Here is a 1,153,433-nt window from a genome sequence, read left to right as displayed (position 1 = left end):
TGATTGCACCACTATTCACAGTAGCAGAGACATGGAATCACCCCAGGTGCCTATCAATGGTGGACTGGATGAGGAAAATTCGGTACATATACATCATAGAATACAAAGTCGCCATAAAGAAGAATGAAATCATGTCTTTTTGCAGCAATATGGATGCAGCTGGAGGACATTATCCTAAGCAAGTTAACACAGGAACAGAAAACCAAATACCATGTGTTCTCACTTATAAGTGGGAGCTAAACATTGAGTACATATGCTGATTACCTGGATGATGAAATAATCTATATACCAAACCTCCATGACACACAATTTACCCGTGTAACAAACCTGCACATATACCACCTGAACCTAAAATAAAATTTGGAAAGAAAAAGTAATAATAGTGCAAACAGCTAACTTATTTTATAGGACCAATTAGCAAACTGAATATGTTTTGTTAGATACTTTGATGAAGAAAAATAGTTTTCTTATTCAGTTAAGGCTTATAACTGAAGGGCTGAAAACCTAAGAAGAAAATCCTTTCGTTTATTTTATTGAAAACTCAGAGACCTTGCTTTTGAAAATTAGTCATTTTCATCTTTCCAATGCATAGGTTGGGAATCAGTGTGCTCAACAGGATACGTGCCTACTTCAGGAGATCTGTTTTTCAGTTGCCTCTACAAGAAAGATATTTGGGCCCATCACCACTTCATCACCAGAGAAAGAATATTTTCCAGGAGTCAAGGAGTAACTTGGAAAAGTTGGATGGGACCATTTGAGATAAAAAAATTGGCATTTTCTACATATGTCTTGGGAATTCAGTGTGGACACAAATTATTTCTCTGGGGAAGTAAAAGCACAGGAAGCCAGACAAAATAACAAAATGCTATTAGGACCCTACTAGGTGCCAAATCATACTCTAAAGTTGGTCATCAAAATGTTACATTATTAGTATCCAAATCAATGGAACAGAATAGAAAATACAGAAGTAGACCTTAGTAGTCAGAAGAATTAGTGTATTATCCATAAAGGTGGTCCTACAAATTAGTAGTAGAGAGGATTATTGGGTCATAATTTAACAAAATTGTGCTGTGATGATTGGATGATATTTGGAACATATAAAGTTAAAACATTACCTCATTTTATATGCCAAAGTAAACTCCAGATGGGTTAAAGAGTTACATATAAAACCATGTTTTGAAAGAAAAATATGAATAAAATTCATCTAATTTAGTCTAAAAATCCCTCTAAGAATAAAAGCCCTGAGGAAGTGCCAAATATTTAAACTACATTAACATTCTGGCATACAAAGTTTAACAGTATCACATTTATCTATGTAAGAAAGCAAAAAAGCATCAAAATGAAAAGATAAATGTGGCAGAGGGTTAATATTTTTCTCACAAGGAGAGCTGTAAAAATCATTAAGCAAAACAAGGCTCCAATAAAGTATGCTCAAACAACATAAAAAGAAGAAATATAAATGGACTATAATGGATACTAAAAAAGTTCAAATTCATCAGTAAGTGAAAATTCAAATGCATATGGGATCATATTTCACAGATCATATGGAGAATGATACTAGGAATGCTGGCAAGGATGGGTGTAGGGAGCTTAGTCCCATCCCACATTGGTGGTAGGAATATCAATTGTTATTAATGTCTGGAAAATAATACAGCAATGTGTGCTTTCTAATGAGTAGTACTTTATTATTGTAATTATTATCAAAATCAATTATTTTGTAAAAAATTATTAATTTTTATTTTAGATTCAGGGGGTACATGTGCAGGTTTGTTAAAACGATATATTGTGTGATACTGTGGTTTGGGCTTCTAATGATCCTGTCACCCAAGAAACAAACATGATACCTGATAGGTAGTTTTTAAGCCCTTCCCCTTCTACCTGCCCCCTCTTCTTGAAATCCCCAGTGTCTACTGTTCCCATCTTCATGTCCATGTGTACCCATGTTTAGCTCTCACTTATAAGTGAGAACACATGGTATTTGGTTTTCTGTTCCGTGTTAAGTTGCTTAGGATAATGGCCTCCAGCTGCATCCATGTTGCTGCAAAGCACATGATTTCATTCTTTTTTTATAGCTTCATTGTATTCCATAATGTATATGTACCACATTTTATTCAATCCACCATTGATGGGCTCCTGGGTTGATTCCATGTCTCTGCTATTGTGAATAGTGCTGCAATCAACAAATGTGTGTGTGTGTCTTTTTGGTGGAATGATTGATTTAAATTTCTTTGGATATATACCCAGTAATGGGATTGTTGGGTCAAATAGCAGTCCAGTTTTAAGTTATTTGAGAAGTCTCCAAACTGCTTTCCACAGGGGCTGAACTCATTTGCATTTCCACCAACAGTGTATAAGTGTTCCCTTTTCTCTGCAACCTCACCAACGTCTGTTATTTTTTGACTTTTTATTTGTAGTCATTCTGATTGGTGTAAGATGGTATCTCATTGTGGTTTTGACTTGCATCTCTCTGATGATTTGTGATGTTGAGCATTTTTTTCATAATGTTTGTTGGCCACCTCTATATTTCTTTTGAGAAGTGTCTGTTCATGTCCTTTGGCCACTTTTTAATAGGGTTATTTGTTTTTTTCTTGTTTATTTGTTTATGTTTCTTATAGATTTTGGGGCCTCACTGTGTTTCCCAAGCTGGAGTGCAGTGGCTATTTACAGGTTCAATTATTGTATACTGCAGCCTCAAACTCCTGGCCTCAGCGATTCTCCTGCCTCAGCCTCCTGAGTAGCTGGGATTAAAGGCATGTACCACCATGCCTGGCTAGGAATGATTCTTAAGAAATTATCACACTTAGAGTCAAATGCTACTGCACAAGTTTTTTTTTGCCATATTATTTATAGTGAAAAATAAGATGAAAATGAAAAGCTTGCTATGTGTTCAACAAAAATAAAATTATCAAATAAAATAAATGAAACATTATATAATTATTGTAAGTTATGTTTTTAATAAATACTTAAGAACAGGGAAAAGTACCTATAGTTTGATATCAAGTGATACAAGGCAGGGTAGAAAGTTTATAATAAGTACTCTATTAATTTTGTAAAATTTTGTGCATGTATGTGCATATGTAAATGTATAGAAAAAACTGGTTGAAAATATATTAAACTGTTAACAGTACTTTCTTGTGGGTGGTAGGATTACATGTTTTAATTTTTGTTATTTATACTTTATTATTTTTACTATTTGTACATGAAGTTTGATTTGTTTTTCATGAGAAAAAAGTACATTTTTAAATTTAACATTCACTACTTAGTAAAAGAAATCAATTTACTTGAAATTTTTAAACTTACAATGTATCATGATGAGCTATGTAAAAGTGACTAATATCTTGATGGATATCTGTGAATCAAACATTTAATACATTCCTTACATGTTTTAGCAAGGGAGGGACATCCTTGTTCTTCTCCCTCCAGGTGTGTCTCTTCACCTTAAAATGTGGCAAGAATAGTGAAACAATGAATTTCTTCTAGTAAATGGTGCAATGCGAAAAAAAAAATTCCGACATTTCCCCATAGGATGTTGTCATCCATTTTACTCTTGGCAAGACACTGATGGTTAGTAAATAGAGAAGTTGTCCCTAAGGTGACAGGCATTTATTTCCTCTGGTAAAGGCAACATTTATCCCCTCAAATGGAAAAACTGGCAAAGCAGTGCGATTAGGAAATTAAACCCATAAGCATTCTATTGCTCCCTTTCACCTCTGCTGTACTTTAACCCTCCCCTTTGCTGTCGAATCTCTTGAAAAACTGGTCTGCATCCGTGTCCTGGTTTCCTCAGCTCTTCCTCCACCTTTCCGCCTCCAGCAGTGTGACTCCTGTCCTTTCCATTCCTCTAGAAGTGTACTCTTCTTTGAGAGACTGCCCAGTACCCAGATCCAAATGATCTTGCCTCAATTTTCTATCCTCTCGACCTCTGTAAAACATGTAAAACTAATCACCAGTCCCTTTTATTTTGAAACAGTCTCTTCCCTTGGCCCTGGACACTGTATCAACCATGTTAATGGAGGGTACTCTTCAAAATTTCGTTGGCTCTATGTATTTCTGTCTTTGTAGTCTTGGGGAAGAGGGAGGGCAAAATTATATTCTCTTATTTTAATTATTACTGCCTTGAGATTGCTATTAATAGTTTATTCATTTCTTCCATTATCATGATGATGATGATGATGATGATGAAGAATATCAACCTTCAAAGTATCTTAGATGAATTAACTAATTTCAATTTCCCAATAATGCAATGAGGTAGATACTATTATTTTCCATATTTTTCTAATGAGGAAATTGACACACAGAGTTTAAAAAACGTGCCCAGATCATGGAGATAGTAAGAGGCACAGGCAAGATTCAAATCTTGGAAACTGTACTATTAACATTCTGTTATAATACTGTTTACACCCTTAAATAAATTCGCATTCAAGTATGGGGAGGCACACAACTAAGCAAAATCACAACACGTGGTGATTGTTATTATAAGATATGGGAAAACTATTAGAAGCATAAAGTAAAGGCATCTAAGACATTCTGGAGATTCAGAGGAGGCCTCCTGAAGCTTAATTTGCAACATGAAGATGGTAAAAGTCAAACATGAACACACAAAGCAGAGAGAACTGCATGTACAAAGATAAGAACACAATGTAAGAAGCAAGCATTTGATTTTTGAGGAATTGCACTTCATCTGATTTTTCTTTATGAGGTAGATTCTCCAGAGTGGCAGAATATAAGATGAGAGATATAGGCGGTGGCCAGATCACACAAAACATAGAAACCAGGCTTAAGGGGCTGGGCACGGTGGCTCATGCCTATAATCCCAGCACTTTGGGAGGCCGAGGTGGGCAGATCACGAGGTCAGGGGCTCTAGACCATCCTGGCTAACACGGTGAAACCCCGCCTCTACTAAAAATACAAAAAATTAGCCGGGCGTGGTGGCAGGCGCCTATAGTCCCAGCTACTCGGGAGGCTGAGGCAGGAGAATGACGTGAACCTGGGAGGCGGAGCTTGCAGTGAGCCGAGATCACGCTGCTGCACCCCAGCCAGGGCAGCAGAGCGAGACTCCGTCTGAAAAAAAAAAAAAAATAATGTTTAAAATGCGGACTGTTTTTCTGAAAGTGATTGGGTGGCCCTGATGGATTCTAAACTGGGTAGAGACATGACGAGACTTTCATTTTATGAAAGTGACCCCTGGAGCCAATACCAAGGATGGAGAAAACAAGCTGCCGGCAGGGAGAATGGGTGATCCAGGGAAGAGATGAGGGCCACAACTGAGACATGCGCATTTGCAAGGGAGATGAGGGTCAGACACAACCTTTAGAGGGTGGAATCCACAGAAGTAGTGTTTGATTATATGTGGGGAAAGATTAAAGGGAGGAGTAGAAGTTAAGGATGACTTTCATGCTGCAGACTGGGGTGGAAAATGATCTCGATTCCTAAAATGAGGAATCAAGTAGGGGAAGCAAGTCTGTGGATGAAGATGAGGAATTCAGTTCTTGAATGCTGAGTTACAGTAGGTGACTGAGTAGCAGAATAAAAAGGAAGCTGCAAATGTAAGTATTGGAGTAGGATGAGTGGATTTGGGAGTCCTGGATATGTGAACGAATGGTAAGTCAGACCATTTAGTGGGAATAAGAAGAGGAGTCAGGCAATAGATTCCCCAGAAAATATGGATATTTAAGGGACAAAAGTAAGCAGAGAAAGCATCAAGGGAGTCAGAGAGAACTGCCAGAGAAGTTTTTGTACAGTTTTGTTAAATTTTTCGAGATTCATAAAGGGCTGACCAGTGTCCTGTTTACTTACAATATAAGTCTAAATTCCAGGAAGCCCTGGTGAAAAAGCAGGTCAGGAAAAGAAGAGGCAGAGCTGAGGAGTTTGGCCTTCTTGCTTTCTTTTGTTTTCTAAGTGGCAAAGAATAGGGTGTTCTCAAAGGATAAACAGAAGGATCTACAATGAGGTGTGTAATAGTTCTGCTGGGCTGACCATCTGTGCGAGAAGAATTGAAAACATAAAAATAAATAATGGTCTCTCCTGAAATGATATGACAGCTTAGGACAGGAATTTGGCTACTTTTTATTTTTTGATTTAATATTTCCAAAATAGCTTTTCTTTGATCACTTTTCAATTTAGATTTTGCTTTTAGAATCATAGAATCATATGACACAGAAATTCCACCCAATTCTACCCAAGAGAAATGAAAATAAATATACGTCTATACAAAAGCTCAGAAAATGAATGTTCACAGCAATGTTATTCCAAGTAGCCAAAACTGGAAACAATCTAGCTGTCTATCAACTAGTGAATGGATAAACAAAATGTGATATAGCCATACAATGGAACACTTTTCAGCAATAAATAAGAACAAACTGCTTGATATATGCTGTACATGAATGACTCTTAAAAAATTATGTTAAGAGAAAGACTGAAATGAAAGCAATAGTTGCTTGGAATTAGGGATGGTAGCAGGAATTTACTGCATGTGGGCTGAGGGAACTTTTTGAGATGATGAAAATGCTCTAAAACCATAAATTTACTAAAAAAGTAATGTATACAGTTACAATGGGCACATTTTATGATATGTAAATTATACCACAATAAAGCTTTATGTACCATAAAAATCATAGATTCATATCTTATGGCTGAAAGAGATCATCTATCCAACTCTTTGTCTCAGATTCTTCCAGTTTTTTCCTGCCTATTTCAAGTTATTCCTCTTACTTTGTTGACAAGCTTCTACACATGATGAACTTTATTTAACCTGGCTAGGAGACAGATCATAGACCCTTATAGACATGTTGAAACCTTGTAGTTACCTTCCCAAATGACTAAACCTGTATACTTTAGTAACTGAAACCTCTGTAGTTACTTTTCCAAATGACTAAATGGATTTGGCTGAATTTCATATCCAATACTACCTACAAGATATTTAAAAATTACAAAAATCAGTTTTTGAAGGTTGGGACAAAACTTGTTAGTTGTGACAAAGTTTATGTTGCTCGTTGATTTTCTGAATTCCTTCCCTTGTGTTAATTACAATATTGTTGGCTAACTGGGAAATTTTAAGAATTCTTGAAGTTTGGATATGTTTCTCTCTGATTTTTCCTTCTAGAAGACTAATTCTCTTTCATTTTTGACATGTGAACTATTTCTGGTGAATCTTACAAATTGTCAAAAGGAAGATCCTTGAAAATCATATGTATTGTTCATTATTCTCATTTACCTATGAGTGTCACAGTTTACTAATGATAAAAACAGGATCACAGGCTAGTGTAGGTTTAAAATTCCTAAGTGGTTTTTATGATATTCTTCAAAGATTTTATTCTAGTTACCTATTACCTCTCTTGAACTCTTCTCTCACAGTCAGACTTGTTTATCTGATTCCAAGTACAAGTGTTCATTTGGATGATTTACAGACACCTCTCCCTCAAAGAGTGAAAAATTGTGTTCTCCCTGAAATTGTGTTTTGTTGGATTTCAAGTCATAGCTCCACTATGTGTTAGTTTTACGATCTTGTATAGTAATTTAGCCTCTTTAAGCCTTAGTTTAATTATCTATAAAATGAGGATCATAATAGTATCCATTTCATTGGTTTGTGGTAAATATTGAGATAATTTAAAAAGTACCATAGACTTGATAGCTTATAAACAGCTGAAATTTATTTCTCATAGTTTTGTAGGCAAGAAGTCCAAGATTAGGGTACCAGCATGGTCAGGTTCTGGTAAGGACCCTCTTCTGAGTTGCAGACTATTATCTTCTCATTGTCTTCTTACATGGTACCAAGAGAATAAGAGAGCTTGGGGTCTCTTTTATAAGGGTGCTAATTTCATTCATCAGAGCCCCACCCACCTAATTACTTCTCTAAGGCCCCATTTTCTAATACCATCACGTTAGGGGTTAGGATCACAACATAAATTTGGGGAGGCACAAAAACATTCATTCTATTGCAGGTATCTTCATCAAGTATCTCTGAGCTGTGATATTAGCTGTTGCTCCTGGCTGTGCACCTTCCATTCCTGATTTTCCTACAAGGTTCCATGAACTAGATTCTTTTAATAAATTCCTTAAAAGTTTTTTCAGTAAGTTTCTTCTAGGGTCTAATGTGTCCCCTCTGAAACTTATGTTGAAATTTGATTTCCAATATGGCCAAATTTGATTTCCAATGTTGGGGGGTGGGGCCTAGTGGGAGGTGTTTGAATCAAGGGAGCTTTGCTCTCATGGGAGGCTTCATGCCATTCTTGTAGTAGTGAGTTCTCACTCTTGAGCATCTGGGTTAGTTCTAACAGGAATGAATTAGTTCCCATGAGAGTGGGTGGTTATAAAGTGAGCATGCCCTTGAGTTTTGCCCCCTTGCATGTAGCTGCTTCCCCTTTGACCTTCCACCATGTGATGACGTAGAACAAAAGCCCTCACTAGAAGCCAGTGCCATGCCCTTGAACTCTCCAGCCTGCAGAACTGTGAGCTAAATAAACCACTTTTCTTGCTACATTACCCAGTCTTAGGTATTCTGTTTAGCAACACAAAATGGATGACAGTTTGTATTGTTTGCAATTAATAGCCCTAACTGATAAAGCTGTAGAAAACTTTCATCAAATGAAAGCTTACGTAGAATACGGAATGTGTAAAACAAATAAGCATTTTTAAAAATGAGGAAACCCAAGAACAGGCAAGCTGATTAACTTACTTATGGAATTGCAGCCAGTGGGAGTGACTTTTATGGTGATTTGCGGGAAAGGAGGTTTGATGGTCTGGAGTAATGGAAGCTGCCCAGGTTCATTGGGCCATATCACTTTGGCCATGAGTGACTGAGGCAGCTGTTTTCTCATGGAAGTTGAAGAAAGAGTAAATTTTTTTCTTATTACTTACTTCTTGAGTTTTCCCAGGGAGGGCCTGGTAGTCTGCTATGTGGACTTTTCACTAGGGTACTCTGTAGGCTTCCCATATGGGACCATCCCTTTGTGAAAAGCACAGGGGGTGGAAGTGGTGAGGTGTGGTTGGGAGCTGATGTTGCACAGTTTGTTGTAGTCAGCCTTCCCAACTAGGTCATACAAATAGAAAACATGCTCTCATGCTCTTAAAGATAGAGAATGGCTTCAGGCTGCAGAATTTAATGAGACAATTTAGGTGCCAGGCCAGTCACAGCTTTTGGAAGGAGAGTGTACATGGACTAGGTCTTCTACACTATAGATTACTTGATAATTACAGTGTGTAGCTGGTTGCATTCTATACCACAGAGCAAGGAAATCTCTTTTTGCCAAATGTCCAGAAGGGTTCACCCAAAGTCATGACAGGTGTTTTTATTTCACTTGCAGACTTCTTTGAAAAGCTCTTGGCATGAATAAGTATTTGGCATGGAAGTTAACCTGAAGGGAGTTCCAAGTTGCAGAAAGCCTTTTCTTTGGCTAATAAAATTCCTCCACCTCTTTCATTACCAATATCTTCCCTCTGCTTCCAGGAATTTTTTATTTTGAGAGGTCTCAATCTGGCTCACACCAACATCTGCATACTGAAAGTTTGATTCTGTACTTTTGAAGATTTTAGAGGTAGATAATATATCCTCTCTTGCTACTTCCATATTAAATCTGTGCCTTATCTCAGATTCTGGGGCCTCACTGTCCTTGGTTGGCCCACAGCCACATTTCTGTAGAATCGAGACACTGATAAAATGTGCTTATTATATGAGCTTTTGTGGGTTAATTTTTAAGTGTTTCATATAAATCTCTTCTTTATCTGTTTGGTCACTATTCCTTTCCTGACCATTTACTTCCTTTGTTTCCAGCCTTTTTCCATTGTTTTTTTTGCCCTCTGCATCATTGCCATTCTTCAGGGTAGTGGGAAGGAAATGTATTCCTGTTGTTCTCTTTTTTGATTATGATTTTCACAGTTCTGCTAAATACAAGCACAAATACAAAATAAGATCCTTCATAGAAGTGTTCAAGGCCTTGGGCAGCACAATTCTCTCATGTCTACTTGCATCTGATGGGAGTTCACTGCTTGGTCATGACATTTCTCAGGGTGGAGGGGACTTTTTGAGGGGTATTCCCTGCCTCAAGGAAGACTTTAACCTACTTCATCCCACATAGATTATTTGCCAATGGGAATTTTATAACCTCCTCTAGTGTCTAATGATGTCTCATGAATTTCTGCCTTCTGTTCAGACATGTATATAGATGGTATAAACTGAAAAGGTGTCAACTCATGTTGTCTCTTCATTTCAAAGGATAGTTTGATGCTGAGATAGACTGGGAATTTCAGATTAAGCTCCAGGTCAGATTGCTGCGATTGGGTTGTTAAGAAATCCTCAGGCTTACTTTGAGCAAATTGTTCTGAACTTTAATATCGTCAAGATGGCCTTAGAACTGCCAGCTTACAGAGGCTTTTTATGCTGGATGTGCAAAGACCGGAATTTTACTTGTGGAACTTGGCTTCAGTGAATATCCCCAAGGCCAGGATAGAATTTGCATAATTTCTGGGGGTGGAAACAATACCTTCCTTTCCCCAAAATCACTTTGGTATTAGATTGTCATGAACATACATTTTTCCCCGATAATCAGGGAAAGGAGAGCAACTAACTAAATTAAATGGAGAGCTGTTCTCCATTTAATAGTTATTGATAAGCATAATTAATGGAATCAAACTGTGAATATAACTGATATGTAACTCTTACTGGGCATGAGCTGAAAAGCCATTGCATGTAGGGCCAAATCCAGGCAAATTCTGAGATAACAAAATATAAATTTTTATTATTTTAATTTTTTTAATCTCTTTATCTGGGACTCCTCCTATCTTCATTAATATTCTCTAATACTAATTCATATACCCCACATGCACCCAGCACTCTTATATGTCCTTCCTACCCTCCCTTTTAAAAACTTTCACTCAAGAAAAGATAAAAATGAATTCACACTATTCAGCACTACCAGCAATATTCAGCACTACCAGCACTATTCACACCAAGCATAGCTGAATACAATCAATTATAAAACTCTCTGTGGAATATTAATGAATTTATAGTATGAGAGATACAGTTCTGTATGGTGGATTTTGCTCCATGGAAACTATACCACAGAGAAAATTAGACCATGATATTTGACCTGAAGTTAACCTAATTATTTTGAATAGTTCTTATGGAATGACAAGACAAAACATTTGGTGTAGAGGCTGTCCTGGAAAAATTAAGACACAAGGTCATTGCACACTGATGAGATCACCCATCATATCTTCATAAATTATGTTTTGCTGCAGTAATTTGAGGACTAAATCTGGCCTAACATGACCTTTTCATTTTTTTATTAGCCTTTAGTTAACAGTAGACTAATGTAGACTATTAATGTAAACTCTGGAAATTGGTCAACCATAAATTATGTTGATGGGAAAACTAGCACATATTAAAAATTCTTAGAAGTCACTTTCACTTCAGTAGTACACATAATATAGACCTTGTGTAACTGGATTTCAGGATATGATTATTGAATTTATTTGAAAATAATTTCCAACAAATATAAAAACCACCCGTTCTCTGTAATTTTTTAATGGGGCTGCCTTCCAACATGGAGGAGTCAGGTTAGTATTCACTTCTAGCCTGGAGAAAATGGCATGTTTTCTCAAGTATTTATATAAATGACCATTTATCAGACTATTCTAGAAAAATACATGATAAAATAAGCCTGTTTGAAATGCAGCCTTTTCAAAATTCTAAATTTGAGGCAAGAACTCTTGATCCTAGTTTAAATAATTTGTATATATTTTTCATACCTTTTGTTCCTCACTAACATTTAATCCCACTTTAAATTATGGAATACTTTTTTTTTTCTTCTCAGGGAGAAAAATCTATGTTCACATGAGGAATAGATATATAAAAGCTATCATTGAATAGACTACTTTAGTATGTTATCCTGGAAGGTAAGGAATAAAAATCTTCCATGCCTTTCACAATCGTTGGCCCAGGGTAGATACTCAGTAAATATTGGTTTAATAAACAGAAGGGGAAAAAACCGAATGACCAATTTGAATGATAGACACAAATATTTTCCTTTGAAAAGGGTCACACATTTGTGGTTTAAAATGACATCTGCCTAAAAGTCCTCCATGGACTATCTTCTAACATCTTCTAAAATATTTAAAAAAATAAAAATGTGGTGAAAATGAAAACAGTCTAAATGTAATTACTGTAGACAACCTACTGTAGAGTCTTGGAGAAACTCCAAAGACCAATATTACCAATGTCTGGATTGATAACAATACAACTATTATCCTAGCCTAGCTGTGTTTTGCCACATCAAATCTTACCTATATGAAATAATGGATGATATCTACCTCAGTTACTAATCTCTGATTGAGACCTAGGGGCAAATCAGCTAGAGGACTAGAAAAGTGAGTCTTCTACTCATACTCATGGACGAGGTCAAAATACTCCCATTTTTTTCTCTACATTAAAATAAAGTGAGCTCATTAGGATGATATATATCCCTAGGAGATGTCAACACTTCAGAAGACTATCAGAAAACCTGTTGACCAATCAGAACTACATTTATTAGACCTAATGCAAGAAAGCAGAAGGCTACCTAGATCATCTTAGAAGTGTCATAGAAGAGGCAGATCACAGGAGGATTTTTATAAAGATTATCCAGACTTAAGTGGCTTAAGGTTGGTATTTCAAGGTGGAAACATGTTAGAATTTTGCAAAGTTCCTAACATAATAGTTTAGGATTGACAATTACAATGGTGTGAGGATCTTGAATGATTCCTAATAAGTAAAATATTTCCTGGGCAAGCTGCTTAGATTTTTTTTTTGATAAACTGGTTTTCAGGAATTTACTAAAGCAATAAATGAAGTTATGTATTTATTGACATCCTTATCTTCCTTTAATAATGTCCTAGCATAAATACTTAAGTCATGTTGACACAGCTGTCCTGACTCCTCCGTTTGGATAGTGAAGCTCTGTGGATGCAAGTGTTTTCAACTCTCACCAGTTAGGAAGTAGGGAGAGACTGAGGTGATCATTGCATCCTGGAACATTTAAAGCAGAGGTAAGTAGTCTGAAAATAGGAAGAGTCTTGGTTTCAGGAAATGCCGTGGATTGCAAATTGTGCACAATCTCTTAGGATTATCAGACACCTAGGAGGTGGAATTTGAAGCCAAGCTCACCTAAATTTAGCTGAAGCACATGAAGACCTGGAAGACACTGGGAATTAAATTAGAAACTGCACATGTTAACCTGCAGTAAGCCTCGAATGGAATTTTGACTGGCATCCAGCCAAAGAATGAGCAGAGCCAATGACCTGCTATTTCCCTAGTCTTTTGGAAATACCACGTCTTTATATTTGAAGATAAATACACAGAACAAAACTTACATAGGGCCAATAGAAATACAATTGGAGAGTGGAAAAAAAATCATGTGTAGGCTCATGGAAGGGCATAGAGCTCAAAATGATTTACCTTGGAAATCACAGAAAAGTTTATATGCTATTTGGTGTTCTTGGTAGGGTGCACAATGACCTGACCACCATGAAAAAGGAGCAGAAAATTATAGGCATTGAAGAACTCAAATAAAATGAAAAGGGCATAAAATAAGGAGATGAGAAGATAAGATACAGGGAGCAAGAAGAAAACAATTAAGATAAACAGTCTAATAGCACATTCTTTCTACAGGTTCCTTGTTAAAGAATAAACAGTTTTGAATTGTGTTGCAGGATTTGTGACTTTAGAAGCAATTTTTCTTTTAAACATGTCACAGCAGAGACAAAGAGCTGCTGTTCAAACACTGGAACTAACAGTTTTTTGGTAACAGTTTTTGGACACTGGTGGAAACAAGAATACGGGTTTGGGGAGGAAAATTAAAAATTCAAAAATTACATTTGTTTGATTTATGAATTACCACAATCACATTAAAAACATACTTTATAATTCTTAACTTTTGGAAAAGCATGTAGAAGTCTACAGTGCAGATGGCTAAAAACAGGACTTCATATTAAATGAATTTAATAGTAGTATAGTCCTTATTTCTATACATTGAATAGTGGAAAAACAACAAAAATAATTTCATTATATCAGAAAATAGTTGTAAAATAGACCTGAGTTTAGCTCATCAGGTCACAACTACTGTGTATCCTCTAACCTCTCTTACCAGCAAAGAGAAGATATGTAGAACAGAGTACTGGAATAAAAAAATAAAAGTTCCCTTATAAATAGATGAGAGGGTTCATAATTTTCTTTTAATCAAAACTGACTTTCTTTTTGAAAGGAGAATCACATTTGTGATTACAGATTTTTTTCTCTCTCAAGATGAGAATGCTATATCCTTTAATTTAGATACGTGTAAGACATTCTATAACTAGATTTCAGCAGAGTAATTTAATTGGAAAGAACTAGTTAACATAAAGTTAGATATACATAACTTCATAAAGCTGGTTACAAAATTTAATAGAAATTTCCTGGATAAGAGTGAAATGAAGCTTCCCTGAAGAATATCCCTACTACAATTCGTAATGAACTGAAAGACAATAAGAGAGTACAAATCAGCACCCCCACGTCTTTCCCCTCCAACAAATAAAAAAGTCCACAGCAGCAATTAAAACCAGAATGGGACAAAACCCAGTGCTTCAAAGAATTATAGCTAAGGAAAGAAACATGACTGTGGAATGGTGAGCCTCTTAAACCCAACCCACTCCTCAGGAGCCCTAGTGACAGGTAGGAAAATTCCTGAGAATTTTGTCTTACACTCCCCAATCTGGAGAGAAGCAACCTGAGTCTGTGACCTTATATTTGCCCTGACTGGAGTTAGGGGAAGTCACCATGTTTGAAATTAATGATTCAGGTACAATGAACAAGGGCTGCCCCTCCCTGAGAGAAGTAAAAATTTCAGAACTAACAATGAATTTGGGGCATGATCCAAAATAGGAAAGCATATCTCAGAGAATAATACTTTGCCATGTTGAGTGAAACTTGACGCAAGAACTTCAAAGCCCAGGTCCTTTTAACAAAGATTGCTCAACATTGTAACTGAAGTCTCTTCCTCCCTCTACTGCCCTGCTCTCAAGCTACTGGGGAAGAGAATGAAAGATCCTGTGTGAAGCCAGAGGAAAACTCCTCAGCTGATACTGCCACATTTGGCAACATTGAAAAAATATCAATGCTTTTCTTGTGTTCAAGATTTATCAATGCTAATAAAAGATCATCTTCTAGGAACTTAGAATTGTAAGAGAATAGAGCACATTGAACAATTTTTGTTATTGCTCAGAAAACATCACAGACTATGTGTATTTCTGAAAATACAAAAAAGTAGAAGAAAAGAAACGAATCTTGGTAATGCCATTCTCCATTTAAATGATGATCATAGACCTATTGTCAAACACATTAACAACATTGTAAAACAAACAAATACGTTAAACAAAAAAAGTTTTGTGACACCATGTACTTTTCCAATGAATAAGGCTTAAAAATGTAAGTGTTAACAAGGCCCAGAGCAGTGTTTTGTAAACCAAGGGTCTTATACAATTAAATAATTATTTGATCCTAGCGGCTCAAAATTAGTATTTTTAAAAATTATAAAATAAAATGGAACAGAATAAAAATATAGTTTACCCTTAAACAACTTGTGGGTTAGGGGTGCTGATCTCCCTGAGAAATTGAAAATCCCTGTGTAACTTCTGACTCACCAAAAGCTTACCTACAAATAACCCACTATTGACCAGAAGCTTTACTGGTAACACAGAAAGGTGATTAATGTATATTTTGTATGTTATATATATTATATACTGTATTCTTACAATAAAGCTAGAGAAAAAATGTTATTTAGAAAATCATAAGGAAGAGAACAACAACTCTTGTTGTTCAAGGCTGCACTGAATATCAGTGCATTTTGTAAAGGTAAGTTTTTTTTTTTTGTAAAACTGTTACTTAATTTGTGTGTGGGCATGTGTTCACAGAGTTGTAATGTAAAATGCATTTCTTTCTGGGGATTATAAAAAAGAATTTTTAAGGCCATCAACCTACAAATTAAAAATTATATCTCAGATGCATAAAGGCCACCTATATCTTACATTAGAGAAAATAAAACACAAGAGAGAAAATCTTTTACAATAAATAGCATACCAAAATCGAATCTTCACTAGTCAGCAAATTAAGTCTGTTTAGGTAATTAGACTATAGAAATTCAAGGTTTCTTTTTATCATCTTAAAGTGAGGCTCCCTCCAACCTTTCTTTTAATTAAAAAATGTATCATTAAGCCCTAGAGACCACTTATGTTCTTGTCCTAATTCCCACCTATTCCAAAATATTACTTTTCTTAAAACTCGAGATTTATGAATGTTATTCTACAATTTTCTTACTAAATAAAGACTTGCCTTTTCTAATTCTAAATTGATCATATAGACAATATTAAATGTGAAAAGGCTAGTCATTAAAATTTCACAGATACAGCCACCTCTGTACACAAAAGCAAATTCATAGCTTTAAATCATATACTAAATATAGGATAGGAGAAACAAAAGGCAGCTAGGAGACACGACTAACATGCAGATCCCACTTAGATGGAAAGAACAGCATCTAAATACTCACACTGTGAACATTTACTTCAAGAACAACTGTAAGAACATACCAGGAAAATAGAAAGAATTCATAGATCCTTCGAAAGAAGCAGCTTACTGCTGCAAATGCTGTGAGACAGCCAAAAAACTGTGAGTTCCCAAAGTGTGAGAGGGGAAAAAGTCAGCCTCCAAACACACATTCCCACTGGAAAACTTGAAAATCCAGGTTACTGGAGAAGGATTTAACCTTACCTAGAGCTGAAATGGATTTAGGGGGCTGAACAACATATGAAAATAGAGGAAGCAATGGGAAGGGCCCTGTAAGCACTCCCAGTTCTCAGCTCAAGCCCAGGGAAGCCATTATTGGCCTTATCTCACAGAGGTCCTTGGGGACGGGAAGGCAGCCAGAGGAATTTGGGAGGGTCCACAGGGTGAAGGAAGCTCCTAGCTGAACTTTGTAATCATTTCAACTGAGCATGAACTTTTCCTGAGCAGAATCCAGTGTTGGGAGGGTGAAAGGGAAGTACAGATGAGTGCAGAAGCCACAGCCAAAGGTGTGGGCAGGTGGGGAGGGGCAAGGTCTGAGAGCCCTGCTTGCTTTCTCAGTGGGGAGGCTTGTAGCCTGGGGTAAGATCTCAGCCCTGCTTGAAGGCTGCCTGGATATAAACTCAGCATGATTAGGGAGGCATGGCAGGAGTGAGACTGGCCTTGCTGGCTGTGTGTGAGCTGGGTGAGGCCTTTCACTGCTGGCTTTCCTTCACTTCCCTATGACACAGTAGAGGCAGCCATAACCCCCCTGGGAACATAACTCCATTGGCCTGAGAACCACCCCCAATCCCCTATAGTGGTCACAGTAAGTCTCACCCAAGGAGAGTCTGAGCTCAGACCCACCTAACCCTGCCCCCACCTGATGGTTTTTTTCTACCCACTCTGGTAGCTGAAGACAAAAGGCATAACATCTTGGGAGCTCTATGGCCCTGCCCATCACCTGAGAAACTAGAGTACTCATCCTGGCCAATGTAGGACAAGATTATATCCCCCTTCTACTACTGCAGCTGGAACTCTCTTGATAAACTGCCACCTCCTGGCTGGAGGCCAACCAATTCAAGCCATTACAGCAACTTAGACAAGAACAACACTGCTCCAGTGAAGGAGAAAACAATAGCTAATTCCACTAACTGCAATACCCTGGCTAGCCAGAGGTCTTCAGTCTGTTTACATGACAACTTAACTGTTAGCATAACCAGGATTCCAGAAAACCAGTGTACTAAACAAAAGTACAACCAAAGACTTCCACAGAGTCTACTCTTCTGCCACCTCCAATGGAGCAGGTGCTGATATTCATGGCTGGGAGACCTGAAGATGAATCACATCACAGGACTTTTTGCAGACGTTCTCCAGCACCAGCCTGGAGCTCAGTAGCCCCGCTGGGTGGCTAGACTGAGAAGAACAATAACAATCACTGCAGTCTGGCTCTCAGGAAGCCCTATACTTACAGGAAGAGGGAGAGCACCACATCAAGGGCTCACTCTGTGGGACAAAAGAATCTGAATGGCAGCCCTTGAGTTTCAGATCTTTCCATTGAAGCAGTCTACTCAAAGGAGAAGGCAACAGAAAAGTAATTCTGGTAATATGACAAAACAAGGTTGTATAAAACCCCTGAAAGATCACACTAGCTCTCCAGCAATGAATCCAAATGAAAAAGAAATCTCTGAATTGCCAGAAAAAGAATTCAGAAGGTTGATTATTAATCTACTTAAGAATGCACCAGAGAAAGGTGATAACCAACTTAAATAATTTAAAAAACAATACAGGATATGGGTGAAAAAGTCTCCAGAGAAATAGATATCATAAAGAAAAGACATCACAAGTTCTGGAAATGAAAGACACACTTAGAGAAATGCAAAATACACTGGAAAGTTTCAATAGAATTGAACAAGTAGAAGAAAGAAAATCAGAGCTTGAGGATAAGTCTTTTGACTTAACCGGATCTGACAAAGACAAAGAAAAAATATTTAAAAAATGAACAAAGCCTCCAGTAAATTTGGGATCATGTTAAATGACCAAACATAAGAATAATTGGTATTCCTGAGGAAAAGGAGAAATCTAAAAGTTCAGAAAAATTACTTGAGGGAATAATCAAAGAAAATTTCCCTGGTCTTGCTAGAGATGTAGACATCCAAATACAAGAAGCTCAAAGAACACCAGGAAATTCATTGCATAAAGATCGCCACCTAGGCACATAGCCATCCCGTTATCTAAAGTCAAGATGAAGGAAAGAATCTTAAGAGCTGTGAGGCAAAAACATCAGGTAACCTATGAAGGAAAACTTATCAGATGAACAGTGGATTTCTCAGCAGACACCCTGCCAGCCAGAAGGGACTGGGGCCCTATCTTTAGCCTCCTTAAACAAAATAATTATCAGCCAAAAATTTTGTATATAGCAAAACTAAGCTTCATAATGAAGGAGAGATAAAATCTTTTTCAGACAAGCAAATGCTGAGAGAATTTGCCACTACCAAGTCAGCACTACAAGAAATGTTAAAAGGAGTCCTGAGTCTTGAAATAAACCTGAAATATACTAAAATAGAAGCTCCTTAAAGCATAAATCTCACAGGATCTATAAAACAATAACACAATGAAAAAAACCCAAGGTATTCAGGCAACAGCTAGCATGATGGATACAACAGTACCTCACATCTCAATACTTAACTTTGAATGTAAATGGCCTAAATGCTTACTTAAAAGATACAGAATGGCAGAGTGGATAAAAATCCATGAACCAAGTATCTGCTGTCTTCAAGAGACTCACCTAACACATAAGGACTCACATAAACTTAAGATAAAGGAGTTGAAAAGGTATTCCTTGAAAATGGAAACCAAAAGTGAGCCAGAGTAGTTATTCTTATATCAAACAAAACAGACTTTAAAGAAACCGTTGAAAAAGACAAAGAGGGGCATTATTTAACAAAAGGATTAGACCAACAGGAAAATATCACAATCCTAAATATACATGTGCCTAACACTGGAGCTCCCAAATTTATAAAACTATTACTACTAGATCTAAGAAATGAGATAAGATGGCAACGCAATAGTAGTGGGGGACTCCATACTCCACTGACAGCACTAGAGAAGTCATCAAGGAAGTCAACCAAGAAACAATGGACTTAAACTATATTCTAGAACAAATGGACTTAACAAATATTTACAGAACATTCTACCCAACAACTGCAGAACATACATTCTTTTCATCAGCATATGGAACATTCTTCAAGATAGACCCTATGATAGGCCACAAAACAAGTCTAAATAAATTTAAGAAAATCAAAATTATATTAAGCACTCTCTCAGATCACAGTGGAATAAAATTAGAAATCAACTCCAAAAGGAACCCTAAAAACTATACAAACACATGGAAATTAATCTGCTACTGAATGATCTCTAGGTTAACAATGAAATCAAGAGGAAAATTAAACAATTAGTTGAACTGAAAGATAATAGTGACACAACCTATCAAAACCTCTGGGATACATCAAAAGTGGTGCTAAGAGGAAAGTTTATAGCATTAAATGCCTACATTGAAACTCTGAAGGAGTACAAATGGACAATCTAAGATCACACTTCAAGGAACTAGAAAAACAAGGACAATCAAAACCCAAACCCAGCAGAGGAAAAGAAATAACAAAGATCAGAGCAGGACTAAGTGAAATTGAAACAAGAAAAACAATACAAAAGATAAATGAAACAAAAAGCTGGTTCTTAGAAAAGATAAACAATATTGATAGACCATTAGCGAGATTAACAAAGAAAAGAAGAGAGAAGACTCAAATAAACTTAACTAGAAATGAAATGGGAGGTATAACAACTAATACCACAGAAATACAAAAGATTATTCAAGGCTACTATGAACAGCTTTACGCACACAAACTAGAAGACCTAGAAGAGATGGATAAATTCCTGGAAATATACAACCCTCCTATATTAAACCAGAAAGAAATAGAAACTCTGAACAGACCAATAACAAGTAAAGTAGCAAGATTGAAACAGTATTAAAAACATTGCCAACAAATAAAGTCCAGGACCAGATGGATTCACAGCCAAATTTTATCAGATATTCAAAGAAGAATTGGTACCAGTCCTACTGAAGCTATTCCAAAAGATAGAGAAGGAAGGAATCCTCCCTCAATCATTCTGTGAAGGCAGTATCACCCTAATACAAAAACCAGGAAGGGACATAACAAAATACAGAAAACTACAGACCAGTATCCTGATGAACATAGATGCAAAAATCCTCAGCTAGCTAACCAAATCCAATAGCATAGCAAAAAGGTAATCCATCACGATCAAGTGGGTTTCATAGCAGGGCTGCAGGGTTGGTTTAACATATGCAAGTTAATATCACAAGTCAATAAATGTGATACACCACATAAAGAGAAGTAAAAACAAAAATAATATGATTATCTCAATAGACACAGAAAAAGCATTTAACCAAATCCAGCATCCTTTTATGATTAAAACTCTCAGCAAAATCAGCACAGAAGGGACATATCTTAAAATAGTAAAAGCTATCTATGACAAACCCAGAACCAACTTTATACTGAATGGGGAAAAGTTGAAAGCATTTCCCTTGAGAACTGGAACAAGACAAGGATGCCCACTGTTGCCACTTCTATTCAAAATAGTACCAGAAGTCCTCTCTAGAGCAATCAGACAGGAGAAAGAAATAAAGGGCATCCAAATTGGTAAAGAAGTCAAACTGTTGCTCTTTGCTGATGATATGATCATCTACCTAGAAAACCCTAAAGACTCATCCAAAAAGCTCCAAGAACTGCTAAATGAATTCAGCAAACTTTCAGGATACACAATTATTGTACACAAATCAGTAGCTCTGCTATACACCAACAATCACCAAGCTGAGAATCAAATCAAGAACTCAACCCCTTTTACAATAGCTGTAAAGATAAATAAAATACTTAGGAATATACCTAACCAAGGATGTAAAAAACCTCTACAAGAAAAACTACAAAACACTGCTGAAAGAATTCATAAGCAACACATACAAATGAAAACACATCCCATGCTCATGGATGGATAGTATCAGTATTGTGAAAATGACCATACTGCCAAAAGCAGTCTACAAATTCAATGCAGTTCCCACCAAAATACCACCATCATTCTTCACAGAGCAAGAAAAAACAATCCTAAAATTCATATGGAACCAAAAAAGAGTCTGCATAGCCAAAGCAAGACTAAGCAAAAAGAACAAATCTGGAGGCATCACATTACCCAACTACAAACTATACTATAAGGCCATAGTCACCAAAACGGCATAGTACTGGAATAAAAATAGGCTTATAGAGCAATAGAACATAATCAGAAATAAAGCCAAATACTTAACAGCCAGCTGATTTTTGACAAAGCAAACAAAAACATAAAGTGGGGAAAGGACACCCTATTCAACAAATGATGCTGGGATAATTGGCTAGCCACATGTGGAAGCATAAAACTGGATCTTCATCTCTCATCTTATGCATAAATCACCTCAAGATAGATCAAAGACTTAAATCTATGACCTGAAACCATAAAGATTCTAGATGATAACATTGGAAAAACCTTTGTAGACATTGGCTTAGGCAAAGACTTCATGACCAAGAACCCAAAAGCAGTTGGAAAAAAGACAGAGATAAATAGATGGGACCCAATTAAACTGAAAAGCTTCAGCACAGCAAAAGAAATAATCAGCAGAGTAAACAGACAACCCACAGAGTGGGAGAAAATATTCACAAAGTATGCATTGGCAAAAGACTAATATCCAGAACTTACAAGGAACTCAAACAAATCAGGAAAAAAAAAACAATCCCATCAAAAAGTGTGCTAAAGACATGAATAGACAATTCTCAAAAGAAGATATACAAATGGCCAACAAGCATATGAAAAAATGCTCAACATCACTAATTATCGGGGAAATGCAAAGCAAAACCACAATGAGATACCACATTACTCCTGCAAGAATAGCCATAATTAGAAAATCAAAAAATAATAGATGATGGCATTGATGTGAAAGGGGAACGCTTTTACACTGCTGGTGGGAATGCCAGCTAGTACAACCACTATATATTTTACCTAACAACTAGAAATGTTACAACAAAACAAACATAAGAAAAAAAGAGGAGGAACTGATAAATAGGAAAGCACACACAAATGATTTTGAATACAGAATGGATAAATAAAATTGATGTATTTCTTTGGGAAAAATTATACCTATGGCAAGATTAAGTAAGTAAAAGAGAAACCCCATCCCCTGCAGAACTAACAAACAAATTTGAAAGAAAAATGGTATTTATCATCAGAAAAAATAAATTATTGAAAATTACAAAAGAATAATATGTGCACCTCTATTTGGAAATATATGAGACTAGAGATATTTTTGAAACAAAATTAAATAATAGAAAGCAGAAAGTATTAACTGTTCAATAATACTGGAAGAAATAACAAAAATCAGTTAACTTTCCCAAAGATTGCAGAGTCAAATGGTCTTAAAGAGTAGTTATTTTAAGCCATTAAGTTACTACTATTTCCCTCAGTATATTCAATTTTTGAAAGTATAGAAAAAGTGAAAACATCTTCATTAGGTTTTATGAAGGTAGCATAATCTTAATACTAAATGATAACACAAAAATTAAAAAATGAAAATAAAATAATTAAATATAATGAAGCTACTTAGCTCATATTTGAGTTTAAATGATAAAATGTTTAGTAAAATATTAGCAAATCAAGTTACTAGTCTATTAGAAAGTAAATATTGAGATAAAGAAGGGTTTATTTCAGAAATAGAAGAGGATTTTAAAAATGAGAATTCATTAATATATTAGTGTCAAAATTGTATATTTTAATATTTCATATAGTAATGGTATTAAAGAAGGACATTTTTCTTATTTAAAAACATTAAAAACTCTTTGTAAAAGAGTTCAATATTTTTGAAAGTTATAGAGGTTATCTATTTTCAAATAATAGACAAACAGGTGCAGGAGCCAATGAAATGTGCTCCCAATGGCTAAAGCTAGAACAAGTTGAGCAGAAAAACTTTTTTTTAAGTATTGGATTATAAGTCAAAGTATAAAAAGCTATGCATGAGTTCATACAGATATAAATAAATGATTATTATTCAATGAGGGAGAAGAGATAAATTTACTTTGCAGAATTCCAAGTAAGTTATGTAGATACTCTAACCTAAGAAGAGAATAAAACTTGCCATCCTTTAAGACTACATATAATGACTTCCTTCTAAAGAGTGCGATATGGAAACAGGGAAAAAAGTGTAATATTACAATGGATAAATCTGACAAACACACTTCATGCAGGTGATGAAGGTAAACATAAACAGTGATAAGTTATGATGATATTATGTTTCCTGGATATGACATGAAAAGGAATTTTATATTTGCGGTCTTATTTCTTAAATCCCATAAATCTAGTCTAATCATGAGAAGAACATCAGAAAAATCCTAATAGAGGAGAAGCCTGGAGAATAACTTCCTCAAAATTGTCAAGGTCATTAAAAACAAAGAAAGTCTGAGAAAATGTCACAACCAAGAGCCTAAGGAGCCAGGACAACTAAATGTCGTGTGGTAACCTAGATGGGATCCTGGATCATTAAAAGGAATCTGGTGAAAACTAAAGACATACACGATGTATATGTATATATTCAGTATAATTGTATATAACATGTATATATTCAGTATAATTGTATATAATATGTATATATTCAGTATAAACTGAATACACGATGTATGAATTTTAGTTACTAATAAATGTATCATTATTTTTTCATTAATTGCAACAAATGTACCATACTATAGTTATATTATAACTAATATTATTTTAAATCATGTTTTTTGCCATTAAAAGTAGATGGCAATTACTTTTGCACCAACCTATAATATAAAATGTTAATAAGCGGAAACTGTGCAGAACACATGGGAGCTCTTTGGAGTATCTGTTCAATTTTTCTGTAAATCTAAACTGCTCTAAAAATTGTTAGTTAAAACACGTACAAAATGCAATTGCCACATTCAGTCTGAACAGTGAAAAACTATTCTAGTGGATTTTTGATTACTATAGTTCTTTTTAGAAGTTCTAAATTAAACAGTAGTAAATGAAACAGAAATATGGTTTAAAAATAAGTGAAAAATAATCTTTCTTTACAGGAGATAGTACAGTTTTCTAGAAAACTCAATAGAATAAAAAAAACTCTTAGAAATAAAAAAGAAAATTCAGAAAACTGGGTGCCTACAATATGTATATATTTTTCATACACCAGTAATAACCAGTTATAAAATAAAATAGAAGATCTCATTTGTAGCCCTCCAAAATAGAAAATACCTAAGAATTAACAATATAATAGGAAGTTTGTACATGAAAAAGAAAACCTCGTAAAACTATTCTGAAAGATGTAAAATATTTGCATAATGGAAACAAGGCTCTTTGTGGCAGAATCTGGTAGTTGTTGTCTGATATCCATTGTTGCATTCTTCCTTTTAGGGATAGAACCCCATGTTTTTAGTGGGGGTCATGTAACCTAGGAAGAGTTCACATTTCCCACCCCATCTTGCATTTGAGTGCAGTGGTCACATAATTAAGTCCTGGTCTATTGGATATGAGTGGAAGTGATGTGAATGCCTAGGCCACATCCTTAAGAGGAAACTACTCTCACTTTTTACTCCTCCATGCTTGGGTCCGCAACACAGATGTGGTGGATGTGATGAGCTCCTGATTTACTGGACTTCCCTTAAGTGGAAAGTTATTTATTTATTTATTTATTTGAGATGGAGTCTGGCTCTGTTGCCCAGGTTGGAGTGCAGTAGCACAATCTCGGCTCACTGCAACCTCCACCTCCCAGGTTTAAGGGATTCTGCTGCCTCAGCCTCCTGAGTAGCTGTGACTACAGGCGCCCGCCACCACGCCCAGCTAATTTTTTTGTATCTTTAGTAGAGACGGGATTTCACCGTGTTAGCCAGGATGGTCTCGATCTCCTGACCTTGTGATCCGCCTGCCTCGGCCTCCCAAATTGCTGGGATTACCAGCATGAGCCACCACGCCCACCAAAAGCGTATTTTTGTCTTCATTTTTAGCTCTAATATTTTCTTTTTCCAGAACCAATTGTTCCCCGCGAGATATTTAGAAACTTTAAAGTAACCTTGAAAGACTCCGACATAACACCTTGAGTAAGCTTGAGTCACGGGACTATGGTGCCACCTTGCTGTGTTTTTCATGCCCCTGAGGTCTTTGGCAGCATCCTCTGTGATATGAATACCATTTGTAGTTTGCCTACACTTTTAATAAAACCTTTTTGCTGGAATAAGCATTGCTCCTTCCAAGTTGTTTCTTGCCCAAGAAGGCAATGCTCATAAGTGCCACCATATAAGCAAATATCTTGCAAAACTTGTGTCTTTGGTTTTGTGCACAGTTGCTGATGAAGAGATGTTCTTCCTAAGGAATCAGGTTATTCAGGCTTAGCGGCATATTTTTCTGAGTTGAAGCTTGTTTTAGAAATTGTTTTAAAGTTTCTTTTAGCATGTATAGAGAAATAAATAAATAAAATAGTGAGATATCCTCATTGTAAGAAGAAAGTCAAAGAGTATCTTACTTGACTATTTTCCTTACTTTCCTCCTGTCTTGAAACAATGCCACTAGTGTGGAAAGGTTATACAAACACAGTCCTTAAGGAAATTGACACATGCTGAACATCGATTGTGTGGGTAGGGGTGGGGGAGGTGGAGCTTAAGCTGGTCTATTTTCTATTACAATTCCAACTTGCCTAGTTGTCTGTCAATCCATTCTCTTCTCATCTCCTTATCTCCTTTCTCCCCTTGCCTAGTGGAGCAGCTTCTGGAGATCTTCTTGTTGAGTGTATCAGCACACACATGCATACTCTCCAGTCTCTGAGAAGGGCAGAATCAGCCCAATTTCACCCATGTGACTGGACAAACAATTCCAGATTATGTTGATAACACCTTTGTTTATAAAATAAATGTTACTAATGTTCTCATGACAAATGGGTTAAACCGATGTTTAAGATCCCTACATTTGGCTTGCATAGTTGATTTTCCTCTTGTTTTCAAAATGAAAATTGTTACATTATTTATTCTAACTGCAAAATAATACAGGCTTTTGTAAAATGTTCAGATATTAGAGAAACATATTAAAGTAAAAGTTACCTACATTTCAGTATCTAGAGATAACCACTCCTACCATTTTGGTGTGTCCTTCCAGGTGGCTTTCCATGCCATCTTTCTCAAACTGCTGTCTGTAAAATGCTGGTTCAGATTATTTTTTAAAGTAGAAGACTTTAATGAAAAGTTTGAGAAATGCTGGGTTAAACAATGTTAAGCATGCTTGCTGTAGGCCACAGAATTTTTATTCCTGATTGTGCTATGAGAAACTCTAAAAAAGACTTAATGTGCAGTACTTCCCAAATCTATGAGACTGGAATACCTTTTTTTGGAGAACAAAACAAAGAAAATCTGGAAAATGCTATCCTTTGAACATTTACTCATACATTAATACATGTCATACAAATGAGATAAAAAACTCAACCTAGTTTTTATCCTGTTTCCATATAAACTCAACAATGTATGATGAACATTTGCCCATATCCATAAATAGAGATTTACATCATTCTTAATGACTGTGTAATATTGCATTATATATATGTATTATCCTCTAGTGAACCAAATTCTCTGTTAATGGACATTGGACACAAAGGAACATTGAGCAAAGAGGCAAAAAAAAAGAAACATGCGCTGAATTCAGAAAAATATTTGCGAAAACTAAAATGAAATCAGTAAGCAAACAGGTGAGTATATCTTTAAGAACATGTACAGAGAACACAGAGAATTCACAGAAAGAAAAACAGTAGACCATTATAAACATAAAATAATGTTCAGCATTACATCTATGCCATGCAAATAAGGATATCCAGTTTTAATATTTAATTGATTAAAGTAGCAAAAAATAAAGACTAACAAAATACAGCATTGTTGAGGATTTGGGAAAGTGTACACTTTCACCCTGTTATTGAAAAATGTAAATTGGTACCATCTTTCTTGAGGGTAGGGTATCTACACCCATTATAATTTTCAATAAGCATATCCTTGGAAACAGTAGGCCCAGTTTAGATTACTTTTTTGGCTACAAGACTATGATCTCTTTTTTTATAAACAATCCCTTATTGAGATCTTGCCCTGGGCTGCACACTGTGCTAGATTCGTGGACAAGACAATTTTCTCAAGAAGCCTATGATATGTACAGTTTGAGCAAATAAGGCTCACACAGAAACCACTGGACTGTCTCCAAAAACTTCTGAATCTCTAGTAATAATAATGCATTTGAATAAAATCATGATTAGAACACTGAAATTAATCAAGCTTTTTCTAAACAGAATGTTTCTAGTTTCAATAGTGATTAGAAGAAAGTTTATATTCCTTTAATTTCCTGGCAGGGCTAGCATTTGTTACAACTGGAAATCCTGCTAGTGAGTATAAGCTAATAAACAGCAGGTTTCAGAAATCAGGATTTTATATTCTGAGACATGCTTTTCTGTCTTTTTCTTCTTGCACATAATTACACTTCTATTTCCATCATGTTTTCCTACTTCAGTCACTGAATGTAGCTTTCTTCATCAGAAAAATAAATTCTGATACAGAGGAAGAAGTCAGCTGGATGCATATATTTAATCCATTCAATTGGAAGCTCTGTGAGGGAATGGATTGTTTTACCCTCCACAGATCCCCAGTACCCAGTGCCTATTGCTAAGCCCATTGGGTTATTAGCCTATTGCTAAGTCCACCATTGGGTGGACTCAATATTTGTTGACTATAGTTTGAGTGGACCTCACATAAGGTGATGTTAATAAACTTAGAGCTTTGAAGGTGAGTTCTAGATGGAAAGCTTAGCCATGATATCTACTCCACATCCAAGTACTTTTTAAACATAATTGCCTAGATAGAAATGTAAAATCACTGGATGGAAATAGTAGAAACTTCATGGCCAAATGCAAATTTAGCTAAATGAAAATTATAAGAAGCAAGTATTTGGAAATTCGTCGTTGTCTAAATCAGACTGGATCATTAACATAGAGTATCAAGAAACAGGTGATTTGATAAATACGAAAATAAAATGGAAGGAGAAGGAAAGGGAATCAGAAAAAGTATGTGTTAAGGACATTAAGTACAGCTTATACCTTTATGGGTATACTACCTTTAATCCTCCCTATCCCTACAATGCTGCAATATTTTTGTTACTGTGCTATTTTACAAACGAGGACAGAATGTGTCTAACAGTTTAAATAATTTACTAAAGACCACCTACCCTGCTAGTACCTGGAATATATTGGAAATAAGCTCTGCCATTCCTTCTTATAGGGAAAGACTTGCCAAACATGGTGAAGATAGCAAATCGAAGGAACAGCATGAGAATTATCCAGTTGATAAACTATGGAAGTAGTTCTCACACTTTAGTGTATCAGAATCACCAAAGAGCTTGTCAAAACCGGCTTTCTGGGCCCCACCTTCAGAGTTTCTGAATCAGTAGGTCTGGCATGGAGTCAGATAATCTGCATTTCCAACCAGTTCCCAGGTGCTGCTGTTGCAGCTGCCAGTCCAGGAAACACACCTTGAGAATCATTGGAATAGAGGAATTTCATTATTATCATCTGTCTTGATTTTAGAAGGGGATTTGCGAAGTCTTTTTATGATATCCATTTGGTCAAGATTTTTTTAAGTATTAATCCATAATTAATTCAACAAATGAGTCATTCAACAAATAGAATAGTGACTGAGACAAAGCATGGAATTACAGTGGAAACCTGTTCCTAATATATGAAAAGTGACTTAATGACTTAATAGATATTTTAAAAGTTTAGATCATAAAGTCAATATATGGTTGAAGAAAAGAGGCTCTAAAATTACTAAGGCTTTTTCTGATTATATTAATACAGGCAGTCTATCTATTTTACTAAATTTTTTTGAGAAACTCACTCCTGAATTCATTGATCTTTTGAATGGTTTTTGTGGCCCGATTTCCTTCAGTTTAGCTCTGCTTTTGGTTATTTCTTGTATTCTTCTAGCTTTGGGATTTGTTTGCTCTTGGTTCTCTAGCTCTTTTCTTTGAGATCTTAGGTTGTTAACTTGAGCTCTTTCTAAGTTTTTGATGTGGCCAATTAGTGCCATAAATTTCCCTCTTAACATTATCTTAGTTGTGTCCCAGATATTCTGGTTCATTGTATTGGTTTCAAAGATCTTGATTTCTGCCTTAATTTCATTATTTACTCAAAAGTCATTCAGGAGCAGGTCGTTCAATTTCCTTGTAATTATATGGTTTTGAGTGAATTACTTAGTCTTGAGTTCTAATTTGATTGCACTGTGGTCCAAGAGATTTATGATTTCAGTTCTTTTGCATTTGCTGAGGAGTGTTTTACTTATGATTATGTGATTGATTTTAGAGTAAGTGCCATGTGGTGATGAGACGAATGTGTATTCTGTTGTTTTTTCTGTAGGTATCTACAAGGTCCAGTTGATCCAGTGCTGAGTTCAGGTCCTGAATATCTTTGTTGATTTTCTGTCTCAATGATCTGTCTAATATTGTCAGGGGAAAGTTAAAGGTCTCCTGCTACTATTGTGTAGGGGTTTAAGTCACTTTGAATGTCTCTAAGAACTTGCTTTATAAATCTGGGTGCTCCTGTGTTGGGCTCATATATATTTAGGATAGTTAGCTCTTCTTGTTGAATTGAACCCTTTATCATTATGTAATACCCTTCTTTGTCTTTTTTGATCAACACCCTTCTTTGTCTTTTTTGATCTTTGTTGGTTTAAATACTGTTTTATCTGAAAATAGAATTGCAACACCTCCTTTTTTTCTGTTTTCCATTTGCTTGGTAAATTTTCCTTCATCCCTTTACTTTGAGTGTCTTTGGAGGTGACGCATCTCTTGAAGGCAGCATACCAATGGGTCTTGGCTCTTTACCCAGCTTGCCACTCTGTGTCTTATAATTAGGGCATTACATTTAAAGTTAGTATTGTTATACATGGATTTCATCTTGTCATTGTGATGCTAGCTGGTTATTTTGCCAACTTATTTATGTGACTGCTTTATAGTGTCACTGGTCTGTATACTTGACTGTATGTTTGTAGTGGCTGGTAGTGATTTTTTCCTTTCCATATTTAGTGCTTCCTTCAGGAGCTCTTGTAAGGCAGGTCTGGTGGTAGGCATAATATGACAACTATGGGAAGGAATCCCACTGTTCCCCATGGTTGAAGAGAATATATAGATTAATAAACTTAATTCCAGGTGCCTCTTCAAAAAGTAGAAGAGACTCCAGAGTAGTGAAAGGTCTAGAACTGGTACATGAAATGCCAGGACACAGAGAAGATTAAGTGGCTCAGCTTATTTGGGTTGTGAAGTAGCAGCTCCTACACTGGTGAGGAATTGTACAAAATAAACTCTATCTACTTCTGACCTAAGATTTAGTTCAAATTTTAGGGGAAAGACACATAAACAACTATTATACTGCAACACAAAAGGAACCAATTGCTATAATAGGGCTTATTAAAAATGGGCCAGGAGAGAATAGGAAAGAGGGAGTAGACAGGACCATCATGATCCAGCAAGGGTCACAGGAATGCTGTGTCTAAGGTAAGTCCTGAGAAAGTAGTAGAATTTCAAAATGTGGAATTTAAATTTATTCAATTCAACCAACACTTGTGGGACATTTATTGCATATGGGGCTAGGCACCAGATACAAAGATAAATATGACATTGTCTCTGCCCTCCAGAGTGCTGACCACAGCAGATGTTGTGCTAGCTGCTGGGTATAGGGTGGTGGGAAGAAAACAGAAGTGGGTTCTAAGTCTCATGAAGTATATATGACAGAAATTTGTATAATGGGGTAGAAATTTTGAAAGAAGTTGGAAAGGAACTCTATGGAAAGAGCATGACAAGAAACACAAATATGGCTGTCAAATGCAAGAGGTACTCTCCTTGACTGAGCAGTTCACTTGTGGGAGTGAAGATGTGAATAAATACAGTGAGAGATAGTTTGGGTGAGTATTAGTGTAGATAAATGAAGGGGACATGCCTGGAGAAGTTTTGACCTAATTAATTGGGTAACAGGATTTATGTAAAAGATGTTAAAAAATGGGGTTGATATCATCCAGTCTGTTTGGGAGGATAACTGGTGACCACATAAAGGACAGATTTGAGAAGCAAGAGGTTAGATGTGAGTATATTAGGTGAGAGGTCACTGCTCAGGACCATGTGAAAGAGGAGCGCTTTTGCTCATTATGTTAGAAAGTTCAAATATGATATTAAAGAAAAAATGTACATAGTATATGCTTAAAAATACTCAAAATAGCCATTTGCTTTCTTCTCTCTTTCCTCCCTACCCTCCATGTCTATTTGCCTCTCCTCTTCTCTTACCTTTTCTTACTGTTTGGAAAGATGTTTCTAGGTCCAATAAAATATTTTTGTGTTAAAATTACTAGAGGGATTTTCCTGCGTTTGACTGAGAGATTCTAAGCGGGCAGATTGCTAAATTATATCACTTATTTATCAGTTGGTAAAAACCAAATCCATATTTTCATAGCATTCATTATGATTTGGACTATAAGTATGAGTGCATGCATTGCATATTTTATTATGTTTTCCTTTTTGGCATGGTGCATGGAAAAACGATTTTGTTATTAAGTTCTACTTTTAATATAATATTATTCCAGTTCTATGCTGAAGGTACTGTGCTGCCAGAGCAGGGAGTTTTCTGCACTACTTACCAGTCATTGGCTTATCTTATACCAATGTCCTCTCCTTTGGAGCAGGATAACCCAGGGAAACAAATAAAGCATAGGCTAAATAGTCATCAAGTCAATAGCATTTTCGATTTCAAACAAGACAATAGAGCACCACTAACAAAGAAATGTAAAACGCTAAACCTAGTGAGGCTAAGAAGTTTAATATCAAGGGAAAATAATAAAATTAAAACTTCAACAGTTTGTTCTCACTTACCTTCACACTAAACTGTTCTCAAGTTTATTTGGTAATTCTCTAATTCTGACTATATTGCATCAGTACAAATAGCGAGAGGAAAATCTATCTAACTTGTGATAATGAACCTATGGCTTTCATTAAACTCTGTGACATAATTTATTTGCAGAGAGGGTACTTAATGTGGTCTTTGAGTTATTGTTTCAAAGAATTCCATTTATCAGAAGGGTATTTTCAATGGCTGTGGATTCGGACAACATTTATTTGTATATAAGATTGATTAGATTACTTCCACTAATTTTAAAATAATTATGTCAGAGAATAGAATTTTTTGTTTGGTGTGATAAAGTTAATTATATTGACTTGAATAACAAAAATAAATATGATTGAGGAAAGGGAATGAGGTAATATTTCTGTTAGCCTGTTAGCATAGGAGCAAGTGATAATTATTGAGAGTCCACAGGTTTGGCATTAACCAACTGAAAAATAAGAATACATGTCACTGTTAGGAAGCAATATTGGTGATAATGTGCTCGTGGCTATTTCTGTAACTCTAGCTCTTGATACCAGTGGTGCAGATGCTGTATCGAAAGATACAAATTTGCAACTTCAAACAAGCAAGCAAGAAATGGAACTCATCTAAATGGTCTAAATTAAGACCTATCTAGGAATCTATACTCCATGAACATGTAACATATCCAATTTCAGTTACTTTTTGGAACTTCTTCCTTCCCAAGGCCATACCAGAAAGCATAAGGCATAAAGGGCTATGACAGAGCCTTTCATCTCAGGCCGTGAGTGGTTGCTGACACCTCATTAATGAAGCTGGCCTGGGCTGTTGTCGTTTATGGTGCTGCTGCTCCTGCACCAATATGAAGGTGGGAATCTTGGCCTAGGCTGAGAGTTCTGGTGTTTAGGGCTCATTTTATTTGCACTCTGAAATATTTTCCTGGCATTCTAGCACTTTGTGGGGACTGGCTCCCCAGTATTCTTGGGATCCTGTAGACCCTATCTTCTTCATAGCCTCTGGGAATCTCTGCTTTTCTTACTCTCAAGAATATGTGCATTCTCCCACTCTCCACTTGGGATCCAGAGGACAATCTTTAATTAGCACAGACTCAGAATCTTGTGAAAGATTACAAGGGGAGTTTTATCCAAGCTGAAGGATATGTTAAAAAGGTCTTGCTTTTGGTTTGGAACAGGGGAAAAATACTATAAGGCAAACAACTATAAAATAGTATGCTGGTATATTACAATATTTCTTATGTTGCTCCCTTTCCCTGGTGATGCAGATGTGGGCTTACTGGTATAGACTGGTTGGGTCTCTTTATGACTGCCGAGGGCCTATGTGTTATACAGCTGGGGGCTCCATTCCCCCCAGAGTCAAGCTGTGCAGAGTCAGCATGGTTGCACACAGGCCTGGGTTCAGTGGCAAGCGGTATATCCTGACAAACACGGTAGGTTGCAGAGTTAGTCCTGCATCTTGCCTCCTCTATCCACCACTCCCTCATCCCCCCACCCCTCTCAACATGTGAGTCTTGCTTATTTCCCTATATTTGCTTTTCTTGACTTCTATGATCTGTTACTTATGTGACTCCGTTGTTCTGATTTTCTTATTTTGAGTTTCTCTTTGAAGGATAAGAGATGCTGGCAATTTCCTTTGTCTATATGGCAATGTCTTTGTCCCTTTGTGTCTGAGCATCACAAGATATATAAGATATCCATACATTAAGATGGAAAATATTTCTGGATTCACTCCTATTTGTAAACATTTGGGTCTGGGAAGAATGAGGAAAGGAAATGCTAATACTACATTTCAAGCTTATAAACATTTACAAAAATACATGCATCAGATTGGTTTTTTAGATACCATTTTGCAACATGTAGATGCAACTCATACCAAAATAACTTCTTTGACAGGTGTTTCTCTGAGTAGGCATGGTGTCACTTCCATTAAGGCAGAGGGCTTGATCATACATTTTTTGATGCGTCAATGTCTAAAGTACCCTTCCTTCCTCCTTCCTTCCTTCCTTCCATCCTTCCTTGCTTCCTTCCTTCCCTCCCTCCCTCCCTCCTTCCTCCCTTCTTCCTTCCTCCCTTATTTTCTCTGTCTCTCCCTCCCTCCCCCTCCCTCCCTTTCTTCCTCCCTCCCTCTCTTTCTCCCTTCCTCCCTTCCTTCCTTTTCCTCTCCTTCCTTCATCTCCTTCCTTCCTTTCTTTCTTTCCTTCTTTCTTTTTGAAACAGTTTTGCTCTGTCACCAGGCTGGAGTGCAGTGGTGTGATCTTGGCTCACTGCAACCTCTGCACACAGATTCAAGCGATTCTTCTGCCTCAGCCTCCAGAGTAGCCGGGATTACAGGTTCATGCCACCACGCCCGGCTAGTTTTTGTTTTATTAGTAGAGATGGGGTTTCACCATGTTGGCCAGGCTGATGTCGAACTCCTGACCTCAAATGATCCACCTGCCTCAACCTTCCAAAGTGCTGGGATTACAGGTGTTAGCCACGGCGCCCAGCCTAAAGCACCGTTTCTACAGTGAACAGCATACCAAACTTTTATTCCAGATTAAAATCCCAAACAAAAGACAAAGAAGATCTGTAAAATTCCTGCAGCAATTTTACAATGTTTTGTTTATTGGCTATATTTTAAATAAATAAATGAAATATTACCTCAAATGAAAGCATTCACATTGAATTCTAAACAAATAAAATGGAATGAGCAAAATTGAGTCAGGGAGCAAGAAGTATTTATTTGAAGCCATTTGATGTGCCTGATACTGTTTTAAGTGCCCAGGAATCCATGAAAAACATATAAAAATAATCCTTGCCAATAAGGAGTGTTAAATCTAGATCGAAAAACTGTGTAGAAAATAGCTAAAGAACAATGTAGGAAATAACAGATTCCTTTTGGTAGGTAGAAACTTAAGTACAATATGATCAGACTATAAGTTTATTTTAGGTTCAGTTAGGAAAGTGAAGCTGCAGTGGAACCAAGAGACATAAAATCAAAGAATCACATTCCTGCTTTCAAGACATATTTGAAGTCTTGCTCGTGATTGGAAAAATATACACTGATTCTAAATATGTTTAATATATTTTATTAAACCTATCTGGGTACCATTGGTCATGTTGGGAGGGAGTAACTCCCAACTTAAGCCAAATGCTCAGTGGGGAAAACATCCTACCTTGGCAGGAGAACAAGAATAAAGGTGAAACAATAAGGCATTTTCCAGGTTCAACCAAGTTCTGTGTAAACCGAAGAAGCTAGGCTGAGAACAAGACAGAATTGTAAAAAGATCAAATGAAAAAGAATGTGTGCACTGGCTTGCCTCTGTGACTCATTTGAGAGTGAAATTGTTATCACATGAGCCATTTCCTGAAGTTTTAAAAAATATCGGGCCCTGTTCTGTTTCATTGATCTCTGATCTTTGACAAACCTGAGAAAAATAAGAAATGGGGAAAGGATTCCCTATTTAATAAATGGTGCTGGGAAAACTGGCTAGCCATATGTAGAAAGCTGAAACTGGATCCCTTCCTTACACCTTATACAAAAATTAATTCAAGATGGATTAAAGACTTAAACGTTAGACCTAAAACCATAAAAACCCTAGAAGAAAACGTAGGCATTACCATTCAGGACATAGGCATGGGCAAGGACTTCAGGTCTAAAACACCAAAAGCAATGGCAACAAAAGCCAAAATTGACAAATGGGATCTAATTCAACTAAAGAGCTTCTGCACAGCAAAAGAAACTACCATCAGAGTGAACAGGCAACCTACAAAATGGGAGAAAATTTTCGCAACCTACTCATCTGACAAAGGGCTAATATCCAGAATCTACAGTGAACTCAAACAAATTTACAAGAAACAAACAAACAACCCCATCAAAAAGTGGGCGAAGGACATGAACAGACACTTCTCAAAAGAAGACATTTATGCAGCCAAAAAACACATGAAAAAATGTTCATCACCACTGGCCATCAGAGAAATGGAAATCAAAACCACAGTGAGATACCATCTCACACCAGTTAGAATGGCAATCATTTAAAAGTCAGGAAACAACAGGTGCTGGAAAGGATGTGGAGAAATAGGAACACTTTGACACTGTTGGTGGGACTGTAAACGAGTTCAACCCTTGTGGAAGTCAGTGTGGCGATTCCTCAGGGATTTAGAACTAGAAATACCATTTGACCGAACCATCCCATTACTGGGTATATACCCAAAGGACTATAAATCATGCTGCTATAAAGATACATGCACACGTATGTTTATTGTGGCACTATTCACAATAGCAAAGACTTGGAACCAACCCAAATGTCCAACAATGATAGACTGGATTAAGAAAATGTGGCCCATATACACCATGGAATACTATGCAGCCATAAAAAAGGATGAGGTCATGTCCTTTGTAGGGACATGGATGAAATTGGAAATCTTCATTCTCAGTAAACTATCGCAAGAACAAAAAACCAAACACCGCATATTCTCACTCATAGGTGGGAATTGAACAGTGAGAACACATGGACACAGGAAGCGTAACATCACACTCTGGGGCCTGTTGTGGGGTGGGGGGAGGGGGGTGGGATAGCTTTAGGAGATATACCTAATGTAAATGACGAGTTAATGGGTGCAGCACACCAGCATGGCACATGCATACATATGTAACTAACCTGCACATTGTGCACATGTACCCTAAAACTTAAAGTATAATAATAATAATAATAATAATAATAAAAACAAACATCGGGCCCATCTTTGAACTCTGGTCTATCTACCTCCAAAGCCTGTGTTCCTGTGTCCTTCGTCTTCCAATGAAGAGCCCAGGAGGTGTTATTGGGAGAAAAATATCATGAAATTGCTTGAGGCGCTTCTAGGAGACAGAAGACATTGTGGAACTAGAAGTAGAGCAGAGAGATTCAAACTCCAGTGAATCGAAAATGGTCTAGGAGACAACTGGGGCTGGTGGTGACTGTGGAAAGTATACTCATGTCTCAGAGGACCCCTGGCTAATCAGCCTCTGCCAACTGTTGTCATAAGGAGATGTGGGTATGCTTAGTCCTCCAGTGTTTCAAGAGGAACCAGAAATCTAATTGTTCATGTAAAAATGTCTCTCATATTTTAAATGCTGGTACTTATTCATTTGTTTTTAAAAATAAAAATATTCTATAGGTCAAATAAAACATTTCTGACTGGTAATTGGTCTGTGAGTCAGGAGCTGGCAAAATCTGAGATGGTGTGCCGTGCTGCGCAAGCCTTATTACTTGAAGGTTTCTTGTTTTAGCTCTTCTTTTACTTGAGAAAGCCTGTAGGGAGACAAGGGTTATCTTCCTTTGTGCTTTTGACTTTCAGGAGAATGGAGCTATTCTGGAGAGAGAATGGCAGTGGATTAAAAGTTCTGAACCTGCCTGGGTCTCAATCACAGAAACCTGAAACAGCCATTGGACCCCCATTGCTAATCCCTGTGCAGTCTGTAGTCACACCTGGAGTGTCAGCTTTTATAGGTGGAGGTAAGCTTTATATACCTTCATTGTAACTAGTCCAGGTTGAGACAGAAAGTGAATACTCAAGAAACACCCTAATGTTCACAAAACCATTTAATGTAGATCTAGGCATATGAAATGGATACTATTTGATTGTTTTTGACCTTAAAAGAGTCAATTTCATATTATTGTTACTGCCTCAAAGCCATCTCCTTTCCCAGATACTAACCCGTATAAGCAGATTTGTGAAGTCATCAGAGTTTGTTTTTGAAGAAATTTAGCATGGTGGTTAAAAGTGTGGGGCTATGGAGCCAGATTACCTGGGTTTGAATACTGGCTTTCCTACCTTCCAGCTGGTTTGCCTCAGATTCCTTATCTTTACAGTAAAGCTAAAAGTAGAAACTACCCTCTTGTAATATGTTTGAGAGGGACAGAGGCATTATTGCATGTGAGTCTTAGTGTCACAAGGTATGCTCTTGGCAAATGAAAGTTATTATTTTCATTTTCTCTTTCTTCACTTGTCCTGATTTGATTGATTAGGAGTCCTTTCCTGTTATGCCTTACCCAGTCTAATTTTTCCCTTCAAAATTACCTCATTTATGTCCTTATCCAAATTTCTTTCCCATCAATCCCAATCTTAGTTGGCACAAGAAACACATTTGGATAAATATGACCGATGCTAGTTTACTAGATAACTTTTCCCAGTAGCATTTTCATTTTAAATAAAACACTGGAAGAAGTTTGTTTGTTTGTTTCCCAAACTTGCCTGGTGGTAAGAAGTATCCAAGACTGTTAAATCTCCAGACTCCATCCTTGGAGATTTTGGTTTTGTTGGTTTGGAATGGGCTCTGGGAATCTATATTTTTCATAACTACCTCAGGTGAATTATTATTTCCAGGCAAGTTTGGGAACACTGTTTTAAACCAAATAACACAATTTCTGATGATGATACACCATCCTCTATGATTGGCACATTTGCTTCTCCTTTCTTGGGAGGGTTTGCATATGCACTTCTAATGCTCCCTAAATCACAAACATGGGCAACTTTCTTCTCCACCCATGCAGATAATCTGAGATCTTAATTTTAAAATTAACTGTGAAGCGCACCATTTCCTCTCCCCACCCAAATTAGTTACTCTGCCTTAAAGTCTTCAAGGAAAAGATCTTGCTTGCATTGTTGCTCATACAAATACTCTTCAGATTAGTGCCGTTCAAAGTGAGGAGGAACAGGAGTATTTGCATCATCTGAAAACATGATAGACATGCAGGATTTCAGGCCACGTCTCAGATCTAATTGACTCAGAATCTGCATTTTAACATGCACACTAACATTTGAGAAGCACAACTTTAAAGTGTAAGATACACATTTAATTTATTCAATATAATTTAGTTGGCAGTGAACTTTATAAAACCTTCTCTTCTGTGTTCTTGATATTATTATTATTATTTGAGATGGAGTTTTGCTCTTGTTGCCCAGGCTGGAGTGCAATGGCACGATCTCGGCTCACCACAACCTCCGCCTCCCGGGTTCAAGTGATTCTCCTGCTTCAGCCTCCTAAGTAGCTGGGATTACAGGCATGCACTACCATGCCTGGCTAATTTGTTGTTGTTGTTGTTGTATTTTTAGTAGAGGCAGGGTTTCTCCATGTTGGTCAGGCTGGTCTTGAACTCTCGACCTCAGATGATCTGCCTGCCTTAGTCTTCCAAAGTGCTGGGATTATGGGCATGAGCCACCACACCCAGCCTCTTAATATTATTTTTAAGGTAATTTAGTGTTTCATATTTTGACAGTATTTTAGATGAAAGCAAAAGCATTATATTGCATATTTCTATCTGTAGAGAGCCTTTTCTGTATGTTAAATCTTCCTATATGTAGGTAACACTTTAAGCAGTGCATTTTAACCAGACAGTAACCACGTAGCTAGCTAACCACTATGAACATTGGCTCAGTGAAAGGGCTGAGAATGCCTTCCATACATGGCAACTTACAGAAAAACCACATAAATACGATGTGGATTTTCTATTTACTTGACATATTGGTGCTTTCTTTGCAGACTACATCTCAGCCACCTCTCTTTAACATTTTGATAAAAAGTTACACGGAACATCTAAAACGAGTTTAGATCAATGACATTTGTTTACTAGATAGTAGTACTCATTTTTCCATGTTCAGCAGGGAGAGCAATTCACATTTAAAAATTTATACTGACTTAGATACACGTAATAAAAATTAATATTTTCTTTTTATCTCCTTAATCTTTACCTCTCACTTTCCCCCTTCCAGCCCCCGAACCTCACATGTAGCATATGCCCCACTACAGTACTTGCTTATTTAATATTTGTTGAGTTATAAAAGAATTGAGTTTCACTCATGACTCTATGCTGCTTGTCCTGTATCAGTCTTTTCAGTTATGTCTAAATATACATGTAACGCTGGTGGTCCACATCATCTTTATGCAAGAGTGATCCAGCTCTCTGTGGACACTCATTAAACACTTATTGAGAATGAGGTTGTTTTTGCAGAGCATGTGTCTTTGAGAAGAAACACGAGCATGGCAACATGCTTGTATGGATTTTTAGTCTATTTTTAGTCTATTTTGAGGATCATCCACCTCTAAGCGACTCAGATTAAAAATATGTTACTTCATGAAATAAAAAGAAGCTACTGACTCAGTGTTTAGAGAGTGTATGCATTCTACCAGAAAGGTAATCAGCTTCTCCGAGTCATCCATACTCTTGGATGGAACATATACTAGGAAAGGGGGATGTCTGGATTAGTTTTATTTATAGAAAATCACATGGTTAAAATAAAGGCAACCACAAATCATTGGTATTCCTGTCTTTACTTTTGACAACCATAACCTCTCTACCCATATTTATAAGTCAAATCTATATGGAGAATTGGCTTATTTAAAATAGAATTTTAACAAATACAAACAACAACCCAGAAGTGGAATTGCTTTTATTAGTCTTGAAATTGACTTGAGGATGTCTTTGCCATCCGAATATTGTTAGTATGACACTATTATAAGGTTCAAAATATGGTGCAGCATAAAGCAAAGCATGTAGTCAGCTCAAATTGTGATGGTGCAGAGCATGACACTAAGTATGTAAATATAAGTATTGTTTTACTTTATAATAGCCATAAAATTTTTCATAGCTTTTTTACTGCCACATGTGTGTTTGGATTAAAAAAAAAATCCCTTGTATTTTAAATTCAAACAGGTTCCAAATCACAAACATCTGGAGAAGAGTTTTCTTGAAAGTATTAATTTCACAGTACTTTATTTTCAGAATATCTTACGTTTAAAAACAAAATCAACTATATATTTCAACAGAAAGAAAGCAAAATGAAGTTCATTATGTGGTGAAATGCCAAGACCAGATGTTTTTAAAATGATCTTGGACACTCAGTTTCTAAGAGCATAGAAAAGTATTAGCAAAACCATGTTTAAACTGAACATTCTGATAAACAAAATTGTTTTTATATTTTTCAGTTAGAAATGTAATACATGCACTATTATACCATTGTGAATTATAAACTTAATTGTTTTTTTGAAGGGAAGGAATGCTATCCATGATGATGCAAAGCTGCAAACCCCTCATGAATCCATTGTTGGATCTATTGCGTCTTCTAAAGGAAGCCTACAGCTGTGCTGTTCAATATGGTATCCACTGGATATAAGGGGCAATGGCCACATAAAATTTGGCTACTAAGACTAAAGAAATAAATTTTTAAATTTTATTTAATATTAATTAAATTAAAATTTTAATAGCCACATGTGACTAGCGGCTATAATATTGGTAAGTGCAATCCTACACAATAGAAAAGAAAGAATTCTAGTTCCTAGGAAATCATTTTTGGCTTTTTAGTGCCTGAAATTTTTGGCAGTAGATTGCTGTATCCCAGTCGGGCTCTTAGATTTTTCCAGACTAAACAGGTTAATGTAGATGAAAGTTTAAGCACAGTCTGTGACAGTGAAGTGGTATGTATGCTCACTCAATTACTTTACTACCAGGGTTGTTAATGTTACTACACAGACATCTTTCCTTCCAAATTCCCTGGCTTTCTAAGAAGTTCACCCACAATTCTGCATGTTGGAGAGCAGCTTTGGTGTGAGTTTCTCATTGCTCTTGGCTCCACTTCACATTCGACTTCTTTCAGGTAATGCCTCCCCTGAGTTACCCATTTGAGTAGAGAGGGGGGCCAGGATTGCAACCATATCCCATATCTTTCATTCAGTCTCTAGAGATTCAAGGGCTATGTAAACAGGATTTCCATTCATACTGAAAATGACTAGGAGATAAAGCCACAGGCACACATCACAAAGAAATAAAGCTGAATAAAGACGGACAAGTAATAGAAGCCTAAAGAGTCAACCAAGCTATTGAATAAAATATATTCACTAATCCTGGAGAAAATACATGTTTAACATTCTAAGTTAGAAGACATGAAGGTAAAAAATTTGACCAAGGAATGTGTGAATCAATCAGATTTTACTGGCGCAAGGAATGTTTTGAAGAGTCATTTCAACATCTTATGTAATAATGAAATGTATCCAGAGAGAATAAAGGAGTTGACTCAGATCACATGTGTATGGAAAGAGCTCTGGTCTATACTGTGGGTCAAAAACGACTAGGCCAGTGGTTTTAATTGATACAACATTTCATACTTCTTTAATACTCTGTAGAGAATGCCACTTACTGTTGTTTCTGAAGTGACCTGAAGGACAGTTGAGAGCCAACCTAATGTAGGAATGTCTCTTGTCTCTTTTCCCAGCACGCTCTCCAGAAGGGAAAATCCCCAAACAAGTCTTCAAATATGAGCTTTTCAGCTATCCATGATAGCCTATAATTTCAAGCTTTTTAAGGTCATTCTGGGAGAGATGTTTAAGATGAGAGAGTTCTTTTTCCTTTTGAAAAAAGAAACCTCTGGTTTTCCAAACATTTCATAAACCTCTGGAATTCTTTGGAGTGAGCCAGAAGTGGAAAAAGTAACTGAAACTGCTTGGGAAAAATTAGTAGTAGCTGTTGAAAAGAGCATTTATCAGTAATCCAGACATCGAAGACATTTAGACTTTGTTGAACAGGCAGTTTGTGGTGAGAAATGACTGGTTTAGGGGCATTGCTAGTCAGGCAACCTGGGCTAGAACTGGCTGGGTTGTGTTGGTTTCCTAGGGCTGTTGTAATCAAGTACTGCAAAGGAGGTGCCTTAAAACAGTGTAAATTTATTATTTCACAGTTCTGGAGGCTATAAGTCCAAACCAAGTTTTCTGCAGGGCCATGCTTTCTCTGAAGGCTGTAGAGGAGAATCTGTTCCATGTCTTTCTCTTAGCTTCTGGTATTGCTGGTAATCCTTGGTGTTCCCTGGCTTGTAAATATGTACATCAATCTCAACCTCTGTTACCTGACATTCTGTCCCACAGTGGTTTCCTCTCCTCTTCAACATGTGTCAGTCTTATGCAAATGTACTCACGCACACAGTGACATCTAGTGGGTCTGGACATAGACAGTTGAATCCTCTTGAATGCTGGAATCCCTTTATGGTTTGACTATCTCTTTATTTGAGGATCATAAGTCTATGTGTTTCCAAGGAATTTTGCTGACACTATGCAGCTATCAGCATGAAATGAGGCTCAAGTTTATTAGTAGCTCTGTGAACGTAATAGATGGAAACTATATTTGACCTGTTTTTTTTTTCTTGGAAAGCCAATAAAATTTCACACAAGCCAGGATGGAACATGAGACACAAGGCATTTCCTCCACATTAGTATCTTTAAGCCATAAGAGAGGCAAAGTATCATCTGAAAGAGACTTCACATATTTGTGTATAAAGTTTTCTTCATTAAATGTGACTCTTAAATGGAAAAACAAAGATATGTTTTACACAGAGTCCCCTTCAACTTTTCTTTGGTCACCCTCTTCCTCCCCGACTGACAGCTTTGTTTTCATTCGTTGAGAGGTCTTTCTCTTATCCACAGTGGACGGATCATGTTTTCAAGAGCTTCTGCATATACAGTCACAATAATAGGGAAGTTTATTGAGATGTTCAAGTATGGTTTGGTTTAAATATTTATAATGATATATATATATTATATATAAATATATATAATATATATATAGACAGCTGATATGAATGAAGAACTACATGTCAAATTGTAAACATCAGATGAATAACATCAAGAAAGTAGAAATGTTTGTTTCTTGTGAATGTAGTCAGTGGTTCAAATGTGAATGTTAATATATTGTCAGATTACTGTGTAATGCTTTCAAAGGGGCCAGGAAATAAGGTAACTGCTTGTTCTAAGATAAATGTCTCACAAAAGATATGCTACCCTTTGTATTTTCTTTCTGAGAACCTAGCAAAACAAAAATAGTATTTGCCAACCATTTTTAATATTTGTAACTATGTAAATTTCAGCATGAGAGCTTTCTCAGAACATGAATCATAAAATATAGATTATTTAAAAAAGTATCCAGCCGATTTTCTTGCCTTTTCTTCCTCAGTTTCCCAAGGACAAGTATTGTTGGGCTTATATTCAGGTCTAAACACAGTCTGGGTCCTAAGTCAAGAGTTTCCTTGCATGGCAGCTTGTCTTTTTGGGGGGAATTGAGTTACATTGTGTTGGGCATAACCTTGCTGAACCAAAGCCTCCCCTGGTTGTTGGCCCAGTCAGACATTCATGTAGCTTCCTTGTTTCATAGGCTAGTTTTTCTATAGAACAGATTGCAGTTTGCCTTCTTGACTGAAGCCCTGGTGCCTTGATTAATTCTTACAATCATCTTTCCAGGGAGTTTAATCCTGTTCTCTGAACTTCCAAGTTCTGGCTGAGTGCACCTACCTCCCAGGGTCATGGTGCTACTGAGTTTCCTGTTGCTGCTGGCCAATGCAAACAACTGATTCTGTGCACCAATAGCTACTTCTGATTTCTTGTTACTTGTTCTTGGTTTTGTGTTTTTGTGAACCACACTTAAACTTTTTTTTTCTTTTTAGACAGGATCTTTCTCTGCTGCCCAGGCTGGAGTGCAGTGGTGCAATTATGGCTCACTGCAGTCTCGATTTCCCAGGCTCAAGTGGTCTTCCTACCTCAGCCTCTTGAGTAGTTGGGACTACAAGCATGTGCCACCATGCCCTGCTATTTTTTTTTTTTTATTTTTAGTGCAAACAGGGTCTCACCATGTTGCCCAGGCTGGTCTCGAATTCCTGGGCTCAAGTGATCTTCTCACCTAGGCCTCCTAATGTGCTGGGATTATGAACAGGAGCCACTGCATCCAGCCTTTAACATATTTTGACACCACCATGAACTGACCAGGTTCCCTTCCCCACTTCATAGGTGTTTCCCCAGTTTCATTAAGTCAGTTCCTCAGATTTCAGATGCTACCCACCTGCGCTCCAGAGTTTCCATAGGTGGGGCTCTCTCTGGCTATGCTCATGATGGGGAGAGGCCTGTGTTCTGCTATCCTAGACTTTGTATAAGGAAACTAGGATGGCAATCTGATTGGAAGGGAAGGTCTGCGAGATTTGCAGGGAAGCTGCATTAAGAACAGACACACCATTTTCTTTAGATTAAACATGTATTAGAGTTGACTTTGGGAGAGGTTGGGCAGTGGAGTTTAAGCTGTCTGAGGGTACCCCTTAGTGCTACTGCAGAGCCTAAACATTTCTTTCTCATTTTCTAGGAAACTTTCTCTTTTTTTTGTCTCAAGAACTTGATAGATAGTAGAAAAAAAATAGCTAAGTTATTACATAAAAAAACCCAATATAATCATATTAACAGCTGACCAAAGGGCCCAAGTATCTTGATCCAAAGAAGTGACTAATTACAGCCACCTTAGGCATATGGTATGCCAAGAATGGGGGCAGTAGTCTTGGTAATTTGTAATTCTTGGTTCAAGATGTGATCTTCCCTAACTTTATGTATGAGGCAACCCAAACAATGAAAAGAGAGTGCTTACTTATGTGTCACTTTTCCCCCTAAAGTCACAGTGTGATCCTTTGGCATCTGGAACAAGTAAACTTCCTCATAATAATGAAAATTTGCTTTGGGTTTCAATTTCTCCGTTAAAACAAGCTCCTTATCATTTAGGTATTTTTATAAAATGCCTATTCAAGCTATTTATTCTTCTTACTTCTTTCTTGGCTGCTTTTCTATTTGGTCTTTGTTTATTTATTTTATGTCAGTCTCTTTTTTCTGTGACTCTACAATAACTCACACTCCGGTGTTGCTACCTCAGGTTGCTTGCTGAGAAAATAGAGTTTAAGACAGAGGTTCCTCCAATGCTGTGTCCTAAAAAGGGCTTGAAGGTAGGAGCCTAAATCAGCCAACCATTTAAGGTAAGGACAAGTAAAATACATAGCCCAGAACCAGGAGACAGGTTGTTTATTTGTTTTTTAAATCCCCAATCCAAAATTAAGACAGGCAAAATTTTCAGCAGAAGTGAGAACATCAAGGAAATACTAGGAGCTATTATTGAACTGGAATTCTCAAAGTTTTTATTTTGTTTTGCTTTGTTTTTAGAGCCGTCATTGACTACAGCTAAGACCCTTAGGCTGAGGCACTTTTCTCAGTGGGTGTGAGGCCATAGAAAATTTAAAACTGATTTGGCAGCCAAACTTGGAGAAAATAGGAACACAGATGGCAAATAATAAGTTTTGTAAGTTATCACATGATGTTGCCTTGAATAATCACTTTTACCTTGATCTCAAGTTGATAGGTCAAAGGATTGCAGTTTTGCTTTTACTTTACTTCAAAGTGGACAGCACATTTTCCTAGACTATATCCTTAAAGCAAAAATAAAGTCTTCAACCTAGAAAACAGAAATCTATTTTCCATATAATGGAAATTATGTCTGAGAAAGTCTTTACTGCTCTGTTTTCCAGTTTTTAAGTCAAAAAATGGTCTATTTGCTTCCTATGCCAAGTACACATTATAAAAATTAAAACCTTCTTCGATTTCACACTATATCAATATGCTAAACGTCTAGAAGGAGATAGATCAGGCTGTTCCTTGAGTCTGGGTACCAGGATGAAATAGTGTGGCATAGATATTTGATGGATGGGTAGTATGCATGAAAATTAGCTTTGCTGTTGCAAGGGTTGTTTATTGTCACAGCATAATTTGTTCTGCACTGACTGCTACAAAATTATAGTTTGGTAAACAACAACAACAAAACAGAGAGGCTGTGATAAGGGATCAGTAGGAGTGTGTATACATGTGTGCATGGATGATCAAGTGCATGTATCCGTGCTTATGTATAAACCCTGGATATTAAACTTTTCCCTTTTTTATGCCATACATTGCAGTTTCTCATTGTAATTAATTTGTTCTATTTGGAGTAGAAAATGGTCAAGGAAGCATGGTCAAATTTGGAGCTGGTTTCATCCATTTCTTGTGGAGTAAGAAGGACAAGGAGGATAATATTTTATTGTTTTTCTTTAATAATTAGGACAAAATCCAATCTGATGACCTCTGCAGATCTGTCTAGCTTTATGACTTTATGGTGTTAAATGTTAATGTTAAATGATAGGCAAAACTGAATCTTCATGAATAAAAGATGTATTGTACCTTTGTACAGAGAGCTAAAATATAAGACAGGGCTAAGGTAGGAATTCTGTGAAACACTTACCCTTATGTATAAAATGGCTGCTGAGTGTGTAGATATAACTCACAGCTAGTGATGACCAGGGAGATTGAATTATTATTCAGCATGGTCCCATAGCCTTCCAGTAGCTGGGTCCCTACCCCTTGAACTAAATATCATGCACTGCAGTGATTTTAACTGCATTTTCATTAAAATATCTATGATGGTAGAATGAAAGATTTTGCATTGTTAAAGGGATTTTAAGAATCAATGATGAGAAAAAGATAATTGGGGATGAGAAAAAGATAATTGGGGATGAGAAAAGTTAAAGCAAATGTGATTTTCCTCTGAGATGACATAAAAATGTCCAATTGTCTGTTCTGTATGATTGAGTGCTCTGAATCTGCTATGGACAAACTTCACAAGATGCTTAGCATGATTAGCTTAGAAGAGCATGGGATTTGGAATTCAAGGATGCTTCAACTTGGGTTCCTCCAGAAACAGAATCTGAGATGGAGATGAGTGTCTAGGAGGCTTATTAGGTGCGTCCTTGAGAGTAACACCCATCGAAGGGAAGAGAAGCAAGTAGTGAGGAGGAAGAAATTGAACTCTGAGGCAGCTTTAGTGGAGGCCGCGGCTGACACCAAGGGGGAATTTAAGGCTTCCTAGCTTGCAGAACAAATAAAAGAAAAAATAGAACTTAGTTCTTTATGCCAAATCATACCTCTTTCAAGGTAACCCACATCCAAGGACTAATGTGGGATTATAAAGGCTTGGCCCTCTCCCCTATCTCAAAACAGTTCCGAGAAAACATATCATAAGAACTACCCTTGGAGTTTCCTGCAAAATCTCACACTATTACTACTATCACCATGGAAGATAGTGAAAGTGTCATTGAATGAAAAGCTTCTACTTATCTTGGACTGTATAAAGTGTAAGAACTGAGTGACTTGATTTATATGGCAAATTTGCTCTCATACAACTTCCTTCTCTTTTGTCCAAACTCTCTCTTTACTGGCACAACTTCCCTCACTCTTTCTACTAGTTCACCCATTGCATCTTTTTTGCTAATCAATTGTCTTACTATTCAGAATACATAATTTGTACAGAATTTTTTTTCCTTTTTTGATTATAATGCATATAATAGCTTTGGGGAAAATTACTGAAATGATAATTGTGATAGTCTTTACTTAAGAGAAATCTGCCTGTGATATTATAAATATATACTGAATACTTCTGTTAACAGTCATAGAATTTATGCTGCTATTTGTGTATGCAGGGTAATAATTTCCTAAGCAGCCTGTTTTATAATTACAACATGTTTCTTGAATCTCTCTTAAGATTGACAGGACACATTTCTTGCCTACTTGACTTTTTTTGGGAGTTCTAAGTTAGGAATGATAATATTGCTAGTATTAACAGAGTCAGAATAATATACATGATGCCTTTAACATTTGGAGTTTGAAGATTTTAGAATTTCTTTTTGTGTGTACACATCACAAATACAGTTGAGCATATAGCCATCTTTAGATGTATATATTTATACATGTTACATGTTCATATTTGGAAAAAAGTAAAAGCCTAAGGACAAAGTATACTTTTTAGGTCAAGGGTAGCAAAATACTTCATATTGTGACATTGCATTTCAATTATGGTTTTCTCAAATGGAAAGAAATCTCCAAGAATGAATCAAATCTAGTCTTACTTGACTACTCAAGCTTAGTTCTTTATTTAAGTTCTGAAGTCCAAGAGAATAATCTTCTCTAATTTGGCAACATTCAACTGACTATTGAGTCAGGCTATAGAATTGGCTTCTTTCTTCTTTTTCTTCATCTGGCATCACTCATTTTATCTCATTGTTTCTTCTGTCTTCCTATAAATTCCGATTCTTTTATGGCTAACCAAAGTCCTAGGGTTACATTTTAAATAATGAAGACAAAAAAAATCTACTTTTCTTAAAGGGTTAAAGTTCTGCAACTCTTTCTCTTTGTAATTCTATCTAAAATATGTGACATTTATTGAAAGAGCTGATTACATAAATGTGTTTTCCAGCAGTAAAGGTGGACCCAACTTCTACATGTGCACACAGCTCCAGAGGGCAACAAATAGCCCTGAGAGTGAACTTAGTACAGTATCCAGTTGTGCAGCATTGTTACTTAGAAACCATGGAGAAAACTGAGGAAATGCAGTTATTCTGAGAAGTGCCCTGACATAGTGGGGGCATAACTCCCATAATCTTTAATGAAGACCCTTGACTTTGCTACTTGTGGGAAGGGAATTATAAATTTGTATTTTAGTTTATTTTTTTTAGGGGGGTTGTGATTCTGGGGAGGGTTTAGCTAAAAATGCCCCCTGCGCAACCTAGAATTCTTTTTATGCACAAGAAAAACTGGGCTTATCCAAGTCTTAGTGACATTTAGAAGAATTCAGTAGACTAATGCTGAAAATGCATGTTGTCAGAATAAGAAAACAAAGTAGGGACTTCATCAACCAAACCAATATTTGAAGCTTTGCTGGAAGTCAGATGGACAAAACCTAAGAGTAACCAATGAGTTATAGCTCAAAACTTGAGTGAAAAATCCTGTCATACAGGGCATGCAACATTATAAAACCTGTTGTAATGCTTCAGAGATTGTGACCTGTGCCGATTCTGCCAGGCAGGGTTCTCAGCACAGGCTGCTTTCCATCTTGCTGAAATCAGCCCACTCTCAGCCCCAGGCTCCAATAGGGGAACTGCATTGCATCAGACTTGGACTTTTGATCCAACAGTGCCCAGTTGCAGCTTGGACAGCGTTGTTTGAGGTGGTGTGGCATAAAGTGCTGTCTAATTGGGGGAAGTAATTAATTAATGTCAGAATGTAAGGAAACAACATTGATAATGAGATAAGGGCTGAGTAGACATGCATTAGTGGGTCTCTGGGGTGTCATATTTCCAATTCAACCACAAGTATCCTCAGCTAAAGTGAACTGAGGAAGCCTCTGCTTGTCACAGCCAGCTTGACATTAACACTTGACTCTAAGTGTCAGCCACTCTTGTGGCTTGGTGCTGATAGTCAAGAGATCTGATCACTAATGGTTTCATTACCTTTGATAGGAAAGGCCGCATTACCTGCCTTATACAAAAGGATTAACCAACCAAAGCCAATAGGTAGTATAGAATGACTTCGGAAAAATGAGGTTGTGGGATTGTGAAAACCTTAGGGATAAAAGTTATCTCTCCAAATGCTTCTCCCTAGTTTTCGTAGACATTAACCTCCATTCAAATGGAAACTCCCTCATTTAAGCAAATGCCCACTGGTTAATGTAAAAATGAACTAGTAAGATTCCTTTCAAACCATCTTTTGGAATTTAGGCATATTATTACTTCTAAGTCTTGAATAATTACATGAAGAAGCTTAGTTTAAGGTTGAACAGAGGACTGACAGCAGAAAATTTTGAGACATTGAACAAGGGAGCTTCTGAAATTTGTTAAGTACATTCATTTTAAGAATATGAGGGTGTGCCTGCATGCATTTTTGGCAGCTGTGGTTCTGTGGCTAGGTGAAAGTATTCAGACTAATCATGAATGGGAAAGAGTTGATAATTCAGTGCAGAGCACAGGGTGTTCAATTTAGCACACAGGGAATAAGATTATGTGGTATAATGTGAACTGTGTCCATGTGCTCTTGTGGACCTAGTATATTAGCAAACTGGAAAAGTTATCCGTCTGTTTATGTAAGCATGCCATTGATATTCCTCATTGCAAGATACATTCCAACCATTTATATTTCAGGCTTCTTGGAAAACAAAATCTCAGACTGCCTGGAAGGTTTTGCTACTTCATGACATTGTTGCCAGTATTTCATTAGAAACATATTTAGTTAAGTACCTTCAGAGGAATTTTATATACAAAAAGAACCCCAAATTAAATTTTTTTTTCCTCATTTTTTTCACAAATTAAATTTTAATGTTTTGTTATATTTTGACAAATAGTAGTTAACTTGAAAGATAAAATTCTTTGAGAGAAGCATTATTTGTTGACTCAGTATTTACCTATATAACAAACCCAAAATATTTGTGTTTCAAAAAAAAAAAAAAAGGATGAACTGAATATTTCTTTTATATTGTGCCACACAGACCCAATTTAAAGGCTCAAGAGAAAAACTCCCCAAGAGGGTGTGAAATCTGATTCCTCATAAGCCCTCACAGGTCCAATCAAGTACTGTTGGAGGAGATTTGGCTTCAGTGAGATCATTGTATATACATACATTGTTTAACAATATCAATAATTTGTATTTCTAAGTTATTTTTGTGGCTGTTTGTTAGTTTCTGGGAGCCCTGACATTAAGTGTTACAGAATCAAAAAAGGGGAAAGATTTATTTAGAATCAATCAATTCGTGGAAAGAAATCCATTAAACCACTTGGCTGATAATAGTGAACAGGTTCATTAATAGGTTGAGGAGGGTAGGTGAATGAGTAGATCCTGAATGTGACTCCACTAATGTGGCAACATTAACATCCTGAATGCAGCTATTCATGAAATAAAAAGTCAAATTCGAATGTATTTAAAATACATTTAACTATAAGCACATTCAAGGCTTCCTAATTCTGACAAATTGCAGGGAGGATTAGTATAGCACTAAGCCTACTTTTTCAGGTTGGCCCAGTAAGGAAAAGAGTCAGAAAAAAATTGTTGAAGGTCTTCAGGGGCAGCTGATGACATCTATTAAAACTTAATTGAGTTCAGCATCTTCGACTTCTATAGAGTATTATAAGTTCTTCCATAAAACAGCATGTGATTTATGAAAATTAAATATGCTACATGCAATTTTATTAACAAGATAAACTTGTCCAGAAGCCTTTCTTTCCTGGACAGTATGAATGTAAATATTGCTTTGTACCATTAAAAACAATTAGGTAGTTCAAAGTTGTGGAGTCTAAATCAATATTTAAAACTATAAAGAATAAGAATATCATAAGACAAAGTTCAGATTCATCTTAATGATTTTAGATACTTTCACATAAAACTCGTGTCACTAGCATGTGCATAAACTGGCACTATAATTTGTAGAAAACCATAATTAATCTATGTTTTGGGATTCTTTTTCAAAATTGGATCTAGTTCTATTTTTCTTCTGAAATCTATCATGCCATGTTTTATTGTGTAGAAAGCTAAGCATAAATAGTAGGGGCTGCATTTTTCTACTGTGGTGGTTTGTGGTAATTTGAAACAGGCAAGGCTCTTCCACATTCTGCATCTGTACCGGTGCTCTGTACCAGGAACTCACATTGATCACATAGCATGGCTGTCCTTTGTCCTTGAATCTTTACCCTCCTTCTACCTGGTGGTCCTTGGATTTCCTTTCAGCACCTCCCTTCCTACTTCTCCTCTTCCTCCACATCGTTTTCTCCTCCCATTCTTCCCCCTCCCTGTCTCCTATTGCTTTTCATTTTCTTTCTATCCTTTTCTTCCTCCTCCTCATCCTTCAATACTTTTGAAAAAATTTTATGAAAATACTAATTTGCATTGTTGAAAATTAGAAAAGTACAATGAATAAATGCCATATTGCCACCAACCACAGAATACCATGTAGAAACTCTAATGCATGTCTTCTCAAATTTTTCATATATATATAAATACATTTTATAAACGTATAGTTTTTATATATATACACAGTTTGTATGCATATCTATATTTTGCATGTTATGCGTTTACATACATATAAATATATGAATATATGTGTGTATTTGTGTAATTGTTTATACTATAACCTGCTTTTTCCAGTTAGCCATCTTTTAGTCTACTGTTTCAGTGCATTTTCATCTAATATGATACCCAAACCTTATTTAAATTTCTTCAGTTGATTCCAGAATGACTTTTGCTGCTGGTTTATCTAAACAGTATCTAATTCCCACCCACAGAGTGCATCTGGTGGGTATGTCCCTTTGGGTCTATTTTCATGGAGCAAATCTCTTTTATCATGACACTGACTTATTAAGGAAATAGGGTCAATTGTCCTGAAGAATGAGTTTCCTTCTCTTGAATATATTGTCTAACAATCATGGAAAAAATAAATTTATTTATTATTCTGGGGTGGGAGCCAGTTTGTTCTCTACATTGACAACACTGTAATTTTCTGTCAGTACGTAATTTGTTCTTCCTATATAGAGGTTTTTAAGTTATTTTTCTTATCCATCAGGATATGCCTAGATGTACACCTTTTTCATCAAAACATATTGGATCTTACTGTCCTCTTTCAGTGTGCAGATTCAGATCTTTCCCCAGCCCAGACATATTATATTTTCATGTATCTATTTCATTGCTTTCTTCCCAAATACCCAATATTTGCTTGTCAGGCTTTCCATAACTTTTTCATCTTTTACCACATGCCTTCTACTACTTCCTGTGTTTTAAGCTATAATTTAATTTCTGTGCTTTAAGATTTATTAAAATTAGGCTACTGATTCTGGTCATTCACTGGTTAAACTCATTCTTATTTATTATCAACTGATTTGTTTTCATTGGAAAATAATGATTGTAATCTCCAGAGGATATTTTGTTTTGTTTTATATTACATTTGGATCTCCTTCAGCATTCATTATTAATTTTTTTCAGATGATCATCTGTCTGATACAGCAGTGCATGTATCCACATTGTTTGCCTGGTCCTTTTATTATAGGTTGTGGGCTGTGGGCAGGATGTCAACCCTCCTTAGGTTGCAGGAAGAAGCTTCCCTGTTCTCTGTCATCCCACAGTCCCTTAGCCAAATGAAGGTAAAGAAGACCTCTCATTTTCAGTTGGAAACTAGAAGACAGACCATTGAGAGAAAAGACCCACAGCCCAAGAATCCTTTACACAACCAGAATTCATTCACATGTCAGGAAAAACGTGAAGTCGTGGATAGGTAAGCACTAACTGAATGCCACCCAAGTTCCCCATATAAGGAAAATGCATGAGAAAAGACTATAACGAAACAACAAACGACCTCAGGCAGACACCTCAACCTGGACCAAGATAAAAGAGACAGTCATGGTGGGGCAAGGCAGGGTGGCCCAGGAATTATGTACACAGGCCCTGAGCAGCACACCTGGATTCAGTTTCTGATTATATCACTCACTGGCTGTGTGAAATTAGGCAAGTATTTAACATCTCTTTGTTTGACTTCTTCATCTGTAAAAGAATAAGAAAAATGGTGGAGCTTATCCCATAGTATGGTCTCAAATAATTAGCTAAAAAATGTAAAGATTTAGAAGAGAACCTAGCACACAATATATGCTCAACTGTCATTATTGCTCTATATATTAGTTTAAGAAAACACTATTTAAGAATATATAATGTGAGTGCTGGATTCTTGAAATACAAGAGACTTTCCATAAGGGAAGTTTTGATACGGTAAGCACTAAACTATCTCAGCAAACCATAGGTATGTGGAGACAAGAAAGTGGATATAGAAGTATCCCAAAAGGTGGGAAGTTTATATAAGAACTAAGGAATGGAGGGAATATAAAGTGCTTTTTAAAATTCTCTTTATATTGGAGGGGTGAGGAAGCAGGTAGGGTTAGAACACTGTGGTAGAAGAAACAGGAATGTAGTTAGTGTCTTGTTTTTAAAACAATCACAGCGACATATGTGTCCGATTAAGAGGCCAGGGAAGGCAACTGTAACCATTAAGGGAATGGAAAAATACACCAGAACCTTGAAATTAACATGAGGGAAAGATAAATGACCAGTAATGTAATCATACTAGCAAAGCCAAGGTGAAGAAAAATAGGGAAACAACAATTAAATTAGCAGTAAACAATTTGGAGTAAGGCGAAACAAATAAAGCCAACGTTTGACCTTGCACTAAATATGAATGAACTGAATTCACCCATTAAAAGTCAGAAAATACTACTTTGGGTTAAAAAAACAAGTTCAGACATGTGAGTTTACTAAGAAGTTCATATTGAGTCGAATCTCTCTGTGTCTCTCCTTCTCTCTCTTTTCCCCTTCCCTCCCCCCCCTTCTCCCTTCCTTCTTTCCTTCCATTTTTGCTCAATAAAGGGATTGAGCAATGTAAAGAAATGCAAACCAAAAGAAAACTGGAATGATGACATTAAAATCAAACAAAATAAAATTTAAGGTTAAAAGACCTTAGCAGAATGAACAGGCATATTGTATAATAATATAAATCTATGTTTATGAAGATGTATCAGCCATTAAATTACACGCATCAAACAACACAGTTATAACATACAGAAAATGCTATCAAAAATGCAAGGAGGCCAGGTGCAGTGGCTCACACCTGTAATCCCAGCACTTTGGGAGGCCGAGGCGGGTGGATTGCCTGAGGTTAGGAGTTCGAGACCAGCCTGGCCAACACGGTGAAACAGTGAAAGTCTGTCTCTACTAAAAATACAAAAATTAGCTGGGCATGGTGGCACGTGCCTGTAATCTCAGCTATTCTGGAGGCTGAGGTGGGAGAATCCCTTGAACCCTGGAGGCAGAGGTTGCAGTGAGCTGAGATGGTACCACTGTACTCTAGACTGGGCAACAAGAGTGAAATTCTGTCTTAAAAAAATAAAATCAAGGAAAAACCTCATACAAGTACAATGAAAGTGAAAGACTTTTAAAATGTATTTTTCCCTCAGAAGTAGATCAATTTACTAAGCAGAAAAATAGTATTTCTTTAGCAAACTCAATGCTTTTGATGTATACATCTTACATTCTTTAAGTAGAGAATATAATTTTCTTCAAGTACCCAAGTATAAAACAATTTATCATGTACTTGTCCACAGAGAAATCCTTACTCAATTCAAAAAGGGGACCCTTTATAGGACCCATACACTATTAAAATTAGAAGTAAATAATAAAATGGAGACCCCTTATTAAAATTTTAAAATACTTAAAAATTAAGAAATAATACTAGATAATATTTGGACCAAAAAGTAAACAGAAAAGTAAATAATTTTCTGGAAATCAATGGGAAGGGGAATAATTTCTTCAAGTCTAATGAAATCTAGCAGCCAACAGGTCTCAGAAAAAAAGTGTAATATTATATATTACTGTTATTGAAGGGTAAAGATGAAATAAAATAACTAGCTACTTAAGGAATTTGAAAATATACAATAAAATAAACCAAAAGAAATTGACAAGAAGGAATTAACTGATAAAAACCTGAATTTAAAGAAATATAAAATAAAACTTATTAAAAGGGTAAATAAGTCCAAAATCAGCTTATCTGAGAGGAAGTTACATATTTCTATTAAACTTCATCTATAAGATCAGGCTCCAGAAAAAAAAACAAACACAAAAACAAAAACCAAAACAAAACAAACAAAACTCAGATAGTTCACTCAAATTAGAGCAATTTCAGAATGGTTTGAAAAAGATATTGTTTATCAAAACAAGGGCATAGGGTAAGAAAACCAAAAAGAGTAACACAGTATGCCAGCTGGTAGCAGTGGAGTTGTTGCCACCCTTGTTGTTGAAAGGAGAAGGAGAGGAAGCGGTAACCAGAATTTGGAAAGAGGAAGTGGTGCAGAGGATATCCTCAGTGACTTTCTGTGGAGAGTTACAGCCAGCCTGAAATGACCCACTGGGGAGGGAGGCAGAGATGTGTGTGTGCGTGCATGCGTGTGTGCGTGTGTGTATAAAATGTCCTCCAGCCCCACTCTATTCCTTATCTCCTGGTATTCTCTATCTGCGAGCCCAGCTGGAAGCCAGAGGGCCCTGGAGTTCACTTATATGGTCCATACTGGTCAGCCTCCTGGGTCACACTGGAGGGGCAAGCCGAGCTATCCAGAACATCAACAAATTAAGAGTGAGTTCTCAGTCTAAATTAATACCTCTAACATATTTCATGCTGGGAAATTATAGGTTGTCACCTAAAAATACGAGACCTATTTTGTTATAGATAGTGGACAAACTACTGGTTTAAATCATATTCATAGGCTTTCTTTGCAGGAAAAAGAAAAAATTAAAAAATTATTGAGTTACGTTATTAAGTCAAGCAAGTTGTTAAAGTACATTTACAATGTGTTCTTATAAAGAGTGTAATCTACTTGCCTAAAGTTTTGAGACAACAAGGAGAAGATTTCAATTAAATAATCTCAAGAGCGTACTTAAAAAATTTTAAAGAATCTTGATAACCCACGTTGGATCAATATTTAAGTGACACGTACGCTACACAGGGGAACTGAGGTTGGAATTTTATTTTGAAGAAAGAAAAATTATCCCCATCTGGTGAAGGAAAGATAGCAGCTTATACAGTGACTTCTCCTATTTCACTAGTGAACTAGGCACTAGTATTGGCTTTGGCTACCATTTACAGTTACATTGATGTGGCATTAAAGACATCCAAGTGTGAAACACCAATCAGTGCTCCAACCAATATTAATCAACACTGTGGCTTGACATTTAGGCTTCCATAGATATTTCAGAATGGCTTCTTCACCCTTGTCAAAGAAATCCAGCGCTTCTTGACCACTGCAAGGTAGTGGGTGTCTGGGCAGAATGGAACAAAAGAAAATGAAGAAATATGACATGGGTTTATTTTCCTTCCTCTTATTTATGTGTGCATTCCATCCTCCTTTTTGATTCCACCATACCAAACTGGATGAGTAATTAACCCTCAAAAATCTGTGACTTCTCTTATTCACTGATTGGGGTACTACAGTACTACTGAAACCTCTCAATGTCAATAATAACATGAAACACCAGGATATGCCAGGGTCTATCCCTTTCCTTTGATTTCCTGGTCTTTTTATAACTCTTGGAAGTCTTCAAGACTTACGCTAGCAGCTTTGATAGTAAATTTACCTATGATGTCAAGTAACAGGATCATAAAAATTAAGAGGTGAGAAAAATCTTAAGGATCATCTAGTCCAAACTCTAATTTTAAGGATGAGAAAAATGAGATCAACAGACTACTTAGCTGGACAGAGGGCATACTCATTAGTGGCCAGGACTAGGAGCTTATATCGCTTTGTATCTAATTAATTGCTTTTTCTATTATTTCTTAATAACTCTTAAATAAAAAATATAATTTAAAGAAAAATTTTATAACTACCTGAAAAAATATATCTAAGAAAGTATTTAAATAAAAATAAAAATAAATAAGTAGAGCAGAATTGTGCTGCTAAAGATTATATAGATTCTTACCCTAATGCCTAAAGTAAATTATATTTGCATGTTAGAAAAAGTGACATCAAGTTTTATTGTAACATCAAATTAGGGTACTTATTTGATCACATGATCTTCTAGTGTCTGAAATATGGTAAACAATACACTGCATTTCTTTATTTTCTTAGGGGTATTGAAAGTAAAGAGAAAGTCTTATGGCACATTATTTTGGAAGGAGAAAATAGTTAAAAATTGTTTTTAATAGAAGAATGGTTAGACTTATAGAACCCTATAATTTGAAGGGCGTATACTGATTTCCAGTCTACCTTTCTACCTAAAATATGAATTCCTTTTGTAGTATCCCTGAGAAGCAGACCATGGTGTCTGCTTACATTTTTCTAGTAATAAGAAACATGCGATCTGTGCAGCCATAGTTTTTGCCAAGATGACATAAAATTCTTCCATATGGAGCCTAACTCAGTCCCTGCAACGCTATACCTTCAACTTGGTAGTATTAGTTCTTCTTTCCTCGAAAGTAAATAAAATAATTTTTGTAACTTTTTTAGTACCCATTGCACATCCATTTAAAGGTTGCTATTCTATTTATCCTAAGTGTTCTATTGCACCAGAATTTCAAGTTTTTTTTAGTTGTTCCACACAAAACATGGCTTTGAATTTCCCAGCCGTTTTAGTGATTCCTCTGAATATAGTAATTTGTCAATGTACTCCTAGAAATGGATTCTTACATAACTATTGTGGATTTCTTATATATTCCAGGTATTGTTTACCAGCTCAAGTGGTTGGTCCATTACGTTCTTGGATTGGGGCATAAAGCTTTCAGTACAGTTCTGGTTCATGTTCACTAGGGAGGCAGGGATTGATAAAATATCCCAGATCTTTTCAACATGAGCCTTGTTTAAATCTCCCTGATCCTATCCTGGTGAAATTCAGTTGATGAAACTTAAATATAGAACTCTACATGTTTTCTTGCTAAATTTTTTCATGAGTTGTTTACAGTGTTCTAGCATGGTGAATGACATGAGCAAGTGACAAAACTTGGTGAGAAATCTGGAGCTTAACCTGGGCAAGGATAAACCCTAGTGTCGTATTTAGAAAAAGCTCTAAACCCTGGGGAATGGAGTTGGGTGTGGGGACATTCTGGCTTTTAAGGGAACACACTGATGGGGATAAAGAAATATTGGCCGGGCCGAACGCGGTGGCTCACGCCTGTAATCTCAGCACTTTGGGAGGCCGAGGCAGGCGGATCACGAGGTCAGGAGATCAAGACCATCTTGGCTAACACGATGAAACCCCGTCTCTGCTAAGAATATAAAAAATTTGCCGGGTGTGGTGGTGGGCGCCTGTCGTCCCAGCTGCTTGGGAGGCTGAGGCAGGATAATGGCGTGAACCCGGGAGGCGGAACTCACAGTGAGCTGAGATCGCGCCACTGCACTCCAGCCTGAGCAACAGAGCGAGTCTCAAAAAATATATATATATTTTATATATTTATATAAAATATGTAAATATAAAATATTATATATTTATATATACAAAATATATATTTTAATATATATATTGTCCGGGCACATTGGCTCATCCCTGTAATCCCAGCACTTTGGGAAGCCAAGACAGGTGGATCACCTGAGGTCAGGAGTTCGAGACCAGCCTGGCTCACATGGCGAAACCCTGTCTCTAATAAAAATACAAAAATTAGCTAGGTGTGGTGGCGGGCACCTGTAATCCCAACTACCTGGGAGACTGAGGCAGGAGAATCGTTTGAACCCGGGAGGCAGAGGTTGCAATGAGCCAAGATCGCCCTACTGCACTCCAGCCGGGGCAACAAGAGTGAAACTCCATCTCAAAAAAAAAAAAAAAAAAAAAAAATCAAAAGAGGAATGAGGCAGAAGGGGAAAAGTAAAAAGCTTCCTAAAGGAAAGTTGAATAATCTGTAGTTTTGTCTGGGGCTGGCTAAAAATCGGGCTTAACAAAAAAACATATTGATATTTTATTATATAGAATTCATCTTTTATGCCAAAAATGTCATGGGGTTGAATTAGCGGTACATTAGTCAAAGATTCTCTATTATTTTGATGCAAACTTTTTTAGAGCAGGACTTTTCAACCCAGTGCTATTGACATTCGGGGCCAAATAATTGTTGTGAGAGGCTATGCTTTGAATTGTATGATGTTTAATAGCATCCCTGGCTGCTACCTGCTAGATGCCAGTAGCACTCTTAGTCTAGCTGTGACAACCAAATATATCTCTGGCACTCTCAAATGTCCCCCGGGGAACAAAATTACCCCTGATTGAGAACAGCTGGTCTAACTCAGTGAATAATTAATAAATCACATCAATCATGGTAAAACACATAATGTTAAATTAGTTGTTAAATAGCCAACAGCAAACAGTAATTTTAGTGAGCATGTCCATTAATAATATGTTTCCTTGCTCGTTTTTGTGCATGGTCCTTGTAAGGAATCATTTATTTATTTTATTTATTTATTTTTTGAGACAGAGTCTCGCTCTGTCACTCCCAGGCTGGAGTGCAGTGGCATGATCTTGGCTCCCTGCAACCTCCACCTCCTGGGCTCAAGCAATTCTCCTGCCTCAGCCTCCGAGTAGCTGGGATTACAGACGCTCACCACCACGCCTGGCTAATTTTTTGTATTTTTAGTAGAAATGGAGTTTCACTGTGTTGGTCAGGCTGGTCTTGAACTCCTGACCTCAGGTAATCCGCCTCAGCCTCCCAAAGTGCTAGGATTACAGGCATGAGCCACCATGCCTGGCCTAATTATTTTTTTTTCCCAGTGCCTCCATGCTATTTATTTGCAAAATCTGTAAAATATTAATTCATTAGGTTAATACTTTTTGAATGTCTACAATGCTCTTGGTGTAATTCTACACATTGGGGTTACAGCAATAAATAAGAAAGTGGAAAACCCCTGCTTTCATAAAGCATGAGTGTCTCTGTGTGTGTGTGTGTGCACGCTCATGAGTAGGTGTGCTGGAAGTGTGATAAACAATAAAATTAAAAAAAAATCACATAGTGCTACAAAGTGATTGAAGTGCCATAAAGAAAACAAAAGCAGAGTAAGACAGAACGAAGAGGGTATGTATCCTTTCATTAATTGGTGGAAAAGACAGCTTGCTTGAGGAGAGGACATTTGAGCAGAAGATGGGATGATATGAAAAAAATGAACCATGAAAGTTCTTAGAAAAGAACATTTTAGCTAGAGGAAATAACATTCTTATGGGATGAATTGCATTCCTCAAAATTCATACATTTAAATCCTAATCCTGGTACCTCAGAAAGTGATTGTACTTGGAGATAGGGCCTTTGGAGATAGGCTAATTAAGGTAAAATGAGGCCGTATGACTGATCCCTCATTCAATATCATTAATGTCCTTGTAAGAGGAGAAAATGTGGACACAGATAATATGTGAGCACAGAACAAAGACCATGTGAGGACCCAGAGAGAAGGTTGTGAGCTGGAGAGAGAGAAGAAATCAAACCTGCTGACTGATACCCTCACCTTGGACTTCCAGCCTCTAGAATTGTGAATAAACATATTTCTGTTGTTTAAGCCATCTAGTCTGTGGTTTTTGATACGCAAAACCTAGCAAATGAAACAAGCATGTCAATTAGAAGGGCTTTGATGTGTTTGATGAACAGCAGTCAGGCCAGAATGAAAGAATGAAAGGAGGAGAGAGTGGTAGAAGGTAGGACTGAAAAAAAAAAAAAAAGACAGGGATCAGATCATGTGGCGATAAGGGGGTTAGTCTTTGTTCTGAGTATAATGTGGACAGGTTTTTGAGCAGGTAACTGACACGAGTGACTTACATTTAAAGATGAGCAATTTACTGCAGCATGAACCATTGACTTTAGAGAGCTAGAACAGAAGCTGTCGATGGATTAATAGGCACGTGTAGCAGCCCACATGAGAAGAGAATGTGGCTTAGACAAGGCTGCCGTTGGAGTAGGTGAGAAATTGTTTGATTCAGGATATGTTCTGAGGGCAGAGCCAACAGATTTTGCTGATAGTCTGGAAGTACTGTGTAAAGGAAAAAGAAGGCAAATACAAATCTTAGGTTTTGCACCTAAGCAAAAGAGCTAATGATGGTTTTATTTTCTGAGAGGGGGAAACTTGAAGGAAGAAGCCTCAAATGTATGCTTTGTTATATTATGTGCATAATGAAATATTTTTCCTTAATTAAAAATTATAACTGTAGTAGATGTGGTGGAAATGCAAAGAATATAGGAGTATATCGAATAAAAAATTTTCTGTTTGTAATCTCACTCCTGAGAGTTGAACATGGCACTGTTAACAGTTAACACTGCATCTTTCTAGGCCTTTTGTTCTAGGTATTTTTAATCTCTCTCTCTCTCTCTCTCTCTCTCTCTCTCTCTCACACACACACACACACACAAACACACACACTTCTTAGGAAACTGATTTATATTATCATGAAAAAAGTGCCAGAATTCTAAAAATATCATTGAAATCAATGGAACATGTATTTATCTCCTCCTTAAAAAAATTTAAGTGAGCTTGCTAGAATTGTATGTAGAAGGTCAGAGAGCGGGTGGTAAAACCACCACTTTGAGGAAAAATGAGTGACATTCTCAAATGGCAATCACTGCTGTTATTCTGGGCTCCAGATTCCGGATCTTTGTTGTCAACTGGATTTAGTTTTTATTAAGGTGAATTTTGTGCAATTGATTCAAATGTTATTTGTCTATAATTCTACAAGTGTATCATTTTTGGGGTCTGGCGAAAAGTTATATATATATTAGCCAATTGAGTAATTTTTTGTTTGATAATTAATATTATTTTAAGGACTATAGATATTTTTATGCAGTGATTTTTTCTTCTAAAATTTTTACATGATTAAACCAAATGTGAACACTGACATTCAAGAAACCAAATTTACTTGCTGAATTCACCAAGTCTCTAGATGGGAAAAACAGAAATGAACAGATTCCATATAAAACATGCAGAGGAAAGGGCAAAATAAATTCAAAATCTTCATCTAAAATAGTTTAACAGATCAAAGTTTTTAACCCACAAAGCACTGTAAAATAAGATAAAGTGAAAATTATGTGTGTGGCTGCTAAGTTAGTATATCACATAGAAATAAACATTGTAATATGTTGTATATGATTCTTGAACAAAGATTCTCAATCATAAACCAACAAATTCTCCATAGCCCACACTATCCTGTTCTTTCTGGTCCTTCTTTCTCTCAATCCCCATACAACAAGAAATATATTCTAGAACAAATGAGCAATACAGTGCTCTGAAAAAGAGTGAGTAAATTCAGAGGACCACATATGGCTCTGGAAAAAGGAAGCATGGCTCACATGCTGTATGGGGTCTTTGGAGAGAGAAACAGTGTATCTATGCCAGTCACTGTGACTAGCCTTTGACATTAACATCTCATTTAATCCTTATATCTCATTTAATCCTTACAATCTGATGACTATTGTTATTCCATTTTGTAGACAAGCAAGCAGACCCAGAGACATTAAGTGACTTGCCCAAGTTCTTCCATTTAGTAAGTTTCAGGAGCAGAGAGGCATACAGACTTGTCAGACCTCAAAGATTAGGTTCTCTCCCCCTTGACACAGTGCCCTCTGCTCTGCATCTGAGCACTGAACAGGTGTTTACCAGAGTAATAATCAATGAGGGATGTCATACATTTGTCTCTTACTATTAGCTCCTTTATATTAGAAATCTTTTACAATTATATTTTCTATGTTCAAACTAAATATAAAGCTCATTGTGTCTCAATCAACTTTACATCTTGAGCCTTTAGCATTGCACGTCACACAGAGTGAATGTGAAACAGACATTATTGATGGGATGGTGAAGGTGAATCTTTTGGCATTCCAAAAAGAGAGAGTGTGTTTATGACAGAAGCCTATTTTTTATTTAAAACTATCTTAAACATACATTATACCATCTTAATATACACAAGGAAAATAAAATAGAGAAATACGAAAAACTTTTATTTAGAAATGTAGATAGGGAATCTATATAGCTTCCAAGACCTACAGACGAAATACATAATCAGTTATGATTTTTTTCCTGTTGGGTTAATCTTTTTTAGTGTTGAATGCACATAGGAATTTTGTTATTTCAAATTATTTATTAATATTAATATAACTCATGGCTGGTGCAGTGGCTCACACCTGTAATCCCAGAACTTGGGGAGGTCTAGACAGGCGGATCACTTGGGGTCAGGAGTTTGAGACCAGTCTGGCCAACATGGTGAAACCCTGTCTCTACTAAAAATATGAAAATTAGCCAGGTGTGGTGGCAGGCACCTGTAATGCCAACTACTCTGGAGGCTGAGGCACGAGAATTGCTTGAACCCTGGAGGCAGAGGTTGCAGTGAGCCGAGATCGTGCCACTGCACTCCAGCCTGGGTGACAGAGTGAGACTCAGTCTCAAAAATAATAATAATAATATTAGTATAACTCATTACTCTTCTCTGAGCTGCTAATGTATTGTAAATGTTTACCAAATGGGATAGGTTATTATTGTGCGTGTATTTCCCCATCTAAATGTTAATAGTGACATATAACTCAGGATTTGAATGTTCCTTATTTCTTTACATTTAGCTAATAGAGCTCATTTAAAGATGGCCAAATTTATAGTTTTGTGGTGTTATGTTAAGCAATAGAATATTATTTATAGTACATATTACTCATGAATCATGAGCTTTTATGATACATGTAAATAATTCATATGCCCACTACATTTCTCACAAATAATTTTGCCCTAGCTACAGGAAAATTTCTTCTACAAACAGGCTAGATACCAAATAGGAGTGAAAATTGCTCCTTGAACTTTAAAACTGGAAAAGGTGGGAATAACATTTTTAAGAAATTTAGCTAACAAATTATTGTCTTTATATTTCCAAGATGCAATTTCTTTATGAAGAACTTCAGTTGGCTGAAGCAGATCACAAGTATCTCTCATTGTAAAGAAAGGATAGCACTTTGCAATTAAGACTGAGACAAGTGTCTTTTCTCCAGAAGAAGCAGGGCAAGGTAGAAACAAAGTTCTACTAAGAGGGGAAGGGGAAGTAGGAAGCCACTTGCATTTTCCACGGTATTGTGGGAAGAAGAAGATGGAGGTCAAGTATATGACAGGGCTTCTTACTTTGGATCCAAACATCAGAGAACAAGTTGTGTTCTTTACCTTAAAGTCTAAAGCTGAGGAATATTAGCTCACTCTCTCTTTTGGAAACCTAGAAAGACACTGCCTTAGCTTATGGTCTCAAAATAACACAGTGGGATTATAGTAATGATGTACATTAGTTTAGCAGTAGCCAAAGAAGATGTCTGGATAAATAAGCTTGACTGAGAATTCTCAAGGCTGACCTCAGACTCTGATGTCATAGAAATTCTGACATACTCTGAGGGAGAGGGTGAATATAGTTAAGAGTTTGACTGGTTAACTTGGCAGAGACCTATTCTAATTACGACAAACTGATGTTTCACAAAGACTGGAGAAAAGGAAACTTGCTGAGGCAGGGACCGAATAGAAGTTATAGACAGACCTCATAGGAGGCCCACAGTGCAGGTATAAGCTAATGTAGGGTTGGCTCAGCAAGATATGCAAACAAGAGAACACAAGCTGCCTTGAGACCAACAGGGTGCCAATGATGAGGCTGACAAGGGACAGCACCATGAAGAACAGAGATCCCAAAAGACACAGGACAAGACCAGAACATTTATGTTGTTCCTCCCCCACAATGAAGCCTTATAAACCTTCTATCTTTCTTCACTTGTATCTTCAACCGAGATCCACCTTGAAGGTGAGCATGGAGATGGGAGAAAATTTGAATGACTGAACATTTACTCAAAGGAGACAGAGTAATGGAAAAGGGTCTCTTGTACTTGAAAAAGTTGAGACACCACTGATCTGCAAGGCTAAGATTTCTCTTTCACCTTGGCATGAAGACATGAAGATGAGTAGACAATTTTTTTTTCTGCCCATTTGTAAACCAATGCAGTACTATAATTATTGTTGACAACTTTTTAGGCATATTTTAAAGAATCAATTATTTTCATAGATTGAGACACCAGTGAGGCATGTAGCCTCTTTCCTCTAATGTGGCGGAGAGATCCTTAGCAGCAGTAATTTTGGCATGTACTACCTTGCCACACACTTTTTTTCAGGAGACTTTAAGGGGTCTTTAACTCAGTGAATTATTCCTGGGTAGTAATAGATCATGAACAGTAGCACTTTCATCTAGCTCCACCTTTAAGTTTTCCCTTTCAGGCTTTAAGAACCATTATTGCTGATCCTCTAAATATGCACTAAGATGTCATTCTATTTGGCCAATTTCCTCAACTTTGGTTGATTAATTGATTCATTAACTTAATAAATAAGTACAGAGTACTATGTGCCAGGTATGGTAAACCAAGCTGAAAACTTACCCATTGTCTCTGTCCTTATGGAACTCATATTTTGATTATTTGGATTATTGTCACCACAAAGGCACACTACAACTCTTGCATACATAGTTTGTTCCTTATTCTCTACAGTTGTTCCTATCATCAAACAACTCATCCTTTATGTATGTGCAACATTTGACTTTTTTTATCTCCACTATCAGTTTTACCTTTTTCTGCTTTTATTTCCCTTGTATTTTTATGCCTTTTAATATCACTTTAAACGTTCACTATGTCTGCACTTACAGTGTCTTAAAAAGTTTCTAATGTTTGAAAAACAGTTAACTCATACCTGTAGAAAGCACATCAACGAATGAAGTGCACGATAACCAAATGTGTAACAATCTGCTACAGTCACTAACATCATCTATTGGTGATCAGCTTTCACTCTGAAACACGGTTTTGTTCATATCTATGGAAATTCCTGAGTTAAAGTTTGTAAACTAAAAACAGAACATGTGTTTCATTATTTAGTTGAAGTAAAAAGAAATGATCAAGCAGTAACCAAAGACACAAAAATTAATAATTAAAAATTTTTGCCTTTAGAAACGTATTGCCTGGATGCGGAGACCATTATCTAAAAATAACTTTTAAAATATGTTATATATAAGGTATTAGTGGTGTAATAAATGAAGGTGTGTTGAATTATCTACAAAGAAGAGGTTACATTTGATGTGTGCCTTGAATACTTGGTAAGAGCTGGCTGAGCAGATGGGAAAGAATGATGTGGGCACAGGAAACAGCACATGCAAAGGCAGAGAGGTGGGAAGGTTGCCATGAGGCACAACATGGGAAAGAGAGAGGGAGCTGGAAAATAAATCAGGGTCTGAAGGTGCGGGGTGTTGTGTGTCATGCTAAGGAGGCTGTAGTTAATTCTATAACAATGAGAGCCCCTAGATGCTTTAAAGTTGACCTGTTCACGTTTAGGTTTTGGAACTGTCTGGCCAGTAGGCAAAGGAATATTTGTGCTGAGAGAAGGGTGAGGAAGTAGTGCTATTGTTGGAATATATTCCTTATTTTATTTTATTTTATTTTTTTGAGACCATTGCTTGTAACAGGATTATATTACAGTTTGTGATTTAAAATATCAATATGGAATATCCTACAGAGTGAAAATATGTCTCCCGAGTTACGTACAAGGTATCTATGCAATTATTGACTTGATTGCTTTCTAATAGTGCATTTTATTGCTGAAAACAACCCAATTCTCTGAAATTGGGCACTTTTTCTTTATCTGATCAATAGCACAAGCTTACGACTTGTAATTTCCAATACCTCCAGCTTATTTTGTGTAGACATACTTATTTCAAGTTCTTATTGTAGAAAGTGTGTTTGGTTCATTCATTCTTGTAATCCTGATATGCTTTTACACTTTAGTTATTTTATAAGCTAACATTGCTGAAGAGAGTAATTGGATTGAGCTTCAAATGAAAATAAATCTAAAATTATTTTTCCTTACAAAAAGTCTAAAAAATTATTAACAAATTTGTAAACTCTAAAGATGTGCAAAAACCTATGCTAAGGTCAATATAATGCCTTTTTTCATCTTGGCTTTATTTTTAAGAAAATAAAATTTAGAGTTGCTATAAAATCCTATTGTAAATTCAATTTAAAAATTCAACACTGAGTATAAAATCTCTAACACTATGAATGCAGATATTGGTGGAGCATCTTGTCATAGTATACATAGTGCTCTTATGAAATTAAAAAATGTGTAGAGATATCTATTTGGAATTGGTTGTCAAAATGTATAATTATTTAAACACAAATTTAGAATAACTAAACTATAATTCTTTTGTGAAAACGGTGACATTGAATAAAAAAATGGCAATGCATATTTTTTCCCTGTACCTACCGGTAATTAGATGCTAAAATACACTTGAGCTTAAACCAATCTAGTTTACAATGGAATTGCAGTGTTTGTAAATATGTCCTTTAGATGTTGGCTCATTTTTTTTTCAAATTTGTTGGAAATCTTTAATCAAAATATTTAATAAATGTGGTCCTAAAACTGAAGTTTTCAAAGCTTTTTAACAAATCTCAATTATTGAGAACAGTGCTTGAGACAGGAAAACAATGATGTTTATATCCCTAAAGTAAAGAAGAAAATGATCCAATTAAATGACATGAGCTCTGGTGGATTCAAGATTTAATTTGTAAATTCTATAATGGTATTTTAGAATATCCTGACTTGTGAGAAAAAAACTTTTAATAAAACTCCTATTTTAATTGAACAGTTTAAAAATTCTGTATTGGAATTGAAATGAAATTGAGAGGGCCTACAATTTTGCAGTGTTTAAATTTGGAAAAATATTCAAAGGATCATAGAGACAACTTATTTTAATAAGTTTTGCACAAAATGAAGTTCTCTGGAGAACTCTGGATGAAATTATTTGTGCTGTAAAATTAATCTATTTCAACACAAAAAATAAAAATAGAAATGAGAATAACCTTCATTTAGCAGGTATTTTTCTGAGTATGTCAAACCTTTGGAAAATATATTTCTCAGTAAAGTATATTTTCTATAGAAAATTAAATTAAAAGTGTTATAATTTCAAATTTACTTCTCATAAAATACAATTTTACAAAATATTGCAGGATATTTTCTAAAAAACTTAAAAAAATGAAAAACTTTCTCAAAAATATTATTTTAGGGATAGAAATATGTATCAAGAATAGTTAACATATGTTATTTTTAATATTCAACTAATCAATATATTTTAATTTATGTGTTTAATTTTTGTTTTTTGAAAATTATAATTTATATTAATTTTATTAAAATAATTTTTGAATAAAACTATTTTACAGATTTACCAATCTAATAAAACAAATTGTCTGTTAATAAATAAATAATTCATAAAGTATATATCTTCATTATTTTAGTAATTTTGCTCATACTCAGAAGTATCCTGGCTAACAATAAATTATACAGTCACTTTATTTAACAGCTGCATGACCTTGAGAAAATCATCACTTCCATTAACCTTTAGTTTTCTCATCTAAGAAATAGAGATGATATTACCTATCTCAAACTTAATTATGAGGTATAAAGTAAATAATGTATATAAAGTGCTGATCACAGTACTTGCATATAATTATCATTTGATAACTAGCAATATTATTAACATAATGGTTCTTTTAAAAGAGGCTAGTGTTTTTTTTTTCTTCCCCCTAAGATGGTAGAGTACAGGCTTTTAGCGTGCCTCACTCACTTGGAAATAGCAAGATAGTGTATAAAGATAAACTCTATGAACTTTAATTCAAGAAGGAAAATGGGAATCCACTGGAATCATGAAGGACATCCCAGATCCCAGGGAGGAGAACGAGAGCAAACAGCCCCTCTGACGGCATCTGGCTGATAAAAGTGAGTGAAGCCCCAGTACATGAGAGAGGCAGAGAGTCTCCCTCTGTGACTCACCTTTCCCTTAGGGATCTGAGCAGCCCAGGCTGAGGGACAGCACTTTATTTCTCCCAAGTCCTGGAGCTAACTTGGGGAGAGGCTTGGAGATGCTGTGAGAGAAAGATACTGGGAGAAGCTGCAGGCATTTTCCCAGACCCAGGACTGAGAACAGGATGCCGTTTTTAATCTAGGTGCTTACAAGGTCAGGCATTCTTTGGAGACCCGGCAGCATGGCCATGCAGGCATTTAGTCTGCCTAAATGCAGAAGTTCTAGTCTATAGTGATTATCTATTATAACTTCGATGGTAATAAAATAAAGTAAAAAAAAATTTAAAAAGAAAAATAATAGATGCTACAATCAGACAATCGACAAGTATTTAAGGAACATTTTCCACTTGCATAACATTATGCTAGCTATTATGACAAATGCAGGGATAAAACAGACTCTTACAGCCTGCTAGAGGAGATACCATTTACATTCATGAAAAATGACTATGTTTAACCTATTATAGTTTTAATTACATATCTGTGTGGTTACAGAAGTAGAAAGGAGTTCGGGATAGGAGTGACTACTGTGACCTGGGGTTATCATTTAATCTTTACAATATGCTTAGCACTATGTAAGAAACTGAAAATACAAGAAGACAGAGTTCTTATTCTCAAGAAACTCAGAATCTCCTGAACCAAGGTAAGCTTCAGGTATCAGGTGAGATACACTATTCTGGGCGGTAGAATAGAACTTCACATACAGGGATAAGCATTGTAGGTGGAGTGAGCTTTGTTTATGAGGGTGGTTGGCTTGGCTGGAGTGGAGGGAGCATTGGAGAGTGATGGGAGGTAAGCCTGAGTAAGCAAAGTAAGAAATTCCACAATAAAAACACTTGGGATTGCTTTCTGAGCATAGCATTTGTGTGTAGTCTGGCATAAAAGTATATTTCTGAAGACCTGCTAGGTTGCTAAGTTTTCTGTTAGTAGCTTTATAATTCTTACATTCCTCCTGTATTACACGGAGAACAAATAATATGGGCTTTACTCTTGTTAACACTTGTTCCTGTATCAACCAGTTCTCAATCATGTGGAAAGATGGCATTAGCAGCCACACTATGGTGTGGAGTTATTATGTGGGTAGATTTTTTCACACATATGACACAAAAAACATTCTGCACAATAGCATATTAGACCTCATTTCTTTATTTAATAGAAGGAAACCAAGGTCCATAGCAGTTGCCTAAGATCCCACTCAATGTGTGGAGGGCCGGGACCCAAACTATATTCTCCTGATGCCTGGCAGGGGCTTTTTCCACTACATCAGCATCTCCACGATGGGATCCCAGGAATACTCATTCCAGAGGTGTTAATTGGGGCTTACAGAACAAAAGTTTCTAGGGAGAAAAATAACCTTGGAAATATTGCATGTTAAATTCTTCTCTTGAAGATCCAAAGTTCACAGTAGTGCATTAAAGACAAGAGTTCCAACAGTAAAGAAGAAACTTATTTAACAATGTTAAATAGTTAAAATGACTTATTTGTAGAAAAGACTTTTCTTTGTATACCTTTCTAATGGGAAATTATTTTCCCTTAAGTTTGAAATGACTTCACTGTCTTCATCCTCATTTCTCAAATTTAGGGTAGCCCAATAGGCTTTGCTGTGGGTAGCTGAGATGAGGAGGGCCAGGATTCCTACTGAAAAGACAGCAGACGGGTTTCACAGCAGGGCTTCAGCCTCAGAGGTGATTGAAGGAATAACTGGAACCCTGTTTTATTGAGTGTCACCAGACTGATGAGGCTTGTACTGGGCTGAAATATGAGCTAAGTGTATCTTGTTTCTCACTTACTGAAAGCAGTGTGGCCAGCAGTTGAGAACTAGATCTATGTATCAGCTAGCCTTGTTCTTGCCCCGTAGTAACTCTGTGATATTGGGGAAGTTATTTCAGCTTTTGAGCCTCCCTTTTCTCATCTGTAGGATAGAGCTAATGATTCCTAAGTCTTAGAATTTTTGTAAGGCTGAGATGCTGTAATATAGAACATCTAATGTGTTACATATAATGTATGATATATATTTTTTGTAAGGTTCCTAGCAGAATTCTTGGCACATAGTTTGTGCTTGTGTTCAGCTCTATGGGTATTATGTGATAGCTCCTGCTTACAGAGTGAATGTGACAGGCCTATATGAGTGCCTTTACACATGTAAATATATATGTAACACACATGTACATAGTATGCTTTATATTTGTATATTAGAAATAATAGCTGCCATTTAGTGAAATTTCCTGTATGCCAACCACTCTACTAATGCTTTTTATGAGTTACCTCATTTAATCTTGTCAATGATCAGGTTCATTCTTTTAATATTTACATTTTATGGAGCAGAGAATTGAGGCACAGAAGGGTTACATAACTTTCCCAAGGTTATATTATTAATACATTGGCAGAGCCAGGCTTCAAATCCAGTAAAATGCTGTGCTTTTCTGCCTCTTTAATCAAGATAAACTATAGATTCATTTTTATTTTTATTTATTTATTTTTATTTCATCTTATTATTATTACACTTTAAGTTTTAGGGTACATGTGCACAATGTGCAGGTTTGTTACATATGTATACATGTGCCATGTTGGTGTGCTGCACCCACTAACTCGTCATTTAGCATTAGATGTATCTCCTAATGCTATCCCTCCCCCCTCCCCCTGCCCCACAACAGTCCTCGGAGTGTGATGTTCCCCTTCCTGTGTCCATGTGTTCTCATTGTTCAATTCCCACCTATGAGTGAGAACATGCGGTGTTTGGTTTTTTGTCCTTGCCATAGTTTGCTGAGAATGATGGTTTCCAGTTTCATCCATGTCCCTCCGAAGGACATGAACTCTTCATTTTTTATGGCTGCATAGTATTCCATGGTGTATATGTGCCACATTTTCTTAATCTAGTCTATCACTCTTGGACATTTGGGTTGGTTCCAAGTCTTTGCTATTGTGAATAGTGCCACAATAAACATACGTGTGCATGTGTCTTTATAGCAGCATGATTTATAATCCTTTGGGTATATACCCAGTAATGGGATGGCTGGGTCAAATGGTATTTCTACTTCTAGATCCCTGAGGAATCGCCACACTGACTTCCACAATGGTTGAACGAGTTTACAGTCCCACCAACAGTGACAAAGTGTTCCTATTTCTCCACATCCTCTCCAGCACCTGTTGTTTCCTGACTTTTTAATGATCACCATTCTAACTGGTGTGAGATGGTATCTCATTGTGGTTTTGATTTGCATTTCTCTGATGGCCAGTGATGATGAGCATTTTTCCACGTGTTTTTTGGCTGCATAAATGTCTTCTTTTGAGAAGTGTCTATTCATATCCTTCGCCCACTTTTTGATGGGGTTGTTTGTTTTTTTCTTGTCAATTTGTTTGAGTTCATTGTAGATTGTGGATATTAGCCCTTTGTCAGATGAGTAGGTTGCGAAAATTTTCTCCCATTTTGTAGGTTGCCTGTTCACTCTGATGGTAGTTTCTTTTGCTGTGCAGAAGCTCTTTAGTTGAATTAGATCCCATTTGTCAATTTTGGCTTTTGTTGCCATTGCTTTTGGTGTTTTAGACATGAAATCCTTGCGCATGCCTATGTCCTGAATGGTATTGCCTAGGTTTTCTTCTAGGGTTTTTATGGTTTTAGGTCTAACGTTTAAGTCTTTAATCCATCTTGAATTAATTTTTGTATAAGGTGTAAGGAAGGGATCCAGTTTCAGCTTTCTACATATGGCTAGCCAGTTTTCCCAGCACTATTTATTAAATAGGGAATCCTTTCCCCATTGCTTGTTTTTCTTAGGTTTGTCAAAGATCAGATAGTTGTAGATATGCGGCATTATTTCTGAGGGCTCTGTTCTGTTCCATTGATCTATATCTCTGTTTTGGTACCAGTACCATGCTGTTTTGGTTACTGTAGCCTTGTAGTATAGTTTGAAGTCAGGTAGCATGATGCCTCTGGCTTTGTTCTTTTGGTTTAGGATTGACTTGGCGATGCGGGCTCTTTTTTGGTTCCATATGAACTTTAAAGTAGCTTTTTCCAATTCTGTGAAGAAAGTCATTGGTAGCTTGATGGGGATGGCATGGAATCTATAAATTACCTTGGGCAGTATGGCCATTTTCATGATATTGATTCTTTCTACCCATGAGCATGGATTGTTCTTCCATTTGTTTGTATCCTCTTTTATTTCATTGAACAGTGGTTTGTAGTTCTCCTTGAAGAGGTCCTTCACATCCCTTGTAAGGTGGATTCCTAGGTATTCTATTCTCTTTGAAGCAATTGTGAATGGGAGTTCACTCATGATTTGGCTCTCTGTTTGTCTGTTATTGGTGTATAAGAATGCTTGTGATTTTTGCACATTGATTTTGTATCCTGAGACTTTGCTGAAGTTGCTTATCAGCTTAAGGAGATTTTGGGATGAGACAATGGGGTTTTCTAGAGATACAATCATGTCATCTGCAAACAGGGACAATTTGACTTCCCCTTTTCCTAATTGAATGCCCTTTATTTCCTTCTCCTGCCTAATTGCCCTGGCCAGAACTTCCAACACTATGTTGAATAGGAGTGGTGAGAGAGGGCATCCCTGTCTTGTGCCAGTTTTCAAAGGGAATGCTTCCAGTTTTTGCCCATTCAGTATGATATTGGCTGTGGCTTTGTCATAGATAGCTCTTATTATTTTGAGATATGTCCCATCAATACCTAATTTATTGAGAGTTTTTAGCATGAAGAGCTGTTGAATTTTGTCAAAGGCCTTTTCTGCATCTATTGAGATAATCAGGTGGTTTTTGTCTTTGGTTCCGTTTATATGCTGGATTACATTTATTGATTTGCGTATGTTGAACCAGTCTCACATCCCAGGGATGAAGCCCACTTGATGATGGTGGATAAGCTTTTTGATGTGCTGCTGGATTCGGTTTGCCAGTATTTTATTGAGGATTTTTGCATCAATGTTCATCAAGGATATTGGTCTAAAATTCTCTTTTTTTTGTTGTGTCACTGCCAGGCTTTGGTATCAGGATGATGCTGGCCTCATGAAATGAGTTAGGGAGGATTCCCTCTTTTTCTATTGATTGGAATAGTTTCAGAAGGAATGGTACCAGCTCCTCCTTGTACCTCTGGTAGAATTCGGCTGTGAATCCATCTGGTCCTGGACTTTTTTCGGTTGGTAATCTATTGATTATTGCCACAATTTCAGAGCCTGTTATTGGTCTATTCAGAGATTCAACTTCTTCCTGGTTTAGTCTTGGGAGGGTGTATGTGTCAAGGAATTTATCCATTTCTTCTAGACTTTCTAGTTTATTTGCGTAGAGGTGTTTGTAGTATTCTCTGATGGTAGTTTGTATACTGTGGGATCGGTGGTGATATCCCCTTTATCAATTTTTTTTGCATCTATTTGATTCTTCTCTCTTTTCTTCTTTATTAGTCTTGCTAGCGGTCTATCGATTTTGTTGATCTTTTCAAAAAACCAGCTCTGGATTCATTAATTTTTTGAAGGGTTTTTTGTGTCTCTATTTCCTTCAGTTGTACTCTGATTTTAGTTATTTCTTGCCTTCTGCTAGCTTTTGAATGTGTTTGCTTTTCCTTTTCTAGTTCTTTTAATGGTGACGTTAGGGTGTCAATTTTGGATCTTTCCTGCTTTCCCTTATGGGCATTTAGTGCTATAAATTTCCCTCTACACACTGCTTTGAATGTGTCCCAGAGATTCTGGTATGTTGTGTCTTTGTTCTCATTGGTTTCAAAGAACATCTTTATTTCTGCCTCCATTTCGTTATGTACCCAGTAGTCATTCAGGAGCAGGTTGTTCAGTTTCCATGTAGTTGAGTGGTTTTGAGTGAGTTTCTTAATCCTGAGTTCTAGTTTGATTGCACTGTGGTCTGAGACACAGTTTGTTATAATTTCTGTTCTTTATATTTGCTGAGGAGTGCTTTAATTCAAGGAGTGACAACTATGTGGTCAATTTTGGAATAGGTGTGGTGTGGTGCTGAAGAAATATATATATATTCTGTTGATTTGGGGTGGAGAGTTCTGTAGATGTCTATTAGGTCTGCTTGGTGCAGAGCTGAGTTCAATTCCTGGGTATCCTTGTTAACTTTCTGTCTCGTTGATCTGTCTAATGTTGACAGTGGGGTGTTAAAGTCTCCCATTATTATTGTGTGGGAGTCTAAGTCTCTTTCTAGGTCTCTAAGGACTTGCTTTATGAGTCGGGGTGCTCCTGTATTGGGTGCATATATATTTAGGATAGTTAGCTCTTCTTGTTGAATTGATCCCTTTACCATTATGTAATGGCCTTCTTTGTCTCTTTTGATCTTTGTTGTTTTAAAGTCTGTTTTATTAGAGACTAGGATTGCAAGCCCTGCCTTTTTTTGTTTTCCATTTGCTTGGTAGATCTTTCACCATCCCTTTATTTTGAGCCATGTGTGTCCCTGCACGTGAGATGGGTTTCCTGAATACAGCACACTGATGGGTCTTGACTCTTTATCCAATTTGCCAGTCTGTGTCTTTTAATTGGAGCATTTAGTCCATTTACGTTTAAAGTTAATATTGTTATGTGTGTATTTGGTCCTGTCATTATGATGTTAGCTGGTTATTTTGCTTGTTAGTTGATGCAGTTACTTCCTAGCCTTGATGGTCTTTACATTTTGGCATGTTTTTGCAGTGGCTGGTACCAGTTGTTCCTTTCCATGTTTAGTGCTTCCTTCAGGAGCTCTTTTAGGGCAGGCCTGAGGGTGACAAAATCTCTGAGCATTTTCTTGTCTGTAAAGTATTTTATTTCTCCTTCACTTATGAAGCTTAGTTTGGCTGGATATGAAATTCTGGGTTGAAATTTCTTTCCTTTAAGAATGTTGAATATTGGCCTCCACTCTCTTCTGGCTTGTAGAGCTTCTGCTGAGAGATCAGCTGTTAGTCTGATGGGCTTCCCTTTGTGGGTAACCCGACCTTTCTCTCTGGCTGCCCTTAACATTTTTTCCTTCATTTCAACTTTGGTGAATCTGACAATTATGTGTCTTGGAGTTGCTCTTCTCAAGGAGTATCTTTGGGCGTTCTCTGTATTTCCTGACTCTGAATGTTGGCCTGCCTTGCTAGATTGGGGAAGTCCTCCTGGATAATATCCTGCAGAGTGTTTTCCAACTTGGTTCCATTCTCCCCGTCATTTTCAGGTACACCAATCAGACGTAGATTTGGTCTTTTCACATAGTCCCATATTTCTTGGAGGCTTTGTTCATTTCTTTCTATTCTTTTCTCTCTAAACTTCCGTTCTCACTTCATTTCTTTCATTTCGTCTTCCATCACTGATACCCTTTCTTCCAGTTGATTGCATTGGCTCCTGAGGCTTCTGCATTCCTCATGTTGTTTTTGAGCCTTGGCTTTCAGCTCCATCAGGTCCTTTAAGGACTTCTCTGCATTGGTTGTTCTAGTTATCTATTCATCTAATTTTTTTTTCAAAGTTTTTAACTTCTTTGCCGTTGGTTTGAATTTCCTCCTTTAGCTCAGATTAGTTTGATCGTCTGAAGCCTTCTTCTCTCAGCTCGTCAAAGTCATTTTCTGTCCAGCTTTGTTCCATTGCTGTTGAGAAGCTGCGTTCCTTTGGAGGAGGAGAGTGCTCTGATTTTTAGAGTTTCCAGTTTTTCTGCTCTGTTATTTCCCCATCTTTGTGAATTTTATCTACCTTTGGTCTTTGATGATGGTGACATACAGAAGGGTTTTTGGTGTGGATGTCCTTTCTGTTTGTTACTTTTCCTTCTAACAGACAGGACCCTCAGCTGCAGGTCTGTCGGAGTTTGCTAGAGGTCCACTCCAGACCCTGTTTGCCTGGGTATCAGCAGTGGTGGCTGTAGAACAGTGGATCTTGGTGAACTGCAAATGCTGCTGTCTGATTGTTTCTCTGGAAGTTTTGTCTCAGAGAATTACCCGGCGGTGTGAGGTGTCAGTCTGCTCCTACTGGGGGGTGCCTCCCAGTTAGGCTGCTCGGGGGTCAGGGACCCACTTGAGGAGGCAGTCTGCCCATTCTCAGATCTCAAGCTGCGTGCTGGGAGAACCACTACTCTCTTCAAAGCTGTCAGACAGGGACATTTAAGTCTGCAGAAGTTACTGCTGTCTTTTTGTTTGTCTGTGCCCTGCCCCCAGAGGTGGAGCCTACAGAGGCAGGCAGGCCTCCTTGAGCTGTGGTGGGCTCCACCCAGTTCGAGCTTCCGGGCTGCTTTGTTTACCTAATCAAGCCTGGGCAATGGCAGGTGCCCCTCCCCCAGCCTGCTGCCGCCTTGCAGTTTGATCTCAGACTGCTGTGCTAGCAATCAGCGAGACTCTGTGGGTATAGGACCCTCTGAGCCATGTGCGGGATATAATCTCCTGGTGTGCTGTTTTTTAAGCCCGTTGGAAAAGCGCAGTATTAAGGTGGGGGTGACCCGATTTTCCAGGTGCTGTCACCCTTTTCTTTGACTAGGAAAGGGAACTCCCTGACTCCTTGCACTTCCTGAGTGAGGCAATGCCTCACCCTGCTTCGACTCGCACACGGTGCACTGCACCCACTGTCCTGCACCCACTGTCTGGCACTTCCTAGTGAGATGAACCTGGTACCTCAGATGGAAATGCAGAAATCACCCATCTTCTGCGTCGCTCAGGTTGGGAGCTGTAGACTGGAGCTGTTCCTATTCGGCCATCTTGGCTCCACCCCCAGATTCATTTTTAAATTTCTATTTTTGTGTTAGACATTTAAACATAGTATAATACAATAGATATTCAGAAATTATTTTGAAATCTATAAAACAATACTAAAATTAGTATAAATTTTTAAAAATCTATTATACAATCATCCAAATGTAATGTTTTCACATGATATATTTCCTTTTAGCCTTTGTGCAAATTAATATTTTTCCATATTTGTAACCAATATTGTGTTCTTGTTTATCAGTAATAATAAATCATAACAGTTTGAATTTTCATTTTAGTTTTCATAATTATTTTTAATCACTAAATAATATTTCCTCAAGATGACATAACATAATTTGCCTGATCATTCCTCTATTGCCAGACATTTTGATCTATTCCAGCCTTCTAATTGTTCTGCATACATGATTTAGGGTCACTTTTCATGAAAATTCATAAAACCCTAAAAACAAACAAACAAACCTGAATTCTGGGATTTTAGTTACAGAATATCACTATCCTTTGGAAAAGCAAGTTAGTATATTCTAGGATTTTAAAAGGCTGGCCAGAGTTGCACAGTTGCAATTCTTTGGAAGAGGACTTGGTACAGCCTGCTCACACAAGCATCCCCTTGGACTTTTATCATCACACATATTTTACACTCAGAAATGGAAGAGGGAGTGAACAAACAATGCCAAGTTCCTACAGAAGAGAAACCCATTTCATATTATCAATCACCTCTTGGAATAAGTTACACGGTGTCAATCACGCTGCTAAAATGAACTTCCATTGCTGGTTCCATGTTTTCTGTTGTTTTTGTCTTCTCTTTATCCTGTAAGCTATACTCAGAGTGTTGCTGTTAATAAAAGAATATGCTTCTTCTATTTCTCTAGAAAGATACCTAGCATACCTCTGTAATTTCTGGATCCAGAAAACATTATTTTTCCTCATTGAGTCCACCTACCTAAAACTACATTTTCATTCTCCATATTACCTTCATTATTACAAGTTTTGACAGAATATGAGATATTCATACACATTTTATTCATCAGACTTTTTTTTCTGAAGTTATGGAATACATTTAGAAATGGCTTGGTTCATTTTTCCATCTAACTTTTAGCTACTGAATAATGCCATGCTATCCATTTTGGATCATACTTATATTAGAAATAAACATTTATTGAGGTTTCAAAATTTCTTATTGTTTTCCAGAGTAAGGCATACATTAAATTTGGTATTACAATTTATCCTAACAGTACAGAGCCTGCTTAGGAAACAGTTCATTTTTTTCAGAGTATAATGAAACGTTAAACTTTGTGTATCTTTCTTGGAGGGCCAAGTACAGCTTGCCTACATCTGCAACCCTAGGGGAAATGATCACTGCATAAACTTCATATTTTTTAATGGAAAAGAACAAGCAATAGCTCTCCAAAGACTCCTTTAAGAAAGGCAAAATTATGGAACTTGAATATTTTCTGAAATGTTTGGCTTCATGATATATTTACATTAGGAACTCAGTGTTTTCCTTGAGCCCTCAAACTTTTATTTTAAGACTTGTATCATTCTAAAGCTATAAGTTAACTGCTGAAGGATGGAATTTTACAGGATGTACTGTGGACAGGGTGCAGGCAGAGGAAAGCATATGTTCTCACACTTTAAGTTGCTAGGGGAAAAAGGTATTTTAGCCCAAATTGGCATCAGATGGCAGGAAAGTCTTGGTTGGTTAAAAAAAAGTCTGCTATGTTGAACCACAATGAATGAGCTCCTCAGAATCATGTACATTTAAAAAAATGATTCATATTTTTATGCAAACTTGGAGAAAATTTGGGAAGGAAGGGATCTTGAGTTCGTAGGTCGAGGTTAGATTTCCATCAGCATTTTCATCTTCCATTGCGGTGCCAGTGTTGCAATATCCATTCTAGCTGAGGAAAATACAACCAGAGCTCATTCTCAAAATCTCCAACCACCAGACATTTCCACTCAAACAACCTGCCACCATCTGAAACTTATTTAATGTTGGACTGATCTTTTCACTGCTCCCTGAACCTATTCCTTTTCTTTCCTTCCTTGTATTAATATAATTGTTTTCTCATCCCTTAGACATGAAGGCTTGAAATTAATTTTAACTTTCTCTCCCTTACATTCAATGAGTCACCAAGTTCTTTATTACATCTTTCCTGTGTATCTGTCCCCTCCTGGCCATCTCCACAGCCTCTTCTTATACCATACCTTGGAAGCAGCACACACTTGATCCAGAACAGATTTTTTTTTTTTTTTTTTTTTTTTTTTTTTTTTTTTTTTTTTTTTTTGGAGTTAGATACCCTGGACTCAAACCCCAAAACTGTCATTTACTAGCCTGGTAAAATAAAATAGGGTTGTTAGGGTCATCTTATAAAATTGTTATAACTAAAAATAATGTACATAAAGCATAATACTTGACACAAAGCAAGCTCTGTAAATGAAAGTTGATTTCCGTCTTGCTGCTCTTCTTTCCAAGCTCAACACTGCCAATTCAGTCTAACTAAACCATTTTCAGCATACTATCCTCACCCTCTGGACTTGCCATTACTCACTGCACCCCAAAGACTGGTTTTAAGCTATGTGGTTATCATCTCTTCCTCTACATACTTGAACGCTTTACTCCATCTAACCAGATTTTTTTTTTTTTTTAACAAGCCCCAGAAACTGCTTTGTAATTTCCCACCTTTCATTGCTGTCCTGCTTTGGCTGATACTACCCTATTCACTAGGAGTATCTTCTCTCTGTAAATCCTTTCTACATATCAAAATCTTGTAAACTCTTTAGGATAATGTCAAACCTATCATTACTGCAAAGTGATGCCTAACTGTGGCAGATGAGAGTAATTCTGTCATCTTCTGAACTTTTGTAGTTGTTAGTGTCAGTGACTAACTTTTTGGGCATAACCTTGTGCCTTATGATATGGCTTTAGTATTATTCTGAACTTTTCTTGATGTGTATTACTGTTACTTAACCTTCCATGTGTTTATTTCTTAGCTCTTCAATTGTTTTCTCAGTTCCTTGAAGGCGGAAAGCATGTGATTTACTCTGTAGTCTCTGTCATAATATCTAGGACTTAGTAAATCTTACTAAATCATAAGTGATTGAAGAGGATACAATTACTCTTGCCTGACATTTAGATATCTTGGATTAATATATGGGGCAAACTTTTATAGAGGCATAAAGTTGTGGAGCACTTGCTTTGTGCTAAGTACTAAGCTGGGTAATGGGGATAGAGAGGTTGATAACATGGTTCCTCAAGGAGCTCACTCTGGGAGAAATGGACATGTAAATACATTCATGCAAGAGGGGGTATGTGTAAACTAGTACTAGACATACTTGCAGCACAAGGGAGGTTGTCTTGCATTCTGCATAAGGAGGCAGAGATGGTGAGAGAAGCAGAGGAGAAACCTGAGAGCTGGTTCTTGTAGAATGAGAAGTACTTTGCTCAAGAAATGGATGTGTGTGTTAGTATGTGGGTGGGAAAAAGAAGGAGTATCCTTTGAGGTACATGGTAATTCATAGAAAAGAGACCATCTGTAGGAAATATAACAATCCTTTCAGGAGAATATGGAAATAGAGACTTCTGGTTCCAAAATGGTATCATAGAAGCAAGTTGGCTACACTCCCCCCACCACAGAAAACCAAAAATAAATATATAGCACCAAGATTTATCAACAGTAATATCCCAGAACTGATATACAAGGAGACAGTTCCCAAGGCACAGAGAAGTGGAAAAACTCCAAGCAGGTGGTAAGAGAATAGGACTTCCATTCTGTGATGCTCCTCCTCCGAATCTGATTGGCACCAAAAATGCAGAAAATTTCTTCCCAACTCATTGTCTCTACACTAGAAAAAGTGAAGTCGAGGTGAACAAGCAGTTTTCCTAACATCCTGGATTTCCTGGCAGGCAGCCTGTTCCTGTCTCAACCCACAGGAACCATCAAGGGAGCCTGAAGGAAGAGACATTCCTTCAGGCAGAGACAAATGAAGGTGGGACAACAATCCCCAGCCTAGGAAACTCTGCTCTATAACTCAGCCAAGGGAGATGCCAAATCAGAGTGACTGTTCAGCAGCACCGTTCAGGAAGTTTGTTCCCACAGATGTCTTGGGCAAGATCCCCTAGCCAGCTTTCCCACACTGCCAGAATAACTCCTTTGGTATCTCCCTCGTGTGGGATGGGCAATGCTCTTATCGTTTACTAGAGCTGAGGCAAACCTGGACTTAAGGTGCCGTCTAGTGGTAAAAAAAAGGCAGCAACTTACCAGAAAAAATGATATTTGATAGGTAAATTACAAAAAAACTCTAAGCAAACATATTCAGTAATAAGCAAAATGAGCCAGACATAGAAGACTTGCATAAATAATTCTTTAATGCAAAGACATAGAAATACATCCACAAGAAATAGCAAACAGGGAACCATGACTCCTCAAATGGATAAAAAGAAATGGCTCACCCTAATGAGATGGTGATATGTGAGTTTTCTGATCAGGAATTGAAAATGACACTTATAATTTTTTTTTTGAGATGGAGTCTCACTCTCTCGCCCAGAATGGGAGTGCAGTGGCGCAATCTCCGCTCACTGCAAGCTCCACCTCCTGGGTTCACGCCATTCTCCTGCCTTGGCCTCCCAAGTAGCTGGGACTACAGGCACCCGCCACCACGCCTGGCTAATTTTTTGTATTATTTTTAGTAGAGACGGGTTTCACCGTGTTAGCCAGGATGATCTCGATCTCCTGACCTTGTGATCTGCCAGCCTCTGCCTCCCAAAGTGCTGGGGTTACAGGCTTGAGCCACCGTGCCCGGCCGAAAGTGACACTTTTAAGGAAACTCAGTGATCTCCAAGATGCCATAGAAAAAAATCAATTCAGAAACTTACAGAATTTTAATAAAGACATTAAAATAATTTAGAAAAACAAATCTTGGAACTTAGAAATGCATTTACTGAGCTGAAAAATTTATTATAGGATTTCTACAACAAAATTGATCAAGAAGAATTAGTGAGCTTGAAGACAGGCTATTCTAAAATACAGACGAATAAAATAAAAAAGAATGAATATTATATATGATATACAGAAAATTACCTAAAAGGATCAAATTTAAGAAATGTTGATGTTCAAAAAGGAGTTCAGTAGCAGCAAAGCTTATTCATATAAATAATAATAGAAAACATTCCAAAATTGAGAAAGATCTAAATATCCAGGTACAGATAGAAGGGCAGAGAGCACCAAAGAAATTTGACCCAAATAAGATTACCTTAAGGCATATAATAATCAAACTGTCAAAGGTCAAGGTCAAAGAAAGGATCCTAAAAGCAGAAAGAAAAAGGAAGCAAATACCATGTAAAGGAGCTCCAATTCATCTGGCAACAGACGTCTCAAAAAAAAAAATACCAACTATACGGGCCAGGAGGGCATGGAACAACATTTTCAGTGCTGAAAGTAAGAAACTGCCATCCAAGAATACTGTGTTCAGCAAAGCTATTTTTCAAATGTACGAAAGAGACATAAAGTTCTTCCCAGACAAACAAAAACTGAGAGAATTCACTACCACCAGACCCATCTGACAAGAAATGCTAAAGAGAATTATTCAATCCAAAGGGGAAAAAACATTAAATGTGCAAAACAAGCAAACCTTTAAAGGTATAAAACCCATTGATAAAACTAAATACGGGGACAAGCCCAGAATAATGTAATACTGTAATTGTGGTATGCAGTTAACTCACAACTTTAGTATGAAGCCCAGAAGACAAATCTATCAACAACAGTAACAGCTACAGCAACCTGTTAAGAGATAGGCAATATAAAAATACGTAAATTGAGACAACAGAAAGTTAGAATATGGGGAGGATGGAGTTAAAGTACAGAGTTTTTTCTTTTTTACTTTTTGTTTCTCATCTTTTCTTTGTGATCTAAGATAAGTTGTCATCTCTTTAAAATAACTTGTTATATTGATAAAATGTTCTTTGTAAGCCTCATGGTAACCACAATGCAAAATCCTATAAAGGATCCACTAAAAATAACTAGCAACAAATCAAGCCACAAGAGCAGAGAACCACAAAAGAAAATAGAAACCAAGGAATATAAAAATACAGGAGCTGCAAAACAACCAGAAACAAGTAACACAATGGCAGTAGTAAGTCCTTAGTATCAGTAATAACACCGAATGTGAATGGACTCAATTCTCCAATTAAAAGGCATAGGAGGATAGAGGCTGAATGAATAAAGAAATATGACCCAACAATGTGATATCTACCAGAAACCCACTTCTCCTATAGAAACACAAATAGACTGAAAGTGAAGGGAGAAAAATGATATACATGCAACTGGAAACCAAAAAGGAGCAGGAGTAATTATACTGGGATAACATAGACTGTAACTCAAAAAGTACAAAAAGAGAAAAGGTTACTATATGATGATAAAGGGGTCAATTTGGGAAGCAGATGTAACAATTATAAAATATCTATGCACCCACCACTGGAGCTCCCAAGTATTTAAAGCAAACATTAATAGATGTAAAGGGAGAGATAGATGGCAATACAATAATATTAGGGACCTCAACACCTCACTCTCAATAATGGACAGATAATCTAGACAGAAAATTGAAGAAGAAACTTTGGAGTTAAACTACACACTAGAGCAAACAGGCCTCACTTATATTTGCAGAACGTTTCACCCAACACGTTGTTTTCATCAGCACATGAAACATTCTCTAGAATAGACTATATCTTAGTCCACTAAAGAAGTCCCAACAAATTCTATCAAGTCCCAACAGACAAATACTATCAAATATCTTTTTTGACCACACTGGAATAAAACTAAAAATGAATAACAAGAGGAACCTCAGAAACTACATAAAAACATGGAAATTAAACACGTTTCTGAATAACCAATGGGTCAATGAAGAAAGTAAGGAGAAAATTAAAAAATTTCTTGAAACAAAAGAAAACTGAATTACAACATACTAAATCTATAGGATATAGCAAAAGCAGTACTGAGGTAAGTTTATAGCAATAAGTAACTACATCAAAACAGTAGAAAGGTTCATATAAAAACTCAAGGGTACATCTCAAAGAAGTAGAAAAGCAAGAAAAAACCAAACGTAAAATTAGTAGAAGGAAAGGTATAATAAAAATCAAACATAAATTAATAAAATTGAGACTAGAAAAAAATATATAAGACTAACAGAAGCAAAAATTGGTTTTTGAAAAGATAAACAAAAGTGACAAAACTTTAGCTAGACTAGGAAAAAAAGAGATCCAAATAAATACAATCAGAAATGAAAAGGGAAACATAGCAACTGAGACCACAGAAATAAACAGAATCATTAGAGACTATGATGAGCAACTCTATGCCAACAAATTAGAAACCATAGAAGAAATGGATAAATTCCCAGATCCATACAACCTACCAAGATTGAACCATGAAGAAAAGGAAAACCTCAACAAATTAATGCGTAATAAGATTGAAGCTGTAATAAAGTTTTGCATCAAAGGAAAGTCCAGAAACTGATGGCCTCATTGCTGAATTTTACCAAAAGTTTAAAGAACTAACACCAATTCTACTCAAGCTTTTCAAAAAATTGAAGTGGAGGGAATTCTTCCAAACTCCTTCTGTGACGTCAGGATTGCCCTGGTACCAAAACCAGACAAATACGCAACTAAAAGAGAAAACTACAGACCAATATCCCTGATGAACACAGATGCAACAATCCTCAACAAAATACTGGCAAACCAAATTCGACAGCACATTTAAAAGATCATTTACCATGATTACATGGGATTCATCTCAGGGATACAAGGATGTTACAACACAAACAAATAAAAAACCCCCCATGAAACATTACATTAACAGCAGCAAGAACAAAAAACATATGATCAATTCAATAGGTGCAGATATGAAAAAGCATTTAATAAAATTTACCTTCCTTTTATGATGAAAACCCTCATAAACTAGGTATAGAAAGAATATACCTAAAAGTAATAAAGGCCATATATGACCAACCCACAGCTAAAATTGTATTTAATGGGGAAAAATCAAAAGTCTTTCCTTTAAGATCTGAAACACAACAAGGATGCTCACTTTCATCGCTGTTATTCAGTGTAATACTGGAAGCCCTGGCCAGAGCAATTAGACAAGAGAAAGAAATAAAGAGTATCCAAATTGGAAAGGAAGAAGTCAAATTAGGCTTGTTCACAGACAACATGATCTTATACATAGAAAAACCTAAACTATCCATCAAAAAGCTGTTAGAACTAATAAGCAAATTCAGTAAAGTTACCAGATACAAAATTGACCAAAAAAATCAGTAATATTTATATATGTCAATAGTGAAGAATCTGAAAAGAAAATCAAGAAATCAATCCTACTTATAGTAGCTGCAAAGGATATAAAACATTTAGGAATCAACCAAAAAAGTGAAAGATTTATACAAGGAAATCTATAAACCACTGATGAAAGAAATTGAGTAGGACACAAGAAAGGAAAATATAGTTTGTGCTCGTGGATTGGAAAAATTAATATTATTGAAATGAGAATACTTCCCAAGGCTATTTACAGATTCAATGCAATCTCTATCAAAATACCAATGACATTCTTCACAGAATTGGCATTGTCCTGGCATAACAACAGACACATAGACCAATTGAATAGAAGCGAGAACCCAGATATAAATCCACATACCTCCAGTGAACTCATTTTTGACAAAGGCTCCAAGAACATACAATGGGCAAGGATTGTTTCTTCAATAAACAGTGCTAGGAAAAAGTAGATAACCATATGCAGAAGAATGAAACTAGACTCCTATCTCACCATAAGTAAAAAACAAATCACAATGGATTAAAGACTTAAATCTTAGACCTGAAACTATGAAACTACTAGAGAAAAACATTGGGGTAATGCTACAGGACATTGGTTTGAGCAAAGATTTTTGTGTGTGTAAAACCTCAAAGGTTCTGGCAACAAAACTGAAAATAGATAATAACTGAAAATAGATAATTAGGATTACATCAAGCTAGAAAGCTTCTGCATAGCAAAGGAAACTGTCAGCAAAGTGAAAAGATAATTTCCAGAATTGGAGAAAATATTTGCTAACTATCCAGCTGACAAGGAATTTATAAATAGAATCTATAAGGAGCTCAAACAACTCAACAGCAAAAACAGGAAAACCAAAACATCACACCACAAAAATCAAACCAATTAAAAACAAGGCAAAAGACCTAAATAGACATTTCTCAGACAAAGACATATAAATGGCTATCAGGTATATGAAAAAATGCTCAACTTCACTAATCATCAGAAAAATGCAAATCAAATCTGCAGCGAGATATCATTTGCAGTTAAATGGCTTTTATCAAATAGGGAATAATGGATGCTGGTAAGGATGTGAAGAAAGGGGAACCCATGTCTACTGTGGGTGGGAATGTAAATTAGTTCAGCCACTATTGAAAACAGTGCAGAGGTTTCTCAAGAAACTAAAGATATACCATATGACCCAGCATTTTCACTGCTGAGTGTATATCCAAAAGAAAGGAATCAATATGTTGAAGAGATATCTGCACTCCAATGTTTGTTGCAGTGCTATTCACGGTAACCAAGATAAGGAATGAACCTAGATTTCTATAAATGGATAAATAGAGAATATATATATATATATATATACACACACACACACACACACACACACACACACATATATACATACATAATAAAATATATTTAGCCGTAAGAAAGAATGAAATTCTGTCATTCACAGCAACATGGATGGAATTGGAGGTATTATGTTAAGTGAAATAAGCCAAGAACAGAAAGACAAATACCACATTTTCACACATTTGTGGGAGTTGAAAAAGTGGATCTCATGAAGATAAAGAGTAGATTGCTCATTATCGGAGCTTGGGAAGGGTAAAGGGAAGGGGGGGACAAAGACGGGCTGATTAATTGGTACAAATATGTGGTTAGAAGAAATGAATAGAGTTTGATAGATCAGTAGGATGACTATAGTTTACAAAACTCTATTGTATACTTCAAAACATAGAGGGGAATAATTTGTGTCTAGCATACAGAAAAGACAGATATTTAAGATGATGGATATCTCAATTATCCTGATTTGATCTTTACATATTATATTAATGTATTATATTATCACATGTACATCTATTATGCATCAATAACAATTTTTAAAAAAAGAACATGGAAAAATAGAGATGACTTTTTAATAATGAATAATCTGAAATTTAATTTCTAAAAACATGTTCACACCAAATTCCTCAGTTTTCCTCCCACACACTCTCGCTCTCCTTCCCTCCTTCCTTCCTTTTTTTATTCCTTTTTTTCCCATTTAGACCAGAATTCTAGAGCATTCTTAAACCTGCTAGGATGTATTGACCTCTGCTGTGTGCCAGGCTCTGTGCTAATCTCCATCATATATGATCTAATTTAACCCTCATACAATCCTATGATGCTAACATTATTTCTGATGAAGAACTTGAGGCTTAGGGAAAATATCTTGCTCAAGGTCAGGTAGCTGACAAGTCGCATAGCCAAGGCTCTAATCCCTGCCCTTAGTCACAAAAACAAAACTGCTTCAATCTCCCTATTCCACTCCATAATATTCAGCACATCATAAGTCCTGCCATTTTTAACTCCTAAATATTTTTCGTTGTTTTCATCCCTATTACCACAGCCCCAATTCGGACCCACATCAGCTCTTGCCTAGACAATGATCACTTCCTCTTGATGGGTCTGACTACATCTAGCCTTTCTCTAGTTAAGCCTGTCTTAGATGGTGGTCAAAGTGATATGCTTGAAAGGCTGCAAGTCTTCTTGTTGACTATCAGACACTTTAGTCAGGTGATGCTGACTGATAGTTTGGAACACACATTGAGAATCACTGCCCTGTAGTGTTTTGTCTGAGTTTCAGAAGAGGAAATGAAAGGTAAGAATATGGCAGAGAGAAGACTGAAGAGAGCAGAGAGTAACCCCTGGAAATCCAAATGAATTATTTGGTCTTTACTTGAATGTTTGGCGTCACAGATATAGAACTTGAGAATGAACAAGCTCATTGCTAGGTAAAGTCAAAGAAAATTGATTCACAGATCATTATGTGTATGCATTAAAAGAAAGTCTGAGCAGTGAGAATTTGCATCATCCTTGAAAATCAATGTGGAAGTATATGTTCTAATTTTCACTTTGGTATTTAATTTTCTGAAGCTATTTTCTGTGTCTAGTTTTCCAGATATACATTTTATTAACATAGTTCAGTAATGAAGTATTGGCATAGTTAAATAATACAGATTGATTTGAGTCTTCTCTTAATATAAAAGTGGGAGAACATGATGAATAAGTTATATTTTATATCTTTCCACGTTCTTTTATTTATATTTAGATTGAAGTTGGGAAAAGCAATCACTTTCAGAAAGCAAACCCTCTTGTTCCTGGTGCTCAGCTGGAAGATTGCCCCGGCCTCTGGGTGGGTATCGTATGTGTATATACAGGGCTGTGTACTCGTACTCAGAGACTGGGACTCTTAAGCAACTCTAATTAGAAAGTTAAATAAATACAGAAAGCTTTAAGAATTATCTCAATGCTATTCTCAATCTATGTAGCTATCTCTGGATCAGGCCGTTGTGTGATATGAAAATCTTTCCTATGTTAGGAAGCAGAATGAGATTATGATGTATTATTTTTATTGTGTTAAGTTTTCTTTCAGCATAAAATTCGAGAGATTAAAACCAAAATAGAACTATGTAAACTACACTGTGTATTCAGTTGTGTGCCTCTGTATGAACAATTATATAAACTTGTTCAAATTTTTCCTAGACTGTTTTTATATTCATGTAAATTGCAATGTAAACTCTTAATCTCATTTTTGATAGATGATTATCACAAATTGTCTACAAGTGGATTCCTTTTCTATGATTTTATTTTTTTATAACCCTGAATCTGACCATGCTTTTTAAATTACGTGTTTGTCATGCTTGGCGGTCCCTTCCATGTTTCGCCATTCCTAAGCTTCTGTAATTCTTTTGAGGGCTCCAAAAGGTCACTGTGTGCCCTGACCTCCTGCTAGAAGAGCTGCTTTTTTCTCTCTCCAGATGTTTTGCAGTTTTAACTTTTATTGCTGTAATCTGTATACAAGTCATATATGAAAAGTGTCAAATATCATTGTCCAGCAGTGAAATTAGGACTTTTTCAAATTGGAGGGAAATGTTAACAGAGTGCAACTGTGTCCTGCCAGTGTTTCTCCTGGCAAGCTGACTCTGAGAACACTGTTTTCGCTTTAGCCATCTGTGCTTCCATAAACAATCTGCAGTGGTTTCTTCTTCTAATTCAAATTCTAGCAGCTGGTTTTCCTCCTTAGCTCCTTTTGATGCTGTGACACCAGTAGCAGCACACCCATGAATCTTTGTGCTTCTTTCTACTTTTAGGGATTATATCACCAAAAATGTTAAATAAGCAATTCACATGAGTTTCCCACATGGGGATTCTGCAGTGCATGTGCTAAAGAAGGCCAACTGAGTCCTGGGTGAGAAAATGGAATAGAGCGTTTTATGTCCCCTGCCCAACTTTAAATGTCCATGTTTCTTCTTTTCTATTTAAAAACAGGTAAATCTTCCTATCTAGTTAACATTTTTGTTGTTGTTGTTGAAAAATCTACCTCATTACTCTATCCCCGCTACCCACCGATGCTGCTTATTTCTAGTATCATGCACTTCAGCTTTTTGGATTTAGTTCAAAAAAGTTTTTTTTTTTAATAAATAAATATCTTATTTTGTTAGGTGTTTGTAGATGTAAACCTGCCAGTAAAAGTCTTTAGATATATAATTAGTGTTATTATATATGTAATATATAATATTCATAGAATAGAACATACACTCTTCATTCCTGTTTAAATTCGTCTAATGCACAAATATTTTGCTGTTCAATGGAATTAGCAGTCATTAAAATTGGAATTTTTCAGAATACAGTATATTGCCTTCTTTTTAAAATTTAAAAAAGTTAAAAAAATCTACAGTAGCTATCTTTTTAGTAAAATTTCCTTGCAAAAGAGTCATGTTGCAGGCCTATAAAATATTTTTCTTTAAAGGAAAGACAAATGTCAGAAAATAAGATGTTATATAAACAAAAGTAAATTTCAAAATATTTTTCAGAGAGATTTGTGAGTAATTGAATTGGCAACCTGATAGTTGAAAGCAGAAGACCAAGAGAGAACACAATGACTTTACCAAAAAAAAAAAAAAAAAAAAAAAAGACAGAAAACACCCAAAACCAAAAAACTAAACTAAAACACATTAGTGGCCCAAATAACAGAAAAAGCCCATACAGATGAAGATAAATTAAACCATCCAAACATTAAATACTTTTTCACTGTTATACAAAAGATTTGGATTTAATGAAACATTCAAGTGATTGATCAATATTCCTCTTTTCACTGACAAGTTTTGTTGATTTGTAGGATAAAGACATTAAAAATGAACTTGGCTATTGGTCTTAATCAGATACTGTTAGTTTCATGTGGTTTTATATCACTAAACTCAGTAAGAAATATTTTCTTGAATTCAATCAGAATAATGAGCTTTTCCTTGAGAAAACATTCTTAAATTCCTATGAAATATCAATTAATGAGTCCCGATAAATAATGCTGAGCATCCAATATTACATGGATACTCAGGAATTGATTTCCATTAGCTAAAAGTTCCACAGGATCAGTGGTTATCTTCTTCATTGTGGTCCCAGTGTCTATATGGTAGGCACTCAATTAATGGCTGGAAAAAAAGTGGAAGAGTGTTAAATTAATGTTTGAAATTCATTACTCTTAAGTGACATTGTAGGAGATGCAAAGGCTAAAAATCAGAAATTCTGGTTTTGCTACTTGGCCATTTACATAGCCTTGAGAGAGGCACTTGATAGCTGCTGGTTTCCACACCCCTAAAATGAATAGACAGTTTCTAAATTCCCTTGCAGCATTATTCCAGTGTGATCTCTAGGAGGAGCAGCATCATCTCATTTATGCAATAAATATTTATTGAGCACTTTGCTAAAACCATGCTGAAGTAAATAACACAGAAGTTAGGACATAATGGGAAAAATAACTTGAGTAAATGGATAAACTTTGATAAATGCTGTGAAGGGAATGCACTGGGCTTTTTCAGGGGATGTAACATGAAGGAAATCTAGTCTAGATTAAGAGTCTGTTGGGATCTCTCTGGGCATATGATATTTCTGTAATTCAAAGTATAAGTTAGGCAGAGGATGAGATAAAGTATTATTAGAAGTATATTAGAAGTATTATTAGAAGATAGTAAAGAAAGTGAAAGCCCAGAGGAACCAAAAGAAAACATTATGTGGGGAGTGGAGCCAAGACGGCTGAATAGGAATAGCTCCAGTATACAGCTCCCAGCGTGGGTGATGCAGAAGACGGGTGATTTCTGCATTTCCAACTGAGGTACCGGGTTCATCTCACTGGGGAGTGTCGGACAGTGGGTGCAGGACAGTGGGTGCAGCGTGCACTGAGCATGAGCCAAAGCAGAGTGAGGCATCACCTCACCCAGGAAGCACAAGGGGTCAGAGAATTCCCTTTCCTGGTCAAAGAAAGGGGTGACAGACGGTACCTGGAAAACCGGGTCACTCCCACCCTAATACTGCATTTTTCCAACTGTCTTAGCAAATGGCACACCAGGAGATTATATCCCACTCAAGGCTCAGAGGGTCCTACGCCCACGGAGCCACACTCATTGCTAGCACAGCAGTCTGAGATCAAACTGCAAGGCGGCAGCAGGCTGGAGGAGGGGCGCCCACCATTGCCCAGACTTGAGTAGGTAAACAAAGTGGTCCGGAAGCTCGAACTGGGTGGAGTCCACCACAGCCCAAGGAGGCCTGCCTGCCACTGTAGACTCCACCTCTGGGGGCAGGGCATACCCAACCAAAAGGCAGCAGAAACCTCTGCAGACTTAAATGTCCCTGTCTGAAAGCTTTGAAGAGAGTAGTGGTTCTCCCAGCATGCAGCATGGAGATCTGAGAACAGACAGACTGCCTCCTGAAGTGGGTCCCTGACCCCCGAGTAGCCTAACTGGGAGGCACCCCCCAGTAGGAGCAGACTGACACCTCACATGGCCGGGTACTTCTCTGAGACAAAACTTCCAGAGGAACAATCAGGCAGCAACATTTGCTGTTCACCAATGTCTGCTTTTCGGCAGCCTCTGCTGCTGATACCCAGGCAAACAGGGTCTGGAGTGGACCTCTGGCAAACTCCAACAGACCTGCAGCTGAGGGTTCTGACTGTTAGAAGGAAAACTAACAAACAGAAAGGACATCCACACCAAAACCCCATCTGTACGTCACTATCATCAAAGACCAAAGGTAGATAAAACCACAAAGATGGGGAAATAACAGAGCAGAAAAACTGGAAACTCTAAAAATCAGAGCACTCTCCTCCTCCAAAGGAACGCAGCTCCTCACCAGCAATGGAACAAAGCTGGACGGAGAATGACTTTGATGAGTTGAGAGAAGAAGGCTTCAGACAATCAAATTTCTCCGAGCTAAAGGAGGAAGTTTGAACCCATGGCAAAGAAGTTAAAAACCTTGAAAAAAAATTAGATGAATGGCTAACTAGAATAACCAATGCAGAGAAGTCCTTAAAGGACCTGATGGAGCTGAAAACCAAGGCATGAGAACTATGTGACGAATGCACAAGCCTCAGTAGCTGATTCGATCAACTGGAAGAAATGGAATCAGTGATGTAAGATTAAATGAAGGAAATGAAGTGAGAAGAGAAGTTTAGAGAAAAAAGAATAAAAAGAAATGAACAAAGCCTCCAAGAAATATGGGACTATGTGAAAAGACCAAATCTACGTCTGATTGGTGTACCTGAAAATGACGGGGAGAATGGAACCAAGTTGGAAAACACTCTGCAGGATATTATCCAGGAGAACTTCCCCAATCTAGCAAGGCAGGCTGACCTTCAAATTCAGGAAATACAGAGAACGCCACAAAGATACTCCTTGAGAAGAGCAACTCCAAGACACATAATTGTCAGATTCACCAAAGTTGAAATGAAGGAAAAAATGTTAAGGGCAGCCAGAGAGAAAGGTAGGGTTACCCACAAAAGGAAGCTCATCAGACTAACAGCTGATCTCTCAGCAGAAACTCTACAAGCCAGAAGAGAGTGGGGGCCAATATTCAACATTCTTAAAGAAAAGAATTTTCAACCCACAATTTCATATCCAGCCAAACTAAGCTTCATAAGTGAAGGAGAAATAAAATGCTTTACAGACAAGCAAATGCTGAGAGATTTTGCCACCCTCAGGCCTGCCCTAAAAGAGCTCCTGAAGGAAACATGGAAAGGAACAACTGGTACCAGCCACTTCAAAAACATGCCAAAATATAAAGACCATCGAGGCTAGGAAGAAACTGCATCAACTAACAAGCAAAATAACCAGCTAACATCATAATGACAGGATCAGATTCACACATAACAATATTAACCTTAAATGTAAATGGGCTAAATGCTCCAATTAAAAGATAAAGACTGGCAAATTGGATAAAGAGTCAAGACTCATCAGTGTGCTGTATTCAGGAAACCCATCTCACGTGCAGAGACACACATAGGCTCAAAATAAAGGGATGGCGGAAGATCTATCAAGCAAATGGAAAACAAAAACAGGCAGGGCTTGCAATCCTACTCTCTGATAAAACAGACTTTAAAACAACAAAGATCAAAAGAGACAAGGCCATTACATAATGGTGAAGGGATCAATTCAACAAGAAGAACTAACTATCCTAAATATATATGCATCCAATACAGGAGCACCCAGATTCATAAAGCAAGTCCTGAGTGACCTACAAAGAGACATAGACTCCCACACAATAATAATGGGAGACTTTAACACCCCACTGTCAACATTAGACAGATCAACGAGACAGAAAGTTAACAAGGATATCCAGGAATTGAACTCAGCTCTGCACCAAGTGGACCTAATAGACATCTACAGAACTCTCCACCCCAAATCAACAGAGTATACATTCTTTTCAGCACCACACCACACCTATTCCAAGACTGACTACATATTTGGAAGTAAAACACTCCTCAGCAAATGTAAAAGAACAGAAATTATAGCAAACTGTCTCTCAGACCACAGTGCAATCAAACTAGAACTCAGGATTAAGAAACTCACACAAAACCGCTCAACCACATGGAAACTGAACAACCTGCTCCTGAATGACTACTCGGTACATAACAAAATGGAGGCAGAAATAAAGATGTTCTTTGAAACCAATGAGAACAAAGACACGACATACCAGAATATCTGGGACACATTCAAAGCAGTGTGTAGAGGGAAATTTATAGCACTAAATGCCAACAAGAGAAAGCAGGAAAGATGTAAAATGGATACCCTAGCATCACAATTAAAAGAACTAGAGAAGCAAGAGCAAACACATTCCAAAGCTAGCAGAAGGCAAGAAATAACTAAGATCAGAGCAGAACTGAGGGAAATAGAGACACAAAAAAACCCTTCAAAGAATCAGTGAATCCAGGAACTGGTTTTTTGAAAAGATCAACAAAATTGATAGACTGCTAGCAAGACTAATAAAGAAGAAAAGAGAGAAGAATCAAATAGATGCAATAAAAAATGATAAAGGGGATATCACCACCAATCCCACAGAAATACAAACTACCATCAGAGAATACTATAAGCACCTCAATGCAAATAAACTAGAAAATCTGGAAGAAATGGATAAATTCCTCGACACATACACCCTCCCAAGACTAAACCAGGAAGAAGTTGAATCTCTGAATAGACCAATAACGGGCTCTGAAATTGAGGCAATAATTAATAGCTTACCAACCAAAAGAAGTCCAGGACCAGATGGATTCACAGCCGAATTCTACCAGAGGTACAAGGAGGAGCTGGTACCATTCCTTCTGAAACTATTCCAATCAATAGAAACAGAGGGAATCCTCCCTAACTCATTTTATGAGGCCAGCATCATTCCTGATACCAAAGCCTGGCAGGGACACAACCAAAAAAGAGAACTTTAGACCAATATCTGTGATGAACATCGATGCAAAAATCCTCAATAAAATACTGGCAAACTGAATCCAGCAGCACATCAAAAAGCTTATCCACCATGATCAAGTAGGCCTCATCCCTGGGATACGAGGCTGGTTCAACATACGCAAATCAATAAACATAATCCAACATATAAACAGAACCAAAGACAAAAACCACATGATTATCTCAATAGATGCAGAAAAGGCCTTGGACAAAATTCAACAACCTTCATGCTAAAAACTCTCAATAAATTAGGTATTGATGGGATGTATCTTAAAATGATAAGCGCTATCTATGACAAACCCACTGCCAATATCATACTGAATGGGCAAAAACTGGAAGCATTCCCTTTGAAAACTGGCACAAGACAGGGATGCCCTCTCTCACCACTCCTATTCAACACAGTGTTGGAAGTTCTGGCCAGGGCAATCAGGCAGGAGAAGGAAATAAAGGGTATTCAATTAGGAAAAGAGGAAGTCAAATTGTCCCTGTTTGCAGATGACATGACTGTATATCTAGAAAACCCCATCGTCTCAGCCCAAAATCTCCTTAAGCTGATAGGCAATGTCAGCAAAGTCTCAGGATACAAAATCAATGTGCAAAAATCACAAGCATTCTTATACACCAATAACAGACAAACAGAGAGCCAAATCATGAGTGAACTCCCATTCACAATTGCTTCAAAGAGAATAAAATACCTAGGAATCCACCTTACAAGGGACATGAAGGACCTCTTCAAGGAGAACTACAAAACCACTGTTCAATGAAATAAAAGAGGATACAAACAAATGGAAGAACATTCCATGCTCATGGGTAAGAAGAATCAATATTGTGAAAATGGCCATATTGCTCAAGGTAATTTATAGATTCAGTGCCATCTCCATCAAGCTACCAATGACTTTCTTCACAGAATTGGAAAAAAATACTTTAAAGTTCATATGGAACCAAAAAAGAGCCTGCACTGCCAAGTCAATCCTAAGCCAAAAAAACAAAGCTGGAGGCATCATGCTACCTGACTTCAAACTATACTACAAGGCTACAGTAACCAAAACAGCATGGAACTGGTACCAAAACAGAGATATAGACCAATGGAACAGAACACAGACCTCAGAAATAATGCCGCATATCTACAACTATCTGATCTTTGACAAACCTGACAAAAACAAGAAATGGGGAAAGGAGTCCCTGTTTAATAAATGGTGCTGGGAAAACTGGCTAGCCATATGTAGAAAGCTGAAACTGGATCCCTTCCTTACACCTTATACAATAATTAATTCAAGATGGATTAAAGACTTACATATTAGACCTAAAACCATAAAAACCCTAGAAGAAAACCTAGCCAATACCATTCAGGACATAGGCATGGGCAAGGACTTCATGTCTAAAACACCAAAAGCAATGGCAACAAAAGCCAAAATTGACAAATGGGATCTAATTAAACTAAAGAGCTTCTCCACAGCTAAAGAAACTACCATCAGAGTGAACAGGCAACCTACAGAATGGGAGAAAATTTTTGCAATCTACTCATCTGACAAAGGGCTAATTTCCAGAATCTACAATGAACTCAAACAAATTGACAAGAAAAAAACAAACAACCCCATCAAAAAGTGGGCGAAGGATATGAACAGACACTTCTCAAAAGAAGACATTTATGCAGCCAAAAGACACATGAAAAAATGCTCATCATCACTGGCCATCAGAGAAATGCAAATCAAAACCACAATGAGATACCATCTCACACCAGTTAGAATGGCGATCATAAAAGTCAGGAAACAACAGATGCTGGAGAAGATGTGGAGAAATAGGAACACTTTGACACTGTTGGTGGGACTGTAAACTAGTTCAACCATTGTGGAAGTCAGTGTGGCGATTCTTCAGGGATCTAGAACTAGAAATACCATTTGACCCAGCCATCCCATTACTGGGTATATACACAAAGGATTATAAAACGTGCTGCTATAAAGACACATGCACACGTATGTCTATTGTGGCACTCTTCACAATAGCAAAGACTTGGAACCAACCCAAATGTCCAACAATGATAGACTGGATTAAGAAAATGTGGCACATATACACCATGGAATACTATGCAGCCATAAAAAAGGATGAGTTCATGTCCTTTGTAGGGACATGGATGAAGCTGGAAACCATCATTCTCAGCAAACTATCGCAAGGACAAAAAACCAAACACGGTATGTTCTCACTCGTAGGTGGGAATTGAACAATGAGAACACATGGACAGAGGAAGGGGAACATCACACTGGGGCCTGTTGTGGGGCAGGGGGAGGGGGGAGGGATAGCAGTAGGAGATATACCTAATGTTAAATGATGAGTTAATGGGTGCAGCACATCGACATGTCAAATGTATACATATGTAACAAACCTGCACATTGTGCACATGTACCCTAAAACTTAAAGTATAATAAAAAAAGAAAAAAGAAATCATTCTGTGGTAGGAGCATACTGGATGATGTTAGAGAGCAGCAAATTAGGAGGCCCATGCTGTGTTCCAGAGGAGGGACAAGGTAGGTGGGGACTAAGGTGAGGCAGTGAACTGGGGAAAAGTGGATGAAATTGAAATTTATCTTGTGCCCACAGCCAACAGTACTTGGGTAGGCTTTTTACGAAGCATGAGTGATCAGGCACCATTAAAAGTGATTCCTAAAATTCCTGCTTCCTTGACCCACTGAGTAATGGAAGTCTCATTAGTTAAGGTGAAGAATTCAAGTGGGCAGGAGGTTTGTGCATATCAAGTTTGACTTGTGAACATTAAATGGAGATATCAAGTAGGCAACTGGATGTACTGAGCTCAGGGGTGAGGCTAGGAGTCATCAGAATATATAGATGGCATTTAAATTATAAAATTTGGCGTAATAAGTGCAACTATATCAAACCTCAAGCAACTCTAATACTTTTTGTTTCAAGAGTTATTTAATGTTATCTGATCCGTTAGAATGTCTTTTTCAGTTGAGGTGATATATGAAGTAGTCATTAATAGCCAGAAGTTTTAGTGGCAAGATTGTGCAGAGATTTTTGTCTCTTTAAATCCACACTTTCCAAATATTATAGAAATATTTTTGTATCAAAGAGTAGTCTTTGATTAGAAATATATTTATGCAATATATACATTTAAATGTGAATTTGCTCCATGAAACTCAGATGGGAGAAATGTCACATTTTAATATTTTTTGTTACTCCAACTTCACGGGCTTTTATCCTCCATGCTCTATTGGTGGGAAATTCAACCTTAGTTTTGTTTTTCTGAGAAAGTTCTATGTTTCAATGGCCTTGACAGAAGTTCCAGGAATTTACCTGGTCAGAAAACTTGGCCAAGGACCCTCTGAGCTCTTCACTTTCCCATGGTTGACTGCTCAAGGCATCTATGGCTTCATCAGGCACTGAGAAGCTATCTTTGCCTTAAAGAAAGCCACACAGGATTGAATTCTGAACAACAGTTTGGGCTGATCTTCCAACCAGAATTCATAACATATTGCTCACTTCTTCAACAGCCTCGAATAAAAAACTTGGCTAAGAAAGTCTCTCTCTTATTTTATAACACCCTTTGCATTTCTACATGAGTTTCTTGGATAGACGGATCCAGATTGTGAGCACTGCAGGCCCTTCCTGTACTCAGGAGAGGCTGGTGCTGTCAGGTCACAGACAAGCCCTCCTCTACCAAGGGTCCGTCACCAGGGAGAGTTTCAAGATTTTCCTCTTTCCTAACAGGATGAGAGACTATTTTCTTACGGGACCAGGCAGTTTATCTCCCTAACTGGTTTGTGGTTCTCAAAGTCCACAGGCTGCCTTTGCTTTTACACTATTCTTATGCTTTGATGATGTCACTTTGATGAGTGTAGCCTGACACAAAATGCCTACATTCCCCACAGGCAAAGCTGGGCACTTGCCCTTCTCTAACTCCCTATAGGTTTTTCTGAATCCTTCTGTTTTGTGGTTGTGCAGTGTTATTTGTAGCCCGCTATAGACTTAGACCTCCTCCTATAAATCTTTGTAGCTTTGCATGCCCAGTCACACAGTAGGCAGCTTGATGGACTTGCTCATTTGTATGTATGAGTGAGTATGCTTGTTTTTCCAGTGTATTTTGGAAGGGATCTCAGGAAAGGAGTTTATACCAGGCTTTCCAAAATCTGACAAAGTGGCTGCCTGGACTTTTTACCTGTTCTGATAATGCCTTGTTCACTCTGGTAGATTACCAGGCTAGTTCCCCTGAAATCCATTTGACACCTGTTTCTTAAATCTTGATGTGAGCCATCACTTTCTTTCTCGGTTCTTTCCGTTATCAGCATTAGTAGTTGAAAGAAGATGAAAGAAGTGTCAAATTTTAGGCAGATTGATCTCAGAGCAAATTAAGTTGCCAAGTATTGCCCTTCTACACTTATTTTAAAGAGACTGATCCATATTTCCTGAGTCTAAGGGTACTATCCTAGTCTTTTCAGGCCGCTATGACAAACTACCATAATTTGGCTGGCATATAAACAACACAGATTTATTTCTCACAGTTCTGGAGACCGGAAAGTCCAAGATCAAGACACGTGCATATTCTGTGTCCAGTGAGGGAATGGGTTTTGGGTTCACAGACAGCCGTCTTTTTGCTCTGTCCTCATATGACATAAAGAACTCTGTTCTCTTCAGCCCCTTATAAGGGCACTAATCTCATTCATGCAAGCTCTTCCCTCATGATGCAAGCATTCTATCTATAGCAGGTACCCTAGCCAGAGCCCTCCAGATCAGTCTATTGTTACAGTCTATATATTCAGACATCTTTTCAACCAGCCTCCTGGTGTTTATCCAAAAGGCTGACATACCGTGCTCTCTGGTATTCAACCACATCCAGAAGCCTGTTTGATTACTTGAGACATGCATTCACAGTCACTAAAGTAGTAGTGGCTTTGACAGCATGAAGATCACCAACATTTGGTCCTAAGACAGCCTATCAGCTGTCCACCATTGCTAAAGTATTTGGTAATATGTCTCAGCCACAGTTCATATGTCTCTTAGGCTGGGAGTATCATTCTTGGAAAATGAATTCAATTATTGATAATTTGCTTTTTTCATCAAAAGGAGTACAGCATTCCTGCTGTCTACTCTAGCATATTAGCTGATGTCTTAAATGGCATGTTTAGGTGTGGGGCTATAGGGATGTTTTCACACCCAAGTACTCTGACATCCTGGTCACTGTATGTTCTTTTTATTTAGCGAGAGATTTCCTTCTGAGAAATTCAGGGTCTGAGATAAGAACATCAAAAATCAACTTCCATGCTCCTCCATTTTTGGTATTTTTCTAGTAATGAGAGAGAAATCTATCTCTTGGGCAACAAAACTGCACTCATCTTTTTTTTTCCTTTCTCAAATTTTTTAACTTCATTCTATATTTTCTTAGGAGATTCAAAGCATTCTGTACATGCTTTCAAACCTAGTTCTGTTACATCCGTTTTCTCACATACATCTTTTTCAGCACCCACATTCATCTTTGCACAACAGTTTTCCAACAGGGTCACAGCTGTGACTGGTTTCTCCAACAGTCTAAACTCAGTGGGAAGTGAATATGAAACCATTCTGTTTTTCTCCAGTCACTTACCGAAACCATACTCAGATGAATCTCTTTTTCTTATAACTTAACAACATCTTGGACAGATTAACATCTTAGACATCTTGGACAGATCTTGGGTCACTTTAGATTATTTAAAGTGAGTCCATTTTAAGACTGTAATTTCCTATCTGATTGAAACCTTAGCCCCTCCTCTTTCCCCAGTAGATCTGAAATGGAGAGTGATCATGATCTCCTCTTTCATTCCTCTTTTACTTGTGCGGAGGGAGGCTAGGACTGGAATCCCCCAGGGGTAACTCTTCTCTCTTTTCTCTCTTCTTATGCTATATAGCTCTTTCTGTGAATGGAACAGGGAGCAGAAGATGAAGGATATATCACCATTGTAGCTGGTGACTACTGTCAATCATCACTCTTTCTGTGACGAACACTGACTTGCTGTGTTAGCCTTGCTGAGCTGGCTTTGAGGAGAGGCAGGTGTGTATTTTCAGAGGGCCCTATGGGGGCCTCCTATTCCACAGTTTTTGGCATGAGAGATGTGGTTGCAGCTTCAGCTCTTCCAACTGTTTACAGAATTACCTAGTGTTGCCTTAGTCAGCAGCCAGCCTTCCTGGGTGGCAAGTCTGCTCAAGTCTTAAGACTGTGTTGTTGTAGTTATTTGTGATTCGCTTCAGGATATGCGCCTGGTAGTTGTTGTCACTTTATGTCCAGTATTTGGCCCTAGCAGTCAATTCTGGGCTTCTGAAAGAAACTCCACTTAAAAATAACATTGTATGAGTCACGATAAGATAGGTTATGTTGCAGTTGCAATTACAACATCTCAGTGACTTAACACAGTGTTTATTTCTTGCTCACTTTATAAGTCCAACACGGATGAGTTGGAAGGCTCTGCTCATTATAGTCAGTCAAGAACCCAAAACAATGGAGGATCCATTTTGTCATATACCTTCATAATTACAGAAAGAGGAAAAGAGAACATGAGGAATCTCACTTTCTTAAAGCTACTACCTGGAAGTGACATAAGTCACTTTTTATTGGTCAATGTGTGCAATATTTCTAAGCCTACCGGCAAAAAGAGTGAAGTGTAACACTTTCATGTGTCAGGAAGGAGAATGGGAACAATTATGAATAGCCCTAATGACTGCCAAAGGCTGCCCTTTCTGATCCCCAAATATTTGGTTCCCCCTTACCCAAAAGTTCCATCCAGTGACTGCATCCATTGTTGAGTCCAGGATCTGTGAGTGGTGCTCCATAATCTTTTTATCATGTCTGGGCATGGCTCCTCTTAGTCTGCAGACCTGTAAGTGTAAATAAAAATTATCTATCTCTTATACACCCATTATACAATGGTGGGAGAGGGATAGGATAACAACAACAGCATCCTCATTAAGTAAGGGGAAAGACTGTGAGATACAAAGCGCTGCATAGCAATTCTGAAACCCAGCCAGGCCTACGCTGATAGTGAAAAATATTATTTAATGATACCCCAATTCTGCCAATTGGGAGGACTTCCCATTCACTACTCGCCATGGTTCTTGGCTCTGCTGCTTAAAATATTCTTCTTTTCCATTACGCTTTGATGTAATCTAAAGTAGATACTGGAAAAGTTGTCTGTCATTGAGTGCTGAGCAATTTTATCAGTCTGCTTCATAACTGTGGAAGGTTGGAGACCTAAAATCATTTTAAGTCACTGAGCTTTTTCAGTTTAGGTATGTGGTTTCTTTGGTAGTATAACTGTATTAAAACAGCATCATATGTATTAGATTACATTCAATTTTGTATGCCAACAACCACACATAGTTTACTTTTAGGCATACTAATTAGATTTATCCTATTTCCCCTCTGTCTCCACCCTCTGTTAATTAGGAGCCTACAAGGTTGTTTTTTTTTCTTTCCTCTAAACCATTTTTTCAGTGGAAAGAAATAAGTAAGCATTAAGCCTTTAGTTGCACTTTACTTGCTCTTCTTGCCTTCTTAATCTAGCTAGAGCTTATAAGAATGGGTTTGAAAGTTATACTCTTGATTTTATCCTTATTGAGTTGTAATTGGCCTTGTCATTGTAAGGCATTCTCAAGCTTTTCTTTGACAAGTTGAAAAAGGAAAAATAGTAGCCTCTTGCAGCTTTGTATGTATATTGTATTTTTGCTACTCAATTTTTATTTCTATAAAAGAAAGTGGCTGAAGTTAACCAATTCTTTTCTGAACTCATCTCTTCTTCATAATACCTTATCAAATGAAGCCAACAGCAATCAGCACACAATGCTGATACTATTTTCTGATCTCTTTTATGAAGGCTGCAGGCTTTTTAGATACATCGTCTTCCTTCCAAGCCACTACAGGAAACAGTTTTACCAAAAGGACTACTGATTATAATCCTTCTAGCTTCCAATAACAGCTTCCTTACTACTTACCTCCTGATTACCAAGCAATTCTATGTATTAGTAGTTTTATGTTATGCATTATGACTACATCTCACATTGGGTTCCGATTTCTATACCAATCAGAATGTGTTCATTATTCTGGATATTGCAGGTAGTGTTTGCAAGAATATGTTGCACTAACAAACATCTCTAAAATTTAAGTGGTTTAACCCAACAAAATTTGTTAAAATTCAAATGGATTAACTCAAAAAATTATTTCTTGTTATGGCTACATATCTAACATAGGACGAAGAGCTTTGCTCATATGGTTGTTCAGAGATTCAGGTTGATGGAGGCTTCAGTTGATAGATATTCCATGTAACTAACTTTCTTTTTTTTTATTATACTTTAAGTTTTAGGGTACATGAAAATGTGGCACATATACACCATGGAATACTACGCAGCCATAAGACATGATGAGTTCATGTCCTTTGTAGGGACATGGATGAAGCTGGAAACCATCATCCATGTAACTAACTTTTATTGGCTATAGCTAGTCACTTGGCCATGTGTAACTTCAAATTGATTAGGGAAGACTAATACTATCAGATGCCTGGAAAGAAGACTGGAATGTTTGTGAATGGTCCTAATTAGTTGTAGCTTGTAACATTTTAATTTGCCCATGTGTGGTGCAGATGTGAGATATACAAGGATGTTTTAACAATTCTGATATTTCTCTAAGCCTGCTTCTTCCATAGTATTCCCAATCTACTTAATAGCAATTCCATTTGTTAAATTATTTGATCAAAAATTGTGTGTCTTTCACAATTATCTTTTTATCGCACCCAGCATTCACTAGAATACCAATCCTATTGGTTTTACCTTCAAAATATATCCATCATTTTATTGCCACTTCTTACTACCTTCATCCCTACTACCCAGATCTAAACTACTATTATTGTTAATCTTCTATCTGGTTGCCCAATTTCTGCACTTTAATCCTGTGTAATTATTAACATATTCATCATATTAATGCTTTCAATGCATAAAACGTATAACTTCTTTGCTCAAAACTCTCCAAAAATATCACATTTTACTGCATGACCCAGCACCTTCCAAATTCTTCTGTCCCTCTCAAGTCCTTCTCTTCTACGTTCCCTTGCTCACTCTACTCCAGCTGCATTATTTTCCTTACAGCCCCTTAAACATACAATCACTTGCTGTTCATTTTCTTCTCCAAGAGATCTAGTAACTTACTCTCTCACCTCTTTCAGGTGTCCGCTCCTTTGTCAATGAAACCTTTGCCAACCAACGCATTAAAATATCCACACCTCCAACACCCTCTCCCCGCTTTCTGCTTTGCTCTGCATTCGTAGCAATTATCACCATCTAATGTATTTTTACTTATTTATTTGATCATCTCTATCCACTAGAATGTTAAACCCAGTGGAGAAAGAGGGCTTGTTTCTTTTACCTTTTCTCTCTCCCTTCCTCCTCCTTGTTCTTCTTACTTATTTTTTTTTCAAAAAAGTATTTTTATATTGCTGTATCTCTAGTACCTGAAACAGAAGAACAGTGCCTGGAGCATAGTAAGTACTCAGGAAAGTTTGTCAAATACATGAATAGAATATTAGAGCATGAAACATGAAACCTGACTGAATAATCACACAGCAATTGTCATAAATGGTGAAAGTGACATTTCATATTGGTGAAGAAAAGAAGGATTTGCCATAATGAGTAGTTATCTAGAAAAACATAAATTTGGATTTCTTCAAAAGTTGCGGCTCACTCCAAAATAGATTGCAGATATATACAAGATTTAAATTTTTGAAAAATTATAAAATACTAAAATAAATAATTGGAATATGGGAAAGTATTTATGAGTGTGGTATAATATCTGGAAACTATAAAATAAAGGATTGATATATCCAGTTTATCAATTAGAATGTATGCAATTCAATTGCAAATCACTTAAAAAAATTGTGTATGGCAAATATACCATAAAAAATCGAAACAAGTAAATACGAGAACAAAAATGTTTCAGACTTATAAGACAGACAAATAGTTAACTTTCTTGCTATATGATATAACCGCTTCTTCCAAATCAAGACAAAAGGAAAAAGAAAAACCCAAACAATGAAATGCACAAGGAATATGACCAGAGAGAAAAAGAAATGGGTCTTAAACATATTTTAAAAATCACAATCTCACTGCTAATACTGCAAAAAAGCAAATTAGAACTGCAATGAGATACAATTTTTAAAAACATATTATTGGCAGAAGTAACTTGTTTTTAAACATCTGGTGTTTGACAAATAGGATAAAATTATAGTTCTAGGAGAAAGGATAAACACCAGATTTAAAAGAAAATCTATCGTAGTCTATAAATACAAATAAAATTGCATCACAAATTTGTTAAGCACTTTCTGTTAACACTTTATTTTCCCAGGAAATGCTGATATTCTTTAAAATGTTCTGAGATTCTCTGCATAAGAAGAAGAAATGATGACGCCCATTCCATTAGTCTGATTGGAATGGGTGCTGAGTCAATGAAGAGTTTTCTTTGGATTCTTGATATTTTATGGAAAGATCATTGAGAAGATTTTGTTTTGTTTCTTACAAGGAAACATATTTAGTGAGAGAAAAACCTTGTTTAGCTTGTTCTTAACAGATAGCGGGATTATCAGGATCATACCATTATGCAAACCATACATATAAGAGTAATAGGCCGGGCACGGTGGCTCACGCCTGTAATCCCAGCACTTTGGAAGGCCGAGGGGGCCGGATCACGAGGTCAGGAGATTGAGACCATCCTGGCTAACATGGTGAAACCCCGTCTCTACTAAAAATACAAAAAATTAGCCGAGCGCGGTGGCGGGCACCTGTAGTCTCAGCTACTCGTGAGGCTGAGGCAGGAGAATGGCGTGAACCTGGGAGGCGCAGCTTGCAGTGAGCCCAGATAGCGCCACTGCAGTCCGGCCTGGGCAAAACAGCGAGACTCCGTCTCAAAAAAAAAAAAAAAAAAAAAAAAAGAGTAAAAAATGAGTAATAGAGCTGCCTATTCAATGCTGGGGACCCATCAAAGGTGGGTGGATTCTCCATAGGCAGCATGGCTGTTATGCTTTATTCTTGTTCCTAACACCTCTATACTAGTGCCTTTTTGCTGGCAGAATTCTTGACATTGATTTATCTTACTGTCTGTGGCAGTTGAGCAGAGCTTTTGCTCAAATGAAAAGGCAACAAATTAATGCGCTATTTCTTCTTGGATGTCGTCTTCCCACAGAGGTCTCTCGCACCCTCTCAGTCTGGCCATGTTTTCCCTAGGCACTAGAATTGGAAGTACTTTCTGTTAGGCAGGACTGGATTTTCAGTAAGGCCAGTAGGAGGATATATAGAAAGAACAGGCTGTGGGGGCAGTGAAGCTGTTTCTAAAATCTTGCCTTGAGGCTCAGAACATAAACCTAAACTACTAGTAGGAAGCCATAAATCCTTCATTTCAGTGAAAGGATTGTAATATACTTTTTACAGCTCACAAGGAGGTTAACAGAAAAACATTTATCTTGTCTAACCTTGTAAAATTGTTCCAGAAACAGACTAGAAGGGGACAAAAATGATGGGAAAGCACCAACTACGAAGTCACTGTTCATAGAGGCAGCCCTCTGTAGGAGGGAGCTATGCATCCACACAAAAATGCTTTCATGGTCTGGCTCCATTTCTTTGGCTTGGATGGGAGGCCAGATTCAAGGACTTCCTTCAGGGAGATCTGCTTGCGATTTCAGTTACCCTGGGCCCCACTTCACTACAGTTATATTTTTCTGTCTCTGATAATGATGATCCGTAAACAGTTACGGCCTCTTTGTGGCAACCCAGATGTGAATTATACACTATGATGCAGAGAGAATTAAAAAAAAAAATCTGGCCCAGTATTTTCTTTGTGACATTTAGAATTCCTTTGAGAGGAATTTTCCAACTTAAAGGTCTTTTTTTTCCTCTCATAAGTATTTTATAAATCTTGCAGAATGATTAATCATTCTAAATAAAACATTAACTACTCAGTGTCTAAATAAGGTATTTGAAAGGCAAAAAGGTCTTTGTCTCTTCATGAAATAAAACATTTCTAACAATTTGTTAGATGAAAGGATACTGATGTTCTTAGGTTGAAATGTGTCAAAAAATTTGAGAAGATAGGGATGCAACTTATTTACCTGGTGACCTGGCTGTATTACTGCTCTGCATTTATGTTTTGTTAAATGATTTGTAGCATATTGAGCCTGGGAGGCCTTAGCCCTGTTCCAATGCATTCCATTATATTTTCACTGCTAACATAATTACAGACATCTACAGCATATCAAGTATATATAAAAATGAATCATTCTATTTCTGCTGGCTTAAAAAGCTTCTCAAAAGAAAGAGAGAGAAAAAAGGAATGTGTCTGTTAATAAGGCTCCCCTCCTTCCTCCCTTCAGTTTCCTGGTATAGGGTATTTCCTTAGCTACTATGACATTACCTTCTTTATTTCTTTCTCATTTCCAGGTTTAGTGAATAATAAACTTCCAAACTTCCTTCCTTCACAACCACTGACCATGACTAACTCTTTGTGAAAGAACTCTGAACACTATAAGGTACTGTAGTAATGTTAAGTAAACTTTGCCATAGGAAGAAAAAGGAAAAGTAATAGAAATAAAATGATAGAAGTAAAAAAGAGAAAAAAGGCATAAATAGAGAAAAGTTTAATTATGTAGTGATAATTAAGGGAGAGACAAAATATAAGGTAAGTATTGTTCAGAGATAAGACAATTATGATTCCAGTGATCCCTGATTCAAATATTAACATAATTTTGATGAGTGGGCAAAAATATGAGATGACTAGAAAATGGAACAGATACTCTGTCCTTTTAATTACCATTTTCTTTATATGACTTGGGAATCCAATAATTTGGCTAACTTAACCTAGTAGTTCTCAACTGAGTTGTCTTGCCTTCCCCAGGGGGGATATTTTTCAATGTCTGGAGACATTTTTGGTTGTCACAGATAGGGGGAGGTGTGTTACTTGTGTCTAATGAGTAAAGGCCAGGGATGGTGAGGAACATCCTCTAGCACACAGGACAGCCCCATGTCTTCACAACAAGAATTATCTGACCCCAAAGGTCAAAAATGTTGATGTTGAGAAATCTTCGCTTAATCCAATCATTTTTAAAACCAAAATGATGGGTTTTAAAACCCCAAATAAGCAAACAAACATAAAAACTGAGCCTCATATAATCTTCAGTCATTCCTTCTTTTTGGTCTGTTCTGTGGTCTAGTACTATTGAACTATCCAGAGCCCCACTACATGGAACTTTATGATCCTGTACTTTAGTACTTTTTTTTTTCTTTTTCCTTTCCACATTTAAGGATCTTCAAGACTCTTCTTACATATTACCTCTCCTGTGAGAGATTTTCTGTGCCATTGCCTCTATAAGACTGTCTCTTAGGAAAGGTGAACTATATTCTAAACAACCAGTGTCTATGCCTTTACTATGTACTCACTGTATTAGTCTGTTTTTATGCTACTGATAAAGACATACCCAAGACTGGGAAGAAAAAGAGATTTAATTGGACTTACTGTTCCACATGGCTGAGGAGGCCTCAGAATCATGGTGGGAGGCAAAAGGTGCCTCTTACATGGCAGGGGCAAGAGAAAATGAGGAAGAAGCAAAAGTGGAAACCCATCAGATGTTATGAGACTTATTCACTATCACAAGAATAGCAGGAGAAAGACCGGCCCCATGATTCAATTACCTTCCCCTGGGTCCCTCCCACAACATGTGGAAATACTGGGAGATACAATTCAAGTTGAGATTTGGGTGGGAATACAGCCAAACCACATCACTCACATTCTATTATTTGTTCACATGTAACCACCTTCCCCAGACTATGAGTGCTTGAGGGCTCTTTCCTGGATATTTCTTGTGTTTCTCAAACTCAACCTCATCAAAACCATTTATTTCTCTTTCTAACTCATTTCTTTTTGCAAATGCCCAGTATTAAGATAAATATACAAATGAGGATCATTGTACACCTTTATTGTTTCTCAAATGATGAAACTCTAAATCCCTTTTAAATTCCTCCTTCTCATTTCCATGACCACTGCTTTAGTTCAGAAATCTATCTCATCATTCTGTTGCTTCCAGAATTTTTTTAAATGTAACTCTCTCCTGTCCCCTGGTTAAACTGCTCAATGGTTCAATGGCTCTTCATTGTTGGTAAATAAAATCCATACTCTCTATACTGATAATATAGAAACCTTCATAGTATTATTCCATGATATTATCTCCCCAGCCTTATCTCATCTCACACCTACATATGAGCTCCCAGCACACCAATTTGTGGTTTCTGAAAGTACTATGCTTTGTCCAGTGCTTTTATCTGTTTTGTTTCCTTGCCTAAGATCACCTTATGTCCCAATCCCTTTTGTCATTCACCCACTGCCATCCACCACACATATCTCTCCCGAAAGTATCACTTTTCTCTTCAGGATGAATTGATGTCCCTTTTCTGAGTTCCCAGCTCTTTCTGCTTGTATTTCTAGCACAGCTCATTTTTCCTAGTATTGTCTGTCATCCCTATTACACTGTGACTTATTTAAGGAAGGAGAATGCATGATATCTCTGTCTTCCTATTGCCTATCACAGTACTTATTACAGAAGAGTCAGTAAACATAAAGCCTTTTGTGTGGAAGGTAATCAGTAAATACATATTCAGTTAAGCTGAATCTCAAAGGAAGAGTCCATTGGAAATACATCTGGAGGTGTTGTGGTTGTAACATCTTCAGGTGTCTTTCGTGTATGAATGTCATTTAGTGGAACAAAAACTCAAATTGTCTCTCCAAAGTGTGAAGCTCCAGTCTCTTGGTTTGTCTGCCATACTGACTTCTGCTAATCTTCATTCCTATGCTATCATTTAGACCTTATTTAACAATTCAAACTCACAAAGATACCATTCAATTACTTTGTTGAGTGGAATTTAGTTTGGGCTTTAGAAAAGTATCCTAACTCTTTCCAGCCACAGGTTATCATTTAGTCAGAGTATTGTGGTAGCAGTGGTTGGAGAATGAATGTGGAGGTGATGGTGGTCTATGACGGTATTGCAGGAAGCACATAAATGGCAGGAGCAAAGTCCAAGTACACAATGTGAGGGAAAGGAAACTGGGTGTTAGGTGAGGTCCAACAATGAGATAATCCAAGTAGCATTTCCAGCTCTCAGCTACTACAGGAATTTTGAAGATTTAAAAATAGATATAATATGTTCCTTGTTGCATTCCCAGACGTGGAAGGGCTCTTCTGTCACATTCTCAGACTCTGTGGGTCCTACAAGACATATAAAATAGGGAATGGGTGTTTAAGTCTGGACAAAACGGAGGCACAAATTAACATTCCACATTCCAATAGGAAAAAGAAAAACCTCGAAACAAAATCACACCACTCTATATCCTTGCAGACATAGCTGAGGTTAATGTTAAAAGTGTTAAATCAGCTCTGTTTTTTTTTTTTTTTTTCCTCTTTCTGAGAAATGTACTGGGGGAAAGGAGGAAATAAGGTTTAGGGGGGTGAATACATGACTATGTATAACTACAGTTTATATTTTATAGAAAAATATAGAATGTAGAAGTCTTTCTGGAAAAAAAATGCTGAAAATTGAATTATTATAAATTTTGAATGCAGGTACATTGTATCAAAATGAAAGTCAAGTAGTTCACCACCCAAAAAGCATTCATCATGCTTTTTGTTGATGCTAAATGTTGTTATTTAGTTATTTAGTTGTAATTTAGTTTGTGATTCAGACTTTACTGATCTATAGGTCAGATCGTAGTTGGGCAAACCTTTATGGACTCATGTTTGACCAAAAAAAAAATAAAAATATGTATTATTTTGTTATTATAGTTTAAACTTTTTTTTTTTTTTGAGACGGAGTCTCACTCTGTCACCCAGGCTGGAGTGCAGTGGCGTGATCTTGGCTCACTGCAAGCTCCGCCTCCCAGGTTCATGCCATTCTCCTGCCTCAGCCTCCCAAGTAGCTGGGACTACAGGCGCCCGCCACCACGCCTGGCTAATTTTTTGTATTTTTAGTAGAGACGGGGTTTCACCATGTTAGCCAGGATGGTCTCAATCTCCTGACCTCGTGATCTGCCTGCCTCGGCCTCCCAAAGTACTGGGATTACAGGCGTGAGCCACCGTGGCTGGCCATAGTTTAAACTTTTAACAGTGAATATTTTATTCAGCTGTTTATTTCTTAATGTAACAGCTAAATTAAACATAGTGAATTGTATTACCTGAGAAATCACCTATATATCAGGAAAACTATACATATTACTGATATTTGATCAAAAAGGGGTTAAGAAATATTTTGCTGAGGAAAAACTGTAAAAATAATTCATTTTTCTTAGTTTGTGAAAATGAGTGGAAGTCAAGGACAGAGCCTCTAGTATCATTTATAGTGGAAGGATTAATTTGTTTTTTTAAACACGAGTTTATGGAGAAAATTGAAGTGAAGAAAATTTTCACAACACTGATTAAAAACTTGCTTGGGCAAATCAACTTGCTACCCTGTGTTTTGGTTGCCCCATGTATAAAGTGAGGTGAGATTAAGTATGCAAAATTTCTCTAATCTTTAAAATGTAATCATTCTTTTATCTTCTTAATTACCTAAAGAAAAGTTGATTGAAAAATATGTAACACTATAAAATGGGTACTGTAACACAAGTCTTTGGAAAAATGAACATTATTGAATATCAAAGATGAAGTAATGTTTAATTTGTTCTTATCTTGCTTTTGTAGTCAAATATTTTTTAAATGAAAGAGTAACAGTTCTATATATTGAACTGTTTAAAGAGGTAACAAAATACACATTTTGGTCAGATGCTGAAAGTTTGGGTGTTAAAGTCAATGTCTAGTTAAAGCCGAGGTTAAACAGCATCATAGAAAGAGTGCCAATAGAGAAAAATCTGAAATTTTATCAAAAAATTTAATTGTTATTAAATTTTCCATGTTAAAATGTTAAACATTTTAAAGGGGTTAAGTTATGCAGGAGCAATGATCTCTGAGCACTGCCAACAACAAATTTCTCTTGAGATTCCTCTAAACCATATTTATGTTGAATTAATAGTTAGTGGAAGAGGCTTACCTTTCTCTAACACCACCATTGTTTTTTCTTCATATTCTTTTTTATTTCTAGATAGAAGACAGTTTTCATTGTCATTGCCAACATGATTTTGGATTTCCACCCTAAAATCTTGGCGATCTTGAGATGTTAAATCTTGAAATGTTAAATTAATATTCTCCTTTATTTCATCTTGACATGTAAAAATTGCAAACCCGGCCGGGCGTGGTGGCTCACGCCTGTAATCCCAGCATTTCGGGAGGCCGAGGCGGGAGGATCACGAGGTCAGGAGATCGAGACCACGGTGAAACCCCGTCTCTACTAAAAATACAAAAAATTAGCTGGGCACGCAGTGGCGGGCGCCTGTAGTCCCAGCTACTCGAGAGGCTGAGGAAGGAGAATGGCGTGAAGCCTGGAGGCGGAGCTTGCAGTGAGCCGAGATCCTCCCACTGCACTCCAGCCTGGGCGACAGAGCGAGACTCCGTCTCAAAAAAAAAAAAAAATAATAATAAATAAATAAAATAAATAAATAAAATAAAAATTGCAAACTAGTACTACACTCCTTGAAAAATTTATGACCTAAAAATAAAAAGATTATAGATACATGAGAAAACACCAAGACATTAATCTTTACTAAACATTGTAACTTTTGTTATACAATCACTTATTTATGAAACCAAAACCCAAAAAATTCTGAAAATGTTTTGTTTTTGTATATATGTGTCCAATTCATTTGGTGGCAAATTGTGATCTGAACTGACACCCATCGTAATGTTTATTTACTTAGAATGACTACCATACTGGGAAAATATTAATGTGTTTGATTACAATTACTTCCCAGATCTACTGGGGAGTTTACATAATAAATATTACATATACCATGTAACCTATCTAATAGCTGAATAATTCTGAATTCTACAATACATCCTACCCCAAAGATTTCAGGTTTTCCAGTTCTTAGGAATTCTTAGGAATATGCTGTGGAAAATTGTGTTTTCCAAAGCTGTCCTCAACAAGATTTCCCATTACACACGTTCTTTTAGAACCTTGCCACTCTTCCATCCAGAGGTGGAGTCTAATTCCTTTCCCTTGAATTTTGGCATATTTAGCAACATTTTTTTATAACCAATGGAATGTGGCATTGGTGATGCTATGTGATTTCTGAAACTAGATTTGAAAATGCCACAAAATTCCCTTGCTCTTATGGGATACTCACCCTTGGAATCCAAACATCATACTTTAAAGAAGCCCCAAAAATGTATTAAAAGGTTTACTCTGAGATCCCGGTTCCACAGTCTTAGTTGTGTTTTCAGCCAATAAACTGTACTAATGTGTCAGCCACATGAGCAAGACATCTTAAAAGTGAACTCTCCAATTTCTAATTAAATGACTAGGTGACACTATGCTTAGTCCTGCTCAAATTTCAGACCATGAAATTTGAAAGCATTCATAAGCAAATAAATATTTTTTGTTGTTTTAAGCCACTTGGGGTAGTTAGTTATGTAGCAATAACACTAGAACCCTAACCTGCCTTACAAGCAATTCAGTTGTCCTGGGAAGACCATGCAATAAAGAAGCCCAAACTATCCCATGTGGAGATCTCATGGACAAGCTCTGGGACAATGTTTAGAAAAAAGATCCTTGGTCAGTCACCTGGTCCTGCTCCAGCCAACATTTGACTGCAGCCACGTGAGACACCCGAGTTAGAACCTCGTATTCAATATCTTCTTGAGTTCCTGATCCACAGAAATTGTGATTGGGAATACAACAATTGTTGTTTTGAGCTACTAAGTCTTGGAGTTATTTGTTACATAGTGATAGACAACCAGAACATCTGCACATAATTTTTAGAAACCAAAAAAGGAAAACCATGAACTTTAAGAAATAGAAGAGGCAGCAGTTTGAAAACCATTTGTAGGGAAGACCATGCTGACTCTGATAGTCCCTGTAGTCATGGGTTCTGGGGATCTCACTCTTATCGCTCTCAAAGAGGATAGACCTTAACAGAGCATGTACCAGTATGTACGTATGTATGGGACCACAAAGAGGAAGGGATTAATTCTACTCTGCAGAATTTGTAAACACTTTGCAGGACAAATTATATTTAAACTGGATCTTGATGGGTGGTTATGAGTTTTCTGCAGATTTCAAAGTGTGTGTTGACATGTGCTGTGGCTACATGGCCAGAGAGAAAAAGAAAAAGAGAAACAATTGTGAGAATAGTTACTTAGAGTTCCAGCGGCTTATTATTGGTTTCTGTGCTTCTTGATGCCCAATTAAACTTTCCTTAAAAAATTTCCTTGAGAAAGATATTTAAAATAGTTGAACTTTTTTTTAAAAACTTGCCATCAAAAGAGTCTTGACTAAGACAACTCATCTTTTTAGTGGTTTCTGTATTCTAGATTTTATGATATTCATATTGCATATACACCTGTTTAATTTTTGCAACTGCTTTTTGAAATGAATATCATGATTCACATTTTGAAAATAGGGAAGTTGAGACTAAATAACCTGTTATAAAGTGAATATCCTGGATTTCAAATCTGGACTTTTGCTCTTCACTGTGTAATGGCTCTATTATATGATCTTATTACCTTTATAGCTCACCTCGTGTGTGTGTGTGTGTGTGTGTGTGTGTGTGTGTGTGAGAGAGAGAGAGTATGTATCAGGTGAGCCATAAAGATTATATACACACACATTTGTATATCAGGTGAGCTATATATATATATATATATATGTCTGTGTATATATTATATCAATGTGTGTATATTTATTTGTGGTGTCCATACTTTTTATGTGTAGACATGTTTTACCCGTAAATTTAGAGTAAGGCAGAATTTGTATTTATTTTTCTTTTCTTTTAGAACTGGCATTGTGTTTTGTCTAGTGTAGATGCTCTGAATGTTTAATTGACTCAATCTATAAAAATAATAAAAAATTGGAAAATAAAAGTTTTAGATGATGTTAAGACTTGGATGAAAATGAGAAATGGACATGTTTCTTCTGTTTCTTTCCTTGGGAGGGAGGAAAGAAGTCTGTGACCTCTGGTTTGTTGAATTTTCAGGGTATCTATACGAGGCCAGAGGTCTGGAAGGCCCTGCTGGAACAGCTACTTATCTTTGTTTTTTAGCTGTTCTCTAAGATAAAATAGACATTTGAAAACAATTCTTGAATTCTTTGTAGATGACTGAATTTAATATTATTGTCTTTAAAAAGCTCTTGCCTTTGTACGGCAAGATTTTCCTCAAATACTACAAAAGCTTTTGTTTCTACATTGGTATTATTTATACTCTTCTCTTGCCTCAGATACTTCTATTCCTTTCTTGTCATTGTGATAAATAGTGACAATAACAAATCTAATATTTAATTGACTAGCATCTTTTGGAATATGGATAAATGAGATATATGCATATAGATTCTATGATATAATTTCAATTCATTCAATTTTTCTTAAATCTTTATCTCCATAACATCTCTCAGGTTAGACTAATATATTAAATAACTTTTCAAGTTGAATCATAGGATCATAGAATTTGGTACTTGGAAATGAAAAGGTATGAAAAGTGAGATCTGGGCTTTAAAAAAAAACAAACGAAGGCAAAAACCTCTCCAGGTGACCCCAAAGCCAAGCCAGGACTGAAAACAAGCATTCAATTCCTTCATTTTACCGATGAAATAATTAGGTTATAGGGAGTGTTGGTAGAATGGCACATTTTATACCAAGTTCTCATGTGCTACCATTCCTCTTCATTGTTGAACTTTATCCTCTTTCATTGCAAGACGAATTTATCCACATACCGGTAGCAAATGCGGTTGCCAATGATTTCCATATTTGACACCTCATTATTTTGAAGGCACTGAGAAGAGAATGACCTCAAGCTTTCCTTAGGGGTGAGTTAAGATATCCTAGAAAGGGATTCAACATGAATTGGGCACAAACCCTAAATCAAGTTGGACCAGGGGACAGGGTTACACCGTATTGAAAGAAGCACTTCCATATAAATCAGGTTGATAGTGGAAGAGGCAGTTTTTAGAAAAGGAATACTTAGCAAATCATCTCAGGTACCTACTAAAAGAACTTAATAAGTTACTTAATTTTAAAAATACATTACAGATATTTTAATATTTTACTGAAAAATCTTTACATGAAGTACGATATAGTGTTTTCTTGGGAAATATTTAGTTTCTTCAGAGTAGAATCTTCCAATCCCCTGGGCAGTGGGGTAGCCTGAGAACCTTTCGGCTCAACAGACGGACTTTTACTTACTCTCCTTGCATTTAGTCCTTCATTTCATTTCTGTATTTGGGTCTGCAGCTTAAAACATCCTAATTCAGTTTTGTCTAGTCTAATTTCACCTCTCTTTATCTGGCAAATGAGTAGGGGAGGGATTCTTTTAGTAAAGGTTCAGAATGGGACTGTGCAGAAGAGTTAACACAGCCGACTTGAGGTTAGAAGGTCTGTAGAAGGGTCTGCTTGCATGGTTGGCCCTTGGCCAGCATCTGGTAACTTGGCTTTCAAAATGTTCACTTTGTCACTAGCTGATAAGGTAGTTTTTCTGTTCCTAGATTGTGCAAACACTGTGATTTATAATGAAGACTTGCTTTCCTTCTGAAAGTCAGGAATTTTTGTAGTTGCTAGCCAAAAGGTACTTACTGAGCTGCCCCCAATACAAATTCTAAATTATTAGTCTCAAGCAGGCTCCCCTAAGCAGAAATATAACACAGAATGTTGCTGCATTTTCCCTGATGGAGGGAATATGTGCTCTATATGACAAAGAAGGAAGATAGAATACGAAGCCTGAACATTCATTTTTTCAGAATCCACTGTGTCTTTTCTCTTACTGATTTTTATTCTATCGCTGTAATAAATCTTTGCCATTAGTAAAATTATCTGCTGAGTCCTGTGATTCCTTCTAGTGAATCACTGAAAGTGTGAGTGGTCATGGGACACTTTGTTTCCCACCCCCCTTCCAAAGTTATCTTTGGTCTGAAACTGCAGAGTTGGCTTTGGGAATATTCTTTTCCACTTCTCAAACAACCCATCCTCACCTTCACATCTAACAGCTGTCAGTTAAGAAGTAAAGTTAGAGGAGAAGTAATAGTAACAGATAATGTTAATATGTAAGCTCCTGGCGTCTCTTCTAGTTTCACCTCCACAGATGACCTGTGGATATGGGGCGATGTATAGAAATTTCCTATCTTTTCCCTCTCTAATCTCCAGTGCTTGTGCCCACATGCTGGGGAATGTTAGTGGAACACTTCCAAGGTCATCCTTCATTTTGGACTAAATTATATCTTTCTTAAATTCTTTGATGCATCTTGTATGAATTGTGAGATGTTCCCCCATTTGAGAATAGATACATTTCCTTCTGTATTATTTCTCATTTTATTTCAGCAATTCTGAAAGTGTTTTCAATGTACAACAAAAATACCAGAAGGCTTTAAAATAACAAACTGCTCAGATTGATATTATATGAAATTACTAGCCTTAATGGAAACTTTTGGGTGGGTTTAGCTAAAATAAAATGATCCAAAAGATAGGGCTTCTTTGCCATCACATACAGTGACTTAGAAAAGGTACCCTCTCTACACTGATAAGTTGGAAAAAAGATTCTGCCTCTGGCTTCACAGAGTGCGAGTGAAACAGCAACGCTTGGTAGGTGAAACAAGAAAGATTTTGATCATCACTCAAGCTTCTTGGCTGGCTATAAATTGCATGATCATAGCAAGAAGTCCTACATAAAAGCACATAGATGTCTAATAAAATCAGCAGTGTTTACTTTCTTTTTTTCTTTTTCTTTCTCTCTTTCTTTTTTTTTTTTTTTTTGAGACGAGTCTCGCTCTGTTGCCCTGGCTGGAGTGCAGTGGTGCGATCTTGGCTCATTGCAAGCTCCGACTCCTGGGTTCAGGCAATTCTCCTGCCTCAGCCTCCTGAGTAGCTGAGACTACAGGTGCGTGCCACCACGCCCCGCTGTTTTTTTGTATTTTTAGTAGAGACAGGGTTTCATCGTGTTAGCCAGGATGGTCTCGATCTCCTGACCGCGTGATCTGCCCACCTTGGCCTCCCAAAGTACTGAGAATACAGGCATGAGCCACCATGCCCGGCCTAGCAGTGCTTACTTTCTGTGCAAAAGAAATCAATTTTTTTTTCTTTGGTCATACTAGTTTTGTAGTTTTAGTTATCTGTGTATTTAACTATATTTCATTATTGTCATCATGCCTTTTAAATAATCTACAGATAAGATGGGGAAAATGCATTTCAGTGACTATCTTACCTCATGTTCAGTTTACAAAAAGCTGTGAGCAATGGTAGAACTTGCTGATTTTATTTTATTTTTTATTTTTTTAAATTATACTTTAAGTTCTCGGGTACATGTGCACAACATGCAGCTTTGTTACATATGTATACATGTGCCATGCTGGTGTGCTGCATCCATTAACTCATCATTTACATTAAATATATCTGCTAATGCTATCCCTCCCCCTCCCCCCACCCCACGACAGGCCCTGGTGTGTGGTGTTCCCCACCCTGTGTCCAAGTGTTCTCATTGTTCAATTCTGACCTATGAGTGAGAACATGTGGTGTTTGGTTTTCTGTCCTGGTGATAGTTTGCTCAGAATGATGGTTTCCAGCTTCATCCATGTCCCTACAAAGGACATGACCTCATCCTTTTTCATGGCTGCATAGTATTCCATGGTGTACATGTGCCACATTTTCTTAATCCAGTCTATCATTGATGGACATTTGAGTTGGTTCCCAGTCTTTGCTATTGTGAATGGTGCCGCAATAAACATACATGTGCATGTGTCTTTATAGCAGCATGATTTATAATTCTTTGGGTATATACCCAGTAATGGGATTGCTGGGTCAAATGATATTTCTAGTTATAGATCCTTGAGGAATCGCCACACTGTCGTCCACAATGGTTGAACCAGTTTACGGTCCCACCAACAGTGTAAAAGTGTTCCTATTTCTCCACATCCTCTCCAGCACCTGTTGTTTCCTGACTTTTCAATCATCACCATTCTAACTGGTGTGAGATGGTATCTCATTGTGGTTTTGATTTGCATTTCTCTGATGGCCAGTGATGATGAGCATTTTTTCATGTGTCTTTTGGCTGCATAAATGTCTTCTTTTGAGAAGTGTCTGTTCATATCCTTTGCCCACTTTTTGATGGGGTTGTTTGATTTTTTCTTGTAAATTTGTTTAAAGAACATGCTGATTTTAGGACCTATGCTGCTATTTTGTATAATTTCATACAGATGATAATTTTAAAACTTTATAAATTTAGGCTATAAGAAAAATGAAAACTGCAAATTACTTAACATATTATTAATGTAATAACATTCTGCTACTTGAAAAATTTAAAAAAGTGAATCCCATGAAGACAGAGAGTAGACTGATGAAATAGAATGATAAAGATGGTAAATCATAGGCATATATTTTATCTCAATAAAAACAAAGAAATCTGTACTTTACTATCAAGAATTTTTATTGGCTGGGCATGGTGGCTCATGCCTGTAATCCCAGCATTTTGGGAGGCCGAGGCAGGTGGATCACAAGGTCAGGAGATCAAGACCATCCTGACTAACACAGTGAAATCCCATCTCTACTAAAAACACAAAAAATTAGCCAGGTGTAGTGGCATGCACCTGTAGTCTCAGCTACTTGGGAGGCTGAGGCAGGAGAATAGCTTGAACCTGGGAGGCAGAGGTTGCAGTGAGCCAAGATCATGCCACTGCACTCCAGCCTTGGCAACAGAGCATGACTTTGTCTCAAAAACAAACAAACAACAAAAAACAAAATTTTTATTAGGCAAATTAACTACAGCATATTTTCTGTACATTCTCATGCTCTGAGTTTAGTCTGGAACCTATTCACCATCCACTTATTGTTTTTAGCAGCTTCTAATGCAATCACAACATAGAGTAATTGCTAAATTTCTTTGGCAGCAGAACTGACATTCAAGTGGATAAAATAAGATTAAAGTACTTAAAAAAACCCCAAAAACTTAGTTTGTCATGTACAGTTTTCTGTTAGCACCAGGAGTTGCAGATGGTCTTGTCACCAAATGGATCTACAGTATGTGTTATGGGATTATGAAGTTGAATTTTTAAAGCTCTGACAGCATTCTCTGGTTGTTCCCACTCACAATATTTTTAAGTTGTTTACTTCATTTTCTAAACATATTAGTTCTAGGTTTCTGCTGCCATAAAAGAAGATAAATGAGAGGCAATTGTAGCAACTGTAGACACACAGAAGATGAAATTTTGCAAATTATTTCAAAAACCTTAGTTGAGGCTGGGCACAATGAATGGCTCATGCCTGTAATCCCAGCACTTTGGATGGCTGAAGCTGGTGGATCTCTTGAGGTCAGGAGTTTGAGACCAACCTGGCCAATGTGGTGAAATCCCATCTCTATTAAAAAATACAAGAAAATTAGCCAGATGTGGTGGTGCAGGTCTGTAATGCCAGCTACTCCAGAGGCTGAGGCAGGAGAATGGCTTGAACCCAGAGGCAGAGGCTGCAGTGAGCTGATATCGTGCCAGTGCACTCCAGCCAGGGCAATAAAGTGAGATTTCATCTCAAAAAGCAAACAAACAAAAAACAACAAAAAGACCTTAGTTGACAAGTAATATTGAATTATCATCCAGCTGTTTCTTTTGACAACACCTTTAATATTGAGTCCCACAGACACTGAAATATATTTTAAAAAACACAAATAATTTTATTCCTTTGGTTAGAAGTTTAAAGATACTCATTTTGGCCAGGTGTGGTGGCTCATACCTGTAAACCCAGCACTTGGGGAGGCCAAGGCTGGCGGATCATGAGGTCAGGAGATCGAGACCATCCTGGCTAACACGGTGAAACCCCATCTCTACTAAAAACACAGAAAATTAGCCGAGTGTGGTGGTGCATGCCTGTAGTTCCAGCTACTCAGGAGGCGGAGGCAGGAGAATCGCTTGAACCTGAGAGGCGGAGGTTGCAGGGAGCCGAGATCGTGCCACTGCACTCTAGCCTGGGTGACAGAGCTAGACTCCATCTCAAAAAACAAACAAAAAAAAGATACTCGTTTCATGAAAAGTTTTACATATTAAGTGGAATGGGTTATATTTAGAATGTTATTTATAGTAGATATATGGAAATATGATATATGCATATGAATAGAATAAAACAATTGCATGTGTGGATTAAGGTATCTTATTGCCATTCAGCAAGATATCAAGCTTCTCCAATTTTGGTTAAGTAAACACTGTGGGGAACATGATATATTAACTTAAAAAAATTCAAGTATTTAGTTCATAGATCTTGGTTACCCTTTCCTTTTTATTTTGGCATAGATCTATTTGGTCTACAAAGATCTGAAGTTACATCAACACATTTAGTATACAAACTATCATTATAATGTCTTTTTTTCATGAATGGTTTGTGAAAATATGATACCCTATAACTTGAGGTGTGAGAAGTTTCACACCCTAATTTACACTTTCAGATTTTCTATTGAGACTTAGAGTATGACTTCATCTATTTTTAGAAAGGAACATTGTGGAATCCACATATAATTTATTAAAATGTTTTGACCAAAACCAGGTAACCTATCCCTGCATAAACTCATCTGCCTCATTTCCAGGCATCATAGCTCCATTTGGATTAAGAAATCAGGAGCTGTCCCAAGGAGGGTGAATGAGACAGGCAATTGGCTAACACCACATCATAATGAAAGATGGGGCATAAACATCTATCACAAAAGAAAAATGCTATTGAATTATCAAATGCAAGCAAATAGGCCCAGCAGATAGAATAGTGTCAATATCAATTAGTGGGGGGAGTTATTGGGTTATAAGGTTTTCTTGTAACATGAAGAAACTTGTTAGGTAAGCAAGGACTCTGGATTAATATCCTTTGTGAAAAAGAATTCTTATAGACAAGACAGAAAGCTGCAATTGGTCTAAACTCTGAGTTAAAGTTTATACTCTGATTGATTCAGCTTATATAACAAAAATTAAGTTAAAATACCCCAGATATCAAATATTTTCCTGGACAGAAGTGGGAAGATAAGAACTTGGTTATTACCCAATTGGTAATTTAATATGTCTAAGAGTTATACATCAATCAATGAAAGAGGTGTTTTACTCATTTAATAACAAAAACAACCTTGATGTGAATGTATAATTATCTGATCTGGGGGATTCTGAGAGTCAGATAAATTAAGGAATTTAAGTGTTACCCAACTTATAAATGCACATGAATAGAATGTTGTTCAATCTCAAATGTTCATCAAATTCTGGTGATACTACAGATAAAAGCAAACAAAATTAATTTATAAAATATATGAAAGGAGTATTATTTAAAATTTCTGTCTCTGAACTTGATTTTAGACTTGATATAAAATTCTCTTATAGCCCTGCTCACAGCAAATTAATACAAGTGTCTGACAGTAGGGAAGCATAACCTCAGCTTTAAAGTTACTGAGAATACCTTTAGCAGACTCAATTTTAATTAAGCCCTTAGTAAGTCACATGTTGCTAAGAAAACAGGTAGTTCTTAACTATGCCTATTAAGGAGGCTATTAAGATTCCCATAGTATTTCGGGGTGACATTTGCTTAAATCATCCAGTACTTGTCATTCAGCCATGTGATGCAGTTGAAATAACAGATATTTATAAACCCTAAGAACCATTCGACCTGTGGACAGATAGAATTGTCTTAATTATCCTTAGTTATTAAGAATAATTTTGTCATCATAGATGTGGGTACAGGTTAATAGAAATATAAAGAACAAAAATATATATATTTTTCATGTATATTAAATTTCAAGTTGTTAACTCACTTCTCCCATGCATTTCCAAAAAGTTTTAGAGAGAAATTTGCCAGACAGTACACACACACACATTATTTTAAAAAGACAATAATACATTTAAGAGGAGAAAAACAAATATGCCCAATATAAAACTCAACGTAATTGTTCTGAAAACATACATTCTGAAAACAGAGAACCAATGCAAAAAAGATGATGTTTTAAATTAATGTAATTTTCATTTTCAGAGAAGAGAAAACAAGCTGGCTGTTTACAAAGAAAATTCTTTTCTTAATGACCAAACTTAGCAAAAATAGACAACAGTAGTTTCTCAGTAAATCTAGAATCAAAACTCAAAGGCCTGCTTCCAATATTACCTTGATAAACTGAGGATTAAAATAAAAATGTAAGTCTGTGACCAACATCCTGCAAGGAGTTAATATAACAAGATCCAAGGTATCAGTTTGGTAGAGTGGACTTTGAGATAGACCTTCAATGACTCACTTGATTAAAGAGCATACTTTTTTTTTTTTTCCTGATGAAGTCTCGCTCTGTCACCCAGGCTGGAGTGTTGTGGTGCAATCTTGGCTCACTGCAACCTCTGCCTCCTGGGTTCAAATGATTCTCCTGCCTCAGCCTCCCAAGTAACTAAGATTACAGGCATGCGTGCACCACCATGCTCGGCTAATTTTTGTATTTTTAGTAGAGATGGCATTTCATCATGTTGGCCAGGCTGGTGTCAAACTCCTGACATAAAGGGATCTGCCTGCCTTGAACTCCCAAAGTGCTGGGATTAGATTCAAAAGTATACTTATAATTTTAAAAGGAATGCATACAAAGCATATATTTTAAATCATCTTCTATTCTGTAAATATCTCACATCACTTAATGACAACAGTGCATTAAGTTTGAGAAATTAGAGGAGCAGGTGGAACGATTATTTGGTGTTAGTGAAAACCTAAAAGACTGCCAGCGTTCTCCCCTGGATGAAAAGACCCTCTGCTTCCATAATGAGCTGGAAAGACGATCTCTAGTACCTGCCTCGTAAGCATGTATGTTCCAATATTTGCAGTCATGAATGTTGAGATTTATGATTGTTATGGGTTGGATTGTGTCCTCTTTCCTATGCTGAAGTCCTAACCTCCAGTACCTCAATAGTCTTTACCAAGTTAAAGATGAGGTAATTAGGGTGGGCTTAATTCAATATGACTAGCATCATTTTAAAAAGGAGGAATTTGGAGATAGACTCACATATAGGGTGAAGACCACATGAGCATGAAGATGGCTACGCATAATCCAAGGAGTGTGCCCTGGAACAGATCCTTTCTCAGATCCCTTGGAAAAAATCTGACCCTTCTAATACCTTAACCTCAGATCACTAGCCTCAGAACTATGAGACAATAAATTTGTTACTTAAGCCACACAGGTTATGGTATTTTGTTATCATAGCCCTAGGAAACTAATACCATGGTGATGACACAAATTCTAGATTTAGAAATCTTGAATATGCATCAGAATAAATCCACAAATTAAAATAAGTGAAAGGTAAAATATAGCTGCCTTCCTTTCTATTAGTCTTCATACTTAGTTGCCATTTTCCACTGAATATAACTGTGGTAGTCTCAACCAATACGTACCTCTAAGCTGTTAACCAGACACAAATTGTTGCAGTTAAGAGAATTATCAAATGTGAGAAAATTTTGTGCTCATAACTTAGTATTTATTGAATAAAAATAGCCTGATTTTTATTGCAATATTTTATAAAGACTAATAATATTTTTTCAAGCTTGTTTGCTCATTCTTTTGAATTTCTACTTTTTTCTCGTTAAAAAAATCCTTTGCTAAAACATCTTGTTCTATGGGGTATTTTATACCATCATAAGGTAAGGATGCTGAAATGTGATTACATTTACTCTGATTTACTTGGAATTTTCCAAACACCAAAGGAGAATAAAATGGTTTAATGAATTTATGGTAGACTTTTAAACTCAGTGAATTTGCTGACCTTTCTCATAATAAAAATACTTATAAATTTGCCTTTGAAACCTTTTAATAGACCCCAAACAACATTCTGAAACTGAATAAAAAATGTAATAATAACTTAAGGGTTACATTTAAATATACCTATTAAAATAGTTATGGAAAGTTGAAGCACAAAATTCTTATTGAAATTATTGTTTTTAACCAAAGTATGAGCTGAAATTCTGAACCAAGACTAAACAGCTTAAAGTAAGTTTTTCTCTTTTTCTTTGACTTAGTGAATCTGTTGCTATTTGATAGCTTATACCTCTGTAATCAGAGTAGGCTTATAAACTGAATTCATACTGTAACCAGAATGTGTCTTCTTCAACTTTTGTATCCAGTAATATGGACTCTTCATGAACTTATTCTACAAATGTATTTTCATGTGGAGAGGAAAAATGTGCTTTTTGTTTGCCAGCCCCAACTTCTACTCCAGATGCCTGCTCTCTGGCCTTGGTAATGTTGTTAACATCTCATCTCCTTTGTTAAAGTCAAATCTTGACCTAATGTGATAATAAGTTACAAATTTTACATTTTTAGTTAGTATTTAAGTTATTTTTGCATTTAGAATTCTATTTGCCAAAAGGGGGACACATACAAAAAACAGTATGTCTCCTTTGATTTAATTCTTCGACAGCACTCGTGGGTTTTTAGAATACATATAAATTCTTTCATTTGCCATTTAAGTGAAAACTCAGTGATTTTACCAAATGACTTTTTTAGATTTAAGTGGTTTGATGACACACCTATTAGCAGTAATAGTAACTAAAGCAAACATGTGCAAGCCAGCATACTATCTTAAACTGTCTAGATTTTTCCCCTCTAATTTCTCTACATTTTATGGTATGTCATCTACTGGGAGACCTGTTTTCTTAGGCAGTAGTAATTCCACTTACTAGGTAGCAGAAGGAAATTCTTTTAATAAAGAAAAATTATTGGACCAGTGAGATGACTGGCTTGTCACGAGAACGTATTGGCCACTAAAGTACCAGCTGGCACATTGTACCCTATTCCTATCACACACCTGCATCCTTCAGATCCCTCAGTCACTCTCTGGACTCCTGCTGTCTACTGATGAGTGATTCCATATGAGGCACTTAAATGGTATGACTTAAATGACACCTTAATGATTCTGTATTTTACACTTAAATGACACAAGTCTTTTCTGAGCCTTTTTTATAATTTCAAAAGAAGCATTTTTTATGTTTCTAGACTAAATTCTGCTTACAAATATCTTGAAATTTAATGACAAATCTGGTCCCTTTCATGTGGCAAAACTTCCACCATTAAAATTAGTGCAGAGAATAGTATAATAGCAAATTTTATTTTAATTAGTATGACAACTTCACAAATTGGAATGTAAAGTTGTGTAATGGTGCAAACTTTAAAAGAAATAAACAGCCATGTAAATAGTTGAGATAATCCCACAAAGTTTGTTAGTAAATATTTTCTCTGAAAAATGTGGAAGACACATGTAAATAAAGTTTTTAAAATTCTGAAAAAAACAGGGGAAGCTATTTACATAATTTCCAGTAATAGAACAAATTCCTAAGGAAAGTATGCTTACTGTTAACATATTTTATTAAACTGTTTCACATTCAGAGACACAATTTTATAATCTGTGGGGAGGGACTGTTAAGATTACATATTCTCCAGGTGCAAATGATTTTCTGACCTATTTTTAGTGTGTTTTAAAAATATAGATTGCAACACATAGGGATGCCTTCTCTTTGAAGAACATTTGTTAACTACAGTGTGATATTTAGATTTACAGAGCTGGTTCTTTTGCCTTGCAATGTTATGTCTTGGTTATAAAGTCATGCTTTTATTTTCAAGTGAAATTGAAAGAAAACTAAATCTTTGTGTCTTTGTCTAACTCCAGCTTTCGACTTTCCCAGACTTTCGCCCTGAGCATAAATATAATTGATAAGGCACATACACATGTGTAATCACAGGATAGTTAGTTAAATGGTTATTGTCCACTATGGACTGAATTGTTTTTCCACAAGTTCATATGTTGAAGTTCTCATCCCTAACATGTCTATATTTAAAATAAGGCCTTTGAGGTTAAGTGAGGTCATAAAGGTGTTGCCCTAATTAAATAGGACTGGTGTCCTTAAAAGAAGAGCAGGAGACACCAGAGATAGCTCTTTTCTCTGTGCATGCACAGGGGAAAGGCCACATGAGGACACAGCAAGAAGGGGACTCAGCAAGCAAGGCAGGAAGGCATCACAAGAAACCCAACTCTGCTGGCATCTTGATCTTGGACTTCTAGCCTCCAGGGCTGTGAGAGAATACATTTATTTCTGTTGTTTAAGCCACTCAGTTTTTTATATTTTTTCCTGGCAGCCTGAGCAGGGTAATACATTGTCTAAGCTGCTCTAGTGTCCATGGCATACTGGCTTTTGTTCCTTGGCTTGTCTTATTATGGTTGCAAAATGGTCACTCAAGCTCAGACATCACCTTTCTCACTGCCTCCTACAGAGGCAGAATGTGGAGTTTCTCCTTATAACATTCTTTTTCTCAGGAAGGAAAAATTTTCCCACAAGCCCCCAGGTATACCTCCTCTCAAATTCTGTTGACCCAAATTGAGTCACATGCCCATGGCCATAATTCAGAGGAATCTGGGAAAGTTAGTTATTGGCATTTCTAGCCTTAAAGTGTCAGGTGAGCTCTTCTAGCCAGTAAGAAGGTTTAGGGAATGATTGTTAGATAGACAACCAATATTGTCCATGTGTATATGTGTATAAATACTTTTGTAAATGAAAATATTCTATACAATAATACTTGCTTTCCAACAAACTATATATTATGAATATTTTCCCTGCCATCAGATGCGACCTGCATGTTTTAAATACATATATAGATATACATCCCTGTTTCTCCCCCCGCCCACCCCCAAGCATGCCATACAACTAGTAAGAAAGTCAGGGATGGAATCGGAACCCATGCTTTTAAAACCAATATAATGCTATTCTTTAAGTAATCTTCCTCTTTTGGATAGTTAGGTTGTTTCCAAGTGTTTGCTATTATAATATATGCTTCGAGGAGTATCCTTATAATATCTTTGTATATATATATCTAATTACTTTTTTGAGTTAAATTCCTAAGAATTAAATTGCTAGATTGACAGGTATACATATAACAAGGTTTTAACATGTACTGTCATATTACCTTCTAGAAATGTGATATGTATTTACACTTCTACTAGCAGTTTTTGAAAAGCACCTGTTTTTCTATATTCTCCTTAAAACTAGGCATGATTACTAATTTACTAATTTTATTCTTTAACATTTCATTAAATAATTATCACATGACCTAATTTTAAAAATTCTTAAGTTTCTCCTTAATGATATCAATAGATTTATATATTAGCCATTTGTATTTTTCTTTTGTATATTATATGTTTATTTGCTTAATTCATTTTTTTTATTCAGATATTTTTGCCTTGTTCATTTGTAGGACAGACTCTAGGTATGAAGGTGTGTCAATGAAAGTTCTCTTTCCCTTAGCAAGGTGGGGAACATAGTCTGGGTGGTTGAGTGAGGCTGGTACAGGTTACTGCTCCCCTCCCATCTGTAATATATTAACCTAATTTATTTAACTGATTTTCCCTACTAGACCATAAATCTCTCAAGAGCAACCTTTATGTTTTTCAAGTATCTGGTATTTATCAAGTACTTAATGCATTTTGAAGAAGTAAGAAATAATTTACTTGCTTTCAAAAATTAGTACAATGTCATGTTTTACTTAAATGACATTATAGACAAAACAACATTGTGTTGAGCAGCTCTGAAATTATCCGTTTGATAATGGAAACCAGTTATAAATTTGCAATAAACACTTATTTTGTTACTTAAAAACCTCTTCGATATGTGAGGATTGTCCCAAAGTGTATATTTAAATAATGTTTTATATTGTTATGTTTCCAAATCTGCTAATAATAAGAAGTGCTACAATTCCCGAGAAGTGTGTCAGGAAGAATCCTGTACACATGTTTTGAAGAGCTATGAGGACACTGATGTGTGGCAGATCCAGACCACAGGCATTCTGTCAACACTAAAACAGATTTGCCAAGGGGAATTTCCCAATTTCTGTTTTTCAGAGCATATGTGCTCAGTAACATTCAGTTTTGTTTACTAATTTGTCCTTTTAAATAGATCACTGTGCTAGTCACTGTAAAGAATTATAAAGAAAATCAGACTTCCAGACTTCATATTGAAGATATACTATCACTGAATCTGCTACTATTGACACAAAGGATGTTGTGTCTTGCAAGAGGCCATCAGAACACAAGTCTCATCATCTCTCCCACACTTAATCTAAAACCTGTCTTATGTTGTCTTTTGTCTAAAACACCATCTATGGAAGCACCTCTGGTGCAGAGATTCCTCTGCCTCTCTTGTAAACTCCCATGGAGGATATAGTGTTCGATGTCTCTAGCTCTTCTAGGAAAGTGGTGGTGGTGAGGTATCCAGAGACCCACACTGGTGACTGTCATCAGTAGCAAAGGCATCATCCTGTGGGGTGTGCGTGTGTGTGTGTGTGTGTGTGTTTGGGGCAGGGAAGGGAGCTTCCTGCCCCTGCTCTCCTACTACATGTAATCCTGGCACCACATCTTGGTACTGTAAACACATATCCAAAAGGCAGTCATCACACATTAAAATTTACTGTCACAACTGATTTGTTAAAATGTAACTTCAACTTTCCCATGAGTGTCAAACTTCTGCTCACTGGAAAACACTCAATATCACTACTTCTAAGTAACATCGGTTCAAAACAGTTGCTTTCAGGAAATTAGGTAGTTTAGTATCCAAAAACAAAAACAAAAACAACACAAAACCCTTCCCAAGTGGTTTCCCCTATCTAGGGGCTTACAAGGGGAAGTATACGTGACTCCATTGTGTAGGGATCTCAATGACCTCTCTCGGCAATTAACACCCTCCCCCTTGTTTCTACTAGTGATGTCGGTCCTTTCAGTCTTGACGATGCTTCTCATCTTTTCCTTGGAATATCCAGATCCCCACTATAGGGTTGGCGGATTTAGCAAATAAAAATGTAGGATGCTCTTGGAGTTACAAAATGGAGTGTGTTCAGTGCTGTTAACTCCAGTGGTCTTCGGGGAGGCAGACAGCTCTCCTCCTCACTCTCCAACATAGAGAGATGAGGCCCATGGGGGACATGGTGTTAGAAACTCCTGGTTTGCTAACTACGAAGCACTTCATGTGGGAAGTACATCGAAAGCATACCAGAAGTGACCCACCCACTTATCCAGAAACTAGTAGCTCCCTGTGCACCCGGGCTTCACAATCCATCAAGTACTGTGGTAGCCACCATGGAAGTTCAAAAAAAATGGCCAAAAGATTGCTGAGAAGGAATTGACAGATAGGAATTGGAATCAAGAAGATGAAGCAGAAGAGCTGAGAACGTTCTCAGTGGCCAACGAGGAAGTTTTGAAGAATAGAGTAAAAAAAAAAAAAGCAACACGTAGAAATGTTGGGTTTGAATCTGATCAGATAGGGGATGGGCTTTCAAAGATTTCAAAGGATTGGTTGTATATTCTGAAAGGAGAAGCATTTTCTGAATTTGGTAATGGTAGTGGAGTAAGCCTTCACAAGGACTGCCAAATGGAAACAACAATAACTACTGCCCTTTTCTTCACCAGTCCAAAGGCAGCCAGGAAACCAAGGCAACATTTCATTCTATTACTGTAATTGAGGAAAAAATATTTCAAATCTTCAATCTAATAGCGACAGTCAGTAGCCTCACACTTCTGTTTTTACTATGAGTAAATCATGCCGTGGTAATCCCTGTACAAGGCAGTTAGCTGCTTTAAACTGTCTGTTCATGACTGGATAGTTAAACACTTGAATGCAAGCCCACTCTATGATCTGAAATCTATTTTTAAGAACTCTAATAAATATTTAGCAAATATTGAACAGCAACATGGGAACAATGACCTTAGTAATTCTGAAAATGAAGCTAATAAAACATTAGCTGAAACGTAGTCTCCTTACCTATTTATTTCAACAAAATTATAGCAAGAATCAACATTTTGGTTTTATAGCAGCAGAACTGAGAATACATCTGTGAGGAAGACGGAGGCTGAGTCTGAAAAAAAAAATGGACCCATCAGTAGGAGCAATAAGTGCCTTCACAAGAAAATTGATTGCTGTGTTTTAGTTAGGCTTGTTTATCTCTGGATCCCTGATTGGATTTTCATTTTCCCCTGGAAACTCCAGTTTATTTGGCAAATATATTACCCAGAGTAGTCCAGGGTTTTGTTGTTGTCGTTGTAGTTGGTTTTAACCATTTTCCAATAAAACATTGCAGAGTCAAGCAAAAGGTGGCAGTAATGAATGTAAAGATGGAGACAAAGGAAGAGAATGATGAGCCAACTAGAGTAATAGTTACTGAAGTAAAAGCAGAACTTTTTATTCTGAAGAGTATAATTTTTTTTACAAGAAAGATGACAAGTTTAAAGAGAAGGATGTAGGTACCCTTTTCTTAAAATCTGTAGCAAATCAGAAGCACAGCTTTTACTAGGAGCAGACACCAATTTAGGCAATGTACTGCTGAATATTCTGATTCCACCCAATTGTTGTGTACTTGAATAGCAAAAACAATGTACTTATTTTCTGTGTTTCAGATCTACCAATTTATGAGAAAAATGCCATGATCTCAGTTAAGATATTAATTTGGTTAAATCTAAGTGATTATGTAGATGAGTTGCACAAAATTTTACTAAGGAAAAAGAATGCCTGAAAACAATCAACTGAGAAATCATGGCCAAGTTGCTGTTTCCCTTGCTACTGCTTTAAACTTAGTCAGCTTTTCTTCTCTTCTACTTTAACATTGTGAGAGCTTACAGATAACTTAAAAACTTTTGTGAAGAAAATTACCATGACCAAGGAAAATTTAAAATTTAATGGGCAAGAAAAATATATAGGCTGTATATATTTTGAATATATATATGAATATATATGAATATAAATTTGAATTTCGAATAAATAATTAAATATTTGAAACATACTTATGCTAAAAAGTTGTTCATTCTTTATCTGAAATTCAAATTTAACCGTGTCCTGTATTTTGTCTGGCAATTCCATCTGCTGTCTTCTATATCATGTCACCAAATCACGTGCATATTCTCCTGCTTTTGTTAGAAAGGAAAAGAGAAAAGAAAAAAAAGAGAAGGAAAGAAAAAAGATAGATGAATAGAAGAAGGGAATTTAAACCCTAAATTAAATAATTATCTTGAAAGTAACTGTTTTCTTTCTTTTTTATTATGATTATTTTAGAGTCAAGGGGGTGCCTGTATAGGTTTATTGTACGGGTATATTGCATAATGCTGGAGTTTAGGCTTCTACTGAATCCACCGCCCTAATATTGAACATAGTACCCAATGTGTAGCTTTTCAACACTTGATCTCCTTCCTCCTTCCCCTGTTTTGGGGTCCCCAGTCTCTATTATTTCCATCTTTATGTCCGTGTGTACGGCATTAGCTCCCACTTATGAGTGAGAACCACAATATTTCTGTTTCTGCATTAATTCACTCAGGATAATGGCCTCCAGCAGCATCCATGTTGCTGCAAAGGACACAATTTTATTCTTCTTTATGGATGAGTAGTATTTCTTGGTGTATATGTAGCACATTTTCTTTCTCCAATCCACTGTTGATGGGCACTTAGGTTGATTCTATAAGAAAGTAACTATTTCAATCAGTGTTATCTAGAATATAACCTGATTAGTCTCAAACTTTAAAATTCTGTGAGTGGGCATAAGACCTAACAAACACCTCACCAGAAAAGCTATATAGATGGCAAATAAGCATGCAAGAAGATGCTGCACATCATATGTCATTAGGGAAATGCAAATTAAAATAACAAAATACTACTATACACCTATTAGGATGCCCCAAATCCAGAAAACTGACACCACCAAATACTGGTGAGCATATGGAACAACAGGAACTCTCATTTATTACTGGTGAGAATCCAAAATGGTACAGACATCGTGGAAGACAGTTTGGCAGCTTCACACAAAACTAAACATATTCTTAACATATGATCCAGAAATCATACTCCCTGGTGTTTACCCAAAATGAGTTGAAAACACACCCTCACAAAAACCTGCACATGGATGTTCATAGCAGATTTATTAATAGTTGCTCAAACTTGGAATCAACCAAAATGCTCTTCCATAGGCAAATGGATAAATAAACTCCAGTACATCCAGACAATGGGTTATTATCCAGTGCTAAAAAGAAATATGCTATCAAGACATTTTAAAAGTGAGACACTTTAAAACTTAAATGCATATTGCTAAGTGAAAGAAGCCAATCTTAAGAGGTTACACACTGTATAATTCCAACTATATGACATTCTAGAAAAGGCAAAACTGTGGAGACAGTAAAATGATCAATGGTTGCTAGGGGTTAGAGGGGGGATAAAATGGTGAATAGAGAGAGCATAGATTTTTTGGCAGTAAAACTATCATGTATGATACTATAATGGTGGATACATGTAGTCATAACTTTGTTAAAATACATAGAATATCTAATGCAACCCTAATGTAAATTATAGACTTTGAGTACTTTCTGTTCAATTTTCCTGTCAACCTAAATTGCTCCAATAAATAAAGACTATTTAAAATAAGGGAAAAATCTGTGACAATATATTAGGTCACATTAGCATTTAATATTCAAAATTTTCTGTACCTCAGTATTGCTTCAAATTCTTTCCAGGTATATCTGGAAGTCCCCAAGTTTGTCTCACAGGTGGTCAGGAAATGTTTATTTATATTCTTTGGCTAAGGCTGCTTATGTGAGGTCCACCATGCCAACAACTCGAGAAACATCCCCACTGCCATCAGCACTGCTGCTGGAGCTTATGGAGAGAATGCTGCTTTTCAGGGGAAGGTGTTCTGTGGTCCATCTTTTTTCTGTCCAGCAAAACAGAGCATGGTGGTATTCTATGGTGACTACCTTGAGTGGTCAGGTGGTGAGCTGATCACCCATACCCAAGTAATGAGGAATTGACCCTCTGTAACTCTGTGTTGCACTTTGTTATATAGAGGCTCAAAGCTGCAGAGTTCTATGTTTGGGCCCCAGTATCTTAGATGAAAAAATTCTTTCTTTTATGTCATGGCTTTAGTCTTTTTCTCCTTAGAGCTTCCTAAAGAGATGAGACTGTTGTGGGTATGGGAAGGCTTAGGAGCCATCCCCTTTATTTTCTTCTTTCCTTCACTCATTGGAATTAGAAAGTAAAATAACTGAAATAAAAAATTAAATTTATTGGAGGTGTACAACAGCACTATTGGGGAGACAGCTTAAAGGAGATTGGGGAACAGAGTTATATTTAAATGAAGTTTTTGTATTTCTATGAAATTAAATTGGTATTAACCTGAACTAGATTGTCATAAATTAAGGTGATAATGACAACCCCCAATGCAACTACTAAGAAAATGACAATAATATACAGTAAAAATGAGCAAATTAAACCTATAAGGGAAAAAATAGCTACTTAATGAAAAAGAAGTCAGTAATAGAGGAAATGGGGAACTAAATGACATACGCACATGGAAAACAAATAGCAAAATGACAGACAAGTCTTTTCTTATCAGTTAATGAATCAAATTTATTAAATTCTTTGATGAAAAGGCAGAGATTGACAGACTTGGAAAAAAGTACACATGATCCAATTATATGCTTTATATAAGAGCCAACATTTTAGATCCAAAGACCAAATAGGCCAAAAAAAAGAAAAAAGAATCTATATGCCATGAAATTGGTAAGCCAAAGAGAATTGAATTGGCTATTTTAATATCAGACAAAGTAGTAATACAAAAATGGTTACTAGAAACAACAACAAAAAAAACACTGTGTAATCATAAAAGGCCATTCCACCAAGAAGATATAACAATTATAAACCTACATGCACCTCACATTAGGGCCCCAAAATACATGATAAAAAGCTGAAAGAATTGAAATAAACACATCAATAGTAATAGTTGATTACTATTATGCCCCATTGTAAATGAATAGAACAACTACGCATTATCAGCAAGAGAATAAAATACTTGAACAATGCATAAACCAACTAGACCTAATAGATATCTAGAAAGCACTTCACTGAAGAGCAGCAATCTATACATTCTTACGTGCATATGGAACATTCTGCAGTACAGATAATACGCAAAGCCCTAAAACAAGCCTCAAAAAACTTAAAATGATTAAAATCTTACAAAGTATTTTCTACAAGTATAATGAACTGAAATTAAAAATAGCAGAAGAATATTTTGGAAATTCACAAATATATGGAAATTGAACGATGCATTCCTATATAACCATTGGGTCAAAAAATCAAAATGGGAATTAGAAAATAAGATAAATGAAAATAAAAATTCAACATACCCAAATTTAGGGGATTTAGGACAAACAGTGCTCAAATGGGGAATTTATGTCTTTAAATGCCTGCAACAAAACAAAACAAATCTTAAATCTATTACATGATCTTCCTTTTTAAGAAAGTAGAAAAAGACAAATGAAACTGAGAGCAAGAAGAAAGAAAGAATAAAGGTTAGAGTAGAAATAAATGAAATAAAAAAGGTAAAAAGGGGAGAAAATTGGCGAAAGTAAAAGTTGGTTGTGGGAAAGGACAACAAATTTGGCAAATCATTAGTTAGACTGACCAAGAGAAAAAGAAAAAATTATTTATTTGAATTCAATTTATTAAAACTAGGAATGAAAGAGGAGAGATTACTACTGATCTTACAGAAATCAAGGATTATGTGAGAACACAGTGAACAATTGTATGCCAACAAATTAGATGACTTACATAAAATGAACAAATTTCTAGAAAGACGTAACTACAAAAATGAAAAAAAGTATCGGATTAGATTAGATTTACCCCATGTAAAGATATTGTTTTAGTAATCAGAAAACTTAGCACAGAGAAAATCCCAGGACCCGAGGGCTTCACTGATGAATTCTAACAAATATTTAAAGAATTAACACCAAACCCTTCCAAAAAATAGGAGAGAAGGGAACATTTCTTGCCTTTTTTTTGAAGCCAGTCTTACCCAGATAGCGAAATCAGACCATAATATCATAAAAAAAGAATAATATAGGCCAATACTCCTTATGAATACGAACCCTAAATTCTCAACAAAATACTGGCATACCGAAACAAGCATCATATAAAAAGGATCAAATACCATGTCTAAGTGGGATTTATCACAGGAATACAAGTTTGGTTTGACATATAAAAATCAATCAATGTAATACACCATATTATTAGAATAAAGTTTTTTGAAAAAACACACAGTCATCTCAGTAAACGCAGAAAAAACATCTGACAAAATCTAACATCACTTTATGACAAAAACACTCAACAAACAATGACTAGAAAGGAACCTTCTAAACATGATAAATTACATCTTTGCAAAACCCACAGCTAACATTACACTTAAAAGTGAAACTGAAGGATTCCTCCTAAAATCAGGAACAAGACAAACATATTAACAATTTTCACTACTATTCAAATTTTGCTACAGGATATAGTCAAGACAATTAAGTAGGAAAAATGAATAAATGTGTCCAGATTGGAAAGGAAGAACGAATACTATACTTGAAGGAGTAATACTATATATAAAAATTTATATATAGAAAACCTTTAAGAATTCATTCAAAAAACTATTACTTGCTAATAGATAAGTATAGCAAGGTTGAAGTATACAAGATCAACACGCAAAATTATTTGTATTTTTACATACTAACAATGAATAATCCTAAAATAGAATTGACAAAACAATTATTTACAATAACATTAAAATATTTAGCAATAAATTTAACAAATAAAAATACAGGGCATGTACACCAAAAATGAAATGTTGAGAGAAATAAAAGAAAATCTAAATAAATGGAAAAACATCCCTCATTCATGAATTGAAAGGCTTAATATTATTAAGATAGTAATACTCTCCAAATTTATCTACACATGCATGAAAATTCCTATGAAAAGAACAACTGCTGTTTGTTTTTACAGAAAAGACAAACTGATCCAAAAATTTATATAAATAGTAAAAAAAGTTAGAAAGAAGAACAAAGTGGGGAAACCCACTTCTTGATTCAAAACATACTACAAAGCTACAGAAATCAAGATTCTGTGGTGCTCAGATAAAGATATGCGTATAGATTAACAAAGTAGAAGAACTGATAATCCAGATATCTACCATATACTTACATTCAGTTAATTTTGGGCAGTGATGCCAAGTACAGAAGATTACTCTTTTCCACAAATAGTGCGGAGACAGCCTGATATGCGTATGCAAAATAATAAGTGTGCACCTATATTTTGTATCATATACCGTAATGAACCCAAATATGGACCAAAGACCTAACTAAGACCTGAAACTATAAAAACCATAGGAGAAATCATAGATGTAAATTTTCATGATCTTGCATTAGGCAATGATTTAGCTATGACACTGAAAGCAAAAGCAACCAGTGAAAAAGCAGATAAATAGTACTTAACCAATTTTTTAAAAATGTGCTTCAAAAGATACCACAGAGAAAGTGAAAAAAACCTACAGAGTGGGAGAAAATATATGTAAATCATATATTAGATAAGGGTCTAGTATCCATAATATGTAAAGAATTCTTACAACTGAAAAGTAAAAAATCTAAATAACCAAATTTTAAAAATGGGCTAAGGATATGAATATATATTTCTCTAAAGAAGATGTACAAATAACTGATTAGCCCCTAAAAAGCTAATCAACATAATCAGCCATTAGATAACTTAAAATGGAAACCGCACTGAGACATTACTCAGTTGGATCTTCACATCCACTGGGATTGTTATAATAAAAATGGTGGACAATAACAAGTGCTTTCAAGGATGTGAAAAATTTGGAACTCTAATACATTGTTAATGGAAATGTAAAGGGTGCAACTGCTGTGAAAAAGTTTTCCAGTTCCTCAGAAAGTTAATATAGAGTTACAGTATTGTCCAGTAATTTTACCTTTAAGTATATATGCAAGAGAAATAAAACATCTTCACACACAAACTTGTATAGGAATGTTAATAGCAGCATTTATCATAATGATAAAAAGTAGAAACAATCCATATGTCCATCAACTGTTGGAATAAATAATAGTGGTGTATATATATATATAAATATATATATATATAAAACAGAGTATTATTCCACTGTAAGATGAAGTTCTGATGTATGTTACAACATGGAATGAAACTGGGAAACATTCCTGTGAAAGAAGCCTGACAAAATAGACTGTGAAAGAAGCCTGAAAAAACATCATATAACATAAATCATATTATATGATTCCATTTAGATTAAATGTCTAGAAAAGAAAATACCGGAGGCAGACAGTAGAATATTGATTGCCAGGAAATGAGGGGTGGGACAGAAATAAAAGTGACTGCTAACAGCCCAAGGTTTCTCTTTAGAGTGATGTAAACAGTTTTGAATTAGATAGTGGTGATGGTTGCATAATCTTGTGAATATACTAAAAACTACTGAGTTGTACATCTTAAAAGGTGAGCTTCATGGTATGTGAATTATGTCTGAAATTAAAAAATGAAAGATTGAAGGAGGACTTGAGTTACCAACAAATGCCCTTATCACATTAATTCGGGCAAGTAAATGCATAGGAGTTCAAAGGGCTTACATACAATGTTATACTCAGTTTGAAATCATATACATTTATAAATTTATTTTGACAGAGGGTTCAAGACATATTACATTTCTTTCTCTCTCCCTCCTTTCTCTTTAGAAACATAAGAAAGCTCTGTGGGTCTTATGGTGCATGTAACATTCTGGAGAAGCTTTTGGGTCCTCATTCCATGTTGGCTACCACTGCTAAGGTAATGTTTCATAAGCTTGTAGGTGGATGGCTTGGGTGCGTTCATTCTGATCTTGGTCAGAGCATGTCTTCCCACAGCTTCTCAGGCATGGTTCTTAATTTTAAGTGCCTTGAGTACCCCTTAGTTTTCCCCAACAGAATTCCATCATCTCTTGTGATATATCTGCAACATAAATCCCCTAAAATATGATTTCACTAATTTCTTGGGATAAATAAAAAAATATATCCACAGCAGAGATAAAAAAACACTTAAAAATTATCTTGCCTTATAAGTGGAGGAAAAAAATGCCTGGAATGATTTATACCAAAATGTGTTGAGTGCTTGTCTTTGGATAATGGGAAAAATGATTTTAAATTTCTTCCATGTGCTTCTTGCAGCCATAAAAAAAATTGTTTAGTAATTTTTAAAATCCTGATTATAAAATTCAGTTTAACTAGTAGACTAATGATTAATTACAGCCATACATTGCTAATATATATCAAGTAGTTTGGAAAGTAATAGAGAAGTGTGATCCACATACAAATACGTTTGTGTGACTATCACATACAAAGCACTTAGTATAATGCCAGGCATTTAATAATATTCAATAATATGACATGGCCAGAAATAACACTAAAATTATTTATTACTTTCAAATGGAAATTTGCAAAGAAGAATCGCTTCTAATTTCTATAGATTCTATTTTTGTCTCACAGCTATTTTTGACTTACCCTTTTTAGTCATGGCTGGTGCTCGAGTGGCTGGGATGCAGGGAACCATGTCCAGGGAGCCATGTCCTGAGTATGGGCAGGACAGCAGGGCCCTGGGCCTGGCACACAAAACCATTCTGTCTTCCTTGGCCTCAGGGCCTGTGATGGGAGGGGCTGTGTCTTAGATCTCTGAAATGCCTTCAAGGCCTTTTTCTCGTCTTGGATTTTAGCACTTGCATTTTTAATTATTAAAATTTCTCTAGTAAGTAGTTGCTCAGCAGCCACTTGAATTCTTCTTCTGAAAATGGGCTTTTCTTTTCTACCAATGACCAGCCTCCAAATTTTCCGAACTTCTATGCTCTGCTTCCCTTTTAAATACAAGTTCCAGCTTTAAGTAATTTCTTTGCTCCTGCCTATGAGCATAGGTTGTTAGAAGCAGTCAGGTCAAATCTACAACACTTTGCTGCTTAGAAATTTCTTCAGCTAGATACCCTAAATCATCACTCTCAAGTTCTAAGTTCCACTGATGCATAGGGCAGAAGCACAATGCAGCTGAGTTCTCTGCTAAGGTACAACAAAAGTGACCTTTGCTCCAGTTCCCAATAAGTTTCTCATTTCCATGTGAGACCTCCTCAGCCTGGATTTTATCATTCATATCACTATTAGCATTTTGGTCACAACTATTTAATCAGTCTCTAAAATGTTTCAAACTTTCCCTCATCTTCCTGTGTTCTTCTGAGTTCTCCAACCTCTTCCAGCCTCTGCCTGTTACCCAATTTCAAAGGTGTTTCAACATTTTCAGATTTCTGCATTTTCTTTATAACAATGGCCCACTCCTTGGTAACAATTTTCTGTATTGGGCCATTCTTGCAATGGTATAAAGAAATACTTGAGACTGGGTAATAAAGAAAAGAGATTTAATTAGCTCATGGTTCTGCTGGCTGTATAGGGAGCATGAGGCTGGTATCTGTTCAGCTTCTGGGAAGGCCTCAGAAAACTTACAATTATGGTGGAAGGTGAATGGGGATTAGGCATGTCACATGGTGAAAGCAAGAGCAGGAGAGTGAGGGGTGAGGTGCTACACATTTTTCAACAACCAGCTCTCACAAGAACTCACTCACTACCACAATGGGGGGTGATGATAAGACATTAACGAAAAATCTTCCCCCATGATTCAATCACCTCCCACCAGTGCCCACCTCCAACACTAGGAATTACATTTCAATATAATTCAGATTTGAGTGGGGAGACACATCAAGACTATACACACAGCATATCACTGTGTAATATTAGCACTTCCATGATAGGTATATTCGTGTGATTATCACATATAAAGCACTCAGTAAAATGCCAGGCATTTAATAAACATAAAATAAAAAGGAAATTTGGGAGTGATCATGTAGACAAGTTTAGTATAACCATTTGGTGTAGGCAACCCCCATAGACAATGTTTATTGATAGAAATAGGTTTGTCCTTTCCATATGTATATATATATATATACACACACACACAGACACACATATACACACACACATACATGCATACTAAAGTGTTTAGAAATTCAGAAGCAAAGGCTGTATAAGCTGATTTTTAAAAACACTTCTAACACTAAAGTTCTCAATTTAAATAATTTGGGGAAGTAAGTGGTTCTTGGGAAATAAGTGGTTCTTGAAGAAGAGAGCTGCTTTTGTAACCTCTAATCAGAATTGAGACTTTTACATTCTAATAATTAAATTAGTTCTAATGATTCTAATTATCAAAATAAACTTGTTATAGAGAAACAGAGCCCAGTGCAGACTTGGAACGAAGTATTAGCAGTGGTGTAAGTGGTCATGGATGTGCCTGTTGTCTGTGGTTAGTATTTTGATCAAATCCATATTTCTAAAAATATATAATTTTACTCAAGTTAATGCCAGTTGGGTTGAGGCTTAAGAGTATGGATTTCTTTTCTATTCTGACAATATGATGCCATTTAGTTGGGATGCACATACTATTGTTTACTCCTGGAATTGCTAGACTGTGGCAACGTTTGCCAAGTTTTCCATCTATGCATGTGTGGCTCTGGGTCAAATCTGTTTTTCCTTAACGTTCTATTTCCTTAGAAAGACAGTTCTGGCCTCCAGAAATCTCCCATGCAATTTTCTTTGTGAAAAATAGAATTTAAAATAATTATCTATCCAACTCTACGGTACACCTGGGGTTTATTTCCATTGCTAATTTTTTTTTCGTTATTCACATTGCAAGAGAAACTTGTTTATATTCTATTAAATAATCATAGAATAATTTTAATAGATTGATAAATGACTGTGAAATTGATATCAATTTTCAAGGATATTAAAATTAATGCAAATTTTCATTTTTAAAAGGTAAGATTTATTTAAAAAATTTATATTAAAAATAGCAATAGCATCTTTTCATACTTAAGGCTTAATGAAAACAATATGGATATAAGGAGAAATAAGTTATTAATTTGTAGTTAATGCAAAAGGCTATTTCACTTTGAAAATTGATGTGAGTGCCATAGAAACTTAATGCATCAGATATTCCAGAATGTTCTCTTACTTTGTCAGGAATAAAATGGATTGTTATTTTCTTCAACAGAGATATAGAGTTTTCCAGGGACATTTTCACTGAATATCAGGGACATGATGAGAGGCTAAATTTTGACTGGAACAAAATAACAGGAATCATTACAGTGGTCATGGATATGCCTGACATGTGTGGTTAAGTATTCTTATTAAGTACATACTCTGAAACTTTATTGTTTTACTCAATATGATATTTTATGTAAAAGCCTAGACATTCTCAATGTGCAAATTTTTCTCTTCTTCTATGATAAGCTAGACCTTTTAATTCATACCTATATATTCAACACCTTTGTAACCAATATTCCACTCTCAGTTTATCTTTATTTTAATATCAATATCATATTAATCCTTCAATGTGATGCTACTCCATTCCATAAAAATTATGAATGACTCTCTATTGTTTTTAGGAAAAACATACTATCCTTAACTTGAAATTTGAATCTATTCACAATCTAGCTCAATATATCTTTCCAGCTTAATCTCCTAAAATTTGCCTTTTTATACTCTTACTTTGTCCCAAACTTGTCTATGTGATCACTCCCAAAGTTTCTTTTTCTTTTTTCTTTTTTTTTTTTTGAGACAATTTTGCTCTTGTAGCCCAGGCTGGAGTGCAGTGGCATGATCTTGGCTCACTGCAACCTCCGCCTCCCGGGTTCAAGCAATTCTCCTGCCTCAACCTCCCGAGTAGCTGGGATTACAGGCACTCGCCACCACGCCTGGCTAATTTTTGTATTTTTAGTAGAGACAAGGTTTCACCACGTTGGTCAGGCTAGCCTTGAATTCCTGGCCTCAGGTTATCCGCCTGCCCCAGCCTCCCAAAGTGCTGGGATTACAAGCGTGGGCCACCGTGCCTGGCCCTAAATTTCTTTATGGTTTCTTTTCTTAAAGTTTGCAAGTTGCTTGGACCCCATATATCCGAATTGCAGTGAGTGAATGTGTTTGTGTGATATAATTGTTTGTTAAAAATTCAAGTTTCTCAGTCACGCTTCAGACCAATTGAATCAAATATCGTGATGCAGGCCCCCCAAATATTTTGATAAACATCTACATTATTCTTATTCATGCTAAGCATTTGTATTCACCTTTTCAGCCACCTGTAATATTATTCTTTCTTTCAGACTTCTGTTTAAATCTCACTTCCTTCAAAAAGTTCTTTCTGTTTCCCCAAGATATTTTAAAAATTTTATTTACTTTCATGTTGCTTATTGTTAAGATTCATCACATAAAACTTATATGCTCTGTGTCTATAGCAGCATGACTTATAATCCTTTGGGTATATACCCAGTAATGGGATGGCTGGGTCAAATGGTATTTCTAGTTCTAGATCCCTGAGGAATCGCCAAATCTAAATCGACAGTTTATAGTCCCACCAACAGTGTAAAAGTGTTCCTATTTCTCCACATCCTCTCCAGCACCTGTTGTTTCCTGACTTTTTAATGATCGCCATTCTAACTGGTGTGAGATGGTATCTCATTGTGGTTTTGATTTGCATTTCTCTGATGGCCAGTGATGATGAGCATTTTTTCATGTGTCTGTTGGCTGCATAAATGTCTTCTTTTGAGAAGTGTCTGTTCATATCCTTCGCCCACTTGTTGATGGGGTTGTTTGTTTTTTTTCTTGTAAATTTGTTTGAGTTCATTGTAGATTCTGGATATTAGCCCTTTGTCAGAAGAGTAGATTGCAAAAATTTTCTCCCATTCTGTAGGTTGCCTGTTCACTCTGATGGTAGTTTCTTTTGCTGTGCAGAAGCTCTTTAGTTGAATTAGATCCCATTTGTCAATTTTGGCTTTTGTTGCCATTGCTTTTGGTGACTTAGAAGTCCTTGCCCATGCCTATGTCCTGAATTGTATTGCCTAGGTTTTCTTCTAGGGTTTTTATGGTTTTAGGTCTAACATTTAAGTCTTTAATCTATCTTGAATTAATTTTTGTATAAGGTGTAAGGAAGGGATCCAGTTTTAGCTTTCTACATATGGCTAGCCAGTTTTCCCAGCACCATTTGTTAAATAGGGAATCCTTTCCTCATTTCTTGTTTTTGTCAGGTTTGCCAAAGATCAGATGGTTGTAGAAGTGTGGTATTATTTCTGAGGTCTGTGTTCTGTTCCATTGGTCTATATCTCTGTTTTGGTACCAGTACCATGCTGTTTTGGCTACTGTAGCCTTGTAGTATGGTTTGAAGTCAGGTAGCATGATACCTCCAGCTTTGTTCTTTTGGCTTAGGATTGACTTGGCAATGTGGGCTCTTTTCTGGTTCCATATGGACTTATAAAGTAGTTTTTTCAATTCTGTGAAGAAAGTCATTGGTAGCTTGATGGGGATGGCATTGAATCTATAAATTACCTTGGGCAGTATGGCCATTTTCATGATATTGATTCTTCCTATCCATGAGCATGGAATGTTCTTCCATTTGTTTGTATCCTCTTTTATTTCGTTGAGCAGTGGTTTGTAGTTCTCCTTGAAGAGGTCCTTCATATCCCATGTAAGTTGGATTCCTAGGTATTTTATTCTCTTTGAAGCAATTGTGAATGGGAGTTCACTCATGATTTGGCTCTCTGTTTGTCTGTTACTGGTGTATAAGAATGCTTGTGATATTTGCACATCGATTTTGTATCCTGAGACTTTGCTGAAGTTGCTTATCAGCTTAAGGAGATTTTGGGCTGAGACAAGCACGTGTATGTTTATTGCGGCACTATTCACAATAGCAAAGACTTGGCACGAACCCAAATGTCCATCAATGTTAGACTGGATTAAGAAAATGTGTCACATATACACCATGGAATAATATACAGCCATAAAAAATGATGAGTTTATGTCCTTTGTAGGGGCATGGATGAAGCTGGAAACCATCATTCTCAGCAAACTATTGCAAGGACAAGAAACCAAACAGCGCATGTTCTCACTCATAGGTCGGAATTGAACTATGAGAACACTTGGACACAGGAAGGGGAACATCACACACTGGGGCCTGTTGTGGGGTGGGGGGAGCGGGGAGGGATAGCATTAGGAGATATACCTAATGTAAATGATGAGTTAATGGGTGCCGCACACCAACATGGCACATGTATACATATGTAACAAACCTGCACGTTGTGCGCATTTGCCCTAGAACTTAAAGTGTAAAAAAAAAAAGTAAAACATAAAAAATAAAAAATAAAACTTATATGCTCTGGTCCTGTGACATCACTGGACAATCCCTTAGAGCAGATCATTTTAATATTTTTTCTTGACTCATGTGTAACGTATTTTACACCAGGGTTTAATGTGTGTGCATGTGCGTGCACACACCACACGTGCGCACATGCACATACACACACATCCTGAAACTTAAAAGAATTCAAAAAAACAATATTAATTCTTATTTCATCAAATACATTTTGGTTATTCCTATTCTGTTCTGTTTTATTCTATTTCATTAACAGATGCTTGTAGAGACCTATTTCAAAATATTATGGCTCACTCATAGGTCACTCTAAATGGTTTGAAAAACATAGACTTAAAGGGCTAGTTTGAGGCCAGCAAAACATGTTGTAATATTTTCCTAAGTGTTTAACTCCTGGAGAAATCGTTAGTTTTGGTAATAGAAAACAGATTATTTTAAAATGATAAGATTGTGGTTTGGCTGAAATTGAATATTCAAATGCAATATGTTTAACTAATTACATGATAATTTTGCTTTGAGCTGGTTTTTGCCAGAAATACTTGCCTGGGCAAATAATTTAAAAGGCTTGAAGAAATTGCTTCATCAAAAGATTATATGATCATATTCTAAATACAAAAGAGTGGATGAATTTTTCTGCAGGCTGAGATACGGCATCTGTCTCTTAGAGTTAGTTTAGCCCTTACATTTTTATAAAACAGTCTCTTGTACCTAATTAAACCAAGGAAGTTTCCTTTAAAGAGTTTGAGCATATCTACTAAGGATGTTGAGGTCCCTCAAGGACTATAACAGGTAGACGTTGTAATTTTCCATCCGAGAACCTAGCACAGTGCTCTTTACCTACTAAATGCTCAATAAATCTGCTTGTCAGGTACTATGCTTATTACCTGGGTGACAAAATAATCTACACGAAACCCCCATGACCCGTAGTTTGTAACAAACCTCAAATGTACCCATAAACCTAAAATAAAAGATAAAAAAGAAACCCAGAAATAGATTTCTGCATATTAGTAAAATAACCTTTAAGATCAGTTTTAAATTTTATTTTTTTGGTCTACAACAAAAAATGCGTATATGATTATGACTGATGATGTATATCATTTTGTGATCTGGCAATGACAAAAAGTAGTCTACATCAATATTCCTGGATTTTACTTTCATTCATGGTCATTCATTTATTTGAATAGAAATGCAATATCTTATTACATTTCTATTTAAATAAAGATATTAATGTGAGTTTTAGAAATATAGGCACAGGAAAAATGTGAAGTTACTTTCTATATGATCATGATTGTATATCAATGAGATTTTAACACTAAACCATAAAAATTTTATTATTATAAAAAAAAGAAACTATAGTTCAACACCCTCGAGTCTTCCTTAGCTGACTCAATAAAGCTATAATTGAACACTTCATTAATTTCATCTTAAGCCCTTGAAACCCACACTAGATTTTTAAAAATTTTATTTTAAAATAATCTTAGATAGATAGAAAAGTTGTTGGAATAATAGAGTTCTCACATATTTTTTACTTAGTTTTCCCTAATGTCAGCCTTTTATATAACCATGGTGCTTTTGTCCATACTAAGAATTAGCATTGGTACATTGCTATTAATAACTCATTCATAAGTTTTATTTTTATTTTTTATTTTATTTATTTATTTTTGAGATGGAGTCTCGCTTTGTCGCCCAGGCTGGAGTGCGGTGGCGCGATCTCTGCTCACTGCAAGCTCGCCTCCCAGGTTCACGCCATTATCCTGCCTCAGCCTCCCGAGTAGCTGGCACTACAGGTGCCTGCCACCACGCCCAGCTAATTTTTTTTTTTTTTTTTTTTGTATTTTTAGTAGAGACGGTGTTTCACAGTGGTAGCCAGGATGGTCTCGATCTCCTGACCTCGTGATCCGCCGTCCTCGGCCTCCCAAAGTCCTGGGATTACAGGCATGAGCCACTGCGCTTGGCCTATTTTTTATTTTTTTACTAATGTCCAGAACTGAATCCAAGATATCATGTTTCACTGGGTAGTAGTGATGTCTCCTTAGTTTCCTCCAGTTTGTCAGGACTGCTTTGTTTTTCATGACTTTGACACTTTTGAAGAATACTAGTTAGGTACTTTGTAGAATGTCTTCATTTTGGCTTTGTCTAATGTTTCTGTCATGATTAGACTGGGTTCATGGGTTCTGAAAGAATATAACAGAAGAAAAGTACTCTTCTCATCACACATATATCAAGAGTAGTACACAATATCAACATTGTATTGATAATACTAACCTTGATAACTTGGTTAAGGTACTGTTTACCAGGTTTCTCCACTGCAAAGTTACTATTTTTCCCTTTCTATATTCTTTGACAGTGAGTCACTAAGACCATTTTACACTCAAGGGGATGGGTATTAAGCTAACCGCCTGAAGAAAGTAGTATATATACATGTAGTATTAGGAGTTCTCTTGTAAGAAAAATGCGTTCCTTCTCTTCCAGCATTTATTTATTAAAATAATTTATTCATATTAGTATGGACTTATGTACATTTATATTTTTAGTTGTTACATAAAACTTTTCTTTCTCAAGTCATTTCAGCTTTTACTGCTCAAAGTTCGTTCAGATTGGCTCCTGTGTCAATTTGACATGACCCACAGTTTATTTATTTGAGTACTTCCTTACTTTCTGGCACTACAAGATGCTTCAGGCTCATCTTGTATTTTGACTATTCCAGGCTTAGAAACAGCTATATATTCATGTAACCATTATATACAATAATAATGTAAACAACTTAAATTCTAAATGATAGAGAACAATAAAGCAGCAGAAATTAGTAAAGACAAAAGAAAAAGTTAATGAATTAGAAAGCAGAAAAATTATAGAACTTATAAATAAATCTAAAAGCCAGTACTTTGAAAAATATCTTTTGTTGGTTGAAATTCCTTGTTGAAAGAAAATTCTCTTTGAAAAACTACCAACAAAATAAACCACTGACTAATCTAGCAATATAAAAAGAAGAAAGCACAAATAGACGAAATTAGAAATGACAAGAGGAAAATAACCATCAAAATAGAAAATTCTTAAATGATGACACTAATTTACACAATCTTTGCAAATAAATTTGAAGGCTCAGATGAAATGGCTAATTTCCTAAAAAAATACAACTTAACAAAATTGATATCAGCAGAGACAGAAAATCTAAACAGACCCATTATTATATAAAAAATAGAGAAAGAAAGTCTCCCACCTAGTAAACACAAAATACACCAGGTCTAGATGGTTTCATAGGGGAATTCTACGAATCCATTAATGATCAGGTATTTCCAACACTATTTAGTGATTACAAATCATAGTTAAAAAATCCAAATTATGTCAAACACCTGAAGTAGATGATATATATTATGCACATTATGTTGCAACTCATGTTAGTGATTTAACAGTATTTATTGGACATCCCATGGTTAGGGTGTGTGAGCCCTAAATTATAATTTTAATGACTAGTTTCTATACTTAGTAGAGAGATATAATAATTTATTCAGTCATTCCCATATTGATGGTCATTCAAGTTGTTTTCAGTTTATTTCTCTTGCAAACAGATACAGAGTTACAGCTAGAAGTGTAGAATAAGTTTCAGTGTTCTGTAGCACTGTAGGATGAATTATTTTTAAAAAGTTAAAAGGGCCTATTTTGAATGTTTAAAACACAAATAATAAATGTTCAAGGTAATGCATATGCTAATTATTCTAATTTGATAATTACAGTTATCAAAATATCACTCTGTATGTACAATGATTATGTGTCTATTAAAAATAAAAGGGGAAAAATCCTGTGCACATATTCCTGGGGGCCAGAGCTTTTGTTTTGGTAAAACTAAGAGGCCAGTCAAGGTGATAAGAACCAAATTATTTCAGGAAATAAATATAACACAAGCTGAGTTTAAGAACAAGTGTGGTTAGTTCCTAGAAAATCAGTTATTTATTCATACTATTAAAAATACATAGTTCGTCATCTATATTAGGTATTTCTTCAATGCTACCCCTCCTGTAGTCCCCCATCCCCTGACAGGCCCTGATGTGTGGTGTTCCCCTCCCTGTGTCCATATGTTCTCATTGTTCAAGTCTCACTTATGAGTGAGACATGCAGTGTTTGGTACTCTGTTCTTGTGTAAGTTTGCTGAGAATGATGGTTTCCAGCTTCACCCATGTCCCTGCAATGGACATGAGCTCATCCTTTTTTATGGCTGCATAGTATTCCGTGGTGTATATGTGCCACATTTTCTTTCTCCAGTCTGTCATTGATGGGCATTTGGGTTGGTTCCAAGTCTTTGCTATTGTGAACAGTGCTGCAATAAACATGTATGACCTGCACATTCTGCACATGTACCCCAGAACTTAAAGTATAATAAGAAAAATAAAAATACATAGTTGATATAGGTAAGTGAATATTATCAACATTTGTCTAAATTTTTAAAATCAGAATTTCAAGTAAGTTCAACAATGCAATCAGTGTGCTTCCTCAATGCCGTGTGATATGGTTTGGCTGTGTCCCCACCCAAATCTCATCTTGAATTGTAGCTCTCATAATTCCTACATGTCATGGGAGGGATGTGGTGGGAGGTAATTTAATCGTGGAGGTGGGTCTTTCTCATGTGCTGTTCTCGTGATGGTGAATAGGTCTCACAAGATCTGATGGTTTTATAAAGTGGAGTTCCCCTGTACACACTCTCTTGTCTGCTGCCATGTAAGATGTAGCTTTGCTCCTCCTTGCCTCCTACCATGATTGTGAGGCCTCCCCAGCCACGTGGAACTGTGGGCCCATTAAACCTCTTTTTCTTTATAAATTACCCAGTCTTAGGTATGTCTTTATCTGGAGCATGAGAATGGGCTAATACACCATGTCTTTCAATAAGGTATTCTTTTACAGAGAAACATTAATGATCACATTTCTGAAGAACACCAGCCGTGCACATCTTTCACTTAAATTATTTCAGTCAATTAAATTTAAACCAAGAGAAGAAACACTTCAAGATATATCTAAAATGGGAGTGATTTAGAGATAGTATAAGACTCTTAGTTAATAATCATTTTGCTACCTGAGTAATATTCCAAAATGACCCTTTTCCATTATTATTTGGACTAAGCGTTTAAACCATTGCAGTTTCATGGTATTAAGTTGCTTTATTTTGGTATATTCATATTAATAATAAAAAAGTTACCTGTTAAATGAAAAATACTTTGAATCTGACAAATTATATATCCTGTTTTACTTAGTAATTCATAATACTTAATGCAATTTATTTATTTTTTCTTTATTATTATTATTTTTAGAGACAGAGTCTCACTGCGTTGCCCAAGCTGGAGTGCAGTGGTGTGATCTCAGCTCACTGCAACCTTCATCTCCCAGGTTCAAGCAATTCTCCTGCCTCAGCCTCCAGAGTAGTTGGGATTACAGGCACACACCACCACACTCAGCTAATTTTTGTATTTTTAGTAGAGACGGGGTTTCACCATGTTGGCCAGGCTGGTCTAGAACTCCTGACCTCAAGTGGTCTGCCTACCTCAGCCTCCCAAAGTGCTGGGATTGCAGGCGTGGGCCACTGCATCCAGCCACTCAATGTAATTTATATCTGTGTGTATATATGTATATTATGTATATAAGTGTACATGTGTTTACTACAATTCATACATGCAAAGGAAAATGTACATTATTTGATTTAGAGCTAATTTCTGCTTCATCAGTTCTCACATATTGTTTAGCTGAAAAAATATAAACTTATTGTACATTATGGTTTTAGACTTGGTCTGAACTGATATTTTCAGTGGTCGCCTTGGTAATATTCTGTCTCTTAATATCATCTTCCTTCCTCTGCCTCTTTTCTTAAATAGTTTTGGAATATAAGTAAACAAGGGGTGAGGGCTTGCATGCCTTAGTGGTATGGGTGGGAAATGGCAGTGGTCTCTTATCTCTTATCTTCAGCCCTGAATACAGGCTGCCTAGGGTCCACTGGTTTCTGGAGTGATAACATTTGCCACTAGCAGATGGTTTCTAGGCCTTCCAGAGTCTATAGCTGGTGAAACTGAGGTCTCTTATTCCTGAGAAACAGTAGGCCACCTGCTGTTCACTGATTCCTATTCTTCTCACTTCCTCCTGGATCTGCCACATACTCCATACTGTCTGTCAGTCTGGTAAGCAATTCCAGACCCTTTGGGACCTTGGCAGCCCTGTTGACTCTTCTGTTAGGCTCCAAACTACCAAGGAAGTGAGAAAGGCTCAGGAATACCAATCAGATTCTTTCTCTGTCTCACCATGCTTCTGCACTCTCCTAATTAGACTAGGCTGAGATGTATTGGCACCTGGTTCTCTACGTAGTAATTTCCTGATACCCAGATTGGGCAGTTGAACATTAGCTTCTGTTCTCTCCGTGCCTATCCTCTGCTTCAGTTTATCTAACACACACTCAGAAATAGAAAATAAGAATGCATATTGTATCACTTCATCCATTTATTTCCTCTTGTTTGTCAATATCTTGGACCAATCAGATTGTAAACATCAAAAACACTGGAAGGCAAAGGGAAGAACACAAACAATATTTTTATTGTAACTTGTGGCATATACATGAATATAAAGTGATATTTCCTCCTAATTCTTTTTAACTTCCTTCTAACCAGAGAAATAAATCTAGTTGAAACCAGTTCAGCAATTAAAAATAATATAAATCACTACATTGGGGAAGTATTAATTCTGATTTTTTTTCTGTGCTCTTACATACTTCTGAGATTTGGTAAAAATAAAAGATGATTTCCACATTTTTCTTTAGTTATTGAAGCTGAACAACTCTTATTTTTATAAGACATAAGTGTTTATTATAATGTTCAATGAAAACGTCATTGTTTATATTAATTATATTCAGTATAAAGACAAAGCTAACCAAACTTGAATTCACATGATGTCAAACATTTGGATGAAAACTTCACATAATCAGCTAAATGTTTCAAAAGATGTAATCCTCGACACTGTGTAGAAAGATTCAGATGACTAGCTGAAGTTCGTAATATTTATTTAAATATTTTTATATACTATGCACTCAAGCTTTTACTAGCACCCTAGTACTTAAAAGTATGTAGTTTTAAGAATATTCTTAAAATATTGGAGTACAAATCAAAATCTTCTATTTTATGGCTTGGACTCTCAAATCAACAAGTTTATTCACATCTTGTAGCATTTAAACACCAAGAGTTTTGCTAAACCAAGCATGTAAGATGCATGACAGAAATAAGAAGTGCCAACAAAATTTTCAAGAATTTGAGTTCTGTCATTAAATTGTGTTATCACAATTTAATCCCATAAAAGCCTAGTATATAATGCTTATTTTGTTTTCTGATTAGTTTGGTAGTGTCAAGTCATGGCATTATGAAATCTAGGAATAAAACAAAGGAAACTCATATTAACTATTCATAATGTAATGATAAAAGTGTCTGAAAAAATGATTATATAGTGAACTTTATGTATTCTTTCTTTTAGACTTAGCTCTTTAAAATTGTATAATGTATGTTTGTGCAATTAAAAACAGTAGAAATGTTAGGAGGTAAACTTATTTTTATTTATTGTATTTAAAAAATTTAATGTGCACACTATACATGAAAAACACAGTGGCAAATATATTGAGAGAAAAAATAAAGACATGCAGAATGCAGCCAAAATTATAGAAATGCTATAATAACCATAAACTTATGAAATAATTATTGTAACCACCTTGAGGGCATATTGATAAATTCCAAAAGTATTTTAAGATAAAAAAATTAGGTATGGATTTCACAGCACATGGTGTTTTTAAAAAACTGTATAGCTGGCCGGGCGCGGTGGCTCACGCCTGTAATCCCAGCACTTTGGGAGGCCGAGGCAGGCGGATCACGAGGTCAGGAGATCGAGACCATCCTGGTTAACACGGTGAAACCCCGTCTCTACTAAAAATACAAAAAATTAGCTGGGCGTGGTGGCGGGCGCCTGTAGTCCCAGCTACTTGGGAGGCTGAGGCAGGAGAATGGCGTGAACCCGGGGGGGTGGAGCCTGCAGTGAGCCGAGATTGTGCCACTGCACTCCAGCCTGGGCGACAGAGCAAGACTCCATCTCAAGAACAAAAAAACAAAATTGTATAGCTGTGACTAGAAAGAAAGCTTAACTATAAGAGACTTTTTTTAAAATAGAGGAAGAGTTATGCTAAAATGGAGTAAAATTTATAAAATAAAAGATTTCTAGTAACACTTTAATTATGTGGTCAATAAGCTAGCATAGGTCTTAAGATTTGTTATGCCTCACACCTCTTCTCTCTATCTATGCTCATTCATTGACATTATGTTGAAAGAAAGAAAAAAACACGGTTGAAAGAAAGCAGTTGGATTATTGGATCATTGGTAATCGATGACAGTCTTTCTTTCTGTAAAACTAGGGTTATTTATATTTCTTAAGCCTCCTTTCCCACCCCAAAATGAAGAGTTGGACTACATTATCTCCGAGCTTTCTCGCAGGTTCAAATATTTTTTTTTTTTTTTTTTGAGAAGGAGTCTCGCTCTGTCCCCCAGGCTGGAGTCGAGGGGCGCGATCTCCGCTCACTGCAAGCTCCGCCTCCCGGGTTCAAGCCATTCTCCTGCCTCAGCCTCCCGAGTAGCTGGGACTACAGGCACCCCCCACTACGCTGGGCTAATTTTTTGTATTTTTTTTTTTAGTAGAGATGGGGTTTCACAATGTTAGCCAGGATGGTCTCGATCTCCTGACCTTGTGATCTGCCCGCCTCGGCCTCCCAAAGTGCTGGGATTACAGGCGTGAGCCACCGTGCCCCAGCCCTCGCAGGTTCAAATATTATGACTGTATTTAATAATCTGTGAACAACAACAAAAAATGTTTCCAAAATTTCAATGTGCAAATGACAGAAAAAGGAAGTGGTGGATAGGAAAGTATAAAAAGATCACGTACTTCCCTTCTTGTAATTCACGCCCAGGTCAATAAGGGGCGGATAATACAGACAACCACATTTCCAGATGGGAGGAAGGAAACGGTGCCAGAAAACATTAAGAAAAGATTTTTCTGCTTTTAAAGTAGTCAGAACATAGGTTAAGGATCAGAGAAGCCAAATAAGCCAGGAGGCTTCGAAGTGAGCCTCTCAGCATCCTGTTGTGATCCCAAGGAAAAAAATATTTTTACTGACTTCTTCCAGTGTCTCCTGTATGTAAGTAGAAACATGTAATATCAGAAATGGTATGCCTACGGCTACTCACACTAAACTCAGAAGTAAATAAATCTACTAGAAGACTTCCAGTTTCATCCCAGAGATGTATACAGCTGGAAAGCATCATTTCCATCCCACAACAAAATATAAGCCCGAGCAAATGAAATATTAACAATTTTTCTTGCACTCTTCAGAAAACTACAGTTGCAAGGCAGACAGCTTACTGAAATCTGTAGAGAGACAGGAACTTGAAGGGAGAAACAGGACCTATGCATCTGCTTATTTGGATTGATGCCACCAAATGCCATACAAATCAGTAGGAAGATTAAAATAATAATTTTTAATGAACTAATAAAGGCTGAATTTAGGTGAGTGTGGAAAGCTAGAGTGGCTATATTAATTTCAGATAAAGGAGACTTCAGAATAAGAAGTATTATTGCGAACCAACAGGACACATTATAAATTCTCCAAGAAGACATGGAAATCCTAAATGTATGTATGTACCTAAAAACAGAGCTTCAAAATTAAGTGAAAATAGATTTGAAAGAAGAAATAGACAAGTCCACTATTATAGTTGGAGACGTTATTATTCCTCTCTTAGTAATTGATAGAATAAATAGGCGGAAAATCATTAAGGACATAGGAGACCCAAACTATAAGTATGTAACTATGATCAACCCTATATAGTATCAGTCAACGTACTTTTTTTTTTTTTTTTTTTGAGACGGAGTCTCGCTCTGTTGCCCAGGCTGGAGTCCTGGGGCGCGATCTCGGCTCACTGCAAGCTCCGCCTCCCGGGTTCACGCCATTCTCCTGCCTCAGCCTCCCGAGTAGCTGGGACTACAGGCGCCCGCCACCACGCCCGGCTAATTGTTTGTATTTTTAGTAGAGACGGGGTTTCACTGTGTTAGCCAGGATGGTCCCGATCTCCTGATCTGGTGATCCGCCCGCCTCGGCCTCCCAAAGTACTGGGATTACAGGCGTGAGACACTGCGCCCGGTCCAGTCAATGTACTTAATAGAGTTAATGCTATGAAATCTCCTCTGATAATTTTTATTAGTGTCTGATATATTCTAATACATCAGATTTCACTTTTTCTTTTTTTTTTTTTTTAGAAAGTCTATAATTTTGGTCCATGTATCTCCTCTCAGACTGAAGATTTTTACTTGTGAGCTTTTTAAATTAATAGGAATGATACTTTTTGCTTTCTTTCTTTTCTTTTTTTTTTTTACAGTTTTATTAGGCATGCTGGAACCAGACCTCCCATCCTCACACTGTGGTGTCAGGGACTTCTGCCTCATGTGTCTTTTCAAATAATAACAATATGCTGTACCCAAAGTATATGGTACCAGTTTAGAGTCTTGAATTTTAAAAACCTGAATATGGAAAGAACCTGCCCATCCACTTTGGAATGCCCCTGTTAAGCTCACCTTACAGCATCAGAAGTGGACTCAGCAGCCACCTATTAGATCCAATATGAAATGCCCTAAATACTCCCCTTACGTGGTGCCTGGAGGACCTCAGTCTTAAGCTTCTCCTTTGAACTGAGGGCCTGACAAGGCCTGTATAGGGCAGGCTGAGCCAAGCCCTGGCTTGGATTAGGGGTATCATCCAGGAATGGAATGAGCGAATGGCTTCTCCTTAAGGAAACGTTGTAAATGAAATGAACAATGACCTTCTTTTTCTTTTTCTTTTCTTTTCTTTTCTTTTTTTTTTTTACTAGTTCAATCATTGTGGAAGAAAGTGTGGCGATTCCTCAGGGATCTAGAACTAGAAATACCATTTGACCCAGCCATCCCATTACTGGGTATATACCCAAAAGATTAGCTGTTATAAAGACACATGCATACATATGCTTATTGCGGCACTATTCACAATAGCAATGACTTGGAACCAACCCAAATGTCCATCAATGATAGACTGGATTAAGAAAATGTGGCACATATACACCATGGAATACTATGCAGCCATAAAAAAGGATGAGTTCCTGTCCTTTGTAGGGACATGGATGAAGATGGAAACCATCATTCTCAGCAAACTATCGCAAGGACAAAAAACCAAACACTGCATGTTCTCCCTCGTAGGTGGGAATTGAACAATGAGAACACCTGGACACAGGGAGGGGAACATCACACACCGGGGCCTGTGGTGGGGTGGTGGAGGGTGGAGGGGTAGCATTGGTAGATATACCTAATGTAAATGACAAGTTAATGGGTGCAGCACACCAACATGGTGCAGGTGTACATATGTAACAAACCTGCACGTTGTGCACATGTGTCCTAGAATTTAAAGTATTAAAAAAAAGGATACTTTTTGCATTCTAATGCTGTTTTTATAATTTATGTTTTGAAAGTCTATCGAGGTTAACTTGTGGTCTAAAATATACTCCTTTTTTTTGGCAAATGTTCCATGTATACCTACAAAGAGGATATACTCTGTACTATCAAGATTTAGATTTACTTTACTGATTATGTCGCATAGGTCTTATTAATGTTTTATTGACTTCATCACAGCTGGATCAGCAAGGTTTATTAAAATATTCTACTATTATTGTGTTTCTGTCTATCTTGGAAACTCACGTAATTTCTGCCCTATGAAAGCTGTGTCTTTCTCACTGGGTGAATAAATACATATCAATAATTATACTTTTTGTGAAATTTAGCACTAGAAAGTATCAATTTTTGCCTTTTAAATATTCTGATTGCTATGTCTTCAGATATTAAAATTTCCAAATTTACTTTCTTTATATTTCTATGCTTGTATATTTATCCTATTATTTTATCATTCTGATTTTTTTGTTGTAGGTGTGTCCTTAGTATATACCATAGCATTTATTTTTGCTTTGTTGACCCATTTGAACATTTTTTCTTTTAGTATATATGTTTTGCACTTTTTAATTTATTGTTAAGATTAACATGTTTGCCTTCAGTTCTGCAATATTGTATTTCATTATATATGGATATATTATCTATGTATTAACATAAATATAGATGTAGATGTAGTCTACTATGTAATTTGATTTGTTTTTTATTTTTTGTTTTATTATATTTCAAAATGTTTGTTTTCTCGTTCTAATGGTTACCTGCATATTAAATTCATTTATACAATACTTTTAATGCCCATCCACTTTTTGGAGGCTACCAGTTTATTCAGTACTCTTAGAAGAAAAATTAACTTGTACTGTCTTCCAGTCCCTAATCTTCTTCATCCTCAGCAATCTAAATTTAAACAATATACTTGGTATTAGTGAGCTTGTTCTACTTTTCATTTATACCTCCAATTCATGAATGATTGTTGTAGTTATACTGTTTCTATTTTGTAGGAGAATGTAACTATCATATACTATATTATCTTTTAAGAAATGATTATTTAGTTTTATTTCAATAGGTAAATATAAATTTTATGCCCATAACTAGTCTTTATGCCAGTGAATCTCTGGTCATTTTAATATTTTGAAGCTTATTTTCTAGTAGATTATTTAGGAAATTCTCATGGCAACAATATTTCATATTCCTCACAGTTTATTTATAAAAGAAAGTCAATTTGACTAGATAAGTATTTGTGAATAACAATGTTTTTTTCCTTGAAATATTACATATGTTGCTCCATTGTATTCTGGCATAAAACACTCACCTGAAAAGGTCTTGAGTCAATCTATATTTTTTCCATTGTAAGTGACCTGGTTTTTGTGTCTGGACTCTTAAGATATTTTTTCTTCAGGTTTCAATTCAATATTTTTACTACAATATATTGTAATTTTGTCCATTCTGGGTTGATTTCCCCCCGGTATGTGATATAGTTTTTTGTTTTCATTTTTTTTGCTTTTGTTATTTTTAATTGACAATAATAGTTGTACATATTTATGAAGCAGAGTGTGATATTTTGATATATATATATTCAATGTATAATGATCAAATCAGGGCAATTAACATATCTATTGCCTGAAACATTTATCATTTCTTTTTATTGGTAACATTAAAAATCTGCTCTTCTAGCTATTTGAAAATATAGGGTAAGTTGTTAATTATAGTCACCCTATAGTGCTGTAAAACACTAGAATTTATTCCTCCTATCTAGCTGTAATTTTGTATCTGTTAACCAGCCTCTCAGGATCATCCCCCCATCTTCTCAGCCTCTGGTAACCACAATGCTACTCTCTACTTCTATGTCATCAACTTTTTTCACTTCCACATATGAGTGAAAGCATTAGGAATTTATCTTTCTGTGCCAGGCTTATTTCGCTTAACATAATGTCCTACAAGCTCCTCCATGTTGCCTCAAATGACAGCATGTCATTCTTTTATCTGGCTGAATAATATTCTACTGTGTATATATACCACATTTTCTTTTTCTGTTCATCCACTGATGGACATTTAGGTTGATTCCATATCTTTGCTATTGTGAATAGTGCTGCAATAAACACAAAACTCTCTTGTCATACTCATTTCCTTTCCTTTGGATAAATGTCAAAGAGTGGGATTAGTGGGTCATATGATAGTTTTTTAGTTTTTTGAGAAATCTCCATACTGTTTTTCATAATAGCTGTTCTAATTTACATTCCCACTACCAGTGTAGAAGAGTTCCCCTTTTTCCTCATCCTCTCCAGCATTTGTCATTTTTGTCTTTTTGATGATATCCTTTCACTGGGGTGAACTGATATCTCATTGTGGTTTCAATTTGCATTTCCCTGATGATTAGTTACTAAGTATATTTTTCATATACCTGTTGGCCATATTTATGTTTTTTTATGAAAGATGTCTGTTTAGCTCATTCCTCATTTCTTAATTGGATTTTTTTGTTTGTTTTTGGCTTTTATTGTATATTCTGGACATTAATCTCTTGTCAGATGAATAGTTTGCAAATATAATTTCTTCCATTTTGCAGGTTATCTATTCATTCTGTTGATTTTTTCCTTTGCTTTGGAGAGTTTTTAGTTTAATAATATCTCACTTGCTTATTTTTTCTTCTGTTGCCTGTGCTTTTGAGTTCTTAATAAAATCTTTGCTCAGACCAATGTCCTGAAGCATTTCCCCTATGTTGTTTTCTAGTAGTTTTATACTTTCAAGCCTTACAACTAAGTATTTAATCCATTTTGTGTTTATTTTTGTATATGGTGAGAGAGAAGGGTCTAGTTTCATTCTTCTGCATATGAAATCCAGTTTTTCCAACACCATTTATTGCAGATTGCAGAGACCGTTCTTTCCTCAGTGAATATTCTTGGTACCTTTGGTGAAACTCAGTTGGCTGTAAATACATGGATTTATTTCTGGGCTTTCTATTCTCTTCCGTTGGTGTATATATCTGTTTTTATGCCAATACCATGCTGTATTGGTTACTATAGCTTTGTAATATATTTTGAAGTCAGGTAGTCTGATTTCTCCAGCTTTGTTCTTTTCACTCAGGAACGCTATGGCTATTTGAGGTCTTTTGTGGTTTGATATACATTTTAGTATTGTTTTTTCTATTTCTGTGAAGAATCTCATTGATATTTTGATAGGGATTGCACTGAATCTGTAGACTTCTTTAGATAGTATGGTCATTTTCACTATATTCTTCCTTTCAATGAACATGGAATATCTTTCCATTGTTATGTGTCCTTGATTTTTTTCATCTGTGTTTTATGGTTTTCTCTGTAGAGATCTTTCACCTTTTTGGTTAAATTTGGAATAAATTTGGTTAAATTTATTCCTAGGCACTTTTCTTGGTAGCTATTTTTAAGGTGATTGCTTTCTTGATTTCTCTTTCATTGGCTCATTACTGGTGGAGCTTTCAGGTTTTCTATATATAATATAATGTTGTTAGCAAAGAAAGACAATTTGACTTTCTCCCAATTTGGATGCCCTTTATTTATTTCTCTTTTTAAGTTTCTCTGTCTAGGACTTACAGTACCATGTTGAATAAGAGTGGTCACAGTGGGCATTCTTGTCTTGCTCCAGTTCTTACAGAGAAAACTTCCAGCTTTCATGTTGAGGTATGTTCCTTCTATACTTGAGAGTTTTTAATCATGAAGGAATGTTAATTTTTGTGAAATGCTTTTCCTGCCTCTAATGAGATGATCATATGGGTTTTATGCTTAATTCTGTTGATGTGATATACACATTTATTAATTTGCATATGCCAAATCACCTTTGCATCCCTGGGATAAATCCCCAGTTTGTCATGGTATATGATCTTTTTAATGTGCTAGTAAATTCAGTTTTCTAGTATTTTTTGAGGATTTTGAATCTATGTTTATTAGTGATGTTGATCTAAAGTCTTTGTTGTTGTTTCCTTCTCTGGTTTTTGTATCAGGATAATGTTGGCTTTGTAGAATGAGTTTGGAAGAATTCTCTTCAATTTTTTGAAGAGTTTGAGTAGAATTTGTACTAGTTCTTTAAATATTTGGTAGAATTTAATGGTGAATCCATGAAGTTCTGTGATTTTATTTGATGGGAGATTTTTTATTACTAATACAATCCTGTTACTCACAATTGGTCTGTTTAGGGGTTCCATTTCTTCATGATTCTGTCTTGGTAGGTCGTATCTGTACAAAAATTTATTCATTTTTTTTCTAAGTTTTCCAAGTTGTTTATGTATGCTTGTTCCTAATAGTTTCTAATGATCCTTTTTATTTCAAGGTTATCTGTTGTAATGTCTGTTTTTGTTTCTGATTTTGTTTATTTGCATCTTTTCTATTTTTTGGTTATTCTGGCTAGAGGTTTGTTGATTATCTTTCAAAAAACTAATTTTTCATTTTTTGATTTTTCTTTGTTTTTAAAGTCTCAATTATGTTTATTTCTGCTCTGATCCTAATTATTTCTTTCCTACTAATTTTAGTTTATTCCTTGAGATGCATCATTAAGTTGTTTATTTAAAATCTTTTTGCTTTTTTGATGTAGGCCTTTATTGCTTTTAAACTTTTCTAAATAGCACTTTTCCTGTATCCCATGGGTTTTGCCATGTTATGTTTCTATTTTCATTCGTTTCAAGATAGTTTTTAATCTGGTCTCATTAACCCAGGAAAAGACATCTTTGCCAAACCCCCAAAACAAAAAGCCTTAATCCAATTCAACCAGAGCCCAAATTTTTATCTTTCGGCTGTATGCATTTTTAACAGTCACCCCTCAACTAATACACCTTTTTCCATTTTAGTCTCACTTCACTAATTCTCCAAATTTAGGTATCCTTTTAAAGCCACCCCATTCATTTCCACCCCATTTTTAATTTCCTCATTTTCCCATTGGTCATTTAGGAGCATGTTGTTTAATTTCCATGTATTTGTACAGTTTTGAAAGTTTTTCATGTTGTTGATTTCCCGTTCTATTCCACTGTGGTCAGAAAAGATACTTAAATAGCTGGGAGCAGTGGTTCACACCTGTAATCTCAGCACTTTGAGTGGCCATGGTGGTAGGATTGCTTGAGTTCAGGAGTTCAAGACTAGCCTGGGTAACACAGTGAGACCTCATCTCTACTAAGGATTTTTAAAAAATCACCTGAGCATGATGGCATGTACCTGTAGTCCCATCTACTCAGGAAACTGAGGTGAAACGATCTCTTGAGCCTGGGAGACAGAGATTACAGTGATCCAAGATTGTGCTACTGCACTCCAGCCTGGGCAACAAGAAAAAAAAGAATACTTGATATAATTTCAAATTTAAAAATTTTGAGATGTTTTGTGTTCTAACATATGGTCTATCCTGAAGAATGTTCCATGTGATGATGAAATGAATGTGTATTCTGCAGCTGTTGATAAAATGTTTAGTAAATGTTTGGCCAGTTGCAGTGGCTCACATCTGTAATCCCAATACTTTAGGAGACCAAGGCGGGTGGATCACCTAAGGTCAGGAGTTTGAGACCAGCCTGGCCAACATGGTGAAACGCCGTCTCTACTAAAAATACAAAAATTAGCTGGGTGTGGTGGCAGGCACCTGTAATCCCAGCTACTTGGGAGGCCGAGGCAGGAGAATTGCTTGAGCCTGGGAGGCGGAGGTTGCAGTGAGCCAAGATCGCAAGATCCTGCCATTGCACTCCAGCCTGGTTGACAAGAAAGAAACTCTGCCTCAAAAAAAAAAAAAAAAATAGAAAATGTCTGTTAGTTCCATTTGATCTAAAGTCCCATTTAAATTTATCGTTTCTTTGTTGATTTATTTTTCTGTCTGGATGATCTGTTCAATTCTCAGAGTGGGGTGTTGAAGTCCTCATCTATTATTGTGTTGGAGTCTATGTCTCCCTTTATATCTAATAATATTTGCTTTATATATCTGCATGCTCCAATGTTGGCTACATATATATATATTGACATTTGTTATATTCTCTTGCTGAATTGATCCTATTACCACTAAATAGTGGATTTTCAGCCCCTTTTTTACAATTTTTGATTTCTGTCTGTCTTACATGACATAAATATTGCTACTCCTGCTCAATTTTGGCTTCTGTTTGTATGGACTGCCTTTTTCCAACTCTTCATTTTCAGTGTATCGGTGTCTCTTGAGGTGAAATGAGTTTCTTATGGGTGGGCTATGTTTGAATTTTTTTAAAAAATTATTCATTCAGCCAGTCTATATCTTTTGATTGAGATATTTAATCTTCTTACATTCAAGATTGTTATTGATAAGTGAGGACTTACTCTTATGTTGTCAATTGTCTTTTGGTTATTTTGTATATCTTTTGTTCTTTTATTTCTGTTTTTCTTGGAGGTTTGGTGGTTTTCTGTGGTGATAAGGTTTTATTCCTTTTCCTTTCTCCTCTGTATCTGTTCTAGCAATGAGTTTTATATTTTTGTGTGTTTTCATGATGATAGTTATGACCTTTTGCTTCCAGATGTAAGACTTCCTTGAACATTTCTTGTAATGCTAACTAGTGGTGTTGATTTTTTTAGTTTTTCTTGTCTGGGAAAGACTACTTCTCCTTTGTCTCTGAATTATAACTTTGCTAGGCATAGTATTCTTGGTTAGCACTTTTTTTTTCCTCAGCACTTTGGATGGATAATCCCAATCTCTCATGGTCTATGAGGTTTCACCTGAGAAACTTGCTGTTGGTCTGATGGAGATTCCCTTATATGTGACTTGTTACTTTTTCTTGCAGTTTTTAGAATTATCTTTCTATCTTTGTGTTTTGACAATTTGTCTATGATGTTCCTCGGAGGGTACATTTTGAATTAAATATATTTGGGACTCTTTGAGCTTCCTGGATCTGGATGTTCATACCTTTCCCAAGACTTGGGAATTTTTCAGCTATTATTTTAGTCAATAGATTTTCGGTGCTTTTTCTAGTCATTTGCCTTCTGGTAATCCCATAAGGGAAAATTTTGTGCACTTAATGTCATCTCATAAGTCCTGTAGGCTTTCTTTACTCTTTTTCATTCTTATTTATTTATTTTTCTCTGATTTTACAATTTCAAATGACTTATCTTCAAGTTCAGAGGCTTTTTCTCTTCTGCTTGATCAAGCCTGCTGTTGAAGCTATTATATTCTTTATTTCATTAATTGAATGTTTAGCTATACAATTTCTTTTTGGTTCTTTTGTATGATATCCATCTATTTATTAAATTTCTCATGCCCATCATGAATTGGTTTTTTGTTTTTGTTGAAATGCCTTTCTGTATTCTCTTGCATCTCCCTGAGTTTCCTTAAGATTATTATTTTTAATTCATTTTATGAAAATTCATAGGCTTTCTTTTCTCTGTGGTGTGTTACTGGAGAGTTATTGTGTTCTTTTGGTGCTGTCATATATCCTTGCTTTTCCATGTGTTTTGTGTCCCTGCATTAATGTTTGTGCATTGGTAGAGCAACTACCTCTTTCACATTTTTGCAAAGTGGCTTTCATAGAAGAAGACTTTCACTTGAAGATGGGTCTTTGTGTCAATTGAGAAGAGTGTGGTGACTTTGGTTCCAAGTAGGTGCAGTGATATAGTATCCATGAAACTTCCTCTGCTGCTGTCAACATCAGTGATTAGTGTGGGTGTCTCAGTGACCTAGGATATGGGAGTTTGTGGCAGCAGTGGTGGTGCCATTATTAGTTGTTAAGTTTCTTGGTGTTGAGGGCTTTTGAGGTCCTCCATTATTCTCATTTTCTCCACAGTGAGGAACTAAGCCAAAGGAATCTCTCATCCTGTTGGTTTTGATATGGTCTACAATCAGCTGCAGCCTCCTGTCCCTTTGGATAGCAGGAGTGGCCTTTACTGTACTGTTTTCCCAAGTATCAGAGTACCACTTTAGCTCATGCACAGGAGGATGTGGCTGTTCTGGGAGGCCAGAACACCTCTTCCTTGGGATGCCAGGTGTTGCTTTAGCCCCAGCAAAGGAAGATAGGGTACCACAGGAACTGGAAGGAGTATATTGCATGGCTTTACCAAAGTACCCCTTCCCTAAAAGGCTGTATGTAGCTTTACTTTGAGTCCCATTGATAGGGACAGGAGGTAGGGAAATTCTGAGCGGAAGAGGGTGGGTCCCTAGCAAAGACCCCAGCCTCAAGCCTGGAACCACCGCCCGAAGTGAGAACATACATCTCTGTTTTCTTGCTCAAATATTGCCTTTTCCAAAACCACCCATGGCCCACCTCCCGCCAATCCTGTGCCCATAAAATCCCCAGGCTCCACCAGTAAAGAGAGAAGAGGAGAAGCAGCTGGACATTCGAGACTATGGTTGGATGTTAGAGAGAAGCAGCTTGACTTCAGAAGGATGGGTTGATGGCGTAGCTTTGGAGAGGAGTCTGGTCAGGTACGGCCGGGCTTTGAGGGAAGATTACATTTCTGCTTCATCTCCTTTTCAGCTCCCCTTCATTCAGCTGACAGTCACTTTCATCAGCAATAAAATCCCCCACATTTACTATCTCCAGTTTGTTTGTGTGACCTCATTCCTCCTGGATACTAGACAAGAACTCAGGTGCAGGTGCAAAAGGTTGTCACACTGACCCTCCACTGAGCTCTGAACACTTAAGCCATCTGCGGATGGCAAAGCTAAAAGATCACTGATTATAATACTCCTTCTGGGGCTTCAGGAGTCAGGGGAACCCTGCTAGATGCTGCTGTGGAGTCAATACAGAGTTTGTTCCTACCAGAACCCAAAAGTGCTCACCCCCAGCTCCTGCAATTGCTCACCAGTGTGCTCCCTCCTGTGAAGGTTTGAGCACCGTGGGTTCAAGTGATTGAAGTTCACCCCTGCTGGTGCCTATGCACTCCAGTTCCCACCCATGAAGGAGTCAGGGAAAACCGTGGAGCCAGGTAAAGCTACAACTTGGAGGGGTTTTTGGAGCATTTCTGCCAAAGCACCATTTCCGTAGGAGGCAGTGTTCATCTTCAGCTCTGGCTCCTATATGCAGGGCACAGCAGCAACTGGAAGGGGTAGATGGAGCATCTCCACCGAAGGACTATTTTCCTAGGAAGGAGTGCACAGCTTTAGCTCTATCCAAGGGTGCAGGGCACAGCTGTGACTGGGAGAGACAGATAAAGTGGCTTTGTTAAGGTACTGTTTTCTTGAAAGGCTATGGGCAGCTTCACCTCAGATTCCTAGGGGCAGGGTGCAGCACCCATTGGGATGGATAGATGTAGCAGCTCTGCCAAGGCATCGTTTCCTTAGGCGGCAGTATCTGGCTTTTAGCTCCAGCCTGAGTGGGCTGTGGTGCAGCTGTGACTAAGCTGAGTAGGCGAAGTGGCTCCGTTGCCACCTAGACCCACAAGGAAGAGTGTAACAGCTGCTCACAGCTCTGTTGTGCCCCTCTGGTGCCACTTGCACCAGAAGCAAGACACACTCTTGCAGCAGTTTCACTTCCAAGATGACATAGTGCAGTAGCCATGTGGGCTGCAGGGGCAGGACACAGTGTTAATTCTTTCTCTAGGGAGAGCATACAGGTGTGGACTCCAGGCACCTCTCTCAGCTGGGTTTAGTCCCTGTGAAGCTGCAGGGTGAAGATTCTAGGTGTCCAAGGTGTTGGGAACTGCTGAGATCTTCTGATTGACCATTTCCCCTCCAGCAGAAGTTTCTCCTGCATCCTAGCTGATTCTGGCTCAGGGATAGGGTGATGGAGGCTAGGTGTTTCCTTCTGTTCTCTATCAGAACTATCCTGAGCTTCTGTGCTCACCAGTTTCTGCTAATTCTTTGATGTGATCTATGCTCTCCTTTACTTATTTCTCTCAAAATGTAGTTGTTTCTTGGTTGTTTTGGTTGTCTCTGTTTGGGGGGTGGCAAGGATGAGTGCTAGGGGTCTCTAGTTGGCCATCTCGCTGACATCAGACTCACAAGATCTTCTAATATATAGTTTCAAGCCTTTTTGAAATTTTAGAAATAGTTTTCTTTGGTTGTAATGTTTAATATGTATTCTGTCCTATTGCTTTGGATTTCATCTTCAGTGACTTTTGTTATGTATATATTGAGTCTTTTTTGCAAGTCATCTGACTAGCACTTTCTCTCAAATACTTTTAATCACTTTCATTATTTATTTTTCAATCATGTTCTTTCCATATCTCTTTCTCTTTGTCACTTTGTTATTTTTATTTGCTTTAGTGTTATTTTCAATTTGGTCTTCAATTGTGAAGTAACTTTTTAATTCTTTTATTATCTTCCTCTTCAAATCTTTCTTGTCTCCTTTGTTCTCATTGATGAGTTTTTCTAATTCTGCTTTATGCCAATCCTATTTTCTTTATTGCTCTGCTATGTCTTCAATTTCTTTTAGCTTGTTTTGAAATTTTCTTTATTTTTTATTTCCTTATTTATTTTACTTTTATTTTAAGTTCAGGGTACATGTACAGGTTTTTATGTAGGTAAACTTGTGTCATGGGGGTTTGTTGTACAGGTTATTTCAGCACCTGGGTATTGAGAATAGTACTCATTAGTTATCTTTCCTGATTCTCTCCCTCCTCCCACCCTTCACCTTCTGATATGCCCCAGTATGTGTGGTTCCCCTCTGTGTCCATGTGTTCTCATTTAGCTCCCACTTGTAAGTGAGAATATGTAGTATTGGTTTTCACTTCCTGCGTTAGTTTGCTAAGGTTAATGGCCTGTAGTTCCATCTGTGTTCCTGCAGACAACATGATCTTATTCTTTTTATGGCTGCATGGTATTTCATGGTGTATATGTACCACATTTTCTTTATCCAGTCTATTATCAATGGGAACTTAGGTTGGTTCCATGTCTTTGCTATTGTGAATAGTGCTGCAATGAAAATATGCATGCATGTGTCTTCATAATGGAAAGATTTATATTACTTTGGGTATATACCCGGTAATGGGATTGCTGGATTGAATGGTATTTCTATTTTTAGGTCTTTGAGGAATTGCTACACTGTCTTCCACAATGGTTGAATTAATTTACACTTGCAGCAACAGTGTATAAGCATTTCTTTTTCTCCACAACCTTGCCAGCGTCTTTTGTTTTTTCACCTTTTAATAATAGCCATTCTGACTGTTGTGTGATGGTATCACATTGTGGTTTTGATTTGCATTTCACTAATAATCAGTGATGTTGAGCTTATTTTAATATTATTGTTGGCTGCATGTATGTCTTCTTTTGAAAAGTTTTTGTACATGTCCTTGTCCTTCTTTTTAATGGGGTTGTTTTTTTTTTCTTGTAAATTTGTTTAAGTTCCTTATAGATGCTGGATATTAGACCTTTGTCGGATGCAGTTTGCAATAATTTTCTCCCATACTGCAGGTTGTCTGTTTACTCTGTTGATAGTTTCCTTTGCTGTGCAGAAGCTCTAGTTTAATTAGATACCATTTGTCAATTCTGGCTTTTGTTGCAATTGCCTTTGGGATCTTCATCATGAAATCTTTGTCCATTCCTATGTCCTGAATGGTATTGCCTTTTTGCTATTCGCTTTCTATATGTCTTAATGTCTTTTGGTTCTTCTCTTTCTCCATTACTGCTGTATTTTGTCTTAAATATATATTTGTTATTGTACCATTTTAATTCTCTTGTCATTTTTTGTACTATATATATTTTTAGTTATTGTCTTAGTGGTTGTCTTAGGGATTACAATTAACATCTTAATTTATACAAATCCAGTTTGGTTTAATATTAACTAATTTCAATAGTATACAAAACTACTCTTAGATAGCTCAGTCCCCCACATCCTTTATGCTGTTATTGTCACAGATTGCATCTTTATACATTGTGTGCCTGCTAACTTAGATCTAGAATTGTTTCATCATGCTGTTGTTTTTTAAATAATATAGAAAAATAATGAATTGCAAACAAAAATACACGTATACTGTCTTCTATATTTATTCGTTAGTTATTTAGATGTCTTTAAATACCTTGAACCAAAAAGTCTCTCAGTTTTTGAAATGGGGCTCTGTATGCATTTTGAGTATACTTCAACACTCAGCCAGACAGCTGACAACTCAACCTTATCCTTCACTTCCTGATTGCATAGAGCCCCAATGTCAGTCTGAAGTTAGAGCTTAGAGCATTCTTAGGTATTTCCTAAAAATGCACATAGCACTCGTCATGAGCATATCACTACACTCATGTGGCCTAGTCTAGATTTTCAGGAATACATCAAAGCTTTTCAGATCTCTCCTATGGCCATCTCATTCCTCTGCTTTTCTTTTTAAAACAGTTTGGTTGTTCTAAGATTTCCCCCAGTGCCTGTCCACAAAGGTAACCACAAGGTAAATAGTTGCCTGTAATTGATTTTGATAACACCACTACAGGGAAAGGCTTTTGGGCAGGAAGGGAGAAAGGGAAGGATTTTCATACTGGCTGAACTCTGAGTCAGGTCAAATGCAGATAGCCTTGCAAGTAAGATATTTTAGGGAATGACCAGATAAGTAAAATAATGACAATTCTTTGGGAATTGGAGGCTATTTAAGATTTTGAAAGAGCTCTGGTCTCCTTCTTTATGTGACTTTCAGGCTGCTGGTTTTCACTGAGTGTGAGTTGTTGTCTGAAGAATAAGGATGGGACTTGGGCAGGTTAAAATGACACAAAGCTTGCTGTTCTTACTGAGATAGAGCTTCTTCTTTCCTTCTTTCCCCCCCTTCCTTCCTTCCCCCCTCCTTTATTCTTTCACACCCTCCTTTTATTTTTTCCTCCCTTCCTTCCTTCCTTCCCTCCCTCCCTCCCTCTCTGTCTTCTTTCTCTCTCTCTCCCACTTTCCTTCTTTCCTCCCTCGCTCTCTCCTTCCTTCCTCCCCCGCTCCTTTCTTTCTTTCCCTCCTTCCGTCTTTTCCTTCCTTCCTTCTTCCCTCCCTCCCTCCCTCCCTTCCTTCCTGTCTTCCTTGCTTCCTTCCTTCTCTGTCTTCCTTCTCTCTCTCTCTTTCTTTTCCAAAAGCCCCCTGGGTTGCTGCAAACTTTTGGTTAATTTCCAGAGTTCTGAAATAGTCAATTTTGGCCATTTTTGCCAGTTTTCTCATTGTTTTTATGGAGGAGAGAATTTTCAGAAGTCCTTATCCAGCCATTGTACTGACATCCAGAGCCACTGGACTTTAAGCTATGGAGTGAACTTGTCTAATGAGCTTATTGGCAGTGATTTGGATGGACCAAAACCAAAGAGGTTTTCCTGTAATGATTACTTTGCTTTAGATTCTAGGACCTTCCTACATATATGGGATAGATTTGGAAAAGATGCCCAACAACAATGATTGAGACTAAATTTAGTATTAAGTTAGATACTCTGGGAGACTTAAAGTGAGATTTAGTTGAGTCAAAGAAATTAAAGTTACTTGGCATTTCCTGCACATTTGATTTTGAGGTGGCAAATTAATATCTGTTACACTAGCCTCTAGCTGCTTTTCTTTCTTTCTTTCTCTTTCTTTCTTTCTTCCTCCTTTCTTTCTCTCTCTTTTCTTTTCTTTTTCTTTCTTTCTTCCTTCCTTCTTTCTTTTCTTTTCTCTTTTCTTTTCTTCTTTTACCTTAAGTCTCTTTGTCTTCAAATCTGTTTCACACACTCATGATTGGTGAGGCTTCTAAACACTCACTGTCATCCAAAGACTCCTTTGTGATTTCCCAATTAATTACAGCAATTTAAAAAAATAACTGAGAGCTTCTGGGGCACCAAGAGCTCCCTACACAACACACGCGCATGCACACACACACACATCATGCAAATAGGGCTTTTGTTTTATATGCTAAGTTTCAACATATGATGGTTGATTGCTAAGAAAAATGTTTAAAACTGATTACTCGATAGTATTTTTTCTCAAACACAAATGAACTGGTGAACTTGATAAAGCCAGATCCCCTGCCTTCACCTTCAGAGATACTTAAATATAGTAGGTTTATATGGTGAGTATAATAACAGGTCGTTTTCAGACAACCACTCAGAAAAAGCAAAAAGCAAAGTACAAGAGTATGAAAAAGGCAGCATTCAAAATGTCTCATAAATTGGTAAAGCCTACTTTTGCAAACTTGAAAGAGGCTGCTATCCCAAGATCATCTGTTATATGTATTTTGCTCATGCTGTGCCTTGGCCGAATTATTTACTTCTATCTGACATGCATTATTTGTCTTTTGTGCTTGACTTCATTCTACCCTTCCTTAAGGTTTAGCTGAAATTTCACCTTCTCCAGTTTATTGACCCTACCTAATTTAGCCTACAATGATCAGAAGGACAAATTGGGCTAAATGCTACTGTTTCTCCAAGAACAGCAACGATTGCTTAGTTTAAAATTTTCTGATTCCATCACCTTAGGGTTTAAATATGACTTGCTTTTCTCTCCCTGGTTAGCTGGAAACTCTTGCTGGGCCTGTCAGCCAAACCTGGCCTGAGACCACAGGGCAGGGAGACAATCCTGATCCAAAGATGTGTCTAGGAACAATATGGAAACGAAAAGCCAGGTGAATAGCTCCTCTCAAATGGCAATCTGACAGGACAGAGAGGCAAAACCCAGATGGAAGCCACTGAATAGAAATAAGGAGGCCCAGATGAGAGCAAGTTCTGAGTAAGGGCAAGGATCCAGTACCAGTATTTGTACTGTGAGCTTCATTTTTGCACAGGCTGGCAGAATGGGCATGGGTGGAGACATCATTGGATGCACTGACAGAGAGATGGAATCATAAATTACAAATTACATTTTTATTGCTCTTAAAAGGATAAAAAAAACACAATAAACTAATCCTAAAGGGCCACAACTTGCTTAACTCACTCCTAGAGAGACTATCTTTGGCCTTAGGTTTGGTTTTTTACTATTTTCCTTCAGTCTCAATATTAAGAGTTCCTCCAGGTGCTAAAGGATAGAGGGAAAAAATATGAAATAATCTTATGGTATGTTGATGGTAACAGAAGCAAGATAAATGTTTATCGCTTCCATTTCAAATTTGAAATACTGATAATTAAAGAGGGCTACCAATTGTACTGTATTAAATCAGCATTAAAATATATTTAATAATGTTGTAATTAATATAAAGAACACTTTTATATAAGAAAAGTAGCTGATTTATTTTTTCTCCCACAAAACTACTTTCAGTGTCATTTAAAATTATTTAGGCTGCTGTGGTGGGTCGTGCCTATAATCCTAGCACTTTGGGAGGCCGAGGTGGGTGGATCACTTGAGGCCAGGAGTTCCAGACCAGCCTGGCCAACATGGTGAAACCCTATCTCTACTAAAAATACAAAAATTAGCCAAATGTGGTGACACGTGCTGCTATAGTCCCAGCTACTCAGGAGGCTGAGGCATGAGAATCGCTTGAGACTAGGAGGCACAGGTTTCAGTGAGCCGAGATCACAGCACTGCTGGGTAACAGAGCGAGACCTCTTGTCTCAAAAATACCTCTGACTTGTTACCAAAAATGTTAATATAGTATATTCTTAAATCACTCTATGCCATTTGATGATGCTTTCATACAATTTTCATGGTCAGTATACATACATGCATATACATATACATATATATGTATTATGTGTGTGTGTTTATATATCCACATATATATGTTTATTTATCTGCAAGTATAAGCACAGTAAGACAGAATAGAAATGTTACTGTGTATGTCCCTTTTCTCTTGTACTCTTCATTTCAACCTTTGCTTTTAATCTTATTCTTTCTTAATCTCTAAGTCTCCTTGATTGGCACAGTGTAATATTTCTTTACTGTCATTGACATATTAAATAATTGTAGAAATGATACATATAATATACAATGGTATTCTCTTTTCTGGGGGAGGATGACCCCTACTGAATGCCTGAAACCATGGATAGTGCTGAATCCTACATATATTATGTTTTTTTTTTCCATTAATACATACCTAAAATAAAGTTTAATGTATAAATTAGGCACAGTAAATAATAAAAAACTAATAAAATAATAGTAACTAATAATAAAATAGGAAAATGTGAACAATATACTGTGCTAAACATTATGTGAATGTGGCGTCTCTCTCTCTCTCAAAATATCTTCCTGTGCTGCCCTTAGCCTTCTTCCTGTGATGATGTGAGATGATACAATGCCTACGTGAGGAAGTGAGATAAATGGCAGCATTGTGATGAAGCATTAGGCTACTGTTGACCTTCTGTAGTCCTGAATCTGTATAACCATCCTTTGTCCTTTACTTGCAGTAAATGGCTTGGTGTCACTCAGTGTAGTGGATCCTTTGCTGAAGTCTTCATTCAGCTTAGCCTCAATGCTTTCTGATGCAATATGTTGCCATTAATCAGAACACATTTTCTGTTCATGTCTCCCACCCACAAATTCAATGCCTTTTCCATCTTAACTAATCACTTATCACACCCTGTGCCTATAACTTGCAGTTTGAGGTACAGCAACAAAACTAGCACAACTTTCTTTTTTCTTTTTTTCATAATTTTGTGGATAGAAGATTGGTTCTTAACATAGATCTTTGCAATCTCAGCATATAATTTTTTTCTTTCTTTACTGAGAAATTTCATCTTTTCACTTAAAGGAAGTACTTTTTAGCTTCTCTTTGTCATATCTGAATTGTCAGCATCACTACTCTTGTGCTTTGGGTCCATGATTAAGTTTCTTGAACACAAGTACTGTGATACCTTAACAGTTGATCTGGTAACCATGATGGCTACTAAGTCACTTAACAGGCGGGATGCGTCCATAGCACAGATAGGCTGATTCACGTCCTGAGTGGGATGTACAAAATTTCATCATGCTATGCAGAACATCAATCAATTAAAGCTTATGAATATTTATTTCTATAATTTTCCATTTAATATTTTCAGAGTATGGTTGACTTCAGTAACTGAAACTGTGAAAAGCAAAATTGCAGATAAAATGGAGTACTGTATAGTTAAATCCTTGAATAAAAAAGAGACATTTATAGAAAGTGAATAATTTTTATAGTAAATTAAAGGGTATTAAATATAAGTAACTATAGGTAGAAAAATCTTATCTTAGGTTAGATATGTTTTATAAATTTATTTAAAAGCCGTATTTATATAAACACATGCACAGAACACCTCAAGGTGATTGGTTACTCCTTAGACTTTCAGACAATATATTGAGTTTCAGGTTGAGAGAGAGGTTGTTTGATTTTTTCATTTTTCATTCATTTATTTATTTGTCGAGCCCACACTACATGCCAAATAAGCAACATAGGCAGTCTTTATTCTCATGGAGCTGCTATTCCAGTGAGGGAAGGCAGAAAGAAAGCAGGTAGACAGGTATTAAAAATGATGACATTTCAAATAGCTTTCAGAGTTATCACAAAAATAAAGATGAGGAGTGGAATATGGGGAAAGAATGACTGGAGGAGGCAGTGCTTTAAATGTAATGATAGGAAAGTTACCCTTGAGGAGATCTATCTAATCCAAAGCCTAAAATATGAAAAGCAGTTAGGCTGCTGAAAATATGAGAGAAACTGCTCTTAAGCAGAGTGTGAACACCCGGAGGCAGGAACACCCAGCGTAAACACCCAGAGGTGGAGTCAAGATTGGAAATGTGTGGGAGAGGAAGAAAACTAGGGCATTTGAGGTCTAATGAAACAGGCTGTAAGAAAGAGATGATGTAGAAGTAGTCAGGAGCTGGATGGTGTAGAGTCCTGTGGACTATGGTAAGGGATTTGCTTTATTCTAAAATTTATGAGAAACAAAAAGATTTCAGACATGAGAGTAAGATAATCTGATGATGAACAACATGGGCTACAAAGCAGGCGGGGGACCATCTGGTTTGGCTTTAATAGGTGTGTCAGATCAGTCATCCTAATTCTGTTCCTCTTTATCTTGTTTTAACTGCATCCAGAGCAAAGCAGGGGACTGTGAAGGGGCTAACCTCTTTTGAAGAACACAGCGGTTTAAAGGAATCTTTTGGAGAGTACTGAAGACCATAAAATGTTTGAATATTGGTAGATTGCCCGTGAAAGAACAATTGCCAGAGGGATTTTAAAATGCATATCAGGAACAAAATGTTCCCTTATTCATGGAATACAGAGTAGAAACAGTGTAATTTCTCTCTCTTTCTCTCCCTCATTATAACTTCCTACATTTCTCTTTTTTAGCTAGTATATTGTTTAATCAGTAGTGTTTGATATCATTGTAAAAAATACATTTAATAACACAGATTTTTTTCTCAAGTATTTTATAATAAAGGCCAATACAAAAGAGAGAGACCTAATATAAGGTTATTTCCTTCTACTTCAATTTTCTTCTCTTTCAATAGATGATAAATTTTCTTCTTTTGCTAGAGGCTCATAAGGAGGCACAATTGATAGGGCAATCAATTATATTTTATTTGGAAGGAATACAATTTCAATTAAAATATTATTTATTACAATCATGTTACTATTCCATATTGCAAATAATACTCTATTCTTTTTTATCATTATACTTTAAGTTCTAGGATACATTTTCAAAACATACAGGTTTGTTACATAGGTATACACATGCCATGATGGATTGCTGCACCCCTCAACCTGTCATCTACATTAGGTATTTCTCCTAATGCTATCCTCTCCAGCCCTCCCGCCCTTACAACAGGCCCCAGTGTGTGATGTTCCCCTCCCTGTGTCCCCGTGTTCTCATTGTTCAACTCACACTTATGAGTGAGTACATGTGGTGTTTGGTTTTCTGTTCTTGTGTTACTTTGCTGAGAATGATGGTTTCCAGCTTCATCCATGTCCCTGCAAAGGACATGAACTAATCCTTTTTTATGGCTGCATAGTATTTCATGGTGTATATGAGAACTACAAACCACTGCTCAAGGAAATAAAATAGGACACAAAGAAATGGAAAAACATTCCATACTCATGGATAGAAAGAATCAATATCATGAAATGGCCATAATGCCCAAAGTAATTTATATATTCAATGCTATCCCCATCAAGCTACCACTGACTTTCTTCACAGAATTGGAAAAAACAATTTTAAATTTCATATGGAACCCAAAAAGAGCCTGCATAGCCAAGACAATCCTAAGCAAAAAGAACAAAGCTGGAGGCATCACGCTACCTGACTTCAAACTACACTACAAGGCTATAGTAACCAAAACAGCCTGGTACTGGTACCAAAACAGATATATAGACCCAGGGAACAGAACAGAGGCCTCAGAAATAACACCACACATCTACAATCATCTGATATTTGACAAACCTGATTAAAAACAAGCAACGGGGAAAGGAATCCCTATTTAATAAATGGTGCTAGGAAAAATGGCTAGCCATATGCAGAAAGCTGAAAGTGGATCCCTTCCTTACACCTTATACAAAAATTAATTCAAGGTGGATTAAAGACTTAAATGTAAAACCTAAAACCCTAGAAGAAAACCTAGGCAATACCATTCAGGACATAGGCATGGGCAAACACTTTATGACTAAAACACCAAAAGCAATGGTAACAAAAGCCAAAATAGACAAATGGGATCTACTTAAACTAAAGAGCTTCTGCACAGCAAAAGAAACTATCATCAGAGTGAACAGGCAACCTACAGAATGGGAGAAAATTTTTGCAATCTATCAATCTTACAAAGGGCTAATATTCAGAATCTACAAAGAACTTAAACAAATTTACAAGAAAAAACAACCCCATCAAAAAGTGGGTAAAGGATATGAAAAAACAATTTTTAATTTAATTTTATTTCTTGAAACAGGGCCTCTCTCTGTTGCTATAGCTGGAGCATAGCAGCATGATCGTAGCTCACTGCAGCCTTAAATTCCTGGGCTCAAGAGATCCTCACACCTCAGACTCCTGAGTAGCGGGGACTACAGGCATGCATCATCACACCTAGATAATTTATTTATTTATTATTATTTTTGGTAGAGATAGGGTCTTGCTATGTTACCAGGGCTGGTTTGAACTCCTGGATTCCAGCAATCCTCCCAACTAAGGCTCCCAAACTGCTGGGATTACTTTGGGTGTGAGCCACCATGCCAAGCCAATAAATACTTTTTTATATTTCCAAATAATTAGGTAATATTTAAAAAAATATTGTCAAACCAGTTAGAAAGAATAAAAATACTTATAAAATTCTTTAAGTAAAAAGCATTTGGCTTTTAAAAAGAGGTATTTGGGCCCTGTGTGGTGGCTCACACCTGTAATGCCAGCACTTTGGGAGGCCGAGGGTGGTGGATCACCTGAGGTCAGGAGTTGGAGACCAGCCTGGCCAACATGGTGAAACCCCATCTCTACTAAAAAACACAAAAATTAGCTGGGTGTGGTGGTACACACCTATAATCCCAGCTGTTCTAGAAGCTGAGGCAGGAGAATTGCTTGAACTTGGGGGACAGGGGTTGCATTCAGCCAAGAAGGCATCACTGCAATCCAGCCTGGGCAACAGAGCAAGACTCCTTCTCAAAAAAAAAAAAAAAAAAAAAAAGAGATGTTTCATCTGATTGTCTACAAAATCCAAACCACCAATATCTCCAACGATCTCCTAATTATTTTCAAAAAAATTATGTTCCTTTTTTTTAATTGGCCCAGTAAGGGATTCTATCTTAAGTGTTCAAAGAGCAGAGGTCTTTCTGGAAGTAGGCTTGGAGTTAACGAGCAGCCTGGCTCATACACCTTTGTAGCAGCCGCTCTATGCCCTCATCATTTCCTTGCATGCCAAGACCCCCGGGAAGTCCCAGGGCAGACAACAAACAGCTCTAGGTGGCCTGGAGCTGGCCAAAGACCTTTGTGTATCCTGTAGGCCTTCTGAGACCACCTCCAGATATATTTTGGCTTTACTATTTTATGAAAATGATATGTTTGTGATAAATATCCAAGAAATATTTCTGTCTATATATATATAGATAGATATTAGATATGATGTATAACAAATAACACATCATATAAAATATAATATATACTTTAAGGAAAACAGAATCACAAGATACATTCCTTTTCAATAAAAAAAAATGCTGATTTAAAAAAATTTAACCAAAGAAAGCTAGTAAAGGAATTGCTAAACTTCAAATAATTTTTTCCTTTCAACAAAAGGTAATTAATCTCAGAGGATTCTTCCAAAACTAATTGAAAACATTATGAAAAACTTAAAGGTTGGTGACTATTTTAAAGCTATAAATTTCAGCAAGACAAAATTGGTTGATTACCATCTTGTAAAGATGAGGAAGTACCTCATTTAAGCTTCCTCTGGTTTTCCCTAATAATCAGAATACACTCTGATTTTGATATATTTTAAATTTTACAATTCTAAGACATGTAGAATTTATAGTCTCTGTGTAGCTACCATTTCTACAATTGTTTTGTACTAACCTAAAATACACCATGAATCCATTTTACTATGGCTTCTCCATTTTAGAGTTCCTCGTTGGATTTATCTTTTGTTTGATTCCCTTTGATTGTCATTTTTATTTATTTGTTTGCTTGCTTGCTTTCATGTTCCAAAGGAGTACTACTCAGGAAAAGTGCTGCTTTTCCTGAGTTCTTGAATGCTCTGAATATTTTTCTGATATCTTCATATTTGAAGAAAACAGTTGCATTTAATGGTTGATTCGCATTTGCTTCCATGACTAATTTATTCAACATTATTAATTGACTTTTTATTATGTGCCAGGGACTGAGGATCCAGGGTAAACAGCATAGACAACACTGTTGCTGTTGTAAAATGTACCATCCATTATTGGTAGAAAGACAGATAAATGCATCGGTTTTACATAGTGATATGTGTTGCAAAGAAGAAAAATAGGTTAATGGATAAGTTGGCTGTGAGCCATTTTAAGTGTGAAGGCTAGATAGTGCCTTCTTGGAGATGACTTTTGAGCTGAGTTAGTAATGACTGTAAAAGAAAGCCAGTTAAGTGGAGTTGGTTAAAAAAGCATTCCAAGCAAAAGAAACAGCAGAAAAACAAGTGCACAGGCCTTATAATAGAAAGGAAAAAAAGTTTTTTGAAGATTTGGAGAGGCAGAGATAACATAGTTTTTGCTGAAAAGTAGTAAATGAAAGTGGGAGTGGGTGTTGTATTAGTCTCTTCTCATACTGCCATAAAGATACTACCTGAGACTGGGTAATTCATAAAGAAAACAGGTTTAATTGACTTACTGTTCTGCATGGTTGGTAAGGCCGCAGGAAACTTGCAATCATGTTGTAAGGTGAAGGGGAAGCAAGGCACATATTCACAAGGCAGCAGAAGACAGCAAGAAAGTACAGGTGAAACTGCCACTTTTAAAACCATCAGATCTCATGCAACCACATCCACTATCATGAGAACAGCATGGAGGAAACCACCCCCATAATCCAATCACCTCTCACAAGGTCTCTCCCTTTACACATGGGGATTACAATTCGAGATGAGATTTGGGTAGGGACACAGCCAAACCATGTCATTCTGCCTGACCCCTCCAAAATCTTATGTACTTTTCACATTTCAAAGCCAATCATGCCTTCCCAACAGTCTTCCAAATTCTTAACTCATTCCAGCATTAAGCCAAAAGTACAAGTCCAAAGTCTCATCTGAGACAAGGCAAGTCCTTCTGCCTATGAACCTGTAAAAGCAAAAGCAAGTTAGTCACTTCCAAGATATAATAGGGGTATGGGAATTGGTAAATGTTCTAATTCCAAATGGGAGAAATTGGCCAAAACAAAGGGGCCACAGCCCACATGCAAGTCTGAAATCCAGCTGGGCAGCCATTAAATATTAAAGCTCCGAAATTTCCTTTGACTCCATGTCTCACATCCAGGGCATGCTAATACAAGGAGTAGGCTCCCAAGGCCTTAGGCAGCTCCACCCCTGTGGCTCTGCAGGGTTCAGCCCCCTGGCTGCTTTCACAGGCTGTTGTTGAGTGCCTGCAACTTTTTGAGGTGCATGGTGGAAGATGTTGGTGTATCTATTTTTCTGGGGTCTGGAGGATAGTGGCCCTACTAGGCAGTGCCCCAGTGGCAACTGTGTGGGGGTTCCAACCCCATATTTCCATATTTCCCTTTCACACTGCCCTAACAGAGGTTCTCCATGAGGGCTCTGGCCCTGCACCCTGCAGCAGACTTCTGCCTGGACATCAAGGTATTTTCTTTTCTTTTTTTTTTTTGACAGAGTCTTGCTCTGTTGCCCAGGCTGGAATAAGTGGTATGATCTCAGCTCACTGCAACCTCCGCCTCCCAGGTTCAAGTGATTCTCCTGCCTCAGCCTTCTGATTAGCTGGGATTATAGGTGCCCACCACCACACCAGACTAATTTTTGTATTTTTACTAGAGATGGGGTTTCTCCATGTTGGCTAGGCTGATCTCAAACTCCTGACCTCAGGTTATCCACCCACCTCGCCCTCCCAAAGTGCTGAGATTGCAGGCGTGAGTCACCACACCCAGCCCATCCAGCTATTTTCATACATCCTCTGAAATCTAGGGGGGAGGTTCCAAAACCTCAATTATTAACTTCTGTGCACCTGCTGACCCAACACCACATGGAAGTCACCAAGGCCTGGGGCTTGCACCCTTTGAAGTAACAGCCTGCAGTACATTGGCCCATTTTAACCATGGCCAGAGCTGGAGTGACAGGGACACAGGACACCAAGTCCTGAGGCTGCACAGAGCAGCTGGGCCCTGGACCTGACTCACAAAATTATTTTTCCCTTCTCAGCCTCTAGGCCTGTGATGGGAGAGGCTGCTGTGAAGGTCTCTGACATGCCCTGGAAACCCCATGATCTTGGCTATTAACATTCAGCTCCTTGTTACTTAGGCAAATTTCTGCAGCAGGCTTGAATTCTTCCCCAGAAAATGGGTTTTTCTTTTCTACCACATGGTCAGGCTGCAAGTTTTCCAAACCTTTATGCTCTGTTTCCCTTTTATACATACGTTCCAATTTCAAGCCATCTATTTGTGAACAAATATAACTGAATGCTTTCAGAATAAGCCAGGTCACCTCTTGAATGTTTTTCTGCTTAGAAATTTCTTCTGCCAGATACCCTAAATCATCTCTCTCAAGTTCAAAGTTCCACAGATCTCTGGGGCAGGGGCAAAATGCCACCAGTCTCTTTGCTAAAGCATAGCATGAGTAACCTTTGCTCCAGTTCCCAACAAGTTCCTCATCTCCATCTGAGACCACCTAAGCCTAGATTTTATCATCCATATCACTATTATCATTTTGGTCAAAACCATTCAACAAGTCCCTTGGAAGTTTCAGACTTTTGCACATCTTCTTGTCTTTTTCTGAGCCCTCCACAGTGTTCCAACCTCTGCCTGCTACCTAGTTCCAAAGTCACTTCCACATTTTCAGTTTATAGCAGTTCCCCACTCCCTACCAATTCTCTGTGTTAGTCCATTGTCATACTGCTATAAATATACTACCTGAGACTGGGTAATTTCTACACAGAAGAGGTTTAATTGACTCATAGTTTGGCATGGCTTGGGAGGCCTCAGGAAACTTACAATCATGGTTTAAGGTGAGGGGGAAGCAAGGTGTGTCTTATATGGCAGCAGGAGACAGGGAGAGAGGAAGTGCCACACTTTTTTTTTTTTTTTTGAGATGGAGTCTCGCTGTCGCCCAGGCTGGAGTGCAGTGGCACGATCTCGGCTCACTGCAAGCTCTGCCTCCCGGGTTCACACCATTCTCCTGCCTCAGCCTCCCAAGTAGCTGGGACTACAGGCAGCTGGCACCACGCCCAGCTGATTTTTTTTTTTTTTTTTTTTTTTTGAGACAGAGTCTCGCTCTGTCGCCCAGGCTGGAGTGCAGTGGCGGGATCTCGGCTCACTGCAAGCTCCGCCTCCCGGGTTCACGCCATTCTCCTGCCTCAGCCTCCCAAGTAGCTGGGACTACAGGCACCCGCCACTACGCCCGGCTAATTTTTTGTACTTTTAGTAGAGACGGGGTTTCACCGTTTTAGCCAGGATGGTCTCGATCTCCTGACCTTGTGATCTGCCCGCCTCGGCCTCCCAAAGTGCTGGGATTACAGGCGTGAGCCACCGCACCCGGCCCCAGCTGATTTTTTGTATTTTTCAGTAGAGACGGGGTTTCACCATGTTAGCCAGGATGGTCTCGATCTCCTGACCTTGTGATTCGCCCGCCTCAGCCTCCGAAAGTGCTGGGATTACAGGCGTGAGCCACCACGCCCGGCCTGGAAGTGCCACACTTTTAAAACCATCAGATTTTGTGAGAACTCACTATCATGAAAACAGCATGGAGGAAGCCTCTTCCATGATCTAATTACCTCCCAGCAGGTCTCTCCATCAACACATGGGGATTACAGTTTGCGATAAGATTTGGGTTGGGACACAGAGACAAATGATACCAGGACTGTAGACCATGTAAGGCCTGATAGGCCATTGGAAGAGATTTGGGATTTTTGTAATTGCAACGGGAATTCCACCTGCTACTCTAGGCACTGTCCTTTTTGCCCCCAATTTCTCATCTGATATTATTTTATCTGTCCCTTTCAGACTTCTGTCATCACCACTCTAAGACCTCATTGACAAGAGTAGAAATAGCAATAAGTTTGCCTCATTAGGAGACATTTCTCTGCTCTTAACTTTCCTGATCTTTTAGTAGCATTTTATCAGCTGACCACTTCCTCTTTTTTCCATTGGCATGTATGACACAACCTTTTATGGTTTTCTCCCACCTGAGACGACTTCTCAGTCTCTTTCTTTTATGTATCTACTGCATATTTCTGAATAATTGTATACAGTCCTATGACTATGGTATCATCTGTGTAGCAGCATCTGCCAAATATCATTGTCCTAGTCCTCCCCAGAACTCCAGTTTGATATATGAACTGCCACTTGACCTTTTCACTTAGATCTTTAATATACATCTGAAAAATAACATGGCTAAAATCAAACTCTTCTTTGGCCATCTTAAACTAGTGCTCTGACAGACTACACCATCTCAGTCACTGGCTCCCCTTTCCACTCAACTGCTCAGCATTATTCTTGATTATTCTCCTTTGATTTTACCCTAATATAATTAATTCATTAGAAAGTACTGTCACTTTATGTCTAAAATACCCCTTTGGTCAGAACAATTTGCTCCATCTCTAAGATAAGCAGCCTCACCCTAGCTGCCATTATTGCTTTCTTACGCTGATTCAATAAGATTCTAGACAATCTGATTGGTTCTAATCTTACCCCTACAAATTCACTGTTTTCCAAATAACCAAAGTGATTTTCTTAGAAGGTGAATTAGGACATGTCACTCCACTACTTAAGTTTTTCTAGTGCCTTCACATCACACTTATAAAAAATGTTTCTAAAATGCTTATCTTAGATTCCAATTGCTACCTGCCCTTTTATGCTTACCTTGGCTCACTCTCCTCATTTAATAATTTGTAGGTTAAGTGGAAATCTTCAAAATTGTCAAATATATTGAGTTCATTTCCTCACACTTTTCCAAAATTTTAGTCAATGTGTGTTAGAAATCCATCAAAGGGTTAGTTTCCACCACAACTATTTATTTTGAAAAAGTAAAAAATCAGGACAATAAACACCCTTATGTCCTTAATTGCACCAATTATTAACATGCCACATTTACACATGCTGTCTTTCTTATATCCCTTAACACTTCAACATATATATATATATATATATATATATATATATATATGTTGGCATATATATATATATGTTGGCATATATATATGTTGGCATATATATATGTAGGCATATATATATATGGCATATATATATGTAGGCATATATATATATGGCATATATATGTATATATAGGGGCATTCTCCAATCACAATATTATTATCCTATACAAAAATTAAAAGTAATTCAATATTATCTACTATCCAGTCCATATTCAAATTTCTCCAGTTGTCTAAAAAATGTCCTTTAAAGCTCTCTCAACTAGGATAAAAATAAAATTGTTTAAGTATTTTAAACAAATATATATCTTAAAAAGAACTTTAACAGGAAAACAATCTTATACCCAGATATTAGCCATTTCTGATGTTCTTTTATTTGTGAAGAGCTTGGTTTCCCTCTGGTATTACTTGTCTTCATCCTGAAGATGTCCTTTGGTTTTTCTTATAGAGTAGATCTGTTGGTGATTAATTCTCTTAATTTTTCTTTATCTTAACTATCTTTATTTTGCCTTTATTCATAAAGGATATTGTCACTGGAAATGAAATTTTATTTTCCTTCAGCAACTTATTGAGATGTTGTTCTATTGTTTTATAGCCTCTGTGGTTTCTGATGAGAGATCTGAGAAATACAAATTGTTGTTCCCTTGTGTGTTATGTGTTGCTTTTCTGTAGCTACTTTCAGGACTTTTTCTTCAGCTTTGAATTTCAGTAGTTTGATTATGGTGTTTCCAGACAATAAAAATAATTAATTTTATTTAAAGTTTGCTAATCTTCTTAGTCTGTAAATGTCTTTCATAGGATTTGGGAATTTGTTGCCTATTTAAAATATTTGTCTTCTGGACGGGCGCGGTGGCTCACGCCTGTAATCCCAGCACTTTGGGAGGCCGAGACGGGCAGATCACGAGGTCAGGAGATCGAGACCATCCTGGCTAACACGGTGAAACCCCGTCTCTACTGAAAATACAAAAATTAGCCGGGCATGGTGGCGCGCGCCTGTAGTCCCAGCTACACGGGAGGCTGAGGCAGGAGAATGGTGTGAACCCGGGAGGCGGAGCTTGCAGTGAGTCGAGATCGTGCCACTGCACTCCAGCCTGGGTGACAGAGCGAAACTCCGTCTCAAAAAAAAAAAAAAAAAAATTGTCTTCTTCAATCTCTTCTTGACTTCTGGCATTCTAACTACATGCATGTTAGATTTTTTAATATTGTCCTACAGGTCTCTTAGGCTCTATTCATTTAAAAACTTTTCTTCTGTCTGTTCTTCTGGGTAATTTCTATTTAATCTGCAAGTTCATGAGTTTATTGCTACCTTATCTGCACTCTGTTATTCAGGTTATCTAATTCATTTCATTCATTCAGATATTAATTTTTTAGCTCTAAAATTTCCTTTTGTTGTTTTACATAATTTTTATTTCTCCACTAAGATTTCCTGTTTTCCTTTATTTCTAGTGTGTTTTTTTCTTTTTTTAATTTCTTGGAGCATAGTTCCCATAATACCATTTATAAAAAAATTTTGATTTCCATAGGTTTTTGGAAAACAGGTGGTATTTGGTTACATGAGTAAGTTCTTTAGTGGTGATTTGTGAGATTTTGGTGCACCCATCTCCCAAGCAGTATACACTGAACCCAATTTGTAGTCTTTTATCCCTTACCCCCTTCTCACCCTTTCCCCCTGAGTCCCCAAAATCCATTGTATCATTTTTATGCCCGTGTTTCCTCATAGCTTAGCTCCCACTTATGAGCGAGAACATACAATGTTTGGTTTTCCATTCCTGAGTTACTTCACTTAGAATAATTGTCTCCAATTCCATCCAGGTTGCTGTGAATGCCATTAATTCATTCCTTTTTATGGCTGAGTAGTATTCCATCATATATATATATATATATATATATATATATATATATACACACACACACACATATATATCCACTTGATTGATGGGCATTTGGGTTGGTTCCATATTTTTGCAATTGCAAATTGTGCTGCTATAAACATGTGTGAACAAGTATCTCCTTTGTATAATGACTTAATTTTCCTCTGGTTAGATACCCAGTAGTGGAATTGCTGGGTCAAATGGTAGTTCTACTTTTAGTTCTTTAAGGAATTTCTACACTGTTTTCCATAGTGGTTTTACTGGTTTACATTCCCACCAGCCACGTAGAAGTGTTCCCTTTTCTCTGTGTCCCCGCCAACATCTATTATTTTCCAATTTTTTGATGATGGACATTCTTGGAGGAGTAAGGTCGTATCGCATTGTGGTTTTGCTTTGCATGTCCCTGATCCTTAGTGATGTTAAGCATTTTTTCATATGTTTGTTTGCCATTTGTACACTGCTTTTGAAAACGTCTATTCCTATCCTTAGTCCACTTTTGATGGGATTGTTTGTTTTTTTCTTGCTAAATTTTTTGTGTTTGTTGTAGACTCTGGATATTAGTCCTTTGTCAGATAAATAAATTGTGAAGATTTTCTCCCACTCTGTGGGTTGTCTGTTTACTCTGTGGACTGTTCCTTTTGCCATGCAAAAGCTCTTTAGTTTTATTAAGTCCTAGCTATTTATCTTTGTTTTTCTTGCATTTGCTTTTGGGTTCTTGGTCAGGAAATCCTTGCTTAAGCCAATGTCTTGAAGGGTTTTTTTTTTTTTTCGATGTTATCTTCTATAATTTTTATAGTTTTAGGTCTCAGGTGTCATATTGAAGTCCTTGAGTTGATTTTTGTATAAGGTGAGAGATGAAGATCCAGTTTCATTCTCCTACATGTGCCTTGCCAATTATCCCAGAACCATTTGTTGAATAGGGTGTCCTTTCCCCACTTTAGGTTTTTGTTTGCTTTTTCAATGATCAGTTGGCTGTAAGTATTTGGGTTTATTTCTGGGTTCTCTCTTGTGTTCCATTGGTCTATGTGCCTATTTTTATACCAGCTGGAGTTTTTCTTCTTCCTGCCGTCTTTTCCCAGTACTTCTTGTAGCCTTCCCCAAGGGCTACCAGACCTTGGTAGGACCCCAAGGACCCCTATGAGACAAGGCAGAAATGGCTTCCCAGGGAACCCAGAGAGTCCACGGGGCTTTTCCCACTGTTTCCTCTGCACCTGTATTTCTCTTGGCTCTCTAAATTGACTCAGGTCCAGGTAAGCTCAGAATCTTCTCCCATGATCTACTCCTTCATGTTCCTCATTGGGGATGTGTGTTTAGGGACGGACGATCCCCCTTTCCCACTTGCACAGCTTGGGCGCTCGCAGTATTTAGAGTTTCTCCTGGATCCTGCAGGGGCAATCTGCTTCTTTCAGAGGGTCTGTGGGTTCTCTCATCTTTCCTGCTTTATTCCTGAAGTAGTTCTGGGGCACAAGTTTATGATGTGAGTGAGTCTCCACACACTGCTGTGTCCATCCACATGGGAGCTGCAATCTAGTCCTGCCTGCCATTCAGCATGATCCCTCGGTCTTCAGTTATCATAACACCTTTAAAGACTTTGTCTAATAACCCCAATAAATGTGTTACCCTGATGTCCTTCCCTTGAGAGTGTGTCACATTTTCCTGATTCCTTGTATGTCAAGTAACTTGGACTATATCTGGCCAATATGACAGTGAATGTCATATTGTAGATTATGGGCTTTGCTACAATATTTTAGAGTATATCAGTGTTCTTGTTTTAACAAATAATCAACACAGTTAGGATCCAGTTGCAATTGCTATTTCACCTTCTATATGTGGTGATTCAAATTCTAATTCCCTGTGTTTCGCTTTGCATTTAAAGCGGTCAGTCTTAAGCATGCATACTTCAGGGGTAGGACTGAGACTTGTAAGTGTTTATATTCAAAATTAAAGAAAATTCAGGGAAAGAGCTCTTCCTCTGACAAGATTTTTCCCTCATATTTGTCCCTTTCTAATAATTACTCTGGCCATTAATATGGCAGGGGTTTCCACTGGAGTTTTAGGCACTGTTCCACCACACACACACAAAAAATAAAGGCAGGAAACTCACCCCGTGCTGGTTACTTCACACTGAGTCCCCTTCATAATCTACCTACTTTTGTTTACCTTTCACATTTATCTAGTAGTTTTTTTTCTTTTTTTTTTTTTGTCCAGAGTTTATAGTTGTAATCAGTGGGAGACATGGGCTGCCATAAAAGGACCAAATCTTCTAATCCAGCTACATTTCCATCAAAGCTCAGAATTTTCTATCAAAATTTTCTGAATTTTAGAGTTCATGCAGAGACATCAGGTGCTTCACTCTTATCCATCTTCTTCTATGTATAGATTTTTATTCAATGTTTTATAATTAATAGCAATTATTATTATTTTTGATGCTCAAATTTCCCCAAATTTGGCTAGTAAGAGCCTATTCAGATGTTCCGGTCTCACTTTATACTTTTTTAGTGCCAAGACTTCAATTAGCCAGCTTTTTTTGTTTGTTTGTTTTCATTTTTTCAAAGGAGTCTTGATCCCTTTTGGTGGAAAATGCTTTCTGGTTTTATGCTTGCATTTCCCAGTCAAAATGCAATTCCTGATCAAGCCTAGCTAATGAATTTCTTTAAAATTTTGATAATTAAATAATTCAATGAATAAAAAATCAGATAAATCTAGAAGATTAAGCATTATGCAAAGTAACTGGGCTATATTCATTTAAAAAATGTAATATCTTCAGGAAAAGAGGGAGAGAAGGATAGTTTATTTTCTACAGATTGAAAGGGGTTAAGAAATATAACTACCAAATGTAATCTGTGGATCTCAGCTGAATCCTGAAATAAAAATTTGAATAGCAATGGCAGAAGAGTATTTAACACTATTCCCAAAATTGATAGACATTTGTTCTCATCATTAAACATAATTCATAAAATTCATTCTTCATGACATATACTTCAAGGATATGATCATTCTTAAAATTTAATAGGATTTGTTTTTCTCTCATTATCAAAGGTATTGCTAAATTTTCTGGAGCTAATACTAATTAAAATAAAAATTTCATGCTGAATTTCAAAATAGATTTTCCTCAGACATAATTCTATGCTGTCCTAACAGTCTTAATCTTTTTTTTAGAATTTAAATTATGAAGTGTAATAAAAAAAATACCACCAGTGAACTGCTTATAACCTTGCTTTTTCAAAGTTAATTTTTTCCTTTGAATTTATGAACTTTGACAGAGTTTATTGCTGTAATTCATGACATCCTTGCAATTTTAGTTTTTTCCCAGGTACTCAAAACTGACTGTAATTAAACTTCTTTTTTTCCCCTTTATTTGAGGTAACCATCTTTAAGCAAATATATACAGATAATAATAATGTTTTATAAGTAATGAAAATGGACATTTTCTAATTTGTACAAAGTTAAAGTTTTTAACATGAGGGGATGTACAATTTACAATGTTATTGAAAGACTTTTCTCTATCAAAATAATCATGTGATTTCTGTCTTTAGTTCTGTTTATATGATGAGTCACATTTTTTTGGTTTGCATTTGTTGAACCAACCATGCATCCCAGGTGTAAAGCCTACTTGATTGTTGTGGATTAGCTTTTTGATGTGCTGCTGAATTTTGTTTTCTAGTATTTTGTTGAGGATTTTTGCATCCATGTTCATCAAGGATATTGGCCTGAAGTCTTAGTTTTTTTTGTTGTGTCTCTGCCAGGTTTTTTGTATCAGGATGATGCTGGCCTCATAGAATGAATTGGAGAGACTTCCCTCCTCAATCATGGGGAATAGTTTCAGTAGAAATGGTACCAGTTCTTCTTTGTACATCTGGCAGAATTTGGCTGTGAATCTGTCTGGTCCTGGGCTTTTATTGGTTGGTAGGTGATTTATTACTGATTCAATTTTGGAGATTGTTATTGGTGCATTCAGGAATTCAGTTTCTTCCTGGTTTAGTCTTAGAAGGGTACACATGTCCAGGAATTCATCCATTTCTTCTAGTTTTCTAGCCTGTGTGCATAGAGGTGTTCATAGTAGTCTCTGATGGTTATTTGTATTTCTGTGGGGTTGGTGGTAACATCCCCCTTTTCATTTCTAATTGTGTGTTTTTTTTTTGGATCTTCTCCCTTTTCTTCTTTGTCTAGATAATGGTTTATCTTATTAATTAAAAAAATGTCCTACATATCCTTGTTAACCTTGTGTCTCGTTGATCTAATATTGACAGTGGGGTGTTAAAGTCTCCCATTATTATTGTGTGTGAGTCTAAGTCCCTTTGTAGGTCTCTAAGGACTTGCTTTATGAATCTGGGTGCTCCTGTATTGGATTGGATGCATATGTATTCAGGATAGTTAGCTCTTCTTGTTGAATTGATCCCTTTACCATTATGTAGTGGCCTTCTTTGTCTCTTTTGATCTTTGTTGGTTTAAAGTCTATTTTATCAGAAACTAGGATTACAACCCCTGCTTTTTTTTTTTTTTTTTTTTTTTTTTGCTTTCCATTTGCTTGGTAGATCTTTCTCCATCCCTTTATTTTGAGCCTATGTACGTCTTTGCACATGGAATGGGTCTCCTGAATAAAGCACACTGATGGATCTTGACTCTTTATCCAATATGCCAGTCTGTGTCTTTTAATTGGGGTATTTAGCCCATTTACACTTAAGGTTAATACTGTTATGTTTGAATTTGATCCTGTCATTATGATGTTAGCTGGTTATTTTGACCATTAATTGACGCAGTTTCTTCATAGCGTTGATGGTCTTTACAATTTGGCATGTATTTGCAGTGGTTGGTACTGGTTGTTCTTTCCATGTTTAGTGCTTTCTTCAGGAGCTCTTGTAAAGCAGGCCTGGCAGAGACAAAATCTCTCATCATTTGCTTGTTTGTAAAGGATTTTATTTCTCCTTCACTTATGAAGCTTAGTTTGGCTGGATATGAGATTCTGGGTTGAAAATTCTTTTCTTTTTATATATATATATATATTTATTATACTTTAATTTCTAGGGTACATGTGCACAACGTGCAGGTTTGTTACATATGTATACATGTGCCGTGTTGGTGTGCTGCATCCATTAACTCGTCATTTACATTAGGTATATCTCCTAATGCCATCCTTCCCCCCTCCCCTGACCACACAACAGGCCCTGGTGTGTGATGTTCCTCTTCCTGTGTCCAAGTGTTCTCATTGTTCAATTCCCACCTATGAGTGAGAACATGCAGTGTTTGGTTTTTTGTCCTTGTGATGGTTTGCTGAGAATGATGGTTTCTAGCTTCATCCATGTCTTTTCTTTAAGAATATTGAATATTGGACCCCACTGTCTTCTGGCTTATAGGGTTTCTGCTGAGAGATCTGCTGTTAGTCTGATGGGCATGGGCTTCCCTTTGTGGGTAACCTGACCTTTCTCTCTGGCTGCCCTTAATATTTTTTCCTTCATTTCAACCTTGGTGAATCTGACAATGATGTGTCTTGGGGTTGCTCTTCTCGAGGAGTATCTTTGTGGTGTTCTCTGTATTTCCTGAATTTGAATGTTGGTCTGCCTTGCTAGGTTAGGGAAGTTCTCCTGGATAATATCCTGAAGAGTGTTTTCTAACTTGCTTCTATTCTCCCCATCACTTTCTAGTACACCAATCAAATATATATTTGGTCTTTTCACATAGTCCCATATTTCTTGGAGGCTTTGTTTGTTTCTTTTTACTCTTTTTTCTCTAATCTTGTCTTCTTGCTGAATTTCATTAATTTGATCTTCAATCACTGATATCCTTTGTTCCACTTGATCAAATCAGCTATTGAAGCTTGTGCATGTGTCACAAAGTTCTCATGCTGTGGTTTTCAGCTCCATCAGGTCATTTAAGGTATTTTCTACACTGTTTATTCTGGTTAGCCATTCCTCTAACCTTTTTTTCCAGGTTTTTAGCTTCCTTGCCATGGGTTAGAACATGCTCCTTTAGCTTGGAGAAGTTTGTTATCACCGACATTCTGAAGCCTACTTCTGTCAACTCGTCAGACTCATTCTCCATCCTGTTTTGTTCCCCTGCTGGCTAGGAGCTGCGATCCTTTGGAGGAGAAGAGGCACTCTGGTTTTTGGAATTTTCAGCTTTTCTGCCCTGGTTTCTCCCCATCTTTGTGGTTTTATCTACCTTTAGTCTTAGATGTTGGTGACCTACAAATGGGGTTTTGGTGCGGATGTCCTTTTTGTTGATGTTTATGCTATTCATTTCTGTTTGTTAGTTTTCCTTCTAACAGTCAGGACCCTGAGCTGCAGGTCTATTGGGGTTTGCTGGAGGTCCACTCCAGACCCTGTTTGCCTGGGTATCACCAGCAGAGGCTTCAGAACAGCAGATATTGCTGCCTGATCCTTCCTCTGGAAGCTTCATCCCAGAGGCACATCCACCTGTTTGAGGTGTCTGTCCACCCCTACTGGGAGGCATCTCCCAGTCAGGCTGCAAAGGGGTCAGGGGCCCGCTTGAGGAGGCTGTCAGTACGTTCTCAGAACTCGAACCGACAAGAGAAAGCAGGAAAGATCTAAAATCGACGCTCTAACATCACAATGAAAAGAACTAGAGAAGCAAGAGCAAATGAATTCAAAAGCTAGCAGAAGGTGAAAAATAACAGATCAGAACAGAATTGAAGGAGATAGAGACACAAAAAACCCTTCAAAAAATCAATGAATCTAGGAGCTAGTTTTTTGAAAAGATCAACAAAATTGATAGACCACTAGCAAGACTAATAAAGAAGAAAAAAGAGAAGAATCAAATAGACACAATAAAAAATGATAAAGGGGATATCACCACTGATGCCACAGAAATACAAACTACCATCAGATGATACTATAAGCACCTCTATGCAAATAAACTAAAAAATTTAGAAGAAATGGATAAATTCCTGGACACATACACCCTCCCGAGACTAAACCAGGAAGAAGTTGAATCTCTGAATAGACCAATAACAGGTTCTAAAATTGAGGCGATAATTAATAGTCTACCAACCAAAAAAAGTCCAGGACCAGATGGATTCATAGCTGAATTCTACCAGAGGTACAAAGAGGAGCTGGTACCATTCCTTCTGAAACTATTCCAATCAATAGAAAAAGAGGGACTCCTCCCTAACTCATTTTATGAGACCAGCATCATCCTGATACCAAAGGCTGGCAGAGATACAAAAAAAAAAAAAAAAAAGAGAATTATACGCCAATATCCCTGATGAACATTGATGTAAAAATCCTCAATAAAATACTGGCAAACCTAATCCAGTAGCACATCAAAAAGCTTATCCACTACGATCAAGTCAGCTTCATCCTGGGATGCAAGGCTGGTTCAACGTAAACAAATCAATAAAGGTAATCCATCACTTAAACAGAACCAACGACAAAAACCACATTGTTATCTCAATAGATAAAGAAAAAGCCTGTGACAAAATTCAACAGCACTTCATGTTAAAACTCTCAACAAACTAGGTATTGATGGAACATATCTCAAAATAATAAGAGCTAGGAACATATCTCAAAATAATAAGAGCTATTTATGACAAACCCACAGCCAATAACATACTGAATGGGCAAGAACTGGAAGCATTCCTTTTGAAAACCGGCACAAGACAAGGATGCCCTCTCTCACCACTCCTATTCAACACAGTATTGGAAGTTCTGGCTAGGGCAATCAGGCAAGAGAAAGAAATAAAGGGTATTCAGTTAGGAAAAGAGGAAGAAGAGGAAGTCAAATGGTCTCTGTTTGCAGATGACATGATTGTATATTTAGAAAATCCCATCATCTAAGCCCAAAATCTCCTTAAGCTGATAAGCAACTTCAGCAAAGTCTCAGGATACAAAATCAATGTGCAAAAATCACAAGCATTCCTATGCACCAATAATAGTCAAACAGAGTCAAATCATGAGTGAACTCCCATTCACAATTATTACAAAGAGAATAAAATACCTAGGAATGCAACTTACAAGGGATGTGAAGGACCTCTTCAAGCAGAACTACAAACCACTGCTCAACAAAATAAAAGAGGTCACAAACAAATAGAAGAACATTCCATGCTCATGGATAGGAAGAATCAATATCATGAAAATGGTCATACTGCCCAAGGTAATTTATAGATTCAATGCTATTCCCATCAAGCTACCACTGACTTTCTTCACAGAATTGGAAAAAGCTACTTTAAAGTTCATATGGAACCAAAAAAGAGCCAATGTAGCCAAGACAATCCTAAACCAAAAGAACAAAGCTGGAGGCATCATGCTACCTGACTTCAAACTGTATTACAAGGCTACAGTAACCAAAACAGTACTGGTACCAAAACAGAGATATAGACCAATGGAACAGAACAGAGGCCTCAGAAATAACACCACACATCTACAACCATCTGATCTTTGACAAACCTGACAAAAACAAGAAATGGGGAAAGGATTCCCTATTTAATAAATGGTGCTGGGAAAACTGGCTAGCCGTATGCAGAAAGCTGAAAGTGGATCCCTTCCTTACACCATAAACAAAAATTAAATCAAGATGGATTAAAGATTTAAATGTAAGACCTAACACCATAAAAACCCTAGAAGAAAACCGAGGCAATACCATTCAGGACATAGGCATGGGCGAAGACTTCATGACTAAAACACCAAAAGCAATGGCAACAAAAGCCAAAATAGACAATGGGAACTAATTAAAGAGATTCTGCGCAGCAAAAGAAACTACCATCAGAGTGAACAGGCAACCTACAGAATGGGAGAAAATTTTTGCAATCTACCCATCTGGCAAAGGGCTAATATCCAGAATCTACAAAGAACTTAAACAAATTTACAAGAAAAAAACAACCCCAACAAAAAGTGGGCAAAAGATATGAACAGACACGTCTGAAAAGATGACATCGATGCCACCAAAAGATGTATTAAAAAATGCTCATCATCACTGGCCATCAGAGAAATGCAAATCAAAACTGCAATGCGATACAATCTCAGGCCAGTTAGAATGGTGATCATTAAAAAGTCAGGAAACAACTGGTGCTGGAGAGGATGTGGAGAAGTAGGAACAGTTTTACACTGTGGGTAGGAGTGTAAATTAGTTCAAGCATTGTGGAAGACAGTGTGGTGATTCCTCAAGGATCTAGAAGTAGAAATACCATTTGACCCAGTGATCCCATTACTGGGTATATACCCAAAGGATGATAAATCATTCTACTATAAAGACACATGCACACATTTGTTTATTGCGGCACTATTCACAATAGCAAAGACTTGGAACCAACCCAAATGTCCATCATTGATAGACTGAATAAAGAAAATGTTGCACATATACACCATGGAATACCATGCAGCTATAAAAAAGGATGAATTCATCTCCTTTGCAGGGACATGGATGAAGCTGGAAACCATCATTCTAAGCAAACTATCACCAGAACAGAAAACCAAACACTGCATGTTCTCACTCATAGGTGGGAATTGAACAACGAGAACACATGGACACAGGGTGGGGAACATCACACACCGGGACCTGTTGGGGAGTGGGGGTCTGGGGGAGGGATAGCATTAGGAGAAGTACCTAATGTAAATGACAAGTTGATGGGTGCAGCAAACTAACATGGGACATGTATACCTGTGTAACAAACCTGCATCTTGTGTACATGTATGCTAAAACTTAAAGCATAACCAAAAACAAAAACAAAAAAACTCCTCCTGGATTGGTTGGTCTTTTTAATTTTTTTGATGTCTCAATCTTCTTCAGTTAAGTTCTGATTTTGGTTATTTTTTGTCTTCGGCTAGCTTTAGGGTTGATTTTCTCCTGCTTATCTAGTTCCGTTTGTTGTGCTGTTAGGTTGCTAATTTGAGATCTTTATAACCTTTTGATGTGGGTGTTTAGTGTTATAAATTTTGCTCTTAACACAGCCTTAGCCATGTCCCAGGGATTCTGGTATGTTGTGTTTTTGTTCTCTTTACTTTCAAAGAACTTCTTGATTTCTTTCTCCATTACATTATTTACCCAAAAGTCATTCAGGAAGAGCTTTGTAAATTTCTATGTAATTGTATGTTTTTGAGTGAGTTTCTTAGTCTTGATTTCTATTTTTACTGCACTGTGATTTGAGAATCTCTCTTTTTTTCTTAGTTAGTCTGGCTAAAGTTTTGTCAATTTTGTTGAGCTTTTCAAAAAAAGCTTCTGGCTGGGCATGGTGACTCATGCCTGTAATTCCAGCATTTCAGAGGCCAAGGTGGGTGGATCACTTGAGGCCAGGAGCTCGAGACCAGCCTGGCCAACATGATGAAATCCTGTCTCTACTAAAAATACAAAAATTTACCGGGCATGGTAGTGGGCAACTTAATCCCAGCTACTCAGGAGGCCGAGGCAGGGGAATTGCTTGGACCCAGGAGGCTGAGGCTGCCATGAAGCAAGATTGCATCACTGAACTCCAGCCTGGGAGACAGAGTGAGACCCAGTCTCAAAAAAGAAAAAACAACAAAAAACAAAAAACTAACTTCTGTTTTATTGATCTTTTGTATTGTTTTCTTCATTTCAAATTCATTTATTGCTGCTCTGTTTTTTATTATTTCTTTATTCTACTAATTTGGGGTTTGGTTATTCTTATAGTTCTTTAAGATTCATCATTAAGTTGTTAATTTGAAGTTTTTCTTTCTTTGATGAACTCATTTCTAGCTATAAACTTACCTCTTAATGCTTCTTTCTCTGTATCCCATAGGTTTTGGTATGTTGTGTTTCCATTATCATATGTTTCAATACATTTTTAACTTTTTTCCTCAATTTCTTAATTGAACCACTGGTCGTTCAGGAGGATATTGTTTAATTTCCATGTGTTGGAATGTATAGTGTCCAAACTTCCTTTTGCTTTTGATTTCTAGTTTCAGTCCATTGTGGTCATAGGTGCTTGATAATATTTCAGTTTTTTTTAATGTTTTAAGACTTGTTTTGTGACCTAATACATGGTCTATCCTCGAGGATGATCCATGTGCTGATGATAAGAATGTGTATTCTGCAGCCATTCAATGAAATGTTCTATAAATATCTATCAGGTTCTATAGTGCAGATTAAGGCTCTTGTTTCTTTGTTGTGTTTCTGTCTAGAAGATCCCACAAATGCTGAAAGTGAGGTGTTCAAGTCTCCAGCTGTTATTGTATATGGGACCATCTCTCTTTTTAGCCATAATAATATTAGCTTCCTATACTTGGATATTAATATTTTTCTCTAGGTTTGAGAAGTTCTGTGTTATAAGCATGGGTCCTCCAGTGTTGGGTACAAATATATTTAAAATTGTGATATCCTCTTGCTGAAATGACACCTTTATCATTATATAATGACCTTCTTTGTCTCTTCAAATAATTTTTGTGTTGAAGTCTATCTTGTTTGATATAAGTGCGGCTACTCCTGCTCTTTTTTTGGTTTCCATTGACATGGAATATCTTTTTCAGTTTATCTGTGTTTTTCTAGGTGAAGTGTGTTTCTTATAGGAAACAGATCACTGGGTCTTTTTTTAAATTCATTAAGCCATTTTTGGTGTCTTTTTTTGGGAGAATTTAGTCCATTTACATTCAAAGTTATTATTAATAATTAAGGAGTTACTCCTGTTATTTTGTTATTTGTTTTCTGGTTATTTTGCGGTCCTCTCTTCTTTTCTTCCTTCCTGTCTTTCTTTCAGTGAAGGTAATTTTTCTGATGGTAAGATTTAATCTCTCCTTTTTATTTTTTTGTGCACCAGTTACATGTTTTTTAATTTGAAGTCACTACAAGGCTTGCAGATCCTATCTTATAGCCCTTTATTTAAGCTGATAACAACTTAACAGTGTTTGCACAAACAAACAAAAAGAAAACTAATAAAAACTCTATACCTTAAATTTGCCCCTTACTTTTTAACTTTTGTTGTTTTTATTTTTATCTTACCCTAATGTTTATGTATTGAAGAGTTATTTTTTTATTGGTTTATCATTTAGTCTTTCTACTTAAGAGTAGTTTACACACAACAGTCACAGTGTTATAATATTCTGTGTTTTCCTGTGAACTTACTATTACCAGTGAGTTTTGTACCTTAAAATGATTTCTCTTTGCTTGTTAACATATTTTTCTTTGTGATAGAAGTACTCCCTTCACCATTTATTGTAGGAGAGATCTGCTGTTGATAAAATCCCTCAGCTTTTGTTTGCTTGGGAAACATCTTCATATGTTTCTACTTCATATTTGAAGGATATTTTTTTCAGATTTTCTATTCTAGGGTGTACATGTTTTTTCTTTCAGCACTTTAAATATGTCATGCCACTTTCTCCCGGTCTGTAAGGTCTCCACTGAAAAGGCTGCTGCCAGGCATATTAGAGCTCCATTGTATGTTATTGTTTTCTTTTTCTCTTGCTGTTTTTAGGATCCTTTGTTTATCCTTGACCTTTGGAGTTTGATTATTAAATGCCTTGAAGTAGCTCTCTTTGGATTTAATCTGCTTGGTGTTCTATAATCTTCATATACTTGGATATTAATATTTTTCTCTAGGTTTGAGAAGTTCTATGTTATAACCATGGTATACTTGGATGTTGATTTTTTTCTCTAGGTTTTGGAAGTTCTCTGTTATTATCCCTTTGAATAATATTTCTACCTCTGTCTCTTTCTCTAACTACTGTTTAAGGCCAATAACTTCTAGGTTTGCCATTTTGAGGCTACTTTCTAGTTCCTGTAGGCATGTTTCATTGTTTTTTATTCTTTTTTGTTTTGTCTCCTGTGACTGTATTTTCAAATAGCTTGTCTTCAAGCTCACTAGATCTTTTGTCTACTTAATCAATTTTGGTATTAAAATGCTCTGGTGCATTTTTTCAGTATGCCAATTGCGTTTTTCAACTCTATAGTCTCAGCTTGATTAATTTTAATTATTTCAGTCTCTTTGTTAAATTAATCTGATAGAATTCTGAATTCCTTCTCTGCATTATCTTAAATTTCTTTGAATTCCCTCAAAACAGCTATTTTGAATTCTCTGTCTGAAAGGTCACATATCTGTGTTTCTCCAGGATTAGTCCCTGTTGCCTTATTTAGTTTGTTTGGTGAGGTCATATTTTCCTGGATCGTCTTAATGCTTTTGGATGTTTGTCTGTGTCTGGGCATCAAAAAATTAAGTATTTACTGTAGTCTTTGCAGTGTAGATTTGTTAGTGCTTGTCCTTCTTGGGAAGGCTTTCTAGGTGTTTGAAAGGATTTTGGTTTCATGGTATAAGCTGCATCTGCTTTAGGGGACAGCCTAAGCCAGTAACACTGTGGTTTTTGCAGACTTGTAGAGTTTACTCTCTTGGTGGCCTTGGATAAAATCCAAAATAATTCTGTGGATTACCAGGTGGAGACTCTTGTTCTCCTCCCTTACTTTCTCCCAAATGGAATTTCTCTCACTGTTCAGAGCTGCCTGGTACTGGGGGTGAAGTGACACAAGCACCCCTGTGGCCACCATTACTGGAACTGCGCTAGGTCAGACCTGAATACAGTATAGCACTGGGTCTTGCCTGTGGCCCACTATAGCTACTACCTGGCTAATGCCTATTTGTACTCAAGGCCATGGGGTTTTACAATCAGCAGTTGGTGAAACTAGCCAGGCTTGTATACTTCCCTTCAGGGTGGTGAGTCCCCCCAGGCCCCAGATGGGTCCAGCAGTGCCACCTGAAGTCAGAGACTAGAATCAAAAACCCTAGAAGTCAACCTTGTGTTCTATTGTACTGTGGCAGGACTGTCACTGAAGCCACAAGACACTGTCCTTCCCATTCTTTCTTCTCCTTTCCTTAGGCAGGGAGCCTTGCTCTGTAGCCACTGCCATATTAGGCCTACAGGGAGTACAACCAGGCTATCGTCGATGTTCCCTTAAGCCCCAAGGGCTCTTAAGTCAGCTTGTGGTAAATGCTGCCTAACCTGGGACTCACCCTTCAGGGAAGTGGGCTCCCCTCTCACCCAAGGAAGGTCCAGAAGATGCTATCCAAGATTGAAGGCCTGGAATCAGGGATCTCAAGAACCCACTTGGAGCTCTACACTTCTGTGTCTGAGCTGGCAACCAACATGCAAGACAAAGTCCCCTTTACTTTTCCTGCCACTTTTCTCAAGAAAAGGATTTTCTCCCCATAGCCATTATAGCTGGGAACATGCTGAGTCTCACCTGAAGCCAGATATTCTCAGTCTCACCCAAGGCCAATGGCATAGTATTTGTGTATTGCTGCTGGTTAGTCAGAGCCCAAGGGCTCTTTATTCAGAAGGTGATGGGTCTGGATGGATCTAGCTTCTTTCCTTCAAGGCAGTGAGTTCCCCTCTGGCCCACGGTGTGTCTAGAAATGTTATTTGGGATCTAGGGCTTGGAATGGGGAACTTATGACTCTGACTGGTGACCTGTCCTGATGTGGTTGAGCTAATATCCAAGATGCATGACAAAGTCCTCTTACTCTTCCCACTTCTCTCCTCAAGCAGAAGGAAGGGGTCTCTTTTGGAGCTGTGAGTTGTGCAGCCTGATGCTGGATAAAGGGTGACAGAAGAACTCCCTTAGTTGCCTGGGCTAATGTATCACTAGGTTGTGTGCTTCTCATGTTCACTGGCTCTGAGCCCAGTTCAGCATTAGGACCTTCAAGTTTATTTAGAGCTCCAGATCACTTTAGTCCATGATAACAGGGCTTGCCTGAACTCAGGCTTTGACTGCTGGAATGGGTGATTCTCCTCTGTCTAGGGCTGGCTTAAATACTCTCCATAGGTGAGTGTGAGCTCATTTCAGCCTGGTTTTTCTTTCTGCTATGACAGAGTAGCACTGATTTCAATGTAACATATCACAATCCCTGTGCTCACCTTCTCCCAAGCACACAGATTCTCTTTCTGCACATGCAGTTATGCTGGGGGATGGGGAAGGCATGGGCTTGGTAATTCAAGACTGTCTTTCCTACCTTTTTTTAGTGACTCTTTCAGCAATATGAATTTAAAACCAGGTACTGTGAGTGCTCACTTGATGCTTAGATCTTATGAAAGTGCTTTTCTTGTGTGTAGATAGTTGTTAAATTGGTATTCTTGTAAGGGGGTTGATGATTGGTGGAGCCTCCTGTTTGTTCGTCTTGCTCTACCCCTCCTCACCTATAAACAGTTTTATAATCTGTAAATCTACATTTTATAATCTACCATACACGAATTGGTGAAGGTTTAGATTATATAGATCTGAAAAGTTTTAGGAACATAAAAGTTGGAAAATTAATTTTAGTTAGTTTAGCCATTTGAAATTGCATTTAGTTACTTGTAACAGCCAGTTATAGTAGCTTAAATAATCAAGTTGTTTACTCTCTTGTGATAAAATATCTAAAAGTAGGCTCACCAGTGAGCCATAAAGTCATCAATGTCCTAGGTTTCTTCTGATTATCTGCCTTGCCCTTTTTTAATGTGCTCCATCCTTGAGGTTGCTCCATGACTACAACAAGGCTTCTAGAACTCCAGCCATCTTATCCACTTTCCAGGAAGAAAGTAGGGGAAGAGAAGGGGGCAAAAAGAAACTTTCCCTAGTTGCATAATCTTCTTGGAAATCTCTTTTAAAAGAATTTCAGAAGTCTTGCCCATTGACTTCCATTTTCATAGTATCCATCATACCTAAATGCAAAGGAGCTCATTGCCACTTTGAATAAAAACAGATCTGTGTTACTAAAGATGAGAAGAGTGGGTATTGGATAAACTGATAGCAATCTCTGCCAGAGGTTCTTTCCCTTCTCATTCTGCAAAGCATACCTTTTTCCTCCATTTGATATGTAAAAATAATTTTCCAACAGCTAACTAGGAAGGTGGAAGATATCTATAAATCACTGCTCAAAGAAATCAGAGATGATACAAACAAATGAAAAAACATTCTATGCTCATGGATAGGAAGAATCAATATCATTAAAATGGCCATAATTTCCAAAACAATTTATAGACTCAATGCTATTCCTGTTAAACTACCATTGGGATTCTTCACAGAACCAGAAAAAACTATTTAAATTTCATGTGGAACCAAGAAGGAGCCCAAATAGCCAAGGCAATCCTAAGCAAAAATAACAAAGCTGGACATACGCTACCCAACTTCAAACTGTACTACGGGTCTACAGTAACCAACACAGCATGGTACTAGTACAAAAGCAGACACATAGACCAATGAAATAGAATAAGGAACCCAGAAATAAGATTGTACACCTACAACAATCTGATCTTAGACAACCTTGACAACAAAAAGCAATGGAGAGGGGATTCCCTATTCAATAAATGGTGCTGGGAGAACTGGCTTGCCATGTGCAGAAGATTGAAATGGGACCCTTTCCTAAAATCATATACAAAAATAAACTCAAGGTGAATTAAAGACTTCAATGTAAATCGCAAAACTATAAAAACCTTATAAAAAAGGAAGACAGTATCATTCAGGACATAGGCATGAACAAAGATTTCATGATGGAGATGCCAAAAGCAATTGCAACAAAAGCAAAAATTGACAAATGGGATCTAATGAAACATAAGAGCTTCTGCACAGAAAAGGAAATATCAACAGAGTAAACAGACAACCTACAGAATGGGAGACAATTTTTGAAAACTATGCATCCGACAAAGGTCTAATATCTAGCATCTATAAAGAACTTACACAAATTTACAAGAAAAAACATTAAAAAGTGGAGAAAGGACACAAACAGACACTTTTCAAAAGAAGACCTACATATGGCCATAGGCATATAAAAAATTACTAACCATTGAAGGAGAGCAAATCAAAACCACAATGTGATACCATCTCACACTAATCTGAATGGCTATTATTAAAAAGTCAAAACAAAACAAAACAGATGCTGGTGAGGTTGTGGAGAAAAAGGAATGCTTGAACGCTTTTTGTAGGAGTGTAAATTAGTTCAACCACTATGGAAGACAGTGTGGCAATTCCTCAAAGACCAAAGACACAAATACCATTTGATCCAGCAATCGCATTACTGCATATATACACAAAGGAATATAAATTATTCTATTATAAAGACACATACTCTCACATGTTCATTGCAGCACACTATTCACAATAACAAGACCATGGAATCAACCTAAATGCCCACTGATGATAGATTGGGTAAATGGTATGTATACCATAAAGAAAATATGGTACATATACATTGTGAATACTATGCAGTTATAAAAAATGAGATCATGTCCTTTGCAGGGACATGAATAGAGCTGGAGGTCATATTCTTAGCAAACTGACACAGGAACAGAAAACCAAATACTGCATGTTCTCACTTATAAGTAGGAGCTAAATAATGAGAACATATGGACACAGAGAGGGGAACAACACACACTGGGGCCCATTGTAAGGTGAAGGATGGGAGGAGGGAGAGGATCAGGAAAAATAACTAATGCGGGCGATGAAATAATCTTAAAACAAACCCCCATGACACAAGTTTACCTGTGTAACAAACCTATGCATGTGTCCCTGAACTTAAAATAAAACTTTAAAAAATGGTATTAATCTCTAAAAAAAATTCCAGGAAAATATTTTAATATAAAAATATGTCTTTAAAAAATTAAAACACTGTTGTTTAGGCACTTATTTCCATTTGTTTGCTAATTAATATTATAACATCATAAAGTTTTAACCCTGAAGAAACATTAACAATTACTGTTTCCATGTGAGCTATTCAAAGCATGGTTCAGATTAGTGCCAACTAATGGACTATTTCTTTTCTTCACTTAAGTATAAAAATTAAGAGTAAGAGTAAATGTTTCAATACCTTTATAGAAATTTGACTGATTAATCATATACATATATAATTTAATAATTAAGATGATATATTTTGTCTTTATTTCTCTAGTAGTCACTTTGATTGTATTTTACCAAATTATTAATTCATGACACATTGGAAATTTAAAAATAGATAGAAATGGTTATTTTCACTTGTAACCTTTTCAGTTTTTAGACAATAGTGGTAAAGTATATAAGGCTGAGATATGATCCTGTAAATCCAATGCAATAATTATAGAATCCATTTCGCTAGATTAACTGTGTAATAATAATATTGTTATAAATTCAAAATTTCAAACTAGCAATCTCTTAATACCTAAGCATTGCAACATAATATCTTGGCAAAAGTTTCACCACATTATAATTATTTATTCATTAAATTGTAGTGGAAAAGTGTAACCAAATGACTGCTGAAAGTTGGAGTCTCAGAATTGACATTTTGGAGGGATGAGGTAGGATAACTTGGGCTAGATAATTTTGCTATAAAATTCTTGCACAAAAACTATTTCTCTGTAAATTGAAGAATATGTGGTTTATTTGTTCCACAATAACGTTAACATATAATGAAGAATTGTTTTTACTGTCATTCATTATCTTCTTACATTTCTATTGAAGCCCATTGATTAGCATGGGCATAGCAAATTTTCAAAAAGTGCAGAATAGTAACTTTGCACTAAACTTTAAGGGATGTATAATATAATTTAAAGTCAAGAACAAATTTTCCGTTCTAAATTTAAAATCTGATGATACAGGAATGAAAAATACAACTATTAATTATTCTTAATATGTTCAATTTAAATTAAATCATTTATAAACAATATCTTCTAATTCTTCTATCTCCTTTGTTTTAGGACTTTTGAATTGGTAGTATGTTGGGGCCAGAGATATTATTTATAACAAAAACTTCTGCTTGAGTTTGGAGTTATCTGTGCTCTGAGGTTAACATGCAAAATAGCAGCCCCTTCCACATGATTTGTAATTTGTGGCACAACATTTGCTTACTTGCCAATAGTATCTTTAGTATCCTTTGCAGTCTCGAGAAATCTGTTTCTGAGGAATCATAAAAGAAGTACCAGGTATCCCAATCATGATCTGAGCAATATTCTTGGGAAAACACAGAAGGCAGGAAGCAGCAAGCAAGAAGCCAGACCAGACTCAGAGAAGAAGTATGAGGAGTAAGAATATTTACTATACAAAGGCACAGATACAATCCATCCATTACTTACCATGCTTAGAATTATTGTAGACCCTCAACATATGTCTGCAAATAAACTAGAATAAAAAAGTCAAAGACAGAGTTCTGGCATGGATGGTGGAAGAGCTTCAATAATAAAGTCTAAGAGGAAGCAATTTTCCTTACTGTACTACAAATTCACTGAGATCATACACAACATCAATTCATTTTTATATCTATGAGATCTACCACATAGAAGTTATAATCAATGTGTGCAATGAATGAACACATGATTTATGATGGCTTCAATGAAAAGAAACAGAGAAACAGTATGAAACAGTACGGTCTAAGTGAAATTGAAGTGGATTTACAGATAAAACAGAAGTGAGAACATGGATAAAATTTCAACATATGAGGACCCAAGAAGAAATGAAGAGTGAGGACAGTAGGGACAGATGGAGGCAGGGATAGAGACAGATATATGTAAAGTGGTATGTGTGTATGGGTATTTATAGGTGTTGATGGAAACAGTCAGGGTATAGGGAAAGGTTGAAAACATAAGGGTGAGGCCACCAAATGAGTAAGGACTACAAATTTTATAAAATTATATATTCTTAGTTTCTTTTTCAAATTAGAACAGGAATGTTAACAAAACAATGAAACAGCTTGAAATTGTATTATCTAATAATATATGAAGAGATGATTAAAATGCATAGCATACAACTTGGCTACTTGATGCTCTTCAAACCTGTAATTTTGTAAGAACAGAAGGAAGTGAGAGATTGCATCCAGAGAAAAATATTTATGTGCAATAAGTTAAACTAACCAATAATCAAGGCTTCTGAGTTTCCCAACCAAACTCCTTGGAATTATGGACAATAAATTGCAATCAGGTTATCAGAATTCATTTTATAAAGACATGCCATTAAACTTGATAAAATTCAATTGAGTTTTGTAACTTTCCATCCTTAGTAATGAGCCAAGGATAAAGTGGCTAGATCTGTCATTTTGCCTGACGAATTTTTTTTAGGATTAAGGTGGGTATATGTCTAAATGTTATACCTACAAACATAAACATTGATTCTCAGTGTCAATCAATGCTAGTTCAGCATTTAGAGTGCTTCATTTACTCTCATCTGAAGTGTTCTTTGACTACTCATTATTTGTTGATGAAGGTCTCCTTTATTCCTTTACTCATGAACCTAAGGGATATCAAAATGCTATCAAGACAGGCACAAGTCTCAACAAAGCAAAGTTACACAGTTAGGACTTGTTAATTTCTCCAATTTAAGATACCTCCAGCTACACTTCCCACTTAGAGTGTGCTGTACAACCTGCCTAGCTGACACTTTTCTAATCAATTATTCTTTTTTATAACCAATATTCTTTTATATTTTTTTCTCAAATCTCCTCTGTGACAACTTCAACATATATACAATCCTGTTTTCAAAAACACAGGTCATAATAACTCACAGATCTTTCTGAATGCCCCCTTTTTAGGTAGGCTTATCTAAGAGACCTCTTATTGTGCCTCAACTCAAGATAATACCCAATCATGTTTTATCTCCACTCCAACTCATACTATTACTAATACTGATATTAACTACTACTACTTCTATTACCACTACCACCATCACCAATACCACCACCTACTAGTGCTGCTAACTCCTGCTACTGCTGCCACTGCCATTGTTATGGATTTATCAAAACTCTGTTGTAAGCCAGGCGTGGTGCCAAACTCTTTACTCAGTATAGTCCTGTAAGACAGACATGTTATTCATTCGTATTTTACAGATGATACTCTCAAAGCTGAAATGAGATTATGTAAACTGCTAGTAAATGTCAGAGTCTGGATTCAAACAAGGTCTCCTTGGTGCCAAAGCTTGGATTGTTTCTATTCCATCAAATGATAAAAGGACAAAAAGAACAAAAGGACTGGATTTACCCAGGAATTGGCCAAGACATCAAAGATTTCTGGATTTAGAATCTGGAAAAACATAAGTGTACATGCTGGAATTGACTTGGCCAGCTGGAAAGCAAGAAGGAATGACTTTCTTGGTACAAGATGTTCTGTTTTTTTGTAACACTCCAGTTTACCTGTGGATTATTTAAAATGTAAATATCTCTTTGGGGATGAGATGTTTGGTACATACTGCTCTCTAAGTACTGTAGAAATTACGAGATGGAAAAGTTCACTGAGCCTTACGAAACTCATCACAATCCATGTAGAATTATGCGGTTTAACAAAGACAAGACTTTACCGAAGTTTCAAAGGACATTAATTAATGAAAAGAGATTGTACACTTTATGTCTACTTTATTTAATTATATCAAAAATGTAAGAATTTGAAGTTCATTGTGCCAGTTACCCATGAATCTGTGAAGTACTGCATTATAAAAAAACAACTTCACTTATAGTTTGAGATTATAGAGATGGGAAGAAAGAGATAGGGTAGAACCTCATATTTCTTACCTTATCCAACACAGTCCCTAGTAAAGAAAAGAAAGAAAACATTAAAATTAGAAGGTGCACAGTGAAAGGCCTTAAAATATATTTCTTTTTAAAAAATTAATAAAATCAAATAAAAATAAGCACTTATTTGGTGTAGGCAAATACTATATATAGTACGTGTTTGAAAAATATTTGTTAAATAAATACTTTTCACTTGCAAATATATTTTAGCTTTCTGGAAAGATAGAAAGTCCTGTTTAGCCATTTTAGACCTCTCATATACAATTTTATAATTTTTGAGTATGGTTTATAACTTTGAAAGTCACCATGTCAGTAAGTGTTAGAAAGCCTGAACAGACCAATAACAAATAAAGAGATTGACGTAGAAATTAAAAATCTCTCAACAAAGAAAAGTCCAGGATCAGATGCTTTCATGGCTGAATTCTACCAAACATTCAAAGAAGAATTATTACCAATTCTTTGTAAGCTTTTCCAAAAAAAAGAACTAGAGGGAATTCTTCCAAACTCATTTTATGAGGTTAGCATCACTCCGATACCAAAGCCAGACAAAGACACCACAAGAAAAAAAAAATGCAAGGCAATATCTCTGATGAATATAAATGGAAGGGTCCTTAATAAAATGCTAGAAAACTAATTCAACAACACATCAAAAAGATTATACATTATGACGAATTGGGATTTATCACTGGAATGTTGATTTTGTTTAATATATGCTAATCAATCAATGTGATGCATTATATCAACAGAATGAAAGATTAAAACCACATGATCATCTCAACTGATATATAAAAAGCTTTTGGCAAAGTTCAACTTTTTTTGATTAAAAAGTCTCAACTATTTGAGCATAAATGGAAATTTTCTCAACATAATAAAGGTCATTTATTAGAGGCTCACAGCTAATACCATAATCCATGGGAAAAAAACTGAAAGTTTTCTTCTAAGATTTGGTCTACGGGAAAGATGCCCACTCTCACCACTTCTATTTAACATAGCACTGAAGTACTATAGCAACGGAAATCACACACAAAAAGAAACAAAAGACATTCAAATTGGAAAGATATAAAGTTATCTCTATCTGCAGGTGACATGGTCTCATATGTAGAAAACCCTAAAGACCCTACACATACAAATTATCTTTGAACTAATAAATGAATTCAATAAAGTTGCAAAATACAAAAGAACTTTCAAAATCAGTTGCATTTGTGTACATCAATAATGACCTATCCAAAAAAAATTAAAGAGAATCTCGTTTATGATATATCAAAAGAATAAAATAATAGAAATAAATTTAACTAAGGAGATGAATGTTCTGCACACTTAAGACTATAAAACTATATAAGACTATAAAACTCTGATGAAATAATTTGAAGAAGATACTAATAAATGGAAAAATATTCCATGTTCATAGATCAGAAGTAATATTGTTAAAATGTCTATACTACCAAAAACTATGTAAAGACTCAATGAAATCTGTATCAAAATTCCAAAGCGTTCTTCACAGAAATAGAGAATAGAATTCTAAAATTTGTATGGAACCACCAAAAACCCCAAATAGCCAACGCAACCTTGAGAAAATAATTGGAGATATCACACGTGCTGATTTCAAATTATATTACAAAGTAATCAAAACTGTATGGTACTGGAATAAAAACAGACACAGAGACTAATGATACAGAATAGAGTGCCCAGAAATAAACCTGAGCATATATGGTAAACTAATTTTTGACAAAACTCCGAGAATACACCATGGAGAACGAATAGTCTCTTCAATAACTGGTTTCGGGAAAACTAAATATCCATATGCAAAAGAATAAAATTGGACCCTTATCTCACAGCAGGCACAAAAACAAACTCAAAATGGATGAAAGACCTAAACATAAAACCTGAAATCATAAAACTTCTGGAAAAAAACTTAGGGAAAAAGCTCTTTGACACAGGCTTTGGTAAAGATTTTTTTGGCCACCACACCAAAAGCTCAAGCAACAAAAGCAAAAATAACTATATAAGAAACAAGTCTATAGGAAAACCAGACAACTCAATGGCATAAATAAATAAATAATAAATAAATAAAATGAACGACCTAATTAAAAATGGTCAAAGGGCTTGAATAGACATTTCTCCAAACAAGACATTAAAAAAATGGCCAACAGGTATATGAAAAGGTGCTCAATATTACTAATCATCAGGAAAATGCAAATTAAACCACAATGAGATATCATCTTACGCTTGTTAGGATGGCTATTATCGAAAAGAGAAGATATAACATATATTTTGGTGAGGGTGTGGAGAAAGGTAGCCCTTGTACACTGTTAGTGGAAATGTAAATGGGTACAGCTAATGATGGTAAACAGTATGAAGGTTTCTCAAAATATTAAAAATAGAACTACATGTGCCCCAGCAATCCCACTGCTGAATATATACCCAAAAGAAATGAAATGAGCAACTTGCAGAGATAGCTGTACATGAGAATGTTCATTTCAGAATTATTCATCAGTCAAGACAAGTAAAAAACGTAAATGTCTATTGATGGATGAATGAATAAAGAAATATATAATGGAATATTATTTAGCCTTAAAAAAGATGAAGACCCTACCATTTGTAAGATGGATATACCTGGAAGATATTATGCTAAGTGAAATAAGCCAGATACAGAAAGAAAAATACTGCATAGTCTTGCTTATGTGTGGAATCTTAAAAAAATCCGAATACATAGAAAACAGTGGTTGACAGGGGTGGGGGAAAAGGGGAAATAGGGAGATGTATGTTGAAGGGTACAAAGTTGCAGATATGTAGGATGACTAGATCTAGGGTTCTAAGGCACAACATAAAAACTATAGGTATAATAGTGTATTGTATGCTGAAGTTTGCTAGAAGAGTAGATTTTAGGTGCTCTTCCAACACACACACACACACACACACACACACACACACACACACACACACACGCACACACACGCAGGCACGCATGGTAACCATGTGAGGTGTTGAGTATGTTAATTTGATTGACTATAGTAAACATTTCACTATGTATATCAAGACATTATATTGTATAACTTAAATATATACAATTACAAAAGAAAAAGTCAGTGAATATAGATGACCCTAATGTAAAATTAGGCTAAGTCTTAAAAGATGAGTATAAATTAATAAAGGAAAAAGATTGATTAAGTATTTAATTTCATATATTAAATCTGTTTCTGCTCAAAATATATTGAGTTAAACCTGACAGGTATTGCAATGTGTCTATGAAATGCTGTGACTAAAAGGTGGAAATATTAATTTAAAAAAATAAAGATGAAAACTTGTAAAAGAAATTCACCATGTGGTAAAATTCCTTTAAAAAATCCTTTGGAATGGTTTACTAAATCCAAATGTGTTTATTCTTCTTTTTAAAGGGATATTTATTATTCAATAACAGATACACATTTGTTAGTAGACATCACTTTTTTAAAAAAGAGATCTTATTGAAATGTGATCTTTTAAAGCTTCAGAAAAATCTTCTTTTATCTCAGAAATTATAGTGCTATGCACTTCAATAAAAAAGAAAATAGTCATTTAAAAATAAGCAGGAAAAATGTTAAATATGTAAACAAATGCATGAATTAATATGTAATTTTGTATATTCTCAACAGATCACAATAATCTCCTCTATTATGTTCCAGAAATGTTAAATGAATATGATTACAAATATTACTATTTCTTTTGGGGAAATATTGTATAATTCTTGAAAATAAGGTCACCATAATCTCTCGCCTTCTTTCCCTGCCTGACCCCACTGCCTTTTAAACTGTCTTTCAGCCCCTGCCATTGCTGCCATAGGTGATTCTATAGGAAATACTTTGAACTTTTAGATAATTTGAAGGTTCTAAAGGTGAATATAAACTTTGAAAAGCTGCAACATTTTTATAAATGTCATAATGGGAAGTCTCCACTGGCATTTAGCCAGTGGACCTAAATGATGCCAGTTCAGCATTTAATAAGTATGTTTCTTTCTAAAACCTGATACTTGCTCTATTTACATAACTGCTTAAAGTTTAACCAATTCATTTGAGTTATAAATACTAATACTCCTGGGAGATATATGGGACATTTGATAAATTTGTTCAAGCAGATTGGTTTCCTGCTAGGAACTGAAATCAAATTGTATTCAGGGAATGAATGTTGGTACAGAAAGTAATTCTGGACATAAGTGGAGTGGCACCATATAGGGTTTCCCTCAGAAAGAAGCCATGGAACACCAGAAGGAAATGTTTTAAGGCTCTGCAGTAAGGAAGGGGAGTGGAAACCTATGGGAAGTTTAAAAGGGATCTCTCCTGAGCCTAGGAAAGGAATGGTAGAAACAGAAGCCTAGTTGTCAAGGTTTCAAGAGGAATAGGAATAGAGGCAGTTAAGGCACCAGTGATGCCCAATGAATTCGTAAAGAAAAAAAAACTTGAAAGGTAGCTGGAAAATCAAACAATAAAGGTAGTGAAACTAAACCTTATTTTTTTACTCCTAAATTACTCATTTCCTGTTCTCAAAAATTAAACATTTTTTGCCTTATTCCACATGTTCTAATAAAGTGAAATATTTTATAGTAATGGTCTGATTATAATTCTAATGTTTTAATGGTAAATAAGCCTTTCATTGAGCAGATCAAGAACCTAACCTAAGTATTAATATGTGCTTTACAAATTCCAAATGATGCTCTCTTTAGAGTTCACAAGAGAAAATATCTTAGAGTGGCAAATAAGGAAATAAGGTACTTTTTGATCTAACCTTATTTTTGGATAAATCTTCATTCTCTCACTAGAGTTAATCAGATCAGATGTTTGCAGCTCTGGGAACAAATAAGAGAGTTTCATGTCTTTGGGCACCTGCTCAAATCTTCCACCCTCTGCCCTCACTCCTACCCATAGCTTTACCCCAGTGTGGAATAAATTTTCTAGACAAGGTGATTCAGAAACATAGGTTCATTTTTTAATACAACAGTTTGTTAGGTTACCTAATTTTTCAGTTTTTTATGACTCCCCAGGAATAACTTACTATTCTCTTCATCACACCTCCAGATATTCTGTTTCTTCTAACTATCTAAAATATTTCATTGTTCTTTCTTGTTTTCATCTTTTTTCTTCTATTAGAGGGTACATCTTTTAGAACCAAGGACTGTGGTGTGCTTGTCTTTGTGTTCTCAGTGCTGAGCATAGTAGATTCTCCCCAGGAAACATGAATGAGTGAATAAGTATGTAAATTCATAAATGAATGAAGCATTAAGCAGCTGGCTTGAAATCCCCTTTTGGAATGTCACCTAATCATCAATTAGAGCTGCCTACCTGTCAGGAATTACTCAGAACTATGGTTTTGTCTCCCTTTACTGCTTTCCTTTTCTCATAGACTAAGATAATTTTAAATAGCCAGATATGAAGATTATCTGCAATCTGAAGGGACAATGGATTTTTTTATATTTGAATTTTTGTGATGATTAGAAATTTCAGCTATGAGCTACCATATCATGTAAATATAACTAACCTGATTTGTAGACTAGAAAATAATACAATAAAACCCTGTCTTTTCTGGCTATATGGCTACACTTACAGTAGGGAAATAAAGTAGGAGGAGGTTTCACAAGCCAAGAATGATGTACTTTTTAACAAAATAATTTTGGAAACTGTTAGAGGTTTTGGAACAACATAAAGTAAGAGCTTGCGTCTGGATTGTTATTAGCCACATCACCTTCTCTAGATCATTTGAAAATTACCAATGAAAAGTAGTTGAAACTCAGAGTTTGTGCAGTGTGCTCTTTCTCTCCAGAGCTGTTGTTTCTGCAGAAATAAAGGAAAAATTTGACCTTGACTGAGTTCCTGGAGGCCATGCCTAAACTAATTTATTCCCAGTGGAGCTGCGCAAGGAGGAGTTGGTGAGTCTGCTAGCCAGACCTATCACTGCGATACTTTCTTCAGAATGTTTTGCCATCTGGAAAATGCATGATTCAACTGCGCTGGCACAAGTACCTCATTTGTAGGAAATAGAAGAACAATAATATTAATTGAACAAACTTCAAAATAAATACAGAATATTTGCATAGGAATGCTAACCAGTTGGTGAAATGTGAATAGGTCTAAATGGCTTTCATCTCGAATGATCTGGACACTCTGTTTCAGTCTGTTTTATTTTTGGAGTAGAAATGCTTATTTTTCAATGTAGTGAATATAAAGAAAAAGAACGAAAATGTAGAATGTATCAAAAAGAAGGGAACCCTAAAATATGGGAATTTTGGACTGGAAGATAGATTTTTTTTCCATGAAGAATTTTGCCCATAAAAATTCTGCCACAAGCAACTGAAAAACAGTGGTAATAGGCTCCTATTTTTAGTGTTAGCACTGACAATGAAATGTTTAACTTGTGTGGCATCAGAACAGTAAACTTTAGTGAGATTATTAATATTCTGAAAAATAGGTTGCTATCAGAAGATATGAAATGAAAATTTTTATCAGGTCACACCTCAGACCACTGACTTTCTTGCTCATTTTGTATACATCTTTTTTTTTTTTTAGCACTTCCATGAATACAGCTATCAGATGTTCATTCCCAAATACATAAACACACACTTCATCAAGTACAAGGATACATTTCCCAACTAGTATTCATCATCTTCATCATCATCATAATCACCATCATCATTGATAACAATGATAAGACTATTTACTAAGCACTACCAAAAGTTAATAGATTCAAAGATGCACATTTTTTCATATTTTAACATTTCTGATGTCAAAATGTGTCTTTCAGTTAATATTGTTTTACAGTTATTATCAGCCAGGAGGTGGACATGACATAGTTGTTTAACTGACATTTATGGAAAGATCAAGAAAGGACCAACATGAAAATATATACAATGAATGCCATCACCTTGAACTATTATCCTGGAGACAACCGTGAAGTTTTTTTTTTTTTTTTTTTTTGTCAGAGTCTCGCTCTGTCGCCCAGGCTGGAGAGCTGTGGCATGATCTTGGCTCACTGCGAACTCTGCCTCCTGGGTTCATGGCATTCTCCTGCCTCAGCCTCCCAAGTAGCTGGTACTACAAGCGCCCACCACCACCCCTGGCTAATTATTTGTATTATTAGTAGAGACGGGGTTTCACAGTGTTAACCAGGATGGTCTTGATCTCCTGACCTCGTGATCCACCAGCCTCGGCCTCCCACAGTGCAAGGATTACAGGCGTGAGCCACCGCGCCAGGCCGGTGAAGTCTTTTAAGAAATGCTGTGTGACCAATGATCATGATGAAATTGAAAAGAATTACTTCGTGGAAAAATATCAAAATCAATGAATTTTATTCTAGAAGTGTTCAGAATGTTCTAAGTACTTTAATCAAATAATTTTATTTGTGTTTTCTTTTTATTTATGTAGAGTGATGCAGAATAAAAAATATACTGTATAGGTCTAAAAGCATAAAACAATTATTTTAATAGTATACTAGTCAGAATTCTCCAAAGAAACAGAACCAACAGGATATATATCTATATCTGTATCTATATCTATATCTATATCTATTTCTATAGATATCTGTGTGTGTGTGTGTGTGTGCACACAAACACTCTAGCTTTGGTTATGAGATCCATGTTAGATTCTCATAGCTTACAGTAGAGAAAAATAAAAACTGGAGCAATTTCACTCTCAGACATGTAGCAGTGGAATCATATAAAGAAAACAGACACCGAGTTCTCAGCCAGACTAAGAATGCATTAAGATGGGAATACAAAGAAATTTCATTTCAATCACTTCTACCTTCTACATTAGGTAGCAGGAAAGCCTTCTAATAAGTAGAATGGGAGGTAAGAAAGAAAAGTAGTTGGAAATTTAAGAGGAAATAAAAATTTCAGAAAAGGGAAGATGTTGTGGAGACACAAATATAAAATAACAAGTAGCAGTAAATGCCTATAGTGAAACAGAGATGAGAAATCCTGTTTCTGGGACATCTGGGAATCCTTTTATGAAGGACCTTGGCCTCCCTAACCATTTTCCAGCAGGATTTTTCATGACCACTGATATGGTTTGGCTGTGTCCCCGCCCAAATCTCATACTGATTTGTAGTTCCCATAATCCCCACATGTTGTGGGAGGGACCCGTTGGGAGGTAATTGAATCATGGGGCAGTTACCCCCATGCTCTTCTCATGATAATGAGTGAGTTATCGCAAGGTCTGATGGTTTTATAAAGGGCTTTCCCCTCTTTTGCTCGGCACTTCTCCCTCCTACCACCATGTGAAGAAGGATGTGTTTGCTTCCCCTTCTGCCAAGATTGTAAATTTCCTGAGGCCTCCCCAGCCCTGCAGAACTGTGAATCAATTAAACCTCTTTCCTTTATAAATCACCCAATCTCAGGCAGGTCTTTATGGCAGCATAAGAACGGACTAATACAACCATCTAGAGAGCTTCTGAAAAGGCAGATCGCAGGACTTCCTTTACAGAGACTCAGATCTGGTACACCTGCATTAGGGACAAGAAATCTCTATGTTGAACAAATACTGCAGGTGGTGCTGATGCTAAACTTTTACAAACATTGGTTATACAATTAATCAACAGTTATTTGATGATTCAGCACACAAATAACTCTTTGCAACCAGGTTTACGTTACTGGGAACAAACTAACTAGGTTTCCCCAGGTGTGGAGAGCTTTCACACAATATACCCTAACTTACATAAACAAAATTACCCAGGTAAATATTTACTAAACAGTTTTAACATAAATGATAGTGATACACAAATTTGAGTAATAATTCAAGAAAATAAGTGCACAATTAGGCTGTTAACTGCTGTTTATCTGTTTAATGTGAAATACCCACTAGCTTCCCTCCACCCTTTACCCTAACTCCCATAAAATCCTCCAACCAAGCCACCAACATATACCCACCATACTTGCCACTCTGTCCTCAAACTCCTGTTTGGGCATTTGCTCCTGGTTCTTGAAACTTCATTCTGACAAAGCTGAATAAAATTACCTCCTTAGAAAACAGTCTGTTCATGATTAAATAACTAATAAATAGTTGAGCCAGAATCTGAACGCAAGCCTATCAAAAGCCTGAGTGAATTGAGGCAGTTCAACTGGATCTTGTTCTGTCACAGTTATAAATCCATACACTTTTTCTATGGTAGGCAGAAAGCTTAATTTTTGCTTGTCTCCAGAATTCTATTGAAGAGATATGAATGGACTCTGTAAAAATTCTGGACATAGAGAAGTTCAGCAAAAGGCATTGTCAGCCTTCAGCATCACTTTGATTATTTTCCCAATTCCTTGGTCTTTAAGGACTTTATCTAAGGACATCACTGCCAGTGGCTTCCACCACCAAGGCCTAAAGGCAAAGGAAGCCAAAGTGTCTTATATAGCTAGAGGTAATAAAAAGCACAAGTTCGTCTGAGTGTTTCAATTACCTAATGCTGTAAAATAAATTACTCAAAAAACTTTGTGACTTACATCAAAATCAGTTTACTATTTCTCACAGTGTCTGTGAGTCAAGAAATTGGACTGAGCTTAGCTATGTGGTTTTGGATTGAGGTTCATCAAACTATTGCAGTCAGATGAGATGGTGAGTGGAGCTGGAATAGTGTGTGGTATCGGCTGGGAGCTCACCAACCATCTCTCTCTCTCATCATAAGATCTCTTGCATACACTAATTTGGGATTCTTCATAGCATGGCAGACTCAGGGCTGTTTGACTGCTTACATAGTAGCTGGCTTTCCTGTAAGTGAGTGTCCCAAGAGAGTCAGGCAGAAGACACATTATCTTTTATTATCTGACCTCACAGAGTATCACTCCTACCATTTCTACTGATTGATGGGAAGAGTGTCAAAACCTTTATGAACATGATTTTAAAACACAACATTCAGCCACTTACAAAATATCTTCTGTTTATGAGCTATTCTGAGTGTCCATAGCAGGAAAGGGAAAGGACAAAAATACACGGCATGTGATGTACAAGGTGGCTTATATGTACACAGTGTCTATAATGACATATCTCAGGGATTATATGGATATAAATATTTAAATCCAGAAAGTCATATAGAGTTGTTACTTCCAAAGTGTTTGAGGGTCTCTTAGGGTAAGCGTACATGTATTATGACTCATACTACAAGACATGCATAAGTGTCCTGCTTGAGTGATGAAACCACTCTATATTTCTATTTATTTAAATGGCTTGAAAATACTCAAAGATAAAAGACATGGTGCCTTTAAAAATTGAAAGCAGATCCTTGGTAGATGTTAAATTTTTAAGTGGCAAAATAAATAAATCCACTTGATGATTAGGCATTGCTTATGAAGGAGAGTGGGGTTGAGTGAGTGAGTTGAATTCATTGCCAGAAAAATTATTTCCTTTATAGAAGTAAAATTTCACAGGTTTTTAAAACACAGATTTCATCCCGCTTATGTGTAGCATCTGAGGAGACAGATTCATGTCTTTCAGATTAAATTAAGCCTTATGTAGTTTAAAGGTTACTGAGGTAGATTCTACAGATCCAAGAAAAGTTATGGAAGAAATGAAAGTAAGAAGAAAACACTTAAGGTCTTTCTATAACTAGTTTTGAGTATTTAAAGGGTGGAGCCATCTCCCACAAATAATTCTATCCCCAAACAACTCAGAGGAATTGCTGCAAGGTCAAGACAAAACAAGGTCCCAAGATAGGGCTCAGTATATGTAGGGTTTTCTCTACCTCTCATGGTTCCTGGGATTGCTGGAAAGTTTACTGTCATCAAACATCTTCCCATAAATATTCTTTATTACTAACTACCCAAGCAGCAGCCATGACTTGACGTTATGATCCCTTCCCACCCAATTTCCAGCCAACTAGGCTCAATTTCTTACTTCTTCCCAATTAGAAAATAAGTATATCTTACAATCTGGGATGTCATTTTCTATGCTCCATTTAGAAATAAAAATGTGGATTTGAATCCTCTCATCACTGCCCTTCACACAGAGTATCTTCATGATTCTCAGTACTTGAGATGATTTTTATTGGAGTAAGTTTAGTAAAAAAAAAAAAAAAAAATTCGTATCATCAATTTGGCTTGGGATATATGCCACAGCCTGGTAAGATTTCAGCATTTAGAATGATATTCTACTGTCTTTTTTCCCTTATTCTTCTGCCTTGTTAATAACACTTAGATCCTTGAGAAAGCTTTCTCATCAAATTTGAAGTGCTAAAACTCTGTCACAATTTGGCTCAGTTCCTTCTTTTCTCTTAATGCAGGTTTTAAATTTTCTCAACGTTTTGCATTGCATATATTTGAGTCTTCTTTTCATCTTTTTAGCTGTTCTGGTAATGAGGTATTTCATACTCAGTGTTAAATATGCTCCTCAGAAATTTCTACCAGGAAACCAGAATTTGCAATTTAGTGAATTTCTGTTCTTCCTGGCTCTACTTAGGGTTGCCTTAATACCAATTCAGATTAAGTGATATGTCTCCTGTCCCTGAAAAATTTCTCCTCTGTGAAGGTGCTATACAAAACCTTGAATTTCATCTCTAGATAGTCACTCTCAAACTTACTTCTTGCTTACTTACTTCTTCATAAGCATTACCTGGGAAACTTGTTGAACATGGAGTCCCTGCCTCACCCCAAATCTCTTTAATGAGGATCTATAGACAGGGAACGAGACTTTGTATATAATACATGCTTCTCTATATATATCACAAGTACTAAGATAAGTACAAATATTTTTTTCTATATGTAACACAAGCCCACAGAGCATTTTATTCCAAGGTTTACATAAGCTTGAGTTGTAATTGGAATTACAGCTATTATTTCTACTTTTACCTAGTAAGATCTTCAGTGGTAGTGACCTTTCTTAATAAGGTATAAAGTTCACAACCAAGCAGTGATTGCATAGGTAACAAGAATTGTGATCACCGACATTGCTGATAATAGAATTTGTGTGTGTATGTGGTCTAAAATTTTCTCCGTATCTTCTTTTTTTTACTTTTTTTTTCTTTCTTTCTTTCTTTTTTTTTTTTTTTTTGAGACAAAGTCTTGCTCTGTCGCCCAGGCTGGAGTGCAGTGGTGCGATCTCGGCTCACTGCAACCTCTGCCTCCCAGGTTCACGGCATTCTCCTGCCTCAGGCTCCCGAGTAGCTGGGACAACAGGCGCCCACCACCATGCCCGGCTAATGTTTTTGTGTTCTTAATAGAGACGGGGTTTCACCGTGTTAGCCAGGATGGTCTCGATCTCCTGACGTCGTGATCTACCCGCCTCGGCCTCCCAAAGTGCGGGGATTACAGGTGTGAGCCACCGCGCCCAGCCTCCCTATCTTCTTAAACTCACTGGGTCCTTTGGTAGATGTGTTTGTTGAGGCATGGTGAGACTTAGGTTATTTGTCAAGAGACTTTTAAAATTTAATTTAAAGATAGAGGAGACAATTCACAACATAAAATGAAAATAAATAATACTCAAAGATATTTTTATCAGGAAAAGGGAGAAAATTAGAAATTATCCGCTTCAAGAAGCAGCTCTCAGTTTTAATCCATGTTTATATTTGACTGGACAGAATAAATGAAGGTCTTTTGCCTTAAATGTTGACTTAAAACCATGACATAGAATTTAAATACTGTCCTCATTAATCCAATAGGAAAGCCAACATCTTGTGGCTTGGACTATCCTTGTGTTTGGCAAAGACATTGGAGACACCCCGGATTGACTCAGTTGGTGTGGCACATGAGCATCACTGGGTAATTTATTTCCAGATGGAAGCATATACTAATAAACTATAGTTCTAAGAGGAAGCAATAATAAAGATTTTTTTTCCAAAATTAGGGAAGGTCATGGTGTCTGACTTAAAATGAAGCCATCAGAAAACAAGTTTATATAGCAAAAATAAAATTAAAGCCACCTTAGTAGTTATCCTCTACAAACGTTTTACTTTCCCCTTTTAATTATTAAAGACAAAGGAGTCAGTTTTTGTAAAACTGAGTAGTAATGACAACGTCTTGTAAAAAATTTTACTTTTTTTTTCAGTAGAGAAAATTCAATGCTTCAAATGTCAGACTATTGGAAAGTGTAGACAAACATTTTCCTTTAAAGCAATAAAAAACTAGATTGCTTCAAGAATGCATAAACATTAAATGCCACAGTGTACATTATAAATATATTTTTAAAAAGCACTTGGGGAAAGTTAAAGTAAGTTGTCACATGAGGAAGGGAAAATAACATATTCTCCTGATTGAAACCAATACACATTTGGCTTTATACTGTAATTATTTGTGTAAATATACTATTCTTAAACCTGAAGAGGACCAGTTGGATAGGTTGAACATTGCACTGTTGCCTAGATTGCCTCTTCCAGTATCAACATAGTTCATTCTTAAAAAATGGTTAAAATGAATTTAAATCTATAAATCCACAGCTATTTGAAGAAATCATAAATGAAGCAATATTATCCTAGGTTAATTTCTCCTACATGCATAGAAGAAAGGTATTCTGATACGTTCTCATATTATTTGGGAAGACTGAGCTTATAAAAGTATGACTCAATTAACAATAATATAAAAAACATGGGGTGAAGATAAGACAATAATTCTGACTCTCATTATCAAGCCTGGCACAGTATCATGTGGTATATGGACTGACATATACTATGTGATGTGAAGCATCAGAAGAGAGCATCCACTCAGAAATATGGGTATTGTCAAGTAAGAAATAAAAGGTCAGTATATTTCAAATCTTTTGCATGCCACCTGCAGCCCAAAGTATGTCTGCTCTAACCCTTAGTGGGAGAAAAGTCACAGACCCCTTCTCCCTAGTATAACTGATTCATTTTGACAAAGTACCCTCACAGCGTCCATTGTTCCTATACTTTTCAAAGTGATCTGCACCAATGGCTTCCTGAAGTTGTACCCCTTGCATTCCTGAAACCCTCAGATTGGTCCTTGATGTCACTTCTATTGTTATATTGAAGAGCCAAGTCAAGGCAGCTTGCAGAGGTACCACTGTCCTAACAAGTCATTCTAAATTTGCTCCCATAGCTCTACTGTCATATGTGGCTTCAAATGAGGTCTTTGCTGTCACCCTTTTCAACACCTCTGAGTAATCTGCTCTTCCTTCTCCATAACCACTGTAACTGCTATAATCCAAAATGGGATTGGAGCTTCACCACTGCTAATGGTTCTTCAGCACTTTGAGGGCTCTTAATCCTCACCCTGGGCTAAAGATTTGGCCGACCATTAAGTAGCCATCCGAAGATGCTGTCTTTGTGGACACTTAGAGGGATGTCTGCTTCAGACAAAAAGGGTTTGCTCTGGTAAACACCCAGACTTGGGAATTAATTAGGATAGACAGACCATTTAGTTAATAACATTTTTTGACCCTAAGCCTTAGGACCCAGTTCCCACTTTGGGAAACACTGGCCAGACTTCCTATATGTCTGACTGAGCAAAAGTTCACAATATATTGATATCAATAAGCTTTTTATTTGTTCTGTTAATTTCAGAGATATTTTAATAAATAAAAAATTGTAACTAGATTTTTTTTTTGGCTTTGCCTGACTCCAGTCATCTGTCATATCTCCCTGCTACTGTTTCTGAGTATTGATACAATGGAGTTGGGGATAAATGTGTTTTCAGGTTTCTCAATAAAGAGTGGAAAGCTTGAGTTTATCACTTTTCAATTAATAGCTTAGGATCACATTTACCATCCTAGCTAGAGAAGGACACATGCACCCCAAGAATACATTTTCTATAAGGGCCCTAGTTCTTTAACTTTATTTGGTCTGTGTGTCTGTATTAGTCTGTTCTCACACTGTTATAAAAAATACCTGAGACTGGGTAATTTATAAAGAAAATAGGTTTAATTGGCTCATGGTTCTGCAGGCTGTATAGGAAGCTTAGTGACTTCTGCTTCTGGGGAGGCCTCAGTAAACTTAGAATCATTGCAGAAGACTAAGGGAAACCAGGTACATTTTACATGGCTGGAGCAGGAGAAAGAGAGGGAGAGCGAGAAAGTGCTACACACTTTTAAAAGACCAGATCTCATAAGAACCCTATAACTAGTCAGTACCAAGGGGAGAGTGCTAAACCATTCATGAAAACTCTGCCCCCATGATCCAATTACCTCCCACCAGGCCCCACCTCCAACACTGGGTATTACAATTTGACATGAGATTTGGTGGAGATATAGATCCAAACCATATCAGTGTCTATATTCTAGCTCTCCTCAGGATGATATATTTCTACATCTCTATACAGAAATCATGATGGAACAATTGCATTTATTATAAGCTGTGTAAATTTAATTAAACACAAAGTCTCACCCTCCTGAATTCCCATATTCAATTAGAAATATTTTTCACTTCCAAAAAAAAAAAAACCAAAGAAAGCATTGGAGAAACAAATCCATAAAGTATTTTAAACTCTATCCTGTAAGTAGGGTGTCCATCACTGTGCCATCATTTACTCCTTGTAAGCACCTTCATTATTACTCCCCTGGCAGCTTTTTTAAATTGATTTTTGATTGATTTGATTTACTAAACTGTCTGGTAGAAATCTGGTTTGACTCTTCCTAGGCTATGGCATTTTTCTCCTATTTGACATTGACTTCATGACTCTTTAATTTCCTTCCTTCCTTTCTTCCTTCCTTCCTTCCTTCCTCTTTCTTTCTTTCTTTCTTTCTTTCTTTCTTTCTTTCTTTCTTTCTTTCTTTCTTCCTTTCTTTCTTCCTTTCTTTCTTCCTTAACAGTGACAGAGCCACTTCTAGTTGCAACCCAAGGGGAATGTCACTAGTGTCATCAGTTGTAGAGTTTTTCTTTATAGTGACTTTCTCTGTTATGGCATCATTGTCTTCCTAGGGAAACATCCATGGCCAAGAATATGTGTTTCATATTTTATGCCTTTTACATGAATATCCTACAGGATGATAAAGAAACTAACTGACATATTTAAGTTCATTTAAATAATTGACCACTTTTTGTTGATTATCTGTATGGTTCATAATCTGTGTAAGAGACTCAAATTCAATAAGAATTTCATAGCACTGTTTTTAAAAAATTAAGTAAACTTCTCTTTTCTTACACTGGATTTAAGAAATTTTGGAAAAGCAAAGAGAAAAACTCCTGAAATAAACAGCTATATTTTGCCAAGGAGACTTCAAATTGGAATTCTCAACTAAGCACAGGCATGTGGTATTAAATCTCCACTGGCATGAGCTAGTGAATTTTGCAGAAAATAGTACATGTGAAAATCAGCAAACTCAAGCTTTAGGGTAGTTCAGCAAGGGAATTGAATGACAGCACATCTTGAGTCTAATGGTTTTGGCATGTTTAGTGTTTGTCTTAGGACAAGTTTAAATATTGACTTCTGTTTGTCAGAATGAATGTAATCGTAACAATTATGAAAAATTTCTTTCCTATATTAAAGATTCTGAGTGTAGCTGAATTAAAAAGTTCATAGGAATATTTAAGAGAAAAGACTCATGGATCCTCCTTTGTTAACTTAGTTTTTCTCTATCACTCAATGGAATAAAACAGAGAACATCTGACATTCTTTTAAATTAAAGGAAGAAAAAATTTCCAGGGAATCCCATTCCATTTAAACTCTTCTGGAGTTTAACAGAAGTGTCATTTCTGACTCTGAACAGAAGTGTCATTGCTATTCGATGTGACAAGTTATAGTTTAAATTATTCTGCCCAAAACAAAATGAATATATAAATAAATAGGTTTTCAGCCAACATCTTGATGATTTTAGCAATATATCCACAACGAGGATGATCTCTTTTGTTCTGTGACTTAGCACTGACCTTATTAGACAACACAAGCTTCACTATAACCTTGTTAGGTATTGGTATGCTGTAGACAAGCAAAAAAACAAGGCAAAATAATCTTATTTTGCAGATATTCTTTTCCAAACATTAATTTTAATATAAATAAAATCAAGTCAATATTTTTGTGTGGTTAATCAAATACACACTATCATTAAAGGACTTTTGACATTTTAATGATCTTTGGATCATATTGCTATTTCACATCCTACCAAGGGTTTCTTCCAGTTTAATTATGTAACAGTAGACAAAATGTTCCAGTAGTATATGAACTGGCATCCAGCTACAAACATGAAACACATGTGTTCGCAATTTAAGTCAGAGAGGGCACTTTGGTTAAGACTCAGGAGGAATCTGTGTTGCAACTGGAAAGGCAACTCCACTGGAGTTGGGTCCACTGAACTGTGAGGCGGGGTGAGAGGCTGGGCACCAAATACACTTCACTCCTCATAGTGTTCCATCATGTGGTAGTCACTCAGCTTCTCTATTTTTTTGTTTGCTCACCTACAAAATGGGGAAATATTTATCAGCTAAATATATTTAGGGATCCCCAAAACATTACAAAAAACTCAAAAATCAAATGAATGTATCTAGCCCAACATGAGAAATATAATTGCCTGTCCATTTACCTTAAAATTCAAACTTAACTCCTGGGGAATTCTAAATATGAATTGTTGAAAACTGGTTTAAAAGATGGTATTTATTAAATTACATTTTTGAGTGTAAAATCTGTGATGTTAAGGGCTCTGCTTCTGCTGCTTCTGCTTGTTGGCATTTACAATCTTGATATTGGGAGCATAGTCATATATATAATTCGGCACTTACAGTATCATAAATGTACTCATTAAGTCGGTGCAAAATGAAAAACTCACACTCATGCTAATAATAACATTTATATAGCACTCTATTATGTACTAATTGTCACTACATAAATCATTTGTTTTATTTTTGCAATAATGCCTTCACAATAGGAAGGCCAAATGTTGTATTACACTCCCCTTACTGAAGAGGGAAGTGAGGCTCAGAGAAGTTGTGACCTGTCTAAAGCAAACAGCTAATATGTGAGAGAGAGAAAATTTCAGCATATCTTTCTTTGTGGCTATAATATCAAGTTAGCCCAGGTTAAAGGCCATAGAAAAATTACATTAAACATAAAGCAATTATATTGCAGAAAATCAGACATTAAATTTTTATTAAGGCTGTTTGACCCTTGTATTTTTCACATTTTAATTGTTATGTATAATTTGCTCATATTATTGATAAAAATGAGACAGACTTGAAATGGTGGATTAAATTCTACAAAGCAAGTATGTCACTGAGTTTATAGCATACATGAATTTACCCAGAGAATTTTTCCAGAAACCCTCACTATCTTGGTTGAAGATTAGCCCTGTCATCACGGGTGGTACAAATTCTGAGAAGTTCTTAAGAAGTGATTCAGAAAAAGATGACAAGTGACAGAATAAATGGTTTTATTTCCAGGTTTTCCTCTCACTGATGGCAGCATTGTGGGAAGCAAGTACATGCTTCACAGATGGGGTTGAACAAATAATAGCATGTGACAAAGTGAAGAAACACTAAGGCTAAGAAGGAATCAAAGAAAGAAAAATTCTTGGCACCTCACTTTTATCTTTGGCATACACAGGAGCACACATTTAGAAACGAAGGAAATATTGCCTTATGTTGTCATATACCTTAATGGGTTCAGGAATCGTGTGGCAAGAAAGTATATTCTAACTGATATATTCTTCGCTAGAGGTAGTTTTTCTCACAAACTTAAGTGCTTTATCAAAACAGAACTTTAGGTTTTTTGGTCAAATTGTTATGGGATCCTTGGGGCTGTTGCTTTTCTAGCCAGAAACCTCTGTGGCCGGTGGCGCCTTTTCCTGAGTTTTGCTCGGGCCTGCTGGGCCCACTTGGCCTAGCAGGCTGCATTTGGCTTGCACTACCGGCCTGGATCCCACGTCTCTGAGGAGACTGGAGCATAGTGGCAAGGGGTGTGTGAGTGAGCAATCCTGTAGTCTGGCCACGGCACACAGTCAGGCACGCTGGCTGCTGCAGCGGGGTGGGCAGCTCCACATGCCAACACAGGTGCCAGTTCCCTGTGAGGCTGCAGCTGGCCCAGTCGCACTGCAAGCAGCTTTCATGGCTGCCACCAGGGAATGCGGTGGTACCTGAAAGCTTGGAGACTCCAGGAACTGCAGGGCCCCAAATGAGGAGTCACAGCCCTGGCTTGGGGAGCTCCCAGGTCTGGGCCCCCTGAAGCGCCCCAGCTCTTATCTCCTTTTCTCTTATCTCCTTCTCTCTTCTCTCCCTCTTGTCGCCTGAAAGGTGGCAAGCAAGGGGCATGTTTCAGCCCTGTTTGTATTACAGCTTTTTTAGCCCCACCATTGGGTGGGTGCTGAGTTCTTGTCCTGCATACAGGAAGAATGACATATGCAGACAAGTGGAGGGTGAGTGAGATGAAGAGGAGCTTTATTGAACCATCAAACAGCTCAGAGGAGACCAGCAGAGGGTAGCTCCTCTCTGTAGCCTGGGTGTCCTAATGAGTGTTCAGCTCTCAGCAGAGAGGATAGATCCTCTCTGCAGGCAGGTTGTCCCAATTACAAAGGCAAGACTCCAATGATCTGTTCATCAAGGAAGAAAAAATTATGGGTGAGCCATGAAAAATGTGGTGATGAACTAATTTGTAATTTTTATCGTTTGGTATCAATTTGTAATTTTTATCATTTAATGCCATTCTCAAAAGAAAAAGAAAGATTGTGAGAGAGAAAATATTAATAAGGTTCAGCTGCAACCATGATTGCACTAAAAAGTACACAAAAAGCAACAAGAAATTCCCAACAGAACACATGCCAGGGCACAGCTTCTTTTGTTCTCGTTACTTTGACAATAAATTTTAATATTTTCCAGAGATTTGGATGGATATGATAAGCAACTATGTTTATAGTAATTTGATTACATCTGTTAAATTAAAAACAGCTAAGAAGTTCATGTATTCTTTGCTATTTGGAGAATAATGAGCAACTAAAGAGACTGGCATCTATGGAAATTCCAAACAAATTTGGTCCCATTTAGTTCTTACAATAATTGAAATGAGGGCAAGATTACATATTCTATGAGATCATCTTGCCTGAACTATCTTACTCAATTATTCTCTTCCTGATATTGAGTTAGTTCTATTGCATCATTAAAACTTTTTATGATGCTACATTAGTTATGTACTTTATCCACATCTTGAAATTTATTTGTTTTTTTGTGGACTATACAATTTGAGTTCCTGCAATTCTACGTGCATCATCAGTATTCATAGCTGTAAAGCATGCATTTCTTTCTAAGTGACTTTTCAATAAAATAAATAAGAAAGTACAATGCCACTGGGAACATGTTGACTCTAGTTCAGCTTGTTTCCTGGAAGTAAAAATATTACAGGCAACCTCTAGCAATCCTGTTTTATACAATATTATCATACTAGTCTAACTCACAAAATTATAACCATTTTGGTGGTGGAACAAATCTTGCCAAGCAAGATCCAGGTTAATGGGTTTAGACATATTAAAATAAAGATAGCATGTGGTACAAATACTTCTATTAATTGCTAGTTGACCAGGCACACATTCTCTTGGAAAACCAGCAAGGCTAATCCCTTGATTAAATTTATTTGATGAAACACAAAGAGTAAAACTTTAGTTATCTGAAAACCATTTGGAGATTAGTTTAAGACAATACCATTAAAATATTATAGGGCTTACTATCTGCTAGACATAATGCTAGTACTGGAGAAAATAAGATGGATCTCTCCCTGAAGGAGACCATAGTTATGCTGACAAATGATGCCAGAACATTGTGGTAGATTCAACAATGGATACAGGGCACAGTGATGGAGGGCATAGGAATAGAATGGGTACATTCTGGGGAACAACTGCATGAGGTTACAGAGAGATGGGGGACTGAACAATGAGAAAGGAGATGTGAGAAACAAAAAGGTAAGGGAAACGAAGACGAGAAGAACTATTCCAGTCAGAGGAAAGAGAGGCTCACAAAGCACTGAGAAGAGCAGTGTTATAATAAGATATTTGAAGAATTGCAAATATGTCACATTTACAGGGAAGAGAAGTTTGAGACTATACTGAGCAAGAATCAAAGTCACATACGTATGGAGGAATGACTTACACAGCATGTAAGAACCTTGGAGTTTTGCATGTATACCAGTGATATCCAAACACATAATTAGCAAAATAAAATAAATTTTAAAAAGAGCATTCCTTTGATATATGTGTGTTCACTTATTTATGTAATTGTATGTAAACTTCATTAGATAAGTTTTTTTTAAAAAAACAAAAACCTATTGTATTTAATGATATCTTTCTATTGTCTATAACAGTACCTGGAAAGGGGAGTCTTAATAATTAGCTATTGAGTGAATGATATACCTTACTAAACACAAATAAAAACAAATTCCAAGGGGATGTGCTAAAGATGAAAAAAATGTAGTTTTAAGAGTTCTTCTAATTGGGATGGGTTTATATTGTTATTAGCTGATATCCAAAGTTCAATATATACTTTGAGGTTCATCCATCATGAAAGCAGATATAAATTAGTATTTCTAGTAGTCTTCTTAATAATGTTAAACATTTTTGCCTAGCGTCTTATCAAATCTTATTAGATCATCCTTTTCTTTACCTTGAGTTGGCACTGGGTGTTAAGGGAAGAAGGTGTTTCCGTTCTACAAGTTTTAACTTGCTCTTTTGTGCTTATATTCTTAGTATTATCTTCAGTCAGTGATTTTTTGGATGAATATTTTTAACCACTCATTCATTTTCTGAAATTTTGTCTAGTAAAGACTAAGTGATGTAATTAATGATATAGTTTGGCTCTGTGTCCTCACTCAAATCTCATGTCAAATTGTAATCCCTATAATCCCCATGTGTTGAGGGAGACACCTGGTGGGAGGTGATTGGATCGTGGGGGCAGTTTCCCCCAGGCTGTTCTTGTGATAGTGAGTGAGTTCTCCTGGGGTCAGATGGTTTTATAAGGGCCTCTTCCCACTTCACCCTTTACTGTTCTCTCCCCTGCTACCATGTGAAGAAGGTCCTTGCTTCTGCTTCGCCTTTTGCCATGACTGTAAGTTTTCGGAGGCCTCCTTAGCCATGTGGAACTGTGAGTCAGTTAAACCTCTTTCCTCTATAAATTATCCACCTTGGGTAGTATCTTTATAGCAGTGTGAAAATGGACTAATATAATTAATAAATGTACTTGCTGATACATAGAGTGAGAGTATCACCATCAAACTTTTCACTGAGGCACCCCATCTCTTACCTCTGAATTCTTATTATTTCCTGTGTGACCACATATCAGTGGAACTGAGGCAAAGTACCAGAGCCTACCTACAATACAACTCAGTGCACTTCTTTTTAAAGATAAAAAATGTGGTGCAATAAATGTAAATGTTTTAACATTTGTTTCTTATACTGTAAAGGATTGTCTTTTCCCTCTGAAGGGCATACATCACCATTTGGAGACTGTGATTATGAAAACTGAAAACAATGGAAAAGTATTAAAAACAGAGTGACATATTTAGACTTCAATTAAAAGAATTGGTCTGTAACTAAGTTTCTTAGACAGCTTTAAGTATGTGTTTTAATTTTGTCATTTTGGCTGAATAGGAAACTCTCTAATATGTAGTTTAGATTTATTTAATTTATTAATTGCTATTATAACAGTATTTATCTTTTTCAACACTATTAGAATGTGCAGCAATACAGAGAGCTCTTTAGAGTCTATTACAGTTTTAAAAAACATGTGTCGGCTGGGCGCTGTGGCTCATGTCTGTAATCCCAGCACTTTGGGAGGCCAAGGTGGGCGGATCACTTGAGGTTGGGAGTTCGAGACCAGCCTGACCAACATGGAGAAACTTCATCTATACTAAAAATATAAAATTTGCTGGGTGTGTTGATGCATGCCTGTAATCCTAGCTACTTGGGGGGCTGAGGCAGGAGAATCGCTTGAACCCGGGAGGCAGAGGTTGTGGTGAGCCAAGATTGCGCCACTGCACTCCAGCCTGGGCAACAAGAGTGAAACTCCATCTCCAAACAAACAAACAAACAAAAACATGTGTCTCTATATTGTGGCCCCATATTATTATTCTTTTAAAATCCCTATTGTTGATTTTCAGAAAGCTTTAGCCTCTTCTCCTATATCTAGCTATTATTATTATTATCATTTCCTTCTTGACTCATCCAATTTAATATATATTTAGAGAACATGAAAACAAGATTACAGGGCTTAGAAAAATTATATCTAAAATAAGGCAAAATGTTTCTGAGTTAGGGCCTGAGGGATATTCCTCTATGCAAACTGAGTATGTGGCTGATTATGTGGACTCAATAATTCTAGTCTTTTTGGAAGCCTTTTTGGCTCAATTTTTGAGTGTAGGATAAATTCCAGATAAATATAAATACTACTAGACCTCTGAGTTCTGGACAAAGAAAGCATGACTCTATGTTTTACACATAGTGTTGATGGTTGCTCTTTATAAAGACTGGTTAACATTTCTTTTCATTTGTTAGGACATTTGGACTTCTAAACTTGCTGAATGGAGGGGACTTGAGTAGATACAAACAGGGAAAACTTAATCCTGGCATGCAAATTGACTACTGAAAGCAGGATCAAGAAAGAGGAAGAAAAGAGTAAGGAGGATAAATGCATACAAAATCTAGAACTTACTGTGAGCAGGAGCCCTTTCAAACTGCAAGTGAACCCTGCATAAAGTCACAGTTTAGAGATATAAGAAGGGGTACCTGTGCTGATGGTCAGAGAGAGGCCACGACCACTTGGGTGTGACACAGTAATGATACCTTGGCAATGAGCACTGCCAGGCAAACAATACTCAATGGGTGCCTAAGAGGAATTTAGGCTGAGCTGACCTCCAAATAAATCAACTTATGATAAACAAAACTGCCTCCTTCATATGTTATTGGATGCCCAATGAATCAAGATTGTATTTATTCCACTGACTATGGGCTATTCACCCATCTTTTATAAAAATATTCATAAATATAGAAAAGCTCTAAAGGCAATATAAGAACACATATACATCTTTTCAGAATTATCCTATTTGCCTCAGGCTTGTTTAAAGGAATGAAGTGTTAAAGATGCAGTTTAACTTCTTTTTAAATCCCTTCCCAGCCTGAGAATTGAGAGAGTGTGCCTACTACTACTAAGGGCAATTTTGGAGTTTGATAAATTAACTGGGAAAAAATGAATATGTGATTTTATTTTTGTCTCAAATTCTGGGTTATGCTGCACATAAAGTAAAGGGAAGTATTACACATTCTTTTTCTACAGATTTGTTTTTCTTTTTCATCATGTAATAGTGCGTCAAATGTCTTATCAGATATTCATTAGGTCTGCTTGACGGACAGCAGTACATTTGTTTTGGCACATACATTGTGGGTAAGGAGTTTCTAAAGTCATGTTTAATGAAGTTACATAGCTTTAATACCTGACGAGGGAGTGCCCCGACTAAGCAACCACAAGGGAAATAAAATGATTAAAACATCCTAGCTGCTGTTCTTTTTCACTTAGGAAACACAGACTACCAGATGCAGATATTTTGGGTGCAAGGTTTGCCTGTGGACAAATTATTCATCTTTCCCATATTATATTTTCTTCTGGATCATAAGATAGGAAAGATTGTTACAGGTTGCATTCCCAGGAAGCAGACACAGATTTGGGGGTTTGCATGCAAGGGTTTTTATTGTGTAATGCCTTGGGAACACTCCTTAAGAGAGTGAGGGAGGCAGGCTTTTGCAGAGGGAAAAGTTGAACTGTGATGCAAATACAACACAGGACTTAGCTGATCCCATGGAGCTCTTGAAAGCAGGGTGGCCCTTCTCAGTTGTCCCCATTTGAGGCAAGAATGAAAAGGCTTGCTTCTGTGGAGGGAGCGATAGCCGTCAGTGAGGCAGTTCCTCATGGTCTAAGGCAATTTCAGGAGAGAGCCTTAAGTGCGCAACATCAGCAGGAAACGCTACCAGCATCAAGAGAAATGAGTGCTGCAGTCCTGAAGGGGGAATCCCCAGGGTTCGCCATAGCACTCAGCCTGTACATGCAGTGTATTTAAAATAGCACAAAGCAGATACAGGGGCGTGTATATTGTTAATAGTCAAATCATATGTTGTTAATAGTCAAAACATATGTTACTAATAGCCAAATAATCATTCAGTTTCATCAGGGCAGCTATCCAAATTAATGTAATTTGATTTTTCTGCAAATATATATTTTATTCTTAGTAGTAAAATTATAAAACTATATGAATTTTTTTGTATCTTTAAACAATTAAACCATTAAAATACCTATTTAAGAACTATTTCATGAAGATGATCTCAAGCAATCAGACAGTAAGGGGATGTGCAAAAGTAAGAAAAGCCATGTTCATTCTAAGGAAACAGCAATATAATTTGACAGATTAAATATACAGATGAGAAGAGTCATGTAACCACACATAAGAAAGTGCATAATAATGTCATAGAATGAAGGTGCTAACACAATATAGATTGTGGAAGCTGCCAGAGTATGTTGGTGTCTGTGCTGGTGAAGAAATATCATTAATAAAAGGAAGAGTTGAAGTTTTTCCTTTTACATTTCTCCAAAGGTACTGCTTTTAGCAGGTTAAAGGTAATTATTGCCTCATTATTCTTTTTGTAAATACCTAGGTTATCAAAAGTTATCAAAGGAAAAATGGAACAGATACATGTTAGTTTCCAAAATTGTTTAGTCCAGTGAAACTTAATTTAAATGATGTTGCAATTGTATGACTTTGGTTACAATCTGGATTAAGTAATTTCCCCGAGTAGTTCTCTGTATACCTATAATGGAAAAGACATAGAACGTAAGTATTATTCTTGTGTTCATAAGAGCAGAGTTGTGGTCCTGATCTATCAGAAGTCAGAATTCTGGTGAAAATGCATTTACCATGTTGTTAACCATATCTCTGAGATATACAGCTATTGTCCTCTATATGATAGCCTATGATGTTAACCATTCCTTACATTTAGAAAGAAAACAACTACATTTAGAAGTACTAATCCTGTAGTTCCATAGGATTCTGGAAGAAATCTGACTACTGAGGCTGATTGATTGATTGGAATGATATGATGTTTGAGTATAATGTCTGAATATAAGAATTATATAGAATAATCAGGGCCCAGGCTAGACTAGGTTTTGTTCTGAAAGCTTCCTTGAAAGTTGAAAGTTTGGAGTTCATGGGAAAATTTACCCAGTAAGTATCATTTTCCTTGAAATAAAGTTACAAATGAGAGGTAGTCCTAGGCTAGTTCTCAGATGTTTAACAAAACTTGATTTTATTAGATCTAACTTTGTGTCAAGGTTTCACTAAGTATGGATCCCTTGGTGAGTTGTGAGCTCCAGAGGTGACATGGAACTCTGGTGGCAGAAGGGGTCCCCAGGGAGGGGAGAATGAAGGAAGCAGAGCCTCCAACAACTTGTATCTCATCATGGAGAGAAAAAGTGAGCTGAGCAGTAAGGGAAGAATGTCTGTTGAATAAATTAATGCCATTTTGACCTACAAGTTGTTTTCATGTTAGGGATTGTTTTAGATGATATTTTAGGATAATGCTTTAAATAAATAACTCAGTTTGATAGTTTTAATTCAAATTCATTTTGATATTTGATTCAAATTTATTTCACTTTGATAATTTTCCACTTGCTTGTGGTAGTTTTAAAATATGTCTTTACTTTTTGGTCTTAATTTTTACTTTCTCTTGAATTGTATTTATTGCCTAAGTAACATCATAGTAACAATACAATAAATCAAATAGAAGAAAAATTTACTCACCGTCTCCTCATGCTGACGTATCAGCTGCTTTCATTTTTCTATTTTCTTGTCTAGTGTTTCCACACATAAACATTATAACCAAAACAGAGACACTTCTGTGCTCTGCTCTTTTTCAGTTGGCATTGTATCATGTTTTATGAGTCTTCATCCTTTCCCCTCTACCACTCCTAAAAACAAGAAACCCTTGGCCTTCCACATTCCATGTTGGAGGCCCAGGCTTATAAACCTCTGCCCTGGGCATTGATTTTTATGCATCTTCCTTTCATGATGGGGCTGTATGTTCCACCTATGAGAACATGCATCTCTGTGGATGTCTTCTCCAATTAGAAGGGAATGAGAAGGGAGTGACTTTCCATTCTCCTCTTAAAAGTGCAAAGAAACTGTACCTTCTCAGACAGCACTTTGGGGATGCATATTGTTTTCAGTGTCATTTGAATTTAAAGGTAATTTCAAGTTTTATAGTTGAAACACTTCTCAACTGGTTCCCTTGGTGTGGTGCCTGGCATGTAGTAGGCATGCAATAAGTGTTTATTGAATGAAGGATATTTTCATACAGGATTGCAATCAATTACATTAGCAGAAGAAAATTTCTCATAATGTATTTCCAAAAGAAAATTTGTTTGCCTACCAGAATAATTATGAAAAATAAACAAACAAAACCTAAAACAAAAATCATAATGCATTAAAACATACATTTTGAAGAATAATGCTAGCCATTGTCCTATTTGCTTATAGAAGTTTTAGACTCTTTTAAGCTTCACAACAACAACAACGTGTGATACTTTTATTTATACTCCTGTCTTGTAGATGAATAAGATGCAGAGAAGTTAAAGTTGCCCAATTAACAAGCAAGTGTTGGAGCTAAGATTTGGACACTGCCCTTTTGATTGCCAAGTCTGTGTTCTTATATCTTTGTAGCACCCACAGTATGCTTGTAGGTTTTAGATAGCATAAAGATCAGAAGGCTGTAGAAAGAGGCTTCTAGGTGTCCCTTTAAGTATGATGAGTTGGTGCTTTGGAGTGGGAATGTCAGCAGCTGTGATTTGCTGTGGGGATGTCCCTGATTCCATCCTAGTGGCTAAGAGCAGTTAACCTCTGGATTTTCTGAATTGTCTATAGGTGTAGATTTGAACTTTTCAGGACCTTCAGTCATTTAAAAGTGCTCATGCCTGGTACAGGTTACCTAACTGCTTAGGAAACTATAGAGAAGATGATACTTCCATATTATACTTGCATATGAAGTGTTTGGGGTTGGCAGGGGAATGCTACAGGTTCTGCCATAGAAATTTCTAAAAATTACAAGTTTGAAATTTAATATAATCAACCAAAAGGAAATAAAATGAAGTGAAATAAATTACTACATCTTTTAACAAGAAAAAGGATTCAATGTAATACTTGATTATATGTAGAGATGTGTTTTGTGAAATTATCTCGCATTTTAAAAGCTTATAAATGCTAGAATGAATATCTAATGTTTTGTAAAATTCTATAAACATATTTTACTTTTATTTATTTTGAATAAATTGTAATATGAAACTCTGTGTATCAATAAATACAACCTTAAGATAAAAATAAATATGTCATAGAATTTCAATGAAAATATTGGCTATGAGTACTTGTAATTTAACCTTTTAAATATTAGAACTAGTAGTAATAATGGAAGTTTTTTTTTAAAAAAATGTCGTATTTGGACCAAGCATCCACTAAGTAACTGTTGCCCTCTTCAGTTCACTGGGGAATTTTAAAAGACATAGCTAAACATTCCTAAAAATACTTCTGAGAAATACAACTCCACTTCATAGATATAGTAAGTCAGTCAAAAACATTAAATGTCTGAGCACAATAGCAACATTCTATTTTAGTGTCAGGAATTAATTTTAGGAAATATGAGCTTTATTCACAATGTGATACTATAATTGTAGGTTATGGAAATATGCTGGGAAGATAACACCATAAGTGTCAAAGTGAGGCAATTTAAAATGAAACTTAGTTTTTTTTAATGATTGAATTAGTGTCCTTTATGTTATTCAAAATACTTAGTTTTCAGAATGAGGCAAGGATGTTACAACTAGTAACTTAGAATCAGAATGTGGATCCATGTTTGTATAATATATATCTCATGAACTGTGCTTCTGACCTGCCAATATTTCTCAAGATTTTTACTAGAAAGGTAGTACAAATTTGAAACACAAATCAACAAAATTAAAACTACAAATGCACTAAAAACTATAATTTTGAGTTTTGAAAAAATTATCCATCTGCTTAAGTGATGAAGTCATGACTAGCAACTAAACCGAAGACAAAAGATACACTGATTAAAAATGTATGATCTATAATGCTTTTACATATCTGTCCGAGAGTCTCAACTTTTGTATTTGAATGGCCTTCCTTAGTTATTAGTGCTTCTTAATATTTATGCCAAAATGAAAATGTGTTTGAGGCATATATAATAAATCTACCAGAATTCACTTTTCTCACTTATATCTGGAACAATATTAGCTCAGTTAATTTTATCACTAGCTTATTTGTGTGAATTGCATTTAACAAAACAAAGAGTTATTATTGACAGTATTAAAGAAAAACATTCGGCGAGTGTTGGCCATAGCCAGGTATTCACTTTGAGCTTTACGCTCTTTATCTCATGTAATCTTCAAACAACCCTGTGAGATGGAAATATTATTATCTCTATTCTATAGATAGAATTTCTATAAAATTATAGACAATTTTGTTTTCAAATATACTAATGTTTCTTCCTTGCTATGTCTAAGGTATAAAGAATCCATCCTTTGTATAGAACTAACATAATAGTCTAACTTGATACAATTGAAGAAAGCTATCTTTGTAGGCTTTCAGATAGTCTATTTCAGCTGCATTTTACTACCATCCTTAAATAAAGGATTTGTTTTGTACCAACAACTTTGGAAAATATACTTTTGGGCTACTAGAAAATTTACTAACTTCATTGTCGGGGTTAAAGTTAGATGCTTACTGAAAGAAATTCATCAAGATCTGCCATTAACACTACAGTTATGTCCCTCAGTACATACAGGAAGTTGGTTCTAGTACACCTGCATATACTAAAATCTGCACATACTCAAGGCCAGTTGTCAGCCCTGAGGAAACTGAGTACACAAAAAGTTGGTCCTTCCAATATGCCTGCTTTGTATCCTAAGAACACTGTATTTTTCAATCCATGTTTGGTTAACAAAAATCTGCCTATAAGTGGACCCTTGCAGTTCAAACCCATGTTGTTTGATGGTAAACTATATTTGTAAATAATTAGTGAGTAGGAATTAACCACGTGGCAAGGTTTTTTTATTGCAATGTAAAAAATGTTCAGCACACTTTTATAAAATAGCTTAATATTGTAGCTGTACATCTAAAGGGAAACTGATAAGCACAGATATCACTATAGTTGTGAATCGAACTGAATAATGATTAGAAGAACAAACATTAGAGTGAATAAACTCAGCAGAAAGGACATGTTCTTTCATTTCTCTTGTGTAACTATCTAGATTTGGACAAGCTGAGCCATATGGCAGGTATATGTTTACTTTTTGAAAAATCCCCAAACTGTTTTCCAAAGGAATTGTTCCATTGTACATTAAGATCAACAATTTGTGAGTGTTCCAGTTCCTTTACATCCTTGCTAGCACTTGGAGCGTTAGTCATTCTAATCAGTATGTACTGGTACCTAATTATGATTTGAATTTGCATTGCCTCATAACTAATGATGCTGAGCTACTTTTTCTGAGTTTATTTGCTATCTTCACATTTTCTTTGGTGAAATATTTCTTAAAATCTTTTGCCCATTGTTTTTATTGGGATATCTGTTTTCTTATTTTTGAGTTTTGAGAGTTATTTATATATTCAGGATGCAATTTATATATTCAAGATGCAAGTTTTCTGATGGACATATGATTTGTAAATATTTTCTCCCAGTGTATAGCTTGTCTTTTCATTCTCTTAAGAGGATATCTTAAAGATTTGGACATAAATGTTCATATAAGCTTTATCTGTAATAGCCAAAATATGGAAACAACCTGAATATACACCCACAGGTGAGAAGATAAACAAATGGTGGTATCTAATCCATGGAAAACTATGCAGCAAAATAAAGCAAAGAATTGTTGATGCATAACATGTCAGCTGAAGAATCATGAGGTTCATAAACTTAGAGTAGGGAATTCTATGTTTTATAAAGGGTTGCTACTGGGGAAATGTAGCCTCTGATAGAAACCAGAAGCAGATATTCATAGAGAAGAGTGACATAGAAATTTATGCTGAATGAGTCATCTAAGTACGCGTATTTAACAGGTTATATGAGAAGTTATAACTATTCACAAAGGGGGCATGTATACATGCATAGTAAGCAAACTTACATGTTACATATGTCCCATGTTCACTTTCAATGCATGAAAATTAGGCTGTGTGCATCAAGAGGTGAAATGGAAGAAGCAAAGGCATTTTGTGTGCAGCCTCTGTAAACTGACCAAAAGCAGTCTATTATTGGTGGTCCTTTGTCAGAAAGAAATACAGGTCAGTTGTGTAGATCAGCAGCAAAGCACAGCTTTCAAAAGGGCTGGTTTCTGTTTAACATATGGGGCTGGTTTCTATTTAACTCATAGCCTAATGGCGATTACTGAAGGAGGAGGTATAAGGAGGTGTGTTCAACCTCCTATCTTGTCATGGCCCAAATTCAGTTTTTAAGTTTCTCTGGGGTGCCCTAGCCAAGAGAGGGTTTGTTCAGTCAGTTGGGGGGCTTAGGATTTTATTTTTATTTCTCAGACAACATGGGTTGTTCTCAAAATAATTATGCTGAGTGAAAGAAGCCAGACCCAAAAAGAGTACACACTTTATAATTACATTTATATAAAATTCTAGAAAATGCAAACTAATTTATAGTGACAAAACATGATAAGTGGCTGCATGGAAATAGAGTGGGAAGTGGGAAGGATTACATTAAGGCATGAGGAAATTTTTGGAGGTGATGAGTACATTCATTATACTGCTTTCAGTGATGATTTCATGGGTTTATTCATGTGTTCAAACTTGATTTGTATACTTTAAATATGTACAGTTTGTTGTATGTCAATTGTACCTCAAAAAAGCTGTTTTTAAAATCAGCAGAAATTTTGCATTATACTCCTTTTATTTGTGCTCTTAATTGAATTACCAAAAAAGGAAAAAAAGTATAGTACTCTACCTAAAGTTATACTGCATTTCATTCCTATTGTTGTAACACCATTTGGCTCATTCTAAGGTAAAACATTAACATTGCAAAGGGATAAAATACTTGCCCTTCTCTTTTAAAGTTTAAGATGAAGAAGTTTCATTCTAAAAGTTCAGTTTAGAAAATAATGCATCATAAAATTCTCAGTATTTATATTGACTGTGAGAAGAACATATTAAAAAACTGGTTTTCATAGAAAACATAATAAATTCTGTCCTTGGCAAGACATGTAATTAAAAGCTTAAAAAAATACCACCAGCAGGCATTAATTTCATATGTCAGATCATGCAATAGGAAGTAATTGATTTTTTTTAAGTTGGATGATTGAAATAGGATATTTAGAAAGAGCAGCATGAAATAAAGCAGGTCAACAGAATCATTTGGGGAAGGGTTATAAATTTCACTGAGCATTATTGACATATTTTCTGGCTTTCCTGTTTTATGGCTCTTGAAATATATAGCACAGTTCTTAATACTGAGTTAAACAAGACTGAGTTCCAGCAGAAGGCCGGAGGCAGGTTCCATGGGATCTGCTGGGAGTAGCAACAGTTTACAGCTCACCACCCACAGGCAGCAGCTGGCCCAGGACTGTTCTCCTCATTTCCACTCCCAATTGCTGCCCTTCCTTATGTGCCTCAGAGGAAGAAAAGGGCTTACTCTTCTGCTACATTAGCCCTTGTTTCTTCTATTTTTCCCCCTAGATAATAGATTATCTTTTCATTTTATTCATGCTTCTTAGCCATGTCCTATTAATGAAAATAAATATTTTCATCCTGAATTAGCATTTAGTCTACCTTAATTCTTCCTGTTTTTTGCCTCCGTGTATACATTTCCTTAATTTACTGTTTCAAATCTGCTTATAGTACTGGACATCCTATTAAAGTTGTTACAACTACAGAGGATAGAGAGAAAGAAATTTCAGAGGACTGCTCCCTTCATTTAAAAGTTGCGAGTATCATTTACTTCTTGCTTTAATTATTTTGCAACATACCTCCTTGACTTTATAGATAATTATAGGTATTAATTAATGATAACAATTTTAATAATTTTTAATAACAGTGGAACTCTTCAAATGAGAATTTTGAAGAATTTGTGCATGTCATGTAATGAAAGTATAAATGTAAATTACTTCTTAAGAAATTCTTGCAACATGATTAAAGGAGACATTTTCATTTGGGATAAGAGCAAAAATATAAAAACGTCTTTTTGCTTTCATAAATGTCTTACTTAGAATGGCTTTAGATTTATAGGAAACTATTTTTTTTTTTTTTGAGATGGAGTTTTGCTCTTGTTGCCCAGGCTGGTGTGCAGTGGCGTGATTCTTGGCTCACTGTAACCTCCGTCTCCCGGGTTCAAGTGATTCTCCTGCCTCAGCCTCCTGAGTAGTGGGATTACAGGTGCCTGCCACCACGCCCAGGAAATTTTTTGTATTTTTAGTAGAGACAGGGGTTTCACCATGTTGGTCAGGCTGGTCTCGAAGTCCTGACTTCAAGTGATCCGCCTGCCTTGGCTTCCCAAAGTGCTGGGATTACAGGCATAAGCCAATGCACCTGGCCATATTTATAGGAGATTTTTGAGGATACTACAGTCACCACATACTCTGTACCCAGTTTCCCCTATAGTTAACTTCTGTAGATATTATGATACTTTGTTACAACTAATGAACCAATATTGAACCATTATTATTAACTAACTTTTATAATCTATTTGGATTTTGTTAGTTTTTACTTAATATTCTTATTCCATTCCAGAATCCCATCCAGAATACCACATTACATTGAGTCATCTTGTCTTCCTAGGCTCCTCTTGGCCATGACAGTTTCTGAGGCTTTCCTTGCTTTTGATTACCTAGAAAGCTCTGAAGAATACTCAGAGGTATTTTGTAGTGCCCCTCAATTTGGTGATGTTTCACTCATAGATTGGTTAGATTGGGGTATATAGGCTTTGAGGAGGACAGTCACAGAGGTCAAGGTCATTTTCATCACATAATATCAAAGGTGCATGCTATCAACATGATTTTTCCCTGATCATGTAAACATAGATCACCTCATTGAGTAGTGTTTGTCAAATTTCTTCATTATAATCTCCTCCCCCTTCTACTTCCCCCTCCTGAATGTCTATACTGTGCTCTTTGAAAGGAAGACACTAAGTGTAGCCCCACTCAAGTGGAGAGGGAGTTAAACTACACCTTTTTGAGGGGGAAGATATACACAAATTATTTGGAGCTTTTCTGTACACATTTCTCTTCTCCCTCATTTACGTATGTCTGTATATATTTAATTATTTAAGCATTCATTTATATCAGTATGAACTCATAAATATTTACCTTGTGCTTTGGGATACAAATACTACTTCATTTATTTTGTTGCTCATATTCCTTCAGCTTTGGCCATTGGGAGCATTCAAGCTGGCACCTTTGTCACTACCCCATGATTTTGTGTTTTGAGCACTTCCTTCCTCTCTGACACTACAATATGCTCCAGGCTTGTCTTGTATTTTTCCTATATTAATCCTAGAAGTCACTTCTTTAAGGGTATCTGTTTCTTTTTATTGGAGAATGTTATTAGAAACTATAATCTGAATACCAGGTATGCTCTTGCTACTTGGCATGTTATTGCTTCTGGGCACTCTTAGTTGACAAAACTAGGAAATATGTATACATGTAATAACCCTTGGATGTACACGCATCTATAATCATTCATCTGTTAGCATTTTGCATGTTTTAAAAGCTAAAAAACACTACCATACTCCTTGTAACATTATACAACTTCCTGGTCTCAAAGTATTTTAAAGATGCTAAAATTTATCCATTTTAAAGATCTATCCATTTTGTCTATTACTTTATCTTATTAATAATCCACAATTTATGTATTTATTCCTTTTTTGATGACAATTTAAGTTTTTTAAAATTTGTTATTACAAATGATATTATTTACAATTTAGGCCATAAAAGTATTTTTATTTATTTTTGAACATGTGTCTCGTAAAGTTTCTCCAGAGTATACCAATAAGTGAACTTGCTGGATCATAGGGTATTTATATATTGATTGCATTATATATTGCTAAGTTGCTACCCAAAATGATTGTTTCAATTTATATTCCCAACAAATGTAAGAAAATCTTTGTTCCTACATATTCTCACCAGAAATTTATACTGTCTAATTTATTGATTTGTATGAATCTTATATTTTCAAAATAGTAGCTCACTATGGCTTTAATTGGCTTTTTCTTGGTACTTGTGAGGTTGCATATCTTTTTTTAGAATTATCAACCACTGGGTTTGCCTCATCTTTGTCCATGGTATCTTTTATTGTTCAGAAGTTTATCTTACTGTAATTTAGTGTAAAATTAACTGAACGTTTCCTTTATGCTACGTACTTTTTGTGTGTGTATAGGTTTATTTTCATAATTGTTCTCTATCCCCAAGTCATAAAGGTATTTACATTTTTAAAAAATGTTTTTTGAGTTTTGGTTTCATGGTTATATTTTTAATCAATCTCGGCATTTATTTTTTGCAAACTGTGAGGTAAGTTTCCAATTTTATTCTTTTCCTCATGGCTGGTCAATTCTCCCACAAAGTTTATGGGATTCTCTATCCTTGCTGTGTTAGTTGAGTGACACATCTGTCACAATTCAAAATTCTTTTTATACATGATTTATTTCTGTGCTCTCTGTTCAGATTTGTATTTTTTGTTATCTTTGGTTTATGCATTTTATTTATAAAGTTGTAAAATGCTGGAGTAATTTCCATTTAACAATATAGTAACTTAGATTATTACAATTTGAATAGAGATTATTTTAAGTGTAGCTATCTCATTTAAGTGTGTCAAATTGGCAATAGGTTTTCATGATAAGAGTTTAATTATATTCATATTTAAAGTTATGTATGACTAGTATTTTAGAGATCTTACTAGGGATACACAGAAGAAAAAAGAAAACTTAGACTTGAAGATAGTAGAAGTGAATCTATTATAGGATATAGTTAAAATTTCCAGTCTTTCACCTCCTAATTATCTTACTTGTACTGGGGTTGATGCAAGTTTTAGACTCACAAACTCACATTTCCCAGTAATATGAGTCCATTCTGCTTGTCCCTTCTATAATACATGGTCATGAAAATTTAATGAAGCATTGAGCAACTCTTACTCATTGAATGAAAACCTACCTAAAAACTTTTTTGAGAGGCAACCCAGGCAGTCCTTCTCCAAATGAATTTATTTATTAGAATATGTAACTAACAATTGTAAAGCAAATATGGGGAGGAAAAAATAAATAAAGTCAAAGAATAGACAGAAGTAGAATGATGGTGAAGAAAAATGTATTGGAACTAATTAAGAAGAGAAAGGTCAGAATGAGCCAGGTGCTGTTTTTTCATTTATTATAAGGTTGAATTCCATTTTTAAAAGTTAAAATTTAGGATAAATTTGACTATTACATATCAGTCATTAAAGAGGATGAACTATGAGATAAAAATAATTACATATAAAAAGTGTAACCACATAAAATATAGCAATTAAAATTTCTGGAAAGAAGTGAAGGTTAAAGAAGAATGCTTATGATTGAAATATATTGCAACACAAATAGTTCTAATTATGCTGTATTGAGAAATTCAACAAACAGGTTAACATGTAAAAATCCAACACGAGAATTGTTTTAGTGAAGGATTTGTAAAAATATATAATAATGAAGACATCAGTATTCCATATTGATATTACTCTCCATTCATTATTTTACTTCATAACTTTTTTTAAATCTGAAAGTAAAATGAGAAAACCTGAAGAACCTGTACTTGTAGCTTTGAATGAAGTAACAGGGACCAGGTTTAACCCTGTTGTCATAAACGACTGAAAAAACCATATTCCCACCCCCTGCCACCCAAAAAAGTAGCACCACTCTTTAGCATTGAACTACAGACATCAGGACCATGATTACTGAGAAAAGGAAACCTAATAAGGTGAGGTGAGTGCCACAATTCCCTCAGTTTACTGACTAGAGGCAGTTCCCAAGATGTAGTGAGCTGAGAAGAAACTCAAACAGAACCCCAAAGTCTCACTGAGTTGTAGAGACAGAGATTGGGAATTTGGGAATCCAAGACAGCCACAATCTGTGGGACAGAGAGGAGGGAGTTGCATAGAATAAGAACTTCAGAGATCTGTGGGCAGGGATGTGGTGTGCTGGGGGAGCTCATCACTGGCTGAGTACTTACCTACGGCATGTACTAGAGGAAATTACCCAGGTGTGGGAAAACAAAAATAAAACAAAACAAAATAAAAATAATGCAAAGCAGTAATCCAAGCATATAAGAAAATAGTTCGTATTCCTACAAATGACAGTGGAAAAATCTCATAATACCTGCAGCACTGGGTTGAATCCTCACAAGAAAGTTGTGTTGGTAATGGAGTTAAGTTAGCCTTAACCTAAAAATCCACTCTAACGGAGCTCTGGATCCACTCTAACTGAGCTTAAAAGAAAGTCACAAAAGGCCAAACAAGCTCTAATACTCTTTAACAGAATACAACAAAATCCAGCAATGAACAAAATGAAATTACATAGTACACATTGCCCACCATTTGGTCATGTTTTCCTGCTTCTATGAATGCAGGGAAATTCAAAGAATGTAAGAATTCAAAAAAGCATGAAAATGTGACCCATAATCAGGAAAAACAAAACCAATATAAAAAGTTAGGAAATGGCAGGTTTTTCTTTTTTAAAAAATTAATTGATTGACTTTTCTCCTTGCCTCAAGTATTATAAAGTCTTTCTCTTCTTGTTGGTGGAATTCTCACACATTGCTAGTGGGAATGAAAAATGCCATAGCCACCTTGGAAAATATTTTGGAGTTTCTTTATAAAGTTATGTGTATGCTTACCGTGAGATTCAACATTCTTACTTTTAGGTACCCAAGAGAAATTAAAACGTATATTCTCACATATGTTTGTATATAAATGTTCATAATATTCCAAACCTTGATAGTATCCAAATATCCATCAACATTTCAATGAGTAAACAGATTGTGATATATCTATAGAATGGAATTCTACTCACTAACAAAAGGAACAAACTAGTGATACATACAACACGAATGAATCTCAAAATCATTGCTAAGTGAAAGAAGCGAAATACAAATGTTTAGAAGATACGGCTAGAAAAATCAAAATGTTGGTGATGAAAAGCAAATCTGGGGTTGCCAGAGGCTGGAGCTGGGGAGAGAAGATTGACTATAAGTGGCATGAGGAAATATGTAAATATGAATGCATACATTTTTCAAAACTCATTGAGTTGTACACTTAAAATTGGTGAATTTTATTGTATGTAAACTTTACCTGGATGAACTGAGTAAAAGTAAGTGGAATCAATTTTGGGGTAGAGCAAGTTTCTAAGACCTAAGACAGCTTGACTAATTTTTAAGTTTACTAGTCTTAAAAGAGAAAGAGTTTAGTAGTAAAAATCAATAGGAAATAATTGCCTGTGGTAAAATAAAGCTTCTTGAATTAATGTCAAACAAAGAAAAGTATGTCCACATTCAAAGAAAGCCTTGAAATAGTCCAAAGTAAACTGACATGCACTAAAATAGTCAGAAATAAACACTACATCCGAGTATTAGTAAAGCTAAGATTTTTGCAAGATTTAAGGTATTTTTAAAAATCAAATATATGGCCTTGAGTTCATTGCTGAAATGGTTAAGGTTTTTTCCCTCCTTTGATTTTTATAGTATCAGACACTTGTAATGAAAATAAAATTTAAAGAACAAGAACTGCATACAATCAATGACATGACTCATAGCTCTTCTCAGAGTTGGCATACTCCTTGTGGAAAAAGACAGTCATCATTCTGATTTTGAAACACTCGGGTGGGCAGCTCCTCCTCATTTTGGACAACCAAAGTATTTGCTCAGAAGGGTTTTCTTAAGAATTGTTTATTGCTTTTTCACGGTAACTGATGCAGTTAGGAAAATATGTTACTTTCAACATCATCATTCTTTATGCTGATTGCATCCTTGTTAATATGAAAAACTTGTAGCAGCAATTTCACCCACAATTAAATGGCTGGTCCTTCACTCAAGATATGTTCATTCATTTGTTCTTTTTTCTTCAATTAATTTACTCAAGATTGATTGTACATCTCATTTAATGATGCTGGGGGAGAGCCATTATCATCCAAAATTTTAACAAAACCTTAAAGGTAAAAATATAGTGAGACTGTCAGGGGCCAGTTACTCTGTATGGTTTTGTGGAATCTGAGTAGATTTCACATACTAATCTGACCGAACACAGAAATCATGTTTCTTTTTAACCGGAGGCTCTGTGAGAGGAAAGTTTCTTAGTTTATCTTTCATTGTTCCCAGTGTATTAGTCCTGAGAAGCCAAAACTTTCGAATCTTTGAAAATAATTTAAAACCCTAGAGAAAATTTGGGCCTTTTAAAATAAAAACTTTACAAGATCTCAGATGTTTGTGAAGGATACTTTTTATTTATCATTGAAGGCTAGAATTGTTTAAATCAAATATGCTTGATTTTTCTTTAATGGAAGGCTACCAAAGGTCATGGAAGTTCTGTTAAATCAAATCCTGAAATTTTCTTGGGCTTCTAGACTGTTGAAGCTGGACACAGTTATGTTTATTAAATCCATCTTTGTATTTTTGGCAATTAGTTTCTCACACCTTGACTTTAGAAATCTGGGAATCATTGACATGTCCAGCCTTCAAAGTATCTGAGGCTAATTTTTCATAGACCAACATTCCTAATTAGTGGTAATACTTTTGGAAATGCTTCCATTACTGATCCTCCAGGGATTCACACATGGCAAATGCATTTAAAACACCATCTATCATCTAGACCCCTACTTTCAAGCCCTCAAGAAAATGTTTTTGTAAACAATTGGCCCTTGAATATATCCTTTGAGCCAAGAAGTTTGTGTTTCATCAGACCAAAAGAAGAAGCACATTCCAGAGAGGAGGATTCTCTGAGGACAAAACATTGTGTCAAGATCTGGCGCATTCTGTCATTTCTGAGCTTGCTGCAAGTGATGTCATAAATTCAAGGTCAAGAAGAACCATTACATGCCACCTCCAAAGACCCACTTTTACAGCTTCCAGCATGTGTTGTGAAACATTTCTTCTAATTTCTAAAATTGAAACAATTACTATGATCTACAAAATTTGAAGAACAACTATGAATCAATAATTTACTGCTATAATCAACAAAGGATAAATTAACTTCATCTGACACATGCTGAATAATCTACATAAATATGATTGCAAGTCATGGCAAGTATTCGTAAGTGGTAAGTAACAATGATAGTGATATTTACACAGCCAATTTGAGCATTTATAAGGGTCACTTGGAAATGTGAGGGTAGGCTTGGCTAAAAATGAAACTGCCTAGAATTTCTACTTAAGACACTGTAACAAGAAACACCTGAAGTGCATGTTAAAAACATTATTCTTAATCATTACCAGTAAAGATGCCAGATAAAATACAGGATATCAGCAGATTTGAATTCCATATAAACAATAAATAATTGTAGTTCTGTGTATTTTATTTCAGATAAATAATTAATAATTATACTTCCATATTTTATTGCTCAATGGGGCAATATGCAGGAATGAACCTTCAGGTGATTAGAATCTCAGGTGATTCTTATTATCAAGAGAGTTAGAAAAACATGGCTAGAGGTGACTGCTGCCATTTTCTTTCTCCGGCAAAGAACTTCTAATTCTTAGTTAGACTTGGTAGGACTTACTCACTTTTCTTGAGGAATTAAGATTGGCAAGGTAGCCTGAGTCCTTCTCCAGGCAGGAAGGGAGAAGCAGAAGGACAGAACCTTTGGTCCAGCTACAGTAGGGAGCAGGTGGTGCCAGATTACCTGTCAGGTAAACTCGTTTTCTTTTTCCCTTTTCTACAGTGGTTCTGTAGGAAGAAATACCTAAATTAGATAATATTGTGTGTGTGTGTGTGTGTGTATGTGTGTGTGTGTGTGTTTGAAATGGTATAATATAGGAGTTCTGTTTAGAATAATTTATGTTGGAATTGATGGCTAGAGATGTAAATAAAAGAAGATTGGTCAATAATGGATAATTATTGAAATCGTATGTTATATATTTGCGTGTCTGATATTATTCTATGTTGGTATATTTTTGAAATCTTCTGTAACAAAAAAATTGAAAAATTTCAAAAAAGATCTTTGTTAACTGCATCTTGTGTGGTTAGAGTTAATGCAAGACAACTGCAGCAAAACCAAATAATTTAAGATAATTAAGTTAATTATCTCACTAGCATATTTCCATTGCAATCTTTCTTTATAATTCTTTGTCTAATATGTCATGCTTAGAACCTTACAATGACATCCCTACAAGCCTCTATTTGTTAATGTCAACTTTGTAGTGAAAATGTGGCATTTTAGCTTTTTATTCTGTTTAACAATAAGAGTTCGAATCTGAAAACCTGGTTTCAAATTCACTTTCTGGCTGTGTGAATCTAGAAAGGCATTTATAGTATAGTAGATTCTTTGACTCTGAACTTTAAAAACTTGGCCCTATCACTTTGAAATAGTCTGACACTGGTGAGCTACCTAACCTGTCTAAGCCTTGCTGTCATCTCTGTAATTGAAGGTTGTCTTAGTCCATTTGGGCTGATATAACAAAAGCACTATAGACTAGGTGGCTTTTAAACAACAGCACTTGTGTTTCTCACAATTCTGAAGGCTGGGAAATCTAAGATCAAGGGCTGGCAGATTTGGTGGCTGGTGGTGGCCCACTTCCTGGGTCATAGACAATTGTCTTTCTCACTGGGTCCTCACATGGCAGAAGGGTCAAGAGAGCTGTCTGGGGTCCATTTTGTAAGCGCACTAGTCCTGTTCATGAAAGCTTTGCCCTCCTGACCTAAGTACCTTCCAAAGGCCCCACCTCCAAATACCATCACACTGGGGATTAACTTTCAACATACACATTTTGGGGAGACACAAACTTTCAATCTGTAGCAGAGGTGATGGTTGGCATGAGAATTAAATTAAGTAGCATATAATAGATGGTGAGGAGAATGTCTGTGACCTCGTAGGCATTCAGTGAATGGGGGATTTTATTAGTTTTCCCAGAGCTGTCGTAACGAATTACCACAAGCTGAGTGGCTTAAAATAACAGAAATTTATTCTCTCACAGTTGAGGCTAGAAGTTTGAAGTTGTCAGTAAGGCCAGGCTTCTGCTGAAGGCTCTAGGGAAGACTACTTCCTCGCCTTTTCTTAGCCTCTGGTGGTTGCTGGCAATTCTTGGCATTCCTCAGCTCTAACTTCATTACTCCAATCTCTGTCTACAACTTCATGTGGCTGTTTTCCCTTTGTGTGCATCTGATTGTCTCCAAATCTTTTTTCCTTAGGAAGATAGAAATCACTGGATATGGGGGCCTGCCATAATTCAGTATAACCTCATCTAATCTTGATTATACCTTTACAGACCTTATTTTCAAATGAGATCACATTCACAGTACCACGGGTTTAATACTTCAATACATCTTTTGAAGGGATGCAATTTAACCCGTAACAGTGGACTCATTATAACTTAAGTAACTCAATCTTGTTTCCTCTTCCCCAAAATAAAGCAGCTAATATCTGTTAGCTGCTTTATGGTTATGAGACTTAAATGAGGTATTTCATGTGAAAAACCTGACACAACCAACACACAAACTCAATCTGAATTATCCCTTTTCTGTTTAATCACATCCAGCCATTCAATTTTTAAAGTTTTATATGTTATTTTTAAATACAAGAGCCAGCTCTGTCACAGCTTAAAGTGCTATAGAGTTTTGCCCACTTTAGAAGTTCAAGTATAGGTGTAGCAGCTGGGTAAACACAGTTTCTGTCATCTATATTCACAGAGTGGACTTGTCTGATTTGATGACTAATGGGTCAGGCAACTATACATGTAACTCTGCACCAAAACGTTTCCTTTAGCTCACAGGGTCTGTTTGTGCTTTGCTTTAGGGAAGGAGTGGGAGAAAAGGGAACCAGGGGAAACAGTCTTGCTATTGTGTGCCTGAGTGACCTACATAAATGGCTTCATTGGAAAGATGTGCATAGTTCTTCCCACACACGAAAAAGGAAGTAAGTGCCTTTTCTGGGCTAGACCAAGAGATGTTTTTCTCCCAAATTTGGAGAGGAGGACAGGAGTGTTAATCACTGTCATGAACCAAAACCTCCAAGTCCTAAAGAACCTTGAGTCTTGCCCCTGGGGAGGAAATGACAACAGAAAAAATAAATTTGAGGGGATCCTAAAGCAAGAATACCTTGGCCTATGCTTCCAGGTGTAGCCCAGGATCCCATCGGCCTTGCAAAGAAGCCCTGCACCCTAAATGATGCACAGCTGTAAGACAGCAAGCATAGAGTAGGCAGTCAGGCCTAAAGGAAGACTCACAGGATACCAGGGAAGTGTGGAAGAAGGCAGCCAGAGACTGCAAAAGGCTTTGGAGTTCAAGTAGGGAAGGAGACTTCTGTTACTGTAATTTGGACAACAGGCACCATAGTAAACCTAGGGACCTTAGCATTAATAGCACATGGTGAAAATGACCAAATATAAAGTGTTGTATCTCGGTGGAGGCTAGTTTTAAGAGATGGTCAAGGACCAGATTCCCTTTGCCACCAATTCCATGAATGACTGCCTGCTTCCAGAGCCTCCGTAGTGAGAAGGAAGAAGTTCTAAATTAACATTCTGTCTCCTCAACTAACTGAGTTTAAATCCTAAACTTATGAAATTTAAAATCAGCATAGAGCAAAGTAATGTCTGCTAAGTTTAGGTAGTGACTAGGTAATATTTTCTAATATCAGTACAGAGAGGAGCCCACAATGGAAATTACATTTGCTTGTGGAAATATGAAGAAAGCCATATTCTTGCACATTGAGTTTTGTTTGATCAGACACACAAATAAACATGACTCCTTCCATCCATCTGGGGGCATTTGATTTCATTTTCTGTTGCTCTCTGTACCTCTGGTTTCTTTTTTTGCCAAATAATTTGTTTACTCTGCTATTTGTGCCCATATGTCAAACCTGGCTACATCAAAATGATGCTCTTGGTCCATGGATCAACTTCATCTCAATGTGACAGCAGAGACTAGTATTTTAAATTCCAAATATTAGAATCCTCAGAAAAACATGATTGTCCCACTGGAAATGTATCCACAGTTAATGAAATCATTGATTGTTTGGGTGTTGGGATTGAGATCATGTAATACTAACCTGGTTTTATACCCATAAAAGAGATAAAGGGAGAAAAGAGAAGAGAGGAAAAAAATTCACTGAGATGATGTCTCACTATGAGTAAAAATTAAAACTACAAAGTCTTACAACATACTTTGCTGAAGAAGTTATGGTAAAACAGCACTCTTACATTGTTAGTGAAATTGCAAATGACACAAACGCTATAATGAGACATTTCAAAATATCTAGATAGATCGCATATCCATTTATCTCTTGACTTAGAAATGGTATTTCTAGAAACTTATCTCAAGCATATATCACCAAAAATATGTACTTTGTTTGCATAAAGCTATTCAAAGAACTATTTGTAATATCAAAAACTGGAAGAAACCTAGGTACCTATCTACAGGGGACTAGTAGGATAAATGTTAATATCCCCATCCAAAGGAGAAAAAATTCCAGGCAAAAAGAAAGGTTGTGCAGTTTGCTATTGTTTAGTTAAAAAAAAGATATATATCTGTTAATATTAAAAATAAAAATAATATTAAAAATAAAACATATATATCTGTTAATATTAAAAATAAAATATTAAAAATATTGAAAAGCTAGCTTTCTCAAAATATAGCTTTGCTTAATTTGGGGACTATGGAAATATTTTACATAATTAAATAAAAGGATAATCCTTAAGAATAAAAATTTAAAAATGAACCTAAACATGTTTTGTCGGTGGTATAATCACATGAGAAGATAAAATTCCAAGCGATTTCAAAATAGGGTAATTTTAATATACACGTTTTGTGGGATATATCCTAATGATAAAATAACTTAAAAATATTAAATTCATCTAATCATGGACTTTAGATCTCATTTCTCACTAAAATCAATAGGGCTTCTGGAAAAAATGACTAAACTCTCTGGCTTTAAATTCATTTTTCTATGCTTAGAAAAATGGGGTTAAAATAGTTCCTATCTTATAGGGTACTTCTCAGGAATAAATGAATTATCATATATTATGCTTGGAGAAATAGTGTCTGGTTATATGGCAGGTATTTAATTAATGTATGGCATTCCTTTTATTCTCTTTTAATCTCCTTAAAGTATCATTTGCCAGGAATATATAGACTACTTTGAATTATATATATATTTGACTCTTCAGCCAGAGCTTTGGTGGAGAACTCCATACTTTAAAGATGGCAAAACCAACTTTTTGAGCAGGATCACATAGAGATTAGCATTGGTTACCTACTTCCTGCTTTACCTTGTTTGAAATGATAATCAAAATAACCACGTAAAGTGTTTTTTTTTTTAAATTAAGAAATAAGGAAACTGAGGCTTAGAAAAATGTTGAAGCCCTGTTCTTGTTTCAGGATTAGTAAGTGGCTCAGCCACCAGTCAAGTCAAGCCTGTCTGACATTGAGTTCTTTCTGCCAAATCACTGCTTTTCTAAGGAAGACCTCCCATGTCTTGTTGACTGATGCCTGAAGTCCTGCTGTTAGATGTATTCCTATGGCTTACCTCATTTCCTCTGTTAAAATGCAGATGCCCTTGCAATAACTGGTTATTGCTATCTTGGATACAGAGAAAAATATATTTATATTTGGAAATATTAAACTTTAATTTTGCACCATAATTGGTGTTTTCTGGATCATTCTTAGAATCAAGAAGCCGTCTTTTCTTTTTCCCAATAAGTCTTTAGCTTGTTGCAGAATTTGAATGGGAAAAAACATTTTTATAATGCCTGGTTGCAGAAATAGTACAGAACTGCTCTAGTGAAAATTATACCTTGCTCAACAGCCTGGAGAAAGGGTCCTCCAGAAAAATAAAAATCCACCAGATTATGTTCTTTAATTTCATAGCACCTTATTCTTGTATCTTTCTGAAATTCAATTTTAGATCTGAGATTGTATAAGACACTTGTTTCAGACTCATATGTTTTCAAATGAGATAGTTAAGAATTTGGGTCTTATGTTTTGGTTGTAAAATTAAACCTAATTTCAGAATAATTAGTAAAAAATTGGCAAGGTAACTGAGTATTTTAAGACACAGCCAAATTTTATCATTTTCTGTTCTCAATTTTGAACTCAGGAAAATTAGATTTGATAAGTTGATTCATGTTTTTAAAATTATGTAAACATACTTTTCTCATACAAAAATTATGCATCTGGTAAAATGTCAAATGGATGAAGTCGAGGGTGCAAAAATGAACTAAATGCAAGAAAAAAGTAAACGCCATGTAGATGTTACCAAATGGTACATATTCTAGGAATTGCTTTTGTATGCTTGGAAATGGCTCCTGTAGGAATAACTGATTATTCTAAAAACATTTGGAATAGTTGAAAAAATGTTGCTTGTATGAGTTATCCATGTTTGCAAAAGTTTTAGGATAAATTAACAGGGTTGTTTATAAAAACAGATCAGTTAAATTTAAAACATCCTGAAAGCTCTGGTATAAAATTACAGTCACACTTTTTTCCACTGTTAGTATTTTATAGGCATTTTAATTCACATCATTCTAATTTCTTGAGAGAAAAATAAATAAATGAATAAAATATAGCAGATATAGATATACATACATATCTATGTATATATGCAAATTTAATTTAATTTTCCTGTTATGCTTTTATTTTCAAAGTCTCATTGTTGATAATGAGTATACATTCACACATACAAAAATCTTAAAAGGATTAGGTTAAGAACAACTTTCTTTAGGAGACAGAAATGGATAAACTTTTAAAATAATAAGTGATTTTGTGATTGATTTCATTGAAAGCACTAGTTGATTAATAGAAACAAAGGGGAAGAAGAAGGAAAATATAAATTATTAAAATCCCTTTATTTAACTTTAGAAAAGTTCCCCACACCACTGCCACCCTTCCACCACCCCACCCACACATAAAAGAATTTCTTGATATTATGTTGAAAAATGCATTTCAAGTGAAACTCTTTGAAACAGACAAAACCATGACTGTTTCCTTCATAGTCTTTATGTCCTGAAGACTCCAGAACTTTAAAATTTGCTTCCAGATCATTTTTATAATCTCTGAGTCAATTTTCAGTATGATAATTTAGAAAGTGATTAATTTTACTTACAAGTTAAATTATTCTCTGCAGAAATCATTTGGGAAAAAATATTTATTTCAGTAGGACCATATTTTTGTAGTCCTTCCTTTAACCATAACTTCAATAATTAGCTGACATATAACACAGAAATAGAACACACAGTTTTCATTTTATGATTTTCACTATGGATATAAATACCCATTCCTGAGAAAGAAAGATTTGGAATTACAGTTTTATTGAGGTTAGAATACAATTGGATGGATGGCATAAACCTTTCAGGATCTGAAATTCCTAATGTAGGTGAACTGTTTCTTAATTCACAAGGTTCACAAGGTTCACCCAGATAAGCTGTGGCATTGTCTGTGTTTAAAATTCATGGCCCTGGATTCATTGATTTTTTGAAGGGTTTTTTGTGTCTCTATCTCCTTCAGTTCTGGTCTGATCTTAGTTATTTCTTGCCTTCTGCTAGCTTTTGAATGTGTTTGCTCTTGCTTCTCTAGTTCATTTAATTGTGATGTTAGGGTGTCAATTTTAGATGTTTCCTGCTTTCTCTTATGGGCATTTAGTGCTATAAATTTCCCTCTATCCAACATGATCAAGTGGGCTTCATCCTCGGGATGCAAGGCTGGTTCAACATACGCATATCAATAAACATAATCCAGCATATAAACAGAACCAAAGACAAAAACCACATGATTATCTCAATAGATGCAGAAAAGGCCTTTGACAAAATTCAACAGCACTTCATGCTAAAAACTCTCAATAAATTAGGTATTGATGGGAAGTATCTCAAAATAATAAGAGCTAGTTATGACAAACCCACAGCCAATATCATACTGTATGGACAAAAACTGGAAGCATTCCCTTTGAAAACTGGCACAAGACAGGGATGCCCTCTCTCACCACTCCTATTCAACATAGTCTTGGAAGTTCTGGCTAGGGGATTCAGGCAGGAGAAAGAAATGAAGGGTATTCAATTAGGAAAAGAGGGAGTCAAATTGTCCCTGTTTGCAGATGACATGATTGTATATTTAGAATACCCCATCATCTCAGCCCAAAATCTTCTTAAGCTGATAAGCAACTTCAGCAAAGTCTCAGGATACAAAGTCAATGTGCAAAAATCACCAGCATTCTTATACACCAATAACAGACAAACAGAGAGCCAAATCATGAGTGAAGTCCCATTCACAATTGCTTCAAAGAGAATAAAATACCTAGGAATCCAACTTACAAGGGATGTGAAGGACCTCTTCAAGGAGAACTACAAACTACTGCTCAACGAAATAAAAGAGGACACAAACAAATGGAAGAACATTCCATGCTCATGGGTAGGAAGAATCAATTTCATGAAAATGGCCATACTGCCTAAGGTAATTTATAGATTCAATGTCAGCCCCATCAAGCTACCAATGACTTTCTTCACAGAATTGGAAAAAATTAAAGTTCATATGGAACCAAAAAAGAGCCGACATTGCCAAGTCAATCTTAAGCCAAAAGAACAAAGCTGGAGGCATCACGCTACCTGACTTCAAACTATCCTACAAGGCTACAATAACCAAAACAGCATGGTACTGGTACCAAAACAGAGATATAGAGCAATGGAACAGAACAGAGCCCTCAGAAATAATACAACACATCTGCAACCATCTGATCTTTGACAAACCTGACAAAAACAAGAAATGGAGAAAGGCTTCCCTATTTAATAAATGGTGCTGTGAAAACTGGCTAGCCATATCTAGAAAGCTGAAACTGGATCCCTTCCTTACACCTTATACAAAAATTAATTCAAGATGGATTAAAGACTTAAATGTTAGACCTAAAACCATAAAAACCCTAGAAGAAAACCTAGACAATACCATTCAGGACATAAGAATGGGCAAGGACTTCATGTCTAAAACACCAAAAGCAATGGCAACAAAAGCCAAAATTGACAAAAGGGATCTAATTAAACTAAAGAGCTTCTGCACAGCAAAAGAAACTACCATCAGAGTGAACAGGCAACCTACAAAATGGGAGAAAATTTTTGCAATCTACTCATCTGACAAAGGGCTAATATCCAGAATGTACAATGAACTCAAACAAATTTACAAGAAAAAAACAAACAACCCCATCAACAAGTGGGCGAAGGATATGAACAGACACCTCTCAAAAGAAGACATTTATGCAGCCAAAAGACACATGAAAAAATGCTCATCATCACTGGCCATCAGAAATGCAAGTCACAACCACAATGAGATACCATCTCACACCAGTTAGAATAGCAATCATTAAAAAGTCAGGAAACAACAGGTGCTGGAGAGGATGTGGAGAAATAGGAACACTTTGACACTGTTGGTGGGACTGTAAACTAGTTCAACCATTGTGGAAGACAGTGTGGCAATTCCTCAAGGGTCTAGAACTAGAAACACCATTTGACCCAGCCATCCCATTACTGGGTATATGCCCAAAGGATTATAAATCATGCTGCTATAAAGACATATGCACATGTGTGTTTATTGTGGCACTATTCACAATAGCAAAGACTTGGAACCAACCCAAATGTCCATCAATGATAGACTGGATTAAGAAAATGTGGCACATATACACCGTGAAATACTATGCAGCCATAAAAAAGGATGAGTTCCTGTCCTTTGCAGGGACATGGATGAAACTGGGAACCATCATTCTGAGCAAACTATCGCAAGGACAAAAAATCAAACACTGCATGTTGTCACTCATAGGTGGGAATTGAACAATGAGAACACTTGGATACAGGGTGGGGAACATCACACACCAGGGCCTGTCATAGGGCAAGGGGAGGAGGGAGGGATAGCATTAGGAGATATACCTAATGTAAATGATGAGTTAATGGGTGCAGCACACCAACATGGCACATGTATACATATGTAACAAACCTGCACGTTGTGCACATGTACCCTAGAACTTTAATAAAAAATAAAAATAAAAAAATAAAATTCATGGCCCATCATTACACTCTTAGTGCTCTTGGAACCTCCATCGTAATTTGTAGGAATTTAGTGACTCTCATCATCTTTTGGGGTCCAAGAGCTGCCCATATGAATTCTCAGCCAGCCTGTTCCTTTATAGGAACATGGGTCTAAATAAAATCTTTTCTACATTTTATAGTACATTCATTTCTATCTTGTAGCCATGAACTCAATTTATGCAATATAATAATTAATTTTTATGTACTTTCCAGTAACTTCTTAATTTTCTTCTCCCATACAATAAATAATTTCACTATTGTCTCAACCAGTTTAGATACCGCAAGACATTATTACACAGGATAAAACTTGGCTGCAATGTATATATTTCTGCTAAACTGAAGACCATGTGACAGTTTGGGCTGGGCCCAAGTAACCTTTTAAACAATGGCAGGGATGGGCCATTTCAGTGATATAAGAATAGTACCCAAAGCTGAGTGGGAGAGAGGTACACCTGAGGCTCACTCGAAGTCTATTAGGGAATCTTGTAAACTGTGAGAGCAGAGCCTTTCTAAGAACTCCATTAGGATCAGCTCCTGCCTGTGGTCTTCCAAGAGATTTTCTATATCTATTTTGTCACATGCTTCCCTGTCCTATCACACTTTGCCCTGTACCTTACCCTCTAGACTAATAAAAGTAACTCGCCATTATTCACTTTTCCAAGCTTTTGACTCGTCTCACCATTGTACGTGCTCCACAATCTTAGATCTACTTCCTCAACTTACACCTGCCTCCTTTCTATCTACCACCTCTCTTTCACACTATAAGGTGTCTTAGATCAGGTTGCAGATAAGCTGACTTTGAGATGGGAATTTGAACGCAGAAGGTTTACTGGAGACTTCTCCCTGGAACAAGTATAAAGGAAATAAAGAAGCCAGATTAAGCAGAATGAGAAGTGGGACCTCAGTGCATTTCCAAGAGAGGTTCCAACAAATCTCACAAGGTGCTCTGGAGTTGGCATAGTCTTCAGTTTGTTGTCTTCTTTAAGGTAAAAGGCTGAGTTTTTGTATTCTAGCCCATCCCTTGCATCAATCAGGCATTGGATGGTGTTGGTAGGAGGAAGGAAAGTCGTAATCCATAACCCGGGGCAAAAGCTTTTTTCTGCCTAGGCCAATTCTCAGGAGGGACTCACCTTCCAATTATTTTATTCTTCAGACGTAATCACTAAGGCCAGCCCATACTTGAGGATAAAGTTTCATCTCCTGGAAGAGTTAGTAACTACTTATTCAGAATTCTTCTATAAGAAAGATTTAAGTGTCCCATTTTCAGCAAAGGATCACAAAGCATACACAGAAAAAGAAAGGAACAGTAAGCCCTTACTAAACATTGTTGATAGGTTCTTTTAAACTGCAATTTTAAATAAAACATGATCTAACAAAAACTATTTTTCTCATACATGTTATTACAAAATGATGTTGCAGGCTGGAGTGCAGTGGCACAATCTAGGCTCACTGCAACCTCTGCCTCGTGGGTTCAAGCGATTCTCCTACCTAAGCTTCCCGAGTAGCTGGGACTACAGTCGTGCACCACGATGCCCAGCTAATTTTTGTATTTTTAACAGAGACAAGGTTTCACCATGTTGGCTAGGATGGTGTCTATCTCTTGACCTCATGATCCACCAGCCTTGGCCTCCCAAAGTGCTTGGATTACAGGCATGTGCCACCGTGCCTGGCCCCATTATTTCTTTTAGACCTAAAACCATAAAAACCCTAGAAGAAAACCTAGGCAATACTATTCAGGACATAGGAATGGGCAAGGGCTTCATGTCTAAAACACCAAAAGCAATGGCAACAAAAGCCAAAATTGACAAATGGGATCTAATTCAACTAAAGAGCTTCTGCACAGCAAAGGAAACTACCATCAGAGTGAACAGGCAACCAACAGAATGGGAGAAAATTTTTGCAATCTACCCATCTGACAAAGGGCTAATATCCAGAATCTACAATGAACTCCAACAAATTTACAAGAAAAAACAAACAACCCCATCAACAAGTGGGCGAAGGATATGAACAGACACTTCTCAAAAGAAGACATTTATGCAGCCAACAGACACATGAAAAAATGCTCATCATCACTGGCCATCAGAGAAATGCAAATCAAAACCACAGTGAGATATCATCTCACACCAGTTAGAATGGCGATGATTAAAAATTCAGGAAACAACAGGTGCTGGAGAGGATGTGGAGAAATAGGAGCACTTAAACTCTTATTTTCTAAGAACTTATCAGTGATGTTAAGCGAGGACTTACTGTATAACTCATTTAAAGGAAAAAATGAATAAACTGGATATGTTTTTAATGTTTTGTGATAAGCATTTTTTTTTAAATAAAAATCCTCAGAAGATTCTAGGAAGATTTGATGAAAGATCAGACAAAAACTTTAAAACAACTCTCTTAAGGGTGCTCTAAGAACTAAAGACGTGGAGAAAGTAAAAAAAAAAAATCCAAAAAAATAGAAATATCAGTGAAGAGCTAGAAAATCTAAAAAGAAATAAAAAACAAATTTTGGAGCTGAAAAATACAATAACTGAAATAAAATCACTAGAGGAATTTAAAGCTGCATTTGAACAGGCAGAAGAAAGAATAAGTGAACTTGAAAATAAGACAATGGAAATTATTAAGTCTGAGGAACAGAAGGAAAACAGATTAAAGAAAAGTAAATAGAGCCTAAAGAACCAGTGGAACACTGTTTAGAAGATCAACATATACATTGTAAGACTCTCAGAAGTTGAAGAGAGGGGGAGAGAGAAAAGGGGTGTGCACAGAGAGAAAGGAAATAGCATTATTTTATGAAATAATGGCTGAAAACTCCCCATATTTGATAAAAGATATGGATATAAAACTCAAGAAGCTCAAACTCCAAGTAAAATGAACTCAAAGAGACCCACACTGAGAAATATTATAATCAAACTTTTAAAACACAATGAAAGAATTTTGAAAGCAATGAGAAGGAAGTGACTAATTACATACAAATATCCTTAATAAAATTACCCGCATATTTCTCAACAGAAACTCTAGAGGCCACAAGGCTATGGTCTGTGTATTAGTTCATTCTTATACTGCTATAAAGAAATGCCTGAGACTGGGTGATTTATAAAGAAAAGAGGTATAATTGGCTCACAGTTCCACAAGCTGTACAGGAAGCATGGCAACCTCTGCATGGCTTGTGGGAAGCCCTCAGGAAATTTTTAATCATGGCAGAAGGCTAAGGGAAAGCAAGGCATCTCACATGGCTAGCACAGGAGGGTGGCACCATATACTTTTAAACAATCAGATCTTCTGAGAACTCTATCATGAGAACAGCAATAGGGGAATGGTGCAAAACCATTAGAAACCTGCCCCCATGATTCAATCACCTCCCACCATGCCCCACCTCCAACTTTGGGAATTACAATTGAACATAAGATTTGGGTGAGGACGCAAATCCAAATCATAGCAGTCTGATATATTCAAAGTACTATCTGTCAACCAAGAATCCTACATCTGGCAAATCTTTCCTTCAAAATAAAATAAAGACAGTTCCAGATAAACAAAAGCTGAAATAGTTTGTTACCCCTTAACTTTCCCTGCAACAAATGTTCAAGGAAGTTATACAAGGTGAAATAAAAGGATGACTGGACCATAACTCAAAACTATTTTAAAAAGATCTTAATAAAAGTAAATACATGGGTAATTATAAAAGCTAGCATTAATATAACAATGGTTTATAACTCTACTTTGTAATTTCTAAATAAGAAATTAATACATTTAAATTATTAATCTAAAAGTTAGTATTATTGTAACTTTGGTTTGTAATTTCAAATTTTGTTTTCTATATAATTTAAAAGACAATGCATTTAAAAGAATTATTAGTTTATGTTTTGGGAAACACAAATATAAAGATGTAATTTTTTTGACATCAACAACCAAAATGATGAGGGGACAATGCTGTAAAGGAGCAAAGTTTTTTATGCTATTGAAGTTAAACTGATATAGATTAAAATTAGAGTAGTATAACTTTAGGATGTTAAGTGTAATCCAATGGTAACCACAAAGAAAATACCTATAGAAGACACCCAAAGGAAATGAAAATAAAATATAAACATGTAACTACAAAAAAAATCAACGAACCAGGCATGGTGGCTGACACCTGTAATCCCAGCACTTTGGGAGGCTAAAGTGGGAGTTTTGCTTGAGCTCAGGAGTTTGAGACCAGCCTGGGTAACAGAGCAAGACCCCATGCCTACAAAAAATTAAACAATTAGCTGGGCATGGTGGAACATACCTGTGGTTCCAGTTACTCCAGAGGCTAAGGTGGGAGGATTGCTTGAGCTCAGGAGGTTGAGGCTGCAGGGACCTGTGATCACACCACTGCACTACAGCCTGAGTGACAGAGCAAGACCTTGTCTCCAAAAAAAGAAAATAATCAACAAAACACAAAAGAAGACAGTAATGCAGGAAATGAGGGACTAAAAAGACAAATAGCATACAGAAGACAAATAGCAAAGTGACAGTAGTACTTCCTTATTGGTAATTACTTTACTTGTAAATAAACTCTTGAATCAAAAAACAGATTAGCAAAATGGATTAAAATAAAACACATTTTCCAACTATATGCTGTCTACAGAAGACTCACTTTAGATCCCAAAACAAATAAATTGAGAGAATGAAAAAGTTACTCCATGCAAATAGTAACCAAAAGAGAGCAGGGATGGGTATACTATTATCAGACATAGTAGACTTTGAATCAGAAAAGTTTACAGAAGATGAAGAAGAACAGCATACATTGATAAATATTTCAACGGAGCATAAAGGTAAACAAAGTATGAAGATTCACACATGTAATAAACAGACCATCAAAATCTGGGAAGAAAAACTGACAGAATTAAAGAACAAAAGAGACAGTTCTACAATAATATTTGAAGATTTCAATATAGCACTCTCAATAATGGATAGACTAGCCAGATGGAAGATAAGTAATAAGAAGTAGAAGAAAACACAATGAACCAACCAGATTTAATAGACATATACAAAACACTCTACTCCAAACAACAACGTCTTCATTCTTCTTAAGTTTACATGGGACGTTTTCCAGGATAGACCATGTGTTGAGTCACAAATTGAGTATCAATAAATTTAAAAAGGTAGATCTCATACAAAGTATGTTCACCGACCATAATGGGATGAAGTTAGTAATCAATAAGATAAATAAAACAGAAAAATTTATAAAATTGTGGAAATTAAATAATACACTCTTAAACAACAAATGAGTCAAAGTAGAAATCACAAAGAAAATTAGAATATACTTAGTGATAAATAAAAATGAAAATACAATATACCAAAATTATGGAATGCAGCAAAAGCAGCTATGAAGTGGAAATTTATAGCTATAAATGCTTACAATAAAAACAAGAAAGATCTCTAGTCAGCAACCTAACTTTTAAAGAACTAGAAAAGAAATTAACTAAATGCAAAGCTAGCAAAGGGAAGAAAATAATAAAAATTACAGCAGAGATCAATGAAATAGAGACTAGATAAACAATAGAGAAAATGAATGAAACCAAAAGTTGATTCTTTGAAAAGGTCAATATAATTGATAAACCTTTACCTAGATAGACTAAGAAAAAAAATACAGAATACATAAATTACTGATATCAGAAGTGAAAGTGGGGGCATTATTACTGATTCTACAGAAATAAAAAGGATTATAATAGAGTGCTGTGAACAAGTGTATACCGAAAAAATTGGATAACCTAAATGAAATTAACAAATTCACAGAAACACAAAACCTACCAAGACTAAGTAGCAAATAAATAGAAAATCTGATTAGACTTTTAATTAGTAAGGGAATTAAATCAATAATGAAAAAATCTCCTGACAAGGAAATGCCCTGGACCTGATTACTTCACTGGTAAATTCTACCATTTTAAAAAAGAATTAACACAAATCTTTCTCAAACTTTTCCAGAAATTCAAGAGTAGCAAATATTTTCTAACCCATTCTATAGGGCTAGTATTGATCTAATACCAAAGCCAGACAGAGACACTACCAGAAAGACAAACTACAGAACAACATCCCTTGTAAATATTGATACAAATTCCTCAACAGAATGCTAACAATTTTAACAGCATATTTAAAAAATACCCACCATGACCAAGTAGGCTTTATTTACTAGAATGAAAGGATTCCTTAACATATGAAATTGAGTTAAGGTAATATACCACATTAACAAAATAAAAAACCCACATGATCATTGAAACTGATGTACCATATGACAAAATTCAACACCCTTCCATAATAAAAACACTCAGTGAAATGAGACTAGAAGGAAACAACTACAACATAATAAGAGCCATATGTGAAAAACCCACAGTGAACATCATACTCAATGGTGAAAGACTAAAAGCTTTTCTTCTCAGACTAGGAACAAGGCAAGGATATTCACTTTTGCAACTTATATTCAAGATAGTAATAGAAGTATTAACTAGATGAATTAGTCAAGAAAAAGAAGTAAAAGTTATCTCTGTTTAGAGATGATATAACTTTATATGTAAAAACTCAAAGATTCCACAATTTTTGGAATAAATGAATTCAGTAGAATATCAGGATGCAAAATCAACACAAAAATTAGTTGCATTTCTATATACTAGTGCTGAATAATGTGACAAGGAAATTAGGAAAATTTCCATTTATAATATCAAGAATGAAATAGGAATTATTTATAAGTTAGCTAAGTGACATGAAAGACTTGTCCCAAGAAAATTGTAAAACATTGCTGAAATTAATTAAAGAGAACATAAATAAATGGAAACACATTGCATATTTATGGATTTGAGGATTTAATATTGTTAAGATAACAATACTACCCAAAGTGATCTATAAATTCAATGCAATCCTAATCAAAATCCCAATGGTGTTTTGTTGTAGAAATAGAAAAACTCATCTTAAAATTTATATGGAATCCCAAAGGACCTCAAATAGGCAAAATATTCTTCAAAAAGAGTAACAAAGTTGGAAGACTCACACTTTCTGATTTCAAAACTTTCTACAAAGCTACCATAATCCAAACAGTATGGTACTGGCATAATGACAGACATGTAGACCAGTAGAATATAATAACAAGCCCAGAAATAAATCCTGGCATATACAGTCAAATGATTTTTGACAAGGATGCCAAGACTATTCAAATGGGAAAAGTCAGTCTTTTCAATAAATAGTATGAAAAAACTGGATATCCACATGAGGAAAAATGAAACTGTACCCTTACCAAATACCATATACAAAAATTAACTCAAAATAAAACAAGTGCCTAAATTTAAGACCTAAAACAATAACAATTATAGAAGAAAACCTAGGATAAAATCTTCACCACTTTAGATTTGACAATAATTTCTTAGATATGACATCAAAGGTACAGGCAACAAAAGAAAAATGGACAAATTGGACTTCATGAAAATTAAAAATGTTTGTGCATCAACAGAGTAAAAAGAATAGAAAAGAGGATTTGCATACCACATATCTAAGAGGTTAATATATAGAATATACAGAAAAATCCTAAAACTAAAAAGAAGTTAAACAATCCAATTCAAACATGGACAAAATTCTTAAATAACCATTTCTCCAGTGATGATGTTTAATGGCCAATAAGGACATGAAAAGATGCTCAGTATAATGAATTATTAGGGAAATGCAAATCAAACCTACAATGAAATGTCACTTCACACCCATTAGAATGGCTACCATCAACAATCCAGAAAATGACAGGTGTTGGTGAGGATGTGGAAAAACTGGAACCCTTGAGCATTGTTGGTGGAAAATATAAAATGGTCCAACTGCTATGGAATCCAGTATGGTGGTTTCTCAAAAAATTGAAGATAGAATTCACATTTCATACAGCAATTCCACTTCTGGTTATATACTCAAAGAATTAAAAGTGGGATCTCAAAGAAATATTTGTATGTCCATGTTTGTACGTTTGTAGCAGCATTATTCCCAATACTAAAATGTGGAAACAACCCAAGTATTCATCGATGGATCAATAGATAAGCAAAATGTGGTATATTCATACAATGGAATATTAGTCTCAAAAAGGAAAAGAATCCTAATATATGCTACAACACGAATGAACCTTGAGAACATAATGCTAAGTGAAATAAACCAGTCACAAAAAGGCAAATACTGTATGAATCCACTTATACCATGTACTTAGAGTAGTTAAAATCACAGAGAGGAAGAATGGTAGTTATCAGGGGAGAAGAGGCAGGAATGAGGAGTTACTGTTTAAAGGGTATAGAGTTTCAATTTTGCAAGATGAGTCATGGAGATGGTGATGGTTTCACAACATTATATTTAACACTACAGAAGTGTACACTTAAGTATAGCTAAGATGGTAAACTTTATGTTCTGTGTATTTTACCACAATGAAAAATTAAAAAATCTTTAGTATTAATGTCAAAATTCATGGTACAATATTTAATTTTTTGAAGTGAAAATAAGCCATTGATTTTCAGGATGTGGGGATACCTCATATAATGCAAGAATAAAAATGCATTCAATTCTGAGACTGGACATGAATTGTTAAGCAGGCAGCTCTTCTTGTTTATCTTGGGGACTGTACAGGATGTAATTCTCTTTTTCTCTGCATTTTGCCACACTCTTTCTTGGAGCTTAGCTTTCTCTATTTGGGGAGGACACATGTAATCAACTAGGAAGAAGGTAAAAAACAAAAGGTGCCAGAAAAACATATTAGTATATTGAAATATGCTAATATCAAGACTATTCAAAGAAATATGTTATATATGTACATATGACGTTAGTATATTGAAATTAGCATATTTCAGTATTAAATTTATAATATGCTAATTTCAATATACTAACGTCATATGTACATGTATGCATATGAATTTTAATTTTACATACTCATTTAAAGTTTAGTGTTAAAAATAATGTAGGTAAATTTAAAACAAATGGAAGAGGGAAACTTTTATTAATAATAATATAAATGTATGTTCAATTTGATAGGAATATTTTAAATTTCTTTTAAGTCTTTCATAAACTTTTTATTGAAATAATGTGCCAGAATTCAGTGTATTGCTGACTATTGGTTTCAAAAATACTGTATCTCTATATCTATGCTTATGTCTATGCCTATGTCTTTGTCTACCTATAAGCTAACCTTTGTAACTCTATTAGTATTTCCTAAAGAAAAAATCCCAGTACCTAGCTAAAGAGGAATTTTGTTTTACCATCGTTTGGATACAAATAGAAGATAAAAATAAAGAATTTTTTTTTCTAGAAAAACTCTGTGTAGCAGTGAACACAGTACCATATCCGTGAGTCCCTTGATTCTGAATGTATGGAAACCGTAATTAATATCTTAGGAAACTCATGAAGCACCTGAGATAGATGAAGAAAATAGTCCCTGATTATTTTTCAGGAAACTGGAAAATAACTTACATCCATTTGTCCCAGTGAAAAGGAAGCTAAAAGCAGAAGTTTGGAAACCTCTGAGACAAAATAAAATACATAACTATTAGAGCCATTTAGGGTTTTATTTTCCCCCCTCAGAGGAAGAGGCAGAGTTAATGGAATGGAGAATGTTACAATAGAAATTGTCCACATAAACATACAGGGCGAAGATTGCTGGGAGAACAAGGGGTGGGTAAAAGAGGAGAGAAAGCAGGCAGCAGCATTTTCTGAACATTATTTTTAATGTAAATTGGCTTCACCGGGGAAATGACAATTTTGTAAAGATTAATAAGGAACACCTTTCTGTGAGATTTAATATCTGCAGAGAAAATAAAGATTAAGAATATAATGATATAAATATGTAATTCTTCCTTAAGTTTTATGATTTTGTTAATGAAAAGTTGAGGGTTTTATGCATTTTACACACAGCATTTTACAAAAAATCATCCAATTAGTAGCTTCTTTTTTTTATTGTTTCACTTCCACCTGGACACAATAGCATTTTTGGCCTTGCATTCACATTCCTTCACTCCCACATTTCTGGAATGAATGAGCCACATCAGTTCAAGCCCCACTGACTGTAAATCTTTCACCTTTAAAAATAAAATAGGGTATAACTCTCAGTTCCTCATCATAAATCCAAAACTTCATTATTTCTGGCAGTCACAAATATTAGTTTTAATTGCAGTGGCCAAAAGCAATAGTTTCCAGTAATATGGATGAACCCAGTTAAATTTTGCTGTTTCTCTTAGTTATTTTATTTTTTTAAATGTCTCAAAAAAAAAAAACTGGAAAGGATCAAATAGCTATATATTAATGAGTCTTTCATATTTACATCATTCGATTTGTAACAAAAAAAGATGATAGAATAGATAATAAATGACGTGTCATACAGAAATACATTATAAATATAAGTGAACTATACTATATTTATTTTTTGGTTTGGGTGTAATTAATTTATTGTTGCAATGAATTGCTTGTAATTTGATCGAATGTAGATCAAAATTTTTCAAAACTTCTGGTGCTTTCTAGTGATGTAAACATTAGGAGACTAGGTTGGTGAACAAAAAATATTTTTATTTTGCAAAATGCTTAGTCACTAAAATTGGTTTCTAATTCCATTTGCCATAATTTGAACAGTGATGATATAATATGTTAATTAGTCTGATTTGTTCATTCCACAATGTGAGCTATACTATATTTTAAAGAGAGTCTAAGTAAAGTTAAATTTTATGAATATAATTTCTAACCTTTTGGAGTTTATGTATTTTGAGAGAAAGAGCATACAAGTTTTAAATATAACAATGACAGATATAAAGTAAGCATATTGAGAACTTATACTAATTAATTTTTTAGATTTCTTTAAATTTCAAGTTATTTCATATTTGCTGTCAGCCAGCATTCTCTTCTAACTTAAATATTTTATTTAATTTATTTTTTATATTTAATTTTATTTTAATTTCCGGGATACACGAGCAAGACATGCAGGTTTGCTACACAGGTAAACTTGTGCGATGGTGGCTTGCTGCACCTATCAACCCATCACCTAGGTATTAGGCCACACATGAATTACCTATTTATCCTGATGCTTTCCCTCTCCCTGCTCCCCCACAGGCCCCAGTGTGTGTTGTTCCCCTCCCTGTGTCCATGTGTTCTTGGTTGTTCAGCTCCCACTTATGACTGAGAACATGCATTGTTTGGTTTTCTGTTCCTGTATTAGTTTGCTGAGGATAATGGCTTCCAACTCCACCCATGTCCCTGCAAAGGACATCATCTTGTTCCTTTTTATGGCTGCAAAGTATTCCATAGTGTATATGTACCACATTTTCTTTATCTAGTCTATCTTTGATGGGCATTTGGGTTGATTCCCTGTCTTTCTATTGTGAATAGTGCTGCAATAAACATATTTGTGCATGTGTCTTTATAGTAGAATGATTTATATTCCTTTGGGTATATACCCAGTAATGGGATTGCTGGGTCAAAGAGTATTTCTGTTTCTAGATCCTTGAGGAATCGCTACACTGTCTTCCACAATTGATGAACTAATTTACATTCCCACCAACAATGTAAAAGCATTCCTATTTCTCCCTAGCCTCACCAGCATCTGTTTTTTCTTGACTTTTAATAATCACCATTCTGACTAGTGTGAGATGGTATCTCATTGTGGTTTTTATTTTCATGTCTCTAATGATCAGTGCTGACCTTTTTTCATATGTTTGTTGGCTGCGTAAATGTCTTCTTTTGAGAAGTGTCTGTTCGCGTCTTTGCCCATTTTTTTTATGGGATTGTTGGTTTTTTTCTTGTAAATTTGTTTAAGTTCCTTGTAGATTCTGGATATTAAACCCTTGTCAGATGGATAGATTGCAAAAATTTTCTCCCATTCTGTAAGTTATCTGTTCACTCTAATTATAGTTTCTTTTGCTGTGCAGAAGCTCTTTAGTTTAATTAGGTCCCATTTGTCAATTTTTGCTTTTGTTGCAATTGCTTTTGATATTTTTGTCATGAAATCTTTTCCCCTGCCTATGTTCTGAGTGGTATTGCCTAAATTTTCTTCTGGGTTTTTTATAGTTTTGGGTTTTACACTTGTAACTTAAATATTTTAATAGATAGAAATGTCAGTATTAATTCAATATAGTTAAAGTAACTCAATAAACATTTAACAAATATTCTCTAGCTGATCCAATGAGGGCTTTATATTCAGGAACAAGATATCAAGTGATGTGGAAGATTTGCATCTTCCACTAATACTGTCTCCTCAATTAGAAGTTTAAGTTTTCTGATCATAGAATTGTTTCATTGTCATCTGGCAAATTTTTTAATGTTAATACAAGTTTTTCTAAGATTTATATTGTTTCAGTCAAGAGCTGACCAAAAGGAAGGGTAGAAATAGAATCTAAATAAATTCATAAAAAATGAGGAGAAAGAGACTATGGTATCCATCATCACATGGATGTGGAAGGTTGGTTTGGCTGACAAAACTTGTCAGACGGCTTATCCTTCCTTCCTCAGCCCTACTATGTCCTTCTAAAATCTGAGCAAGTGTATGATGCTTTCAGTAATTAAAAAAAAAGGCAGACTTTGATCAGGGGAATAAAAGTAACTGGTGCAATTTACTACAATTTTAAAGTAAGAATTAGACCTCTGACTGTAATTTGTTACAAGCATAATTTTATTATATTAACACATCATATATTTTAGGAGTTATGGGGTTGATTAATTCTAAATTGAAGTTTTGTGCTGAATTTAAAAGTCAAAAAGGTATTTGGGTCAGATGTATTTGTTTTCAATAATTATCCTATTTAACATAAATTTTCTCCAATGCGTACTTCTCATCACTTATTCTACTTCATGACAGGAAGGCCTACTGATATAAACCAAACCAAATAATGCAATTGTAATTGCATTATTATTTTATCTAAATTAATTGTTTGGAACTTGTTATAGAGGAATCTAGTTGTCATCCACATTATACTTTCTCCCCCTCCTTAGTAACAGAATACTGATTTTTAGCAGGTCACACTACTTCCCTAGCTGAAAAAATACAGTATTTCTTGAAAGTAGGTATGCCCTATAACTAGATTCCGGACAATGAGAACTAAAAGTAACTATTAGAAGACAAAATCTCACTGAAATTATAATGAGAATAGATGATACACGAAGTTTAATAATGGAATTGGAAGATGACCGTGGAACAAGTTTCCTAGAAAGAAAAAAGAAAGATGAGAAGAGAGAAAATGGGGATTAAAAATATGGACTTAGCAGATCAGTCCAAGAGGCTCAAAATACATTTAAGAGTAACTTCAGTTAGGAGACAAAATGGTGAAGAAGAAATTATTAAGAAATAATACAAGTCCCACTGCATCACTTGGATAGCCTAAAAAACAAACAAACAAAGACATTTCCCCAAAAGAAAGAACATGAGTCTCAAGTTTAAAAGACCCACTGCATCTCCAGCCCAATGAATGAAAGAAGACACACAGCAAGCATATTAGCACTATTAGCATGGTATTTATTTTTCTTTCTTTTCTTTTTTTTTTGACAGAGACTCACTGTCGCCCAGGCTGGAGTGCAGTGGCATGGTCTCGGCTCATTGCAACCTCCATCTCCTGGGTTCAAGTGATTCTCTGGCCTCAGCCTCCTGAGTAGCTGGGGTCACAGGCCTGGGCCACCATGCCAAACTAATTTTTGTATTTTTAGTAGAGATGGGGTTTCATCATGTTGATCAGGCTGGTTGAATTCTTGGCCTCAGGGATCTGCCCACCTTGGCCTCCCAATGTACTGGGATTATAGGTATGAGCCATCGTGTGGCGTTTAATACAATATTTCTAATGAAGACAAAAATCACAAAAGTCTCCAGAGAGGAAAAAGCCTCCTCATACAGGAATAGCAACACTAGGTTACACTAGGTTAGACCAGCACTTCTCCAATGTTAATGTGCTTACAGCCTACAGATCTGGTTAAAAATGCAGATTCCAATCCAGTAGGTTTGAGGTGGAACCAGAGATCTTTTTTGACAAGATTAGAGATGACGTTGGTGCTGGCGGTTCGTTGACTCCATGTCAAGTTAAAAATTACTGGCAGATACAAGTAATGCCTTCAAATTTTAAGAGAAAATATCTTGAAATCTCGAATTCTGCATCTGGTAAATTGACTTGTCAAATAAAATAGTAGAATAAAGCCATTTTCAGGTATGAGAACCTCAAATGCTATCTCCTATATCCAAAGCTAGCAAAATGAAAGGAGAACCAAGAAGGGAGAAGACATGGAATCTGGGAAAAAGGAATCTAGTAGCATAAAGTGGTGACTTTGGTCACACATATAGTGAGCAATCTGATGGGAAAATGAAATAATGTGTAAGAGAGTAATAGAGCAATGAATAATTCCAGGAAAATTAATATAAGTTGTACAAGAGATGATTTATAATCATGGTATAACACTTGGCTCAGGAGTGATCTGTGTTATATTTATATTACAAAGAAATATGCTGACAAAAATTAAAATAAGCAAAAATCATATGTATATGTCTATATTTTTACATATTTATATGTATATATTAATGCATATATTTTAATATATAATTTGTATTGTATTCTGTAATCAGAAACAACTACAGAGGAAAAACCTGTAAGAGTTAAAAGTTTTTGTTACTGGAAAGCAGGAGGATAGAAAGTGAGATCATTTAAGGGTGAGAGACTGCTTAAATTGTTTGCAAAATTTTTAGTATTATTTAATTTTTATACGATAAGCAAATATTACATTGACAAAATGAGAATAAAATACAAAAATAAAACAGTGTGTATAGATCTAATTTTTAATACACTCACATTTTAAATGCCACTGTGAAGCCAAAAAAAAACCTCTACATTTGATTTTATTAGTGTAGTGACATAAAAGTGGTTCATTTTCTTTGATAAACATCTGACCTGGAATATACAAAATTACATTAATTAATTTACAGTAAGACGATGTTGCTAATAGTAGCAACTTTAAATCTTAGGCTATGAAACTCATTTTATATATATTGCATTTTACAGTTGATGCTACAACTGAAGGGATGATTTTAGTTTACTATTTAAAAGTTACCAAATTTTATTTTTGCTATGTGAAAGGATCTAGAGCAAAAAACTAAAACACATAGGGGAAGCTTATCAGTTTGTTGTTACAGCATAGAAAGTACCAATTTTAATTATTACAAATAGAGAAAGATAATTTTTGATAGAGCTTTGTTCCTGATTTTGAAAAGTCCTGTTTTAAATGCTATTTAATGATTTTATAATTCATGAAATGCATTTTCTTCATTCCATAATAATAAGATATTCTCATAGTATAATAAATTTTTAAATAGAAGTGTGCTATTTATAGATTATAAAACTTTTTGTTATATAATAAGACATTAATAATATTAATATTATATTATTATCTGACTTCCCCGTTACCTGACTTCTGCCATTGGAGACAGACAGACTGTAGTTAATAATATGTAATGTACCTTTCAAATGTTTTACAAAACATGTAAAATATTACATTAATAACTGTATAATGTACCTTTCAAAAAGAGAGGATTTCTCACCACAAAGAAATAATAAATATTTGAAATGATAGATATGCTAATTAACCTCATTTGATCATTCCACTGTATATGTATCAAAACATTACATTAAACTCCAAAAATACACAATTAAAAATAAAACCAAATTTTTAAAAATTTCCAGATTTCAGGAAGATAATTATTGGCAGATATCATATTTGACCTAATATCTCTACTAATTTATGGAGTAGAATTTTATAATTAACCTTATTCTTATTTATATCTAAATTGTATAAATATTTATTTTGCAAGGGCAAATGGATACTATTTAGAGCCTCAAGTTCTTGTTAATTTTGCTTCTAACTGAATTTAGATAATTTCAAGTATTGTCAGCATATTGGTTAGGAAAATTTTTCTGTTTTTAGAACTATTTGGATTTTGGAATGTGGATGAGGAACTGTGGACTTGAGTGTTAAGAACTGAAAATAAAATACTTGTCATCAGAAAGTTGCAGAAAATAATTCTTAAAGGGCTTTGTTTGTTTTTCATGATCCGTACAATTTGTCTACTTGCCCAGATATTATCTTTGCTTTAAAATCTAGTCTTTGAACCAAAATATCCTTGTCAAGATTATTTCTGAGAAAGTTATTAATGTAGTGCATGCATATGCTCTATTTTTAAAAAGCGGTGTGCCAATACTCCCATAGTATGTGTGAAGCAGAAAGGAGAGTGAATAAGACTTTTTACTTAAGATACTTCTGATATATTTTCCTGCTTTTAAAAATTTAAGTAACTGCTACAAAGATTCATATGGATTTAAATTTCTGAGATAATCTAGAAATATTTGTTTAAATATTGATGGAAAATTTATATATATATATGTCTTCCTTATTGACCTTTAATAAAGATCAAAAGGTTATTGTTATAATAATAGTAAAAATAATAGCCTGCATTTAAAGTGCAATTACTCTGATACAAAGAGTTTAATAGAAACGTTGTATATTTTATCCCATTAGTTCTTACAAATTTATAAGGTAGGTATAGTTCTCATTTAATAGATTACAGATTAAGGGATATTAGTTTGTCCAAACCTTCACAGCTAACAGTATTAACCAGAGTTTGGAATCAAAATCTCTTTATTGAACATGATATACTCAGAATCAAAATACAATGAGAATTGAGTTATTTTAAATGCTTATCTATATAAATAATCAAAATTATACAGTTTTCAATTCAACAGCCAAACAGAATGTATCATATTGCAGTGAACACTAAAAATAGTGGGCCACAGTTTGGTTGGAAACATCACAGCAGGCTTTCTATTTGTTTTTCACTGTAGACAGTGATTGTCACATAGCAAATACTCAGAACTATCGGTTAAAGATTGGCCTGTAAAAAATGTATAGGATACAGTCCTTGCCCTCAAGTAAAGCCCTTGCCACACCACAAAAGTTTTATTGTCAGTTGGAATCATGTTAGGAGGGAGACTAGATTTCAGGTTTTTATCAGAGATATGTACATTGAGGGGGATGGGCAGACTTGGTTTCAACAACAGTACTATGTAAATAGCATTTTCTCTTAAAAATTGCTGCATGACACACCTATATTTTTTACATTTCAGTTAGGAAGTAATGATATAATAGTATTTTCATATTTATAAAGCATGATTCAAAACCTATCAGAACACTACACAAGAAAATTATAAAACATTTTTAAAAAGAAAGTATTCAAAATGAAATTATAACACAAAATTTTAAAACATTATTTTATTGGTGAGTGAGCAGAGAAGTATTTTCTCAGTCTTCTTCACTTCTCTGTATTTTATTTTCTGCAATGATAAGGTAAGGATGCTAGAATAAAAAAACCTATAACAAACTGTGTTTAAAACATGACAATAATGAAAATAATACATTAGAATAGAGACTCAAAAGTTAAAATCCTACTTAAATTAAATCAAGGTTTTTAGGAAGTAAAAGGGTATGATCAAAACATTTATGTTCCTAAAACATTTCACTTACGTAAAAATATTTATTTCAGAAGCCAAAAGGTAGGATTCATACATATAATGAAATTCTTAACTATAAGGTGGTGAAGGCTCAAACATTAAAACAGTACAAATGGAAAAAATTATATTGAATTTAAATTTCAGCATTATTAAATATTTTATTAAAACATATAGTTAAAAAAACTCTTATAGTTTGTTACATGATTTTGCTTGAAAAGTAACATTCTTTAATAACATCAGCATTTCTTTATCCTTTAGACATATGGGTTAGACAGAGTAACATGAAATGCCATTGGGAAAATCAAATATCTTCAGAGGTTTGAATATTCACTATTCTGATTTTCCTGTGTTGTTCATAGGAAAAAGTATGATCTCATGTCGTCCCCATTATATATTTTCCAATTTATATCCCAATAAAAAAAGTACAAATTATAGTTTTTATTGCTTTGTTTTAATCACAGCTTTTGAACTATAGCGCTTAGCTTCACTGTGAATGTCACAGGTCAGGAAGTCTATAGAGTATCATTTGTTAGAGAAACAGAGTGTTTAAACACAACACATAATATATTCAAGACTATCACAGACATGGCAATAATTACCAAATGGTTTTAAATCAACACATCTTCATGTAAAAAGTCCGTTTCTCCATCCTAGATGCTGTAGTGGTGCTAACACAAATTATTTATACTCAAGACATGTTTGATAAAAGTTAACTAACTTCTTGAAATGAGTGGTTAAATTTCTGTATGGGAGAGAAATTAATTTTAACTAGAGGAACAAAGCAAAGGGCTTTGATCTTCTTTCCTGAGTGACTAACTTAAGATTTGGTGAAACAAACAGTGACAGTTAACATATATTGAATGTTCACTAAGAGCCATGCACTAACCTAGGAAATTTATGTTACTTCATTTAATTATCACAGTTTCTATCAATGTTTTAATATGAGGAAACAGTGGCTCAGAGAAATTAACCACCCCAGAGTTATGTAGCTACTAAAGAATGAAGAGTGATTCACTATCTTTGAATACTGCATCATGGGAAAGGGAATCTGACTTTGGCTTCTAGAGAAGTTTCAATTCTATTATAGAGGTCATAGGTGGGCATATCCACCCGAAGTCAGGTCATCTCTCTCCCATCAGGAGTTAAGGGTGAATTGTACACTGGGACTGAGACATTTAGCATGGGGTAAGGGGGTTGCTACAGAAATCCATTCCTCCTCACCTCACAACACTAACAGCCTGGCCACTGCTCTCTATTTTGAGCCCACTAGACCAAGACTCATTCTGCCCCCCTTTTTAAATTGTCAGGCTTCATGATAAGCCCTAGCTCTTAGAGATCCCCCTCTGTCCATGTTCTATTCGGTGTCTTTTTCTCTCCTCTCTCCAACTCCTGAAACTCTCTGTGTTCTCTGGATTTCTCAGTTCATCTTGAGCAAGAATCTGCTATTTTCTTATCCTCTTCTCTGAACTTACCCTTCACCTTCTTGCCATTGTGGAAACCTGGCTCTCTCTAGAATACCCTGCGACTCCTACAGCTCTGTAAGTAGTGGGTCATTTTTTTTTGTCTGTTTGTTTTGTTTTTCCCATATAGCGCTTATACTACCTAAATAAATATGCCTAAATATTGGCTGGGCATCTTTTTTGTCTATTCAAGATCATTCCCTGGGCCGGGCGCGGTGGCTCACACCTGTAATCCCAGCACTTTGGGAGGCCAAGGCGGGTGGATCATGAGGTCAGGAGATTGAGACCATCCTGGCTAGCACAGTGAAACCCCATCTCTACTAAAAATATAAAAAATTAGCTGGGCGTGGTGGTACGTGACTTTTAGTCCCAGCTACTCGGGAGACTGAGGCAGGAGAGTCACTTGAACCTGGTAGGCGGAGGTAGCAGTGAGCCAAGATGACGTCACTGCACTCCAGCCTGGGTGACAGAGTGAGACTCCTTCTCAAAAAAAAAAAAAATTCCCTAAGTTTCACATGATTGGATTAATACCCTTTCACTGCCATTTCACCCTCCCGTAATTGCCTTTCATTTCCTGATGATTTTAGTTCTGATACTATTCTTGTCTTTATTATATAAGTAGATGATTTTTTTCTAGCACTTTTCCTCTCCTCTTTTCCCAGACTCTGCACTTCCTCAGCTTCTTTCTTCATGACAATTACCTAGACTTTGTCATTATCAATGACTGCAACACTTGCACAATTTTTACTATGCATACTAATACCTTTGCTCTTTTAAGCTCACTCCTTCCAGAACCCCCATGCCAACAATTCAGCAGCTCTCCTGGAATGTCCAATACACTGATGCTCTCAACATTCACTGTCCCTTAACCCCTTGATGTCCTTTTACCTTTATTACTTAGATTAAAATTTAAGTTTGGTCCTTACACAGCTTCTGCCTTAGCTGTAGTATGGAACCAACTTTTTCTGCTTTCTTATATCTACTGAGTATTAAATAAATTCATAAAAATAGGGAATCCTCATTGTAAGTATAAGGTGTGTACTACACAAATATTTAAGTACTACATTGGGTGTGAAGGGGTATACAAGGAAGTATTGGTTAAGGTTTGAAGGTAAAGCTTGAGTATTCCAAAGGTACTATCATTAATTTTCCTTCACTTTTGTGGTTTTTAACTAAGGGAAGATGGTGCACAAATAATAAAAGTTGTGCATGAAACAAAACAACAATTTGATCAGTATCTGGGAAAGTGTTTTATATGACAAAGCAAAGCTGTAGAAAAGATTGGATATTTTAGTGTGGCTTCAGTATCATGCCAAACTGGGGCTTTCTACTGAATATTTTGAATCTGTATATTGGAACCCACAGGCTCACACATGCCTATGGAAAGAGAGAGTGATATGACTATGATTATGGGGAAGATCTCAAGTCTACCCAACCAGCCACACATTCTTAGAGTTGGTTCATAAAGAGAAAGGGATAGACTTCTCACAGCAAAAAGAAGTCCTGTCCAGGTAAAAAAAGAAGAGATCCTGATGCATTGATAGTGGAAGAAGAAGTGGGAAAGTTTGTTACCTGTAAGGTATAGTTAACTGATACATCACTGAATGTGGTTTAACTAATGTTTCACATTCTTTTTTTTTTATTATTATACTTTAAGTTTTAGGGTACATGTGCACAATGTGCAGGTTTGTTACATATGTATACATGTGCCATGTTGGTGTGCTGCACCCATTAACTCATCATTTAGCATTAAGTATATCTCCTAATGCTATCCCTCACCCCTCCCCACACCCCACAACAGTCCCCAGAGTGTGATGTTCCCCTTCCTGTGTCCATGTGTTCTCATTGTTCAATTCCCACCTATGAGTGAGAATATGCGGTGTTTGGTTTTTTATTCTAGCGATAGTTTACTGAGAATGATGATTTCCAATTTCATCCATGTCCCTATGAAGGACATGAACTCATCATTTTTTATGGCTGCATAGTATTCCATGGTGTATATGTGCCACATTTTCTTAATCCAGTCTATCATTGTTGGACATTTGGGTTGGTTCCAAGTCTTTGCTATTGTGTATAGTGCCGCAATAAACATACGCGTGCATGTGTCTTTATAGCAGCATGATTTGGGTATATACCCAGTATATAGCAGCAGTCCTTTGGGTATATACCCAGTAATGGGATGGCTGGGTCAAATGGTATTTCTACTTCTAGATCCCTGAGGAATCGCCACACTGACTTCCACAATGGTTGAACGAGTTTACAGTCCCACCAACAGTGTAAAAGTGTTCCTATTTCTCCACAGCCTCTCCAGCACCTGTTGTTTCCTGACTTTTTAATGATTGCCATTCTAACTGGTGTGAGATGGTATCTGATTGTGGTTTTGATTTGCATTTCTCTGATGGCCAGTGATGGTGAGCATTTTTTCATGTGTTTTTTGGCTGCATAAATGTCTTCTTTTGAGAAGTGTCTGTTCATGTCCTTTGCCCACTTTTTGATGGGGTTGTTTGTTTTTTTCTTGTAGATTTGTTTGAGTTCATTGTAGATTCTGGATATTAGCCCTTTGTCAGATGAGTAGGTTGCGAAAATTTTCTCCCATTTTGTAGGTTGCCTGTTCACTCTGATGGTAGTTTCTTTTGCTGTGCAGAAGCTCTTTAGTTTAATTAGATCCCATTTGTCAATTTTGTCTTTTGTTGCCATTGCTTTTGGTGTTTTAGACCTGAAGTCGTTGCCCATGCCTATGTCCTGAATGGTAATGCCTAGGATTTCTTCTAGGGTTTTTATGGTTTTAGGTCTAACGTTTAAGTCTTTAATCCATCTTGAATTAATTTTTGTATAAGGTTTAAGGAAGGGATCCAGTTTCAGCTTCCTACATATGGCTAGCCAGTTTTCCCAGCACCATTTGAAAACTGGCACAAGACAGGGATGCCCTCTCTCACCACTCCTATTCAACATAGTGTTGGAAGTTCTGGCCAGGGCAATTAGGCAGGAGAAGGAAATAAAGGGTATTCAGTTAGGAAAAGAGGAAGTCAAATTGTCCCTGTTTGCAGACGACATGATTGTATATCTAGAAAACCCCATTGTCTCAGCCCAAAATCTCCTTAAACTGATAAGCAACTTCAGCAAAGTCTCAGGATACAAAATCAATGTACAAAATTCACAAGCATTCTTATACACCAATAACAGACAAACAGAGAGCCAAATCATGAGTGAACTCCCATTCACAATTGCTTCAAAGAGAATAAAATACCTAGGAATCCAACTTACAAGGAACGTGAAGGACCTCTTCAAGGAGAACTACAAACCACTGCTCAATGAAATAAAAGAGGATACAAACAAATGGAAGAACATTCCATGCTCATGGGTAGGAAGAATCAATATCGTAAAAATGGCCATACTGCCCAAGATAATTTATAGATTCAATGTCATCCCCATCAAGCTACCAATGACTTTCTTCACAGAATTGGAAAAAACTACTTTAAATTTCATATGGAATCAAAAAAGAGCCCGCATCACCAAGTGAATCCTAAGCCAAAAGAACAAAGCTGGAGGCATCATGCTACCTGACTTCAAACTATACTACAAGGCTACAGTAACCAAAGCAACATGGTACTGGTACCAAAACATAGATATAGAATAGATCAATGGAACAGAACAGAGCCCTCAGAAATAACGCCGCATATCTACAACTATCTGATCTTTGACAAACCTGAGAAAAACAAGCAACGGGGAAAGGATTCCCTATTTAATAAATGTTTCACATTCTTAGCAATTGGAGTAGCAACTCCTTTTCTAGAAAGAAGTTGGAAAATAGGAAAATTCTTGACAGGGGAAGAGTTTGATTGAGAAGGATCAGAAGTACTCATTTGTTTATTCAGTACATTAATTTAATAATATATATGCTGCACGGTACAGAAGATGCATTGATGAATCAATAGGGTCCCTATCCTTGAGGAAAGCTCATTTTAGAAAGAACCGAAAGGCTGAGATGCTAAAGTACTTTATCTTGAGAGTTGTAGGTCATGATATATTAGGCATCTATCATGCCTAAATAAGCATGATAGATGCTTATTTAGTATCTCTTTATCAGGTAAAAATTCTAATTGGAAAGAAATAAAACAGATCTCAGAGGTGTAGACTTCAATTGCTTAAGAGCAGTTAGAGTTAGACCTTATAATAAATATAGTTTTAAACAATTGGCATTGAATATAAAAAATAGCTTTTTAAAACAACTGACATAACCATAGAAATCAGTTTCTATATGTTTACATGGCAACAGCACAATAAACACTTCAAACACTTTCTGGAGAGAAAGCTGCGTGTGTTTGTGTGTGCATCTGCATGATCTTGCAGACATGTGTATGTACATGCCTATTCATATTTTAATCTACTTTCTACATGATGTTCTGGGCTCTTAGTACCCTATGACTCCATGTTTTGGAATCTATTAGAAATTTCTTGTTTTCTGAGAAAACTTTCCTTTGAAGAGGGAATGTTGAGTCAATGAGAATCAAATATACAATCAAATAGAAACTTTTGGTTCAGATTGGTTATGTTTTATCTGACCTTTAATTGGTAATTTACTGGGGTAAAAATTACCTTGAAGTGATAGAAGTTTAGTAAATGTGATTTGGTTAAGTAGGGTTTCCTTTTTGTGTCTGGAAAGGTCTTTTATTTTCAAAATACTCCAAATTTAGAAAAAATAATAAAATATATACACCTCATTTCATGCAGCATCATAATACTTTCCACAGAGAAGTTAAAACACTAAACAGAAGAAGATAAGAGCCTTGAGAGAAATACTTTTCTTCATTTTTTGTCATTATCTTGAGAAGCCTTATCAAATGGAAAAACCCACGATCACTTTTTGTTCCCAACTTCTCCCTTACCACCTTATTTAACTTCTTTCTTCCTTTGTTTTTCTTCATATTCTTTGCTTCATTCTTTTTTTTCCCCTTCTCTATTGGCATTTTTCAGACTTGCCTGAAATAATGACCCCCTAAGCTCTACTTCTTACCAGGGGTGTGGCCTGGGTTGACTTCCTAATCTTTTTTCAGCTTTGACTTCTTCCTCCACAAAATGAGGATGGCAATTAATAAAAAGAGAGTTAAAGCAGACCATGTATAGGAGTGCTTAGTGCAGCCCTGGAACATAGTTAAAGTTTAAAATAAGCATTATAGTAAGTAATAAGGGTATAAATACTACTAATAAATGTATAAAAATAAATAATAGAACGATAAATTATTAATCACAAAGCTTTGAACTGGACATATTTGAAACCAGATTAAATGAGAAAAACATGGTCTAGGCTTAATATAAGTGGTAAAACATGTATTCAAAACATTAAAAATAGATCACAGTTGTTCCTTTTAATTATTTTTCTTTCTATATTTTGCCCTAGTATCCAGCAAATAATAAATCACATTTGCCACTAAAATCTATAGAAGGAAAAATGTTTTCAAGTCCTGTGCTGAATGAAAGATTACTATGCAGAAAGTAAGAAAAGCCACAGCTGCACTTTCCATTTCACTAAAATACTGCTGCACCAATCAACAGAAATAGAATGTAAGAACCTTTTGAAGAAAGTCTTGTTAAAAGCCTTTTTCCTTTTAGTGACCCAATTCCATGGCAGTCTTTACTGAAAAAAGGGTTTGGCTTTGTAGTGAGCACTGGTGCCTGTTGCAATGTCTGAAAATGGATGAAGAACAAAGTGTTGAATTTTTCATTGAAATTGAAGTTTACATTTTTAGAACTCACTTCTGTAATGGACTACAATAAACAAACTCCAGTTCCCGGTGTCTTAAAAAAGTGGATAAAGTGCTGCTGCCGCTCATTAGATGGGGAGACTTTAGATTAATTGACAATTCTTATAAAAGTTATAAGAATATAAATAATTCTTATAAAAATTAAACCATTATTTAACATTTTGTTGAAAAATATATTATTTACTGTATTATTGATATTATTGATATTATTTGCTTTCCTAGGTGAGCTTCCTAAACTTGTTTTCTACATTTTAATCCCCTAGTTCTGAAATTTATCAATGGCTAAAAATGGATTGAGATCCATGAGAATATGAAGATTTCTGGGTCCCATTTCTAGAGAGACTTCAATTCATGGTTCTGGAGTAGCAATGTACAGTTGAGTAGGCAACCTATATTAGGGGTCAGGAAAGTAGGCCTGTGACCCATGGGCAAAATCCAGCCAATGGCCTACCTTTGTAAGCCCTGCCTAAGTAGTTTTTACATTTTTAATCAGAAAAGAAAGAAAGAAAGAAAGAAAGAAAGAAAGAAAGAAAGAAAGAAAGAAAGAAAGGAAGAAAAGAAAGAAAGAAAAAAAGAAAGAAAGAAAGAAAGGAAAGAAGGAAGGAAGAAATTAAAAAGACACAAAGCTGAACTATTTATTATCTGGCCCTTTACAGAAAAAGTTTGCAGACCTCTGCCCTAGATGATCCTGATTCATTCCCTCTACAAATATTTGATGATAGCTTATTTCATCTTGGATGTACTCCTTGGCCTGATAATAGGGAACAGAGAGACCAAGAGATGAAAAGTGTCTAGTCTCTTGGGGGTTACATCCCAGCGGTGACACAGGATGCAACATGTGATTATCATTTGTGAGCTCAGAAATACATCAACAAGCTAACTTCAAACAGCAATGGGTTATGAAGAAAATATAACAAGAAAATGTTTTCCCCAAAACATTTGAACTAAGACCTTAATGTTCAGCTTGGACATGGTGTGATTTGAGGAGAACCTGGTAGGCAGAGGGAAGAGCCAGGAGAGAGTCAGGAATGAGCTTACAGTGTTCAGAGAGGCCAGTGTGGCTAGAGAGTAGCAAGCAGAGGGAAAGCTTGAGGAGCTGTATCAGAGAGCAAATCTCACAAACCTGGGCAGGTCATCAGGAGGAGTTTTATATTTTATTCTAAGTGCAGTGGTACCCATAGCCTGTAAACTCCATTTCAGACACATGCCTTAGAAATGAACTAAACGTATGTCACTACTCTAAGTTATAGTAATTCAAATTAAATAATTAAGTTAAAAAAAGAGAGATGTACCTAAACAACACTAGTAATGTTTATATTGCAGGTCAAATTTGATACTTTTTCTCTTTGTGTTCATGCATAATCTTAACGGATATAGAATTCAGTATTAATTCTAGACTAATGTGTTAAAATATATATTTAATTTAAGCAGTATTTAAAGAAGTTGAAAGCTTTAAAAATATTGTAAAATTTCTTAGAAAAGTATACGTACACAACTCTGTGTTCATTAAAGATAATATTTTATTTAAAGTTATAATATAATTTTATTAAGTAACAATCTTTTGTCCCTTATACCAGGAAGGTTATAACACATATATGACATATAAAGAAACTTTAAAAAGAGTTATAAATATTGGTTTTAGGTTAACATTTTCTATGGTAACTATGATATATTATGATGACTTAACCACAAATGCAAGTGTGAGAATCCAATGAATAATTCGTGCTGTCTGACCCTAACTTCATACATTAATTCCATTAGACATCAGTTTAAGCTTTCAATGGAAAAATCCATTTAAAAATAAACTGAATGGCGCCAAACACAAATAGTAACAAGGACTCTAAGATACCATATGGTAAACCACAGAATTTATTATTTTAAAAAGTTAATTTTGTTTTACCAAGGAAGAATATAAATAATGCATAATGTACAACTTATACTCCCAACACATTTCTAAATAGAAACATGCTAAATAGATTTTATTTTATTTTTTATAAATCACGTCATATCCATCTGGCACTGAACTTAATTTGTTTGAAGGAACAGTCTGTGGGACTAAGGATATAGTAGTACAAGTTGAGAAAATAGTGATTTCTCAAACTAGCAGTTTCTCAGTTGTCCAGCAAATCATTAATTATCCTCATGGCCTGTCACTGTATTTGTCTCCCAGAGAAAATTGTAAGCTTATGATGGTCACATTCACCTGTTAGGACCCCATATTTGTAAGTGATACATACATGTTTGCTGAAATAATGAATTAATTTTCTCTGGGTGCAAAATATCAAAGAAAATATAAATAATGCTAAACTATGCACAAAGGAAAGACATATAATCAATACATGTGATCAATAGCACAGAGCTGATATTGGTGCCTTTACACAACACATTTCTCTGGGTGCCAGAGAAAAATCTGAAATGTATTTCCTCAGGAATGGGAGTGACTTTTACTGGGTGGCTCTGTATGTTGATGAATATAGTCCTATGCAAATGAAACAGGATTAACCTGAAATGACACCTTCAGACCTGCGGCTGTTTGGTCTAATGCTGTCACTGACCTCCCTTATTTGTTCTCTTCCCTTGTTCCTTTAGAAATAAATTTTTAGAAAGATGATGTTATTACTTTATAAAAATGATGCATGCTTATTACAACAACTTTACTCAATACAGAAAAGAAAAAAAAAACTAATACCACCTGGAAAGACATTAATACTAGATGTACATAATTCAAGGCATCTATGCCTATATACATATATATAAACTGAAAGATAAATATATTTGTAAAAATAGTATTATACTGTACATACTATTTTAAAAACATAAATTGTTACCTTTAAGTTTATATTTAATAGGGAATGAAAGTAATAGTGGAACTTCAAATAAATGTTTCTGCATAAGAGATATTAATCTCTGAGAGCCCATCCAAGTTTTTTAAAATTATAAACATGTAAAAAATTAGAGACATATTTTTTAAAGACACACTTTACTTTTGAATAGTAACAATTGGCTCCCAGTTTTCAATATGAGGAAATTATTGCATTTCCACTTTGACACTGTGTAATAAACGTAAATTTTGTTATTCAGAAATTTTTAAGTTGATAAAAACATAGTAGCGCTTACATTCTGTTATGTATTAATGATTTCCATTGTATTTAGTCTTCCTGTGGCTTTTCCACTTCTGATCTCAGTTTAAATAATCTTCTGATTGAATCTAACCATCTTTTGTTGAAGAGAACTTCAACATTCCCTGAGTCTTTATAGACTCGAGAACATTTGCTAGTTGCCTTAATAATACATTAATATGGCCAAATACAGAATTTGATCGCACTTTTTTTTCTCTTGGAGTTTTATACACATTGCTTCATGGTCTTATGATACTGAGTGAACATGACTGTCACCAAGACTTTCCCATTCATGACTTTGTTGGCTTGATTTCTTTGCATGGTGCTTTTCTTTTTTCCAACTAGGGCTCAAGAGTGCTTTAGTCCCTGAATTCTTTAAAATTTGAAAGTGTCTACTTGCCTTTATACTGAATGCCAGCATGACAATAATATGCATTACTTTGGGGTCTTTCCACACCCTTAGCTCCACTGTGAAGCAAATCACTCATATCTACCTCTTCAAACCTCAACAGTATGAGATAGGAAATGTATTACTCTGGGTAGAAACAAGTCTCAGACCAAGTGTTGAAAAGTGCCCCCCTCACAATGTTTTCCCCAGCCTCTAGGCAGCCCCAATGATGAATATCTGGCCTGTGTCTGGTTGTTTGTTCAGGTAGATGTCCTCTCATCTCTCTAAGATGTTAACTGAAGGCTTAAATCGAAGTGTAAGTTAACATAGTTTAGACATGATTCTCCCAAATGGTGTTACTAAGAAATACTAACTAGTATTTCTTCTGTGAGTCAGTCAACAGACACATCTGAGCAAATATTTATTGAGCATCTTCACATGCCAGGTACCATTATCTGTGACAGGGAAATGATATTGAATAAGATAGAAAAAACTGCTCTTGTGGAGCTTAAATTCTAGTGAGATCCTTGAGAAAACTGCAATGAGTAGTATAGTTCTAGTGAGCTCTTTGTTGGTATTTGTTGAATGAATACATGTAGGCATGCATTATTGAATGGTGGTTAGTCCACTGGACTGCTAAACACACTCTGAAGGGGTCTGTTAAAAATATAGCATTGGGGAGGCCGAGGTGGGTGGATCACCTGAGGTCAAGAGTTCGAAACCAGCCTGGCCAACATGGTGAAACCTTGTCTTTACTAAAAATACAAAAATTAGCTGGGTGTGGTGGCAGGCACCTGTTATCCCATATACCCGGGAGACTGAGGCAGGAGATTGCTTGAACCCAAGAGGCGGAGGTTGCAGTGAGTGGAGATCGCACCACTGTACTCCAGCCTGGCGACAGAGTGAGACTCCATCTAAAAAAGTAGCTCAAGACCGGGCTTATACTTGCCTAGTGGAAAATAAAATTGTGTTCTAAAGCTTCACATTGCTCCACTGTGTTGTCGTTAAATGTGCCTGGGACAAAGTCTGAAGCTAGCCTAATTTTTCTTCCTCTTGTCTGATAAATGAGTTGCTTTTTTACTTGGATGCCTGAAGAATTATTATAAATATCTCGGGAGTAGCATAACTCACCCAGGATATGCCTGACAGTTTATTCATTGCTTCATATTAATTTTTCTTGTAGTAGAGTATGCTTTTTCCTCTGCAGATGCAATTCTTCCTTCATTTCAGGAATCTTTTCTTCATAGGCATTATTTTTTCCTCTGAATACACTGTGGTAATCTTGATGCTTCTCTCTAGAAGCAGTTTCAGTTCAACTGTATTATGTTCATTGCTATTTCTAATTTATTTAGAAGTTGATCATCAGTTTTGAGTGATGTTCTGGTCTTTAGAGTTTTTCCACTGCAATTGTGGCTCATCGTTTTGTGGTTTTATTTCTTCTTGTGTTATTGTAGTCATATGATTATTATATTTTCTTTTAAAAAACTATGTGGAAAATTTTATTTTTTAGATTATGTTCCTTTATTAAGTTTTAGATGGTTTCTATATTGCTATAGTCCTTTTAATTTATCTTTTCAGACATAAAAGTTCTGGCTAAATCATAAAATATCATCAGTTGTTATTGTTATTGCTTTTAGTATGTTGTCTAGGTCAACTAATGGTATCCGGTATCCTTCATATATATAGATATGAAGGATATATATGTATCAATAAGGAAACACTTATAATCAATAGTGATAATTTTCTCATAAATCTCTTTAGAATATATTTTAGTCTCTTTAGTGGTTGCATGTGAGTTTAAGTTAGAAAAGAATAGTGGTCACATGGAATATTGTGAAGAATTTCTCTAGTTATAACTAGTTTTTCTCAGTGGTATTGATGTTTGCATCTTCCAACCAAATATCTCTACTACAGTTAGGGAAAGCATGAGAACTGTCAAATTTTTTGACATATGGGTAAATGACATGTTTCACCCAATGTTTCTATTTATTTTTCTTAGCACTTACTGCATGTGAATTACTCAAACACCATCTTGAAAGGGTCATGTCTAAACTATGTCACTGACACTCCAACTTAAGCTTTCAGTTAACATCTTATATGAGATGCAGTGAGTAGAGATTGCACCACTGTACTCCAGTCTGGGCAACAGAGTGAGACTCCATCTAAAAAAGTAGCTTTAGTGCTTTAGATGAGATGGACATCATCTACCCGAACAAGTAACCAGACTCAGGCCAGATACTGCCTATAGGCTGGGGAAGACATTTTGAGGGGGGCACTTTTCAACACTTGGTCTGAGACTGGTTTTTACCACTAGTAACACATTTTCTAGCTTATACTGTTGAAGTTTAAAGAGATAGATATGAGTGATTTGGGATCATCAGAAGTCTAGTATTTATAAAATTTAGCATTAAAAATATCATAAGTACTAATTTAGTCACCTGTTCTATAGACAAAGAAAAAACAGAAATCAGGAGAACCTTCCTTCCAGAAATGTGGTTTTCTGATAATTACCCAATGAGAAAACTCTAGGAAATTGCATTTCTTAATTTATTGGCACAAACCTTTGCTGTAGTAAACTTCACTTTTGTTATGGTTATAAATAAATTATATTTTTATGAGGCTTACTACCTTAATAGTTACAGATATAATTTACTGAGAATTTACTTTTATTCTAGCCAATGTTATACATTTTATAACATTTTTCTAAAATGTATACTATGTTATGCATTTTATACTTTTTCCATATTCAATTTTTATAAGAACTATGTGCATCTTATTTCCGATTCATAGATAAGGTAGTGTATGTATAGAGGATTTAAGATATTTGACAAGATCACAGATATGGCAAGCCTCAGAGCTACGGTTTTAATCTAGTTATCATCCAACCCTAAAACACTAGTAGTATTTCTTCGGTGCATCAGTCAAGAGACAAACATTTATTGAGCATCGTCCACATGCCAGGCACCATTTTCTATGACAGAGAGATGACATTGAATACAGTAGACAAAAACTCTGCTATTATGAAGCTTAAATTCTAGTGAGGCCTTTGAAAAAACTGCAATGACTGGTGCAGCTCTAGTGAGTTCTTGGTGGGTGTGTATTGAATGAATACATGTAGGCATGCATGTTTGAATGGTGGCTAGTCCATTGATCTATCAAACACTCTGAAGAGGTCTGTTGAAAATGTAGCATTATTCAGATAAATGCAAACCAAAACTACACTGACATCATCTCACCCCCGTTAAAATGACTTATATCCAAAAGACAGGTAATAAAAATTTCTGGTGAGGATGTGGAGAAAGGGAACACTTGTAAACTGTTGGTGGAACTAATTTACACTCCCACCAATAGTGTATAAGCCTTCCTTTTTCTCCACAACCTTGCCAGTAACTGTTATTTTTTTACTTTTTTATTATACTTTAAGTTCTAGGGTACAAATGCACAACGTGCAGGTTTGTTACATATGTATACCATGTTAGTGGGCTGCACCCATTAACTCGTCATTTACATTAGGTATATCTCGTAATGCTATAGTTGGAAGTAAAGCACTTCTCAGCAAATGTAAAAGAACAGAAATTATAACAAACTGTCTCTCAGACCACAGTGCAATCAAACTAGAACTCAGGATTAAGAAACTCACTCAAAACTGATCAACTACATGGAAACTGAATAACCTGCTCCTGAATGACTACTGGTACATAACGAAACGAAGGCAGAAATAAAGATGGTGGAAGACAGTGTGGCAATTCCTCAAAGACCTAAAGACAGAAAAACCATTTGACCCAGCAATCCCATTGCTGGGTATATACCCAAAGGAACATAAATCATTATATTATAAAGACACATACACACATATGTTCACTGCAGCACTATTTACAATCTCAAAGACATGAAATCAATATAAATGCCCATCAATGATAGACTGGATAAAGAAAATGTGGTATATATACACCATGGACTACCATGCAGCCATAAAAAAAATGAGATCATGTCCTTTGCAGGAACATGGTTGGAGCTGGAGGCCATTATCCCTAGCAAACTGACAGAAACAGAAAACCAAACACTGCATGCTCTCACTTATAAGTGGGAGCTAAATGATGAGAACATATGGACCCATAGAGGAGAATAACACACACTGGGGCCTATTGAAGAGTGAAGGATAGGAGGAGAGAGAAGATCAGAAAAAAATAACTAATGGGTACTAAGCTTAATACCTGAGTGATTAAATGATATGCACAAGAAACCCCCATGACACATGTTTATCTATGTAACAAACTTGCACTTGTACCCCTGAACTTAAAAGTTAAAAAAATTAAATATCTGAAGTTTTTTTTAGACAGTAGGCTATATCAGCAACAAGGACAAAGATCTCTGAATTTTTGAAGCTTACATTCCAGTAGGAAACACAGTTAGTAAAAGAAAGAAATAAATACATATATTACATAAAATATTAAAAAGTTGTATTATGGGAAAATTAAAAGGAATAGTTGGGCAAGAGAGTGCAGAGTGCTGAATGTGGAAGGTAGGTAAAATACAGAAAATATCCAGCAGAATAAATCTTTTACTCTATTAGGATAGGTGGAAATATTTGTTTCATATTATCACCTTTTCCACCTCCTGCAGGTGGGATAACATTTTTTCACTCTGCTGTCCCTTCCAATAATTTGCAATACACTTTGGTTTGTTAATTGGTGTGTTTAAAAATATGTTTCTATTCTTTGTTTAAATTCATTTATTAAAAAATGTAAGGCTGAGTGCACTGGCTCGCACCTGTAATCCCGACACTTTGGGAGGCCAAACCAAAGTGTTGTGGGGATAGCTTGAGCCCAGGAGTTCGAGACCAGCCTGGGCAACAAAGTGAGACCCCCATATCTACAAAAAATTAAAAGGTAGCTGGGCATGGTGGTGCCCACCTGTGGTCTTAGCTACACAGGAGGCTGAGGTGGGAGGATTGCTTGGGCCCAGGATGTTGAGGCTGTAGTGAACCATGTTCACACCACCATGATCTAGTGTGGGTGACATAAACAAACACACAAATGAATGAACAAAAAATGTAACTAAGGAATATGATGTCACACAAATTTTGATATGTCTTTATTCAGTATATGGAGACTTATTTTCTTCTTTAAATATTGCAGAGTGCTGAATGTGGAAAGTGAAATATGGCAAATATTCAACAGAATAAATCTTTCACTCTGTTAAGATAGGTGAAAATACTGATTTCCATACTTTATTTTGGTTGTATTTATAATTGTATAATTGACATAAGTTGTTTTGGCACTCTCCATTCATTTACCCTTCTCCTGTTGCAAATATCCCAAATACTTCTGCCTCACTCTGAGTCATGCGGTTTTGAAGAGGCTTTGGAGCGTCATGTGACCTAAATTCTGCCTCAATTGGTAAATTCATCACTGTAGCATTGATGATTTTTCAGGGATAAGTACAAGCTTAATTCTGGCCAGGAAAAGTCAGACTCAAGATTTTAGTTTGAAATTGTTTGAAGAAAAAGAGATTCTCTTTTCCTTTTCACTTGAACTTAAGATGATGCTGAAGCTGGAGCCGCTAGAGTCATCTGCTACATTGGGAAACCTGAGAATAGAGTCAATAGAGAGAAAATACTGGTGAAAGATGAAGAGAAAAACTAGTTATTGTTGATATTGTTGTGGCTGTTTCAGTAACATGAACCAAAAATACTCCCCTTTAAACTCCAGCCACTGAAGTTAGGAGGTTTCATACTTAAAATGTAAAGACCACTTCTCAGCTGTTGTTAGGAGCGGCTGAATCACTGTTTGAGCCAGGAGATCTCAGTTCCCCTTAACTCTGCCTTTGATTATCTGCACGGCTTTGGGTCAATCACTTTATTCTCCAGTCCTGGCTGCCAAACGTGGGAGTTAGGTGAGACATTCTCTCTGATACCTTCTAGTTCGATCATTCTGTAAAGCAGGTTAATGTGAGCATGTGACTAAAAACACCATGACATGCCTTGAAGTTCTCCCAGACGAGAACACTTGAATTCTGTCTTCTATCAGCTGTTCACAGAGGAGGATCCAGAACTCATTTGCACAAGTGCCTGGCTTAACTCTGTTAAAGTGTTGGTACCTTCTGCTAAAACAATCATCAAGTGGCTCTGGGACATATGCTGGAGCCTGCCCAGTCTCTGATGCATGGTCCAGCACTGAGCCAAAATATGTTTCCAGGAGAAACATGGTCATATGGACTGCTTAATTTCTATTCCTTGAAAATGTCACAGTTTTTTTCCTATGTTAGAAAATTGCTGTGGAATGACTTTTGAAAAATTCCCAGTAGTGAATTAAATGAAACCTTTGAGAAATGTTGACTGTGGTTGTAAAAAATTAAGTTAAACAAGCCTAAGAGACACATATTCCCATGCATTTTGCCATGTTTAGAGGCCATTCGCTTCAATAGAAATGTGTGGGGAGCCTACTGTCTCCGTATATGGCCTCTAAAGTCAGACTTGCCATTTTATCTTAGCTTTGTGGCTTGACCTCTTACCAGCTGGGTGAATTTGGTCAAGTCACTTAACCTTTCTAGGCTTCAGTGGTCTCTCCTATTAAATGAAGATAGTAATATTATATATCTCTTAGGATTCTTGAGGATAAAAATTCTTGAGGAAAAATACAATACTGAGTAGAGTGCCCAGCATTTAGGAAATATTCATTAGCACATTCAAGAAAGACACCTGGTTATAATATTATATTATAAATATTTACATATGCATACACATATATATCACATTTGTCATGTACACATACACATATATGTATTTTACATGTATTATATGCTATCTTTATTGAGTAGTGAATGTGTTACCATTGTATTTTTTTCTTGTTATTTCACATATATATCTCTATAAAAGTAAAAATTCAGAAGTAGCCTGTTTTATGGCTTGTAATATAAATTATCTTATTGTCCATCTAAATGGATTATAACAACTGAATAACTTCCAATTTAAACACCTCATTGTCTACCATGAGGAAAAATCATATAAATTTAGCTCTAAACATTGGCTTGCCTATATAACACCTGACTTGAAGTTTCAGGGATCATGGCAAATACAACAGCAAATGATGTGTTATAGGATGCACAACTCTGCCAACACCAATTGCATATATTTTTCCATTGTGTCTTTAAATGCCAATAAGATTTTTTTGTTTGCTAAAATATCATTCTGTTACTGTGAGAAGTGAAAACAAAACACTGTCTTCTGAGGCATCATTACTTATTGAGAAACAAGAGTTTTATATAACCATTTAACTCATCTATCCTGTGGAGATCTAAAGATCACGTTTAACTAGTTTTCCACTTCTGACTTTCTGCCTCAATTTTAATAAACTATTGAGTATGGGCTAGCCTCCAAGTCTTAAATTCACACATAGTAGTGAACAGTTATATAATTGTCATTTTACTAACAACTCAATAACAAGAACTTTTATATGTTTCCATAGATATTACCTAAAGAATTTGAGATCTATTTTTATATTTTCTGTTGATTACAAAGTTTCAAATAGGCAGATCGAAATCTTTGTTCAGTTCTATTTTATAATGGTTAACATTTTTAGAAACAAACACAAAAAGTGGTATAAAACTTTAGAACTTACTAATTCCAATAATTTACTAAAATTATTCACTAAGCTCTGGTTTAAAAATTTAAAGAAAAACATTGAAAATTTGTATTATTTTAAAAAATTCTATTGTTTAGTGTTTGTCTCTAGTTAGACACACATTATACAAGAGAAATAAATTTTGGCACCCCTGGTAAAGCACTACTCAGGGAAAAAAATAGGAATTTATTCTTTTTCCTACCTTTCATGATTAGAATTCATCGCCCTTTCTTCCATACAGTCCTGACTTCCCAGGGTTTCACATATTTATGGAGGACCTTTTGAATAGCAGCCATCAGTTTTAGGTGCTAAATTTACAAAGAGAAATTATATATGACCTCTTTGCCCTGTTTTTCATCCTTTTCTATCGGAAGAACTATTCATCCTTCAACTCTTAGGTGGAAGATTCTCTCCTTCAAGAAGCATTCTCTCTTTAGGCAGCCTTGATAGTGCTACGTCTCCCTTGAACTCTCAATATATTCTGTACAAAGAGCTACGTAATCTATAGCACTTTAGAGCCTTGATTTGCTTACATGCCTGTATTCCCCTGATAAGCTTCAGGTCTCTAGGAAGTGATGACTTTGTTTTACTTGACTTTGACTTTCCCACCTAGCATTATGTTTTTCAAAAAGCAGTTACATTATTTATTTGAATGCATGATAGAATAACTGAGCTTACAGCCTAATCTAGTTCTACACGGTGATACTGTCTCCTGGGATGATTCCATCTTTCCGAAATGTAAGACCTCCTAAATCCCAGAAAAAGGAAAAAATATATTAAATCTCTTCACTCTGAGCGTATTTTCAAAAGTTAGTTAATTTATTACTATGTTGACAGATGATGCAGATTTTGCTTAAATTTTATTATATGAAACTGATTGTAAATTCACAGAGGGTTGTAAAGATACTATAGAGAAGTTCTGTGCCTCAGTTCATCCAGTTTCCTGTAATGATTACATCTAATACTGCAATAACGCAGTATAAAAACCAAGAAATTAGCATTGGTACAACATATGTATATAGTTCTATGCCATTTTATTGCTTGCAGATTTGTGTAAACACTATCACTATTAAGGTAAAAAATTATTCTAACAGTAACATACCTCTCTATATCCCTCTATAGTCACACCCATCCTTTCCTGCAACTATCCCTAACAATTGGTAAACAACATTTTGCTCTCTGTCTCCATAATTTTGTAATTTCAAGATCATAATCTAAGTGGAATCATATGTATCATACCATCATCACATTGTTCACATACAATTTATCACAGTCAATTGTTGCAACACTTTTTAAGTTGAAGTGTAGCAACCTTACCTGCCTTTATACTCCTTTAACATCCCTTATTTATAATATGAATGTTTTGAATATTTTCCCTACATACATTTAGAAGATCAGATGGTGATTTAATTATTACTTCAACTGTCAAATATAATTTAGAAAACTCAAGAATAAAAGAAATGTCTATTATATTTACCTATAGTCTTACTTTTTCTATTTTTCTTTCTTGCTTTCTGATGTTCTAAAATTCTTTTATAATTTGTTTAGCAAATTTTCTTTAGCCATTTCATTACAGTAGGTCTGCTAGTGAAAAATTACAGTAGTCTTTCTTCATCTGAGAATGTCTTGATTTCCTCTTCATTAATGAAGGATATGTCAGTGGATATAGGATCTTAAGCTGACAGTTATTTTCTTCCAGTACTTGAAAAGTATTGTGTCACTTCCTTTTCACCTCCACAATTTTTGATGAGAAATCTGCTGTCATTCAAAATGTTTTTCCCCCATAGGTAAGATTTTTTTCCTACTGCCTTCAAGATTTATATTTGTTTTTAGTTTTTAGAAATTTCATTATGATGTGTTTTGGCATGGATTTCTTGGGTGTATCCTGTTTGGGGCTTACTCAGCTTCTTGAATCAGGTAGATTTACATATTTTCTACCATTTCAACCATTATTTTTAAAAATACTTTTTCAGCTCCTCTGTGTTTCTCCTGTTCCTCCAGAATTCTGTTAACATGAATTTAGAGCTATTGTTATAGCCTTCCAGGTCCCTAAGGCTTTGTTTATTTTTTTAACAGTCCACTTTCTTCTGTTGTTCAGGTTGAGTAATTTCTATTATTTTATCTTCAAGATCACCAATCCATTCCTCTGCCTCCACCATTCTGCAGTTAGGTTCATCTATTGAGATTTTATTTTGGTTATTATATTTTTTATTTCTATTTAGTTATTTTCTAAAAACTTTAATTTTAGGTTCAGGGGTACATAAGCAGGTTTGTTATATAGATAAACTCATATCACTGGGGTTTGATATACATATTTTCACTGAGGCACTAAACCTGGAACCCAATGGTTATTTTTTCTGCTCTTCTCCCTTCTCTCATCTTCCACCCTCTGGTAAGTCCCAGTGTCTGTTGCTCCCTTCTTTGTGTCCATGTATTCTCATAATTCAGATCCCACTTATAAGAACATAAAATATGTGGTTTTCTGTTCTTGCATTAGTTTGTTAAGAATAAAGGCCTTTGGTTTCATCCACGTTCCTGCAAAGGACAGGATATTTTTCTTTTTATGGCTTCATAGTATTCCATGGTGTATATGTACCATGTTTTCCTTATCCAGTCTACCACTGATGGACATTTAGGTTGATTCCATATTTTTGCTATTGTGAACAATGCTGCAATGAACATATGTGTGCGTGTGTCTTTAAAGTAGAATGAGTTATATTCTTTTGGGTATATACCCAGTAATGGGACTGCTAGAACAAATGGTAGTTCTGTTTTTAGCTTTTTGAGGAATCGCCACACTGCTTTCTACAATGATTGAACTAATTTACACTCCCACCAACAGTGTATAAATGTTCCCTTTTCTCTGCAACCTCACCAGCATCTGTTGTTTTTTGACTTCTTTATAATAGCCATTCTGACTGCTGTGAGATAGTCAAATGTGGTTTGCCAGCACAGGAGCTATGATGCAGCCCCCCAGGAAGTATTTGGGATGTAGCCCCAGGAAGTATCTGGGGCTACACTGCAAGCAGATGTGTCTAAGCAGGATGAGAATGAAAATCTAGACTCCTTACTCAACCTTCTGACACTACCCCAGAAGAGGCCAGCAGACTAAGGTGTGCTCGTTGGACTGGCCTGGTCTCATGGGCAAAGCCACCCTGAAGTTTTGGTCAGACAGCTCCCTTATGGCTAAAGTATCCTATGAGAGCAAGTTGAGCCCAGCGGGATGGGTGTCCCTGGGCATGCACCACTACAGATGCTCCCACATCAAGCTCTCTGTGATTGCCCTGGCTGGAGAACTGACTTGAGTTCTGCCTCTACCACTTCTCTAAGCAGCTTTCCCTGAAAACTCGGGTGTTTGTGGTGGTAGAGAGGTCTCCACCTGCTGGGATTCCAGAGGCCCATGGCTAGAGTGGGTTGTTCCTTGCCTGTTCAACTCATCCCCTCTGCAAGAGTCATTGGGAGCCAGGAATGAATCCCAGTTAGCAGTAGACCTGTGCGGGGTTCCCAACTTCCTAGTTATTCTTTACGTCTTCTGTTTCTTTGCTGATTTTTTTTGGATTTGTGTCAAACATGTTCATAATTTCTTTGAAGCATTTTTGTCATGACTATTTTAAGATTCTTGTCAGATCATTTAATATCTGTTTCATCTTGGCATTTGTATCTGCTGATTGTCTTTTTTTATTTTTTATTGTTTGAGACAGGGTCTCACTCTGTCACCAAGGATGGAGTATAGTGGCATGATCATGGCTCACTGCAGCCTCATACTCCTAGGCTCAAGCAGTCCTCCCACCTCAGCCTCCAACAATGCTGGGTTTATGGGCTGATTGTCTTTTTTTTAATTGTAGGAACACTTAACATGATATCCATCCTCTTAACAAATTTTAAAATGTGAAATAAAGTACTGTTAACTATAGGCACAATGTTGTACAGCAGATCACTAGAATTTATTCATCTTGTTTAACTGAAATTTTGTGCCCATTGATTAGTAGCTTACCACTTCTCCCTCCCTACTAGACTCTGGAAATCACCATTCCACTATTTAATTCTATGAATTTGCCTATTTTAGGTACTTTATATAAGTGGAAACATATAGGAGTTGTTCTTTTGTATCTGGTTTATTTTGCTTAGTTTAATGACTTCAAGAATTAACCCACTTTCTCACATACTGCAGAATTTTCTTCTTTTTTTAAGACTGAATAATATTCTATTGTATGCCTGCCTTTCCTCTTTCAAGTTGAAATTATCTTTTAATCAAATTGTAAGCAAGACAAGTAATATTTGAATTTGAACATTTGGGGTTTTATGTTATGAGACTTCAAATCTTACTTAAATATTTCTTACCTCCTCTGGAACCATGCACTCTATGGAAGGGGCACTGCCTTTTTACTGCCAGAAGAGGGTGGAAGTTTATGTTCTTCACTCAGCATCTTTTGACACCATGGGAGGGGACAGGCTTTTCATAACCGCTTGACAGGGATGGGAGTTTTAACTTCCCACTAGTTCACCACGGATGCCTACCTGGCTGGGAAGGGTGGGGTGCCTCATTACTTTTTCCCACATGGCCTCCACTGATTCTTTGGGAGAGATGGCCTGGTTACCTCTGGGCAGTGGTAAAAATCCCGACTCTCCACAGGTCTCCACTGACATTACCGTTGTAGTGAAAGGAAGGGAAAGTTGACCTTGTTACCACCTGAGGAGGATGAAAATCTAGACTCCTTACTCAACCTTCTGACACTACCCCAGGTGGGAAGTTGGGGCACCTGGCATGGATAGAAGTCTGGGCTCTGCACCTGCCTTGTGCTGGCTGTTAGTGGAGGCACCACATAGTATTTTCAATAGGTTTGGCTGAAATAAAGAGGTTATTATCTAAAAGTTTTCTGTCTTTCTGGGCTTCCTGTCTTCTGATTCTTGAGCTAGGGAGAAGAAGCTTTTCTTTGTGCTTCTTTTTTGTTTGTGCCTGTTGGTGTTTCACAGTTGTTGGTTTCTCTAACACTCAGTTCAGAATATATGGGCTAAAAAGGCAATCCAGGTAACTCACTGCTGTGTCCTTTCTTAAATTCTGAGGTTTGCAGCCTGTCTACCTTCTTCTTTCTACCTTTCAGCGTCTTCTTATGTTTGTTTTATATATAATGTACAGAGTTTTCAGCTGTACTTAGCAGGAGTAATAGAGAAAGTACCTGAAGGTTTATTAAGATTTTAATATATTTAAAGAATATTATTGTAAAACAACTAACTATAGGAGGCTTTAAAGTTATTTCTTTTCAATTATTTCAAAGAACAACAACTTTAAAAAAGATCTGAATAGCTAAAGAAAACATACTATGCTTTAAGTTTTAGGGTACATGTGCACAATGTGCAGGTTAGTTACATATGTATACATGTGCCATGCTGGTGCGCTGCACCCATTAACTCGTCATCTAGCATTAGGTATATCTCCCAATGCTATCCCTCCCCAACTCCCCCCACCCCACCACAGTCCCCAGAGTGTGATGTTCCCCTTCCTGTGTCCATGTGTTCTCATTGTTCAATTCCCACCAATGAGTGAGAATATGCGGTGTTTGGTTTTTTGTCCTTGTGATAGTTTTCTGAGAATGATGATTTCCAATTTCATCCATGTCCCTACAAAGGACATGAACTCATCATTTTTTATGGCTGCATAGTATTCCATGGTGTATATGTGCCACATTTTCTTAATCCAGTCTATCATTGTTGGACATTTGGGTTGGTTCCAAGTCTTTGCTATTGTGAATAGTGCCACAATAAACATGCATGTGCATGTGTCTTTATAGCAGCATGATTTATAGTCCTTTGGGTATATACCCAGTAATGGGATGGCTGGGTCAAATGGTATTTCTAGTTCTAGATCCCTGAGGAATCGCCACACTGATTTCCACAATGGTGGAACTAGTTTACAGTCCCACCAACAGTGTAAAAGTGTTCCTATTTCTCCACATCCTCTCCAGCACCTGTTGTTTCCTGACTTTTTAATGATCGCCATTCTAACTGGTGTGAGATGGTATCTCACTGTGGTTTTGATTTGCATTTCTCTGATGGCCAGTGATGGTGAGCATTTTTTCATGTGTCTGTTGGCTGCATAAATGTCTTCTTTTGAGAAGTGTCTGTTCATGTCCTTCGCCCACTTTTTGATGGGGTTGTTTGTTTTTTTCTTGTAAATTTGTTTGAGTTCATTGTAGATTCTGGATATTAGCCCTTTGTCAGATGAGAAGGTTGCGAAAATTTTCTCCCATTTTGTAGGTTGCCTGTTCACTCCGATGGTAGTTTCTTTTGCTGTGCAGAAGCTCTTTAGTTGAATTAGATCCCATTTGTCAATTTTGTCTTTTGTTGCCATTGCTTTTGGTGTTTTAGACATGAAGTCCTTGTATACATATGTAACTAACCTGCACATTGTGCACATGTACCCTAAAACTTAAAGTATAATAATAATAATAAAATAAAAATAAAAAAAGAAAACATACTATGATTATGGTTGGATGACTTAATATTATCAAGATGTTAATTCTTGCCAATTTAACTAGTGAATCATTGCAATTCCAATTCTTACTTCAGCACAAATTTTTAAGAAATTTCCTCAAATCCAAGAGCTTAAATAATTTTGGAAAAAAAGTGCAAATGTAGATGAACCCCCATGATAATAATGGTGAAATTTTTAAGTTAGATCATGATTTTTATTTTTTTATTTTTAAAATTTCCATTTATGTTTTACATTCAAAGGGTACATGTAGAGATTTGTTACAAAGCTATATTGTATGATGTTAAGGTTTGGGCTTCTATTGATCCTATAACCTAGATAGTGAACAATAGTACCCAATAGGAAGCTTTTCAGTCATTGTACTCTTCCTTCCCTTCCTCCTTATGAAATCCCCTGTGTCTATTTTTCTCATCTTTATGTCTACATGAGCAAAGATTCAGTTCCCACTTAAAAGTGAGAACATGTAACATTTGGTTTTCAGTTTCTGCATTAATTCGTTTAGTCTAACAGGCTCCAGCTACATCTATGTTACTGCAAAGAACATGATTTTGTTCTTTTCTATGGCTGTGTAGTATTCCATAGGGATATACTTCATTTTCTTCATCCAATCCACCATTGACAAGCAGTTGGGATTCCATGTCTTTTCTATTGTGAATAGTGCTGCATGTGTCTTTTTGTTAGAACAATTTATGTTCCTTTGAGTATATTCTAAGTAATGGGATTGCTGGGTCAAATGGTAGTTCTATTTTTAGTTCTTTGAGAAATCTCCAAACTGCTTTCCACAGGGGCTGAACTAATTTGTATTCCCACCAACAGTGTATAAGTGTTTCCCCTTTTCTCCACAGCCTCAGCAGCATCTGTTGTTTTTGACTTTTAATAATAGCCATTGTGACTGATGTGAGATAGTATCTCAGTGTTTTGCATCTCATTGATTTGCATCTCTTTGATGATTAGTAATGTTGAACATTTTATTCAAATGTTTATTGGCTGTTTGTATATCTTCTTTTGAGAAATGTCTGTCTTTTGCTCACTTTTTAATGAGGTTATTTTTCTTGTTGATTTGTTTGAATTCTTTATAAAATCTAAATATTAGAATCTTTACAGAATCTAAATATTAATGCTTTGTCAGATACATAGTTTGCAAGTATTTTCTCCCATTCTGTAGGCTGGTGGTTTACTCTGTTGATAGTTTATTTTGCTGTGCAGAAGCTGTTTAGTTTAAGTTCCATTTGTCTATTTTTTATTTTGTTGCATTTGCTTTTGGGGTCTTCATCATAAATTCTTTGCCAAGGCCAATGACTAGAAGAGTATTTCCTTGGTTTTCTTCTAGATTTTTTATAGTTTGAGGTCTTACATTTAAGTCTTTAATCCATTTTGAGTTAATTTTTCTATATGGTGAAATGTGGGGGCCCAGTTTAATTCTTCTGCATACAGTTTTTCCAACACCATGATGGTTAATTTTATTTACTTACTTGTCTAGGCTATGATGCCCAGTTGTCTGATAAAACACTAGTCTAGACTGGGCATGGTGGCTCATGCCTGTAATCTCAGCACTTTGGGAGACCAAGGTGGGCAGATCACGAGGTCAGGAGATCAAGACCATCCTGGCTAACATGGTGAAACCCCATCTCTACTAACAATACAAAAAAATTAGTGGGGTGTGGTGGCATGCACCTGTAGTCCCAGCTACTTGGGAGGCTGAGGCTGGAGAATGGCATGAACCCGGGAGTCAGAGGTAGCAATGAGCTGAGATCTTGCCACTGCACTCCAGCCTGGGCAACAGAACAAGACTCCATCTCAAAAAACAAACAAACAAACAAAAAACAAAAACAAAACAAAACAAAAAAACAGTAGTCTAGATATTGCTGTGAGAGTATCTTGTAGATATAACTAATAGCTGCCATTGGTTGACCTGAAGTAAGTGAGATTACTCCTGATAATATAGGGGAGTCTCACTGAGTAACTTGAAGGTTTTGAGAGCAAACACTAAGGTTTTCCAAAGAATAGAGAATTCCGCCTCAAGATTGTAACATAGAAATCCTGTCTGAGTTTATAGTCAGCTGGCCTGTCCTAATGATTTCAGAGTTTTGATTCTTCACACTCACATGAGCCAATTCCTTAATCCTTTGCCCATTTGCCCTGAGAACACAGCACTTTTGCTGCAGTGGTTACCCCGAGATAATTTTGCCATGAAATATCTTGCTTTTATTATTATTTTTGCATTGCTCTAGTATGTCAACTTTGGAAACAAAAGACATCATTCTATTTATAGCATTCTGGTTTTAGTAGTGGTATTTCCATTTACAAAATATAGTAATTCTCGATTGCTGAAAATGTCAAATCCTAGAAAATGTGGAATTCCTATTCATGATGTTAACATCGTTCTTGAACAGCGAGGATTCATTTGATGAATCTGATGTTTCTGAAATAGATGATCCTGATGATTCAGATGATTCTGATGTTAGTGCTGTTTAGAAATAACTCCAAGAACTGTTTTTATTTTATTTTTACATTGAAAATCAGTCAAATTTGCTTCATCCTCAAAAAGTGTGTTTGTTTATGTAGAATAAATGCTGGCAGCAAGCTGCACTTTGTTTTTCTAAATGGGAAAAGGGTTAAAAAACTCTCTTTTTTTCTCTCTAAGATCAATCTATGTATGTAGGTATGTATGTATCTATCACCTATCTATTTATCTATCTATCTACCTGCCTTTCTTATTGGTTCTGTTTCTCTAGAGAACACTGACTGACAAGTTATAATAGATATGCTACAAAACTATGGTGATTGAATTTTTTAAAAGAACAGTGATGAAAATTTTAACAGGAAGGAAGAAGAGGGGAATAGAGGAGAAAAGAAAGAAAGTGAGAAAGAAAAACAGAAGAGAAAGAAGAGGAAGGAAGGACAGACAAGAAAGACAAGTAAGAAAGAGCAAGAAAATAAGTCATTGTGGTAACGGTAGAGGATCATATCAATAGATCAATGGAACCGAATATGACCCAGAAATAGGATTATGGATATATATAGGAACTTTATCATACAGAGGGCACCACAAATCAGCAAACTTGAAAGAGAAAAAAATATAGTTGAATCTCTACATTACAATATCCACAAAGCTAAATACCAAATAGATTAGAGGTATGAATTAATCAATAGAGGTGATATTATTAAAATTGAGTTTTTTCACAAAAATATTAACAGCCTGCTAACAATCTGTCAGAAATCATTCACAATGTCTAAAACTGACAGAGATATTTGATTTAATAGATATAAGAAATAAACATGAAAATAAACAAAACAACATAAAACTGAGAAAACAACAGGCGGTTACCAGAATAGAGAATACAAATGTCCAAGAAAAATAAGGAAAGATGCCCAATATTAGAATTATCACAGGATGATACAGTTTATACTAAAAATACAGGCAAAAGATGCATTTAATACTAGTGGTATTGGCAAAGATTGAGGTAAGATAGTGCAAAATATTGGTGAGAATATGTGGGGTCGGGGATGAGAGCTGAAGTGTATCACCGTAGCGGCGTTCATGAATATATCCTTCCCTGCCAGCATTCTGAATGTAATGTGTAAAATTTTGTTATATATTTTCTTATAACCCAGTGAAACAAGTCTTCAGAAGAGAAACTTTCTCACAAGCCAATCAAGGAATTTGATGGCATTCAACATTACCTTGAGTATGGCAACTGGGACATGGAAATAATTCAGGTGTCCATTTCAAGGAAATGAACAAGGCAATGTGTTGAGTGTATGCTATGTAAAAACTATACCTTCAAAAGAACTGAATGTACATAGCAATGTGAATAAATATTAATAATGTAGTGCTGATAAAAAAAATAAAGCCGTAAAGTGATCTGTGGTATTTTTAAATACCATTTTTGAAAATTAAAAACACAGGTACAGTCAAAACAACCTATAGATTTTACAAAGATGCACAGATATCTAAGAATATGCATTAAACATATTAAGGTAGATGTGCATGGTAGGAAAAGGGAGGGAAGAGTGGAAATTGGAGAAAAGGGAAAAAACTAAATAATCAGAACAGTCCTGTAAAAGGTGGACCATGACCAGACTAGTATAATGATGGCAACCTTGGGCACTCAAGATACTAAAAATAAATAAATAAATAAATAAATAAATAAATAAATAAATAAATATTGTAAAGAAAGGAAATTATTGGACAGACACCCACAGAAGCAGATGATCTGCATATGCTGCATAAAATGTGCATTTTTTAACAAGCTCGCAAGGCCATTCTTACATATATGTAAGTTCAAGTTCAGAATTTGGAATTGGGACTGAAGATACTAGATTTACTTCTAGTTCTGTCAGTAATATGCTCACAGTTTCCTAATTCTCTAGGTTTCCATTTCCTTATTCTTCACTTATTACATAGAATTTATCTTATCTGACTCTTTAGTGAGGAAATTTTTTTTGATGTGAGTATTTTGGAAACATGTCAGTAAAATGATTATTAGATTTAATTAAATTTTATGTACAAACTAAGGAGTTCAGGACTCAGATTTTGTCCAGCCTGTAGAAGGAAACAAAATAGAGACAAATCCTGCAGAATTTGGATGATGGGTATATTTAATTAGGAAAATTGCCAGATCAGTTCTAAAATAGAAGCCAAACATAAAACATGCAAGAAGGCACTGTAGGGTTCTTCCAACAGAGGTGGGAATTTATACGTTGTAGGAGGAATCCACATGGAGAGCCCATGTATTTTAACCACTAGGATTTTAGCATCCAGAGATTTATTTTTACTTTACAGCCTGAAAATATGCAGCTTACAAGAATAAATAACATTTCTTGAAACCATTTTTCTGGAAGACAAAGATTGCTTTCCATTTTGCCCAATCTGGGCAGAAAATGTCATTACTTTTCCCTTTATTTCCCTGCCCAATTATGTACTTACATTTTGGAAAAGGAAAAATGTAATACAAATGTGTAATACTATCCTGAAATCAGACACTATATACAGAGGTTCTTCATTGAAGGGGATTTTTTCCCTCCCTGCCTCACAGATAGCTGGCAATGTCTGGAATCATTTCTGGTTTTCAGAGCTGGAGCGAGTAGGATAGCTATTGGCATCTACTGGGTAGTGGCCGGATCCGCTGATATATATCCTACAATTCACAGGATAGCACACGCAATGAAGAATTATCTCATCCAAATTGTTCACATTGCCACTGATGAGAAACTCTGTTATATAGTATTACTTCATCATTCTATTTACATCATGCTTAATTCTAATGAGCTCTATAGGAAAAATCTAGTAAAATCTCTTACATTTGTTTTACAGACAATATTATAGTATTGAATATATGCTTATGACTGCCCACCATCCATTTAACCATCTATCTGTTTTTCACTCACCGAACTAGTGTGTGTTGGCTGTCTACTATGTGCCAATAATCACGCAAAGCACTCCAAAGCCAAGGAAGAGTAAGACCCAGTCATTGCATTAGAGATAATCTCAGTTCACGTAAAGAAGTGTTATAATACAATCTAATATGGTAAAAAAATCATCACGGTACAACAAGCTAACATAGAGGAGAGAATAATTATATATTGCTATGCTGTATAAATAATAAAATGTAATAAAATCATCACAGCGTTTTAATATGCTAAATACTGTAACATACATATACATATACACACATATATGAAAGTCTAAATACCCAATAAATGTCATTATTTTAATTAATTTTGCATTTTCCTAAGAACTCATCACTCACTTCTGGAGATTTGCCAAATAGAGTTTGAAAGTGCTGTCCTGTCTGTTCACATCAGAGACGATCAATACAATGACACATGCCATATACAGGTAAGATTAGAGAAGTTCTCTGAAAAATCATCATGATGAGGCTTATTTTTTATGCACTAGGCAGCCAAAGTATGAACAATCAGTACATTAAAAATTAAGAGAATCCAGGAAAAAAAAGCATCTTACGTATTAAAGGAGGAGAAAATGGCCCATAATATATTCAATATGTGCCTCTGTGGACTTGGAAAGTCTCTGTAAATAGAGCAGACTCTTTCCCACTTATTTCAAGAGCTACTCATCAAAGTTTTCCTATTGCAAATCTCCTCCATTCTGTTTAATTTCTTTTCAAAATTTTTAGAAATTGAGTATGATATTTGTTACTCATATTTATGAGTAAGGCTATTCATTTTTTTCTAAAAAAATGATTTTGAGATAAATTTGCCACATGAGAAGAGGGAGTCCACCAAGTTTTGTGGTAATAACTTCGACCTAGTCTGGCAGAGCAGGTTTCTTGTAAGGAATTTCTGGGGAAGAAGTGATCCAGGAAGCTGAAGCTCCTGGCCCATAATATATTATGCTGCTTTCTATCAGTCTATGTGATTAGGTGGTCCACATGCTTACTGATACACCAGGCTTGTTGAAACTGATGTCCTTGACTCACAAAGGAAAAAAAAAAAACAATTAAAAGCAGTATAAGTAAATAGACTCCAGGATTGTTCCTGTGTCGTGAACTGATGTGTTTCCTGACATAGCTGACTGGATCAAAAAAATAAAATGTTAGAGATTTTGACATAACAGGGGCATATGGAACAAGTGGTATATGAAGTTACCTTTTTTCTCACTAAGGAAGTTGTAAATGTTCTGTTATAATTTCTTAAAATAGATATACAGAAATTTTGAAAAATTCCAAGCAAGAAAAATATGTCCATGTACCAGAGATATTGCTCTTCTAAGTAAATTTTAAAATATATTATCAATTTCATTTTCAACTTGTTTTCAGAAAATGCTTTTAGTGCCACTATGTTTACTTTTTTTAACTGTATACATCAATGGGTCATTCCACTGAAATATACCCCATATGAACAAGAGAAATTTATCTGATATACCAAAGGCTTCTATAGAAGATAAGATACAAGCTTAAGCACTCAACATTCTCAAACGTCATATGAATAGAAGGAAAAAGTAAATGTGTGAGAAAACCTCTCAGGCCAAAAAGCAGAAAAATAAAGGAAATAATTTACACATTTTCAATTTAATTTACATGTAGAAACTCCAGGAAGGAAATATAAATATAAATATATATATTTGAACAATCATATACATACATATGTATGTATGTGTATATGTATGTATATATATGTCATGTGCCAATATACTTCATAGAGTTTTTTATGCCTAAGGGAAGTTGTCAGAAATGTCATGAGGAATGACAAGAGTGTATGTATATATATGTCATGTGCCAATGTACTTCATAGAGTTTTTTTTATGCCTAAGGGAAGTTGTCAGAAATGTCATGAGGAATGACAAGAATAATAAAATGCATAATCCAGATGTCCAAGTCATCTACATCTCCATGTAGTCAAGATTCTTAAAAATTGTGGTGGAAACAGCAGAAAGGGAACAGAAAGTGTTCCTGCCCTGGATGAACACTCTCTTAATCATACTGTCAATTTCTTTCTTTTCTTTAAATGTTTACTATTTCTGGTTATAAAAGTGACATATTTGTTGCCAAAATATTAAAAATACACAAATAATCTTTTTAAAAGATATTGTTACCACCCAGAATTTAAAGTATATTCCTCCAAAAACATTTTCATCTTAACATTATGATGAAGAATGATCGGCAGCTGTTAGCACTGATTTTGCAGTCCTACTCAGTGTACCTGGACTATGGGCAACTCATGTCAGCATTCTGCCATCGATAGGGATCTTGAGAAGCCCGCCAACACATCTCAGTCAGTCTTCTTTCTAGAGAGGAGAAGAGAGAGGAAGGAAATAGAAGAGAAATAATTAATAAAATAGAGTAAGATGAAGCTGATAGTATTTGTATTTAGAATATTAGCCCTCAGCAGTGAGGAGAATGGGGTCTTCTGGGAACTAGGAAACTAGGAACCATAGGTGGTTCTACATTTTACCTGCCAAGTATTTTCTAGACTGTGTCTAAGAACAAAGATACTGGAGGTCTTTGCATCATATTTTAAAGAAATACTTCAATCTCGGACATTGGTAAATGGAATAAAGGACACTGTGTGTATGTATGTACCCATTTTTCTTATTTTAATAATCAGTGACTTATATTAACTGTTTCCTATGTGTCATGCACTATGCTGAACTTTACATGCATTATTGCATTATTTTTTTTCATTTCATAGATAAACTGAGTAGAAAAGGAAAGATATAACCAACAGTTACAAAGTGGCAGAGCCTAGGCCCAAATCTATTTAGATCTGATGCCAGGGCCACTATCCTCTACCACAGTTCCCTATCCTTACCAGCCCCAACAACTATGTGGACCATTTTTTAAAAGAACGTCTTTCAAGTTATAAGATTTCCAAAAGAAAATTTTTTAACTATTAATTATTAGAAAATTGTGAGATACTATTTTTAAAATGTACTGTGTGGAAAGCAAGTGAAGACTTTGAAAGAGCCAGCCACTGTTGATTAACATTATCTTTATAAAATAGCATGTTTTTTAATCGTTTAATGGTGATGTATAATGCCATAATCAGTTAAAGAGTTTATCTCATGTCATTACATCATCTTTATATTGTATTTTTTAAAAAACAAACTGTCCTGGAACTGAAATAATAATTCCTGATCCATCAATCTTTCAAACATAGCCATATCATCCTAAAGACACTGATAAAATAGAAACAAAAAATGAACTAGTTGGACTTACATTTTGGAAGTGTTTTAACTCCCTCAAATAAATTGAGCAGGTAGTAAGCAAAAAGCCTTCCACAGTACCTGTTGGTATCTTAGTGGGTTAAAAAATAGAAATTATCTGTTCTGTACTCATAAGCATAATGATTTCTAAAATATTTGAAAACAAAACAGCAGGGAGTTGTTTAATGGATAAAAAGTTTAGTTTTCCAAAATAAAGAGTTCTGGAGAGTGCCTGCATAACAATGTGAATGTACTTAACACTACTCAACTGCACACTTTAAAAAAGGTTAAGATGATAAATTTCATGTTATTTGTATTTTACCAAATAAAATACAAGTAAAAATGAAAACAAAATAGCACTGGTCTCAGGTCAGAATTTTCTCTCCTGGCCTTCTCTTCTGCCCCACTCTGAGTCCTCCTTTAACTGAATAAATTCAGTTTGTGAGCAAAAGAAGAACAATTTTCTATCATAATCATTAGAACTTTTAAAATATGTCAGTGGTTTACCTGCCTATTAATTTGTATGATTTCTCATAGTTACTATAAATATTGAAGAATTACTTGCTTTCAGAGTTGATAGATTAAACAAAGAGATCTCTCACTACAGCTTTCCTTTTCTTACTAGAATTTTTTCTGCATTTCTCTGGGACTTATCACAGGGAATGGCAGCCTTGATCACCACCCTTACTGATTATCTTTTACATAGGTTCCAAAGAAGGGATGACAAAATCTAACGCCTACTGCTTGGCAAGTCCCAAAGAGATTTGTACAGATTCCCTTAGCTCATTAGAAACAGAGTTGGAAGAGTTGTTTCTCATGGACACTTGGGCTGTTTCTTGATACATGTCAGCTCTGTGATGAGGCATACCCCAACCTTCTTGTCAGAAGCCAGTTTTGGCATGTCAAAGATGGAGTCACTTGGCAAACTAATCTTCAGGCAGTTAACCATAGAAGACATGAAGTAGTCTATTCCCAAGAGTCCAGTCCCAAGAGTCCAAGCTAATCCTCTGTACCAGAGATTAAGACCACAGTGGAATTCTAGTATATCAGTGCTGCTTGGAAAATGTACACTTTGCATCTTAATCAAAACCCAGTTTCATTATGGTTCCTCCTACTGGGTACTATTTCTTTTGGCTTTAATCTAAGTAGCAGTTGCCCAAAATAGAATCCCCATTCAGCTATGAGTCAAACTCAATTGCACTGTTTATCCTAGAGTTTGACCAGCTTCGGACATCCAGAGCTGGAAATAAAGGATCAAGGAAAACCAACAACTTTCTCAAAATACAGACTGGAACACACGTGCCTCAGCAACAGCTTTGCTGACCCAGCTTCTCCTTCGAGAATTTGGCTTGACTTTGAGGCATTCGTTTTCAGTGAGGTGAATGAAGAGTTGGCAGTCTGGCTCTCACTTACTGTAATTGAGTCAGACAATTAAATTGCTTCCCAGTTACTGACAATGTAAACCACATACACGTTATGTAGGCCACAGCATTCCAGTGGTGCATGTCCAGTATAGTGACTTAATGCCTGGATATGGAGGACATTTGAGTCAAAGCAGTACAGCACGCTGGCACAGCAGATGCACATGTGTGCACCAAGGGAAACACCAAAGGTCTATAGCTTTGGAAGATATCCTAGAATCAGCGCTCCAGCACATGGATTTATTTAGACAAAACAATGTGTTAGCTTATCATTATGCTATAATTTTTGGATAGCTTTCCTTAAAAATCTTAAAATGAAGTGTGTTTTAAAAATATTTTTCTTTACACAGAACCCGCCCCAAAATTCTCCATTTGTCTTCCCAAAATCAAAGTTGTACTTAAAGATGTAAAATAAACATTTTTGCACTAAGTACTTGAAGGAAGGCTGACCAATGTCTCATTCGAAGGAAGGCTGACCAATGTCTCAATCTCAGTTTGTGACGTTATGTAGACTTTGGAGAAAGCCAACTTAGTGACATTGGCAGAACTGAGGAAAGGGGGTAGACTCTGCATATGTTTAACTTGATATAATATGAATGCCAGTGTGTCAATTGATTATTTTAATATCAGTGGTTATGAGGAAGCAATGTGTTTTATAATCAACCTTACTTTCAGGTTAATAGCTATTTTTTAATATCTTACAATTTTATAATACAAAAAATATTATAATCCTATAATACAAAAAATAGACTATTAAAAGTGTTACTTAAGAAAAAAATATTTGATCTGTATTTGGATTTTCCTTGGCAAATCTTACATCTCAGAGCTGTAACCTCCCACTCTGTAAGTTTTTTGGTATCTGGCTCCATCAGCACATGTCGAATGCTAAAGGAATACTTCTCTAGCCTAGCACAAACAGAATTACCAAGATACATTTGTATACATGTATGTGTTTGTGTATGTGTGTGTGTGCCCCAGCCAGGGATCTTTCCTGGGCAAGCATCTTTACTGATTCTTTTTTCAACCTGTTCCTGTACTTAGCATACCATGTTCATAGAATTATATTAAGAGTTTAATGAGGAAATCCAGTGTATTCCTAGTGGGCTTGCTCTCTAAGTCTCCCCATCTCTATTCTGAGTGTTCTGCTTATGAGATTATCTTCATTAGCATTAACCTTTCTCCAATAGTCTTGGGTTAAAAGATAAAGTCTAAACCTGTGAGTCTGGCTATTATTTTGCTACCAAGCTTTATTGCTTTCATTTTGAGTGCAATAAGATTATACATTTCTCAGTTTCAGAGGAACATATTCATGCTAGTTCCACCTCTTTCAGGCTTTCTCAAACGAACCTTCTTCTTGAAGCTTCTCTCATTCTAAGGACGGAGCCAGGTGATCTATAATAAAGGTATACTTGTCCAATTTCCAAGTGTATGCCTTGACACAGTGATAGAACAAAATAAAACACTAATGGTGAAAAATAGTCATTATACCAAGTCCTGTTCCCATTAATTACTTTTTACATTTTCTAATTCAAGGAATGTATTAATTTATATTTCAAGGAATACATTAATTTCTAGTTCACGGAATGCATTGTGATGTTTAGGGGAAGTAAGGAAATAACATGGTTAGTGTATGTATGTCCTATGCTTTAGATAGGCAGATATTCTCATGCTGCTATGAAGAAATACCCAAGATTGGGTAATTTATAAGGAAAAAAGTTTAATTGACTCACAGTTCTGCAGGGCTGAGGAAGCCTCAGGAAACTTACAATCATGGCAGAAGGGGAAGCAAACATGTCCTTCTTCATATCAAGGCAGGAAGGAGAAGTGCCAAACAAAAGGGGGAAAAGCCCCTTACGAAACCATCAGATCTTGTGAGAACTCACTCACTATCACAAGAACAGCATGAAGGTAACAACTCCCATGGTTCAATTACCTCCCATCAGGTCCTTCCCATGACATGTGGGGATTATGGGAATTATAATTCAATATATTTGGATGGGGACACAACCAAATCATATCATTAACATACACACACAACATATACAATTTTAGAACACGGTATTAAAAATACATTTTAAATTTTAATAAGCATTTATATCAGTTTATAAAATTCTTTGTTCTACAAGTCTTTGTTATACAAAGGTTCTTAAATAGCCAAAATAAACAAAGCATATAAATACAGCAAAAGACAAAATTATGACATATATTACATTATGAAAACTAGTTTAAAAATTCTTTCATAATGAAGAATTATAAAAGATGTCAAAATACCAAATAAATTTTCCCAGAAAAGTTTCCAAGGCACAAAGCATATCATCGCAAATATCACTTATAAATGCGATGAAAAATAACTCTAATTCGCAATAGCAATTAATTTACAAACATCCACGTTTGCCTCTAATAAGAAACATGTAACCAATTTAGAGAAAATACCAACAGAGTATAAGAAAATTTGACAAGAAATAAAATGTTCTTATTTTAAAAGATGTCAATAATTTTCCCCAAATTATAAGATAACACTGACAAACTTGCAATGAAACATTTTAGGCAAAAAATGAAGGAAAAAACTGTAAAATAAATTTCAAAAGCCCAAATTTACTCCCATTAAAAAAATATGTTCAGAGGCTGGTATCATTGTTAAGTTGTGGAGTATGGAGTAAGGAGTGTGCAGATGTTGTTAAAATAGGGGGAAGCCTCACCTCAGGAGGGACAGACACCAAAGGCAGAAAATCAAATAGAATTAGAAAGTGTGATGAAACAAGGTTCAACAAGAGGAAAGCAGACAGAATTGGTGGCCAATTAGAGGGAAGGAGATACAGATTGAATCTACAAAATCTGAAATGCTCCAAAATCCTAAAATTTTGATCACCAACATAGTACTCAAAATGAATACTCTTTGGAGCATTTTGGATTCTGGATTTTTAGGTTTGGGACGTTAAACCTAATACAGATACTCAAAAATCTGAAAAAATAAAAAAAAAAATCTGACATTTCAGTCCTCAGCATTAAAGAAAGGAAGATTTTACCTGTATATATCACGTCTCAAACATCATGCCAGAAATCCCAAAATTCTAGTAGCAAATCTAAGTAGAAATAGTACCTAGAAAAGAGTCTAGACATAAAAGTATGAAAGAGACTCTACTTCTTATCATTGGTGTGACCAGGATGTAGTATGTGAGTGAGTTGGCATGCATATACAAAAATCAACTGGGAAGAATGAGAAAGTTGTGAATAAAAAGAAAATGGGATGACTAGCTCTATCCTTTGTTAAAACATAATGATTTTCTTTTTAAAAAATAACTTTAAAAGCATGACGCAGTAAGACGGAAAGACAGAATCTAATACTAAGCGGTATTATGACAGAACAAAAGAAACATCACAGTTTAGCTTCACCCAAGGCTATTGTTGAGAGAAATAATTAGTAATTTATAAGAAAAATATGTTTAAATCTCACATCTCATCATAATATAAAATACATTTCAATGGGCATATAGAATTAACTATATTTTAAAACAAAAAAGAAAATGAGAATTTACTATTTCATACCTATTTATGGAGTGCCTATGTGTATGTTATTACTCCTATTCTGAGTGAAACAGGTCATCGCTGAAGAGTTTTAAACAGAGGAGTGAGATCATCTTACTTAACATTTAAAAAAAAAGTCCCTGGGCCAGACGCAGTGGTTCATGCCTGTAATCCCAGCACTTTGGGAGGCCGAGGCGGGCAGATCACGAGGTCAGGAGATCGAGACCATCCTGGCTAACACGGTGAAACCCCATCTCTGCTAAAAAGAAAAAAAAAAATACAAAAAATTAGCCGGGCGTGGTGGCAGGCACCTGTAGTCCCAGCTACTCGGGAGGCTGAGGCAGGAGAATGGCGTGAACCCGGGAGGCGGAGCTTGCAGTGAGCAGAGATCGCGCCACTGCACTCCAGCCTGGGCGACAGAGCAAGACTCCGTCTCAAAAAAAAAAAAAAAAAAAAAAAAAAATCCTCTCTCTACTATAGTGAGAATAGACCATGAGGAAGTAAGAGTAGATTCTACTTAGAGTAATGCAGGTAAGAAAGATGGTAGTAAGTTGTATTCAAATTATGAATGCATTTCAAATAAAGAGTAAATGGGATGTGAGAAGAAATTCAATGAGGATTTTGAGAGAAAGAGAGAGCCTAAGATTATTCTAAATTTTTGGCTAGAGCAACTGGAAAGATGTCATTTACTGAGATGGGAAGTCTGTGGGACGATCATTTGGGGACAAGATTAGCAGTTCACTTTTGGACATGTTTGCTTGAGATTCTGATTAGATATCCAAGTAGAGATGTCAGGCTGGGTGGAGTAGGGGGAGTGGGTGGCATGTGATTTAGTCTAGAGTTTGGGAAAGAGGTCTGGGTTGAAGATATAAGTGTATAAGTGTTCAAGTTTTCAGAATATAGATGGTATTTAAAGTTGCAAGATGTGAGTAAAGACTGAGGAAATGGGGAGAAATCAACAAAGGAGACTAAAAAGGAGCAGCCAGTGAAAAGAGGAAAATCAGGAGTGCATTGTCCTGGAAGCCAAGAGGGGGACAAAAGTGTTTCAAGCTGGAGGGAGAGATCAGTTGAGCCAAATGCTCCTGATAGATCAAGAAAGATGACAACAGAGAATTGTATTTTGGATTGAGGATTGGAGGACATGGTGACAGAGTGAAGGGCTGTTTTAGTGAAAGGATTTTAGCAAGAACTTGATTGGAGTGGGATCAAAAAAGGATGGATTAAAGGAATTGAAGATAGTACACATAAATAATTTTGAGAAGTTTTGCAATCAACGGTAACAAAGAAATGAAAGTGTCTGGAGGGAGATATGGATTCAGGAGACAAATTTTTGTTTGGTTGGTTGTTTTTTAAGTGGAGAGAAATTAAAATATGTTTGCCAAATGGGGTTACATAGTGGAGAGGAAAAATTCATAATGCAAGGAAAAGAAGAAAAAATAGGAACCAATGACCTTGAGTAGGTGAAAGTTGAATGAACTCTAATATAAAAGTGGAAGGTGTTGAACTTTGTTAGGTATGGGACCATCCATCAGTAGTAACATGAGGGAGGGTGGACATACGGGCACAGATACAGGTAAGATGGTATATGTGGCAGTAGAGGCATGATACTAATATTTAACTATCTGTTATAGATGGTTTTCAATTACATCTACCAACAGTTACTCTTATCCCGATATTCGTATATGGTTTCTCATATCAACAGGCTGAATCTATTTCCTTCTCTTGAATCCTGGCTTTGTGTGTTGCTTTGACCAATAGAATACAGTAGTGACATTTTGGGATTTCAACCCTCGGCCTTAAGGAATTGGTAACTTCTGCTTCCTCGTTCTTAAAGCCCAGCTTCCATGCTTAGAAAAAGTAGACTACTGAATGCATAGGGGCCACATGTAGAACCATAAAGGATGAAAGGCCCTCTTGGAGATTCTAGCTCAGCAGTGCTCCTGGCTGAGTGACCCTACACACAGTGCAGAAAAACAAAATGCCTCACTGAACCTGAATTCCTGACCCATCAAGAAATAATAAATATTTTTGTAGTTCATTTATTATTATTATTATTATATTTTAAGTTTCAGGGTACATGTGCACAATGTGCAGGTTTGTTACATATGTATACATGTGCCATGTTAGTGTGCTGCACCCATTAACTCGTCATTTAGCATTAGGTATATCTCCTAGTGCTATCCCTCCCCCCTCCCCCCACCCCACAACAGTCCCCAGTGTGTGATGTTCCCCTTCCTGTGTCCATGTGTTCTCATTGTTCAATTCCCACCTATGAGTGAGAACATGTGATGTTTGGTTTTTTGTCCTTGCCATAGTTTCAGAGAATGATGGTTTCCAGCTTCATCCATGTCCCTACAAAGGACATGAACTCATCATTTTTTATGGCTGCATAGTATTCCATGGTGTATATGTGCCACATTTTCTTAATCCAGTCTATCATTGTTGGACATTTGGGTTGGTTCCAAGTCTTTGCTATTGTGAAGAGTGCCACAATAAACATGCGTGTGCATGTGTCTTTATAGCAGCATGATTTATAGTCCTTTGGGTATATACCCAGTAATGGGATGGCTGGGTCAAATGGTATTTCTAGTTCTAGATCCCTGAGGAATCGCCACACTGACATCCACAATGGTTGAACTAGTTTACAGTCCCACCAACAGTGTAAAAGTGTTCCTATTTCTCCACATCCTCTCCAGCACCTGTTGTTTCCTGACTTTTTAATGACTGCCATACTAACTGGTGTGAGATGGTATCTCATTGTGGTTTTGATTTGCATTTCTCTGATGGCCAGTGATGATGAGCATTTTTTCATGTGTTTTTTGGCTGCATAAATGTCTTCTTTTGAGAAGTGTCTGTTCATATCCTTTGCCCACTTGTTGATGGGGTTGTTTGTTTTTTCTTGTAAATTTGTTTGAGTTCATTGTAGATTCTGGATATTAGCGCTTTGTCAGATGAGTAGGTTGCAAAAATTTTCTCCCATTTTGTAGGTTGCCTGTTCACTCTGATGGTAGTTTCCTTTGCTGTGCAGAAGCTCTTTAGTTTAATTAGATCCCATTTGTCAATTTTGGCTTTTGTTGCCATCGCTTTTGGTGTTTTAGACATGAAGTCCTTGCCCATGCCTATGTCCTGAATGGTATTGCCTAGGTTTTCTTCTAGGGTTTTTATGGTTTTAGGTGTAACATGTAAGTCTTTAATCCATCTTGAATTAATTTTTGTGTAAGGTGTAAGGAAGGGATCCAGTTTCAGCTTTCTACATATGGCTAGCCAGTTTTCCCAGCACAATTTCTTAAATAGGGAATCCTTTCCCCATTTCTTGTTTTTATCAGGTTTGTCAAAGATCAGATGGTTGTAGATGTGTGGTATTATATCTGAGGGCTCTGTTCTGTTCCATTGATCTATATCTCTGTTTTGGTACCAGTACCATGCTGTTTTGGTTACTGTAGCCTTGTAGTATAGTTTGAAGTCAGGTAGCATGATGCTTCCAGCTTTGTTCTTTTGGCTTAGGATTGACTTGCCGATGCAGGCTCTTTTTTGGTTCCATATGAACTTTAAAGTAGTTTTTTCCAATTCTATAAAGAAAGTCATTGGTAGCTTGATGGTGATGGCAGTGAAGCTATAAATTACCTTGGGCAGTATGGCCATTTTCACCATATTGATTCTTCCTACCCATGAGCATGGAATGTTCTTCCATTTGTTTGTATCCTCTTTTATTTCATTGAGCAGTGGTTTGTAGTTCTCCTTGAAGAGGTCCTTCACATCCCTTGTAAGTTGGATTCCTAGGTATTTTATTCTCTTTGAAGCAATTGTGAATGGGAGTTCACTCATGATTTGGCTCTCTGTTTGTCTGTTATTGGTGTATAAGAATGCTGGTGCTTTTTGCACATTGATTTTGTATCCTGAGACTTTGCTGAAGTTGCTTATCAGCTTAAGGAGATTTTGGGCTGAGACAATGGGGTTTTCTATATATACAATCATATCATCTGCAAACAGGGACAATTTGACTTCCTCTTTTCCTAATTGAATGCCCTTTATTTCCTTCTCCTGGCTAATTGCCCTGGCCAGAACTTCCAACACTATGTTGAATAGGAGTGGTGAGAGAGGGCATCCCTGTCTTGTGCCAGTTTTCAAAAGGAATGCTTCTAGTTTTTGTCCATTCAGTATGATATTGGCTGTGGGTTTGTCATAGATAGCTCTTATTATTTTGAGATACGTCCCATCAATACCTAATTTATTGAGAGTTTTTAGCATCAAAGGTTGTTGAATTTTGTCAAAGGCCTTTTCTGCATCTATTGAGATAGTCATGTGGTTTTTGTCTTTGCTTCTGTTTATATGCTGGATTACGTTTTTTGATTTGTGTATGTTGAACCAGCTTTGCATCCCAGGGATGAAGCCTACTTGATCATGGTGGATAAGCTTTTTGATGTGTTGCTGGATTCAGTATGCCAGTACTTTATTGAGGATTTTCGCATCTATGTTCATCAAGGATATTGGTCTATAATTCTCTTTTTTTGGTTGTGTCTCTGCCAGGCTTTGATATCAGGATGATGATGGCCTCATAAAATGAGGTAGGGAGGATTCCCTCTTTTTCTGTTGATTGGAATAGTTCCAGAAGGAATGGTACCAGCTCCTCCTTGTACCTCTGGTAGAATTTGGCTATGAATCCATCTGGTCGTGGACTTTTTTTGGTTGGTAAGCTGTTAATTATTGCCTCAATTTCGGAGCCTGTTATCGGTCTATTCAGAGAGTCAACTTCTTCCCGGTTTAGTCTTGGGAGGCTGTATGTGTCAAGGAATTTCTCCATTTCCTCTAGATTTTCTAGTTTATTTGCATAGAGATGTTTACAGCATTCTCTGATGGTAGATTGTATTTCTGTGGGATTGGTGGTGATATCCCCTTTGTCATTTTTTATTGCATCTATTTGATTCTTCTCTCTTTTCTTCTTTATTAGTCTTGCTAGCAGTCTATCAATTTTGTTGATCTTTACAAAAAACCAGCTCCTGGATTCGTTGATTTTTTGAAGGGTTTTTTTGTGTCTCTATCTCCTTCAGTTCTGCTCTGATCTTAGTTATTTCTTGCCTTCTGCTAGCTTTTGAATGTGTTTGCTCTTACTTCTCTAGTTCTTTTAATTGTGATGTTAGGGTGTCAGTTTTAGATGTTTCCTGCTTTCTCTTGTGGGCATTTAGTGCTATAAATTTTCCTCTACACACTGCTTTGAATGTGTCCCAGAGATTCTGGTATGTTGTGTCTTTGTTCTTGTTGGTTTCAAAGAACATCTTTACTTCTGCCTTCATTTCGTTATGTACCCAGTAGTCATTCAGGAGCAGGTTGTTCAGTTTCCATGTAGTTGAGTGGTTTTGATTGAGTTTCTTAATCCTGAGTTCTAGTCTGATTGCACTGTGGTCTGAGAGACAGTTTGTTATAATTTCTGTTCTTTTACATTTGCTGAGGAGTGCTTTACTTCCAACTATGTGGTCAATTTTGGAATAGGTATGGTGTGGTGCTGAAAAGAATGTATATTCTGTTGATTTGGGGTGGAGAGTTCTGTAGATGTCTATTAGGTCTGCTTGGTGCAGAGTTGAGTTCAATTCCTGGATATCCTTGTTAACTTTCTGTCTCGTTGATCTGTCTAATGTTGACAGTGGGGTGTTAAAGTCTCCCATTATTATTGTGTGGTTGTCTAAGTCTCTTTGTAGGTCACTCAGGACTTGCTTTATGAATCTGGGTGCTCCAGTATTGGGTGCATATATATTTAGGATAGTTAGTTCTTCTTGTTGAATTGATCCCTTTACGACTATGTAATGGCCTTCTTTGTCTCTTTTGATCTTTGTTGGTTTAAAGTCTGTTTTATCTGAGACTAGGATTGCAACCCCTGCCTTTTTTTGTTTTCCATTTGCTTGGTAGATCTTCCTCCATCCCTTTATTTTGAGCCTATGTGTGTCTCTGCACGTGAGATGGGTTTCCTGAATACAGCACACTGATGGGTGTTGACTCTTTATCCAATTTGACAGTCTGTGCCTTTTAATTGGAGCATTTAGCCCATTTACATTTAAGGTTAGTATTGTTATGTGTGAATTTGATCCTGTCATTATGATGTTAGCTGGTTATTTTGCTCGTTAGTTGACGCAGTTTCTTCCTAGCCTTGATGGTCTTTACAATTTGGCATGTTTTTGCAGTGGCTGGTACCAGTTGTTCCTTTCCATGTTTAGTGCTTCCTTCAGGAGCTCTTTTAGGGCAGGCCTGGGTGGTGACAAAATCTCTCAGCATTTGCTTCTCTGTAAAGTATTTTATTTCTCCTTCACTTATGAAGCTTAGTTTGGCTGGATATGAAATTCTGGGTTGAAAATTCTTTTCTTTAAGAATGTTGAATATTGGCCCCCACTCTCTTCTGGCTTGTAGAGTTTCTGCCGAGAGATCCTCTGTTAGTCTGATGGGCTTGCCTTTGTGGGTAACCCAACCTTTCTCTCTGGCTGCCCTTAACATTTTTTCCTTCATTTCAACTTTGGTGAATCTGACAATTATGTGTCTTGGAGTTGCTCTTCTCGAGGAGTATCTTTGTGGTGTTCTCTGTATTTCCTGAATTTGAATGTTGGCCTGCCTTGCTAGATTGGGGAAGTTCTCCTGGATAATATCCTGCAGAGTGTTTTCCAACTTGGTTCCATTCTCCCCATCACTTTCAGGTACACTGATAAGACATAGATTTGGTCTTTTCACATAGTCCCATATTTCTTGGAGGCTTTGTTCATTTCTTTTTATTCTTTTTTCTCTAAACTTCTCTTCACAGTTCATTTCATTCATTTCGTCTTCCATCACTGATACCCTTTCTTCCAGTTAATCGCATCAGTTACTGAGGCTTGTGCATTCATCATGTAGTTCTCGTGCCATGGTTTTCAGCTCCATCAGGTCCTTTAAGGACTTCTCTGCATTGGTTATTCTAGTTATCCATTCGTCTAATTTTGTTTCAAAGTTTTTAACTTGTTTGCCATTGGTTTGAACTTCCTCCTTTAGCTTGGAGTAGTTTGATCTTCTCAAGCCTTTCTCTCTCAACTCGTCAAAGTCATTCTTTGTCCAGCTTTGTTCCATTGCTGGTGAGGAGCTGCGTTCCTTTGGAGGAGGAGAGGCACTCTGATTTTTAGAGTTTCTGGTTTTTCTGCTCTGTTTTTTCCCCATCTTTGTGGTTTTATCTACCTTTGGTCTTTGATGATGGTGATGTACAGATGGGTTTTTTGTGTGGATGCCCTTTCTGTTTGTTAGTTTTCCTTCTAACAGTCAGGACCCTCAGCTGCAGGTCTGTTGGAGTTTACTGGAGGTCCACTCCAGATCCTGTTTGCCTGGGTATCAGCAGCGGTGGCTGCAGAACAGCGGATATTGGTGAACCACAAATGCTGCTGCCTGATCCTCTGGAAGTTTTGTCTCAGAGGAGTACCCAGCTGTGTGAGGTGTCAGTCTGCCCCTACTTGGGGGTGCCTCCCAGTTAGGCTACTTGGGAGTCAGGGACTCACTTTAGGAGGCAGTCTGCCTGTTCTCAGATCTCAAGCTGTGTGCTGGGAGAACCACTACTCTCTTCAAAGCTGTCAGAGAGGGACATTTAAGTCTGAGAGGTTATTGTTGTCTTTTGTTTGTCTGTGCCCTGCCCCCAGAGGTGGAGCCTACAGAGGCAGGCAGGCCTTTTTGAGCTGTGGTGGTCTCCACCCAGTTAGAGCTTCCTGGCTGTTTTGTTTACCTACTCAAGCCTGAGCAATGGTGGGCACCCCTCCCTGAGCCTCGCTGCCGCCTTGCAGTTTGATCTCAGACTGCTATGGTACCAGTGAATGAGGCTCTGTGTGCATAGGACCCTCTGAGCCATGTGTGGGATATAATCTCCTGGTGTACCGTTTGTGAAGCCCTTTGGAAAAGCGCAGTATTAGGGTGGGAGTGACCCGATTTTCCAGGTGCCATCTGTCACCCCTTTCTTTGATTAGGAAAGGGAATTCCCTGACCCCTTGCACTTCCTGGGTGAGGCGATGCCTTGCCCTGCTTCGGCTCATGCATGGTGTGCTGCACCCACTGTCCTGCACCCACTGTCCGACACTCCCCAGTGAGATGAACCCGGTACCTCATTTGGAAATGCAGAAATCACCTGCCTTTTGGGTCGCTCACGCTGGGAGCTGTAGACTGGAGCTGTTCCTATTCGGCCATCTTGGCTCCATAGTTCATTTGTTTTACATTATTAAGCTTGGGGATCTTTGTTAGGCAGAAATAGTTAATATCAAATTTTTCAAAAAATAAACATCACCAATATTTGACTTGAAAGGGAAATAAAGAAAGTGTTAGGAGCCTAAGAGAAGAGGAAAATATGACATATCTTTCATACTGTTTTCAAACATTAGGAGATATGGGGGAAAATAGTATGATTGTTGGGAAGCACACAGGTAAATTTAAAGGGAAAATTATCAGTTCATCTGTTGGTTTTTCTCTATCCACATTCAGCTGCACTTCACTGTTCAGGCTTGGAGCTGGAAATGGTTGGATTTCTGCTGGTTTGGATTTTTGACAAGTAAATATGGCAAAATAAATATTAAAGGCATAGAAGGGGGTTTTATAATGAATGGCCATGGTATTTTATCTAACAGGCAAATGAACGTTACATTTTTCAAACTTCTCCACTGCTGGCTTAAAGGCAACAACACATTTTATCAAACCACCTAGAATCTCATCGGGAAAGAATTTTTACCTATATTTCTTTGGCTCCCTTCACAACGATCCTTGTCTTTTTTTTGTAGGAAATCAAGGATGCTAAAAGTAAAACACCTATTATCTACTCTTTGAGAAACACATTCAATTTTACAAATTATCATGATTAGAAGCTATTAGAACAGAAGCCCTGTACATAATTTTTGAAGTCCTTGATAGAGCATAGCATAGGGCTTTGCAAGATAATAAAGAAAAATACTTGAATGAATGAATGAATAAATATGTCTTTTAATTGAATTGGAGGTTTATAAATAATTGCTTAATGGGAAGGAAAAATTGATTAATTGTGAACTACCCTTGTTGTGTGCTCTGGCTAATCAGAATGGTTGGCAGATGCTCAATATAGATTTGTTCAGTTTGTTGATAAATAAATGAATGATCTGTCTGGTAAAGCTCACATTCTCGTTAAATGAAGAAAAAGTAATCCTTACTAAAATTTGTTTTTCTCAATCATTTTCATGTACATTTATAAAACTTCAAATTTAGCAGAGTTTTCCTGATATAGATTAACACTCTGAAATAGCAGCTCCTTTCCAAATCCCATTAAGAGTAAGAAATTGAGTAAAAGTTGCACCTCTAAATTCACACTTTTAATATTCACTGCCATTTATTTGTACTTTATTACTAAAAACATGGGTGTTTGGTTAAACATTTAACAATATATAAGCTACTGTAAGTCATATAATTTCTTTAAAATGTTTTATGTTGTGCAGTAGAAAAGTTTGTCCTATTTTCAAGTATTAAGACATATTGACTTAGAGCATTTTTTTTCTGATGTGAATAGATATAGACTTCACAGTTTCATTCCAGAAAATGAGTAAAAGTCTACTAATGCACCTCTACTTCAGGAAGATTCCAGTTTCATAATCCAGCCAAGAGAGAAGTTAAGATTCCAGTGATAAAAAGTAGCCTCTTAAAGTGTTGGTGGTCTTAATCTGCAGGGTGTAGACAATCATGGAATGTCCAAATTCTGATACTGCACTTTGTTGCCTGTCAATGCTTACTTTCTTCAGAAAATTGCCATTATCAGACTTTTTAGTTATTTTTTTCAGAAGAGAGTGTTACTTACAAACACTCTCTTGTAAGTAAGAGGAGAGAGCTTATTGTATAACTACTGAGATGAAATATAAGTCAGTACAGTGGTTCCTAAAGCTGGTCACATGAGTTACCAACAAAGCTGTTTAAGATAATAATTCTTGGACTCCAACTGCAAAGATTGTAATTCAGGAATATTGGGGAGACACTCAGGTGAATTTGTATATAACAAGTAACTTGGGTGATTCTTCTCTAGCCAGTCTGGCACCAGTTCACTGGCAGGTCTTTAAAAGTCACTGACTTACTCAACTGAAATCTATGGCAGGTGCCTGCTTGTATGACTCTATAAGGGGTGGCAAGGTAATAAAGTACATTCCTTTCTCACACTAAAGTAGATACATTTATGACTGTTGCTGTCACATACAAAAGAATTGATGCCTTTAGTCCAGCACTCACTTTAAAACTGCATATGGCTCCTGGTGCAGCCAGTGGATTTGTATTCGTTTCACATGAGATGAACTTCTTAATGATTCAAGGGTATTATTAATAGTTCTAAATCAAATGTAGCTCAGTTGTATTTCCTTTTTCAATGTCATTCTCTATGGTACATTTTGCTTCTTAAACACCCAGCAAATCTATGATTCTCAATCTGGGGCCATATCATCCATGGGGGTGTATTTTAATCTCTTGAGTGTGGAAAGTACACATGTATACTTTAAAAACCCACATTCAATGTTATACTCTAATTTTATTTTGGGAAAAAAACTTCCTGTATTATTATTGTCATATAATCTACAGAAAGAAAACCTCAACAAAATATTTTATTTTGAGAATACACAGAAAATAATGGATTCCTCTGGGAATCACACTCAGTATGATGTATCAAAATTAATGGGGGTCGTAGAAGCGTTCATGTCCTATATGCATCCAAGGGAACATGCTAAAAAACACTGATCAACATTAGATACATGATATTATTGGTCAGTCTGTTAAAATGGAGGGCACATGGGCTTTAGCATCTTGTACAACTGCTCTCTGTGACTCGCTTCTTTCCTTCCTACCACCATCTCCACATTCCAATAGCCCTTTCTTTTATTGCCACTTCCACCCACATCTTAATGATACACTGCTCTGCCCACAGCACGAAATCCTCAGGATGATTAAGATTAAGCCCAGGAGGAGCTGGCACTTGACTTCTGCATATTGACTTTGAAATCCATGAGATAATTGTACAGCTTTCATTCCACATTCCCTGAATAGTTTGATTGTGTGTTGAAGTAATTTACCCTGAAGCTTAATCCATAAATTTGTTGCAAAAATGAAATAAAGATCCAGTGAATTATGTACAATGTCAAACACCTATTAGATTTGGTATTTGGAAAATGTTAAACCACTGTAAAATAACTGATTTTCACTTGCCAAGCCTTTTCATTGCCATTACCACGATCATTTGTTGAAAACCTTCTCAATTAGGGATATTAACTCTTAAGGAAATAAACATACATGCACACACACTTACTTCGTGTGTATTTGAGTTTCAGCCACCAAAACATTTCTTTTCCTTTTCGATTTCAGCAGCAAAAATAAAAGGTTTTGAATTTTCTGAGAAAAAAAATGTCTAACATATTTCTAAGTCTACATGTTCTCCTACATGTATGTTCTGGTGTATAATGACTTATAAGACACTTTCTTACAGAGAACAAAACCTAAGTAAGGAAATCATAAACCTTCAATAAGCCTATACAGTCAGCTCTCTTCTCAGTTCTCTTCTCTCTTCTGTTATATCCAACAGACAAGGTCAGATATGACTTAATGAAAGAGCTCATGATAGGGGAAGTGGGTAGACCTGGTTGGCAATTGAAGCTAGCATTCAAATTGTTACCACGGTCTCAGTAAAAGGTTAAGAATAGCCCCATATATTTGATTTGTATTTGACTTCATTTCAATTATAATCAAGTCAAATGCCTACAGTAGTTAAGAGAGAATCACAATTTTGGGGGGAATGAAAATATTGCTGATTGTAAATATACACTTTTGAACTGTTTTTATTTAATTAATTAATTAATTTTGAACTCTCATTACTTCTGTAATGATTTGAGATATTAGAATTTCTCTAATATCTTTGATTTTAATTCTGGTAGATCTCACTGTGCTTTTGTGACCTTATTTCCTACAATGGACAACTCTATCTGCAACATGTCCAGGGAAAGGTAAATCTGAATTGCATGTTAGGTTATAATAGTAGATGCACATAAATACAACCTGCCGTTAAATAGGCCCTCATAGCCACAGGGCAGATTCAACTAAGGCAAATGGAAAATATCTGGGGGAAAAACAATAAAAAATAACAATATAACAAAAAACATAATACAAATTTTAAAACCAATATAGTGTAACAAATATTTACACAGCATTTGCATTGTATGAAATACCTGTGCATTACTTATAATACCTAATATAACACAAATGCTATGTGAATATTTGTTATGATATTTGAGATGATTTAAAGTATACAGGAGGATGTGACTAGGTTATAGGCAAACACTGCCATTTTAATTCAGGGACTTGAGCATCGAAAGATTTTGATATTTATGGGGTAGTGGGGGAAGGGATGAGGGTGTGTATTTTGGAACCAATTTCCCTCGGATACTGTGGGCAATTGTACAATAATAAGCTATTGCTATGGTATTTGGGCTGTTGCTTTTTAAACTCAGCAATAAGAGATGAAGATGTGAGTGCCCTTCCATTGGGTTTTGCCCTCCAATTTAATAAACATACTGAATACAGTAACAGCTGAGATTAGACAGGATTCAAAAGTTGGTTCAAATATTTTAATTAAAAATATTCTTAGAATATAAAACTTTTTTACATGTCCTCATTTAGATTGAAAAGAACAAAATATTTCTTTGCAGAGATTAAACCAGGTCCATGTTTTAGTTGTTGCTATTTATAGTTTTCACATTTATAGGACTATTAGGAACCTATGGTATGTTCAAATATATCAAGTTATTATCTGGATAATAACAGCATTTACTAAATTGTTTCTTTTAGTTTAAGCTGTATTTCAGATTTATAGAAATGTAGAACCACCAAAATCCTTTATGGATTGACTAATTCACACTTCCATTTTACTAGCAGGAAAATTAGAGATTAAAAGGTTTGCTCAAAATCACAAAGCAAATAAGCAGAAGATCGACCACTAAAAGCTAGGCTCTGTTTCATTCAGCAAATGTATGCGGGGTCTAGTTTGTGCCAGGCACAAAGGCAAGTTGTACACACTCTCTGTCCTTCAGTTGCTCATTGTCTACTTGAGGGAGTCAAATGGCTTAATGGGTCACTATAAGAGAATAAAGGGACAAAGATTCTTACAGGGTTGAGTTTAAAGGTTAGATTAGGGGTGGCTTCTTGGAGGAGGTGAAATCTCAGGTGGCATTTAAGCCACCTAGAGCGATGGAGAAGTAGAAGGATGTGTCAGGCAGAAGGTAATTCCTCAGACTCAGAGGTGAGAAAATGCATGCTGTTTAAGGGACTGTGGGTCTCTCCCCACACTGGAGTAAAGCTGGAGCTGGCTAAGAGCAGAGAGAGAGGAGATGAGGGTAATGACAAGGGGCCAAGAGCTTTGTCAAATTTTGAAATTTACACTTTATTCTGGAGGCAATTGAGGAGTCTTGGTTGGGATTTTGGCAGAAAAATAACATTATCAAGCTTGCATTTTAGGAATAATTATCAGACTGCAGCATGAATATTGAACTGCAGAAAGGAAGAGTCAAGAAGCCAGGACAGTGCTTCCTCTATCACAACACAAAGGGTCTTTGTAAGAATTAGAAAAAGAACTCCTTCCTACTGGAAAATTGTCATAACATGCAGAAGTTATTAGAACAAGATTCTCTAACACCTTTTGCTGGATAATTACTGGCATTCATATAGAAATCTATGTGATGTGATATGATACTTTTGTGCAATGCACAGCCTCCCCAACTGGTTCTGACCTGCAACTCCTCCTAGAAAACCCATAGAGTAGTTATGACTAATTCTGTCTAGCACTTGAAAATTTACAAGCCCCATTCAGAAACATTATTTCATGTACTGTTCCTGATAATCCTGTGAAGTAGTTACAAAAGGAAGTATTTTTACCCTCATTTTACGGTTGAGAAAATTAAGCCTCAACTAGGCCAAGTGACTTTTCTACCACCACAGTTGGAGACAATGGAGCCCAAATCTCTAAACATTATCCTTCATCAGTTTCATTTCTTTATTGCCTCTATGACTTATAGCAGGTAAAAATATCAAAAATATAAAATATGCTAATTTATTAAAGAAGTTTAGCAAACATCTGGCAATATAGCTAGGGTTTGGTAGAGTGGGTAAAAGACCATAACCCTTCTTTTTTTTGAGGTCAGAAATCAAATTCAGAAATTGTGCCACGGAATACTGATCTACTAGTTAGTCTCTGAGTGTGGGGACAGGAAATTGACTTAGTTCTTTTTTCCTGATTCAGAAATGCACTTCGTTTTTCTAATATTTAAAATCATCCAGGATTTCAAATGTATTGCAATTCATATTTTAATAATTCAATCTGTGTTTCTTATCCTGCACATGTCTTTAATATAGATACACATGAATAAGAAATTAAGTTCTAATTACAAATAAGTATTCCATATTCTGAAATAATTGAGATATACAATGTGTTAATATAGCTGTTAAATACCAAAATGTGTAATGTATTTCACACTTGTCACTTTTCATCTAATTAAGGAAACCTTAATGACTGTTACGAAAAACGTTTGGGGATTACTTTATAACCTTGCCTGCATATTTTTAACTGCTACTTAGAACAAAATATCAAGCATATTTGGTTAGCAGACATTTTAAATGTCACCTAGAGGGAGGGAAATTAGAATCAGGATTAAACATTTCGTAGCCATGCAAGGATGAGTGATGGTTCTTCTGCCGTCATGTCACTGGGGCTGAACAATGGAATTAGTTCTAGAAAACCAAACTCTATCCATAGGATTAGAGTTGCATGGAGGTTTTTGTTTGTTTGTTTGTTTTTTGTTTTTTATTTTGTTATTGTTGTTGTTGTTCCTGAAAAATAGAAGTGAGAAGGTCTAGCAGAATTCTAATGACTTGATGGTCCTCTTTTCAACACAGCCCTCCAGTGCAGAGAGGCAGTGCATGCTGTGGTTAAGAGCAAGAGTCTTAATAGACTGGGTGGCTATACCACTCTGCCACTGAGCAGCCATGAGACACTGGGCAAGGTTCTTAACCTCATTATACTTCATAGAGTGGTAATGAAAATTACATAAATTAATGTATGCAAAAATACCAGAACAATACCTGGCACATAATATGTGCAGTGTAAGCAGTAGTTTTTGTCATTAATAGGATTCGAAGGGGTATCAAATTCCATCGTATCTGCTCAATTGTGAAAATTAGGTTGCTACTGAAAGTTTTACATAAACACTACGGAGTATGTAAAAAAAAAAAAAATAGAGTTAAGGAAAGCTTCCCAAATCTTCATTAGGAAAAGAAAAGGAAATTCTGCAACTTCATGTTTCCTTTCTATGGCCAAGTTCTATTACTATCTTCTCTATCTTCAAAAGGAAAAAAGGTAGATTAGTGAAATTGGAATCCTCATAGATGCTGAAAAGACATACACAAATAAGACTGTGTAAGTTATAATTGACTGGGAGGAAAACTTTAGGTTAAGAAAGCATCAAATAAGCAATTCCTGTCTGAAAGTCTATTTGATTTATACTTAATACAGTGTTTCCAGGCTGATTCCTAATGACGTCCATTACATAGTCGGAAAAAATTCCTCTAAATACCTGATCAGTGCTGTCATTGCTTTCAGATAAAAAGGATGTAAATCCATTTCAATTAACAATCCTTAAAACAAAGATCAAAGCAAACCACTGATTTCAGTGGTTTATGTGTTCATCTTCTCCACTAAAATGTGAGACTCAGAAACAAGAACTATTTAATTTTGAAAATATTTTTACTTAGAAATAAAAAGTAAACTCTAGTTATTGTTTTTAATAAAATGATTACTTCTTAACATTCTCGCTATCTCAAAAGTGAAATAAACATAGGTTTGTTTAAGAGCCTAAATAGCAGACTTCTCAGATTTCTGGTAATTGAAGAATATACAGCTGTGAACTTTATACCATAATTTAAAACAGGCAGGGCAGTACTATAATTTTCCACAGATAGTCATTTAATATTTCCACAGAAATGCCATTCTTCTTAGATTTCAAATGCTTTAAATTTTGTAACGTATCATAGTTTTGCAATAAAATGTTTAAAGAAAGTTTATTTCGAAATTTTCTGCTGTCTGGGGAAAAAAGGACAGGACATTTTTTATAGCTAAGTTGTAATGGTTAGATTTCTTTTGATTATAAGTGAATGAAGATCCAAACCAAACTGGCTTGAACAAAAATAAAATTTATTGCCTCAGCTAACCAATATGTTCAGGAATAAGTCTAGCTTTGGTCAAAGCTTAACCATGGTAAATTATATCATCGGGACCTGCTTTTTCTCTGTAACTCTTGGCTCTGCCTTTTACTTGTTGTAGAGAGGTATTGGTCAAATCTCAGATGAAGTTGACTTTATGGTTATAAGTTGACTGCCAGTACTTTACACTTACAGGTGTGAATAATCCAGCTGAGATAAAAGACCCAGAATGCAGTCTCAGCAGCTCTGATAGGCTGAAATTGAAAAGGACACAAAAAAGTAAGGATATTCCATGAGCCTGAATTAGAAGAATTTAATATTATTAAAATGACAAAACTTCCCAAAGCACTTTACAGATTCAATTCAACCCCTATCAGAATACCAATGATATTATCTACAAAACAGAAAAATAATTCTAAAATTTTATGGAACCACAAAAGACCTCAAACAAACAAACAAACAACAACAACAACAAACAAATCCTGAGCAAAATGAACAAACCTAGAGGAATCACAATACCTGACTTTACGCTAGAAAATTTTAGTAACCAAATCAGCATGGTACTGGCATATAGACCAATGGAACAGGATAGAGAATCCAGATATAACTACACATATATTTACAGCCAACTCATTTCATACACTGGGGAAAGGATGGTTTATTCAATAAATGGTGCTGGGAAAACTGGATAACCATATGCAGAAGAATGAAACTAGACCCCTGCCTCTCACCATATACAAAAAATGAAATCAAAAATGGATTAAAGACTCACACTATGAAAATACTATGACTTCAAAGACCTCAGACTATGAAACTGCTATGAGAAAACTTGGAGAAATGCTTTAGGACATTGGTCTGAACAAATATGTTTGTAAGTCTTCAAAAGCACAGGCAACAAAAATAAAAATAGACGAACGGGATTACATAAGCTTGAAAGTTTGCACAGCAAAGAAAACAATCATAAAATGAAAAGACAACTCAGAGAATGGGACAAAATATTTGTAAACTATTCTGACAAGAGAGTGATACAAGAATGTAAAAGTAGCTCAAACAAATCAATATCCAAAAAGGAGAAAGGAAAAGATGAAGAAAAGTAGACAAAACTGCTGAATAAACATTTCTCGAAAAAGAGAAATGGCCAACAGTTTTATGAAAAAGAGCTCAAAATCACTTATCAGAGAAATGTAAAATGAAAATTACAATGAGATTTCACCTCACTCCAATTAAAATGCCTTTATCAAAAAATAAGGAATGATAGATACTGGTGAGAATGTGGAGAACGGAGAACTTTCTCCAGTGTTGGTACACTGTTGGTGGGAATGTAAATTAGTATAGCTGTTATGGAAAACAGTATGGAGGCTTCTTGAAAAACTAAAAATAGAACTGCCATGTGATACAGCAATCACATTACTGGGTGTTTATCCAAAGGAAAAGAAATGAGTATATCAAAGAAATACCTGCACTCAGATGTTTATTGTAGCATTATTCACAATAGCAAACACATGGAATCAATATCAATGTCTATTAATGGATTAAAGGATAAAGCAAATGTGTTATTGATATACAATGGGATATTATTCAGGCATAAAAAGAATAAAAGTCTGTCATTTGAAGCAACATAAATGGAACCAGAGGTCAATACGTTAAGTGAAATAAGCTAAGCACAGAAAGACAAATATCACATGTTCTCATTCATATGTGAAAGATCAAAAGGAAAATAGAAAGTTGATGGTTGGTTCCTAGAAGAAGGAAGAGTATGGGGAAGGGAGGGATGAAAAGAGGTTGAGTAATGGGTATAAATAAACATTTAGAAGAATTAAGACCTGGTGTTCACTAGACCAGTAGGGTGACTATAGTTAACATTAATTGATTGTACATTTTGAAATAACCAGCAGAGAATAATTTGAATGTTCCTAGCTTAAAGAGAAGACAAATATTTAAGATGATGGATATTCCCATCACCCTGATTTGATTACATGATTGTATCAAATCACACGTAGTACAAAAATATGTACATCTAGTATGTATCAATAAAATTAAAAAAATACTTTTCATTTTGTTGTTTCTTTGTATTGTTATGTAGTCTCCATTTCATTGATTTCTACTCTGATATTTATTTATTTTTCTAATTTTGGGTTTGGTGTGTTCTTGCTTTTTATTTTCCTGAGATGGATCATTAGGCTGTTTATTTGAAATCTTTCAGTTTTTTTAGAAGTAGAAATCTATTGCTCTAAATTTCCCTCTTAGCACTACTTTTTCGGTATCCCGTAGGTTTTGGTATGTTGCGTTTCCATTTTCATTTGTTTCAAGGAATGTTTTGTTTTTCTTCTTTATTTATTGACATAATGGTCATTCAGGAGCAAGGCGTTTGATTTCATATATTTTTACAGTTTCCAAAGTTCCTCTTTTTATATTGATTTATGGTTTTACTTTCTTTTGGTCTGAGAAGATACTTAATACAAAATCAGTTTTTTAACATTTGTTGATACCGTTCTGTTGCCTAATCACATTCTATTCTGGAGACTGTTTTGTGTGTTAATGAGAAAAACGTATATTCTACAGCTGTTGGATGACATATTCTGTAAATGTCTGCTAGGTCCATTTGGTCTATCGGGCAGATTAAGCCGATGCTTCTTTGTTGATTTTCTGCCAGAGTGACTTGTCTATTGCTGAAAGTGGGGTGTTGCTGTCCCCCACTATTATGGTATTCGGTCTATGTCTCTCTTTAGCTTTAATAATATTTGCTTTATATATCTGGGTGCCCTGGTATTGGTACAATTTACAGTTGTTATATCCTTTATCTAGGTTAATTGCATGTCTTTGCGATTGTGAATAATGCTTCAGTGAGCATTCATGTGCATGTGTCTTTATAGTAGAATGATTTATTTTCCTCAGAGTATATACCCAGTAATGGGATTGCTGGTGTGAATGGTAGTTCCGTTTTTATATTCCTCCATGAAGGATAGCCATACTGCTTTCCACAATGGTTGAACTAATTTACATTACCACCGACAGTTGTATAAGTGTTCTCTTCTCAATGCAACCTCGCCAGCATCTGTTATTTTTTGACTTCTAAATACGGCCATTCTAACTGGTGTGAGATGGTATCTAACTGTGGTTTTGATTTGCATTTCTCTAATGATCAGTGACATTGAGCTTTTTTTCATAGCCTTGTTGGCCACATGTATGTCTTCTTTTGAAAAGTGTTTGTTCATGTCTTCTGTCCACTTTTTAATGGGGTTGTTTTTCTCTTGTAAATTTGTTTAAGTTCCTTATAGATGCTGGATGTTAGATTTCTGTCAGATTTCTGTATAGTTTGCAGAAAGTTTCTCCTTTTATTTAGGTTGTCTGTTTACTATTTTGATAATTTTCTTTGCTGTGCAGAAGCCCTTAAGTTTAATTAGATTCCACCTGTCAATTTTTGCTTTTGTTGCAATTGCTTTTGATGTCTTTGTCATAAAATCTTTGCCCATTCCTATGTCCAGGATGGTATTGCCTAGGTTGTCTTCCAGGGTTTTTGTAGTTTTGGGTTTTACATTTAAGTCTTTAATCCATTTTGAGTTGATCTTTGTATATGGTGTAAGGAAGGGTTCCAGCTTCAATCTTCTGCATATTGCTAGCAAAGTATCCTAGCACCATTTATTGAAAAAGGAGTTCTTCTCTCATTGCTTGTATTTGTCAGTTTTATAGAAGATCAGATGGTTGTAGGTGTGCAGCATTATTTCTGGGCTCTCTATTCTGTTCCATTGGTCTATGTGCCTGTTTTTGTACCATACCAAGTTGTTTTGGTAACTGTAGCCTGTAATATAGTTTGAAGTTGGGCAACCTGATGCCTCCAAACTTTGTTCTTTGTGCTTAGGATTGTTTTGGCTCTTTGGGCTCATCTTTAGTTCCATATGAATTTTAAAATAGCTTTTTCTAGTTCTGTGAAGAATGTCATTGGTGGTTCGATAGAAATAGCATTGAATCTGTAGATTCAACGGGCAGTATGGCCATTTTAATGATACTGATTTTTCCCCTCCTTGAGCATGGGTTGTTTTTCCACTTGTTTGTGTCTTCTCTGATTTCTCTGAACTGTGTTTTGTAATTCTCATTGTAGACGTCTTTCAACTTTCTTTTTTCTTTATTTTCTGACTGGGTTATTTCAGAAGCCCTATTTTCAAGTTCAGACTTTTTTTTCTGAAAAATGATCTAGTCAATTGTTGAGGTTCTCAATTGTGTTTTTATTTTATTCATTGAATTATTTATTTCCAAGATTTCTATTTTTAATGATACCTACTTTTTGTTGAATTTCTCATTCAGATCATGAATTGTTTTTCTCATTTCTTTGTGTTGTTCATCTGTGTTCTCTTATATCTCACTAATTTTCTTTAATATTACTTTAAAAATTCTTTTCAGTCATTTTACAGATTTTCTTTCCTTTGGGATCTGTTACTGGAGAATTATGATGTCATGTTTTCTTGCTTTCTCATGTGTCTTGTTTCCTTATTTTAATATCTGCATAACTGGTGTAACAGTCACTGCTTCCCATATTATAGATTGGTTTTTGCAGGTAAAGATTTTTCCTATTGATGTATCTATAGTGTTTATTGGGTAGACTCCTTTGTCTTTAATTCTGGGTGAATGTAGTAGTATAATCTTCATATGATTTCTTTCTTGGCTGTAATCAGCATTAGTGGTATCTATGAGTCCCTCAGTGGTTTAGACTGCAGTTGTTAGTGAAGGTTGTGGTGAGGCTTTGGTAGGACAGGGTGGGCCAGACCTTGGATACCTGTGGTAGTGATGGCAGGCATAGTGTGCCTGGGGTTTTAACAGGTTTATAGTCCTTGGGGTTTTAACAGCATATGCTAGTGCTGGTGGTGGTGGGTTTGGGTGAGCCAGTCTTCAGGCCTATACGCAGCATGCTTAGGTGCCAACAGTGGCACCAGCAGACTGGGTGGGCAGATCCTTGGTTCTAAGTGATGTGTGAAGTTACCTGTGGTAGTAATGGCGGCTTGGGTTGGGTGGTCCCCAGGCCCCTGGGTGAAGTGTGTGGGTGAACACTGGCAGTGGCAGTGGTAGCAGGTTGGACAAAATGTTCCCTAAGTCCCTTAAAGGTGCATGCAGGCTCTCAGTAGGCCAGTGTTTATGATCCTGGATGGTGAACACATGCACCAATGGAGGTGGGCAGGGAAGAACTATCCATAGGCCCACAGACAGTATATGTGAGTCATGGTGGCAGGTGAGATGGGCCTGTCATCAGACCACAGTAGAACTATGTGTGCACTGGCAGTGGCACCAGTGGGCAGGTCAGGCCTCTCCCCAGGACCTTGAATGACATGCACAGGTGCTGGTTGTGGCAATAAAGACACAGTCAGGGTGGCTCAATCCGCAGTCCCCTGAACAGCTTTCTTGAGCACTGGAAGTGGTGGCAGTATGTAGAGTAGGCCTGTCCTCAGGTTCTTGAACTTCAGGCACTGGTGCTGGTGGTAGCAGAAACTTGGATGATGTGCACAGGTGCTGGTAGTGGTGATAATTCTCAGGCCACTGGATGGTACTCTTGGGCACCAGTGGTGGTGGGCATGTCAGGCTGATTTGCAGTTCCTCAGATGATATGCTTAGGTTCTGGCAGCAGCAGCAGGCAAGGCAGGGCTGTCTTTAGGCCTTGTTGGTGTGCATGAGTGCTGGCAGCAGCAACAGGCAGGGTAGACTGTTATGAAATCGCTTGATGAGATGTGGCAGGGGTTCTGGGCAGGCTGCTGTCAGGCTCTGGAGAGCGCATACTTCAGTTCCCTTTGTCTGGGGGCAGCCCCCTTGGTCCACTGTACTGCCTGTTCCATGGGGTACAGGAAACTGTGGGTTAGAATGCTAGGGATCAGGTCACACCAATGATCTAGCTAGCGTCATGACACTGCAGCCTCCTGAGTGGATGTGGGGGGATATCAACAGGGTTCCAGGGATATGAAGGTGCAAAGATGATTGGGTCCTAGGGTAAGATGTAGTTTGCTGGGGGCTCAGCTTTCAAAATAGCTCTACACTGAAGCTGCTTGGGTCACAGGTCGGGAGAGGGTACAGTGGGACCCAGTCCAAACTCCCTCCCTGAAACAATGGTATCATGAGGATGTCAGGCTCAGGGTTATATTAGTCTCAGGGCCTGCAAGGGCTGAAGGGCTCTCCCATGGCTAGGATTGCAAGAGCCTGTTGTGGGAATATGATCTGAGGGAGATCTGTCACTTAACTTTCCCTGCAATACGGAGTTCCTCCTGGCTCTGAGCTGATCCTGGACCTGCCAGCTGCTTTGTTTCCCTCTTGTTCCATGCTTCAGAGTTTCCCGGTCACTTTCTTTCCAGTGTTCTCTCTAAGAAGCTCGAGTCAGTGTTCGGTTACCTACTCACTCTTCTGGTCTTTCTTTGCGAAGGAGGTGAGTGCAGGGTGCCTCTAGTTAGTCATCCTCACCCCTGGAGTTCTCACATTTGTATTTTTGTTATGTCATGTATACTAATCTGGTACTCAGGAAAGATTGTTCAAAAATATGAATTACTGTTCACCTTAGCATCTTTTGCTTTGTAGAAAAAAATTGTTGATTATAAAATCTGTCAAAATTGACTGAAACCTGCAGAAATACCATTTACTCTGTGGCACAGCTCTATTCCTAAGCCTGTAAGCAGTTAGGAATTTCTTTTATTCTATTTAACTTTGCATAATAAGTAACTTAAGTATCTGCTGGTAACCACTGATTACCACCCGCCCCCTACCCCACCACACACACACAAATCTCTAAAGTCTAAGCTACTAAATCTGAACTTATACTGAACCAATGTTTTGTGTACAAAGACTGTTCTTTGTTTGAACTGGGTCTTCATAAGTCAGTGAAAGATTACACAGTACCAAATCTATCATCATTTTCCCCTTGAATTACTAGGATTTCCACTTAAGGAAAATAGGACATATGCGTGAAATATATTTAAATGCAACTTCCACAGTGACATGAAGAAAAATAATTGGAAATGAAGTTATATTCATTTCGTTAGCGGTAGTTTGCTTCCTTGCTTATGAAGCATGTTATTTTAAGTAAAAACATCAAAAAATATGAAGGAATAATATTACTGAAGCCAAATATTACAGGATATATAAATACTTGAGTAAATCCTTATGAGAAGAAGAAATGTTTTCAAATCCTCAGCTTTTCAGAACAGAAACAGTGTTGATTCTGGCACTGAGTGTAAACCACCTACATATCACTTTTCATGAGCTTCCAAAAGATGAAGCCAAAGGACAAAAATCTATACTGAAATTCCCTGTTGAGAATATGGCAAAAAAAGAGAAGCCCAACAATAATGGAAAAACATTAAGTCTGCATATTTAATAATTCTGTACTATGCCAACCAAGGAGTGAGGATTATAAATAGTCATATTTATTTCTTGTGTTTCATCTATTGCCTGTTTTTAAAAACAACAGGCAGCCTAGCCTACATTTTATCTATATGATTGACTATATGAATTTGCTTAAGACCAGCTCTGGGAAAAGAAATTCTTTTATCTGCAGACTTTGTTCCTCTGAACCATGTAACTGGAAAGAAGAGGAAAAAGATTGACACAAATCTCATTGTTTTCTTTCTTGGATATGTATCTTTTAACTCTAAGGTCATAGTCTAACCAGAACATAATGTTATTATAGCATCAATACAAATGGTAAACTTTGATATTTTGAATAAAGGAGACTTTTTATATTTTTTTCTTAATATGTTGTACTTGATTGACCCCTGTGAACTACCTGCTGCTAAAAAATATTGATCTGATTTTTTTTTGGTAGAATACTTTATGAGCTACTTCAATCTAACCAAATATTTAGGTAGCATCCAATTCAGTTGTAATATATAGAGTTATAGCAGGCACATTTGCAAGGAGTTCTCATTGATTTCTTAAAAAATGTTTTGTTGCCTAGGTGTAATATTTTAAGAAAATCATGGTAAATCCACCAACAGAAATATGCAGTCATTGAAAAGTATGTTTAAAAATAATTTTTAATGTAAAATACATCTTTAAAAATAATGCTATTGTCAAATGAAAGGCAGAATATATCATTTTAAATGCAGCATCAGCTTAATTATGTACAAAATATATAAATAGTAAAGGCAAGAAAAATTCAAAATATGAATATTGGTTGCAAGACACATGTGACTATGACAAACTTCTTTCATTATTTTATCCATGCATCCTTAAACCCCTCTTCTCTTCCTCTATTATTATTATTGTCTATGGCTCAACTATCCAATTTTGCCTCTGGTCAGAAGCATGCCATAGGCTTTCCTCTCTTTGAATAATGTCAAATCTAATCAATTGTTTTAACCTAGAAATTCTAATTTTCAAATATTTTCATATCCTGCTTTTTCCATTTCCTGTCCTGCTATTATTGTCCTGTATCAGGCTTGCATCATCTCTTTCCTGGACTGTGCAACAGCCTCTTACCTGTTGTTCTACCTCTACTTTTGCCCCCTAGAGAACCATCCTCCGTGATATACTCTAGGAAATTCATTTCAAGTGATGATATTACCATGTACTTGTCTTTAAATGATGTCCTTTTGCCTATAGAATCAAGTTCCTCAGAGTGACATAAAATAATCCCTCTATGACCTAGCCCTGATCTTTTCTTCAGTCTCATCTTGCCCTCCTCATACTTACTGCATATGCAGAATGTATACATTATGAAATTTTACACTGTATAGATTTGTTCAGACTATTTCTACTGCTCAATATCCCCTAAAGAAAGCTTATTCCTACTATAACTTACAACTAGGGTAGCTTCTCCTTCCTGGAACATTTCCTCTGTTAAGACTAAGTAGCCTGACTATCCCTGACATATCCCTATTGCTTTCCAGTTAGCCCACACTATATAATATTAAATTAACTTACTTAGCAATTTTTTTTTTCACTATAGCAAAAACTTTTGGAGAGCAGAGGCTGCTAATAATTCACAATTCATTCATCCCAGTACTTAGCATGGGTCTGGAATACAGCAGACACTCAATAGAATGAAACTGAACTTACAGTTACATAAAATTAAATTTGGATTCAATGTCTTGCTCTAGGAAGTTAATGCTTAGCTATACTAAGAACCAGTTAAATAGATGTTGGATACTGGAATTGGGCAGTGTTGTTGCTACTTTGGTATACTACAAAAATCTAAAAAAAAACACACACACACACAAAAACTAGTTTATCTTGTGATGTTTCTGTCTCTTGTTACATCCTAAAGAAATTGTATATTGAAATTCCTTAGAGATATGAGGGCAAAGGAAGTGTGTTCTTCTTTAAAGCTTCAGAATAAAAAAGCAGACAAGTATAATATTTCATAAATTAAGTAGGCACAAGGTCAAACATTGTCTCAATTCTATGTAGTTTCTGTGGCTTGGAAGCTTCTTTTAAAGGCGTCGTATTTTTCCTGACACTTACCTAAGAAGACATACCTAAGGTTTGGAAATCAGTAGAGAACATCCATTTCTGAGAAATTTCCTGGGTTTTGTGGTTCTGGTCAAGATGGTCAAAAGCACTGTGCCATGTATCCTCTTGGTCTGGTCTCAGGCTTAGCATAAGAAGATCCTTGAGATTCAGGTTCAAATACTGATTAACCGCAGGCTCTGGGCAAAGCAAATAGATGCTTGGGTTTCAATTTCCTTCTCTGTTATACACCAGCAGTAATACTGCTCAGGAAAATAGGTCAGCCATATCATCCAAGCATGGCCGGACAGTTGCTTTCACCACCCACTACAGTCTCAGAAACTACCTGGCAGAAGCACAGATTGCAGAGCCTTACCTTTTAGCATGTTGTTACTGGTTTTCTAAGATATTGTGAGAAATTAGATCTATTATTTCAAGTTTTGAAGCATGAATAATATTCACAACCCAAAACCATTCCCCACAGGTGCATTGATAGCCTGTGGTTCCCTGTCCTGTGTCCACCGTTTCCTTTGTCTTCTTCATCTTTAGTACAGTTGTGCAATCTATAATGTATATGCTTTATAATGCACTGCCCATTATTCTTTTGATCTGGCCGTTGTTTTAATAATGTCTTTTCCTGGGTTAGAATAAGTTCCCAGGTAAAATGTTTTGGGAAGCTGGTTATATGTTAAGCTTTCACTCCTTCAAATATTTAGGCAATTATTTTTACATACACACACTCTCATTCTAATCTAAGCCATAGAAAACCCTCTTTATTTATGCAGAAAAGCACACATTGCCCACCAGGAAGGGAATTCACTTCTGAAAACAGAACAAACTTTCGCTCTAGTAGTTTTGCTTTTCCTTCACCTTAAGGAAGAAAGCAACAAAATAATCACTTATAAAAGGGGATTAGAAATGGACTGAAACAGAAGTTTGGCATGTTTAGTTCTTCTATTCTAGTTTTATCCACTGATTTCTTCCAGTGATGTTAGTAGTACCTAGTATAGGAACAATGGGCAAGGAAGAATGAAATACAAAAGAGAATAGTAATCTGTAATTAGAAGAAATAGAAGACAGAACAGGGAAAATAGAAAGAGACTTAGTAAAGAAAGCTGATTGCTTACTGTATGTCAGGCAAATAGTCCAGAGCTTTAAATTTTATGAACCATTGAATCTACATTTTACATATTCACTAAGCAAATAATCTTATTATTCCCAATTTACAATTAAAGACATGAGTCTTGCAAGATTAAGTAACTTGGCCAAGATTACATAGTTCAAAGCAGAGCTTCCACTTCAATTTCAACAAATATTTGCCCAGCCTTTGTTAAGCGTCTATGCTGTGAATAATAAAAGACCTGTGACTAACCGGGCGCGGTGGCTCACGCCTGTAATCCCAGCACTTTGGGAGGCCAAGGTGGGCAGATCACGAGGTCAGGAGATCGAGACCATCCTGGCTAACACGGTGAAACCCCGTCTCTACTAAGAATACAAAAAATTAGCCAGGCGTGGTGGCAAGCGCCTGTAGTCCCAGCTACTCGAGAGGCTGAGGCAGGAGAATGGCGGGAACCCAGGAGGCGAAGCTTGCAGTGAGCCGAGATCGTGCCATTATTCCAGCTGGGCAACAGAGCCAGACTCCGTCTCAAAAAAAAAAAAAAAGACCTGTGACTCATCTTCTTTAATTTTCTGAGGAATAATTTTATAGATCATTTTTTTCTTTCTATATGAGCCAAATATTAGATGTTTGTTTCCCACACATATTTTTTAAATATATGATTTTATTCAATATTAACAATTGGAGAAGTGTCTTTGAAACATAATGAAAGCATTTGGATATTCTTCAAAGAATTAGGTTAAATATAATAATTTTATCTTGACACAAAAGTATATTACTTCATGATAAAACATTATTTTTCAAAATTAAGAATCTAATAAAAATGGTTTAATTGTATTTAGCTTGCTGTAATATTATTTTTGATTAAGAGAATCAAATGAGGTTACATTATATTTTAAAGTCAGCATTTTAATGGCATGTGAAATTATGCTATGATAGGTAAAATTGTTGCCAGTGGTTATTTGTGTACAGAAAACATTAAAATGGAAAATATTAGATAGTTATAATCAGTCATGCATATTGTATGCAGATAAATATGGAAGATGAAATGTATTTTAAACAATATAATTCACTCCTATAAATCAGTTATCACTGTTATATATTCGAGAGTTTCAATAAGTATGTAGTATAATTAAATATTTAAATAAGTGCTTACTAAGCTAGCTATAGTAGTCAAATTTTGCCATTTTGCAAATCTATTAGCTATTTATGAATATTTATATTACAGAAATTCTTAGAAGTTTTAGGGGAGGAGAGATATTATAAATTAGGGCTAATAGTCAAAATCATTTAAAACTTATGTAACCTTACCCCTGATGATTTTAGGGAATTAAGAAGCCAAAATGTATTATGTATCAAACTATGTTATAGAATTGTCCTATTCAAAATATGGCATCTAATAGCTAATTGGAGGAAAGTGGTTTTTGTTCTTAGAATGGAAATACCCTAAACATAGGTAAGTGAATTGTGTCACATTATGAGGCTGAAAAAAATCAGGTCATATTCCCAGGGGTCATGTGCTTCTGGCTAGCTGTCATCTCCCCTCCCTATTTTGGGAATAATAAGCTGTGGGGTTTTGTAATGTGAGGTTGTCATGTGCTTGTGGAAGAAAAATTCAGGAACTAGAAGAAGAAATGAAGGAATAATATCTTAGGCAGTTTCCATTATACAGTGAATAGATTCATGAGAAAAATCAGAAAAGAGATAATATGGCACTTTACACCAGGGGTAGGCAAACTTTTCTATAGAGGGACAATTAGTAAATATTTTCAGTTTTGTAGGCCATACTGCCTCCATTATAACCACTCAATCTGTTATTGTACTGTGAAAGGAGACATAGACAATATGTAAATGAGTGAACATAGCTGTATTCTAATATAACTTTATTAACACTGAAATTTGATTTTCGTACAATTTTTATGTGTCACAAAATACTCTTCTTCTTTTGATTTGCTTTCAATCATTTACAAGTGTAATATCAATGATTCTTAGCTCCTAGACCATATAAAAACAGGCAGCAGGCCAGATTTGACCTGTCTTAGATGGATGGATGAATTTTTGTCCGGATGGAAAAACAAGGCTAGGAATCAGAGAATTTGCCTGAGCAGCATCCATATACCACATTGCTCTGCCTGTGGTGAATATGGCCGGAGCTGATCACACCCAGTTCTGCTTGGACTAGCACCCAAAGACACTGTGGGTACAGAATAGTAGTGAGGAGTAAACAAAGCATGTCCTTTGAACTGTTAAGACAGTTTTGGCTTTGGGGTCTTCATGGTTAATGTCTGTCTTCTCCAAAAGCCTGATATTTCAGGGAAGGTAAAGGCTGTGTACAATACCTGGCACATAATAGCAATCTTTACATATTAGATAAACTGAATAGGCCAGTGACTGTTAGACCCCTAGCAAACATATACCCAATCTGTTCAAAATGAATACATTCAATTGCTTTATGATAACAATTCTGAGGTGGGAAGACAAAATAAAATATTATAACATAAGAGGCAGAGCAGAAGCTTTTATTTGTTCAGCTAAAAAATCACATACAATCTTCAAATGAACTTGATAGTTAAATGACCAAAAAGGTGTTACTTAAATGCAACACTATGCATTATGAATAGAACTTCATAAAGTTGTTAAGTCTATATAAAGTTACTATAAACTTTAGCTGATATATAAAGAATAACACGAGAACCGGACCTAATGAAGCATGTCTGCTTCAGCTCAAGTACAGAAGCCCAGCTCATTCTCTGCCACTGAATCAAATTAGGAGCAGATGGTAATTTGGACCAGATGAAGTTTCAAAGGGCAGAGATGCAGGACATTCCGAAGCACACATTGAACTTTTTTCCACAAAGACTAATGTTCATTACTGTGACATTGTAGCCACTGAACTTATACATGGCAACTGAATTACCTTGACAGTAATGCAATTCATTTTTACAGGCTGACATCATTCAGTATTTTGGGAAAATTAATAGGAATCAGTGACTTTATTAGTTACTTTGTCATGTTTTTACATGCTCTGTTCTACAAGTACTGCTTCTTTACACAAAATAAAAGTCCTTTTATATTTTGCTTTGCTTTATTCATATTAAATCATTCAGTTTCAGCCAAAATTAATATTTTATTAAGCCAGCAAAATAAACTTTCTGTGAGTGTATGCAGTGAAGTTCATTTATAGCTATTCTATTACATATTCCATTTTTCTGTCTGTATAATTCCAACATATTCTTTAAACAAAAAGCAAATATTTAAGTTAAAGTGTTTCTGACTTTAGTATAATGCAGAAACACACTTTTTTCAATTTTAGAACACTATTTGGCAACCACTTATCAGAAGGGTTTGTGGGAGGAGCCACATGAAAATGTATTATTATTTTATTTATCCCCAATAGGAGCCCATGAATATTACTCTAGTAGTGGCTCTGACCACGAGTCACCAACCATGACAGGGAGATCATGTCTACTGTGGATAGATCATGCTGTTTAACTTTAAAGGTTAAACAGATCAGCACAAAAAGCAAGTCCTGACTGGAAGTAGTCAGATTGTAATAAGTAGGGGACAGTTTGGAGTAGATAAAAGAGAATACCAATGTGATTACCCTTTTCAAGAAGCTTTCAGCGATACACTGAACACTGTGATCTAGCCCACTGGATTACCTATTTCTTGTTAAACCCACCTCTGCTTTATTTCTTTGTGCTTTTGTGGGAGCACAAAGCTATTTCCTTTCCCTTGAAACTCATATCATACGTCCCTATCTTCTTTAGGACCCTAGAACCCAAGCCTGTGGTATCTCACTCTTCCAAATGTCCATAGCAGTTATTAGTTTAACACAGAGGTTGCAAGCTTAGCTGCATATGGAGGTCAGGATCTTAATGAATGAACTGGGCTGGCTGTAGCAAGATAGTTCCTTACAGAGCCTCAATATTGGATGCAACTTACCCCTTTTGGATAAAGCTGCCTTCCTTCCAAGCCATGCACGTGAATTACATGGGAATATGGGCCTGATGTTGCCATGAGTGATAAGTTTTAAAAAAAAAGTGCAATCTTAATGTGAAAATTTCAAGTGTTGGCAACACTAAATTCTCAAATATCTGCATTCTATATTTTTGCTTGAAAGGAATCAGACCGGTACCCGTTCTTTAACTACTTATTTGGAATCAATTTATATATGATGCTTTGAGTGTTTGACATTTACCATATGAGCATCATAAACATTTATTTAAATAGGTTGTAGTTTTAGAATACATATTAGGGATTTTTTTTCTCTACCCAAATAAAATACAGACTCCATTAGGGGAGATTATATCTTATACAGTTTTATTTCAGAACTACAGGGTGACATATGCATAAAAGTGTTGAATAAATAACAATTTGGTTGATAAACTAATTTTTTAAAAGAATGTAAAAATTATGACAAGGAGGTATAAAAAGTAAAATGGGAAAGAATAATGAAAAATTTTTAATAAAATTTGTATTAAAAGTGATACCTACTTTTGACCCCAAAGAAACCTTTGTTACAAGGCTCAAATGAGACATAGGATGAGAAAAAATCCCTTTGTAAATTGAAAAGGACTATAGATATGTTCAGGGTGTTATTTTAGAAAAAATCAGGGCAGCTTTTGAACTTCTGTAACAAAATAAACAGTGTCCTACAACTTTATTGGCTCATTCATTGATGGTTAATTATTGTATCTATTTGGGGTCTATAGTTGGTAGTTTAATATAAAAAACACCTCTGGGTAAAATTTTCATTCCTTTAGGTTTTCTTCACTATGTATTAATTTCCTTTAAAAATAATCCTGTTTTTTAGATTTGAGAAAGTCCATGCATGGGAGCAGGACAAAGAGAAATAATCTGATCATCCCTAAGAGGTTTCAAGGTAGAGTATATGTACTGTTATTTTACTTTTCTTTGCTTACTCTAGTACGATAGCTCTCTCAAGACAAACATTTTTAACAGAAAGTTGTTGTGAATGAATAACCTCTTTAAGGGAAAGAAGTAAGGTAATTTGGATGAAAATTTAAGTTTTATACTATACTGAAGATGGAAATTATGAAAAAAACTATACCTTCTCTTTGTGTCCTTATTGAAAAGTTTTGTATGCACACATTTGAAAAATAGAAAAATGAAATAAAATGTTATTATTTTTATCTCAAGAAACAAGTTTTCTGACCTACTTGAGATATTAAGGAGGGAAGTCTGTTTGCAGTTAAAAGAGAGAGACCATTTATCAGGTCAACTTCCAGTACACGTTAAGTTTTTAGAGGACATCATTGTGCTCTAATTTTTTTCCCCATTCTCCTGAACTGGGGACCTTCTAATGTTTGAAAGGACTGCCCTTCAAGTGGCCAGAGGTTAACCCAAACCTCCCTTTTCACATTTCTATTCGGGTTCTAAATTTCGGATGCCCTTGGAATCCAGACAAGCCATATCCTGACTGCCAAATCTTAGTGAGAAATGGCAAGCAGATAAAAAGGAAAGTGTCATGAAACCTTCCCATGGGTAACCAGGAGGAGAGTCAACAGTGAAAGTGTGGCTGGGAGCAGGCCTGGTTGGTCAAGAAGGTACTGAGAGACTCAGGGCCTCTTTGATATGTGGTCAGTCATAAGGCTTCATCTGTAAGTCTCACTGTTTTTTTTGGTGGGGGGGCATTTTTCAGTGGATTTAAGACCTGAAAAAATATTTATGAAATGCAAAATGACATTTTGTGTATTTTGTTTTTGATGAACAAGCTTATTTAATCAGTCTGGATTACTTGCATTTTATGTGTGAAACAGATTAAGAAAAGAAAAATGTTCATCCAAAGACCAATGTAGAAGGGAAGTGATCTTTCTGTTTAAGATTCTTCCAGTGAAGACTAGCATGCTTAAGAAAACATTTTTGTTGTTTATTTGCTGATGACATTGAGAACTGCCAATATCTGAGGAATAAGTTTGTCATAACTTTCAGGATGTGAAGAATTTGGGTCCCCTATGTTTTCTGTAACTAATCATGTTACTCTCAAGTTTCCATTCTGGCCCTCTGGCTCACATGATAACTAACTTTTAAGTGCCCCACTGGAATTTTTGAAAGGTGAGAAAGAGTGAGGAAGGGAAAGGGGCATATGGAATGTTCTAGGCAGAGGCAGGCAGGAGAAAATAGTAGGTACAAAGGTCTGCAAGAAGCTGCTTGTACCTAGAGCCTAGAAATAAGAAGGGCCAAGTGAAGAAGGACTTTCTAACCTTATTTTAAAGTGTTTGAACTTTATCTCCAGGGCCATCGAAGGGTTTAGTTCAGAGAAGTACATAATTTTATTTTCATATGCCAGATATTTGATCATCTAGAAAGGCAATTAATATCAAATAGAATACATGACTGTAGCAGAAGGGGGGCCATTCTTTTCCTTTGACTTGACCTCACTCCTATACATACACCTCATATGTCCCTGTGTGATGATCTGCTTCAGATGCAGTAAATACAAATTCCAATCTCCCCTCCCCCAAATCATCCCCTAAAAACCCCCAGGGCTCAGGAGGCAAAACTAAATAATAGGAGGTGAAAGTCCTCCTTATGATAGAGACAACAGAGTGATGACACAAAAGCACAAGCAACACATTTAATTTAATCCAATGTGACAAAAATTTATTGAGCACCTATTTTGTCTCTGACACAGTGAAGGTACTGAGATTAACACAAAATAAAATAGCTAATCTCATTCTGATATGAATATGTTGTTACACAATTACTATTCAATATGATGAGTCAATATCATGCCAAAGGAAGTTATAAAGTCAAAAACTATGTCTAAAGTTATTTTCCAAATACTATGGAAATACAGATGAATGTACTGTTAACTGTTCAGACAAAGAAAAACCACAGCACTTTGGGAGGCCGAGGCGGGAAGATCATGAGGTTAGGAGATCAAGACCATCCTGGCTAACACGGTGAAACCCCGCCTCTACTAAAAATACACACACACAAAAAAAATTAGCCGGGTGTGGTGGTGGGTGCCTGTAGTCCCATCTACTCGGGAGGCTAAGGCAAGAGAATGGTGTGAACCCAGGAGGCAGAGCTCGCAGTGAGCCGAGATTGCGCCACTGCACTCCAGCCTGGGTGACAGAGCGAGACTCTGTCTCAAAAAAAAAAAAAAAAGAAAAAGAAAAACGACATTTATAAAAATGGACAAGAATGGAGGATAGAAAAGAACATACTTTTCTGTATTTATTAAATACCTTTTCATTTCTTAATTCAATCATTTACTCATTTATCAATCAACTCATCAATCAGTTAGGTAGTAAAGACTTATTGAATACCAAACATGCCAGGCATTGCGTTTGGTGCTAACTATACCAGGAAAAATATAACAAGTTCCTAGCCCTTATGGATGCACAGATAAATAAGACCATGCTTGCACTTATGAGGATTAAAATATATACATGACTACAGCAACTTATATGTGTAGAACTTCTCAAAGACAAATTGTTTTAATACACATCACCCAATTCAGTTTTTGTAACAATATTTTTATGAAACTTACCACAGTCTTTTGAATTAACAAAAGTTATATTCAGAATTGTGTCTTAAATCTTGATCATCATCCCAAGGCCCAAGTTCTGCACACCAAACAAGGTTGAATGGACTCAACCTTGACTCAACTCCTCAGAAAGAAGAGAGAGAAAGAGAGAGAGAGACTCAGGGATGTGCCACATTCCAGGCAAAAGAAGCTAGCTATAAGTTTGTGAAGATAAAAGATGGTAGGACTTAAATGACTATAGATCCTGAAATAGGACACTCCAGGATGAAAGTAAGCAAGAGGTGGGATATTAGAAACCACATCTGGGTACGTCTTCCATTTGGTAGGAATATAGGGTTTTTATAGGGTATGGGAAATATGGGAGGAAAGATAGGTAAGGATCAAATTCTCCAGTGTCATAGAAATTATAATCTGTATGGAGCAGGGAACAACTCTCCTCAAATAGCTTAAATAAAAAGAAGGAACATGGACTAGAAAAATTATTAAAGTTCTTTCAGTTCTAACGTTTCATCACTTTTCCATACTATGTCTTCTAAATAGAAAATCTTATCAATAAATAATCCTGGAAATGTTAATAATCTAAGTAAATCTTATTTTCAAATAGTCTGAAATGCCAATTAATTTTTCTATAAAATAGCTTTGGTCATTTTCTCCTAATAGAATATTATCAATTGACCACAGATCAAAATCTGGGACCGCTAGAGCTTTAGTACATTGTTTAATGTTCAATAGATAGTTATTGTATTGATCAACTATTTACGAATTATATAAGCTTTTTGGAGCCTAGATATACTCATTAGTAAAAATAATAAGAAGAGCATATTTGCTGTCTATGGTGCCTTCTGAGTTCTTTGAGTCAAAACATCTCAGGTGAGTAGTGCACAATATAAGTAATCCACATCTAATGTTATTCAAACAGAGTGTTACGTTCTGAGACCAAAAATCACATTATTACAATGGAAAAAGAAAGCTCAAACAGAATATTCCATGTATATTCCTTTGAGGAAGTATTAAACACACAAGGCCATCAGTTGATACTTCTTTTGTTTAAATAAACTTAATAGAGTATTTATTGGGACAGACAGATCTCTCAGCCCTTCCATATTTTCAAAGGCATATATGATAATTTTAACCTTGTGAGCTACAAGCTTGCATAGCCATGCAAGAGATAAAGCAAAGCTTAGCCATAAAAGGTCACAGACTGCCTCAGAGAATTGGAGACTTGCAGAGCTAAAACTGGATGGTCTTTCCTGAAGGTTCAGCCTCTAGAGAGGAGCAGAGCGTAATTTAATCCTGAAATTATGGGTCTGAGCAAAGGACTAAAAATTCAAAGTTTTGCTTTATAAATATAGACTGAAATGTGAATCAGTGAATGAATCTTTGCTAAAATACAGCCCCACCCAGAAGATTATGGATTGCATCTGGGACATTCTGTTTTTAGGCAGCAACAAAGACCACCTTTCACCACAAATATGCACTCTAGATTAAGAGTACTTTTCTACTAAGGAAAAAAATGGAAATCATTTTCAAAATTTCAAAATTTATCCTCAGTACTGGTAAAAGTATTATTGGGATGAATAAGTTAAAGTTTGCTTAAAAGGACAGAACAGAGATTGGTCAACTTTTTTTATAAAGTGTCAGATAGTAAACATTTTAGGCTTTGCAAGCCACACAGTCTGTGACCCAACCATTCAACTCTGTCCTTGGTTGTGAAAGAAATCATAGACTATGGGTAAATGAATGGGAATGGCTGTGTTACAAAATAATTTTATTTACAAAAACAGGTGTTGGATCAGATTTGGCTTCTAGGCCTTAGTTTTCCATATCTCATGATACAAAAATTTTCCAAAACTAGATGATGCTCAAGAACCATCTAGGAAGCTTTTTCAAAAATACAGCTTTCTGGGCTGTCCCTCAAGGGATTCTGATACAGTGGAGGTAGATAGTAGGGAAGTAAACTTTGAGAAACCCCATGATGAACTGTTTTCAAATGCTCATGATGTAAAACAACACTATAATGAAATTAATTTGCACAGACTGTAGTGTAGCCTTGGAGACCAGAAGATAGCAACTGTTTATGTATAACCCCAGACACGCAGGACCTGTGATGTAATATATTCCAGAGACATCTGATCAGCCATCGGCTTGCAGAGAGGTGTCCTATTAACATTTAAGAGCCATCCAACCCTCTCTTAACAAACCTGAGTCATTGTCACAGTGACTATGCAGTTTAATTCCTTGATCTCTGTCCCAGTTAACTCTACTTTGTTGTTATTTCCCCTTTTGAATAATTTCAAACACACAGAATTCCTTATAAATCCATTTTTAATGCTGGAAGTTTTTAATAATGGTCATAAATTTAAAGGTCTTAATCACATATGTAGCATTTTTATAGGATTTATTGAGGTCTATTACTTTCTATTTTCTTTGGTATCTGGTAAGATTTAGTTGGCCTTCCTATCTTGTGGATTTCATAGATATAAAATAAGGAATGTGTGCTGTGTTGCCCAGAGCTATAACTTTTTCATGCAGTCAACAGGAGTAACTCAAAAGAAAAGCTAAAAAATCATTTTTGAATTTTCTGATGTCATAAAATAATTGTGACATAAACTCTCTCGATGTGTAATTCAATCTTGAACTTACTTGAGGATGTAATTAGTGGAAAACCCCAGATAAGCTGGAGTTCACGTATCTCTCGTGGTACACAGACTTTCTAAGAGACAAGTGGAAATGGGGAGTCATAAGGGAATCTATTTCTAAGTTCTCACCTTCTTTAGGTACTCTTTCCTAAAACTGACTTGCCCCTGGAATGTGTATGTTGAAGTCATTCAGTCAGGGCCAGCTTCATGGGCATGTGATCTGTGCAGCAGCACAGGGTCACACCCTGGTTTAATGTTCTCTGTCACCATCTGAAAATTCTTAATAATTTTTTTAATAAAAAGGGCTCTACATTTCTGGTTCACAAATTAAGTAGCTGGTCCTGGATTTAAGTGTCACTCTGGTTCTGCTTTATGACACCTCCTTTTCCCATTTTAGAAAAGATAGTTATAACTCTCATTTATCAATCTTACTAAAATACATTCCCCTGGAAGAAGGGGAAGGCGGGGTGGGGGAGTGGATGATGTAAAAGAGCCTTCTGGATGCAAATAAAGGGACAATTCAAAATATTGATTAAGGCCTGGGCCGGCTATTTTGTCTGTCTCTGTTATATACATATGTCCTTAACGTTAAACTTGATTTTAGAACTTTGAGATTGTGTCATGTGTGTAACTGTTCTGAATTCCCAGAGTAATAAGAATTTTTATTCTTGTACTCATTGATTTCATCCTTGGGCTGCCTTCAAAGAATACAGTGCTCTGGAGGGAGGTTCCCCTGTGGGCAAAGTAAAGGAAACAGTACTGAAGGTAGCAGCACCTCATTCCATCCAGGTCCCCAGTTCTGGGCAAGGTCCTGAGGACATATTGAGCTCCTGAGGATTTATTCATCCTTCTGCTCCATCTCCCTGCCAACCTTACTTAGCTCTTTTAGAATTCCAATTCAAAATTATGATGCTTGCCTTGAGGTTGAGTACTAACACAGTTATTTAAAAAGGAAAGATGAAATCAGACACTTTTGGAAAGAACCTATGTCAGATAGGTTGATAATTGAGGACTGGCCTGGTAATTGTATTTTTATGGGGCTATTTTCCATACATTAAATTAAGTATATGTGAAGTTTCAATGCTTTTTATTTATAAAACCATTTCTGGACACATATTATTTGCCAGCCATTATTCTAGGTGTTTGGGGAGGGAGGGAGGGAGAGAGAGAGAGAGAGAGAGAGAGAGAGAGACAGTGGGGAGAGGCAGAGTGGGGGGATGGAGAGAGAGAGAGAAAGGAAGGAAGGAAGGAAAAAGAAAGAAAGAAAAGAGAAAGAAAGAAGAGGAAGAGGAAGAAGAGAAGGAAGGGAGGGAAGGAGGGAGGAAGGAAGGAAAGGAAGGAAGGAAGGAAAAAGCAAGCAAGCTTACTGACTTCCACATGGAGCTTACATGCTAGTAAGTGAAAACAGACAAGGAAACATAAATACACAAGATAAGTAAATTATGTATGTGTATGTCCTGGGCTTTTTTTTTTGGTTGATAAGCTATTAATTATTGCCTCAATTTCAGAGCTTGTTATTGGTCTATTCAGGGATTCAGCTTCTTCCTGGTTTAGTCTTGGTAGGGTGTATGCGTCCAGGAATTTATCAATTTCTTCTAGATTTTCTAGTTTATTTGCATAGAGGTGTTTATAGTATTCTCTGATGGTAGCTTGTATTTCTGTGGGGTCAGTGGTGATATCCCCTTTATTATTTTTTATTGTGCCTATTTGATTCTCTCTTTTCTTCTTTATTAGTCTAGCTGGTGGTCTATCTATTTTGTTAATTTTTTCAAAAAACAATCTCCTGGATTCACTGATTATTTTGGAGGGTTTTTCTTATCTCTATCTCCTTCAATTCTTCTCTGATCTTAGTTATTTCTTATCTTCTGCTAGTTTTGGATTAGTTTGCTCTTGCCTCTCTAGCTGTTTTAATTGTGATGTTAGATCTTTTTAGCTTTCTGACGTGGGCATTTAGTGCTATAAATTTCCCTCTTAACACTGCTTTAGCTGTGTCCCAGAGATTCTGGTATGCTGTCTCTTTGTTCTCATTGGTTTCAAATAACTTCTTGATTTCTGCCTAAATTTCATTATTTATCCAGGAGTCATTCAGGAGCAGGTTATTCAATTTCTATGTAATTGTGTGGTTTTGAGTGAGCTTCTTAATCCTGGGTTCTAATTTGATTGCATGGTGGTCTGAGAGACTGTTTGTTATGATTTCAGTTCTTTTACATTTGCTGAGGAGTGTTTTACTTCCAATTGTGTGGTCAATTTTAGAATAAGTACCATGTGGCACTGAGAAGATTGTATACTCTATTGATTTGGGGTAGAGGATCTGTAGACATCTACCAGGTCCACTTGATCCAGAACTGAGTTCAAGTCCTGAATATCCTTGTTAATTTTATGTCTCATTGATCTGTCTAATACTGACAGTGGGGTGTTAAAGTATCCCACTATTATTGTGTGGGAGTGTCTGTTTGTAGGTCTCTAAGAACTTGCTTTATGAATCTGGGTGCCCCGGTATTGGGTGCATATATATTTAGGATAGTTAGCTCTTCTTGTTGCATTGATCCCTTTACCATTATGTAATGCCCTTCTTTGTCCTTTTTTATCTTTATTGATTTAAAGTCTATTTTGTCAGAACTAGTATTGCAACCCCTGCTATTTTGTGCTTTCCATTTGCTTGGTAAATTTTCCTCCATCCCTTTTTTTTGAGCCTATGTGTGTCTTTGCACATGAGATGGGTCTCCTGAATACAGCACACCAATGGTTGTTGACTCTTTATCCAATTTGCCAGTCTGTGTCTTTTAATTGTGGGCACTTAGCCCATTTACATTTAAGGTTAGTATTGCTATGTGTGAATTTGATCCTGTCGTCATGATGCTAGCTGGTTATTTTGCACATTATTTGATGCAGTTTCTTCATAGTGTTATCTGTCTTTATATTTTGGTGTGTTTTTGCAGTAGCTGGTACCAGTGTTTCCTTTCCATATTTAGTGCTTCTTTCAGGACCTCTTGCAGGGCAGGCCTGGTGGTAATGAAATCACTCAGAATTTGCTTGTCTGAAAAGGATTTTATTGATCCTCTGCTTATGAAGCTTAGTTTGGCTGTATATGAAATTATGGGTTGAAAATTCTTTAAGAATGTTGAATATTGGCCCTCAATCTCTTCTGGATAGTAGAGTTTCTGCTGAGAGTTTCACGTTAGTCTGATGGGCTTCACTTTGTAGGTGACCTGGCTGTTCTCTCTGGCTGCCTTAACAGTTTTTCCTTCATTTGAACATTGGAGAATCTGATGATTATGTCTTGGGGTTGATCTTCTCATGGAGTATCTTAATGGTGTTGTCTGAATTTCCTGAATTTGCATGTTGGGCTGTCTTGCTAGGTTGGGGAAGTTCTCCTGGATAATATCCTGAAGTGTGTTTTCCAGCTTGTTTCCATTCTCTCTGTCTCCTTCTGGTACCCCAGTCAGTCATAGGTTCAGTCTTTTTATGAAGTCCCACATTTCCTGGAGGTTTTGTTCATTCCTTTTCATTCTTTTTTCTCTAGTCTTGTCTGCATGCCTTATGCCAGAAAAGTGGTCTTCAAACTCTGATATCCTTTCTTCTGCTTTGTCAGTTCAGCTATTGATACTTGTGCATGCTTCACGAAGTTCTCAAGCTGTGTTTTTCAGCTCCATCAGGTAGTTTATGTTCCTCTCTAAACTGGTTATTCTAGTTAGCAATTCCTTTAACCTTTTATAAAAGTTCTTAGCTTGTTTGCATTGGGTTAGAACATGCTCCTTTAGCTCAGCATAGTTTTTTATTACCCATCTTCTAAAGCCTACTTCTGTCAATTTGTCCATCTGATCCTCCATCCAGTTCTGTGCCCTTGATGGAGAGACACTGTGATCATTTGGAGGAGGAGAGGCACTCTGGCCTTTTGGGTTTTCAGCATTTTTTTCCAATTCTTTCTCATCTTCATGAGTTTGTCTAGTTTTGGTCTTCAAGGCTGTTGACCCTTAGATGGGGTTTTTTGGGGGCTTTTGTTGTTGTTGTTATTGTTGATGCTGTAGTTGTTGCTTTCTGCTTGTTTTTCTTTCAATGGTTAGGTTCCTCTTCTGTAGGGCTGCTGTGGTTTGCTGGGGGTTCACTTCAGGCCCTATTCATCTGATTTGCTCCTGCACCTGGAGATGTCACTCAGAGAGGCTGGAGAACAGCAAAAATGGGTGTCTGCCCCTTCTTCTGGGACCACTGACCTCAAGGGGCACCAACCTGATGCCAGGAGGATCACTCCTGTATAAGGTGTCCGACAACCCCTGTTGGAGGGTCTCACCCAGTTGGTGGCACGGGGAATAGGACCCATTTAATGAAGCACTTTGTCCCTTGGTGGAGGGGGTGTGCCTTGCTGTGGGGAAACCCACTTTTCTGGGCTGCCTGGATTCCTCAGAACTACCAGGAGGAAAGGCTAGGTCTGCTGGTTTGCAGAGACTACAGCCACCCCTCCTTCTAGGGGCTCAGGCCCAGGGAGATCCGGGTTCTGTCCCTGAGCCTAAGGCTGGAGTTATTGGAGTTCCTCCTGCAGGAAAGCCCTGCCCAATGATGATGCACGGGTCAGGGTCAGGCCTGAAGGGGCACTCTGGCCACAGACTGCTACGGCCAGTGTATTAGGCTGTGGGGGACAAGTCTTAGGACCAAGCCATCCAGCCTCCCTGGCTCTAGCAGGGTAAAAGTGCAGCCTGTAGCTACAGAGCTGGATGCCACCCTTCCCCTATCCAGGGAGCTTACTGTGTTAGGCAGTTGCCAGTCCCAGTGCTGGCTGCTGCCCCTCCCCCAAGGAGCTCAAACAGCTTAGAAAGCAGGCAGCCACAGCTGCAGATATGGGTCACCCCTTCCCGCAGGTGTTTGGTAGGCTTAAGCAGATTCCAGCTGAGAGGCTTTTGAGAATCTGCACATTCCAGGGTTGGGACAGTTAGGCCTCAGTGACGAGGGTTCAAGAGTGGGATTTTCCAATCTGTGGGTTGCACTCTTCCGTGGAAAAAGCATGGTTTCCCAGGCCAGGTAGCATGCTCACTCATTGCCTCCCTTGGCTGGGAGGAGGGGGCTCCCCTGTGCTGTATGGCTCTCAGGTAGGCCACCACATCACACTGTTCTTCCTTCTCTCTGTGGGTCATGCCAGCCTCCTAGTCAGTTCTGATGAGAGAACCTGGATATCTTGGTTGCTGGTGAAGGATTCACATGCTTATTCTGTTTTGTTTTGTTTTTCTAATGGGAGGCTCTGAACGCCACTGTTTCTGGTTGGCCATCTTGACCCTGCCTCCTCTAATCTGTTTTTATAGTAGATGATGGTGGGTATCAAGTTGCTGTTTTTTATATTCCATTGAGTACATTGAGAAGAGTCATATAACACTATATCAACATCTATAGTATGTTGTAAATTACATTCTCTAAAATTATTTATACCTGTGTTGAATATTTTTAGATGTTAAACATGTGTGAGGGGCCAGAGTTTTTCAAAATTATTTTAGGAGGAATGTCAGTACAAATTTTGTAGACCACCAAACCACTGGTTTGGGCTTTATCTCTGTTCTAAAAATCCTATCCTTCCTTGGGTTCCTTACCATTCCATCATCTGTTTATCTTCCAATATCTCTGACCTTTTCCCTGCCTGTTTGCTTGCTTCTCTTTCCCATATAATTTTCAAACTATAGATAATAGTGTTTTTCCATAGTCTTCTCACTTCTGTGTCACACATTCAGTCTCAGAGTTATCTCATTCACTTTACTATTCAGTTCTGACCTCCTCGCAGAGGATTCTAAACATAATTTGTGGCTGTGTTAACATGGTTGTAAACTGTAATGCCTCGTTGCCAACAGTAGGCTGGTAGTGGTATCTCAAACTCAAAGAGTTCCAACTCCCCCCAAATAAAATAATTTTTTTCTTCTGCATTTACTGCAATTGTTTTATCATTTAATCAGTAACACTAGCTTGAAACTTTAATTTCCTTTCTCTCCTATACTCCATCATTGACTTTTTTATCTTCAAAAATTTCTGAGTATTTATGGTTTAGTGAAAATATACACAGAACAGTGAGAGAATTGACTCAGTAACTGAATATTCCTTCTCTCCTTGATGCCAAAATAATTAATAAGAAACCTCATAACCAGTGAGTGGTTGATACTTTCAGTAATGATTTGTAATGTGGATTTGTTCATTTATTAAAATAGAATTCCTTCTAATTATTGATTCTAAAGTAATATTGATGAATTGGAATTCACATTTTATATCTCAATGTAATTATTTGTTTAAGTTCAAATTTAGGAGATAGTGACAAATAAGAGAGAAAAGACTTATTTAGCAAACAACAAAGTGTTCTTTTAATCCAATCTTTTATACAACCTTCACTATGAAGATGCACAACATGTTTATAAAACTACTGTAGAAAATTTCTAATCATCAATGCATACATTTTCATAAAATATTAATAAAACAGCAAAGTGTGCTGTTTAAGTGACTCCATTTTAAATTAAAAGGTTTACTTTATTAATCATGTATTTACTAGAAAATGAAATTACTTACAATATATCATATCTTTAGTATAATGAACAAGACTTTGTTGGTTTGTTTTCAAATGTAGAGAGAATGATCTGTTTCATACCAAAATTGGTGGCACTTACAACTACTCATAGAAATTATTTTTCCCAAAAATTACATATTTTAAAATTAAGAAGAGTAAATTGTGAGTCAAGGAAAAATACTAAGAATAATAAAATGTTCCTCTAAATTAAAACAGAAGGGATATTGTATTAGTCTGTTCTTACACTGCTGTAAAGAAATACCTGAGACTGGGTAATTTATAAAGGAAAGAGGTTTAATTGACTCACAGTTCAGCATGGCTGGGGAGACCTCAAGAAACTTACAATCATGGTGGAAGGTGAAGGGGAAGCAAGGCAACTTCTTCACAAGGCTGCAGGAAGGAGAAGTGCTGAGTGAAAAAGGAAGAGCCCCTTATAAAACCATCAGATCTCATGAGAACTCACTATCACAAGAGCAGCATGGGGGAATCCACCCCCATGATTCAATTAACTCCACCTGGTCTCTCCCTTGACATGTGGGGATTATGGGGATTACAATTCAAGATAAGATTTGGGTGGGGACACTAAGCCTAACCATATCATTCTTCCCCTGGCACCTCTGAAATCTCATGTCCCCCTCACATTTCAAAACTAGTCATGCCTTTCCAATAGTCCCCCAAAGTCTTAATTCATTCTGGAATTAACCTAAAAGTCTAAGTTCAAAGTCTCATCTGAGACAAGGCAAGTCCCTTCCACCTATGAGCTTTTATAATCAAAAGCAAGTTAGTTACTTCCTAGATACAATGGGGGTACAGGCATTGGATAAACATACCCATTAGAAATGAGAAAAATTGGCCAAAACGAAGGGTGTACAGGCCCCATGCAAGTCCGAAACCCATCAGGGCAGTCAAATTGTAAAGCTCCAAAATGATCTCCTTTGACTCCATGTCTCACATCCAGGTCACACTGATGCAAGAGGTGGGCTCCCACAGCCTTGGGCAGCTCCACCCCTGTGGATTTACAGGGTACAGCCTCCCTCTCAGTTGCTTTTGTGGGTTGACATTTAGTGTCTGTGGCTTTTCCAAACTTATGGTGATGGTACAAGCTGTTGGTGGATCTACTATTTGGGGTCTGAAGGATGGTGGCCCTCTTCTCACAGCTGCAATAGGCAGTGCCACAGTGGGGACTCTGTGTGTGGCTCCAACCCCACATTTCCCTTCTGCACTGCCCTAGCAGAAGTTATCCATGAGGGCTTCATACCTGTAGTAAACTTCTGACTGGACATCCAGGCATTTCCTTAGGTCCTCTGAAATTTAGGTGGAGGTTCCCAAACCTCAATTCTTGACTTCTGTGCAACTGCAAGCCCAATACAATGTGGAAGCCACCAAGGCTTGGGGCTTGCACCCTCTGAAGCAACAGCCTGAGCTCTGTGTTGACCCCTTTTAGCCATGGCTGGGATGCAGGGCATGAAGTCCTCAGACTGCACAAAGCAGCAAGGCCCTGGGCCTGACCCATGAAACCATTTCATCCTCCTAGGCCTCTGGGCCTGTGATGGGAGGGGCCGCCATAAAGACCTCTGATATGTCCTGAAGAACTTTTTCCCATTGCCTTGGCAATTAACATTTGGCTCCTCATTACTTACGCAAATTTCTACAGATAGCTTAAATTTTTCCCCAGATAATGGGTTTTTCTTTTCTATTGCATCATCAGGTTGCAAATTTTCTAAACTTTTATGCTCCGCTTCCCTTTTAAACATAAGTTCCAATTTCAGATTGTCTCTCTCAAGTTCAAAGTTCCACAGATCTCTAGAGCAGGGGCAAAATCCTGCCAGCCTCTTTGCTAAAGCATAGCAAGAGTGACCTTTACTCCAGTTCTCAGTAAGTTCCCTATATCTATCTGAGATCACCTCAGCCTGGACTTCATTGTCCATATCACTATCAGCATTTTGGTCAAAATCATTCAACAAGTCTCTAGGAAGTTCCAAACTTTCCCACATCTTCCTGCCTTCTCTGAGCTCTCCAAACTGTTCCAACCTCTGTCCATTACCCAGTTCCAAAATTGCTTTCACATTTTTGGGTATCTTTAGAGCAGCACCTTACTATATCGGTACCAAGTTACTGTATTAGTCCATTCTCATGCTGCTATAAAGAAGTAATTGAGACTGGTTAATTTATAAAGGAAAGAGGCTTATTTGAGTCACAGTTCAGCATGGCTGGGGAGGCCTCAAGAAATTTACAATCATGGCAGAAAGTGAAGGGAAAGCAAGGCACCTTCTTCACAAGACATCAGGGGAAAAAAGTGCTGAGCAAAGTGGGAAGAGCCCCTTATAAAACCATCATATCTCATGAGAACTCACTCACTATCATGAGAACAGCATGGAAGACACTGCCCCCATGAGTCATTTACCTCCACCTGGTCTCTCCCTTGACATGTGGGGATTAGGGGGATTACAATCCAAGATTAGTTTTGGGTGGGGACACAAAGCTTAACCATATCAAATACCAAATAAAAATAGTAACTTATGTTGTCAAAGATATTGGGTAAACTTAGCAAGAAGACTAGAGAAAACTGTTACTTATTATTAGATACATTCAATTCCTTTACTTTATGGCATCATTTATGCCATAATTTTGACAAAGAATAGATGGAATATAGACTGTTTTTTTCTGAGAAAAATATGTTCTAATAGAGAAAAGAGTAGTAATTAGATAATTTCAATATAACTGAGATTCTATAAAGATGATATAGAACTTTATTAACATGGTTTTTAACTTATGCAAGTAGTTTTTCATTCTAAATACTGTAAAATGTATTAATTTATTAAGTCAGAAAGCCAAGTGATTTTGTGTTTTTTTAAGTTATTAGTTGACTAAATTTGTGTTAGTACCCATAGGGACCAATGTAGTTTGGGCATATAAAAATATACAATAATTTTATTTTAATGACATCGCTAAACTGTTACATATATTTTAAGTAAAAATGTTCTCAGACTTTTATGCTAATAGTTAAATTTTACACTATGTCACTTAATACAATGAAAGAGTAAATGTTTACATATATCAAGATAAAAACTGGTTTACTTCTTTTATAAAGAAAGTAACAAGTAGATACCTAGTAGATTCAACTTCTTTAAAAACACAATTAACTTGATTAAAAAATTCAAAAGATCAGTGTTCTCACCCATTAAAAATTTAGCTGTGATTAAAGACAATATCATTATGCTTTGATTTCTTCAATCTATAAGGATAAGAACTAATACCTTACCTTCACAAAATTATTTAAAAACTTAATTGAAAACTAAATATGCCTTATTAATATACTGCTTACCTGAAAAGGTACATAAATTTTTCAAATGCTGGATAGTTTAATTTTTCAAAATTTAGATCAATTTAAATATAGTTATAAAATTAAGAACTATGAACCAACTATGAGGTGAGTGCTGCCAGTTTTATAGTTTTATTTTGTGCTGGTTCTTTTAATTTATGCTCCACTCCACAATTTTGCAAAAATTTTGCTTTTATTTCTTATAGAATACTTTAGGTCAGATAATAGTAATGCTTGAAAAAAATCAAATTTAATTTAACTATGTTAATTTAAATTGCAGTTATTTTCTATAATAGAATATTTTATAGAATTTAAAATGATGGTTAATCAAAATAAAATCGATTTTATTTGCAGCAAATGGGTCTCATCAAAGATTCTACTAGAGTTCAACATTAGTGTGCTAAAATAGACATCTGTATGAAAAGAACAATATTAAAACTATAGTATTGTAAAGCATAGAATTTTATAAGCTAAATTGAGAATTTTTGAGCTAGATAAAACATTTGGTCAGTACTCAGATAAATTACAACAATGAGATATTCTATAGTGGTTCCTTCTTTTTTGTTTTTTTGTTTTGTTTTGTTTTTGTTTTGTTTTTGTTTTTGTTTTGAGACAGAGCTCACTCTGTCACCCAGGCTAGAGTGCAGTGGTGCAACCTCAGCTCACTGCAAACTCCGCTTCCTGGGTTCAAGTCATTCTCCTGCCTCAGTCTCCCAAGTAGCTGGGATTACAGGTGTGTGCCACCACACATAGCTAATTTTGTATTTTTAGCACAGACAGGGTTTTGCCATATTGGCCAGTCTGGTCTCGAGCTCCTGACCTCAGGTGATCTACCGGCCTCTGCCTCCCAAAGTGCTGGGATTACAGGGGTGAGCCACCACACCTGGCCCTATAACTGTTCCTTTAAACCAAAGTTTCACATTATAAAATGCAGTCAAGGGGAGAAACTGATATACATATCATTTTTTAAATGGCTGCCATAAAACTGTGTAGAGCTCTCTGGTCGTGAAAACTTTGTTAGCAGTGATGTGTTTAGTAGGCCAAAGAAAGCCAAATAGCTAAATAAATCAGACATTATTTGTTTGTCTTTTCTGGCCTATATTTTATATTACCTGCATCTATCCTTAAGCCAATATTTAGTCAAAATTCCAAGTGAAGTTCATTAAAGATAGTATACAATCTTTCTATTTCAATAAGATCTTACATGATGAAAATAACTTCTACATTAAATAAATATATATGCTCCATGTGTCTGGCAACAAAACAAACAAAAAACATATAATTTTAAACATTAGTTTTAGGGTTTAATAAAGTGGTATAAATTATCCCAAAGCAGGAACTAGTTAGTGATTAAATAATTTCCAAGCTAATTTAAAATCAGAAGAGACCTTATGTGTTGGGTTGTCACAGATGTCTTGCATTTCAACAGATGAAGTATACTAATTTTTAGTTTTAATACATGGCCTACTTGGACAGGAAGTGGATTTGTGAAAGAATTCTGTAAAGGAAGCTGTTTTCATGGCAGCTCACTCTGGGCTGTAGAAACTTTGCTCAATGGTTGTGTAGGTCTTACTGGATTCAGACACCACTTTTCACCAGTACCTGAAAACAGGTGTGTGTGTTTGGAAGAGAGGTGATTTTTAATTTAGGATTGAATCGAAGCATTGATAGAGAATAAATGTACTACGTATGACACATTAAGTACTCTACAGATAGACACATGTATACATATACACACATATTTCCAGATAACCATAAAGCTACAAAAATAAGCAGTACAATTTGGATACTAAATCCAAATTTCTGTAAATAGAAAATGTGATGAAATTCTTAGCTTTGGATAAGAAAAAAAAAATGTTTTTATTCTATATTTGTCCAAAGCTTGAATCCAAGTGGTTAGTTGATGCTTATCCGTCTCCACATCAGTTCACGTCTACATTAGAAGCAGCACTTTTTTTTTGTATCAGAGTTAAGAAACAAATTATACAAATTTCTGAGTCAGTCCATAATTATCCAATGTTTATAATTTTAGTCCAAGGGTCTTTGTCACTTTGTTTTGATGGTTCTAGCTGCTACTGTTCATAATTAGATACTACACATATCCTTAAAATGCTGGCACTTAAGCATATTAACATTCCTACAGTGAGTAGTGCAAAATTCCCTTTGACTTCAGACAGCTTGTCTCTCTACATCATTGTTGGGTAGTACATGACTACCTTAGCTGTCCAACCCAAATCAGCATGCATTCTTTGTCTCTGTCTCTTTCTTTCTTGGCTGAAGACCCTTTTTTGGCCCTTTCTGCAGGGCCCTAGGTGTTCTTCTAAATGTAAAGTGTCTGCTTCTAAAACTTTAAAATGACAAATGGGTATTATACCTGGTGATATGGTTTGGCTCTGTGTCTCCACTCAAATATTGTCTTGTAGCTCCCATAATTCCCATGAGTTGTGGGAGGGACCCAGGGGGAGATTATTGAATCATGGGGGTGGGTCTTTGCTGTGCTATTCTTGCTATTCTTGTGACACTGAATAAATCTTATGAGACCTGATGGCTTTATAAGGTGGGATTTCCCTGCACAAGCTCTGTCTTTGCCTGCCACCATCCATGTAAGATGTGACTTGCTCCTTCTTGCCTTTTGTCATGATTATAAAGCTTCCCCAGCCACGTAGAACTGTGAGTTCTCCATTAAACCTCTTTCCTTTGTAAATTGCCCCGTCTCAGGTATGTCTTTATCAGCAGCATGAAAACGAACTAGTACACCTGGGCTGCAGTGTTTAGAGCTTGGGTTGATCTCAGAAGTGGAACTACTCTGGTCAAGAGTTGCAGAGCACAGAGCAAAGGAAGACCAAGAGCTAAAGCCGAATCTGGCCAAGTGGCCTCTTCTGCTGAGGAATCAGTCTGAAGGTCCTGGAAAGTAAAAAAAGAATAGGATGGAAATTGAGGACACTAAGACCACGTGGTTTGGAGTAGAAAGTGGGAGGTGGGCCTAGAGATTCCCTTAGAGGCAGTCTCTAGGCTGTAGCCCTAGGACATTCCACAGGGAGTGTGTAGGTTGGCTCAAAGATAGGAGGGACCTCAAAAGGGTATTAAGCATGCTTAGCCACCAGCTTTAGGCAAGTGATACTTGAAAAAATTCGCTGACTCTATGTCACTTGCCTTGTTAAACTATTAAATATCATGTATACCTGTACCAATTTGGAAACTTCCCACTGAACCATCAACAACAGTGTTCCCCAGCGTTGTATATGTGTTTCAGTGTTATGTGCGTGTATGTATGTGTATGTGATTTTGTGTTCGTGCTTGTCCTATTTCGGACAGCTCATGGTATGCAATCGACCAGTGATGTTCAGGTGCAGTTCAGTGGATAAGAACAATTTTTTAAAGATTATTATCAATGAACCGAAACCAGGGTGGAGGAAATATTCAAAGAATGTTTAAATTCCATGGTTTTAGAAATACAAATTTCATTACAACCCTTATGGGATTTGTAAATTTTTATTTGGGAACTCTAAAGTACAAACTGGAACCTTATTATTTTGCTATTGTCTGATATAGGCAAGGCTACAATATATTTTGTAATTGTTTTACTCATTTTTAATCACCATTTGTTTTCTTTTCTGAGAGGTATGTGATTTTCATGAAACTCCCACCCCCAACTTTACATTCTATTTTACAAAAAGAACTAAAGCTATGAAACATTGATTTGTTCAACAAGTATTTATCAAGGCACTTACTATGTGTCACCATCTGGGTTAGGTGTTAGGGTACAATGATTGGGAGATACAGGTAAACATGCACTTATAATAAATATGAATTAGATATATAGTTTGCAAATATTTTCTCACATTCTGTAGGTTGCCTGTTTACCCTGTTGATAGTTTCTTTTGCTGTGCAGAAGCTCTTTAGTTTAATTTAGTTAGGTCTCATTTGTCAATTTTTGCTTTTGTTGCAATTGCCTGTGGCATTTTTGTTTTGGAATCTTTGCCAGTTCGTATGTCCAAAACGGTATTTTCTAGGTTATCTTCTACGGTTTTTATAGTTTTAGGTTTTACGTTTAGGTCTTCAATCATTTAGTTGATTCTTGTGTATGGTATAAAGAAGGGGTCCAGTTTCAATCTTCTGCATATGGCTAGCCAGTTATCCTAGCACTTATTGAATAGAGTCCTTTCCCTCTTGCTTTTGTCAGCTTTGTCAAAGGTCAGATGGTTGTAGGTGTGTGGCTTTATTTCTTGTCTAATATCCATGATCTACAAGGAACTTAAGCCTACAAGTAAAAAACAAACCCAGTAAAAAGTGGGCAAAGGACATGAATAGACACTTTTCAAAAGAAGACATAAATATGGCCAAGAAGTAAATGAAAAAATGCTCAATAGCCCTAGTCATTAGAGAAATACCATCCAAAATCACAATGAGATACCATTTCCCACCAGTTACAATAGCTATTATTAAAAAGTGAAAAAACAAACAAAAAAACCCCACAGACGCTGGAGAGGTTGCAGAGAAAAGGAAACACTTATACACTGCTGGTGGGAGTATAAATTAGTTCAACCATTCTGGAAAGTGATTCCTCAAAATCTAAAACAGAACTCCTAAAAACAGAACTACTATTCTGGTATATACCCAAAGGAATATAAATTATTCTACCAAAAAGACACATGCACATATACATTCACTGCACTCCTCCTATTCACAATAGCAAAGACATGGAATCAACCTAAATGCCCATCAGTGATATACTAGATAAAGACAATGTGGTATGCATACACCATGGAATACTATGCAGCCATAAAAAAGAACAAGATCATGTCCTTTGCAGGAACATGGATGAAACTGAAGGCCATTATCCTTAACAAACTAATTCAGGAACAAAATCCAAATACCACATGTTCTCATTTATAAGTGGGAGCTAAATGATGAGAACACATGGACAGCAAGAGGGAACAACAGATACTGGGGCCTATCAAAGGATGGAGAGTGGGAGGATGGAGAGTGAGAGGAGGGAGAGGTTTAGAAAAAACAAACAAACAGAAACCTATCAGGTACTAGGCTTGGTACCTTTGTGCCAAAAATAAATAAGTAAATAAATCTGTACACCAAACCCCTGAGTCACAAGTTTACCTATATAACAAACCTGCACATGCACTCCAAACCTAAAATAAAATTAAAAGATTAAAAATAAATTGCTAAATAAAAACTTAATGTAAAACACATGCATTAGTCCTGGCTTCTAATGTAGATGTGAACTGATGTGGAGACAGATAAGCATCAACTAACCACTTAGACATAAAGAGGCTTTTAGTGAGCTTCTGGGAAAGCTGTTCTCCCCTGACAAGAGGCAAGGACACTGCAAAAGGAAAGCTCTAGGAATCCCTTCTCTCTGACCTTGTTTTGGATTCCATTGTTTGAAGTCACATGACTGTGAGGTCAAGATGGTGATCACCTTGCAACCATTAGGGGCAAGCTGGAACATGAAAGACAACATGCTAATATTAGTGAAGCAGAAGAATAGCAAAAGCAGGGATCCTTGTGAATATTTCTGAGATGCTTAACTAATATCAATACTATTTACCTCTGGATATCTCATAGGCAAACATTTAATTTCTTGTGGTTTCAGCCACTGTTAGGCTTTTGATTTTTTACACCTGAAAGCATCCTGACAGAAAATGTCATGGGGGCACTTAGGAAGGGCACCAACTCTATCCTTCTTGGAGAAGAATTGATACTTCCACCATATATATGATGAAACCTGAAGATTTACTACATGACTGACAGTCAAATGAGGGTTAGATGTGAGTAGGAAGGATGTTCCAGGCAAAGGTAGCAGCATATGGAGACACTCAGGAGAGTAAGAATAAGGAAATCCAAGTAGTGTGCCCCTCTCCAAAACATGGATATGAAGAGAGAAGTCCAGAGAGATCATGTCACTGTTCAAATTTCTGCAACTGCTCCCCAATTCCCTCTTAGTACAAGCCAAAATCCTTAGAATGACCTTCAAGATTTCATGGATTCCTGCTCTGACTTCACCTCCTACTTCTCTCCCTTCACTGTGCTCCAGCCACCATGGCCTAATTTATATTCCACGAATATTCTTAACCTGACTTTGTTTCAGGACCTTTGCACTTGATATTTCTCTCTCTGGAATACTTTCTCCATACATATCATCATGGCTTGCTCTCTCTTGCTTTCTTTAGGTCTCTGCTGAAATATCACCTCGCTGATGCTGTGCTGTCTCTGACCACCTTGTATAAAATAGCATGTTCTAACCACCTCTTCCCTAGCACTCTATGTTTCTTTAATCCTGTTTCCTTTCTTTTTTTCACATTACATGCCAGTATGCTATGTTATAGCTTTATGTTTTTATTTGTTGTCATTCTTTCCCCCTTGAGAACAACGATTTGTTTTATTTCACTGATCCATCCCTAGAACCTAAATATACTTTGTTTCACTCCTAGATTCCTAGCCTCCAGCCATTATCAGGAGGCTCACAGAAAGTATTTGTTAATAAAATGAGTAAATCAATAAAGACAAGTAAGTCATTTGGATTCCTGAGTGCCATGGTGTAGACCCATTAATTATATTAACTTGCTTCTTTCTCCTACATTTCAAAACTTAACCAACTCCTCATCCATCCTTTCCTTCTGTCAGCATTGTAGGGGGTGGTGGGCATGCAGCTAGAGACATGGGTTGCTTACAAAGTGTTTTGGGGCCATATGAAAGAGTTCAGGATGTTTACTGAAGTATTTGTAGCAAGACAGTGATGTTTTCCAACTCATCCCCATTAAAAAGTGGGCAAAGGGCATGAACAGACACTTTTCAAAAGAGGACATGCAAGCAGCCAACAAACTATTGAAAAAAGGTCAACATCACTGATCATTAGAGAAATGCAAATCAAAACCACAATGAGATACCATCTAACACCAGTCAGAATGGTGGTTATTAAAAAGTAAAAAATAGCAGATGCTGGTGAGGTTGCAGAGAAAAAGGAATGTTTATACAGTGTTGGAGGGAGTGTAAATTACTTCATCCATTGTGGAAGACAGTGTGACAGTTCCTCCAAGACCTAAAAGCAGAAATATCCTTTGGTTCAGCAATCCCATTGCTGGGTATATATCCAAAGGAATATAAATCATTTTATTATAAATACACACATGCTTGTATGTTCATTGCAACACTATTCAAAATAGCAAAGATATGGAATCAACCCGAATGCTCATCAATGACAGATTATATGAAGAAAATGAGGTACATATACACCATTGAATACTATGCAGCTGCAAAAAAAGAACAAGATTACGTCCTGTGCAAGTGTATCAGTGGAACTGGAGGCCATTATCCTTATCAAACTAATGCAATAACAGAAAACCAAATTCCACATGTTCTCCTTCATAAGTGGGATCTAAATGATGAGAACACATGGACACGTAGAGTGAAACTATATGCACTAGGGCCTATTGGAAGGTGGAGAGAAGAAGGAGGGAGAGGATCTGGAAAATAACTAATGGATACTAGGCTTAATGCCTGAGTGATGAAATAATCTGCACAACTACAACAAAACCCCATGACACAAATTTACCTACATAAAAAAACCTGCACACATATTCCTGAAATTAAGATAAAAGTTAAAAAACGAAAGATAATTTTCCTTAAATGTAGAAAATGGATGTGGAGAGGATGAGAGTGTATGAGATGAGACCTATGAGGAGGCTATTGCAAGAATCCAAGAGAAAAATGATTAGAACATTAACTAAAGAAATGACAGTTGGAATTGAGGGAAGAATGTTGACTGACACCTAATTATGAGGGAAACTCTAAATGAGTTTCAATGCTCCAAGTTTATGTTCCAGGGATCTAGATAGACAGTTTATCAAGAAAAGGTAGGTGCCACCCTGGTCAACATGGCAAAACACTATCTCTACAAAACATACAGAAAATTATCCAGATATGATGGAGCATGCCTGTAGTCTCAGCTACCCAGAAGGCTGAGGTGGGAACATCACCTGAGCCCAGGAGGTCAAAGCTGCAGTGAGCCATGGTTGTGCCACTGCACTCCAGCCTGCGAGACAGAGAAAAACCTTATCTCAAAAAAAAAAAAAAAAAAGAAAAAAAAAAAAACCCAAAAAAAAACAAAAACAAAAAAAAACAAACAAAAAGAAACCCAGGTAGGTGGAAAGGGAAGGTGGAGTCCTGGGAAGTAAATACAGTAAACTTAATTTTGGACATATAGAATTTGTGATACCTATAGAGATATAAGCATTTGGATGTGTGGATGTGTGTTTCACAGAGAAGCAAATATTAATATCTAATGAGGGTGCAGAAGAAAAAATTGCTGAGATGCTAAGAGGAAAGCTTCATAAGATGAGGAGTGGAAACTGAGCAAAGTGCTACAGAGGAACCAAGCAGGATGCACACAAGAATGCTATTACTCTATTTGAAAATCCTGAGAACACTGGTGACATTTGATGGAACCATTTGAATAGACTGAAAAGAAAAGTCAGATTCCACTTAGCCAAAGAATTGTAATAGTTATTTTTTGTGTGTATTTATTAGTGTCAGATACTTTGCTGTATCTTCTTTGAATATAAATGCATTTGATTTTCACAACTGCTCTATGAGGTGGGTGCTACTATCATAATCATCTTCATTTTTCTGATGAGGAAAATAACACAGAGAAGATAACAATTTACCCAACATCAGAGCTTAGGAAAAGTAACAGAATCAGAATGTGTATCACTCCATCTGTGGCCAGAGCCCATATTAACTACCATGCTCTGAGGCTCTCTGATGAATAAGAAATAAGCAAGTGGAGGCAGTAAATGCAGGTGCCTCTTGCAAATATTTAAAGAAAACTGAGACAGAAAATGATAACTAACAAGGGAGGCAGGATAAAAAAAAAATTTAGGTAGAGTAATACTTGAAGATATGTTTAAGATAAAGGCAGAAAACTGATGATGAGAAAAGTTCAAAGATGTAAAGTGAAAAAGGGAAAAGAACTGAGGGTATGCGATTTCAGATGTTACTAAAGAGTAGAGAAGAAAGAGGATAAGTCATGAAAAAATATGAGAATTAACTTACGTATTTTAGATACTGTGCTACACACCTAGACATATTATTTCAACCCTCATAATGACCTTTCTTGCAAAGTAAGTTTTATGTTCCCCATTTTACTAATGAAGAGGGTAGGCAAAGTTACTCTAGCTAGAAAATGTCAAGACCCAGATGTCTGGCTCCATATCTCATGTTTCTGTGGTACTGAAGTATTTTGTTTCACCAGAAAAAAAACAAGTGAAAAGTTAATATTGCATAAAATAACCATTCTTTGATTTCTGACCACCAAATCTCATCCACACTTCAGAAGCCAAAGGAACATATCAGCTTCTCCTTCAACTCTAAAATGATCACAGCAGGAACTCACTTTTTTTTATCTTTATTTATTTGTTTATTTTTATTATTATTATACTTTAAGTTTTAGGGTACATGTGCACAACGTGCAGGTTTGTTACATATGTATACATGTGCCATGTTGGTGTGCTGCACCCATTAACTCGTCATTTAGCATTAGGTATATCTCCTAATGCTATCCCTCCCCACTCCCCCCACCCCCCACCCCACAACAGTCCTCGGTGCGTGATGTTCCCCTTCCTGTGTCCATGTGTTCTCATTGTTCAATTCCCTCCTATTTGTGAGAACATGCGGTGTTTGGTTTTTTGTCCTTGCGATAGTTTGCTGAGAATGATGGTTTCCAGCTTCATCCATGTACCTACAAACTCACTTTTAAAGGAAAAATGATCACTTTCTCTAAATGGCCTTGTGTCTTTCTTAAAAATTTGGCAAAATATACACACATGATATTTATAGTTGCATATAGGTCTGTATCTGCCATTAACAATAAACTCCTTACAGAAAATGTTCCTTGTGTTTTCCATCTTTAAGTGAAATATTTGCAGCATCAATATATAATTCCCTGACATACAGTAAAATTATCAGTAAATGAGTCACAGATAAATGTCAACAGAGGAGCTATACAAGAGGAACTCAATGAAGCAATCCAATTTGTGTGGTGTTCAAAAGCATTTTCTCTAATTAAAGAGCTCTAAATAGAGTGAATGTTAAATAGAGTGAATGTGAGATATTAGATTACATTTGATTATTTACTAGTTAACATATACAACTAGAAGAGGGTTTCTGGTTTATTATTGTTTAAATAACAGATAAAACTAGACACCTAATCACGGCCTGATGTACATATTATGTAAATATCAGCAACTTTTAAAAACTAATCATTTTAAATGACAAATTTTTACTTTTCCTGTTTTCTAGTTGTTAATAGAAAATATTTAATTTTCTATTATCTTTAACTTTTATACCCTGGTTTATTATAAAAATATGTATTCTATAAAATATGTGTCTAGAGATATATTTTAGAGATAGGCTTCAACAGTAGTCTGGATCCAAGCTGCCCTCCCTTCCTTCTGCTTTTTTGTATTTTGGGGCTTGTGGAAGTCAAGCCGTTGAACCAGAGGCTGTATACAAATACCCAGGCATCAAATCAATCACTCAGTGTAGAAATAGACATGACAAATGGTTATTTGGAATCATGTGTGCCCTGAATGGGTACAAAGGGTACCAAGAGATGGGGCTACAGCCACTCATGATCTAATAAGCCTCATGAGCCAGCATGAGTGAGTCGAGTTGCTCTGCCCTGTATAGGCTTAATATAAATTCTACTCAAGGAAACTTTTCTGATACAGATGTCCAAGCTGCCGAGAACAAGCTGAAAGTTGGATACCTAATGTCAGTAGAGTCTTCTGAGGGTTTCCTGGATGAAGGTGGGGCCCAGGCTTTGGTGCTGGTTCTTACATGCCATCCTCCACAGCCTTTCAGCAGATTGACTTGGTGGCTAATGCTGATGTCATAAATGCTGTGAAGAAGTTTGCTTCTGGCCAGAAGTCAATGGCAGTAAGTGGACATTTGGGGCATGTATCTTTTGTTGATGACTGGTAATATTGAAGCATATGTTACAGGAGAGAGCTGAACATTTTGTCAGCCCAGAGCAGCAAACACATGAAAGTCAGAAGTCCCTAATATAACATTTGTCTTCTATTTTTTCAATGAGGTAAAATACCTTAAAGCATAAATGCAGATAATTATTCCCAGCTGACCTAAAGTCAATAAAACATTTTGCTTAAAAAATTCTGCTTCATGTAGATGTTCTGCCTTTTGTGCTCTGGGCTGGACCTGTGCATGTGTTCTTCATCTCTTACAAAGAAAAACCATTCAAAACAGTCCGGGGAGAAAAGGCCAGAAAAGTGAATTATGCCAGGTTTTTTGTTTTTTTTTTTTTCAGACTGGTGCCTCTTTTCACAACTCATTGTTCCTGAGGGAATTCTTTAGGAAAAAAGTTGACAGGAGATGATTCATACTAGATGTAAATATGGGTACAACATGCAGTGGTAGAGAGAGTATAAGATCTGAAATCAGAAAAGGGAACTTCACCATTTGCTTGCACTGTTATTTTTTAAAAAGCTAACCCATATTCAGTGTTTTCACCTATAAAGTGGAGATAATGGAGATAATTACACCAAAACATTAGAAATATTGCAAGGGTTCATTGAAATAAGGAATACTAATAGCCTAATAAGACTCTAGGTATATAGCAGATGCTATGAAAAAAAAATGTGTTCTCTTTCCTAAACAGCCAGCCAAAGTGCTGGTGTCCTGCCAATCACATCAGCAGGTCATTTCACACAGATCTTCATGGCTTGTTCTTCTGCTTGGCCAAGGGCTCATCTAACTCTACTAAAAACATTTCTTTCCTTTAAAAGTCTTTCCCCTCTTGCGGCTGTCTCTCTCATGCCAGCATCTTATCATTCCAGGAAAGCTGAAGGCCCACAGGCTACCCAAATAACTACACGTGTTTGCCTTGAGTGAAAGGCTGGACTGATGACTCCAATTCTTCACTTACTGTGCATCTATACTCTTTGCCATGGTTGGGGTGATGCCCCCTTTACTCTGGTTTGGCAGTGGGGCTGCCTTTGGCCAATGGGATGTTAGCAGAGTTGACACTAGAAGAGGCTTGAAAAGTGCTTATTTGTTACCACCTTTGCCCTCTCATGCCATGATGACCACCATGAGAACAAACACAGGTGAGCCTTCTGAGGATAAAAGGGACATAAAGGAGAGCTGAGTCAGCCCAGGTACCCTAGCTAAGCCCAATCTAAATTGCTAACCTAAAGACCTATAAGCTAGCTAATATTTATTATTCTAAGCTGCTGAGTTTTCTGGGATTTGTCATCCAACACTATTTTGGCTATAAATAACTGGTAAACTCTGTCAAAGATGAGCATGTTGCCAACTGCCACCAGGGTCCTGCAGAAATTATTTCTGCTGAGAGAATTAATTACAACGTTTTAAAATTGAAAACACCTATACACTGTGGGTAGGAGTGCAAATTAGTTCAAATCATTGTGAAAGATAGTGTGGTAATTCCTCAAGGACCTAAAAACAGAAATACCATTTGACCCAGCAATGCCATTACTGGGTATATACCCAAAGTAATATAAATCATTCTGTTATAAAGACACATGCATGTATATGTTCATTGCAGCACTACTCACAATAGCAAAGACATGGAATCAACCTAAATGCCCATCAACAACAGATTATATAAAGAAAATGTGGTACATATACACCATTGAATACTATGCAACCACAAAAAATAACAAGATTATGTCTTTTGCAGGCACATGGATGGAGCTGGAGGCCATTGTCCTTATCAAACTAATGCAGGAATAGAAAAACAAATACCAGTTGTTCTCACTTACAAGTGGGAGCTAAATAATGAGAACACATGGACACATCGAGGGGAACAATACACACTGGGGTCCATCAGAGGCTGGAGGGTGAGAGGAGGGAGAGGAATAGGAAAAATAACTAATAGGTACTAGGCTTAATGCCTGTGTGATGAAATAATCTGTACAACAAACTCCCATGATACATATTTACCTATATAAAAACCCAGCACATGTACCCCTGAACTTAAAATAAAAGTTATAGTTAAAAACAATAACAACAACTCCTAGCTGTGCTCTCTTATGGAAAAAAAGCAGGAACATAGAAAGACTGAAGCACCCTCCTGGGACTCCAACCTTGTATAATAGCTCCCTGATGCTGCAACACTCTTTTCCTTTGTTCCTTTTCCCTTTGAGGAAGAACTAACCGAGCTTAATGGTCATTGGCAAGCATACATTTCAGTCTCTCCCCAGTTGTATGTAGGATGGGAGACCTAAACTCAATTCAAATGCTTTGACAACTTTTTGTGGTAGAATGACAGAACGTAACACAAATCCTCCTGTAGAAACTTTGTTAATCAGCCTCTCCTTAACCCCATACTCTGTAATATAAACAAATGACTAAGCTCTAGAAAGTTCAGGATTTTTATCTCAATTTCTACCTCCATCCTATTTATTTGAGTGCATTTAGTGCCACGAGGTCCTGTTGTCCCCAGGCTTGTCTTTAGGAAAGTATTAGTTGACAACTAAATTCTTTTACTATGGCAATAAAGCCAGTTGATGAAGTTACCTCTCCTTTCCTGACCTTAATCTAAAGTGTTCCAGACATGCAACCATTTAAGGCAGTTGACCTGGAGCTAGTTTCAGCCTTCTGTCTGCTTTGTTACAAGGTAATATTATTTTTATACAAAGAATATCTATTCTAAAGTATGTTGTCTATGCCTAACTATACTGCCTTTGTGAAACTCAAATTGTAGAAATACAAGGTCAGCAATATGTCAGAAAAATAGTCTCAAAAACATTTTGGCCAGTGTGTACAATTCTCAGGCATCTTTTGGGGAGCATGAAACAGCTTGAGAATATGTTTCTGCTTGATCCTATTCATACGATCCTTTACTATTCCTATCTGTGCTATCATACATCCATTTACCATTATTCAATAATTAGCCAAAGTGTAGGTACAAACTGCATACCTTTGTTTCTGGGATGATAGGTCTTTTTGGTGGACTCTGCCATTTAATTAATAGTAGCTTCACTTGATAGGTGAGAAAAAAAATCCTTGATTTTCCCTTAAAAACTCGATTAATATCCCCCAGGTCAGCAGAAAATTTGAGGCCACTATCCTCAATCACCCACACTTGGAGATTGTTTTGGAAAGGAAAGTGGTATTTATTTGTGCGTAATGCCATTGAACACAGTAGGAAAATCCTTAGACTAAATAATAGCACCATATCAAAGACTAAAACTTAAACTTGGAAGCTCACACCTTATCTTCTGGTGTTTCACCCACTGAGTTGTTAGAACCATCCTACAAGAAGGTGAATAATGAATAACCTGTATTCCTTATTTTCTTTATTTTCTTAATCTCTCACAATGCTGATTCCCCCTCTCTTTGCCTCCCTTTATTTTTTCTCTTTTTCTTTCCTCCCCTAAAACAAAGGCATTTCCTCTCAAAGAATTGCTTCTGCTACTGTTGCGGTTACTCTCCTTCTGTTGCTCCTTGGAATGTATTGTGAAATGCCAGACAAGATGACTCAGGGAGAACAGGGGGAAAAATTTTGCAAGTCTTGGTCCCACATAGTGTATGTAATAGACTACTATTAAGGAGAGTTTATTTTGCCAAAGTCATTGGAATAATATGCTGATAATATTTTCCACTATCAAATGCAACACCACGAGGACACGCAAATGATGAATATGAGCAGGAAAATGTCCTTAGTAGCTTAATTTGTGGAAGGAACATGGAAGTGGGGTGTCACAGCCTGGCTAGAAACTCTGTACACATTTAGACAGTGAAAAAAATATGAACTTGGTCTAAGAAATGAAACCAAATGAGGACATATGTACTTAAGAGACCTGTGCTTTTCATTTAGTGAAAATATGCCCCTGAGTTCTGTCAATGTAATTTTAAATGTATTATTTAATATTTGAACTTTGGCCACTGTTGCAAAGAACACTCCAGCATGGAAACTCAACAATTCCAGAAATTCCTTGATCTCAATATCCCCATTTTCATGGTTCAGAAATAGCATTTCCCTCTTGGGTGGAGATACAAAGGGGACTGGGAACAGGGAGAGACAGCAAGGGTTGGGGTTGGAAGAAGGGCCAAAGAAAGATGAAAAGATGAAGAAAATAATTTTTTTACACAGCGCTTGCTTTTACTAGGCTATTAAAAAATGGTTTCACAACTAGAAGCAAACAATTTAACAATTAATGTCAAAATTCCATAATTTTTCTTTTGTCATAAGTACTAAAATTATATTTTTAGAAGGGAGTGGACAGCAGGCTATGACTCATAATATCATCTCAGATTGCATAATGATTTAACTTTTCAGTCATTTTATTGATGATCGTATTTATTCTTTGTAAACCAAATATATTTTCTTAATTTGCATAATTTCCAAACTCAAAAGAAGGACTCCCTAGATGACTAGTAGGTTTACAGAATAGTCCAATGCCTTTCACGGGATGCCTGGAGGGTTCTGCATTGTGTCCATGTGATTGATGCTCCTTGACTGTACAGTTGTGAGTGGAGTCAGGGACAGCCTACCTCTTACATCCTACCTTGGGATGAAGTCCTCAGTTTACTCTTTCACAAATTGAGAGTTAGACTAGATGTCTTTTAAGAATACTTTTCCTTTGAAATTTTAAGGTTTTCATACTAGATTTTCAAACTATAATGAAATATCTTGGAGAGCAGGCGAGGCATACCTGTTTCAGGAGAAAAATAATAAATAGTCTATGGATGGGCAGGTCGGGGTGCGGAAAAAAGTCCTCTGCCAAAAGTCACAGCTGACTGTTTTGCCTGTCTGCTTTGAGTAAAAACTATTTTTTCATAACACTTTGACAGAAGGTCAAACTGGCCAGACAAGACTGAGCATGCAGATATTCTTGTGATAACCCCAAATTCCCATGTATTTTGTTTCTTCTTAAAAGATGAAGAGGTGAAGCTTGACGTATGTTGTTTGCCAAAAGACACTTACTTATTAATAACCAAATTGTGCCTCCCAGTAGTCACTGGCTTATTTGAAAACTTTGAAACAGGTTGTGGCGATCTGAGTACTTAGATTGAATTCTTTATACTTCCAGGAAACTTTAAAAGCTATTTCTCCCTTTCTTCTATATTAAGTATAACTTCACATCCAAGTGTCTAAGACACTTACTAAATCTATTGGCACTATTTCTCTTAGATTCAAATCATGTAAGTTGTCTGGAGAAAGGAAGACCATGGAATTATTGGAGATGAGATGGATTAAGAGGAATAATATGGGTTTTGATTCAGAGTTGAGGCTGGATCCTGGTTCCACTCTTTACATGGGCAAAGCACTTACACTTCCTAAGCTTCTCATTTCTCATATATTTAATGGGAATAGCAATACTTCACAGAACTGAAGTGAGACAAAAGAAGTATGGGAAAGTTTAATACAATGCCTGGTGGATAATAAATGATACGTAGCTCTCATCATGATAAATGTTAAGTCTTGTTTGTATAACAAATAATAAAGACTAAAATAGGGATTGACAAGCTTTTTCTACAAAGAGCAAGACTATAAATATTTTAGGGTTTTCAGATCATACAGTTTCTGTAATAACAACTCAACTTTTTTGTTGTAGCACAAAAGTAGCCGTAGACAATAAGGAATGCATGTGTGTGGCTGTGTTCCAAAAAACTTTATTTACAAAAATGGGAGGTACAGCAGATTTGGCCCAGGAAGTATAGTTTGCCTAACTCTGGGCTAAAGTGGCAGACAAATTATCTTTAAGACAATCAATGTTACAGTATTATATTTCTAATAGTCTCCAAATGAATTATCTCCAAAGAAAAATTGCATAGTAAATTTATCTCCACAGGCAATTCCAAATGTCCTGTTTGGTAGGCAAACTTCATGAATTCTAAATCACGTTCACTCACAAGTTATTCTTTGTGTGAGATGACATTTGCCACTTTATTGTTTAATCCGCTAGTCACTTTTGATGACTAAATTACAAGTGGAATTTACAGCTGTTGAAATCACATGCTAAAGTATATCAGGAAAATCCGGGGTTCAGAAGATCAATTTTCAGGGCATTTCACAGCAAATTGAAATCCACAATGAAGTGCCACACACATTTTCCAGATAAGAGAAATCTTTGATGTTAAGCCTTTCTGACAGTATATAAAATTTGTTAGAGTCTGCCTTTGTTGAAAATATGAAAGCCTCAAATATTTGAATGATGGACTACAATTAACAAAGTTATGTTAATCTGTTTAAGATTTGTACAACTGTTTTAACCATACCATTCTTTTTCTTGGTATTCATTTTATTTTCAGGTCTTATGAGAAGTTTTTGTGTTATCAATTATAGTTTTATGTGATCACATTGAATTCTGTTCAAGCTATGGAGAAACAGGTTTCAATAGAAACTAAATTCAATCATTTTTAAATACACAGCCAAGAAGAACTATGTAAAATTTAAAAAATGAAATGACTATGATTTATCATTCGCTGATTTAAGATCTTTATTAAACTGGTGTCTCATACTCAAATCTAAACCTCATGGAGTGAGAACTGTGGTGCTGAGTCATCTTTATTTTAGGGATTTTACTTTGTTTCTCTACTGCAGAGTGGAATCTGATGGAGTGCAACATTGCTGAGTTTTTTTGCCAGAAGCTATTCTCAAATCAAGGAAAAGAACATATTTTCTGTGATTAATCAAAAGCTTAATTGCTGACTTCAAAACTTCAAAACTTTAATTTGTCTATAAAATCTCCTTTTGCTTTATGCCATGATACAAAAGTTTCATTAGTTTTCTTTGTTATTACCTTTATATTACCACAGGAGTCCAGAGACTTGTGGTAGCTACCTTACTTTCCTCTGTGTAGACATGTTGGGTAGCAGTGACAGTGCAGTACTGTGCTGCTTCCCCTCCCAGTCCTGCTCTCGCCTTACCTCACAAGGGAAATTTATGGACAGCAATTTTTTTTGAAGGGTGGAATAGCATATTTGTCTCAAAGCTATATTTGCATAGCAAGCAGACTTTTTCTTTAGTATGTCTCTTTGAGGTGGCTTGATGGAGACTGGTAGAGATCATGGAGTTTTTATGGTCCCCCAGGCTACTCCTTGTTTTAACCATTATCCTTTCCAGCAGCCTCAATTTTCCCCAAAGTCCTTATATTCTCTACAGTCTTCTTGCACACAGCCATATTATTTATGCCATGCCACACAGGAATTGCTGACATTTTTTTACTTGCTTCTTATTTCCTATCCATGTCAGAACTTCTTGCTTTTTTTTAAAGTAAAGAGGGTGTATGAGGCAAAATTATATCTCACATAAGAGTTTCTCAGGAACCTTGTCTCTACTAAAGATGTACATAACAGCTGTCCAGTTAAGAGCTGTTCCCACAACAGTATTCAGGAATATTTCCTGAGGATGAAGAAGGAGGAATTCATCCTGTAGACTAGTTCACCAGTGCTGTGATTTTAATGAGCTTTGATTGTAAACCTAGATTTTTCCCCAACTATTAAACAATACTGTTGAACTGAATTGATTTAAAAATAATCTTCTTTATAGACATCCCAACTCTTCTTTTTCTACATGTAATGCATAAAGTTTATTTCTATATTATAATAAGAATATTATTCACAAGGTTTAAATTAGCTATCAAGACTTAAAAATCAGTAGATTGCACATAAACATTCTTTTTTATGGCTTTCATAGGAATCTGTTATTTAACATCATTGGGATGGTCTTTCTCCTTGTAAATTTTAAGGGCGAAACTGTTTCAATGTCAAGTTGAAGGGCTGAGGAGGCAGTTGGTTCTGAGGATGGCCCAATTTTTGAGTTCAACTTGTACTATCAAAAAAAAAAGGGGGGGCAGATAAAAATTGATGGTCTTTGAGTAAATTCTGTATAGAACTTTCATAGTTCATGCTGTGAACTGCCTTGATGTCAGCAGTTTTCTTTGGCTGTTTCAGATTGAGGTTTCCTTTTTCCCCATAGACAGGATATTTGTTGGCACATTTGCTGCTTTGGCATCAACAGAGACAGGAGATTCCACCACAGCAAGCAGGAATTGGGGCAGGAAAATGGTGGGTGCTAACCAGTGGCCAAGGACACTACTTGCAGCACATTCATGGAATATATTTGTAGATTCCGCAAACAATGAGCGGCGAATGTAAGAGGTTTTTGTTTCCAAAGGATAATTTTGTAAAAAGACAGATAACTATAAATTATGATTTTTTTTTAAATTTACAGGCTGGTATTACTTTAAAATATGAATTATCTATGTTATGTTTTATATTACCTCATAGATCTCTGATTGAGGGATTTCTTAAAGTCTTCAGAGAAATTATATTGCAAAAGAGTGCCAAATATATGTAGTATAAATGTTATTATCATCATTAATATTTTAGTATTGTTCTTGCATATTCTAAATGAAGAGGGTGTCTTAAACCATCAATCTTCAATTCAATTATTGTATTCAGAATGGTAATAAAAACTAACATCATTATACATTGTAGAGGCTAGATACCAAATTTTATAATAAAAGCTTTTCCTGCTTTTTAGATGACACTTTCAAATCCATATTGCTTTTGGAATACATTCTTACCAAGAGCAACGCTGACTGCTTGGGACTGCTTAGTCAACCTTATACACTTTTTAATATATACAAGGAAGACATCCCAACATCATTCTTATTAAGATATAGTTAGCATCATCATTGCATGAAAGAATTTAGTTGCCAGTGCTATTACTTATGCAGTTTCTGTTCTTAGCACTAGCAGCTTACTGACAGGAAATGTCAAATAAAATTTTCTTTTCCACTTTCCACCCTAGTCAGCTAAATAATATGAAAACTATTTGCCTTGCCACCTAGATCAAACATGAAGTATTTGCAAAATAAATTACCTGTGAGGTTATTTGTAGGCCAAATAAAATCCTGGAAAATGTGTGTATATGGAAAGATAATGCAAGTCAATGAAAAGAATAACTGATATCCAGAGTAAATAATAAGTATTGAAAAATTTTCCAAGTTGGAAAAAATGAATAATTGAAAAGGGATTTGCGTTTTCTTTTCCACTGACTTTATTTTGAAGACAAGAACTCTGTGGAGAAATCTCCAAGTGAAGCTGCTATTTCCTAGTCTCACATTTGATTTTAATGCTCAACTTTTGACAAATAAGAAGGAATAATATTTCTGCTAAGGTCAGATGTTTCTGTGGTTATATCTGGCCCTGAAATATAAATACCCTCAAAAAGAAAGAGTTCATATCATGTTCTTATACACTTAAGGTTGTTAAAAAGTGCGTATGTATGATTGTGCATATGTGTGTGTGCATATGTGCATGTATGTGCAGAAATTCATTCTGCAAACAGAATTTTTAACGTTGAAATATGAGGCTTTTCCTGTACAAGTTGTACATAATTTCCCCAGAAATTAGTGCAATAAATTTTTGCATGTATGCTTGTGTAAGACAGAGAGACCTTTGGATGCAAGAGAAGTGTTTTATTTGTCTTTGGATCCCAAGCACCAATAGAGTGGACACCTCATAGTAGATATTCAATAGATCTTCCTGATGATTAAATCTTGTGGCCAGAGGCCGGGCGCAGTGGCTCACGCCTGTAATCCCAGCACTTTGGGAGGCCGAGGTGGGCGGATCACGAGGTCAGGAGATCGAGACCATCCTGGCTAACACGGTGAAACCCCTTCTCTACTAAAAATGCAAAAAATTAGCCAGGCGAGGTGGCGGGCGCCTGTAGTTCCAGCTACTTGGGAGGCTGAGGCAGGAGAATGGCGTGAACCCCGGGGGGTGGAGCCTGCAGTGAGCCCAGATTACGCCACTGTACTCCAGCCTGGCCGACAGCGAGACTCCGTCTCAAAAAAAAAAAAAAAAAAAAAATCTTGTGGCCAGAAATTGCCAATGGCATTTGATATTACAAACTAACTGGTTCTAAAAAATATATAATTAGAGGTGGCAATACAATGGAAACATGTATTTGAAGTAAAAAGTAATGAAAATATCTGGATTCAAGAACTGGTTCTCATAAGTTACTACTGTATGGCCTAGATTATTGTGCCTTCAGTGGATAAAAGGAGGAGGGTAAAGAAGTGTAAAAATAGTTAAATAAAAAGGCTACATGGGGATTATTAATTTTTAGGTAATTTTTCAGTCATTCAAAAAATGTATTTTAAGTTCTTACTATGTGTCAGACACTGTTTTTGGGTGATGGAACTATAGAAAGATAGCTTTCTGTTCTCAGGAAGTTTACATTCCAGGGAGAGTATATTATGTTATATTACATGACATTATACTATACATTAAGTACTATATCTTTGCAATTTATGCTATATATTATATAATATATTAAGTAATATTGTGTCGATAGACATTTTAGAAAGTGTATTACTACTATGTTAGTGAGATTATATACATATGTATATGTGTGTGCATATATATATTATATAGACACAAAAATAATTAGTATGAAGAAAAATAAAGCATTGTGAGATTATGGTGTTGACATTCTAGATGAGATGGTCAGAGAGACGACATTAGAGCAGGGCCCTGAAAAAAGTATGTCAGTAAGTTATAGAAGAAATAGGGGTAGAGTATTATAAGCAGAGGGAAACTGAAATGAAGTCTTAAAGAAAGACTCAGCTTTATTTCTTCAAGAAAAAATAAGAACTTCTGTGTGATCAAGCATCGTGAGTCAAGTGAAGCATGGAAGGCCATGATGTTGGAGAGCTGGGCTGAGGCTGGACTGTGAAGGGGCTTTCTATGCTGTGCTAAGTGCTTGGAACTCAGAATAAGTCAGTCATCGATACATAATACATAATCAGTACCTAAATACCAATGAAAGTCAATAGACAGGAAAAATTCCCAATGACTGAACCTAGGGAACTCCTGTATTTAGAATTGTGAAGAATGATGAGGGACCATCTGTGTCAAATATCACTGCAAGATTGAGGAAGACAAGGACTGATAATTGTCCTTTGTATTTGCTGCCCTTCATAGGAACAGTTTAGTGAAGTGCTGGAGACAAAAGCCTGAAATAGGAACTTTGGGACTTGGAATGAAAAATGAAGAAATTGAGCTATTGAAGGAAGGGATGTGGGGGAAATGAAATCTTTCTTCTAAGATGGGAGCTATCATTTCATACTTGTAAGACAACAGGATTGGACAGATGGAGATCGTGATGGGGAGAGTATTCCTGGAAGAGCAAACTTCACTAGCAATGATCACAGGTCTGGCTAATACTGAGGGTAGAGGGGGGAATAAGAGTCATATTGTCTGATCTTATCAAGTTTAGTCTCAAATTTCCAACCCTAAAAGCTACTGAAAGCACTTTGCATTATCAATATTGAGATGGCAATATAAAATAATATTTTTGTACTTTTTCAAAGTTGTACCCTATGTAAACAGTTGATAGTAGAATATAATAGAGCCTAAAGTCAACAAGTAGCTTCAGTTCCTCTTGAATCAGCCTTACAAGTGATGAGTTATGGGTTGTTGGTAAATATGTAACCACAAACTCTCTGGAGAAAAGAAAACACCCTGATTTACAATGACTGCCAATTATTGTAGTGTAAATACTCTTACCATGGATGATTTAGGCTACCAACTATTTAACAAGCAGGTTACAACATTCCTGAGTATTTAACAAGCAGCTCTCATATGTGTAGGAGTCAGCTCCTGCACACCATGGCCAGTTATAATTTCAAAATTACAATCCCTCCTTGAAGACAGAAACTGTGCCTGGTCCATTTCTCTATCTCTTTAAGCACTGAGTATGTCGATTTACCTAATGTAGCCACACACTAAATATTTGGTGAAAGAAGGAAGGATGGCAGGTGCTCTGACTAATATCTGGAATAACATCTGCAACTGCAACTCTGCCTAGAACACGCTTGCCTGATTCTGCCTTACATGACTCACCTTAATTGTCACATTGTTAGAAGGGTCTCTCTACTTATTCTAAACAAGTAGATTCTTCACAATTATTTTATCTCTCTGCACTCTGTTTACTTTATTCATAGTATTCATCATGATTGTTATCATTTTACACCATTTGTTTATTTACTTATCTAACTAACCTACCAGACTATAATTACAAAATAGAGCAGGGACTATTTTATTCCCAGTGCATAAATGGCACTCAGAATAGCACCTAACCCATAATACACAATTAATATACTTTCACTAAGTGTTTTTACATGATTTATCAGTAAAAATCAGGCTATTTAACAAAATATTTAATCTTATTGGTAAATTATTTTGATATCTACAATATCATTATTCTTTATTTTCCATTTTCTTATTAAAATAGAAAGTTCATGTTGTTAATGTTCACCAACTTTGTTTTCTATATATAGATGTCATTGTCATTTTGAAACTGTGTAATACTTTGTTAGTTTTATATTCTAGAATGTTATCCATGTTCTCTGTGCTTATTTTCGAAATTCACATATGCTGTCATACACACATTAAAAACAGAGGCAAACACCAGTAGACAAAGAAAAAGACATTTATCCTACTAACATGCATTAGAAAATGTGAATTTTTATATACAAATAAAATACCAAAGACCTCTTTCCTGATACAGCTACAGAGACCTCCAGCGTAGGATTATACAGCCTTGCTCACCTGTTTTTTTATGATGCCCTTTGCTAACACTGTTTCCTCTGATTGGAATGTCCTTCTCATCAGAGTCTCCACCATCAAAATTCTACTTCTTAACAAATGCCATCTTTACTGTCCAGTTGTGAAATGTTTCTCATTTTCATACATCACTCACTAAAAAAATGAGTATTTACTAAGAAACATCTATGTATGTTTCCGGGACTAAGTAATTACAAGTAATTCAAGATAAATAAGATAATGGCCTGGCTGCAAGGAGCTTACTGTACAGATGGGATTCAGACAAATAAGCCCATGGGCTTCACACAGGGTCAGGTGGGAAGCGCTAATCAAATTTGAGCAGTCAGGAAATGCTAGAAAAGGCAGTGGTTATCCTGAGTCATATCCTCTCCAGATGTGTTTTCCTCTTCATTCAAGTCCTACAAGACATTTATTTTCCTTATGATGTTGGTAAAGTTTTATGCTTATTTAGATATTATAAGTGTATTTTATACATCATGAATATGCTTATTTCTATATGTGTTTTTATTTGTTAACACATCATCTTTATTTCTCATTCATGTCAATTAATTATCTGGCTGGTGGCCTACCAGCTTACTCAGGATCTGGGCTCCTTCCACGTAGTGGTTGCTCCAAATACTCCATTGGCTTCTCTGAGTCTGGCTAGGAGATGAGAGAAGAGAAATATCCTGCAGAGAACCTCAGGAACAATTGCAGGAGTCACCTACCACACTAGATACATTCAAATGGCCATAGGTAGGCACATGTGGCCTCAATTAATTTTACCTATGATTAAACAGTGAACTGAATTATGCAACTAATTTCTAATATAATGGTAATAACCATTAAAGTATATTTATTTATAATACCTTCCCATTCTTTTTATCTGAAAAAAAAAGTTAAAAGTTTAATTGCATACTTTTCAATATTGTTCCTGTCTAGCACTAAGTCCACACATCTGGTAGAGAATTCTCATTAACATTCCATGCTGGGGAGTGAGGTACTCAAAGAGGCACTTCTTCCTTGAGTTAAATATGCAGTCTTGGTCCAGACACAGCTGTGGGTCACCAGGAGGTTTGGCTGTTGAACACAACACTTTCTGTCTTCTGGTTTATAAACACTAATTCAGCAATTTGAAGTGAGAATTTTTTCCAGAATTTTATGAAAATGTGGCATTTTTCAAAGCACTCATCCAAGAAAAGATCTAGCTACAAACTCTATCCATGGACAATACCACCATGTTTCCCAATTTTTCCCTTTAAAAAGTGAATGAATTTGTGTTACAATGCCTTCTAGGTAGAAGTTGTTCCTAGGTACACTCCAGTACCATAGTAAAGGCCAATGACAGCTGTAATAATTTCCTAAATGTTGTATGAACTGAGAATAGGCATAACTGCTAAAGATTGGGTGATCATATAATTTATCTTGTAAGATGATATAAGTTAGCATCAAGTCTGATTATCAACACAGCAAGAATTACATATCATGAAATTGATGTATATGACATAGACATATGAAGCTAAGAAGATCAACATGTGCAATTAAAATATTCCATCATTAGGGTTATAAATTCACTTCTAACAATGCCTGATACAACAGCTGAGCGCCCCCCGATAGAGCTATAATCCATCCTAATTATTTTTAAAATTATGTAACTTTAGCGGTTTATACATACATAGATGCAGAAAGTTTGGAAAATAATGAAAATTATGAAGAATATCTTCCATATACTATAATACCAAAAGATGAGCATTATAAGATTTTGAACAAAAAACCAAACACCGCATATTCTCACTCATAGGTGGGAATTGAACAATGAGATCACATGGACACAGGAAGGGGAATATCACACTCTGGGGACTGTTGTGGGGTGGGGGGAGGGGGGAGGGATAGCATTGGGAGATATACCTAATGCTAGATGACGAGTTAGTGGGTGCAGCGCACCAGCACGGCACATGTATACATATGTAACTAACCTGCACAATGTGCACATGTACCCTAAAACTTAAAGTATAATTTAAAAAAAAATAAATAAAAATTAAAAAAAAAGATTTTGCTATATTTTACGTGTATCTATGTATATATGCATGTCAATATTTGATATAAATGACAATATTTCAAAATATATTTTAAATAAAATTAGGCTTCACATAGTTTTGTGTCCTTATTTTTTTAACTGACTAAGAATTTTCCAACATTGAAAACAAGACTCAGAGTACATCAAATAGAATTCTTCTTTTGCCAGCCACAAATACTGAATTGAACTAATGTAGCAAATATGAAATTAAAGGAAAAATATGAGTGAACACACAAAATCAAAGGGACTTGTTAAGGACAGGAAGCAAGAGTGGAATTGAAAATACCTTGAATGGCATGAAGCACTCTACCTTTCTGAACCAAAGCCAACCACACAGCTGTTGAGCTAGGGATTACCCCTTTATTTATTGGAATAGTGGGTCATGCAGAGGGTACTTGGACAGAGGCTGGGTTAGCTGTGGCAATGAAGGACTCTCAGAGGGCAACAGCTACTTATGAATAAGTTTAGAAATAATTTCATATTTTGAAATTATTTCAAACCAGAAAGGCAGAACAGTGTATCCAGTGGGATGTCAGCCATAGCAGAAATCAGAGAGCCCTGGTGAAACTTATTAGCAAACATTGCTTGAGAGGCTTGTCTAGGCACGAGCAATGAAAGGAAGAAATAAATATTTCATCTTTCCTTTCTGTCCATGGGCAAAATATTCAAACTTCAGGTAAGGACTCCGTTGGCTTACCTTGGGTCAAATGTCTATCCCTTGGCTAAGGGGATACGGGACACCTAATCTCATATCCAGTAGGGGAGAGATTTTTGGAAGTATGATTACCAAAGCAAGGTGGAATGAATACTGCCATTTGTGTGAAGATATCATAGTTTAATTTACCATCTCCTCTTTGTCAGACCTTTGAGGTGTTTCTAATTTTATTAATTATATATATGCTACTATATATATATGTGTGTGTGTGTATATATATGCATATGTATATATAAAATAATACATTTTCCCACTACCTTAATTTTTTAAATTTTTTATTTCATTTTTATTTTAAATAATTTGGTGCATACATAGTAGGTGTATATATTTTTTATATTATGTGTATTATATAACTCCATAAATCTTTGCTCTTAACTCTGATTTTTAAAATTGTTTGTTTTTTGTTCAGAATGAGCAATTGCGTAAAGCTGAGTCCTGGAAGGCTGCCTGTAGGGGGCAGTATGTGGTCTGGCCTTAAGGACAAACGGAATTTTCACCGGAGAAGACTGTGGCGGGGGCTTTTCAGGAGGAATGAATAGGAAGAGTACAGGAGGCTGTATAGCAGCAGGTGGCTTTGTTTGGTTGGAAAACACTCCAAGTGAAAAGGCATTGTGAAGAATGGAAGAGCTACTGAGAAACCAGCCTATGGAGTTTGGCTGTCTCTCCTAGTCACAAATAAGGAGCTGTTACTGGTTTTTGTCAAAAGAACAGGATGATCACATCTGTGCCTTAGGACACTTTAGATGGGGCAGAACAGGTACAGGGGATGTGGTGGGGGAAGAAATGACTCGATTTCAAACAAATCAAATAAATTACTTTGATGTTTAAAAAAAAAAAATAAAATTGTTTGTTTTTATAGAAATAGTGTTACTGGGTAAACAGGTATGAAAATCATTGAACTGAGATATAATGGGAAATTACTTTCTACAAAGATGGTACCAACCTATATTCTGACTAGCAGTGGTTTAAAGTGCTCTCAAGAGTACTTGATAATACATTTAATTTTTTTTTTGTACTTACAATGGGCCAGTAACCATTTCAGTCTCCAGAAATATGGTGGCAAACATACATCTTTGCTACTGTAGAGCTTAAATTCTAAATAGACAAGAGCATTTCACAACTGGTAAGTGCTATAAAGAAAATTAGGGGAAGAAAGTGGAAAGTTATTGCCATCTGAGGCTATAAGCACATTAGATAAAGTGACCAGGAAGATTCCTTTGAGGAAGTGATATTTAAGCTGAGACCTGAATAATGAGAAGGATCTACCCCATGAAGACCAACGGGAAGAATTTTTTTTTTTTTCCCACTACCCTAATTTTTACTTAAAAAAATTTTGTGAGTACGTAATAGGTATACATATTTTGGGGGTACATGAGAAGTTTTGATACCAGCATGGAAAGTGAAATAAGCATATCATGGAGAATGGGGTATCCATACTCTCAAGCATTTATCTTTTGAATTATAAACAATTCAATTACACTCTTACAGTTATTATAAAATGTACAATTAAGTTATTATTGACTATAGTATCCCTTCTGTTGTGTTGAGTAGTAGGTCTTATTCGTTCTTCTAACTATTCTTTTTTGTACACACTAACTGTCCCTATCTCCCATCCAGACTCCCACTACCCTTCCCAGCCTCTGGTAACCAACTATCTACTCTCTATATCCATGAGTTCTACTGTTTGATTTTTAGATCCCACAAATAAGTGAGAACATGTGATGTTTGTCATTCTGTGCCTGGCTTATTTCACTTCACATAATGATCTCCATTTCTATACATTTTGTTGCAAATGACTGGATCTCATTCTTTTTTATGGCTGAATAGTACTCCATTGTGTATCTGTATCACATTTTCTTTATCCATTTATCTGTTAATGGACACTTAGGTTGCTTCCAAATCTTACTTATTGTAAACAGTGCTGCAACAAACATGGGAGTGCAGATAGCTCTCAATATATTGACTTCCTTTCTTTGGGGTATATACCCAGCAGTGGGATTACTGGACCACATGATAGCTCAATTTTTAGTTTTTTTGAGTGTATTAGTCAGGATTCTCTAGAGAGACAGAACTAATAGGATACATGTGTATATAAATGGGAGTTTATTAAGGAGTATTAACTCACATAATCACAAGGCCCCACAAAAGGCTGTCTGCAAGCTGTGGAGCAAGGAAGCCAGTCTGAACCCCAAAACAGAAGAACCTGGAGTCCAATGTTCAAGGGCAGGAAGCATCCAGCATGGGAGAAAGATGTAGCCTAGGAGGTTAGGCCAGTCTAGTGTTTTCACGTTTTTCTGCCTGCTTTTATTCTGGCCATCTGACAGCTGATTAGATGGTGCTCACCCATATTAAGAATGGGTCTGCTTTTCCCAGCCCACTGACTCAAATGTTAATCTCCTTTGGCAACAGCTTCACAGACACACCCAGGAACAATACTTTGTATCCTTTAACCAAATTGACACTCAATATTAACCATTACATTGAAGGACCTTCAAACTGTTCTTTACAGTGGTTGTACTAATTTACATTCCCACCAACAGTGTGTGAGGGTTCCCTTTTCTCCACATCCTCATCAGCATTTTTTATTGCCTGTCTTTTGGATATAAGTCATTTTTACAGGGGTGAGATGATATCTCATTGTAGTTTTGATTTTCATTTCTTTAATGATCAATGATGTTGAGCACCTTTTCATATGCCTGTTTGCCAATTGTATGTCTGCTTTTGAGAAATGTCTATCAAACTTTTGCCCATTTTTTTAATCAAATTATTAGATTTTTTTCCTACAGAGTTGTTTGAGCTCCTTATATACTCTGGTTATTAATCCCTGGTCAGATGGGTAGTTTGCAAATATTTTCTCCCATTGTGTGGGTTGTCTCTTCACTTCGTTGATTGTATCTGTTGCTGTGCAGAAGCTTTTTAACTTAATGTGATCCCATTTGTCCATTTTGGCTTAGGTTGCCTGTGCTTGTAGGGTATTGCTCAAGAAATACTTTGCCCAGACCAATGTCCTGAAGATTTTCCCCAATGTTTTTGTAGTAGTTTTATGGTTTGAGGTCTTAGATTTAAGTCCTTAATCAATTTTGATTTGATTTTTTTTGTTTATGGTGAGAGAGAGGGATATAGTTGCATTATTCTGCATATAGATATCCAGTTTTCCCAGCACCATTTATTGAAGAGACTGTCTTTTTGCCAGTATATGTTCTGGCACCTTTGTTGAAAATGAGTTCCCTGTAGGTGAATTTGTTTGTTGGTTCTCTATTGTGCTCTATTGGTCTATATGTCTGTTTTTATGCCACTACCATGCTGTTTTGGTTATTAAAGCTCTGTAGTATAATTTGAAGTTAGGTAATGAGATAACTCCAGTTTTCTTCATTTTACTTGGGATATCTTTGGCTATTCTGGGTCTTTTATGGTTTCATATAAATTTTAGGAATGTTTTTTCTATTTCTGTTAAGAATGCCATTAATATTTTGATAGGAATTGCATTGAACCTGTAGATTGTTTAGGGTACCATGGACATTGTATCAATTTTGATTTAAGAACATGGAATATTTATTCCTTTTTTGGTGTCTTCAATTTCTTTCATCAGTTCTCACAGTTTTCATTGTAGAGATCTTTCACTTATTTGATTAGGTTAATTCTTTGGTATTACATTTTATTTGTGGCTATTGTAAATAAGATTACATTTTAAATTTCTTTTTCACATTGTTCACTGTTGGCATATGGAAATGTCACTGAATTTTGTATGTTAATTTTGTATCCTGAGTCTTTACTGAATTTGTGTATGAGTTCTAATAGTTTTTGGTATCATCTTTAGGTTTTTCCAAATATAAGATCATATCATCTGCAAACAAAGATAATCTGCCTTCTTCCTTTTGAATTTGGATGCCCTTTATTTGTTTCTCTTGTCTGATTGTTCTAGCTAAGACTTCCAGTAGCGTATTGAATAACAGTGATGACAGTGGGCATTCTTCTTGTGTTCCTGACCTTGGAGGAAAGGCTTTCAGTTTTACCCCATTCAGTATGGTACTAGCTGTGGGTATGTAATATATGGCTTTTATTATGTTGAGGTATGTTCCTCCTGTCCTGAGTTTTTTGAGGATATTTACCATGAAGGGATGTTAAATTTTATCAAAAGCTTTTTAAGCATTAATTGAAATGATCATATGGTTTTTATTCTTTAGTATGTTTATATGATGTATCACATTGATTGATGATTGCATATGTTGAACCATTGTTGCACCCCAGGAATAAATCTCACTTAGCCATGATGAATGATCTTTCTAATGTATTGTCGAATTTGGTTTGTTAGTATTTTGCTGAGAATTTTTGTATCACTATTCATCAGAGATATTAACCTGTAGTTTTATTTTTTTGATGTGTCTTTGGTTTTGGTATTAAGGCAATATTGGCCTCATGAGATGAGTTTTGAAGTATTCCCTTCTCCTCTATTTTTTGGAATTGTTTGAGTAGAACTGGTATTATTTCTTGTTTAAATGTTTGGTAGAACTCAGCAGTGAAGCCATCAGGTCCCAGGCTTTTATTTTTTTATTTTTATTTTTATTTTTTTACTTGGAGCCTTTTTTTTTTACGGCTTTGATCTTGTTACTTGTTATTGGTCTATTCAGTATTTGAATTTCTTCTCGGTTCAATTTTGGTAGGTTGTAAGTATCTCAGAATGTTTCCATTTATTCTAGATTTTCCAGTTTGTTAGCATATATTAATAGTTCCTCATAGTAGCCACTAATGTCCTTTAAATTTCTGCAGTATCAGTTCTATTAACTTGTCATTTCCAATTTTATTTAGATCTTCACTCATGTTTTTTTAGTCTGACTAAAGATTAATTAATTTTGTTTAATTTTTCAATACCTATATAAGGTGATGGATATGTTAATTAGCTGGATTGTGGCAATCATTTCACAATATATATGTATGTCAAAACATATTGTACACCTTCAATATATATGATTTTCATTTGTCAATTATATCCCAATAAAGCCAGAAAAAAAGAATCTCCAAAACAAAAAACAAAACAAAAAACAAAAAAACAGCATTTTGTTCCATTGATCTTTTCTTTTTTTTTTTACATTTCAATTTCATTTATTTCTGCTCTGATCTTTATTATTTCTTTTCTGCTACTAGTTTTTGGTTTGGTTTGCCCTTGCCTTTCTAATTCTTTAAGATGCATCATTAGACTGTTCATTTGATGTTTTTCCTGTATTTTGATGTGGCACTTATAGCTATAAACCTCTGTCTTAGTGCTGTTTTTTGCTGCATTCCATAGGTTTTGGTATGTTGTGTTTCCATTATCATTTGTTTTGAGAAATATTTCAATTTCCTTCCTAATTTCTTCATTCACCCACTGGTCATTCAGAGCATATATGTTTAATTTCTATTTATTTGTATAGTTTCCAAAATTACTCTTGTTAATTTCTAATTTTATTCCACTGTGGTCAGAAAAGATATTTGATATTATTTTAATTTTTTAAAATGTTTTAAGACTTGTTTTATGACCTAACATACAGTCCATCCTTGACAGTAGTTCACGTGATGAGAAAAAGAATGTGTTTTCTGCAGCTCTTGGATGAAATATTCTGTAAATATCTATTAGATTCATTTTGTTTATAGTGCAGATTAAGTCTGATGTTTCTTTGTTGATTTTCTGTCTGGAAGATCTGTCTAATGCTGAAAGTAGTATGTTCAAGTCTCCAGCTGATATTATATTAGGTCTATCTCTCTCTTTAGCTCTAATAATATTTGCTTTATATATCTGGATGCTCCAGAGTTGGGTGCATATATATTGAAAATTATATCCTCTCATTGAATTGACCCCTTTATCATTATGTAGTGACCTTCTTTGTCTCTTCTTACAGTGTTTGTCTGAAAGGTCACATATTTCTGTTTCTTCAGGATTGGTCCCTAGTACCCTATTTAGTTCATTTGGTGAAGTCATGTTTTCCTGGATGTTGTTAATGCTAGTAGATGTTCTTCGGTGTCTGGGCATTAAAGAGTTAAGTATTTATTGTAGTATTCACTATCTGTGCTTATTTGTACTTGTCCTTCTTGGGAAGGCTTTCCAGATATTTGAAAGGACTTGGGTGTTGTGACCTGAGCTGTATCTGCTTTAGAGGGCACCCCAAGCTCAGTAATGCTGTAGTTCTTGAAGACTCATATATGTACTGCTTTTATCATCTTAGACAAGAACCAGGAGAACTATCTGAATTACCAGAGAATTGTTGTAGACTCTTGTTCTCTTCCCTTACTTTCTACCAAACAAACAAAGTCTCACTGTCTGTTTTAAGCCATCTAAAGCTTGTGGGTGAAGTGACACAAGCAACCCTGTGGCCACCACCCCTATGACTGCACTGGGTCAGACTTGAAGACAGCAAAGTGCTAGGTCTTGCCCAAGACCTTTTATAACCACTCCCTAACTACTGCCTATGTTAGCTCAAGTCCCTGGGGCTCTACAATCAGCAGGTAGCAAAGCCAGCTAGGCCTGTGTCCTTCCCTTCAGGGCGGTGAGTTCCCCCAGGTCCCAGTGGGTCCAGAAGTGCTATCTGGGAGTCAGGGACTAGAGTCAAAAACCTTAGAAGTCTACCTGGTATTCTATTGTATTGCAGCTGAGCTGGCACTCAAACCGCAAGTTGTAGTCCTTCCCACTTTTCCCTCAACTTTCCAAAAGCAGAGATACCTCACCCCATAGCCACTGCCACCACAGTCCACAAGGGGTACTGCCAGTCTGTCGCTGACATTCCCTAAAGTTCCAATGTCTCTTAAGTTAGCTTATCGTGAATGTTGCCTGGCCAGGAACTCATTCTTCAGGGCAGTGGGTTCCCTCCTGGCCCAGGGCAGGTCCAGAAATGCTGTCCAAGAGCCCACTTGGTGTTCTGCCCATCTGTGGCCTTTCTGGTACCTACGGTGCAAGTCAAAATCCCCTTTACTTTTCCCTCTGATTTTTATAAGCAGAAAGAGTTTTGCCACATAGCCACCACAGCTGGTAATGTGCTGAGTCTCACCTGAAACCAACAAGTCTGAGAGACCCATCCAAGGCCCTCAATGTAGTACTTGGATATCACTGCTGGTTATTCAAGGCCCAAGGTAGCATCTTCAGGTAGTAGGTGATGAATACTGCCAGGAATGGGACCTTTACTTCAAGGCAGTGGGTTCCCTTCTAGCCCAGGATGTGTCTAGAAATGCCTTGGAGCTGCGGCCTGGAATGGGGGCCTCACAACTGTGACTGGTGCCCTATCTTGCTGTGGCTGAGCAGGTATGCAGGAAGCAAGACAAACACCTCCCCCTTTTTTGCTTTCCTCTCCTAAAGCAGAAGGATAAGATCTCTTTTGGAGCTGTGAGATGTGCAGGCTGTGGCTAGGGGAGGGGTGACGCCAGCACTCCCTCGGCTGCCCCAGCTGGTGTCTCAGTATGTCATGTGCCCTCCCAGTCCACTATCTCTGGGCCTAGTTCAGCACTGGGCCTTGCCTAAGAGATGCAGTCCTTATGGCCTAGACTGTCTTTCAAGTTTCCTTGGAGACACAGAGTGCTATAGCCTGTTGTGGTGAGGCTTGTAGGCACTTAAGTTCCAAATGCTGGGATTGGAGATTCCCTTCTGGCTGGGGCTGGTTTAAGTGCTTCCTCTATGGGTGGGCGTCAGCTGAGTTTGGTCTGGTTTTCCTTTCTACTCTCCTAAGATAGCCCTGAGTTCAATGCCTTACAAATACTATGCTGTCCTTCCCCTAATACCCAGAGATTGTTTCCCAGCACCATGCCACCTCTGCTGAAGGGCAGGAGAGGGGTGACATCAGTGGCTCAGGACTGTTTTTTCCTATCTCTTCAGTGCGTCTTTCAGTGATATGAAGTTAAAACCAAGTACTATGAGTGCCCACCTGATTTTTGGTTCTTATCAAGGTTTTTTTCTGTGTAGATAGTTGTTAGCTTGGTGTCCTTGCTGAGGGGATGATTGGTGGCACCCTTTACTCAGCCATCTTACCCAGGAACAACTTTCTTAACTGGAGGAACAGCAAGTGCTAATGACCTAAGGCAGGAAGGGGCTTAATACGTTTAAGAAAGGAAAACATGCCAGTGCTGCTGAAGATGAATGAACAAAGTGCCGAGTAGGAGAAGATGAGAAGAGCAAGATACGGGAGGGCCAGATAATGCAGTAGCTTCCCCAACAAGGGCAGATATTGAGATTTTATTTAGTTATTGAAGAGTTTTAAACAGGACAAGGATATTATATTCATTTTCTAGGGTTGCCATAGCAAAGCACCAAAGACTTGGTGGCTCATAAAATACAACAGAAATGTATTTCCTCACAGTTCCAGGGGCTTTAAGTCCAAGATCGAGGTGTTCTTAAGATGAAGGTGTTGGCAGGGTTTGCTTCTTCTGAGGCCTTTCTCCTTGGCTTACACATGGCCGTCTTCTTCTGGTGTCTTAGCACAGTCTTCTTTCCATGCCTGCCTGTGTCCTACTCTCCTCTTCTAACAAGGACACCAGCCATATTAGATAGGGTCCACCCACATGGCCTAATTTTTACCTTCTTTAAAAGCTCTGTCTCCAAGATATAGTCACATTCTGAGGTATTGATGGTTAGGCCTTCAACATATGAATCGGGGGAACAAAATTCAGCCATAACAGTTATGATGTGATTTCTTGTTAAAAAGACAATATCAACCCCTCTTTAGTTTTTCTGTGGAGAATGGATTGTAGGGAGGCAGGAGTGGAAGTAAGGAGATACATTAGGAGGTATTTGTAACAATTCAGAAGGAGGTATTTATAACAGTTCGGTTAGAAGATGATAGAGACTTCAACAAGGCTGGTAGCAGAAAATGGAAAGTATTGAACAAATTTGGGATATGTTTAGAGGTTAATGGAACCAGCAGCTCTTCCTGATAATCAGTGTATTAGTTAGAGGGGGCTGAACTCTGGTACCAAATAGCCAGTGTGTGTTTGTGCCTCTGTGTGTATGTATGGACTTAAATAGAACTTTATTCCTCACTGTTGTACCAACCCAGGGAAGATTTTTTAATGTGAATTGGCAGCAGTCCTACAAATGATGATTCAGAGACTCAAATCTTTTCATCTTTTGGCTGACAGATATCCCCAGGAGCCTTATGATCATTTTCTCTAACTTTAAAAAGCAAGAAGAGAATATTGGCTTGAACTTCCAAAACAACTTTGGACAACAATGGTAAAATCTAGAATCCTTGCCATTTTCTTAATTTTAATGAGTATGCATACTGCCTTTTCTGTGGAATATAATTTATATTAATATGTGGTTGAAAAATGAATTCTGTATTCCGTTAGTTTGAAAAATGATGGTTAAACAAAATAGTCTGGTCTCCTCACTGGTAGACTTCTTGGAGCCTTTAAAATGCTATAAATTGTATAACACCAAGAATAGGCTGCCTTATCCAAAATTTTGACCATGTAGCCTCCTTTATTTAAGGAAACAATGTGCAAGATTGGTGTACAAAAAGCCAACAATTTGGGAAACAGTTGTTGAGCTCCATTTTAAGTACAAATCTGGCTATTAGTTTAAGGTAGTTTTTATTATATTAAGTATGGAACTTTCTGTTCCTACTTATTTAAGAGTTTGTTTTATTCAAAAATCAGTATGTATTAAATTTAATCATAAAATGGCATAAAAATCTATTGATATTACCATATGTCTATTTACTTCCAACCTATTGATAATGAGGTATTTAACTAATATTTTTGTAACATCGTACCGTCCTTTAATTCCTAAGATAAATTCTACTTGTTAAAGTGAATAGGTCTTTCTATGAGCTATTGAAATGTGTTAATTAAATATTTACCTAGAATTGTTGCATCACACAAATATAATTGTCTTTAACTTTATTCTTTTTGTGCAATTTTTAGCTTTTAGTATCATTATGAAGCTAATTCAAGCAAATGGTAGTGGCTGTACGTTGTTCTGAATCTTTGGAACGAGTCCATATTATATGAAATTTTAAAGAATGCCCCATAATGGACCTGGAGCTATCTTTATATGTAATTCTTTGAAAAAAAATTTTAGTTGCTTACATGGTTGTCAATCTGCTATTTCCTTTGTGTTTTAATTTTGCTATATATTGACTCATTTTTAATTATTTTTAATATCTATTTCACACATCTTTTTCAAAATTAACGAGCAAAAACTATTACATAGTTTTCTTACACTTTAGCAAATCTCTTTATTGTTGATACTTCCACATTCTCCTTTCTATTTTTGTTTTACTTCTGTTTTCTGTTTTTTGCCTAATTTTATTATACTGCCCCCCCTTTTTAAATTTTACTGCTAGCTTTTTCTAAAATAACCATATTTTAGATTTATTAATCTTTTAATGTTTCTATTTAATTTATTTATTTGTCTTTTGTAAAACATATGAAATCTTTCTTTTTCTCCATTTATTTAAACTTCATTAAGAACCTACATTTATAATAGCCAAATGCCTTTTTTAGGGCATCTTTACAGAAGACTAAATTTTAAAATTCACTTGCTATATTCCTTTCTGATTTTTGCCTTATTAACTATGAGTTAGCCACTTTAATCTTTTCCAAATATAATATATATTTAAATTAAATAAATATTAATAATAAATATTTAAAATGTTTCAGTGTTTGAGAAACAAGCTTTAATCTATATTTTTCTAATTATCAAAATCAAGTATAGTACAACTTTGACTACAATTTATAAATCAATGCTATTTACAACTCTTTTACTTTCCTCATTTCTCTACTTTCTAATAATTTCTAACTATGTGCCCTAAATATTATCCTTGGATTATTTCACTAAATATATTTTAATATGTTTTTAATATATTTAACTGTATTGTCATATTACTGTTGCCAGTGCTATTCCCCTAGCATTTCAATAGTGTCTTTCCTCTCTTGAGTCTTTTCTTATGTTCATCTTTTGGTTAGTTGGCATATTTGTTCAAAAAATGTTTTCCAGAGACATGTAGATGACAATAGGGTTTCTCTTGAGGTGGAGGGGAACTACCTTCCTCCTTCTGATCATTTTTTTCTTGCCCTAGAAGCTTAGGCATAAACAAGGGTCATTTCTTAATCCAGCATATTAATTCTATAGTTAAGATAATTTATCATGTAATTGACAAGTCATCAGTCAATATCCTGCATTTCTAATATTTTGAGATTTATGAATTTTTTGAATGAGTCTTAAACATGGAAAGTTGGAGAATCTAATCTCATCCACAATCAGAATTAAATATTAAAGTTTAGGAAGAAGACAGCATCTCTGAGATTTCTGTGTTTATATTGCAAGGGTCATAAAACTTTTTCTCTAAAAGGCCAAATTGTAAATATTTTAAGCTTTGTGGGATATACAGTCTTTGTCACAATGACTCAACTGTGCAGTTTCTGTGTGAAAGCCGCTATAGACAACATAGAACAAATGGATGTGGTTGTATTCCATCCGACTTTTTCAATGTCAGGTGTCACGCCAGATTTTTGCTCCACTATCAGTGTTTTATTGACTCTTCCTATAGTCCATTGCAATGTCATGATTAAATTGACACCATTCTGTCAAATAGTCTGTTACTGAGTTTCTGTGGCTGGCACAAGGCATTGGGATATTTGTAATGATCCCTGATTTCATGAAGTTTTCAGATTTCAGTCATGCAAATAGCCTAAGACCATAAATTGATTACAACCTTTGTCTTCAGTACAGCTACAATGTATTGATTCACAGCTATTTAGCAGAATGATGACAGACAAGATGTACATGATATTTTCCATGGAATAATATCATCAATGAGTATAGTCAATTTGCCCTAGTTATTACACCTAATTAATTCTTATTCTCAAGGGAATGAATCATGGCTTGAAGGTATGCATTAATAAGGTGAACACTCTGCTGATGCTGACCAATAAGAAGAAAATATTAAGATTAAGTTAAAATTGAGATGAAGTCATAGCCAGTCCAAACATGCTGGTTTGGAGTAACATGTTGGGCTAACATAGCCAGTCAAAACTTTCTATTTGATTAAAAGGTGTACAGACATTCAGGACAGAGCTGTGAGGGCAAGACAAAGATAAAACACCCTAACATTGGAGTTTGAATTGGGCCTCTGAAAGAATTTCCTTACCTACTGAGTAAATGTTTAAAAACATCCATTATTTTCACTATCGCTTTCATTATCCACTATCCATAATCACTATTCATTATCCACACATCCATTATGTTCATTGTGGAAGAATGAAGTTCTCCACCTTTGGTAGTTCAAATCATTTTCCTGAACTTTGAGAAAGACAAGCAGATCAGTGGGCATGTTCCTTGGAGAGGAGCAATGATATAACTCTCATTGATGAAAATACCTCAGGGTATTTTATTTAATTAGTTAATTTATTTATTTTTAAATTTTTATTTTTGGAGGATCATATTAATTTTCAATTGCTGTCATAGTGAAATCATAAACTTACTGTCTTAAAACAACAGAAATTTACTACCTTACAGTTATGCAGGTCAGACATCTAAAATCAAGGTGGTGGCAGGGCTGCATTCTTTCTGTTGGCTCCAGAGGAAATCTGTTTCTTTATCTTTTCTAGCTTCTAGAGGCTGCCTGCATTCCTTGGCTGTGATATGTTCAGGAGGCCAGGAAATACTGGGTAGAAGAGCATGGGGTCCCATGCAAGGGCTCCACCCTCAAGCCTGGGCCCCTGGCCCTAAATGAGAACTTCACATCCCTGTTTTCCCACCCGAATGCTGCTTTTTGGCTTGTCCTCCCCGCTATCCTATGCCCATATAAACCCCAGATCTCAGCTGGCAGAGAGACAAGCTGCTGGATATCAAGAGGAGAAGAAACTACTGAGAGTTGTCAGAGACTATGGATAGACACAGCTTAAATTCAGATGGCACAATTTCAGAGAGGAGGTGTCCAGGCTTTAGGGGAAGATCACCTTCTTCCCACACCATCCCCTTACCAGCGCCCTTCCACCAGAGCCACTTCCATCACTCAACTAAAAACTCTGCATTCATCACCTTGCAAACCGTTCATGTGACCTGATTCTTCCTGGACACCAGACAAGAATTCGGAATGCACTGAGTGCAGGAACACAAAAAGACTGTCACACTGGTCCTTTGCCCTTGCTGGCAGAGGGCAGCCACCCCATGTGATGAGGCAAAAGCCCTGCTGAGTTGGTAACACACCCTTTGGGGCACTGGGGATTGCCGGCACCCCCGCTTCCTGAAAGTCAGCAATAGAAGGCCGAGTACCTCTCATCTCACATTAATCTGACCTTCTCTTCTGTCCCACTTCTTCCACTTTTAAGGTCATTACATTGGATCCACCTGCATAATCCAAGGTAATCTCCATATTTTAATGTCATCTGATTAGCAACGTTACTTCTCTCTGCAAACTTCATTCTCCTTTGTCATATAGCCTAGTATATTTACAGGTTCAAGGAATTAGGATTCAGCCATCTTTGAAGCCATTTTTTCTGTGAAACACAAGGATAAAGTTATGCATAGAGTTAAATAAATTAAATTGAACTTTCCAATAGAGGTATTGATGGGTCCCTAGTCATCCTTACATCTGGTGTACCTGAAGAACGAGGCCAAGCATTTGTTGGAGAATTAGAGTATGCACTCAATTTTATTCTCAAAGCCCTAATTAGGATATCTTATTTACTTAGTGGTTAAAAACATGGGCTCTAAAACTAGAGAGCCAGCACCTCCAGATATAAGGCCTTAAATAGCTGACTTAGCCCTATAATTCAGTTTATTCATCTGTAAAATGGGGATAATAAAAGATCTATTTACCTTGTATAAAGTTGTTGGAATAATCAGAAGAGATAGCATCTAACCTCTTAGAAGGATTTCTGGAACATGGAAAGAGCACATGTACCAAGAGCAAAGGCACAGGTGACTGACTTACTTAAAGGATAATTTATTCCTCCCTTAATATTGTTTGCCTGGAGCACACAGACAAGGAGATAGGGAGTGGGACAGGGTGGGTTTTCTTAACTTTGATCTGGTGTTCATATTATTTTTATTGTGGAAGAATGAAGTTCTCCACCTTTGGTAGTTCAAATTCAAATCATTTTCCTGGACTTTGAGAAAGACAAACAGATCAGTGGGCACGTTCCTTGGAGAGGAGCAACAAGAAAATGCTCCATGAGACTGCTCTTCCTTGAGATGACCTGCATCCCCCATTTGGTGCAGTTTGATATATGAACTGGTAGAATTTGGAATATTGAATTCCACTCATTTTTGTGGTACTCTAGGCCACTCTGATATCCTCTTAACCCCAAATTATGTTTAATTAATAGTAGCTAAAATTCTGCTCTGCCATTATCTTAGTTAACAGAGGTAAACATATAATTAATATCTATATTGATAGGCATAAGTATTTCCATATATTCTGACTAATATGCCTTTATGTTTTACTGCTTTGACACATACAAAAATCTATATCCTAAGCAATATTTCTGAAGAATTCCTGAACCAAAGGTGGTTACAAAATGTTAGAATAAAAAAATAAGGAAACCTCAAATAATTAAAGGATTCTTTCCTAGGCGTCTTTAGGCCGCACTGGCCAGGTTTGAGATTTTGAGATTGAAGATTCAGGACTTATTTTTTTTCCAGCTTTATTGAGGTATAATGGACAAATAAAAATTGTATATATTCAAGATGTATAACATGATTTGCTATACATATACTGTACATTGTGAAATGATTGCCACAATCAAATTAATTAACACCTCCATCACCACACATAGTTATTATTGTGTGTGTCTGAGGGGGTGAGAATACTTAGTATCTACTGTCTTAGCAAATTTCAAGTATGCAATACAGTATCACTAGCTATAGCCATCATGCTCTGCGTTAGATCCCTAGAACCCGTTAGTCTTATAACTGAATGTTTGCACCCTTTGGGTAACATCTCCCCATCTCTGCCTGCCTGGCAACTACCATTCCACTCTCTGGCTCTATGACTTTGACTTTTTTATATTCCACATGTAAGCGAGATCATGCACTATTTGTCTTTCTAGACTGAGAGCCTATTAAGTTACAAAGGTCATTTGCAATACAGCAATCAGCCTTGGCTTCTTTAATACCATGTTTTACACAACTGGGTTCAAGTCACAGTTATTGTGAGAAGATGGCATGCCTGTAGTAATTTTTTTGTACTTTCTAATGAGTATTTATTATTTTGCATGATTTTCTTTTGTAATTTGAATTATATGTACTTATCTGAAAGATGATGACAAACTAATATTAACATTGTTTTGGTGGTATTCTATGCTATTTCCAGCATCCTTGTCAAATGGTTTGTGAACTTTCTGCTCTATTTCCTTAGGCTTGATTAAAACAAACAAAAAGTTTATGTCAGTCATTTTTTGTAGCTAAATAATATATAAAATGCATAAGGAAATAATATTTATTGAGCAGACTATACGCCCCAGACAGCTTAATTTATTTCAAACTCACAACAGTCATTCAAGAGACACATTATTAAGCCTATTACAGTTTAAGAAAATGAGTTGGAGAGGTTAAGCAACTAGCCAAATTCAGACAGCTGGTAAGCAACTGAAGGTAGATTCCTGTGTAAACTCTGAAGTCTCTGACTCCAAGCCCAGGTTCTAGTAACCATATTACTCTGTCTTGTTCAGACCCCGTTTATCAAACTGAATGTGCTAGCCAGAGTGATGCTACCTGATAGTTATGAAGTACTGCAGTCAGTCTTAAATCAGAATTTCCCTGTGGATTTTTAGACCTGTAAATAGCACTCCATTTAACCTGGCGGTACATGAATGGAAAGCCCTGCACTCTGGCACAAGGACATTTCCATTACTCTGCTTTCTGCTGATTCAAAACATTACATGGATTTATATAGTGGGAGTAACTGGATTATATGTGTGTCAAAGAGAGTCAAAAGAATAAAATAAAATATATACTTAGGAAAAAACTATATCCCTACAGAGTTCAGTATTAGAAGTTATATAAAATAATTGATGTTTACTTCAGATCTATTCTTCTAAACAAAACGAAACAAATCTACCAATTTTATTTGTCCAAAATTCATCATCAACAGGCTTACTCACTCAGATACTCCATTGTGTGGACAGACAGACCACTTGCACTCACCAAAAAGGTCTAACACGATATGGAAACATTATAGTTAGCCTATTTCTATTTGAAATTTTATATGCTAACAAAATAAACAATGTCTCTTGCATGATATGATTTCCATTCTACTAAGGTTTTCAAGTCTTTCTGCTATTATCTTATTTTACTAAGCAAGTGTTTATTCATTTCCCTGAGAAAAGAATTTTACTTTTTCCACTTCAATAGTCATACACAATCCTCCCCAGTTACTTACAGTGTAACATCTGGTATTTCTAAATAAAACACCAGAAAACCTCTGAATCATAGTAGGAAGAACTAACTAAAATATCAAGTAGTGTAGAAATGATATACTTCACAGAAGGGGAAAAAAAAAAACCTTCCTGCTTGATATAATTGCTCTTTAGAGATCACAAACAATGCTTACATTCTTGCATCTGTGTGGAACAGATCCTTTATGGCATTAAAGGCCTAACTGTTCATTTGATGCCCATGTGTAATTCCTTTTAGAGAAACTAAAAATAAGCTTCCAACAGGCTTACTCACTCACATACTCCATTGTGTGGACAGACAGCAAACAGGGGCAGAGAGCTAAGCCTTGACCCACTTACCACCCTCAGATGGTTCTGATCAATGTCTAAGAACCTATTAAAACCTTACTATTAGGGGATTAAAGGAAATAACAGATTCATCCTGGTTCCCCAGAGCTTTTGCCTTTTTTGGGACAAAATGGGCAAGGTTTTTTGTTTTTTTTTTTTGTTTTTGTTTTTTTTTCCAGATCTTTCCCTGAAGGTATGCCAATGAAATTATATACTCTCATCCTATAAAATGTAGTCAAACTTGATACAGAAACTAGTTCATGAAGATCCACAGAATTCCTATATTGTTACCTAAGAATTACATTTTAAATTCAAATAATACAAGAACTATTCTTTGTTCATGCAGTATATTTGCTTGCCTACAAAAATAATCAGAGTTCCCTGAGCCCTTGTGTTTCAGCAGTTTACAATATTAAATGGTCAACCCCCCTGAGTCCAGCTATCCACATTGCTTGCCCCCATCCTTCCTCCAGGCCATTCACCTGGTTCTCAGGCCTTCTCAGCTGTTCTTTCTGTTCTGCTTTTTGGCTATCACACACTGTCTCCCTTCCTGTTTCTAATGGGTAGATAATTTATTGCTCTCCCCTTCTTGTTACACAGCCTCACTATGTGAGCCCATAGATTCCTTTGTAGGTGGTATTCCTGTTGTTGGACCTGTGGTCTCTCTGGCTGCAGGAAAGGGGTATTGATGATACCTCTAGAAACCTAAGCCACAGTCCAGGCTCCAGCCCTGAGATGCAGGGTCCAGCCTCAGTTTGGCCTCTCACCCACTTAATATAAAAACAATTATCCAGTGAATGAGCAAAGCTATTCTTGGACTTAGAATATTTCTACTGGGCTTTAAAACTTTCCACCTTTATATTGACACAGTCAATAAGTTGCTCTTATATTAAGGCAACATAAATTTATTTTTAGCAAAATTATGCTGATGCTTGATCATTAGACCAAACTCACAAAAATGAAAAAATAAATTATAAGTATTTAGAACTTAATTATTGGTTTCCAGTTTGATACTGAGCTTAAGGACCTGATAAAAGTGTCTTTACATTTCCATCATTGACTGATCTTTCTACAGACAAGTTTACTCTGTTTCTATTCAAGCTCTGATAATCACTAAACCAAGAGGTTTACTTCACACCTTCTTTTATTTTCCTTGCTTCCCTATTGTACAATAGCAAAAGCCTGGACCGGTGGGTACACCAGAGATATCTTGTCCCTAGCCCTTCCTTAAATATTTCATATCCTCAGGTACTGTTTGCCCTCACTTGCTTTTCTTTCTCTTTCTTTTTGCCCTCACTCAGTTGCTTTTCTTTTTTTTTCTTTCTTTTCTTAGTCTTTTTTTTTTTTTGGTAGTGGCATGATCACGGCACAGTGTAGCCTTGACCTCCTAGGCTCAGGAGATCCTCCTGAGTAGCTGGGATTACAGGCGCCTGCCACCACACCCGAATAATTTTTTGTATTTTTAGTAGAAATGGGGTTTCACCATGTTGGTCAGGCTGGTCTCAAACTCTTGACCTAAGGTGATCCACCAGTCTCGGGCTCCCAAAGTGCTGGGATTACAGACATGAGCTACCGCAGCTGGCCTGAAGTGTATTTTCTAAAATAATCTATAAGTTCTCCATATAAGATCTTATTAAATACTTGAATCAATGACAAAACAATAAAATAATTTGTTTCTGATGCCTAAGAAAAATAAAGCTTTGCTAATAGTTACCATATTTGTAGATACATAGAATTTCAATTTAAAGGTTATGGTAATGGTTGAATTTTTCAACGTATTTCTTGATGGAATTTTTCCATATATAATCTGATTTTTCTGATGAATTATTTAATCTGTTTCAATGTGCTTTAAAATTGGGGGAAAAGGTTATGATAATGTATGGAAGCAGTATGGTGCTGTTGGTGACTCAAATTTAGGTATATTTATTACTTGGGTAGAAATTGAAAGAACTTGTAACATTTGCATTCTTTTGTATATAATTAAATACCACATGTATATATAATTTTAAATTTTTGCTAGCTTTTCACACAATTAACTTATTTGATCCTCTTAACAAATTCATAAGGTAGATGGGGTATATTTATTTTTAATACTATTTTGGAGACAAGTAAACTGGCATTAGAGGGGCTATATGGCTTTGGATTATGGTCTCATAAGTCATGCTCACTGGCACCATTCATTCCTTCATTCAAAAAATAGTCATCCCACTATGTTCCCATCACCCTTCTAAACAATGGGAATATGGTGATGAGCAAGATAAAAAATGTTTCTAAACTGATGTGCTTTAACCTCTGTTTCATCTGATAATAGAGATACCAAAGCTAAATAATTGTTTGAGCCTTGGATATGTTATTAGTACAGCGACCATAGAACTTATTGTCCAAACCAGGATACTTAATTATGAAATGAGGAGCTCTTTAAAAATATGCTGGTTCAAGAGGCATAAACTAGGGACTCTCTTGCAAACCAATCAGACTAATGGTCACCCTATTTATGGAGGCAGTCCCTTGATAAGCAAACCACTAGAGAACACCATCCTACTTATTTTTTAAAAGTTTCAGTCTATGGAATCAACCTAAATACCAAAGACTGGATAAAGGAAATGTGGTACATATATACCATGGAATACTGCACAGCCATAAGAAAGAATGAGATCATGTTCTTTGCAGTAACATCATTGGATCTGGAGGCATTATCCTAAGCAAGCTAATGCAGGAACAGAAAACCAAATATTGCATGTTCTCACTTATAAGTGGGAGCTAAACAATAAGTACACATGTACACAAAGGAGGGAACGATAGACACTGGGCCTACTTGAGGGTGGAAGTTGAGAGGAGGGTGAGGATTGAAAAGCTACCTATCAGGTAGTATACTCATTACATGGTTGATGAAACAATCTGTATGCCAAACCCCCACAACATGCCATTTACCTATATAAAAAACCTGCACATGTACCCCTGAACCTAGAACAAAAGCTAACAATAAAAATTAATAAAAGTTACAGTCTAATAAGAATTTCAAAATCTGACCTTCATTATTTTAGGGACTTCTGAATACACTGCTTTCCTCTATCAATTAAACAGGAAACTGCAGACTGAAGCAATAGGATGTTTTTGGGTGTAAGAAATAGAAAACTCAACTCAAAACTTGCTTATTCAGTTAATAGAATGTAATATCCTAAAATGTCTACAGGTAAAGCTGGCTCAGGTAGAGGCTTTATCTAATGGCCCAGCATCGACACGAAGGACCTGGTTTTGGTCTATCTCCTCGTTTGTTTTGATATAGGCTTCATCACAGGCAGTTACGCCTCAAGACCACCAGATGGCTTCCATAATCTCTCAGTTCTACAAATTCCTATAGTCCCATCAAGTAGGACAGTGTCATTGTCTTAGCAGAAAAAGTTGTTATAAATGTTCATCATTTATAGCGGCTAAGTTTATTTGACTATTTTGAACCATTCTCTGCATCTGGAGGATGAAGTGTGCTGATTGGCTTATCCTAATGTGATGTTTAATACTGAGTGTCAACTTGATTGGATTGAAGGTTGCAAAGTATTGATCCTGGGTATGTCTGTGAAGGTATTGCCAAAGGAGATTAACAGTTGACTCACTTAGATTTACTACCATATTTGGTAATGCAACTTCTTCTGCATGTGTGTGTGTGTGTGTGTGTGTATATATGTGTGTGTGTGTGTGTGTGTATATATATATATAGTTTGTGTGTATATGTATAATATATGACTGCACAAAGAACAAGCCAGTTTCTAAAACATCTTCTACAGCTTCTACTATTGTAACATTTATAAGGAAAAAGCTGTTTTTTGTTGTTATGAATATGTATTTGAAGCCCTCTAAAGGACAGTCACTGGCAAACAAGGAATCAGACAAATATTGAAAAACTTGTGGGTACAACTCAGTCAAAGAGTCGATTCTCCTAATAATTATCCAATTTTTTATAACCAAAATGTGGTTCTAAACTTTCTCAGAGACCCTCTTCTATGAGAGCCAATAATATAGCTAACTGTTAACAACCCCACAATACCAGGTTTACCCTTTAAATACAAGATGGAGTGCATAAACGGATGAAATGCCATGTACCCTAGACAACATGATCCATTTCCCTGGATCAGCAGCCCTCAAAATGCCTTGTCATTAATCCACTTGCAAGGCTCCCCAAACATGACAACAATTCTGGAAACCCCAAACCCCAGTCGACTTGGATAGGATAGCTAGGTCAACCTCTGCATCCATTTTTTATTTTCTCCCTACCATCATAAGTCCACAAAAAATGTCTGGACCTCTTTATGGTACAAGCCTAGAACCATTTCCAAGCTACCCAGAATGGCATTCCGCATGGTAACCGGAGTAGGGTGAAAGAGATGGCAGAGAAATTATTCACGCCTCAAACAAACTAAAGACTTTCCACCCTGCAATTTGGGCTTTCCTCAAGGTCCTACAGAAAGAACTGCATTCAGGAGCTTGGGTGGTCCTGTGTTGGCAGGGGCCAGAGGAGAAGTGAAGCAATGCATGAGGCACTAGAGACAAGCTTACAGAGTTAAATGCAGCTAAGATACTAACTCATCAGTCAACATCCACGCCTTTCTGTTTTGACGCATGCCGTTTTAAATTTAGTGATTTGTTCTTGGACAAAATGCCACATAATACTTTCTTTCATTCTTGAGTTTTCCATTCAGAACACTGTGTTCTAAAAGATACTAGTTTCCACCATGAAAAGCAATCATTGGTATGATTATGTGAATGGAAGATAAATCATTTAAATTTCTTTCCTTCTACTCTTATACTAACAGGATTAAAAGCTATAGAATGAAAGAGTAACAGGACAAGGACAGTCAGTACACAAAGGAAGAAATAAAACAACTCCATTAGTAGCCAAAGGAAAATCAAACTCATCACCACACAGTATTTTTACGTATTATATTGGCAAAAAATGAAAAATAATTGAAAATAAATTAGAAAACATCCAATGTTGTTTAGCATGTAAGGAAACAGACTGTCATTAACTGCTGATAAACATGTAAAGTGTCATACCCTTTCTGGAAAAAGATTTGGAATTGTCAGAGATATTTGATACATGCATAAAGGAATTTATGTGTCAAAGAGTATAATGTATTTGTAAGTGTTTATGCTGAAGTCAGAATATACACAGAGTTGTTTGGTTGGATGTCTATTTCGATTGGACAGCCCCATGCTGTACTAGTTGTAAAATATTTTTATTTTCACCCCCACATATATGCCAGCACTCATTTGAATATATTTCTCACACTAAGCATATTAGTATAATTTTAAATGAATAATTGGTAAGTGGTAAATGACATTTCTCTGATTTAGTTTTTATTTATATAATTGTTGGTAAGATTAAACATATTCCCATGTTTACTCAACATTGTAATTTTTTTGAACATTGCCTATTTATATTGTTTGAGTTCACTTTTCTATTGGAAAGTTTATCTCTCAGTAATTCATTAGAGCTATTCGTACATTATGAATAGTAATATTTTTAATAGCTATCTTTCCCACTTAGTCTTGAGACCAACCATAATTATTTCTTCATTTTATAATTAAAGTATTTTGCAATTTTCTCTGCAGCATAACCATTTCTTCATTATGTTTGTTTTTGTAAAAATACAGAATTTGAATTTTTTCTGTATAGTCAAAAATCACTATTTCTTCTCTCTTAAAGTCCTCCTATTTACTTAGAAAATTCTTCATGCCAAACAAAATAAATACTAACCTACCATTAATTTCAAATATTTATCTCTTTAATACAAGTATACTTTATTTTGTGTGAAGACTTTTTTCTACAGAAAACAACTTTACTCCACTCATGATTTGTGATTTTATATTTGTTATAAAAGAAGTCCTGATATATGTACGAGGGTTTGTTTCCTGGCTTTCTAGTTTGTTCCATTCTTCACTTTACCTATACTTTCACGAGTACTCCTAATTAGAATGATTCTAGCTTTTTCTTATCCTGTAGTATCTTACATGTCATATCCCTGGTTTATTTTTTTCCAGCATTTTTGTTTATACTGACACATTTTTATGTCTACTATACTTATAAAGTACTAAAAATAATAATATAATGTTTTGATTTAACATTAGAAGGAGCAAATTTATCATGATTAGTCTTTTTATCCAGGTCTATGATATGCAACTCCCTTTACTCAAGTCCTTTAAAATGTTTTATTTAAAAAACTTTGGAGTTTTCTTCATATTAGTCTTGGTTAGATGGTCATATTATTCTTAGGTGGGTTTCTTTTATTGTTTTTCATTTTTGTTTTATCTTAGAGTGGTAATTTAGATTTTCTATAATTTTTTATTGATTCTTGCTTAATACATATTTGTTACAACTTACATTGCATTTAGTCATTTTTCTGAACTTTAAAAAAAGGCATTTGTTTCCCATAGACTACTTTAAAATGCTGAGCAGTCAACTATATCTAAAAATTATCACAATTTATCTCTTTCTGATATTTAGGTCTCATGTCTCTGATGAATGCATTATCGCATTGTCTAGAACTTGGAAAACAGTATTAAGCAATAACATTTGATAGTTGGCCTATTTGTCTTATTCATGACTTTAATGAGAAGTTCCTTAATGTTTTACCATTAAGCATAAAACTGGCTGATAATTGAAAAATAATATTCTTTTGCAGGTTTGAAAAGTATTTTCTTATTTAAATTTTTCTAAGAATTTTGAATCATGACTAAATGCAGAATTTCGTTAAGTATATTTATTTTTGCTTTTGATTTGTATAGTAATGTAGTCTCTCTTTAAACTTTCTGATATATTATTATATTTTCTAATAAAAAACTGAAGCCATGTCTCATTGCTGTGTAACAAACCACTCAAAATATATTAACTTAAAACAGCCACCATTTTATTTTCTCACGATTCAATGAATCTGCAGTGTGGGCTGTGTTCTGCTGTTATGTCTGTCCCACCTCAGCCATTTAGGTGGCCTAAGTAAATTGAAATAATCTGGCAACTTACTAGAGCCTTATGGTGATTAATATTAGGTGTCAACTTGATTGAAGGATGTCTAGGTAGCTGGTAAAGTATTGCTTCTGGGTGTGTCTGTGAGGGTGTTGTCAGAGGAGGTTAACATTTGAGTTAGTGGACTGGGATAGGAAGACCCATTCTCAATGTGCGTGGAGACCATCCCATCGGCTGCCAGTATGGCTAGAACAAAGCAGTCGGAAGAAGGTGGGATAAGCTGGATTGCTGAGTCTTCTGGCTTTCATCTTCCTCCCATGCTGAATGTTTCCATCTGTTCCTCTTGCCCTTGAATATCACACTCCAGGTTCTTTTATTTGGCCTTTGGACTCTTGGACTTAAACCAGTGGTTTGCTGGGGGTTCTCAGGCCTTCAGCCACAAACCAAAGGCAGTATGGTAGGCTTCCCTGCTTTTGAGGCTTTTGGACTCGGACTGAGCCACTACTGGCTTCTCTCTTCCCCAGCTTCCCGAAGGCCTATAGTGGGACTTCACCTTGGGAATGTGTAAGCCAATTGTCCCTAATAAACTCCCTTTCATATATACATATATCCTATTAATTCTGTCCCTCTGGAGAACCCTGACTAACACAAGGCTGGATGGATTAAAATGTTTTCACTCACATGGCTGGTCATTGGTGCTGGCTGTCAACTGGCCTGCTTCATTCCTGTCCTCCTCCAAATCATTTTGTAAAACAAATAAACATGTATTTTTCCTGCTTAAAACCTTTCACTAGACCTTTTTCTTAGGATTTAAAGTTTATTCTCTTTAGCAAGATTTATAAAATCCTTCATGATCTGGCCTCTGCCTCTCTCCTGCTCATTGTAGACTAGAAGACTAATTATAGTATTTGAAAAAAGATGAGGTAGTGTCAGTAGGACCAGGAAATGGAAGAAACAGCACTGTATGGTTTGCAAAAGTCCCCTGCCCCAAAATGGTGATGTAATTTACCATCCCAACCAGGACACTTTTGAAAATAAAAAGGGCTTCCTTAATAATTATGCCAGGATAACAGACATGAACCAGTACTGCTCTGACACAGCAGGGTCTGACCCCACCCCTCCCCACACTTACCCATATCTTTACCTTCACACCTATACTCTACCTAACAATGTACAATCATAGCTCTAGAACTTACCCTACTGCATCATGTCACTAATGCTTTCGTATAAATGTTCCCTCTACTTGGAATGTCTTTTATCAACTACAGTCTCCATCAAGTTTCCTCTCAGAAACCTACCTTGAATCCTTATACTGAGCTAACCATCTTTTCTTTTAAACACTATCTCTCTTCCAATATTATACATAATTAACACATAGAATTGGAATCCGGATATTTGTTTTCTATATCCTTTTATGAGGAACTGAGAATTTCTTTCTATAACCCTTTTTTTTTTGGTTAGAGGGAATGTAGCAGATACAACTTTTAGGTTTAAAGAAAAATGAGACTTCCTTTTTTTATTCTTCGGATGTGACAAGCTGCTGAGTGTGCTAAGTAAGGGAACCAAAGCTAATGAACCATTTGCTGCCCAGATAAAGAGTAGTTATGTTCTGGGATATTAAAAAAATGCAAAAATCCAAAAATCATTAGTATGTGGTTTTATAGTATATGTTATTTTTAAAGCAGAAGATTTATCTTTTAATTATTTTGTCATTAGGCTCAAATGAAGAACAGTCTGCAATGACTGAACACATGTCAGCTAATATGGGAAACAGAGTTTGGCCTGGGACTGTGCAGGGAGAAAACACAACAGGAAACTAAAAATTATCTCAGTTAATTCACAAAATAAAATTTGTCCATTTTGAAGATAAAGTGCCATTATTTCATTCTGCAACTTCAGTCTTTTATTCCAATACCAGAATGCAGATTATCATATTTGAAGATTTATATATTCAATAGCTCAATATAGACAATTGACCAGATGACAGTTTCATGGCATAATACGCATTACCAGCTACTAATTGAAAATTAACTCATGGCAAATTCTTATCAGATGTCTGGAAGGAAACTGATTAAGTTTCCTTTAAAGCATCCTTGAGATCAAGCTTCTGGCATGAAAATGAAAAATAAGTTGAAGAATATTAATAAATGTTAATAAAACCTGAAAAAGTATTGGAGTATAGAAAAATTACATAGGAAAACTTTTGCTCTGGAAAACAGCTTGAAATGCTTGTCCTTTAAAACTCCATAGACAGTTTCCATATTCACGTCTATATTTGTCATGCCAGAAAAGGATGAAAGGGAGGAAGGAAAGGAATGTCAGCGTCTGGAGAGGAACGGGAAAGCTTATGTGCTTCAGGGATTCAGGCTTTACATCATACATATTTGAGATGTTAACTCACACTAAAGATAGATCAAGTCTTCGCCTTAATTACATATATACGCTATTGCGGGAAAACTTGCAGAATTAAACTTAACTTAGGTTTTTTTTTTTCCCAGTATTATTTCTTCAGGATATTTGACAAATCCACAACTGATGTAAAATTTCAGTTGGAAATATTTCTAAAAGAAATGCCACATTTTCCATCTATTCACTGATTTCTAGCTACTTCGATTTGTGCCCTAATTTCTTAATAATAGCTCAAACAACCAAGAGAGTAATACTTTACAGTGAAAATAATGATTTGGGAATCAAAAATTACTGAACAGCAGAACAGACTTTCGTGTTTACTTGAGGACTTTTTATGAAACAATGATTTTCAAATTAAGTTCTTATCTCCTCTATTATCTGATTCTAATGGGAGAATTGCAGTTGGGAAAGTGGTCTCCTTCTTATGACTAACCTCAGTCCTTCACTGCAGCATACTGCAATCATCAAGGCTCATAAAATCTTTTTTGCAGGGCTGTAAGGAGGTAAATTACAATATCTTCATTGGGGTCTATTTGTCTAAAAGCAGAAGCTGGACTGACTGAACTCATACAATCACAGACTCCAATTAAATTAGTTTATTGAATTGTTATGGTGAACAATCAAATAGCATAAGACTTCCACCCTTTTTCAATATCACCATAAAATCAAGGCTACAAAGAACATTTCAGATTGTGTAAATAAAAATATTATATTTTAAAAGTTAATAGCATGATAAAGCATAAAACCTAGCAAGTACTATTGAGGCAGGATGGGTATTCAAGAAAGTGATTACTACAGTATACCACATTGGCATACTGATAATGTCCTCGGGATGCAGCAACCACGGTGAATGCATGATGACTGCATATTGTCAACCCAGCAAGCCCCAGCATTTGCATCGTATTTCAACTCATTCAAGCAAAGGGAAATACCCTTGTAGAGAGCATGCACATTTTGATTTTACCTGTCCTTAAAGTGACCTTTTACTCATTATTACTATTATAAATAGTAAAAATCACACCGTGGTTGAGATTTAAGATGCTAATGATACGTGACATATAAACAAGCATGTACAACCACTGTGTATGTGCACCAAGAGGACCACCCAGAACATACTTACCAGTAACACCTCTTCCCACCTCCTTATGAATAATTATGTAAGATTCCCATAAATGGAGTGTTCCTAGTTCTAGTCTTTGCGTCTCATTCCTGTAAGCTGCCTGCCCTGAATCCCTTCTCGCTCAGGGTGTACTGGGTATTCTGCATCTAACTTTTAAAATAGTCTTTCTCCTTTGCAATAAATTATGCTGCATCTTCACAAAAGAAAACCTAGCTCGTAATGTCAAGGAATCAAATATGGCATAAACCAACACCGAATTCCTTTTCCTCCTGGACACATAGTTAGGCTGTATTCCCCACTCTCCTTACAGTTATGGTAGCCACATAACTGATTCTTGATCAAGGAAATGTGAGCCACAGAGATGTGCACCACTCCCAAACCCAGGCTACACAAGCCTCTCATGCATAATTTTCTCACTCTTTCCCTACTCTAATATTTAAAGAAGGATGAACTCACAAAGTGGAAGGAGTCTGGGTTTTTGAATGACCACATAGAAGGCGATTCACACGCTGGCTCCAGAAATACCCACACTGGCTCTTGTGTGAGTGATAAATAACACTTATTGTGTTAAGCCACTGAAATTTTTGAGTTTGTTTATTACAACAGTTAGCATTACTTACCATACTAATACAGTAGGGCAGTTCCTTGATTAGAGACAAAAAACATATTCAATTTTCAAGGAAAACCAAATTTGATTATTCTTAATTATTCTTAATTTTGTAGGTAAAAATGAGTACTCCTATCAAAAAATGTGTGAACAACATAAAAAAATGCCAAAATGAAAACTATACATCCAATACTTACAGCAAGCAAGTTTTTGTCAAAGCTTGAAGACAGTAACAGTTCAAACATTATTTGGTCACGATGACTTACTGAAAATCTAATGTAATATGGTCCAAAAGTATAAACTTTTATTTGGTCATCTTTATGAAAAAAACAGGATTTAAACAAGTAAAGGAGAGGATGAGGGCCATCAATTTTCAAACATTTTTCATTTTAATTCACACCAGATAATAGTGACATGTACTAGGTGCAACTTCATCTTTTCCTCTATCAAGAAAGATAATGAGATGCAAGGTTATAAGAACTATATAATCATTAGGTGAATCTTAACTTCATTCTGACTTAATTTTTAACATAAATAATGTCTCAACTTTAAGATTTTCCCAATGTTGAAAAATAAATAGTAACATATTGTAGAAGAACTGACTTTTGCTGTGGTTAGAAAGACTCCGATAGAATTAGTTTTTTGGTCTGTCAGAGAAAGCCAAGACCAGTATCCTAAGGCTTTTTGACAAATAAGCCCATTCTGGTCACTGCTGCCTCAATAGCTTGCTATCTCTGCCATGTCTTCACTGGAACAGATCCCTCCAGATGTCTGCCTCAGCATCTGGAGATGGGATGGCTCTAACTGCTACAGCAAGAGCTCCTGCCTCTTAAGGAACCACAGGGAGGCTGGGAAGGCATGCTGGCCTTGTGCCTCAGTAAGGCAAGAACTCATGGGCTGAAAAAAATTTATGAAAGGAAAAGGGTTCAAAGAATGAGGCAGCCAAAAAGAGTGCAAATAGCTGCTACAGAGCATGTATAGAGTTAAAATAAAAAATAAGACTTTTAACTTTACAGTAGAGAATCCTGGCCCACACATCAGGCAATGAAGGCTAACATAGTCAGTGATAAGCTAGTCATGTTGATATCGTGTACTCCCCAAAAACGTGTGATGAGAATGGAAACTTCATTTCTGTGATCACTCTTCACAAAAACTCATAGTCCTAGTTTGACCACGAAAAAAACATCAGACAAACCCAAATTGAGGGCCAAAACATCTAAACAGCACTGCAACAGTCAAGGTCATCAAAAACAAGCAAAGACAGAACTGTCATGGAGGAGAGAAGGCCAACGGGACATGATGACTAAATATGATGTGGTGTCCAGAATAGCATCCTGGAACAAAAAAAGACATTAGGGAAAAACTAGTGAAATCTGAATAAAATGTGGAGTTTCGTTCATAGTAATGTACTGACATTGGCTCTTTAGTTGTGTCAAATGTACCTCAGAAATGTAATGTCTTAACGATAAGAGAAACTGCCTGAGTAAAGAGTATATGAAACTCTCTGTATGAGTTTTCCAAATTTGCTGTAAATATAAAACTCAATTCTAAAACAAAAATATATTTTTCAAATAACGCTTTTGCCCCAGTTGGCTAGTGTTCATGTGCACACTGGTATGAAAAATACTCTCCAGTTTTTCCCCTTACTTTTGCATAAAACAATAATGACTGGTATAGTTCTTTGAAATAGCAGTCTTACTGATTTTTAAAATTTTATATTAAATGTCATTGTCATTTGTGGCTTTCTTTCATTTTAACCAATATTTGTTGAAAGTATTTAAGGTTTATAATATTCTATTTCTACTGCCTTTCACAAAAATTACAACCAACTATAATTAATGATTTTCTTAGACATTAGATGTGGAAAACATTCCTTGCTGAGGTTATAATATGATCTAGATAGCAAGAGTTGAAAGTTACATATTTTGATAGAGGCTGGGGCTGGGAATGTTCTTGTCCCTATTAAAAGGCAGGATTAAATGGGCCTTTAGTATGCGATTATAAAGATTAAAGAGTTTAATCAGTTATTCTCATTGAATGAAAGGCATCTCTTTGCCATATGGAGGTGAGCTGTGGAGGATTTGCCTCAAGAATTTAATAAACCACTAAAAAATTTGTTCTGAACATTTCTGATAAATATTATGAGTTATAAAACTTGTGTTTCATCAAAATGTTAGGTCCAAGCCTTTTCATTAAAGTTAAATTCATATTCAAGAACATACCTGTGTGTCTGAATTCTTAGCCACCTAGGGGTAACCTTATTTTAAAATGTTATTTAAATCCTGTTGGATGCTGACTCCATCATAATTTCAAAAGAGAAAGAATTGTAAGACTTTTGGGCAGGATATGAGCTTCCTGAGAAGGTTTTTAGCAACCCTGTGTTCATAGGCATGCAGTAAACACTGTGTCTGCCCAGAATGTTATAGTACCTCTCTGCCAAAATTCAAAGGCTAATTTTGATGTTTATAATACATGAAAAGGTTTTTAGTTATAACAACCTTCGTGATACAAGTCTGTTCTTTTAAAGATTCTCATCAAAGGCACTTTTACATAAAAATTATTAAAAGAAGCAAAATGATGTTTCATGGTAACATACACTTATATGACATTGTAGGAGATAAATTTTTATATATTAATGATGAAAATAATCTTTAAGAAATGTACTTTTAAAAACTATATTGATGATTAATTTGATTTATCCAAAGTAGGTCTCTGACAATTTTCTTCCTAGTGAAAGCTACTGAGTAGCTTGTCTGAAAGCAGCATAAAGATTCTTGGAGACTACGTTGCTACCTTATAAATGGACCCAGCCATAGAGGATAGATAACTCTAGACCAGAACTTGATGAACACCATTTAGCACAAAAATTTCCAATGTTAAAATTGCTGATTAATACATGCTAGCTTACTCTACATAGCTAAATATGCCAACTGTTTCTGCATTTTCATAGAATTTGTCAAATTATTGACCACAGATTGATGATTACTTTATTATTTCTGTTATCTTTCTCTCCATTGGTAACATTTTACCCCATCATTTAAGTAAGTAGGATTTCTTCTCTGTACTACTTATATTTCTTGCCATACTCATAGGTGAACTACACATATAGAGGGTCATACATAATTAGCCCAGAGGACTATTTAAAAAGTAATGTGATTTTAAACATTTTGTACATACAATCACTCAAGTTCTGACAGGTGGCTGCAAAGTAAGCATAGCCAAAATGGATATTGCCTATCTGCCTACAATAGGATAAAATCTTCCTATTAAAGGGGCTTGGTTCTAATTATCTTCATGTCTCCAAAATCATTCAAAGCAATGCCTTACACAATTAAAAAACAAATGGGTATGTGTTAATAAATAATCGAGAAATTGTTATAGTTTCAAAATGTGGATTATCTATTTTATATGTATTTCATCAGAGCTGTTCTCACTCTTTTAGCCAGGATAGATTCTGCACACAGGCATATGATGATCAACTACACAGCACAATGTAGGGTGGAAATGTTCAATAGAAAACAGAAGTTCAAGAATCTAGTCCTTTCCTATTGATTCAGCAGCAAATATTAAATTTCCATGTCTATACTTTTACTTTTTAGACTTTTAGCTCCATAGAAATAAAACAGTGACTTACTTCCTGAGTGAATGTGACAGACATTCAATTAGTTTTTGATCAAGACATGATGATAACGGGCAAGAAATAGTCTGAGAGTGATTGGCTTGAAGGGCCATATCATTTAGGATTTTTAGCAAGGACTAAAAAGTAGAAGAGTAATACATACTCTTTGGGGACTATAAAGAGGTAATGAGTTCTCTCAGAAGAAAAATTCCTGAATTCACAATTCTAAAGCTGATTATAGGAGTGATTTTATGGCAAATATAAACATGATTCTTAGCAGGTCCCTTATGCTTTGCTTTCATAAAAATTTTATAGCTCTAATTTGTCTTAGAGAAGTTGTCAGTCTTCTATTTTAGCTTCTACCCTACATTTAGATTCCCTCCCCCCATCAACCAAAAGCTGTAAAACATACTGATAGGTTTACCTATCAAAATTGTTGTAGTCATTATTTTATTGTTTTAGGTGTCAATGGCTGTGGGTTAACTGCTGTCAATCTATTGAATGTCTTTCCATTCCAGAGCTCAAGCTAAAGGGACAGTTCCTATGTGGAAAGAGAAAAGAGTAAGAGAATTACTATAAGTTTAGATGTTTCTTAAAACTTGTGCTTAGACATTGTGTACATCATACCTGTTTATGTTTCATGGTCAGAAAAAGAGGAAGATTAAGTGACCTGGACTCTTAACTGTTTTCTCACTCCCTTGCAATCTCTAACTCCAGTTTTAATGATATAATCTCTTGTCATATTTGATGGCGAATTTTAGTTGTCAACTTTACTGAATTAAGGGATACACAGAGAGCTGGTAAAGCATTATTTCTGAGTGTGTCTGTGAAAGGGTTTCTGGAGGAGATTGGCATTTGAATCAGTAGATTGAGTAAGAAAGAGCTACTCTCAATATGAGTGGGCACCATTCAATTGCTTAGGGCCCAGGTAAAACAAAAAGACAAAAGAAAGGCAAATCATATCTCTTCTGGAGCTAGGACACTCTTCTTCTCCTGTCCTGGGATATCGGAACTTAAGGCATTCCAGCCTTTGGACCCTAGAATGTGCACCAGCTGCCCCCTGGTTTCTCAGGGCTTCAGCCACAGACTGATAGTTACACTGCTTGTTCCCCTCGTTCTAAGGCTTTTGGACTTGGATTAAGACATACCACTGGTTTCCTTGGTTCTCTACCTTGCAGATGATCTATCTTGGGACTTCTTAACCTCCATGACCCCATGAGACAATTATCCTAATAAATCCCCTCTCTATCTGTCTGTCTGTCTGTCTATCAATCTATCTATCTATCTATCAATCATTTACTTACCTACCTACCTACCTGTATTAGTCAGGATTTTCTAGAGGGACAGAACATAGGATAGATGTACAATGAAAGGGAGTTTATTAAAGAGTATTGACTCACATGATCACAAGGTGAAGTCCCACAGTAGGCCGTATGCAAGCTAAGGAGCAAGGAAGCCAGTCCAAGTCCCAAAATATCAAAAGTAGGGAAGCCAACAGTGTAGCCCTCATTCTATGGCCAGAGGCCCAAGAACCCCTGACAAACAACTGGGGTAGGTCCAAGAATCCAAAACTGAAGAACTTGGAGTCTGATGTTCAAGGGCAGGCAGCATCTGGCGCAGGACAAAGATGGAGACAAGAAGATTCAGCAGGTCTGGTCTTTCCATGTTCCTCTGCCTGCTTTTCTCCAAGCTGTGCTGGAAGTTGATTAGATGGTGCCCACTGCCCACCCACATTGAGGGTGGGTCTGCCTCTCCTAGTCCACTGACTCAAATGTTACAGATACCCTCGCAGAGACACCCAGACACTAAAATGTTAATCTCTTTTGGCAACACCCTTGCATCCTTCAATCCAGTTGACACTCAATATTAACCTTCACGAATCTACCCCTTGTCAACTTGAATCCATACACATGTCCTGAAATCAGACATAATCTTCAAATAAAGACAATAATAAGGTCATAATTATGCCTAACAAAATACCACTATCTTTCATACAACCAGAAATGCACCAATGCCCAACCAATATGCTACTACATAAAGTTAACAACATTTAAATGTTGATATAAAGTCAATAAATCTTATGTCACATGATAAAGGAAAAAGAAAAATGAAGATGTTTTCTTAGTATGAGTGTATACATGCACAAACATGTTCTTAACAAAAGGAGGTGGAAATACTCATGACCATCAAAATACTCATTTCTGCAACTGCTCACGTGGTTGTAGCTGGTATTGATGACTACCTTCTGCTACTACCCATTCTGTATTCCCTTTGCTTTCAACAAGCACCTCAGCACGTCATGGGTTTTTACCTGGTGAAGTGACCCAAACCTTCATTTCTGAAGGGTCTGGGCCATTTGTACTCCTGCCTGAATTGGGCTGTTGTAGTTTCACATTGACCTTAATCACATGGACATGGTTATACTAAGAGATGCCCTAAGGGATCTCCTGTATTCCATGCATAGTCTTCCTTACCTCCATTGTGGAGTAGTAGACTGATTTCATCTTGATATTCCAGGTAATCACCCCAGCCAACACTGTAACTCCCTTTTTAGCCTCTTGACTTACAGGTAGCAGGAGCCCAAAGTGGCCAGGTGACATGCTTAACTTCCAGTTTAATGGAGTCATCTTTATGTCACCTGGTGGCAGCATTCCTCCCTCTGGAACTGAGACCTCGAGGCCAGCAGAACAGGAAGCAAAAATTTTACTAGTGGGTCACTAGGGGTGATGGTGAGTGGTGCCACTTCAACTTTCACCCCTTGATTCCTGGACCTGTGACTCCTGGCTATGGGAGAAACACTGCCATATATTGGATGCTGATTCAGAGCATACATAGCCATCTGAAGAATCTTGTCCCAGCACTGCAAAGCATTTGTCACGTAGTTGGCATTGTAATTGTGACTTCAAAAGGCCATTCCAGTGTTCTATTAGTCCAGCTGCTTCAGGATGATGGGGAACATGGTAAAACCAGTGAATTCCATGAGCATGAGCCCACTGCCACATTTGTTTGGCTGTAAAGTGAGTGCCTTGGTCAGAGTCGATGATATGTGGACTATCATGTGTGATGGTTAATAATGAGTGTCAACTTGATTGGATTAAAGGATACAAAGTATTGATCCTGGATGTGTCTATGAGGGTATTGCCAAAGGAGATTAACATTTGAGTCAGTAGACTGAGAAAGGCAGACCCACCCTTAGTATGAGTGGGCACGGTGTAACCATTTGCCAGATTGGCTAGAATATAAGTAGGCAGAAAAATGGGAAGAGACTGCCCTAGCCTCTCAGCCTACATGATTCTCCCATACTGGTTACTTCTTTTCCTCAAACATCTGACTCCAAATTCTTCAGTTTTGGAACTCAGACTGCCTCTCCTTTCTCTCAGCCTACAGACAGCCTATTGTGGGACATTGTGATCGTATGAGTTAATACTTAATAAATTCATATATATAGTAGTGTTTACATCAATTAGTGCATAATTATATATAGTATATATTCCATTTGTTCTCTCTCTCTCTCTCTATATATATATATATATATACAGTTCTGTGCCTCTCTCTCTCTCTCTCCATATATATATATATATATATATACACACATATATATATATATATACACATATATATATATACATATATATATGTGTATATATATATATATATGTATATATATATATGTGTATATATATATATATTCCATTAGCTCTGTCCCTCAAGAGAACCCTGACTAATACAGATTTTGGTACCAGGAGTGGTTTAGAGGAACAGAATATTAAGGATGGAGTTCTTTTGTTGGTTTTGGGGTTTCTGGAGTTGGCTGCTTAATATGATTACACCCAAAAATGCTAAGGACTCTACTTCTAATAGTATGGAGAACACTGATAGTCCTTGGTCCAAACTACTTACAGAGTTATGCAAAATAAATGCATTTGGCACTCCTGATTCATTGCTTGTGAATGGCAAGGAGTTTAGTGACTCTATACACAATACATGTGACCATACGTGGAGGACCAAGGAACATAATGAAGCTGGTTGGTGCTCCTAAGTTCACTGGACAAAGTGATGAAAGAAAATAATGAACTCAGAGATTCTATATCCCAGCTTCAGTAGCAGATACTGAGCCTCAAATCTGCTAACATTGCCCGGAGTGGGAGTCTTATCTCCCATAGAGAAAGGGCTGAAATTGTGGAAAAACAGATACAAGTTCTTATCATGTGAGTGGTAGACCTGTAACTAAAGGTGCATGCATAGCCTTGCCAGGTGTCTACTGTTAAAGTGAGGGCATTGATTGGAAAAGAATGGGACCCTGTAACTTGGAATGGGGACCTGCAGGAGGACCCTGATGAAGCTGGGGACACTGAATTTGTAAACTCTGATGAAAGTTTTTCACCAGAAGAAACAGCTACCCTATCCCCAGTAGTGGAAATATCTCCTCCCCGACCCATGCTGCCATCAGCCTTTCCACATCTGTCTAAGGAGATAAACCCTGTGCTGCCTGAGGCAACAGTGATGGCCTCCCATGAGGCAGTTGCCAGGCAAGATAATGTTGATTCTCCTCAGGAGCCGCCCCAAACATCCCTATTTGCTTCTAGACCTAGAAGTAGACTAAAGTCCCAGCAGGCCCCTAGAAGTGAGGTTGAGAGTGTGACCCATGAGGAGGTGTGCTACACTTGAAAGAGCTGCTTGAGTTTTCTAATGTATATGAACAGAAATCTGGAGAACAGGCATGGGAATGGATATTAAGGGTGTGGGATAATTGTGGAAGGAATACAGAGTTGAAACAGGCAGAATTTATTGATTTGGTCCACTAAGTAGGGATTCTGCTTTTAATGTCACAGCTCGAGGAGTTAAAATAGTTCTAATAGTTTATTTGCTTGGTTAGCTGAAATATAGATTAAAAGATGGCCCACTATGAGCCAGCTGGAAATGCCTGATCTTCCTTGGTTTAATGTAGAGGAAAAGATCCAAAGGCTTAGGGACATTTGGATAGTGGAGTGCATTACTTATTTAGACCTACTCATCCCAGCTGGGAGGGTTCAGAAAATATCCTCTTGACCAGTGCCTTGAGAAATAGATTTGTGAAGGCAGCACCTGCATCTGTGAGTGAAGAGCCCTGTAATTGCTCTTCTCTGTATGTCAGATCTAAGAGTGGAAACGACAGTCACTCGACTACAAAATTTAAATACAATGGGAATTGGATCTTGAGGTGTCAGGAGCCACGTGGCGGCACTCAGCCATCAAAGGCAAGGTGGGCATAGCTACCATAAAGGATAGCAGAGGCAAAATACCAATCATAATAGTCTGACTTCTGTAGAGCTCTGGCCTTTTCTAATTAATCACAGTGTTCCTGGAAGTGAAATTGATAGGAAGCCTACTGCATTCCTACTTAATTTATATAAATAGAAAACTTCTAGGTCAATTGAACAAAAGACTAATTTGAATTATAAAAACAGATAATCAAGGCCCCTCAGTCAGTTTCCAGACTTGAGCCAGTTTACAGACCCAGAACCCCTTGAATGAAGGGAAGACCAGGTCTCTGTGAAGAAGGACCCCACTACATTACCAACAATTGATGCAATGAATCTTTCTCCCATCCTTCCCCAAGGAGACCACTGGCCTTTTAACAGGGTAACTGTGCATTGGGAAAAGGCAAATGATCAGATATTTCAGGGAGTACTGGACACTGGCTCTGAGCTGCCAATGATTCCAGGGGACCCAAAACGTCATTGTGGTCCTCCAGTTAAAGTAGGAGCTTATGGAAGTCAGGGAAATAATATAGTTTTAGCTCAAGTTCAACTTACAGTCGGTCTAGTGGGTCCCCAGACTCATCCTGCGGTCATTTCCCCAGTGCCAGAATGCATAATTGGCCTAGACATACTTAGCAGCTGGCAGAACCCCAACGCTGGCTCCCTGACTGGTAAGATGAGTGCTATTATGGTGGGAAAGGCCAAATGAAAGCCATTAGAGCTGCCTCCTCCTGGAAAAATAGTAAATCAAAACTAATATTGCATCTCTGGAGGGGTTGTGGAGATTGGTGTCACTATCAAGGCCTTAAAAGACACAGGGATGGTGATTTCCACCAAATCCCTATTCAACTTTCCCATTGGCCTGTGTAGAAGACAGATGGATCTTGAAAGATGACAGTGGATTACTGTAAGCTTAACCAAGTGGTGACTCCAATTGCAGCTGCTTTATCAGATGTGGTTTCATTGCTTGAGCAAATGAATGCATCTCCTGGCACCTGGTATGCATCCACTGACTTGGCAAATGCCTTTTTCCCCATTCCTGTCCATAATGCCCATCAGAAGCAATTTGCCTTCAACTGGTAAGGCCAGCAATAACCTATATTGTCCTACCTCAGGGGCAGATCAACATTTGGGTTTGTGTCATAATCTTATACAGAGAAATCTTGATCACTTTTTGCTTCCACAAGATATCACATTGGTCCATTACATTGATGACATTATGCTGATTGGATCCAGCGAGCAAGAAGTAGCAAACACACTGGACTTATTGATGAGACATTTGCATGCCAGAGGATGGGAAATAAATCCAACTAAAATTCAGGGAACTTCTACCTCAGTAAAATTTCTAGGGGTCCAGTGGTGTGGGGCCTGTCGAGATATTCCTTCTAAGGTGAAGGATAAGTTGCTGCATTTGGCCCCTCCTACAATCAAGAAAGAGGTTCAATGCCAAATGGGCCTATTTGGATTTTGGACCCAACATATTCCTCATATGGATATGTTACACCAGCCCATTTATCGAGTGACCTGAAAGGCTGTCAGTTTTGAGTGGGGTCCAGAACAGGAGAAGGCTCTGCAACAGGTCCAGGCTGCTGTGCATGCTGCAGTCCCACTTGGGCCATATGAGTCTGCAGATCCAAGGAGGTGTCAGTGGCAGATAGAGATGCTGTTTGGAGTTTTTGACAGACCCTGAGAGGTGAATCACAGCAGAGGCCTCTAGGATTGTGGAGCAAGGTGCTGCCATCCTCTGAAGATAACTACTCTCCTTTTGAAAGACATCTCTTGGCCTGTTACTGGGCTTTGGTGGAAACTGAACGTTTGACTATGGGTCAACAAGTCACCATGTGACCTGAACTGCCTATCATGGACTGGGTGCTTTCTGACCCATCAAGCCATCAGGTGGGTCGTGCACAGCAGCATTCCATCATCAAATGGAAGTGATATATATGTGATCAGGCTCAAGCAGATCCTGAAGGCACAAGTAAGTGACATGAAGAAGTGACTCAAACGTCCATGGTCTCCACTCCTGCCACCTTGTCTTCTCTCCCCCACCCTACACTGATGGCCTCATGGGGAGTTCCCTATGATCAGTTGGCAGAGGAAGAGAAGACTAGGGCCTGCTTCACAGATGGTTCTGCACAATATGCAGGCATCACCAGAAAGTGGACAGCTGCAGCACTACAACCCCTTTCTAAGACATCCCCAAAGGACAGCGGTGAAGGGAAATCTTTCCAGTGGGCAGAACTTCTAGCAGTGCACCTGTTTGTGCACTTTGCATGGAAGGAGAAATGATCAGATGTGAGATAATATACTGATTTATGAACTCTGGCCAATGGTTTGCCTGGATGGTCAGGGACTTGGAAGAAGCATGATTGGAAAATTGGTGACAGAGATTTGGGGAACAGGTATGCGGATGGGTTTCTCTGAGTGGTCAAAAACTGTGAAGATCTTTGTATCCTATGTTAGTGCTCACCAGTGGGTGACCTCAGCAGAGGAGGATTTTAATAATTGAGTGGATAGGATGACCCTTTCTGTGGACACCACTCAGCCTCTTTCCCCAGGCACCTCTGTCATTGCCCAATGGGCCCATGAACAGTGGTCATGGTGGTAGGGATGGAGGTTACACATGGGCTCAGCAACATGGACTACCACTCACAAAGGGTGACCTGACTACATCCACTGCCGAGGGCCCAATTTGCCAGTAGCAGAGATGAACACTCAGCCCTCGATATGGCACCATTCCTTGGGGTGATCAGCCAGCCACATGGTGGCAGGTTGATTATATTGGACCTCTTCCATCAGAAAGGGCAGAGGTTTGTCTTCACTGGAATAGACACTTCCTCCGGATATAGGTCTCTGTTTTGAGCCACCTAAACCTGACGGTGGTATGACATAAGCCCCCTTCTGGTCACCACCACTATGACTGCACTGGGTCAGACCTGTGGTCAGCATAGTCCTGGGCCTCACCAAGGCCTTCTGTAACTAATCCCTTGCTATTACACATTTTCACTCAACACCCTGACACTCTGCAATCAGCATGTGGCAAAGCCAGTCAGACCTGCATCCTTTCCTCCAGAGCAGCAAGTTCCCCTTAGGCCCGGGGTAAGTCCAGAAGTGCCATCCGGAAGTCAGAAATAAGGCTCAAAAACCTTAGCAGTCTACCTTATGTTCTATTGAACTGCGGTTGAGCTGGAACTCTTACCACAAGATGCAGTCTTTCCCACCATTCCCTCCCCTTTCCAAAGGTAGAGGAGCCTCACCTGCTACCGGCCATGAGAAATATTGCCAGACTACCATAGATATTCCCTTAAGGCCCACCCAAGGGCTCTTAAGTAAGCTTGTGCTGAATGCTGCTTGTCCTGAGACTCACCCTTCAGGGCAGTGGGCTCCCCTCTGGCCCAGGGCAGGTTCAGAGATGCTGTCCAAGAGTCCAGTCCTGCAAATGGGGACCTCGGGAGCCCATTTGGTGTTCTACCCCACTGTGGCCATGCTGGTATCTACAGTGCAAGACAAAGTTCCCTTTACCTTCACTGTAATTGTCTCAAGCAGACTCTTTTTCCTGTAACCATCAGAGCTGGTAATGTGCTGAGTCTCACCTGAAGCGAGCAAGCCTCAGAGATTCACCCAAGGCCCTCTGTGTAGTACATGGGTATCACTGCTGGTTATTCAGGGCTCAAGGTCTCTTCAGTTAGGAGGTGATGAATGCTGGCAGAACTTGGACATTTCCTTCAAGGCAGTGAGTTTCCTTGTGGCCCAAGGCATGTCTAGCAATGTCATCCTGGAGCTAAGGCCTGGAACAGAAACCTTATGACTCTGACTAGTGTCTTATCCTGCTGTGGCTGAGCGGGTATCTTAGATGCAATACAAAGTCCTCCCCACACTTCTCTCTGCTCTATGCAAGTGGGAGAAAGTTGTCTCTTTTGGAGCTGTGAGCTGTGCAGCCTGGGTTTAGGATAGGTGTGATCCCAGTACTTCCTTAGCCACCCCAGCTGGTGTCTTACTAGGTCACATGCTTCCCCGGTCCACTATCTCTGGGCCCAGTTCAGCACTAGCACTTGCCTATGACTTTCAGTCCTTATGGTCTAGACAATCTTTCAAGTTTATGTAGAGATCAGAGCTCTTTAGCCCACGGTGGCAAAGTTGGCATGAAATCAAGTCAGACAGCTGAGATCCATGATTCCCCTCTAGCTAAGAATGATTTAAATGCTTCCTCCATGGGCAGGAGTCAGCTGAGTTTTGTCCAGTTTTCCTTTCTGCTTTAACAGGATAGCCCTAAGTTTACTGCCTCACAATTGCTGTACTCTCTTTCCACTAGTGCCCAGAGATGCTCTCCATACCACACCACTACCACCAGGGAAAAGGTGTGGGGTGGTAGTGGTGATTCAGGAGTGTTTTTTTGAACTGTTCAGTGCTTCTTTCAGCAAAATGAAGATAAAACCAGTTTCTATGAGAGCTTGCCTTATTTTTGGTTCTTATGAAGGCGTTTTTTCTGTGTAGACAGTTGTTAAATTAGTGTTCCTGTTGGGGGATAAATTGTGGAGGTTTTGATTCCGCCATCTTCCCCTGCCTTCCCACCTGCAGCACACTATTACTAACCCATGTTTCTGGTCAATTAGACAAGAGAATTAAAGATAGAAGGAAAGTGACTTCAAAGAAAGAGATTGAAATTTTATTTGAATATTTGAACAATTGTCTGAAGATAACTGGCTTAAGACTCATTGGGTATAAAAAGAACATTCTACCAATATCAAAGTGGATCTAGAGAATGTAATTTATCATATGGATCTTTACTTCTATAAATACAAAGTTGCTTCACAAGTTTAATAAGACAATCTCGCTTTCAGAATCTTTGGCACAAAACTTGACTGAAGAATGTGAGAATCTTATCTAGATCAAAAATTATAAAGAAAATGTAAATTTTTTATTTAGTTGAAGCAAAAATGGTATTTTTGTGATAGTCTATTGATTAAAAGACTCCAGTCCCAAATTCAACAGGTTCCAACCTTAATAGATACTATAATCTTAATACAGCTATTGATTGAGAAAGCATGAGCAGGTGGGGAGGTGTAAACTTCTATCACAACCTTGACAATAGACCTTAAAAGGGAGCAGATGTCTACCATCTCTACTTCTATTCAAAGGGAAGTTGCCTTCTATTTCATCAAGACCAAATGTATCCATATTTTACTTTAACTATAAATCTCCAGTGTTGGAGTGTATGTGTGTGTGTATATATGCTGATACATCTTCCCGTGAATGAAACCTCATAATTAACATATCTATTGAAGACAATTATTTCTAGGATTTTATATCCAGATATTATTTACTAAGCTTTCCTACTTTAAGTTCTATTTTTAGATATAACATTCCCCTATGCATTTTACAAAAGGCCTTGGATGTTTTCTAATATTAAATTATAAATATTATTTTAAAATCTTGATAGTTACTATGTATGAAGGAGACCTTTCAAGCAATTGAATATACCTTATGGGAACTTGCAACAGAACTTCATCATTAATAGAAAGTTATATAGTCAGAGGATATAATTCTCTGAACTATGTACCCTACTTGGTATGGTTTGGCTGTATCCCCATCTAAATCTCACCTTGAATTGTAATAACCCCCTCGTGTCAAGGGCAGGGCCAGGTGGAGATAATTGAATCATGGGGGTGGTTTCTCCCATACTGTTCTTGTGGTAGTGAATAAGTCTCATGAGATCTGATGGTTTTATAAATGAGAGTTCCCCTTCACAAGCCCTCTTGCCTGCTGCCATGTAAGATGTGCCTTTGCTTCTCCTTTGCCTTCCATCATGATTGCCATGTGGAACTGTAAGTCCTTAAACCTCTTTTTCTTTATAAATTACCCAGTATTGGGTATGTCCTTATTTGCAGTGTGAAAACAAATTAATATACTACTATTGCCTGTTTGAAATAAATCTTGGAATAAAATAATGGTGAAAACATAGTATGTCCTAGAAAGTGTCAAAGGACAGAAATCACTGAAAATGGGCTTTTCTACTAAGGAAGAGCTAAATTTAGAACTTGTCCTTAAAGTTGGGTTCAAATTTTACCTTCATTTCCAAAAGGCAATTGAATATTTAAAGATGTACACCCAGAGTTAATAGACCATAAGAGCAATTAGATTATGATGCTCTTACAGAAACAGCTTTTGTAATCTTTGGCAACTGACAGTTATGATGAAACACTGCAATTTCAGAAGTTAGTATTACATATTTTTCTTATGGAGTGATAAACATATCCTGATGACCTGTCATCTTGGATTTGTAATGTATTATTGATTGCAAGCCTTTGATTGTGGTTTGAAAGTCTTCTGGCACTAGGAAACCAAATCTGATATTCTTCTCCAAGCTTAGTTGAAATGACCCAATCTGAATGGTTTACCTTATTAGGTAAAGTGGCTAAAAATGTATTCATCCTCAGCATTCCAAATGAATGAAGTTAGACCATTAACTTGCATATAGAGATGTCTTTTTTTGAAAGTAGAGCAAAAGAACACAGGTTTCTCTAAATATAAAATTTGAATATTTAAAAGGTTAATATCACTTAATGTCAATATCTAATTAATTCCCTAAATATAAAATTTGAATATTTAAAAGGTTAATATCACTTAATGTCAATATCTAATTAATTCTGTGGGTACATTTTAAAGGAGAAAAGCACATAAGTTTAGAAATATTTGTTTAAGACTCTTCCGTAAAGAGGCAGGAGTTAATGAACTACAATCTGCAGTTTATACAGGGTAAGATACCAGGTAGCTAGAAATCTGGATAACAATAGTATAATTCTTTAATTTTTGAGAGAAATTTAAAAATAAATTTGTAGAACAGAAATCTATCCCTCTGCAGCTAATTAAGTATTGTCAAATTATCTAGAAGCACACTCATATTAAACCCAAACTATGTCAAGGTAAAGTAAGATCCATTTCATAACACCATACCAGAATCTTCATGATTAAATTAAGAGATCTATGAGAACAATGGTCATGTCTGCCTTAGTTAATAGTGAAGTATATATTTTGAATGAGTAAATAATATAAGCCTGAGCTGTGAAAGATGAATTATAATCGTATATCCTAATAAATGTGATAAAAAATCTGGAATGGGAGGAGGAGCAAGATGGAATAGAAATTTCCACCGATAATTTCCCCAACAAGGACACCAAGTTAACAAATATCTACACACGACAAAACACCTTCATAAAAATAAAAAATCAGGTGGGTACTGATAATACTTGGTTTTAACTTCAGATCACTGAAAATGACACTGAAGAGATAGAAAAAACAGTCCTGAATCCTTGAGGCTACACCCCACCCCACCCCCAACCTGGCAGTGTCAGCATAGTACAGGCAGCATCTGCTGGGGAAGAAGAGCACAGCTATTGTGAGGCAGTGAACTCAGGGCTGTCCTGTTAGAGCAGAAAGGGAAACGGAACTAAACTCAGCGGATACCCACACACAGAGGGACAATTTAAACCAGCCCCAGCCAAAGGGGAATCCTGGATCCCCGTGGTCCAAACTCGGGTGTCTACAAACCTCGCCACTGAGGGCTACAGTACTCTGTGTCTCCAAGGAAACTTGAAAGGCAGTCTAGGCCATAAGGACTGCAACTCTTAGGTGAGTCCTATTGCTGAACTAGGCCCAAAGACAGTGGACTGGAGGGGGCGGGGGTGCGGGGAGGGCAAGCAAACTATTGAAACACCAGCTGGGGCAGCCAAGGGAGTGCTGGTATCACCCCTCTGCTAGCCCCAGGCTCTACATCTCGCAGCTCCAAAAGAGACCCCTTCCTTCTGCTTAGGGAGAGGAGAAGGAAGAGTCAGTCAAGAGGACTTTGTCTTACACCTAGGATATCAGCTCAGCCACAGCAGGATAGGGCGCCAGTCAGAGTTGTGATGCTCCTGTTCCAGGCTGTAGATCCCGGATGACATTTCCAGACATGGCCTGGGCCAGAAGGAAACTCACTGGCTTGAAGAAAAGGACCTAGTCCTGGCAGCATTTATCACCTGCTAACTGAAGCACCCTCGGGCCCTGAATAACTAGTAGCGATATCCAAGTACTATATCGCTGGCCTTAGTGAGCCGCTGAGACTTGCTGGCTTCAGGTGAGACTCAGCACATTACCAGCTGTGGTGGCTACAGGAAAAAATCCTTCTGCATGAGAAAAACAGAGAGAAAAGTAAAGGGGACTTTGTCTTGTACTTTAGGTACCAGCACAGCCACAGAGGGGTAGAGCACCAAGCGGGTTCTTGGGGTCCCCAATTCCAGGACCTGACTTGTATGGCAATTTTTCTAGACATACCCTCGGCCAGAGGGGAACCCATTGCCCTGAAGTCACAGGCCAGACAGCACTCACCACTAGCTGACTTAAAGCCTTTGGGCCTTAAGGGAATATCTGTGGTAGTCTGGCAATACTCCTTATGGACTGTGGGGGCAGTGGGGCTAAGGGGTGAGGCTTCTCTGCCATTGGAAAGGGGTAGGAATAGTGGAAAGGTCAGTGTCTTGTGGTTTGAGTGCCACCTCAGCAGCAATACAGTAGAACAGCAGGTAGATTTCTAAGTTTTTTGACCCTAGTCTCTGATTTCTAAATGGCGTTTCTGGGCCCACCCAGGGCCAAGGGGATCTCACTGCCCTAAAGGAACCTGATGATTGTAGAGCACCAGGGTGATGAGCAAACAGGCAGTAGTGAGGGAGTGGTTACAGCATGCTTTGGGTAAGACCCAGTGCTCTGCTGGCTTCAGCTTTGACCCAGCACAGTCATAGTGGTAGTGGCCACAGGTGGAACTCCCAAAAGTCAAGGATAAAGAGAGGATCCTTAAAGGTAGCAAGAAAAAAGAAAACAAATAACATACAATGGATTTGCAATACCTCTGGAAGCAGAATTTTCAGTGGAAACATTACAGGCCAGGAGTGAGTTGTATGACATATTTATAGTGCTGAAGATAATAGAAAAACTTTGTCCTAGCATAGTATTAATATATCCAGTAAAAAATATCCTTCAAACATGAGGGAGAACCAAAGACTTTCCCAGACAAATGAAAGGTGAGGGATTTGATCAACACCAGCCTTGTTCTACAAGAAATGCTAAAGGGAGATCTTCAATCAGAAAGAAAAGGACATTAATGAGCAATAAACAATCACCTAAAGGTACAAGACTCACTGGTAATAGTAAGTACACAGAAAAACAGAGAATATATTAACCCTGTAACTGTGGTGTGTAAACTACTCTTATCCTAACTAGAAATACTAAACGATGAACCCATTGAAAATAATAACTACATGGCATCATTAATCATTGGAGAATTGCAAATCAAAACTACAATGAGATATCATTTCACTCCAATTAAAATGGCTTATATCCAAAAGAGAATAACAAATACTGGCAAGAACATGGAGAAAAGAGAACCCTGAAACAGTCTTGATGGGAATGTAAATTAATACAACCATTATGGAGAACCATTTGGAGGTTCCTCAAAAAACTAAAAATGGAGCTACCATGTGATCCAGCAATCCCACTAATGGGTATATAACCCCCAAAAAAGGAAATCAGTATATCAAAGAGATATCTGCTCTGTCATGTTTGTTGTAGCACTGTTTACAACAGCTAAGATTTGGAAGCAACCTAAGTGTCCATCAACAAGTAACTGAATAAAAATGTAGTACACATACACAATGGAGTACCATTCAACCATAACAAAGGATGAGATCCTGTTATTTGTAACAACATGGATGGAAATGGAGATCATTATGGTATATGAAATAATCCAGGCACAGAACTACAAACATTGAAACATTGCATGTTCTCACTTATTTATGGGATCTCAAAATCAAGACAATTGAACTTATGGCATAGAGAGTAGAAAGATGGTTACCAGAGGCTAAGAAGGGTAGTGGGAGGCTGGGAGTCGGGAAGGTGGGGATGGTTAATGTGCACAAAAAATTAGTTAAATAATGAATAAGACCTGCTATTAGATAGCACAATTGGGTAACTATAGTCAATAATAACTGTACATTTTAAAATAACTTAAGGCATGTAATTGGAGTGTATTCTTTGTAACTCAAAGGATAAATGTTTGAGGGGAATAGATACCTCACTCTCCATGATGTGTTTATGTCACATTGCATGCCTATATCAAAACATCTCATGTACTCTATAAATATGTACACCTACAAGATACCCACACATTTAAAAAAAATCAGAAATGTGTAGAAATATAGCCTACATGTATGCAAGACAAAATTTTGATGTTATTACACATGAAGTTTTATGACATCTATGTTCCTGCTAACTGGTATTTGACTGAAATAAGGAGAAAACTAAACCCCCTCAGCAATGAACACATACCAAAAAACACAACTTTAATACAACAGTATGTTTATATCACTTTCACTGATGCCTTCGTAATGCCCCAAGCAGGAGAGAAAGGTAATTTCTGGTATAACAACAAATTTATGATCAGGAGGACCCACGTATAAAGACTCTACTGACAGTGAACTTGGAGCAAGTTTATAATTAACTACATAGATATGGCCTTCCACTGCAGGCTATGGAAGAGCATGAAAGCAGGAAGGGGAACATCACACTCTGGGGACTGTTGTGGGGTGGGGGGTAGGGATAGCATTGAGAGATATACCTAATGCTAGATGACGAGTTAGTGGGTGCAGCACACCAGCATGGCACATGTATACGTATGTAACTAACCTGCACAATGTGCACATGTACCCTAAAACTTAAAGTATAATAACAAAAAAATAAATAAATAAATAAAAAAAAAATAAAATAAAATAAAAAATTAAAAATTAAAAAAGAAGAAAAAAAAGAAACTGCATCAACTAATGGACAAAATAAAAAAAATAAAAATAGTTCATTACTAAAAGTTAATAAAAACATTGTTTTCTGAATAAACAAAAGAATGGCGTTCTCTATCTTCACTGTAAAAAAAAAAAAAAAAGAAAGTATAGTTTATGTAAGGAAAAGTGTGAAAATCAAGTTGAGATGCCACAAACAAAATCCACCATGAACACATAGTATTAGAGTACGTGGTGAATAATTTCACATAAAGAAGTTTGGTAGAATATAAAGAACGTAAGAAGAGAAATCTATATAGCACTCAAAAAAGAGACAATAGTCTAAGAGGCTTTCATGAGTTTCTTGTGGGAAGATTTGGAAATATTAATGAATACCAGACGCTCAATTATGATGTTCCATAATAAACTATAGAAACTCTCCTCTCAAAAACTCTAATACTTTCAGTTTATTATAATTCTTACTGAGTTCTATGTAAATAACTACATTAAGTGCTGTTCTTAGGTATATACCAGCAGGCAAATATCACCTCTCAAAATTATAGATGAGATTATGTTTCTAAGTGGAAAAGGCAGGAGAGCAGTACCTTTAATAGAATGGTGACTTATTTAGGCTTACTTCTGATTAAAGACATAAAGATTATTGGAATGATAATAATAATAATTTTTATTCAAAACTTACTAGGTGCCAGTGTTATAAATGTCAAGTATTAATTCATTGAAGTAACAGCAGCCCTAATGAAGTAGTTACTATTATTATTCTCAACCCACTCATGAGTATAGAGACACAGAATGGTTACAAAGCAATGAAAGAGAGGATGTCCTAACCTAGTCTATGAACAAAGATAAATTTCCTTACTATAAAGTTCAGTTGCTAGTTTTCTATAATCTTAGGAAAAATACTTAAAGAATATTATTTTCAGCCAGGTGCAGTGGCTCACATCTGTAATCCCAGCACTTTGGGGGGCCGAGGCGGGCGGATCATGAGGTCAGGAGATCGAGACCATCCTGGCTAACACGGTGAAACCCTATCTCTACTAAAAGTACAAAAAATTAGCTGGGTGTGGTGGTGGGCACCTGTAGTCCCAGCTACTCGGGAGGCTGAGGCAGGAGAATGGCGTGAACCTGGGAGGTGGAGCTTTCAGTGAGCCAAGATCACGCCACTGCACTCCAGCCTGGGTGACAGAGCGAGACTCCATCTCAAAAAAAAAAGAAAAAAAAAAAAAGAATATTATTTTCACTGTCATATGTCAATACCTGGTTAAGAGTAATCAATTGCAATGATTGCTTGGTGTTCTCAATCAGATATAATTTGTTTTTCAAGCCTCACATGATTACACTAAGTTACTAAATAAGAAAGATTCTGATTAAAAGATACACATATGCCAGCAATTTAAGATGTCATAACCTCTCACAGAATAACACAAATGAGTTTATAACAATTTAAAATTCAGTATCTACCCTTCACTCTGTGATATGGTTTGGCTTTCTGTCCTCACCCAAATCTCATCTCATAGCTCCCATAATTCCCACGTGTTGTGTGAGGGAACCCAGTAGGAGATGATTGAATCAAGGGGGCATTTCTTTCCCATGCTGTTCTTGTGACAGTGAGTGAGTCTCATGAGATCTGATGGTTTTAAAAATAGGAGTCTCTCTGCACAAGCCCTTTCTTTGCCTGCTGCCATCTGCTCCTCTTTGCCTTCTGCCATGATCGTGAGGCCTCCCCAGCCATGTAGAACTGTAAGTCCAATAAACCTCTTTCTTTTGTAAATTGCCCAGTCTCAGGCATGTCTTTATCAGCAGTGTGAAAACAGACTACTACTGTAAATTTGTACCAGTAGAGTAGGGTGTTACTGAAAAGATACCCAAAAATCTGGAAGCAACTATGGAACTGGGTAACAGGCAGAGGTTGGAACAGTTTGGAGGGCTCAGAAGAAGATAGAAAAATGTGAGAAAGTTTGGAACCTCCTAGAGACTTACTGAATGGCTTTGACAAAAATGCTGATAGTGATATGAACAATAAGGTCCAAGCTGAGGTGGTCTCAGATGGAGATGAGGAACTTGCTGGGAACTGGAGAAAAGGTGACTCTTGTTATGTTTTAGCAAAGAGATTGGTGGCATTTTCCCCTCCCCTAGAGATTTGTGGAACTTTGAACTTGGGAGAAATGATTTTTTGTATCCAGCAGAAGAAATTTTTAAGCAAAGCATTCAAGAAGTAACTTGGGTGCTGTTAAAGGCATTCAGTTTTATACGGGAAGCAGAGCATAAAAGTTTGGAAAATTTGCAGCCTGACAATGTGATAGAAAAGAAAATCTCATTTTCTAAGGAGAAATTCAAGCTGGCTGCAGAAATTTGCATAAGAAACAAGAAGCCTAATGTTAATCACCAAGACAATGGGGAAAATATCTCCAGGGCATGTCAGAGAACTTTGTGGAAGCCTCTCCCATCACAGACCTAGAGACCTAGGAGGATAAAATGGTTTTGTGGGCTGGGCCCAAGTCCCTCTGTTGTGTGTAATCTAGGGACTTGCCATGGCTAAAAGGGGCCAAGGTACAGCTTGGCTGTTGCTTAAGAGGTTGGAAACCCCGAGCCTTGGCAGCTTCCATGTGGTGTTGAGCCTGCAGGTACATAGAAGTCAAGAACTGAGATCTGAGAACCTCCACCTAGATTTCAGAAGATGTATGAAAATACCTGAATGCCCAGGCAAAATTTTGCAGCAGGGGTGGGGCTCTCATGGAGAACCTCTGCTAGGGCAGTGTGGAAGGGAAACGTGGAGTGGGAGACCCCACACTGAGGCCCCTACTGGGACACCACCTAGAGGAGCTGTGAGAAGAGGGCCACTGTCCTCCAGACCCCAGAATGGTAGATGCACTGACAGCTTGCACCATGTGCCTAGAAAATTTGCAGACACTCAACACTAGCCTATGAAAGCAGCCAGGAGGGGGGCTATACCCTTCAAAGCCACAGAAGCAGAGCTGTCCAAAACCATAGAAATCCACCTCTTGCATCAGCATGACCTGGATGTGAGACATGGAGTCAAAGGAGATCATTTTGGGCTTTAAGATTTGACTGCCTCACTGGATTTTGGACTTGCATGGGGCCTGTAGCCCCTTTGCTTTGGCCAGTTTATCCCAATTGGAATGGCTGTATTTATCCAATGCCTGTGCCTCCATTATATCCAGGAAGTAACTAACTTGCTTTTGATCTTGCAGGCTTATAGGTGGATGGGACTTGCCTTGTCTCGAATGAGACTTTGGACTGTGGATTTTTGAGTTAATGCTAAAATGAGCTGAGACTTTGAGGGACTGCTGGGAAGGCATGGTTGGTTTTGAAAGGTGAAGATATGAGATTTGGAAGGGGACAGGGGCAGAATGATAAGGTTTCGCTCTGTGTCCCCACCCAAATCTCATAGCTCCCATAATTTCCACATGTTGTGGGAGAGACCCAATGGGAGATAACTGAATCATGGGTGTGGGTCTCTCCCATACCGTTCTCGTGATTGATAGCGAATGGGTCTCACTAGATCTGATGGTCTTAAAAATGGAAGTTTCTCTGCACAAGCTCTCTCTTTGCCTGCTGCCATCCATGTAAGTTGTGGCTTGTCTTCCAACAGGCTTGTGAGGCCTCCTCGGCCATTTGAAACTGCAAGTCCAATAAATCTTTCTTTTGTAAATTGCCCAGTCTCGGGTATGTCTTTTTATCAGCATCTTGAAAATGGACTAATACATTCTGTCTCATATACGCCACTGTGTCACTGGCTTAGCATCATTTAAAATTTTTTATTATTTAAGGTACAGTGCAGTGTTTTTCAAGGCTGGCAGTGCATCAGAATCAGGCTGAGAGCATATAACAACCAGGATGTATTAAATCAAAATTTCTATGGATGTCACCAGGAATTAAAAATTTTAGCAAACTCCTTTAGCGGATTCTTATGATTCTTACATTTGTGAACCACTAGTTCACATCATTTAACAGTCCTAGAATGACCTGGGTGTCTGACATATGTACATCAAACCTTGGAAAGGTCCTTAACAAGGTGGTAATAAATACATTTGAAAAATCAAAACAATTCCTGGAAGGCTTATTAATGATGGAAAGATGGAAATAGTACAACTGTTAAATTTTTCAACTCTGCTTAGGCTTGGACCAAAACTGTGAATCCTATATGTGCTAGTTGGGGTTCTCTAGAAGAAGAGAACTAATGTAATATATATATATATATATATATATATATATATATATATATGTATATATATATATATATATATATATATATATATATATATATAATCTCCATCCAACTCCCTTCTTATTCCTGGATTCCATATATATATGTATATATATGGGAGTTTATAAAGTATTAACTCTCACAATCACAAGGTCCCACAATAGACTGTCTGCAGGCTGAGGAGCAAGGAGAGCCAGTTCAAGTTCTAAAACTGAAGAACTTGAAGTCCAATGTTAGAGGGCACGAAGCATCAAGCACAAGAGAAAGATGTAGGCTGGGATGCTAGGCCAGTCTCCCTTTCACATTTTTCTGTCTTCTTATATTCTAGCCACACTGGCAGCTGATTAGATCATGCCCACCCAGATGAAAGGTTGTCTGCCTTTCTCAGCCCACTCACTCAAATGTTAATCTTCTTTGGCAACACTCTCACAGACACACCCAGGAACAATACTTTGCATCCTTCAATTCAATCCAGTTGACACTCAGTATTAACCATCACAAGTTCACCCCTTGTCAACTGGAACCCATATACAACTCCTGCGATCATACATAATCTTCAAATAAAGACAATAATAAGGTCATAATTACACCTAACATAATACAACTATCCTAATACAACTGAAAACACACCAATCCCTAATCCAAATACTATCACATAAAGTTAACAACACTTAAATGCTGATGTAAGTCAATAAATCTTATGTCACATCATAAAGGAGAAAGGATATATAAGATTTTTTTTTAGTACAAGTGTGTACATTCACAAACATGTTCTTAACAAAAGAAGGAGGAAATACTCATGACAATCACAATCCTCATATCTGCAGCTGGTCACATGATTGTAGCTGGTATTGATGACTACCCTTTTCTACTACCCATTCTGTATTTCCTTTGTCTTCAGCAAGTACCTTAGCAGCTCATGGATTTTTTCCTAGTGGAGTGACAAAAACCATCATTCCTGAAGGTTCTGGGTCATTTGCAGTCCTGCCTGGATTGGGTTGTTGTAGTTTCCCATTGACCTTAATCACAGGGCATGGTGATACTAAGAGATGCCCTAATGGATCTCCTGTGTTTTAAGCATGCTCTTCCTTACCTCTGCTATAGAGTAGTAGACTGATTTCTTCTTGATAGTCTGGGTCAGTCACCCCAGCCAACACTTGTAACTCCCTTCTTAGCCTGGTTGACTTAAAGGTAGGGGGAGCCCAAAGTGTCCAGGTGGCAATCTTTACTTCCAGTTCATTGGAATCATTGTTGTGTCTCCTAGTGGCAGCATTTCTCCCTCTGGAACTAAGACCTCTAGGCCAGCAGAATGTAATGTCACAGCAACAGGAAGCAAAAATTTTGCTAGTGGATCACCAGGGATGATAGTGAATGGTGCTTCCACCCCTTGATTCCTGGACCCATGAATCCTGGTTATGGGAGAAATAGTACCATATATTGGATGCTGATTCATAGCATACATGGCCTTCTGGAAAACTTTGCCCCAGCCCTGCAAAGTATTGTCACCTAGTTGGCATTGTAATTGTCACCTCAAATGGCCATTCTACTATTTTATCAATCCAGCTGCTTCAGGATTTTATGGAACATGGTAAGACCAGTGAATTCTATGAGCATAAGCCCACTGCTGCACTTCTCTAGCCACGAAGTGAGTGCCTTGGACAGAGACAATGCTGTGTGGAATACCATGACAGTGGATAAGGCATTCCATGAGTCCACGGATGGTAGTCTTGGAAGAAGCATTGCATGCACAATAGGCAAAGCCATATCCAGTGGAAGTGTCAATTCCAGTGAGGACAAACCACTGCCCATTCCATGATGGAAGAGGTCCAATATAATCAAATTGCCACCAGGTAGCTGGCTGATCACCCGAGGAATTGTACCATATCAAGGGCTCAGTGTTGGTTTCTGCTGCTGGAAACTTGGGCACTCAGCAGTGGCTGTAGCCAGGTCAGCCTTGGTGAGTGGAAGTCCATGTTGCTGAGCCCCTGCATAACCTCTGTCCCTGCCACCATGGCCACATTGCTCGTGGGCTCATTGTGCAATGACAGGGGTGGCTGGGGAAAGAGGCTGAGTGTTGTCCACAGAACAGGTCATCTTATCCACTTGATTATTAAAATCCTTCTCTGCTGAGGTTACCCATTGGTGAGCACTCATATAGGATATAAAGATCTTCAGTTTTCGACCACTCAGAGAAGTCTATCTACATACCTCTTCCCCAAATCTCTTTGTCACCAATTTTCCAATCATGCTTCTTCCAAGTCCCTGACCAGCCAAACCATTGGCTACAGCCCAGAAATCAATATATAATCACACATCTGCAATTATATATCAAATATATACCATTCAAAGTGCACAACCAGGTGCACTGCTTAAAGTTCTGCCCACTGGGAAGATTTCCCTTCAGCACTGTCCTTCAGGGATTTCCTAGAAAGGGACGGTAGTGCAGCAGCTGTCCACTTTTGGGTACTCCCTGAAAATCATGCAGAGCCATCTGTGAACCAGGCTCTAGTCTTCTCTTCTTCTGTCAACGGATCATAGGAAATTCCCCAAGAAGCCATCAGTGCAGGCTGGAGAAGAGAAGGCAGGGTGGCAGGAGTGGAGACCATGGGCATTTGAGCCACTTCCTCATGTCACTTACCTTCAGGATATACCTGCTCAAGCCAGATCACATATATACCACTTCCATTTGATGATGGAATTTGCAGTGCACCACCCACCTGATGGCTAGATGGGTCAGAAAGCACCCAGTTCATGATAGGCAGTTCAGGTCACATGGTGAGTTGATGATCCATAGTCAAACATTCAGTTTCCATCAAAGCCCAGTAACAGGCCAAGAGGTGTCTCTCAAAAGGAGAGTAGTTATCTGCAGAAGATGGCAGCACCTTGCTCCAAAATCCTAGAAGCCTCCGCTGTAATTCACCTATCAGGGCCTGCCAAAGGCTCCAAGCAGCATCCCTATCTGCCACTGACACCACAAACACCATTGGATCTGCTGGCTTATATGGCCCAAGTGGCAGAGCAGCTTGCACAGCAGCTTGGACCTATTGCAGAGCCTTCTCCTGCAGTGAACCCGACTCAAAACTGGCAGGCTTTTGGGTCACTTGACAAATGGGCCAGAGTAACACAAATGAAGAATGTGTTGCCCCCAAATCCAAATAGGTCTACTAGGCATTGTGCCTCTTTCTTGGTTGTAGGAGGCGCCAAATGCAGCAACTTATCCTTCACCTTAGAAGGAATATCTCAACAGGCCCCACACCACTGGGCCCTTAGAAATTTTACTAAGGTAGAAGTTCCCTGAATTTTAGTTGGATTTATTTCCCATCCTCTGGCATGTAAACGTCTCACCAATAAGTGCAGTGTGTTTGGTACTTCTTGAACTGGATCCAAGCAGCATAATGTCATCAATTTAATGGATCAGTGTGATATATTTGGGAAGCCAAAAACAATCAAGGTCTCCCCGAATAAGATTATGACACAAAGCCAGAGAGTTGATATACTCATGAGGTAGGAAATTGAAGGTTATTGCTGGCCTTACCAGCTGAAGGCAAATTGCTTCTGATGGGCCTTATGGACAGGAATGGGGAAAAAGGCATTTGCCATGTCAGTGGATGCATACCAGGTACCAGGAGATGTGTTAATTTGCTCAAGCAATGAAACCACATCTTGTATAGCAGCTGCAATTGGAGTCACCACTTGGTTAAGCTTATGATAATCCACTGTCATTCTCCAAGATCCATCTGTCTTCTGCACAGGCCAAATGGAAGAGTTGAACGAGCACGTGGTGGGAATCACCATCCCTGAATCTTTCAAGTCCTTGATAGTGGCACTAATCTCTGTTATCCCTCCAGGGATGGAATATTGTTTTTGATTTACTATTTTTCCAGGTAGGGGCAGCCCTAATGGCTTTCATTTGGCCTTTCTCACCATAATAGCACTCATCCTACCAGTCGGGTAGCCAATGTTGGGGTTCTGCCAGCTACTAAGTATGTCTATGCCAGTTATGCATTCTGGCACTGGGGAAATGACCACAGGATGAGTCTGGGGACCCACTGGGCCCCATGTAAGTCAGACCTGAGCTAAAACTCCATTAATTACCTGACCTCCTTAAGCCCTGGCTTTAACTGGAGGATCACAATGATGTTTTGGGTCCCCTGGAATCAACATTAGCTCAGAGCCACTGTCCTGTAGACCCCAAAATGTTGGGTCATTTCTTTTTCCCCAGTGCACAGTTACCCTAGTAAAAGACCAGAGGTCTCCTTGAGGAAAGATGGGAGAAATATTCATTACACCAATTGTTGGTAATGTAGTGGGGTCCTTCCTCATGGAGACCTGCCTCACCTTCATTCAAGGGGTTCCGGGTCTGTAAACTGCCTCAAGTCTGGAAATTGACTGAGGGGCTATGATTATCTGTTTTTATAATTCGAATTAGCCTTTTGTCCATTGGACGTAGAAGTTTGTTCTTTATGTTAGTTAAGTAGGAGTGCAGTAGGTTTCCTATCAGTTTCACTTCTAAGAACACTGTAATTAATTAGACAATGCCAGAGCTCTACACGAGTCAGACTATTCTGATTGCCGCTTTGCCTCTGGTGTCTATTCCAGTAGCTGTGACCACCTTGCTTTTGATGGTTGAGTGCTGCCACTTGGTCCCTGCCACCTCAAGATCCAATTATCCCCATTGTATTTAAATTTTGTAGTTGAGTGACTGCAGTTCCCACTGTTAGATCTGACATACACAGAGGAGCAAGTATAAGGCTCTTCAAAGATGCAGGTGCTACCCTCACAAATCTATTTCACAAAGCATTGGTCAAGGGTATATCTTCTGGACCCTCCCAGCTCGGATGAGTAGGTCTAAAGTGAGTAATCCACTCAGCCATACCGATCTTCCTAAACCTTTAGATCCCTTCCTCTACGTTAAACCAAGTGAGATCAGGCATTTCCAGCTCACTTACGGTGGGCCATCTTTTAATCCATATTTCAGCTAACCAAGCAAATAAACTATTAGGACCTTTTTTTTTTAATTCCCCGAACTGCAACATTAAATGCAGAGTCTCTGCTTAGTGGACCCAAATCAATAAATTCAGCCTGATCCAACTCTATGTGCCATCCACCCTTATCGCACACCCTGAATATATTGATTCCCACGCCTGTTGTCCAGATTTCTATTTATAAATATTAGAAAACTCAAGCAGTTTTTTTTTTTTTTTTTTTTAGTGTAGCATACCTCCTCATGGGTCACATTCTCAACCTCACCTCTAGGGGCCCACTGGGACTTTAGTCTTCTTCTAGGTCTAGAAGCAGACAGGGATGTTGGGGGTGGCTCAAGGAGAAAAGGAGAATCAACATTATCCTGCCTGGCAACTGCCTCAGGGGAGGCCACCACTGTTGCCTTAGGCAGCACAGGGTTCATCTTCCCAGACAGAGGTGGAAAGGCTGATGAGTCGGGAGGGGATGTTGCCACTACTGTTGCCTTAGGCAGCGCAGGGTTCATCTTCCTAGACAGAGGTGGAAAGTCTGATGAGTGGGGAGGGGACGTTGCCACTACTGGGGAAGGGGATGCTGTTTCTTCTGACAAAAAAGTTTCATCAGAGTTTATAAACTCAATGTCCCCAGCTTCATCAGGGTCCACCCACAATCCCCATTCCAAGCTGCAGAGTCCCATTATTTTCCAATCAATGCCCTCACTTTAACAGTAGGCATCTGATGAGGCTGTGCATGCACCTTTCATTGTAGGTCAGCCACTAGCATGATAAGGGCTTGTGTCTGTTTTTCCACAATTTCAGGTCTTTCTCTGTAGGAGATAACACTCTCACTCTGGGCAATCTTGGGAGATTTGAGGCTCAGAATCTGTGTCTGAAGCCAGGAGACAGAATCCCTGAGTTCATCATTTTCTTTCATCACTTTGTACACTGAACTTAGGAGCAACCAACCAGCTTTATTATGTTCTTTGGTTCTCCACATATGGTAAAAGGTATTATATAGAGAGAGAGTCACTAAACTCCTTGCCTCTCACAAGCAATGAATCAGGAGTGTCAGATGCATTTATTTTGGATAACTGTCTAAACAGCTCACGCCAAGGGCTATCAGTATTCTCCATACTATTAGAAATAGAGTCTTTAGCATTTTTGGATCTAATCATATTAAGCAGCCAACTCCAGAAACCCCCAAACCAATGAAATATATATATATATATATATATATATATATATATATATATATATATATATGTATGTATATGTTAAATATTAACTGACATGATCACTAGGTCCAACAATTGGCCATCTGCAGGCTGAGGACCAAGGATAGCCAGCCCGAGTTCCAAAACTGAATAACTTGGAGTCCAATGTTCGAGGGCAGGAAGCATCCAGCATGGCAGAAAGATGTAGGCTGGGAGGCTAGGCCAGTCTATCTTTTCATGTTTTTCTGCCTGCTTATATTCTAGCCACGCTGGCAGCTGATTAGATTGTGTCCACCCAGATTAAGGTGGGTCTGCCTTTCCCAGCCCACTGACTCAAATGTTAATCTTCTTTGGCAACATCTTCACAGACACACCAAGGATCAATACTTTATATCCTTCAATCCAATCAAGTTGACACTCAGTATTAAGTATTACATGGTAAAATGAAATTTGTTGTTGTTCATATGCACAAAGTCATACATACAGAAACATGTCATGACTATAGTCAAAGCAACCTTTAAAAACAGACTCAGAACTGGGTTTAGATAAAAATTTATTAGACATAAATTATTTAAGTCCCAGAATTGTAGATCTAAAAGCCGGAACAAAATTTATGAAATGATATAATTTTAGGAGATCATAATTTTAGTAGATCATAAAGAAACAGAAGTTTTATACAGGCATATAACTAGTTATTTTCAAAATAGTAAACAAATACTGAAGATTTTCAGTTTACCCAAAAACATTCATTTTTTTCAAAAGGAAGAAATATATTTTAATTTTCACTGATGCTAAGAAGCCTAATTGACTGAACATAATGTATATCGTACAAATAAATGCGTACTATGGATGAAAAACAATATATTTTTAACTAGTGAGATTTCCTAACCACTTAAAATTATGCACATCAAAAAAAATTAGGTCTATGTAGCATTATTCACAGGGTATATTTCTCTACCAAAAGGCATTCATGGCCAAGTAAGTCTGAAAATTACCGCTTTCTAGTTACCCCGTGTTTGATATATATAGTGTATACTAGTATATTAAAGTCTCTGAGCATTCCTGCCATAATCTGTCCATTTTGTTTAATTCAGTGTTTCCAAAATTAATTTTACTAAAGACTCAGTTTAAAAATTTTTAAATGTCTATTATCCCACATTGAATATGTTCTGGAAAACATTGAGGTAAACAAATCTAAAAATAGAATTCTATGGGGACATTCTTTACCAAGAAAATAACTTCACCAGAATAAAAGGAGTGGCCTTAAAGACTTACACAATATTCTAGTTATGTAGGCAAATTAAAACAAATATACTTAGTGAGTTATGTGGCTTCATAAGGGGGCAAATATTTTAGCTTTATCTTTTCATTTTAGTAAGTTTCCAATTATACATTGAGTTTTCTATGATCATATTTTATTTTATTCTTTTTTAAAAAAATCTTTAAATATGGCTTCATATATGTAACCTCAGCATAACTAGTGAATTCCATAATATAGTAAAATGTATAACAAAATATTTGGGTATGTAGAATAAACAAATGGTTGTAATATGATCCTAATTTTAACTACTAACTTTTGCATCATATAGAGGAAAAGGAGCAAACATAAAATTACAAGCTACATTTATACAGCATCTAAATCAAAACAATTGGTCAGAATTTAAGATGCATTTCAATATATTTGTATTTCATCTAAATAAAATCTATATATTTTAACTTAAATTTTATAATTTACCAATACTTAATAAAAATGCAATTTTGAAAATGAAAAGAATGCTAGAAGACTGTTTCAGATGCCCCATATTACTTGTAAGATTAAAAATGGTCTAAAATGATAATCTTAACCAAAGTCATATAGGACTAAACACTTTCCTGGTAATATTTGTTTCTATTTCCTAACGCAATTTAATTCACCCAACCTTTATTGAACAGTTAATATGAATCAAGCCTGTCTAATTCCAATTACAAATAACAGGCTACTGAGACTGTAGAATGTTGCAATTACTTGGCAATCTTATCGCAAAGGAAGTAAAGGAGACAAGGTGGAGTTCTGTCCAGAAACAAACCACTGAGAAAATATGATTGTAAAGGGTATCTTGAGCAATGGGCCCAGTGTTGCAAAGTATTTACAAATTAAAAGCAAGTTTCTTCTCAGGAGCAATGAATTTCCACAGCAGAATTTCCCTAGTTGTTTTCTGGGACAGTAGCCTGTGGCCTCTATGGAATCTTCCAAGATTTTTGGATGACACTAAAAACATGCTTTGAAACCTAGGAATGAAGGAGAAAACTCTCTTCTTTCTTTTATTTCCTCCTTTATTTGAGAAATTTTGGTAAAATTATGAAGTATTACAAAATTGGGGGCTTGGGTCTTTACAAGCTAAAATTATAGTTTTGCTAACACTGACCCTCTGAGGACATGAGTCCACAAATGCCATTGTGACTGAGCCTCCTGTTTACATAGCTGGTGTTTACATGGACTTTGAACTCAAGGGAACTTGAGAATGTGTGGTGGTATTCATTCCATGCTATACGAAAATTAACCCAGACCTAGCTGCATGTATTGTATGACTAAAAGGAAAGCCCAGATGTCTGGCTATTATTCCTAGGCTTCTCTTGGGGTAAAAAAGGAACTTTATGTTTGGGATTAAAAATATAAAACATACACACTTAAAACACTCTCACTTTCTCCCACACTCAACAAATCTTATAACACGTCTAGATACTTGGTGTCCAAGATTTGTATTATTTAGATTTCACTGAAGGCCATCCATACACATAAGTTTATATATAAACACATTTTTTTCTAATGGTGAGTGGAAATTTTATAGCTTGTTATCTGTTATATATAAAGATATCCCCCCTTCTCCAAACAGTGTTACATCTTAGGGTTTGAATCTGACTGCAAAGATGTATAGTACATTAATTTTGTATGAACAAGTACATTCATTTTGCTGTTTGGGGGCCTACCACTTTTTGTAGTTCATTTCTGTTTGCCTTGTAAGCTGACAGTTATATGAAAAATATCATAATTCTAGTCACATATGAGGTTCACTGGGGCTTAATCATGAAAGACCTAGATGGTATACCTATGACTAGATGGTATACTGGTGTCATGATGGACCTTGAGGCCTCCATGTCTAATCAAAATAGAAAGTAAATCAAATTTTTCCAAAAGTGAAAAAGGTCAATAGTGGGCTGGCACAATCAATGGAAGCCACTAAAAACAGGGCCTCCATTTCAGTGTTGCGCTTCAGTGTTTCTCTTAATGTTTGTGGCCAGAATTGGTTCTTCACACAGGCAAACGAGTGGCTATCTATGCAGCGCAAAAATGAATATGTTTAGAAAAGTCATAATTAAGAAGAACCAGCCATCCCATTACTGGGTATATACCCAAATGTCTATAAATCATGCTGCTGTAAAGACACATGCACACGTATGTTTATTGCGGCATTATTCACAATAGCAAAGACTTGGAACCAACCCAAATGTCCAACAATGATAGACTGGATTAAGAAAATGTGGCACATATACACCATGGAATACTATGCAGCCATAAAAAAGGATGAGTTCATGTCCTTTGTAGGGACATGGATGAAATTGGAAATCATTATTCTCAGTAAACTATCGCAAGAACAAAAAACCAAACGCGGCATATTCTCACTCATAGGTGGGAATTGAACAATGAGATCACATGGACACAGGAAGGGGAATATCACACTCTGGGGACTGTGGTGGGGTGGGGGGAGGGGGGAGGGATAGCATTGGGAGATATACCTAATGCTGGATGACGAGTTAGTGGGTGCAGCGCACCAGCATGGCACATGTATACATATGTAACTAACCTGCACAATGTGCACATGTACCCTAAAACTTAAAGTATAATAAAAAAAAAGAAGTCAGTGTAAAAAATCAATACTATCTCTATACAGTAGCAATAAACATTGGAAATTAATATTTTAAAATAAAAATATTTTAAAATAATTTGTTTTCTCTGGACAAATAAAAATGTTATACAGTCCCTGACTTACAAAGGTTTGACTTTTGATTTTTTGACATTACAATAGAGCAAAAGCAACACTCATTTTGTAGAAATTGTACTTAGAGTACCCATACAACCATTCTGGCTTTATTTTCAGTACAGTATTCAATAAATTACACTAGATATTCAATACTTTATTATAAAGTAGGCTTTGTGATAGATGATTTTGTCCAACTGTAGGCTAATGTAAGTGTCCTGGGCACTTTCCATCTGGGCTAGGGTAAGCTATGATGTTTGGAAGGTTAGGAGTATTAAAGGCACTTTTGTCTTACAATATTTTCAACTTATAATGGATTTATCAGGATGTAACTCCATTGTAATTCAAAGAACATCTATATGTTTATCATATGCAAAATTTGTTTTTATATATGCCTACATTGTGATTGACTAAATCATGCTATTTAACATTTACTTTATATCACATATACTTTTTGTGGTGAGATCACTTAAAATTTTCTCTTGGCAATTTTCAGTGATACAATAGGTTGTCACCAACTATTCACCAACTATTGACACCATGTTATACAATAGATCCCTCACTTGTTCCTCTCAGCTACTTGAAATTTTGTATCCTTTGACCAACAACTCTCCCACCCCCACCCCCAGCTCATGGTAAACACCATTCACTCCCTACCTTTATGAGTTCAACTTTTTAATATTTCACACATAAGTGAGATCATGCAATATTTGTCCTTCTGTGCCTGGCTTATTTCACTTAATACAATGTCCTTCAGGTGCATCCATGTTGCTGCAAATGACAGGATTTCCTTCTTTTTAGAAGCTGAATAGTATTTTGTTGTGTATATATGACATTCTTTATCCATTAATCAGTTCATGGACAATTAGGTTGATTGCATATATTATCTGTAATGAATAATACTCAATGAACATGAGAATATAGATATCTCTTCAACATACTGATCTTATTTCCTTTGGATATATAGCCAGTAGTTGTATTACTGGATCATAAGTTCTACTTTTAATTTTTTGAGGAACTTTCATATTGTTTTCTATAATGGCTGTATCAATTTACATTCCCACCAAAAGTGTGCAAGGAGCAGAAGCTCTTTAGTATAATTAGGTCCCAGTTGTCAATTTTTGGTTTTGTTGCAATTGCTGTTGGTGACTTTATAAAAAATATTTGCCAGGGCCTATGTCCAGAACAGTGTTTCCAAGGTTATCTTCCAGAGTTTTTATAGTTTTACATTTTACATTTAAGTCTTTAATCTGTCTTTTAGTTGATTTTTGTATAAGGGTTCCAGCTTCAATCTTCTGCATATGGCTAGCAACGTTTCATAGCACCATTTATTGAAAAATGGGTCCTTTTCCCATTGCTTGTTTTTATCAACTTTATTGAATATCAGATGGTTGCAGGTGTATTATTACTGGGCTCTCTATTCCATTGGTCTATGCATCTTTTGTTTGTTTTTATTTTTTCACAAGTACCATGCTATTTTGTTACTGTAGCATTGTAGTATGGTTTGAAGTTGGGTAATGTGATGCCTACAGCTTTCTTCTTTTTGGTTAGGATTGCCTTGAATATCCATGCTCTTTTTTGGTACCATATCAATTTTAAAATAGTTATTACTAATTATCTGAAGAATGTCATTTGTAGACTGATAGGAATAGCATTGAATAGCATTGAACTGTAAATTTCTTTGGGTAGTATGGCCATTTTAACAATATTGATCCTTCTTACCTATGAGCATTGAATGTGTTTCCATTTGTTCGTTTCAACTCTAATTTCTTTCAGCAGTGCAAAATTTTGTAATTATCCTTGTGAAGATATTTTACCTCCCTGGTTAGCTGTATTCCCAGGTACTTAATTCTTTTTGTGGCTATTATAAATGGAATTGTATTCTTGATTTGGCTCTCAGCTTGAGTGGTGTTGGTATATAGAAATGTTACTCATTTTTATGCATTAACTGGGTATCCTGAAAGTTTGCTGAAGTTGTTTTTCAGATCTAGGAGCTTTGGGGTGGTGACTATGGGGTTTTCTAGGTATATAATCACAATGTGTAAACATGGATACTTTGACTTCTTCTATTCCTATTTGAATGTCTTTCATTTCTTTCTCTTGCCTGATTGCTCTGGCTAGGACTTCCAGTACTATGCTAAACAGGAGTGGTGAGGATGAGCATCCTTGGCTTGCTCCAGGTCTCAAGAGGAATGCTTCCAGCTTTTGGCCATTCAGTATGATGTTGGCTGTGGGTTTGTTGTAGATGGCTTTTATTATTTTCATTGTCTAGTTTGTTGAGGGCTTTTAACATAAAGGAATGTTGAATTTTATCTGAAGTCTTTTCTGCATCTGTTGAGGTGATCCTGTGGTTTTGTCTTTATACCTGTTTATATGATGAATCACATTTATTGATTGGCATGTTGAACCAAGTTTGCATCCCAGGAATAAAGTCTACTTGATCATGATGGATTAGATTTTTGATGGTTCGCTACTATTTTCTTGAGATTTTTGCACACTGTGTTCATCAAGCATATGGCCTGATGTTTTCTTTTTTGTTGTGTCTCTGACAGGTTTTGGTATCAGGATGATGCTGGCCTCATGGAGTAAGTTAAGGAGTCTCTCCTTTTCAATCTTTTGAAATAGTTTCAGTAAGAATGGTACCCTCTCTTCTTTATATTTCTGGTAGAATTTGACTGTAAATGTATATTTGGCTGGTCCTAAGTTTTTTGTGGTTGGTAGGCTTTTTATTACTGATTTGATTTCAGAACTCATTATTTGTTAGTTCAGGGATTCAATTTCTCCCTTGTTCAGCCTTGGGAAATTGTTTGTTTCTAGGAATTTATTAATTTCTTCTAGATTTTGTCCTTTGTGTGCATAGAGGTGTTCATAGTAGACTCTGAGAGGTGTATATATATATATATATATATATATATATATATATTTTTTTTTTTTTTTTTTGGTGGGGTCAGTGATAATGTCCCCTTCATCATTTCTGATTGTGTTTATTTGGATCTTCTTTCCTTTTTACTTTTAGCCTAACTAGTAGTCTGTCAATATTATTTATTTTTACAAAGTGCAAACTCATGAATGTGTTGATGTTTAGTATGGTTTTAAGTACCTCAATTGCATTCAGTTCAGCTCTGATTTTGGTAATTTTTTGTCTTCTTCCTGCTTTGTGGTTGGTTTGCTCTTGTTTTTCAAGAGCAGGAGGGCAGCAGGTATGCTCCCACCGACAGTGGTGGGGTGGCAGGGTGTGCATGCACTTGCACACTGGCAGGGTCACAGAGGCAAGTTCCACCCACACAAGTGCACCTGCATAGACAAATCTATTTCATACAAATAGGAAGAGGAATAGAGCAGAGGGAGCTATATTAATATCAGATGAAATATACTTTAAGTAAAAAGCTGTAAAAAAAAGACAAAGGTTATTATATATTGGTGAAGGAGCAAATTCATAAGATGATATAAAAATTGTAAATATATATGCACCCAACATCATAGTGCCTGAAGCAAATATGAAGCTAGTATTAATCCATGTGAACGGAGATATAGACTGCAATGAAATAATAGTGGGGAATTTAATACCTCACTTCTAGCAATGCAAATATCATGTAGACAGCAAATCAATAATAATAATTAATAAGGAACTGTATGTCCATGTTGTGTGGAGCGTGTGGGAAAATATCTGCCAGCAAAGCAGAGGGCCAAGCCTGTGGTGGTGGGAAGCTATGGGTAGGCTGGTGCACCTCAGTGGTGGCCGGTCTGCTGAAGCTCTCCAACAGTCAGGCGCAAGCCTTCCAGCAAAGGAATTATGATGAGGGTCCCCAGGAAGCACCCTTGTTTGGCATTGAGGCTACCCTTCAAGAGGGTGCAGTGATGCTGGATCCCAAGGAAAGGCCAGCAGACATGGGGTGCTCAGATCAGACTAGACTCATCACCTGGACAAGACTGCTCTGCTGTGTCCAGGTTTGAAAGTCACTCTAAGGCTACATTATTTTAGAGGAGCATGGCAAGCTGTGGGATACAGGCAGTTCTGCTCATCTCCCATACTCTACTACAGCTGTTCCCTTGCCAAACTCTACAGGCTGGAGTTCTGTGCAGAGTTCCCCGCCACTTCTTTAAGCAACTCTCCATGCCAAGTAAAGTGTCCATTGATGTCATGGGGTCCCCTGCTTTTAGGATTCTGGAGGTCCATGGTGAGAATTGGCTGCTCCTCGCCTGTTTGATTCATCCCTTCCCCAAGAATCGCTAGGGGCCAAGAGTGAGTTCTGGTGCTCAGCAGCCCTGTGCTAGGTTCCCAGCTTCCTCCCCCTTAATCCTAGCGTCTGCATCCTTCCCTATTCACCTTTCAGTTCCTTCCTTCTGAAGATCTGTTCAGAACATACCAGTCTTCCCCATGTCCTGGTCTCTTGGTGGGAGATGTTTCTCCTGGCTGTATCTAGTGGTCCATCTTGGCTCCTCTTTCTTTTTTGATGTAGAATTTTATTGCTGTAAACTCCCCGCTTTGAATCACATTTACTGAATTTCATAAGTTTTGGTATATTGTGTTTCCGTTTTCATATGCTACCAAATATTTTTTTAAATTCCCTTTTTAATTTCTTTTTTGACACTTTGGTTGTTCAGAAGCATGTTATTTACATTTCATGTGGTTGAGAATTTTCTAAAATTCCTCCTAATCATTTTAGTTTAGAACTAGGATGGTCAGAAAAGATACATGATATGATTTCAATCTTCTTAAATTTGTTAATACTTGTTTTGCAGTCTAACATGTGATCTATGTGGAAGAATGTTTCATGAGTTCCTGGGAAGAAGGTGTAGTCTTCTGCTTCTGGATAGAACGTTATGTATATGACTTTCAAGTCCCTTTAGTCTAAAGTGCCTAGACTTTATTCCAATGCTTCCTTATTGATTTGCTGTCTGGATGATATTTCTGTCACTAGAAGTGAGGTATTAAATTTTCCACTATTATTTCATCAGTCTATCTCTCCCTTCAAATAGATTATTATTTGCTTCATATTTGCTTCAGGTGCTCTGCTGTTGGGTGCCTATATATTTATGATTTTTGTATCTTTGTATGAATGCACTCCCTTTTCACAATATGATTATGTTCTTTGACTCTTTTAATAATTTTTTACTTAATGTCTATTTCATCTGATATAGCTTCCTCTGCTCTATTTTTGTTTCTATTTGGATGAATTATCTTTGCCCATGCCTTCTTCTTCAGTCTATGTGTCTTTAAGTGTGAAGAGAATCTTTTGTAGGCAATATATTGTTGTTCTTCTAAAAAATCTATTTAGCCATTCTATGTGTTTTGATTGGAAAATTTAATCCATTTACATTCAAGATTGATAGGTAAGGACTTACTACTGCTATTTTTCAGTTGTTTTATGCTTGTTTGTGATCTTTTATTCTTTCCTTTTTCTCTATTTTATTTTGTGACTGGATGATTGTTTTGATGGTCTTCTTTGATGAGAGGCTATTACGGCTTTGATATCATTACTTGCTATTAGTCTGTTCAGATTTTGGTTTCTTCATGGTTCATTACTTTTTTCTTTGATTAATTACTTTCTTTTTATTGAGATATAGAATCACTTTCTTTTCATTGAGAAAGGGTCTTTCGCTGTCACCCAGACTGGAGTGCAATAGCGTGATTGTATCACTTCAGCCTTGACCTATTGGGCTCAAGTGATCCTCTTATTTCAGCTTTCTGAGTTCCTGGGAGCACAAATGCACACCAATATACCTGGCTAATTTTTTAATAATTTTTTGTAGGGATGGGGGTCTCCCCACATTGCCTTGGCTAGCCTCAAATTCCTGGGCTCAAGCAATCTTTCTGCCTTGGCCTACCAAAGTGCTTGTTACCGGTGTAAGCCACCAAAACTGGCCTGATTCATTACTTTTTATCTTTTGTGTATTCAGTGTCCACCAAGGAATCTTTCAAAAGACAATCACAACATGAGATACACATGCACATTATATCCTATACACTGCTCCTAAAACAAGTATTGTTAAGAGCAGGATAAAAAGCTGAGAGAATTCGTGCTTCTATTAAATAGCTTTCTCACTTGCTCCTGCCTTTGTTTAAGGTTTCTCTTGTAGACCTTAAATGTATCTACAGAAAGAATTCTCTTTCTGGAATCCTTGAGCCTCAGAGAGTCTATGTTCTTATGACAATATAATGCAGGGCTTTACTGTCCTTGCCATTGAATCAAACTACTTAGGTTCATATCCTTGTTTTATAAACTATAACAAATTAGCCAGTGACTTGACTCTGTGACTTAGTTTCCTCATCTGTGAAATGTGGCTAATAACAGCAACTACTTCACAGAGTTGTTATAAAGATTGCATGAATTAATCTATTATAAGGGCTCCAAATTCTGAGTTCTTTTTCAACAAACTCGACTTCAAATGGTAAGCTTTATATATGCAAATAAGTCCTGGACCTAGCTGGAGACTCATAGCAGTAGTGATTCATCCATCTTCTTCTTCTTTTTTTAAATTATTATTATACTTTCAGTGCTAGGGTACATGTGCAAAATGTACAGGTTTGTTACATATGTATACAAGTGCCATGTTGGTGTGCTCCACCCGTTAACTCGTCATTTACATTAGGTATTCTCCTAATGCTATCCCTCCCCTCTCCCCCCACCCCACAACAGGCCCTGGTGTGTGATGTTCCCCACCCTGTGTCCAAGTGTTCTCATTGTTCAATTCCCACCTGTGAATGAGAACATGCAGTGTTTGGCATGATTCTGAGAAAACTATCGCAAGGACAGAAAACCAATCATCCATCTTCTTAATAGAGCATTTAATATTTATTAAGCGATGATTTGGTATGTGACAGACACAGTTTTAAGCCCTTATAAACTCAGTATTATTGATCCATTCTACAGATGCTGCATATGTAAGGTAGTTGTGAGGATTTGATGAGTGACTTTGGGTAAGTCACCTTATATATCACCATCAGTCTAATGGGGTCAGGAGAAGGTATACATTTCTACTTCATCTACTGGAAGAAGGAAAAAAATGTATAATGTGCTATGAGAGATACATATATAATATAAAGTTTTTATCTATTATAGATATTATAGATATAAACATTACAATACTATATATATGTTTAGATGAGCTGAAACTTTGAATTGAGTGTACAGTGAGACTTGTAATAATCTAACCTCACTAAATCTAATAATCTATAGATTTAGCTATATATGATGTTTAATTCACCAGTTGTTTGACAAAAAATAATTGGTTGAGTTAATAAAAAATGATGCTTGTGTGTGCATGTGACTGAGTGTGCATGGGTGTGTGTGTGCATATTACTTTTCAATTAGTAACTGGCTATTTAATGGCATGAGGAATACATAAGAATTGCTTAGTTTATATGACTTTGTTTTATGGGTTTGATATTACCTTCCTAAAATTTAGACTTATTAATTCCCTCATATACAACTGGGAATTGGTTGTTTTCTGGAGACATGCAATAAGTATTGAATTTTCTAGGATTTGGAAATCTATTGAAAATTGTAAAGTGATAAAAATATAATGCAGGAACCCAAGTCCTGGAAATAGCTGAATGAAAAATTAATATTTTCTAATGTACTTAAAATGACATTGTTTATGAAATGGGAAATTATTGTGGATTTTTACACAAGTCTATTATGATTCTGCAATGTTTTCCTTAATGGATTCTTTCTTTTAAAAAGAGAAGTTAATGTCTACATTGTGCCATAGGCAATCAGAGTTTAATATATTTCTTTAATGCATAAAATATTCATCAAGAAATGTTTTCATGTCAATCAATATATAAACCCTTTCTAAAGACACTTGAGAGTGTTAAGAAGAGATCAAGGAAATATATGAGCTTTTCTTTTCCTGGAGAGTTAGTTAGACAAGAAAAGCAGATGAGATATAAAATTTGAAAATACCGAATTTCAGAGTCCAAAATTGAATGTGTCTTTTACACTCTCTTTTTTGCTATTATAAAATATACAAACTGGCCAGGCATGGTGGCTCACGTCTGTTATCCCGGCACTTTGGGAGGCCGAGGCAGGCGGATCACAAGGTCAAGAGATCAAGACCATCCTGGCCAACATGGTGAAACACGGTCTCTACTAAATATACAAAAATTACCTGGGCATGGTGGCACATGCCTGTAGTCCCAGCTACTAGGGAGGCTGAGGCAAGAGAATTGCTTGAACCCAGGAGGCAGAGGTTGCAGTGAGCCAAGATTGTGCCACTGCACTCCAGCCTGGCGACAGAGTGAGGCTCTTCTCATAAATAAATAAATAAACAAACGAACAAGCAGACAAACTAAGCATATCCTTCTTCTAGAGTGGAAGTTCAAAAGACTGTATGAGTCAGTTTGTGATATGTTCTGTATATCTTGCAAGTCCTAATTAAATGCAAGCAAACTATGAAAAATATCTAGCCACAGAATCCTTTCCCCTGTATTCTATGTAAATTAGGTTATTTTAGACTAAATCAAACTAGCATTGCCTACAAAATGTATTTTGATTTGATTTTTAAAAGACTCCAACAAAAATCCTGAAGCAAAAACCAAAATATTATACCACAAGGATCTCTCTGCCTGCCTTCTCCTCAGTTCTCTCAAAGTTTGATTCTGGAATTAAACTATTTTGGTTATAATTATATAGTCATTTTAAATTTATGAGGTAGTCCCATTTTGTTATTGAGGTATACAGATATTGTTAAGTGCAGCATATTATTATTTAGTTATTTGGTCCCTGAAGGAAATTTTTTTAAAACAATGATATCATAAAATAAAAAGAAAGACATGGAGTGGTGAAATAAAGAAATTTTGTAAAAGACCCATTGATTTGTTGCCTAAAAAAAAACAGTTCACCAATAAAGGCACACATAGAATAAAAAGAAACGGTTGGCAAAAGATATTACAGGCAAATGAAAATCAAAAAAGAGCAAGAATAGCTATACTTACAGCAGAAAAAAATGTGTTTCAAGACAAAAACTATAAAAAGAGACAAAGAAGGTTGGTACATAATGCAAGGTTGCCAATTAAACAAGATAATATAATAATTGTAGTTATGACCACAATTTAATACAACTAGGAAATAATAACAGGAATTTTGGAGACCGTCTGAACACATGGAAATTAAGCAATATACTCTTGAATGATCGGAGGGTCAATAAAAAAATTTAAAATAAAATTTAAAAATTTCTTGAAACAAATGATAATGGAAATGCAACATACCAAAACCTATGGGATATAGTGAAGGCTGTAATATAAGGAACATTTTTAACTATAAGTATCTACATCAAAAAAGTAGAAGAAAACTTCAAATAAAAAACCTAACAATATATCTTAAATAGAAAGAAAAGCAAGAGCAGTCTAAATCCAGAAATAATAGAATTAAAGAAATAATAAAGATCAGTGCATAAATAAAATTGAAATGAAGAAAACAACACAAAAGATCAACAAAATGAACAGTTGTGTTTTTTTTTTGAAAAAATAAAATGACAAACCTTTAGCTAGACTAAAGTAAAAAAAAAAAAAAAAAAAAAAAAAAAAAAAAAAAGAAGACCCAAATAAAATTAGAGATGATGGAAAGGAAATATTACAACCAAGACTACAGAAATTCAAAGGGTCATTAGAGGCTATTATGAGCAACTATATGCCAATAAACTGAAAAACCTGGAAGAAATGGATAAATCCCTAGACCCATATAATTTACCAAGATTGAACCATGAAGAAACCAAAATCTGAACAGACCAATAGCAAGTAATGATATCAAAGCCGTAATAGTCTCTCATCAAAGAAAAGCCCAGACCCAATGGCTTCACTGCTGAATTTTACCAAACATTTAAAAAGGAACTAATACCAATCCTATTCAAATTATTCTATAAAGTAGAGGAGAAGGGAATACTCACTCCCAAACTTGTTCTACATGGCCAACATTACCCAAATACCAAATTCAGACAGAAGATACATCAAAAAACAAACTACATGCCAATATCCTTGAACACTGATGCAAAAATTATTAACAAAATACTAGCAAATCAAATTCAACAACGCATTAAAAAGTCATTCATCACAACCAAGTGGGATTTACCCTTGAGATGCAAACATGGTTCAACATATTCAAATCAATCAATGTGATACATCATATCAAGGGAAAGAAGAACAAAAACAATATGATCATTTCAATTGATGCTAAAAAAGCTTTGCTGAAGTTCAACATCCTTTTATGATAAAAACCCCTAAAAAAACTGGGTATAGAAGGAACATACCTCAACATAATAAAAGCCATATATAACAGACCCTCAAATAGTATATACTGAATGGGGGAAAACTGAAGCCTTTCCTCTAACATCTAGAACACAACAAAGATACCCACTTTCACCACTGTTATTCAATATAGTATGGAAGTCCAACTAGAGCAATCAGAAAAGAGAAAGAAATACAGGACATACAAATCGAAATGGCAGAAGTCAAATTATTTTTATTTGCAGATGATATGATCTTACATTTGGAAAAACCTAAAAACTCCAAAAAAACCCAAAAATCTATTAGAACTAATAAACAAATTCAGTAAAGTTGCAGGATACAAAATAAACATACAAAAATTAGTACCATTTATATATGCCAACAGCAAACAATCTAAAAAAGAAATCAAGAAAGTAATTCCATTTAAAATAACTACAAATAAAATCAAATACCTAGGAATTAAATTAACCCCAAAAGTGAAAGATTTCTACAATGAAAACTGTAGAGCACTGCTGACAGAAATTGAAAAGGACACAAAAAAGTTGAAATATATTTTATGTTCATGTTTTGGAAGAATCAACACTGCTAAAATGTCCATACTACACAAAGTCATCTATAGATTCAATGCAATTCCTATTAATATACCAATGACATTCTTCACAGAAACAGCAAAAACAATCCTTAAATTTGACCGGGCAGGGTGGCTCATGCCTGTAACCCCAGCACTTTGGGAGGCCGAGGCAGGTGGATCACCTGAAGTCAGGAGGTCGAGACCAGCCTGAACAACACGGAGAAACCCTGTCGTCTCTACTAAAAATACAAAATTAGCCAGGCATGGTGGTGCATGCCTGTGATCACAGCTACTCAGGAGGCTGAGGCAGGAGGCGGAGGTTGCAGTTAGCCGAGATCGCGCCATTGCACTCCAACCTGGGCAACAAGAGCGAAACTGTCTCAAAAAAAAAAAAAAAAAAAAAAGAAAGAAAATTATATCGAACCACAAAAGACCCAGAATAGCCAAAGCTATCCAAAGCAAAAAGAACTAAACTGGAGGAATCACATTATCTGACTTCAAATTATATTAAAGGGCTACAGTAACCAAAACAGCACGGTACTAGCATAAAAACAGACACATACACCAATGAAACAGAATAGAAAATCCAGAAATAAATTTACACATCTACAGGTAACTCATTTTCAACAAAGATTCCAAGAATGCATGTGGGGGACTTGTCGGGCCAATAAATGGTGCTGGAAAAACTGGATACCCATTCTTCATGCAGAAGAATGAAACTAGGCCCTTATCTTTTGTCTTACACAAAAATCAAACAAAATGCACTAAAGACTTAAGCCTAAGACCTCAAACTATGAAATTACTAAAAGAAAACATTGGGGAAAATCTCCAGGACATTGGACTGGGCAAAGATTTCTTGAGTAATATCCTACAAGAACAGGCAACCAAAGCAAAAATGGACAAATGGGATCACATAAGGTTAAAAAGCTTCTGCACATTGAAGGGAACAATCAACAAATAGACAACCCACAGAATGAAAAAAATATTTCCAAACTACCCCTCTGTAAAGGGATTTTAGCCAGAATATAACGGAGCTCAACCAATTCTATAGGAAAAAAATCTAATAAGTTGATTAAAAAATAAGCAAAACATCTGAATAGACATTTCTCAGAAGAAGACATAAAAATAGCAAACAAGGATACGAAATGGTACTCAACATCATTAATCATCAGATAAATGCAAATCAAAACTACAATTAGATATTATCTAACCCCAGTTAAAATCATTTTTACCCTAAAGGCACATAATAGCAAATGCTGGCAAGGATGTGGAGAAAAAGCTACATGTTTGCACTGTTTGGGGGAATGGAAATTAGTACGACCACTATGGAGAACTGTTTGGAGTTTCCTCAAGAAACTAAAAATATTATCCAGCAATTTCACTGCTAAGCATATATTCCAAAGAAAAGAAATCAGTATATTGAAGAGATATCTGCCCTCCCATGTTTGCTGCAGCACTGTTCACAATAGCCAAGATTTGGAAGCAACCTAAGTGGCCACCAAAAAATGAATAAAGAAAATTTACTACTTGTACACAATAAAAAAGAATAAGATCCTGTTATTTGCAGCAACATGGATGGAATCAGAAGTCATTATGTTAAGTAAAATTAGCCAGGCACAGAAAGTCAAAATTCACATGTTCTCACTTATTCGTGGGAGCTAAAAATGGAAACAACTGAACTCATGGAGATTAGAGAGTAGAATAATGGTTACCAGGGGCTAGAAAGGGTTTTGTTAATGGGTACAAAAATATAGTTATATGGAATGAATGAGATCTAGTATTTGATAGCACAGTAGAGTGACTACAGTTAAAAATAATCTATTGTACATTTTTAAAAGTATAATTAGATTGTTTATAACACAAATACATGATAAATGCTTGAAATAATGGATACTCCATTTATCCTTATGTGATTATTATGCATTGCATGCCTGTATCAAAATATCTCACGTACCCCATAAATCTATATACCTGCTATGTACCAAAAAACATTAAAAATTAAAAAAATTACAAAAAATGATTTCATCAATTACTATGGAGTATATTTTGGCAATCAAATTGTCTACTTACTATCTATCTATCACAAATACACCTATTCTTCTATCCAGAATTTTTACCTTTGGGAATTTATCCTTCATCTGTATTTCAAAAATTTTTCAGAGGTTTATGTATTAAAATAATTACTGAATCATTATTTGTAATAATACAAAATTGAGAAAAATCCAAATGTCCATATATGAGACAATTTAGTAAATGAGGGTAGGAATTGTTAATAGAATGCTAGGCAGAAGTTAAAAACACAAAGGCAGGTCTATTTGTATCAATATGAAATATTCAATGAGCTATATTATTTCGAGAAAAAAGCTAGAATTTATAACACTTTGTAAATTATACACTTGGCTTAAAATTATAAATGCATTCATACACTTATAAACACCTAGAATATCCACAGAAAGATAGATAAAAATTATTAATAAAAACTATGAAGGGGGATTAAATAGATCGACTGGCATACAGAGTGGGTGGGAGACCTAGCTTTCATTTAATTTCTTCCTATTAAACATGTATTTTGTGCAGGGATTATCTATTAATATAAATTAATTATCATAAAAGGTAATATATATCTAAAAATCATTGCTTACACTGAAAATAACAAAGAACGGAAACACACTACTAATGGGAAAAATAAGTAATAGACATGTTGGGAAAATAAAACAGTCAATGAACATAAATGATTTTAAGCTGCTAGTATTTAGTGCTAATACTTAAAAATATTACTGAGAAGATTGCAATGTGGTAAAGATTTATTTACATAAATTGTTGGGTCAAAATAATTGCAAAGAGAACACTTTTCAGCAGCAATTAGAAGAAAAATTAAAAGTAAAATACTGTTAGCTGACAATGTTTGCAAACCACACATGATGAAATAGGCTGTATTCAGAGTGGTAGACTAAAGGAAAACAAAGTTCCTAGAAAGAGGCTGGACTTCTCTTGTATGAGTCAGAAGCATCACCCTGCAACTTTACAATATGTCTAAGACTAAGAGCTAATAAATATAACTCAGGACCTAAAGGAAGGAAGAATACAGTAAAACTTATCCAAGAATATCTCTGCAAGGTGGGGACTAGGTCGGTTGCCAACATCTTTATGAAAGAATAAACTATAATCAGAAGTTTGCCTTTAAAAATTTATTTTGCTGGTTGGAAGGGAAAAATTACTGTTCCTACTTCTAGAACTATAAACTTACAACATATTCAGCCAATTTAACAATTTAGTTAGGATTATATGTGGTTTGTGACTGACTGTTTTTTCTTCTTGTGTCTTAATGCTTTTCAATGTTGTTGCATTATTCTGATTTGATCATATATTTATAAAGTTTGAGTGCAACAAAATCTTAAAGAAAGTAATTATCCTCACCTGCACATAGTGCAGTAAAGTTACAGTTACTTCAGTTATTGGTTATTGTTGACATATAATAACAAAGATAATCCAGAAATTGTTAAAAAAATTATACTTTAAATTGTTAAAAAGATTAGACTATGCCACCAGGCAGGCCCCATTTCCCATATTTGGGATTACAATTCAACATGAGATTTGGGTAGGAACACAGATCTAAACCATATCATTAATTTTACAGTAATATGTTTAAATATATTCAAATATATTTTTTGCAAACCACTGTTTCTTTAAATCAACATTAAATGAATACTAAGCCAAAATAATTCTACTTATATTTAGCTATATGTATGCTACTTATTTTTATTTAATTTTAAAGTATACATTATATAAATATATATAATAGAACAGATACTCATTCCTACCCCACAAGTTTTATAATTTTTGCCTTAATGAAAGAAAGCAAGTTTTTTAGAGCTATCACATTAAACTCCAAGAAACTTACCAGCTTATAACTAATATATTATTAATAATATATAAATAAATAATATTTATTATTTTGGAAGTCAGAAATCTGACATGGGCCTTACTGGACTAAAATCAAGGTGCCAGTAGGGCTGCATTCCTTCTGGAGGCTCTTAAGAGAGAAATTTTCCTTTCCTTTCCCATCCTTTCCTTTTTCCTCGCCTTTTCCCTCTGCCCTTTCATTTCCTTTCCCTTCCCCTTTTCCTTTCTCACTCCCTTTCCCTTTCTGAGACTGCCAACATCCTTGGTTCATGAACTCCTTCCTTCATGTTCAAAGACAGCAATGATAGGTTGAATCTTTCTCACATCACAGCCCTGGGCCTCCTTTTCTGCCCCCTCTTCCACCTTTAAGGACCCCTGTGATTACATTGGGCCCACTTGGGATAATCCAGGATAATATTCCTATCATAAAGTCAGCCAATTAGCAACCTTAATTTCAATTAGCAATCTTAATTTTCCATTGCCATGTAAACTTACATCTTCATAGTTCCAACAATTAGGATTTGGACATCGTTGGGAGACTATTATTCAGCCTACCATATGCTAAACAAAAATTATGGGAGGTCATTGTTTTGGACAGCTCCTGCGCTAAACTCCAGCAGACCAGGCCAAACCAGAAGAGTCACCTGGGCTAAGTGCCACGTAATCAAAGTGAACTTTGAAACAAGCCAGTTTTCAAAACAAAAACAAAGAAAATAAATAAGAAAACAAAAAACAAACCAACAAAATCACAGAAGCATCACAGCAACCAATCAGAAGGCATGCAGTTAACCAAAAGGTTCCTCTATTTTAACTCCATATGGGAAGTAACTTTGAAACAACCAATCTGCCTTTGTTTTATTGTTGTTTTCCAGGATTAATTCTTCATTTATGCTTCCTTTAGCCCTTTTCTGACTATAAAGCCAATCTTCTCTGCTCAGCTCATGGGAGCACTTACTTTATTTTAAAGCATGGGATGCTTCCCCAAGTCATAAAAACATGTATATAAGATTCAGTTCTCTCTTTCCTCACTCCCAAAATATGTTTATGATTTTTAAATATATTCATGAAACATGTTTCTATAGTATTATTTTATGTGTTTTAAATTTTCTATTAACAATATAATATTTATGAGGACTTACATCTTGGTTTGTCCAGGATAGTCTGCTTTATGCTCATTGTTCAACATATGTATTAATAGCACTTCTCAAGTAATATTACTCATATCTTTTTGCAGCTAGCATTTTTCACTCAACATTTTTTAAAAGTTCATGTTACTACTCATAAATCAACATTTAAATGAAATAGGTACATTTTCTGTTTTGTAGTAGTTCAGTAATTCAAAAATTTTAAATATTATGACTCTACATTTGTATTCACATATGACACACACTTCTTATATTATACCTTTGTAGTTAGTCATGAGAATGCTTGGACTTAGACTTGATATGCTTATTTAAAACCGCTTTCTTGGAGACCCCTCTTGATATTATAGTCTTTAAACATCCAGATGTCGCAGATTTTTTATTATGTCTTGGTTTTTCTTCTGTCAAGTGTAAGTTTTTTGGTCATTTACCAATTTAATGAGCTCTTCAGTTTTCATGATCATTGCTTAGACACTCAGTAAGCAATTCGTTGTAATTCCCAGATTCTTCTGTAATTAAACCCTTCTGATTGAATAAGCTAGATTAATAAGCTATATTCCCTCATGGCATAGGCCTATTAGAGCTCTTTTAAAAACTGATCTTATAACTAATACTTTTCAAAACAACACTTGTTTTGGTACCAGCAACATGCTGTTTTGGTTACTGTAGCTTTGTAGTATAGTTTGAAGTCAGGTAGTGGGATGCCTCTAGCTTTGTTCTTTTTTTTAGGATTATCTTGGCTTATACGGGCTCTTTTTTGGTTCCATATGAAATTTAAGGTAGTTTTTCTAATTCTGTGAAGAAAGTCAGTGAGCACTTGATGGGGATAGCATTGAATCTACAAATTACTTTGGGCAGTATGGCCATTTACACTATATTGATTCTTTCTATCCACAAGCATGGAATGTTTTCCATTTGTTTGTGTCCCCTCTTATTTCGTTGAGCAGTGGTTTGTAGTTCTCCTTGAAAAGGTCCTTCACATCCCTTGTAAGTTGGGTTCCTAGGTATTTCATTCTCTTTGAAACAAGTGTAAATGGGAGTTCACTCATGATTTGGCTCTCTGTCTCTTATTGGTGTATAGGAACGCTTGTGATTTTTGCACATGGATTTTGTATCCTCAGATTTTGCTGAAGTTGCTTATCAGCTTAAGGAGATTTTGGGCTGAGACAATGGGGTTTTAAATATAGAATCATGTTATCTGCAAACAGAGACAATTTGACAGATATATAGACCAATGGAACAAAACAAAAGCCTCAGAAATAATGCCATACATCTACAACCATCTGATCTTTGACAAATTTGACAAAACAAGCAATGGGGAAAGGATTCCCTATTTAATAAATGGTGTTGGGAAAGCTGGCTAGCCATATGCAGAAAACTGAAACTGGACCCCTCCCTTACACCTTATACAAAAATTAACTCAAAATGGATTAAAGATGAAATGTAAGACCTAAACCCATAAAAACCCTAGAAGGAAACCTAGGCAATACCACTCAGGACATAGACATGGGCAAAGACTTCATGACTCAAATACCAAAAGCAATGGCAACAAAACCCAAAATTGACAAACAGGATATAATTAAACAAAGAACTTCTGCACAGCAAAAGAAACTATCCATCCAACAAAGGGCTAATATCCAGAATCTACAAGGAACTTAAATTTACAAGAACAAAATCCTATCAAAAAGTAGGCAGAGGATATGAACAGACACTTCTCAAAAGAAGACATTTATGCAGCCAACGAACATTTGAAAAAAAGCTCACCATCATTGGTCATTAGAGAAATGCAAATCAAACCCACAATGAGATAGATACCATCTCACGCCAGTTAGATTGGCAATCATTAAAAAGTCAGGAAACAACAGATGGTGAAGAGGAGAGGATGTGGAGAAATAGAAACGCTTTTACACTGTTGGTGGGAGTGTAAATTAGTTCAACCATTGTGGAAAACAAAGTGGCGATTCCTCAAGGATCTAGAACCAGAAATACCATTTGACCCAGCAATCCCATTACTGGGTATATACCCAAAGGATTGTAAATCATTCTACTGTAAAGACACATGCACATGTATGTTTACTGAGGCAATGTTCACAATAGCAAAGACTTGGAACCAACCCAAATGCCCATCAATGATAGACTGGATAAAAAAATGTGGCACATATACACATGGAATACTATGCAGCCATAAAAAGGATGGGTTCATGTCCTTTGCAGGGACATGGATGAAGCTGGAAACTATCATTCTCAGCAAACTAACACAGGAACAGGAAACCAAACACCGCATGTTCTCACTTATAAGTGGGAGTTGAACACACTGCATGTTCTCACTCATAAATGGGAGTTGAACAATGAGAACACATGGACACAGGGAGGGGAACATCGCACACCACCCTGTTGGGTGGTAGGGGGCTGGGGCTGGGGCTATTCTTCCTATCTAACTGTAACTTTGTACCCACTGAATAACCTCTCCTGGCTTTCCCTTTCCCCAACGCTCCCTATCCCCTGATAACCACCATTCTACTTTCTACTTTTACAATAGTTTCTTTTGCTGTGCAGAAGCTCTTTAGTTTAATTAGATCCCATTTGTCAATTTTGGGTTTTGTTGCCACTGCTTTTGGTGTTTTAGTCATGAAGTCTTTGCCCATGTCTATGTCCTGAGTGGTATTGCCTAGGTTTTCTTCTAGGGTTTTTATGGTTTTAGGTCTTACATTTAATAGCATTAGGAGAAACACCTAATGTAGATGATGGGTTGATGGGTGCAGCAAAACACCATCACATGTATACCTATGTAACACATCTGCACATTCTGCAAATGTATGCCACATGAAGTATGTGTATGTATATATATACATATATATGAAGTATATACATATATATAAAGTATATTTATGTATATATATAACACTTGTATTCTGAAACTGATTCAGTTTTAAACACAGTATTTTTTCATTTAAGCTTTTATGTATAATTAACACATACAAATTGCACATATTTAATTGGGTACCATGTAATGTTTCAGTGCATTATACATAGCATAATGATCAAATTGGTGTAACTGTTATTTGCTATAGTCACCCTACTGTGTAATAGGGAACTAAGACTTATTCTTCCTATCTAACTGTAACTTTGTACCCGCTGAATAACCTCTCCCGGCTTTCCCTTTCCCCAACCCTCCCTATCCCCGGATAACCACCATTCTACTTTCTACTTTTACAAAATCATGTTTTCTAGATTCCACATAAGTGGGGTCATATGACGTTTGTCTTTCTTTGCCTGGCTTATCTCACTTAATGTAATGTCATCCATGTTCATTTATGTTGATGCAAATGACAGAATTGAATTCCTTTTCATGTCTAAATAATGTTCCTTTTTATTTATTTTATTTATTTAATTTTTTAATTTAATTTTTTTTATTATACTTTAAGTTTTAGGGTACATGTGCACATTGTGCAGGTTAGTTACATATGTATACATGTGCCATGCTGGTGCGCTGCACCCACTAACTCGTCATCCAGCATTAGGTATATCTCCCAATACGATCCCTCCCCCCTCCCCCCACCCCACAATAGTCCCCAGAGGGTGATGTTCCCCTTCCTGTGTCCATGTGATCTCATTGTTCACTTCCCACCTATGAGTGAGAATATGCGGCATTTGGTTTTTTGTTCTTGCGATAGTTTACTGAGAATGATGATTTCCAATTTCATCCATGTCCCTACAAAGGACATGAACTCATCCTTTTTTATGGCTGCATAGTATTCCAAGGTGTATATGTGCCACATTTTCTTAATCCAGTCTATCATTGTTGGACATTCGGGTTGGTTCCAAGTCTTTGCTATTGTGAATAATGCCACAATAAACATACATGTGCATGTGTCTTTATAGCAGCATGATTTATAGTCCTTTGGGTATACACCCAGTAATGGGATGGCTGGGTCAAATGGTATTTCTAGTTCTAGATCCCTGAGGAATTGCCACACTGACTTCCACAATGGTTGAACTAGTTTACAGTCCCACCAACAGTGTCAAAGTGTTCCTATTTCTCCACATCCTCTCCAGCACCTGTTGTTTCCTGACTTTTTAATGATTGCCATTCTAACTGGTGTGAGATGGTATCTCCTTGTGGTTTTGATTTGCATTTCTCTGATGGCCAGTGATAATGAGCATTTTTTCATGTGTTTTTTGGCTTCATAAATGTCTTCTTTTGAGAAGTGTCTGTTCATGTCCTTTGCCCACTTTTTGATGGGGTTGTTTGTTGTTTTCTTGTAAATTTGTTTGAGTTCATTGTAGATTCTGGATATTAGCCCTTTGTCAGATGAGTAGGTTGCAAAAATTTTCTCCCATTTTGTACGTTTCCTGTTCACTCTGTTGGTAGTTTCTTTTGCTGTGCAGAAGCTCTTTATTTTAATTAGATCCCATTTGTCAATTTTGTCTTTTGTTGCCATTGCTTTTGGAGTTTTAGACATGAAGTCCTTGCCCATGCCCATGTCCTGAATGGTAATGCCTAGGTTTTCTTCTAGGGTTTTTATGGTTTTAGGTCTAACGTTTAAGTCTTTAATCCATCTTGAATTGATTTTTGTATAAGGTTTAAGGAAGGGATCGAGTTTCAGCTTTCTACATATGGCTAGCCAGTTTTCCCAGCACCATTTATTAAATAGGGAATCCTTTCCCCATTGCTTGTTTTTCTCAGGTTTGTCAAAGATCAGATAGTTGTAGGTATGCGGCGTTATTTCTGAGGGCTCTGTTATGTTCCATTGATCTATATCTCTGTTTTGGTACCAGACCCATGCTGTTTTGGTTACTGTAGCATTGTAGTATAGTTTGAAGTCAGGTAGTGTGATGCCTCCAGCTTTGTTCTTTTGGCTTAGGATTGACTTGGTGATGCGGGCTCTTTATTGGTTCCATATGAACTTTAAAGTAGTTTTTTCCAATTCTGTGAAGAAAGGCATTGGTAGCTTGATGGGGATGGCATTGAATCTGTAAATTACCTTGGGCAGTATGGCCATTTTCACGATATTGATTCTTCCTACCCAGGAGCATGGAATGTTCTTCCATTTGTTTGTATCCTCTTTTATTTCCTTGAGCAGTGGTTTGTAGTTCTCCTTGAAGAGGTCCTTCACGTCCCTTGTAAGTTGGATTCCTAAGTATTTTATTCTCTTTGAAGCAATTGTGAATGGGACTTCACTCATGATTTGGCTCTCTGTTTTTCTGTTGTTGGTGTATAAGAATGCTTGTGATTTTTGTACATTGATTTTGTATCCTGAGACTTTGCTGAAGTTGCTTATCAGCTTAAGGAGATTTTGTGCTGAGACGATGGGGTTTCCTAGATATACAATCACGTCATCTGCAAACAGGGACAATTTGACTTCCTCTTTTCCTGTTTGAATACCCTTTATTTCCTTCTCCTGCCTAATTGCCCTGGCCAGAACTTCCAAGACTATGTTGAATAGGAGTGGTGAGAGAGGGCATCCCTGTCTTGTGCCAGTTTTCAAAGGGAATGCTTCCAGTTTTTGCCCATTCAGTATGATATTGGCTGTAGGTTTGTCATAGATAGCTCTTATTATTTTGAAATACGTCCCATCAATACCTAATTTATTGGGAGTTTTTAGTATGAAGGGTTATTGAATTTTGTCAAAGGCCTTTTCTGCATCTATTGAGATAATCATGTGATTTTTGTCTTTGGCTCTGTTTATATGCTGGATTACATTTATTGATTTGCGTATATTGAACCAGCCTTGCATCCCAGGGATGAAGCCCACTTGATCATGGTGGATAAGCTTTTTGATGTGCTGCTGGATTCGTTTTGCCAGTATTTTATTAAGGATTTTTGCAATAATGTTCCTTTTTATATTTACACATCACATTTAAAAAAATCCATTCCCTTGTAGATGAGCACTTAGGTTGATTCCATATCTCAGCTATTGTGAATAGAGCTGCAATAAATATGGGTGTCCAGATGTACCTTTAGCACACTGGCTTCACTTCCCTTGTATTTCCATAGTGAGATTGCTGGTTCATATGGTATTTATATTTTTAATTTTTAAAGTAACCTTTATATTGTGTTCCATAATGGCTTTACTAATTTACATTTCTGCCAGCAATGTATAAGTATTTCCTTCTCTCCACATCCTCATAAGAATTTATTTTTCCTCCTTATTAACCATAACGCGTATGGTTAATAGGCATTCTGTGACTGGGGTGAGATGATATCTCACTGTGGTTTTGATTTTCATTTTCCTGATGATGACTCATGCTGAGCTTTTCTCATATATCTGTTGGCAATTTGTGTCTTCTTTGAGAAATATCTACTCAGATCTTTTGTCAACCTATTAATTGGGTTACTTGTTTTTTGCTGTTGTGTTGTCTGAGTTCCATGTGTATTCGGAATATTAACCCCTTATCATAATGTAGTTTACAAAACTTTCTCCCATTCTGTAGGTTTTCATTCTATTGATTGTTTCCTTTGATGAGCAAAAGCTTTTTAAATAGATACAATCCCATTTGCCTGTTTTCACTTTTGTTGCCTTTGCTTTTGAGGTTTTATTCAAAAATTCCTTGCCCAATCCAATTTCATGTAGCATTTCTTCTATTTTCTTCTAGTAGTTTTATAATTTCAGGTATTTTTTCCATTTATAGTTTATTTTTGTATATGGTGAGAGATAGGGGTCTAGTTTTACTCTTCTGTATGTAGATATTCAGTTTTCCCAGAAACGTTTACTGAAAAACCTGTCCTTTCCCCAATATGTGTTCTTGAGGCCTCTGTCAAAGATCAGGTGGATCTAAATGCATGTATTTATTTCTGGGTTCTCTATGCTATTCCTTTGGTCTGTGTGTCTGTTTTTATGACATTGTCATGTAGTTTTGGTTACTGTAGTTTTGCAGTATATTCTGAAGTTACATAATTTGGTGCCCCCATTTTGTTATTTTTGTTCTAGATTGCTTCATCAATTTGGGGTCTTTTGCATTTCCATATGAATTTTAAAATTCTTTATTTCTATTTCTGTCAAGAATGTCATTGGCATTTTGATAGGGATTGCATTGAATCTGTGGATTGCTCTGGGTAATATGGGCATTTTAACAAAGTTAATTCTTCTACTCTGTGACCACAGGATATCTTTCTATTGATTTATTTACTCTTCAACTTATTTCATCAGTATTTTACAGTTTTTTTGGTAGAGATCTTTCACCTCCTTGGTTAAGTTTCTTCATAGGTGTTTTGTTCTATTTTATTTTTAGGTATTGTAAGTGGAGTTTCTTTCTTTCTTAGCTTGCTATTGGTGTGTAAAAATTCTACTAATATTTGTATATTAATTTTGTATCCTGCAACTTTACGAAATTCGTTTATTATCACAATTTTTGGGTGAAATCTTTAGGGTTTTCTATATATATCATTTTGTCTGTAAACAGGAACAATTTTACTTTATCTTTTCCAATTTGCATGCCCTTTTTTTTTTCTCTTGCCTAATTGCAGTGGCTGGAGCTTTCCACACTATGTGGAATAAAAGTAGTAAAATTGGACATCACTTTTTGGTTTTAGATCTTAGAGTAAAATATTTCAACTCTAACCAATTTGGTGTGATGTTAGCTGTGGGTTTGTCATATATGATCCCTATTGTGTTGGGCTATGTTTCTTTTATACATGATTTGTTGAGGGTTTTTATTATAAAGGGATGTCGAATTTTCTCAAATGCTTTTTCAGCATCTATTGAAATAATCATATGGTTTTCATCCTTGATTATGTTAATATGATGCATCACTTTTATTGATTTGCATATGTTGAATCATCCTTGCAGCCATGGGATACCACTTGATCATGGTGAATGATCTTTTAATATGTTGTTGAATTCAGTTTGCTAGTATTTTGTTGGAAAATTTTTACATATATGTTCCTTGAGAATATTGATCTGTAATTTTATTTTTGTTGTTATTGTTGCTATGTCCTTGTCTGTTTTTTTTTAACTTTAAACAGGGAGGCTTAATATAAAGAATTATGTAAACTATGATAGGAGAGAACTATAGACAGAAAGAGAACTCTAACGGGTAATCTGAGATTGAAGGAGAGTATCTTAAATAGGACAAACTTAGTAAAAGTCCCTTCCCAAGTTTGGATGTCATGCTTCACTGGAGAAGGTATATTTGGAACCCACTGGATGGGGAAGTCCAGATCTGGTCACTGTAAAAGTAAGAAACATCTCTTCAGGGTACAGGTGGGTTAGGACTAGTGGGCAGAGAACTGTGGAAGAGAACTGCAGCCAGGAACAACTCTCAGGGACTAAGAGATGTGAAGCTAGTGGATAAGTGGACTCATGGATGATACTTCAGGGACAGGATCTAAGATGTTGTTTCCAAATCAGAAGAGCCATGGGAAGGAGGTCATCAGGCCTCAGCTGGAGCTGCGATTCTTCCTAAATGTTTCACAAGGGACTTTTGTGGAAAAGCAACATCCAGCGTTCCCACAGATATACCACTGCTTGTCTGATTTTGGTATCACAAAAAGGCTGGCCTCGCAAAATGAGTGTGGAAGTTTTCCCTCCTCTTCATTTTTAAAAAATAGTTCACTTAAAATTGATAATTAGTTATTTGCGGTTTTTTGTTTATTTGTTTTTTACTGTTTGGTAGAATTTAGCAGTGAAGTGATCAGGTCCTGGGCTTCTCTTTGATCAAAACATTTTTATTATTGCTTTGATCTTATTACTCATTATTGGTCTGTTCAAATTTTCTATTTCTTCATGATTCAATCTTGGCAAGTTGTACTTGCCCAGAAATTTCTCTATTTATTTCTTCTAGGTTTTACAACATGTTGGTGTGTCATTGCTCACAGTAGTCTCATATAATCTTTGTATTTCTGTGGTATCAATTGTAAAACTTCCCTTTTGTTTCTTTTTTTAAATCTAGCTAAAGATTTGGTGATTTTTTTTCAAAAAAACAGCTCTTTTTTGTTGATGATTTATATTTGTTTAGTATCTATTTCAGCTCTTTCTGCTCTGATCTTTATTATTTCTATTTTATACTTATATGGGTTTAGATATTCTTGTTTTTCTAGTTCCCTGAGGTTATTTTAAGATGTTTATTTCAGATTTGGATGTAGGAATTTGTCACTAGAAACTCCACCTTAAATGTGCTTTTGCTGTGTTCCATAGGTATCAGTATGTTGTGATTTCATTTTCATTTGTCTTAAAGAATTTTTTAATTTCCTTTTTAGTTTCTTCATTGACCCATTGTTTGTTCATAAGCATGCTAATTTTTAATGTGTTTAAACAGTTTCCAAAAGATCCACTTATTATTGATTTCTAGTTTTATTGCATTGTGTTCAGGAAAGATACTTGAAGTGATTTAACTTTTTAAAAAATTTTAATACTTGTTTTGTGGCCTAACATATGGTCTATCTTGGAGAATGTTCCATGTGTTATTGAGAAGAATGTGTGCTCTGCAGCTGTTGGGTGGAATGTTCTGCAAATGTCTATTACGTCTATTGGGTCTCAAGTGTGGTTTAACTTTGATGTTTCTTTTTTGACTGCCTGCCTGAATGATCAGTCCAATGTTGAAAATGGGATGTTGAAGTTTTCTATTGTATTACAGTGTGTCTTTCCCTTTAATTCTGTTAATATTTGCTTTATATATTCAAGTAGATCAGTGTTGGGTATGTATGTATTTACAATTTTTATATACTACTGCTATATTGACTCTGTTATCATTATATATGACCTTGTCTTTATAATTTAGACTTAAACTTTATTTTATCTGATATATAAGTATAGCTACTCTTGCTCACTTTAAAAAATTATTTTAAGTTTCAGGATACATGTGCAGGATGTGCAGGTTTATTACATAGGTAAACGTGTGCCATGATGGTTTGCTGCACCCATCAACCCATCACGTAGGTATTAAGCTCCACTTGCATTAGCTATTTATCCTGATGCTCTTCCTCTCCCTACTCCCACCTGTCAGGCCCTAGTATATTGATTATTTAATTTGGATATCTTTTTCCATCCCTCTGCTTTTAGTCTATGTGTGTCTTTATAAATGAAATACAGTTGTTATAGACAGCATATAGTTGGGTCTTGTTTTTTATCCATTCAGCCACTCTATGTCTTCTTAATTGGAGAACTTATATATAATTATGTTGATATTAATATGTAAGGTTTACTAATACCATTTTGTTACTTGTTTTCCAATTGTTTGATCACTACCCTCTTTCTTTCTTCATTTCTCACTGTCTTCCTTTGTGGTTAAGTGATTTTTCTCTGGTTATATGTTTTAATTCTTTGCTTTTTTATTTCTAGTATGTCTATTATAGGTTCTTGCTTTGTGATTACCATGAGACTTAAAAAAAATCTTATAGCTATAACAAGTTACTTTAAACTGATGACAAACTAAGTTTGATTGCAAAGAAAGCAAACAAAAACTAACAAACTTTACATTTTAACTCCATCCCCAAATTTTGACTTTTGGACCTCTCTATTTACATTTTTTATATTGCCTATATCTTAACAAATTGTTGTAGTTATTTTTAAAATATATTTGTGTTTTAGTCTTTATACTAAAGACATGAGTAATTTATACACCTCAATTATGCTATTAGAGTATTCTGAATTTCTCTTTATATAGAGGCTTCTTGAACAAGAGTGCTTGAACTGTGCAGGTCTACTTATACACAATTTTTTTTCCATCTCTGCTACCCTGAGACAGCAAGACCAACCTTTTCTCTTAGTCCTTCTCCTCAGCCTACTCAATGTGAAGATAATGAAGATGAAAGGCTTGATGATGACCCACTTCCACTTAATGCACAGTAAATGTATATTTGCCTTTTGAATGATTTTATTAAATTTTATTTTCTCTAGATTATTTTATGAATACAATATATTGTACATACAAAATACATGTTAAACTGTTCCTGTTATTGGTAAGGCTTCTGGTAAATGGTAGGCTATCAGTAGTTGTGCTTTAAGAGAGTAAAAAGTTATACGTGAATTTTTGACCGCATAAGGTGTTGGTGCCTCTAACTCTCACATTATTCAAAGGTAAACTGTATTTGCTTTTACCAGTGAGTTTTATACCCTCAAATATTTTCTTGTTACATATTAATGCTCTTTTTTTCAGACAGATTGAGGAACTCTCTTTAGATTTTTATGTAAGACAATTTTGGTGGTAGTGAATTTCCTCAAATTTTGTTTGTGAAGGAGCATTTTTATCTCTTGTTCATGTTTGAAAGATACTTTTTCTGGGTACAGTATTCTCAGTTGACAGTTTATTTCTTGTTCCTTCAACACTTTGAATATGTCATCTCACTCACCCCTAGCCTGTAAGGTTTCCATTTAGAAGCTTGGTCCTGGATATACTGGAGCTCCTTTACACATTATTTGTTTGTTTCTTTTCTCTTACTATTTTTAGAATCCTATCTTCTCCTTGATCTTTGAAAGTTAGGTTATTATATGCCTTGGAGTAGTCTTCTTTCAGTTGAATCTGCTTGATGACTTTGACTTTCCTGTACCTAGATATTTATATCTTTCCCTAGTTTGGAAATTTACTGTTATTATCTTTTTGAATAAGCTTTCTACCCCTTTCTCTTTCTCTACACTCTCTTTAAGGCCAACGACTCTTAAATTTGGTCTTTTGATGTAATCCCCTAGATCTCATTAGCATTCTTCATCCCTTTTTATTTTTCTCTCCTGTGACTTTGTATTTTCAAATAGTCTGTTTTTGAGCTCACTGATTCTTCTTTGTAATCAATTCTGCTCTTGAGACTATCTAATGCAATTTTTGGTTCATCTATTATATTTTTCAGCTCCAATTTTTAAAATAATTTCAATCTCTTTGTTAAGTTTTTCTGATAAATTTTTGAATCTGCATATTTGTGTTTTTTAAAAAGTTAACTGAGTTTCCTCTAAACATCTATTTTGAATTCACTGTCTGAGAAGTCACACATATCTATTTCTTCAGTATTGGCCACTGGCACCTTACTTAGTCCATTTGGTGAGGCCATAGTTACCCAAATATTCTTGATGCTTGTGGAAGTTTTTTGATGTCGGGGTACTGAAGAGTTGGGTATTTATTTCATTCTTCGCAGTCTTGGCTTGTTTGTACTTGTCCAGAGGGCCTTCCAGGAATTTAAAGAGGGGGCTGACTGTTGTTGAGTTCCCTAAGCCTGTGGTTACTGCAGCTGTTTCAGCACAAGAGGACATCCTAATCCCAAGTAAACTGTGGCTCTCTTGAATAATCCTAGGTCTCAGCCCTGATTTGCTTGGTGATAATCAGGGAAAGTTCCCTGGGTTCCCTAGTAAAGTCCCTAGCTCACTTCCATCTCTTTCCCCCAAGCAGAAGGAGTCATTCGCTGAGCTATGTTGCCTGGAGTTGGAGGAAGGATGATGCAAACACTGCTGTTTTCACTTCATCTGGAACCACACTTGGTTGGACCACAGCCTCCTAGTTGAGTGCAGCATCAGGGCTCACCAAAGGCCCCTGATTACTACTGTCTGGCTGCTGTTGATATTTATGCAGGGCTCAAGGCAACTTTATTTAGCTAGAGGTAAAGCTGGCTTGGAGTCAGCTTTGTTCCACCTGGCAGCAGATTCCCTACTGGCTTGAGGTGGGTCTAGAAGCATTCTTGGGAGTACCAGCCTGGAATTGGGGTCATGAGGTTCTGTTCATTGCTGTGTTTTACTATACCAGGGCTGGTACTAGATTCCCAGGCAACGTCCCCTAACCTCCTCCCTCTCCTTCCCCAAGGAGAAGTAGTTTTTCTTCTGACTGCACTACCTGGTGTTGGGAGAGGGGTGATGCATGCACTGCTGCAGCCAGCACAACTGATACTGGTTTACACCCATGACCATGGCCTCCCAGTCTAGTACAGCCATAGGGCTCACCCAAGGACTGTGGCTATTATGGCCTGCTTGTCAGTGAAATTTATTCTGAGCCTTAGACCACTTTAGGCAGCTGGTGGTGAAATGGGTCAGGACTCAATTCTTCCCACTGGTGCAGCCAATACCATTCAGTCCCAGAGTGGGTCTAAATGCTCCCTCCATGAGCACCAGCCTATAATCAAGGGCCATGGGTTTCTGCCTGGTGCTATATTTTACTGTGGTGAGTTCTAACATAAAGTCTCATAAACACTTCCTTCTCCCTCCCCCATGCAGATTATCTCTTATGCTGTGCTGCTTGGGGTTTAGGCAGGAGTGCTACATGCCATGAGCGACTAGAGACTGTCCTTCCTACCCTCTTCAATGTGTCTTTTCTTGTTATTATGCTAAAACCAGGTACTGTGATCTCCCACCTGATTTCCTTAGCTCTTGTGACAGTGAGTATTTTCTTGCATAAATAGTTGTTTAATTTGATGTTCCTCTGAGGAAATGATTGCTGGAGTATTCTTATCCAGTATTTTGTTCTACCTCTCTCTCTTTGTTCTTGCTCATCATTGAATACCTTGATCTATCAACCCCTCCCCCAACACCCCCCTCAAAATAAGTGTGCCAAAATTCCCTCTATAACTGAATTTTTTTCTTTTATTTCTGTCAATTATTTCTTTTTTTAAAAAAATGTATTTTAGGGCTATAACATTAAATATGTAAAGATTCATAATTTTTTTTAACCCTCATGGTGAATTACTTCATTATCATTCTTACCAGGTTTTTTTTCTCATTAAAAAACACTAAACATTCACTTTTGGCTAATATTTATGTGGTTATGTTTTCCATCTCATTTTTATAAATCTTTCTTTATCCTTTATATTCAGATGCCACTTATAAATTTTATTTTGTAATTTATTTTTACCATATTTTAACTGGTAAAATTAAATTTCTCTAGATTTAATAAATATAAGCACTGTTATCATGCACTTTGTCCCATATAATGTTATACTTTCTATATATGGCTTTCCTGTTGCTTCTTGAACATGTTTGATTTAGACACAATGACTAACTCCTCTGTCCTCATAAATAATAATGAGAACATTTTAACTCTCATCACCACCTTTCCTTTAATTTACTGCCATCCAGTATTTTAGTTCCACATTGTTTTTATTCTCATTAGTTACTATTATAGACCTTTACATTCTGTGCTGTTTAAGTTAACTCATATAGTTACCAATTTATTTCATTTCTTCTTGATACTTTTAGTTCATTTTTGATTCAATTTCCTGGTGTGTATCTTATAGAAGATCTTTTAATATGGTTTTTTTCATAATCAATTGTCTCAGATTTTGTGTGAATAAAATATTTTATATTGGCTTTTGATAATTCTTTTTAAAATTTTGGGTTACATCTATTATGCTTCTGCCCTTGTGACATATTATATCTTCACAAGCTTGCCACAGAAATATCTCCCATCTCACAAAGTCTTCTACAATGTGACATCACCTCTCCCACATTGAGATATGAAATTTATGCTACATTTCTCCCCACAATAAAACTTTGTAGTTTGTTACTGGCTTTTAACCAATTGATTGTGGCAAATATGCAGCTGCCTATATTTCAATGCAGCCAAAAAGAGTAATGTAATTTTTAACCTTACAGACACACTGACTTATGAGCTCTGAATGACCATTTACTAAGTCTGACTATCATGAGGTCACTTGAGGAAATATAGTCTTCTAAAAAAGACCACATGAGGTTCTGGTCACAGCCTCAATTGAGATCCCAGTTAGCATCCAGAATCAGCCAACACACACATGAGTAAAGACACTTCTAATGACTCCAGTCCCCAGCTGTCAAGTAATCCAGGCTGTCTTATTGTCCCAGTTGAGGATACAGACATCTTGCAGCAGAAGTGAACAATTTCCACTGTGCTGTATCCAAATTCTTGGCCCACAGACTTTGTAAGCATAATCAAAATGATTTTTCATGACATTAATTTTATGGTAATTGATTATGCAATGATATTAACTGGAACAAAAATGAGCCATCTTCTGATCCATTTTTGTTGTTCCAAAAACTTTTTTGTCTCATTCCTTTCTGTACAATTTGTATCATCATTCTAGTTGTGTTTAGATTTTCCTTTTTGTCTTTGAGAAAGAAAAAAACTTGAAAGATAAAGGTAGGGTATAGCATAGAAGTAGATAAATAAATAGATGTCGATATTGTGTTTTAAAATAAAAACACTACCTGTTTCAGGTGTGGGAGAATTGTTTCTCTCACATAATATGTCATTTGAAAACAACTAGAGGACTATTTAAAAAGTTTTTAAAAGTATGTTTGAAAACATTGGAGAACTATCAAGACAGCAAGAATTTGAGGTAGGAAGATCCTGTACAGAAGGGGAATCAGGGGTGAGCCCAACATCTAGTTTTCCCCTCAAAGCCTTTGCTGATTCACGAGCAGAAGAACAGATTTTGAGATGTTGAGGTGAATATTAGGTAGTTTCATAGGAATTTAGCAATCAAAACTAAAGTTTATGGCTTTCTAAGGAGGAGAGCCCTTCAGAATTTCACTTGGAAACTAAAGAACTACAAGTTGGGTGCAATGACAAAGTTAAAACAGCCAAACCTGTTAACAATCAAAGCTTATCTTAAAATCAGTTCAATACCCGGCCAGATCTTATCTTTCTCTATTAACTGTTTGCCAAAATCTAAAAAAATGGCTCTGTAGTCATTAACATCATTCAAAACCTTAAATAATTTCTATAGTTTTTCATCACATCATTTGGCATTCAATAAAAAATTATTTAGAACATCAGGAAGCATAACCAAATTACAAAACAGGAAAGAAACAAAAGAAAAATCATAAAAAATACAATAGACTCACAAATGATGTAGCTATTAAAATATACCAAATATGTAAAATAACTATAACACGTTCAAGAATATAGGAAAAAATAAAGAACCTAAGCAAAAAATGAAATATATACATATGTCTGTATATATATATATTCTGCATATCTATATATATATACACACACATACATATTTGGATTTTACACACACACACATAAACTATAAATCCTACAAACAACAAGAAATAAAATAACTGAAAGTAAGACTGAATACATGATTTTAATGGGAAATGAGACATTGCTAAAGAGAATAATAGTAATCTAGATAAAATAAAGATCAGTAGGAAATAGAGAGACTAAAGAATAGATAGACTAAAGGATGGAAATAGGAAATAGAGAGACTAAAAAGAATAGATAAAGGATGGAAAATGGGAAGTATCATACAAATTACTGGAAGAGAAAATAGTTAAAAGTTAAACATATGTTTAAAATGGCACTCCAGAAGAAGTAAAAGGATATGGGGCAGAAACAATATCTAAGGCTGTAATGGCTGAGAATTTTCCAAAAGCCACGTATTTAAGGTATGTTGTAAAGAACACCACACATATACAAAAATAGTAAACCTGCTGAAATTCAAAGAGAATAGGACCTATTTTAGGCAGCCATAGAATACGACACATGATTTTAAAAGGAGCAACATTATAAATTTCAACACACATTCAAAAGAAAGAAGATATCATAACCAGAAGACAATGGATGATATCTTGAAAGTATAGAAAGAAAAAAAATTGCAGACAACCTAAAATTCTACATCCAACAAAAATATCCTTTCAAAATAACATTGCAGATGACAAAGATCAAGTAAAATAATCACCAAGAAGGCCTGCACAAAAAATAATTAAGAAAGAGAATTCTTTGTACAGAGGGGAAACAATTCCAGAAACAAATATAGGTATAGAGAGAAGAATAAAGAACATCAGAAAAAATAAATGTTTCAGCAAATCTAAAATAATACTAATTGTATTAGTAATAATATCATGTGTGGCTTAAAAAGATATACAGATTTGTACAACAAAAAATTATAAAAGATAGGGTTTATAAATAGAATTAAAGTATTCCAAAGTGTACACATTGTTCAGAAAGCCTTAAAGTACTTATTTGTATTTATTAGATGTTAATGAAAGTAGAATGCAAATTGCAAATTTCAGTTTAATCATCAACAATATTAAAATTCTGTAAGAAGCTAATAGAAAAGGAAAATGGAATAATAAAGACATTTAATATATCCCCAAACATGTAAGAAAGAGGAGGAAAACATGTAAACAAATACAATAGAGAACAAAGCATAAGATGGTATATTTACATCCAAATATGACATTAATTGCATTATATTAAATTGAAATTAAATTATAAGACCAAGAATGTCAAATTCAATTTTTTAGGACAAAAATAAAATATTTTTAGATTTTAAAACAGCCACATGCTACTTATGGCAAAAGGCACAAACTAAAGAAAACTCATATAGATGAATGTAGATATCCATCAAATAGACTTAAGCAATAAACAAAGTGGGATACTTAATAACAAAAGTGTCAATCACAGGAGGACAAATTCTTGATATATGCACAACTAATAATACAGGCTCTAACTTTATAAGGTTAAAATAAAATAGCTACAAATAAAACTTTTTAAAAACACACAATCATATATTTTAATACACCCCTCCTAGTAACTGATAAAACAAGCCAAGAAAAATATCAAAATCAGTAGTACAGTGTATTTAAGCATCATGATTAACAAACTTGATAAAGTTAACATATAGAACACTGAACCTAAGAACAACAGAACTCATTGTATTCAAGTGGATATGAATATTTCTCAAAATTGACCACATGTGGGGTAACAACTATATCTCAATAATTTTTAAAAAATTGAAATCATAGTCTTATTTTTTATTACAGTGAAATCAAGCTAGACATCAATATTTAATTATTTCTAAATCCTAAAATGTTTGGCTATAATGCAATAACATCACTAGCCTCAAGATTAAATAAGATATAGAAATTACAACTATGAAATATTTTTAAATAAAGGACAATGAAAATGTAGTCATTTTAGAAATATATATAAGGAAAAAATTAAAGAATCAATGGAAATTGTTGATCTAAACATTTATGTCAAAAAGTTAGAAATGAAGCAGCAAATTAAACACAAAGTAAAGTAGCAAGTGATAAAAAAGAACAAAAATTAATGTAATGGAAACAAAATATACAGCAAAAGGAATAAAAAAAGCTAAAAGTTGGTTTATTAAAAAAAAAAAACTAAAAATCCCTACTAAAGCTGATCATGTGAAAAATATAGGTGGTACAAATACCCATTTTCAAAAATGAAAAGGTAAACCACTTTAAAATCCTACTGACATTTTAAAAGATATTTTGATGAAATGGACAGGTTCCAAGAAAAACATAGTGATAGAAATTGACAGAAGAAGAATAAATTAAAATCATAATAGTTACATATTAAATAAATTGATTAGATATCTTCCAATAAAGAAAACTCCATCCCCAGAAAACTTATTTGCTAGTAAATTCCTTCAAACTTTTATGGGAAAAAAAGCACCAATCTCACACAACTCTTCTGTAATTACATAATGTGAAAAGAAAAAACACCTCCTGACTGACTCATGAGACAAGGATGACTTTGATTTCAAACCATAACAGCACACTATAAGAAAAATAGAGACCAATAATTTTCATAATTTTAGGTGCAAATTTATAAACAAAATATGAACAAAATAAATCTAGCAATATATAAATAGGATAATACATCACAACTGAGTTGCTTTTCTTCTAGGAATGCCATTTATTTACCGTTAGAAAATCAATGTAATTTCCACATTTTGGAATAAGGGTATCTAATAAACTTGCTAGTCTGGTCAAATAAAGTTTAACCCAACAGGGAAGTCTATGAGCTATTGTAAAACACATACTTTGGAGGTATCTGACACTCCTCTGATAGGGGAAAGGAAATGGAGTTTACAGCAACTTCTATTAGTCATTCATTGACTTCTCCTAGCAATTGTTCCTTCTCTTTAATTCTTGGTTTGCTATTATAGGCAGAAAAGCTCCATGGAGCAGAGAACACTCTCAGCAGTTAAAAAAAAAAAAAAAAAACCTGTGGGTGTTGGCAATTAGAAGTCAGGCTGGTGGTGTGCATTAAGAGGTAAAGGCAAGAGAATCTGGTTGGGTTATCAATAACTGCTACTGAACACCTAAATAAATAGAGAGGTATACTTTTTATAGATTGAAGAACTTAGTATTATAAAAATGTCAATTATTCCCAGAGTGATAATGATTCAATGAAATCACTTTCAAAAATTTTCCATGAAATGAATAGGCTAATTCTAAAATGTACATGGAAATTAAATTTTCCATATAAAATGGAGGGTTGCTGTCCAATGGGCACACAATTTCATTATATAAGATGAATAAGTTCTAGAGATCTACTATGTAACATTCTTCCTACACTTAACACTGTATTGTGCACTTAAAATTTTAAAAGAATAGATCTCAAGTTAAGTCTTATTACCATAATTTTTTTAAAATAATAGCTAAGACAGCCTTGGTGATGAACAAATTGGAGACCATATAACTTATAAAAACAGATATCAAGGCTAATTTTAAACCTATAGTAATGAAGACAATGTAGTATTAGTATAAGAATAGACAAACTGGCAAACATTTAGAAGAATCAGGAAACAGCCCCACATATATATAAACACATGCTTTAACCAAATTTACCATGCACAGAGGAAAATAATGGCTCTCCTAACGAACAGTCCCAGCTCAATTGGTACAAGGAGGAGCTGATACCATTCCTTCTGAAACTATTCCAATCAATAGAAAAAGAGAGAATCCTCCCTAACTCATTTTATGAGGCCAGAATCATCCTGATACCAAAGCCTGGCACAGACACAACAAAAAAAGAGAATTTAGACCAATATCCCTGATGAACATCGATGCAAAAATCCTCAATAAAATATTGGCAAACCGAATACAGCAGCATATCAAAAAGCTTATCCACCATGATCAAATGGGCTTCATCCCTGGGATGCAAGGCTGGTTCAACATACACAAATCACTAAACGTAATCCAGCATATAAACAGAACCAAAGACAAAAATCACATGATTATCTCAATAGATGCAGAAAAGGCCTTTGACAAAATTCAACAACCGTTCATGCTAAAAACTCTCAATAAATTTGGTATTGATGGGACGTATCTCAAAATAATAAGAGCTATCTGTGACAAACCCACAGCCAATATCATACTGAATGGGCAAAAACTGGAAGCATTCCCTTTGAAAACTGGCACAAGACAGGGATGCTCTCTCTCATCACTCTTATTCAACATAGTGTTGGAAGTTCTGGCCAGGGCAATCAGGCAGGAGAAAGAAATAAAGGGTATTCAATTAGGAAAAGAGGAAGTCAAATTGTCCCGGTTTGCAGATAACATGATTGTATATCTAGAAAACCCCATCATCTCAGCCCAAAATCTTCTTAAGCTCATAGGCAACTTCAGCAAAGTCTCAGGATAAAAAATCAATGTGCAAAAATCACATGCATTCTTATACACCAATAACAGACAAACAGAGAGCCAAATCATGAGTGAAGTCCCATTCACAATTGCTTCAAAGAGAATAAAATACCTAGGAATCCAACTTACAAGGGATGTGAAGGACCTCTTCAAGGAGAACTACAAACCACTGCTCAATGAAATGAAAGAGGATACAAACAAGTGGAAGAACATTCCATGCTCATGGGCAGGAAGAATCAGTATCATGAAAATGGCCATACTGCCCAAGGTAATTTATAGATTCAATGCCATCCCCATCAAGCTACCAACGACTTTCTTCACAGAATTGGAAAAAACTACTTTAAAGTTCACATGGAACCAAAAAAGAGCCCACATTGCCAAGTCAATCCTAAGCCAAAAGAACAAAGCTGGAGGCATCATGCTACATGACTTCAAACTATACTACAAGGCTACAGTAACTAAAACAGCATGGTACTGGTAGCAAAACAGCATGGTACTGGTACCAATGGAACAGAACAGAGCCCTCAGAAATAATACCACACATCTACAACCATCTGATCTTTGACAAACCTGAGAAAAACAAGAAATGGGGAAAGGATTCCCTATTTAATAAATGGTGCTGGGAAAACTGGCTAGCCCTATGTAGAAAGCTGAAACTGGATCTCTTCCTTACACCTTATACAAAAAGTAATTCAAGATGGAGTAAGGACTTACATGTTAGACCTAAAACCATAAAAACCCTAGAAGAAAACCTAGGCAATACAATTCAGGACATAGGCATGGGCAAAGACTTCGTGTCTAAAACACCAAAAGCAATGGCAACAAAAGCCAAAATTGACAAATGGGATCTAACTAAACTAAAGAGCTTCTGCATAGCAAAAGAAACTACCATCAGAGTGAACAGGCAACCTACAGAATGGGAGAAAATTTTTGCAATCTACTCATCTGACAAAGGGCTAATATCCAGAATCTACAATGAACTCAAACAAATTTACAAAAAAAAAACAAACAAACAAACAAACAAAAAAAACACCCCATCAAAAAGTGGGCAAAGGGGATGAACAGACACTTCTCAAAAGAAAACATTTATGCAGCCAAAAAACACATGAAAAAATGCTCATGATCACTGGCCATCAGAGAAATGCAATCAAAACTACAATGAGATACCATCTCACACCAGTTAGAATGGCAATCGTTAAAAAGTCCAGAAACAACAGGTGCTGGAGAGGATGTGGAGAAATAGGAACACTTTTACACTGTTGGTGGGACTGTAAACTAGTTCAACCATTGTGGAAGACAGTGTAGTGATTCCTGAAGGATCTATAACTAGAAATACCATTTGACCCAGCCATCCCATTACTGGGTATATACCCAAAGGATTATAAATCATGTTGCTATAAAGACACATGCACACATATGTTTATTGCGGCACTATTCACAATAGCAAAGGCTTGGAACCAACCCAAATGTCCATCAGTGATAGACTGGATTAAGAAAATGTGGCACATATACACCATGGAATACTATGTAGCCATAAAAAGATGAGTTCATGTTCTTTGTAGGGACCTGGATGAAGCTGGAAAGCATCATTCTCAGCAAACTATCACAAGGACAGAAAACCAAACACCGCATGTTCTCACTCATAGGTGGGAATTGAACAGTGAGAACACTCGGACCCAGGAAGGGGAACATCACACACCGGGGCCTGTCATGAGGTGGGGGAGGGGGGAGGGATAGCATTAGGAGATATATATACCTAATGCTAAATGACGAGTTAATGGGTGCAGCACAACATGGCACATATATACATATGTAACAAACCTGCACATTTTGCACATGTACCCTAGAACTTAAAGTATAAAAAACAAAAAAGAAAAATAAATTCTGAGTCCTCATTGCAAACGCAATACCCACTTCCTGGTTAATTGTAGATATTTGTGTGAAAGTTACAACAATATAGCTTGTAGAATATATCTAGAATAATATCTTTATGTCACCGGGATGTGTAAGTATTTAAGCAGACACTAACATCACAAACCATAAAGGAAATGTCTGCAAAATTAGTCTTCATTAAAATTAAGAATTTCTCTTCATCAAAATCTGTCATTAGTGGGGTAAAATACAAACCAAGATGAAAAATGTAAGCAATCTATGATGAGTTCTTTAGTTATTTTGGATATAACTCATATCCAGAATATCTAAAGAACTTTTACAAATAAATAAGGAAAACATAGTCAATCCAATTTGAAAGGTAGGGAAAATAAATTAAATGGCACTTCACAAATAAGGATACCCAAATAGTTAATAACACAGGTATATTGTATATATCTGTATACATACATATACATCAGTATATATACACTGTTTATATCTGTATGTCTGTATATATGTACAGATAATATATGCATATAGATACAGTATATATACATCTGTATGTATATATTATCTATATGTAGAGAATGTATAGAGTATATACATGTATATGTATATATTCTCTCTATATATACACATATATACATATACACAGACATATATATGTATACACACAAATACACCCAACAGAAACACAGACATAGGTTTATCTAAAGACACATACAGAAATAAAATAGTTTTTAAAAATGTAGTATATTTATATAATAGGATGATATAGATCAATAAAATTAGTACTACACCAGAAGCATGGATTAGTTTCTCAAACACGATATTAGAGAGTATATTATGTGATCCCATTTTACAAATTCTAAAACACGCTACACTAATATTTGGTTTCAATGGCGTTAGAAATGAAATCATGTTACTTTGGGGAGAGAAGAAGATGGCTTCTATGAGACAGCAAGGGAGAAATATTCTGGGACATTACACATTTGTTATTACTTGATCAAGAAAGAGGTAATATGGGCATACTTACCTGTGAAAATGCACTGAGATGTCCACTTACAATTTGTTTTCTATGTATGTGTTCTATATTAACTAAAATATTTATTTAAGGAAAACATTTTAATGTATTAGTTATTTTTCTTCTTAATCTTAGGGAAATTTTACAAAGACAAATATTACATGGTTAAGGAAACTTAAAATATTTTGCCTAGTTCCTTCAGTGGGTTTCTTGTTTTCTATTCATTATATGTTAGATATAATTTAAGTGTCTTAGATAAAAATTGTGGTACTGTACATCTATTTATCTATCATATATTTACTTATGTATCTTTCTATTAAGGTATACAACACATAAGTTTGCATTGAAAGATGAACACAAAATAATACTGTTTAATTTCAGTTGTTTGTTGTATTCCTTTTTTTTACATTAAGTGCTATAATAAGTTTATATGCAAGAGAAATAATTCAATCTCTTAAACAGTTTTTTAAACTATATCTTTTAAATACACTAAACATATCATTTGTCAAAAATCACATTTGGTCATATTTGTAAACTTTGGCTTTGTCAATTTTAAAATTCTTTCTTGACTTTCACTATTCAATAACACTCTAAACTAAAATGCCTTCAAAAGGTTCAAACATTTAAAATATCTTATTCAATTTTTATGTTCAATCATATTTTTTACTATTCTTTTTTTTAACATTTCTGTTGAGTTTCCTTCAAATTTGCATGGATGGTTTTTCAGTGACATTTAAAAAAAAAGAGTGATGGTTTTATCTATCACTATGCTTCCTCAAGAAAGCACCAAAATTAGACACACTTATATCTCTACAGGAAGAGAAAACAAACAGTTAAATAAACATTTTTATTTGCCTTATACCTTTGCACTGGCTTTTACTGCTTACTACTAATTTATCAGTTAAGATGTGAATAACACAATCTTCAACTCATTGTGGGAAGTGTACCATTACAGCATTCTATGCCTGCCACAGCTTTCCATGATTCAGTTGATACTTTACTTAATTGCGTATTTTACTGATTTCAAAGTTATGTACAAACTTCCCGTTTTTAGTTACCAAGCCACATTCCCAACTGAAACCAGAAATTTATCAGGACTACATCTTAAAACTATCAGTGAGCAACAACCCGAAATCACATGCAGAAAGGACTCAGAATTTTTATTTTTAACTCACTAGGGAACTCCAAGCATTAAGCATGATTACAAACATGTTGAGGAAAATAAATTGTGGCTGGAAATTGAACTAATTTGTAGAAGAAAATATATGTGCATGTAACCAGAAGTAAAAATTTGCTGACTTGTTGAGTGACAGGCTTGCTTTTCAGTAATGTGGATGTATAATCCTCCCTGAGGTCAAACCCACAACTGTTTTCTGCTGTCATGGACAAGCCTCTTTTATGTATTTCTGAAGCTTTAAGCATAATTTTTTTTGTTTATCTAATGGTAGATGGATTGACAATGGTAGACAATGTAAACAAAGTAAACAAAATGACTACTTGGCTAGAGTTATGTGGTTCTTCATTTAAAAAAAGTAAATTTTCTAATTACTCCTAGAACATAAAATTTATTTATCTGGACGGTCACAAATAAATATGAAATCAGTGAATATGAACCAGTTTAATTCTACTTATGTTTTCTTCTGAATGAAGCCAATGTAACATTTTAACTATACAAGAACTTAGAGAATTTCTTTTTCTAAACTTTTGTATTACCCCAATATAATTCCACTTACCTGAGGAATATAAGTCTTACAATTTTAGATGTATAAATCCAGGGGGAAATCTATTTTTTTGAGACTCAAGCATCATCCAATTTATTTCAGTTGGGGTTTGAGCCCCAAACTCTTGGTATTACAGAGTGTGAAGAGTGTCTTATGTACTCGTTTTAGAAATGAAGAAGTAACAAAATTCATGCTCCCAGAGTCACTGAGCTTGTCAAACACTTCTAACATGAAAAACCAATAGTGGAGAGTTCCTGTTTCTGGTTCCACATGTAAGGAGCTTGAAAGTCACCATTCTGTCCTAACAGTAAAAAGCTGAACAGACTGAAAATTAATAATTCTTAAATCTGTAGGAGAGGTGAGGACACAGGACAACCACTGTCCCCAAGTTCAGAGAGACAGACAGGTGAACACAGGGAGTCACAGCTTACAGGACCAGATACTCAGGGGTGGAAACAGTCCCAGGGTTCAAAGCGAGGGTAGGAAAACCTGTTTTATAAGTTGACAAATTGCTGGAAGGTCAGTATGGACAAGTTGGACAGTTTAAAAACTCAAGGGGGACCCAGCCATAGGGAGATTCCCACACTTTGGTGAGATTATCCTCCAGGAGCTCCACCGGATGCTCACAGAAAATATCAGAGAAAATCCCTTTGTGCTCTGTCAGAGGGAGAGAAAGAAGAATCATTTAAAAATACACCAGAGTACCCTTTTTTTAAATTTTATTATTATTATTATTTTAACAGGACTTGTTTTCAGGAGAAACTAGTTATTCAGAGCCTGACCTGCTGGGGTGTTATCAGAGCCTAACTAACCTGGGATAAGGGAAAAAAGGGAAATAATACCCAACTCCAGCCCACTGTAGACATCTTGCCCCACCAAAGCAGGGAGGAAAAACTGAGAAACACTTGTGAAGTTTACCGTCCAGAGGCACGGGCTTTCTAAAAGACTGAGACCTAATCGTGAGACTATAGAACTCTTCTCCCACAACATCTTACTACCACATTACCAAAGGCTTATGTACAGCAATTCATTTCACCTGCTACATCATGCCTGGCTATCAAGAAAATATTACATGACATACCAGAAAGCAAAACACAAATTGAAGAGACACAGCAACCATCAGAACCAGACATGGCAGGGATGTTGGAATTATCAGACTGGGAATTTAAAACTATGACTAATATGCTAAATGCTCCAATGGATAAGGTAGTATATAAGAACAGATGAGCAATGTGAGCAGAAAGAGGTAAATCCTAAGAAAGAATTTTTTTAAAGGCTAGAGATTAAAAGCAAAGTAACAGAAATGTAAAAATACCTTTGATAAGCATGTTAGTAGAATGGACATGGCTGACGAAAGAATCTCTGAATTTGAGAATATGCCAATAGAAACCTCCAAAGCTAAAAAGCAAATAGAAAAAAAGACTGAAAATAACAGAATATTCAAGGACAGTATACAAAAGGTATAACATATGCATAACAGAATAGAAGAAGGGAAGAAAGAGGAAAAGAAAAAAAAATTTGAAACAATAATGCTTGAGGATTTTGCCCCCAAATTTTTTTAATTATTATTATTATACTTAAAGTTTTAGGGTACATGTGCACAATGTGCAGGTTAGTTAAATATGTATACATGTGCCATGCTGGTGCACTGCACCCACTAACTCGTCATCTAGCATTAGGTATATCTCCCAGTGCTATCCCTCCCCCCTCCCTCCACCCCACAACAGTCCCCAGAGTGTGATGTCCCCCTTCCTGTGTCCATGTGTTCTCATTGTTCAATTCCCACCTATTAGTGAGAATATGCGGTGTTTGGTTTTTTGTTCTTGCGATAGTTTACTGAGAATGATGATTTCCAATTTCATCCATGTCCCTATAAAGGACATGAACTCATCATTTTTTATGGCTGCATAGTATTCCATGGTGTATATGTGCCACATTTTCTTAATCCAGTCTGTCATTGTTGGACTTTTGGGTTGGTTCCAAGTCTTTGCTATTGTGAATAATGCTGCAATAAACATACGTATGCATGTGTCTTTATAGCAGCATGATTTATAGTCCTTTGGGCATATACCCAGTAATGGGATGGCTGGGTCAAATGGTATTTCTAGTTCTAGATCCTTGAGGAATCGCCACACTGACTTCCACAATGGTTGAACTAGTTTACAGTCCCACCAACAGTGTCAAAGTGTTCCTATTTCTCCACATCCTCTCCAGCACCTGTTGTTTCCTGACTTTTTTAATGATTGCCATTCTAACTGGTGTGAGATGGTATCTCATTGTGGTTTTGATTTGCATTTTTCTGATGGCCAGTGATGGTGAGCATTTTTTTCATGTGTTTTTTGGCTGCATAAATGTCTTCTTTTGAGAAGTGTCTGTTCATGTCCTTTGCCCACTTTTTGATGGGGTTTTTTGTTGTTTTCTTGTAAATTTGTTTGAGTTCATTGTAGATTCTGGATATTAGCCCTTTGTCAGACAAGTAGGTTGCAAAAATTTTCTCCCATTTTGTGGGTTGCCTGTTCACTCTGATGGTAGTTTCTTTTGCTGTGCAGAAGCTCTTTAGTTTAATTAGATCCCATTTGTCAATTTTGGTTTTCGTTGCCATTGCTTTTGGTGTTTTAGACCTGAAGTCCTTGCCCATGCCTATGTCCTGAATGGTAGTGCCTAGGTTTTCTTCTAGGGTTTTTATGGTTTTAGGTCTAATGTTTAAGTCTTTAATCCGTCTTGAATTGATTCTTGTTTAAGGTGTAAGGAAGGGATCCAGTTTCAGCTTTCTACATATGGCTAGCCAGTTTTCCCAGCACCATTTGTTTGTTTTGTTTTGTTTGTTTGTTTTGTTTTGTTTTGTTTTTGTTTGTTTGTTTTCTTATTGATCATTCTTGGGTGTTTCTCGCAGAGGGGGATTTGGCAGCCTCATAGGACAATAGTGGAGGGAAGGTCAGCAGATAAACAAGTGAACAAAGGTCTCTGGTTTTCCTAGGCAGAGGACCCTGCGGCCTTCCGCAGTGTTTGTGTCCCTGGGTACTTGAGATTAGGGAGTGGTGATGACTCTTAAGGAGCATGCTGCCTTCAAGCATCTGTTTAACAAAGCACATCTTGCATCACCCTTAATCCATTTAACCCTGAGTGGACACAGCACATGTTTCAGAGAGCACAGGGTTGGGGGTAAGGTCACAGATCAACAGGATCCCAAGGCAGAAGAATTTTTCTTAGTACAGAACAAAATGAAAAGTCTCCCATGTCTACTTCTTTCTACACAAACATGGCAACCATCCGATTTCTCAATCTTTTCCCCACCTTTCCCCCCTTTCTATTCCACAAAACCACCATTGTCATCATGGCCCGTTCTCAATGAGCTGTTGTGTACACCTCCCAGACAGGGTGGTGGCCGGGCACAGGGGCTCCTCACTTCCCAGTAGGGGTGGCCAGGCAGAGGCACCCCTCACCTCCCGGATGAGGCAGCTGGCCGGGCGGGGGGCTGACCCCCCCACCTCCCTCCCGGACGGGGCAGCTGGCTGGGCAGAGGGGCTCCTCACTTCCCAGTAGGGGCGGCCGGGCAGAGGCGCCCCTCACCTCCTGGATGGGGCGGCTAGCCAGGCGGGGGGCTGACCATTTGTTAAATAGGGAATCCTTTCCCCATTGCTTGTTTTTCTCAGGTTTGTCAAAGATCAGATAGTTGTAGACATGCAGCATTATTTCTGAGGGCTCTGTTCTGTTCCATTGATCTATATCTCTGTTTTGGTACCAGTACCGTGCTGTTTTGGTTACTGTAGACTTGTACTATAATTTGTAGTCAGGTAGCATAATGCCTACAGCTTTGTTCTTTTGGCTTAGGATTGACTTGGAGATGTGGGCTCTTTTTTGGTTCCATATGAACTTTAAAGTAGTTTTATCCAATTCTGTGAAGAAAGTCATTGGTAGCTTGATGGGGATGGCATTGAATCTGTAAATTACCTTGGGCAGTATGGCCATTTTCACGATATTGATTCTTCCTGCCCATGAGCATGGAATGTTCTTCCATTTGTTTGTATCGTCTTTTATTTCATTGAACAGTGGTTTGTAGTTCTCCTTGAAGAGGTCCTTCACATCCCTTGTAAGTTGGATTCCTAGGTATTTTATTCTCTTTGAAGCAATTGTGAATGGAAAATCACTCATGATTTGGCTCTCTGTTTGTCTGTTGTTGGTGTATAAGAATGCTTGTCATTTTTGTACATTGATTTTGTATCCTGAGACTTTGCTGAAGTTGCTTATCAGCTTAAGGAGATTTTGGGCTGAGACAATGGGGTTTTGTAGATATACAATCATGTCGTCTGCAAAGAGGGACAATTTGACTTCCTCTTTTCCTAATTGAATACCTTTTATTTCCTTCTCCTGCCTAATTGCCCTGGCCAGAACTTCCAACACTATGTTGAATAGGAGTGGTGAGAGAGGACATCCCTGTCTTGTGCCAGTTTTCAAAGGGAATGCTTCCAGTTTTTGCCCATTCAGTATGATACTGGCTGTGGGTTTGTCATAGATAGCTCTTATTATTTTGAGATACATCCCATCAATACCGAATTTATTGAGAGTTTTTAGCATGAAGGGTTGTTGAATTTTGTCAAAGGCCTTTTCTGCATCTATTGAGATAATCATGTGGTTTTTGTCTTTGGCTCTGTCTATATGCTGGATTACATTTATTGATTTGCATATATTGAACCAGCCTTGCATCCCAGGGATGAAGCCCACTTGATCATGGTGGATAAGCTTTTTGATGTGCTGCTGGATTCAGTTTGCCAGTATTTTATTGAGGATTTTTGCATCAATGTTCATCAAGGATATTGGTCTAAAATTCTCTTTTTTTGTTGTGTCTGTGCCAGGCTTTGGTATCAGGATGATGCTGGCCTCATAAAATGAGTTAGGGAGGATTCCCTCTTTTTCTATTGGTTGGAATAGTTTCAGAAGGAATGGTACCAGTTCCTCCTTGTACCTCTGGTAGAATTGGGCTGTGAATCAATCTGGTCCTGGACTCTTTTTGGTTGGTAAGATACTGATTATTGCCACAATTTCATCTCCTGTTATTGGTCTATTCAGAGATTCAACTTCTTCCTGGTTTAGTCTTGGGAGAGTGTGTGTGTTGAGGAATTTATCCATTTCTTCTAGATTTTCTAGTTTATTTGAGTAGAGGTGTTTGTAGTATTCTCTGATGGTAGTTTGTATTTCTGTGGGATTGGTGGTGATATCCCCTTTATCATTTTTTATTGCGTCTATTTGATTCTTCTCTCTTTTTTTCTTTATTAGTGTTGCTAGTGGTCTATCAAGTTTGTTGATCCTTTCTAAAAACCAGCTCCTGGATTCATTAATTTTTTGAAGGGTTTTTTGTGTCTCTATTTCCTTCAGTTCTGCTCTGATTTTAGTTACTTCTTGCCTTCTGCTAGCTTTTGAATGTGTTTGCTCTTGCTTTTCTAGTTCTTTTAATTGTGATGTTAGGGTGTCAATTTTGGATCTTCCCTGCTTTCTCTTGTGGGCATTTAGTGCTATAAATTTCCCTCTACACACTGCTTTGAATGCGTCCCAGAGATTCTGGTTTGTTTTGTCTTTGTTCTCGATGGTTTCAAAGAACATCCTTATTTCTGCCTTCATTTCGTTATGTACCCAGTAATCATTCAGGAGCAGGTTATTCAGTTTCCATGTAGTTGAGCGGTTTTGAGTGAGATTCTTAATCCTGAGTTCAAGTTTGATTGCACTGTGGTCTCAGAGAAAGTTTGTTATAATTTCTGTTCTTTTACATTTGCTGAGGAGAGCTTTACTCCCAAGTATGTGGTCAATTTTGGAATAGGTGTGGTGCTGAAAAAAATGTATATTCTGTTGATTTGGGTGGAGAGTTCTGTAGATATCTATTAGGTCCACTTGGTGTAGAGCTGAGTTCAATTCCTGGGTATCCTTGTTGACTTTCTGTCTCGTTGATCTGTCTAATGTTGACAGTGGGGTGTTAAAGTCTCCCATTATTAATGTGTGGGAGTCTAAGTCTCTTTGTAGGTCACTCAGGACTTGCTTTATGAATCTGGGTGCTCCTGTATTGGGTGCATATATATTTAGGATAGTTAGCTCTTCTTCTTGAATTGATCCCTTTACCATTATGTAATGGCCTTCTTTGTCTCTTTTGATCTTTGTTGGTTTAAAGTCTGTTTTATCAGAGACTAGGATTGCAACCCCTGCCTTTTTTTGTTTTCCATTTGCTTGGTAGATCTTCCTCCATCCTTTTATTTTGAGTCTATGTGTGTCTCTGCACGTGAGATGGGTTTCCTGAATACAGCACACTGATGGGTCTTGAATCTTTATCCAATTTGCCAGTCTGTGTATTTTAATTGGAGCATTTAGTCCATTAACATTTCAAGTTAATATTGTTGTGTGTGAATTTGATCCTGTCATTATGATGTTAGCTGGTGATTTTGCTCATTAGTTGATGCAGTTTCTTCCTAGTCTCGATGGTCTTTACATTTTGGCATGATTTTGCAGCGGCTGGTACCGGTTGTTCCTTTCCATGTTTAGCGCTTCCTTCAGGAGCTCTTTTAGGGCAGGCCTGGTGGTGACAAAATCTCTCAGCATTTGCTTGTCTGTAAAGTATTTTATTTCTCCTTCACTTATGTAGCTTAGTTTGGCTGGATATGAAATTCTGGGTTGAAATTTTTTTCTTTAAGAATGTTGAATATTGGCCCCCACTCTCTTCTGGCTTGTAGAGTTTCTGCCAAGAGATCCGCAGTTAGTCTGATGGGCTTCCCTTTGAGGGTAACCCGACCTTTCTCTCTGGCTGCCCTTAACATTTTTTCCTTGATTTCAACTTTGGTGAATTTGACAATTATGTGTCTTGGAGTTGCTCTTCTCGGGGAGTATCTTTGTGGCGTTCTCTGTATTTCCTGACTCTGAATGTTGGCCTGCCTTGCTAGATTGGGGAAGTTCTCCTGGATAATATCCTGCAGGGTGTTTTCCAACTTGGTTCCATTCTCCCCATCACTTTCAGGTACACCAATCAGACGTAGATTTGGTCTTTTTACATAGTCCCATATTTCTTGGAGGCTTTGTTCGTTTCTTTTTATTCTTTTTTCTCTAAACTTCCCTTCTTGCTTCATTTCATTCATTTCATCTTCCATCACTGATACCCTTTCTTCCAGTTGATTGCATGGGCTCCTGAGGCTTCTGCATTCTTCACGTAGTTCTCGAGCCTTGGTTTTCAGTTCCATCAGCTCCTTTAAGCACTTCTCCGTATTGGTTATTCTAGTTATACATTCTTCTAAATTTTTTCCAAAGTTTTCAACTTCTTTGCCTTTGGTTTGAATTCCCTCCTGTAGCTCGGAGTAATTTGATTGTCTGAAGCCTTCTTCTCTCAGCTCATCAAAGTCATTCTCCATCCAGCTTTGCTCCATTGCTGGTGAGGAACTGCATTCTTTTGGAGGAGGAGAGGCACTCTGCTTTTTAGAGTTTCCAGTTTTTCTGCTCTGTTTTTTCCCCACCTTTACGGTTTTATCTACTTTTGGTCTTTGATGATGGTGATGTAGATGGGTTTTTGGTGTGGATGTCCTTTCTGTTTGTTAGTTTTCCTTCTAACAGACAGGACCCTCAGCTGCAGGTCTGTTGGAGTACCCAGCCATGTGAGGTGTCAGTCTGCCCCTGCTGGGGGGTGCCTCCCATTTAGACTGCTCGGGGATCAGGGGTCAGGGACCCACTTGAGTAGTCAGTCTGCCCATTCTCAGATCTCCAGCTGCGTGCCGGGAGAACCACTTCTCTCTTCAAAGCTCAGATGGAAATGCAGAAATCACCCGTCTTCTGCGTTGCTCACGCTGGGAGATGTAGACCGGAGCTGTTCCTATTCGGCCATCTTGGCTCCTCCCCGATTTTGCCCAAATTAATGTCAGATACCAAACCAGTTATTCAGGAAGGTTGGACTACACCAAGAAAAATTGATGCCAAAAAAATCCCCCATACCTAGGTATATTATTTGTAAACCTCAGAAAAGCAAAAGTAAAAAATGTCCTGAAAGAAGACCAAAGAAAAAACACCTTACCAATAGAGAAACAAAGGTAAGAATTAAATCTGTCTTTTCAGAAACCATGCAAGCAAGGAGAGAGTGAAGTGCCAAAATTCATTGAAGAAAAAATAGACTATTGAAATAGGCCTATAGCTATTGAATAGATAATTTCCAAAACAGAAAGCCGTAAGTCCAGATGTGTTTGCTAGTGAATTCTGCCAAACTTTTAAGGAAGAAAGTATACCATTCCTCTATAATTTCTTTCAAAAGATAGAGGAAGAGGGACTAATTTCTAACCCATTCTGTGAAGCCAGTATTACCCAATGCCAAAACCAAAGACACTGCAGAAAAGAAAGCTAAAGACCAATATCTCTCATGAATATAAATGCAAAAGACACATTTATAAAGGACTGTCATTCAAAATGTACAACAAACTCTTCAAACTCAACAATAAAAAATGAACAATGCAATATTAAAATGGGCTCAATACCTGAATAGACACCTCACCAAAGAAGATATACTGATGGCAAATAAACATATGAAAATATGCTCCACCTCATATATCACCAGGGAAATGCAAATTAAAACAATCATATAGGACTACACATCTATCAGAATTTGGAAAATCTGGAACACTGACAATATCTAATGTTGGCAAGGATGTAGAGCAACAGAAACTTTCATTTATTGCTAAATAAACTTTCATTTCTTTCATTTACACCTACCTTGGAAGACAATAAAGTATTATAGCCACTTTGAAATATAGTTTGGAAGTTTCATACAAAACTAAACATTCTCACACCATACAACCCAGTTATTATGCTCCTTGGTATTTACCCAAAAGAGCTGAAAACATGTCAACACAAAAACCTGCACACAGATGCTTATAGCTACTTTATTCATAATTGCCCAAATTTGAAAGCAACCCATATGTCGTTCAGCAGATGAGTGGATAAACTATGTTGCATTCAGACAATGGAATATTAATTAGTGGTAAATGGAAATCAGCCACCAACCATGAAAATACATAGAGGAACATTAAATGTATATCAGTAACTGAAAAAATCCAATCTAAAAAGGCAACATACAGTATGATTCCAGCTATATAACATTCTGGAAATGAAAAACTATGAAGACAGTAATGGATCAGTGGTTGCCAGGATTTGGCCAGGAATATGTAGAGAGGGAGGAAGGAGGTGAAAGGTGGGAGGGAGATGAATAGGCAGAACACAGATTTTTAGGGTGGTGGAACTACTCTATGTGGTACTATAATAATGAATACATGTCATGATACATTTGTCTGAACCCATAGAAGGTACACCACCAAGAGTGAACCATAATGTAATCTATGGACTTTGAGTGATTATGATGTGTCAACATAGGTTCATCAATTACAACAAATGTAACACTCTGGTGGAGAATTTTAATATTGGGGAGTGCATGCGTGTGTTGCGGCTGGGGGTATATGGGAAATCTCTGTACCTTCCAATTTAGCTGTGAACAACTAATCCAAGAGGACTAGTGTCCTTAGAAGACAGAGAGACACCAGAGCTCAATCTTGCTGTCTTTGCACACACAGAAGAAAGGTCACGTGGGGACACAGCAAGAACACAGCCGTCTGCAAGTCAAGGTGAGAGCCCTCACCAGGAACCAACCGTGTTGGTACCTTGAACCTGGACTTCTAGCCTCCAGACTGTGAGAAAATAAATGACTGTTGTTTAAACCAAAAAAAAAAAGAAAAAAAAACTACTCTAAAAGAATCTTTTTAGGATTGTGTTTAATGACAGATTCCTACACTGTGTATGTTTTATTAGATCAAATATATCAATGTGTGAGTAAATAAACATATTTATAATTTAGATTCACTTTGTCTCTTTCAATCTACCACTGCCCCTAACAACAGTGACTTGCATGCAAAATTTAGTTATACTGGCTTCCTTTCAGTTCCTTCCCACCACAGGGAATTTTCGCAAGTGGTTTACTTGTGAATACTCCTTTGTCAGGTATAACACAGACACACACATGTACACACACACACACACACACCCCTCACCTTGCTAGTCAATGTTTACCTTTCAGATCTCAGTTGGAATGTGATATCTATACTAGATTAGGTCCCCTTGATTATATGTCCTTATGGGACTCTGAACCTGACCACAGTCACCTCAAATTGAATAGGGTCCACAATTGTCAACATCATGTTTTCTAATTTTTATGTGGTGCTTCATTATTGTAAAAATGCTTTTCCATTCATTTTTCTTCTACTCATGGAAATAGCATTTCACATCGTATGGAGGTGGCATCAAGTGCATGGGCTCTGGAATGGTACTACCTGGCTAGTAGTTGTAAGACATGACAAGACACTTCTCTGCATCTCTAATGTTTCATCTGTAAATGAGAATAATAATGGCACCTATATTATAGGCGCTGGAACAGTTCCTGACACTTTATAATTATTCAGCAAACATTAGCGTTTATTATTTCCTCCGTCACTTTAGATTAAGGTAAATGGCTTGGTCAAGATAAACGAACAGTGTTTATTCCTTTTTACAAAAGTCATTTTTGGGGCTTTCTTTTTCAAAGCAGATTTATTGGTTTTGCTGTTATCATAAATAAGTTTTAAATTAGCATTTCATTCCAAGATGTTGTGTACATTCTAATAAAGTTAAGCCATCTTGAAGTCCTTGATTTTAGTTTTCTACATAACTAGCTCTTTTTAGATTCATATTTAAGAGAAAACATTTTCAGAATTCTATTTTTAGTTAAATGCACTGATTATTTCCTACAAAAGACATGCTGTACCAATTGAAACCAGCACAAAAAAAGAAAAAGGGAACAAAGGTTATGACATTTAACACTGAATGCCAAGCTTTCTCGACATTAGAAACAGTCTCTTTTTGTTAATTTCTGTATCCAGAAGTTGTGATCTTTGTCTCTTTATTTAGTGATGACTATAGGCTTTTATTATTGGTTTCTACAGTTTCTTCCTGAGCACTTGTTCTTTTTTATTTGTATTTTACTTTCCATTTATACATTATTTTACTTCTATTTAGAAAGGAAAAAATCTGTCTTAACTAACTTTTTTAAAAAATTAACATTGATAATTATTATCTAAAATTAATAAATTGTAGAAATCTAAAGTAACTCAGGACTTCCCACCTTGACAGTACTCTACTATTCCTAAGAATATTTCTCCTCACGCATTAGAGGTGACATGGTATCCCTACCTTGTTTGTGGTTTTCTTGGACTCTTCCACTTAAAGTTACTGAAGAAGCTAAAGTGAATGGAGTCTTTACAGGAATCTTCCAAGTTCCTCATAATTAAAATTATTTTAATATTTGTTTTGTTTCCTAAGTATAATCATACATGTCAACAGTGACTATCAAATTATATACTTTTCCTCAGTGATTTTCGGGTTTGCCTTCATTTCTCAATGGTATTCATGATCCTATACTTAGAGCTCAAATAGTCCATTTTTATGATGTATAGATTTCATATTTGCCAATTTACCTGCTTGCTAAAATTTATTTTTAACCTCAAAATCAATATTCTCAGTGCTTTCACAGTCATTTGCAGACATGTGCAGAGTGGGAAAAGTTGTGAGTCACCCGCCCATACTTTCTCAGCTGAGCTTGAACAAGACGATGCTCTGCTTCTTGTTTTCAGCTTTCATACTATAAACAAGTATGTCCTTTCTTTAGTCTGTTTAGTGCCACATTTTCCTCATTTTTGTGCTTTTTGTCAGTGATTTCTCATTCAAAATGTTTCCCAAGCAGGGTGCTAAGGTGCTTGTCTAGTGTTCCCAAGCACAAGACTGTGAATGTAGCTCATGGAAGTCCGTGTGTGTTAAACAAGTTTTGCTCAGGCATGAGTTACAGTGCTGTAGGTCATGTGTTCAATGTTAATGAAGCAACAATGTATATTAAATAAGGTGTCTTTAAACAGAAACACATATAAAACAAGACTCTGTATCGATTAGTTGACAAAAATATTTTGATGAGAGACTCGCAGAAACCTAACCATATATGTCCCATAAGAGCAATGGTTCAATATTTGCTAACTTAATGTTCATAGCAACTTTACTGAACATAACTACTTTGAATAATGAGAATCAGCAGTACTTTTTCATCGATTCTAAATCTTTGAAATTAGAATCTAAAGAGGGCCAGGGCCTCCCCTAAGCCAGGACGTCTCTGAGGCTCCACCTCCAAGCTCAGGCACGGCACAGCCTTGGGGGGCGGAGAGAGCAGTTGTGCGCCCAACCAAAGTGATTGTGCCCTTGGTTGGGGGCCCGGGGCATGTCACCTATTGGAGTCAAACAGAAGCAGCAACTTCTAACTTTGCTCAAAGCCACTCTCTTTTTAAACAGCAACAATTTAAAACTATGAAGAGAAAAGGAACATTGCGCTTCGATGGCAAGCAAACCATTTCCCTTCGTGTGTTCTGTTTTTCTCCTCCTGGTCCCTCTCCTGCCACCTCTCCAAGACTGTTCCATGGGACACCCACTTCCCTCTGTTACGCAGTACATGACTAAGCATTTACGGGTGTTCTCACTATTATTATTAGACTGAAATGTGCCATGAGGTGCTATGAGGCATAAGAAAATTGGTACAAAAAGTATTTAAAAATTTGACTAAGCATCCCTGACTCCATTGCAGAGTGTTTTGAAACTTAACATCTGGACCTCCCCTTCCCCCGGGAGTCTTTCCCATTAGAATGTTTGGGGTCGCCCAGGTGTCTATCATTAGACTGCCTGGGGTCAGTGGGAGTCTCTCCAATTAGAATGCCTGGGGTCGCCCAGGTGTCTCTATTATTAGAATGCCTGGGGTCAGCCAGGAGTCTCTCTCATTAGAATACCTGGGGTCAATATCGAAGGAAGCTCTTTAGAGAGGGTTATGATACCAGATGCAAATTTTACACAAGAAATAATCAACATAGAAGGCTAAAGTCAAGGTAAACATAAAAGACATATTGTTCTTATTTTTTAATCACTATAACATTTCAACCAGATTTAAAAATAAATTGTTGTATTTATCAATTGGCAACCACATTTAATATATAAGTTAAAGCTACTGTAGATATTTAACAGTTTTCTACCTTTGCCTCTTAAAAGAGAGCAGAAACATTAGCTTTTAATCTTAATTGTGATACCTTCAAGAGCTGCTTTAACATAACTAAAATGCCTGCCAGCATATTAACTTGGACAATTAATGAATTTTTAAAAGAGGAATTAAATAGTTTCATTAAACTGTAAAATCAAGTTACTCATTTAATCTAGTTGTTGTTTTATACCAACATAGTATCAAAATATTTAGTCTGCTATACTAATTCTACACATATTAGTTTTTTAAAAAAAGTCTGCAGTGGTACAATTGAGCTATTTGTATTTTAATTTGTTTTCTGGGTATTATCCAGATTGAGTTTTAGTGTGCTTATTGACAGCATCACATTAAAATATCTTTTCAAAATCCAAATCCTAAAACTGAGCATATAGCCTGAAAGGGATTAATATATTGTAAAATTTAATAACAATATTTTAACAATTAAATTTAAATAAATGTAAAATGATTCACATATGCCTAGATTGTACATGTAGTCTATAAATTAAACAGCAATTGATTCTGAAAAAAAAACATGATTGTGGCTTAGTCCAAATATTAATATATGTATTGAGAACCTGCTATTGTGGACAGTGGAATTATGGCAATAAATAAGATAGACAATGTCCCTACCCTCAAGAAATATAGTCTATGGCATAGAGAGAGACTATCAATAATAACCTTCACAAATAAAGATAGTGATATGTGTAATAAAGACAGTATATTAAAGAGATGTGCTAGAAAGTGATGATAGAAGAGGAAGCTACTTTAGATATTCTGAATAACAAGAAGTCAAGTGAACATTTGGGGATCAGAGCAATCTACACAGAGAGCCTAAAGTAACTTTAATGCTATACACTGCAGATTTTTAAATCCTGACCTCACCCTAAAAACATAACAAGTAAATTAGTCTCAATTCAGTGAGATGATGATGATGGTGACAGTTAGATAAATACAAGATTTGTTGAGGAATTGCTATGGACCCAGCACTGTTCTAAACACAAATATTGCCTTATCAGATCTTCACAACATTTGTAAGAAGAATTCTATTTCCTCTTTGCAGATGAAGAAAACTAAGCCCCAAAGTAACATAGCTGGGAAGTGGTGAAATCAGAATCCATATACCATGGTTCTGCCTCCAGGGCACACATCTTAATCATAACAGTGTATATCCATAAAATGGTTTTATTTTTAGTCCATTATTATACCTAAATGAATTTTCTTTCTTGATTTTCCCAGTCACTTTTGATAAAACTACATCTACTTTAACATTCCAATATCACATCTGACTCTAAATGGAATCTTTACACCACCACCACCACCACTCGCTGGCCAGGATTTGCTTACGTACGAGAACGTAAAAAAGAGGGTGGTCTGACTTTTCATTTGCATGGAAGAGGAATTTATCCAGTATACTTCTTGCTCTACCTATTCCTGGTGTTGAAAGAGGGAGGAGGAATACAGTATGAAGGGAGGACTATATTATGTATTTGGTTGGAAGTAAGAAGCCACCTTTGTGTGGTCTGTCTGCTGCTGACCACCTCTACCAGGGTGGTGGTCTCAGGTTTCAGTCCTGAGCAAGCCAGTGGAATAGGTGCTTAACATATATGTTTTCATTCAATAACCCTGTAAGTGAATGGTGATAATCTTCATGTTAATCAGACTCTAAGATCTTAACTAGAGTTAGGTTCAACCACAGGTATTATCATACTAAAAATGTTTCAAGAATGCCATCTACAAAATGGAATGTCGCTGTATATTGTACTGTCTTTGTGATTATAAACAATGGAAAAGCCTTTCGTAAGATGAAAGAGGCTTGAGTTTATTTTAGCTGCTGCTCAGCGACAAGGATTTTCAAAATAAATTTTAACAGTACCAAAGAATATTCTTTCTTTCTTTCTTTGTTATAAATACAAAGCTGGGGGTAATAATATTTCAATTATTTGAAGCACTTTTATAAAAATAAGTTTAAAAATATAAACATATTTAATATGAATAAAGAACAAGGTATAATACAGGGATAACTTCGATTTTATTTTTACAAAAACTATTATAGGCTCTGAAGAAAGCCTGTATATCTTATGTGAATTGAAAGTATTTTGTTCAAGCAGAGTTCATAATTGACATATAGCAAAAAGCATAATCATGTCTTTCAGGATTTATAAACATGCAACATAGAAAGGACTATTTTTTTCTATAATTTTAAGAACCTAAAGACCAGTAAAATAATTCTGTATTGTCTATCATGCATATATTCAATGAGCACCTTTTATTTGGTTAACATTTTCCTAGACACTAGATAGGCAAACATGAATAGAATACCAGTCTCTGACCATACTACATTCTGAGGCACCTAAGGATAACTAAGTGTACATCAATTCTTATGGCACAATAAAATAAATCCATAATAGCTGTGGGATTCAGAAACAAAGTTATTTACAGAAATGTTTTTGATATAAAAAATAAACAGCTAATATGATGAGTTTCTACATCAGTAAAAATAATTTCATTTGAAATTGATTACAGTCTGAGCACATACTACTATGTAAGAGACTCCACTGGGGGCCCTGAGAGATAGAAAGATGGCTTAAATACAATGTTGACACCTTTAGTTATTGATAATTTACTATAACATGGCAGTGTGCCTAGTAGCTGGAACAATGTGGCAAAAACTAATAAATCTGCTGCGTGAGATCCTTAGCAATTACTGTTCCATCTGCCTAGAACTATGCAGCCATATAAAAGTGTATCCCAACATCTTTTTAGTTGCTCCCTTTTAGAATTCCTGTCTTAACTGAAATGTCCCCTCCTCAATAAAATTTTCTCTAATATTTGATCTATGTTAACCCTCTCTCTCAGTTTTCTTCACTGCAAACAACATTTATTATTAATTATAAAGGTCTAGCATTTACTTACTGTTATTGTCTGTCTCTCCTACAAGAATTTAAGCTCTATAAAATCAGGGAATTTTCCTGCCCATCACCTCTGTATTCCCAGTGCCAAGAAGGATTCCTGGAACACAATAGGTACAAAATAAGAAATTTCTAATCACTGAATAAAAGGAAATATGAATAAATACATAACTTGTTTCTTCCTCCCATTCATTTATTCAAGAACCATTTATTAAGTTCCTACCATATGTCAGGAAATTAGACACTGAGTTTACAATGTTGAGTTCCCTAAAAGAATTCACACACAATGTGATCAGAACAATAGACACAGAAATAAACAATGAAGTAAATACAATTAGAGAGAAGGAGTAATGCTGATAAAAATGGGCATATATAGCAACCTATGAGTACCAAGAAGGCTTCATTTGGGAGATAAACTCTGGCCTAATATTTTTTATATTATTTAAAATCTCTTTTTTTAACTTTTAAATTCAGGGGTACAGGTGCAGGTTTGTTAGATAGGTAAACTGGTGTCACAGGGGATTATTGCATAAATTATTTCATCGCTCAGGTAATTAAGCCTAGTACCCATCAGTTATTTATTTTTCCTGATCCTCTCCTTCCCCCACCCCTCTACCGTCTGATAGGCCTCAGCATGTGTTGTTCCCCTCTATGTGTCCATGTGATCTCATCACTTAGCTCCCACTTGTAAGTGAGAACATACAGTATTTGGTTTTCTGTTCCTTAGTTTGCTAAGGATAATGGCCTCCAGCTCCATCCATGTCCCTGCAGAGGACATGGTCTTATTCTTTTATATGGCTGCATAGTAGTTCATGATGTATATGTACCACATACATTTCCTTAATCCAGTCTATCACTGACAGGTATTTAGGTTGATTATATGTTTTTACTATTGTGAATAGTGTAAAGAGCTTCTGCACAGAAGAAACTATCAATAAACAGACAACCTACATAATGAGAGAAAATTTTTGCAAACTATGCATTCAACAAAGGTCTAATATCTAGCATCTAGAAGGAACTTAAACAAATTTACAAGAAAAAAATAAATAACCCCATAAAAATTGGGCAAAGGACATGAACAGACACCTTTCAAAAGAAGACATACATGCAGCCAACAATGATATGAAAAAAGCTCAACATTACTGATCATTAGAGAAATGTAAATGAAAACCATAATGAGATATCATCTCACACCAGTCAGAATGGCTATTATTAAAAAGTAAAAAAAAAAAAAAAAAAAAAAAAAAAGATGCTGACAAGGTTGTGGAGTGAAAGGAATGCTTATATACTGTTGGTGGGAACATAAATTAGTTTATTCATTGTGGATGACAATATGGTGATTCCTCTGGGCTAAATTTTAAAGAGAAAAAGGTGGTCAAGAGAAAAAGAAATAGGCAATAAAAGGAAAACTAAGATAGGCAGAAGCATAAAAAACACAGAGCTCCTGGTTCCGGACAAGATGGAACAAGCACATTCCACTCTATTGCGCCTACTAATTACAACAACAACAAAAAAAACAACAAAATGCATAAAATAACTATGAAAAAATCATTGAAACGTAAAGCAAAAAGTTAAAGACTTCTGACTAGAGATTGAGGGATCTACTAGAGCATCCTGCAATTAGAAACACAAATGGACACATACCAAAAAAGCTCAAGAAAAGCATAAGCCTTTTTTATTTCCTCTACAGCCAAAGGACGAGGAAGTCAGCTCTGCAGATATTAGCTCTGCAATTATGCCCACCTCTCCCACTTCCCACTAGGCTCTGTTGTATCAGGACGAGCTGCAGACAAAACCTCTCAGACACTGAGTTGTAGAACGAAGGGCCTTATTCAGCTGGGAGCATCGGCAAGCTACTGCCTTAAAATCCGACCTCCTTGAATGCACAATTTCTGTCCCTTTTAAGGGCTCACAACGCTAAAGATTTTACATGAAAAGGTCGTGATTGATTCGGGCAAGCGAGGGGTATATGACAGGGGCTGCATGCACCGGTGGTCAGAGAGAAAGAGAACAGGGCAGGGAGTTTCACAATGTTCTTCTATACAATGTCTGGAATCTATGAATAATGTCGGTTTCTAAGTTATGAGTTGATTTTTAACTACTGGGTTTAGGCCAGGCAGGCCCAGGCCTGGTTTCGGGCGTGGCGCCGAGCTGCCTGTCTTTGGTTTTATTTCCTTGTTGTTTTTTCTTAAAACAGGTACTGAGTATAAAACAATATAAAATAATATGAGAGGGTCTTTCTCTTCCTTCATTCCCCCTTTTGAGACTCTCACTTTTTATTAGCGGGAGTTCTCACTCTTATTTTTGTTACTTATATCTTTTTGTGCAATAGATTGATAGTGATTTATATAGTATGCTTGTGCTGAAGCATTTTGGTGAACTAAGGTAGCGACAAAGCTTTTTATCATTTGAAGAAGTACAGGTAGCAAACAAGGGAGCAGTAAGCAGGTTCCTATTACTATTATTACTTTTATTATAGGAGTTTTAAATTTTCCCATTGCTGGAAACCAATTTCTAAACATGGCTCCTGGATTGAGTCCATGCCACACTTGCACGGGTACATGTGCCAGTTGTGTTATATCTTTAACTATATCTTTAGCTACTTGCCCCAATCATCCGTGTGTAGACAACAATTAGTAAGGTTAAATTTTTCACAAACTCCTCTTTCAGCTGCTAGCAAGTAGTCAAGAGCTAGTCTATTTTGATAGATAGCATTTTTCATCAGAGTCTCTTGCCAGGCAAGAACAGTCAAGGCTTGACCGGTTTTATTAGTGGTGATTTTTAAAACAGCTTGCAACTGTATGATTCAGTTGAGTATGTAAATGGGGGTCCGGTATCCCCATGAGCCGTCTTGTGTCTAAGTGGCAGGATTATAGTATTGTATGATTCTTTCAGGGGGCCATTCATTATTTTTTTAATCACCTATGGCTATGCTTCATTTTTTGCAGGAAGCATAGACTGAGAAGCCTAGAAGTTCACCTGTTTTTATGGGCAGTAAGAAGAAAGATGGCTTGATGGTGCCAATTACCCAGCTACCTGTCCACTGATCAGGGAGCTTAACATAAGCTCTGTGTCCACATATCCAGTATAACCTGGTGGGTACTGTCCAGTCCCAGTGGAATTCTGGGTGGGCCCAAACAGTCTGCAACTTTGGAAATTTACTTCTGTGTAATTGGAACTTCACCATGTAACTTTTTGTAGTACCATTATACAGCTTTTGCTCAAGACAACTAAGCCGCGCTACAGGATGAGTGAATCTTTTTCCTTTTCTAGCTATGCAATACTGTCCAATAATTGAGACTTTTAGAATCTAAAAATTGTCAGGCTGGTTCTTTTGGGCTGGGAATTCATCAGGAACTGGATCTGTAGGAACTAATTCTCGGGCTTCCTATGGCCATTGATTTCCTGTTATGGTTTCTCCACAAACATAACATGAGGTGACATTTAGAGACTGGGCTACATGCTTGGCTAATTGCAAAAACAAATTTTTAATTTTTCCTGGAATCTCAGGTACTGGCACATTTAGTTTATCATAGAAAGTCTGAAATACTGGTTCTGGATAGCGTCTTTGAACCTCTCCTTTTATTAGGATGCTTACACTAGGATCTAGTCCTTTTCCATTAATGTCTAATGTTACATCTTTTCCTTTATTTTACTTTGGGTCTGAGGGGTTTGTGATTATCATTTCTAAAAGGTTGCAGCTCACACTCATGCAGGAGGGGCTGACTTTTCTTTTTTGGAGTCAAACAGGATCTTTTTTATCTTCTTTTTAAGTAACCCAAATGACACAAGACCAGTATTGACACATCTCACATAAACATGATTTTTGACAGATGTACTTATTTTCTGCTGTGTAACTTTTTTCCCAATCTAGAGAACCACATCTTATCTCATGCTGTTTACTATTAATAGCGGCACAGGCATCAAATTTTAAGGTTACAGTTTTGGGGACCCCTCATTCTTGTCTTCTATTACTTTACTTGTGTCACTTAGAAAAGGACCAGTCCTTAATTTTATTTTAAAAACTGTGATCATGGGAGGCTTAAAGGGGTCATAGCACACATCGGGCTGGTCACTTCCTGTATTACATACTTTGGATAGAATAGCATTATACAAACAAGTTTCTTTTAGAGTCCTGGTATACTTATAATAACCATAAAATAATAGGACTGTAGCAATCTTTTGTCCTACCTCAGTGACTTGATGTATGTACTGGGAACAGCCCTCAGTCTGAGGAAGGTCAGTTGAAGTCCTTACTGTACAAGTCCAAATTTTAAGGAAAATGAGTCCCGCGATGAGTTTCCTCATGCTTCGGCTGTGCATGGACCAGTCAGCTTCTGGGTGTGACTGGAGCAGGGCTTGTCATCTTCTTTAGAGTCACTTTGCAGGGGTTGGCGAAGCTGCTCCCATCCACGTACAGCTCCCAGTCTACTGATGTTTAAGGATGGTCTCAGAGGTTGGGCCCACTAGAATAAACTGAGTCCAATACTTCTACACAGTTATGTTTAACTGGGCTCTCTGACACTGGGAGCAAGGTGGTGGGGTTTAGGGTGTTGCAAACTTCAGTTCTTATGTGGGGATTTTCACAGAGCAAGCTTTGGTATCTAGTTAGTCTAGCATTCATTAGCTAATGGTGTCCTTTGGTTTTTATTAAAATCACCACAGCATAGGGGGACTTTACGTGTAGGTTTTGGCTAAGAGTTAGCTTATCTGCTTCTTGTGCTAACAGGGCTGTTGCTACCAGGGCCCTTGGACAAGGGGGTCAGCCTTTGGAAACCCCGTCTAGTTGTTTCGAGAGATAGGCCACTGGCCTTGGCCAGGGCCCTATAGTCTGGGTTAAAACTACAACTGCCTTTTTTTTTTTTTTTTTTGACACATAGGGTGTAAAGAGTTTTGTCAGGTCAGGTAGCCTCAGGGCTGGGGCCAACATGAGTTTTTCTTTTTAACTCATGAAAAGCCCATTGCTATTGGTTGTAATAGATATAGTTTATCTAATCTACATTTTATTGACTGTCATCTACCAAAATATTGACTTAAACCTTGTAACTGTTTGATTTGAAGCTTTAAATTGATCTGGTATTCCCTGGGGGCTTCAATTGCATCTAAATAAATGCGAGAGTTGAAAGACCTATAAGGGGCTTCTCTCACTTTACGATGTCTTATTATTATTATTTTTCCTTCCTCTGGTAGATGAAATGACAGGGTGAAAGGGATAGTCAAATGGACTAAAGCACAAGTGCCACTCTAGTTATTTGGCAGAGTGCCCAGTAAAGGTCCCCCACAATACCATCACACATCTGCACAGGGATGAACAAGGGCTGACTGATTGATAAGCTCTTGAAAATTCTTAAGCTCACCGCATCCCTTTAGGTCTCCAAGGAATGCTAAGTTTCCTCCCTGCCGTGAGAGACAGGAAGTGAACTTAGTGTTGGGAGATGGAAGCTGGATGGCCCTCAGGGGCTGACCTTCAGGGACTTCGGGATATAGCAGAGAGAGCTTCACATGACTTACTACTCCAGGATGTAGAATCCTGGAAAAGAGCTACCATGCAGCCCACACCTGGTCGACTGGAGGACCACCTTAGTGGAAGGGAGACAATCTGGGCCTCTGGCCTGCCATGTGCACAAGCATAACAATTGCTTTTGTTTAACATGCAGATGGAATATTTGATCCATTTCAACCAGGCATTTGCATCTTGGTATGTTGTCTTAATTGCCAAAGTTTGTTTTAAGTCTTTAACTTTTATGTTCCTCTAGTAAAATGAATGTTTCCCTTAGCACCAATTTTTATTAGTTTTTAGACCAAAGAAAGCTAAACACCATTTTATATTTAATAATGTTTCTTGTATGATTTTCATACCAGATATGCTAAATTTTACCTTTATATTAGTGTGTTTTTAATATTAAACTTAACTTTAATAAAACCTTGTCGACATATTTCTCCAGTTTTTCATGTTTGACCATAAGGTAAGATTTTATAGGCTTTTTTTAACCTTTTATAATTTTTGTTAAAGAGCAGTTTGATGTTTTATGAAAAAAACCTGTTGCATTTTTACTTTCATGTCCAGTTCACAGAAAAACTGGATGATACCTTTTAACTTTAGCTAATATGTTTACACACAGAATTTTCTTTACAATTAATGTTTTAAAACTTGCTTAAACTTTTAAAACAGTTTTTTTAACCTTTTAATGTAGGTAAAAAATCCACATTCTTATGCCTCCTTATAATCTTTTTACCAAAGGTATATTTTACTTTTTTATACACTTTGCACATAAACTGTTTCTTCAATAGTACTCAGGAGGCCTTATTACTTTTAAATTATACAACATTCTTTGCATAAAAATTTTTATAACATTTTTTCTTTCACGACTTTCCCTGACAATTCTTCAACATGTCTTAACTTTCTGACTTATTACAAACTTTTTTTTCTCTTTAAACCACCAGTTAATTTATTTCAGGACAAGAATTTACCATATAACAGTCTTTTTACATAAATTTTTCCTCCCCCTCTTTTTTTTTGTTTGAAGATAACCATTCCTTTTTTTAAAGAGAACTTTCTTTATATCTTTGGACTAGACTGTTTAAGGCCACAAGATTAGAAGTTACCATAATACATGTTACACTGTTAACTTTTAGCAATCTTCACTTTTGTTGAAAACCTTGTAAGTTTGAGATGTCAATTATCCTTTGCTATTAATAAGACCTTGTTTAGTCTAAACTAACTTAGAATTGGTATAGATGGCCTCTTTTTCTCTCTGCTGGTCTTTCCTTGCCTCTGCCAGCCACTTATGCTGCTGTTCTCTTAACTACTGTAGTGGGAGGAAAGGGGGTCTAAAACCAGCTGTAACTGTCTATGTACGAAAACTGGTCTGGGTACTTTGGCTTACCCAGGTTACCTTGTGCCGTACCTTTGAAACAAGGGACCTGTCCAGGCATCCTTCTGATGGCCAACCCACCTCTAATGCTAGCCAGTCTATTTCACACAAAGTTCTAAGTTTTCCTGGTGTCATAGTAACACCGTAATCTCCCTTAAATTCTTTCTTGAAATTTTTTTTTAACATAGTTCTCAGTGGGGTGGGCTTACTTTGCACCTGACCCATGTTTTTTTGAGATAAAACACCATGCTCACACAACACACACACCACAAACAAAGAAGAGGAAAGAGGGCACACACACACTTTTGCAATTTACACAAAACCAAAATCAAAACCAAAATCAGAGAAATCCAACAAATCCAAGCCAGATCAAAAACCTAAACCAAAGTATCCAGCAATTCAAGTCAAGTCAAAACCAGAACAAAGATGCCAATACAGGCAAACCGTGGGTGATGAGGCCACGCTTCCACTCAGATGGAGTGGGGCAAGTTCAAAAGACTAGTCTTACCAAGTCAAGCCAAGTCAAAACCAGAACAAAGATGCCAGTACAGGCACACTGCGGGTGATCAGGCCATGCTTCCACTCAGGTGGAGTGGGGCAAGTTCAAAAGACTAGTCTTACCAAGTTTCAGATGTCTGGACTCCAAGTGCCAGTTCCTTCCTGGTGTTCAGCCACTGTGTTTATCCTCCGCGGGGGCCTGCCAAGCGCTGCTCTGGTGAGGCATCCCACTGGGGCATTTTCCTACCCAGGAGCGCTGTTTGGATCGCGTCACTCAGGCTGGCTGGAGTCCCCCGCAGAGATGCTCCACAGGGCACGTCTAAGCCGCCTAAGGTGCTGCCTCGGCAGTCCGTCAATTACCTCACTTCCCGGTCAGGGAACCAAGAAATGTAGCAGGACGAGCTGCAGACAAAACTTCTCAGACATCGAGTTGTAGAAGGAAGGGCTTTATTCAGCTGGTAGCATCGGCAAGCTACTGCCTTAAAATCCAAGCTCCCTGAGTGCACAGTTTCTGTCCCATTTAAGGGCTCACAACACTAAAGATTTTACATGAAAGGGTCGTGATTGATTCAGTCAAGCAAGGGGTACGTGACAGGGGCTGCATGCACCGGTGGTCAGAGAGAAACAGAACAGGGCAGGGAGTTTCACAATGTTCTATACAATGTCTGGAATCTATGAATAACATCGGTTTCTAAGTTATGAGTTGATTTTTAACTACTGGGTTTAGGCCAGGCAGGCCCAGGCCTGGTTTTGGGCCTGGCGCCGGGCTGCTTGTCTTTGGTTTTATTTCCTTGCTGTTTTTTCTTAAAACAGGTAGTGAGTATAAAACAATATAAAATAATATGAGAGGGTCTTTCTCTTCCTTCACTGTGAAGATTGTGGGTGATGCTTTGTCAACCATCCCACCCTTCAAATGAGAGTTGAAATAACTCTCCCCACCAGGTGCTTTGAAGCCAGTGGGGTGCAGCACTGTTGACCATACTCACTCTGCAGCACTGCAAGCAGAGGCCGTGCCCTTCCTTCTCCCCACTGGGCTCTGTAGAGATGTGAGTGGAATATTCTCAATCATCCCTGCCTGCATTAAGTGAACAACAACAAATAGATAGCACTCTAGCCCCTTTGAACTAGAGAGTCGGGGCAGAACTATAGAGCACACAATGCTGGAGAAAATGGTTCTCTAAATCTGTGTGTTTAAAGTCCTGGGAAGGTCTCAACCAGCCCCTGCATGGCATTGACCAGAATCAGCACAGCAAATGGTTTGAGAAGAGAATTGTGGTATGTAATGGCACTCAGGTTTCAAATTGGCCTCTGGGTAACACACAAACAAAGCTAACCACAATAGCACAGAAGAGTCTCTGAAAACTAAACTGACATTTGAATCACAATCCACAAAATGGTCCAAGAGTTGCATTCTAAACCTAAATTGGTTGACTTTGACTGTTTGCTAAAATAGAAATTTCAAATGGCACTTAGAGGCTGATAATATAATGTTCAAACTGTCTTTGACACAATCTAAAACTATTCATTCGACCAAAAAGTAGAAAAATATCAAAGAAATGAGAAAAGACAATCAAAAGATACATAGAGGTGGCACAGATGTCAGAATATCTGACAGTGATTTTAAAGCAGCCCCAGAAGGAGGAGTCAACATGGCCAAATAGACACAACTAGGAGGAACATCTCCCACTGAGAGACCGGGATTTTGGGTAGACTGCCACATTTTCGGCAAATCTTCAGAGGGAAGGCATTGAGAGTGAATGGGGGAGGATGCAGACACTGAGGTGAAGTGGAAGGAAGCATGGAACCCTGGTTTTGCTGAGAACCAGGACTTGATTCTTGACTCCCAGACACTAGTGGAGAAGGGGTGAGTTGAACAGGTAAGGACTGGCCCGCTCTTGCCACAGACCTGCAGAATTGTAGTAGCAGGAGATTCCACAACTGCCATGGACACTTGAGTGGGCAAGGAGAGCTGCTTAGAAAAGTGGAAGTGGAAGGACTCCAGCCTGCGCAGATCATAGAGGGTTTGGTGCAGGAATGTCTATAGTGGAGTACAGCTAGCAACATTCATAGCCCAAGGCTTGTCATATTCTTCCAGGGGACTTTAGCTTTAGGGCAACTTTTGGACCTGGACAGAGTAGGGCGGTCTTGCCTGATGGATGGGGCCAGACTGCTGTGAGTGCCCCTCTATCTGCTGGTCTCTTATGGAACCCCAGCATGACCACACCCTCCTGTAGTGCAGCCTCAGATACACGAGAGTGGTTTCTGTGGGCTGTCATTACAGCTACTTTGACAGCAGACCATCACATATTCCCATCAGAAAGCTCCAGCAGACCAGTCCCAGCAATAAGCAGCAGCCTACCTGCAGTGTCCCTTCACCATGGCATAACCCTACTGCTTTGCTGGAATGTACTCTCCCATGCCCATTCCCCAACCACTTTGCTGGCACATGCCAATGGGGAGACCTCACCACTCCTGCCCTGCCAGCACACAGGTGCATGTGCACTGCTCTGCACCACCGTTAGCACTAGTGCACCGCACTGCCCCTATACCTCACTGACTCACAGACATCCTGCTGCACCACCACCACTAGGGCAAATGCATGCACCGATACTGGTATTCCTGTGCCCACCAGTACTCCACCTTCACCAATATCAGTACAAGCATGGGTAGAAATACCATTGCCCCACTCCTGCCAATGCCCTGCCCCAGCTGGTATGCATCACCCTGCTATGCTGCTGCAGATGCTATTACATGCATGCAAGCATGGATCCTGCTGCGACTGATCTGAAGAAGGACTTTGGTTGACACCACCTTTGAGAGTGTTGTGGGAAGTAGGCTGGGAACACCTTGACCCCTCCAGCACAGCAGGTTCCAAACCTTGAGGTGCTAGAGAACAAAGCCAGAGTACCAGCCCCCCAGAGTTAGAGCACACATCCCAGGAGTGCTGAGCCAAGTCTTTTCCTTTCTAAAATCTTCCAGAAATGAAGCCAGTTTACTGAGCCCAACTTACACCAGCAGTAAGCCCCCAAGGGCATCAAAGAAGATAAAAGCAAGAAACCCCATCCGAAGGACAGCAACTTCAAAGACTGAAGGAACATCAGCCCACACAGATGAGAAAGAAACAGTGAAAGATCTCTGGCAACTCAAAGAGCCAGAGTGTCTTCTCCCTTCCATATGACCACACTACTTCATCAGCAAAGTTCTTAACCAGGGTGAACTGGCTGAAATAATAGACATAGAATTCAGAATACTGATAGGAATAAAGATAATCAGGATTAGGGAGAAAGTTAAAACTCAACACGTGGTGTGTAAGGAATATGATAAAACAATACAAGAGGTGAAAGATGAAATAGCCATTTAAGAAAGAATCAAACTGATCTGACAGAGTTAAAAACCTCATGTCAAGAATTTTATGATACAATCACAGGTATTAACAGCAGAATAGATCAAGCTGAGGAAAGAATGTCAGAGCTCAAGAACATGTTCTCCAAAATAACTCAATCGAACCAAAATGAAGAAAAAATAAATAAATAATGAACAAACCCCCTGAAGAATATGGGATTATGTAAAAAGACCAAATCGACCACTAATTGGTGTCCCTGAAAGAGATGAAAAGAAAGCAAGCAACTTTTAAAATATATCTGATGATATTATCCATAAAAATTTTCCCAACCTCTCTAGAGAGGCCAACATTGAAATTCAGGAAATGCAAAGAACCCCTGTGAGATACTATATAAGATGACCATCCTGAAAACACATAGTCATCAGATTCTCCAAGGTCAAAATAAAAGAAAAAAAATATTAAAGACAGCTAGACAGAAGGGGCAGATGATTTATAGAGGAACCCCCAACAGGCTAACAGATATTTCAGCAGAAACCCTAAAATTCAGAAGAGATTGGGGGCCTGTATTTAGCATTCTTAAAAAAAAAAGAAACTTGGCGATTCCTCAGGGATCTAGAACCAGAAATACCATTTGACCCAGCAATCCCATTACTGGTTGTATACCCAAAGGATTATAAATAATTCTACTATAAAGACACATGCACATGTATGTTTATTGCAGCACTGTTCACAATAGCAAAGACTTGGAACCAACCCAAATGCCCATCAATGATAGATTGGTTAAAGAAAATGTGGCCCATATACACCATGGAATACTATGCAGCCATAAAAAGGATGAGTTCATGTCCTTTTCAGGGACATGGATGAAGTTGGAAACCATCATTCTCAGCAAACCGATACAGGAACAGAAAACCAAACACCGCATGTTCTTACTCATAAGTGGGAGTTGAACAATGAGAACACATGGACACAGGCAGGGAAACATGACACACTGGGGCCTGTTGAGGGGTGAGGGGCTAGGGGAGGAATAGCATTAAGATGTAGATGAAGGGGTTGATGGGTGTAGCAAACCACTATGGCACATGTATACCTATGTAACAAACCTGCACATTCTGCACATGTATCCCAGAACTTAAAGTATAATTAAAAATAAATAAATAATTAAGTAATGAAAGAAACCTGTGAGGTAGAGCGAGATGATGGAATAGAAGTTTCCATGAATCATCTCCCAAGAAAGAGCACCAATTTAACAAATAGCTATACCAAATTACCTTCATAAGGACCAACACTCAGGTGAGCAAAAACAGTAACTTGTTTTAACTTCATGTCACTGAAAAGGGCACTGAAGAGATAGGAAAAAAAATCTGAAATTTCTGAAACCACCCTCCCTCATCCTCCTGCAGTGGTGGCATGATGCAGAGAGGATTTCTGTGCACTGGGCAGAGAAGGAACTCAGCAATTGTGAGGCATTAAACTCAATGCTGTCCTGTTACATCAGAAAGCAAAACCAGACAAAAATAATTTGATGCCTGCCCATAGTGGGAGCATTTATACCAACCTTTAAGATCTGAAACATGGCAAGAATGCACACTTACACCACTGTTATTCAACGTGGTACTCAAAGTCTTAGCCAGAGCAATCAGACAAGAGGAAAAATATAAGCGCATCCAATTTGGAACAGAAAAAAATCAAATTATCCTTGTTTGCAGATAATATAATATTATATTTGGAAAAACCTAAAAAGCCTGCCAAAAAACCATTAGAACTGATAAACAAATTCAGTTAAGTTGCAAGATATAAAATCAACATATGAATTCGGTAGCATTTCTATATGCTGTGAAAGGAAAATAAATCTCAGGACCCCGAAATTACTAAGCCAAGGAAAGAGTTAGGCTGAGAACTATATCAGGCAAACCTGCCTCCCATTTGTTCCTAAATAAGATAGCTACAAAGATAAAAAGCTGCATCCCTCCCTCACAAGTTGCCCACAAGGAAATTCTTTGTGGACAAAGGATAGACAGAACTCAAAGTCATCCCTCTGAGGCTCACCTGAGATAAACACATATCTGACTGCTTCTTCTGCCCATTGTTTATGTAAAAATGTAGATTAACTGAGCCAGGTTAAATTTCATATTCATTGGAAGGCTGATCAAAGACTCAAAAGAATGCAAACTTTTGTCTCTTATCTACTTCTAACCTGGAAGCCCCCCCACCCCCTTGCTTTGAACTTTCCCACCTTACTGAACGAAACCATTGCACATATTGATTGATGTCTCATGTCTCCCTAAAATGTGTAAAAGCAAGTTGTACCCTGATCACCTTGGGTACATGTCTTCAGGACTTCCTGATGTTGTGTCATAGGTGCATCCTTAACCTTGGCAAAATAAACTTTCTAAATTCATTGAGACTTTTCTCAGATACTTTTTGGTTTACAACGCCAATACTAAATAATCTAAAAAAGAAATTAAAAATTAATGCCATTTATGATAACTACAAATAAATACCTAGGAATTAACCAAAGAAGTAAAAGATCTTGCTAATGAAAACTATAAAACACTGATGCAAGAAATTGAAGAGGACACCAAAAAAAATGGAAAGATATTTCATGTTCATATATTGGAAGAATCAATATTATTAAACTGTCCATACTACTTGAAGCAATCTACAGATTCAATGCAATCCCCATCAAAATACTAATGACATTCTTCACAGAAATTAAAAAAATACTATCTTAAAACTTATACGGAACCACAAAAAACCCAGAATAGCCAATGTTATCTTGAACAAAAAGAACAAACCTGGAGGAATCACATTACATGACTTCAAATTATACTACAGAGCTGTAGTAACCAAAATGGCATGGTATTGGAAACAAACAAACAGACACAAAACCAGTGGAAGAGAATAGTGAACCCAGAAATAAATCCACACACTGGCAGTGAACTGATTTTCAAAAAAGCTGCCTATAACATCCCTGGGGAAGACAATGTCTTCAATAAATGGTGCTGGGAAAACTGAATATCTATATGGAGAGGAATGAAACTAGACCCTTATCTCTCACCATATAGAAAAATCAAATCAAAATGAATTAAAGACTTAAATCTAAGACTTCAAACTATGACACTACTACAAGAAAACTTTGGGGAACATCTTCAGGACATTGGTGTGGGCAAAAACTTCTTGAGTAGATATACACAAATGGGATCACATTAAGTTAAAAAGCTTCTGCACAGGAAAGGATACAATCAACAAAATGAAGAGACAACGCACAGAATGGGAGAAAATATTTGCAAACTGCCTATCTGACAAGGGATTAATAATCAGAGTATGTAAGGAGCTCAAACAACTCTATAGGGAAAAATCTTATAATTCCTGTTTTTTAAAATGGGCAAAATATTTGAATAGACATTCCTCAAAAGAAAACATAAACATGGAAAATGAGAAGGTGCTCAACATCCCATTGATTGTCAGAGAAATGCAAGTCAAAACTACCATGAGATATCATTGTACCCAAGTTACAATGGCTTTTATCCAAAAGACAGGCAATAACAAATGCTGATGAAAAGGTAAAGAAAAATAGAACCATCACAACCACTGTGAAGAAAAGTTTGGAGGTTCCTTGGAAAACTAATGAATAGACATACCTTGTGATCCAGCAATCCCACTGTTGGATATCTACCCAAAGGAAAGGAAATGAGTATATGGAAAAGATGTATGCATTTGCATGTTTTTTGCAGCACTGTTCACAATGGCTGATATTTGAAAGCAACCTAGGTGTCCATCAGCAGATGAATGGATAAAATGTAGTACTTCTACACAATCAAGTACTATTCAGCCATAAAAAAAGAATGAGATCCTGTTATTCACAATAATATGAAATAAAACTAGAGGCCATTATGTTAAGTGAAATAAGCCAGGCAGAGAAAAACAAATATCACATGTTTTCACTTATTTGTGGGATCTAAAAATCAAAACAATTGAACTCATAGAGATAGAGAGTAGAAAGATAATTACAAGAAGCTGAGCAGCTTCTTGTAGGTGGTGGGAGGGAGGTAGGAATGCTTAATAGGGTACAAAAATGTTAATTATACTCATAGTTATCTTTAAGTGTACAATTAAATTATTATTGACTATAGTCACCCTGTTGTGCTATCAAATATGAGCCCCTGTTCATTTATTCTAAGGCTATAATTGGATTGTTTGTGACACAGAGATAAATACTTCAGGGGATGCATACCCCCTTTGGCATGATGTGATTGTTACTTATTGAATGCTTGTGTGACAGTATCTCATGTACCCCAAAAATATATACACCTACTGTGTCCCCACAAAAATTTCTTTAAAAACTTAAGAAAAGAAATTTCAACCAGGAATTTCATATCCAGCCAAACTAAGCTCCATAAGCAAAGAAAAAATAAGATTCTTTTCAGATAAGCAAATGCTACAGAAATTCAGCAGACCTGCCTTATAAGAGGTCCTTAAAGGAGTTCTACATATGGAAAGAAAAGAGCATTATAAGCCACCACAATAACATACTATGTACATAGACCATTGACACCATGAAGCAACTACAGTCAAGTCTGCTTAACAAGCTAAAAACATGACAGAATCAATTCCACAAACATTAATATTAACCTTGAACATAAATATGTTAAATGCCCCAACTAAAAGGCACAGAGTGGCAAGTTGGATAAAGATGCAGAACCCTTTGGGTATATACCCAGTAATGGGATTGCTGGGTCAAATGGTATTTCTGGTTCTAGATCCTTAAGGAATCGCCACACTGTCTTCCACAATGGTTGAACTAATTTACACTCCCACCAACAATGTAAAAGTGTTCCTATTTCTCCACATCCTCTCCTCTCCAGCATCAGTTGTTTCCTGACTTTTTAAGGATTGCCATTCTAACTGGCATGAGATGGTATCTCATTGTGGTTTTGATTTGCATTTCTCTAGTGACCAGTGGTGATGAGCTTTTCTTCATATGTTTGTTGGCTGCATAAATGTCTTCTTTTGAGAAGTGTCTGTTCATATCCTTCACCCACTTTTTGATGGGGTTGTTATTTTCTTATAAATTTGTTTAAGTTCCTTGTAGATTCTGGATATTAGCCCTTTGTCAGATGGATAAATTGCAAAAATTTTTCCCATTATAAATCATTCTACTTTAAAGACACATGCACACTTATGTTTATTGCAGCACTATTCTCAAGAACAAAGACTTGGAATAACCCAAATGTCCATCAATGATAGACTGGATTAAGAAAATGTGGCACATATACACCATGGAATACTATACAGCCATAAAAAAGATAAGTTCATATCCTTTTCAGGTACATGGATGAAGCTGGAAACCATCATTCTCAGCAAACTAACACAGGAACAGAAAACCAAACACCTCATGTTCTCACTCATAAGTGAGAGTTGAACAATGAGAACACATGGACACAGGGAGGGGAACATCACACACTGAGGTCTGTCGGGGGTTGGGGAGTTAGGGAAGGGATAGCATTAGGAGAAATACCTAATGTAAATGACGGGTTGATGGGTGCAGCAAACCACCATGGCACATGTATAACTATGTAACAATCCTACACGTTCTGCACATGTATCCCAGAACTTAAAATATAATAAATGTAAATATAGGCTGGAAAAAAATAGCCATTTTCTGTGACACCACAGTCACTTCACTTATGTGAACAATGTGGTCTGTCATTTCTATTAATTTCCACATTCCTTTTGTAAGCAATATTGACAAAGATAATTACTTTAAAGAATGGAAACTGCGTTTTGTCAAAAGGAGTGGGATGAAATAGTAGAAAATTTGCATTTTCTCCAAAATGATAATCTTATGAATTCTGGGTGGACTCCAGTTTTGGTTGCTAAAGGTTGTCAGTCTTTCTGGGTAAGAAGTATGACTGGAATTTATTCGAGTCTTTTTTTTAAATATTGAAGACATGGAGTCTAAACATTTTTCAATGTAGAATTCCAAGTTTTTTAATAATAAGGTAACTAGTATTAATTTTACAGTGTCAGTGGTCCTACGCAGTAAGGAAATTCAAATGGGGCCTGGCTTGACCAGCAAATGTAAAATGTCTCAAGTCCAAACAATTTAGCATGCCAAATATCACTGAGATTGCACGCTCTCTTTGGACCTTAACCTTGCTTCGATTCCTTTCGAACCTCAGTATCTCACAGTGTTTACATGTATGAATTCCAGAATCAGTCTGCAGGCATTCAGCTCCCAGCTCTATCATTTGTTAGCTATGGAACGCTGAGCAAGATACTAATCTTGTTTGTACCTCAATTTCCTCCCCTATAAAGTGGGGATAATTATAGGATGGGGACGAGGTTCGTGGGGATGGGGGTCAGTGGGCTCATGCCTGCCAAGGCTCTGACACAATGGTGGTGCAGGTGCACATGCATATTGGCGGGGAAGGGAAGGCAAGGTCAGCCTCTGCACACATGTGCCAGCAAAGAGATGTGGGTTGTGGTCGTGGGCAACTAACTTCGTGCAGGCAAAGACGCATGGGGGAGGTATCATAGAACTAGGGTAAGGCTTAAATGTAAAACATTTAAAACAGTATTTGGAACAGAGTAAATATATATGTAAGTGGTAGTTAACTTTTTCACAGAGTTCATTTCTGTCCATACAACATTAATTAATGTTTGTTTTAGATTAACAAACACTTCAATCTTCTTGTGCTTAATAAAGCATTATCCTCCTTGCTACCAGGTTACTGGCCTTTTTCTAAAAGCATTCTTTTGTTCTCTTGCTCCAATCTGTTTATTTTGGAGATAAATATTTCTCCACAGTTACCATATGCTTTCCATGAGTGGTGGTGCTATCTTTCTAACTAAATCATGGCTCCTCTTTTTTGTACTCAGGCAAACATCTTTGTTTACTGTAGTACTATTAACAGATGGTGGTGCCAGGCATCATTTTACCACAAACGATAAGAATATTTTGTTTGGTTCTAGCTTATCTAAAAAGTTGTTGTAAGAAGCTTAGCAATTATCACCATATCCAGAATCTTGCATGTCTTTTGTTATCCTTAATATACCAGAAACCATAGTTCATAATGTCTAGTACCTTCCTTTAAGAAAAACATCTCAAGGAAAACCTCTAAGATAATGATCTCTTTCAGTTATTTGATTTTCCGCATTGTGTAACTTCTGAAAGTAAAACAGTGTCTGGTCCTTGGATTGCTATTTACTAACAACAGTAGAAAATTGTATAGCACAGATTAATATCAATAACTAGTATGTTCATTGGATTTCTAAAAACCATGGCAAATAATAACAGCATTTTTTGTTATTTCTAAATATTAGAAAATGCTCTGAAATATTACTATGTTTCAGGTATCCTTTCTGAAAAATCTCTTGAAAATATTTACAAGTAAAATATAATTTGAATTCAACATGAATATGCCAATAATTTTAAATACTTCTGATTCCGAATGTAAGATATCTTCAGTGTTTTTTATTTCACGTAATTACGTCTATGTTAAATCTTTTTGTTGCCGGGCGCGGTGGCTCACGCCTGTAATCCCAGCACTTTGGAAGTACAAGGCTGGCAGATCACAAGGTCAGGAGTTCAAGACAAGCTTGGCCAAGATGTTGAAACCCTGTCTGTACTAAAAATACAACAAAAATTAGCTGGGCGTGGTGGCGGGTGCCTGTAATCCCAGCTACTCAGGAGGCTGAGGCAGAGAATTGCTTGAACCTGGGAGGTGGAGGTTGTAGTGAGCCTACATCGCGCCACCGCACTCCAGCCTAGGCGACAAAGACTGCATCTCAAAAGAACATCTTTTTGTTTATCTTTTTATGTTAAATCTTTCCTATGTTAAACTCTGACTCAAATGATTAAGAGTATCAACTTTATTTGAAAATAGGGTGACTAATTTATAAAGAATATAAATAATTTCACCAAGTGGCAAAGACAAGTTATATCAGAAGAGATGCCAATAAGAAAATAAAATTCCTGGACCTTTATTATTGCCTCAGGTGAAATGGATATTATACCCATGCACTCATTAATTAATTTCCCAAACACATACTGAAGGCTTCCTACAGCTTCATGACATCTGGCGTCAATATTTAAAAATGTATTCCTTAATAGACAGTGTTGACTTAGAAGTGTTATCCCAATAAATCTCAGTTAAGAGATAGAGTTTTGAAGCAGGATGTGCTTATTTAGTAATCGTTAAGATAATTTCTAAGTCTGTCAGAATGGCTTCTTTTTTTCTCTGAAATTCTATAAAGTAACTTTTGCAAATATTTTTCTCCCCAGTATATCCGGTTTAAGTTATCTCAAAATTATTAGAATTCTTATTTGAGAAATGAACAGCTTTTATTAGAAGCACAAATGTGTTAGAAGATATAAACTTTTCCAGATTTATAAAAGAAATTTTTTAATAAGATGTACTGTTAATAGTTTCAAACATAAAATCAGTTTTTCCCAAAGCTTTACTTCTCAGCCATTGAGTTGTCTAATCCAAGTGCTTCTGTAATTCCTACCATGTTTAATTACAAGTCATTTTCAGAAAATTTTCCCATTATTTCACTAGCATAATTGTCTACGAGACCTGCCTCGCCATGCTTTGGATCAGAGAAAAACAATGAAAAGCAACTTGCTAAACCTCAAGAAAGGGCTTTTAGTAATACAAATATCAGTAATTTTGGCTTGTCTAAGGAGACTAAACAAAATAAAGTACACGTTAGGAAATAGTCATAAGACTTTCAAGCTTCAGAAATATTTACTTAGGTTGTTTCGAAAGATTGAAACATAGCAAACACGTTCTTAGTTGAGTTCAGATTTCTTTTATTCTGGCTAAATCAAGCCGGAGTTAATAGTGCACAGGAAGTCAAACACTAGTTCTCACCCTTTTTTCCTATCCCCCAAACACATGACCATAACAAAATTTCATTAGTAAAAGAGGTTCATGAAAGCTCTATTCAGTGGGAAAATGGGGGAAGAGATAATCCAGTTAGGCTGTTATACCAATTCTTGCTTTTATTGGAAACATGTCTTTAGTTTGAGCCTTTCAGGTAAATCTGAACAACTTTCCTGTCCACATACATATCCTTACCAGCACTTTTTTAAAATTTATTTAATTTTTTGACACAGAGTCTCGCTCTGTCGTGAGGCTGGAGTGCAGTAGCGCGATCTTGGCTCACTGCAACCTCTGCCTCCCGGGTTCAAACAATTCTCCTGCCTAAGCCTCCCTAGTAGCTTGGACTACAGGCATGTGCCACCACACCCAGCTAATTTTTGTATTTTTAGTAGAGACAGGGTATCACCAGGTTGTCCAGGATGGTCTCGATCTCTTGACCTCGTGATCCGCCCACCTCGGCCTCCCAAAGCACCAGGATTACAGGCGTGAACCACTGCACCTGGCCCCTTACTAGCTCTTAAAAAGACGTTGAACAGGAAACGATTCTCCGCATTTGAACAAGTATCATTCGTTCTTTTTGAAATGAGATGCCCACATAGTACCTAAGTCCAAAAATCAAGTAGGTGGTGTGGTAGGCAGAGAAATGACTTCCAAAGATGTCCATATTTCAATCTTCAGAAATGTGAACACATTACTTTACATGGCAAAAGGGACATTGCAGATTTGATTAAGGCTAATGACATTGCAATGGGGAGATTATCCAGGATTATCCAAGGAGTCCAATCTAATTATAGTTTTTAAAAGCAGAGAATCATTCCCAGCTGTGGTGAGAAAGAGATGTGACAATAAAAGGAGAGGCAGAGACATGCAATGTTGCTCTCTTTGAAGATGGAGGAATGGATGCATGTGCGAAGGAATGAGGGATCCTCTCAAAGATTGAAAAGGCAAGGAATAGATTCTCCCCTGGAGTCTACAGAAAGGAACACAGTCCTACCAAAACCTAAAGATACCTAGATTTTAGCCCAGTGAGACCTGTGTCATACTTCTAATAACGGAACCGTAAGATGATAAGTTTGTGTTGTTTTCAGCCACTAAGTTTATGGTAATTTGTTATAGCATCAATGGAAAACTTATGTAGATGGTAATGAGATTTTGACTTTACTCTTGCTTAAGAAGTGTCAGACAGCTGCTAATCCCCTTTTATTTACTCAACTTGAATTTCAGGATATTACAAACTTACACTCAAACTTATTTGTAAGCAAATAACACCATTCTTTAACAATTATGTGGTTTGAACATTTTCATGGTGCTCAGTTACCAACTTTAAGTTTACTCAAAATTTCCCTAATAAAACAGAAATAATAATTTAGCCACCTGCAAAAAATTAGCATAGTCTCAATTTTTGTTTCCAAAGCAAGATAAGCACGATTTCGTAAGTATTTTTTTCCAAAATTCCCAAAATTACATGTAATATAGTATACCAGAACAATGGATAAAATAAAATTTTTAGTAACATCTGTTTACTAGTTTTTCACAGTCTGGGTCTCCAGAATCTTAAATGTAGTGGTCAAGTTGTGTATGCCCAGTTTATATTTTAAAACATACTTGGAGATATTATTTAATTTATGATTTCCAAATATAAGAAATTTATTTATGAACCATGACTAAAATGAGAATATACCTACATATTGAAAATATAATTAAGAATACATTAAGAATATATATGTATATTACTTGAGAAATATACTCCATAGAAAGCTCACCCCAAAGCAAATGTGCAGTTTCTGTCCTGTACAGTTTCTGTGTCCCCATCCAGGGACAGTTGATGTGATTGGAGACCATGAAGTAGGAGTGATTCACTGCTTCCTCCCTTTGCCTGGTTGCCAATTGAACGAACATTTACATACACAAACACCAAGGTTGAAGTAGCCCTTTTATTAATACAAAATGTATGTTGGTAAAATTGGAGGAGGAAAGAGAAATCATGTATGAAAAATTTTAAAACTCTTTCAAATGATAATCTAGAGTGGATTGTGCTGTTATTTAACATAGTTTTTTGGAAATCTAATAACTTTTCAACCCCAGAAGAGAGATAACAAAAAGTAATCATATGTACCATACACATTTTAATAAGTAGTGAGCCATTATAAGAACCTCTGTTATAATTTCCTTGATATAGGGTTTTAAAGCCTTTTTTCCATAAATATAGAAATAAATAATTAAGAACTTCCTAGTGATAATAATTCCAATAGCACTTTGTGATGTGGAAATTGACACCAATATTGCAGCTTCTATACAATTCATTCATTGTTAGGATTTAGGCAGGAGACAGAAATCATATCAATTATTGAGCAGAGAGAATTTAAATAAAGATTTGTTAACTGAGTATGAAGTTATTAACTAAGTAACTAAGAGGTTAAAAGAAAAGAGCACTAAAAGATCATGAAGGCAGCAACTCTAGGAAGTAGGTAGTACCCTGGGGCTGGAGGAATAAAAGGAAGAAGCTGGACATGTGGCTCCAGGACCCGAGAGCTGGAGTGAAGAGGGAGATCTGCACAGTTGATGATTGTGTGAGCTCAGAGGAGAGCCCCATGTGCCTTTGACCCAGATCCCTGAGGACTGGACACTGGCTAGTTGGTGTCCCTAAGGAGGAAGGATAAGACCAATTCTACAGGTGTTGAGCAAACAGCAAACAGCGTTCTGATATTGCCTCAGAAGGAATTGACACATGCAGACAAGTACAGAGATGCTGCTCACAGAAATGGCAAGTATCCAGAAAGCAAATAGGGAGGAGCAAGTCCCTTTCTCCTCCTCCAGGCTTGGAGTCTCAATCTCACATCCCTTTTGGCAGAATTTAACAGCGAGCTAGCTCCAGCATCGCAAAGCAGGGTAGAGACGGTGAGTTTGAAATTGAGACAATAATTTAATACGTGGCACTGAATTCAATCAAAAGCACCTATTATTGACAATATTTAAAATATTTACACTTTTTAGACTCCAACCAAATGGAAGACCTGTTTTGTTCATGCTGTACCATCAGCCTACAATTCTCTTCCTCTTTGTTTTTACCTGTGCATCTTTCCCATAAATCTAATCCAGCATCATGACACCAGCCTCCATAATCACCCAACAAAAAGCTTTTTCTTCCTTCGGGGGACTCCTATAACATTTTGTTTCCATGTCTTTTGTGATATCACTTTCCATTACGTATTACGGTTGTTTAGAAACATTTTTAGATCTCCTTATAGGAAGGGTCTGTGGCTTATTCTTCTGCTTAGTATAGTGTCTGAAAGCAGTAGGTGTTGACAGAAGAACGGATTCTCCCATGTCCAAGGACCCAGATTACTGTAGATTTACAGGGATTTGGAGTGACTCAGGACCCTCTTTTAATCCCTCAGCATCAAAACCCTGCTTGGAGAGGAAGGAGATTCACTCTCCTTTCTTTCCCACAGAGAAGCACTGTTATAACTTGTATACTGTTATCCTTTTAGAGGAAAATAAATTTGCTCCTAATTCACCCTGTGGAACCACTTTATATTTTGTTTGGAGAGAGAGAAACTTGTAGAAACCCCATTCTAATTTGCATTTTTCCTGGAATCAGGCATAAACAAACACCATGAACACTCAGAACATTATATTTGCTGATGAGATACCTTTATAATACAAAAACCGAAGGGAAAAGATTAGTAGAAAATATTGACAATGCATGTGGAAAACGTAAATGCTATCAAACATTAAACAACATCAGCATTTGGAAGAGAAAAAATATAACAATGATAGTATCAGAATGTCATAAAATGAATCACTGGGTTTTGTAAGTTATAAATTACTACATGTGTTTGCATTTGTTTGTGCTCTAATACTCCTTTTATGCTTATATTTTAAAAATTAATATTTATGTGAGTCATCATAAAAGAGAACTGCTTCTTTTTCATTCACTGATTCCATAAATACTTATTAAGCACTTACTAGTTTTCAGAACATGATTAGGCATTGCAAAGAGAGTTGTCAACACAGAGCTTGTACCTTCACAAAACTTTGATTCTGAGGTAATATTCAAGTTAGCACAATATTCAGAATAATATAACATTCATTATAAAATGTGCAAAAATTAAAGTTATAGGAAACATTAAAGATATACTTCCCTGAGGGTGTACCAAATCTTTGGAGTTGGGAGTAGAAGAGTGAGCGCATCAGATATTACGTGTATTATTTATCAATAAGGAGACAGGGTTTTAAAAGGGTTGTGGAAAAGGTTTCACTTGGTAGACTGAGATGGAAACAGAGGACACTTTTTAACACATAGTAGAGATTTTGAGAATTAGTAAAAATCTTGAGGCATTTTTACATCAATAACTTTCATTACCAGACTTGGAAAAGTTGAAACAGGAGAGTTCCTTGACCCCCCTCACAGAACACACAACAGGGGTGTGGCTTATCTGTTAGGTCTCCCCTACCACTCAAACCCCTTACAGGAGGGGAGCATGCAGACAGGCAAGTGCAGGAGCTGGAGCAAGAGCCCCTGGGCTCCAGCCCCACAGCATCCGGGGGTGGGAGCCTGTGACTCTTAAAGGCCAAATGGCATGTATTACAATGCGTTCTTTCAGTTTTACCATCTGCTGACGGCTTAAGTGTTAACCAGCTCTGTGCCCTCTTGGTACCCAGTTCCTTGTCCGACATTCAGGAGGTGTCAGGTCACACATGGACTTGAAGAATGAATGTGGGGTTTTATTGAGTGGTGGAAGTGGCTCTCAGCAGGATGGATGGGGAGCTGGAAGGAAAATGGAGTGGGAAGATGATCTTCCCCTGGAGTTTGGCCGCCTAGCAGCTGATTTCCTCTTTGACAGTCCTCAGTCAAATTCCCCTTAGCATTCAGATGCTCTTTCTCTTCTCTCTGCTATGCCATTCTACTGTCCTTCTGCTCTTCTGTTCATCTCCTTATCTCTCTCTGGAGCCAGGGGCTTGGGGTTTATATGAGTATGGGATTGCAGGGGGTGCTGTGGTAGGCCAAAAGGCAACTTTAGGGTGCAAAACCAAGAATGCCTGTTCCCATTGAAGGCCATGGGTATCCTGGCTTGAGGGTGGGGGCCTTTGCCAGGGAACCGCCCTCTGCTCAGCAGAGCACTCAACTTGGCATACCTTTTCTTTTCTCCCCAAACTCTTAAGGAAACTTCTTTTTCTTGGCAGCCCAAACATTTTCTACAATGTTAACTAGACATTTACATAAAAAGTTTGTTCTGTTAGAAAAGTAAAAGCAATAGTTTGGATTACGTAATGATCTTTTTTATTCACAAAAAAGTACCTAAGTTAAACTATTTGGCTAAGTTTAAAGATACTTGGTGATTGCCTCTAGAATTGCAGACTCAACATACCTAAAAATAAGAATCAGTCTCCAAAGGTTTTGCCAACTCAGTGCAACCCAGTGATTAAAAGTCTTCAAACAAAAACATACCCTATTTCCTACATTTTAAAAATATGTATTTTTCACATTTTGGCATACCTGATGTTGGAATTTACCTTAAAAATATCTGCCTATGTAATCTATTCTCATTTCATTGGGACATCTTATACCTAATTGTTGCCCAGCATATAAAAAATTATGACACATGACTGAATAAAAACCAAATAATTCTTTTAAAACAGTGATTATTAATAAAAACACATAGCTGCTTATATTTAAGTGATGACATAAGAATAAAAAATATATGGCCAGAAAAATAATAAAGCAAGTGTTCTAAAATTTTAAATCTTTAATGAGTGAGTATGAAAATAAGATTATAACACATACATATCTGCATAATGGACAGTGAGTTTTTCCAGAAAATTAAATTCATTATCCATTTGTATTAAGTAACATTGCTATGAAAAATAAAAGTAATTTGTATAAAACTAAGCAATTTCTTACATCAGCCAAGGATTCCATTACTAGGGACTTAACTAACATTTAAATATTAGACTAAAGAATTGGTGTCACTGTTCTTTAGTGATATGATAGTATAACTAGAAAGCTTAAACACTCATCCAAAAAGCTTCTAGATTTGATAAATGCATTCAGTAAAGTTTCAGGATACAAAATCAATACATACAAATCACTAGCATTGCTGTACACCAACAGCAACCAAGCTGAGAATCAAATCAAGAACTCAACCCCTTTTATAACAGCTGCAAAAAAAAAAAAACAACAACAAAAAAAAAACAGGAATATACCCAACCAAGGAGATAAAAGATATTTACAAGGAAAACTACAAAATACATCTGAAAGAACTCATTGATGACACAAACACATTGAAACACATTCTATGCTTATGGATGTGTAGAATCAATATTGTGAAAATGACCATACTGCCAAAAGCAATTGGTAAATTCAATGCAATCCCCATCAACGTAACCATCATAATTCTTCACAGAACTAGAAAAAACAATCCTAAAATTCATATGGAACCAAAAAAGAGCCTGTACAGTCAAACAAGACTAATCAAAAAGAACAAATCTGGAGGCATCACATGACCTGACTTCAACCTATACTATAAGGCTATAGTTACAAAAACAGCATGGTACCAATATAAAAATAGGCATGTAGAACAACGAAACAGAATAGAGAACCCAGAAATAAAGCCAAATATTTACAGCCAACTGATATTCGACAGAGCAGACAAAAACATAAAGTGGAGAAAGGACACCCTATTCAACAAATAGTACTAGCATAATTGACAAGCCACATGTAGAAGAATTAAGCTGGATTCTCATTTCTCACCTTATATAAAATCAACTCAAAATGGATCAAAGACTTAAATCTAAGACCTGAAACCATAAAAATTCTGTAAGATAAAGCCAGAAGAACCCTTCTAGACATTGGTTTAGGCAAAGAGTTTATGCAACAAAAACAATGATAAATAGATGGTACCTAATTAAACTAAAAAGCTTCTGCACAGTGAATAAATAATCAGCAGATTAAACAGACAATCCACAGAGTGGGAGAAAGTATTTACAAACTATGCATCCAACAAAGGACTAATACTCAGAATCTACAAGGAACTCAAACAAATAGGCAAGGAAAAATCATAATCCCATCAAAAGTGGGCAAAGGACATAGACAATTCTCAAAAAAAGATATACAAATGGCCAAAAAACATCAAAAAATGCCCAACATCACTAATTATCAGGGAAATGCAAATTAAAATCACAATGAGATATTGCCTTACTCCTGCAAGAATAGCAATAATTAAAAAATCAAAAAATAACAGATGTTGGCAGGGATGTGATGAAAAGGGAATACTTTTACACTGCTGGTGAGAATGTAAACTAGCACAACCACTATGGAATATGGTATGGAGATTCCTTAAAGAACTAAAAGTAGAATTACTGTTTGATCTACCAACCCCGTTACTGGGTATCTACCCAGAGGAAAAAAAAATGTCATTATATGAAAAAGACACTGGCACACATTTATAGCAGCACAATTCGCAATTGCAAACATATGGAACCAGCCTAAATGCCCATTAACCAATGAGTGGATACAGAAAATGTCGTATATATATGCTATGGAATACTACTCAACCATAATAAGAAACAAAATAATGGCATTCACAGCAACCTGGATGGAGTTGGAGACAATTGTTCTAACTTAAGTAACTCACAAACGGACAACCAAACATCGTATGTACCCACTTATAAGCGGGAGCTAAGCTATGAGGATGCAAAGGCATAAGAATGATGTAATGGATTTTGAGATCTTGAGAGGAAGGTTGGGAGGAGGTGAAGGATGAAAGAAAAAAATAAAGAATTGATGTCATTGTGCAAATGATATAGTCCACAAGTAAAATCCAAGATTTGTTCTTAATGTCTTTAATAAATCATAAATGGAATACAGAAAACCAGAAATGCCCTTAATTTGTAAAAAATGGGAATCAATGTAACTGATTTGATTTTGCATAAAGTTTTACAATCAAAATATAAAATATTACTTTGATGAAAAACTCTGAATCTTTATATCTGGGGTCAACTCTAGGAAAAACAGCAGATAGTCAATTCAGTCTTTCACTTCACCTCCTACCTCCACCATGAACACCATCCCTGCTTGCTTTTTATAGAGGGAATGTGTTTTTTATTATTAAACCTTAATGAAGAAGAAAATCCTGCCATTTAGTTAACATGGGGGTGAACTTTGCAGACATTATGCTAAGTGAAATAAGTCAGACAGAAAGACAAATACCTGTACTAAATGATCTCAGTTATATATGAAATCTAAAATAATCAAACTCATAGAATCAGAGTTCTGCTGGATTTTGCCAGGGGCTGGAGGGAGGGGGAGACGGAGAGATGCTGGCCAAATGCTACAGACTTTCAGATATCCAGTATGAATAAGTTCTGGGGAGCTGATGTACAACATTGTGACTATAGTTAACAATGTTGTATACTTGAAATTTGTTAAGAGGGTGGATCTTAAGTGTTCTCACCACAAAAAAAATAAATAAATAAATAAAAAAGAAGCCCAAAAGTAGAAAAGAAAATGGATACTATGTGGTATAATGGATATGTTAATTAGCTTGATTGTGGTGATTGTTATTACTGTTATTTATTTTTTATTTAATTTTTTGAGACGGAGTCACACTGTCACCCAGGCTGGAGCACAGTGGGCATCATCTTGGCTCACTGCAACTTCTGCCTCCTGGGTTCAAGCGATTCTCCTGCCTCAGCCTCCCAAGTATTTGGATTACAGGCACCCGTGTCCATGCCCAGCCAATTTTTTGTATTTTTAGTAGAGATGGGGTTTCACTATGTTGGCCAGGCTGGTCTCAAACTCCTCATCTCGTGATCCGTCCACCTCGGCCTCCCATAGTGTTGGGATTACAGGCGTGAGCCACCGCGGCTTGCCTGTGGTGATTATTTCACAATGTTTACATGTATCAAAACATCAAGTTTTGATTGATATGTATATGTATATATATATATATATATATATATATATATATATATATACACACACACAACTTCTATTGGCCAATCATACCTCAATAAAGCTGGGGAAAAAAATGAAAAAAAAAAAAAACAAGATACTTCAGCACAGCCCAGGGAAGAGGAAATATAGTGTGAGACACATAACAGAGAATAATCCAAACTGAAAAAAGAAGTTGCTGTTATTTGAAAAGCAAAACAAAAGTCACCATTATATTAAAACAGGTTTTATCAATTTCAACAGAGGAAAAGTTATACATTTATATCAGAACTCCACTATGTAGTTTTTTAAATGCATTTTGCTATTTGTAATTATGCTTAAAATTCTCTAGTAATTGTTAGTTATAATCCTATAAAATGGATCAATAATTTTTAATAAATGTTTTCTATTATATTTATGAAATCATGTGTTAAATCATTTTTTAGGCATTGCTTTAAATACATCTTCGAACTTGATCATAACTTACAATTTTAGCCAAAACATTATGCCCAGAGCAGGCAGACCTTCAAAATATGGTGCATTCGTAGTATTTCCATAATGCAAACCAGAAATAGTTGCCAGTTGATTATTAATACCAATTTGTTGAGTCACAGAGAAAGTTGTCGCTGTGTCTCTTCCTTTCATAAGCCACAAGTTGTCATAGAAACCGATGACAGAACCTTTTTTAGAGGCTCAGAAGATAAAACAAAAGAGAAATATAGCTTTCTATGGCTGATCTTTCTTAAACGTTTACTATGTGCTGGACATAGATTTAAATCCTCAAAATAACCATATATAATTCTTATTTAAGGGTGAAGAAACAGGCATGGAAGTTTTACATGTTCATCCAGGTTCACATAGTTAGAGAGTGATGAATCAGCTTTAAACCCAAATACCATCAAAATATAGCTTCAAAATTCATTCTTCACAATGTAACCATCGATCCAGAGAATGTAGATTTCATCTTAAATATTCTACAACTAGTTATGTAATAGTGATAATTTTGTAATTCTCCTTATGATTTAAAGTAAATGAATACGTTTATTTCTTCAAAGAATAATAAAACACTGAACACATTTCTAAAAGTCAAAAAAATAAATTCAAAATATTAGTTATAAATAAATGTGTTGTAGAATCTGGCACTAAAATCAGTTGTTGGCCAATCTCTCCTAAAGTTTGTACAGGTGATCAAATAATATTTCAAACATTTATTTATAAATAGAAGACATGTTTATGCAGAAAAGATAATTTAAAAAGCTGTTTGTCTATATGAAGATTTTAAGTATAGGTACAGTGTAAGGGTGAGTTTAAGCAACATAAACTGCAGCTTCCCAATTGCAAGTTACTTTCCTACATAAGCTTCTATTTTCTAGAAATAGCAATAGAATTATTAATTCAGTTTTTGAATTGGACATCTTAACAAGATCAATATATCCCAGTGAAATGCCATCTATTTTTACTGTATTTTCTAAAAATATATTTTTTAGAAGGCTAGAAAAGTTGGTAAGATGGGAAAAGAGTTTTGCTACCTGGAAGGTTTCCAGTCTTTCGGTGGCATAATTTATTAAAAAGGCCACTAACTCAAACATGTTTTAAAAATAGGGGAGTTATTATCTTAACTCTGATGCCAAATAACAGTGTTTGGTAAGCCATCAAATTAGTCTTAGCTTCCATTTCCTCCACAGTGAAACATGTAAAACACTTGTGTTGCTCTTTCCCATCGGGAATACTGGTCCTCACCCTCTTCCCAACTTCTCCTTCGTAAGCTTAGAAAATTACATATAAAGTTTAACTCAAATACCCCCTTTTATTTCTTTAGCATTCATTAGACCTCACTTTTACCATTTTAAACTGGTTTAACGGCTGTATTACAATCCCACTTTATGCATACCACTTTTTTAATACCTATATAATACATACAATATAAAAGGATTTTATTACATTTATCTCCTGATAAATAAAAGCTCCTTGAGGAAAAAAACAAACTTACCATTCTCTCATAGTCTCTAACTTTAAGTATAAAATAAGTTTTAATATCATAGTATTGGTAGTATAATAGTAATAGCAATATCCAGATGCTAAAAAGAATAATTATAAAATTACATAATATAATCATTCCTTTTCCTTTTTCTAGGAGAAATTTGATTTCCTGATTTCCTAAATGTTAGTGACTCTCAGTAGGTCAGTGCCTATACATTACAGCTTCATAGGAAGGTTTTTTTTTTTTAAATGCCATTGTGGGCTCCCAGAACAGCTCTGCTAAATTGCTATGTGCATATATATATATATATATATATATTTTTTTTTTTTAATGAAAGTAGGTGGGGAAGCCAGCTTCAAATGTTTTCAAAGCTTCCCATGTACTGGGAATACACAGCCAGGACTGAAGATGTGATACATGGAAGCACTGAATCACTGCCCTGCATTTATAGAAGGGTTGGAGTGGGGAAGATGAAGTGAAGGGATAGAGACTCACATATGGTTTAATTTTGAGTTAGTTAATTGGGCATGTTTATGAAAACAAAAAGAATAATTCAAATTTTAAATTATTATACCATAATTTATACAATTTTGTTTATGCTTTTAAGAGGACAGGCTATGTAAATCAGTATCCCACTTTTGGAGTTATGTGAGCTTATCCAGTTCACATTCAGTTGAGCTCTTTTCACCGATGAATATTTAACTAAAACATTTTCTCTTCCCACCAATAGTTCCAATAAATGTTGTTTTATAAATGGCAAATTTTACAATAAAAAATAAATATAGAAAAGATATTGCAAAACAAACTTTTAAAATTTCAAATATTTTATTTGTAGTTTCATATGGCAAACACTAGTCTTCCCTCTGCCCTCTGTGCCTTTTGAAATTTGGGTACAATTTGTTTGCAATAAAAAACGAGAACGTGTTCTCCGTACTTGTGTCACCCAGTCTCTTGACCAGGGTATTTCATTAATTAAGTCAGTTTTTAAAATTCCTAGCTTCATTTTTTAAGGGTTAGGCTTCATCTGGACCAACGTTTCTCTTAAGGAATGAAACTACTACATAAAAATCATACACGTTTCCTAGTTTCCCTGAGGCCTGTGACCTGCTGGATCAGAACTGACCATGTTCTTTCCTCTTTGATCTAATAACAACCTTGATAGGCTTTTGTTATCCTACTGACAAGACTTTATTTTTTCACACTTATTTAAGGTGTTGGAGGTGTTTCTCCCTGTATTAACTTCCCAAGGAAAAGCACATATAACTCAGCACATGGCACACACCCTAGCACATAGGATTCAATATCTATTGTACTTGAGACTGCACAAATAAATAAAATTCTGATTATCTGCTTCTTTCTTCTCCCCATGCATCACTCTTCTTGATCTAAATTAATAGATTTTTATTTTTTTCAGTAAAAGTCATCTAACTGTACTATATGTTACATATATATACACACACACACACACAACACACACACACTGTATAATTCTACTTTATATATGTTTTTCCTTTTTGACCTGTCTTTATTTTTTCATATAAAATTCCACAACATTGCATGAGAATAATTTGATTCCTTACCATGGTATTAGGGTTTATAGACTGCAGTGTTTCATTTTTAATCCAATGATTTGCAAAATTTTTATTTCAAGGAAAATAAGAAATATTGACCAGAAAAATAGAAAATGATATTAAAAAACTCTGGTTCACATTTATTCTTTATTACATTAAAAATGAAATTGATATATTAATGGCTATAGAGTTTTGAGTGGAAATGTTATGACCCAAGAATTTTTTTATTTTACCTTGAAATCTTGTTTGTTCGACTTATGAAGAAAAAGAGAATCATTATCAGATATGTAAGGACTCAGGAAATATTCTACCTTTGGGCCCAAGCTGAAAATATTTCTCAAACATGTATTGACAATTTAAAACCCTCTCTATATGTGTCAAAACATCCCTTTGTACCTCCATAAATATGTACAACTATATGTCAATTAAAAATAAAACTTTTTAAAAATTGTATTGACCATTAAAATCACTTAAATATGGAATTAAAACTAAATAGTTGCTGTGTCTATAATGTCAAAATTATATAAATGTTAAAAAATTTGTAAAGAAATGCATAAGTTGCAACACTTAATAATTTTATTAAAAACTATTTTAAACGTAAGACTATACTAACAAGAACAGGAAACACAGGTGATCAATACAAGGAAGATAATATCCTCAGATAATAAGTGAAATAAGAATTAGATAATAAGTAAAAGATTAGTTCAACACATTTTTCAAAACTGTGTGGTTAACAAAGAATGTAAAGAAAACATTAATTTATCCTGCATTACTATTGTAAAATTTTAAAAGAGAAAGAAAAAACTTGAGACAAAAAATACAAAGTACAGAGAAAAAAATGAAAGTACAAAAATAGTGAATGAGTTGACATAAGTAAAAATTGCTAAATCTGTCACTGCAATATATACAAATGATTTTAATCTCCTACCATGGCCAGGTGCAATGGCCTTCACCTGTAATCCCAGCACTTGGGGTAGCCGAGGCAGGCAGATCACTTGGGGTCAGGAGTGCTAGACCAGCCTGTCAACATGGTGGAATATTGTCTCTTCTAAAAATACAAAAACAAGCTGGGTGTGGTGGCGGGCGCCTGTAATCCCATCTACCTTGGGAGGCTGAGGCAGGAGAATGGCTTGAACCCAGGAAGCAGAGGTTGCAGTGAGCTGAGATGGTGCCAATGCACTCCAGCCTGCCAATAGCCCATCTCAAAAAAAAAAAAAAAAAAAAAAAACCTTACCAAAAGACAAGGACTCTTAGCTTGGGTCCACATACAGACATGCACACACACACCCCTACAACCATCTGACCTTTGCCAAACCTGACAGAAATAGCAATGGGGAAAGGATTGCCTATTCAGTAAATGGTGCTGGGAAAACTGGCTAGCTATATGCAGAAAACCGAAACTGGACCACTTCCTTACACCTTATACGAAAATTAACTCAAGATGGATTAAAAACTTAAATGTCAAACCCCAAACCATAAAAACCCTAGAAGAAAACCTAGGCAATACCATTCAGGACATAAGCATGGACAAAGACTTCATGACTAAAACACCAAAAGCAATTGCAGCAAAAGACAAAATTGACAAATGGGATCTAATTAATCTAAAGAGCTTCTGCACAGCAAAACTATCATCAGAGTGAACAGACAACCCATAGAACAGGAGGAATTTTTGCAATCTACCCATCTTACAAAAGTCTAATATCCAGAATTTACAAGGAACTTAAACAAATTCACAAGATAAGAACAACCCCATCAAAAAGTGGGCAAAGGATATGAACAGACACTTCTCAAAAGAAGACATTTATGCAATCAACAAACACATGAAAAAAAGCTCAACATCACTGATCATCAGAGAAATGGAAATTAAAACCACAATGAGATACTATTTCACATCAGTCAGAATGATGATTATTAAAAAGTCAGGAAACAATAGATGCTGGTGAGGCTGTGGAGAAATAGGAACGCTTTTACAATGTTGGTGGGAATGTAAATTAGCTCAACCATTGTGGAAGACAGTATGGAGATTCCTCAAGGATCTAGAAACAGAAATACCACTTGACCCAGCAATCCCATTACTGGGTATATACCCAAAGGAATATAAATCAATCTACTGTAAAGACATATGCACACATATGTTTATTGCAGTACTATTTACAATAGCAAAGACATAGAACTGACCCAAATGCTCATCAATAATGGACTGAATAAGGAAAATGTGGTACATGTACACCATGGAATACTAAGCTGCCATAAAAAGGAATGAGATCACGTCCTTTTCAGGGACACGGATGAAGCTGGAAGCATCATTCTCAGCAAACTAACACAGGAAGAGAAAACCAAACACCACATCTTCTCACTCATAAGTGGGAGTTGAACAATAAGAACACAGGAGAACAACACACACCAGGACCTGTTGAGGGGTAGGTGGGTGAGGGGAGGGAACTTAGAGGACAGGTCAATAGGTGCGGCAAACTACCATGGCACACGTATACCTATGTAACAAGCCTGCACGTTCTGCACATGTATCCTGGTTTTTTTTTTAAGAAGGAAAAAAAAAGACAAGGACTCTTAGCTTGGGTACACACACACACACAGAGACACACACACAAACAGGTTGTGAAAATATGTACGAAGAAAATACACAATAAAATAAAATAGGAATCTTAAAAGGAATAGGTAGTAATGTAGGATTCTGGGGAAATAAGCAAGGAAGAGATTTTTTAAATAAAACATAAATTTGCCTACAACAGTGATTAAGCTTTATAAATAACATAGCAATAAAATTGAACAAAAAGATTTAGATACAAGAAATATCCATAGAAATAATGCTGTAGTACACAGAACAAGTATGTAAAAAGTAAATTCCAATATAAAGGACTATATGGAAATTAAAATTTTTAAAATAAGAATATTTTACCTAAAAGCTTTTGGAGGAAACAGGAAACTATGCTGCAATCATAAGATACTTAGAATTTTTTTTTTTTTTTTTTGAGATGGAGTTTCACTCTTGTCACCCAGGCTGGAGTGCAATGGTGTGTTCTCGGTTCACTGCAACCTCCGCCTCTCCAGTTCAAGTGATTCTCCTGCCTCAGCCTCCAGAGTAGCTGAGATTACAGGCATCCACCACCCTGCCTGGCTAATTTTTTTGTATTTTTAGTAGAGACGGGGTTTCACCATGTTGGCCAGGCTGGTCTCGAACTCCTGACCTCAGATGATCCACCTGCCTTGGCCTTCCAAAGTGTTAGGATTACAGGCATGAGCCAAGTTTTTAAAAAACTTTATATAAAATAAGAATAATGCTCAAAGTATTTCTCAGAATCAAATCTATAGCCATAAAAGTTACTTATTAAATGAAAGAACCTAGATAATAAAATATAGAACAAAAATATAAGGAACGTAAGGAGTAAATAAAAATAACTGAATAAATAAATAACAAAATAGTTGAATATACAAAAATAAACTTGAGAACACAGACTTTGAATAAAAATGGTTTACAGTTATACACACAAGCTTAAAGTAGTATAATCGACAACAGAAAAATAAGATAATAAAACTAAGGGCATGAAATACAGATAATAAGAGTTCAAATTATTGCAAAATAGTATGCATACATATAATATAAATAAAAGTATGTTATTTATTTAATGTATAAATATAGTAAATAAATAAAAATTTTACTGGAGAGGAAGAAAGCAGGAAAACATGAATTTATATATCTGTGCATTGTTTTCTCTAAAATAAGACTCATAGGAATTTTGAATTCATTTATCAAGTAAAGAATTCTGAATATATATATATACGTATATATATCACATTATAAACATATATATACATATATATCGCATTGTAAACTTTTTTTTTTTTTTTAAGAAAGAGAGTCTTGCTATATTGCCCATTGTGGCCTCGAACTTGTGGGCTCCAGATGTCTTCTTGACTGAGTCTTTTTGAGTAGTTGGGACCACAGACACACACCACTATGCACAGTTATATGCATTATTTAAAATCTTTTTCATAAAAATTAAAATTAAAACTAGATTTTTTTTCCTCCTGTTATTTTAATAGCCACCCTAACTCTTATTGTAACAATGTAAGTAATAATGAAAAATAAATCAGAAAGATAGATATTTGAATATTTCAAGTACCCTTGAATAAAAATTTTTCTGGAGAGGAAGGAAACAGAAAAACATAAAATTATGTATCTGTGCATTTTTTTCTTTTCCCTAAAATAAGATTTATAGGAATTTTGAATTCTTTTCTCAAGTAAAGAATTCTGAATATAAATAAAATTTAAAATAGCAAAACTTAATAAACAAAATCAAAATAGTATTATTCTTTAAAAATTGAATATAACCTTAGAAATACTTTTTAATACTATTTTCAATCATAGATGTGATTGACTTTGTCAGAACTTACTCTCAGGTCACCAAACCATGCTATACAATATACTGAATATACTACACATTGAAGTGGGTATTCAACCACAAGTAGATCTGAACTTGGAGAGTTTTATATCTAGTATTTTGCCACTAGAGAGCTGAGATAGCAATAATAAATTGGGTTTTGACCTAATGTGGCAAAAATACAGGACTGTCATATCTAGAAGAGACTTTGGAGGATCAGAAAAAAAAACCTGATCGTTCAGAAACATGTTTTAAAATACACCATAGAACAGGTTTCTATATTAGCTGAAATTTCAAAATGAATTCACTAGCCACTTAAGTACATTGTGTTCTTTCTAAAATATCTGACTTCAAGTTTTCACTTCTAAATTTTAACTTTATGAATACAGAAATATTAAACATCCAGATGCAGACATTCAGAGGTTCCCATCTGTCTCATGTTTTCCATCAAGGAGCCATTTCAGGTTTCCAGGAACTCCATAGTAATATATTATATGTGAGGGGGTAGACAGATGCCAAACCTCTGTCTGCAGAGACAACTGTTTCAGGAGAAAGAAACAGAAACAGAGTTTGCTAGGTTTCCATGCCTGAAAGTCCAAGGAGTTGGGCTGAAATTTGATCTTTGTATAACTAAAACCACTGGGTAATATTTAAAAAGCAAAATGTGGGCTTTAAATGACATTTCATATGCTGACTCTAGAAAACAGAAATAACTTCTGGGTGTCCAGGCAGGACATCTAAAGTCTTTAACAAATGGTAAATCACAAATCAAGTCAAACATGGGATCAAGAATAAAAATACAAGGACACTGTATTATTATGGGGATTAAGTCTTTAATCTCCTAGAAATCTGTTTTTCTGTTGTTGTTAAGAAGCATACACACCATAGACAAAGCATATTATTCAAGATTTTGTCCTCCAAAGTGAAGTCTTTTATGTTCCCAAGACATAAATCGGAGATTTCTCTTTTTTAAAAAAAAATAAAAGGCTTTTAAAAGTCAGGCCACCACAGTGGTTCACACCTGTAATCCCAGCACTTTGGGAGGCTGAGGTAGGCGGATCACTTGAGGTCAGGAGTTTGAGACTAGCCTGGCCAACATGGTGAAACCCCATCTCTACTAAAAACACAAAAATTAGCCGGGCATGGTGGCACAAGCCTGTAATCCTAGCTACTGGGGAGGCTGAGGCAGGAGAATCACTTGAACTTGGGAGATAGATGCTACATGCCACTGCACTCTAGCCTGGGCAACAGAGTAAGACTGTGTCTCAAAAATAAATAAATAAATAAATAAATAAATAAAATAAATAAATAAAAATAAAAAGTCATATTCCACATAAGTATATTTTTCTAAATATAAAAGTAAATATTATCAGCTATCAGAGTGTAGTGTATACAAAGTTCCTGTCTTGCATATAGTCTTACTTTAATTCACCTTCATTAGACTGCCAAAATTTTAAAGACAAAATTTCACAGCCTTAGTATATTTATTATGCTAACAGAAGTTCACCTATGCACTTTTCACTCCTCTTAAATTAAATTTGTACTTAAAGATACAGGGAATTAGAGCTAGAGGCATCCTTGAAATAATCTCTACGACCATTTTATTATTAATTGTCTCTAAATGCTACCAGAAAAGATGTGTCAGGGAAAAATCAAGTAAGGTGATTAAAATATTGATTAAAAACAATTTGATTTTCCTCTTGCTGTAGGAGGCAAGCTGATGCTGCAACCATTTTGGAGAGTTGAGCCTCTTTCTTGTCTCTTTCTGGCTCAAAATGGGAAAAGGTAAATGAGAAGTCTCAGAACTGCAGTTTGGCTTGTTGATTAGCTGGTCACTGTCCTCAGGCAACCAATCCCAATATGATCAAGGGCTGGCCCTGTTAGAGAATCTACCTGCTACAGCCATCACTACTGCAGTCTGTGTGAAAGACACAGCCCTCTACCCTGGGCTCTTGGCCTCACATAAAACTTCTTTACTGGCCTGATTTTCATTTATCTTAATTACAGTCCCCTAGCCCTGGGACTATCACACTCATCCAAAGTAAGTAATTATAAAATGTCGTGAACTGAATGTATATGTCTCCTCAAAATTCACATGTTGAAGCTCTAACACTCATTGTGGTGATATTTGAAGATGGGACTTTGAGAAGTTATTAGGTTTAGATGAGGTCTTGAGGGTGGGCCCCCCAAGATGGGATTAATGGCCTTTTAAGAAGAGAAAGACCATTTAATAAACGGTGCTGGAAAAACTGGCTAGCCATATGTAGAAAGCTGAAACTGCATCCCTTCCTTGCACCATATACAAAAATTAATTCAATATGGATTAAAGACTTAAATGTAAGACCTAACACCATAAAAACCCTAGAGGAAAACCTAGGCAATGCCATTCAGGACATAGGCATGGGCAAGGACTTCATGTCTAAAACACCAAAAGCAATGGCAACAAAACCCGAAATTGACAAATGGGATCTAGTTGAACTAAAGAGCTTCTGCACAGCAAAAGAAACTATCATCAGAGTGAACAGGCAACCAACAGAATGGGAGAAAATTTTTGCAATCTACCCACCTGACAAAGGGCTAATATCCAGAATCTACAAAGAACTTAAACAAATGTACAAGAAAAAAACAAACAACCCCATCCAAAAGTGGGCAAAGGATATGAACAGACACTTCTCAAAAGAAGACATTTATGCAGCCAACAGACATATGCAAAAATGCTCAACATCACTGGTCATCAGAGAAATGCAAATCAAAACCACAATGAGATATCATCTCACACCAGTTAGAATGGCGATCATTAAAAAGTCAGGAAACAACACATGCTAGAGAGGATTGGAGAAATGGGAACACTTTTACACTGTTAGTAGGAGTGTAAATTAGTTCAACTATTGTGGAAGACAGTGTGGTGATTCCTCAAGGATCTAGAACCAGAAATACCATTTGACCCAGCAATCCCATTACTGGGTATCTATCCAAAGGATTATAAATCATTCTACTGTAAAGACACATGCACATGTATGTTTATTGCAGCACTGTTCACAAGAGCAAAGACTTGAAACCAACCCAAATGTCCATCAATGATAGACTGGATTAAGAAAATGTGGCACATATACACCATGGAATACTATGCAGCCATAAAAAAGGATGAGTTCACGTCCTTTGCAGGGACATGGATGAAGGTGGAAGCCATCATTCTCAGCAAACTATCACAAGGACAGAAAACCAAACACTGCATGTTCTCACTTATGAGTACGAGTTGAACAATGAGAACACATGGACACAGTGTGGGGAACATCACACACTGGGGCTGGTCAGGGAGTGGGTGACTGGGGGAGAGATGACATTAGGAGAAATATCTAATGTAAATGACGAGTTGATGGGTGCAGCAAACCAACATGGCACATGTTTACCTATGTAACAAACCTGCACGTCGTGCACATGTACCCTAGAACTTAAATATAATAAAAAAAAAAAAGAAGAGAAAGACCAGAGCATACTCTCCCTCTTTTTTCTTTTTTCTCCCTCTCCTTCTCTCTCTCTCTCCACCTTGTGAGGACACAGCAAGAAGGAACCCAAGTCAAGAGGAAAGCCTTCCCTAGGAGTCAAATCTGCCAGCACCTTGTTATAGCAGCCTGAGCTGAATAAGACATGGAAACCATCATTCTCAGTAAGCTATCGCAAGGACAAAAAGCCAAACACCGTATGTTCTCACTCATAGGTGGGAATTGAACAATGAGAACACTTGGACACAGGAAGGGGAACATCACACACCTGGGCCTGTTGTCGGGTGGGGAAATGGGGGAGGGATAGCATTAGGAGATATACCTAATGTTAAATGACAAGTTAGTGGGTGCAGCACACCAACATGGCACATGTATACATATGTAACAAAACTGCACGTTGTGCACATGTACCCTAGAACTTAAATTATAATAATATGTATATAAAAGACATGGAGCAATTCGACTTCCCTCAATTCCAGCCAAGAGTATTTTTCCTCACCCATTTCAGCACTCTCAAGGTTTCTTTTGATCAGTGTCTTCAGGGCTGCTGAATCACTCCTGTTCTGTCAATGACCATGGAGGGTTGGAGAGAACTGGTTGTCAGCCTCCAAGTATCCAGGTCATTACTCTCCCTCACCAAAATCTTCTAATCAGAAATGCCTGTTAGACATGAATGCACATCTGATATACAAACCACAGTGATGAAAATAAATCTTAAGTTGTTACTTACATTAGTATAGAACATAATCCAATCATGAAGTTACAAAGCTGAGCTGTAACTTGGAAATCAACTTGGCAACACCACTTTTATTAGATAGTTGAGGAAACTGAATCACAAAAATATTAATAGCTTATCCAAATTCACAAAGTCAGGGTGGATGTGGGCACAGAAATAATACTCTGTCAATCTGTATTGTTCAGCTCATTTCATGCTTTAAACAAGCATTTTTATAGCCAAAAAAAAAAAAAAAAGAAAACGGCTAAGATAAAATTTTAAAATTACACACATACATATGCCTCATTCTGTCTTCTAAGGCTTTGGAAACATTGATATCACTATGAATGCTCAATATTTTGCCACATGCTGAGATTACAGCATGGCAAATCAAAGCCATAATAGTAACCATTGCTTCTTGATCATCCAATTTAAACTGTCATCTCCTAAACCAAAAGTCTTCCACATCAATTAAAGTAAAACTTAGACATGCACGTTACGCATTTGAGGATGGAGATAAACAAGACAACTCATGCCTTAAGTAAAGAACAGCCCATTGGGAGAAACTGACAGCTGAACAAGTCAGCTAGTAGGAAATATGCTTGGATCATTTCTATAATGAGAAATGCTGTAATCAGAAGGCAAACTCTTGTAATCTATCAAAGGGGGTAAAACAATTTCTTTTGAAAGAATCAAGGAAAAGTTCATGTAAGAGATTTCACACTGTGAGTAGGATTTAGACAGAAAGAAACAGGAAGATATGGAAAATGAAGGAAATTCTTTGAGCAAGGAAGGGCAGAGAGGTGGGCAAAAGCCAGGACTTTTCCAGTGAACAGCGACTAGGTAAGTGTTGCAGAAGACGATGGAGAATGGATGAGGTGGTAGTTAGGCAGAGCATCAGAAAGGGAGGTCAGAGTCAGCCAGATCATGGATATTGATGCTGATATTTGCATGCTAAGAAGTTCATTTTAACTTAGTAGACAAAGGAGAGCCAAGAAAAATGATCCTTAGAATATAACTCATCAGGTCTCTGAATTACAAAATTACAACACTAAAAACAAATTAATAATAACAATAAAAAGTATCCAGATACTGTATTCTCTTCATTCTTCATTGAGACATTTGGAAACTGAGTATCCAGTTTATCATTATTTACCAGTGAAATCTTACCAACAGAGTTATCCTTTCATTGTAATTTGTTTAATCTTTCCAAAATCTGCTAATGTTTTCACTTGTGGCCTTCTAAGACTCTGGCCCTGGCTCCAGTCATCACTTAACAGCTCCTTGGCTGCCCTTCTCCATTCATCCATCACATGCTTGAAGTCCATCCAAAATTATGCAGTACATTTCACTTTTTCCATTTCTTGTAATCCTCATGTTATAATACATTGGCCTCTTGGACACCTGAAAATTAGGTTCAAGTAATTTCTGGTTCTGATGCCTCAAACACTTCATGCCATTGTTCTTTTAGAGTACCCTTCAAGGCCCAGGTTGCACTCATCTCATTGAAACTGACTTTAGGTAGCTCTCTCTGTCAAGGTTCAGCCTGATTCTGACCAAGAATAAGAAGAATGAGGGTCCTCCTACACTTGTCTGTGAAATTTAGTTGAAGAGTGACAGAGTATTAATTAATCATACATATTATATCTAAAATTGATCTCTGCATTACCTACCTCTTGCTCTGCTACATGTTTTTCATACATTTTAAGCCATCTTATCCAATTGTTTTCTATTCTGATGGTAGCTGCTAAAAATAGCAAAATATTCTAAATTCATAGAAAGATGACATTTCAGTGCAATGTGTAAATCCTTGTTTTGATAGAGAAATCTCTATTTCCATAGATATAACTCTCTCCTGAAACTCATGCATTAGCTCTCTCCCTCCCTCTTCCTATCCCTCTTCTTATTCCTCTTCTCCCTTTCTCTCCTAATTCCCTTATTTTTTTATCATCAAGCACTTATCTCAAATTATCCCCTCAGAAATTCTAGTTCAGCAGTTTTAAAGATTAAAAAGATATTCCTTAGAGAAATATGCTCACTTTAGAGATGAAGACACTGAGATACAGGGAAGATGTGTTTAGGTTTATATGTAAAGGTAGTTACAAGGCTAGCATAGAAACTAAGGACCAATCCTTAGACCACTGAGAAAGTTACAGTCCTGTTTTAAAATTAGTTTGCAAGAGACCAAGATTCTTTGTTCTATCTTGGAAATAATCTTGGCTTCTGACTAAGACATCAATTATATTATATAAATTAACTCAAGAACAGAAAAACCTGTCCAATACCCAGCTGACCCATCACTTGGAATTGGCTCTGGCTTGAGAATTCTTTTGTGTAAATGAGCTAGCATCAGTAGCAACTGCAGAATCGTACCCTTTGCTTAATTATCTTGCTTAAATTCTTCATTTAGCAAATGCTACTTAGGCATGAGATATATCAGTTTTCTGTACTAAGGGAAATAATTTCATTCAGTTTAGAAAAGAATATGTTTGTTGATAAATGCTATTACATATAAACTGATTTTTCCACTGCAATTTACTAGCATTTCCGACAGTTTTTTTCAATACCATTATAAATTTTACCTTAATTTCTGAACATTATAGAATTAACTTTCAAGAATATTGCCATATCTGCATTATAATAATCTGTCATTCATTTTTTAATAGAATTCATCTAAATTTTTGCCATTACTTGTTCTAACAAATCATTGTGTAAGTCATCAAGCACATACTAATAAAAGACTTTATTGTTTACCAAATATAGAAGATAACTTTTTTCATGGGAAAATGTCTGGTTTTGGAACTAGGGAGACTGAAACTTAAATCTTCCCTTGGCCGTTTGTTACTTCTAGGGTTTAGGCAAGTTACTTGATATCTATATGAAATATGGACTACCAATTACAATGGTATTGTAAAAAAAATATTATTACAGTATTAGAAAGTGTCTAGCTCAGGGATGGCTTATAGTACGTGCTCAAAAATATTAGCTCTCTTTCCCCTTTCCCAGAAATGTAAGAATATTGCCTCATCGCAATGATCCTTTAGACCTTATGATTTCACTTGAAGTGGCCATTCTTAGTTTCAATAATTATATAAAATTTAGACAAATTAATGAGGGAAGAATAGAGTGCATTTACTTCTTTCTAATTGCAAAAACATTTTGTCAATTGAAATTTAAAAAGAGAAATGTTTTAACACATGCTATATTTTCCTCAGCCAACTAGTACAGCATTTATGGGGATGTCATCTTGCAAATTTTATTTTACTTAAAATCAAGCGCCAAGTTGTTTTTCTCATTAAATCAAAAATAAGCTGTTGCCTGATTATATGTCTAGCATGTTCTTGAATGAACATTAATGAGCTCATCTCTTTTTTTGGAATGTTTTATGTCATATTTCAAATCTATCTTACAGACTCACCAAAAAGGATAATTTAACATTAAATCTAAAGTTAAACATCAAGATAAATTAATGAAGAAAGACAAGTTATAAGGGAATTGAAAAGAAAAAATACACGCAGTGGGGGGAAGAGTAGAATGAAGACAAGAGAAAAGTGAGTCAGAGGAAATTCACAAAATTTGAAGTATATTAATGTGAATGTGCTCATGACTCCAAGCTGATTCAGTATCTCATTTGAATAACCCAACATAAACCTATGAAAGAAAACAATGTGATTAAGAAAGGTCTGGTACTTTTATAGTTATTCAACTGAATTGATATGAAGCAAATCTCAACCATGTGCAAGTTAGAGTCCCATTCGAAAGGCAGAGTATTATGAGCACTTAAAATGGAGTAAAAGGGCAAAAAGAGTCACCAGAGGGCCATAAAAAGAAGAAAAAAAATCCTGAATACATTTATTTAACAAACTTTTAAAGGTTAGTGTTTTGCCATAACTTTGGCTATGTCATAAAGTAAAAAACGATTTATCTCTGTGTTTACAAGTGCTTGGTCCTGAACTTAAAAACATATTCCTCTTTATAAATTTACTCTCAAAATTGTTACTTGGTAGTTTAGAAAATCTTGATTATGTTGGATGTAGTATGGGAAAGGTGAAATCAGATGCATGTTGGACTAAATGTTCCACACATTTGGGGTTCTATAAACTCTAAGCTTATTTTTTCAGAAAACGTCAAATACTTGTTTATATTGAAAAACACATGAAGCCAGGTTTCCAATCTCTTTCATTTAATTCATAGCATTTTTAAAGAACTACTTATCGTACTAAAAGTCGTGGTTTCTTTACTGAATCTAAGTTTTCTTTAACACAAGAAGAAGAAATTTGAAAAACAATAGGTATAGGTTATTCTTAACATTAATGTTAAGTTAGTTTGAAATCTATAATGTTATTTCTAGAAAGAGAGTAAAAATCTGTATAATTTTTCCAAAGGTGTCCCTCTTCCCTCAAACAGAAGTAATTCTAGGTAAAAGTGCCATTCTAATGGATTCATCTCAAAATTGTAATAAAGAAAAATGTACCATTATGTAACTGTAAAGACACCATCTTTTCATCTGTTAGGTCACTTTTATCTCTAATCAAAAGGGTATAGATTTTGATAATAATATCAAAACTCATGTTATAGTAGTTATAATTTTTCTTTATACATTTATGAATGAACTATATATAATTGACTCAGTATTTCAGAAAATATTTAATGAACAATTTTATGTGTCAAGCATCATTCTGGGTTCTACAACCAGAGTTGACAAGAAAGACAGTTTCTGTGCTTGTGAAGTTGACATTGCAATGGAGGCAGTAGTAAGGTAATGACAGAAGAAAATAAAAGAGCTGATGGAGTACATAGTGATGGTAGGAGGAAATATATTTAGATAAGGCAGTGAGAAAAGCTTTTATGTAATGAGGAGGTGATAATTGAGCTGAGATTTGAAGGAGTCAGCCATAGAAAGATTTGGGAGAAGAATTCCTAAAGGCAGAAACAAGGGTGTCAGGTATATAGCAAAAATGATATTGGAGTACTCTTATGGTGCATTGAAGAAGGTGGCAAATTATTGACAGTTATCATGAGATAGTGTCTATTTGCCCTCACCTTGAATTTGGGCTGGCTTGCAACTTCTTTGACCAATAGAGTGTGTTAGGAGTGAGGCTGTGACAGTTCTGGGCTAATCCCTTAAAGGACTGGCAGCTTTTGCCAGATTTTTTAGATCCCTTAAACAACATAGAAACATTCCTTAACTTTCCTAGAGAGACCACATGGAGAAAGCCTGAGACTCTAAGGAGGGACAAATAGAGAGAGGCTACACTGAGTACAGCTTTTCTGTTAGCCCATCTAGGGCTCCAGACACATGAGTAAAGCTATTTTGGAACCTCCAGTCTGGCAGCCAGTTGAATATGCCACGAACAGCAGGATAGTCATCCAGCCAAGCTCTACCAGAATTCTTCCTTAACTCACAAACTTGAGATAAATTGTTAAGCCATGAAATTTTGGAGAAGCTTATTATGCAGCAAAAGGTAACTGCAACATTGCCCAGCAGAAAAATACCATTATGGTAGAACCAGGATGAACAAAGGACACCACAATCTGGAATAGGGCCAGATATTTTATTCGGCCCCAGAATGTGTGCACATTAATGACAAAATGTGATTCTGACCTGATATGTAGGTATCTTTTATAGACATATATAACGTATTTAGACATATGTTAGGTATGTCTACAAAAGATATCTATATATCAGGTCAGAATCACATTTTGTCGTTTAATTCTGAATCGCCTTTTGTCATTCATCTCTTATCTGCTACTTTTTAGAAAATAGATTTTAGAGAGGTAAGAATATAAGAAGGGAGAACAGTTTTCAAAAGAATATTGTAGTGATATTATCGCATTTAATTTTCATAACACTTGAGTAAGAAAGCAGTCTTTCTTTTATTTTGTAAGTGAATATGCTGAAGAACATGAAAGTTAAATAATTTACCTAGGGTTGTGTAGGTAGTGAAATGTGAAAGTGGAGAGGTTGCTTAATTGTGTCAACTGTTGTTGAACAATCAAGTAGGAAGAGGACAGAGCACAACCACTGAACTTAGAAAGAAGCTATTAGTTACCTTGAAAATGGGTAAATTTGTAGATTTTTTGGTGAAGAAACTCTGATTATAGTAAAATAAAGAAAGAGAAGCAATGGAAGCAAATGGATAAGCAATCTTTTTGATAAGTCTTTTCTTTCTATGAAGTGTAGAGAGATGGTAGAAGGATTTAAAATTAGGTGTGTTTTTTGTCTCAGACAAAAGATACTGGGGAATTTTTATATACCATTAGGAACTGCAGTATAGGGACAAATCAAAGTTGGAAGTGAGGGAGAAAGGGAGAGAAACAGAGAGGGAGGCAGAGACAGAGAGACAGGGAGAGGGAGAGAGAGAAGACATTACATAAGTGAAGTTTTTGAGTATACAAAAGTAGGGAGTTTATTTGACTATGGATAGGATCATTGACTCTTCTTATCTGAAAACGAGGTGAAGCAAAGTATCTTAGCATAGATGAGGGTCAGTCTAATAAGATGATGACATGGGTCTCGTCAGTGTGTTTACAACTTATACTGTCTGAGGTCGTATGTCAGAGTTGGGGGTGATATGAATTGAAGGTACAGAATACATTTCTTAGGACATAGAGGAAAATTCATAGAAAAATGAAGGAGAATTTTTAGCCAGTGTTTGGATACCATCTGGAATTTATGGTCATTATTTGTTGTGCGACTATTAAGCATTATTTTTTCCAATGAGGTGAGTCTAAGGATGGGACTTTTTGGAATTAATTTTATTAAAGTAAGAAAGGAAAAGGAGTGTATAAAGGAAAGTGATTATAGTGACACACCACGGAATCATAGACTTTAAGGTCTGTAAGGAGGAAATTGAACTATATAGGGAATTCTGAGTAGTGAAAATCAGAGTCAAAAGGGGTGGGGTTACTGAAGAGGTTGAAGAATTATGGCTGTATAAGAACTAGAATAAGTAAGCCAAATGAATAGGAGGTGGTGACTGGACACTTGGATTCCTGAAATTGAGATTTTGGAGTTTAGATAGTCATTATTAATTTAGAGTTATATAAAGGACCATGAGAGTGGGAGGCTGAGGGAGTTGGAGAAAAAATTATTGCAGAAGTCATCAAGTATGGAGAAACTAAGATATTACGTATATAACAAACAAGGTAGTTATCACAAAGAATGATGTCAGGAGCAGTGATAAAAAGAAAATCAATAAGCCAGCCCAGAATTGTGTGCGTGCTTGTGTGTAAATATAAAACACATTTAATCTTTCCTTCCAGGTTGTAAGATTCTTGAAGATAAGATCCAGGTCTGCTTAACTTTGGACTTGTCCATTGTGCTAACTATATGGTATTTTTTGGTAATTTTATGTTTTGTAGAAATGTAATTCAATTTATTAATTTTAAGTTTCCTTTTCTTTTTAAAATTTGTGGTTTTTGTAGGTGCATAGTAAATATATATATATTGATGGAATACATGAGATATTCTGATGCAGGCATGCAATACGTAATAATTGCATCATGGAAAATGGGCTATCCAACCCCTCAAGCATTTATTCTTTATGTTACAAGTAACTCAACTATACTCTTATATTTAAAAATGTACATGTAAATTATTTTGACTATAGTCACTCTGCTATACTATAAAATACTAGATCTTATTCATCTTTCTAACTACATTTTTTTGTACCCATTAACTATCCCCACTTCCCCACCACCTCCTACTACTCTTCGTAACCTATGGAAATCATTCTTCTAATCTCTATCTCTGTGAGTTCAAGTGTTTTGATTTTTGCATCCCACAAATAAGTGAGAATATGTGATGTCTCTTTTTCTGTGCCTGGCTTGTTTCACTGAACATAATTACCTCCAGTTCCATCCACGTTGCTGCAAATAACAGGATCTCATTCTTTTTTTATGGCTAAATAGTACATTATTGTGTATAAGTACCACATTTTCTTTATTCATTCATCTGTTGATGGACACTTAGGTTGCTTCCATATCTTGGCTGTTGTGAACAGTGGTGCAACAAACATGGGAGTGCAGATATCTCTTCAACATACTGATTTCTCTTCTTTGGGGTATATACCCAGCAGTGGAATTGCTGGATCATATGGTAGTTCTATTTTCACTTTTTTGAGGAGCCTTAAAACTGTTCTCCATAATAGCTATACTAATTTACATTCCCACCAACAGTGTATGAGGTTCTCCTTTTCTCCACATCCTCACCAACATTTGTTATTGTCTGTCTTTGGATAAAAGCCATTGTAGCTGAGGTGAAATGATATATCATTGCGTTCCTCTGATGATAAATGATGATGAGATCCTTTTCAAATGCCTGTTTCCCACTTGTATGTCTTCTTTGGAGACATGTCTTCAAATTTTCTGCCCATTATTTTACTGAATTATCCATGTTTTTCTTATAGGGTTGTTTGAGCTCCTTATATATTCTGGTTATTAATCCCTTGACAGATGGGTAGTTTGCAAATATTTTCTCCCATCCTGTGGGTTTTCTCTTCACTTTGTTAACTGTTTCCATCACTGTGCAAAATATTTTTCAGTTGATATGATTCCATTTGTCCATTTTTGTTTCTGTTGCCTGCACTTGTAGGATATTACTCAGGGAATTTTTGCCCCAGTGACTGTCCTGGAGAATTTCTCCAATGTTTTCTTGTAGTAATTTCAATAGTTAATCAATTTGGATTTTATTTTTGTATATGGGGAGGTCAAGGGTATTATTTCATTCTTCTGCATATGGATATCCAGTTTTCCCAGCATGGTTTAATGAAGAGAATGTTTTTTCCCAATGTATGTTCTTGGTAACTTTGTCAAAAATGAGTTCACTGTAGGTGTGTGGATTTGTTTCTGGGTTCTCTATTGTGTTCCTTTAGTCCATGTGTCTGTTTTTATGCCAGTACCATGCTGTTTTGGTTATTAATGCTCTGTGGTATAATTTGAAGTCAGGTAATGTGATTCCTCCAGTTTCATTCTTTTTGCTCAAGATAGCTTTGGTTATTCTGGATCTTTCATGGCTCCATATAAATTTTAAGATTTTTTTTTCCATTTCTGTTAAGAATATCATTGATATTTTGATAGGGATTGCACTGAATATTTAGATTGCTTTGGTAGTGTAGACATTTTAACAATATTGATTATTTCAATCTATGAACATGGAATAAATCTTTCCATTTTTTATTTCTTCTTCAATTTCTTGTGTCAGAGTTTTATAGTTTTTAATGTAGAAATCATTCACTTCTTTGGTTAAGTGAATTCCTACGTATTTAATTTCATTTGTGGCTATTGTAAATGGGATTACTTTCTCAATTTCTTTTTCAGATTGTTCACTGTTGGCATATAAAAATGCTGCTGATTTTTGTATGTTGATTTTGTATCTTGTAATGTTACTGAATTTATTTATTATCACTTATGTTTTTTGGTGCAGTCTTTAGGTTTTTCCAAATGTAAGATCATATCTGCAAACAGGGATAATTTAATATCTTCCTTTCTAAATTTCTTGCTCTTTATTTATTTCTTTTCTCTGATTGCTCTAGCTAGGACTCAAAAAATGTTGGATATCAGTTGTGAAAGTGGACATTCTTGTCATGTTCCAAATCTTACAGGAAAGGCGTTCACTTTTTCCCTATTCAGTATGACACTAGCTGTATGTATGTTGTATATGGTGTTTATTATGTTGAAGTATGTTCTTTCTAAATCCAGTTTTTTGAGGATTTTTATCATGAAGGGATGTTTAATTCTATCAAATGGTTTTACACCATCAATTGAAATGATCATATGGTTTTTGTTCTTCATTTGGTTGACATGATGTATTACACTGATCTGCATAAGTTGAACCATCCTTGTGTCCCTGGGATAAATCCTACTTGGTCTTGATGAATGATCTTACTAACATAATGTTGAATTCAATTTGCTAGTATTTTGTTAAGGATTTTTTGCAACAATTTCATCAGAGATATAGGCCTATAGTTTTCTTTTTTTTGATGTGTCTTTGTCTGATTTTGTTATCAGGGTAATACTAGCCTATTGAAACATTTGGAATTATTCCCTCCTCCTCTGTTTTTTTGGAATACTTTGAGTAAAATTGGTATTATTTAAATCATTGATAAAATTCAGCATAGAAGCTAACACATCACAGGCTTTTCTTTGTTAGGAGACTTTTTTATTATGAATTTAGTCTCTTGTTACTGGTATGCTCATTTCTGGATTTCTTCATGATTCAATCTTGGTAGGTTGCATGTATCTAGAAATTTATCCATTTTCTCTAGATTTTCCTATTTATTGGGATGTAGTTTGTCATGTCATTTTTTTTCTGGTCACTAATGATCCTTTGAATTTCGGATGTATCAGTTGTAATGTCCTGCTTTTCATCTCTGATTTTATTTATTTGGGTCTTTCTCTTTTTTTCTTCATTAGTCTGGCAAAAGTTGTTCATTTTTTATTGCTTCAAAAAATCAACTTTGTGTTTTGTTGATCTTTTATACGTTTTCTTCATTTCAAATTCATTTATTTCTGCTGTAATATTTATTACTTTTCCTTTTGCTAATTTTGGATTCAGTTTGTTCTTGCTTTTCTAGTTCTTTAAGATGCATCATTAGGTTATTTATTTGATGTTTTTCTTCTTTTTTGATGTAGGCACTCAGAGCTATACATATAATGTACTACTTCTCCTGTATCCCATACATTTTGGTAAGCATGTTTTCATTATCATTAGTTTCAAGACATTTTTCTACTTCCTAATTTCTTCATCGACTCACTGGTCATTCAGGAGCATGTTGTTTAATTTTCATGTGTTTGCATAGTTTCCAAAATTCCTTCTGTTATTGATTTCTAGTTTTATTTCATTGTTGTCAAAGAAGACGCTTGACATAAATTTCATTTTTTTAATGTTTTAAGACTTGTTTCATAACCTAACATGTAGTCTATCCTTAAAATGATCTATGTGCTTGAGAAGAAGTTTGTGTATTCTGCAGCCTTTTCATGAAATGTTATGTAAGTATCTCCAGTTGGTCTATAGTGCAGATTAAGTCTGATGTTTCTGTGTTAATTTTCAGTCTTGGAGATCTTTCCAATGCTAAAAGTGAGGTGTGAAAGCCTCCAGGTACTATCATATTGAGATCTATCTGTCTCATTAGCTCTAATAATATTTGCTTTATGTATTGTGTGCTCATGTATTGGGTGCATATGTATTTACAATTGTTATATCCTCTTGCTGAATTGACCCCTTTATCATCATATAATGTCCTTCTTTGTCTCTTTTACAGTTTTTGTCTTGAAACCCATTTTGTATAAATACAGCTACTCCTGCTGTTTTTTTGGTTTTCATTTTCAGGTAATATCTTCTTCCATGGCTTTACTTTCAGTTATAGGTGAAATGTGTTTCTTGTAGGCAACAGATCAATGGGCCTTGTTTTTTCATCCATTAAGCCACTCCGTGTCTTTTGATCAGAGAGTTCAGTCCATTTATATTCAATGTTATTATTGATAAGCAGAGATTTACTCCTGCCATTTTGCAATTTTTTTTTCTGGTTGTTTTCTGGTCTTCTCTCCCTTCTTTCCTTCTTCCTTCCTTCCTGCCTTCCTCTTAGTGAAGGTGATTTTCTCTGGTGATATGATTTACTTTCTTAATTTTTATTGTTTGTGCTTTCCTTCTATGTATTTTAAACTGATAACAGGTTAACAGTGATTCCGTAAACAAACAGGCAAAAAGAAAACTACTAAAAACTCTACCCTTTAACTTATTTTTTGAGTTTATTATACTCTATTCAACATGTGTAGTTGAGAAGATCAAGTGACAAGTGTTCAAATAGAGGGCAGGCATTATTCTCAACCTGCACCACTTAGAAATGTTCTATTTTTTTTTTTAATTATTATAGTTTAAGTTCTAGGGTACATGTGCACAACGTGCAGGTTTGTTACATATGTATACATGTGCCATGTTGGTTTGCTGCACCCATCAACTCATCATTTACATTAGGTATATCTCCTAATGCTATCCCTCCACCCTTCCCCCACCCCACAACAGGACCGGGTGTGTGATGTTCCCCTTCCTATGTCCAAGTGTTCTCATTGTTCATTTCCCACCTATGAGTGAGAACATGTGCTGTTTGGTTTTCTGTCCTTGCGATAGTTTGCTGAGAATGATGGTTTCCAGCTTCATCCATGTCCCTGCAAAGGACATGAACTCATCCTTTTTTATGGCTGCATAGTATTCCATGGTGCATATGTGCCACATTTTCTTAATCCAGTCTATCACTGATGAACATATGGGTTGGTTCCAAGTCTTTGCTATTGTGAATAGTGCCGCAATAAACATACGTGTGCATGTGTCTTTATAGCAGCATGATTTATAATCCTTTGCGTATATACCCAGCAATGGGATGGCTGGGTCAAATGGTATTTCTAGTTCTAGATCCTTGAGGAATCGCCACACTGTCTTCCACAATGGTTGAACTAGTTTACAGTCCCACCAACAGTGTAAAAGTGTTCCTATTTCTCCACATCCTCTCCAACATCTGTTGTTTCCTGACTTTTTAATGATTGTCATTCTAACTGGTGTGAGATGGTATCTCATTGTGGTTTTGATTTGCATTTCTCTGATAGCCAGTGATGATGAGCATTTTTTCATGTGTCTGTTGGCTGCATAAATGTCTTATTTTGAAAAGTGTCTGTTCATATCCTTTGCCCACTTTTTGATGGGGTTATTTTTTTTTTCTTGTAAATTTGTTTAAATTCTTTGTAGATTCTGGATATTAGCCCTTTGTCAGATGGGTAGATTACAAAAATTTTCTCCCATTCTGTAGGTTGCATGTTCACTCTAATGGTAGTTTCTTTTGCTATGCAGAAGCTCTTTAGTTTAATTAGATCCCATTTGTCAATTTTGACTTTTGTTGCCATTGCTTTTGGTGTTTTAGACATGAAGTCCTTTCCCATGCCTATGTCCCGAATGGTATTGCCTAGGTTTTTTTTCTAGGGTTTTTATGGTTTTAAGTCTAACACTTAAGTCTTTAATCCATCTTGAATTAATTTTTATAATTCATTCCCCCACTTTGAACATTTTTGTTTTTATCTTTATATCTTATTGTGCTGTTTATGTCTTGAAAAGCTGTTGTAGTTATTATTTTTTATTGGTTTATCATTTAGTCTTTCTACTTATGAATATGTAGCTTACAAACCACAATTACAATGTTATAACATCCTGTGTTTCTTCTGTGTTCTTACTGTTACCAGTGAGTTTCGCACCTTTATATGATTTCTTATTGCCTGTTAACATCCTTTTCTTTCAGACTGAAGAAATCTCTTTAGCATTTTTTGTAGGATACATCTGGTCTTGATGAAATTCTTCAGATTTTGTTTGTCTGTTTATTTCTCCTTCATGCTTGAAGGATATTTTCAAAGGATATACTATTCTAAGGTAAAAGGTCTTTCCCCCTAACTTTCAGTGCTTTAAATATGTCATACCATCCTCTCCTGGCCTGTAAGGTTTCCACTAAAAAGTTGGCTGCCAAATGTATTTAGACTCCACTGTATGCTATTTGTTATTTGTTTTTTGTTTTCTCTTTCTGCTTTTAGGATTTTTAATTTATCCTTGTCCTTTGGGAGTCTGATTATTAGATACCTTAAGGTAGTCTTCTTTGGATTATATCTGTTTCATGTTCCACAACCTTTTTGTATTTGAATGTTGATATCTTTCTCTAGGTTTGGGAAGTTCTCTATTATTATCCCTTTGAATAAACTTGCTATCTCCTAATAATAGAGAACTTTCTCTACTTACTCTGCAAGGTGAATAACTCTTCAATTTGCCCTTTTGAGGCTATTTTCTTGATCTTGTAGGCATGTTTCATTTTTTTTATTCTTTTCTCTTTTGTCTTCTCTGACTGTATATTTTCAAATGGCTTGTTTTCAAGCTCACCAATTCTTTCCTCTGCTTGATCAGCTCTGCTATTATATTACTTTGATGCATCCTTTAGAATGTTAATTGCATTTTTCAACATTAGAATTTCTGCTTGATTCTTTTTTATTATTTCAATCTCTATTATCTGATAGAATTCTGAATTTGTTCTCCATTTCATTTTGAATTTCTCTGAGTTTCCTCAAAACAGCTATTTTGAATTCGCTTTCTGAAAAATCTCATGTCTTTGTTTCTCCTGGAGTGGTCCTTGGTCCTTATTTAGTTTGTTTGGTGCAGTCACGTTTTCCTGACTGATCTTGATGCTTGTAAATATTTGTTAGTGTCTGGGCATTGAAAAGTTAGGTATTTATTGTATTCTTCACAGTCTGGGCTTGTTTGTACCCATCCTTCTTGGGAAGACTTTCCACGTATTTTAAGGAACTTTGACTGGAAGTCAAATATTGCTGTGTTTTTGTTTTTTCCAGACTCTAGAGGTACCACCTTGGTGATCATGGATAAGATCCAGAAGAATTCTCTGGATTACCAGGCAGAAACTCTTGTTCTCTTCCCTTACTTTCCACCAAACAAATAAAGTCTCTCTGTCTGTGCTGAGCCACCTGGAACTGGGGTTGTACTGATGCAGGCACCCCTGTGGCCATTACCACTGCTACAGTGCTGGGTCAGACCTGAAGGCAGCAGAGCACTGGGACTCATCCATAGCCCACTGTAAACACTAGCTGGCTACCTCCTATCTTCACTGAAGGCCCTAGTGCTCTACAATTAGCAGGTGCTGAAACTAGATAGGTTTGTGTCCTTTCCTTTAGGACAGGAAATTCCCCCAGGCCATAGATGGGTCCAGAGATGTCAAGAAGCCAGGAATCAGAGTCAAAAATCCTAGAAATGCACCTGATGTTGTCTTCTACTGCAGCTAATAGGCACTCAAACCACAAGACAAAGTCCTTCCTACTCTTCCCTTACCTTTCCATAGGCAGAAGAGCCTTTCCCTGTGCCCAGCACCACCACCCATGGTGGGGTTTCTGCCAGTCCACAACCAAGATTTACTTAAAGCCAAAAGGCTCTTCAGTCAGCTTATCCTGAATGCTGCCAGGACTGGGACTCACCCTTCAGGGAAGTAGGCTCTGCTCTGGCCCAGGGAAGGTTACAAAATGGTTTCCAAGAGGCTAGGCCTGGACTTAGGAATCCGAAGAGCCTGCTTGTTGCCCTACCCCACTGTGGCTGAACAGTTACCTAAAGTACAAGACAAAATGTCCTTTACATTTCCTACTGCTTTTCTCAAACAGAAGGAGTCTTTCACCATAGGCATGACAGCTGGGAATGTGCTGGGTCACACCTATAGTCAGCATGTCTCAGAGCCCAAAGTCCATGGTATCCTATCTGGGCATCACTTCTGGTTAATCAGTGCTGAAGGGCTTTTTAGTCAACAGGTGATAAATCCTGCAAGGACTGGGTCCTTTAAGGCACCAGGTTCCTTTTTGGCCCATGGTATGTCTAGAAATGTCATCCAGAAACTAGGGCCTAGCATGGGGGCCTCACAAATCGGCCTGGTGCCTTATCCTGCTGAGGCTGAGCTGGTATCCAAGATGCCAAAAAATGGACTACCAAAAAATACCATTTAAACATTTAGTGAATTGCATTTATTGAAAATCAAGCTTGCAATGGTGAAAACATCAAAATTTAATCCAATAAAAACACAAGAGAAATTGTATCAATTAAATGACAACAACTCAAAAGTGCATGAAATTTAAATTTAAATTTAAATTTATGCACTTTTCAAATTTTACAATTTCTCCTTGTAGCATATTGGCATAAGAGAGGAATCTTTTTAATACAGTTTCTATATTCAACTGGATAAATGTATACTCATGATTTTTTAGCATCTAAATTTGACAAAAGTTAAAAGGGGCGTAAATAGAACCAACTAACTTAACTTTGTTTTGTTGAAAATATTTGTTGAATAAAGGGGTAAAATTAAAAACAATATCTGTTAAAATGTTTAGACTAAAGTATTTAAATATTTCAATTTAAAAACCTTTGAAATGAGTATACTCTCTATTTAGTAAGAATTTTCTCAGAACTTTCCAGGTAACTAAGAACCTGCAGAGAAAAAATTTTCTCAATAAAAATAATTTCCAGAGAAGATTCAAATATAAGAAAATGTTCACATGTTTTAACCACAGAATTTAACTTTGAACACAATTTCACACAATTTTATTAAAAATAGCAATAAAGCCATACTGTCATAAAAACTGCATTCTTTGGAAAAATACCCATGACATGATATGATGAAAAAAGACTAATGCCAATTCCATGCTGTTCTGGTTACTGCAGCTTTGTAGTAATATATTGAAGTCTGATTCTATGATGCCTCCATCTTCATTGTTTTTTGCACGGGATTGTTTTGGCTATTCAGGGTCTTTTATGGTTTCACACAAATTTTAAGGGTTTTTTGTTTATTTATGTGAAAAATATCATTGTTATTTTGATAAGGATTGCATTGAATCTGTAGATTGTTTTGGCTAGTATGGTCATCTTTAACAGTATTAATTATTTTGATCCATGCATATAGGAGATAGAAAACCTGAAAATTAACATATCTATAGCCAACTTACTTTCGACAGTGCCAAGAACACTCACTGGGGAAAGAACTACTTCTTCAATAAATGGTGCTGGGAAAACTAGACAACCATATGCAGAAGAATGAAATTAGAGCTCTACCTCTTACCTATACAAAAATCAACTCAAAATAGATTAAAGATCTAAATGTAAGACCCCAAACTATAAAACTACTAGAAGAAAACATAGATGAAAATCTTCAGAACATTGATTTAATAAAATATTTTATGAATAAGACTTCAAAAGCACAGGCAGCAAAAACAAAAGTAAACACCTGGGATTATATGAAACTAAAACTTATGTACAGCAAAGGAAACCATCAACAGAATGAAAAGAAAACCTACAGTACTTTTATTGAGCTTGTTGTTAAAAAGTTTATTTTTTAAAAAAACTTTTACTAAACAATAAAGTAAATTGTTTTAGATTATATCATATAATAAGTGATGATATCATATAATACGTGATGAAGCAACCAAAGCATTTATATTATTCTATGTCCCATGGGAGAGCTTAGTCTCTATTATTTGCATATGTTTTATAAATATTCACCCTAAAATTACCCTATAGATTCCCACTGACCCCAAAAACTGGTGACCTTAGAAATTTATGCATCTGGAAGGCTATAGTACAAATCTTGGCACACCCGACTGGCATACCAAGTTGAATTCTTTTTCCAACATTACCTGAGATGCAAAGGTATGAGCAGTTCTCAGCCACTTCTGCCCAGTGCACTAGCATTTTATCAGTCAGTACCTTGCAAACTGTCCTGGAAAGTGAGGTGTTAGTTACTCACATCAGAAAATGCTGAGAAGTGAAAGATGGTAGACACAGGTAGTCTTTAAGAACTCTGCATATTTCATGGGTTTCTCACACACAATTAGACAAGAGAGACCTCAGCACAAATTAGAACTATCAAGTGGAGGACAATCAAACTTATTTGAGCTTATTTTAATGGAACTGTAAAAACTTTTTTTTTTTGCAATTTTATAGTTGTTAAAGACATTTTTAAATAAATAGAGAAAACAATCCTACAATTCTTATGGAAATACAAAGGACCACAAATAGCCAAATCATGAAAAAGGAGAACAAAGTTTCAGGCATCACACTTTCGGATTTTAAAATATATTACAAATCTTAGCTATCAAAACACTTGTGGTGCTGGCATAAAGACAGACATATTGACCAATGGGACAGAATAGGGAGCCCAGAAATAAATTCACACATATACAATCAATTGATATTCAATAAGGATGCCAAGAATGGATAAAGGGCAAGGATAATCTTTTCAACAAATAGTGCTGCGAAAATTTGATATTTACATGTAAAAGAACAAAATTGGACACTTTTGTTTTTCTTTGAGACAGAGTTTTGCTCTTGTTGCCCAGGTTGGAGTGCAATGGCATGATCTCGTCTCACTGCAACCTCCGCCTCCTGGTCTCAAGCGATTCTCCTGCCTCATCCTGAATAGCTGGGATTACAGGCATGCGCCACCACGCCCAGCTAATTTTGTATTTTTAGTAGAGACAATGTTTCTCCATGTTGGTCAGGCTGGTCTCGAACTCCCGACCTCAGGTGATCTGCCTGCCTCGGCCTCCCACAGTGCTGGGATTACAGGTGTAAATCACCACACCCGGCCTGGACTCTTATTTTATACCAAACATGAAGATCAAATCAAAATCGATTAAAACGTAAATATAAAACCTGAAATTGTGTGTGATTCTTGAGGATAATCATAGGCAGAACAAATTAAACACATTACAGAATTATATCCTTATAAGGCTAATGTAGAAATTGTATATGCAGGAAATTAGGACAGTTTCTTATACCAACAGAATTGGAGAAAATATTTGCAAACTTCATCTGACGGAGGATTAATATTCGTACTATACAAGGAATTGAAACTTTTCAACAGCAAAAAAAAAATTCAATTATAAAATGGACAAATAATATAAACAGATGTTTATCAAAATAAGACATTAAAATAGTCAAAAATACATTTTAAAAAATGCTCAACATCACGAATCATCAAGGAAATGCAAATTAAAACTATAGTGAGCTATCGTTTCTTTTCAGTTAGGATAAAGATTATCAGAAAGATAAAATATAACACATGATGATGAGGATGTGGAGAAAACAGAGGTCTTATATGCTGTCGGTTGGAACGTAAAATAGTATAATCATTATAGAGAACACTATCATGGTTTCTCAGCAAACTACACATAGAACTAACATATGATCCGGCAATTCCACTACTAGGCTTTTTTCCAAAGGAAAGAGGACCAGTAAATCAAAGACATCTGTACCCACAAGTTTATGGCAGCACTATTCACAATAGCCAAGATATAGAATCAACCTAGTTGTCCAACAACAGATGAATGGAAAAGGAAAATGTGGTATATGTACACAATGGAATACTATTCAGCCATAAAAAGGAATGAAATTCTGTCATTTGCAGCAACGTAGGTGGAACTGGAGGACATTATGTTAAGTGAAATAGGCTAAGAACAGAAAGTTAAACACCACATGTTCTCACTCAGATGTGGAAGCTGAAAAAGTTTTCTCTTGCAGAAGTAAAAAGTGAAACAGAGGATACTAGAGGCTGGGAAGGGTAGAGGGAAGGGGGATAGGGAAAGATTTTTTAAAGGCTACAAAATTACAGCTAGGTAAGAGGAATAAGTTCTACTGTTTTATACCACTGTAGGATGACTACAGTTAACAATAACTAACATTCACTATCTTCCTTCTAGCTGTTTGAAACTATGTATTATTGTTAAAGAAAAGTGTTGGAGGTGATGGATATGCTAATTATACTGATCCGATCACTATATAGTATATATGTATCAAAACATTACTATGTACTCCATATATATGTGCAATTATCGTATGTCAATCTAAAAATAAAAAAACTTTTAAAAAGAGAAATCAAAAAATCATCAAGTGAAACACTGATTAAAATTCTGAATATGGACCAATAATAAGTATTTTATGTTATCTCTAAAGTTAAGCAATACAAATAATGCTTATATTGCCTTCATAAAAATTATTTTCAAATATTTTGTTTTTGAATATAGTTTTTGATGAGAACTATTTTATATGTTCACAAGTATAATAAAACTAATTTGTTAGTAAAGTAACATAGATCTCAAAAGCTTATATATTTTTAAGTGTTATAGCATCACATTTCACTGTCAAAGATACACAGGTTTTATGATAAATTATGGGACTGTCAGATTCACAGTTGTTTCTTTACGGATTACTCTATGAGTCCTTTTTGTTCACAATAAACTCTTGAACAATGTTCTGAAATTCAACTAAATGAATGCCTAACATAGATGTTTTGTGCTGGAGCCTCAGCAAATTTTAGAAATGAGAGAAATATTAAAGATTATGTAATTCAAACTTCATATTTTGTGGTTGAGGATGTTCAACCCAAGTGCGCAAAACTAGAGAGCTAGATGTAGCAGGTGTGGACCTGGAATCCCAACCTCCTAACAATCACTCCAACATTCTTTCTAGCACACAGTGCTTCAGGTACAAGCCTTCTACTAAGGTAGTCCTACAAAGTTATGGTCCAACTAATGTGGATTACATTTCGCTATTAGGCTATTTGATGGTTTTAATTTGCAAATTTACAAGTCAAAATTATATGTTTCTACCAACTTGTTTCTTCCTCAGAATTTTTCCATGTGTTGTCCTGATAAAAAACAATCAAATATAATTTTCAGGGTTTATTTCTATTTATTTTGGTTTAGATCACTATGAATTTTTTTTCTAACTTTAAAATTCTATGAAAATAACAATTTGAGGTCTTAGTATTCAATTTGTGGTTTAAATGCTGACATTAGGGAATGAACAGTTCTTATTTATCTCAAGACTACTATTATGATGCAATTTCCTTTTTACAAAAAATAAAAACCTCAAGCTTTTATTGATTTATAGAGGATGAACTCATGCTTGTATTTCAAGAGGAAAAATAACCACTAATTTAAAAAGCAAATTATCTTCAGTTGTATTATCTTCCAATGAGTCTGGGTAGGGATTCAAAAATAAGCTCCTATTTTCTGCTGGAAAATCTACTTGAGATATTTTTGAATTTCTCTCCCAAGTTATGAGGAGAAAAAAATCTAAACTCTAGAATCCTTTGTGCATTTGTTGATGGGAACTGATACTTTCTGGCTATCCTTTCACTGATCATTTGAAACTTTTTACTTTGATTAAAAAGAGTAAAATATCAGTTTCCAAGAAAAGATGAAAGCTTTCCTTCAGAATATGTGTTTACAACAATCAGTATTACTCTTGGAAAATTATGCAAAGAAGGTGTCAAAACAAAGAGATTTTCCCACCTCTACAAATAAAAAAATTGGATACAATAGCAAAAAATTATATATGCAAATATGTGTATATGTATATACAGTCAATCCGCATTATTCCCAGATTCTATATTTGCTAATTCACTCACTAAAATGTATTTTAACTACAAAATCAATACTACGGGCACTTTTGCAGTCATTCACAGATATGCATAGAGTGGCAAAAAAAAAAAAGTATGTCTCTGAAACATGCACGTTCCCACAAATGTGATATTTTCCCACACATATGTATACGCACACACACACACACACACATACATATATATTAAATAAAGTGACTAAACAGAAAAACTCATAAAACAAAGTTTCATATTATGGATTGGTTGATAAAAATATCACAAGAGGCTTATGGGAACTTAACCCTGTATTTCCCCTAGGAGCAATAGTTCAGTGTTTATTAATTTAGTGTATGTGGCAATTTTGTAAAGCATAACTATCAAAAGTAACAAGAATTGACTGTATACATACATGTATATATATATATATATATATATATATATATATATATATATATGAACACATGTATAAAACAAAACCTACAATTTGGAAGATGAGATTTAGAAAACATTATTTATGATGTATTTCTTGTCTCACTATATTCTCAAACTTTAGTGTTCCATTTAGAACTCATAGCTAGAAATAGGGTGAGAAATTGAAATAGTCATTTTCTTCCTTTCATCCTTTCACCTCTAGTTTCTTGAGAATCCTAGCAAAGAACTCTCCAGAAATACAGTTCCCAAGATCTGAGCCCCATCTGATTTCCCTGTTAAAGCTGAAAGAGGTCAGAGGTTGGCCCACATGGACACCCTTCCCACTTATCAGGCTACAGGACAGATCCTCCAAAAACCAAGAGCCTCGTACAGCCTCATCATAGACATGAACATGCAAAATCCTCTTTATGTTTCCAGAAAGAGAATATAGCCTTGGCACAGTTTGCTTTTGAATAGAAAAGTATTATTCCCAAACTTCAAATTAGAAGATGGCAGCTCCAACTCCATGCCAAAGGAAAAAAAAGTTTTGCTAAGGGCAGAGTGTTTTCTTAATTGTTAAGGGAAAGAAATTGCCAAATCATTTATAGATATTATATCAGAGTCCATCTGGCTAAAGTAAAATCAAATGAAAATACTAAATTTATATTTTCCAAACAGTTAAAATAATCCTACACATTTTGAGCAACAGGTTTGAAAAAAACATGTTTTATTTCACATTCAGGTCCCGGGTGTTTTTAAAACACCCATGTTATGGCTCTGGATGTGTGACAGAGGCTGGTCACCGACACACTATTCAATGAAAACTTGTCTGTCTTGACCTGTCTGTCTTTATGGTACCACTCTGCCTGGCAAAGGTGAACCATCTACAATACAGTCTCACTGGGTCAACAAAACAATTGTTGAAGCACAAGCTCATGTTGACTGTTACATTTCCTGCATATCTTTAATGCACTATAGTATGTATATTTCTATCCTGATGTTGGTATATTCTAACATAAAAATTCTAGAACATAGAAGCTGTTTAACTTTTTAAAAAATACAAATGTAAATGCATGCAAGCTGACAAGTAACAGTTTGCTACAAAAAGGATAATTAATTAGAATTACCACAATATCCTACTCTTCTGCATGAATTCCCACTATACTGGGAATGAAGTCCACAGAATGTTTCATGCCCCCCGGGCTCTATCTAACCTGTCTCCAATTACCTCTCCAGCCACATCTCCTGCCTCTCTCCTCCTACCACTATACTTTAGCCATGTTGTCGTTTATGTTCCTTGAATAGCCAACTTTGTCTCTGCCTTACTCTTTGCACTTTCTCTTCACTCTCCTTGTAATGTTAGTTCCATGGCCTCACATTGCTTATACACTCTTGTCTTTCAGCTCTCAATTCAAAATTCAATTCCTTATTGACTATTCCTTCCAAATTAAATCCAGCATCCTGAAATCCTCTATTACAACACTTCATTTTATGTTCTTCATAGCCTTAACTCTATCTAAAAATCACCCACCATGTATTGGTTCATGTTACATTTTGCCTGTTTATCACCCCGGAATATGAATTGAAGTCTTATTTATTTATTCTCCACTATTTCCCAAACACTATTTCTCTATAAAACTGCCTGGAACACAGCAGAGCTCATTATATTTGCTGGAAAAAAAAACAGTAATTCATAGCATTTATATGCAAAGCATAGACTCTCAGAGGAGATGAAATATAATCACATCTAGATGGTGGGATAAATTGCTGTTGAAAATCTTCAAAATTATTTCCTTTATACGGATGCTTTGTCCATAAAATGTACAAAAGAGATTTATTTTTTGTTTTTGTTTTTGGGGTTTTATTTCCATTAAATTGCCAGTACAAGTCAAACTTCCACAAAGCTTTGCAAGAACTTCCCAGGCCTGAAAAGGCAGCAAAGCTTTCCTCAAAAGAATAGAAACATGCCTCCTTGCATCATCTGTAGGCATAGGCTTGTGCAGGTATAGAAGGCCTAAGTTATGGAATACACTGTTAACTATTGAACTACTAAAACAGGTTAAACTAAAAATAATGGCAAAATTCCCAACTCCCATGGTCAAAGGATCAAAGAGAATTGGAAGTACGGTAGTAAGAGATTACATAAGGACAAGCAGTGTCATATTTTATCTCTTCTTAAATATGCGTCCCATGTTGTAATCTCTGACCTGAAGTCCATCCTATGTTTGAAGATATCTAAGAAACATCCTGTCTAAGATAACATAAGGTCATTTAGGTTTTGGCATGTCTACACTCAGATTTACCCCTCTCCACAAAATGATCCACGCCCTCAGAGACCAGAAAATGTAAAATCATCTTTCATATTTTCTTCTCTTCGTGCCACATGCTCTCATATACCAAATTTCACCCACCCTGCCTCCTTGAAATGTCTTTTGGCTCTAGGCCTTATCTGAGACTAGATTCTTGGAGCCACCAGCTGGCTTAGATCCACATCATCTCACATCAAGACCATGATCTCATCCTCTCCTGAGATGAGCTGATCTCCCCAAAGCCTGACTCTAAACCCTGACTGAGATTTGGAAAGTGGCCTTACCTACTGAACTGTACCATCACCTTTATTCTCAGAATTGTTTATCTGTATAAACAACTTAGAGAAGCAAGCCAAAAGAAAGAATGGTCTAGGGGACTTGTTTTGGTGCTGCACGTGCATAACATTTTAATTAAAATTAAGGGGAGTGTGGAAATCCATTATCCAAATTAAAGAGTAAGATGAAGGGCTGATGAACATTATTGGGGAGATGAGGGCTAAAGCTCACCCAACTCACTCCTTGCTGTCACTGATACTTAGGGCCCATTTTGCTTTGTTTCTATACATACTGGTCGTAGTTTCTTATTTGTGCAATGTATAGCATAGTGTGTGTAGAGCATGAGGGGCTTTAGATTACAAGATTAAGATAAAAACCACAGCTCCTAACTAAATTCCAAACATTTGTTACTACAATACATTTTCTTATTCAAATTTAAACACAAGGACCCATGATGGCATGTATCTCCTTATTTTTCCCAAAATAAAACTAATGTGGCTACCAAATAACCTAGAGTATGACTAAATTATAATTTAAAAATTGTTTTAATTAATAAGCTATTGCCCAATAAAATTTTGTAATAGAAACAATATTTTCAAATGTCCTCAATAAAATAGTTATTTTATTGGTTGAGGAATCTTGATATTTTAAGGAAACATCACAACCAAATTCAAACTTATTATTAATCTCAATGACAAAAATTTGAACCTCAATAAAAGCATTCATTTTAAAGGAAAGTACAAGAGGTTGTTAACAGTTGTGATCAAACCATTCTTAACAGTGGTCCCTCTGATACACTAGCTCAGCTGGCAAGAGTAGAGCCGACCAGCCTGACATTTAAGCTCACCACATGTGGGATAGTTAGTTCCAGTTTGCTTCATGACCACAAATTACATACCTAACTCTTGTCTACCAATTAAAGTGTATGACTTTGGTTGTGAGAATGGCCAAATAAAAGAATGTGGCTGTCTTGTGACAACATCTCTACTGGGAAAAACCACCTCAAACTCTCTGCCTTGTTGATGATGAATCAATAGTGCCATTGATACATAAATAAAGACAGCATTTTAATGCATTATACTAAAGGAGTCTCCAATTGTTTGATGTTAATTTTATAAAGAAAAGAGATGAACACATTTTTGAGAATGCATGAAAATATACATACTAAAATTTAATTTTACTGCTTTCCTAATACATCTCCTTCTTATTTCCAGTGACGATTTCAGATTGATTTCTGTCTATGAGACTAAACAGAGAAATAGAACGGTCCTGTGCATTTGCAAGATGCTGTCTCTTGAGAGTAGTCCCTCAGGATCATTTTTGAGAATATGTTGTATCAGCAAAGCAGAAGTGATCTGCACTCAAAGATTTTATATAATAACTATCAAAACCTTAGATAATGCAGAAACAATGGCAAGATATACTTTCTATCTATATAACTAGATAACATCCCTCCATATTTTAATCTCCTCTGGCACACTAAAAGAAAAAGAGAAAGGTAACAAGGATGGAATTGGAAAGAGAAAGGTAGCAAGGTAACAAAGATGGAATATATCATCTAATCATCTCTTGGTGATTTTTAATTTAATTATTCTTTAATTTATCTACCTCTGAAAAATCCCTGTATTTCAATCACTACTATTGCCACGAGGATGTCATATGTTAGCTTCTGGTAATTATGAGTCTTGCCTATCTGGTGGCACTTAGGATATTCTTTCCTGGAATATTAAGCTTACCCCACTTCATGCTTTCTGCTTGTCTCTATTACATAAACTTTTTAAAATACCATAGTTTGTAGACTTACTATAGATTTTTAAAAGCATGACCAATAACCACAAGCTGGCTACATGTTTTTTGTTTGTGTCCAAATAAACTTCTGTGTAAATATGCATATAAATACTGCATTTAATATCAAGGACAGGTATGAGAAAGAATATTGTACGCAAAGAAAGACTACTAGTCCAGTATTCTAAAAGATCCTTACTCAGAAAGGACCTGGATGAGATGATTCAGTGTTAACAGTCATGCCTGTAATACTAAGGCCTGAATTTCATGACAGCATCATGGACTTTGACTGCTCTCTACTGGATAGAAAATATATGAGGTCTTCTCAAATGGATAAGCATTTCTGAAGAGATTGTTTTTATCTTCTTTCTCTTCTCATATTAAGGTAGGTAAAGATTCCATTTCCTTGCTGTACTTCTTTATATGTAAGCTAACTGTATTATTATGTTATTTTCCACATTCCAAATTTCTGAATATTTTAAGATGATACATATACAATGATATATTTATCATAGCTTTACTTTTAAATGTGCTTTCTCCCAAATTTATTCCCAAGTCACTTCCAGCAAATGACATTTATATTATAATTTCTTTCAACATATATAGCAATCAGTGTTCAACCAACAATGCTCCTATGTTGTTATTATTGAAAAGAAGCCCTCCATCACACACACAGACACACACACACACACACATTCATGAGATACTAACAATGCTTTGATGATCATTTTTGGTTTTAAAACTAACAAAACAATCACAATTTATTTTTGATACTAAAAAGCTAGAGATTAGAGTTTCATAAATGAAATATGAGGCCTATGGGACACTGCCATAATAAGAAGAGGAAAGGTCACGTTGCCTTCCTGATGGAGGCAACTGTTCATTCCAAGCACTGATGTCATAGCTGCACTCCTGTAGGGAGATACTGAGTAGGAAACAGTTTTATTCCTTCATCAGTGTTCTCTGTGCTATTATATGAATAAAAAGTAAAGGCAACTCTGATAGAAAGAAATTTGGTTATGTAAAAAACATAATGAAAACATAATGCAAAATGAAAATTAATACTTAGAGCTTTTCTGAAAATAACACCTAAAATAAGCCTTTTCCAGACATTTCCAAGATATACTTTCTAACTCCTTCTAATATTCAGGATTAAAAAAATCTGTAAAATATTATCTGAATTAAAAGAAGAGTCTTCAAACTGAGATATATGTATTTCTGGGGTACCTGAGGCTTTCTAAGGAATTCCCATGAAAGGATGATATTAAGGAAGTTTATTTCTGGTACCTCAACCTTTGTAAATTCATTTTTCCTACATATTTATCTGTCTGAGACTCTGGGAGCCTCCTTTTATAATGGACTTTTCGCCTATTGTTTTCAACAACCAGATTGGAAAAACCTCATAATTCACGTGGCGACAATACAAAGGTTTTGGCCCTGATAGTTGGGAATTAGCATGATAATAAATGCTGACATACGGTGTTGCTGAACATTGCCTTTCCTCAAAAAAACTGCTGTAAAGGGCTCCAGTTGGTACCAACTCAAGCTGAGAACTCAGGATACACCCTCCTGCCTCACACCTACCCCTGAACAACACTGTGGAGAACCAGCGGTGTTTTGTGTGTGTGTGTGTGTGTGTATATATATATATATATATATATATGTATATATATATATATATATATATATATACTTAGCTTTATTTTAAAAAGTACTTTCTCCCAAATTTATTACCAAGTCACTTCTAGCAAATGGAATATGTGTGAGATACCATATGTGCATATACACACATATATACAAGTATACACAGACACATATGTGTGTGTACATGTATTGAAAGTATATATTTAGAATAAATAATTTGAAATAGAGTGTTTAATTTTACTTTTAGTAGATATTGTCAAATTTGCCTTTTGTAGATGCTGTACCACTTTATATTCTCAACAAAACCAAAGAAATATGTGGAAGATGTTTCTCCCACCTTGTTATTGAAGGTGGAAGAAACATCTTTTTTATAAACCATTAGGTGAAAAATGCAATCCTATCATTAATTTTCATTTCTTCAAATTATAAAATGAAGCATCTTTTCATGCATTTAGGAGCCAGACCAGGTGTGGTGGCTCGTGCCTATAATCCCAGCACTTTGGGAGGCCAAGGCAGGAGGATTGCTTGAGTCCAGTTCAAGACCAGCCTGGGCAACATGGCAAAACTCTGTCTCTACAAAAAAATACAAAAAAAATTAGCCAGGCATGGTGGTGCATGCCTGTAGTTCCAGCTACTTAGGCTGCTGGAGAGCATTACTTAAGCCAGGAGCCCAAGGCTAAGATTCTGCCACTGTATTCCAGCCTGGGCAACAGAGAAAACCCTCTCTCTAAATAAATAAATAAATAAAATTTAAAAATCTATTAAAGAGAGCCAATTCTTTCACGAATTTTTACATTATTTTTCTTATTTTTTTCTACTAAGTTCTATGTTATTCCAAAAATCTGTCTGTCTCCTCATATGCTGTGTCAATTTGTATAGCTTTTTTATTTTATTTTTAATTTTATTTATTTTTTATTTTATTTCCCTGTAGGGCTAGTCTCTCTTCTTTTTCAGAATTTCCTTCAATATTTTTGCATGTTATTTTATTTATTTTTTATTATTATACTTTAAGTTCTAGGGTACATGTACACAACGTGCAGGTGTTTTGCATAGGTATACATGAGGCATGTTGGTATGCTGCACCCATGAACTCTTCTTTTACATTAGGTATATCTCCTAATGCTATCCCTCCCTCCTCCCCCCACCCCATGACAGGCCCCAGTGTGTGAGGTTTCCCACCCTGTGTCCAAGTGTTCTCATTGTTCAATTCCCACCCATGAGTGAGAACATGCGGTGTTTGGTTTTCTGTCCTTGCAATTGTTGGCTCAGAATGATGGTTTCCAGCTTCATCCACGTCCCTACAAAGGACATGAACTCATCCTTTTTTATGGCTGCATAGCATTCTATGGTGTATATGTGCCTCATTTTCTTAATCCAGTCTATCAACGATGCATATTTGGGTTGGTTCCAAGTCTTTACTATTGTGAATAGTGCTGCAATAAACATGCATGTGCATGTGTCTTTGTAGCAGCATGATTTATAATCCTTTGGGTATATACCTAGTAATGGGATGGCTGGGTCAAATGGTATTTCTAGTTCTAGATCCTTGAGGAATTGCCACACTGTCTTCCACAATGGTTGAAGTAGTTTACAGTCCCACCAACAGTGTAAAAGTGTTCCTATTTCTCCACATCCTCTCCAGCACCTGTTGTTTCCTGACTTTTTAGTGATCACCATTCTAACTGGTGTGAGATGGTATCTCATTGTGGTTTTGATTTGCATATCTCTGATGGCCAGTGATGATGAGCATTTTTTTATTTGTCTGTTGGCTACATAAATGTCTTCTTTTGAGAAGTGTCTGTTCATGTCCTTCACCCACTTTGTGATGGGTTTTTTTTTTTCTTGTAAATTTGTTTGAGTTCATTGTAGATTCTGGATATTAGCCCTTAGTCAGATGAGTACATTGCAAAAATTTTCTCCCATTCTGTAGGTTGCCTGTTCATTCTGATGGTAGTTTCTTTTGCTGTGCAGAAGCTCTTTAGTTTAATTAGATCTGATTTGTCTATTTTGGCTTTTGTTGCCATTGCTTTTGGTGTTTTAGACATGAAGTCCTTGCCCACACCGATGTCCTGAATGGTATTGCCTAGGTTTTCTTCTAGGGTTTTTATGGTTTCAGGTCTAACATTTAAGCCTTTAATCCATCTTGAATTAATTTTCGTATAAGGTGTAAAGAAGTGATCCAGTTTCAGCTTTCTACATATGGCTAGCCTGTTTTTCCAGCACCATTTATTAAATAGGGAATCCTTTCCCCATTGCTTGTTTTTGTCAGGTTTGTCAAAGATCAGTTGGTTGTACATGTGTGGTATTATTTCTGAGGGCTCTGTTCTGTTCCGTTGGTCTATGTCTCTGTTTTGGTACCAGTACCATGCTGTTTTGGTTACTGTAGCCTTGTAGTATAGTTTGAAGTCAGGTAGCATGATGTCTCCAGCTTTGTTCTTTTGGCTTAGGATTGTCTTGGCAATGTGGGCCCTTTTTTGGTTCCATATGAACTTTAGTTTTTTCCTATTCTGTGAAGAAAGTCATTGGTAGCTTGATGGGGATGGCATTGAATCTATAAATTACCTTGGGCAGTATGGCCATTTTCATGATATTGATTCTTCCTCTCCATGAGCATGGAATGTTCTTCCATTTGTTTATGTCCTCTTTTATTTCATTGAGCAGTGGTTTGTAGTTCTCCTTGAAGAGGTCCTTCACCTCCCTTGTAAGTTGGATTCCTAGGTATTTTATTCTCTTTATTCACAGCCAAATTCTACCAGAGGTACAAGGAGGAGCTGGTACCATTCTTTCTGAAACTATTCCAATCAATACCTCCCTAACTCATTTTATGAGGCCAGCATCATCCTGATAACAAAGCCTGGCAGAGACACAATAAAAAAAGAGAATTTTAGACCAATATCCCTGATGAACATTGATGCAAAAATTCTCAGTAAAATACTGGCAAACCAAATCCAGCAGTACATCAAAAAGCTTATCCACCATGATCAAGTGGGCTTCATCCCTGGGACGCAAGGCTGGTTAAACATACGCAAATCAATAAATGTAATCCAGCATATAAAAAGAACCAAAGACAAAAACCACATGATTATCTCAATAGATGCAGAAAAGGCCTTCGACAAAATTCAGCAGCCCTTCATGCTAAAAACTCTCAATAAATTAGGTATTGATGGAATGTATCTCAAAATAATAAGAGCCATTTATGACAAACCCACAGCCCATATCATACTGAATGGGCAAAAACTGGAAGCATTCCCTTTGAAAACTGGCACAAGACAGGGATGCCCTCTCTCACCACTCCTATTCAACATAGTGTTGGAAGTTCTGGCCAGGGCAATCAGTCAGGAGAAGGAAATAAAGGGTATTCAATTAGGAAAAAAGGAAGTCAAATTGTCCCTGTTTGCAGATGACATGACTGTATATTTAGAAAACCCCATCATCTCAGCCCGAAATCTCCTTAAGCTGATAAGCAACTTCAGCAAAGTCTCAGGATACAAAATCAATGTGCATGTTATTTTCATATATTAATTTCATAGTTTCCCTCATGGTTTAAAAAAGATTCCATTGGTGTTTAATTCAGTTAGGAAAACTTTGGACTTAAAGTCAAGAAAGCATTTGGGGTGCTTAAATAAAAAGTTGCCTACTTTTCTCTATGTCTGGAAGTACCTAGCAGCTGGCTTTGGTTCAACAGTTCTGAGATGTTAGGCCAAGGTTGCTGTTAGTCTTTTGGCTTGTTCCTCACGCATACAAAATGACGCCACCTCACAGGCATCTTATCCAACTTCCACTTAAATATCATTAGCAGAGAAGTGTCAGATGGCCATATCCAACTTTCAGAAAGGGTAGAAAAGAGATATTTAGCTTTCCCAGCCTCTATAATGAAACAGAAGGCATTTGAGAATGGAGTTGTGTTGATAACCAATGTCCATTTCAGTGTGCAAAATATAATCTTATTTAATGTGTAAGTTTTTAAAGAGAAGTAACATATATATGACATTGAGATATTTATGTCCAACTACCAGATATGACTTCTATTTATTCAGCTCCAATTTTATATCCCTGAGAAAACTTTTCAAATATGTTTTGTATATTTTTGTTAAGTTTGTTCCAGAAGTATTTATATTATTATTGTAAATAGAAGCTTTTGTTATATTTTGTAACTGATTGATGCTTGTAAAGAGAAAATCTGTTAATTTTTCATATATTATTTTTTGCCCGAGCAATTTAGTAAATTGTCTTATTTGTCCAATCTTTCAATGGATTATCCTGGGTTTTCTATGGATATAATCACAAAATTTGCAAATAAGCTAGTTTTACCTCCTTTGTAACTCTTAAACTTTTTTCCTTGTCAGATTATATTGGATAATAACCCCCTAACATTATTAAATAATAGATGCTGTATTAATGAAGTTACAGGCTAAGCTCTGTAAAAGACAGTTACAAAAATACAGTGATTTAAGTAAGAAAGAAATTATTTCTCATCATGTAGAAGTCCAAAGTGAGTGACCTAGGACTGCGTGATTCTCAATGTAAGGCTTCTATCTCTTTTCCCAAAGGGGCTCCTGCCTTTGTCAACATTTCCCAACTAACAGCAAGAGGAAAAAAGAATGCCCAGAACAAGGACCTTTATCTTCTTCAAGGAGATTTTCTGGAGATTGCACACATGACTCCAAATACAACTCATTGTACAAAACTTAAGTCACATGGCCACAGCCACACTTAGCAGTGAAGCTAGAAAATACAGACTAGCTCAGCAACCACTTATTACTAAATGGGAGAAGAAGTCAACAGATACAATATAGTTAGCATAAAGAACACCAATGCCTTCTTCCTCACTTTAATGAGAATGCTTCTAGACTTTCCCATTAGGTTTTGTGGTGGCTATTGTGTTAATAAAGTATTAATTTATTCCTACTTTATTAAAGGTTTTATTTGTAGTAGAAATTAATGTTGAAGTTTATCAAATTTTTCCACATATATGGAGACTGTCATATATTTTTCTTTTTCATCCAGCAATATACTGAATTATATTACATAACATGTATTTTCTAATAGTTTCTAATATTGAAACTATGCTTGTGTTCCTGATATGACTCTTTGCAGATATCCTTCCTTAAAGGGTCAAAAATTTAAAATAATTAAAATCAGATTCTTTAGAAAGATAAATTAAGGTCAAGTAGTCCTGATTGTTTAGGAGACAGGTTTACATGATCCTTTGAGGCTTACATTAAGCAGGAGACAAAATCTCAGATGTTTCCAGAGACTAGATGGGTAATGAATATAGATAAAACATGAGTGATGTCATCTGGGTGGGGTTAGTGTGACTGGGCAAGCCAGGAGAAAAGGGCAGATGCTACTCAGTTGCAAATTTGAGGGAATATTCAATGCTTTTGATGCAATCTATTGTTAATTTTTTCTTTTTTTTCTTTTTTTCTTTTTTTATTATACTTTAAGTTTTAATGTACATGTGCACAACCTGCAGGTTAGTTACATATGTATACATGTGCCATGTTGGTGTGCTGCACCGATTAACTCGTCATTTAACATTACATATATCTCCTAATGCTATCCCTCCCCCCTCCCCCCACCCCAAAACAGGCCCCAGTGTATGATGCTCCCCTTCTTGTGTCCATGTGTTTTCATTGTTCAATTCCCACCTGTGAGTGAGAACATGCAGTGTTTGGTTTTTTGTCCTTGAGATAGTTTGCTGAGAATGATGGTTTCCAGCTTCATCCATGTCCCTAAAAATGACATGAACTCATCATTTTTTATGGCTGCATAGTATTCCATGGTGTATATGTGCCACATTTTCTTAATCCAGTCTATCATTGTTGGACATTTGAGTTGGTTCCAAGTCTTTGCTATAGACTCTGGATATTAACCCTTTGTCAGATGGATAGAATGCAAAAATTTTCTCCCATTCTGTAGGTTGCCTGTTCACTCTGATGGTAGTTTCCTTTGCTGTGCAGAAGCTCTTTAGTTTAATTAGATCCCATTTGTCTATTTTGGCTTTTGTTGCCATTGCTTTTAGACATGAACCCCTTGCCCATGCCTATGTCCTGAATTATATTGCCTAGGTTTTCTTCTAGGGTTTTTATGGTTTTCAGTCTAATATGTAAGTCTTTAATCCATCTTGAATTAATTTTTGTATAAGGTGTAAGGAAGGGATCCAGTTTCAGCTTTCTACATATGGCTAGCCAGTTTTCCCAGCACCATTTATTAAATAGGGAATCCTTTCCCCATTGCTTGTTTTTCTCAGGTTTGTCAAAGATCAGATGGTTGTACATGTGTGGTATTATTTCTGAGGGCTCTGTTCTGTTCCGTTGGTCTATGTCTCTGTTTTGGTACCAGTACCATGCTGTTTTGGTTACCGTAGCCTTGTAGTATAGTTTGAAGTCAGGTAGCGTGATGCCTCCAGCTTTGTTCTTTTGGCTTAGGATTGACTTGGTAATGCGGGCTCTTTTTTGGTTCCATATGAACTTTAAAGTAGTTTTTTCCTATTCTGTGAAGAAAGTCATTGGTAGCTTGATGGGGATGGCATTGAATCTATAAATTACCTTGGGCAGTATGACCATTTTCACAATATTGATTCTTCCTACCCATGAGCATGGAATGTTCTTCCATTTGTTTGTATCCTTTTTTATTTCATTGAGCAGTGGTTTGTAGTTCTCCTTGAAGAGGTCCTTCACGTCCCTTGTAAGTTGGATTCCTAGGTATTTTATTCTCTTTGAAGCAATTGTGAATGGGAGTTCACTCATGATTTGGCTCTCTGTTTGTTATTGGTGTATAAGAATGCATGTGATTTTTGCACATTGATTTTGTATCCTGAGACTTTGCTGAAGTTGCTTATCACCTTAAGGAGATTTTGTGCTGAGACGATGGGGTTTTCTAGATATACAGTCATGTTATCTGCAAACAGGGACAATTTGACTTCCTCTTTTCCTAAATGAATACCCTTTATTTCCTTCTCCTGCCTGACTGCCCTGGCCAGAACTTCCAACACTGTGTTGAATAGGAGTGGTGAGAGAGGACATCCCTGTCTTGTGCCAGTTTTCAAAGGGAATGCTTCCAGTTTTTGCCCATTCAGTATGATATGGGCTGTGGGTTTGTCATGGATAGCTCTTATTATTATTTTGAGATACGTCCCATCAATACCTAGTTTATTGAGGGTTTTTAGCATGAAGCGCTGTTGAATTTTGTCAAAGGCCTTTTCTGCATCTATTGAGATAATCATATGGTTTTTGTCATTGGTTCTTTTTATATGCTGGATTACATTTATTGATTTGTGTATGTTGAACCAGCCTTGCATCCCAGGGATGAAGCCCACTTGATCATGGTGGATAAGCTTTCTGATGTGCTGCTGGATTCAGTTTGCCAGTATTTTATTGAGGAGTTTTGCATTGATGTTCATCAGGGATATTGGTCTAAAATTCTCTTTTTTTGTTATGTCTCTGCCAGGCTTTGGTATCAGGATGATGCTGGCCTCATAAAATGAGTTAGCGAGGATCCCCTCTTTTTCTACTGATTGGAATAGTTTCAGAAAGAATGGTACCAGTTCCTCCTTGTTCCTCTGATAGAATTCGGCTGTGCATCCGTCTGCTCCTGGACTTTTGTTGGTTGGTAGGCTATTAATTATTGCCTGAATTTCAGAGCCTGTTATTGGTCTATTCAGCAATTCAACTTCTTCCTGGTTTGGTCTTGGGAGGGTGAATGTGTACAGGAATGTATCAATTTCTTCTAGATTTTCTAGTTTATTTGCATAGAGATGTTTATAGTATTCTCTGATGGTAGTTTGTATTTCTGTGGGATTGGTGGTGATATCCCCTTTATCAAGTTTTATTGCATCTATTTGATTCTTCTCTCTTTTCTTCTTTATAAGTCTTGTTAGTGTTCTATCAATTTTCTTGATCTTTTCAAAAAACCAGCTCCTGGATTCATTGATTTTTTGAAGGGTTTTTTATGTCTCTATTTCCTTCAGTTCTGCTCTGATCTTAGTTATTTCTTGCCTTCTGCTGGCTTTTGAATGTCTTTGCTCTTGCTTCTCTAGTTCTTTTAATTGTGATGTTAGGGTGTCAATGTTAGATCTTTCCTGCTTTCTCTTGTGGGCATTTAGTGCTATAAATTTCCCTCTATGCACTGCTTTGAATGTTATTGTTAATTTTTTCAAGCAATGTAAATCTCATATTTTTATATGAAATCTCTCAATTTAGGCCAGGCATGGTGGCGTATACCTGTAATCCCAGCGCTTTGGGAGGCCAAGGCCAGTGGATCACGAGGTCAGGAGTTCAAGACCAGCCTGGCCAAGATGGTGAAACCCTGTCTCTACTAAAAATACAAAAATTAGTCGGGCGTGGTGGCACACAACTATAATCACAACTACTCGGAAGGCTGAGGCAGGAGAATCACTTGAGCCTGAGAGGCAGAGGTTGCAGTGAGCTGAGATGGTGCCACTGCATTCCAGCCTGGGTGACAGAGCAGGACTCCATCTCAAACAAAACAAAACAAAACAACCTCTCAATTTATAAACACTGACAGCTAATTTACACACACACACACGCACACACACACACACCAGTACACAGGCCAAAGAAAACACAGCTACAGAATGGATTGGCCTACCATTGGTTACCTCTAGTTTAAAAGATATCTACCAGATCTATAAGGAACTCACACTGAATCAGCAAGAAAAAGACACATAATCCCATCCAAAGGTGGGCAAATGACACAAATAGACATTTCTCAAAAGAAGACATAAAAATGGCGAAGAAACACATGAAAAAAATACTAAGCATCACTAATTATCAAGAAAATGTGAATTAAAACCACTCCTACAAGAATGGCCATTATTAAAAAGTCAAAAAAGCAAGAGATATTGGTGTGGGTGTGGTGAAAGGGGAGAGCTTATTCACTGCTGGTGGGAATATAAATTAGGACAACCTCTCTGGAAAACAGTAAGGAGATTTCTTAAAGAGCTAAAAGTAGATCTGCCATTAGATCCACCAATCTCACTACTGGATATTTACCCAAAAGAAAAGAAGTCATTTATATTTTAAAAAAGGCATATGCACACAAATGTGGATTGCAGCACCCTTCACAATTGCAAACATATGGAACCAACCTAAGTGCTCATAGACCAATGAGTAGATGAAGAAAATGTGGTTTATATACACCATGGAATATTATTCTACCATAAAAAGGAGTGAAAAAATGTATTTTGCAGTAACTTGGATTGAGCCAGAGTACCTTATTCTAAGTGAAGTAACTCAGAAATAGAAAACCCAATGCCTTATGTCCTCACTTATAAGTGGGAGCTAAGCTATGGGTATGCAAAGACATACACAGTGATATAATGGACTTTGAAGACTCAGAAGTGGGGGAATGGGATGAGGGTGTGGGATAAAAATCTATGTATTGGGTAAAACGTACACCACTTGCATGACAGGTGCACTAAAATCTTAAAATTCACCACTATGTAATTCATCCATTTAACCAAAAACCACTTGTACCCCAAAAGCCATTGGAAAAAAAGGTTTTTTAAAAATACATTTATCCCAGCCTAGGGGAAAGTTTAATGGGAAGGGTAGGAGGCAATATAGCTCTGAATTTATGAAGTCGCAGGTAGCAGGACCAGCCCTGGTGGAGATCTCCTGGGCTGACCAACACCACAGAGCTATCTACATGTATGCACTGACAGGAGTGGTGCCTGCTCAAAGAGATCTGCTCAGGGTTTAGGCCATGAGAGTCCCACAGCTTTGGATGATGTTGAGGATTGCCTTCCCCAAAGCATTGCTTTGATAAGCTCCACAGTGGAGTAACAGTCCAAGCAGAGGACCCAGTGTATGGCCTCCTACCCCACCCCCTACTCCAAAGAAGAAAATCTGAGGTATTTTGTATGGCTACTAGTAGCTGAATTAAAAATCAGAAGAAACATGAGATGGTATGATTTTCCCCACGTTATATTCTTCTTGATAGTTATCTCTCAGGTCAATACAGTTTAGCTCACAGTCATAAATTTCTAGAAGAATCATTTCTCTGCAGTTATCCCATCTTCACCTCCTCTTCTATTCCATTTTCCTCATATGTCACAAAGTAAACTATTATACAAGATTATTCCTCTTTACTTCAGACCCATTGGTGCTAACACGTTCTTCAAAATATGGGCAGGCAATGGAATTCAACAAGCTTTTATCAAGTATTTATTATGTAGAGACTAACAGATGATCTTTGAGATGAGATGCCAAAGAGCTTAAATCTAGTCTATAATGTGTGTGCAAATTATCCTAAAATAAGGTAATATGTGACAAGTATCACAGGAGAGTCAAACAAAAATGCTATAGAAGGAAGAAGAGCCCATTTCCATAAAGATGACTGAAGAATGCTTAGTAAATGACTTAGTAATTGTGCTGTCCCTATAGGGTCAATAGGTCTTTGATAGGTGGAGAAAGGAGGCACAGGTAAAGAATACATAAGAAAGAAAGACTAGGAGATGAGAAGGACATTAAATTACAAAGCAGTTTGGTTTATTTGGAGCATGGGGAAACAGCTGAGCTTTAAGTAAGTAAATTTGGTTGTAAAGAGATCAAAGAGATTTGATGGCTCATACAAGGAATTTTGAATCTATTCTTCAAGAAATGGAAAGCAGAAGATTGATGAGCTCTGTAGATTGCAAAAGGGGACTAGAGCCCGAAGCAAAGAATCTCTGAACTCTGAGTGCACGACTGGTAGGAGACCAGATAGACTGCCATATGTCCTCCAGCTACATGGACTATGTTATTCTTCACTTTGGATGTAAAATACACTGGTGCAAATTACATCTTCCCAAAATAAAATAGGAAGTAATTATTAGTACCTCCTCATCTGGGATGGTAAGAGTTAAAAAAGATTAGACATATAAAGCATTTAACACAATAACTGCACATAATAAAATAGTAAGTCCCCAGTAAATGTTAACTATTATTAATATTATTAATTTTAAAATATTTTAAAGATAACAATTAGTTGGGTTTTTGTTGTTATACACAGTGAATTGTAAGCACTCCTCAGATTTTTGCAGCTATCCAGAATAATTATGTCATCTCTTCTGATGGCCCAGCATATAAATATCAAGTAATGTATTGTATGTGTTGATATATGCAAGGGGAAAATTCAGGAGGCCTGTACATGAACCTGCTAATGTGCTAGGAAATATTTTCTCTAGGAGTTGTGATTACAGGAGGCTCTCACATTCTATGACAAACATATGTAAGATGTTTACATTTTTTGACAATTGTTGATGAATTTCATAAAAAGAAAATAATAGTAAAAAATAAAATATATAGCAAAGACAAGTTTGTGCTTTACTTATTCCCCATTTTAGTAACAACAAGTTGTGAGTTCCATATAATGTACGTTCGGGACTATGTTCCTTCTCAGATTTGTGGTTTCTGGGGCATGCAATAATATATGTAGCCTTCTGTTATATGATTCTTCATGCCATCATATTTAGAAATTACAACAGAAAATGGAAGTATTAAAGACAGAGTTTGGAAAATGTTAATAATTTGGCAATATTCTCTGGACTTTTCATACCACAAGAATTCTCAAACAACTATTCAATTGTTTATCTGAAAATAAATATTATCAAGTACATAGGCCTTTTCTCAGTTCCAGTAAATGAGTTAACATTTTTCAATTTTCCAAGGATAATTTCCAAGCTTTCATCCAATGGGTTAGCATTAAAAACTAATTTTGACATTGTGTCTTCATTACTTCTACTATGTGCACATATATTTATTTTAAACAGATATTTTGGTATTTGAACTCAAAAATGCATGGTTGAAGTTCTCTGTTAATGGTTTTATAATTTTTTTATGAACTTCATCAAAATATTTGCAAAATTGCTTCAAAGGCAGTCACGTCAACCGTTTTACAGTAATTTCACCTCCCCACCTTCATCCTAACCTCAAAGAAATCTTTTGGTGCAGGGAAAAAGCTAAACTTCTATAAATTTGATTTGTTTGTACATTGCAAATAACCAGCTAAATATAAAATTTGTTTTCTAAAAAAATTAGAATCTCAAAAATGATATACTCAGAAAGAATTTCTTAAACAATTTAGGCCCAAAGATTTATGTGAATGTCTCTAGGACACACAGCTGTTTCGTGGCGGGGTTTGGGCCAGCACCTGTGTATCTTGATGCTCACTTCCATCCTTTTCTGGTTTTTATGCACAGGAAACTTCCCTGACACTAACTTTAAATCTATTTATTCATACCATATTTATTACCTAGCTTCTATAATGATCAAAGAATGCCGATTTGAACAGGCAATGCATTTGAACAGGAATCTCTTTGAAAGGGGTGCTACAGAAATGGGTAAAAAAAGGTGCAAAATCTTGTTATTGTTTTTATTATTGTTATTTTAACATATATCTCCTCCTAAATTTTCATTATTAACCCTTAGCTGCTATTCTTCTGATATGAAATTCTAAGAGTTTATTGTTACGGTTTTGGTAGATTCTGAAATGTGGCATAGCCAATGAAACAAAAAGTCGTATTGCTTTGTAAGGTCAGATGAGGAAGGAAGTAAAGTGTCCCCTGTGTCTGCCTGATTATTCTTCAAGATCAAGTTCTGCTCAGAATCTGAACCCAGAAAACAAAATGATTGCTTCTATCTGTATGAGTTTGATCAAATTGGAGCTAACACTTTGTTGGTTAAGATTATCATTAACTGTGAAGCAGAATTGCTTCAAGTTAATCTAGCCACTTGTGAAGACAAGCAGGAAAAGAGCATAGTTTTCTTGAGTCACCTGGCTTTTGTTTCATATTTAATCATTATATCATTTAAATTTTAATTTTTTTGCATCTGACTTATACTCAAAATCTGCCATAATACTCATTTTTAATATCTTAACATATCTTATAGTATACAATAAAATTTTTCTTTCCCCCAAATACCAAAACTCTTATAATGTTTGGAGAAAAACCTTTGAGGAACTAAGTTTCCAGAGTCTACAGCAAAATCAAGACAATCTTTAATTATTTTGAGTGTTTCTTATGTATGGAGTTCTAGAAAGTATCTCTGAAAAAAAACTCAGGTATAATTTAATTCACTGGACACAAACCTTTACTAAGAAAAAATTGCTTATAACATACTTCTAATTTAGTTTATAATTTTTCAGAAATTATCTAATTCACAGCTGATATTAAATGAAATACTGTAGAATAAAAAGGTAATGTTCTTTGATAATGTAATTAAGCTAAATACTTTAAATAGCACCAAGTAAAGTATTGCTGAATACACACCTAGTACTCTACATATTACTATGAAATATACATTATTTATTTAACATTATACTAATAAGCTATCTTTCAAACTCCATGAAATTAACTTAGAAGCTAAATGTTTGAAGCATTCCCTTACAAAACTGTATTACTTTATACACGTAAGTTAATTATTTGAAAAGTCTTTCAAAAGAGAAGCCAAGAAAATGTGTTTCTTCCTACATGTATTTAGATATGACAATTTCTGCATTGGGACATTATTGATATAGAATAATTAGATTTATTCTTTAGATCTTCTTGATGATGTGTCTTAACATACATTAAAATTGGCATTCTTGGGAGCCATTTGCAAGGAAAAAGAACAGACAATTTCTCAGAGGAAGGTCTCTTGGCAAAGGATTTTTACCAGTTTTATTAACCACATTCAGAAGTTGTTCTTTCTCGCCATTCAGAACAACATTTTACATGCTGTCCTCGTGAATTATGGCTGTGGCAAATCAAAATAAAGCTGGAGGATGTGTAGCAGCCAAAAATCCAGTAGTTGTTATATTATTTTAAAAATAAAAAAATGAAGTAAAATGAAAGAAAGTGAGAAAAACTTCATAATATATTTAATATCTGTGTTTTTAATGCTAAGGAAATAAAATTATTAATAAAACTACCCAATAGTTTGATCTATGCACACTATATTGCAATGTGTTATTTAGAAATTGTACAATATAAGTTGTATATGCATGTTAACTAAAAATACTACATGTTTGTATCAGTCCGTTCACACACTGCTATAAAGAAATACCTGAGACTGGGTAAATTATAAAGAAAAGATGTTTAATTGGCTCACAGTTCTGCAGTCTGTATGGAAAGCATGGCTCAGGAGGCTTCAGGAAACTCACAATCATGACAGAAGGTGAAGGTGCTACACACTTTTAAACAACCAGATCTCATGAGAATTCACTCACTATCACAAGAACAACAACAGAGAAATCCACCCCCATGATCCAATCACTTCCTACCAGGCCCCTCTCGCAACATTGGGGATTACAATTTGACACGAGATTTGGGTGGGGACACAAATCCAAACCATATCAATGTTTATACAGCATTTTTCTTGGAAGTAAAATAGGGAGAAGATAGCTTTGGATTTTATTCACTGGATATGAAAATGTAAAATGATTAGTTCATGGGCTTGATCTAGATGCTGAGGTAGGACCCTCCAAATTCTTTAGACCAAGGGGAGCACACCCAAGCAATGTGCTTTGTCCCAGTCTAAAGCTAAAAAGGAAAGTCTACTATGGACCTACAGGTAAGCTGATGGCCTGTATCACAGTTATGTCTCAGTGGATTGTCAGTGTTTTGTGTTTTTCTCCATTATTAGCAGTTATCGATTAATGCTAGGTAGGTTGCTCTTTCTTTTTTTCCTTTTCTTTTTCTTTTCTGTTTTTATTTTTTATTTTTTAAGAGATGTGATCTCACTATGTTTCCCAGGCTGGAAGCAATCCTTCCTTCTGTGCCTCCCAAGCAGCTGGGACTAAAAGCATACCCTACCATGGCTGGCTCTGATTATTCTTTTATTATTTTGCCTTGTGTTATTTTCTAGTGTCTTTAATTCTTTGTTATTATCAAGTTATTTTTCACTGCAAAATAGGACCGTGGAAGATCAGCAACTAACAAATTGTGTTCCCTATTGAAATGGGCCATAGTAAAAAAGATTTGAGAACTATTACTGAGACACAATTTCTGGTACACCATAGGCTACCTATCTGTTACCATTTCAGAGAAAATTTCGAACCCAAAGTGTCACCTGCAAGCTCAGATAATAGAATTTCAAGTTTAGAGATATATTGCTCCACATAGAACATGATAATCTAGTAAACACCTGTTTAAATAGAAAAAACCTAAAAGACAAGTACTTTGTGTGTTATTACTTAATTAAGTAAAAATTGCTTTACTATTTTGGCTTCCAAAATAACACCTATCTCTAATCAAAATGGCAGAAGAGACAAGTTTTGAGTTTAAGGGGTGAGTTAAGTGATGACTGGTAATATTCACTCTAAAGATGTTCTTTTGAACCTTAAGTGCAAAAATAAGGTTATGAAGATTGCCAGGTAACAGGATAGCAAGGATGAATACTCCAGGTATAACACATAACATGTGGAAAGAATCTTCAGGGCATTAAGAAGATGGCAGAGCACAAAATAAGCTAAAGAGATAGACAAGGATCAGGAAGGTAAGAACATGCATGCCATGGTGAAAGAGTATAAATTTTACTTTGGACTTAACAGGGAGTCATTGAAGGGATGTAAGCAAAGGAAAGAAATGACTAGAATCTAGTCATAGCCTTGCTTCTCAGTGACTTAAATTCAGGTCAATTTATTTGATGAAATTCCTGTCCAACTGTTTTAGCCAAGGCAAACAGATGAACAAACAAACAAAAAACCTACAAACTTTTTTCAAAAACAAAAGGTATTCAGAACCAACACATACACATACATCAAATAAAACAGAACACTCTGGCTGAAGAGTTGCCTGCTTGGCCCTCTTACTCTTTGCAGCAATCTGAGACTCTTCCACAAAATCCCCAGAGCTCCATGGATTACAGTGTAAAAAACCACTGGCTTTACCTATCTGCTTCCTCACCTGTGCCAAATTCCATAATCTCTAAAAGGCTTAACATACATTTTTTTCTATAGAGCCTTACACAGTTGATTTCCCCCTATAGACATTTTAAAGCACCCTCTTGATCATTTAATTGTGTAAAGTTGTCAAAATTGTACTTCATCTTGCTGCAGGGGAGCTTGCTTTGGTTTAAAAACATCCTTCCAGAGAGTAACTTTAAAAGGGGGGATGTCCAGATATAGTTGTTAGACTAAGTGCAAGAACCTCACTGCATCTTAAACAGTTGTGCATGCTAAGGCCCAAGTAAAAGGATGGGACTATTAACTTGCAGTACTTAAAAGTTTTAAAAATCTCAACTATCAAAATTATGCTTCAAACATAAAAGCAAGTGTGTTATCAGGAAAGACAACTAGTGTGATTTTGTTGCCCTTCAGCTTTATTCATCTCAAACACTGTATTCCAGATATCACCTTTTAAGGAAAGCATTATTTCTATTCATTTGTTCAATATCTAATAAAAGTCTCATGTTGTATAGTTCTTTTAGTTTAGCTAACACTATCCTGGAGAAATACTTTGACTTTTCATTATAAAAGGTAAAAATATACATTTTGAAGAAAAAATTAGGAGACAACAACATCTTTGGGATATGCTGAGGTGTCAAAAGATGTATCTGATCTCCAGTCCCAGTGTACTATATGGCCCTTCCAGCATATAGAGCATCCTGCCTTTCTGTGAAAAAAAAAGGGATGCCAGCAAAATACTAAGAAACAAAAGCAATTCAGGATTTAGCACTTTAGAACAAAAATAATTTAAGTGGGAAAAAAATTAATTTAAAAATTCAAATCCTGTAAGATTCAGCTTGAAATTTATGACCCAAAAATAGGTGCACATGTTATACAGAATAGTGGCCACTCAAATAAGTCCATATCCTAATCAGAAACTGTGAGTATGCTACCTTATATGGTAAAAGGCAGATGTGACTCAGTTAAGGATCTTGAGATGAAGAGATCATCCCGGATTATCCTGATAGGTACCATGTAATCATAAGAACCTTTGTGATTAAGAGAGAGACAGGAAGATTAGAGTTAGAAAAGAAACAGAGATGCCATGATAGAAAGACAGAGTCAAAGCCAGAGATTCCCAGATGCTATGTTTCTAGCTTTGAAGGTGGAGGAAGGCATCACTAGATCGGGAATACAGGTGGCCTCTGGAAGCTAAAAAAAGACAAGGAAACATTCTCTCCTAAAGCCTTCAGAAGAAATGTAGCCTTGCTGACCCATTTTGGATTTCTAACAAACAGCCAGATCATAACCTGTTTTTTTTTTAATAATCCAATGTTTGTCGTAATTTGTTGCCAGAGCAAAAGGGAATTGGTACAGGTTCTGGCACTGTGAGTGGGGTACTGCTGTAACAAATATTTAAATACGTAGACAAGGCTTTGAAACTGGGTAATGGGCTAGGAGAATTCTAAGGAACATGATAGAAAAACTAGGTTGCTTGGAGCATAATGTGGATTAAAGGCACTGCTGGTGAGGGCTCAGAGTGAAGTGAGGAGTATGGTAGAGAAAACCTGTATTAGCCCAGAAAATAATAAAATCATCATAAGCCATCTGTTGGTAAAAATATGAATATTAAAAGCACTGCTGGTGAAGTCTGAGAAGAAAATAAAGAACATGTTATTTGAACCTTGCTATATTGTGGCAGAAAAAAATTAGTCGATTTGTTTCCTACAGTGATGTGGAAAGCAGAACTTGTAGTGGATGAGCATGTATATTTAGTTCAGGAGATTTCCAGGCAAAACGTTGACAGTCCAACCCAGTTTCTCTTTGCTGCAAATATAGTAAAATGTGAGAGGAAAGAGACAGACTGTGAGAAGAACTGTTAAGCACAAGAAAGTTGGACTTAATGATTTGAGAACCTATCAGCCAATCCGGATTGCAAAACATGCTAAAATTGGGAGATTTCTTGTTAGGAAAGTGTTCTCTGAAGAGAAAGTCAAGAGCGTGAAACTTTTTCTAGGTGCCTCAGAAGGACTAAAAGATCAGAATGTTCATTCTCACAGAAGACACTGTGAAAAGATTAGACTCATAAATTGCCACATATCTCAGATATCTTAGCAGAAACAAAGAATATAGATGCGGTTATTCAGGAACAATCAGTGGATGAGCCTTTTGTCTAATAAGTAAGTGCCTGTGATATACACAGGAGACTCACAAGATTCCTGATAATTATATATCAGCAGAAAGAGTGCAACTTGGATTGAAAAGGATGGAGAAAGGACAAAATTTTAAAAGGCTGTAAAACTCCCAATTCTACAGGCAGGAAACAGGTGGATAAAACTACCTATCTGCAAAAAGAAGACGGTGAAGAAGGAGGAGGAGGAGGAAGGGGAAAAAAGAGAGAAAGAGAGAAGGACGGAAGGAAGGAAGGAAGGAAGGAAGGAAGGAAGGAAGGAAGGAAGGAAGGAAGAAAAAGTAAGAAGGAGAAAGAAGACAGAAAAAAGAGGAAGAAGAAACAAGAAGAAGGAAGAAGAGGAAGGAGGAAGAAGGAAGAAGAAAGAAGAAAGGAGGAAGTCAGTGTGGCGATTCCTCAGGGATCTAGAACTAGAAATACCATTTGACCCAGCCATCCCATTACTGGGTATATACCCAAAGGACTATAAATCATGCTGCTATAAAGACACATGCACACGTATGTTTATTGTGGCACTATTCACAATAGCAAAGACTTGGAACCAATCCAAATGTCCAACAATGATAGACTGGATTAAGAAAATGTGGCACATATACACCATGGAATACTATGAAGCCATGAAAAAATGATGAGTTCATGTCCTTTGTAGGGACATGGATGAAATTGGAAATCATCACTCTCAGTAAACTACCGCAAGGACAAAAAACCAAACACCACATGTTCTCACTCATAGATGGGAATTGAACAATGAGAACACATGGACACAGGAAGGGGAACATCACACTCTGGGGACTGTTGTGGGGTGGGGGTAGGGGGTAGGGATAGCATTAGGAGATATACCTAATGCTAAATGACGAGTTAATGGGTGCAGCACACCAGCATGGCGCATGTATACATATGTAACTAACCTGCACATTGTGCATATGTACCCTAAAACTTAAAGTATAATAATAATAAAATAAAAAAAAAGGAGAAGAAGGACCTCAAATGTGGAGCCATGAACCAAATGGGTAGAGCAATGGGCTTAGAGGATGGAGCAATGGGCCACCGGAGATAATTTCCAGGCTTTAATCCTAAGGAAATTTGGCCAGTTGTATTTTGAAATTGCTCAGGACAGTGATTCCATTTATTTCTTTCTATTTTCTTTAATGAAACTTTTCTACTTTTTAAGTAGGAATGTCTATAGTTGTTAACCTATCCCTGTCCCATTATTTTACTTTGGGAGCAGATAATTTGTTTTCTTTTTTCACAGGTCCACAGACAGAGAGGAATTTTTCCCTAGGAAGGATTATGGCTAGAGCCTCAACAATGCCTAATTTAGATGATGAAGATAATGATATTTGGTACTTTAGAAATGATAAGTCTTAAATGAGATCTTGAACTTTATACTATAAAAGAATTGAGATTTTGGGGGACCTTGGGATGGCATAAATGTATTTTCGATGTGAGACAGATGTAAATTTTTGAGAGGCAGAGGGCTGACTATGGTATACACAGTAACTGGCTTCCCAAAGATGTTCATGCCCAGTAATAAGAAACATTAGTTTGGAAGAACCTTCAAAACTGATGCCACGTTTTCCTATCACAGAATAAATAAAAATTCAATAGAGGAAAACTCTACTGCTGAGTTAGATGGAGTAGTTTGCTAAAGATGAACACTCCCAACAAAGAATAACTAAAAGCTAAATAACATACAAAATGTATGTGTTTAAAGCCAACAGGAAGCATGGGAATTACTGAACACCAGAGGAATTAATAATTCAGAGAGGAATGAGACTAGAGGTGATATGTAACCAGACATATCTGATAGCTCTTGCCAGATATCTAATATTTTTACCTCCAGATTCATTCTTCTCACGTCTTCATTCTGCTCTCTTCCTACTGGATTCCAGTGGGGTTTGGCCAATGGGAACCACAGAAAAACAAAATGGAGGAAAAGAGTGGTGACAAGATATTGACTCCCCTAAAATTTTTCCTAAAGAGTCATCTTAGGTTGGCTGCATCCCTTGAATAATTAAGGCTCCTTCCAAGTCAGCCTTTACTGCTAAATTGTCTTTGCTTATAGGTTCTGGTAGCCAATTCTTCCCTCACTTTTAGAGTTTGCTGCTAGCTCTGTGTGTTTGCACTATCACTTTTGGTGTCTGTACATTCACCCACATCTTCGTAATTAGTTTCTGTGTAAATAAACTATCCCTGAAGTACACTAACTTGAGTGTGCCATTTGCTTCTTGTAGGGATTTTATGAATATAGAGCCCTTATGCATCCTTGTGCATCCTACTGTGTTTCATGGAGGCAGAAAAGTGCAGCTTCTTAAGCCACTAAGAGCAGTAGGACATGGCCCATTAGCTCCATTAGTCCTAGTGGCCTTTCACATAGACAGAAATGGGAGTAACAGTAACTGGGCAAAAATCAGATGGGAAGGTAGATTTCTTTGCAGATGCTAGCACCAACAGATGGATACCAACAACCAGATCCCTCATTACCTAATACCCAGCCCCCAAACCCTTAGCATTGCAAAGCCCTCCAGAAGCATAATAGGTCAGAAAGTGTAAATTAAGTTATTATAGAAACAAAATTATTTTATTTTACCTTAACTTATAGACTAAAACAAGCATTTACATTATACAGTTCACATGAAACCTGGAAATTTTGAAGGTATTTTGGACTATCCGCTATCCTTAATTCTTTATCAACTAGTAAACGAGTACTACCATTTTTCTTGCAAAACATCTTTTAGATCTATTTTGTCCTCTGTTTTTATTATTAGCTACACATTTGCTTGGGTGCGTATTCCTCATTCCTGAATTGTTGCAGCAACTTCTTAACATGGATTCCACATTAATCTAGAAAAACTTAGATTGCCCTCAGTCTACTCACTTCTAGCATGAAATCATCATGAGTATATTTGGTAGTGACAAATATACACAAGAATAAGTATTTTTTTAATATTCATGCATCAGGTAATTTATTCCATATCCTCAGTTAGAGAAAGTAAAGACATTGAAAGAAACCAAGAAAATCTCTCTTTGTAGAAATCAGGAGTGAGGGAAAGACATACATCTCTAACCAACATAAAGTTAACTTGTTCTGTTTTCTTATTCTTAAATGGATGTGAAGCATCAGAATTATTCCAGATCAACTTCTGTGGACAGTGAACAAAAATGTATTTTTACAAAACACTATGATCTACAAAGTCGTTTCATATACTTTTTATTTTGTATTTATTTTTATTTATTTATTTATTTTTTATTATTATTATACCTTAAGTTTTAGGGTACATTTGCACAATGTGCAGGTTTGTTACATATGTATACATGTGCCATGCTGGCGTGCTGCACCCATTAACTCGTCATTTAGCATTAGGTATATCTCCTAATGCTATCCCTCCCCTCTCCCCCCAACCCACAACAGTCCCCAGAGTGTGATGTTCCCCTTCCTGTGTCCAAGTGTTCTCATTGTTCAATTCCCATCTATGAGTGAGAACATGCGGTGTTTGGTTTTTTGTTCTTGCGATAGTTTACTGAGAATGATGATTTCCAATTTCATCCATGTCCCTACAAAGGACATGAACTCATCATTTTTTATGGCTGCATAGTATTCCATGGTGTATATGGGCCACATTTTCTTAATCCAGTCTATTGTTGTTGGACATTTGGATTGGTTCCAAGTCTTTGCTATTGTGAATAGTGCCACAATAAACATACGTGTGCATGTGTCTTTATAGCAGCATGATTTATAGTCCTTTGGGTATATACCCAGTAATGGGATGGCTGGGTCAAATGGTATTTCTAGTTCTAGATCCCTGAGGAATCGCCACACTGACTTCCACAATGGTTGAACTAGTTTACAGTCCCACCAACAGTGTAAAAGTGTTCCTGTTTCTCCACATCCTCTCCAGCACCTGTTGTTTCCTGACTTTTTAATGATTGCCATTCTAACTGGTGTGAGATGGTATCTCATTGTGGTTTTGATTTACATTTCTCTGATGGCCAGTGATGATGAGCATTTTTTCATGTGTCTGTTGGCTACATAAATGTCTTCTTTTGAGAAGTGTCTGCTCATGTCTTTCACCCACTTTGTGATGGGGTTGTTTTTTTTTCTTGTAAATTTGTTTGAGTTCATTGTAGATTCTGGATATTAGCTCTTTGTCAGATGAGTAGGTTGCAAAAATTTTCTCCCATTTTGTAGGTTGCCTGTTCACTCTGATGGTAGTTTCTTTTGCTGTGCAGAAGCTCTTTAGTTTAATTAGATCCCATTTGTCAATTTTGGCTTTTCTTGCCATTCCTTTGGTGTTTTAGACATGAAGTCCTTGCCCATGCCTATGTCCTGAGTGGTAATGCCTAGGTTTTCTTCTAGGGTTTTTATGGTTTTAGGTCTAACGTTTAAGTCTTTAATCCATCTTGAATTAATTTTTTATAAGGTGTAAGGAAGGGATCCAGTTTCAGCTTTCTACATATGGCTAGCCAGTTTTCCCAGCACCTTTTATTAAATAGGGAATCCTTTCCCCATTGCTTGTTTTTCTCAGGTTTGTCAAAGATCAGATGGTTGTAGATACGTGGCATTACTTCTGAGGGCTCTGTTCTTTTTCCATTGATCTATATCTCTGTTTTGGTACCAGACCCATGCTGTTTTGGTTACTGTAGCCTTGTAGTATAGTTTGAAGTCAGGTAGTGTGATGCCTCCAGCTTTGTTCTTTTGGCTTAAGATTGACTTGGTGATGTGGGCTCTTTTTTGGTTCCATATGAACTTTAAAGTAGTTTTTTCCAATTCTGTGAAGAAAGTCATTGGTAGCTTGATGGGGATGGCATTGAATCTATAAATTATCTTGGGCATTATGGCCATTTTCACGATATTGATTCTTCCTACCCATGAGCATGGAATGTTCTTCCATTTGTTTGTATCCTCTTTTATTTCATTGAGCAGTGGTTTGTAGCTCTCCTTGAAGAGGTCCTTCACGTCCCTTGTAAGTTGGATTCCTAGGTATTTTATTCTCTTTGAAGCAATTGTGAATGGGAGTTCACTCATGATTTGGCTCTCTGTTTGTCTGTTATTGGTGTATAAGAATGCTTGTGAATTTTGTACATTGATTTTGTATCCTGAGACTTTGCTGAAGTTGCTTATCAGCTTAAGGAGATTTTGGGCTGAGACAATGGGGTTTTCTAGATATACAATCATGTCATCTGCAAGCAGGGATAATTTGAATAAGTATTAATGCCTGGTACAAAAGAAAGAAGAATGTCAGCTTTCGAAATTAGGGCTCCTTCTGTGTACCTGGCATGAACCTTGCTCTCAGCCTTAAGTCTGCCTCACTTATAATATTTCCAAGCTTATAAGAAACAGTATTTTCTTTATTCTCTGACTAAAAAGTAATTATAAAGTAAATAAAGATTTAATTAATTTAATGGTAACCTAATAGTTATTGAATGAGTAGCATATGGTAAGATGTAAAAAAAGAAAGCAATTTTATTGTTTCCTACTACTATCCTTGCAAATGTGCCCCAAGATTTTCACTCACCTTTAGATAAATTTAGGGCAATACTTACTGCTTCTCTGGTCACTACAGTCTCTTTCTGCGGTAATAGCAAGTCTATTCTACATAAAATTCTAAAGTTCATTTAAATAGTCTTCCCATCCTCTGCTCTGGTTGTCTCCCCCTCGGAAGGTTATGGTAGGGCAGAGGGCTTTGGTGTAGACTTTTCCTTCATCAATTTCCCAAATTTCCAGCTGCTTTAGATCTCTAGAAGACTAATCTGAGAAAGAAAAGTTAAGAGGCAGAAATGCTGTGCGTGACTGATTTAGTTATCATCTAGGGCTGTGCCCTCTAGGGGTGATATATTCTACATGCTAATTCTTTCTCATGTAGGGTGCTTATATGCTGAGACCTTTCCCCAAACACAACTGTTGACTATGTTTCCTTTGAAAGACCATTTTTGGCTTTCCTGTTGACCCACCAATATTTCTGCTTAAGGTTTTCAGATTAGGTTGTTCTCTTCCTTGCCCTAATCAAACCTGACTGACAACCCATTATGCAAATCAGCAGATTCTTCCAGGCCTTTTAAAAATGAAAGATTTTAGGTATTAAAAACACATTTGACTCAGCAGCCCCACTCCTATCTACCCAAAAGAAAAGAAATCATATCAAAAAGACACCTGCACTCACATGTTTATTGCAGCACTATTCACAGTAGCAAAGGCATGGAATCAATCTGTGTCCATCAACAGATGACTAGATAAAGAAAATGTGGTACATACACACCATGTAATATTACACAGCCATCAAAAAGAATGAAATCATGTCTTTTTCAGCAACATGGATGGAGCTGAAGGCCATTATCCTAAGTGAAATAACTCAGAAGAAGAAAAGTCAATATTGCACATTATCACTTATAAGTGGGAGCTAAACAATGACTATACATGGGCAATCATAGAGAAAAATAGACACTGGGGACTCCAAAAGGGGAGAGGGTAGGAGAGAGGTGAAGGTTTAAAAACTACCTACTGGATACATTGTTCATTTTAAGGAGGTTGGATACAATAGAAACCCAAGCCCTACCAGTAGGCAATATATCCATGTAACAAACCTGCACAGGTACCCCTTGAATCTATAGAAAAAAAATACGTTCAATGATCACTTACAATGATTTCTAGGAAAATCTATAATGTAGATTAAAAATGATTACTATGTACCAGGAACTTTACAAATGGTATATTTGGTATATTATTTAATCTTCAGAAAATACTTTGGGAAAACTATCTTTATCACCATATTACAAATGAGAATACTGACACTCTGAAGAGTAACTTGCCCTAGATTACATAAGTAGTGAATTGGAAATTGGAATTCCAACCATAGAGATGATTAATTATGAAAATCAAATGAGCTAATATCTGTAAAGAACTTAACTCATATAGTAGACACTAGACAACACTTGTTTAAGTAAGCAAAACTATGTTGTCTCCCGAAGGTCATTTTTAATCTTTCATCTGTCATTCAAAAAGTGCTTGAATGTACTTTATTCATCCACAAAATGTACTGGCAAAGACTACTTGTATAGCATGACTCTCTGCCTTCCTAAAGCCTAACAACTCATTTGAAGATGAGGCATATATACCTGAAACAATTAAGTAATACTGCAAGACAGTATTTCAAGGAATGGTCATTATCAGATTTTGAAAAAAGAAGAGATCAATGAGAATGCAGCATTCAGAAATGAAGAGTTAACATGGAACTCTGGAGGTATGGTCACAAAAGGCAAAGAGTTTAAAAGAAATCCATGCACAAAAGTTAAAACTGGACAAAACACCCACAAATCACTTTTATACCCACCAATAAAGATACAACCCCCAAGTAAATTATGCAAACAGTAACTGTTACCAAGTGTTCTAAAAAATAGGACACATGCTACTTATGGGTGGTGGGGTGTCAGGGGAAAAAGCAACTATGTGTTTAGAGGAGAAAACTTTTATAAAAAATAAAGGAATGTTAATTGTCATGGAAAAAAAATACAGAATACTCAGAATAATATATGTAAATAGACTGATTGTTCTAGCCAATGTGAAAACAATAAGTTTTTAGTCAAGGTCCAAAAATAAAAATAGAAATTTAAAGGGACTATATTTAATGTGTTCTTTGGTTTTATAGCCATGTAGCTCAAATTTAATTATTAGTTGAGTAAATAAGTTTGTCATTGAATATAAATGTAGTGCACATATTTGTAAATTTTTATATTCAAGTATATAAGCTAATAAAATATCAAGATTAAATTAAAAGCATATATAAATTCTGTTTTATGCTTATTTCATTATTTGAGCTTTATCTGTTTTAAATTTTTAAAATTTCTTAAAATTTTTATTTATTGATTGATTTTGAGACAGAGTCTCACTCTGTCACCCAGACTGGAGTGTAGTGGCAAAACCATGGCTCACTGCAGCCTCAATATCCTGGGCTCAAGCAATTCTCTCACCTCAGCATCCCTAGTAGCTGGGACTATGAGCACATATCACCACACCTAGCTAATTAAAAAAAAAATTGTAGAGATGTAGTCTCACTATGAGAAGCTTTGAGCTTCATCTTAAGACTATTTTAGTTCTACTCTTAAAAGAGATTTCAATAAATTATTAACTAATAACTAAATATTGGATGCACAAACACTTTTTAAATGAAGTTTACATTAGTTAATTAACTTTATGTCTCCAAATGCCTTTTAAAGTTTACCTTCTCTGGAGGCATCACACTATCCAACTTCAAACTATATTACAAGGCTACAGTAACCAAAACAGCATGGTACTGGTACAAAAACAGACACATAGACCAATGGAACAGAATAGAGAACTCAGTAATAAGACCACATAACTACAACCATATGATATTTGACAAATATGACAAGCAATGGGAAACAAGCAATGGAAAAAGGATTCTCTATTTAATAAATGCTGCTGGGAGAACTGGCTAGCCATATTGCAGAAAATTGAAATTAGACCCATCCTTACACATTTTATAAAGGTCAACTCAAGAAGGATTAAAGACTTAAATGCAAAACCCAGAACTATAGAAACCCTAGAAGAAAACCTAGGCAATACCATTCAGGACATAGGCATGGACAAAGATTTCATGACAAAAATGCCAAAAGCAATTGCAACGAAAGCCAAAACTGACAAATGGGATCTGATTAAACCAAAGAGATTCTGCACAGCCAAAGAAACTGTCATCAGAGTGAACAGAAAACCTACAGAATGAGAGAAAAATTTTGCAATCTATCCATCTGACAAAGGTCTAATATCCAGAGTCTACAAGGAACTTAAACAAATTTACAAGAAAAAACAGCCCCACTAAAAAGTGAGCAAAGGACAAGAACAAACACTTCTCAAAAGAAGGCATTCATGCGGCCAACAGACATATGAAAAAGCTCAACATCACTGATCATTACAGAAATTCAAATCAAAACCGCAATAAGATACCATCTTATGCCAGTCAGAATGGCAATTATTAAAAAGACAAGAAACTATAGATGTTGGCAATGTTGCAGGAAAAAAAGAATACTTTTACATTGTTGGTGGGAGTGTAAATTAGTTCAACCAGCGTGGAAGACAGTGTGGCAATTCCTCAAAGATCTAGAAGGAGAAATATCATTTGACTCAACAATTCCATTACTGGGTATATACCCAAAGGAATATAAATCATTCTATTATATACATGCATGTGTATGTTCATCGTAGCACTATTCACTATAGCAAAAACATGGAATCAACCCAAATGCCCATCAATCATAGACTGGATAAAGAATATGTGGTACATGTACACCATGGAATACTATGCAGTTAAAAAAAGGAACAAGATCATGTCCTTTGCAGGAACATGGATGAGGCTGGAAGCTGTTATCCTCAGTAAACTAATGCAGGAAGAGAAAACCAATTACCGCATGTTTTCACTTATAAGTGGGAGCTGAACGATGAGAACACAGGGACACGTGAGAGAAACAACACACACTGGAGCCTGTCGAGGGTGGGTGGAGGGGCAGGGAGAGCATCAAGAAAATAGCTAATGGATGCTGGGCTTAATACCTAGGTGATGGGTTGATCTGTGCAGCAAACCACCATGGCACGTGTTTACCTATGTTACAAGCCTATACATCCTGCACATGTACTCCAGAACCTAAAACAAAAGTTGAAGGAAAAAAAAAAGTTTAGCTTCTGACCAAGAATATGTCTTTTCTCAAATCATTATTTTTAAAATATACTTATTCTTAATTAAATTATAACTCCTAATTTTTCTGCCTCATATATTTTCAATTCTATCTGTTAAAAATCAATAGCCTTCTCTGATCAGTGAATGTAGAAACACATAATTAAATAATCTACCTATGAAGAGAAAAATAGTAAATCAAATTATATAATAAACATACATAAAATAAATTCATTGTATTAAGTTCAGAATCAATTAAGTAAATATTTTTAAAATCATCCCAATCTTAATCATTTTGAGATCAAGAAATTTTATTTTTAAATAGGAAACATTTAATATGAATTTATAGAATGAATGAATGAGGCACCCATATTATAACATACAATTGTATTGCTTCCTCAATCATTTTTAGTATAATACACATTGAAATATAATAAAGATTTTAATATTTTACTGTCAAAGAGAACCCTTGTGATCACAGATTTAAGGCTACAATCAATTATTATTCACATTCAGCTTTTATTAATTTAACATTTATACTAAATATACCCAATGTTTTTAAGTGCTTAAAAATATTGATGCTTTAATTTTAACTTTATATAAGAGCCTGTGAGGTAGGTATGATTATTATCTGCATTTCACAGACAGGAAACTGAAGTACAAAGAGTATATAACATGCCCAAGACAGAGCTGGGGTTCAAACCCAAGCAGTCTGGACCTGTAGAGTTCATGACATTAAGTCCTCTACACGTTGTCCCTAATTATGCAGACTTTACATGCCAATCTATTAAACCTTCCTTATATTCATTAAGTAAATTGAGGCCTTAAAATAAAAGCTGTGAAACAGGATCTTCTTATTCATTCCACATTAAACAGAAGTCAGGTACTTACAGAATCAAAGAGCTATTTTGCTTCATCTCAGATATTTTAAGCAATATATCCCATTGATTTAATTCTGAATACTAAGAACTTATATATAGCTCTTTTGAAGGTCAAGATAAAGTAATGACTTTCAGCCAATTTCCTTAAAGAAGAAAAAACTGTAGTAAAAGTATTAAGAAATCAACAACATTGGTCTCTAAGTTCAAGATGTGAGGAGCTACTAGATTAATAGTGCTCTAGTTTTACTATGCCTCAGAAGAACCTGAAAGGCTTGCTAAAACACAGATTTCTGGCCCCCCAACCTGATAGCTTCTGATTGAGGAGATCTAGGGTAGAGTGCAATAATTTACATTTCTTACAATTCCCCAAGTGATGCTGATAGTAAGACGAGACTCTGAGAAACATTTATCTAGACCAAGGTCTCCCAGGTAGAGTTCCATAGGAACTTTTTCTTAGGAAAATACAGGTTTTCTTTGAAAATAAATTTGTGATCAAAAGATTAGGAAATTATATGAACTTGAGGAATCACCAAATATATTAGTATATTATGAGAAGTCTTAGAAATATCTCTCATTTTTGGGGGCGGTTCCAAGATGGCCAAATAGGAACAGCTCCAGTCTACAGCTCCCAGCGTGAGTGACGCAGAAGACGGATGACTTCTGCATTTCCAACTGAGGTACTGGGTTCATCTCACTGGGGATTGTCGGACAGTGGGTGCAGGACAATGGATGCAGTGCACCGAGCGTGAGCAGAAGCAGGGAGAGGCATCACCTCACCCTGGAAGCACAAGGGGTCAGGGAATTCCCTTTCCTAGCCAAGGAAAGGGGTGACAGACGGCACCTGGAAAATCGGGTCACTCCCACCATAATACTGTGCTTTTCTGACGGTCTTAACAAATGGCACACCAGGAGATTATCTCCCGCTCCTGGCTCAGAGGCTCCTATGCCCATGGAGCCTCGCTCATAGCTAGCACAACAGTCTGAGATCAAACTGCAAGGTGGCAGCGAAGCTGGGGGAGGGGTGCCCAACATTGCTGAGGCTTGAGTAGGTAAATAAAGAGGCCGGGAAGCTCGAACTGGGTGGCAGCTTGGAAGACAGTAGTGGTTCTCCCAGCACACAGCTGGAGATCTGAGAACGGACAGACTGCCTCCTCATGTGGGTCCCTGACCCTCGAGTAGCCTAAATGGGAAGCACCCCCAAGTAGGGGCAGACTGACACCTCACATGGTCGCATACTCCTCTGACACAAAACTTCCAGAGGAATGAACAGGCAGCAACATTTGCTGTTTACCAATATTCACTGTTCACCAATATTCATTGTTCTGTAGCCTCCGCTGCTGATACCCAGGCAAACAGGGTCTGGAGTGGACCTCTAGGAAACTCCAACAGACCTGCAGCTGAGGGTCCTGACTGTTAGAAGGAAAACTAACAAACAGAAAGGACAACCACATCAAAACCCCATATGTACGTCACCATCATCAAAGACCAAAGGTAGATAAAACCACAAGGATGGGGAAAAAGCAGAGCAGAAAAACCAAAAATCCTAAAAATCAGAGAGCCTCTCCTCCTCCAAAGGAACGCAGCTCCTCACCAGCAATGGAACAAAGCTGGATGGAGAATGACTTTGACAAGTTGAGAGAAGAAGGCTTCAGATGATCAAACTTCTCTGAGCTAAAGGACAAAGTTCGAACCCATGGCAAAGAAGTTAAAAACCTTGAAAAAAAGATAAGACGAATGGCTAACTAGAATAACCAATGCAGAGAAGTCCTTAAAGGACCTGATGGAGCTGAAAACTAAGGCATGAGAACTACGTGACAAATGCAAAAGCTTCAGTAGCCGATTCAATCAACTGGAAGAGAGGGTATCAGTGATGGAAGATCAAATGAATGAAATGAAGCGAGAAGAGAAGTTTAGAGAAAAAAGAATAAAAAGAAATGAACAAAGCCTCCAAGAAATATGGGACTATGTGAAAAGACCAAATCTACGTCTGATTGGTGTACCTGAAAGTGATGGGGAGAATGGAACCAAGTTGGAAAACACTCTGCAGGATATTATCCAGGAGAACTTCCCCAATCTAGCAAGGCAGGCCAACATGCAAATTCAGGAAATAGAACACCACAAAGATACTCCTCAAGAAGAGCAACCCCAAGACACATAATTGTCAGATTCACCAAAGTTGAAATGAAGGAAAAAATGTTAAGGGCAGCCAGAGAGAAAGGTCAGGTTACCCACAAAGGGAAGCCCATCAGACTAACAGCTGATCTCTCAGCAGAAACTCTACAAGCCAGAAGAGAGTGGGGGCCAATATTCAACATTCTTCAAGAAAAGAATTTTCAACCCAGAATTTCATATCCAGCCAAACTATACTTCATAAGTGAAGGAGAAATAAAATACTTTACAGACAAGCAAATGCTGAGAGATTTTGTCACCACCAGGCCTGCCCTACAAGAGTTCCTGAAGGAAGCACTAAATATGGAAAGGAACAACCGGTACCAGCCACTGCAAAAACATGCCAAATTGTAAAGACCATCAAGGCTAGGAAGAAACTGCATCAACTAACGAGCAAAATAACCAGCTAACATCATAAAGACAAGATCAAATTCACACATAACAATATTAACCTTAAATGTAAATGGGCTAATGTTCCAATTAAAAGACACAGCCTGGCAAACTGGATAAAGAGTCAAGACCCATCAATGTGCTGTATTCAAGAAACCCATCTCACGTGCAGAGACACACATAGGCTCAAAATAAAGGGATGGATGAAGATATACCAAGCAAATGGAAAAAAAAAAGGCAGGGGTTGCAATCCTAGTCTCTGATAAAACAGACTTTAAACCAACAAAGATCAAAAGAGGCAAAGAAGGCCATTACATAATGGTAAAGGGATCAATTCAACAAGAAGAGCTAACTATCCTAAATATATATGCACCCAATACAGGAGCACCCAGATTCATAAAACAAGCCCTTAGAGACCTAGAAAGAGACTTAGACTCCCACGCAATGATAATGGGAGACTTTAACACCCCACTGTCAACATTAGACAGATCAACGAGACAGAAAGTTAACAAGGATATCCAGGAATGGAACTCAGCTCTGCACCAAGCGGACCTAATAGACATCTACAGAACTCTCCACCCCAAATCAACAGAATATACATTCTTCTCAGCACCACACTGCACTTATTCCAATATTGACCACATTGTTGGAAGTAAAGCACTCCTCAGTAAATGTAAAAGAACAGAAATGATAACAAACTGTCTTTCAGACCACAGTGCAATCAAACTAGAACTCAGGATTAAGAAACTCACTCAAAACCACTCAACTACATGGAAACTGAACAACATGCTCCTGAATGACTACTGGGTACATAATGAAATGAAGGCAGAAATGAAGATGTTCTTTGAAACCAATGAGAACAAAGACACAACATACCAGAATCTCTGGGACACATTTAAAGCAGTGTGTAGAAGGAAATTTAGCACTAAATGCCCACAAGAGAAAGCAGGAAAGATCAAAAATTGACACCCTAACATCACAATTAAAAGAACTAGAGAAGCAAAAGCAATCACATTCAAAAGCTAGCAGAAAGCAAGAAATAACTAAGATGAGAGCAGAATGGTAGGAGATAGAGACACAAAAAACCCTTCAAAGAATCAATGAATCCAGGAGCTGGCTTTTTGAAAAGATCAACAATATTGATAGACTGCTAGCAATACTAATAAAGAAGAGAGAATAATCAAATAGATGCAATATAAAACGACAAAGGGGATATCACCACCGATCCCACAAAAATACAAACTACTATCAGAGAATACTATAAACACCTCTACACAAATAAATTTGAAAATCTAGAAGAAATGGATAAACTCCTCGACACATACACCCTCCCAAGACTAAACTAGGAAGAAGTTGAATCTCTGAATAGACCAATAACAGGCTCCAAAATTAAGGCAATAATTAATAGCTTACCAACCAAAAAAAGTCCAGGACCAGATGGATTCACAGCCGAATTCTACCAGAGGTACAAGGAGGAGCTGGTACCATTCCTTCTGAAACTATTCCAATCAATAGAAAAAGAGGGAATCCTCCCTAACTCATTTTATGAGGCCAGCTTCATCCTGATACCAAAGCCTGGCAGGGACACAACCAAAAAAGAGAACTTTAGACCAATATCCCTGATGAACATCGATGCAAAAATCCTCAATAAAATACTGGCAAACCGAATCTAGCAGCACATCAAAAAGCTTATCCACCGTGATCAAGTGGGCTTCATCCCTTGGATGCAAGGCTGGTTCAACATAGACAAATCAATAAACGTAATCCAGCCTATAAACAGAACCAACGACAAAAACCGCATGATTATTTCAATAGACACAGAAAAGGCCTTTAACAAAATTCAACAACCCTTCATGCTAAAAACTCTCAATAAATTAGGTATTGATGGGACATATCTCAAAATAATAAGAGCTATCTAAGACAAACCCACAGCCAATATCATATTGAATGGGCAAAAACTGGAAGCATTCCCTTTGAAAACTGGCACAAGACAGGGATGCCCTCCCTCACCACTCCTATTCAACATAGTGTTGGAAGTTCTGGCCAGGGCAATTAGGCAGGAGAGGGAAATAAAGGGTATTCAATTAGGAAAACAGGATGTCAAATTGTCCCTCTTTGCAGATAACGTGACTGTATATCCAGAAAAGCCCATCATCTCAGCCCAAAATCTCCTTAAGCTGATAAGCAACTTCAGCAAAGTCTCAGGATACAAAATCAATGTGCAAATATCACATGCATTCTTATACACCAATAACAGACAAACAGAGAGCCAAATCATGAATGAACTCCCATTCACAATTGCTTCAAAGAGAATAAAATACCTAGGAATCCAACTTACAAGGGATGTGAAGGACCTCTTCAAGGAGAACTACAAACCACTGCTCAACGAAGTAAAAGAGGTTACAAACAAATGGAAGAACATTCCATGCTCACGGGTAGGAAGAATCAGTATGGTGAAAATGGCCATACTGCCCAAGGTAAATTATAGATTCAATGCCATCCCCAGCAAGCTACCAATGACTTTCTTCACAGAATAGGAAAAAACTACTTTAAAGTTCATAGGGAACAAAAAAAGAGTCCACATTGCCAAGTCAATCCTAAGCCAAAAGAACAAAGCTGGAGGCATCATGCTACCTGACTTCAAACTGTACTACAAGGCTACAGTAACCAAAACAGCATGGTACTGGTACCAAAACAGAGACATAGACCAATGGAACAGAACAGAGCCCTCAGAAATAATACCACACATGTACACCCATCTGATCTTTGACAAACCTGACAAAAACAAGAAAAGGGGAAATGATTCCCTATTTAATAAATGGTTCTGGGAAAACTGGCTAGCCATATGTAGAAAGCTGAAACTGGATCCCTTCCTTACACCTTATACAAAAATTAATTCAAGATGGATTAAATATTTAAATGTTAGATCTAACACCATAAAAACCCTAGAAGAAAACCTAGGCATTACCATTCAGGACATAGGCATGGGCAAGGACTTCATGTCTAAAACACCAAAAGCCATGGCAACAAAAGCCAAAATTGACAAATGGGATCTAATTAAACTAAAGAGCTTCTGCATAGCAAGAGAAACTACCATCAGAGTGAACAGGCAACCTACAGAATGGGAGAAAATTTTTGCAATCTACTTATCTGATAAAGGGCTGATATCCAGAATCTACAAAAACTCAAACAAATTTACAAGAAAAACACAATCCCATCAACAAGTGGGCAAAGGACATGAACAGACATTTCTCAAAAGAAGACATTTATGCAGCAAAAGACACATGAAAAAATGTCCATCATCACTGGCCATCAGAGAAATGCAAATCAAAACCACAATGAGATACCATCTCACGCCAGTTAGAATGGCGATCACTAAAAAGTCAGGGAACAACAGGTGCTGGAGAGGATTTGGAGAAATAGGAACACTTTTACACTGTTGGTGGGACTGTAAACTAGTTCAACCATTGTGGAAGTCAGTGTGGCGATTCCTCAGGGATCTAGAACTAGAAATACCATTTGACCCAGCCATCCCATTACTGGGTATATACCCAAAGGACTATAAATCATGCTGCTATAAAGACACATGCACATGTATGTTTACTGCAGCACTATTCACAATAGCAAAGACTTGGAACCAACCCAAATGTCCAACAATGATAGACTGGATTAAGAAAATGTGGCACATATACACCATGGAATACTATGCAGCCACAAAAAGATGATGAGTTCATGTCCTTTGTAGGGACATGGATGAAGCTGGAAACCATCTTTCTCAGCAAACTATTGCAAGGACAAAAAACCAAACACCGCATGTTCTCCCTCATAGGTGGCAATTGAACAATGAGAACACACGGACACAGGAAGGGGAGCAACACACACCAGGGCCTGTTACGGGGTGGGGGATGGGGGGAGGGATAGCATTAAGACATATACCTAATGTAAATGATGAGTTTATGGGTGCAGCACACCAACATGGCACATGTATACATATGTAACAAACCTGCACGTTGTACACATGTACCCTAAAATTTAAAGTATAATTTAAAAAAAGAAATATCTCTCATTTTATTTAGCTAAACTTAGATTTTCGCAAAACTCACATGACCACCATTTTTGGCAGAACATCTATTAAGTCACATGGAATTGCTGTTCTGAAAAGCATTGAGGAATGCTTGGCTGATATTCAAAATTAGTAGATACTGCTCCTAAATTAATATACCCAGGTGTTTTTGTTTTCCTCTTTGATTTATACAGCTATCTTATGAATAGCCCCAGAGAAATTCGTTTGTCCCTTGTAATGATTTATTTTTTATCAGTAAGCTATAGTAGAAACATTGCCAATCCTAATATCAGTTCCCTAAAATTATGATGTCAGCTGATGGTGCATAGAATATACTAAAGTTCAAAAGACTGTCAAATTAAGACCAGACATCTAAAAAATGTGCATGCACCTTGGCAATATGCACCATATTCATCTTAAAGTTTGCTAAATCAGCATTAGAAGAAAAAAGATTCTTACCTACGGAGGCAATTAAAAATCATTCTAATATTAAACACGATTAAATTATTTCACTCATCCTTACATCAGTTTGCTGTATGGTAAGAGAAAAAAGGTTATAAAGTTTGAATACATGGAATTTTGTTTTCTAACGTAAGTGTCTCCTGTAGCAATATTCAAGATGATTGTTATTCACTTCAGATAGGCAGATGTTTTCCTGAGCTAAGATAAACAAAAGTGCCTTTCAAAGGAGGTAATCAGTAAATGAAATTTTTTCTCCCAATCACTTTTTATTACAAAAGTACTTTTTAAAGAACATTTTTCAAAGAAAAAGGAAACTTGAGTAGACAGTACAGAAAGTACAGCTTCTCCTATTTTAAATGTCTTATATTAGTATACTACTTTTGTTACAATAAACTGGTATTGACACATAATTAACTGAATTCTGCAGTTTATTTAACTCTTTAACATTTACCTAATGTCCTTTTTCTATTTGAGGATCCCATCCAGGATACCACATCACATTTAGTTGTCATGTCTTCTTAAGCTCCTCTTGGCTGTGACAGTTTCTCAGACTTCCCTTATTTTTGATGACCTTGATAGATTTGAGGAGTAATGGTCAGATACATTGCAGGATGCCCCTTTCATAGAAATCATGCTTTTCTCGTGATTAGATTAGGGTTATGGATTTACTGGAGGAAGACCACAGAGGTAGAGTACCATTTTCATCAAATTATGTCAAGTTTACGCACTATCAACATAATTTGTAACTGTTGATGTTGACCTTGATAACATCATTGCCTGAAGTCTTGCTTTTCTTATTTCTCCACCACAAAGTCACTACTTTTTCCCCTTTCCCATGTTTTACTCTTTATAATAAAGTCATTATGCATACTGCACACTTAAGGAGTGGGAATTTATGCTCCCCCTCCTTTAGGGTAGAGTATATAAACAACTTATTTTTGAAATTCTTCTGGATAGGAGGTGTTTCTCTTCTTCTCTATGTATTAATGTATTCAATGATTTATTTCCATCATTATTAACTCAGGTTATTCATTTCATTCCTTGAGTATAACCTAATATGACTTTACTTATTTTGTTTCTCAAAGTGCTCCAGTGTTGATAGCTCTTTTACTTGGCTCCTGTGTTCCTTTGACATACTTCCATCATTGTGGATTTTTTTCTGTTTTTGTGGGGGGCTGGGGAGACTGCCTGACTTTCTGGCACTATAAGTTGCTACAGGATCATCTTGTATATTTTCTGCCCAGTCCTAGCTCTTTCTCCAGGGAACCTCGGTTCCTTGGTTCCTCGGTTCCTTTTACTGGAAAATGATGTTAGAAACCAAGTTCTGGGTATGAGGTATATTTGTAGCTATTGAAGTGTTATTTCTTTTACGCCTTCTTAGTTGTCAGAGCAAAGAAATATATTTGTGTTTTTATATGACATATATATGTTATACATATATTACATAATTTGTGTGAAGATGGCCATTAAATTAATAATTAAAATATCTATTTATTAAATTAATCATGACTTCTTCTTACAGTAATTGCAATTTTAATCTCCTGTATATGAACATTTTTGTAATGAGAAATTCAACAGGCTCCTAGAGCAGGTCACCTATATAACAGTGACAATGAATAGCGAATTATGAACAATTTACATTCTAGAAGAAAAGTGGAATAAAATGTGGGTACAAATCAAGGACAGCACCATGTCTTAGAGAAGCAATATGAAGAGGTGGAGAAATCAATGTAATTCATTAAGAGAAACAGCCAACAGCTGGGCATGTGGTATACATTACTAGTGCTGCCCAACACCCCTTCTTGCTCTCCTTCAGGCTCCCTATGCTTCCCTTTCCTCTTGGTGAGGTGCAATCATGAGTCTTGTTATACCCATTGGGTTAGGAGAGGAAGCTATGTGTGTCACAGCAAGCCTGATGGACAGCAGTGATAGTTTAGAAACCCAGTATTTTAGTCTACTAGGGCTCCCATAACAAAATACCACAGACTGGGTGGCTAAAACAGCAGGTATTTATTTTCTCACAGTTCTAGCAGCTGGAAGTCTGAGATTAATATGTCTGCAAGTGTGTTTTCTCCTGAGGCCTCCTTCCTTGGCTTGCTGGTGGCCACCTTCTCACCGATTCCTGACATGGTCTTTGTTCCGTGCATGTGTATCTTTGGTGTCACTGGTCATATTGGATTAGGGCCCACTCTTATGACCTCATTTAACTTTACTTATCTCCTTAAAGGCCCTGTCTTATAATACAGTGACATTGGGCACTAGGGCTTCAACATTTGAATTTGGGGAGAAACACAATTAATCATAACACTAATATTATTTACAATACAAAATATGAAACACAGAAATAAAACGTTGTCATGATAACTTACATGTATTGTTACCTAGACTAGGAGGCTAGGACAATGATACAAAATCAACTGGTAATAATGGGAATGGGAAGGGCCAAATATCTACCACTGTTTTTCAGGGTATGGCAGTTCCTAAGATAGTCCCCTCAGATGCTTGCCACATACCTACATACTGTTTGCTTCTTCTAGAACGATAAAAGATAAAATACAAGTTTTAAGTGCAAGCAGAGAATTCATTTAAAAAACATGCTAAAAATTCAAATGCAGTCTTGTGTTGCTTAATGACATGGATACATGCCAAGAAATGTGTCATTATGTGATTTCATGATTGTGTGAACAACATAAAGTGTGCTTATACAAACCTAGATGGTACAGCCTGCTACACATCCAGGCTACATGGCATAGCCTATTGCTCCTAAGCTACAAACTTGCACAGCATGTTACTGTACTGAATACTGAGGGCATTTGTAATATAATGGTATTTGTGTATCTAAACATAGAAAAGGTACAGTAAAAATAAATTGTAAGAGATTAAAACTGGTAAACTTGTATAGAATACTTACTATAAATGGTGCTTGCAAAACTCAGCATTACTCTGGGTGAGTCAGTGAGTGAGTGGGAGTGAATGTGAAGGCCTGGGACATTACTGTACCCTACTGTAGACTTTATAAACACTCTTCACTTAAGCCACACTACATATATAAAAAACGTTTTTCTTTCTTTAATAATTAACCCTAACTTAATGTAATTTTCTTACTTTATAAACTTAAATTTTCCAATATTTTGACTCTTGTTGTAATACTTAGCTTAGAAAACAAATATTGTATGGTTGTACAAAAATGTTTTCTTTATTTATATTTTTACGAGCTTTTTCTATTTAATTTTTTAATGTTTTATACTTCTTTGTTAAAAACTAGGACACAAACACACATATTGGCCTACACTTACACAGGGTCAAGATGATCAATATCACTGTCTTCACCTTCACATCTTGTCCCACCGGAAGGTGTTCAGTGTCAATAACACACACAGAGCTGTCATCTCCTATGATAACAATGGCTTCTTCTGGAATACCCCCTGAAGGATCTGCCTGAGGCTGCTTTACAGTTATTTTCTTTTAATAAGTAGAAGGAGTACACTCTAAAACAATAAAAATTATAGCATAATAAATACAAACACCAATAACATAGTTGTTTATTATTATCAAGTAGTATATACTGTACATAACTGTAGGTGCTACATGACTGGCAGTGCAGGTTTGTTTATACCAGCATCACCACAAACTCTTGAACAGTGCATTGCAATACAATATTACAGTGGCTACTACATCACGCGATAGGAATTTTTCAGCTCTATTATACTCTTATGGGACCACTGTTGTATATGCTGTCCATTGTTGACAGAGATGTTTTGAAGCACATGACTAGATACACAATTAGGTAGAATGTCATACAAAAATATATAAAATTCTTGAGGTAAGATAATAATTACAATAAATCATTGCCATAATGATAGAAAAAAATCTATGAGGATATTCTGGAAAAACAGTTAATACAGATTAAAATGAAAACCTGAAAAAGTACCAAGGCCAAGAAAGGGAGGAAAGCAGGATCATGTGAGGTCATGTCATCTCGATGATTTTTCTTTGGCAAAACACCTATTAAATCATATGTACCTGCTGTTCTGCGGGAATAAGATTTGTTCTAGGAGTAGCTCCTCCCCAAATTGCTACAGAGCATTTCCCCCTTGGACATGTCAGTGCTATCTTAATCCTAGTTTTTTTTTTTTAACTCATTTTTTTCTTTCTCTTCAAACAATTTATGAATTTAATATTTTCTTGAGCTGTGATATACTGCACCATTTTCTATACACTTTCAAAACAAAAATCCTGTTATTTCAAACTCTTCCTTTTTGTCTCTTCTCCTCAAGCCTATCAACCAATAAGTCCTATCCACTCACACCTTCAGAAAACAACTTTCTAAGACCCAATTTGCATGTCAGCAGAGTTCTAGGTATTAGGATACAGTGATAAGCAGTGTGAAAATTCCATATATTCTGTATATATTCCATATTGGATGATAGGCCATAAAATAAATAAATAAGAAATTGAGTGATAAGTCCCCTGATGGAGAACAAGGAGAGAGGGAGTCAATAACAGGAAACCTTGGATTTACACTCATTATTCTGTTCCTGTGACTCTTCTAATATATTCTCATTGTACTTAGAAAAAAATCCAAATTTAATAACATTTTAGCCCACAAGATGCCATCATCTTGCCCATACAAACTCTTCAAAGTCATCTCCTTCATCTAATACAAACTTTAGATTTAAAAACTATTTTCAAATTTTAGCAAATCTTTTTCAAGTCTCATTTCATTTTCTGGCTGCGACTTATAACTGCATTGAAATAAATATATGTTAAGACCCAATTAGTGTATGGTTTATAATTATTCTATGACATGGAAACCTGAATTCTGCATGTCAAATAAGGAGAGTTAATTTACTAAATTTAGAGCCTTCATAAAATATTTATATAGCCTCCTAAAATCCTTTATTGCATGCAGCAAGGTGCATACGTTAATGGGGTAAGCAGAAGAATGTCCTCCAAAGATGTTACCTTACAGGGTTAAAGGAACTCTGAAAATCTAGGTGGAACCAACACAATCACGATTACTTCCTCTATAATCACACCAATACTTGTAGAGGAAGAAAGGAGGCAGAAGGGTCAGAGTAGATGTGACTACTGAAGTCAAGGTTGGAATAAGGCGACTGTTCACTTTTAAGAGGGAAGAGGGTCACAAGTCAAGAAATGAGGATTGCCTCTAGAAGCTAGAAAAGGCAAAGAAACATTCTAACCTAGAACCACAGAAGAAACACAGCCCTGCTGACACCTTGTTTGTAGCCCAGTGATAATTCTGACCTTCAGAACTATAAGATAATGAATTTATCTAATGTAAGCCAGTAAGTGTATGGTAATGTGTTACAGCAACAAGAAATTAATATACTTAATCCAATAAATGTATAGCTATAGTATTTGGACAAATGTATACAAACACCTGAATAGACTGCTCACAAAAATATGTAGAACTGTTACCACCATCTCAGGTTGTTTGTAAAAAATAACAATTGCTGATTTTTCTCCAGGTCAATACCTTTACTGTGATTCAACCAAGGATGTATAATTCATCTAAATTTTGTTTGAAAATATTAAGATGATCTCTAAGTTTTATATATTTACAAGTCTTTATTTTAATTTTAAAGCATCAAGTATCCTCATTGCTACTTAAAGGAAGTCTTTATTACTGTTAAAAAAAGGAAATAAACTGGTATATTTGTCTAAATAGTCTACAACTTTATTCAGATGAATCAACTATGAATCATATCTATTGCCATATGACTAAGAAAGAAATTGAATCATTGTTTCCATGCATGCATGTTACTACAAAATTGGGCTGATGTTTGGGAATTTTAGGTTTTGTTGTTTTTGTTTGGTTTAATTCAATAAACACACATTAAGCATATACTACATAAGAGCTCGCAATACATTCACAGGGACATTCTGCCATTATACAGCTGTTCAAAATGGAAGTTTTATTTCTGTATTTCTAAATTCACTAAGCCAACGATACAAATATCTCAAAAATATTTTGTAATTTTCATTCCTTCAGGTATTGCCAATAAAATCAAATGTGCTGATCATCTGGGTGTAGCATAATACCTAGTTTGGTCCCATATTTTTAGTTAAAAACATACTAACAAAGCAAACACAAATGTTTTGTATCTCAAATAAAAAATCAAACAGCAATTATTTGATATATGCCTAATTAGAGTCCATTAGTTGTTCATGTAACAAGTATTTTTATACACACATATTCAAAGGTTTCTTAAATGGGCGTGTTCCTGTGTAAGTTGGCAATAAAGAAGAATGCAGTTGTAGTGTGGTTATTAGCCAGCATTTTTATTGAAAACAATGGGCTACTTGTTTTTATTTGAAATTTTCATGCAACAATATTTTCTTAGGTAGTTCAGACACTCTAGATTTTCAAACGTTTACAAAGTGCTGATTTTCATTTACTCTGGGAATTTTCTTTCTTTTTCTATTTTTTTTTTTTTTTTGAGACGGAGTCTTGCTCAGTCGCCCAGGCTGGAGTGCAGTGGTGCGATCTCGGCTCACTGCAAGCTCTGCCTCCCACGTTCACGCCATTCTCCTGCCTCAGCCTCCCGAGTAGCTGGGACTACAGGTGCCCGCCACCATGCCCAACTAATATTTTTTGTATTTTTGGTAGAGACGGGGTTTCACCGTGTTAACCAGGATGGTCTCGATCTCCTGACCTCATGATCCATCCACCTCAGCCTCCCAAAGTTCTGGGATTACAGGTGTGAGCCACCGCGCCTGGCCTATCCTGGGAATTTTCTTTTTTTTTTTCTTTTATTATTACACTTTAAGTTTTAGGGTACATGTGCGCATTGTGCAGGTTAGTTACATATGTATACCTGTGCCACGCTGGTGCGCTGCACCCACTAACTCGTCATTAGCATTAGGTATATCTCCCAATGCTATCCCTCCCCGCTCCCCCCACCCCACAACAGTCCCCAGAGTGTGATGTTCCCCTTCCTGTGTCCATGTGATCTCATTGTTCAATTCCCACCTATGAGTGAGAACATGCGGTGTTTGGTTTTTTGTTCTTGCGATAGTTTACTGAGAATGATGATTTCCAATTTCATCCATGTCCCTACAAAGGACATGAACTCATCATTTTTTATGGCTGCATAGTATTCCATGGTGTATATGTGCCACATTTTCTTAATCCAGTCTATCATTGTTGGACATTTGGGTTGGTTCCAAGTCTTTGCTATTGTGAATAGTGCCGCAATAAACATACGTGTGCATGTGTCTTTATAGCAGCATGATTTATAGTCCTTTGGGTATATACCCAGTAATGGGATGGCTAAGTCAAATGGTATTTCTAGTTCTAGATCCCTGAGGAATCGCCACACTGACTTCCACAATGGTTGAACTAGAAAACCTAGGCAATACCATTCAGGACATAGGCATGGGCAAGGACTTCATGTCTAAAACACCAAAAGCAATGGCAACAAAAGACAAAATTGACAAATGGGATCTAATTAAACTAAAGAGCTTCTGCACAGCAAAAGAAACTACCATCAGAGTGAACAGGCAACCTACAAAATGGGAGAAAATTTTTGCAACCTACTCATCTGACAAAGAGCTAATATCCAGAATCTACAATGAACTCAAACGAATTTACAAGAAAAAAACAAACAACCCCATCAAAAAGTGGGCAAAGGACATGAACAGACACTTCTCAAAAGAAGACATTTATGCAGCCAAAAAACACATGAAAAAATGCTCATCATCACTGGCCATCAGAGAAATGCAAATCAAAACCACAATAAGATACCATCTCACACCAGTTAGAATGGCAATCATTAAAAAGTCAGGAAACAACAGGTACTGGAGAGGATGTGGAGAAATAGGAACACTTTTACACTGTTCGTGGGACTGTAAACTAGTCCTACCCTGGGAATTTTCTAATTCAATGCATTAGCAAGTAGAGAAAACACCTGCATGCCAAAAACAAAAGGAAGCAAAACAAACATAAAATCCATGCGCTCCACAAAGAGAAAGATGAGATATATTTTTAAATGATTAACTCATTGATATCTAACAGTTAATTTGTTTTAAAGATTTGGTTTAAAATATATTTGAAGATCATTAAGTAGAACAGCTACATTCTGTGTTTTTCCCAATTTAAGGTAGTGTTTACATACTATAAGTTATATGAAATTGTCAAAGTCACCTAAATTACCCTCTGCCTCATCATAAAATCATTGACTATTAAAGTTAGACTAGAATTTGAGATCATCACCTTTGGCTCTTTCATTTCTCAGATAAGAAAATGAAGCCAAGGAAAAAAAAATGCTTCAATATAGCAAAAAACTTCTACTCCAGAGGTTCCTAAACTTTCTCAGTTCACAGTGCCCTTAGGTTCTCAGTAGCTTTTTTGTGGTGCTCATAGTACAAAAGAAATGCTAATAAGTTCCCCTTATTAAGTAGTTACATCCAAACAATATTTTTGAATTAAATTTATTAAAAATTATTTATATCCTATAATTTAATAGCTACTTAAATAAAATGATACATGTAAACTGAGAGGAAAAAATAGTATCTTTACGTCATTCTTAACCACAATTACTTATTAACAGTCTCCATGCTCCTGCTAGGCATTGCATGATTTGCCAAGCCTTGGAAACGTTGTATACTGCCATCCTCATTTCCTGTTCCATGTTGATTTTCACATACTATTTGCTTTTTATCACAGCAACTGTTGAAAACTCAGCCTCACAAAAATACGACAAAAAGAAAATGTAATGTGATCTAATGTTAAAACTGTGGACTACCATGAGCTAGTAGAGTATGCAGTATCCAATGGATGTCAAGCATCACCTTCAAAAAATATTAGAATACTTCATTGGCTGTCCCCTGTGAGTTTACTGCCATGTCCCAGAGGGCTTTGGTGCAAAATTAGAGAACCACAGGTCTAGCCAAAGATAGAGATGGTGCTGGAGTTCAGAATTCCTGATTCTATGTTCAATGTTCTTTCCACTATATTCAAAATTCAGAGGTAATATATTTTATTTCTAATACCTTCATTTTTCTACTTCAGCAAATTAACTTTCTAATAAAAGAGAGTACCTACCAACACAAAGCATTAAAATAATTTGTTCAAGATTGAATAGCTGCAGATTTTACCATTTCATCTTATCAAGAGTCTTTCTTAATCCTACTGTGAATCATAGTGTTGAAAGTTATATATGAAAATCTTCTCTTAGTGTTGTATGTTGATTAAGATCAAATATCCTGAAGTCTATGGCTTAGGTTCTTATGTCAGTTCTTCCATTTACTTGACTATGGGTATATTACTTAAACTCTCTACTACAAGTTCTTCACTTGTAAGATAGAGATAACAATAATATTTACTTTAGATTAGTGGCGAGAATCAAATTAACTATTTCTAATAAATTACCCGAGTTAGAATAAGATTCTTCCATTATCTTTCAATCTTCATCATCACACACATATCAAGTAGCATTCCAAGTTTACATGTAACAATGTTGCCTACTGTTATTACCCTATAAAACATCTTAGGTCCCATAAATTTTTACCTACGTTAATTTTAAAATATAAATGGCACATTAAATCACATTTAAATACATGGCATTGAAACACAATATCTGATATACATGTTATAAGCTTTTCACATAATAAAATGAAGAGGTATATACTATGAACAGAGAGAAAATGATTCTCACACACGATACAGCTTATAAACACTACAGTTTGGAATGGCATTTTATACTCTATTATTTTTAGAGGAATCCCAAAATATTAGTCCTTTGTGTATTATCCATGCTCAAATTTCCTCTCATTAAAGGATTGGAAGTGTGGAGATTATTGTATCTCCAGCACTCACAAAAAGTTAATTATAAAATATTTTCAAATGTCATAAAATTGAGAATATCTTTTGCTTTTCCCTCCAAGGTCACATCTTTTGTCCATGAGGAAACACAATCTTCTTAGTCATATCTGCAGTGTGCTTGAGTATTGAGCTAATGGAATGACTAATAATAAAGTCCTAATCCAGTACGCTCTAATTAAATAGATAGCTAAGGGATTTGACTCTTCAGAACATTATGTCTCAGAAATAAAAATGTTTTATTTATATTTTGAAAAGATGAATTCATTATGGTGTGTGAGTGCATACAAATAATTCTAACCTTCTTCATTAACTATCAAAAGCACAAAATTTAGAACAGCAGCAACACTCAATGATGACTAATTCCTCAATATTGGATAAGAATCAAGTAGACATCATGAATTCCTCATGTTTTCTGAAACATGTAGGAAATTAGAACAATTTAGTTCAATTTGGTTGATGAGCTAAAATTTATCTTAGAGCTATATATGAATAATTGACTTAAAAATCATGTGTGCACTTAGAATGTATTGTTGTTGTTGTTGTTAACAGTCCAAACAAGTACAGTGTCTTGGTGTGTTTTTTCACCTCCAGTGCCCAGGATGGCATTTCTTGATGGAAGCATGAATGTGGATGTGAGTGGGTAAGTGGAGAGATTGGGTTTTCCTTATCTCCAAGGTGTTTATGTAGGAAATTTTTTTCTGATTCAAACTACTAGGATTTAAGAGTAAATGTAGTCATTAAAACTGTGTTCCTGGTATTAAGAAAATGAAATTTGTGAAGAGAATTTAGGCATTTAGTTTGCAGATAAACATTCAACAATTATATATTTAACTTATCCTCGGTTTTGTTATTTGCTAGATCAGAATGAGCTATGATAAACCACCAATTAGAAACCTCTGGTTTCTACTATCAGGCATCTTGAATAGAAATCTCTAAAATCAAAATCTGCCAAATTGGGGCAGGGCTTCTATACTTTTTTAAACACCAGAGATCACTGTAATGTTCAGGCAAGGTAAGAAATGCTAACATGGAACTTTTAAGGGCTTTAATTTGAACCTGGAGAATGGGTAAGATTTTGTTGTTAAAAAATAAAGGGGAAAGAATTTTAAAAAGAATATAATTAATAATGTGTTCAAAAGTTAACATTATTTACCAACTTCTATGCCTCCTCCAAAGCCGAGGTCAAAATCACCTTCATGAATACTATTTTGATTCCACATGCTTTGTGTTCTAGCCTATGTTAGCCTATTACTTATTTCTGTAGACGTCCATGCTGTAGGTTTGCCTTTGTAGGCTATAGGTGTTTTTGCTCTGCCCTTCCTTTATCTGACAAAATAAGAGGAGAGACTAGATTAAGACTACTCAAAACTAAACAAAACTTACCTACAAATGTGTAAATGCCTTTCGATCACCATTTCAGCAAACATTTTCACATATTCAGCTGAATTAGTCACTCCCATTTCTATCCTCTGATAGAATTTTCTTCATGTCCTTTTTATAGATTTAATTATGTTACATTATGGAGTCAGTTGTGTTTTGTGTTGTATGATGCTCTCCTTAGGTAGAAAAGAAAATAAAGACTTGATGCTCTTTCTAATCCCTAAGAAGTTCGCACAGTGTCTGGCAAACAGATCATAGAAATATTCATAATGCTGAAGCTCCTCTGCTATTCTGTACTTTTTCAATAACACTTATTATAAATCTGTCTTTTATTACATTGTGTGTGGGTGTATTCTTGTGCATGTGTGAGAATGTAATATCTGCTACTTGTCTGGAAGTTCCTTGAAAGAGTGGACTAGGTTTTCTTCTAACCTGAATCCACCTATCCCACATAGAATATAGTAGATACTTTTTTCTTGTTAATTGAATTGGGGATAGCCTAATTGTATTCAAAACTACTGGGACAACAGGTTGCAAAAAATAGATTCGGAAAAACTTTGAATGTTAGGATGAAAGTATTGACTCGATTCAGTAGAGCGTGAACCATCACTATGGTTTCTTGAAGGGATAAAACTAGGTATAATGGGAAAAAGAGATTGCTCTGCTCTTTGTTAGTTGTATATTTTTGATGAATTCTCAGACCTTTTCTACATCTCAGTTTTATCATGTGTGAAATGAGAGGACTGGACAATGCCTGTGGATTCAAAACCTCACTGATAATCAGAATCAACTGGGGAGATATATAAACATACAGATTTGTTTCCATCCAAATAAATCTGAATCTCTATGAGTGGACTCCAAAAGTCTAGATTTTAACACATTCCAAGCTTATTCTGATAATCAAGTATGGTCCATGTTATGGACTGAATGTTTGTGTCTCCTCAAAATTCATATATTGAAACCGTAACCCCAATGTAATGGTATTTGGTGGGGCGAGGACTATGGAAGGTAATTTGGTCAGGAGAAGGAGCCCTCATGGATGGGATTAGTGTCCTTATAAGAAGATGCCAGAGTTCTTTTCCCACCATGTGAGGACACAGCACACAGCAAGACAATGGCTGTCTATAAACCAGGAACAGGGCCCTCAGCAAGAACTCGACCCTGCTGGCACCCTATTTCAGACTCCAACCTCCAGAACTGTGAGACATAAATTTCTGTTATGTACAAGGCACCCAATGCCATTTTTGTTATAGCTGCCCAAACTGACTTAGACAGACCAATAGCATCAGCATCACCTGGAAACTTGTTTAAAATTAAAATTGTCTATTTCCACCCCACACCTACTGAATCAGAAACTTTGGGTGGTGTCCAGCAACCTAAGTTTTAACAATTCATCCAGATAATCCTCACACACACCAAAATTTGAGAGCTACTTGGCTAAAGGATAGATAAAATACCTGTCAACTTTGCTATTCGGTAATTATATGATCAAAGGTAAGCAGGAAGACTATTCAAGAGGAGACTCTAGAGGAAGGAGACCCATATCTAAACAAAATGTATGTATAAATACCTCTTCTTTTTTTTTTTTTTTTTTTTTGAGACAGAGTCTCGCTCTGGGTCTCTGTCACCCAGGCTGGAGTGCGGTGGCGCTATCTCAGCTCACTGCAAGCTCCGCCTCCTGGGTTCATGCCATTCTCCTGCCTCAGCCTCCCGAGTAGCTGGGACTACAGGTGTCGGCCACCGCGCCCAGCTAATTTTTTGTATTTTTAGTAGAGACGGGGTTTCACTGGGGTCTCGATCTCCTGACCTCGTGATCCCCCTGCCTAGGCCTCCCAAAATGCTGGGGTCACAGGCGTGAGCCACCGCGCCCGGCCATAAATAACTCTTCTATAAGGGAAAGATTAACCTGAATTCAGCCTTTAACCATAACACAAATAGTTGTACTTAGCTTTCAAATATCAGATCATGTCACATTTTCTTAGAAGTGTGTTCTTAAATTTATACCCGAACCTCACTAAATCCTTCTCTCTTCTCTCACAACACCCTCTATAAATACTTATTATACGCTTATAATACAATATAACTGTAGTTTATTCTCAACTATTTAAGGAAAAAACTATTTCTTGTTATCTCTATAAACCTACCTTCTAACATAATATCTAGCTCCTCATGGATATTCTGGAATGTTTAATAAATGAGTAAAGTGAGTACCCTAAATAACGAGTGATACAAAAATGTGATTCTAATTAATTCTTTCTTTTTACTTTAGTTAAATTGAGATTATTGAGTGATTTAAATAATTTGTATTTCAAATAAAAATGCTAATTTTTCAGTTGATAGCACTTTCTAATTATTTGTAAATAAATTAAGCTATAAAAAAGGACATGCCCAAAAGATAAACAGGCAAATATCTAGTTGTCAGCTTTTAGTAAATGATCCATAACACTAAGTTACCTAAGAATTTGGCTGGAGACAGTCAATGTTTTTATAAGCTGGCAGCTTAAATTGTCTTTTAAGAAACACCTGAAATGTTACAATAATATAAAAATAAAGCAGATATGTAAATTTGTTAGTGTTGTGAAAACATTTTTCTTCTGTTGCAAATATATAAATACTTGCATATGTTTTAAAGATTGAAGTTCTAAGTCCGTTATTTTAATAGCTAACAGCTGTCTGGTAGGAAAAAAACTGCTTTCTCATTATTTATTTAAGTAGAATTTTACTAAGTATATTAAAAATAGTTTTCAATTAAAAATATGCATAATGGTATGATAGGCCTTATTTGATATTATAAAAATATCAACTATATTTTTCTCCCTATTTCTTTAAAGAATCTAGTGGTATCAAAATAAAAAATATATAACTTGTAATACTATGGATTTTAGCCTATTTCAAGGTCTAACCTTTCCTTTCTTGTGATACGGTATCACTGCTTATTCTAGGGCAATAGAAAATGGAAACTGATACATGTATTCTCAGCTAATTGAGGAAACATCTATTCCATCTACACTTGAACAAAGTACTTTTCATCTATATTTTCTTTCTTTAGGTTATATTTCCTTCTTTTGTACAGAAATTGTCTAATGGCTATCACTATTTCATTTTTCTAAACCCCTTTTTAATCAATTCATAACACTGATAATTTTATTACTTTTGATAGTTATTATATTTAATTATAAATTATACATAGAATGACATCAGCTAAGGCAGATAATTAACTTATAATATGAAGCTATGCATTGGCTGTCTTGCATACCATATGCTAATCCTGCATAGAAATATACTTTCTTAAACTTCCCAAGATCACCTCTCCTTTAGGGCTATTTCTTCAGAGAAATAAATGGGGCAGTGTTGGTTTGGTTCACCAGGCTTTCCAGTGAAATTTCCAATAAATTCTATTACTCTCTGACCCAACATTTGCACATCTTTTTCAAGGGGAAAGTTTCTGGCCCTAGTCTCAAAGCACTATCTTCTTTCAACTAATTCCACCACAGAAACAACTGCTTCAAGGTGATAGCTAGCAGCTGTGTTCTGGGTGCAGAAGGCTGTTCTTTGACAGTTGGATTTCTTAGGAGGTATCTAGTAAACTCTAGAATTTCTGCTATTTTGCTGTGGTTAGTCCTAGCAAAGGATATAGCTAGAACCCATAATTAAAATTAAATGTCTGCATCATCTCTTATGGTAGTTTGCTCATATTATTCAATTATTGAAGATACGGTCTTTCAAGATAAAGATGACACTACCGCTCCCCTCTTAAGAAGATTGTTTTGCAAGTAACTTTAAAGAATGTAGAGTGACTCATACACCCTCATTTTGTTTCCCTTTGTGACCAAAAACAAGTATTTTGGGAGAGTTGGCTGCATTAGAAGTTCAATCTGTGGTCACTGAAAAAGCTGATAGACCGAAGTGCTGAACTCAACAGCACTCTGCCCTTCCTCTTATTTCCCCCTTTATCCCGTCCCAAGAGAAAAGTGAGTAGAAGTTTTGGGTCAATTCTACCAAATTTTTCATATTGATGGTTTTTTACAAACAACAAAAATAACAAAACTGATGTCCTAAATAATCCTAAGTTGAAGATTCATAATTTGAAACAAAATATTGTAGCCTGTATAATAATTCTGAAAAGAATATTTATACAGAACGTCATACATACAAGTGTTTCTATTTTATTCAATCAATGTTAATTTGCTCCATTATTGTCTTCCACTTAGGAAGACAAATATCAGAGAATTTTGTCTTCATAGCTTTGGATTTCTTAAAATCAACTACACTGAGATTCAAAAGTCCATATCCAAAGGAATAGCATGCTTTAGAACAATCTAGGTTTCATTTGTTCTTAAAGAGTTTGAGAGAAACAAATAAAACATCACTCTCAAAGTGATAATAAACCTGGGATAATAGTAACAACAAGAGCATTTGTTTTACTTTGAAAAACAAAAATATTAAATTAAATTACCCTAAGATTTTTCTTCTAGTATTTTAAAGATATGAGTATTGAAACTATTAAATAATTTCATTTTTAAAAAATTTAAAGAAAAGATCCAAAATGTTACAATTATCTGTCAGCTTTTGATTGATTTCTTTTTCCTTTCCTATATTTTCGAAATGTATATAATAAATTTAGATTACCTTGAAAACCAGAACATATAAATTCCATTATATGTTCTCAGAAATTTTAATGTCATTTGCTGTTTTTCAAAATTTTCCGTACATGTCAGTCCTTTGGATGACAAAGTGACTCATCCTTTGTTCCCTCTCTTATTCACATTCCCCAAGGGCAGGAGTCAAGACACTTGCATCTGAGTTCCTCAGACATGACTTTACAAGGTCCTTGGCATAATGTGTTTTTATTTTCAGAAAATAATTTCTGCAAAAAAAATCACAATGAATTTACAGACAGTAAAGAATAATACCTGGAAACAAGTAAAAAAAGATGTCTAGCTCACATGAAACTAAGAGCTTATATTTTAAAATTTACTGCTTAAAAATTATTTGCTCTCCCTCAGTCAAAAAGGTAAGAAAAAAAAATAATACTAAGTTTTCATTAAGCCCTTTCTCCAAACAGACTCAGAGGTGAAGTCAGGAGCAAGAATTCTGACCAAAGATTACACTTGGGACTAACAGAAAAAAAACAGTGAAAAAGAGAGAACATTTTGTTGCCTCTATTCCAGACCCCATTAACACAAACTCTCACTACTGTAGACCATTTTCCACAGAATCCTACCAGAGAATTTATTACACCTAAGAATCAGATAACTCTGGAAAACGTCCTGGTTAAAACATTTATTGCTAGCAAAGTCTTGGGAATTTCTATTCAATCTCTTCTCCCTTATTCTTACCCCCAAAGGTTTATTGCAGTAGTTCCATGAAGTTAGGGACAGTGGGCACCTCCCCCAGAGTGCCATGTGGAAGACTCCATCTTGTAAATAGTTGCCTCACTAAAACATTGTCCCATAAAGCTTAGCAGGTCATACCTTCAGGGAGTGGGGATAAGAAATAATAATATCTCAGTAGCCTCCAATTTCAAGAGCATGAGTGTTAAGGATGAGATTTGAGAGCCCATAATCCAAAAGGAGGAAATGAAAAGAGCAATAATAAAAACTAACATATCCTTGGAAAGCAAGTTAATATTTTTAAGAGAAAACATTTCTCACCAATTATTTTACTTAAAAAAGGAGGAGAAATCTTACTATCTTTGGTTTTATAATCTTTTGAGGAAATATGTATGTAAAATCAGAATCTAAAAGCTGCTATTCTTAACATTTTTGTTGGTAACTTATTTAGGTCCATTGATTAATGATTAAGAATACCTATCCTTTCATAGTTTAGTGATTGATTTTACCACTTGAGAAGCATTTTAGATGTGAGGAAGGATTTTAATGCGTTAATTTCTGTATATTTGAAATTTTGGGTTATCTAGTTTTAAAAAATTGGTTTAGTTCACAGCTGTTACATTACCTAAGAATTTAGTTGTTAAAATGTATGAACTATAATCAATGTAAAATTATTGAATATAAAAAGAAAACTCAAACAATTGCCAGGATGTTTCCAAATATTAGCATTATTAAATTTTATCATTATTTAGAGCCTAGCAATAAGAGGAAATTGTTTATGTCTGCATTGTAGACATTGGCAAATCATTCAAGTCAAGAAAAAATTCCCCAAACTGCTGTATGGCAGAATAGGCGTCTGTGTCTATACAACTCTGCAACAGATTGGAACAAGAGCCATCATTAAGCAACGTGTTTATCAAAACAATGCCCAACAACAAGATGAATATGGCTTTTGTTTTTTGGGTTTTTTTCAATGAATTTACTAGTTGGTTTGGTATCTCATGCACACAGTCTGAAGGACAGGGGAATTGACTGCAAAAATCTGGGAGGACAAACAAAAATATTAAGTCATTCTGGAAAGTATTTAGACATGAAAAATGGATCAGTAGCTTCCTCAAATCAGGCCAGATTAGTGTAGAGATATAAAGCCTTGAATAGGTGATGTTATTGATATACTAGTAAGTTCAACATTAGGGAATTTGATACATTCTTTCTTATTCTTCCCTCCAAGGCACACCAAATTGAGCTTGATGAACAACAAACCTTTCCAGGAAATGCTGGCCTTCCACAATTCTCTTCTTACTTCACAAAATAGCCAGTTCTACTTTCACAAATTTTCTTATTCATCCTAGACATATTACTACAGATAAGTGTATATGCCAAGTTATTTTTTCTTGAAAAACAGATAATATTTGCCATTATCATGGCTTCACAAATTGAACATCAACAGAGACAGAAACTGTGTGAGGTCTGGAAGCTCGAGAAGAATGTAAGAACTTCGATGTGATGTTTCTTCACTGTTACTAAAAGACAAATCCCTGTTCTATGGAATGCTACCCCAAGGAGGCTCTTGACTCTTTAATCATTGTAGAAATAAAAGCAGGTATGTGCTCTGGCTATCCGTTGCCTCATGTCCCTGAACAGAAGAGTCTTTAATGCTGAAAAAAAATTGATGTTTAAAACATTTTCACTTCAGAGATGAATGAAAGTACACATAAATAGTGAAGATGTTCTTGAGTATGACAACATGAACATAAAAATCATGTGGGTTTATGAACACATACAAAAAATGGCCAAAATATAATAGAAACATTAAACCAAAAAGTCACTATTACTCAATATTATGGAATTGTCAACAATATTCTAAACTCTACTGATTGGCATTCATGCATATATGCGTATACAGACAGATTCATAGATTCATGCACACAAGGACTTTCTTTGAAACAAATAATTTGTTTGTAATAAACTTTTTATTTTGGAATAATTTTAGATTTGCAGCAGAGTTCCAAAGATAGTACAGAGTTCTCATATACCCTGGTTTCAGTTTCCCCTACTCTATTGTCTGACTTTACCATTATATATTTTCAAAACTAAGAAAACAACATTGTTACATTACTTTTAACTAAACTCCAGACTCTATTCTTATTTTACCAGTCTTTCCATTTCTGGAAATGTCTGTTCCAGTTCCCAATCCAGGATTCCATATTGTGCTTACTTCTTACATCTGAAGAGCTCCTCTAGCTCCTGACAGTTTCTCAATCTCCCTTTGTTTTCATGACCTTGAAGTTTTGAGAAGTACTGATTAGGTATTTTATAGAATGCCATTCAATTTGGGTTTGTCTAGTGTATTATGATTAAACTGATTTTATAGGTTTTTGGAAAAATTACATTGAATATAAAGTACCCTTCTAAATAAGTAATATCACGGGTAGATGACATGAACATTAGTTGTTACTGGTGATGTTAACTTTGATCATTTTGTTAAGGTGGTGATTACCAGGGTTCTTCACTGTAAAGTTACTATTTTTCCCTTTCCATACACTATTCTTTGGAAGAAAGTCACTAAAATATAAAATATTCAGCAATTGAGTGTGAGTGTTTGGCTCACACTCAAAGGTGGCAAGGTTGTAGGGGGTCATAAAACTTCATCTCCTGGAGAAGGGATTTTATACATGTATTGTTAGGAATTTTATGTAAGGAATATTTATCTCCTTGCCCCAATATATTTATTCAACAAATCATGTTTATCACTATAGACCCATAGATACTTATTTTATATTTTATACTATAATTCAATACTACATTATTCATTTTGTTGCTCAAATTGTTCAGCTTTGGCCATTGGGAGCTCTTTCAAATTGGCTTCCATGTTCCTTGAACACAGCTGCATCCTTTTGTTTCTGGTTTGTTTTGTTTTCACAATTTATTTCCTGGTAATGCAAGATGGTGAGACTCATCTTATACTTTTTCGACCTCAGCTTTAGATTCAGCCATTTCTCCAAGGACTCCTTGTTCATTTTATTGGAGTTGGACAACGAGTAGAAAAAATGAATTTTTAACAGAATCAAGATCAGTGTCTTGAAAGGCCATCAAATATATGCCATTTTTTAATTTTCATAAGCACAAACACAGTATCAAAATTTAAAAAGTACAATGTATAGTAACCTTTTAATCAAAACACTTCCTCACAGGTGGAGGCTAAAAGCCTGCCATTGTTTGTGGTTGCTGTTGTTTAGCAGCTGATACAGGTGTTCTGGTGATGCTACTGTGCTGCTTAGTTACCCTGAACACATTATTTTTTTTTTTACTGAATTAATGGTATGTCATATTTTTCACTATTAAGTGCTTGTATGTGAATAAGTATAAGACAATGATTACTTATCAGTAGCATATAAATCCAGAGTCAGGAACGATGATGATACTAAACACAGATTGTCCACATGGGTGGCTGATACAGTGACACCTTTGTTTTCTGATAGTTCAACGTACACAAATTTGTTTTACACACAAAATTATTTTTAAAAATTTACCTTATTTCACTATCATTGCCCAAGAAAAACATCTGTTACTATTTATTTCACTGTAATTTTGAACCTCCCTATGTTGTTCTGAAGCCATTCAACTTTTGTAAGAAAACCATTAATTTATTTTTATAATTTCACATCTTTCTAAAAGGACTGTCATCTCATCATAACTATTCTGTTTATTAGCCATATGGCCTTGGGAAAATTACTTAACCTCTCTAATCCTGTTCACCTCTCAAGACTCCAGTAAGTTTCCAATGAAATGGCAGACATAGACATACTTCATAAATTATAAAGTACCAGATAATATACATAATGTCTTAGGAAATACAACTATCAATTTTGTAAACAAATATCTTCCTTAGGGTTGACCTATTTGCTAAAACATGTCATTGTACTCCTTTTTCAGTCAGTTATATCCTGTAATTGAGACAAATAAGTGCATAATTTTACATAGTATAAGCAGCCCTAGCCTTCTTACAACTCACACTTACACCGCTTGACAAACTGCTCCCAAGACTGATATTTAACCAGAAACCATTTGTAGGCCCTAACAGTTATTTGTGGTTGGTATTTATTATGACTAGTGATTTATTTCTGTCTTAATGGGCAGCTGCATATTTTCTGATTATAGACAGACATGCCATACTGGTTGCTGAATATTTTATATGTCACCTTGATCACACACATTTATCTCAGACAGATAATACACAAATAACTAGCTCTTCCTTGGCATCCCTACATAAATCTTACTCCAGTCTCTGTTTTCTTCTGGCCTGACAGTCCCATGGGTCTCTGTTCACAATCATGTGGCTTCAAGATTGTACTTAAGTGTCTCCGCTGAAGACAATCAGGTGGCAGTGAGCACAGCCATGAATGAGGAAGAGGTAAACAAAGGGATAGTGGGCTTCATTAAACCATAAGGGCAGCAAGTCTCTTTGGGACCCTTACAACGGATGAGGTAATTCGGTCATATTGATTCTAAAAGACTCCAACTTTCTTAAGTGGCCACTTTAAGGGACAGCAGCATAATTTGGCCAGATGAGCTTCAGTAAATTTAAAGAAAGTTTACCTTTATTATTCATACTTAATATTCATTATTCTAAAATATTCCTTTAAAAAGTACAATCTAATGACTGTAATAGCCCAGAAATACAATGTAACAGGAGGAAACTGTGGCCAAGGCAAAAACACCTACAATTTGTAAAAGAATAGTTGGAGTCAATGAAATAACCTTGTTATAACCTGTTTACATAGTGTTGGCACAGGGCAGTCCTGTAGTAAATGCTTGTTCTTTCATTGCTGCATTAGCAAAATAAATGCTGTTCTATGTTGAAACTCTGAATCACATTAAATTAGCACTAACATGACAATGAAGCTGCAGAATGGTATATGGGTACATCTCAGGAAGGAGCATTTTCCACTAATAAAATGAAGTAGCAGTGAAGTACAAAACTATAACACAAGAATTTATCTTGTGTGTATGGAGAATATATCCATGCCAAAAATGAGTGTTCGTTCTGATTCAAATTTGTGAACTTCAGCAAAAGAAACACTTCAGAGAAATTCATCTTCATGAAAAAGAATTGTTATACGAAAGTTTCATGCTATTTAAAATGGGCTTTGTAAATAATATGACTCATTTATTTTACATATTGTCACTGTGTCTCTACAACAGACAAAGCAAAACACTTGATATTACACAGCTTCTACTCTCAAGCAGCTTACAATCAGAATTCAGAATCTCACCTCCCAACCTGTCCTCTTCAATATCCCCATCTCAGTATATTACCCATTTCTCATATAAGGAAGTTATCTTTAAAATCTCCTGCTCTTATGTCCCATAGCCTATCAAAAATCAAGTCCTGATATTTCTACTTTGCAAATATCTTTCAACTTCTTCTGAGCCTCTCCATCTCCCTTTCTTCAGCCCCAGTTCAAACCACCATCCTCTGTCTTCTGCATCCCTCTGGCTGAGAACTCAGGCAGTGAAGCCAGATTGTCTGAAATGAATTACTGGCTCTGCCACTTAATATATGTGGAACCTTGGTAAAATTGTTTCTCTTCTGCTATAGTTTGAATGTTTTTGTGTTCTAAAATTTATATGTTGAAACTTGTAAACCAAAAATGTATCTGAGATAAGTCTCAATCAATTTAGTGTATTTTGCCAAGGTTAAGGATATGCCTGAGACACAGCCTTAGGAGGTCCTGACAACTTGTGCCCAAGGTGGTCAGGGTACAGCTGCTTGGTTTTAGACATTTTGGGGAGACATGAAACATCAATCAATGCGTGTAAGATGTACCGCAGTTTGGTCTGCAAACACAAAAAAACTCGAAGCAGGAGCTTCCAGGTCACAGATAGATTTAAAGATTTTCTGATTGGCAATTGGTTGAAAGAGTTATTATCTAAAGACCTGGAATCAATAGAAAGGAATGTCTGGGTTACAATAAGGGGTTGTGGGGCCAGGCACGGTGGCTCACGCCTATAATCCCAGCACTTTGGGAGGCCGAGGTGGGCAGATCATGAGGTCAGGAGTTCGAGACCAGCCTGGCCAACATGGCAAAACTCCGTCTCTACTAAAAATACAAAAATTAGCTGGGCATGGTGGTGCACACCTGTAATCCCAGCTACTCAGGAGGCTGAGGCAGTAGAATCCCTTGAACCCGGGAGGTGGAGGTTGCAGTGAGCCGAGATCATGCCACTGCATTCCAGCCTGGGTGACAAGAGCAAGGCTCCATCTCAAAATAAATAAATAAATAAATAAATAAAACAAAATAAGGGGTTGTGGAAACCAAGGTTTTATCATGCAGATGAAGGCTCCAGGTAGCAGGATTTCAGAAAAAATAGACTGTAAATGTTTCTTATCAGATTTAAAGAGTCTGTTCTATCAGGCTTAAGATCTCTGTGTTGATGTTTGTCTGACCCCCATTTCCCAACATGGCCTGAAATAGTTTTTCAGAATAATTTGGAATGCCCTTGGCCAAAGGGAGAGGTGGGCTTAGAATTGGCTTAGAATTTTATTTCTGGTTTACAAACTTAATCACCAATGTGATATTACCATGTGAGGCCTTTGGGAGGAGATGAGATCATGAGAGTGGAGCCCTTCTGAATGGGATTAGTTGCCCTTATAAGAAAAGCCCAAGAGGTCTGCCTTGGCCCTTCCACCAATAAGAACACTGCCAGAAGTCACTACCTGTGTACCAGAAAGTAGACCCTTACCAGACATTAAATCTGCTGGCACCTTGACCTTGGACTTCCCAACCTCCACATCTGTGACAAATACATTTCTATTGTTTACAAGCCACCCACCTTATTGTATTTTGTTATGGAAGCACGAATGGACTAAGACATCTTCCTTGTGCCTCAATTTGCTCATAGTTAATAGGAAAAATAAAATGGCCTACCTCATTATAATGATTTAATTAGCCATTACATTGTGTAAAGTCCTTAGAAGAAAGCCTAGCAACAAGTACTCAATACATTTTAGATAGCCTTCCTTGCTGCAATAACTTACGAACATTCATCTGCATTTTTGCCCATTTGGGGTTATTATATTGTTTTGGTTTTTGGTATGGCCAGAGTGATTTCTCCTCTTCTTAAACAAAATCCTGATTGTGTCAAGACCTGGTTTCAATGACTTCCCATTATTCGTATGTTTAAACAAAATCCTTAATATTGCCTACAGGTTCCTGAATGATCTGGCCTTTTTTTTTATCTTCTTGCTTTTCTTTGTTTCTTTTTTCCATCCTCAATGTCTGTCAGCTTTTGTTAAATTAATACTAATGCTCAACAAACAACTCCCCCAAATCTCATGGCTTAAAATTTCAAGGGGTCATTTTTGCTCACATTACATGCCAAGTCTGGCCAGCTATTCTCTGAGACTCTTCTCTAGCCTGTGAGGGAAATGCAATTTTCACCACTTTCTTCACATTTGGGGATGAAGGTGGAAAGATCCATCCGGATTCAGTGCATTCTGTTCTATCAAGGCAGAGGACAGGAAAGAGGATCCTAGTTAAGCCATGCCATTGCATCGAAAGTACTAGCTCATGTATGAAAAATATTATGTCTATTCATATCTCGATGTCCAAAAAGCAATATAGCCAAGCCCAAAGTCTAGGCAGGGAAGCATCCAAGGGCAGAAAAGGAATAAGTAATTGTGAAAGAATATATAATTCAGCACACTTGGTGAGCTCCACAACATTGGTCTCTGTTTCTTTCCTCATGTGTTAGTGTCTTGCTTTAAGTTCTTGCCACATGCAGTCTGCCTAGAATGTTTTCTTTCCTGCTCTTCATCTTCTACAAATATACACAAATTTCCATCTGTTAGATTTTCCCTCATAGCACTTTTCAGAATGGCAAGTGCAAAAATAATTGATTCACTGATTCTTTAATGTCTTCCTCCCCACCACCAAATCTAAGTTTGAATAAAAGTGAAAGCTGTTTGGGGACAGAAAATGTGTTAAATCTCTTCTGAAAGATCACCATTTAACACATTTAAATGTGTTAAATCTCTTCTGAAAGATTACCAACTCAACTAATATTTGAGTTGCCTAAGGACATGGAGGTTGACATTTTGATTAGCAAATGCCCATCAGATACTTGAGGCAAGCCTATGAATTTAATACAGTTTTCCAGTCTCTACTTTTGACTTCGTGGTGAAGATACAGCCCAAAGGACTTTGGAATTAAGACAACAATAAAAATTGAGATTACATTACAAGCAGTAATAAAAACAAGAAGTTATAGGTACCACAATAACAGGAAATCTGTTTTTGGAACATCAAGGATTTTTAAGAATATCATTATTCCCATTCTGTTTTCTGTCAGGATTCTGGAACTTTTATTTTTCTTGCAGCACAGGGAAAATTAGTTAGAATGAAGCTAAAATCTATTTGTTATTTATAATGTACTTTGTTTTCATATTGAAAACATCAGTGATCTCATCATGCTAGTTTTGCTTTTCCCTTATAATGTATATACTTTTTTTAAAAACAGCTTATTTTCCACTTGCATACAACAATGGGTTGCACATTCCTGAGGTCCTTAGGAATTATTCTAAAATTGACTGCAGTGGGGATTTCCTTTGACACTTAACCATGTCACTTCAAAGACTATTTTTAAGTACGTGCCCAAGAGAAAACACAGTTTCTGGTTTTAATTTATTTATAATCATGAAGCCTAGCAACATCTTAAAAAATAAAAATAAAAACTCTTCCTGGACAAGAAGGGCTATAGTTTCCCACCCCTCTCCCTTTGCAATATAACAATGATGGAATACCAAGAAACAGAATGAACACAACGTACAGCTTGACCTCAATGCAGTCACGTCAAAGAACAGAGGTAATGTAAGAAACTCACTCAGCTTTCAACGTGCTTCTCCTGGGGATTGCATAGCATCATGAAGGGAAGTTCTCTGGGAAGGAAAAAGAGAGCAGAGCTTGCTTTATACTCATATTATATACATCTCTATGTATATTAGTGTATGTGTTTTACACTACATTAAATCTTTTGTTGGCTTTCAGACTCACTCTGAGTGAAAGTGCACAACCAACACCTGCGCTGTCGAAGTTCACTATTTTCCTTCTCATCTAGTTTACGTATTGCTGCTAGAACCCTTTCATCATGTCACTTGAGGACTCTAAAATCTCCGGCAACTTTCCACGGCCTATAACACCAAGTTCAAACACCATAGGTTGTCATCATATTGCATCATTCTCCCTCTGCCAAGGTATCCCCACATTTGCTCCACAGGAGTCTTCTCCTTCATCTAGGCCCAGTACTCATTGACCCTTGAGTGCCCCTGCTCTTTTTCAGCCTTCCTTTCTGTTGTTTCCTATACCCCTTCATTAATTACATGGACCCATCAAGATCCATTTAAGACTACACGTATTTACCATTTCACTGAACTATTGTACCTTCCTTCTTTCTATGACCAATGATGGCATTTCTTCATATACTACATTGCATTGTTACTCAATTGGTTCATAGCCATATATCAGCAGCCTCTGTTAAACTATATTCTCAGATGATGTAAAAGTTCTGATTTTTATCTTTGCTGTACCCATTATACCTATTGATGCTGAACATAATAATATATGCATAACTAAATCTCAAGTATTTTTTAAAGTATATATGTAAGCAAAGTTAAATATGTATAAGTATAGTATAAGAGAGGCTTATAGGTCTGAAATTTCCCTTCTTCCTCTTTCTTAGAAAGGTTTATTTTGGTATATTTCTCAAAGAAGGGTTATAAGTTACCCTATGTGTGATCAATATAAGTGAGAACCAGGATGTGCCTTTGAGTGCATGCCCAAGGCACATGCTAGTTCTCCACCAATAAAGAAAAGAAATAGTACAGGGTTGGTTTCTTAACTCTTCTTGGACAAACTGTGACAAGTATGAAAAATTCATACTCTCTGTAGTCATTCCCTTTGCAGAGGATAGGGACATGGAGGGTAGGAGCAAAGGTAAAATATTATAATCATCATGCTAGATAACTTTCTCCTGGATCTGTTTCCTGCTAGATAAGACCAAAATGAAATTTAGTTTGACCACTCACAAACGAGAGCTCCTCAGGTAGTTTATTTAATGTAGCCCTGTGAACTGAAGTTTGGGGAGCTATTGCAGGAGTAGCTCTTCTCAGGAGACTCTTCAGAGATTCCAGGTACCACTCTGATATAATTCTATTATATTGGCTCTGCAATTCCAGCTGAAGTTAGCATGGAATTTTGCCAATGACAGCAAGCTGCAGTGGTCCTTTTCTTAACACTGGGAACCCTTACTTGGAAAATAGGATGCTGGCAAGAGTTGAGGGTCTTGAGGTGCATGTTGTTGCAGAAGGTTTTCTGCCATCCTTGCTGTGGCAACTGTGAAGGAGGGTGGCACATAAATGAGTCACCTACCAGGTAAATTGCCAGACAAAATACAGGGCACCCAGTAGAATTTGAATTTCAGATAAACCTCAAATCATTTTAACATAATTTGTAGAGCATTTCTCTTGCAATACTTGTGACATTTAATATATTTATAATCATCTGAAATTCAAACTGAGCAACAGTTTATTAAATCTGGCAATCATGTAGACAGACAGTTAAGATGCTTTTATCATGGCAGAAATAAATAACATTTCCCATAGAATTGTTAGATCCCGTATCCAAAACACATCTTTTATGAGCCTATCAACTATTACAGTAGACACTTTCCTTTTAGAAATCAAATAATGTGACATTTGTCTAAAGTATGAACTATACTGGAAGAAGAAAATGCCATTGCTAAAACTTAAAATTCTCTATTTTTGCCATCCCATCTCTCAAGTAGAAATACTTAGTATCTTGATTTAGAGGAAACTCAGTAATGATAAAATAACTGCTATCAAACTCAGCATCAATATGTAGGGGATTGTGACAAGGAGGGTACATCTCATTTTTAAGCAGGTATATGACAATTGTTATTGAAAACCATTTCTAAAAAACCTTCCAGGTTCCAACTAAGTCAGTCAGTCTTATAATGGGCTCCTTCCGTCCTCTCTGACAGTCTTTAGTAACTTGACTGAATTTACCAATCTCAGGATACAGGCTGTGTATCACATACTAGCATCAACAGGTCCAGGAAGCCCTGCCCTGAAGACTCAAATGTATATTTTTGAGTGGATCTTTCTCATTTGCTGTTGTTCTTTCTAAATAACAAAAATCTGTTCCTGACTTCTCAGCATGGTTGTTTATCATCAGTGAATAAAACCCCAAAGAAAACAAAAGACATCACCCAATTTGGATTCTGCTCCGTAAAAATTAATATCTTTGGTGAATACAAGACTGTGAAACTGGCTGTTTTTCCATGACTGTGTCAGGGTAACATCTGGTAAGGCATATTATGTCCTGATCCACATAAAAAGATCTGAGAAGAGCAGCAAGGATGGGGTGACAGTTTAGCCAACGATTTGGAAAGAGCCATGTGCATAGACAAGAAGTATGTGGCCAGCGGAGCTGGACCTATTTTGTTTTACTTGGAAGATTCACACTACCAATCCCATGGTTTTGGATAAAATGTTAAAATGTTTGCCTAAGAATTTTTGACTGGCAAGTTGATGACTGATTTATAAATGAAATCAGGTCAAGAAGACACTTGATTGCTAAGTATGTGCTAGTTGCTGTGCTTATTAAAAGTTAGAGAGACACTCAAAATGAGAGCCGGTTGGAAAGATTAACTACAAATTACAACTTTGTAGAACTTACATCCTGGGGAGCTCAGATTAAACTAGGATTGGCCTTATTTATATAGCCTAAATTTTTCCCAAATTAAACATATTATTTAATCACATATTTTACTTTGAAAGCATCTTAGAATAGTTTAAGGGTATTTTTTTCTATAAATGCTATTCCACTGACTAGAATTCTTTTCCAGAACCGACCCTATTTCTGAAATAAAAGTGGCTTTCCTCAGCATTTAGAATTTCTTTCCAAAGTTCAAAAGGCAGGTGCCACCTGGTGGAAATTTACTAGAATTCATTTTGATTCCTGCTGGGCCATGTAAAAGCTGTACACTTTTCTCTTTTAAAAATGCTTGTGAGAGGGGTGGTTTCAAGACGGCCAAATAGGAAAAGCTCCAATCTACAGCTCCCAGCGTGAGCAACACAGAAGACAGCTGATTTCTGCATTTCCAACTGAGGTACTGGATTCATCTCACTGGGGATTGTCGGAGAGTAGGTGCAGGGCACCGAGCATGAGCTGAAGCAGGGCGAGGCATTGCCTCACCAGGGAAGTGCAAGGGGTCAGGGAATTCCCATTCCTAGCCAAGAAAAGTGGTGACAGACTGCACCTGGAAAATCGGGTCACTCCCACCCTAATACTGTGCTTTTCTGATGGTCTTAGCAAATGGCACACCAGGAGATTATATCCCACGCGTGGCTCAGAGGGTCCTAGGCCCACGGAGCCTCACTCATTGCAAGCACAGCAGTCTGAGATCAAACTGCAAGGCAGCAGCAAGGCTGGGGGAGGGGCACCTGCCATTTCTGAGGGTTGAGCAGGTAAACAAAGCAGCCAGGAAGCTCAAACTTGGTGGAGCCCACCACAGTTCAAGGAGGCCTGCCTGCCTCTGTAGACTCCACCTCTGGGGGCAGGGCATAGCCGAACAAAAGGCAGCAGAAACGTCAGAAGACTTAAATGTCCCTGTCTGACATCTTGGAAGACAGTAGTGGTACTCCCAGCACACAGCTGGAGATCTGAGAACGGACAGACTGCCTCCTCAAGTGGGTCCCTGACCCCCGAGTAGCCTAACTGGGAGGCACCCCCAAGTAGGGGCAGACAGACACCTCACACAGCTGGGTACCCCTCTAAGACAAAACTTCCAGAGGAACGATCAGGCAGTAACATTTGCTATTCACCAATATTCACTGTTTTGCAGCTCCACTGCTGATACCCAGGCAAAGAGGGTCTGGAGTGGACCTCTGGCAAACTCCAACAGACCTGCAGCTGAGGGTCCTGACTGTTAGAAGGAAAACTAACAAACAGAAAGGACAACCATGCCAAAACCCCATCTGTACGTCACCATCATCAAAGACCAAAGGTAGATAAAACCACAAAGATGGGGAAAAAGCAGAGCAGAAAAACCGAAAATTCTAAAAATCAGAGAGCCTCTCTTCCTCCAAAGGAATGCAGCTGCATTCACCAGCAATGGAACAAAGCTGGATGGAGAATGACTTTAACAAGTTGAGAGAAGAAGGCTTCAGATGATCAAATTTCTCTGAGCTAAAGGATGAAGTTCGAACCTATGGCAAAGAAGTTAAAAACCTTGAAAAAAAGATTAGATGAATGGCTAACTAGAAGAACCAATGCAGAGAAGTCCTTAAAGGACCTGATGGAGCTGAAAACCAAGGCATGAGAACTACATAACGAATGCACAAGCTTCAGTAGCCAATTCAATCAACTGGAAGAGAGGGTATCAGTGATGGAAGATCAAATGAATGAAATGAAGCGAGAAGAGAAGTTTAGAGAAAAAAGAATAAAAAGAAATGAACAAAGCCTCCAAGAAATATGGGACTATGTGAAAAGACCAAATCTACGTCTGATTGGTGTACCTGAAAGTGACGGGGAGAATGGAACCAAGTTGGAAAACACTCTGCAGGATATTACCCAGGAGAAACTTCCCCAATCTAGCAAGGCAGGCCAATATCCAAATTCAGGAAATAAAGAGAACGCCACAAAGATACTCCTCGAGAAGAGCAACCCCAAGACACATAATTGTCAGATTCACCAAAGTTGAAATGAAGGAAAAAATGTTAAGGGCAGCCAGAGAGAAAGGTCAGGTTACCCACAAAGGGAAGCCCATCAGACTAACAGTGGATCTCTTGGCAGAAACTCTACAAGCCAGAAGAGAGTGGGGGCCAATATTCAACATTCTTCAAGAAAAGAATTTTCAACCCAGAATTTCATATCCAGTCAAACTAAACTTCATAACTGAAGGAGAAATAAAATACTTTACAGACAAGCAAATGCTGAGAGATTTTGTCACCACCAGGCCTGCCCTACAAGAGTTCCTGAAGGAAGCACTAAACATGGAAAGAAACAACCAGTACCAGCCACTGCAAAAACATGCCAAATTGTAAAGACCATCGAGGCTAGAAGGAACCTGCATCACCTAACGAGCAAACTAACCAGCTGACATCATAATGACAGGATCAAATTCACACATAACAATATAAACTTTAAATGTAAATGGGCTAAATGCTCCAATTAAAAGACACAAACTGGCAAGATGGATAAAGAGTCAAGACCCATCAGTATGCTGTATTCAGGAAACCCATTTCACATACAGACACACACATAGGATCAAAATAAAGAGATGGAGGAAGATCTACCAAGCAAATAGAAAACAAAAAAAGGGAGGGGTTGCAATCCTAGTCTCAGATAAAACAGGCTTTAAACCAACAAAGATCAAAAGAGACAAAGAAGGCCATTACATAATGGTAAAGGGATCAATTCAACAAGAAGAGCTAACTATCCTAAATGTATATGCACCCAATACAGGAGCACCCAGATTCATAAAACAAGCCCTTAGAGACCTAGAAAGAGACTTAGACTCCCACACAATAATAATGGGAGACTTTAACACCCCACTGTCAACATTAGACAGATCAACGAGACAGAAAGTTAACAAGGATATCCAGGAATTGAACTCAGCTCTGCACCAAGCTGACCTAATAGACATCTACAGAACTCCCCACACCAAATCAACAGAATATACATTCTCCTCAGCACCACACCACACTTATTCCAAAATTGACCACATAGTTGTAAGTAAAGCACTCCTCAGTAAATGTAAAAGAACAGAAATTATAACAAACTGTCTCTCAGACCACAGTGCAATCAAACTAGAACTCAGGATTAAGAAACTCACTCAAAACCACTCAACGACATGGAAACTGAACAAACTGCTCCTGAATGACTACTGGGTACATAACGAAATGAAGGCAGAAATAAAGATGTTCTTTGAAACCAATGAGAACAAAGACACAACATACCAGAATCTCTGGGGCACATTTAAAGCAGTGTGTAGAGGGAAATTTATAGCACTAAATGCCCACAAGAGAAAGCAGGAAAGAGATAAAATTGACACCTTAACATCACAATTAAAAGAACTAGAGAAGCAAGAGCAAACACTTTCAAAAGCTAGCAGAAGGCAAGAATTAACTAAGGTCAGAGCAGAACTGAAGGAGATAGAGACACAAAAATCCCTTCAAAAAATCAATGAATCCAGGAGCTGGTTTTTTGAAAAGATCAACAAAATTGATAGACTCCTAGCAAGACTCATAAAGAAGAAAAGAAAGAAGAATCAAATAGACGCAATAAAAAATGATAAAGGGGATATCACCACCAATCCCACGGAAATACAAACTACCATCAGAGTATACTATAAACACCTCTACGCAAATAAACTAGAAAATCTAGAAGAAATGGATAAATTCCTCAACATATACATGCTTTCAAGACTCAACCAGGAAGAAGTTGAATCTCTGAATAGACCAATAACAGGATCTGAAATTGAGGCAATAATTAATAGCTTACCAACCAAAAAAAGTCCAGGACCAGATGGATTCACAGCTGAATTCTACCAGAGGTACAAGGAGGAGCTGTTACCATTCCTTCTGAAACTATTCCAATCAATAGAAAAAGAGGGAATCCTCCCTAACTCATTTTATGAGGCCAGCATCATCCTGATAACAAAACCTGGCAGAGACACAACAAAAAAAGAACTTTAGACCAATATCCCTGATGAACGTCAATGCAAAAATCCTCAATAAAATACTGGCAAACAGAATCCAGCATCACATCAAAAAGCTTATCCACCATGATCAAGTGGGCTTCATCCCTGGGATGCAAGGCTGGTTCAGTATACACAAATCAATAAATGTAATCCAGCATATAAACAGAACCAAAGACAAAAACCACATGATTATCTCAATAGATGCAGAAAAGGCCTTGGACAAATTCAACAGCCCTTCATGCTAAAAACTCTCAATAAATTAGGTATTGATGGGATGTATCTCAAAATAATAAGAGTTGTTTATGACAAACCCACAGCCAATATCATACTGAATGGGCAAAAACTGGAAGCATTCCCTTTGAAAACTGGCACAAGACAGGGATGCCCTCTCTCACCACTCCTATTCAACACAGTGTTGGAACTTCTGGCCAGGGCAATCAGGCAGGAGAAGGAAAAAAAAGGCATTCAATTATGAAAAGAGGAAGTCAAATTGTCCCTGTTTGCAGATGACATGATTGTATATCTAGAAAACCCCATCATCTCAGCCCAAAATCTCCTTAAGCTGATAAGCAACTTCAGCAAAGTCTCAGGATACAAAATCAATGTGCAAAAATCACAAACATTCTTATACACCAATAACAGACAAACAGAGAGCCAAATCATGAGTGAACTCCTATTCACAACTGCTTCAGAGAATAAAATACCCAGGAATCCAACTTACAAGGGATGTGAAAGACCTCTTCAAGAAGAGCTACAAATAAAACTACACTGAGTTTTATTTTCATTGAGAACTACACTGCTCAATGAAATAAAAGAGGATACAAACAAATGGAAGAACATTCCATGCTCATGGGTAGGAAGAATCAATATCATGAAAATGGCCATACTGCCCAAGGTAATTTATAGATTCAATGCCATCCCCATCAAGCTACCAGTGACTTTCTTCACAGAACTGGAAAAAACTACTTTCAAGTTCATATGGAACCAAAAAAGAGCCCACATTGCCAAGTCAATCCTAAGCCAAAAGAACAAAGCTGGAGGCAACATGCTACCTGACTTCAAACTATACTACAAGGCTACAGTAACCAAAACAGCATGGTACTGGTACCAAAACAGACATATAGACCAATGGAACAGAACAGAGCCCTCAGAAATAATGTCACACATCTACAACTATCTGATCTTTGACAAACCTGACAAAAATAAGAAACGGGGAAAGGATTCCTTATTTAATAAATGGTGCTGGGAAAACTGGATAGCCATATGTAGAAAGCTGAAACTGGATCTGTTCCTTACACCTTACACAAAAATTAATTCAAGATGGATTAAAGACTTACATATTAGACCTAAAACCATAAAAACCCTAGAAGAAAACCTAGGCAATACCATTCAGGACATAGGCATGGGCAAGGACTTCATGTCTAAAACACCAAAAGCAATGGCAACAAAAGCCAAAATGGACAAATGTGATCTAATTAAACTAAAGAGCTTCTGCACAGCAAAAGAAACTACCATCAGAGTGAACAGGCAACCTACACTACACAATGGAAGAAAACTTTTGCAATCTACTTATCTGACAAAGGGCTAATATCCAGAATCTACAAAGAACTGAAACAGATTTACAAGAAAAAAACAAACAACCCCATCAACAAGTGGGCGAAGGATATGAACAGAAGCTTCTCAAAAGGAGACATTTATGCAGCCAACAGACACATGAAAAAATGCTCATCATCACTGGTCTTCAGAGAAATGCAAATCAAAACCACAATGAGATACCATCTCACACCAGTTAGAATGGCGATCATTAAAAAGTCAGGAAACAACAGGTGCTGGAGAGGATGTGGAGAAATAGGAACACTTTTACACTGTTGGTGGGACTGTAAACTAGTTCAACCATTGTGGAAGTCAGTGTGGCGATTCCTCAGGGATCTAGAACTAGAAATACCATTTGACCCAGCCATCCCATTACTGGGTATATACCCAAAGGATTATAAATCATACTGCTATAAAGACACATGCACACGTATATTTATTGTGGCACTATTCACAATAGCAAAGACTTGGAACCAACCCAAAAGTCCAACAATGATAGACTGGATTAAGAAAATGTGGCACATATACACCATGGAATACTATGCAGCCATAAAAAATGATGAGTTCTTATCCTTTGTAGGGACATGGATGAAGCTGGAAACCATCATTCTCAGCAAACTATTGCAAGGACGAAAAACCAAACACCGCATGTTCTCCATCATAGTTGGGAATTGAACAATGAGAACACTTGGACACAGGAAGGAGAACATCACACACCGGGACCTGTTGTGGGGTGGGGGGCTGGGGGAGGGATAGCATTAAGAGATATACCTAATATAAATGATGAGTTAATGGGTGCAGCACACCAACATGGCACATGTATACATATGTAACAAACGTGCACGTTGTGCACATGTACCCTAAAACTTAAAGTATAATAAAAAATATAAAAATATAAAAAATAAAAAAATGCATGTATGGAGGCTGAAGCAGGAGAATCTCTTGAACCCAGGCGGCAGAGCTTGCAGCAAGCTGAGATCACCCCACTGCACTCCAGCCTGAGTGACAAAGAGAGATTCCGTCTAAAAAAAAAAAAAAAGAAACAAAAACAAAAAAACACATTTATTTCTTGTCAGTGAACAGAAATTATTCCTGTCACTTCAGAAAAAAAAGTTTATTTTAGTAAATTTTGTAGTTAATTTTCAATGAGATCTGTCATTGAAAAACATAAAGATTTGGAAGGCAGGAAGACAAAGCTGAGAGAACAGTCATGTCATGTCATGTCATAGGGCTCCCTAAGTCAGCAATCATATAGGGAAACTGGTGAGAGGAGTTTACAAGGCTCCATTTGATTACCCTAGGTAATTGCCCATAGCAAGTCTCGCTTCTGCCAGGATTTATGCAGCAGTACAAAATTATATCCTATTTCCTTCCTAAGAAATAGAAAACTAAGAGAAAGTAAAACAAACTTTTAATTAATTATTGCTTAACTTTTAATATTTTTCAAATTACAAATCATACTTAATCATTTAATTAAAGAAGGAACAATTAGTCTGAGTAGCTTCCATTTATGTGTGTCATGTTTAAGTTATTCTCCAAGAGAACATTAGTTAAATAATTAGTGCTGTGGTGCTAAGCAAAGCATTTCAGAAAGAACTATTTACTTCTTGTTAATTCAAAGAATGAAAGAAAAGAGAAAGAAAGAGAGAAAACTATAGCCTGAGAGAAAAAGAGAGAGAGAAGGCATGTGAGAAAATGAACACAAGAGAGAAAATGTGAGGGAACAATGGAAGAAAAAAGGAAAGGAGGGGGGAGGGAGGAATAAACGAGAAGAGGTTGATAATAATTAGGTCATTGCAGTGGTTATTTAAGGACTGTATAACCAATATTCACATCTCTGAGAAATAAAACTGAGGAACTTCTTTCTGAGGACTGTCACTTCCCTACTTGTTAGGTTTTAACAACTTGAGAGACAAATCTTTAGCAAGTTTGAGGTTTTGACTTTAGTGTAAAGAGAATGTCTGAATTCTTGGGGAAAGTGTGTAGTGTCATAACTAATGTCCAAATGTAAGTAGTACTTCTAAAGTAAACAGGTCTAGAGGAAGTTTTCAGAGACTTCGAAGGTTCTATAAATATTCATTTTACCTACCCCTGAACACTGGCTTGAAAGATTGTTTTCTTTTTAACTAGCAAAAGTTAATGAGCCATTTCTGAACTTGCTGTATGGAAGCTAAGGCCAGGAATTTAACTTTATGTCACTGAGCTAATACCTTTTAAAAAGAATTATTATTTTAATAAAATCAGTAACATCCTTTTCATTGCCTCCCTATTACCTTTATAGAGTAGGTCTCAGTTCATAGTTGTTAGCACACAAGAAGCATCTCAAAGAGTTTTCTTCATAGTTCCCAAGTATGAACTGAGAACTCAAGCCCACAAGCTGCTCAGTTGTTAGCAGCTTCTTCTGTGTGAACTATGAGTTGAGAAATCTGAAAAAAATCTTTCAAGCCAGTATTCAGGGGTAGGTAAAAAGAGTGTTTACAGAACCTTCAAGGTCTCTGAAAACTGCTTCTAAATCTGTTTACTTAAGAAGTATTTATATTTGGACATTAGTTATCGCCTTACACACTTTCCCCAAGAATTCAGATACTCTCTTTACACAAGTCAAAACCTTGAACTTGCTGAAGATTGTCACCCAAGTTGTCAAAACTTAACAAGTGGGCAAGTGGCAATCGTCTCAAGAAGGAAGCCCATACCACGGGAAATTACGAGGTTCAGTGCAAAGGATCCATTCCAGTCTTGTGTTACTTTCAACTAAAGTACCCTCACAGACATACAAAAAGTCTACATCTGGAGCAAAGTTTATCAACTCTGCCCACCATCAACATTTGACAAATGTAGTCATTTTAGCCTTAACCATAACCTTGCATATTATAGTAATCTGCTAAGGCATGTGTTATGTGCTTGTGCTTAGATTTGAGGAGGTTTAAGAACAGTAAAAATTAAGAAAATGTGGCACATATACCCCATGGAATACTATGCAGCCATAAAAAATGATGAGTTCATGTCCTTTGCAGGGACATGGATGAAGCTGGAAGCCATCATTCTCAGCAAACTATCGGAAGGACAAAAAAACCAAACACCGCATGTTCTCACTCATAGGTGGGAATTGAACAATGAGAACACATGGACACAGGAAGGAGAACATCACACACCGGGGCCTGTTGTGGGGTGAGGGGAGTGGGGAGGGATAGCATTAGGAGATATACCTAATGTTAAATGACGAGTTAATGGGTGCAGCACACCAACATGGCACATGTATACATATGTAACTAACCTGCACTTTGTGCAAATGTACCCTAAAATTTAAAGTATAATAAAAAAAAGAACAGTAAAAATTATCGTATAGTAGATTATTACCAATGCTTACTAATAGCCTGTTCTCTACTTCTAAGTATACAAAAATTGTGCTTCTCTATCTCTTTGAAGGTAACGGTGGTGATGGGCCTTGATTTCGCACCCCCCCAAAAAAAATGTAAGGGAAAATAATACACATCATTTGCAGAGGAAGCATTTGATTTCAAGTGCTTAACTCCTGCCCCCATTGCCCCAGGAGCTGAAAAACTATGAAGCAACACATCGAAATGGAGCCAGCATAGGATAGTGAGGAGTGGCTTTGTGGAACAGACACCCAACCTCCACAAGTGACCCACAGTGGACATGTAACAGGAGCACCTAAGTAAACTTTGGGTGTGTTAAGCTATTGAGATTTTGGCATTTTTTGTTACTTCAGCATAAATTATCCCAATACATTGTCTTTTCCAATAAAGTGAAAGAGAAATGAGAGGCTTAAAAATGCAAATAAAAAGAGACACATGACTATGCCGAAAATAAAAATTATGCACTTTTAAATAAATGATGAGAAAATGAGAAAAGATTGTACAGACATAGAGAATAAGCATTTCAACTGTAAGAATATTTCTAAATATAGAGAGTAATTTATACCACATGTGAAGAATTCTATTTACAGGTAAGTGATAATATTCAGCAAGAGATGGCTATTCACAAAAGGAGAAACATCCTGTTAACTTAGGAGATATGTAGAACTTTGAGAAATTAAAGTCTAATCAGGTGAAATAACATTGACAAAGTTTATATCACAAGCGTAACTTCTGTCTGGTAACATGGGTTCAGGAGGTATATGTAAGTACTGTTAGTCACAAATTGTATAATACTGACCACTTTTGTATAAACATTCCTAATAAAAAAGACATATTTAGGAAGAGAATATGCAAAGTTGTAAAACTTTGAAGAAATTAGTTACTAGCCTATTGCATACAAATGTATTCTGGACTTGAACCTAACTGAGTCACTTTGACCTTAAGAACAAATAGACCTAACAGTTTTTGAAAGCTAAAATATTTATATTTAAAAAGCATCTGTATGCAGATACACTATTTTAATTATTTATTTAGAAAGAAGAAATACTTATTCATTCTCTTTCATTCTTCTGCATTTTGTCTTCTTTCTTCATCTTCTTTTCATGCTTTGAAGTTCACTTCACCACCTCTTCTCTTCCATACTCAGACTTCATTTGCTAGTCTAACATAGGTCTTTGTTTTAAAAAATTTCAAGGCTAGATCCAGCAAAGGTAAGCAGATTAAGGTACTTTGTGGCAGGATACTTAAGAAAGAGCTACTCTTTCTGACAAGGTTACAATTAGACATAGCCACACAAGACATTACTTTTTAAAATAGAATTATAGACTTCAGGATGGGAGCTATGGCAGGGAAGTGGGGGAGTTTTACTAATAGTTCAACTTTGCCCTTAAGTAAAAATAATCACTGCAAAAATTTCCAATGAGTCTTCATTCCATTTGTAATTAAACTACATTGACCAAGGAGATGTCAATAATTTCTAATGTACACCATTGTGCTTTACACAGATCATTAGAAAATTTTTCTTTAAAAAATTGACACCCAAGGATATTTTATTCAGTGAAATTATCCTTCACAAATGAAGGAAGAAATAAAGTCTTTTATAGATAAGCAAATACCAAGGAAATTCATCACCACTTTACTGGTCCTACAAGAAATGCTCTAGGAAGCCCTAAAATTGAAAGTGAAAGAATCACAGTTACTATCATGAAAACAAAAAATGTATAAAATTCACTGGTAAAGCAAACATAGAAATAAGGAAGAAAAAAGACTCAAATGGTACCTCTATAGAAAACTACCAAACCATAAGAACAAACAGTAAGAAAAGAAAAGGAAAAGAAAGGATTAAGGAATATACAAAATAACCATAAAACTAACAGTATGATAGAAAGGAAACCTCACATACCAATAATTTTAATGTAAACAGATATATTATCCACTGAAAAGACAGAGACTGGCTCAATTAATTAACAAAACATAATCAATTACAGGCTGTCTACAAAAAAAAAAAAAAAAAAAAACACTTTACCTGTAAAAAGACATATTGACTGAAAGTAAAGGGATAAAAAAAAAGATATTCCCCAGCCAGGCATGGTGTCTCATGCCTGTAATCCTAGCACTTTGAGAGGCTTAGGAGGCCTGATTGCTTTAACCCAGAAGTTCAAGACCAGCCTGGGCAACATGGTGAAACCCCATCTCTACAAAAAAATACAAAAATTAATTGGGTGTGTTGGCATGCTCCTGTAGTCTCAGCTACTCAGGAGGCTGAGGTGGGAAGATCACCTGAGCCCTAGGAGGTGTAGGAAGCACTGAGCCATAATCTTGCCTCTGCCTCCAGCCTGGATGACAAAGGGAGACCCCCAACTCAAAAAAAGAAGAGAAAGACAAAAAGAAAAGACAAAGATTTTCCATGCAAACAGAAACCAAAAGTGAGCAGAAGTAGTTATATGTATATCAGATACAACAGACCTTAAGTCAAAAAGAGTTTTAAGAGACAAAGAAAATCATTACATAGTGTTAAAGTGATCAATTCAGCAAGAGGATGCAATAATAATTCTACGTATGTATGCACCTAACACTGGAGCACCTAGATGTATAAAGCAAAATTACTAGATCTAAAGAGAGAGACAGACCCCAATATAATAACAGTGGGCAATTTCAACACCCTCAACTCAGCATTTAAAAAATCATCTACATAAAAAAAATCAACAAAGAAACACTGGATTTAAGCTGGACTTTAGACCGATGGACTTAACAGACATTTTTAGCCAATATCTGCAGAATACACATTCTTCTCATTAGTGCATGGAATATTCTCCAGGATATTTTTTAGACCACAGAATAAGTCTCAATAAATTTTAGAAGACTGAAATCATGTCAAGTATCTTCTCAGACCACATTGGAATAAAACTAGGAGTCAATACCAAGAGGAACTTTGGAAATTATATAAATACATGGAAATTAAACAACATGCTTCTGAATGATCATTGGGTCTATGCAAAAAAATTAAGAGGAAAATTTAAAAATTTATTGAAATAATTAAAAATGAAATTAAACATATCCAAACCTGTGGGATACAACAAAGCTAACAGGAAAGTTTATAGCAATAAACACCTACATCAAAAAAGTAGAAAGATTTCAAATAAACAATCTAAGAATGTACCTCAAAAAAACTAGAAAAGCAAGAATAAACCACACTCAAAATTACTAAAGTGAAAAATATAATAAAGATCACAGCAGAACTAAATGAAATAGAGACAAAAAAAAAATACTAAGAATCAACCAAATGAAAAGTTGGTTTTCCAGTCTGGGAGCAGTAGCTCATGCCTGTAATCCCAGGACTTTGGGAGGCCAAGGCTGGTGGATCACCTGAGGGCCAGAGTTGGAGACCAGCCTGGCCAACATGATGAAACCCCATCTCCATTAAATATATATATATATATTAACCAGGTGTGGTGGTGGGTGCCTGTAATGCCAGCTACTCGGGAGGCTGTGGCAGGAGAATAGTTTGAACCTGGGAGGCAGAGGTTGCAGTGAGCTGAAATTGCACCACTGCACTCCAGCCTGAGTAACAAGAGTGAAACTCCATCTTAAAAAAAAAAAAAAAGAAAAAAAAAGAAAGAAAAAAGAAAAGTCAGTTCTCCAAAAGATAAACAAAATTGATAAACTGCTAGCAAGACTAACCAAGAAAAGAAGAAAGACAAAATATGCAAAAGCATACATGAAAAGGGAAATATTATAACTGATATTACAGAAATACAAAAGATAATGGGGACTATTATGAACAAGCATACACTAACAAACTAGAAAACCTAGAGGAAATGGATAATTCCTGGATATATACAACCTATGAAGACCATATATATGGACAAATACAACCTATGAAGACTGAAAGAATAGAAAACGTGAACAGATCAATAAAAAGTATCCCAATAACAACAATAAAAAAAGCCCAGGATTTAATCAATTCACTGTTGAATTCTACCAAATATGTAAAGAAGAACTAATAACAATCCTCCTCAAACTAGTCCAAAAAATTGAAGAGGAGGGAATTCTCCTGAATGCATTCTATGAAGCCAGCATCACTATGAGACCAAAACTCAACAAGAGCACAACCAAAAAAGAAAACTACAGGCCAATATCCCTGAGACGTAGATGGAAAAGTCCTCAACAAAGTACAGCAGACAAAATCTAACAGCATATCAGAAAGATAATATACCATAATTAAGTCGGATTTATCCCAGGGGTGCAAGAATAGTTCGACATATGCAAATCAATAAACTTCATACTTCACATTGACAAAAGGGAACACAAAAACCATATGATCATCTCAATAGGTACAGAAAAGCATTTGATAAAACTCAACATCCTTTCATGATAAAAAAGGAAGTGAATAATAAAGGCCATATATCAAAAACCCACAGATAACATCATACTGAATGGGAAAAAGTTGAAAGCCTTTTCGCTAAGAATTGGAACAAGACAAGGATGCCCACTTTAATCAGTCCTGTTCAACATAGTACTAGAAGTCCCAGCTACAGCAATTAAGCAAGATAATAAATACAGGACATACAAACTGGAAAAGTGGAAGTCCAATTGTCCCTCTGCTAATGGCATGTTCTTATATTTAGGAAAAAAATAGAAGACTCTGTCAGAAAACTCTTAGAACTGAAAAACACATTCAGTAAAGTTGGTGGATAAAAAAATCAACATACAATAATCAGTAGTACGCAGAAATAACAAAACGATGATAAAGAAATCACGAAGGTGATCCCATTGACAATAGCTACAAAAGATATATATATATATATATATATACATTTATATATATATATATATACATTTATATATATATATATATACACATATATATATATATATATATGAATTCCTAGGAATAAGTTTAACTAAGAAAGTGTAAGATGCCTACTAGGCATCTTCAAAACATTGATTAAAGAAATTGAAGAAGACAAAAACAAAAGCAAAGGCATCCCATGGCCATAGATCAGAAAAATTAATATCTTTAAAATGACCATACTGCTCCCAAGATCTATAGATTCAATGCAATCCCTGTCAAAATACCAATGCTATTTTTCACAGAAATGGAAAAAGCAATCCTAAAATTTGTATGGAACCAAAAAAGAGCCAGAATAGCCAAAGTAATCTTGAGCAAAAGAATAAAGCTAGAGGCATCACATCACCTGACTTCAAAACATATTATAAGGATATAGTAATATCAAAATAGATTGGTATAGGTATAAAAATAGATACATAGACCAATGGAACAGAACAGAGAACCCAGAAATAAAGCTACATATTTATAGTCAAACAATATTTGACAAAGCTGCTAAAAACATACATTGGAGAAAGGAAAACCTCTGCAATAAATGATGCTGGAAAAACTGGATAACCACATGCAGCAGAATGATACTACATCTTTATCTCTCACCTTATACAAAAGTAAACTCAAGGTAGATTAAAGACTTAAATGTAAAAGCCAAAACTTCACTAGAAGTAAAAATAGGGAAAACTCTTCAGGACATTTGTCTAGGCAAATATTTTATGGCTAAGACCTCAAAAGCACAGGCAACAAAAAGAAAAACAGACAAATGTGACTATGTTAAACTAAAAATCTGCACAGCAAGAGAAACAATAAACAGACAACCTCTTAAGTTGGAGAAAATATTTGCAATCTACTTACCTAACAAGAGACTAATATACAGAATATACAAGGAACTCAAACAACTCAACAGTAAAAAAATCAAATACTCCCATAAAAAGTGAGCAAGGAACATGAATTTTTCACTTTCAAAAGAAGACAAAGAAATGGCCAATAGGTATATGAAAAGAATGTTCAATGTCACTAATCATCAAGGTAATGCAAATCAAAACCACAATGAGACTATCATCTTACCCCAGTTAGAATGACTATTATTAAAATAAAGACAAAAGATAACAGGCACTGACAAGTATGTGGATAAATGGGAACTCATTCACTGTTGGTGGGAATGTAAATTTGTACAGTCACTATGGAAAACAGTATGGAGATTTTTTTAAAAAAACTAAACATAAAGCTACCATAAAGTCCAACAATCCCATTACAAGTATTAATCCAAAGGAAAAGAAATCAGTATATAAAGAGGATACATGCACTTGCATGTTTACCGTAGCACTATTCATGACAGCAAAGATATGCAATGAACCTAAGTGTTCATCAATGAATGAATGAATCAATGAAGGAAGAAAATGTGGTATACATAAACAATGGAATACTATTTGGCCATAAAAATAATGAAATCATGTCATGTTCAGCAAGATGGATAGAACTGAGGTTTGTAATGTTGAGGGAAATATGCCAGGCACAGAAAGACAAATACTGCATGTTCTCATCCGTATGTGGGAGCAAAAAGCTTGACCCCATGGACATAGAGAATAGAGTGATAGATACCAGAGACTGGGAAGGGTGGATGAGTGACAATGGGAATGAAGAGAAGTTGGTTAATGGGTACAAACATGCAGTTAGGTAGAATAAGCTCTCATGTTGTACAGCAGAATGGGACGCCTATATTTAGCAGCAGTACTTGGTATATTTTAAAGTAACTAGAAGAGAGAACTTGAAATGATACCAACATGTAGACATTATAAACACTCAAGGTGGTGGATACCCCAAATATACTGACTTGACCATTACACATTTGTGCATGTAACAAACATTGCCATGTACTGCATTAATAAGTAAAACAGTATGCATTAATAAAAGAGAGAAAAAAAGAAAATTCTATTTATATTCAGCCTGCATCTGCCTTGCTTTGGTTTTTATTGGTCAGTATTTCTTGTGTTGGCCAGAAGTACACAAAGCAAAGGAGGTAGCAAGCTACAGTGGTTAAATATTTGTCCTTTGGGGTCAAAATATCCAGGTGCAAATCCTGGCCCCACCATTTAGTATCTGTGTGTCTGCAGGAAAATTACCAAACTTCTTTATGCCTCAATTTCTCCATCTGGAAAATAGAAATGATCTGAGAATATAATCAATTATGTCTGCATCAAAATATTGATTTGCACTTAAATTGGGCAATAATCACATAATTAATGTTACCTGGATTATAACTTCCTCTTCCAAATTACAACCATTCAAATATGTGTTTCTTCTACAAGCTGAGTATCTCCATTTTCTTTATCATTTACTATCTATTCTTTAAAGCTTTAATTTTGTGTAAGGGACAACAGTTTTGATTATGGAGCAGAAAGATGTCCGGAAAGATTTCAGAGGATTTGAGTAAATCATCCAGAAATGGAACAGCAATGTGGCCCTTCTTTGGGCATAAATAAAGGCCTAGAAAATAATCATATTTCAGACATTAGAGAGTACTCCAATTTAATCACTTACAGGCAAAATCATGCAGAAATATTGCTCTTGAGCTCATATTTATCTACTTCAAACAGATAAATGCTGTATCTGGTATTCAGATTATGATCCTTTGATATAATTGCGTTTTACTGTTGTAGTATTCCGTCAGCATATAAAAACGTAGTGTTTTCTGCCTAAATGTTTTATCTTCAAAATGTTTTCTTCCAAAAGGAGTAAGAAGTATATCAAGAAACATTTTAGAGATTTCAAATAAAACTAATTTTTATTCATCGAAATATTGAAAGTTAATTTTTCACCAGCCTAATCCAAAACAGCATCAGCTTGAACTACTTCTGCACCACCCCATCCCACCAGTTACTTCAGCCATTATCTTCTATATCCTTGAGTTAATTCAATATAAGCAAAATTTCTTAAATATAAAATAGGGAGAAATGTATCTTAACATAAAGTTCATCAACTATCAGATAAAGAGAAATGTATCTTAGTGAAAGACCACTGATTCATACAAACTAAAAATTCATGTAAGCTAAATTATGAATTTATGGGTTAAATTCAAGGAATAGTAAGATAAAAAATGAAGGAAGGCCCAGTGCAGAGGCTCACACCTGTAATCCCAGCACTTTGGGAGGCCAAGGCAAGTGGATCACAAGGTCAAGAGATCGAGACCATCCTGGCCAACTAATATGGTGAAACCCTATCTCTACTAAAAATACAAAAATTAGCTGGGTGTGGTGGCATGCACTTGTAGTCCCAGCTACTCAGGAGGCTGAGGAAGGAGAATTGCTTGAACCCGGGAGGTGGAGGTTGCAGTGAGCCAAGTCATGCCACTGCACTCCACACTCCAGTCTGGTGACAGAGAGAGACTCCTCTCAAAAAAAAAAAAAAAAAAAAGGAAAGAAAAAAAGAAAAAGAAATGAAAGAAAATAATTTTACGGAAGCCAAGGGAAGAGTGTTTTAAAAAGGCGGACTGTTAATTAAATTTCTGCTAAGAGAGCAAATGATATTTCCCATACAACCTCAATGGGTAACAGGTATGGGGAAAAAAGAGTTATGGGATGTAGCTCCATACGATTTTCTATAATTGGAGTCATGGGTACTAGATTTCATCTCTCAAAAGAGAAATTCCATTTGGGACACATTTGAAATGTTTTATGGATAATAATACATAGGGTCAACTATCTCTAACATTAACTCCATGACAATGCATTATCCCTCTGATGTTCTCTCCTAGAATTTGGCTCTCGTCTTCCTGTTCATCAAATGGGATGCAGGCAGTCATTGATCTCCTGGGGACACAGTGGGTTGCATAAGTGTGACACTGCTGTGAAAAGAGGGACCTGGTTAAACATAAGTCTTAAATGCACCCTAGGACACACTTGTATTTCTTCTCTCATCTTGGCAGAACCATTTTTTCGTGTCTCCTACTTCTATCTAGCCCTTTCTCTGTGTTTCCATGCACCTGCTTACTGAAAAGGACTATAGAAAGTAACATGCTAACCTCTCTTTCCAACCAATGATAGATTTACTCACTTAGAATTGATTTATTAGAAAAGTAGTGAGCTGGTGCCAAGGAAAGTACTTGCTATTTTTCTTTTTATAAAGCAGCTTGGAAACTTTATACTTGAGGCTTATTGTGATCCAAAATTAATACCTTTCCAAAGTTTAGAATGCTCTTCATGATCTCTTTCTAAATAGTAATCATAAATGTATAAATTCAAATAATATTTCCCCATAAAACATATACTGATTAGTTATGTCTATTCTAACAAGATATTTGTATCTGTGGAAAACTTTTAAATGATTCAAAGAGGAAATTAAATTAAAAATGGAAAAAAACAGATTTTTTAAGATTTAGGAAGTATCATAAATGCATTTACTTGCAAAAAGTAAAACAAGTTTATGGTAGAAGAAATTAATTTTCTTTTTTTCTTTTTTGAGATGGAGCCTCGGCATGTTGCCCAGGCTGGAGTGCAGTGGCACGATCTCGGCTCACCACAACCTCTGCCTCCCGGGTTCAAGCAATTCTCCTGCCTCAACCTCCCAAGTAGCTGGGACTACAGGCGGGTGCCACCACACCTGGCTAATTTTTGTATTTTTAGTAAAGACAGGGTTTTACCATATTGGCCAGGCTGGTATCAAACTCCTGAGCTCAAGCAATCCACCTGTCTCAGCCTCCCAAAGTGCTGGGATTACAGGCGTGAGCCACCACGCCCAGCCAGAAATTAATTTTCTATATGAAAAATGTCTGCTTCATTTGATGCCTACTAAAAATAATGGGGACAATATTAAGAAAAGAGAAAGGAAATAATAGAAAGGAAGAGGAGGAAGATAGGAAGGGAAAGCAAGGGGAAAAGGAACATGAAGAAGAGACAATGGAATCATAAAATGTAGGAAACAGGGGAAAGGAGTTATAACAAAGATAATCAGTATTGCTTTAAAATAAGGTTAATTTGGGACATACTTATTATTTTTAACTAAAATTATTACCAAGAAACACAATTGTTCATGTGGGTACTAGTTGTAAGAATAAATTCATACTCAGACTTTAGTTCTTTTTGAATTGTTCTCTACTCAAACACTGTGACACTTCTTTCTGAAAAGAAGAAGTTTATTCAGAATAAACTTCTGAATATTTTATTCAGTAAACTATTTTTTTCCTTTTTCAATCTTTATTCTAGAATCAGGGGTACATGTGCAGGTTTGTTACAAAGGCATATTGATTACCTGATGCTGAGGTTTGAAGTATGGTTGAACCTGTCACCCAGTGAGCATAATACCCTATAGGTAGTTTTCCAGCCCTTGCTCCCCTTTCTCTCTTCCCCAACTAGTAGTCCCCAATGTATACTGCTGCTATCTTTATGTCCATGTACATCTAATGGTTAGCTCTTTCTTATAAGTGAGAACATGCAGTATTTTGTTTTCTATTTCTGTGTTAGTTCGCTAAGGATAATGGCCTCCAGCTGTATCCATGTTGCTGCAAAGACATGATTTTGTCCTTTTATGGCTGCATAGTATTCCCTGGTGTATATATGCCACATTTTTTGGACATTATTTGGCACCAATCCACCATTTATGTGCACCTGGATTGATTCCATGTCTTTCCTAATATAAATAAAGCTGTGGTGAGAATATGGGTGCATGTGTCTTTTTGGTAGAATAATTTATTTTCCTTTGAGTATACCCTCAGTAATGGGATTATTGGGTTAAATGGTAGTTCAACTGAGCTATTTGAGAAATCTCCAAACTGGTCTCTACAGTGGCTGAACTAATTTACATTCTCACCAACAATGTATAAGTGTCCCGTTTTCTCTGCAGCCTCACCAACATCTGTTGTTTTTTTGACTTTTTAACAAAAGCCATTCCAACTTGTGTGAAATGTTATCTTATTGTGGTTTTGATTTGCAGTTGTATTTCTCTAATGATTAGAGAGGATGAGCATTTTTTCATATGTTTGTGGGCCACTAGCATGTCTTCCTTTCAGAAGTGTCTGTTCACATCTTTTGTCCACTTTTTAATGCTTTTTGCTTGTTGATCTAAGTTCCTTTTAGATGCTGGACGTTAGACGTTCGTCAAATGCATAGTTTGTGAATATTTTCTCCCATTCTGTAGATTCTCTGTTTAGTCAACTTTGATAGTTTTTGTTGCTGTGCAGAAGCTCTTTAGTTTAATTAGGTCCCACTTGTGGATTTTTGTTTTTGTTGCAATTGCTTTTGAGGACTTAGCCACAAACATTTTGCCAGGAAGTGGTTTGCTTCTGTAATCCCAGCAACTTGAGAGGCTGAGGAGGGAGGATCACTTGAGGCCAGGAGTTCAAGATCAAACTCTTTTAAAAGTACTTACTATGTGCCAGAGGTATAGGCCTGATTAGAGCAACTTATAACTTGTGGGGAAAAAAAAATTTTGTGCTAAAATGGCTGAGATTATAACATTTTTATTATATTATAGAATCATTCTAAGAAAACCCCCATATTGTCCTTGATAAGTATAACCAAAGTTCAAGCATAAATCCAACATTCAAGAAAGGCTAATGCAAGAATAAAAAGACCCATAGTTTGGCCCATCTTAACTACAGCAAATCTTTAAGGTAATAAAAACGTAAGCAAATATGGGAAAAGTATAACCCTTTCTTGAGAGCCCTTGTTTTGCTTTGGTTGTTGTGTTACTTCCAACACTATGATTCTTTGCAGCAAACTGCTATACTCTCAGCTCTTCCCAGTGAAATTCCAGACATTCAGAATTATTGACTTACAAAATCAAAAGTTACTGCCTCTGTCCATAGATCTTTGCAGGCAGGCTTAGTTACTATTCACAGCTCTTTTGATGCTCTTAAATCTGAAAATAAATCTTTGAAGATTATAGGTCATCTCATTTCATAGGCTCACTTCATAAATGAAAAGATGCAGTCATCCAGAGTCTCAGAATTTGTCTAGTAAGAGTCAGACACTTGATTAAAGTAACCAAACCTATAAAGTTCTGAACGGTTATGTGTAGTATCCATGATGATAACAGCAGCCTAGGATAAACTATGGAATCTCTTGTTCTTTCAAAAGTAAACACTATTATAAAAAGAAGTGTCAGGCCGGGCGCGGTGGCTCACGCCTGTAATCCCAGCACTTTGGGAGGCCGAGGCGGGTGGATCATGAGGTCAGGAGATCGAGACCATCCTGGCTAACAAGGTGAAACCCCGTCTCTACTAAAAATAAAAAAAATTAGCCGGGCGCGGTGGCGGGCGCCTGTAGTCCCAGCTACTCGGGAGGCTGAGGCAGGAGAATGGCGTGAACCCGGGAAGCGGAGCTTGCAGTGAGCCGAGATTGCGCCACTGCAGTCCGCAGTCCGGCCTGGGAGACAGAGCGAGACTCCGTCTCAAAAAAAAAAAAAAAAAAAGAAGTGTCAGAATAATTATCCAGTGAAAGATTCTTCCAAGGCTGCCTAGGTATTTCTAAATGATCACCACTCTCTAAAAATGGCAGGTAAAAGATTCTTCATGAAGTAAGCCCTGGTGCTGATTTTATCATCATCACTATCATCATCAATTATTTGTGCTACTTGGCATCGACCATCAGTTAAATCAATATGCAAAATAAACCATTGTAGAGGTTCTGTCTGCGAATTTATTTAATGTCATACTTGCCAGACAACTACATATTCTAATAAATGCTGTTAATTTTAACCAGAGACATTGTATATTGTTATTTCTTTGCAACCTATAAGTATTACTAAAAACGCTGAAAGTAAAATTCCATATGCCATATGTTCAGTACACACATGCAAATACCATTACAAAGTATACACATATACATATTTTGGCTTGTGAACTAAGAGTGCTAAGATGTTAATCAAGATAATGAAAATGTAAATTCTGAGCTTAAAAGATCTTTTCCTTAGTTTTCCTCTTCTCACTCATCCTCCCAGATACTGAGTTTCCTACCCAATTCCCAAATCTATGTTGTTTGCATCCAACCGAAACTTAAAATCCTAAAGTGTAGGAAAGAGTGGAGCGATGGGGAGAGAACATGGTCAATGAACCTAATTGAGGACAGAAGCAGGAGCTCTGGCCCTAAATCAAAAGGCAAATTCACTATAGCGCCCTGCTGCCTTTTCTGCCAACTCCTGTCAAGCCAGAAGAGATTAAGAAGCTTCCAAAAACAATTTGGGGGCAGACTAAAAATGTAGCCAACCAGTAATTCACATGAGTGAGTTATTATAGCTACTCTGTGATCACAAATTCTACTTGTAAGACCAAATGATCAACTTGAAATACAGAGGGCTTATAAATCTATAGGAATTTTGCCACTATTTTCTTGCCCAGTGTTGAAATTCAAGTAAGTTTTATACATGATTTGGCCATAAAAATGAATATTAAACAGTACTGAATGTTCCATTCAAAATAGACATCAAAAACACATTGAATCTCATTAATTTGCAGGGAGTAAACAAGCCCATACCATTTTGAAACAATATATGTAGCAGATTTTAACACAGTATTATCATCATTCTTCTGGGTATTTGTTGTTGTTTATCAAAAATGTGTAGTAATGAATATGGTAATTAGCTCCTTTGAACAATTACATAATGTCTACGTATTTCAAAACATCATGTTGTACATGATAAACATGTATAATTTTTGTCAATTAAAAGATAAAATTAAAATTTGCTTTTCTTTTAAAGGTAGGAGACATTGCAAGATTTTCTGTTTGGGCCCTATAGTTTAAATTTATTTTACAAAAATCTACTGTGGTAGAGATCTTCTGGGTATTGCTCAGAACATAGTCGATTTCTATCAGTAAGATCTGCCCCACACATTAGCAGTGGTCCCTCGGCAAGCCATATCACCCTTCATAACCCCATGTCCTACCCAAGCAGGGTGGACTATATTTAACCCAAGGCAGTAGAAAAGTAGAAACAAGAGACTGAGACTACTACCTGCTCCTGGAATAGTACTTTTGTGGCCTTGCTGATCTTAGATTCTGTGAAATGCCCAGTACTCATTCACAAAAGTCCCTTTGAAAAGTTGCACTGTTTATATGTGTATTTCTATTCATTTCAACTAAGAGGACAGTGACCAAGACATCATAAGTTTTTCCTGTCAGAATGATCTTCAATTTTACTATGTTCACCAATAGTTTGAAAGAACAGATTTAGTCATTTTGGAAAATCAATCTTTGATTTAAAAATATTCATTTAGTTAAGTGAAGAATTGTCAACTGCCATCTTACTTTTTTACCTCATGTGCCTTTTGTTAGTTCAAAATATGGTAAAATATTTCTTCCATAAAGAAGTGTAAAAATAAGTTTACCAAGAATTTAAAGCTGTCAAGTCATATTCTTAAGTTGATTGAAAAAACAAAAAAAGAGAATAGGATTATTCTATTTAAAGTAATATCTGGCATATACTGAGCACTTAGTACCCATCAAACTCTGCTACAAGCATGTTCTACACAGTATCTCATTTCATCATCACAACAACCTAACCCCATGAGTTCACCTCTTTTACAATCACCATTTCACTAATAGTGAAACTAAGACATTGAAAAGTTGCCCAAGATTATATAACAGAAAAGTGCTAAAGCAAGAATTCAAACTCCAGCACAGTGGCCTCAGAAGCCCACTCTTAGCTACCAAGTTGTACATTTTAGACAGACTAACAAGGCACAACCAATCATAAACACATTTAAAAAGTATAATAGTGTTTTGTCCTAGAAAAGAAAAAAAAATTCTCAACAGTAACCTTATTTTTAAAATCCTTGGTCCAAAACAGTTTTTAACCCGTTTGATAAAGATTTTCAATACCTTAATAATAACTTACATCATTGTTTAATATTGTAAAACAGGTTATAAACATGTAAACTTATTTAATCCTCAGAACAACTGAATCAGGAACTGTATCAGGAATAAATATTACAAAAAAGTTTCTCTTTGGAGGGGAAGGGATTAAAACTTTGTCTAAAAAATTTCTCTACTCCTTTCTTTCCTCTGATCTTCCTCTTCATTGCTCTTAAACATCCAAGTATGAAGGTATGAGAGAGTGAAGGACTTAAAGCCAGGCTAAAGAAACTGGCTGGAACAAGTTGCTTATTTACATGTTGATGAATGGTTATGTTAACAACATTCTTCACTGAAAACTTCACTGTTTGTTTTTGCTGAAGTAGATAGTAAATAAGTAGCCAAGACATGGTGGTCTGAAACAAATACCACAAAGACTTTTATTCTTTCTTTGTGGATGTGTCATGGTATACTAGGTCTACAAAAAACAACTTTCTTTATATCTATTTAAATATAGCACCCTGATAGCACTACCAAGAAAAACCAGTCCCAGCCTAAGACTGAAAAGACACAGGGAGAAATCTGCTGCTGTATCACTTAAAATATTTTTGTTTGTCTATTTAGTCATCTATCCCTTTAGAGTTTATCTCTGGAAAATATTACATTCCAAAAAGTCCAAAAATTAATGTCATCCTGACCAAACTGTGAAAGCCTTCTAAATAGTCAAATAATGATTTATAGCTAGTTTGTTTTCTATCTGGAAATATAACAAGTGAACTATTTACACAGTAGCTGCTTTCCATATTCATCTGGTTTGGATCAAATTAATCCACTTTTGGATAAAAGTTATCATCAATTGTATGTTTATGATGCACAGTGGTATTTACCAGACATCTCACGGTTGCATTCATCGGTGTTTTTGCTTAAACCTGCTCCTTTGACATCTAAATAATATAGAACATTTCTGCTCATTGGGAAGAGAATTGCAATTATTTTATTCCAAATAATAAATCAGCAAAGAGATAACGAGTTTCTAAATGGTGGCAGTTGCTTCCTGAGAAGGGCCAATTTGAAAGAATGACTACCAAACAAATGCTCCTCTAGGTGATCTACCCTTCCAAGGAAGGCTCAGTGCCTCAGGCAGCATCATGTGTGCTTAGAGCGGCTCTCAGCTTCCACCTACTTCCACCTGCTTCCTCCCCCCCTACCAAGGATGTTTTCTGGGATTAGATATGAGAAGCCAGAAGATTTAAATTCCTACAGAATTATCTGCAATTATCATTCTTCAAGGTACCTTTTTCAAATCTAATAATAAAATCAAAATAAATGTTTTGAAGAATAAAATTTTAAGCTGGCATTAGAAAGTGATTATCATTCATTAGTGTTACAACAATATATTTATGTACAAAGACATACGTTATGCATGTGGGCTGTGTCCTGCTATCTTCAATCTGAAATTTATAGATATAGATATAGGTTGTAGTGTGTGTTTCAAATATAAATCAATAATGGCTAGGAGCCAAAGTCAATGTTTTGGGAAGATATAATAATGAAATAATTCTTTCCCAAAATATTGAGCTCATTATTTATTAATCCTGTGTAAGGCAAGAAGCCAGGAAAAAAGCATTTGTCACCATCACACTTGGGATCTCTGATAAATATGATCAGTGCTGAGATGCAGCCCAGGCTGGATATGAGCTCAACTTTGTTTTTCTTTTTGTTACTTCCTCCACATCCTGCCTTTCAGCCTGTCCTTACTCCTCCATCAATGAGATTGTGTCAAAGGGAGATGAAATGAGGACAGGGCCAGAATAATATGCAAGTTTCTACTTTGGTTGATCCAATCAGTCTATTTTCAAATATGCCATTTAGTCCCATTAATGCCATTGCTTTAAAATTAGTTAAATTACCTGGTCATGGTTAAAAGAATTACTTCCCTGCAATTGCTCAGTAGTTCCAAAAGTGACTTTTATTAAAGCAAGTGAGCAAACAAAAAAGAACTAGATAGTGTGCTATTTCTCTGAGGGCAAAGAGGTAATCTAAAATTGATTAATTAAGAATAGTATCAGGGACTATGAATGATACAAACAGTTTTCTATTTTCTGTTCTTATTTGTGTTGAAATCAGCATATGAATTTGTTATATTGCTAAAATTCCTTACTTTCAAACCAGTTTTATCCCTTGCCCAAATATTTCTAAAAGTTATTTTGGATAAATTTAGTCTTATTTTCTTTGTAGAAAAACAAATAGAACTTTACCAATTAATAAAGAGAAACAGACATTAATAAAGAGAAATGGGTGTGATCACAAAGTGCATTCTGACCTCCAGCTGCCAGACTGGGTAAAAATATTATTTTCTCTGACCCATGGCACACATACATGCCCAACTTCCAGAATGCCAACACTGTTCTGTTTAGTATTCCTTGGACATTCTCCCTAACAGCCATCTATTCCAAACCGCTAGATTTTTCTTTAGTTCTCTTGATCTTGGTCCCATACGTTTTTCAACTTTGATTACTACCCACTCTCTCAATTCCAAAAAGACCTAGATAACCTATAGTAATAACTGTCTATCTCATGGGATACAAATCACCAATTTTGGAACCAAAGCCCATGTACTAAGCCCTTGCCAAAACTTGGTGGTATTCTGATCGTATACCTGGACTTGGGACCTACAGGTATGCTTATGATAACTTGGGTTACATCATCGAACCACGGATTAACTTGTAGCTTATTTTCCAAGGGCTCATTTAGTCTTCAAGGGTCCAGGATGTTATTGTGGGGCTATGCTGCTAAAGCAGGACCTTCTCTTTGTCTCAGGCTGTGAGGTATATAAGTCTGGCCTAACAATTAGATTTTAAAGTCAATAGTATGTAGGTCATTGCTGAATTCTACTAAGCAGCTCTCCCATGGAGAAGAGATGTGAAGAAAGAATTCTGAATAACATTATTATTTAATAGAGGAGCACAAGAAAAGAAACCAAAAGCTGCCATCAAACATATGAAAAAATATTTAACATCACTAATCAACAGAAAAATGTAAATCAAAACTACAACAAGATACCTTCTCACACCAGTCAGAATGGCTATTATCAAAAAGACAGAAAATAACAGATGCTAGAGATGCTGTGGAGGAAAGGGAATCCTTATACGCTATTGCATACATACAACAGTGAATGTAAATTACTTAAGCCGCTGTGGAAAGCAGTTTGGAGATTTCTCAAAGAACTTAAAATAGAACTACCATTTCACTTTGCAATCTCATTACTGGGTATATACCCAAAGGGAAATAAATTGTTCTACACACACACACAAAAAGATACATGCACTTGTATGTTCATCACAGCACTATTCACAAGAGAAAAGACATATAATCAACCTAGGTGCCCATCAATGGTGGAATGGATAAAAAACATAGTACATATACACAATGGAATACTATGCAGCCATAAAAAGAATGAAATCATGTCCTTTGTAGCAACATGTTGCAGCTAGAAGCCATCATCCCGAGCAAATTACACAGAAACAGAAAACAAAATACTACATGTTCTCACTTATAAGTTGAGAACTAAACATTGGGTACATATGGACAAAAAGATGGCAAAAATAGACACTGGGGATGACTAGAAGAGAGAGAAGGTAAGGCAAAGGGCTGAAAAACTACCTGTATTAGTCCACTTTCATGCTGCTGATAAAGACATACCTGAGATTGGGAAATTTGTAGAGAAAAAGAGGTTTAATTAACTCACAGTTCTGCATGGCTGGGGAGGCCTCACAATCTTGGTGAAGGGCAAAAGGCACATCTTACATGGCAGCAGGCAAGAGATAAAATGAGACCCAAGTGAAAGGGGAAACTCCTTATAAAACCATCAGATCTCGCAAGACTTATTCACAACCACAAGAACAGTATGGAGGAAACCACCTCCATGATTCAATTATCTCCCATCGGGTTCCTCCCACAACATGTGAGAATTATGGGAGCTACAATTCAACATGAGATACAGGTGGGGACACAGGCAAACCATATCACTACCTGTTGGGTACTATGCTCACTCCCTGTGTGGATGGGATCATTCATCTCAGCAATCATGCAATTTACTCATGTAACAAACCTGCACATGTACCCCTTGAATCTAAAATAAAATTTAAAACTATGTTTTAAAACCAAATGAAAGGAAATCAATGAAGAGGATTAGAAAAAAAAACAATAATAAATAAAAATAATCACAACAGGATGTGGCCTTAGCAACCAAGAGAGAAAAATGTTTTAAGAGAAAAGAAGAAAACATGCCTAAACTGTACAATATTAGTAAGAGAGGACATGCAACTCATCCCAAAGGGTGCCATGGAATGTCAAATGGTAGGATCTTTTTCATTAACTTGAATCTTTAACATACAAAGTTTACTCTTTCTCTTCCTGTTCCCTTTCTTTTCCGGGCAATTCAGACCCAAAACCGTTAGGTGATGCCAAGCAAGGCAGGGAAGCATCAGTGCTCTCAAAGTGGTCTCAAAACCTGAGCAGAATGAGATAGCTGTCTGTATTGGAGGGCTGCCCAGTGTGAGCTATTGGGGCACAAGTGTAATGAGGAAAGCGCTCATATAGAGAAAGATAGCAAGGTCTGTGGGGTTAGAGCCCAGAGCAAGATGGAGAGGGTATCTATGCAGGGAAGGGGGCAGCAGTGGCAATGGAAGACTGGTTACATGGAGGGGATTGATCAAATAAGTATATATATTAAGAATAATTGTAGTCAGGATTATTACTGTAGTTGAAAGGAGTTAAAAATTTGGAAAGAGAGAAAACTAGGACGAACCCTGGGATGTCATCTTGGAATTGGGTATATCAGTATGAACTCATGCATTTCAACAAACACATAGATAGACATAAAAATAAATTTAGCTTTGTCCACCAAAATGGTGGACAGCAACACCAACTAGCAAATCTACTCCTCAGATCTTTACTTCTAACTACCTTCCTTCAACAAAAGGAGCCTTCGAGAAGTGGTTAACTTCATGTCTGGGGCAGGGAAAATACAGAATGTTATGCCAGAAGATTTAAGAACAAACATATTGTTGGAGTAGATTAAAAAAAAAATAGGCCTTTCTTTTGTATAAACAGCATTAAATATACACAGTGCAAAATGTTTTCAGGGAATAATGAGCAAATATATTTCCTAATCAGGTAATCAAGACATTTTATCCCCTGGGATATGAAGAGTGAACTAATGAACATATTAGGAAAATAGAGAGATTGACATATTACAACAATCCTATATTTTTAGGAAAGACAATATATATGTTCTTTTGTCAGAGATGATAAGTGGATTATTTGATAAAGCTTCTATTGTTTCTTAGGAACTGTTGATCTGAGGCTAATATAAAGTCTCTTAATTGAAACCTTCAGCTGGCTAAATATTGTTTAAGCAAGGAACTCAGAAATATGAGTTCTCTGATGACTAGGTTGTCCGAAAATGTAAAAGTTAAACAATTGAAAGGTTTATGAATATTTTAAAGGCAAAATATACAAGGCAACATGAAGTGAGAAGTGGCTCTAGCAGAATATTGAAGATATCATCACTTTTAGTAGGACAGTGTACAACTGAAGTAGAGAACGTTAAAAATACAATGTCCTTTATTTGTGTACAGTTTATAATTCCTGGGCTTTCTTTTTAAAACACACATCACTTAGAGATTTTTTCCTTAAGTCTTAGTCTCCTAGAGTCTTATCTGTAGAGAAAGGACAAGATTAAATACAGGTAACTTCCCTAGAACTCTAAGAGCTTAGACACATCTATGATTTGTTGGAAAGGTTAGGAAGGAGAAGGTTGGAGAAGGGAGAAGGGCAATTCTACTTTTGGTTTACTTGGAGCCAGTTTAGCTAGTCTCCAGCTAGCATAGCTAATTTTACTCAGTTCTGAGGCAAAACCAGAACCACTAATTTCGGTCTGGATTCCAGGAAGGCAGGATGATGGCCACGAAAGAAACTAGGCCAAGAGTATAGATGAATCAATGTAAATCCATCATTACTACTCAAAAAACCGCTCTAAGGACATGCCCTGGCACTGCCCAGGGATAGATACTGTCATCTATACATAAGGAAACCAGGAAGAAAACACAAACCCACTGCTTCACAGATTTGGTCAGAGTCAGCTCTAAATAAGCAAGGGGAAAAGTGAAAAATAGAAACTGGAAATTACAGGTGTTTTTTTTAATTACCATTTTGTTTGAGAAATAGGCAAAATACTTGATTAAGAAACTACAAGAAGAACATGGAATTTAAAATATTTTAAATTTTTCTTTGAAATATAGATTAAGGCATGTGCATTATCTATTATCTCAATAGTAATTCAAGAGTCATAAAAACAATAAGCAAAAACTATATTAGTAAAGACAAGAGAATAAGTGATTTGCTTATATGAGATAATTTATTCCTGAGGCATTTGAGCTAAAATATCTAGATGAGAGAAGACTTTCTTAAATTAGCTTCATTTTTTTTCAATGTACATGTAATTACCTCAATGCATAGATTCACTTTTACTGGTCTATATCTACCCATATAGAAAAGAATATATATTACTCCTAAATCCATCTTTATGTTTTAAGAAGCGAAAAATTACCTCACTTCTCAAAGAGATGATACCAAACATTTTTCAGCACTCTATTGCCTAGCATATGTTTTGACTGTTCTTGAAATGATTGTATATAGTTTTGTTATGAAGAATCATACGCTTTTTAACTTCACTTAATTTAGCACAATTGTTTCTTAATACATTTGTGTTATATATGGCATAGGAAGTTTATTTTTCTACATAATATGTCTTAATCGAATTAATAAAATAAAATCCAATATTACATATATATACATACTGTTAAAAATTTAAATAATAACTACAATAAATCAAACATTATGCATTGCACTTTCTAAGTCTCTTATAATTTTCACAGTAGCCTTATGGTATTGCTTTTTATCATTGCCATTTTATAGGTGAGAAATTTGAAACTCAAAGAAATTAAAAACTTTATTACAGAGTTAGTAAATGGTAGACCTGGATTTCATATATTTTGTTAATTCTGGTTGAGCACATTTTTCAGTTAAAATATATCTTTCCAAATTTAGATACCATTATCTTTCCATGATACAAAGATAATCTTTTAACTTACACAATTTTGTCTTATCAAAACATGAGACTCATAAGCAATGACGTAGAAAGCATAGAATATCCTAGTGAAGGTAAATATAGAGTTAGAAGTTTTAGTTTTAAATAATTATCAAATAGTATTTATAACAGATTTTCAGTAAATTAGCTATTTTTCCATTTTGGAACTAAAAGTTTAAGTTTAGTAGAAAAATGAATTGTATGAATTTATGCATTTCCTCTTTTTGTGACTGAAACACAGCATATAAAAATTTCTTACCATTATCTTAAGATGAACAGTTCAGTACACATACTAAAGTGTTACTAGGGAAAGGTTTTGAGCTAGGTGTATTTTTATTAAAATTATTAATAAGGTTTTATTAAAATTATTTTCTTCAGTTTAAAAATGTTCCCATTGTTGAAATACATAATTTTTCATGGTTTCTGATCCTATGGGAGATTGTAATTGATTTTGGTATAATATATCAATTATAGTATTATTTTACAACTTAAATAATTTCCTGTCTTTTGGTTCTAACTCTAGATATTTAAACACTTTCACTAGTTACCTGGAGAAAGCAAAAATATTAGTCATTAGTTACCTAAAGAAGTAAATACTACTCTTCTAAGAGAAACATTTTAATCACTCTTAAAAGAAAGGTCTAAATTTATTCATGTGTTTCTTATATTCTTTTACTTAACAGTATTTGTTTTATGTAGGACAAATAAAATGGAGCAAATAAAAACATCCCCTGAGAACACACATTAGACAGATGACTGTGTATGTCACTGGTAACTTGCTTTAAATATATAAAAATAGCTGTGCTGATTAATTTTTTCTCTTCTTCCACAGAACTCTAGGATATTATTTTGATCTTATTGAAAGTTAAATATTAAAATTTAAAATTAACATTACAACAAAAATATTATTAGTAAAGTGGTGGTGCACTTTAGACTGTACAAAGAGCTATATGTGCAGGGAAAGCTCCTGTGTGGAGGGAGCTCCACATGTATACACAGTATAAGCATACTATTTTCACTTTCTTACAAGACTAGGTATGTGCCAGCAAATGTAAAGGAAATTAGGTCTGCATTTTTATGTGTAACAATAATTGGTACCAATTTTTATGAGATTCTTTTTGGGGAAAGTAAGTATATTAAGTAGGCCAAAAATGTTCTTGTTTTAATTTTGGCTGTGAATCTGTGGGACAGCCATTCAATCTTTAGATTATTTTTTCTTCCTCCTTTTGTTTCTGCAAGACATCATGGGAATGAAGGAGAAGTGAAAATTGATAGCACTTTGGTGAAAGCCTTCAGTGAAGGCAGCCAAAATTTATGAGTGGGAATTCATATATGAATAAATAATTTCCTACGTTCTCAATTGTTATATAGTTACCATTTCTGACACTTGCAATAGAAATATTTTGGAAATAAAGAGATCTTTCAAGGGACTAATATTTCTACAGTTCAGAGTATAAATATTTTTAAATCCTTAACTGTTATTTATTTTATAGCTGAAATATATTTGAGTGATAAAATATTTTACATTTAAATGTCAAATAAAAATTAATAAAACTTACACATAAATTTAAACATGTATTTTAAAATTTTCTTAGAGATATTTATCAGCTCAAGTGAGTACTACTTTCCCTACTCCTCTTTTATCTACCCTTGAACACAAACATGAGTAATGATGTGAACTAAATATGTTTATTTGAATTTTTAAAGAAAGAATAGCATATATTTTAATATATAATATAGCTTCTTCTTCCAGGCAATACTTATAAAATCTACTCTGAGCAATAAAGGAAAAAGGAAGCATTCAGATTGAGTCTGGAAACAGATTTTAATTTGGGTCAGACTCTGGACTTACCTCACTTCTCGTCATTTGGCTAGCCTCAGGAAAGCAGCTTTTGATTTCTCATATTTTAACTAGCTTTATGCTAGCTATGCAACGTTGTGTTTTATTGAAAGTCTAATCATTTCCTAAAACTATTCACCTGTCTACATTAAGTCATTCATTTTTTCATTGTACAGATCTACAAAATACAGATTGTGACTTTTACCAATTAATGTTCTATTAATATCATACTTTAACATATTTCTTTGTACTCCTAAGAAACAAGAGGAATTTGATGATAAAGCATGATTTCTTTGTACTCCTATGAAACAAGAGGAATTTGATAACTTTGTTATGGCTGATATTTACTGTTATCATTCTATTTCTCACAGGGTGTTAGATAGCTATAGCTATCCCCTCTTTGGTAGGAATTCTGTAACTTGAAAATTAATATATTGGTCTCCATTTAAACTTAAGGCTAACTGGTTTCTACATCATTTTAGTAAAATAGAAGTCTTTTTTGAAGGTGAAGAAAAATTTTATTTTGAAAAAAATACATTCAATGTCAATTATAAGATTGAATATTATGTAATAAAAATAGTCATAAATTTTTAAAATTAAAAAAGAAACTGAACAAACAGAAAGCTTCTTTGTTTTCAGAAGTCGATGGAAACTACTTCACTATTTTAATCATTCATACTCAATTTTATACACAGAATCTCAAATTGTACCATTTGGAAGCACTTAATATTTTAATCACTGTTGCGGGAGTCAGGGACCCCAAATGGAGGGACCCACTGAAGCCATGGCAGAAGAATGTGGATTGTGAAGATTTCATGGATATTTATTAGTACCCCAAATTAATACTTTTATAATTTCTTATGCCTGTCTTTACCGCAATCTCTAAACATAAATTATGGAGATTTCATGGACACTTATCACTTCCCCAATCAATACCCTTGTGATTTCCTATGCCTGTCTTTACTTTAATCTCTTAATCCTGTCAGCTGAGGAGGATGTATATCACCTCAGGACCCTGTAATAATTGCATTAACTGCACAAATTGTACGGCATGTGTGTTTGAGCAATATGAAATCTGGGCACCTTGAAAAAAGAACAGGATAACAGCAATTGTTCAGGGAATAAGAGAGATAACCTTAAACTCTGACCGCCGGTGAGCCGGGTGGAACAGAGCCATATTTCTCTTCTTTCAAAAGCAAATGGGAGAAATATCGCTGAATTTTTTTTCTCAGCATGGAACATCCCTGAGAAAGAGAATGCCACCTGGGGGTAGGTCTCTGAACTGGCTCCCCTGGGCGTGGTCATCTCTTATGGTCGAGAGTGCAGAGGTGAAATAGACTCCAGTCTCCCATAGCGCTCCCAGGCTTATTAGGAAGAGGAAATTCCCGCCTAATAAATTTTGGTCAGACCAGTTGATCTCAAAACCTGTCTCCTGATAAGATGCTATCAATAACAATGGTGCCCAAAACTTCATTAGCAATTTTCATTTCCCCTGGGTCCTGTGGTCCTGTGATCTCGCCCTGCCTCCATTTGCCTTGTGATATTCTATTACCTTGTAAAGGACTTGATGTCTGTGACCCACACCTGTTCGCACACTCCCTCCCCTCTTGAAACTCCCTAATAAAAACTTGCTGGTTTTTGCGGCTTGTGTGGCATCACAGAACCTACCGACATGTGATGTCTCCCCCAGATGCCCAGCTTTAAAATTTCTTTCTTTTGTACTCTGTCCCTTTATTTCTCAAGCTGGCTGACACTTAAGGAAAATAGAAAAGAACCTACGTGAATATCAGGGCAGGTGCCCCGATAAATCACCAACTTCTATACATATATACCTTACTATATTTGTATTTAGCCTTTCAGACAATTTTTTTTCTTCAGTGCAAGCACATAGTTCCTACTGGGACTAAAGGCAGTTAGTAATGTTCATCGTATGAAGAATAGGTCCAAATATCTGACAACTTTGTGGAGACAGACAGGAAATACCAAAGAAAGATTTAACTCTAAGGCAGATCCTGATTAACAACAATGTTTTTAGTCTTTTGTCTTCTTTTCCAATTGTCTAAATAATGGAATCTTCCTTTCAAAGGTTGAAGTAAAATTTTATAATTCTTTTTTTTCACTTCTTGCAAACTTCAAGCTAGAAAATAGGAAGTAATGAGAGTCCTAAAAAGTTAAGCTAACTTTTAAATTTTTCTGCGTGTGCATGATAGAACCACCACCAATTGAAAAGTCAATAAAAAATGTGGTTAATCAGCTGAGTATTTTATAAGCAGAAAGAGTACTCTTTTCAAAACACAAATCAACTATGAAACTTTCAATTGCTTCTAATTACTCTTGGAATAAAGACCAAATTTCTAACCAAAAGCTGACAAGGCTTCTCTCACTTCTAACCTTAAATTCCCTAAGCTCCCTCCGCATAGGAGCTTTCCCTGCACAAGTAGATTATCTGCCTGGACCAGACTTCACTGCCCTTTTCATTGTCAGAGTTAACTGGGTCATTATTTCCTCAAGAAAGTCTTTGCTATCCCCATGGATGTGTTCAAACTCTTGTAACATCCTTTAATTCCCCTTCAGAGTTCTTATTACTAGAGCAATGTACATATATATATATAGGTAATTTTTTGCTTAATGCTAATCTCCCTTACTAAACTAAATTCTCCGAAGTCAGGGAGAGTGTTTGGCCTTTGTTAGACATTGGGTCCATAACATCATTTATGGGCCGAACTTTGTACCCAGAATTAATAGGTTGACATACCTCAGAAAGTGACTACATTTGGAGATAGTCTTTAAAAAGGTAATTAAGTTAAAGTCACATCATTAGGGTGGGCTCTAATCCAATATAAATGATGTCCTTAAAAGAAAAGGAGACTAGCACACAGATGTGCACACACAGAGGGAACACCATGGGAAGACATGGCAAGGAGGTGACCTGCATGGAGTACAATCAGTCACCACACCATAGAATGATGGCTCGAGAATGCCATAAGAGTATTTGTAAAAAAAAGAAATAAATAAAGACTGTGGACAATGATTACTATTTCCCTTCTTAACTATCAAAAGAACTCCGGAACAAATTATACCATTGGGAAGATTTTCATGATTCAATTGATTTTCCAAAAATGAAGCTATCTCACCCAACCAGTATGGAGGCAATCTGCTTTTTATTCTGTTGTTACCACTTACCCAAGTGAACTGTGATATGAATACAAGCAACCATTGGCTTGTGAAGGTCCAGGTCTGTTTTGCCATCTTCCAGATAAGATATTTCAGTAAAAAAACTGCCATGCTGAGCTGCCTTATAGAGCTCTTTGAAAATGTTCAAGTTGATGAAGTTCTTTGAGGACAAGTTAGTTCATGATGTTTAAAAATTAACAGTTTGGCTTAACCATCTTCTGAAAGCCTCAGAAGAAACTAACCCAGCTGGCATCTTGATCTCAGACTTCTATTCTCCAGAATTGTGGGAAAATATATTTCTGTTTTTTAAGCTATACAGTCTGTGGCATTTTTCTATGGATACACTAGCAAACTAATACAATATTTAGCTTAAGATTTGGCACATAGTAAATAAACATTTTGGATGAATCAATCAGTAATATAAACCTGGATTTGAATCCTAATTCTATCACATTTATTTTCATGATCTTAATCAAGTTTCTAAAGAAATTATCTTCGCCTCATGACCCTCTTTTGTAAAGCTGGGACAAAACCCACAATTTATAGCATTGTTGAGAAGCTTAACAAGATATGTGTAAACTCTTAGGATAAGTTTGTGGGCATCAACAGGCTGTATTTCTACTCCTTTCACTTCTTCTCGTAAAAAAGAAGAATGAGTTTTGAAAAGTTAGTCTCTTGACAAAGTTTATTAAATAAAATACCAGCCTTTAGTGATAGCATATGGAAATTTACATAGTTTTGCCTTTCAAATCCCAAATATTTAAAACTGATCAAATATTCAAACGGTATAGGTTGTTTTATTCTTGAAATCTTTGAGAACTCAATTTCATGAATCTTCATTGTAGACTGCAATAATCAAACTGTCATCAAAAGTCAGAAAAAAGCCTTCTGAATTTTATCTAGAAATAGGTATATACTTCTTCCTTGCTACTATTCCAAAGTGGTCAGCTCCTCCAAAATCCATGTCCCCACGGCTCTGCTCCATGTCAACACAAGGAATCCAAAAGTGGTTCATAACTAGCACAGGGCTGTGCTTCTTGTTTCTGTGCAGTCGCATATCTTTTTGGGGATTCTTGGGCTGTTGTATTTTGCATTTAATTTGTATGTATGTGATATCAAATTGCTATCTTTTACAATATGGTTTGCTTACATTTATTAGAATCAACTGCCACTAGTTAGAAAAAGAAGTATGGAATTTACTTAAAACCTTTTTGGAAACAGTAAATAGGAAAAAAAAACTTTGAAAAACTAACACTTTTCCCCAATAAGGCCACCAAGGAATATGCTGGATTAGCTAAATATGCCAGCCAGCCAACATGCCAAAAATGTAGACATTAATTAAGATTTTATACAAAAGAAGATTAAGAAAACAAAAACAGGAAAAAAAGATAGCAGCTACTAATCAATAATGGCATCAAACTATCCTGATATAGAAAACTGTACTATTTAGATCTTTATACAGATCCACTTGGATCTGAGAAAATTATAACAAATACTTTCTTTGTCAATCATTGAGTATACTTTGCAGCTATCATCAAACATCTGTATCTTTCTACAGCCATTCCTCTTTTAGGTCTTTACCAAAAGACCAAGCCATTTCTATTGCTATGCTCATCCACTTGAACTTGCCAGCTGTCTTGATATTACATTTGGTCAGTGGTAATAAATATCTGCAATGTTTCAAATTCTAAATTCTCTTTCATTAGGTGAGTGTAATCAATCTAATGGGCTTCACTTTGCTTGTCTCTGAAATGTTCTGACAAATGGCAAGTCAACACCAACTCCTTGGAATTCAGCGCTCTCCAAAATCTGTAAATCCCCTCCCTATTGCAGGCAGACTAGGCTCCTTAATTCCAAAAAAACACGCCTTTGTTCACAATGACCCATGATATCAGTTAGAATTATGCTAGTAACAAATAAATGAACCAACTACAACAGGTAATAGCCCACCACAATAACATGCTTTTTTTTCCCCCGGTATTAGCTTCCTTCTCTTCCCTATATTACTTTCTGCTTGCCCTATTAGTGCTTCCTGGAATTATCTTTTTATCAAATTTTAATCTCCAGGTGTGCTTCTAGGGAAACACAACAAAGACAATGGTGACAGAAAAAGAATCTGTGTGTATTCAATCTTCTTATCACACAGTCTGCTAAAAACTTTTTAACCATATTCTCATTGCATTTGTTGAAATAATTCCTGGATTTAATAGTTTTGGGGTTGCCATTCAGAATTTTATTAAGAAAAAATAAAACTTATAGGTATCAAGTTGAAAGGGGTTTAATATAGGGAATTAGTGGGTCATACCATGAGAAGGGCTGAGGGAGCAAAAGTCAGGGAAACTGCTGATAGAATTCAGGAAATTAAGACGTGCCCACTGTAGCCTCCTTTATAGGAGCTGCCAGAGAACAGCTTCTTCTCTTTCAATTTCCAAATTGAGTCCTACTGCTTCCCACTAGGAGAATTTAACCTGAAACGCTCTTGGTAAGGGAAACTGGGAAATGGTTTCCCAGGCTTTCCCCTTATTTAGTCATGTATATAAGGGAGTGAGGATGAAGCCAAATTGACCTTACAGTGGGACACTATTTATTCTTGAAGGGCAGCAAGCCATTTTTCTGGTTACCCATTTTCTGAAAGTCCCAAGCATCTCCAGAAAGCCAAGCCTATTCCAGCGTCTATTCATAGACAAATCCATTAAATAAGGTTCCTTTGGCAAACACATAAAATGCCAAAGTTTGAATTAATGTCCAACCACCAAGGAAAGCAAAAAAAATTACACAATTTAGATAATTCCTTAGCAATTCTCCAAAAGAAACTTCAATTTCTCTTTAAAAGACCATATCAAGACCTGGTAATTATTTTCAAAATTTCATTGTGAAGGAATACCCATTGTTCTGATAGCTAACAACAAAAGGTTAATTACTGTGTAGATAAGTTTAAAGTAAGTTTACTGTAAGAGGAATTTTGGAATGTCTCTGTTGGTTAGGGAGAAATAAAGAGCAAGAAAAAAGGATGGCATCATTTCAAGGTCTTTGCTCATCTTTATTAAAGATTTGTGTTGTCCAAATATCTATATCCACACCCAACCACACCCCATTCCTTTTACTTTAAAAAAAAAATCAAATCACATTTTTGGCAGAAAAAAATAGTTTAATGGTTATTTTGCCAAAAATTAGATTCAGGAAAAATGGCTGAAAGAGAATTTTTCTCCATGTACACTCAGAATTCTTAATATCCCTCTACACATGTATATACATTAATGACCATTCAATAGAAATTGTGCATAGTTGTGATTTTTAAATATATAAAAGTGTAAAATCATTTTCATATGTCACTATCTTTAGATTATAAACTTTTTTGTGAGTTATTTCATGACAAGTTTATGAGCACAAATAGCAAGCCTGATATAGTAATTCTATAGAAAAATAAATTATGTTAAAGAAGCAGTTTATTTTAGTAAATACTAGAAACATTGAAATAATAGAATATTAAAATGACTTCTAATAATGATTAACTATTTTTGAACATTTATATTAAAACTCCCATTAAAAAAGGGAATTCACATTTAAAATGGTAATTTATTCATACACGATCAATTTTAAAATAAAGCTGCTATAAAATTTTTAAGATTTTCTTCTGTTTTTCTTGCAAGATTCGTTTTTAACAAAAAACAAAGACAAAGTCTGTCCAGGCTAGACTGTCCAAACAACAAAAATTAATGTTAGCCATAATGTGATGTTATGAGGTATCTTATGAACAGTTCACCTAAATAATGCCCTACTCATACATTTTCATCCTCTTATGGAAGTGAGATTACTTTTTTTTCATCAAATTTTATTTCAAGTTTCGAAGGACGGGTGCAGGATGCACAGGTTTGTTACATAGGTAGACGTGTGCCATGGTGGTTTGCTGCACAGATCAACCTATCACCTAGGTATTAAGCTCAGCATCCATTAGATATTCTTCCTAAGGCTCTCCCTCCCCACACTGCCCCCAACAAGCCCCGGTGTGTGTTGTTCCCCTACCTGTGTCCATGTGTTCTCATCATTCAGCTCCCACTTATAAGTGAGAACATGCGGTGTTTAGTTTTCTGTTCCTGTGTTAGTTCACTAAGGATAATGGCCTCCAGCTTCATCTGTGTTCCTGCAAAGGACTTGATCTTCTTACTTTTTATAGTTGCATATATTCCATGGGGTATATGTACCACATTTTCTTTATCCAGTCTATCATTAATGAGCATGTGGGTTGATTCCATGTCTTTGCTATTGTGAATGGTGCTGTGATGAACATATGTGGCATGTATCTTTATAACAGAATGATTTATATTCCTTTGGGTATATACCTAGTAATGGGGTTGCTGGATCAAATGATACTTCTGCTTCTTGATCTTTGAAGAAACACCACACTGTCTTCCAAAATGGTTGAACTAATTTCATTCCCAACAACAGTGTAAAAGCATTCCTTTTTCTCCGCAGCATTGCCGGGATCTGTTATTTCTTGACTTTTTAATAATTGCCATTCTAACTGGTGTGAGGAGCTGGTACCATTTCTAGTGGAACTATTCCAAAAAAATTGAAAAGGAGGGACTACTCCCTAACTCATTTTATGAGACCAGCATCATCCTGATACCAAAACCTGGATGAGATACAACAACAACAAAACTTCAGGCCAATATCCCTAATGAACACTGATGCAAAAATCCTCAATAAAATAGTGGCAATCCGAATCCAGCAGCACATCAAAAAGCTTATTCACCACAATCAAGTTGGCTTCATCCCTGGATGCAAGGTTGGTTCAACATAAGCAGATCAATAATTATAATTAATCACACAAACAGAACTAAGACAGAAACCACATGATTATCTCAAAAAATGGAGAAAAGGCCTCTGATAAAATTCAGTATCCCTTCATGTTAAAAATTCTCAATAAACTAGGTATTGAAGGAATATACTTCAAAATTAATAAGATCCATAGACGACAGCCAATATCATACTGAATGGGCAAAAGCTGGAAGCATTCTCCTTGAAAACCAGTACAAGACAAGGATGCCCTCTCTCACCAGTTTTATTCAATATATTATTGGAAGTTCTGGCCAGGGCAATCAAGCAAGAGAAAGAAATAAAGGGTATTCAAATAGGAAGAGAGGAAGTGAAATTATCTTTGCAGATGACAGGTTCCTATATCTAGAAAACCCCACTGTCTCAGCCCAAAAGCTTAAGGTGATAAGCAACTTCAGCAAAGTCTCAGCATACAAAATCAATGTGCAAAAATTGCTAGCTTTCCTGTTCACCAACAACAGGCATGCAAAGAGCCAAATCATGACTGAACTCCCATTCACAATTGGCTACAAAGAGATTGAAATACCTAGGTACACAGCTAACAAGGGATGTGAAGGATCTATCTCTTCAAGGAGAACTACAAATCACTGCTCAAGGAAATCAGAGAGGACACACACACACACAAAAATGGAAAAACATTCCATGCTAATGGATAGGAAGAATTAATATCGTGAAAATGACCATAATGTCCAAAGTAATTTATAGGTTCAACACTAGTCCCATTAAACTACAATTGGCATTCTTCACAGAATTAGAAAAAACTATGTTAAAATTCACATGGAACCAAAAAAGAGCCCATATAGCTAAGACAATCTTAAGCAAAAAGAACAAAGCTGGAGACATCATGCTACCCAACTTCGAACTACGCTAAAAGATTTTCCTCTTTAAAATACTTCAAGTCAAATTCTGGAAAAAATCAGAATTAAAATTTAAAGTTGCAGTTTCTATTTTAAAGCATTTATATCAAAACTAAAGAAAGTTAAAATTCTATTTTTGTGTTCAAATTACATATATAAATATTTTAATCGAAAAATTCTCATGCATATTCAGTAAAAATAGCAACATTTTACACACCAAAAGTTGCTATTTAAATATATTATAAAAGGAGTTTATTAAATTCATCATACTGTAACCTCTTTTGTTCCTCACATTTATTGAGGCATAATTGGCAAATTTTAAAAATTATATATATTTAAGGTATACAACTTGATGTTTTCACATACATATATTCTGTGAAATAATAATCACAATCAAGCATTGACCAAAAAACCCAAAGTCTGTAAAATATTTGCAGAGGTTTATTCTGAGCCAAATATGAGAACTATGGTTTGTGACCACCTCAGGAGGTCCTGAGAACATGCGCCCAAGGTGGTTGGGTTAAAGCTTGGTTTTATACCTTTTAGGGAGACAGAAGTTACAGGCAAAGGCATAAATCAATACATGTAAGGTATGTAACATTAATTAGCCCCGGAAGGGCAGACATCTCAAACTAAATACTTTCAGGTCATAGGTGGAGTCAGAAATTTCCTGATTGACAATTGGTTGAAAGAATTAAGCTTTGCCTAAAGGGTTAAACTCAGCATAAAGAAATAATTCAGTTAAATAAGGAAAGGAAGTCAATGTTTTTTTTTTTTTGTAGATGAAGCCACCAACAGGCTTCAGAAAGAATAGACGGTAAATGTCTCTTATTGGACCTTAACAGATGTCAGTCTCTCCAGAAAAGACTTTTTAAGAGAAGGAGATTGTCTACAGAATGCAAATTTCCCTGACAAGAGATAGCTTTGCAGGGCCATTTCAAAATATGTCAAAGAAATACATTTAGGGGTAAAATACTTTGATCCTCTGCAGGGCCTATCTGTCATGTGATGCTTCACCAGCATAAGGTTGGAATTTGGTATTTTATTGCTACAAAAAGTGTTTTGTCAGTTTTAAGATCTCTATTTAATGTTAAAGCTGGTCAGTTGTGCCTAAATTCCAAAGGGAAGAGGATATACCAAGGCATGTCAGATGCCCCCTTCCCATCATGGCCTGAACAGATTTCTTTGGGGTCCCTTTGGCCAAGAGGGAGGGTCCATCAGTTGGTTAAGAGGCTTAGAATTTTATTTTTGGTTTACACAAGCTAGTTAACATGTCCATCTTCTCACAGAGTTACCATTTTCTCTTCTATGTCTGTGGTGAAAACATGATACCATCCTAGGAAATTTCAATATTCACATTAGCTCTCCTGAACTTATTCATACTGCATATCTGAAAGTCTATACCCTTTGGCCCACATTTCTAATTTTTTCCCCCTCCTAATCTCTAGCAACCACCATTCTACTCTCTGTTTCTATGAGTTTGACTATTTTAGATTCCAAATCTAAGTGATATGATACAGTATTTGTCTTTCTATGTCTGGCTTATTTCACTTAACATAAAGTCCTTCAGATTCATCCACCTTGTCACAAATGACGAAGTTTCCTTTTTTACGGTGGAATCTTAACCTATTGCATGGATTGTGTGCGTATGCAGTTAGAATACACACACACACACACACACACACACACACACACATTGTTAGAGCAATCTTAGCTCTAGGTATAGATCCAAAACATACAAAATTATTATCTGGAATAGCTAGTTCCACTCTCATGTTCATTAAAGCATTAGTCACAGTAGGCAAGATATAGAAACAACCTAAATGTCCATCAATAGATGAATGGACAACATTTTATAGATACTACTATATATACACATATACACTACATATATACATATACACTGCATTTATATATATATACGTACATATATGTGTAATACACATATATACCTATATACTACATTTATATATGTAGTTTAAATGTGTGTGCATATATATTCTAACTACATGTATATGAAGTGTGTATATATATAGTTACATACATATAGCATGTATATATATTCTAACTACATATATAGTGTGTATATATACACACATATGTATGTGTATATATAGTACATAAACATATATACACATACATATGTGTGTATATATAGTAGTACATATTATATGTAGTCCATTCATTGATTGAAGGACATTTAGGTTCTTTCCATATCTTGGCCAATGTGAATAATGCTTTAATGAACATGAGGATGGAACAAGCTATTCCAGATAATAATTTTATATTTTTTGAAACTATACTTAGAGCTAAGGTAGCTGGATCATAAGGTAGTTCTATTTTTAAATTTTTGAGCAACTTCCATAGTGTTTTTCATAATAGTTGAACTAATTTACATTCATACCAACAGTGCACAAGGGTCCCCTCTTCACATCCTTGCCAACACTTGCTATTTTTCATCATTTTGATAATAATCATTCTAACAAGTTTGAAGTGATATTTCAGTGTGGCTTTGACTTGCATTTTCCTGATGATTGGTGATGTTGGGCACCTTTTCCAACACTTGTTGAACATTTGTATGTCTTCTTTTAAGAAATGTTCACACCCTCTGCTCATTTTTAAAAAGTGTTGCTTTTTTGTCACTGAGTTTCTTATGTATTTTGAATATTAACCCCTTATAAAGTATATGGTTTGCAAATGCTTTCTTCATTCCATAGGTTGTCTTTTACTCTGTAGATTATTTGCTTTGTGCAGAAGTTCAGTTTGACACAATCCAATTTGTCTATTTCATTCCTTCTGTCTGTGATTCTGGTGTCATCCAAAATATAACTGTCCAACATCAATGTCAAGAACCTTTTTCCCTGTGTATTTTTCTAGCAGTTTTTAAGTTTTTTGTCGTATGTTTAAGTCTTTTATTCATTTTGAGTTGGTTTTTGTAGATACTATGAGATAGTAGTACAATTTTATTTCCCTGCATGTGGATATCTAGTTTTCCTAATACCATTTATTGAAGACTATCCTTTCCCTTCATTGTGTGTTCTCAGCAGCATTATCAAAGATCAGGTGGCTACAGATGTGTGCATTTACTTCTATTTCTATTTCATTCATCTATATGTCTGTTTTTATGCCAGTACCATCCTATTTCTATTAGTGTAGTTTTTTTATTTTATTATTATTATACTTTAAATTTTAGGGTACATGTGCACAACGTACAGGTTTGTTACATATGTATATATGTGCCATGTTGGTGTGCTGCACCCATTAACTCATCATTTAGCATTAGGTATATCTCCTAATGCTATCCCTCCCCACTCCCCCCACCCCACAACAGTCCCTGGTGTGTGATGTTCCCCTTCCTGTGTCCATGTGTTCTCATTGTTCAATTCCCACCTATGAGCAAGAACATGTGGTGTTTGGTTTTTTGTCCTTGCGATAGTTTGCTGAGAATGATGGTTTCCAGTTTCATCCATGTCCCTACAAAGGACATGAACTCACCATTTTTTATGGCTGCATAGTATTCCATGGTGTATATGTGTCACATTTAAAAAGTCAGGAAACAACAGGTGCTGGAGAGGATGTGGAGAAATAGGAACACTTTTACACTGTTGGTGGGACCGTAAACTAGTTCAACCATTGTGGAAGTCAGTGTGGCGATTCCTTCAGGGATCTAGAACTAGAAATACCATTTGACCCAGCCATCCCATTACTGGGTATATACCCAAAGGATTATAAATCATGCTGCTATAAGGACACATGCACACATATGTTTATAGGAGCACTATTCACAATAGCAAAGACTTGGAACCAACCTAAATGTCCAACAACGATAGACTGGATTAAGAAAATGTGGCACATATACACTATTAGTGTAGTTTTGGTTACACATTTTGAAATCAGGAAGTATGATGCCTTCAGCTTTTTCTTTCTCAGGACTGAGTTGGCTATTAGAGGTCTATCATGGTTCTATAAAAATTTAGAATTTGTTTTCCTGTTTCTGTAAAGAATGCCACTGGGATTTTGATAAGGGATTGCATTAAATCTGAAGATCACTTTGTATAGGATGGACATTTTGACAGTATTAGTTTTGCCAATCCATGAACACTGGATGTCTTTTCATTTATCTGTGCATTCATTAATTTCCCTCATCAGTGTTTTACAATTATCATTGTACACTTTTCTAACTTCTTTAGTTTAATTTGTATCTTATTTTATTCTTTTTGTTACTATTATAAATGGAATTATTTTATTTATTTCCTTTTTGGGTAGCTCATGGTTTATGTATAAAATCACTACTGATTTTTCTATGTTGGTTTTGTATCCCACAACTTTAGTGACTTCATTTATTTAGTTCTCATAGTTTCTTCTTGAGTCTTTATGGTTTTCTACATATACACTCACGTCATCCGCAAGCATATAATGTTTTACTTTCTTTTTTATTCAGTGACTTTTATTTCTTTCTCTTGTCCAATTATTCTGGCTATAACTTCCAGTACTATGTTGAATGAAGTGGTAAGAGTGGACATCTTTGCTTTGTTTCTAATCTTAAAAAAAAAGCTTTCAGTTTCACTCCATTGATTATGATGCTATATAGCTCTCTGCTTTTCTTATATGGCCTTTATTAGTTTCATGTAGGTTTCTTTTATACATATTTTGTTAAGAGTCTGTGTCATTAACAAATGATGAATTTTGTCAAATGCTTTCTCTGCATTAATTGAAATTATGTGCTTTTTTTGCTATATTAACATGATGTATTACATCAATTAATTTGCATATGTTGAACCATTCTTGAATCCCAGGGCTAAATCTCACTTGATTCATGTGAAATTTATCCCTGGATACAAGAATCATTCAACATATGTGAAGTGCATTATCTTTCTAATGTGTTATTGGATTCAGTTTGCTAGTATTTTGTGGAGAATTTTTGCTTTTATGTCCAGGAATACTGGCCTATGTTTTCTTTGCTTGTGTTCTCTTTTTCTGGCTTTTGTATCAGAATAACGCCAGCCTCATAAAAATATGTTTGGAAGTATTCCCCCCTTCCACTTTTTTGGAAGAGTTTGAAATGAATGAGCATTAATTATTCTTTGAATATTTGGTGGAATTCACCAGTGAAGCTATCTGATCCTGGGCTTTTATTTCTTGGAAGGTTTCTGACTACTGATTCAATCGCCTTATTTATTATTGATCTGTTTAGGTTTCCCATTTATTCTCGATTCAGTTTTGGTAGGTTGTATGTTTTTAAAGATTTATCCATTTCTTCAAGGTTATTTAATTTATTTGAGTATAATTTTTCATAACAGCATCTTATAATTCTTTTATTTATAAGTCATCTCATAATTTCTTCTTTTTTAATTCTATTTGAATCTTCTTTTATATTAGCATAGCTAGGGGTTTATCAATGTTTATCTTTTCAAAAAAAACTCTTAGTTTTTCAAATTTTTTCTATTCTGAATTTTACATATTTCTACTGTCATCTTATTATTTTTTCTGATAAATTTTTTAATTTAAAATATTTTTAAATTTAAATTTTAAATTTTCTACTTTTTAAAATTAGGTGTTTGCCATTATAAACTTTTTTCTTAGTACTGCCTTTGTGCATCCATAAGTTTTCGTAGGTTGTATTCTCATTTATCTTGAGATACTTTTTACATTCCCACTATATTTTCTCTTTTGCCCAATGTTTGTTCAAGAGTGTGTTGTTTAGTTTCCATGTATTTGTGAATTTTCTCATTTTTTTTACTGTTATTGTTTTTAGTTTTATTCTATTGTGGCTGAAAAGTATAACTGGTGTGATTTTAATCTTTTTAAATTGATCAGACCTGTTTTGTGATGTAATGTGATCTATCCTAGAGAACATTCCACGTGCACTTGAAAAACATATATATTCTTCTACTGGTGGATGGAAAGATCTGTATATGTCTGTTAGGTCCACTTGGTACATAGTATTGTTCAAGTTAGCTGTTTCTATATTGATTTTGTATCTGGATGTTCTATCTATTATTAAAAGTACAGCACTGAAGTATCCTACTATTATTGTATTTTTGTCAGTCTCCCTTTGTAACTTTTAGTATTTGCTTTATATATTTAGGTGCTCTGATGTTGGGTATGTGTATATTTGTAATTGTTATAACTTGCTGTTGAACTGACCATTTTATCATCATGTGATAGATTTTTTTTCTTTTACTGCTTTTAATATATCATCCCACTCACTCCTGTTCTGCAAGATTTCTGGTAATAAATTTTCTGATAGTCTCATGGAGGGAGATGAAAAAGAAGCAGTTAAGGACACTTAGAGGGAACAGACAGTGAAGTGGGAGAAGAATCAGGCAATGGGGAGCCCACACAGTGATGATGAAGAGTTTCAAGGAAAAGGGCATGGTCCACTGTGTCAAATGCTACTGCGAGAGGAAATAAGATAAGGCCTGAGACTTGGGGAAAACATATAATAGCAGGATTAAAATAAATCAGTCAAGCACTTTAAAAATGCTCAGAACAGTAACAAACAAAGAAATTAAACTACCACCTAATGATATTGGGAAAGGTAACAAATAGCAATGAGCAGGTACTCAAGATCAAGAAAAATAGAAATTTTTGCTTAAATATTTCTTATTTTAAAAATAGTCTTCAAATTAAAGGTGAGTTCAATAATAAGGAGTAGGAAGGCAAGCCCATGATATTTATAAAAATGGAATTCTGCCATAAATGACTTGCTGCTAGGGCCCCTTCAAGTACCTGCTTGAGTGATGTCAAACTTGTTGACATTTATCACAAGTAGTCACAAAGAATATGAGGGATTCCAAAAGACTATAAATGAACAAATGTGACTTTTACTAAAGTGGAGCAGGAATTTTTGTATTAATATTGATATAATATTTAACAATTTCTATAATTGTTTATTAACAAAATTGCTTTGAGATATTGTTCATCCAGCCATCATTTAACAAAAGCTACTTTTGTTAGAGCACCTACTATGTGCAAACACTATGCTATAAACTGGCGACATCAACATACAAGCTTTTAATATCTTACATATGTATTTTTTTACAGTTACAAAACACTTTACACACAATATCTAGTGTGATAATCACAATATCTAGTGTGATAATCACAACAACCCTATGAGGTAGACAAAATAGATACTACTATCTCCATTTAACAGATGTGAAATATAGAATTCAGATAAATATAGTGACTTTTCCTGGTAATCCAGCTAGAAAATGAAATATTTACGATTACAAGTCTAGTGATCTCTTTGTTATATCATGGTTTTGCAATAATTAGGAGCTATTATCTGAAATAATCTCCACCTTTACAGCATTTTTAGGATATTAGAACAGCATATTCTCATAGTTTAGCAGATTTTGACACTGCTAAGTCATTGGTCAAATCCCTCATGAGCATTTAATCAATGAGATATAGTAATATGGGTTGATGAAAAAATTCAGAAGTTTTAAAAGCAGGTTGAACAATCATCTCAAGAGTCAATATTAATTAAAAATGCTTCTTCTAATGAGGAAGTGCAGGATTCTACTCATAGCTTTGTCCCTCAATATGAAGTAGTGGTACAGACATAAAGCCAGGTATTTCAGGTATTTTTGGTTAAATTAGCCACAGATCTATAATACATATTTGTAACTAATACAATGACAAAATTAAAATTATCTTAATAGGTGAAAATCATACATAATATCTAATGTTATTAAAGTAAATTTAATGTCATACATTTTATTTCAAACAATAGCACACGTAAGGGGAGATTTAAATTAGTACTAGCTTAGATAAAAATGGGTTGGGAAGTTTACATTTATTTTAAAGGGTTAATAACTCCATCAATCTGCTAAAATGTATAGTCATCAGGAAAACACAAATTGAAACCAGAATGAAATACAGATTCAAAACTACTAGAATGGCTATACTTAAATGACTAGCAAGACATGTTGCAACTGGAACTCATTCATTGCTAGTGAGAATGCAAAAGGGTACTATCAATCTGGAAAACTGTTTGGCTGTTTCTAAAGAAGTTAAACATAACTTCTGCCCTAGCAATTTTATTCCTATATACTTACCCAAAAGCAATGAAAACATATGTTCATTAAAGTTTTTACAGAAATGTTCATAACAACCTTACTGTCATAATACATCTATTTATACATATGACATAATACGTACTGTATAAGTCCATTTTTATCACTAAAACTAATCAATGGTGACAGAAGTAAGAAACTGATTGCCTTTATGGGACGAAGAGCAGGAAATTAACTTGAAACAGGAATAGCGATCTTTCTGGAATGAAACTAATGTCCTATATCTTATGTTGGGTAGTAGTCACATAGGTGTACACAATTTTCAACAGTCATCAAACTGAAATCTTAGGACCTCTATATTTTATTCTATTTTAAATAAATGACATCTTAATTTTAAAAACATAAAACATAAAAAACATTGTTTTCCATTGAAAGAATACAAGAAAAATTGGTATAAGTTATAGAAAAAGAAATTTCAGTTCGACATAAAATTTTCTAAACTTAAGAAACTTCAAACATAGAATAAGCTATTTCATTAAACAGTATATTTATTATTTCTAGGCCAGACACAGTGGCTCATGCCTGTAAACCCAGCACTTTCAGAGATAGAGGCAGGTGGATCACCTGAGGTCAGGAGTTCGAGACCAACATGGTGAAATCCCATCTGTACTAAAAATACAAAAATTACCCGGGTGTGGTGGTGGGTGCCTGTAATCCCAGCTAATCAGGAGGCTGAGGCAGGAGAATCGCTTGAACCTGGGAGGTGGAGGTTGCAGTGAGTCAAGATCATGCCATTGCACTCCACCCTGGGTGTCTCAAAACAACAACAACAGCAAAAAGTGTATTTATCATTTCTGAAAATATTCAAACAAAAGGAGAATGATCTACTTTTGGAGACTGTTTAATTCAAACATCCCAGGCAGAAATACTTCCTAGAGCATTTTAAAGCCTTTTCATCAGACTCACTGATATCCTATGTTAATAAAGATTTTCTTTTATCACATTTAGTCCAAATTTAACTTCTCATTTCCTTCTTTTACATCTAATTAAACAGCGTTTAAGAATGCTAAAAGAGTAGAAAAAGCTAGCAGACTTAAACTTATAAGCCACTTCTATAGGTTGATAATGCATACACTACTGTGTATGCCAAACCCACAGGTTAGTAGCAAAGAATATTGTCACTGTTTAGTGATATCTGCCATAAGCCTAAGAGGCAAGAGAATGACAAAAGTACCAGGAGTTTGCCATCACAGAGTTAAATAAAATGTGTAGAGCTGTACATCAGATAAAAATGGTTATTATAGACTGAGGCCTCAATATGTCATAAGCCAATAATCAACAAATTAGTAAAGAAATGAAACAAGGAAGCGAAAAGAAAGTGTGAGGGAAATATTGGTATCTAAATATACATTGCTTTATGGCTGTTTTCTTTCCTGGTTGCCAGATTTAGAGTATCTGGAATCTTTAAACGATGTACTAAATTGATTTGGGCATGATAGCTAAGCATAAACACATTGAAATAGTCTAGGTTTTCTCCTCAACAAAATATTAGCAAACCACATTCAACAATACATTAAAAAGATCATTCATCATGACCAGGTGGGATTTATCCCAGGGCTGCAAGAGTGGTTCAACATATGCAAATTAATCAAGGTGATACTACATATTAATAGAATAAAGGACAAAAAACATATGATCATTTCGATTGATGTCGAAAAAGCATTTGATAAACTTTAACATCTCTTCATAATAGAAAACCTCAAAAAACTTGGTTTAGAAGAAACATAACTCAACATTAAAAAAGCCGTATATGACAGGCCCACAGCTAGTATTACATTGAACAGGGACAAAATCAAAGCCTTTCCTTTTAGATCTGGAACATTACAAGAATGCCCATTTTCACTACTGTTGTTCAGCATAGTAAGGAAAGTCTTAGCTAGAGCAATCAGACAAGAAAAAAAAATAAGGGGCATCCACATTGGAAATGAAGAATGCAAATTATGTTTCTTTGCAGATAATATGATCTTACATTTGGAGAAAACTAAAGACAACACCAAAAAAACTATTCAAACTGATAAATTCAGTCAAGTTGCAAGATACAAAATCAACATATGAAAATCAGTAGCATTTCTATATAAAAACTGTGAACAATCTGAAAAAGAAATAATGAAAGTACTCCCTTTACAATAGCCACAAATAAAATGAAATAACTAAGAATTAACCATTAAAGTGAAAGATCTCCATAAAGACAACTATAAAATGATAATGAGAGAAATTGAACAAGACACAAAAAATTGGAAAGATATTCTATGTTCATGGACTGGAAGAATCAATATTGTTAAAATGTCCATACTACCCAAAGCAATCCACAGATTTGATGCAATTTTTATAAAAATACAAATGACATTCTTCACAGAAATGGAAAAAGCAATTCTAAAATTTATATGAAACCACAAAAGACCCTGAGTAGCCAAAGCTACCCTGAGCAAAAAGAACAAAACTGGAGGAATGACATTACCTGACTTCAAATTATACTAAAGGACTACAGTAACCAAAACAGCATGGTACTCACATAAAAACAGACACATAGACCAATGGAACAGAATAAAGAACCCAGAAACAAGTCCACACACCTACTGTGAACTCGTTTTTGACACAGGTGCCAAGAATATACACTGGAGAAAAGACAGTCTCTTCAATAAACGGTATGGGGGAAACTGAATATCCACATGGATATCTACTTGCAGAAGAATGAAACTGGATCCCTTTCTCTCACCATATACAAAAATCAAAGCAAAATGGATTAAACACTGAAGTCTAACACCTCAAACTACTATGAAACTACTACAAGAAAACATTGGGGAAACTCTCCAAGATATTGGTCTGGGCAAAAAAAAATCCTTGAGTAATACCCCACAAGCATAGGCAAACAAAGCGAAAACAGACAAATGGGATCACATCAAATTAAAAAGCTTCTGCACGGCAAACAATCAACAAAGTAAACAGATAACACAGAGGCTGTGAGAAAATATTTGCTAACTACTCATCTGACAAGGGATTAATAATTAGAATACATAAGAAGCTCAAACAACTCTAAAATTTCTAGACTTCATAAAACTTAAAAATCTAATAATCTGATTTAAAAATTGGCAAAAGATTTAAATAGACATTTCTCAAAAATAGACATATGAATGGCAAACAGGCATAAGAAAAAGTGCTCAACATTACTGATCATCAGAGATATGCAAATCAAAACTACAATGAGATATCATCTCACTCCAGTTAAAATGACTTTTATCTAAAAGTCAGGCAAGCCAGGCATGGTGGCACATGCCTGTAGTCCCACCTACTCGGGTGGCTGAGGTGGGAGGTCACTTCAGCCCACAGGGTCAAGGCTGAAGTGAGCTGAGATCACACCACTGCACTCCAGCCTGGGTGACAGAGTGATACCCTATCTCAAAAAAAGAAAAGTCAGGCTATATCAAATGCTGGCGAGGATATGGAGAAAAGGGAACCCTTATACACTGTTGGTGGGAAGGTAAATTAGTACAGCCATTATGAAAAACAGTTTGGAGTTTTCTCAAAACAATTAAAAACAGAGGTACCTTACGATCCAGGAATCCTTCTGCTGAGTTTTTACCCAAAAGAAAGGAAACTAGCATATTGAAGAGATATATCTGTACTCCCATGTTTGTCCCAGCGCTGTTCACAATAGTCAAGATTTGGAAGCAACCTAAGTGTCCATCAACAGATGAATGAATAAAGAAAATGTGACACTTATATACAATGGAGTACTATTCAGCCATAAAAGAAAATTAAATCCAATCCTGTCATTCGCAATAACATGGATGGAACTGGAATTCATTACATTAAGTCAAATAAGTCAGGCAGAGAAAAGCAAACATCTCACGTTCTCACTTACTGGTAGCATCTAAAAATCAAATCAGTTAAACTCATAGAGAGAAAGAATGAAAGAATGGTTACCAGAGACTGGGAAGGGTAGTGAGAAGGAGATTGAGACGTTAATAGGTACAAAAAAGATAGAAATAATAAATATGACCTAGTATTTCATAGTACAACAGGGTGATTGTCGTCAAAATAATTTAATTGTACATTTTAAAATAACTCAAGATACAATTTAATTGTTTGTAACAGAAAGGACAAGTGCTTCAGGGGATGGATACCCAATTCTACATGTTATGACTATTATGCTTTGCATGCCTATACCAGAATATTTCATGTACCCCATAAATGTATACACCTATTACGTACCCACAAAAATTAAAAATTAAAAAAATTAAAAAGCCTGGATTTTCAATAAAAGTTAAAATACTGTAATAGTACTCTTCTAAAATCAGACTGAAAGCCCAGACATAATATAAAGATTTGCATAAAGCTAAATCCAGTAGAAACCCACTTTGATTTACAAGATTGTAAATATTTTTAGGAACTTTGTAATGCATAAAATTCTCCTTCCCTGCCTCACAGAGATCTAAAGTGACCAAACATACTAAATATGTAATGTGTAATTTCCAGCTGAAACAAACTTAGCCCAGCCCCTCCTGGCTCAGTTAGAAGGTCATTTCCTCGGAAAGAGCTATACCCCCAATGGTAAATAAAGCTCCAATTGCAGTCGTAAATGTGGTAATACACAAGATGTCTTCATAGCAAGACTAATCACCAGATGGGGAGCTTGCCTAATTGGTTGAGGATGTTTTCTGCTCTGGTCATACCTTGGCAAATAGAACAAAGAGAGGCCAAGAGGCCTAATGGCTAGAACATGAGTATGAGTGTGGAGTTCTGTGATCTGCCCTCTGTTCGTTGTGGGTCTCTGGACAATTCCATTAACCTTGCTATATTTTATTTTACTATAAATATAACTAAGACTCTGCATACTTATCTATTTTCCAGAAAATGTTATAGGCAAAATTATCAAGGTTAAAATAAGAAATAATTCCTCTATATTGAAACATTCTTTTCTGAAGCAAATTAGGTTTATTCTTCTTAATTTCTCTTGGTTCAGCATGTAGAGTCAGTTACATGGCAGCATTTTATTAGGGATGAAAATTTTTATGGGGTAAAGAAACACTGACAGTCAAACACTAGGGGCCAGGACTCCTCCATGGCAAAGAGCAGCTTAAGGTCAAATTTATTCACTCAATGTCTTACTTCTTCCTATTGACCCAAAAGTTAGGGACAAAGTGAGCACCCCCCAGCAGAGGTGCAGCCAGGTGAGAAACCAGCCTTCAGGTAAACAAGTAAGTACCATAATATTTAGGAATAGCCAACACCCAAACTAGACAGAAAAAAAAATTGTTCTCAAATTTTTAAAAAATTTAGGATTACAAGCATGAAGAATTAATGCTAATAATTAATTAATGAGGGTCTGCTATTCCCAGTAGTCTGTAGATTCCTTGTGGGTAGATACTACATCTCTTGTTCCCACAGGTTTGTGTGATAAGATACAGCTAACACAGTGTCATAAGATACAGCTCCAACCATGGCAAAGGTCAAGGTGGGTAGAAATCGTGGCCTGAATTGGGCCAGAGACAAACCAAGGTCTTAAGAGAGAACCAGAGAAAAGAGTTATGTGCCAGAAACTGGGAGGTGTCACTAGACACAGGGGTAGCAGAAAATGCTCACCTTGAGACCAGAACAGAGGAAGACTGAGTGGCTATAGCAGAAATTGAAAGCATAGAATGGGCAACAAATGAATAGGAGAAGATGCTGAGATTGGAGGCAAAAGCACATCTGAGTACCTCACCTCTGAAATCAGAAGGAAAATGCCTTGAGTGGGGAAATGAGTTTTTATAGCAGAAGCTGGATTTTCAGTCCAGTGCTTCTTAAAGGGACCTGGCTTACTTTTGCTATCATGCAACTGGAATAATTTGAGGTAAACAAAAAAAATCTAAAAATTAAAGAAAAAGCAGAAACTGAATGGTCTTTCACAGCTGGGCAGGGTATGGCTGGCCAGGACAAAGCAGGACCAGGCAGCAAGAGGTACCAACACTGAGAGAGCCCTTGATCAAAGGATAGCCTGGCAGGCTCCAAGTTGTTACTGGAAGATCCTGGTACCACGGTCTCACAGGCATTGGCCTCTCCTGAACCTTTGTTTGTTCTGCCTAACAGTGGTAAATCCGTTTTCGAAGTAGCAATAATTGTGTAGTAAACTTATAAGCTATTGTTAGAAATTAGAAAAAATCATTTTTAAAAAACTAGAGAAAATAGTGTTTTATCTCAAAAATGTATAAACATACAGACATATTTAATTTTAGTTAAACTTTCATTTCCTAAGTTTGGAAAAATCACCTAGATTCCTCTAATTGTTCCTGCAGTCAAAAAGTAAATCTACATGTCCCATGCTATATTGAATGAGAAGGGTCTGTTTACTGTGTTCTTGTCTAAATCTCTTGGCCTTTTCCTGTCCAAATAAGTTGGTACTATTAATAATTCAGTCCCCAAAATCAGATAAAATATAAAATTAATTCCCTTTTCCATGAATTTAGATGATATAATTAGGCCATGCTTTTGGCTTATCACTATTTCCATGACTAAAATCACTTGAGAACTGCTTGTTTCCCATCAACATTTGGTCGTAAGAGTGATGGTGGGTGTCTTCTACAGGAGACAGTAGGTCAATGGCCAAAGGCCAATGGAGACAAACAGATGTTGCGGTTAACCAAATTGAGAAGGAATACATAAATTTTATTCCAAAAGCCTCTTGCCAGAAGTGCTATAAAGAGCAAATCCATGCTTGATCCTCTACCTCCCGTTTGATGGAAAATATTCAGATGTATTTGTCTGAATTCTTCAAAGAACCCTGGCAACTTGGTCTTTCCAATAAATATAGGCCAAAAGGGGTATTAATCCCTTTTATAACCCACCAACTTCAGTATGCACATTCTTAGAAAACGTGTGTGAAAAATTGAAGCAAGTTATACATGTAAACAAAATTTTACCTTCTGCTCAAATATGGGGACATTAACAAAAAGGAAAAAAGTACATGTTGCTGAGCAAGTTCATTTCAGAAAATGTCACATATGCGCTTTTCTCAGAAATCTTCCTGGAAACCTTTTCTGGGACTAGATCAAGGGACATACATTATTGTGCATTATAGGAAAAATGGGAAAGGAGCAATTTAGTGAGTATTTGAAACTGTGCCTGAAAATTATTTAAAAAGTGTATTTCTGTATACATTTCTGAGCCAAAAATTGTCTTATAAGTAGGAAATATGGTCACTTTATTTTAAATACTATGAAACCAGAGTGTGTACATTTGCCATAAACATTGAAGTAGTCTCCAGTGTGAGAACAAAGGAGAGAGGAGAAGTTTAAGCCTGGAATATTGGCACCACTAAGCCAAAGATACCCACGAGAGAGTATTGCCTACTTCCCAAAAAGCACATTAGGGCCAGGGGTATGTGAGTAAAATGAAGTAGGAATAGATGGCAATAACCAGACAAGCCAGACCTTCTGACCACTGTTCAGAAGGCAGATTTCCTAGATACAAATAATCCCGCAGACCATAAAGTTACAGTCATTGCTATATATATATATATATATATATATATATATATATATATATATACACACATACATATATATGTGTGTGTGTGTGTGTGTATGTGTGTGTGTCAGGCAAAAGGTAACTCGTTCCCCATGACCCACGCCCTTGTAAAATCTCCTCTCCTTGAATGTGAGCAGAACTTGTAAATATGATGAGATATCACTCCAAAACTATATTACAGGGCAAAAACTGTATTATCGAGGTGGGCCTAACCTGATCACATGATCCCTTTAAAAACCAAGAGTTTTCTCTGGCTGGTTTCAGGAGAGGAAGTCAGAGATTTGACAGCTAGCAGACAATGGGGAGCTCAGTCAATAAGCTTTCAAGGAAATGAATTCTGCCTACAAACAATGAACTTGGAAGAGAATCCCAAATCCCAAATAAGAAGCCCAGCCCTGGACAACACTTTGATTTCAGTCTAAAGAAACCCTGAGAAGAGAATACAGTGACATTGTACCTAGACTTCTGGCCTACACAACTGTAAGATAATAAATACATGTTGTTTTAAGCTGTACAGTCTGTGGTAATTTGTGGCACAGTAAGAGAAAACTAATACAAGCTGGGCGTGGTGGCTCATACCTGTAATCCCAGCACTCTAGGAGACCCAGAAAGGCGGACCACTTGAGCCCAAGTTTTGAGACCAGCCTGGGCAACATGTGAAACGCTGTCTCTACAAAAAATATTAAAAAAAAATCACCCAAGCATGATGGTGTGCACCTATAGTACCAGCTAATTAGGAGACTGAGCTGGGAGGATTGCTTGAGCCCAGGAGGTCAAAGCTACAGAGAGCTGTGATCATGCCACTGCACTGCAGCCTGAGCAACTGAGCAAGACCCTGTCTCCAAAAAAAAGAAAGAAAAGAAAACTAATACAAATTCAAGAATACAAATACAAAGAAGAAACTAACACAAAAAGAACCTAATACAAATACAACACTGTACTTGCTGAGTCAAATATGACTAATCTAAGAATCTGCTAACATAGTGACTATAGACCTTCTAAGAATCTTCTAGCTCTACAATTCTATAATTTTAATAAACTTATATAAAATTTATTAAACAGGGGAAAGGATCTCCTGTTTAGTAAATGGTGCTGAGAAAACTGGCTAGCCATATGCAGAAAACTGAAACTGGACCCCTTCCTTACACCTTACACAAAAATCAACTCAAGATGGATTAAAGGCTTAAATGTCAAACCCCAAACCATAAAAACTCTAGAAGAAAACCTAGGCCATACCATTCAGGACATAGGCATGGGCAAAGACTTCATGACAAAAACACCAAAAGCAATTGCAACAAAAGCCAAAATTGACAAATGGAATCTAATTAAACTAAAGAGCTTCTGCACAGCAAAAGAAACTATCATCAGAACAAACAGGCAACCTACAGAATGGGAGAAATTTTTGCAATCTACCCATCTCACAAAAGTCTAATATCCAGAATTTACAAGGAACTTAAACAAATTTACAAGAAAAAAAACAACCCCAGCAAAAAGTGGGTAAAGGATATCAACAGACACTTCTCAAAAGAAGACATTTATGTCTCCAACAAACATATGAAAAAAAGCTCAACATCACTGATCATCAGAGAAATGCAAATCAAAACCACAATGAGACACCATCTCACGCCTGTCAGAATGGTGATTATTAAGTGAGGAAACAATAGATGCTGGCGAGACTGTGGAGAAATAGGAATGCTTTTACTCTGTTGGTGGGAATGTAAATGAGTTCAACCATTGGGGAAGACAGTATGGAGACTCCTCAAGGTCTAGAACCAGAAATACCATTTGACCCAGCAATCCCATTACTGGGTATATACTCAAAGGAAGATATATATCATTCTACTATAAAGACACATGCAAACGTATGTTTATTGCAGCACTATTTACAATAGCAAAGACATGGAACCAACCCAAATGCCCATCAATGATAGACAGGATAAAGAAAATGTGGTACATATACACCATGGAATACTATGCAGTCATAAAAAGGAATGAGATCATGTCCTTTGCAGGGAGATGGATGAAGCTGGAAGCCATCATCCTCAGCAAACTAACAGAGGAACAGAAAACCAAATACCCCATGTTCTTACTCATAAGTGGGAGTTGAACAATGAGAAAACATGGACATAGGGAGGGGAACAACACACACCAAGGCCCTTTAGGGGGTGGGAGGTGACAGGAGGAGAGGAGGGAACTTAGAGGATGGGTCAATAGGTGCAGCAAACCACCATGGCACACGTATACCTATGTAACAAGCCTGCACGCTCTGCATTTGTATCTAGTTTTTTTAGAATTATTTTAAAAAAGAGAGAGAAAACAAGCTTAAATAAATAAGATAAAAATACAAACTTAAAAAATTGTTTAAAATAAAATATAAAAAAAGATATTTTAGATTTTTTCAGTAAACAAAGTTTCTTTGTATTATTACACTGTAGGAGCTTTGTATAAATTTTAGCAAATTTACAGTATTTTATGGGAAATATTTTGACTTTGGTCATCAAAACCTGTGTGAAAATTGTAGGTTATTCAAATCACATGCTCATTTAATGTTACCTTAGAGTGTTTTCCAACATGAGGATTTGATCCAATGTCCATAATTTCAAAGGATGTAAATCTGGTAACCATAAAATGGTAAGCCAGCACAGCCAAGTATAGAAACCATGTGCAGTGAAGCAAGTATGTTTCCATTTGGTCTCTGTATTCTTTACTCTGGAGAAACCCTATTCCTCCCAAACAAATCTTGTTTTACTTACATCTGTTTTAAATAGCTAGTATGTAGAGCAAACTACCACATATGGTAACAGAGATCATATCATCTAAGAGGCATTTGATAATGATATTAAAGTATTTTTAATTGAAACAAATTAGTCACAAACCCCAATTTAAACAACACCTCTTCTGGGTGAAAAGTATCTCAAATATTTAAAAGAAGTTCTTTATACAAAACTCTTCTAAGAAGAAAGAAAAAGAAAAGACGTATTCTATCTTTTCCCTGATGAATGGCACTTGTTTTATAAACCTAAACAGCAACGTATTTTAGTTTTAGTTTGCATTGCAAGAATGATCATAAATGGCAATTCTAAAAGCCTAGTTTGTAAAAATTGTAGTTAGAAAACATCACATACTTCTAAAAAGTGATATATCATTCTTTAGTAATGAATAAGGCAATCTTTTTTGTGGCGGGGAGGGGGGAATTAAACCTTATTTATTTTTAAAACCAAATTACTAAGAAAATATATCACAGCCTGAAAACAGCAAATGGACAGGCTGTATTATCATTTCAAGTAATAAGTTGGTGAAAATACAATGAGGTTGGTATCAAAATAATAAGGTGCCTTGCCAGTTTTGAAACACTGCAAGTTTCAAAAGCCCCGGGCAAAAATGGTATTTGATAATGGGGACTGGCTGCCTCTCCTTTGCTCTAAGGGAGTCAGCTCATCCTAGCCCGAGTTGTTTACTTTTTTTCCCTTGAATTTCCTGTTGCCAGGGGTTTATCTCAATTGGGCTCTGTTAATTCAGGGAGCTAAGGAAACAACGCTAGGTTTAGGCTTTCATTCCATTCTGTTTTATAAAAACCAGGTTTTTCCAAATCCAGTACTTCATAACTCCCTTATAAGCAAGTAGCCAATTGCTCCTCTTTTACTATTCATTCCTAGATACTAATATATATCACAGTCAAAACCCCCTTCTCTTCAAGGGGAAAGTGTTACTGCAAGATTCGTCCTGTCATTTTGCTACACACAACCTCAGGGCCCATCAGCCAGTAAGAGGGAAGCTCTGCTTCCCACAATTAGTGTGTCGTCACCTCTTATGTTTTTGCACGGTCTCCAGGTTGAAAGACACAGCATGTAATAATATTAAGAAATGTATATTTACATATCGATGACCAGAAATGGGGATCCAAAAGGATCTTCAAAGTTCTTATCCAAACTACTCTCCCTCCCAATTCCACATCTTAAAATCAATTTGTATACCATTGTATAAATTACACAAAATCAAGAAAACTAAGACCCAGAAATTTGTTTTTCCCTTCTAAGTGATTGACCTCTTGGATTTTGTTTCACAGCTTACAGAAAATGGTGTGATGACCCTTCTGGTAAACAGGATGTTGGCAACAAAGAGAAAATATCTCTCCTCAAACTCCATCAGGTCTAACCTTCCAGCCTATTGGTACCTGTGTAGTAAGAAGAGTCTGGTACCTTGGAGGGCTCTGACTTATTACAGGCAACATCCTTACGGCCAGGACAAGCACTAGCCACAGGAACATAAGCTCTAAAACTTCCTGTAATATCTCCGATGCAATTTAGCACCACTTTTTCCTATTTCACTTTTTAGGACTGAAACATGAAAGAACCAGTGTCCGGAGGCAAGTGACATATGCCTTACACTTGTTGCCATCCTTAATTTCTTCATTCATAAACTTTGCTTAAAATACTGAAATTCCCAATTCCTTATTAAAAAATATATTCTTGCCCTCAGTCCCGATGGCCACTGGCAAGGACTTCTATTTCCCAATGGGTAAGAGAGCCTCCTTCTTCTTGGTCATGGTTGGGATGAGGTGCATGTGGTCATCCACACACTTGGTCACACGACAGTCCAGCTACCGCTTCCCCTGAAGCTCCTTACTCCCAGCATCTATTGAATCTTTGGCTTTGTCGTTGCAATGTTTGGTGCACCAGGCCTGGCGGTCATGGAACTTCTCCAACTTACTGGTGACCAAGGCCTGGACTTGAGCCAGAGGTGCATGGCAGCGCTCGATGCACTGGTGCACTTACTGCATGGATGCCTAGCTGTCCTCACAACAGCTGGTGCTGCACGGGAACATAAGACTCTGCATCTTCTGGATGTTCTCTCTCTAGACTCTTCACCATGGAGTCCACCGTCTCCTGCACCCGCAGCTGCTGCAACTCCGCCATGACGACCCTGCCCTGCCCCACGCCGCACCTGGTGCTCACCAATAAGGCAATCTTAACTAGCTAAATTTAAATAGGATGTCTATGGCAGATTACAAATATAAAAATGCTTAATGTCAGGTATATTAAAAATTTGTGAAAATCATTGCCAATGATAGGGCAAGGCAAGTGTATCCAAACAAATGAGTTAATGTATGTAAAACATTTAGAACAATACTGAACTGTTGTATATATTATTATTATTATTTTCACTCAATATTTTCCCTGTGGACATCCTTTGACTTCAGTCCTTTAGTTATGTACAAAAGTGGTTCGCACCAGGCGCAGTGGCTCATGCCTGCAATCCCAGCACTTTGGGAGGCCGAGGCGGGTAGATCACCTGAGACCAGGAGTTTGAGACCAGCCTGGCCAACATGGGGAAACCCTGTCTCTACTAAAAATACAAAAATTAGCCGGGCATGGTGGCACATACCTATAATCCCACCTACCTGGAAGGCTGAGATAGGAGAATTCCTTGAACCCAGGAGGTGGAGGTTACAGTGAGTCAAGATCGCGCCACTGCACTCCAGCCTGGGCAACAAAGCAAGACTCCATCTCAAAAAAAAAAAAGTGGTTGCAGGTGCACTTTCAAATATCATCAGTTTGCAGTAGTCCAACTGAAGAGATTAAAAGATTCCAAATAATTCCCAAATAAATAAAAAATAGCCACAGTGCAATTATTTCTTATGGTGTCTAGAAAAGCATTCAGTGTTGCCTGTTCACTTGTCACCGCCTGTTAAAATGTCTACTCAGGCCAGGCATGTTGGCTCAGGCCTGTAATCCCAGCACTTTGGGAGGCCGAGATGGGCGAATCACGAGGTCAGGAGCTGGAGACCAGCCCAGCCAAAATAGTGAAACCCTGTCTCTACTAAAAATACAAAAATTAGCCAGGTGTGGTGGCAGGCGCCTGTAATCCCAGCTACTAGGGAGGCTGAGGCAGGAGAATTGCTTGAACCCAGGAGGCGGAGGTTGCGGTAAGCCCAGATCATGCCACTGGATTCCAGCCTGGGTGACAGAGCAAGACTCCATCTCAAAAAAAAAAAAAAGAAAAGAAAAAAAAGAAAAAAAAGAAAAAAAATTGTCTACTCAGATCTGCTCATTTCTCTGACCAGGAAGGCAATGTTTGGTACACTCCAGTGTACATGCAGTCTCTCATTGCCAGTACTTGACAATATAGTTACTAGTCCTCTTCCCTCTTGCTCAGTGCCAGCTTATCCTCAGTACTATTTTACATGAGTCTCTCAGTTCATCACTTCACTCCACAGCATTTATAGGATGGGTGAGAATAGAGATAAACTTCTCCCACTTACCATCACTTGATGAACATCTGTGAAGAGATCCAATATGCCACAGGACGTTAACTCGAAAACATTGTACCCAACAAGCTCTTTTGCAACAAATTTATTGAATGGGCCAAAGAGTTTAAGTAGGATTTTTTTTTAATTTTGTTCATATCTGTCCTCAAACCTGTTTTGTCGTATTTTCCTTCCCTTACCTCTTGGCCATATCTTAGATTCCACAGCTTTCTGATTACTTTCAGGCATTAGAATAGTCTCCTTTTCCATCTTCTTTCCAGTTTAATATACAACGAAGCATTCAGTTTTCACTCAATTTTAAGCTTCCACTTCCCAGCCTCACTCAGAACTGATTCTCAGTTTCACAGTAATTGGAAGCAAGGGCGTATCATGATATTTTACTATGTTTCCACCTTTCTCTTCCAACTTCATTCCTGACTCACTACACTGCCTCTAGCTCCCCCTAGACGTGGGTTGGGAACAGGGATGAATGTTAAATTGGAAAAATCTGTTTAAAATTAATGGCATCATTTGTATTTTCTCCTGGTTGTTGGAAATCCTCTGTCACGGAAGATGTCCAAACATTGGCTCTCTCACACAAGGGATGTTTTGGTGGGTTCTCTGGAGACGCTTTCCCACAGAAGCGTTCAACATTACATCATTTACCAGTGAGCAACATTTTTTCTGGATGCCTTCAAGTGGCTTATTCACAGTCCCCATTTCTAATGACACCCCACAGAACCTTCATTTGCTGGGTCACCTTGCCTCACTAGACATCCTCTCTAAAGGGTTCTATTTCACTTCCTTCCACAGTGCCTTCTCTTGCTCCAGTAAGTGTACCCTTGCCCTCCTACTAATGGAGTTATTTGCTCTCACTGCAGCTTTCTCTCCTTACTTGTTCTTTAGCAGTTACTCGAGGTAGCTTTCCTTGTGCACATAGGGATTCAAGCCAGGGTAAACAGATCAGCATCACCCAAGCTCATTTCCACAGCTCAGCCAACAACCACCAGGGGCAATATGGCAGTTTCCCTTCATCATAAGAAGACATCCTCCACCACTTAGCTGAGTTAGAATAAAACAGTCTCCTCTTGAGTAAGCCAACAATCCTTTTCAAAGCATCTTCCTCCTATTTCTCCAAATTTATTATCTCATGTCACATTGGCTAAAGTTTATAAGATCATTTTTATTTCCACTCTTTAGCAAGTCCTTTGGAAATGTCTCTGGTCTTCAGAACAAGAGAGCACTTAAAATATAGTGTTCCCAGCTTTGAAGCCTCTGCTGACATCCTGGGACAGGAGGGTCATATTTAACATTAATACTCCAGAATTAAGGAAAAATAAACATAATTTTGTGGGTTCCGTTTCCCTAGTAATTAGTTTAGACTTTATTAGGAATATACCTATAGCAATTAGATATATATCAATAGCTTCAGAAGCCAAGGTAAGATATTTTCCAGGTAATAGGAGAAACAGAGGAGAAAACTTTCAAAACAAATCTGGATCCTTAGTGGCTCAATTATGTTGGATAGTTTCCTGAGCATTATTTCTCTATCCTTTCAATGCATGTGGTGGTTTTAAAATATATCTGCAAACTCCTTTATATCATACTCCTCACTTCAAGAAGTTGAGTTGAATTCCCCTCTTCTGAAATGTGGGCTGGATTTATAACAATAAACTTCAAACCAATAGATTATGGCAGAATTGATGGAATATGATGAGGCATAAAAGTCATTGAGGGTTCTTGCTCTTTCTCTTAGACCCCTTGCTTTGAAAAAAGTCAGCTGCCATGCTTTCAGGACACTCAACCACCCTATAAAGAGGCCCATGTGACAATGAACTGAGGACTGCTGTAAAGAACCATGTGAGTGAAACATCTTAGAACTGGGTCTGATAGCCCCTGTCAAGCCTTCAGATAACTATAGCCTCAGCCAACAACTGGACTGCAGACGCCTGAGAAACTCTACACCAGAACCTCAGCTAACTTCTCTCCAATCCCTGACTCACAGAAATTGTGATTTAATAAATGTTTGTTATTTTAATTCACTAAGTTTAGGGGTAATTTGTATATAGCAGTAGATAACTAATACAATACGGTATTTTACATATTAAAATAAATTTAAAATCCCATATATTCTTTCCTGAATTCTATATGCCATGTACACCCAAAATATACCAATAATCAAATGCATGCCTTGACCCAAAGTCAGGTACTGTGATAACTTCTTTTTATAACAGTCTAATCATTCAGCTGAGCATGATTACTAATTCACAGACCGATCAGCTGATAACCTCCCCGACTCTTGATGAAATGACTTGTTCTGTCAGGGGTTACTGAGAAGGACATACACACATTAACATAATGTGAATCTGTGTATTAAGGATCATATTTAGATTCATGGTCACATGGGCCAATAGTAAGTAATGAAGAGAAGACTCTATTGTGCAAAATTATTCCTCTGTCACTAACATTTTAAACTCAAATATTATAACATTCCTATTTTTTAGATTAATTCAGTGTTAAAATTCACATGACTTCAGTAGAGGTAGTTCTTTATGTTGTTTGAGGTAAATTATTCTTTTGGATATGAATAAAAAGTGAGATTAGAGTGTGGGCCACCAAGAAGAAAAAAGAGAAATTAATTCAAAAGCTGAGAGTGCTAAGGAAAAGTTCTCTGGCTTTCTAGACATGCTGTGGATGGCCTTGTGCCCTCTTAAGCTCTGTGAATTAGGGATCATCAGCTCCCAGAAGGCAGAGACTAAGTTGTGTGTCTGTTACGAATAGCACCTAAGCAATCCAGTCGGTGGAATACTAAACCACAACAAAATCATTAGGCACCAGATAAAGTCAGATGTCTATCCTAATAAGCAGCTGTTAGACTTGGAACTGTCAGGAATATCGCATGTAATTTCCTGGACATTTTCATTAGGGTCACCTAGAAACCACACCAACAACAAATAGCAAGACAAAAATTTACCCGAGGCACACAACCAGACTCCTGGAATGTTGCCAGTTCCGAAACAAAGCTTGCTGCCACTCAGCTGAGCTGTATTATATATATGTGACAGAGACTGGAGAGTTGAATCTCACAGCAATTTGAGATGATGTAACCACAAACAGGACAGTTGGAAGAAATAGGGCCACTGCGATTAGCTGAGTCAAAGGACATCCATTCCCTATTGGAAAGTAAAAAGCAAAGGACAAGCTATTCTTGGGATCAGAAATCAGAGATGTCTCAGAGTGCAGCTTTGACTATATGCAGAGAAGAGAAACTGTGACCTTGTGAATACAATCCCCTTCAATGTAGGGAAGTCTAACCAAAAAGTCTAGTAAGAATCTTGTTATATACATGTACATGTATGTGATAAACCGCACACGTTGTATCCCACTACTATCAGGAAGCTTCCCTGAATATATACAACAGCCACCTACATCTTTGAACCCACTTTTGGAGAATTTGTTTTCATTTTCTACTGAATTAGATCCTATGGAATAAAAAGGGCTCTCTCTCTCTACATGTCAAAAACTAAAATGTTATATTAGATGATTACTAGTACCCTCATCATTCTGATTATTTGACAAAAAGAATATTTGAGACCATATGAGAACAAAATGTCATCATAAACCAATTCTTTTTAAAAAGAACTTAGATTCTAGTGAAACTATATTTGATGTGAAAACACAAAGTGGTTACAAACATGAGACATTACTTTGACACTTGAGACTTAAAAAAAAACTGCAGATTGAAACTAGACATTATTTTACAGTGGGAAAAGCCATTAGGTTTGATTTTTGTCAACTTTATGTTCAGGCCACAGATGTTAGCATGACACTTAATATTTCTGGTTTATGGGGAAAATTAGAAAAGAATGCTCACAATTTAACTGATGTATAGCCTGTCACCTTGCTTTTTTTCATCTAAAAAATTCGAATGCAATTTTAATAACTGAAAGAATTCCATAATATTTTGATTTAGTAACTTGACAGAAGCACCTATAAAATCGTGGCCTGTTTTATCAAAATTATTCAAATATTTACTTATTGTCTGCAAACCTAAATTATATTTCCAACTTGCTGTTACTTTTCTACATTTATTCTATGTACTTTAATAGATTTCAGAGATGAATAAGGAAGGATATGCTTTGTCATATGTATTATATTTCATAAACATACAGCTAACTTTTAAATTTTGTATTCAGGGTGGCAGTGTGGTATGCAAAATAATTTCTTGGTTTCCTGAAATCACAGGATAAAATGCTTTTGTTACTATAAATTACAGTATCCTCCAATAATTTTGTAGCTAAACTCCAAATTTGCTTCACAAAGACCAAACAGCATGTTAAACCGCTTCATGATATAGAGTTTGTTTTTCAGATATTACACATAAACAAAGCTTTATGACTTGGAGACAGTTATAGAAAGTAGTTTGCTGGTAAAGCAGAAATTCTTCAATGTGATAACTATCTCTTGGGCTTTGTATATTTTATTTCTTTTATAATCATAGGTAGCCCCTCCCATAATACCTCTAGTGTCAGAAATAAACCTCCCACTATACTCTTTAGCCACATTCTTAAATTCACCCCTCTCAAACTACCTCCATTTAGCATCACTATAAATCCAAGGTAAGAATAAATATATATATTTAAATTTCCTCTTAAGCTGCAGGAAAAATCAGAATCAGAAAGTAGCAAGTTACAGTGAATGACTTATGGTCCAATGTGAAAATATTGAGTAAGATATAAGTAAACAAGACAGGTCCATATATGCTAATATGATAAATTGCCTGGAGGTCTTCAAATTCATTATATTCATAGAGAATAATCAGAATATAATGTGTCCTTCTAAAGAAGAATCTTAGTCTGCCTTTCAAAAATCAAAACAGACAAGTTTGCAACGAGTGAATATCTTATAACAACCAAGAACTTCAGCTGGAGGACTGCAAGATTGTCTATTTCAAATCCTATTTTTCAGAGAAGGAAATACAGACTCAGACATTTTTGTAAGTAAACAGACTGTTTGTTAGATGTGTACTTGAGACTTGAGAGTAGGTTGCTAAGGCTTTTTTCCAATGTTCTGTCTTTAAAAATTGCTTTACTTCTCTATGTTACTGGTATCTTTCGATGAACAAAATTCTTAATTTAAGTATTCTTACTAATAAGTATTTACTTATTAAAGCTTATATTTTTTGGTTATCATAAAAATGGTCTTTTAAAATTGAATTATCTAACTGCACATAAAGTGCAATTTGCTTTTATGTATTGATTTTATTTCTCACAACCTTGCTAAACTTTCTAATTAATTGCAGTAGTTCGTCTGATAATTCTCTTGGGTTTTCCATAGGTTTCGTTGTTGTTGTTGTTGTTGTTGTTGTTTTAGTTCTGGAAGCTGGAAAGTCCAAGGTGAAGAGGCTGAATCTGGTAAGAGCCTTCTTTCTGGTGAGAACCCTCTACAGAGTCCCATGGTAGCCCTAGGGCATCACATTGGTGAAGGGGCTGAGTGTGCTAGCTCAGATCTCTATTCCTCTTTTTATAAAGCCACCAGTCCCACTCCTATGATAAATTTCAACATGAGTTTGGAGTTTTTAATCCTTATAGAAAAATTTCTCCTAGAATCTCCAGTACAATACTAAATAGAAGTTTCTATAGTGGGACTCTTGTGTTATTCTTTCTTTAAATGAACACGTGTTAAAAAGTAGTTACAACAAGTGAGCATAACATTTCAAATTGAAATGTGTCAAAACAAAGTATCAATGAACCATGTGATATATCAGAAGGAGTTAATGAGCTGAATTATAAAATGAAAAGCACTCCAGAAAAACGATACTTGATATATAAATCTCTGTGAACAGAGACAGTGTAGTTAATAGAGCTTGAAAATCAAGAGGGAAGGGACACAAGATGAGGCTGGAGAGGCAGGATGATTTCAGACCTTTCATGACCTCATAGGCAAGTGCTATGACTTTAATATGTGTCCTCCAAAACTCATTTTGAAATTTATCCTAGAAGTGGGACTGGTGGCTTTATAAAAAGTGTAAGAGAGACCTGAGATAGCACACTAAGCCCCCTCACCATGTGATACTCTATGCTACTTTGGGACTCTACAGCAGGTCTCCACCAGCAAGAAGGCTCTTATCAGATGCACCCCCTCAACCTTGGACTTCCCAGCCTTCAGAACTACAATAAATAAATTTCACTTCTTATAAACTATTCAGTTTCAAGTATTCTGTTATAAGCAACGATGAACAAACTAAGACAGAAGATTAGTATCAGAAGTGGATGTTGCCAAGAATGAATATCTGAAAATGTGGAAGCAGCTTTGGAACTGGGCAATGGAGAGAGGCTAGAAGAATTTAAAGGATCAGGCTAGAAAAAAAAAAAAAAACAGATTCTGGTGAGAACATAGAAGACAAGAAGATTAGTGAAAGTCTGGAACACCTTAAGCTTGGTTAAGTGGTCATGACCAGAATTCTGATAGAAATATGTACAGTAGAGGCCATTCTGATGAGGTCTTTGATGGAACTGAGGAACAACGTATTGTAATCTGGGGTAAAGGCCATCCTTGTTATAAACTGTCAAAGAACTTGGCTGAGTTGTTTCCATGCCTGAAGGTTTTGTGGAAAGCCAAACTTGAGAATGATAAACTAGGGTATCTGGCGGAAGAAATTTCTAAGGAAAATACAGAAGCTTCCTGGTTACTTTTCACCACTTGTGCTGAGATTTGGGAGCAAAAGAATAATTTAAGGACCGAATTTATAATCCAAAAGGAAAAAGAGTAGAATTCTTTGGAAAACTCTCAGTCTGACACTTAAAGTATAGAGAAGTATGTTCAGGAGAAGAAACCAAGCCCAGCAACCATTTGCCAAAGAGATTAGCATGAATAGAAGGGAGCTAGGTGCTCTACCTCAAGACAATGGGAGAAAGACCTCAAAGACATTTCAGAAAACTTTGAGGTTGCCCCTTTCATCACAGGTCAAGAGGCCTAGGAGAGCAAAATAATTTCCAGAGACTGGACATCACATTCTCCATGAGATCACTGCCCAGGGCCACCTTGGGATTCTAATCCTGTACCACAGTGCAGTGCTTCACAGCTACCCCAGCTGTGGCTAAATAAGTCCCATGTATGCCTTATGCTTCAGCTTCAGAAGGTATAAATTGTAAACCTTGGTAACATCCATGTGGTGCTAATTCTGCAAGCTTGCAGAAAGAAAGAGCTGTGAAGATTTGGCAGCTCCATCCAGATTTCAAAGGATGTTGTTGAACTCCTAGTGGCCCAGGCAGAGACTTGTTTCAGGAGGAAGCCACTGCAGAGAGCCCTCACTGGAATAATTCTGAGTGGCATGTGAGCAGGGCATAGGCTTGGGGGTGGGGCAGGGACAGAATGCTATGATTTGAATACTTGTCCCCTTCAAACTCGTTTAAAATTTATCATGGAAATAGGATTGGTGGCTTTATAAGAAGAGAAAGAAGGATCTGAGCTAGCACATCTAGCCCCACCTCACCATGTAATGTCCTGTGCTGCCTCAGGATTCTGCAGAGGATCCCCACCAACAAGAAAGCTCTTGCCAGATAAACGCTCTCAACCTTGGACTTCCCAGATTCCAGAACTGTAAGAAATAAATTTCATTTTTTATAAATTACCCAGTTTCAAAACAAATCAACAACAATTAATATCCTCCAGTTAAGGACCATTCTTTCCCAAATTTAGGAGCTTAAATACCCTCTGGGTTTAATGGAATACAATAATCTACTCCATTTCCTATACTTTTTCTCAATCGCTCAGTTTCTCATCCAAACCCATATGTACAGTTGTTTCTCAGTTGAAAAACAAAAGATGTCATGCATAGCAATATAAATGGATGGTATGGTAGGTAGAATAATGGCTTCCCAAAGAAATCCAATCCCCAGAACCTGTGAATATGTTACTTTATATGGCAAAGGAGACGTTTTGCTGATGTGATTCAGTTAAAGATAACAAGATAGGAGGATTACTGCATTATCTAGGTGAGCCAAACATAATCACAAGGGTCCCTAATAGAGAAAAGAGGGAGTTGGGAAAGTCAGAATCAGAATAGATGTGAGGATGCATCTCCCTGTCCACAAGCCAAAGAGTAAGGCAGCAGCCAGAAGCTAGAAAAGTCAAGAAGCAATTCTCCCTTACAGCCTCCAGAAGAAATGTAGCCCTGTGGACCCATTTCAGACTTCTGACCTCCAGAACTATATGATAATAAATCTGTGGAGTTTTAAGCTACTAAATGTTTAGCTGTTACAACAGCAATAGGAAACTAATGCAGATGGTAGAGGCTGTGGGGGCTTTGAAGTTCTTATCTTCACTTTCAAAAATTGTTCTAGCCCAATTGGTGAAAACTATCTTGCTAAAAATAAAATGCATTTTTGTTTATTTTTAAGAAATAAAGAATTAATCTATGCCTGTTCAGTTAGATGAAGCAAGCCTTTATTGGATGCTTAGATTCTAATAACCAGGCTCAGGAAATGAGTTTGGTTAAGGACTTTATGATTATTCAATCCAGAGTGTATGCTTTATTAATCTGGTTTACTTCAGGTCAACAAATAGTTATGGACTGTGTAGTATTTGTACTGATTGTATAAAGATTTACAATTTGCCATGGTTCTCACAGAAATAAGAAAGGGAGACAAAAGTTTCCTATAAAAAAGGTGAAGAAAATTCCATGAAATTGGGCTCAACTTTGGTTTGAGTCATGATGGATTCTAACAGGTTGTTTATAAAGCATATCAGCATGGATTTAGTTACATCATTGATAACTATGTAAATGAGAAATCTTATGTAAATCACAATACAAACAAAGCCATGGCATCATTTAAAAATATTTGTCATGGCTCCAAAAATTAAGGACATTCCTAATCAGGAAGACAACATCTAAACAAAATATAAAGAATACAAAATATCATTATAATAAAGTAAGCACTATGAAAGAAATGGTCAGTGAAAATTTTGGCAGAGAATAGAAGTGAAGCATTCCTGAAACAGGTGTTGCCTGAGCTGGAATGAAAACAAAGAAATGCACAAAGACAGAAAACTCAAGGTGCTTGAGGGAGTCACAGGAAATTCAGCATCCATGTAGGATACTAAGTTAAGAAAAGGAAAAAGAAGAGCCAAAAGGATACTTAAAAGATGGACACAGAGAGACAAACAGGGCTACAGAAATTCCAGCATGTCACGTAAATAGATTTTACTTTATCTTGTAGGCAATGGAATGCTTTGAATGATTTTTAAGCAGTGGGTTGACAGCATCTGATTTGCATTTTATATACATTCCTCTGATGTCAGAGTAGAGACATATCTAAGAGAGCAGGACCAGTAACATAGCCAATCAAATGCTACAAGTATCTAGATCAGGCTAGGGCAGTGGCAAGCAGAGATGGGAAGAAGCAGATTTGATAAACGATTACAGAGATAGGTCAGCAGGATTTGGAAAGAAATTAGATTGATAGTGGAGAAAAAGGAAGGGCCTAAGATTATCCCTAGTTTGGCCATTTGATTAGTAGGTTGAGTTATAATTGAAGCAGGAAATGCAGAAAGGGGAAGAGTTTAAATTTTGGTGAAGGCGAATAATGAGTTTCTTGTGGCGCATAGTAAGTCCCAGGAAGAATGTTGCCCCTGGTGTGTGAAGGGATAGAAAGAAAGAACAAGTCCCTAACTGAGCTGTTGTGACCAAAGCCTGTGACCCAGAGTGGTTTTTACCTTCAGAAGTTTTCCTGAGAGATTTTTTTTCTTTTTCCCCTTGTCTCGCCTACTTTTTCTGTTTGCCTTTGCTTTAAAAAAGTTAAGAAGAGGTTTTGAACAGCTTGCCAGTGCAATTCTCTGTATAACTAAATCAAGCATCCAGTGGCTGATAGACAGAAAGGAAACCTGAGTATTGCACATTTACCAAGAAAATATATGGGGCTGGGCACAGTGACTCATGCAGGTAATCCCAGCACTTTGAGAGGCTGAGGCAGGAGGATTGCTTGAGCCCAGGAGTTCGAGATCAACCTGGGCAACATAGCAAGACCCTGTCTCTACAAAAATAACAATAAAAAATTAGGCAGGCATGGTGGTGCACACTTGTAGTCACAGCTACTCAAGAGGCTGAAGCAGGAGGATCAGGAGCCTGGGAGGTTGAGCCTGAAGCGAGCCGTGATCACACCACTGCCCTCCAGCTTGAGCTACAGAGTGAGACAGTCTCAAAAAAGAAAGAAAGAAAATATACATATGTGGTTTATAAATGAAGGAGATGGGAAGTGTTAAATAAATTGTAGAGTGGCTATAAACTTTGCTCTTAGTGTAAGAGTTTATTCTAGAGGATTGAGCTTCTAATCGGCAGTACTTAATTGTTTCCAGCTGAATATCCTGCTATTGTTTAATTGCTTGTTTAGATTCTTCATTTGTATTAGAGTCTCAAAGGTAGTAAAAGACTCTAATTATTTGACATATGCAGCAACAAATATTCGAAAATGTAAAGCTTAATATGAAAACAATCCAAAAAATTATGGCTAGATAAGAATCCAAATGTGAAAATCTGCTTCAGTCTCAGGGATACTAAAGTGTCCTACATAGCATGACATGCTAATTAAGAAATTCTTCAGAAAGCAAACTAAACACCTCACAAATAAAATTTAAAATTTTATAAATTTTAAAGTCTTAAATTAGCAATTTAAATAACTCTTCTAAAAAATTAAAAAACACAGTGTAGTACAGTGATAGAAGCCATATTTTATGGCTCTTTTTTCTATGCAGGATATTAAACCTGGTTTATTTTCAAATAATTTTAGAGAACCCTGTCTCCATCAGTATCCTGTTTCAGTGTTCCATCACAGGAACATCTCCTCAGGTCTTGTTTCTCCTATGTATTTTTCTTAGATTATTTGAACTCTGACATGCTAAATGCATAGAAAATGATCGCTGAGATAATTTTTTATAATTTAATAGTTAGCAAGCCAAAGCTATATCTAAACATTCCCCTTTAGAATAGCTCATTGTAATCTGAATAAAGGCTTTCTATTTTATATAGGATGTAATGTTATTAGAAAGAGATAATTTATTTTTACTATTTTTACACTTAAGTGTCTTTCAGAAACAGAATGGACTCTGTTCCATTATTATGGTTGTATTAAGAGAAAAAAAAAATACCCCCAGAGCAAGTGGCACGAAATAACCTAGCCTCAGCTAGAAAACTTGAAGGCTGAGGTCTGGAATAAAATGAGATCATTTACTCACATGTCCGACACATGATGTTGGCTGTCAGCTGAGAATTTAGCTGCAGCTGTAGCCTGGAAGAGCTATACATGGCCGCTCCATGTTGCCTAGCCTTCCCCACAAATTAGTAGCCAGATCCCAAAGGTAAACATCCCAAGAAAGACCAAGGAAGAAGCCACATCATCTTTTATGATGTAGTCTCAGAAGGCACACAGCATTATTTCTGTCACATTCTATTGGTCCAAGCATTTACAAAACTCCAACCAGATTCAAAGACAGAGACTATCATTCCCAACATAGGTTAGACAATGTCATTTATTGTTGTCACATTGCAAGAAGAGCATGTGGGTGGGATGGGCTATGTATTAGTGCAGCCCTTTCTAGAAAATACAATCAGCCACAGGCTGGATTCCAGCAAGAATGTGTCACACATCAAAGACATCGTTGCCAGAAAATAACAATGTTTAACTAATATCAGTAGGCTTAGATAGAGTAATAATGTAAAGAAGAGAAACATCTTTCTTATTTTAAATTTTATTTATGCAGTATCCACAGCAAAAAAAATACACAATTGTGCAGGATTTTTCATAGATAGTATGTGTATATAAATTTTGAAACATAAATAATTTCAATTTGAAGAGAACATTCCAATAAACCATGTGTATGCAAGCATATAAACAGCTGCCACTATACAGCTTGAAGAGTAAACAGTGAGATCACTAAAGGGATGTGAAAAGATAGAAGCTTCTGTTAACCAATTACAAAAGTGAGGGGGTGCATCTTCAAATGCTGATGAGGATTTTTACAGATTCTTACAGGAAGACACTGCAGAATTTGTTAACAAATAAATTGAACTGCTGTGTTCAAATTGAACTGCTATGTATCCAATCGACTTGGATTGAAAAGATTCCAGTATTTTTTGCTTTCTGAAATTACCAAAATTTATTATGTCATGGAAACGTAATCTCTATTTTGCTCAACTCTATTAAGGCTGGGTACTAAAAATAAGCCACAAAAATTAAAAATTAAAAAAAAAGATGAGAGGATTACTCTTTCTCTTAACTGTGTAAAATGTGTAGTTCATAGTGGGCAATCAGACTCACAATACAGTTTGCTCCTGTGTAATACAAATCATAATTGAGGGCTATTGTTTTATGTACCCAGAATGCCCCTAGTTCCAATGCCTTCTTTTGAGAGCTTCCTCAGCCCTTTCTCCATCTATATATACTTTTTCTGGGAATGATTAAATTCTTAAAAGACTTCAACCTTCTGGCCAAAATTGATTGATACTGAAATGAAATCTGACCTAAGCCATGACAAGGAAACCATTTTTCTGGATTTGGAGACCTGAAATCAAAGAAGTCATCTGGTGGCAGGAGCTCTAATACATAAAACTGGGAGGTGTGAGTTGCCATGTTTTCAACCACAAAAGCTACTCTACTGCAACTAAAGAATGAAGCCAAAGTAGAAAGAAAAGTGGAAATGGAGAGACAGAGTCCTGATTTCACTGGAGTCCTGGATGCTCTTGAGAACTAATCACATAATTGCCCTCAGATTCTGTGATATGCCCCATTGATTAACCAGAAATTATTCATTGGGATACAAAGAACAGAAAACTCAAACAACAGCAGCTTCATTTTTTGTTTGTTTGTTTGCTTTTTCTTTTTTTCAAATTCCGTGATGTCCAGAGCTGAAGTAAGGATGCCATCTAGGACCTAAGTTACCTCCATCTTCCCTGTTCTACCACACTTAGCATAGAAGAGCATTTGTCATAATAAAGAGAATGTTGCACCTCTTAGGTTTGGTGAGACCCTGAAAGGCAATATATCTGATTTTCAGGCAGAACAGAATAAAGAATAGCTAAAGGGCAAAGTGTAAAACCCTTCTCTTTTTGAAATTTTATTTGAGAGAATGGGTCTTCCCAGGGACTCCCACCAGAGCACATGGTCACTCCTAGCTTACCAGAGGCTGAAATTTCTAATTTTCTGGTTTTCTACCTTAAGAATTTGGACCTCATACATTACTAGCACATAGGGAAGATGTTCAACATTTTTGATTGTGCAGAAATGAAAAATATCTACTACCCCCTAGTATACCTTGACTAATCTATCTGTCATTAAGCTTAATTTGAGTTTCTGAAACTTATGGGGCTAATTTCTTTTATTTATTTCTAAAGTTTATAATGGCAACCTCACTGTATCTTGTTTCTCTGTCATCTTGATATCTCAACTCTCACACATAAAAAGCAATAGCTAAAATGAACATCTTAAACACAAGAGTAGTAATATCTTGAGTAAGTATTTTTTGAGTGAGTGAAGGAAGGGGCTTAAATATAGACCCAAATTTTAATAACAAGGTTTCTTGTAAGTCTAGCTTTCACAAGCCCTTCTCCTCTTATAAGACATTACCTTTTCCTCTGAAAGGATGTTATATACCATCTGGTGTTTTTTCTACCACAAGAGAAGAATGCGACATGGTGTGTGGTGCAAGGTGAGCCTCCAACAAATGTTAGCTCTCACTGTTAAATCTGTCTCTGTGCCTGAGCTCTTCTAGCAGCTCCATATTCTTTTCTCCAATTACATCTTGGACATTTTTTGCTTGAACACCACCACCATGCAAACTAAAAACTGTTCATCATCTTTCCACAAAAGGTAGATTTTCTTACAAATTTCTGTGAAACACAATGACCGCAGTCACTAGGCTTGGCATTATGCCCATTGCTGAGGCCTCTTCAGCCTTCTTTCTTTCTTCTCCTCTTACAAACCACTTGTCCTGTGACTTGATTTTAGGCTGCCCATTTTTCTCTGTCCCAATACCTGGAATGCATGCCTTCCTAGGCTAACTAGCTTCTAACTTGAGACTTGGTCTTCGCCATTTTTTTTCATGCATATTTGGACCCTGTTACATGCCTCTGGCCTTCAATACTCCAACACAATAGTTCCAAAAAGATTGCCTGCTCAGAGTAGTCCTCAATCCTATTCTTCCTGAATTGTCTGTAATGTGGGAATTCTAATTTACCACCCTATAGATTTTTACTCTCTGGTCATACAGCCACAACCCTTCATCCTTTCTCATGCTCTTGTTTCATGTCACCTTCATTAATTTCCATATGACCAGCAGAACAAGCTACTTAATTTGTAGGGCCCAGTATAAAATGAAAATGTTGAGTTTTCTATTTAGAAATTATTCAGAATTTAAAGATAGCTACAGCAGAGTATTAAATGAAGTATGGGGCCCTTCTAGTGTGGAATCTTGTGTGACTCCATAGGTCTCAGGCCCATGAAGCCAGCCCTGATTATGAGTCTATTCAAGGGCTTTTTACCACACATTTTTCTCTTACTGAATGTACTTTCTAGCTGGTTTCTCTGACAGTAGCTCTCTAGTTGTCTTATAAATATATATTTTTTTAATTTCAGTGGTTCCCCATCCACTAGTCACTCATCTTTACTCCCTGGTTAAATTACCTATACTTCCTCTGAAGGACCATAGCTTTCATAGTCTGTGCCACATAGGAGACTGTCTTGGCAAAAAAATCTACTGTCTGGCATGTAGTTTTTTTCTATGGGAGATTGTTGGCCTCCTCCATCATAAGATTTGGCTCTATTTTTATCTCCCTAATACTCCTGATATGTAATGCATTTAATACCTGCATTGATTGTCTAAAGGGTTTTGAGTCTAATTACTTTCTGTATACTATACAAAGAAGGCCTTTAACTCCAGACATTTAAATGACTATTTTTCCAGGAAAGGTCTGAGAGGGCACTTCTGCTCATTCTTTGCTTTAGAATAAGACTGACCAAGATGCCCATGTATAGTGTGCAGAGAGAGAGAGAAAGAAAAATAGAAGAAAAAAACTGGACATATTCCCAGTTCCTCCTAAATTGGTAGATATCCTGGCTTTTTAATTTATTAGTAGTGCTTAGGCTTTAGATATATATGAATCTGCCTGTAAACTCAAAATGCATTCCAAGTGAAATGGGCTGGTCAGTTGCATATTAATGAATTTATGGTTTCTATTCTCATCTATTAGTGAAGATAACTATAAGTGGAATTTATAAAATGAACATAAAAAGAAATGAATGAATTAGTAAAAGTCTTATTTCTTCTTATTTATTAGAGAATTGGATAGTGTCTAAAATGTGTATTCAGCAACATTGGGACTTCTATTTATTTATTCACCATGTATTAATTACTATTAGTGGAATTGGAATTTAAAAATTAATAACATATGGTCTCTGATTTCTGCATATCAAGAGAAATAAAATCTTATGTCTTCTAGAAGACATGGGTCCTTTTCTCTGATATCGGAGGTAGTCAGAGTGGTGGCAGCAACAGAAATAAATTATTTTGGAACTGAACAAAAAATAACAAGAGCAAAGGTGATGAAAAGACCTTCCCAGGTGATGGAATACAGCCTTCCTCTACTCCGGGAGAAACTTTTGCTGAGAAACAAGCAACTGCAGCAGCCAAGAGCTGCTAGGTAGAAATTTCAGTGCAGACCCAGAACATCTATTTGGGAGTGTCATCTGCATGGGAGACATTAAAAGCAGGGGAATAAGGACAAGCAGGGCCAGAAAGATGCTAAATTTACCATAAATGTGGAATCCAGGTATTAGGAAACAGAACTGCTTCTGGGAGTTTTCTCAAATTAGGAAAAAATGTAATACTCTCCCAAGTCAATTTCATTTATTTTCTCTTAGAATGAATCGCCAATGCTGTACCCCCTGGGAATCTTTATAAAACTGGCTCATCCTCACAAAGAATCTTATAATCATACAAAAGAGTAAAAGACACAAAATGACTGTTAAGAAGAACGAGCTTTTAATAGGCAAATAGTTGACTATCCCTAAAATGCCATTAGAAGAAATATTATCTCTCATTTTCTCTGCCTCCCCACTTCCTGAACTAAAAAGAAGAATAATAGTGAAGTGGAGGGAGAAGAGGACAATCTCTGCAATTAGAAAGCAAAGGGAGACTTCCTTTTTCCCTCTGCCTCAATCGTAAGTTTGATAAGCTTGCCTTCCATGGCCTTATCTAAGTCATCAATAAACATGTTTAATAAAACAAAGCCATGGGCAAAGCCTCAAGTTACAACACTAGAAATTCTCATTATTCAAGATAATTTGGATTCAGTTGTTCAACCAGGTGAGACTCTAACTATATTTCTGGTCAAAAGTGGATAATTGATAAAAGAGGTGGCCAACCTCTTGATCAGGGTAGCGATTACATGGATGTGATCTTCCTTATTAAGCTGTACCCTTCTTGTAGGTTTGTATAATGTACTTCAATTTAAAACTTAAAAATTAATACCACGGGATTGCAAAATACAAAAAAAAAAAAGAAAGAAAGCAAACACACTGGCACTCTCCTAAAAAGGTCACTGACAAAAATGACACATTCTCCAATAATAGGTGAATATCATCAGTCCCATTAGAATGTTTTCATGAAACATACAACATTAGCCGTTTAACATTTTAAGAAGTGTGGGATGAATTAAAAAGAAGGAAGAATTCCAAGATAAAGGTCAAAGATAACCAGATGTGAATTGGGACCCCCATAAGGCCCAGGGAGGCTGGCATATAATGCATCAAGATTTAAAGGACTGCCTCTGGGAGTCACTCAAATGAAGAAAGTGTTTGAGATGTGGCAATAAGAGTGAGACAGGTACCCTGAATCCAACATCATATTCCCATTCCTTAAAGAGGAGATAATCAAAGAACAGGTTTCATGGAATCTGTGGTGTTAAAGCTCAGACCCCATGTGGGACACCTCTCTTGCCTGAAGGAAGGCAACTGAAGAACTAAGGCTTATAGGAAGGCTTACAGGGTACATTTTAACATGGCTTTCAGAATTGTTTGGGGGGTGGGTGGAAGAAGACGGTTTGCTAATTTTAAAATTTTGTTTTATTTTGCTTTTGGAGAACCGTATAATTTCAGGAGCATTTGTGGCTCTCTGGCCCCAAATGGCCACTGTTGTGTCTGAGTAAAAATACAGTGGAACTTAAGGAGAGTGGAAAGCTCTTATATGTCATTTATTCAACTTTAAAAGCTGGAGAGCAGTTCCAAAGTGTCCGAGAGCCAGCTAACCACAACTTTGCTGCAATTATTGTGGCATGGCAACAGGGAAGAATCTATACTAAAACAAGATCAATAATTAATTTAGCGAGGTTCTAACAAGGGAGGCTTGCTAATTAAATGTCCCTTGTTGCAGAGTTATACCTGTATTTTTCTGACACTGAAAGATACAGACCAACAGAGGTGAAAAAGAGAGGTAAACAGATAAGCTCACTAGGTCAGTTGTCCCATCCTATGTCAAATGTCCCCATGGACCTTTCACTGGGCCACTCTCATTTCCAGAAAATAAATGGCAAAGCCAAGGCTAGAAAGGAAATCCCCTTATTCTAAGGCCCAGTGCTCTTTCCACTGCATCACTATACCTTAATCCGGTCTTGCTAAAATAATAAAACATTTCTGAAAGAGTAAATCGGCCTAAGAAAATATATACAGAATTCATGTCAATACAACAAATTATTACCATTAATTTTATCTAGCACTATACTAACCACCATCCCTCCAATCCTGAACATCTCCTGGACAATTTAATTCCCTAAGATTAAAAACTATGTAAAACTTAGCATTAGTTGTGCACCTTCTATATGCCAGACACAGTGTTATTTGCTTTACGTATCTGATTATCACAGTCAGGTCTTTTATAATCCCAGTTTATAAGCTAAGCCTGCTGAAGTCAAATGACTCTCATAAGAGAATAGTGGAGACAGAGTTAGGTTGCTTGACTGTAGGATCCATGTTGCTAACTAGATCTTTACAGCATCTGTTCTAACCCTCAGTAAGGCCCCTCCATCCTGAATACATTCATTGGTTATACTTCAAAACCAACAGAAGTCACTGGACAAGTGAAATAAAAGTTAAAAACCACTTAAAACATTTAGTTAAAAACACAAATACTGTGCATTAATAAATGTAACTGCATACCTGGAATGCAATCTATAAATACCCAACAATCCATTGTTTTTGCATATAAAACCATGCAGTTGTCAAGCTGGTACCATTTGTACAGGTTTCAATGTTTACCCGTTGCATTTCTCAATGTAAGAATCAAGAAAAAATGTGAGCTAAACAAATCACATGGATTGCAAAAATCAAACATTTGTGAAATGGTATCTCACTGTGGTTTTGATTTGCATTTCTCTGATGGCCAGTGATGATGAGCATGTTTTCATGTGTCTGTTGGACGCATACATGTCTTCTTTTGAGAAGTGTCTGTTCATATCCTTTGCCCACTTTTTGATGGGGTTGTTTGTTTTATTCTTGTAAATTTGTTTGAGTTCTTTGTTGATTCTGGATATTAGCCCTTTGTCAGATGAGTAGATTGCAAAAATTTTCTCCCATTCTGTAGGTTGCCTGTTCACTCTGATGGTAGTTTCTTTTGCTGTGCAGAAGCTGTTTCATTTAATTAGTTAGAATGGCGATCATTAAAAAGTCAGGAAACAACAGGTGCTGGAGAGGATGTGGAGAAATAGGAACACTTTTACACTGCTGGTGGGACTGTAAACTACTTCAACCATTGTGGAAGTCAGTGTGGCAATTCCTCAAGGATCTAGAACTAGAAATACCATTTGACCCAGCCATCCCATTACTGGGTATATACCCAAAGGATTATAAATCATGCTGCTATAAAGGCACATGCACACATATGTTTATTGCAGCACTATTCACAATAGCAAAGACTTGAAACCAGCCCAAATGTCCATCAATGATAGACTGGATTAAGAAAATGTGGCACATATACACCATGGAATACTTTGCAGCTATAAAAAAGGATGAGTTCATGTCCTTTGTAGGGACATGGATGAAGCTGGAAACCATCATTCTCAGCAAATTATTGCAAGGACAAAAAACCAAACACCGCATATTCTCACTCATAGGTTGGAATTGAACAATGAGAACACTTGGACACAGGAAGGGGAACATCACACACCGGGGCCTGTCGTGGGGTAGGGGGAGGGGGGAGGGAAAGCATTAGGAGATATACCTAATGTAAATGACGAGTTAATGGGTGCAGCACACCAACGTGGCACATGTATACATATGTAACAAACCTGCATGTTGTGCACATGTACCCTATAACTTAAATAAAAAATAAATAAATAAATAAATAAAAATCAAACATTTGTGGCAGCATTAAAACCACTGGAATGGATATGCATATCACCTTCCAAGATTATCATTCCTGTCATGACTGGTTTTAATAGCCTATATGTTCTTCTAAATAAATGTTGATTTTTCTAAAACTACAAAATGATTAGTTGATAAATGTTTAAAGAAAAATATATTTGGGCACCATGAAAAAAACAGTCTAGTAATTTTGCATCAGATAAATTTTTCCAAAGCTTTATTTGTTCTCAGATAATACAGAATGTTTTAGATTTTAAATTTCGGACTTGGCATGTCCATACCTCAGTGAGAAACCTATTCTTTTGAAAGGAAAAGCTTTGTTAGCAGAGTGAACCAAAAGCATAACTATATGAAAATTATACTCTCCTTTAGATAGAAATCTATGCCATACATAGCTATCTGCATGGTGTGGTTTGACGCATACCAAAAAAAAAATACAAATTATAACAAAAATCTTTTTTTCACTTTCCTGCCTCAGTGCCAAAACTGTCACTGTCAGTCACTGCTCTGGATTGGATAAAAGACAGTTGTTAATTAGCATTGTTGCCTTTGAGGAAAATAGTAGCTGTTAGCTGTCAATAAGAAATACCTTGCAGATGGTTAAACTACAACATTAGCCCCCATGAGAGTGAGACATAGCATATTTAAATATTGATAAATGGAAGCAAAGTTTGGAAGCATAGAAAATCAATAAAAAGAAGTGAATAAGTGCTACTAGGGAGTCAGAACAGCATTAAAGACACTTTCAACAAGTAATTGCTAATTTACTTTCAGTTGTAATTGTGCTTTTAAATCTTGTCTATAATACAACACACTTTTAGTTATTAATGTTGTTAGGGTACTAGAAAAAACCACTTGTGGGATGATTACTATAATATTTAAGATAAGCAAAAAAACTAGTTTTGATATTAAATATCAGAAGTTTTCAAGTTAACTGAAATATTGAAGTTAATATTAAAATAAAATATAAGACTATTGGAGATCAGAATTTTTGGCAGGAGACACCAATTGATAAACTCTGTAATAGAGATACTGATACTTGGGCTTCTTAGTTCTTGGTCAAACTGTATAAAAGAAATTCAGCTAGACTGCTAGACAATTTTAAAAAAGAATTAAAATAGGTATCCCTCTCAAACTTTTAGTCAGGCTAATAAAACGTGTCGTTGAGGATAAGCTTTAAAACAAATGAGGAAAAACATAAGAAATGGTCAAGCATTTGTCCCTGAACTCCCTATCCCACTATTAGAAATGTATGGCTAACATTTGTTCACAGGTGACTGATTCCAGAACTTACTTCACTCTTGGAAGTCATAAAACATTTTTTCTCATTTTCCTGTAAGAGTTACTTAGAGAATGGTTCTCTTCTGCAATAAGTCAAAAAGAATGCAGATACCCTGCCAAAGAATGTTTCCAAGATGATAGAAAACCAAACTATTGGTTATCAGAACAGGCTTTTTTAGCTTATCTGACATTGTGATTGCTATGTAAGGTCCACTTGGAAGTACTTATCCAATGAAGAATGTAAGCTCTATATCCAGAAATAAAGACAAAGTGGTACCAAAAATCAAATCATAGCAGATGCTGCAGTATCATCACTGGCAGGTAGAATGCGGGGGTGGAAAATGCTTATTAAAGCCTGGTGCCTGTCAGACAAATAAGTTATTTGTTGTTGTATTGTTGTTACTGATTCTAAAACAAGAAGGCTTGAGTCTACATTTTAATATTGCCTAAAAGTCTTTCATATTATAAGTGCATAATATGAGCACCATGAGGAAAAAATACACAATTGTTTATAATGTTCTCATTTATTAATGAGCTAATTAGAAAAATAAATACTTTCCTGGTTCAAGGATTCACAGCAACAAATCTGTGTAAGATGCCAATGACCTATGCACTATTTTCTGAAATGACATGCATTTCCACCCACAGCTTTACAAAAGAAGCACAAGAAAAATTGTATCTCAAAAAATATTAGACCTGTCAGAGACTTTGAAATCATGTAATCTAGTTTTTCACAAAGTACAGGACCCAGACCCTGGTGGTACACTTACAGAGCATTAAATAATTTGGAGTAACATTACAAGAAAATGACTGCCTTGTTTTTTTTTCCTCTGATTAATTCAAGGAAACAAATCTCAATTACTTACCTTCTTTAACAAAGGGAGAGCTGGCCTCAAGTTTAGAACCTTAACTAGGCAATGGCACCAAGCATTGTTTTGATGTATGTGTTCCTTTTTACAGGTGGCTTCTATTATATTTATAGCACTATTGCTCACTTCCCATTTACAGTAGTAACTTGTAGTTTCCTAACTATATAAGTGTACTTTGGAAAAAATAAGTGTTTTTATACTAGATGTGATCATTTAGTTTAAAATGCTTCATTATAAACAGCAGGATGTGTATTTTGAAGTACTTGTTTCTAATCTATATATCAGGAATGATTAATTAATATTTGAAGTACTAATCAGGACTCAACATCTAAGGAGAACTACACTTAAAAGATAGCATGTCCATAATCAAAGCTGTACCAAAGGCTTTGCTAATTAGCATAAGGTATGTTAGAAATAATCTTTATTGGCTTAAATGTGTGTTCTTTAAAATAGGTGAGTTGGGAATACTGTGAAGACTCCACCACCCTTGCATAAACCCTGAGAAGCCAAGTGTAGCACACAAGATCAGGAGCACTTAAGATGAGAGCCAATTCTTCCCCCATTCTTCCATTGCATGGAGAACATTATAGCCTGATCTCATTACAAAGACGGCTGTTTCTGGCATCAGAACTGTGGGATACCCCTCTTGGAGTAAACTTTCTTGCTAGGGCTCGTGTCCTTAGGTCAAAAGTGTAACTTCAAAAGTACTGAATAGAATGGATGATGACATATTTTGGTGCTTAGTTGCTAATATCTTATTTCTTTAATCTTAAAGCACACACTTTTTTCTCACATTTTAACATATCTGGAATTGGATATGTCTTACATTTTCTAATTATGATTTGCAGTGTTTCTTTCACCCTTGCTGTTCCATAATATTATGGTGTATCTTGAAGTAGATGATATCTTAGTTTTGGTGAAATACAGTAAATGTTCATACATTTGACAGAATTTAGTCTGAGACTTTCACTCACTGTAATATATCATCTGATAAAAACAAGTTGTCAGAAAGAGGAAAATATCCTTCACCAACATATAACTACTGGAAGACTACCAATATTTACTGAAGACATGTTTGCTGAATGGCCCAATTAGCTTCAAGTAATTTTTGCATCATAATAAAACTTGAAGAATTCAGTAAATAACACTACAATTTGCAAGTAGGTATAGAAAATATTAATAAATAAATGACTGAAGACTGAGAAGCACTAATCTGGCCAAATCCCACAAGTAAGCAAACTACAAACCAGAGAAGTTAAGTGATTTGATGAACATTGTAGTAAACTGAGTGGCATAGCTTGTGTAATGACCAAAGTCCATTTAATTATTGTATGCTATAACCTAATTACCTATTGTTCCATAACAAATTATTTCAAAGCTCAGTGGTTGAAAATGACAAACATTATGTCACTGTTTCTGTGTGTTGAGAATTCCAGATGTGGCTTAGCTGGATGCCTCCAGCTTGGGGGTCTTTCATAAGGTTACAGTCAAGCAGCTAGCCAAGGCTGAGGCCTCATCTGAAGGCTGGACTGAGGGGGAATCAGCTTCCAAGCTCATTCACATGGTTGTTCGAAGGAGTTTTAAATAATGCAGATATCCCCTGAGCCAATATATTTCTTGATGTCATTTATTCTATATTATTATAGACACTCAGCAACTTTACAGATTATGCTGGCTCTTTCGGATATTCTAAGATTATCATGGCCATAGACAAAACTATTGAATGTATAAAAATTATGTTTAAATGTAGTGCCTGTTATTATATATATTTAGGAAAAACACTAAAAGATTAATAGCATTTTTTGGATAACAAAAGTATGGATGCTTTTGTTTTACTTTATATTTTTCTAGAGTTTTCAGGTTTTCTACAATACATGTAAAATGCAAGTTATTTTAATAAATGAATTTTAATGTTTTAAAACCCTTTAACAATTTAACACAAATTATACTTTCACGTTTCCTTTAAAATGCATTACTTGCTGCATTTAGGATTTTTTCTTGGAAGTTCAGAATTATATATCCTTGGATATATTTTTCCTTGAATAAGTCTAACACCAAAAGAGATTTTAACTCTATTCCAAATCACAATTCATGCCAAGTTGCAGAAGCAGACAAAATGGTAGAAGGAAAGGTCAGGTTCTTTCAGTCTCTTAAACAAGGTGACAAGGTCAGGAAACTTGAGCAAATTTTTTTCTTTTATAAGCTTGGCTTACTAAGCAGGCAGATCAATTCACAGCTTTCATTTCTGTCTTGCCACTTCTCACAGAAAAATATGGGCTGCATAAAGAATCATTGCAAGGGGAAGCCTCTTTGCAGAATCTCCAAGTGTGGACACTTGGATGGCCATCCCCCTTTCTCACCAGGTACAGCCCCGTTTGAAAGTGGTGTTTGGTGTCTAATAGCCCTGAAATGTTTTCTTTCCTCCCTGTGCCCCAGGGTTGGCTAATTATTAATGTGCCAATTATTCTAGAAAACATGTCCTGTCTGCTTGAGAGACAAGATTCAGGTCAAGTGTAAACTTAAAAAAAAATACCTTAAAATGATACTGAGTTAGCCTGAGGAGACATTTTTGGAACGTGAATTATTTATATTTAAACAATAAAAACAACTGCATGACTTTTTGTTTTTGAAGAGAGCACTGAGCTGTGATCTCACACAAAGAACTTCACATTTTTGTCCCTAACACATGATTTATTCTTTTTAAATCAAGATTGTTTACTTTATTAGCAGATCAGAAAGGCTTATTTTGTCTTAAATGTTTCCAGAATGTGATTCTTTCTGAGGATCCCACTGCAGTAATATAAACTTGTACATATGTTTGCTCACAATTATAAGCTTAGAAGAGATCATAATTCCATGACTTCATCACAGTGGCTTTCAGGGCTGGAATAGTAATTACAGCTGTGTTCACTGTACTCATTATGGTCTTCATAAAAAAAATTCTGTACATAAAGTAATAAGCTTCTTCAAATTATTTCAGAAAAAGGGTGGTATATAAATAAATATACTGGAATCTAAATGATTCATATTTATAGTTCAATGTATTATTTTTAGCAATTTGTGACAGCTTCCTTCCTTTAATTTAGCAACTCCAAATAAAAAACAAAATGTTAAAAGATGGCCAGGTAAAAGCAACTTTATGCAATCAAGCACAGCCATGAAGAAATCAGGAAGACTAATTTTTATATTAATTTTAAATAAATAGGAAGGTCAGTAAGAAAATTCCTCGAATTGCTTAATTGTTGGCATTTGTATTATGTATTAGAAACTCCTTCTAAGTCTTTGGATTTATAAAGAGGTTTTTTCAAACTTGAGTACTTCCTCACATGAAAACTCTTACTAAAAATATCAAGAGCCAGTACAATTGAAATATCTATAGATGCTCTCCCTCTCCCTCTCCCTCTCCCCACAGTCTCCCTCTCCTCACGGTCTCCCTCTAATGCCGAGCCGAAGCTGGACTGTACTGCTGCCATCTCGGCTCACTGCAACCTCCCTGCCTGATTCTCCTGCCTCAGCCTGCCAAGTGCCTGCCATTGCAGGCACGTGCCACCACGCCTGACTGGTTTTCATATTTTTTTGGTGGAGACGAGGTTTCGCTGTGTTGGCTGGGCTGGTCTCCAGCTCCTAACCGCGAGTGATCTGCCAGCCTCGGCCTCCCGAGGCGCCGGGATTGCAGACGGAGTCTCGTTCACTCATTGCTCAATGTTGCCCAGGCTGGAGTGCAGTGGCGTGATCTCGGCTAGCTACAACCTCCACCTCCCAGCCGCCTGCGTTAGCCTCCCAAAGTGTCGAGATTGCAGCCTCTGCCCGGCCGCCGCCCCATCTGGGAAGTGAGGAGCGTCTCTGCCTGGCCGCCCATCGTCTGGGATGTGAGGAGACCCTCTGCCCGGCTGCCCAGTCTGGGAAGTGAGGAGCGCCTCTTTCCGGCTGCCATCCCGTCTAGGAAGCGAGGAGCGTCTCTGCCCGGCCGCCCATCGTCTGAGATGTGGGGAGCGCCTCTGCCCTGCCGCCCCGTCTGGGATGTGAGGAGCGCCTCTGCCCGGCCACGACTCCATCTGGGAGGTGAGGAGCATCTCTGCCGGCCACCTCATCTGAGAAGTGAGGAGCCCCTCCGCCCAGCAGCCGCCCAATCTGAGAAGTGAGGAGCCCCTCCGCCCGGCAGCCACCCCGTCTGATAAGTGAGGAGCCCCTCTGCCCGGCAGCCGCCCTGTCTGGGAAGTGAGGAGCGTCTCTGCCCAGCAGCCGCCCCGTCTGGGAGGGAGGTGGGGGGCAGCCCCCGCCCGGCCAGCCGCCCCTGCTGGGAACTGAGGAGCCCCTCTTCCCGGCTGCCACCCCGTCTGGGAGGTGTACCCAGCAGCTCATTGAGAACGGGCCATGATGACGATGGCGGTTTTGTGGAATAGAAAAGGGGGAAATGTGGGGAAAGGATAGAGAAATCAGATTGTTTCTGTGTCTGTGTAGAAAGAAGTAGACATGGGAGACTCCATTTTTGTTCTGTACTAAGAAAGATTCTTCTGCCTTGGGATGCTGTTGATCTATGACCTTGCCCCCAGCCCTATGCTCTCTGAAACATGTGCTGTGTCCACTCAGGGTTAAATGGATTAAGGGCGGTGCAAGATGTGCTTTGTTAAACAGATGCTTGAAGGCAGCATGCTCGTTAAGAGTCATCACCACTCCCTAATCTCAAGTATCCAGGGACACAAACACTGCGGAAGGCCGCAGGGTCCTCTGCCTAGGAAAACCAGAGACCTTTGTTCACTTGTTTATCTGCTGACCTTCCCTCCACTATTGTCCTATGACCCTGCCAAATCCCCCTCTGCCAGAAACACCCAAGAATGATCAACTAAAAAAAAAAAACTCAGCCCAAAATTTGACCAGGTTTCATCACATAAATTAAATAAAAGAAAGAAAACAAAAAAAAAAAAAAAAAGAAAAGAAAAAGGAGAGCTTTACCTCTAGGCAAGAATGCTTCACTCTGATTAATTCCTACCCCCAACCACACCCCTCACCACAAGATAGAATCTTGTCTTTTGTGAGGTCTTAGTCATGTTCCTTTGACCCACTGCAGGCCATAATTCTGCAACTAGAGACATCTCTAATTCTCTCCTTCCACCTTCCCCTAGAGAAATGTCAGGACTGACAGATGGACCCTAGTTTGTGATCTCTATGACCAGAGTGGGTTCTGAGGCAGGACCAACCCTTACGGTTGAGCAGTCTGAGCATCTGACAAAAGGGAATGGTGGGTAGTCTGGTAACCTGCCCCTAACCTGCTCATCAGAGATGGTTTGCTGAACCAGGAGAAAGCTTGGCCCTTTCTAATTATAAAATAAAGCAGAATTTCACTCAAAAAAAAATAAAATAAAATAAATATCTATAGATAAATAAAACCTACCTCTTTTTTCCATATTGCCCCAATGCCATTCTTATGTAATGAAACATTTAATTAATCATGAGTGTCATGATGATCAGTTATTAATAATAGAAAAGAAGTTAGTATATTAAATCCTAATGTTTAATAAATGAGAAAAAGAATAAAGCAGCATATTAATAGAGTAGATACAGAAAGAACAAATGAAGAAATTTTGGTATAATGTTATTTAAAATACACTTTCAAAGGTGCATGTGATATACAGCTATTTCTCAAACTTACTTGCCAGAAGCTCTTCTTCTGTTGTTTATATATATATATATTTATTTTGTCATTTGGCTTCTTGTGGGACTGTATTCTAACAACAGTTCTTTGCTTGGCCAAACTTTAGTCAGGCTTCTGGACTTTCTCCTGGGCCTGTCTGTGCACATCATTCTAAAACCCAGTTTTAGCAAATAATACGGCCAACACAGTTTAGCAAGAATTATTCATCCTTGATATCTGATCACCCTCAGTATCTGATCAAAATTTTTCTCTGCCCACTCCTGTTAGCTGATCACCCTCGCCTGTTTTCAGCAGGAATCCTGTTAGGTTGGTTCTGCCAGAATTTCCCCCAGACTTGGTATCTCTTCTTAAAAATTTTCTGAGCATTTTTTTCATGTGTTTTTTGGCTGCATAAATGTCTTCTTTTGAGAAGTGTCTGTTCATGTCCTTCACCCACTTTTTGATGGGGTTGTTTGTTTTTTTCTTGTAAATTTGTTTGAGTTCATTGTAGATTGTGGATATTAGCCATTTGTCAGATGAGTAGGTTGCGAAAATTTTCTCCCATTTTGTAGGTTGCCTGTTCACTCTGATGGTAGTTTCTTTTGCTGTGCAGAAGCTCTTTAGTTTAATTAGATACATGGATGAAATTGGAAATCATCATTCTCAGTAAACTATCGCAAGGACAAAAAAACCAAACACCGCATATTCTCACTCATAGGTGGGAATTGAACAATGAGAACACATGGACACAGGAAGGGGAATATCACACTCTGGGGACTGTTGTGGGGTGGGGGGAGGGGGGAGGGATAGCATTGGGAAATATACCTAATGCTAGATGATGAGTTAGTGGGTGCAGCGCACCAGCATGGCACTTGTATACATATGTAACTAACCTGCACATTGTGCACATGTACCCTAAAACTTAAAGTATAATAATAATAAATAAATAAATAAATAAATACATAAAAATTTTCTGATCCCTGCTCTTTGGCTATAAATCCCTACTTATCCCTGATGTATTTAGAATGAAGCCCAGTTCTATATGGGGGTCTCTCTTCCCCTATTGCAATAGTCCTGAATAAAATTTCCCTTTACCACTTTAATTTCTGTCTCTGCTTTTTTTTGATAGTCCTAAGAAATGTGTTTGAAAAATATACCAACATTACCTGACAAAATTTATAGGGCAAGTTGGTACATTGTAGCCTGAAATTCTACTCATTCAATAAAATTTAAGGGACTATTATGTGCTCTTCTACAAGTAAGGACTAAGGTGATGTTATAATACACAGGCATTTTCCTTAATGAGTTTCCAATGAAGTGGTCGTTTTAGTTCTTTCAGCAAGAAATTACTATCAGCTCCGTATCTAAAGGGGCTCATGTAGTAAAATAAATTAAACCTGTCTCTGAAGTAAAATGTTAACATAATTCCTCTTCTGTAATTCTTTGTTCTCTTCACATAAGCAACTGTTACTACTCTAGACACAGATAAACTGTTAGATGGAATTCTCCAAGAATAGTTCTTACCAGCTTTACCAGCCCTAAGCATTAAAGCTGCATCTGAAAGGAAACCTAGTAGACATATTTACCTGCAAAGACACCTGGAGGCATTACTAACCCCAGAAATTTATGAAGACAACAGCAGAATTCTCAAGAATCACCATGCACGTTGTAAAGAAAAGCTGCTTCTCTTCACAGTACCATGTTTTTTCATACTACCTGACAGAACTAAATATAAGTCTTCCATTAACCCCAAGGTGTGCAGAATCAGGGGACAAACGAGACATAAAATTCGCAGATTTTCATTTTGAAAGCACAGTCTAGCTGTATCATAGTAATATTTGAAGGAAAATGTGATAACATGGGAATTTTTTATCACCACCTTCTACCCCAAAACTACCTAAAAACACTTAGGTCCTAGAAGGTGGAGGGCACCTTTTAGGTGCCCCAGGCAGATCTCTACTGAAAGATAGATTTAGAGGAGTCCCAGAGTAGAAGAAGTGTACAGTCTGCCTGTCCGGACTGTAAGGGTGGCAACCTTGCCAAAGTTTCTCCTACCTCCCTGGTAAAGTGGGGACAGAATGGCTGCAGGGGAGCCTGGCCAGCTGGCCTGTAGCCCAGAGAATCTTCCACAGTCCCATCTTAAAGTGCCAAGTAAAATAGCAAAGGAGCCTGATACTAGCTAAGAAACAATCTGTAGATCTGGAGAGGCCATGTCACCAGGAGCAGAGCTCAGACAGGCAAACACAGGCATCTGGACAGGTGCCAACATGGATTGATAGTTCTGCCAAAGCTGGAGATCTTAGATGCTTTCTTTTTTTTTTTTTTTTTTTTTTTTTTGAGATGGAGTCTTGCTCTGTCGCCCAGACTGGAGTACAGTGGCCCAATCTTCACTCATTGCAAGCTCCACCTCCCGGGTTCATGCCATTCTCCTGCCTCAGACTCCCGAGTGGCTGGGACTACAGGCATCTGCCACCATGCCCAGCTAATTTTTTGTATTTTTAGTAGAGACAGGGTTTCACCGTGTTAGCCAGGATCGTCTTGATCTCCTGACCTCGTGATCCGCCCACCTCGGCCTCCCAAAGTGCTGGGATTACAGGCGTGAGCCACCGCCCCTAGCCAATCTTAGATGATTTCATGAAGAAAAGGACAGAGAAATGGGAATTAAAAAAAAACACTTGGTGAAACATTGGATGATGTCTAGGCTCACCTGGAATTATCTAGATAAAGTTTCCTACTATCTAGCAGAAAGAGGGCTGGCTAAGTGAGCTCAAATTGATATGCAAGAAAAGGGAAGGAGTTACATTTTTCACATACCCCTGTGAAAATAGTGGCCACTAAACAGTGACCTATGGTATGTTTAGTAAGTTCTGATATTTACCTCTAATTCTTCCTTACCAGAAAACTGGTAATAACTAACCCAGAGTAAGCAAGACAAAGAACCTATTCTTTTCTGGAATCTCTTTGTGACCCTCTTGTCCCCTGCTATCAGCATTGATATGGTTGCTAAAAGATTACTGCATTTCTAAGAAATCATCTTTCACTTGTACATTTTTAAATCATAGTTTTTAAGTGTTGAATTATCAGCGGGTTTCTATAAAAGTTTTGGCTTCCTGCCATTTTACTCAACAAAATACTGCCTGTGTGTATGCAATGCTGCAGCCTTATAATTTAACTAAACTAAATAATTTGTGTTTGTATTTCTGAGGACTGTATTCTCTCTGTTCTAGCAGAAATCTTGTGAATATTAGACAAGGGAAAAGAAATCATGAGTAATTCTAATGGAAAGAGTCAAATACTATTTGTCACTTAAGGAGACTCACTAAGTACCTTCTGGGTTGTGGAAAGAGGGTGAGAAACAATAAATGAATCTGAGCTGAAAAGTAGACCTTCCATTGCATACTTATGTGAACAATGGAATTCTTACATAGCACCGTTAAAAATTACTCCAGAAGTAGCAGCCAAGAAACATCTAATATCAAACAGATCACACCAACTTCTAAAGACAGTTACCACTTTATACTGCAATCACTGATTTCCTTGCCTATTTTCTAAACTAAATTAACAACTCCTTGAAAGCAAGGACAATATCTTCTTCATTATTGTCATTATTAATCTCTACAACAATGCTTAGGACATAATAATTAATATTCATGAAAATAAAAAATTAGTGAAATAAATTTTTAATTATTACAATAGACTTATCCAGCTGTGTGTAAAATATACAACATCAATCGGAACCACAAGTTAATCATTCTTTCTCATATCCTGCTCTATGTTTAAATGAGATCATTTCACCAAAATTTGGAACTTCCTCCAATCATTAAGAAGAAACCACAACATCCATTTAAAGGTAAACAGGAAACCACGTCTAAGGCTGTTTGTGGGCTAGTGAAATATTTTCATTTAAATGGAAATTTTTCCATATATAGGCAGGTTAACCAATTTGAGTTCAGACTTAAGTCAGCAAGTGATGTCACTACCTCTTTTTACATTTTAAGTGTTTTGTGTGTATTTTTGCATATTAACCTGAAAGAGAGGGCATTAAGATTCAAAGTAGTAATCTGCTCCCAGTAGACTAATAAGCCAAGACTTGTTTGCATGTGATTTGTATATTTGGAATTCTTTTCATTCATCTTGTCTAATTTAATCTTCTCAAAGTTTTCATGAATTAGAGAGATTCCTATTTTTCATTTAATAGATGAATAAACAGGTTCAGGGACTGGCTCAAGTTCACATGGCTTTTAAATGGTGAAATCCAGGTCTTCTAACTCCATAGCACACTAACTCTGTTTCCTACACCAACATGCTGTCTTTCCTGGAGAAAAATATGTCATTTTGGACGGTTTTGTCTATAAAAATAAGAAAAAAATTATTTTGTTTCACATAAAGATGCGTTTGGCATTTTTAATTATGATTGTGAATCAGTGACAGTAAAGAAGAAAAACCAAGGGTAACTGCTGTGTGTCTGTTAAAATGTGTAGAGCATAAAGATACAACTTAAAGTAATGTATTTTCCTGAGAAGATAAATGAGTTTGTACATGCATTATCTCATTTCCTGTGGCAAAGCTTTCTCATCCTGCTTTAAGCACAGACTGGGACATCGAGCCAGCAGGTAACTCCTGATGGAATCCTGGCAGGAGAATTCTGGCTTTACAATAGCTTTCTATCACCCACAAACACTAAGGGAATATGCAAATATTCCATGGAGATCTAATGACTGCAAAAGTGGAATAAATTATGAATTACCTTTTTTTAAAAAAAAATCACACCACACTGTCTTTTACTTCATACATAACCTTGACTTCTTTCTAATTCATGTAAATAATCTGGCTACTAATTCATGAGGAAAAGAGAGAATTTTTTTTTATTCCTAGCATATTGCCTAGTTTCTGGCACATAGGTGCTTCATAAGGGCAAAAATTCAGTATAAATGTACCTATAAAATATTATTTATTATGAAGAAAACCTCCCACTTTCCCACTTGCCTTCTAAAGAAGTAGATTGTTTGATGATCAGTGTGGTGGGTATGAGGATAAAAAGACAATAAAGAAAAGCATGAGGAAATATAAAGATATAAATATTTGATAAGAATTCCAGGAAGCAGAGAAGGATAAAATGAAACTGGAGAACCTGCAATGATGAGTTTCAACAGAAAAAGCAGACAGAAGCTAAAAAAGAAGTTGGAGAGGGATGGAACAAGAACTTTTAGTGGCTTTGTTTTTGAAGGTTTGCTTTATAACCTATGACACTACATTCTGCATCACCCACAAAATCTTTAGTATAGATGTTATACTCTAACACTGTGAAATTGGACTTGTTTGGGAGACATGTACAGATATTCTAAGTTTACTTCAAGGAGGGCAAAGAAGTTACTTAGATCTGTTTCTACTAGCTTAGCTTAGCTTACAGGATCTTTTCATATGTGTAAATTCATAGACTTTTAGAACAAGAAAGATCCTCAGAATTCCTTATCTAACCTTCTAGCTGTACAGAAGAGGAAGCTGGAACACAGAAAAATTTAACTGACTTTTACTCTGTTTCATCAGATCTAAGTGTCATTATGAGATGCACCATTTTTACTACATCACAAGGAAAGAAAATAGAATACTATTAATTAATTTATACACAGCTTTTTTATTATTTAGAACTTTGTTATAGCAATTCTATTGAAAAAATAAACTTTTTGTAATTAAAAAAGTGGCATTAAGAATAAAATACCGGCGTTACTTCTGAGGGCTCTGTTCTGTTCCATTGCTCTATATCTCTGTTTTGGTACCAGTACCATGCTGTTTTGGCTATTGTAGCCTTGTAGTATAGTTTGAAGTCAGGTAGCGTGATGCCTCCAGCTTTGTTCTTTTGGCTTAGGATTGACTTGGCGATGCGGGCTCTTTTTTGGTTCCATATGAACTTTAAAGTAGTTTTTTCCAATTCTGTGAAGAAAGTCATTGGTAGCTTGATGGGAAAGGCATGGAATCTATAAACTACCATGTGCAGTATGGCCATTTTCACGATATTGATTCTTCCTACCCATGAGCATGGAATGTTCTTCCATTTCTTTGTATCCTCTTTTATTTCATTGAGCAGTGGTTTGTAGTTCTCCTTGAAGAGGTCCTTCACGTCCCTTGTAAGTTGGATTCCTAGGTATTTTATTCTCTTTGAAGCAATTGTGAATGGGAGTTCACTCATGATTTGGCTCTCTGTTTGTCTGTTATTGGTGTATAAGAATGCTTGTGATTTTTGTACATTGATTTTGTATCCCGAGACTTTGCTGAAGTTGCTTATCAGCTTAAGGAGATTTTGGGCTGAGACAATGGGGTTTTCTAGATATACAATCATGTCGTCTGCAAACCGGGACAATTTGACTTCCTCTTCTCCTAATTGAATGCCCTTTATTTCCTTCTCCTGCCTGATTGCCCTGGCCAGAACTTCCAACACTATGTTGGAAGAGGGCATCCCTGTCTTGTGCCAGTTTTCAAAGGGAATGCTTCCAGTTTTTGCCCATTCAGTATGATATTGGCTGTGGGTTTGTCATAGATAGCTCTTATTATTTTGAAATACGTCCCATCAATACCTAATTTATTGAGAGTTTTTAGCATGAAGGGTTGTTGAATTTTGTCAAAGGCTTTTTCTGCATCTATTGAGATAATCATGTGGTTTTTGTCTTTGGCTCTGTTTATATGCTGGATTACATTTATTGATTTGCGTATATTGAACCAGCCTTGCATCCCAGGGATGAAGCCCACTTGATCATGGTGGATAAGCTTTTTGATGTGCTGCTGGATTCGGTTTGCCAGTATTTTATTGAGGATTTTTGCATCAATGTTCATCAAGGATATTGGTTTAAAATTCTCTTTTTTGGTTGTGTCTCTGCCCGGCTTTGGTATCAGAATGATGCTGGCCTCATAAAATGAGTTAGGGAGGATTCCCTCTTTTTCTATTGATTGGAATAGTTTCAGAAGGAATGGTACCAGTTCCTCCTTGTACCTCTGGTAGAATTCGGTTGTGAATCCATCTGGTCCTGGACTCTTTTTGGTTGCTAAGCTATTGATTATTGCCACAATTTCAGAGCCTGTTAATGGTCTATTCAGAGATTCAACTTCTAATGCCGCATATCTACAACTATCTGATCTTTAACAAACCTGAGAAAAATAAGCAATGGGGAAAGGATTCCCTATTTAATAAATGGTGCTGGGAAAACTGGCTAGCCATATGTAGAAAGCTGAAACTGGAACCCTTCCTTACACCTTATACAAAAATTAATTCAAGATGGATTAAAGACTTAAACGTTAGACCTAAAACCATAAAAACCCTAGAAGAAAATCTAGGTATTACTGTTCAGGACATAGGCATGGGCAAAGACTTCATGTCTAAAACACCAAAAGCAATGGCAACATAAGCCAAAATTGACAAATGGGATCTCATTAAACTAAAGAGCTTCTGCACAGCAAAAGAAACCACCATCAGAGTGAACAGGCAACCTACAAAATGGGAGAAAATTTTCGCAACCTACTCATCTGACAAAGGGCTAATATCCAGAATCTACAATGAACTCAAACAAATTTACAAGAAAAAAACAACCCCATTAAAAATGGGCGAAGGACATGAACAGATACTTCTTAAAAGAAGACATTTATGCAGCCAAAAAACACATGAAAAAATGCTCATCATCACTGGCCATCAGAGAAATGCAAATCAAAACCACAATGAGATACCATCTCACACCAGTTGGAATGGCAATCATTAAAGTCAGGAAACAACAAGTGCTGGAGAGGATGTGGAGAAATAGGAACACTTTTACACTGTTGGTGGGACTGTAAACTAGTTCAACCATTGTGGAAGTCAGTGTGGCGATTCCTCAGGGATCTAGAACTAGAAATACCATTTGACCCAGCCATCCCATTACTGGGTATATACCCAAAGGACTATAAATCATGCTGCTATAAGGACACATGCACACGTATGTTTATTGTGGCACTATTCACAATAGCAAAGACTTGGAACCAACTCAAATATCCAACAATGATAGACTGGATTAAGAAAATGTGGCACATATACACCATGGAATACTATGCAGCCATAAAAAATGATGAGTTCATGTCCTTTGTAAGGACATGGATGAAACTGGAAACCATCATTCTCAGCAAACTATCACAAGGATGAAAAACCAAACACTGCATGTTCTCACTCATAGGTGGGAATTGAACAATGAGAACACATGGACACAGGAAGGGGAACATCACACTCTGGGGACTGTTGTGGGGTGGGGGGAGGGGGGAGGGATAGCATTAGGAGATATACCTAATGCTAAATGATGAGTTAATGGGTACGGCACACCAGCATGGCACATGTATACATATGTAACTAACCTGCACATTGTGCACATGTACCCTAAAACTTAAAGTATAATAATAAAAAAAAGAATAAAATACCATAGATTAAAATAAGCTTAAGACATTTTAACCAAATATAGTATGTGAACCTTGTTTAAAACCTGATTCCAACAAATGGATTATAAAAATTAATTTTTTATGCCACTCCCTTTTTAATAAATGGTGCTAACTGACTTGCTACATGCAGAAGATTGAAACTAGACCCCTTCCTTACACCATATACAAAAATCAACTCAAGATGACTTAAAGACTTAAATGTAAAACCTAAATCTATAAAAATTCTTGAAGAAAACCTAGGAAATATCATTCTGAATACAAGTCCTGGCAAAAATTTCATGACAAAGATGCCAGAAGAAGCTGCAACAAAAGCAAAAAGTAAGTGAAACCTAATCAAATTAAAGAGCTTCTGCAGAGCAAATGAAACTATTAACAGAGTAAATAGATAACTTAGAGAATGGGAGAAAATATTTGCAAACCATGCAACCAAATAGATCTAATTTCAAGAATATATAAGGAACTTAAACAAATGAACAATAAAAAAAATAACCTTATTAAAAAGTGGGCAAAGAACATTAACAGATGCTTTTCAAAAGAAGACATATACATGGACAATAAACATATGAAAAAATTGCTCAACGTCACTAATTACTAGAGAAGCACAAATCAAAACCACAGTGGGAGAAGTGGAGCAAGATGGCAGAATAGAAAACTCCACCAATCATCCTCCCACAAGGACACCAAGTTAAAAACTATCTACACAGAAAAAAACACCTTCATAAGAACCAAAAGTCAGATGAGGACTCATGGTCCTGGTTTTAACTTCATATTGCTGAAAGAGGAACTGAAGAGATAGAAAAAACAGGCTTGAATTTATGGATGCTACCCCTTTTCCACCCCTGGCAGAGTCTACATGGTGCAGAGAGCTTCTCTGGGCACGGGGGTAGGAGGAACAAAGCGATTGTGAGGCACTGAACTCAGCGCTGTTCAGTTGGAATAGAAAGGAAAGCCAGACCAAACTCAGCTGATGTCCACCACAGAGGGAGCATTTAAACCAGCCCTAGCGGGAGGGGAATCACTAATCCCAGAGGTCCACAGTTGAGTGCCCACAAACCTCACCACCAAGGGCCAAAGTGCTGTCAGTATCTAAGTAAACTTGAAAAGCAGTCCAGGCCATAAGGACTGCAACTCTTAGACGAGTCCTAGGACTTAACTAGCCCCAGAGACACTGGACTGTGAGGGCACGCAACATACTAAGACACCAACCGGGGTTGCCAATAGAGTATTGGCATCACTTCTCCTCTAACCCCAGGATGCATAGCTTGTGGCTCTAAAAAAAGCCCCTTCCTTCCACTTGAGGAGAAAAGAGGAAAGAGTGGGGAGGACTATGTCTTGCATCATGGATACCTGCTCAGCCACAGGAGGATAGGGCACACGTAAGAGACTTGAGGTCCCTTGTTTCAGGCCCTAGCTCCAAGACGATATTTCTAGACACACCCTGGGTCTGAAGGGAAACTGCTGCCTTGAAGGAAAGGACCCAGCTCTGCCAGCATTCATCATCTGCTTACTGAAGAGCCCTTGGGCTCTGAATAACCAGCACAATACCCAGATACTACATGGAGGGCCTTGGGCGAGCCTCTGAGACTTGCTGACTTCAGGTGAGATTTAGCACATTACCAGCTGCTGTGGCTATGGGGCAAAATGCCTTCTGCTTGAGAAAATCAGAGGGAAAAGGAAAGGGGACTTTGTTGCGGACCTTAAGTACTACTGTGGCCATAGTGTGGTAGAGCACCAAGCTGGGTTTTGGGGTCCCTGATTCCAGGACTTGACTCTTGGATAGCAATTCTAGACCTACCCTGGGCCAGAGGGGAGCCCACTGCCCTGAAGGCTGAGTCCCAGGCCAGGCAGCATTCACTACAAGCTGACTTCAGAGACCCTGGGCCTTAAGGGAATACTGACAGTAGTCTGGCAGCATTCCTCATGGCCTGGGGTAGCGATGGCTATGGGTTAAGGCTCCTCTTACTTTAGAAGGGAGAGGGAAGAATCGGAAGAACTGCATCTTGCGGTTTCAGTGCCAGCTCAGCTGCAATATGATAGAACAACAGGTAGACTTCTAATATTTCTGACCTTAGTCCCTGATTCACTGAAGGCACTTCAGCAGCCACCTGGGGCGTGGGGGACATCACTGTCCTGAAGGGAAGGACACAGGCCTGGTTGGCTTTGCCACCCGCTGATAGTAGAGCCCCAGGGCCATAAGCAACCATAGGAAATAGCCCAGGAGTGGTTATAGCAGGCCTTGGGTGACACACTGCACTGTGCTGGCTTCAGGTATGACCCAGCACAGCCATAGTGGTGGTGGCCACAAGGGTGCTTGTGTCACTCCAACTCCATCTGTGGGTGTCTCAGAACAGAGAGAAAGACTCTGTATGTTTGGGATAAAGTAAGACAAAAGAACGAGAGCCTCTGTCTGGTAATCCACAAATTATCCTGGATCTTTTATCCAAGACTATAAAAGTCGTATCTCTATGAGTCTGAAAGAACCACAGCATTATTGGGCTCGGGGTGCCCTCTAAAACAGATACAGTTTAAATCAAAACACCCAAGTTCATTCAAATATCTGGAAAGTCTTCCCAAGAAATATGGCTACAAGTAAGCCCAGACAGTGAAGACTACAATAAATACGTAACTCTTCAATGCCCAGAGACTGAAGAATATCTACTAGCATCAACGCCACCCAGAAAAACATGACCTCACCAAGTGAACTAAATAAGGCACCAGGGACCAATTCTAGAAAAACAGAGATATGTGAACTTTTAGACAGAGAATTCAAAATAGCAGTGTTGTGCAAACTCAAAGAAATTCAAGAAAATATGAAAAGGAATTCATAATTCTAGCAGATAAATTTAACAAAGAGATAAAATAATCAAAAAGAATCAAACAGAAATTCTGCATCTGAAAATTGCAATAGGCATACTAAAGAATGCATCAGAGACCTTAAAAAGAAAAATTAGATCAAGTGGAAGAAAGAATTAGTGAGCTTGAAGACAGGCTATTTGAAAATACACAGAGGAGACAAAAGAAACAAGAAATAAAAAACAAGCACACCTACAAGATCTATAAAATCTTAAAGAGGAGGTAGAGAAAGAGATAGGGGTAGAAAGTTTATTCAACAAGATCGTAACAGAGAACTTCTGAAACCTAGTAAAGATGGCAATATCCAAGTACAAGAAGGTTATAGAACACCAAGCAAATTTAACCCCCCCCCAGAAAAAAACTTCCTCAAGGCATTTAATAATCAAACTCCCAAAGGTCAAGGATAAAGAAAAGATCCTAAAAGCAGCAAGAGAAAAGAAAAAAAATAACATACAAGGAGCTCCAATATGTCTGGCAACAGACTTTTCAGTGGAAAACTTAAAGGTCAAGAGAGAGTGGCATGATATATTTAAAGTGCCAAAGGAAAATAACTTTTACCCTAGAATAGTATATCTAGCAAAAATATCCTTCAAACATAAGGGAGAAATAAAGACTACCTCAGAAAAACAAAAGCTGAGGGATTTCATCAATACCAGACCTGTCCTACAAGAAATGCAAAAGAGAGTATTTCAATCAGAAAGCAAAGGACATTAATGAGCAATAAATAATCACATGAAGGTACAAAACTCACTGGCAGTAGTTAGTGCACAGAAAAACGTAGAATATTACAACACTGTAACTGGGATGTGTACACTACTGTTATTCTAAATAGAAAGATTAAATTATGAGCCAATCAAAAATAATAACTACAACTTTTCAAGACAAAGTACAATTAAATATAAATATAATAAAAAGTTAAAAAGCTGAGGAATGAAGTTAAGGTGCAGAGTTTTTATTAGTTTTCTTCTTGCTTGTTTCTTGATGCAAACAGTGTTAAGTTGTTATCAGGTTAAAATAATGGATTATAAGGTAGTATTTGCAAGCCTCATGGTAACTTCAAACACAAAACATAAAAAGCAAGAAACTAAATCATATCACCAGAGAAAATCACCTTCACTAGAGGAAGACAGGAAGAAAGGAAAGAAAGAAGAAAGAGAATACCAGAAAACAAATAACAAAATGGCAAGAGTCAGTCTGTACTTATCAATAATAACACTAAATGTAAATGGACTAAACTCTCTGATCAAAAGACATACCATGGCAGAATGATTTTAAAAAATACAAGACCCATTAATCTGTTGTCTGCAAGAAACACACTGCACCTATAAAGACAAATATAGACTGGAAATAAATGGATGGAGAAAGATATTCCATGTAAATGGTAAACAAAAAGAGCAGGAGTTGCTATGCTTATAGCAGACTAAATAGATTGCCACACAAAAACTAGAAAAGACAAAGAAGGTCACTATGTAATGATAAAGGGGTCAAATCAGCAAAAGGATATAACAGTTTAAAATATATATGCACCTGCCACTTGAACACCCAGATATGTAAATGAAATATTATTAAAGCTAAAAAGAGAGATAGGCCCCAATACAATAATAGCTGGAGACTTAAAAACCCTACTTTCAATACCAGACAGATCTTCCAAACAGAAAATCAACACAGAAACATCAAACTTAATCTGCACTATAGACCAAATGAATCTAATAGATATTTACCAAAGATTTCATCCAAAAGCTGCAGAATACCTATTCTTTTCCTTAGCACATGGATCATTTTCAAGGATAAACCATATGTTAGGTCACAAAATCAGTCTTAAAACATTCAAAAAAACTGAAATAATATCAAGCATCTTCTCTGATTACAATGAAATAAACTAAAATTTAATAACAAGAGGAAGTTTGGAAGCTATATATATATGCATGGAAATTGAACAATATGTTCCTCAATGACCAGTGGATAAATGAAGAAATCAAGAAGGAAATAAAAAAAAATCATGAAACACATGATAATGGGAACACAGCATACCAAAACTTAGGGGATACAGCAAAAGCAGTACTAAGAGGGAATTTTATAGTTATAAGTGCCCATATCAAAAAAGAGGAAAAACTTCAAATGAACAATCTGATGGTGCATCATAAGAACTAGAAAAGCAAGAGAAGGCCAAACCCAAAACTAGTAGAAGGAAAGAAATAAAGAATGGAGCAGAAATAAATGAAATGGAAATAAAAAAAAATTCAAAAGATCAATGAAATTAAAAGTTGGTTTATTGAAAGTTCAACAAAACTAACAAACTTTTAGCCAGACTAAGATAGAAAGAGAGAACACACAAATAAATAAAATCAGCAATGAAAAAAGAAGACATTACAACTGATACTGCAGAAATTGAAAGGATCATTAGTGGCTACTATGAGTAACTACATCCCAATAAACTGGAAAATCTAGATAAATGGAAAAATTCCTAGATTCATACAACCTACCAAGATTGAACCAGGAAGAAATCCAAAACCTGAACAGACCAAAAACACATAACAAGATTGCAGCCATGATAAAAAGTCTTCTGGTAAAGAAAATCCCTGGATGTGATGGCTTCATTGCTGAATTCTGCCAAACATTTAAAGAACTAAAACCAATCATATTCAAACTATTCCAAAAAGTAGAGGAACAGGATATACATCCTAACTAATTCTATGAAGCCAGTATTTCCTGATACCCAAATCAGAAAATGACACATCAAAAAAAGAATATTACAGGCCAAGATCACTGATAAATATTGATTCGGAAAACCTCAACAAAATAATACCAAACTGAATTCAACAATACATTAGATCATTCATCACGATCAAGTGGGATTTATCGCTGGGATGCAAGGATGTTTCAACATACGCAAATCAATCAAGGTGATACATTATATCAACAGAAGGAAGAACAAAACTTGTATGATCATTTCAGTTGATGCTGAAAAAGCATTTGATAAAGTTCATCATCTCATCTCTTCATGATAGAAATCGTCAAAAAGTTGGTATAGAAGAAATATAACTCAACATAGTAAAAGTCATATAGGACAGGCCCACAGCTAGTATTACACTGAATAGGGGAAAAATCAGAGCCTTTCCTCTTAGATCTGGAACATGACAAGAATGCCCATTTTCACCACTGTTGTTTAACATAGTACTGAAAGTCTTAGCTAGAGTGACTAGACAAGAGAAAAAAGTGAGGGGCATCCAAATTGGAAATGAAGAATGCAACTTATGTTTCTTTGCAGATAATATGATCTTAGATTTGAAGAAAACTAAAGAAAACACCACAAAACTACTCAAACTGATAAACAAATTCAGTCAAGTTGCAGGATACAAAATCAACACAGGAAAATCAGTAGCATTTCTATATAAAAACTGTGAACAATCTGAAAAAGAAATAATGAAAATACCCTCATTTACAATAGCCACAAATAAAATGAAATAACTAGGAATAAACCAAAAAAGTGAAAGATCTCTATAATGACAACTATAAAACAATGAGAGAAATTGAACAAGACACAAAAAATTGGAAAGATATTCTATGTTCATGAACTGAAAGAATCAATATTGTTAAAATGTCCATACTACTCAAAGCAATCCACATATTCCATGCAATTTTTATAAAAATACAAATGACTTCTTCACAGAAACAGAAAAAGCAATTCTAAAATTTATATGGAACCACAAAAGACCCAGAGTAGCCAAAGCTATCCTGAGCAAAAAGAACAAAACTGGAGGAATGACATTACCTGACTTCAAATTATACTAAAGGGCTACAATAACCAAAACAGCATGGTACTGGCATAAAAACAGACACATAGACCAAAGGAACAGAACAGAGAACCCAGAAACAAGTCCACACACCTACTGTGAACTCATTTTTTGACACAGGTGCCAAGATTATACGCTGGAGAAAAGACAATCTCTTCAATGAATGGTGCTGGGAAAACTGGATATCCATAGGCAAAGACATGAAACTTGACTCCTGTCTCTCATCATATATGAAAATCAAATCAAAATGAATTAAACAATTAAATCTGAGACCTCAAACTATGAAACTACTACAAGAAAACATTGGGGAAACTCTCCAGGACATAGTCTGTGCAAAAATTTCCTGAGCAATACCCTACAAGCACAGGCAACCAAAGCAAAAATAGACAAATGGGATCACATCAAGTCAACAATCTTCTGCACAGCAAAGGATACAATCAACAAAGTGAAGATACAACCCACAGAAAGTGAGAAAAGATTTGCAAACTACGCATCTGAGAAGGTATTAATAATCAGAATATATAAGGAGTTCAAACAACTGTAAAAAAAATGGAACAATCCAATCAAAAAGTAGGCAAAATATTTGAATAGACATTTATCAAGACCTACGAATAGCAATCAGGCATATGAAAATGTGCTCAACATCACTGATCATCAGAAAAATGCAAGTCAAAGCTACAATGAGATATAATCACACACCAGTTAAAATGGCTTATATCCAAAAGACAGGCAATTACAAATGCCAGTGAGGATCTGGAGAAAAGAGAACACTTGTACACCGTTGGTGAGAATGTAAATTAGTACAATCGCTATGGAAAACACTTTGGAATTTCCTTTAAAAGCTAAACATTGAGCTAGCATATGATCCAGCAACACCACTGCTGTGTATATACCTAAAAGAAAGAAAAGCAGTATATTGATGAGATAGCTGCACTGCCATGCTTGTTGAAGCACTGTTAACAATAGTCAAGATTTGGAGGCAACCTGTGCCCATCAACAGATGAATACATAAAGAAAATGTGGTACATACACACAATGGAATACTATTCTGCCATAAAGAAGAATGAGATCCAGTGATGTGCAAGAACATAGATAGAACTGGAGATCATTATGCTACGTGAAATAAGCTAGGCACAGAAAGATAAACATCACGTGTTCTCACTTATTTGTAGGATCTAAAAATTGAAACAATTGAACTCATGGACACAGAGTGTAGAAGGAGGGTTACCAGAGACTGGGAAGGGTAGCAGGAGGCTGGGTGAGTAGAGATGGGGATGGATAATGGGTATTAAAAAATAGAAAAAATGAATAAGACCTACCATTTAATAGCATAATAGGGTACCTATAGTCAATAAGTTAATTGTACATTTTAAAATTACTTAAAGGGTGTAATTCGATTGTTTGTAACTCAAAGGATAAATGCTTGAAGGAATGGACACCATATTTTCCATGATATGCCTATGTCACAATGCATGTCTGTATTAAAACATCTAATGTACCCCATAAATATATATGCCTACAGACCCCCAAAAATAAAAAATAAAAGTAAAATGAGAAAGGAGAATGGAGAAATAACAATCAAGACCACAGAAATACAAAGAATCATCACAGGCTACTATGAACAACTATACCCCAACAAATTTGAAAACCTAGAAGAAATACATAAATTCCTGGACACATACAACCTACCAAGATTAAACCAGAAGAAATGGAAAACCTCAGCAAACCAATAATAAGTTCCAAAACTGAAGCCATAATAAAAAAGTCACCCATCAAAGAAAATCCTAGGACCTGATGCCTTTACTGCTGAATTTTACCAAATATTAAAAGAATAACTAATAGCAATTCTAGTTAAACTTTTAAAAAATGAAGAAGGAATACTTCCCAACTCATTCTATGAGGCCAGCACTACCCAGATACCAAAACCAGAAAAGGACACAATAAAAACAAGAAAACTACAGGCCAATATTCATAATGAACATCGATGTAAAAATCTCAACAAAATATCAGCAAGCCTAATTTAAGTAAGTATTAAAAAGATCACTCATTGTGACTAAGTGGGATTTATCTCAGAGATGCGAGGATAGTTCTACATAAGCAAATCAATAAACATGATACATCACATTAATTGAATCAAAAACAAAAGCCATATAAGCATTTTAACAGATGCTGAAAAGAGATTCAATAAAACTCAAAATCTCTTTATTATAAAAACCTTCAACAAACTGGGTTAGAAGACATTTCAAAATAATAAGGGCCACATATGACAATCTCATAGTTAACATTGCAATGAATGGAAGGAAATCAGTAACTTTTGCTCTAAGATCTGGAACAGGACAAGGGTGCCTGCTTTCATAACTTTTTCAACATAATACTGGCAATCCTAACCAGAGCTTGAATCTGGCTATTTCTTTGTGACCTATGTTCCCGGACATATATTTTCTTTTCAACAATGTCTTGTCTAATCTGCAGGCAATTTATGCCTTGAGTTGTTAAATTACTGTTATCATATTTTTCAGTTCTAGAATTTACATTGGGTATTTCCTAATTGCTTCCACTTCTCTGCCTAATTTTCAGACTTGCCTTTGAATTCTTTGAACATATTAATCATAGTTATGTTTAAATAACTGCCTAATAATATTATCTGAATTATCTGTGAGTCACTTTCTATTTTTATTGTTTTTCTATGGTTTGCTTTATTAATTCCCTGTTTTGTCATCTGTCTAGTTATTTTTTATTGAATGCCAAACATTGTATGTAAAAAACTAGGTAATTTTAGTCTTGAAATTATTTTATTTCTGCCTCAGAGGGTTTACAAGAGACAACGCATGTTAAAAAGGATATGGAGAAAAGGGAACTCTTATACACTATTGCTTAGAATGTGAATTCATACATTTATTATGGAAAACATTTTAGAGTTTCTTCAAAAGATTAAAAATAGAACTACCATGTGATCCGGCAACCTCACAGCAGGGCATATATCCAAAGGAAATAAAATTAGTAAGTTAAAAAGATATCTTCACTACCATGTTCATTGCAGCATTATTCACAATAGCTAAGATAATGAATCAACCTAAGTGTCCATCAACAGATAAATCAACAAAGAAGTTGTGGCACATATATACATTATGGAATACTATTCAACCTTTAAAAAAAAGAAATCTTGTTATTTGTGACAACATAGATAAACCTGGAAGACATCATGTTAAGTGAAATAAGTCTTGCAAAAAAGGACAAATACCAGTGATCTTACTTGCAGAGTATAAAATATGAACACATAGAATCAAAGAGTAGAATAGTTGTTATCAGCGGTAGGAAAAAGCTAAGAGTCTTCTAGAGATATTGGTCAAAGGATACAAAATTTCAGTTAGACAGGAGGAATAAGTTCACAAAATCTTTGTACAACATAGTGACTATAGTTAATAACAATGTATTGTACTCTTGAAACTTGCTAACAGAGAAGATTCTAAGTGTTCTCACCACAAATAATGATAAGTATACAAGGTAATGCATATGCTAAGTAGCTCAACTGAGCCATTCCCCAGTGTATACTTACTTCAGAACATCATTTTGGATATGGTTAATATATACAATTTTCAAAACCAAAAATATTTTTAGTGACTCCAAACTCTTTATTCAGTGGGCTTTCCTCACTGGGCTATACAAAAAACTGTTCCAGAAGACTTAATTATGCGAACATAGCAATTAGGGTACTTCTTATCCTTCAGCAGTATAGAGAACTCCAACATTTGGGGAAAAGGGCATCTTGTACAACCTCCACGGAACAGAAGCTTATCCGAGAGCAGCAGGTTTAATGTTCATTTTTGAAATCTGTTTTCAAAGTAACTTAGAGTTTACTTTAAATAAATATTCTATCTAAAATGGTTTCCAAAATTTGTATTATCCTCATTTGTTTTACACATTGACCAACAATAGCCATAAAATCTGTTACTGAGAAGTACTTCTAGCATAAGAGTTGTGGCAAGTTAAATAATTTTTATATCTAGCTGTTATGTTTTAGCTGCATATTTAATAGATAAATATTACATTGATATATGAATATATTATGTACATATTTGCATATATATGCAAATATACATATATATCCTATATATTCTATTTGTATTTTCTTATCATTTGTTTAAGAATATTTTTTAGATTTTGTCAAACTCTTCCAAAAGCACTTATATTGTTGATAGGCTGGCAGGCATTATTCATGCCTGGAATAGCTCCTCAAACATGAAATACTTTGGTACTGAGCTCTCCTATGTGATATGTTTCTACTTTCAGAAGTTATGCCAGGAAGACTAAGCCTGGCTGTAGGCATGGTATACCTATATGGCCATAGCTACAATTTTTCTCCCTTGGCTCTACTATTCAGAATAAGTACTATATTTATAAAGATTCTGGTTGGTTATAACATCAGATTGGGGGAAAAGGTTCAAACCCAAGTAATGCAGTTAGTTTTTCTCTAACTCATATATATAGCTAGCAGCCCCTAACCCTGGCTAACTTGGATATACCTGGGATCTTGGCATGAGATGTGGCTGAATTATTGTATTAAATTCATTCCCACCACTGTCAGCAAAATATCATAACACATGCCCCACAGACATAGGTTACTGCCATTTTCACATATAAAATAGAACACATTTAAAGTCATCTCTTTTGCTTAAAAAGAACTGGGTGTATAGAGCCCATAATCCCATTTTCATGCTACATCTATTAATTAGTGCCAGTCACCATCCAAGCCCAGTAGCTAGCTGGGAAAACTGATTCTGTGAACTTCTATAATATCACTAAAAAATGTCTTACACAACTAATCAAGGAAAAACTTTTAAGATATCTTAATCTTTGCCATACTACTTCCTCATTTCTTTAATTCTAGAGCTTTAATGATGATAATAGCTTATGATTATTCTAAAAATATCCTAGATTTTTTAAATGTTTAAATTCCAAAATGTTGGAACTGAATTATAGAAACTAATGAAATGTTGTTACTAGCTTTTTAAAAAGTTTCTCCTCTCTGAAAATAGAGAAATTTTCTTAATTAAGTGGGCCTATAGCTTTGTGTATATTTTTAAATGCTAAAGTTAGCAGTGGTAGTACCATCTAAAATTAGCTTGAATTAAGATAAAATGTCTTAGTATCATAAACAGTTAAAATCCAAATTAATGAAAATGATTTTCAATTAAATGAATGACTTTCCAATAAGTTCAGAAAAAAATTAATTTTTCATAATTCTGCTACATTTAAAGAAACTGTTTTATTTTCTATGTGGTTTTCAAAACAATTTATCATTTTATCAATTTATCATTTTATCATCAATAATTATATAGTTTATTATAATCTGTTTTACTGGAAAACCTCTGTTAAAAGTTTCATTATTAATATAATGAAAAATACCTAAATTAAAAATGACTGATGAACAGTATGAAAGAATAAACTAGGTATTATTTACATAAATTAAACTGCTTAACATACATTAAATATACTTGCTAACTTAGACAAAAGTCAAATAGTAACTTATGTTTTTCCTTTTCTGTCATTCAGCATTGATTCAAACCATTCAATATCATTTTGTGTAAGCAGCTGAAGGAACTTAACAGCAATACAAAACAAACTCTTAGCTTTCTTCATGATGAAATTATGAATAAACAAGTAATTAAATGAGTTCTGGGATATACTGGTAATCTGAGAACTCTTAGTCTAACGAAACCAGTTTGGTTAACACTCAGTAACCACATTTTACACCAGCATAATACCCCTTTAGGTATACATGGTTACTGTTCACACAACACATGGATGTAAACTTAAAATTCAAGAATTTCTAAGACAATCATTCTAAAATGTATTACAAAGAAAAATAAGATTGCCTTCCAACTATTCAGAAACAAAAGCCCAAAAGAAGTGAGAGTTATTTTAGAGAGACTACTTAATCATGATGAAAAAAAATCTAGGCTGGGCACGGTGGCACACACCTGTAATCCCAGCACTTTGGGAGGCTGAAGCAGGTGGATCACTTGAGGCCAGAGTTCCAGACCAGACTTGTTGCCAACATGGTGAGACCCCATCTCTACTAAAAATACAAAAATTAACAAGGCATTATGGTGCATGCCTGTAATCCCAACTACTCAGGAGGCTGAGGCACAAGGATCACTTGAACCTGGGAGGCAGAGTTTGCAGTGAGCTGAGATTGCATCACTGCACTCCAGCCTGGGCAACAGAGTGAGACTCCATCAGAACAAAACAAAACAAAAAAAAAGAAAGAGAGAGAGAGAGGAAAGGAGGGAAAGGGAGAGGAGGGGAGAGGAGGGAGAGAGGGATGAAGGAAGGAAGGAAGGAAGGAAGGAAGGAAGGAAGGAAGGAAGGAAGGGAGGGAAGGGAAGGAAGGGAAGGGAAGGAGGGAGGGGGAAGGAAGGAAAGAGAGAGAAAGAGAAAGAAAAGAAAAGAAAAGAAAAAAGAAAAGATGGATGGATGGAAGGAAGGAAAAAGGAAGGAAGGATAAAAGGAAGGAAAGAGGGAGGGAGGGAAGGAAGGAAGAGGAGGAAGGGAGGGAGGAAGGAAAGAGGAAGGGAGGAAGGAAGGAGAGCAAAAGAAAGAGAGAAAAAAGATGGATGGATGGAAGGAAGGAAGGAAGGAAAGGAAGGAAAAAGAGAAGAAAAAAGGACGGAAAGAAACAAAACTTGGGCCAGCTCTGATGGATACCTATAACATAACATTACAGCATCATTTGTATGCTAGATGCCACAAAGGTATTTCCTCTTTGGAAACAGACACGGTTTAAAGCCATATACCAAAAATTTTTAAACGGTTGAAATGTTTTTAATTATGAAAGAGCGGACTAAGATTAAGAAACCAAGAAAGTTAATTCCCAGATTGATTGATGATACGAAGTCAAGTATTTGTCACTGAAATTAAAAGTTGCAAAAGAGTGTAAAGATATTTTAAAAGATTAAAATTTTCAGAAAAAAAAACAACACCCTGAAACTTGTGTAATTGGGAAGTACTGCATGGTGGAAAATTATGCAATCATTAAACCCATGCTCACATAGCAGTATCTTGAATTAGTAGTAAAAAATGCTCACAAAGAATACGTAATGACAAAAATTTTTCATGATATAATAACTAATGTAAAAAATCAAAGTATATAACTATTTTGTAAGATTTCAATCTTAATATAATGGTGAAAATGTATTCTTTGACTACTCAATATCCATCCAGTATTTGGGAAATTTTCTACCTTTTACTTCCTGGTGAGAGGCAAGAGTGACCTTCAAAATTTAGGAACCAATACTCCTTTTCCCAAATTCCTTTACAGTTAAGGCATAGACACGGAAATTAGTCTATGCTATTGTCGAAGACTGGCTCAAGAGCTACTATCCAAAGAGGTAAAATCAGGGAGTATTGTGTCTGGCAGCAGCAAGAAACAGTTCCTCCTACTAAACAGGTTCTGGGTTTGGGCTATTTTCCCTGGCTGCTTAGTAAACCTGACTCTCCTGACTTCTCCAAAATTCTCTAAACTATCCAATATTTACTTAATACATTATTTTCCTATTTAATTAAAACAGAATCAGCTTCTATTGCTTACAATTAAGAACCCTGACTTAGAGTGATATTTACCAAATTGTTAAGGATAATTTATCTGAAAGGTCTTTGAGTTATTTTGGATTTATTCTTTATACTCAAGTTTACTGCCCATGTAAATATAATTTATTTTGTAATTAGAATAAGAAATATTGTTTTTTAAATCAGAGCATTCTTTGGTGTTTAGTGAATTTAATGGAATATGGTTTATGTAGCCAGTGGTGTGGTAGAGCTGACTGGTATCAGATCACAAGAGCCAATTGTACGTAACTCTTCCCAAGAATTTCTAAGACAGTAGTTCTTTCTGTGATGGTACATTAGGAGTTTGAAATCAGACATGGTGGGCGTACTTATTTGATGGAAAGTGGCATGGCTTTCTTTTTTCCCTAGAGACCTTTTTTAAAAAATATCCTGGCCTTTTTGACCCTCACAGAGCTAGCTGTTAAACATTTATCAGCACACTATTGTATTTAGCCCTAAATATCTTTCAACTCTTATTCTATCACCAAATTCCTTAAAAGTTACCAGACTGCTTTTGTTTGTTTGTTTGTTTTTTTGCCAGAGTCTTTTGCTTCTGTAAGCTCAGTGACTCTCAGGATGTTTCAGCTCTGAATAGTCCTCATCAAAATGGCTTAATCCTTTACTACACAATGTATGGCCCATAAAATAGTATCAGAATCACCTAAAAATGTGTTCAAAATATAGGGTCTTGAGTTATTACCCAGCAACACTGAATCCAAATCTTCATTTTAGCAAGATCCTCAAGGGATTCATATTTATATTAATATTTGAGAAACAGTAAGCCCAACAATTATGGTTTTTCTTACGTAGGCAGAAATATGGAGAAAGATGAGAACAGTACTAATTTATTGACTCAAGAATGTTAAGGTCTTGGGATACCTTGTCTACAACTCTTTTGGTCTTCCCTTCAAGGTAACACATGAACCACAGAAACTCTAAGCCTCTCTAAGCAATTGTCACATATCCAAGAGGAAAAGAATTTCTTCATGTATCTGTATCGTTTTATCACCACCTCCAAGATATTGGCCCTCAGCTACTTTTGGCCAGAATTGAATCACATGCACATTTCCAAGGCCAGGCTAGAAAATCAGGTATCTAGCATTATCATTCTATGTTATGGCAGGAAAGTGAGTCCTGCAGGCAATATTAAAGAGAAAGAAAAATTGCTATTGTAGAGGTTACCACAGTATCCACCAAATGAAATGAACTTTTCATTTCCTACACCATAGACAGAACGCTACCAGTCCCTTCACACATATATCCATGGAAAATGCCATTAATCAATCACTTCACTCCTGCCTATGGAGCCTGGAAGCAATTACCCATAATTAATTTCAACACAATAACCCTGGACATAAACTGAGTTAGAAAAAGCAGAAGCAGTGTTATTATCATCAATTAAGAACCTCTATAGTGCTTCTTCCTATTCACTTTATCAGCATATTTCATTTAGTGTCTAATATACATACTATTCTGAGCATCTCTAAGCAATTTTCACATATCCAACACAAAAAGGTTTTTTTTCATATATCTCCATCTTTTTATCACAACCTCCAAGATATTGACCTTCAGCTTCTTTTGGCCACAATTGAATCTATGCACTGGGGGAAAATCATTTACCTGATTTATCATGGTTTAATTTATACACATATGAGAAAAACATATTATTTTATATTTATTATTGCAAAAATGGTATTATTCTTATAAAATAGAAAATACCTGGGATTCTTAATTTTCAAGATCAAAAAGAGTATGACAATTTACCTTTAAATTTGCACAACAAATTAACCTGATGTTAAAACAGAAGTGAAGCCATAAACTAGAAGAGGTATGATGTAAAAATATTTTTGAATACCTAACCTAGACTATGAAAAACAGTCTCAGAGACTGTTATACATTACTATGGAAGTATAATAATGTTCATGTTATTGGAGTCTCAGGGAAGAAGAGAAAAAGGAGCTGAAAGAATTAACAAAGAATTAATGATTGAAAATTTCCCAGATTTGGAAAAAGCCACAAATCTACAGTTTTAAGAAGGTGAATGACTGGAAAAAGAAAAGAAAAGAAAAGGAAAGAAAAGAAAAGAAAAGAAAAGAAAAGAAAAAGAGAAAGAGAGAAAAAGAGAAAGAAAGGGAGAAAGAAAATAAAATAATTCCCTTTTTTTGTTGTGTCTCTGCCAGGCTTTGGTATCAGGATGATGCTGGCCTCATAAAATGAGTTAGGGAGGATTTCCTCTTTTTCTATTGATTGGAATAGTTTCAGAAGGAATGGTACTAGTTCCTCCTTGTACCTCTGGTAGAATTCGGCTGTGAATCCATCCGGTCCTGGACTTTTTTTGGTTGGTAAGCTATTAATTATTGCCTCAATTTCAGAGCCTGTTATTGGTCTATTCAGAGATTCAACTTCTTCCTGGTTTAGTCTTGGGAAAGTGTATGTGTAGACGAATTTATCCGTTTCTTCTAGATTTTCTAGTTTACTTGCGTAGAGGTGTTGACAGTATTCTCTGATGGTAGTTTGTATTTCTGTGGGATTGGTGGTGATATCCCCTTTATCATTTTTTATTGTGTCTATTTGATTCTTCTCTCTTTTCTTCTTTATTAGTCTTGCTAGCAATCTGTCAATTTTGTTGATCTTTTCAAAAAACCAGCTCCTGGATTCATTGATTTTTTGAAGGGATTGTTGTGTCTCTATTTCCTTCAGTTCTGCTCTGATTTTAGTTATTTCTTGCCTTCTGCTAGCTTTTGAAAGTGTTTGTTCTTGCTTTTCTAGTTCTTTTAATTGTGATGTTAGGGTGTCAATTTTAGATGTTTCCTGCTTTCTCTTGTGGGCATTTAGTGCTATAAATTTCCCTCTACACACTGCTTTAAATGTGTCCCAGAGATTCTGGTATGTTGTGTCTTTGTTCTCACTGGTTTCAAAGAACATCTCTATTTCTGCCTTCATTTCGTTATGTACCCGGTAGTCATTCAGGAGCAGGTTGTTCAGTTTCCATGTAGTTGAGCGGTTTTGAGTGAGTTTCTTAATCCTGAGTTCTAGTTTGATTGCACTGTGGTCTGAGAGACAGTTTCTTATAATTTCTGTTCCTTTACATTTGCAGAGGAGTGCTTTACTTAACAACCATGTGGTCAATTTTGGAATAAGTGCAGTGTGGTGCTGCGAAGAATGTATATTCTGTTGATTTGGGGTGGAGAGTTCTGTAGATGTCTATTAGGTCTGCTTGGTGTGAAAAGAAAAGAAAAGAAAAGAAAAGAAATCCGGCTAGATGCAGTGGCTCACACCTGTAATACGAGCACTTTGGAAGGCCAAGGCAGGTCAATCGGTTGAGCCCAGGAGCTTGAGACCAGCCTAGGCAACTTGGCAAAACCATATATCTACAGAAAAATACAAAAATGAGCTGGGTGTGGTGACATGTGCCTGTATTCCCAACTACTTGGGAGGCTGAGGCAGGAGAATTGCTTGAACCCGGGAGGCGGAGGTTGCAGTGAGCCAAGGTAGTGCCACTGTACTCCAGCCTGGGCCACAGAGCAAGACTCTGTCAAAAAAAAAGAAATGAAAAGACAAGAAACATATCCATATCACACTACGTCATATAGAAACGTGCGAAAAAAAAAAAAAAGAAACAAGAAAAAAATCTTGAAAGCAAGGTGAGAGAAATGTCTTACACAACAAAAATAGTAATAATTAAGGCCAGGTGCAGTGGATCACACCTGTAATCCGAGCACTTTGGGAGGCTGAGATGGGCAGATCATGAGCTCAGGAAATCGAGACCATCCTGGCTAACATGGTGAAACCCCGTCTCTACTAAAAATACAAAAAAAAAAAAATTAGCCGGGCATGGTGGCAGGCGCCTGTAGTCCCAGCTACTCAGTAGGCTAAGGCAGGAGAATGGCGTGAACCTGGGAGGCAGAGTTTGCAGTGAGCCGAGATTGCACCACTGCACTCCAGCCTGGGGGACAGAGCGAGACTCTGTCTCAAAAATAATAATAATAATAATAGTAATAATTAAAAAGGCAATTTTCATCAGAAACCATGGAGGCCAGATGAAAGTAACACAGCATTTTTCAAGAGCTGAAAGAAAAGAATAGTCAAACCAGAATCGTATCTCCAGTGAATACAGTACATCCAGTGAATGATGGAGAAATCTAGACATTCTTAGATGAAGAAAAACTAGGAAAATTTGTCATCAGCAGACCTTAATTAAAAGAATGAGTAAAAGAAGTTATCTAAACACAGAGAAAATAATAACAAAGAATTTTGGAACATCAGCAAGGAATAAAAAATCAAAAGAGTAAAAAATATAAGTAAATATATTTCCCTTCTCCTCTTGAGTTTCCTAAATTATGTTTGGCAGTTGAAGCAAAATTACAACACTGTCTTATGTGGTTTCAATTAATGTATAGGAATATTTACATGATTCTATTAAAAATGAGAAAGTAAAGCAACAGAAAGGGAGATGTCTACAATTCACTATAGTTTGTAAAATGATGATACAATAGATAGTGATGTTATGTATATATGGTATAATAACTAAAAACAACTGGAAAAGCTGTAGAAAGAGATACACTGAAATACACTATAGATATCTAAAAATGGAACTCTACAAAATGTTCAGATAACCCAGAAGAAGTCAGAAAAAATAAAACAGACAAATGAAAAACAAAGAGAAATACAACACCAAAATTAAAATGACAGACTAAAGCCTAACATATAATTACCTACATAAATGACTTTTGTATATCAATTAAAAGACAGAGATTGGCAGAGTGAATTGAAAAACATGACCAGTTGTATGTTGTCTATAAGAAATTCACTTTAACATAATGATACTGGCAACTTGAAAGTGAAAAGATGGAAAAGGATATATCATGCAAACATTATTTATATTAAAGCAAGAATAGCTACACTAATATTAAATAAAGTAGATTTCAAAGCAAAGTATCAGAGACGTTATGGTAAAAGAGGCAGTATAACAAGAAGACAAGCAATCCTGCATTTGTATGCTCCAAACAAAAGAGCTGCAAAATAGGTAAAGAAACACTGATATAACTAAAAACAGGAATAGCCAAATCAATAATTGTAGATGGAGACTTCAACACCCTCTCAGAAATTAATGGAACTAGGCAGAAAATCAACAATAATGTAGAAGAACTGAACAACACCATCAACCATAAGAATATAATTGATATTTATAGAAGACTCCACAGAACATATATCAAGATAGACAAAATCCTGGGCCTTAACACAGTTAAAATAATTGAACTCATATAGAGTGTGTACTCCAGCCACAATGTAATCAAACTAGAAATCAGTATCAAAAGGAGATTCCCAAAATCTTGGAAACAAAATTATATACTTCTAATAACCATGTGAGAAAGAGGAAGTCTCAAGGGAAATTTTAAAATTACATTGAATTGAATGAAAAGGAAAAATGCAACGTATCAAATTTTGTGAGACACAGCTAAAGCAATGCTGAGAAGAAAATATATATCACTAAATGCCTACTGGATTACTCTGGTCTGAACTCAGATCATGTAGGACTTTAATCATTGAACAAACAAACCCTAATTCTAAACAAAATTAGAAAATAGAAAACATCTCAAATCAACACTCTAAGTTCCTGCCTCCAAAGATGAAAGAATAAGCAGAAGAAAGACAATAATGAAGAGCAGAAAACACCGAAATTAAAAACAGAAAAAAAGAAAATCAAAGAAAGAAAGAGTTGGTTATTTGAAAATAACAATAAAATTAATCTTCAACAAGACTGACAAAGAAAAAGAGAAGACAGAAATTATCATAATCAGGAATGAAAAAGTACATTATTACAGACTTGGATACATCAAAAGGGTAATAATGAAATACTGTGAACAACTCTAACTCATGAATTTGACAAATTTGTTAAAATAGACCAATTATTTGAAAAACGCAAACTCCACAACTTACCCGATTTAAAAAACAGATACTTTGATTAGTTCTAAAATAATTAAGGAAATTAAATTAATAAGTTTAAAACTCCCCCCAAAAAAGAAATCTCCAGGACAAGATGATTTTGGAAAATCCTACGAACTGTTCAGATAATTAACACCAATTCTACATAATCTCTTCCCGAAAATAGAATAGAAGGGAATATTTCCCAATTCATTTTATGAAGCTAGTATTTCCCTGATACCAAAATCAGACAAAATGCAAAGAAGCAACAAACTATAGAACAATATCACTCATGAATATAGATGCAAAACTCCTTAGCAAAATGCAGGAAATGTAATTCAGCAATATATAAAAAAAAATTACCATGATCGAATGAGATTTACTTGAGCTGGTTCAATACTAAAGAACCAGTTAATGTAATCTACCATACAGGCTAAAGAAGAAAAATAACAGTTAAATAAATTGAAGCAGAAAAGTATTTGACAAAATTCATCACTCATTCATGGTTAAAAACTTTCACATTCCTCAGTTTGACAAATAATATCAACATAAAACTTACAGTGCCATTATATTATACTTAATGATGAAAGACTGAATGCTTTCCCCCTAATACTGGGAACAAAGCAGGGATGCCTGATCCCACTATTTCTTACTCAACATAGTGCTGGAAGTCTTAGCCAGTGTAATAAAGCAACAAAAGGATGTGAAAGACACATAGATCAGTAAACAAGAAAAACAAAAACTCTCCCTTTTTGCAGATGACATGATTGTCTGTGTAGAAAATCCCAAGAAAGCTATCAAAAAAATCTAGAAAAAATGAATTTAGAAGTTTGCAGAATACAAGATAAACATTAAAAATTGATTACATTTCTATGTAATAGCAATGATTACATGGATGCTAAAATTAAACATACAACATAATTTAAAATTAGTCAAAAAATGAAATACTTAGGGGTAAATCTAACAAGACATGTATAGGACATGTAAAAATTACAAAATACTGATACAATAAATCAAAGATCTAAACAAACAGAAAGACACACAGTGTTCATGAATTGGAAGACATCATACAGAATATATGTCAGTTCTCTCCAAATTGACATAAAGGTTTAACACAATTCCTAACAAAGTAACAGCAAGATTTTCTGTAGATGTAGACAAGATAATTCTAAAATTTTTATATAGAAAACTGAAATAGCTAAAATGAGGGAGTGAAACATAGATCAATGGACTAGAATAAACAACACAGAAACAGACCTACACAAATATGCCTTCTTTAATGGAGAAAGAACAGCCTTTTCAACAAATAGTGTTGGAGCAACTGGATATGCATAGGTAAAAAAGTGAAACTTATGTCTCACACCTAAGAAAGAAATTAACTCAAAATGAATCATTCACTTAATCGTAAAATGTACAACTGTAAAACTTGCATTAAAAAAACAGAAGAAAATTTGAGATCTAGGGATTAGCAGGGTTTTCAGCTTTGACACCAAAAGCACTACCCATAGAACAAATTCTGATAAATTGAACTTCTTCAAATTAAGTATTTCTGATCTGCAAAAAGCCCTAGTAAAAGAATGAAAATGAAAACTATAGATAGGGAGAGAATATTTGCAAACCATATATCCAACAAAAGAACAATATCAGAATATAAAATGAACTCCCAGAGTTGCTTCCAAGATGGACAAATAGGAAGAGCTCCAGTCTGCAGCTCCCAGCGAGATCGACACACAAGACCGGTAACTTCTGCATTTCCAACTGAGTTACCTGGTTCATCTCATTGGGACTGGTTGGACAGTGGGCGCAGCCCACAGAGGACAAGTTGAAGCACGGCAGGGCATCACCTCAACCAGGAAGCACAGGGGTTGGGGAATTTCCCTTTCCCAGCCAAGGGAAGCCGTGACAGACTGTACCCAGAGAAACAGCATACTCCTGACTAAATATTGTGCTTTTCCAACAGTCTTAGCAACCAGCAGACCAGGAGATACCCTCCCGTGCCTGGCTCAGCAGGTCCCACGCCCACGGAGCCTTGCTCATTGCTAGCGCAGCAGTCTGAGATCAATCTGTGATGCTGCAGCTTGACTGGGGGAGGGGCATCCGCCACTGCTGAGGCTTGAATACCTCAGAGTGTAAACAAAGAGGCCCAGAAGCACGAACTGGATGGAGCCCACTGCAGCTCAGCAAGGCCCATTGCCTCTATACATTCCACCTCTGGGGGCAGGGCATAGTAGAAAAAAAGTCAGCAGACAGCTTCTTCAGATTTAAATGTCTCTGTCTGATGGCTCAGAAGAGAGCAGTGGTTCTCTCAGCACGGCGTTCGAGTTCCAAGAACAGAAAGACTGCCTCTTCAAGTGGGTCCCTGACCCCCGTGTAGACTGACTGGGAAACACCTCCCAGTAGGGGCCGACAGACACCTCAAACAGGCAGGTGTCCCTCTGGGACGAAGCTTCCAGAAGAAGGATCAGTCAGCAATATTTGCTGTTCCGCAGCCTCCACTGTGATACCCAGGCAAACAGGGTCTGAAGTGGACCTCCAGCAAATGCCAACAGACCTGCAGCTGAGGGGTCTGACTGTTAGAAGGAAAACTAACAAATAGAAAGGAATAGCATCAGCATCAACGAAAAGGACATCCACACCAAAACCCCATCCGTCGGTCACCAACATCAAAACCCAAAGGTAGATAAAACCAAAGATGGGGAGAAACCAGAACAGAAAAGCTGAAAATTGCAAAAAACAGAGCGCCTCTTCTCCTCCAAAGGATCACAGCTCTTTGCCAGCAAGGGAACAAAACTGGACAGAGAATGAGTTTGACAAGTTGACAGAAGTAGGCTTCAGAAGGTCGGTAATTACAAACTTCTCCAAGCTAAAGAAGTATGTTGTAGCCCACTGCAAGGAAACTAAAAACCTTGAAAAAAGGTTAGACGAATGGCTAACTAGAATAAACAGTGTAGAGAAGACCTTAAATGACCTGATGGAGCTGAAAGCCACGACACATGAACTTCATGACGCATGCACAAGCTTCAGTAGCTGATTCAATCAAGTGGAAGAAAGGATATCAGTGACTGAAAATCAAATTAATGAAATAAAGTGAGAAGACAAGATTAGAGAAAAAAGAGTGAAAAAAATGAACAAAGGCTCCAAGAAATATGGGACTATGTGAAAAGACCAAATATATGTTTGATTGGTGTATCAGAAAGTGACAGGGAGAATAGACCCAAGTTAGAAAACACTCTTCAGGATATTATCCAGGAGAACTTCCGTAGCCTAGCAAGGCAGGCCAACATTCAAATTCAGGAAATAAAGAGAACACCACAAAGATACTCCTCGAGAAGAGCAACTCCAAGACACATAATTGTCAGATTCACCAAAGTTGAAATGAAGGAAAAAATGTTTAGGGCAGCCAGAGAGAAAGGTTGGGTTACCCACAAAGCGAAGCCCATCAGACTAACAGAGGATCTCTCGGCAGAAACCCTGCAAGTCAGAAGAGAGTGGGGGCCAATAGTCAAACTTCTTAAAGAAAAGAATTTAAAACCCGGAATCTCATATCCAGCCAAACTAAGCTTCATAAGTGAAAGAGAAATAAAATCCCTTACAGACAAGCAAATGCTGAGAGATTTTATCACCAACAGGCCTGCCTTACAAGAGCTCCTGAAGGAAGCACTAAACATGGAAAGGAACAACCAGTACCAGCCACTGCAAAAACATGCCAAATGGTAAAGAGCATCGAGGCCAGGAAGAAATTGCATCAATTAACAGGCAAATAACCAGCTAACATCATAATGACAGGATCAAGTTCAAACATAACAATGTTAACCTTAAATGTTAACTGGCTAAATGCCCCAATGAAAAGACACAGACTGGCAAATTGGACAAAGAGTCAAGACCCATCAGTGTGCTGTATTCAGGAGACCCATCTCACATGCAAAGACGCACATAGGCTCAAAATAAAGAGAGGAAGGAAGATCTACCAAGCAAATAGAAAGCAAAAAAAAAAAAAAAAAAAAGCAGGGGTTGCAATCCTAGTCTCTGATAAGACAGACTTTAAACCAACAAACATCGAAAGAGACAAAGAAGATCACTACATAATGGTAAAGGGATCAATTCAACAAGAAAAGCTAACTATCCTAAATATATATGCACCCAATACAGGAGCATCCAGATTCATACAGCAAGTCCTTAGAGACATATAAAGAGACTTAGACTCCCACACAATAATAATGGGAGACTTTAATACCCCACTGTCAATATTAGACAGATAAATGAGACAGAAGTTTAACAAGGATCTCCAGCACTTGAACTCAGCTCTGGACCAAGAGGACCTAATAGACATCTACAGAACTCTACATCCCAAATCAAGAGAATATACATTCTTCTCAGCACCACATCATACTTATTCTAAAATCGACCACATAATTGGTAGTAAAACACTCCTCAGCAAATGTAAAAGAACAGAAATCACAACAAACTGCTTCTCAGATCACAGTGCAATCAAATTAGAACTCAGGATTAAGAAACTCACTCAAAACCACACAACTACATGGAAACTGAACAACCTGCTCCTGAATGACTACCGGGTACATAATGAAATGAAGACAGAAATAAAGATGTTCTTTGAAACCAATGAGAACAAAGACACAACATACCAGAATCTCTGGGACTCATTTAAAGCGGTGTGTAGAGGGAAATTTATAGCACTAAATGCCCACAAGAGAAAGCAGGAAAGATCTAAAATTGACACCCTAACATCACAATTAAAAGAACTAGAGAAGGAAGAGCAAACAAATTCAAAAGCTAACAGAAGGTAAGAAATAACTGAAATCAGAGCAGAACTGAAGGAGATAGAGATGCAAAAAACCCTTCAAAAAAGATCAATGAATCCAGGAGCTGGTTTTTTGAAAAGATCAACAAAATTGATAGACTGCCAGCAAGACTAATAAAGAAGAGAAGAATCAAATAGATGCAACAAAAAATGATAAAGGGGATATCACCACCATTCCCACAGAAATACAAACCACTATCAGAGAATACTATAAACACCTCTATGCAAATAAACTAGAAAATCTAGAAGAAACGGCTACATTCCTGGACACATACACTCTCCCAAGACTAAACCAGGAAGAAGTTGAATCTCTGAATAGACCAATAACAGGTTCTGAAATTGAGGCAATAATTAATAGCCTACCAACCAAAAAAAGTCCAGGACCAGAGGGATACACAGCCAAATTCTACCAGAGGTACAAAGAAGAGCTGGTACCATTCCTTCTGAAAATATTTCAATCAATAGCAAAAGAGGGAATCCTCCCTAACTGATTTTATAAGGCTAGCATCATCCTGATACCAAAGCCTGGCAGAAACACAACAAAAAAAAAGAGAATTTTAGGCCAATATCCCTGATGAACATCGATGCAAAAATCCTCAATAAAATACTGGCAAACCAATCCAGCAGCGCATCAAACAGCTTATCTGATGAAGGCGGCTTCATCCCTGGGATGCAAGGCTGGTTTGACATATGCAAATCAATAAACATAATCCATTACATAAACAGAACCAATGACAAAAACCACATGATTATCTCAATACATACAGAAAAGGCCTTTGACAAAATTCAGTAGCCCTTCATGCTAAAAGCTCTCAATAAACTAGGTATTGATGGAACATATCCCAAAATAATAAGAGCTATTTATGACAAACTCACAGCCAATATTATACTGAATGGGCAAAAACTGGAAGCATTCCCTTTGAAAACCAGCACAAGACAAGGATGCTCTCTCTCACCACTCCTATTGGAAGTTCAGGCTAGGGCAATCAGTCAAGAGAAAAAAATAAAGAGTATTCAATAAGGAAAAGAGGAAGTCAAATTGTCTCTGTTTACAGATGACATGATTGTATATTTAGAAAACCCCATCGTCTCAGCCCAAAATCTCCTTAAGCTGATAAGCAACTTCGGCAAAGTTTTAGGATACAAAATCAATGTGCAAAAATCACAAGCATTCTTATACACTAATAATAGACAGCCAAATCATGAGTGAACTCCCATTCACAATTTCTACAAAGACAATAAAATACCTAGGAATCCAACTTACAAGGGATGTGAAGGACCTCTTCAAGGAGAACTACAAACCACTACTCAATGAAATAAAAGAGGACACAAATGGAAGAACATTCCATGCTCATGGATAGGAAGAATCAATATTGTGAAAATGGCCATACTGCCCAAAGTAATTTATAGATTCAATGCCATCCCCATCAAGCTACCAATGACTTTCTGCACAGAATCAGAAAAAACTACTTTAAAGTTCATATGCAACCAAAAAAGAGCCCGCATAGCCAAGACAATCCTGAGCAAAAAGAACAAAGCTGAAGGCATCACACTACCTGACTTCAAACTATGCTACAATGCTACAGTAACCAAAACAGCATGGTAATGATACCAAAACAAATATATAGACCAATGGAACAGAACAGAGCCCTCAGAAATAACACCACACATCTACAACCATCTGATATTTGACAAACATGACAAAAACAAGCAGTGGAGAAAGGATGCCCTGTTTAATAAATGGTGCTGGGAAAACTGGCTAGCCATATGTAGAAAGCTGAAACTGGATCCCTTACTTACACTTTATGCAAAAATTAACTCAAGATGGATTAAAGACTTAAATGTTAGACCTAATACCATAAAAACCCTAGAAGAAAACCTAGGCAATACCATTCAGGATGTAGGCATGGGCAAAGACTTCATGACTAAAACACCAAAAGCAATGACAACAAAAGCCAAAATTGACAAATGGGATCTAATTAAACTAAAGAACTTCTGCACAGCAAAAGAAACTATCACCAAAGTGAACAGGCAACCTACAGAATGGGAGAAAATTTTTGCAATCTACCCATCTGACAAAGGGCTAATATCCAGAATCTACAAAGAACTTAAACAAATTTACAAGAAAAAAAGAAACAACCCCATCAAAAAGTGGGCAGAGGATACGAACAAACACTTCTCAAAAGAACATTTATGCAGCCAACAGACATATGAAAAAATGCTCATCATCACTGGTCATTAGAGAAATGCAAATCAAAACCACAATGAGATACCATTTCACACCAGTTAGAATGGTGATCATTAAAAAGTCAGGAAACAACAGATGCTGGAGAGGATGTGGAGAAAAAGGAACACTTTTACACTGTTGGTGGGAGTGTGAATTAGTTCAACCATTGTGGAAGACAGTGTGGCAATTCCTCAAGGATCCAGAACTAGAAATTCCATTTGACCCATCCACCCTGTTACTGGGTATATACCCAAAGGATTATAAATCATGCTACTATAAAGACACATGCACAAGCATGGTTATTGCTGCACTATTCATAATAGCAAAGACTTGGAATAAACCCAAATGTCCATCAATGATTGACTGGATTAAAAAAATATGGCTCATATGCACCATGGAATAGTATGCAACCATAAAAAAGGATGAGTTCATGTCCTTTGCAGGGACATGGATGAAGCTGGAAACCATCATTCTAAGGAAATTATGACAAGGACAGAAAACCAAACACTGCATGTTCTCACTCATAGGTGGGAGTTGAACAACAAGAACACATGGACACAGGGCGGGGAACATCACACACTAGGGCCTGTAGTGGGGTGCGAGGCTGGGGGAGGGATAGCATTAGGAGAAATACCTAATGTAAATGATGAGTTGATGGATGCAGCAAACCAACATGGCACATGTATACTTATGTAACAAACCTGCATGTTGTGCACATGTACCCGAGAACTTAAAGTATACAAAGAAAAAATGAACTCACAAATCTTAGTTTAAAAAACAATCAAATTAGAAATGGGCAAAATACCTAAACAGACATTTCATTGAAGATGATATTCTGATGGGAAATGACCACATGAAAATGTACTCAATATCATAATTCATTAGGGAAATACAAATTAAAGTCATGAGATATCACTACATAACTATCAGAATCACTAAAATAAAAAACAATGAAAACACCCAATATTGGCAAAGATGTGGAGAAATCAGATGTTATACATTGCTGGTGGTAATATAAAATGGTATGACCATTCTGGAAAATACTTTGATATTTCTTTAAAAGTTAAATATGCAACTACCTTATAACCCTATAATTTATCTCAAAGAAATGAAAGCTGATGTCTGCACAAAAACTTATACACAAGTGTTTATAGGGGCTTTATTCATAAGAGATAAATACTAGAAACAACCCACCTATCTTAAAAGGATGAATGGTTAAACAAACTGTTGTGCATGCATATCATAGAATACTACTTAGCAATCAAAAAGAATGGCCTATTGATTCATGCAAGAACATGTGTGAATCTCCAGAGAATTATGCTGAGTCAAAAAAAAAAAGCCAATCCCAATAGGCTACATAGTCTATGATTCCACTTATATGACATCTTCAAACTCAAAATTATAAAAATAGAGAACAGATTAAAGGTTGTCAAAGGTCATGGATGGAGGGAGGTGGGTTTTGATATAAAAGGTTGACAAGAGAAATCCTTGTGGTAATGAAAATGTTCTGCGTCTTGAATGTATCAATATCCATACACTGGTTGCAATATTGAACTGTAATTTTGCAAGATGCTACTATTGGCAGAAGCTAAGTAAAGACACCATGGAATCTCTGTGTTATGTCTTAGGACTGCATATGAATCTACAATTTTCTCAAAGATAGTTTGGTTTAAAAAGAGAATAAGAATAGAATATTGTGAAAAACTGGCCAGGTGCAGTGGCTCATGACTGTAATCCTAGCACTTTGGGAGGCTGAGGCAGGTGGATCACCTTGAGGTCAGGAGTTCGAGACCAGCCTGACCAACATGGCAAAACCCATGTCTACTAAAAATACAAAAAAAGAAAAAAAAATTAGCTGGGTGTGGTGGTGCACTCCTATAGTCCCAGCTACTTGGAAGACTGAGACAAGAGAATTGCTTGAACCTGGAAGGCGAGGTTGCAGTGAGCCAAGATCACGTCACTGCACTCCAGCCTGGGCAACAGAGACTCCATCTCAAAAAAAAATATATATATATATATATGAAAAATTTTATGACAATAAATTTGACAATCAAATAACATGTACAAACTTCCTGGAAGACACATAATAAAATTCACTAAAGAAGAAATACATAACCTCAAAACTCTATAACTATTGAAGAAATTAAATTTGTAGTTAACACTTTTTTTTGTTTCAAAGACATCTCCAGACCTAGATTGCTATAGAGGGGAACTCTCTCAGTCTTTAAGGAAGAAATAATACTAATTCAACACAGTCTCTGAGAAAATTAAAGAGAAGAAAATATTTTCCAATTCATTCTATAAAGCCAGTGTTTATACTGATAACAAAACTAGAGAAAACCATTATAAGAAAAGAAAACTATAGGCAAATATTTCTCATGAATCCAAATGCAATCTTTTTTTTTTGAGACGGAGTCTCGCTCTGTTGCCCAGGCTGGAGTGCAATGGCGCGATGTCGGCTCACTGCAACTTCCACCTCCTGGGTTCAAGTGATTCTCCTGTCTCAGCCTCCTGAGTTGCTGGGATCACAGGCGCCCACTACTACACCTGGCTAATTTTTAGTATTTTTAGTAGTGACGGGGTTTCACCATGTTGTCCAGGCTGGCCTCAAATGCAAAAATTCTTAACACAAATTTTAGCTAATCCAATCTAGCAGTATATATACATAATACAGCATGACCAATTGAGATTTATTGTGGAAATGCAATACTTGTTCAGCATTTAAGAATTAATTGTATAAAAAGAAGAACCATATGATCACCTCAACAGATGCAGAAAAAGCATTTGAAAAAAAATCCAACATTTATTTGTGAAGAAAAGAAAGGAAAAGAAAATTCTCAGCAAACTAGGAATAGAAAGAAACCTCCTCAACACAATAAAGGAGATCTGAGAAAATCTAAAACTGACATCATACTTCATGGTAAAGCTTAGATGATATCCCCTTAAGCTTGCTCTGACCTTTTCTATTAAACATCGCACTGGAGCAATAAAATTAAAAAAAAAAAAACTAAAGTAATACAGATTGAAAAAGAAATAAAACTGTGTTTATCTGTGTGGAAAACCTGACAAAATATACATAATTACTAGACATAATAAATCAATTAATAAGTTTGCAGGATAAAGACCAACATACAAAAAAACTATTTCTACATATTTGTAATGAATAACTAAAATATTTTAAAAATAATTACAATCATATCGAATATTATAAACTATTATTTTAACATCAAATTAAAATATTTTTATCTTTGAAATACATACTTAAGAAAATAAAAAAGATAAGCCATGAACTGGAAAAAATTATTTCAAAACATACATCTGACAAGGGGCTTATACAGAGAGAATATATAAAGAATTCTTACCATGTAATTAGAAGACAATTCAATTACAAAATGGTCACAAGGCTTAAGCAGACAGTTCATGAAAGAATATATACAAATGTAAAAGCAGCATATGAAAAGATGCTCAATATTACTAGCTATCGGGAAAATGTAAATTAAAAATCACAATGACATATCACTACATATTCACTGAAGTGGCTAAAATTTTTAAAGATTGATCACATCAAGCACTGTTGAGACTGTGAAGCCACTGGAACCCTTGCTCATTGTTAGTAAGAAGGGAAAATGATACTGCCACTCTAGGAAATAGTAGGGCAGTACTTTACAAAATTTTACGTACACTTATCATAGACCCAGGAATCATCCAAGACAAATGAAAACACACAAAGATGTACACAAATGTTCAGTGCAACATTAATCATAATAGTCCAAAACTGGCAACCATCCAAATGCCTAAGTAAATGTATAAGCAATGTGAGATATATCCATATAATACTACTACTTACCAATAAAAAAATACTAATGTTCAAAACAACATAGATGATTCACAAAACCATCATGCTAAATCAAACAAGTCTGACTCAATAGACTGCGTACTATTTAATTCCATGTATATGAAACTCTAGAAGAGGAAAACCTGAAGTGGCAGGAAGCAGATCAGTGGCTGCCTACAGCCAAAGGTCAGGGGAGGGGATCGATTGCAGAAGTATAGGAGAAAACTTTTCAGAGGGATCTTGGTGCTGGTTGCACAACTCTGTACCACTAAGAAAATTCAGCGAACTGTTGATTTAAAATAGCTAAGTTTTAATGTATGTAAATTATACCTCAATTAAGCTGAGACAGATGATAGAGAGGGAGAGACAGACAGACAGATAGATTGGGAAAGCCAGCAGCACTCCCCCCAGTGTGCTCTTCAGTCTGCCATAATTTACCAGTTGTAGTGGCTTATTCAAATTTGAGGACTTTTGCAATTCCTTTCCTTGTAATTCTCCATAACTATGGCACCTACTTTGCACATCCAGCTATGAGTTGGTATCTATTCTCAACCTTGCAAACTGCAACTTTTCAAGGATATTTTATTGAATTCAATTAGGATCAGAGAAATCCTGATTCCTAATTGATGGCAAAAGTACCATCAACTGACAGTGTTAAAATGACAGTGTTAAAAAAATGTTAAGAACTTGCTTATTCACTTATGAGTCCTACTGAAGCATAATCATCATTTTATTATTCTAGTACCTTTGTTGAAATCATAAAAATATAGAATACTTTCCATAGATGGGACTCAAATGTGCATCTGGTTTCTTTCTTTGTTTTTTTCTTGTTTTGTTTTTTAAGTCTTTGATGAAATTTGGAACTACTGACTCACAGTTCCTTTGCCAACGCTGATTTTCTTTTTATTCTCTTCATTTTTGTGAGTCTTAAGAATGATTTAATTTCCATGTATATTGCCTTTTACCATATAGATGATTTGTCTAATATTTTGACAGCCATTCTTATGAAGTATTATATTTAACTTACCTGAAAATCTTCTAAGAGAAGAAAACTGAGATTTACTTTACTTTCTAAATGACTGATTTAAGGTCAACATAATTATAATAGTAAATTGCAATTATTAATAAAGTTTTCAAAAATGCAAATATAGATAAAAATAAACAACAGCAAAATTGTTAGCCACATATATTGCAAAAAAGAATACATGGTCCAATAATTAGTTATTATGAGATATTCTATCATAACAGAAAGAGTTTACAAGAGAAAATGTTGATTTCAATCCTCAAGAAGCTTGCAATCTCAATCATGATACAAAGCATAACCATATAAAACTTTTAGTCAACATTTAGTATAATAGTTCTTTTTATACTATGCAATTTTAATTTTCTTTATATAAATCCACTTGGCGAAAAATGTATTCTTTCCCAGAACTTCTTTGAAATAAGTTTTTTTCACCTAGACCAATCTACTAAAACTTGCATAGAAAAATATATGTATAGAAAGTATTTCTAAAAGAATTATTCTCTTGTGATATAAGAAAACATTATACCAAAGGTAGTATAAGATGAATAATAGTGAAGTTTCTTTTATTATAAATCCTTTCAAATTTAAATAAAAGAAAATGATCCCGGCATGGTTGCTTATGCCTGTAATCCCAGTGCTGTGAGAGCCCAAGGCAGGAGGATCAATTGAGGCCAGGAGTATGATGCCAGAAGTGTGAGGCCAGCCTGAGCAATATAGTGAGACCCTGTCTCTGCAAAACATTTAAAAGTTAGCCAGTGTGTGGCACACGCCTATAGTCCTAGTTATTCAGGAGGCTGAGATAGGGGCATTACTTGAGCCCAGGAGTTCAAGGTAACAGTGAGCTATGATCATGCCACTGCACTCTAGCTTGGGTGACAGAATGAAACCTTATCTCACACACACAAAAAAAAAGAAATTATAAATTTCAGAATTCTTAAAATTATTTGAAAAATCCGTGTGTGTGTGTGTGTGTGTGTGTAAGGATGGAATATTATATTTTCTAATTATCCTTTTAGGCTGTAAAATGATTCATTAAGTAAGTCTGTTTTCCTCCCCCAAAGAACATACAAAATAAAAATACCTGTGGTTTAATTGCAGCTCTCACAAATCACTGGCAGTGATTTGAAGAGATTGTGTAAATGAAAACTGCTTTCTAGATACGATATAAACAGAATTTTTAAAGATCTGTGATTACACAGGATTAGAGCCTTTGAAGTTCAACTCTGGGGAAAAAAAATGGATAGGAGGGAAAAAGTCAAGGAATAGATTGAAAATGAATAACAGGAAGAGAGAAGCATACCTACCACACAGATTCAAAATGTTCTATTTATGTGAATTTCACCAGATTACAAAAACCTTAAAAGCAGGTAACATGTCTCACTCATTTTGTATACTCAGCACTGAACATGGCACCTGGTGCTTAATAGGAATGAATAGATAGGTTAATGCATGTATCTCCTTCTTTCTCTTTCTCTCTCTCTCTCTCTCTCTCTCTCTCACACACACACACACACACACACACACACACACATATATATTGGACTCAGAATCCAGAATAGAACAGGGAAACATGTAGTGGTGCATAGGGAAATAAAATATATTTTTAGTTATCTTTAGTTAGAATTTTTGAGTGTCAAAAGTGTTTTATAATAGACCAAGAAGGGCTTTATTTTTGAAGACATAAAGTAAAACATTCAGAAACTAGCAAGTTCTTGGTTTTATAGAAATATAATTAATGGTTGAAATAGTTTGAAAAGGGGTCACATTAACATTTATTACAAATTTATGTGCTAGTATGTTACCCTGAAGAGGCTTGTGCTCCTGAATGACTGAGTCCTGCCAGTGGGATGCATGTGAAAGTAAAATGTGGCCCTTAGGCCTGGCCCAGAAGGGTCTCTCACATGCATGCCCTCTGCCCCCTGGGACTGTTCCTCCTAGCTTTTTCCTTTCGTGGCTAACTGGGACTTAGATGACTACATTCCTTGGAAGTCATGTTTCAAAGATGGCAGAGCCTCTGTCAGCTTTGATTACTGATTGATCTCATGGAGAAATTTCTGTCCCCGCCAATCAGAAACACCACCACAAACAGTGAACAAGAACTAGATGTCTATTGTGTTTGAGACATACATACTTTGCATTCTATTGAAAAAAACACCTTGCATTAGCATAATATACCACTCTTTAAATATACCTTGAATATCTGCCTGGAGTCATTCATTTAACTTTTCATTTGACAGCACTTTTTTCAGTTCCTAATCACTATAGGCACAAAGGATAGAGAAATCAGTAAAACATACTTTTTACCCAAATCCTCAAACTAGTTGGAAAAGAAAATAAGCAGACAAATAATTTTGCTGCAAGTTATCAAAGAGTGCAAGCACACAGAAGAGACCATATCAGATTGGAGTGAGGTAGATGATGGATCAAGAAAAGCTTCCTTGAGAAGGCGATATTTAAGCTACATTTTGAAGGACCAGTAAGAGTTAATGAAGTGAAGAAAGACGGGCAAGGCATTGTAGGCCAAGGGTCCAGCAAGTTTGGTAGCACAGTGGGCTTGTGGAACTACTAGTCATTAGGAAGTCTTGGGACCTGAGGTATGGAAATGGGAGTCCCTGAAGAGGGAGAGAAGGCAGCATTCAGAGTGTAAGGAGAATCCACAGTTGCTGCAATGTCAATAGTTTGTGTCTGACATAGAAAAATGTGAGGTGTGGTAGTGCTTGGAAGCTTTTGGTGCTGACTATAAATAGGTTACCTTGAAAAGGGAAGGGTCCTATATTTTACCATATTTTTTTTTTAATTTTTTTTTTTATTATACTCTAAGTTTTAGGGTACATGTGCACATTGTGCAGGTTAGTTACATATGTATACATGTGCCATGCTGGTGCGCTGCACCCACTAACTCATCATCTAGCATTAGGTATATCTCCCAATGCTATCCCTGCCCCCTCCCCCAACCCCACCACAGTCCCCAGAGTGTGATATTCCCCTTCCTGTGTCCATGTGATCTCATTGTTCAATTCCCACCTATGAGTGAGAATATGCGGTGTTTGGTTTTTTTGTTCTTGCGATAGTTTACTGAGAATGATGGTTTCCAATTTCATCCATGTCCCTACAAAGGACATGAACTCATCATTTTTTATGGCTGCATAGTATTCCATGGTGTATGTGTGCCACATTTTCTTAATCCAGTCTATCATTGTTGGACATTTGGGTTGGTTCCAAGTCTTTGCTATTGTGAATAGTGCCGCAATAAACATACGTGTGCATGTGTCTTTATAACAGCATGATTTATAGTCCTTTGGGTATATACCCAGTAATGGGATGGCTGGAGGCATCACACTACCTGACTTCAAACTATACTACAAGGCTACAGTAACCAAAACAGCATGGTACTGGTACCAAAACAGAGATATAGATCAATGGAACAGAACAGAGCCCTCAGAAATAATGCCACATATATACAACTATCTGATCTTTGACAAACCTGAGAAAAACAAGCAATGGGGAAAGGATTCCCTATTTAATAAATGGTGCTGGGAAAACTGGCTAGCCATATGTAGAAAGCTGAAACTGGATCCCTTCCTTACACCTTATACAAAAATCAATTCAAGATGGATTAAAGATTTAAACGTTAGACCTAAAACCATAAAAACCCTAGAAGAAAACCTAGGCATTACCATTCAGGACATAGGCGTGGGCAAGGACTTCATGTCCAAAACACCAAAAGCAATGGCAACAAAAGACAAAATTGACAAATGGGATCTAATTCAACTAAAGAGCTTCTGCACAGCAAAAGAAACTACCATCAGAGTGAACAGGCAACCTACAACATGGGAGAAAATTTTCGCAACCTACTCATCTGACAAAGGGCTAATATCCAGAATCTACAATGAACTCAAACAAATTTACAAGAAAAAAACAAACAACCCCATCAAAAAGTGGGCGAAGGACATGAACAGACACTTCTCAAAAGAAGACATTTATGCAGCCAAAAAACACATGAAGAAATGCTCATCATCACTGGCCATCAGAGAAATGCAAATCAAAACCACTATGAGATATCATCTCACACCAGTTAGAATGGCAATCATTAAAAAGTCAGGAAACAACAGGTGCTGGAGAGGATGTGGAGAAATAGGAACACTTTTACACTGTTGGTGGGACTGTAAACTAGTTCAACCATTGTGGAAGTCAGTGTGGCAATTCCTCAGGGATCTAGAACTAGAAATACCATTTTACCATATTTTTTAAGGTATCAGTCTACAAACTCACATGATTTCCTATATACCTTCTTGTCTGTCAGGGCTAAAATATAACAAACAGTATAAAGGGTCTCTGTAAAAACAGGTTTTTTTAGCTTTCTGTTTTCTTTTTAATATTTGGATAACATATTGGAGCAAATTATTTTGATCTCTACCTTCATTTGCTAAAAGAGGGGAGTAAAATAAATAAATAAATAGCTTTGCTACCAAATTGATTCCATTGGTAGATATGTGGATGCCAACAAATCAATGTTAAAAATATTTGAAAAGCATATGCAGTGAACAGTGAATACACAGTAAGTAGCATAATAAACATTTACAAACCAGAGGAATGTGTATGTTTACTCTGCTTTAATAATTTGGTGTCCCAGGAGATAACATAAACAGGATGCAACATGCTAAATGCCTATAGTCAACAGACAAAATAATTATCAATATTTAGAAAGAAAAAATCAAACTGCCCTAATTTCTCATTAATATGACATACTGAAAGTCATGAACATTCTTGGTGATGTCATAATTATGAGAGATCAAGAATGAGTCTGTACTGAAATAATCTTCGTTAACTTTTCTATGATCAATCAACCCTAAAAATTTCCAGTATTACTGATGTTTTAAAAACTCTAAGGAGGACAACATCACCAACTCGGCAAAATAGGAAGCTCCTGACTCTTCCTCCACCCACAAATCCATCACATAAACATTTATCCATGGATCAATTCTCTCTGAGAGAGTCAGAGAGCAGTCAGGAGATTCCTACCCACCAGGCAACTGAGAAAACATCCACATTGAATGGATAGAAAAAGCTGAAGCACACTGGGGCACAGACTCACCTTGGGCACTGAGTCATAAAACTGGGAAAGGAATCTCCAACACACAGTTCCTCCCTATAGAGAGTAGGATCTAGACCTCACATATAGGACCCCAACCCTAAGTCTCCCCACATTTTGACTCTTCATTCACCAGCTACAGAGGTGGAGAGGAGTAAACACATGTGTGTCTCTCTAGATCATAGGAAAAAAATTAAAGAGCAGAAGTTTTATATGAGCTGCAAGCACTTTCAGAGACTTCCTCTTCCTAGAAGTGCCACAAAGGGGCTTACAAAACACATCCCCCCGATTCCTCTGGAAGAGGTTTATGAAACATCTCTCCGGCCACTACCTAGCAATCTGACTTCTAATTAACTTGTATTGGGGAGTTAAAGGAAGTCAGTAATTAACCTGCCACCAGACTGGGAGGAATTTGCACTCACATCAAGAGCCCAAACTTTTACAACATCCACCTAAGGGACTGCATCTAAATCTCCTAGCTCTGGGAGCAGAAGGAACTGGCACACATATGTCTCTCTATATCTTAGGATAAATGCAGCATTTTTAAATAGATGTGCAAGCATCTCCAAGAATTTTATCCCCTAGGAACAGTGCAGAGAAGGAGCTTTAAAAATGCAACTCACTGTTTAACCCCAGAAGGGGTCTAGAACACACATCAAGGGCCCCAGTTGTTAAAGCTACATCCTAAATGACTTCATCCTAAACCTCATAGCTCTGAGAACAGAAGTGAATAAGCATATATATACACATATATATGCATATATATGTGTGTATATGTGTGTGTGTGTGTGTGTGTGTATATATATATATATATATATATATGTATAGAGAGAGAGTCTCCCTTCATCTCAGAACAAATAAGTGGTTTTAAACAGGCATCCATACATTTCCAGGGGCTATACCCTCTTGGTGTAGTAAAAAAATGAGGCAGGAATGTGTACTTTTCACTTTCTGCCTGGAAGAAGCTTATAAAATATGCACTCCATGGCTACTTGACAGCCTGGTTTCTAATGAACTTGCATAGAAGAGGTAAAGGGACAAATACACAATAGCTCTTTGGTAGCTAGAGCCGGAGCTCAGCACTTAGAACCCCTAGCTCCCCAGCTCACCCCAGAGATAAATCCAGGCCTATTCATGTTTTTTTCTGAAAGGTGTTAGGCCATTCACTGACAACCACAACTTCATAGCTCCCACCTAACAGACTGTCTCCTAATGACCTAGCCCTGGAAGTCAAGGGGGCTTTATGACCCTGAATAACCCAAGACCACAAAAAATAAACAGGTGGCCAAATAATGGGCCCACTTCCAGAAGCTATCCCTTCTGTATCAGAAGCTGCAGGAATTTGCCAGAGATATTCTTTCCAGTTTAGTTCAGAAAGAATGGTACTCATGCTCAGCCTTCCTGAAAAGATAGAACTAAAATTAACATTTAACACCCCAACCTTTCCAGCTACATCTAAAGAGTCTGGCTTCTATTATACTAATCTCTGGTTACTGACAAGACATGGCACATCCTAAGCTCCAGGGGGCCACCAAAACCATAGATAGAAGACTGGACAAGTGTAAAGATTTGGGAGCCACCTTAAAACCTCTGGCTGGATGGACTGGTGAAAACCTCTCCTACACAAATCTAGTCAAACAAGCTAAAAAGAGGTAGTTATCTTATCTTATGCACAGAAGCCAACACAGAGAATCAAATAAAATGAAAATATATTTTAAATGAAAGAACAAGATAAATCTCCAGGAACTGACCCAAATGAAGTGGAGTTTTATGATTTACCTGAAAAAAAAATCAAAATAATGGTCATGAAGATGATCACGGAGGTAAAGACAGCAGTGCAAGAAAAGCCGGAGAAATTTTAACAAATAGATAGAAAGTATTTTTTGAAAATACAAAACAGAAATCATGGATTTGAAGAATGCTATAACCAAACTAAAAAATTCAGTAGAGGGTATAAATGATGGACTAGATCAAGCAGAAAAAAAGATCAGTGAACTTGAAGGTAGAGCACAGGAAATTATCCAATCTGAGGAGAAATAAATAAATAAATAAAGAGAATGAAAAAGTGAAGATAGCTTAAAAGATTTATGAGACACCATCAAGCAGAACAAATTACACAGTACTAGAATGCCAAAAGGACGAACAACAAAGAAAGGGACAAAAAACATATTCGAAGAAATAATGGCAGAAAACTTCCCAAGTCTGGGAAAGAAATTAGAAAGCCAGATCCAAGAAGCCGATAAGACATCAAATAAGATGAATCCAAAGAGATCCACACCATGACATGTCATAGTCAAATTGTCAACAGTTAAAGAAAAAGAGTGTTAAAAGCATCAAGGAAAAGTCAAATTGCCGCTACTGAGGAACCTCCGTAAGACTATCAGCAGATTTCTTAGCAGAAACCTGAGAAGCTCAGAAGGCAGTCAGATGATATATTCAAAGTATTAAAAGAAAAAGGCTGCCAACCAAGAACCCTGTCTTTGTCAGCAACCCTGTCTTTCAAAAACAAAACAAAGGAGTGATAAAGACTTTCTCAGACAAATGAAAGCTGAGAAACTTTATCAACACTACAACTGTATTACAAGAAAATGTGAAAGGAAGTTCTTCAAGCTGAAAGAAGATATTAATTAGTAATAAAAACATACAAAAGTATAAAACTCATGAGTAAAAGGAATTACATCATCAAATTCAAAACACTCTAATACAGTAATGGTGGTGGGTAAATCAAGTATATCTCTAGTGTAACGGTCAAAATGCAAAACTATTAAAACAATGAAAACTATAATTGCTAAGGAATACATAGTGTTTAAACATCTAAAGTGTGACATCAAAAACATAAAATGCAGGAGGAGGGGCAGTAAAAATGGAGAGTTTGTGTATGTACTCAAAATTAAGCTGTTATCAGCTTAAGTTAATGTGTTATAAGTATAAAATGTTTTATGTATGTCTCAGGATAACCACAAAGAAAAAACCTATAACATATATTTTTAAAAAAGATAAAAAGAATAGAATCAAAGCACAGCACTACAGAAAGCCATCAAACCACAAAGGAAGAAAACAAGAGAGGAAGAAGGAATCAAGGACCTACAAAACAACTAGGAAACAACGAACAAATATGGCAGGAGTAAGTCATACCTATCAAAATAACCTTGAATGTAAATTGATTAAATTGTCTCATGAAAATATATACAGTTACTTAGCCAGGCGTGGTGGCTCATGACTGTAATCCCAGCACTTTGGGAGGCTGAGGCAGGGAGATCTCTTGAGCTCAGGGGTTCAAGACAAGCCTGGGCAGCATAGCAAAACCATGTCTCTGCAAAAAAATACAAAAAATTAGCCAGGCATGGTGTTACACACTGGTAGTCCTAGCTACTTGGGAGGCTGAGGTGAGACAATCACCTGAGCTCAGGAAGTTGAGGCAGCAGTGAGCTGCAATCATACCACTGTACTCCAGCCTGGGCAACAGAGTGAGACTCTGCCTCAAAAAAAAAAAAAATATATATATATATATATATACACACAATATATAATATATATTTTATATATAATATATACACAATATATATTTTATATATAATATTTTTTATATAATATATATGTAATATATATTTTATATATAATATATACATATTTTATATATAATATATGTAATAACTGTGTACGTATATACATACGTCTGTGTATATGTGTATACTTGTGTATATGTATATACATATAACTGTGTGTATATAACATACATATGTACACACAGTTATTATATGGATGAAAAAGCAAGATCAAGCTATATACTGCTTATAAGGGACTTATCTCGGCTGTAAGAACACACATAGATTGAAAGTGAAGAAGTGGAAAAAAGATATTTTATGCAAATTGAAACCAAAGCCAAGCAGGAGTAGCTATACCTATGTCAGATAAGGTAGACCTTAAGTCACGAACTATAAAAAGAGACAAAGAAACTCTCTTTATTTAAATTATAATATTATAGAATAATAAAGGGCTCAATTCAGCAAGAGGATATAACAATTATAAATATATATGCATACAACACCAAAGTACGAAGATACTATAATACAATACAATAATAGTAGAAGACTTCAACACCCTATTTTCAGCAATGGGACAGATCATCCAGACATAAAATCAACAAAGAAACACTGGAGTTAAACTACACTTCAGATCAAATAAAACTAACAGACATTTACAAAACATTTTATCAAACAGCTGCAGAATACACATTTTCTCATGATCACATGAAGCATTCTCCAAGATAGACCATATATTAGAACACAAAACAGCCTCAAAATAATTTTTTAAGTTGAAATTATATCAACTATCTTTCTGATTACAATGGAATAAAACGAGAAATCAATAACAAGAGAAACTTTGAGAACTGTACAAATACACATAAATTAAACAACATGGTTCTAAATAACAAATGAATCAAAGGAGAACTTTAAAAAAGTGATAAAAATTTTTGAAAAAAAGAAAAAAGCAAGCAAAACATACTAAAACCTATGGGATGCAGTAAAAGCAATACAAAGAGGGAAGTTTATAGCAATAAATGCCTGCATCAAAAAAGTACAAAGCTTTCAAACCTAATGATGTACCTCAAGGAACTAGAAAATCAAGTGAAAAACAACCCCAAAATCAGAGCAGAAATACACGATGTTAAGACTAAATAAATGCAAAATATCAACAAAATAAAAAGTTGTTTTTTACGAAAGGTAAACAAATAGACAAATCTTTCGCTAGGCTAAGATAAAAAGAGAGAAAATCCAAATAAATAAAATAAGAAATGAAAAGGGAGACATTATGACTGATAATCACAAAAATACAAAGGATCATGAGAGACTATCATGAAAACTATATGCCAACAAATTGGAAAACCAAGAAATGGATAAATTCTTAGACAAATAAAACTTACAAGATGGAACCATGAAGGAATAGAAAACCTGGACAGACCAATGATTAGTAATGAGATTAAATCGTAATCAAAAGTCTCCCAACAAAGAATAGTCTAGGACTGAATTCACTGCTGAATTGTTGAAACTTTCAAGGAAGAACTAATACAAATTCTTTTCAGGCCGGGCGCAGTGGCTCAGGCCTGTAATCCCAGCACTTTGGGAGGCCGAGGCGGGCGGATCACGAGGTCAGAAGATCCAGACCGTCCTAGCTAACACGGTGAAACCCCGTCTTTACTAAAAATACAAAAAAATTTAGCCAGGCATGGTGGCGGGTAACTGTAGTCCCAGCTACTCGGGAGGCTGAGACAGGAGAATGGCGTGAACCTGGGAGGCGGAGCTTGCAGTGAGCCGAGATCGCGCCACTGCACTCCAGCCTGGGCGACAGAGCAAGACTCCATCTAAAAAATAAAAAAACATTTTTCAAGTTTTCCAAAAACTGAAGAGGAGGGAATTTTTCCAAACTTGTTCTATGAGACCAGCATCACCCTGATTCCAAAAGCACATAAGGACACAACAAAAAAAGAAAAAATCATAATAACTATAGGCCAATACTCCTGATGAACACAAATGGAAAAAATTCTAAACAAAATACTGAAAGCAAACTGAATCCAACAACACATCTAAAAGATTATACATTGTTATCAAGTGGGATTTATCCCAGTGATGACAGAATGTTTCAACATATGCAAATCAATAAACTTAACACATCAACAGAATGGACAGAAAACATATGATTATTTCAATTTTATCAAAAAACATTTGATAAAATTCAACATCCCTTCATGATAAAAAAAAAATCCCAACAAATCAGGTATAGGAAGAATGTACCTCAACTCAATAAAGGCTAAACATGACAATCCCACAGCTAACATCATACTAAACAGGAAAGGTTGAAAGCCTTTCTTCTAAGATCTGGAACAAAAACAAAGACACCCACTTTCATCACTTTTATTCAAAATAATACTGGAAGTCCTAGCCAGAGCAATTATGCCAGAGAAAGAAATTAAGGCCATACAAATTGGAAAAGAGAAAATCAAATTGTCCCTTTTTGCAGATAACATAATCTTATATTTAGAAAAGCCTAAAGACTCTACCAAAAAACTCTTAGAACTGATAAACAAAGTTTAGTAAAGTTTTAGGATACAAAACCTACAAAATTGGTAGCATTTCTATAGGTCAACAGTGAACAATCTAAAGAAGAAATCAAGAAAGTAACCCCTTTACAATAGCTGCAAAAATAAAGAATTAAAATACCTAGGAATATATTTAACCAATAAAGTGAATGACCACTACATTGAAAACTTTAAAAGTTTGATGAAAGAAATTGAAGAGGACACACACAAAAATATGGAATGGTATATCATGCTCATGAATTGGAAGCATTAATATTGTTAAAATGTCCATACTACCCAAAGTGATCTACCAATGACATTTTTCACAAAAACACACAAAAAAATCCATCCTAAAAGTTATATGGAAACAAAAAAGACTGAATAATCAAAGCAATCCTGAGAAGAAAGAACACAGCTGGAGGCATCACACTACAATTTCAAAGCTATTGTAACCAAATCTGTATGGTACTGAGCTAAGAACAGACACATAGATCAATGAAACGGAATAGATAATCCAGAAATTAATCCACATATTTACAGACAACTGATTTTCAACAAAGGTGCCAAGAACATACAATAGGAAAAAGACAGACTCTTCAATAAATGGTGCTGGGAAAACTAGATAACCATATGCAGAAGAAGGAAACTAGACCTCTATCTCCTACCACATACAAAAATCAAAATGGATTAAGACTCACATGTAAGACCTAAAACTATGAAATTACTGGAAGAAAACATAAGGGAAATGCTCATCACATTGGTCTGGGCAAGAATTTTTTGAATTGGACCTGAAAAGTGCAGGCAACAAAAACACAAACAGACAAATGAGATTACATCAAACTGAAACGCTTCTACACAGCAAAGGAAACAATCAACAGAGTGAAGAGACAACCTATACAATGGACTAAAATGTTTGCAAACTATCCACCTGACAAGAAATTAATACCTACAATATTTAAAGTACTCAAACAACTCTAAAGCAAAATACAAATAATCCAACTAAAAATGGACAAATGATCAGAATAGATATTTTTTAAATGAAGACATACACATGGCCAACAGGTATGTGAAAAATGTTCAATATCACTAATCTTGGAGATTCAAATGAAAACCACAATGAGATATCACCTCACCACCGTTAGAGTAACTATGATCAAAAAGACAAAAACTGGCAAAGATGTGAAGAAATGGGAATTCATATACTGTTTGTGTGAATGTAAATTAGCAAGCCATAGTGGAAAACAGTACAGAGATTCCCAAAAAAACTAAAAATAGAAATATCATATGATCCAGCAATCCCACAACTGAATGTATACACAAAGGAAAGGACATCATTATGTAGAAGAGATATCTGAACTTTCATGTTTATCACACTAGTCACAATAGTCAAGATTTGGAAGCAATCTAATTGTCCATCAACAGATTAATGGATGAAAAAATGTGGTATATGTACACAATAGAAAATTATTTAGCCATAAAAAATTAAATACCTTCATTTGCAGCAACATGGATGAGCCTAGAGAACATTTGTGTTAAGTGAAATAAGTCAGGCACAGAGAAATAAATACCACATGTTCTTATACGTGGAAACTTTAAAAAGTTTATCTCATAGAAGTAGAGAGTAGAATACTGGTTACCAGAGGCTGAGAAGGATAAAGGGGTGAGGGAGATAAGAAGAGGTAGATTAACAGGGACAAAACTACAACTAAATAGTAGGAATGAGTCTAGTGTTCTATAGCACAACAAGGTGACTATAGTTTATTGTAAAAATAACTAGAAATGATAATTGAGGTAACGAATATACCAATTACCCTGATTTGACTATTACACATTGGATACATGCATGAAACTATCACATACATCACATAAATATGTACAGTTATCTCATGTTGATTTTAAAAAAAACAGTTATTTAAGGGTCTGTTACTGCTGCTTCTGTTCGTCTTTGGTATTGGCCCTTGTCCTCTCATTTCTGCCTTTGCTTCAATATCCAGTTAGTTTACTTTGGAAGCAGAATGACAGACAGCAATCACCAATAGGTCTTGAAATTGATGCAACACACAGAGGCCTTGTCCAAGAATTAATAAAGACCATATTTAATAAAATAAATTTTTTTTAAAGAAAGGGAAGGAGGAAAGACAAGAAATCTCATTTCCTATTGCTAACTTTTGAAGAGCTTTAAGATTCATTAGGCTGGATGGAACTAGTTTAGAAAAGAACAAAAAATAAAATACAACTGGGGATCTCTAGCTTATAACAAAACAATCTGCCAAGGAAGTCTTTCAAATTCATTAGAGGGAAAGCCGCCCTTCATTCTTCAAGATGCAAAATGTGATCTTCTCTAAGGGACAGCTGTAACCCACATGTCTTTTGCTAATCATGCATAGCCTCAAAAAAAAAAAAAAAATCTGAATCTTTTTCCTTGATTTTGTCATGGCTTCCTGGCCACCACCTGCTGTGTTACAGAGGCTCACCCCAGGAATTCTGTGGCCCTATTTCATTCCTTAATAAATTTTTTCTCAGGCCCAGAGATTAAAGAGTCCCTTTTCTTAGTATATGCGGAATGGGAGGTGGGGGGCTCTGCAGCTGCTGCAGGGGCTGCACTTCATGTCTACAATGAAAAAATGAAAGCAGCTGTCGGCCTCTTAGAGGTCTCTTGGCACAGAGTACAAACAGGTCACCCTGGAAAGTGAAAGTTCTCAGTAGGTTAAAATGTTCTGTGTTCCCCATTTGATGCTCACTCACGTTCCACATGCTGCAGTGCTCCACAGTATTAAAACACACACACACAATGGTTGTGTTCACAGGCAGAAAAGCAAGGAGGAAAGAAAAAATTCCCATTAAGGTTCCAAAAATCAACCATTTCAACAACAGAAAAAAATGCAATGTTTTATTGTATTTTACCTCATTGGATGTCTCTATTCCAGAAAGGTATAGTCAACAATTCTACTAATATGGAAATCAATCCATAGATAGCTCTAGGACTGTCACTACCCTAAGAGTGACCTAAATATTACTTCAATCCATAAACTGAATTGTTATGATATTAAAACAAGCTGTAATGGACCAGCATATGTACTACACTAAGAAATTCTGAATATTCTTCTTTGAGCTACCATTATGACTTTCAGAATATCATTTAAATTCTTCATGCTCAGGTCTATAAAGTAAAAGAGTGGTCATGCTCAGTGGTGTCTACAATTTTATTATATGCACATTTTTCCATTTTTACTCAACATTTCATAAATAATCAAGCAGAATAGGCATAATAAAAGGTAAAATTTAAGCCATTTAAACATAACTAAACTTCACTTTCACTGAGTCTCTTGACTATCAGGTTTCACGCATCTAAGAATGTAAAGACCTAGGGATGACATGGAATTCACATACTATACTAGATTCCTAATTGCATATGGAAATAGAGGTTAGATAAAATAATAAAAATATGCAGAATTGCAAGGTCTCGTTCATTTATAATGCCAAGAGCGAGGAAGAAAATCAGATTTCCAGGTAAGAAAAGCTAAAAGAATGAAGAAGAGAAGGAGAAATAACAGCAGAAGAAAGAGGAGGAAAAATAAAACAAATACTCGAGGTTAAAAATAAGTTAAACTGCCATGTCATTTAAATATCCTAAAATAGTAGTTTTCAAAGTATAGTCCCTGAACCAGCATCGTCTAGCAGCTTACTAGAAATGTACATCTTCAGGCCTCACTCCAGAGCTGCAAATCAGAAACCCTGGTTGAAGAGCCAGAAATGTGTGTTTTAACACAACCTCCAGATAATTCTAAGGTACACTTAACTTTTAAGAATTTCTAATCTAGAAAAAAAAAGATTGGATTAAATTAATGAGTGGTAGGTGATTGAACAAGCACATAGAATAGGATAAGGAAACATTCAGGAATGTAAGGAGGATACAAGAAAATAATTTTTTATTTTTCAATATGCTAACTAAATTTATATCCACGGTAACAATGTCTTTTGAACTTGTTAGAACAAGAGCATGGAGACAGAAGAGCTGAAGGGACTCTGATCTACCAAGAGCTTGAATGCCAGGACTACTTGGGGGCTTTTTTCTAGGTTAGACATGCCTCTCTTCTCCTTTGAAAATTTCTTCCATATTGAGCCATTCTATTTATTGGAGTATTTTTACATCCTTCAGATGAGCTGCGGTGGAAAAAATTCTGAAAAGCACTAGAATAAAATATAGCAGCAATAATAATGTAAAAATAGTTGCAAATTGATTTTCTTCATACCAGCACTGTACCGAGAACTTGACAATTTTTAGCATTAATACTCACAACAATCTTTTAAGTTGAGGATTGTCCTCATTTGCAAGATAGTAAACTATAAATTGGAGAGGTAAGTAATTATGCAACACTGCATACTTAGTAGCTGGTATAGCTTGAATTTGAACACAAGATTTTATGAGCCTACCCCACAACTCATGTCCTTTTCTCAGAAATAGTGTTTGTGATTCAGCAGAGCACTTATGACTGGAGATATAAAATTGGTCATCAGTGATACATTGTCAATACAGTCATGTGTTGCTTAACAACAGGTATAGTTTCTTAAAAATGCATTGCTAGATGATTTCATTTTATGAGCATCATAGAGTGTACTTAGACAAACCTAGATGCTATAGCTTCCTATATACCTAGGTAACATGATACAGCCTATTGCTCCTGGCTGCAAACCTGCACAGCATGTTACTGTTCTGAATACTGTAGACAATTGTAACAGAATGGTAAGAAATTGTATATCTAAACATAGGAAAGGCAATGCATTACACTATGATTTTATGACATTACAACAGCTACAACATCACTAAACAATAGGAATTTTCAGCTTCATTATAATTGTGTAGAATCATCATCATATAAGCAGTTCATCAGTGACCAAAACATTTTCATGTGGTACATGACTGTAGTTGAAGCCTCTGCAGAATGCAAAAATTCTTGCTAAGAAAGAGATGAGAACTAAGGTTGGAAGTCTGAGGAATGCCAACATTTAAGGGTTGAATTTAGGTTGATTGACTTTCTTAGTTTGCCCAGGACTGAGGGATTTCCTCAAACAGGGGCTTTTGGTGCTAAACTTGAGACAATCCTTGGCAAACTGGGATAGCTGATTACCCTACATTGGTGGAAAAAGGAGACAGCAGAAGAATGAGAAGGAGTAATTAGAGAGCCAAAGCATGGAGCATGGTCACAAAGACCGGACAGCACAGAACATCCAGAAGAGTTAGTGCTCATGTTTCAAAGGCAAGATTAGAGGAAGACTGTAGTTAGTGTGTTTGCTAAGGACTGGGGAGACATAAGCACATTTTTAAACTGGGAGGAGAGACAATAAAGAAAATAGTTCAAGATGCTGGAGATGGAGATTTATGACTTTAGCTAGATAACAGAAGAGATAAACATGAAAGAAATTCCATACCTTTTATACATACAAAGTATGTCTAGGGTACGAAAAAATGAACAATCATGGTGTGTCTGTTATGGGCCACACTCTGTGACAAGTACATTTATTTCCATTGTCACATTAAACTCCATTGAAAAGCCAACTCATTAATCTCAAGAGAATTTTATTGATAGTAACAATTAAAAGTAAATATATGATTTCTTTTGAACTACAAATAGATCAGAGAAATTTACTGTACAACAAATATTATGACATGTTTCAAATGTTTCTTTGCATTAATTAGCAAAATTATCTTTGATTTTTGCCATGTTCATACAAATAATCATAAGTGGAGTTCTGAAAACTGAGCAGTTTTCCCTTCTTACTCAGTGTTGGAGGTCTAGAAGACTTAATCATATTTGTAAGTGGTTAGCATCCCTTTCTTCTTAATCCACCTCAGTTTAAAGCTAAACAGATTCAGGAAAAGTTAACTTAAAAATTTTATCTGTGGTCTTCTAGTTTTCACATTCTCCAAGTGAAAGAGAGAGAGAGAGAGAGAGAGAGAAAAGAGAGGAAAGAGAGAGGGAAGGAAGGAAGGAAGGAAGGAAGGAAGGAAGGAAGGAAGGAAGGAAGGAAGGAAGGAAGGAAAAGAAAAGAAAAGAAAGAAAACAATAACTTTAAATATAAATATTTAGAAGTATCTTGCTTTACATAAAGTTATTTGGTCAAGTACTAAGACCTGTTTATGGTCTTAAGGTCAGTTTATGATTTATAGCTAAGTTTAAAATGATACTATTTTATTGTATAAAGCAGTAGATATAACTTCAGGACAATGTCTTAGAGTTATAAATCATCTACAAATGCTCACCAAAAATGAATTCAAATAGAAGATTCCATTAAATAAACAAAGAACTCAGTACAATTTCTGACATAAAGCAGGGGCTAAATAAAGTTTAGTTCCTTTCAAAGTAAGGACGCACAGATAAGCTTATGGAGTTTTTCTTAAATACAATCAATAATGTATCTCTGCTCCTAAATTCATCAAAAAGTTAACTCATTTACAATGAAAAAAGTCTATATTAATTTATTTTGGAAGTAATTTTTCCATTTATATTTATTTGTATACCAGCATACCTCATTCTGGCAGGCCAATAGCTTCAAATCTTAAAATATTTAAATATTTTAATTTAAATTTAAAATTTAAAGACTTTTCACGATGGCTGATTAGAAGCAGCTAGTGTGCACCACTCTCACAAAGAGAAACAGAAGGGGCAAGTAAATACAACACCTTCAACTGAAACATCTGGGTCCACACATTGGGATTCATCAAGAAAACAACTCAACCCATGAGGGATAGAGAAAAGCAAGGCAGGACAACCACCCACCCAGGAATGACACAGAGCCAGAGGAACCTCCCCACCCAGGGAAGCAGTCAGTGAGTGGCAACCCATGCTTCTTTCATAGATTTTTGCAACCCTCAGGTCAGGTGATCTTCTTGTGAACCCACTCCACCTGGGACCACAGTCCAACTTGCGGAACTACATGGAGTCTTGGCAGAACAGCCACTCAAGCACATATGGAGCCCCAGGAGCTTTTGATATCTGAGCTTCCGCCCAATAGCAGCTGCAACTCCAGCAAAGTAGGATGTTAGACCCCCACACACACCCCTAGAAAAGGGGCTGAATGCAAGGGGCTGAGCAGCAACACTCTGTAGGCCCCATTTCCACAGCACCTCACAAAATAAGACACACTAGCTTGGAGCTCCAGCCAGCCACTGGTAGCGGTGTTACACCTCCCTGAGGTAGAGCCTTGAGAGGGAGGGGCAGGCTGCCATCTTTGCTTTAGTGCAGGCATAGCCATTATTGCCTTCACTGCAGCTGCCCTGTGGAAGAGCAGCAAGCCTGCTTTTTTTTTATGAGTCCCTAACCCTGCTTCTCTTCACTGGGAAGGACCTCCAGACTGGGGCCACCAGCCACTCTTGCTGGTGTTTTCCAGCTGGCAGTGGTTCCAAGCCTCCTGGGATGGAGATCCCAGGGGGAGGGATGGTCTGCCATCATTCCAGTTTCACAGTCTTAGCCACTGTTGTCTTTGGGCTCCAAGGAGTCTGAGGCAACTAGTGATTGAAACAGTCCACCAGCACAGCACAGCAGCTCTACAAGAAGTGAGTAGACTGCTTTTTTACAGGGGTCCTGGATCCTGTGTCTCTTCACTGGACATAATCTCCCAGCTGAGGTCTACAATCACCTCCACTGGTGTGGAGGCAGTTTTGCTGGCAACAGGTTCGTATCTCCTTGGGACAGAGCTCCCAGACAGAGGGCAAGCCACCATCTTTGCTGTTTTACAGCCTTCACTGTTGATACCTTAAGGTGCCAGAAAATCCAAGATGACCAGGGACTAAAGTGGACCCCCAGCAAACTTCAGCAGCCCTATGGAAAAGTGGCCAGACTGTTTATTACATGGGTCCCCAATCCCATATCTCCTCACTGGGTGGGTTCTCCTGGTCTGGGCCTCCAACTACCCACGGCAGGGACTATCAAGCAAGTAGTGGCTCTGCAACTGCCTGAGACAGATCTCCCAGTAGGGGGGTTGGTTGCCACCTTTGCCGTCTCACAGTCCTTGCCCATGCAGTCTCCAGGCTCTGGAAAGTCCACGGGGACCAGGGGCTGGTTTGGACTACGAGCACAGAGCACCCACCTTGCAGAAAAGTAACCGGACAGTTCTTCATGCAGTCCTGGTTCTCACTTCTCCTCACTTGGTTGGGTGGCCCAACCTGGGACTCCAGCATCGCCACCCTGCCCCCACCTGGCCACTTTAATCAGAGGCCGCCCAGCAGTTAAAAGAACACCCACACACAGAGATGAGAAAGAAACAATGCAGTAACTCTGGCAAGTTAAATCTTCAGAGCCTTACAGCCTCCAAAAGACTGCACTAGTTCTACAAGAAAGCTTCTTGACCAAGCTGTGTTGGCTGAAATGACAGAAATAGAATTCAGAATATGGATAGGAATTCGAGATTTAGAACAGCAAAACCCAATCCAAGGAAACTAAGAATCACAATAAAAAGTATAGGAGCTGACAGATGAAATATCCAGTATAAAAAATTGCCTAACTGGTCTAATAGAGGTGAAAACCACACTACAAGAATTTCACAATGCAGTCACAAATATGAACAGCAAAGTAGACCAAGCTGAGGAAAGAATCCCGAAACTTGAAAACTGGTTCTCTGAAATAAGACAGACATAAATAAAGCAAAAGAATGAAAAGGAACAAACAAAATTGCTGAAATATATGGAATTATCTAAAGAGGCCATATCTATGAATCATTGGCATCCCTGAAAGGGATGGGGAGAAAGCAAACAACTTGGAAAACATATTTCAGAATAGCACTCGTGAAAACTTCCCCAACTCACTAGAGAGGCAAACAGCCAACTTCAGGAAATACAGAGAACCCTGCAAGATTCTACACAAGAAGATCATCCCCAAGACACATAACCATCAGATTTTCCAAAGTCAAAATGAAAGACACAATGGTAAAGGCAACTAGAGAGAAAGGGCAGGTCACCTACAAAGGAAACCCCAATCAAGTTAACAGTGGATATCTCAGCAAAAATCCTACAAGCCAGAAGAAATTGGGGGCCTATATTCAACATTCCTACAGAAAGAAATCTTCAACCAATGATTTTATATCTATCCAAACTAAGCTTTCTCAGCAAAAGAGAAATAATATCCTCTTCAGATAAGCAAATGCTTAGGGAGTTTGTTACCACCAGACCTGCTTTACAAGAGATCCTGAAAGGAGCGCTAAATATGGAAAAGAAAGACCCTTGCCAGCCAATACAAAAACATACTTAAGTACAAAGACCAATGACACTATAAAGCAAAACACAAACAAGCTGGCATAATAACTAGCTAACACCACAATGACAGGTCAAATCTATACATATCAATATGAACCTTGAATGTAAATGGGCTAAAAGCCCCCATTTAAAGGGCACGGAGTGGCAAACTTGATTAAAATGCAACACCCAATTGTATATGATATTCAAGATACCCATCTCACACACAGGGACACTCATAGGCTCAAAATAAAATAATGGAGGAAAATCTACCAAGCAAATTGAAATCAGAAAAAAGCAGGTTTTACAATCCTAATTTCAGACAAAACAGACTTTAAACCAATAAAGATCAAAAAAGACAAAGAAAGGCATTACGTGATGGTAAAGGGTCCAATTCAACAAGAAGATCTAACTGTCCTAAATATATATGCACCCAGAACAGGAGCAACCAGATTCATAAAGCAAGTTCTTAGAGATCTACAAAGAGACAGACTCCCATTCAATAATAGTGGGGGACTTCATCATTCCACTGACAGTATTAAACAGATCATCAAGGCAGAAAATTAATAAAGATATTCAGGACCTGAATTCAACATTGAACCAAATGGATCTGATGGACCTCTACAGAATTCTCCACTCAAATAACAACAGGACATACATTCTTCTCATCACCACATGGCACATACTCTAAAATTGACCACACAATAAAACAAAACAATCTTAAGCAAATGCAAAGGAACCAAAATCATACCAAACACACTCTCAGACCACAGAGCAATAAAAATAGAAATCAACACTAAAATCACTCAAAACCATGCAATTTCATGGAAATTAAATAACCTGATCATGAATGACTATTGGGTAAGTAATGAAGTTAAGGTAAAAATAAAAATGTTCCTTGAAATTAATAAGAACAAAGATATAACAAACAAGAATCACTGGGACACAGCTAAGGTAATTTTAAGAGGATTATTTATAGCACTAAACACCTCCATCAAAAATTTAGAAAGATCTCAAATTAACAACCTAATATCACAACTAAAAGAACTAGAGGAGCAAGGGCAAACCAACCCCTTAAAGCTAACAGAAAACAAAATATCCAAAATCAGAGCTGAGCTGAAGAAGATCAAGAAAAAAAATACCACTCAAAAGATCAACACATCCAAGAGTTAGTTAGGCTGCTAGCTAGACTAAAAAGAAGAAAAAAGAGAGGATACAAATAAGCACAATTAGAAATGACAAAGGGGATGTTATCACTGACTCCACAGAATTACAACCAACCATGAGAGATCAATATAAACACCTTTAGGAAACCTAGAAGAATCAGAAATAAATAGCCTGATTCAATGATTTTGTGATTCAGTAAATGAGACCATAAAAAGCCTAGAACTAAACAGATTCACAGCTGAATTGTACCAGATGTACAAAGAAGAGCTGGTACCATTCCTACTGAAATTATCCCCAAAACATTGAGGAGGAGAGACTCCTCCCCAACTCATTCTAGGAGGCCAGCATCATGCTGATACCAAAACTGGGCAGAGACACAACAAATAAAGAAAACTTCAGGCCAGTATTCCTGATGAATATTAATGGAAAAATCCTCAACAAAATACTAGTAAACTGAATTCAGCAGCACATCAAAAAGCTACTCTACCATGATCAAGTAGGCTTTATCCCTGGGATGGAAAGTTGGTTCAACATATGCAAATCAGTAAACATTATTCATCACATAAACAGAACTAAAGACAAAAACCACCTGATTATCTCAATAGATGCAGAAAAGGCTTTCAATAAAATTCAACAGTCCTTCATGTTAAAAACTCTCAACAAACTCAGTATTGAAGGAACATACCTCAAAACAATAAGAGCCATCTATGAAAAACCGACAGCCAACATCATACTGAATGGGCAAAAGCTGGAAGCATTCCACAAGACAAGTATGCCCTCTTTTCAACCTTCTTATTCAACATAGTGTTGGAAGTCCTGGCCACAGCAGTCAGGCAAGAGAAAGAAATAAAGGGTATCCAAATAGGTCAGAGAGGAAGTCAAACTATTCCTGTTTGCAGCTGACATGATTCTCTATCTAGAAAACACTATAGTTTTAGCCGAAAAGCTTCTTAAGCTGATAAACAACTTCAGTAAAACTTGCACGTTGTGCACATGTACCCTAAAACTTAAAGTATAATAATAATAAAATAAAATTTTTTAAAAATCATCATACAAAAACCACTAGCACTTCTGTACACAAACAGCAGCTAAACCAAGAGCCAAATCAGGAACACAATCCCATTCACAATTGCCACAAAAAGAATACAATACCTAGGAATACAGCTAATCAGGGAGGTGAAAGATCTCTACAATGAGAATTAAAAAACACTGCTCAAAAAAATCAGATAACACAAACAAATGGGAAAAAAAAACATTCTGTGCTCATGGATAGGAAGAATAAATATCATCAAAATAGTCATACTGCTCAAAGCAGTTAACAGATTTAATGTTATTCCTATCAAACCACCAATGACATTCTTCACAGGAAAGGGAAAAACAACTATTGTAAAATTAATTTGGAAGCAAAAAAGAGTCCAAATAACTAAGACAGCCCTAAGAAACAAAAACAAAGCTGGAAGTATAATTTTACCCAACTTCAAACTGTATTAAAGGGCTACAGTAACCAAAAGAGCATGGTACTGGTACAAAAATAGATGCATAGGTCAATGGAACAGAACAAAAAGGCCAGAAGTAAGACAGCACACCTACTACTATCTGATCTTTAACAAAGCTGAAAAAAACAAGCAATTGGAAAATGACTTCTTATTCTATTCAATAACTGGTGCTGGGATAACTGGCTAGCCATATGCAGAAGATTGAAACTGGACCCATTCCTTACACCATATAAAAAAAATCAACTTCAGATGGATTAAAGACTTAAATTTAAAACCCAAAACTATAAAAACCTTGGAAGACAACCTCGGCAATACCATTCTGGACATAGGAACTGACAACCATTTCATGACAAAGATACCAAAAGCGATCACAACAAAAACAAAAATTGACAAATGGGATCTAATTAAATGAAAGAGCTTCTGCACAGCAAAAGAAGGTATCAACAGAGTAAACAGACAACCTACAGACTGGAAGAATATACTTGCAAACTATGCATCTGGCAAAGGTCTAATATCCAGCACCTGTAAGAAATTTAAACAAATTTGCAAGAAAAAAACAACCCATCAAAAAGTGGGCAAGGGACACTTTGCAAAAGAAGACATACATATAGCCAAAAAGCATATTAAAAAAAAAAAACTCTCAAAATCACTGATCATTAGAGAAATACAAATGAAAACCACAATGAGATACCATTTCACACCAGTTAGGATGTTCATTACTAAAAAGTCAAAAAATAACAGATGCTGTTAAATTGCAGAGAAAAGAGAACACTTATACACCGTAGGTGGGAGCGTAAATTAGTTCAACCATTTTGGAAGACAGTGTAACAATTCCTCAAAGACCTAAAGAGAGAAATACCACTCAACCCAGCGATCCTATTACTTGGTATATACCCAAATGATTATAAATCATTCTATCAAAAAGACCCATTCACATGTATGTTCATTGCAGCTCTATTCACAATAGCAAAGACATATAATCAACCTAAATGTCCATTAATGGCAATTTGGATAAAGAAAATGTGGTACGTACACACCATGAAATACCATACAGCTATAAAAAAGAACGAGGTCATGTTATTTGCAGGAACATGGATGGAACTGAATTCTATTATCCATAACAAACTAATGCAGAAACAGAAAACCACATACCACATGTTCTCACTTGTAAGTGGGAGCTAAATGATGAGAACACATTGACCCATAGAGGGGAACAACATACATTGGGGCCTACGTGAGGTTGGAAGGTAGGAGGAAGGAGAGGATTAGAAAAAATATTGAGTACTAGACTTAGTATCTGGGTGACAGAATAATCTGTCCAACAAACCTTCACGACAAGAGTTAATCTGTATAAGAAACCTGCGCATGTTCCCATGAACCTAAAATAAAAGTTTAAAAAAGAAACCCTATAGAAAATATTTCAAGTGGTAGGAGCTGAGAGGGGAAAGAACAGAGATGATAAAAGAGTTCAACTGGGTTAAATACAATAAATTGGGTTTAAAAAATAATAAAAATAACAAAAATAAACTTTATTAAAATATCTAAAGATTGTTTTGTCAATACCATCAGTTTTGAAGATCATAAAAACTACATAGAATAAAAATCATATTTGTTTAAAGCAGTTTGTGTAAATGTCAGCATGTTTATAAAGCTTAGGGATTGTTAATACATATTTTTATAATGACAATGGTAGTGATGTCAACACTAAACAATGCCTTGTGGCTGGGCGCGGTGGCTCATGCCTGTAATCCCAGCACTTTGGGAGGCTGAGACAAGTGGATCACCTGAGGTCAGGAGTTTGAGACCAGCCTGACCAACATGGAGAAACCCCATCTCTACTAAAAATACAAAAAATTAGCCGGGCGTGGTGGCGCATGCCTGTAATCCCAGCTACTCAGGAGGATGAGGCAGGAGAATCGCTTGAACTTGGGAAGCAGAGGTTGCGGTGAGCCAAGATTGCACCATTGCACTCCAGCCTGGGCAATAAGAGCAAAACTCCATCTCAAAAAAAAGAAAAAAAAGAAAAAAAAAAGCCTTGTTATAATAATCATACTGCTAAATCAATATGTATTATGTTATTTCTATGTTCTTCTTAATACAGTAGTTCAAAAGAGCAGAATGTTCTGTACCCAAGAATTCCACAATATTTATCCACTGGATTGTATGAGAAACGAAGATTTTAAAACCACACAGAACTACAAAGGTCAAGTATTTGAATCAACTGATGATTACTTCACCAGTAAAATCAAAGAACAAATTTGAAATTTTTTTACACACTAGATAATTTGACTGATTTAATATTCTAACGGCAAAAACTCAAGATTTTTTACCATTTCAGATCAAAACTAGCATCACTTCGTTTCCTATGAAAACCAAGTTGTCTTACTTGATATGGTATACACAACAATATAAAGTTATAATTACAGTTAAAATGCTATTATTCATCATAAAAATATGAAATCAGAGAAACTGCCGATTCTGGACATTTCAGTCTTACTTTTAGTGGTTTGAGGTACCCCAGTTAACATTGCAACTGTAAGTCTATAAACCCTAAAAAGTATTGTAACTGTGAATCTACAAATAAAAACAATTATATTTCAATTAAACACTATGAGCAACAAATGACTTAAAGAGACTACAATCCAAGTTTATAAAATCTTTTGAAATACTTCATTTTCTAACAGACCAATAGAATCCAGCATATAGTTTTTCTTCTACAATCACTCACATTCACTTATTCAACAAGAATCACTGCTTGCCAGGCACTATGCTCTGTGCTGAGTGGAATAAATAGGTAAGTAATATCATTAGGAAGCCCTGATTGACTGGCATCCCAGAAAATAACAACAATAAGAAAATTGTAACCTTTAGAATAAGAAAGGCAACCTTATTAGAAAAGCCATCTGTATTTATAATTAAATGAATTATTCAGCTAGGAAAATTTATGGTTAGGAATTTTGCTAAACAAACCTTAAAAATAAGTACTATAATCAGAAGCATGTGTGTTATATCCTGTCCTCCAAAAAAGTGTCACACAACATCACAGCTATAAATTTTCATAGGTATTTTTGCTAGAACACTAAATTATTTTAATATTTTGCAACTCCCATCTGTTATAAATCTTAGAAAATATTCACTGGATAATATTTTTTCATTAATGAGTTTCCAAAAGGGTACTAATTCTCAAAATAATATGAATTATTGAAATATTTTAAAATTTGTTTTAAAAAGTGCTCACTTCCCTACCTTTTCCCCAAAATCTCCAGTGAAAAAACCCTAGAAATCAGTTAATACATCACTACAGTGGTAGTAAGACTGAGGTGACTAGAGGATATTCATAAAAACAATTTTAGTCTTTTATAGAAAGAGGTCTGAATTTTGGAAACATTGTATCATAGCTTCTTTCATTAAATAAAAGAGCTTCTTTTTGTTTTGTTTCATTTTGTTTTTCTCTTTTCAACCTTCTCCTCTTGCCATTTCATTGTATCTTATTAGAGAAAGCAATTACTCCTTTTCTTATCCTTGAATCTTTCTTTCTTTAACCATGGTATTCTGCCCCCCTAGTAAGCATTCATGAGTTTCTTAAATAAGAGGTAATGGTTTAAGATTCAAAAAACTTAGTTTATCACCTGGATTTGCCATTTACTTTGTTACCTATTCATTTTCCTTCTCCTTCAGACATATGAAAAGTGGAAAAACTCCTAAAAAGTCCCTGTCGGTCTATCATTAGGATTGAGTCTGTTGTTTTTATTAGACCATAATGTTTTTGCACCCAAATTTGTCAATCCTTTCAAATTTCCCTTAGAGAAATTTTGAGGGGCTCAGCACTGGTCTGAAATTGTCCCTACACCAGACAGTCTGTCCAGAATTGGTGAAGGGCTCTCAGCATCCCACACAGTCAGGAAGAACTTGAGTTCTAAGCAATTCACTACCACGATTTCTTTTCATTGTCTCAAGGGTGCCAGTGTTCTAAGATAGCAAAACAGATGCTAATATATTTAGAATATTCTTTAGTGTGTAGGCTCACTGGCCATCTTCCATCACAGGCTTCCATGATTCTCTGAGGGAGGACAATTCTTTCCTTTGCAGCTGACCTCGAGTTCCTAATGTCACAAATCTTAGCTCTCATGTTATTTAAAAATTCTTCATATATATTTATTCCCCTGGGTTCCAGCCATATCACACTTTGAATCTTTGTCCCCCTTCCCTGCTCCCTACCTGTGAATTCATCACTGTCAAGGATTGGGCAATTTTCCTCCTTTCCTTTTCAATCCTCAATTGCATAGGGTTGTTCTACCTTGCCTGACCTTTTCACTGCACTCAACCTTCAAGTACAGCTACAGAATGTCTTCAAGGGGTCCTACATCTATCTGAAATCCTCTTTGTTGACTCAGGCTGGATTAGATCAACTCTGTAGATCCACCCTGCCCCATCCTACTCTAACTTTCTCCAACATTCTCCAGGAAATTGGACCTTTATGAACCTTATCAACCTGCCTCCTTTTCCTTCTACTTCAGCTGGTGGCCAGTGGGGGTTATGGCAGCCATGAAAATGCATCTTTCAGAATTCCAACTCTCAGTAGTATAATTGATTGACAACCCCAGTTGGGGTATTCTGAAATTCATCAACACATATGTGTCTGAAGGCTACATCCTATGGGCTACTCCCAAGCAATCACTGAACACATCAAAGAAACTAAGGGAGGTTCACTCCCAGAATAGCTGAGACTCCATTAATAGATGGCTTCCATTTTGAAGTTTTATTAGAACAGCATGTCAGCTTTATTAGAACTGCATCAGAGGAAGACAAAATCTTCCTTCCCTCTCGCCACAGACTTTACGTGCCTCCTTGGCTTCCTCCCTATTTTCTCTCATGGGCATTTCCTCAATAAATCTATTGCATGTCTAATTCCATCTTAGTATCTGCTTCTTAGAGTGCCTGACCTAACATATGGTAAGAATAAAAGATGGTGAGGGTATTTATTTCCTTGAGTTCCTTCCTGTTGTGCCACAGGTTGACAGGGGCTAAGTTCCTTTCCCCTATGACCACATTTCCTATTGGGTTACCCTCTCTAACAGGTACAAGTCTTGCTGACCTCCAGTAACTGCTCAGTTAACTTGTTCTTTCAAACACAGAATTGTTAGCAACTCCCTCCTGTTGCCAGTCCTGGGATACTTCATCCTCCCTGTTAATTATCTTTAACTTTGCCCATGTTATAGACACTTTCTTGAATTCTTTTCCAACACTCTTTCTTCTGTATTTTATTTTGATATATTTTTAAATATTTAGAAAATAATTAATATACAGAACTTATCTATATCTTTTCCTCAGATTCCCCAATGTTTAATATCATATACAATCACTCTGCATATGTGTGTAATTATTACTTTTTCTGAATTATTTGAAAGTTTCATGTCTGATGCCCAGTCTAGCAAATTCAATGTGTGTATTTTCCTAAAAACAAGAACTAAAGATATTACCTTGCATATCCATAGCATTATTTGAAAAAAAGAAAAATTAACATTAATGCAATGCTATTATCTGAACTATAGATCTTACTCAAATTCTTCCAATTGACTTAATAATGTCTTCTATCCAAAAATTCTAGTCCAGGGTTGAATGCAGGATCACATATTGCATATTCACCCTCAATGCATGCAGAAACTATTTTCTCCCAGGATCCTAAAAATTATAATAATTGGTACAAAAATAGGCCCTAGGAAACAGACTCTCAGAATTGGATTATGGAATAAGTTTGCTTAAATATTTGATGGTCATATGTATAACTTTCTTCCTTGATGGGGAAGGGGAGAAGATATGATATTCAGTAGCATCATGATCAAATTATCAGTAGTGGCATAAAAGGGAAGAGATAAATTTGATGTGGCATGTAGTTGCTTGGGTGATAATGATGATTATAAAAATTGTGTCATGTGATAGCTGCTTCTTATAATTCTAGAGAACATCATACAAAAAAGGACAAATTGAAAGCTTCAAATGCACAACACAAGGCACAAGTAGAAAATCAGAAAGTGCTATAGCAGCTTTAAAAGAGCCCCTTACTGTCAGTATCCATACAGAAGGTATGGCTAAGGATCAACTAGAGGACTTGAATATAAGGATTTGGGAGTTGCAACACCAAATAAATATGTATACTTGACATGTCTCATGTCAAGGCAAGAGCACTGGGAAAGAAGCAGAGCTGTAAGACAGGAGATAAGGACATTGGGCAGACAAGACAAAGCTGAGAACTTTGAGTCCCCAAATCTCCCTGAACTTTGTCTACCAGCAGAAGCAGCCCCTCCTCTCCTGGCAGAGAAGAACCAACCTTCCCCTGGTATCACCAGGAGTAGTTGACTAATAAGACAAAGGCAATTGCCTATTTCCCTGAGGACCTTTCCTTACCATCCTTCATCATCTCCAGATCCGTAACTAAAGTTGAATCCCAGCATAACCCAGTCAGAGAGGAATAAGGCCTAATCCAGAAGGAGATAGCCTATGTACCTAAAAGAAATGCATGATCTTGGCAATATGAATCAGCAAGAATTTTAGAAGCATGTACATATATGTATGGATTCTAATATTACATTCATGAAAATGGAGCAAATAAACTGATAGGGTATAATCACAGAGGATTTGAGATTTAATGTATACTGTGTTTCCACAGGCAAATGCCAGTAACAGTAACAGTCTACGAGGTAGATTAACTGAAGCTTAGACTCATCCATGGCTTATAATCAGTAATACTGAAATGCTAGAACTTAAATCCCTGATATACTATAGAGAAGGTGATGCAGGATTTTTTTCTCAGCCCCATCACTGGACTCGCAACAGAGGCAAATATTTACTCAGCCTGCTGTGCTCAAACCCTTTCAGGAGGGAGCACGTGAATGAGTGAGTGTGGGTCCCGGCCAGCCACTCCAGGCACTGGCAGGAGCAAGCTCCACATAGAGCACATGGCCAGACAAGGCATGAGTAAACAAGTGTGAATCCAGCCAGCCGCTCTGGGTGCTGGCAGTAGAAAGCTCCATGTGGGGCTTATGGCCAGACCAGCTGTGAGAAAACAAGTGTGGGATCCAGCTGGCCACTCTGATGGTAGGAGCAAGCTCCATGCGGTGGTGCCCAGGTGTTGGGGTGCCTGCCACCCCAAAGCCCCAGAGGGGGTGTTACAGACTCCTATAGTTCTGCTGTCTGCAGACAGCCATGTGTTAACAGCTCAGTTGGCCCCTTGCCTCATCACATGAGGTGGCTGCCCTCCACCAACAAGTGCAAAGGGCCAGTGTGACAGCCTTTTTGGGTACTCACAATCAGTGGGTCCTGAGCTCCTGTCCAGTGTCCAAGAAGGATGAGGTTATGCAGACACCGGAAGGATGGTGAAGGTGGAGAATTTTACTGAGCAGTGGAAATGACTCTCAGCAGAGAGGGGAGCTGGAGAGGGGATGGGAAGGGCAGGTAGTCTTTCCTGAAGTCAGGTGGTCTTCTCCCCAAAGTCCAGCCATCTCTTCCCCTAAATCAAGCTGTCTCTCTTCCCCAAAGTCCCACTTCTCTTTTCTACCAACTGAGTCTGGGGTCTTTATAGGCTCAGGATGGGAGTGGGGCAGGCCATAGGTAGTTTTGGAAATGGCAACATTCAATTGGTAAAAACACATTATTCAGAAAGAACCAATCAGGAGAGAGCAGGAAAACAGGAATAGAAGTTTTCACTTCGGGTCACTGGTTTCAGGCTACCTTGGCTTGAAGGTGGGGTTTCACCAGGGACCTACCCCTGTCTGCCTAGAATTTCTCTGCCTCCTGCCTCTATCAAAAGGAGTTCAAAATCTCATGAAGATGAGAGTACCTGGCTGGATCTATCATACACAGCCTGCCCAGCCATTCCCCTAATCATAATCCCTTGAAGGGCCCAGGGAACACACTTTCAGAAGGACATTAAGAAATGTATTGGCAAAGGAAGCAATGACACTCTTAGAAAGCTCTGTGAAGTCTGTCTTCTATAGAGTATAGATGATGGGGAGAGATACTGCAAAGGAATCAAGCTGTCTGAGTTCAGTGGTGACTGTGGGACCCTGGCATGGTAGAAGCCAGCTAGAAGTGCCTAACCTTTAGAACCACATCAGCTGTAAAGACAGGGTAGAAATCAGAATGTTTTTGAGAGTGACAGGAAGCAGCCAAATGCCTAGGCAGATAGGAGCAGGTCTCCAGTGAAACCCTACCTCCAAGCTGAAGACAGTTTAAAGCCTGAAAGCCAAGCTACAAGTGAAATCCTTGGACCAAATTGAGAACTTGTCTTCCTGTTTGGCATGCTGTCCTCTGATTGATGCCCACCCTTCATCTATTTTACATATACCTACCTTTCCTAATTGGTTTTCTACACTGTCATGCCCACCTTTGAGTGGTGTCTTTACTTCAACCTTATTTTCATACTCACAAACCAATCAGCATGCATACCTCATTCTGAGTCCATAAAAGGCCCTGGACCCAGTTACAGAGAAGGGGCTTTCCAGCCTTCAGGTAAGGGAACCACTCACCCCACATCCTCTCTTTGTTGAGAGCTTTCCTTTCACTTAATAAATTCTAGTCCACTCACTTTCCAGTGTCAGAGCACCTAGTTCTTCCTGAAGATCTCAAACCTAGCTGAGCTAAGGAGCAGAAAGACTGCAACATTTTGACCCACAGAGATCTGTGGCAATGGCTAATGATCATGGGGCACCTAGTGATAAAATCATGGCAGGTGCAGCTTAATATTTATAAATAGGAAAAGTTGAAGTCAAGTAGGCAGCAACCTGACTCATCATTCTGATTAGAATTCTCAGGCTCTTACCTGTTTGCCAAGCTTATACCAGTTCACTAGCCTCTTGGATTCTGGGAACAGGTGCCACAAAGAACCTTGCGTACTGGATGCATACAGCATCCCAGCCAATGGCTTTCAATCTTGGCTATAAATGAGACTCACTTAGGGAACTTTTAAAAATACTCATGTTTGGCCCTATCTCCAGACCTTCTGACTGATACACATGCCATACGAGGAATTGGTGAAAAGAAAAACTAAAAGTGGTTAAAGTTTGAAACAATAAAATGATATCCAAAAGCATCCAAATAAATCAGAAGCAATCAAAACAATATCCATAGAGTAAAATGCTCCAATTTTCTCTACTTTATAAGGAACAATTGGAGTATATCAGTTTGGTAGCAGTTTACAGAAAGAAGAGACATGAAAATGTAAATGAAAGTGTGAAACATTTAACCCAATAGAACAGAACTGAGGAGGAAAGCCAGAAAGGAATTATGGGAATTAATCATATAATTGGTACCTACAATTTTGTACTGAAAAACCATGAGTAAAATGATAAAGGAATTTCCAAAAGTTGCTTAAAAATACCCCAAAATAGAAGGATAAAATCAGAAATGTACTGGCAATTAATAATAACTTTTGGCTACTAATTGCTATAAATCATAAACCAAGATTGACATGCTACTTAAGAAACTGAAGATAAAATCATAAAATGCTAAAATTTTGGCAAAATAAAAAATTATCAAAAATATGATCCAAGCAAATTCAATATAAATAGAAAAACCCCATGCTCAGTTTTGAAATTTTATTTGACTTTAAAATAAATGTTTTAAAATATTACATACACTCATATTAGATAAAAACACCTTCTGATTTTAGCCTTTGGTAAGTTCAAGTTTCTCTAATGCTGCTATAAAACAATTGATCAATCAAATTTTGCAGTAATCATTGCAAGCTGTTAATATCATTCCATAATTCATGTAAACATTTAAAACAGTTTAAAAGAAACAAAATTTTAGTAAATTAAAGAGATTTAGTACATTTTGTGAATTAAAGTTCTTTACATTTATTTTAAGCTAATTGGTTTTTAGCTTATTGGCCTACCTGCTGTTCTAAGACTTTAATACAGAGATTTTATGATCTCCAAAAACCTCAATTTTGCCTTAAACTTATGCTTCTTTAGGCTATGTATATGAGAATAATAACATCTAAATATGTGGTAGGGCATAGTGGCTCATGCCTGTAATCCCAGCACTTTGGGAGGCCAATGCAGGCAGATCACCTGAGGTCAGAAGTTTGAGACAAGCCTGGCCAATGTGAGGAAATCCTGTCTCTACTAAAAATACAAAAATTAGTCGGGCATGGTGGTGCATGCCTATAATCCCAGCTACTCGGGAGGCTGAGGCAAGAGAATCGCTTGAACCTGGGAGGTGGAGGATTCAGTGAGCCAAAATCATGCCACTGCACTCCAGCCTGGGCGACAGAGCAAGACTTAGTCTCAAAAAATAAATAAATAAATCTAGATATGTCATTGCAATAGCTGTATAACTCAGAAAAACGTGTTAATTAATAGCTAAATGTTTAAAAACATATAGAAATTCCACAGACCTACTCAAATGTTTACTTTCACACAGCATAAATTCAGTCAAAAGGCTGAATTTCTAAGTTTTGTTGGTGGGAAACACTAACAGAAAATATGTATGAATGGTGATGTAGAAAAGGAGGAGGAAGAGAAGGAAGGCATGGAGTACAAGAAGAGGAGAATAATTTTTATCTTATTTTAAGTTCTGGGATACATGTACAGAATGTGCAGGCTTGTTACATAGGTAAACATGTGACATGGTCATTTGCTGCACCTATCAACCTATCACCTAGGTATTAAGCCTAGCATGCATTAGCTATTTTTCCTGATGCTCTCCCTCCCCCTGCACCCACCCCGCAACAGGTACCAGTGTGTGTTTTTCCCCTCCCTGTGTCTATGTGTTCACATTGTTCAGCTTCCACTTATAAGTGAGAACGTGTGGTGTTTGGTTTTCTGTTCCCGCACGGGTTTGCTAAGGATAATGGCTTCCAGCTCCATCCATGTCCCTGCAAAGGATATAATCTCATTCTTTTTTGTGGCTGCATAATATTCCATGGTGTACATGTACCATATTTTCTTTATCCAATCTATCATTGATGGGCATTTGGGTTAATTCCATAGCTTTGCTATTGTAAATAGTGCTGCAGTGAACACATGTGTGCATGTATCTTTATAATAGAATAATTTATATTCCTTTTGTTATATTATATACCTAGTAATGGGATTGCTGGGTCAAATGGTATTTCTGGTTCTAGGTCTTTGAGAAATTGTCACAGTGTCTTCCACAAGAGTTGAACTAATTTACATTCTCACCAACAGTATAAAAGCATTCCTATTTCTCCACCGCCTCACCAAAATATGTTGTTTCTTGACTTTTTAATAATCACCACTTTGACTGGCATGAGATGGTATCTCATTGTGGTTTTGTAATTATCAGTGATATTGAGCTTTTTTTCATATGTTTGTTGACCGCATAAATGTCTTCCTTTGAGAAGTATCTGTTCATGTCCTTTGCCCACTTTTTAATGGGGTTGTTTGCTTTTTTCTTGTAAATTTGTTTAAGTTCCTTGTAGTTCCTGAGGCAGGAGAATGGCATGAAACCGGGAGGCAGAGCTTGCAGTGAGCTGACATCTTGCCACTGCACTCCAGCCTAGGGGACAGAGTGAGACTCCGTCTCAAAAAAAAAAAAAAAATGTATGTGTATATATATATATATATATATATATATATATATATAGACTTTTCTTAATTGTTGGGCTATATATTGCTTATTGGTATCCAATTCTCATGGATTGATGTTTATATTAAAACCTCAGTCTTGGCTTTTTACAGGTAACATTCTCAGAACTTTTTACGTTGTTTTCATCGCCCATTGATGAAAGCATAAGGATAACATAGAGTTATTCTTTATTTATTTTTAATAATGCTATCTTTACTAGGCCTAGGAATGAGCTATTTTGCAATAAATGGAAAGGTGGACATGAAAATAATTGTGAAACTTATATTGTAAAATATCTAAACTTGGTTTAGTGTCAGAGAAATCCCCAGTCTCTCAACTCACACTAAATGTTCGTCTCTTATGGTATTTTCTATACTAGACTAGTAAATGTTTTTGCTTCCATCTAGACCTAATTCTGAGCTATGCACTGATGACACTGTCCAGACTATAATGCAGATGGGATTAGAGACAAGGAATGTCTATAATCACATACACAGGCACTCTTACACAAAAGAAGGCCTATAATCCAATATAGTCGTAAGTTATATGCTCCATGTGTGAGTGGGGCCGAGTGTGATATGGGTGTTATCAGAAATTAACATATTTGTTTTTGGAACAGCATGAACTTTACATGCTGTCTGTTAACCATGTATATTTTTGGAATTACATTGTATTGAAAATTTTAGTGGTCATTCTCCTAGACAAAAATACAAGAACATTTTTCATTTTAAAACATAGCCAACAATTTCTGAGTGCTTAATACGTACTGAAGAGGAGAATACTAAGTGCCTATATGGATAACTCATCCAATTCTCAAAATAGCCTGTGATGTTTGTGCTATTATTATCCACCCATTTGGAGATGGGGAAACAGACTTAGGGAGGCCGAGTCACTTGCTCTGGCTGCATATATGGAGCTGGGATTCTGACTTGGCATCTGACTCCAGGGCAGCCCTGGTTGAGATTTCTCCTGAGCTAAACTACCACGTACACGTCCTTTTAGTTGGGTGTTCCAGTGGAATTTTGTAAAAAGGGGTTAGGAAAGGCCATGATATATAATTATAGGGAACACTGAATGTCTAATAATATTTTCTCAAACTCCTATAAGTTCAGGATCATGTAGGAGGTCTCAAAAGGATTTTTTATACCCAACACTGATTCAAGTTAAAAAAAATAAGAAAGGAATGTTGTTTATTATGATAGAAGATATATACTAGGATTGATTTTTAAGGTCTAAATGGTATTTTTTTAAAAAACTTTTGATCAAACCTGGTTTTTAATTCTATCTTTGCCTTCGTCATTTTCTTTAGTCTTTGATAACTTAAATTTATTCTGTTTTGCTTTCCCTGTCTGAAAAATAAGGTTATTACTACCTTAAATTCCTCAGGGAGTTGTTGGAATAACCCAATGTGTGTAACACAATTACTATGAAAACACACATTTAATTATTCTCTTCCTAAAATTTTTGCAATCTATCCACCTGATAAGGGTAATCCCAGCACTTTGGGAGGCCGAGGCAGGCAGATCATGAGGTCAGGAGATCGAGACCATCCTGGCTAACATGGTGAAACCCCGTCTCTACTAAAAATACAAAAAATTAGCTGGGCGTGGTAGTGGGCGCCTGTAGTCTCAGCTACTCGGGAGGCTGAGGCAGGAGAATGGTGTGAACCCGGGAGGCGGAACTTGCAGTGAGCCAAGATCGTGCCACTGCACTCCAGCCTGGGTGACAGAGCAAGACTCCGTCTCAAAAAAAAAAAAGAAATATATATATATATTTTAATGCTTGAAATTCTGTCAGTGGTGTTACTAATCTTTAGCTGTTTCTTAAGCATTGTGGTAAACTTACTATTGTTTACCTCTGCTTCCTAAGTCTATGGAAGAGTACATATCCCAGACTGCTAGTAATTAGGCAGGGCCATGTAACTAGTTCTGGCTGGTAGGCTATGAACTGAAGTAGTATGCTTCGGTTCCTGACCAAAGAATTTAATTGCAAGGGCAAGATCCTCTCACTCTCTAACCTTCTCCATGAGTTTCAGAGGGTACAGCTGCAAGGGAGCCGCTGTCAGCCCAGCTTCATGTGAAGCAGGGTCTCACCAACCCACATGGAGGGCAGCATCAATAAGTTATGTTAAGCCACTTAGACTTGATAATTGTTACTGCAGCACAACCCAAACAATCCTGCCTGATATAAACAGAATCAATATTTTTCTGCCAGATTCCTGAAATAGCTGTGGAATCCTTCTCATTTTACTATTATTAGTGAGAAATGAAATCACCTACGCCCATTCAGCTTACTGTCATCAATAATATGACAGTACTCTTGGACTGTCTTCATCAACATGACTTTATTACTCCAGGAAACTTTTGCTCAAGGGAAAAATAGTTGCAAATGAATGTATTAATGTATTTCATTTTAAAACTTCCCAATAATCCATTTAAATTAACATCAAACTGCTCAACTTTCCAGTTGATACTGTAAAATCACTATTTACTCTCCAAGACATTCTTTGAAACTCTTGTCTGAAAACATTTGTGATGCCCATGATTCCTAAACTATCATAGCACAAACCTTACCCAAACAGAATCTATATCAACACAAGTTTGGAGATAAGCATTTTGATTGAATGTGGCACCCAAATGTTGAAATGTATTTGCTATTCCTGATCTAGAAGAGTCAGGAATTTAAGGATTCTGATACGTCTTAAGACAAAGTGGGGCTAACAATCTTAGGACTGGTTGAAAGTCACAAAGATGCAATCAAAGATCTTGATTATCTCATCTAGTCTAGCAGAGGATTATTCTCTAGAGATTGTGCAAAATGAGGACTATGTATTGAAAATACTGGGAAGAGCTGAAGAACGCATGCTCACTAAATTCAGGTGAATTTAATAAAAGTTAATATTCAGAGCAGGGAGATGTCTAGTTCCCTTCCTTGTACCCAACCCTTTGGCTCCCAGAATGCAAGAGCTAGGGTTATACTCTCAAGGAGTATTAGTGGACTCAACTGAAAGTGCCTACAGAGACTGATACTCAATTATCCCACAATGAAATAAAAAGTTTTCGATCCTATGAATCCCATTAATTTTAGTTCCTCACCATCAAATATGAGTCTACAGAGATCGCCAGATATTTGAGGAAAACCTCCAATATGAAAGCAGCAGTGGCTCCCCGCCAATCCAAACAAAAAAAATACTCCAAGAAAATAAACACTATGCAAAGCAGAAGAAAATTTCAAAAATAACCTCTGAAAGAAAAAATATTGCATTTGTGGGGAGGTAGGGAGCAGAAGACAATAAAGATAAAACAAAATAAAAATAAAAAATATTAAAATTACAAATATAACAGAAGAAAGAAAAATAATTAACAGAAGGACTGAAAAATTAAATTAAATTCCACCAGAGCAGTATTTAAAAGAACAAGAGATTAACAGTAGGAGAGAAGAGATAAACATAAGAGGCTCACTCAGGAATCAATTCGACTAAGTATTACAAAAATAGGTAACAGGGAAAATAAAAGGCAAGAAAGTATCAAATAAATGAGGGAAAATGTTCCAGAACTATAAATAAGTTTCTACATTGAAGTATCAGTAAGTGCTCAACACAATGGATGAAAGAAGACCCAGACCGAGGTGCATCGTTGTGAAATTTTTAAATACCATGAGTAAAGGTAAGAGTCTAACAGCTTCCGGAGAGAAACAATAAAGTCGTATACAAAGTACTGATAATAAGAATAGTGTGAGGGTTTTCAATAGCATAATCAATAATTGGAAGACAGTCACAAATATTTAACTTCTGATTATGGAAATTTCAAGTACATGTAAAGATAATAGTAAAAGGAATCTCAATATACCTACCACCCAGCTTCAAAAATTATTTACTCATGGCCAACCTTTACTACAAACTATTTCTCCCTCATCCATGATATTTAGAAGAAAGTCTTAGCAACATACATCATTTGTAATAATTTTACTACATATCTAAAATCAAGAACATCCCATTTAAAACATAACTATAATACTTTTATCCCACCCTCAGATAATTATTCAAAATTTTTTGTTATCAACCAACTGGGTGTTCACATGACCATGATTATCTTTTAATGTTTTCTTTTCTTTTTTTCAGTTTTGTTTTGTTTTGTTTTGTTCTGTGTTTTGAGAGACTCGCTCTGCCACCCAGGCTGGAGTGCAGTGGCTCGATCTCTGCTCATTGCAGCCTCCGCCTCTTAGCTTCAAGTGGTTCTCCTGCCTCAGCCTCCAGTCCCAGCCTTGAGTAGCTGGGACTACAGGCACATGCCAGCACACCCAGCTAGTTTTTGTAATTTTTTGTAGAGATAGGGTTTCACCAAGTTGACCAGGCTGGTCTCAAACTCCTGACCTTAAGCCATCTACCCGCCTCGGCCTCCCAAAGTGCTGGGATTATAGGTGTTAGGGATCACGCTAGGCCTCTTCTTTTTCCTAACAGTTTGAATCTGGATCTGAGTAAGATATATACATTGCAGTTGTTAATATGTCTGTGATCTCTTTTATTCTATAAGTTCCTTCTCTAATTCTCTTTCATTTCTTGCAAAAATTTTGTTGAAGAAATTGAGTTATTTTTTCCTTTAAAGTTTCCCACTGCTTAGATTCTGCAGATTATCTCTCTGTAGTATCATATAATGTGTTCCTCTCTCCATCGTACTTCCTACAAGTAATCCTGTAGTTAGATCCTGAGGTTTGAACAGATTTATGTTAAAGTAGTTTTTTAGCTCGACAACTTCATAAGCTGTGTTCTGTATTTCAATCAGGAGGCACATGATGATGATGTAAGCAGCCATTGATGATCACTGCCTGAATCCATGCATTCAGTGGTGATTGCAAAATGCTACTCTCATTCTGTCTTTCCTTCTTAATTTATTAACTGGGATACTTACATAAAGAGAAAGAAATGTCATCTTATCAACTATTTAGTTACCTGACATGGTTACCCCTGGAAAAGCAGAATAAATTCTTGATTGTTTTCCCTTATTTATCAATTTTCAAAATGACTTATCTTCCAATGATAATCAATGAAACTTTTGTCTCAAAAGAAGATATTAATTTAAGTATGTTTGATGTATTCATCTGCTTCAATCATTGAGGTTATTATTCTTATTGTTGCTCAGATTGTCCCATCTTTGGCCAGTGTAAGCCTCAGGGGCCCCTGAGTCCTTCTGACATGATCCAGTAGTTTTGATGGCATTCTTGTTTTCTCATATAGTATAATTGCCCCAGGCTTATCTATTATACTTTCTGACCCAGACTTGGAATAAGCCATTTCTCCAATGATCATTGTTTTTAGAGGAAATGTTATTTAAGGAACACAGTCTGAGTGCCAGGTAGTTTCAATGATACCAGGTTGCTTATTGTTTCTAGACTCTAGTTGACAAAGCTATATGTAATATGTACTTTTCAAGACAAAAAGTAGCATGATATAATATTATCAACAATGCATTATTGATTATTCCACTTAAAATGCAATATATGGGTCTTTTACTTAGCCCTATGAATCTTACATCTGTCCTTTCTCTCATAACAATAGCAATGACTTTATTCGCAAGGACACCAATATAATTATTATCTGCTTGATTATATGCATGCAAAACTATACAAGAATAACAATACTAACACTAGCATCAACAATATGAGTAGTATAACAGTTTAAGATATTTTGCAGTTCTTTTGTTCATGGAACTAGGAACATATAGTCAAATTACTGTGTTGTAAAGTAATTTACGATAGTTTATCTTTCTAAGGTTAGGCTGCCAAACTGCCTTGGCATCATCGGAATTTCCTATGGCCCTCTTGCACTCAATTTAAGATTGACAGTTCTCTCCCAGTTTCAGCTACTGTCCATGGAATTGCCTATGAAGCTCTCCAGGGAGAACCTAATTGTGATAGCAGTTTTCTACAGTTCTCTGGATCATCAAAGTCTTACTGTCAACCCTCTTCTTCCTCTTGAATTGCTTCTGGTACTACATGGGTTCTGTAGCTAGTGGTGTTTTTTTGCCTATGCACTCATATTTTGGCATTTACTGGACTTCTTTGTCATCTACTTTTGTTGTGGAGGTTGTTCATTGTATTTAGTTTTCCATCCTGGTTGTTCTGTTTGTTTTATAAGAAAATACAGTGAAATTTTTAAACTGCATAGTTACCTCCATCTTCCAAAACTCCTTGAATAAGTTTCATTGACTAATTTTTCTATTCAAAACATTGAGTAACAAATAATTTTCAATTTACAGTATTGTATCCAGTCAACCTAGCAATCAGGTGTAAGGGAAGAATGCAGACAGATTCACATTTGCCAAATCTTAAAAAAAAAAAAAATTGCCTTGTAGGTGCCCTTTCTCAGAAAACTGCTGAAAGATGTGTTTAAACAAAACAAACAAGAGTACAGAAGGTAGAATACAAATAATTTAGGAAACAAGAGTTCCTGCCTGGGATATTAGCAAAGAAAAGTCAGGAGAAATGTTCCAGGATGCTATCGGGCCCTAGAGAGAAATCAGGCCAATGTGGAATAGGATTTAAAGTTCCCAGAGGAAATTCTTCAGAAATAAAGACACTGATAGATTATCTAATGTCTTCAAGCCTATGAAACACAATGTTGAAAGATTTTACAATTTTATTGGAATATTTGGCAAGTGTAGCAGAAACTTCTAAGTATCCCACAATATTCATTCTCATATTGGAAAAGTAAATCCTTATCTACTTTAATAAGTAGTCAACATATAGTACTTAAAATTGATAAATAGTAAAAGGCAATAGAAGTATATTATTCCAAAATATGTAAATACCAGGAGAAACTGCTAAAAGAGCTGAAGTATTCACTGATAGAGTAACTAGATGATGGGTTAAGTCCAGTGGGAGCTACTGCTTTTTGTTATAAGCCTTCAAGCACCATTTGATTTTTAAACTCTGTGCATTTATATCTTTGATAAAAAATTAAGTAATTTGTAGTTGCTATACTGGGACAGGTGGTTTACCTGGTTTATATGCAGCAAGATGCACTTTAATTAAAAGTAAAATGTCATCTAGCTGATGAGGATAGAGACACAAATATTAGTTCATCACATTCTCTGTAATGACATAGTATCTAGAACATAGTTGACTTCATTGAATATTTGTGTTTAACTATCAAAAAGATACCTCCTCTTCTATCACTTTAGAAAAATAATATATATAACAATCTTTAAAATTCCACAGGGGAAACTGCATAAATATCTTCCTGATGAACTTAGTGTCTTCTATATTACCCTGTAAGACAATTATGTTTGGGCTGGGATGGTGTTTGGTTTATTTCCAATTTTATCTTTAGCTCAGTGTAGGGTATATCAGAGTTGCTCGATTAATATTTAATAATTGAATAAAACCACTTCAGAATCTTCTTCCTATGATCCATATACAATTTTACTTTTCATTGGAACATTTCCTTCCTTATTGACACTCTCAAAGAAATCCTGGGTAGGATTTGGACAAGGGAAGAAGACATTCGAAAAAGAAAGATTGGGAATGTCCAAAACAAAGAAGACATTCAAAAAAGAAAGACTGGTAATGTCCAAAACAAAGAAAGAGTGGGAATGTCCAAAAAAAGTACACAGCATTTGACAAGGCTAAAGGAAAAGGGAAAACAAGGCATCAGTACTGATCCAGCCTCATAAACTTTCAAGCCACCCAGGGTAATAATCTAAAGCTCAGAGAGTTCATTAAATTGACCAGCCCTCTAGTGTCCATAGCAATGGACTAGTGATCTTCCAGCCCTCTAGTGTCCATAGCAATGGACTAGTGATCTTCCAGCCCTCTAGTGTCCATAGCAATGGACTAGTGATCTTCCAGCCCTCTAGTGTCCATAGCAATGGACTAGTGATTTTTCATTATATACATACATAGATTAAAATAAATGTATTTACACATATGTAATTCCACAAAAATGAACCACATAATTGGTCTTCAGATGACCGTGGTTACTAACGACATGAAGTTGTTTTTACATCATTTTATATTATGCTTGTTCAAAGAGTGGTTTTAAGACTAATCTTTTTCTGAAGCTTATTCAAGGCCTTGAAAACTTTAGGGAAAAAAAGGAATAATAATAAACTCAGCAATAAATGGATCAATAAATCAGGGATGTCATGATGTGCTCCTGGTGGAATGCTAGATTAGAGACCAGTTATTTAGAAATCACAGAGCTTGTTTAGGAAATGGGAAGTTTGGACAAGTTCTTACGAGTTCAGTATCCCTTTTCTGCCCAGAAACATGCAAGCAATGCACCCTCCCTTGGCCACAAGCATTCATATGACACGTAGAGGTCTCCCTTATCCACTCTTACCAATAACATTTTAGAAGGGCTGCTTCAATAAAATGGCATGTTTATACACAAGCTTTCTTTTAACAAAATAGGACTTAGTGTTTTGTATTTGGAAAGTAATTTCCAGGCTCTCAAAACTTTTTAAAAGTATCGCGCGGTGTCTCACGCCTGTAATCCCGGCACTTTAGGAGGCCAAGGCGGGTGGATCACGAGGTCAGGAAATCGAGACCATCCTGGCTAACACGGTGAAACCCCGTCCCTACTAAAAATACAAAAAAATTAGCTGGGCATGGTGGCCGCCTCCTGTAGTCCCAGCTACTCCGGAGGCTGAGGCAGCAGAATGGCGTGAACCTGAGAGGTGGAGCTTGCAGTGAGCCGAGATCGCCCACTGCACTCCAGCCTGGACGACAGAGCGAGACTCTGTCTCAACAACAAAAAAAAAGGATAAACCAGTTCCCATAATTCAGAACCAAAAATGAAATGATTATTAATTTTGAGGAACAGGGTTGAAATTATACAAAAGGAGAATTCTTAAATCTATATATAACTTATCTAACTCACTAGAAAATTGCAAGTTATTTAATGTTAAAATTATCAATTTGTCAGTGCTAAAGATGACACTACTTTATCTTTGAAATGGGATTTTCTGATAGTATTGGCTATTGCTTGGAATGACATTCTTTAAAATTCCCTTTCAGTGAATCTAATATTGTCTCTTACAGTTTTACATTATGTAATTATTGATTAAATAATCTTGAAAAATGTACATAGGAATTTTAAGTAGAAAGTAAGAACTGGAAGGGAGCTTGCAACATTTGAGTTCCTTGATCAATCTTACTGGTTTCTAGAAAGTAGAAAGACTTGAGCCATGAAGTCAGAGACCTAGACTCAAATCCTGCAGCCAACCAGACATGTCACTCAGTTTATTTGCTCTAAATCTCAGCTCATCTATAAAAATGGAAGAATAATATCTATCTTATATAGCTGATATGATTAATAAGGAAGACAATATACAAAATTTCCAGTTGAGTATTAGACTGTGTAATCAATGAGTGGTTGTTACTACTTCAATTCTAGCTCCAAATTATATCTAAAATCACTTTTTGCATAGTCTTGTCTTCAATTTCTCTACCCTTTTCCCCAAACATCTCTAATGCCCTGCTCAATCTTTCATCTTGCTATGCTGTTATTTTACCTCAGATTGCTCTTATTTTAAGAAAAATGTTTTCCTTATTTTCACTGACACTTAAAGGGAAAGATCATTAAAAGTAGCAGTAATTAAATCTAAGAGGGATAATAATCTTAAGAGGTATTACAATAAATACCTCTTAAGATTATTATCCCTCTTAGATTTAATTACAATACAGATATTATCTTTCTTTTATGCAAAGATGATCCTACTGGCAGTAGGATCCATGAGTGGACATAATGCGTGATTATGTAAGATAGATATTATTCTTTCTATTTTTATAGATGAGGAGCTGAGATTTAGAGAAAGCAAATAAATCAAGTGACAAAGACCAATGCATGACCTGCAGTCCTTTTCACAATTATAGCTTATAGAAATCAGCCTGTTTTTAAACTCTAGAAAAATCTATTTAATCGATTTACTCTTTACAATACCAAAAACATGTTCTGAATCAGTGGAGTGAGATTCATGTATGTGAATCTGTGGTTGTTTTGTGTTAATTGTTTAACACTCCTCTGTATATTGAGCTTTTTACCCAAAACAAAATAAGATTCAGATGTAGAGAAAGAGCACACTTTGGTTTGGTTTGGTTTGGTTTTGATTTTGATTTTTTGTTTTTTCAGGTTTTTATTTCTTCGGTATGTAGTTCAGAATGTATTTTTTACCATGAGAAAAGAGATGAGCTTTCAGTTATTCTTCTATAGACAATTCTCTACTACTAATAGCTCAGATAGGGGAAAAATAGGAGAGATAATCTTTCAACAGAGAAAACTGCACATCCCAAGAGTTTTGGTTAGCAGCTGCCCCAGAAAAACTGGATCCTGGAAGAGGTCCATTTACAGCGAGCTGTAGAGTTGAAAGAGAAGGAAGGGAATTTCTCAATGTCAAGCAACAAGCAAAACAGACACTACCAAAAATTTTGAGTATTTGCTACTACAACCAAGTTTTGTACTTGCAGCAGCACTTCCCACCCTTTGCTGAATACTCAAGTGAAGTCCCTCAGGAGTGATGTAAAAGGAAAGGATTTATCACAGAGGCCCTGGGGAGGAAGTAGCTTTAATCTGAAAGTCTATATCCTCTCTTGAGGAGGGACTATGCCAAAGATAGATATGAATGCAGGTAAGCATATGGGTTGAGAAAGAATAAGGAAGTGCAGCTAAGAAAGATGCCACCAGACAGCCTCTACTGCAGCAATGCCATATAGGTTTGTACACACATAAAACAAAATGTATCTAAGAGGGTTTGATTCTGAATAGTGACTGCATTTGTTTTCATTACAGAGCTGTTAATGCATGTTTTGGCAGTGCTCTCAAAGCTCCCATTCTCTCTGCCAGTATAAGCAATGAACTGCAGCAATGCCCTCGGCCAGTGTGCACTCTAGCACACTACTACAAGTAAGGGAATCCACAGTGGACCATGCTTAGTCCACTTGGACCTCCCTGCTATTTATTTTGTGATCTGAGGAACCATGTTGATCTGCAGTAACTGATTAAAAGATGTGAATGTGGTAATGCTGGATCCAAGTAAAGAAGAGCATCAACAATATTAAAATTCCAATTTCATGGCATCTCGAAGTACCTTCAAAGATCTGATAAAGATCAAAGGGCATCTAGCAACTGGTGGGAATTCTTTGGCATCATAAAGAGCATTGGCTGAGGCCTGGGGTTATGGATCGAAAACTGCATGAATGGCTGCAGTAAGAAACTGATCAGAGGCTCATCCTGACTCCAGGGCATGTGCAAGGACCATGTATTGAGAAAGACAACTACGTGTACTGTGCTGAGAAAGCAGCCTCTAAACCATGCAAAAACATCCCCATAGAACCTTGGCTCAGCTCCTGCTGCTCCATTCCCAGGAAGGCATTCCCTCACCTCCCCTACCCTTCCTGTCCAAATGTCTTCTCCACACACAGAGACAACTAAATTAGGAGATTTACTTCTAACACCTGGTCCCATATCACACTGATAGACACCTGCTTGTATACACTGCCATAAGAGAATGAGTCATCCTCTACCAAGTAGCCAGAGAACTGGCTGCATAGGGATACAGCAGAGGCTGACTCAGTTTGGGGACTGCAAATGCACGTACATTTCTCTGCATCTCTGTCCAACTCAGTTCTCATTCTGTTGGGGAGGTAGGTAAATGAGAAGCAGAGGAAGAAAGGGAGAGGAAAGAGGAAGGGAGAGGGAGAGACCGAGGGAGAGAGAAAGACCAGGAGGAGAAAAAAAAAAACAGATAATAACATTCTCAACAGATTTTTAACCCTTTTTTAATCAAATAATTTATATGATGTTTCATGCTCCTAAGCCATTTTATGTCTGTTATTTTCACATGTGGATATCTGTAGATAACTGAACATGCTTTCAAATATCTAATGCAATTTTAACCAAATATGTCTACAATTATCGTATTGTATATCATATTGACTAGTTTTATGCTAACTGTGAGTTTAGGTTTTCATAGGTTTCTTCACAACGATTATCCTGGTTAATCAAGAATCAAACTCACCTTATGTTAAAGAAAATAAGTATTTTAAATGACTCTGGTTTTTCAATTGTGTACTGGATTTCTTAAGTCAAGGAACAATGTTTTCTTAAAATGTCCTTTTTTCTCTCTCTCCTGTGGTATCTATGTGGCTTCTTTTACTATTCGTAGAGTGAGAGCAAGAATTGGGGGATGGTGCCCATTTCATAAGGTACAACATCTTTCAAAATGAAGCCCAGTACTGGGTATTCACGTTTCTAACCTTTTTTGATTTTTCTATGAAATTATCTTAATGATGGAAGTCTTTTCAAAGTAGGAACCACCCAAACACAGCTCAACAAGGATAACAGAAAGACTTCAATCTTTCTCTGGCTTCAGCTTATCACAGAAGCCAGAAGAATTTATCACAGAAGAGTTTAACCAACCTTTATAAAAAGCTATGTATGAGCTAAATATTAAACCAGAGTGTACAGTCAAGTGAAGTTTAAGTGCCTTTGCAATTATTTAAAAACTCAATGAGAAAAGGTATACATACATCCTAGTTTTCCTTTTTAAAGCCTAGGTTTATGCACATTATCTTGGCATAATCATTAATAGTGCCTCTTGTCATTCCCCAGTGTTCCAAATAAACTCAAAACTTCAGAGTTTTAAAATAGTAGCTATACCAGACATTTCAAAAGCACATCTTTGGTGTTAAAAGGCAAAATGCACCTGGAAGGAACCTCATTGTCCTTCTGTTCAAATAAATACCTTTCATCTTTCCACCTAAGATATTGTTCAGGCTACGAACCCGGGAGCAGATTGCATGAGAATACCTTGGAGTGCACATGAACTTTCTTAAAATATACTGTCATTTTGTCCCTCATGAGACGTACACTCTCCCTTTTCCACTCTGCATATGGCAAAAGGTATCACAAGCTCTTGTGGAGCTGATCCTTGAGTGTTTCCCAGCCTTCTTTGTGACTGAATTCTGTATAGGCTACTCTGAAGTTCAGAAAAAGGTGTTTCAAAATTCTAAATTCTTAGAACAAAAGTAGTCTTGTGGTGCCACATAATGATTATTTGTTCACACCACAAATATTTCAGAAGATGACTTTTTTCCAAGAAAAATCATTTTAATATGATACACTGTGAGATGGTAGAATAAAAGGGAGTTTTTTTATACATATGGAGTTATATGTAAATTATATATTTATATACATAAGTTATATTTTTATATTTATAATTATGTTGTATCACATTAAGTCATGTGATAAATGTGAAAAATGTTTTTTATTGGGGATTTTTTTTGATGATTTGAGCTTTGGCTTCAGTGGAAACCATTTTTTTCCCTAATTCTAGCAAGTCAAAGTAGAAATCCCAGCTGTTACAAATAATTTAACTACTTTCAATAATATTTCAGACAAAAATCAGATTGAATCTGAAGAATACATTAAGGCTAACATGTTAAAGTGCTTAATTATTTACACTAAATATGCAAATTAACAATTAGATCCTACATGCTTCCACTTAAATTAATTTTTGCCAATAAGATAAGGAAAATTGTCCTCACTCTTTTTTATAGTACCAGTTATTATAAGAGAATAAGAAAGAACAGTACATAAAATAGAGCCACATGATTGAGAAAAAAACTTGTAGTCTTAGAAATAATATATATAAGAATTGCCGTTATCTAAAATATTGATATCCTTGAAGTTCATAATTTATTTGAGAAGTCCCAGAGTTAGTGAAATAATCTTATGAGAACTTACAACAAGTGTGATGACCTATATTTGTAACTAAAAAGTGAAAGGGTTGTTCTTTGTGGTAGCCCTGGCCAGAGCTGACACTGATGTTCAGTCCTCTCCCAGGCCTTGTATTACAAGAGACAATGGATAGGCATATCCATACAGTGGTCAGCATTTCAGAGTTGCAATATACAGGTATATACAGGTTGCATAATTATGAATATTGTCAAGATTTACAATAAAGAATCATTGGCCAGGCATGGTGGCTCAAGCCTGTAATCCCAGCACTTTGGGAGGCCAAGGCGGGCAGATCAACTGAGGTCAGGAGTTTGAGTCCAGCCTGGCCAACGTGGTGAAACCCCATCTCTACTGAAAGTACTAAAATTAGCAGGGCATGGTGGCATACACCTGTCATCCCGGCTACTCAGGAGGCTGAGGCAGGAGAATTGCTTGAACATGGGAGGCACAGTTTGCAGTGAGCCGAGATCTCGCTGCACTCCATCCTGGGCATCAGAGTGAGACTCTGCACCCCCCACAAAAAAAAAAAAAAAAACAGAATCATTATTTAAAAGAGTGCTGTCATAATTATACAACCTGTCAACAAAGTAGCAGAATAACACTGGTGGTATAGTTAAAAAAAAAAAAAAATTGTGCCCTGCACCTGAATGTTTGATCCAGGGACTGTTGATAGCCAAAATCAGGTTTTTTCAACCATGCTATTAGATCACACTATTTTAGGCTGCAGTAATAAACAACCCTCAAATTTCAGTGAATTATAAAAACAAAAATGATTTCACTCCATGTCTGTTATGGATTAAAGGGGAGGCTCTGTACATGATATTCATTCAGGGAGTCCGCTGAGTGACTGAGTCAGCCACCATCTCCAAGGTTACAAGTCAAGACACCAGGAGGAAAAAACTCTAGGTGTTTTGCATCAACAATTAAATGTGCCAGCCCCCACATGATATAGCTCACTTTTGTTCCCAACTCATTGGCTAGAATTTGTCACATGACTTCAGTTGAAATGGGGCTATTTTATGATTGTATAGTACTATATTATTATAATCGTAATTTACATTTCCCTGATGACTAAGGATATTAAATACATTTTCCAATATGTTTATTGGCTCTTTGATAAATCTTCCTTGATGAATTTTCTGTTCCAATTTCTGCCCATTTTTTACTAAGTCATTGTGTTTTTATTACTATGATGTATTATATTATGTATTCTAGATAAGTTATTTATCACATATATATTTTGTAAATACTTTCTCCCAATCTAGTTTGTCTTTTCATTTTCTTAATAGTGTATGTTGATGAGAAGATGCTTATAATTTCAAAAAAAGAATCATTTTTAATTTTATATTATTCTGTATTTATTCTCTAAGAATTATTTGCCAATCCCAGATTACAAAAATAATCTTCTTAATTTTATTTCAAAAATAACAGAAATGTAGCTTTTATATTGAAGTATACTATCCATTCTCCACAGAATTGCTTTTCAGCACCTTTGTCAAACATCAATTGACTGAATATACGTTGATCTATTTCTAGACTTTTTTTTTTTATAAAGCAATGCTATTCAACTAATGTTCTACAACATAAAGGGGAATTGGTTTATTGTGGCTTTTGATGTTTCTAGAAATATTGATTGTGGTATAATGATTCTTTCACTTCTTTTTAAAATAATTTGTCCATAGGTTGTTGGGGGTACAGGTGGTATTTGGTTACATGAGTAGGTTCTTTAGTGGTAATTTGTGAGATTTTGGTGCACCCATCACCCGAGCAGTGGACACTGCACCCTATTTGTAGTCTTTTATCCCTTGCCCCCGCTTCCACCCTTCCAAGTTCCCAAAGTCCATTGTATCATTCTTATGCATTTGTGTCCTCATAGCTTAGCTCCCATATATCAGTGAGAACAAACAATATTTGGCTTTTCATTCCTAAGTTATTTCATATATATATATATATATATATATATATATATATATATATATATATATAAAATTATACTTTAAGTTTTAGGGTACATGTGCACAATGTGCAGGTTAGTTACATAGGTATACATGTGCCATGCTGGTGTGCTGCACCCATTAACTCGTCATTTAGCATTAGGTATATCTCCTAAAGCTATCCCTCCCCCCTCCCCCCACCCCACAACAGTCTCCAGAGTGTGATGTTCCCCTTCCTGTGTCCATGTGTTCTCATTGTTCAATTCCCACCTATGAGTGAGAACATGCAGTGTTTGGTTTTTTGATCTTGCGATAGTTTACTGAGAATGATGATTATTTTTCTCTTAAAAAATTTTTTTCCATAGGTTTTTGGGGAACAGGTGGTACTTGGTTACTTGAGTTAGTTTTTTAGTGGTGATTTGTGAGATTTTGGTGCACCCATCACCCAAGCAATATACACTGAACCCAATTTGTAGTCTTTTATTCCTCACCCACTTCCCATTCATTGTATCCTTCTTATTATGTCTTTGCATCCTCACAGCTTAGCTCCCACTTATGAGTGAGAATATACGATGTTCGGTTTTCCATTCCTGAGTTACTTCATTTTATATTGGGTCTCATTGATCCATTTGTCTATCATTTTGCCAATACTACATTCTCTTGAATAATAATTTTTATTGTATATTTTGAAATAAGGTAATTTAAATCCTCCAATTTTATTACTTCTCAAAATTATTTTGATGATTCCAGGATTTTTTTGTATTTTCACATAAATTTTATAATGAGCCTGATAATTTGAATATAAATTTATATTGGTGTTATGATTGGGATTGCATAAATTAAAAGATTAAGTTAGAAAAAATATCAAGTTAATAAAATTAAATCTTTCAATTCATGAATATAGTATATTTGTCTACATTTCTTTCAGCCTAGTTTTGTGGATTTCAGTACAGAAGACTTTCATATATTTTATTAAATTGATTCCAGAATATTTTAAGTTTTTATGATATTTTAAATGTATTTTTAACTTGTCTTCTATTTACAGCTAGTATATATAGTTTTGATTTTTGTAAATCATTTTTGTAAATCAACCTTGTACATATGAAATCACTGAATTTGCTCATTTCTTGCAGTCACTGAGATTCCTTAGGAATATCCACATAAACAATCATATCCTGTGTGAATAAAGATTGTTTTACACCTTTCATTACAATCTTTATGCTTTTTTGCCTTATTATACTGACTAAAACCTCTAGAACAATTTTGAATAGAAGTAGTGAGTATGAACATGCTTAATTTGCTCCTAATCTGAGGGGGATATTACAGAATATTGCATCATTAACTATGGTGTAAGCTGTAGTTTTTGTTTTATAGATGTTCTTTATTGGACTGAAGAAGTTCTCTCTCAAAATTGCTGAAAGTTTTAATAATAAAAGAATTTAATTTTCAAATAATTTTCTCATTGATGTAATCATATGGTGTTTCCCCTTCATTCTATTAATGTGATTAGTTACCCTGATTTTCAACTGTTAAATTTAACCTGGCATTCCTTGGATAAGTCTTACCTGGTCATGATTTATTACTCTTTTTATACATTACCGGATTTGGTCTGCTATTATTAATAATCTTACATCTATGTTCTTTAGGGACATTAGATAGCAGTTCTTAAATTTTTATTTTTAGATTCATGGGGTACATGTGCATATTTGTGAGAATATTGTGTACTGGTGGGAAATGGGCTTCTAGCATACCTATTACCCAAAAACATTTACCTGACAGGCAATTATTCAACTCTGAACTTCCTTCCATTCTTCCCCCTTTTGGAGTCCCCAGTGCCTATTATATCCATCTTTATGTTTATGTGTACCTAGTATTTAGCTCCCACTTATAAATGAGAATATGTGGTATTTGATTTTCTGTTTCTGAATTAGTTCACATAGGATAGTAGCCTTCAGCTTTATCCATGTTTGGGCAAAGTACGTGATTTCATTCTTTTAGGGGGCTGTATAGTATTCCAATGTGTCTATACACCACATTTTCTTTATCCAGTCAACCACTGATGGACACTTAGGTTGGCTCCATAACTTTGCTATTGTGAGTAGTGTTGCAATGAACATATGAGTGCAGATGTCTTTTTTGTGTGATTTCTTTTACTTTGGATACACACCCAGTAGTGGAATTGCTGACTTGAATTGTAGTTATATTTTTAGTTATTTGAGACATCTTCATACTGTTTTCCATAGAGGTTGAACTACTTTTTATATTCCCACCAACGGTGTATAAGTGTTCCCTTTTCTCCTCATGCATGCCAATATCTGGGGTTTTTATATTTTTTTAATAATATCCATTCTGACTGGTATAAGATGATATTTCATTGTGGTTTTAATTAGCATTTCCTGATGACATCTTTTCAAAAGAAGAAATGCCTGTTCATGTCCTTTGCTCAGTTCTTACTGGGGTTGTTTTCTTCTTGTTCAGTTATTTGATTTCCTTGTAGATTCTGGCTATTAGTCCTTTGTCAGAGGCATAATTTGTAAATATTTTTTCCCATTCTGTGGGTTGTCTATTTACTCTGTTGATGGGTTCTTTTCTGTGCAGAAGACTTTGTTTAATGAAGTCTTATTTATCTATTTTTTTGTTGCATTTGCTTTGCTTTTGGGGTCTTCATCATAAATTATTTGCTTTGGTCACTGTCCATAAGAGTTTTCCCTGGGTCTTCTTCTAGGATTTTTCACAGTTTCGGGTCTTACACTTAAATCTGCAATCCATCTTGGGTTAATTTTTGTATATACTGAGAGACAGCAGTCCAGTTTCATTCTTCTGCATATGCCTAGCCAGTTTGCCCATCACCATTCAATGAATCAGATGTCCTTTCCCCATTGTTTATTTTTATCGACTTTGTCAAAGATCAGTTGATTATAAGCACGTGGCCTTATTTCTTGGTTCTCTATTCTGTTCCATTAATCTATGTGTCTACTTTTGTACTAGTACCATGCTATTTTAGTTGGTGTAGCCATGTAGTATAATTTGAAGTCAGGCAATATGATGCCTCCAGATTTGTTCTTTTTGCTTAGGAATATGTTCACTATTCGGGCTCTTTTTTGGTTTCTTATGAACTTTAGGATTGTTTTTTATAGTTCTGTGAAAAATGACTTTGGTAATTCAATAGACATTGCATTGAATTTGTGGGTTGCTTTGGGCATTGTGGTAATTTTAACTATATTGATTCTTGCAACCCATGATTACTAATTGTTTTTCCATTTTTTTGTGTCATCTATGATTTATTTCAGCAGAGTTCTGTAGCTCTTTGTCTTGCGCTCTCTCTCTCTCTCTCTGTGTGTGTGTGTGTGTGTGTGTGTGTGCGCGCGTGCGCGCACACATCTGTCTCTCCTTTTTGCTTTTTAGTTTTTATAACTCAGTCTTGCTAAGGGTTTATCAAGTTTCATTAATATTTTCAAGGAACCAACATTTTTTTCTTTGTTAATTTTCTCTACTTTTATATGTTTTCTGTTTCATTGACTTTTGCTTTTATATTTTTAAACCATATAATGGTTTGAACCATTTTATTTTCTGATGTAAGTATCTAAAGTCATACATTTCCTTCTAATCACTGCTTTAAATGCATTCCAACAAATTTTTATATATTGTCTTTTTGTTATTTAATTCAAAACATTTCCTGAAATCTCCTGTGATTTTTTTATTTTGCCATGGGTCATTAGAAATGTAGTTTAATTTTTAAGTATTTTGGAATTTTCTAGACCTCTCATTGTTATTGATTTCTAATTTAATTCCATGGTGGTCAGAGAACATTCCCTGTAAGATTTAATATTTTATAATATATTGAGACCTGTTGTATAACAAAGGATCATCTGTCTTGATGAGCATTTTATATGTACTTTAAAAGAGTATGTATCCTGAAGCTGTTGGGTATAATGTTCTATAAATATAAATATCAATTTTTAGTTTAAATATGTGTATGTCTTTTGAATAAATTAAGAGAAGACAAAATTTTTTTACATTTATTCAAATATTTATTATTTCTTGTGCTTCTCAATTTTTTCAATAGATCCAAGTTTCTATTTTGCTTCAGGCCTAAGAACACCCTTTAGCATCTCTTGTAGTGCAGATCTACTATGACTAATTCTCTCAGTTTTATTTTAAGCTTGAAAATATCTTAATTTTGCCTTCACTTTTCACAGCCACTTTCACTGGACATAAAATCCAGATTGATAGGGTTGTTTTTTTTTTTTTCGTTCTTTGTTTTCAGTACTTTAACTACGTAGCTTCATTGTCTGTGGGCCTCCATTTTTTCTTTATAGGTATTACCATCAGTAATTACATGCATCATTATTCCCTGTATGTAATGTGTCAATCTTCTCAAGCTGCTCTCAAGATCTTCTCTATATTTTTGAATCTCCACAGTTTGACTATGATATTACTGGGTGTGGCTTTATTTGCATTTATCCTTGCACTATTACTTAGAGTTTTCTGAGTTTCTTGGATTTTCAAGTTCATGTTTTTCACTAATTGGGGAAAAATTTTAGACATAATGTTTTCAAATATTCCTTCTTCCCAATTCTGTCTTTTTCTTTTCTTTCTGGAACTTTAATTACATGGATTTTTAGACTACTTGATATTTTCCCCACAGGTCACTAAGGCTGGTAATGTGGGTTTTTTTTTTTCAGTCTTTTCCTCTGTTTTATTGATCTCTCCTCATGTTAACTGACTTCTTATTTTGCCATTTCTTATCTGATATTAAGCACATCCAGCTCAAATTTTTCAGATAACATATTTTCAACTTTACAGTTTCCATTTGGTTCTCTTTTAAAGTTTCCATTACTCTTCTGAGATTCCTCATCTGTTCATTCATTACAACATATTTTTCTTCTAGCCCATTAAAATACTTACTTTGTTTAAAATACTTAAACAGTAGTGGTCTAGTAATTCAAATATCTGAGTGATTTTCTGGTTGATTTCTATTTACTGATTTTTATCTTATCTGTGAGTCACATTTTCTTGTGTCTTTACATGCTAAGTAATTTTTATTCTCTACTGATCTTTATGATTATGTATTTTAGTATTCTGGATTTTGTTACTTTTTCAATAGAGTATTGGTTTTCTTTTTCTTTTTAGCAGTTGGTTAACTGGGTTGGACTCAAACTTCAAACTCTGGTTCCCCTGTGAGCAGCTGAAATTTCCACTCATTTCTGCTTTCTTTCATATCTGCTTAATTTCCCCATAAATGCGTAGTTCAGGGATCAGTCAAGGACTTAGATAGGGTTTATATGCTGATGTGGGGGACTTCACCTCAACTACCTCCCTGCTTTCCAAGAATCATCCCCTTCTTTTCATCTACCTGGGCAATACTGAACTCTATCTTCTGATTTCTCAAGTCAGTAAGACTACAAGTTCTACTTGAGTTCCAGTCACTCTGAATGAAGAATGCCCTTAAGAAGAAAATTCATAAATGTGAAATTCACTCAGCGAAGTTTCCCTTTTCAGGAGTCTACACTCCTCCAGTTTCTGCCTGCTTTTGGTCACTATACAGTGCCTTCAAATAGTGGTTCTTTTTTATCTAGAATGTATTATTCTTTTCTGCGAGATGGTTAATCCAGCACTAGCTACTCTACTACTACTAGAAGCAAAACTTCCCAATTATGTTTTAAGATAAACTAAGACCTAAATTTTACTTGAGTAGAAAACAGTAATAAGCAAGGCCCCTACTTTCTATTGAAAAATATTTAAAATCTATGCACTTATTCTACAAAGTCAAAGATTTTTAAAATGCAATTATTCTATTGCATGTTTAAATTACCATCTTTCCTTTAAAAATATTCAGAAATTCAATTGTAATAACATTTGCTCTCACTTCAAATGCTTATTCTAAGACAACCATGGATTAGAGAGCAGCAAAAGAGTTTCAAAAGTGAGTCCTTTTCTGAGAAAGCAGAGTCAGAGATTTCTTATTCCTTGCCTCTGCATAGATCAGGAATTCTAAGGTTAGAGTAGTTTAATAACTTGGTTTTCCCATAAAAACCCTAGAAGAAAACCTAGGCATTACCATTCAGGACATAGGCGTGGGCAAGGACTTCATGTCCAAAACACCAAAAGCAATGGCAACAAAAGACAAAATTGACAAATGGGATCTAATTAAACTAAAGAGCTTCTGCACAGCAAAAGAAACTACCATCAGAGTGAACAGGCAACCTACAACATGGGAGAAAATTTTCGCAACCTACTCATCTGACAAAGGGCTAATATCCAGAATCTACAATGAACTCAAACAAATTTACAAGAAAAAAACAAACAACCCCATCAAAAAGTGGGCGAAGGACATGAACAGACACTTCTCAAAAGAAGACATTTATGCAGCCAAAAAACACATGAAGAAATGCTCATCATCACTGGCCATCAGAGAAATGCAAATCAAAACCACTATGAGATATCATCTCACACCAGTTAGAATGGCAATCATTAAAAAGTCAGGAAACAACAGGTGCTGGAGAGGATGCGGAGAAATAGGAACACTTTTACACTGTTGGTGGGACTGTAAACTAGTTCAACCATTGTGGAAGTCAGTGTGGCGATTCCTCAGGGATCTAGAACTAGAAATACCATTTGACCCAGCCATCCCATTACTGGGTATATACCCAAATGAGTATAAATCATGCTGCTATAAAGACACATGCACACGTATGTTTATTGCGGCACTATTCACAATAGCAAAGACTTGGAACCAACCCAAATGTCCAACAATGATAGACTGGATTAAGAAAATGTGGCACATATACACCATGGAATACTATGCAGCCATAAAAAATGATGAGTTCATATCCTTTGTAGGGACATGGATGAAATTGGAAACCATCATTCTCAGTAAACTATCGCAAGAACAAAAAACCAAACACCGCATATTCTCACTCATAGGTGGGAATTGAACAATGAGATCACATGGACACAGGAAGGGGAATATCACACTCTGGGGACTGTGGTGGGGTCGGGGGAGGGGGGAGGGATAGCATTGGGAGATATACCTAATGCTAGATGACACATTAGTGGGTGCAGCGCACCAGCATGGCACATGTATACATATGTAACTAACCTGCACAATGTGCACATGTACCCTAAAACTTAGAGTATAATAAAAAAAAAATAAATAAATAAATAACTTGGTTTTCAATCCTCAGCACTTGGTTGTAGACAACTAAGACACAGATAGATATAGATGTGGATATAGATAAACAAATGTTTGTAAGGTATCTTTAAAAAACTTTGATATTCTGTACTTTTTTTTCAAATTACAAAGATAAGTGAGAGGTTTTAGAGATACTATTTAATGACAATTGTGGATCAAATTTCCTATTTACAAAAGTTTTATTTTCTGTCTCCTGGCCAGACTTACAGTTTAGACATTTAATGAATGGAACCTCAAATAATAAGATTTTCACAAACTAAAGGACTGTGTCTTTAACACACACAAAAAAAAACTATATAAGAAAAAAAGAACTGAATTAGGCACAAATCTCCTATTTTTATTCTTTGCTATACTGTGATCCACATAATAACTGCATTGGCTGAGAATTGAAGATTTGTTGCCTTTCATTTTGTTTTTATGCAAAGGTGAGAATGCCATTCATTCAGGCATCAATCTTGATTAGGCTTCTTAATTTTTACAAAAGGACCATATTCTACCTTTGGACTGGTCATTAATTATAAACTTCTGCTCTTAATAAGTAACCTAACTGTTCCAGATAATAAGGAGTAAACACATCTTTGAAATTTCAGCTGCCCATGCTTACTTACTTGGAGAAAATAATATTTATAGCTGTTAAAAGTAACATGACCACAGGAACTATCATGTCATATTTTAGTCTCTCATACCATTCTTCACCTGAAGAAACAGCTGATTCCAAGACTGGGGTAGGGATGGTACAAGGTGAGTTTGAGATTTGTTCTTGTGACAGGAAGCAAGAAGCTTTCAAAGATTAGTAGGGTTGATCAAAAGCTAATATAAGGGGAAACCCAAAAGCTAATATAAGGGAACAAAAATAATAATGGTTCTAATTAAATAAGCCACATGAATTTCCTGAGACTTCATGGATACAATATAATAGGAAGATAACACCAGAAAATTTAGCTGCTAATATTTGAGGTATTTATTAAGCCAAATTCATATTTTGAAAATTGAATAAATGAGAAATTAACTATTTATCCTGATTTTTCAATAAAAACTGTACTTAAAGATAACCAAATAGGTGACTTAAATTTATGCTTCTATATTCCAGGAGAATGCTAGCAAGTAAATATCACATAACAGACAGCACGTTAATTAAGGATTATCGATTATAATTAAGACCATTAGGTGAACAATTGGTGGAGAACTGACATATATGTAGTGAAAAAGTAACACTCCATTGATTACTTTCATGATTCAATTAGAAGACACATTTGTACAAAGGAGGGACCAGGCTTTTATCACTCTAATTCATGGGTCAGTCTGAACATTACTAAGAATGGGACAACCATATATAATGTGTCTCCTGATTTAACGCAATGTGGTAAACACATATTAATTAGGAAATATAGATGATTTTCCACAAGAGAGAAACCAGATAAAATAGAAAATGAGATATATTGCAGGACGAATAGCAGTCTCTTCAACAAGTCAAGGTCATGATAAAAAAGCACTGTTCTAGATGGACAAATGCTTAACCAACATAAGATTCAATATATAGACCGGGATTGGATTCCAGTTTCAATAAACCAGTTATACAAAGAACATTTGGGAAACAATTGGGGCATATGGAGCATGAAATGGTTATTAGCTGAGATAAAATTTATTGACATGAAAAGTAAATATTTTAACCAAAAATTTAACCAGAAAAAGCAACTTACAAAATAGCATGCATAATGTGACTTTTTTTGCAAAACGCTTACTATGTTTATTTTTTTCTGGGTAGGGATAAAATGGTTTCTTTTTTTTCTTCTTTTTATTTATCTGTATCTGTTGATTTTCTACAATATACATATACAGCTTTTATAACAGCAAAATGTTAGTTTTAATTAGAAAATATTTATGTTCTAAAAATGTGCAGTCCCATTCCTGTATGCTATCACTACTTGTTCTAACTTTTCACTTGAAACAGCCTTATTATTTCAGAGCTAAATATCTAGGTCAAATTATTTATGCTCACCCCCAACACTGGCAACAGAACTGCTTTCACTGAATTATAAGGCTGTATCATGTATTCAGGTTACTCCAAAGGCTATGTTCAAACATTAGAATGTATAACCATATAATTGTGTATTCATTACAGTTTTCCAGAGAAACAGAAACAATAGTACATATATGGATATATAAAAGGGAATCTATTACGGGAATTGGCTCATGTGATTACAAAGACCAAGAAGTCCCACTGAATACTGTCTGCAATCTGGAGAACCAGGAAAGTCATTGGTGTAATTCAGTCTGAGACTGAAGGCCTGAGAACCAGTATTACAGATGGTATAACTCTTAGTCCAGGGTGAAAGGCCTGAGAAACTGTTGGGGGATGGAGGAAAGGTGCAAATGTGCCCTTCTTGCACCTTTTTGCTCTATCTGGGCCCTCAGTGGATTGGATTATGCCTGCTCACCTTGGTGAGGGCATATCTTCTTCACTCACTGTACTGATTGAAATGCTATTTTCTTCCAGTAACCTCACAGACACACCCAGAAATATTTTTTAATCAACTATCTGGGTATCCCTCGATATGGTCAAGTTAATACATAAGATTAACTATCACAAACTGTATCAACTATGAAAGTATCATTAGGGACATTTTTAGGCTGTTTATGAATACCCGTGGAAGAAAAATTCAAGTTTTGATATCAGAAATATCTGTGTTTCTCATGAATCTCTAATTGATTTCTATCTTATGGACGTTGACTATTAAAATTATTTTTTAATTGTTCTTCAGCCCCTAGGCAACTTAAAGCCAAATTCTCAGCCACTTCTAGCTACTCTATAGAGTGGTGTGTTATACATTTCTGGGCATCAGTCTTACTACTGGCTTATTAATTCCTTGCTGTACTTTTCACCTTGCCCAGATTTGTTCAAATATTTATGTTTTTTGAGCTGCATATGTTCATTCTAGTTGTGTTTTACAGAATGAGCTGAGGTGTTGATTAACTAATTAAGACTGACAAAAAATCTAAAAAATATTCTATCTAAATCACTCTGACTCAATAACCTCAGTCCTATTCCCCATCCAATCTGGTCAAGAGAAAATTACTTCCCTGGCCTACATCATGTCAGCTCCCATGGGAATGTATTCAAAACTATATTGTAAATTGATTCCCTAAACACTCATTCAAAGCCGACATTGTGGAAACTCAGCCATATGAAGACATTTTCTGCATGATTGGTAAAGTTGCTGTTGAAGACACTGCCTGTTATGTTCTTCAATAACAAAGGCAGAGAATTCAACATTTTCTTTTCATTGCTACCTAGGGAGTTTCTGTGAGAGTCTACTTCAGAAAAAAAGTTTCCGTCAATTAGAAACGGCTTTTCTCTTGCCAGGAATTATAATACATACATCACCAAAGTTGGATCTAAAGATAAGTGCCTCAGTCCAGTTTCACAAGTCTCAATCTAAACATTCTCTATTTATCATCAGTTTCAACATTGCCACAGAGCAATTTTGGCAGCCTAAGAACATGATCTGGGAATCAAACTAAATTTTTAAAAGAACTAATATGTGGAAAGTTTTACCTTTGCAATAAATGCAGACTTCAAAATGATCATCATACAATGAAACCATAGTACTAGGAGAAATGGTGAATACAACAAAAACTGATTTATAAACCCTTAGCTGAAACTTGGAAGCTCAATGTAACCGGTTGGGTAAATAATGGAGAATGAGGTAATGAAGTTTCTTATTCAGTATGCAAAAAAAAAAAATTAATAAAGCTACTCACATAAAAATCTTGAGAAATCAGGAACTCATAAAATGGAAAAAGACAAAATATAAGTGGTCACTTAATAAACTATTAAGACATACTACCAAATAAACTTCCTTTGTAATCACTACGTAAAAGGTTTAAATTAAATTAATGATGAAGAACCAGTGGGCTTTGGGGATTCAAAGACATGAGCTTGAATGCTGGCTCTGTCATTTACTAACTTTGTGAGCCTGAGCAAATTCCTTAGCCTCTTTTAGCCCAATTTCAGCATCTGGCATGTGGTGTTGATAATACTCCTACCTGGTAGAGTTATTAGAGTGATTGTGTTTCTCTCTGTCTCTCTCTTTTTTTTTTTTTTTTTTTTTTTGAGACAGGGTCTCACTCTGTCACCCAGGCTGGAGTGTGGTGGCACAATCTCAGCTCACTGCCACCTTCACCTCCCAGGCTCAAGTGATCCTCCTACCTCAGCCTCCCCAGTAGCTGGGACTATAAGTGTGTACCACCACACTCATCTAATTTTTTTTTTATTATACTTTAAGTTTTAGGGTACATGTGCACAATGTGCAGGTTAGTTACATATGTATACATGTGCCATGTTGGTGTGCTGAACTCGTTATTTAGCATTAGGTATATCTTCTAATGCTATCTCTCCCCCCTCCCCCTACCTCACAACAGGCCCCAGTGTGTGATGTTCCCCTTCCTGTGTCCATGTGTTCTCATTGTTCAATTCCTACCTATGAGATAGAACATGCGGTGTTTGCTTTTTTGTCCTTGCGATAGTTTGCTGAGAATGATGGTTTCCAGCTTCATCCATGTCCCTACAAAGGACAAGAACTCATCATTTTTTATGGCTGCATAGTATTCCATGGTGTATAGGTGCCACATTTTCTTAATCCAGTTGTACATTTGGCTGTACATTTGGCTTGGTTCCAAGTCTTTGCTATTGTGAATAGTGCCGCAATAAACATACGTGTGCATGTGTCTTTATAGCAGCATGATTTATAATCCTTTGGGTATATACCCAGTAATGGGATGGCTGGGTCAAATGGTATTTCTAGTTCTAGATCCCTGAGGAATCGCCACACTGACTTCCACAATGGTTGAACTAGTTTACAGTCCCACCAACAGTGTCAAAGTGTTCCTATTTCTCCACATCCTTTCCAGCACCTGTTGTTTCCTGACTTTTTAATGATTGCCATTCTAACTGGTGTGAGATGGTATCTCATTGTGGTTTTGATTTGCATTTCTCTGATGGCCAGTGATGATGAGCATTTTTTCATGTGTCTTTTGGCTGCATAAATATCTTCTTTTGAGAAGTGTCTGTTCATATCCTTCGCCCACTTTTTGATGCAAGGCCAGTTCAACATATGCAAATCAATAAACGTAATCCAGCATATAAACAGAACCAATGACAAAAACCATATGATTATCTCAATTGATGCAGAAAAGGCCTTTGACAAAATTCAACAACACTTCATGCTAAAAACTCTCAATAAATTAGGTATTGATGGGACGTATCTCAAAATAATAAGAGCTATCGATGACAAACCCACAGCCGTATCATACTGAATGGGTAAAAACTGGAAGCATTCCCTTTGAAAACTGGCACAAGACAGGGATGCCCTCTCTCACCACTCCTATTCAACACAGTGTTGGAAGTTCTGGCCAGGGCAATCAGGCAGGAGAAGGAAACAAAGGGTATTCAATTAGGAAAAGAGGAAGTCAAATTGTCCCTGTTTGCAGATGACCTGATTGCATATCTAGAAAACCCCATCGTCTCAGCCCAAAATCTCCTTAAGCTGATAAGCAACTTCAGCCAAGTCTCAGGATACAAAATCAATGTGCAAGAATCACAAGCATTCTTATACACCAATAACAGAGAGCCAAATCATGAGTGAACTCCCATTCACGATTGCTTCAAAGAGAATAAAATACCTAGGAATTCAACTTACAAGGGATGTGAAGGACCTCTTCAAGGAGAACTACAAACCACTGTGCAATGAAATAAAAGAGGATACAAACAAATGGAAGAACATTCCATGCTCATGGGGAGGAAGAATCAATATTGTGAAAATGGCCATACTGCTCAAGGTAATTTATAGATTCAATGCCATCCCCATCAAGCTACCAATGACTTTCTTCACAGAATTGGAAAAAAACTACTTTAAAGTTCATATGGAACCAGAAAAGAGCCCACATTGCCAAGTCAATCCTAAGCCAAAAGAACAAAGCTGGAGGCATCACGCTACCTGACTTCAAACTATACTACAAGGCTACAGTAATTTTTTTTTTTTTTTGTATTTTTGGTAGAGACTGGGTTTCTCCATGTTGCCCAGGTTGGTCTCAAACTCCTGAGTTGAGGTGATCCACCCACCTCAGCCTCCCAAAGTGCTAGGATTATAGGCATGAGCCACCACAATTCTTAAATGACAAAATGCATGAAACTGAAAATGGTTTAGTCAAATGTATGAAATGTAGTGTGTATTTCATAAATGGTACTGTGTAGTGTCTATAACGTTCACCAAAAGATCACTGAATTTCTAACATCATTAAATTTCAGAGTATTTATTTTCTCTGTGAAACTGTAACTTCTTCTCTTTGATAACTAGGCCATAACAGAATATTGTATCTATATTTGAAAATCATGAAAACAAGCAAAAACTAGTCATAAAGGCATGAACCAGCAGAATTGAATATTGCAGGAAATAAATAACTGCTTGAGAGAAAAATGTCATAAAAACACCCAGAAGCAATGTTTGAAGTGAAACAAGTGGCAAATATAATCATGAAGACACGGCAGACATTTACCAGTTACTTTGATAGTATAAGGTTGTTTCTTAAGTGTTTGAAAGATAAGTAGGATTCTGTAGTACTACATTAACTGTCTATATAATTTAAAATATTCCTCTAAAATGGAAGTTATGGGGCCAGATTTTCTATTTTTATTCTGTGTGTTACTTTTATTCTAACTTCTAGCTGGCAAACACACCATTGCCAACACACACACACACACACACACACACACACACACACAGAGTAGAGAGTTCTGTATCATGACAGCTCAGCAAGATGCTTTGGGCTGATGGCAAAATTACCTAATCTAAGAAACACTACAATAGTTTTAATATCTCATACCTAGTTATAGTCAAATTTCCTAGATTAAGGACTATAGGAAGCATTGGCAGACCCCTCCAGCTTCAAAGATAATCTTTTGCTGAATAGATGAAGACAATGCCATTTAGTGACAGTATAAAGACTGAGAGGAAGAGGTTCAGAAGTTAATCAAGCATTCTGCTTTTTGCTTTGAACATGTTAATTTGGAGATCCTACTAATCATCCATGTGGAGTTCTTAAGTGGGCAGCCACACGAGTCCAAATCTTAGTGGGTAAGTCTGGGCAGGAGATATACATTTCAGTTTTCAGGATATAATAACAGCTAACCTTTATTGAGTGCTTAGCACAAGCCGCACACTGTTAATATAGTCCTCCTCACTATAATGCTATAACTAAAGTACCATAATTATCCTCATTATATAAAGAAACAGAAACAGGGAGGTCAAGTAATCTGCACAAAGTCACACAAATAGCAAGTGGTGGAGCCAGGACTTGTGTGCAGATAGTCTGGCTCCCCAGGCCATGCTTTTGTCCTCCATTTTATATGAGTATTTATAGACTCAGAATTTCAGGAGATGATCTAAGATCAAGATCTGAATACACAAGAATTTAGCCCAGAAGCATTCCCCAGTATGAAGGATGGGTAGAAGAGAACCTAGACTAAAACCAAGGAGCAGTGGGGTCATATAAGTAAAATAGAAAAAAAACACTTCAAGAAGGGGGAAATGGTTCCACTGGGATGAATGCTACTGTTAGGTTTAGATGAATACCAAACAAAGGCCATTGGATTTGGCTACATGAAGATGTTGACATCATCAAGAGTGACCTTGGTCTCTGCAGAGGTGTGGGATCTGATACTAGATAACAAAGAGGTGGAAGAGAATAGGAGGTGAGGAAGTGGGGACAGTAATTACAGAATGCTATTTTAGTTTCATTATAAATGGGAACAGAAAGAGGGTATTTGGAGGAAGTTGTTTTTGAAACTTTTCCTTTTTTGGTTGGTGATAATGATCCAATGGAAGGGTAGATAACAGGAGGAGCAGGTCCTAAGAGAAAAGAGGAAAGAAGAGGCAAGGAAAAAGTGGGATTGGCTGTTGTTCCCCATCATCCTGAAGCAGCTGGATTGATTTGCAGGGCTGCAGCAAAGTTCTCCAGAAGGCCATGTATGCTCTGAGTCAGTGTCCAGTATATGGTACTGTTTCTCCCATAGCCAGGATTCACAGGTTCAGGAATCAAGCAGTGGAAGTAGAAGTGCCACCACTCACCATCACCTCTGGTGATCCACTAGCAAAATTTTTGCTTCCTGTTCCCGCAACATTATGTTCTGCTGGCCTAGAGGTCTTAGTTCCAGAGAGAGGAATGCTGCCACGAGGAGACACAACAACGATTCCATTAAACTGGAAGTTAAGATTGCCACCTGGACACTTTGGGCTCCTCCTACCTTTAAGTCAACAGGCTTAGAAAGGAGTTAACAGTGTTAGCTGGGGTGATTGACCCAGACTATCAAGATGAAGTCAGTCTACTACTCCACAACAGAGGTTAAGGAAGAATACACATGGAATACAGGAGATCCATTAGAGTGTCTCCTAGTATTACCATCTGTGACTAAGGTCAATGGGAAACTATAACAGCCCAATCCAGGCAGGACTACAAATGACCCAGACCCTTCAGGAATGAAGGTTTGGGTCACTCAACCAGGAAAAAAACCACAACCTGCTGAGGTGCTTGCTGAAGTCAAAGGGAATACAGAATGGGTAGTGGAAGAAGGTAGTCATCAATACCAGCTATGACCAGGTGACCAGCTGCAGATGCGAGGACTGTATTTGTCATGAGTATTTCCTCCTCACTTTGTTAAAAACTTGTTTGTGCATTTATACACTTGTACTAAGAAAATATCTTCATTTTATTTCCTTTTCATTTATCATGTGATGTAAGATTTATTGACTTCATATCAGCATTTAAGTATTGTTAACTTTACGTAATAGTATTTGGGTTGGGGACTGGTGTGTTTCTGGTTGTAGGAAGGATATCTGTATGTTAGGTGTAACTACGACCTTATTATTGTTTTTAATTGAAGAGTATGTATGATCTCAGGAGATGTGTATGGGTTCAAGTTGACAAGGGGTGGATTTGTGATGGTTAATATTGAGTGTCAACTTGATTGGATTGAAGAACACAAAGTATTGATCCTGGGTGTGTCTGTGAGGGTATTGCCAAAAGAGATTAACATTTGAGTCAGTGGACAGGAGAAGGTAAATCCACCCTTAATGTGGTGGGCCCAATCTAATCAGCTGCCAGCGAATATAAAGCAGGGAGAAAAACGTGAAAAAGAGAGACTGGCCTAGCCTCCCAGCCTACATCTTTCTCCCGTGCTGGATGCTTCCTGCCCTTGAACATCGGACTCCAAGTTCTTCAGTTTGGGGACTCAGACTGGCTCTTCTTTCTCCTCAGCTTGCAGACAGCCTATTGTGGGACCTTGTGATCATGTAAGTTAATACTTAATAAACTCATATATATATATATATATCTCCTATTAATTATGTCCCTCTAAGAGAACCCTGACCAATACAGCCATGATCAAAGGAAAATCACTTCCTTCATGGATATAGAAAGGAAGAAAGAGTTGGCACAGATGCCCTAGAGGAAAATGATTTGGTGGTAGGAAGATAGAGTTTCCAAATTAATCTGTATTGTCTTAATTAAGTGTGAGCTGAAATTTCAGCTGAAAGTTAGAGTGAAAGGGTGTGGGGTATAGGAAAAAAGAAGAAAGTATAACAAGTCATCACCTTCAGTGGGAAAGCAAGCTTAATAGAGAACAGGACTGATTACTGGGCAGTGATGAGGGCCAGCTTGAAGGCTATAATCATGAATTCTCATGATTTTTTTTGTAAATTGTACAACTGAAAATCTCAGTTGTACAATTTTCTCAGCAATGTTTATTTGCTTTAGTGCAAGCAGGGGAAAATGAGCATGATGACAATGGTAACAATACTCATTGAGGCCTTAATTTGTGCACTCTCCTAAATGTTTTAAATATAATGAATTTTAAAGAATCCTGGATGTGAAAGTTGCAAATCTAATATTAATCACAGAGGAGAGTTGAACAATGTATACCATCAAGTGACTATAATTGCAGATCAGCAGTGAGAAGGCAGGGCATGATATCAGCAAATAATAACTTCAGAGAAGCTAGAAGAAACAGCTTGGAGACAGCCATGGAACACTGGAAAATAAGGGAAGCATTGTCCCACATCTTGACCCTGGGATACACAATAAGGGAATGCAATGTCCTCAAGGACACCTAGCTTTTCATCTAGCTAATAGGTAGCAAGAGCATTCAGAGGAGATGTTGAGGATGCAGTGGGGTTTGCCCGACACAGGTGGAGCACTCCAGAAGGTACATACACAGGTTTAGAAAAAAAGGGAATGAAAGAAGACTGAATTCAATTTGATTATGGTCAGAGTACCATGGGAAGGAAAGTCTGGGTGATAACATTTGGGAAGGATGTTTAGAACTTTGAGGGTAAGTACATCAAATATGTGTGTGAAGCACAATGGGGCTAGTTCTGAAAGTGTGTCAGAAGACTGGCAGAACTAAGTTCTAAGCATGCTAATATGGAATTCTCAGCCTGATAGCTATATCATAAGTCAGAGTTCAATCAGAAAAATAAGGAACATTTTAGGTATTTTGAGCACAAAAGGATTTAATTCAGGGAATTAGAGAATTTAAAAAATCATGGGAAGGCATGGAAAATAAAGAAACTGCAGGAAGACAGCCCTGATGATTTCAACTGCCTATGGAAAGAAAGGGATGATTCTCAAGACACAAAACTTCAAGCCACCTATTACTTCCCCAGTTGAAATAGTGCCTTTCTTCTGCATATGGCTAGCCAGTTATTGCAGTGCCATTTATTAAACAGTCCTTTCCACATTGCTTATTTTTATTGATTTTGTCAAAGATTAGATGGTTGTAGGTGTTCAGGGTTTATTTTGGGGTTCTCTATTCTGTTCCACTGGTCTATATGTCTGCTTTTGTACAGTACTATGTTGTTCCAATTACTGTAGCCTTATAATATTGTTTGAAGTCAGGTAATGTGATGCCTCTGGCTTTGTTCTTGTTGCTTAGGATTGCTTTGGCTATTCAGGCTCTTTTTTGGTTCCAACTGAAATTTAGAATAGATTTTCCTAATTCTGTGAAAAATGATGTTGGTATTTTGATAGGGTTAGCATTGAAAATATACATTGCTTTGGGCAGTATGGCCCATTTTAACTATATTGATTCTTCTAATCCATGAGCATGGAATATTTTTTAATTTATTTGTGTCATTTCTGATTTTTTTCCACAGTGTTTTGTAGTTCTCCTTGCAGAGATCTTTTAACCCCTTTATCCTAAACTAAAGAACTTCCGCACAGCAAAAGAAATTACCAACAGAGTAAACAGACAGCCCACATAATGGAAGAAAATATTCGCAAACTATGTATCTGACAAAGATCTAATATCCAAAATCTACAAGGAACTTAAACAAATCAACAAGCAAAAAATTAAAAATCCAATTAAATGGGCAAAGGACATGAAAAGATACTTCTCAAAAGAAGACATACACGTGGCCAAGAAACATGAAAAAATGCTCAGCATCACTAAATATTAGAGAAATGCAAATCAAAAACCACAATAAAATACCTTCTCACACCAGTCAGAATGGCTACTGTAAAAAGACAAAATATAAGAGATGCTGGTGATGTTGCAGAGAAAAGGGAATGCTTGTACACTATTGGTGGAAATGCAAACTAGTTTCAACTGCTACGGAAAGCAGATCAGAGATTTCTCGAAGGATTTAAAATAGACCTACCATTTGACCCAGCAATCCCACTACTGGGTATATACCAAAAGGAAAATAATTCTCTCTGTCAAAAAGACACATGCACCCATATGTTCACTGCAGCACTATTCACAATAGCAAAGACACAGAATCAACTTAAGTGCCCATCAATGGTGAACTGGACAAAGAAAATGTTGTACATATATGCCATGGAGTATAATGCAGCCATAAAAAAAGAGTGATGGAGCTAGAGGCCATTATCTTAAGCAATCTAACAGCAAACCAAAGAACAGAAAACCAAATGACACATGATCTCACTTATAAGTGGGAGCTAAACTTTGAGTACACATGAATGTAAAGATTGGAATAATAGACACTGGGATCACTAGATGGGGGAAAGAGGGAGGGGGTAATGGGCTGAAAAACCACCTGTTGGATACTATGCCCTACTGCCTGGGTGATGGAATTGTTGGGACCTCAAGCCTAAGCATCACAGTTTACACATGTAACAAACCTGCATGTGTACCCTTTAATCTATAATAAAAGTTGAAATTTAAAAAAAAAGAAATTGTGCCTTTGCTTCTCCCTGACTCCCAAATCTCATGTCCGTATCTCTCACTGACAGAATTTATATGGAAACCTTGCTAACAGGGATTTTGGAAAATGTATTTCCAGGTTTCCAGTTCCAGTATACAGAGGAGAGAAGTGAAATGGGAAATAATGCTGAGTTACCAAAAAATGAGGCTGGGCGCAGTGGCTCACACCTGTAATCCCAGCACTTAGGGAGGCCAAGGCAGGTCGATCACAAGGTCAGGAGTTTGAGATCAGCCTAGCCAACATGGTGAAACCCTGTCTCTACTAAAAAATACAAAAATTAGCTGGGCATGGTGGCATGCACCTGTAGTCCCAGCTACTTGGGAGACTAAGGCAAGAGAATCACTTGAGCCTGGGAGGTGGAGGTTGCAGTAAGCTGAGATCGTGCCACTGCGCTCCAGCCTGGGTGACAGAGTGAGACTCTGTCTCAAAAGAAAAAAAAAAAAAGATACCCCACGTAACATGCTATGATTCATTGATTCATTCATTCTCTCTTCCCTCTCTCTCCTCTTCCTCCCTGAAATCACAGGGAAATTTGTCTGGCTTGGCCATCACCTTTACCTTTGCATCTCCCCATCCCCATCTAAACAATAACAAACTTTGGTTTGCCACCACACCCTATTCTGGCATTGTGTTTACTCAAGACTCTATCTCACCTGGCCTTCACACTTTCTGTTCTCTCTGACTTCCTCCTCCAACTCAGCACCCTCTTCTGTGCTTATTCCTAGGGTTCCTTCAGGTATCAACTTGCTATTACTTATTCCTGAGATGTTTCCCTTCTGTCCTCTCAAGCAGTTTCAATGCCCCAGTCCTACACTTCCATAATACTTTCCGCATTAGAATTCATATTACAGCGTTATTTAGGTTGCTTGTTATCTCTCCCCTGCACAAGCCCTGGGACTCTGTTAGGAAAGAGACCATATCTTTCTTGTTACTTTCTGTGACCTCAGTGTCTTTTATGCTCTAAGTTCTTAACAATTATTTTTGAAATGAAAGACAGGGAGAGAAAAAAAGGAAGAAAAGAAGGAGAGTTATGAGACTTCCATTTTATTTCTTAATTGGGGTTTCATTGATGTAATATGGTCTGTTTTCAAAACACACACAGCTGGAATACATCATTTACCGAGTTTGTAAGGAATTTCTGATATGTTTATTTATACTGCTTTTGTTTATATTCCCATTGAGGTGAAACTATAAGAAAATACACTGCCTATAACAAGAAAAATTGGCACCTATCTTACCATTTTAAAATAATTTCAAAGACTAGTGAACCCTTAAAAGTTGATATTTCCAACTGGGACAAAGGGTGAAAGTATTACCCTATCCTGAGTCTCCTCTATATGACCCCATCACCCTCCCACCAAAAAATATCAAATTATCAAACATAACAAACCCCCTTCGTTTCAGGCTCAAGTTTAAGTTTTCCAAGAAGAAGCTTTTAAGAATTCATATTAAAATTTTCTGAGACTATGTATTAGTCAGCTCAGGCTGCCATAACTACAGCAATCCCCTCTAATACCCTCTAAGTTTTGCTTTCCACAATTTCTGTTGCCAGCAGTAATGGCAGTCTGAAAATTGATGAGTATAGTACAATAAGATATTTTAAGAGAGACACAGAGAAAAAAGATATATTTACATAAATTTTATTATTACTTTTTTTGAGACGGATTCTCACTCTGTCACCCAAGCTGGAGTGCAGTGGTGCGATCTTGGCTCACTGCAACCTCCGCCTCCTGGGTTCACGCCATTCTCCTGCCTCAGCCTCCAGAGTAGCTGGGACTACAGGTGCCCGCCACCACACCAGGCTAATTTTTTTGTATTTTTAGTAGAGACGGGGTTTCACCATGTTAGCCAGGATTGTCTCGATCTCCTGACCTTGTGATCGGCCTCCCAAAGTGCTGGGATTACAGGCATGAGCCACCGCGCCCAGCCCATTCACATAAATTATAGTATATTGAAATAATGTTTCTATTTTGTTATTATTGTTGTTCATCTCTTACAGGAATCTATAAATTAAACTTCATCATAGGTATCCATGTATAGGAAAAAGCATAGTGTATAGAGAGTTTGGCACTATCCACGGTTTTAGTCATCCACTAGAGGTCTTGAAACATATTGCCCATGGATAAGTGGAAACTATTGTATCATAGACCATGTGGCTTAAACAGCAGAAGTTTTTTTTTTTTTTTTTTTTTTTTTTTTTTACCATTCTGGAGGGTGTACATCCAAGATCAGGGTGCCAGTATAGTCAAGTTCTGGTGAGGGCTCTCTTCCTGGCCTATAGATGGCCACCTGCTCATTGTATCCTAAAATGGGCTTTCCTCAGTGCCTGTCAGCCCTTGCTCTCTTCTTCTTGTAAGGTCACTAATCCCATCATGAGGGCCTCACCCTCAGGATCTCATCTAACCTAATTACCCCTGAAAGGCCACATCTCCAAATATATCACATTGGGGCTTAGGGATTCAACATGAATTTTGAGAGAACACAATTCGGTCCATAGCAAACCAATTTATTATTCTTCTAGGGACGTTAGAAAAAAACAGAACAATCTATATTTGTTCTGTCCAATACAATAGCTACTAACACCATGCAGCTATTTAAAATTAAACTTAAATTAAGAAATTGATGAAATTGAAGATTCATTTCCTCCATCTCAGTAGCAACATTTCAAGTGCCCAACAGTCACATGTACCAGGGGATATCATATTTGGCAGCACAGATACAAAACATTATCATCACAGAAAGTTCTATTAAACAGTGCTGGTCTAGATCAATAGTTTAACACTAAGGAATCTCTCAAGATAGGAATTTTAGACATGTACATAAGTAAAAAAATCTATTGAGGGATAGGCTGAGTACTGGTTTCTCTACTTCTTCTGTTCTACCCTTTAACAAAAAGGTTGGTTTTTATTACACATACCAGGAAATTCAACTCAATCTGACACAAACAATTAAGGATTTCATTTACTCACATAACATGGAAATTCAAAGAGAATTCTGGTATGGTTTATCGGGGCATTTGCTCCATTTTTCTCTAAATCCTTCAAAGTCTTCTATTAACATTTTAAACCTGAGCCTAGTTTCCCTCCATGATTACAAATGGCTGCAGTACTTCCAGTCCTCACATCTATACCCCACATCATTCAGAGAAAGAGATTTTCTTTTCCTCCCACCTTAGAAGGGAAGTTCTTTATTTCACCCTGCTTGGCCCAATCTTAAAAAAAAAAAAAAAATTTCCAGGGAAGTAACATGAATTGACAGTCTTAGGACTAGTCACTGATTCAGTTGTCATGGCAGCTGTGTCAGATTAGGCTGATTTGCTCAGGCCTGTGAGGACTCACTCTGGGAGCTGGGATAAAGGCAATCCCCTGCTTCCCCCCAAAATTGGTCAGTTACTATGCAATAGAGGAAGGTAGTTCTCCAAAACTGTGTGCTGTTGGAAAGGGGAAGAATGATGGATCAGTCCGTTTTCACATCACTATAAAGAAATACCCAAGAGTGGATAACTTATAAAAGAAAGAAGTTTAATTGACTCACAGTTCCACATGACTGGAGAGGCCTCAGGAAACTTACAATCATGGTGGAAATTGGGGAAGCAAGGACTTTCTTCACATGGTGGCAGGAGAAAGACGAGCAAGCAGGGGGGAATGCCAGATGCCTATATAACCATCAGATATCGTGAGAACTTACTATCATGAGAACAGCATGGGGAAACTGCTGCCATGATATAATCATATCCCACAAGTTCCCTCCCTCGACACGTGGGAATTATGGGGATAACAGTTCAAGATGAGATTTAGGTGGGGACACAGAGCCAAACCATATCAAATGGATACTGAGCAGGCACCCAGCCTTGTGTGTACCCCTATACACATCCTCGCAGTCAAAGGACTGGTTCTGGATACAAGTAGCTAGTCATAGTAAAGGTTAAGCAGTCTGTTAACTCCTGACCGAGACAGCTACAGTTTCCCAGTGCTGTGCTCTGACTCCACAATTCTTTTTGCCTCTTGTTCCAGCCAAGAGCCAGAACTGATTCATTTTAAGCTTTCCTCATTATTGTTTTGGGATTTATATGTGCTTTCCTTATATTTCTTAAGATGTTTCTTATTGTATAAGGGGCTTTAAAATTGGGCAATAAAAGAGAGAAGCAGGTTTCAAAATAAATAATCTGAAGTCAATAGCTTTCTGAAATACGAACAACAATCAGAAAATATTATGAAATAAAGGATATATTCAGGACAATGGGAAAACTGCAAATCCAAACTCCATCCTTTAAGTACCTTATGCCCCTAAGTAATTTATTTAAATCATCTACACAACAGTAAAATAGGATCTGTAAATAATAACTAGGATTAATAACATAATTAATATAAATTTTTAAAGTGCCTCATCACAGTGACCATAAAATATGATGATAAAATAATGATGATTATGTGAGATAAATACCTTGAAATCATTTTAACAACAGATGAGTTAGACCTATATGAAGAAATTATAGTTTCCCAATTTACATAAGAAAAAATGTCAATAAATGGTAAAGCATACCATAATACTAAATGGAAAAACTATTTACAATCAAGAGTATTCCAAATCAATGCAAGAAAGAATAGACTATTTAACAAATGTTGTTGGCATAACTGGCTAACTAGGAAGAAATACATTTATATGCTTCAATATTACCTTATACAAAACTAACTTCTGAATAAGTGAAATATTTTTAATGTATAAGCTATAAAATTCTCTAAGAAAATAGGAATAAAATATATATAATTTGGGGGCAGGGAGGGCCAGTCCAAGAGTGGCAGCAACATTTGAAAATTTAAAGAAAAAGACTAACAGATTTTAAAGATAATTTACTGATGCAGAGTGTGGGCTGCCTGGCTTCAAAATCTAGCACCACCAACCCTATAGTTTCTTCATACAGGTCTAACTCACCTGTTGTTAAAATGATTTCAAGGCATTTATCTCACATAATCATCATTTTATCATCATAATATTTATTTTATGATCACTGTGATCATAGAGAAGCAGGTTTTCTCTTGTGAAAGTTTCTTACCTTTTCTCTGCATCGGTGTCCTCTTCTGCTGAATGCCTATTTATATTGGGCATTTGTTTCTACCTTCCCCTGTGATCTGCTCTACACACATACACTTGTTGCAGGAGCAAGAAGTCTAATACTACATTTCCCAGACTTCCTAATAACCAGGATTTGTGATGCAATCTTGATTCTGCCAGTGCAACATATGACCACAAGATTTGGAAGACAAAACACGAGGGAGATGTCATTCTTTTGTGGCTGGAACAATTAACTAGCAATTTCCAACACATGAGTTTTTGTAGTGGTCAGAGTTCACATTCCAGAATGTAGTCACGATCTCCTGGTCACTAGACATTTTAGTATGGGAATGGTGATATCAGAAGCAGCAGCAGCTTCCTAACCTGTGGATTTCCTCCATCTAAATTTGACCTTAAAACAATAGCTTGATTGTGACTCTCATGACTTCCACTCCTCCACCCTTCCAGTGATATTTGTAAGAACTCAGTTCCCTCTACTAAATATTTTCCTCTTTGAAATTCCTGGAATGTTTTCTATTTCCTGGGCTGAACCCTAACTGATACAAACATCTAGTTATTCTTTCCCTTCAAAAATAATTACAAAAGATTATAGGGAAATCAACACAAATTTTCATAAAGTAGACATACTAAGTAAAAGCTAACTTTCAACAGGAAACTGATCAATCTAGCATAAAATACATAGAATACAATGCAGCCATTAAAGTGGTAACATATTCATAAAGTTAGTTCATAATTAAATTATATTATGTGAATAGCCTTATATATAAATACTATAAAATTCAAAATGAGTATAAATGTATATAGTAAAAAATAAGGAAAAAATCTTGTCCACATTTATCTCTCAGTTACCTGGTTATCCTCTCCAGAGGCAATCCAGGTAGCCAAAATTTTCTTTATATTTCAAGAGATATTCTATTCATGTATAAATATATGTTAGTACATTCAAATATATATATTGCTTTTCTCATTGTATAATATTTCTCATAATTTCATAATAGGTACATTTGCCTTATTCTTTTTAATGACAATATAAGATTTTATTGTTCTCATGTACCACTTATTTTACTGATAAATAATTGTACATATTCATGTGGTACATAGTGATGTATTGATACACATAATGCATGGTGATGAAATCAGGGTAATTAGCAAAACCATCATCTCAAACATTTATCAATTCTTTGTATTGGGAGCATTCAATATCTTCCCTCTAGCTATTTGATACTATATATTATTAACTGCATTTTTAACTAAGTCACTCTATAGTGCTGCAGAACAGCAGAACTTATTCCTCCTATATAGCTGTAATTTTATATCCTTTAGAAAATCTCTCCCTATTACTCCCTTTCCCCTATCCTTCCCAGCCTCTAATATCTTCTTTTCTACTTTTCACTTCTATGAGATCAACGTTTTTAGTTTCCACATTTGAGTGAGACCATGCAGTTTTTAACTTTCTGTTGCTGGCTTATTTTACTTAACTTAGTGTCCTCTATTAACATCCATGTTGCCACAAATGACAGGATTTCATTCTTTTTATGGTTGAATAGTGTTCCCTTTAATATACATACCACACTTTCTTTATCCAGTCACCTGTTGTAGGAAATCTAGGTTGATTCCATATCTTGGTTTTTGCAAATAGTGCTACAATAGACACAAGAGGGCAGATGTATAATCAGCATACTAATTTCCTTTCATTTGCATAAATGCCCAGTAGTGGAATTTCTGCAACATATAGTAGTTCTATTTGAGTTTGTTGGGGAATCTCCATATTATTCTTCATAGTGGCTATACTATTTTACGTTCCCAGCAACAGTGTATGAGTTCTCTTTTCTCTCCATCTTAATAGCCATCATAACTGCGGTGAGATGATACTTCATTTCTGATTTGCATGTCTCAGAAGATTAGCAATGCTGAGCATTTTTATATATTTATTGGATAATTGCATATCTTATTTGGAGAAATGTCCATTCAGATAATTTGTCCATTTTTAATCCCATTTTTTTTTTTTGCTGTTGAGATGTTTCCATTCCTTGTATATTCTAGATATTTATCCCTCTCAAATGAGTAGTTTGCAAATATTTTCTTCCACTCTATAGGTAGCCTTTTTTCACTCTATTGATTATTTTGCTGTGCAGCTTTTCAGTTTGATATAATCCCAGTGGTTTATTTTTACTTTTGTTGCCAGTGGTTTTAAACTCTTATTCATAAAATCTTATCCCAGACCAATGTCTTGAAGCATTTCCTCCACATTTTCTTCTAATAGTTTTATTGTACAGTGTGAGAGGTGGGGGTCCAGTTTCATTCTTCTGCATATGGATACCAATTTCCCTGGCACCATTTACTGAAGAGACTCTCCTTTCCCCAGTGAGCGGTCTTGGCACCTTTGTCAAAAATAAATTGGCTATAGATAGGTGGGTTAATTTCTGGGTTCCCTATTCTGTTTCATTGTTTTATGTGTCTGTTTTTATGCCAGTACCATGCTATTTTAGTTAATACAGCTTTGTGATACATTCTGAAATCTAATAGTGTGATGCCTTCTGCTTTGTTCTTTCTGCTCAGGATTTCTTTAGCTATTGGGGTCTTATGTGGTTCCATACATATTTTAAGATTTTTTTTCTATTTCTGTGAAGAATGTCACTGGTATTTTGACAGGGATTGCATTGAATCTGTAGATTTATTTGGGGAGTATTGTTATTTTAACAATATTAATTCTTCTGATCTATGAACATGTGATTTATTTTCATTTGTTTGTATCTTCTTCAATTTCTTTCACCAGTGTTTTGCAGTTTTCCTTGTAGAAGCCTTTCATCTCCTTGGTTAAATTTATTCCTCGGTTTTGTGTGTGTGTGTGTGTGTGTATGGCTGTCATAAGTGGGATTGCCTTCTTGGTTTCTTGTTTTGGTTGTTATTTATTTACAATACTGATTTTGTATAAGTATTGTATCAGAAAAATAATGCTGATTTTGGATACTGATTTTGTATTCTGCTGTAACTTGACTGCATTTGTTTATCTTTTCTAAGAGCTTATTTTGGTAGAGTCTTTAGGTTTTTCTATATATAAAATCCTATTATCTGCAAACACAGACATTTTGACTTCCTCCTTTCTGATTTGGATGTCTTTTATTTCTTTTTCTTGCCTAATTGCTCTGGCTAGGACTTCCAGTGCTATGTTGAATATGAGTGGTGAAAGCGGGCATCCTTTTTTGTGTTCCAGTCCTTAGAAGAAAAGCTTTCACCTCTTCCCCATTCAGATATTTGCTGTGGGTTTGTGATATATTTTTTATTTTGGCTCTAATCTTCATAATTCTTTCCTTCTACTATTTTAGGGTTTGGTTTGTTTCTGGTTCTTTGAAGTGCATCATTAGGTTGTTTATTTGAAATCTTTCTAGTTTTTTGATGTAAGCATTTATTGCTATAAACTTGTCTCTTAATACTGCTTTTGCTGTGTCTCATAGGTTCTGTATGCAGTGTTTCTCTTCTCATTCGTTTCAAATTTTTTATTTCATTCTTAATTTCTTCTCTCACCCATTGGTTTTTAAGAAGGTGTTTAATATCCATGTATTTGTATAGTTTCAAATGTTCCTCTTTTTACTGATGTCAGTTTTATTACATTATGTGCAACATGATGTGTGAATATGTATGTAAAATAAATGTCTAGAGATTTAAAACTATGTAAAAATGTTATGCTCACCTTTACTTTTGAGAAATACATTATGTTCAGAAGTCCCATGAGTTAAAGATATTTATTTTACTTACAAGTTAGTCTGCCATGGTTATGAGTGTGTGTATGTCTGTGCATGCATATGTATATGCATATGTGTATGTATATGTATATGTACTGACAGAAACACCAGACATCTGGACCAGAGAACAAATCATGTATTACAGCAAAAAGAACAGCAAGAGTAATATCTTGCATGAGTTCCCCATGCCCCAATTCCTCACAGGGCAATGCAATGAGGACACAATATCAACCTATATGTGGGGCAGAGTTTGCACCACAGAAGATCCCTGAAATTATGAGACTAATAGTTCATATAGAGTAGCTGGTATATCTGCATGTATCTCCCCTTATGTACACAGAGAAAGAGAGAATGAGAGAAAGAGAGAAATCTGACAACCCTGGAAAGTAACTGACTATTTGTCCATAGGAGGTAAGTTTCTACAACCCTCTGGAGCAATTCACAGTCTCTAGTTTTCAAGACCTTTGTATGAAAACATGTCCCTTGCTCAGAAATCCCAAATCATGCAGAAATGTGAGAATATTCACAGAGAATTTATTTCCAAAAAGATGATATCAAATTAACCTGCAATGTGATATCTCCACCAAGTTGGAGACTGTTTCCTCAAACATTCACTACAATAAAGTTATCAATTTTAATTTGCTATTCTAATAAGTTAGAATTTTATTTAATTTTTGTTCTAATTTCTATTTGTAATGATTGAAAGTTGTATTTACATTCTTATTTTTGTAAAAGTTATAATTTTTGTTAAACTGCTAGTTTATATAATGTGCCTATTTTTCTAGTGTGCTAGTTGTCTTTTAGTATTGATTTATAGAATTTTTCCCTGAGATCCTCTGAAAGTGCATCTTGAGAAAAAGATTGATGTATGCATGCTATATTGAGGAACATGATCCCAGAAAGCAAGGGTGGGGGACAGCAGTATATGTGGAAGAAGAGAGTCAATACAACAAGTTTTTCCAAGTTGTTATACAACTGTGAAAAACTAACAGACTTTCTAGAAGCCTTATGCAGTGAACCTCAACCTTTTTTGCACCGGTGACTTGTTTCATGGAAGAAAATTTTTCCATCAAAGGGCGTGGTGGGGGGGGATGGTTTCAAGATGAAACTGTTCTACCTCAGACCATCAGGCATTAGTTAGATTCTCATAAGGAGTGCTCAATCTAAATCCCTTGCATGTGCAGTTCACAATAGGTTTCCAGCTCCTATGAGAATCTAATGCCACTGCTGAGCTTACAGGAGGTGGAGCTCAGGTGGTAATGCTTGCTTACCCCCACCTCCTACTGTGTGCCCTCTGCCCCACCTGCTGTGTGGCCCAGTTTCTAACAGGCCACAGACCAGACCAGTACCAGTCCGCAGCCTGGTGGCTAGAGACCCCTGCCTTATAGGACATATCTCATGAAGGAAGATGGAAGCATTTATGTCTAGGCTCCTGTATCCATTGGTCAAGAGCTGGCTGACTTGCTGGGTGTAAACTGTCCCACACTTCCTTGTGGTTGTCCATGCTTGAGTGCCAGGTGATTCCTATGGGACCCCAAACATCAGGGCAAGAAAAGAGGGACTCACAATACATTCCTAGAGTGAGCCTATGTCAGGATACATCTGCTCAAAACTATTCAAAGCCAGTCCAGAACTGGTCATTATAGCCTTGGTCAGACTATAAGATGAGGCTGAGAGGATGTCAATAGTGCATGTGAAGTGTCCAATTGGTACACTTATGTCCCCCTAGATCTCTCAAATCCAGTTTATCACTGAGTCCCCTATAAGGCAGAACTTTTTTCTGGCATTTCTATCAATAAAATGTCTGTTATTTACATTTTTCTTCCCTTACCTAGGACTTAAATTAGGGTAGAAAAAATCCCCCAGTAAATTCCTTGGAATCCACTGCTGAAGTTCTGTCTTAGTGTATTCAGGTTGCTATAACCATAACCAAATACCATAAACTAGGTAGCTAATAAACAACAGAAATTTATTTATCACAGTTCTGGAGAGACAGGGATGTCCAAGATAAGGTATTGGCAGGTTCAGTGTTGGTGAGGGTCATTTCTCATTAATGGCATCTTCCTGCTGCATCTTTTACATGGTGGAATTGGCCAATGAGCTCCTTGGGCTTATTTTATAAGAGCACTAAACCCATTCATGAGGGCTCTACCATGATGGCCTAGCCACCTGTCAAAAGGCCCCACCTCCTGATACCATCACTGTTAGGATGAGGATTTCAACATATGAAGTTTGAACAAATATAAACATTCAGACCATAGCAAGTTCTAAGGATGTTCAATTGGTGTCACTCTGCATTTCTGGCAAAGATTCCAATGGCTCCCATGAAGCATTTCCAAAGGAACATCATTTTATTCAAAACTGCTCTATGTCTTCTGTAGTATCTGGACAATATATTGTACTTATTAGAATCCATTTGAACAAATAACAAATAATTTTGAAAAAACCCAAAGTACTCTCAGGCAGTAATAAAGCCTCATAAATAAATTTAAGAAAAGGTCAAATATGCTGTTTTTACTGTTTGTTTATAAATTGGTTTTAATTTCAAGATTCAAGGAGATGAAACATAAAAATATAATTGTCATTGACAAAAATTATGTGTACTCTTTGTAACTAAGCTCTACTCCAACCCATTTACTATAATAACTCAATCAACTCTTAAAGTTGCCAAGTACCTCACTACCAGATTAAAGATCTGGTCCCTAATTAAATGGATAATACATTTGGAGAAGTAGAATGAAGTCAAACCTGGAGTTGTCCAATTCGTTTTTCTTTCATATAGGCCCTGGGAAATCTTTAAACATTAAATCCAAAAATTTACCTCAAGTAAGGCAGCTTATCTAGGCCTGAATTTAAGAGACATGATCCTTATAGAAACATAATATTTTTCTTATAGAACCAAATTTAACAGGGTTGGTGAAAATCAGTCAGGACCACACTACTTCTGGACTCTGTCATGATTACTTTACATATTTATAACAACCCAAGAAGATATAGTGATTTTGATTGGATTATCTATGCTCTCGCCCTCCTTATAGCGGTACTTGGAATACATTTCATGGGTCTGAATGAGCATTCTGAACTTTTGCAATTGCAACCAAAGCAAAAATTGACAAATGAGATCTAATTAAACTAAAGAGCTTCTGCACAGCAAAAGAAACTACCAACAGAGTGAACAGACAACCTACAAAATGGGAGAAAATGTTTGCAAACTATGCATCTGACCAAGGTCTGATAGTCAGCATATGTAAGGAACTTAAAAAAATTTACACCAAAAAAGCAAACTATCACATTAAAAAGTGGGCAAAGAACATGAACAGACACTTTTCAAAAGAAGATATTCATGTGGCCAAGAAACATAAAAGCTCAACATCACTGATCATTAGAGAAATGCAAATCAAAACCATGAAGAGACATATCATTTCAAAAAAGAAATATTATCTTCAACTAAAGAAGATAACATAATGGTACCTTTTATGTGTGTAATTTTTAATTCATAAAATAAATTTTGCATTCTAAAAATAAAAATGTAAAGAATATACAGCCATAGGCCCCAATTCTTTGCTTCTTCCAGGAACAGCATCTCCTCTTCTGAAGCCCCCTGCCAAAGGTCCACAGAGTTACCAGAAGTGAATATCTGACTCTGCAGGTGGTGATCCTTTCCACTTCCCCTGGAACTTTCAGTTTTTCCATACACTATATTCTGCCTTGACAAAGGACTATTAGGAATAAACACTTTTTAGAAGCAACATCCTATAATAAAATGTATCAGCTCATTTCTACCTTTGGACACCGTCCATGCACTCAACATGAAATGACATCCTGCAAAATCCCCAAGTGGGGCTGGCAGCCTGTGTGGCTCACCATGTGAGGATGAAACCAAATCACCTTCCTCAGGACCACAGAGACTAAATAAATACAAAGCCAAAGTATAAAAAGGGCAGGATAGCGCATTCTCCTCAAACTTTGGGGTAAGCGTTCTTCCTCCACTTTACCTCCTTGATAAAGGGCAGGATAGCACATTCTCCTCAAACTTTGGGGAAAGCGTTCTTCCTTCACTTTCCCTCCTTGATACCTCCACAAGGGGAAAACAGCTGACCTTTTCAGTAGGATGTTCCTTTTATAAATCCCCACCATCCTACTGCAAATTTCTTTAATGCAACGATGAAAATATTAGAGAAGAGAACTTCTCTTGTCATTCTATCATTGTTTTTCTTTTTAAAAACTCTTAAATATGGAGTTTCAAGAAAAAAACATTGTTTCACCTGGGATTAATAGAATAAAAACAGTTAAAGGTAAACTTCAAAGTGAAAATCCTAAGAACTAAATATTTGAATTTTTAGACTTTTCCATTCTGGTTAAATGGAAATTAGAGGAATTTAAATTGTTTCCTCAAAGATTGTCCATTGCCATTTTATCACTCTCCTCTCCTTACTTGAAATATGAGCACTCGATGATGATGATGATGATGATGACGATTTCCCCACAATACTTTCTCTACCCACATAGACCTCTGCAAATCCTTTCTCAGGTTCTATGACACCAATCACATCAAACTAGCCCTGGTCTAAAAATCCCTAGATTTTTAATCATGACCTTTAGGCAATTAATAGAGAAAGTATTTACCATGGCATCTTTTTTCTATAATTCTGTAATGACAGATAGTTGTTCTGGACCAAAATATATATTAAGAAGAAAAGTAATTAAAATCCTTCTGATCTACTATGTAGAAATCATAGTTTTCCTCTACAATTCACAAAAAGACAGTCCATGAAAAAAAAAAAAACTTCTGTACTTTCTTCTATACTTTTCAGCATCTCTAAAATTAGCAACTAATAACTCAGATGACCCTAAGGTTATACAATTCAAGGAATTGTTTTATACTCCCCTCTTTGTGCAAGTACAGTGTTCTCTGCTACTAACAGAAGGTCAGCTGTTGACAGTCAGAGTCATTAAAACATAAGTGATTTTCATTTCAACACTCTTTGAAATTATTTTGCCAAGGAAATGGAGTTGCAGTATCCTCAGTGGTTCGGTGGAAGTACATATAGAGGAAAGTATAAAGAGAAATCAAAAAATCATCCTAATTGTTATAGGTTTATCTCTCTCATATTTAGCCATTCTTCTTGAGGCAAATTTGTATAAATACTCATAGCTGACCTTTTATAAGCCCTAGCTAACTTTACAGTTATTAAAGAATATATGTTAGAGATTATAATTCAAAATACAAAACCTGGGAAAAACTCTTACTTACTAAATTCCAACAGGCAACAAAATAGTATATCGCAGCAATTACTTAACAGCAAACTGCACAAGGAATGTATTTCAAACCAAAGACTCTAATTATACTAATGGATGCAATAATTATATTTGCTTTAAAATTTACCTCAGGGCACTCCTCCATTATTTTAAGCACTTTGCATTATTTGGTTTAGACCACTGATAAGAAATTTTCTGACAATTTGGCAACAGAAATATAAGATTCTGTTATTGTAAAACTAACAAATAACAAGATCTTAGAAATAAACTCTAGATTCCCCGAACATATCAGAGTAACTGAGACAGGATAGGAATATCTTTTACCTGAGTAATATCACTACCCCTGAGTAGGGTTCTCATTAGAACAAAACCACTGTGAGGACAAGGAAATTAGTGCCTAGAGGAAAAATATAAAATATACATATTCTTTAAAATGTTTTCTAGAGCCTGAGTCCATAAATTTTATATTTGCTATTAAAATACAGCAAATTGCCGGCAAGAAAAGAAAATCCAGCAGAGGCTGCCAGCTGTCCAGCAAAAATGAAAATAAGATTCTTCCTTCTTCCACTGTAAAAAAGTTGTAGTTGTGACATCACTGCCCAGCAAGAAACTGAGCTCCCCAGCCCCCATGCTCTAAGTGTAGGCTATGATTAACAGCTTCACCATGGGACTGGAGCATACATTATGTGTTTAACTTGTTTAAGCATAATTCCCTGGCCCCAGATTTCTGTTCTTCTCCCTCTCATCTGGCTCAAGGTCCTCCTCCATTCTTTTAAGCACTGAAGAGCCTTGTGCTAAGGAGCCTTGAATGTGACTTGTTGACAACGGTAATGCCACATTATTAACCTGGCTCCCAAAATACTTACATGGAGGACAGCCTACTACCAACCTCAGAGAAGGTTAGCACTTACCTCAAAGAAGGTTAGAAACAATAAGTCATAGTCTCTCAGCCACTGAACACTTCAATTTCTTTGTTCAAGCACCTTAGGTGCCCCTAACCAAACACAGAAAAAAGTAGGAATTTGGAAATGATGAGAAGAGAACACCATTGAAAGAACGGGAGGAGGCGACTATCTAAAAATATGGCATTACTTAAGAAGTTGCCTAATAAATGTGAGATATAATTCTCAAATCATTTCAATTCATCTGCTGGGCAACAAATAATTACTGACTCTATAACCTTTGCTAGGAACTCTGAGGAAATGAAGATGAAAAAGACAAAATTTTGCCCTTTGGAAACATAATATCTGGAGGTGCTCAATAAAGTAGCTCATGGAAGGAAGCCAATTCCAGAGACACAACAGGCTTCCTTCAGCTACACTTCCCTTCTCTTTGCCTCTCTTCCTCATAGACACAGAATTGTTAATATATGTGACATGGCAGGAAGAAAAGAGAAAGTACAGATTTTTTAGAGATGATGGTGTTAGGTTTTTGTTTCCCATCTTAATGAAGATTTTTAAATATTTGCCGTATTACAACTTTAACTTCTTTTTACAACATAACTGATCTCATGAACTTTTGAAGGTTTGATATCTCTGGGGTTTTCTTAAGAAAAATATTCTCTTCTGAGAAGTTGTTGACAGTATATTTACATTCTTTGTAAATTTGTAAATTGTTATAGATAACTTTCAAGGAAGATGTTTGCACCCATGGTATTGTTTCTCTAAGATTCTCTACCTCCTTGAAAGCAGAAAGCAAGTCTTCTACACTTACTCATTTTGCACCATGCCTGGCGCCCAGCAGGAATTTAAAGAGAATATTAGAACTGTAAGTAGGTAAAACACCTTACCCTCATGAAGCAATGAAGCCTAAGGGCCCATGTCCACAAAGACGATGGCAGAGCTAAGAGAAGACAAGAGTCTTGCCTCAGTGCAGTGGTTTTATAATATTTGCTGGTTGATACATATGACACTCGAATCAAATTACTTAATATTAGCTATCAATCTTATGGTGAATTTTAAAAAGACAATTGCTTCCCTTCTCTGATGTTTGTCTAATTACTTGCATTGACTAGTTCTAGCTTATGGCTGTGTTCAAAAAATTCAACTAGATCTAACATTTTATATATGAAAATGTAATGAAATAAATCAAATAAACCCAGTTGCAGAGTAGTCTCAGGAATACCATAATTTGGTGATTAGTGATTTTTGTCAAGGTAAAAAGAAGAGATACGTCTTGAAGGGAGAAAATAATAATTCTGAGAAAATGTCTTCAAGTGATATATGCCTTTCCTTGATTACAGTATGGTCTCCTGTGTAGTGCTATCCATAACCATTCTCTATATCACTCCTCTCTTCCTCATCCTCCCATCTGAAGTTAAGAATTACTGCCTTTGAGATCTGCAGGGGAAGGAAAAGGCTGAAATCTAGACAGTAGGTGATTGAAAGAGGGAGTTAATGGCAATCAAGGTTTGAAATACATTATCAGAGGGATGTGCATTTTATTCCTCCACTTATTTCCTATTTAATAGCTTGTAGAATTTAAAACAGGGACTATTAGCAGACACATTCGAAAGACTTAAAAGACTCAGTATTTTCCTAATCTAAGAAAGAGAAATAAAACATACATGAATAAAATAAGTGAGAATAAATATAAACATGTTATCTATGCCCATATATATTTTATGTGTATGTTTGTTTGTGTGTATATATACACACACAAACCTGAGTGAACTCAGAGTAAAGGTGGGTGTGGAAATAAGAAAATATATTAGTATAATAAAAATGAAAACGACTTCCAAATAAGGGAAAATATCATAAGAAAGGCTAAAAAAGTGTATTGTATAGAAAACAACTGAGGGATATCGTTGGCCCTGTTCGGAAGTACCAAGAGATGAGGCTGGTTAGATGTTGATTCACGGAAGTAGAAATTAGAGGATCTTGAAGGCCAGGCTTGAGACTTTTATATATGTCATAACTAATAACAAACAAAATCATGCCTTCCTAAGAAAGCAATGTAATAAATGCAGATACCTGCAGGGACCAAAATCCATGAATGCTCCAGTTCCAGATACAAAATGATGTCATACTTGCATATAATATATACACATCCTCCTGTATACTTTAAATAATATTTAGATTACTTATAATACCTAATTCAATATAAAGGCTATGTAAATAGTTGTTACATCATATTGTTTACGGAATAATGAGATGTGATAGGTTTTTCTTGCAATTGTAAGTAAAGGTTTGCAACGCTTGAATTAGAGATGTTGAGACTCAGATAGAAACTTGACAGGAAGCTTGTACTGCGTGCAGAAGCGTGATGCTATAGATATGGATAGAAAGGAATGACTCCTGAATTATTCCAGAGGAAAATCCAGAAATATTTAACATACAGTAGGATTTATGTGCCAAAGAAGAATAAATAGAAATAGTCCTGAGGTTATGAGTCTGGAGAACGTATTTGCATTGCTACGGCATCACAAGAAAACAAATTTATTTTTTCTCTTGATCTCTTTATAGAAAGCTGAAACATTCATAATCACAAATAATTTTTCTGTCATAATTTTTTTCTGTTCTTCATCAAACTGAAATACAGCTGGCTCTCTGTATTTGTGAATTCAACATCTGCGGATTCAACCAATCATGGTTCAAAAACAGTCAAAAATATTGTGTCTGTACTAAACACGTACAGAATTTTCCCTTGCTATTATTCCCTAAACAATACAGTATAACAACTATTTACATAGCACTTACATTGTATTAGGTATTATATGTAGTCTAGATATTATTTAAAATATACAGGAGGATGTCTACAGGCTCTGTGCAAATACTACACCATTTTGTATCTGGAACTGGAGCATTCATGGATTATGGTATCTGCAGGAGGTTCTAGAATCAATCATCCATGGAGACCAAGGGATGACTGTACGGCCAGAAACTTTTTATTTCAGTCACCTTGCCTCATCTTACTATGCACACACCACATGCAATTCCTTAAATAACATATTTTGAGGAGTGACATACGTGGATTTTAAATACAAACATTCAGCAATTATATATGTTATGCAAGATTAACTTATCTTCCCGTCACCATCTCCCATTCCTCAACATCCCCAAACACACTAAGCTCTAGCCTAAGGGACTTGTGCCTTCCTGAATACATTTGTTCATACCTCTCTGTGCCTAGCATATGATTCTAGATGATGATCCTTCCATCAGATATTTATCCTTCCCCTTGTTCACTTGAAAAGAACCTGCTCATTCTTCAAAATCCAGATAACTGATTCCTCCTCTGTGATGCTTTCCTCAAAGTCCTATGCATTCCTCAACAAGCATTTTTTGGCACCACTGAGCTTGATAAAAGACCCTTTAGTACATAAAGATTAAATATAATTTTCATTCACAGGAGTTCACAGTCTAATGGAGTGACAAGCATACAAGCAAGCAATTATAAAACAATAAGATGTTCTATGATAAAGGCAGAGCTTATAAAAGGTAAAATAGAACACATAAGGAAAAAATTATCTAGGTCTCTGTGGAAGGCAAGAAAAGTTTCCTATAATAGCTTGCACACATTCCTGACTATAACAATTATCACGTTTTAAAATAATTGTTGTGTGTGTCTGTGTGTTATCAGCTCAGGAAATCTGAAAGTACATGCCAAGATGAAGTATAAGAAATTTGTTAAGGGTAAAGCTTAAGAAACATAAGAAAAGAAGGAACAAGAATAGCAGGGAAAGCCTTTATTCCATGATGCAGATCTGACACCTGTGAAACAAGAAGAAAGAGAAAAAGGCAGGATTGGGTAGGAAGTGCAGGGCAGCACTAAGAAAGTCTTGGGCAGGACACAGGGGAGTCCAGCACAAGAATTACTAGTGGAGCAGTCCTGCTTTGGGTAAAAAAATGATCAGGCCTGGCATCTTCATTATGTTCAGTAATTGACAGGGAGCTGCCTGGGGAGAGCTTGACTCACCTCAGTTGAACCAAAAACATGAGAATAGTCAGAACTGCATGGAAAAGCAGCTTCTCCCTAAAAGGAAGAACTAAGAAATACACCTTCATGGCTGCACAAGGCTGGCTAAAATGCTGAATTCTTCCAAGCCAGAAACCAAAGTTTAGTCCATTTGTATTTCCAGTCTTTATTATAATGCCTGAAACTCAGTAAGTATACAACCAATGTCTAACAAAATGATATTTTTAAGTGCAATATGGTGAGTTAAGCATTGTGGATGTAAAATGTATTAAAATGTATTATTTATTTGATCCTATAGATCTTAACAAAAATATAGATGATACTGTAACAGAACAAAAGCTGAGTGACAAAGGAAAAGGTACATACAGAAATTGCTACAGGAATATAAATCTTACACACCATGGGCCCACTGGCAGTTCTAAAGGCCTGCCAAATTCCAGATTCCCAGAAACACCTGGATAATAGATTCTTGTCATAGCTCCACAGAAATTAAGTTAGAAATATGTTTGTCCCACGCTGGGATAGCTGGGGACGTTGGGAATGATAGATAAGATGTTCAGGGCTGAGTGTACTGGATGCACAGTGCTCCATACCTTTGCAGTCATACTGTACATTGTGCAACTCTGAAATTTATGAGATCTGCTGTGATCCCTGCTCACTCAAACAACATATGCAACTGTGTTCCACTGGTAGGTCCAGTTTGAGAGTTCCATAAGCGTAGACTTTTACCTGTCATTAAACAATGTTGTGATTTCTCTATTGTGTACTCTTATTGAGCTAATGTCCTTATGTTTATTTTAGATAATTAAACCTAATTTTATTTACCCAAGTGGTATCTGTGTATGGCTCCTTTCAGCAATCTAAGTCTATTATTAACATTTTTCAACATGGTGATTGTGCAGATTGGTAGAAGCCAAGGGATTTATGCAACAACTGTAAGACCTATCATGGCCACGTCTCTGAAAAAAAGTTCTGGAATAATGGAAAGCAGGGGAATGCAACTGTAGTGTAGTGCTTGCTGACCTTCCAGTTTGAGATGACAAAGACCTTAACACAAGTGATACAAGGTAAAATACATCAGCAGAGAATGAATAATATACCACCAACACTCAAAGGTCTGACCCGCTTGATAAAATAAATTAAAAATAAAAATTCATCATGGCCCAGTAATTTCTGGACAAAGTGACAACAGACTCATTAAAACTTCAGAGTGATAGGAAGCAGAGGCACAAGGGCAAAGGTTACAGTCAACATAGAGATTTGTAGCACATGAAGAGTCATAATGGCTTGGGGCAGTAAGAAAAATGCTTGAAGGAGGTGAATTTGAACCGAGTTCTTAAAAGCACAAAGAAGGAGGTGGGCATTGTAGCAGGGCATTGTGACAAAAAAAAAAAAAAAAAAAAAAAACAGTTGGAAAAATAGAAAGGAGCTGACCATATCCTAGGTATGATAAAGAGGCCCTTGTAAATAAATACTGGTAAATCATCTGTTCATTTATGTATGTCTTATCTTGTTCCAAAAAGGATTTCGGGCCTTTTATGGGAATATTAGCTTGGGATCAGATTATATCAGAACTTGAATTTTAGGCTGTAGAATTATCAGAACTGTGATGAATTTCCATCTTTCAGCTGAGTGTAGAACTCAGGTGGATGGATGTGAAGATAGTGTATACATATAAAAGCAGATGCCCAAATACTAATTTATAAAGAGCATCCTGAAGAGAGATGAACATCTTTTCAATCTATACCATGAGTAAAGCAAATATATTTGTGTGCATCTACAGTTCAACTGTTTCCTCTTATACTGTCACTTGTGAGAGTTATAAGTAGCTGCATACAAAAACAAAGACTGGAGAGAACAGGTATAAGTGGATGACAGACCAAGAGCATGATGTCAAACACATGGGCCCACTAGCAGGGCACCCAAGTTGGGCAAAGGGACTTCAGAGAACGACATCAAAGACAACCAAGAGAACACACCTTCCTAAACCACCCTTATGTTTCAGGGTCTTAATTCATTTAGTATTTTCTATATCTTTTGTGCCTTAGAGGCAAGCAGTTGGTATAGGTGTGTAACCTTATAAGTGTCTTTGAATGCTCAGACAGCACACATAAAGAGATGAAATAGAAAACCATTGACATGACCAAGCAAGAGTAAATGTGGAGGAGGCATGGGACATTGGCAATAGGAAAATACAAATACAAAAAATATCATGAAGATGTTCCCCTTCCTGTGTCCAACTGTTCTCAATGTTCAATTCCCACCTATGAGTGAGAACATGTGGTGTTTGGTTTTCTGTCCTTGCGATATTTTGCTGAGAATGACGGTTTCCAGCTTCATCCATGTCCCTACAAAGGACATGAATTCATCTTTTTTATGGCTGCATAGTATTCCATGGTGTATATGTGCCACATTTTCTTCATCCAGTCTATCATTGATGGACATCTGGGTTGGTTCCAAGTCTTTGCTATTGTAAATAGTGCCACAATAAACACACGTGTGCATGTGTCTTTATAGCAGCATGATTTATAATCCTCTGGGTATATACCCAGTAATGGGATGGCTGGGTCAAATGGTATTTCTAATTCTAGATCCCTGAGGAATCACCACACCGACTTCCACAATGGTTGAACTAGTTTACAGTCCCACCAACAGTGTAAAAGTGTTCCTATTTCTCCACATCCTCTGCAGCACCTGTTTTTTCCTGACTTTTTAATGATCGCCATTCTAACTGGTGTGAGATGCTATCTCATTGTGGTTTTGCTTTGCATTCTCTGATGGCCAGTGATGATGAGCATTTTTTTCATGTGTCTGTTGGCTGCATAAATGTCTTCTTTCGAGAAGAGTCTGTTCATATCCTTCGCCCACTTGTTGATGGGGTTGTTTCTTCCTTGTAAATTTGTTTGAGTTCTTTGTAGATTCTGAGTATTAGCCCTTTGTCGAATGAGTAGATTGCAAAAATGTTCTCCCATTCTGTAGGTTGCCTGTTCACTCTGATGGTAGTTTCTTTTGCTGTGCAGAAGCTCTTTAGTTTAATTAGATCCCATTTGTCAATTTTGGCTTTTGTTGCCATTGCTTTTGGTGTTTTAGACATGAAGTCCTTGCCCATGCCTATGTCCTAAATGATATTGCCTAGGTTTTCTTCTAGGGTTTTTATGGTTTTAGGTCTAACATTTAAGTCTTTAATCCATCTTGAATTAATTTTTGTATAAGGTGTATGGAAGGGATCCAGTTTCAGCTTTCTACATATGGCTAGCCAATTTTCCCAGCACCATTTATTAAATAGGGAATCCTTTCCCCATTTCTTGTTTTTGTCAGGTTTGTCAAAGATCAGATGGTTGTAGACGTGAGGTATTATTTCTGAGGGCTCTATTCTGTTCCATTGGTCTATATCTCTGTTTTGGTACCAGTACCATGCTGTTTTGGTTACTGTGGCCTTGTAGTATAGTTTGAAGTCAGGTAGCGTGATGCCTCTGGCTTTGTTCTTTTGGCTTAGGATGGTCTTGGCAATGCGGGCTCTTTTTTGGTTCCATCTGAACTTTAAAGTAGTTTTTTCCAATTCTGTGAAGAAATTCATTGGTAGCTTGATGGGGATGGCATTGAATCTATAAATTACCTTAGGCAGTATGGCCATTTTCACGATATTGATTCTTCCTATCCATGAGCATGGAATGTTCTTCCATTTGTTTGTGTCCTCTTTTATTTCATTGAGCAGTGATTTGTAGCTTTCCTTGAAGAGGCCCTTCACATCCCTCGTAAGTTGGATTTCTAGGTATTTGATTCTCTTTAAAGCAATTGTGAATGGGAGTTCACTCATGATTTGGTTCTCTGTTTGCCTGTTATTGGTGTATAAGAATGCTTGTGATTTTTACACATTGATTTTGTATCCTGAGACTTTGCTGAAGTTGCTTATCAGCTTGAGATTTTGGGCTGAGACAATGGGGTTTTCTAAATATACAATCATGTCATCTGCAAACAGGGACAATTTGACTTCCTCTTTTCCTAATTGAATACCTTTTATTTCTTTCCCCTGCCTTGATTGCCCTGGCCAGAACTTCCAACACTATGTTGAAGAGGAGTGGTGAGAGAGGGCATCCCTGTCTTGTGCCAGTTTTCAAAGGGAATGCTTCCAGTTTTTGCCCATTCAGTATGATATTGGCTGTGGGTTTGTCATAAATAGCTCTTATTATTTTGAGATACGTCCCATCAATACCTAATTTATTAAGAGTTTTTAGCATGAAGTGTTGTTGAATTTTGTCAAAGGCCTTTTCTGCTTCTATTGAGATAATCATGTGGTTTTTGTCTTTGGTTCTGTTTATATGCTGGATTACGTTTATTGATTTGCGTATGTTGAACCAGCCTTGCATCCCAGGGATGAAGCCCACTTGATCACGGTGGATAAGCTTTTTGATGTGCTGTTGGATTCTGTTTGCCAGTATTTTATTGAGGATTTTTGCATCAATGTTCATCAGGGATATTGGTCTAAAATTCTTTTTTTGTTGTGTCTCTGCCAGGCTTTGGTATCAGGATGATGTTGGCCTCATAAAATGAGTTAGGGAGGATTCCCTCTTTTTCTATTGATTGGAATAGTTTCAGAAGGAATGGTGCCAGCTCCTCCTTGTACCTCTGGTAGAATTCAGCTGTGAATCCATCTCTGGTCCTGGACTTTTTTTGGTTGGTAGGCTATTAATTATTGCCTCAATTTCAGAGGCTGTTATTGGTCTATTCAGGGATTCAATTTCTTCCTGTTTTAGTCTTCGGAGGGTGTATGTGTCCAGGAATTTATCCATTTCTTCTAGATTTTCTAGTTTATTTGCATAGAGGGGCCTGTCATGGGGTGGGGGGAGGGTGGAGGGATAGCATTAGGAGATATACCTAATGTAAATGACGAGTTGATGGGTGCAGCACACCAATATAGCACATGTATACATATGTAACGAACCTGCACGTTGTGCACATGTACCCTAGATCTTAAACTAAAAAAAAAAAAGTTAAGAAAATAGAAATATCCTGAAGAGTTTACAGAATCTACCAACTGATTAGAAGTGGGAATTGAGGAAGAAGTCATGATAATAGAATGGCACTAAAAGAATCATATAGCTTTAGAAGATAATCCACTTTTAGGAGTAGGAAGGGGAAATGGAACAATGGTGACACAAAAGGAGCCATCAGAAGATAATAAAATGACCAGCATATGGCAAATCATGGGGTCCAAGGAAGGAGAGAATTTCAAAAGCTAGAGAAGAAAAGTTATAAAAATTATACAGACAATAGAATAAGTACTGAGATACTGAAGACAGTATAGATATAATACACTTTCAAGAATTTTGGAAGTCTAAACAATGTGAGGAGTAGGATTGAAACTTGCAACGAAATCAGGTTCAAGAGAAGGATTTTTCTTTTCTGTGAATAGAGAGGATAAAGCATGTTTGCAGGAAATGACGTGGTCATTAGAAAATGGAAGCATGAAGATAAAATGAGAGAAAAGGAACAGAACAACTTCACAAAGTTGACAAAAGGGAAAGGAATCAAAAATAGTCACAGTTATATGTTAAGGGGAAATAAGACAATGTTGCATCATGAAGGTCAAAGAAAGAGACATTAAAAATAGGTATAGGAGTATTAACAGCTTGAAATGTTTGAAAAAGATGAACGAGGAAATCTTAGAAAGGGTCACTGGTTGTCTATTAAGAGATCAAACCGTGCTTTGGAAGGGAGTGTTTTCAACTGTCTGTTGGGAACAGAAGCAAGATTGCAGAAGGACAAGGGAAAGGTAGGAAGTAGAGGCAGTAAATGTAAACTACTCTTTTGAGAACTTTCCCGAATAAAATGAGATGAATGGGTAATAATTCAAGAGGTGCAGAATCAGAAGATGTATACAAACTCAGGGAGAACTGAGTATGTTTGCAGGGGAGAGGAAGATACCAGCAGAGAGGGAAAGGATAAATGTACTGAAAAGAAAGGGAATAATTGCTGAAGTAAGGCATGAAGAAATTGGGAAAAAACTGAATGCAAAGCATAAGATCAGAAGATGAAGGATTCATCCTGGAAAGAAGATAAACAACTTGCCTCTGAAAAAGAACAAAAAGAAGATTCAGTGAATGCATGTAACAAGATCTTTTGAGAAAGGGAGTAATTTTAAACTTAGTCCAAATTCCTCCAAAGTCTTGATGAATGGTTGTCATTAACGAACCAACCATGTCAAGTACAAATCATGCATAATAATCTTATGTTTCATTTGAATTTTTCATTTAAATGGTTTTGATTGAATTCAGCTTTGGGTCTAGTGTCCTGTCTCTATGCTCTATTTCCATTGGATTGAGAAAGAATATGTTCAATTTTTAAATGAGAGAGTGGATAATGAAGTAAAAAATCACAAGATTTAGTGAATTACCAACTGCTGTAAACAAAACCATAACGAACAAAAGCCCTGTCTGCTTCCTAACAAAAATAAAAGGAAGAGGAATGATGAGGATTCAGAATAGAGAGTAGAATATTTATGTTCATTGGTATAGCACTGCAGACCTGACCTCTATTTTCAGAGACACAAGTGAGCATCCTCTGTGCAGTGCAAGCCCAGGTAGTGAAAGCGCGAAGAGAAGGCTAGGAAGGAGGAAGGTAGCAGACGTGGTAAAGTGTTTGTTCCACATGGAAGCTGCTCTTCTCCTAATCAGCTTTCCACATTCAGCAGAAACTGGAAAGCTAAAAGCTTTATTTCTCAGATCCCTTGCAGCTACTGTTCTGGGTATGCTTGCCAATCAGATGCCTGTGCATGAGACTTATAATTGAAGTAAATGGAGAGAGAGGTAGAAGCACTTGAAATGTAATAAGCCAGTGCTGATTAGCAGCTGCTATGTGGCTCTGAAATCAATAGTTCTGGGAGTGGCTTCCAATTGACCCATCAGATGTAAGATGGTATGTTCCTGGAGCCAGCAGGCCTCCCAGAGGCAGAAAATACTGAAAACTGACTGGAATAAGTAGTCTCCTTGGCAGGCCACTTCTAGCATGTTGATCTGGGGCTCATTCCTGGTGGTCTAGTGTAAAGCCTATTTCTCCAGCTATTCCAGACATTTTGTAAATATTTAAATCCCTGTATTACATCCCTTTCTGCCAGTGGCTTCTGCTTCCTGAAACCAGACTCTGAATAATGCAGTAAGTCAGATGTCAGCAAACTATACCCCTAAACCACAACCGGGCAGCTGTTTTTTACAGCCTGAGAGCTAAGAATGGGTGTCACAGTTTTAAATGATTACATGTTAAATGATTATATAAGTTAGATTTGCTTAATAAAAATACAAGATGCCATGTTAAACTTGAGTTTCAGATAACAATTTTTAAGTATAATTATGTCCCAAACATTGTATGGGACATACTTATATTATTCAATGTTTGATTTAGCAACCCTAATGAAAGTATTATATTCTCTATTTTGCCTGTTGGTCTGCAAAATCTAAAGTATTTATTATCTGATCCTTTAAGAGAAAGACCTTCAAGGGATTTGAGGATGCTTGCAGTAAATAACCCTTCTGCACACATATCCCTCACGGGCCAGGGCTGTTGCGCCAATTCCATCAGTTCAAGCGACATCTAATGAACATCTACTATGTGCAGTGCCTTGGGGAGAAAGTAAGGATTGTGTGTTTTCTTGGGAGTAAACTGGAAAGCCTTGAAGTGACCAGAAAGCTAAGGGAGACCCCTCGGTAAAGAAGAAGCTAAATCCTTCCTAGACAGAAGGATCCTGAAGCTGAGGGAGGTAAGGCCTCAAGTAACAGAACTCAATAACAGAAATAAAGATCCAGAGGAAAGAGAGGGGGCATTTGTCTCCAAGAAGGCAGCCTGGTCCCAACTCCGAGGGAACTAGAAACAAACAGAATAGTCTCTAGCACAAAAACATCCCCAATGTGCTAATTTTTTTTTTTTTTTTGAGACAGAGTCTCACTCTGTCATGAGGCTGGAGTACAGTGGTGTGATCTCGGCTTACTGCAACCTCCGCCTCCCAGGTTCAAGCGATTCTTCTGTCTCAGCCTCCCGAGTAGTTGGACTACAGGTGCATGCCACCATATCCAGATAATTTTTGTATTTTTAGTAGAGATGGGTTTCACCATGTTGGCCAGGATGGTCCCCGATATGCTATCTTATTGCATTCTGCCTCCATCTGGAGAGATGACCCAAGGCTATTCATATTACAAGGGTCCAGAGATATCTATAAATCCACCATAAAAACAAGCAAAACACAGGAGTCGCCCGACTACAAAAAATGGAAAGCAGATCACATGTCGTGCCAGTTATTAAGGTGTTATATTATTGTCCCTCAGCCCCAAACCCACATTTCTTTACTCTGCCTATCACACTGCATTTGGGACTCTACAAACTACATTCGTGCTTTACTGAATCCTTCCTTGTTAGGCTTCTCAAACAGGGGACTCTGCATGGAGACTTCCATACTGAAGAAGGAAAAAGAGATTGGCTCTTTCCCCTGTGTTTCCTGAGGACTTCCTGTCTGTTGCAATTCCTGTGAAGCAATACTTCTTGCCCCTGGCAGCAGCAAGTCCTTCCTTCAACTGTATGAATCTAGTTTGCAAGCTTTCCAGCACTTTCAAAACCAGCTTCGGGATCCCTGCTGAGAAATACCAACGCCTCCTCAAAGGTTGGAGTTTCAGCTCTGTGGGTTTCCTTCTGTAAGTTTCTAAGTTTTCATGATTTCAATCATATGAAGCTCAAATCTTCTTTAAGATAATTGGCTATGGGAAACTTAGTTGACTGACAGCACCAGTCATCTCCACTATGGCCCCATCACCACAACTGAGCTGAAGTCAAAGCCCAACCCACCGACCTCCACCCCTCCCACCAGCCCTTGGTCAATTCCTGCTAATGCCTAGGCACTAGTGGTACCAGTGCCGGCCTTCATTCCTATGGGATGTGGGACTCCTCTGATGGACAGCTTTGTCTAAGGACTTCCCACAGTCATGGTAAAACTTTCTTAGAACAACTCCATGGTCAGAGTTTTCTGCCCTCCCTCCTTTTGCACAGGTGTCAGACCCACACCAAAGCCTGAATAGTCTTCTGTCTAGTCCTTTGCCCTTCTCCTTTATCCCTCACAGGCATTTCCCCCAGTAAATCTCTTTCACAATGAATCTTGTCTTGGTGGTTGCTTCTCCAACGAACTAGCACAGGAGTAATTGCAGTGGTCCAGGTAAAAGATGACACCTGGGGGGTGCTGGAAGTGGATATGGGGAGAAGTAGACAGCTTGAAGGGGGCTGTTGGAAGTGGATATGGGGAGAAATAGACAGCTTGAAGGGGGCTGTTGGAAGTGGATATGGGGAGAAGTAGACAGCTCTACCACATACTGACCCATATTACAATAAAAATAATACACACCTGCCTGCTGTAGGGCAGGTGGGAAGCAAGGATTTACATTATATCAAATGGCATTGAACTACAGTCCCTGGTGACTTTGGATATAAACTGCCTCTTGTGTCCCAAAACAAAGTTCCCTTTGGAATTCACTGAGGTAAATTCTCAAGTTTTAAATCATGATAGATAATGTTGCTAAGGGAAGTTGCATCAGATATCTGGAGGAATTTAATAGCCAGTTACTATACTAATATTTCTCTCACTCACTCTTTATCATGTGTTCTTTCTTCCTGAATTATTTCATCTTCCATTTAGATAAATGGAAGTCCTTTCTCAGGACTCATCTTACTCCCAGCAGCAGTCATCATAGCTGATTGCTCACTATTCTCTTTTTTTGCTTTGAGTTCTTGGCTTGTGGAACACCACACATTCTCAGTTCTCTTCCCACCAAACAGGCCACAACTTCCCGTTTCTATTTCTACTTGCCCCTTCTCCACTTGACCTTTAAATGTCAGAATGTCCCTGAACTCAATCCTCAGCCTTATTCTTGATTTATACTCATACCTCTCACTCTCTATGTTATCTTATGCAGTTCTGCGGTTTCAAATACTATTAATACATTTGGGGCTCCCAAATTTATATATGAAACCCTGACTTTTTCCAGAGCTCCAGGCTTGCTATCCAGCTGCCAACCCAACAACTCCATTTGAATATTTAATAGTCATTTTCAACTTAACATACTCAATACGAACTTTTGATTTCCCAACACTCCCCCTCCCCCCAGCAATTGTTCTCCTCTCCCAGTCTTCCCCAACTCGTAAAGAGGGTTCCCCATTTTCCCAGTGTCTTCCTGTCTTCTGTAACTGCTCTCCTTCCTTCTCTCTGGAATTCTTAACCATCAGCAAATCCTGAAATACCCTGTCAGACTTGACCTCCCCCATCACTCCCTATCTACTTTAAGAGCTTACTTTGTCTTCACAGAATGATTCACTATATGAATATGTGTATATACAGGCATACCTCAGAGATATTGCAGGTTGGGTTCCAGACCACTGCAATAAAGCAAGTCAGACACATTTTTTTGGTTTTTCAGTGTATACAAAATTATGTTTACTCTATACTGTAGTCTATTAAGCGAGCAATTGTATAATGTCTAAAAAACAAAAACTGTGTACATAACTTAATTTAAAATATTGCTCAAAAATACTAACGATCACCTGAGCCTTCAGTGAGTCATCATCTTTTTGCTGGTAGAGGGTCTTGCCTCAGTCTCAATGGCTGTTAACTGATCAGGGTGGTGGTTGCTGAAGATTGAGTGGCTGTGGCGATTTCTTTAAAAAACAAAATGTGAATTTTGCTGTGCCGATTGATTCATAAAAAGTTTCTCTGTAGCATGTAATGATGTTTGATACCGTTTTACACACAGAACACTTTTCAACTATTGGAATGAATCCTCTCCAACTCTGCCACTGCTTTACCAAATAAGTCTATGTAATATTTTAAATATTTTGTTGTTGTTGTCATTTCAACAATGTTCACAGTGTCTTCACCAGGAGTAGATTCCATCTCAAGAAACCACTTTCTTTGCTCATCCATAGAAGCAACTCCTCACACATTCAAGTTTTTTCATGAGATTGTAGCAATTCAGTCACATCTTCAGGCTCTATTTCTGGTTCTCTTGATATTTCTAACATATCTACAGTTACTTCCTCTAATAAAGCCTTGAACTCCTCAAAATCATTCAATCAACTTCTTCCAAATCCTTCTTAATGTTGACATTTTTACCTCCTGTGAATCACGAATGCTCTTACTGGCATTTAGAATGGTGAATCCTTTCCAGAATGTTTTCAGTTTACTTTGCCCAGATCCATCAGAGAAGTCAGTATCTATGGCAACTATAGCCTAATGAAATGTACTTGTTAAATAATAATACTTGAAAGTCAAAATTCTTCTTGATTCCTGGGCTGCAGAATGGATGTTGTGTTAGCAGGCATAAAAACAACAGTAATTTCCTTACACATCTCCATCAGGGTGCTTGGGTGACCAGGTTCATTTTCAATGAGCAGTAATATTTTGAAAGGTATCTTGTTTTCTGAGTAGTGGGTCTCAAGAACAAGCTTAAAAATTTTAGTAAATCATATTGTAAATAGATGTGCTGTCATTAAGGCTTTGCTGTTCCATTTCTGGAGCACAAAGAGTGTCAATTTAGCACAATTCTTAGGGGCCCTAGGATTTTCAGAATGGCAAATGAGAACTGGCATCAACTTTAAGTTACCAGCTGCATTAGCCCCTAAGAAGAGAGACAGCCTGTCTTATAAAGCTTTGAATCCAGGCATTTACTTCTCCTCTATAGCTATGAAAGTCCTAGATGGCACCTTCTTCCAGTAGGAAGCTGTTTCACCTTCATTGAAAATCTGTCGTTTACTGTAGCCACCTTCATCAATGATCTTAGATAAATCTTCTGGATACTTCCTGCAACTTCTCCATCAGCACTTGCTGTTTCACCTTGCACTTTTATGTCCTGGAGATAGCTTCTTTCCTTAAACCTCATGAACCAACCTCTGCTAGCTTCAAACCTTTCTTCTGAAGCTTCCTTGCCTCTCTTAGCCTTAATAGAATTGAAGAGAGATAGAGCCTGCTATGGATTAGGCTTTGGTTTAAGAGAATGTTGTGGCTGGTTTGATCTTCTATTTAGATTATCAAAGCTTTCTCTATATCAGCAATAAGGCTGTTTCACTTTCTTATTATTCTTGTGTTCCCTGGAGTAACACTTTTAATTTCCTTCAATAACTTTTCCTTTCATTCACAATTTGGTTATTTGGCACACAAACCATATCTTTCAGCCTATTTTGGCTTTTAATATGCCTTCCTCACTAAGCGTATTTCCAGCTTTTGATTGAAAGTGAGAGATGTACAGCTCTTCTTTTCACTTGAACACTTAGAGGCCATTGTAGGGTTATTAGTTGGCCTAATTTAATATTATTGTGTCTCAGGGAATAGGGAGCCCAGGGAGAAGGAGAAAGATGAAGGGACGGCTGGTTGGTGAGCAGTCAGAACACACATAGCATTTATCAATGAAGTTCACCTTCTTATGTTGGCACAATTCTGTCACCCCCAAACAATTATAATAGTAACGTCAGAGATCACTAATCGCAGATCACCATAACAGATAAAATAGTAATGAAAAAGTTTGAAATGTGAGAATTACTAAAATGTGATACAGAGACACAAAATGTGCATGTGCTGTTGGGAAAATGGCACCAATAGATTGGCTTGATGCAGGGTTGACACAAACCTTCAATTTGTTAAAAAAAAAAAAAAATACGACATCTGCAAAGCTCAATAAAGTAGAGTGCAATAAAATGAGGTATGCCTATGTATCTTTGGTTTACTTGTGACCAAAAAAAAAAAAAAAGAATGTAATATTGTCTGTTTGTTTATAGCTATTTCTCCAATACTTGGGACTATACCTGGTACACATAGAATAGGCAAGATAAATACTTCTCAGATTAATGAATGCCCGGGGGAATAAATACATGAATTGAGACATCGAGGAAATGCCCCCCTGCTCCCTTTGATGTTACCCAGTTTTAGCCCTTTTGCATTTACGTTCCAAAAATCATCTCCTGCTTCCAAGTAGTAGTCCTCACTAATAGAGTTCCAGATCACTGAAGCTATTAATGTAACAACAGTAATTACTTTTACTAAGATTTTAAAATCATATTTATTATTTTAAACTTCACAGGCATTTTCTGAAAAGGGGTAAGTAAATAGATGCTCCTCCACTTTTCAGGATGTCTAAACATTTACCAAAAGTATTTGTCTCCCAACCAGCATTATCCAGTTTTCAACAAAATGCTAATCCAGAAAAAAAATTGTTTGACTATTTTTTTTTCCTTGCATGGCTCTCAGCTATCTCTTAAAAGCAATTATCTCCACATTTTTTCTTGTTATGATTATTAGATGATTTCTCATCGGTGTCCTAAAACCTTGAACTTTGCTAATGTCATCATTTGTTACCTGACAGAGTGTGTCAATCCTCTTCTCCTAGTTCAAGCCCAAAAGCCCTCAAGTTGTATCCTTTGAAACACTTCTTCTTGTCTGTTTAGTCCAACCAGTGTACTTTCCATTTTTAAAAGCAAAACTATCTTTTCTGGCACCAGTAGTCACCTGAACAGATAAGCCTAACAGCTATGCCATGAACTAATTGTTCCAGGGACATTTTAAGGTTAAGAAGCCTAAAAGCAACATATAGAAAGGTAAGTATGTTTTCCTGGCAAATGGGTTTCCTGAGACAATTTGGTGAAAAAGTCAGTCTTTCAATTCCGTGTTTATGGGAGTTTCTGCAGTAAATAGCCCTTATCAATGAACTGTCCCAAAATCCTAGAACTTCAGGAAGAAGGAACCAGTCCTGTAATATTTAAATTTCACAGGCATTATCTGAAAAGTGAATAAGTGGGCCGGGCGCGGTGGCTCACGCCTGTAATCCCAGCACTTTGGGAGGCCGAGGTGGGCAGATCACCTGAGGTCGGGAGTTCAAGACCAGCCTGACCAAAATGGAGAAACCCCGTCTCTACTAAAAATAGAAAATTAGCTGGGCATGGTGGCACACTCCTGTAATCCCAGCTACTTGGGAGGCTGAGGCAGGAGAATAGCTTGAACCTGGGAGGCGGAGGTTGCAGTGAGCCGAGATCACGCCATTGCACTCCAGCCTGGGCAACAAGAGTGAAACTCCGTCTCAAAAAAAAAAAAAAAAAAAAAAAAGTGAATAAGTGAATAGACTCATCCCCACTTTTCAGGATGTGCAAACACTTGCCTAAAGATGCTATCTCCCAGCCAGCAATCAGCTAGTTTCCAATAAAACTGCTTTTAAAAAATATTTATAGCTCCATCTTTGAAATGGAAAAAAAAAATGTATAATCAAAAAAAAAGCAATTTACATGTTTGGCTTCGCTGAAAATGGTGGGTAAAGATTGGAACTGGATGATTAAGGAACAATTAATTAGCAAGATCTAGTGTTCTAACTACTTGCTGTGAATATAGCTTGCTAAATGAAGAGAAAAATGTATATTTTATAGAAACAGTTTCTCCTGTCTCTCTCATGCTTCCTAAAAATATTAACTCATTTGATGTAAATACATGTCAATACTACAAAAATCAAATAAATTTGAAAGCAACTTGATTCCTCAACAGAACGAAATTAAAGTTTTCTTTCTAAAAAAATCTATATATAGTGTATATTTATATACACTATATATATAGTGTATCGTATATATAGTGTATATATAATATATAAAATATATATACACACAATATATACACACAATTATACACACACACACACACACACACACACACACACACACACACACACAGAGACTGGCATAGCGGCATGATGATTGCTTTAGCCCAGTAGTTCAAGACCAGCCTAGGCAACACAGCCAGATCCCCCATCTCTTAAAAACAAAACCAAATAAAACCATATATTTTTTGAAATATAAATGTAAAAATCAATGTACTTTCCCTAATGTTGTCTGGAGAGGGTTAAAGAGTCCTGGACTGAATCAGAATTTGTCAGGGTCATCCTGAAACAAATTAAAATGTTAATACATCTTGTGTTATACATCTTGTGCGTTACTTTAATTTCAGTTACATATTTGTTACAGGATACTTTACAAAAATATGGGCTGTGTCATTACAGAGTATGATACTTTTTATTTTGGGTAGCTGAGGCCATTTATTTCATGTTTGATTTTATGACAGAATTGTGTATTATAATCTTGCATACTTACTAATTATTGATCTTTGGTTTTCCTCAAATATGTTACATTTCTTTACTGTAGCATTATCCTACTAAGTTTGCCACTTATAATTCCTTCCTTCATTCATTCATTCAACAATCATTGATTAAGATTCTACTATATGCCAGGAGCTACACTGGATATTGGAAATGCATTGTCAATACTAATCAATGGGAATTGATTAGTCCAGTGGTCCGGTTTTATGCTAGAATGCCTAGAATTGAGCATCTTTGAGGAAATTTTTAAAGAGACACATATAGCGTTAATTATTTGCTGCCCTGCTCCTCTCCTCCACCAGACTGGGAACTCTTGAAAAAATAAACCATATAATAGTCTTTCTGGTTCTTTAAAATCTGTTACATTCCCAGATATAGAGTAAGTGCTCAGTAAATATGGACAGCACTTTCTCAGCCTGGACTTAGTCCATTTAACACATCCCAAGAATAGCAGATAAAAGAGAAAGGTAAAAATCAATGTAATTTCCCTAATGTTGTCTGGAGAGGGTTAAAGAGTCCTAGACTGAATCAGAATTTGTCAGGGTCATCCTGAAACAAATTAAAATGTTAAGTGGGATTAGAGCCTGACTTGGCCTGGAATCTTATGTTAGGTTACCCTGAGAGTTACCTGATTGGTCATAAAACCAGGTTTATAGAGATATGCCCATAGATATGTTATGGGTTTTCTAGGATTAGACAGTGGACAATTGTACCTCTGATTGTGAATTTTCAAATCTTTGGCTAAGCATTTACTATAGCATAAGGTCCCCTAATAACCCCCTTTCATTCATGCAGTCAACAAATATTTACTGAGCTTTCTAGGACTAGACAGTTGCCAATTGTACCTCTGATCAAGAATTTCCAAGCCTTTGGCCAAGCATTTACCATAGCATAAGGTCCCATAGTGACCCCCATTCATTCATCTAGTCAACAAATATTTACTGAACACTTACCATGTTCTAGAGAATGGGTTGACTCCTACATTAGATACTGGACACTGTGCTCAGTACTACATATAATTCCAGTAGAAACTTCTACTGCTGAATAGGGTGGCCTATTTGGCCTCTAGAGCACCAATTTTTCTTTTAGCACAGAACTCAGAAAGAAGCAGGCAAGCAAATTGCCCATAATCAAATGCTGGTCTTGTAACTGTAGTTGTTACTCTCCAGTTCTACAGTAGAGACCCAAACAAGAAAGCTGTCCCTAAACCAAAGACTTGAGCCAATGTTAAGTGACTCATTTCAATTCCCACTGGTCTCATCCTGATACTGATCAGGACTTATAAGGGTGAAGTTATCCCCCTCAACTGGGTGTTTCCCTAAAATCTGGTATTTACCCACCAGCATGATGGGAGTGAACAGAGCTAAAGCATTCCCCTCAGCAGAAAGTTTCATAGAAATGTTTTGTTGACAATCTCTTACTCCTCCCACCAAATATTCCTCTCAGTATTTCACTGAGAACTTCATTCTAACCCCTTTTCTGGATAACAGAATAAGAAAAAAAAGGGAGAAAGCTTTGAGATTATACATATCAAAGAGTAGGGCCAACACTATTGTCCCGGTCTTTCCAGTAGTCAAGATCTATGGTGGTCTTAGTCAACTGAGGCTGGGCTATACTGAAATGAAGATATGAAGCATGCTGCCCTTTTTCCCACACACCCATTTCCCATAGAATTCCCTCTTACTGTCACCACAGAGCAAGCCAGGACATTTGCTCTCATCACCGTTTACCTCTTTAATAGGGATTCCATTAAGGGAATGGCAGTTAGGCTACATAGATAATGTGTCTTCATTTTCAAAAAACATAATCATTTTCCACTTTCTCACAACCATACTTTGCAGTTAGCAAAGACAGGGGATCTTGCTGTCTGGTTCTTTCACATACTTCACCATTCTTTCCCCATCTTTTGTCCCCCTAGCCACAATGCCACTAATGATATCAATGTCTTTTAGTCAATGATGGAAAGATGCACTAGGATTGTGTGATTTAGTAGTTCACCATCAAAAAAAAACAATTCCCTTCAGAAAGCCGGCATTCATTTGTTTTCTTCTTCTCTTTAAACTACTTTGTATCTCCACTATTTGGAGCAGAAGATATAAGAAATTTATTTAACCATTTTTTTCTGTCTTGCAGCTCATAATAATTGCCCCTACAGAGATAAAAACTGTTTCACCCATGTCTCTTATCCATCATTTGGCATATTACAGGGACTTCGTGAGTACTATCATGAAGATCTTTTAAAATTTTAGCATTGGAAATCTAATTTATACACATTTGTATAAATTTAGAAATACCCAAATCTTAACAAATTAATCAAGTACTTAAAGTGCATACAAATCTTCAAAGTGTGGATTCTGGTACTTTCTTTGAAAATGCTTCCTCGATATCCATTTTCTTTCAGTAAAGCCTGCCACAAAAATTTGAAATGTTTTTTCCCAGCTTCTACAGAGGTTTCCTCTTCCTTCAAGCAAGTAGGTCTGACACGTAGTCAGTATCCGTAACCTTCCTTAGCCTGTGTTCTTTGTAAACACACAACTATTTCTGACTGGATTCAATCCTAACAAAACCAAATTCTTTTTTTTTTTTTTTTTTTGATGAGCACTGGTAGATTTTAGTTTATTGTCATTTCTTTCAAAGGGACAATAAGCTTGTATATGGTAATTAAATTGATGGTAATTTTAAAAAACATAAAACATATTAATATAAAAAATATTAAGTTAAATATTCATCCAAAACCAAATTTTTAATACCAAAAATCAGAGTAGTTACATAGAGGAAAATTTCATGTAAGATGCTTGTAAATTTTCATACTCTTTTCTCCCCAAAAGATACACATTCTCTTTCATAAAAATTTTCGAAATTGTTTTGAAAGCAGCAATGCATACTTCACAAAAATGCAAGATTATCATGTGTTTTTCAGCAAAACATGCAAATATTCATATTAATTTGAATTTTAAGTGTAGTACTGCAGTCTCTGATCAACACATAAGACACAGTCTAAACTGTTTACATTAAATAGGCTATACTCCAAAACCATTATGGCCATGAATTAATTGTCAAAAATAAAAGCTAATTCCTATTAATAGCACACAACATATAATGCTAACTTTAAGATCTGATTAATTGCTCAGAATTAGGAGTATATTGTAGAATCTCAGGAAGAACTTTTCTTTGTCACCTCCACACACTTGCACTAAATATCTGTCTTTTTCTCTCTTTCTTTCATTTCTCCTTATTCTCTGGAATTACATCTAGTTTAATAGTTTTAGAAATCTAGACAAATAGAAAAATTTTTTTTGTTGAGAGAAAATTTGTTACAGGATTTTTGTGCTTCTGCATGTGGCACTAACTGCCTTTTCTTTCAGAATATCTTATCAAAAATGCATATATAGCAAACAGCCATGTAAGGTAGAGATGGCATCTCTCTTTCTGACCACAGGGCAAGCGTGACTACAGTCCATTATAAAAGATTCAAGTTCTTTAAACTCAGGGTCCCTGTCCTCTACTGCAACTCACTGCATGTGCATGTGTCATCTGACCCTCTTGGTATTGCCCTCAGGACTCAAAGAACTGATGCAAAGATGCTGATGCCCATGCTGCCTGTTGTACCATGAGTAAGAATGTCCTTGGTCTCCGACCTAGGAGGCCTGTGTCTTCTGGCAGCATTCATAACATTATAACAAACTAACTTATTAGCTTGTAAATAGGGTAAACCTCAGACCCTTCAGAGTTCTGGACAATTTTTTAAAAATACTGGCCAGCAAAATTGCCAACTCTTTGTTCCTTAAAAATTTTTTTTCAAATGTTCATAATTAAGGACAGAGAAAAAACATAAACTTGGTCAAGGACCGGTAACCTCTCAGACCAAAGACTTAATTGCAGGAGTTTAGACAACACATCCTACATAGTGTTGCCCTAATTTTAACCTCAAATTGCATGGCCCTAGGGGATAGTGCTTCTGAAAGGAAAGAGGGTTATTAAGTCCGATAGATTTCCTTGCCTAGAATCAAACTGCGCAGCTCTCACAAGACCTTTTCACTTCATGAAGATATATTCCTTTAACAGTGAAGGAAGAAGACATTACGACCACCCAAAGATAGGAAAGACTCTCACTTCCCAATCATAATACTCAGTAGTCTTTGGGATGGCAGATGGAGAGAAAAGGCTGCAGGGAAGGGAACACCTGCGATCTGCTTCGTTTGCCACAGTGGCAGGGCAGGCAGTCATTCCAGGGAGCTGCAATGTCAGGTGGCAAAATTCCTCTGATTTCTGCCAAATCTAACATTTGGTTACAAAGGAACAGCATCTGGAAATACTTTATTCTTCTACTGGATGGTATTCCATATGAACAGTCACTTCAAATGTATATTCAAAAGCTAAAGCTTAAATCTACATCAACATAAAGAAGAAAACTTGGCAGATATTTTTTCCTAAAATAAGCATTCTGTATTCTTTTCTTTTCTTTGTCTCTGAGTCTGCTTTTTTATAATAAGCATTCTATATTCTAAGCCACTAGTAGGAAGTTTGGAACTAGTCTCAGTTTCTCCATCTCACCATACGAATTGAACTAGATTGTCCTTTGGAACCGGCCAAAGAGCTCCTTGAATCAAACTGGTATTCTTCAAATTGTGGCCAATACGGCAAGAAATAAGGCACAGCTTCTGGTGACAGTTCAGATCCACCTTCTTTGTCCTCTGCCTCTATTCATATCATTTATGAAATTCAATTAAAAGGGATTCAAGTCACTAATGGTGAAAAGTAGTAGGGAAAATATCTAATTGTAATCATGATTACCAATAATTAACTTGAAAAAATCTTTTTATTAAAACAGCTAACGAGATTCTGTGGGCACTGTGATATTCATTACTTCTTCTTCTCAGGACATCACATTCCTTTTCTTAATAAATTCTTTTCTTAATAAATAATTCTGAGCCCCATATAAGTGATATTTCCAGAGCTGTAAGGTTCCAGTCTACAGACGACAAATATCCTTTCGGGGATACAGTCTTGCTGCAGAAGTGTTCCTTTCCAGCAACTTGACTCAGTAACTCAATGTAATTGGAGCTCGTGTCTCTGTGCTTAAGAAATCTCTAAGAGGCTGGAAAAGGGACAAAATCTTTAATTTTACTGATGTAAAGAATAAATAAGCTCTACATTCTAAAAATCTTGGCTGTTTAACATGAAGGTAACTTCTTCCTTTAAAGTCTTTTTAACATAAAAAGAATAAAAATGAAAAAGCAGCTTCACTGGGGAAGACTTTCTCTTCAAGGTTGCAAAGTTCTCCAACATGGCTCCAACTCAGAATTCTTGGACATACATTACTTCAATCTTGCCTTTCATTTCATTTATGCCCCCACCTCTTCCATCCTGAAATCCAGGACTGTTCTATCACCATAGGACCTTAATACCTGTTGCCTGCTATGATAGCACCTGAGTGAAGGTCATCTTCTTCTAGAAGTCTTCCCTGATGCCTGGCTTAGGAATGCTCCAGAGAATATTACAGTTTTCCTATCCCACTTTATCAAAATATGTGTGTGTTGTGTGCTGTAACTGCTGACTTTCTTTCCTTAATTTCCTTCTAGATAATGCTCAATGAAGTCAGAGATTCTCCAGAAATTAATACAATGTGTGACATCCTGTTATCACTCAATAAATATTTGCTGAGTCAAAGAAAATAAATCTGCTTGCCCTTAGTTGAATATAGTTCTATTTAGAGCTAAAAAATAAAGTACCACAGTAACCTTGTTATTCTTCAATGAAGAAATACTAGATGGCTCAAAAAGTCATTATTAATCAAAATAAGTAGGTCTATTCTGATTTAATATAGCATATGCTATGTGCTTGCCTAAGTTCAACACAGTATAGGTAAAACAGAAAGGAATTTCCCAGCACAGAATATTCTGTTCTGCAAAAATGTTTATACTGAAGGGAAAAGGAATTTAATTCATATGTAAACACGACTAGTTTTAAATATTTCCATGAAACATCTCCATTAACCGTAAACTCTCCTTTCCAAAATATGAAAAAAAGAAGTATTCACTAGCACTAAAGCAATATATGTAACATCTTTGTATTTTTTTAAGGGACTTACTCTTCAAATAAAAGTATGTCATTAACTAAGTATAGGTTGGTACAAAAGTAATTGCAGTTAATATACATTAAAAGTAATGAAAAAAACTGCAATTTTGCACCACCCTAATTATGTAATGCACTTAAAAGTAAAATTATTTTAAAATTATAATTTTAGGAAAAAAACGCCATCAGCTTTAACCAAAAACGATAAAGCAATCGGAAGCCATAAATTATTTAAGTGGATAATATTTGTCATTATTCTAAAATGTTACTTTTGATAACAGCAATATTCCTCATCATTTATTGTATATTTTGTTTGTAAAAGAAGCCATCAATACAACTGTTGAGCAAGAAATATACTTGAAACAATGACTTACAGTAGAATGTAGCAGTTGTTAAACAATTGGTTCCAATGGGTTCTCTGGAGTGAGTACATTAAGAAAGAACATAAAATCTGAGAAGGCTTCGCAGGGGAGTTGGGACTTCTTCAGCTTCAGTGTGATACAGGCAAATGGAAAGATAGTTCAGGCCGTGGAAGCAGTGTCTATGGTGCACTTGGTGACAAGGGAGAGACCAAACAGGATCCAGGAGGGCTAGAGCGTCCAGAAGTAGAAATGGTAACTGCGCACGCGTGGAGTTGGGTACACCAGGGAGGCTTCCGGGAGGCTTTGTAAATGGGAAGGAGATATACACATGTTTTAGGTGTTCTAAGATGATTAATCGGCCCGTAGTTTACAAAACAGATTGGAGATGGAAAAGACTTGGGAAAGAAAGAGTTTATAAGGAGAGCCGAAATGAAAAAGGAGAGGGCAAATGAAACAGTCATCCCCAAAGATGGCCAACAGGGAGTTAATAACTGAAAATTTGAGACGGCCCCCTCGCTTAGATTTCTACAACAGGCCATTGACCGATGCAGTCATTTCCATCCTTGCCTCACTGAAGCCAGGGGATCTTTTCTCACCAAATAAAATCCTATCCTTCAGCGCCCCGGTTACCCTCATGACAAGGCATAGAAGTCTGACACAACCCTGAATGATCAGGTTCATGCCAGTCTACCCGGCTTCATGTCCCAACTCACGCCTCTACTCACTGCACTCCAGCCACATCTAGGTTCCCTCACATGAGGCATTTTCTGCTTGAAATTTTTCTAACTCATTTTTGCCTTCCAGATATAGCACTATATCTTTCCATCTCTCTCGTATGCAAATAGACACTGGACTTCATTTATTAACTCACACTAATCCTTTGCATCTCAATTTGAATGTCGCTTGCTTACATAAATTATTATCTCTTACCAGACTGGATGAGGTTAGCTGGCTATGTGATTCTAGAACACCTTCAATTTTCTTATACCACCCATCACATTCATAATCACTTGTGCAATATCTTCCTCTCCACTACACTGTAAGTTTCATGAGGGCAGGGACTTTCTCTGACATGTCTAGTGTTATATTCCAGTCCAATGCCTTGAAATGTAATGTGCATTCTAAAAATGTTTATTATATAAATTAGTGAGCTCCCAAAGTACTGAGTGTTAGTGATTGAAATGATCTTCTGGCCCCAACACTTCACCTAAAATTCAGGTCTTGGGAGAGGAAGCCACCAAGCAGAAAACATATAGATAGCTACCAACAGTTTTGCACTGGCTTCTACAGGTAAATAATTACCTCCATTTGTCCTCACCTACCCAGGATTTTAATGCCATTTATTTATAATACATATGAGTAGTCTGCACCCTTGGCTTGTATCACCCAAAGCCAAAGAAAATAACTGTTGGCATCATCTAACCTCTGCTTTATCTCCCATAATTACCCACATACAAAATTATTTTTTAAATTGAGATATGAAACTGTCAAAGCACTCTGCATTTTTAATATGCCAAAAGTTATGTTTAAGAAGACATATTTTCTTTTTCCTATCTTGAGAGGATTTTTCTCATCTGCTATAATTCAACTTATATGCTATTCAAACAACCAAAACAATGATTCAGCTTCTAATGGGACCTGAATTATCCTCCCTCCTAATGTGGAAAAATGCCCAATTTTCTATTTCCATTATCATGGCATTTCCTCTTTTTCATGGGGCATTGCTAGCTTTAGGGAGCATTGGCATAGGAAACAAAACATGGTCTTTCTCTTTCCATTTATTAAACAAGGCTCCAAACATGCTATGAAAACAATGACTGGAATGTAAGCTGGAAGACAGAGCCCATCTCTCACAGTGCCTTGTGCATTATAGAAATTCAATGACTTTAATAACTTTCAAAAAATCTTATTAAATTGCCAATCTCAGCAATTTATAGGACTTAGAACACTATCATATCCTACACCCACCAAATTAATAAAGAACATACAGGACTTTATTAAACAGGGATTATCAAAAGGCAATTAAAGGATTAAAAAGGAAAACTTGGAAGAGAAAGGCTGAAGAAAATGGGATATTTTGACCCAACACTTTGAGATTTAACTCAGAGTTCTGAAGATAATTAACAATATCATATTACTATCATCATCTATGTCTTTCTGTTATAGTTGTTTTATATGCACAGTTTTTTTCCTCTCTCATGACTACTATATCTACTATAAGCCAGGTACGTGATAAACCAATTCTCTTCAAGAAGAAATAAGAATAAACTGAAATATTTATGTTACAGAGGAAGAGCCTACAAGTAAGAATTGTATAATACTATCAAAATCGTTCACAGTCAAAGTCTCTTTATCTGAAGTAGTCAAGAAATGAGTGCCTCTGGCTAAACGCAGTAGCCAAGTATTACAAATTTTCAAAGAATTAGAAAATAATAGTATATGCTATAATGAATAATTATATCTAACATAGTCTAATCTATACTTCATCCCAACTCCCTCAGAATCTTCCCAGGCCCCTGACCAGCATTCAGAATGTCATTTTGATTTCCATTATCATGTCATTTCCTTCCAGCCTTTTCAGGTTGGAAGGATAAGAAGAGACTAAGCTGAGCCCACTCTATAAGACATCGGGAGGGCTTCGCTATAGTTTAATAAATCCCTTATCTTGATAGTAACTTATTTATTTATTTTTCTCTAACTTTGCCTATGACAATTTAATGCCTGTCTCCACTTCAAATTAACTAGTTGTGAAGCCAGGAAATAGAGATTGTTGTCTAGAGTCTGCCACTATCTTTGTGACCTGAAGCAGATCAAAAGACAAATCTCTTTGTAAAATAAGAAGCCAGTTGAAATAATTAATCAAGGTCCTTTCTATAATAAAAATCTATGATGGTAAGAATAATAATTCTTAGAAAGTAATAAATAATTAATCAAGACTCTTTCTACGATAAGAATCTATGATGGTAAGAGTAGTAATTCTTAGAAAGTTCTGTTAAAGAAAATCATCCCACAGAAATACAAACTACCATCAGAGAATACTACAAACACCTCTACGCAAATAAACTAGAAAATCTAGAAGAAATGGATAAATTCCTCGACACATACACTCTCCCAAGACTAAACCAGGAAGAAGTTAAATCTCTGAATAGACCAATAACAGGAGCTGAAATTGTGGCAATAATCAATAGTTTACCAACCAAAAAGAGTCCAGGACCAGATGGATTCACAACCGAATTCTACCAGAGGTACAAGGAGGAACTGGTACCATTCCTTCTGAAACTATTCCAATCAATAGAAAAAGAGGGAATCCTCCCTAACTCATTTTATGAGGCCAGCATCATTCTGATACCAAAGCCGGGCAGAGACACAACCAAAAAAGAGAATTTTAAACCAATATCCTTGATGAACATTGATGCAAAAATCCTCAATAAAATACTGGCAAACTGAATCCAGCAGCACATCAAAAAGCTTATCCACCATGATCAAGTGGGCTTCATCCCTGGGATGCAAGGCTGGTTCAATATACGCAAATCAATAAATGTAATCCAGCATATAAACAGAGCCAAAGACAAAAACCACATGATTATCTCAATAGATGCAGAAAAAGCCTTTGACAAAATTCAACAACCCTTCATGCTAAAAACTCTCAATAAATTAGGTATTGATGGGACGTATTTCAAAATAATAAGAGCTATCTATGACAAACCCACAGCCAATATCATACTGAATGGGCAAAAACTGGAAGCATTCCCTTTGAAAACTGGCACAAGACAGGGATGCCCTCTTCCAACATAGTGTTGGAAGTTCTGGCCAGGGCAATCAGGCAGGAGAAGGAAATAAAGGGTATTCAATTAGGAAAAGAGGAAGTCAAATTGTCCCTGTTTGCAGATGACGTGATTGTTTATCTAGAAAACCCCATCGTCTCAGCCCCAAATCTCCTTAAGCTGATAAGCAACTTCAGCAAAGTCTTAGGATACAAAATCACTGTACAAAAATCACAAGCATTCCTATACACCAACAACAGACAAACAGAGAGCCAAATCATGAGTGAACTCCCATTCACAATTGCTTCAAAGAGAATAAAATACCTAGGAATCCAACTTACAAGGGATGTGAAGGACCTCTTCAAGGAGAACTACAAACCACTGCTCAAGGAAATAAAAGAGGATACAAACAAATGGAAGAACATTCCATGCTCATGGATAGGAAGAATCAATATCGTGAAAATGGCCATACTGCCCAAGGTAATTTACAGATTCAATGCCATCCCCATCAAGCTACCAATGACTTTCTTCACAGAATTGGAAAAAAATACTTTAAAGTTCATATGGAACCAAAAAAGAGCCTGCATCGCCAAGTCAATCCTAAGCCAAAAGAACAAAGCTGGAGGCATCACACTACCTGACTTCAAACTATACTACAAGGCTACAGTAACCAAAACAGCATGGTACTGGTACCAAAACAGAGATATAGATCAATGGAACAGAACAGAGCCCTCAGAAATAACGCCGCATACCTACAACTATCTGATCTTTGACAAACCTGAGAAAAACAAGCAATGGGGAAAGGATTCCCTATTTAATAAATGGTGCTGGGAAAACTGGCTAGCCATATGTAGAAAGCTGAAACTCGATCCCTTCCTTACACCTTATACAAAAATCAATTCAAGATGGATTAAAGATTTAAACGTTAGACCTAAAACCATAAAAACCCTAGAAGAAAACCTAGGCATTACCATTCAGGACATAGGCGTGGGCAAGGACTTCATGTCCAAAACACCAAAAGCAATGGCAACCAAAGCCAAAATTGACAAATGGGATCTAATTAAACTAAAGAGCTTCTGCACAGCAAAAGAAACTACCATCAGAGTGAACAGGCAACCTACAACATGGGAGAACATTTTCGCAACCTACTCATCTGACAAAGGGCTAATATCCAGAATCTACAATGAACTCAAACAAATTTACAAGAAAAAACAAACAACCCCATCAAAAAGTGGGCGAGGGACATGAACAGACACTTCTCAAAAGAAGACATTTATGCAGCCAAAAAACACATGAAAAAATGCTCACCATCACTGGCCATCAGAGAAATGCAAATCAAAACCACTATGATATATCATATCACACCAGTTAGAATGGCGATCATTAAAAAGTCAGGAAACAACAGGTGCTGGAGAGGATGTGGAGAAATAGGAACACTTTTACACTGTTGGTGGGACTGTAAACTCGTTCAACCGTTGTGGAAGTCAGTGTGGCGATTCCTCAGGGATCTAGAACTAGAAATACCATTTGACCCAGCCATCCCATTACTGGGTATATACCCAAATGTCTATAAATCATGCTGCTATAAAGACACATGCACACGTATGTTTATTGCAGCGTTATTCACAATAGCAAAGACTTGGAACCAACCCAAATGTCCAACAATGATAGACTGGATTAAGAAAATGTGGCACATATACACCATGGAATACTATGCAGCCATAAAAAATGATGAGTTCATGTCCTTTGTAGGGACATGGATGAAATTGGAAACCATCATTCTCAGTAAACTATCGCAAGAACAAAAAACCAAACACCGCATATTCTCACTCATAGGTGGGAATTGAACAATGAGAACACATGGACACAGGAAGGGGAATATCTCACTCTGGGGACTGTGGTGGGGAGCGGGGAGGGGGGAGGGATAGCATTGGGAGATATACCTAATGCTAGATGACGAGTTAGTGGGTGCAGCGCACCAGCATGGCACATGTATACATATGTAACTAACCTGCACAATGTGCACATGTACCCTAAAACTTAAAGTATAATTAAAAAAAATAAATAAAAATAATAATAATAGTAATAATAAAAAAAAAGAAAATCATCAATGTAACAATGAAAAACAAGTTTCCCTTTTTATGCCTAGAGAGCATGAAAAGCAATGAATGAACGCAACCATCTCTCTATTATGGGAAAAACCATGAGCTCTAGCAGTGTAGTATTTCTCTCTCCTGGAACATCTCCAAGGAGGAAACTCAGTGTGGTATCTGAAAGTAAGTTAGGCCTTTAGGATGGGCAAAGTCAGGCCTGGAGGAGGGCTTCAGAAAGAGTTCAGGAAAAGGAAGCACCACCTTATAGAATTGGGGAGGATATCTGAGCACCATTGCTAGCTCCCCTGCCTTTTAATTCAAGACCCAGGACAGACCTGACTCTGCCTTCATATTTTTCTTGCTTACAGTTCAGCATTTCTTAGTCACCATCTCCATCCAGATATCTGACACTTAGACACCTTTTACTGAGACTGCAATATCTTACCCAAGCTCATTTGGTTGTTTGACCTTCTGACTTACATTTCTGCTACTTCAGCCATTTTCACTTTCTTATCCCAGGTCAACATTAACAAGGTTTTACCTGCCAACCCCTGCCACTATGTCTCAGACAGGAAAGAAACTGTCCTTTCTTCATCTGACATACTTTTTCATAGAAGTATAGACACTGTTTTATAACACTCTAAATGCCTTCTAATTTAATTTGTTCTTTCAACAAGCAATTCTTAGGAGACTACCGTGTGCCAGCCATCATAAATGAATAAGCAAATAATAGATTAGAACAAATACTAAGATGAAAATGATACGGGGTCGTATAGGAATGTTATAGACTATGTTAGATTGGTTGGTCCAGGAAAGGACTCACTGAAGTGGAGACATTTAAGCTAAGTCCTGATTGAAAAGGAAGAGGCATCCATGCACAGATCTTGGGGGAGGCAGAGGGACACTCACAGCAAAGGAAACTGCTATGGCAAAAGCCTTAGGACAGAAATGAGGTTGGTGAATTTAGGAACAGAGAGATCAATGAGGTCAGAACACAGGGAGCTCATGAAGAGAAGTCAGGATGAAACTGGAGAGTTGAACTGAGGCAAGGAAGGGAGGGATTGTAGACTGGAGTTAAGGAGCTTATGTTTTATTCTAAGAATAGTGGAAGGTTTTAAGCAGTGAAGTGATATAATGTGATATATAAAAAGATGGAAAGGGAGAACAGTAGAATCCAGAAGGTCCATTACATTGCAATGGTCCAGGCAAGACATACTGATAGCTTAGATTAGAGTGGTAACTGTGTAGGTTTTTAAAAGTGGGGATAATTTCAAAATAGATGTGGCAGGACTAGCCAATTAATTAGATTATGCCATGAAGGAAAGAGAAATCAAAGACATCTTCTAGATTTTTGGCACCTAGGTGGACAGTCATACCACTTACTGAAATGAGTAAACCTATTAAAGCAATGATCTGCTAGTAAATGTTTAACAACCAACTCTCAAGAGGAAAAAATCCCTGATTTGTAGTGTTTGGCATATCAAGGGTATAAATACTCCCACCATTGCCTAATTCCATCTGCATACATAATGTCACTGAATGAGAAATGGTCACCAGTTGGCTTTCGGGACCTGGTAGAAATTGGCTCCAGCACATTATTGGTAGTAACAAGCTTTGAGGAAGTCAAGAATTCTACTTTAATGTGAACTAAATTTTAAAACTCGATTGGCTATCCAAGAAACCATAAGTTGCTGTAATTTTTCACAATTGTATACTATTGTATAATTGTATTTACACATGAGAAGTAACTTGTATCTTTGCAGTAAAGGTACCTAGACTAACGGCATTATCTTAACTCCTTATAGAAATATCTTTACTGATTTCTTTTTCCTCTTTTTCTGTCCTCTATACGTATATATAGATATACATCTGTGTGTATTCATTTTCTATTGCTGCTGTAACAAATTACCACAACTTAGTGGCTTAACCCAGATTTATCTTACAGCTTTGTAGGTCAGAAGTCTGACATGGGATCTCATGAGGCTAGAATCAAGGTGTCAGCAAGACTGAGTTCCTTTCCAGAGACTCTAAGAGATAATCTGTCTTCTTGCCTTTTCCAGTTACTGGAGATGTCCCTCATCCTTTGGCTTCTGGTCTTCTTTCTCCACCTTCAAAGGCAGCAGGTTGAGTCCTTCTCATATTGTATGACTCTGACCTCTTCTGCTTCTCTCTTCTAAGAACTCTTGTGATTGCACTGGGCCAACCCAAAAAACCCAGGATAATCTCTCTATTCTAGATTTAAGTTGCTAGCAACCTTAATATGCAAAATAATTCCCCTAACCTAACCCATTAATAAATTCCAGGGAATAGGATGTAGACATCTGGGGGTGGCCATTAGTCTGCCCAACACAATAAATATGAATGCATGTCTGTATGCATACACACACCAGGGCAAATATGTATATATTTCATTTGTGTACCTGCACACATATATCTATTTATGTATATAAGGAGAAATTTATACCTATACCCTCATATATTTCTATAATACAAAAACTTACACATTTCTTCAACTAGAATACTGTTCCAGGAAGAATTCTCTCCCTACAAGAACAACTTGTATACATTCATCTCTCAATATCCATTGGGGATTGGTTCTAGGACATCTCATGGACACCAAAATCCATGGATGCTTATGTGCCTGATAAAAAATGGTATAATGTTTGGATATAACCATTGCACATTCTCCCATATATTTTAAATCATCTCTAGAGTATCTATAATACCTAATATGATGTAAATGCTATATAAATCATTGTCATACTGTTTTGTTTTGGAAATACTGACCCAGAAAAAGTATGCACATGTTTAATACAGACTACAGACACAATCTTTGATTTCCAAATATTTTTGATCTGCATTTGGTTGAATCCACGGATGCAGAACCAGTGGATATGAAGGTCTTACTCTACTTTCTTTTTTTCTCAGTTCAGAAAAACTGTAAACTCCATCAGGTTGACCTTACCATGTTTTCCAAGAAGCTCATAACTAAATTTAAATTTCACTTGTAATAGTTTACTAATCCCATATAATGACTACATCTAGCTATCACCTTTTAATTAAAATATTGGATCTACATGTGAATGTTTATAATTGTACTGTATTATATTTATTTCATATTGAAAACTACTTCAAATGTTTTTTTGAAAATAGAATAGGTTATAAATTATCAACAATGACAGCTCTGACAGAAATCCCAGGAAAGCAAAATGATAGTGTTACACTTTCTTTAGACCACGACATTAAATAACAAATCATGGAAAGCTGAAACCATACAGTAATAAGACTCCAAATCCCTGAGAAAGGAAAGAACATTCACACTAGCTTTCCATTTTCCACAGTTCTGAGCTCTGAGCCATTCCAAGAAAATCAAAATGTGATAATCCCAGTCAGATAGAATATCCAAAAGAAAAAAGAAAGAAAACTTTCCAAGAAGAAATGGAGCCTGAGTGGCTGCATGCTCTCACTACATGGAAAGCTTTGAATTTCCTCAAGCTTTGCCACTCCCTGGACATTCATCCTTTCATAATACTTCACCTCTAGAGCTCAGAGACCCATGGGCATTTTAAAGGATTTCAGATGAGCCACTGGATGTGAAATACATCACACATACTAAAAGGCCCAGCCCAGAGCTGGAGGTAGTCCCAGCAACAGCTATTCCACAGCTAAACCACGGTCCCCATGCCCATTCCTGTCAGCAGTGGTGAGCCTCATTAACTCAACCCCATTTACAAAAGTAGCTCATGGATCACAGTCCTAGATGCCACCTCCAGAGTGGGAGCATAAGCCCTCCTCGACTGGTCCTACCTCCCCCTCCCCTCTCCTCCATGTAGGTGATCTTGCTCTCCATGATGACTTAGACATGCATCAAGGTAAAGCTTATAAGCAAGGTGGGCCAAGAAGGAGGCCTCATGTGTACAGAGAAAGGAAGCTCTGATTGCCCCACTGCCCCACCTGAGAGACTACTAGTCACCTTCTTGAAAATATCTCTGTTTAAGCATAGGTAGCAGAAATGAACTCAAAACCTGGCACCAAGATCTACCCGTATGTGGCCTTCAGCAAGTCACATGCCTAAGAAGCCTTATCTCTAAAACAGGATTAATAATAGTGCTCGCCTTGTAGATTTGCTGTGAGAATGAAATGCCATGATATATATAAACTCCTTAGCGTGCTGTATGATGTAGTAAATGCCATAAATGGTAACTAAAGGAATAGATTAAAAGAATTAAAATTAGTAATGCTCCATCTGGAATGCCAAAAACACATTGCATATTGAGTAGTCCAACAAGATCTATTTGTTTAAATTCTCAAAACACTAGAAAGAAATTTGGTCCATAGAAAACAACAAGGGAAGCATTTAATCTGCAAACAGCCTGCAATAGTAACACCTATCATTTGTTGCAGGTATATTCCATACCTGTTACTGGACTAAGCAATTTTTATATACAATATAATCTTAACAATTACCACTTACTTACTCATTTTAAACATCAAATTACTTATGCATAAGTAAACTGGGGAGCAGAAAAGTTAAGGATTTACCCAAAGCCCCACCCCACAGCTAATGAGTTGCAGCTCTATCCCAAACCTGCTTTGAAGTCAGAGCTGATGCTGTTGATTATACGCGTTTTCATGTTTGTTGCATCCCTGAGAGAAATTGAGATTCCTACCAATGCCAATCTTTTAAGAGTCCATTCATACGGTGACCACACAGTCTCTTTGCAGAATTGGCCTCCCCTCACTAAAGGTCCATTCCCCATACCTTGCTTTGCACACTATGAGCCAAGCTATGTTTTGTAGCCTCCACCAGGACCTCATTCCAAAGAGGTTTTCCTCTGGATATTCTGTCTTTTTGTTTCCCTGAGTTCGGCTGCTGGCAGGCCCCCCAACTTTTGAAATGAGGGGGCAGAATCTTTTCTATTCATTTCCACGATGGCACCATTTTTTGTTCCCTCCCTCCTAGAAAGCAAGAGTACTTTAACATTGGCTAAGAACTTCAGGTCAGAAGTTAGGTAAACTTTGTTTTAAATCCTGGCTCCAGCTTTTACTGAACATGTGACTTTGGGTAAGTTCTTGAGTAACACCAATTTTCTTTATTTGTTGAATGGAGCTAATAGTCGTATTTATCACGCTGTTTTCTTGAAAATATTATACGATTAAATGAAGATTAAATGTACAGCTTTTAGCACAATACCCAGCACAGAGCTAGCTATGCAAGATATTAGTATAACACTCATACAATTTTAAGGCTTGAGGTATATTTTCTGACAGACTCTAAGTGTCATATTCATTATGGTGTCCCTAGTTCCTATCACAGTGTCCGGCCTGTAGCTGTGGCTTGTCACACACTTGCTGATTGATCGAATGAAATGCCGTGAATGAATCCTTTATCAGGATATCACAAACTACTGTCACACTCCCCCTAGTGGTGATCTAATAAATTCCCCTACTTGGAGATTCCTAACCTTTGCCTTTAAATTGGATACTTTGGGGACAAAGAGAGATGTAGAAATAGTTTTTAAGAAGCTTTATACATAAAGTGCTGTGTGAAACCTCTGCACTATTCTCTTTCAAAACACTTAAAGATCAACACTATTTGTCTTGGCTTCTAGCGTCAGACTGCTGTTTCTTTGACAGTGATACAACGCAGACCCTGGGTCACATGGGACTCAGTTATATTCCGATTATATACATGTTCACAGAGCCTCTTTCCAAGGAGGGTTCTCTTCCAAGGAGGGTTCATTATATGCTTGCCTAGCCTTTTTGGTGTGTTGTGGCTAACCACTCTAGTAGGAGAAAATAACTAAACCAGAATGACGGAAAGGCGATGAAAAGAATGGGAAGAGCAGTGTGAACTGCGTTTGGAGAGTGAATTCTAGGGAATTTTGAGAAAGTATCATGGGTGAAACAGTAATGTTTGAGCTATTGTGAGATGGAAAGAAAAAGTATTTTAAGATACTTTCCTGTGTGTGGTAAATGGAATTCACCTTTAAAATTTCTTCACAAGACTTCAGTACACATTTAAATAGCTTTTCCAAGACTTTTGGCACATCTAGTGGTGTTTCTTTTGAAGAGGATACCTTCTTAAGACTGCCCAAAATGGGTCCTGCTTTCTTTCAGCTTTTATACATACTTGGTCAATGAACATTCGTTGCTATAAACTGGGCTATGTAGGTAGACCAGTTTCTCTTTTTTCAATACCCTGAACCATACACATCTTCACATGGATCCCTGTATAATGACTTTCTCCTTTGAAACTGCCTTTTACATCCTTATTTATTTCAGCTGCATTAAAATGGCTACTTGAAGAAGCAAGCAGATTATTTAGCATAATTCCCCCAATGATTAATTCTCTTTCAAGGATAGATTTCCAGTAAAATTGCCTTCCAGCCTCCTTTCCTGTTTTGTTGAATAAATAAGTGGTTGTTGGCCTCCACCAATATCCACAGAACAGTAAGGAGCGTGGTTCTTTAGGCTCCAGTGTTTCTCTACTCTCCCACCTACTACTACCAGTGTGACCTTCATAAAATCACAGACATTCTCTGCGCTGCAGATCTTCCTTGTTTTTTCTCTCATTTTGAAAAATTTGTATTGGATTTTAAATACACGCTTACTGCAAAACTCTCAAATAATATGAAATTATATAAAGTGAAACACTTGCTCTCTCCCCACTTCCCACCCTGATCAATCCTTCTACTTATAGTTGCTATCTTCTTATATTTTTATACAAATAATATGTAAATTAGTATATAATTTCTACTAATAAAAATAGTATTGTATAGTATGCATTATACAATTTGAAATTTTCTTAAAAATTAGATCACACTAGACATAATAACCAAGTTACTTTTTTATGTTTTCAAATGGAAATAATAATAGAAACAGCGATTTTATGAGGCTCAAGTGAAATAATGTATGTGAAAACAATTCAACAGTTATAAGATACCCTGCAAAACTATCATCTTTTTATTATAACTAGGAGCTCTTTGCTCATAGTTTACTCTTCTTGTATGGTACCCGGAATGACCAGCTTTTCTTCTTTCCCCTGGTTTCTTAAAAGTATGCTTATTTTCTCAATTTAAAGATACCCTTTAAAAAATATTTTACCATCTCTGAAACCAAGATACATATTACAATAAATATTGTGTCCTGGTTTAATTTGGTAATATTTTTTCGATCTTACTGATTCATAAAATAATGGTGTATCTTAGAATGATGGCATCTTAGATTTGGTGATATACATTAAGTGTATATCTCTTCTTTCCTTAATCAATTTGCAAAATTGTCACCTTATGTAAACAACTTCATCTCCTTCTGTCTAAGCATCATTGGCCATTAAATGGTGGTAATATTTAGAAGAGTTATCATTTTAAAAGTACCAGAGATAGGAATGCCTTATAGTATAAATTCATTAAGTATGAATTTCATCTTTTCCTGTACCCCTTTAAATTAAATTCTTAATTCTCAGGCTGAAATTTAAAGTCCTGACCACATCATTGCATGTCATATACTCTGTCCTTCAACCAACCTATACCACCTGCTATTCTGCAAAATTACCCCATATTTTCTCAGCCCTGACCCCTGACCAAACAGTTGTCTATCAAAGTCCCACCCACCCAATGTCAGCATGCATAGAATTTTTTTCTGATGTTATTGGAGCAGATGTGATCTCTTTTATATTTGAGCCTCCATAGTACTGTATTTTGTTAAATACATTTTTTGTGTTATCCTCACCTCTGTCTGCTAGAACTTGCTTCAAAACACTCTTTCTCTTCATTGCCTGCATATCCCATTCAACAGCACACTACCTTACATAATGTAAGTTTTCGGTAAATAATTTTTCATAGAAATGTACTTTCAACATTAAAATCTGTGGTTATGAGGCATTGCTTCCAGGAATTGTAACATTTTCAATATTTCAATCCTTACATAGTTCCAACTTGAATTTTTATTAGTCTTAAAATATATTTCAAGGTAGTTTGTAGGCAAATATTCTCTTAATTCCTTGAAATCCTTCTTTTAGAAGAAGGATTTTACAGCCGGGAGCAGTGGTTCAAACCTATAACCCCAGCAATTTGGGAGGCCAAGGTGGGAGGATCACTTGAGTCCAGGAGTTCAAGACCGGCCTGGGCAACATAGGGATACCCTGTCTCTACAAATAAGTTAAAAATTAACTGCCTGTGCTCATTGTGTGTGCCTGTGGTCCCAGCTACTCAGGAGGCAGAAGCAGAAGGATCACCTGAGGCCAGGATGTCAAGGCTGTAGTGAGGTGATATTGTGGCACTGCACTCCCACCTGGGTGACAGAGCTAGAAACCAAGATACATATTACAATAAATATTGTGTCCTGGTTTAATTTGGTAATTTTTTTTTATCTTACTGATTCATAAAATAATGGTGTATCTTAGAATGATGGCATCTTAGATGCCATCTCACAAAAAAAATAAAAAAATATGTATATATGCACACACACACACACACACACACACACACACACACATTCAGGTTATTTTATATTTTAAAGAAAAACATGTAAATTTTCCAAATAAGAAAATTGAGAGAAGGCAAAATCAATTCACCAATTATAGTTGGTGCTTTGTCACATAAATAGAAATAATACTGAAGACAAAGCTATTTGAAGATCCTGAAATGTGGATATTCATCCAATCCCACGCAAGATAATTGCCACAAATTTTGTCCTGTATAAACTGAAACTGTGACTATAACATATAGAAGGCTTATACAGTTTCTAGCTATTGAAAACAGAAATGTAGCTAACTAGCTTCCCTTATTTAATATCAGTGATTTTGTAAGGGAATGGTTCTCTTTACAAATAATGATAAACATGCATCTTGCTAAAATTATACAGAGAAACAGAGACCTCCAGTGGCTGAATAACTTCACATAGCGAGAATGTGAACAGCATAAAACAGATGGGAAAGACATAATGGATTATTCACCCAAAAGGTTCTTCAGTCTAGTCTTTCTTTCATGGCATGTACTCTAGTACTTCCTTAATTCTGGTCTAAGTGTCTGAGGACAACTGTGTTCTCACCGTTATGTCAGGAAAATCATATCCCTATCTAAGAGAAGTTGTTACTAGACAGTTTACCTGGTATTTATTTAAAATTATTTTTAATTAGGTTATATAAATTAATTTAAATTATATCTTCCAATTATTTTCTGTGATGTTTTTTCTATTAATATAGTTTCACTGCTTACAAGCAGCGATACTTAAATTTTTTAAATCCTCAATTGATCTTTGTGAGATAAAGAGCACAGACTACATATATGTAAGAAGAAAGTTATATACATAAATATAACATTTTAATAATTCAAATTAATGAGGTGAATGAAAGAAAACATGACAGTTACAAAATATATTTCTAAAACTAACATAATTCATATTATGTGATTCCACTTAATTCTCATATGTTTCCAAAGCTCAATATATGCTTTAATGAAAGCAAAAGTATAAAAATTGCTTGAATCTAAGCAAAAAGGGTTTTATTAAAGGTCTGAGGATCTTTAAAAACTATAGGTTCTCTGTAGCATGTTAAATATTTCTCCCAAAGGGGAGAAAAAACCATGTAAGTTCATTTTCCTTTGTTCTGTCTCTAATATTAGAGAACCACATAGTTTCATTCATTCAAAGAACAAATAGTTGCTAGATATTGAGGATATAAAGATGACTTGATTAACCTTTTAAATATTCAGTTTTCACTAAACACTAAGGTACAAATTAAGCTTCTATGACTGCTCAATAAAATTGAACAGTATTTATGAAAAGCTTACTAAGACAGCCCAGTTCTAGCTTAGAGGTTATTTCTGTATTTTTAAAATAAGGTTGGATAGAATAATAAAATAATGCCTTCCAAAACAGACTTCTTTCCCAAATATTCACACACATCTCCTTTCCCAAATCTCCATGTTTTGGAGGTTTTCTCTCTAAATACAACTCTGAGGCCAAATGCATACAAGACACAGTAAAGAGAAGTTTGGTTAATATAAGACATTATTACATACATACGGGTTTTTATACTTAAGATCAGGACACCTGAGGTCATAGCTACTATAAATAGGAGCCATGTCTTTGAACTCACAGTACCAGACATTGTATAGTCACTCTTATGTGCTGTCAATGAGTGACTGGGATAAAGTTATAGCATCAATCTTCATCTTTCCTGAACAATCAAGTGGGTAAGTCTGCTATGCCATCTTCAAAGCAATAAAGAAGTGTAATTGTATCAAGTGAAAATTCACATTGTGTAAACCTGAATTGCAGGTGGTATCAGATACATTGGCTGCTTGGTACAGATGAATGCTATCAAAGCATTAGAACAGCTCATTTTTTATTCAGCTATGCTAAGGAGGAGAGAGATTACAGACTTTTAAATCCCCTCTACTTGAGCAATGATTACCAAAACTAGATTACTCTATATTACCTTCTTGGGGATCACTGAAGTTAAGAAAAGAGAAATCAGCATGGTAAAAGAGTGAAAGCGAGGAAGAGAGAGAGGCAGAGGGGGAGGAGAGATCAAGATAATTCATACTCTGTGTAACCTGTTTCTGGATGGATATGAGTATTTGCCCAAGTAACCAACCAGTTTGATAAGCATCCAGTTTGATGTGACAACATAGGTTCATCATTTGCAACAAATGTACTCTTTGGTGATGGATGTTGATTTTTTCAGGGATAGGGAAGCAGAACTTTATTTTTTAAAAATCACCATATGATTCAAATAATTCTCTAGTCATAAAAGTTATAACTAGAGAGTCAATCAAAATGTGGTCTTTCTAAAAATATTTTATTGCTTCTAAAAATGAGAAATGATTTTGCTGCTTCTTTCTCTCTAGAGTTCTTCATAGCATACACATTTGCCGTTTCCTTGGATATTTTGAGCTTACTAGTAATGTTTCGGTTCATCTTTTCTGTGAGCCCAAAGTGCCAGATTTCTGAGCTTTATAAATTGTGAACGAGGACCTGATGTCACATTTCTGAAACATCAGGATTTAAAAAATTGATTTTTTTCCATTAATATTCCATGCGTTATATTAAATCCAAACTCTCTTGGCTATTTCCAGATTTTGGTATTATAAAAACATGATGTATCTGACTTTCATTATTAAATGAATATTTGATTCATATGACATGTATGAGAAAAAATAAGAAAGAGCTAAAAAAGAAATTTGTATTGAAAGAAAATATATATAAACATTATCAAGGAAGCAACTTAACCTTCTATTACAAAACATCTTAACTACAATACTATGCCTACCAATGTCACAAATACACTTTTTTTACAGGTTTTTGGTACTTTTATGTGTGTAAAGGCATACACACAAGCAAAGAAAATAATGTAGACTAGTAGTTAAGGGTTAGGACTAAGAGATGGAGAAACTTGTTCATTGATCAATTATCAGATCGTGGACAAATTACCTAAGCTGGCGGGGAGAAAAAGGAAGGGGGGTAAGGGTTGAAAAATTACCTATTGGGTACAATATTCACTCTTCAGGTGATGGGTGCACTGGAAGCCCAAACTTCACCATTACACAATATATCCATGTAGCAAACTTGCACATGTACCTCCTGAGTCTATAAATATTAGGAAAATCACTTAGCCTCAAAACTATGGCAATCGTAAAATGATCCAGGGGTGGAGCCAAGGGATGAGTAGGTGAAGCACAGAGACTTTTTAGGGCAGTGAAAATAGTCTTTATGATGCTTTAATGATGACTATTTGTCACTATACATTTGTCCAAACCTATAGAATGTACACTACTAAGAGTGAACTCTAAGGTAAAATATGGACTTTGAATGATTATGATGTGACAATGTAGGTTCATCAATTGCAACAAATGTACTCTTTGGTGATGGATGATGATCATGTGGGAGGCTATGCATGTGTGCAGGCAGGAGTGTATGGAAAATCACTGTACTTCCTCTCAATTTTACTGTAAACCTAAAACTGCTCTTAAAAAAATAAAATTAAAAAATAAAAATAATAGGTTGTAGGTTCCAAGATGGCCGAATAGGAAGAGCTCCAGTCTACAGCTCCCAGCGTGAGTGACACAGAAGACGAGTGATTTCTACATTTCCAACTGAGCAAAGAGCACACCAGGAGATTATATCCCGCTCATGGCTTGGAGGGTCCCACACCCACGGAGCCTTGCTCACTGCTAGCACAGCAGTCTGAGATGGAACTGAAAGGTGATGGCAGCCAGGCTGAGGGAGGGGTGCCCACCATTGCTGAGGCTTGAGTAGGTAAACAAAGCAGCCAGGAAGCTCGAACTGGGTGGAGCCCACCGCAGCTCAAGGAGGCCTGCCTGCCTCTATAGACTCAACCTCTGGGGGCAGGGCATAGCTGAACAAAAGGCAGCAGAAAATTCTGCAGACTTAAATGTCCCTGTCTGATAGCTTTGAAGAGAGTAGTGGTTCTCCCAGCACAGAGTTTGAGATCTGAGAAAGGACAAACTGCCTCTTCAAGTGGGTCCCTGACCCCCGAGTAGCCTAAATGGGAGGCACCTCCCAGTAGGGGCCAACTGACACCTCATATAGCCCGGTGCCCCTCTGAGACAAAGCTTCCAGAGGAAGGATCCGACAGCAACATTGGCTGTTCTGCAATATTTGCTGTTCTGCAGCCTCCGCTGGTGATACCCAGGCAAACAGTGTCTGCAGTGGACCTCCAGCAAACTCCAACAGACCTGCAGCTGAGGGTTCTGACTCTTAGAAGGAAAACTAACAAACAGAAAGGACATCCACACAAAAACCCCATCTGCACGTCACCATCATCAAAAACCAAAGGTAGACAAAACCACAAAGATGGGGAGAAACCAGAGCAGAAAAGCTAAAAATTCTAAAAATCAGAGGACCTCTTCTCCTCCAAAGGAACACAGCTCCTCGCCAGCAACAGAACGAAGCTGGATGGAGAATGACTTTGACAAGTTGACAGAAGTAGGCTTCAGACCATCGGTAATAACACACTTCTCCAAGCTAAAGGAGGATGTTTGAGCCCATTGCAAAGAAGCTAAAAACCCTGAAAAACGGTTAGACGAATGGCTAACTAGAATAAACAGCGTAAAGAAGATCTTAAATGACCTGATGGAGCTGAAAACCATGACATTAGAACTACATGATGCATGCACAAGCTCCAGTAGCCAATTCGATCAACTAGAAGACAGGGTATCAGTGACTGAAGATCAAATGAATGAAATGAAGCAAGAAGAGAAGTTTAGAGAAAAAATAGTAAAAATAAATGAAAAAAGCCTCCAAGAAATATGGGACTATGTGAAAAGACCAAATCTACATCTGATTGGTGTACCTGAAAGTGACGGGGAGAATGGAACCAACTTGGAAAACATTCTTCAGGATATTATCCAGGAAAACTTCCACAACCTAGGGAGGCAGGCCAACATTGAAATTCAGGAAATACAGAGAACACCACAAAGATATTCCTAAAGAAGAGCAACTCCAAGACACATAATTGTCAGATTCACCAAAGTTGAAATGAAGGAAAAAATCTTAAGGGCAGCTAGAGAGAAAGGTCGGGTTATCCACAAAGGGCAGCCCATCAGACTAACAGAGGATCTCTCGGCAGAAACCCTACAAGCCAGAAGAGAGTGGGGGCCAATATTCAACATTCTTCAAGAAAAGAATTTTAAACCCAGAATTTCATATCCAGCCAAACTAAGCTTCATAAGTGAAAGAGAAATAAAATCCCTTACAGACAAGCAAATGCTGAGAGATTTTGTCACCACCCAGGCCTGCCCTAAAAGAGCTCCTGAAGGAAGCACTAAACATGGAAAGGAACAACCGGTACCAGCCACTGCAAAAACATGCCAAAGTGTAAAGACCATTGAGGCTAGGAAGAAAATGCGTCAACTAAAGAGCAAAATAACCAGCTAACATTGTAATGACAGGATCAAATTCACACATAACAATATTAATTTTAAATGTAAATGGACAAAATGCTCCAATTAAAAGACACAGACTGGCAAGTTGGATAAAGAGTCAAGACCCATCAGTGTGTTGTATTGAGGAGACCCATCTCACATGCAGAGAAACACATAGGCCCAAAATAAAGGGATGGAGGAAGATCTACCAAAAATGGAAAGCAAAAAAAAAGCAGGGGTTGCAATCCTAGTCTCTGATAAAACAGACTTTAAACCAACAAAGATCAGAAGAGACAAAGAAGGCCATTACATAATGGTAAAGGGATCAATTCAACAAGAAGAGCTAACTATCCTAAATATATATGCACCCAACACAGGAGCACCCAGATTCATAAAGCAAGGCCTGAGAGACCTACAAAGAGACTTAGACTCCTACACAATAATAATGGGAGACTTTAATACCCCACTGTCAACGTTAGACAGATTGAGACAGAAAGTTAACAAGGATATCCAGGAATTGAACTCAGCTCTGTACCAAGCAGACCTAACAGACATCTACAGAACTCTCCACCCCAAATCAACAGAATATACATTCTTCTCAGCACCACACCACACTTATTCCAAAATTGACCCCATAGTTGGAAGTAAAGCACTCCTCAGCAAATGTAAAAGAACAGAAATTATAACAAACTGTCTCTCAGACCACAGTGCAATCAAACTAGAACTCAGGATTAAGAAACTCACTCAAAACCACTCAACTACATGGAAACTGAACAACCTGCTCCTGAATGACTACTGGGTACATAATGAAATGAAGGCAGAAATAAAGATGTTCTTTGAAACCAATGAGAACAAAGACACAACACACCACAATCTCTGGGACACATTTAAAGCAGTGTGTAGAGGAAACTTATAGCACTAAATGCCCACAAGAGAAAGCAGGAAAGATTTAAAATCAACACCCTAACATCACAATTAAAAGAACTAGAGAAGAAGGGCAAACACATTCAAAAGCTAGCAGAAGGCAAGAAATAACAAAGATCAGAGCAGAACTGAAGGAGACAGAGACACAAAAAACCCTTCAAAAAATCAATGAATCCAGGAGCTGGTTTTTTGAAAAGATCAACAAAATTGACAGACCGCTAGCAAGACTAAGAAAGAAGACGAGAAGAATCAAATAAACACACAAAAAAACAAGATAAAGGGCTATCACCACTGATCTCACAGAAATACAAACTACCATCAGAGAATACTATAAACATCTCTATGCAAATAACTAGAAAATCTAGAAGAAATGGATAAATTCCTGGACACATACACCCTCCCAAGACTAAACCAGGAAGAAGTTGAATCTCTGAATAGACCAATAACAGGCTCTGAAATTGAGGCAATAATTAATAGCCTACCAACCAAAAAAAGTCCAAGACCAGATGGATTCACAGCCGAATTCTACCAGAGGTACAAGGAGGAGCTGGTACCATTCCTTCTGAAACTATTCCAATCAATAGAAGAACACGGAATCCTCCTTAACTCATTTTATGAGGCCAGCATCATCCTGATACCAAAGCCTGGCAGAGACACAACAAAAAAAGAGAATTTTAGACCAATATCCCGATGAACATCGATGCAAAAATCCTCAACAAAATAATGGCAAACCGAATCCAGCAGCACATCAAAAAGCTTTTCCACCATGATCAAGTGGGCTTCATCCCTGGGATGCAAGGCTGTTTCAACATACACAAATCAATAAACGTAATCCAGCATATAAACAGAACCAATGAAAAAACCACATGATTATTTCAATAGATGCAGAAAAGGCCTTTGACAAAATTCAACAGTGCTTCATGCTAAAAACTCTCAATAAACTATGTATTGACAGGATGTCTCTAAAAATAATAAGAGCTACTTATGATAAACCCACAGCCAATATCATACTGAATAGGCAAAAACTGGAAGCATTCCCTTTGAAAACTGGCACAAGACAGGGATGCCCGCTCTCGCCACTCCTATTCAACATAGTGTTGGAAGTTCTGGCCAGGGCAATCAGGCAGGAGAAAGAAATAAAGGGTATTCAATTAGGAAAAGAGGAAGTCAAATTGTCCCTGTTTGCAGATGACATGATTGTATATTTAGAAAACCCCATCATCGGGCATGGTGGCGGGCAACTGTAGTCCGAGCTACTCGGGAGGGTGAGGCAGGAGAATGGCGTGAACCCGAGAGGCGGAGCTTGCAGTGAGCCGAGATTGCGACACTGCACTCCAGCCTGGGCGACAGAGCCAGACTCCGTCTCAAAAAAAAAAAAAGAAAGAGAAAACCCCACCTTCTCAGCCCAAAATCTACTTAAGCTGATAAGCAACTTCAGCAAAGTCCCAGGATACAAAATCACTGTGCAAAAATCACAAGCATCCCTATACACCAATAACAGACAGAGAGCAAAATCATGAGTGAACTCCCATTCACAATTGCTTCAAAGAGAATAAAATACCTAGAAATCCAACTTACAAGGGATGTGAAGGACCTCTTCAAGGAAAGCTACAAATCACTGCTCAACGAAATAAAAGAGGACACAAACAAATGGAAGAACATTCCATGCTTATGGAGAGGAAAAATCAATATGGTGAAAATGGCCATACTGCCCAAGGTAATTTATAGATTCAATGCCATCCCCATCAAGCTACCAATGACTTTCTTCACAGAATTGGAAAAAACTTTAAAGTTTTTTAAAGTTTAAAGTTCATATGGAACCAAAAAAGGGCCCGCATTGCCAAGACAATCCTAAGCCAAAAGAACAAAGCTGAAAGCATCACACTACCTGACTTCAAACTATACTACAAGGCTACAGTAACCAAAACAGCATGGTACTGGTACCAAAACAGAGATATAGACCAATGGAACAGAATAGAGCCCTCAGAAATAATACCACATATCTACAACCATCTGATTTTGACAAACCTGACAAAAACAAGAAATGGGGAAAGGATTCCCTATTTAATAAATGGTGCTGGGAAAACTGGCTAGCCATATGTAGAAAGCTGAAACTGGATCCCTTCCTTACATCTTATATAAAAATTAATTCGAGATGGATTAAAGACTTAAATGTTAGACCTAAAACCATAAAAACCCTAGAAGAAAACCTAGGCAATACCATTCGGGACATAGGCATGGGCAAGGACTTCATGTCTAAAACACCAAAAGCAATGGCAACAAAAGCCAGAATTGGCAAATGAGATCTAATTAAACTAAAGAGCTTCTGCACAGCAAAAGAAACCACCATCAGGATGAGCAGGCAACCTACAGAATGGGAGAACATTTTTGCAATCTACCCATCTGACAAAGGGCTAATATCCAAAATCTACAAAGAACTTAAACAAAGTTACAAGAAAAAATCAAACAACCCCATTAAAAAGTGGGCGAAGGATATGAATAGACACTTCTCAAAAGAAGACATTTGTGCAGTCAAAAGACACATGAAAAAATATTCATCATCACTTGCCATCAGAGAAATGCAAATCAAAACTACAATGAGATATCATATCACACCAGTTAGAATGGTGATCATTAAAAAGTCAGGAAACAACAGGTGCTGGAGAGGATGTGGAGAAATAGGAACACTTTTACACTGTTGGTAGGACTGTAAACTAGTTCAACCATTGTGGAAGACAGTGTGGTGATTCCTCAAGGATCTAGAACTAGAAATACCATTTGACCCAGCCATCCCATTACTGGGTATATACCCAAAGGATTATAAATCATGCTGCTATAAAGACACATGCACACGTATGTTTATTGCAGCACTATTCACAATAGCAAAGACTTGGAACCAACCCAAATGTCCATCAATGATAGACTGGATTAAGAAAATGTGGCACATATACACCAGGAAATACTATGCAGCCATAAAAAAGGATGAGTTCATGTCTTTTTTAGGGACATGGATGAAACTGGAAAACATCATTCTGAGCAAACTATCGCAAAGACAAAAAAACAAACACCACATGTTCTCACTCATAGGTGGGAATTGAACAATGAGAACACTTAAGACACAGGACGGTGAACATCACACACCAGGGCCTGTTGTGCGGTGGGGGTGGGGGGAGGGATAGCATTAGGAGATATACCTAAAGTAAATGACAAGTTAATGGGTGCAGCACACCAATATGGCACATGTATACATATGTAACAAACCTGCACGTTGTGCACATGCACCCTAGAACTTAAAGTATAATAATAATAATAAATAATAAAAAAATTAAATCCATAAAATCTTTTTTGAATCTTATAATTTTAACTATTACTTTGATGATAGAAATCTTCCATTTAAGGAAAAAATTATTTTACTGATAATGTAACGTGAATTTAATTAATAAAAAAATTTACTTCAAAAAAAAAGAATCAGGAGTTAAATAGATATATCCCTGGGAAATGCAATTTTAGAGATGTTTATCCATGTCTACATTTCATTAATTATTTATAAAGTAGGGTTTTGAGGCAGAAACAATTTTTCCATCATATCTGTAACCATAAAAGATTAAAGATGCATTCATTTTTTTCCAACTTTTATTTTAAGTTCCAGGGGATGTGTTCATTTTTAATTAAGTGGAAATAATGCTTGAACCATGAATAAAGATACAGATTCATTTGAAAATAAAAATAAACAAAAATAAAAATAATGAAAAAAGAAAATTACTTAGCCTCTTTGTGCTCAGTTTCCTTATCTGTTAAATGTCAGAATAAAGTGACACACCTATTTATGAGAATCAAATAAGAAAATGCATATAAAGAACTTAGTGCATTGCTTGCCCATAAGAAACATTAACATATAGTTATTATTTATTACTGAGGAAGTTGAAAATGAGGCTTTATACAGTATTAACACAACTGTGTCTCTTAGAACAAATTTGAGAGCAAGCTGTCTAGGTTAGGGCAAAGCTAATTTGCAAAAAGAATAATTCAGACCAAAAAGGAAATCTTTCGAATGAAAAATCCAGAGGACTTGAAGCCTAAATGAATGAACACCAAGATTCAATAGTCTTTTCCCTCATTCTCTCATTCTTTCTCTCCTGTTGATTACCTTCTCTTTGTCTTCTTTTCCCTTGGCTTCCAATGAGACATTGTTCTCTGGGTCTCCTCCCAGAACTCTGATGATTTCTCTTTTTCCTTTCTTTCACTCCTGAAATGTATATGATCCAAGTTTTTGCCCTTAACATTTTCACTTCTCTTTCTCAACTACCTTATTCCTTTGAACAATCTATTCAATCCCCTGTCTTCAGTTGACACTTCTAGAGACATGGCCTCCAAACCTGAAATCCAGGCCAAGTTCTCTCTTTTATATTTCAGCTGTGTATTTCCAGTTGCTTCCTGAAGCTGTCCACATATCCCATCTGCCCTTCACACTCAGTATATTTTCCCCCTTCTCCCTTCATCCAGCTCCTCCTCTTGACTTCTCCAGTTTTACTAATAGTGTGGCCATCTTCCAGGGCATCAAGATTTAAAATTCTGGTATCACCTCTGTATTAATCCATTCTCACATTGCTATAAAGAAATGCCTGAGACTGAGTAATTTATAAGAAAAGAAATTTAATTGGCTCATGATTCTGCAGGCTGTACAGAAAGCATGGTGGCAGCTGCTTCTGGGGAGGCCTCAGGGAGCTTTTACTCATGTCAGGAGGCAAAGTGGCAGCAGGTGCTTCACATTGTGAAAGCAGGCGCAAGAGAGAGACAGCAATGTGCCATGTAGTTTTAAACAGCCAGATCTCCCAAGAAGTCCCTATCAAGAGGGCAGCACCAAGAGGATGGGAGCTAAACCATTCATGAGAAATCCATCTCCGTAATCTGATCACCTCCCACCAGGCCCTGCCTCCATTACTGGGGATTACAATTCAACATGAGATTTGAGTAGGGACACATATCCAAACTACATCAAGCCTCTCACTTTTTTCTCTTATCCTCCATCCCCAAGTTTTAGCTAAATTCTATACATTTCAATTCTGCAATATATTTCTAAATAATTCTTATCTCTGTTAACCCTTCCTCTGTCGTTTAGTCCTTATCACCCTTCAACTATGATATTAGAAAGGCCTCCTATAAGTCTCTCTCCCTCAGAATATCCTCCAGTCCTAAACCACTTTACAGTATATTCTTCCTGCTCACAATTCTGAATAAACTACTTGCCTGCTCAAAAACATTCATTAGCTCTTCACTATCTATTATAGAGCCAACCCCCTTTTCTCTACCGTTCTCAAGCTCCTATGACATGGCCAATATCCTATTTTTCCAACTTTTTTTCTGCCTACTCTTCTTAATGACTCCTCTACTCCAGCCCAATTGAATGACTTGCTCATTGCAATCTATACTCTGACATTTTTAACATCACAATTTGTTCACACCTTCTGCTCTCTTGAATTTCTTTCCTCATCTCTGAAGAGAGCTTTATTTCCATCACATGTGCAAGTAACCTCTCATCCCCTCTGACTTTCTCAAACCATCCACAATTCTTTTGCAATACTTTTCATTTTATACTTTCTATTCTAGTCATTTGGGTATGTCTTATCCTACATACGAACTGTAAGTCAATAAGGACAGGATCTATAAATGATGCAATTTTGTATCCACCATTATCACCAGCACAGGGCTTTCCACATACTACCTCATCAACAATTTATGTTGATTGCCAAAATAGTTATGAAAAGCCCTTCTTTGATTCAGTTAGCATAAATTTAATTGGCAGTTCAGGATCCTATTTTCCTAAATGAGAGTACAGCATCACTGAAGTATTGTATGGTCCTTGCACAGCCTACTGAGAATTACTGTAAAATAAGCAGGGAGACATTGCCACAAAAATGCATTCAACAAAACCAATCGACACAAGCACAATCTTGGTGGCAAGATGACACAAGAGTCAAGGAAATCCCACAATTATCCTTGCAAAAATCTCTCCTCACAGCTCTCAGCTCTAAATGCAGCATTAATTGGTAGCATTGACAAAATTAATTTGGCAAATCCCTCTGAAGCTTGTTCATTTAAGCTTTCTGTGATACTGTTGGGTTTTAGCCCTTAATTAAATTTATGTGCTGATATGTTAAATCCTTTTCATTTCTGTTTAACCCCCTATTCACGGAGGTTTTCTTCCAATATCATATGAAAACCTAGCTGAATCAAAAAGCAAAGTTTACAGAAGACTGTAGTTTTTCTGACTTTCTAGTTGCACTTGTAGAATTAGAATTTGAAGTCTATATAAGAAATCCCAAATGGGGAAATTAACATGCAATTTTTCCTAAGCATCTCCCCGTGCCTGAAGGGCTGAACTCCAGTTCCTGTGTTTTGATGAATTACATTACAAATTAGCCCAATCATCTCACTATCAAATTTGCAGGTTTTATTCCTTCTTTGGAACTTACAGAGATTAAAAATAAATTTTAGTTTCTTCCAACATAGTTTCCAAATTTACTGCTCCTCTTTCCTTCACATCTGACACTAAACCAAGCCAAAGGCAGAGTACTCCCTCCCTGGTGATGTCCCTGCTCATCCATCACGCCTTGCTGATGCAATCCAGTTCCATAAGCTGTCTTCGGGGAGCATGGGTGGCCAACAGAAATGAGCCCATGAGTGAATGGAAGAATTGTGTAAGACTCTGTCTTTTGTGTAGGGAAAGTGCCAGGGCATGTTTGCCAGATCTCCCGGATGCTTTGTGTGGATAGTTTTAATCTCCTTTTCAAACAGAAGAAGTCAAGTTCTTCCTTTAAATATTTATTTCCACAGTTTTTCTGTCTTTGTTTTGCACATAAGCTTAATTTATGTGTACCTTTTAAGATCTTGGTTAAAATATTCTCCCGAAAGAATACTAGGTTCATACTAGGGAAGTAGACACATAATGAAAAATTATCCAAAAAGCTTGGTTAACTTCTTTTTCCCAATATACACACTTTCTATTAGCAAAGAAACTAAGCTAGACTGAAAATAGTGTTCAATTTGGTTTACCTAATTATTCAATTTCCATTTTAATTTTCCTAGTAAAAACTTCATCATAATGTGTATTCTGTTGTATTTCTAACACATTAGCACATCTATAAGATATAGATCTATGTAGATTTCACTTTCAAATATCACATTTTGACTATATAAAAACTAAATGATATTTAGAGAGGGTATTTGATAATATAAGGTTTTACTTGCACATTTGGTAAGTGTTAACTTTGTTATTGTTTGAGTTTTCTTTTAATAAGCTGTTAGCTATGCAGCTGGGAGCCCTAGCAGATGCAATTTCTCCTTCAACAGGGACAAAAAGCAGCTAGATGCTCTACACAGGCATTGGAAAGGTCATCCAAAGCATATTTTAAGAGCCTCTATTAGTTTTGCAGGTTTTTGTCATGCTGAACCTTGTGCTTGGAGATAAAAAAATTAGAGATTTTTGTTTTACTGGTCAAAGCATTCACTCCTCTGATACAGACAGCACCAATAAGGGGTGGGTCGATTTGCGTGAGGAGCCAATGATTTTCTATAATAGAAAGGACCACAGTCCTATTACCTGTCACCAACTTCCTCTCCATAAAAGTCAGGGTAGATTTAGATGGCCTCATGAGGCAACGATGAACAACAAGACTCCTAAAATACAGGTAAAACAAGGGTAGAGAGTGAAGGGAGAGAGCAAGTCCTGGACTGAATCAGGGCATCATCTGTGCTTCTGAGTCTCAGGGTGTGGTAGGCATGAGAATACACCTGGTGGGCTTCCAACCACAAAAAGTGTGTTTGACTGAGGCCCCAGCCACCACTCCCTGAAACCTATCCCTGCATTTGTGCCATGGCCACATCTCTCATAGGCTGCTTCCTGCCAATGACCTGTCTCCAGGGGACGTGAGACTTCTTTTTGGCTGACTTGGCTAGAGAACTCCCCTAAAGTTTCCTGAGACGATATAGAAATCTAGGCGGCTTGCAGCCAACCTTCTCTCCCTCTCTCCTTCACTTGAGGTCAGACTAGCATCACATTCTGATGACTGGCTCAACTCTCTTCCTACTTCTTTTACATGCAGGCATTTCCTCCTAATAAAATCCTTGCCTGTTTTGTTCCATCTTAGCATCTGCTTCTTGGAGGACTCAGATTAACATGCACAGTACAAGTGCTGAACCTGTCTTGACCTACTTCGAGTCATTTGTGTCCCAGGAACTATTAGAATGAACCTTATGAAACTGCCAACATCCAACCATTGGTGACTTACAAAAATAACAATTTCATATAGTTCAACCTAATAGTAGTGCAGAATGCTGACAGGGTTGAAACACTGGAGACTCAGTTCTCTAAAGCACAGAGTTTCTTTGAGACTGAAATAAGAATCTACATTCCTTCCCCTGAAAGGGCTGAATCTGGGACAGTTAGCCCAGTGCCTGAGCTCAGGATAGCTTTGACCCAGGAAATCTGATGCTTTCCATTGCCCATGTTTCCCTCAGGATACAGCTTGGCTGCTTAATCAGCCTTACTCACTGGCTTATTTCCACTGGAGCCCAGCTCATCGTCATGACTCACCTGAAAGATGATGGACATCAAAACTTGTCCTGATTCTCTCCTGTAGGCAGCCTTTGCCCCCATGGAAATGCTTTGGCTCAGGAATTGATAGAACTTTGACCTTGAAGGCACTGATAAGTTTGTGGGGAATTCTTTTTAAAATCAGAGGCAGCCTAGAAACTGGGGGAGTCCACCTTTCCAGAAGCAAGCAGGATTGATTCAGAACTCAGAATGACTGCTGCACAGTGGACTCTGCACCACCTTTCTTGTTTCCAACACAGCCCAGGAAGGCAGCTTCTACTCTGGAGACAGGAACCCTCTGCCACAGCTGGCATACTGAACCAGGAATAAATCAGAGAATTCTCTTCCACTTTCCAGACCACTGAAAATAGGGACTCATAAGAGTATAAAAGAAAAATAATTGGACCTTGGAGGGGAATATACTGGACTTCTTGCTCCTATTGGCCATGGTAGTCCAGTCTGGCTTGACTAGGGCACGCAACTTGCCCCTCAAATTCAATACGCCAACTACACATAGTAAAAATGTTAATAGTAAGAATTTACCTTTCAGTGAAGAAATTAATTTTCACAATTATTAAAACTAATTCAAATTGTAATTTAAAGTATGAAGATTTTTCTATTCAAATATCTTTATGTTTCTGAAACTTTAGCTTGTAAAATTAGGTAACCACGTAACTTTTATTCTCAAATGCTATGAGAAAAGTCTTGCTTTTTCCCCAATAATTTCCTTTTTATTAAAGAAGAAAAATAACTTTACATGCAATTAATTTGAGAGCTTTAATATAAAAAATAGCCTTCATTTACTGAGCACTTACTATCTGCTAAAATAAAGCTAGGAACTATTGAATACTAGAGTTCTGCCAGTAGTTCTGACTCAGTGCTATGAAATGAATAGAATAAAATCACTATTCCTTTTATACTTCATATGTTTCTTCTATGCATATTGTATATTTCTTCTATGCAACTTGAAACACTGCCATCATATTTTGTATTGCACTTTACATAAACATCTCTAATTTATCATAAGCCTTTCATAAACATTATTTTTCCATTGTGTGGACATTATGTTTAACCCTTCCTTATGTTTAGACACTCAGATTGTTTCACATTTTTTTTGCCTCAGCTCAACATATAATCATTCTCAAGAGTAGAATTACTGGGTTAAAGATTACAGTAGTCCCCCTCTTATCCACTGGAGATAAGTGGATGGTTGAAACCAGATATAGTACAGAACCCCATATATACTGTTTTTTCCTATACGAACATACATATGATAAAGTTTCATATAAAAATTAGGAACAGTAAAAGATTAACAACTATTAAAAAAAAGAAAAATTATAACAATATGCCAGCATCACTACTTTTGCACTTTGAAGCAATTATTAAGTAAAATAAAGGTTATTTGAACACAAGCACTGAGATATCACAACAGTCAATCTGACACCAAAACGGCTACTAGGTAACTAACAAGTAGTGTCTACAGGGTGGATACACTAGACAAAGGGATTATTCACATCCCAGGTAGGACAGAATGGGATGGCAGAAATTTGATCATGTTCCTCAGAATGGCTTACAATTTAAAACTTATGAATTGTTTATTTCTGGAATTTTCCATTTAATATTTTCAGATTGTGGTTGACCAAGGGTAACTGAAACCACAGAAATTAAAACCTTGGATAAGGAAGGACTACTGCATTAACATTTTTAGACTCAATATGCATCTTCAAATTTATTTTACATTTTTATCAGCAGCATATGAATGTTCCTGTTGGAGACCTTGAATAATGTGGGAGATCATAAGATATTCTTCAGATAAACATCTTTTCTAATGTGAAGTAAAAAATGGTATTTCATTTAAATTTCCATTACCATACCAATAATATTTGACATTTTTCACAACTTTGTTAAATAATGTTTATCTCTATTCTTTAGAGTAACTCCAGAGTTCTTACTTTCAAATGCTCAAAAGTCATCTCTGTAATCCTCTTGAAAATTTTCATCAGTTACTTCAAATAGACAGGCTTAAATAGGACTGTTATCTATTCTATATCACTTAACTCTTTTGCCTCAGTCTAGTTGCTGTAGTGGAATTTACTTTAATAAATGGACCAGGATATTTACATAGTTCTCTCTCTCTCTTTCTGTGCATGTGTGTGTGTGTGTGTATGTGCATGTGTGTGTGTGAGAAAGAGACAGAGAGAGGCTAAACTTTAGTCTTCTCTCAAATCATAGGAATCACTGACTTCTGTCACAATCATAAGTAACTCATAACTAAATTTATTTTCCTTCTCAAATTACATTATCCTTGTTACTTCTCACATTTTCCATTTTATCCTAAAAGTTTCTTACATCATTATCACCAGATATATAGTAAAAATCCCCAATATTAAAAATTAACAAACCATGATTCAAGTTGATTTTTAAATATTTTCTCCCTAATGATGTATGTCTTGGTGAAGAGAATTTGATATGGTAGTTTTTTTTTTCTAAGATTAACTAACTCAATTCATTCTCTCCAGATTGGATTGGAAGTTGGATGAAACACTATAAATCAATGTGGAAAAATAATTTTGCCAAATTTCAATCTCAATCAGTCTCCATGAAAACTTTATCCTTTTGCTGTTTCAATATATTTGTATGGTATTTTTAAGTTGTTAAAAGTTTATTTATTTTAAAGGCTCAATGGGCTTCCTGGATGCCAAATCACTTTTTAAAAACATTTTGATGATACAAACTAAAATGAATTAAAAACACATGGAATCACTGTTCTCTAAAATATATGTGTTTTCAAAGTTTAGAGAAAGAGGGTGGGAAGAGGTGCTTGGCAGCATGTTTGGGTTTTAGAAAATCCGAAATTTTTGAAAAATTGTTCCAGATGTTGATGAACCCCTTGGTTCCCCTAAGTTTCACCCAAACCTGCTATAAATAAAGATAATTATAAACAGCAATAAACTAAGGTTAAGGCAGTATGTAACGGATGCCATAGGAATCATAATTAATTTGAATTAACTCTGAATTGAATTTAGCCACAGATAATACAGATGTGGATGGGTTGTAAATACCATTAAGAAAAGTAAAGTTTTACGTACACTTACATAAATGAAATAGGAAAATAAAAACAGAACTATTTCACACAAAAAACCTGACAGCATCCTGGCATTTCATCCTGGCATTCAGAAGCTCTCATTATCTAGCCCAGTGGTTCTTCAGACAGGATGATAAATATCCCATGGAGGATGTTTGGAAATTTGTGGGACATTTTTGGTTGTCACAATGACTGGAAAGAGCTACTGCCTTTTATTACTCAGTGGCCAAGGATGATTAACATCCTGAAATTCCCATAAAATGAGGAAATATTCACCCAAGTAACCACGGTGTCCCCACCAGTCTCACCAGTCCTCTCTGACCCCTATATTTGTGTCTCACCAACTTTCCTGACATCCCCCACAAATCACAGCCAACCTGCCTTTGTGTTTTTCCTCTACTGTTCCTTTACTTGGAATTTTTTACATCTCCTCTTCAATAAGCCACATCTAGTATTATCTTCCAGCAAGACTCTTTTTCACTTCAGGTCTTTCCTATGGAAGACTGACTTCCATAGTAAATTTTTTATCTTCTCCTGAGGTCTTTCAATAGCCTCATCCTCACTATTTCATATTCCCCAATTACATCTAATACAGGGTAGTTTGTGTACACAAAAACAGCTTAATTAACTACTGCTAAACTTTTTATCAAGATTGTGGACTTGTATAGACTCAGCTATAGTTTAACTTTCTTATTTGACTTTATTGAAAGAACTCTGCCGTGTGTTCACATGCACACATATATGTATGTCTGATGATATAGGTATAAATATAGACAGACACAGATACAGATATAGATTAGATACATTCCTATAAACATACAAACCACTGACCTCTCATTTAAGGATGGCATTGTTTAAGTAGAATTTGTCCTCTTGGTTCTATTCCTTTGATAAGCACTTACCTCTGATTCTCATGGTTTTGCCTCTTACTAGTTACACTACAACAGTAGAAAATCTTTAGAACCTTGAAGGGCAGCCAGGAAGAGTTGACTTGGAAAAATATAATCTAATACCAATGGGAGGAAATAATTCCCACAGACGTTTGCTGGAAGATATGAACTATACATCTGGACTGCAGTAATGCTTTGGAATGACTAAGGAGAGTTTCATCTTTCAAGCCAGTGAGAGCTGTACTAGAAAGTATGCTTTCAAATAGCCCTTCCCTGGTTTCATGGAACAAGACTTAGGGATTCAGATAAAAAATGAATAACTGCTACTTTAATTTAGGGCTGATATCACTTTATGGTGATGTTTAGTACGCGCAGCCTGTGTCTCAAGAACATGTGACTTTTGAATGACCTCATCCCCATCACTGGAGGTTTCCTGCTCCCTGGACCCCTGCCAAGTGCCCCCTTCCACCATAGCAGCTGTCACCAAGAGCGGCCTACAGTCCCTCTCAGCCTCAACCCACCTATAGCCTTAGAGTGGGCACAGAATTGAAAGCTCAAAAGATTCAAGATTTCATTTCAGAATGCAAAAGGGAAGAAGTGTACTTTCTGTGGACAAATAAGTCTACTGGTAACACTTTCTTTATTCTCTATGTGAAATAACAGGCTAATATGAAAACTTATAGCAATATAACAATCTTTTATTAATAAAAATGCCAAAAATAACACCATTAACACCATTGCTTTTTCTGACTATGTAAGTATCACATCTATTATTTTAAAATAAGAAATGCACAAAGATGGCAAAATAATTTGGAAATTATTTCTAATTCTACCATGTATAAATTATCACTGAATATTTTGGTAAACATTCATCCAGAGTTTATATTAATACACACACACACACACATACACATACACACACACACATATGTGAAATCCAAAATAGTATTATAAAGCATATACACGGCCTTCAATTTAGCTTATTACTTATTATATTATGGACGCATTTCCATGCCAAGCACAAAGAAGGTATAACTATATAACAATTTTTTAAAGCTGCTTAGTGTTCCACTGAACTAATGCATCATAATTTGTATTAATATGGCCTTACCATCTGGCATTTAGATTGTTCTCAGTATTTCACTATCTCATTCACCACTGTGATCAACATACTTACACATACATTTTGGACATTTCTCTATTTATTTTTAAGAGATAAATTCCAAGAGTGGAATTACTGACTCTTATTAGAGTAGAAAAATAATTTTGATTTCCATTATCAAGTTCTTCCCTCAAAATGCTATACCAATTTACTCTCCAACCAGAAACATCTTAAGAGGTAATAAATTCTGGGCTTTGAACAATTAATTTACAGGGTTTTTTTTTTTGGAATATAACCCACTTCAAATTTTGAGGGTGCTTGTGTGAATTGTTTAGTGGTTTAAAATTATGCTTTTTAAACTGTATTCTGATTTCTTCTGTCAAGGACCAAAGACCAAGAACCTAGAAGAGGAGGATGTGGGGGATGGGTAGAGAGAGGGGAAGTTAACTTTCCTTTTTTCAGATTTGAACTAAAACAGGGCTTCTGCTTTTAAAGATTTATATAAGCTTCCCTCTGAGCAAGATTGAATACAAATATTCAAAATCTTTAGTTAAAAATGTCTTTCCTCACAGTGCCAAGGAGAAAAGGTAGCTGCTGTTCTAGTTCACTGTCAGAACTGTGGTGGGAATATAAATTAGTCTTGTAACTGTGGAAAGCAGTTTGGAGATTTCTCTAAGAACTTAAAACAGAACTACCATTTAATCTAGCAATCCCATTACTGGGTATAGACCCAAAGGAAAATAAATCATTCTACCATAAACACACATGTACTTATGTTCATCACACCACCATTCACAATAGCAAAGACATGGAATCAATCTATCATACCTAGGTACCAACCTAGGTACCCATCAACAGTGGCTTGGATAAAGAACATGTGGTACATCACCATGGAATACTATGCAGCCGTAAAAAAGAACAAAATCATATCCTTTACAGCAACATGGATGCAGCTGGAGGCTATCATCCTAAGCAAATTAAGACTGGAAGAAAACACCAAATACCACATGTTCTCACTTATAAGTGAGAACTAAACATGGTGTACACATGGAAAAAAGATGAAAGCAATGGACACCGGGGACTGCTGGAGAGGGAAGAGAGCAAGGAGGTGGAGGGCTGAGGTACTGCCTACTGGGTCATGGGATCATCCATACCCCAAACCTCAGCATCACAAAGTCTTCCCATGTGACATACCTGCACATGTACTCACTGAATCTAAAATAGAAGTTGTAATGATTAAAAACAAAAAAACATAAACAGTTCTCAAAAGAGTATCAATTCACCATGACTTTAGGGTAAAATAAAAATTTCTATAAGGGTAACTGGCTGTACCTTTGAACTGTCAATCTTAAATGGGTTGTCATTTGTAGCAATAGTTGGAGCTATTTAAATAAAGGCAAAATCAATAATTTAACTTGTAATTAAATTGTGTCAGGTTGTTAAAAAAGAGCAAAACCCTCTGAATTTATACTAATGCTGAGATTAAGCAAATGAGGTTATTTTACCAATTCTCATTAATGTAGTTCTGATAATATTAACAAGATAACAGGAAATGTGAGATTCAACTGTTTCATTGCAAAGACATAAAATAGTCTATCATAGTGAAGCATTTTAAAGGATAACTTTTGCAGAAATAGAGACAAGAGAAGGATACATTCACTCTCTCAGTGAACGGGAAAGAGCAGGCTGAGTGGTGAGAAGCCTGACTGGAGGGAGAGAACAGGAAAAGCAAGCAGAACTAAATACGTAGGACCCCAAACCACAAGACATGAAGTCATTCCTTGAGGTCTAATAGAGAACCAAGGACTCAGAGTATGTGATACGGCATTAGGAACTAGAACAATCACGCTACCCTTCAATCTGCCATTTGCGTAAGAGCCCAGCAGGCGAATGTCTCTGGCAAAGACCTATGTGTGCACTCTGGGACAAGTATTGACAAGAGAGGAGAACCACATTTTAGGGACCATAACACTCTGCTTCTTGTTTAAGCTCTACTTAATGTTTAATGCCACGAGGAACTTTTTTAGAAAAGGAAAAGAAAGTAGCTCTGTTGTTGGAAAAGCAGGTATTAATTGTTGTGTGAACTCTAGACTGTGAGAACAGCCCCAGAAATGATATTTTATTTGCTTTCAACAATCGAGCATTATAATAGCATGAATCATAATGTGGTAATGTAACATAACACAACAAAACATAACATAGCATAACATAACATGGTAGAGAACCCAAATTCCTGTGTTTGCCAATTAAGACTCTTTTCTAAATGAAAATTATTCAAAAATCAATGAAGACTAAATCATCAGCCCCTACGCAAACTTGGCTCCACAGTCGGGCAATTCTTTACCCTCTTTGGATCTTAATTCTCTTGCCTACAAAACTAGAGAGTCAGACATCTGAGGAATCTTCCAATTCCATAATTGTCCAATTGTATAATCCCTAGAAATATTCAAATAAGGTAAAATTAGAGACCTTTTTTTCCTCACAGAATTACTCAAAGCCCTATGAAAGGAAATGTGTTTTCCTTATAGCTCCTGCAACTAGACTTTGTCCCAGCTCCATCCTCTGCTCCTCAGGCACAGCAGCTGCAAAAGCTGCAGAAAGTGGTCGGGTTCCAAAAAGCTCTTTTCCTTCTAGCACAGGGGTGAGAATATTCAAGAGCATCTGGAAAGTCTGGTTAGTGCTGCAGTTGCTTCCCAGGGTCTCATGCTGCTTCCTCAGAGCAGCTAATGATACCCACAAAATAAGCATCCAAGATGTCTTCCCCCAGTTCACATTCTCTGCTTCATCTGCTCTAAGGGTGTGACAGAGAAATGGTTGCTTTAGGATTTAAGTGGCAGGTGAAAATTAGTACTGCTATTTGCTATGTATATATCTTTAAGCAGCTAAAAACCAATGTCTAACTCTAACTCTGGAAGAAAGTTTCAAGGCTAACATTTCCTTTAAGAAATCAGCAAATATTTGGTTAGCAGTTGGATTATAAACGTGTGTAACGTTATATCTGCATCCTCATATTTAGTGACTTGTAATGTTTAGTCAGGCCAGTCTCTTACAATCTTTGTGTAGACTATTGAAGAGATCCATTTCCCTGAAAATTGAAAGGTGGTTCACTTAGAAATAATATAGTCACTGCGTAGCTGAAGGGAATCAAAAAGCAAGATACTGAAATATTTGAAAAACGTATTTTACTGGTTTGGAAAAAAGTTAGATCAACACTGTCCCACATATTTAAATCTATCCAGGAAAATTAAGGGAAGGCTTAGGTTAAATCCAAAAAGCACTTCCTACTGGCTTTCTCATTATTTCTGCAGAGCTATTTGCTTTCTCCACTAGACTCTACCCATGACAAACCTTATGTTCTTCTCTCATTGGTAAAAAACATAGAAAGGATTTTTTCAATGCATTCACTAAGAGGTAGAAATGGCTAAGTTGCAAATGTCCTGTTCTCATAAGCTATTTGTCTCTCAACACAGAACAAAACCATGACCAAAGGGATGAAAGACAAATCACAAAATGCTAGGCTGCAACCAATCAAAAACAGAGATTTGCGGAGAAGTGAACACTCCCAGGAGTTAACAAATCATGGTGTAAGTAATTGCCTACCTCACCACAGAATAAAATGTCTTTGTTTATGGTATCAATAATATTCTCTTTTCACCACTAAACTAGGAAAACAGGTGACAGTGACAGAACTAACTTTAAAACCTCAAAGTAATATCACTTCACTGCTAATGTTCAAAAAGTTTTGAGCACAGTAGATCTTAAAGTAAAAACGTTAAGAGGAAAAAGAGAAATCTGAGTCTACCTACTATACCAACCATCCAGGGCCATTGAGAAATCTACTGAGTTTAGAAAATTTCCTTAAACTTCCAGAGTATGATAAATATGAAGAATGTAATTATAATTAAATTGCACTAGTCATCTTTAATTGAATATAATGACAAGTTATTTTAGTACAAGTATTTTCAGAATGACCCTTTCAAGTAAACAATTGCCAAGCACCTCAGTATTAAACTGGTGTGAGGTCTGGTTTCCATACAGCAGCAAATAAACAATAAAATGAATACAACTACAAGGTCATATGTCTACAGTTTATTTTCCGAGGAAAATAATTAAATTGAACAATCTGAAGGAAGTAGTTCCATGTTTGTTATTTATAGCTTTCTTTAGGTCATTTAATTTTTCTTAAATCTCATTGGAAGCTTTTAATGCTTTCTTGTGCATTGAAGTTGGAGGGAAATAAAATAATAATTACTTAACTACGTATAAAGAAAGAGAATGTACAAATACCATCATTTTCCTTCACATGCTTTATCTGAATTTTTAATCTTATTTTGTTAACCATTTATACAAATATTTGCCCATTTGCCAACGCTCTCACATCTGAATTTATTCCTTACAAACAATGCTTTTATTACTTACAACCCATACGATAAAGTGACTTATGTTCAAGGCAATGTACTTTATCTTTTTTAAAAAAAAGTCATTAAAAATCGCAGACTTAATTTTTATAAATTGATAGTATTGACTCACATTATCATATTAGAGATGCTTTCCCCCAGGGGAGGAAAAGAGCCTTAGACCCGAGATATCTAAAGACTTTTAGATCAAGAAACACATTTTCTTAAGAATGTGGCAAACCATCATTACTTTATATGAAATAATTTTTCTCACCTAATAACACTGTAATTCCAACACTGTACAACAATTCGGTTAAGTACTAGAAATTTTAATGAATGCTGAGGATGGCTGAGAAAAGAAAAACTGTTTAAACAAAATAGAGCAAACTTCAGGGTTAAAAAATGCTTATTCCCAACAGCTTCCAACATCTATCTTTTTAAAAAAAAAAAAACTTTCTGGCCTTCTTCCCTACAGCTTTACTACAGATGGTAAGGCCATAGGGAAAATAGGTGGCTTTGGATTTGCATTTCAGAGAGATGAGCCCAGGTTAAAATTTCTCTGTCTCTTCTGCTTCAGTACCTACAGTGATCTTGTTTGACCCCAGAATTAATTTATAAGCCCATATGAGGAAAAGTGCTGGGTTTAAAAATTCCTATAAAGTGGACTAGAGAAAATAGTAATAGAGAAGAAGATGGAAACAGCATGGCTGGTAGAAATGAGGATCATTTAACTACTCCCTAACATATCTAATATCTAACGCAACTACTGGATTACTAAAACAATATGGTGACCCTGGCAGAAACTTTATCAGGTGTACAGATTGAATAATTTAATAGATAAATTAAATCCCAGATTGTACTTTTAACAGCTAAAAAAAAGTACATAGTTAAGACATAAAGAAATGCACTTGCGTATTAAGCAAATTTGATCTATTCTGGACATAATTATTCTAATTCTTTTTCATTTCCAAAGCAATTCTAAATCAGCACAATGTCTGAATGAATTAGTTCATTTATCACAAACAAAGACAGGTTAGGCACGGTAGCAGACATTAAACTATTCACTGACTTCTGGTTCCCCTCTGCTTTGTAATTGCATATTCTGCCCTCATTGAAGTTTAGCATGCTATGTGACTAGCTCTGGAAAATCAGTTGTTAAAAGAAGCAACTCTCTAGCTTTTCCCATCTGTTAAGATGGAACCTCTATCAGTATTGGTTCCTAAATGACTAAAATAAGTTTCCCTATTACTGCTATCAAATTGCATTGGACATAGAGCATGGACAAGAAATAAACCTTTGTTGTTCTAAGCTATGGAGATGTGAGGGCTGTTTCTTACTGCAGCAAAACTTTGACCTTTATCAATCACTACAGAAAAAAAAAAATTTTTTTAGGATGGAGTCTCGTTCTGTTGCCCAGGCTGGAATACAGTGGCACAATCTCGGCTCACTACAACCTCCACCTCCCAGGTTCGAGTGATTCTCCTGCCTCAGCCTCCTGAGTAGCTGGGAATACAGGCGCATGCCACCATGGCTGGCTAATTTTTGTATTTTTAGTAGAGACGGAGTTTCACTATGTTGGCCAGGCTGGTCTCGAACTCCTGACCTCGTGATCCACCCGCCTCAGTCTCCCAAAGTGCTGGCATTACAGGCATGAGCCTCCGTGCCTGGCCTTATAAAAAAAAATTTTTAAATCTTTCTTAGATAAGAAAATTTGCTCTGAAGCACATCAATGTAGTACGGTGGTGTAATGGTAGTAGTAATAATTGTTATCTGCTAAGACTAATTCTCTGTTAAAACTAATTGGTACTCTCTGTGCAGAATTTTTGTGACAGAATATTCAGGAATCTATATTTTTTCAATAATAACTTACTTGCACATAGTAGGTGCTCAATAAGTATAGAATAAGTAAATTTAAGAAATGGTCAAACTAAAGGACAATAATATGTATTTTGGCAAATATACTCACGTCCATGGGCATCCTGAATCCTTAAATTATAGCATATAAAGAGTATGACTTTTATTCAAATTGATTTAATCTCTAAGAAAATCAATAATACAATAATACATTTCTATTTTAGCTACAGTAATCAACGCAGGTTTGAACTATTTTCTGCAACAAAGAATCTCTTTCGGAATTGGACGGCCTTCATACAAATCCTGATTTTACCATTTTTTTGTGTATGGCCTTGGGCAATTATCTAACCCAACTGAATCTTGGCTGTCTCTTTTGTGAAATGTTCACCTCAGAAAGATGTAAAAATAAAATTCTTTTAAGTTATATGTGAAGTGTTGAGCCCATTGCCTGACACATACTATACTCTTAACAGTACTAGTTAGATCCTGTTTCACGTGTCAAAAGTAAGATTAGGTTTGGAACTTTCAGTTTATAACTTAAAAAATAATTATGTAAACCTTTATGATTATATTTACAATTACCAAATCCTGTTTATCATTACCACTAATGAAATGCTCTCCAAATGCAGACAAGAAGCAAAATTGATTATTTTTAATAAGAAGAAATTAACTTTTTAGTTTAATAATCTATCACTCAGAGCCACAGAATTATTAATAAAAAAATTATTTGTGTTTGAATTTGTTACCACAGCAAAAATATGGTCTTATTTAACAAGGGGAAGAAAGACATAAAAAATACACTGAAAGTCTACTTGGATGCAGTGTAGTTCTTACAAAAGAGAATTTTGATGACATAGCCAAATGAGTCCAAAACATGTGAATTACATTTCCCTTAAAAAATTACATATGGTTCAAAAATAAATAAATATGGGGAGAAATTATTGGGTACATTCAGCTTGGACTTTATTAAATGTCAAATATTTTTAAATTTGAGACATTTGTAAACTTAAAAGATCACACACTCGTTAAAAAATATTTTCTGATGTTCACATACATGCTTAAATTATTTCATTTTTACCTCAATCTCAATAGTTCCCACTTGGTTTAAACCTTAACCATTATACAAAATAATTTTATAAATGTTTAATTTGCTCATATTTTCAAATTTGGTTCTTTTGCTATGAAATTTAAAACTCAGGGTTTTTCCATTTCAGTAGCTGAAAGTGAGAAAACTCATTACAATACAAAATGCTGCTGAAATAAAACTCAGTGACAACAAACAGAAAGAATGCTTTGGCTTGCAAAGAGTTTTGACTGGATGAAAGAATATAACTGCATAGTCTATAATCATGGCTGATTTTATTGAACCAAAATTTCTTACAGTTAACCCAAGCTTTGCAATGCCCCAATCACCCACCCTCTGGCCATAGCAGTCTTTTAATAATTGACCAGTTTTCCAAACATGAAGCATTTTAGCCACATAATACTGATACTACAAAACCTGACCAGTTATTGCCATGCTCAAACCGATAAACTTGGAAGGTATTGGGCGGGACTATACTTACACAGCTTTTTCAACTTATACTTAATCTGTACAGGGTAAAGTTTCTGTTATGATTTGCAGTCTTTCACTGGTTTTGAGAGAATAAATTCACTTACAATGATTCATATCATTAAAATATAGAATGGGTTAGTATACTGTATAAATAGCTTTGATGACAATTGCTATTCTTTGCTCAGAAATAAATATTAAATCTTTTGCCAGCAAATGTAACAGGATGTTGAGTGAGAGTTTGCTTATTTTTTCTGGAACCAAGACCAAGGCTTATAACTAAGGACAATAAATGGCCACTCCATTTTCTAGGTTCTACAAACCAATGACCTCCCTATGGGGCTTACAAGTAAAAACATTAAAAGTAATGGCAAAAACCACAATTACTTGTGTACCAACCTAATAATCCAGAAGTCTTGCTTTACAATGAATCCCTACTTCCCACACATACCCACCAAAAAAAATTAAGAAGACTAAGAGGTAATGGAGGTCAGCTTGACAGTTAGGCATCAGGAAGGGAGAAAACTGTGTTTTTGAGACTGTTTATTCTGTCCTGTGATTGAGGAAAGTCAGTGCATCCCTTGTCTAAAGCCAAGGGAAGTAATTCAGATGTGGAGACAGGAGCCCCAGTTGAATATTCGGCCAGAAGTCTTGCAAACAAGAGAAAAACAAGCATGAAAAGACAAAATGATAAAGGACTCTCAGGTGGAATGCAGGCACCTCAAATCTTTGTTCAAAAGAGATATATTAAAGGGATTCCCCGTATGCATACAAGTCTGGCTACTGGCCTAGGAGGGTAGGTGATATTGAAGGCTTCAATCTGTTGAGACCACTGAGTGTAGGGGGCAGAGAGAGATGCATATGGTGACGTTAGCTGGGGACAATACGGAAAACATGAACAAATCTCACCAGGAATCACCAGTGCTTAGGGGTGCTGCTTGGAGGTGCATGTTGAAACCACTACCCATCCGAGCCCACGGGCAACAAATTCAACAGCATCTAACCCAGGGGAAGAGCCAACCTCATAAAGTTAGAAGAATTTTGCCTTTTCCTCTGTCCCTCCTCTAGCTCTCTTCTTCCCTGGCCCCACCCTAGCCTGTCCTAGGTTCAGAAAAAAAAAAAAAAAAATCTTTTAAGTAGACAATTGGGAAGGTTTTAAATAAAGAAATGTGAATAGTAAGCACCAGGTTAAAATTGGCTGAGAAGCTACAGGATCTGGCTTAAGATGTTTTAAGCATGTTTCTAGCCAGTGGAAACGTATATTTAAATAGCACAAAATGGCAGGGGGCTGTTACTGAAAAAAAAGCAGAAATTTTTCACTTCTACCAAATGAATTAGGTTCCTCAGAAAGGTTCAATGCTAATGGATTGGTATTTATTTTCATGATTAACAAATTGAAACTTTACAAAGATTTAACAGGAACTTTCCAATTTTAGGGTGCATTAAAATCACCTGAGTCTGGTATTTAAATCGAAGTTTCATAAGCTCCACTTCAACTTCAGAGATCCAATTCAATTGCTCAGTAGCAAGAACCCAGAATCTGCATTTTTAACAACTCAGTTATTCAAAGCTGTGTATTTCCCTTTAATCACTGCTTTGACTGCATCCCACAGATTTTGAGAAGTTGCACTTTCATTTTCATTTAATTCAAAATAATTTTTAATTTCTCTTGAGATTTTTTTCATTAAACCATGTGTGATTTAGAAATACGTTGTTTAATCTTCAAGTATTTAGGATTTTCCAGCTTTCTGTTATTGACTTCTAGATTAATTTCACTGTGGTCTGAGAGCAGACATTGCATGATTTTGATTCCTTTAAACTTGTTCAGATTTGTTTTATTGCCCACAATGTGGTCTGTCCTAGCAGATATTTCACGAGCTTGAGCCAAATATGTATTCTCTTGTTGCTGGATGAAGTAGTTTATGGATGTCCATTATATCCAGTTGATTGATTGTGCTGTTGAGTTCAACCACATCCTTGCTGATTTTCTGCCTGTTGGATCTATTTCTAATAGAGAGGTGTTGAAGTCTCCAACTATAATAATGGATTCATTTATTTTTCCTTGAAGTTCTGTCAGTTTTTGCCTCATGTATTTTGATGCGCTGCTGTTAGGTGCATACACATTAAGAATTGTTATATCGGCCGGGCGCGGTGGCTCACGCCTGTAATCCCAGTACTTTGGGAGGCCGAGGCAGGCGGATCACGAGGTCAGGAGATCGAGAACATCCTGGCTAACATGGTGGAACCCTGTCTCTACTAAAAATACAAAAACAAAATTAGCTGGGCATAGTGGCAGACACCTGTAGTCCCAGCTACTTGGGAGGCTGAGGTAGGAGAATGGCGTGAACCAGGGAGGCGGAGCTTGCAGTGAGTGGAGATCGCGCTACTACACTCCAGCCTGCGGACACAGCGAGACTCCGTCTCAAAAAAAAAAAAAAAAGGAATTGTTATATCTTCTTGGAGAATTGACCCCTTTATCACTATGTATTCCCATCCTTTATCCTTGATAATTTTTCTTTCTCTGTAATAAAGTCAAAGACAACTTTATTATAATGGAGCTAGTTCAGGTGGCACACTTTGAGAAAACCTCTGTTTTACTTTTTTATGGATGCTCTAACAAATTACCACAAACTTAAAACAACACAAATTTCTTATCTTACAACCAGTGTGTGTCTCACTGGGCTAAAATTACGGTGTTTCTAAGGCTGCATTTCCTTCTGGAGGCTTTAAGGGAGAATCCATTTTCTTCCCTTTCTAGCTTCTACCCTCATCTACAAAAGGACCCATGTGATTAGATTAAGCCCACCTGGATAATGATCTCCCTATCTCAAATTACTTACCTTAATCACATCTGCAAAGTCTCTTTTGCCAAGTAAAGTGATATTTTCACAAGTTTTGGAGATTAGGATATGACCATATTTTACATGCTACACTGGCCTAATTACATTTGCTCTATGATTTAAAAAGAATTTTCAAAAATATCTTAATAACCCTTGACCAATTTTCAGTGTGTGACATCAGGGAACTAGCTTTGATTTCTCATCCAGGGATCGTATTTTTACATGACAGTAGGATATTACAATTTTTATAATGATAACATTATTGGGTTTATTCAGTGTTTCACAGTAACTAGACTCTAGTGATGCATTTTGGCAGGAATACTACAAAAGTGATGTTGGTTCTCCTCAGTGAGTCACTCAGGAGCACATGATGTCAGTCTGGTCCAGCATGGGAGATGTTAATTTTCATCACTTAGTTAAAATGATGTTCACTGTAGAGTTACTATTTCTTCACTCTAAAGTTACTATTTTTCTTTTCGTGTTAATTATTTGACCATGTTTTATTCTAGTACTTGTATGGCTTTATTGATTACATGTAGATCCCTGACCCATTTGTAATTTATTCTTGTATATGGGATGAGGTGTAGATCTAATTAGCTTTTTTTTCAAGTGGCTATTTGTTCCAAGACCATTTTGTTAAAGTTTATTGTATTCCCCAGTAATTCGAGATGTCATCTTAGTGATATGCTCCATTTTCTTTGTGCTTGGGTCTTTTTCTGACTTTCTGTTCTATATTCATGGATCTAGCTATGTACCAGTACCATGCTGTTTTGACTATTGAAGTTCTATGGCATGTCTTAATAACTTATGGGAGTAGTTTCTCCTTGTAGATTTTCTTTTTCAGCATTCTTGCATGTACACTTTTCAATATGAACCTTCGTATAATCTTGTATACCTCCACAAAACAAACTTGTTAGTATTTTTATTGAGCTTATTTTAAATTTATTAACTAGGGAAAACTGGCATCATTATGATATTGAGCAATCCTATGCAACAAGAAGGGATGCGTTTTCAATTGTTCAAGTTTACCTTTGTGATTTTAACATTTAAAAATTGTATTCGTGAAGATTTTATACATCTCTTTTTAAGCTTATTCCTAAGTATTTTTTTATTGTTGTTGCTACTATAAATGGTGTTTTTCTCTACAATTATGTCCTCTAACTAGTTACAATTGGATAGTTAAAGACTATTTACTTCTGGACGTTAATTTTATATCTTGCTAATTTACTGAATGATTTTATTGTTTGGGTTCAGAACCCTTGACTTGCTGGAGTTTTCCAGATATGCCAGATATCACGTACAAACAGAAACATTATCACTTCTTTTTTACCTAATCTTATGCCTCTAATTGATTTCTCCTGTTTAATTGCATTGGCTAAAATCTCACGTATAACACAATAGTAAACATAGGAGACATCCTTGCCTTGTTCCTGACTGCGTGTGTATTATTCTAGCATTAAGTAAGGTGCTGAATTTGGAAGTAAATTCATGTTAATTTTACTTAATTTTTATCATGTTAAAGAAGCACCCCTAGAGTTCCTCTGGAACCTTTTAATTCAAAACCGGTCTCTAATTTTGTCAAGGGCTCCTGTGGCATCAGTGTAGATATGTCCTATGATTTTTCTCCTTAAGTATATTAACAGGGACTCTTTTATTATATTATGATACAGGAGCTATGCTGGCCAGAGATTAATCTTCTCTCTAAGTGATGTATGACTTATTCACTCCTCTCTCAGGCCACATTTTTACTTCTTCCATCTCAGGAACCAAAGCTCCCATCCCACTTTCCAACCAACCAGCGATAGGAGCCAGAAAATTTTTAAATGACTGACAAATGATGTCAGGGACCAAACACAAAGGGGAAAAGATTAGGTGGAAGTTGAGAGAGAAAGCAAAAATAGTTAAAATGGACCAAGTGACAGTGGGAAAGAAATAGAAAATTTAAAAGAACAAACCCAGGGAGGCACTTCTGCCAACATGGATCCAGGCAGGAGCTCCAAGAGCTCCAGAGTAAGGCTCTCTGCTCATAAACTGGTACAAGGGTGAGTTAAATCATCAAGATCAATGGTTGGCAAACTTTTCTGTAAAGGAGCAGATAGTGAATATTTAAGGCTTTGCAGGTCACATACTTCCCCATCTCCTTTTCTTTCTCCTCCTCTTCCTCCTCTACTTCTTCTTTATAACTCTTTAAAAATGTAACTACCATTATTATTATTATTATTATTTTGAGATGGAGTCTTGCTCTGTCACCCAGGCTGGAGTGCGGTAGCGCAATCTTGGCTCACTGCAACCTCCGCCTCCCGGGTTCAAGCGATTCTCCTGCATCAGCCTCCTGAGCAGCTGGAACCACAGGCGTGTGCCACCACGCCCAGCTAATTTTTTGTATTTTTAGTAGAGATGGGGTTTCACTGTGTTGGCCAGGATGGTCTCTTAACTACCATTCTTAAGAGTCATATAAAAACAGACCACAGGCCAACCCAAGAAGCACCATTCCCAAAACACAAAGCCCTATAGACTTGAACCTGAAGTTAAAAACTGCTTTCCTCACTTTGGATATCACATCAGTGATGTGTCTGCCTGAGAGAGGATAGCCACCATTCCCCGCTCCATCACCAGTAGACACCTGGCCTTCTACAGGCAGGAAGATGAGGAGGAGAAGAGACCCTCCCAGAGCATTGGCCACCCAAGTCATAAGACTGTTTATTGTTACTAACTTCCATCCCAAGATAAAGGACAGAGTCCCTGGGGTACACTAGTGGAGACAATTGGCAAAAGAGAGCAATATTAACAAGAAGCTTTGTGTCTAAGCTCCTATTTCTGGGAATGACAAGTAAATTAGAGTTGAAGTAGAAATATGAAAGTTGATATCTGTTACCTTGAGATGGAATGGAAGGTTACATATATGCATAGGTATAGATATAGATATATAATTGTAATGTGTTGATGACAAATCATTTAGCAGCATCTTGGGCCATGAGAGCCACACCAGTGATAGCAAACCCAAGGAGCTAAAATGAGCCTGGGTTTCAGAATTTAGAATATGGTGGAGCTCTGACAGCAGCTACGGCCAGTCTGCTGCCTCTGGACTTTGAGTTAAGGACAACGTAACTGTGTAATGTATGACACACACAGCTGAAACCATCCCTGATTAATACAGTCCTCACAAGCTAGAGTACCCAGCCAAAGAACAAGGCATATTGCCTTCATTCCTAAAAAAATTACTTTGGGGATGTAAATATACTTGTTAACAAGTATTCCTGAGTAATAATAATTTCTTTTAAATATTTACCAAGTTTTTCCAAAGAGTTACTGAATGTTATTATCATATATAACTCATTGAATGCTATAGTAAATGCAATGAGTTAGGAAGTCAGGAAACCTGAGCTTTAATCCAGCTCAGCTTCTTAGTAGCTGTATAAACTTGAGCAGTTTTTTTTTCAAGGTTAGAAGAAACATTCAAGACTGGTTAGTGTAGCAGATTCAGTTATAGAAGAAAAAAAACTGCTCAAGTTTATACAGCTACTAAGAAGCTGAGCTGGATTAAAGCTCAGGTTTCCTGATTATATCATTTGATCATCACAGGGACCTGGAGGCATTTAGCCTGTGCATCCAGGGTAAGCATAGAACACCCTGTGTTCTTTTAAACTGTGCAGTTTAGAAGAATATTCTCAAAGAGATGCCACTTACCTATGTTTTGCTCAATCTAAACACAACATTTTTACTACCATGGCTGATGCACACGGAATCCAGGACTTTATGAAAATGGCAAAATATGAAAAAAAATTTAAGTGCAGCTGAATTCACTCTACAAAATATGAATTGTGTACATTGTGCTATAGAGTAGTTTATTCCCAATTACAATCATTAGTTACAAACTGTGTGCAGTAGATTCTGATATACACTTCCAAACCCCCGTCTGATGAAGGAGAGGAGAGTCTCGCTGCTCCTCCAGGTTTGCTTTGTTCTCATCCCATGGGGCTGCGCTTGTCAGGTCTTTGCTGCCTTAATACTATTTACCCAAAGTCTTCAGTGTGCAGCTACAAATTCTTAACCTTTACTTTAAATACCAAGTGTTTACTAAGTAATTGTTTCCTTGAGTGTAGCCTACATCATGTGAAATACTGCTTTTCTTTGTTAACTGTGAGTGAAGTTTCTGTGTGTATCTCTGCCTCCCTTCTTGTCCCCCAACCTCTTTACCTATGCATCTGTCACCACTAGCACAGTCAGTGTTCTTTGCCACAATCAGTGTCCTCTATCAAGTTTCAGTGATGAAAAGAATTATATTGTCTACTTGTTTTGAGTATAAGCAACCAGCTACTAGTAGTGGTGTAAACTAAAAACTGAACTGCCTTCACTACCCACCACCATAACACTTTCTGTATAACCACAAAGAACATTCCCCTGGGGCAGTGGTACAAAGGACTAAATACTCATGGTAAACATCAGATAGACCCTATGAGTACTGGACAACAAGAATCATTTAACTTTGTTTGCATCCTAAAGCAAATCCTCACACCTAGCTTCTTCCAAATGAGACCCGTTCTCTTCTTCCAAGTAGCAAAAGTCTCATCTTGACAGAAGAAAGAAGAAAAGTCAAGCCACATGTGCCTCACACCAGCCATCTTTTTTCTTCTGTTTCTCTACATAGCTGAATTTCTCCCTGGCCTTATAGTATTAAAGAGTCAAAATTTATATTATAAGCATATCTCATTCTATGGAATCCAAAGTTGAGCTATGACGGCCAAGGTTTTTTCTTCTGAATCACATTTGTAATTCATTCTAAGACTCATTTCACAACAAGAAAAAGATTAATCGTCTCATATTTTTTAAAAGCAACTTATGTAGTAATTTAAAGTGTGTTCTGCATATACAAAAAAAAAACCCCCAGATGTTGAATATGATCTTTCAGGGTAAGTAAACATCAAAAATATTCCTCTACAGTAATTGATAGCTATGGGAATTTCTAAAGTACAGAATGTACTATACTACTCCTAATCAACAGGTGTGCTGAACTATCACCATTTGCCAAATGAAGTATAATTATTTATACCTGATGAGTTCCAACAAAGCATTATGTGCCATCCTGCATTTTCTAGATATTATATAGTTGTAAAATTAGACATTGCCTCTACATCACAGGATGAAATCCAGCTTTTAAAAATTTCTGCAGAGTAGAAATATAAATCTCAACCAGAGTAAGAAAAAGTTACACTGGGTCATTGTGTATTATATATACTTTTTTTTTTCTCATCTAGCCTGCTAAACTTATTATCAGTCAGAAGACAGGTTTACTTAAAATACAGAAAAACAAAACAGTAAAAAAAATTTTTTCATTTGTACTTTGGAACTCTCCTATCTGTTAGATAGGCAATAGTATAATTAACGCATAATATGCAGTGCATGTGTGTTAGCTACATATAAAAAAGTGTGCAGGCATTGCACAAACTTTTGCATGCAGCATCTCCTATTGCCTGAACATTTAAAAAAATATATTGCCTTCAGTTATCCACAAACAGATTAGAATCTTACATATTCAAATTCAGTAAGTAACAAAATTAATTAACAGAATATAATCATAGATGCCACATCTGGGTTCTTAGTGTTTAAGAACAATTTCTCAAATGAATATAATCCAGAAGGTATATTTAGTTTAACACCTTGACAATTTTAATGCCAATTTGGGGTCCTGAAAATGCTTCAATGTCATCCTTCTGAATGCTTATCATTATACAGTACCTTAGAAAACACTGTGATACTATTAACATTTATGTTAAATACCTGACAAATATGAATTTATCACATCACCTCAGAAAGAGTGACCATTTATTCTGATGAAGCATTGAAACTTTTTTTTTTATCTACTCATACCTACGATGTAGGTTTAAGCGAGTCATTCCTTTCCTAACAGTGAGAGAAAGCCAGATACACTGCAAAATCACTTTTCCTGACCCTGTTGGGGAGCTGGCATTGCAGAAGAACCAAGCAACCTAAAATCCCAGGAGGTCCCCTCACCAAGGTGAGATGGGAGCAAGAACAGTCTCACCTGTGACAGCATAGGAGGAAGATGAGGCTTCCATTCAAGTGGGTTAAAAAAAAAAAAAAGTCAGCCAGCATTAGCACAGGCTACCCTAGGAGCAGAGAAAGCTACAAAACCAAGGAAGTTCCCACACATAGTCAGGCTTCTTTTTTATTTTATTTTATTTTTTATTTATCTTTTTTTTTTTGATAGATGCTCACCTGGTGCTCACAAGAAATACTAAAGACAAGACAGGAGACTGGAGACAGACTCCCTCTGTGGTACACACAGTCAAAGAAGAGAAAATCAGCTACCACCATTGGCAGGCATGAAGCCCTGCTCCTCTGCTTGGAACCTTCTCTCAAAAGGCTTAAATTAAGTCTCTGGGGTACAGACAATAAAACCTGCTACCTCCAGCAGGACAGAACCATTCTTTCCTAAAAGAATAGAAGAAAACACCTCTATTTCCAGGAGAGGAGCAAAAAAAAAATAGTCCTGAGCCCTGGATCCTACACCAGTACTATTAAAGGTCTCCTACCACTGAAGTAGGGAAAGAAAATCTGCACAAGACCTGCCATAGATACAGGTGGAGAATTGGGTGCCTGCTACGAGGAGGAGGAAGCTGCACCCAGAGAGGCACAGGCATGAGGCTGGACCAGAACAATAAAGACTAGGCCAGAACAGGCCTTTTGCCCTGCTCCCCACCAGTCTAGTGAATACTGAGTACAAACCACCACAGTCTACCAGTAGGAGGATGCAAGGACCATGGCCCCCTCTCACGTGTAGGCAAAGGACAGGTCAAAGCTGAGGGTTGAAAGCAAACACTGAGATAAACTGTGAGGCACCCAGATCGTCACCCTAAGCACAAGACATTATTAAAGAAATTTAAAGACAGTAGCATACTGAAGATAGTCATAGCAACTGTAAAACCCAAACCCAGTTTCTCACATTAACTCCTATAGGAGTTAAGCTAGGAAATGTGAAAGGAAAATAAAATCTTGGGACCCCAATTCACTGTGCCAAAAGCAGAAAATTAAGCTGAATGCTGAGTCATATAAGAAATTGCCTTTCTTTTTGTTCCTTAACAGTTAAAGATAAAAAGTCAGACATCTCCACAGGTAGCTACTCTATGTTCGTCTTATGTAAACTGCAGATTCCCCTACCTGCTCCTTTTCTCTTGCAACATATGGATTCAGTAACGTAACCATACCCTCCCTCTTTGCTTTCCAGCCTGCTTTTTTCCTTTAAATATTGAAGCCCTCAACATCATCTTTGGAAAAAAGCGTGGACCACAGATTCATTCCTATTGTTTTGTGTTCCCTTTTCTCCAGGCATGTTCTTAACCTTGGCAAAAAAAAAACTTCTAAATTGATTGAAACCTGTCTCAGATACTTTTTGGTTTATAAAACCAATAACAAATATATATATGGAAGACCCCTGAATATGTAGAAATCAAACAACAAATTTCTAAGTAATCCATGGGTCAAAAAGGAAGTTACAAGGGAACCTAGAGAGTGCTTAGTATTGAAAGAAATGAAAACACAACATATCAAAACTTGTGAGATGCTGCTGAAGCAGTGGAGCTAAGAAAGATGAAAGGTTGGCCGATTGCCGTGGCTCACGCCTGTAATCCCAGCACTTTGGGAGACAGAGGCAGGTGTATCACCTGAGGTCAGGAGCTCGAGACCAGTCTGGCCAACATGGCAAAACCCTGTCTCTACTAAAAATACAAAAATTAGCCAGGCATGGTGGCATATGCCTGTAGTCTCAGCTACACAGGAGGCTGAGGTGGGAGAATCACTTGAACCCAGGAGGCGGAGGTTGCAGTGAGCCGAGATCGCACCACTGCACACCACTGCACTCCAGAGTGAGATGCCCTCTCAAAAAAAAAAAAAAAGTAAAGAAAGATGAAAGGTCACAATAAATATCTAAGCATCCACAATAAGAACACTTTTAAAAAGAGCAAATTAAACCTAGAGCAAAAAAGGGAGGAAATAACAAAAATAAGTGGCTGCCAATGAAATTAAGAATGAAAAAACTATACAGAAAATCAATGAAACCAAATTTGGTTTCTCAAAATTTATGAACCTCTGGCCAAGCTGACCAAGTTAAAAAAACAGAAGACATATAACAAAAATCATGAATGAAAGAGGACAAATCACTACAGACCGCACAAACACTAAAATAAGAAATATTGCAAAAAAAAAATTGTATGCCCGTAAACTTAACAAGCTAGATGAAATGGAAAAAATCCTTGAAAGACACCAGCTGCTGGAGTTCACTTAAAAAAAATTAAATAGCCTGTTTAATCCTATACCTGCTAAAGATTTTGAATTCATACATAAAAATTCTCAAAGAAAACTCCAGGCCTAGATACTTTCATTGGCAAATGTTGTCAAACATTTAAGGATTAATGTTAGCAATTATTTTTAAAAGTTCTTTCAGAATACAGAAGAGGAGGAAACACTTATCAACTCATTTTATGAGACCAGCATTACCCCCAATAATACCATCAGAAAAGATATTACCAAAAAAAGACAAAACGGCAGATGGCTATCTCTCATGAGCATAGACAAAAAGATTCTCACCAAAATCCTAGCAAATCAAATCTAGCAATATTATATTTTGAATAAACAAACTTCATGAACAAGTGGGGTTTATCTAAGTATTGCCAGACTGATTCAATATTCAAAAAAATCAAATTGGTCAATATAATTAATCATTTAACTGACTAAAATGATCATATTATCATCTCAGTTGTTATAGGTAAAAAAGCACCTGACGAAACCCAACATCTTTTTCTAATTGGAAAAAAAAAAAAAAAAGCCCCCTCAGCAAACTAAGAACAAAAGGTAACTTTCTTAACATGGTAACAGGCATCTACAAAAATACCTGCTTCAACGTACTCAATAGGGAAAGACAATAGTGTCTCCCTAACATCAGGAACAAGACAAGGATATCTGTCCTCACCAATTATATTCAACATTACCAACCTAAAATAATCCAAATGCTAGGGGTCCAGTTAAAAGAGCTTATTCAACCACAAAGCATGAGGGTGGCCATCTGGGGAGCAGAGCTACACTGATGAATGGTAAGCAGTGCTCCCAATGTGGAGAAAAATGGGGGTCATTTACATAGGCAAAAACAGGTGCTAAACAGAATTACATTTTCCATACAAAAGCTAACACACAGAGCACAGAGGTCTCTATCTCCAACGTTATTTAGCTAGGTTTAAATAAAGAATAGAGAGTCTGGTTAATGTATAACATCTCAACACAAAGGTCAGAAAGTAACCATCATGGACCAAAGAAGAAAAACTGTTATGTGAGTCGGCTTTCAGGGCTTAACTTTTCTCTTGGCATAAATTTGGAAGGTCCTGAAATTTTATTTTAGTTTTATAATATTATACTTGAGGAACTAGACAATGCAAATAAGACAAGAAAAAGAAATAAAAGGCCAACAAATTGGAAAGGAGGAAATAAAACTATTTCTATTCACCAGCTACATGATTATCTACAGACAAAATCCCAAAGAATCCCCAAAAACCATGAAAATTACTAAGTGTGTTTAGAAAAGTTACAGGACATAAGGCCAGTATACAAAATATAAACTGTATATATGTCTACATATTTCAAATGTGTAATATATGCATATTTCTCCTGTTGTGCTTTGTTTATTCTGATTTGTTTTCTTTTAACGAATCTTCCCACATAAAGATTTAATCCCACTTTCCCAGCCTTCCAATGTTTTTATCTTAAAGAATAATTAACATTAAACTTTTTTTAAGTGCCGTTTACAACAGCAACAAAAACAAAAAATACTTAGGCATAAACCTAATAAAATATGAATATGGCACGTATGCTGAAAACTAAAAAACACTGATAAATTAGTGATCTAAATGAATACAGAGATATGCTGGTTTGTGGTTTGGAAGACTCAATCTTGTGAAAATGTCAATTCTCACTAAACTCATCCATAGAGTCAATACAATTCCAGTCAAATCACAGCAGGAGTTCTTTACAAAAATTGACAAGCTGACTTTTAAAAGTGTATGGGAAGACAAATAGATAAAGGAAAGACCTACATATACTGTCAATGAATGGTACTTGAACAATTGAATATCTGTATGAAAAAAGAACCTGACACTCAAAATGAGTATAGACTTAAATGTAAAACCTAAAATAATAAAGCAATAGGAGAAAAAATTTTGGACATTGGACAAAAATTTCTCAGATGCAACACCAAAAGTATGATTCATAAAGAAAAATGATAAATTGGACTTCATCCGAATTAAAAATATCTGCTCTACAAAATAAACCATTAAGAGAGTGAAAATAATAGGAACAGAAAACAGACCAGTGCTTGCCAGGGGCTGAGAGCAGGAAGGGGGACTGACTATAAGGGGCCTAAGGGAACTCTTGAGGTGTTGAAAATGTTCTACATCTTGATTATGGTGGTAGATCCATGGCTGTATGCACTTTTCAAACTTCACAGAACTCTATATCTAAAAAGAGTAAATTTACTGTATGTAAATTATACCTCTGTATATGACATACATTATGACATACTGCATATGTTCATATATATGAATATGTATTTACTGTCTGTAAATTATACCTCAATAAATGTGACATATATAAAATATACATAAAATGTCTATGTATTGTACCACCTGGTGTTTTCTTGAGTTAAATCCATACTCAGTGTACGTTTTTTTCTTTCCAAGAAAATCAACAAGAACAGCATAGCTTTGGCGTAGTTTTACAAAGCAGGCCAATGGAACAGAATAGAAAGTCATGAAAAAGACCAACATAACACTATTTATGTTAAAGGTGGTACAGCAGAGCAGTCGGTACATAAAGCCTTTTGCATGAATTTTATTGTGGCAATCTGACATCTATATGAAAAAAGTAAAATTTAACTCCTACCTTATCCCATAACAATAATCAATTTCATATAGATTATGAATCAACTGAAAAAAATAGCAACAAAGTTTATAGGAGATAATATACGAGATTATTCTTATAACTTTTGGGTAAGAAATAATTTTTTAATCAGGACATAGAACGTGGTCATCATGAAGGAAAACATTGATAAATTGAACAACATGAATATTAGTAAATTTTGCTCATCAACAGGCACCATTAAGACAGTGAAAAAGTAAGGCACAGACTGACAGAGGATCCTCACCACACACACAATTAACAAGGGGCTTCTATCCCTAATATATGAAAAGCTATTATAAAGTAAAAAGAATAAGACAGACAACCTAATAGAAAAATGCACAAGAGGTTTCAAAGGCATTTCACAAAGAGGATATCCAAATGGCCAATAAATGCAAAAACGGTATCCAAGCTCACTAATGGTTTGAGAAACTCAAGTTAAAACCACAGTGAGATACCATCTTATACCTACTACCATGGCTAAAATAAAGTGACTGGAAATACCATCTTTTAATGAAGACATGAAGCATGAGGAAAGCCTAGATACAGGGAGATGCTATAGCAATAATCCCCAGAAAGAAATGCAAGTTAAGGAAAGACTGAACTAACAGGCAGCAGCAGTGGGGATGGAAGAAAAGGAATGTGTATGAGAGGGCAAGTAAAAGAATTGCCAGACATTCTTAACTGATTAGATGCAAGGGCAAAGGAGAAATAAACAAGGCAATAATGTTTCAAGCAAATAAAGAAAACTTAACCATCGCATACTTCAAGGAATTTTTATCTGCTTTCATGATTAAAAAAAAAAAAAAAAAACCGGCCGGGCGCGGTGGCTCATGCCTGTAATCCCAGCACTTTGGAAGGCCGAGGCGGGCGGATCACAAGGTCAGGAGATCGAGACCATCCTGGCTAACATGGTGAAACCCCGTCTCTACTAAAAATATACAAAAAAATTAGCCAGGCATGGTGGCGGGCGCCTGTAGTCCCAGCTACTCGGGAGGCTGAGGCAGGAGAATGGCGTGAACCTGGGAGGCGGAGCTTGCAGTGAGCCGAGATGACACCACTGCACTCCAGCCTGGGCGACAGCTAGACTCCGTCTCAAAAATAAAAATAAAAAATAAAAAACCACCATGAATTACAATAAACACTTTGCCAGGTCTTTATCATACCCAGAAGTATTTCTGTTGTACATGTTAGGCACTGTACCAGGGATGGTGCACATTAGAATCCCTACCTCCCTACATTTATAGTTTATTATTATATAATTATAAGACTAAAATTATAGGCTGGGCATGGTGGCTCACGCCTGTAATCCCAGCACTTTGAGAGGCCAAGGCAGGCGGATCACTTGAGGTTAGGAGTTCAAGACCAGCCTGGCCAACATGGTGAAACCCTGTCTCTACTAAAAATACAAAAACTTAGCCGGGCATTGTGGTATATGCCTGTAATCCCAGCTACCCAGGAGGCTGAAGCAGGAGAATTGCTTGAACCCGGGAGGCGGAGGTTGCAGTGAGCCGAGATTGCACCACTGCACTCCAGCCTGGGCAACAGAGCAAGACTCCATCTCAAAAAAAAAAAAAAGAATAAAATTATATAAATTACATCAAGTCTTCAAGCTCTATTCGCTCTTATAGCATTTTTACATATATTTGCAAATACTGATATTGTCTTATAAATCTTTCAATTTAGTCATCAAAACAATATTCAATTTTTATAAAATTTACTAATTATGTAGACCAGTAAACCACAGCCTTGAATGATCCAACATTGTAGTATTTTTCTCTGTTGGACTGAAATCAATTTCCCAAGACTTTATCAAGGCTAATTAGAAAGGTTATTAGAGTCCATTCACTTAAATATTTCAAGTCTAATTTAAGATGCATCTTATTTATTTTGTGCTAAACCCCGTTTGGCTGTTTATCATTTAAAATTTCCAGGCCACCAAACTCCAAACATAAGATCCAGCTGCTTTATGTCTCAGCTGAATGGTTACTGGTCAAAGGACAGGTCCTAAGAGTCAAAAAGTTGAGTATGAGTCAGGCTGAGTCAGAATTTGGAGACAGCACATTACTCCCACTAAACTTTGTTTTATTCTGATATTTCATTCTGAAGAATCCTCCCATATAAAAATGTAATCTCACTTTTCCATCCTCCTAGTGTCCTTATCTTACTTCAATGTTTCTTCCAGCTTTGCCTTCATCACATTTGCTCTGATGCCACATGCTCTAATGTCTGAATTTTTCTCTCTCCAAAATTAATCAATACCCTCACATTTGTGTTAGGTAACAGATAAGCGGTGTGTTAATGATTGATAATATCTTACTGAACACTACTGAGAACACACTTCCTTAAGAAAAAGAATTCACTAAATTAAAAATCATATAAAGGATGTTCTTGGAAACAAAGACATTAAAATAATCGTGTGTTAACCTTTTGTCCATTTAGTCAATAACAGTTACTGGCAATAATGTTTGTTTTATGGAAAATTTCTAAGTTTAATAATTACCATATAGGAAGGATAAAGAAAAGAAAGAGAAGGAAATAAAAGAAATGTATTTTGAATTGAGGGCATAAGAAAGATTACATAGGAGATTATAGTTGGTATGGTTATAGCCTGAAGATAGTGGACTGAAGAATGTTTATCCTAAAGAAATAAAGTAGAAGGAGGAACACAAAAAGAGAAGATAATAATTTACAAACAGAGGGAAAAAGAAACAGAAAGAAAAACCTGAGAGCTATAGATTTATAATTTCTAGTCAAGAACTCTCTATGTTCTGGAATGGAAATTCAAAAGTAGAACTTCACCCTTATTTAAATTAAAAAATGTAGACATTTAATTAGACATTAAACTACTAAGAAAGCAAATCATTTGGAAATGAAGTGTTTCAAACTTCATCTGATGACAGAAAAAAATGGAGCTGGCCTTTAAGAAAATTTATTTTGTCAGTGACTTTAGAAGCTCCCCTCTAAATAATCTTTATCTCAAAAAAAAACAATACGAGATATGTATTCTGCCATTTTTTTCTTAGTCTTTATGTAACGGTCCATTCCTCTGAGTTCCCCTGATGAAAGAGTACCCATATTATTAAGAAAACAGATGAGCTCAGAGTACAAATGTTTTCTGTTCTTTAACAACACATAGATGTCAATTGAAAATTATAATGAAAATTTTCTTAATCTACTGCAAATAAGTATTCAGAACATTTCTCTAATAAAATAAACCAAAAACTATGTTATCAATAAGGTACTTGAAGTATAATACCAATATTTCTACAGAATAAACACATATGGATTACATTCATAGTGTGAACTTCCTATTCTTCAAGCCCCTGCTGTGGTGAGCAGGCTGTCCGTAGTCCATGCTAGTAGTGGTGACCTGAAGGAAGAAATCCAGCAGACAGGACTGAGCTGAGAACCTCAGATACAGAGTTCTTCTCCCCAAATTCAACTCACAAAAGAAGCTGGCACTTGAGAAAGGTGCACAAAATGTTTGTTGGAAGGAAATCAGTTAACACGGTTTTACTCCTACACTCCAGTCCCTGCAGGAAATGTGTGACCCTTTTTAAGCCTTAAAATTTTTACTCTCTCATTGTCACAATGGGACCAAATGGGGGAAAAAAGACTGTGTTTTGGGCTGTAACTTTTCATTTATTTGACCTATTAGGGGAAAAAGTAATCTCTAAAGTTTCAACTGCACATTAATGCAGGCTCTACTAACCCACACAGGCCTAAAAATATTCAGTAATATATTGAAAAGCACCATTTTCATCTTGTTTTTCTTCAGGGGAGGGACTAGAACTCAGGGATAAAAAATGGAGTTGGTCATGAAGAGGGGTATATGGATGAATATTTGGAGAAAACAATGTCATGCAAATTACAAAGCTCCAATATATTAGCAAATAACCTATCATCAAGTCTGAAGGAAAAACTCAAGTTAGAGGGAAAAAGAATAAATTCCAAAAGTTAACTTAAGGGATGCTTTAAAGTATTACTGAGAAATTTAAACATCATTCATACTAAAAACTAATCTGAATGTGGAGAAAGAAACATAGACTGGGAGATTCCATCAGAAGCTCTAAATCTTCTCACCAGCTTTCCACATACCCTTTTTACCAATGCTACTTTGAATATGTCTGACTTTTGTTAAGGAGTTTAGTGAATGTCAATGTCAGCAATAATACCAGGGACCAGCTCAAGCAAATATGAACTGTACTAAATTATTTCTAATGGAAACATATTCAGATTGTATTTAAAATAGATAAGACCTTCCTGGATTTTTTCTCTACTCTAGCCTTTAAAATTTTTAATCTAGGCAAGCATAAATTGATAGTCACACTCTCAAAGCTGCAAAAAAGCAGAAAAGTCAAAGTCTAGAGAAAAGATAAATAATGATACCATCAATCTAGAGAGTTTGAAAGAGAAAAGGTATTAAGCAAGTAAAGAAGTATATTTCAGGCACAAGAAACATGTGCAAAAAGTCCAGGAGCATCTCTACATTAAAAACAGGACTGCCCAAGAAAATTTATGGACACAAACTATCATAGGAAATTTAAGTTTTTGTTTGAATCATTTACTTTATTGATACTTTGGATTTTAAAAATAAATATTTGTTTTTATATTAGTAAACTATTTCAAAATAGATGAATTATTCATATCAGAAGGGGGAATAAAAAACCGAAAGACATGGATCAAAAAGAAAATATTGTCAGAGGGAATTAAATCCCTCTGTTATGTAAAGTTTCAAATTAGGAAGAAAAAAACTCAACAATACTGTATAAGTATGGCAAAGGCAAAGAAGAAACAAGTAACAATAAGCTCAAGAAATAAATAGGTAATGGGACTTGGTCTGAAGCAAGCGGCGATCAGGGGCTCCCATCAAACTAGAAAAAGCGGCGATCAGGGGATCCCATCAAAAAGATCGAAAACAGTGTGTGAATACTGCACCAGCAACCAAGGTATCCAGATTCTGTCATTAGGACTGACTAGGCGGCTGGATGACACACAGAAGGAAGAGCGGTATGGTGCAACAGCACAACTGAGAGCCATACGGGGTAGGGCCCCCACTCCCAGCCAAGAGACTGTGCTACCCAGCCTGGGAAACTATGCTTTTTCCATGGAACTGTGCAACCCACGGATTGGAAGATCCCACTCGGGAGCCCACACCACTGGGGCCTTGTGCCCCAACCATGGAGCTGCACAGATTCCCAACACCCACTTGGCTAGAATTGGCCTAAGCCTGCTGAGTTCCCAGGGGGAGGGGTGGCCATCACCACTGCTGTGGCTGCCTGCTGTCTAAGCCATCAGGGCTCCTTGGGGGAGGGGCAGCAGCCAACACTGCAGCTGCAGGGACTCCCTGCAGGAATTCCAACTCAAGTCAGGGGCTCAAGGACAGAACTCTGGTCTCTCTGGGCCTGAGCCCCTACAGCGAGGGGTGGCTGTAGACTTTGCAGACCAGCAGACTTGGTCTTTCCTCCTACAAGCTCTGAGAAATCCTGGCAGACCAGACAAGGGGGTTTCCCCCTAATGCAGCACACCCCCTCCACCAAGGAACAGTCAAAATGCCTTGTTAAATGGGTCCTGCTTCCTGTGCCACCCAACTGGGTGAGCACACACCCCAACAAGGAGTGTGCTCAGACATCCTATACAGGAGTGTTCTTACTGGCATCAGGTCAGTGCCCCTCAAGGTCAGAGATCCCAGAGGAAGGAGAAGGCACCCATCTTTTGCTGTTCTCCAGCCTCCTTGAGTGACATCTCCAGGTGCAGGAGCAAACCAGGTGAATAGGGCCTGAAGTGAACTCCCAACAAACCGCATCAGCCCTACAAAGAGGGACGTGACTATTGAAAGAAAAACAAACTAACAGAAAGCAACAACAACATCAACAAAAAAAAAGTCCCCACTAAAACCTCATCCAAGGGTCAGCATCCTCAAAGATTAAAACTAGACAAACTCATGAAGATCATAAAGAATCAATGAAAAAAACACTGCAAACCAAAAAGGCCAGAGTGCTTCTTCTCCTCCAAATAATCACAACACCTCTCCAGCAAGGACACAGAACTGGATGGAGGATGAGACAGACGAATTGACAGAAGTAGGCTTCAGAAGGTGGGTAATAACAAACTTTGCTGAGGTCAAGGAGCATGTTCTAACCCAATGCAAAGAAGCTAAGAACCTTGATAAAAGGTTACAGGAACTGCTAACTAGGATAAACAGTCTAGAGAGGAACATAAATGACCTGATGGAGCTGAAAAACAGCACCAGAACTTTGTTAAGCATACATAGGTATCAATAGCCAAATTGATCAAGCAGAAGAAAGAATATTACAGATATAAGACTATCTTACTGAAATAAGGTAGGCAGACAATATTAGAAAAAAAAAGAGTGAAAAGGAATGAACAACACCTCCAAAAATATGAGACTATGTAAAAAAACCAAACCTACAACTGATTGGAGTACCTGAAAGAGATAGGGAGAATGGAACCAACATGGAAAAAACACTTCAGGATATTATCCAGGAGAATTTCCCCAACCTAGCAATACAGACCAACATTCAAATTCAGGAAATACAGAGAACCCCACTAAAATACTCCATGAAAAGATCAACACCAACACACATAATCATCAGATTCTACAAGATTGAAATGAAGGAAGAAAATGTTAAGGACAGCCAGAAAGAAAGGTCAGGTCACCTACAGAGGGAAGCCCAGCAGACTAACAGTAGATCTCTCAGGAGAAACTCTACAAGCCAGAAGAGAGTAGGGGCCAATATTCAACATTCTTAAATAAAGGAATTTTCAACCCAGAATTTCATATTCAGACAAACTAAGTTTCATAAATAAAGGAGAAATAAAATCCTTTTCAGACAAGTAAATGCCAAGGGAATTTGTCACCACCAGCCCTGCCTTGCAAGAGCTCCTGAAGGAAGCACTAAATATGGAAAGGAAAAACCAGTACCAGCCACTGCAAAACACATGAAAATATAAAGACCAATGACAATATGAAGAAATGGCATTAACTAGTGTGCAAAATAGCTAGCTAGCATCATGATGACAGGGTCAACTCACACATAACAATATTAACCTTAAATGTAAATGGGCTAAATAACCCCAATTAAAAGACACAGAATGGCAAATTGGGTCATTTTGCCCATCAGTCAAGACCCATCAGTTTGCTGCATTAGAGAGACCCATCTCACATGCCAAGACACACATAGGCTCAAAATAAAGGGATGGAGGAAAATTTACCAAGCAAATGGGAAGCAAAAAAAAAAAAAAAAAAAAAAAAAGCAGAGGTTGCAATCCTAGTATCTGGCAAAACAGACTTTAAACCAACTGTATTAGTCCATTTTCACACTGCTGATAAAGACATACATGAGACTGGGCAATTACAGAGGAAAGAGCTTTAATGGAGAGCTCACAGTTCCACACGGCTGGGGAAGCCTCACAATCATGTTGGAAGGCAAGGAGAAGCAAGTCACATCTTACAAGGATGGAAGCAGGCAAAGAGAGAACTTGTGCAGAGAAACTCCCATTTTTAAAACCATCAGGTCTCATGAGACCCATTCACTATCACAAGAACAGCATGGAAAGACCCACCCCCATGATTCAATCATGTCTCACCAGATCTCTTCCACAACAAGTGGAAGTTATGGGAGCTACAAGATGAGATTTTGGTGGGAACACAGAGTGAAACTATTCATTCTGCCCCTGGCCCCTCCCAAATTTTATATCTTCACATTTCAAAATCAATCATACCTTCCAAACAGTCCCCCAAGTCTCAAATCGTTTCAGCATTAACTCAAAGTCCACAGTTCAAAGTCTCATCTGAGACAAGGCAAGCCCCTTCTACCTATGAGCCTGTAAAATCAAAAGCAAGTTAGTTACTTGGGTAAATACAGCCATTCCAAATGGGAGAAATTGGCCAAAACAAAGGGGCTACAGACCCCATGCAAGTCTGAAATCCAGCAGGGCAGTCAAATCTTAAAGCTCCAAAATGATCTCCTTTGACTCCATGTCTCATATCCAGGTCACACTGATGCAAAAGGTAGGTACCTACAGCCTTGGGCAGCTCTGCCCCTGTGGTTTTGCAGGGTACAGCCTCCCTCCCAGCTGTCGTCACAGGCTGGCATTGAGTGTCTGCAGCTTTTCCAGGCACACGGTGCAAGCTGTAAGTGGATCTACCATTCTGGGGTCTGGAGGATGGTAACCCTCTTCTCACAGCTCCACTAGGCAGTGCCCCAGCAGGGACTCTGTATCAGGGCTTGCAGCCCACATTTCCCTTCTCCACTGTCCTAGCAGAGGTTCTTCATGAGGACCCCACCCCTACCACAAACTTCTGCCTGGGCATCAAGGCATTTCCATACATCTTCTGAAATCTAGGTGGAGGTTTCCAAACCTCAATTCTTGACTTCTGTGCACTCACAGGCTCCACACCACATGGTAGCTGCCTCAACACCATGGAAGCTCCCTCTGAAGCCATGGCCAAAGCTCTATGTTGGCCCCTTTCAGATATAGCTGGAGCAGCTGGGACACAGGGCACCAAGTCCTAGGCTGCACACAGCATGGGAACATTGGGCCCAACCCACAAAACCAGTTTTTCCTCCAAGATCTCCCAGCCTGTGATGGGAGGGGCTGCCATGAAGACCTCTGACATGGCCTGGAGAAATTTTCCCTATGGTCATGGGGATTAACATTCAGCTCCTCATTACTTATGCAAATTTCTGCAGCCGGCTTGAATTTCTCCAGAAAATGGGATTTTCTTTTCTATTGCTTTATCAGGCTGCAAATTTTCCAAACATTTATGCTGTTTCCCTTTTTAAACTAAATGCCTTTAACAGCACCTAAGTCAACTCTTGAATGCTTTGTTGCTCAGAAACTTCTTCCACTAGATATCCTAAATCATCTCTCTCAAGTTCAAAGCTCTACAAATCTCTAGGGTAGGGGCAAAATGCTGCCAGTCTCTGCTAAAACATAACAAGAGTTACCTTTGCTCCGGTTCCCAAGAAGTTCCTCACTTCCATCTGAGACCACCTCAGCCTGAACTTTATTTATTGTCCATACCACTATCAGCACTGTGGGCAAAGCCATTCAACAAGTCTACAGGAAGTTCCAAATTTTCCCACATTTTCATGTCTTCTTCTGAGCCCTCCAATCTGTTCCAACCTTTGCCTGTTATCCAGTTCCAAAGTCATTTACACGTTTTCAGGTATCTTTTCGGCAACACCCCAGTCTACTGGTATCAATTTAATGTATTAGTCCATTTTCATGCTGCTGATAATGGGCAATTTGCAAGGAAAGAGGTTTAATGGAGAACTTACAGTTCCATGTGGCTGGGGAAGCCTCACAATCATGGCAGAAGGAAAAGAGGAGAAAGTCACAACTTCGAAGGATGGTGGCAGGCAAAGAAAGAGCTTGTGGAGAGAAACTCCCATTTTGGAATACTATGCAGCCATAAGAAACAATAAGTTTATGTCCTTTGCAAGGACATGGATGAAGCTGGAAGCCATCATCCTTAGCAAACTAACACAGGAACAGAAAACCAAACACTGCATGTTCTCACTCATAAGAGGGAGTTGAAAAATGAGAACACATGGACACAGGGAGGGGAACATCAAACACTAAGGCCTGTCAGCAGGTGGGGGGCAAGGGGAAGGAGAGCATTAGGACAAATACATAATGCATGCGGGGCTTAAAATCTAGATGATGGGTAGATAGGTGCAGCAAATCACCATGGCACATGTATATCTATGTAACAAACCTGCACATTATGCACATGTATCTCAGGACTTAAAGTAAAATTTTTAAAAAGGAAAGAAATGATGTACAATCACTGAAAAAAAAAGAAGATATAACATTAAGAGAGGTATCAGACAGCCAAATAATATAGAGCCAAGTAGGTCTTGGTAAGGACTTTGATTTTTACAAAGCATAAAATGGAAAGCCAATGCAGACTTTAGGTAGAATGATGACTGACTTCATTTCTTTTTCAGAAGGACCACTTTAGCTGCTGTGTGGTAAACTGGCTGCATTAGAACAGGGGTGAAAGCAAGACTCTAGTTTGCAATAATCCAGATGGAGGAGATGCTGGCTTGGACTGGGGTAATCACAGAAGAGGCAATGAGAAGTGGTTGGATTCTGCATGTGTGAACATGCAGAAATTCCATCAGGAATTTCTGATGATTTGGGTATGGGATTTGAAAGAAAGGAATCAATGATGTCTTCTAATTTTTTGGCTTGAGCAAATGGAGAATGGAGTTGTCATACATGGAAGGGGTGGGATGACTGTGAAAATGGCAGGTTTGAGCACGGGTGAGAGTAAGCTATAACTCTGGGGTCTAAGGGAGAAATCAGGAAATAAATAATAAATTTGGAAATGGTCAGTTGAATTTAAAGCCAGGGACTAAATACATTTACCTAGAGAGTAAAGTAAATAAAGAGAAATGATCCAATGACAACCCTTGGACCATCTCTAATCTTTGAAGGTTGCAAAGAAGTAAAAGATCCAACAAATAAGGCTAAGAAGGAACACCTGGTGGAATGAAGCAACCTGGAAAGGAAGGTTCCACTAGAGCATAACTAAGGGTTTCATGGAAAGACTAGCTCTGTCTGATGCTTCTAACAGGAGGGTAAGATGAGAGTTGATATTTACCCTGGAAGATTTGACTACAGGAAAATCACTGACGACCTTGATAAGGGAAATTTGGCTGAAATGGTAGGGACAAAACTCTTAATTGGAATGGGTTCAAAAGAGAATGTAGTTCTCCATATTATCATAAGGTCAGTCTTACCCAAGCCAGAAATTTAGGGTTAATCCCTGACATTGTCCTCTTCACCCTCTACAGTTAATGATTTGGCAAGTTTTATTGATTCTACTTGTAAACATGTATCCATTGACTTCTTTCCATGACTACTGTCACCATCCAAGACTCTTTTCTAAGCCAACATCATCTCTTATCTGCACTTCCTAGGTGACCCCACAGCTACTCTTGGCCCCTTCTACTTCATTCTCCACAAAAAAAAAAAAAAAAAAAAAGTGAATAGAATCCTTTAAAAAAATCAGATCCAACAGGGTCCATTCCAAGATGGCCGAATAGAACAGCTCTGGTCTGCAGCTGCCAGTGTGATCAATGCAGAAGATGGGTGACTTCTGCATTTCCAAATGAGGTACGTGGTTCATCTCATTAGGACTGGTATGAAAGTGGGTGCAGCCCACAGAGGGCAAGCTGAAGCAGGGCAGGGCATCGCTTCACCCAGGAAGGACAAGGGGTCATGGGATTTCCCTTTCCTAGCCAAGGGAAGCCATGACAGACTACACCAGGAAAATTGGGACGTTGCCACCTAAACACTGCACTTTTCCAATGGTCTTAGCAAACGGCACACCAGGAGATTATATCCTGCACCTGGATCAGCAGGTCCCACACCTGCAGAGCGTTGCTCACTGCTAGTGCCAGATGGAACTGCAAGGTGGCAAGCCTGGATGGGGTAAGGGCGTCCACCTTTACTGAGGCTTCAGTAGGTAAACAAAGCAGCCTGGAAGCTCAAACTGGGTGGAGCCCACCACAGTGCAAGGAGGCCCACCTGCCTCTGTAGACTCAACCTCTGGGGGAAGGGCATAGCTGAACAGAAGGCAGCAGAAACTTCTACAGACTTAAACGTCCCTGTCTCATAGCTCTGAAGAGAGCAGTGGTTCTCCCAGCATGGCATCTGAGCTCTGAGAATGGACAGACTGCCTCCTCTACTTGGTCCCTGAACCCCGTGTGGCCTAACTTGGAGATACCTCCCAGCAGGGGCCGACTGACACCTCATACAGCCGGGTGCCCCTCTGAGACAAAGCTTCCAGAGGAAGGATCAGGCAGCAATATTTGCTGTTCTGCAATCTTTGCTGTTCTGCAGACTCCACTGGTGATACCCAGGCAAACAGGTTCTGGAGTGGACCTCCAGCAAACTCCAACAGACCTGTAGCTGAGGGACCTGACTGTTAGAAGGAAAACTAACAAACAGAAAGGAACAGCATCAACATCAATAAAAAGAAAATCCACACCAAAACCCCATCTGTAGGTCACCATCATCAAAGACCAAAGACAGATAAAACCACAAACATGGGGAGAAACCAGAGCAAAAAAGCTGAAAATTTTAAAACCAGAGCACCACTTCTCCTCCAAAGGATCACACCTCCTCACCAGCAACAGAACAAAGCAGGATGGAGAATGACTTTGACAAGTTGACAGAAGTAGGCTTCAGAAGGTCGGTAATAACAAACTTCTCCAAGCTAAAGGAGGATGTTTGAATCCATCGCAAGGAAACTAAAAACCTTGAAAAAAGATTAGACGAATGGCTAATAAGAATAAACAGTGTAGAGAAGACCTTAAATGACCTGATGGAGCAGAAAACAATGGCACGAGAACTACGTGATGCATGCACAAGCTTCACTAGCCTATTCAATCAAGTGGAAGAAAGGATATCACTGATTGAAGATCAAATTAATGAAATGAAGCAAGAAGAGAAGTTTAGAGAAAAAAGAGTGAAAAAAAAATGAACAAAACCTCCAAGAAATATGGGACTATGTGAAAAGACCAAATGTACGTTTGACGGGTGTACGTGAAAGTGACAGGGAGAATGGAACCAAGTTGGAAAGCACTCTTCAGGATATTATCCAGGAGAACTTCCACAACCTAGCAAGGCAGGCCAACACTCAAATTCAGGGAATACAGAGAATGCCACAAAGATACTCCTTCAGAAGAGCAACCCCAAGACACATAATTGTCAGATTCACCAAGGTTGAAACAAAGGAAAAAATGCTAAGGGAAGCCAGAGAGAAAGGTTGGGTTACCCACAAATGGAAGCCCATCAGACTAACAGTGGATCTCTCAGCAGAAACTCGACAAGCCAGAAGAAAGTGGGGGCCGATATTCAACATTCTTCAAGAAAAGAATTTTCAACCCAGAATTTCATATCCAGCCAAACTAAGCTTCATAAGTGAAGGAGAAATAAAATACTTTACAGACAAGCAAATGCTGAGAGATTTTGTCACCACCAGGCCTGCCTTACAAGAGCTCCTGAAGGAAGCACTAAACATGGAAACGAACAACCAGTACCAGCCACTGCAAAAACATGCCAAATTGTAAAGACCATCGATGCTAGGAAGAAACTGCATCAACTAACGAGCAAAATAACCAGCTAACATCATAATGACAGGATCAAATCCACACATAACAATATTAACTTTAAATGTCAATGGGCTAAATGCCCCAATTAAAAGAAACAGACTGGCAAATTGGATAAAAGTCAAGACCCATCAGTGTGCTGTATTCAGGAAACCCATCTCACATGCAGAGACACACATAGGCTCAAAATAAAGGGATGGAGGAAGATCTACCAAGCAAATGGAAAAAAAAAAACAGCAGGGGTTGCAATCCCAGTCTCAGATAAAACAGACTTTAAACCAACAAAGATCAAAAGAGACAAAGAAGGCCATTACATAATGGTAAAGGGATCAATTCAACAAGAAGAGCTAACTTTCCTAAATATATATGCATCCAATACAGGAGCACCCAGATTCATAGAGCAAGTCCGGAGAGACCTACAAAGAGACTTAGACACCCACACAATAATAATGGGATACTTTAACACCCCACTGTCAATATTAGACAGATCAACAAGACAGAAGATTAACAAGAATATCCAGGACTTGAACTCAGCTCTGTACCAAGCAGACCTAATAGACATCTACAGAACTCTGCACCCAAAATCAACAGAATATATACATTGTTCTCAGCACCACATCGCACTTATTCCAAAACTGAACACATAGTTGGAAGTAAAGCACTCCTCAGCAAATGTAAAAGAACAGAAATCACAACAAACTGTCTCTCAGATCACAGTGCAATCAAATTAGAACTCAGGATTAAGAAACTCACTCAAAACCACTCAACTACATGGAAACTGAACAACCTGCTCCTGAATGACTACTGGGTACATAACGAAATGAAGGCAGAAATAAAGATGTTCTTTGAAACCAATGAGAACAAAGACACAACATACCAGAATCTCTGGGACACATTCAAAGCAGTGTGTAGAGGGAAATTTATAGCACTAAAGGCCCACAAGAGAAAGCAGGAAAGATTTAAAATCGACACCCTAACATCAAAATTAAAAGAACTAGAGAAGCAAGAGCAAACACATTCAAAAGCTAGCAGAAGACACGAAATAACAAAGATCAGAACAGAACTGAAGGAGATAGAGACACAAAAAAACCTTTAAAAAATAAATGAATCCAGGAGCTGATTTTTTGGAAAGATCAACAAAATTGATAGACCACTAGCAAGACTAATAAAGAAGAAAAGAGAGAAGAATCAAATAGACACACTAAAAAATGATAAAGGGGATATCAGCACCGATCCCACAGAAATACAAACTACCATCAGAGAGTACTATAAACACCTCTATGCAAATAAAATAGAAAATCTAGAAGAAATGGATAAATTCCTGGACACATACAAGACTAAACCAGGAAGAAGTTGAATCTCTGAATAGACCAATAACAGGCTCCGAAATTGAGGCAATAATTAATAGCCTACCAACCAAAAAAAGTCCAGAACCAGATGGATTCACAGCCGAATTCTACCAGAAGTACAAAGACGAGTTGGTACCATTCCTTCTGAAACTATCCCAATCAATAGAAAGACAGGGAATCCTCCCTAACTCATTTTATGAGGCCAGCATCATCCTGATACCAAAGCCTGGCAGACACACAACCAAAAAAGAGAATTTTAGACCAATATCCCTGATGAACATCGATGCAAAAATCCTCAATAAAATACTGGCAAATCGAATACAGCAGCACATCAAAAACTTATCCATGATGATCAAGTGGGCTTCATCCCTGGGATGCAAGGCTGGTTCAATATATGCAAATCAATAAACGTAATCCATCACATCACCAGAACCAAAGACAAAAAACACGTGATTATCCCAATAGATGCAGAAAAGGCCTTTGGCAAAATTCAACAGCGCTTCATGCTAAAAACTCTCAATAAACTAGGTATTGACAGGATGTGTCTCAAAATAATAAGAGCTACTTGTGACAATCTCACAGCCAATGTCATACTGAATGGGCAAAAACTGGAAGCATTCCCTTTGAAAACTGGCACAAGACAGGGATGCCCTCTCTCACCACTCCTCTTCAACATAGTGTTGGAAGTTCTGGCCAGGGCAATCAGGCAAGAAAAAGAAATAAAGGGTATTCAATTAGGAAAACAGGAAGTCAAATTGTCCCTGTTTGCAGGTGACATGATTGTATATTTAGAAAACCCCATTTTCTCAGCTCAAAATCTCCTTAAGCTGATAAGCAACTTCAGCAAAGTCTCAGGACACAAAATCAATGTACAAAAATCACAAGCATTCCTATACACCAATAACAGACAAACAGAGAGCCAAATCATGAGTGAACTCCTATTCACAATTGCTTCAAAGAGAATAAAATACCTAGGAATCCAACTTACAAGGGACGTGAAGGACCTCTTCAAGGAGAAATACAAACCACCGCTCAATGAAATAAAAAAGGATACAAACAGATGGAAGAACATTCCATGCTCATGGGTAGGAAGAATCAATATTGTGAAAATGGCCATACTGCCCAAGGTAATTTATAGAATCAATGCCATTGCCATCAAGCTACCAATGACTTTCTTCACAGAATAGGAAAAAACTAATTTAAGGTTCATATGGAACCAAAAAAGGGCCTGCATTGCCAAGACAATCATAAGCCAAAAGAACAAAGCTGGAGGCATCATGCTACCTGGCTTCAAACTATACTACAAGGCTACAGTAACCAAAACAGCATGCTACTGGTACCAAAACAGAGATATAGACCAATGGAACAGAACAGAGGTCTCAGAAATAACACCACACATGTACACCCATCTGATCTTTGACAAACCTGACAAAAACAAGCAATGGGGAAAGGATTCCCTATTTAATAAATGGTGCTGGGAAAACTGGCTAGCCATATGTAGAAAGCTGAGACTGGATCTCTTCCTTACACTTTATACAAAAATTAATTCAAAATGGATTAAAGACTTAAATGTGGGGTGGAGCCAAGATGGCCGAATAGGAACAGCTCCTGTCTACAGCTCCCAGTGTGAGCAATGCAGAAGATGGGTGATTTCTGCATTTCCAACTGAGGTACCGGGTTCATCTCACTGGGGAGTGCTGGATAGTGCATACAGGACAGTGGGTGCAGCGCACTGTGAGTGAGCCGAAGTAGGGTGAGGCATTGCCTCACCCGGGAAGCGCAAGGGGTCAGGGAATTCCCTTATCTAGTCAAAGAAAGGGGTGACAGACAGCACCTGGAAAATCGGGTCACTCCCACCCTAATACTGTGCTTTTCCAATGGGCTAAACAAACGGCACACCAGGAGATTATATCCCGCACAAGGCTGGGAGGGTCCTATGCCCACAGAGCCTTGCTCATTGCTAGCACAGCAGTCTGAGATCAAACTGCAAGGTGGCAGCAAGGCTGGGGGAGGGGTGCCCGCCATTGCCCAGGCTTGAGTAGGTAAACAAAGCAGCCAAGAAGCTCAAACTGGGTGGAGCCCACCACAGCTCAAGGAGGCCTGCCTGCCTCTGTAGACTCCACCTCTGGGGGCAGGGCACAGATAAACAAAAGACAGCAATAACCTCTGCAGACATAAATGTCCCTGTCTGACAGCTTTGAAGACAGTAGTGGTTCTCCCAGCAACAGCTTGAGATCTGCAAATGGGCAGACTAACTCAAGTGGGTCCCTGACCCCCAAGTAGCCTAACAGGGAGACACCCCCCAGTAAGGGCAGACTGACACCTCACACGGCCAGGTCCTCCTCTGAGACAAAACTTCCAGAGGAACGATCAGGCAGCAGCATTTGCGGTTCACCAATATCCACTGTTCTGCAGCCACCGCTGCTGATACCCAGGCAAACAGGGTCTGCAGTGGACCTCCAGTAAACTCCAACACACCTGCAGCTGAGGGTCCTGACTGTTAGAAGGAAAACTAACAAACAGAAAGGACATCCACACCAAAAACCCATCTGTATGTCACCATCATCAAAGATCAAAGAGAGATAAAACCACAAAGATGGGGAAAAAAACAGAGCAGAAAAACCAGAAACTCTAAAAATTAGAGCGCCTCTCCTCCTCCAAAGGAATGCAGCTCCTCACCAGCAATGGAACAAAGCTGGACGGAGAACAACTTTCACGAACTGAGAGAGGAAGGCTTCAGAGGATCCAACTACTCCGAGCTAAAGGAGGAAGTTAGAACCAATGGCAAAGAAGTTAAAAACCTTGAAAAAAGAAATGGATAAATTCCTCGACACATACACCCTCCCAAGAACAAACCAGGAAGAAGTTGAATCTCTGAATAGACCAATAACAGGCTCTGAAATTGAGGCAATAATTAATAGCTTACCAACCAAAAAAAGACCAGGACCAGATGGATTCACAGCTGAATTCTACCAGAGGTACAAGGAGGAGCTGGTACCATTCCTTCTGAAACCATTCCAATCAATAGAAACAGAGGAAATCCTCTCTAACTCATTTTATGAGGCCAGCATCATCCTCATACCAAAGCCTGGCAGGGACACAACCAAAAAAGAGAACTTTAGACCAATATCTGTGATGAACATCGATGCAAAAATCCTCAATAAAATACTGGCAAACCGAATCCAGCAGCACATCAAAAAGCTTATCCACCATGATCAAGTGGGCTTCATCCCTGGAATGCGAGGCTGCTTCAACATACGCAGATCAATAAACATCATCCAGCATATAAACAGAACCAAAGACAAAAACCATGTGATTATCTCAATAGATGCAGAAAAGGCCTTTGACAAAATTCAACAATGCTTCATGCTAAAAACTCTCAATAAATTAGGTATTCATGGGACGTATCTCAAAACAGTAAGAGCTATCTATGACAAACCCACAGCCAATATCATACTGAATGGGCAAAAACTGGAAGCATTCCATTTGAAAACTGGCACAATACAGGGATACCCTCTCTCACCACTCCTATTCAACATAGTCTTGGAAGTTCTGGCAAGGGCAATTAGGCAGGAGAAGGAAATAAAGGGTATTCAATTAGGAAAACAGGAAGTCAAATTGTCCCTGTTTGCAAATGACATGATTGTATATCTAGAAAACCCCATTGTCTCAGCCCAAAATCTTCTTAAGCTGATAAGCAACTTCAGCAAAGTCTCAGGACACAAAATCAATGTACAAAAATCCCAAGAATTCTTATACACCAGTAACAGACAAACAGCCAAATCATGAGTGAACTCCTATTCACAATTGCTTCAAAGAGAATAAAATACCTAGGAATCCAACTTACAAGGGATGTGAAGGACCTCTTCAAGGAGAACTACAAACCACTGCTCAACGAAATAAAAGAGGATACAAACAAATGGAAGAACATTCCATGCTCATGGGTAGGAAGAATCAATATTGTGAAAATGGCCATACTGCCCAAGGTAATTTATAGATTCAATGCCATCCCCATCAAGCTACCAATGACTTTCTTCACAGAATTGGAAAAAAATACTTTAAAGTTCTTATGGAACCAAAAAAGAGCCCACATTGCCAAGTCAATCCTCAGCCAAAAGAACAAAGCTGGAGGCATCATGCTACCTGACTTCAAACCATACTACAAGGCTACAGTAACCAAAACAGCATGGTACTGGTACCAAAACAGAGATATAGACCAATGGAACAGAACACAGCCCTCAGAAATAATGCCACATATCTACAACTATCTGATCCTTGACAAACCTGACAAAAACAAGCAATGGGGAAAGGATTCCCTATTTAATAAATGGTGCTGGGAAAACTGGCTAGCCATATGTAGAAAGCTGAAACTGGATCCCTTCCTTACATCTTATACAAAAATTAATTCAAGATGGACTTAAATGTTAGACCTAAAACCATAAAAACCCTAGAAGAAAACCTAGGCAATAACATTCAGGACATAGGTGTGGGCAAGGACTTCATGTCTAAAACACCAAAAGCAATGGCAACAAAAGTCAAAACTGACAAATGGAATCTAATTAAACTAAAGAGCTTCTGCACAGCAAAAGAAACTACCAACAGAGTGAACAGGCAACCTACAGAATGGGAGAAAATTTTTGCAACCTACTCATCTGACAAAGAGCTAATATCCAGAATCTACAATGAACTCAAATAAATTTACAAGAAAAAAACAAACAACCCCCTCAAAAAGTGGGTGAAGGATATGAACAGACACTTCTCAAAAGAAGACATTTATGCAGCCATCACACACACGAAAAAATGCTCATCATCACTGGCCATCAGAGAAATGCAAATCAAAACCACAATGAGATACCATCTCACACCAGTTAGAATGGCGATCATTAAAACGTCAGGAAACAATACGTGCTGGAGAGGATGTGGAGAAATAGGAACACTTTTATACTGTTGGTGGGACTGTAAACTAGTTCAACCATTGTGGAAGTCAGTGTGGCGATTCCTCAGGGATCTAGAACTAGAAATACCATTTGACCCAGCCATCCCATTACTGGGTATATACCCAAAGATTATAAATTATGCTGCTATAAAGACACATGCACACGTATGTTTATTGTGGCATTATTCACAATAGCAAAGACTTGGAACCAACCCAAATGTCCAAAAATGATAGACTGGATTAAGAAAGTGTGGCACATATACACCATGGAATACTACGCAGCCATAAAAAATGATGAGTTCATGTCCTTTGTAGGGACATGGATGAAGCTGGAAATCATCATTCTGAGCAAACTATTGCAACGACAGAAAACCAAACACTGCATGTTCTCACTCATAGATGGAAATTGAACAATGAGAACACTTGGAGGCAAGGCGAGGAACATCACACACTGGGGCCTGTCATGGGATGGGGTGGGGGGAAGGGATACCATTAGGAGATATACCTAATATAAATAACGAGTTAATGGGTGCAGCACACCAATATGGCACATATATACATATGTAACAAAACTGCACGTTGTGCACATGTACCCTAGAACTTAAGAAAAAAAAAGCAGATCCAACCATGTCACTTACCTCCTTAAAACCTCTCAGTGTTTTTCACCAGTCTTAGAATAAAGTTTAAATTCCTAAAACACATACCCATAAGTGTAGCTGTTCAACCTCCAGAATTTTTTCCTATTCTTTATGTCTATTCCATGTGGCCCTGCCTTGAAATGATTCTCCTTCCTGAGAGTTTGAAACTTAAGAAAAGGGCATAGACACCAGCAACTATAGTTAATTCCTGACTCTACTTAACATAAGGGCCCTAGAAAAAGTTCACAAGCAGACCTATTTGTAATACTTGCAGGGCCCAGGGTAAAAAGTACGAATGGAAACCAACATGCAACATGTTGAAATATGTAAAAGTTATAAGCCAAGCTTACAACTCATTAAGTAGAATATATTTTGTCTGCTATCCTTCATAGTAATCTGGAAGCCTAGATTCAAATTTAGAATTTTCAGGTTCCTGAAAATTCTGAACCAGATGATTCAGAATTCTACCTTTTTTTTTTTTTTTTGAGATGGAATCTCACTCTGTCACCCAGGCTGGAGTGCAGTGGTGTGATCTTAGCTCACTGCAACCTCCGCCTGCTGGGTTCAAGCAATTCTCCTGCCTCAGCCTCCCAAGTAGCTGGTACTACAGGCAAGCACCACCATGCCCAGCTAATTTTTTGTATTTTTAGTAGAGACAGGGCTTCACCATGCTGGCCACGCTGGTCTCAAACTCCTGACCTCATGATCCACCCGCCTTGGCCACCCAAAGTGCTGGGATTACAGGCTGTGAATTCTTTTTCTGTCAGGTGTTTCCATATCACTCTTTAAGGGCCTTGTGTGCATGCCAATACATCTGCCCTGACTGAGTCCTGTTTATTCACTGATCAGCAGTGTTTGAGTACCTAAAATGCACCAAACAATGTGGTAGACAATCGATATCACCTTAGCTTTCATGTCCTATCTCCAAACAGAACCCGTCAAATGGATGTTTCCAAGATTTTCACTCGAATGGAAGATTCTATACTGGGGAGTAAGAGATACATACAAACTCCAAAAGTAGGGATGGGAATTTTAGAACAGAGAAAACCAAATTCCAAATACCACGGTGTGATCTAGAGGATGAATGTAGGCTCTGTGTAGGCGTTTACACTTGGCCCTAAGAACCCCTTCCTCCAGGCGGAAGAGTATAGTTAAAGGAAGGACAAAACAGGACCTTCCAAAGGACAGGGCCTAGGAAAAGAATAGCTTGTCATAATGTTTAATGAAAGTACTACCTATATAATATCTTGCAGTCAAGATCCTTGGAGGTGGTCACTATTCTTATATCAGATAAAACAGACTTGAAACCAACAGCAGTAATAAAAGATAAAGAAGGGCATTATGTAATAATAAAAGGATCAATTTAACAAGAAGATTTAACTATCCTAAATATATATACAGCCAACATTGGAGCACCCAGATTCACAAGTACTTCTAGGTCCATGAAAAGACTTGGACAGCCACATAATAGTTGTGGGAAACTTCGATACCCCACTGACAGCATTAGGCAGATCATCAAGGCAGAAAACTAACCAAGAGTTTCTGGGCTTAAACTCACCACTTGACCAGTCAGAACTAATAGACATCTATGGAATACTCCACTCGTCAATCATTGAATATACATTCTTGTCCTCTGCACATGGAACATCTTCCAAGATTGACCATGTGCTTGGCTATAAGCAAGTCTCAATGATTTTTAACAAATCAGAATCATACCAATCATACTCTCAAACCAGAGTGGAACAAAGCTAGAAATCAATACCAAGATCTCTCAAAACCACACAATTATAGGGCAATTAAACAACTTGCTCCTGAATGACTTTTGAGGAAACAATGAAATGAGGTCATAAATTAAAAAATTATTTGAAAGAAATGAAAACAGAGATACCACATATCAAAATCTCTGGGATGCAGCAAAAGCAGTGTTCAGAAGTTTATAGTACTAAACTCCTACATCAAGATAGAAAGATCTCAAATTAATGATCTAACATTACACCTAGAGGAGCTAGAAAAACAAGAAAAACTAACCTTAAAACTGTCAGAAGAAAAGAAATACTAAAATCAGAGCAGAACTGAATAAAATTAAGACCCAAAAATTTATATGAGGTATCAAATAACAGTTGGTTTTTTGAAAAATAAACAAGATTAATAGACTGCTAGCTAAATTAACAAAGAAAAAAGATCCAAATAAGCACAATCAGAAATTACAAATGTGACATTACAACCATTTCTACAGAGATACAAAAGATCCTCAGAGATTATTATGACACCTCTATGCACACAAACTACAAAGTCTAGAGGAAATGGACAAATTCCTGGAAAGGCAACATCCCAAGATTGAGTCAGGAGGAAATTGAAACCCTGATCTGACCAATACTAAGTTATGAAAGTAAGTAAGTTATAAAACTTACCAATCAAAAAAATCCCTGGACCAGATGGACTCACAGCCAAATTCTACCAGATGTACTAAGAAGAGCTGGTATCAATTCTTTTGAAACTATTCCAAAAAAACACAAAGACGATATCCTCCCTAACTCATCTACAAAGCCAGCATCACCCTGAAGCAAAAACCTGGCAAAGACACAATAAAAATGAAAACTACAGGTCAATATCCCTAATGAACATAAATGAAAAAATCCTCAACAAAATACTACCAAACCAAATCCAGCAGCACATAAAAAGTTAATTTACCATAATCACGTAGCCTTCATTCCTGAAATCACACAAGGTTTGTTCCATACAGGCAAATCAATAACTGTGATTAACTACATAAACAGAATTAAAAACAAAAAACATATGATCATCTCAATAGACACAGAAAAAGCTTTTGATAAAAACCCAACACCCCTTCATGACAAAAACTCACCAAAAAGCATCAAAGGAACATACCTCAAAATGATAGGAGCCATCTATGACACACCCACAGCAAACATCATACTAAATGGGCAAAAGCTGGAAGTATTCTCCTTAAGAACTAAAATAAGACAAGGATGCTTACTCTTCCAACTCTTATTCAACATAGTACTGGAAGTCTTAGCAAGAACAATCAGACGAAAGAAAAAAATAAAAGGCATTTCAATAGGAAAAGAAAAAGTCAAATTATTTCTCTTCACTCAAGATATAATTTTATTCATAAAAAATCAAGAAACTCTGCCAAGAGGCTGCTAGAACTGATAAACAATTTCAGTAAAGTTTCAGGATACAAAATCAATGTACAAAAATCAGTAGCATTTCCATATACCAATAGCATTCAAGCTGAGAGACAAGACAAATATGCAATCCCATTTACAATCACCACCAAATCATAAACCACCTATGATCTAACGAAAGAGGTGAAAGATCTCTACAAGGAGAATTATAAAACAACTGCTGAAAGAAATTATAAGTGACATGAACAAATGGAAAAACATTACATGCTTATAGATTGGAAGAGTCAGTACCATTAAAACAACCATAGAGCTCAATGCAATCTACAGATGCAACACTATACCAATCAAACTACCAATGTCATTTAACAGAATTAGAAAAAACTATTCCAGAATTCATGTTGAAGCAAAAAAAGAGCCCAAATAGGAGAGCAATCCTAAGAAAAAAAAATGCCCCAGGTATTACATTACCTGACTTCTTCAAACTACACTATAAGACTACAGTAATCAAAACAGCATTGTACTGACACGAAAACAGATACATATACCAATGGAATAGAATAGAGAACTCAGAAATAAAGTCACAAACTTAACACCATCTGATCTTCAACAAAATTGACAAAAATAAACCATGGGGAAGGGGCTGCCTATTCAATAAAAAGTGCTGGAATAACTGACTAGCCATATGCAGAAGATTGACACTGGATCTCTACCATTTACCATATGAAAAAATTAACTCAAGATGGATAAGGTTTAAATTTAAGACTTCAAACTATAAGAATCCTACAAAAAACCTAGGAAATATCCTTCTCGACATCAGACTAAGCAAAGATCTATGGCTAAGTCCTCAAAAGCAACTGCAATAAAAACAAAAATTGACAAGTGGGACCTAATTAAACCAAAGAGCTTCTGCACAGCAAAAGAAACTATCATCATGGTAAACAGACAACCTACAGAATGGGAGAAAATATTTACAAACTATGCATGCAACAAAGGTCTAGCATTCAGAATTTATGAGAAACTTAAATCAACAAGCATAAAGCAAATAACTTCATTGAAAAGCAGACAAGGGACGTGACACTTCTCAAAAGAAACCACAAGTGGCAAACAAATATACGAAAAAAACACTCATAACTAATTATCAGAGATATGCAAATCAAAACCACAATGAGATACCACCTTAAAGCAGTTAGAATTGCTATTATTAAAAAGTCAAAAAACATCAGATGCTAGTGAGGCTGCAGAGAAAGGGAATGCTTATATACAACCACTGTGGAAAGCAGTTTGGAGATTTCTCTAAGAACTTTAAACAGAACTACTTTTTGACCCAGCAATCCCATTACTGGTATATATCCAAAGGAAAATAAATTATTCTACAAAAAAGACACAAGCATTTGCATGTTCATCGCAGCACTATTCACAATAGCAAATACATAGAATCAGCCTAGGTGCCCAACAGTGGATAGGATAAAGAAAATCTGTACCTACATATTATGGAATACTAGCAACCCATTAAAAAAAAAGAATGAAATCATGTCCTTTGCAGCAATAGGGATGCAACTGGGTGCCATTATCCAAAGTGAGATTAATGCAGGAGCAGAAAAGCAAATATCACACATTCTCACTTATAAGTAGAAGCTAAATATTGGGTACATATGGACACAAAAATGAGAGCAATACCAGCCTAGGCAATGTGGTGAAACCCCATCTCTACAAAAAAATACAAAAATTACCCAGGCATGGTGGCTCGTGCCTATATTCCCAGCAACTTGCGGGACTGAGGTGGGAGGATTGCTTGAGCCCAGCAGGCAGAGGTTGCAGTGAGCTGAGATCGCACCACTGCACTCCAGCCTGGGCGACAGAGAGAGACCCTGTCTCAAAAAAAAAAAAAAACAATAGGAGCAACGAGGCTGGGGACAACTAGATGAGGGAGATAAGAAAGGGAGCAGGGGCTAAAAAAAAAACTACCTATTGGGTACTATGCTCACTACCCAGGTGACAGGGTCATTCATACCCCAAACCCTAGCATCATGCAGACAAACCTGCACATGTACCATCTAAACCTAAAATGAAAGTGGAAATTTAAAATAAATAAATAAGAATAAAAGATCCCTGGATCTACCCAATCTGCCCTACATATTGGTTGTTCTTTCATCTGTAAGCCAACCCAATATCATACTTTCAATAACTCCTCCTTTTCCTATTAAGCCAGACAGAATTGTTTTCTATTACTTTATTTTATTTATTTTATTTATTTATTTATTTATTTATTTTGAGACGGAGACTCGCTCTGTTGCCCAGGCTGGAGTGCAGTGGCGCTATCTCAGCTCACTGCAAGCTCCGCTTCCCGGGTTCATGCTATTCTCTTGCCTCAGCCTCCCGAGTAGCTGGGACTATAGGCGCCCGCCACCTTGCCAGGCTAATTTTTTTTATTTTTAATAGAGACGGGGTTTCACCATGTTAGCCAGGATGGTCTTGATCTCCTGACCTCGTGATCTGCCCACCTCGGATTCCCAGAGTACTGGGATTACAGGCATGAGCCACCACGCCCGGCCAGTTTTCTATTACTTTCAAGCAAAAGAAACTTAATTTATATAATTTTGAAGGAAGCTTTCATGGTTCTGCATAATCTGGTTCCTTCCTAGTCTCTAATTTCTCTTCATTTTACTTTCCACATCACTTACTGGCCATATAGGCTTCTTTCAGTTTGTCACAAGGGTGAGCTACCTGTCCACCTCAGTATCTTTACGCATGATCCTGTCTCTGTCTAAGCAGACCTCCTCTTGACCTAACCAATACTTTCTTTCAGGAATCAGATTAAATATCACTTTAGGAAGCCTCTCTGCTCACACCCCATTCAAGCAACACCACATGCTCATCACAGCATGTCTGTGATGGGCAACGTAAGTGACCATCAACAGAAAAATGGATAAGGAAAATGTGGCACTTATATACAATGGAGTACTATTTAGCCATAAAAAAGAATGAGATCTTGTCGTTTGCAACGACCTAGATGGAACTGCAGGTCATTATGTTAAATGCAATAAGCAGGCACGGAAATACAAACATTGCACGTTCCCACTTATTTGTGGGATCTAAAAATAAAAACAATTGAACTCATGGAGATAGAGAGTAGAAGAATGTTTACCAGAGGTTGGGAATGGTAGAGTGCATGGGGGGCATGGGGGGCATGGGGAGATGAAGATAGTTAATGGGATGAAAAAAAATAGTTAAAAAGAATAAGATCTAGTATTTGATAGCACAACAGAGTGACTATAGTCCATAATAATTTAATTATACATTTAAAAATAACTGTAGGGGTTCAGTTAGGATGGTGGGAAAAATTGTAAAATTAACAAACCCATTAACTATCTTCATCTTCTCCCCATGCCCCCCATGCCCTCTACCATTCCCAACCTCTGAGGTGAGATGATCATATGCCTGTTTGACATTTGTATGTCTTCTTTCGAGAAATGTCTATTCAAATTTTTTGTCCATTTTTTAATCAGATTAAAGTTTTATCCTATAGAATTGCTTAAGCTCCTTATATATTCTACTGTGAATCTTTTGTCAGATGGGTAGTTTACAAATACCTTCTCCAAGTCTGTGGGTTATCTCTTCACCTTGTTGTTTCCTTTGCTGTGCAGAAGCTTTTTAAGTTGATGTGATCCCATTTGCCCATTTTTGCTTTGGTTGTCTACGCTCGTGGGATATTACTCAGGAAGTTTTTGCCCAGTCCCATGTCCTGGAGTTTCCCCCAATGTTTTCTTATAGTAGTTTTATAGTTTGAGGTCTTAGATTTAAGTATTTTATCCATTTTGATTTGATTTTTGTATATGGTGAGAGGTAGGGGTCTAGTTTCATTCTTCTACATATTGATACTGTTTTCCCAGCACCATTTATTGAAGAGACTGTCTTTTCCCCAGTATATGTTCTTGGCAGCTTGGTCAAAAATAAGTTCACTGTAGGTTTGTGGACTTGTTTCTAGGTTCTCTATTCTGTTCCATTGGCCTATGTGTCTGTTTTTATTCCAGTACCATGCTGTTTTGTTTACTATAGCCCTGCAATATGATTTGAAGTCAGATAATATTATCCCTCCCATTTTGTTCTTTTTGCTCAGGATAATGTTGGCTTTTCTGGATCTTTTGTTGTTTCATATAAATTTTAGGATTATTTTTCTATTTCTGTAAAGAATGTCATTGGTATTTTGATAGGAATTGCATTGAACCTGTAGATTAGTTTTGGGTAGTATGGACTTTTTAACAATATTGATTTTTCCAATCTATGAACATGGAATATCTTTCCATTTGGGGATATCCTCTTCAATTTCTTCCATCAGTGTTTTATCATTTTCATTATAGAGATCTGTCACTTTTTTTTATCAATTCCTAAATATTTAAGGGCCCATAGGCTCTTTAGTCAGCAAGTGATAAATCCTGCCAGGACTGGGTCCTTCTCTTCAAGGTGTCAAGTTCCCTTTCATCCCAGGATGTGTCTGCAAATGTCGTCTGGGATCTACGGCCTAGAATAGGGGCCTCAGCACTCTGCCTGGTGCCCTATGCTACTGTGGCCAAATTGGTATGCAGGATGCAAGACTAAGTCCTCTTTACTGTTTACTTTCTGCTGTCATTTCCTTTAAGCAAAAGGAAGGATTCACTTTCCTTGATGTAAGAGCTGTACTGCCTGGAGTTGGGGGAAGGGTGGCACAAGCACTCCCTTAGCCACCCAGGCCAGTTTCTCCATACGTCACGTGTTACCCTGGTTCTCTGGCTCTGAGTCCAGCCCACCGCTAGGAGTTGCCTGGGAACTGCAGTTTCCTTGTGCCCTAGACTGTCTTTCAAGTTTACCTAAGACCCCAGAGTACTTTGGCCCACAGTGGTGAGGCTTGGAGAAAAACTCAAGTTCCAGCCACTAGGATGGGTGATTCCTCTCTGGCTAGGGCTGGTCCAAATGTTTCCTCCAAGCACAGGCACTGGCTGAGCCCAGCATGGCTCTGCTCTCCACTATGACAGGGCAACATTGAATTCAGAATAAAGTTTCCCAATCGCTGTGCTCTCCCCCTGGCCCCACCCCAGAAGGCACAGATGCCCAGTGAGACATGGCTGCTGCTGGGGGATGGGGAAGGAGTGGTGTTGGCAATTCAGGACTGTCTCTCCAACTCTCTTCACTGCTTCTTCCAGTGATATTAAGTTAAAACCAGGTACTGTTATTGCTCACCCGATTTTTGCTTTCTGTGACAGTGCTTTACTGTGTACAGATAGTTGTTACAATTTGGTATCCCTCCATGGTGGGGGACAAATGGTGTAGGCTTCTATTTCACCATCTTGTTCCACCCTCTAGATGAGAAAGTAAATGAGAAAACAAGTACCTATTGTATTAGTCCATTTTCACACTGCTGATAAAGACATAACTGAGACTGTAAAGAAAAAGAGGTTTAATGGACTTACAGTTCCACATGGCTGAGGAGGTCTCACAATTATGGCAGAAGGCAAGGAGGACCAAGTCACATATTACATGGATGGCAGCAGTCAAAGAGAGCTTGTGTGGGGAAATTCCCATTTTTAAAACCATCAGATCTCGTGAGACTCATTCACTATCACAAGAACAACACAGGAAAGACCCACACCCATAATCTAATCACCTCCCATGGGGTTCCTCCCCGCCATGACATGTGAGAATTGTGGGATAAAATTTGGGTGGGGACACAGCCAAATCATATCACCTACTATGCATCGCACTATGTTAGAGAGATCACAGAAACCAACTAAACCTGCCTCCTTGCTTTCAAGGACTTTGCAGTCTTCACAAGAATGTGAACATTCTGGTCATCACCATAGCTAGGTTTCCCTCCCTACCTTTGTCTTTGTATCACTGAGTTCCCAATACCTGCTGCTATTGGGCCTTCTCAGTCCATACTACCTACACATTCACTTCCACTACACAAAGTGCCTGGAAAATGCTATGTTCTATGAGTGGATAAAATAATGGCACAGCTAAGAGCAATTTTCGACCTCTAGATGGGCTGGTCTCATCACCTGCAGACGTTTTTTCCTCATATCCATAAATAAGACCAGTTATTTTATCTAAACATAGTAGACCACCTTGGATTCCTTTCCCCAGTCTATTTCCATTCATCCTGCTCAACCACTGCCCAGCCGTGGTTCTATCATAAAGGCAGGGAGTGGAAGGGAATCTGCTTACATAAGATGTCTAGATACTTGGATTCTAGACAAATATATGTGTGTTATAAAGATATGTTTGCTAAAATCTAGACAAACAAATACTTGCCATAAATAGAAATTATATTCTTAACATCTTCACCATATGATGACTGCAGTCCACACAGAAAAGTACAAGCGCTTTTTTTAAGGTTCCTATCTTTTAAAATGCAGAAAGAAAGTTAGCACCCAAATACAAAGAGATATTTTGCTAAGGTCATTCCCTTCTATACTACTTTTTTAGAAAGACACACTAGAAGGAAGAATATTTGGTTTTCTGAAAAGATATGCTTTTGAAGATGCTATTAAACAATTGTTTACCTGTAATGGAAATAAACAGCCAAAGGGAGTATCTTTAATGCTTTCTGGCCTCCTTCATTTATGGCTGGTTTCTCTACAAAAACTTAAATATCTTCATTTTTGTACAAAACAAAACATATGTTTAGGGATATTGAGAGGAAAAATAAGTTTTCTAATGTAATATATACAATGTAAAACTTTATTAAAATGAACCCATAACAATTAGAAAGGCATTTATTTTCCCTTTTTTACAATAACATGTCCAGGCTATACTACCTCAAGGTAATAATTTCTTAATTTACTCCACATCATCACAAGGAATTAAGAAGCTTAAGATTCCATTCTCCAAGTAGAATATCAGGCAAATACTTTTAGACCAGTTTAATAATTTTTTTCTAGTTACAAAATATTAATATTGGCCACCCTTCTCAATTTTTCTCCATTCTATTCCACTTACCATACTTTTCTAAGAATGATAGGCTGACATGGGTTAAATTTTTCAAAGAAAAAAATAATGCTTTTAGGATTTATAAATGTCAAAGTATTAATATTATTCTAATTGGAGCAAAAAAAATCTTTAAAATGTTGACAAAATTGCAGTCACTATTTTTGAACAACATGAATATGAGTAGAAAACTACAAATAAGTGTTTTTTTAAAAATTGACTGTAAAGTTTATTTTTTTAAGAAAATAATTTATCCTTTTTGTCTATCACTATAAATTATTTTATATTTGACAAATGGAAGATTGACCAATGGCTATTATAAATAAAACCAGGATAATATATTTCTAAAATTTTAAAGCCATATAAAAATCCTGTGTATCTCTTTGAATAATTCACAGACTAAAATATTGTACTGAAACTAAGAATGGAGTAAGTTGCTCTATGGGGTGGTTTATAGCTCATTGCTATTCGTAGACTATGAATTCTATTTATTTTTCAGGGATTTATCATGAGTTTAGCAAGTGCTTACAGTGGCATCTCTTATTTGTTATTTATTCATAAGAAGTTTAAGAGTTATCTGTTTATTTGGCAACTTTAATCATAATATTCTATTTTGAAGCTTTTAGAGACGCCCCAAAAAGGAAGCCTCTAGCATTCATCACTGATCTTTTCTTCCCCCTTGTCCAATGAATAAAGAATTATTCTCCCCTATGTATCAACTAGGATTATTTTGGTTGCAAATGACAGAAACCCCAATCACAAGTGAGCTAAGTAAAAAGTTAAAATTTTGTCTCCTCTAACAGCAAAGTCCAGGGAAGGACGTGCCTCAGATATGGCTTGATAAAAGGAATAAAGTAATGAAAACAGAACCAATACTCTTTATTTCTAGAACTGGTTCTGCTTACCCATATATGAAAACTTCCTTTTTACACAGGCTGTCCCCTCTGGTCAGCAGGTTGCCAGCAGCAGTTAGGGTTAAATCCTCCCAGGTTCAAACCCAATGGACAAAAGAAAAATCTGTGTTCCAGCATGCCCAAAAAAACTCTGACACATTTCTTTTAAAGTAGCTTAGGTCACATGTCCACGGCTAAGCCAATCACTGTAGCCACAGAACTATAAGGAAATAATTGTCTGAGGCCTCAGGTGGAAGTAGAGAGAGGCACCTAAATGAAACTTGGAGCTGTTGGCAGAAGGAAACAAGGATGCTGGGGTGGCAAACAATCACTAGCACCACTGCCTCCTTGGGCTCACTTTGATATTTCAAATGGCCCATTCATATGCACAAGTCACTTTACTGTGAAAAAAAAAAGTATTTTCAGTCTAGGCAGTAGATAAGTAACAAATTACAAATGCAAAATATAGTCATGAAGAACATCTTAAGATTCTTCTTTGAGGCCCCAGTCTTTAAGGAAAACAAGATCTTTTGTCAGGGTTTCAAGCAAAACATTCATGTTCAAACAAAATTGCTCTCTCCAAAACTACCCAGCATCTGAGGCTCATAGGCCTCTGCGCTGAGCTCTATCATCCTCTCACCTCCCGTCTAAATCCAGTTCCACCAGTTGAATTGTATTGTTTGCCCTAGATGACTTTAAGGTGACTTCGCTAGCTTATCTTTCTCAAAAAATATGAAGACGGCATAGTCTAGACAACTCCAGCACTCTCCTTCAATTGCATTCCTTTTTACACCTATCTTTGACCCATCCTCAGTCAGAGAATGTATACACTCTTCTAAGGTTGGTGCAAAAGTAATTGTGGTTTTGCCTTTTTTAAGTAATGGCAAAAACTGCAATTACTTTTGCATCAACCTAATAATATAAACTTTCCTACTAATCAAGGGAAGTGGTTCAGTGGTTAAGAGTCTGGGCTCTAGAGTGAGATTGCCTGAATTCAGATATTGACTCTCCTTAACTAGCTGTGAAACCTTAGACAAGTGGCTTCATAAAAATCCCAAGCCTCCTCAACTTCTTCATCTGTGAAATTAGAAAAATTTTATTTTCCCCAGCAATCTAATCTAGCTAGTTAGCTACCTATCTCCCATATGGTTAATTGAGATAATATATATAAAATGCTCAACTCAACATCTGCACATAGTCAGCCTTCAAATATACGAATTGCTGTATTTTGATTGATAGTGTATTACCACCTTCCTTTAACCCAATAGTCTCATTTCTCTGCTCCTCTTTATAGCAAACTTAAAAGAGCTGTCCATACTAACTTCATTTCTCAAAGCGTCTTTGTTCACATCTGTGTTCTGTGTGTTTTGACTACAGTGTTGAGTATGAGACCTGTGTGCCCACTACCGAGCTAGCTCACCAGCATATTTCCAACCACTTCATTTGTCCTGCTTTGGTCAGGGGATAAGGCCACCCTAGGATGTCCCAGCTCCCCAGCAATAATAACAACTTTCCTTTCCAAGACTGATCACAGGAAATAAAGAACAGAAGGAAGGGGAGAGAAACAACCAGACACCAGGGAGAGTCCTGGGAACAGGAGCTCACTCAGAGCAGAGTCCACATTCACTCAGCTCCCAGAGTGGTTCTCTTCTGTTCCTCTCCCCAGTTTTGCCCATATTCTTTCCTCTCTTATGAGTAGTTCTTTTGCCTCTCCTTTCTCTCTTCCCCAGCCCAAGTATTACCTAGTTTCTGAGAGCTCAGAGAACCTCTCTGAATCTCCCTGTCATTTTAGCCACTGGCCTCTCTTTAAAAATTTCCTGGTCTTTGGGGCTGCTTCAGATGCAGGTGGCAGTTGTCTACACAACAGTCTAAAAGGAGGGTCTGTCAGGATACTACAGAAGAAATAAATACTCAAAACATGGATTAATACCTTATGATATTATCCAACCACAACTTTTGTTGTTGTAATTCTTTTCATTGTTGTTGTTCCAACTGATGTTAATATTAGCATCTCCAAAACTCACACTTCCAACAACAATGTAGAGCTGAAATTTTATTTTCCAGGAAAAAAAAAGAGAGGTAGGTTTGAAAAAGATCTTTACTCGGGGAGAAATAACTTCAGTTTAGTATTCTCTGTTCAATAACCTACTTATTATCTTTAAAGTAATCAACCACTCGGGGGTAGAGCCAAGATGGCCGAATAGGAACAGCTCCAGTCTACAGCTCCGAGCATGAGCCATGCAGAAGACGGGTGATTTCTGCATTTCCATCTGAGGTACCAGGTTCATCTCACTAGGGAGTGCCAGACAGTGGGTGCAGGACAGTGGGTGCAGCGCGCCATGTGCGAGCCGAAGCAGGGCGAGGCATTGCCTCACTCGGGAAGCGCAAGGGGTCAGGGAGTTCCCTTTCCTAGTCAAAGAAAGGAGTGACAGATGGCACCTGGAAAATCGGGTCACTCCACTCTAATACTGCACTTTTTCAACGGGCTTAAAAAATGGCACACGGCCGGGCGCGGTGGCTCACGCCTGTAATCCCAGCACTTTGGGAGGCCGAGGCGGGCGGATCACGAGGTCAGGAGATCGAGACCATCCTGGCTAACATGGTGAAACCCCGTCTCTACTAAAAAAATACAAAAAATTAGCCGGGCGAGGTGGCGGGTGCCTGTAGTCCCAGCTACTCGGGAGGCTGAGGCAGGAGAATGGCGTGAACCCCAGTGGGCGGAGCCTGCAGTGAGCCGAGATTGCGCCACTGCACTCCAGCCTGGGCGACAGCGAGACTCCGTCTCAAAAAAAAAAAAAAAAAAAAAAATGGCACACCAGGAGATTATATCCCGCACCTCGCTCGGAGGGTCCTACGCCCAGAGTCTCACTGATTGCTAGCACAGCAGTCTGAGATCAAACTGCAAGGCAGCAGCAAGGCTGGGGGAGGGGCACCTGCCATTGCCCAGGCTTGATTAGGTAAACAAAGCAGCCGGGAAGCTCGAACTGGATGGAGCCCACCACAGCTCAGGGAGGCCTCTGTAGGCTCCAACTCTGGGGGCAGAGCACAGACAAACAAAAAGACAGCAGTAACCTCTGCAGACTTAAATGTCCCTGTCTGACAACTTTGAAGAGAGTAGTGGTTCTCCCAGCACGCAGCTGGACATCTGAGAACAGGCAGACTGCCTCCTCAAGTGGGTCTCTGAACCCCGAGCAGCCTAACTGGGAGGCACCCCCCAGTAGGGGCAGACTGACACCTCACACGGCCGGGTACTCCTCTGAGACAACACTTCCAGAGGAACGATCAGGCAGCAGCATTTGCGGTTCACCAAAATGCTCTGTTCTACAGCCACCACTGTTCTGCAGCCACGACTGCCGATACCCAGGCAAACAGGGTCTGGAGTGGACCTCTAGCAAACTCCAACAGACCTGCAGCTGAGAGTCCTGTCTGTTAGAAGGAAACCTAACAAACAGAAAGGACATCTACACCAAAAACCCATCTGTACGTCACCATCATCAAAGACCAAAAGTACATAAAACCACAAAGATGGGGAAAAAACAGCAGAAAAACTGGAAACTCTAAAAAGCAGAGCACCTCTCCTCCTCCAAAGGAATGCAGTTCCTCACCAGCAACAGAACAAAGCTGGACGGAGAATGACTTTGATGAGTTGAGAGAAGAAGGCCTCAGACAATCAAACTACTCTGAGCTACAGGAGAAAATTCAAATCAATGGCAAAGAAGTTAAAAGCTTTGAAAAAAATTAGACAAATGTATAACTAGAATAACCGCAGAGCAGTCCTTAAAGGACTGAGGGAGCTCAAATCCAAGGCTCGAGGACTACGTGAAGAATGCAGAAGCCTCAGGAGCCGATGCGATCAACTGGAAGAAAGGCTATCAGTGATGGAAGATGAAATGAATGAAATGAAGCGAGAAGGGAAGTTTAGAGAAAAAACAATAAAAAGAAACAAACAAAGCCTCCAAGAAATATGGGACTATGTGAAAAGACCAAATTTACGTCTGATTGGTGTACCTGAAAGTGACGGGGAGAATGGAACCAAGTTGGAAAACATGCTGCAGGATATTATCCAGGAGAACTTCCCCAATCTAGCAAGGCAGGCCAACATTCAGATTCAGGAAATACAGAGAACGCCACAAAGATACTCCTTGAGAAGAGCAACTCCAAGACACATAATTGTCAGATTCACCAAAGTTGAAGTGAAGGAAAAAATGTTAAGGGCAGCCAGAGGGAAAGGTCGGGTTACCCACAAAGGGAAGCCCATCAGACTAACAGCAGATCTCTCAGCAGAAACTCTACAAGCCAGAAGAGAGTGGGGGCCAATATTCAACATTCTTCAAGAAAAGAATTTTCAACCCAGAATTTCATATCCAGCCAAACTAAGCTTCATAAGTGAAGGAGAAATAAAATACTTTACAGACAAGCAAATGCTGAGAGATTCTGTCACCACCCAGGCCTGCCCTAAAAGAGCTCCTGAAGGAAGCACTAAACATGGAAAGGAACAACCAGTACCAGCCACTGCAAAAACATGCCAAATTGTAAAGACCATCAAAGCTAGGAAGAAACTGCATCAACTAACAGGCAAAATAACCAGCTAACATCATAATGACAGGATCAAATTCACACATAACAATATTAACTTTAAATGTAAATGGGCTAAATGCTCCAATTAAAAGAAACAGACTGGCAAATTGGATAAAGAGTCAAGACCCATCAGTGTGCTGTATTCAGGAAACCCATCTCATAGGCAGAGACACTCATAGGCTCAAAATAAAGGGATGGAGGAAGATCTACCAAGCAAATGGAAAAAAAAAAAAAAAAGGCAGGGGTTGCAATCCTAGTCTCAGATAAAACAGACTTTAAACCAACAAAGATCAAAAGAGACAAAGAAGGCCATTACATAATGGTAAAGGGATCAATTCAACAAGAAGAGCTAACTATCCTAAATATATATGCACCCAAAACAGGAGCACCCAGATTCATAAAGCAAGTCCTTACAGACCTACAAAGAGACTTAGACTCCCACACAATAATATTGGGAGACTTTAACACCCCACTGTCAACATTAGACAGATCAACGAGACAGAAAATTAACAAGAACACCCAGGAATTGAACTCAGCTCTGCACCAAGCAGACCTAATACACATCTAAAGAACTCTCCACCCCAAATCAACAGAATATACATTTTTTTCAGCACTACACTACACCTATTCCAAAATTGACCACATAGTTGGAAGTAAAGCTCTCCTCAGCAAATGTAAAAGAACAGAAATTATAACAAACTGTCTCTCAGACCACAGTGCAATCAAACTAGAACTCAGGATTAAGAAACTCATTCAAAACCGCTCAACTACATGGAAACTCAACAACCTGCTCCTGAATGACTACTGGGTACATAACAAAATGAAGGCAGAAATAAAGATGTTCTTTGATACCAATGAGAACAAAGACACAACACACCACAATCTCTGGGACACATTCAAAGCAGTGTGCAGAGGGAAATTTATAGCACTAAATGCCCACAAGAGAAAGCAGGAAAGATCCAAAATTGACACCCTAACATCACAATTAAAAGAACTAGAAAAGCAAGAGCAAACACATTCAAAAGCTAGCAGAAGGCAAGAAATAACTAAAATCAGAGCAGAACTGAAGGAAATAGAGACACAAAAAAACCCTTCAAAAAATTAATGAATCCAGGAGCTGGTTTTTTGAAAAGAACAACAAAACTGATAGACTGCTAGCAAGACTAATAAAGAAAAGAGAGAAGAATCAAATAGATGCAATAAAAAATGATAAAGGGGATATCACCACCAATCCCACAGAAATACAAACTACCATCAGAGAATACTACAAACACCTCTACCCAAATAAACTAGAAAATCCAGAAGAAATGGATAAATTCCTCGACACATACACTATCCCAAGACTAAACCAGGAAGAAGTTGAATCTCTGAATAGACCAATAACAGGCTCTGAAATTGTGGCAATAATCAATAGCTTACCAACCAAAAAGAGTCCAGGACCAGATGGATTCACAGCTGAATTCTACCAGAGGTACAAGGAGGAGCTGGTACAATTTCTCATGAAACTATTCCAATCAATAGAAAAAGAGGAAATCCTCCCTAACTCATTTTATGAGGCCAGCATCATCCTGATACCAAACGCTGGCAGAGACACAACCAAAAAAGAGAATTTTAGACCAATATCCTTGATGAACATCGATGCAAAAATCCTCAATAAAATACTGGCAAACTGTATCCAGCAGCACATCAAAAAGCTTATCCAACATGATCAACTGGGCTTCATCCCTGGGATGCAAGGCTGGTTTAACATATGCAAATCAATAAATGTAATCCAGCATTTAAACGGAACCAAAGGGAAAAACCACATGATTATCGCAATAGATGCAGAAAAGGCCTTTGACAAAATTCAACATCCCTTCATGCTAAAAACTCTCAATAATTTAGGTATTGATGGGACTTATCTCAAAATAATAAGAGCTATCTATGACAAACCCACAGCCAATATCATACTGAATGGGCAAAAACTGGAAGCATTCCATTTGAAAACTGGCACAATACAGGGATGCCCTCTCTCACCACTCCTAGTCAACATAGTCTTGGAAGTTCTGGCAAGGGCAATTAGGCAGGAGAAGGAAATAAAGGGTATTCAATTAGGAAAAGAGGAAGTCAAATTGTCCCTGTTCGCAAATGACATGTCTGTATATCTAGAAAACTCTGTTGTCTCAGCCGAAAATCTCCTTAAGCTGATAAGCAACTTCAGCAAAGTCTCAGGATACAAAATCAATGTACAAAAATCACAAGCATTCTTATACACCAATAACAGACAAACAGAGAGCCAAATCATGAGTGAACTCCCATTCACAATTGCTTCAAAGAGAATAAAATACCTAGGAATCCAACTTACAAGGGACATGAAGGAACTCTTCAAGGAGAACTACAAACCACTGCTCAATGAAATAAAAGAGGATACAAAGAAATGGAAGAACATTCCATGCTCATGGGCAGGAAGAATCAATATCGTGAAAATAGCCTAATGCCCAAGATAATTTATAGATTCAATGCCATCCCCATCAAGCTACCAATGACTTTCTTCACAGAATTGGAAAAAAATACTTTAAAGTTCATATGGAACTAAAAAAGAGCCCACATCGCCAAGTCAATCCTAAGCCAATTGAACAAAGCTGGAGGCATCATACTACCTGACTTCAAACTATACTACAAGGCTACAGTAACCAAAACAGCATGCTACTGGTACCAAAACAGAGATATAGATCAATGGAACAGAACAGAGCCCCTCAGAAATAATGCCGCATATCTACAACCATCTGATCTTTGACAAACCTGAGAAAAACAAGCAATGGGGAAAGGATTCCCTATTTAATAAATGGTGCTGGGAAAACTGACTAGCCATATGTAGAAAGCTGAAACTGGATCCCTTCCTTACACCTTATACAAAAATTAATTCAAGATGGATTAAAGACTTAAACATTAGACCTAAAACCCTAAAAACCCTAGAAGAAAACCTAGGCAATACCATTCAGGACATAGGCATGGGCAAGGACTTCATGTCTAAAACACCAAAAGCAATGGCAACAAAAGCCAAAATTGACAAATGGGATCTAATTAAACTAAAGAGCCTCTGCACAGCAAAAGAAACTACCATCAGAGTGAACAGGCAACCTACAAAATGGGAGAAAATTTTCGCAACCTACTCATCTGACAAAGGGCTAATATCCAGAATCTACAATGAACTCAAACAAATTTACAAGAAAAAAACAAACAACCCCATCAAAAAGTGGGCGAAGGACATGAACAGACACTTCTCAAAAGAAGATATTTATGCAGCCAAAAAACACATGAAAAAATGCTCATCATCACTGGCCATCAGAGAAATGCAAATCAAAACCACAATCAGATACCATCTCACACCAGTTAGAATGGCAATCATTAAAAAGTCAGGAAACAACAGGTGCTGGAGAGGATGTGGAGAAATAGGAACACTTTGACACTGTTGGTGGGATTGTAAACTAGTTCAACCATTGTGGAAGACAGTGTGGCGATTCCTCAGGGATCTAGAACTAGAAATACCATTTGACCCAGCCATCCCATTACTGGATATATATCCAAAGGACTATAAATCATGGTGCTATAAAGACACATGCACACGTATGTTTATTGTGGCACTATTCACAATAGCAAAGACTTGGAACCAACCCAAATGTCCAACAACGATAGACTGGATTAAGAAAATGTGCCACATATACACCATGGAATACTATGCAGCCATAAAAAATGATGAGTTCATGTCCTTTGTAGGGACACGGATTAAGCTGGAAACCATCATTCTCACCAAACTATCACAAGGACAAAAAACCAAACACCACACGTTCTCACTCATAGGTGGGAATTGAACAATGAGAACACATGGACACAGGAAGGGGAACATCACACTCTGGGGACTGTTGTGGGGTGGGGGGAGGGGCGAAGAATAGCATTAGTAGATATACCTAATGCTAAATGACGAGTTAATGGGTGCAGCACACCAATATGGCACATGTATACATATGTAACAAACCTGCACATTGTGCACATGTACCCTAAAACTTAAAGTATTATAATAATAAAAAAATAAAAAAATAATCAACCATTCATTGAATAAATTATTGTACATCTCTGCTGTGAAAAGAATGCAGCCATTAAAAGATTGAGGTAGCTCTCTATGTACTGCTATGAAACAATCTTTAAGATATTGCTAAATTTTAAAAAGCAGATTACACAACTGCTTAATCTCATTTGTGGTATGTATTTTTTAAATAATTATATTTTAATTTCTTTTGTATGCCTCTAAATTATGCTTTGGTGTATATGCATACAAAATGTTGAAGACATACATTAGAAACTACTGAAAGGCATTACCTCTGGCAATTGAAACATTAGGTTACAAATAGAATAATCACTTTTAACTTATTTTTTATTGTTTGATTTTTTCCATGTATACAGCATTTTATAATATGAAAATAAATAAAATTTAGTTATTTACTCAACTATACCTGAAGGTCTAGGTTCCTTTAAAGCACACATAAGTTATATCAATAAGGGATACAGATTTATGGTCATAAAAACAAATGAAAACATGGCTTAGTCATGGGAACTTAATTCAAAATTCTGTCCTCAAACTGTCTCTTCTCCATGCAGGGTCTGAGAAGTACATATACATGGAAGGAAATATGTGCACAGAGGGAAATGGCCATCAAGTAAACACCCTACTTCTCTAAGCCTGTGGCCCAGCACTATAAGCTGTGGTAGGCCACCAAGAGACTCCTTATGCCAAGGGGTCAGGAAAGTATATGAAACCTGGAGCCAAAACAACAAAAATGGTCTGCTTTGCCCACTCCCTCCCATACCCTCAACCAAATATGAGGTACTCCCACTCTTAAGAAAGGAAGACTAATACAGAACCAGCCAAAGAGAAAAACAGAGCAATAGTACATTTGCTCATGCCCAGAGCAGAGATAGCTGGTCTAGAATTCTGAGCCCAAAATTGTTCTTGGAAAACAGGCTATCAACTGAGTGGCCATTAAGAGGAGGCTCTCAAGAGAGGTGGACCCCAAGACAGAGAGAAACCACACCCAGCACTTGAGCATTAGTCACCCCCATTGGCCCTGTGCAAGAGCCTTCCCTTTGTGGTGCAGTCAATGCCCTTTCCCAAATCATCACTGGTCAAGGAATAAGGAAGATAATCTACATCTGATAAAAGCCAACTTCATGTTTACATTGTACAGAGTATTTCTTCAAGATACCATCTGATTGGCGAAGTCACTTTCAAAAACGTATTTTCAAATGGTCATTGATGTATTTCCCTTGATTAAATATGTCATCTTTCATTTGAGAATTAATTAGAGTTAAATGTGGCTAGTATTCTAAAAGTTGATGAGTTAATCTGGTAGAGACATTAACACTGAGAAACCAACTGACAAAATGCATCATATCAAATACAACATCAAGGACTACTTCGCTGAAATAACTACAGCATCATCTTTAAGTGTTTTTCCACATAAGACAGCACTTAAAATGCGCAATCCCCAACACTGTCTCACCACAACACACACACACACACACACACACACACACACACACACACACACACAAATACAGTCAGAGGGCCAGGTTATGGGATTTGTTTTAAATGTTCATTGGGGCAATATCCAAAATACTGGTCACAGGTATTTATTCATAACATCTTTAACATCTATATATTCCAGAATATCAAACATAGTAGATCAGCAATAAATATTCATGGAACAAATGAAGAAACACTCAAAAATTAAGAAACTTTAAACCAAAACAATATTTTTTTCTTTTCTGTTAACCCTGTTTATTAACATTTCTATTCAATTTTTCCAATCTTTTCTTGTATCTCTCCTAATAATGTAATAGAATTTTTTTCTTTTTTGAGACAGAGTCTCGTTCTGTCACCCAGGCTGGAGGGCAGTGGCACCATCTCGGCTCACTGCAAGCTCCGCCTCCTGGGTTCACGCCATTCTCCTGCCTCAGCCTCCCAAGTAGCTGGGACTACAGGCACCCAGCACCATGCCTGGCTAATTTTTTTTATTTTTTTAGTAGAGACGGGGTTTCACTGTGTTAGCCAGGGTGGTCTCGATCTCCTGACCTCATGATCTGCCCATCTCAGCCTCCCAAAGTGCTGGGATTACAGGTGTGAGCCACCGCACCCGGCCTTTAATGGATTTTTTTAATCATCTTCAGAACTGAAAATGTTTCTTGGTGAAAATAACAGGTAATGATAAATTTGGGTACTGTCACACTTCAGTCCTCCTCCACCAACTATGTATTTAAGAAACTTAAATAGCTACTACCATTTTGAATTTGCTAAAGAATTTGATGAATATGTTCAATAACGCAGAGTTGAAAATGTCCTTAGGGTCACTTGTCGGACTCTAGTACCCAAAACAGTGAAGCAGGTGAAAAGAAACATGCTTCTCAGGAAGCCTGGACAGCGCAGGAGATAAACTCATAGTAGTTGCCTCTTTAGACTCGTGGTGCAGGCCTTGCAAAATGATCAAGCCTTTCTTGCATTCTCTCTCTGAAAAGTATACCAGAGTGGTGTTCCTTGAGGTAGATATAGATGGCTGTCAGGATGTTACTTCAGAGTGGAAGTCTAATGCATGCCAACTTTCCACTTTTTAAAAACGGAATAAAAGGTGAGTGAATTTTCTGGAGCTAACAAAGGAAAATTTGAAGGCACCATTAATGAATTAATCTAACCATGTATTCTGAAAACATAACCAGCCAATGGATGTTTAAAACACATAATTTTTTTACGTTCAGAAAAGAAAGGTGAAGTATGAAGACTACATACCCAACTGTCATCAATTATAAATGACAAATATTTATGCTACCCTTTAAAAAAGAAGATGTATATTAAAAATTAGCAGTCTGAATTGTTTACACAACCTATACACATGGATACTACATGCCCACTTTCTGATGACAACCCAGTAGGTTAAACATAGACATCTCTGGTTATTAGTTAAGATTTGGGAATTATGATTCAAACTACCTCAGTGCCTATAGAATCAAATATCTGGTCCTAAACCAGGATTAGCTGTAGCAAAGATGTTGGTTTAGTTGAGGGTGTACGATAACAGGGCTGCTGAAGACCATAAATCCCTGTTGGTGGGTAAGCCACTCAGAATGTAATCAGTAAATTATAATGGAGGATGGTTTGAGATGTAGTTGAAAATAATGGTAGAAAGACTGGGGTAGAATTACAGACTGCTGTATACTAGGCTAAATATATTGAACTTTATTCTGTTGCAATGGAAACCCATCAAGAGATTTTCAGTAATGTGGTAACATGACTTTAATCAGGAGTCAGCAAACAATAGTCTGAGGGCCAAATCTGCCATTCTTATAAATAAAGTAGTATTGGAACACAGCCACACTCATTCTTTGTAAGTTATCTGTGTTTGCCTTTGCTCTATAAAGGGAAATAATTGAGTAGTTGCAATAGACACCAGGCCTATATGGCCCATAAAACCTAAAATGTTTACAATCTGGCCCTTTACAGAAAAAGTCTGCTGACCCCTAATTTAGACTCGTGTTTTAGAAAGAACTTTCAGAGCAGAAGACAAATATTAGGCAGAGGGCAGACAGACTACTTCAGAGATTATCACTTGTGAATGTTTTCGGCAGTTCCAGTGAATGAAAGGAGGGACTAGAAAGAAATGGCTTCTGTGAGAATGAAAATCTTCATTCTTACCAATACCTTGCAAGGGCCAAAAGAATTCTGAAACACTACTTGATATGGTTTGGCTGTGTCTCCATCCAAATCTCATCTTGAATTGTAGCTCCCATAATCCCCATGTGTCATGGGAGGGACCCAGTGGGAGGTAACTGAATCACGGGGGCGTGTTTCTCCTGTGCTGTTCTCGTGATAGTGAGTAAGTCTCACAAGATCTGATGGTTTTATAAAAGGCAATTTCCCTGCACACACTCTCTTGCCTGCTGCCATGCCTTTGCTCTTCCTTCACTTTCCGCCATGATTGTGAGGTCTCCCCAGCCATGTGGAACTATGAGTCTATTAAAACTTTTTTTCTATATAATTACCCAGTCTTGGGTATTTCTTCATAGCAGTATGAAAATGGACTAATACATTACTTGTAAATTATCTTCTCAAATTCCATAGTTCTTAGCCATCCAGAAGAATTAAAAGTTCATCAAAATGCCTACCTTTCATATAGTTTCAATAAAAATCCCAAACTCAAACTTCTTTCAAGTACTTATAGTCTGGCCTATTATTTATTTACTTAACCCCTACTAAGTACAAAAGCTGGGAGCATAAATATATAAAGCTACCATCCTTGAAAAATTTGAAGTCTATTAGATGGAATCGTAAAAGGAAATTCCTAATTTCCAAATAAAGTAGTAATGGTGGCCTAAGAATTGAGGAAATTATAATTTCTTACTTTGTAGGAATACCAATATCAATTAACCACCAAATCTTCTCTTTCAACCCAAACTGTGAGTCAAAAAATGTTTACATATCTCAACTACCTTCATGAGAATATGGTTCAATTTCAAAAAAAATGCAAAATTCCATTTACTTCTACAGAAGTAAACATTATAAGTTACCCAAATTCAGTTGGCCATGGAAGTTTTTTGGCCCTTAGCACTTAGTAGCATGACATAATTTTCCATAATCTGGAAAATTGTAGTTTCATAATTCCAAAGAGCAGAATTTAAATTTAACAATTTAGCTAAACAAAGATATATAAGCCGGGCGCGGTAGCTCACTCCTGTAATCCCAGCACTATGGGAGGCCGAGGCGGGCGGATCACCTGACATCAGGAGTTTGAGACCAGCCCGGCTAACATAATGAAACCACATCTCTACTAAAAATACAAAATTAGCTGGGCATGGTGGTACGTGCCTGTAATCCCAGCTACTCAGGAGGCTGAGGCAGGAGAATCACTTGAACCTGGGAGGCAGAGGTTGCAGTGAGCCAGGATTGTGCCACTGTACTCCAGCCTGGGTGACAGAGTGAGACTCCATCTCAAAAAAAAAAAAAGGTATACATTTGCCTATCTGGGTGTCTGATTCATTGTAGCAGCCCAAATATTTAATTATCTGATTATTTTACTGTTTGGTATTGCATAGGCCCAACTGTAATCCTATAGCCTTCACAAAGAAAGAAGCATTTGCCTGTGTTTAAAGAAGCAAATGGCCATATATCAAACAAGCTTGGTTAATTATAGATGAGTTGAAAGAATTTGCTCAAATATAAGATTTTATGAAAAATCTACTTAAAACTTCTGCTCCCTACATCATTTCTTAAACCATCTAAAAACAGTAGTTTCTACTATCTGCCAGGAACACACACACACACACAGGTATAATTTTTTTTTTTTTTTGGAGACACAGTCTTGTTCCATCGCCCAGGCTGGAGTGCAGTGGTGTGATCGCAGTTTACTGCAGCCTCGACCTCCCAGCTCAGTAGATTCTCCTACCTCAGCCTCCCAAGTGTCTGGAATTAACATGCACGCCACCATACCCAGCTAATTTTTTTATTTTTTGTAGTGACAGAGTCTCACTATGTTACCCAGGCTGGCCTCAAACTCCTGGGCTGAAGCTACTCACCTGCCTTGGCTTCCCAAAGTACTAGGATTACAGGTGTGAGCCACTGTTCCCAGCCTACATTGTTAAAATAAATATATTTTTTAAATAAGCAAAAAAAAATTAAACACATTAAATATTTCAAATAAACATATTGATACATACCATATGATCAGAAAAGTACTTAAGTCTTAAGTTTGCCAGTGAATTATCCCAAAATGAACACACTTTCAGAAAATCCATGGAATGTAGGCAATAGCATCCCTCATTAATAGGCAAAGAAATTAAACCTTAGGGAAATTACGTAATTTGCCCAAGGGTACATAGCTGACAAACAGAAGATGCAGGAATTTGGAACAGACCCCCGGAGTTACTTGGAAAAATACTACAAGCCCAACCCTGCCAGAGAAGAAGCACAAAACACCATAAATGACTTGCACATTTGCTGGTTCGATTCTTACTCACAGTTTGCTTGCTTGTGCTATGCCAGATCTGCAAGTTAACTCAACTTCTAAACCTCTCATTCTTTCATTCTTCACCACCCAGGCCTGATTATCCCTCTCCATACAGGTCTGATGTCCTGGCTTCCTGATCTCCATCTTGTTCTTGGCCACAGTCAACTACTGACTCCCTGGTCTTCATTTTCTGGCTCCCAAATCACTGGCTTAATTCAGACCCGGACATCTGTCTGGCTCTTTCCTGACCCCCTGCTGACCCAACCCAATCCTGCTATTGCCCACACAAGTGCATCCAGGGGAGGGGTTGACAGTTCTCACTGAAACCATCTTGATCATTCAGATCATTTGCCAATCAGGCAACTCTTCTGCTGCTGGCTTTCAGGGCCACTCCAGAATTAAGCAATACATTATGTTTACTAGGAGGAGAGGAGTTCCTTTCTACTAGTGGATCACGTGCTAGTGCTGTATTAGCCATGACTACTTTCAGCATGACCTATTCAATTTACTTAATTTAAGACAATATTCAGATGTATGTGGAGAAAAAAATTATTGTATCAATTTCCTTTCTGCCTTCTGCTTTGAATTCTCAACTGACTTTAATTAATTAAATGTGTTAACATCATGAGTTTGGCCTCAGAAGCTACTTAAATGTCTTGAAGCAAAGCAAACTGGACAGGTCTTCTTGCTGTCATTAATCTGTAGAACCATGCAGGTCCTGTGTTCTGGTGCCATTTGAACATTCTTAAGCCTAACACCAAAAACAAAATCAAAATGTACTCAAGGTTCCCCAGACTGCCCATTTCTAAGAAAAAGTCAATAATGAGCCCAGAATACCCATGATGTGAGTCCCTAGAGGGTATCACAGAGCATTAGGATTAATGATTACTGAGCAGAGATGCTATCATTGTCTTGGTCCAGTTTCGTTTCCAATTAACTGTCTGAGATAAACCCACAATCCAATAACCAGTATTAAACATTCAGAATAATATCTAAGATTTAAAACAAAAGATATTCTAACCAGAATAGAAAATATAAAATTTCTATTAAACACAGATAAAAGATGAGATATGAATGATAAACAGGTTTAGTAGAAAAGAGAATATGCCACAGGAAAAACATGATAGATGTGCACTAAGCATGTTTGTCTAGAATTTTTTTAAGGTTTACGGACCATTATTCCATGTTCCAAATAGGTCACTTCATGGTTATTGCCACTGAGTGACCATTCATAACTAGTATCTATTCAAGTACATAATGCATGAAACTATTCACAGTGTACGTATTCATTGTCCCAATTATCTCAGTTTTTGGAATGTGAATCTTCAAACACCAAAGGTGCATTCAGTTAAGGCTATGGTACGGGTATAAATGGTAAGAGTTGAAAGTCAGACAAGACAGAAGACAAGGCACTGTGCCATAAGATAACACAGAATAGGATATATACATCAAGAAGTATGAGTACTAAACTATTTAGAATACATAGTTTTCTTTATGTGGAATGGTTTAGGCTGTTTTTGGTTATATTTTATGGGTTTTCCGTAAGAAGTATGTAAAGCTTTAAATAATTTTTTAAACAGAACAATGGGGAAAGGACTCCTTATTCAATAAATGGTGCTGGGATAACTGGCCATTGAGATGCAGAAAATTGAAACTTTTCCCTTTCCTTTCATTATATTCAAAAATTAATTTAAGATAAATTAAAGACCTAAACATAAAAACTAAAACAATAAAAACCCTAGTAGAAAACCTAGGAAATACTATTCTGGACATCAACGACATCAACCTTGATAAAAGAATTTATGACTAAGTCCCCAAAAGCAACTGCAACCAAAAAAAAATTGACAAGTGGGATTTAATTAAACTAAAGAGCTTCTGTATAGCAAAAGAAACTATCAACAGAGTAAACAGACAACCTACAGAATGAGAGAAAATACTTGCACTCTACGAATCCAACAAAGGTCTACTATCCAAAATAGATGAGGAACTTAAACCAATTAGCAAGCAAAAAAAAAATAACCTCATTAAAAAATGGGCAAGTCAATCCTACGCCAAAAGAACAAAGCTGGAGGCATCATACTACCTGACTTCAAACTATACTACAAGGCTACAGTAACCAAAACAGCATGCTACTGGTACCAAAACAGAGATATAGATCAATGGAACAGAACAGAGCCCTCAGAAATAATGCCACATATCTACAACTATCTGATCTTTGACAAACGTGAGAAAAACAAGCAATGGGGAAAGGATTCCCTATTTAATAAATGGTGCTGGGAAAACTGACTAGCCATATGTAGAAAGCTGAAATTGGATCCCTTCCTTACACCTTATACAAAAATCAATTCAAGATGGATTAAAGACTTAAACGTTAGACCTAAAACCATAAAAACCCTAGAAGAAAACCTAGGCATTACCATTCAGGACATAGGCATGGGCAAGGACTTCATGTCTAAAACACCAAAAGCAATGGCAACAAAAGACAAAATTGACAAATGGGATCTAATTCAACTAAAGAGCTTCTGCACAGCAAAAGAAACTACCATCAGAGTGAACAGGCAGCCTACAAAATGGGAGAAAATTTTCGCAACCTACTCATCTGACAAAGGGCTAATATCCAGAATCTACAATGAACTCAAATAAATTTACAAAAAAAAAAACAAACAACCCCATCAAAAAGTGGGCGAAGGAAATGAACAGACACTTCTCAAAAGAAGACATTTATGCAGCCAAAAAACACATGAAAAAATGCTCATCATCACTGGCCATCAGAGAAATGCAAATCAAAACCACAATCAGATACCATCTCACACCAGTTAGAATGGCAATCATTAAAAAGTCAGGAAACAACAGGTGCTGGAGAGGATGTGGAGAAATAGGAACACTTTGACACTGTTGGTGGGATTGTAAACTAGTTCAACCATTGTGGAAGACAGTGTGGCGATTCCTCAGGGATCTAGAACTAGAAATACCATTTGACCCAGCCATCCCATTACTGGGTATATACCCAAAGGACTATAAATCATGCTGCTATAAAGACACATGCACATGTATGTTTACTGCAGCACTATTCACAATAGCAAAGACTTGGAACTAACCCAAATGTCCAACAATGATAAACTGGATTAAGAAAATGTGGCACATATACACCATGGAATACTATGCAGCCATAAAAAATGATGAGTTCATGTCCTTTGTAGGGACATGGATGAAATTGGAAATCATCATTCTCAGTAAACTATCGCAAAAACAAAAAACCAAACACCGCATATTCTCACTCATAGGTGGGAATTGAACAATGAGAACACATGGACACAGGAAGGGGAACATCACACTCTGAGTACTGTTGTGGGGTGGGGGGAGGGGGGAGGGATAGTATTGGGAGATATACCTAATGCTAGATGACGAGTTAATGGGTGCAGCGCACCAGCATGGCACATGTATACATTGTAACTAACCCGCTCATTGTGCACATGTACCCTAAAACTTAAAATATAATAATAATAAATAAATAAATAAATAAAATTTAAAAAAATAAAAGCTTTGCTTGGCTGGTAAAAAAAAAAAAAGGGCAAAGGACATGAACAGACACTTCGCAAAAGAAGACATATATGTGGCCAACAAATATATGAAAAAAGTTCATCATCACTAATCATCAGAGAAATGCAAATCAAATCCACAAGATACCATCTTACACCTGTCAAAATGGCTATTACTAAAAAGTAAAAAAAAAATAAAAACCTGAAGAGATTGTGGAGAAAAGCAGTCACTGCAGAAAACTGTGGAAATTTCTCAAAGAACATAAAACAGAACTACCATTTGACCCAGAAATCCCACAACTGGGTATATACCCGAAAGAAAATAAATAGTTCTACAAAAAAAAAGACACATGCACTCGTATGTTCACTGCAGCTTCAGAATAGCAAAGACATAGAATCAACCAAGATGCCCATCACTGGTGGGACTGGATTAACGAAATGTGGTACATATGCAACATGGAATACTACACAGCCATAAAAAAGCATGAAATCGTTCCCTTTACAGCAACATGGGTGTAGCTGGAGGCCATTATTCTAAGCAAACTAAAGCAGGAAGAGAAAACCAAATACCACTTATAAGTGGTAGCTAAACATTAAATACAAATGGACACAAAGATGGGAACAATAGACAGTGTAGACTGCTTGAGAGGGTGGGGAGGAAAACGTGGTTTGGAAGACTACCTATTGGGTGCTGTGCTCACTGCCTTGGTGATGGGATCATTTGTACACCAAGCCTCAGTGACACACAATTTACCCATGTAACAAATCAGCACATATATCAGCACATGAACCTAAAATAAAAGTAGAAATTAAAATAAAATAACCTTTTTATAAAAAGATACTTGTCCATTCTCCAATTACTACAACCCAGGCCAGTAGTGATAGACATATTTTAAGAGAAAATGTATTTTCTGTCCTCTCCAATCAAAAATCCAGTATTTATTCTTAGAACAAAGGCAAATTTATCAAGCTAAATGTTTTAAATACTATGTCAACCACTAAAACTCTGTTCCCTAAGATGGTGTGTTAGATTTATTGGTTGGAAACTTCCCCACAACAGCAGTAACTAGTTAATTAATTAATACAAACTATCCTGAGAGTTCCTAGTTCTTTAAAGTTAGACTTCAAAGTATTTTTAGTAAATTACAATCAGCAATTCCCTCTAAATCTTGGGAGCAGAGCTTAACTGCTAAAGAGTGCCAGCATCTGGAGCACTAGCATGAGGTTTTATTTGATGTTCTTTATTATTCAAAAAGAATTTGTTTTTAAAAGGAGAGATCCGAACCATCAGAGGCAACAAACAAATGCTCTGCATGGCTGAGTCTATCAGTTATCAATTCATGATACCTTTAGAAAACTCCTTTGAAGATCCTCAGGCACTGCAAATTTCACTTAGTTCTGCTTTGCTATTTGTGCCAGAAATCAGAGTTTCAGAAATGGAAAATGAAGGAAATGTACTCTAGACTGTTTAAAACACACATGCAACTACATCCATGGGGTGAGCCTGAAATGACAAAAACCATTTCTTTACACTGGTTTGAGAGCTTCATCTCTGTGTTTTAGGTTTATATAGTTTACAATCACCACAGACAGCATAATTGATTTAGAAAACATTAAACAACATGAAATCATAATCACCAGGAGCATGTGTTGGGATAAAACCTCCATAATGTTAATGATAATGTTACCTCTTACATCCCCAACATCTGAAGTACAATTTGTCATTAATTCTTTATTAAGCCTTTTCATTTATAATGTGGCTTCTAATTGTGATTAATTAGAGAATTCAAGCTCCTTCCAAATGAAGCTAAGTGTGTGCGATTTAGAGCCATTAAAGATGGTTTCAACATATTTCAGGGAGAAACATTTTCAAAAACATTCATTGGACAAAGCCTGGCATTTTGAAACCCTCACCAATACTGGGGTTAGCGCTGGTGGCAGGTAGAGTGGCCCAGATGTCCACAAGTCCCTCCCCAAAGGTCATGGCAGCCAGTGGCAGTCATTTCCAAACAGCAGGCTTCTACCCGCTAGTAGTCTGACACTTTCTTCCCAGGAGAAATAAGAGGCCTTTTAATTATCAACAGAAAGCAAAGTGTTTTCATTCTCATGGTCTGCTTAATCTTAATTTCAATGTATCAATTCAGTATACATTACAAAACTTAATACTCTTATAATTATAGAATGCAATGAATCTATTCATCTAGGATAAAAAGAAGCCTCCAAATTATATGTGACTTCCTGGAAGATCTTCCGCTAAAAAATGAAGCTTCCACTTGTTTGGCTCACAAATTAAGTAAATATATATATATACATATATATATAAGAATGAAATCATCTCTATACATTTTAACCCAGAACTTGAGAGCCTTCAAAAACATATGCATATGTTTTTATATATGTTCTTTACATATTTTAGATATGTTCATATATATGTTTCTAAAGGCTCTCAAGTTCTGGGTTAAAATAGCTAACCTTTGCTGATTGTATTATGACAGACTTGCCAACTTCTTTCCCCTGCCTCTTTGCAAGTCCAGATTATAGCCAGTCTCTTTCCTTAAGGTTAGTTTTTTGTTTTTCTCCAGCTCTATCTCTATAATCTTCAGTTCTGAGACTCACACTCCCTGAATATGCCAGCTTTCCTGCTCCCTATTTTCAAACATGCACCCTGGAACCTCATGGAGGTTTCCACCTCATATTTTCTCCCCAGCTTTCACCTCTCTTCTTGCTCATTTCATTGCCCAACCTGCCAGATCTATTGTTTCAGATCCTCCTTTGCCACTGTCCTCAGCCCCTCAATCTCTTGTCCCAACCTCACAGCATGACTTCAATCCTGGGTTTTAGGGACTGAATATTTGTGTTCCCCCCAAATTCATATGTTGAAATCCTAACCCTCAATGTGCTGGTATTAGGAAACGGGGCCTTTGGGAGTTATTTAAGTCATGAGAGTGGAGCCCTCATGAATGGGATTAGTGCCCTTATAAAAGAGACCCTGGGAGAGTTTTCACGTTCTTTCCACCATCTGTAGATACCATGAGAAGTCTGCAGTCTGCAACAAAAAAGAAAGCCTTCACCAGAACCCAACCATTCTGGCACTTTGATCCTGGACTTCCAGCCTCAAAAACTGTGAGAAATAAATATTTGTTGTCTAAGCCCCCCAGTTTATGGTATTCTGTTATAGCAGCGCAAACTCACTAAGATAATTGTTCTGTGAAATAACATTTGAGTTCTGGTAAATATTTCCTCCTTACAAAGTACATCTCAAGTTTCTTGACTACGCATATATTGGTTTAGTTGTTCTACAATTATTCTTCAAGCTTTATCATGTCCATTAGAGATCTCTAAAAGTCATATCTACCTATACAAACTAATAGCATAGTAGAGATCAGCAGCTCATTATGACAGCTTCTGGTTGGGTTAAGATTATTAAAAATTAGTTTCTGCAGATACATCCTTAAAATGGTATCATTTTAAATGAAAATATATAGCCATCACCCAAGAACAGGAATTACCTCAAATCTATAAATTGATCATTAGATACGATAATAAAAATTAATTTCCAACAAATATTTATTCAATACTTACTGTATGCATGATTTGATAGCAATGGAAAATTTAGTCTAGTCAAGGACAAAAGACATACACATATAAAAAGATAATCTATACTTTAAGGTGACAAATAAATTTAAAAGCTGATTACTGACAATTACAGGCACAGGACTGCATAAAAGGGGGCATAACTTTGTGCTAAAGTGGTTGAGAAATATAGTGTCTGAATGGGGCTTTGAAAGTTGGGAACAATATTCAAACACAGGGAGAGAAAGCATGAAGTATTCAACCAAAGGAAATGGTTTTAAAAATTCAAGGAGTACAGACATATTTAGGAGCCTGTAATTAGATCAATTTGGCTTAAATACAGGTTCAATTCAACTTGTAAAAAAGTGCTTACCACACCTACTGCAGCCCAACCCTGTTCCAGGTACTGGGATATCACTGTGAAGAAGTCAAACAGGCTAGAGGGGGCTCCGCTGCTCATGGGGCTTACAATCCAGTGGGTAGAGGCAGACAATCAGTAAGTAAACCAAAAAAAAGAATGTCATATGGTAGTAAGTTCTGCAAAGAACATAAAATAGGAAAATAGAACAGAAGTACACAGAACTCTAGCTTAGATTGGACAATCAGGGATATCTCTGGGGAGATGGCATTTGAGCTGAAATTTAAGTGACTAGAAGGTGCCAGCTACATAATGCTTTGGGGAACCAACACTAATCAGAAGTGATGCGAAAGGCAAAGCCATGGGAGAATAAGCTGACATGGTCTGAATAAAAATAAGACCAGTGTAACTGGAGCACAACAATCAGTGGGGAGGATGGTGGCAGAAGAGGGGAGCCCCGTCACACAGGGCCTTGGGTCTGGTCATCAGTGTAGACTTGGATCTACCTGACATAGGAAGTCATTGGAAGTTTTAAGAAGGGGAGTGATATAATCTGATATATATGTTTTTCAAATTCCTCTTTACTTGTGGAAGTGGCGATTTTAGGAGAAAACATGGAAGCAGTAACGCATTTATGAGGCTAAGCGGACTGAATTTATTTTCCATAGAGGCAGTTCAAACTGTGAACACTAGCAAAAAATTGAGAAACTTTTTCCTGACTGTGCCAACCACCGACCTTTAGGCAAATATGAAGTTCAGATGTTTTCTCATAATTTACGTGGTATATGCTACTGTTTTTCATCCAGTGGACTGTAAACATGACAGTTTCTACATGCACAGCTGATTTCACCATTCTGGTGGTGAAAAATCTGTATGAAACCATCTAACTCTGTCAAAAAATCCATTATCTCCAATCTGTTTTGCCCAGTTTTTACAACTGCCTTGATCAGGGTGTTATGTCCATAAGCATTAGCCAGACCTATGTGAAAGTGGACAGAACAGTCACCCCTGATCCACATTGCCAGGATTGATGCAGTGGCTCTTTCAGGGCAGCTTGATCTTGAGCGAATAGCTGACACTCCAGCACATGCCCTACCCTGCAGTTTACCAGCTTTGAAATTTTTCATCCTTCCCTTCCCTTCCTTCCTGTATTTTCTGTCCATCTTCAAGCTGTAGCCTCTATTGCTCTACATTTCTAAAGTGAGTAGGAAGAGAATACAGAAGATTTCTTTCCAGGGATTCAAAGAATCATACTGGTGGAAAAAAATATATCATAAAATTTTTTCAGTCTTCTGCAAGTAGAACCAAGCTCCAACAGATCCATGTACTTGGTTATTCCTAATAGCTCACAGCAGAAATATTCTGCCGTGAAATCCAATTTAATGCAACTCAACTCTAGGCCAGCGTCACTAGGGCCCAAATAACACAATTTAGTTTTGTTGGATTATTATTTGGAAGGGATTCCAAATAACACAATTTAGTTTTTGTGTATATACATGTTTTGGGCTACCTATACAGATAAATGACCAAATGATAGTCAAAAGAAACAACTTAAGCACTTTTTCCCTAGACTTGTACAAAACTTTTTGATGAAAAAATGTCCTTATAAATTATGCATTAAAATAATCATGAAAACCATATTTCTAGCTGCATTTATTGTAAAATACAGTTATCTCTCTAAATGATACCTCTTTCACCTGTAAAATGACCATATTAATTTCTCCTTTACAGGGCTTTTGAGAATGTTAGCATTTCTATGCTTTGAAAATATTAAAATACCATATAAATATTATTTAATATTATATCATGAAACAGTAAAGGAAAGTAGCCTATTAAATATGTATTTTTCTATATAGCCCCTGTGGGACAAACTACCTTTTAAGTAGAAAGGTAGTTTGTCCTTTTAAGTAGAAAAGTAGTTTGTCCCACAGGGGCTATATCAATTCAAATTATTCAATTAAAACAACTACAGTTAGTTCAACAAAACCTATTGTGTGGATAGCCTCTAAATGGCTCCCAATGATGCCCTGCTCCCGGTTTTCATGTCCTGTGGAGACTTCTCCCCTTGTATATGGGCTGGACCTACTGACTCACTTAAATAAAATATGACAAAGTTGATGGGGTGTCATTTCCAGTATTAGATTTTTAGAAGACCCTGGCTTCTGTCTTTTTCCCCTTCTTTTGCTCTCTCAATTCTTTACTCTGAAGGAAGCCAGCTGCCATGTTGTAAGCTGCCCTATGAAGAGAGGTCCATGTGAAAAGGAACTGAGGAAGGTCTCTGGCCAGTAGCCAGATGGCTAATGCAATCCACAGTTAACTTTGTCCATGGAATAAAATTAGGAGTAATTAAAGATATTTCAAGATCTGCAATTGATGGCTTATAGTTATCAATTTTCAGGTGATTTTGATTGAGAATATATGCTCCATAGAAACAAGAGCAAACAGCTCCATAGAATGGAAAAAGACTGTAAATGGGCCACCTTGTTTTTGTCAAAGAAAATTTATTGCCGTCAAATTATTTTATTTTATTTGTAAATATTCATGGTGAGAGGTGACAGCATGCTGGCAGCCCTCGCAGCCCTCGCTCGCTCTTGGTGCCTCCTCAGCCTTGGCACCCACTTTGGTGGCACTTGAGGAGCCCTTCAGCCCACTGCTGCACTGTGGGAGCCCCTTTCTGGTCTGGCCAAGGCCGGAGCCGACTCCCTCAGCTTTCAGGGAGGTGTGGAGGGAGAGGCGCGGGCAGGAACCGGGGCTGTGCACGGCGCTTGTGGGCCAGCGCGAGTTCCGGGTGGGTGTGGGCTCTGCTGGCCCAGCACTGGGAGCGGCTGGCGGGCCAGCCCGCAAGCCCCGGGCAGTAAGGGGCTTAGCACCTGGGCCAGCAGCTGCTGTGCTGGATTTCTCGCCAGGCCTTAGCTGTCTCCCTGCAGGGCAGGGCTCGGGACCTGCAGCCCGCCATGCCTGAGCCTCCCCTCTCCTCCCGCGGTGGGCTCCTGCGCGGCCGGAGCCTCCCTTACCAGCGCGGCCTCCTGCTCCACAGTGCCTGGTCCCATCCACCGCCCAAGGGCTGAGGAGTGCAGCACATGGTGCGGGACTGGCAGGCAGCTCCACCTGCAGCCCTGGTGCCTGATCCACTGGATGAAGCCAGCTGGGCTCCAGAGTCTGGTGGGGACTTGGAGAACCTTTATGTCTAGTAAGGGATTGTAAATACACCAATCAGCACTCTGTATCTAGCTCAAGGTTTGTAAACACACCAATCAGCACCCTGTGTTTAGCTCAGGGTTTGTGAATGCACCAATCCACACTCTGTATCTAGCTAATCTAGTGGGGAGGTGGAGAACTTTTGTGTCTAGCTCAGAGATTGTAAATGCACCAATCAGCACCCTGTCAAAACAGACCAATCAGCTCCCTGTCAAAACAGACCAATCGGCTCTCTGTAAAGTGGACCAATCAGCAAGATGTGGGTGGGGCCAGATAAGAGAATAAAAGCAGGCTGCCCGCCCCCAGTGGCAACCCCGTGGGGTCCCCTTCCACACTGTGGAAGCTTTGTTCTTTAGCTCTTTGCAATAAATATTGCTACTACTCACTCTTTGGGTCCACACTGCCTTTATAAGCTGTAACACTCACCGCAAAGGTCTGCAGCTTCACTCCTGAAGCCATCGAGACCATGAAACCACGAACCCACCAGGAGGAACGAACAACTCCAGACGCACCGCCTTAAGAGATGTAACACTCACCAGGAAGGTCTGCAGCTTCATTCCTGAGCCAGCGAGACCACGAACCCACCAGAATGAAGAAACTCCGAACACATCCGAACATCAGAAGGAACAAACTCCAGACACGCCACCTTTAAAAACTGTAACACTCACTGCGGGGGTCCGCAGCTTCATTCTTGAAGTCAGTGAGACCAAGAACCCACCAATTCCGGACACAATGGGATACAAGTACAATTTTGCTACATTGATATATTATATTTTGGTGAAGTCAGGGCCTTCAGTGCATCCATCACTGGAGCAACACACATTGTACTCATCAAGCAACCTCCCATCATCTACCCTTCTCCCACTCCCCTCATCCCTTTGAGTCTCTGTGTGCATCACTCCATACACTGCTTCCAAGTGTATGCATTGTTTAGCTCCCACTTAAAAGTGAGAGCATGCAGTATTTGTCTTTCCATGTCTGAGTCATTTCACTTAAGATAATGGCCTCCTGTTCCGTCCATGTTGCTGCAAAAGACATGATTTCATTCACTTAACGTAATGTCCACCAAGCTCATCTATGATCCTGTGAATGACAGAATTTTATTCTTTTTTATGGCTAATAGTATTCCATTGTGTATATACCACATTTTCCTTATCCTCCATTGATGGACACTTAGGTTGAACCCATACCCTTGTTGTTGTGAATAGTGCTGCAATGCAGATGTCTTTTTGGTAAAATGATTTCTTTTCCTTTGTGTAGATACCCAGTTGTACAATTGCTGGATCATATGATAGTTATATTTTTACCACCAATTTATTTTATACATGATAACTCACAAATCTATGCGTTGTTTATAAAACAGTACCTGTAGGGTCTCCCTTTACTTAGAATAGATTCTTCTATAAAACTTTTGCCAGGACTTCTACCAACCTAGTACATATCATCAAGAAGCAGGACCTTTCCAACAAACCAAGGCTGGTTAGTTATTTCTCTCTTGTTTAAATGACACGTTACTTTCTACTAAAAAATAGAAGCTTGTAATCATGATATCTTTATTTACCTTTATGGCTAGGAAATTTAGAGTTTAGGTTAGTATAGAAAAATAATAAAATGTAAACCCTCTGTTCTTTCTACCTCTAAAGTAGAATAAGTACTAGATTATCTGCACCCTATCTAGGACTAAAAAACATAAATTTTTTAACTACCCAGTTGATTACCAAGACGGCATGAAAATATCTTTTACCATCATTCCCTCTTCTGATAATTAGAATTTGTCAGCCGGGCACGGTGGCTCACGCCTGTAATCCCAGCACTTTGGTAGGCTGAGGTGGGTGGATCAGGAGGTCAGGAGATCCACACCTTCCTGGTTAACACGATGAAACCCCGTCTCTACTAAAAATTAAAAAAAATTAGCCGGGCATGGTGGCAGGCACCTGTAGTCCCAGCTACTCAGGAGGCTGAGGCAGGAGAATGGCGTGAACCCAGGAGGCGGAGCTTGCAGTGAGCCGAGATCGCGCCACAGCACTCCAGCCACGGCGACAGAGCGAGACTCCGTCTCAAAAAAAAAAAAAAAAAAAAAAAGAATTTGTCAGAAATGTTTTTGAAACAAGTTATCTTTTCTCTTTAGTACCAAAAAGAGATAATGCTAATCTTTTGTTTCCCGCTTTTAAGGTAAAGGAACTCACTGAAAATGTATCTCAAGATCAAAAGCCAAATTGAGGAGGAAAAAAATATAGTACTGACCATGCTCATGCCTGGGATTTCAATCTGTGGGCAGACCAACATTATTCTCCCAGACTAAAGTTGTCTGGGCATCACAGAGCATCCAGCAAGGTATTTGGAGACCCACATGGTACTAATGCAGAGGTGAATCAAACTGACTGCGGGGGATATAGTGACTACCTGCTTGAGGGAGTATCATAGAGTACTAGACAAATAACATAAACCAAAGCCATAGAATTCCCAAATAATTTCCAAAATATCTAAAATTCCTGGATTTTTCTGGGTAGCATATGTTGATTTAAAGAAAATATTCCCCCACTTAGAAAATAGGGGATATCTAGAGATGACTCTTTTTAATAAGTATTAATGAGGTTCCAGCTGGGACCTAAGTGCTGAAAAAAATGTGCCTTTCACTCTAGGCTTTTCTCTTCACACACCCACATCCTACTCCCTGCTGTATAAATTCTTTTCTAGTTTTCTCAGTATATTTTGGGTTTGGGGTATCTTTGGAGATAGATTTAGATGACAGGTCTTAGTAATATAAAGTGATCACAGTTAATTCCTCTCTTCATTGCTACTATGATCAAAAGCTAAAGTTGTGAATTGACCTATTCTGCGAAGAAAAGTTTAAGATCAAACTTTTCCCCTTGTTTATTTGGTAAATGAGAATTTCTGCACTTCAAATGCTATTTAAAGTCAAAGATAGTTTTACATATCTGTTTGCTAGTTTTATATATCTGTTTGCTTCTGAGGCCAGTTTAAGTTGAGAGACCATAAACATAATCAAATATTAAAGAATGATAAATGGTATTACCCCTGAATGGGTTGCATTCATCCTAATAAATGTATTGCATATCCTAAGTTATACAAAAATTACTATCATTTTGAACAACCCAGTGATATTGACCTTGATGGAGAATACAGTGCATTGGAGGAGGCAGGACTAAGTCACTGCAATTTCCTAACCATCTAGAAAAACCCACATTTTACACATATTTCAATGACCTATCTAATTTCTGTTAGGATTATATTCATTTGCTAGGGCTGTTGTTACAAAGTACCATGCACTGATTGGCTTCAACAACAGAAATCTATTGTCTCACCATTTTGGGAACCAGAAGTCCAAGATCAAGGTGTTGACTGGGTCATGTACCCTCTAAAGGCACTAGAAAAAGGTCTGTCCCAGTCCTCTTCTGGTACTTTTTTTGTTTGTGGCAGCGTAACTCCAGTATTCACATGGCATTCTCTCTGTGTGAAACTCTGTGTCCAAATTTTTTAAAAATAAGGACATCAGTTGTATTTTGTTAGGAACACACCCTACTTCAATATAACTTTATCCTAACAACTTATTACGTCTTCAATGATGCTATTTCCAAATAAAGTCACATTCTGAAGTACTGGGGACTAGGACTTCAACATATGAAGGGGTAGGTGGTGCACAATTTAACCCAATACAAGGATCAATAAACCAAGATCATGAATTACTGATTTTTCCATCCAGTTATGAATGCCATCACTAAGCATTTTTGCAAATAGGCTATTTTGGTAAGCCTTGATGATAGATGACAGTCACTACCTTGAAAGGGTGATGCTGTCAAAAAGCTTCTCTCCTGAAAAAGAAGCCTGACCTGGTAGCCAAGGCAGAAAAAGTTTTATCTACAGAGAGAATATTGATGTACCTCTTTTAAAGCCAGAGGTAAGCAAACCTACAATCAGCGGGGCCTAGGGAAATTGGGCAGAAAAGAAGAGCAAGATGGCTCAGAGATTTTAGAGACAAAATCATAGAAGTACTTAATTTTTAAATTAAGAACACTGAAGGTAGAGGCTGAAGGGTACACAATTGATTAGTGGCAGACCTGGAATTAGATTGAAGATCTGCTGATACTCTTGTCTAGTGAGCTTTTCTCTACATCACCCAGGTTAGAACTCCAAAATGAGTCCAGGACAACTAGGATTAAAAAAAAAAGTACTAACCCAATACATAATTACTTGTCTTTGCATGTCTTAAACTCTAAAAACAGTGCACATCCAAAACATTCAGTACCTTTCATTCCATTTAGCCAGAAACACATAGCTTGATGACTGACTGTTAAGTTGGCACTGCCCTCCAGAGGCCTGTGCTGTCTGCTCAGTTGCCCCATCTGGCTGCCATCACGAAGCCTCTTGCTTGGCAGCCTACTCAGAACATCACTGTCACTAATTAGCCTTTCCTAAGTGGAAGGTATCCAGTCAGACTTTCAGCAGTACATTCTGTGCATAATTAAATGCATGCAGTCACCAAACAAGAAGGCAAAGGCACGTTTTCTTAGCATGTGGGATAGTTATCCCTAACTTCACAGAAACTTTGCATAATTCCTTGGAACTCATTTATCTGGCATCAGTTCCATAACTGACTGAAAACAAAAGCCAACTCATAAATCCAAAGGAATCGTCCATTTTAATTATGCATAAAATTCAAAAGAGGTCAAAGTATCAAATTGGAAACATGAAAAACAAATTACTATAGACCCATCTAAGAGAACAGTAATAAAATGTGAGTAAGATCCCCTTTTATGTTTCTCAGTTTCCTCACCAGAAATCTACATAAAGGCATCTGAGAAAGCAATGTTTTAGCTCTTGTTTCTCTCATTTAGTTCTAATTCTTTCCAGCTTATGATACAAAGAAAATCAAACTGGGACTCAGGAGTCTTGAATTCTGCAAGAATTTCTTCTGCTAAAAAGAAGTGTGACCTTGGTCAACTCCTTTAATCTCCTGTATCTCAATTCCTTCAACTTTAAAACAAGGGCCTGGTTTAAATGATCTCAAAGGGCACTTGCAGACTTAACACTCTATAATTCTCTGAAATCAATTTTGCAAGAACTAAGTCTTGAATTCCAACAAACCTCCATGGTCTGGAATCTCCCTACTTTATACACCATAAAGGGGTCTATATTATCAATGCAGTTGCCTTGGCAATGGGTCAAAGAGCTGGAGCCATTACAAATGATGATGCCCAAATAATTATTTCAAATGCCAAAAAATATTTATTTCTTCTAAATTTATACCATTTGGAATAAGAATAATTTCCATAGGAATTTTCAAACACTCAAAAACATATTTTAATTTTGCCTCATACCTTTTGACGTGACAACTAAGCTGTTAGACATTAACATTTCAATGTAGCAAACTTGCCACGTTCACAGTGAGCAGCTGTGACCACTAATGGGAATCAAAAGCTCCTTCTGGTCAAACTCATAAATACTTTCTCTCAAAATATGAGTACATAAAGCAGAATCACATATCTTTATATCCACTCAACTATTCCCAAATTGTTTCTAAATTAGTAAATTTGTGGTGCTTCTCACCATAGCATCTACAAGCTACAAAATTATAGGCAGTAAATCTAATGTGCAATTCATTTTTGGAGTTATTTCTGGACAAGTGAATTGAGCACACTCAGAAATGACTCCATGTATTATAAACAGGCAATTAATTAATTTCCTCACTAGTTCTGGCAGGGCAATTTGCAATGCAGTTGTTACCTATTAAAGATAAGAAAACTATGTAAGCATTTCTGTTGATGTGGTCAACTCAACTCTAAAATATTTTGCCTCTAGAATGCTTATATCTCAGGTTTCCAGGAGAAATATATGCCAAACAATGAAAACCCTTGGGAGGCTCCACTGCATAATAGCACTCCAAAAACATCAGTAATATGAGAGCTTATTTTCCCATGTGTCAAACTCTATATGGTTAACTGATAGAAATTCTAAGATTTCAATGGTAGTCTATAAGAAAGACTGAACAGAAGGATGAGGCTAGGATCTAACTGAATTATGAATCAAGGGTGATCTGAAGTCCAAATTGCAAAGGAAGAGCACATAAAAACTTTGGGCTCAATTAATACTAATGTCCAGACCCCAGAGATCAATATGGTGAAAGGAAGCCAATAGCAGAAGTCAGCAGGATGCATCTATACTTTTAGTCTAGTGGGTAAAAGCATCAGGGGCACATTGAGGCTTATGTTCTGTGAAATTAAATGTCAGACAGTGACTGAAGGTATGGGGACAAGAAACACCATCTGTTATAGTGTGAGGAGCAGGCAGCTTATAATAGCTAAGTAGAAGGTCAAGGCCTTCTAGTTTGAGTAGAAAACTGGGATACAAGAAACAGAGAAGGAGCCTAGAATTTGAAAGCTGTACCTCAGTATACCCAAAGCCTTCCCAAGACTAGGAGATTCTGCAATTAGTGAGAGTGATTCAGACAAGTATCACATCCTTTCTATTCTCTTTCTCCAATGGTGGAGATAGAGCTCCTGACTGCTATCTGGCTTGGTTCTCAATGTCTCAGGAATCACACAGAGCTGATGCTGGGAGGTAAACCTTTTGACGATAAGCCCCAAGATGGTGCAGGGATAGACAGAAACTGACACTTCTTGTTAATAACCTATTAACAATTTCTTCCTTTGTCTCTAAACTGTGATCTTTCTTTTCCTTCATTCAAGCTCTTCTGATAAGGTGTGGGAGGAGTTTAAGTGGAGAAAGACAAAACAAAGTAGAGATGAAACTCATGATTAATAACTGTTGAATGGCACTAGTAAGATTCCTAGACTGTTTAACTTTAAAAGTTTTAAAAACTAAGGAATCCCAACTATTTGTTTCTAAATGAGGAAACAAATGCACAGAGAGGGAATTGACTCACTCAAATTCACACAGTCTGCTGGTCTCAGAACCATAAGAACCAAGATATCCTGCCTTAATCCAAAATACACCCTACTAAAAGACCTTGTCATCATAACTGATGGCCCCGAATGGAATTCTGAGAATGGTAAACATCCCACGGATCCATCCCATTTCACAACCAACTTATTGGAGCTGACTGTATTCTTTTTCACTTACTGATGTGCCAGAATAACACAGCTTTTTGAAAATAGATCCATATGGGTCAATATATTTCATGAACATAGATGCAAAAAATTCTCAACAAAACACTAGCAAACCAAATTCAACAGCACATTAAAAGGATTATTCACCGTGATGAAGTGGGATTTACCTTTGAGGTGCATGGATGGTTCAACATAGACAAAACAATAAATTTGATACACCACATTAATAGAATGAGGGGCAAAAACCATATGATCATCAATAGATACAGAAAAGCTATTTAACAAAATGTGGCATCTTTGCATGATAAAAACTCAACAACTTAGGTGCAGAAGGAATGTACCTCAAATTAATAAAGGCCATATATGACAAACCCCCAGCTAGCATCATATTCAACAATGAAAAGTTGAAATCTCTTCACCTAAGATCAGGAACAAGACAAGGATACACACTCTCATCACTCCTATTTAACATAGTACTAGAAGTCCCAGGCAGAGCAATTAGGCAAAAAAGAAATAAAAGTCATCCAAATTATTTTTTTAAATGCAAATTGTCCCTGTTTGCAGATGAGATGATCTTATGTATATAGAAAACCTTAATAAATTCACCAAAAAAACTGTTAGAACTAATAAATGTATTCAGTAAAGTTTCAGAGTCAACATATAAAGTTCAGCAGCAGTTCTATTCACTAATGATGAACTATCTGAAAAAGAAATTAAAAAGCCAAACCCATTCACAACAGCTACCCCGAAAATGAAACATGTAAGAATACATTTAACCAAGGAGGTAAAAGACTTGTACACTGAAGACTATAAAATATTGATGAAAGAAATTGAAGAAGATGCAAATAAGTGAAAAGGTATGTTCATGTACTGGAAGAATATTGTTAAAATGTCCGTATTACCCAAAGCTATCTATATATTCATCACAATCCCTGTCAAAACTCCAATAACATGTTTTCACAGACATAGAAGAAACAATCCTACAATTTGTTTGGAGCAACAAAAAGTCCTGAATAATCACAGCAATCTTGAGCAAAAAGAACAAAGCTGGAGGCATTATACTACCTGGCTTCAAAATATCCTACAAAACAGCATGGTACTGGCATAAAAGCACATAAACCAGTGGATCAGAATAGAGAGCTCAGAAATAAACCTATCCATTTACAGTCAGTTGATTTTCAACAGAAGTGCCAAGAACACACACGTAGAAAGGACAGTGTATTCAATAAATGGCATTGAGACAACTGGATATTTACATGCAGAAAAAATAGGCCCTTTTCTCATACTATATAGAAAAATCAACCCAAAATAAATTAGACTTAAGTGTAAGACCTAAAATTGTAGAACTACTAGAAGAAAACATAGATAAAAAGTGCCATGACATTGGTCTGAACTATGATTTTTTGGATATGACCCCAAAAGCACAGGCAACAAAGGCAAAAATAGACAAATGGAATTACATCAAACTAAAAAGCTACTGCAAATCAAGGAAAACAATCAGCAGAGTAAATCAACACACTATAGAATGGGAAAAAATACTTGCAAACCATATATCTGATAAGAGGTTAATATCCAAAATATATAAGAAACTCAAACAACTCAATAGCAAGAAAAAAAACAATTTAAAAATAGGCAAAGGATCTGAATAGACAGTTCTCAAAAGAAGATATACAAATGACTAACAGGTGTATGAAAAAATACTGAACATCACAAATCATCAGGAAATTTATAGTTAAAACTATGTGATATCACTTCACACCTGTTAGAATGGCTATTATCAAAAAGATCAATGATAACAAGTGTTGGGGAGGGTGTGGACAAAAGAGAATCCTCGTATGTGGTTGGTGGGAATGTAAATTAGCACAGCCATTATAGAAAACAGTATGGAGGTCCCTCAAAAAATTAAATTTTTTAATTTTTTAATTTTTTTTTAAAACTTAACCTTAAATGTAAATGGAACTATCATATGATCCAGTAATTCCACTACATATCCAAAGGAAATGAAACCAGTAAGTTGAAAAGATATCTGCACTCCCATGCTCAATGCAGCGTTATTCACAATAGCCAAGATATGACATCATGCCTAAGTGTCTATCAGTGGGTAAATGGATAAAGAAAATATGGTGTATGTATGTAATGGAATACTATTTCACCTTTAAAAAAAAAAGGAAATCCTGTCCTTTGTGACAACATGGATGAAACTGGAGGATATCATGTTAAGTGAAATAAGCCAGGCACAGAGAGACAATTCCACATGACATCACTTATAAATGGAATCTTTAAAAGTTGAATCCACAGAAGCAGTGGGTAGAATGGTGGTTACCAGGGTAGGGAGAGGGAGCTGGGTGAGAAGGTGTTGGTCAAAGGATAGAAAATTTCAGTTAGATAAGAGGAATAAGTTCAAGAGATCTATTGAACAACATGACGACTACAGTTAATAACAATGTATTGTATTCTCGAAAATCACTGAGAGATTTTAAGTGTTCTAGTCACAAAAAAAGATAAATATGTGAAGTGATGCACATGTTAACTAGCTTGATTTAGCCATTCCACAAGTATACATATTTCAAAACATTATGTTGTATACAATAAATATATACTATTTGTACTTGTCAATTTTAAAAATTAATTTTTAAAAGAAAATCAGGTCCTAGCTCTGCATTTGGTCTATACTAGCGAAATCTAGAAACAAAAATTATATACATAAATAGCAGATAAATTTGGATCTGATGCCCACAAAACACTCTGAGAGCAAAACGACAGAATCCTAGAATGAGATGGATGGCATGCAGTCAGCCTGAGAAGCCCCAGGAAGCCGTTACTGAGTGTCAGACATGACATGTTGCCAGCCACACCCTTAGAACATGTCTGGAGCTCAAAGGGCAACATGTGAAAAACAGTCATCCAGATGCATTTTTCATATATAGCTGTCATAAAGATTGGTTCTTAGAACAAGCTAACATTTTTCTAATTCCCAAATGTAATGCCAAGACTTGGGGGGGAAAAAGTAGATGGCAGCAACATATGTTGGAATGGACCTAGTATATTCAGATCAATAATGTAGGATGCCAGATGACTCCTCACACAAATTCTAACATAAGTGGTCAGATGAAGGAAAACTTGGTTTCCAGATGAGGCACCAGTTTTAAAAGCCAAAATGACTCTATATCCCAGACAGGATATGGCAGGATGCTATAGGCAGAGGGTGGAAAAACTGTCTGTTTCCCCTTCTCCTGCCAAGTCAAACTGGCTATGTCAGGACACCCACTGCACATTTTTGATAGCTCCCTACTGCCTCTGAGGAGTTTCTATCATGCATCAGCTGCTTGACCACAGCAAGATTTAAGCTAAATGCTATGTGAAATATAAATCAGCAAATGCCAATTAAAAGTTCTTGGCAAAGTGAAATAATGCTAATTCTATTCCCTGGGCTTATTATAGCCCAAGCGCTCTGCAATAATTATGGGAAAACAGCATGTTAGGAACATTGACAACTTGAAGGTAAATGTTAGGTTAAAGCTGCTACACAGGAATTGTTGTTGTTTGTTGTTGCTGTTTTATAGGGATATCTTCCCCTTTAGAAACCTAGATGCCTCATTCACAGAAAAAAAAAAAAAGCAACACCAAATGGATATTTCATAGCTCTACATTGCTGAAATCCTGAAACAGAAGTTTTCATGAATTATTTTCATCTCTACTCTCTGGAACACAGGGCAGCTGTAAGGCAGGCACAGCCACAAATAAAAGTCACATAAATGAAAGACAAATACGGATAGAATTAGTACTCACAACTTGCAACATATGTGGAGTAAGGTCTTTCTCTAACCCTGTGGCCACAGCCTATTCTACATTCCAGTCTAAGAAGTACCCTGACCCTGCCCACATATAGTTTCTGCTCTGATTTATGAAGAGGGTTTTTCGTTTGTTGTTTTTCTTTTTCTTTTTCCTAGCTGCAACTACAACGAGGATTGGGGAATTTAATTTATTCACTGGTTCAGAGATGGCAATCTTTCTCCTTCCACCTCACTCCATTCCTACTAAATCCTGTTTTTAATGGGCACCAAGAAACTTGCTAGAAGAGGTGAAGTTTCTTTTGTTGCTATTTAATGTTCTTCCTATTATCAAAGCACTTGATAGTTGAGTGCAATCAACTATATATATTTTTCTAGACTGGAGATGATTCTCCTAAAATAGTGATTCTCAAATTTTAGATTTTTTCATACTCACCTGACAGGCTTGCTAAGACATAGATATCTGGGTCCCACAACCAGAGTGCTGATCCAGGAGGTCTGTCGTGAAGCTCGAGAATTTACATTTCCAGCAAGTTCCCAGGTGATGGTGATGCTGCTGATCCAGGAACCATACTTTGAGATCTACTATTTTAGAATATCCTACCAAGCTCTGAAGGTCATACAAAACAACTCAAAGGAGTTTAAGTCAAGAGAGTGGGTCATGTGTGATTATTAGTTTCAATCTTATTTTATGCAAGTAATGATTATGGCCTAAGAACTATTATATTTTTTAAATGCAATAATAAACTTGGACTGGGTTCTCTCCTGTATATTGTAATGCATAGAGCATAGCATATATATGTATGCTAGGGACTCATAATGTGAGCTGGCACATCAGATTTCAGAAAAGCACACAACAGAAACCTTGACCGAGGTTAGGACAATCCAGTGGTGCCTCAGGGTATCCTTTGCTAGGAATCTGCAACTATACTGTGGGTTTTACTTTACAACAGAAACCATGCTAAGAGGAAGACACTCAGAGAGGAACGTTGAATAAGGAAAAGACTTAAGGAAGTTGGTATTTGCCTTTAACTGGATAAGATTTCTAAACTGAATGTTTTCCAGATGTGAGGAAACAAGATAAAACCCAGGGGCTTCAACATGAACAGAGAAGGAATTTTGACAGCCTATTTGAGACTAGAATATAGACATTATCTTACAATAAGGGAATAAGGGAATGTGAAGCACAATCCAGCTTATGTAATTACATTTACTTGGATACTTAGAACTAAAAATTGTATTTTGAGGACTTTCTTATTTTTATGAGGTTTGGAACTTTCGTAGTTATTGTTATTTCCTCCCTCCTGGTTTTCCCTTTCTTTGGGTTGTCATTGCTCTTTGTATTCTCTATTAGAAAATGATTCTAGCCTTTTTTGTCTAAGTATAATAGAAGTTAAGGTTTTTTTTTTTCTTATTTAGGGCAAAGACAAAAAAACCACAATTCTGAGAGTCAAGAAGCACAGTGGAAATTAAAATGATAGATGCCACAAGGCAAGAAAAATACACAGAAAGAATGTTGTAAAACACCTGAATCTCACACTTGGGCATTTCTCACCAAAGAATTTTATACAATCCTTGGAGGGTTTTTATATTTTTATATAAGCAACTCACTTGCTTAGACCATAATGGGTGCTGTCAGTTTTTTTGCTCAAGATCAGAGTTTTCTGAGTGATTCCAGCAGAAAAAGGTGCCTCTTATTGCCTCAAAGTCCTAATAAACAAATATTTACTGATCAAACTCTTTGTATAACAGCTACTTGCCCTAAGTGCTGAATATATTAAAGAAGGAAGCATAGATTCCTCTACCCTCTAAAAACTTAAGTCTAGTGGGGGTACATAGACAAGTAAAAGAATACAAGCATATGGAACATCAGGTGAAGCTTTATAAAAGTAGTTCAATGCAGGCTGACATTTGAAAGGTAAATTGAAAAAATCATAACTAGCCACCAAAAGGGTGTTTTGCAGGTAGAAAGAACAGAGCACATGAAGGCTTAGTGGTGAATGATACCACATGAATAAAGGGAACTAAAAGGAAATTGGTATAACTGAAGTGCAGTGGAGTGAGGTCTCATAAGTAGAGTGACCATATAAATTATTAACCAAACAAGGACACTTTGGAACTACAGTGCAGTTGCTATTTATAAACACACTGGAATAATAATGGCTTAAACTGAGATACATGCTCACTCTAATTGTGGCCCATGTTTTGGAGCTTGGACTCTATTTTTTCTTTTTTTTGGCAATTTTTTTTACTTTAAGTTCTGGGATACATGTGCAGAATGTGCAGGCTTGTTACATAGGTATACGTGTGCAATGATGGTTTGCTGCACCTATCAGTCCATCCCAGAATTTCATACCCAGCCAAACTAAGCTTCATAAGCAAAGGAGAAATAAAATCTTTTCCAGACAAGCAAATGCTGAGGGATTTTGTTACTACCAGGCCTACTTTGCAAGAGCTCCTGAAGGAAGCACTAAATATGGAAAGGAAAAACTGGTACCAGCCACTGCAAAAACATACCAAAATATAAAGATCAATGACACACTATGAAGAAACTGCATCAACTAGTGTGCTAAATAACCCAATAGCATCATTCATAATGACAGGATCAAATTCACACATAATATTAACTTTAAATGCATATCGGCTAAATGCCCCAATTAAAAGACACAGATTGGCAAATTGAATAGAGAGTCAAGACCCATCAGTGTGCTGTATTCAGGAGACCCATCTCATGCGCAAAGACACACATAGGCTCAAACTAAAGGGATGGAAGAAAATTTACCGAGGAAATGGAAAGCAAAAAACAAAAACAAAAACAAAAACAAAGGTTGTAATCCTAGTCTCTGAAAAGACAGTCTTTAAACCAAGAAAAATCAAAGACAAAGAGCATTACATAATGATAAAGGGATCAATGCAACAAGAAGAGCTAACTATCCTAAATATATATGCACCCAATACAGGAGTATTCAGATTCATAAAACAAGTTATTAGAGACCTACGAAGAAAGTTAGACTCCCACACAATAATAATGAGAGACTTTAACACCCCACTCTCAGTATTAGATCAACAAGACAGAAAGTTAACAAGGATATTCAGGACATGAACTCAGCTCTGGATCAAGTGGACCTAATAGACATCTACAGAACTTTCCACTCCAAATCAACAGAATATACATTCTTCTCAGTGCCACATGGCATTTATTCTAAAATTGACCACATAATTGGAAGTAAAACACTCTTCAGAAAATGCAAAAGAACTGCAATCATAACAAACAGTCTCTCAGACCACAGTGTAATCAAATTAGAACTCAGGATTAAAAAATTCACTCAAAACTATACAACTACATGGAAATTGAACAACCTGCTCCTGAATGACTCCTGGGTAAATAATGAAATAAGGCAGAAACCAAGAAGTTCTTTGAAACCAATGAGAACAAAGAGACAATATACCAAAATCTCTGGGACACAGCTAAAGCAGTATGAAGAGGGAAATTTACAGCACTAAATATCCACATCAGAAAGCTAGAAAGATCTGAAATCGACACCCTAACATCACAATTAAAAGAACTAGAGAAGCAAGAGCAAACAAATTCAAAAGCTAGCAGAAGAAATAACTAAGATCAGAGCAGAACTGAAGGAGATAGAGACACGAAAAAACCTTCAAAAATCTTTTTTTTTTTTTTTTTTTTGAGACGACGTCTCACTGCAACACCCAGGTTGGAGTGCAATGGCACGATCTCGGCTCACTGCAACCTCCACTTCCCAGGTTCAAGTGATTCTCCGGCCTCAGCCTCCCGAGTAGCTGCGATTACAGGGGTGCTCCACCATGCAGGCTAATTTTTGCATTTTTAGTAGGACAGGGTTTCACCAGGTTGACCAGGCTGGTCTCGAACTCCTGACCTCCAGTGATCTGCCCACCTCAACCTCCCAATGTACTGGGATTACAGGCATGAGCCACCGCACCCAGCCCAAAAAAATCTATTTTAAAGATAAAGGTTAATTCATAGAATTATAAACAAGGACATGGCATATTCACATTTGTATGCTGCTATGATAATTCTGGCATCTGAATAGAGAATAAGTTGGAGGCACCATCCTGGAAGAAGAGAGCAGTTAGACAACTGTTCAGCAAAAGATGATGATTACTAGGGAAGTGCCTGAAGAAATGGAGAGGAGTGAATGAATTCAAGCAAGTATCAGAGGCTCAGTTTGAGTCTACATGGGACTTATAGAAATTGGTAATTAGGCTGGGAAGAGAGTTATCAGGAAGGTTCTTTCCACTTGTTTTGCGTTCAAAATCTGGCAGGCCATTTATAGTCATGCCTTTAATTAAGGAACTTTGATACAAGTTGTGTTTTAAATAAGTGAGAATCAGTCATGTTATATGTTGAAAATAGAAATCATGTATTAGTAACTCCTGAACACTTCCAGAAGTTTAATTGATACCAAAATAAAAATAATACATATATAGACTGGTATAACTAGATGTCCCAATTTTCTAATATCAGTTTTTATTTCATTTAAATTCACCCTAGTCACTCTTGGTTAAAAATCAATTACTCATTCAGGTTAGAGAAAGATTTCTTTGATACAATAACAAAATCATGATTCATATAAGAAAAATTTTATGTTAAACTTTATCAAAATTAAGAACTCTGCTTTCAAAAGACATTATGCTTTCAAAAGAAATGACAAGAAGAGCCACAAACTAGGAGAAATATTTTCATATCGTATATCTGATTAAATGCTTGTGTTGTAAATATATATATTTTTTAATTCTCAAAACTCACTAACAAGAAAACTAACAATCCAATAAAAGATGGGCAATTTGAACAGACATTTCACCAAAGATAATATATGCATTACAAATAGGCACACCAAAAGATGTTCACATCATTAGTTGTTAGGGAAATGCACATTTAAACTACAAATAAAATCACTACACATTTATTACAATGCCTAAAACTTTTGAAAAGATTGACTGGTCCAAGTGTTGACAAGGATATAGAGCAACTAGAACTCTCATACACTTCTGATAAGAGTGCAAACTGGTACAATACCTTGGAAAACTATAACTTTGATCATTTCTTAAAAGTTACACATAAATCTCCAGTACAATCTAGTCAGTCCACTCCTAGGTATTTACCCCAAAGAAATGAAAGCATCTTTCCATGAAAAGGCAGATGCAAAAATGTCCGTAGAGACTTTATTTGTAATAACTGAAAACTGGAAAAAAACACAAATGGTGATAAACAGATGGGTAAACAAATTACGAAATGTCCATACAACAAAATACCACTCAGAAACAATCAGAAGAATCTTTTTGACTCTCCAAGAAGCCAGGCCAAAATAGAAGAGTAAAAGATAACACACTATATGATTCTATTCATATACAATCCTGGAAAACATAAAATAATCTATTGCAACAGAAAGCAGATCAGTGTTGCCTGCAGGTAGGGAGAGAAGAAGAGGGATTACTTTTGAGAGTGATGGATATGTTCATTATCTTGATTGTGATGTTAGTTTCACAGGTATATACATATGTCAAACATTATCGAAATCGAAATGTATAATCTAAATGTGCAGTTTTTGGATGTCAATTCTACTTCAATAAAGCCATTAAAAATAAAAGAAGGAAGAAAAAACCAGTTATCCACAGTGCACAATGTTGAGAATTTCTGATGAGCTGGCAAGAAAAATCAGGTAGTAGGCGGGGCGTGGTGGCTCACGCCTGTAATCGCAGCACTTTGGGAGGCTGAGGAGGGCAGATCACGAGGTCAAGAGATGGAGACCATCCTGGCCAACATGGTGAAACCCGTCTTTACTAAAAATACACAAAATTAGCTGGGCATGGTGGTGCAAGCCTGTAGTCCTAGCTACTCGGGAGGCTGAGGCAGGAAAATTGTTTGAACCTGAGAGGCAGAGGTTGCAGTAAGCCGAGATTGCACCACTGCACTCCAGTCTGGCAACAGAGCGAGACTCCATCTCAAAAAAAAAAAGAAAAAGAAAAATCAGGTAGTTTTTTCTGAGATCATCACCTACCTTGGCACTGGTAATCGAAATTTATTTACTCTCAAATATGAGCAGGAAGTACAAGAATAAGCCAGGCCAAAAGTGGGCTACTAAGTAAGGTGATCATACATACGCTGTCTTCCACAATGGTTGAACTAATTTACACTCCCACCAACAGTGTAATAGTGTTCCTATTTTTCCACATCCTCTCCAGCATCTGTTGTTTCCTGACTTTTTAATGATCGCCATTCTAACTGGCATGAGATGGTATCTCATTGTGGTCTTGATTTGCATTCCTCTAATGACCAGTGATGATTAGCTTTTTTTCATATGTTCATTGGCCGCATAAATGTTTGTTATTACCCACTTTCTGAAGCCTACTTCTCTCAATTCGTCAAACTCATTCTCTGTCCAGTTTTGTTCCTTTGCTAGCGAGGAGTTGTGATCCTTTGGAAGAGAAGAGGCATTCTGGTTTTTTATATTTTCAGCCTTTTTGTGCTGCTTTTTCCTCATCTTCGTGGATTTATCTACCTTTGGGTTTTGATGTTGTTGACCTTTGGATGGGGTTTTTGCGTGGTCCTCCTTTTTGTTGATGTTGATGTTATTGCTTTCTGTTTGCTAGTTTTCCTTCTAACAGTCATGCCCTTCTTCTGCAGGTGTGCTGGAGTTTGCTGGAGGTCCACTACAGACCCTGTTTTCCTCGGTATCACCAGCGGAGGCTGCAGAAAGCAAAGGTTGCTGCCTGCTTCTTCCTCTGGAAGCTTCGTCCCAGAGGGGCACCCACCAGATGCCAGCCGGAGTTGTCCTGTATGAGGTGTCTGTTGACCCCTGCTGGGAGGTGTCTCCCAGTCAGGAGGCACAGGGGTCAGGGACCCACTTGAGCAGGCAGTCTGTCCCTCAGCAGAGCTCAAGTGCTATGTTGGGAGATCCACTGCTCTTTTCAGAGCCAGCTGGCAAGAACGTTTAAGTCTGCTGAAGCTGCGCCCACGGCCGCCCCTTTCCCCAGGTGCTCTGTCCCAGGGAGATGGGAGTTTTATCTATAGGCCCCTGACTGGGGCTGCTGCCTTTCTTTTAGAGATGCCTTTCCCAAAGAGGAGAAATCTAGAGAGGTAGTCTGGCTATAGCGGCTTTGCTGTGCTGTGGTGGGCTCTGCCCCGTGTGAACTTCCTGGTGGCTTTAACACTGAGGGGAAAACCGCTTATTCAAGCCTCCGTAATGGCCGACACCCCTCCCCGTACCAAGCTTGAGCATCCCAGGTCAACTTCAGACTGCTGTGCTTGCAGAGAGAATTTCAAGCCAGTGGATCATAGCTTGCTGGGCTCCATGGGGGTAGGATCCGCTGAACAAGACCACTGGCTCGCTGGCTTCAGCCCCTTTTCCAGGAGAGTGAATGGTTCTATCTCGCTGGCATTCCAGGCACCACTGGGGTATGAAAAAAACTCCTGCAGCTAGCTCAGTGTCTGCCCAAATGGCGGCCCAATTTTGTGCCTGAAACCCAGGGCCCTGGTGGTGTAGGCACCCAAGGGAATCTCCTGGTCTGCAGGTTGCAAAGACCATGGGAAAAGCATAGTATCTGGGCTGGATAGCACAATCCATCACAGCTTCCCCTGGCTAGGGTAAGGAGTTCCCTGACCTCTTGGACTTCCCAGGTGAGGTGACACCCCACCCTGCTTCTGCTTGCCTTCCGTGGGCTGCACCCACTGTCTAACCAGTCCCAATCAGATGAACCGGGTACCTCAGTTGGAAATGCAGAAATCACCTGCCTTCTTCATTGATCTCGCTGGGAGCTGCAGACTGGAGCTGTTCCTATTCAGCCATCTTGCCACTTTTCCAATAGTATTTTTTAATGTACATGGGAGGGTATGAATAGCCCAATTCAGAGATCCTGAGCTTTCATTTCTAGACATCCATTAAAAATCCTTAACAGGCCGGATGCAGTGGCTCATGCCTGTAATCCCAGCACTTTGGGAGGCTGAGGCAGGTGGATCACAAGGTCAAGAGATTGAGACCATCCTGGCCAACATGGTGAAACACCATCTCTACTAAAAACATAAAAATTAGCCGGGCGTGGTGGCATGTGCCTGTAGTCCCAGCTACTCAGGAGGCTGAGGCAGAAGAATTGCTTGAACCTGGGAGGTGGAGGTTGCAGTGAGCCGAGATCACGCCACTGCACTCCAACCTGGCGACAGAGCGAGACTCTGTCTCAGGAAAAAAAAAAAAAAAATCCTTAACATCTGAGAATGGCTAGAGTTTTGGTGCTGCACACTGGCAAGCAGCTCCTTCGACCCCAGGCACTTCACTTCTCATTTCTCTCTCAACAGTCAGCCAGCAAGGATCCTGGAGTCACAGGTGTGAGATGCAGGTGTTGTTCATTTGTCCTCATGATATTCAAATCTGACTAATGAGGAGAGTTTAGTAATTGTCAAAATTTCCTAACTCTCACATTTCAAAATTTCAGAGTTCTTGCTAGAGCCTCATTTTCAATAAACTAAACCAAATAAGGATACAAATGTTGAAGGCAGCAAATATAAAGCTTTTAATAAGCCCGTATGCAATATTGTTTAGTTTTTTTAATGTAACATATATAAATTCCAAGTTATAATTCTGAACACCATAAGTTAATTGGGCAGTGTTCACCTCATCTCATTCATAGTGATAGGGAAATAAGTGATTCTAAAGAAGGTATGGGAACCAGCACAGTTGAATTAATCTCATTCATTTTACCATCCATTTCATCTGTGAATCTTATTAGCATACCTGGAGGAACAACCACATATGAAAAATGTAGCAGAAAATAAGAAAATGCTCATAACTAGGGCAGAGGAAGCCTAGCAACCGCTGAAGCTGCACAAACAGTAGCATCTGACTACTTTGGGAAGTGAGCGCACTGGAGTAGAATAGAGATTTGCTGAGAGGCGTTGCAATCATCTCAAACACTGACAGGAGTGTCAAGTGGAAGCACCGGCATATATGATACAGTGTTCACCAAGCTCTCTCAAAGAGCACTTACACACCTGTAGGCAAAACTGTATTTCACATCATTGTATTAAAAAAAAAAAAATTCTGAAATTTTAAACTGCAGGTTTCATATACATAAAAACTTGTGTGGTTTCTCCATTTCTCTGAAAAAATACATTTTTCCTCATTGTAGTTTATTTTAATTCCCATGTTAGGTCAGGACACTATTTATAGTTTAAGAAAATTAGGGGGAAGAAAAGGTCAGTATAGGGTTCAGTGTGGTAGTGGAAAAATATCTGGCTGGTATATTTTACGGAATGTTTTGCAATCACTTTTAAAATCTCTGGAAAGCTAAAGCTGAAGAACTTTATAGAAATTAAGGAGTTATTGGCAAGGCCTGTTGACTGAGACAGGTCAGTGGAAATATACCAATCACCACCCCCACCCCCGCCAAAAAAAAAAAAATAAATCATAATTCAGGTTCTCCCTTTTCTTTCTCTAACAGTTGCCTGCCATCTAGTGGATGTAATGCAGTCAAGTCAGCAAGTGCTTTCTTTCAAAGCAATCAACGGTGCTTATTGAGTCATGCAATAATGTCATTTGAATAAAAACAAGGCCAGGAGCTTATCCTACAGCACACCCCCAGAATAAAACCATCTCTGGTGAAGACTTAAAGGAACTATGAAAAGACAAAAACCAGATCATTTTTGTGCTTGGCTAATCAAAAACCAATTCCTTTTAAAGCCAAGCACATTAAATAAAAAGGGAATTGCTATTTTTATGCTGTCTTTGCATGTTCTTGTGCTTAGTCTACAAATAACTTTATTTTGCTTCAACATATTATAATTTTAACATGTGCGTTAAAAATCATTTAATCAATAATTATCTACTGAGCACCTCCAATGATAGATACCACAGAAAATACAAAAAAGTAAGAGATATAAGCCCAGCTCTCAGATTTACAACCTAGTGAGGAAGAAAAAAAAATCCAAATGCAACAGCTAGCAACTGTGCTAACTTACGTGGTCCAAAGGAAGCAAAGATCAGTGAGGAGGAGAGAAACCTTCATAGTGACACTTGAGGACTTGAGGTGTATTTTGAGGATAATTAGAGACAAATGACTAAGTCCCTGGGCCTGGAGACAGTGAAGATGCTTTTTACACGAATGGGGAATTTATATCTTAATATAAAGCAAAAGGAAAATGAATCTATAATGAAATAGGCTCACGAGAGTTGTCATTCCAGGTGAACCTGGCCATACTGTAGGCTGACCAAATATCACCTAAGCACCTAATGCAACATCATGAAGATCTTTATGAAAGAGTTAAACTATATTGCAACCACTATCTGAGCTCTTAGATCCCTCATTATTTGCCGACAGTTGAGCAAATACTGCCTAATTGTAAGTGGAAACAAATGCCCTAATTGGACTCTAAGAATACTCTTGCAAGACTTCCTGTTAGCCAAAGAGAAGCTCTGCTTGCCACACTCTTAAAATGTCTGAGAAAGGAAATCGGAGTTTATAGAGCCAGGTGCACTAGTGAACTTCCCACTCATCCTTTCAGGTGTTCCCTTTTGCCAACCGGTGAGGCCAAACAGCCCTTTGGAGGCTTGGGCTGCTTTCTAGGGCCAGTGTGGAGCCCTCACCCTTTTCAGGGGCTGATAACTGTTCTCCTTTCATTTCTCCCAAACCAGCTTTTTATACTTTAAACTACTATTCAGCTCACTTTAATATGAATTTTAAAGTGCTTTAAATTTTAAAGCAATTCTTGGTTCCATAGTTAAATTTTTCTGTTCTCATTTGCCTGTTCTTTGATTTGGGACTCCATCCTATTTATAGGGACTACATAACAATGATTAGAATTATCATTTTTTAATCCACTCTCTACTTAAGTTCTTTTATGTAATCCTGTAAGATGAGTATTGTTATCTCACTTTTACAGACAAGAAAATCGGAGGCTATATAAATTGCCTGACATTACACAGAGAGTAACAAAGTAGGGATTTGATTTTAGATTTTTCTGATTTCAAATCGTGTGTGTGTGTGTTGTTTGTTTTTTACTGAGCCCTGCTGCTTTCTACTAAGGAATACATCTTTTGTCCTTCTGTCACAGCTGTAGTCTTTATATACATTTCCTCATGACTCACAAACCTTGATTTAATCAGATTAATTCAATATGGAAAAGGCCTTTTAGGTCAGGGAGTACAACTTCCTGCCAAGACTAGGATTTTTCTCTATAAAGCATTTATTGTTCCAAACACATTTATAATAAATATTACATTTTTCTATTGCATACCCCCTATGAAGCCATCCCAATATCCAAGATTGCCATGTAAATGCTGTCAAATATTTCCCAACTCCCATTTCCAGCCTCTTACAGTTATAGTTTCCCACCCTCCAACTTTTCTGCTTACCAAATAGAAACATTCTTCCATTTCTACTCAAGGGAGTAATTTTTTCAGTGGCTAAGCTATCACTTAACTGCAATAGAGAGACTAGGTTAACAGACACTTTGTCACTAGCAAAAGACTTTGCAAAGAACAAGGTGACCTGAACCAAAACCTTAGAGAGGCTGGGCATTCTCGGGGGCCCCACTAGTGGTCACATTTGTGGTAAATACTTGCTCCTGAGGTTCTTTAGGAAAGAGAAGTGGGCAAGGACCCATGTGAGTCCCCAGTTCTCAGAGAATTATTAGCTGGCCTATTGAAATAGCATATTCACTGAAGGGTTCCTAGGGAAAAGAAAGTTTTAGTTCCCTTTGAGTGTTTCCCAAACATTAAAAGAACTATTTCACTGGGCCACAACCACATAAATTGCATTAGAAGCAACTTGTACTCTGTCCCAATCAAACTCTACCAAGCTGAGAGGCCTAGAAGCTCAAGGTCCTTATAAAGAACAAAAAACCAAAGTCAGAGTATCAGAATCTTCCATTGGGTTCTCCTAATTAAGCAAGAGATTTACAATAAGGTAGTGAGTATTTAGAAGACTTCATTAAAAGTTGTAGTAATGTTAAATACACACATTAGTTTAAAATTTGAAAGGGATATTAGGTCACCTTGGTGAGGGTTAATTATTTTCATGACTCTGGTCCCCACAAAGACAGCAGAGAAGATCATAGAAAGCCAAAACCAGAATCAGAGACCAGAGGCAATGGCTGCCACGTCTCCATCAGTGCAGGCAAAAGCCAGAAAAGCCAGATGCCCTGTATTAATCCGTTTTCACACTGCTAATAAAGACATACCCGACATTAGGCAAGTTACAAAAGAAAAAGATTTTATTGGACTTACAGTTCCACATGGCTGGGGAGGCCTCACAATCATGGCAGAAGGCAAGGAGGAGCAAGTCACATCTTAAGTGGATGGCGGCAGGCAAAGAAAGCTTGTGTAAGGTAACTCCCCCTTTTTTTTTCTTTTTTTTTAACCATCAGCTCTCCTGAAACTAATTTACTATCACGAGAACAGCTCAGGAAAGACCCGCCTCCATCATTCAATCATCTCCCACTGGGTTCCTCCCGTAACACGTGGGAATTATGGGAGTACGATTCAGGATGAAATTTGACTGGGGACACAGAGCCAAACCATATCATACCCCTTCTACTGGAGATACATTTTACAATGAACAAAAGATAAAAGATTTTTCTGAAACTTAACTGGGGCAGGGGACAGGGGGTTGGGTGGAAACTCACAATTTCTGGGTTCCTGAAAATCTGTAAAGAAACAACTTAACAGTAGCTAAGAAGACAGAATCAGAGAGCCCTGAGTTCAAATCCTACCTTGCTACTTTCCATCTTAGAAAAGTAACTTGACTTCTCAGAACCACACATTCCCTGTTTAAAAATTGGAAGTGTTGTGAGGATAAAATGAAATAATGTCTGGAAGCACTTGGCACACTGTCTAGTACATCCTGTGAATTCAATAAATGGCATTTACCAAAACCGAGGGGGTTTACTAGTGTTGTTGCCATCTCTAATTGTCCATTAACAAAATAGACACTGTATATAAAAATTTTAATCTAGTATGGCAAAACCCTGGTCCATCTTTACCAACCTCACCACCACTTCAGACACACCAGAGGGCTGCTCATCCATTGCCTTCAAAATCGCATCAAATAGGCTATTCAGTACATTCATGCACAAAGTCAACTTTAAATCTATAAAAAGTATAGCAGAGTCTACCAGACCTCCTACTTATATAAGTTATTAAAGTCTGATCTGGCAAAGACCACTGGAGGCAAGCCTGTACTCTGACAAACTCAGATTTATCGATGTAGATGCAGCAAGGGAGGGCACTCCCGGGCAAACACAGAATGCTACTCAGCAGGTAGGAGGAGGGAAGCATCTTTTCAAAAGTTTGTCTTCTGTGAAAGAGTCTGAGGAGTATCTAAGGGAAGCAGGGACAAGGTCTACATTGGTTGCTGTTTCTTGGGGAAAACTAGGAAAAATAAGGACTAACTAGGGACTGGGTGCTGTCTTGAGGCAAGGTTGGTTTAGCAATTGGATGTCTCCAGTAATGGATGGGCAAAGTGGATCTGTATACTGGGTATAAAGGGAACTCTGTGCTATCTCTGCAACTTTTCTGTAAGTCCAAATAGTCATAATAGTCTTTTAAATATTGTTATTTTAACCCTAAAACTCTTCACCAAAGGAAACTGCCACCTCACCACTCTGCTCACTGGTCCTCTGGTCTCACATTGAGTTACCAAGGAATCCCACTGGACAGAACACTCCTGGTGTGGTTTGAAATCCTCAGTTTGGGCCATCCCCCAAGTCACCCTTTCCAGAAGCAGATTGTACTGTTGGCTCATATTGTACTTGTGGAAAACTAAGATCCCTGAAGTTTTTCCTATATAAACTGGTAATAAGCCAGCTGTCCTCTTCACCCTCCTCTCCAAACTGTACTCATGTAGCTTGGTTTTTAAGCCAAGCCTAGAACTTTACTGTTAATGTTTATCTTGTAAATTTCCCCCTCTGTCAGTGCTATGACATAGTAGAAGAGGACTAAGAATCAGAAATTCCAGGTGCAAATTCTAGTTCTCCAACCAGTTGCATAACTTTAAACAGGCCAGTCTATTCCTCTGGGTCTCATTTCTTTGTAAAATAAGCAGGTCGTCACTAGACTCTCTGGAAGATTTCTCCCAGCCCTAACATCCTGTCATCTCTCCTCATGCTTCTATCACACTAGGAGTCAGAATATCGCACTAGACTTTTATCTTTATTTTATCTGCATTTTGTCTTTATTTTACTGATGAATAAAATGATTCCAGTGTGCCAATTACATTGACCAATATATAGCTAGAGGATTCTAACAAGCACTTTCAGGGTCTAAAGTCTCTTTTCCCTACACACAACAGCCTCCCCTTAACCTTGTTGGGTCCTCCTGCATCCTCCATGTTTCCTTTCCCACTGCACACGAAGCTACCAAAAATCTTCTTAGCCTGGAAAAACATTTTCTGCCCCCATGTAACCTTCACTAGCTACTCCATCCTGTTTCTTCTCATGCAACTTCTCGAAGGGGCTGTCTGTAACCCTGTTTGCATATTATCGTTTACTTATTTCTTCATCCCCTGAAAATCAGATTTATTTTCCTACATGCTTCTAAAACTGGTTTCTCAACCAGTAAACCTAGGGGCCTTGTCTCTGTCATTATCTTCACTGACCTTCCTAATACTGCATCTCTGACTCCATTTCCTTCTCCCCAGAGTTTCTCCGAGGCTTCATTTGAATGTTTCTCTTTTTTAGAAAGCTCCAACTATCATCTCTATACAAATGGCTCCCAAGTCTTCCTAACTAGCTCTGAATTTCTTTCATAAGTGACAGGATCATTTTATTGGGATGCCAACTTTGAATGGCCTCTCCCTGCATTTTCCTCTTCCTGCTATTTCAAACAGGCAGCTGAGCCCTTAGAGATTCCTTATGTCAGGGCATTTTTGCTTCATAGAAATCTGAAGGCTCTTCACCTCCCTGCTCAGCTTCTAGCCTCATTTGCTAATACAACCTACTAGATAGAAATTCTGTCCAACTGGTTATGGGCAGGGCTGTGGTAGCTTTTGTCCAAGAGTACTACTAATAACTAAAAGACTATAAAGCAGGTAATAGTCCAGAATGATATTTAGCAGTAGGTCAGAGAGTTAACAGGCATTTTGCCAATCTCTCATAAAAGTACAAAAATGTTCTCTTTTCAGCCAGAGGAAGAACAAGCGATAAAGTTTAAGAGGTGGTCTGGTTACCTAGATGTGTAAATAAATATGGTTTGTTTTAAAGCCGAGAACATTTTTTAAAATCCTTATCCATTTGCATGTCATGGAAACAGTCAAAACAATCCATATGACAACTTTTTAGTGCAAACAAGAATTTGCTGTAGAGATTGCTGAAACAAAACAGAAACACACCAAGAATAAAGTGAGAAGACAGCTAAACTGAGGACTCAACACACTAAAAGAAGGAAGAAGAATCTCTCTTCATTCAAAGGATGTATTTATGAACACTAATTAAATGTCTTTCAATGTTTTGTGAAACATATGGGAACTTTATTTGTTGTAAGGATTTAGAGATAGTATAGAATTGAAGAGCAAAGCTTAAAAACCCAGAAACCCCACCACCATCACTTATTCTGCCCCCCAAAATTAATATTCAATTAAAAAACTAAATTTAGTCACATCTTTTTAAAAGACCACATTATTTAATTTATTAGTATGATAAAAGCTGAAGATTAAAATATTTCTGTAGTTTTTAGACTACATTCTGAGGTTCGTCCTATTTATATTTTCTAAAACAGTGATGCTCGTGGGAAGACAGTAATTTTGAAATTGGTATCACGTGTTGCAATGTAACAGACTTTCTGTTGAGTTAAGTCACTTATGGATTATTTAAGGACAGTTTTATTTTCTATTTCTTCTTGAATTCCTTTTTCCTATGAAAGCATGTCCATGATAACAGTTCAACATTAGTGAAGAATTCCCAATGCCACCTAGCTGGGTTGCAAATCTTACGACCTGAGATGGGCCTGGCTTTTCAATCATGGAGGTTCATTTCAGAACATCAATTTGAGGGAAGGATGTTATGTATATGAAAATATTTTTAAAATAATCAAATAATATCTGACTCTGAGAGAAAATTACAAAATATGGCTCTGACCATCCTGGGGAGAGAAAAAGTATGAGAGGTGGTAAATTCAGATTAGTAATGTGTCATGTATTCAGGAAGACAAACTAAGAAAGAGGACAGGAGGGAACATTAAAGAGTACAAGTTGTCCCTCATCTCTATTTTTCCCCTTATGAAAGGAAAATAAAATCTTGGGACCCAAACTCACTATGCCAAAAGGAAAAGTTAAACTTGGAAACTGAGTCATGCAAAAACAGCTGCCTTTCCTTTTGTTCCTAAACAGATAGCTACAAGATAGAAGTCCACATGTCTCCACAGGGTGCCTCCCTCACCCAGACAAATGTAAATTGACAGCTTATCTTCATGGGTGTGGGACAAGAGGAGACTAGAAATAGTCCCTCTGCCCACCTTGAGATGAATGCACATTGGACATCTTCCTCTACTCTATGTTTACTTTATTTTATGTAAAATATAGATGTACTGAGTGTAAGATGAATACATAATTAAAAATTCCTCTACCCGCTCCTCTTCGCATGCAACATGTGGATTCAGTGAGTGCTACTCAAAGCCTCAAAAGAATGTAACCGCTTGTCTCATTTGTCTCTTTTTTTTTCTCCTTATCCTCCTGCCTGCTTTTTCCCCTTTAAGTATTAAAGCCCTCAAAATTCTCTTTGGAAAAAGTACAGGCCAAAGTGGCTTGTGTCTTCTTTCCTTGGGTGCATCCTCAACCTTGGCAAAATAAACCTCTAAACTGATTGAGAACTATCTTAGACACTTTTTTGGTTTACACCCTTCTTCTATAGTAATCCACTTTTCAGCTACACACCTGGCCACCTGGAATAAGTACTAAATTTCGAAGAACCTAGATGTGGCTATGTGACCTTTAAGCTCTACCCAATGGGATATAAGTAGAAGTTCCTGTAACAGTTTTCAGAAGACTTCCTAAAGGAAAAATTGGTATTAGCCATTGGCCCCGTCTTACCTCTTCATCTATCCAGCTGCTTGGATACAGATGTGATGGCCTGATCTCCATCTCTAACTATGAAGACAAGGAGCACACCTTAGGGATGGCAGAATAAAGGCCAGAGAAGAACTCAGTCCTTGAGGACTTTGAGAAGCATTGCTACCATCCAGCCTTGGATTACTACATTACTTTCCTAGGGCTGCCATAACAAATTACCACAAACTGGCTTGGCGCAGCAGCTCACACCTGTAATCCCAACACTTTGGGAGGCCAAGGTGGGCAGATCACCTGAGGTCAGGAGTTTGAGACCAGCCTGACCGACATGGAGAAACCCCATCTCTACTAAAAATACAAAAGTAGCTGGGCATGGTGGCACATGCCTGTAATCCCAGCTACTCGGGAGGCTGAGGCAGGAGGATCACTTGAACCCAGGAGGCAGAGGTTGCAGTGAGCCGAGATTGTGCCATTGCACTCCAGCCTGAGCAACAAGAGAAAAACTCCATCTCAAAAAATAAATAAATAAATAAAATAAAATAATTTTTTTAAAAATTACCACACACTGTGCGGGTTAAAACAGCAAAAATTTATTCTCTCACAGCTCTAGAGGCTAGAAGTTCAAAATCAACACAAAGCCAAGGCCATGCTCACTCTGAACCCTCTAGGCATGGATCCTTCCTGGCCTCTCCCCATCTCTGGTGGTTGCTGGTGTTGGGAAAACAGAATTAAAAACAAGATATTCACTTAACCCAGAAAACCTTTCAACAAAGCTAGAAGAAAAAGAAAATTGTATTAATCACTAAGCATTAACTAGAATGGGATGTTCATCACAGGCATTTCACAAACAGATTGCAAACCCAGAAGACAAAAATTCACTCTTTTCTACAGACAAGCCTATACAATTCATTCCGTACATGTTCTCAAGATAAACAAATAACTAGTCCTTAAGTAAGAGGACTTGACTGCGCCATTTGTTACACATCCTAGATTCACCTGGCAGCTGGGTGACCATCTGTGTTTGCTAATTGGATTTATCCACAGGAAAAATAAATTTCTCCTATCTTTGTGGCAACAGATAGTTTTAGAGAGAGGTGCCTGCCCAAGTTAGGCTCCTACTCAGAAGAAGAACAGATCAACAAGACAGAAAGTTAAGAAGGATACCCAGGAATTGAACTCAGCTCTGCACCAAGCGGACCTAATAGACATCTACAGAACTCTCCACCCCAAATCAACAGAATATACATTTTTTTCAGCACCATACCACACCTATTCCAAAATTGACCACATAGTTGGAAGTAAAGCACTCCTCAGCAAATGTAAAAGAATAGAAACTATAACAAACTGTCTCTCAGACCACAGTGTAATCAAACTAGAACTCAGGACTAAGAAACTCACTCAAAACTGCTCAACTACATGGAAACTGAACAACCTGCTCCTGAATGACTACTGGGTACATAACAAAATGAAGGCAGAAATAAAGATGTTCTTTGAAACCAACGAGAACAAAGACACAACATACCAGAATCTCTGGGACGCATTCAAAGCAGTGTGTAGAGGGAAATTTATAGCACTAAATGCCCACAAGAGAAAGCAGGAAGGATCCAAAATTGACACCCTAATGTCACAATTAAAAGAACTAGAAAAGCAAGAGCAAACACATTCAAAAGCTAGCAGAAGGCAAGAAATAACTAAAATCAGAGCAGAACTGAAGGAAATAGAGACACAAAAAACCCTTCAAAAAATTAATGAATCCAGGAGCTGGTTTTTTGAAAAGATCAACAAAATCGATAGACTGCTAGCAAGACTAATAAAGAAAAAAAGAAAGAAGAATCAAATAGATGCAATAAAAATTGATAAAGGGGATATCACCACTGATCCCACAGAAATACAAACTACCATCGGAGAATACTACAAACACCTCTACGCAAATAAACTAGAAAATCTAGAAGAAATGGATAAATTCCTCGACACATACACCCTCCCAAGACTAAACCAGGAAGAAGTTGAATCTCTGAATAGACCAATAACAGGCTCTGAAATTGTGGCAATAATCAGTAGCTTATCAACCAAAAAAAGTCCAGGACCAGATGGATTCACAGCCGAATTCTACTAGAGGTACAAGGAGGAGCTGGTACCATTCCTTCTGAAATTATTCCAATCAACAGAAAAACAGGGAATCCTCCCTAACTCATTTTATGAGGCCAGCATCATCCTGATACCAAATGCTGGCAGAGACACAACCAAAAAAGAGAATTTTAGACCAATATCCTTGATGAACATCGATGCAAAAATCCTCAATAAAATACTGGCAAACTGAATCCAGCAGCACATCAAAAAGTTTATCCACCATGATCATGTGGGCTTCATCCCTGGGATGCAAGGCTGGTTCAACATACGCAGCTCAATACATGTAATCCAGCATATAAACAGAACCAAAGACAAAAACCACATGATTATCTCAATAGATGCAGAAAAGGCCTTCGATAAAATTCAACAACCCTTCATGTTAAAAACTCTCAATAGTTTAGGTATTGATGGGACGTATCTCAAAATAATAAGAGCTATCTATGACAAACCCACAGCCAATATCATACTGAATGGGTAAAAACTGGAAGCATTCCCTTTGAAAACTGGCACAAGACAGGGATGCCCTCTCTCACCACTCCTATTCAACATAGTGTTGGAAGTTCTGGCCAGGGAATCAGGCAGGAGAAAGAAATAAAGGGTTATTCAATTAGGAAAAGAGGGAGTCAAATCGTCCCTGTTTGCAGACGACATGATTGTATATCTAGAAAACCCCATCATTTCAGCCCAAAATCTCCTTAAGCTGATAAGCAACTTCAGCAAAGTCTCAGGATACAAAATCAATGTACAAAAATCACAAGCATTCTTATACACCAATAACAGACAAACAGAGAGCCAAATCATGAGTGAACTCCCATTCACAATTGCTTCAAAGAGAATAAAATACCTAGGAATCCAACTTACAAGGGATGTGAAGGACCTCTTCAAGGAGAACTACAAACCACTGCTCAATGAAATAAAAGAGGATACAAACAAATGGAAGAACATTCCATGCTCATGGGTAGGAAGAATCAATATCGTGAAAATGGCCATACTGCCCAAGGTAATTTATAGATTCAATGCCATCCCTATCAAGCTACCAATGACTTTCTTCACAGAATTGGAAAAAACTACTTTAAAGTTCATATGGAACCAAAAAAGAGCCCGCATTACCAAGTCAATCCTAAGCCAAAAGAACAAAGCTGGAGGCATCACGCTACCTGACTTCAAACTATACTACAAGGCTACAGTAACCAAAACAGCATGGTACTGGTACCAAAACAGAGATATAGATCAATGGAACAGAACAGAGCCCTCAGAAATAATGCCGCCTATCTACAACCATCTGATCTTTGACAAACCTGAGAAAAACAAGCAATGGGGAAAGGATTCCCTATTTAATAAATGGTGCTGGGAAAACTGGCTAGCCATATGTAGAAAGCTGAAACTGGATCCCTTCCTTACACCTTATACAAAAATTAATTCAAGATGGATTAAAGACTTAAACGTTAGACCTAAAACCATAAAAACCCTAGAAGAAAACCTAGGCAATACCATTCAGGACATAGGCATGGGGAAGGACTTCATGTCTAAAACACCAAAAGCAATGGCAACAAAAGCCAAAATTGACAAATGGGATCTCATTAAACTAAAGAGCTTCTGCACAGCAAAAGAAACTACCATCAGAGTGAACAGGCAACCTACAAAATGGGAGAAAATTTTCGCAACCTACTCATCTGACAAAGGGCTAATATCCAGAATCTACGATGAACTCAAACAAATTTACAAGAAAAAAACAAACAACCCCATCAAAAAGTGGGCAAAGGACATGAACAGACACTTCTCAAAAGAAGACATTTATGCAGCCAAAAAACACATGAAAAAATGCTCATCATCACTGTCCATCAGAGAAATGCAAATCAAAACTACAATGAGATACCATCTCACACCAGTTAGAATGGCAATCATTAAAAAGTCAGGAAACAACAGGTGCTGGAGAGGATGTGGAGAAATAGGAACACTTTTACACTGTTGGTGGGACTGTAAACTAGTTCAACCCTTGTGGAAGTCAGTGTGGCGATTCCTCAGGGATCTAGAACTAGAAATACCATTTGATCCAGCCATCCCATTACTGGGTATATACCCAAAGGATTATAAATCATGCTGCTATAAAGACACATGCACACGTATGTTTATTGCGGCACTATTCACAATAGCAAAGACTTGGAACCAACCCAAATGTCCAACAACGATAGACTGGATTAAGAAAATGTGGCACATATACACCATGGAATACTATGCAGCCATAAAAAATGAAGAGTTCATGTCCTTTGTAGGGACATGGATGAAACTGGAAACCATCAGTATCAGCAAACTATCGCAAGGACAAAAAACCAAACACCACATGTTCTCACTCATAGGTGGGAATTGAACAATGAGAACACATGGACACAGGAAGGGGAACATCACACTCGTGGGACTGTTGTGGGGTGGGGGGAGGGGGGAGGGATAGCATTAGGAGATATACCTAATGCTAAATGACGAGTTGCTGGGTGCACCACACCAACATGGCACATGTATACATATGTAACAAACCTGCACATTGTGCACATGTACCCTAAAACTTAAAGTATAATAATAATTAAAAAAAAATTTTCAATGCCTATACCAGTCTTTACATATCTTTTACAATTATACATAAGAGATTATGCTAATCACAACATTACCCAGCCTTCTTTTTCATCTATATTATAGGCTGAATTGTGTCTCTCCTAAAATTTATATATTGAAATCCTAACACCCAGTACCTCAAAAAAAGACTCTATTTGGAAATAGGGTCTTTAAAGAAGTAATTAAAATGGGGCCATCAGGTGGGCCCTAATCCAATCTAACTTGTGTCCTTACTAGAAGAGGAAATTAGGATACCCAGAGAGATCCCTGTGTGTCTGCACAGAGGGAGATGTGTGAAGAGCCAGCCAGGGAATGGCCATCTGCAAGCCAATGAGAGCGATCTGGGAGGAAACTAACACTGACAGCACCTTGATCTTGGACTTCCAGCCTCCAGGACTGTGAGAAAATAGATGGCTGTAATTTAAGCCACCCTGTCTGTGTTACTCTGTTATGGCAGCCCTAGCAAACTAACACAACCTATGAGTACATGTTTGTGATATATCCATGTCAGTGCTCATGGACCAACCCCCCTCATTTCATCATATAAATTATTATAATTGATTTCATCTTTGCCCTATTGATTGACATTTACGTTGACTCCAGGTTTTGGTGTTTTATTTACTAATTCAAACAATGCAGCAATAAACATTTGTGCACTGAAAAAAAAAAAAGAAAGAAAGAGAAGAAGACTGGGAAATAGGGCACTATCTTCCTTAATGATTGCATTTCAAAGAGATGGCTCCCAGGTACCGGAGAAAGACATTCCTAAAGAGAAGAAAGCTGGAAAGAAGCTTATTTACCTTTTTAAAAGATTTACATATTTCTAACAGGCAGATAAAGAATTTATAATTAAAAGTTTTCTAAAGTAAATTTTCACAGGGAGAATTAAGCCTCTTATTTTTAATTTGTATTTACCCTTATATAGGCAATCCTTGCCCTATATTTGCATCGTCCCAGTCTCTGCCTCTGTCGTCACAAGGCACAGTCTCTATGTATCTTTCTATCCAAATTTCCCTCTTCTTAATAGGGTACCAGTCATTGGACTAGAGTACATTGTAATCCAGTATAACCTCATCTTAATTTGATGACATCTGCAAAGAGCTTATTCCCATGTAAGGCCACATTCACAGGTAAGGAAGGGAAAGGTATCTTTTTGGGGGGACATATCTTTTGGGGGGACACAATTCAATCCACAACAATTGTCTACTTACAAAATTGTGTGTAGGAGAAAAAATTCTAATTTGGCTAAGCCACCATTATTTGGGGTCCTTGTTACTCACACCCAAATAGTTCTGGGACCTGGCAGAATCTGATGACAAATTAAGAACTCCAGCATCCTTCACTAAACCAGGTAAGCTCCTCTCCCTTGGGGTGGAGGGAACACTCTGGAGAAAATGCCCCGGGCCATCTCTTCTGTCATTAGTCCTTTATTACCCCAACTCCCATCCCAGTTGTAACCCTGAGGTGTTGCCTTCATTTTATCTCCTAGTTGACACCTAAAATTGCTTTAAGAGGAAAAAACAAAACCTTTTAATCATTTAGTTAGAGTTAAAAGTTATAACAGACATATATGCTAGTTGTGGTAACACTTTAAAGTGAATGGGTTCCTGTAAAAATGCAATCAAACTATCAATCAACAGATATAAATTACTGAACTTAAATCCTTGGCTCTTTTTTAGGGAAAAGCACATGGTGAGAGCAGAAACATTTCATTTTTCAAAGATCGTATCCAGAATACTATTAAAATAGAAGCAGTTTTTGAACAGATAAGATGGAAAATGCATTTAAAATCCTAAATATTTAAGTTTGTTAGAATTACTGGATCAACTAGTGAAATCCTGAACATGCCATAACAACAACACAAAAGGCCCCTTTGTTACGGCCCTGTGATAATTCCAAACTGCCTGAGGCAGACAACTTCTCTGTTGCTGATATAAGGTTATAGAGCAAAATGCATGCCAAGACAGAGAAGTAAAGAACCCAAAACGAAAACAGAGGTAAAAGGTATGTACGAGTTGTCCAGAAGGGGACTATTTATGGCAAAAACTGGGAGAGACAGCATTTGAGCTAACCTCTCTATTGCTTAAGGAAAATCTTTTCAAAGGCCCAAAGTTTCAGAGAAAAAGAATGTCAGAATTTTAGATTTGCACTGAGTTGAGCATCACCTGTGTAGGTCCCAGCAGGTCCCTGTCAAGTAATTGAGTTTGACAGTTCCTCCAGAAATCATAAATCCCAAATGCTCAGAAATGAGCATTGAGTCAGTGACTGGTCAACAACCAATAAGCCTTATCACACAGTACAGGGTTTCTGCAGAGATGGTAAAATTAGTTGCACCCCAGGTAATTTCAACTTATCTATACATTTTCCCACTGAAGCCTCCTGAGTTTTCAGGGTTCCCACAACACAAAGCCATTTTCTAGCCAACCACATCAAAAGGTTATCTCAATTTACATAATAGATGAAGTACTAAGAAAATGGGTTAGAATTCTATATTTTAGCAAGCTAAATTCCTTGTTAAATGTATTAAGTTTGTTACTTAAACAATAATATTCTTTCTTTTCTATGTAGATCTGGACAGTCATATTTGCATTTTGCTTAACAAGCAAGGGGCACGTGAGAGCTTCTCCAAAAGAGGAATTTCACATAAAGAGAATTTTTAAAAACTCTTTGTGGCCAAAGTAATGAGATTGTTACCAAGCAATGGGAATTTTAGAATTCTTTAACACTTTCATTTTACTTGATCTAAAATCTGCAAGTGTTTTATTTTAGTAACCCAGAGGGCTGCCATTTTGAAGTGCTATGCTAAAATCTCTGACTATAAAAGGATGGCAGATGGCACTTCAGTGGTTGGAGTGATAGAAAGCAGACAAATGCCTTGTTTACTTAGGATTGCAGTTGTTCTCAACATCCTAGAATCATTCAGGGAGACTGTTGGAAATAGATTCCTGATTCTAACACTCAGAGTTTCTGATTTATAAGGTGCAAAGTAAAGCCTCAGAATCTGCATTTTCATAAGCACCCCAAGTAATCTGCTGCAGGTGATCAACCCATCATACTTTAAGAAACAGTGCCTTACCTGCAGAGCCAAAGCAAGACTAAGCAAAAAGAACAAATCTGAAGGCATCACATTATCCGACTTCGAACTCTACTCCAAGACTATACTTACCAAAAGAGCATGGTATAAAAATAGGCATGTAGACCAATGGAACAGAATAGAGAACCCAGAAATAAAGCCAAATATTATAGCCAACTGACCTTTGACAAAGCAAACAAAAACATAAAGTGTGGAAAGGACACCATATTCAATAAATGGTGCTGGGATAATTGGAAGCCACATGTAAAAGAATGAAACTGGATCATCATCATAAAAATTCTAGAAAATTAGAAAAATTCCTCTAGATATTGGCTTAGGCAAAGAGTTCATGACCAAGAACCTAAAAGCAAATGCAACAAGAACAAAGATAAATAGATGGGACTTAATTAAACTAAAAAGCTTCTGCATAGCAAAAGAAATAATCAGCAGAGTAAACAGACAACCCACAGAGTGGGAGAAAATATTTGCATACTCTGCATCTGACAAAGGACAAATGTCAAGAATATACAAAGAACTCAAATAAATCAGCAAAAAAAAAAAAACAAATAATCCTATCAAAAAGTGGGCTAGGGACAAGAATAGATAATTCTCAAAAGAAGATATACAAGTGGCCAAGAAACATGAAAAAATGCTCAACTTCACTAATTATCAGGGAAATGCAAATCAAAACCACAATGTGATACCACCTCACTCCAGCAAGAATGGCCATAATCAAAAAACCAAAAAAATAATCGATATTGGCATGGATGTGGTGAAAAGAGAACACTTTTACACTATTGGTGGGAATGTAAACTAGTACAACCGCTATGGAAAACAGTATAGAGACTCCTTAAAGAACTAAAAATAGAACTGCCATTTGATCCAGCAATCCCACTACTGGGTATCTACCCAGAGGAAAAGAAGTCATTATATAAAAAGACACTTGCACACGGATGTTTTTAGCAGCACAATTTGCAATTGCAAAAATGTTGAAACAGCCTAAATGTTCATCAACTAACAAGTGGATAAAAGAAAATGTTGTATATATATATATATATATATATATATATACACATACATATACATACCATGGAATACTACTCAGCCATAAAAAGGAATGAAATAATGGCATTTGCAGCGACCTGGATGGAGCTGGAGACCATTACTCTAGGTGAACTAACTCAGGAATGGAAAAGCAAACATCATATGTCCTCACTTATAAGTTGAAGTTAAGCTATGAGGATACAAAGGCATAAGAATGATACAAAGGCATAAGAATGATACAATGGATTCTGGGGACTCAGGGGGAATGGTGGAAGAGAGGTGAAGGATAAAAGAGTATACATTGGGTAGAGTGTACACAGCTTGCGTGACGGGTGCACTAAAATCTCAGAAATCATCACTAAAGAACTTTTCCATGTAACCAAAAACTGCCTGTTCCCCAAAAACTACTGAAATAATAATAATGATAAAATTAAATTAAACAGTGCTTTAAACTTTAAATTTGAAAGACTACAATTTATTTGTAATATATAACCCTGACAGTATGTCCCACCACCCCTGGAGCCAGACTACCCTTAACTTCTTGCCACCATCATCTCTCCCCTCCCATATATACACATGCCATGATTTCTAGTTTACATGCCAAACCAAACTGATTCTCCCATGTATATAGGGTAATGGGCCATCAAGCAGTAGCAATTACCTGGTGATTTCTTTCCCTTAATACAATCATTGTAAAAACATCCTTGAAATCTAGTCTACTTATTGCAGGGATCTTGATTCAATAATTTAACCAAACAAAGAAGTACCTCTGTGTATAGTAGTAGTTCAAGCAGCAGTGTAATCCACAGAAACCCTTTAGTGACCAAGTACATCAGCACCTAAGTCCCATGAGCATTGAGGCCCACATACTCTCTTTTAAAACCTTGAGCCCTGACCGCAAACTTTAACTATAAATCAATAGTGGAATTATTGTAGGTTTTTTATCTAAAAGGTACCTCAATGATCTGGTAAGTGCAGGAGTTAGAATTGCATTCCCAAACTACCTCTGTGGTACAAAAACGTAAGGTAGAGGTATTGTAGGAAGCTGATGGGAGAAGTTTCCTGGCCAACTTGTTTTAAAACAAAAATTTACTTACCCAATTAGCTACATTGAAAGAGGTTGACAGCAAAATAAAAAATACTACCAACCAAACTAATCCTGGTCCAAATGCCCAGTGTTCATGAAATAAACACTTTTGGCAGCAGAACATGAGAAAAAATAAAACATACCAGAATTCCACAAAGAAATAAGATATATTCAGAGGATTAAATTTATGAATAACCCTCAGCATCAAAATAAACCATCCCAACTAAGCGTTCAAGCTCTTAATTCAATTGAAAAGGATGAAAAAATTGGGTCCCTATGCATTTCTGTTGAGTAAAGTAAATAAGATCATTTTAATCGTCTAATATCGGAGTAGCAAAGTAATAGAATAGCCAGAAATTTAATCTTTGAATCTGTATATTTTACATTGCATTAATCATTGTCAAACATATTAGTTTGACAATGCTGAACATGTTCCTAAAAACACAAAGACATTGCTATAAATGTAAAATAAGAATAAGGAATATAAAATAATAAAATAAATAACTTTTGCATTTTACACTTCTACAACTTGCACAAAGTGTATATGAAGGCACGGGAAACAAATGCTGTCATCTAAAAAACAAAGTGTGTTTTACCAGACAGGATGGACCAAATGACCTTTATTCATGCTATTAAAATGTCTTTTGGCCTTTAGTTTATGGAATATCATTATTGAAAATTATGTTTCTCTAAAGCACCTCTAAAATATGGACGATCATTTCAACAAAAAAAGCTACTAACATTCTATTGGAATGCCTCATGCTGTTTCGATTACTACAAATCTTTAAGTAGATGAAAAAAATCATTATGAGAGACTATAGTTAAAATAGTGAAAGCACTATAGAATATATTTTCATTACAAAAAGAGTAGGTACCATTCTAATCACATGGAATAGTCAAACAGGAAAACGCCTTTGGGCACCTTTCAGTCACAGTCTTCTTCCTGGCCCACAATACTTTAAATATAAACCTAGATTTACCCAGCTTGGAGACCTCACCTTGGTCATATCTAAAGGTATGCTTGTAACTCAAAGCCTTTATGAGAAAATGAAAGGATTGCTTGAGTAGAACAAAACCCACACGAGTAAATGCATTGTGAACACTTTCCAAACATTTGATATTTAAGCAAATACTACAAAAAATAACAAAAGAAATAATTATACATGGTTATTAAAGTCTGTTGTTACTACCAATCCTCAGAACTGGAATATCAGTGAGATTCCCAGAATATAATAAAGTAAGTAAAATTTCTCCTGGGCCATTTCAGACTCTCTTTTCACATCATCCATGCCATTTCCATCCCCAAAGGAAATACATTTGCCAAAGAGAATGAGTCAAATGTCAAAAACTGGAAAAGGAGCCAAAGAAATTGCAAGCTGAGGAACTCAGCCAAGGAGATGCAGAATATCAATAGGAAGTCAAGTTTAATGGAAGCCAACAGTCAGAGAAAGTAAGGCTGAGGGTAAAGACAGGTTGGTGGCACCTCTGTACCTGCCAACTGTCAGATTTGTATGAAGGAGTCAGCAGGTTGTACTGGAATACAACTGCAATATCACTGCAACATCTGCCTCCCAGGTTTAAGTGATTCTCCAGCCTCAGCCTCTCAAGTAGTTGGGACTACAAGCGTGTGCCACTATGCCTGGCTAAAATGATGAAAGCAGTAAACACATGGACAGGGAAATGGAAGATCATAAGCTTAAGCATTGACTCCTTGTTCCATTGAAGCAAGAGCAAGAATTGCCCTCTCAACCACAAAGAGTTAGGCGATGCAGGTATGACACAGAAAATATCTAACCTGGCCAGGTGCGGTGGCTTATGCTTGTAATCCCAGTACTTTGGGAGGCCAAGGTGGGCAGATCACTTGAGGTCAGGAGTTGAAGACCAGCCTGGCCAACATGGTGAAACCCTATCTCTACTAAAAATATAAAAATTAGCCAGGCATGGTGGTGCATGCCTGTAGTCCCAATTACTTGGGAGGCTGAGGCTTGAGAATCACTTAAACCTGGGAGACAGAGGTTGCAGTGAGCCAAGATCGTGCCACTGCACTCCAGCCTGGGCAACAGAGTGAGACTCCATCTCAAAAAACAAAAACAAACAAAAGAAAAGACCTAATCTGGCTGTATTCCCAGTTGCTGCCTTATATTTCCCTACCTTGTTGGCCAGGGTTTAATGCCAAAAAATGATTCATAAAATATATGAATTTTGGATGTGTTGGCCTAGTTTACAGTGTTTTTTAATTATAAGCTTAGGCACAGTAATCAATAATGGTAACAATCTCAAATACCTGAGCCAGAATCACAAGCCTTTTCCATAAGAAATTCTCATAATTTCTGCACATTCACAGCTTTACTTACCTTTTTTTAATCCTTTCTTTGGTGGAAAACAAGGAATGTCACTTGCTTTATTTCATTTGAGAAATAAATAAGTTGGAAGAACGTAAACTTACCTATCACCTCTTGATTACTTATTCATTCAACAAAGATTTATTGAGCACTGATATGTCTCAGTCATTTTGCTATACACTAGAAATTCCAAACACAAATAAGCCATAATCATATGCTTTGCTGGCCTATTGGGGAATAGCTGTCTTTATCTTTTGGGCAACAGGTAAGGATGTATGGCATCTTGGTTTTCATTATCCTGAAGGAATTCAGTGTTCAGATAGGCCCTACATCCTCAGTTTTACCTAACCTCCTCTAATTTCAGAAATTTTATTTCCTTCCTCTTTCCCCCATTCCCTCCCTTGGCCACTGCCTGGCATCCTGTCCTTATTTAGCGATTCCCCAGCCCTGAGGTGTCAAATTTCGGTGGTCTTCTCTCTCATCTCTATCTCTTGTCCACCTTGCTCTCTCATTCTCTTTTTCCTGCTGAGGTTATTCTTCATCCTTGGTATGTCCTCCAGTATGGTTTATTCCTCCACTTTATATTTTTTCTTCCTTATTTACTATGATCATCATTTAAAACATACCTTGACTAAAACCCAAACTCCCTTGCCACTTGCCCCTCTATTTGCTTTTTTAGAAATACACCTCTGAACCAATCCAGCTGTTCTTCTTTGCTCCATATCCAGCTTATTAAATGCCATTGAACAAAAAGATTTTACAAATGAAGTATAAGGTGAGAGAATTTGAACTCCTACATATTTATGACCTAGAACTCCATTATATTTTTAATGCTGGTAAACAGTTTTCTGTGTCTTTGAATGGCTTCTCTTCATATTCCATCTTGAGGCTCTTTCATATCTTCATAAGTCTCTTCAAGTATTTAGTCCTACTACTTCTCCCTGCCCTTCCTAATGGTCATTATCTACTTCACAAAGAAAATAAAGGTCATCGGCACAAGCTTCTGTCAATAAGTTTTCTAACTCTTAGTTGATGCCTATGCCCAAGCAAGAGCAGATTGGAGAAATGTTCTTGTCCTTGGCCTTGCTCTGCCTGGTCAATGTTTGGAATAAGAAAGTTCAAATTCCTCTCTCTACATCTATCCATGCATTTTTCTCTCTCAGTTCCATGCACCGCTGTCTTTTCTTCAATCTGCAGTGAGTCTCTCTGCTCTATTTTGTATCCCAACCCCTTTATTGTCTTAGGGACTCTATCACATCAAGACAATCTTTTACTTCTCCCTTCCTGCTGCCTTCTTTTCTCAGCCTATTCCCATGAGCAAAGCTATTCCACATTTAAGACCCTCCCCTTAACCCCAAATCTCCCTCTAACTATGGCCTATCTGACTGTTTCTTTTCTTAGAAAAGTTTTTTTTTTTTAAGAGTAGCCTGGACTCCAGTAGTTCCAGGACTGAGGTTCAAGAGAAGCACAGGCTGCTGCCCCTGGAGTTTAACACCAGAGGTAAAAGCATGAAGGAGGTGCAGGATGCCACTTTTAGGACTGAGACTCAAGTGAGGCACCATTTAAGAGCCTAACCCAAAAGAATGTGAACCATTCTGGAGCCCAGCGATTCTGGGGCTAAGTTGCAAAAGAAGAGCTGGCTGCTGACCAGGGATCTTAGGTGCAAGCAACTGCACCTGGGGCTGAAGAGCAAGTGGTACACACATTCTGCAGTCACCAGTCTAGAATGCCATTAGTGAAGGCAGTGACTTCCCACCACAGTGGCAGGGCAGCAGCATGAGGGATTGTCCCACCCCTGCCTACCATGCCTACCATGGCCAGTGTCTATACACACCATGAGGGGATTTGAGAACAATCCAGCCCAGCCTGCTTTGCCCCTTGTCCCCATGCTGGAGCACACAGTCTGGGAGCCACAGGATTGTCCAGCCCAGTTCACCAGCATCACCACCTGATCACTCCTCCCAAGGGACTGAGGTTAGCCTACCTAGCCAGCCACTACCACCATATCTGACACCTAGTTGGTGCCACCTGCAGGCCTGGAGACTGGTCTACCGTGCCCATCACAGTCATTGCCAACACCATCACACACTGCTCAGGACCCAGAGGGTCATCCTGCCACTACCATTACCCATGTGACACTGGCTGTCCAGGGGCCTGAGAACTCACCCACCTGCCCAGCTCATGGCTGGCAACATTGGCATCTGAGTAAGCCACCAACACGCCCAAGATCTGGCCTGCGTAGACCCACTAACACCCATGCCAGCATATGTCACCCTGGGACCAAAGGATAGGCATGCTAAGCCCACCACTACACCTACTGAGGCCCAAAGACTGGCCTACTTGGAATCCAGTCTCCAGCAGAACATCACCACAGCCTCAACTAACAACCACACCCTAAGCCACAAAGGAAATCATAGATACCACTGATGCTCTTCACAGACAAAAAAAAAAGTCAGAGACTACACTACTGCACGCACCAAGAATCAAAGCCAAAGTGCTCTACCCAGCCAACACCCTGGATTCATCTTCAGGAAAAAGTAATCACCTATGAAAGCAAATTCAAAAAAGGAGAAGACATGGTGGATACACTAGATGCACAGATATCAACATAAGAACACAGGAAATGTGAAAAAAAAAAAAAAGAATACAACAACTCCAAAGGAACCAAATAATTCTCTGGCAATAGATCCCAATCAAACAGAAATTAACAAAATCCTGGAAAAAAAGAGTTCAAATTATTGATTCTAAAGAAGCTCAGGGAGATAGCAGAGAATTTCAAAAAAATGAATAAATCAGAAAAACAATTCAGGATATGAATGAGAAATTTACCAGAGAGATAGATATCACAGGAAAGAACCAAACAGAAATACTGAAACTGAAGAATTCACTGAATAAACTATAAAACACATTCAATCAGTTCAAAAACAGACTAGATAAAGCAGAAGAATCTCAGAACTTCAAGTTAGGTCTTTTGAAATAACACAGTAAGACAAAAATAAAGACAAAAGCACTTTGAAAGAGTGAACAAAGCCTTCATGATATATGGGACACCCTAAGGCTACCAAATTTATGAATTATTGGTATCCAAGAAGGCAAAGATAAAATGAAAAGTTTCAAAAACCTATTTAATGAAATAACAGCTGAAAACTTACCACATCTAGCAAAGAATTAGACATCTGGGTACAGGAGGCCCAGTGATCCTCAAGAAGATATAATGTAAAAAAGTCTCCACTGTATGTTATAGTCAAAATATCTAAAATCAATGACAAAGAGAGAATTCTAAAAGAAAAAAAAAAAGCATCTAGTCACCTATAAAGGAATCCCTATCAGACTAACAGCAGACTTCTCAGCAGAAGTCTTACAGATCAGAAGAGAAAGAGCATATTCAAAGTGCTGAAAGAAAAAACACTGCCAGCCAAGGATACAGTATCTAGCAAAATTACCCTTCCTGAATGTAGGAGAAAAAAAAAATGTCTTCCCAAGACAAGCAAAAGCTGAGAGAATTCATCACCACTAGACTAGTCCTACATGAAGAGCTCAAGGGAGCCCTGGAAGCAAAAGGACAACATTTACCATTATGAAAAAAGTATAAAGCTCAATAGTAAAGCAAACACACAAGTGAGAAAGAGAAAGAACTCAAATGGTACCGCTACGGATAACAGCCAAACTACAATGAAAAACAATAAGAGAAAAAGAAAGGAACAAAGAATATATTTTTAAAAACAAAAAGAATTAACAATATGAGAAAAACAAAACCTTGCAGATCAATAATAACCTTGAATGTGAATGAGTTAAATTATGCACTTAGAGGTATAGACTAGCTGAATGGATTTTTAAAAAGAAAATACATGATGCAATTATCAGCTGCCTATAAGAAACACACTTTACCTTTTAGGAAATTTATACACTGAAAGGAAAGGAACGGAAAAAGTTCCCATGCAAATGGAAAACAAAAGCTAGTGGGAATGGCTATATTTATATCAGATAAAACAGACAAAACAAAAGCAAAAAAAGACAAAGAAAATTATTATATCATATATATGATATATATGATATATTATATCATGATACAGGGATAGAGAAAATAACAAAGATTTTATGGCTATGCACAGGTAACAAAAAAAAGGCAAATGGGACTATATTAAACTAAAAAGCTTCTGAACAGCAAAGGAAACAATCAACAGAATGAAAAGACAACCTGTTGAATGGTGGAACATATTTGCAAACTATTTATCCAACAAGGGACTAATACCCCGAATATAGAAGGAACTCAAACAACTTCATGGTAAATAATAATAATAATTACCCCATCAAAGAGTGAGGAAATGACATGAACAGACAATTTTCAGAAAAAGATGTAAGAATAGTCAACAGATGTATTAAAAAGGTCTCAACATCACTAATCATCAGAGAAATTCAAATCAAAACTACAATGAGATATCATGTTGCCTCAATTAAAATGCCTGTTATGAAAAAGACTAAAAAATAACAAATGCTGGTGGGGATGCATAAAAAAGGGAATGCTTATACACTATTGGTGGGAATGTAAATTAGTATAGCCAGTATGGAAAATAGTGCATAGATTTCTCATAGAACTAAAACTAGAACTACCATATAATCCTGGAATCCCACTATTGGATATTTATCTGAAGGAAAAGAAATCAGCATATCAAAGGGATACCTGCACTCCCATGTTTATTGCAGCACTATTCACAACAGCAAAGATACTAATTAACCTAAGTGTCAATCAATAGATTAATGGGTAAAGAAAATGTAGTATGTATACACAATGGAATACTATTTCGCCATGAAAAAGAATGAAATCATGTCATTTGCAGTAACATGAATAAAACTGGGTGTCATTCTGTTAAGTGAAATAATGCAGGCACAGAAAGACAAATATTGCATGTTCTCACTCATATGTGCGGAAGCTAAAAAGCTCAATCTCATGGAGGAAGAGAGTATAATACCAGAGGCTGGGAAGGGTGTGTAGGTAGGCAGCGGCATGAAGAGATGTTGGCTAATGAATACAAAGGTACATTTAGATAAAAAGTATAAGTTCTAATGTTTCACAGTAGAGTAGAGCGACTATTTAAAAAGTTGTTCTCATGGAGGTAGACAACAGAAAGACACTAGAGACTAGGAAAGGCATGGAGGACAGAGGGTGGGAGGATGAAGAGATATTGGTCAATGAGTGCAAACATACATTTAGATAGAAGGTACAAGTACTAATGTTCACAACAAAGTAGTGTGACTATAGTTAACAACAATGCATTCCATATTTCAAAGTAGGTAGAGGAGAGGACTTGAGTTGTTCCCAACACAGAAATAATAAATACTCAAGGTGACAGATACCCTAAATACCTGGACTTGATCATAACCTGTTCTATGCATGTAACAATATATCACATATACGCCATAAATATGTAAAATATCATGTATCAATTTTAAAATTAAATAAAAATAAGTAAGTAAATGAAAAATAAGTCATATTTAAATATACTTGACATTTTAGTACCTACCAGGTCTCTACAGATTGATATTAAATAGTTATGATGTTAAAAGAAAATAAAACAAAAAAGAGAGAAAATCAAGGTCGCTGCATATAAAGCAGAAAAGTTCTAATTTTAAGAGAATTTATAGTTTGGAATTTATTCAATTGAAAGTCCCATAATATGAAAATTCCTAAGGTAGAAACCAAGTCAAAATATTACTCATGTGTTAGTCTATTTTTAAGTTTTTTTTGTGGAGGTTAAGTAAATCTACAGTGGGAAAAGAACATTTTCCTAAATGAAGTCTCTTACTCTGTATGTCATACCCCAAGAGAATAGTGTAAGTGCTAGTGCCTGAAAGTTTTTTAATGAACCAAGATTATCACTGGCAAATGCATTGTGGGAACAGCTCTGGCAGTAGGAGGCAGAAAGAAACCAGATGATCTAATGGTTGGTCTTTTTCTTGTCCAAAAATGATGAGTCTGTGAAGTGGGTAAATCATTCTTTAAATGAGCTTTTAAAAATAAGCAAATATGAGGAAAATGAAAATAGCTGTTATGATATTAGAATGAAGCTAAATTTGAAATGTACACGGGGAGGATTATACTCCAATGAAAGGCAAGAGGCTAGAAGTGTGTGTGTGTGTGTGTGTGTGTGTGTGTGTATGTGTGTGTGTGTGTGTGTGTGTGTTGTTTGGGAAAGACAATATTGAACTATCCAAAAGTAGTTCTGGTTTGTATGCTGTCCAAAAATGTTTCAGCTGGGATGGACTTAGCAGGGATGAAAGGTTTGGGAAAGAGCAAACCATGAACAATGTAGGAAACAAACAAAAAGTACTGGAGATATTTCCATTGTCAAGAAATGCCTCCAATAAGTGGATTTAAGAGAAAGTGAAAGTTTTAAAGCATGTTGTGCAAAGAAATACAATATAATAAAGGTAAGCCTTTTTGTATTTAACCTAGTCCATATGAGTATTCATGATTGAACTATTGTAAAGATAACATTCAGCAGTAGAAGCAGCTTTAAGACTGAATAGACGGCTCAGTGGATTCTGCAGCACTTGCCATCTTCAAAATGACCCTAGATCAGGTTTTTTTGTTTTGTTTTTCCACTACTTGCTTCTTTCTTAGAAGTTTTATTCAAGCATGTGTATCAACATGACTCATGAGGCATAATTCCTCTTGAAAGTGTATTCTATCAGGTATTTATTACAGGACTCTAAATCAGCTTCAGCTGTCACCACCCCTCCTACCATGCATGCAGAAACTAACTCTTTTTACTAGCTGTTCCAGCTTGTCCTCCCAGGTCTAAGGAAATAGTCATCCCTTGCTTGAAGATCATGTAATGTCTCATCTGGGACAGATGTCTTTTAAGGACTATGACTTTTCACCAAGATTCACCCCAACTACCGTTTGTTGCCATTAGACCCAATACTAGGGTCCCATCTCATCATGTTCCTGGGGGGAAGGACAAAGTTCAAACTAAGAAGAGATACCTAACATACCAAAATAATTATGAGATCTTACTCATGTATGTAAATATATACCTGAGACCAAAGACAACAGACTAAAACCCTGGATCTGGCTACATTTAGTGACATGGGTAGACTTCCAGAGATTTAGGGTTTAATGTTGCAGTATATGCAACTGGAATTAGTTCCTATAGTTTACTTCAATTTTGGCTAAAACTTTGACTTAACTTTGGCCTACGTTTAATGAAGTTGAGGTGTCAGAACCTCCCTGACATAATGCAGAGCAAGGAAACCAAAAGTTAAGGGAGATAGGAGTGGTAAAGTGGATTTATCATATGTGACTTGCATTCACACTCACTCCTGCTACCTCCCTTGAGAGTTCCCAGAAGACACTCCCCTTACCAAGGCATTAAGAAAGACATTAGTAAGAAGGGTATTAACATTCTTGAAAATCTCTCTTGTTGCTTTCTGTGTAGGCCATGTATCTTGGTAGAAGATGACACCATTGAGATGACTGCCAGATTTCAGTGGAGATGATGAGATCCTGGTGACCTCATCACCAGATGACAAAGCCCAGGTGACAGTGCTTAGCTGTCAGAGACAATGTGGATGAATTCACCACAAGGGGCAGCAGGGCATTGTGGCAATCAGAGTTACTCGACGTATAGGAATCCTTGGCATGGCTAAGTCACAGTGTCCCTGGGAATGAAAGAGATGGAGAGCCTACTAAAATGTTACTATCTTAGAAATGCCAATACCTCAGAAAAATCTCCCAGCTTGGTGACCAGAAACCTGACTTGAGTTATTACAGTGGGGGGTCATGGCTCTCATTCTGTTTTCAGTCCTAAACAAATTAATAAACCTGGTGCCTCTTGATTGAAGGGGAGGCCAGGTCCCCTTGAGGAAGAATCCTTCAGCATTGTCACAAGTATAGACTATACATTTTCCTCCGAATTCTCCCCAGAAGAATCTGTGCCATTTACTAGAGTGACTGCACACTGAAGGAAAAAAAAATACCTGAGACTTTTCAGGAATTACTAGACACTGGAAGATGTCACTGAACAGTAGAGATGGAAGAAACTTACCAATATTATCTTCAGTCATCTCATTTTACAGATAAAGAAATTAAACCAGATAAAGAATAAATTAATTACAGATAAAGAATAAATTATTTGTCCCTGGTCTGTAAGTAGCATAGCTAGAACTAGAATCCAGTGCTCATTTCTTCTACTCTAGATCTCTCTCACAGCTGCTAAAATGAATGCAGTAAGCCATTGCTTTAAGGGATTTTGCACTTTAACAATGATCAAACAGCTGACTCATCTGTTATAGCTTGCAGCTTTTAATTTATGGATTTAACTTTTCATTTCCTTTAGATAAAAACTGTGACAAAATTAGATATAGATCTTTTAAAATATTCTGAATAAAAAAAATTAAACACCAAAAGAGCTCAGTGCCAATCTTTTCATACAATCCCCACCCTGTGCTCATTACTTGCAATTCCTCAAAACAAAATAGCTGAATGGGCTTGGATTGAAAATAAGAAAATGTATTAAGATAAAGACTTAAAAATGATTAATTGATGGACAAAAATATGACTAAACCAAATATATAAACTAGATACCTCTCTTCCTTTCCTTCTCCTCATATAAACTAATTTGCTGTGCTAGAGGAATTGCCATACTCACCACCCATATAAATTAAGTTGCTGAACTATCTAATCTCTACAGGCTTATTTCACATTCACCTTTTGCTCTCAGAAATATTCAGTTTACCATATATATAAACTCTGAAAGCCTATGGGAGATTAAAGCCAAAGGAGACCTGTTTCTTGCCCTCGACATTTTTATCTACAGTCTCATGGAAAAGACAATCAAGGTACCACAAGGACACAGAATTTTTAACTGAATGTTGAGAAAGAGGTCTTTTTAAAAAATGGCAAGTGAGATGACTAGGGAATATTTCAAATAGCAGATATAGGAGAGGATTTTCAGGTTAGATTCCCATTCTGTGACTCCTAAAACCTTGGTTATGCTTATGCCAATGGAAGACTAATTATGCATTTAAAAATGTACATTTTTAAAAGATCATAAAAGTGAAGATATTGGGCAAGGTTCATTTTAATGGAGAAATTAGCCATGAATCAGAAAGCCAAATTCTTTTTATCAAGCACTTAACTCAGGTTTGAAAACAAAATACTATGGTACAATACCAATTATTTTCATTTCATTTCCCTCTTGTAAATGCTTTGGAGGAAAGAGTTTTCCTGAAATTATAGAAAACCTTCTCAGATATGAGATCAAGGTTACCATGGCTGAATTTGATTTTGGAACATCTAACACTGAGGTTAAAATTCATAGCATTTTTTAAGTAATCATAAAAAATACAAGCAAGATTTGTGGAAGAATAGCAAAAATAACACATCACTGTTTGGGCATCACTTCAATCACCCAATGGTAGCTGCTGCCCCAGAGATAGAAGAAAATGGGGAACCAAGAACAATATTTTAAAAGCCACTGAATAAACTCAACTTTAGGCAACCAAACAGAACTTTAATCACATTAATCACCTCTCTTATTTCGGACAAATATTTAAGATGAGCTGATGTGTAATAAAACAGCTTTGAAGTCAAACTGCTTGGGTTTGAATCCCAGACCCAGTGCTATTGCCTGTGTAAACATGGCCACATCATTTAACCTCTCCAAGTTAAATATCCAATGAATGTTGACCATTATTAATAATTAATTACCCAGCCCATGTCACATTAGAAGTAGCACATTTGAAATGAGACCTTTGAGCAGCAGTGGGCATCAACAGCATACTATAAGACAGAAAGAGTGAAAACTAGAAGAACTATAAAATTAGAAGCAAGAAGTCAATAAGCAGGGAAGTCTCAGGATGTTTAGCACTGTGGCCAACAGACGATGATACTTTTGTGCCCCTGATGGCAGGAATAAGCTTAATAAGAAATGTACAGAACATTTTTTAAGAAAATAACAATACATTACCAAAACATAGTTTTTAAAAACATTCTAAAAATTAACAGATATTCTATGTTTCTGAATGAGAAGATTCAATAAAGATGTTAGTGTGTCCTAAATTAACATATATGTTATGCGACTACAACTGAAAGTCTAAACAAGATTATTATTTTATTTTGTAAAGCGATTCTACATATGAAAATAATGAATACATTTTAGAAAAAGAGAGAAGGAAGTAGAAGGACTCATGCTTCTGAATACCATAACATTTTAAAAGAATGTACTGATTTAAATAGTTTAGAAAGGGGGCAAGAGTAAAACAAAACAGAAAGCTCCAAAGTAGACCCTAATATTATAAAAATTTAGGATTTTATAAGAAAACAGAATACATGGGGAAAGGAAAGATCATTTAACAAATAGTTCTGGGACAATTGGCCATATATTTGGAGTTAGGGGTAAGTTGAATTAAACTAAATTCCTACCTCAATGTACTAAAATATATTAAAATTAAATATAAAAATTAAATCCCTACTGTATTAGTTTGCTATGGCTACCCTTACAAAGTACTGCATGCTGAGTAACTTAAACAACAGAAATTTATTTTCTCAGAGTTTTGGGGGCTAGAAGTCCAAGATCAAGGTGTCAGCAGTGTTGGTTTCTTCTGAGGCCCTTACCCTTGGCTTGTAAATGGCCATCTTCTCCCTGTGTCTTCACGTAGTCTTCCCTCTGTGCATGTCTGTGTCCTAATTTCCTCTCCTTATAAGGACATCAGTTATTTAGAATTAGGACCCACTCTAATGACCTCATTTAAATGTAATTACTTCTTTAAAGACCCTATCTCCAAATACAGTCACATTCTGAGATACTTGGGTTTAGGACTTAAATATATGAGTGGGGGATGGGGGATTATTCAGCCCATAACCCTTCCTATTCCTCTTCTTTTTTTTTTCCTTTTTTTCACTTCCCTTGCTGTTTAACTGTTCACTTCTAAAGCCGATGGTTGGGGCAGAATAAGATTAGGTGTCCACATCAAAGACAGAGGAAATGCAGTAATCCAAATTTGGGTGTCAGAGCCTAAGACAAATGAAAAGCACATCCACATTGGGGCAAGGGTGCAATTCCTGGCACGGGGTCTCAGAGTTTGAGCAGGGTGAGCATATTTACTTTGCGAGATGTCAATCAAGCCAAGAATAGAGTGAGGAAGTGTGTGCCCATGGCCACAGGGTATTAGAGCCCAAATGAAGTGAGGAGGTTATTCCCACGAAGGGGCACCCTGACATGGAACGCTGAGTCCACTGGGCTGATGAGAAGCAGTAGCAATGAAAGGTTTAGCAACAAATAATACTAGAGAAGACAGTTACAAAAATGGAAAAAGAGCAAACTAGAATTAACTCCCTAAGATTTGGATGATATAGAGAGATATAAATATATATAATATATTCTGTAGCTCTATCCACTGAAAGGGCCTGGGAGCAATGGCATCCCAATAACAATTAGCACACCAGGTACCCATGTTTTGACTTCTAAAGACCATTTCTGCTAAGAGGAACCAGAGAACCACTCTTCTTGGAGAAATGGTTCATTTCAAGGCTGAGGCAGAATAAGCACAAAATGAGTGTGAAACAAACATCTCGTTGTGTCCAAAAATAAGAAGGTGGTCAAATAATGAAGGGGATATGCCAAAAGGACACATGAATAAACTCTCACTAGCTAAATAAGGAGACATTTGAGCATCAAAATAATTGATAGTAATCATCATAATGCATAAGATAAAATAGAAAATTCTAAGTCCATGTCAATATAAATAAATAAGTGAATGAATTAAAACTTTGTTTGATAAGAAATGGATTCAAAATACCTCCACACAAAATATGTATCACTTACAAAGGGGAAAACAATAACTTTAACACAGAGAAGCCTGGCAGGTACCATCTTAATCAGGTGATCAAAATTTAAATCATTAGTGAAACAAATTGAAATCACATACTGCCTGGTAGGATACAATGAGAAGGATTCAGTGTTGCCTCTGTGATAGTCCTGACAAAAGAAAATGTTTAGCTTCAATCTTGTCATAAGGAAATATAAGATAAAACCAAACTGAGAGACATGCTACTAAAAAACTGGCCTGGAATCTTCAAAAGTATCAAGACACAAAAATTGTTCAAAGGCTAAGGAACTGCTCAAGACTGAAGGAACTTAAAAAAATACATAACTGTGGTTCTAAATTAGATCCACTTAATAGGAAAAATATTATTATGATATTTATCAAAATTTGAGTGAGAATGAAGGATTACATGGGATAAATGTATTAATGTTAATTTCCCAATGTTGATGTTTACATTGTGGTTATGTAGGGGAATGTCCTGGGATTTAGATGAGTTTAACTAATGCACATTAAATATTTTAGGGATGATAAGGCAAAAGATTATCAAGTTACTCTCAAATAGTTCAGGGAATAAGTATTCTCTCTCCTGTTCTTACAACTTTTCTCAGGCTTGTGATTTTAGAAAAAAATTGCTAAAGCTTTAAAATAATTAGATTGAATGAAGAACTTTCTAAGCAAAACAGCAAAGAAAACTATCATACAGAAAAAAACTGATATGTTGTTTCAAATTTTATATAGCCAAGAACAAACAAAATTCAATGGAAATAGCAAACTGAACAAAAGCTTTTGCAACATTTGCGACCAAAGCCGAATTTTGTTCAGAGAAACAGATATCCAGCTGTAGATGCTGTATTGGGCTACCCAGATGCTCCCTTTACAACTGAGGTATTCATTCCTCCAGCTTCCAGGAGTGTTGGCAGTCGCCATTCTCAGCTAAGCCATTCCTAAGAGATTGCCCCCAGCCAAAGAGAGCCACCTTGCCCAAGTTTGCACTCCTCCCCAGCAGCAGTCTTCATCCTCGACTGGTCAGTATAGAAAATAAAGATCCAATCCTCCTCTACTTTAAGTGACCAAACTCTAAAAGTCTACACCATCATCAAAATGGTGGCAGGGATTCAGGGTGATCTTGTTCCAACTACATCTCAATTCAACATTTTCCTCTGCCCAGTACAATTTCCTTTTACTTTCCCAAAGGTAAGTTTCCTGAGGATTTGACACAGTAAAGTTCCTGCATGCAAATACGCATCTCAAAGTCTGTCCCCCTAGAAACTCAATCTGAGACAACAGGCAAAATGTCCCCAGCCAAAGAGGGGTTGGTGCATTTACACCATCTGATCAATGAGTTTCTGGATGGAGCTTCTAGGAAAGAACTTTAAAAATGAAAAAACTCAGTTAGTACATTCCTGTTCTCTTTATCTTCCTCCCTTCTTCCTGCCTAGAATATGGATATAATATACAGAAATAGAGCAGCCGTCTTGGATCCACAAGAATAAAAGCCACCACTAAGGATGGCAGAGCAAAAAGCTAAAAGGAACCTGGGATTCCTATACAGCCCTTGACAGCTTCCCTGCCAATTTGGTATTAGGGAGCTATAAATCAAATCCCAGTCATATCAGCCATTAAGCAGTTAGGTCTTCTGTTACTTAGAGATGAATGCATTTCTAACTGATACATGAATCCACAACAATCTGCCATGGGCTCATGTGATTACATTCTGCCTTGCTCTCCAGTATCACAGTCAAGGTCTGAGTTTAGGACTTCTGCAGGGACAAAATCTAATGACTCTTCTAAATCACTTTTAGACATCAGCAGTTATGCATAGCACCGTGAATGATCTGCTGTTTATCACACAGGATCATGATCTTGACTTTTCACCATCTTTAAGACTGACAATGGAATCTCAAGGTATATGGAAGATATTAACTCCATTTCTTGTTTATTTTTTTTCCTAGTTGACCTCCATGTCAAATGAAGTTAAACAGTCTTTCCTGAAAGTCAGGCAAGTTTTTGACAGAAATGTGTTCATTATATGTACAATAATCTCTTAATTACACAAAAAAAGAGCAAGCTCTCTTAGCTTTGAAAATTGTATGATATACTCTAAGACACCTGACAATTTCTACTACTTCTCATTGCATTGTCTATAGAATGGCATGCATTCTTTGACAGAAACAAACTTTTGTTTTACTGCTATTAATACATAATCATATCATCTTTTTTAATATGCTTTGTGTTACAATTAGTGATCCACATTTAAAACTCAATCACTTGTGAAGATAATAATGACATACTTATACTGAAGTGGTGATTATGTGAACTGATGTTATCTGTGGGTAGCATGGTTTTGCATGTACAATGACACTCACAACTTTCCTAGGCCTGGCAGACAAGTTTTTCCACACCGCCTTCCAATTACAGATATATTAAGAAGAAGGAAATGCACATCTTAGAAATATGGAAACTTGGTATCAATACAAATTTTTTAGCCTAAAGATGATCATATTTCAGCATCATTCTGTAACTTCCTTTCTCCCAACAAAATACATGGAATACTATGCAGCCATAAAAAATGATGAGTTCATGTCCTTTGCAGGGACATGGATGAAGCTGGAAGACATCATTCTCAGCAAACTATCGCAAGGACAAAAAACCAAACACCGCATGTTCTCACTTATAGGTGGGAATTGAACAATGAGAACACATGAACACAGGAAGGGGAACATCACACACCACGGCCTGTTGTGGGGTAGGGGGACGGGGGAGGGATAGCATTAGGTGATATACCTAATGTTAAATGACGAGTTAATGGGCGCAGCACACCAACATGGTGCATGTATACATATGTAACAAACCTGCACGTTGTGCACATGTACCATAAAACTTAAAGTATAATTTAAAAAAGTCATTTTTATCATTATGCATACATCTACACATTCTAAAAGGGCATTTTATAATGAATATATCATATTTACTTAATAATTTCCAAATTTAAGAACATATTAATTCTTGTTTTCTCTAGTTCTATTCGCTGAAAGGGCCTGGGAACAGTGGCATCCCAATAGCAATTTTATTGTTTGTCTCATTTATAAATATTGCTAAAATGACCATCCCTGTACAAATACTGTAGAATAAGTTTCTAGAACTGAAATTACTGATTTCAAGGGCATGTGTGTTTTTAACATAAATTGGTATTGTCAATTTGCCCACTAAAGTTGCTGTATTAATTTACTCTTCCTGCAACAGTTTATGAGAGTATATGCTCCTTCCTATGTTCACCCATACCAGCATTACCAATCTTTAAAATGTTTACTAACTTTATAGTCAAAAAGTATTACCTCATTTTTAAAATTTGCTTTTTTTTTTTTTCTTTAGATGGAGTCTCGCTCTGTCGCCGAGGCTGGAGTGCAGAGGTGCTATCTCGGCTCACTGCAAGCTCCGCCTCCCGGGTTCACACCATTCTCCTGCCTCAGCCTCCAGAGTAGCTGGGACTACAGGCACCCGCCACCACGCCCAGCTAATTTTTTGTATATTTCGTAGAGATGGGGTTTCACCATGTTGGCCAGGATGGTCTCGATCTCTTGACCTCGTGATCCACCCGCCTCGGCCTCCCAAAGTGCTGGGATTACAGGCGTTAGCCACCACGCCCACCCTAAAATTTACATATTTTTAAGATTTTTGGCCACTTGTTTTTCATCTGAATTGCTTGTTTGTATCTTTCACCCATTTTTCTATTACATTGATGGCCTCTTCCTTTATTGATATGTATGTTATCTTTATATTTTTTGCGTAGTAAGCCTTTATTTTACATGTTGCAAATATGTGAACTTATTTCTTAATAGTAACTACAGTGTCATTTGCCATATCAAAGTTTTAAACATTTTATGTAGTTAAATCTTTTTTTTTTTTTTTTTCGCATCTCACACCTGTGACTCCAGGATCCTTGCTGGCTGACTGTTGAGAGAGAAATGAGGAGTGAAGTGCCTGGGGTCAAAGGAGCTGCTTGCCAGTGTGCAGCGCCTAAACTCTAGCCATTCTCAGCTGTTAAGGATTTTTTTTTTTTTTTTTTCCCGAGACGGAGTCTCGCTCTGTCGCCAGGCTGGAGTGCAGTGACGCGATCTCGGCTCACTGCAACCTCTGCCTGCCAGGTTCAAGCAATTATCCTGCCTCAGCCTCCCGAGTAGCTGGGACTACAGGCGAGCGCCACCACACCCAGCTAGTTCTTGTACTTTTAGTAGAGACGGGGTTTCACCATGTTGGCCAGAATGGTCTCGATCTCTTGACCTTGTGATCCGCCCCCAAAGTACTGGGATTACAGGCGTGAGCCACCATGCCCGGCCAATTAAATATTTTAATATTTTTCTCTATGCCTTCCAATTATGTAGTTTTCATAAAATCCAAAATTATAAAGATACTCATTTCTTAATACATGCCTTTAAGACTATTTAGTACTATTTAGGCAGTACCTTATAGAATTTTTATGATATAAGTGGTCTAATGTTTATTCATTTCTAATAGACAATTATTTTAATTTTTTTGACTCAGTGCAAAAGGCTTTTGGAAAAAATATTTTTGAATTTTCAAATGTATAGGTTACATTTTTAATTTTTTGTTAGTTTTGATTTTTTTCCTTTCATGAGTTCAGAAAATGTAGTGTGTATTATTTTTACTTTATGAAAATCACTGAAATTTTTGTGTGACTAACAAACGTGATTACTTTATAAATGTTACATTATAATTTTAATAGAATAAATATTTTTATATGGTAGGCACAAAGAGAGAGAAAAATTGTTAATTTTATTATTCAAATTCCCTACACATCTACTTTTTGTTTTTTATTTAATAGGTTAGATTCTTAGAGATCCATGTTCAAGTCTCACACTATCATTGTGGTTTTGTAAATTTCTTCTGTCATTTCTAAAAAATGTGGTTTTGAATAAAGCAATTCTACATGGTAAATTGAGTTAGGGGAAATGTTGTGCAGAAGTGATTTTAAGATAGATCTTTACAAACAGCAAAGCCAGGTAGAGAAGAAAAGAAAGGGAATTCAAGACTGTTAGGACAACTTCCAAAAAGACACAGAGTACATTAAAGAAATGGCAACCCCATTTCATCCTGGCTGTTAGACCCCTGCTTTTTCAAAACTTAGGCAGCAATACTCTCCAGGGAGGTGAGATCCAGCTCAGGTACATGGGATTAACAAAACTGTGATTTTTTGTCAAGACAGGTTTAAGGATGGACATACTTTTAGCAAATGAGACCTATGGAGAAGTTAGCTGGGGGCCTTCTTGGAAAAGACTTTCCTCTCTGACTTAAAAGAAAAGAAAACCCAGGAAGAAACCTCCTCCTTTTTTTGGATGTGATTGTATGAAGCCTGGCTGGGGAATGAACATAAGGCCACAGCTGACCTGTATGGAATGCAAATTAAACATTAAAATGCTGTGTCCTTGCACAGCTGAATTATCAACACCATCTGTCACTGGGCTTTTTGTTATCCAAATAATATATGTCCTTATTATTTAAGCCATTTTTAGTTCAAGATTGTATTGCTTTCTACTGAAATACTAATACAAAAAAATACAATATACTTTTCAGGAAACATCTAGAAGTCTAATAGGGTTGGCACAGAAAGCAAACTGAAGAATGTAATAGGAGAAAGAAAGGCTGAAATGCATTTTTAAAGAGGTTTAGATGCTGTGCTCCTAAGCTTTTCCGTAAACAATGGTGAATTCTGCATCTGCTTACATGTAGGAAAGAGCATTTGGGAAAGGATAGAGAGAGGCTGAAACTAGAGGCTCAGAAACAGAGATAAAGCTAAGGTTCTGACCTAAAGGTGCTATTCTACCATCACTTTATTTCCAGGGCACTGTAGGAAATCACCTGGTCCTTCCCTTTCTCCCTTATTTTCCTCCTTCCCTATCTCACTCTCTCCCTCTGTCCCTTATGTTCCATGCTTGACAAATGGAAGTTCACTGAAAAGTTATACAAATTTATTTACAGGTTACCTTAGAAATACCATGAGAATGTGTTTTGTAATTTTGACTAGAATAAAGTTGATGTCCTACAGGAAGAGTAACAAATCCATGGCTGAAAATGCAGAATTAGAAATTAAAGAAGTGGTTTAAAAAAAAAAGTGCAGGAAGAAAGAGATTACAGTTTGTAAATAGGTGTATTTCCTAAATTTTTTACTTTTCTCTCCTCTTTCTCCAGATTACACTCTCAGCCTCAAATCAATAGTCTTGTTCTTGCTCGTGAGAACTGCAGACATTAACAAAGTCAATATTCTATCACTTATTTGGAATTTTTTAAGCCTATAACTTCAGAAAGTCTGATAATGCCATACTAAAAAGTTTAGAAGCATATTAAGAAATTTGGGGTACCTATGCATACAATAGATCTCTACTAAAAATACAAAAATTAGCCAGTGTGGTGTCATGCACCTGTAGTCCCAGCTACTCAGGAGGCTGAGGCAGCAGAATCACTTGAACCCAGGAGGCAGAGGTTGCAGTGAGCCATTGCCCTGCAGCCTGGACAACAGAGCGAGACTCTGTCTCAAAAAAATAAAAAATAATAATGAAGAACATCCTTAAGAGCTGATTAAATGTGTCCTCAAAGAAAATGAGCAGAACAATCTAAATAATCCTAGAACATGTAGTTTAGGTGGCATTACTTCCAAATTTCATATTTAGAATGTCCCAAGTTATTAAGAAACATTTCATTTTGCTTTGATTCACATATTCACACCTTTTTAAAATGTAAACAACTAGAGTCTTCACAGAAAAAAATACCTGTCAAAAGAGTAAACAGACAACCTACAGAATGGGAGAAAATATTTGTAAACTCTGCGTCCAACAAAGGACTAATATCCAGAATCTATAAGAAATTTACACAATTCAACAAGGAAAAAACAAATAACCCTACTAAAAAGTGGGTAAAGGACAGGAACAGACAGTTGAAAGAAGACACACACGTGGCCAATAAACGTGAAAAAAATGCTTAATGTCACTAACCATCAGAGCTATGCAAATCAAAACTATAATGAGATACCATCTCACACCAGTCAGAATGACTATTATCAAAAAGTCCAACATTAGAAATTGGCAAGGTTGTGGAAAAAAGGGAACGCTTATACACTATTGGTGGGGATGCAAATTAGTTTAGCCCCTGTGGAAAGCACTTTAAAGATTTTGCAAAGAACTAAAAATAGAATTACCGTTTGACCCAGCAATCCCATTACTGGGTATATACCCAAAGGAAAATAAATTGTTCTACCAAAAAGACCCCTGCACTTGTATGTTCATCATAGCACTAGTCACAACAGCAAAGACATGGAATTAACCCAGGTGTCCATCAATGGTGGATGGAATAAAGAAAATGTGGTATATATACACCATGGAATACTACACAGCCATAAAAAAGAATGAAATCATGTCCTTTGCAGCAATATGGATGCAGCTGCAGGCCATTATTCTACACAAATTGACACAAAAACAGAAAATCAAAACCACATGTTTTCACTTATAAGTGGGAGCCAAACATTGACTACACACAGACACAAAGATAAGAGCAATAAACACTGAGGATCCCAAAAGGAGGAAAAGACAGGGGGAGGCAAGAGTTGAAAAACTACCTGTTGGGTACTACACTCACTACTTGGGCAAAGGAATCATTAGAAGCCTATACTTCAGCATCACACAATATACTTTTGTAACAAACCTGCACATTTACCCCCAAATCTAAATTTAAAAAAAAAACAATTTTATAAACAATAAAACCCTATAATTTTCAAAAAAAAAAATAGAAGAAGAAGAAGATACACAACTGGTACTAGCCTTCTGGAGGTCCATTAAGTAAAAATGCAACCATTTAGCTCTGCAGCACTGCTTCAAAATGTGCAACAAAGTACTCCCAAATTCATAGAAAACTGCAACAACAAAAATTAAAAGAACCTTTATAGAAAGCTGCAATAGTGAAAAGAAACCCTTGAGGGGAAATGGATTTTTTGAGTTAGATTTTGGCCGGAACTCTCCTTTCAAAAGTAATGAATCTTTCTTCAGCAACCAAAGTCTAATAAAGCCAGTGTGGGGTAACTATAATATAACATATAAATCTATATATAGAGATTTATATAAATAGTGAGTTATATATAACCATAATATAAATATAAATCCACAATAATAGCCACAATTTATTAAGCCCTGCTTTCAGATCAGATGTTTTATAGTAATTATTTTGAATCCTCACAACTCTACATAGTAGGTACTATCTTCCTCATTTCACATAACAAAAGAAAGACTCTAGCAGATTATATGCCTAGTCCAAAGTCAAACAGTTAGACAATTATAGAGCAGAAATTTGAACCCAGTTCTTCTAAGTTCAAAACCCATTCACTTTTGACTATACTACACTGTTCCTAAAGGACTTAAAAGGCTAAAATAGATTGCTGAAAGTGGCGATCCACCTAGGGATGACATTCTGATTTCTGCTGGAGAAGCCAAAAATAACCAGAGGGTTAGAAGTTGCTTGAGACCAGCATTATTCACTTTGTATCCCACCTATTTGGTTTGTCCAGTCACCACAACTAACTAGTGACATCAGCAAGATGGCAGACTAGAAGCCCCTAGCACTCATCCCCTCACAAAATAACTGAAGGAGAGCATCACAGTGCATCAGAGAAGTAACAGAAGTCTTGGTGAGCACAGAAACTCAGGATGGCTACACAGAGAATCAGAGGAAATGTCGGGACACCACCATCCCATCCCCCAACTGAGATAAGCTAGAAACCTGTAGGAACTTCTTTCCAAGGTAAGGCAATAAGCAAGTGGATAACAGCAACCCCCGACAACGCCTTGGACACCTACATACCTCAACACTGGAGTCACTTGCAATCTTTACAGCCACTGGCACTAAGCCCAGCTGAGTGAGCTGGCTAGAGTCCACATAGCCATGTTCCCTCCAGAAAAGATGCCAACACTGTGCCCTACCCTCTGTGGCCCACATGGCTATTGCACAAAGCATCTTGGAAGTGGAACTACAGCTGGACTGTGTCTTGCTCTGGAGACAAGTAGCCATGCCTCTCCTTCATCCTGAGGCTAAGCCACCACCAAACCACCCCAGTCAAATGGCCTGACATCCCCAAGCTGAGCTGTCAGCATCTGTTATACTCTTTCCCATGTGGCCAACCAGAGGTTGCCACCTACTTCTCCCCTAATCCCCTTGGGCCAGAGCTGAAGCACCACCCTGCATCCTGAGCAAACAGTACCTTGGAAACTCAGAGCAATCACACCTCTCAGGTGCCTAAATGGAAGCAATGCCCTGCCTCTCAAGAAATAGTGCCTGGTCACCCAGAGTAGTCATGCACCATAGTACCTAAGCCAAAGCTCCAACCTGCATCCCAGGGATAAAGTGCCTGGGCCACCCAGAGTAGTCATGACACCCAGGCCTGAGCCATACTGACAAATGGCACCCTGCAGAATCCGTGCACTGGCTGAGCTGAGCAGCTGAACATCCTAGAGCTGGTTTGACATTGTATCCTCTATCCAAGGGAAACACCACTGGCTGAGCTGAGACACCCCTTGTTGGGTGTGTATATATTTAGGATAGTTAGGTCTTCTTGTTGAATTCAACCCTTTACCACTATCTAATGTCCTTCTTTATCTTTTTGATCATTGTTGGTTTAAAGTCTGTTTTGTCTGAAATTAGAATAGCAACCCTACTTTTTTCCGTTTTTCATTTGCTTGGTAGATTTCCTTCATCCCTTTACTTTGAGTCCATTGGTGTCATTGCATGTGAGATGTGGCTCTTGCACACAGCATATCATTGGGTCTTCCTTCTTTTTTCAATTTGCCACCCTATAACTTTTAATTGGGGCATTTAGCTACTTTACATTTAAGGTTAGTATTGATATGTGTAGATTTGATTCTGTCATCTTGTTGTTATCTGGTTATTATGCAGACTTGTTTGTGTGGTTGCTTTGTAGTGTCACTGGTCTATGTATTTAAGTGTGGTTTTTTAGTGGCCAGTAATGGTTTTTCTTTTCAATATTTAGCACCTCCTTCAGGACCTCTTATAAGGCAGGTCTGGTGGTAACAAATTCTCTTAGCATTCGCTTGTCTGAAAAAGGATCTTATTTCTCCTTCACTTATAAAGTTTAGTTTGGTTATATGTGAAATTCTTGGTTGGAATTCCTTTTCTTTAAGAATGCTGGATATGAGCCCCCAGACTCTTCTAGCTTGTAGGAGTTTTGCTGGAAGGTCTACTGTTAGCCTAATGGAGTTCTCTTTGTAGGTGACCTAACCCTTCTCTCTGGCTGCTCTTAATATCTTTTCTTTCATTTTGACCTCAAAAAAATTGATAACTATGTGTTTTGTGATTGGTCTTCTGTGTGGTATTTCACAGGGGTTCTCTGCAGTTCCTGAATTTGACTGTTGGGCTTACTAACAAGGCTGGGGAAATTTTCATGGATGATATCCTAAAATACGTTTTCCAAGGTGCTTGCTTTCTCTCCCTCTCTTTCAGGGATGCCAATGTGTCATAGATTTGGTCACTTTACAAAATCCTATATTTCTCAGAGGTTATGTTTATCCTCCTTTTGTTGCTTTTCCTTTATTTTTGTCTGAGTTATTTCAGAGATCCAGTCTTCAAGCTCTGGGGTTCTTTTCTCAACTTGGTTGATTCTGCTGTTAATACTTGCAATTGTATTCTGAAATATTAATACTTGTAGTGAATTTATCAGCTCAATCAGATAAGTTTGGTTCTTTCTTATAAGGCCATTTTACCTTTCATCTCCTGTATCATTTTATTGTATTCCTTTGAATCCTTCCATTGGGATTCAACTTTCTCCTAAATTTCAATGACCTTTATTCCTATCTACATTCTGCATTCTATTTCTGTCATTTCAGCCATGTCAGCCTGGTTAAGAACTGCTGCTGGGGAACTAGTGCAGTCATTTCAGATAAGAAGACTCTGGCTTTTTGAGTTGCCAGAATTCTTTCTCATCTTTGTGATCTGATGTTCCTTCAATCTTTGAAATTACTGTCTTTTGGGTGGATTGTTTTTCCTTTGTCCTTTTAATGTCCTTGAAGTTTTGATTGTGGTATAAGGTGGGTTCAGTCAACTGGCTTCATTTCTGGAAGATTTTAGGGGGCCAAAGCTCAGCTCAGGACTTCTGAATTGCATTCTCTAACTCTAGGGGGGACTGGTAACAGGCCCCCAGCTTTGTTCTCTGGGTCTTCAAGGTTAGGAATCTGCTGTACCGGAGGGGTCAGTGTGTTCCCAGAATTCAGGTGGTGCCAGCCAAAGCACTTCATCAGACAGTGGCGGCAGGATCCATACTCATTCACACTTGCCAGCAGCAGCAGCAGCAGCAGTACAGCATGGTGCATGCTTTGTGGCTGAGGTGGGGCACTGGCAGGCACATGGTTGCTAGTCTTTGTGTGGACATTTGCAGCAGTGGCAATGGTAGTGTGGGGGCCCTTGCATTTTATATTAAGTTTATAATCTATGTCATATGACTGTTTTTTGGCTCTCAGGTTAATCATATTCCCATTTCCTATTATGTCCTGTATTTCAGAGAACTACAATTCCCAGGGTGTCTTATCTTCTGCCTTTCTGGAAGATTTGGCAATGACAGGCACTGGCAGAAGATAGCAGTGGAAGAGTACTAAAGCCAGAGTATTTTTCCCTCTCTCTTTTTGCCTTTGGTGGTGCCACTGGCAATGGCTATGTTTCTTCTGTAACACTAGCTCTCAGCTGCAGCCTCTACCATGCTCCTAAATTTTTCCAGGTATTCTAAAATTTTAGGGTCTGAAACATTAGTTTTTCCATTGTTTTTCTTATGTGATGGAGAGAGTAGTGTGTTGCTGTTGCCATTCTCTGTATTGCCTTATTATGCCCTGTTTGGCTGCTGAGCATTTTTATAGTCTGTTTGACCAATTGCCTTTATTAAATTCTCTTTGCTGAAGAACTTACAGTGGTTATACTGTTTCCTAGCTGGACTCTAACTGATACCAAATCTATATACAAAATGAGACTTCCTTGCAAGTTTTGTTCCTCATTATGGGTATATGTAAGTAACTAGGAAAAAAGAGATGTGGCCGGGCATGGTGGCTCACACCTGTAATCCCAGCACTTTTGGAGGCTGAGGCAGGCAGATCACAAGGTCAAGAGATCGAGCCCATCCTGGCCAACATAGTGAAACCCCATCTCTACTTAAAAAAAAAAAAAAAAAAAAAATACAAAAATTAGCTGGGTGTGGTGGCAGGCACCTGTAATCCCATCTACTCTGGAAGCTGAGGCAGGAGAATCACTTGAACCAGGGAGGCGGAGGTTGCAGTGAGCCAAGATTGCACCACTGCACTCCAGCCTGGCAACAGAGCAAGACTCCATCTCAAAAAAAAAAAAAGAAAAGAAAAAGAAAAAAGAGATGCTTAGTAGAAGAGTGAATGAAAACGTATGAACAATATCATAGCAGAGGGAGTGACTTTATCCTCTCACTTATGAATGTCTCACAAATAACTATTAAGAACCTCATATTCCCGTCCGGGAGGTGGGGGGCAGCCCCCGCCTGGCCAGCCGCCCCATCAGGGAGGTGGGGGGCAGCCCCCACCCGGCCGCTGCCCCGTCTGGGAGGTGGGGGGCGCCTCTGCCTGGCCGCCCCGTCTGGGAAGTGAGGAGCCCCTCTGCCCTGCCGCAACCGCGGCTGGGAGGTGTACCCAACAGCTCATTGAGAACGGGCCATGATGACGATGGTGGTTTTGTCGAATAGAAAAGGGGGAAATGTGAGGAAAAGAAAGAGAGATCAGATTGTTACTGTGTCTGTGTAGAAAGAAGTAGACATAGGAGACTCCATTTTGTTCTGTACTAAGAAAAATTATTCTGCCTTGGGATGCTGTTAATCTATAACCTTACCCCCAATCCCATGCTCTCTGAAACATGTGCTGTGTCCACTCAGGGTTAAATGGATTAAGGGCAGTGCAAGATGTGCTTTGTTAAACAGATGCTTGAAGGCAGCATGCTCCTTAAGAGTCATCACCACTCCCTAATCTCAAGTACCCAGGGACACAAACACTGTGGAAGGCGGCAGGGCCCTCTGCCTAGGAAAACCAGAGACCTTTGTTCACATGTTTATCTGCTGACCTTCCCTCCACTGTTGTCCTATGACCCTGCCAAATCCCCCTCTCCGAGAAACACCCAAGAATGATCAATAAATACTAAAAAAATTAACAAAAAAAAAAAAAAAGAACCTCACATTGGGCCAGGCACAGTGGCTCATACCTGTAATCCCAGAACTTTGGGAGGCCAAAGCAGGTGAGCACTTGAGGTCAGGAGTTCAAGACCAGACTGGCCAGCATGGTCAAACCCTGTCTCTATTTTTAAAAATACAAAAATTTGCTGGGCATGCTGGCACACACAAGTAGTCCCAGCTACTTGGGAGGCTGAGGCATGAGAATCACTTGAAACCAGGAGGCAGAGGTTGCAGTGAGTTGAGAACGTGCCACTGCACTCCAGCCTGGGCAACAACAGAGCAAGACTCTGTCTTGGAATAGCTAATCCCACAGGGAACTCAGAGTCTCTTCAAAATTTGAATGTCCAAATATAGAAAAGTATTATTTCTTAAAAAGTTACTTATTTAATGCTTGATAGTTAATTTAAATAGAATTAGAAAAGTACTATACATCCAATCTCCTCTGAAAACTGTACAGTTTTATTCTTAAATAATTTTATTCTTCAAGCCTCTCTGAGACTCAGTTCCTCAAATGTGTAATCTAGGATGGAGAGACTAGATCAGTGGTTTTTAATGGTTTGGGGATATCAACCCATTTGAGAATCTAATGAAATTATAAACTCCTTTTTCAGAAGAAGGAACTTGGTCAGAAATTTTGTGTACTATTTCAGGGGTTCTCAGACCCTTCAAATCTCACCCATGGTCCTGTGAAATCTCCACAGACTGATGATTATTAGACACTGGACTAGATCCCAGACATCTCCAAAGGTTCATTTAATTGTTGCATTTTGGGGGGGTTTCCATATCAGGTAAGGAAGATAAAACACCTGGAAATTGATTTGAGAAGACTGCCACAGTTATCTTCAATGTTGCCCAATAGAATGAACTGACAAAGATTTTCCCGGTCCTAGAACTCATACCTTTCCCAAGTGCCTGACATGAGATCATCTTCTTGGAATTATCAACTTGCTGGCATACACACAGAGCATGAGGGCTGGAGATGCAAGAGCTCCCTGGGACTGATGATAGAACAAGGCTGCTTGCCATTTCCTCTCCAGTCTGAAAAAAGGCAAGTAGAAACCCCTAGAGGAATTACAGAATAGTAACATTTCCAAATTTCATAATAGAAACTGGAAACTTTAATAAAGCTCAGCTTTGATTCAGCTGTTCCAATATTTTTAACTTGAATGGCTCCTTTGCTGTCTCCCACTCCCCCACACTCCTGCCATCTATACACCTCCTGGTCTCCATCTGTTTCTGAATTGCTTTCAGCATTGGTGGACATTGCCAAAATCTAATGATAACACTTTATTCTCATGAAAAGCATGCATAGTAATGAAAAGGATTACTATGGATCAAGAAGGAAATGTAACAATTCTAGAGAGTATTATCCAGATAACAGAAAGATAGATCATCAATTTTATATTTAATTAAAACTTTAAAATCCCAGGCTTTGTTTTGATATAATAAACATATATAATTTTAGATATTTATTTTTAAATGTAAGTTATACAAAATGGTTGACAGAAGCTATATTGGGCTTCAGAATGCCTGAGCTTTAAGATTCATCTCTGCCATTAACTATTTTTCTGACTTTAGATAAAAAAAATTTTTTTTATTTTTTTATTTTTATTTTATTATTATTATACTTTACGTTTTAGGGTACATGTGCACAATGTGCAGGTTTGTTACATATGTATACATGTGCCATGCTGGTGTGCTGCAACCATTAACTCATCATTTAGCATTAGGTATATCTCCTAATGCTATCCCTCCCCCCTCCCCCCACACCACAACAGTCCCCAGAGTGTGATGTTCCCCTTCCTGTGTCCATGTGTTCTCATTGTTCAATTCCCACCTATGAGTGAGAATATGTGGTGTTTGCTTTTTTGTCCTTGTGATAGTTTACTGAGAATGATGATTTCCAATTTCATCCATGTCCCTACAAAGGACATGAACTCATCATTTTTCATGGCTGCATAGTATTCCATGGTGTATATGTGCCACATTTTCTTAATCCAGTCTATCATTGTTGGACATTTGGGTTGGTTCCAAGTCTTTGCTATTGTGAATAATGCCACAATAAACATACGTGTGCATGTGTCTTCATAGCAGAATGATTTACAGTCCTTTGGGTATCTACCCAGTAATGGGATGGCTGGGTCAAATGGTATTTCTACTTCTAGATCCCTGAGGAATCGCCACACTGACTTCCACAAGGGTTGAACTAGTTTACAGTCCCACCAACAGTGTAAAAGTGTTCCTATTTCTCCACATCCTCTCCAGCACCTGTTATTTCCTGACTTTTTAATGATTACCATTCTAACTGGTGTGAGATGGTATCTCATAGTGGTTTTGATTTGCATTTGTCTGATGGCCAGTGATGGTGAGCATTTTTTCATGTGTTTTTTGGCTGCATAAATGTCTTCTTTTGAGAAGTGTCTGTTCATGTCCTTTGCCCACTTTTTGATGGGGTTGTTTGTTTTTTTCTTGTAAATTTGTTTGAGTTCATTGTAGATTCTGGATATTAGCCCTTTGTCAGATGAGTAGGTTGCGAAAATTTTCTCCCATTTTGTAGGTTGCCTGTTCACTCTGATGGTAGTTTCTTTTGCTGTGCAGAAGCTCTTTAGTTTAATTAGATCCCATTTGTCAATTTTGGCTTTTGTTGCCATTGCTTTGGTGTTTTAGACATGAAGCCCTTGCCCATGCCTATGTCCTCAATGGTAATGCCTAGGTTTTCTTCTAGGGTTTTTAGGGTTTTAGGTCTAACGTTTAAGTCTTCAATGCATGTTGAATTAATTTTTGTACAAGGTGTAAGGAAGGGATCCAGTTTCAGCTTTCTACATATGGCTAGCCAGTTTTCCCAGCACCATTTATTAAATAGGGAACCCTTTCCCCATTGCTTGCTTTTCTAAGGTTTGTCAAAGATCAGATAGTTGTAGATATGCAGCGTTATTTCTGAGGGCTCTGTTCTGTTCCATTGATCTATATCTCTGTTTTGGTACCAGTACCATGCTGTTTCGGTTACTGTAGCCTTGTAGTATAGTTTGAAGTCAGGTAGCATGATGCCTCCAGCTTTGTTCTTTTGGCTTAGGATTGACTTGGTGATGTGGGCTCTTTTTTGGTTCCATATGAACTTTAAAGTAGTTTTTTCCAATTCTGTGAAGAAAGTCATTGGTAGCTTGATGGGAATGGCATTGAATCTATAAATTACCTTGGGCAGTATGACCATTTTCATAATATTGATTCTTCCTACCCATGAGCATGGAATGTTCTTCCATTTGTTTGTATCCTCTTTTATTTCATTGAGCAGTGGTTTGTAGCTCTCCTTGAAGAGGTCCTTCACATCCCTTGTAAGTTGGAATCCTAGGTATTTTCTTCTCTTTGAAGCACTTGTGAATGGGAGTTCACTCATGATTTGGCTCTCTGTTTGTCTGTTATTGGTGTATAAGAATGCTTGGGATTTTTGCACATTGATTTGTATCTTGAGACTTTGCTGGAGTTGCTTATCAGCTTAAGGAGATTTTGGGCTGAGACAATGGGGTTTTCTACATATACAATCATGTCATCTGCAAACAGGGTCAATTTGACTTCCTCTTTTCTTAATTGAATACCCTTTATTTCCTTCTCCTGCCTAATTGCCCTGGCCAGAACTTCCAACACTATGTTGAATAGGAGTGGTGAGAGAGGGCATCCCTGTCTTGTACCAGTTTTCAAAGGGAATGCTTCCAGTTTTTGCCCATTCAGTATGATATTGGTTGTGGGTTTGTCATAGATAGCTCTTATTATTTTGAGATATGTCCCATCAATACCTAATTTATTGAGAGTTTTTAGCATGAAGGGTTGTTGAATTTTGTGAAAGGCCTTTCTGCATCTATTGAGATAATCACGTGGTTTTTGTCTTTGGTTCTGTTTATATGCTGGATTACATTTATTGATTTGTGTATGTTGAACCAGCCTTGCATCCCAGGGATGAAGCCCACTTGATCATGGTGGATAAGCTTTTTGATGTGCTGCTGGATTCAGTTTGCCAGTATTTTATTGAGGATTTTTGCACCTATGTTCATCAAGGATATTGGTCTAAAATTCTCTTTTTTTCGTTGTGTCTCTGCCCAGCTTTCATATCAGGATGATGCTGGCCTCATAAAATGAGTTAGGGAGGATTCCCTCTTTTTCTATTGATTGGAATAGTTTCAGAAGGAATGGTACCAGTTCCTCCTTTTACCTCTGGTAGAATTCGGCTGTGAATCCATCTGGTCCTGGACTCTTTTTGGTTGGTGAGCTATTGATTATTGCCACAATTTCTGCTCCTGTTATTGGTCTATTGAGAGACTCAACTTCCTCCTAGTTTAGTCTTGGGATAGCGTATGTGTCGAGGAATTTATCCATTCCTTCTAGATTTTCTAGTTTATTTGCGTAGAGGTATTTGTAATATTCTCCAATGGTAGTTTGTATTTCTGTGGGATCGGTGGTGATATCCCCTTTATCATTTTTTATTGCATCTATTTGATTCTTCTCTCTTTTTTTCTTTATTAGTCTTGCTAGCAGTCTATCAATTTTGTTGATCCTTTCAAAAAACCAGCTCCTGGATTCATTAATTTTTTGAAGGGTTTTTTGTGTCTCTATTTCCTTCAGTTCTGCTCTGATTTTAGTTATTTCTTGCCTTCTGCTAGCTTTTGAATGTGTTTGCTCTTGCTTTTCTAGTTCTTTTAATTGTGATGTTAGGGTGTCAATTTTGGATCTTTCCTGCTTTCTCTTGTGGGCATTTAGTGCTATAAATTTCCCTCTACACACTGCTTTGAATGTGTCCCAGAGATTCTGGTATGTTGTGTCTTTGTTCTCATTGGTTTCAAAGAACATCTTTATTTCTGCCTTCATTTTGTTATGTACCCAGTAGTCATTCAGGAGCAGGTTGTTCAGTTTCCATGTAGTTGAGCAGTTTTGAGTGAGTTTCTTAATCCTGAGTTCTAGTTTGATTGCACTGTGGTCTGAGAGACAGTTTGTTATAATTTCTGTTCTTTTACATTTGCTGAGGAGAGCTTTACTTCCAACTATGTGGTCAATTTTGGAATAGGTGTGTTGTGGTGCTAAAAAAAATGTATATTCTGTTGATTTGGGGTGGAGAGTTCTGTAGATGTCTATTAGGTCCGCTTGGTGCAGAGCTGAGTTCAATTCCTGGGTATCCTTGTTGACTTTCTGTCTCGTTGATCTGTCTAATGTTGACAGTGGGGTGTTAAAGTCTCCCATTATTATTGTGTGGGAGTCTAAGTCTCTTTGTAGGTCACTCAAGACTTGCTTTATGAATCTGGGTGCTCCTGTTTTGGGTGCATATATATTTAGGATAGTTAGCTCTTCTTGTTGAATTGATCCCTTTACCATTATGTAATGGCTTCCTTTGTCTCTTTTGATCTTTGTTGGTTTAAAGTCCATTTTATCAGAGGCTAGGATTGCCACCCCTGCCTTTTTTTTGTTTTCCATTTGCTTGGCAGATCTTCCTCCATCCTTTTATTTTGAGCCTATATGTGTCCCTGCCCGTGAGATGGGTTTCCTGAATACAGCACACTGATGGGTCTTGACTCTTTATCCAACTTGCCAGTCTGTGTCTTTTAATTGGAGCATTTAGTCCATTTACATTTAAAGTTAATATTGTTATGTGTGAATTTGATCCTGTCATTATGATGTTAGCTAGTTATTTTGCTCATTAGTTGATGCAGTTTCTTTCTAGTCTCGATGGTCTTTACATTTTGGCATGACTTTGCAGTGGCTGGTACTGGTTGTTCCTTTCCATGTTTAGCGCTTCCTTCAGGAGCTCTTTTAGGGCAGGCCTGGGTGGTGACAGAATCTCTCAGCATTTGCTTGTCTGTAAAGTATTTTATTTCTCCTTCACTTATGTAGCTTAGTCTGGCTGGATATGAAATTCTGGGTTGAAAATTCTTTTCTTTAAGAATGTTGAATATTCGTCCTCACTCTCTTCTGGCTTGTAGAGTTTCTGCTGAGAGATCCACTATTAGTCTGATGGGCTTCCCTTTGTGGATAACCCAGCCTTTTTCTCTGGCTGCCCTTAACACTTTTTCCTTCATTTCAACTTTGGTGAATCTGACAATTATGTGTCTTGGAGTTGCTCTTCTTGAGGAGTATCTTTGTGGCATTCTCTGTATTTCCTGAACCTGAATGTTGGCCTGCCTTGCTAGATTGGGGAAGTTCTCCTGGATAATATGCTGCAGAGTGTGTTCCAACTTGGTTCCATTCTCCGCATCACTTTCAGGTACACTGATCAGACATAGATTTGCTCTTTTCACATAGTCCCATATTTCTTAGAGGCTTTGTTCATTTCTTTTTATTCTTTTTTTTTCTAAACTTCCCTTCTTGCTTCATTTCATTCATTTCATCTTCCATCACTGATACCCTTTCTTCCAGTTGATCGCATCGGCTCCTGAGGCCTCTGCATTCTTCACGTAGTTCTCAAGCCTTGGCTTTCAGCTCCATCAGCTCCTTTAAGCACTTCTCTGTATTGGTTATTCGTTATAAATTTGTCTAAATTTTTTTCAAAGTTGTTAATTTCTTTGCCTTGGTTTGAATTTCCTCCTGTAGTTCGGAGTAGTTTCATTGTCTGAAGGCTTCTTCCCTCAACTCGTCAAAGTCATTCTCTGTCAAGCTTTGTTCCATTGCTGGTGAGGAACTGCATTCCTTTGGAGGAGGAGAGGCGCTCTAATTTTTAGAGTTTCCAGTTTTTCTGCTCTGTTTTTTCCCCATCTTTTTGGTTTTATCTACCTTTGGTCTTTGATGATGGTGATGTACAGATGGGTTTTTGGTGTGGATGTCCTTTCTGTTTGTTAGTTTTCCTTCTAACAGACAGGACCCTCAGCTGCAGGTCTGTTGGAGTTTGCTACAGGTCCACTCCAGACTCTGTTTGCCTGGGTATCAGCAGCAGTGACTGCAGAACAGCGGATTTTCGTGAACCGCAAATGCTGCTGTCTGATGTTCCTCTGGAAGTTTTGTCTCAGAGGAGTACCTGGCTGTGTGAGGTGTCAGTCTGCCCCTACTGGGGGATGCCTCCCAGTTAGGCTGCTTGGGGGTCAGGGCTCAGGGACCCACTTGAGGAGGCAGTCTGCCTGTTCTCAGATCTCCAGCTGCGTGCTGGGAGAACCACTGCTCTCTTCAAAGCTGTCAGACAGGGACATTTAAGTCTGCAGATGTTACTGCTGTCTTTTTGTTTGTCTGTGCCCTGCCCCTAGAGATGGAGCCTACAGAGGCAGGCAGGCCTCCTTGAGCTGTGGTGGACTCCACCCAGTTCGAGCTCCCTGGCTGCTTTGTTTACCTAAGCAAGCCTGGGCAATGGCGGGCACCCCTCCCCCAGCCTCACTGCTGCCTTGCAGTTTAATCTCAGACTGCTGTGCTAGCAATCAGTGAGACTCCGTGGGCATAGGACCCTCCAAGCCAGGTGCAGGATATAATCTCCTGGTGCGCCATTTTTTAAGCCCATCAGAAAAGCGCAGTATTCGGGTGGGAGTGACCTGATTTTCCAGGTACCGTTTTTCACCCCTTTCTTTGACTAGGAAAGGGAACTCCCTGACCCCTTGTGCTTCCCGGGTGAGGCAATGCCTCGCCCTGCTTTGCCTCTTGCATGGTGCGCTGCACCCACTGACCTGCACCCACTGTCTGGCACTCCCTAATGAGATGAACCTGGTACCTCAGATGGAAATGCAGAAATCACCTGTCTTCTGTGTCGCTCACACTGGGAGCTGTAGACTGGAGCTGTTCCTATTCGGCCATCTTGGCTGTCCCCCTAGATAACAAAATCTTAAGATTAGAATAAGTCATCTCCAAATTGTATTCCAGCTCTAAAAATCTTATTTTGCTAGCATTTCTCAAAGTATATTTTAGGAAACAGAGGTCCTTTGGAAGTTTTTTCCAAAACAAAAATTGTCCATATGCAAAAACTTTAGGAGACCATGCAAATCTATTCACATTTTCATTTTATTCGTTAGAAATTCCCAATACAATGTAAGACCTAAAACCATAAATATCCTAGAAGAATACCTAGGCAATACCATTCAGGACATAGGAATGGGCAAAGACTTCATGTCTAAAACACTAAAAGCAATGGCAACAAAAGCCAGAACTGACAAATGGGATCTAATTAAGCTAAAGAACTTCTGCACAGCCAAAGAAATTATCATCAAAGTAAATAGGCAACCTAGAGAATGGGAGAAAATTTTTGCAATCTATCAATCTGACAAAGAGCTAATATCTAGAATCTACAAAGAACTTAAACAAATTTACAAGAAAAACACAAAAACCTCATCAAAAAGTGGGCAAAGGATATGAACAGATATTTCTCAAAGGAAGACATTTATGCAACCAACAAACATAGGAAAAAATCCTCATCATCACTGGTCATTACAGAAATGCAAATCAAGGCCACAATGAGATACTATCTCACGCCAGTTAGAATGGTGATCATTAAAAAGTCAGGAAACAACAGATGCTAGAGAGGATGTGGAGAAATAGGAACACGTTTACACTGTTGGTGGGAATGTAAATTAGTTCCACCATTGTGGAAGACAGTGTGGTGATTCCTCAAGGATCTAGAGCCAGAAATATCATTTGACCCAACAATCCCGTTACTGCGTATATACCCAAAGGATTATAAATCATTCTACTATAAAGACACATGCACATGTATGTTTATTACTGCACTATTCATAATAGCAATGGCTTGGAACCAACCCAAATGTCCAACAATGATAGACTGGATAAAGAAAATGTGGCACGTATACACCATGGAATACTATGAAGCCATAAAAAAGGATAAGCTCATGTCCTTTGCAGGGACATGGATGAAGCTGGAAACCATCATTCTCAGTAAACTAACACAAGAACAGAAAACCAAACACTACATGTTCTCACTCATAAGCAGAAGTTGAACAATGAGAATGCATGGACACAGGGAGGGGAACATCACATACCAGGGCCTGTTGGGGGGTGGGGGTCAATGGGAGGAGAAATACCTAATGTAGGTGACAGGTTGATGGGTGCAGCAAAGCACCATGGCATGTGTATACCTATGTAACAAAACTGCACGTTCTGCCCATGTACCCCAGAACTTAAAGTATAATTAAAAAAAAAAAAGAACAAAGCTGAAGGCATAATATTACCTGCCTTCAAATTATACAACAAAGCTATAGTAATCAAGACAGCATGGTACTGCCATAAAAAGATACAAATAGATCAATGTAACAGAATAGAGTGTCCAGAAATAAATCCACAGTTTTAAAATCAATTGATTTTTCAATAAAAAGGCCAAAGACAATGGCTTCTTGCAATGGGGAAAGGACAATCTCTTCTTGGTCTTGGGAAAACTGGATATCCATATGCAGAAAAAAGAAATTAGACTGTCATCTCACATCATAAATGAAAATCAACTCAAAACGCATTAAGGACTTAAACATAAGACTTGAAACTGTAAAAAACAAAAAGAAGAAGAAGAGGAGGAGGAGGTGGAGGAGGAGAAGGAAGAAATTCCCAATACAGGCCGGGTGCTTTGGCTCACACCTGCAATTCCAACACTTTGGGAGGCCAATGTGAGTGGATTGCCTGAGGTCAGGAGTTTGAGATCAGCCAGGCCAACATGGTGTAACCCCGTCTCTACTAAAAATACAAAAATTAGCTGGGTGTGGTGGCAGGTGCCTGTAATCCCAATTACTCAGGAGGCTGAGGCAGGAGAATCACTTGACCCCCGGAGGCAGAGGTTGCAGTGAGCTGAGATCGTGCCATTGCACTCCAGCCTGGGTGACAAGAGCAAGACTTTGTCTCAAAAACAGAAGAAAAAAAAGAAATTGCCAATACAAGTGAACATATTGAACGCCATGAGAAATCTTATAAGGAAGGAATGGAGGAAGAAACATGCTTAGTTTTGTTTAATTCACTGTTTTCTAAATGTATCTGGCCTCAGAAAACTCTTATGAAATAGTATCTTTTGAGAGTCCATAAAACACACTTTGAGAAACATTGCTCAATGTTTTGTATTAGCAAAAATGTTGATGTTTGAAAATTACTCTCAAGAATTACTGCTCAGCCTCTTCCCGGCCGCCATCCCATCTAGGAAGTGAGGAGCGTCTCTGCCAGGCCGCCCATCGTCTGAGATGTGGGGAGTGCCCCGTCTGGGATGTGAGGAGCGCCTCTACCCGGCCGCGACCCTGTCTGGGAGGTGAGGAGCATCTCTGCCCGGCTGCCCCATCTGAGAAGTGAGGAGACCCTCCGCCCGGCAGTCGCCCCGTCTGAGAAGTGAGGAGCCCCTCTGCCCAGCAGCCACCCCGTCTGCGAAGTGAGGAGCGTCTCCGCCCGGCAGCCACCCCATCCGGGAGGGAGGTGGGGGGTCAGCCCCCCGCCCAGCCAGCTGCCCCGTCCGGGAGGTGAGGGGCGCCTCTGCCCGGCCGCCCCTACTGGGAAGTGAGGAGCCCCTCTGCCCGGCCACCACCCCATCTGGGAGGTGTACCCAACAGCTCATTGAGAACAGGCCATGATGACAATGGCGGTTTTGTGGAATAGAAAGGGGGAAAGGTGGGGAAAATATTGAGAAATCGAATGGTTGCCATGTCTGTGTAGAAAGAGGTAGACATGGGAGACTTTTCATTTTGTTCTGTACTAAAAAAATTCTTATCCTGTTGATCTGTGACCTTACCCCCAACCCTGTGCTCTCTGAAACATGTGCTGTGTCCACTCAGGGTTAAATGGATTAAGGGCGGTGCAAGATGTGCTTTGTTAAACAGATGCTTGAAGGCAGCATGCTCCTTAAGAGTCATCACCACTCCCTAATCTCAAGTACCCAGGGACACAAACACTGTGGAAGGCGGCAGGGTCCTCTGCCTAGGAAAACCAGAGACCTTTGTTCACTTGTTTATCTGCTGACCTTCCCTCCACTATTGTCCTATGACCCTGCCAAATCCCCCTCTGCGAGAAACACCCAAGAATGATCAATAAAAAATAAAAAATTAAAATTAAAATTAAAATTAAAAAAAAAAAGAATTACTGCTCAAAAATCTCTCAAGAAAGAAAACTTCCTCAAGAAAGCAGAGTTACTAAAAAATTTAAGGGGGTAGAGGTTTCTATAGAATGTGTAAATAAATGAAAAAAGACCTAGCATTTTGTGACCCAAAGTCAATGCTAATCAAGCTAAAGGGTATTAAGCAGATCCCTTGATAAAGTATTAATCAAAGTCACACTCACCTGAAACTAGAAGGATTGGCTGGGAAAGGGCAGGGCAACGGTGACAGTGGGCGGGCAACATTTCCCAAAGATATCTCTGCCACCATTCATTTTGCAGTTAGCAGCTAGCCAAGCTCTGTGGCATGACTGACATCCTGCACATAATACCTTCAGACTACCTACAGCCAGGTGCGAGTGGGTCAGGTTTTTTAATTCAGTGAAAGTACTAGCAGGTATATTAATTTCCTAATATAATAAACAGAAATGTGTTGTCTTACTATTCTGAAAACTAGAAGTCCGAAATCAAGGTGTCACTAGAGCTATGCTTCCTCTAAAACCTGTAAGGGAAAACTTCCTTGCCCCTTCCCTACTTCTGATGGTTTAGTGACAATCTTTGAGGTTTCATGGCTCATAGTTGCATACTTTCAATTGTCTCTCTTCACTCTCCATTCAGTATGATGTTAGCTGTGTGTTTGTCTTATATGACTTTTATTATTTTGAATTATGTTCCTTCTATGCCCAGTTTGTTGAGCATTCTTATCACAAAGTGATATTGAATTTTATCAAGTGCTTTTTCTGTGTCATTGTGATGATCATATGATTTTTCTCCTTACGTCTGTTGATATAATGTGTCACATTTATTGATTTGGGTATGTTAAACTATCCTGACATCCCTGGCATAAATCTCACTTGATCATGGGGTATTATCTTTTTGATATGCTGTTGAATTCAATTTGCTAGTATTTTGTTGAGGGTATTGTGTTTATGTTCATGAAGGATTTTATTTTTCTGTGTACTTGTCTGGTCATACCAGGATTGTGCTAGCCTCATAGAATGAGCTAGAGAGAATCTCCTCCTCTTCAATCTTTGGGAATAGTTTGAGTAGGATTGGTATTAGCCTCTTTATGTGTTTAGAAGAATTCAGCAGTAAATTCATTTGGTCCTGGGCTTTTCTCTCTTGGAAGATATTTTGTTACTGATTCACCTCACTACTCATTATTGAGGTTTTCACTTTAAATCTTGGTGGTTGGATGTTTTCTCCTTCTTTCTCATTCAATCTTGGCAGGTTATATGTTTCCAGGAATTTGTTCATTTATTCTAGGTTTTCTAATTTTTTAGCATATAGTTGTTCATGATACACTGTGATGATGACTTTTTATTTCTGTGATATAAGTTATAATATTCCTTTTTCATTTCTGATATTGTTTATTTGGCTCTTCTCTCTTCTTAATCTAGCTAGCAGTTTATCAATTTTGTATACCTTTTTGAAGCACCAACTTTTTGTTTTTTGATCCTTTGTAATTTTTATTCTCTATTTCATTTAGTTCTACTCTGGTCTTTGTTGTCTTTCCTTCTGCTAATTTTGGATTTGGTTTGTTCTGCCTTTTCTAGTTATTTGAGGTGCATCCCTAGATTGTTTATTTGAAATCCTTCTACTTTTTGATGTAGGCATTTTTTGTTATAAATTTTCCTATTAGAATTGCTTTTGCTGTGTCCCACAGGTCTACATAAGTTGTGTTTCTGCTCTCATTTGTTTCAAGAATTGTTTTTATTTCCATATTAATTACTTTATTGATCAAATAGTGATTCAGGAAAATGTTGTTTAATTTCTATGTATTTATATAGTTTCTAAGGTTCCTCTTGGTATTGATTTTTAGTTCTATTCCATTATTGTTTGAGAAGATGCTGGATACAATTTTGATTTTTTTAATCTGTTGAGATTTGTTTTGTGGGCTAACATATGATTTATCCTGGAGAATGTTTAATGTGCTGATGTGAAGAACATGTATTGTTCAGTTTTTTGATAGAATGGTCTGTAAATGACTGTTAGGCCCATTTGGTCTAAAGTCTAGCTTAAATCCAAGGTTTCTTTGGTGACTTTCTGTCTAGATGATCTGTCTATGCCTGAAAGTTGGGCATTGAAGTATCCCACTATTATATTGCAGTCTATCTCTCTCTTTAGATCTAGTAGTATTGCTTCATGAATCTGGGTGCTCCAGTGTTAAGTGCATATATACTTAGAATTGTATCTTCTTGCTGGATTGATCCCTTTATCATTATATAATGACCTTCTTTGTCGTTTTGTGGGGGTTTAGTCAGGATGGTGGGGAAAATTATAAGCCACAAACCTTGGAAGGCCTGAAGGTTTTTGCAAAAGTCTCAGGATAAGGTTATGGCTGAAGGCAACCTAATCCTTACCTCGAGTAAATAGCTTAAAGTGGGTACAAAGGAAAGTAGAGTAGTTTACCTAACTAGCTTGTTTACTTATGTGGTCTTAAGACTAACTTTTGATCTACTGTGGTTGCTTAATTGCTTTCTACTCAGGAGGTCCACAATGTCAATTACCCTCTAGTGATGTTTACTCACTACCTTTGTCCATTAATCTTTACTGAATAAATGCAAGTCTCACTGACTGATCAAGGCCGTGGCTGCTACTAAGTGGCCTGGACACTCAGCCGAACTGGCAAAGCAGAATATCTGTGTGTCAGCGTATTTTATTCATCTGTTGTTGGGTCAGGGTCTGCAGGACAGACCCCCTCATCTTTTTTGTTGTATTTTACTGATTTTGACTGAAGTCTGTCTTATTTGATATAGGTATACCTACTCCTGCTCATTTTTGGTTTCTGATTATGTGAAATATCATTATTCCATTCATGTCTTTATAGATAAAGTGCATTTCTTGTAGGCACCATATACACTTTTAACCATTCAACCAGTCCATATCTTTTAAGTGTAGAATTTAATCCATTTATAGTCAGTTTCACATATTGCTATGTAAAGTTTTGTTTCTGTCATATTTTTTCATTTTTTCTGGTTGTTTTGCCTATTCTTTGTTCCTTTCTTTTTCTTTTATTGTTTGTATTGTGGTTTGGTAGTGTGTCCAGAATTGGTGGGTTCTTGGTCTTGCTGACTTCAAGAATGAAGCCACAGACCCTCGCAGTGAGTGTTACAGTTCTTAAAGATGGTGCATCTGGAGTTTGTGCCTTCAGATGTTCAGATACGTCCGGAGTTTCTTCCTTCTGGTGGGTTCGTGGTCTTGCTGACCTCAGGAGTGAAGCTGCAGACCTTCACAGTAAGTGCTACAGCTCTTAAAGGTGGCAGATCTGGAGTTGTTTGTTCCTCCTGTCCAGAGCTGTTCATCCCTCCCAGTGGGTTCATGGTCTCGCTCGCTTCAGGAGCGAAGCTGCAGACCTTTGCAGTGAGTGTTACAGCTCATAAAGATGGCATGGACCCAAAGAGTGAGCAGCAGCAAGATTTAGTGTGAAGAGCAAAAGAACAAAGCTTCCACAGCATGAAAGGGGACCCAAGAGGGTTGCCCCTGCTGGCTCAGGCAGCCTGCTTTTATTCTCTTATCTGGCCCCACCCACATCCTGCTGATTGGTCCATTTTACAGAGAGCTGATTGGTCTGTCTTGACAGCGTGCTGATTTGTGCATTTACAAACCTTGAGCTAGATACAGAGTGCTGATTGGTGCATTTACAATCCTTTAGCTAGACACAGAAGTTCTCCAAGTCCCCATTAGATTAGCTAGACACAGAGCACTGATTGGTGTGTTTACAAACCTTGAGCTAGACACAAAGTGCTGATTGTTGCATTTACAAACCTTGAGCTATACATAAAAGTTCTCCAAGTCCCCATCTGACTCGGGAGCCCAGCTGGCTTTGCCTAGTGGATCCTGCACCAGAGCCACAGAAGATGCCCACCAGTCCTGTGCCACACGAAAGCACTCCTTGGGCGGTGGATGGGACCAGGCACTAAGGAGCAGGGGGCAGTGCGGATTGGGGAGGCTTGGGCCATGTGGGAGCCCACCATGGGGTACAGGAGGGCTTGGGCATGGCAGGCTGCAGGTCCCAAGCCCTGCCTCTCAGGGAGGCAGCTGAGGCTTGCCAAGAATTTGAGCATGGTGTGGGCAGGCCGGCAATGCTGGTGAACCCAGTGCACCCTCCGCAGCTGCTGGCCTGGGTGCTAAGCCCCTCACTGCCCAGGGCCGGTGGTGCCAGCTGGCCACTCCCAGTGTGGGGCCCGCTGAGCCTGTGCCCACCCAGAACTCACACTGGCCCTCGAGCACCACATGCAGTCCCAGTTCCCACCCACGTTTCTCCCTCCACACCTCCCTGCAAGTAGAGGGAGCCAGCTCCAGCCTCGGCCAGCACAGAGACGGGCTCCCACAGTGCAGTGGTGGGCTGAAGGGCTCCTCAAGCACAGCCAGAGTGGACGCCAAGGCTGAGGAGGCACTGAGAGCAAGTGAGGGCTGCTAGCACATTGCACATTGTCACCTCTCAATACCCCCTCTAAACAGGACACCCCAACTACTGTTGGGAATTTGGCTGATGACCACTCTAGCTACTTCCTGCTGGATGGGGTGATGAAGGGGCCCTGCAGTTGTAGTGTCCTCCAGAGGGGAGCTCTCTAGGCCAGTGAAAGTCCCAGCAGGTTGGTCCAGGGGTCTTCAGTAGAAGTTGTTAGTTGAACTCATTTGGGGTTCCATTTGTAAGACCATCTGTAGCTTGATGGCCTCGATTCTAGAGGAAACAAATTTAACAAAGAGGTTAAAAATACAGGGACCAAAGGTGAGTAACAGCAAGATGGCTGACACAGAACCTAGAAAGAGGAGAAGCCATGTTGCCAAACTCCAGAGGTTGGTATAAGAATTTGAAAGGCGTTGCCTGATTTCAGAAGCCTTTTCCTATAAATGCCAGGCAGCATCTCTTACTATCCCTGACTGGTTAGTGTAAAAACAACACTCTTCCCCTAAGAAGGTGCAGAGTCCTCCTTTCTCAGCAGTGAGGAGGTCTAGGCCTTGGAGGTTTTGGAGAGTCACTGCTGCCAAAGAGTCTATTTGGGATTGTAGAGTAAGGATAGATTTCATTATTTCATGCAAACTGTCTGAAAAATCCTTTGAGAGTGTGTGGTAGTAGGATAATGAAGTAGATATACTGGCTATTCCAGTTCCTGTAGTAGTAGCCATTCCTAACCCTATAAGTAGGGGTATTAGTTGTATGGCTCTGCATTGACAGACTTGAGCTTTGAGGGGTACTGATAAGATTTGATTTCCTGGGGCAATGTTAATGTTGGGACTTAGAAAGACTAAGGTGTAGGTGCCTGTCTTGTTAGTGGGGAGGCAGATATAGGTTGATATTCCACATAAGAAGCTGGTCCCTGGTGGAAGAGGCTTACTTTCAAGTACGGTTACATCACTAACTATGGCATAACCTGCCCTTCGCATCCCATTCTCCACAAATGAACTTCCATCCCTATGTAGGTTAAGGTCAGGATTAGCTAAGGGGACTTCTAAGAGATCATCTCGGGTGGCATAATTCTGGACTATAATTTGTTGGCAGTCATGCTCAATTGGTTCTTCATCCTCTGGGAGACAAGTGGCAGGGTTGAGGGCCACACACGTATGTATTTGAAGCACTAGCCCCTCAAGGAGTAGCCCTGGTATCTAAGTAGGTGGTTGTCTGATAGCCATAAACTTCCTTTGGCACCTAGTATGCCATTTACATCATGAGTAGTCCAGACAGTGAGATCGTTTCCGTGTATTATTTTGATAGCCTCTGACACTAAGACAGGCACCACTGCAACTATCCATAAACAGTGAGGCCAGCCTTTTGCTACTACATCAATTTCCTTACTTAGGTATGCCACTGGTTGTGAGGTTGTCCCACAAGTCTGAATAAGGACTCCAAGAGCTATCCTGGCTCTCTGTGGCATATAAAGAGAAGTTAAGCCTGTGGGAAGGCTTAAAGCTGGAGCTTGTAATAGGGCCTGCTTTAAGGTTTAGAAGACTGTTTCTGCCTCTGGTTCCCATTCTACTAGATGAGTATTTGCCCTCTGGGTTTCCTTGCTTAGAGTATAGAGGGGCCTGGCTATCTCGCTGTATCCAGATATCCATAGTCAGCAAAAGCTGGTGATTCCAAAGAACCCCTACAACTGTGTTAATGTCTTAGGGCGAGGATAAGCCAGTATAGGTTGTATTCATTCCTTGCTGAGGGCCCTGGTCCCTCTGGCTAATATTAGGCCTAGATATTTGACCTGCTGTAGGCAAAGCTGGGCCTTTGACCTAGACACCTGGTACCCTTGATTAAAGTTCAAGAGATCTAAAGCAGCCTGCTGGCACGAGTCTTCTGAACTGGTAGCCAAAAATAAGTCATCCACATACTGAAAGACCAGAGTGCCTGGACTTGAGAAGTGGCCTAGATCTTGGGCCAGTACCTGATCAAACAGATGAGGACTATCCCTAAACCCTTGGGGCAAGACTGTCCAAGTGAGTTGGGATGTGTTGTCTGTGGGATCCTCAAAGCCAAAGAGAAACTGGGAGTCAGAGTGCAGGGGAATACAGAAGAAGGCACCCTTGAGGTCCAGAACAGTGAACCATTATGCTTCCTCTGGTATTTGAGAGAGCAAGGTATAGGGGTTGGGTACAACTTGATATAGAGGATATATAATGGATACTGCCTCATTGATGAGTCTAAGATCTTGCACTAGTCTCCACTGAGTGTTCAGTTTTTCTACTCCTAGAATTGGGGTGTTGCAGGGACTGCTGCATTTCCTTACTGAGCCTTGAGCTTTTAAATGTTTAACAATATCTTGTAATCCTTTATGAGCTTCAGGCCTTAAGGGATATTGCCTTTGATAAGGAAAAGTGGTGGGGTCTTTTAGCCTGATTTGGACTGGGCAGGCATTTTTTGCCCTTCCAAATTGTCCTTCCAATGCCCAGACTTCAGGGTTGATTCCCTCCTCAAATAGGGGACAACAAATGGGTAACTTGTTCCCCATATTCATGTAGATAATAGCTCCAGCTTTGACTAATATAGTCCTCTCTAATAAGGGTATGGGACTTTCAGGCATAACAAGAAAGGCATGTGAAAAGAGCAAAGTCTCCCAATTACAACTGAGGAGGTGGGAGAAATACCTGGTTACAGTCTGTCCCAGGATTCCTTGGATGGTAATGGACCTTTAGGACAGTCATCCAGGACAGGAGATTAACACTGAGAAGGCCGCACCAGTGTCCAGGAGGAAGTCAATTTCCTGTCCCTCAATGGTTAAGCATACCCAGGGCTCAGTGAGGGAGATGACATGAGCTGGTGCTTGCCCTGGGCACCCTCAGTCCTGTTGTTGGATCATCTGGTTGGGGGCTTCTGACCCAGAGAACCTTTGTCCTCTGGGGCAGTACACCTTCCAGTGATTGCCTTGGCATAGCGGACACGGACAAGGGGTGGCTTGTTTCTTGTTGGACAATCTTTTTTAAAGTGTCCTTGTAAACCACACTGATAACAAGTCCTACCGGGTGATTGGCCTGCTCCATTTTCTGTCCACTCTGAACCACCAAGGTTTGTCTGTCTGAGGGCCATGACTAAGGCTGCGGCCTTTCTCTGATCTCACTTTTCCTTTTGGGCCTGTTCCTCTTGGTCCCTATTACAGAACACCGAGGTTGCCAGGTTTAATAATGCCTCCAAATTTTATTCAGGGCCCAGGGCTTGCTTTTGGAGCTTTATCCTGATATCTGCAGCTGATTGGGTAATAAACTTATCTTTTAGAATCAATTGACCCTCAAGTGATTTGGGTGACAGGGGAGTATATTTTCTTAAGGCGTCCCATAGCCACTCAAGGAAGGCAGAAGGATTTTCTTCCTTTCCCTGAGTTATGGTGGACATCATTGAATAATTCATGTGCTTTTAACTAACTCTCATTAGTCCTTCTAGAACACAAGTCAACAGATATTTACGACTCTCTTCCCCATGATCTGAGTCAAGGTCCCAGCGGGGATCCATACTGGGGATGGCTTGCTGACCAGTAGGGAATTTGTCCCATTCTTCAGCTGTCATTCTATCATTTACTTGACTAAGATACCAGGTAAGCAAAGTTGAAGGTTTGCCCTAGACCCTGTAGGACGTCTATATACCTATCAGGATCATCTGAAAACTTCCCCAGGTCTGCCTTGATCTGCTTTAAATCAGAGAAGCAGAAGGGAACATGTACCCAGGTTGGGCCAAATTCCCCTCCCCCTACAGCTTGAAGGGGACAAAACCAATAGCCTGGGGGTTTTTGTGGTCCTTTGGAGATTTGTTTGCTTATTTCCTTCTGGGCAGGGGAGATTAGAAGAGGTTTATCATTAATAGGAAGGAGAGCTATAGGGAGGCAAGGATATGGGGGTAAGCTGAAAGGTCCTCCTGTGGGATGTAAATTGCAAGCTTTGCATAGTTGTGTATTCTCTTTCAATGAAAAGAAATCTTGGACATAAGGTGTTTCCATTTGCCTTCCCTCTTACAGAAAAGGTCAAGCTGCAGGATACTATTGTAATTTGTACTTCCCTCAGGTGGCCATTTTTCCCCATCAGAGAGAGAATATTGGGGCCAAGCCATAGTGCAGAAAAAAATGAGCCATCTCTTTTTCAGGGTTTGTGGGTCAAATTGGTCCCAATGGCTTAGGATGCATTTCAAGGGTGAGCTTGTTGATGCCTGAGTATTTCCCATCTGTTAGACAAAACTGCCCATGGTTTGGTTTGTTTTGTTTCTCCCCCTGCTCAAGAACCCACAACAGTCCCTGGACCCTGCTGATTGGAATAGTTGCACTCACCAATGAAGCAGCAGAAACAACCCCTGCCCAAGAACCCGCAATAGTCCCTGGGCCCAGCTGATCGGAACAGTTGCACTCACCAATGCAGCAGCAGAAACACTAGTTTTCCTCCCAGACCACAAGGAGGACCAAGGAATGTCAGATTTAGTGGTCCTTACCAATGCATTCTCGAAAATCTGCACCCTTGCCTGTCCTCCTAGACCACAAAGAGGACCAAGAAAAATCGGATTTAGTGGCCCTTACCAATGCATTCTCAAAAACCTGTTAGAGTCCTAAGCATTCTCCTGTTAGTATTGGGACCTTACCCATGTCCTATAAAGATGTTACGCCCCCAAAAATGAAGTGGAGGGCCATACCCTGAGGGAGAGAAGGGATCTCCAGAGTTGGAAGAATGATGCCTTTTGTCCCCACTTATATGAATAGGAAGGATACAATTTCTGAGGCTCCCCATATCCTAGCTTCAGGAATAGCTTTTGTTGGGCCTGCTAGTCTGAGGAGGGATCCTAAAATTCCAGATAGTACCCACTACATTGGGGCTTTGGGCAAAAATTATGTCTTTCTGATTGGTGAGCCCAGGCGCCTAAAGAAGGTAACAGAGTCCTGGAGTTTATACTAGAAATCATTCTTATAGGAGAATCTAGAAAAGCACCAGAGACAGGGAGTGATATTTAGAAGCAGGGCTAGCCTCAGAGAAGAGAGGCGAGAGGAAGTTTGTATGGCAGGCATTAGGATCCAACGGGCAAATGTCAGGGTAGATAGAATAGATGGGTGAGTCTCGCTTGGGTGACATGACTTTGAGAGTTCTGTTCATGGCTGCAAGGTCAACCAACTTGTCGGGACCCCCGGAGCTGAATGACTTTCCTCTCTGCTGACCCTTGGCTCAGCCCAGAAGTACAGGAAATGCGGAAGCTGGTTCCAGGCAAACCAACGCTCCCAACTCCAAAGAGTCAGGGGTTGTTAGAGAGCCCTTTCCCAGAATGCCTGACACTCGTGTCTTTAGTCCAGCAGCCGCACTAGTAGCTTTTAACTGGCCAACAGGTGCCCAGTATTTAGCCCCCGAATTCTAGGAAAAATAGGACAGAATAGCAAGCGAAAGAGGTCCAATGGTACTCACCACTTGGCGATAGGCGATAGTCTCAGCGCTTTGTGATAGGTGATGGTCTCACCACTTGACGATAGTCTCACCACTTGGTGAAAGGCGATAGTCCCATCTGGGTCGCCAAAATGTGTCCAGAATTGGTGGGTTCTTGGTCTCACTGACTTCAAGAATGAAGCCACGGACACTCGCAGTGAGTGTTACAGTTCTTAAAGATGGTGTGTCCAGAGTTTGTGCCTTCAGATGTTCAGATGCCTCTGGAGTCTCTTCCTTCTGGTGGGTTCGTGGTCTTGCTCATTTCAGGAGTGAAGCTGCAGACCTTTGCAGTGAGTGCTACAGCTCATAAAGGTGACACGGACCCAAAGAGTGAGCAGCATCAAGATTTAGTGCGAAGAGTGAAAGAACAAAGCTTCCACATTGTGGAAGGGGACCCGAGCAGGTTGCCGCTGCTGGCTCAGGCAGCCTGCTTTTATTCCCTTATCTGGCCCAACCCACATCCTGCTGATTGGTCCATTTTACAGAGAGCTGATTGGTCCACTTTACAGAGAGCTGATTGGTCTGTTTTGACAGGGTGCTGATTGGTGTATTTACAATCCCTGAGCTAGACACAGAGTGCTAATTGGTGCATTTACAATCCTCTAGCTAGACATAAAAGTTCTCCAAGTCCCCACTAGATTAGCTAGAAACAGAGTGATGACTGGTTCATCAACAGACCCTGAGCTAGACATAGAGTGCTGATTGGTGCATATACAATCCTCCAGCTAGACATAAAAGTTCTCCAAGACCCCACCCAACTCAGAAGCCCAGCTGGCTTCACCTAGTGGATCCGGTACTGGGGCCATGGGCGGCGCTGCCCTCCAGTCCCGTGCCACATGCCTGCACTCCTCAGCCCTTGGGCAGTGGATGGGACTGGGCTCCATGGAGCAGGGGACGGCACCTGTCAGGGAGGCTCAGGCCATGCAGGAGGCCACCGGGGGGGGGGCTCGGGCATGGCGGCTGCAGGTCCCAAGCCCTGCCCCATGGAGAGGCGGCTGAGGCCCGACAAGTATTCAAGTGTGGCACGGGCAGGCCGGCAGTGCTGGGGAACCCACACACCCTCCCCAGCTGCTGGCCTGGATGCTAAGCCCCTCACTGCCCAGGACCAGTGGCACCAGCCAGCTGCTCCGAGTGTGGGGCACTCCAAGCCTGCACCCACCCAGAACTCACGCTGGCCCACGAGTGCCACGAGCAGCCCCAGTTCCCACCCGTGCCTCTCCCTCCACACTTCCCCGCAAGGAGAGGAAGCTGGCTCTGAACTTGCTCTCCCAGAGAGGGGCTCCCACAGTGCAGCAGCCAGCTGAAGGGCTCCTCAGGCATGGCCAGAGTGGACGCCAAGGCCGAGGAGGCGCTGAGAGTGAGCCAGGGCTGCTAGCACGTTGTCACCTCTCAGTAGTTTTCTGTAATGGTACCAATTGAGCCCTTTCTCGTCTTCATTTGTGTGTTTGCTTTACCAGTGAGTTTTTTAACTTTGTTTGTTTTCATGATAGTAAATCTTTTCCTTTCACTTCTACATTTAAGACTCCCTTAAACATTTTTCATAGGGCTGGTCTAGTAGTAGTGAATCCTTCAGCTTTTGTAGTGAATTCCTTCAGCTTGTCTGGGAAAGACTTTTTGGCCTTTATTTATAAAGGATAATTTTACTGGATATAGTTTCCTCGGCTGGCAGAGTTTTTTTTATTTTAGCAATTTGAATATATATTATCCCATTCTTTCCTGACTGGTAAGGTTTGTGCTGAGAAGTTTACAGTTAGTCTGATAGGAGTTCCTTTACAGGTGACTAGATGTTTTTCTCTTGCTGTTTTTTTAATCTCTCTTTGTCTTTGACTTTCGACAGTTTGATTATAATGTGTGATGGAGAAGAACTTTTTGCATTGTATCTTTTTGGGGATCTCTGAGTCTCCTGTATCTCTATGTCTAAATACCTTGCTAGACTTGGGAAGTTTTCAGCTATTATTTTGTCAAGAGGTTTTCTAACCTTTTCATTCTCTCTTCACCTTCTGGTGAAAACCTCTTAATCCCAACAATCTGAATATTTGGTCACTTTATGGTACCCTATATGTCACAAAGGCTTTGCTTATTGCTTTTTTCTTCTTTTTTATTTTTATCTGACTGGATTATTTCAAAAGATTGTCTTCAACTTCTGAGATTCTTTCTTCTGCTTAGCCTAGTCTATTGTTGCAGCTCTCAAATGTATTTTGTATTCATTCAATGAATTCTTCAGTTTCAGAATTTCCATTTGGTTCTTTTGTATAATATCTAGCTCTTTTGTAAATTTCTCATTCATATCCTGAATTGTTTTTCTGATATCTTTTTATTATTTTTCAAAATTATCTAGTATCTCAATGAGCTTCTTTAGAATCAGTAAGTTGAATTCTTTTTCTGGGATTTTGCGAATTTATTTTTGGTTGCAATCTGTTGCTAGAGAATTTTTATGTTCCTTTGGAGATGTCATGTCCCTTGTTTTTTTATGCTTCCAGTGTACTAATATTGATATCTCTTCATCTGGTGTAACCATTGCTTCTTCAAATTTTTTGAATTACTTTCATATGAAGGGACTATTTCCTGGAGATGAATCTATGATGTTGGTTAAGGAGGGCACTTTGGCTTCAATTCTGGGTGCATGCAGGAATGTAGTCTCTGTGTGATTTCTTCAGATAATAACATCAGTGATATCTGTGATTTCCTCAGTGGCTTAGGATGCAGTTATTAGTGGAAGCTGTGGTGAAGTTTTTCTGGGGACTAGGATGCCAGTTGGGCCAGTCTTCAGGCCCCAATGGTGTCAGTGGTGAGCTGAGCTTGCCTGTCCCCAGGACCCAGAAGGGATATGCTGGTACCTGGAGTTAGTGTGTCCAAGCAAGCTGATTCTTGGGCCTCCAGGTGTCTTACTCAGATGCTGGTAGCAGCAGCAGGTTGGAAAGAAGGATAAGTTATTGGGCCACTGGGAGGCTAGCATGGTATGGATGATGGTAAAGGCAGTATTGAGATGACCCTCTGGTTCCTGGGAAGTATGCTGGTGTTGGTGTTGGCTTAGACAGGCTGAGTGTGCCTGTCTCCAGGCCTGCAAGAGGCATGTGCAGGTAAGTGCCAACTGTGATATAGCATCTGGGTGGGGAGGCCCAACCTCACATCCCCAGGAGGATTGTTCTGATGCCAATGGAAGTAGATGAAACTGGGCAATCTCTTAGCCCTTAGACTATGTGCTCTGGCATTGAGAAGCAAAGCTAGGCTGGGCAGGTTTATTCTCAGGCACCCCAGTGGTCTGTGCTGTGGTAGGCAGGGGTAGAAAATCCCCAGGTCATTGGCAGGATGCTCAAGTGAGAGGTGACAGTGACCACACTGCTACCCTTCCACTGGGGAGAGTGGTACTGCCTTCAGTGGCAGGCAGCCTAGGCTGGCTGGTAAGGAACATGTGCACCTCTCATGCCTTAGCCCCAGTGTGTTCATGCCTTAGCCACTGCTTGATATGCAGCACCCCATTAACACCTTAGGCCCAACATTTTTAGCCCATGCATTGGCCATGCCTCAGCCCCTGCTGCAGTAGCCTGCAGTCACTCACATCTAAGCCTTAGGGGCAGCAGCCATGCTTCTCTTGTGCCTCAGCCCTAGTGCTGCTAGGCTTCCAGACAGTATGCAGTCTGCTGTGGGTAGAGCTCTAAATTGGAGGCTTGCTGTAGCTGCTTAGGTCTCAGGGAATGTGTGGGACCCAATATGAGCTCACTCTTTCGACAGTTTTATCCTACAATTTCTTGGTAGCTCTCTGTTAGTTTCAGGACCTGCAAGGGTCGACAGGCTCTCCCATGGCTAGGAATGCAGGAGTTTGTTGAGGAAATGTGTACCACTAAGGGTTCTTCACTTCCCCTTTCCCTGTATTGGGAAGACTCTTGGCTCCCAGATGATCCTGGCTGAGCAGGCTGCCTTGCTTCCTTTTCCTTCCTTGCTTTAGGTATTTCCTGTCACTTTTCTTTTGAATTCTAGTTTTCTCTTTTGGATTATCTATTCAAAGTGTGATTATGTAACTCACAATTTTGGTTCTTAGTAAAGGAGGAAGTTATAAAATGCCTCTAAACAGGGGTCTTCAAGCCTCCTCCCACAGATAATCTTTCTTTTGTCATATAACATATCATGAGAGTAATTTCTCATTATAGTCATAGGTTTCACCCACACTTATATGAGAGGGGATCAGACAAGGGTAAGAGTCATTGGAGGTCATCTTAGAATCTGCCTTCAACATCATTCAAAGTTTCTGTTTTGTGTGTCCTAGACACTTTTATGGCCTTAATAGTACTTTATTTTAAAAGTATGAACAGTGTAAAATTGCATCAGAAGCCATAAATTCCACAAGAGAACTGTTTAAAATGTCCTTTAAAACTAACATGTTTCAGTTGTTCAAAGTTATCTGGAAAACCTATCATTAGGCTGGTGCTTGCTTTGCTGGCCTTTGCCTAAAACACAATACCTGGGAGCGATTTTTCAGATACATTATTTCTATCACTGTGAAGTTAACAAAATCAGAATAAAAACTAGCTTAGAGAGAATATTTTGAAATTTTTTTTAAGTTCAAAAAATACTAAGGTTTAACTTTTGCATATTTGTAAACACAGGAAGGAAACAAATTATCCTGACACTAAGAACATCTGGAGAAATATAAAAAGAGTATTAAGAAAGATAGAAAACAACTCTAATCATATACATACTATCTATATTTTCTTGTACTCAGAAATAAATATTGGTTGTATTCAGTAAGCAACTGAACTGTCTCTTGTTCCATGAAATACACAACTGAAATTCTTAACTCACCAGACTTCCTATTCTAGTTCAAAATTCAATTTTCCAAATTCTAGCTCCCTTCCTCCTATCAAAGGTCTGAACATTCACAAAATTTATGAAGTGCAGTCTTGCCAATCCTAGAACTCAAACTAATGACTTAAAGTGTTGTAGTATGGACTTTGAAACAGATATTCCATGTCAGACTTTGTAAAAACATCAGGAGATATACACCAACTTACAAAAATGTGTCAGGTGAAAATACAATTCCTCTTATTAAAAAAGACTGATATAAACAGTGTGTTTTACTATGTGTTTGAACATTCTATTTGTTTATATCAGCAATTGTATGACAAAAGTAAGGTTTTGAAATGTCATTCTAGTTTGCATTATTTTGAAACAGAGGTTCTAGAACACTGGCCCAACGCATTCTTCAGAAAAGCATGTCTATCTATGCCACAATGGGGTGTCTGGAAGAGAAGTGAAAATATAGTAAAAAAATTAATTCATACATTTGTATTTGTCAGGATTAGCTGATGTTTTATTTGGTATTACTAAAAACATAAAGTCAAGATAGGAATTGGAGAAAATCTCCTTTAATTTAGTTATTAGACAAATTCTATTTCATTTAGGATATATCTGTCCGCAGGTAACAGAATACACAACTAATGATGGCTAAAACCATGAGGGCATTTACTGTTTACAAATAGAGATAGATGGTCCCAAGTGGATTCACTAAGTCAACAATGTTGACTAAGACTCTGGCTCGTTCCTCTCTTCCCATCTACCATCCTCAGCACAACAGTGTCTTCACTCATGACCACAGGGTGGCTGCAACAGATCTGAGAATCATGCTCTCAGCATTCCAAGCAGGAAGGACAAAAGTAGGTAGAAAACGGCTCTCTTCCATAGTGCTTTTCTTATCAGAGAAGATCTGATATTGCCTACTCTAGATCCATCACACAAATGCAAGAATGTTGGCACATTCACTGGGAGCTAATAATTTGAAGTTAATTCTGTTATAGTAGTGCTGGATGTCTAGTCAAAGTCTATTTTTCCTTCTTCCTTACAGATGTTACTCTTTCCTCCATGTGAGTCAGGTAAAGGTAACCCCATTCCCAGATCCTCATTCTTCTATGTCAATCAAGCGTTTTCCTATAAATCAAGTTTTCTGGTGCTTGCCACTGAACGCACCTTAACTAATGCACTAAACTATTTATAAAAGTGGGCTTTGAGCCATTCTAAGTATCCAAGAACAGGAAACTGTACTGTGGAAGAATAAATCATGAAATGGTAAGACATTGGCTATATGCTAAGTTTTAAACCTAAACAGAAAACAATATCATCTCACATCTGTACCAAAAAGAAAGCACAAAATGCATATACATGGGGAGGAGACTAAGGCTATAGCCCAAAATGTTAGCAATGAATAATGGAATTGTCAATGACTTTTCTTTCCATTTTTTCTTTCTTCCTTTTCTCTTTTTTGTTTCCTAAGTTTTTACCATGAATATATAACAATCTGATAGTAAAACTAAATTTAATATATGCCAAAAGAAGTGTTACCATTATTTGAAAACTATATGGACTCACATTAATAAAATTATTATTTCTTCAATGTACTTAATAGTAGCAAAAGGAAAATAATCTTGAAGCCTGTTTTTCTAAAGCATATGTATTTTTACAAATGTGTTTTATAATATAGTCTATTTGTACGTACTCAAAAATGTTAACACAATGATTGTAAAAATAAGTAAAGTTTATCTCACCCAACATTAAAATGACATATGTTATACAAGTAATGGCTACTGATTAACAAAAAAACATAATGACTTTATTAATATAATAAAGACCAAGTAATTGTCACTAATGGGTAGAATTATTTTATTTGAGGAAGTTGTAGGAAGAATAAAGTAAAAGTATTAGGCAAGGTATGGCGAACTACTTGTGTTAGAAAAACTTCAGACAAATTAATTTTTTTTTTATAGAGGCTTGGTCTGTCACCAGGCTAGAGTACAGTGGCACAATAACAGCTCACTGCAGGCTCTACCACCTGGACTCAAGCAATCTTTCCACCTCAGCCTCCTGAGTAGCTGGGACCACATGCATGCACCACCATGCCTGGCTAATATTTTAATTTTTTTTTTTTTTTTTTTTTGTAGAGACGGGATCTCCCTATTATTTTTCCCAGGCTGATCTCGAACCCCAGGGCTCAAAGTAACCACCCACCTCAGCTTCCTAAAGTGCTTGAATTACAGGTGTGAGCCACTGTGCCCAGTTAGACAAAGTAAGTTTGACAGAGTTTGAGTAAAGAATGATTTATGAGTTGGGCAGCACTCAAAACCAGAGAAGTTCAGAGAACTCCACCAAGCAGCATGAACAGTGAGGTTTTATAACACAAATATGGAAGCAAAGTAGAGAAATCATCTGATTGACTGCAGATAAGCATTTGTGTTAGTTGGGTATGGTCTGATCATCTGGCTGCCCATAATGGCTGACGCTTGGCTGTTTATGATTGGCTGAGAATTGGCTGTTTGTTACATTCTTAAGTTAGGCTTTTGTTTGTTTACACATTAAGTTAGGTTGCAGTTTGTTACATAGGAACTCAAAGTATGGAGACATCCTCAAGCAAATGGCCTCCTGCGTTGTTAGTCAGTCTCAAGTAGAGCTACTAAGGAAAAATATTCTGAAGACTAAAAAAGTGAATGTCCTAACTGATGGAAGCCTCAGGTTCTGCAGCAGTGCCTTGGAGGCCACCCCATGTGCTGTACTGTGAAGTGGATAAGCTGGGTGCCTAGTGCAGCCCCTCTCCTATTCCAGCTGAGCTGCTTTACTTTTATCCAGTGTAAAATTTGTTTTCTAGATGTCTTTTGAAAAATAAAAGAGAACGCGGGAAGTTTTGCTACTACATGTCACTGCCCAAATGAAGCTTCTTTTTCCTACTAAGAGGATAAACAGGGGTCCCCAACTGCTTATATAATTTGCTGGATGAAAATAAATAGAATTCATAAATTACCTCCCAAATATTTGCTTCATACACTTTGAACAAGTATTAATGAGGTCAGGGCTACAGGAAGAGAAATTGTAAGACAGTTCTGATTCCTGCCAAGAGTTAATCTAGGACAGGCTGCTGGATCCCTCCCCCAAAATCAACTCTAGAAAAACTATAGATGCTAGATGGAAACACAGAATGCAGCAATTAACAACAAGTAAAAAAAAGGTAAGAAAACTCCACAGACTGAAGCTTGCTATAAACTGAGTTGTGTGAGAGTAGGGTGACCAAAGCCCAGGAGCCAGTGGGCTTGGTTGGAGCCAGGGAATGGGTTGGAGGAAAGCTTTTTTTCCACTCTTACCCCACTTTGTCTTAGAAAACTCATTTCCTGACTCTATATCACAGATAGTAGCAACTTCCTGGGCCATTTGTGATCATGGAGGGGAAATATCAGAGCAGTGCACAAGTGCATTTGAGGTAAAGAGTTTGGGAAATATGCTGACTGACCACCCATCCTCAACTCTTCAAAATCTAGGGCTGTGGATTATAACACAGGAGGCTGTCTCCTCCAATGATGCCTCTTTCCAGGAATTTCAAGATCAGTCCCTGACCAGAGAGTAGCTGAGCAGAATGGCAGCAAGCAGGAACTATCAATGAGGGTCTGTGGCTCCTGGGCTTCTCCTCCTCCCTCTTCCTAATTTGCTGACTGACTAGGGGCTAGTACTTATCTCCATCCCAACACACTGCCAAACAGAATAGCTGGTAGTCCCAGGGAAACATTGCCTCACAGACTCAAATAACAAACAAGATATCTGGGAAGTGTAAGTTATTTCTTTAAGTCAACAAACTGAAAAATATTTATCATTGGAAACAATGTTGTTGGAACAGAAAGGTCAAGATTTTAAATTAAGCATGATAGATATTCTTTAGAAGATGAGGAAAATAAAATAAAGAAAAATTTTTTAAAACAACCAAGTGGAAATATTATATATGAAAATAAAATACTCAAAAGAAAGAACATAGTGGATTGGTGTAATAGCAGGTAGATGATTTAAAAATCAACTGTAAGAAGACTGGGTTGAGAAGTTTCCCCGGAAGGCAGTGAGAATGAGAAAAGGAAAAAAATACAGAGTACAAAACTAGATGTAGCAACATCCACATAATAAGAGTCTTAAAAGGAAGCAAAAAATGAAGAAATATTAGAAAAAATAATGGAATTAAATGTCTTAGAATTAGACAAAGATGAAAGACCTCACATTAAAAAAGGCCAATTCTGTGCCAAACAGAAGAGACTGGAGAGCCACAGAGACATGCTAAAGTTAAATTAGAATGTTAAGGGCAGATTCCAGAAAGAAAGAGAACATCACCTACAAAAGATCAAGGATTAGATTGGCATTAGACTTCTCAAAGGAAAATTAGATGAAAAAGAACAGTGAAGTTATTAAGGTATTCAAGCAAAAGTCTTGAATATGGAATTTTATATCCAGTTATTCAACATTGAGCATATAGTAAAAAACATTCTCAATTATACAAGGTCTGAAAAATATTGTAACTTGTATGTTTTTTGTAAGCCTTGTGATAACCACAAAGCAAAAAACTACAATAGATACACTAAAAATAAAAAGCAAGGAATTAAAACATACTACCAGAGAAAATCACTTAACCACAAAGGAAGACTAAAAGAAAGGAGGAAAAAAAAAAGAGATTTATAAAATAACCAAAAAACAAGTAACAAAATATCAGCATTAAGTTCTAATCTATCTGTAACAACCTCGGATATAAATGGACTAAATTTTCCAACTAAAAGACAGAAAGTGACTGAATGGCTAAAAAGACCCAATCATATGCTGCCCACAAGAAGTTCACTTCACCTATAAAGACACACATACACTGAAAGCAAAGGAATGAAAAAAAGATATTCCATGCAAACAGAAACTAATAAAGAACAGGAGTAGCTATACTTATCAGATAAAATAGACTTTAAGTCAGAAATTATTTTTTAAAAAGACAAGACCATTATATAATGACCAACGCATCAATACTGCAGGATAATTTAATAATTTTTAAATATATACATTCAACACTGAAGCACTGAAGTATATAAAGCAAATATTAACAGGGCTAAAGGGTTAGATTTACTGTAATACAATTACAGTAGGGGACTTCAAAATCTCACTTTCAGCAACAGACAGATAACCCAGGAAGAAAATCAACAAAGGAATATTGGAGTTAAACTACATCGTTTTTTTGGGTTTTTTTTGGTTTGGTTTGGTTTGGTTTGGTTTGGTTTGGTTTGGTTTGGTTTTGAGACGGAGTTTCACTCTTGTTGCCCAGGCTGGAGTGCAATGGCGCCATCTTGGCTCACTGCAACCTCCACCCCCACACCACACCCCACCCCTGGTTCAAGTGATTCTCCTGCCTCAAACTCCCAAACAGTTGCGATTACAGGCATGCGCTTCCATACCTGGCTAATTTTTGTATTTTTAGTAGAGACAGGATTTCACTATGTTGGTCAGGCTGGTCTCGAACTCCTGACTTCAGGTAATCCACCCACCTCGGCCCCCCAAAGTGCTGGGATTACAGACATGAGCCACAGTGCCCGGCCTAAACGGCACTCTAGACCAGGTAGACTAACAGATATTTACAGAGCATTCCACAGAACAGCTGCAGAACACACATTCTTCTTAACAGCACATGGAACATTCTACAGGATCAACCATATGTTAGGCCAAACGAGTCTCAACAAATTTTTAACAGTTGGAATCATATCAAGTATCTTTGCTGACCACAGTGCAATAAAACTAAAAATCAATAACAGGAAGAACTTTGGAAATTATGTAAATAAATAAAAACTAAACAACATGCTTATAAATAACCAATGAGTCAATGAAAAAATTTTAAAAGAATTAAGGACAAATACCATATGATTATTTCAATAGATGCTGAAAAAGTATATGATAAAATTCAACATCCCTCATCATAAAAACCCAACCAGCTGGACATAGAAGGAACATACCTCTACAAAATAAAGGCCATATGTGACAAACCCACAGCCAACATCATACTAAATGATGAAAGCTAAAACTTTTTCTCTAAGATATGGAACAAGACAAGGATGCCCACTTTCACTACTTTTATTCAACATAGTACTAGAAGTTCTAGCCAAAGTAATTGTGCAAGCAAAAGAAATAAAGGGCCTCAAAATTGAAAAAAAGGAAGTCAAATTGTTCTTGTTGGCAGATGACAAGATTATACATAGAGAAAACCCTAAAGACTACACCAAAAACAACTGTTTGAACTTATAAATGAATTTAGTAAAGTTGCAGAATACAAAATCAATGTATGAAAATAGGTAGTGTTCATGTATAGCAATAGCAAACAATCTGAAAAACAAAGCAAGAAAATAATTCCTTTCAAAATAGCTACAATGAATAATATAAAATACCTAGGAATAAACTTAACCCAGGAGATGAAAAATCTCTACAATGAAAACTACTAAACATAATGAAAGAAATTAAAGAGGAAACAGATAAGTGGAAAGATATCCTGTGTTCATGGATTGGAAGAATATTGTTAAAATGTCCATATTACCTAAAGTGATCTACAGATTCAATGCAATTGCTATCGAAATACTAATGGCATTCTTCACAGAAATAGGAAAAAAACCTTTAAAAATTCATACAGAAACGTAAAAGACTCCAGATAGCCAAAGCAATCCTGAGCAAAAAGAACAAAGCTAAAGGCATTACACTACCTGTATTAGTCCATTCTCTGCTGTAAAGAACTACCTGAGACCAGGTAACTTATGAAGAAAAGAGATTTAATTAACTCACAGTTCCACAGGCTTAACAGAAAGTGTGACTGGGAGGACTCAGGAAACTTACAATCATGGCAGAAGGTGAAGGGGAAGCACGCACATTTACCATGGCAGAGTAGGGGTGGTAGGAAGGGATGTGCCACATACTTTCAAACAACCAGATCTCATGAGAACTCACTCACTATTTTGAGAACAGCAAGGGGGAGGTCCACCCACCCTGATTCAATCACCTCCCACCAGGCCCCTCTTCTGACACATGGGATTACAATTTAAGATGAGATTTGGGAGGTGACACAGAGCCAAAACATATTATTCCACCCCTGGCCCCTTCCAAGTCTCATGTCCTTCTCACATTTCAAAACCAATCATGCCTTCCCGATAGTCATATGATATCTTAACTCATTCCAGCATTAACTCAAAATTTCAAGTCCAAAGTCTCATCTAAGACAAGGCAAGTCCCTTCTGCCTATGAGCCTGTAAGATCGAAAATAAGTTAGTTACTTCCAAGACACAATGGGGGCACAGGCATTGGGTAAATGCTCCCATTCCAAATGGGATAAACTTGTTAAAACAAAAGGGCTATGGGCCACATGCAAGTCTGAAACCCAGGAGGGCAATCTTTAAGTCTCAAAACTTCAAAATAATTTCTTTTGATGCCATGGATATGAGACATGTTCTCACATGTCTCACATCCATGTCACATTGATGGAAGGGGTGGGCTCCCAAGGCCTGGGGCAGCTCTACCCCTATAGCACTGCAGGGGAAAGCCCCAGTTGCTGCTTTCACAAGCTGGCATTGAGTGTCTGTGGCTTTTCTAGGTGCCCGGTGCAAGCCATTGGTCGGTCTACCATTCTGGGGTCTGGAGGACGGTGGCCCTCTTCTCACGGTTCCACTAGGCAGTGCCCCAGTGAGGACTCTTTGTGGGGGCTCCAACCCCACATTTCCCCTCTGCATTTCCCATGGTAGAGGCTCTCCATGAGGGTTCTGCCCCTGCAGTGGACTTCTACCTGGACATCCAGGAATTTTCATACATCCTCTGAAATATAGGCAGAGGTTCCCAAAGCTCACTTCTTGTCTTCTGCATGCACCCACACACACAACACCATGTAGAAGCCACTAAGGCTTGGGGCTTGCACTCTATGAAGCAACATCCCAAGCTGTACCTTGGTCTCTCTTAGCCACAGCTGGAGCTGGAGTGGCTGGGATGCAGGGTGCCATGCTCCAAGGCTGCACAGAGCAGCAAGGCCCTGGGCCCAGCCCATAAAACCATTTTTCCTCATAGGCCTCCAGGCCTGTTATGAGAGGGGCTGCCAGCAAGGCCTCTGACATGCCCTGGAGACATTTTCCCCATTGTCTTGGCTATTAACATTTGATTCCTCATTACTTATATAAATTTCTGCAGCTGGCTTGAATCCTCCCCAGAAAATGGATCTTTTCTTTTCTACCACATGGTCAGGCTACAAATTTTCCAAACTTTTATGTTCTGCTTCACTTTAAAACATAAGTTTCAATTTCACACCATCTCTTTGTGAACGTATATGAATGTATGCTGTTAGGGGCAGCCAGTGCACCTCTTGCACACTTTGCTGCTTAGAAATTTCTTCCAGCAGATACCCTAAATCATCTCCCTCAAGTTCAAAGTTCCACAGATCTCTAGGGCAGGGGAAAAATGCCACAAGTCTTTTCACATAATCTTTGCTCTAGTTCCCAATAAGTTCCTCATCTCCATCTGAGACCACCCTAGCCTGGACTTCATTGTCCATATCACTGTCAGCATTTTGGTCAGAGCCATTCAACAAGTCTTTAGGAAGTTCCAAACTTTCCCACATCTTCCTGTCTTCTTCTGAGCCCTCCAAACTGTTCTAACCCCTGCCCATTACCAAGTTCCAAAGTTGCTTCCACGTTTTCTTTATAGGGATGCCCCACTAATACAAAAATTGGATTTCCCCAATTTCTGTATTAGTCCATTCTCACCCTGCTATAAACAACTACCTGAGACTGGGTGATTTATGAAAAAAAAAGAGGTTTAATTGACACACAGTTCTACAGACTTAACAGGAAGCATGACCGGGAGGCCTCAGGAAACTCACAATCATGGCAGAAGGCAAAAGAGAAGAAAATACATCATCTTACCATGGCAGAGCAGGAGTTAGGGGAGTAGTGCCACACACTTTCAAACCACCAGCTCTCATGAAAACTCACTCACTATCAGGAGAACAGCAAGGGGAATGTCTGTCCCCATGATTAAATCACCTCCCACCAAGCCCTTCCCCTGACATGTGGAGATTATAATTTGAGATGAGATTTGTGTGGGGATGCAGAGTCACACTGTATCACCAATTGACTTCAAAATATGGTACAAAGCTAGAGTAACTGAACGAGCATGGTACTGGCATAAAAACCAACTAGAAAAATGAAACAGAATAGAGAACCCAGAAATAAATTAATTCATTTAAAGCCTACTAATTTTCAACAAAGGCACCAAGAACATAAATTGGGGAAAGGACAATCTCTTTAATAAATGAGTCTGGTAAAACTGGATATATATAGGCAGAAGAATGAAACTGAACCCCTATCTCTCACCATATACAAAAATAAACTGTAAATGGATTAAAAAACTTAAATGTAAAACATGAAACTACTAGAAGAAAACATAGAGGAAATCCTTAAAGAAATTGGACTTGGCAAAGATTTTTTAGAATAAGATCTGAAAAGCACAATGTGAGCAAAAATAGACAAATTAGATTATATCAAAATAAAAACCTACACAGCAAAAGAAACAATCAATAGGGTGAAGAGGAAACCTATAGAATAGGGGAAAGTATTTGCAAACTACGCATCTGCCAAGGGGTTGATATCCAGAATATATAAGGAACTCAAACAACTCAATAGCAGAAACCAAATAATAAAATAAAAAAATGAGTAAAAAACCTGAATAGACATCTTTGAAGACATATATATGGCCAATAGATATATGAAAAAATGTTCAGCATCACTAATCATCAGAGTAATGCATATCGAAAATACAGTGAGATATCACCTCATCCCAGTTAGAATGGCTATTATCAAACAGACAAAAAATAACAAATGCTGGTGAGGATGTCGAGAAAAGGAAACTCTTATATACTGTTGGTGGAAATAAATGTACATTAGTACAGCCCTTATAGAAAATGGTATGGAAGCTCCTCAAAAACTTAAAATAGAACTACCACATGATTTAGCAATCCATTACTAGGTATACATCGAAAGGAAATTAAACCAGTAAGTCAAAGAGACATCTGCACACCTATGTTTATTGCAGGACTATTCACAATAGCCAAGACATGGAATTAACCTAAATTCCCATCTACAGATTAATGGGTGAAGAAAATACAATATATATTAATGAAACGCTATTCACCCATCAAATAGAATGAAATTCTATCATTTGTGGCAACATGGATTAACCTGGAGCACACTGTGTTAAGTAAAATAACCCAAACACAGAAAGGCAAACACTGTATGATTTTATTCATATGTGGAATCTAAATAAGTTGACTTCATAAAAGTAGAGAGAATAGTGGTTATCAGAGGCTGGGAAGGGTAGGGAGAGGGGGAAACTGGCAGAGGTTGTTCAATGGGTAGAAAGTTACATTTAGAAAGAATACATTTGGGTGTTCTGATATACAGTAAGGTCACTATAGCAAAAAACAATGTAGTATATATTTCAAATTAGCAAGATAGAGAAGATTTTGAATATTGTCACCACAAAGAAATGACAAATATTTTGAGTGATAGAAATGGTAATTACCCCCAAATTGATCATTATTCTATGTACATAATCACTGAAAAAACACCCTGTACCTCATAAATATGTACAATTATTATGTGTCCATTATAAATTTAAAAATTTAAACAAAAAGAAACATGGGATGGCAATCATAATTTCTGAAAAATAAAAATGCAAGGCAAAAACAATCATAAGAGATAAAGAAGAATGTTACCAAAAACAGGAACAATTGAAAAATGTATCAGTCAACGACAGAGTGTATAATAAGTATAAATAGATAAATCAACAATTTTAGATATAGATTTTCATATACCTTCTTAGAGACTAATATATCAGCCAGAAAAAAAAATATGCAGTAATATCAATAACCTGAAGAATTTAGACAATAAGCTCCAACTATTAGACAATAGAGAACTTTTCACCTAACAGAGAATATTGGATCTTTATAAGCATACCATATAACACTTAAAAAGTTAAATCTTGTATTTGTCTATAAGGGAAGGTTCCATGCATTCCACAGTATCAATGGTTTATATACTGCATTCTCCTAGCACCAATGCATTAAAATTAGTTACTACTAACAAACAAACAGAGAGCTTTAAAAAAAAATCTCACCTGTTTGGAAATATATGTTACCAAATTGTCCGTGTGTTAAAGAGGAAAAGAAGCAATATACAGAACTGACGAGTAATACAAACTTTGCTTTTCAGCCTTTGTTGGACATACCTAAAGCAGTACTCAAAGAAATTTTAACTTTACATTTGTCAAGATACAAGAAAGTTTAAAAATAAATTGATGAGTCATTCAACTCAAGATGTTACGGAAAGGGCTACGGAATAAACTTAAATAAGAAGGAAGGAAGTAATAAAGGCAGTGAGAAAAATAAATAAAATAGAGACCAAATATTAAATAATGAGAAAAGTAATAAAACCAAAAACTGATTCTAGAACAGACTAATAATATTGACCAATAAAATGCAGAATGAAAAAATGGAAACTAACCATAGAAATTTTTGGAGAATTTAAAAAAAAATAATAAATATTTTATAAATAATTATATGTGAATAATTTTGAAATCTAGATGAAAATGTTAAATTGCTAGAAAATTTTTAAATGCAAAAATTGATGCAAGAAAAAATAGAAAACTTAGATAAACCAATTAGGACTAAAGAATCTGAAAAGGTAAAGATCTCACTTCCCCCATAAAAGAAAAAGAAAAAGAAAAAACAAGACCAAATAGTTTTTTGTGTGACTGAATCATTAAATTCTATATTACTACTAGTCATTCACAAAAACAGTAAAAGAATGTAAGCCTGTTCAATCAGGCCATTTTTTTCCCCAAAACTATATAAGAACAGGGCAAGAAAAGAAAATATAAGCACATGTCACATATAAACGTAGCTAAAGCCAACAGAAGTAACTGAAACAACATAGGGGGCAGGGAAGCCAGCATTCCAGAAATGTTAAAGGCCTCACAAAAGTTTTATTTAATGATATGCTTTATTCACTTAAGGAGAACATCAGCAAATTAATGAAAATATCAATAGCTATTCGTATGTGTAGGCAAATCATACAACTATATTGCTTTGATTTGAAATGACCCTGTATAAGAAATAACCTCCCCATCACATGGAAAATTCTAGATAAATACAATAACTAACTTAAGGCATTTTGTTACATAAAAGAATAATATAACACTAACGTATGTGAGTGAAAAGGTTGATTTATTACATTCATTCCACTTACCCCAATTTTATTATAGTTTAGTGGGGTAGGGTCCAAAGAAATGAAATACAGGACAATTCAGAAGTGTCAACTTTGTTCCCCAAAAGACTGGGTTATACAGTGAGGTTAGCAGGCCTTCCTGGATCCCTGGAGGGACAGCCCTTCTGACTCTGCTGTAGACTGACCCTGCTCATATTCCAGAAGTAGGAAGCCACTAAACATATTCATCACCTTCTACTAAGATGGCTTCTGAGGGCCAGAAACCACTTAAATGCCAGGATTGACTTTTATTTTTCACCCTAGTCTGAGTAAATCTAGTTTTTAAGGAGGAGAGAGGGCACTTTTCTGAGAAGTTATTTGCATAACAAAAGGAGCATTATAATTGCCTTCTCTGTAGCAGAAAAAAAGTGAAGCATGTATTTAGACTAAATATCAGACCACATCCTGTGTCACATGGCATGGTAGGAGAGTAATGACTGATTGCTGGCACAAAAAGATAACTCTTTGGAAAAGAGCCTTATCCCTTTGTCCTTTTTCAGGAGTCATTACTTAAAAGTTTAATGAGGCTAATTCAAAAAAGAAGAATCTATCCTTCCAGGAAGACAAAAATAAATTCCTCATCCCCTTTCACCTACCCTCCATACACACACAGATATACACACACACACACACACACACACAGAGAGAGAGAGAGAGAGAGAGAGAGAGAGAGAGAGAGAGAGAGAGAGAGAGAGAGAGAGACCAGAGGAGCTGGGCCCCTGGGCAGAGGCCCCAAGACACACAGGAAAGTCCAGAAGACACCAAGGTTTGGGGCAGCCAATCCAGCCACATCTCAAGATTTTCTAGTTCATTCTCCTGCCTTTCAGCTGGGGGGCAAGACAGGAGGAATATTTAGTTGAATGATGTATCCAACCAGGGGCACTGTTCCCAGGATGAATCAACTTTACCCCTCAACTGGGTAGAAAAATATTTTTTCCTAAATCTTTTAGGGAGTTTGTGTTCCCATGCAAAAAGAGGATGAAGCAAGAATTAGGAAATCCTAGTAATAATCAAAGACTGTCTTAAAAATCATATAATTTCATTCTGATTTCCTCATATTCATTTTTTCAAAGATCAATACAATGTTTACATAAATCTTAAATTCTGTAGGATTGTGCGGCAGAAAGAAGTCCAAATCAAAACATTTTATAAATAAGGAAGCTGTAGGACAGCTTATAAAAAGAGATAGAGCCAGGACTTGAACCCAGATGTTCTGACCACTAGTCCAGAATTTTTTCCACTCTATATTACTTTTCTGATAATTAAGCATATACACATTTTGGAAGATTTTTTTTTTTGAGACACAAGTCACTCTGTCGCCCAGGCTGGAGTGCAGTGGCGTGATCTCGGCTCACCACAACCTCCGCCTCCCGGGTTCAAGCGATTCTCCTGCCTCAGCCTCCCGAGTAGCTGGGACTACAGGCGCCCGCTACCACGCCCAGCTAATTTATTTTTTATTTTTTATTTTTTTTTAGTAGAGACGGGGTTTCACAGTGTTAGCCAGGATGATGTCCATCTCCTGACCTCGTGATCCGCCAGCCTCAGCCTCCCAAAATGCTGGGATTAGAGGCGTGAGCCACCGTGCCGGCCAAAGATAAATTTTTAAAGGAAATCTCATTAAATCCTTCATGTTTTAATTCACAACCAAGAAATTTTGCTGAGCTATCAGAACATATTTGTGTCTCCCTATAAAACCATCAACGGTATTTATAGCTTTACTTAAATAAGCACAGCAGAAACAAATGGTAATTAACTAATCCAGATTTCCTGCCTGGGATTTGCTCTATACATGCTTTTTTTTTTTTTTTTTTTCATTTATTTGGAAAAAATTACCTTAACACTCATTAACAGAAAAATAAAAAAGACAAAAGTTAACTTCCTTTTTTCCTTTTTTTAAGGCAGAGTCTCATCCTGTCACCCAGGCTAGAGAGAGTGGCACAATCTCAGCTCACTGCAGCCTCAATTTACCCAGCTCAAGCGATCTGCTCACCTCAGCCCCCAAAACAGCTGGCACTACAGGCACGCACCACCACGCCCGGCTAATTTCTGTATTTTTTGTAGAGACAGTGTTTCGGCATGTTGCCCAGGCTGGTCTCCAACTCCTGGGCTCAAGCGACCCACCTTGGCCTCCCAAAGTGCTGGGATTACAGGCTTGAGCCACCACACCCAGCTGAAAGTTCATTTTCTTAAATGGTTAATGTAATAAGGTAAAGAGAAAGTAGGAAGGATCTAGTATCTAATGAAAGTGAGTTATACCTGCTCAGAGACCCTCCATCATTCAGCATGTTGCTGTCACAATTCACTACGATGGCACTCCTTTTTCAGCTTCTCCATTCGTTAAGCATTGCCATTATTTTATGTATTTATTTGTAGTGGATTTTAAAAGGGAAACGGGGAGGATTCCAAATTACCTGCATCTATAAGTGAACCGTTGGCCTTCTACTAGCTTCTACTTTAAATGCTTTTGTTAGCACACATACCAAACCTAGTGCCAAGATAACAATCAGATAAAATTAAAAGCAATAGCCTGCAGCTGGAAAGGAAAACAGCAGTAATTTATTCTTTGAGTTGGGGCATGAGTTCTGATTAAAACTAATGATTAAAAAAGAACACTTCAAGTTTGGCTACAAATTTCTCAGTATGCTTGGATTAGCCAATTTATGTCATCAACTAGGGTCTAAATTAAAGGAAAATTCCTGTATTGACTAGACGGCTATCTGTTCAACAATGAAATGTTGGAAATTGTTTCCTCCCTCATATTTTCTCTAAGCTCTTCCCACAAGACTGAACCATAATCAGTTAATTCATTGACATGCTTCACAATGGCTTAAAAGGATGTCCTATTTTCTTTTTTTTTAATTTTTTTATTATTATACTTTAAGTTTTAGGGTACATGTGCACAACGTGCAGGCTTGTCACACATGTATACACGTGCCATGTTGGTGTGCTGCACACATCAACTCGTCATTTAGCATTAGGTACATCTCCCAGCGCCATCCCTCCCCGCTCCCCCTACCCCACAACAGTCCCCAGTGTGTGATGTTCCCCTTCCTGTGTCCTATTTTCTTCTAAAGAAATGTTTTAACATGTTAGTTTATATGCACATATTAAGATTCTCTGTTTTTTCTTAATTCTTCTTACAAAAAGCTCACATAATTACAGTGTCCTCTGGAGAACATCAGTACACCAACGTTGTCATCTGACAGTTGAGATAAAACTAAGATAAGAGAGCCTTACACCTGATCCATTGTTTGGTCCCCAATGTTATAGTGGCTTGCTTTTCTATCCTAACTACTAACCACCATCTTCTGTGGCCATGTAGTGGTAACATAATAGGTACTATAATAATAGTAGTTCAAGTTGCATTTCCCCTACAAAAAAATGTGCTTAAGTAGTTCCAACACTGATCCAAATGGTGCAACATTTTTTTTTTTTTTTGAGGTGGAGTCTTGCTCTGTCACCCAGGCTGGAGTGCAGTGGCACAATCTCAACTCACTGCGACCTCCACCTCCCGGGTTCAAGCGATTCTCCTGCCTCAGCCTCCCTAGTAATTGGGACTACAGGCACATGCCACCACACTCAGCTAATTTTTGTAATTTTAGTAGAGACAGGGTTTCACCATGTTGGCCAGGCTGGTCTCGAACTCCTGACCTCAGGTGATCCACTCGCCTCAGCCTCCCAATAAGTGGTGAAATTTAAAGAAACATTTGATAATAAAATTTCAAGTCAACAAAATAATTAGATGTCTCCTTATAGTTAATTGTGACTATATGTAATTTACTTGTTTATTTATTCAACCACCATTTCTTGAGCACCAGGAACTGTTCTAAGAGCAAACAAGAGAGATCGAGAGAGAGAGTTAGAACTTATGATCTACTGGGGAAAACAAGCAATAAACTGGCAAGTTTATAAAAGAGTTAGTAACATTTCAACTAATGATAAGGACCATAGAGAAAGACATCCACAATGCATCAAAAAAGCGATCACTTCAGGGAGGTAGAAGACAGGGTAACCTTAGCTTGAGTGGACAGGGAAATGTCAGAGAAATGACATTTGTTCCCAGATCTGAATGACAAGGTAAAAGCAGGAAGCACACCTGAGCAGAGGTGGCAGGGTAGGGTTTGACCTGTGAAGTAGCGTACATGTCCTTCTCTCCAAGTATTCTTGTCCAAAAGACTGAACATGAGCCAAACTCTTTCCACCTTCAGTCCTGCCTCTAGGAAAATTTGAATGTAGATAAAATTTATCCTGGTAATCTGAAGCCTTTCTTTCCATCCTTCTGTTTTCTCTCTTCCCTTCACTGATGCCTAAGGTTATATCCCCAAATCACCCATCAACTTCTTCCTCTTTCTACTACCAACCTAGCCCTGCATTCAAAGCAACCCTGTGTGCAGTGGTGCTCTTCAAACTAGTCTACTGAAAACCCTACTGCAGATGGGCATGAACCCATGCACACGAGGGCTCTGCATCTGTGTGTTATGCCATAAGGAAGTCATGGGAAATGTAAGTTACAGGTCAGGCTCTCCAGGAATGTACAGTCTATGAGGAAGACTCAATGCACAAATAATCATCACTGAATCCTCAAGATGTGCATTAACCACGTGGTAGAGACCAGCCACGTGGTTATTCCACATTAAAAGGAGTTCCTAAAATGGAAACATCACCACCTGTGTAAACCTGGACTCTTATAATACAAAGAAATTTTTAAAAATAAAGGGTCAGTTGGTGAATATGTCTCACAATAATGACCCTCAAGATGACCTGTTCTTTGTGCCTCATGAAAGCCTGGAGTTATCAGGGTGCCCATTTCTACTAGAAAGGCTATTTGCCTCAAGTCCAACTTCCATGCTGGCATTTAAAACAAGTTTGCTACTTGCAGTATTTCAAAGCTATTTGTGGCATTTCTACTAAAATAATATATGGAAAAATGCAATAAGTAATAAATGTGATGGTGAACTGTTTATGCGGAGAGCATTAAGTGAGACTATCAAAAGCCGTTGGTTGGGGAGTTGAGGAAAAGACTGTAGTCTATTTCCGCTGGAAGAAGTCAAGAGCTCTGGATTCTAACAGTCCAAATGCAAACCACACACTTTAAGCGGGGCGTTTAAACATGTTTACAAGTGCCTGGTAAGGAGCTGAACTTTGAAAGAGCCTTTGATCAAACTTGGCTTTGGCTTTCGCAGGTCTAAGAGAGTGGCTTCTGGGACTTGTTTACACAGATTGGGATAAAAAGCTATTTACATTTCAAATACATATTTGCCCTTGAAAGAATCAACTTCAGATGGCTTGGAGGTTTTATTTGGAGACCGAGTCAAAGGCTGAGTCCTCGACTGGGAGAAATACTGTCCCACAGTTTTGATTGCCACATTGTGGTGATAATTCCACAGGCATCTCCCATCTGAGGGTAACCCAAGGAGCCAAACATCATGTGAGGACAATCCCACATAACCAAGAATTGTCCCCACTATAATGCAAGTTGTCCAAGTAAAATAAGCAAGTCACAAGAAGAGAAATACTTATATGAAGTATCTAGAGTAGTCAGATTCAGAGACAGAAAGTATAATGGTGGTCACCAGCGGGTGGGAATGAGGATTGGGGGAGAAATGGAGAGTCACTATTTAATGGGTACAGAGTTTCGGTTTTGCAAGATGAAAAGAGTTCTGGAGATGGACAATGGAATTGGTTGCACGACAAAGTGAAGTACTCTATAGCATTGAATTGCACACTTACAAATGGTTACGATGGTAAATTTTATGTTACATATATTTTACCACCATTAAAAATGAGCCTTAAAAATGCAATGGCACCTCCAGTTGAGATACATTGAATCCCAATCCAACTCTGAATCAGCCAAATTGAACATCAGAGCCAAGGAACACACTCCTTTCTCTTCCATCGCTTAGCATTAACCAGGGTAGAGTTATAGCATTTAGCTGTAATACAAAGCCCACAGCCAAACAGTTGAAAGTCTCATGAAATATAAACAATAACAAGTTAATACAGATCAAATCATTATGATATATGCAGAGACTTCATTCCATTTGGTCTAAGAACTCAGAGAACACCTCATTGGGTTCCAGATATGATTGCATGTGTAAAAGATCTTTTTTAAGTTGTAAAACAATATATAAATAAGGTATCATACTTCTTATTTAATACAAATCCTTAATCTTGTTCCTTCAAATTACGACAAACATTCTACCACAAACAGAATCAGAAGGGCTTTATCTGGCCTTTCTCTGAACACAATAGTTACTATACAAGAGGAGGGAAAAAAACACATTAATTTTGCATGCTGGGATACACTACCAAATTTTGTGTTTATACTCTTACAAATTAATTTTAAAAAAACATGACATGCCTGCGGAAATATGAACAAGCAATTTTCTAAAGATATACAAATCGGGAGATAAATATGTGAAAGTGTTTGACTTTATTAGTATTTGGAAGGTGCTAATTAAATAACTAAGATATTTAGCCTTATTAGCAAGATTAGAAATCATGTGACTGGACTACGGGCCCTACCTCTTGCCTTGCCCCAGAGACTAATAAGCTCCTTGATTAAGAAAAATCATTGCTAGAATACTCATCTCACAGATTGCCTTTATACATGCAAAGAAAAAGAAAGGGATATAGATCCTTTCCTGCCCTCGTAGTCCCTAAGGTGCCTGATCCGGAAACAAGAATAAAAAGAATGCTAGCCTACATGAAAAGAGAGAAACAGCTTACAAACTATATGACAAGAAAACAATTTTGTCTTCTTTAGGAATTGAAATGATCCATTGCCCAAGAATTAAAACTTAACCTTGGGAGATATGTGAGCACTTGCTGGGTTTAACAGGAGTAATGGTAAATAACTAGATGGGCTCTCACCTGCCCTGGACCTACAGAGAGACTTGTGCTCCAAACCCTCTCAAACAGAAAGGCTTGCTTCTTTCTTAACTGCTTGCTCTTTGGACTTTGGAGAAAATATCACTAAGTACATTATATTACTCCCCACTTCCTTTAAGTTCTTTTTATTTTTATTTTTAATTGCCTGGGCCCTTTAGTAAAGAAAGTTGCAAACACCTAAACAGCTAGTTTGGTGGTTTGGGGAGAATAAGGCACAGATTGCCCAGGAAAGGTCTCCGCTGTAAGGTGGCGAAGGGGGCCAGCAGCCTGTCAAGTCAGGCCAGCCAGTGGCCAACAGCAAGAAGGCCCCGCCTACATTGCAAATCCCTTGCTGGCAGGGACTAGATCATCTTCGTTGTTTAATCTTGTTCAGCATTAGGCCCGATGCCTTATCATTAAGCAATGCTCAATTCCTCCACAGTCCCATTTTTATGGCAACTATCAAGTGGCATTTTTCCTTTAAGTAATACAAAAACAGACTCTTGTTTTCCTCCAGATGTTTCCCATCTTACTTGGAGTTTAGTGAAATATTTTGTTAAATAAAATATCGCAGTGATGGATTACAAATGGCCCTGGGGTCAGGAGTGGGAAAATTGAAAATTCCCTGAAACAAAAACATCTCATCCCCATTTCTTCTGGGGTGAATTGCATGGGGCCCAGTTTAGGCCAGGACACCTTACATCACTTATGGATTGTAAGGCTGTGTTTCATTAGAAGATCGCTAGGAATTTATGTCAATCTGGATTCTGCTCAGGCCCTAGAAGCCAAGTGCTTACGGTGGGTGAGACATTTTATGCCCAGTTCTCCTGGAATGAAAGAAAACAGCTGTGTTTGTTTAAAAAAAAAAGAAAACAGGTGGACATCATTACCATGATGGTCAAATAGTCATTGGATAAAAAGTAATTTCTCTCCCTTTACAGGAGGCAAGGCGATGAGTCTGTCAGGGGAATGCTCTTTAAATTAGGGCCTAGAAATTTGGGAAAAAAATGCAAAATTCTCTTCATTACTTCCAGCTCTCTAGAGTCCAGGAGACTTTTTAACAATGACACATCTAGTGGCTTCAGTGCCATTTGAGAAATAAGCAAAATCCTCTGATGCAATATTTTCCTTTATTAAAAATATTAGCTGTTCATCAAGAGCACTGTCTTAGCCCCAGATGTCTAAAACTACCATCAGGATGGATCCTATCTCAGGGTAGGAAGGCATCATTTAACTACCTGAGAGGGAAAAGCAGACACATTCCAATGCTGTACAACAACATAACTCAAGACATGCCAAGACTCTTTCAGGACATCTGTTATAACTACTCCATTGTCACCTAATAAATGTACACCCTGAATCCCCCTAGGTGATGTGCCCTTCCCCTCAAAAGCCATAGGGGCAGAAAGAAAGGAAAGGCAGGAAGGGCATCCCTGAGTCTGCAGCCAAGACTGCTTGCAGGATTTTGCAACCCCTTGACCTTGTCATCTATTCCTTCCAATGCTTGGAAATATCTCAGAAAATATTCCCTTAGTCCCTGCCACCTCTGTGATCTGGATTACTGGAATAACCTCCCAAAATCCCCACAGCCACCCCAAAATCAACCCTTCTATCTAATCCAAATCAGCCCACACACCACATTTGCCTTTATGAAAAAAAAAGTTTATGCAGTTTGACACTCCCCAACTCAATAACAAATGAATGACAACAACAAAAACAATTCTTGTTCAAATGGCTCACCACAACATCCAGACTAGACTCACCCTTCCTATCCTAAATGCCTGCCCACAGATAATAGTTGCAAGGACTAGAGAGAACTCAGCCAAATGCAGCTAACCACAGACAGTTTGGCCTGGACAGCCTGAAGTGGAAATGAACTAGGTAATAATGGGCTGTGAGGGCCTCAGCAAAGGGGAGGGTCTTTAGCAAGCCTGGCCTTAAGTAAAAACAAGGAAGAATAGAGAGCATCATGAGGAATGGCAAAGACATGGGACTTTTCACTTGAATCTCTCACTTGCAGTGAGATACAGGGTGGGCTAAGGCAAATGGTAAGTGAGCCCTCACAGGCAGCCTCAGGACACAGTTGTAGAGCTTAATCGAGAACTTGTAAATCTGAGGGAACCTGCAGTGGAAGGAGGGAGTTGTGCCTTGGGCATCCCAAAATAAGCCAGTGAGCCACAAAGGCAGACTGGGGTAAAGATTCTGTTATAGGTGGAACAGATTCTTCCCCAGTCCTTCAGGCTGTCGTGTTTCTCAGCCAGGTCTTCAGGGCAGATGAATTTTACCAGTGTTACTGAGCACTCTCAAGGTTCTAGATTTAACTCATTACAGCCAGGACTATGTTCTGGGCTGGCTGCACAGAATTTCATTCTGCATTTCCAAAGAGGGAGCTGTAGCACGACCAACCTCATAGTTTGTCAATACATCTACAGTTACTCACTAGCAAAGACTATCACGTAGGCTCTGAATTTAATCATACATGAGAAAGCACCCTTCCCCAGGGGGCAGATTTCACAGGCCTACGCAACTCCACAGAAGAAATAGTGGAAACAGCCACAGGGGTGCAGAGGAATGGTTGCACAGGAGAGGGTGTTAGGGCTGCGGCCACTGCAAATTTCTCAACTTTGCAAGAAGGTAGCAATGTCTCAGGTACCACTTTCTGAGAGTGAAAATAGGATGGATTTTTTTCCCTTAAACAAAACTGACCAGAAATTTCTTCCAGTTGATATTAGGTTATTAATTCATTGTGGTTTCTGGACAACTGGCGTTGATTGGCATCCTGATAAAACTAAAACCAGCTATTGGTTTCTGTTGTTGGTTGGTTGGGTATTATTGTTTGGTTTCATCTAAACTTCCAACATCAGATACTATTGAGTTTCTTCTGTGACCTTTGGCAACACTATATACTGGGTTCTGGGAATATAATTTAGGTTACTCACTAAAGTTGTTGGGTGTGGGACTAGCACTATGAGGCTCTGTTGACTCTTTGTACTCTTTTCGAAAAGGAGGTTTGTCAGAGAATTAGCATTAGAGATTCTGAGGCCCTAAACCAATCGTACCCATACAAATGAGTGGCATACGGGATCTGAACAGAACGAGAAACTGGGAAGGACATTAATTTATGTTATTAACTCATAAAAGCAATATAACATGATTTGTGGCCTTAATTTTTTAATATAAGTTTTAATTTCTCTCAGGGAATTTTATAACGGCAGAAGTTCGAATTCAGATTTTGGACATCCCAAAGTTGTGGGAAAAGCTAAACTAATTACTGCTTTAGAAGGCAAAGGATTTATGCTGGGTTTTATTGTCATGTGTATTTAATAGTCATATGATATCAACAAAACCTTGAGAGACAATGTTGGGCATAAATTGGGATAGCAATTAGAAGAGGAAATAACTTTCACCCTTGGACACAAAGTGGTTTTTGAGTTTAGTTAGTTAATATGTTTTAACCACATGTGTACTTTCTGGGTCAAAATCTATATTACCTAGCAGCTGGTCCCAGATGAGCCCAATGAGCGGGAGAGCACAAGGCAGAGAATGTTAGGGGAAATATTTCCTCGACACTCCTGTTGTTTCCTTCCAGATGGAGGTTGCTAAACTGAAGTGGCGATTCTGACCTCTTGCTGCTTACTTTCCTCTCTCAAAGCAGATGAGATGCAGTGACTTACATGATTAGCAAATGTGGGCAGCATGCCCACTTCAGTTCTTTCCTCCTCTTAAGAGTGAGCTGCCTGTAGATATCATTCATTCTGCTACTCCTTCAGGGATCTGTTATGAGGTCTTTTGGGTCTCACACAAGACTAGAAACTCAGATTTAGCCTTTATTAGAAATGAATGTGATGTCTTGGTTTCTCATCTGCCATTCCTTTGTTTTATTTCTGTTTGTTCAGCCCTAAGGGAAGGAGGAGGAGGCACTGTTTATTGAGACCCCCACTACTCCTCTAACACTATTTGTCTGCTAGAGCCATGCCTCTTGTTGTTGTTGTTGTTGTCACTGTAAATGGAGTAACATTTTACTCACAGAGAAGACACAGAGCAAGATCAGCTTTAATAAGTGAGCACTGGTCCCCCACAGCCAGCTCGTCTCACCCGACAGCCAATGCAGGTAGATAGTCTGCATGCAACCCTCTAAGGGTTGGCCAGGAGCCATGAGATGAACACACTCAAGCCAAACAAAGCACACATCAAGAAACAACAGGGAAAGATACTTCCAAACAAGGTGATGAGTCCAGCACAAGCTGTGAGGGCTCCCTGTCTCCCTTGAAGGAAATGCTCCAGGCCTGAGGCACAATTGTATCAGACACTGCAAGGTTCAAGCAAGCTGTTCATGGCTGCCTTTCTCAGCAAGTATCAATACTGTTATTATGGTCTTGGTGGGTGGTCATTTCTTGTTGACTCTGTCCGCATATCCTCCCTACCTGCTTTATTTGTTTCTTTATTTATTTTTTACTTTTTATTTTTTTGTTTTTGAGACTGAGTCTCGCTCTGTCGGCCAGGGTGGAGTGCAGTGGCACGATCTCGGCTCACTGCAAGTTCTGCCTCCCCGGTTCACGCCATTCTCCTGTCTCAAACTCCCAAGTAGCTGGGACTACAGGCGCATGCCCCCACGCCCGGCTAATTTTTTGTACTTTTAGTAGAGACGGGGTTTCACTGTGTTAGCCAGGATGGTCTCGATCTCCTGACCTCGTGATCCGCCCCCCTTGGCCTCCCAAAGTGCTGGGATTACAGGCGGGAGCCACCGCACCAGGCCTATTTTTTAAAATAAATTTTATTGTATACACTTAAGATATACAACATGATGTTATAAGATACATATAGACAGCAAAATGGTTTCCACAGGGAAGCAAATTAACATATCCATCATTTCATTTTTTTTATATTGACATAGTCATGTTAGTGTTGATTCTAAGCCTTTTATAAGATGGTTCCACCTTCCTCAAAAGTATTTCCGTCTCATTTTCCAATTCCTCAAGGCTCAGCGACTCCTCAAATCTCTTCCTAAATAATCCTACTCCCTGTGCTTCATCTAATTTACATTCTATCATTCATATTAGTGCAGAGCTATTTTATACACCTTTTATTTCCTGAGCATCTGAACTCTTACATTTATTTGTAATACCTCCATCTTTGTGGTACTCAATACAGTGTACACATGCTGAAATCAATTGATAAATTATTATTTTAATGAGCACTTTCTCTGCATTTCTCTGACATCTGAAAACATTCTGAAAAGTTTTCTATTTTAACAGAATGATAATAACTTCAACAATCTGAATGTTTGGACCATGATATAGTTGGGATATTTGTCCTCTCCAGATCTCATGTTGAAATATGATCACCAATGTTGGAGCTGCAGCCCAGTGGGAGGTGTTTGGGTCATGGGGGCGATGCCCTTATGAATGGCTTGGTGCTCTTCCCATAGGAATGAGTTCTCACTCCATTGATGCACAAAGGAGCTGGCGTTTAAAGGAGCCTTACATCTCTTGCTTCCTCTCTCTCCATGTGCCCCACCTGCCCGCTCCCTTCATGTTCCACCATGAATAAAAGCTCCCCGAGGCCAAGCCAGAAACCAAGCAGATGCTGATGCCAAGCTTGTACAGCCTACAGAACCATAAGCCAAATAAACACCTTTACAAACTACCCAGCCTCAGGTATTCCTTTATAGTACTCCAAAACAAACTAATACAGACCACAAAAGGCAAAACTTTTTAGGTGTGTATGGCTTTTTGCAATATGTCTGAATTATATGTGGGAAGTCAAATGAATAATACATATATTCTAGGTACAAGGGATCAAAGAGGAAAATAAGAGCCCGGATCTCATGGAGATCATCTTCAAGATTAGTAAGATCCCCAAGTATGGCTCAAAGACCATTAGAGCACCAGTAGTGACTTGCTAAACATTGAAGTTCCCAGGTCTCAGGACCTACTGAATCGCCATCTCCAGGAGTGGGCCCAATAATCTCTTATTTAATGAGTTTCCCAGTGATTCTTAGGCACACTGAAGAGCAAGACAGAGACAAATAAGTGCTGTCCTCGACTAAAGGAGCATAAGACAGAGCACCTGACCTCAACTGCTCTTGAGAGAAAGCAGAAGCTTCTCAAAGGAAGTGATGTCTGAGCAGAGATTGATGACAGATAATGAGTGAACCTGATGACAGAAGGAGAAAGGTAGTTCCAGCAAGCAATGGAGTTTTTATTTTTAATTTGTATCTACAATGTTTCTTACTCAAAATAAATTCACCCAACAGGATGTTGTTGTGGTAGTTGTGGTTGTTTTTAACATCTCCTATCAGGCCGGGCGTGGTAGCCCACGCCTGTAACCCCAGCACTTTGGGAGGCTGAGGTGGGTAGATCACCTGAGGTCAGGAGTTCAAGACCAGCCTGGACAACATGGCGAAACCCCATCTCTACTAAAAATACAAAAAATTAGCCAGGGGTGGTGGTGGGCACCTGTAATCCCAACTACTTGAGAGGCTGGCATGAAAATTGCTTGAACCCAGGAGGCAGAGGTTGCAGTGAGCTGAGCTGACGCCATTGCACTCCAGCCTGGGTGACACAGTGAGACTCTGTCTAAAAAAAAAAAAAAGAAAAGAAAAAAAATCTGCCATCTGGATAACACACGTTTTGTTTAATTCTCATTACAATTTTCCAAGACAAGCAGAGCATTATTTTTAAACCTATTTTATAGATAAAGAAACTGAGGTAAATAATTTACTCATACCATGCACCTGGGAAATGTTATACCTAAGATCAGAAGAATGAAGTGTTCTCATCCCCAATACCTGTGCCTTTTATTTCACCATGCCATGCTATTTCTTAAATAATTTATACCAAGTTTAAAATACACTCTACCACCCAATTTCCCCCTTCCAATTATAGATTTAAAATGATTTATGCATACTAGATTACCTCTGATGTCCACCCAAGCACCAAAATTCCACAGATCTGAGGTGTTAAAATAAGATATAAGATCACCACTAATAGATTCATTTATGAGACATTGCCCTTAGTTTCCAAGCATGTGTTTATTTTGAGGCAAAAGCCATGGTCAAATTGGGAAATACCCACTGGAAAAAAACATTTAAAATTAATGTTATGATTCAAGTAAAAATACAAACATAAAAAGAAAAGGCCACCATGACTAAATGTTGTGACATGACATGATGTTATATGAATAGTATTCAAATACCAGTATACTCTTAAAAGGAAAATGTTTAACTACTCATAGAATTAGTTCTAGCTTTGGAATCATTTATTTGAATTAAGACACAGCCTTTATTTTTATGCCTTATACCTACCAGCTCCTTTGTGCATGAATGGAGTGAGAACTCATTACCATGGGGAGGGCACCAAGCCATTCATAAAGGGATCGTCCCCATGACCCAAACACCTCCAATTGGGCCCCAGCTCCAACTTTGGTGATCACATTTCAATGTGAGATTTGGAGAGGACAAATATCCCAACTATATCATGGTCCAAACATTCAGATTGTTGAAGTTATTATCATTCTGTTAAAATAGAAGACTTTTCAATCTGACAAATGAAGACTGTAGAATACATACCCAGGTCTGTCTTTCAAAGAGGATTGATGTTTCTTCAGATGTAGATGTTTTTTAATATTGATTTGTGTTAACAAAGTGATCTTTCAGATATTGGGGGGGGAGAAACAAAACAGGATAAAGCACATCATTTAATATGCTTTTAACTTAAGTAACTGAAAACTTCGGTTCAATTTATTCAATCAATAAGGAATTTATGATCTCACATAGTAAGAAGTCAAAATAAAAAATGTTCCAGGACTGATTAATTTAGCAGCTCAACTGGCACCATTATGGATCAGATTCTTTTCCTCTTTTTCTCAGTTGTCTTCGGCAACTTCATCCTCTGACAAATGACAGCCACAGTTTCTACACATCATATCTTCATGACAATGGCAAGACACAAATAAGAAACTATTTCTTCTCATGTATCATTTTTATCAATGGCTTAAAACTTTCCCAGAAGCCATCCAGCAGACGTTCCCTCTCATCTCATTGGTCAGAATTGTGTCAGATCCCCATGCCTAACCAATCACTGGCAAGAGGAAAGGGGCCCCTGTGATTGCCCTGGACTTGTGGTTCTCACATGGAACCAGACCTCCTACCCACACTTCGGCATGTACCCCTACACTTCCCCGCACACTTAGAAATGTTTGGGAGTATTTAGGTGATACAGTGATCGGAGATGTTTTTGAAATTTAGACAATGGAGATCAAGGATGTTAAATGTCCTGCAATGCATTATACGCTCCCACAAAACAAAGAATTCACCTGTTGTCTAAACTACGGATTCCCAACTTTAAGAATCACTGGCATCAGCCCTTGGGGCTGGATACAGGGCCTTCTCCTTCGAAGCACACAGTCAACTGAAGTGTGAGTCCTGGGGCAAAATCATGGTTCTGCTGTTGACAGCACCATCAGTACCTGCTGTGGAGTACAAACCAGTGAAAGCAGTAAGACAGTGAGGATGCTGGAAGTGAATTCAAGGTATTTTTCTTTCTTTCGCCCAGGCTGGAGTGCAGTGGCACGATCTTGGCTCACTGCAAGCTCTGCCTCCCAGGTTCACGCCAATCTCCTGCCTCAGCCTCCCGAGTAGCTGGGACTACAGGCGCCTGCCACCACGCTTGGCCAATTTTTTTGTATTTTTAGTAGAGACGGGGTTTCACTGTGTTAGCCAGGATGGTCTCTATCTCCTGACCTCGTGATCCACCCACCTCAGCCTCCCAAAGTGCTGGGATTACAGGCATGAGACACCATGCCCGGCCACTCTTCTTTCTTTCTGAGCTCTTAGATTCACACATCATAAATCTTACACAGTTTTTACATGATTTTTATAACAATTAGCACTCCAAACATGATACATGTAGGAAAGTCAATGTTCTAGTCAAATGAAAAGATGAACATAATGACCTTCACACTCAGTCCCTGCTTTTTTTTAATTTAATTTTATTTTTGTGAGATAGGGTCTCTCTCTGTTGCCCAGGTTGGGATGCAGTGGCGATTTTGATAAGAATGGTAACTTCCACTTTCCTGTTTTGTCCTTAATTGTGAAATAGTAAGTTTTGTTCATCCTTAAATGGCTACAAGTTGGAGTATAAAATTTATCCACACGTGCCAACTTTTTTTTAATCAAAAGCAACAAAATACTGTGAGAGGTGGCTATGGAATTTGAAGTATACCTGCACTAGACCAACTGACAACAGGGCTGCATGTAGGAGGCAGAGTGGGGAAACCACACCTGGCTGGCAGAACCAGCAAATCTTGTTCTGATGTATGAAGCAATGGGAAGTGGGGGATGGAAGGGGAATGGACAGATATGTCAGTTCTTTGTTTTCCTCTTCTGCAATCTGTTCTGCCTCTTGAATTGAGCCCTGGGCTATATTGATGAAAGATTCCAGTCTTTGAAAATAGAATATTGTCTATAAAGATTTGAAGGCCGGTCACGTGTGAGAGATTAGACATTTCCCTATGGCTACACAGACCAGGATAAGTAGGTGAAAGCTATCAGGAGACAATTTTCTAGCAGCAAGAGATTTCTAATGATGGAAACATAAGCCTTAGAAAAGGGTGAGGGTGTAGGTTTGGCAATCTCTGTGAGAGAGTTAAAGAGTTTTGGACTAGATGATCTTTATAGTTCCAGAGCCTTCTAGCCCAGTGATTAAGCGGCCGTAATGAAAAACTCGTTTGGGGGAACCAATTCTATTCCCTATACCTACTTCCTGGACCCATATTTCACAGTGAATTTCATCAGATCTCTTCAATCCAAATCCAAAAGACAGTGCTAATTTATATCATTTTAAATAATGAGTACACTAAAGTAGATCTTTTAAAGGGAAAGGAGATAGTTAGAATGTCTTGTCTTATTTAGCTGGTGTTCATGTTTCATTACTACATGATATGATAAGAAAATTCTTCACAAATCAAATCCAAATTTGTTCAACTATTCTGCCTAACCCAGACTCTGGGAATCCATCCAAAAATCTGCTAAATTACATGCAGTTCCAAAGTGTCCATCTTTTACAGCCCCCAGTAATTCTTGGCTTCACTGGTCAGTTATCAAAAGCATCACCTCATATATTTGAAACACTCCCTTAGGAAATTAGATATTTACTATTTCAATATATGTCTGTCCTATACATAGATAGATATGTAGATATATATTTTGTATCTTAAAATGTGATTCAGTGACTTTTCAGTGCTCCAGCTAGAAAATATAACATAAAATTCATATTCTTCAGTGATAGTTTTACTTACTTATAAATTTATTTATCCAAGTCCTATTTAAGAGAATACACCTTAAATCATATTCTCTTTTCTAAGTACTCACACAATTCCAGAAGAAAAGAATAAGTGTGTTCAGAAAGAAATAGATGAGATTCATAAGCTACTAAGGCCAAACATTTACTATTTAATGAAACTGACAGTTATTTAGATACCAAATACTTGATCAACATCCTTAACTATAATAAATATATTTGGAAGTTTTATTTATTTCTGAAATGGCATTTGTCAAAAAAAGTTTCATCAACTTTAATAAAATCCATTACATAATGCTTCAAAAATACTCTTACTGAATTCATGATTAAAAAATAAACCTAAATTGAAATAAGCCAGTCACAAAAAGACAAATACCATATAATTTCACTTACATGAGGTAGAGAAGTCAACTTTATAGAGATATAATGTAGAGTGGTGGTTGCCAGTAGCTTAGAGGATGGTAGATGGGGAGTTGTTGGGTACAGAGTTTTAATTTTACAATACAAAAAGAGATCTGGACATTGACTTCACAACATTGTGAAAATACCTAATACTCCTGAACAGAACACTTCAAATTAGTCAAGATAGTAGATTTTATGTTATGTATCTTTTACAATTAAATTTTTTAACTAATTTTAAAAGAAAATATATATATATATTTCTAGTTCTGACTACTGAAATGGCCTAGAGGCAACGATACCCCAGTAGCAGTGGGCATATCTGACATCCAGATCTTGTTTTCTAAATACCATTTCCAACCAAAGGGAGAAAGGCTGATTCCAGTGAAAGTGTAAATTGAACCTGGAATATCTTAATATGCCAATAAGTAAAGTGGGGCTCAAGAAATGATGGGGACCTATCAAAATGACACAGAAACCAGCCTGACAGTTTCTAGTGTTCATACATTCAACAATTTAAGCATCAAAATGACTAATCAAAGTCACAGATTATATAGCACCTTGAATAAAAATAATCCATACTGATACTAAAACAAACAACAAATTAATTAAGAGAAAATGTTATTTAAATTAGAAAGCCACATTCTAATAAATGTAGAAGGAATAATAGCACTGGAAAAAAATCACTCTTTTGCAACTATTATACTAATAATTTGTTCAGGCAAGAACTATCACTGGATGCTAAAATGACCTAATGCATATTTGTGTGGAACAGATAATTTGCAATGCCTTAAATATCTCCCCACAGAAAATTTATTAATTAATTAAAAAAGGGGGCAAATGGTACCTTTATAGTATAGAAATCTGGAAAATACCACCTGAACCTACTGATCAAAGTTACCATCAATAATAGGAGAAACTGACATCAGGTGCTTCCTGGTATGATACAGTGAGAAGGACACAGCATATCTTATATAGTAATAACTCTACCAAATAATCATAATCTGGAAAAAATGAAGAACAATCAGACAAACCTAAATTAAGAAATGTTCTACAAAATAACTGGCCTGTCTTCTCCAATATATATCAGTCATAAAAAACACTGAGGAAATATTCCAGATTAAAGAGATGAGGGAGATATGGCATGCTATAAATGTCAATATTGGCATAGTTGGCAAATTTTGAATAGGACCTCTATATCAGATATTTATTGCATTAATTTTAAATTTTCTTAATTTGATCATTATAGTGTGATTATGGTTATATAAAAGAATTCCTTGTTTTTAGGAGGCACAGAAAAGAAGTAAACATAATATCTGTATATACACACCTATTAAGAGAAGGAAAAAGAAAGAAAATAGGACAAAATGTTAGTAATTAGAGATCTTAGGTGAAAAGTATGCACAAATTCATTGTTCTATTCTTGCAAGATCTGAAATTTTTCAAAATAAAAAGTGTTACAAGTTTAAAATCCTTTAACAAAGGCACAGGTCTTGATGCAGGTCTTGATTTCTAAAAATTGAGTTACTTCAAAATCAAATATATTTTTAGATTGACTTCCTAAGAATATCTGAAAAATATGATCACCATTTCTTGTTGCTTTTTAAGCTACTAAAAGTTTACCTTGAAAAAATAACTACAACATTACTATAGTTGAGGTAAATAACATATAATCTTTAAACTGTCCTTTCATATGAACTTCGACCTTCTATAACTCTAGTTTTGTGAGGCCCCAGTAATACCTGTGATGTAAGCTGTTTACTGATTTTTCACTATGTTCGTACATTATATTTCAGGAAATATTACTTAAATAAAACATATCTAAATAAAAACAAAGTTACTATTAATACCGTATTGTTTTGAAAACTTAATTTCAAAACATATTCTACATAATAGTCCAGATGTTAGAAAATACAAATAATCACCCACGTCTATCAAAGAGGCCTATATTCCCACAACAGGACTGAAAACTAGAGCGTGACAAGCTTAGTTCAGTGCTTTGCATAGAGTATTCCCACAACATGTGTAGACCAGGGTTTCTCAACCTCAGCACTACTGACATTTTGGCCCAGATAATCGTTTGTTGTGGATAACTGTCCTACTCTTGTAAGATGTTTAGCTGAGTCCCTGGCCTCAGCTAAACACTAGATTCCAGCAGCACATACCCTCCACCTCTCCCCAGAAATGACAACAAAATCTGTCTCCAGACATTGTCAAATGTACTCTGGGGAGGAAGATAGAAACTCTTCCCTATTTGAGAACAAGTTACATAAAATGACTGATGAAAGCAAAACAAAGAAAGAGGAGAGAGAGAGGAGGGAGGGAAGAAAGAAGGGAGGGAAGTTATGTTCATTCTGAATTGGTTTTATCTACTATATATTCTGACTTTTTTAAATTATAGAACAAAACTTTGTTCTCTACAATTATTCAAAGAAGAATTTATGCACTTACATACATGAAAACAATTTGAAACTATCAATCTTTCTAAAACCCAACGCAGATTGTGTACTTTCTCCACTCAAAAGTCTACAATAGTTTTTACCAAAGTTCAAATCCCTAGCCTTACATTTGAGACACAACACATTTCATACCTACCTTTCGAGGGTTATCCTGAAAAGCACCTGTTTAGAACAAACCATCCTAGAAAGTTCACTCAAGTGCCATATTTCAATTTCAAATACCAAAACAAGGAAATTTGCAACCTCATGCAGATGATTCTGCTCCTCTTGCAATCCCAGGAAGAGGCAAAGAAAATTTAAAGATATGATGAATAAATTAATCAATCACATAGTATTAATTTGGGGGGTAAATTAAGTTTTGGTGTTTATAGGTTTTGTAATTATTATATTACTTTGTGTATATTTTGTTTTTTAAAGACTTTTTGAAACACTAACATGATCTGATATACTAAGTATATGAAGTTTATAATATAATATTTATAAGATATATTGTGTTTGTTAAATGTATAACACTACCTTATAAGTATTTTACAAGTTTTCATGAATCAATTATTTTAAATTTGCAAATGCAGATTTGTCTTCTTTCATTTTGTTTTACTACAGCAGAATACCTAAGAGTGAGTAATTTATGAGGAAAGGAAGTTTATTTAGCTCATGATTCTGCAGGCTGAGAAGTTCAAGGGCATTGCCCTGGCTTCTGATGGGGGTTTTCATCCTGAGTCAAAATATGGTAGAGAAGGTCAAAGAGGAAGTAGACACATGTGAAGAGGCAAAACCTGAAGGATGTCCTGCTTTTTTTAAAAGAATCTACTCTCAAGGGACTAATCTACTCTGAAGAGAACTAATGCAGTCTCAACAGAGGGAGAACTCATGCACTACAAGAACAGCACCAAGTCATTCATGAGAGAGCCTCCTGCATGACCCAAACACTTCCCACTGGGCCCCATCTCCCAACACTGCCATACTGGGGATCAAATTTCACCATGAGTTTTGGTGGGGACAAACTCAAACCACAGCAAGATTGAAATGACTAAGAGAATTTAATCAAGCATACAAATGGCATTAAATATTTATACATTAAACACTTCATATATTAAAACTTTAAGATTTATTAAACATTATTCCAAAAACAAATGCAAAAGTGACTGCAATGCAAAAAAATCAAATTTATTAGTAAAATAGCAAAATTAATAAGTTGGTTTTACAGGCATAAAAAAACAAAGTTTTAAAATGTACACCTTTTATAAAATTGAATATTAATTAACATGCAAGTAAACTATGTATTGTTTTCTATTTATAAATGTTTCTTACATACATTTGAAACTCCATTAATAACATTATCCTTAGCTCTTTTCTTACTCTGCTTTACGTTCCATTTATTTGTGTACATGTATCACTTCTGCTAGATTTTAATTTCCTGGAAGAGAGAAATTGCACCTTCCTCATCTTTTATCTCTCACAGCATCTAGCAATATATCTTGCAGGTAGAAATAGTGCATTATGTTATGTAAAAGCATATATGTGCTACAATATGAAAATAAAATGATTTTTTTCATATTAGGCACTCAATAAATTTTTCTAATGTTTACATAATATTTAACAATAAGAAGATATGCATCTTGTTAGAATCACATTATCCTCATATCACAGATCAGATTTTAAATGTTACTACTTACACTACAAATGCTTAATGAAAATATCAGCCATTAAACTAGAAATTCATCTAATCAATCTATAAAGCACTGGGGCATCATTTCCTACAGATGTATCAAACCCATTTAATGGATACCAGGAGATTGCACAAAAATAGCTGCCAAATTTAGCACCCAATCACAATGCACAGTTTTTATTTTTAACCTAAGCTTCCTTCTTTGATGTTATAGTTTAACAACCCTTGACTAAGTTATGGCTTCCTAACATGGCCAGGAAACAAACAATCAAGAAGAAGCCCATCATTCTTGGATCAAATAGCTTGAAAAAAAGTAACCTCTATGGATTTAAAATGTAAATTAGATCTCTGCCAACAAGATTCTATACTATGTAAATGAAAAACATAGGAATTCTATTTCTTCTTTGAGGGGAAGAAAAATTGGTTAGAACTCTGGATGTTATCTTACTTTGGACATCTGAAAAACTGAACTCTCTAGAATCTGGGTCCATCATTCAAATAAACGTTCCATGTGCTATTTTAAAAGATATATTTCATTTGGAAAAGGGCACTGAAAGATCCCCTTTCTTATATAATAGGTATGGAAATATTTACTCTAGAAGCACAAATGTGTTGCACATTTTTAACAATTTGGCTTATTTTACTATAGAGGTTCTCATAATTGAAATGTCTATAGCCACTCTATTCCTTACATTTTCCGTATAAAAAGTAAGGAAATTTTACAAATAAGATGGGTAATAAAATTAGAATTAACATACTACAGGCAAAAATTTTATTTTACTTGTGTGGAGTAATAATTTGACTTCCAAAATTCCAATTATTTGGAATAATTCACAATATTTCGCACTCTGACATTATTCTCAAGCTCTAGGAACTAAAGGAGCCAAATACAAATTTGACAAAGAATCTTTCCTGGAACTTGAAAAACATATATTCCATATGATAGAAAGAGATGCAGCTGGAAAAGAGTGAGATCAATTTATTCTTATTACGATATATATACAGCACATAAGATATTTTAGACAACTTCAAAAGAATGTGACAACACATTATTTCATTTAAGTATATGGTTTCTCTTAATTTTTCTAATATAACTGATTTTCTTCATTTGTAAAGTGCATAATTGTTAATACCCTAAGCTGCCAGGAAATTGAAATGTATATTATGAAATTTGCTCTTTTAAAAAATTTCAACAACTAACTATATAATTTAGAACATATGTACTTGGTTATGCTTGATAACAGCATATACACATCTATTCCTCCCTTAATATATGGGTTCAGGAGACACATTATTTCTCTGTAGAAGCAACACCTAGAAGTAATATGCTTTAACATAAGGGAAGCTGTAACCATGTCTATAGGAGAACTTTAAAAGGTATTCTACTTCTAGTATTTTGATGGCTAATCTTATGGCCTTGGTTAAATAACTTTTCTATTCTTTGTTGTAATATCAAGGAATCTACATGGCTTAACATAAGGACCTCTCTAAGGTGTGAGCTCATCAACCTCTTCAATCATCTGCCACACCTCACAATTTTATACAAGACAAAATGAACATCTAAAGCAGATCTGAAGGAGAAAAGGAATCACAAGAAGAAAAATATGAAAAGGGCAGAACTGGAAAAATAAAGAGGAAGTCCAACCCATTTTCTTTGAGAATGTTTTATGGACTATTACTATATGCCACTACTTGGATGAATCCACTGCTTTAAAGACTCTACCTAGCCACTCCTCTTCACCACACCACTTTGATATTACCCATTAATGTATTTTATGGAGCACTTTGTTCCAGATAATATTTCTGTAGGTGTCAACTACAAAGGAAACAAACCCTTATCTAAGCCTCTCTGCACATTACCTCCTTACAATATCCATTGCCACTTTTTGACTGGCCAAGCACTAGCGTTATTTGAACATTTTCAATCTCATGTGGAATGCAAAATTCTTCCTTATACCCTGATTCCAGTTTCTGATAATGTCCTGAATGTAAGATACAATCATAGATTTCTTTTTTTATTTTATTTTATTTTTAAGTTCCATGTGCAGGATGCGCAGGTTTGTTACATAGGTAAATGTGTGCCGTGGTGACAACCATAGATTTCTTATCTCTTCTTTGTAATTCCAGTTACAACAGCCTTAATAGAAATGAAGACAACTGTTTTCCTGTCACATTCACATTATCTTGAAAATCCAGAAATCTACCCAGTCTTCTAAGCAGGTACTTGTTTACTGGTGATGGGTGGAAGGGAGAAAGGACAATAGAGACAATGGACCAAGCAAGATAAAATAAAGGTCACAGGGAAGAATATGAAAAGCATTTGAGCCAGGATAGTTAGAGGTGGAAACACCAGATGACAATACTAGATTCAAAAGCAAAATCTGAGAAACACACACAACACTAAAGCAGAGATGTCCAGAGCACCCTAAGGTTAACTGTTAAGGGCAATTGCAGCAAATTCATATCAGTTATGCATTTCATGTGTTGTCATTCATCATCTATGTGTTCTCCCAGACATGCAGGTGTCTTTTTTTTTTTTTTTTTTTTTTGAGACGGAGTCTCGCTGTGTCACCCAGGCTGGAGTGCAGTGGCGCAGTCTTGGCTCACTGCGAGCTCCGCCTCCCGGGTTCACGCCATGAGTTCACGCCATTCTCCTGCCTCAGCCTCCTGAGTAGCTGGGACTACAGGCGCCCACCACCACGCCCGGCTAATTTTTTTCTTTTTTCTTTTTTCTTTTTTTTTTTGTATTTTTAGTAGAGACAGGGTTTCACTGTGTTAGCCAGGATGGTCTCGATCTCCTGACCTCGTGATCCGCCCGCCTCAGCCTCCCAAAGTGCTGGGATTACAGGCATGAGCCACCACCGCGCCTGGCCGCAGGTGTCTTTACTTAGCTAAAATTCACCATAAAGAAATTGTTTAGTATTCTGATATTATCCATTCTCCTCACATTTCTTGCTCATGAAAGTCAACTTTCTATAATTGTTATTTCAACCAGCTAACGTTCTTGCTTCCCAGATTCAGTGCTGGAAACCATAAGGCTAGTTTCTTCTCCTTCAGGAAATCACCCAAAAACAACTAGTGAAATAAGAAACAGAAAAGTAAGCTCTATTTTTAATAAAATTCAGAGACTTTTGTAATCCCAAAACATAATGCATAAGGATGAGCTGCTAAACGCATTGAAGGTCAAATGGAGTCATGGGAAGACACCCAGAGAGGAAGTATTTAGCTGAAGATTTCAAACAAAGCCGTCAGAGCACAGGTCTCCATGGCTTGTAGGACAACCAGAGAGAGTATGTAGCCTGGATCAAGGAGAAGCAGGAAAGGTAGGGGTAAACCAGCAATCACTCATACACACCATATTTTCAGAAAATTGTCAGGAAGGGAGGTAAGGCTGGGTAGAATACATTATGTTCATGCTGGCCTGCCAATCTCAGGTGGCTGGGAAGAAATAAAAGCTAAAAGAGTTTACCCACAGAACCCTGTGTCACAAGGAATTTTACTTGTAAGGGGAATTTTCTACAAGCCAGGAAAATTCCCTAACCCCTGTTTCACATAAATCTCCTCTACTATACAGTACAGAAAGAACACAATTGGCTCAAGAATGAGAGAAGAAAAAACAAAAAGGAGCCATCAGATAAACCTCACCAAAATACCACCTGAAAACGTACATATATGTGTCTCTGTGTGTCTGTGTGTCTATTTGTGTGTTTGAGTCTGTGTGTGTGTGTGTGTAGTATAAAAGAGGGAGAAAGAAAAAAAGAGAGGAGATAACTGATAAAACAAATGGTAAAAAATACAAGAAAAATTGTTTCCATGCAGCAGATAAAAGCAAACTTTAAAATTTAATGAACTAATTAGTTCTATAAATCAGGAGCTCACAGCAAAAATGCAGGAGTTCAAGCAAGAAAATCCTCATCAAAATGATGGCTCATGCCTGTAATCCTAGCACTCTAGAAGACCAAGGCAAGTGGATTGCTTGAGTCTAGGAGTTGGAGACTAGCCTAGGCAACATGACAAAACCCCGTCTCTACAAAAAATACAAAAATTAGCTGGGCATGGTAGTGCACACCTGTAGTCCCAGCTACTAGGGGGGCTGAGGTGGAGGATGGCTAAAGCCCAGAAGGTTGAGACTGCAGTGAGCTATGATCACACCACTCCCCTCCAGCCTGGACAACAGAGCAAGACTCTGTCTCAAAAAAAAAAATCTCAGTGCCAATTTTGCAGAAATAGAAAAATCCATCCTAAAATTTATATGGAATCTCAAGGGAGTATGAATAACCAAAACAATCTTTAAAAAGAAGAGCAAATTTGGATGTCTCACACTTCCTGGTTTCAAAACTTACTACAAAGCTATAGTAATCATGTCTCAGAATGAGGAGCAGGTCAAATAAATAAATAAAAGCTATAGTAACAAAAATGGTGTGGTACTGGCATAAAGACAGATACATAGGCCAATGGGATAGAATAGAAAACCCAGAAATAAATCCTTCTATATATCATAAAATGATTTTTATAAGCATTCCAAGACCATTCAATGGAGAATGGACAGTCTTTTCATCAAATTCCACTGGGAAAACTGAATATCCACAACCAAAAGAATGGAATTAGACCCTTACTTACGCCAGGTGAAAAATTAACTAAAAATGGGTCAAAGAGCTAAATGTAAGAGGTAAAACTCCTAGAAGAAAACATGGGAAAACATTATGACATTGGATTTGGCAATGATTTTTTTTGTATATGACACTGAAAGTATGGGCAACAAAAGATAAAATAAATAAGTGGGACTACATCAGAATTTAAAACTTCTGTGCATCCAAGGATACTATCAGCAGTGTGAAAGGCAATTCATGCAATGGGAAAAAATATTTACAAATCATATATCTTATAAGGAATTAATATCTGGAATATATAAAGAACTCCTACAATTCAGCAACAAAGAAAGAAACAGCCAACTAAAAAATAGATACTTAAATAAACATTTCTCCAAAGAAGACATGTAAATGGCCAGTAAGCACATGAAAACATATTCAACATAACTAGTCAATAGGGAAATGCAAATCAAACCCACAAGATGTCACTTCACACCCATTTGGATGGCTACTTTCAGAATAACAGAAAATAACAAGTATTGGTGAGAATGAGAAGAAATTGGAACCCTTGTGCACTGCTAGTGAAAATGTAAAATGATGAAGATTCTGTGTAAAATAGTATGGTTATTCCTCCTAAAGTTAAACATCGAATTATCACTTGATCCAGCAATTTCACTCCTAGCTACATACTCAAAAAGAATAATTGAAAGCAGGGACTCAAACAGATATTTGTACACCTATGTTCATAGCATCATAATTCACAATAACCAAAAGGAAGCAACCTGTGTTCATTGATGGATGAATGGAGAAACAAAATAAAGTATATATATTCAATGAATATTACTCAATTTTAGGAAGGAAAGAAATTCTGACATGCTACAACATGGATGAACCTTGACGAAATTATGTTAAGTGAAATAAGCCAGTCACAAAAGGCCAAATACTGTATGATTCCACTTATATGAGGTACTTAGAGCCAAAAAGCAGAATGGTGGTTGCCAGGGCTGTGGAGAGCTGGAATGAGGAGTTGTTCTTTAATGGATATGGAGTTTCCATTTAGGGAAATAAAGTTCCAGAGCTGATGGTGCTAATGGTTGCACAACAATGTGAAATGCATTTAATGCCACTAAACTATACACTTAAAAAGGTTAAAATGGTAAAATTTTATATGATATATATTTTACCATGATAAAAGAGTGACAAGTTATGCATGAAGGGAGTTCAATAAAGTGCCCTAATTCAAACAAAAAGGAAGATAAGTTATAAGGCAGAGGAATCTGTCAATGGCAACGGCAGAGTTACTCATGGTCCTGGGGAAATCAATTAGAAAAAGTGACTGGACCACTGGAGAGAACCAGAAGATCCTATTTCTTATCTCTGCCACTGTCTGTCATCTGCCTCATTCTTTTTGCTCACTGCAGACTTGGTTTGTATTTCCTCTGTTTGAGAGAACAACCACTGTCTTGAATCTCTTGGTCTCAGAGCTAAATGTGAGAAGGGACACATTGTCCCACATTTGTCCAATCACCTGTGAAGGCAGAGACAGGTTGTGTGAACCTGGATGCTCCCACTGTAGTCACGTAAATGGCCTTGGGGTGGGGGGCAGTGAAGCAGGGACAAGGAATGAGGAGTTACGAGAAGGAAAAACCCCTGGGGTGGCCAGGTAGCTACATGGATGTCTGTTACAAACCCATACACATATTTAGCTTTCCATACTTTTCCAAATTCCTCATTTTCTCTTCATATCCTTTCCTCTTACTGGCACCTACATTCTCCAAAGTTATCAGATTCTGTAAGTTCACTGGTCCACCCATACATACCTTAAAAAAACTGCTCTGTACTAGGGAGGAATTTACATGTCCCAAACCCCTTTCCCAAGGGCTGCATCCCACTCTGCAAATCGAAACAATCCATTTGGCTCTTATGATAATACATGGTCCTTCTTGAGTGATCCTATGAGCAGTTTCACAAGACTTTCTGGATATAACACCTTATTTCTCTATGCCATTAACAAATATTTTAGGGCAGAAACTTTTCTACACTCTACAAATCTAACCGCAGGGAAAAGGTGGCATTGGCAAGCAAGCTTGGGTCAGTTGTGGTGTTTGACAAACAATTCATAAGGATAATTACAGGGCTTAAAGTTTATAAACTTAAAATTATATATGTGTATCATTATGTGTAATTTTTACTAAAAACACCAATCATCATATTATACGAATTCCTTTACTATAGTGAAAGAAGAAGACTTTAAAGTAGTAAAAACATGTATTATTGTATTAACTACCAAAAAAATGGTTTCCATAGAAAAAGAAACCAAAACAATACAAATTGCATGAAGAAAAGAGTTTGAGCAAATCAAAGCCAGATGATAAAAGCTGAATACTAAAGAAAGAAAGAATGGCACACAGATGGTTCAAGAGAAGAACAGAATCAGCAAAACAAAATTCAAGAACATAAAGACCAAGCCTATACTGCTCCCAGATCCTCAGGAATGCTCACTGATTGGAAAGATGTCTGTCCTGAATTGCAAGAGAGCCAACTAGAATGCTGATATAAACTTGGTGATTAAGAATGTGGGCACTGGAGTCACAGTGTGGGTTCAAATCTCACATCTGCTCTTAAGAAGCTATATAACATTGGGAAATAACTCAACAACCCTAAGCTCATCTTTAAACTAGGGACAATAATTGTACTTTCTCCATTTGGTGGCTAGATGAATTAAGAGGCAATAAATTTAAAGCATTTGCTTTCCATTTAGTTAAGTACTAAATAATATTTTGATACATATTAGTTGTATATTTGAAGATAATATCAAGTTAAGAATACAGAATGACATCCCAGATAACATTATTCCTGAAATGGCATTGTATTATTTTATCATCAAACTCCAGTTTTTACTCTAGATTGCTTTCCCCAAGCAAAACATACATCTTCAACGTATGTGATCACACCAGGAGCTAGGGGATTGTGGATCAATTCTGAAAGATTTAATCTTGGTCAATAGGATTTGGTGAAAGTCAGGTGAGTGAAATGAGGTGGCAGGGTGGTATAATGGTTAGTAATACATGCTCTGGAACCAGATCGCTAGGATTTCAGTCCAGGTTATACACCTACTATCATGTGATATATAGTTCACCTCATTTGTCAGTGTCTCTGTCTGTAATATTGCACTTACCCTGTAAGGCATTTGGAAGGATTACCTGGCATTAAACATGTAAAGAACTTAGAACAATGCCGGGCACATTGTAGTCAAGCAATCAATGTCAGCTGCTGCCACAAGTGGCACATGGTGGTCAGCAACAGCTGCCCTATTGGAGAGAAAACTGGACAAGTGTTACAGATGAGCCCCTTGACAATGTCATATGATGATTTTCCTTTCTCACAGGAGCAGAGTCCATACTCTGTGATTATTAAGCAATTGTCATCAACATCTTGGTGTTCTTTTCCCAGGAAATAAACGGCCCTGAGGAAAAGAAAATGAAACATCTGGACTCTCCTGCTCAATGCCCCTTTGTTTAAAATTGGGATGGCTTGCTTCTTTCACGTCCCCCCAACATTAGAGAGGATTTATCCTTCTGTGTACTGGATAAAGGAAGAGGGTAGTGATCTGGCACACTGGCAACCTGGCACAACATATCTTTCCCAAAGAAGCAGTAAAAGGAGTTACACCTAGACACACACAAACACACACACACACACTCCTCTGAAGCACTCACTTTGTCATGCTTTCAAATGCAGGCACAGGAGAATCCTTCTATTTCAGCCCTTCAACCAATAGGCCACAAAGTTCGGGGTCCCAGAGTCCTTGAAATAACCCCACTTTCAACACAGGGCCTGCAGACAATGCAATTAACACCTAATATTGCTCAGCACTGTCTTGAAGTAAAGAACCTGTAGAAACCTCTTTTCACTGGTCTCTGTCTCTTGTACCTTGACACTTCTGTATCATTGCAGAGTAAGATCTAGCCAAGAAAGTGAAAACATCCCAATCTGGGGAAATGTGAAAACAACTTGGATGCAGGAAACCTGTTTTAGCCCCTGCCCCAACTTTAACCTTGTAACGTTGGGAACATTACTCGGCCTCTCTGAACCTGTTTCTGGTTTCCTCACCTGAAAACAGCTGGGTGAGAGAGTCAGTTCTAAATTGATAATAAACAGATAAGTCCCCTACTTGGCCTTCTCCTTCTACCTAATCACTGATAGATTTGAAAGAACTCTGTCAAGGGGGAAGCTTAGAGTGCAGCTCTCTGTAGCATTTTATGGGAAAAGAAATACCAACTGTCCCCTCTTTGCACGGGTCCTACTCTGAGTGGAATCCCCATCACCCTTTAAGGTGGCAATGAACAAACAAAAGCTCTCATGAGAAAGGAGGGCTAGGCCCTGTGACTCTAGCTTTTTAACCCTGACATTCAAATTTCTGCTTTCAACATCTCATCTATTAAAGCTACCACTTCTACACTGGCCTCACCTGGAGGCATGGCTCTGCCATTACAATTTTAACTTCCTTAAATTCCATTCAGTATAGCTGAAATAGGTCCAAAACATTTAGAAATCACTAACATCTAAGGGAAAACAGAATAAGGAAAAAAAATGGGCAACTAAATAATCTGGTTTAGGTGGTGTAGTTCACCCATCTTCACCCTTCTCCCTGTTTCCCAGCCTGTCTGTATGGCAGAGGCATCTTAAACCCCTCCTTCCTGAGAGCATCCTCGGGTGTATCTAAACATCCCTGCCCAAAGTCAAGACAGCAATACCCAGAGAAAGGCAAGAGCTCCCTCTCCCACCTCCTGGTTTCCAGTTTTCTTTCTGAAGACCCACAACTTCCCCAGATGATGGCCCCAGGAATTACTGTCTCCTTTAGGGAGATGAAACTCCCACCCCAGGACCTTCCCTCTCTCACCAGGACAAGTGTATCACAAACAAGTATTCAATTGAAGGAAGGGAAAAAGAGGATGGCTGGGCCTTATGGAGGTAAGCTTCCTTCATTATGGTATCAAATCCAGTAATGCACTTTCCTGTTAGAGAATTTCTAGACAGTCCTCCCAAACGAGAAGCGTTTCCTGGATTATCATAAAACGTGTCTATATAGAAAAGCTAGTTCACAATGAAAAAGAACATGTGGAAGGTGAGTGCTGTACAATGAAGATAGGCTTTGAGAAGCCCTCCAGGCAACCAAACCTCCACTAACAAGTCCATTTTGCTGTTTTTTCTGTTATGTTTATTCTTCTCCAGCTATGACTATAAAAGAGGACGCACTGGGGAGAAACATACTTCAAGTACAAAGCAAAAGTAGGTGGAAAAAGATAGTAATAAATACGTGTTCTATGATTAATCAGGATTCTTGATTCCATTAGGAGATTAAAATTCCACAAATTCTAGGTCAAACTTTACTTGCCATAACTTATTCCCTAACCAAAACAGGCTAGAGAAATGACAGTAGAATCTGGCAATAGTACCTCTTTCTAAACTGTCCAAAGGTTAATGATCTCTTCAGTTTTGAAAATCAGGATTTACTTTTATAAAGTCAAAAAGAAACTCCCACTCTGTACGTGGTTTTTTTTTTTACTCTAAGAATAACAAATTATTATGCATAAATTACATGCCAAAAATAAGAATGCATCCTAAAAAGTATGTGGTAACAGAAGTAAGCAGATTATTGTAATAACCTTATCACCTGTTTTCCCAGAAAAGAGAAAAAGCCCTCCGATCTCATTTCATTCTTAGTATTCAACAGGAACATTAAAATTAGGCAACAATTTGGGGGAGGTACTTTCTTCCCTCTAATCCTCTTCTGCCCCCTAGTGGTCGCATATTTTTATGTCATACAAGATAATTTCCATTTTGAATATCTGGTTGTTATATTTCCACCATTAGAGTAACTCTATTGTATTTTACCCCTGTCATAAACCTTAAAACCAATTTAATAAACACATCTGACTACTCAATAAAACTTCACGATTATTTTAGTACTTACATATTGTGTATTAACTTACAACAGCTTTATCTAAAATATTTTCCCTGGAAAAAGCCCAGAGATATTCTGGGTGAAATGACATTCATGTGGTGGGCTAAAGGTTCAGAAAGCATGGAATATCATATCCTTTTAGAATTCAAAATATACATTGTTATATTAAAGATAAATCCTACAGCAATGACATTTTTTGTGATTTCCTAAACTTTGCCATTAAATACTTTTTTTTCACGTTAGACCTGCTAGCATCCTATAAAATACCATTTGGGGAAGTGTTGGTATCTAAGCATTATTCTCAACCCTATTGTTTTCTCCTGAGAATGGCTGAGGATTTCATTCTTTGTGACTCTTCTTCCTTTGTCATGCCTATTATGCCCCAATATATCAACTTCAATTATTTTATTTGAACACTATATCAGGTTGGCAAAGTAATATACACTCCATAGCTAAAACTCCAGCAGGGTATCAAAACCAAATCCTTGAAATGCTGCTCAGCAGTAAAAGGAAATGAACATTGATACACACGACAGCTTGGATGATCTTAAGTGCATTTTGCTCAATGGAAAAAAAATCATCAAAGCTTACATACTGTATGATTTCATTTGTATAACATTCTCAAAATTACCATTATCAAGACAGAGAATAGATAAGTAGTTACTAGGGATTAAGGAAGGATAGGGAGGGGATGACCCTAAGCAGCATGAAGAAGTCCCTTTGTGATGAGTAAACAAATCTGTGTCTTAACTATAAATGGTAGTTACATAAATCTGTACCTGTGATGAAAATGTCCTAAAATTATACAAAAAAACATGTAAAAATAAATGCTTGTAAAAAGAACTTGAAGCCAAGTAAGGTCTGTAGTCCAGTTAACTGTTTCCTGCTAATCAATGTTCTGCCTTCAATAATGCACCATAGTTAGATAAGATGTCACTGTTGGGGGACACTGGATGACAGGCATACAGGACCTCTGTGTACTATTGTACAACTTTTTGTGAGTCTATAATTATTTCAAAATTAAAAATTTTTTAAAGTAAAATTCTATGGCCCACACCAATGTTCACAGTATGAATTCCTTTGGATTTTTCTGAATTCCTCAATAATGTTTAAATTCCTCTAAATTACAAAAGAAGAAAAATAGGAGTAGAGTGTTATATAAGAATAATTAGTTAATACGTCATTATTCTGTGCGTTGGCAGATTACTCACAGGTCCTGACTATCTACTGGTTCTCCTCACTGGGATGAAATGAGATGAAATAAGCTTCACTCAAATGAATCCTTGATAAACACAGACACACACACACACACATTTTCACTTTCTCAGTCTTTCTTCATCTCAATAAGTGCCTTTCTCCTATCCCCTAGTTACTAAGGCCAGACATTTTTTCTTTTTCTGGGCTCTTCATATTTAGAGGTAAGGCCAGACTTTTTGAATCTTCTCTTTTCCTCACTTCCTACATCCCATCTATTCCCAAGTCTTACTGATAATACCTCCAAAATACCTCAAGTCTGCACATAAAGAATATACAAAAGGAAATGAGAATTCAAAGGAAACAGAAAATGCATCTGACAAATGGGAGAGTGTGCGAACATAGAAGGCAAAGGAGGGGGCAGAGCAAGAGGGCTGAATAGAAGCCTCCACTGATTGTCCCCCCTGCAGGAAAGCCAAGTTTAATAACTATCTATACAAAAAAGAACATCTTATAAGAAGCAGAAATCAGGATACAGATACCAGCTCAACCACAGTGGAGTACAATGCCAAGAAGGCTCTTGGGGTCCTCAATTCTGGGCCTTGGCTTGTGGATGACAGTTTTGGACCTGTCCTGGTCCAGAGAGGAGTCCACTGCCCTGAAGGGTGAGTCCCAGGCCTGGCAGCATTCACCACAAGCTCACTGAAGAGCTCTTGGGCCTTAAGAGAACATTGGCCATAGCCTGCCAGTACTTTCCATAGGCCTGTGGTGGTGATGGCCATAGGAAGAGACTCCTATGCCTGTGGAAAGGGGAAGGAAAAATGGGAAGAACTTTGTCTCATGGTTTGAATGCCAGCTTAGCTGTAGTAAAATAGAACAAAAGGCAGATGTTTAAGGTTTTTGACTCCACTCCCTGGCTCCTGGATAGCATCTCTAGACCTGTCCAGGGGCTGGGGTAACTTGCTACCTTGAAGGGAAGAATACAAGCCTGGCTGGCTTCACCACCTGCTAACTGTAGAGTCCTGTGGTCTTAAACAAACATAGGTGGTAGCCAGGTAGTGGTTACAGTGGGCCTTGGGTGAGACCCAGTGCTGTACTGACTTCAGATATGACCCAGTACAGTCTCAGCGATGGCCACAGGAGTACATGGGTCACCCCTCACTCAACTCTAGGTGACTCAGAACAGAGAGAAAGACGTTTGGGAGAAAGTAAGTGACAAGAACAACAGTATCTGCCTGGCAACCCAGAGAATTCTTCCAGACCTTATCCAAGACCACTAAGTCTGCGAGAAGCACAATGTTACTGGGCTGGAGGTGCTCGTGCTCCCTAATGCAGATATGGCTCAGATCATAACACCCAAGTACCCTTGAATACCTGAGAAGCCATCCCAAAAAGGACAAGTACAAATAAGCCCAGACTGTGAAGACTACAAGAAATACCTAGCTCTTCAATACCTAGACACCAACAAACACTTGCAAGCATCAAGACCATTCAGGAAAACATGACCTTAGCAAATGAATTAAATAAGGTACCTGGGACCAATCCTGGAGAAACAAAGATATGTGGCCTTTCAGAGAGAACTCAAAATGGCTATTTTGAGGAAACTCAAAAAAATTCAAAATAATATTGAGAAAGAATTCAGAATTATATCAGATAAATTTAACAAAGAAATTGAAATAATTTAAAAGAATCAAACAAATTCTGGAGTTAAAAAATATAATTGACATATTGAATAATGCATCAGAGTCTCTTAGTAGCAGAAATGATCAAGCAGAAGAAATAATTAGTGAGCTTGAAGATAAACTTTTGAAAATACATCATTTGCTCTCCCTCTCCCTCTCCCTCTCCATCTCCCCACGGTCTCCCTCTCCCTCTCTTTCCACGGTCTCCCTCTGAGGCCAAGCTGAAGCTGGACTGTACTGCTGCCATCTCGGCTCACTGCAACCTCCCTGCCTGATTCTCCTGCCTCAGCCTGCCCAGTGCCTGCGATTGCAGGCGCGCGCCACCACGCCTGACTGGTTTTCGTATTTTTTTGGTGGAGACAGGGTTTTGCTGTGTTGGCCGGGCTGGTCTCCAGCTCCTAACCGCGAGTGATCCGCCAGCCTCGGCCTCCCGAGGTGCCGGGATTGCAGACAGAGTCTCGTTCACTCAGTGCTCAATGGTGCCCAGGCTGGAGTGCAGTGGCGTGATCTCGGCTCGCTACAACCTCCACCTCCCAGCCGCCTGCCTTGGCCTCCCAAAGTGCCGAGATTGCAGCCTCTCTTCCCTTCTGGGAAGTGAGGAGCGTCTCTGCCTGGCCGCCCATCATCTGGGATGTGAGGAGCCCCTGTGCCTGGCTGCCCAGTCTGGAAAGTGAGGAGCGTCTCTGCCCGGCCACCATCCCATCTAGGAAGTGAGGAGCGTCACTGCCCGGCCGCCCATCATCTGAGATGTGGGGGGCGCCTCTGCCCCGTCTGGGATGTGAGGAGCACCTCTGCCCGGCCACGACCCCATCTGGGAGGTGAGGAGCATCTCTGCCCGGCCGCCCCGTCTGAGAAGTGAGGAGTCCCTCCGCCCGGCAGCCGCCCCGTCTGAGAAGTGAGGAGCCCCTCCACCCGGCAGCCACCCCATCTGGGAAGTGAGAAGCGTCTCCGCCCGGCAGCCACCCCATCCGGGAGAGAGGTGGGGGGTCAGCCCCTGCCAGGCCAGCTGCCCCATCCGGGAGGGAGGTGGGGGTCAGCCCCCGCCCGGCCAGCCGCCCCGTCTGGGAGGGAGGTGGGGGGTCAGCCCCCGCCCGGCCAGCCGCCCCATCCGGGAGGTGAGGGGCGCCTCTGCCCGGCCGCCCCTACTGGGAAGTGAGGAGCCCCTCTGCCCAGCCACCACCCCATCTGGGAGGTGTACCCAACAGCTCATTGAGAACGGGCCATGATGACAATGGCGGTTTTGTGGAATAGAAAAGGGGGAAAGGTGGGGAAAAGATTGAGAAATCGGATGGTTGCTGTGTCTGTGTAGAAAGAAGTAGACATAGGAGACTTTTCATTTTGTTCTGTACTAAGAAAACTTCTTCTGCCTTGGGATCCTGTTAATCTATGACCTTACCCCCAACCCTGTGCTCTCTGAAACATGTGCTGTGTCCACTCAGGGTTAAATGGATTGAGGGCGGTGCAAGATGTGCTTTGTTAAACAGATGCTTGAAGGCAACATGCTCCTTAAGAGTCATCACCACTCCCTAATCTCAAGTACCCAGGGACACAAACACTGCGGAAGGCCGCAGGGTCCTCTGCCTAGGAAAACCAGAGACCTTTGTTCACTTGTTTATCTGCTGACCTTCCCTCCACTATTGTCCTATGACCCTGCCAAATCCCCCTCTGTGAGAAACACCCAAGAATGATCAATAAAAAAAAAAAAAGAAGGTACTTTGTAGTCTCCCCCACCCCTAAGAAGGTTCTTTGTAATTCTCCCCACCCTTGAGAATGTACTTTGTGAGATCCACCCCTGCCCACCAGATAACAACCCCTTTGACTGTAATTTTCCATTACCTTCCCAAATCCTATAAAACGGCTCCACCCCTATCTCCCTTCGCTGACTCGCTTTTCGGACTCAGCCCACCTGCACCCAGGTGAAATAAACAACCATGTTGCTCACAAAAAAAAAAAAAAAAGAAAAAAGAAAACACATCATTTAAGGAGATAAAAGAAAAAAAAGAATAAAAAAGAATAAAGCATGCCTTCAAGATCTAGAAAATGACCATAAAAGGGCAAATCTAAGAGTTATTGGCCTTAAAGAGGAGGCAGAGAAATATATAAGAGTGGAAAATGTATTTAAAGGGATAATAACAAAGAACCTTGCAAACCTAGAGAAAAATATAAATATCCAAGCACAAGAAGGTTATGGAACTCCAAGCATATTTAACTCAAAGAACACTGCCTCAAAACATATAATAGTCAAAATTCCAAAGGTTGAGGATAAAGAAAGGACCTTAAAAGCAGCAAGAGAAAAGAAACAAATAACATACAATGGAGCTCCAATACCCCTGGCAGAAGACTTTTCTGTGGAAACCTTACACATCAGGAGAGAGTGGCATAACATATTTAAAGTCTGGAAGGGAAAAAACTTTTATCCTAGAATGGTATATCCAGCAAAAATATCCTTGAAACCTGAAGGTGAAATAAAGACTTTCCCAGACAAAAGCTGAGGGATTTTATCAACACCTGTCCTACAAGATATGCTAAAGGGAGTACTTCAATCAGAAAGAAAAAAAAATTAATGAATGTAAGAAATTTTCTGAAGATAAAAAACTCACTGGTAATTCTAAGTACACACAAAAACACAAAATATTATAGCACTGTAATTGTGGTACATAAACTACTCTTAAGTAGAAAGACTAAAAGGTAAACCAATCAAAAATAATAACTACAACAACTTTTCAAGAAATAGACAGTACAATAAGCTATAAATAGAAACTATGAAAAGTTAAAAAGCAGGCGGACAAAGTTAAAGTGTTGAGTTTTTTTTCATTTTCCTATTGTTTGTTTGATCATGCAATCAGTGTTAACTTCTCATCAATTTAACATAATGTTTAAGATATTATTTGCAAGCCATAAACTGAAATCAAAATATATACAATGGGCACATAAAAAATAAAAAGCAAGAAATTAAAGCATACCACAAGAAAAAGTCAACTTCACTAAAAGGAATACAGGAAGGAAGGAAAGAAGAAAGAGAAGACCACAAAACAACCTGAGAGCAAATGACAAAATGGCAGGAGTAGGTCTTTACTTATCAATAATAATATTAAATGTAAATAGACTAAACTCTCCAATCAAAATAAAGAGTGGCTGAATGGATTTTAAAAACAAGACCCAGTAATCTCTGGCCTACAAGAAACACACTTTACCTATAAAGACATAAATATATTGAAAATGAAGGGTTGGAAAAAGATATTCCATGCCAATGGAAACCAAAAAGAGCAGGAGTAGCTATGCTTATTGCATACAAAATAGATTTCAAGATGAAAACTACAAAAACAGACAAAGCCATTATATAATCATAAAAGGGATCAATTCAGCAAGAGGATATAATAATTGTAAATGTTTATGCACCCAACACTGGAACACCAAGATATATAAAGCAAATATTATAAGAGCTGAGGAGAGAAATAGACCCCCAACATGATAATAGCTGGAGACTTCAACCCCCAACTTTCAGCATTAGACAGATTTTCCAGACAGAAAATCAACAAAGAAACATCAGACTTAAGCTGTACTAGAAAACAAATGGACCCAATAAATATTTACAAAACATTTTATCCAGTGGCTGAAGAATACACATTCTTCTCCTCAGCACATGGATCATTCTCAAGGATAGCCCATAGGTCACAAAACAAGTCTAAAACATTAAAAAAAAAACTGAAATAATATCAAGCATCTTTTCTAACCACAATGAAAGAAAACTAGAAATCAGTAACAACATGAATTTTGGAAACTATACAAACACATGGAACTTATTTTTTTTTTTTGCAGTCTTTGATTTTTTTTTTATTATTATACCTTAAGTTTTAGGGTACATGTGCACAATGTGCAGGTTTGTTACATATGTATACATGTGCCATGCTGGTGTGCTGCACCCATTAACTCATCATTTAGCATTAGGTATATCTCCTAATGCTATCCCTCCCCTCTCCCCCCAACCCACAACAGTCCCCAGAGTGTGATGTTCCCCTTCCTGTGTCCATGTGTTCTCACTGTTCAATTCCCATCTATGAGTGAGAACATGCGGTGTTTGGTTTTTTGTCCTTGCGATAGTTTACTGAGAATGATGATTTCCAATTTCATCCATGTCCCTACAAAGGACATTAACTCATCATTTTTTATGGCTGCATAGTATTCCATGGTGTATATGTGCCACATTTTCTTAATCCAGTCTATCGTTGTTGGACATTTGGGTTGGTTCCAAGTCTTTGCTGTTGTGAATAGTGCCACAATAAACATACTTGTGCACATGTCTTTAAAGCAGCATGATTTATAGTCCTTTGGGTATATATCTAGTAATGGGATGGCTGGGTCAAATGGTATTTCTAGTTCTAGATACCTGAGCAATCGCCACACTGACTTCCACAATGGTTGAACTAGTTTACAGTCCCACCAACAGTGTAAAAGTGTTCCTATTTCTCCACAGCCTCTCCAGCACCTGTTGTTTCCTGACTTTTTAATGATTGCCATTCTAACTGGTGTGAGATGTTATCTCATTGTGGTTTTGATTTGCATTTCTCTGATGGCCAGTGATGATGAGCATTTTTTCATGTGTCTTTTGGCTGCATAAACATCTTCTGAGAAGTGTCTGTTCATGTCCTTCGCCCACTTTTTGATGGGGTTTTTTGTTTTTTCTTGTAAATTTGTTTGAGTTCATTGTAGATTCTGGATATTAGCCCTTTGTCAGATGAGTAGGTTGTGAAAATTTTCTCCCATTTTGTAGGTTGCCTGTTCACTCTGATGGTAGTTTCTTTTGCTGTGCAGAAGCTCTTTAGTTTAATGAGATCCCATTTGTCAATTTTGGCTTTTGTTGCCATTGCTTTTGGTGTTTTAGACCTGAAGTCCTTGCCCATGCCTATGTCCTGAATGGTAATGCCTAGGTTTTCTTCTAGGGTTTTTATGGTTTTAGGTCTAATGTTTAAGTCTTTAATCCATCTTGAATTAATTTTTGTATAAGAAACACATGGAACTTAAACAATATGTTTCTGAATGACCAGTGGGTCAATAAAGAAATTAAGAAAGAAATTGAAAAAATTTTAAATAAGCGATGGATATACAACATACCAAAACCTATGTGATACAGAGACAGTCACACTAAGAAGAAAGTTTATGGCTATAACTGCCTGTAGCAAAAAAGCAGGAAAACTACAAATAAACAACCTAACAATGCATCTTAAAGAACTAGAAAGGCAGAAACAAACCAAACTCAAAATTAGTAAAAGAAAAAATCATAAAAGTCAGAGTAGGAATGAACGAAATTGAAATGAAGAGAGCAATAAAAAAGATCAATGAAATGAAAAGTTGGTTTTTTGAAAAGATTACCAAAATTGAAAAACCTGTAGCCAGACTAAACAATATTAAAAAACAGAGAAGAACCAAATAAATAAAATCAGAGATTAAAAAGGAGACATTACAGTTGATACCACAGAAATTTGAAGGATCATTAGTGGCTATTATGAGCAACTATATGCCAATAAATTGGAAAATCAAGAAGAAATGGATAAATTCCTAAACACATAAAAACTACCAAGATTGAACCATGAAGAAATCCAAAAGCTGAATAGACCAATAACAAGTAATGAGATTGAAGTCATAATAGAGTCTCCCGGGAAAAAAAAACTGGGACCTGATGGTTTAACTGCTGAATTCTACCAAACATTTAAAGAGCTAATACCAATTCTACTTAAACTATTCCAAAAAGTAGAGGAGAAGGAAATACTTCCAAACTCATTCTACAAGGCCAGTATTACCCTGATACCAAAACCAGACAAAGGCACATCAAAAAAGGAAAACTATAGGCCAATATCCCTGATGAATATTGATGCAAAAATCCTTAACAAAATACTAGCAAATCAGATTTAACAATGCATTAAAAAGATCATTCATCATGACCAAGTGGATTTATCCCAGGGATGCAAAGATGGCTCAACATATGCAAATTTATCAATGTGATACATCATATCAACAGAAAGAAGGACAAAACCCATATGTACTAGTCTGTTTTCATGCTGCTGATAAAGACATACCAGAGACTGGGAAGAAAAAGAGGTTCCACATGGCTGGGGAGGCCTCAGAATCACGGCAGGAGACAAAAGGCACTTCTTACATGGCAGCAGCAAGAGAAAATGAGAAAGAATCAAAAGTGGAAACCCCTGATAAACCCATCAGATCTTGTGAGACTTATTCACTATCATGAGAATAGCACAGAAAAAACCAGCCCCCATGACTAAATTGCCTCCCCCTTGGGTCTTTCCCACAACACATAGAAATTCTGGGAGATACAATTCAAGTTGAGATTTGGTGGGGACACAGCCAAACCATATCATTCTGCCCCTAGCCCCTCCAAATCTCATGTCGTCACATTTCAAAACCAACCATGCCTTCCCAATAGTCCCCCAAAGTCTTAACTCCTTTCAGCATTAATCCAAAAGTCCACAGTCCAAAATCTCATCTAAGACAAGACAAGTCCCTTCTGCCTATGAACGTGTAAAATCAAAAGCAAGCTAGTTGCTTCCTAGATACTATGGGGGTACAGATATTGGGTAAATATGGCCATTCCAAATTAGAGAAATTGGCCAAAACAAAGGTATTACAGGTCCCATGCAAGTCTGAAATCCAGTGGGGCAGTCACATTTTAAAGCTCCAAAATGATCTCCTTTGACTTCAGGTCTCACATCCAGGTTTCGCTGATGCAAGAGGTGGATTCTCATGATCTTTGGCAGCTCTGCCCCTGTGGCTTTGCAGGGTACACCCTCCCTCCCAGCTACTTTCACGGGCTGGCACTGAGTGTCTGTGGCTTTTCCAGGTGCAAGGTTGAAGGTATTGGTGGCCCTCTTCTCACAACTCCACTAGGCAGCACCCCACTAGGGACTCTGTGTGGGGGCTCCCACCTCACATTTCCCTTCTGCACTGCCCTAGCAGAGGTTCTCCATGAAGGCCCCAGCACTGCAGCAAACTTTTGCCTGGGCATTCAGGCATTTCCATACATCTTCTGAAATCTAGGTAGAGGTTCCCAAACCTCAATTCTTGACTTCTGTGTACCCACAGGCTCAACATGGAAGCTTCCAAGGCTTGGGGCTTCCACCCTCTGAAGCCACAGCCTGAGCTGTATGTTGGCCCCTTTCAGCCACAGCTGGAGTGGCTGGGATGCAGGGCACCAAGCCCCTAGGCTGCCCATAGCATGGGGACCCTGGGCCTAGCCCACAAAACTGTTTTTTCCTCCTGGGCCTCCAGGCCTGTGATGGGAGGGGCTGCCATGAAGGTCTCTGACATGGCCTGGAGACATTTTCCCCATGGTCTTGGGGATTAACATGAGGCTCCTTGTTACTTATGCAAATTTCTGCAGCCAGCTTGAATTTCTCCCCAGAAAATGGGTTTTTCTTTTCTATTGCATAGTCAGGCTGCAAATTTTATGAACTTTTATGCTCTGTTTCTCTTTTAAAATGGAATGTTTTTAACAATACCCCAGTCACCTCTTGAATGCTTTGCTGCTTAGAAATTTCTTCTGCCAGGTACCCTAAATTATCTCTCTCAAGTTCAAAGTTCCACAAATCTCTAGGGCATGGGCAAAATGCCACCAATCTCTTTGCTAAAACATAACAAGAGTCACCTTTGCTCCAGTCCCAATAAATTCCTCATCTCCATCTGAGACCACCTCAGCCTGGATTTTATTGTCCATATCGCTATCAGCATTTTGGGCAAAGCAATTCAACAAGTCTGTAGGAAGTAACAAACTTTCCCACATTTTCCTGTCTTCCTCTTAGCCCTTCAAACTGTTCCATTCTCTGCCTGTTACCCAGTTCCAAAGTTCCTTCTACATTTTCAGGTATATTTTCAGTAATGCCCTACTGGTATCAATTTATTGTATTAGTCTGTTTTCACACTGCTGACAAAGACATACCCGAGACTGGGAAGAAAAAGAGGTTTAATTGGACTTACAGTTCCACATAGTTGGGGGGGCCTCAGAATCATGGCAGGAAGCAAAAGGCACTTCTTACATGGTAGCAGCAAGAGAGAATGAGGAAAATGAGCAAAGGCAGAAACCCCTGCTAAACCCAACAGATCTCATAAGACTTAATCACTATCACGAGACTAGCACAGAAAAACCAGCCCCCATGATTCAGTCACCTCCCCTTGGGTCCCTCCCACAACTTGTGGGAATTCTGAGAAATACAATTCGAGATTTGGTGGGGACACACCCAAACCATATCAACATATGATCATTTCAACTGACACTAAAAAAAATTTTTGATAAAATGGAACACCTCTTCATGATAAAAACCCTCAAAAAACTGGGTATAAAAGAAAACATACCTGAACATAATAAAAGGCATATATGACAAACCCACAGCTAATATTATACTGAATGGGGAAAAAAATGAAAACCTTTCCCCTAAGATCTGTAACACAACAAGGATGCCCACTTTTACCACTGTTATTCAATACAGTACTGGAAGTTCTAGCCAGAGCAATCAGACATGAATAAGAAATAAAGGGTATCCAAATTAGAAAAGCAGTTGTCAAATTTCCTTGTTTGCAGGTGATATGATCTTGTACTTGGAAAAACCTAAAGACTCCACCAAAAAACTATTAGAACTGATAAACAAATTCAGTCAAGTTGCAGATCAACATACAAAAGATCAAAATATCAATGACATTCTTCACAGAGATAGAAAAAAATCCTAAAATTTATATGGAATCACAAGATACCCAGAATAGCCAAAGCTATACCAAGAAAAAAAAAATGAAATTGGAGGAATCACATTACCTGACTTCAAATTATACTACAAAACTATAGTAACCAAAACAATATGGTACTAGCATAAAAATAGGCACACAATGGAACAGAATAGAGCCCAGAAACAAATCCGTACATCTATAGAGAACTCATTTTCAACAAAGGTGCCAAGAACATACATTGGGGAAATGACAGTCTCTTCAATATTCTGGGAAAACTAGATATCCATATGCAGAAGAATGAAACTAGACCCTGTCTCTCACCATACACAAAAATCAAATCAAAATGGATTATTAAAGACTTAAATCTAAGACCTCAAACTATAAAACTACTGGCACAGCAAAGGAAACAACAAAATAAAGAGACAACCCACCGAATGGGAGAAAAGATTTGCAAACTACTCATCCGACAAGAGATTAATAACCATAATATAAAAATCAAAAATGGGAAAAATATCCGAATAGACATTTCTCAATAGAAGACATACAAATGGCAAACAGGCTTATGAAAAGGTGTGTAACATCATTGATCATCAGAGAAATGCAAATCAAAACTACAATGCAATATCACCTCACCCCAGTTAAAATGGCTTTTATCCAAAAGACATGTGATTACAAATGCTGGTGAGGATGTAGAAAAAAGGGAAACCTCATCCACTGTTGGTAGGAATGTAAAGTAGTATAACCACTAAGGAGAACAGTTTGGAGGTTCCTCAGAAAGCTAAAAATAGAGCTATCATATGATCCAGCAATGGCACTGCTGGGTATACACCCAAAAGAAAGGAAATCAGTATATCAAAGGAATATCTGCACTCTCATGTTTGTTGCAGCATTATTCACAATGGCCAAGATTTGGAAGCAACATAAGTGTCCATCAACAGATGAATGAATAAAGAAAAGTGATACATATACAAAACATAGTATTATTCAGCCATAAAAAAGAATGAGATCCTGTCACTTGCAACAACATGGATGGAATTTGAGGTCATTGTGTTAAGTGAAATAAACCAGGCACAGAAAGACAAACTTTGCATATTATCACTTATTTGTGTGAGCTAATAATTAAAACAACTGAACTTATGGAGATAGTAGGAGAATTGTTACCAGAGGCTCAGAAGGGTAGTCATGGGGATGGGGGGAAGTGGGGATGGTTAATGGGTCCAAAAAAATAGAAAGAATGAATAAGACCTAGTATTTGATAGCAGAACAGGGGATTAGAGTCAATAATAATTTAATTGTACATTTTAAAAGCAAAAATATTATAACTGGATTGTTTGTAATCCAAAGGACAAATACTCCAGGTGATGGGTACCCCATTTACCCTGATGTGATTACTACACATTGCATACCTGTATCAAAATATCTCATGTACCCCATAAATGTATACACCTACTATGTACCCACAATCATTAAAAATTTTTTTAAAAGAAGGTAAAGGAAAAAGGAGATTGAGGAAGAAGAGTAGTCAACAGTGCCAAATGCTAAGATGTCAAGAAGACAAGCAAGGACACTGTCCATTTGATGGAGAATAAGAGAGCCAATCACTAGATTTAGAGTAGCTTCTGCAAGGTAAGTCCAGGTTTTAGTGGTCTGAGGAATGATAAGCAAAGGAATGTAGGTAATAAATATAAAAAACTCTGTCAAGAAGTTTAGCTATGAAAGGAGATGAGATAGAGTCAAAGCTGAGAGAGACGCAGAATTTTTAAGGGGAAGCTTTAGGGTTTTTTTCAATTCTGGTATAAAGAAGTCAATTACTATCTTTTCATAATATCTCTTATTTTGTCATTATAATACTTAAAAAGTATATTTAATAATTCACAACTACTATGTTAATTACTGAAATTAGTTAAAACCAAAAACAATTGAAACCTTATTCCTGCAGACTTGGGCAAGCGTAGAAAGAAAGTAGATAATTTAATAAGAACACACAGAAGATGGCCAAGTAGGAACAGCTCCAGTCTACAGCTCCCAGCGTGAGCGACGCAGAAGATGGGTGATTTCTGCATTTCCATCTGAGGTACCGGGTTCATCTCACTAGGGAGTGCCAGACAGTGGGCGCAGGTCAGTGGGTGCGTGCACCGCGCACGAGCCGAAGCAGGGCGAGGCATTGCCTCACTTGGGAAGTGCAAGGGGTCAGGGAGTTCCCTTTCTGAGTCAAAGAAAGGGGTGACGGATGGCACCTGGAAAATCGGGTCACTCCCACCCGAATACTGCGCTTTTCCAACGGGCTTAAAAAACGGCGCACCACGAGATTATATCCTGCACCTGGCTCGGAGGGTCCTACGCCCACGGAGTCTCGCTGATTGCTAGCACAGCAGTCTGAGATCAAACTGCAAGGCGGCAGCGAGGCTGGGGGAGGGGCGCCCGCCATTACCCAGGCTTGATTAGGTAAACAAAGCAGCCGGGAAGCTCCAACTGGGTGGAGCCCACCACAGCTCAAGGAGGCCTGCCTGCCTCTGTAAGCTCCACCTCTGGGGGCAGGGCACAGACAAACAAAAAGACAGCAGTAACCTCTGCAGACTTAAATGTCCCTGTCTGACAGCTTTGAAGAGAGCAGTGGTTCTCCCAGCATGCAGCTGGAGATCTGAGAATGGGCAGACTGCCTCCTCAAGTGGGTCCCTGGCCCCTGACCCCCAAGCAGCCTAACTGGGAGGCACCCCCCCTAGCAGGGGCACACTGACACCTCACACGGCAGGGTATTCCAACAGACCTGCAGCTGAGGGTCCTCTCTGTTAGAAGGAAAACTAACAGAAAGGACATCCACAGCAAAAACCCATCTGTACATCACCATCATCAAAGACCAAAAGTAGATAAAACCACAAAGATGGGGAAAAAACAGAACAGAAAAACTGGAAACTCTAAAAAGCAGAGCACCTCTCCTCCTCCAAAGGAACGCAGTTCCTCACCAGCAACGGAACAAAGCTGGATGGAGAATGACTTTGACCAGCTGAGAGAAGAAGGCTTCAGACAATCAAATTACTCTGAGCTACGGGAGGACATTTAAACCAAAGGCAAAGAAGTTGAAAACTTTGAAAAAAATTTAGAAGAATGTATAACTAGAATAACCAATACAGAGAAGCGCTTAAAGTTGCTGATGGAGCTGAAAACCAAGGCTCGAGAACTACGTGAAGAATGCAGAAGCCTCAGGAGCCGATGCGATCAACTGGAAGAAAGGGTATCAGCAATGGAAGATGAAATGAATGAAATGAAGCAAGAAGGGAAGTTTAGAGAAAAAAGAATAAAAAGAAATGAGCAAAGCCTCCAAGAAATATGGGACTATGTGAAAAGACCAAATCTACGTCTGACTGGTGTACCTGAAAGTGATGGGGAGAATGGAACCAAGTTGGAAAACACTCTGCAGGATATTATCCAGGAGAACTTCCCCAATCTAGCAAGGCAGGCCAACGTTCAGATTCAGGAAATACAGAGAATGCCACAAAGATACTCCTCGAGAAGAGCAACTCCAAGACACATAATTGTCAGATTCACCAAAGTTGAAATGAAGGAAAAAATGTTAAGGGCAGCCAGAGAGAAAGGTCGGGTTACCCTCAAAGGGAAGCCCATCAGACTAACAGCGGATCTCTCGGCAGAAACCCTACAAGCCAGAAGAGAGTGGGGGCCAATATTCAACAATCTTAAAGAAAAGAATTTTCAACCCAGAATTTCATATCTGGGTTGATATGCTTCATAAGTGAAGGAGAAACTTCACTAAGCTTCATAAGTGAAGGAGAAATAAAATACTTTACAGACAAGCAAATGCTGAGAGATTTTCTCACCACCAGGCCTGCCTTACAAGAGCTCCTGAAGGAAGCAGTAAACATGGAAAGGAACAACCAGTACCAGCCGCTGCAAAATCATGCCAAAATGTAAAGACCATCGAGACTAGGAAGAAACTGCATCAACTAATGAGCAAAATCACCAGCTAACATCATAATGACAGGATCAAATTCACACATAACAATATTATCTTTAATGTAAATGGACTAAATGCTCCAATTAAAAGACACAGACTGGCAAATTGGATAAAGAGTCAAGACCCATCAGTGTGCTGTATTCAGGAAACCCATCTCACGTGCAGAGACACACATAGGCTCAAAATAAAAGGATGCAGGAAGATCTACCAAGCCAATGGAAAACAAAAAAAAGGCAGAGGTTGCAATCCTAGTCTCTGATAAAACAGACTTTAAACCAACAAAGATCAAAAGAGACAAAGAAGGCCATTACATAATGGTAAAGGGATCAATTCAACAAGAAGAGCTAACTATCCTAAATATATATGCACCCAATACAGGAGCACCAAGATTCATAAAGCAAGTCCTGAGTGACCTACAAAGAGACTTAGACTCCCACACATTAATAATGGGAGACTTTAACACCCCACTGTCAACATTAGACAGATCAACGAGACAGAAAGTCAACAAGGATACCCAGGAATTGAACTCAGCTCTGCACCAAGCGGACCTAATAGACATCTACAGAACTCTCCATCCCAAATAAACAGAATATACATTTTTTTCAGCACCACACCACACCTATTCCAAAATTGACCACATACTGGGAAGTAAAGCTCTCCTCAGCAAATGTAAAAGAACAGAAATTATAACAAACTGTCTCTCAGACCACAGTGCAATCAAACTAGAACTCAAGATTAAGAATCTCACTCAAAACCGCTCAACTACATGGAAACTGAACAACCTGCTCCTGAATGACTACTGGGTACATAACGAAATGAAGGCAGAAATGAAGATGTTCTTTGAAACCAATGAGAACAAAGACACAACATACCAGAATCTCTGGGACGCATTCAAAGCAGTGTGTAGAGGGAAATTTATAGCACTAAATGCCCACAAGAGAAAGCAGGAAAGATCCAAAATTGACACCCTAACTTCACAATTAAAAGAACTAGAAAAGCAATAGCAAACACATTCAAAAGCTAGCAGAAGGCAAGAAATAACTAAAATCAGAGCAGAACTGAAGGAAATAGAGACACAAAAACCCTTCAAAAAATTAATGAATCCAGGAGCTGGTTTTTTGAAAGGATCAACAAAATTGATAGACCGCTAGCAAGACTAATAAAGAAAAAAAGAGAGAAGAATCAAATAGACGCAATAAAAAATGATAAAGGGGATATCACCACCGATCCCACAGAAATACAAACTACCATCAGAGAATACTACAAACACCTCTATGCAAATAAACTAGAAAATCTAGAAGAAATGGATAAATTCCTGGACACATACACCCTCCCAAGACTAAACCAGGAAGAAATTGAATCTCTGAATAGACCAATAACAGGAGCTGAAATTGTGGCAATAATCAATAGTTTACCAACCAAAAAGAGTCCAGGACCAGATGGATTCACAGCCGAATTCTGCCAGAGGTACAAGGAGGAACTGGTACCATTCCTTCTGAAACTATTCCAATCAATAGAAAAAGAGGGAATCCTCCCTAACTCATTTTATGAGGCCAGCATCATTCTGATACCAAAGCCAGGCAGAGACACAACAAAAAAAGAGAATTTTAGACCAATATCCTTGATGAACATTGATGCAATAATCCTCAATAAAATACTGGCAAACCGAATCCAGCAGCACATCAAAAAGCTTATCCATCATGATCAAGTGGGCTTCATCCCTGGGATGCAAGGCTGGTTCAATATATGCAAATCAATAAATGTAATCCAGCATATAAACACAGCCAAAGACAAAAACCACATGATTATCTCAATAGATGCAGAAAAAGCCTTTGACAAAATTCAACAACCCTTCATGCTAAAAACTCTCAATAAATTAGGTATCGATGGGACATATTTCAAAATAATAAGAGCTATCTATGACAAACCCACAGTCAATATCATACTGAATGGGCAAAAACTGGAAGCATTCCCTTTGAAAACTGGCACAAGACAGGGATACCCTCTCTCACCACTCCTATTCAACATAGTCTTGGAAGTTCTGGCCAGGGCAATTAGGCAGGAGAAGGAAATAAAGGGTATTCAATCAGGAAAAGAGGAAGTCAAATTGTCTCTGTTTGCAGATGACGTGATTGTATATCTAGAAAACCCCATTGTCTCAGCCCAAAATCTCCTTAAGCTGATAAGCAACTTCAGCAAAGTCTCAGGATACAAAATCAATGTACAAAATCACAAGCATTCTTATACACCAACAACAGACAAACAGAGTGCCAAATCATGAGTGAACTCCCATTCACAAGTGCTTCAAAGAGAATAAAATACCTAGGAATCCAACTTACAAGGGATGTGAAGGACCTCTTCAAGGAGAACTACAAACCACTGCTCAAGGAAATAAAAGAGGATACAAAGAAATGGAAGAACATTCCATGCTCATGGGTAGGAAGAATCAATATCGTGAAAATGGCCATACTGCCCAAGGTAATTTACAGATTCAATGCCATCCCCATCAAGCTACCAATGACTTTCTTCACAGAATTGGAAAAAAATACTTTAAAGTTCATATGGAACCAAAAAAGAGCCCGCATCGCTAAGTCAATCCTAAGCCAAAAGAACAAAGCTGGAGGCATCACACTACCTGACTTCAAACTTACTACAAGGCTACAGTAACCAAAACAGCACGGTTCTGGTACCAAAACAGAGATATAGATCAATGGAACACAACAGAGCCCTCAGAAATAACGCTGCATATCTACAACTATCTGATCTTTGACAAACGTGAGAAAAACAAGCAATGGGGAAAGGATTCCCTATTTAATAAATGGTGCTGGGAAAACTGGCTAGCCATATGTAGAAAGCTGAAACTGGATCCCTTCCTTACAGCTTATACAAAAATCAATTCAAGATGGATTAAAGACTTAAACGTTAGACCTAAAACCATAAAAACCCTAGAAGAAAACCTAGGCATTACCATTCAGGACATAGGCATGGGCAAGGACTTCATTTCTAAAACACCAAAAGCAATGGCAACAAAAGACAAAATTGACAAATGGGATCTAATTAAACTAAAGAGCTTCTGCACAGCAAAAGAAACTACCATCAGAGTGAACAGGCAACCTACAAAATGGGAGAAAATTTTCGCAACCTACTCATCTGACAAAGGGCTAATATCCAGAATCTACAATGAACTCAAACAAATTTACAAGAAAAAACAAAAAACCCCATCAAAAAGTGGGCGAAGGACATGAACAGACACTTCTCAAAAGAAGACATTTATGCAGCCAAAAAACACATGAAAAAATGCTCATCATCACTGGCCATCAGAGAAATGCAAATCAAAACCACAATGAGATACCATCTCACACCAGTTCGAATGGCAATCATTAAAAAGTCAGGAAACAACAGGTGCTGGAGAGGCTGTGGAGAAATAGGAACACTTTTACACTGTTGGTGGGACTGTAAACTAGTTCAACCCTTGTGGAAGTCAGTGTGGCGATTCATCAGGATCTAGAACTGGAAATACCATTTGACCCAGCCATCCCATTACTGGGTATATACCCAAAGAACTATAAATCATGCTGCTATAAAGACACATGCACACGTATGCTTATTGCGGCATTATTCACAATAGCAAAGACTTGGAACCAACCCAAATGTCCAACAATGATAGACTGGATTAAGAAAATGTGGCACATATACACCATGGAATACTATGCAGCCATAAAAAATGATGAGTTCATGTCCTTTGTAGGGACATGGATGAAATTGGAAATCATCATTCTCAGTAAACTATTGCAAGAACAAAAAACCAAACACCGCATATTCTCACTCATAGGTGGGAATTGAATAATGAGATCACATGGACACAGGAAGGGGAATATCACACTCTGGGGACTGTTGTGGGGTGGGGGGAGGGGGGAGGGATAGCACTGGGAGATATACCTAATGCTAGATGACGAGTTAGTAGGTGCAGCGCACCAGCATGGCACATGTATACATATGTAACTAACCTGCACAATGTGCACATGTACCCTAAAACTTAAAGTATAATAAAAAATAAAAAATAAAAAAATAAAAATAAATAAGAACACACAGAGCAGCATTTGCTCATAATTGTATGAATGAGGTTAACTTTTTATTTGGCACTTTAAACACAGGACTGAAATATCTATGGTGTTTGAGACTCAGCTGAGATTCTGCACTAATCTCCATAATTGAAATTTAACAAATCACCCCACTGGTCATGCTTAGAACTATTTCTTATTTCCCTCTCATTTGCATTTCTTTCTTTCCATCATTTTCTCCCTTTACTTCTTCTTCTGCCATTTCTTTATCTTTTATTTATTCATGTGGGAAAGTTGTTCATTGCTGGTACCTCAAACTCTATTCAGTTAAACATTCCTGAACATGCACAGCATTAAAGGTAATGTTAGATGCTGTGAGACAGCATTGTACTCATCCTTGTAATTAGTAGCTAAACAAATTAACTGAGTTTCTGGAGAATATCAGACAATGGGACTTAAAAATAAATAATATTTCCTTCATTAAATAAACTAAATTTTTTGGCATTTGCCATATTGAGTATCTACTATATGCTGAACTCTGTGTAGATAGCGAAGATTAAAAACTAAGTAAGGTATAACCCCTGCCCTCCAGCAATGTGCTTCTCATTGCATTGATATGCAGAGTAAAGAATAGATAAAGGGAAATGGGGCAATAGTAGAGGTGAAAATAGGACTCTCAGAAGCTACCAAGAGAAATGTAAACCTAGTTTGAATTTCCTAATAATAGAAAAAAGTCCCTTCCTATGTGTTTCTTTATAGTAAAAAAGAAAAATAAAATCCTGCAAACCATGAGTTTTTACTTACCAACCTGCCATATAATCTTATATTCATAATTAATTTACCCTGTTCTTCAATATCTGTCAACCAATTCCTAAGAAAACAAAATGTATGGTAACTTGTGGGGGATGTGGGGGGAATGAAAACTACAAAATCAAAGACTTCAAGAAAAGTAGTTGTCCATTTTTGCTTGTTTGGGATGCCAAGACCTTTAGTGCATAACTTTATTATTATAACATTGTCATTATTTCTAAATTATTCAGTGTAAAGCCTACAGAGTACACTGAGTACCTCAGTCAGATTTATTAGATAGATGGATACATAGATAGATGATAGATAGATAGATAGATAGATAGATAGATAGATAGATAGATAGACAGATGATAGACTCTATGGTATAGGGTAGAAATTCTAAAGATATGAATTTAAGATGTGGACTGTGAATTAAGACCAACACCAATAAAAAAAATTAGTTCACAATGCAAGGCAACATACTTAAATGGTAACTTGTATAGTACAGATCCTAAATCAGGAATGGCAAAGTTCCCGCTCAAATGCCACCATCTGGCCTTGCCTCATCCATGCAGACATCCACAGCTAGTTCCGGCTCTTATTCCCACCAGGTTCAGAAGTGGCCTCCAAAACTCTGGCAGAATCCCCCAGGGCAGTCATTTCCAACTGATTTCAGCTGGTACTCAAGAGGACATCAATTTGGCATCCTAACTGTAAGAGTTTATTTTAAAAATGAGTAAGTTATCCTAGAATGGATGGCAATTCCAGTCCTCCTATCTGTGACTACAGGCAGGTGTGCCAAGAGCAGAGGGTAAGCATTGGGGCTGAGCTACCAGCACTGGCTAGGAACAGGACAGGAAGCAGGAACTGGGAAAGCCATCAACCTGCTAGAATTCAGACTTAAGGAAATTAATGCCCACAAATAGTCATGGAGTCCCTGCTTCATGCCACACAGAAGTCTCGATTTTGCTCTTAAGAAGTTGTGGAGGGAGGAAAAAATAGATGTTTTAGAACTTGTGCAAGGCACTTCATCTCCCTGGGTCTTAGTATAATTGGGGAGCTGTGTTCGTTTCCTAAGACTGCTATAACAAAGTACCACAAAGTGGGTGGCTTAAAACATCAGAAATTTATTGTCTCACAGTTCTGAAGGCTGGGTCTGAATCAAGATGTCTGTAGTGCCATGTTTCCTCTGAAGCCTGTAGGGAAACCCTTCTTTTCCTCTTCCTAGCTTTTGGCGGCTTGGAGGCAACCTTAGGCATTCCTTGGCTTGCAGCTGCATAACTCCAACCTCTGCCTTCATCATCACATGGTACTCTCCCTGTATGCCTCTGTCTCCAGATGGCCATCTTCTTATAATCTTATAAGGACAGCAGTCATATTGGATTAGGGGCTCACTCTTCTCCAGTATGACCTCATATTAACTAATTACATGTGCAATGACCTTATTTTCAAATAAGGTCACATTCCAAGGTACTAAGGGGTTAGGACTTCAACATACTTTTTTGGAGATGACACAATTCAACCCATAACACAAGCTAAATTTACAAACCTTTCAACCTCTACCATTTTCAACACTCAATGCCAAAAAAAAAATAGTAATGGATTAGAAACCATTTTAAGAAGTGTCAGCCACTAATTAGCATCAGCTTCTACTAACCAACTTCAGGGACCATGTACTCACTACCTTCTGATTCAGGGATGCTCCATTTGGTTCTTCTTAATATTGAGCCAAACTCTACCCACTTGGAATGATTCTGCGACTTGAGCTTGCTCATAGCAGTCTTTCGGATATTTGAAGACAAGCGTTAGAGTCTGGGTTGTCTCTTCTACCAGCTGAGCCTCTGCATATCCTTTAATCTTTCATCCTGACACCATTACGGCTGCTCTGCTCCATGTGGACTCCAGTTGGTCTACTTTCCTAAATTGTGACATTAGTAACTGGACATAATACCCTGAAACATGCAGAACTAATACCCTCCTTCATGTGAAAACGGGAAGCATTTGCTCCCTTGTCACTGACTCATACTTTTCTTAACCATCAAGTCTTTCTCATGGGTGCTGCAATTTAATTTCTCTCTCATCCTGAACTCACACAGTTGTCTGACCTTTTAGATAATTGGAATAACATAAAAGGGAATAAAAGCCAACTACCAATCAGAGTGGAGAATCATCCAAAGTTCTTTCATCACCTCTTTACCCTAGGGATATGACCTAGCAGTAGATGGGCAGAAGACAGAAAGCTTTGGCCCACAACTTCCATGAAACAAACAGAAAACTTAAGGGAAAAAGGGAGACCTGGGACTTGCTGATTTTGAAACATAGTAACTGACAGGAAAAGTGGAAAACGTGGGAATTTCAGAATGGAGAAAGAGATAAAGTAGGGGATTTCTGTAGGGAAGAAGAGGGAGATAGCCTAAACAAAGCAGTGAGAATCCACCCACAAGTTTTTCAGCTAGCATAGGACACTGTCAAAGTCTGGGCAGTGAGGCCTCATGTTCCTATACAGGCTGACAGGACAACGTAACTAGATCAGGGGGCACAATATTCCTATATCTGAATCTCTATAATTTTGATTTATCACCAATGATTTTGAATAAATTGTTCCCTTCTTCATGGTCCCATTTGTGAATTCACTATAGTAGAAATGGTTGCACAGGCAGTAGTAGGAAGGAGAAGAGAATCCATCAACCCCCAAGCCAAGTACCATCTCTGGCCCATTGTAATTATTAGAGATAACATCAGTACAGGCTACAGGGCATCAGAGACCCACCCTTTGGCAGCAGCTCAGCTAGTGAATAGTAGAATTCCCTTCCTTCCTACCCAAAGTTACACATATACAGCTAACACCTAAACTGTATCCACCGATGTATGCACACATATAGTTAAAACCATGATTTATTAAGCACCTAATATGTACTAGATATTGCAAACCCTGACCAAGATCATGCTCTTGGTGAAGGTGTTGGGGTTACTGAGGAAATGTAATAAATCCTTCATCCCCATCTGGTATACAAAAGCCAACAAATGAAGGAACCAAAATATTCACTCTATTACTGATAAAGGCTAAATGGGGGGACACAACCTGATGTGAGTACCCAGTGGATCTTCCCACTATAGCCCATTCTTGGCCAGAATTCCTCAACCTTTGCAGGCAGCTCTGGGCCTAGGCAAGACCTAGGTCAGCACAGGGGAACTGAGGATGATGTCAAGGTGGAACCCAAGAGGGAAATGAACTCACCATTGCCATTTAATTCTTCCTAACTCAACAGTGCAGAAAAGCACTCTGTCTCCTTTGGGATGGAGCAAGTGAAGGGAGAGACTCTAAGAAAATTTAAGGAAAAATTCCACCTCATATACACCAGGGAAGAAAACTCTCTCCCCTCTAACAAGAGGCAGATCCAAGACTCGAGGCCAGGCCTGCCTGGCACCAAAGCCCATGCTCTTACCCATCACAGTATCCATAGATGAATGTGTCTAGTGCACTGTTGGCAGGGAGGGCTACAAGGAGTCAATTTTGCTGGAAAATTTTGGATCAATAACAGAGAGAGACAGAAAGAGAGAGAGGGAGATTGAGATTGAGATTGTGTCGGAAAGAAGAGAGATTAGGAGGATAGTATAGTATCTGTACCCCATGGCATATGGTCCAGCCCCCTGATCTTAGGTCTGAGAGAGAGAGAGAGAATAGGGGGGAGGGGGGTGGGCAGAAATTAAAAGAACAGTTGTCATTTAAAAACTCTGTAAGCACTGAGCCACAACCAGCCCTACTAAGAATACAAAAAGATAAAGTATATCACAGAGACAGGGAGAGAACAACTCATCACTTCATTGTGGAACTCACCGTGGCTTGAGAGCAATTAAGCCTCCAGCGAACACAGCTCATCTTTGGCACAGAGATGGAAATGGCAGAACTGAGGGAGTAGTGGGCACCAGGGCTAATGCTCATGTGTTTATAGGCCCTGAAATGGTAGAAAAGATGGCAACACCAAGTGTTGCCAGTTAGAAATGTTAGCTGCATGCACCAGAATTAATTTTTTAACTTATTTTCTTGTTTATTAGTTTTCTACTGTTATATAACAAATTAGCACAAACTTAGTGATTGAAAACAACACACATTTTTATCTCACAGTTTCTCTGAGTCAATAGACTGGCCACATAGCTGGGTTCCTTGTTTAGGGTCTCCTACAGCTATCATCAAGGAATCAGTTGGGGCTGCAGTCTGTTCTGAGGCTTAACGAGAGAAGGATCCACTTTTGTGGGCAGAACTCAGTTCTTTACAGCTGTAGGGGTTTCAGTTTCTCACTGGCTGTCAGCTGGAGGCTGCTGTCAGCTTCTAAAATCTGATCTTAATTTCTTGCCCAAAATTGGCAGCCCACATGGGCAGCTCACTTCTTCAAAGCCAGAAAAGGATGGAGAGACTCCAGCAAGAGGGTAGCTACAATCTAATGCACACTCCGTCACCTTTGCCATGTTCTATTGTCCAGAGGCAAGTCACAGGTCACACACATACTCAAGGGAGGGGATCCACAATGGCCTGATCATCAGCAGGCAGGGGTCATGGGGCCCACCCTAGGGCCTACCCACCACCACAACTGGTTTAAACAAAGTAGATGTTTTCTCACTTGCAGAAGAAATCCAAAGGTAGGTGGTTCAGGGTGGCTCCACAGTCATTAGGGACCCCGGCTCCTTCAAGATCTCCAACCTCCAGTCCTAAGGGTTTGGCCTTCCCACTAAAGGACCAAAAAACTGATAGAGCTTCAGTCAGTCATCCACAGTCCAGGCAGCAGGATGAAGAAAAAGCAAAAAAAAAAAAAAGGGCAAGGCACCTACTCCCTTCCTTTTAGGAATACTTCTCACAAGTATCACTAATATCTTTAGCCTATATCCCACTGACCAGAACCTGGTCCAGGACTCTACCTTGCTGCAAAGTCATCTGGGAAATGTAGCTCCTCCTGAGACTAAGGAGGAGGAAGAGAACGGGTTGAATAGGAGGAAGAAAGTAGCAGTCTCTGCTAC

The 1,153,433-nt window shown here is 36.9% G+C and overlaps 2 long non-coding RNA genes and 3 pseudogenes across 2 annotated transcripts, besides 10 other annotated features; 3 read left to right on the top strand and 2 right to left on the bottom strand.

Annotated features, from left to right (window-relative positions):
• Nucleotides 17,776–18,352: an enhancer, noted in NCBI's record as "NANOG hESC enhancer chr6:75674378-75674954 (GRCh37/hg19 assembly coordinates)". NCBI's record gives its function as "activates a minimal SCP1, AML or CMV promoter by ChIP-STARR-seq in primed H9 embryonic stem cells {active_cell/tissue: H9 hESC(primed)}" and the evidence as "EXISTENCE:reporter gene assay evidence [ECO:0000049][PMID:30033119]".
• Nucleotides 32,354–32,523: an enhancer, noted in NCBI's record as "experimental_94572 CRE fragment used in MPRA reporter constructs". NCBI's record gives its function as "activates a minimal promoter by MPRAs in K562 erythroleukemia cells, with activity observed for both the introgressed and non-introgressed 6:75660292 variant alleles {active_cell/tissue: K562}" and the evidence as "EXISTENCE:reporter gene assay evidence [ECO:0000049][PMID:34662402]".
• Nucleotides 33,022–33,191: an enhancer, noted in NCBI's record as "experimental_94569 CRE fragment used in MPRA reporter constructs". NCBI's record gives its function as "activates a minimal promoter by MPRAs in K562 erythroleukemia cells, with activity observed for both the introgressed and non-introgressed 6:75659624 variant alleles {active_cell/tissue: K562}" and the evidence as "EXISTENCE:reporter gene assay evidence [ECO:0000049][PMID:34662402]".
• Nucleotides 52,392–52,561: an enhancer, noted in NCBI's record as "experimental_94546 CRE fragment used in MPRA reporter constructs". NCBI's record gives its function as "activates a minimal promoter by MPRAs in K562 erythroleukemia cells, with activity observed for both the introgressed and non-introgressed 6:75640254 variant alleles {active_cell/tissue: K562}" and the evidence as "EXISTENCE:reporter gene assay evidence [ECO:0000049][PMID:34662402]".
• Nucleotides 109,567–109,861: a silencer, noted in NCBI's record as "tiled region #6905; HepG2 Repressive non-DNase unmatched - State 24:Quies". NCBI's record gives its function as "represses a minimal TATA promoter and a strong SV40 promoter by Sharpr-MPRA in HepG2 cells {active_cell/tissue: HepG2}" and the evidence as "EXISTENCE:reporter gene assay evidence [ECO:0000049][PMID:27701403]".
• NUP50P4 (NUP50 pseudogene 4) lies at nt 132,611–133,937 on the top strand (annotated as a pseudogene).
• Nucleotides 200,767–201,267: an enhancer, noted in NCBI's record as "H3K27ac-H3K4me1 hESC enhancer chr6:75491463-75491963 (GRCh37/hg19 assembly coordinates)". NCBI's record gives its function as "activates a minimal SCP1, AML or CMV promoter by ChIP-STARR-seq in primed H9 embryonic stem cells {active_cell/tissue: H9 hESC(primed)}" and the evidence as "EXISTENCE:reporter gene assay evidence [ECO:0000049][PMID:30033119]".
• Nucleotides 201,268–201,768: an enhancer, noted in NCBI's record as "H3K27ac-H3K4me1 hESC enhancer chr6:75490962-75491462 (GRCh37/hg19 assembly coordinates)". NCBI's record gives its function as "activates a minimal SCP1, AML or CMV promoter by ChIP-STARR-seq in primed H9 embryonic stem cells {active_cell/tissue: H9 hESC(primed)}" and the evidence as "EXISTENCE:reporter gene assay evidence [ECO:0000049][PMID:30033119]".
• Nucleotides 248,649–388,835, top strand: LOC105377858 (uncharacterized). Its single transcript, NR_187974.1, has 3 exons — nt 248,649–248,933; nt 346,383–346,451; nt 388,402–388,835. It is a non-coding gene; the product is annotated as an uncharacterized LOC105377858 (long non-coding RNA).
• Nucleotides 292,287–913,563, bottom strand: LOC101928516 (uncharacterized). Its single transcript, NR_110856.1, has 4 exons — nt 913,426–913,563; nt 635,885–635,939; nt 308,866–308,950; nt 292,287–292,677 (listed from the first exon to the last, which is right to left on the bottom strand). It is a non-coding gene; the product is annotated as an uncharacterized LOC101928516 (long non-coding RNA).
• Nucleotides 700,140–700,800, bottom strand: FAM136FP (family with sequence similarity 136 member F, pseudogene; annotated as a pseudogene).
• Nucleotides 850,656–850,825: an enhancer, noted in NCBI's record as "experimental_94479 CRE fragment used in MPRA reporter constructs". NCBI's record gives its function as "activates a minimal promoter by MPRAs in K562 erythroleukemia cells, with activity observed for the non-introgressed 6:74841990 variant allele {active_cell/tissue: K562}" and the evidence as "EXISTENCE:reporter gene assay evidence [ECO:0000049][PMID:34662402]".
• On the top strand, nt 978,149–978,556 carry TXNP7 (thioredoxin pseudogene 7; annotated as a pseudogene).
• Nucleotides 1,131,215–1,131,798: an enhancer, noted in NCBI's record as "H3K27ac-H3K4me1 hESC enhancer chr6:74560911-74561502 (GRCh37/hg19 assembly coordinates)". NCBI's record gives its function as "activates a minimal SCP1, AML or CMV promoter by ChIP-STARR-seq in primed H9 embryonic stem cells {active_cell/tissue: H9 hESC(primed)}" and the evidence as "EXISTENCE:reporter gene assay evidence [ECO:0000049][PMID:30033119]".
• Nucleotides 1,141,894–1,142,467: an enhancer, noted in NCBI's record as "OCT4-NANOG-H3K27ac-H3K4me1 hESC enhancer chr6:74550244-74550817 (GRCh37/hg19 assembly coordinates)". NCBI's record gives its function as "activates a minimal SCP1, AML or CMV promoter by ChIP-STARR-seq in naive H9 embryonic stem cells {active_cell/tissue: H9 hESC(naive)}" and the evidence as "EXISTENCE:reporter gene assay evidence [ECO:0000049][PMID:30033119]".

Source organism: Homo sapiens, chromosome 6, assembly GCF_000001405.40.
Source record: "Homo sapiens chromosome 6, GRCh38.p14 Primary Assembly".
Lineage (NCBI taxonomy): Eukaryota > Metazoa > Chordata > Mammalia > Primates > Hominidae > Homo > Homo sapiens.
Note: the sequence above shows the minus strand (reverse complement) of the source record. Positions and strands in the feature narration are given on the sequence as shown.